This window comes from Sceloporus occidentalis, unplaced genomic scaffold, assembly GCF_023333645.1.
Source record: "Sceloporus occidentalis isolate IW3139 unplaced genomic scaffold, rSceOcc1.0.p SCAF_3, whole genome shotgun sequence".
In the NCBI taxonomy this organism is placed as follows: domain Eukaryota; kingdom Metazoa; phylum Chordata; class Lepidosauria; order Squamata; family Phrynosomatidae; genus Sceloporus; species Sceloporus occidentalis.
Window position 1 is genome coordinate 227,586,698 of NW_028316983.1, and position 1,153,433 is coordinate 228,740,130.

The 1,153,433-nt window shown below is 39.5% G+C and overlaps 1 protein-coding gene across 3 annotated transcripts; it reads right to left on the minus strand.

The window, feature by feature from the left end:
• Positions 1–156,320: 156,320 nt before the first annotated feature.
• On the minus strand, positions 156,321–952,400 carry LOC149317584 (CUB and sushi domain-containing protein 3). 3 transcript variants are annotated; one of them, XM_089517859.1, is made up of 71 exons: positions 952,199–952,400; positions 793,894–794,116; positions 747,954–748,066; positions 667,505–667,699; positions 614,184–614,391; positions 577,720–577,832; positions 561,629–561,937; positions 544,194–544,271; positions 529,945–530,032; positions 518,622–518,746; positions 503,565–503,686; positions 469,168–469,271; positions 465,037–465,149; positions 448,175–448,357; positions 446,028–446,354; positions 441,908–442,102; positions 432,697–432,835; positions 418,292–418,479; positions 414,471–414,659; positions 396,833–396,949; positions 391,497–391,712; positions 390,676–390,864; positions 385,196–385,365; positions 378,768–378,924; positions 378,383–378,574; positions 376,984–377,110; positions 376,016–376,218; positions 359,240–359,431; positions 352,494–352,632; positions 350,366–350,553; positions 347,253–347,447; positions 336,419–336,535; positions 302,675–302,788; positions 302,071–302,166; positions 300,657–300,860; positions 285,187–285,311; positions 281,038–281,134; positions 279,347–279,451; positions 272,476–272,594; positions 271,024–271,093; positions 269,771–269,887; positions 266,373–266,582; positions 263,917–264,105; positions 262,961–263,138; positions 253,514–253,659; positions 251,352–251,432; positions 248,506–248,619; positions 245,962–246,150; positions 245,574–245,720; positions 243,241–243,429; positions 238,020–238,205; positions 236,296–236,490; positions 235,169–235,342; positions 228,649–228,822; positions 226,315–226,488; positions 220,181–220,366; positions 218,448–218,621; positions 213,556–213,738; positions 207,374–207,550; positions 203,777–203,956; positions 201,124–201,297; positions 194,797–194,970; positions 194,023–194,096; positions 187,462–187,573; positions 186,377–186,556; positions 183,559–183,624; positions 174,037–174,195; positions 168,729–168,841; positions 165,628–165,715; positions 161,248–161,383; positions 156,321–158,833 (listed from the first exon to the last, which is right to left on the minus strand). In XM_089517859.1, the coding sequence occupies exons 1-71, from the start codon at positions 952,263–952,265 to the stop codon at positions 158,674–158,676; spliced, it is 11,010 nt and encodes a 3,669-aa protein (XP_089373985.1). In that variant the 5' UTR covers positions 952,266–952,400; the 3' UTR covers positions 156,321–158,673. The 3 variants fall into 3 exon arrangements, with proteins under 3 accessions (XP_089373985.1, XP_089373984.1, XP_089373983.1); XM_089517858.1 differs by lacking the exon at positions 561,629–561,937; XM_089517857.1 differs by lacking the exons at positions 544,194–544,271; positions 561,629–561,937 and having other exon boundaries at positions 952,199–952,324.
• Positions 952,401–1,153,433: the final 201,033 nt, after the last annotated feature.

Below are 1,153,433 nucleotides of genomic sequence, written 5' to 3' on the forward strand. Positions count from 1 at the left end.
CTTAAACCTTTGCCCAAATTAACTAAGCCAAGTTGTAATTTGCTGCAGGGTAAATCTAGTAGCATTCTTCTATTTTTTCTGCTTCTAACCACCCATTCCTAATCAATATCTCAAGAGGAAAAGGTGTTATGCTTATTTATTCATTTTTTTAATTTTGCATGGCAACACTGTGGTAGGTAGCATCTAGACATTTGAAAGCATATGTTTATAGCATTAAGAGAAAAACATTAATGCTATCTTGAATATTATATGCATGCAAAATAATTAATTGTACATTTTCTCAAACGAACATTGATATTTTACTCATGAATGCATATTTTTATCCTGATGTGAGAAACAAAAGCAAAATCTCTGCAGGGGGAGGAGAGAAGAGTAAAAAATGAGAAATTTCCTGACATGCACAATTATTTGACATTTGCATGTAGAGTAAATCAGAGAAGAATTTGATCCTAACAATCTGGAGTTCTAGAATAAATTCATGTTAGAAAAATAAACAGATGGTGGGAAACCACAGGTCATCTCATTAAACTCATATCATTTCAGTTGTGTGAAAACTTGGAATCATCTCCAAGAGAGAGGTAGATCATGCATAACTATTTCTTTCCCATTTTCCTTGAAGCCAATAGTCACTGGAGTTTGTGACTACCAAATGGCATACAATAAAGGGGTAGTGTTTCTTAACACTCTATTGAAAGAAATTAATGGTTTATTTATCCATTTGTTTCCATGCAGTATACAAGAGGATTTCCACAGTATTATGTGGTACATTAACGTCCAGTATCCACAAAACTGTAATACCTTTACTGGGCCAACAAAAATAAACAATATACATGTTGCAAGGTACATGTTGCAATACTTGAACCTCCACTGGCTTCTTCATCAGACAAAGGGAGTTAAAAATCATACAGGAAAAAGAAAAAAAAATGACAATACTTAGCAAATGACCTATGGCTATTGTCCTCAGTTAGGATAGTATGGAAGGGTATTCACCTGGCCATTTGGGTATTACAATATTTTTAAAGGCCAGGAAATAAACTTTAAATGCCATTATAATGTGGCAGTTGAAATTGCACACTATGTGATAATGACTAAGAGCAAAATGTTTTATATTTTATATTAACATAATTTCTGCATTGAGTCAAAATAGACAAATAGTCATGTTTTTATAACTTCTGATTCACACTCAAAATGTCAAGTTTTAATATGTAAATATGATTTTGAAAACTTGCAACTGATAAAACATGCTTTTCTGCACCAGCTCATATTTGATTGTGTACCTCTTGATTCTACCAGGTTTACTTCTTATCGAACAACATAAATGAAGAGAATCCACACACTTAAAATTGTCAATATTCCAAAATGTCTACTTAGCTACATATATGTGACTAAGGCCAAAAACAGAATGCTCTAAAGGGGTGGTGACACACCACCCCTTTATGTGCTGGATAGGAGCCATGGCAAATGCATGCCATGCCTCTGATCTGGCCAGGAGCGGAGAGGAGCCATGGTGGCAAGGAAGCCCTTTTTTCACTGCCATGGCTCTTCTCCACTCCTGCAGTGTGTAGTATCTAATTGCTGCACTACATGAGTTTTCCCACACTATCCGTCATCTAGTCAGGTGGGCAGCATGATACAGGCTTGGAGGTGGCATCGGGACATGCGTCATCTGAATGCCATGTCCCCATGCCGCCCCCAAGCCGGTGTATTATGCCTGTCTGTTTTGCCCCTACGTAAGGTCTCATGGCCTGACCCTACCTCTGAGTTGACCATAACTGCAGGAAAGGAGGACTGTTGAGCTGCAGACTGGGCTGTGAGGAGAACAGGAATGTAATTCTGCATCACATTTCTTCTCAAAGGTATTGAAGAATAATTTCATCAGCAATTTTCTTCTGACTGTGAAACAGTCTACATGAGCAATGCAATTTTCGAAGACTATTCACAATTTGGGAGTCATGCTGTGGGGGAAAAATCCCATGTGGTTGTTTTGTGCAGAAATCAGCATTTTTCTGTGGCTGAAAAAGCCTTTTCTGCATGGAAAAATAATATTTCAATGCCGACATACTAATTCCTACCCATAAAATGCTCTTTTTTCATGGAAACAGCATTTTCTGTGCAGGAATTAATGTTTCTGTGCAGGAAACAAAGGATGAAGTTCATTGGTTCTTCTCTCCCTCTGGGGCCATGGCTGATGGGCTGGAGGGAGGATTCTTATTCTGGGCTCTGCTTGATGGGGGTGGCCTGCCTCTCTCTCCCTCTGAAGCTGGATGATGGCGGATATGGGCTGGAGGGAGGACTAGATAGTCTCTGCAAGGATGTTTTACAGCAGAGCCATTAGGTCCTGGTTTTATAGCCCAAGCAGGCAAAGAAACTGTGAGTGATGGAAAACACAGTACCTACTGAGTCAGGGCCTCAGTCCTGAAGAGAGAGGAATCCCACTTGGAAGACAGAGGTCCAAGCAGCAGTAGAACCAGCAGCTTCTTCTTCCCCATGGTAGTAACATCATTACCTGTAATGCATTATTTTGTTGTAATACAGATAGGATAAACTTTCATTTCAAAAGTAACATAAGTGGGAACAATGTTAGTTTTCATTGATATAAGAAATAATGTTTTTTTTGTTATATTTAAATACTTTTAGATGTTTTATAGACCATAATAAATACAATAAATATTTGTTTAGCTATGTCTTTTAATTATTAACCTGTGTGATACTGAAATACATTTTATTGTAGTTCCTTTTTCTCTGTATTCCTCTTTTTTTTCTGCAGTATGCATGAGAAGTTTTCACTTACTGAAAAATGTAATATGTACATTGTGATATTTGATACAAGAAGCACAGTGCATCAAGCATGTAATGTATTTTACTGAATGTATTACTGTTCAATTAACCAAGCATACTGGCTGGCCACTGACTTTAACTGCCTTGATATCAGACGGCTATAGGTGACATTTCTTGAAGCATGCAATATCACATTCACTCCCAACTGTGTCTACATTTTAACAAAAAGAGATGAGCAAACACCTGGATTTCATATTTTTCAAGCTGTTTTGTTCTCCAAAGGTGTGCTCTCTAGACAGAAATAAATGTTTGTATGCATCAGATGGTGATTAGCAGGGTGAAACGAAGAACAGATAACCTGCAAACAATTTGTTCAAGCTGTTAGTCATCAGCTGCTCTAGGGTACTCAAATATCTGTGTCTTCATAGGCAGAAATTTCTCTCATTAAAATCCAACTGGCCTGACATTTGATCACTGTCTTCACAAAATAGGAAGTTATATATAATGTATGGTAGGGTGTGTGTGTGTTTTATCAAAAGCATTTTCAACAGGCTGCACCCACACTGCAGAAATAGTCTGGTTTGACACTTCTTCAACTGCCATGGCTCAGTGCTACAATTCCCAGAATTTCAGAACATTAAGCCAGGACAGTTAAAGTGGTGTCAAACCAGGTTATTTCTACAGTGGAAATGCAACCTTAGAAATATTCCTGTAGAAATATACTTTTAAACCACTGATACCATACAGCCAGTGACAGCTGATGTTAGTTGAGGCAATGAGCATGCTTTGTATTTCCCAGCATTCCTCATCATTGGTTGAGGCTGCTGGAAAAGGCAGTCCAACACCTTTTGAACAGTAACAGGTTTGTCATTGCTACTTTTTGTAAGATCCTGGCTGCCTGCCCCATTCCTGCAATGAGGTGGCTATACGATAGCTGGTATCCTGTTAATGAGTTACAATAGGATCAGCCCAAATTATGTAACTTACTTTTTTCAGAGATCAGATTTTTTTTACTTAGCATGCAATGACCAAAATCCAGATTCCCCCCACAAAACCCACCTTTTAAGTGATACAGCCCCCCCTCCCCAATCCAGCCAAAATGGACATTATCATCGGGAGCAGGCAGAACAGCAGGGATGTGACCAACTATTTTCCAATGTCTCCATCTTTCTACCTCTATTCCTTCATTCCCCTTCTTGCCATACAGTCTGGATTCAAACCCAGGAAAACCTTCCATCCACTTTCCCCTTTGCCTTTTAGCACTGCCACTCAAAATAAAGACATTGGAGATACTGTAAATGACAGACAAGATTAGTTGTTGTCAACTGCCCTTGAGTTGACCTCGACTCATGGTGACCCTGTGAATGAAACATCTCTAAGACCTCTCTAATCGTCTGGCATGAAATCTTCCACTCTTTCTACTGCCCTCTACTTTTCCAGAAAACATCAGACCAGATGGTAAAACTTCCCTTCTCTTGCCACTAGTCAAAAGACATTGTGCAGTAATCCTCTCTTTCTGCCTTAATGGTTTAAAAAGAGAGAGCTACCACTAAATGATGTATTGATAGCTATTGTACATAGAACACATTCTACTTTCTATGCATAGCCAATAAAGGCCTCACCTTGAAGAACCTTTCCAACTTCTGCTTTTTCCTTCCTAGGTTAATGTCTTTTCCTGGATTGCCACAGAGCATTGAGCTAAAATAATAGTTTCCCAAGAAGGAACCATGGGACTCATAATCTTATGATTGATTGTATTCATCTGTGCTTGAAACAGAAGATGCAGAAGAACCCTCCAATAGCCTTTGTTGTTAATATGAGAGGCTTCTTCTGAATGATCTCAAGAAATGTTCTCAGTATAATGTCATTTTGATAATACTACTCTTTGGATTTACCCAATGGATGGCTTTTGCTGAGAGCACAAGCCTGACAAGCATTTGTCCACATGCTGCTGTCTCCAGGTCATAATAGCAAAGGTGGTTTGTTCTTTTTTTACTGCAGTATCTAATTTTGTGTAAATACTTGAATCATCAAAGAGAGTTTGTTTTCTGGGCACCTTGCCACAGTGCACCATATCCACTGTTGCTTTCTGTATATAGCATGACGTAGTGTGGCGAAAAAAGGAAACCTATATTTGAAGGATTTTGCCCTTGGGAAGGTTGGTTGCACCTGATAAGGCTTCTGGTCCCTTGGAGACACAGAACTGTATTAATACAAGGATGCTTGGATTAGACAGACAGCTGCCACATTCCATCTCTCCTGTTTAGGTTAGACTTAAATTAACTTTTGGTATATATTTTCATACATAAAGATTGTTTTTCAGGGCAGCAACCATTGTTTCAAATGATTTTTGTGGCTGCCCAATGTCAATATCTTTTAGATGCACTAGATCTGCTGTTTAATGCAAAAAACAAAAACAAAAAAACTTTGTTTACTTTAAAAATTATTTTTGTTTACTGCAAGAGGGATTTGTAGCAGTAAATAGAAATAATAGGATGCATTCTCATCAGAAAAATGGGCTAATAAGAAATACTAACATCAATAATAGCAATATAAAATAATAGCTGAAACAGCTACTCCTACAAAAACAAAAAAAGAACTTTAGCTTGATTAAAGAAAAGTACAGTAATTTGCAACCCACAAAAGAGTGATACCATTATTGGACCAACCAAAATCCCCAAAATATGATTCAAGCTTTTGATGCTCCACCTGCTTCTTCATCAGGCAAAGGTGTTAAAAATCATATAGAAGAAAGAAAAATATGATTATAGACCTACAGGCCTACATTTTGCCAAGTTGTTGTTGTTGTTGTTGTTGTTGTTGTTGTTGCTCTCAGTTAAGATGGTATGGAGAGGTGTCCAGGCAGTCAAAGGCCATTGCTTCTGTCCTTGTGGTCTCTGGGGGGAAAAGTCTTAAAGTCCATTAAGTAAAATTTATACTCCAGTAGCAATGCACAAAAAAAAAAAAAATGCTTCTTTTGAGATTCAAGCGACCTGGACATGTTGTATGGCCAACATGGCTACAGTACCCCTGGATATGTTTTTCATAAAAGAAAATTATTCTACCAATATTTTCATGAAGAATATTCCACAATTTTGAGCTATCACAAGCCTTGACTTCTCAATTTTATCATCTTAGGTAAAGAACAAACCACAAAGCATGTTGCCTACACACTAATTGCCAAGTAAGCTGATTTGTGGAGAGAGGATTCTTAAATGCAGCAACAAATAGATACATAATCAGTTAAAAACATGAAACCAACTAACAATACATAATCAGTTAAAAGAGTATCAAAATCAGTTTTAAAAGCACACATATTAAAAACAATCAATTCATAATTTTAAAACCATCTGGCTAGGCCTGCCAGAAGTGAATGGTCCTTCATGTTGTCACTTCAGGCAGACCATTCCACAATTTGGGGCTGGTTAAGGGGTGGAATCCTTTGGTTAGCAATTGCCACTTTAGTCCTGGCTGACTGAAGTAAATGCCTCCCAGAAGACTTGAGTACATGGGGAGAATTATATGGGAGAAGGCAATATCAGAGGTAGCCTGGACCCAAACCATGTAGAGCTTTAAGGCTTAACATGAGTCGACTATGTGATGCAGCTGTCAAAAAGGCCAATGTGCTTCTGGGCTGCATCAACAATAGTACAATGTCTAGATCAAGAGATGTAATTGTACCACTCTATTCATCTTTGGTAACACCTCACCTGGAGTACTGGGCCCAGGTTTGGGCAATAAACTTGAAAAGGGATGTTGAAAAGCTGGAATGTGTTCATAGGAAGGTGAACATGATAGTAAGGTATCTGAATTGTGGAAATGGGAATGTTAAATTTGGATAAGAGAAGTCTGAGAAGTGATATGACAGCTATTTTTACATACCTGAAGGAATGCTATGTTGAAGATAAAACAAGCTTGTTTTCAGTTGTTCTGGAGACTAGAACACAATCCAAATGGATTCAAATTGTAAGAAGATGTTGCCTAAACATTAAGGACTTCCTGAAAGTAAGAATTGTTTCACATGGAAAAGAGTGCCTCAGAGAGTAGTGCTTTTCCTTCTTTAGAGGTTTTTAAATAGAGATTGGATTATTAGATCCCGGGAGTACTTTGATGGTGTACCTGCCAATTTGCTGCCACATTGCAGATTCTTGTAGTTAATAAAGTTGTAAACTTACTTCATCCAGCTCTTGGGTCTGGCAATGTCATTTGGCTGAGAAGCCAATTGGAACTTGGTGCAGTAAACTGCTGTTTTTGAATACTTTATGAACTTCCATAGACATTAATATTGCCATATAATAATAACAACAAGTATGGTTGAAACTGGCTTTTCTCTTGTGAAATCAGTTACAACCTGCTAGTCTTTAACAGAACAAACGACATTGGTCCACAAGGGGCTTGATATATCAGTTTGTTTTTCATTGTGTCTGGAATTGGGGTGGGGGGCGGAGGCGTGATAACAAAACAAAAACACCAAAGGTTCATATGAAACAGCTAGTAGGCCACAATCCAGATCTAGTGAACTATGTTCAGCTTGGTAGATCGCAAGATATGATAAATGTAATGTACATTGTGGAAGTATACAATGTGTTTTTCCAGTACTTCATCATTTCTTCACTTGCCAATAATTTTTTTTTTGTTCCACTGGTGAACTGGTGATTTTCTGATTTACCTTCTCTCAAGTTCATCTTGAACAGCATTGGCAATATCATATTCTCCCTCAGAGCTTTCCTTGAGCTGCTTCTGACAATCTATTTTAACATCAGTCCAGGCACTAAGGCATTCAAAGACTTAAGACTTTTCCTGTTTTAGCTTTTGACTATTTTTGTCACCCACAGTGGTCTCCCTACCTCCCTTCTTTCCAGAAGGCAAAACTGCTTTAAGGAAGCAGAAACACAGAGTACAAGTTTTTCAGTAAATGTTAACATGCACTTTGTCAGATCCTTTGACAATTTAAATTGTATCCTTGAAAATGTTTTATTAGCAGCATTCCCTTGTCTCTTGAAGTCAGTAATTGTCTCAAAGGCCTCAAACAGCATCATATGCATTATTTTTGTGAGCATCTTTTCCCCAACCTACTCTCTCCTGTCAACTAATGGTTTATGATTTACAACATCTGAGTATGTGTCACTCTCTGTCTTTGCTGCTGGCCACTCCTCATCGATCAGATCTCTTCTTCTTGGAGTCCTGTTGAAGCCCATGATTTAAATTTACTGTCTGGAGAAATCTATTTATTTAACTTAAGCTTTGTCTTTTGCTCCCTCTGACAGTACCAGAAAATATTTGAGTCTTCCTTCTGTTCTTTGGTCATTTGCTGTCAAGGCGGCCTGTTGCTATGAAGGCTGTGCTGATATCATGTCTCTCATTTTGCAAGATTACTTGCAATATGCTGTCGATATTGTCTCATCTGTTGGGTTTGACTGCATTTTGACTGGCTATCTTCCTATGTAGCTCACAAATCGAGCTCAACCAAGACATGGGTGTAATTGAGTTTGTAGCCTTCAATTCCCTTTGCTGCAAAAGAAAACATACAGTACTACGAAAAACAAAGGACTGGACTAAACAGACATTATAGCTCTATGTTTTCTCTTTTTAGAAAAAATAAAACTAAGAAATTACTGCAAAATATGGAGAACTTGTTGTGATGCCAGCTAAATGCTGGTGACTAGCTGTGTACTATGGCTCAACAGGTGACAGGACCTATCACCCTTTTTCCCAATGAAGTACCAAACCTAGGATTATTTATTAGCTATGTTTGCTAAGAGTGGATGATCAAGGAGAGTGGTGTTCATCTCAGATTGGATATAATAACACTCCTGCATGAGGCACAGGTCTGCTCCTTGGACGTTCTCTTTCCTTCACTTGCTTCATGCATAAATTGTTTCTGTGGCACAGAATGCTTGTTCTGTTTAGGCTGATATGCTAGTTATAACCCGACTTAGACAGAGAGAGACTAGCTTTGAGAATTCATGGTCTGATAATCTCTTAGGTAGACTTTAAAATGTACCTTGAATGGGGTTGCCTTTAAAGAAGGCAAAAACCCTGTATTTTGTTCAGAGGGCAGAGCTTAAGATACTGACTGGGAATGAGCACTGTGATCATATTAAGCCACTGTCATGCCAGCTGCACTGCCTCTGAAACTATTTCCAGGCCTGCTTCAAAGATCTAATTTGATCTTTAAATTTCTTCAGTGTTTAGAGTCAGGTACAAGAACCAGCTCTTTTGATATTTGCCTAACTAACCATTAAGAGTTACTAGCTACTGGATAGTTGACATCCAATATGGTGTGTTGGTCTGAGTAATGGACTAGGACTCTGAGAGACCAGAATTTGAATCCCTACTCAATCATGGAAACCCACTGCGATGATGGAACAGCGATTCAAATCCTGGTTTCCACTGTCATAGTCCAATACACATTCCACTATATCATGCTAGCTGTCCACCCTTGGAAATGTATTGTGGTCCAAACGGACGGAATCGGCTGAGAATAAAACCTCAGATCTTTTTGTGCCATGCTAGTTGTTGAATACAACTCTGAATGAGAAAGCATTATTATACATCACTAGTAAATTCATGATCTCACATTACTGACAAAAAGGGGCCTAAAGTAACATCTGAATTAGTCATAAGTCTGTTGTAAGAGAAAATACCAAACTGTAATAAAAATGATATTTTCTTCTACTCCAAGAACAGAATAGAAACTTACAAGATACCATGTAATCCAATTATTATTGTCCTAGCACTGTGAAATGGAGGATTAATGAAATCTTTATCATTTAAGAGGCATGCTTGGTGCCTTGGGAATCCATGTGAGTCCATCTGTTGATTCAGGATCATTTTCTATCAATAGGGACAGGGAAGCATTATGTTTGCAGCTTACGGCTCCCCAAAAGAGGTACATTCCATGGAAAGTATGTTTTTATATTCACAAAAACTTGAAAAACTTGAGTCTGCATTTTTCTTATTCATTACTTTTCTCTTTCTTCCTGTGCTGTATCCAAATGATTAACTGAGTGAGATGTGTGCCAAGCAAATAAAAAGAATGGGAAAAATACAAATACAAATAAAAAGAGGACCGGCACTAATGCCAAAACAAATGCAACCTTCTATACATTTTATCTGAAAATCAAAGAGAAGTGATTAATCTGTTTAAATAGATACACAGAGACATAGAATAAATTATGCTCTTTATGCCAGGCATGCATATTTCTTTAAAAGAAAGCTGCACCCATTCTGCTGAGTGCAGCAACTGGAAAGTTCACAAGGTAAATCTCCCATCAAAATGTTGGATAATGTATATATTGTCCAAGTAGATAAAGTTTATAATGATTCCTCATTAGCACTGCCTGACTACACTGAACAATAACAGCAACATCTTGTTTCTCAATCTGAACCTCTTATTTATCTCAGGATGGTAGTGTCACAGAATTTAATTCATGACTTTCACATCTTTAGTGAGCATCTCCTACTGAAGTGTTTGTTTTACTAAAGTTCACAGGGTATTACACCACAATTTGTATTAGAGTGTGGATTGTGGTGCTGGTTATGAATTTCCAAGATGATATTGCACAGACTACAAAATAAGTGAAGAACTGGCTACATAGATGACATCAGTGTCAGAGGTTTGGCTTCTAGGACCATTATCTTAACTAGTAAAAATCACAGTGGATGATAACAAGTAACACTACACACACACACACACACACACACACACCCCAATGCACAGAGATAAGAAAACTAACAAGATGAGCCTGAAGTCCTTGTGCAGGAAGGTAAATATCAGTTTATAGGTATAAACAGATAGTTGGTGGGATGACTTTCACAACTGGAATATAAGAATGGAGGGATATAATCTGTTCAAAATGAATAGATGGACAAGAAAAGGAGGAGGGTAGCATTATGCGTCAAAGATAAATTCACTTATATGTACATATATACACGAGAGTGATCAAACAGGACGAGTGTCCTGGTTTCTGGTTCAGCAGAAAACTTGTTCCATACTCAATATGACATCCCTTCAGATATTTCAGTATGGGTATCACATCACTTTTTGACTTTCTCTTCCTCAGGCTAAACATACCCAGCTTTGTAAGCAGCTCTTCATGGGGCATAGTTTCCAGATCTTTTACCATTTTGGTCACCCTTCTTTGGACACACTCCAGTTTCTCAACATCTCTATTGAATTTTATTTATTTATTTATTTGCTGCCTTTTCCCCAGAAAAGGACCCAAAGTGGCCCACAAGATAATAAAAATTTTAAAAGACATTACAACATTAAAAAAATTAAAATCTAGATAAAACAGTTTTTTAAAAAACTAAAAACATACAAAAGTTAAAAACATAACTGAAACACACACTCAATATGTGTGTGTGTGTGTGTGTGTGTGTGTGTACACACTCTGTCATTTTGTGGTGCACAGAACTGGATAAAGTATTCCAGATTAGGTCTGACCAAAGCAGAATAGAGTTGTACTATTATTTATCAAAGGCTAGACACTGTGCTCCTTTTGATGCAGCATATTGGCTTTTTTTAGCTACTGTATCACACTGTTGACTCATGTTCATCTTGAAATCTACCAAAACTCCCAGATCCCTTGCAGATATTCTTTTGTCAAGCTAGGTATCACCCATCCTTATCTGAGCCTTTCATTTTTTCCCTTCCTGAGTTTAGTACATTTCGCCATGCTAGAATTCATTTAGCTAGTTTTGCACCAACTGTCTTACCTGTTAAAGTCATATTGCATTTTGATCCTGTCCTCTGAGATATTAGCTCATCCTCCCAATTTGGTGCCATCTGCAAATATGATAAGCATGTCCTCTATTCTTTTGTCCAGTTTATTGATAAAGATGTTGAACAGAACTGGGACCAGAACAGAGCCCTGTGGCACCCCACTCATCACTTCTTCCCAGAATGAAGAGAAGCCATTGCTGAGCACCCTTTGGATTTGGCTAACCAACGAAACAACCTACTACAGGTCCATCTAACAGTAGCGTTTTTAGCCCATTTTACTAGCTTTTTTGCAAGAATATAATGGAGGATTTTGTCAAAGGCCTTACTAAAATCAAGATGTGCTACATCCATAACATTCCCTTCATCCACCAAGCTTGTAACTCTATAAAAAGATATAGGATTTGTCTGGATGACTTTTTTTCTGAGAAATTCACATTGACTTTTAGTCAGTATTCCTTTCTACATGTTTACAGACTAATGATCTACCCTAGAACCTTTCTGTTCTACTGATGTCAGACTGACTGGGTAGTAATTATCTGTGTCCTTCTTTTTCCACTTTTTGAAGATGGGGACAACATTTGCTCTCCTCCAGTCTGCTGGGACCTCTCCTGCTCTCACAGATTATTGACAGTGGTTCTGAGATTGCTCTTGTCAATTCTTTGAATATCCTTTGAATATCCTTGTATGATGTTCATCTGGCCCTGGTGATTTGAATTTGTTAAGCATAGACAGGTATTCCTGTCCTACCTCTTTACCTATTCTGTGCCACATTTCCCCTGCTGCATCAAGTAGATGATATAGTTGTTAAAAATCATTACACAATATAGGAAATGAATAGTTTAATTTCAAGAGAATGCATGCAACTAACCATTTAAGTATTAGAGTACATTGAAAATCAAAAGAAAATAGTAATTTGTCTGTGAATCAACTTGGCACCAATTTAATTGCAACATTAAGGTTTGTTTATTGCTTCTGCAAAGGATACAATTAAACTAAAGGAGTAAGTGGTTTTTTTTGTTTTGTTTTTTTTTTTTTTAAGGAATGCATTGTAGATGCCAGCCAATAATACAGAGGTTATCACTTGTGATGACTGAGAAGTAGAAATGGGATGGAAGCTTTTACAATTATAGCAGACGTAATCATTGATCCAATTAAGTTATCCTTATTTGGGAAATGGAAAAAATGAAATGTAGAAAATAAAACAAAGAAGTAATAAGGAGATGTTTTCTTTTTATCCACACAGTGCAAAATGCTTTAAAATATACAATAAGTGGTATTGCTTGTATATCCAAAAGAGTTGAAAATGAGAAAGGAAATACTTGTTCAAATAAGAGGGGGAGCCCATACAACAACATTTTAATGCTTCAAAACATAAAATTCATTTAAAATTCCTACAACCTTTTTTTCATTCCTCTGACTTCCAGCTCCTTGAGCTTCCTCTACCTCATAGGTCTCAAAAATACAGCATTCATATTTTTTTTATACTAACATCAGTTATATTCCATTTTGTTCTACTAACATTTTTGTGTCTTGCTGTGACTCTCACTGAAAAAGTTGGACAACATATATTCCCCTTTGCCATTTCTACTGTGATGCTGGGAGTGAACTTATGGTTTGCTAACACAGAGCTCCTCTTTGAAAGTTATATGACACTCACCTTTCTACAGTGGAAGCAGTCAAGTCTCATAGAAGCCCCAAGCAGATGACCAGGAAAGCATGAGCTTGGCTGTAATTTCTTGGCCCAGGTACTAACCTAGGGCTGGCAGAGGGATGAGGAGGTGTTTACATGCCTATCCCCATGCTGACCCAGGGACCCACTAGTGGCACACGCTCCTTACTTTCATATCCGCTAGTGAGTACGCTCCTGTCACCATACCTGATCCACACTGGTCCAGCCAGGTGCCCCATTTCTGCATCAGACATGGTGACATGGGGCTGTCAGTAGTGGAGATGCAGGGGAAAGATAAGGAATGTGTGAGGCATCTAAACAGCCAGGTTTTGCCATGGAGTTTCCAGGAAACTCTGCAGCAAACTGGTAATCAAATTGACCCACATTAAGGACTGGGTTTAGGCTGGATCCACCAGATCTGCATACAGTCTGCCAGGATCCTGCCTGATCCTGGCCTGGGATTTTGGCCTACATCATACAAAAAGGAAGACATGAGTCTGACAGGTACATGGTCCTTTGGGCCCATGATGACAACCCCTAAGTCCTGTAGAAATATGTAAGGAGAAACCAATTATCTCAAGGTATATGATGGAACAACTTTGCTGAAGTTAAGCAGATCTCATCTGGACTAGTAAATACCTAGACTGATTTGGAACATTACGTGAAAATGGATTCTTTTTATCACTTTTTTTCTGCTTCAGTTTGCTGATGGTGAGTCACCACTGAAGCCACACCAGATAAGATGGTTGAAAAGCAAAAGATATTCATAAAAACAGTGGCCATGCAAAACATATGACTTTAACAATAATGGCAATAATAACAACACAAACAGCTATAATAATATCATTAGAAACAGCTATAATGTGCCTTAACCATAAGCAAAGATACATAATAAATGAAATATATTAAATAAAGAAAAAAAAACATAATTTAATAAATTTGAAACAACTACAAAACTAAAACATACTCTTGCCCTACTACCGTAACACAAAAGCTTTAATTCATGCTATTAATTACTAATGACTGATACAGTGTGGGAAAAATAGTTTGGATTCTTAATAATTCTTATATCATTATTGTAAGATCAGCAGGTTGGCAGTTCAAGGCCTGGATGCTGCATGATGGGGTGAACTCCCATCACTAGTCCCAGCTTCTGCCAAACTAGCAGTTGGAAAGCATGCAAATGCAAGTAGATAAATAGGCACCATTCTGGTGGGAAGGTAAACAGCATTCTATGCAATTATGGTTGCCACATGATCACAGAGTAGTCTGGCTCTTCATCTTAGTAATGGAGATGAGCACTGCCCCTTATGACTTGCCAACCTTATCCTTTACCTTTACCATTACTATTAGTGTTTTGAGTGTTGGACTACAACTCTGGAGATGAGATTTGATTCCTTGCTCAAACATAAAAACCCACTTGGTGACCTTGGGCAAGTCACACACTCTCAGTCTCAGAGAACTGCAATGGAAAATACCTTCTGAAGAAACCTATCAAGAAAAAACTATGATAGGTTTCCCTTAGGGTCACCATGAGTTAAAAAAATGACTTGGGGGCACACTGCAATAACAACAACAACAAGTACAGCTTAGATAAACAGTTAGTTTTTCTAATATCTTTAATTTCCAAACACAGAATAATGAAGATGTCCATCTTATATTCAAATGGCCTTCATTAACCAAGATATAAGGAGTGTTCCATGGTTTTCTTCCCACCTTTGTGTCCCATAGTTTATCCTCCAAAGCAGACACTGGCCTCTAATTGTGTTTGACTAAGCTGTTAAGCTCCACCATGGAATAAAGATTTTATGAACTAAATTTTCATTTCACCAAAAGTGGTCAGTTTTTAAACCTCAGTGTTTTCTTATTTATTGCACTCCAATGCATAAAAGAGGTGCAGTTGTACTAGCATCCTTCTGGTCGGTTTTCTAGTTGGTTGACTACTATATAAATAAAATATTAGGAGGAAAAGGTTTATAGTCTGGCCAACAATAGTTCTTTGTATGTGCTTATGTTTTTATATAATGAATTCAAATTAATGCAATATATGGAATATTATGGTATAGTCAGTTTTGTGGAATGAAGGTAGAATGCAAATATTGTTACAAAGTGTTTCTCCATTTTTGCTTAGGAGGGTCTAAATGTCATATGTAAGAAATAACATTTTAATTTCTTGCATTACAAGATAATTTTCAGAAGCTTTGGGTGGATTGTGCCTAGAATAAATAAGGCATATAGAACTCATCCTAGCCAAATCCAAATCAATTGAAGTTGTCACTTGAACATTTTGATGAAGTTTTAAGAGTACAAGATGGACTTTCTTCCATCTCTCCTATAGATATTGCATTGGGTTTCATTTCATTCTTGGCCTTCAGCACCTTCAAGAAGTAATTCAATTTAGCACTGAAGCATTACACAAGGGTCTGATGAGATTTTAAAAAAAAAAAATCCCAGTATTACAAGATGTGGCATGGGAGTGTATTTTAAAAAGGATGAAATAAGCAATTCTGAATTTCAAGGACTGAATCATTAAGGTAATGACTTGGAAACTTCTTATTCTCAGTTAATTATGACCCTGACGAAAGGCAGTATTGCTTCCAAAACTATCAGCTGATTTTAGAGAATAAGGTATTTCTATTAATAATTGAAGCATTGAGCAGTAGCTCTTCTTTGAATACCTAGGCAGATTTTGAGAGATCTATTGAATGTTCATTTGTGTGTTTGAGGGACATTCTGAATCACAAGGTGGTGGTTAAACCTACAGGCCCTATCAGAGAAATGGCTGGAAGAGAAAACCCTGCAGGTCTTGTTGCCATGTCTCCATTATCCTTTACAACCATACCGTCCCCTTCCACTTGCCTACACTGTTTCCCTCAAATCATCTGTTAAAAGCTGGTGGATCTACATGCAGTTGTCCCATAGAAGTGGCATCGTTATGTGTAAGCCAGCCCATGTAAGGAAGAGGTGGAGAGAAGAAGACAAAAAGATAATATGATCAATATTTTTAAATATCTGAAGGGCTGTCATATATGTTAAATTTAATCTTTAAATTGTCCCATTGTTGCTAATAGGTAGGTAGGTAGGTAGGTAGGTAGGTAGGTAGGTAGATACTTAAATTCTGATTGTGCTTGCAATACACAATTATAGTTGGACCTACAGAACATGGAAAGTGGCACAGGTACATAACATATGCCATTAAAGACCTACCTGAATAACCACTTGATTTCCAAATCTGCTTAAATAAGAAGGTATTTACCTTTCAGGTGAAAAAGAGCAGTGAGGGCGCTAGTATGTCCTTCAAGAAGTTTCTGAACAAGCTGGAGCATGTCCAGTGAAGGATGACCAAAATGGTGAAAGGTCTGGAAACTATGCCTTATGCGGAGAGACTTAGGGAGTTGGGAATGTTTAACCTGCAGAAGAGAAGGTCAATGTGTGACATGGTAGTCATATTTAAACATTTGAAAAGATGTCACATTGAGGATGGAGCAAGTTTGTTTTCTTCTGCTGCAGAGTCCAGGGCAGAGAGCAATGGATGCAAACTACAGGAAAAGAGATTCCACTTAAACATTAAGAAAAATTTCCTGACAGTAAGGGCTGTCCGACAGTGGAACACACTATCTCCTTCTTTGAAGATTTTTAAACAAAGGCTGGATAGCCATCTGTTGGGAGTGCTTTTATCATGTATTCATGCATGGCAGGGGTTTGGACTTAATGGCCCTTGTGGTCTCTTCCAACTCTATGATTCAATTATTCTATGTAGAAGAAAATTCCACACCTTGAGAGAAAGCTTCAGGTTTTGTACAGTTGGCCCTTCCCTTACACGGGGATCCATTCTGGACTCTGCCACATAAGGGAAAAACTGCGTAAACTCAAGCCCCATTAGAAACAATGGGGCTCTTTCTTGTGGTGTGCATGCCCCATTGCTTCTTCTGGGGTGCAGGTGAAATCTTTCTGGTATGGCTTCCAGCATATGTAAGCACTGTATTCTTGTTCTTTGGTCCTGGTTGTCTTTTCATCTTGACTTGTTCTTTTCCCCTGACATCTAGTTTATCCCACAACATCTGGCTTCTGGCTGCCCACAGCCTCACTCTCTGATCAACAATGTACAGGGGGTGTTATGGAAACATAGGCAACAGCTCAAGATTTACTGACTTCAAGATTTAGTCAACTATCTCTAGTTCTACCAAAAAGATGAGTTGAAGTTAAATGTCATTATTATAACCAGATTTCAGATTGTGGCTGGAGGGCATGAGAGGTATAGGTGGGATACAGACTGCCCATTTGGGTCAGCCTGCACCCGCCCCTTTCCCTGATGGATCGAGGCCTCAGTGGCCACAGCAGCAGCCCCAGAGGCCCCAATCCGCCACTTTTCCAGGCCTTGCAGAAGCGGCAAAAAGCCCGCGGCCTGAAAAGGGGTGTCCTTGGGGCTTCGTGCCCCAAGGACACCCTGACAGTGGCGGGGGGGAGAGAGAAAGGGGCCGCTCGGCCCCTTTCTCTTTTGTATCGGTGGCACAGCTGTATAAAGGCTGTGCTAGCGATACAAGCGGTGAAAGGAGCTCCATTTCGGAGCTCCTTCCTACGCCGCTGAAAGGGCACCACAAGCACCCTGCAGCGACGCGTGTGCATCACAGCCGCACAGCTCCGTTTGGAGGTGGTGTGGCTGTGATGTCATAATGGCAGTGCCCATGTAGACAGGGCGCCACCATTACAATGCAGCAGTTACGTGCTAGGGTTGCGGGGCGTCTGGAAAGAATGCCCAGAGGCAACCCTAGCACGTATCCAGGCCGGCACAAAGCGCCGGTCTGCATACCACCATAGATTCTCTAAAGTCTGTCTAGACAGATCATAGAAGAGATAAGAAGAACTGTTGTAACATCTATGTATCTAAGCTGAGAAGCAAATCAAAGAGTGAAGGCTCAGACCCATGAACTTCAGTACAAATCTAACCACTGCTTATGTCTGGGTTCTGGAAAAAGGATAGTTATGATCTTATTAAATTATTGTCAATAATGGCTCACATTCAAATCACTTTTGACAAAGGTTTTCCTGTTCCTTGGTAGGTCTGATCGGGCTATGGTACCTTAAATATATCTTGGTTAGATTGCTGTTATGTATTTATCAGGCTGCCTTTAGAAAATGTTTGGAAATTTCAGCAGTGGAATCCAATCTCCCAATAAGAGCCAGCTGCAATGTTAATGTCTTTGAAGGTAGTGTTTTCTCTCAGTCCCAAAACCATTGCAGTAACATTTGATGAGGACTGGTCCCAGGCTGTGGAATTCCCTTCTATGGGAGATCCAGTTGCCTCCTTTCCTACTCTCCTTCCAGGGTGTTTATTTAAGCAGACCTTTGAGTTTTAAATCATGTGGCAGAACAGTGTTCTGAAGGTTGTGCTGTGTTTTCCCCCCCTTACTCTTGAACTAACATATTCCTACAAGGTTTGGAGGGTGTGTAATTCACTTGAACATATTGTGTAGTTCACTTAACATGCCTTAGATGTTGAATGTCCCAGGTTTACTCTACTGTTAAATGTACATCCTTCTGTTCATATCAGACTTAACTTTTCAAAGATTTTCATGGAGCAGGGTGTCTTGGGGGGGGGGGCGAAGAGAACTTTGCAATTCACATATTTTGAGATTTTTCAAGAAAATATAGAAAAATAGATAAAATTTGCTCACAATCCCTTTCCAGTCTCCTACAGCCAAATGAATATTGGAGAAAGAGAAGAGAGGAAAAGGAAAAAGGAGAAGTCTTGCAAACATCTCTGGGGATGAACCTCCAACTTCCACACTACCTGTTACTAATTGCCTCTTCCAAGGGAAAGTTCTATAAAGATGTGTGTGTGTTTGTGTGTTTTAAAATTGCCACTGAGTATCAAAAACATAGATTTTGGAATATCAACCCTAAACTCATCTTGAGAATGCTGGTGCCTATTTAAACAAGATGGAGGCAGAGAAGCACAAATCTGAAAGTGAGTTTTTTTCTAATTTTTTTCTAAATTCCTCATTGTACTGGGAATTTTGAACAGTTCAAAATGTATGCATTCCAGTTTGTTTCTGAGCTCAGCAGGTCTGAATTTGTTACTCATACACAATTTCAGACCTGACAAATTCCTCCCACATCTATAGACAGAAGGCCTATCCAAGAGCTTCATTTAGATAGCAACTATTAAGTTAAAAACTACAATCAACAATGCTAGTTCAACTTTCATAAGCTATCCAGTTCCACAGTATTGCAAAGACTTATAATATAGCAAACACTTTCTATATTTCATCCATATAATTATTTGGCATTTTATGCTTGCTGACATGTCATTGATTCTGCTCTGTGCCATAAAGTTAGGAGAGGAATTGTTCTTAGGTGTTTTGCAGCTCAGTCCCCAAACAATTCTCTTTGCACGTATTTATTGCTGGAGGCAAAATTAAGTCCTTGACAAATATACAAGCCTTTTCACCCCTTACAGTGTGCTGTGTATCCAGATACAAGGCTCTAGAGTGTAATCTTAGGCAGTCAACTCACATGATAAAATTTGTGCCCAGTTCATTTTTTTTAATTTACTCTTTTCACACATTTCCACAGATTTCTCTGGAGTTTAGAGACATTGGGTTTTGTGCCATTACTGCTCTTCATGCTATTGCTTTAGATTCCATTCTTTTATTGGAAGCCAGCAGTCCATATCCTTCTCTATTCAACCAATCACCAAGCATTGGTATGTTATTACATTTGTTTTGGCTGGTTTCAGAAATGTCTTCAGTGACAATCAGAAAGAATGTAACTGCAGTGCAACTTGACAGCTTCCTTTCTGCCTAAGGACCCATCTTCTCCATCATTATGCTTCCAATCCAATAGTTTTTGAAAGTGTATAAGGAAAGAAAGAAGCCAACATCTTTCCACAATTTCCTGCATTATTAGAGCTAGTTTCCCTGTACATCAAGGTCTGATTTAGCTATAATAGCTAATAATCATTGCTAGGTATATTCTCTGTGCTATTTCTTATCCATACAGTCCTGCTTGGTAAATATTCCAAATTGCTATCCAATCATGTTTCCCAGGATACACTAAAGCAAACCCTTAAACAGATGAAACTGGGGTCACATGTGGCCAAACGATATTACAGTGTGGTCAAGATGTTAACAGTTATTAAACAGGGAGAAGAAAAAGCTGCAGCAGTTTGCTTTTGCCCAAGGCAACTGGGAAGAGCAAGATTCTGTCCCCTTTTGAGTCAATAGAGTGCAAATTACCTTTGCACTTTCAACTTAGTTTGCAGCAGTTGAAGTAAGCTGAGGAGATGTGGAAGTGGGAGGAAGAAAGAGAAACTGGGTTATTTTAAAAGGAGCTGAAAAATTGGGACAAAGGAGAAATAATAGGGACTCTCCCTGCCAAATCAGGATGGTTGGAAGGTATACTGAAGGCACATCTCATCATGGTCTGACTCTATCCAAAAGAAAACAGTATTTTCTGAACTGACAGTAAGAATGGCGTAATGAAGAGGTGCTCAGAAATTTTTGGTAGAAGACCCATAAATTTCCCTTCCTGAATTGTAGATCTCTGAAGATGGTTTGACTATTCAACCCATTTCAGTCTCTGCAATAAAGACTGAAACGGATTGTATTGTCAAGCATCTTCAGAGATTTGTTGTTCAGAAAGGGAGAATTAAGGGGTCTTCTACAAAAAATTCTGAGCACCTCTTCAATATTTGTATATAGTCCCTTATTATAAAACAAGCATTCGCTACAGCACTCTTTAGACAACTATATGGAAAGTCAGATCCTATTCTCTGGAGCAGTAGAAAACTAACCTGTTCCATCTTCAGTATGACACCCTTTCAAAGATTTAGAAAGGGCTATCCTATCATCTCTTCACCTTCTCTTCTCCAGGCTAAACATACCTGGGGCCCATACAGACAGGCCAAAATAAAGCTGCTGTGGGTCACTTTGGAAGTATGCTGTTTAAATGATACATGAGTCCTAAGAGGCCAGAAGTCATGCCAAAGCCACGCTCCAGCAGCTTTGGCGCGGCTTCCAGCCTCTTAGGTCATATGCATAATGCACTCCAGTCCTTAGGACTGGAGCGTGGGCTTTGGTGCGGCTTCTGGACTCTTAGGATGCTTGTATCATTGAAACACCATACCTCCAAAGTGACTCAAAGAAGCTTTATTTTGGCTGTCTGTATCAGGCCTGTAAGTGGGCTGTAATCCAGGCAGCCTGCTATCGAACAGCCCTAGTTCATATTTATGGTGCCACAAGATATTTTATTATTTTTTTCTTGAGATTACTATCATGACTACCCCATCGTCCCACCCTGAACATATAACTTAAATAGAGTGCCTTTGTGATGAGAATAGGAGACAGAAAATGAATATGATAGTTTCCAATTTTAACAGCATTTTCTTGAGCACCCATCATATGCTTCAGTGAGGCAAGGGTGAGAGACTCCTAACTGTAGGAAATTAAGTTCTCCATCTTTCCTCCATTCTATCACCTGAGATGTGTGAATTCATTCTGCACATTTCTGCATAATGCAATAGACAATGTATAAATACAGTTTAGAACTTAGAAAAAATGACCAAAAATGCTAATCTAACTGCTCCAGAAAGACTTCAAGGGGATGGAAAGGCAACTATAATATACCCTCTGACATTTCAGTTGAAAACGGGAATTCTCAAAAGAAGAGAGTGCAGTAGTATATGGAAGGCATCCTACAGAGAAACAAGATGTAGTAGTTTTCCTTGAGCTCTAAGCATATAATGCATTGGAGCTGTTGGTAACAATGGATTGCAAAGCACAGGCAGTATGTTCTTTCCAGAAAGTTAAATCTAACACCCGGGGATCAAGGAAATGGGTTATCAGGGTTTTACTGTAACTCATTAGGAAAAAGTTCCTGACAGTAAGAGCTATTCAACAGTGGAAAACACTACCTTTGGAGGTTTTTAAACAGAGGCTCGATGGCCATCTATTGTGGGTGCTTTTATTTGTATTCCTGCATAGCCTTTACCACAGCATATTGTAATGCTTTGCGTATTGAACTAATAATAATAATAATAATAATAATAATAATAATAATAATAGTATTTATCTGGGCAGCTTACAACAGAGGGGATAATAGATGGTTCCCTGCCCTCAGGCTTACAATCTAAAAAGACATGACACAAAAGGAGAAGGGAATGGTGTGTGTGTGTGTGGGGGGGGGGGATCAGGTCCAGTATTCTTCTCTCCCTCTGAGGCCTGGACCAAGGCAGATGGACTGGAGGGAGGGCTCTTCTTCTTCAGGCTAGCCCTTGTGGAGCTGGGCCTGCCTGGTCTACTCCCTCATAGGCCGGAAGATGACAGTTATGGAGGGAGGAGTCTCTTCTTCCAGACTAGCCCTGATGGAGCTGGGCCTGCCTGGTCAACTCCCTCATAGACCAGAACTACGACTCTTGGTGACCAAGGTTTGATTCCACACACAGCCATGAAAATCAACTTTGGCAAGTCACAGTCTCTCAGCCTCAGAAAGACAAAGGTAAACTTCTTCTGAACAAATCTTGCCAAATAAACCTCATGGTCGTAGGGTCACCATTAAGGCACAAATGACTTGAATGCACACAGCAACAACAATAACAACCTTTTGTACAAGCAATATGGTCAGAGACAAAAACTTGGGACACATGTATCCAAGCAACATCTGAGTGTAGTCAAGATGGTAAAAGTTATTAATAAGGAAAAACACACAAGCTAGGAGAGGCTACAGTAGTTTGCTTTTCAGATAATTGTACTTTGAACTCAGTTTGCAGCAGCTGAAGAAAGCCAAAGATAAAGGAAGGAGAGAGAAACTTAGACATTTTAAAATGTCCATTCCCTGGAACTCCCTTCAACAAAAAGGGCTTTTTGTTTAAGTAGGATTTTAATCTGTAAGCAGGTGAGCTTTTTTATTGGGATCTTTATTTATCTTTTTAAACTTTTGATGGCTGCATCTGCACTGCAAAGGTAATCCAGTTTGACACCACGTTAACTTCCATGACTTAATGCTGCAGAATTCTGGAAATATAGTTTTGAGAGACATTTAACCTTCTTTGTCAGAGAGCTCTGGTACCACAACATACTATATTCCCAGAGTTCCATAGCATTAAGTCATGGCAGTTAATGTGGTGTCAGATTGAATTATTTCTGCAGTGCGGATACAGCTTTGTAAATGATTTTATACTGCTTTACATGATGATTTTAATATATATATATATATATATATATATATATATATATATATTGTAAAGGGTGTTTTTTTTTAAATTGACACTATCTGCTACCTGGCTCTGATCCCACTTTGGGACAAATTGTCATACAAATGAAATAAATAAATAAGCAGCTGAAAATGTGGAATGTCAGAGGATTAATTATTATTTCCCCCACCAAATTATGCTAGTTTGAGAGTATACTATAGTAGACCTGTGACCTTATATAACGGCAGAAAAAAAGTATAGCAATGTCACAGAGCAGAGGAAGAAAGCAGAAGGAGCAGACTGAAGGTCAAAGACGCAAAAATACATTTTAAAAGAATACACATCTATTTGTAAAGCTAATCCACTATGTACCATTTTTGTGACTCAAGAGTTGATCAGACAAGGGAAATTGGAAGTATAATCCAATGGCAATCTGAACACAATCATGGGGTTTAACGTTATTGCATGATAGACTACCACACGCAATTTCGGGCAATGGGAAGTCAGTCCGAACGTAATCATGGGGTTTCACGTTATTGCATGAGAGGTGACCACACGCAATTTTGGGCAATGGCAAGCTATTTCCAGGCAATGGGAAGTCAGTTCAAATGCAATTCAAATTCATGTAAATCCTCGGAACTAGCGAATTCACGTGAATGCATTTTGGCCCCATTTTCTTTTCATTCAAAATTAAGAGAAATTCCTCCCATGTGATAAATTCCAGAAACAGTACTAATCTCATTCTTTGCTCAGAAGTAGATTTATTTATTTATGTAGAATATTCATACCGTCTCTTTTTTTACTTTGCTCTTATTTTTGTATGCCATTTTGAACAATCTACATGACAAAACAACAATAAAAATAAGAATTAAAACAGCACAAACAATAACGATTGTAGTCAGAAATATATGCATCAGAGCTCACTTCTGAATCAGTGTGTTTAGGACTGCATCCTGAATTACTTAATTTTTACCATATTTACATTATTTTCTGAGACAAGAATTGCATAACATTATAAATAACCAAGGATGGGGGGGGGGGGGGAATGACAAGGATAAATATTGCAACACTGAAAATGAAATCTGCTTATTTCCCCCCAGAAAGCAAAGAACTGCTGAAGAATAATGGAAATGTGGTCAGTGAAAGGAAACACTTGGAGAAAACATAATCCCAAATAAGTATGAGGTACTGGATAGTGGAGAAGTAAACAAGGCATGATTTGCAGAATAGCTTGGCACATATGTTTATGCAACCTCATTTGAAAGTGCACCATTTTTCTGGAACAATGAAGCTATAGTTCATTTTATGCAAAGAAGCCATAGTTTAACTTTTAAAAAAGCAGTTCCATACCCATGCCTTCCTATGAGAAAATTCTATTGCAATCTAATTGTCTGTAACTAGACAGGTTGTTTTTGGGGGGAGGGTGAACTTACTTTGGTTCTTGCCAAATAGTGAGATGAAAGTAAGTGATGCAAATTCCCACACCCAAATAGCAAATTGCCACTAAGACAAATAAATCACAGTGTATACACATAAAGTTAACATAAATACAAACAGGCTATGGTAGTCAGGTGACTTGGATCATAATGGCTGACATTGGCAGGAACAAAGTTTACTGTTACCCGAATACTGTCTGTGGTGAAACAATGGGTAGTTCTACCATTCAGTTAGTCACTGTATTCTTTCTTTGGTGCATTCAAATGATTAAGATAATAATGGAGAGACAAGGGAGGGAAGAGGAAATAATCCATAGAGATAAGCCTAGAAAAAATGCAGGAAATGACCTGAGGAAATTAAGTAAGAGAACATACTGTCTTCTTTTTCTTGGCTGGTGTGTGAAGAGGAAAGATGTGTGGTTGCTTTTGAGATGATCACAGTTAAACCAAAATAATCTGAGACCATCTTCACTTACAGAAGCATAGAAAGTAGGAGCTTTGAGTAGGTTTTAATAGCTAGGATGTTTAGCTTACCTGTAATCACCTTTTGGTTAACAGATGTGTTTTACTCTCTGTGATTATAATACAGTGCACAAGGAAATAGTGATAGAATTCTGTATAGTTGCTAGGAACATCCAACCACATTCAATTCTATGCATAATCCCTTTTAAAACCAAACAATACTGTTTTAAGACTGGGATAAATCTTGTGTCTGTGGTGAGAGAAATTCTGTGGCCTGCATGCATAAAGTTATAACGTCAAGTACCAGTGAGATACATGTTTTGGGGCATTTCAGATGAACTCAGCAGTTAGGAAATTGTGGGGCGAAACAGACTGGCCCTTTGGGGTGGCTTGCTGGTGGCTTGGGGGCATGTCGTTTAGATGATGCACATCCCCAAGCCAGCAGGAAGCCACCATAAAGCTGGCCCCCCAACCACACAGAGGGCAGCTTTGTGTCACTCTGGTGACATGGCGTTTAGATGCCCCACACCACAGGAATGCCGCAAAGCTGTGGTGGCAGCAGAAATGCTGGTGTTTTGCTGGCTTAGAAAGGAGCAGCTTCCTGCCATTTCTTTTTGCACCAGTAAACAGCTAAGTAGGGGGACATGGTATGTGGTTGCTGCAGCCCCAACCCAGCATTCAAAAGGGTGGCATCAAGCTGCCCCTTTAGGGATGTCTGTTTTGACCCCAAAGTCACTCTATCTAAGGTGACAGACTTTGGAAGGCATCTTACCAAGAAAAGAGGTTCCAGTGGTTCTCTTTGAGTTCTAAGTGCTCAGTTCCTTGGAGTTGTCAGTAACAATTGATTGGAAGTCAAAGGGTTAATCTGCACTGGCCAAATAAAGCAGATTATAACAACTTTGATGCCTGGCTCTTTGGATGATGCATGAGGCAAAACCAGGTGGAAAGCAAAATGAAGCCACGCTCTGGGACTAAAAAAAGGGAGCAAAAAGAAGCTGGGATACTGTGACTCAAGGGAAAAAAAATGTGCATCATTGCACCAGCATATAAACAGCCCAGTACCAGTACAGGACTATGGCACAGCACAAATGTGATCACCAGTAATTCAGTGGATGTAATTATAACCTACAGAAACCAGTCCAACAGGGGGCAAGGAATGAAGGGGGTGAAGAGGGCATATATGGGGAGCCTCCATGATTGTACTTTGCCAATGTATTACTGAGCACATTGATGCACTTACATATTGTAAAGAAAGTGCATCACAGCTGCAATTGTGTGGCTGGTGAATTGCACATGCAACCAATGGAATGGCATGTGGGTGATAAGAGGGAGGTAATTGGAGGTCACAGGCAGTGTATTTGTGTGATGGTGAGCATGCACGGTGGGAGGTGACAAAAAGACCCTGTGCAGCTCGGTTTGACACTGCACAATGCAGACAGCCTGTGGGTGTCCAGCCTGCCTTGAGAGTGGGCCATGTAGGCATTGGAGTTTTGATCCATTTTCTGAAAACCCAGGATTGATCTGCTTTTTCCTGACCATCTGCTCCAGCCCAGAGTGAATCTGTTCCTTCCAGCAGGCTATATGCAATACCCAAGAATCAAGGAAGGTGTTTGTAGGGATTTCTCTGGATCCCTGTCTCCTGGTATGAAAGTATTCTTGAAGTGTCCATGAAAACACTTTGCTTTCCTCTTTATAAGTAAATAGCTTCTTCACAGATAAGGATGTAAAGGAAAATGTGGCAAATCTGGACACTATTACCCCCCTGTGTAAAAAAAAGCACATAAGCTCAAGCTCCATTAGTGCTTCTGGGGCACACAAGCTTTTTTTCTGGCATGGCTTCCAGCATATGCTCGAAGCTGTGTATGACGCACCTGCGTATGACGCGGGCGCACTGAATGTGGATAGATGTTTAAGAACATTCTTGCAAACATTTTTCTGGTTCTTATTCTCTCTTTCCCCACCTGCCCTCCTGAGCATGAATTGCCTCTCCTTTCCCTTTTGGAGCAAATGCTGATTACATTACATGCATGCTTATTCATTCAAACCAGAACTGAAAGTCTGGTTTCAATCATATGTTGAAACAGGGGTTGCAATCAGCACACAACTTGCTATTAACCATTTAACTCCAAAAAAAGAGAAAAGAGAAGACCTTGTACACAAAAGGAGAAGAGAAATAACAGAGGATGGAAAAGAGTGTGTGAGCCAATTTACCACTTGATCACATGAGCAAAAAAGACAGGAGCATACTGGGATGCTCCCATCAATATCATGCAGTAACGCGGATAATCACATGATGTTGTGATTATCCCATGAACAAAGAGTCATTCTACTGCCACTTTTTATTCATGGGGAAATCCCAAAAAGTGGCACTAGAATGCCTCTTAATTCACAGGATAATTGTGGGATAATCACGACATCATGAGACATCATGTGATAATCATAGCATTATTGTATGATATTAACTGAAGCATCCCAGTATACTCCATCTTTTTTGCTTGTGTGATAAAGTCCATAGTACTGTACTGTTATGTATCTGTTGAGCTGCTGACAGGATTGTTTTTTTATGCAGAAACCCACTATGTATGCCTTAGGGCAGGGCTAGGCAACCTTTTTGAGCTGGGGGCCGAGTTGCTGTCCCTCAGACAACTGGGGGACCGAACTCAAAATGGTGCCCGGAGTGGCGTGGAAGCTGTGGCAGGGTCAGCAATCGGCGGCAGGACCGGGCTGGGGCTGGTCCCAAGGCCTCGCTGGGCCATATCCGGCCTGCAGGCCGTAGGTTGCCGACCCCTGCCTTAGGGGATCTGAACACATCTTTCCTCTATCAATTTCAGTCATTAATCTGGTTATCCATGTTCTTAATATTAGATGAAAGCCATCAGAAATGCATAGCCCCAAACATTTCTCAAATGAAAACAGTGACTTGTGTGGTTGAGCAGCATCAGAATGTAGTCAAGATGGGGAACTTTATCAGCTGAGAGAAGTTGGAGCAGTTTGGTTTTGCATGAGTCTAAATGAAAGGCCAGAATTCTGGCCCTCTCTTACTGAGGTAATTGAGCGCAGATTACATTTTCACATTGAAGTCGATTTGCTACAATGGAAGTAATATAAGGATGATGGGGGAAAGCAGGAGGAGAGTAAAACTGATAACTTTTTTAAAAAGCTAAAAGAAGTAGGTCAGAAGAGTAACTGGAACTATCTCTGCTTGGATTCAAACAAATTTTCACATTTTTGTAGAAAATCAAACCAAACAACTGAAAACTGAGTTCCATTTGTGGATTTCCTAGAGTCCTGGTACTTTTAAGTGTATATAATGTTAAAGGGGCATTCTCATGTAAATTTCCTATTTCTGTTTTTTAGCCCAGATGGTTCAGGCTAAAACGGGGGACGGGAACAGCTTGTAGGATGTGTGTAGTTTTGCAAGCACCCACTAGATAGAGCTAACATGACTCCATCTCCACGAAAACAGGCACAGCCATATACTATACATAAAAGCTCTCTAGTCTCTTTTGCTTAGGTATGAACAGTATATTTTTAAATTTCTTATCCCAGCGATATCATGGTATCTGTCTCTATTCAAGATTTCAATTACACAGATTTTTTTTTGAAAAAAATAAAGAAATATTTAACAATACAGTCAATCATAAGGCTAGAGACGTACATCCTACTTCAAATCAGGACGTGAAAAATACTATTTTACCTCAGATCTAATCTGTCCTTTTTGTCTTTGCCACTCTCTTTCTCTTCCAGTTCACAGCATCCAGACTTTTCTCCACTACATCTTCAGTCCCTTGGTACTCTATAATGTATCCACAGCTCCTTCATTATACATATATCCTTTAAACTAAGCATTCTGGCTAGAATCATAGAATCGTAGAGTTGGAAGAGACCACAAGGGCCATCCAGTCCAACCCCCTGCCATGCAGGAAATCACAATCAAAGCATCCCTGACAGATGGCCATCCAGCCTCTGTTTGAAGACCTCTAAGGAAGGAGACTCCACTACACTTCAAGGGAGTTTGTTCCACTGTCGAACAGCCCTTACTGTCAGGAAGTTCCTCCTAATGTTGAGGTGGAATCTCTTTTCCTGCAGCTTGCATCCATTGCTCCGGGTCCTAGTCTCTGGAGCAGCAGAAAACAAGCTTGCTCCTTCCTCAATATGACATCCCTTCAAATATTTAAACAGGGCTATCATATCACCTCTTAACCTTCTCTTCTCCAGGCTAAACATCCCCAGCTCCCTAAGTCGTTCCTCATAGGGCATGGCTTCCAGACCTTTCACCATTTTAGTTGCTCTCCTTTGGACACGCTCCAGTTTCTCAATGTCCTTTTTTAATTGTGGTGCCCAGAACTGGACACAGTATTCCAGGTGGGGCCTGACCAAAGCAGAATAGAGTGGCACTATTACTTCCCTTGATCTAGACACTATATTTCTATTGATGCAGCCTAAAATCGCATTGGCCTTGTTAGCTGCCGCATCACACTGTTGACTCATGTTCAACTTGTGGTCTACTTGGACTCCTAGATCCCTTTCACACGGAATTTCATTCAGCCAGTTGTCCCCCATCCTATATCTGTACTTTTCATTTTTCCACCCTAAGTGCAGTACCTTACATTTATCTGTGTTTAATTTCATTTTGTTAGCTTTGGCCCAGTTTTCTAGTCTGTTCAGGTCATTTTGAATATTGATCCTGTCCTCTGGTGTATTAGCTACTCCTCCTAATTTGGTGTCATCTGCAAATTTGATAGGTATTCCCCCAATTTTGTCCTCCAAGTCATTGATAAAGATGTTAAATAGAACTGGCCCAAGGACAGAGCCTTGTGGGACTCCACTGGTCACTTCTCTCCAGGATGAAAAGGAGTCATTGTTGAGCACCCTTTGCGTTCGTTCGGTCAACCAATTACAAATCCATGTAACAGTTACTTTGTCTAGCCCACATTTTACAAGCTTGTTTGTAAGAATATCATGGGGAACTTTGTCAAAGGCCTTACTGAAATCAAGATATACTATATCCACAGCATTCCCTTCATCTAACAAGCTGGTAATTTTATCAAAGAAAGAGATAAGGTTTGTCTGGCATGACTTCTTTCTCTGAAACCCGTGTTGACTTTTTGTGATTATGGCATTGCTTTCTAGATGTTCACAGACTCTCTGTTTAATGATCTGCTCCAGAATCTTTTCTGGTATTGATGTCAGATTAACTGGACGATAATTGTTGGGATCCTCTTTCTTCCCCTTTTTGAAGATGGGGACAACGTTTGCCCTCCTCCAGTCTGCTGGGATTTCTCCTGTTTTCTAGGAGTTCTCAAAGATTATTGCTAATGATTCCAATATTACATTTGCCAGTTCTTTTAATACCCTTGGATGTAGTTCATCTGGTCCTGGAGACTTAAATTCATTTAGATTAACAAGGTATTCCTCTACTATCTCTTTACTTATTCTGTGTTGAAATTCCCCTGTTCTGCTCCATTATCCTCAGGTTGAGCACCCTTTTCCTTTTCTGAGAAGACTGAGGCAAAGAAGGTGTTGAGTAATTCTGCCTTTTCTCTGTCTCCTGTTAGCATTTTGCCATCTTCTCCACGCAGTGGCCCTACCATTTCCTTCTTCTTCCTTTTGCTGCAGACATATCCAAAAAAGCCCTTTTTGTTGTTCTTAACCTCTCTAGCAAGCCTGAGTTCATTCTGCACTTTAGCTTTTCTGACTTTATCTCTACACAAGCTCGCTATTTGTTTGAATTCCTCTTTGGTGATTTCCCCATTTTTTCATTTCTTATACATGTCCCATTTAAAACTTAGCTCAGTTGAAAGTTCTTTAGTCATCCACCCTGGTTTCTTGAGACATCTCCCATTTTTCTTCTTCACTGGAACTGTTTGAAATTGTGCTTTCAGTATATCCCTTTTTAGAAACTCCCATCCATCTTGAACTCCCTTCTCTTTAGTATTGTTGACCATGGGATCACACTCAGTATTTCTTTAAGTTTACTAAAATCGGCTTTCCTAAAGTCTAGAATGCGTGTTTGTTATACAATGGAAAGGAGAAGCCAGGCATAGTCAAACTGTAGAACATGGTCACTTCCACCTAAAGATCCCACCACTTGCACCCCATTAAGCAAGTCATCCTTGTTGGTTAGGATCAGATCTAGAATAGCTGAACCCCTTGTTGCCTCTTCCACCTTTTTGACAATAAAGTTATCTCCAAGGCAAGTGAGGAATTTGCTAGAACTTGAGGATTTGGCTGAATTTGCCTTCCAGCAAATATCAGGATAGTTGAAGTTGCCCATCACTACTACATCTCTCCTTTCTGAATGTGTGGTCATCTGTTCTTGAAAGACATCATCCAATTTCTCAGTCTGACTTGGGGGTCTGTAGTAGACTCCCACCATAACATCCTTGTTGTTTCCCTGCCCTTTAATTTTTATCCAGATGCTCTCCACCTGGCTTCCATGATTGATGTCCTGGATCTCTTCACTGGTGTAAATATCTCTGACATATAGTGCTATTCCTCCTCCTTTCCTGTTTGGCCTATTTCTCTTAAAAAGGTTATACCCCTCTATTTCTACATTCAAATCATGAGACTCATCCCACCGGGTTTCAATGAGGCCTATTATATCATATTTGCTTTGTTGCGCTAGGAGTTGAAGTTCATCTTGCTTATTTCCCATGTTCTGTGCATTAGTGTAGAGACATCTAAGCCCATGTGTTCCTTTTACTTGCTGCCTGTGCAAGTTCTTTTGCCTCCCACTTTTGGGTCCTTGCACTGTTTGCCTTGTTCCCTCTGTGTCAGTTTGACTATTTTCTAAAGCCCTTTTGCCTTCCAGAATACTGTCTCCCACCCCCACATAACTCAGTTTAAAGCCCTCCTGATCAAATTCTTAAGACTGTTGGCAAAAATGTTTTTGCCAACTGGTGTGAGATGCAACCCATCCCTTGCCAGAAGTCCCTCCTCATGGAACTGCAGCCCATGGTCCAAGAATCCAAACCGTTCTTGGCGGCACCATCTACGGAGCCAGTTATTTACATCCGCTATTTTCTTCTCCCTTCCTGGACCATGCCCTTCAACTGGGAGAAGAGATGAGATGACAACCTGTGCATCCATCTCTTTCAACTTCCTACCCAAAGCCTCATAATCCCTTATGATATTCTGAAGGCTGTGCCTTGCAGTATCGTTGGTTCCCACATGAACCAAAAGAAAGGGATAATGGTCAGTAGGCTTGACAAGTCTTGTCAGCCTCTCCTTCACATCACAGATCTTTGCCCCAGGGAGACAGCACACCTCCCAAAACATCTTGTCAGGCCCACAAACCACTGGTTCAGTGCCTCTCAGCAAAGGGGAGATGACCACCACACGCCTCCTCTGAGGCTTAGCGGCACCTGTTCCCTTTGGTGGAGCTCTCTGAGTCCCCTGCTCTTTCCCTGAGGTCTGTCCCTGCTGCTGTTCCTCATTATCCTTGATAATAGAAAGAGACTGAAATCGTTTCTGTAGCTGTAAGCTTACAGAATGTTCCCTGGTTTCCCTACTTCTGTGTGTGACCTTCCTCCAACTATCTCCTTCTGTTGTGTGTGAAGTGACCTCCTCTTCCCCAGCAACTTCCTCTGTGTTTCCTGTCCAGGACCATCTGGTCCATTCTGGTCAGGAAAACCTCTTGATCACTATGCTGCTGGAGTGTAGTGACCTGAGCCTCCAGCTGCTGAACCTTCTCTTCTAAGAGGGCTAGCAACTTGCACTTAGTGCAGGTGAAATTCCTCATATCCCTAGGCAAGAAGACACCTACTAACTTCCCATTCAGGCCTTCCATTTCAACCAACTTCCTATTCAATCTTTGGTCCTTCTGGCACATTTGATGTGAAGTTCTAATTATTTAGGACTCAGTCTGTGGTAAAAATCATTTGTGCAAAAATTCATATAATGTTTTATGCAAAAGAGGCATTTTCTGTGCTAAAATAATATATTGGTATACTAGAATAGATTTTCTATGCAGAAACAATTTTGGTGCACTATGTTCTGCACATAAATTATTATTTTTTTACTATGCAAAAAGAGAAAACCAACAACATGCATTTCTACACAGATTTCTGCAAAAGAACTGCAGGTAAAGATTAGAAATGCCTTGGAATACAATCCAACCTCTCTTTAAGTATATACAAAGAAAGAGAGTCAACCATGCTCTGAGGCTGTCTGTTCCACAATCAAATAGCTCTTACAGTCAAGTGGTTTCTCCCAATGTTTAGGTAGAACCTTTTTTTATTTTTAAGGTAGTACCTTCTAATTGGAATCCACTGGTTCAAGTTCTGGAGCAGCAGAAAACAATTGTTCATCTTCTACATGGCATCCCTCCAGATATTTAAAGATCATATCACTTCTCAATCTTCTCCAACCTAAATATTTCCAGCTCCCAAATTGTTTCTCACAGGGCTTGGGTTTGCAGAACTTTTACCATCTTAGGACCTTTACAGACCGGCCTGAAAGGCTGGCCTGGGTGCACAGTCGGAGCGCAGCATCCTGATGACGCACACCTGACTGTGCCCCCTCAGGGTGCCCTGATGCCATGCACTGCTCCACACAGTGCAGGGTATCATGGCATGCCTCTCGTGCTGCATCCAGTTGATGCAGTGCTAAAGGAGCACCATATAGCTGTACTACGGTGGCTATACCATCCTTTGGAGGGCACAAAAAGGAGCTTGTGGTGTACTAAAACCTCTAGATCCTTTTTCACATGTAATGCTGTCAAGCCAGGTGTCATCCTTCTATATGTAACCCTGCTTCGATCCACCAGGAGAGGCGTGGAAACATAAATATTATTATTATTATTATTATTATTATTATTATTATTATTATTATTATTATGACTACAGTTCTTTCATTAATATCAGTTGCTTGTAGGGAAAGATTGTGCCTGCAAAGTATCCATAGCATCACTTGTACAGCTGAGATTGCACTGTAAGCACTTGAAAGTAAATTCTTTCAAAGGAACCTAAAGGTACTGCTAAATATTATTTCAAATAGGAGGAAAATAAGATAATGTTACAAAGAAGCCCACTTTCTCTTTAGTCTTGGCTGACATGAATCAAGATAGTGCTTGATAAATTAGAAATAAAAACGGTTCCCACTCAGCCTCACCAAATTCTCAGTGCTGAATGACCCTTATAATGAATTATGAAAGGTAACAGGAAAACAAACAACTGGCAGCATAATAATTGGATAATGTAGCATTTGTAGCCATAAGAAATAAATGGAACTTATTTTTAAAACAATGCAATGTATGTACTTGCTTTCTTTCCCAAAACGATTGAGGTTTTGCTTTGTTCTTTCATGTCTTACTGTTTATATGTGAATCTTTGCATCTTTCATAATATATATGATGAGACAGTTCTGCTTTGGCATTTAATGGTCAGGGAAGGTAAAACTGCTTTTTCTCTCTCCTTCTAATGGCTTTTATCTCTCTGTATTGTCTCTTGTTTTTTACTGTGTTGCATCCATGCCATTTTTGATTAGTTGAAGTGCTCTGCATTTTATTCAAGAAAATAATTACATTTTTCTGGAAAGCTTTGACATATTGCAAGGTAAAGGTAAGCCATGTAATTGTATATCAAAGAACTTTCAAGGCTAGAAAACCCAAATTTCACTATGTATGAAAATGTAAAAGCCGTCTTTCATCTGACTATTGGAAGCATAAGACCTGAAACATAGGTTCAAGAGCTGAGCCTTTAATACTGGATTGTACAATCCAGAACATGGAAAAGTATATCTTGGTATCCAATTTACCAAATCCCAAGACAATCATGGTCATACTAGCTGGTATATCATGGGTGTTTTAGTCTGAAAAGTAACATTTTTAAATTCTGGTAATATCTGAAACAGAAAAAGTTATATTTTAAGGGTGGGTTCAATACATGTTGATTTCTACTGAAGCTTGGTGATGAATGATGCAATGTACATAAATATGATATAATATCTTACTTACCTATTAAGCTTTTGCTTATCCACTCCCCTCTCAGATGTCAGTTCATTCCTGTCTTTCACGGTAGAATTGTCCCATCCATTTTTTATTAACGCTAACTTCCATTATTGAAAAATGACAGGTCAATTCCCATAATGATGGGATAAGTGTGACATCATCTGATAATTTTTTTGCGATCGCATGATAAGGATGACAAAAGGATTAGATAATGACAGAATAATCATGACATTGTCTGATAATCTTTGTATGATGGCACAATAAGGAAGGGAGAGATCTGCTTCGCTCCCATCCCTTCCCCATGTGATAATCTCCCATGTTTTCAGGTGTCATGGCCAGCCAAGAGCAGCTCTCAGAGGATAAGGAGGAGGACGAGCCTCCTCAAGAGCAAGAGCTAATTGAAGCTACACCAGGTGATAATCCTGCTCTGCCAGGTCCCAGCTGTGCTCTCCCAGCCCCAGAGGAGGAGGCCCAATCAGGTCCTAGTGCTAGTGAGATGCCTCCTGTGGTGCAACAGCCTAGTGGTGACTCTGGGGAGGAAGCTTGCCTGGAGGTGCCTACTTACAAAGAGAGAAGGGCTGAGAGTGCTTGCAGGTGCAGATCCAGGAGGATTGCAGAGAGGCAATTAGCCAACCAGCCTCAGGTGGCACGGGGGAGAGTTTCCCTTACTTAAGCTGTAGAGAAGCCTCAACTCAGTGTCAGAGTTTATTGCATGATCCTTTGGTGTGATTGCTGCCGGCACTGGCTCCTTGTATCTTGACTCCTTGTTGCTTTGACCTCGGAATGGACTGGACCCTTGTTATCTTCTGACTGCTTTGACCCTGGACTGACTTGACTACTCTGACTCCCAGTATCCTGACTTTGGCTTGGCTTTCGGACTGCTCTGACTTCTGGTATCCTGACTTTGACTTGGCTTTTTGGACTGCTCTTACGCTTACTCCCTGCAAGGTCTGTGTTCTGCTTCCACTTGCTAGGCTAAGCCATTCTTATCGGTGTGTGTCTGTGTGCTGGCCGTAGTCCAGGACAGAATAAACTCTGGCCATAATCCAGCTGATAACAGAATGGCAGAAGCAGCTCTCATTAAGGAACTTTTGGAGCACAACCAAAAGCTGACAGCTCAGGTTGCTGTGCTCACTCAAGCTGTGACAGAGCTTCAGAATCAAGATTCAGCTCCTCAGCTTCGTCCACCCCCTCCCAGCCCAAACCCAGGATAAAGTGCCTTACTGCTCTGCCTAAGAAATTCTCTGGAGACTGGGCCTTGCTTGAGAGTTTCTTGGCCAGCTGCCAGTTGCATTTTCAGGTCAGGAAGGCAGATCTCCCTACTGACTCCTATAAGGTGGCTTTTGTTATCAGCCTGTTGTCTGGTCCAGCTAGCAAATGGGCGACACCCTACCTAAATGCAAACAGCCCGGTGCTTGATGACTGGCAATCCTTTGTCAAGGAATTTAAGGAGACTTGGGGAGACCCAGTTAAAACAGAGACTGCTTGAGCACTGGCTGTTGACTTTGCAGCAGGGCCAGGGTTCGGTGGCGGATTACTCTGTGGCTTTTCGCCTTCTTGCCCAGGATGTCACCTGGGGTGACAGTGCCTTGCAGGCTGTATTTCGGCACAGTCTGTCTGCTGGGATCCTGGATGAACTGGCCCGCTCCGAACCTCCAGCGACCCTGTCGGCCTTGATCACTCTGGCCATCCGGCTGGACTGCCGTCTTACGGCTCAGAGAGAGGCTCAACAATCTGGCCTTCCATCCCCTTCAGTCCCTGCACCATTGTCTCCTGCAGTTGCTCCCAAGGCCGCTGCTCCCAGGACCATCGAGGAGCTGATGCAGCTGGGAGGAGCTCGGTCCCGGCTCTTGGGAACAGAGAAGGAGCGGAGGAGGCGGGAGGGCCTTTGCCTGTACTGTGGCCTCTCTGGACATTTTGCCAGGGTCTGCCTGGCCAAGGGACGTCGTGCCACACTGCCGGGAAATGGTGCACCACAGGTGTAGAGCGGGTTTGTCACCTGGGGACCTGTTCAAAACCCGCCCCTGCTACTTTGGTCTCCTGGAGGGACCCTTTGCTGGTGGCTGCCACCCTGCGGCTCCCATCCATGGAACATTTGCCAGTAGGGGCCATGCTGGATTCGGGGGCCTCCAGCTGCTTCATGGACTTGGTGTTTGCTCGTCGGCATGGGATCCCCATGGAAGCGCTGCTTGAGCCCCACCCGGTGGAGACCATCGATGGACGGCTTCTCCGATTGGGCCCCGTGACTCATCAGACGCCGGTGCTTCACCTCGAGATCCAGGGACATGTCGAGGAGCTTCGTTTTTTGTTAGCAGCGGTTTCCCATTTCCCTCTGGTGTTGAGCATGTCGTGGCTCTTGCAGCATAACCCGCATATTTCCTGGTCCCGGCGGGAGGTACTCTTCGGCTCCAAGTACTGTCAGGAGCAGATCCCAGCTGTGGTAGTGGCGGAGGCTCAGGAAGGCAAGGTGACGTTGCCAGAGAAGTACCGGGACTTCGCGGACGTTTTCTAACACATTAGGAATATTTCAGTGCTGTTTACAAATTTTTACATTTCAATATTCAAGACTGCACAATCAAATTATGAATGTTAATGCCAGCATCTGTGAAGCAGAATCTTGGGCAATGAAATTTAGCTAGATCATTGAACAATTTCACATATGCAAACTTTAACTTTAAAAATTAACTTCTGTTTCATAGCATATTTGTACATATACAAATACAAATGTACAGGAGGCCTGGTGGCGCAGTGGTTAAATGCCTGTACTGCAGCCATTCACTCAAAACCACAAGGTTGCGAGTTCAAGACCAGCAAAAGGACCCAAGCTCGACTCAGGCTTGCATCCTTCCGAGGTCGCTAAAATGAGTACCCAGACTGTTGGGGGCAAATTAGCTTACTTGCTAATTAGCTTACTTGCTGTTCACCGCTATGATCTTTGGAATAGCGGTATATTAAAATTATTATTATTATTATTATTATTATTATTATTATTATTATTATTATTATATTCTCACATACTAGGTTTTTCAGATACTATCACATTTCATGCTGTTGAAGGAAGAAACAAACAGTGCAGTAAATCATGCTCAGCTGTCAGACTTATAATTTTAACAAGTGTGTCTTTCTCCATAAAGAAAAATCAGATGGCTTACACTCTTAAAAACCAGTGATGTTTTCCATTAGAAAGGAAAGGTTCACCAAATAACAACAACAGCAGCAGCACTAAAATTATTGCACTATCCATCACAACTCTTATTTTGTAAGTATATTGGGTTGGCTTTGCTTGTGCAACTTAGACATTAGGCTGGGTTCAAATTTAATGATGAAACCAAGTGGGGTAGTCATGATGACTATCTTAGGTTGCATTAATTAAATAGTTCTGCTAAGCAGTTATGAGCCAATTATTACTTATATTAAACACAATATTCTGTATTTACTATTTATCAAATTTATAACTCTCCTCTTAGTGACCTACTTTTTGGGAAGCTAATAATTAATGTTGATTATAGGCATCATTCTGCTCTATTTTGAGACTGAGCCTAAACTACACACTTCATGGCCCAAATAGCTTGTCTGATTTTTAGACTTTTTAGAGCCATTCCATTGTTGTACCATTTAGCTAGTACATTTAAAGTTGTTGTTTTATAAAACAAAAACAAAACTAGAAACAACCCCCTGGCCAAAAAACAAACCAACCCAAAATGACTATAATGGTATTCCCAAACAATCCATATCTGAGCCACTGTGATGCTATGGGATCACATACTGTTCAGTTTCAGAGGGCATCAACATATTATATTGATTCTTCTTCATGTTACATTTCCAAGCTCTTCATGTAACCTGTAGAGAGGTCCTAGTATGCATATTTTTTCATGCATTTTGATCGATCTTGAAAATGTATGGCTTAAATATGGATTTAGAGGTTTGCCTTTGTTTTTTGCCCCCCCCCCCCCCCTTGGACCAGTGCTAGTTCACTTTCTTTTATGTAAAATCATGTTAGACATAAACTAATGAGACTTACTTCCATAACAGACCAAGTCTGATTCACACTGTATTTCTGAAATTTGATTTTACAAGTCTGTAACTTAAGATGATGGATCAGAATAAGCAGCCATTTAATCTTTTCTCTATTCAAGAGTGGTCAATGAGATACTTGTGGGAAGGTCACTAAGTGCTGAAAATAGAAGTACCAGGTTTTTTCCCCTGTTTCTTGCTCTTAGCATCTTATATTCAGAAGTCTACTGCCTTGAAAAGTGGAGGTTCCACTTAGCTGTCATGTCTGATAGCCACTGAGAGGTCAGTCCTCTGTGGATCGCTCTAATATTTTTTTCAGTGCTTGAGGCATTGCACCACATCATGTCATACTGAATTCTATAGGTTTTTTTCTATGACATGAATGATGTACTACTTTCTTATGTTAGTAATTTCACAGAATGCACCTAAATTCTACTCTTATGAAAAGGAAAAACTCTTCATTCTACTTCCAGAAAAGTTGCATTAAAAAGATTAATATAACTGTCACTTTCTGCAAGGGTAGAAGAGCTGCCCACGAAAGTCAACAAAAGGAAAGCAATGTGAAGTCGAAGGCTTTCATGGCCGGCATCCATAGTTTTTGTGGGTTTTTCAGGCTATGTGGCCATGTTCTAGAAGAGTTTCTTCCTGATATTTGGCCAGCATCTGTGGCTGGCATCTAAAGAAGATGCCAACCACAGATGCTGGCGAAATATCAGGAAGAAACTCTTCTAGAACATGGCCACATAGCCTGAAAAACCCACAAAAAACAAAAGAAAAGACCCTTAATTCAGCTAGTTCTGATGCTATGGCCTGCCTATGTTTGGTCTGATGAACAGGAGGAGGGAATTCTGCCTTCAACTTTTTGCAGTCCCACCACCAGCTGGGAATTAGCAGACTCAGCCAACAAGTTCCATTCATCCCAGCTATAGAGTTGAGAGAGTTGTCAGATAAAAACAAGAGTTTGATGGACACTGCCAAAGGAGGTGACACCAAAAGAATTCTCATGCTGCTTGAAAGTTGAGAAAGGACTGGATATTACAGCATTATAATCTATAAGTGTACGGCCAGTAGGAAGGATATATTGTAAAAAGAGAAGAGGAGATACTGGATAGGAGGGGCCAGCCATTACAGTTGTACAGGGCAGAGGGAGGTATAGAAAGGGGAGATGATTAAACTTTCATTGAAGGAGCAAGAATAGGGGGCTAGTTGTCCCTCAACTGTTCCACAACTGAAACAGCCTGAATAGTCTTGGCAACAGAACTGCTGGGATAAAAATACTTCTGGTGAATGCCAGGTCAGTGATTGTAAAGACAGCTGCCATTCAAGACTTGATAAGAATGTCAACCTGGCATGTATTACAAAGAGCTGTTTGGGTGAGGGGTAGGGCATAATATCTCTTTGCTTTGCTCAATAGTGGGGTGGAGCTCCAGAAGTACATTGAAATCCCATCGCCCTGACCCAGTGCCCTGACCTGCAGTTTTCTGGGTTCAAGTGTATTTACCTGAAGCTGCATGGCCAGGACAGATTAGGCTACCTTCCTGAGCTAGCTGAGGTGGTTATCAGGGTTAGTGTTGGAATCCACCACCCCATCTTGTACAGCTGAGACTTCCCTGTCAAGAGCATCTCAAGACTTCATGTCTGCCATGTTGACCAGGGGTCTGTTCCAGATTGTTATTTGTCCCTGCTCATATTGCTGGATATACCCTGGGCCTTGTTTTCTGTAATGGAGATGGGGGTGAATGTGATCTGGAAATGGAGGAACTGTCTATAGTTCTGTTGTGATGCACAGATCACCACCTGGTAGGGTTTAGGCCTGCTGGGACACAAAACCTTTGCTGGAGGCTTCTGGATCCATATAAAATTCTGATGGATCTTGCAGAGTGTGCTACTGCTTCGACAAAGAGGTGACCCTATCAAAGTCCTGGCTGACCTATGACATGGGAAAATGGCCAGGGTGGTGGACACAATCTCTCTTGCCCCCCCCCCTCCCCGGAGTGGAGCCAAGCCACCCCATTGATGTTACAGGAAGCTGGTGGTGATGAGACAAATGAGAAGGCAACTAGAGTGACATTAGCACAACTAAACACAGGTAAAAGCTTATCTGCCAGCTTACTCTGGGCCAAGACAAGTAGCAAGTTTCTTTTCTGTCTCCACTGTGTCTGCCATGAGCCTGCCAGTGTTTAGGAATGTCAATCAGAATAGGGATTCACCCTGTGCTGGATGGGAGTTATACTTCTCAAGAAGACACAGGTTGTAGCTTGCATGTTTTCCTGGATTCAACTCTGGGCCTGGAAGCTCAGGTTTCAACAGTGGTTAGAAATTAATTTGCACAGTTAAAACTTGTGTGCCAACTGATCCCATTCCTTGCGACATCAGATGTGGCCATGGTGACACATGCCTTAGTTACACGCTGCAGCATGCTGTATATGGGGCTGCATTTAGAGAATGTTTAGAAACTTCAACTGGTTCAAAGATCTGCATCCAGATTGCTAAATGAGGCTGGCTACAGGGAACACACAGTTCCCTTTGTGCAAGAGCTACACTGGCTGACTCCAATTCAAAGTGCTGTTTTTGACCTATAAAGCCCTATTTGGCTCAGGTCCAGCTTATTTGAAGAACTACATTTTTCCTTACAGACTATGTCAGGCTTTGAGATCTATGGGGAAGCTCTTCACTCTGTCCTACCATCCTCACTGGTACATCTGATAGGAACATGGGAATGGGTCTTCTTAGTGGTTGCCCCTAGGCTCTGGAGCTCTTTCCCCTGAGAAGTTAGACTGACATCCTTCCTACTTTCTTTTGTTTTCAGCTGCTTTGATTCACAAGTTGGACAAAAAGTGAGACAGAAATAACAGCAGCAGCAATAGTAGTAAAATATAGTATTGATCTACAAAAGTCAACAAATGCATCCAACTTCCAAGAACTCTTCATTAGGGTAGGAAGTATTAAAAAGAAGGGGGAGGGAAGCAACAGAAAAAGTAAAAAACAAAAACAAAAAAACCCCCTCTTTTTTGCTGCAGCCATAGCTGCAGCCACAGTGCAGAAGTAATCCAGTTTGGCACCATTTTAAATGCCATGGCTCAGTGCTATGGGATTCTGGGAATTGAAGCTTGTTGTGGTATCAGAACAAACCAGCCTATTTCTGCAATGTGGATGCAGCACATGGGTTAAACTTAGTTGAAAAGTGGAAAGAACACACTGAATAAATATCTGGTGGTTTTATCAAGTTCAAGACATTTGCTATCAGCAAACAAAGACCTTTCTATTCAGGAAGGCCATCAGCAACAGACTCTCTTACAGTCAGAGGTTTTAAAATGGATGTGCTGGAGTTTTGAATATTTTACTGTTCCTTTATTATTAGTGAGGAGCTTTAGAAATATTTGAATTGGTGGCTTAATAGTGTAGCCGGTTTAATTAATATCTTAATATCTATAATTCATTGTGTTTTTATTGGAATCTTTCTTAAATGTGTTGGAAACCACCTTGGGATGCAACCTTGGCACAAAGGTAGGGTTTACAATTAATTAATTAATTAATTAACTATCATGCGCCCACCATCCTTCTATACATAGACTGGAGGGTAATGACATCATGTCTCTTGTCTCAAGTAACAAAACAAACTTAGCTAACCATACAGCTCATGCTGATAACCGTCTTGTCAGGTTCACATTTGGGTTACAGTATGTAGCTGCTCAGCCAATTTCTTGGTTCACTTCCAAGGTTTTTCTTATCAATCAGCTTCAAAGGCACCAATTCCACACAGCTTTAAAAGCTGATGGCTTGCTGTAAAAATTTGTTGGATCTGCCCTTTATTTTTATTAGGCTAGTTGTTGCTGTTCTGTTATCTTTCAGTTTTAAGAAAACTATTTTGCTCTACAGGAAAAATGCAAGAAGAGTATCAATAAATCTTCTGTTATCAGTCTTCTCACTTTTTTTTCAAAACAATAAAAGAGAAGGAGTTCAGTGTTTAGCCAGTAGAAGACGGCAGGAGACAAAATCAGTTTTTATCTAGATACGTTTTAGATCAACATGAGAGTTGAAGTCTATTAAAAGTGAAAAAAGTAGACCTATAGGTAATAAGAAAAGAGAGTTTTGCTGGCTAATTTGCCTGATGTCACACAGTCTAGGAAATTCAGATTTATATTTTTCAGAGGAAGATTTAAATGCTAGAAGCAGCTGTTCTTCATCTGACAAATGTTGAAATGTTACAATGTGCATGACTGCAAACAATAAATTATATTTAGCAAATGAAATGTTTCTCCTTTTCAAAGAGAAGATTTTATTTAGGGGAAAAAAGTCATCAGAAATCAAGAGCCATTGATCTGCTCCCCTGGATGCTAGTGGAGTACAGTTGTGTTCAGGTAAAGTCTCAGCACTCATCATTCTCCTTCTACTTTGGCTCAGATGAGTTGTGAGTACTATTTCACTTAATACTTGAAGGGCAAACAAACATTTTCCAATAGTTTTTTCTAAAGTGGTAGAGGGAAATGACAACCACCACACAGCCATATAGTACTTTATTCCATTCAGTATCTCAGGTGTTCTGAGACTTTGAAGGAGTTGAGAATGGGACTAAAATTTATTGTTAGTCCCAACTAAAGTAGACTGGTTGAATCAATTATTTAGTGTGTTGGTTCACCATTCAACACATCATTAATGAGTTGACTCCAGTTGGGACTAAACAATAGGATTCAGGATCACATTTCAGGTTATCTGTTTGTAGGTAACTTCAACAGGTTCAACGACCATTTTCATTCTCCCTTGGACCTTAGTGACCCACATCTGTACACCAGCTACTCAGTATACCCCCAACCATCCCACTATATATATATCAACCAGTTCAGTCTCCAGAAGCCGATGGGTGGCTTTTTTTAGCCATTAATAAGCAAACAATCAGGATTATTTTCTGCTTCTGATATATTACTCCTGTAGTGTTTTTATATTTACTGTTTGATTATCACAAATGGCCTTGAGAAATTACTATGGGTTGATACAGAAATCATCAAAGTAACTAGACACATAGCTGTCTATTTAGAGTCAGTCATGCTTACAGTACTGCATTAAACATGGCTAAAATGGATCAATCCTTCTAATTTAATCACAGTGATAATCAATATCCTAGGAATTGCTAACTTTTTTTAAAAAAAAAGGCTTTAAGCTTTTTAAAAAGTCTACATCTGTTATTACTTGCAGGCAAGTCAAATATCATGTTTTGGGGTTGGTGGTAAGTCTGAAGATTGTTAGAAATGGGATAATTTTTTATCCTCTTCTTTCTACAATTACTTCTACTATATGCAATATATAAATTATGTCAAATCACATGAAAACAATTTAGTGCTTCTAATCCATAATTACCCCATTCTTTTCAACACCAAAATGTCAGCATTATGAAGTAACATGGTGCCTCATTTGTATTAATGGATAGGACTGAAGGTTTGGCCTTGAACCTGTTGATCTTTATTTACCTAGAGAACCTTGTTGGCTACCTTTTCAAACACTTGCCTTTGCCCATTTGCACACAACAGTATACTTGAGTAGTGTGGTAAACAAAGAACTGTTCCTCAAATATTTTTGAGCATTAGGATTCAGGAAAATTGCCAAAAAGTTCTGGAGTGGTTTAATGTGTTTGGTGTTTATTTAGACTTACAAGGGTTAATATATGAATCTCTACCTTTTGTGACTTATTATATTCACAAATCACACATATTTCCTAATGTTCCTTGCATAAAAATGTGCAGATTTTCCACTTTGGTCTAATATGGATTTTCTCCTTCTGAACATTTGTTTGTTCTCCCCTTTTTTTCCTGGCTGACTTCCCAGTTCTGATTGGCTTTCCATACTTAGCTTTTTACTTTAAACAATGCATAATGAAACACAAAGGTAAAGGTAAAGATATTCCCCATTGACAAGGTTGTCAAGTTGTGTTCGACCATAGGGGGCAGTGCTGATCTCTGTTACGAAGCCAAAGAGCCAGCATTGTCAGAGACTACTCATGTGGCCAGCATTATTACACAGAATTTTACCTTCCTGCCAAAATGGTACCTATTTATCTACTTGCATTTGCATGCTTTCGGACTGCTGGGTTGGCAGAAGCTGGGACTAGTGATGGGAGCTCACCTGGGCCTCGAACTGTCAATCTTGCAATCAACAGAGTCAGTGTTTTAACTACATGAGCCACAGCATCCCTAATGAAACATACTAAGGCGGGTTACAAACCGCCACTTGGGACATCCTCAGGATGTCCCAGTTTAAAAAAGGGCCGTCTCTTCCAGATGCCCCTATTCCTGTTACGGACTCTGTCCATAACAAATGGCGGCGGCCGTTCCACACGGCCGCCGCCATCTTGACGTAACGGACGCTGTGCGTCCACACGTCGCGTGGCGCTAATGACGTTGCGAGTGTGCCATTGGCGCCTCGCGGCGTCATTAGCGCGCCGCCAGAAGAAGCTCCATTTTGGAGCTTCTTTTTTGCTCCGTAAGGGAGCCGCGCGGTTTGGCTGCGGCGGCTCCCTCGCAGAGCAAACAGCAGCGCCGGGAGACCGCCGCAAGGCGGCGGTTTGTAATGCCTCCCCGTTACTAAAATATATGTATGTAATCTAGTTCAAAGCACAAATGCAATCAAATTATACACTTGTGTTGAATTTACAATCACAATTATCCTTTGTTCTCCTACTTTTCTTGTTAAGGTTGGGTCTCACTTGTCAGATCAATTTCATTTCCCCCCCGTTTTTTCCTCATTTCTTCAATATACTTTTAGAACACTGAAATCTTGCTTGATTTGAGGTGTATACATGCAGTACCTCCCCCATGCAGAATTTCATATCAATGTGTGAATATCAGGGCATAATCCAGTCCAGCAATACAATAGTGTTTTTCTATTTTGGTCATTTATGTCATGTATAGAAAAATCTATACTGGTTTCAGTTACAAATAACCACACTTGACTTTCTCTTGATTACACCAATTTTGTGCCAATATTTTCCACTGATGTTTAAATAACTGTCTTCAGTGTTATGAAATTTCCTTTATATCCTGTTTTTCATCAAAAGAGTTCAGAGAATGAACACTTGACCTATGATTCTAAGTGGTTTCTAAAGGATCTTACAGGAACCAATCTTCTTTGCTTCAGCAGTGGTACTGTATTATGTGGCTTTCAGCTATTTTACTAATGTGTTTAGGATCAAGCATTTGCAAGGCTTAGGAAACCCTTCTCTAGAAAGGGCACTCATGATTTCTTCAATATTTTTCAAAAAAAAAAAAAAAAAGAAAGAAAGAAAGAAAAAAAAAGTAAAAAAGCCATCCACTATGTAACCTCCATGATCTCCAGATTTGTTTAAAGACCTCCTCCAGTTTATTCAGAAATGCTGTTTTGAAAATAATCTCCCAAGCACAAATGTTACCAGTAGCTTCATTACTCAGTACTTCCACTTAACACAATCCTATTATCTTATTGGAGAATCAACATCTACCATGTTTCTCATCTAAAAAGGGTCAGGGGAAGAGAAGGGGGGAGGGAAGAAGAAATGTAGCGGGACCTTTGGAACTAACTGGTTTTTATTTTAGTATGTTTCTAGTGACATCATTGCCATCCAGGCTATGCATAAACGTATTTATGCTTCTCCACCACCCTTGCAGCTCTGCAAGTAGAGCAAGATCATCCATTTTAATGTTACAACCATCTCTTTTGTACCCTGACATACTTTTTAAAAAACTCACTTATTTTTGCATCCCCAAATTCCCTATCAGATCATAATAAGATTTATGATTGCTTTAGCTAATGACCTAAAGTTTCTTACTATTGCTCTGTGTTCAAATATTTTGTTATTCCAATCTCTCACTGCCATTTCCTTTTGTATTTGTTTATTAGGTCCTGTCTTTCAAACCATGAAAACTTTGGAGTATATCACATGGAGCTTTTTGCTGGTGTTGTGGCTCAATTCCAGCTCACTTCCAAAATGATTGCACTTCCAATGATGTGGTGTCATGTCATAAACTGACTGTTTTATCAGACGCCATCGATTTCTATGGGAGCCCCTTGTGAATTGCTTCAGCAGTGTTTCTGAAGTCACCCCTCATTTTAGTAAAAATGGGGAAAAAGTGACTCCAGAGAATTCGCTTCCAGGCTGCCTTCGATTTGACTGCGATTTGGTCTGGTGTGGAAAAGCACTCCGATGCCACCCCTCTTGGCCCCTGCATCCTGCTCCGTTATCCCCCTCTTCCTCCTTCATGCCATCTCCTCCTCTCTACCAACCAGCTGATCCCATCATCCACTGTGTCCCCCTAGACCCTGATCTGCTCCCCTCCTTCAGACTCCCACCAAAACCCTCAACCCCTGACTGCTCCTGCATCCCGATCCTGACCCCAGGGACCCCAGCGACCTATTCCATCATCCCCTGTCTTCTCCTGCATCCCGATCCTGGACCCCCAGAGACCTATCCCATCATCCCCTGACTGCACCTAGACCCCGATCTTCCCCTCTCCTTCAACCTGCCACTGATCCCATCATCCCCTGCCTCCTCCTTCATCTCGATGAAGGATGACAGCTAAGGAGGGGGCAGGGAAGGAGGGCAGTGTAAAGAGCCCCACTGAGCATGCCCAAGGGTGCCGATTCGAATCGTTGAACCCTCAAAGTATGCTCTGGTGTGGTAATACAATGTGCACTCACTCCCCTTTGCTTGAGTCCACATCACGTGACTGGCTTGGAATCGAACTGACTTTGCTTGCCCCTCACTTTGGAAGGACAACAGAAAGGCCATCAGGTATGGAAAAACATGAAGTTTTAACCTCAGTCTGAATTGCTTATGGATCTGGTGTAAAAAAAAAAAAAAATCACACTTTGCATTGCTAGAACAGGAGTGACTGCGGATCTGAGCTGCAAACCCCCCCCCCCCCATGTGATAAGGTCCTGAGGCATTAACTGTTTGCTTATGCTTTGTCATCTGTCAAAGACATTTTTTCCCTTATATCCCATATGCATAGCAATATTTGGGAAAAGCCATTTGTTATCTAAGCTTAAAATATGAAACTATCTGAAACTGGAAAAGCTCCCTATGATGCCATTTATGTACTATTAGGTTTAGCAAAGCAGAGCTCAGGAAAGTTACATCCTCTAGCCAACGTGGTCAATGGTCATATTAGCTGTGAATTATGGGAACTGTGGTGCAAACAGAGCCCAATCTCTACAAGTGAGAGCTTCAATGGACAAAATATTTCAGCTCTGGGGTGGGAGGGGGGAATCTAGCAGGCAGGAAAGTTAACTATTTGTACCAGTTTAGCAAAAAGGTAAGGAGACCAGAGAGCAATCCACAAGTATCTTTAACAATAAAATATTATGTACATTTACTCAGGCACATATCACAATGAGTTGTAACAAGGCTTATTCCCAGGTAAGTGAAACTGTGCATAGCAGGGATGGGAAATCAAGTGACTATCCATACTGTTGAATTGCAACACCTGTTAATTCTAACCACCATAGCTATCAGTGATGGATGGTGGCAGCTGTAGTTCAGCAACATGTAGACGGTTGTTCAACAACACCTGTTACCCATTTCTGCTGCTGTTTAGGTTGAGTCTCCCTTATCCAGAATTTGGAAATGTGAAATATTCCAGAAAGACAAAACTTTTTAAATGAGTGGCTCAGATAGTGACACCTTTGTTTTCTGATGGTTCACTGTAAACAAACTTTTGTTTTATGCACAAAATTATTTTAAAATATTGTATAAAATTACCCCTAGGCTATGTCTACAAGGTGTATATGAAACATAAATGAATTTCATGTTTAGATTTGGGCCTCATCACCAGGATATCTTATTATGTATATACAAATATTCCAAAATTTAAGAAAATCCAAATCAGAAACACTTCTGGTCCCAAGCATTTTGTGTAAGGAAGACTTAACTTGTACTCTAAAGCTGCAATCTTCTTTGGTCTTGATATTAGACAGCACATATATTTCAAAAGGATTTGTTCTCAAGTGAATGTGAACAAGACTGTGTCTTGTTTTTGACTGCATAACAAAATAAAACTCAACTTGCATAGGAGACTCAGTAATGAGGAAGGCAGTTTAGAGGTTTACTGGTAACAGCATATTGAGAATTTAGCGGAGGCATAAATTCAGGATAGACAGCCATTAGCTATTCCTGACCATGCAAGTTGCCATTAGCAAATCTAAGCAGCACTCTTGGCTGTCAAAGTCTGTGTCCTTCCATCTGAGTGGCATAAGCCCTATCCATAAGACACAATTTGAATGTAGCTCAGGGTTCTATGAGATCTAAAGACCTCTTTAAATCGTAGAGTTCAGAACCTATCTCAAATATCCAACATAATTCTGTCTGTAATTTGACACTGCTTACACATTTCAGTTGGGGGTGGTTTGTTTTTAATTGAGTGGTCTAAAGGATGCAAGAAAGACTTTTTTTTACATAGTTGATGTGTCTGCCAATAAGACAGAAGGTATTCCAGTGAGTGCATAAGAAACCTATGAAGAACAGTTGTTGTATCAGAATGTATGTAGCTCAAAAGAGCACCCATGAGTTACTCTGTTAGCAGCAAGCCTCAGATTAAAAACACCAAAAGGTTTATGTTGTATACATAGACATCAGTGCTGGTGATGACTAATGAACCTTCCTTTTCTAGGCATATCTGCATTTATATAAACATGCATGTTGGTTACTTATCATATCAAGAACCCAACATTTATTAATAAATTAATTAAAAGATACATGCATGTTGCTGCAGTTTTGGTTTTACTGACTTTTAGAATTTTAAATCATAGCATCATCAAGAGCTGAGCTGAAAATCTTTTGGAATTTAGTGTAACTAGGAGGAGTGCAGAAAAGTTCTCAGCCCATCCCACATCCTAAAATCTGAGGTCCTTTCTGAACTGGCTCAGATGCTGTAGGGGCAGCTCAGAATATCCTGATCCCAGAGCTGCCCCAAAATTCCCTCACTACAATAGGTTCTCCATTCTGATGCTGGACAGATGTTCTCACATGTGACCTGCTTATATGTCCAATGCCAGCATTACTGCCATGGATCACTTTGCTCTGAGGTCAGAACAAGAAACCCACCCTTGATTGGGCATCTTGTTCTGATCTCAGAGTAAATAATTGGCAGCAGTGGTGGCAGTGCTGGGCAGTGCAGTGAGATGTGTTTTGAACAGCCACCTGCTGTTGGAACAGGGGCTCTGAATCGTCCAAGAAGATCTAAAGTTACAAGTGAGTTTTTGAAATTAATTATAAGGGGGTTATACCTCTGTTCTAGTGCTGTACGGGTCAGATATTCACTGGTCTTTTTGCTCCAGAACCTGGGATTAGGCTATGTGTAGTCTGATTCTCTACCAAGAGGAGGGGGACAAGATGCTTTCTTTGTTTGTGCATACATGGCCCAAGGGTAATTTTGTCAGCTTAGCTTGAAAGAGTGTTATTTTGAATTGTAAACTGCCAATTTTCGGGATCGTAGCTCTAATTTTTGTTTTGTTTTTGTTTTTAACATGTCAACATGTCATCAAAAAATGTGGAATTTTCAAGTGCTGAACTCCAGGCCATCATGAAGTTCCTGTTCCTGCAGAAGAAAACTCCAACAGAAATCCATGAATGTGTGATGCAATCATTGACTGAAACATATCCATCATACTCACACTAGAAATATCCAAGTAATACATCGGGTTTATAATTCCTAAGCAGTTGGCTATTCAGAAGCTGCCAAAATGTCTGAAGGCTTTTTCAGCCCCAGAGTTTCCTTGACTCCACTCCGTAAGATTGTTCTGTAAATTTACCCATTGGTAATACTGCTTTTTAATACACACAGTTTTCAGAATCTCACAGCTAGCAGATCATAGCGAGCAATGCCCCTACCATTAGTCAGAGTGAAGGGTTTGCCTCATGAAGCAGATTTTTGAGTGTCAGGAAATGTGAAATGAAAGGCCAGGAAATTGGTAGTTATTTTATTACTATTATTGTGCTTTTAGTGTCAGATAAAAGACATAATGGTGGTATCTTCTGCCTTATAAACATGTTTGGCTTCAAGCATGGTGCATTTTGACATGGGTTCAGCACATGGGAAGTGTAATTTGTAGTTCTGCTTCAGGCATTATATTCTCCTGAGGCTGTCCCATCTATACAACAGTATCTGAAATCACCAACTGGGTTCAAAAACATTTGTGTCATAATACATGTGTTAACCTTGAAGGTTAATCTTGAATCACAACACAATTAGTTTTTCTCCTGCAACTGGTTAATTCAGCTATGCCACTAGAAATGTTTACAACTTTTTTACAACTTACAATTTTTTTACAGAAAGGAATTCTTCCAAAACAAACAAATAAAATACAGAATCTCAAAGAAGCCTTGTTTTCTAAACTGCAGTAGCTTCAATGGATGTGCCTCTGCTACAGCTAAATAGAAGGAGGAGGCTTAGAATTATGAGAGCAAAATGAGTGGTTAGTCGATAATTTGGAAAGGTCCTTTTGCTTATATCTAACTGATAGTGAATTGTAAGGATGGCTGTGAACCACAAAGAAAAGGAGAAAATGTCCCAGGATGCAAAAAAAAAAAAAAATGACATTTATTAGTTTAAAAGCCCAACACATTTCAGCCTTTGAGTGTTCATAAAGCCTTCTTCAGGGGGTCATTTCAGATCAAAGCTACTGAAATTTCTGAGCCAGGAAATTCAAAAGCAGATAATGGCATCCGGAGACATGTCTCCTTTTAATTCCTGGATTCTAGTGGATGCTTTCCAATTTTTGCTTTTTAAAAAAATGATCCTTTTCTCAGACTGCTGTAAGCCAGCTACAACAGCCATTTTAACAGTGCCCTTCTTTTGATTCATACCACCACTACTTTAAATATCCTAGATTCTAGAAGAGGATAGATAGTTTCTTCAGTTGAGACAGGTAGTTCCTTCTCTTGAAACAGAGCTGCTTCCAACTCAAGTGGATACAGAACTTCTTTCTTCCCTCCAAGTTTCTCTTCCTCGGATTCATAACTTGGAAAATGTTTTGGACTATAGGCCACTGACCCCCCCCCCCCAACAGCCAGTATGGCCTTTAAGGAATTACCTTTTCATAAAAAAAACCTGTTTAAACTGGCCTTGTTCCTTCATGCTGGCCTTGTTCTTTTTTCTCTGTTTTATCACCAATGAAAGAAATCCTACAGCAGACTTTGAATAATGAAGCATAAATTATAGCAAATAGTCCTTTAGCCAGTGTACCATATAACAAGTTGGGCCCTGAGCCACTTCATTTGATCAGACTGTCCATCTGTTTCCTAGAGCAAAATTTAGCTTCAAGGTCTGTATTTTTCTTTTCTTTTCTTTTCTTCCTTTAAGATAATGGTGAATGAAAGGAAAATAATGACATTTCATTTGCAAGACTGACATATGGAATGATAAAGTCACTTCCACATATGCCAGGAAAAATATGGTTTTATTGGGATCCCATGCATTTTCAAAATGAAGGAAATCGCTCAGTGGACAAAGTACCCCACAGGAGTACTCAAGATTATGACTTCCAGGACAATGTCAAGACAAAGAGAGAATAACACCCTCCCTCCCTCCCTCCCTTCCTTCCTGGAACTGGACAGAGGGGTGTTTTCCCTTTTTTCCAAACTTTTTTTGAATGTAGAAAAGAAGGCAGGTAGAGGACAGTCTTTGCTCTTTCTATTTGCTCCTCCAGGTGGTTCTGCCACCTATCTCATGATGCACAAGAGGGTTAAAAAAACCTCCAGGGCAGCTTTCACAAATCACAAGTTATTGTAGTAGGTAAACAATGGATAGTGAGTGAAAACTTGACATAAACAGACATTAATCAAGTGCAGGTAGAACAGACAGGGCAAAAGGGTGAGTGTTGTAATCAAAGACCTGACGCATTCAGTACCTCATGAACCAGATTTTTTAAAAAATCCATAGTTAAGACTAGAGATATAATTCATCCCTACTTTTCTTTTCAAAGTAAGGAACATGTAATTTTAGTAACTTTCTTCTTGCTGTCAGAAATACTTTGAAAACCACACAGGTTTTGAAGCCTAGTCACAATTCTGGACTTATTCTGCATACATTCACATGGGGCTATTTTGCCCATAAAACAGAATTTTCTATGCAGCAAACAATTTTTTTCCATGGATAGAACAATATTTCTCTTTGGAAATATTGTTTTATGCACTGGGGAAAAAACGTTTCTACTTAGAAAATGATACTTTATATGCAGAAGGAAATACACATGTGACTTTTACACAAAATAAATCTTGAACCATGAAGATTCTCATCAGTCCAGGACTCTTCTCATGAGGGTTCCTCAATAAAAAAAATCACAGCCCCCCAAAAAAAACACCCCATGTTTAAAATCATTTTTTGAATATTTCCATATATTCTTTCCATCCCTAGTTAGAAAAAAGTATTAAAAGTTTATTAGTAATTAATTGGTTGAGGATATAGATTATCACAGAGAAAACCTATCTCTTGTGGGTTCTTCTCCAGGGTGAGAGCTACAGAGTAGCAACAGGAATGCCCCCTTCTCTTTTGCTATATCACAAAAGACACATTCACTGGTCCAATTCAATTCCTAGCTACAAGTATGTGAACTACCTTATCTCTTGCATATTCAGATGCTATGTGAAGTGTTCAGCTCAGTTTCTGACTATTCTTCAGTAAAATGACTCTTTCCTCTCTATTACAAGCTGCCTGTGGCAAGGTATCAATGGACAGTGTATAGTCTCATCCCTTTTACACAATTTCTCCTGCATGCATGATCACTATAATGATGTTTTTCCTAAAATTCAGCTCAAATTACACACACACACACACACACACACACACACACACACAGAGAGAGAGAGAGAGAGAGAGAGAGAGAGAGGAATAAGGTTTATGACATTTGTTCTAGGAAAAAATTATTCCATTTTGCAAAAGGGATTCACTGCTACAGAATGACTAGCCTGTTCCCTTGGTCTAAAACATATGTACTCAGAATTAAGACAAGTGAATTTGGTTGTACTTAGGAAACTCTGCTAATTTAATATTTGAAATTCTGAAATCCATTTTAATCCATTTCTGAATATATGAGCAAGATCCACGTTGGTAATTCCATGAATGGAAGTTTGTTTGATTGTTTCCTGCTCCATTCAAGAAAACTGCTGGGCTCCAATGGAGGCTCTCCACTGGAGAAAAGAGGACAAATGGAGGATTGTCTTTGCTAATCTGTCATGCTGTACCACAGGGTCCATTACAGGACAGTCTTTCACAAAGGGAGAGGCTGTAGAGGGAAGGAGGGATCATGAAGATCACACTCACTCATCCCTCTCTTCTTCCAGCACATGTGGAACTCTAGTAAGTACCAACGTAGGATCCTCAACCCATGCACACACCCATAATATTGATCCTTCCTTATCTTCAACAATTTTCAGCAACCAACTGATTTCCATCACCAGAATACAGCTTACTATTTGTTCTTACAATTTCTGTGGCACCCATCAGTAAATTCTCAAGATCATGTACAATCATATATATTTAAAAAATGTATGACAACAGAAACAGCAAATAAAATGCTTAATGGTGTTTAGACATGAAGATATCATGCTGGATTCTGTCAAATAAGTTAACATAGAAGAAGTTGTTGTTGCTGCTGCTGTTTCTTGTTTGAACTGAATACCATAGATAAAAAGACTGAGCCAGTCCAGAAATTTACTTATGTGTAGACTTGCTAATAGACGGATAGAAACTAGGTCATGGATATAGTTTTAATAATTGGTAAGTTTAAATTCCCACAAATTTTGTGTTAGGTTCAAGACGCATTTATAATTTCGTTATAACTGAACCATAAAATACTTTTAAACATCCAATAAAGAGGAAAAGAAAAGAAAAGAAATCCCCTCTACCACTTAGCAGAATACCAAACAAACATGTTGGGAATCTTTCTATAGCCAGATATTATAATAATGACCTTGGTAAACAGCACCAAGATCAGATCCTCCTGTAGCAAATCTCTGCCATTGTGCTCACTTTTAAAAATGTGCCTGCATTATGTGATCCTGCTGTGGCATTTGAACATCTCATTTTTGTTTTTCTGGAAGGAAATTAATAACCAATGTTCCTGAAATCAACTCCCTTCCATTGACTATATTCCTAGTCACCTCCCAAGTTCTCACGGGACTTCTGTTCTTCTAAAAACTGTAATGTGTCCAAGCTATATTTTTCTTTCACTCAAGTCTCTTTCTGATGTTCCCAAGCCACCCTTATCCTTCTGTTTTATAATTCGACCTGGCTAAGAGATTAACAGAGACCTGGCAGGGAAGCAGAAGAAATTTTTGCTTAATGAATAGAGCTGGAGAACTGCTGAATATTGAAAAAGAATAGAAGCCCCTCCTGGGTTTGTGATGCAGCTCTAGCTCAGTGGTTGATCAGTTGGCAGGAAAATGAGTTTCTGTCCTGGTGAAATACTGATGCTGAAAGAAGATTTTATATTTCAATAGTCTTTCTTTCACTATGCATCTTTTAAAGGATAAGGGGACAGCATGCAGGCATTGTGGGACTGCCTAGGAATATGCATCTTTTGGGAGATAACTTAAAGGCCACCGACAAAGAAGGAAAACACATATCATGCTTTGCCTTTTTAATTCAGGGTCAAACTACATGTTGCATTAATCACTTAGCCTAAACTTGGCCATCTATTTTTATTTTGTAACCATGGATTGGGATTAGCACACACAGAAAAAGTAGATTTAATTCTTTTCTCTCCAGCCTCTTCTTTCCAGAAATTTACTTCCATCTTTTCTGCAGTTCTTTGGAAAAAGTGCATCACTGGTGGCCATGGAAGCTTTTTTTTCATGTTTAAATGCTATTCCCCAGGACATTTCAACAGAGAAATGCCTGTGGAAGGAAGAATTACAAATGTGTGTGCAACTAGGGCCCCCATCCAAACCAAATTGAAGGATTGTATGCTTGCTTTGGAGTAAAAACAGAGTGATATTTTTTATAAGATTTAGCTTGCCTTTTCCTTATGACTCCTTTATTTGTTCAACTCTTTTCAATTGGGGATCTTAATTCTGTTTACTGTTTATTTATTTATACCCTTCTTTGTATTATGAAAAAAGTGCAGGGGCATGATGAAAGCTCCTTGTTAGTTAAACATACATACAGGATTTTTAGGTTATGATGCTGGTCTCAAGTATTTACAAACTCTAAAATTTGGTTCCCTCTCCACTGATGTGTGAGAAAATTTGCAGATACTTCAGTTACCAAGGAGGTAAGGAGACAGGCACTTCAGTGAGAAATCTGAAGTTCAGGGTTTTGTTTTGTTTTTCACTTAAATAATAAAAGTAACAATGAGCCAACAGGGAAGTAAATTCCACTAATTTCATGGGTCTGCCCTAGCTAAGGCTAGCAATAGGATTCTGGCCATATCATTTCAGTCTTGATATGAATGTACCAGCTTCTACTACATCAACAGGGCAGCACTTATTAAGAGTCCCAGAGGTCAGATTAGTTAACACCTCTAGAAGGGCCTTTTCCATCTCGGCCCCCACCCTCTGGAACTCGCTGCCCACTGAACTCCGCTCAGCTACCTCCTTGGCCCAATTTAAGAAGGGGTTGAAAACACATTTCTTCGAGCAGGCCTACCCTTGACTCCTCCCCCTGAATGCCTTCCCCCCCTTTTGCCAGTTGCACTGATGACCTGGCATGAGTTTTAAGTTGTTGTTGTTGTTTCTTGCCCTGTTATTTTATGTATAAGTATTTTGCACTGCTGTAAACCGCCCTGATGTTTTCGAAGGGCGGTATATAAATAAAGCTATTATTATTATTATTATTATTATTATTATTATTATCTGAGCCTCATTCAGTATTCTGGTTCATGTAGCTTTTAAAGGCTAGGGTATTCTTGAACTTGTAGGCATGTATAACCACTTTATTCCATGTATTCCCTGCTTACTGGAATCTTTAGAAGAAGTGTTGCTTCTGGCATGCACTGTGGTTAGGATGGTGAGAACATGGAGTAGGATCATTTGCCCTGGGGTGTCCACTTTGGAAATAGGGTGGATACAACATTATTTAGCTTCTGCTGGTGGGTGAAAACATTTTTTTTATTATTCATGACAGTTTTCCCCAAGTTAGAGTGAGCATATTAAAGCTGTTTTACCTTCATTCATAGTCCTACGGTTGTTCAGCAAATGCCAGAGGCAGCAGCATTGGCCTTTATCTGTTTATCTTTTGCTGGAGTTGTATAGGCCACATAGAATCATAGAGTTGGAAGAAACCTCAAGGGCCATCTAGTCCAACCTCCTGCCATGCAGGAATACACAATCAAAGCACCCAAAACAGATGACCACCGAACCGCTGTGTAAAAAACTCCAAAGATATTCCACCATACTCTAAGGCAGTGTTTTCCATTGTTGAACAGCCATTGCTGTTAGGATATTCTTACTAACATAGAGGTGGAATCTCTTTTCCTGTAGTTTGAGACCATTGCTCTGGGTCCTATTCTCTATAGCTGCAGAATACCTGTCTTGAACCACATCACCTATTGTGAGCTTATTAAACTAGCCTCCAGGTGTGTTGGTGGAACTAACCTATCACCTGTGTTAAATGAAATACAACTATTTTGATCCAGTTGCCCTTTTGTACAGCGAATGGGACGTGATTTTGTTCTTCTCATTCAGCAAATATCTGAGTATAGCAGCAGGTGCTATGTTTCCATTGCAGAACTACTGTTACTTTAAGTGATAATTTTAAAAAATATATTGCATGGCATCTTAAGTAGTATATTTCTGGAAAGCTGAAAGAAATTGTGCAAATTAGTAAGTGTAGATATGAAATAATTCCTTAAACAAGATACATCTAATAGCATAAGACACACCAGGTCAACCTGACCAAGTATTGTCTAGACTGACTGTTAGAAGCTGTTCAGAGTCTTGGACTGCAAAAGATGATTGCTGCTGAGTCAATAGGCTGATGTGGCCACTCCAGGTTTTTAGTCAAAACTTTAAATGTGATGAACCTATTTGGGAGAGCCGGGTGAAATGCATTGGAGAGTTCATTTGAAGTTTATACTAGAACCCAGAGTGGATTCATTGCTGACTGACTTGGGAGGTACCAGATGCCCCTATCTTGGGGTCAAATCTTTCCATCAGCTGCTTCCTGATCTTTTCCACTAGCTATTCTGAGGATGGAACTTGGTACTTCCTTTGAACAAAATATATATTCTGTTATAGGCCAAAAGAGAAAGTAAATATGGCCTGCTGCCCAACCACAGCCTAGGCTCATTTTTTTGGTGGGTTTTTCAGGCTATGTGGCCATATTCTAGAAGAGTTTGTTTCTGACATTTCACAGCATCTGTGGCTGGCATCTTCAGAGTGCAGCCTAGCCTGTCAAACTGTTCCAAGCACATACATATATACCAATATTTTGTATTCCTAGGGTGACCAAAAAGAGGGCACTGCCAGTGAGCTTGCAGGAGTGCTATAAATATACAAAAGGAGTTAGAAAGAATGTAGAGGGAAGGGTACGAAAAAGAACAATTTCACTGAAACTGACAGAATAAGAGACTGAGGATTGCTTGCTCAATTTCTAAGCATGTCTGAGGAAAGAGAGATAAGAAACCTGATGTAGACCACACAATCCAGACAACTCCAACTCTATGTGGCTCTTGAAAAAACATGCATATCTCTTTGTTTATTAAATATTTCTTTGACCACAAGGAATATATTTACTACAGAGTAGACCTGTAAAGATTAATAACACCAACATGCATGATTAACATTATGCTGCAATATAAATAAGCTATAGCTTTCACCCTGTGGGTGTCATGTGTAGAGCTTCACCTAGTGCTACACACATTTTCTAGCTATGGATACAATACATCTATGTCTTACATACCAAACTTTGCTGGCAGATAATCACATGTAAGCTTTACATTAAGTGTCTTGCCCTTCTCCTTCTCCTTTCTGTTACTAGCTTCCATGGCAGAGAAAGGATACTGGCCCATTACAGGAATTTATGGACCACTAGGCTGATCCAATATGACTTTTATATATATGATTACCCTCCCAAATCCTTTTCAACTTTGATATATTTTTCAAGTATACCTTAATGGAACAATGTGTCAGTTTATGGGTGCATATCATGGTAGAAGCAAGAAATGTATTTATCAAAATGTGGAAGGCAGCAATAATTCCCTTCATGCTGATTTACTTGCAGCAAATGTTATTATTAGGTGCTTCAAACACCTGCTGGAGAAGATGGTGCAGAGCTCTAAGTAAACAGAATGATAAACTATCTCAGAATACTCTGGAAATATTCTAGAATGTCCTGATATATTATATTAATAACAAGAACACTCAAATAAAATCAATATCATCATAAATATCCACCTTAACTATCTAGAGGCGCTAAACCATAAAACATAACTGTCTATATAGAATTATGCCCTAGAAATGAACAATTATGATCAAAATAATAACTCTTTGAAAAAATCCACCATCACAAACTCAGCACAACAAAAACACATTTACCCTTCTCCTTCTAAATTATAATGTGAGTTATTATGCAAGTTGGCTCCTTTAGCTGAGCCTTCTAGAACTTATGTTTGACCCTAAGTCTCATTTAATGTAACATGTCTGTATATAATTATCCTTTCTTAGTCTTTTTGTCTCCTTGATAAATATTTACAATATATCTTCTCATTCATAAGCAAAACTCTTGAAACTGAACAGGATACCTAATTAATTAATTAATTAACTAAATTGGCAGCATCCTTAATTTCACACACTGGATTAGAAGCATTAACTGCCCACCCTTTGCTACCTTTTGCTCCTGCAACTGGACTTTATTAGAGCCACCATATTGATGTTGTTTATTTGCACTGAAGTTTGTTCTTTAAAAGCCAGTCACCCATATACAAGGTGACAAAGAAGATTTGAGTGGATGTCAGCTTCAAAAATTTCCTGGAATATAATTTTTGAGGTCACAATATGGGTTAAGGAAAAGAAATTGTCATCTCTGAATGCAGTGAATTGATTTGAACATGCAACTTACTAAATGAAAATAATGTGTAGTGCTACCAACAGCATGGTAGCAGCAAAATGGTATCGTTGGAATTAGTAGAAAACTTAGAAAGACAAAATGACAGAAATAATGATAACGGTTCATCCACAAACAATACCAAAGTGAACCATAGTACCTATTTTTCACTTTCAGAGTATTTATGATGAAAGATATATAAAGATAGTTATTTGAGGTGGTCACAGACAGGAGTCACAGTCTAGCCAAGATTCCAGTGATTTCAGCATAAGTCTCTGTGCCATTCTTTCTGGAATTCTCTGTTTCAACTAAACCAGAATAAAATTTCCCCAGTGCAAGACTTGATTGTGGGACTCTTCTGTCTCTGCTGTCCAGTAGCAATGCAACATTTGGCTTCAATCTTAAAGACCTAAATAAAAACAAACAAACAAAATGGATACACATGCAATTACTCCACAAAGAATTAGCCCCACTGGAATGTATGTATGTGCCTTCAAGTTGCTTGTTGACTTCTGCTGACCCCATGAATTTCATAGAGCATTTTTAGGCAAGGATTTTTCAGAAGTTTTTTTTGCAGTTCCTTCCACTACAGCACCAGGTATTCACTGCCGATCCCCCATTGAAGTAATAACCAGGACTGGTCCTGCTTAGCTTTCAAGATTCCACGATTCTGAACAATTTCTGTATATGTAAAATCATATGTGTAAAAACAGAATAATTAGAGGCTCACAAGGTATACACACATGCATCACTGTTGGTAATATACATATAATATTTTCCCCAAAATATTCAATACAGAGACATTACAGAATCATAGATGAGCTTTGTTGTTATCACATCATCAGGAGTCATGCCTGAGGCACAGTTGGATAGAATAGATGTTAGATAATAATCATGTAACATCATTTTTGCAATTTTGTTTCATATAAAAATAAGATAAACATCTTGGACTTTGTGAAAATATTTTCCTCCATGTCTGTGATAATATATGATGACCAATCACTTTCATCCATTTAGTGTTGAAATTTATGTTTATATTCATTTGTTTTCATAATTGACAGGCAAATCAGTAATAGCAAGGCTCTCATTGTTCATTGATTAATTGTTCAAAAGCAGTTAGATCTAAATTCAAAGCATTATTTGCAGATGTTAGATATCATGAAAGAGCTTCATGATTATATTGCAGCCGAAGAGGCACCTGTCCTAATTTGTATGTAATAGCAGGTAGAAAAATACAAGCCTCATTAGTCATCACTTGTACAAACCTATAAATATTATGCCAAAGTCAATTTGAGACTCCAGCACCTAATCTAAAGTTATCATTATAAAATAAATAGTGAAAAGAAGGAAAGGTTAGCATTCTGAAGACTATTGCAAACAGAGATTATAGTAGTAATTTATAGAACTTTGTTAACATTTCAGGTCTTCACAATTCTTTTTTCCGTTACCAAAGCAATACTGCTCTGGACTCTGAGGGAGAGAGAGATAATGGGTATCTGGGGCCCAGGGCTGGCTCTAGATATTTGGCCACCCTAGGCGAGAGATATTTTGGTGCCCCCCCCCCCCCGGGTAACCTCTCAAAATGTAGGAAAAATGTAGGACATGATGTAATACAAAATGTAGGACAAATTGTAGGATGTTCAAAAAAATGGAGATCACAACCAACTAAAAGCCAAAAACATTAATAAAAAATAATATAAATTCAAGTTTCTCAGTCATGCTCAAAATGGAGAACATTTTGACATTCTTCCTGGATAGGAGGTTGGGATATAGCTTTGTGTGTTTTGTGTGTTGGACTAGTCTAGGAGGAACGTCCTGACAGTAAGGGCTGTTCAACAGTGCAACACACTCCTTCCTCAGAGACTGGTGGAGTCCCCCTCCTTGGAGGTCTTTAAGCAGAGGCTGGATGGCCATCTTGTTCAGTATGCTTTGATTGAGATTTCCTGCATGGCAGAATGGGATTGGACTGGATGGCCCTTTGGTCTCTTCCAACTCTGCGATTCTATGATTCTATGACTCTGGAGACCAGGATTTGATGAAAATATGATTCTCTACAACAGAGAAGGCTAATTATCTTACAGCACTATCTGCATCACTTTAATTCAGGCTGCTATCACACTGAGAATCAATGTTTTATACCATTTTAATGCATTAATGCTAGAGTTATGGAATTTGTAGTTTGCAATTGCACCAGAGGGGCTACAGACAAGGCTAAATAAATATCTCTCAACAACATTATTTGCACCAATTTAATTCAGGCTGCTATCACACTGAAAAATCAATATTGTTTTATGCGACTTTAACACTTTAATAATGCTAGAGCTATGGAATTTGTAGTTTGCAATTGCAGCAGAGGAGCTGCAGACAAGGCTAAATATCTCTCAACAACATTATTTGCACCAATTTAATTCAGGCTGCTCTCCCACTGGAAAATCAATATTGTTTTATATGACTTTAACACTTTAATAATGCTAGAGCTATGGAATTTGTAGTTTGCAACTGCACCAGAAGCTACAGACAAGGCTAGAAAAATATCTCTCTGCAACATTATCTGCACCACTTTAATTCAGGCTGCTATCACACTGGAAAATCAATATTGTTTTATATGACTTTAACACTTTAATAATGCTAGAGCTATGGAATTAGTAGTTTGCAATTGCACCAGAAGCTACAGACAAGGCTAGAAAAATATCTCCACATTACCTTTTTGAGAAAAACAGGCAGAGCACGAGTTGGGCCAGGGGGATTCCTGCAAGGCTCTCCACTCCAAGCTTTCCCAGGGCCAGGCCGGGACTAAGCAGGCATGCCCAGACAAGCTGAGGAGAGCTTCTTGATGCCGTTGTGGTGCTTGGCAGCCAGGGCTGGAGCTGTGCACTCCAGCCAAGCGCCCCCTTCCTTTGCCTTGCAACAGGCAGCCCCAGCCCAGCAACCCAGGGCAGCGCAGCAGAAGCATTTTTGGCGCCTGGGGGACAGAGGTGCGCTCGTGCACGCTCCAGCCTGAGCCAAGCCCCTCTGCCCTTGCCTGCTGCTGCTGTCTGGGCTGCCCCAGCTAGGGTTGCCATAGGTCAGGACCTCCAAACTGGGACAAATGTAGGACAAATGTAGGACATTTTCAAATGTAGGGCATGTTTTTTTTTAAACGGAGGGCACTCGATAAAAATTGATGATTTTTAAAAAATGTTAATATAAATGCATGTTTCTTAGGCAGGATCAAAATGGAGGACATTTTGGCATTATTCCTACACAATGACAGAAATGTACTTCCCTTTCTGGCCAACTTCCCCTCCCCCCATTCCAAACAGCACATTTGGGCATTGAACATGGCTTTATTTTAACATTGCCTCTTGCATATTTCAGAGGCTTATTGCATAACCAAACTCTTTGGGTTTCACACTGAACATGGGTTCACATGGCTATGCATATTGAATATGTCAAGGTGGTTTAACAAGAAGTGGATTTGCCCTCAGTTTCAGGTGTCTTGCACCAACTATACTTCTCAGAAGTGTGTACTTGGTCAAGGTACTTTAGTTTTTCTTCGCTGCGCATGAGTTTGTAAAAATCAGAGCAACTTACATTGGCCATGCCTCAGAAGCTGGCTGATATCAATATCGCCATCATCATCATCATCATTGTTAAAGCAGACCTTTTAGCATTAAAAGCACCAAAAATACACAGAAATGCACTTTTGAAAGTCACACTGTCTCACCTTCAGAAAAAGTGAGTGCATGCCTCATAAACTGACTGATATCATCATCATCATCATCACCACCACCACTATTATTGTTAAAACAAAGCAGACCTGTACAAATGGAATGGAAATCCTCCTCCTACTCCTCCTCTTCTTCTTCTTCCTCCTCCTCTTCCTCCTCCTGCTACTATTCTTCTTCTTTCTCCTCCTCCTCCTCCTCTTCTTTTTCCTCCTCCTCCTGTTACTCTTCTTTCTCCTCCTTCCTCCTCCCTCCTTCCTCCTCCTTCTCTTTCCTCCCTCCTTCCTCCTCAGGCCCGGGCCGGCCCACATGGGGACCAGAGGGGAAGTTCCTCCTCTTGAGGCTGTCTGGCCAATGGGGGCAGAGTGGAGCTGCAACAGCCCGCCCCCAGCCAGCCCCAGGAGGAGAAACTCCTCCTATTTAGCCCTGTGAGCGGCCCTGAAAGCGCGCGCAGGGCAACAGGAAGCTGCTGGCCTGTGCCAAAGGTGGCAGTGGTGGCAGCACACTGTGCACTGTGTGCGCTGCATACAACACAGCGCAGTGCAGCACAAAGGCTGCAGGAGCGGCCGCGCACAAAACGCAACAGCCAGCGCAGCCGCCGCTGGCACCAAAGGCAGCAGTGGGACCTGGCAGGCCCCTGCTTTTTTGCAGGAGAAAAGCAGGCGCTCAGGGCTGGACTGGGGCTGTGTGTGCACACGCATGCATGCGCACACATGGGGCACAACTTGCGCCACTGGCCTTTTTGCACCCCAGACGACCACCTACCTAGGTCGCCTATATGGTAGGGCCGGCCCTGCTGGGGCCACAGAAAAGAAAAGCTGCTAGTTCTAGTGCTACTGGGACCTCTGCCTTTCAAGTACCTTCTAAGAAGCAGAGCTCTCCCTCCAGTTCATCTGATGCCATCCGGCCATGGAGGGAGAGATGCAGGCCCAGTTCCATCGGGCCTGGCCTGAACTAAGAAGCAGAACACTCCCTCCAGGCCATCTGCCTTGGTCCAGGCCTCAGAGGGAGAGAAGAACTGCTACCTGATGCCCTTCCCCCCACCAATCCCTTCTTCTTTTGCATTGTGTCTTTTTAGATTGTAAGCCTGAGGGTAGGGAACCGTCTAACAAAAAATAATGCCACTCTGAGAGCCTTTAGGGCTGAAGGTCAGGGTATAAATACTGCAAACAAACAAACAAACAAAATGTTTATGCTCAATTAGATACCTTGGTGCATTCAGACATACACTGGGGCACTGCCCCATGACTTTTGAATGTGCTGCATAATGATAGCTACCAAATGAGGTACTTGAAGACCACTATTCTCATAGGGCTTTTGTGTTTAAACATGACTCAAGGAACATGAGAGACACTGCACAGAAAAATCAGCAGTAGCAGAACACGTTATAAACTAACCAGGGCACAGAATACTATTTGAAAACACCAAAATTCAGGTTAGAATGCACAGGGAGGCCATTGAAATCCATAAACACTTGGACAACTTCAACAGATAGCTAAAATGAGAGGCCAGGGGAGAAGGCTTCCCTCATGCATTGTCTACAGCCCTCCATCTCTCAAGAGTTCACTTCCATCTACTGGAGCACATTTTGAGAGTGCGGAGGCTTAGCCAGGTGAGGTAATCATCTGATTCCCTGTTTTCAGAGATAGAGGCCATCCCTTTGAAAAACTGCAAATTGATTTAAACTGCTATCCTATATGTCATCTAATGCAAGTCCATTAAGTTAATTGAGACTAAATCTAGATCAAGGATGGACAAAGAACCAACCATTTTTGTGAGCCCCAGGGCTTACAAACAATTTTTTTGTGGGGGGGGGGAGGAATCCCCCAAATGTCACATAGAGAGTATGAAGGCAATGATATCATATTTTCCTAGGAGAGATCAGTGCTTTCTGGGAAAATGTTTTTCCTTGGTCCTAAAGGGGCTGAAAAAGGCCAAATTAATTAATAAAACCAACAACCACCCTATGACTTGGAGTGGTGGTGGTTGTGGAGCATTTGGGAATAGGAATTTCTTTTCCTTTCACAATACAGCTCTTTCAAAGCCCTTCTTCTTTCTTCCTTCTTTGTCCACTCTTTTTCCACCACTTTACCGAATATCAACTTGCAATAAACTAGCATTGAGATTTATTTGTTATTTTATAATTGTCATTGTAGCGCTTCCCCTCCTCCTCTTCCTGATTTACTGTGAGTCTACCAAAGTTTTATCTGAGAAGTTTAAGGAGCAAACCTTCCTCTTTTTTCTTCCCTCCAAAAAGTTGTGTAAAGCTTCGCCATTGTCAGGTTTAAACACCCTGGAGCCACAAAGCCAAGGCTACAAAGGAGTCTCCTTACTCTTGCTTCAGTACCGAATAGAAGAAAAGGAGTCTCTTAAAAGAGTGTGGGCTTCATGCACGCCGCTGAGAACAAACGGCTACGGCTGCAGGAGGTGCTGGCTCTACAACCCAAACATGGAGCGGCAAACTGGGGGGGAGGAATACTTTCCACCAAACCCCCAAAGCCTGCTCCGAAGGTCCCCAACAAACCAATACAATACCTTCCTATATCAAGGATAGATATGGATGGGTCAGTGGCAATCCCGTTCCACCTAGAACCGCAGCCGCGGAGGTGCTATTAGGAGCAGTCCTAACCTGCGTCCTCCTGCAACACCATCACATGGGAATTTCTTTTTAAATCCAAGTTGAGGTGAGGGATGCAACCTTCCAAGGACTCCTAGCAGAGCAAAATGGCCCCTAGTACCTGATAGGTGTCCATCCCTGCTCTAGACTCAATTATGTTCTACTGAATATAGAAAAATGTACTTTTGAGAAAGAAAATGCTGAATACTTCAGTTCTTGGTAGAAATTTTAGAAAAATAGTTGGAGTTGTAATGCATTTTTATAAGAAGAAGCTATATATGAACAGGTTGAAGTTCACTGACTGTGAGATGTATGCATTTCTATGTATCTCAGATATATGATATGGAATTCAGTCATGGCTTCCATATATTGCCTAAATATTCTATAGCGGTGATGGCAAACCTATGGCATGAGTGCCAGAAGTGGCACTCAGAGCCCTCTCTTTTTGGGCACACACGCCATCACCTCAGCACAGAGTTCACCAGAGTTTGTTACTAGAAAGTCAGAGGAACATGGCACTTTGCGATAAATAAGTGGGTTTTGGGTTGCAGTTTGGGCACTCACTCTCTAAAACGTTTGCCATCACTGCTCTAAAGGCACCAGATTCTTTCTGATCTGGGAGATTAAGCAGGGCTATCAGTTGGATGGGAGACCTCAAACAAATACTAGGTGTTGTAGGCTATATTTCAGAGGACAGAACTGACAAAACTACCTCTAAGTATTTCTTGCTCAGAAAACCCTATAAAATTCATGGAGTCATCATACTTTAGCAGGCAACTTGAACACACACACACACACACGGTTTCTTTATTTGTGTATGACTATACAACACCCACATTCTTGTAATATAGTACATGAACCTGTCCTCTGCTGACTTGCTCCCTAACAGCTGTTTAAAATCTTCTTTATGTCTGCATTTCTGCAAATTAAAAGTCATTACCAGCTTTAATCCAGTGGTAGAGCACATGCAATGCAAGTGTCAGATCCTATCATTTCCAGATAAAACAGAACAAGATAGGAGATAATACCTAAGGTCCTGGATGCCTGTGGTCAGAAAGTATAAACAAATACAGTACTAGATGAATAAACTGATCTCCATGCATTACTCAGCCATTATTATTAGTGACTTTCTGCATGGAGCTTGGTAACATTACAGGGTGGGTGGCACAGCTTCCCATAGTTCCCAGTTATAATGCCACTGGATGTTCTAGTTCAATCAAGTAGGTTTTTCAAGCAATGTTTCTTCATGTCCAACAGTGTTAGTTGAAGAAAGTTGGATATATCCAGAAGTATTGTCTTTTCAGGATGAATATGCATAGGAGTTCAATCAGTGCCTCTGCACCATATTTTTTTAGTGTTCCTTTGTCCTTTCTCCCAACTACAATTTACTTTATTGTACAGCTCAGCAGATACTTGCCCAACCATTCCTTTAAGCATATTTAGCACAGTGGACAAATGATGACCTAGAACCTCAATCACTTTTTCACTTAATATGAGAGGGTTAAGGATCAAATATTTAATAAGAATTATTTGGCACTAATCCCAGATATCAGTAGAATGGCTGATGATTCAGCAAGTAGTGTTGGACTCCAGTTGATGTTTCCCAAATAATTTAAAATGGTTGATAGAATTATTGGGCACAGTTAATTAAAAATTGATATTCTTCAGCCAAATCACCCTGTTCCACCTTTTGATAATGTAACAAACATATTATGAACATCAGTATAATGCTTTTTTCAATACCATGAGCATAATATGGATAAACTGATGCCCCTGTGATGATAGGAAGTTTGAAAACAGGAAGTTTGGGTAATAGGGCATTACCAAGGTTTTTCCATATTGGGGGGGGGGGTATTTTCAAAATATGATGATGTGAAGCTTGCTTACAATGAGTCTAACAAGTGATTTATATTGACTGATAGATTGAATATGTATCTTGCACTTCATCCAACATGAAGACATGCACAATATAAAAATGCATTTACAAATTAAGAGCTATAGAAACTCACAAGGATACAAAAACACAACAATCAATTAAAATCTCAAAATCTATGTCTAAAACTTTAAATGTACATTTTAAATCTGAATATTATAATTTAGATATAAAAAGGAACAAAAGCTTAGTGCCTATGGTCCTTTTTTACATACAGCAATCCAGTATTGGATTGCCATCTGAGAAAAGGTCCTCTCCTTCATACATACGTAGTGTATTTCTTCAGTTAATTATATTTGGGAAAAGGCCTCCTCTGAAATCAAGATGATATTGTCAGGGATGATGGGAGTTGTAGCTCTCCACCTCTGGCTCGAACTCACCACCTTGTTACGCACCGGCGCTGACCAGTTTTGGCCAGTGGTTAAAGCTTTGCTCTAAAGCAGCAGAGTTACAGAGAATAGGCTGAAGACCCTGACAAACTCTCCAAGCCTTCTCACTCTTGCTTCCACAGAAGTCTTCTCACTTCTTCAGGATCCAGCTGGCTCTTGTATCTTCACTCAAGACACCAGACAACTCAGTAGTCTTATATAAAAGATCTACTTTATTCTACTATATACAGCTCCAAAACTATCCAACACAACTCCAATATTCCTCCACTATCCACTACTACTACCCACAAAATACATTGGGATTCATAGCAATTATTATAGTCATTGGAAAACACCACCCACTCTTGTCAGTATCCACCCAGTGGGCGTGTACAACCATTTTCATTGGTTCTCTTGGTTCATCCCACAATTAATGATTTCATCATCTCACCTTGTCCACTTTAACAATTCTCAGGTGTGTTCAATTATCCACTTTGCATTTCTGTCCTTGGCATTTAGTACTTGTTAATTACATTACCTATTACACCTGTGTGGCTCCTAATTGCTTTTGCTGAGTCATCCTGACTCTCACATACATGTTTTATTTCTTACACTGTATATCCCATGTTGCTTTTTCCTTAACAGATATTGGCACAGGGGTTCCATTAGGCAAGGATACACAAGCTATTTCAGTCTTTGAAAAGAACAATGAGCACTTTTGATAGTTAATAGCCTGTCATTCAGACACTTGAAGTCCACACCAGCTTATGGGGATGTTTCCATAGAATATTTGTGGGGACATTTCTAGTTTCTAATGCTGGGAGAATGTGAATTTCCAAAGGTCCTCCAGTATTTTTCCTTGGAAGAGGAGGGATTTGAATTCTGTTCTCTCTGAGACGTAGTCCAGCAGTCAAATCACCATGCTGGTTCTCATACGTTGCCTCAGGCTAATAGAAAATCAATATAATTCACTTACAGTTGGTGAATATGACCCCATTTAATCTGTAAAGATTCTAACTGTTCTATGCTGTACTAGCTGAAGGTTCTACACAAGTTTCAATGGCAGCCCCACATGTCACACATCAGCTTAATCTAGCTTTACTTGGGAGGAAAGGATATTTGAAAATATTCCTTCCAAATGATAGACTGCTATGATACTCTGACATGGGAGATTCTGTATTGACAAGAATCTTCACAGTCCAATACTTACTGGGGCTTCCTCCCATAGAAAAATAGCATTAATTGTAAAGGAAACAGCAATTTTTGCATAGGAATATTATGTGATGTAAAGAAAATCCCAATAGGCAAAGAGGTCAGGCAAGGCTGCATTCTGTCACCTTACTTGTTTAATTTATATGCTGAAAACATCATAAGAAAATAAGAATTAGAATCAGAAAAAGGAGGAGTGAACATAGGAGGAAGCACCATTAACAGCCTAAGATTGCAGATGACACCATAATATTAGCAGAAGACATTCAAGAACTGGAACAGTTAATAAGGAAGGTCAAAGATGAAAGTGCAAAGACAGGTCTGATGCTTAACATAAAGAAAACAAAAATAATGACACTTGGTTGTCAGCCATTTGTAGCCTGACAACCTCTAGCAGAAGAAACAATTACAGTTAAGACCCCCTCCATTAGTTCTCACAGGGTGGGAGGTATTAATGTCCATTAGTTTTGCCTGGGAGGCCGGCGCAAAAAAACACATGAAACCAAATTGGATGAAAGGCCACAACTTTATTAGCAACAGCAAACCAGAACAGAAGGGTTGGCACAAAGCATAAGATCAGGATCTGAAGCATCGAATAACCCCATGGTTAATCGATAAGCAGCATACCTGGTGACCGCCAGGCATTGGGATGACCTAGGGGCTAAGGAACGGCAACTAGCCATATTCACACCAGGCGCTCTCTTGTTCTCAAAGCCCCTAGTCACCAGGTGGCTTAACCATGTTGTGGCCCCCACAATGGCCACAACGCATGCCCAGCTTGCCCCCGGGTCCCTATTGACTCCCAAACCAGTGCTCCATAGCCCTTATAACCAAACCAACCAGATCCTGGCCTATGCTGCTGCCCCAAGTTGTGACAGAAAACCCCAAGCACCCAAGTGGAGGGTGGGTGGGAGAGCCAAGCTGAAAATGGCTGCAGGGCCTGGCTGCATGGCCCACCTCCTCACCCCATGGTGAGGCTCCTCCTCCAGGGCAGCCCAACCAATGAGCTGCCCTGGAGGACTGAAGCCTCACCATAGAGGCTTCCTCTGCCCTTTCACCCAGCCCACCAATCAGGGCAGAGGACGGCCCCAACCAGGAAGTTGGGGCCAGGGAGCCGCGCTGTCTCCCGGCGACAAAGCGGCCGGCCCGCGCAGTCGGGCAGCCGCGTTTTACTACAGGTTTGTGACACTAATTAATATGAGAAATGCATTGCCCCAAATCCATTTGGTGCAATACACCAATGACTGCACTTTCTCCAGGATTGCTTAGCAGTGGTTATAAAATACAGACAAAATATGACAGATCCAGGGAGACTGACTTCTTTCCTTCACAGACACAGTGCCCACAGCACTTTCCCTCCTGCTGCCACTGCTTTTGCCAATGTAGTCACACCAGTGTAGTATGAAGACTGGATTTCAGTTCTAATTTATCAGAATGCCATATTGGCGTGAGAGTAAATTCAGTATGGCCAGTGTTGCTTATGCTATGTGCATGCTCAAATTTTCAAACCAATTTCAGACTGTGCTATAATGTTCCATGAATGATTTATATACAATTGTTCCTTGTGGCATGTTTCATGTTCACAACACAAGCCTATTTGTATCCAAGGAAGGCTGCAGCTAGTGAATCAGACAAAGCCCTGGAGCCCACTTGGTTCTCCAGTGATACTGTTAGATCAAGAAGTATTCTCTGCCCAGAGGTATATGCATGAGTTTGGCCTCAAAATGCCTAACAAATGTTACAGCATCTCTTCAAAGATCCCAATATGTTCTTCTTAATGCCTGGATATGCCGATTCCTTCATTTTTAATGGTTTGCTGGATGCAAAGTTATGGAAGTGTTTTTTCACCAACACAAATAATTTTGGCAGTGTGCTCTTTTAAGTGTCTTTTGAGTGTCTGGTAACAATTCTCTGGTCATAGTTGCACCTATTCCATTCCACCAGCATTCTAATTGTTCTGTTGCCCCCAGCCCAATTCTCTGGTAAACCAAGGCATTATACCACAGAAAAGTATGCTTGGAAGTATAAATACTCATTTCCATCCCACCATTCCATAGTGATACCTGATTTCTGACAATAACATCATCCTTGTCATCAAGAAAATAGTCCCAAGACAATTCAGGAATCCCTCAGACTCCAAAAAATTTTAGAGATGAATATCAAAGCGGCTCGCCATCGCTACAAAAACAGCTCTCTCTATGAAGATTTCCATACCAACTCAGAAGCGCTGAACTTTGCATTCAATGGAAATCCCCTCTCCTGGAATCATTCACTGAAGCTAGAGGGAGCTGACGATTCACTGACGTTCAGGAAGCACACCAGACTTTCACACATGTGCACTTCTTGAATGATCCAGCAATGCTTTACCAGTGCTTCTGAGCTGGTGTGGAAATCTTCTGTGTGTGTGTGTGCCCTCAAGTCACCAGTCAAATTAAGGTAACACTATGATTTTCCTAGGGTTTCCTTAGGGAAGGGATGCTCAAAGGTGGCTTTGCCAGTTCTTTCCTCTGAAATATCCCCTATATCACTTGATATACATTGGCTGTCTCCCATTCAGATTCTGACCCTGCTTTGATTTCAAGATCAGGTGGGATGTGGTGTTTTTAGAGTATTGCACATTACATTTCTCTAAAATGGTCTATCCATGTCTGTAAATTTATAACAACCCATCCTCCATTTCCTAACCACCAACTTGGTAGGCAGGTGCAAATAAGTCCAGAATATATTCCGGTAAATTGGTCATGTTTGAAATAGCCTTGTGGTTGTCATGGCAGCCATGAATTGCTGCAAGTCCTACAAGGGCCTTTCTGGCATGGATGCTGAAGGGGCACTCTGCTCATGGAAGAGCTTATGAAAAAGGGTTTCAGGGTTTCACTGGAGGATTTCACTAGTTTCCCCTAGATCAATTGTTCCCAAACTTTGGGCCCAAATAGACAGGCAAAAATAAAGCTGTTTCAGGTCACTTTGGAGGTATGTTATTTATACAATGCATGCATCCTAAGAGGCCAGAAGCCATGTCAAAGGCACACTCCAGTCCTAAGGACTGGAGTGCAGTTTTGGTGCAGCTTCTAGCCTCTTAAGTTGTGTGTATCATTTAAACAGCATACCTCCAAAGTGACCCTGAAGCAGCTTTATTTTGGCCTGTCTGTTCAGGCCCTTTTGTTCTCCAGATGTTCTGAGCTCCCAGAATTCCTGACTGTTGGCCAAACTGGGTGGGCTTCTAGGAGTTGAAGTTCAAAACCCCTGGAGTGCCAAAGTTTTGGAACCACTGCTATCCTTGTGTTTTGCTTACCATACTGCTGTGAATAATTTGCCAGTCTCCGGGACATGTTTTTGGTGATTAAAGGGGATAAAGTCATATGGTGAGAGTGTCCTATGAATGGAGTAGCAACCTGTGAATTGTCAAATTATTACTGTAATATCTCAAGCCTATTACTCAATAATAGACTTTTTATGCCAACGAGACAAAAATTGTACTGTGAACATGAGGGGTTTGGCAGCACAGTGAGGTTGTTTTAAGATGAAATGAAAAGAAAATCAGAGAAGAAAGAGAGATCATGGGAATAAAATGCAATAACCTGAAGATACTGGAATAGAACAAAGCAGCAATTTGATAAGAATAGGAGACAAGTTGACTCTTTGCTCTCAATATGAAGGGAGGGAACAGATTAGCAGGGGGCACTGTGGAAAGCAGATTTTTTATAAAAAATCATGTAGAAAAGAAAGAAATATGTAATGAATTCTTTTTTGGGTCTTGGAGAGGTCATTCTGTCAGTAAGATGAAGTAGCAGAGAGAAACAATCATCCAGGAGGCACAGTTTAACTCTCCTACCAAAAAGGAAAAGGGGAAGGGGGAAAGAAGCATCAAGGGAAAGAATCTCAAAATCACCTGCAAAACATAAAAACAGTGAATAAAGCTAAAACTACAGTAACACAAAAATCTGGTCTCATTATGGTTATTATGTTACTTTAATGAAACATTATGAGGCACCAATGGTTCTTTAAAATCAATGAGGTTTCCATCATCAGTGATGTGTGAGAGGCAAGTGACTGGCTGTGGCAGATTTATTTCTGAATAAACACTGGTTTCTACTAACATCCCATGGCCTATCTGTCAGTGGTCTGTAATCAAACATTTGAATCCTGACTCTGCTTCAGAAAATTAGTCAGTGAATTGAACATATGGTGATACAAATGTGCCTTGACTGTTGTTCTTTATAAGATATGCAATATTTACAGTATAACTGTTGTATGCCTAATTGGAAGTAAGCCTCACTGTGTAGATTTAGATTGAAAGCTACATACCCAGCTGAACTAAGCCACACTGAATTCAGGGGCAGTTAAGTCTATTTATTCTGTGCACACATAGGACAGTGGTGTAAAAGAAATGGCCCCTATTAATTAAAAACTCAATTTGTTTCCAAAGTGTTTTAGGGTCCCCAGAGCTTTACAACATTTGGATTACTCTTAGAGACAAAAATGCCTTGATTTGGATTATCATTACAGACAAAAATGCCAAGACTATTTTAGCAATATCTTTTGTGTTTTCCCAAACTGAAAACTACCCTAAAATAGACAGTAATGTTTGGTCAATGTCATCTTACAGAGTGCTTTTAAGGAAGAGTGTTTCAGAAATTGCCTGTTGTCCTTCTTTGGATCCAAATCTTCCCAGCACAGCATTGCTCAGTTTTTTAGACATAAGAAATTTTACAATATTTCACCAGGAACAGTAAGATCTCATTTTATTGTCAGAGTACATCAGATTGATCCCCCCCCCATTCCTCCATGTCTCTGAGCAGTAATTTTCTATTGTTTTGCTGCTGAGAAACAGGAGAGGAATGTGTGTAATTATATTAACTGGCATTTAATGGAACATTTGGGGATCTGAATATGCCTACAGTGAAATTGTCAAAATATTTAAACAATGGTTCAAAGGCTCACATAATTACCTTATCCATTTGAAAGAATTCTCCCATAAAGCAGGAGAGATACCCCCTAATCAAAGAGAAACAACAACAAAAAGTTCTTGCCAGGAGCAAACTTATTTGGCTCTTACTTGAATATGGGGGAGGGGGGAGGAGACAGGATGATATGTGAATGAGATTTTCATGAATAAAAATAAAATTTATTCAGTTTTTAGGGCATCATCATTAATATTTTTTTCCCGTTGGGTGGCCAAAAAAAAAAAAAAAAAAGGAACACCAACCCAGAAGAAACAACCTGGTGTAAAATATAAACCTTGAATGATAGGTACTAAATCAAACAAAGCATTATGATCAAGAATTTTATTGGCCTGAATTCTACTGATTAGCCTAGACTGGAATAGAGCGCTTGAACTAGTTTGAATGATGACTCAACATGAAGATAATTCTCATTGATTCAGAGGTCTACTCTAGTGATTCACTTCTGGCCACAGTTAAGAGAAAACCAAAGAATCAAGTACTGAAGAGCACACAAAGGAATCCACAGAGAGAGAAAAAGCATGCTCTGATATACAGAGGGGATTGCTACGGAATTATGGTATTTGTAGTTTTGGGAGATATTTATCCTTCTCTCACAACAAACTACAAATCCCAATATTTCATAACATTGAGCCATGGCAGTTAAAATGATGTCAGACTGTATCTAAGAAGGTATCTACAAAGGAGATTGCCTCTAAGTGATCTGGAATGTGAGATGTCAAATCTTAAATACAAATCTTAGTGAATAAAAATCTTACAAATCTTATTTTCAAAATAACAAGCACCCACAAGCAAGATTAACTGGAAGAAAAGCATATTATACCCATAATACACATATAACTAAAGTAATATGAAGCATATTTCATGTAGCATTAATTTTCCACCAACATTCAGGAATTTATAATCCAGTCTCAAATTCCTAGCAGGAAATGCACAGAGGCCCCACACTTCATTCTTCTGCTGCAAAGTGATTTGGGCCAGGGAAAGAAATTGGTGGTTGTGTGAATGGGTACTCTGTGAGCACGACAAGGCCAGTTTATACACAGACTACATATGATACAGTGCAAGGTCTCAGATTAGAAAGAGACTCTACCACCACCACCCCAACCTGTCATGAGTTATGACATTTCTCTGTTCTTTGTTGGATTCAGATTCATCCAGGAGGTGAGTTATAACAAAATTCATAACATTTCAAGTTTTATATTATTATTAGAATAATGCATATTTTGTGAAAATGTGAGGGATTTTCTTCAACATGACACAGTTTAGGATCCCTGTGTGTCTTAATCTGACTCTGATGAGAAACCTGAAGCCTTTGACAGCATTGACATTGAATGTTGACAAATCCCTTGAGCTTTTGTTTAGTGTTCAGCTTGATCACCTGCAAAGGCTTTATTCCTTTTGGTGTGAATCTTGTCCATGAATCACTAATTGTAAGACCCCTACATTTTTCCCAGTTCAGGTTCAAATCCAGGTCAGAGAAGAATTCCCACATTAGTTCAACTCCTTCCAGGAATGATGTTGAACACATGATTTGGAAAAGAAGGGACAAAACAGTTCAAATCATTTTGACATAGGGAAAGGGGAAGGATGTCACTTAAAGTCACTTTCTGTTTTGTGGCAACAGCACCCATTTCCTCTTTTGTCTTTTCTTTTTAAATGGTCTACCACTGGCAGAGGTAGTCTCAGCAATTTTTGGTGGCATCTACCCCCACAATATATCTAAAATTGATGTGACAACAAGAAGAATGAAAGAAAGGTATGTCATTGCAATACTGAGTATCCACATAGATCTCCAACTGATAGTAACTACAAGATTATCCATCCTTTGCCTGCTGCTGCCATTTCTGGAACTTCTGGTCAAAGACAGAAAAGGAAGGACTTCAGGTCTGAACATTTCTGCCATAGAATGTATATCAGCTTGATACTATTTTATTTATAATGATTCCATCAAATTATTGGGATTTTTGTTGAAATACTTAGAATTTTGTGTTAGAACAGGCTGTGCTGTCGTACTCTGAACTATACCAGTATTGTTCTCCAGCAGAGAATTCTGAATATCTCTGCAAATTACAACTCCCCAGTTTCCTAGTCTGATGCCATGGCAGTTTAAGTGGTTTCAAACACTGTAACTCCGTAGTAAAGCTGCAGTCACAGGCTAAAGTCAACCTGGTTGCAGAATCCAGGTAATCTCAAAGATCAAGTCCCCTAATATTACCCGTTATAAAGTTCTCTGACACTGTCTTGGTGTGCCAGCACACCTCCCCATCCTGCTGAAAACCATCTGTGTCACAAAATCACTTCCATGTTTTTTGACCTAATCTTATTCAGTTTGGAAGGAAAGAAATGTCTTCTGATTTTGCAAAAGAGAACAAAATTTTGTAGAATCCTGTTTGTAATCATGAAGTGTTCTTCCTATATGTCTTACAAGAATATACACGTCTTGTAAAGTGGCCAAAGAGATATGTATAAATTCACTGGCCATTATTGTTCAATCATCCCTCTGACAGACTATAGGCTCTTCAGCCATGCTTCAATTAAAGCCCAAGAGAAGACATCATGAATCATCTCTTCCAAAAGAGATCTTCATATCAGGAGAGATGCACAGCCAAAGGGGCTATAAAACAATGGGGACATTCAATAAGTATGGTGGGGGCAAAGCACTCTTTGCCACTTTTCAGTTATAGGGTGAGGTCAAAAACACAACCAAAAGAATTTCAGAGAAATTATAAAGTATACTGAGATTCGAAGGAGAAAATAGAAGCCCTTTCTGCAAATGAGGAAAACTCTGGAGAATCTGGAGAACAGATTTCAGTGCAGTTCCATTGAAAATTATGATTGTCTAGTGTGTCACTTCTTTCCAACCCTGTGCTCAGGAAGATACATGGTCAACGTCTCAGTAAGTTAAATTGTAAAAGATGAATAATAAGCTTTGCCTTTTTGTGCCATTGTTAGGTAGAAGTTGAAAGACTTAGCTAGATGGATAACAGACTAGAGAATTTGTATCACCTCCACACCAATGATTTCCTAAGCCTTTTGCAGACTCCTAGATACACATCCCTGCACATTGAATTTATTCTTCATGCTTTTCAGGTGACTGCCCTGTATATCTTTCCTATGGGAGCCATGTTGTGAAAAAGATACAGTGAGAGCACAGCTGCTGAATTAATCAAGGTGAGTGCCCTACCCTTTGAGAACGGAGTCAAAATAAAGTTTTTTTAAAAAAGAAAAGAAAGAAAATCCTGCTATTTGGTACTAAAGCTTTTCTGTAGTTAAAGATTTATTTTTAGGAAGACAATGGGAGATACATGCACATGGCTAAAGACACAGAGGTCGAAACATTTGTTTCTGTCATCACTCCTTGGCAGGAAAGGATAACCTGGTAATAGAGGATTAGTTCAGAGTACTTTTTTAAAAAAGTAAATCCTCAAAGGAAGGGAAAAGTTGTCCTTCATAATGAATTGATTGTACATTTTGAAAAAGTATGATAAAACAGTAGAAATGTATGGCTTCAATACATAATCAAGTTCACCCTGTCTATATACTTGAGCCAATATGCTCTTTTGTCTCTAAATTCGGGCAATAATTCTAGATACGAATACTTAACTATGTAATATCTTGTGGTCTGACCTGATGTATTGGGCAGCTGCAAGCATTGCGGGTGGGGGGTTATGTCTTCTTATTAGTCAGGAGACAGTAATCTTATATTTCCACCCTGTTGTCTGAGCAATCTCCACTTTCACAATAAGAAGCAATATTCTTATTGCAATTCCTCCTTGTACTGGAGATCAGACACAGGAAGGAGGTAGAAATATTAGTCTTTTGTGTCATGGTTAATGGGAGAACAGACCCTCATTGCTTGCATCTGCTGCTGCCTAGTATGTTAGGACTGGAGGATTTTTATTCACTACATATTCCCTTCAGTATTGAATGCATAGGAGTATGAATATGATGGATGCATAACTCTAGATTGTGCATTTGTAACTTTGATCGTGAATTCCAGCCACAGTTGTTATAGTCTCTTAATATGATACATGCAGGAAATGGAAGTTTTGTAAGGGTGGTACCTTACCTCCAGGATCAGAAAGAAGGAAATCTTGTGGCAGTTTGGTGTTCAGAAGAAAGACAAGTAAATCAATCCCTTTCTTTTCAGTAATGCTCTTTTTCTTTGACTCTAACACAGAATGAATGCAGGAACAGAATTTGTATCTTACATTTGTGTACTGGCATAGCTAGACATCATCTCAATGATTCTTTTCATTTTAGTAATGCTTATGTTGCAAAGGGTGGGGAAAGAATGAGATCCTTTTGCTGATGTACATAAAATAAAATTACAAACATTTTGTCCAGGAAAGACAAGTAGAAGGATGCTTGCAAGAGCGAGCCAAGAAATTTTCAGACAAGAGATCTCCATGGAAGGAGAAAGAGTCTGCTGTTGGCCTTCAACATAGTAGTGTATGTGTGAAAATATATAATTTTAATGTTATTTTCAGGCTGACCTTTCTCCAAACAGAGGGGAATTATAAGCAAGGGTTGAAGGTCACTTTTCTCAAGAAGAACATTTGAGCATTATTATGGCTTTGTAATACAATTGGTATGTTCACAAAAAAGACACACTGTGAAGTTATAATTGGAATGTAGCAGCAAAATCTTATGAACGTCTTTCTTAGACATGGTTAAGGCTTCAGTCCCTATTCCTTTCAGGCAGGTGAAATGCCTGATTTATGATACAGATAGCTTGGAAGAAAGTGTGATACAGGCAAACAAATAATCAACAAAATCCATAGCTGTAATGTCTGGGCTGTCTCTAGATTGAGTACTATTTTTTTTCCTGTTTTTATCAGTGATGTTTCTAAGAGGGATCTGCTGGTCAAAATACTTCTGCAAATAGAATAAAACATCTGGAAGACATGACACAGAGAAGGAATTATTAATTATTACTCAACAATTTGTACTGTCATTATTAAGCAATGATGACTTTCACACAGAGATGTGAAAAGCTCAGTTTTGCTTTTTCTCTGGATTCCACTTGTATTTCATTCTTCCCCTTGCTTATATCAAATTGTAGAGCATTTTATTTCCAGCAATGACAGTGGCTGTTTTACCCATAATCTACACATATATTCATGCAAATTTTCTAAAATATGTTTTTAAAGTATGGCATGGTACAGACAAGCCACTAGCGGCGATATTAGGTCTCGATGGTGCTCAGTGTCCATATGCGCCGAGCTCTAATATTGTCGTGCTTACGTCATAAGGCTGCAGCCTCATCCACATGGGTTGCAGCCTTGTGATGTGTGAGTACCTGAGCACCCACACACCTCTGGGCAGAATAATAATAATAATAATTTTTAATAATAATTTGTTTTATTTATATACCGCTATTCCAGAGATCATAGCGGTGAACAGCAAGTAAGCCAATTAGCAAGTAAGCTAATTTGCCCCCAACAGTCTGGGTACTCATTTTAGCGACCTCAGAAGGATGCAAGCCTGAGTTGAGCTTGGGCCCTTTTGCTGGTCTTGAACTCGCAACCTTGTGGTTTCGAGTGAATGGCTGCAGTACAGGCATTTAACCACTGCGCCACCAGGGCTGCGCATCACAGCCCTTATGGTGCCTCAAAAAAGGAGCTGCCTAGAGCGGCTTCTTTTGAAGAGCGCGTCTGCTGCAGCATATGGATGCTGCAGCACAAACACGGGGCTTACGGTGGTGGCTTCTAGCCACCTGTCTGTTGAGTCCCTATGTCCACAAGCACAAGCACTGTCAGTCATTCATATTATTGAAATGTATGCAAGATGCATGAGTATTTCATTTAACTGAAAAAAACTGTCAACCTCACATATGCACATACCATGCCATCACCTCAAGTGTAATGCTTTTGAATAGAATCATTGAAACCTTGCAACTTCTAGTCACTCCTCAGGTGTATCAAGTGTGAAGTTTGGGCTCCATTCACTTATATGGTACCCAGAGGCAGAACATGAGAATGGAAACCTAATGCCTTAGAACACATTCAGTTGTGACCTCTAATTGCTAATGTGTACAGTAGCTATCCACCCTGGCAAAGCAAAAGTGATATCAATATGTAAGAAATCTACACACACACTGATGCTTAGTCAGGATTAATGTTCCTGTTGAGAATCCTTATGGGCATTTATCAGTATACACTTAGAAACATCTCAGACTGATATAAATCATGCCATCTTTATCATAGAATCAAGTAATTTTACAATTTATTGATTCATATGGGCTCCCAAAGGACTCACTGTGCTCTTTAAATTATCATAGAGCTGTAAAATATATGAAGTCCCACTTTCTGAAACAGGATTCAATTAGATTGTACCTCTATTGGCCTATCTAAATATCTAAATAATATAACTAACTTTAAGCAGAGATATACCTTCACAGCCCTTCACTGTCAGTCAGTGACCATGGCTGTGGTGCAAGGGCATTATCAAAGGACCATTTCGGAAGAAAAAGTCTGCCCATGTGGCTCCAAGTCAGTAGAAAGTCTAACTCATTACTTATTGGCGTGCCCAATTTATAAAGATATAAGAAATGCCTTATTAAAAGACTTAGGCTTGGTACCAAACAAGCTTGACTTATATTAGATCACTTTTTTACTAGGGGACACTGAACCAAGCATTTCTGAAAAGGTAGCCTGTTTTGCTTTTAAAGCATCAGTTAGAAGGAGGAAGCTCTGTAAAGACGATGGTAGAGTTACTACAGGATAGATTCAAACCCCAACTATTTTTGAATATCCTCAGCTTTGTAAACCAATGCTATGTAGTTTTAGTGTATCTGGTCCTTACACCTAATAATAATAATAATAAAATTTATTTATATACCGCTTTTCCAAAACTGATCAAAGCGGTGCACAACAAAGAATACAAAATACAATAATCAAAAATAACAACATGATATATACATAGCATTAAAACTTGACAATAAAAATTCAATCGCAATTTAAAACCATAAAAACCATATCAAAGCCAGCTGAGTTGATAATCAATGGTACAAGATACATATCGGGGGGAAGCCACACATATCAAGGCACATGGGGGAAAGCTTGACGGAAAAAGAAGGTCTTGAGTCTCTTTTTAAAGAGATCCAGGGAGGTGATGGAGCGGAGCTCATCGGGAAGAATGTTCCAAATTTGTGGGGCCAAGATGGAAAAGGCCCTTTGCAAGGTCGACACATATCTCGCAGTTGGCACCCTCAGCAAATTCTTCCCGGCTGACCTGAGTGTGCGGGGCGGATTATATGGGGAGAGGCGGTCCTCCAAGTAACCTGGGCCCAAGCCATTTAGGGCTCTTTATAGGTCAGATTCATCTGAGCCCTCAAGTCTGTTTTTGTTTTTTTAAAGATGATTTTTAACTTTTTAATGCAATGTATTATTTTTACAATGTATTTGATGTATGGATTACTTTTTGTAATGGCGTACACTATGCAAATAAACTTACTTACTACTAAGATATAAGTCATGCTTTGGCCAGGATCATGGCCAATGTGCATGCTGTCATGTTAGAGATGAAGCTATCTGGAAACCTTATCTAATCCAAATGGCCAAATGGCTCAGTGCAGCTCCAAATGACTCTTGTGCTTGAACCAGATTGGTGCAACTATGTATTGCACTAGCTCAGTGGCTTCATCAAAGGTTTGAGAAGGGAGAAAATCCCTTGGAAATCATTCTTTCTTTTACAGTTAGTTCATATTACATTTACTCTCATTATAGATGCTCAGTAACACAGATTTGAATTCCTGTGTGTTGAGAGGGAATCTATTATTACATGAAATGTTTCCATTTCCAGTCATGTTTTTGTTACACATGTTCAGACAATAGCCATACAGTTATTGTGTTTTGTGCCTTTTGAGTAGTTCAGTGACACATTATTGCAGCAGAGAGTTAATTTCCTGAGAATGTTATTTCTGAATCTGTAGGCAACTCATTTGTGTAGAAGTGTCCAGGACAGGTAGCTAGTAATAGTCTCATTCACGCATTTGAAAGGTGGGTTACATGAGGTAGTAATAGTAATCTAGAAAAGCTATGTGATAAGGATGAAGCCTATGAACAACATGAAGCAATCAAATAGAAAATGAACTTTGAATAATTGATTGATTGACTGTTTGTTTGTTATATTGATTGAGGACACAACTGATCCTTGAAGTACTGGAGGACATGATCTTTGAAGCACTGGAAGACATGGTTGGAATGAAACAACTTATCAGATATGAATTGTCAAAGTGAAGTATTACTATGGCTCCATCTGCACTGCAGAAATAGTGCAGTCTGACACCACTTTAACTGGCTCAATGGCAATGGAATTCTGGGATTTGTAGTTTTGTGAGATATTTAGCCTTCAATGTAAGAAAGTTCTGGTGCCACAACAAACTACAAATCCCAGGATTCCCAAGGAGAGAGCCATGGTAGTTAAAGCACTATCCAACTGCCTTATTTATGCAGTACTTAGTATCAATTCACCAAAGATGCTGAATGAGTAAAAACCTATTATCTAGAACAACAACAACAACAAAAGGATGAACTCAGTTTCTGAAAAATAAGGATGCAATTCTTCACCTTCATTCTTCTTGAAGGTAACAATAAGTAATTTCAACAATTACTTCCTGTTCTAAGTCTATAAAAACATGCAGTTTTTGGAGGTTATTAGTAATTTGGGACTTTTTCTGTGCAAAATTTGCACATCGTTGTTTTGCACAGAAAGCAGCATTATCTGTGTGAAAACATGTTATTTAAATACAGAAATATTAATTACTGAATAGAAAAAAACAATTTTCTGGACAGACAATTATATTTTCCATACAAATAAAGTATGTATGAACTTTACTAAAAATAAACCATCCGTTACAGGATTTTCTGTGCAGAAATTAATATTTCTGTGCTTAAATATTATTTTCCACACAGAAAATGCCATTACCTTTCCAGAAAATGCTATTTTCTGCACAAAACAGGCAAATGCAAATTTTATACATAGCAAGTCCCAATTTGTGAAGATTTTCATCAGTCCAGGATTCTTTTCATCAGGGTTTCTCAGTGCTCAAAATATGTTTTTCAACCATTTTCCAAATATTTTTTATATTCTTTCCATCCCTAAAAAGGGTGTGTATTTACAGAACACATGATCTTAGATACTTAGCTTTTAAAATGAAAGTTTATTTTGTTTCTCTGACTATGGGTTAGTAAGGAAACGATAATTGGTCCCTTCTTGGTCTTCCATTTCTAGGAATTTTACCAACATTCTCATCTTGCCCAAATTTCACATCATATTGGGATTTCTTTCTTTCTTTCCTGAATTAAAAGGACATGTACATTTTGGAGCACATGTTGGATAATGTACATATTTTCTCATTAATTATAATATATGCATGCCCATATTTCTTTACATGTATACCCATTTCTGCTTTGTTAATATACTTAGTACATATTTCCCCCAAAAATGCACACTCATGAGTTGCAGTCATTTACATGTGTATATTGGGGAGGTAGGGTGACTTGCTGATGAAAAATTTTCTTTGAACTTCATGGCCAAGATCCAATGATATATATTGCCAACAGAACTGGGACCTTCTGCTTCTTTGTTTCCTTTGCTTCCCTCTATGGTGTCAAAAACTTTTTTCAGATGATTTCCTATTGCCCCAGAACAGATTTTTAGGGAATACCTGGGGCTACAAGAGGAAGAGGGAATTTCACCATTGGATCCTATCCTATGTCAGAATGGCACTGGACTGGTATTAAAATTATAGCAGGATGAAGTGGAGATTATTAAACATAGTGGTAATATGTATGTTTTGCATACTTCAAGCTTGGAAACATGTTACGTTTTGGAATATGGCTTCCACAATCCCTTAGCTAGCAAATCCAGTGCAGAAGGTGATATCCCTGGAGTCTCATAAAGAGACTACCTGTGACATTGGAGCCACTGGGAGGACAGCTAAATGGGCTATGTGGGCCAACAGGATATCCCCATATGACATTTGCTTATCTTTCTCATTTTAAACAAAGGTTATAATAATATAAAAAACTATACCTGAACAGCTGAAGGATTCTTACCATTTTAGTGGTAAACATAGCTAATCACATCCTTAGGGAATCTCATTTTCATTTTTAAAAAAAACCCTCTTATCAAGGGATTTGGTAAGAACACAGAGGCTTCTTTCAGTCATTTCACATTCAGTTGGATCTGAACATAATGATATACAGAGCTTGGAGGTACTTGTAACTTATTACTTTTGGGAGCAGCGAGAGTACCACGAGTTTTTAAAGAAATAATAACTAATTTCTTGCTTTTTAATTTTATTTATTGAAAGTAATATAAGATTTATTAAGATTCAGTAATATAAGATTTAAGTAATTTACTGAAAGCAATATAAGAAGCAGTAATGCCATTAAAATATTTATCATTATGGATAATTCCTTCACTTCTTACTCGTAAAATATAGTTTTTACAAGGGAAATCATAAGTATTTTCTGCCTCACCTGCATATCTGGAAACTATTTGAGTCCTATTGGAGGGAAAGAAAGAATGTTAAATAAATACATCTGTCTGTCTGTCCATTCTGCCTCTTGCCCTCCATTGGGTCCTCTCTGATTCTTCCCTTAATTGGTCTTTGCCTCTCAAATCCTGATTATGTGTCCATTTCTCGAATATTCCAAAATTTCAAATTATATATCTGTCTGTTTGTTTGTTTGTCTGTCTCTTTGAACAGTCAGTGATACTTTTATTTCAGATACTTCATTTTGACCTTAAACACAAAACCCATGTTGGGGGGGGGGGGGGGATTAGAAACTAAGAGCCTTGGGTCTTATTAAAGCTTCAAATCACAATGTGTTAAGGAATAAGACATTCTGAAAGCTGTTCAATGATTTACTGGAGTTGGTGATAGAAGATCTTGGCAGGATAAATGACTGGCCTTGAGGAAATTAAACATAAATGCCTTTCAGGTATAAAAGTCAATCACACCACTGAGTGAGAACACTGACACTAGGAATAAACTTCTCTGAATCACTGACCAAGACAGATGCCTCAGCAATTTCAGTGTGGGTTGTCCCTGATGAACTTGAAAGACAAAAAGAGAAAAGGAAATGTGCAAAATATCAATGTCAAAGGATACCTAAAGCTGATAGTAAAGTAACCTGAAGCACTTATCTACCAATGTGGTGGATGTCTTGGGAAATGCATTCCACAAACAGACTACCTGAATGATTCATAGAGAGAGGGAAAGAGAAATATGAAATCCCATCCAAGTGTTATTTTCTTCCTCTGTATGAAAATGTATGAATGTCATGAAAAGACTGTTTCTCTTTTCCATAGACACAAAGAACCCAGAGAATCCTCAATCCTGTGTGTTGTTTGTGTGTAATAAAATATATAATCACTGGGGACAGTGATTCAGAAATGGTGGACAATGAATGAAATATTTTGAGATTATCCGCAGTGAAGAGTAATGTTTTTGAAGCAATGGGTAATTATTACTCATTATGCCTAAAAGGATAACAAGTTCCAATCACTTCATTACTTTTAAAAGTAGTGACACTGATATTATCACCCAAAAAGTAACATTTTACCCATTGTCCTATTTAAAATATTTTACTTTTCAGCTTTCATAAATTCTACATTCGCTTTCCAACTGATTATATCATTTCCTGAAAATGAAATTCACTCCAAACTATTAAAATAAATGGAAGTTCCTATCCAAAAACTTGATTCATTGTTCCTTCCTTCCTTCCTTCCTTCCTTCCTTCCTTCCTTCCTTCCTTCCTTCTTCTCCTGATTAAATATAAGTTAACAGTAAATTTTCCCCATGCCTTCCTCATCCATGCAAGGTAGCAACAATTTCTGCCCTCTTCAATCAATTTGCCAATTTGTTGCCAATTTTTAAACCCCAAAATGCCCGCTAGAGGGCTTGCTGACACTTTGCCACTTGGAGGCTGGTCCTGGGCAAGTATTAAATTTCAGAAAGGTCTCTGCTGGGTATAAAATGGTGTTGGCGAGGACATTGAGGAGTGAATTAGGGGAAATGGATGCAGCTCTTTTGGGAGACCTAATAGGCTCCCTAATCTCTCACTTTTGACCACCCACCTCAATAAATAAATAAATAAACAAATATTGGTGTCTTTAATTACTTTGGGATTGAAGATTAACAACCCAGTACTCCGTGAGTTAGCTATGCCTGGGATCTAAAATAATCTAGCTACACCAGAGGAAACAAAATCATGTGATTTCTCTTTTTCATGGAAAATTAAATCAAGAGAGAGAAATAAGTGTAAAGAGGAGGGGAGGCAATTGTATAAGAATTAATCTATTGTTCCTGATAAATTATTATATTATATTACATATTATTTGAATTAATATATTAAATTTACATTACTGTTTGTAATCTTTTTATATCATTTGTTACTAAGGATTTTTATTCCCCTTAAACTTGTTTCTTTCCAGTCTGCCAAGCAAGACAATATTTTAGTTCTGTAGTAAGCATTTTCTTTCCTTTTTTTTTAAACAAAGGTGTGACAAAACACAATTCTTTACCAGGAAAAAGCAGGACAGGAGCAGTAAATTTATTTCCTTCAGACCACAGAATCTTCAGTAGTAGGATGACTGACAAATGGAACAATCTGCATTTATTGTCAGAAGGGGAAGTGCAGAATTGATGCTCACACCTAAGAGAAATGTTTCTTTTGAATTAATGATATTTCAGGTTTCCTCTTATGTTTAAGTTGCTTCTTGAAAAATATGTGTCTCTGAAGGTCTGTTTTAAATTTGAAATTTTGTCATCACCGATATGTGAGAAATGAGAATGCATTCCAGCCTAAACTCACAGAATGTTATTTGTGGATTTGTTCTGATGGCCTTTTCCTTGAAATTTCACCCGATTTATGAGTTTGTTGACTCATATGTGAGTCCTTGGCTGTATCTGCACTGCAGAAATAATCCAGTATGATACCACTTTAACTGTCATGGAATTAAGTGACACCAGAGCCTGACAGAGAAGGCTAAATGTCTCACAAAACTACAATTCCCAGAATTCCATAGTATTGAACCATGGCAGTTAAAGTGGTGTCAAATTAGATTATTTCTACACTGTGGATGCAGCCTTAGGTAATCATCACAGTTCAGAGGGAAGTGTGGAAATGATCACTAAATCATAGAATTATAGAATTGGGAGAGACCACAAGGACCATCCAGTCCAAACTCTGCCATGCAGGAATGTACAATCAAAGCACTCCAAACAGATGTTGTGGGTGATACTTACACCCATAGCTTTTCAGAGTTAGTGGCCTGGGGCAGGGTGGTCTTTCTGTAAATATAATAATAGAGTGGAACTGACAGGCACAGGGCTACCAGTCTCTCCCATTTTCTCCCCTTGTTCTCTTATCATAACACATGGCCTGGCAAAATTGCTTCATTGTCCAAAGGAAAATTGTGGTAATGAGAAACAGTGCCTCTTCTGTACTAACACTGTAGTATGAAACCTATAGTGTGAAACCTGCTTCGACTTGACAACCAGTGGACCAGAAATATTTTGGTGTTTTAGGCAGGTTGTCACAGTGAGTTGGGGAAAGATTGACCATGTCTATGTCATTCTTCTCCCCCTCCTTCAAGGGGATAGAGGGGGGGGGGAGTGTAAAAGAGAATGTAGCTCTGCATAGAATTTACTTGTCAACATTTTGAAATGACGCCTATAATTTAAAAAGCACAATCAGCACAATCTTTGACCAGGTGGCCTGTACCTCCTTAACATGCTGTCTATATGCTAACTTCACACACACACACACACCCTTTTCCCCCTTCTGAATAGAGATGTAATTTTTCAATAATTTTCTTCTGAAAAGAAGCAACCAGTAATTTTTGTAGCTTTATTCCTACTGTGAGAAAGTCTTAGAAAACCACATAGCTTTGAAGGTCTATTCTCAAGTCTGAAAATTTTATACATAGTTCCTTTACACAAAAAGACCATTTCCTGCATGGGCCGTCCAAAACAACCATATGGACATTTTGTGCAAAATAGGTCCTGAACTGTGAAATTCTCACTAGACCAGTATGCTTTGACTTGAAAGTCAAAAACAGATTTTTAACATTTTTTTGAATATTTTTTCCATCTGTACTGCTGATACCTTGTTCTGAGTTGGAATGGTTACAATTCCAGGTCTTCCTGGTCTCAAGACTTTGGTAGAAAAAACTGATGTACATCATAGTCATATAATAAGCTTTTTTGTTGTAAATGATATGACATCCACTCACACCATCTGATCACTGGAAATGGTAAAACTGAGCCCCTAAACAACTCATTCTACCCAGATTATCCCATGGTTAGTGTTCAATATCCCTATGGCTAACTAAAAAGTTTCCAGAACTGGTTTCAGGATTTCCAGTACTTAAATAGTGTAAAAGCAAACAAATATGTTTGAAACACACAGGTGTAACCGTCTCTCATGCCAATAGCTATAACAAATATACAAGCAGGTTGCCCACAGGAAAGTTTAATCCTTGGGCCTGTTCTCATTTGCAGCTCTTTTTTTCCCTATGAATGAAATGAATGAATGAATGAATGAATGAATGAATGAATGCATTTCTTTTCTGTCCTGCCTGTATACCCAGCCAGTAATATTTCTTAGACATGTTATGTTTCCTGATGCATTTATCCATATGTTGTTGTTGTGTTTCCAGCTTATGGTGATCATAAGGTGAACCAAACTTGTGGTTTGCTGGAGCTGAGTGTGTGTAACACCCAAGGTCACTCAGTGCATTTCCATGGGCGTAAAATACTGATCACCGTGTCTATAGTCCAATTCTCAAACCACTATGCCATAGTGTTTCTGTATATAAATCTCCACCTGTCCACTTTATAGCCCTGAAATCTGTGCATGACCTGTCTACTACATGCTGTGTGTTTGAGAAAAATAGTTGATTGTAGATTGCTAAGTTCATGTCACCGAGTAGCTGAATGTTGGAAGGAGGCTTGCCAATATAACACTTATTTGCTTGCACCAGTTACCTTATTGACAATATGTTTACTTGTATTTTATTTTCTTCCCAAGATGCACCATGAATAGCCTCAGGATCAGTTTTAGCAACATGAACTTGGTGAACTTCAAGTGCCCCTTATCCTTTAGGGTTTCATGAAGATGGGTTCAAAGGTGAGCATCTCATGAAGAAAAAGGGCTGCAGGTGCCTGAAGAAAGCAAGACACTGGAGAACCAGGCTGGTTGGATCCAGGAAATTTCCCATCATTGTACAACCCTGGAAAAATGCAACTACTTGTGTAGGGTTCCAAACTATATCACATTTTCCCATTCTGTGACGTGGGAATTCAGTGGAAACAAATGGCTGCTTCTGCACATCTCATATGGAACTGAAGTATACCTGCCTTAGTTGCAAGATTTTCCAAACTGTGTTCCTCAAAGAGAAAAAAAATATTTGTGCAAAGGAGATGGGAAAGCAGCTAATAAAGGAGGAGCATGATTCTTATGGATAGGCCAATTAAAACCCAGTTGTTTAATAACCTAACAAGATCTGCAGGGAAGTGATGTATGATTTAGGCACAATCTACTCCAGATATGTTTCAGCAGGACTGGCACTCTCACCCACTCATATCTGTAGAAGACTCATTTAGGTGTGTGTTTTTCCCCACACTAGCAGATTTTGAATGAATAAAAATACACAAATTAATGTGCATTTCATTTTTTCCCTGTATGGATTGCTAACATAAAGTCATACACATACATCTCAATTTGTATAAGCAAAAATGTCCACCTTTTTAAATCTGCACTTCTTTCATCATCATCATATCATTTTCAAAAGTAGCATATTTTCCACAGGCATATATAGAAATGTCTCTATGCTTTCAAGGGTAATGAATGCGTTTCCAACCTATTTTCAGATTACATTGTGAAAAAGTAGTCTAGCATCACAAGGGTGCCAGTCCTTCCACAGGAAATCTGGTACCAGAGGATTCTACAGTGGGTTTCACCAGCAAAGCACCACAATATTGGTTTACAGGGGAACGGCACTGAAACCCTGATGCATGGAAAAGGGAGCTTTGTGTTTCAGCTATTTTTAAACTTTTTTTGTGTGGAACAAAAGATAATAGGAGCAAGAAGGAATTCAAGATACTGATATCTATAAAGTTAATTCATCCCTCCACTCTCTCAGAAGAAACTTTGCACTCCAAATCTCCAGGGCCAATTCACTTCTCAGGAGCAAGGACTGTATATCAGCTGGAAGGTATTGTGAAGAGGCACAGGTGCTTTAAAGAGTATCTCTGTGAAACAAAGGATTAGAGTACTGTCATACAGAGTCTGATAAATTGGTACTTTGCCAATACATCAAGGAACCTCAAAAAGTTTTGAAAAGGTGAGAAGCAGAAAAAGACAAGACATAGCATGAAGGCTGGCAAAAAGTGTGAAAACCTAGTGCTGTTACAAATTGGAACAAAAATTAGTATTTCCCAGAGAGGTAACCAGGGTGACTGCAGGCAGGGCAGATGTTTAGTCCATGAACTGCCTTCCTTTTCTATCATTGCACATTATAAGTTACCACTGTCGAGAAGACATGCATTGATGCTGAGGGGTGAATGGCGTGAAGGAAAAGTATTATATTAATTTATTTTGATGTGTGTGGGTTTAATAGGACTTTGCATTATTTTACTTCAATATATATGGGGTTTATTATCTGTGGTTATGTTAGGTTTCTGGTAAAATATAAGTGGTTTGCAGAGAATATAAAATGAAAGCTAGATTGTGTATATGAGTCAGGCCATGAGGTGGAAGGGAGAGACCTGGAGGAAAGCTGGAAGTGGACCTGAACTGTGGGAAGAGTGGTGCAAGTACAGACAGACAAGGAGGCCAGCAAGGCATCCAAGAAAGGAGGCAAAAGTGGAGAAATATTTAGAGGGTGACGCTTGATCTGTGAGAGAACAATTTTGGGAGAAAAGCTTGCAAATAAGCCACTGCACAGAACTGCTTTTCTGGGACCTGAGAAAATGAGAAAGGGAAAATTGTAAGACCTGCATATCTTAGGAATTGTGGCTAGATAGGCTTGGAAGGAATCTGTTTATTCTTTATTTGTTCTTCTCAAATGGGATTTACTGCAAACTAAAACAAACATTTATTTATTCAAAGCATTTTAGAATCTAATTGTGAGCTCTAATAAAATGTTATTTTTATATTAAATCAGTAAATCTTTTGAGAAAGTTATTATTGTTGTGGCTTGTACTTATTGTTTGCCCACCCCATACCTAAAGCCTTAGCACTCTAACAAAAAAGAGGAATCACATGTAGAATCAAAAGTTTGGGGCCACACTGATGAAAACAGCCCAACAAATAAATGTATCCACCTGGTGGCAGTGGAAGAGTTGCTGGGTGACAGAGTAAGTGTACTGTTTCAAAGGGCGGCATGCACTCTGCCTCATGTGTCAAGGCTAGGCCTGACCATGACAAACTGTTACTAGAATTAGAGGATCCAAGATGCATGTAGCTCACAAAGTTACATGTAAAGGTAAAATTCTGCATTTGGCCATCAGAATCTGCCCACATATTGATTTAAACATAATTTAGAAGGGTTCTGATATATAAACTTTTTATTGACTAAATAATTAGCTTTGTACACAGAACCACACACAAGTTCTTGACGAAGAAAAACATATTTCTCCCTAATCTTTGTTATAAAATATCCCCTTTTTAATAACCTCCCCATATAATTTGTCATCAGGGAAATAAATAAATTAATTAAATTATTGCTCATAGTGGCCAGCTGCAAATCTAGATGACAATGTTGTGAAGGATTTTAATTCCTCTGACTGCACTTTATTAGTGATCTAATCTCCATGCATCTGGTAAAACTGCAAAATAAACTCATATTTTATATGGGTGGAATAGCCAAAACTACATTAATGACTGAATAAATTGTCACTTTGAAGCATTTGATGTGCAATTTATTTGCAGTTCTTTGAACAGTACATCAATCTATTGGAGGCACAACCCGGGAGTGATAATCACCTAGACCTAAATACAATTGATGCTCCAGACTAAAGTAAACTCATTGAATCAACAGAATTTATATTAAGGTTGATTCAGAGATAAGAAACTTAGGAAAAAGGTGGCAATATGTTACGCTCATGTTGAAAAGCTGTAAAAACAAAACAAAACCCAAGCCTGTTTTGTTATGTATGTTAATTCCATTGATGAGCATGTGTAGTACACTTAAATTAACACAAAATCACTGTTTAGATTTATATTATTTTCCACACTACTTTCCACATATCTTGCCAAAATGAAGAGAAATGATCCAGCATATGATTAATCCATCATGTGTAATGGTTTGAGCATTGGACTATGAGTCTGGAGACCAGGGTTAGAATCCTGGCTTGGTCATGTAAACTCACTGGGTGACCTTGGACAAGTTACACTCTTTCAGCCACAGAGGAAGACAATGGCAAGAAACTTGCTAAGAAACCTCCATGATAAGTTTGCTTTAGGGTCAGAAATGACTTGAAGGCACACAACAAGATGATTAAATTCCCCCTTTGTCCTTGTTTTGAGTGTAGAAGGAAACATGAATTTGCATAGCTTTTTAAAAACAAATTTCTGTTTCAACTGTCCATTGAAAGAGAATGAATGAGATTAAAAATCAATACACATAGGAAAGATTCAGGACACCGAGTATTTCTTGTGTGACATGATAGTCATTTCTTAAAAAGGAAAAGGACATATTTAATTGAAGAGCTGGGCTAAATCCAAGCCAAATGCTTCCATCAAATAGTAATGGTAATGTGATTCTTCACAAATTTCATTCTTAAAAGAAGCAGTGTGTAATTTTAGCAATTTTCTTCTCATTTCATGTTTCAAAGACCATTCTCGTTTCTCTTATACACAAGATTCGTACATAGGAATTTTTTTCCAGATGAAGAAAATAAATGATTTTGAAAAAAAGGGGGGGGGGCATAAATGTTTGGGCTCCATATTTTAAAAAGGTAGTTAATTAATTTCACCCAAAGATCTATAAGATTTATTTTCTCCCACAGTCAGATTTTTAAAGATCTAATTAAGGATTATTTCAATCCTTAACAGGACAAAATTTGAAAATTACAATTAATATGAAGATTCACAGAACCCCTTTCCTTACTTTTGCAGAATACCTATGACAGGGTCATAGGATCATGCTGGCTAGTCTTTCCTCTCCATGATGATGCTGTGTGCATAAGCCATGGCTCCTTGCTTGCCACATATTCAGTGGCTGTATGAAGGGCCTTATATGCACACCAGCAAAAATAGCACCTTTTCCCATTCCTTCCACAGGAGAGCTGTCTTATGTCAGCACTAGTTATTTATAATCATCCTGTACCTGTAAGCATGCTTGCTGAGGGGATGGGGGGCAGGCCATGTGGCACACATAATGTTGCCTGCTAGCAGCTGCCTTGGGGGTGAAGCAGATGGGCAAAATAAATCAGCTTTGAGCCACTTTGAAGGCAGGGTGTTTAGACAACTCACACCTCCAAAGCGGGTGGAAACCAAAATGAAGCCACACTCCAAGGCTAAAAACCAGAGGGGAAAAAAAAAGCTAGGATACTCCGGTTTAGCTCCAGAACTTAGTCAGCTTAATGTTAAGGAAATTCTGGGGTTATTCCCATTGTGCAAAAGCAATTATATAATACACAAATTGGTATGTAAATTGGGCACTTTCCAATGCCTTCAGACTACCATCTTTTTAGCTCTAACTTCATCACCATCACCATAATGTGTATCTGGCCCATGACCAGACCATTATGCATCTATGAATTTATGGATAAAGTATACTAAGCATGAGTTGCTATAATGGATCAAGGCATAAATATCCACAGAAATAGTAGGTTCTGTTTCTCTGTGAATATAGCCTGAGACAGATGGGTGGGAAGTGACATGCCAGCACCGATTCTAGTTTTTAGGAGTGTGCACCAGCCACACGCTCCCAAACCTTAGTCCATATGGACACTGCCATCATGGCAGCCTCCCGTCCCCACAGGGGCCGTCATGATGATGCAAGTGTGGTGCTGCATCCATATGTTGGGGCACCACGCTTGCGTCATTGATGCGCCACAGTATGTTAATGGCTCACTGATTAGTGGCACCTGTACACACAAAAAAAGAACCTGCTTTTAACAAGTTCTTTTTGGTGTGGAGGGAGCCCGCGCGGTTTGGCTGCTGCAGGCATCCTTGGGAGCAAAAACAGCAGCAGTCTATCAAGTCCCTATCTCTCCTGCATTATTTTGCTAATTATGTAACTAAAATGTGGAAAAAAAAGATTTTTCTTTTCTCAGGTCTGAATATTACCAAAAAATTTAAGAAAATACACCTATGCTTTATAAACTGCAGCAAAGCCTTTGATAGTGTAGATCATAAAAAACTATGAGTCTCTTTTAAACAAATGAGTGTACTGCTATATTTACTCTCTTGATGTGTAACCTAGAAATCAGAAGAGAAGTATGACTTGGAAAGACAGCTGTGAAGGACCTAGACAAGATCCTGAAGATATATCACTGAATACTAAATTTAACATGGTCCATGTCATTGCCTTTCCAATTACTTTGCATGATTGTGAAAGCTGAATGGTGAAGAATGCAGATAGGGAGAAAATCAACTCATTTGGAATGTGGTTCTGGAGAAGAGTTTTACAGATCTTGTGGGCTGCTAAAAAGACAAATGAATGTGTCCTAGAGCAAATCAGGCTCAATTCTCCGTAGAAGCCAAAGGGACTAAACTAAGACTTCTAAGTACAAATCATGAAAAGACATGACTCACTGGAAAAAACAATAATGCTTGTTAAAGTAGGAGGATGTAGGAAAAGGGGAAGATTGCATTTCAAGAGGATAGACTAAGCGAAGGAAGTCATGGTCCTGATTCAGCAAGACCTGAGCAGGACTATGGATGACATGATGATTTGTAGCTCACTCATTCATAGGGACGTAGCCGGGGGGGGGGGTCTGTGGGGTCCGGACCCCCCTTTCCATTAGAAAAACGAATGGCATGCACTGCTGCGCTGCTGCTCCACCGTGCCCAAGCCCCATTATAAGCCCCCCATTATAAGTCCCCCTTCCTAAAATCCTGGCTACGTCCCTGCATAGGATCACCATATGCTGAAGTCAACATGATGCCAATTAAAAACAACAAACACACTGTGCCCTATGGAGCAACATGCAGTACACCAACCATGTATGGCACCTCCTGGTGACATGAGAAAGGAAGTTTATCATGAAAGATTCTTCCCAGAGGGTAGAAGTGTATTTATACAGACCTTGCTGTGTTCCTGCTGAACTTATTCTTTGAAGCCTAGGCTATAGTTCATTGATCATAGAGTCCAAGCGTCTACTCATGAAATGCTGGGGATGATTACCTGTTTTGTCCTCAACCAGCTTTTATTACTAATAAGCTTTGATAGCCCTCCTAGATTCCAAGGAAGTCGACAAAGTCCTAGGAAGACACAGTGTACTGGTTCTTAACTCATGCTAAGCTTAGTTCAAAAGGTTGTGTTGAGCTGTTGAAGTGAAATATTACTGTTAACACAGTGAACTGAAAATATAACTGTTAGCAGAGAAGATAGAAGAAGAAGGTACAAGACAAAGTCATCCATAGGATTAGAACTGCTTTTAAATAGCCTGTGTGGAGTGAAGGATCCATGTAGAGGAGAGGAATTGGCATATCTGACTCATACAGCTCTTGTCATTGTGCTCCTCATTTCTTTTTTGACCATTTAGATGCATTTTACTGGTCACCTTACAGTAATTTTTGGTGGGGTACTTTGAAATGACTGTCTTTTGAAAAGGGAAGGGAAATAATCTGTCAGTTGAACTTTGTAAATTATTCCCTTTTGGAGCTGAAAGAGACTCTTGTGTCTATTACAAAACAACCTCAATACAAATTGGTAATGTACTATTCATCCAAGTATTTGTTTGCTTGCATCTGTTTGGCAACCCCTCGATTTCCCAGTCTGGTAAACTAATTAATTCAGAGTGTTTTAATTCTCTCCAATTACACTTTCCATTTCATGCAAAGGGAGAGATTTATCATTATTAATTTTAATGACTGTCATTTATATGTCTTTATATTGTAACACTGTAAATACTTTTTAAGTATTTTTCCAAACCCACTCTTTTCTGGAGATATATCTTTGATGACCAGTTTTAGGAAACTTATACTTGATTCCACCTTCTCTGAGTAGTTTAGAGAACTGGTTGTAATTTTCATCATATTGGCTCAAAAATGTTTTTCAGTTGTTACAAGTATTCATTTGATAAGTTATCATCTGATTTATTGTTCAAATTATTCCAGAATTAATTGCAGTGTTTTTAAGGTACCCTGTAGACACTTTAGAATTAAAATTTCTAATAAAATAAAACAGTGTTGTGTTCTAAGGAGACAGATCTTACTAGAAAGTAATGTTTTTCTTTATAGAAATCATGTCATTTGGGAAATTTTCTAGGCCCCAAGGCATTATTAGATGTTCAGTATAGTAAGCTGATGGATTCCTTTCCAAGCCATTGAGTGCTCTTGCCAAGTGTGTGTAACCACTCAGATCACAGAGAAGAAGAAAAAAAACAGGTTAGATGAAATAACCTTAAATTTATTAAACCATGAATGATGGAGGAGACTAAGACTGAGCAAGCTTATGTTTGAAATCCCTTGGTACCTGTATGCCATGTATTAAGCTATCTGAAAACATGTAATTCTCTGATAAAGTCCTTCCCAGAACCTTTAATCACATTATAGCATGCTCTTCCTACTGCCACCAGAAATAAGGGTAAGTAGTCTTCCAGCTGGTGGTACCTCTACCAGGTCAGGAGACTAAGCAACAGTATCCTATGGCCATCGCACAGGAATGTTCAGGCAAGAGTACCAGGAATCAATACAGAACAGTGTCTTCAATATCCAGCATACAGCCCATAAGGATATCATGACTAATGATATCAAATGCCACTGAGAGGTCCTGCTGAACTAGCAAAGATGCAATCCCCCATTACAGTTCTCAGTGTAGGTCACTATGTCTGTTTCTGTATCATAACCAGGCCTGAAGACAGATTGAATGGATCCAGGTTATCAGTTGATTTAAAGAAAACTGCTTTGTACTGTTATTGCTAACTTTAAGACTTTACTTTAAAAGAAACCAGTTGATAATTCTGTAGAGTGATGGGGTTCAGTAAAGGTCTCTTCAACTGTGGTCTTACAACTGTGTCTTTTAGAAGGGTTAGCACAGAACCCTCTTTCTAAGAAGCATTGATAATCTCCACTACCCAACTGGTCAGCTCTGGATGGGTATAGGTCTAGCAGATGAGTACTTAGCCTCACTTCTCCAATCTGTTCATACCGTGTTCATCATGTTGAACAAACTGAAGTTATCTGTTAAAACAGGATAAATGTGTACCTCAGTTACTTCACTAGGCAATACCTTCAGTGTGAAATATAAGTCACAGTTTCATTTCATATTCTCTCCCCCTCCCACCACTCAGGAGTTGCATTTACTTGGGATATTTTTTTCATCTGGTATGTCATCATACATTAGTTTGTGGGGCTACACACAACACAGCCAAGCTGACTATAGCACTTGGAAATGTGACTATTGGAATCACCCCCTATATTCATGTTACAGACCTTACTGATTCCTTTAAACTCTGTTCACATATTACAGTCAGAAATGCCTCATGTCACATGCTCCTTTAGAGAGAAACAGGTCTACAGTGTGGTATTAATGCATGGAAGTTTAACATTAACACAGGCTGCTGGGTTTATTGGAGACAAACACCTCTTTGACAATGGTCTTCGGACACTTGCACAGAAGGAAAAATAGAATAAATCCTGAGGATTATAGAATGTGATGTATGTAAAATTGGTTTGCTTCATGAGAAATAGGCCTGAAAGCTATATCAACCAGCCATCTCTAATATTCTTCTAGCCCTAGTCCCTTCTATGTCTTCCTCAAAGCAAATATTGTGGTTCTAGATGTTTCAACATCATTGAGTGTGATATGAGCAAGAAAATCATGTTTTGCAGTCGGGGGGAAATTACACATTTGACCACAAACTAAATATTTTCAGAAAAAGTCTTGATGACCAAAGAGTCACACTGTGTCCACATTTTCTTATTGAAGAACTGAAAAATCATTTTTGTCAATGATCAGAAGATAGATGAATATTCTTAACATCCTTCCTAAAATCCCCATTTCTCCTTCTTACCTACTGTTTTAACCCCTGTTCCTCCACTTTCTTTGTGCTGAGTGCATAGGTAGTTTAGAATCATAGAATCAGAGAGTTGAAAGAGGTCACAAGGGGTATCAGGTCCAACCCCTGCTATGCAGGAATACACAATCAAAGCACCTCTGACAGATGGCCAAATAGCCTCTGTTTAAAAATCTCCAAAGAAGACCTAATGTTGAGCTGGAATCTTTTTTCTTCCTATAACTTTTCTCTGGAGCAGCAGAAAACAAGCTTTCTCCATCCTCAATATGACATCCCTTCAACTATTTAAACAATGGTATTGTAGCCAAGAGTCTAATTAGGAGAACTTATGCTTAGCTCAATATTGAGAGTTGGGCCAGCTACAACAATCCTGTGAGGTTGCCTCGCGATATGTATACCGAGTAGACTGACGTTTTTAAAGAAATGAAGCATTTTCCAATTAAAGTCTTATTTGTATTAAAAGGGGGAAAAATCACACAGCAATTCACTAGCACACACACACACTCATACAAGGCTCAGGAAATCAGGGAGGAGGTTTGAATAGATGGAGGCAGAACTAAGGTGATACTTACACCAGTTCAGGCTTCTCCCAGAGTTCAAATGGTATGAGATGGAGATGAGACTCAGTCATGGAGTGAATGACTGGCCAGGGAACTAGACCAGAGGTCAAAGAGACATAGATTCCCCCTTCAATCTAGACTAGCACACTGAGAAGAGAACTCTGTTGTTGTTGTTTTTTAAGGGCAAAATTAAGTGCTGGCAAAGGTGTGTAATTGCCTAGATGACACCTAGATGGAGGGGTCCGATTGTCTAGACAGGATTAATTCAATCTGGCAACAGATTGAGGAAGGGGTAAACTGATCAATGTGGGCAAACATTGCACCTCCTGATTATTTGGCCAGAATGATAATCTCATTAGCGACTTCCCAGACTATCTTGAAGACAACATTTGCTGAGGATGATCTCACTTGGGTGTGGTGTGTATATGTCCTCTTGCTAAGGTAATAATAGCAGTCAACCAGCCAGAGTCCCTCTAGAGGCCATATGGAATATCATTAATACCAAAATTTCAGGAAATATCATATCACCTCCTAACTGTCTGTTCTCCAGGCTAAACATTTGTGCAACTGTTAGCTACCATAGAGAAACAAAACTTCATAGATGGTTTATCTGTACCTGAAAATAAAGACAAACATTTTTCACTTTGAATTTAGGGAAAGTGTGGCTCAACCTCTATATGCAGTCATCACAAAGAATGCAACTTTGACAACAAATTCACTCTGATTAGAGAGTACAACACAGATTTTGTTCCAATTATTTCCTTCAGGCAGTTTTCAAAAGACAGGGATTAGTAATTCATTTATAGATGCTATAAAACAATACAAAATACCCCACACAACTTTCACCTACAAATATATTGCCTCATTTAACTTTATTTTATTTTTTCAACCTAAAATGAACACCTCTCATTTTCCTTTGTGGGTATTATTTGGGATATTAGGGCAGTGACAAATGTTCTGAGGATTTTTAGGCTAAGCAGTGTTGAGGGAGAGCTGTAAACTACAGATAAATCTGTATTTCTTTTTTTAATACAGACATCTATCTGGACTCAGTAGGAGGAAAGTAACTAATAACCTCATCTATTCTCAAATATGTCAAAGGTTAATCCTAGCAATAAAAGGGCAGAAAATTGTTGTTGTTAATTTTAGGGGTATGATTCTATCCCAGGCTGCCATTCATTAAAGGATAATGAATAAATGTTGCACTACTGTTTACAAAACATACATTTTGTTACAGACATCTGAAAACAGACTCTTTCCCCCAAAAACATATTTTTAATATTGGCAATTGTGGTTGGCTGAAAATGTGCTAGTTACTCATTTCACTGCTCTAACTGCATTTGCTTGGAAGTGAGTTACATGTCAGTCAGTGAGATTCACTCCTGAGTAAACACTTTTGAGGAGGAGATGCCAATCATTCTCCTCTTCACAGGGCAAACACTAACCCATATGCCAAGCTGAGCAAAATATTTTCATCTCCAGTGGCATCTGGTTCCTTGGCAGGCAGTTTCGGCAGTTGCTTTGCCTTTTTTCCTCCCAAATGCCCCTGGCTCTCTCACATCATTATCCTGATGGCTTGTCTGTGCTACTGAATGCTCCTGCTTAACCCTTTTTTGCTTTGATTGCTTTGTTCTGATGGGTTTGTTTGTAGCATTAAAGTATTGATCAGACAATTGTTGTTTTACTCAGAAAGACTGGAGGATCATACTAGAGTTCAGAATTAGACATTTCAGAGTACTACAGAGATTCCAGCTGTTCTTTCTTTTCTGTTCCTTTTCTGATACACACACACAGACACACACACAAGTAGGTGCTGTCGACAGCCAGATAGAATCACCTTACTGGCTTCTTAAAATTGCATGGACATGACTCACATGCAACTATCACTGTTTGGGAGTGGATAAGCCATTAGGAAGTTTATGTATACCCATTGCTCAGAGGCAAAGTACATACATGAAAAAAGGTTTCAGCTTTATTAGTGCCAGCATATGTACTTAAGGAGATCCAGTTTAGTGTCAGAATATTTACTTATACCAATGGCAGTGTACATGTTGGAACCCAGCCCTGTTTTACTTCAAAAAACATCTACACCTTGGATGGTTAGTTAGGCACAGAGGTGAATGACCAGCCCAAGATCACCCCTTGAACTTCATTCCTGAATGGAGATTTGAACTGGAGTTTGACTAGTCTTAGTCTGATGTTTTAATTGCTACACAGCACTGTCCAAATTGGCATTGGTACACTTTGAAAGATCTAGAGTTGAAGGAAAAGGCTTTAAGAGAAAGAACAGCTGTTGTGTTCATTAGAAAGCATTAAAATATTTTAAAAACAGACATGTCTGCACTAGATAAACCAGCATTCAAACTATTGTATTTGTATATCCACATACAACAACCTCCTTTTCTTCCTCCTGCTCCTCCTCATATTTTTATCATCATTTGTTTCTTGCCTTTCCCCATGAACTGGGACTCAAAGAGGCTTACAAATTCAAACAAATAGAGTACAGTTAAAACATACAAAAGGTCAGCATTAAAATGGGATTAAACTATCAATTGCACTGCAAACATACCATTAAAAATAATAAGAAAACAGTCAAAACAGACAGCTTAAAAACAGTAAATTGAAAGCAGTGCTGCACCCTGTTGAAAGCCCTTTCATTAAAAATAAATCAGTTGTAAAAACCTGACAGAGTAAAAGTGTCTTTGTCTGCAGATGGAAGGACACAAAGAGAGAGATATTCCTCCCCCCGACAAGCCCAAGTTGGGATGGCAGGGGGAAAAGATAAAGGAAATTCTCCTTTTGGTTGGTGTATCTATTGCTAACGTTCTTGGTGTGTGTACACACACACACACTCACACACACACACACAATGTTGCAACCCCCCAGTGAAGACCCTTGGCAAGAAAACCCCATGAAGGGTTTGCCTTAGGATAATCATAAGTTGGAAACAACTTGAAGGCACACAACACTGAGAATTATGTATAATTAAAAAGGAGGGAATGGCCATCAATGGCTCCATCTACACTGTAGAAATAATACAGTTTGACACCATGTTATGTGCTGTAGCCCCATCTTAAGAAATCCTGGGATTTGTAGTTTCCTTTGCCAAAGTGCGCTGGTGTCCCACAGAACTGAAAATCCCAGGATCCTGTAGAATGGACCCATGGTAGCTAAAGTGGTACCAAGCTGCATCATTTCAACAATGTAGCTGCACCTCAAGTCTGTTTACATCCACAAATTTAACTAACCATAGTTCAAAAATATTCACACACACATGCACAAAAATAATTCTAAAAGCAACCCTCAATTTTTCCATTTTACATAGGGAACAACCTTTTACTACACCATTGTATAAAACTAAGCATTCACAGATTTTGGTATCCATGGGTGGGGAGGGGGGGGTTGATACCAAACTGATAGCGAGGGCCCACTGTAATGTTATGAAATCTGAATATTCATTAACCAAAGTTCCTATGCAGCTCCCTTCATCCTCCCTTCCCTCCCTGCCATCTTGAAAAATCTGTGTGGATTGGAAATCCTTTTCCAGGACATCACAACTGGTAGCAAATGATTTTGCTATTATTGTTGCAAGATATTTCATTTTTTTCAATAGTTGAGACAGGACTATAGTTTAGAGTCTTCAGAACCAGAAGTAGGTTTCACTGATCACTGTTGGATTCATTTTGCATATGCTTTTCTGTTTATTGAAGCTATATGGTACTGAATTGTTTCCTCCCTCCCCCAGATGGGGCGTGGTTGTGCATGACTGCATACTCTTCCAAAACAAACACACATGAAGTTGTTGCAGCAAGAACATTTAATTAACACTCAATATTGAGCTAATCTCTCTTCTTCCCTGGTCAGCAAGACTTCTCTTCCCCTACTGACTTCCTTCCCTCCTGCCAGATCACCCCGATAACCCCGGTCCTCCCAGTTACATGTACCTTTTGCCTTGGGCTGCTAACAATAAAGAAAAATAGTAGTCTCTTTGTTTGATTTATGTCCCATCATGACTTCAAATCTGTGAGTAAGGACAAATACATAGCACATAATCTACTCTTTGAAAATCTTGTTAATTATTAACTTTGTCACCACTCATACATTTTGTTACATTTGTTTCTTGCAAATAAGTGGAATATAAATAAAAGTTTTATTTTATTTTATTACATAGATTAATACTCCCCCTTTTAACAAATTCTCAGGATGTCTTTCAAGTATAATGTCAAGAATGTCTTTGGTGGATATTTAAAGGAAATGCTCCTAAATGTGTCGTTGTCAATAGGCAAATGATAAAACCATGTTCTACAATATTTTCCCAATTTGTTGGTTGCTGCTATTCAATCAGAAGGATCTGATAAGAATCACATTCTAATCATATTCTCTCTTGCCGTTGGCACTGTTCAACAATTACTATGCATTGATGTCAGCACTTCTATAAAGGGAAGCCATAGTGGTTCATTCTGTATGGGCTGTAATGAAGTTGCTATCTGGCTTGCCGTTTTGAAAACAAGCAGCCGCCCGCCTCACCGGACAGGCTGCTTTGCCGCCAGGAGCCGCACAGCAAGGTTCCCAGGCTCACCCCAGCATGCCTTGCTGGGATGAGCAGCGCTGCCTCCCAGAGCTGCAGTGGGCTGCTCTGGGAGGCAGGAGGACCTCTCTATGGTGTGCCCTGGTCCTCCAGGGCAGCCCATTGGCTGGACTGCCTTGGGGGAGGGGCCCCCATGCCTGCTATGCATGCTGGGGCCTGGTCATGTGCTCTGGCCCCAGCGCCATTTGCTGCTCGGCTCTCCCACCCTCCCTCCCTCAGGTTGGTGGTTTTAGTCACAACTTCAGGGGTGGCAGCATAGGTCATGGATCTGGTTGGTGTGGTTACCAGGGCTACGGAGCACTGGTATGGGAGTCATTAGGTACCTGGGGGCGATGAGGACATGCGTTGTGGCCATTGCAGGGCCCACAATGCAGTAGCGCCTCCTGGTGACTAGAGGCTTAGAGAACATGTAAGCAGCTGGTGGTATGGTTGCAAGATGGCGTTCCTTAGCCCCTAGGTCATCCTATTGCCTGGTGGTTACCAGGCATGCGGCTTATCGAACAACCGGGGGGTTGTTCAATAGTACAGATCCTGACTTCATGCTTTGGGCCAACCCTACCAATTTTGTTGCTTGCTGAATAAAGTTGTGGCCTTTCCTCCAGCTTCGGCTCATGTGTTTACTTGCAGCGGCCTCCTAGGCAATAGACTTTTCTTTTGAACATCTGTCTATTCCATACAGAAACCAATAGATATTACTTTGGGCAATTACAGAAAAATTATCTCACCTAAGGCTTTTATATTAATATCAATATTTAAATAGATAATTTGAGTTTTGATAAAATCCAGCTACATTACTAGTTGGTTTCCTACCCCGGAACCTTGAAATATCCCAAAATAAACTTTACCTTACACAGAAGTGAGGAAATTTGGGAACTGAGAATGTAGCAGTTGTTCAGAGACAAGTATTACTTGAAACTGGTTGTACACGCTTTGTGTGATGCCAGCATAAGACTAGCTGTTTATTTTATGTATGTATGTTTATTTATAAATGTACTTCTTTATTCTTCACTGTTGCAACTTTATACATCTCTGCCTGGATATTTTAATTTTATATTTGATGAGGTAGATTTCGTCACAATACCCACTAATTACTGTTCAGTTTAGTGGTCATCTTGAAGCCTGAACACCAGATCCACAGAGGGATATTAAAGGAAAAGGGCAAGGATGTGAGCCAAAGGTTGGAATTGCAGATCCAATATGGATAGGGGTTATGTCACAATTATCTATTTTAAAAACCCTTGTAGATTAGGAAATTTGGTACCCATCTTAATGAGTTATGAAATATGGCACCCATCTTAAGAAATATGAGTTATGGCAATCCTAGGAATGATAGCACCTCCAAAAGAATGGTCATCAACTGCTCAGTTCTAGCAAACTCAGGATCTTTGATCGTATCAACCCATCTATAGTTTGGGCTTCCTTGCCAATGGGAAATGATTCTGTTTCTCCATATTGTGTTTTAGCAGTGGCCTCTTGTCCAGAATACAGATCAGGACAAACAAATGTTCTGGCACTGCAATTCATTTTAGAACAAATAACAGTTTCTTATTGTCTACTGCAAGCTTTGCAGTAATCTATATGCTATAAGCTGATTTTCTTCTAAAATTCTTTGGTGAATTCCATGATCAAGCATAAATTTGTCATATAATCCCTGGTGCTTACTCCTTTTTTGAATGCAGCTGTGGTAAAAACCTTTCTTGTAAAATCTTGAGCAGTACTTTGCTTGTACAGGAGATCAGTTCAATAGTCAAATGTTTACTGCAACCCTTGATGTTCCCTTTCTTGAGGATTGGAATGTATATTGAACATTTTCAGTCTGGCAATCATTATTTAATGGGGATACAGTAGCTCAGTGGTTAAGATGTTGACTCTGATAATTGCAAGTTTGGCAGGTTTGGCAGTTGGAGACCCAAGTGCCACGTGTCAGAGTGAGTTCCTGTCATTAGTCCTAGCTTCTGTCAAACTAGCAGTTTGAAATCATGTAAAAGTTCAAATAGATAAATAGGTACCACTTCAGTAGGAAGGTAACAGTGTTCTGTGCAGTCATACCGGCCACATGATCACAGAGTCCTCTTTGGCAATGCCAGCTGCTTGGCTTAGTAACAGGGCTTGTTCCATGCATTCCTGGCCAAAGTGCTAATCTCAATCAAAGTTCCTTTTTCACAGTATCAGAATAATTACTTTCATTTTTGTTGAGAAGCTAAGCAGGCAGCAACACTAGTCCAGCAGATCCTTAAACTGGTAAAATATGATCGAATGTGCTCATTATTTGTCCACACTTTTGTTAACTCCAGTTGAGTCTTATGACCCACCGATGTTTATAAGCATCTGTATCTTAATTCTATGTAAGGGATTTTTAGGGCAGCATCAAAATAAATCTGTCTAATCCAACATCCTGTTCACATAGTAGCCAAGCAGTTGCCTATGGTATGCCTGCCAGCAAATCATGAGTCGGTTGACATCCACCAACAGACTCATGTGCAATACCACAGCTAATAAGATTTAATTAAGAAATGGGGCCAAGATCTGCAAGAGCAAAGAAGGTCAACCTTGAAACAATGTTACATTTGCAACAAGTACTGAAAAATTGCCAAAAATTAGAAGCACTTTGTGAAACTTCGGGCAGCAGAAAGGAGAGTACGGATAACAAGATAAGTGGTTTTGGAACAAATCTAATCATAATTCTTGCCAGTCACAATCCTCTTAAAACAGCAAGATTTTTATCCATTGTTACATTAAATATATTGGGTTGCACACTAATCTGTCGTCAGCTATAGCTTGTTTGAAATTCCTTTGGGTGCCACAGAGACAAGATTCACTTGACCACTCCATCAGAATAAAACTCCACATTGAAAATCATGGGTATTTGTACAGTTTTATGTATGATGAAAAGACAATCCACAAATAGTCATGATTTTCTATGTATTTGTCCTTGCAGATATGTGACCTGATTCCTGAACAAGCAGTATGTTTTGAGAAAGTTTCCAGATTCTGGGGGTGGGGGTGGGTGGGTAATGAATTGACATGGAAACAGTTGTACTATTGATGCAATGTTCGACAACTGAGCAGAAACGAGCCAAATCCATAATTTACTCTTCTCTCTGCTTTCAAATGGGGCACTTGATCTTCAGCTAATACAGTCTCAAATAATTTTCTGTCCTGTTTTCTTGGAAATGCCACAAGGCATTATGTGTACAACATAACATTGCATTAGGTGTTTACATTTCCAAAACCCGACTGTTGAACCTGGATTTAAAATAGTGATCCTATTTTAATTCTGTGTTCCTATAACATATACAGTTACTCAGGAGTAAGCCAGTCCCATATCCACTTACCTGGAAGTTAGCCCATATTGAAATCCATGTGGCTTAGAACATATTCTGTCAACAAATGCTGTGAAATATTACAGAGATAAAGTCTTGTGTTGTTTGCAAAAACACTGGATATGTAATGATCTGCAGTTGTTTTGACTGCGTAACAAGCATACAATAAGAATGTGCAGAATTGCACTAAATATAATCAGTTGGTGTGGGCTGTGAGATGTTATTTGAATATATGTTATGGTGGGCTGACGGAAGCTGGATCCCAGACAATCTGAAGGTTGGCAGGTGTATGGTATACTGTAGAGGTAATAAATACTGAAATTAAATTTGTATCAAGTATATATATTGTTAACATTGCCTTTGTGGCATGCACTATGTCTTGTAATACAACAAATCTCATTGCTATTACAATACACAATAAAGCATAACAATTGGCAGGTGCCATCCTGTCTTTTAAACCTCTGGGAGCACTGGTTGTTGCACAGGAGGAAAAGGAAACCACATACTCAGACGCTGGGTGTTCTAATTGGCACTATCAGCCAGAAACAAAATCTTCGGCGGGATACAGACGGGCAAAAAGGGGTGTATTCATGACGTCATGAAGGTAGAGACTTCAGACAGGCCTTACCTGAATGCCGCCATGAACACGCCCCCCGCACGCCCCAAGCGGGAAGAAGCGGCATTAAAAAGGTGCTGCTTTTCTCCGCTTCTTTTCCGTTTGATGCGCAGCTGCGCAGCTCCGTCTGTAAGCTGCTGCACCGGTACGTCAGAATTGCTATGCCGCTTATTTAAGTTGCCCATTTAAAAGCTCTGTGTCTGCTGCGTCGCATAATGAGTCGGGGTCCTGGAACATGCGCAGTTTGCAGTCAGGCTTTAATTGCAGCGTCAGCTGCCATGCAGGTGTGGAAGCTGCAGCACAGCTGCAGCGCATTTTAAGACTCGTAACCCTAACCCTAACCCTAACCCTAACCCTAGAGCAACATGTACGCATGCGCTGCTTGGAAAGTTTGGACTTTAAAGTGAGCCCCTACACACATTCCTGTGCCATTTTCACCTAACAATAAAAAACCCCTAAAACTTTAAATATTTACATATGTACAAGGGAGGTGATGGGGGATGGCAGGGGGACAGCAGTGGCAGCGGCGACAGCTGTGGCTGTGCATTGCAGATTCAGCAAGAGTGCGGGGACCAAAGGAGAGGAGGCATCCATGATGCTGGTGACACTGGCAAAGTGCAAGTGGACAAGGATGCCAACACCAGCTGATCACCAGCTGGCAGGAGACCACCATTGTTCTTGGGCAGAGCGGGGGGAAAAGTTTTAAAGGGGCTTGGGCACTTTAAATGTGCCCATAGGCTTTCTGCCGCCGCTGCTTAGCATCCGCCAGCCGGCAAAGGAAAAAAAAAAGCCCCGTTTTTGGCTGCCCGTGAGGAAGCTGCCTCTCTCTTTGCAGCGTCCTCCGAGGTGGCGGTTTGGAAACTGCGGGTCAGAAACGGCCCCAGGTGAGGCGTCTTCACTGCCCCCCATGTGGAAGCCCCATCTCCTGTGCCACGCCCCCGGGGCGGGCGGTCTGGAGGCTCCGTATTCAGCAGAATACACCTCCAAGACGTCTTCCCCTGCCCTTTTGTATCCCGCCTTAGGCAGACTTCTCCTTTTCTACATGATCTGTAATTCTCTGGACTGTGCCACTGTGAATCATTGCTGCTGAATCTGGACTCTGACATTTGAGATGTCTGGCACCAATTAACCCTAGCAGACCTATAAAGCAGCCATAAATTTAATGGTTTACTTAGTGGACACATCATATTTTACCAAAACAATTTAGCAGTTAATTCAGGGAACAACCAACAGAGCTAGGCAGTCCATCCTTTGGAAAAGCTGTGTCTTTGTGACCAATAAACAGTACAAGGCCAGAACTCTGCAAAACCAATAAGGTGATGCATGGAAAGGAACATCAGTCAAAGAGAAACAATGTACTTTGCATGTAGAAGGTCTTAGCTTCATTCTCTGCACATTACTGGTACAAAACATTCCAGGAAAAAATATCTGCTCAAAGTCTCCTCTGAGGTCATCCTAGGTCAGATGTGCCAATTGATTGCTCCAATCTAATGCTCATAATGGAATTTTTGGCTGCCAATGTTTGCCTGACCAATTTCTTCCTATGACGTAAATACTTAGATTATAAACTTATAGGGCAGGTATATTTTAAAACAAAACTATTGACATGCAATGCCTCATTTTGCAAAGTGCAATCAAGGAATAAAATTTTTACATAAAGGACTTTCATTATCTCCTACATATTTACAATGTTCTGAAATGGAATTTAATGAAATAGAAAAAAAACTGTCAACCCAAGATATGTTCGCTTTATTAGCTGACTTCTTGTTGACAATAATGGTCACCATATTGCAATGATGTACTATTCCTTCTAATGTCCTAAGGTCAGGATGTAGCTACATGGGGGGAGAGTGATTGTGTTACCCTCAGTCAGAATTCTGTCCTTCCAGTTAAAATTTTCTTCAATCCCCAAATAGCTAGCATTGAACGTCCTTAAAATCCCTGTTGAGCAGCCATGAGCACATGGGCTAGGAAAGCATGGGCTTGTTCTATGCATTCCTGCCCATGGTGTAATGAAATGAAGAATGCTTCATCTAGCTTCTCAAACAGAGAAATATATTTATTGAAAAGTCAGTATCTTCTGGAAAGCTGGAGCTTCAGAATACTCACACACACATGGTCAGTCTCTATCCAAACAACTCCTTCCACTCCCAAGATCACATAATAATTTATAGTAACACAGTAACACAGAACAGGTGGATGAAGAAAGAAGATGTAAGACTTAAAGAAACATACAACATATATCACATCCCTCTTCTTTCTATATAAAAAAAATACGAACAACCACAATATTAAGATCATTAAAAATACATAGGAATCATACATTAGTAGTAAAATTACAATCTTTACAACATCATAAAAAAAAATTCATTCATGATGATACATATCTCTCAGGTAAAAATATCTTTCTCGCATAGGATGTTACATATATGGGGGACCTTTCTTTTATCTGAGGAACACTTGTACCTTGACAATTGTCTATGCGACCATTATGCCAGGGCTAGCCTGAAGAAGAAGAGCCCTCCCTCCGGACCATCTGCCTTGGTCGAGGCCTCAGAGGGAGAGAAGAATACTGGACCTGATCCCCTCCCCCCACCATTCTCTTCTCCTTTTGTGTCATGTCTTTTTAGATTGTAAGCCCAAGGGCAGGGAACCATCCATTATCCCCTCTGTTGTAAGCCACCTGGATTCCCAGTGACTGGGCGGCATATAAATAAATCCTATTATTATTATTATTATTATTATTATTATTATTATTATTATTATCACTTTCACATAACCTATTAGAAGACTGGTTACCTTGGGATACATCCTGACTCACTTTCAAGTGACTATCGGCAACCCTTCCCCGGCGTTGCAATTTACGCCTATTACGTCTATACTTATGTCCATCCTCAGTCGCGACCCAATATGTTCGGGGCTGCTTACACTTTTCTCCGACAATTGCAACAGACCATCCTTCCTTCTCTTCAACCCATACATGATCTCCTTCTTGCAGAGGCTTAAGGGACTTTGCAGTTTGATCATAATAATGGTGCATTACAGACGGGCCCATGAGGCGCCGTCATTACACACGAGGGGCGGCGCTTCCTGACGCGCCTTGCCCTCACATGTAACGAGTGCGTCAAAATGGCAGCGCCCTATACAGATGGGTGCTGCCATTTTGACGTCGCGGACGCATAGCGTCTGGACGTCGCGCGGTGGAAGTGACACCGTGAGTGCACGCCTCACACCTTGCGGTGCCCCTTCTGGGGCACAGGAAGAAGCATCATTTTGGCACTTCTTTCTTGCTGCACCCGGGAACTGCACGGTTTGGCTGCTGCAGTTCCCGGACGCAGCAACCGGCAGCGGCATGAGACCACCCATTTTGGGCGGTCTGTAACGCGCCAATATTTCTGTTTCTCCTGAGCTCTTTTAAGACAATCTCCTACACCACTAGGCACTTCTGGAGATAGTACATCCTTAGTTACTAGGAGTTTAGTCCTTAATATTCTGTTCATCAGCATTTGAGCTGGTGAATATAACATTCCAGTAACAGAAGTGTTTTGATATTCTAACAGTGCCAAGTATGGATCTCTTTTTGAGTCTTCTGCCTTCTTAATCAGTTGTTTAATAGACAGTATCATTCTTTCTGCCATTCCATTAGACTGGGGGTATCCTGGGCTGCTGAAAACCCCATTACCAAGCAAACTGTTGAAACTCACAGCTAGCAAAAGGCATATTATCACGTTTTACAATTTTAGGAATGCCATGATGTGCAAATATACTTTTTAATCTTGATATCATTGTCCGTGCTGTCTTATCTGGAATGCTTACAACCTGGATATTTTGAATAATAATCCACCACCAGAAGGAATACACACGATTTATGCTCAAAAAATATCCATACCCACTTTTTCCCAGGGTAGCTCAGGTATCTCATGAGGTATAAGTGGTTCTTTTTGATTCCTTGATGCATAATATGCGCAAACAGCGCAATTTCCAATACATACTTCAATATCCTTGCACATACCAGGCCAATACATAAGGCCTTTTGCTCTTGCTTTAGTCCTCTGAATACCTTGGTGGGATTCATGCAGCTGAGATAGCATTTCTTGCCTTTGGGAAATGGAATAACTACCGTTTCTCCTTCATAGAGAATACCCTCTTCATATCGGAGAGAATCTCTCACTGACCACAATGGCTTCGCTGTTGAGGGTACCTCTCTGTAATATTGTGGCCACCCCTGTGTTATAAAAGTGACCACTACCTGAAGCTGTTCATCCTTCCCAGTTGCCTCTTTTATAACTGCAACCCCTGCTGGATGCATTGCTATCTTACTCAACTCATGTATTACTCTTTCCCCCTCTACTTGTTCTTCATCATTGCTGGGAGGATCTACAGTAGCCCTGGACAATGTGTCAGCTAAATACATAGATTTCCCTGGAGTATAAACTACATTGAGTTGGTACCTTTGAAGTTGTAATAACATATGCTGTAAACGAGCAGGAGCACCACCAATTGGCTTTTTGAAAATTACTTCTAGTGGTTTATGATCAGACTGAACTAATACTTCCTTACCAAAGACATATTGATGGAATTTCTTCATTGCATATAACACAGTTAACAATTCCTTCTCTATTTGAGCATAATTTTGTTCTGCCTGACTAAGAGTTCTGGATGCATAAAATACTGGCTTATCTGCTTGCATCAAACAAGCACCTAATCCATTTTTTGACGTATCAGCTTGAACTATTACTGGCTTTTGACCATCAAAATATTGAAGCACCGGTGCCTGACATAGTTGTTGTTTGACCCTTTCAAATGCAGCCTGATGTTCAGGCATCCACTGAACATTCTTCTTCAGTAACGCCCTTAAAGGTGCTGTAAGCTCTGATTCTTGTGGAATAAATTTTGCCAAATATTGAACAGTCCCTAAAAATCTAAGAACTCTCTGCCTATCTTGTGGAGGGGACATTTCTCGAATTGCTTTTATCTTTTCATCATCAACCTTAACACCTTGAGCTGTCACTGTATGTCCTATGTATTTCACAGAATCAATTTTAAACTGAATCTTTTCCTTGTTGAACCTGATGTTTTTGGCCCTTGCTGTCTCCATTACCTGCTGTAAAATCTGATCATGTTCCTCAGAAGTTTTTCCTGCTATTATCATATCATTAGCAATCATATACACTCCTTTTATATGTCCAAAAGTTTCTTCATTCTTTTGCTGGAATACCTCGCTATAAGACTTAAGTCCAAATGGCAGACCATTAAAACAATATTTTTCCCATGGTGTATTGAATGTACACAAACGGGCTGAGGCTTCATCTAACTTCACCAGCCAATAACCATCTTTTTCGTCTATGATAGTAAAAAATTTCATTTCTGCTAACCTAGCTAATACCTCCTCTATTGTAGGAATGGTATAATGTTGCCTACAAACTGCTTTATTTAAATTTAAAGGATCAAGGCATATACGTAACTTTCCATTTTTCTTTTCTGTAACAACCAAACTGTTCACTCAGTCTGTGGGACCTTCAACTCTAGACACCACTCCTGTTGCTTGCATTTGATTTAAGGCCTCCTTTAACCCATCCAAGATTGCAATAGGTATCTTTCTACACCCATATATCACAGGAGGAACAGTTTGATCAATGTGTATATGATGAGGACCTTCAAATTCCCCAAGTCGATCAAAAACATCTGAATATGCTTTAACTAATTGTTTTTTGTGGGTTTTTCGGGCTATGTGGCCATGTTCTAGCAGAGTTTCTTTCTGACGTTTTGCCAGCATCTGTGGATGGCATCTGATGCTGGCGAAACATCAGAAAGAAACTCTGCTAGAACATGGCCACATAGCCTGAAAAACCCACAAAAAACTATGGATGCCGGCCATGAAAGCCTTCAACTTTACACTGTAACTAATTGTTCACATGATGTAAAATTAACTGGGCCTATATCATCAACCCGACACACTAAATTTAAAGTCTCACACACCACCCTGCCAAACAATGGAAGTGCTAACTTATCTGTTACAGAAAACAACAAATTAGCTTTTCCATTTTTAGTGTGCCCTTCTAGGACAATCATACCAAGAGGCTTTATCTGAGCTCCACCATAAGCTACAAGAATTACTTCACTTTTAACTAATTCTTTTTTTTCCTGGCAGAGCATTTAATATTTTTAATGGCAAAACATTTGCCTCAGCCCCTGTATTGAGTTTAAACTTTACTGCAAACCCTTTCAAGGTTACATCTGCATACCATCCTGGGGTTTGATTTGCCAGCACAGGTTCAGCAATATCATGAGATAGAAGTCCTATAAATAAAATATGTAAGTCCAAATTATGAACTTGGTGTCCTTCTTGTCTTCCACTCTCATTTGTCCTCATAAGCGTACACAGCTTAGCAAAATGATTTTTCTTTTCACACTTATGGCATAATTTCCCAAATGTAGGACACTTATATGGTCTATGTTCAGTTCCTCATCTTCCACATAATATACATCCAATAGGAGCCTGCTTCTTGTCAGAGGCAAACTTTTTATATCCAAGAGTTTGAACTGGTATTTCTTCACAATCTTGATGTATTCCACACACTTCCTGTTGTTGTCTGCCAGAACATACCATGGTCTGCAACCGAGCTGTGGTCACTTCAGCCAAACAGCACAGTCCCAATGCATTCTCTAATGTTAGGTCAGACTGCTTTAAAAGGCTTTCCTTCATCTGCTCCGGTGCACTAAAAACAATTTTGTCTCTTATCATCTCATTTGCCATAGAACCAAAATCACAGTGTTTTGCTTTCCCTCGTATGTCTGTGACAAAAGTATCATCAGAATCTTTGCTTTTCCATAAACAACTCCAAAACAAGTAACGCTCAGATATAACATTTGTCCGAGGAGTAAAATAATCTCTAAAGTTCTTAAGTACTTCATCAACATCCTTTGACTCCGTATCAGAGAAAACAAATGTATTATAGACTTCAACAGCATCCAACACAACTCAGGAGGATAGCTATTTGGCTTGTCCTTGAATATTTATCTCCTCCAACTGCTGTAAGATAATTTTGAAAGGCTTAATAATAATAATAAAACTTTATTCTTATACTCCACCTTTCTGCTGTAGCAATCAAGGTGGCTTACATAACTACAATATGTTGGAATAATACATACAGTACACCTACGCAGCTTTAAGCATGCATTTACATTTAAATGAGTATTTTTAGCTTTTATTTGGTCATGTCTGCCATTTTTCTTGAATCTCCTACATTTCACAATGCCTTATCCTTCTTTGTGGTCACCCTAGGTTGGCCACATTAAAGGTACCATTGTTTTGTGGATCTTGGGTGTTATTGCACTTTGCTCTATACAGGGTGACCAAAAGGCCTCCTTTCCCTCCTTGTTCCCACTGCTTCCAACTCACTGCCAAATTACCCTGCAAAGCCAGGGGAGGTGGAGGTCAAAGGAAGTCCATACTTCTGACACCATGTAATGAAATGAAGAATGCTTCATCTAGCTTCTCAAACAGAGAAATACATTTATTGAAAAGTTAGTATCTTCTGGAAAGCTGGTGCTTCAGAATACTCATTCCAAGCAACTCCTGCCCCTCCCAAAATCACATAATAATTTATAGTAACACAGAACAGGTGGATGAAGAGAGAAGATGTAAGACTTAAAGAAACATACAACATATATCACACATGATGCTAATCTGGATCAGTCCCAGAGCTGGCATGGAGTTGGGTTGGTGTTTACATGCTTGCCTGTCTGTTGCCATGGATCTGGAACCACTGCACACTCCTTACATTTTTCTACTATTGTCACTAGTGAAAAGTTCCCTGTCACTGCATTAATGTGGAAATAGGGCACCTGGCTGCACCAGGTGCCTTGTTTCTATATCAGACATGGTTACAGGGGTCTTTTCAATAGCTATAGGGCAGGCTAAGGGATGCACAGGGCCATCTAATCTGCTAGAGTTTGCTACGAGTTTCCAGAAAATTCCACAGCAAATCAGGAGTCAATTTGACCTGTTTATCCTGGAATTGGGCCAGACACATTGCATCCGATCTGCTAGGATCCAGACCGTTTCTGGTCCCAGGATATTGACCTGCATTGTCCAAACAGGATGAAGCAAAGTCAGGGGGAACAGAGACCTTTTGGCTCATGTGGACAGTTAGAAGTAGAGTTTATCCATCCAAAGAAAAGGGGTAATAAAAATTACCAGGCAAATACAAGTGCAGCAAATTTAGCAGTTCAAAGTATGAATGCTTTTCAGTGTCTCATTCTCTTCAATGCTAGAAATTTGGGAACAGAAAAAATAATCTATGGGGTGGCCAAATACTTCCTTGGGAGCCCCCCCCCCCCCAAATAGTATACACCTGGCAAAGGACAAGCCTTTTCTGTTGAGCAGTATACATGGATGAATCTGCCCACTTATATTTAGGAATCAATCTGACTATTATGTTTTTGTTTTTATCCTGCCCCCTGATGAGTACAATTACTGCATATTTCAGCTACATTGAATATGCTGGTGGTGATTAAATAATCTTATTTCTCAATGAACAAATCATTGATTGGAGGAGCTTGACCAGGATGCTAATGGGGCCTCAGTATGAAAAGCTTCAGGCATGGTGGCAATGACTGCAATCACCCGTAGCTCTGCATTGTTGAAGGTAATAGAAAAACACCACATTATATTTCCCAAGTATATTAATTGTGACTAAAGAGAAATTTAAAAAGGCCTTCCATTCCCAGTAGATCATGGGTAGCCAGAGTATGCTAAGAATCTCTGTAATGAACTTGGAAGGTAAGAGGTAAGTATGAAGGAGAGGGTAAAGTCTATAACAAAATAATATGAAAATGATGATTATTCAGATCCTTGGATTAAGTGAAGTTTATTAAGAAGTACAAATAGAGAGATAGAAATACAGATAGATACTGGATGCAATTGTTTGTTTTTTAAGGATATAAGTGCAGCTATTATATACTTCATTCCATTCTCAAATAATTGTTATTCACCTAAAAGCAAATCTCACCAAGATCAAGATCATATAAACATATACTTCAGTTGCAGATAAAGATTAAGAAAGTATAGGGGAAAAAAAGACTAAAAATATATAATAACACATATGCAAAAAAACATTCACATTTTATTATAATATTTTTAAAATGGTATGATAAAGAAAGGAGCCCAGGTGATACTGTCAAAAAACATGCTTCAATCAAATTATATCAAGATGGAGAATGAACAATACAATTTTGTTAGAAAGAAATATGTAGCCAGTAATACCTTATTTAAATCATCATCAAACAAACTAAAGACATGGAAATGGCTATAATCCAAATTTATCAAAAAGACTCTAAGGACTCAATTAGAGTATATTTTAGTTAATCTGAGGAATCAAAACAGTGTTATGGCAGTGAAAATCTCTCCTAGAGCTGAGGTAAATCCACTTCATAATCCTTTTATTGTAGTCTTAAATGAAAGAAAAACAAAAAGGAAAAGAAAAGAAAAGATTAAACAATCAAGTGATCCAATTGTATGTATAGATAAAGAAGGATTCACAAGGGTCTTGCTGCAGAATTAGTTTATCTACGATCACCTCTCAGTGTTATGAAATGTACAAATGGTACAAAAGATCAGTCAGTGACAAAAAGAGGATCTATTATGAGGAACAGTGGAAGGAATTAGGCCTTGGTCTTTTAGGCAAAATCCAAATAAATATGGAGATATACTTTAAGGCTGGAAAAGAGATCTGATTTTCTAAAGGGCCATATCCTTATATCTGAATGGGAAAGTCATTTTGGTAAAGTATTTCATGAACCCAAATTTTCAAAGTTCCTCTTGGAAATTTCAGTGAATTGATTTCAAGATTAAAGGGGAGAAAAGGTCCTGGATAATATGGCCATTTTACAAAATTTTCTGATTGGTGGGTTCGTATGCTTGCATCATTGTTTTCTTTAATTGACCTCTCAGCTACTCCATGTCCTAGTTAATCTACAGTCTTTGTAGTTACAATTTATAAAATAGGACCTAGGAATGATCCTTCAAATTGCAGACCAGTTGTCTATTAGATATGACAGGGATTTATGCTAGGTCTCCTCTTGCAAAAAAGTTGATGACTGAAAGATTATGATCCTCTTGCAGCTGAACAGGCTGGGATCTGTCCAGGTGAGTCTGGAAAATTGCTTTGTGAACCAAGCAACTGAAAAAAAAGCATGTGCTTTATAGACTGTAACAAAACCTTTGACTTCATAGATCATGGGGGGTGGGGGGGGGAGTCAATGAAGCCAAAGAAGAAAATGGTGAAGCAGAGAATGTACCGAAATAAAAAATGTAGACAATACACAAATCTTTTAGTATACAGGAAGCTCCCACTTATCTGATAGGCTAAGGACTGCAGAACTGTCAGAAATCAGAACAAGTAAAAAAGCAGAACCCACATAGGGAACCAGAGGGAATTATGATGGCTTACTTGGGACTATCCACATTTGCCCCCATGCACACACTGCTTGCAAAGTAATAATCAATCACTCTCCATTTTAATCAATAATTGTTCACTATTTTATACATTTATTTCCTTAAAAGGTGCCAATGGAAATCTCATTTCAGGGTACTTCTCCCACAGGAGTGTTTCAGGCTTTCAAAAGGATTTAAAAAAATTATAATTAGGATGCTAATCCTGTAAAGGCCTCTCTTCATACTAAACATTACAGGCACAAGTGGCTCTGTGCCTATGACGGCGCCATCAATGCCTAAGTATCAGAAGAGTCCAGAGTGTGTGATGAAACAAAGGAGGAGAGGGGGAATATGGTGTGTTATTCAGAGAAATTAGTTCCTGAGAGAAAAGCGATTAAAAATCAAGCATGCTGCACAGCAAAACTAAGATCACTGAGATCATCATAAATACTGAATCAGTCTCCAGACAACGAAACCCGCCCTGTAAATCTGACCAAGGAAGAAGCACAGGCATGGATTTCTCTGTGCTTAAAGACTGTGGATTTCCCCGCTTTCACTTTATTAAACAGAAACTGAAACAGAACTGGAACAATCCACTCTAGCAGCATGGAAATCTAAAAGACGCCAGACTACTGTCATTTAACTTGGGCATCTAGGAGAGCTGTTGGACTAGCACAAATATTAATCCATTCTGCATCAGAAATGTAAAAAAAAAAAAAAAATAACTGTAATACCAGCACAACTTCTTACATTATAATGGAGCTTAGGGGATTAAATTCCTTGTACTTGCAAGCATGGCTTTCTTTTTCTACCCTGCCTTTCCATGTTGCTGCGCTTAATTTAAATGTTAAAAGGTTTATTCAAAATGCAGAGTTTTGATACAAAGTATAATATCAAATAGCTTATTTTAAACTGTGCTAACTTGAAATATTTTAAATAAACAGCAGGGAAATCATTATTAGCTTTTCCTCCCTATCATCCCCTTACAGCATGTGTTAATGTGCAGATAAGGAAAATAATATTCAAAGATTTTAGGGGTTTGTTTTATTTTGGATGACTAATTGGCAGCAATTTGTACATTTACAGTGTAGTCTCTTAGTTTACCAGAAGGTGACACAAGCATTTTTGTCACTCTGTTCACTGCATCATATTTTTGAGGGCAGAAGTAATACTCTTTTAATATTGGAATAAAGTGTACATGTATACTTCAAAAATACACTTTGCCATTACAATTAAACTAGACTAAGGAAAATTTGAACACGTGGCCTTTACAATATTGTTGGACTTCAATAATCATTAGTCCAAGAAAGAATTAGTCCAAGCACGACCAATGGTCAGGGTTTATGGCTGCAAGACCCTAAAGACACCAGATCTCATCTGATCTTGGAAGCTAAGCATGGTCACCTTTGGATGGTACTTTGATGGGAGACTGCGAATAAATGCTAAGTGCAGTAGGCTACATTTTAAACGAAGGAGCTGACAAAATCATTTCTAAGTATTCCCTTCCTATGGAAACCTTTTGAAATTGATGGGGTCACCAAAGATCAACAGGCAACTTGAACACACAGTCCAATAACATATCAAGTGACAGCAGTCCCTACCCTGAATGTATTTTCTCAATTTCTAATTTTCATAATTACAAACATAGTCTAATAGTATATTTACCTTATGCATTTATACTGAAAAATCACGGGTGGGCCTTTTAGTTAAGACAAGACTTTTTAAAAAACAAATACCTTGAATTTTTAGCATCAGTGAGTTATCTGAAAAGTTCTACTATTGTTATACAGTATTTATTGATTGATTTATTATTACACTTACATCCTCCCGTCTTCCAAAAAGAAACTGTAGCAAGTGGAGAGGATAAGAAAGAATGAAAATATGTACATTTCCCCTCTTCATCTTCCAATTTTTGTGTAGGACATGCATATTACATAAACCTTGAAAGTATAGAAGGCAAACTTAATTATATGCATGTCTATTCGGAGCTAAGCTACAGTGCTTCCCATGCAAAGCACAGTTCAACTTCATGTAACAGCATCCTGGTCTGCAAACAGCTTCCTAGGCTTTATGTAGCCTTTTATTTCCCAGTCAGGGAGATCACGGAAAACAGCAGAAGAAGACTACAGCTGGCATCTCACCTGGAGACATCTCTATCACTGCCAATGAATGAAGTGAAATATGAGTTTACAGTATAATGGTTTAATGTCTGGTTTAGGAAAAAGTATCAGGGAAAGCCAACAGAAACGTAGGAATTTATCACATTCAGCTTAGAACGGCCCCTGAGCATTCTTAAAGGGACAGTTCTGGGGACGGGAAGTGATAAACTCCTATATGTGACTTGACTAAGGCCCGTTACAAACAGGCCAGAAAGTACACGTGGAGCGCGTACTAGGATTAGAAAGGGGCGGTGGCTGTTCCACACGGCCGCCGCCATGAGGACGTCACGACCGCGCCACCTCTATACGGGGTGGCGCAGACATGACGTCCTCACTCCGCGCCAGGGTGCTTAGTGCGTCCTTAGCGCGGAGCAGGAAGGAGCTCCATTTCGGAGCTCCTTCCTGGTTTGGTCCACTGGGAGCAGCCTTCACACGGCTGCGCTCAGCAGACCAAAGGAGAAAGGGGCCAAAATTGATGGATTGAATGTTTGAATTAATAAAATTAAAAGAAATCCTAAGAACAACAAGAAGAAGAACATGCTGGACACCACTAAACTTTACACATTTGAAGAAGCATTTGAATAGTCTGGTCCAGGGAAAATCAGGATTTTGGAGTGGTCTTGAAAGCCAAGGTAGCACAAACAGAGAATGACAGAAACCCTCTGTAGATGGGAATTCTTCAGAATCTGCAACCCACAGTCAAAATGTTTAACCCATCATTCAAAAAATGTGGAGATACTGAAGAATGTGACAGATTCGTTGTTACAATTCCCAAGTTACTACAACTCCCAAATCCAATCTTATCCAGCAGAACCACAAAAACCTGAAAATGATGATCAGCCACAGAGTAGTAGTGTTGTTTTTTAATGATGCACAAAGAGACAGCAGCTGTTCATAGTGAGTTGTCAAATCAATCTAGTCATGAAGATATTATAGGTGTGGACCAGAGCCCCGTGCCATTAATATCTTGCCAAGCTGTATGTGAAGATGTGCCATCAGAGTAAAAAAAAGGTTGTTTTAAAAACAAAGTCAAATAAATGCAATGCTTTACCCTCAGGTATCATTCTAATCAGTAATCCAAACTGATCAGCCAATTCCCCTCAACAACAGTAAAAACACATCATTACTTGGCAACATTTTGAACATATTCTAGGAGTGCTACACATAACAGTATGCCATTACTTCAGGCCTAAAGTTAAACTAGGAAATGTTAGATGGTGTAAATGTCTAGAAACAACATCAGTGATGAAACACATAAGTGCATCAACATTCACATATGTATCTGCCAACAAACAGGAATTTATTCAACACTCCAGTCCTGAAATTATCAAATAATAAAACAATCAATTTATCAGCCAAAAAATAAAAAAGAAAAAGAAAAAGAAAAAGAAAAGCAGAGAAGATGACCAACAAATTCTAGTGAATGCCATTTACCTGGCCAATCCTTCCAGTCAGAAGCAGCTGTCACTACAAGATTTCTTGGCTATTGGTCTGAACTTAAGTCCCATAAGCATATCTGCTAAAATGTACATGCATGTCATCAATATGTACTTCAGAACTAATAAACTACATTAGCAAACTACTACTAATATATATATATTCTCACTTGTAGAAAATAAATCATTTAACAATCTTATTAAGGTGCCCCATGTTATCTGATATCTGAGAGACAATACTTATCCTGGTAGGATTCAAAAATATAGCTTGTGTTAGTCTATAGAATCCGTATGTAGAGACCTCTTGTAGCACCCTTAAGACTAACACCTTATGCTGGGTTGCCTTCTCCCTCTCTTGAAGAAGAAATCTGTGCCAAGATCATGAAAACCTTTAAGGGATCTGTTTGTGGTGAAGTGCACTTCACTAGTCATACTTGTATATTACACCACATTGTATAATTTGCACAAATAGTAGCACCATAGTTAGAAAAAATGCTGCTCTAACTCTGAGGTTATTTTTCTTTTTCACATACTTCATGCAATATTGGCTTTAAAATCGAGACAACTGTGGTTGACTGGTTTTTCCCAGTAAAGGTGGAATCTGGATGTGTGGCCATAGTTAATGGCTCAAATTATTTAAAGTATGTGCAATTGTGAGCCATGTTCCTTGCATGGCTCACTGATCAACCCAGTAATTAGAAATGCCTTGAAAGATAAGAGGAATACATGAGTGAAGAAGGTTGCCCACAATGTGGTCTGCCATTTTCAGAATCTAAGTGCTGCCACAGAGTTATTACATATGTCTACTCCAGAGAAAGCAGAGCCTTTCTAAGTGTCTTTTTGATGTTCCAGAGTGTTAGAATAGCACCGTACTCATGCTGCAGTGACTTTTAAGATAGGAAAAAAATGGTCATTGAGTATTTACATGAATGGGAACTGAACACTCTATACCTGCATCCTGAACAGTAGAACATTATACAGAACCTAGTTAACATTGTAACCATTTTCTATGCATCCTCAATTTTTCTAACTACAAAGAGTCCAACGATTGACCATCCCTGGCCATTATGTTTCTGGGCAATGTACAAACAAGAAATCACAAATTGGCTGCAACTCTTAGTCCTACGGTTGCCTTTGTGAGGCAATCTTCAAGAATCACTTTTGGACATTCAAAATATCCACCATGACAATATAATGCAGTGTAGCAGAGAGGGCAGTGGCAGTGGCATGGCTTGAGCCCCACAGCTCACCCTTCATAGCTTTTTTGCCAGCCTGGTGCCTGGGGGTGGGGAGTCGGACTAGTGACAAAACTATAAGAGGCACATTCACCCCTCCTCACTTTCCTCACTGCCATTTCAACTCTCTCCCCAAGAAGGGAGCCAGGACAGTGACAACGCCACAAAGGGCACACTTGCCCCTCTGCTGTAGTGGGAGGAGCACTCCACCAGGGTGTCACTCCTCCTCTATGGTGTTATTCGGCATGGTCTTGAAGGGCCTAGATCACTCCAATTTGACAGAGACTCGAGAAATATCAAAATCATGTTCCATCCCTAATACAACCAGCTAAATCAAATGCTGCTTCTGCCCCTCTCTAAATCTCTGCCTCCCATCCTTGTAACCTAAGGATTCACCTCCAGAGGTGAATATCATGAGGACATACACTCTGATTTCATATTTTCGCCTTGTGAGAGTGTCTAGGATATTGCTTGCCTGGCAAGCTCAACCAGCAGTGGGTGACCATGGAGTAAATACAATTTTGGCTCAACAGATAAAAACCCATTGAAAGGAATGAAACATGCTAGTCACAAATAAATTATTTGAATGAACTCGCTTTAATGAGTCCATTATAACTATACTTAATACTGATTAGCTCTGTTTCTTCTAGAAGGGCAGTGTCTGGTGGAATCCACATTTTGCTGAACTGCAGCTCCCCTGAGCCCTAGCCAGCATAACCAATGTTAAGAGTCCAACCCCCTATTGAACCTCATGATTTCAACCCCCTATTGAACTAGAGTGCCTAGCTGCTAAAGTTATTCTAATGACTTAACTATTATACAATCTTTCTTTTATAATAAGAATAGCATATCTCTGTCCAACATGCCTTTACATTCAGGTTTAATATGTGTAGATGGACAGAGCAGTTCATTTCATTCTGTCTCCAAACAGTGATAGGAGGATCAGTAAATGTTGCTGCATTAATTTATTGGAAACCTGATGTTCATCCATTCTGAAGATTGGAATCTGCAATGCTTGTATATTCTTCAAAGAATTAAATTGAAAAATATACTCCATGATCTGCACAGGGCAAATGCAACAAGTGCAGCTATGCTCAATACTGAGAAAACCATGTTGGGCCTGCTTACCGTTAGTTGCTAAAAATGAGAAACATCTCAGAAAAAATGAAGTGACAACCCAAATTCAGCACCAATATTGTGAAAATACACAGAAGTACAAACCATTTTATGAGTCAATCTGTGACATTGAGCTTGGATGGGCAAATCTGACAGTTTTGTTTCTACAATATTCTGTTAGCATTTATTTATCCAAAGGGCAATTTTCCCCTTAAAATTCCATCTAAAATATGATAGAAGTAACATTAAAAATGAACTGAAATGAATTTCTCATTCATCCCTATGTCCCCCTAAGACATCATTCCGCGTTAAGACAAGTAGGGATAGGCAGGTTATTTTAAAATCATTTTGAGTGTTGAGAAACCCTGATGAGAAGAATTCTGAACTGATGAAAATCTTTACAGATTGTGGTTTATTCTGCACAAAATTTCCACTTTTGTTTTGCATGGAAAACAGCATTATCTGTGTATGAAATAATAACAGTGGTTTGCTGCATAGAAAATGTTATAACTGGGATTTATTTTGTGCAAAATTGACAAATGATTGATTTGCAAACCTTCTGACTCGTCATACTAGGATGTGCCTAGTTTGTTGATTCATCTGTTTTCAGTCAACTTGTATTAAAATTATAGTTATTGTTAGGCACTCTCTGCATTATTGTCTCTTTAATACACACACACACACACCCACTGACAATGAAGATTGAATTCTTCCTCTGGGCCATGTAGAATGGATCGTTTTGGATTAGAGAAAGAGAGAGTTGGGATAACACAATCTTTCTGAAGTCATTAAAATTTTGCTTGAAGCTTCATGGATTTCACTGGAGTAAAGGTCTCTGTGTGGGATATGGTTAACTCTGAAGAACTTAAATTTGGGATCAAATGGGCAACTTTTATGTAGCCATAGGGACCACTACAGAAATATTCACTCAGTATGCTGAGAACCCTGAAAGAGTAAAGTTTACCTGGAGATATTCGCTGAAGTAATAGGAAAGCAGATAATTTCCTGTTTGAAATTGCGTGAAGAATAATACGATATAATTTCCTTCCATTACTTTGGGCATTTTTTTCTAAGATACTTTAGATGACATCCTGCCATGAAATAACTCCTGGTAGTAAATGAAATGAAATTATGTCATATGAATAGGAGCTATTAAGCTACCCCCAACCTGGCTTTCACCATAAGAATTTCATTCCTGGCATTCAGCAATCTATTAAGAAAAGGGTTTCTGGATACACTATATCACATTAATTCAAGTATAATTTATGAGTTGCAATAGGTTTTTGAAACTTTTTGGAGTTCTATATATTTCAAACAACCATAAGAAATTTGCCATCTTTTTTGTGTATGGCAAAAACCACCTTCAGTTACCTAAAAGAAGATTACAATGATTGTTTTTTTCCCCCTCAATATACAAATCAGGAATTTAAATTAATTTTTATCAGGGAAAATCATACTGCTGTACTTCCAAATTAAATTGCTGGATAGTATCCAGTGTTAAGTGAAGAATAGTTTAAAAGAATTTCCATGGAAACCTGCAGAAAAAAGGCGTGTGTGTGATAGATGGGGAGGGGGAGGAGAAACTAGCAAGTAAAGTGAATGATTAGCAATGAGAGGAACCCAGACTGTGCTTAGAAAATTGCACCGGAGAAGGGATCTCCTTTGTTCAGAGTACAGTACAGCTTAATATATTCAACAAAGCAGAGATTAATAACATGAGTGGGTTTAGTTCTGTTTCTTTTGATGCTAATAACAAAGCTCCCATTGAACAAGATTGCAGTCTTTGGCCCCAATCCAGTAACATGCATACCTAACTGCTGCAGTTTAATGATTATCTGCTTGTTAGAGAAAGAACGGGTGAAAACTAAGTGACCTCTCCCCCCTTATTCTTCTGAATTGCTAGCTTGTGGAATTGGAGTTTGATTTTGTATTTTAAAAAAATAGAATTGCAAGCAGACTGTGCTGGCACCTGCTGACTGAATGCCTCCAACCCCGTGCTTTTCTGCCACTCCCTCTTTCTCGTGCCTATTTGAGATGTTTAATGGATTGGGAACAAGGGCATGCCCATGTTCTGTATGTAATTATTTTAATGGGCAATATACATTGGTGATCATGGTGGTGGTGGTCATGGTGGTGAAGGAGATATAAATATGGTAATGATTTTGGTGAGTTCGGACAGCTAGTAACATTCACATGATACCACTCACCAAGACTGGCTAAAATTATTTTGCATGGCTTGTGCAGGGTGGCAAATGGCAAGAAAAAGGGTAATGTAGAAAAACACCCTTTAAATGGAATTTTGTTCCATTCATTTATTACATTAACCCTTAAAATGGCCACCAGATTCTCCAATAATATTTAAGAACCAGCTTTGCTGTTCCATTGCTTGGTATAATTGAAGGAAGCACCCTTCTGATCTGAGGCTAAAATCTTAAACATATTCATGGGAGAGTAAGCTGCCTCTCTTCCAAAAATTTATTGGGATTTCAAATTAACAGGAAAATAAACAGTGGTTACAGTGCCTCCAATGTCTTCCCCCCCCCCCCTCATTTTTCTTATTTTGTAAGATTTTCCATAATTTTGCAAATGTATTGCAAATGCAATACATTAATGTATGTATATGTATATTGTTGTTTTTTATTGTTGTATGCCTTCAAGTCGTTTTCAACTTATGGGAACCCTGCAACAAACCTATCATGGAGTTTTCTTGGCAAGATTTGTTTATAGGATGTTTGCTATTGCCTTCCCCTAGGGCTCAGAGTATGTGACTTGCCTAAGACTATCCAGTTTCATGGCTAAGCTGGGAATTGAAATCTGGTCTTCAGAGTTGTAGTCCAACACTCAAACCACATGCCATGTTGTCTCCCAACTATACAATTCTAAGCACAATTCTAAATCCTACATACTTACATCCACTTCTTTGGCTCAGCATAGCAGCAAAGGATGCCTTGTGTTTGACTAGAAGTCCTTAAGGAATTAAACCTTTGATTTGGCATACCAGACAGGCATACTTTCTGACCTGTTCTGCACCTCTCTGATTAATAATGTTTATCATTTCTTAGCAATCTTCTCTCTATATATATATACAAACACACACACACACACACACACACACACACACACATATATACAACTCTCTGAATTTTAAAATACAGTTCTCAGTGATTTTACACTATTTTCTCTGTTGCTGTCTTAGAAAATTTTGTCCATGGCAAATGTTTGGAAGTGGGTAGCTTTCGCTTAGACTTTTCTCCCCATTTTTTTAAAAATAAAGCAAACACTTTAAAAACTGCCCAAAAGAACTTACAAACCCCCAAAGTGTCTTACTAGCCATGTCAGTGGAGGGTTACAGGCCGCTGCTTTGCGGCGGTCTGCCGCCGCCGCCGGTTGGTCCACGGGGAAGCCGGAGCCTCCACACGGCGCGGCTCCCGTGCGGACCCATAAAGAAGCTCCAAAATGGAGCTTCTTTTTGAGTCGCGTTTGTGATGTAGCGAGGCGCCAGGGGCGCACTCACTACGTCACAACGCCCGCGACGCATACGGACGCTCAGCGTCCGATACGTCAAGATGGCAGCGCCCGTATGAACAGGGCGCTGCCATCTTGTACATATTGAATACGTACTAGGGTTAGGGGGGTGCGGAAGCACCGCCCCTTCCTAACCCTAGTACTTATTCTATACGTACTAAATGGCGGTCTGTAACCCGCCAGTGTTTCCCCATCAGCACCCCTCTTTCAAGTAGTTGGGCCAGAATTGCTAGGGAAATGTGGCTGTAATATTTTCTGAATAAAAGTGGAATTCGGGAATTTCAGCTAATCTCAGAATCTTGCCTGTATTGGAATGTCACCACTGCTTTCTACAGGGATTTGAAATAGCTTCTTGGGCAGAAACTGACTGTAGAATATGAGCAGAGATGCAAAAAACTCTCATTGCTACTCATTAAACATACAAGATATTGGTTCAATGGTCAGGGTTGCATATTTTACGTAAGCAACTCTTCTGACTGGGTGTTACCAGTGGGTCTTACCAGAGGTTTAGTAATTGGATATTTCCTGCTGCTTTGTTATGATGATAGGCTGCTGCTTGCCAAGGGGAAAATGCTGGGTTTTGCTGCATGAAACATTTTAAAGTTAAAGCTACAATTGATTGATTGATTGATTTTATTTATATCCCTCCCAAAGACTATCCAGTCCAAACCCACTCTGTCATGCAGGAATATATAGACTTGTAGATTTGGATGGGATCCCCAGGGACCATCCAGTCTAATCCCCTTCTGTCATGTCCACAGTTGTTTTTTCCTGGGAGATAAAGTCCATCCAAAAAACTATGACTCCCAGCATCAAAGCCTCCACCAGCACCTGGATTCCTTAGCACTGCAACTCCCAGGATCACCCAGCCAAGAAGGCACATTGTGGCTGTTCTTTTCAATCTGAGGAAAGTTCCTTGTTTGGACTACAACCCAGTTCTGCCATACATGAATATATACAATATATAGATGGGAAAAGGAAACACCCCTCATCCCTCATCCTCAGTTTGGTGGTTCATTTTTGGTTTGATGGCTCAGCTTGGAAGAGTCTGTGATTGAGAAACACAATTGTTATTCTGGTCACTTTTTGCTTTGAAAGTGAGGGGAGAGAACTGAGGAATTTTATATCAAAAATGTAAATAGAATTCTCACTCTTTAAGAGAGAGAAAGAGTTAAAAACAAAAATTCCACTTGCGTCGTCAGGAATGAGATGAAAATACTGATTTGTTAGCAACCCTAAATATGAGTCCTATCCTAGCAATAGCAATAATATTTACATTTGTGTACTGCTTATTAGTGAACTGAGCACTCTCTAAGTGGTTTACAATCTGTAATCCAATTACCCCCAACAAGCTCCTTTTACCAACCTACAAAAGGATGGAAAGCTGAATCAACCTAGAGCCCTCTAGGATCAAACTCATAACATTGGCATAGGACTGGTGTTACCCAAGTGTGGCTCATGGATGCACCCTGAGGTCACACCCATTGTCAGCCAGAAGATGTGGGTAGCTGTCATGGAAACTGGGGACTCCATATGCACATAATGGCACATAATCCTTCAGCTTCTCTAAGCACAAAAGTGTGTGCTAAGCCTCAGAGATGCCTCCATCCTATGAAAAATCCTCTTTCCCCCATATTTGTGACTTGTTGGGATTTGACTAATCCCCAGGTGCCACATCTGGGTGTTCATGGCTAGCCTGGCTAGGGCAAGAGGGACAGGTATGGTGGATCTTTCTCTTCTTCCCCCTCTTCCCTAGCAAGAGCAGCTGTGGTAAGAGCTAAGGCAGTGAAGGCCAACAGAGAGGTGTATCAGCACTCACCACCATCTCCACTGCCACTGCCACTTCCACAGTAATGTCATCCCCTTTGATGGGTGTTCCCCAGTGTGTGGTGCATCCATTGCATTTATTCATGGTGAGGAGAATAGCACTTGTTTCCACAACCTAATTTTGTCTCTGTTGATTTCCTTTTGTCTCCCCATGAGACAAAGTGGGGGAGAGAGGTGTGAGCTGAACTCACATTTGTTGGAACAAATTTTTTCCCCACAAGGACTTAGACATGTACAGAATTAACCTATGAATAAATTTAGACAGTCCATACATATCTAGAAATTCCAATCTGTCAAATTAAGTGCTGTTGTTTTTAAAAGTAGAGTTACTATAACAACATAGGCACACGCACACACACACACACACACACACACACACACGTACACACACTAAGGTGAATGGCTACAAGATTGAAACTCTATCTTTTATATAAAATATTATTAAACCTGTTCTTTACATGGGCTTTGTCCAGGGACAATTTATAGCACCCAATAAACCATCTGACCTTTCTTCCCAGAAGTCAGAGCCGAACAATCAGAAGAGAAGTATATTGCAGTACCTCTGGCCAATCCATTCTATTTAAATGTTTTTAGTTCAATTGCATTAGGTTGGCTCATGTTGGATTCCACATAATTGATGTGCTTCTGTTGCATGATTTCCCAGTCCTAGGAGTTAATCACCCTGCAAATTAGAGCTGTTAACTAACAGCACAAATTAAAACATTGTTGTATTTCCACAGTATAAATGGACTTCTCTGTCCACTGGCACACATTACTGCTACATTTTCATTATTATAGCACCTCAACTTCACTGCTTCTGGAAAATCCCGGAGGGGTTATATGCAACAGTGGAAGTGGATACAAAGTGTTTCTTACTGCCAGATTTGTTTGTGTGTAAACATTTTCTCCCACTTTGATACAATTTCCAAAACTATCCCATCACTTCACAAGGAAGATTTCATCAGAACACCACCATGCTCAACATTTTTGATGATTGGTTGAAAACCAGCCCCATTTGAGGCAAGGACAGTGATACCATGTCTTCAACAAAGTACTATCGGAAGATGTTTAGGTGGAAAGCAGAGCTCCAGAAACCTAAAGAATACCAGTAAGATTCTTCATCCTACCAAGAAATTGTCCATAGTGATCATTAATGGCTGGGTTGATAGTAATCAGCTGGGAGATAGTGACTTCACAAAGGGAGATAGTGACTTCACTGTGGCTACATCCATACTGCAGAAATAATCTGGTTTGACACCCCTTTAACTGTCATGGCTCAATGCTATGTAATTCTAGGAACTGTAATTTGTTGAGGAACTAGAGCTCCCTGACAGAGAAGGTTTCAAACACAAAATGCTGTGTTAAAGGACACAGGAGTTTACCAAGAGTAGACTGGATCCCTGGAGCTGATGAAGCATGGTGGTTTCAATATTGTACTATGACTCTGAAGATCAGGGTTTGATTCCCAGCTCAGCCATAGAAACCCACTGGGTGACCTTGAGAAAGTTACACTACCTCAGCCTCACAGGACAGCAATAGCAAACCCCCTTTGAACAAATCTTGCCAAGACAACCCCATGGTAGGTTTGCCTTAGGGTCACCATATGTTGGAAACAATTTGAAGGCACAGAACATACACACACAAAGTGAAGCCCTAGTTTGAAATTAAATCACAAATATAAGGACAATTATTTTAAAATAATTTGAGGTTTTGTTTTGTTTTTAAGTAATTGTGTTAGGGCTTGAGTCAGCTTGCCATAGGAATGGGTAAAGGTGTGTGAAATTAAAACAAAAACAGCACACTTTGCTTTTACTGGATATTCTTTTGGCTTGAATTCATGATAAAATTGCCAAGTATACATTTATTTTCTTTCTATGTGATTTATGTCTCAGTTTCTTTTTGAAAACTTATGTACGTAACTATTTATTGGTATATGTGAGTATGTCAGCTTTTGTCAATTACAAAAATAGGTACTAAAATACAGGGATAACTTGTAAATGAAGTTACATTATATTATCAAAAGGTGGGAGCTGTGTTACCCAATGAGGCTCCTATCATTTCTAAGGAAGGATTGTTTTATTATTTTTTATATTTGGAAACATAAAGGGCAGGCTCTTGTGTTTCAGTCATATTGGCTGCTTGGAAAGGCACTTAGTGGAATAATAGCCTGTAGCATTTTCCCCATCCAGCTGAGAACAGATGTGCATCTTTGGAAATGTTCTGTAGGAAACTAGCACTTCATTTCATTGAATTATGCCATTACCCTGTGTTTTGACACACTGTGAAATATTGCTTCCCCCAGTTAAACCATAAGAAGAGAGAGACCAATTTTCAAAGGGAAAATGTTAAGTCCATTATAGGTTTTAATATGGCAGATGTTCCAGCTGAACTCTGTTAGTCAGGGCTGCTCACTGCTAGGGCATCATCTTGTCCTTTGCAAGTTTTTGAAAGGAACAATTCTGGGCAGTCCATGCACATTTGTTACAACTTTTTTTATTTTTATAACATGTGCCTGCACAATCCTTGAGAAGTTGGGAGTATGATTGCCACATACGGCTGCATTTTTAAAAAATGAAAAAAAGATTTGGTCAGGGAATAGAGAATCCATTTTATAAGGAACTTTTAATTACTGCTGATTTACATACGGGATTAGTAAGGAAATTTTCACTAGTTAGGGTATCTTCATTTGATTGCTTAAACAGACTGTTTAACAACTAAAGAAGCACATAAATTGAGAGTGAGAGGAAGAGAATATTCAATGTGACGACACCAACTCTTTATGTAATACATGATGGCTGGTATCCTGTAAGGTATTTATTATTATTTTTTGGAAACTGACTTACACCCATGTAAAGGTGAATTGTGATGTTGCAGAATGCTTGTATTCTCAGGAGGAAGAAGATATGTTCGCTACATTTCTACAATCATTGCACAAAGAAAGACAAGAGTGTGATAATTGTCCCATGATTCTCATTATGCAATGAGCACCAGAATATTATGGAACCTGCTGCACAATAGAAACTCCCATTGCACAGCAGGACAACACACAGTAGTCCCCAATACACATAATTGCAATTAACTGGATGGGTTGTGTGTCCTATCAGGGATGTACGTATGGCATTGTATTGTTATGAAATGTAACTTCTAATTCCTGTTGTCTTGGAAGGGAGCCACCATGGGAATAAGCACAAACACAACAATTATTATTAACCTTTATTTATAAAGCACTGTAAATTTACACAGTGCTGTACATACAATTTTTTAGTTAGACGTTCCCTGCCCTCAGGCTTACAATCTTAAAAAAATTGGGAAGAAAAGACCACAACTTTATTAAAGAACAAGTATAAGCAAACATAATGTAGGGTTGGCTTCAAAGCATGAGCTCTGGATCTGTAATCTATCAATCTCTGATTGATGGATGAACCGAAGTGCCTGGTCACAGCCAAGCTTCAGGATAACAAAGGGACAGGCCTGTTAATTGCACATCTGACCACTGGTAACCAATCATGCGACTGATCGCATCTCCGCACATGCGATTATTCACGTCTCTGTCCCTTGTCATCTGGGGATGCTGTATCACTGTTGCCCCCGCAATGGCAACACCGCATCGCTCTCAGCACCCAGTGTCCCCTTTGAACTCCTGATCCAGTACTACTCAGCCCTGAAAACCACAACCTTAGACCTATGCAACCACCCCTGATGTTGTGACAGCAACCCCACTTCCAAAAGAGGGAGGGTGGGTGGGGTGAGCCAAGCTGGCAATGGCACTGTCCAGAGCACCAAGTGGCCTTAAATAGGCCTATTGACTAATGGGAGGCCAAGATGGGGTGGAGGACCCCCCTCCTGGCCTCCCTGCCAATCCCAGGCGGTGCCAGGTGATGATGCTGCGCATTTGGGAGGGATTTCTGCCTCCCAATGCCTGCTTGGACAGGTAGTCCCAGGTAATGGGCAGAAATACTTCCCCTTTCACCAAGCTGCCGGCCAATCCCGCCTTGGGCAGCCCCATGCTCAGCCTTCTGGGGCTGCTCCGGGCTGAGGGAGCATGGCTGGCAAGCTGTGGCTCCCCCACGCGGCAACCCGGCTGGCCCATTGAGTCGGGCGGCCTCCTTTCTTGGCTTTACAGTAAAAATGGAATCTCTGTTTTGTTCCAATAGCATTACTGTCTTAATATTTGCAGTACATGGAATTGTTGCTGCTCTGTGGTCACATACCAATGGATACTACATGCTGTCTTCTGTTTTTATAATGTCTTTATATTCCATGTGAGAGTGAACCACATCACAAGGTGGTGAAGATGGAAGGTCCGTGCTAATTATTTTAAGGAGGGAGAGGTTGTAGTAAGGGTACAACATCTGTTTCAGGGTCCTTTTAAAACTCTCACGCACTATGATAGTGCCCCACAGTCACAGAATGTTGCAGAATACACAGAGGAGTGGACCTACAATATAGGCATCCTGCGGTACTTGTCTAAATGCTGTTGGTTAGTCCAAACTAGGATTATTGTTGTTATTATTTGCCATAATCTTGGTTTTCACTTATAGTGACTCTGAACAAATTGAAGTCATCAGCAGCAAAATCAGGGCTGTGACTTTCTTTATTGAATCAATATATCTGTAACATGGTTTTACTATTTTTTTTACTGCCTTTCATTTTACCAAGCATTATGATCTTCTCCATGAGTCATGTAATCTTATAATGGTTAGGAACCTATTAAGGATGTACACATGTGGAAGTCTCCCTTACACCTAAATATTCCATTTTTGGGATGTTGTGAAGTTTCTCAATCTGCAGGTCCTAAAATTCCCCCTCCCAAAAACTTACCATCCATCTTAGAACCCCCCACTCCAGCCATGCTGAGCTTCATGGTGAGCAGGCAGGATCAGAGAATCATCTGACTATATAGCCAGATACAAAATAATTATATCAGCACTGGGACCTCTAGCAGATCCCTAGTGTAGGTGCACATGCAGAACTACTATTGTATGTGGAGCCATAGTAAGTATAGTATAATGGTATGGTATGGTATGGTATGGTATGGTATGGTATGGTATGGTATAATCAGACTGAGCGGTATAGTATAGTCGGCCCTCTGCATCCAATGATTTTTTTTTATCCATGGATTCAAGCATCCATGGCTTGCAAATAGTTTTAAAATATATAAATTCCAAAAAGCAAACCTTGATTTTGCCATTTTATATAATGCACACCATTTTACGTTTCATTTTATTTAATGGGACTTGAACTTTCACAGATTTCGGTATCCAGAGGGGGTCCTGGAAGTCAATCCTTGTGGATACCAAGGGTCCGTGGTATGTTCATGAAACAGCCACCCTGAATCTAATAGGGAAATTTTATTATCTCATTTGCAGCAGCTGAGAGAGTTTGGGCAACTCAAAGCAAGGATCAAGCCTGTATATACCAGTTCTGAGAAACAGAACTCCAGAATGCAAGGTCCAAATGTAGTTTTATTTATAAGAGGGAATCAACACACACTCAAACGTATGCTGACACACACTCTCACAAGAACTAACAACATAAAAGGTGGTAGGAGATAGTATATTTCAGGATTGCAGAAGGCAATACTGTACTGGTTCCAGACACAAAGATTCTTATGGGGGGATTCTATGAAGTGAAATGGCTCAGAAGCTGTCAGTAATGCTGAAGAGTCAAGGAAGGTACTGACAGAGTGTCTGTCTGAATCTCAGGCAAGACAAAATTAAAGGATGTATATTTATAGGTCAAAAACACATGCCAGGGCAGACTTTGGGATTAAAATGAAGTTTTCAGAAGACAAGAACAAGGAGGGAACTTGTAAACAACTGGACAATCAGTACAAATGTCTCTGGACAATGGAGTATCAGACAGAAGTATATTCAGACTTTTGTTCTTTTACAAGCAACAGTCCTATTACCCACCATTACTCCTTTCAATGAAGGGATTGTGCAGATTTTGATCTTCATTGATCTATCATGGCCATGTGATCTTGAGCTTCCCCCATGAAGAGCCAGTCAAGTCTTCTTTTATGGTCACTGATGTCCTTAGATGTCAGTTTTGTGTATTGCTGGTGGCCTCTTGGATACGTGTCTAAAACTTCCCTTTTGGTATCAACTTGATATTGAAAAAGAGGGGGGGGGTGCAGGGGCTAGACCTTGTGGTAACCAATCAGTCAATAAATAAAATAAATAAGATACTATAGTCTTGGTATAGACATTTTAGCTTTTAGTGAGAATTCAGATTTGATTTATTCTGAACATCTTTCATCATGAAAACCTTTTAACCAACCAGAGTAGGCCCACTCAGTCACCAGGGTAAGAATTTTTTTTAAATCCAACCAGTGAAATTTTTTTGCTGCTGTTGGTAGCTATTGTTAGAATCATAGAATCACAGAGTTGGAAGAGATCGCAAGGGCCATTCAGCCCAACCCCCTGCCATGCAGGAACTCTCAATCAAAGCATCCCCGATTGATGGCCATCCAGCCAAAGTTTAAAGACCTCCAAGGAAGGAGACTCCACTACACTCCAAGGGAGTGTGTTCCACTGTCTAACAGCCCTTACTGTCAGGAAGTTCCTTCTAATGTTGAGGTGTCTCTTTTCCTGTAGGTTGCATCCATTGTTCCGGGTCCTATTCTCTGGAGCAGCAGAAAATAAGCTTGCTTCCTCCTCAATATGACATCCCTTCAAATATTTAAACAGGGCTATCATATCATCTCTTAACCTTCTCTTCTTCAGGCTAAACATACCCAGCTCCCTAAGTCATTCCTCATAGGACATGGTTTCCAGACTCTTGAATGAGTGTCAAAGCCCCAAGGAAACATACACAGCTATGAAAGTGCATGAATGGTTATCTGCAGATAATTATTTCTGTGATGCTTTGTGGTGACATTGAAACATCAGGAGCTATTCGTGTCAAACATTTCGCCTTCTCCATTTCCTTTATGGACCCTTCCTTCCTCCCTTGCTTCCACTAAAAGCACAAGCCACTTTCCAACCAAATATCATAATAGGCTGGAAACATGATTGTGTTTTAATCATGTCTCTTCCTAAGTAATCAAGTAAAAGAGTTTACATTTATAAGATATTCTTTTTAATTATTTGAAATGTCCCTAATTGTTGTATTATTGGGGATACATTGCAGCTGAAGCAGAGGAAGATGTGAGCAGGTGGAACTCAGAAGCTATTTAACTTTTTGAGAAGTTGATCTATTGCTATGTATGACTTTTAAAAATCACTCTAGTAGTCTCAGCAAGTGGATAAATTTTTCTTCTTCCCACCATGCTGTCTGCAAAAAGTGGCTTCTAGCAGAATTATTCTGGGATGCCAATGACATAATAAATCAGGTCTGTCTCCAGATGCCTGGTGGCTGATTCAAGTTCTGTCCACTGCGACAAATTTGGAACATAGTTTGGAGTTCAAATCATTCACATCCTGTTTGACCAACATTTTATTATAGTGTTGGCTAGGATCTAAGACATTCAGTCTTGCTTTCTCACTGCACATTTGATTTGAATTTCCCTTCACCATTGGCAGGTTGTATATGTGCCTTAGGGTGCATTGGAACAAATAGTTATGAGTTAAGTGGTAATGATTGAAAGGACCAGAAAGTGAAAAATAAGAAAACATTCATGCCAATAGTGAATAAGAAGATTTTTCCAGAAAAATAAGGGGAAAGCTTAGACATATTACCATACAAATTTCATAGGAAGAGAGTTATCTAAAGCCTTTTCTTTTATGAAAAATGTTTCAGATAAAATATTTTTATTACAAATTATGGAATCTAGAGAATGCTATCAGAGGTCTATAGTAATTGCTATAGGAAGTATTGTTTTATTATTTATTGATTTTATTTCTATCCCACTTTTCTCCCAAATGAAACTAAGGCGCGTTACAGACCGCCCATTTGGGGTGGCCTGTAGGCGCTCCTTTCCCTGCCGGATCGGGGCCTCAGCTGCCAGAACGGCAGCCTCCGAGGCCCCAATCTGCCGCTTTCCAGGCCGCGTGGAAGCGGCAAAAGGCCATTTCCCCGCAGCCTGGAAAGGGGTGTCCTGAACAGGCTGTTCAGAGCCAGCAAATATTAGCCAGGATCCTATTGGTGATTTACACTGGCATAACGGCTGGAAATTTTAAAGTGTTGTGAAAGGACTTATCTTCCACTTACTTGTGCAACACATTCTTCACAGAGGCACAACGACAGTTGAATGGCTCCCAGGCACAGTTACCCCCAGACACCGATCAGCCACAGCACGCTCCCAAGTATTTTTCCGGCTACCATGTTATGCTGGGAAAGATGTAGAGATCTTGGGCTGGAGAATGATAGTGTCACATCTTTCCTCATGTGCATAAGAGTACTCAAACAGGGCTAGATCCACCTCTGTGACCAATCAGTAGCCAAGGAAATGAAGTTGAGTCCAGGAAGCATTTCAGTATGATTGCACACCTGATAAAGGAAGCGCTGGCCTCACCCTCCAGACCAGCATCATAGGTATACACAAGGAAGATTTATTTTCTGCAGTGCTCAGACAGGAACATGATCTTTATTTTTTCTTTCCTCATCACCACTGCATGCCTCTGTAAACCTTTAGCCCTTCTGTAAACCAAGAACTTAACATATAGCGGTCAGTTCTTTTCCTCCATCTGTTTCTGCTTCAGTTTTTCTCTTGGTTTAGAGGAGAAACTGAGAGTAGAGAAATAGATATGGTTATTTAGCATTTTCTCCACCCCAAATTGCTCTCAAATAAACATTGCTCACAAATAAATATTCACACACACACACACACACACACACACACACACACACCAGATGAGCTACATCCAAGGGTATTAAAAGAACTGGCAAATGTAATATCGGAGTCATTGGCAATAATCTTTGAAAACTCCTGGAGAACAGGAGAAATCCCAGCAGACTGGAGGAGGGCAAACGTTGTCCCCATCTTCAAAAAGGGGAAGAAAGGGGATCCAAACAATTATCGTCCAGTTAGTCTGACATCAATCCCAGGAAAGATTCTAGAGCAGATCATTAAACAGAGAGTCTGTGAACATCTAGAAGGCAATGCCATAATCACAAAAAGTCAACATGGGTTTCAGAGAAACAAGTCATGCCAGACAAACCTGATCTCTTTTTTTGATAAAATTACCAGCTTGGTAGATGAAGGGAATGCAGTGGATATAGTATATCTTGATTTCAGTAAGGCCTGTGACAAAGTTCCCCATGACATTCTTGCAAACAAGCTTGTAAAATGTGGGCTAGACAAGGCAACTGTTAAGTGGATTTGTAACTGGTTGACCGGACGAACCCAAAGGGTGCTCAACAATGTCACCTTTTCATCCTGGAGAGAAGTGACCAGTGGGGTCCCACAGGGCTCTGTCCTGGGCCCAGTACTGTTCAACATCTTTATCAATGTCTTGGAGGAAAAAATTGGGGGAATACTTATCAAATTTGCAGATGACACCAAATTAGGAGGAATAGCTAATACTCCAGAGGACAGGATCAAAATTCAAAATGACCTGAATAGACTAGAAAGCTGGGCCACAGCTAACAAAATGAACTTCAACAGGGAGAAATGTAAGGAAGTAATAGTGCCACTATATTCTGCTCTGGTCAGGCCCCACCTGGAATATTGTGTCCAGTTCTGGGCACCACAATTCAAAAAGGACATTGAGAAACTGGAGCGTGTCCAGAGGAGGGCGACTAAGATGGTGAAGGGTCTGGAAACCAAGCCCTATGAGGAACGCCTTAGGGAGCTGGGTATGTTTAGCCTGGAGAAAGGAAGGTTAAGAGGTGATATGATAGCCCTGTTTAAATATTTGAAGGGATGTCATATTGAGGAGGGAGCAAGCTTGTTTTCTGCTGCTCCAGAGACTAGGACCCGGAGCAATGGATGCAAGCTGCAGGAAAAGAGATTCCACCTCAACATTAGGAGGAACTTCCTGACAGTAAGGGCTGTTCGACAGTGGAACACACTTCCTTGGAGTGTAGTGGAGTCTCCCTCCTTGGAGGTCTTCAAACGGAGGCTGGATGACCATCTGTTGGGGATGCTTTGATCTGAATTTCCTGCATGGCAGGGGGTTGGACTGGATGGCCCTTGCGGTCTCTTCCAACTCTATGATTCTATGATTCTACACACACACACATTTCAACTATGTAACAGTCTTCAAAAACACACTGTTTAAAATGTTTCATATGGTGCACTTATAAAGGGGATCATTTGCAGCAAGGGTCAAGTAGTTAGGGTAATCTGTACTAGTTCTTCATTTCCAGTTGGTTCACCAAGACACAAATTTCCTTGTATAAATGGACTACCTTTAGATTACTTTTCATGCAAACTGTTATTTATCCCCAGTTTAGCCTTTCCTACCTCAATGCAAAAACATAAATAGGACATGAAATTTGATTCTCTGAGTGCTCAGTTGGAATATATTGCTAATATTAATGGGAATAAATTTTGCTATTGTACAATTTATAAATGGGCACTGAAATTTTCATGGACCCTTTTATGGAAAGAACACTTACCATGTGCTTTATTTGTATCCATCTTTTATTCAGAATTTCTGAATGATGACAATCAATTTCATGCATATTCATAGAGCAATATTAAAGGTTTACTGCTTTCCCATAAATTGTTAATAGACCCTGAGTCTATAAATAAACATTAAAAATTGTGAACCTTTTAAAATGGATTGGCTGCTTTTAAATTTAGTAGAATATAAATATTCTCAAATATCATCTTAATAATATGGATTTCAACAAGACTGGTAAATCATCACACTGTTGCTTGAAAACTTTTTCCATACTCTGTTTTGCTGTAGTCAGAAAGCACTTTACCCTGGCTTTAATTCACTCAAGGACTTTTTCTCCAGCTAAAATTATGTCATCATAATTAACGCTGTATGTGAAGTTGGAGGCTTTCACTACCAAGAAGACTTTTTCCCATGTCCTCACTAGCTAACTCTAGAAGAGTGGTGGGATGGAGATAAAATCATCCCTGCATAATTGGGAAACTCAGGAAGGCTCATATGGGGAGATATTGCCTTTCAAATAGTTTGGACCTATGTCATATAGTGCCTTATAGATCAAACCCAGCATTTTGAATGTGTCTAGAAATGGACCAGGAACCCCTGAAGCTGTTTCAACAAAGGAGTTATATGCTTTTGATAACCGGTCCTGGTCAGCAATGTAACCACAGCATATTGAGCCTGTTGGAGTTTTCAAACAGTTTCCATAGGCAGACCTAAATAATAGTGTGGTTTGGTGATCAAACTAGGATGTAACCAAGGCATGTATTACTGTGGTCAGATTTGACTTTTCAAGAAACAGGCTCAGCAGATGCACTAATTTTCAACAGTTCAATTATGTGTATCCTTATTTATGAATACACATCTGCACAAACACACACACTTATTCAATATAGGTGAGAAATATTTTTCTCAGACATGAATTCAAAAACCCATCTCATCTGCTGAGTTGCACAGCATTATGACAGGAGATGCCTTTGTTCACTGGCATTCACTGAACTGCATCATGGTGCTGTGTGCCACAACAGTGAGTGTGGGAGTGAAGCCAGAGGAGATATGGCTTGTGCCCAGGGTACTTGGAGGACCGCCTCTCCCCATACAGTCTGCCCCGCACTCTCAGATCGGGCGGAAAACATCTATTAAGAGTTCCTAAGGCAAGGTTTGTGTCTTCTTTACAGAGGGCATTTTCCATCGTGGCCCCCCAGTCCTGGAACTCTTTGCCCGACGAGCTCCGCTCAGCAACCTCCCTAGATCACTTTAGGAAAAATCTGAAGACCTTTCTTTTCTGTCAAGCCTTCCCCCATGTACCTTGATGTTATCCTTTCTCTCCCTTGTGCATATTGTTTGATCCAGCTAATTCGTTGTATGGTTTTTAATTGATTTTTTAGATTGTGAATGATTGTATGAAATGTTTTTAGGATATTTTTGTATTGTTTTTAAATTGATATCATGGGTTTTTGTATTATTGGGTTATGGGTTGTTGTATTGTAGTGTTTTTGTTGGTGATTTTTGTAAACCGCTGTGATCTGCAAGGAATAGCGGTATAGAAATAAAATTTCATTCATTCATCCATATATATCTTGCTGCCCTCTCCTCTGCCTCTCTGTCTGGTAATAGTGTCAAAATTGTAACTAATAAAGAATACTAAATAGTTACAGGTGTATAAATTTAGATAACTGTTTTGTATTCACAATTACCACTTAGGAGTTTACCCCACAAGGGGAAAAAGAGGCAAAACCAATCAGGAGAGTAGAGGCTTTCTCTGTGCTACTCCATGTGATGTTGTAGCACTTCCATTCTCTTCTTGATGGTCATAATTGCCTATATTTAATCAAGAACATGCAGTAATCTAACTTTTACTAGATACATTTAAGGGCACTGAGGTGAATGTAGTAACATTAGTAACAGTCTCTCACCAAATGCCTAGCAAGGCTATATAATGTTAAATAACAGATGTCTCATAAGACATATACGTAATATATTCAAAATCATTCACAACACTTTATCAGTGTTAAGAGTGGCTCGTGGCATGGGCTGAAGTGAGTGATGTTGACAACTGTTCTTTTAGATAAAATATGAGTGATTCGAAAAATGCTCTTCATTGTTATCTGGCTCAACAGTTCAGGGTGTATTCCAGGAGGAAGCAGATTTCACTAATACAGTGGACAAATGTACTATTAGTAACCCTGTCTATAGCTATTCATCATTTTTACCCATCTGCCTACCATTTAGCCATCTGTCTCTGCAACTTCAGTGAGTTTTACTACCCAAATAAGGCATTGTATAGCTTCAGTAATTCAGAATACCTAAAGGAAGGAGATGGATTATATACAGAATGCTTAGTTTTGCACAACAGCCCCCATCCTCATTTTGAAGATCGGGTACACCATACTTCCTGATTATTTTCTCTGTGTCCTCTGTCCACCTTGTTTCAGCATCATGACATTTAGGCCACAATATCCAAGAAACTACTGAGGCCAGAAATACCGAAGAAAGGCAGCTTCAAAGAGTCAGTCTGGATTTCCCAAACTTCTGTCAGGGTTAAATGTTTTTGCCAAACATCAAAAAGGTTGCATGGAGACATAGAAATAATGATTAAAAAGGCAGGCAGGCAGGCAGGCAGGCAAAAGGCAAAAGGCATGTCAAAGTGAGATAAGCAACTAGCAAGCTGAACCTATTGGTTCAAAGACAGGACCTAGTGGCATCCCTAACAAGTTGTAGCAGATATGTGAGTTTTATTTCAGAAATGGCATAAGATTATTTCCTCTCCTCCCAGGTGTTTCAGTTTTAAGATGGAATTCTGCTAGGGACATACACACTCCTACGTATTCCTTTCATGTGCAGATGTCCTTTTGGTGTCACTGCATGGTTTGGTATTCACTTCCTCCTCCACAATGTCCAACTCCCTACATACATTTATTTATATCCCCTGGGTTCTCCCCACAAGGCCAATTCTGTACTTCATGATGAGCAGGCTGGATCCGAGAAGCATCTGGCATTACCCCTATTTGTTTTTGTTGTTGCTGTGTGTCTTCAACTTGTTTCTGACTTATGGTGATCTTAAGGTGAATCTATCATGGGGGTTTCTTGGCAAGATTTGTTCAGAGGAGGTTTGCCATTGCCTTCTCCTGAAACTTAGAGCATGTGACTTGCCCAAGGTCACATAGCCAGTCACAAAATAATGAAATAGTTCTGAGATCCCCATGATGCTCCAAAGATCACATCATTGCTGTAATAATTGTCCATCTAGCTATGGGGACATAGCCAGATGCTTCTTTGATTCTGTCTGCTTCCTACAAATCAAGGGATTATTTATTTATTTCCATGCAAGGTGGCTTCATGGTTTTTACAGTAAATTGAGGGGATATGTGGCTCAATGTAGCATAGGTCTGCATGGAGATATTTGCACTGCATTGAGAGGGATGTTGGATTAAGGCCTTAGTGTTTCAGATGTACAGATAACCTCCTGCCCTCCAATCCCACAAGCACTTTGCATGGAAGTCTAGGGATAGAATACTGGACTGTTTGTGTCTAGAATCAAGGGAAGTAATAGTGCCACTCTATTCTGCATTGGTCAGACCCCACCTGCAATACTGCATCCAGTTCTGGGCACCACAATTCAAAAAGGATGTTGAGAATCTGGAGCGTGTCCAAAGGAGGGTGACTAAAATGGTGAAGGGTCTGGAAACCATGCCCTATGAGGAATGACATACGGAGCTGGAGATGTTTAGCTTGGAGAAGATTAGGTTAAAAGGTGGCATGATAGCCTTGTTTAAATATTTGAAGGGATGTCATATTGAGGAGGGAGCAACCTTGTTTTCTGCTGCTCCAGAGACTAGAACATGGAACAATGGATGCAAGCCACAAGAAAAGAGATTCCAACTCAACATTAGGAGGAACTTCCTGACGGTAAGGGCTGTTTGACAGTGGAACACACCCCCTTGGAGTATGGTGGAGTCTCCTTCCTTGAAGGTCTTAAACAGAGGCTGGATGGTCGTCTATCGGGGCTGCTTTGATTAAGAGTTCCTGCATTGCAGGGGTTTGGACTGGATGGCCCTTGCGGTCTCTTCCAACTCTATGATTCTATGCTTTGGAGGCATGCTGTTTAAACAACGCACCCTCCAAAGTGGCCAGAAGCCATACTTTAATCCTTAGGGCTGGAGCAAAAAGGAGCCAGGATAGTCTGACTCCTGGTGTCACCGGTTGACCCCTGTGTCCACACTCTGCCTTGGGAGCAGGCCACGTAGACAGTGGAGTTCCGACCTGCTTCTGGCTGGAGAGTACTTGGGATGCTCTGTCATGCCTGTCTGTTCCACCCCCACATCAGTGAATCAGATGCTATCAGATTCATCAGTGGCTGCCTCCTTATTCTGTAAGCTATATGGGGAATGAGTGAATTGACTGGATGGCCATCTGTCATTGATGCTTTGATTGAGAGTTCTTGCATGGCAGGGGGTTGGACTGGATGGCCCTTGTGGTGTCTTCCAACTCTACGATCCTATGGAGTTGATCACCGGGGGGGTGGGGGGGTGGGGGGGGGGGGGTGGGGGAAGCATCATGCTTCAATTTTTTTCTGTTACCATTGCACAATTGCCCAATATTGGAATAGCAACAAAACAGTAATGGGAGAAGATCATAAAAACAAAACAAAAAAACGATGCAGTTCCACTTTAATTACAGAAGAATAGTGCTTTAAAAAAAACTGACTTCATCGAGTGTATTTACCTGACCCTGAGGGCCAGGGACAGACTGGGGATTCTGTTGGTCTACCGTCCACCCCGTGCGCTAACAGACTCCCTAGCCGAGCTGATACAACTGGTCTCGGAACTGGTGTTGGAGTCCCCTAGGCTTCTTGTCCTGGGGGACCTCAACATCCCTTTTGAGGCCAGTTCACAAGGTCTAACAGGTGTGGCTTGGGAGTTCATGGCTACCATGACTGCCATGGGCCTGTCCCAATTGGTCTCAGGGCCTACGAATTGTGCTGGTAATACACTCAATGTCGTCTTTAGCACGGACATGGATACTCTGTGGGCAGAGGTATGCAATATCTCTGCCCTATCATGGACGGATCATTTCCTGGTCGAGGCTCGACTCAAGGCTTCTACCCAAATCCCTCCCAGGGGTGGAGGACCTATTAGGATGGTCCACCCTCAAAGGCTGATGGAACCCAAAAGGTTCTAAGAAGCCCTAGAGGGCTATATGGTTGGAACTGACGGCAATTCTGTTGATGCCCTGACTAACACTTGGGATAAAGATCTCTCCAGGGCTATACATAGTATCGCCCCTAAGCATCCTTTCCAGCCCGCTTCCAATAAACAACCCTGGTACACGGAAGATCTCAGGGAAATGAAGCGGGCCGTGCAATGACTAGAGCGCAACTGGCGAAGACACCAACACTTATCCGACAAGACACTCCTTGAGTCTCTTTTGAAGGCTTACGGAGTGGCAATAAGTGCAGCAAAACATTCGTTCTATGCCTCACGTATTGCGTCCGCGGAGTCGCGTCCGGCAGAGCTGTTCAGGGTAGTGAGGGAGCTAACACAACTGCCCCCCTCCCTGAACCCTATTTTAGAATCATCCAAAGCCTGTTGTGATGAATTTAACAACTTCTTTGTGGATAAAATTTCTCGAATAAGGGCTGATCTCGAACCCAGTGTTTCTTCACTGAGAGGCATCCAGAGCTTCCGTGGACTCTATTAAGCTGGATTACTTTGAGTTTGTGAATACCAAGGAAGTGGACAAGGTTCTTGGAAGTGTTAGGAAGATGACATGCTCTCTCGATCCCTGCCCTTCATGGTTGACGGCCCAGGGGGGAACTGCGGTAACATCTATGCTGTGCCGCATAATTAATTCATCTTTCAGTGAGGAGCAATTTCCATCTAGCTTGAAATTAGCAGTAGTTAGACCTCTGCTAAAAAAGCCCTCTTTAGACCCCCTGATACGAAATAACTACTGACTGGTGTCACTGTTGCCTTTCTTGGGGAAGGTGAACGAGAGAGCAGTTGCCTTCCAACTCCAAGCGATCTTGGATGAAATGGATTTTCTGGACCCATTTCAAACTGGCTTCAGGGCGGGATATGGAGTTGAGACTGCCATGGTCGCCTTAGTCGATGATCTCCATCTGGGCATGGACAGTGGAAGCGTGTCCCTGTTAGTGCTTTTGGACATCTCAGCGGCTTTCGATACCATTGACCATGGTATCCTTCTGGAACGCCTGAGGGAGTTAGGTATCGGGGGCACTGTGCTCCAGTGGTTCCGTTCCTATCTCCCAGTTAGATTCCAGATGGTGCAGCTGGGGGACTCTTGCTCCGACAAGAGGGAACTTACATCTGGTGTTCCTCAAGGAGCTATCTTGTCCCCCATGCTATTTAACATTTACATGAAACCGCTGGGTGAGATCATCCGGAGACACGGGGCGCGGTGTTATCGATATGCTGATGACACCCAAATATGTTTCTCTGTGTCTCCGACTGATGCAGTGACTAGGGATGGCATCTCTCCTCTAAATGCCTGCTTGGAGTCGGTAATTGGCTGGATGAGGGAAAACAAACTCAGTCTGAATCCAGAGAAAATGGAAGTGCTAGTAATAGGCTCCCCGGGCCCAGGTAGTGAAATTTTTCCACCTGCCCTAAATGGGGTCACGCTCCCCCTGAAGGACTCTATTTGCAGCTTGGGAGTGCTTGTAGACTCATCGCTCCAATTGTCATCTCAAGTGGAGATGACAGTTAGAAGCGCCTGTTATCAGCTTGGTCTGATACGCCGGCTGCGACCCTACTTGGGCCGGGGGGAACTTGAAACTGTGGTACATGCTCTGGTAACCGCTCGATTGGATTTCTGCAATGCGCTCTACATGGGGTAACCCTTGTACCAAACCCGGAAGCTTCAATTAGTACAGAATATGGCTGCGAGATTGGTCACTGGTTGTTCCAGGGCTGAACACATAACACCCGTTTTACAAGATCTCCATTGGCTGCCTATTCGCTTCCGGGTGCAATACAAGGTGTTGGTAATTACCTATAAAGCCCTAAATGGCTTGGGCCCAGGTTACTTGGAGGACTGCCTCTCCCCATACAATCCGCCCCGCACACTCAGGTCACCCAGGAAGAATTTGTTGAGAGTTCCGACTGCGAAATATGCGTTGACCTCGCAAAGGGCCTTTTCTATCTCGGCCCCAAAAATCTGGAACACCCTTCCCGATGAGCTCCGTTCTATCACCTCCCTGGATCGCTTTAAAAAGAAACTTAAGACCTTTTTCTTCCATCAAGCTTTCCCCCATGTGCTCTAATATCATGTGATTCCGCCTCCCCCCCATATGTAATTTGCATCACGGATTACCAGCTCAGCTGGCTCTGATTTGGGTTTAATCGTTTTTAAATTGCACTTGAAATTTTTTACACTGTTTTATTGTATATTTATATATTGTAATTTTATTCTGTATTGATGTATTGTTGTATCCTTTGCTTTGTACACCACTTTGATCAATGCGGAAAAGCGGTATAGAAATAATAATAATAATAATAATAATAATAATAATTATTATTATTATTATTATTATTATTATTATTATTCGTGTACATACCTGAAGCATTATGATTCCATTTTTGCAGTGTCTGCACAAGTGCGGAAAAGACTTTGCTGAATCCTCATGTTAGCTGTGATTTCGCACTTCCGGTTTACCTCTATTGTAGACTTCCAGTATCCAAGTCCTTAGACAGTGTTGTTGAGGGATGGAGGATATTTTTGGGATTATTTCGGAGATGGATACTGATACTTTGAAGTTACTGGTATGTGTCCTCACACTTACGGGGAATTGTTGGGAAGGGTGGATGAGGAGGGACAAAGAGGGGCAGCGCCGAATTGCGATCTGGGAATGAAAGTGCAATTGCACAATTTCAGAATTGAAGTGCTTTGTAAGTACACACCTGTGCTGATAATGTTTTGTTTGTGCTTTTCAGATGTTATTAAAGATTTAAATCATTAATACAATTCAATAGGAACATTACACTTTGATTACTTGAACATAAAGCAATCATTCTGACGTTGTGTGATCATCCTCTCCTCAATTGTGCAATGGTAACAGGAAAAAAACAGGAGCATGATGCTTTCTCCCCTGTGTGATAAACTCCTATGATTCTATCATTCTAAGTTCATTCTGAACAGATCCCATATGAAGAGCTTGGACACATGTCTGCCTGTGTGTGAGTGAGTGAGAGAGAGAGATGGGGTGGGTCACTATTGAGCTCTCCTAAGAGTCTTTCCTAGGGACCAGTGCAAAAGAGCTTTCTACCTGTACTGCTGTAATATTTTAAATCTCTTTTTTATTTTAATGGGGATTGTATAGGACAGGTCGCTCATTGTTTTCAGCGATTTAGAATCTAGAATAAACTCATTCATACAGTTACCAAAACAGTTACTTTGTGAACCAAGAATGTTGGTGTATGGCAGGAGGTGAGCACTCTTGAGATAACATTCTGAAACCATTGCTGCACTAGAGGAAAACGGCTTTCATTCATAGAAACATATGTATATAAAGTAGACAGTTCAGCATCTTTCTAATGATTTATTGGGGTGAGGGGAGAGTAAATGAATCAAAAGCTGTTGGCAGGCTGTTTGGTCAAATGAGCTGACCCTCATCCATAGGCAGAGCTAAACAATTTCAGGATATAAAGGTACCATCAAGGGAATCTTTGCTTGCTCTGGAAATACTATAAAGAAGCCTATTACAGAAACTTAACTGCATGTTCTTCCCCAAGAAGGTTTACAAGGAATAAGACAAAGTTTTTTTTTATTTTTGTATAGACTTTTGAACATTTATGAAAGAAGTGAAAATATCCAGTAGGGACTCATAAAATAAGGCATTTAAGGCTCACATTGAAAGAAGTATATAATATTTCTCCCCCAGTGTTGTATCAATTATGTAAATGAAAGAGTAGCACGTTTCTAAGCATTTTCTCCTGCATAATAAAAGACTACTTACTGCCAGCAGAAAGTGCTTACCTGGGGAAAGCTGAGGTTTTATTGTATTTTACAATATCCATATAAGAAGTTAATTATGTCACATTACACTGATCCAGTATTTCAAAGATTTCTTTGCTGATTCCATGCTTTGTTGATTCCATTGAAATGTACAGTTTAAAATGTTAAAAAGGGAATAATAACCACTAGGAGTAAAAATTTTGTTTTAGTCCGTTTTTTATAACAATGTAACAAAATTTGCAAATTTCTTCCATTTCAGTATAGAAAGAATATGAAATTTATTCAATGTCTGGATTCAACCAAATGTCTGGAAAGGATTTAACTAGAGAGAATATACAAGCAGTTTCAAGAGAAAGAAAATATCAATTGCACAAGTTATCCATGTAAATTTGGATTTCCTCCTATTAGTTTGCTATCCTTTTGTGATAGAGAAAATGTGTGAGTATTTTACAGTTAGTTTCAACTCTCCACTCTTTTGCTTCTAGAGAAGAGCCAAGAGCAATAGTCAATCTTAGTAGTTCAAGTGGAAGGTAGTCCAGCCAAGGTATACAATGATTTTGTGAATGGTGCAAAGGTATTTTCTCCCCGGCCACTGGAGAACCTCAACAATTTATGTCCATGTACACAGTTTTCCTACAAGTACCTATGCCCTACTCTCTCAGCTTTGAGTGCATGAACCAGATAGATAGATAGATAGATAGATAGATAGATAGATAGATAGATTTAAAGAGTGATAATTATTTTTATTTTTATTTTTTAAAAAATATCTTCAGTCAAGTAAGGTACCTGAAAGACATACATTACAAGCTAACTGTAAGTGGGAGAGAGTTCAGTGAAGAAATTATTCTCATATCTGTGCAATCTTTTAAATCTGAAAACAGAGGCAAGCCTTGTAACACTCAGTTTATTTCTATAGCCAGAAAGCACTCATCTCTGAAGTTCCATCCAATTTTCATCCAATGAACCACAGTTCATCACATTCAGTGAAGCAGTCCACTTATCTGTGTAGCATTTGGAAGGATTAAGCTCATGGCAAAAAGAGGGTAAGTATGTTCCTTCTAGCCTAGTTGTACATGCTGAATCTGCATCCAACCCCAAACATCTATAAATCAGAAGCAGTAGGGAGCTATTTAGCCATAAGAGCTAAAGGAGTCATTTCAAATTGTAAAGGGGAGAGAGCCATTTCAGGTCAAAACATTCTTCAGCAATAGGAGATCTACCATTTTTTATTGCCAAGAAGAAGAAATGGCTTATCTACAGCAGGCTAGAAGCAAACCCTTACCATTCAGTGCTAGAATGAAGAAAAGAGGTGTGACCTGGGGAGGGGGGGCAAAGCTTTGGGATGAGTTTAGACCAGATGGTTTTAAAACCTCTGTGGGTCATATATGCCCATAGGTCAGATATATCATTGAAGCAAATTTGAAAGTCTTCTATTATAGTTGACTATATACATACCACACATACCAGGTAAATTCTAGAGGTAAACAAATGTCTCATTAGGTTGGATATCCTGCTCCAAGGATGCAGAGAGAGTGAGCAAGATTGTTTAATAGTAGGCACAATATGGATGCTGGTAGTATTCAATAATATCAAAATATTTTTATGCTTAATTGAACTCTAAGGTCTAAAACACACTGCGGAAATAACCCAGTTTGAGACCACTTCACTTGCCCTGGCTCAGTGCTAGGGAATCCTGGGAATTTTAGTTTATTGTGCACCAGAGCTCTCTGACAGAGAATGTTTCACAAAACTACAATTCCCAGAATTCCCTAGCATTGAGCCAGGGCAGTTAAAGCCATCTCTAACTGGATTATTTCTGCATTGTGTTTTGGACCTAAGTGTATTTTAAATAATTGTTACAGTCAGTGTTATATTCTATTGCATTGTAAACTCTATTATATTTAATGACTGTTGTGGTTAGTGACATGTGTGGTGAGCCTGCCTAGATCTATTGGGAGAGGCGGGAAGATAGAAATAAAAATTATTATTATTATTATTATTATTATTATTATTATTATTATTATTATGTTCAGTTATTGGGTTGAATTCAGTTTGTGCTGGAATACAACTTTTCATAATAATGGGGATTTAAATGTAAATTTTCCCACTAATTTCAGTTGTTCCAATTATGGTCCATACCCACATTACACAGTTATAACAATCTGATTCCATTTTAAATGGCATGGCTTCATCATACTGAATCATAGGATTTATAGTTTGGTGAGGTAGTTGGAATTCTCTGATACAGAGCTCTAGTGCACTCTCTAAATAGGAATAAAACATAACAAATAACAAATAGAAATTATAATTTGTGTGGTGTAGACACATTTTAAGCTAAATCTGGACCCAGTCTATTAAATCATTGCATTGCTATTTTTTATGAACCACTTCTATAGACTACGATGTATTTGTGGACAAGGATGAATGGTCAGAACTCATTATGGCAGTTACAAATGCTTAATCACAATAGTTTCATAGCTATGTAGTGTCTCCCAGCCAGGCTACCACAAGCTCCACTAACTAGGCAACAGTTGCTATGATCAATGAGGACTTGTTCCCGTCAATTGGGAAGCAGCTAACTGATGGTCTCATTCCCTCCCGTGAACAATCTCCAGTGTGAAAGGTGGAAGCAGGATGCCTATCACAATTCCCTCTTGTGCCAGAGATTGGTTGTGTGGGGTAGAGGTGGCAATATCAGGAGAGCAGACTAACTAATAATTGGGGATTGGGGGACTTTCACAGTTCCCATATATCACTTAAAGCAGAGAATACACAAGGATTGTGAATACAAACAAAGAATGGGTAAGCTAGAGTAACTGCATTAGTGAATTCTGTCAATATATAAATAAATAATAATTGAAATAAATTATGAGAGTAAATTTATTGTATATTTATGAGTATGAGTCTATCACTCTATTGTATATCCATTAGTATGAGTCTCACTTTTAACCAAAGGAAATCAACCTGATATGGCAACCACTGGATTTGAGCTTCAGCTCACTGCATGCATTCTGTTTCCTTAAAAAAAACTGATCACGTATAGGTACTGTTTCAGAAAAAGGCAGCACTTTTGGGACTTAGACTCTGGAGACCATTGTTCAAATCCTTACTGGGTCATGGAAACTCACTGGATGACATTGAGCAAGTCACAGCCTCTGAAGAAAATAATGGCAACCCCCCTCTGAACTAATCATACCAAGAAAATTTAATGATAGCTTTACCTTAACACCACCATGAGTTGGAAATTATTTAAAGACAGACAATAATAAACAGAACAGTGCTCTTAAGATCCCATCAGCAATACATATTTAGCCCCTGAGATTCAGGAGTCACATAAAATTACAATTCAAGGCCACTAAAATTAATTAAGGCCTCAGTTTTATAGCATTTGACAATAATGAACCTAAGCAGAAACAGGTTGTAACATTCATAGCAATCTATTGGACTGTCTTACTCAAAATATTCTGGGAGAAAAATTACTCCTATATTTTTAAATAATACTTACCAGTTTAGGTGCCTTTTTAATGGTGACCTTTACAGTCCCTGTGTTTTAAGGATTGATTTATTTCTGTCTGTATAATAAAAACACTCTTTTTATACACCACTATACTTCATCCAGAATGAACTTAATAGTACTTACAATTCTTTCTTCAGCTCTATAAGCTTTTAACACAGAGTATCAAGCGTTTTGATTCCCCAAAGATAGGTTCTTTAGAAGAAACATTTGTATCATGCAGTTATGGGGGGGGGGGGGGCAGGGACGTAGCTAGGATTTTGGGAAGAGGGGGTCCAGACTAAGTGCCACCATTATACTGGGGCTTGGGTGCAGTGGCACAGCGGTACACACCTTTCATTGTATCTAGCGGAAGGGGGGGTCCGGACCCCACAGACCCCCCCTTGGCTATGTCCCTGGGGGGGAACCACATAGGATACAACTGTGGATCAATACTGAAGTTTAAATGAAGAAACATATAACCATAAAACCCATTTCTTCATTAAATTATCTCACTCTGAAAATTATATTTACACACACACACACCCATGTTCTCCCATTGTATGGTGGGTAAATACGTGCATAAATGTTATTGCTACAGTCATCGTAATCCACTAAATGGTGGTTTCATCCTTCCAACATTTTTCAGTGAAAACCTAGTCCTTGTTACAGCTGATTCAAGTATCATTACATGCTGGGAATTGTATAGAAGATTAATTTCACATTTCACTCTTGCTATGTGAATATATTGGCTTGAATGCTGTTTTCCTAATTCCTGGGACATCAAAATGTTATTTATTCATTAGTAAACTTTTTCATGGTAGCACTAATCTCCCATGTGAGCATAATCACTCTAAAATTCTGCAACATAGGCTCCAACCATACATGGAGGGAGAAATCCCAGAGGTCCAAGCAGGATTCAGGAAAGGAAGAGGCACCAGGGATCACATTGCAAATATAGAATGGCCAATGGAGCATAGCAGGAAGTTCCAAAAGAAAATCAGCATGTGATTTATAGACTGTAGCAAAGACTTTGACTGCATAGATCAAGAAAGGCTATGGAAGGCCCTTAAAAACATGGGAGTGCCAACACATCTGATAGACCTAATGAGGAATCTGTATTCAGGACAAGAGGCTACTGTCAGGACAGAAAATGGAGAAACAGAATGGTTCCGAACTGGCAAAGGAGTCAGATAAGGTTCCATCCTATCACCCTACCTATTCAACCTATATGCAGAACATATTGTAAGGAAATCAGACTAGGACATGGAAGTGGAAGGAGTGGAAATAGGGGGAAGAAATATCAATAATCTGAGATATGTTGATGACACCATAATACTAGCAGAGAACCTCACAAACCTGGAACAAATACTAAGGAGGATCAAAGAAGAAAGTGGAAAGACAGGCTTATTCTTGAACATAAAGAAAACAAAAATAATGACCACAGAGAACTTAACACACATTCAAACTAGACAATGCAGAAATAGAAATAGTAAAAGAGTTCTCACATCTGGACTCAAACATTGATCGGAATGGGGACTGCAGCCAGGAAATCAGAAGAAGATTAAGAATGTTTGTTTAGATAGTTGGGAAATGAGGTTTAATTGTGAGTGATACTTCATGTTCTATAGAAGATATGGATTCTCCCCCAATTAAGAGGATATGCAGGTAGTGTTGAGAAATGCATAAAATATAAAAGGGGATTTTGATCTTGCTTGATCTGGAAGAACTCATCCCTTGGCTGTCAGCTTCTGTCAGAAATGCAGAATGGGTGTTGGTCTTGGTGCTGAACCTTGCAAGCTCCCCCCCAGGGTGACTATGTGCCATTCTCACCCCCTATGACTGGTGCTATGAGTGTCATTGCATAACCATGTCTACTTATACTGGTGCTTTAATGTTGTATCAAACTGTATCGGGAATGAAAAGTGTATCAGGGGATGCTCAGAGCATTACAGGCTCTGAAACTCACCCAAATTCTCCCTTTTGCATCCTCATTCCAAAGATGCCAAATGGCTGTCTATACATGTGTCTTGCTGTGCTGTCCAGTTTGTGAGTCTCTCCCTCTGAGGCGAAATTAAAGTGGTCAGTGTTGATCACAAATTCAATTGTGGACTTTGAAAAATCTGGAACACTCCAGAGTAACATCAAGTGGCTGGGTGCCTTGTTGTGACCTCAGAGAAAGTGATACGTTAGCAGTGGTGTTGCTGGGTGGTACAGTGGGATGTGTGGATAGACAGCCACTTCATGTTACTCTGGAGTGTTCCAGATTTTCCAAAGTCCACAATTGAATTTGTATTTTGGCTCGGAGTCATGAAGACAGGTGATGTGTGGGCAGAGGAAAACTGGTTTAAATGGTACATGTAGATATGCCCTTAGACTCTTATTTCTGCTTACAGGAATTTGCTTTGTTCACAGTGGAATTTTCTTTGTTCACATCAGTCACCATAGTCATTAAGACGTGTAAGGACATGATGGTACATTGCTCAAAATTCACAAAATTATGTAGAAATATTCATTTCCATTAATAACATATGAAAATGAATCATACAATCCATTTAATTAGCCTGCTTCCTCTTCCTAAATGAAGTGTTCAAGTTCATGAAGTTCATTCCTATTTCCAAAAGTAGTTTAATTTTTTTTAATTTTTAAAAATTTATCAGTATACCACAAAGAAGAAATAACTACAAATTCATGCACATCCCCCCAGCACTATTTGAATTTGGACAATGAATTTCATTCTTCTCCAGTATCCATACCTTGTTATGTTTCTACATATTTTCTTGCAAAGGACACACAATATTACAAAAGCAATTACTCATTTTTATTTTGTTTACATTGCACTGAAAATTTACATCATACTTTTACAAATCCCTTTTTTTCTCATAAAAATAGACTTCTTTACAAAAGTGTATGCATTAATATAAGAGGAGTAGCCAGTTGCAGAAGAAACAAGATTTTAAACAAAGTCTCAAATGTATTAACCTTAACATTAATGAGTGAATCATCATTATTGCAATCATTGGAACAAACAAGAATAAATAACAAACTGATGGTATAAAATATAAAAATGGCATTCTTTTAGTAGAAGACCGTTTCTGGACAGAACTGTATGAATTCTCAAAACAAAAGGTTGTAAAATGATTTGTAAGAAAATTCATTAAACACTATAGAAATCCAAGCAGCAATCCTGGGTACAATGATGGATTGGGTGGGGGTGGGGGAGATTTATTTTATTTTATTTTATTTTATTTTATTTTATTTTCTCTTTCTTTCTTTCTTTCTTTCTTTCTTTTTGGTAGGCACTCTCTATAATGTTAATAAAATTTGATTTTCACAGAGTTATTCATGTTTGGGAAAAGACAGTACTACCAGATAATTCACACCAGCAAATGTACAGCATTGATGAGTCCAAAATGATTTCATGCTATAAAAGGAAGACAATGACCTATGACAGAGAATTATTCAGACTGTTGTTTGATAATTCAGTTATAGAACTATAATCAAAATTGAAATTGCATTCTTTTATATGGGAATGAAATAAGTCTAGGATTACTTAAATCTGACAAAAGAAAGGAGGATTTGAAGAAATTGATTATTTTGCTTCCTGTAGTCTTATTTACATTGTACTGCTGCAGAAAAATAAATTCTAACTTAATAGGATTTATTTTAAGAACATAAATACTAATTTACATTCCAAAACAAACACACTTTCAAATCATGATAAAACAGGATTTTTGGAGACATAAACCAAAGACCATTGAAACTCACGAGAAAACTTATCATTGATGTATTGCAATGAGATTGGAACTAAACAGACTGAAATCTACAGGACCAATTCAATTTTAAACCAAGTACTTTGGCTCAACTGGGTTATGAACTGGATTAAACAATCTGTATTTAAAATATTTGTGCTGGCATAACTATTTGTAACCACAGTAATGCCAGTCACTCCTTTGGCAAAGTATTCAGTACACCCACTGAAATCACTAATTCCTGGCGGAGCACATTATACTGAGGCAAACATTGTAATTGCAAAGTTATCTCCTCCCATGGCAAGACTGATTACTTTTAATGGATGTAAATAAATACATATTTACTTATGAATTTCTAAAATACAGGAGAACCAGCATATTCTAATTCTTGAATGATACCTTTGTTGAGTTGGTTACAATTTGTTTGCCATAAAAATGAGTCACAGAATTAAGAACCAATTAAAGAAAATAGCTAATTAAGAATAGACTTAGATGCACTTCCAAAAGAAGAAAAAAACAACTACACAACAATTCCAATGCAGAGAATGGAAGAGCCTAAGAGATCTTTGTGCTCTGGAGGCTACACAGAACACCTTAGGGCTTCACCTTCCTTTTAAAGGGAGAGCAGATATTCATTTATATCGCTTCATGTGCACCATGCTGCCACCTCCACTGAAATAAATATGGAAGATCTGGGGAAGAGGAGACGATGCTCCATGGGTGCATTAGAACATTGCATGCATTAATGGATTAAAGCCTATATTTTAGTGACTGCAGCTTTGCTGGCTTTTGATCATACCCTGTGTACAGCATTTAACACAGTGTGGAAGCAGGACCTCTAATGCTGAAGAAATAAAGGTTTGAGTAGGATCTGAAATCTAGAAATTTCAGAACAATTAATAGTGGGGATTTGAATTCCTGCGTGGAAGGGGAAACAATAATGGGAATTTTCATAAATAGTCTTCAGCAACATAGACTGTTGCAAAGTTGCAAAACCCAGGTTAATTAATACAGCACATCTCCACTCTTTTGAAAGTGCTATCAGACTGGTGGCTATTGAGGAAAGTAATGTGATGAGTAAGACAAAAATTGGATCCAACAGGATGCAGGAGAAGGTAGCATGAAGTAAGCAATAAAGGATGAAAATGTGCAGGGATTTAAACTCAGGAAATAAAGGAGACATGACTTGTAATTATCCCATCAAGGCATAGAAATAATAGGTTATACTTTGCAAACCTAAGTCTATTAATGGTCACAGCATAACCTTAGAAACTGATAGGTACCAAGGCGCAGGGCAAGAGATATATAATGAATTTAAAAGGGAAGGCATAACTGGGAGAGAACAGAAACAGATTCCAGTTGTTGGGGGAAAGATGTGGTTTGTGACTGTTAAAGAGAAGTCAGTGACTCTTGCTGTTTCCTGTAAATATAACTCTTAATTCTACCATATATCATTTATTTTGTTTGTTTAAACCCAGTCCCTCTAGCATAGTTTATAAAGCACAGAAGTACTGATAGTGGATGCTCCTCCAATATATGCAAATATGTTTTATTTTTTATTTTAAGGTTTTTTTTTAGAATAGTCTCCTTTTTTAAAAAAGCAAATAAACTGAGTAAGCACTCATGGAGTGCAGCATACTTTCTGTAAAACACTCCAATGTAACCATGAAGTCAATATATTTTTTTTCCAGTTCATGAAAAAAGAATCCCACTCTTGTCTCTTTCGCCCGCATCTTCAGGAGATGGTGACCCAGGAAATCCTGAAAACTGTGCTTTAAATTTATTTAGTTAGTTTTAAAAAAAAATCAGTGAACTATGTGTGCACTGTGTTGTGTTTCAATTTTCAGATAACTGAAGTCAGGTCTTCACAATGTTATACCATTGTGCAAACTGTGTTCAAGTTGGGATCAAATCTCACAGCCTTCCCTTCGACAGACTTTGCATTGGTGTCATACATGGGATTTTCAAAAGCAGCTTGTCCATTGTTATTTTCATGTACAGAACAGCCTGTATACTGTGTTTTAGGTGCAGTTCTGGAGAGAAATAGAAAGAAGAACCAAAAAAAAAAAAAAAAGGAAAGGAAAAGGAAAAGGAAAAGGAAAGGAAAGAAACAGAAAAAAGAAGGGGGGAAGTTAAGGAAAAAAAACAACAGTGTATTATATATTGAAAGAATGTACAGCTTGATTTTCAAGGCAATTTTCAAAGATATAGCTGCACGAGTTTATTTCAAATCAGAAAAGGAAAGCACACCAGGAATCTTGTGGTTCCTTGATTTATTTTAATATGAGAAAACTTACAATCTGCTTCATCTGATGCACTGATGGATCTCTTATTTTTCTGCCTGTAGTACATGCAACAATACTCAGAATGGCAGAGAATTTTCCAGTGCCTAAATTAACTCACAAGGTATAGCTCAGTGACACTATCAAATGCTTAAGCAGGAGAAAGCTTTTCCACAGCTTTGTTAGAGCTTTTGTGAACATCCAGGACTGGAATAAAATGTTACTGAATAAAATGTTCACCTACTGATGATGCCCATTTCCTTGTATGAAAATCTAGATGTTGTTGAAGCATTGAGGATATCGTTAACCTGGGACCCATTCACACTACACAACTGCAGTGCTATTATTCCATTTTAGCTACCATGGTTGCATCATATGGAATATTGAGTTTTGTAGGTTAGGGACACATTGGAGCACTCTAGCTGAGAATTGTAAATGCCCCTCCCTAAATCTTAAAGACATTAGATCCTCTATGGTCTTGGAAGGTAAGCAGGATCAACCCTGGTTGCTATTGGATAGGAGATCACCAATTAATATCAGGTGCTGTAGGATACATTTCAGAGGTAGGAACTGGCAAAAACACCTTTGACTATTCCTTGACTAAGAAAATCCTATAACATTCATAGGGTCACCATAAGCTGACAAGTGACTTGAAGAACAAAGATGCATACACAAACTGTCATAGTTGTGTCCTATGGGATCCTAGGATTAGGAAACAAGTATGGCAGTTAAAGTGGAATAATAGCACTATAATTCTGTAATGATAATAAGCCCATGTACCTATGAGGGGAATGAGATGATTAGATAAGATCTCACATTGTTTCTCTTTTCATATGGTGATAATCTGAAAAAGAGGACCTCTGTAATGTGTGATGGATTCCCCCATGTAAGCCAGAACTTCCTTAAAGGAGTTCCTGTTTGAAGGAGAAAATGTCCTTGACAAATTCAGCATTTCAAAGATGTTGTCAATCTCTGCATATGAAGACAGTAAGAATAAATGGAGTGCGGTTGGGAGGGAACTACCCTGCTCACTTTCCCCACATATTCAAGTTCATACTATTTTCAGTTCCAGAAGAGGGCTTTATAGTTGTGAAGATTTGTCCTAGCAATACCTGCTCTAGATAACACGGTAAATCTGAATTAACTCAAGGGGAAAGATATTTCTAGGAAATAAACTTTCAAATGATGGTTGGAAAAGATCAAACAAAGGGCCACTAAGTCACACTTAAATATTTTGTATAAAGCTATCACTCAAGAAAGGACAATAGGATATACATATTAGTTTGAGGTTTGTGATGGCAACATAAATAATAGTTGAACAGCCAATGAATGGCAGTGGTGCAATCTCTCAGACTTAAAATTATTCTACACATGTACAGTCTGTTAAACTAGGTTGGGTACAAGATTGAATAAGCAAGAAATATGAGCCTTAATATTCTAAATGTCAAAAACAATGTAGAGGCTCTATATAAATTACACAGCAATGCATTGTCCTGAGATACACAAGTTTTGAACAACCTTGACCCTCTTTAGAGGGAATAATTTATAACAGTTTAAACAGGATGAAGGTATAGTACAGAACAATAACTTTACCTATCAAGCATCCCTGACACTTCTAAAGTAATGTTATGCATGTGTGCACAAGACTGGATGTTTTCCAAGGGAGTCCTAATTTATCTTGAATAGAATAATAGGAGGTACAAGCACTAAATAATTCAGTGTAAAGGTAATACTAAGAACAGGGCAAAGCTATCCAGGGTAAATAATGTTCCTGAATTTGATTGCCCCATGACTCCTCTCTGCTATTCTAGGAATAAGATACTGAAACAAATTCCCATTCTCAAAGAGATGAACCCATTCAGATCTCAAAAAGAGCAACTCACTTTGTTCTGTAAGCTACTTTAATAAGATTCACAACTACAGTTTGCTTTCATAACAAAATTTCTGATGTAGATTGTATTATTTATAGGTTATATCTCCAACCAAAGTTATTCCTTTGTGATATGTAATTTGCCTCCTTTTTATCTGTGTGCTATCTAGAGGAATTATTCCCCAATTCAAACTTCTCAAATTGCAATTACATATATATATATATATATATATATATATATATATATACATACATACATACATATAGTATATTATAAGTTTAGATTCTCACTTACCTTTGTTTATAAAGGTAAAACCCAAATCCTGCTAATATAAGGGCAAAGAAAGGCACAAGAATAGCAATGGCCACAGAACTGCTATTTGTTCCATGTGGTTGGTTTGATGAATTTGAGCCTTCAGACATATTAAGTCCTGGTGGAGAAAAAAAGTTATTTCTTGATGGGCTTCCTATTACGGATATTTATAATTCTGTTTTGTACATCATAGTGCAGTGAAGCAAGAAAATGTAACTTTGGCTCCTATAGGCCATACAAAATCAAGAGTTCTGCAACATTATGTGACTTTACTTTGGGCAATCAATGGCACAACAATCCTCATTTTGACAGATGTTCTCCTACCCCCCCCCCCACACACACATATATATATATAGTGATTGTAGTGACTCTTTGCTGTAACTTGCCACAACTGTCTACCTTATTACATTCATAAAGGTATCTGCAGTCAATTTTCCATTTGCAAAATTAACTCTTTCTTTATTTTGATAATGGGATATAAGTATTGGTATATCATGTGAAGGAGCTAGTTGTACATAAAAAGACAATCAGAGACAGGCAATAGGATTGCTAGGTATAAAATATTTATGAGCATTTGAATTGACCGATCTATTGTGGCTTTGTTTATCCTTTTGATTTGCTATCACCTTTGGTTTTAAGCAAATAAAACTGACTGACTCACTGATTGATTGATCAGATAAATAATATTGGGTAGAAAGTGGGACATAATGCAGAAATAGTATTTTCTAAAATTTTTTAAAAAAGAATCATCAAATACAGTCTGACACTGAATTATTCTTAGGACTTGAAAATGTCCAACCTAGATCTTGAATACTAAATAAATTATGCCGTCATAATTCCTTCCCTTTCCACTCATAATAAAATGAGAAATTCTTCCTGCTGGAACATAGTTTTTTTTGCGACAGATAAAATTATCATAGCTGAAAGGGATCTAGATACTTAAAAGGGGATTACAGCCAAGGCAAATAAACCCTCTTGTAAAATTCTACAGATTGGTCTAAACAGAATTCTATTACCTGAAAAGTGGAACACTTAACAACATACTTGGTACTGTGTAAGAGGAAAATAATGCAGTTAAACAGAAATGAGCTCCAATAATTTATAACTTATTTTCTTTTTGCTGCCTCACTTTTTTTTATATGCCTAAGGATGAAAGCAGTAATATTTTATTAGCACCAAGGGATTTGTAAGAACAGACTGATGTGGACTGAAAAGCAACACAGAGACATTTCAAAATGCACCCCCCTCCTCCATCCAGCCTGAATCATCATGCAGTTGAGCCTAGATATTTTAACATACACTGATTTGAGCAAACAATTATAATTTAGCTGAAAAAAGGTGGCTGTGCATGGAAATTGATTTATTGCAATATCTGTTTCCTTTTCTTCCTTCTCCAAATCTGATGAAATTTAAAAGCAATAAACATCTGGTGAAACATTTTCTGATGGCATACAAAAACATTACTCAAAAGGAGAGTTTGTTTGTTATCTAAAGATAACTGATGGTGCTGATTTACTAAAATAAGTGGACTTGTTTTAGGTTTAAGCCTGCAGGCTTGGCTTGTTTTCATTTTTATACTTCATTTGTATTATCATCACCAACAACTTATCTATGTGACTCAAACAGCAAATAGGAATTAGTTTTGGCTTGCACACTTCTTCAAAGTCACAAGCTGTGGTATAATGTTACAATTTTGCTGCAAGTCAGGATAATGCAAATGCTGCAAACTGCAGGGAGAAGCATTAGGTGTTGCTTGCATAGCACACTACAATTAAAGTGCTAATCTGGAGCAGGTTTTGCCATATGGTAGATGAGAGCAGAATGTGTCGCAATTATAAAGAGCTGGCTTGGGAGGTTTTAGTGGCACCAGCCTGCTGGCATTATTCATGATGCTCAAGCCCATGACCAGGAATATATTGCCAGGGATCCAGAGAGTTAGCTGGGATGAATGCTTTTCAGGTTAAAATAGTAGGGTCATTATTTATCTGATGGTTTTATTTATTTGAAGATTTATTTAATATATATTATGTCCATCTTTTTTCTAAATATATGTCCCCAATATATGCCTTTTCATTTTGTTTCGTGTTATCCCTCCTTAGTGTTTGCATTTGGTAAAACATTTCCCTAATATATAATTAGGTAAGGTTTCAGACAAGCATGGTGCTGCATCTGTACTCTATCATTTTAGTGGTTAATAGATTGTCTGGGCTCTTTTCACTTTAAGTTCAATCCTTGTTTTTGAAACAAGTCTTGGTCATATTGCTGAATGATCTGTTCAGGCAGCTGGAGAGAGGTAGTGAAACCACGTTGATTCTACTAACCCTCTTAGCAGCTTCCAGCAACATCACCAGCATTGTCCTTTTGCATGTTTCTATGGTTTGGAATATGGAAGCACCCATTTGTCTAAAAGTTCCTGGCTATAGTTTTGTTGGACCTTCTCCTCTGAGGTTTCTCCAAGATGTAGTTTTCAAATAAGTTGCCATGGTTTTAAGCATACAATGGAGGAAGAAAGGGGGAGCAGAGAAAAGAAATGTACGTAGCAGCATCTTTTAAGACTAACTGGTTTTTATTTTTGCATGAACTTTTGTGGATAAAAAAATCAGTTCTTCGGAAATGAAGCCTTAGGTACTGCATCCAAGGAAATGCTTTCATATCTACAAAAGCTGATACACAAATAAAAACCAGTTAGTCCTAAAAGGTGCTGCCACAATTATTTTTTTCCTCCGCCTTCCTTCCTCTTTTTTATGCTCCAAGATGTAGTATTCTTCTCCATTCTTCTGAACATCTGTGAACATTGCACAAAAGATTGGGGTGGGTTTAGTTGTGGATGAATATGAAATGCCTGTTTATGTTGTGCAAATCAGATCTTCCATAGGAAAGCCGTAATCAGTCCAGACAAAGCAGTGTATCTGAAATGCATTTTGTGTCTTAACTGAATTGTGGATTGTGCTTAGAAATGTTGGGAAAAAATAAAAATGGCTTATACAGATGACTGCAATAAAATAAACATGATTCTTCCTGTTCTAGTAAAATATGTAGATGAAGGTTGCTAATATTTAAATGACAACTCCCATGCATGAATGCATTAAGCCTTTGAATCTTTGGTTAGTCGTTGTCAGTGAAAGAATACTGGTCTTTTATTTGTCCCACCATTACTTACATTTTTATGTATCCATTGAAATAAGGTGCTTTTATTTAAGTGTACTTTAGTATCTTCTCTCACAACCTAGGTCTTGCTGACTTTAGCTGTTCTCAACCTATGGCTCATTCTCCAAATTTAGGATTTCACTTTTGTTGAAATGCTATCAATAACCCATAGCTGGGGTGATCTTTAGTGATACGTGCAACACTGTCACCTACATATGGTCACACATATAGCCTAGCAGCAGTAAAATTTGAGACAGGCAAACCCCCTTCTGTGTCTATAGCTTCAGTAGAAGTATTTTTAATAGACATGGATTGTTGTTGTGTGTCTTCAAGTTATTTCTGACATATGGGAACCCTAAGGCACACCTGTCCCCTCCCCTTTTTTTGGCAAAATTTGTTCAGATGAGGATTCATCTTTGCCCTCTTCTGGGGCTGAGAGCATGTGACTTGCTAGTGGGTTTCCATGGTCAAGGGATTTTGAATCCTGATCTCCAGAGTTGTAGTCCAATGCTCAAACCACTACACTACACTGGCTCTTGCTATAATTGGCTCCAAACACAATTGAAACTCACCATAGCAGACTAAGGGCTCGAACAGACAGGCCAAAATAAAGCTGCTTTGGATCACTTTGGATGCATGCTATTTAAATGACACATGCATCTTAAGACGCCAGAAGCAGCACCAAATCTGTATTCCAGTCCTTAGGCCTGGACAGTGGCTTTGGCACGGCTTCCAGCCTCTTAGGAGACATGCATCATTTAAACAGCATACCTCCAAAGTGACCCGAAGCAGATTTATTTTGGCACGTCTGTTTGGGCCTTTATTTACTTATTTATTATAACATTAAGATGCCCATAAAACAAATTCTTTATTCTTGTAGGGATACAAATTAAATACAATCATACAAGTCTTTTAGCAAGGAAAAAGACGAATACCATTTATACCATGTTCCTTCACTGGGAGTTCTGATGCAGTTAATGTGTGAAAGGGAGAGCAGATTCATGTAAAAGTGTGCAATTCTCCAGTTCACAATGCATGACTTGTAGATACATGCAAACCGGTTCTGCTTTTGACAACATCTGTGGTTGTGTGGCTTTGTGCACATAGAGCCAACTGGCACATGGACCTTGGGGGTAATCCCAACCCTCTTTCCATATACAGATTCCAAATGACAGCACAGGGTTTAAATAACACAAATCAATGCCTGCTGATTACCTAGTCTTTGAAGTCCAAATTGCCCATAATCTTTACCCTGGATAAATCCTTGAAAAACATAGGTAGCACCATCAGGCTCAGCAGAAACCTACAAAGACAATTTTAAAAAATGAACCACATTACACTGGATATACATATATTGGATAAAAATTCAAAAGCTGATTAGATTCAGATTGGAATGGGACACTTAAACTATTTAGCTCCTTGTACCCAATCTCTCCTTTTCATGGAGATACATTTTCTGAATAGCTGCACTAAAAATATGCAGGACATTTAAAATATTTCTGTCTGAATTGCCTTAAATGTATTTTTATCTTTATTAACATCTGAAATTATGATCACTAAAATGAAAAAGAGAAAATTTTCCTTTCAATGTGGCTGCTTTTCACAATTGTCACAAACAGCTACTTACAAAAGTGCATAAATAAAACATGGGCAACTTCAGAGCCAGAAAGACTTACGAAATTGTTATCTGAAATTACTTTTTGTTCTTTCAAACAGACACACACACAAACACATTCACTTTAAAAATAATATAGAAAGATAGGTAGGTGATGAATGGGCTGATAAATAGATGCTAAATATGGACAAGGGACAAGTCACATCACATGATGGTAGGCACTTGTGGATTGAAAAACAATCCATACTGGTGCCCTATCTCCAACATCACAATGAGACTGTCTTTCAATATACTTCCATGATTGACCATAATTGGGTTGTAATGATGTTAAAAAGTCAACATGCACCAAATTAAGCAATGCAAGTAGAAGTTAAGCAGTTTCTTCAGTATGCATTCCTGAACTTGATACTGGGTGTTTTGCTGGCTTACCCAGGAAATGATGAGACCAGACATGGATAACTGGGTGTAAAATGTGACACTTTATTTATTTATTGAAATCTGCAAAAATAGGGACGAGTTATCTAATGTGGGAGAAGCTGGGGCAAGTGGTCTTTCTCTAGACCACCTCCCCAGCTTTCCCCGAGGATAACCCAAAACTGGGTTATGCCCCAGCCGACTTACATCTGGAATGCCAATTTGAAATTTCTTCACTGAACTCTCATGACTTATGTGAGGGTTTATATCTCAGGCTAGCCCTAAGGCAAGTCTTTCCCTAGCCTTGTAATCATATGACCCAAAGAGGCAGTTTTGGAGACCAAATCTTCACCCAAAGAGCACACTATCCTGACATTTGATATTCACCAAATCTCATATCCCCCCCTCCTAATATCAGCTATGTGACCACCTATCTCAAACATCACACTGGCCAATTGTCCAGGTCACCTAACAACAGTTTGGGTAGGCAAAAATACCCTTGGAAAGTGGAGAAAATTCTTACTCGGCCCAAAGTGACCAGTGAACTCAGGCTGCTGAAGAGGCAGGAGGATGGGTCAAAAAATTGGCAAAGAGGGTGGTGGTGGTCAGCATTAATTAGCCTTAGCTCTGCCCCAATTCCTTCTCTATCATGGCACCACCACACTGTGACTTCCTTTACTCCTGGTCTCATTTTCCAGAGGCCAGGTAAACACATATCCCCGATTGAAGCTTTAGCGATCTGATGATGTGAATTCCCCATGACACGTGCTGACTGATGTGTTTACATAACCTTGTCTTAGTCTCAGACTATTTGTTAGTTACAGTGTTCCATAGACTGTTGACAGATTTATGGCTACAGTTAGCAAAGGTGTGGTGCTATGTGCCCCACGACATGGCAGGTGGTGTCATGGTACTTCTATGCCACTGCATCCAGATGATGCAGTGCCAAAGAAGCGGTGAAAAGCCATGGCACCAGTGGCTATGGCACCCTTTCCATGGTGCAAAAAGGAGCCGGTTTTTTGCAGCTCTTTTTTGTGCTATGGAAAGGCCAGATCGGGGCTGTGGCATGTAGTTGCCACAGACCCAAGCTGGCACTAAAAGGGGTGGTTTCAGGATTCCCCTTACGGGCAGTTTGTCAAACCCCTGTGTTAGCAACATTGCTACTGAAAACTAATAATTTATAGTATACTATTGTACAACTACAAATGATATTTCATATTTATTCCAGAGGAGAAAGGCTCAGGGGAGATCAACATTTTTTTTTTGTTACAGCAGATTTTCAATCACAGTGTTCTCATGACGTTAAATCTGCCCTTTGCCAGTTGTTCTTGTTAACTGCTTGTTAACAGCTAAAGGTGTTACCTGTTGTTGTCAAGCTGACTTCAACTTAGGGTGACCCTATGAAAGAGAGATGTCCAAGTCACCCCATCACCAACAGCCTGTCCAAGTCCTTCAGACTCCAGGCAGTGGCTTGCTTGATTTGAGTCTATCCATCTGGAATGTGGTTTTCTTCTTTTCCTACTGCCTTCTACCTTACCAAACATTATTGTAATTGCTGGTGAACCTTGTCTTCTCATGATAGTGGTAGTGCCATGGGTGTCTTTCTCCTTAGGTAGAAAACCATCTATCTATAGTGGTACAAACATTGCCACAGTAAGGGATAAGGACATTTATTAGAATAGCTTTTTCCCAAGTATTAATGATATCAAAGGGTTGTTCTGGTATATACAGATCAAATATTTTAACAGAATATCCAGAACATTGTCCTTATATTTTAACAACAACAAAGATAGCTCTGCAGCATTCTAAGGCTTTAAAAGAACATGACACTGAATAGGTTGCATTTTATGGTATGGAACAGGAAATCATGCAATCTTGCTATGTATATGTTAAATAACATGAAAAAATCCCATACTTTTATAATAAAGTGTTTTTGCAAAGAATCAGCAAAGAATCTGCCTTTAATGTATGTTAATACTCTCACTGCTCTCTCTCTCTCTCTCTCTCTCTGTCTGTCGCACACACACACACACACACACAATATATACAATATAAAAATGATTCTGTCTTTCAAAGCAGCCAATGACATTTTTCAGCACCATTTAGAATATCACTAGATTGTAGTATCAACATTTGTTTTTGCCCTGCCAGCAACTGTCTGTATGATGCTATTTTTCAGAATGGCTAATTAAACTTCCATTTTTAAAAGGTTTTTTTTTCCTGGTCTCATACACAAACCATCATTTCCTATTAAGACAGTATTGGATTTTGCCAGGACTGTACTCACAAAGCCATCCATTGCCCATTTTTCTTCCTTCAGTTTGTTCAGAGCCGTATGGGATGGTGCTTTAATGAGATATATATGGAGCATTAAACGGGCTTCTTGGCTTTTATATACCCCTGAAAAAATATAAAAGCAATTGATCTGTGCCACTTATAGTCTGTGTTTTTAAAACAAAGGAAAATAATGCTTCCTGTCTACCTCACATTTCTCCCATGACATTCATACAGGTGAATCAGAAGTTCAACTAAATAACTATTTGCATAAATATACATTAGGGATGGAAAGAATATCTGAAACTAACAACAACAACAATATTTATTTCTATCCCATCTTTGTGTTTTTCAAGTGTTGGGAAATCCTGATGAGGACAAACTTGGAGTCACAACCTTCCCACTTTGGGATATATTATGTGCAAAACTTGCACATGGCTTTTTTGTATGTGCAGAAAACAGAATTTTCTCTAATTTTTCAATGCTGTTTTCTGCAATGAAAATGCTGCTTTTTGAGCCTAAAAGCCCCAAAACACCACACACAAATTTTACACAATGTTCCCAACTATGGCATTTTCTGTGTAAGATAGACATCTTGTGCATAAAAAATAATATTTTTTCTCATAGGAAGAGGCTTCAGATTTTATTCATTCCCATTCCCATTCCTCCTCTATACTCTCATTCTCTTTTTCTCCTGTCATTTACCATCTTCCTCAGTTCTAGCATCAAAAGAGTGGCATCCCTTTGAACAATGAGAATTTCTAGAGAAGTCAGGTCTGGATATAAAGTCATGTGCCTTTATTACATCCCCTTTAGACTACTGTAATGGGCACTCTATATGGGATTGATTTTGGAAACTGTTCAAAAACTTCAGCAGTCCAAAATATAGCAGCCAAAATGCTAACTGGGGCCATTAACAGGAAATATATAACTCCCTTGCTGAAAGAGCTTCCTTGGCCGTTTCTGGCACCATTCAAAGAGCTGATTATGATCTATAAAGTCCTATACAGCTAAGGTTCAGACTATCTGAAAGATTGTATTTCCCTGTATGAACCCTGTCAGAGTCTTAAAATTCTCACAGGAGAGCTTTGTCTGTCTCTTACCAAATAGGTCATTTGTTGAAGATGTGCTTCTTTTACTGGAGGCAAAGACCTTCCCATTCAAACAGGCATTTAGAGATTAATTGATGGCGGGGGTTCTTTTTGTGGTGTGTGTGTGTGTGTGCCATACGTTTTAAAATTTATTGTTATGTTTTAAAATGATTTTACACTTTTAAAAAATTTAACAGTGTTTAAATACAATGATTTGTTAAAAAGTGCTTTACCTTTCCTATTATTGGTTTTAAGATGATAAAAGCCTCTTACAAACCACTTTGGGTCACATTTTGTAAGAAAGGTGTAATATACAATAAATAAATAAATAAATAAAAACACTATGGGCAGGATCCAAAATATGATATCTACACTTTAGCTTCAACTGAAAGTAGCACAAAAAGGTAGACATGACTAAGGCCCGTTACAAACGGGTGTATAGTATGGACTGGGTCCGTACTAGGGTTAGAAAGGGGCGTCCCTTCCGGATGCCCCTAACCCTAGTACGGATTGAATCTGTACAAAATGGCGGTGCCCGTTCCACACGGGGGCTGCCATTGCTACGTCACCACCGTGTCGCCTCCAAATGAGGTGGCGCGGTTGAGACGTACTGGCACCGTGCCAGGGCACATAGAGCGCCCTTTCTGCTCCAGCAGAAGGAGCTCCGAAACGGAGCTCCTTCCAGGATTTGCGTCGCTGGCGCAGCCTTTAGACGGCTGCGCCAGCGACGCAAGGCAGAAAGGGGCCAAGCGGCCCCTTTCTGCTTGTCCCTGCTGCCGTCGGGTGTCCTTGGGGCATGAAGCCCCAAGGACACCCCTTTCCAGGCCGCGGGGAAGCGACCTGGAAAGCGGCGGATCGGGGCCCCAGAGTCTGTTGTTCTGGCAGCTGAGGCCCTGCTCCGGTGGGGAAAGGAGCACCTACAGGCCGCCCCAAAGGGGCGGTCTGTAACGCGCCTAAGTTAAGTCTCACTGAATTCAATGAGATCTAGTTTTTAACTAGGGGGCTAAACAGACAGTCCAGAAAAGCCAACTTCTGGGTGGCTTGGGGGCATGGCATTTGTTAGCAATCGCAATAGCAAGTACATTTCTATACCGCTTATCAGTGCACTTAAGCACTCCCTAAGCGGTTTACAAGGTGTAAGCTAATTCCCCCCAACAATCTGGGTACTAATTTTAGCGACCTCGGAAGGATGCAAACCTGAGTCGAGCTTGAGCCCTTTCACTGGTTTTGAACTCGCAACCTTATGGTTTGTGAGTAAGTGGCTGCAGTACAGGCATTTAACCACTGCGCCATCAGGGCTCATTTGACACTGCACACTGCCAAGGCAGCTGGAAGACACCCAGCCAACCAGGTGAGGGGGGTGCAAGCTGCTTTGGAGGCATGGCACTTTGATGATGCACGCCCCTGGGGTGCATGGAAGCCAACCTGGGGTTACGCCAGGGCCACCTAAGGTGGCCCTTTACCAGCCCAAAAAGGAGTGGATCTTTTCTGCTCCTATTTGGGCTGGTGGCAGGGCAGATTGGGATCTGTCTGTCATGGCTCAAGATGAGCAGCTCCAGGGCAGTCTCAATCCACCTTTTTGGACAGTCTGCCTTGCCCTAACTTCATCTGGATCTAATATCTGTATATTCAGTTCACTGCATGTGTGCTAAACACAAACCCAGTGTGTTTCCATGGCTGAACTGGGATTCAAACCATGTTCTCCAGAGACATAGTCCAGTGCTCAAACCACTATACCACACAGGCTTTCCACACTGTTTACACACTGTTAAATACAGTATCATTCCTTGCAGTGTCCTTCTGTATAATTGTATGTGTTGGAAGCTCCATGTCTGGGAGTTCAAAAGTGTGGTCTTAGAAGTATTTTTCATGGTCCTTCTTCGTTAGGATTCCTACAATAATTCTTGAGTATTGCTGAGTTGTTCTATCCCATCAGAGCAACTATGACACAATGGTGAAGCAACCATTAATTATCTAAGTTTGTAGGATTAAACCTTACATCTACACTGTGCTGTGATGGTTTAAAATATAACCATGTATAAGCCTGATCAGCTAACAGCTAGCACGCAACCAGCTGCTTCCAGATGTCTCCTTTCATTGGCCAAGAATTAGTAGGCTCAGGGAAATATTAAAAGCTGAAGTTATACTGACAGGCTTTAGCAGGATAAATGAATTATCTTTCCTGATAAATTCTTTCAATAATTTTTTCTGGCAAATTATGATAGAGCACTATTCTAGTATAGATGGCTGAAAGTAAATGATCTCTCATATGAAGTCAGTCATTGCTGCTCTCTGACAATTTACATTAATTATAGCCCTGTTCAGTCATTCTGCATACATAGATGCTGCTTGTGGTAAACAGGACATCAACAGACACTCATTGATCACATGTTCCTAAAGCTGGTGTGTGTGTGTGTGTGTGTGTGTGTGTGTGTATAAAGTGTTGCTCTGTGTATACTCCTCATGCATATCTCCATGTCAAGGGGCATCACTGTTGCCACTGAGGATATTTGGGACAGGCCTAACAATACAATCTTCCTTCCTTTCCCCACATAGCTTCTATGATTGAACAATGACTGAATGATCCATATCACTAATCCATAGATTATATTAACTGCTTCACTTGTATCATTTCTGTATTTATATATGCTTTCTATTGAAACAAAACAGAAATAAGTTTACAACATAATATCAATTATGGTATTACAATATTGGTAATTTTTATCAGCATGGAAATGATATGTATTTTGGAATGTCATTTACAATGCATTTTTAAATACACAGTTTAAACAATTTTATCATTACACAATGTCTTTCACTTGAAAATACTTCAGGTAGAGTTTAAGCATCCATATACTTTAATACAATTGGCCTTTACATTAATACAACCCCCCCCACCCCCCAATGGATAACAAAATCAGTGGATGCTCAAATCCTATTAAATTCAATGGTATAGTAAAATGGTGTCTCTTATAAAATGGCAAAATCAAGGTTTGCTTTTTTTGGGATTTATATAATTTTAAAAATGTTTTCAAGCCATGAATAGTTGAATCCACAGATAAATAGCTTTTGATGTCATAATTTACATCTTAATATCAAACTGAAGATTAGAATCATTTAAGGGATACTGCTGCTAAAGGCAGTTTTTTGTTTTTTCAATAGTGCATAAGAAATACTTAAGAAAACTCTTTACGGTTGCTGTAAGTCAGAAACACCTCAACTTATGAAAACATACACTCTCTCTCATACACACACACACATGAAGAAAGTACAAAGAAACAGGAACACAAAAACATAACAGAATCCTTCTGGATCAGTAGTCACCCCTGGATCACCTTGCCTCATATTAGCCAATCATGGCACACACCCACAGTTGTGCTGACACAGGCACATACATGCCACTGACTATTGGCTAATATGGGTGAGAGCTCCTGTGCTTTCCCATCTGCAGAGAAGGGAACCAAACTCCCATGGATGGGAAGGACCCACTGTAATCCAGTAGTTAAACAGGGAATTTGTGAAGAATGATTTTCCCTCTCTTCTTAATCTATGAAAACCAATTTTACTAGGTAATCCAACAGTTAGCCATTATGAAAGAGGGAGAGCATATAAAGCTTCCTGGAATTCCCTGTTTATTCATTATTGACACTCAAGATTGCACATGCCATGGTGGTTTTTCCTCTACTGAGTCTGTTTACAGCTCCCAAATAAATTTAACATTGATACAGCTTTCTGCAAATTATACATTTTAAATTGTTTTAAACTTTTTTCATTACCTTGAGAGCTCACAATATAGGTAGATACACACACACACACACACACACACACACTTTTGGATGGGATAGTAATTTTCTGATTGCTCTTAAATTTGCTTCAAATATGTTTGTTTGCTTGTTTGTTTGTTTTTACATCAACAGAATTTCAATCCCTTCTTAAGGCAGCAATTGTTAGTGATGCTACACATTTTCCAATGTGAAATATGAAAGCAAATGCTTAGCAGTCCTTTGGGAACAATGATGTTTAAATGTGCTGTGTTTTGGTTGCCAATGTATCTGTAGTTTCATTCTCTCCTCTTTTTTAGTGTAATAACCTGGAAACTTGCAAATATAATGTTTTGAAATGGATGCTATATTAAAACAGTTTGCAAAGCCATTGCTTCAAAACAAAAGTATACATTTCAAATCACAGGCATAGAATAAAATTAAATACATGGTGTTTTCATGGCCATACCTGAAAGTAATAGCTCCATATTGCTATTAGTAAGTGTTGCATTTACCCTTCCTGATGTTGCATTGAAATTAGTAACTGTCAAGGTCATAGGTTGCTTTTTCCCCTTGTAATTGTAGGAGCCTTTCCATATGTAATTCTGGGCAAAAACATCATCAGGAACTGGAGGGAAAAATAAAAATGTCAATATATTTTGTTAAACATGAATTACAATAACTCCATTTAAAATGAGAAGAGATGTTTATTATCTCTCCTCCTCATTTATTTTTCTTATTGATTATTTTATTTATGATCTCCACAGAATATTTTGTGCTTATGTGTGTGCAATAAATAGTCAGCCCTACTTAAAATACTTTAAAAAATAATAATTAAATAAGTTGTGGCTAACATGGCTCAGTTATTTCGATAGGTCTAACCTAGATGAGATATGTCCAGATAAGATATGTTGGACTTAATGCTGCATATGTGCCAAATGCACAGTCATTTTACTTGAGTGGTTTTCTGCAAGCTGCCTTAACTAATCCTGTCCTGACTGAAAACCGTAATATTTAAAAACATGCATATTTAAAATATTGAATACAAAAGACCAAGTCATAGTTTTTTTTTAAAAAACCACTGCATATAAACCAAGCATAAAACTGAGGTGCATTTCCATGTTCATTGCAAAAGCTTTCAATCACATGCTGATAACACTTTACACACGTAAGATATCCCTGCTTTTAGTCACTGAAATAGAAAATATGACCAAAACAACCATCTTTTATCCTGTATGCCAAACTTACTTCAAGCTGAATGTTTTCTTATTTTGAATTCCAATACAAACAGTGGATAATAACATTTGCAAAAGCTGTTAGAGAAATATTGAAAAACAGAATTCCTGACCTGTAAATTGTGTCCTTCAATTAGTTCTTTGAGCTTTCAAGTTAGGCTATAAGTTGAACCTTCAACATCTCCAGACCATGGGATGGCATTGCCACATTACTTTGTAGTTCTGTTTCTACTAATACAGCAGTGACCTCAGAGATGCTTAAGACAGTCTCCATGAGTAGACTGTACAGAGGGACACTTTAGAAACAGCAATTACAAGGAAACTTCCCTTTTATCTTTTCCTAGACACCGAGTGCTGTAATTAGCATTGTAGCAAAATCCACTGCTATGGCCTTTACGTTAATGAGTGTGTATAGTTTGAAGCTAAACCCTGATAAAACTGTGATTAGATGTGTAGTTCATTGGGACTGGAAATATGTAAGCAATTGGTCCTAAATGGAGAATAATACTCCCTGCTTGTAGAAATTGTATGAGGTATTCCTTGATCCAGCTTTGAAGCTGAGGTAGCCTATGGGAAAGCTTCAGTTAGTTTTCTAAGTGTAACAGTTCCTGGACACAGTTAGTCTGGATATGGTAACTGCCCTATGATGTATTCTTCATTTAAACAAGGAAACAGCTCAGTGGCCAAGTTCCTATATCAGGATTGAATAGTATATGTGCAACTTTGGTTTAGAAAGATTGTTGCTGTGTGCCTTCAAGTCATTTCCAACTTATGGCAACCCTAAGGGGAACCTATAATGGAGTTTTATTGGCATGTTTCTTCAGAGGGGTTTGCCATTGCCATCCTCTGAAGCTGAAAAGGTGTGACTTGCCCAGGGTCACCCAGTGCGTTCCATGGCCAAGTGGGGAATTAAACATATTCTCCAGAGACACAGTCAACCCACTACACTAAGGTGACGCTCAGGGCATAAATGAGTAAATACCTGAACACACAATTGAATACAGATATTAGTATGTGTACATCTGCATGTTGATACACATACACTCTATAGCAAATGCATATAGAATAATTTACTTCTGCCAATAATTTACTTTGAATTTAATGGAGATGTTCTTCATTAGGCAAAAAATGTACAATTGCTTTTGTAGACAAATGTATGTATGTGCAGGATCAACAAGATTCTGACCAAAATCTTCAGCTAGTGCAGAATAGGAGCAGCCAGAATGTTAAATGGTGTAATATTACATCATATCATAGTATGTCAATTATGAAGGGGCTGTACAGGTTGCCTACTGGCTTCCAATCCTAATTCAAAGTACTTTTATATCTTTTATGGATTACTCTAAAACCTCAAAACTTGAAGGAACACTTCTTCCTGTACAAACTCAGATCTACTGGCGGGGCCCTCTTCCATGTCTCACTAGCTTATAAGCAAAACATGAAAGTCCATTTGCCAAATGGATGGACAAAAGCACTGCTACCTCATCAGGGCCTTCCACAATTTAGACAACATGTGGGATGTAGAGAAACCATGAAGAATACAAGAAAACACTAATTCCTATAAATTCAACTATTCCGAATATAGAATTAGCAAATTAAAGTATGATTGTTACTTGCAACAAAGTCCTTTTTTGTACAGTACAACTGACATAATTATGACATTTCAAATACAATGTGCATGGCTACGAGATTCCTTTATAGGTACAACCAATGACTTTTAGTTACTTTAATAATGACCTATTAAATGACATTTTAAAAATATTTTTGACAGTATTTTTGCAGATTTTATTCCAATTTCTTATTATTTCTATTAAAAAAGATAATTAGAATGCAGCAAAAATGTAATGTACAGCCTGGACAAGTAAACTACATCAATCTATTACTTTTAATATATTACAATGAGTGACAGGGATCCGTGTGTGTGTGTGTGTGTGTGTGCACTCACTCTCACACACACACACACTTTACAAGTTGTGCACATAATTATGAAAATATATGGAAAGAGTTTCAAGGGAAATTTCCCCTGAGACACTGGAGCACTCCAATCTTATGAAGATTCCATCTGATATTTATAAGGCACAGAGATGGAAATATTTTCTATCAGTTCATGTAACCCTTTTAAAATTTCAAGCCGTAAGACTGATTAAACATTCTATAGAAATGTCAACATCTCTGTAGTCAACAAATTAAAAGGAAAATGTTTGGCTGATTCTAAAATAAATTAAAAATGTCTTCTCCAAACAAATAGCATAAGCTGCATTCATCCATCCATCCAGTAAAAATATAAAGCAGGGAACAGGCCTACTCAAGGTAAAATTAATGAGGGCATGAAAAAGGATATTCTCAACAATAAATAGCTGTACAGTTCTCACTAATTGTGAGAATTTTAAAGGACATTTTGAGAAGCAACAGAATTATTCCTTTTTTTCCTCTTCTGAAAAATTAGCTTGTGTGTAAAAGCCTTAATTACTAGATAAAGTGTGATCCCATGCTGATTGCTTCATCAATAGAAATATACATTTCTGTATCACAAACAAACCCTCCACAAGATTATATTGACCAAGTTTCCACACACACATTTTTGGAGGGTAAGTGAAGATGGTTAACTCAATATGCTTTATTTGCAATTTGCTGTATAGGCCAAAACACATCAGTGCTAGGTGATTATCTAGGATTCTGTATAAAACAAGTTAAATACTGTTTTTAATTCCAAAGAAGTCCAATCTATGATTGTTTTCCTGGAAGCAAATCTTGCTGAATTCAGTAGGGCATTAAACCAAGCAAACTGTTCTTAGGTGTGTAACCTTGCAGTATATAAAGTGTGTAAATTCTTCATGACAAATGAAAGGAGAGTTGTAAGCTTTATTCTTTAGGGTATATTCCAAACAAATGAAATAAATGATTCAATGTCTTCTTTTAGTGCCTTATAGGCATTTCTCATATTTTTACGCCAACCAAAGAATCTTTTTGGAATAAATGAATGTTAATCATTATAAATGGAGGTGCAGATTGATGAGCTAAGCTCTAACACAAAGGAAAATCAATGAAAAAAGTTTTACTCATTTCAATAACTTTGGAATTAGACTCTTAAATTTGAATTGTTGCCTACAGACTCACACATGGATTTGAGGGCAAAGATCTCAGGACTGTGAAGTATCAGAAATATGGGGAACAGACCGATACATATAGACATTTGATAAATAATAATGCAACGATCTTGCACTGCAAAGGAAGATATAGCACTTAGTTTTCAAGTATATACTTACATATTCTGCTGATTTCAGATCTAAAGTATCTAATCCATTTCTGACACAACTGTGCAACTGCACAATGGGCTTCTAAACACCATGTTCTATCGAACAACCACTGGTTACTATACATATTTGCATACTTTTAGTTTCCACCCAGAAGATATTTACAGTCAAGCCCTCTCATACTCAGACCACAAGACATAAGATATCATCACACAAACCCCATTCTCAACATGACCTTGTTAATGAAAGGGACCAGATACATACTGGCTCGGGAGTAGTACTTATCCCACATGGCTTCAGTTGTAGGATGGGGGCTATTGCTGCCATTGATAGTCCCACATTCTCTCTCCCAGACTGCTCAAGCCAAGCTCCCTGTTCTATTGCTCTACTCTGCATGTCTCATGTGATAACCTCCAGAGATTCAAAACCTTGAATTTACAACACTCATTTCTCAAACTACACAATCACCTAAGGAGGCGAAGAAACAAATTGACAAGACAAAATTAATATCCAGAAAGCATTTACAACAAGACAGACCAAAACCATGAAATGAAAGAATGCCTCCTAGTGGTCATCTACAGTCCTCAGATGAGATCACACAAACCCATCATCAATGAGCTGCAACCCATTGTGGAGAATAACATAGCCTTCTCACAAGCTCTGGGAGGCAGGCCTTTATTATCCTACAGACAGCCTCCAAATCTTAAACAACTACATTTGCAATAGGATACATAACATAAATTGTCATACAGGTATAAAACCCTGCTACAAACCCAGATGACAACTCTGTTCCCACATCTAATCTGGGAGCAGTATTACATGGGCCAATAACATCACTCACAACATTTATTTGCTCTTCCTCTAATATGATATATGCCAACCTATGCCAGCAGTTAAGTTGAAAACTACTTGAAGGGACACAACAGCAAACAACAGGAATCAGAAAAATATAAGAACATTCAGGGGAGGGTGAAAAAGGTGCATCTTGACCAAAATCTTGGCCAAAGCCCCAAGGAACCCCCTCCCCCAATCTCTGAATATTTCTGGAGGACTATCCCTGCCCGCTTCAATGCCATTGTTTTCTTGACCTCCTAACATAGCCAGGTAATGGCTGTGAGAGTGGAGTGGAGGGCATCTAAGCATTAGTGTGCTATGTTATGACAGCACACAATGATGCCGGCATCCCCAGAAACCTGCTGGGGTATTCTGAAGGTCCCAGAGGATGATGTCATTATCATGTGCTAATCAGAACATAAACAGATAATCCTCCATCCAGGAGGAGGTATATTTGCATGTCATCCCAAGTCCCCCATCAGGATTCCAGACAACTTGTTTTGATTTCATTGGTCTATACTTAATATTCAGCACATGGCCATGGGAGAACATTCTTTCCCTTCCTTATTTAACTCTCCACAGCTGCTGTAAACCTGCTTCCGAAGCTTCCCATGTGAGTTGCATTTTATTTATTTTGGGGGGAATAAAATGTATGTCAATTCAAATAGATACCCATACAAATAACAAAAACTCCACTTTACTTTATAATTCCCAGAGGGAGGCACTAAACATCTATGAGCATCCTCTTCAGAATTTTCTCCCCAAAATTTTTGCTCTCAAATACCAGAAAACATTGTCATGTTCTGTTTCTCATACATATACATACACAGGCAACTTGTGGCCATCACTTTCTTCAAGACATTGGGCACTCTTATTGAGACATATTAAAATACCACTCCTGAAACAATCAGAAAATTACCTCCTAACATATCTTTACAAGTAGCTGACCATTTGGGGGGGGGGGGCAATTAATATAAGGAGAAGTTAACCACCAATCTCCCTTTCTTCACCCTGAGTTCATTTGCTATATTCTCTGACCACTAATAATGCACATCGCTGCTCACTATCACATACAAGAATGGAGAGCTCAAAAGTGTTTTTACTGAAAGGTGAAATCAAAAGAGATTTTGTGCATTTTCAGATTTTTCCCCCCACCATTTTTTAGGATTTTTGCCATTCTGGAAAAATAACCAGTGCATTTCATCAAAATCTCCTAACATTCATTCAGCTGTGGTCCTGCAAATTCATGCCCGTGACCTCTTTGATTGAGTCTATCCATCTGGTGTATGGCTTTCCTCTCTTTCTGCTGTCCTCTACCTTTCCTGTCTTTTCTACTGAGTCTCAGGATGACAGCCTCCATTTTGTCATCTTGGCTTCCAGAGAAAGTGCACTCTTGATCTGCTCACAGACCCATTTGTTTGTCTTTTTGGCTATCCATGGTATCCTCAGCACTCTTCTTCAGTATCATATCTCAAATGAGTTTATTTTCTTTCTGTCCACCTTTTTTCACTGTCCTCTTCTCACATCCATACATGGCTTGGACAATCCTATACAGGGAGCCCTTGGTATCTGCTTGGGCTTGGTTAAAGGATCTCCCATGGATAACAAAATCCATCGAGTCTCATTAAATATAATGGCCTATTAAAATGGTGTCCCTTGTATAAAATGGCAAAAATCAAGGTTTGCCTATGGAAATATGTGTGTGTGTGTGTGTGTGTGTGTGTATTTTCAATCCATGGATGCTTGAATCCATGGACAAAAAATCTGTGGATAAGAAAGGCTAACTGTACTCAGTTGTATATTTTTACAATTTAGGATTTTAGCTAGTTCTTTCATAGCTGCCCTTCCCATTCATAAACGTCTTCTGATTTCTTGGCTGCAGCCTCTGTTCTGTTCAATGTTTGATTCAAGGTATGGAAAGACTTTAACTATTTCAATTTCTTCATTATCTAGGTTGAATTTATGTATTTCCTGCATGGTCAGGATATTTGTTTTCTTTATATTCAGCAGTAATCCTGCCCTTGCACTTTCTTCCTTGACTTTCCTTAGTAATTGTTCCATGTCTATTATGTTTTCTGTTATACAAACATAATTCACTTCTTGACCAAATAAAATGTTAATAGAACTGGTAGCAATAAGCAAAACACCCAAATTAATGGGGAGAAGAGAAAGTGTAAAAGTCAAACTTAACAATTAGCAGTGCCAAACATCCACACTTTCTGGCTCTGTTTTTGTGCTCCTGACTTCCTTTATTTCTATATTTAATGTCTACTTGCCTCCTGTGCAAGTAGAAAGATGGACTATAAATTAAATATAAATAAATAAATAAATTATGTGGAATTTTGGCACTTGGGGCAAAAATGCCAACTAAATGACTGGTTAATACATTATACTTTCTAAGTCTGTCATTTATCTACTTGAACAGTTGGCAGTGGCAGCTGTACACTCAAAAGTATAACTACACAAAATAAGACCAACAAGCCCTTCTTGGTAATGTTGAAATAAGGAGCATGACCCCACCAATGTGGCTTGCATGTTTATTCAGAAATAAATTATGTTACAGGTCGAGCCTCCCTTATTTGAAATGCTTGGGACTAGAAATATTTTGGATTCCAGCTTTTTTTTAAAAAAAAAAAATATTTATTTATTTATTTTGGATTTTGCTTATCCATACATAATGAGATATCTTGGAGATGGGACCCAAGTCTAAAGACAAAGGCGGGATACAAACCGCCATAAAGTACGCGCTCCGCGCGTACTAGGGTTAGGAAGGGCCGTATTAGGGTTAGGAAGGTTCTTACCTTCCTGACAGCCCTTCCTCCCAGTACGCGCGGAGCGCGTACTTTTTTGCGGTGCCCATCCACATGGGCGCCGCCATGTTGACGTACTGGACGCTGTGCGTCCAGACGTGTCGCGGCGGAAGTGACGTCGCGAGGACGCACTCCACCCCTCGCAGCGCCACTTCCGCGTTCCAAAAAGGAGCGGCATTTCGCCGCTCCTTTTTTGCTGCGCAGGGAAGCCTCGCGGTCTGGCAGCTGGGGCTTCCCTACGCAGCGAATGGCGGCGGCGGGAAAACGGCCCCTTGAGGGCCGTTTGTATCCCGCCAAAATTTATGTTTAATACACCTTATACACATAACCTGAAGGTAATTTTATTTCAGAATTCTGGATAAGGGAGAGTCAACTGTATGTTCTCCAGGACAAACTCCAGTTTAATTGTAGGTGAACTCCAATGTAAATGTAGATTTCAGACAGGAATGCATAGGGATTTTGAATTCTGTCAAAAGCAGTTCTTGATCTGATTTGTACCTTCCAGACTAAACTGCAGCTATCCAACAGTTGTAGTTCCTGAAAATGTAAAAACAGTGTATGTGTGTGTGTTTAAAAAAATGCAAAATATGATTAAAATTCATATATTTTGAGAAAATACATTTGGAAATGCATTTTTTTCCTGTGAAAATTCATTCAAAAATTATGAATACTCAGTACTTGGACCAAAAATGACAAATCATTACATTATAATTACAAAGTATAAGTTCATTTCTGTGATATTATTTTTACAATCACAGATTTTCACAGAAACAGAATGGAACATAAGTCCTCATGAAAATAATATAGATTGATGTCCCCATCCCCCATTGTAGCTATGCCACAGAAAATATTGCCTATGTCAGAATGAATCTGTACAACTGTTTTCCTCAGTGCCCAAGGATATGATGCTTCCCTTTTCAGCATGTTGGAAAACAATTCACGTTTCAGTATATGTATTTTAAATCTGAGAAAAAAACATACTAGTCATGCTCATATTCTTCCAACCACGCATAACAATTTATAACCATCCACATGAATCAGCCACTTCAGTGGAGATCAAGTACGTATCACAATAGGTATTCAAAGTTATAGCCAGATACAGATCTGCACCTACACAACTTCATACTTATAAGCTCACTGCAGCAAACAGATCTCCCTTACTGGATCAAGAATGAATTGTGAAGCAATCCTATGATCATCCTTATCAAATCATGTTCTGGCAAATGCTTTCTTCTTCTATCTCTTTGTGGTTGAAACTTTTTAAAAGTTAAAAAAGTAGCTTTACAAAGCTGCATGATGATTTTATAATCCATGTACAGCATACATTACACTTAAGTTTTACTATATCCAGCAACCATATATATTGTTCTAGAAATGGGCAGAAAGACACATATGGATAATTTTTGAAAGAGGGGAAGAAAATTCATTTCTTAATTGCCTTAAACAGTGCTTGTGTTTGCAAACATATAACATAAGAATAAATATGACAATAGTTACTAAAGAGACTAAAAAAAAAAGGATGGGGGGACCCAAATAGACATATCTGAATTTAGGTCTGTGAAGATGACCCATGAGAAGCTTGGATCAAATGGGCCCTCAGGGCAGTCCAGCAAAAGTCCAGTAAAACTTGGTAATTACCATTTTCATGAAGACATGCACAAAATTATTCCCACACTACACAGTTCCTTTTCTACAATGTATTTCTTATTTTTTCTTCCTTAGCTCACTCGGGAAAGATTAAATATTCTGTGAGACCTGCCTCTGCAACTTATACAAGGCTGCAATGCAAATATTTAAACAATATTTTGAATCTATCTGCTTAGATTATTTTTAAAAAAATAAAAATAAAGACACTCACCATTCAATTTAGGACTTGGTGTTCCTAAAGCTGGCCTCGGGTCTTTCACCAATATTTTGGAACCAGCTATTGAAATGAATAATAAAATGTCACCATATACTGTATTACTATACTACTAAAATCAACAATGACATTTTCATTTATATATAATATATATATATATATATATATATATATATATGAGATAGAAACCAAATTTAACTGAAATTGGTTTCTACAAACATTCAGGCCAATGTTCATGCCCCATATCAGAAGAAAATGGTTGGTCAAAATCAAGGATCTTTAGACCATAAAGAACCCCTATACAAACAGGGGTTCTTTGAGGACATTAATGAGACCTTGTTTCATCATAATGCCCACCTCATGTAAAGGTTACATCATAATTCCTCTAGGAAACCCCTTCCTACACCAGCATCACTAGGACTGTGGAAGAGCTATATTGAAATGCAGAGTTAACATCAGCAAAAATGAGATCTCCAGCACAGCTTATACACAAGTAGACCATCTTTACTAGTCCAGTCCAGTTGACCCACACATGGGGAAAAGAAAGTCTTGTTGTGTTTGATGAGTTTAGTCCCAGGTAAACACAACTAAAAGTTACAAATAACATAAATAGCATATAATAGGCTACATATTAAAATAATACGTACAATATTCATGAAGTACTGTAGGCACGTGAATTATGTTGTCAGTTCAGCTCTCCTACCCTCTCTTTATGTGTGTTTCCTTATACCTGCTGCATTGGGACTTTTTTTCCCTACTGGTTATTGACATGATTTTTTCACTCATATATTTTGATGTTACTGATTACACACATGCAAGCTTTTTGAACACATAACTAATTCTTCTGATTTATCACGTGTTCCATGGCTGGACAATGGTTGAACAAATCTTGTCATGTTACAGCCCAAGATTACAAGCCTAGAAACATCCCTTTGTACCTGTGAAAGTGATCTTATGGCAACTGCAAAGCATCTGAATAGGAGCCTATGTGTTAGCAAATATCAAAGCATGAACAGCTTCTGAAAATGCCACTAGTTCTATTCTTCTACAATTCAAAGCCACACTATTTCCTATATAGTGGGGCACATACGTTTCAGGAATGAAATGAATCTATAATATCAAAAAGAAGTTCATGTACTGAAGGCACAGCAACTTTACAGCTGCCACATGTATCCTTATTAATGTGATGTCTTTTGAAACCAGGAGCACTATGAGACAGATGAAAGCACTATAATTCTTTATTTTAAAATCACCAAAGCAGTCATTTTTTCTGTAAAAAACTGTTTTCATCAGGAACAAGAGAAACAGGAGGGCACGCTGCTTTTTCTTATAACAACCTTTCTGTCTGAAAGTAAAAGCCTTCTTCAGAGGTCAGGATATATCAATGAACTTTTTAAAAAAAAAACCTCTGCTAGTTTGTTCTAGAGCACAGATTTTTAAAAATGTAGGCTCCTTCAAATTGTCTTACAGTACTTATTGATAGGCATATTATTCTCTATTTTCCTATTAATTTATTTTACTTTAACCTGCATTTTTGACAGCTAGAAAATAGCGATGTACAAAAAAACGGGGGGAAATTCCATGTTTTATTCATTTTCCTTCAATTGGATAGAATTAAGGTGGCCCCATTTGCACTGTGCAACATTGCTGGGGTGCGCACATTTGCTGCCCCCCATGAGGAGAGACCAGTAAATCTCAGTAAATCCTGGCATGCCAGGATACAGAGCATGGGATGCTGCCAGAACACTTAAAATATTCATATCACTCCCTCCTCTGCCTCTTAGTCTTCTGTAGTTTACCCAGCTTCCCATCTCTGAAACAGCACAAGCTTGCCAGTTCCTTTGAGGCTGGGAAGGATTCCTCTCCCCTTTTCATGGTTTGTTTGTTTGTTTTGCCTACTTTTCACTGTTGAATGAGGACTTGGGAGAATAGGCCTTTGACAATGTCTTAAATAGGTGGTCACTTGGCAGGTACTGCGGGGGGTGGGGAGTAGGAGTTGGTGAGCACTTATGTCAGCTTTATGGTGAATGAGAGGACTCTGGAGCTGCCCAATCATGTCATGAGACCTAGGGTGGGGGAGGAATTGGACTGTCCTTAGGGCCAGCTGGGGAGCAACTCATCTTCTGGGTTCTCCTTAGGGCCAATGTGTCTTGCCCAGGGGAAGCTGGAGAGGAGGTCTGGGGGAGACCGTCTGCCTCAGCTGTTCCTGCACTAGGTTTCCCTCTCCCTTTTGCACATCTCAGGGATAAAATCTAAACAAGTGATTACTTAAATAAAGTTGACCATATTTCAACTCAAGCTTTGCTGTGTGGTCTTATTATTTCATGGGTTGATCATCAGAAGATCTCATGGGTGACATTCTTATACTTAACTGGGTTATGGGGTAGCTAAGGGGTATGACCTTAGCATAAGTCCTCTTGTTAGTCCTAACTATTGTAGACCACCTAAACCATGGGCTTTGCTTATGTGCATATTAACATTTCAACAGGGTATTCAGTGGGTCCACTCTGGTTTGGATGTAGAATTCAAATCCTTTTCTTCCATTTTACAATTGTCTCTATCACAGTTTGCATTTCCCTGTTTCCTATAAACTATATAATGTTGTGATTCCCTAGTGTCAATGCATAATGTGACATCAGCACTCTCCGTGTGTTCCTACACAAAATAATTGGCTTGCAAGGGTGGGATGATACATTGTACATATCTCATGCTTCATTGTACTAGGAGAGAAGAGAGAGAAAGAGATGGGAGTCCCACATCTTTTATAATATCTGCTTTTGCCCCATGGAGGCAAGCAGGTGATGTGAGAAATTACCTTCACATACAGGAACTTTTCCTGTCCAAGTGCCGTCAGATCTACAGACTCTGTGTTCTGAGCCTCCTGCCAGGAAGAATCCTGGTTGGCAGGTGTATATCAGAGTATAACCAAGGGAGGGAAGATCCATTCCAGCAACATTTGTATGAGCTGGGGATTCTGGTTGTTTACAACTGTGAGCTAAAAAGAAAGCCATAATTTATTTTGTATGTGACAAATCATGCAGACGACTATATTAAAATTAAAATACAACCATCACCCAATATAGAAGAAGAGTTAGGAGGGTCCATAATAAAACCCAGAACCCCAGCCCAACACCCACTCCAGCCCTCAGCTCTCCTGAATAGAACCAAATCAGACTCCCCTACCCTTCTAAAAACAGCACCTGAGGGTCTGACACAAAAGAATGAAACAGAAACTGTACAGAGTGGGTTTAATGGTGAAAATGTGATAAAAGAGCAAAAGTGAACTTGACAGACTAGTCTGTCCCAAGAAGTGTGTGTGTGTGTGTGTGTGTGTGTGTGTGTGTGTGTGTATGTGTTGGTATCTTCTAGTTTGTTGCTTTTTACCATAAGCCCTTATGAAAAACAACTTTATTTTGAGACATTTTGCAAAGGATAAATGACAACAGAAGTGTAAGGCATATCTGCCCACTTTAATTTGTATACAGAACATACTTTCTCCTCTCCTTCCCCTAAAACCATGGAGGGGAGGGTTCAGGGACGTAGCCAGGGCGGGGGCTGTGGGGTCTGGACCCCCCTTCCGTTAGATACAATGAATGGTGTGTGCCGCTGCGCCCAAGCCCCATTATAATGGTGGGATTTAGTCTGGACCCCCCCCCCCATCTCAAAATCCTGGCTCCTGGAGGATTGAATAATGGCTCCCCAAAGACAATGAAATAGTTGTCCCAATTCCACACTTGTCAATGGGGAATTTTATTGAGGGGATAGATAGATAGATTTTCTAGCTATATACAAAGAAAACTTTGTGCAAAGCATTCAAAGAAAGCTATTGGTAATACCCCCAGTGTCATTAAGTGATAAAAATTTGTCCTAGAATAATTCTATTACTTTCTCATAACTTACGTATGCATTCTGGTTGAATTCCACTCCATGTAAGGTCAGGAAGGCATGTGCGAGTTGTAGAACCTTGAAGAAGGTATCCTTTTCTACAGTGAAACTGCACAATGTTTCCTACCTGTTGAAGGACAAAAAACAAAAACAAAAACATATACTGGTGAAGGGTATATATAAAAACAGACAAGATGGGAGGCTTTTTCCTAGTTCTTATTTCAATAATACAAAGACTCAAATTCAGTTCAGGTTTGTGGGGTTTTTAAAGACTATGTACTGCATGATTAGATCTTTGTACAACAAAGATATTGCAAAATGATGGTACAAAAATATTTGCAGACAACAATTATTGAATGTGAAGAAAAGGTAAAATTTCTGTTAAAAATGCAACTCTTATCACCCATTCAAAAATAATTTTCTGATTATGTTTGTTTTTGATCATGTCTATTGTAATCACCAAGTGTAAAAGTAAAAACAACTACTGTGTAATAGCTTCCCCAACATACTTTCTCCCATCCCTTAAAAACACCACTTGCCAGGGCATTAATGGTGAAAAGTTACCATGCTATTAAATGTACTAATACCAGGATATCAAATGACAAAGTCAATGACTGCCTGGATTTACATGACCTTCTGTAATCATTATCAAACCCATGTTTTCTCTAGGATGTCTCCAGAACAAACATATAGAGGTGCTCAGCAAAATGAAGAAAAGAAGATATGACATGGCAAAGTCATGGAATGAGAAGCTAGGTATGGCTGGCGCTACCATAAAACAAGTGTCCAACTAATTAACTGGAACATAGTGAGCCTCTACTTCCCCATGCTGCTGCTGGTCACCTCCCTCCGCTACCACTAGCTATTCTCTCCATGTGCTTTTATCTTGTTTCATGCACAAGGGAAACAACCAGAAAATGATGGAGCATCAACCACCTCACAACAATGGAAGGCTGGGAGAGCAAGGAAGAAGCAGTTATTGTTGAAGTTAAATCTGCAACACAGAAAAGAGAACTTAACCCCAACCTCCTACAGATCCCTGTTGCAGAAGAGAGCTGCCCATGAAACATTGGTCCTTATTTGAAAGAGTAAACAAAAGCCACAATAGGGCAGGTACAACTCAGTTTGTTCTCTTTCACTTTTCTCTGCTCTCCAGAATATGATATCCAAGACTTTTCTTCTTGTCTCTTATTTCTAGTCCTCCTTGCTCTTTCCTAAGATAAGCACTGTTTGAATTCCTGGGGCTCTAAAGAGAATTGTGCTTTCCCATCCTTCTTCCTAGTTCCAACTGGTGAGGACAAAACAGGAAGAAATGTTAACAGTGCAAGAGAACCTTTTCTTTCTCTTTCTCTGTCTCTTAGTATTTCAGACTTTCTTAGAATCATAGAATCATTGAGTTGGAAGAGACCACAAGGGCCATCCAGTCCAACCCCCTGCCATGCAGGAAATCACAATCAAAGCATCCCCAACAGATGGCCATCCAGCCTCTGCTTGAAGACCTCCAAGGAAGGAGACTCCACTACACTCTGAGGGAGGTTGTTCCACTGTCGAACAGCCCTTACTGTCAGGAAGTTCCTCCTAATGTTGAGGTGGAATCTCTTTTCCTGTAGCTTGCATCCATTGCTTCGGGTCCTAGCCTCTGGAGCAGCAGAAAACAAGCTTGCTCCCTCCTCAATATGACATCCCTTCAAATATTTAAACAGGGCTATCATATCACCTCTTAACCTTCTCTTCTCCAGGCTAAACATCCCCAGCTCCCTGAGTCTTCTTCTAGCCTACTACCTCATTTGCAAGTCACAGGAATCACCATCACTGTCAAAACTGAATAACATTTTCCTTCCCTTGTGTCTTTCCTTTCTCCTAGAAATCAGAATGGATCTTTCACTTGTAGTGGGTTCCTCTGAGATCAGACACTTCTGGTTCTCTGTACAGTACACCATGAGTGGGGATTTGAAGCACAAATGTGGTTGAATGTCAGAAAAGTTCCACCCCATCTAAAGCTAGTACAACTTTTGCAAAGATTCTTAGGAAATGAACTGTAATACCAGACTAATTAAAATTGTAGTTAACTCTCAGTAGGTTGCTATACATGCCTTCTCAGTGGGTCCCATTGACTAGACTGACCCCTACCCTACAGTCCTTCTGCCAGTGTGCAAAGGTATTTTTAATCAGCCAAATGACTGGTTGATGGGGGGAAATTCATGAGTATTGCACTTTCTTTCCAAAGTTATTTTTTCATTTCAGTTGTTTTCAGTATCATAATTTGTTTTACTGTGTTTCAGTGTAACATTTTTGTTATTTTATCTATAGTTTTAAGTTAATATTGTAAATCACCTTGAGACCACATTTTGGAAAAAGAATGGGATATGAATCAAATAGGTGATTGCTAAATTGGTTCAGTGGATCTTACAACCAGATTAATGGGTATAGGATTGCAGGGTTCATAATGAGATTGTGTTGGGAGGTGGTCCTGGTGGTATGGGTCTAGTATCAATACAAAACAAACATTAACCCTGTTTCTACTGTATGGAATATTTTAGCACCCAGATTCACATTTTGGTTTGGAACTTGCACAGAATGAGACCTACATGGTGAGATTTTGCTCAGTGTATCTTTAAAGAATGGTATAAAAACCTGTTTCTTGAGTGTGAGAAAACCTTGGTACACAGAAGCTGTGAATCTTTGCAGTTCCAGACCCATTATGTGAAAAAGTTTTTTTTCTCTGTAGAAAGCAGCAATTTGTGTATAGAAAGTGCTGTTTTTTGTGCAACCCCCCTCCCCAATCTATGTATGAATTTTCTGTAGAACATTTCTTGAACTATGAATAGTCTTTGCAAATTGCAGAGTTTTCAAATATATTTTCCTAGCAGGAAGAAAAATGCTAAATTTACTTATTTTCTTCTTTGAGAATAAAATTAGCTAATAATTACGTCCGTACACTTCATACATTAGATATAGTGGACTTGTAATATAACTGGTTAACTTTTAGGGTGTGAAAAAATTATTTGGGTCTTTTCCTTTCCTTTCCTTTTTTCCCCTGCTGCTACAATCTAGGGCAGAGAACTTGCCAGAAGTCTATTGACCAAGATTCCTGTCCTCATTATTTACTAGCAAGGTTTGCAACTAGTATAAATATCATGCTCAAATGGGTTGAAGTTAGCCAAGTCATGTTTGTTGGTCCCATAATTTATTTACAAAATGAAGCTACAGAATGCTTGAACGTAACAACAGTTGAAATGCAATTTTGGAAGCACATGTGCCAAAAGAATAGAACTCAGAAACTGGAACATTCATTTCTATTTTTTAAAAAATCAAATACTACACTTTTTCTATAGGTAAATAAATTTATTTTCCTGTAATATAAACTTTGTTTTAGTAGCACACTAACCTTTCCTGTGTATTTACTTTACAAATGGTGGGAAATTGTGTTATATGGCACTCTGATACCTTTTATTTATGATATTTTCTACATAATTAGAATCCATATGATGTAGCTAAATTCTGTTATGTCATATGTAAGTTATGTTTGCAATGGGTCGTCGATAATAGATAGAGTTTGTCTCTGCTGTACGCTCCTCGAATTGAATTTTAATAATAGTTAGTAATTGTGCTGTACAATTATTATTTTATTGGTTTTTATTATTTTATATTGGTCAATGACTGAATAAATTGATTGATTGATTGAACTTTGTATTTACATAAGTGTTATATTCACAGAAAAGGATGGGTTTCAAACTTGTTCTTTATCACAACAATGACTTCCATACAAAGCTTTATAAAAGTAAACTGAAAGCAAATAGAAGGCAAATTGTAATGAATCCATTTTTCTTTCTAAATTCAGGTTGTGGTCTTGGATCACTTCAGAGTTAATATAAAACACATTGCTGAATTTACTCACAAACATGTATGCACACAAAATAAATTAGAGAAAAGAACAGAGCTTAAAATCTGCCTTGCATATGTGACAGATTGCTCTAAATAAATCCCTGTTATTTCAGCTCAGTACTATATTGTCCTATAATGGCTTACGGTCAGAGTGCTATAAACAATTTCCTATGTTACCAGCAATATCTCTGCAAAGATATTTCAAATTCGCAGTTCATTTCAGGGAAGCAATTTGTTTTTGAAGCCTGCAGATGAAGTTGGTAAAAACTGACATCCAAATATATTTTGTCTCTGTAAAATCTGTGTAGCTGTGTAAAAGGGAAAGATCTATAATATAACTGGAAAGGAGGGCATAGACATGAAATGCAAAGTATAATGGGCTGTGTTATGTTACAGGTTTCATTTATATGCTACAGATGGGGCTGAACGTAGGGCTAATGTGGACTGCAACTGGATGCGTATCAACCACCTACATCAGTAGCTAAAAAAAAGGTCACAACAATGAAAATCAAGCCCAAAAACTGATAAGTCACGTGTAGGGTTTTCCTCAGACTTTTATTTGTAAAATGAAGCTACAAATATTGTAATTATCAAATTAATAGTCATGTCTTTTTAACCCCTTTCTCTCCCCCATTTTTCCCTGCTAAAATCAAACAGAATTAAGCAAAATAAAAATACTTTTCAAATGGCTTTACATTACACAGGGGCAAAAAAGCAGATCATGCCATATGAATGGGAAGTAGATATTAGTATCTTTCGCAGTATGAATGATAAGCTGCTTGGACTGTTGATGTTTGGAGACAGGACAGATACACTGTAAAGGGGTCAGAGGAGGAAGGTTCCCTGCTACCATTCTTCAGCTGCATCTTGTAAATATAAAAACTGTGTGTCTCACTGCACTTAATGTTATGAATAGTAGTCACCAAGCATTCTTGGCATATCGGACAACAGGTTACTTGTAATACAGATTGAGTCTCGCTTTTGCTGGGCCAAAGGTGTTTTGAATTTTGATTTTTTAAATATTATTTTTAATACCTATATTTGCATATATGTACATAGGTAGATATCTTGGAGGTGGAGCCTGTCTGAACACAAAATTCATTTATGTTTCATAAACTCATTATACACACAGCTTGAAGGTAATTTATAAAATATTTTAATAATTGTGTGCATGGAACAAAGTTTATTTACATTGAACCATCAAGCCAACCATGAAACAAACTTTTGTTTATTGGAAAATTTCAAATTTTGGATTTCTAAATAAGGGAGACTCAACCTGTAGCATAAATCTGTTTGTTTAATAGTGGACAACAATGCTTAGGAAATAAATGGTGAACTTTTTGATTTTGGAGCAGGAGAAGAAACTGGAACATAGAATGAGAAAGTCTTTCCTTTCCTCAGGTTTGTTTTTTAAAGTTGTGTCTATGTGTATAAGGCACACATTATTTTAATAAATATATATATATATATATATATATATAGAGAGAGAGAGAGAGAGAGAGAGAGAGAGAGGAAGAGAAAGAAAAAGCTGTGGTCTGGAACCAGCATTGGGTGCAATGTGCTTCCTTTTGGGGAATTAGATATGGTATAGTTCAGGGGTGCCCAACTTGGAAGGAGGCAGGGGCAGAAATTAAGGTCGGCTAGGTTGTTTGGGCCGCCAATAGGTTTAGGACGGTGAAAAGTAGGACATTCAAGCAACATGGAGGACACGACCAAATAAAAGCTGGAAGCCTATAAATGTAAATCCATACTTCTTAGCCATGCTCAAAATGGAGGACGTTGTGGAAGCCTGGTCACCTCACCAAGCAGCAGGCATTCCTCCCTCCCTCCCTGTCTCGCTTCCTCCCTCCTTTCTTTTTTCCCCTGCTTCCTTCCTTCCTCCCTCCCTCTCTCCCTTCTTTATTTCCTTATTTCCTTGTGTCTTTCTTTCTTTCCTTAATCCTTCCCTTCCTTTCTCCCTCCCTCCCTTCTTTCTTTCCTTCAAACCCCAATGCGATTGGGGAGGACTCTGGGAGCCGGGACATCCTCCTCCTCCTCCTCCTGACTGTTTGACCCTGGGCCTCCAGAAATCCTTTGGCAGGCCACATCCGGCCCCTGGGCCGCATGTTGGGCACCCCTGGTATAGTTGATTTGCTGCCTATTGAAGTATTACTTGTCCCCTTCTCTTCTATATCTGTTTATTTGCAAAGAACTCACATTTTACTAAAGAAATCAAATCACCATGTACTCAGCCTTGTTGTTTCCTGCCCTCTTCCAAAATGACAATTATTATGCCCTAATCATGCTTGTACAGAGGACCCACTGAATTCAATAGGGCTAATGCCCTGCAAAGCATGCCTGAACATCAACTGGGTTATTAAGAAAAAAAATATTTTTAAAAGATATTCAACATTTTTGAGCACAGATATTATTTACTTGAATAAAGAAGTTATGTCATCTGATTTTATAATCATCAACCAGACAGTCAAGTGTGTGAAGCATCCCTGTTTCTCTTTCAAACACATTATTATACTCATACCACACCTATAGGGTAGCATCCTATAAAAATAAGGAAATACTTATTTAATAACGAGGAAAGGATGCTGACAGCTTTTCAGAACACACTCACTCATGTTTGATGTACCTCAGGTCTTGAATGACTTTGCTGAGATCATGGCTATAGTATGAATCATAAATTCAACATGAGCCTACCTGATATCCAAATGTATCATTTTGTGATCCATGGCGGGGAACTCCAGGATTTTCACATGCTGTGCGAGTCGGTTCTATGACACAAAAAACATTTTAAAAGGGAAAAAAAGTTAAATTTAAATGCATTTATAGTATCGTAGCCAAATTCATGCAACCAGGTTTCAGAAGTATCAGCCTTTAAATTGAAGCTTAAGCTGAGGTTAATTCCATTACTGATTTTATTAAACTGGATTTTAAGGGGGTGGGGACACTTTCAGCCCCTTATAGCCTCATCTATGTCAAAAACAGAAAAAGAAAAGGAAACAAACAGAAACAAGCAGAAAGAAAAGCAAAAACAAACAAACAAACAAACCCCAAGCGCCAACATTTAGGTTTGGGCTATTAGCAATGAAAATAGATGCTCCCCATATTTTGCCTAGCTAGAGAAATATCTCAAATGTTTTGTTCTTGAGTGCAAAAATGAGATAAGTGTACATATAAATTGGGATACAAGGATCTCCCCTTATGAGTAAGAGGCATTTTGCATCTGTTATAGGTATACGGTTTAAAACGCATATACACACACAATTTGTCTTTTGCTACTGTAGTTCCTATATCTGGAGGTTCTTCTACCATGTAGAGCCAGTTTTTGGAAGGAATATAAAAGTAAACACCTTCGACAATGTTCCCTGAACAACAAGTGAATGTGGAGGAATATGCCCAGTGAAAATGGCATAGAGCAGTTCATGCAAAGTGTAAAGAAAGGGATAAGTTATGGGATACATCTCATTATACCTATGCAACGAGGATATGACCCACTCCATGTACCATCTGCTTGACATAGTCGGGTACTAGAACCAACCAATACAAATGGAAGATTACAGCTGAAAGAGACCTCCGACTGATAAATAAAGCTTTTGCCTTCCCTTCTGCCTTGAGCTGGTATTCCAGGGTCACCACAAAACTTTGCTGTAGAAGAGGAAAATACAAGAAAAACATGTTGTTGCTTATTCTTTTGTTTGATTAGTGAAGACACGAGAGAGTGGTAGAAAGCATAAGGTTTTGTGTTGTTTTTTACTTATGTTCTCTGGAATATAAAGTGCAGTGTGTGTGTGTGTGTGTGTGTGTGTGTGTGTATCCATCTAAATTACATACAGATAGTGTATATGTATCACACTACAATAAACAAGGAGACTTTTGGACATCACCTCTGTACAACAAAAGCAGCAGAACCCAAACTTTAAGAAAATAGCTTAAATAGTGGGAAATATTCCTCACACGAATAAATTCAGAGCATTTCAAGATGTGGATTATTATTTAGAGTGGGATTTTCTGGTGAAACTACATCATTCACTGGTTTTTCGCTACAGCCTTTTCACAGCCATATACCATTGTTGGATGCTTAGTAACTCTCTGTCTGAGCAGGTAGCCATGGAAACTAGACACCACAGCAATTCACATAAATCTTTTCTTTCTCTAGAATAAAGTCTATGGAGAAACCATTACTTATTGGTAGAAGACTATAAGTTCTAAAATTTGTTCTTTTCCCAGCAAAGTTTGCACCATGTGTGCTATTTTCCAAAGCAACTGAGACATGTGTGAAAGCGATAATTAATAATGCTTCTATTTTATGCCACATAGACACAGTTAACAGGGAAGGCAGTGTGAATCTGAACAAAACCTGGCAGACAATAATACACTTTAGGAAACAGTGAAGCAAAAGGAAGGGATTTTAGACTCTAAGAAAACCATGAATGAGAAAAACAGGAAATTACTTTAAAGCATCAATCTTATTTAGCCTGCTCCATTCAGAGTAGCCCTGGATGCCCCCATGCTCATGGTAGTCTGGCCTTGTTATTTATGGTTACAATAGCCATTTATTTATATGACTACATTTATAGCATCCCTTTAAAAATGCTAAAATTATCTGTAAACAAAAATATCTACAATTTAAAGAACATGACAAGCATGCAATCATCTAAAATTCAATAAGGTAGCAGAGATATTGAGGTGCTGTATATAAAACTGAAACAAACAAACAAACAGCAGAAATTTAAATGACAAAGTAGTTGAACATGATTCACTTCAATAGAGCTTGGAGGAAACCACCACAACTCACAGAATCCCCCAACCAACAAAATTGGCTATTAGTTGGGAGATTCTTGGAGTCATCGTCCACAGTCTAAAGCTCATCAACAAAATGTCTGTCTCCAAGATGTAGAAAATGATATGTTCCAGTCAGGATTCCCCCCCCCCCACCCTCTGATGTTGCATGCCCATCCATTGGCTTAAGGCTCACTTCCAAAGCCAGATTAGAGAGAGCTTGCCAATGATAAGACTTTCAAAAAATTCCAAGGAATGTAATATAATATATATCTGATGCAATATGCCATGACAATACCCTCCCCCCCTGAGAACAGGCAGCCACCCACCTCCCCGGGCAAGCCGCTTTGTTGCCAGGAGCCGCAGCAACACGATCACCCCAGCATGCTTTGCTGGGGTGAGCCCTCTGCCCTGATTGGTGGCGCAGGGCTGAAGGGGCAGTCCTTCTGCTCCACGCCGCTCTGTAGGGGCAGAGGACCACTCTATGGTGGTGGCTCCGGTCCTCCAGGGCAGCTCATTGGCAGAGCTGCCCTGGAGGAGGAGCCATCGCCACCACATGGTCAGGGCCAGGGACAAGGCCTATATAAGGGCCATGTGGTCTGGCTCCGGCACCATTTGCTGCTCGGCTTGCCCTCCCTCCCTCCCTCGGGTTTGTGGGTCAAGTCACAACTTTGGGGGCAGCAGCATAGGCCATGGATCTGGTTGGTGTGGTACCAGGGCTACAGAGCACTCATTTGGGAGTCATTCGGGACCCGGGGGTGAGCAGGGCAGGCGTTGTGGCCATTGCGGGAGCCACAACGTGGGTGAGCCTCCCGGTGACTAGGGGCTTAGAGAACAAGTGAGCGCCGGGTGTCATGGCTGCCAGTTGCCATTCCTTAGCCCCTAGGTCATCCCAACGCCTGGCGGTCACCAGGCAAGCTGCTTATCAAACAATCAGGGTGTTGTTTTATATTTCAAATCCTGACCTTATGCTTTGAGCCAACCCTACCAATTGTTTGCTGTTGCTAATATAGTTGTGGCCTTCCTTCCAGCTATGCGTTATGTGGTTTGCTGCGGTGGCCTCCCAGGCAACAGGTTAGCACAGATTCCAGATACCTTTAATATGCATCTCTCTTATTTGACTGAATTGCAATTCTGTCTTTCATTCCTGTTGAACAACATTTTATTTTTCTCAATATGGCTGGAATGCTATAGGTGCACAGCATTGCTGTAATCTGTATGCACTTTCCTTCATGTAAGATGTGAGGTTCTAGGGATTTATCCCCTTCATTTAGTTTGAGAAATTACTATAATTCAGCCCAATCATCTTTGATGATGCTACAGCAAATAAAAATAATGACACATACTTGATATTTCTAAATAGAGAGAAGCAAAATCTTCACTAAATAAGAAGAATATTAAGACCTGTGAGACTGATGAGACAATATAATGTACTGCATTTATGGGAAGAGAATGTGTTTGTAGTGAGGGAACACTGGAAAAAAGAAGAGGGGAAGGAAAGGGTAGGCTATTCGAAAGCAACTCTGCACATTACACAGAAGTTAAGCAAATCTGCTGTCCAATCCAAAGATTCTGTACTTACAAGGAATATTAAAATAAATAATAATAATAATAATAATAATAATACAGCATATCTACACTTTCTGCGTATGGAAATATTAAGACTACCTTCTCATGCAAGCATTCACTTCTCATAAAGCCGTCTCCTGAATCTGTTGTCAGGGTGGAAGCCACTGGAAAAACATGTACTACCTGCAAAGTATAGCCTCATACTGGAATCTGTAACTCAGGGGCATCACTGATGGTTGTTATTGTTGTTTTTGTTATTGGGGGGGGGGTTCATTTCCCCCCACACACACACTTTATTTATTGTGTCCCTAAGACAAACTTATCACAGGGTTTTCTCAGTCAGATTTATTCAGAAAGGGGCTTTACCTTTGCCTTTCTCTGAGATTGTGAGAATGTGAATTGCCCAAGGACACCCAGTGAGTTTCCATGGCTGAGTGGGAATTTAAACCCTAGACTTAAGTGTCACAGTCCAGCAGTCAAATCAATACACCATGCTGGCCCTCCAGGGCTGAAGTTGCAAGTTCAAATTAGAAAATAAATAGTTTCAGGTTGCAACTTCAAAATAAATGCTTTGGGATAAGGACTATAGCTCCATGGTAGAACATGTCCTTAGCATGCAGAAAGCCTATCTTTCCTGTGGGTCTTATGTTACAGCATTCGGAAAGAATATCTCATGCAACCATGGACAGTTGCTTCCACTAAGAGTCAAAATACCAGGAAAAATGGGCCGCCTCTTATATATATATAAGCTTCTTATGTTCCTAAGGCTGAAAGCCTGAATAAATTCAGTGGGACAGAAAATAGAAATTAAATAACATTGGACTAGGTATATGTATGTACCTTCAGCATCACTCCAAATGTATACCAAATATTGTTTCAGAATCAGGAAAAACATACATCAGTAGTTCTTGTTTGTGATGTTTCCTTTCTACCATATAACATGTAGACCTCCATTTTCTATGCTCCAGATAACCAAACCTACTGAATTTATTTTTAAGAGGTTAGTACATTTAAAAGAAGAAGAAAAATCTATGCACAGAGCACAGTGTAAGGAGTCAGCACCCATTTGTTATTGTAATGAAATCTGTAGCAGTACAAAATCCATCACTGTCAGCAATTTTATGATAATATTTTTTTTTATAAAACAGGTAATTTAATATAATATTGGAACAAAAGTTCAGTTGTCTGACACACAGCCTGGAGTCTCTTCTGTATTCCTGCAGACTAAGTCATTATTGATATAAGCTAGAGTCTTGCCAGAGTTGAATGCAAGTTTGCTCTTACTTCTGGTGGCTTTTTGGGAGGGTTATATTTGACAAACTTGATTTAGGTGCTTGAAACATGGAACAAAGCACTCTCATTTTTTCTTCTATGTCTGCAGTATTTTGAGAAGCTAGAAAATTAACAGGTAACAAAAATCAAGAACTGAAGAGGGCTTTTATTTTGTTTTCTTTGACACTAATTAAGGTGAACCAGTGTGTTTCATTTCCATCAGTGCTAACTCCAGGTTAGAGGGTGCCCTACCGTCTCAGTTCACAACAGGACGATAGGCAGAGTCTTGGAGGGAGGGTGTGGCTTTGATACCCTCCATGATATAAGACCAGATAATTTAAAAATAAGCAAGGCCCAACAGGCCAAGCTTGGGCAAGTGATGAGGAGGCTGAGGCCTGTTACAGACTGCCAAAATAAAGCTGCTTCGGGTCTCTTTGGAGGTATGCTATTTAAATGATGCATGGGTCCTAAGAGTCCAGAGGTCGCGCCAAAGCCACACTCCATTCCTAAGCACTGGAATGCAGCTTTGGTGCAGCTTCTGGATTCTTAGGATGCATGCATCATTTAAATAGAATACCTCCAAAGAGACCTGAAGCAGCTTTATTTTGGCAGTCTGTAACAGGCCTATGTCAGTATTTAAGAGCAAACTGCCCCCATCGGGCCTCTTTTCTCCAAAGCAGCCCAATCTCCTTCCCTTAATGCAGTGTGAACTTGGTTGGTCACTTGGGGCCAGGTAGGAATTTTTCCCCCTTTCCCCGAGGTTTTTTGCCTAACCCACACTGTGTGCAGGGACTGGTAATTGGCTTGGGGTGGCTGTTAATTAGGTTTCACTAGTCTATATGGGTTTAAAGAACTATTTATTGCACACCAGTGGCACCCCCTTGTGGTGAAACATCAGGCTCTGAAACAGCTTAGACAGGCCAAAGGATCTGGACTTGTGAGAGAACCTGCCTTTTGGGTAGACAAACTCAAGGGAGTTTGGGGGAGAGTGCCTTATTTTACCTTCCTAGGACTGGCTGAGGATGTGTAATGACTGAAAACATCACTTGTATTTTTTGGTGTAATGAGTGTTGTTTTTTGTTTCATTCATAATATTAAAAGTTACTTGAGGGATTTGAGGGGCATTTTGGTGGGCAAGAATATTATTTGAGGCAGACATCCAATGAGTACAAACATCATTTGCATTTTTGGTGTTAGCGGCTTATTATTATTATTAAGCCTTTTTTCTAGTTTAGTACTCAAAGTGGCTTGCAACAGCTTGAAGAGACAAAGCTAAAATATTTCAAATACAAAAGTTAAAAACAGAGTAACAGCACAATTCTTCAAGGCCCAGTCCCTCTGAAAAGTCAGATGTTGTACAGATTGGGACTTTACGCTAGCCTGTGGGCTGTGTCATGGCGCAGGGGTCGCACACTGGATGCCATGACTCCATCCCATCCCATCATGACACCACGTGCCCTTCTAGACCCCAGGTGGCATCATGGCAGAACCCTGGCACTGCTTCTAGATGATGCAGCACCAAAAGGGCATCACAAAGCTGCACTGCTGCGGCTATGACACCCTTTAGAGAATGCAAAAAGGAGCCACTTTTTTGCAGCTCCTTTTTGTGCTCTCCAGAGGCCAGATCGGTGCTGTGGCATGCAGTTGATGCAGCACTGATATGGCCACTAAAGGGGTGGCTGGATGCTGCCCATCTGTACAACCCCTGTGTCTTCAAAGGCCTGGCAAAATAAAAATTTCTTAACATATATTTGGAAAGATAGCAATGATGGTGTCAGTCTAAAAATGGAGTTTCAGAACAGCCACTGAGAAAGCCATCTCCCATCTTTCTACTAGCTTTACCTGTGAGGGGATAGGACAGGGATAAATTACATATGTTGGATCAGAGCTGGAAATTTACTTAAGTTACACAATGGCCAGTCTAAAGCATAAGATGAGTGAAACTGCTTAATACACAAACCCCCAGTATGGATTCTGCTTTAGAGAATAAAGGCCACAGAGAAGATGTTAGGAAGGATGTTTGTGCTCCTCCTGCAACTTGCTTCTGATTCTGTAATGGATGTTGAGCAGTAACATTCTCAGCTTTTTATGCTAAAATGCATTAGCAAAAGTGGATTTAAAAAAGATTTAATGGAAGGAATTATAACAATGATATGTAATTATAAAATAATCACTTACGTAAGCACTGAGGTACTTCACCACTCCATGTTCCATTCCCAATACAGGTCAAAACAGCAGGAAATGATAGCTCATAGCCAGGCGAGCAGACATAACTAATACTAAATCCCCAGTCAAAATTTGTTCCTTCTTGTCTTCCATTAGAAATCTGGGGTGGCGGTGGGCAGGTAACAGCTGCAACAGCATTTAAAAGCATTAGGCACAGCAGCTGCAAATGTCCCCAGTGTCTGTATATACTAGGAGAACCATATGTGCTAATTTTACATTTTTTTGGAAGGTAGTATCATTTCTTGTTTTGGTATTAAAATTACATTTTCTTCCTAGCACTCATGAAACATCATGCTTACTCATTTTCATGCTCTACTGTATGTGGCACTGGGTGTTGTATCCTGACAGCCAAAGATTATAATTCTCTAAAAATAAAGTAAAATTAAGTAAACATGTACACACATTTGAAATACATTTGCATCCATTATTTAATTCAATTTCTGGCTTTTAAAACCCTTTTATTGCCTTCAAGGTAACTAGAAACAATCAGTTAATGCTTGGCTACTAAAGTGAGTTAGTGTAAGGAAGGGTGCATCTACACTGTGAAACTAATGCTGTTTGACATCACTTTAACTGCCATGGTGCCATCCTATGGAATCCAGGGATTTGTAGCTTCATGAGGCACCAGCACTCTTTGACAGAGAAGGCTAAAGACCTTGGAAAACTACAGATCCCTGGATTCCATAGGATGGAGCTACAACACTTAAAATGGTATCAAACTGCATTATTTTTACAATGTAGATGCACCTGAAATTCAAAGCAGGAAAATCAGTTTCCCATCAACCACTGGCTATCTGCTTGGTCACTGTGATCCCTCTGAACAATATAGGATATGGCAAAGGAGGCTGGGAGGGGGAACTCGCCCTAAGTTGAGAAAGTTTCCATTAAAGTTATACCCAAGTATCCCATGAGCTGCAAAAAGAAAAGCGGTGCTTCAGTGAACATCCTGAAATTATCTTATCTTAGGATCAAAGCCAAAGCATTTTATTTTTCATATAAAGCAAAATCAGAACCAATGAACAGCAAAAAGGTCATTGCTTGTGGTTAATGCATGAGAATATGCACCAGGCTAGAATCTAAGCAAATCTTTTTCATGATCACTACTCCCTAGAACACAGAATGGAAGATGTGGAAGACAGCAGTTCTTCAGAAATCCTAGTGTGGACCCATGTAATTATTTAAAGGTATATATCAGGACTTTCAAATTGCACTTGGAAATGAAATGTCTTAATAACAAATGAAGTTTTATACACAAGATACAATAAATATGCATTGAGCAACTTACTCCCAATGTTGATTGTAAGTACAGTAATACTGTATTCTAAGAGTAAGAAATTATGAAACAAGGAGAAAGCGTTTGTCTCAAGTTATGTCCTCTTGAGAATACCATCACAAGAAAGATGTGTATTTGATAAGCATAGAAAATTATGTGGTTTTCCTGGCCTGTTACAGACAGCCAAAATAAAGCTGCTTCGAGTCACAGTGAAGGTATGGTATTTCAATGATGCATGCATCCTAAAAGTCCAGAAGCCACACCAAAGCCATGCTCCAGTCTGGAGCGTGGCTTTGGTGTGACTTCTGGACTCTTAAGATGCATGCATCATTGAAATACCATACCTCCACTGTGACTCGAAGCAGCTTTATTTTGGCTGTCTGTAACAGGCCCCTGTCTTGTTTTCAGATTACAGAATGCAGTGAGATTTGCATTATGTCCCACTCCATCTCTTACAATTTTGGGGTGTGAGTGTGTAAAAATCTTTTCAATCTATTCTTTCAACAGTTTTGATATTTTCAGAATATTTGTTTACTTTTCTTTTAGCAATGTTTGTTAAGCATCTTGGTCACTACAGTCTTTGTGAAGGCTGGAAAAATGTAATAAACACATAAAAGCTGGATTACCATGTAAAAAGGGGAATCCCATATCTCTGAGCTAGAGTTTGGAGTTTCCATTCTTCAAACTTTAGGCATAAGTGATTTTGCTACCTAATTGATTAGTGTAGAATGATATGACAGTAATGCTCACTGTAATCTTAACTTTCAGTGTAAAGGACTGGACTAGACTGAGGAGATAAAAATCATAATTCAGTGAAGAAATTAATTGTGTAGTGTAGGTCATGAAATCCCAACCTAGTCTATGTTAGAGGGTTGTTGTGAGATTAAAGAGGATGAATAATCAGGTACAATGTCTTAATCTCCTTGAAGGAAAAGTGGGCTATAAATAAAGTAAATTATGGTCAGTGGTTGTGAGTGTTATTTCTTGATTTAGGTAGCTTAATAAAAAGTAGAAATAGAATCTAATATAGTTCAGAATTGAAGAAGCTGAGAGGGATCATAGGAAGCAAAATAACAGCAAAAAGAGTTGTCCCTGTTTTCTTGAACCGGAGTTCTCTGATTCTTTCTGGAGGGGGTCTGAACTTGAATCAGGATTTTGTCTCTGGCTTGAGTAGACTCAAACCCACATATAATCCTTGAACTTTTCTTTAATATTTGGTGCTTCACACATTCACCAGTGGAACATACAGGTCAATAGACATACTATGTGCTGAACCAAAATGCTCTGTTACAAAGAAAACACTAGAAGTAACACTTAAGTTCTAAGTGGTACCTTTACATGTTGGCATGATTCCACTCCATGTGCCATTAGAGGTACAAGTACGAAATTTGGAACTATTGGATTCCATTGTGTAACCAGGCTGGCACATATATGTAACATTTTCTCCAACAACATAATCATCACCATATCTCAGTCCATTGGCTGGTATACCTGGATCCCCACAACTGATTACTGAAAGAAAAGTAGTTGAAGAACAGATGGTAAAGTTTTGCTGTTGTTTTTTCAGTTTGGTTGGATTTATTGCTGCCTACCTATTTTGCATTATAAATATCTTTTGAGAATCCCAGTGCACAAATACTTTAAAGTACTACCTTTCAACTTGGAACTTTACTTTGGTCAGTTTGACTGAATCCTGTATGTTCTTAGTGTAGCTAAAAAAACAAACAAACCCTCATACAATATGTTAAGAAAGGTAAATATTCATTATTCAAAGATATGAAGATATTGCTGCTTTAACCACATACAAATATGCAATCATTATTATTTTAAAATATAGTGTTGGCTTGTGTTAAGGTATATGCCCAAATCACAATTATATCCAATGTATATCCTTTTTTGCCCCCCCCCTCTGCATTCATATAACAAAAATAGTAATATCAGTGCAGTAATAAAACTGTATTTTTGTGGGGTTAAACATGATAAAATCAACTGTTTATTAGTATGGCAATGTAAGTCTCCATTTTAGAAAATAAACACCAACTAGAAGAAAGGTAATGTGATATGTTCAGTTGATTAGTTGTTTGAAACAATTTGTTGCTGTGAGCTGATAATGGAAATTCTTTCAGAATCAGCACTTCCATGAAATGGAGGAGGCAGCTGTTAAGTCTGATCCTGCATTGCCAGCACAACTATGATGACAAAACTCTATCACTGTACAATCAGCCCTCTATATTCACAGGTTCTGTATCCATGGATTCAAACACCCATGGCTTAAAAATATTCTCCCCCCCTCAAAAAAATAAAAATCTGAAAAACACAGCTTGATTATGCCATTTTATGTAAGGGACGCCATTTTACTAAACCGTCGTATATAACAGGACAAAAACATCAATGAATTCTGTTATCCATGGAGAGTCCTGGAACCAAACTCCAGTGGATACCAAGGCCCACTATAGTTATATTTGATATTGTTATCTCTCCCAAAATCTACCTTTGCACCATGGCAGTGCTTGACCAAAAACCTTCCAAGACACTAGAAATCAGGGAACTGGGAAATGCCATCTGCAAGGCTCTCCAAGTTTTAGGCTGTATTGAGAATAATCCCCTTGGGATCCTGCTTCAACTGCTTGTCCCAAACACTCATTAACTGGGAGAGAACTGCAGATGTCTTTTTCCACTGTCCTGATCTCAGGTACAGCACACCCACCCCATTTGCAGGCTTGCCATCCACGGCTTTAGGCTTATGCAGACAGCAAGTCCGGATGTTACAATGGCACACGCTTCAAGCAGGAGTGCACAGCCACTGAAATGAACAAGACTCGAGAACCTGTGTTTTTTGCCATATGCGGGGGGCAAGGGGAGGTCTAGAACAGGTCCTCTACAAATGCAAAGGGCCCACTGTACTTCAGAAACCCTTCAATTGGACTCCTGGAAGGCTGCAAAAGTATATTTGGGGGTCATGTTTGTTTTTTCCAGTGATATATTCAAGTGTTTTTTAGTCCAAGTCTCAAGTCAAGCATCAAGTCCTTGCAAGATTCTTTTAAGCCAAGTATCAAGTCTAGAATCCAAATTTTACAGAAAAAATAAGGAGGGTATATTTCTCAGAGGGGAACAGCAAAGGCATTATGCAGTAGGCTTGAGAGAGGGGTTGAGGTCTTCTGATAAGCCTGTCCCTGCTACATGTTTGAGGAGCCTTATAAAACTTTTGAAATTTTTTAGAAGGATCCTTCCACCTCAAGCTCATTGCCTAACACATTTGCTGCTGCCCTCCAAGAAACACACCCCGTGCTCTGGGGGTGGGTCTTGCCTGCTGATCAAAATGAATGATGCCAGCAAGTCAGTCACTAAATATATAAGTTGCAAGTCAAATCAAGACAGTACATCATTTATTGCTATGTCAAGTCCCAGTGAAGTCACTGAAGCCACTTAAGTCTGACTTGAATCTGAAGCAATCAACTTAAATCTACATGACTGGGTTTTTTATTACCAAAACTGAGAATCTCCAGCAGCTGTGAGATCATAAGTCCAGGTAATCAACTCATAAATGCTGAACACAATGCCTGCCTATAATTATAGATCTAACAAAGAACACTAAGATAAAAAATGACATGTGTGTGTGGTGGTGGTGGGATCTGCTCTGATGGGAAAGAGGTGAGATTAGTACTGCTGCTAATGACCTATAGCATAGTACTTGTATATGTGTTTTGTAGCACAACTTTTCTAGATGTTGGAGCCAGTAATCAAAGCAGATTTTGAAAACAATCTACCCATTTGATTGGTTAAGATGAGTTACTAAGCTTCCAACTGTCTGCCCTTTTGGAACTTGAATCAGTGTGACACAACCTCAACTCTAGTCTTAAACCTGTAGAATTCTTTTTTAAAAAAAATAATCACTGAATATGATTTAGACAGAGCAAAATGATCATGCAGTCTACATCCCTTTTTTCAGTGTTTCAAATCAACGTAGTTTTCTGTAAAGTCACAATAATAATCCTTTCTTGAGCTGAAATCAATAAAGATCTACAAAAAAGGAAACACATATTTGTTGTGACTAAGAAAACAAAATAAATATATAGCATTTAAATTCCATTAATCTTCCTAGCTGCAGGAACAGGCTAGTCATGGTTTATCCAATATCTAACTTGATTTTCTGACTTCTGGTTCTTTCAGTTTTCTTTCAGAGTGCTGTCTCCAGAGACTTATATTTATATAAGCACCACTTCATGATTCGGCTAGATGGATCAGAGGATATATTTTAAATATTTGCATTAAACCCACAGTTGGGGGGGGGGGGCAGGAACAAATGGACAGGAAAGTGAACATAAAGGTTCTACATTTCTATTTTTAAAATGTGTTTGCCTAAAGCTGTTTATATAATTTTAATTAAAGCTGCATAAAGAAAATTACCAACACTGGAAATATAACACTGAGTTACAGAAGATGATAAGGATTTGTTTTTAAAAAACTGGTGGACATATATAAGGTAGACTGAAGAAAAGATGCATTAAACTAGGTTGATCAAAGGGGGGGTCATAAAATGGGCAATTTTGTCATGGAACAATCTTGTTGTTGTTAACTGCCACCAAGCTGTCTTAAACATATGGTGACTCCATGAAACAGGGACCTCCAAGTCACCTTATCAACAATAGCCCTTCTCAGGTCTTGCAGATTAAGGCCATGGCTTCCTTGACTGAGTCTATCTATTTGGAATGTTGTCTTCCTCATTTCTTACTGCCTTTTGCCGTACCAAGCATTACTGTATTTTCTAGTGAGCCACTTTGGAAAACTGCAGCTGTATACAAAAAGCCATCCACTCCAAAGAAACATATGACCCAGTCCTTTCAGGAATAAATTTCCCAAATACAAAAGTTTCAACTTGTCCATAGTTTAAACTTGTTTTCTACTTTAATTAATAACATGGGTACTTACTTGTGCAATTTGGCAAGGAGCCAGACCATGTTCCATTAGCAGTACACTGTCTCACAGAAGGACCAGACAAGATGTAGCCTTCCATGCAGGAATATATCACAGAACTAGAGAATGTGGTACCATCTATTCGGAACACTTTCCCATTAGCTGGTGTCCCAGGGTTACCACATTGGATAGCTAGAAAATCAAAATTGGAAATGTAGGAATCAGGGAAGACAGAAGCATCTTTTTTAAAAAAACAACAACAGTGTTCCTGTTAAAAACCTTTTTAAAAAAAAATTCCAAAAAAAAATTCCAGGAGATGGATAATAATTCTAGAATCAAAGTAGTTTGCATTAGGCACATGTAAACCTTCTTCAGAACAATTTTGCTAGTCTGTTGAATTCTCTAAATCTTCAGAAGTTTCAATAGAGAAGGAACCTTTCATTTTGCTCTAATATTCGTTTAATATGGAGTCTGATTTCTGCTTCCTTTTGTGCCACCCCTTTCCTGCTCAAAATATATAGTCTTTTGACTGAAGACAAGTCTTTAACTTCTCTTGCAATTTTACAAACCTTTTACATGAGCAAGAACCCCACCTACAATTTTAGAGGACTCCTGCTGAATCATTCCAAACACTTATCATCTAATATTGGGCATTGGGGCACTAGCAACCCATATTTTCCCCAGGAAATATTATTTAGAGACATACTGTGTCTCATAATGAAACAGTGGGTGTGTCTACACTGGATAAATAATGCAGTTTGATAGCACTTTAAGTGCCATGGCTCTATCCTACAGAATCTTGGAATTTGTAGTTTTGACCAGTACTCTTTGGCAGAGAAGGCTAAAGACTTTGCAGAACTGCAAATCTCCAGATTGCACTACATCATTTGAAGTGGTGCCGAAGTGCAGTACTTCTGCAGTGCAGATGCACCACTGAAACCTCTGATGTCTTTCATGAAATTCTCCAATGCCCTGTAGCATTATTTTTTACAAATTATTTGTACTGACTAAAAAGTACAAAAACTGAGTAACATATATAACTACAAATTATACACTACACAAAAAGCTACAAACTACAAACATCAAAAATAATAAAATAAAATAAAACAGAAGAGAAAAATATGACTCCCAGTTATTTCTTTTGTACGTACATTTTATTTTAAATACTACCCCTCTTCATTTTCCCTATGAATTACAGTTCATCTATATATTTAAGTCATTTTAAGTAATAAAACCAACAACAACCAGCAACTCACCTTCAATCTTTTTCAAAAAGTCAATTAACATTAACTATTAATTACACCACCAAAACAATAATACTCTTTTTACTATACTTGTTTTATGTAATAATTTACTTTATATCTAGATTCATATACAGACAAAATCATAATATTCTCCAAAAATTATTTTATTACTCCTATAATCACTTTAGATTTAGATGTAAGCTGTCATTAGCATGTACCTCCCCCCATCTTAACCCTTTGTTGTCTGAGAGAAGTCTTTAAATGACTGGTGGGCCGCTTCTCCATTGCCCGGAAAAGGGGTGTCCTTGGGGCTTCATGCCCCTGGACACCTGGACAGCCAGGAAGAGAAAGGGGTGGCTCCTTTCCCTTCAGGATTGTTCCCACAGCTGTGTAATTGCCATGGGACTGAGCTGCTCTAGGAAGGAGTTGAAAAATGTAGCTCCTTCCTGCAACGTCATAAGGGCTGTGTTGCATCCCTTATGACATTGCTTCCCCGCACGGCCATGGGGATGCTGTATGGCAATGCCGGGATTGTGGCAGCCCTCGCTCGGAATCCGAAACTGCCATGAATTAGGCTTAGGGAGCATGCAGTTGGTGCGTACACCCTAACCCTAGTATCACCGGCAGCACGCCACTTTATGTTGGTGTGTACTGGCCCTGAGGTAAGACACTGCTGGCTGGGTCACTGCTGCATAAACAGTAAAACTGATATCAAGAAATAGGTGTGTGTGTGTGGGGGGGGGGGGTCAGTAGGGTTGTCACCCAAGAGGAAAGGGGCTGGTAGCCTGAAAAAGTTTGGGGAACACTTCTCTAGATGATTTATGAACACATAAGAATGCACCAATTGCAGTACAACCTCTTTTTCTAATTCCACTATTTCAAGATCTGACAATCCTGTCCCCTTACTCTCTGCTTCCTGTGTTTTTATTCTGTTGCCAAGAAAGAAGATAATTTACCCTCTTATTTTATGTAATTTGTCTAAGAACCCTTGTTGATGGATTCAATCTAAAGTGTTTTAAAACTCAAAATCAGGATTTTCAAAATGAGATTATCTTCAGTAACATTCAGTGGTCATTTTTGACATGGGGAGAGAACCGTGGCTAAACACCAAATGCTTTTTACATTCCTCTATTAATCAGTATGGTGAATAGTGAGCAACTTGGGTAAAAGTATAGTAGATATTTCTTCCACTAATATAGAATGAATAAAATTGCTGGAGCTTACAATTAACTGTTCTGTGCATTCAAGTCATTTCTGAATTATCATGAACCTAAAGTGAACCTATTCTGGGGCTGAAAGAAAATAATTCGCAGTGGGATCACCCAGTGGGTTTGAGCAGGGAACTGATCCCTGATCTACAGAATCATAGGAGATTATTACACCTGCAAATCCTACTGGGATAGATGTGGGATTGAAAAACCAAAACCAGGTGTTATCACCAACAGCCAAGACTGGATTCGTGCAATTCATCTGCACCCCAGACCCCAGCCACACTTATCTAGGAGTTTTTCAAAAATGACAATCTCCAGTTTTTGAAAAGCTCTTAGATACAGTAAGTGCAGTTGGGTCTGGGCTTCAGATGGGTTGCACTTGCCTAGCCTCAGCTGTGTGTGATAACACCTGGTTTTGACTTTTCAATCCAGCATCTATCCCGAAGGATTTACAGGTACAATAATCTCCATAGTCCAACACTCAGACCACTATACCATGCTGGAACTGTGCCAGCACAATCACCCAATTGTATTCCAAGTAATTTCTTTGAAATTCTACATTGTTTGAAATGATATAAACTGAAATGTGGTAGCAGTTTGAGTTTTTATGTAGGCTGAAAAACAAATGCTGAAGAACCACAGTTCAATGGTAGAACACACAATTTTTTGTCCATAACATCCCAGGTTAAGTACCCCAGGAATCACTAGGAAAATCCTATATGAAGCTCTTCAAAGCTGCTGCAAGACAGTGTAAATAACACTGAGTTACGTAAAAGAGCTTTATACATTGTTAAGAGAGCTACAGTACAGTTATAGATTCCTATAAATTTTTACAGAAAAGTAACATTTTCATTTTGATTAGTTGAACTGTTTTATCTTGTTTTGCCATAGATTATGTTCTCTGATATTTTTCTGCTCCTCAGGGTGAGGGACTATTGTTGTTGCTTTTGTGCCTTCAAGTAATTTCTCCTCAGAGGTAATTACTAAACTCTACAGCCTCTGGGCACAACAAAGGACTATGAAAGATTACTCTACATTATATTAAAGAATATCTGCTTCCAAATCCTTCTCACATTCCTATTTACTTTAATGAGCCTGCTCACATGATTCAGTTTTGGTCAATGTTTGGGAAAGTAGCCTTAGATTAAATAATGCAGTACACAATCTCTTTTCTCTTTGCTTTTGTTCATACTTTATGAGACCCCCCACTAACTTGAAAGGTTCTGCATTCAGTGTCCAACATGACATTTTTATCATTAAAAATTATCTTCTTTTGTTTATTTACTTTAGTACAACTTGGTATTTTCAAGTAATTTGACATTATCTAAAGTAACTGACTTCCACTTCAGATAACTATAACATCAAATTATAGTATAATCCTGATGTAAATCAATTATATTTTGAAGAATTCATTGCTGCGTTGGGTGTAGTGTTTACACTGTAGAACTTACACTGTAGAACTATGAAATTATTATCACCAATCATATTTTTCAACTTGCCAGAGATATCCATAGTTTTCTCCATATAACTATGGATTTTATTGCACAGGCCCTGGAACAGGCCTGTTGCGTTACAAAAGGGGGCGTGATGGGAACAGAAGGTGGCATGGTTCTCATTCTGTTCCAGATGAGTTTCCCAGGAGGAGATTTTCGGGAACTATTTAGAAGCATTTCTGAAAATTGCTCCCTCTGGGATGCATCTGGAACGCAATGAGAATTCCTGGCTGCAGCGTTGGCCTTCTCCTGTGCAGTAAAATGCATTCTATGCTGCCTCCCATTCCCATCACACCCCCTTTTGTAATGCAACTGTCAGGAAGTTCCTCCTAATGTTGAGGTGGAATCTCTTTTCCTGCAGCTTGCATCCATTGCTTCGGGTCCTAGTCTCTGGAGCAGCAGAAAACAAGCTTACTCCCTCCACAATATGACATCCCTTCAAATATTTAAACAGGGCTATCATATCACCTCTTAACCTTCTCTTCTCCAGGCTAAACATCCCCAGCTCCCTAAGTCATTCCTTGTAGGGCATGGTTTCCAGACCTTTCACCATTTTAGTTACTCTCCTTTCGACACGCTCCAGTTTCCAATGTCCTTTTTTAATTGTGGTGCCCAGAACTGGACACAATATTCCAGGTGGGGCCTGACCAGAGCAGAATATAGTGGCACTATGACTTCCCTTGATCTAGACACTATACTGCTATTGATGCAGCCTAAAATCGCATTGGCCTTGTTAGCTGCTGCATCGCGCTGTTGACTCATGTTCAACTTATGGTCTACTTGGACTCCTAGATCCCTTTCACACGTAGTTTCATTCAGGCAGGTGTCCTCCATCCTATATCTGTGCTTTTCGTTTTTCCGCCCTAAGTGCAGTACCTTACATTTCTCCGTGTTGAATTTCATTTTGTTAGCTATGGCCCAGTTTTCTAGTCTGTTCAGGTCATTTTGAATCTTGATCCTGTCCTCTGGGGTATTAGCTATTCCTCCTAATTTGGTGTCATCTGCAAATTTGATAAGTATGCCCCCAATTTTGTCCTCCAAGTCATTGATAAAGATGTTGAATAGCACTGGGCCCAGGACAGAGCCCTGTGGGACCCCACTGGTCACTTCTCTCCAGGATGAAAAGGAGCCATTGTTGAGCACCCTTTGGCTTTGGCCAGTCAACCAATTACAAATCCATATAACAGTTGCCTTGTCTAGCCCACATTTTACAAGCTTGTTTGCAAGAATATCATGGGGAACTTTGTCAAAGGCCAATCAGTTGGATCAGCTGAAAGCAGATCACACTTTCTTCTAAAGAATCAGAGCCTGTATCAGCACCAAGAGCAAGCAAGGAGTTAAAGTGGCTACATGAGCAACAGTTGGATTTTGATATACATGACCCAAAGCCCACATAACTGTTTGAAGGCCACCAAGGATGTATAGTTCTACACTGACTCCCTATAATAAACACGAGTTTGTTGTCTAAACTGCTTTTGCTGTACACCAGTCTTCTATGCACATCAAATATTGCCAACAACCAAGTGTCCTAGCTTGAATAACAAATCTGAATCCTCAAAGATTTTTCTACTTGAGCAGCCAAGACAAGTTTAAGCCAAGCCCCTATGAATTTGAATTCTTCTTTTTCTAAATACCTTCTTCCTATACACCTATCTCCAAACTCATTTCCCTTTGGTGCTCCAGAAGCAGTGAAATAGAGAAGAAAAGCAAGGGCTCGTTCCATGTTTTCTCTTTCATGCCTGGTCACTGCTACAGTTTCTACATGTATCAGATATGAGGAGTAGTGGGACACATAATGGCCATTATAAGTAGTACCATGAAAACTTTATGTTGAATATCCAGCAGTATGCCTCATGTTAAAGAGATCTCATGCCTTTTAATTCTTTCCAAATATATGATTTGGCATTCCATACTGAACAATTTATCTCTAACTCTTGCGTCTTCATTTATACATTCAAGCAGGGACAGGACTGAAATAGACTGAGCACTCACCCAGATAATCCAAAGCATGCTGGAGGCTATCTGTGCAATGGATGGAAGGAGCTCACATTTGCTCATCCACTGCACTACACCACGGTCATGACAATACAATCCCTATAGAGAAGGATAACACCTGGGCTGTACAAGTAGCTAAGGTATAGCATATGGATTTCTCTAAATCACTGTACTAAATTTATTGCTTTCATCTTTATAGACTGTTATAGGGACTATTTACTTGCACTGTATTGTATTCCAGACAAAAAAATTACCTTTACATTCTGGTTGCCTTCCTGTCCAACTTCCATTTGCCAGACACGTTCGTTCTTCTGATCCAAGAAGAATGTAGCCAAGCTCACAGGAGAATTGCACAACACTTTTTATTCTAAAATTGGTTTCTTCTCTAGAACCATGACCTGGGATCCCAGGATCTCCACAAGATCCTGCAGTATCACCTAGAATATATGGTACACAAATGGTTTCAGGGAGAACAACAAATGTGATACTGTGTTTTATTTTTAAAAACAGTATAAACTATAAAGGCACAGAATGTACACAAGGGATATTATAATAGCAAAATTCATAATTAAAACAAAATTTAAAATACATTCTGAAAAGAAGGAATTTAAATTGTTGTCTAACAGTGATTTTATACTTGGTTTCTTATCTTGGAAGTTATGTATGCACTTCAAGTAGGTTGTAACATTGCTTTAAACATGGTGTCTAAACAGAAACTTTAGTGCCAAATGTTGAAGTTCATAGTACTTTCTAAAAATATAGACTTGAGTCTGCTCCAGGTCAATATATACTGACTTATATATAGGGCCAATATTTTTTTTTAAAGTTAGTGTCTGAATATTTTAATAAACCATCATGTATCATCCAAAATAACATATAGAGTGACACATGTTGTAAAATATAAGCAAGTATCAAAAGCTCTTTTACACCAAGGATTTGAAATACACTCATGAAGCTTCAAGCAAGTGACCTATTGCAAGTATAAAAGAAAGTGTGCATGATCCCGACATACAGTTAGACCCTGAACATGAGCAAAGATTCCACTGGTGCTGAGGCAAAAGAAGATAATATTTTATTTGCTCTTTAATATATACACACACGAAGAGAGAGCTGTCACTATCTGCCTTTGTAGACAACCTAAATGGTGACAGACAGTTATGTATAATGAAGAGATAGTAAACTTTGTGATATATGAATTCCTCTCATGATCTAGGAAATTCTACCATCAGAAATGTTCTGGGAGCTGCTCTAACTGCTTCTGCCTGAATGGATGGGATCTATTTACATGTCTCAGTAGAATCACAGAATCATAGAGTTGGAAGGTACCCCAAGGGTCATCTGGTGCAACCCCCTGCAATGTAGGAATACACAATCGAAACACTTCTGCCTTCTTCTGAGTATACATGCACAATATTGTGCATGTCTGATAATCTATTTATTTAAACATTTATTATGTTTTAAACATGAACATGCTTTGTAATACTGAAGAATCCAACATGAATTAATGAAAACAAAAAATGCATAAGCAACAATAAAAGCGTGAGTTTTACTTATCATTAGTAGAGCAGCAAAACAATTATGAACAATCAGTTTATAAACACAATTTAGTTTTTACCCCTTTTCAGAATAGGAAATGGGCAACTGCTTTATATTTTCATTCCCCATCCCTTTTCCAAATAAATAGTTTCTACCCATATTAATGATAGCAGTAGCATTGTGTCTATTGTAACAGGGGGCAAGGTTAATGGTAGTCTGGATTAATGTTTAGTCAGAAAATGAAATCAGCAATTGAAGTTACTTAGCAAAGCTTGCTTAAAAATCACACTAATTAATAATGAAAAGTACAACCCCAATTACGTATCAGGTAAATAAACACAGTTAGAATAAGGTAAAACCTGAACTAAACTAAACATAAGAAAGAACATGTTGGGAATAAGCATAGCAGTTACTATTTCATTTTCTGCCTTCTTAACAATGTTTAAGAAATGATTAATCAGCACCGAATTGGTGAGCTTTACACTGTCTTCTGAATTTCAATGAAATGGTGCTTCATTATATTTATTCCAGAAAAGTTTGACAAATTCTCAAGCCTTGTTCCTCTGCCACCATCATAATTCTTTCAAACAACCAAATACTGAGGAAAATACTGGTTGCCATACTAGGCAGCAGTTTTCTGACTATACAGCACTGTTGCCTGTACTGGAGCTATGGCTCTGTTTCAGAGGCAAAACAGGCCTGCCTTTAGCAGGCATAAGGATGCCTTCCACTGAATCTCTGAAGGAAGCTACAAAGGCACTTAAGCATGGTCTTCTTGTTAGTCATCTATAATGAACAGATTTATGCCTGACTTTTTGTAAGCATGCCTTAGATCATAGACTATCGTAATGGATATTTCAAAAGGAAGACAGATGACTGATACTTCTCAGTGACACAAACACTATTATTTTTACTTACTTTCAGCACAAAAAAGTAATGACCCCATATGTGGTGACATTAATCCACAATATATTCGAGCCAAAATCTGAATCAGGAGTTTAAATATTGATCATACAGAAAAGCAATTACACTGCTTGCAGTGCAAGTTTGGAAAGTTAGTGAAAAACATGCTTAAATGGTCACGGCACTGTTTAGAGCATGATGTATTTACTGCCTGTTTGCTGAGCACCTCTTTAGAAATTATAAAATCCCGATCTCGCTTTTATGGTAGAATTAGAGTTGGAAACATTATCTAAAACATTTAAATGTGTTATTTTTGGCCAAAATAACACATTCAGGTCTTCTATACAAATTGTTATTTTGATAGGTCTTACTGGTAAGTGGTGAGTGAAGTGGGACGAGGAGCTTAGCCCATAATGGTGTGATGAGGTGACCCTCCCTGCTTGGACCACAGGGTACGAGTAGTACATTTAAACTTTAAGACAATGAAGCATAGTGTTTTAAAAGCATACATCTGGAAAAGTGCAACATCTAGTAGATAGCTAAATTCCTTCCTACACATTAATCAAGACATGAGTATAGTGCCACTGCATATAGGAAAAGTCAGATTCCTCAACAGACCTGGTGGTGCAGTGGTTAAATGCTGGTATTGCAGCCACATCATTGTGAGTTCGATCCCAGAGGGCTCCAAGGTTGACTCAGTCTTTGTAGGTCGGTAAAATGAGTACCCAGATCATTGGAGGCAATTGGCTTACACATTGTAAACTGCTTAGAGAGTGCTGAGTTGACAATGAAGTGGTATAGAAATGTAAATGCTATTGCTATCCTTAGATTAAAGGAAATATGTCCTGTTTTTTTGTTTTGTTTTTACATCTGTATGCAGCTGTACTGCACATAGTAGCTTTCACACTGAAGTAGCTTTTGATGGTAGACTGGACTGTAGATAATAGTCAATGACATCCAGAAACCGTGTCAGAAGGCATTAGGACCAAAGATCATATCAGGACAAAATATAAAGCAGGAGACAGGACTGAACAGCAAACCACAACTGAGGACACCAGAATAACAAGGATAAAGAAATGTATCAGATGTTAGAAAGACTTTGGCCCTTTACAGACCAGCCTGAAAGACCGGCATGGGGGCAGAGTTGGAGTGTAGCATCCTCACAATGCACACCCGACTCCGCCCCCAGGGAGCCCTGACACCGCATGTCGCTCCACATGGCAAGCAGTGTCATGGCACACCTCTGGTTCTGTGTCCATATGATACAGCACCAAAGGAGAACCATATAGCCATGGTTCCTTTTTGCATCCTCGAAAGGTCAGATTGGGCTCCTTTTTGCAACCTCAAAAGGCCAGATTGGGGCCATGGTGTGAGGTTGCCGCAGCCCCAATGCAGCAAGGAAAGGGGCGGCATCTCTAGAGCCCCTTTGTTGCTTAAATAAGGATTAGTTGGAATAGATGGCCTTTTGTACTCTTTCCTGTCATCAGCCTGAGTCAACAATCAGTATATGACTGGAAGCTTCTTCACTGAGATGTTACTACTTGTATTATTATGACTTGTCACAGGAAACATCTACTACAGGTCTAGCACTATGTAACAAAAATAGGGCACAGTCCCATTAAACCAGCTTCCTTGTTTCAATTAGTTTCAAAGGAGCTACAAGGTTCCTCTGTACACTCATTTTCGGGATAAACATGGCTATGTCTTTGAATTCTCTATCATTACACTAAGGATGTTCAAGGACATTTCTGTATTTTTCTGCACTGCCTAATACTGGGTTCAGGTTATGCAGAGTGAGAATGTTCATAACTTAGAATTTGTAATATGTTCTCTTCCAGTTAGTAAAATCCAGCGTGGAGGGTATCTGTTTCCACTTAGTGGCTTGTAACATGAAATAGTAGTTTCAGTTGTATAAGCTCTGTCTTTTTCAGTAAATTGACAAAACCTAGACTAAGCTGAAACTAGGATACCATAACCCACACACATCATACATGATACATTAATTAATGGCATGGCTCTTCAGTGCTGCTGCTTTCTTGCATTTTGAGTAAAAATGGAAAGTAAAAAAATGAAAGAAAAAAATGGCGTTAAAAAGTAATTGATTAATTTAAGCAGTCACATCTTTCTTCTCATTATTAATGCTAAAAGAAGTGTTGGGGTCCCAAACTGGATAAGTACTTTACTGTTTTCAAATTATTGTTGTCTGCATCTGTTCAGCCCCCCTATGCCTAAATTTTCTGTTGGCCAAAAGTGATTTTTCCCTTCAAATTAATCACTTCTGGGTAATATAAACTGAAGATGTGATGGGTCTTGTATGGATAAGCTGCGTAGTGTGCAAGGGTGGGCAAAAATAAACTCACCAGACAAATTACAAAGGATTAGATCCCCCACATTTACTCTAGAGTAAAAATGTAGCTGTCCATTTCAAATTCAACATTTACAACATATGTAAATAAAATGAAAACATTTATCGCAACTGGTTAGCTGTCCTGGCTCATTGTCACCATTTATCTTTCATGCCAAATATTACTAGAAACCTTCAATTTCCACTCTTGCTATACTTTGTGGAATTTGGCTTTGGCTGAAGCTAAATCTTGTGAATTTGGTTAGATTTCCAAGTTCCTGAAAGGAAAACAAGTTCCAGCCAAAACCAATACACGGTTAGAATTGGTTTCAAAAGCACATTCACATACTTTAAAAGTGGTACCTGAGCAATGGGGCATAGATCCACTCCAGTGTCCGTTTAATTGACATGTCCTAGATGGATGACCTATTAGTGACCGTCTTCCTGTGCAAGAATAACGAACAGTGGATCCAAATGTGTATTTCTCCCCAGAGAGGACTGCATTTGGAGGAATGCCAGGATGACCACAGTCAATCACTATGATGCATAAATATTGGAGAAAAAAATTACATTACAATCACAAAACTAAATTCTTCTGTCCACCCTCACCATATATTCATGTTTATGTGATCAACCCAAACTACTATCACGTTGTGTCTCTATAACTGAGTTTCTCTTATAACTGATAAAACAAACCACTGTTGTTTATTTGTATATATCCATGTGAGTAGGATGTATAATTCCCAATGTGATACTATGGGATTAAGAATAAGAATAACATCAATATCCAAAATTCAGTGAATGTCATTTCTTCCTACAAGTAAGCCCACCCCGCAGACGTCACTCAATTATTTCAATAAGACCAGTACCTTCAGGCTTCCTATTGCCTTCATTATATAATAGATCTGACAAATATTCCCATGCTTCCTAACATAAATTATATTATCAAAACATGGTGGAAAACCCTTGCAAGTATGAGACCAGTCATGTAAATATATGACAGAAGCCCAAATCAGGGTAGCATTTTTGTAACTAATTTGATGAGGACTTCACATGTTGAAGAGATAAATGTAGCATAAAGAGTTGAGGTACTGGTCCCAAGTGATGAACTGTCCATATAGTTAAAAAGGTAAATAAATAGGAGTAGATTCATTGAAAACATGGGCTACCAAAATAAAAAGCAGCAATAAATTTCAAATAACCCAAAAAACTGGCTATCTTTCATTTCATTTGAAGTATGGATATATTTGCAAGTACATTTTGCATGCCACATATTGTAAATGTGCACACACAAAATTTACACTTTCTAAAAGTTAATTAAAAGGATATCAGAGGGTATTTTTTAAAACTCCTTGAAGATCAAACTTTAATGTTTTTTAGGAGGAAAGGAGTCACATACATTTTCACTTATAAGGAATCATACCTATTGACAAATTGCCCAGCAATTTTATGGGAAGTAAATAATGCATATTTTGTGGCTCTAGAGAAAACAACAAACTGGAGGCACAGGAAGATGATCAGATTGAAGGGTCATGACATTAAATAAATAATTCACTTGAGCAGATCATCAAGAAAGGTAATTTCATTTAAAATTTCATTCAGACCTGGTAAAGATGTATGTATGTGCTGGCTATATTCATATTTATTTATTTATTGCATTGCATTGCATTGCATTGCATTGCATTGCATTGCATTGCATTGCATTGCATTGCATTGCATTGCATTGCATTGCATTGGAAGTTAACCATTTGTGGCTGGTCCTACTTACTGTATACTGAACAGAAATTGTGCATTCTTACTTAGAGCTAAAAATTAGGTGACATATTCTCCATGTATTCAGAACAGATACTCCCTTAAGTGGCAAAGCAGCTGACTTATTAATTTGAACCTCTGTATCTAATGTTTTGCTTTATCTGCATGTCTGTGTGTAATGGTTGATGGGGAGTAATTTTCAAGCAGTAAATACATGACTTGTGTTAAAGGATTGTTCTAAGCATTACAACTCTGTATGCGAAGAGCATTAAATACTTGAAAGCACTATACGAAAACATCATCACTACCACCACTAATATCAATGCATATCCTAAAATACTTACTAATGCATTCCGGCAGAGGCTTATCCCAGTGACCATTGGGCTGGCAAACTAACACTGAAGATCCAAATAAAAAATATCCAGGATTGCAGTCATAAAAAACAACTGTACCATAAGTAAAATTTCCATGTTCAATTTTACTTTCTCTTATAGAATTTGCTGGAATTCCTGGGTCAGAACAGTTGACCACTGAATAGAAAAGAGTGAAGAAATACATCACAATAGTTCATATTTTTTTAAGAAATAGTACCAAGACAGATATATTATCAAAATTAATCTTGGTTTCTTGGGGTAGAGAGACATTTAGTTTAAGCGACACGTGTTTGTTTACTGGACAATTTAGTAATAATGCAGACAAGAGAAAGTGATAAGAACTAAACTTATACAATACTGCATTCACATTTTTATCTAGAACCTGCAATGAGTATGAACTCTATGGCGCTTTACAGACTGCCCAGAAGGGGCAGTCTTGTGCCGCTGCCGGTTGCTCTGCGAGGGAACCGCAGCAGCCAAACCGCACGGCTCCCTCGCAGAGCAAAAAGAAGCCCCAAAATGGCGCTTCTTTCTGTGGCACAGATATGACGCCGCAAGGCGCCAATGGTACACTCACAGCGTCATATGTGCTGCGCAACGTGCGGACGCAGCTCGTCCGCTACTTAAAGATGGCAGCCCCCGTGTGGAACGGGCGCTGCTATTTTGTACGGACTCGGTCCGTATTAGGGACGCCCCTTTCTAACCCTAATACGGACCCAGTCCATACAAAATGGGTTACACATGGTTTCATAACTGCCTCTCCAGCCTTTATTGACCATGACATCAGTTTCTAGCATCCAATCACTGGTGGCAATGATTTTTAATCCCCACTACCAATGATAACCACCTTAGTAAATGTTTAAGAGGTCATTGGGTGAAACTCAAAATACGTAAGTACCAACATTAATCCTATACCCGGTGAGTAAGCCTTATTGAACATATTTAGACTTACTTTTAAGTAATTCTGTACAAGACTGCAGTAAAATAGCACCTAGTATTTAATAAGGTATGATTTGAGCAAAGCTGCACTTGAACCTAATAAAAAGATTACAGCAGACACAGAATACTGTCATAAATTATGTAATATGTTTTGTTTTTAATTTCCCATCTACTATATCAAAGAGAGAGGAAATTGTCAGGGATGATGGGAGTTGTAGCTGTTCACCTCTGGCTCGAACTCACCACCTTGTTACGCACCAGCGCTGACCAGTTTTGGCCAGTGGTTAAAGCTTTGCTCTAAAGCAGCAGAGTTACAGAGAATAGGCTGAAGACCCTGACAAACTCTCCAAGCCTTCTCACTCTTGCTTCCACAGAAGTCTTCACACTTCTTCAGGATCCAGCTGGCTCTTGTATCTTCCTCAAGACACCAGACAACTCAGTAGTCTTATATAAAAGATCTACTTTATTCTACTATATACAGCTCCAAAACTATCCAACACTCCTCACTACTATCCACTACTACCCACAAAATACATTGGGATTCATAGCCATTATTATAGTCATTGGAAAACACCACCCACTCTTGTCAGTTTCCACCCAGTGGGCGTGTACATCCATTTTCATTGGTTCTCTTGGTTCAGCCCATAATTAATGATTTTATCATCTCACCTTGTCCACTTAACAATTCTCAGGTGTGTTCAATTATCCACTTTGCATTTCTGTCCTTGGCATTCAGGACTTGTTAATTACATTACCTTTTACACCTGTGTGGCTTCTAATTGCTTTTGCTCAGTCATCCTGACTCTCACATACATGTTTTATTTCTTACACTGTATATCCCATGCTGCTTTTTCCTTAACAGAAATTGTTGTGTATGTCTGCAAAGTGATATTGTTACAAAAAATATTCTAATACATACGGTAGCTTCATACACTAGCTTCAATATCTTCATATAGTCCTATGATTTTGCTGGGATTTAGAACCAGTTCTCACATTAATTTTAGTACACAGCCACAAATATCAATATAGCTGAAGATGCAGATAAAGTGTATCAAAAACTGACTTGTTTATACACATAAATATATACATATATGTCCAAATGCCACATAAAGCTATTCATAAGTGAGCCCTATTTACCTCAATAGTATTTATTCTCAGTGAGTAATTATTTAAGACATTGCTATACTGCTTTAAAAAATAAAATAAAATCCCATAGCAGCTGACAATATTGCCATGTTAAAAATCATGATAAAATAAAATATATATTTTTTAAAAAACAGAAAATAATAAAGCAATAAAGACAATAAATATTTCATTAAAAGTCCTAGGGTGATATAGTGGTTGTGTATGTGATCAGGAAAATGCTGGGGTGTGTGTGTTAAACTGGCAGGAGAAACACCCTGATTGAAAAGTATCCATGATTTCAATATGAAGAGCATTGCATGTGGTAGATACCACAGAGATGAAGGTCTTCCTCTGTATTCTAATTAAGTGAACTTCCTTCAACAATACCTCCTCCACAGTATCTACAAGGAGGTGATCCCTTCTATAGGTTGGGCCCAAGCCATGTAGGGCTTTAAAGGTAATCATCAACACCTTGTACTGCACCTGGAAACCAGTAGGCAGCCAGCAAAGAGATTTCAGAATAGGTGTAATATCATCACTTCTAGTTTTACCAGTGATCAGCCTGGCTGCCATGTTCTGTACTAACTGTAGTTTCTGGACCAGGTACAAGGGTAGCCCTATGTAGAGTGCATTGCAGAAATCGAGTCGTGAGGATACCAGTGCATGCACTACAGTTTCTAGGTCCCTTACTTCCAGGAAAGGGTGTAACTGGAGTATCAGCCGAGCTGATAACAGGTGCTCCTGATTGTCGCATTCACTTGATTTATCCATCTGTAGATTGTCTTTAATTCAAGATCTATCCATTTTAATTGTAGGGGTGATGATCAACATATGCTGCTATATACAAACTGAAAGGGGGGGGGGGGGGGATGAACATAAAGCAACATATGCCAGAAAATCGAAATGAAATAATAAATAAAGGGGAAATTCCTCTTATATGCTGCCTTTATGGCTTATACATTGCCTTTAACATGCTTTTCCCCTTTTCTTTTCCTGTTTCATGAGTAATTTTTCTTGTTTTGAATGCTGCTATATTTTTTCCTGTCACTGTGACAGAAATCTACTTGAGGGGATACATTAGTTTAACTTTATGTAAAAACAACTTGCAAGCTTGCAGTTATTTGAGAAGTTTCCCAGTTTTCAGCCGGCAACAGCAAATCTTGGTTAATTTTAAGACAAATCAATGTAAATGTCATAGTTTTCAAAGCAAGAACTAGGGTTTGGTACCCCTTGGAGAAAAAAGAAAAAGGACATGATTTGATTAACTTTATCAGCTCGCTTTGGCAAATCTACTTTAAAAATATGATTTGAAACTTCATGGCTGTCTAAGCTTCTCAAAAACAAATGCAGTCAATACATGGCTTGGGTTTCTGACTCTTAGAGCATTAATGTCTATAATATTATATATTATTATCTTATGATCCAAAGTGATTTATTATCATTAGGTAAAATACCAGTCAAATTTCATATATTTTGGCATGAGGTTTTCTTTAATAAAGATTGTTTTAAAAAAAAATTTCCTAGAAATCTTAAACTGTATCTCCAGGCATAAATGATGACAAAGCCCCCAAAGAAGGATAAACATATCAAAACTACATTTTGAAATATATATATATATATATATATATATATATGTGTGTGTGTGTGTGTGTTACACACACGCACATACTGTATAAAATAAAGAAAAATTGTTTTATATTTTGTTCCATCTTATAGGTCACCTTCGGGTGTTATACAATCCATACTCGCCAATCCCAACAGGGGCAGTCCTAATTAATCCCCTGTTATCCTCATAAAAATAAGCAGTTTTGCCTTGTTTTGAACCCTACCTGTTTAAATTACACATGTGGCCATAACAGGAGGAAACTAGAATAAAAACCACACTCAGATCAATCCAGAAAATGTGAATTATCACATTGGCATGTGTACTGGGTGCTGGTGCAGAGATGGGAGAAGGGATGCTGAGCTTCTGGTGCCATTGCTGCTTATAGTTTTTCTGTTGCACACTCAAATCAATCATACATATGCATGAGTGCTCAGCTGCACCACTGACCCATCACACATCCTATGGAGTGAAATTACAACAAACACAGCAGATTGCCAACAATACAATGGATTTAATAAGAACATTACCAAACTGGATGGAAGAAAGAGTGACAGGAGAAGAGAGGGAAAGAGAGAAAGTATGGGGGGGATACATGATCATGCTGTGTCACTGGGCACACCAATGCACTATACAGGCAGTCAATTGCTTGTGTTATCAAGTGACTGGCTGCATGCGGTGTTAATTGGGCAGGACAAGGGAAGGAATTGGTGGCCACTGGCTATTGGAGTGAAACAGAAAAAAAAATTGTGTAGGACAGATTGTACCCATAAATACCTTGTTTTGGCTGGTCCATCCTTTCAGAAGAAGAGGGCCAGTGTGGACTGTCCATGGTTTAACAGTCTATATTCTGTTGTGAGAGCTGGGCAAATCAGGAAACTCCGGAAGTAAGCTGGCTTTTCCCCTCTGTCTGATGAGTGCCCTACTTTATGCCTTACTTTTAAAATGTTCCTGTTAATATATACTCCTCTCCAATTTCTCCACTCATCCTCTCTTTATTTCAGTTCCTTCAAATCAAGTTCAAAGTGCAAAAGTAGTTGCACTCAATTAATTTAGTGCAGGGAGTGAAGACTATTGTTCTTCCCTGAGGATTCAGGCAAAAGCAAACAGCTGCTTCTAGTTCACTTGTTTTTCCTAATTAATAACTGGTGCCATCTTGACCACACTCTGATGTTGTTTGACCACCTGGTTTTCATCTCTCAAATGCTGATGAGAATGGGACTAGCTGTTAGGTTTAGTGCCAACATCCTTCCACCAACTGACACATAATTCACAATTCATGTTGGGGAGGGGAAACTAATGTATAGAAAAGTACATTGTTTTGAAACCCAGGATTAGCATCTTAATAATTAATAATAATAATTTGTTTTATTTATATACCGCTATTCCAAAGATCAAAGCGGTGAACAGCAAGTAAGCTAATTAGCAAGTAAGCTAATTTGCCCCCAACAGTCTGGGTACTCATTTTAGCGACCTCGGAAGGATGCAGGCCTGAGTTGAGCTTGGGCCCTTTTGCTGGTCTTGAACTCGCAACCTTGTAGTTTTGAGTGAATGGCTGCAGTACAGGCATTTAACCACTGCGCACCAGGGCTCCAAATATTTTGCTTTGTTTTAAACTATGAAATCTTAAATCTTTAGTTTGTCCATTTCAAACTATGGCGCGTTACAGACCGCCCTCAAGCGGCTGTTTTCCCGCCGCCGCCATTAGCTGCGGCGGGAAGCCCCAGCGGCCAGACCGTGAGGCTTCCGGCTGCAGCGAAAAAGGAGTGCCAAAATGGCACTCCTTTTTGGCCCTCGGAAGAGGCACTGCAAGGCGCGAGGCACACACTCGCAGCGTCACTTCTGCCGTGCCACATCTGGACACACAGCATCCACGACGTAAAAATGGCAGCGCCCATATGGATGGGCGCTGCCATTTAGGACGCGCTCTGCGCGTGTTGGAAATGGGGCCGGTTAGGAAGGGGCAACCCTTCCTAACCCTAGCACGCCCCTTCCTAACACTAGGATGCACGGAGTGCGTCCTAAATGGCAGTCTGTAACCCGCCTATGTTTTTTTTTTTAAATGACCCTAACACAGGTATTAGGCAAGATGCAATATTGACCCTACATTGGTAAAACAACAAAATCATGATTGGGTGGAATATAAATAATAATAATAATAATAATAACAATAATAAGTATTAGTATTAGTATTATCATCATCATCATGTCAGGGAGTTAGGGGAAGGGGTCATATCCTCTTCTCACTGCAAAACTCCAAAAACATGATCTGTAGGGCCCCAAAAACATATTCTGTAGTGCTCATAAATCATCTCAAACAAGTTTCTATGTATCTCCAATGACTAGTTGGGAAGGGAAACAAAAGGAAGTTAGATTATAATTTACTGGTTGCATAGTTTATTTCACTTCATATACAGAACAGACTTTTGACTCATACCTTTGCATATAGGTGGTGGATGACTCCACTGTCTGTTAGCTTGGCACTGGGCTTTAGTTGGTCCTTGCATAACATAGCCAGTATTGCAAGAGAATGTCACAACATCATTGAAATTGAAACCATTTCCACTTGTTCTTCCATAAATCGGACTGCCAGGATGACCACAGCTAACAGCTAACGTCAGAAAACAGCAAGACAAAAAGTATACTGTTATCACTTTCCATGGATACTGTATAATTAATAATGTTTAATTATTAAATACAGTTGTCCCTCCATATCCACAGATTCTGAATCTACCAATTCAACCAACCACAACCTGAAAATCTTTAAAAAAAATTTCAAAAAGCAAGCCTTGTTTTTGACATTTTATATAAGGGACACTATTTTACTACCCCATTGTTTATAATGAGACTTGAGCATCCTGAGGATACCAAGGGCCCACTGTACGTGTTAGTCTTTTGTTGCATTATGACATCTAGGAGAAAATATTGATGGTCTTGTCATGGAAGATGCTCAGAAGAATGAATGTTCAAAAATAAAATATTTTGCTTTATTTTAAACTATGAAATATGACTTAATATTTGTTTTCACTCCATAGGTTAGTGCTGAATGGATCTGACTACCCAATCTGAACACAATTGGCTGAATCCAGAATTCCTGTGAGCAGACATTGACAGTTCAGTTGTAAAAGCAGTAACAATTTATACATACTTCTAACATTTTTATACTTTTCTAAAAGTAAATGTTTACCTAATCAAAAATACATTTTAACCACATAGATTGGAAATCACTAGCTACACAAAACTATTCATTCCATGTTTGCACAACTAAGGTACAAATAAATTATATAACTTAATGAGGAATAACACCACTTTTTCATAATTACAGGTGTGGGACCTCATTCAATGGGAAAGGATTCATGTCACATAGGCCCGATTTAGATGGGCCTTTGTGCCGCCCCCATCACCTGCTAGGGGTTGGCCGAGGATGCAGCGTCCATACCGGCCTCACCCCTAGCACATGACAGGGGTGTCAAAATGACGGCACCCTGTACACATGGGCACCGCCATTTTGACGCGATGGATGCGTAGCGTCTGCACATACCGTCACACTGGTGATGTCACGAGTGCGCCATTTGTTCACTTGGGCGTCGCAAGCACAATGCAAAAAGAACCCGCTTTTTGCAGGTTCTTTTTCCGCTGCGGGGAAGCCTTGCCATATGGCAGCTGAGGCTTCCCGCTGGCGGAAATGGAGGCAGTGGCAGACTGCCCTTTTTGGGCAGTCTGTATCCTGCCATAGTTCCTGTGCTGGCTTGTGTAATACATCTTGCTAATACAGTGTGGACACTGAGATAGTGAAAAGGAGGACACTTTTTGTACAGAGAAATCTTTTTTGTGAAAAATTTTGTGCATTTTCAATTTCTTTGCACTTTTCTTTAATGTGCTAAATCTAAATCTCAGAGAAAGATTGTTGTATTGCATAGAATTTAAAAGCACTTGTAATGAGATCTTTGGGTTTTCTTTTTGTTTTTAATCAGTCAAGTTGTCCTCACATCTTTGTCATGACTCTATGGTCCAGAAAACAAAAAATGTCATCACAGGAAAAAAAAATCAATAATTGTGGTGATTACACCAAGAGACACTTGGTAACTCTTTCTCACAGGTTGTCTCTCCACATTCAGGAAATGGCTGCTTTCATTCTAAGGTAGTATTCTTTGAAATATATTCATTTAGCTATTTAAAACAGATCTCCATGTTCATCATACAAACCACCTAGAGACCTAGGATCCTCTGGAGAAGGCTTTCTCTCAGTCCCACCCCCATCCCAAGCTTGACTGGTGAGGACATTAGAGAGAGCCTTTTCAGTGGTTGTTCCCACCTCATGGGACTCCCTTCCATGGAGGCTAGGTTGGCCCCCTCCCTGCTGGTCTTTCGCCAGCAAGCAATTTTTTTTATTCCACCAAGCTTTTTAAAATCACACAGGCCTTGTTTTATTGGGGTGGTGGTGGTTTAGATTATTTTTAATCTTTGTATGTTTTAAATTTTGCATATTTTAAAAATATCATTTTAATTTTTAATTAGGCTATTTTAATTGTTTGTTTAGTTGATTTTGTGTTTTTATATTGTGAGCCAGCTTGGGTCCCTTTTTGGGAGAAAGGTAGGATAAAAATAAAATAAAATAAGAAAACAAGTAAGCAAGTAAAGAATCATCTGAAATGAATGTTAGTCTTCCAGGCTTCAAGATAACAGCCGGTTATTAAACATGTCCCTTTCATTGAATTAGGAAAAATATAACATATATTAGCCCTCTAAAACCTCTATCATGCTTACTTACGCACACAGGATGGAAGTTGACCAGACCAGTTGTGATCTTGCTGACAAATCCGTACCGAAGAGCCAATGAGTCGAAAGCCAGGATTGCACTGATATACCACAGTGTCTCTGTAGCCATAATTTTCTCCAATTACTTGACCATTGACAATAAGATCAGGAATTCCACAGTGGCCAGCTAAAATAAGGTATTAAAACAATGATAACTGCAAATTGCAGCACCACTTTTATTTTCACCTAAACATTATTTGCTATAGTTTTCAAAGGGGCACAGAAATCCACCTTTGGTTGAATCACAACTAAATGCATGCATAAAGACACACAAAGTTACTGCCAATACTGCAAGTTTAGGTCAAAGAGTACACCTGTGTCTGTGTATCAACAGACTTTAGAGACCCTATGTTCTCAATGAAACTGAATAATTAATATATTGGAGCTCATCCCTTCTCATTTCATTTTATTTAGTGTTTTGACTTAAAATGGAAACTCCTCCAAATTGTTCCTACTGTTCCATTCCACACCCTGGAAATCTCATATTCATACCTTGGGCATACTCCTGGACTTGGTCCTGTGTCTACATGCTCAGGTTTCAGGGGGTACCAGGAATGTGTTTGCCTAGTTAAAGCTATTTCTTCTGCCCTCAACCTTTTCTAGTATTATTGTCTTTACTAATGAGTCATGTTTTCCTATGATGTGGCCAAAGTATGACAACTTCAGTTTGGTTATCTTGGCTTCCAGGGACTGTTCAGGCTTGATCTGTTCAAGGACCCATTTATTTGTCTTTTTGGCTATCCACAGTATCCTCAGCACACTTTTCCAGCACCACATCTTCTTATCTGCTTTCTTCACTGTTCAGCTCTCAGCTCCCAGTGCTCTCAGTCAAAAGTCCAAGGTAACCATGCATACTATGGATACATTACAACATCTGGACTGTTTTTAGGTTAATAGTGCAATATACTAAAAGAGGAATATCATGTTTGGCTATCATTAAATAAATGTCAAAACAAATGATGATGGTATAGAGTTTTCATTTGAAATCAGTAATATATAAACTGTGGAAGTGAAAAGATATATTTCAGAAAAGGGAAGGCTGTTTAGACACCTCTCATTTACAGACATTTCCATCACCAAGGAAACTACCCTTTTACCTGCCTATCCAGAAGAATGGCTGGTTCATTATGTCATGAAAAAGAAGGTACAGGAACAAAATTTTAAACAATGTAAATAGGAGTAGTATTGCAGATAATTGGTAACTATTTAGTCCCATCATGTCTTGTTTAATTCTCTTCCGTCTCAATTATTTGAAGCAGATTTCTTTCGTTGTCTTGGCCTTTTTCTTTTTCTATGTGATGAAAAAGGGCTTAGCGTGTCCCTTTGATACTGTCAAAATATGAGAACACCCACTACTATAAAAATGTTCTGCACGCCATACATTTATGGCACCTCTTGTTGTTAATCATCTTTTGAAGCTTTTCATTTTTCAGAACAATCGGACTCAAGGGGGGAAAAATCATTCTCAGCGTTTGAAACCCCTCTATCTGAAAAGCTTAAAAGAGTTAGTCAACATTTGCTCAATTTAAATCATAATCATTATTTATTATTTCTTTGTTAGGCAATACATTTCAATGTGTTTCTTTTTTACAATTACATTTTCCCACAAAAGGTTTTACCAAGCAGATTTTTTTTCCTGTATTCTAGGAAAGATTTTGCCACGTAGCAACTGCATGGCTTTGAAAGTACTAAAACAGTCATTCATTTCTTATTTTTAACTCTGATATATACTGACATATGTTTTTCATTAGCAGAATGTTCAATATTATAATTTTTCTCTCAACAAATTAAATGTGGACGAGTAGCTATGCTAGTCTATCACAGCAAACCACAGTTAAAAAACACATTATAGTATTTTAAAATCATGCTTCTTAATTCAATTGGCACAAAACAGAAAAAATGGAGAGAAGGCAGCCCTAAGCCAAGGCAGATGAGGGCTGAGCACCTCCTCTCAAATGTTCAGACAAAAATGGCTCACCAAAATTCCTCTATAGCTGAGTCTCCCAAGGATTTATCAATGAATAGTAAATGACCAAGCACCAACAAAATTAAGACCATATTGTCACTGAGCCCCAGAGTAAGGCTACATACAATCTACCCTGTGCATACTTATTATGGAATAAGTTCTACTGAACACATGGGGCAGACTTCTAAACAGATACTGCAGTTGTAAGAGTTCATAGTCAAGGCCAGCTGTATCAAAATGGAAGAGGAGAACTAATTTGTGCTTTCTTGACAAGTCCCTCAGCGATGACTTGACTGTAGAATTCATATCAGCAGGACGTAACAGCAACTGCAGCCTCTGTCTTCCCCAGCAACTCATATAGAGAGCCATATAACATCTGATACCAGAAGCAACATATAGCCATCCTTGTGGCCATTTATGGCTCTATCTTCCATTAATTTAACAATTCCCCTTTTAAAGCTGTCCAAACTGAGTACTATACTACAGCTTGAGGCAATGAATTCCACAGATTCAAACCCTCACTTGGGTTGGCCTTCCGGATGAGGGCCGGCCAAGGAGGAACCCAAAGTATGGATTGCCCTTGGGGCTCAGGTGTTTTCGCCCTTTTGGAAGCTGGAGAATTGGTCTTGGAGCAGACCATCCGCCAGCTACACAAGGTTCTCCCCCCTGGGCTTGCAGTTCTCAAGAAATAAAGTTAAATAGGTTGAATTTTAATAAAGTTGCCCATTTTATAACCCAGTTCTCTGTCTCTGGTCTCGTTATTTAATGAGTTGGTCAGCAAGAGGTTTTCCCTTGCTACCTGAGCTGTATATTTACCACTATTTAAGATCCTTTTCTTGCCATCTCAGATCCCATCAGTCTATATGTAAAGCTGTGACTTTTTGCCCCAAGAGACATCACTTTATATTTGTTTCCACTGAATTTTAATTTTTCATTTCAAAACTCGTTCATGCACTTTGGAGACACCCATTTGGAACTCTTTGTTTTGCTCTCACGACCTTCTATAATTTATTTTCATCAGCAAACTGCTAACTTTTAGTTCCACATTTTGAATCACAACATTCATCAAGCTTGGATGTAATATATGTTTCGCATATGTTTTCTCTTGAGAATATTCTGTCTGCAATCGGTACATACAAATGTAACTCAAGTATTTTATACATAAGATAATATACTTGAGAAGAAAGTAATTTTAAATAATGTTGAAATGCGTATTATTGCAGGCAACCTGATATCACAGTAATACAAGAAATACCAGTTGACAACTATTATTATCATGTCTTATTGTATGTAGGTCAGACATAATTTATTTAGTTTCATTTAAAAAGTCTGGCATATTTATATGCTTCCATTTTAATTTCTATATCTATGAAAAAATGTACCAAAAAGATACATTAAAAGATAGAACCGAAATGTCATCTTCTTAGCCAAGTTTAAATGTCAAACAAATTCATTTGTGATCTATAGCAAAGAAACAATCCAAACTTCTGTCTGTGTTATTATTCCTTACTCTGTCCCCCCATCCCATAGACTAATGATTCCCCAGGAAGCAGAAACATTCATTTTTGTATAATTATCAAACAGTTGTGACCTTTTTCCTAGCAAGCCCATAACTGTTTATTGCAAGACTTCAGTACAACTAGTTTCTGTCTGTAAAATAGTTCCTTGAAGGTTTGTTTTTTGATTCAGTGTATCTTTTAAAATCCAAATGTAAATAAATACAACTATTTACTCTAACTGTAAGAATATGTCTTAGGTTCCTGTGTTCAAAGAATTCCTTTGGCAAACAGGAAGAAAGAAAAACATAGTAAGTTTGTTCAGAATGTGTGCATTTTGAACATGGAGAAAATAAAGGGTTTTGATTCTCTCTTCCACAAGAATATCGGCTTCATTCACACAAATCTTGTACATGGACATCGGTAGACCTTGTCTGTACAGAGCCAATTCAATTTATGGAAGTTGGTGATTGATCAATAGACACAACGCTAGATCTATGTACATACTTCAAATCAGCACAAATTTTACTAAGTGGAAAGGGTTAGTTTCTGTAAAATATTTGCATAACAATTATTGCAAAGTCCACAGAAGACTAATTATGGTCCAAAACACACTGCAGAAATAATCCAGTTTGAGACTGCATTAACGTCCCTGGCTCAGTGCTAGAGAATCCTGGGAACTGTAGTTGATTGTGGCACCAGAGCTCTCTGACAGAGAAGGCTAAATGCAGTCCCAGAATTCCCTAGCACTGAGCCAGGGGAGTTAAAACAGTCTCAAACTGGATTATTTCTGCAGTGTGTTTTGCACACAATTCCTATTTGACTTCTGATGTAAAGTCATCACATGAACCCAGAACAGAATATATTTAACCTTTATTATTTTGCATATACAGTATCTACTTTTTCCAAAGAGCAGAAGGGTGGCTTAGTGGTTAAGATGCCAATTCTGATTATTGTAAGGTTAGAAGATTGGCAATTTGAGGCCCAAGTGCTGCATGATGGGGTGAGCTCCCCTCACTAGTCTCAGCTTCTGCCAAACTAAAAATCTGGAACCATCCAAATGCAAGTAGATAAATAGCTACCATTTCAGTGGGAAGGTAGCAGTTGTGAGACTTTGGAAATACTCTGACCAAAAATCCACAACAAATTTCAGGTAATACAGAAAATTTATTGAAGAACTTGGAAGTAAGTATTCTTGCCACGTCTTTGTCGAAACTGAGGGCCCCAAATAGAGTCAGAACCTTAAAATTTCCCAAACCCCTCCCTTTGAGTTGGTACCCTACTCTTCTGCCTTTGATGTAGAATCCCTCCCTTTGATCTGTAGGAGGAAAGGAAGGGGGGGTTGATCGTTTGGTTCCCGACTCTTCTACCAAGTAGAGATCTAAGGCTGTATACAGGGTTGGTTTCAGATTCCCAACAACCCCTCATAAACTGCCTAACTGCCATGCCCTACGTGACCATCCGGCTTATTCCCCATGTCGGCATCCCCCCCTATTCTCAACGTTACTGTCTGTCTATCTATCTATCTATCTATCTATCTATCTATCTATCTATCTATCCGTCCCTCTGTCTGTCTGTCTATCTATCTATCTATCTATCTATCTATCTATCTATCTATCTATCTATCTATCTATCCATCCATCCATCCATCCATCCATCCACATGGCAGAATACACCCTGAATGCTTGACTGAAGGTGGATTCTGACAGCAGTGTTCTGTGCAGTCATACTGGCCACATCACCATGGAGTCATCTTCAGACAATGGTGGATCTTTGGCTTAGTAATGGAAATGAGCACCACCCCGTAGAGTTGGTAACAACTAGACATTCATGTCAAGAGAAAACCTATACCTTTACCAATGCCACAAGGCTCTGAAGCTAGAACAGATTCTTCATAAATCGTATATACTGAAGTTCATAATCATATGCAAGGGGTGTGCACATATGTTCTTCATCTATTTTTATCTATAGGGCCATAACTAGACAAAAATCTCAGGGGAATTCATAAGCACAGTGCACTTCATTGGTTCTAGGCACTCTCATGTATTTGAGTAGATCAACAACAGTGTGCTCTTCAAAAATGTTTTAGAAGACAGGAGTATGTCCCCTAGCTTTGTCTCATAAAGTAGTAGGGCTTGTCACATAGCTTTAAAACCATTTCCTTGCCAGGAGACAAATGCTCTACCAGAAGGTAAACAGCTCACTGATTAGATACACGACAGCTTTAAGCAACCTGGAAGGTCACTGCTTGGTTGTGGCTTATGTCAGTCTTCAAAACCCATGGGTCAACCTATAATGAATTCAGATCCTTCAATTTGCCTTGATCCAAATGCAAACAATTAGATCTATATGCATGCACCCAATATTTGTATAGTTTTTGATATAGGCAATGGAGAATTTCATTACACATGTGCAATGTTCTCTTTATAGAAGCAGCTGTTCTTCATCAAGCTTTTGATGGCATTAAATGGAAGCAGTAACACCATGTATTATTAAAAAGGAACTCTTTCAAAAACTAAGTACTAGTTTTCTATGCCATCTGTCACTTCTGTCACTTTTTCTTTGAGTAATCTGCACATGCTGCCTTGCAAAATGATACTGAAAATAACCACAGTTGAAAAATGGTTCAAGTACTACTTGAAAAATGCAAACTTTGGGAAGGTGAAGCTATTAGTACAGTTCTTCGAGTTTTAATGCATGGGCTATTAAAATCAGTCTCTGATGTACTATAAGTCCCATCATTTAAATACAGGAACAACTAATACAGTGTCTTTTATTAATCAGTGTTATGCCCATAATTACCCTTATATTTCATAAATCCCATTGAAGCCAATAAGATTTGGATGCAAACTGCATATGCAGCATACATGTTAAAATATAATGCATAGAATTTCTTCTCCAGTGCAACAAAAATCAATATTGGAGCAAAACATGGACACTCAAATTCACATTTTTCTAGATAAAGAAGTGATAAATATAGAGATGATAGAAAAAACCAATTACTTCCTCACCTAAGCACCTTGTTTCAGTTCCACTCCATAGTCCAGAAGACAGACATTCCCTGACTGCTGATCCCACCAACATGAATCCCAAATCACAAGTAAAGATAGCAGTCGAGCCATATGTAATCTGAGTTCCAATTTTGTTTCCATTTGGTGGAATTGGAAGTTCTCCACAGGAAATAACTTTAAAAAAATTAAAGCAAGAAGAAATACATTTTACAGACCACCCACATTAAAACATTCAGTAGCCATGGCAATGAAAATGATTGATCAACTAAGGGTGATATAGACTGAAATCTGCTTGCAAATTTATGTTAATCCAAAGAATATGACATTAGAATAATTTGCATGAGACTGACAGAAAAATATTTCAATAAAATTTACAACTACATAAATATGTAATGGTATTCCCCTCTTTATATTTATGATAAACCTCTCTCCTGGACTAGTAACGTGCATTAAGATGCTTCTGAAAATGGTGCAGAAACTGGAAATGGTAAATGATAATCAATATATAGACAGTCAATATGGTTTGTTTTAGACTTTTAAGCTTTTGGCCTTATAGCTTAATAATCACCATGCTGATTTCATAGAAACTACTACAAAGTAGCAACTTTGAGTAATACCAAAATATGTGGGGTAAAAACTTTCAGATACCTGGCTATAGAAAATATTGTGTTTTTGTTCTATGGTTTCAAATTGTCTGGACTTACATTAATGCTGTCATAGAATTTTCTTGGTTTATTCAGAGGAGATATATTGTTGCTTTCCTCTAAGGATGTGTGTGACTTGGGTTTCCATTACTGTGAGAGATATTGATCCAAAAGACATTGCAGAAACAATCCAGTTTGAGACTGCTTTAACTGCCCTGGCTCAGTGCTAAGGAACCCTGGAAACTAGTTTTGTGAGATACTTAACCTTCTCTGTCAGAAAGCTCTTGTGCCAGATGAAACTAGATGAAGTCTCAAACTGGATTATTTCTGTGGTGTGCTTTGGACCATTACTGTATAAGTTGGAGACAGAGTAGTGGAAGATCAATTACTTGGCCTTCTGTGGTATCATAGGAATAGTTATATGCATGGGACCACATTATTAAAACAATGAGAATGAAGACCTAGGATAAGGAGAATACTCACTTTGGCAATATGGTCTCTCATTTCTCCAACTCCATGTTCCATTGGCAAGACATTCAATAGACTCTGGTCCCAATCCATGGTACCCAGGATCACAGCTGAAGACAACTTTTGTTTTATATTCATAATGAGATCCATTCACTATCCGCCATCTCCCATGTTCCAAGGTGAATGAATTGATACTTGGGCATGTAACAACTTAAAAGAGAATAGGGTAAAGAAGGAGGGTCAAAGTGTCAGTATTAGAGTTTCATAAAGGGGCAAAAAGGAAGAATTTGTTTTAAATTAGAATGACTTCACATGTCAAAGCTATAGCATGCTCAGAGCTCATACGCTAAACCATCTCACAATAATTTATAGACTAGTTGATCTGGATTATAGCTTTATTTCAGTTCAGTAAGAATATTTAGTATTTCATTTCTTCCTTGGGGATTTAGGATGGGATCCACATTTATTTTACTGCTCAAAGTAATTATTCGGTTTTAAATATTTTGAACTTTTCTACTCATTTTGTTGGATATATAATTATTAAAACAACATTTTTGATTGCTGCTTCTGGATATCATCATCAATACCTTCTTATAAATTGAGAATTCCTATTTTAATTTTCCATCTAGCAACTGTCTCACCTACAAGAATAGAAAGTATTCTGGACAATGATCGATTCTTCAGAATATGATCACGTTATTAAAGTTTACCAGAGCCAATGTTCTTAATACTGTATTTTAGCTTCATGACAGAAAAGAAGATCACAATGAAACAACCTAGTGGTAACACTTTGGAATCACTGTCATGTTTGCTCTCATAATTGTTATATTCTATTAAGTGCTGTCCTATTTTTAACATAGCAGCAAAGCTGAAAAGATGGAGACAGATTTAATTAACCAATGTTCCACTTACATTTATTTAAAAAGCTGTCCATGATTCAGTTTTTTAGTACAACACAAGCTTTTTAAATTAAAGGCTTCATCCTCAACATGAGCTACCTACTTAATTACCTCTATGTTGTTGTCCCACACTTAAAGAGTCTCACAGCTTCTGCTGTTTTCTCATGAACCCAGTTCTGAAACATATGGTTAAAGTTATCCCCAAAGATCTCTTGGTCCCTTCAGCCATAATTTCCTATTTTAATTCACAAGTAGCTATTTCACTTAATGTAATCTGTTTTCCTATACATCATGGCACATGATAGTGTGATTCTCTGAACTGAGAAAATTGTGTTTTAAAATCTATCTGGTTGTGAATTGATTAGGTGACTTTAGATGTTGGGGTACCTCTCTTAACAGTCTGATCTTGTCCATACCTATGTAGAATTAAGCCCTATTGAATTCATCTGAAGTTACTCTCAGATAGCCTGGTATAAAAATAAGATATTAAGGGGAAAGGGGAAGCATGATGACCTGTTTCTGAAGATTCTCAGAAAGGGAAAAAATGTAGAACATTGAAAGAATGTTACTGACAAAAGAGTATAAAATAGGTTGGCAAACAATACTTAAGTCCTAAAGTTCATTTTGTATGCCCATTAAGAGTTTCCTTTGACAGATAACCTTTACATTTACAGATGATTCAGTGAGCAGGATTAGTTTCAACTGTACAAAATATTTTTCAACATTTTAATAGTTAAGCATCCAAATATAAATACCCCCCAAATAACTGTAAATTTAGATGATGATAAGAAAATAGTGTAAACACTTGTAATAAGAAAAAACCATTCTAAACTACCTTACCTACACAACGAGGTGTTTTGTTATGGTTGCTCCAGGTGCCATCTGGTTGGCAGGCAGCAGTAGTAAGCTCCTTGGATGATAGCCTGTATCCATCATTGCAAAAATAAGTAACCCTGGTCCCCACTAAATAATCTGTTGTCAATATCCCACCATACACTGGAGCTTTGGGAATCCCACAAGAGATAGCTGAGGATATAAAACAGAGAAAACGCAGCTTCTTGAATGGATCCTTCCATAAGGCTCTGCAAGAGGGGAGAGGAATAACTAGGGGAATCCACTGGTGCACAAGTAATTTCCCATTACACAGTTGCCAAGCCTGCTGCTAAAGTCCCAGGCATTTGGGAAACAAGTAGCTTTACTTCTTCATTTGGTTTGGAGGTGGTGGGAAGAAGGAAATGAGTGAGCTGCAAGCCCTGCAGGCACAGGGTAGAGATGGAAAGATTTCTTCAATTATTATATATGTGTGTGTATTATGGAAAACATGTTTTTTGAGTACTGAGAAATCCTGAGAAGATTCCTGGCCTGAGGAGAATCTTCACAGTTTGGGGCTGGCTCTGTGCAATATCCACATATGGTTGTTTTTCAGAGGAAATGGCATTCCCTTCCAGGAAATTATATTTCTAGACAGAAATACTGTAATTGCAACATTTCACACAAAATGTGAATAGCTTGATTTGCACTGAAAACAGCATTTTCTTCACCAAAAACAACTTTTTATGAACCAGAAATAAAAATTATGCACAAAAAATTATGCCTCATGTGCAAAAATGCTGGTTTTTATGCAAAACACCCATGTGCAAATTTTGTTCAGAATAAGTACTGAAATGTGAATAGGTTTGGAAAACTTCATGGTTTTCAAAGTCTTCATCACACTGAGGAGAAAATTGCTATAATTGCTCATTGTTTTCTTTGAGACGAAAACCAGTGACAAATTATATTTTCAACACAGGGAATAACCACTTGTCTGTCTTCACCACCATTGCTGTTTTGCTTTACAAATCCCGTCAACATACCAACTTTTTATTGGTTTTGCTGAGCAGTGCATGGGACGTTGCATTTGCAAGGAATATGAAGCTGCTGAGCAATGAGAAGACTGGGGAAGTGAACCAGCCATGGCACCAGGAATGAACACTAGTGCCACTGCCTCTGCTGCCATCATCACCATTCTCTTCCTGCCATGATTGGTAGGGTTTGAAGATTTGGCCACCACTAAAGAGGAGGATGAAGGGCAGTTGTAATCCTTAGTGGTAGTTTGCCACGACTGACAGTAAATAACAACCAAAGCAAGCAGCACAGTGGGTCAGACAGGGAAACTGAGACATTTTAAAACCCACTGAGAAAGCAGGAATACAAAGGGTTAATTATGGCTCATTGGTGGCACTAAGAGCAAATACAAATGTTTTCAAATCCATCTTTTTCAAACCCACTCCTGAGCCAAAACTGACTTGTATTTTAGATGGTGATTGCGATTAGCAACCTCTGCCCTACCTACCTGGATTTCTACTGTTCTTTTATCAAGCATTTTTGAGCTTTTCATTTGTGTTCCAACTGAGCAAATTGTTTATAAGCTTTCCAGCAGATAATATGTCATCATTTCTTTGTTCTCTACAGGCCATGAAATACACTTAATACTAAATAAATGTTCAATCATGGTGCTAGCCATAGCAGTAGATATCCTCATTGCTTTAGTAATTTAAGAACAGTAGCAGATCCAAAACATGGAGCATGGCAAGCTATATTGAAGATCCTTGTATAATTTTCCCTTTTGCACATTGCTTGCTTTAACTTGTTTTAATAAAGCTATTGTGCCCTTTCATCGATCTCATAACCATGTCACATTCTACTTCCTCCCCTGGTTAGCCTAGGAATATTTGCTTGGAATTGTTTCATGCTATATATTTTCTCAGAACAGTTTTTCAGTATTCTGCTGTCAAAAGTGCTATTTGTTTCTGGAAAAATAAATGAACTGCTGTGCCAGACTACACAGAAAAGTGTAAATTGAACACCGAGGGCAATATATTCTATATAGCCATCTTTCAGGTTTTTTTATTATTATTTTGCATACTAATCAGTGAAAATACAGCGATTTGCAGTGCTGAAAAGAAAGAAAGGGGAATCTTTGGGGTTGGCTGTACACATTGTGTTTTCTTGCTTTCTTTCAATGTTTGCTGCAAACACTGGCTTAAACATTTATCTCTTTGTTTAATCAGCATGAAGCTATTACATCTATTCTGGAGGAGAATGCTGAAACATGGGATAGGATCATGCTAGCCATCAGTTTAAAATAAGGTAGCACAACTTCTAAGTACAGCCTCCTGACAGCAGTCATTCAGCCTATTATGGTGGTCTGCCATGGAACAGACCCCTGCAACATTATAATGCAGGTTTCCTAGTCTATTTGGTGCACCACTATTTGAGCAAGCCTAGGTAAAACATCATAGCAAAATAAATAAAATTACCATATATGTGTGGGAGAAGTGAGCAGACACAGGCAGGGCTCAGAAAACATATATATGTCAGAAAGGCAAGAGTTAACGTGCAGTATTAACTTATCAAAAAAGAGTAACGATACCTTTCTCTGAGTAGAGTGGTGACAGGCAAGAGCTTAGTCCATCCCACCTTCCCAGTGGAACCTAAAAGAAGCACTAATGTTTTCTTTACCCTTGATACTCTTTTGAGGGGAAGCCAAAAAGAGCCACTGCTATTTTCCCACCCAGGGATTCGAAAAGGTGAGAAACAGCATCATGGTGGAAAGAGTAGAAGGAATTGGTGTTTCTTTTAGGTTCTCCTGAGATGGACTAAGTGCTCGCCTTTGGCCATTCTACTCAGAGAATAGACTGGGGTGTGTGTGTGTGTGTGTGTGTATGTGAGTTAAGGTACAGTACTTCCATTGACCCATAGGCGCTTTACAGAGCAACCAAAAAGGGTGCTCTGTCGGCGCCCGTGATTGCTGCGCCAGGGAACCACAGCAGACAAACCGTGCGGTTCCCCGGCGCAGCAAAAAGAGCCCACAAAAAGTGGGTTCTTTTTGTGGTGTGGAAATGATGCCACAAGGCGCCAATGGCACACTTGCGTCGTCATTTCCACACCGCGATGTGCAGACGCTAATCATCTGCGACGTCAAAATGGCAGCACCCATGTGTATAAGGCGCCGCCATTTTGTATGTGCTTGGCACTTACTAGGGTTAGGGGCATCCGGAAAGGACACCCCTTCCTAACCCTAGTATGTGCCGAGCACGTACTTTTTGGTGGTGTGTAACCCGCCATAGATAAATCAACCCAGGTCTCTTGAGTCAATTGCATTTACATAATTCTAGACTATAAAACCTTATAAAGTAGTTATGTAAGAAAGTTTTCAAATAGGCCAAGATGGGAAAAGTTTTTCTAGAACTTTTAAATATTTATAGAAATTAAGGCACCACTACAGGGAGGCTTTTCACATTAATTTTATTTCACAATACATAAAGGGATTCCTCATCTCAGAAGCCCTGTACTTCATAGCAAAGCTTTATTCCCTAACACTACTTATGAGAAATTAGCATAGGGGAATTCAAGACCACATCACTCCAAAGGTCAAGAGGAACACAGTTGCAGGCTTGCATAGAAATAGAAAAACACTTAGGTGGCATTTCTGTAATAGAGGTTTCCACTCAGCTACATCTAAGATGTTAGTTTGAATAGTAAACCCATTTTAATAAATTTTGTTACATCAAATGTCAAGTGTTTCTTTTTCTTTTTAAGAAAAAAGCACACAAAAATATTAGCTGTTGTTAACAAATACAAACCAAAGCACCTTTTCAGTCCCCAAGGGAGCTTCTATTAAACTGCAGATTAAAAACTGACTTTACATGATTTTTATACATCCTGTAGCACCTAGCCAAGGTTTTAGAAATTTGCAAGTTAATTTTAAGATATATTTTGTAATTATTTTACTCTGTATACTGCATAATTTTCACAAATATGGGTCAGTACATACAGGTATGAAAAGTTGGCTTCTAGCCAGCTTGGGAATATCACATATTCACAACACATGCCCCCAAGATACCTGGAAGCAAGCTTCACACCACCCAGCTGCCCACATGGCAGTTGGCTTCAGGGTGCTCCGGCGGCACAATGTTTGCCTGTCAGATGCCACAGGAGTGCTGTAAAGCTGCAGCTGGGCAGGAAAAGCCAGGTTTTGAGAGCTCAAAAGGAGCTGTGTTTGGCAAAAAGGTGGATTGGGGTTGTGGTGTGCAGTTGCTGCAGCCTGAATCCAGCTTTCACAGGGGTGGCTTCAAGCCACTCCTTTGGGGCAGTCTGTTTCACTTGCAAGTCATCATTCTCACCCTTTCTGGACTACAAAACATATAGCAATCAAATGAATATAATTTTAAAACCTGAAGTGTGTAGCTGAATCATATCCAGGAGTAGACATTGCAAAATCATGTGATGCATTTGAAGCTCAACTTTTTTTGAGGCACAACAATCTTTAGGTAAATCAGGAACAAAAGCGGGTGACTCTTTTAGAAACATAAAATGCAACAAGAATCCATGTATTAAATGGCACAGGAATGAGGGGGAGGATAACTAAACAAGATTCTCTAAAATAACAGTTTATATTTATATTCTAAGCATTCTGTGTGTGTGTGTGTGTGTGTGTGTGTGTGTGTGTGTGTGTGTGTGTGTGAAGATTATCTACTGCTACTTTGGAAGGGGGGAGAATGGGGTCTAAGTTAGAAACACTGCAAATAAGCATCTTGGCAAAAGCCTCATGAAGTGGCCATGATGAGCATTTCTGAAAAAGACATTTAAAATGGAAGAATGACTGACAAAGTCCTATCCACAAATGGTGGTGGGAATCAAAGAAGGGCCTAAATAATGTTTAGACATGTTTTAGGTGGCTCTGCAAGGAATTAGTCCACATGAATTTTGAAGCTGCAGAATTACTGAACCTAATACGACTTAATTTCTAACTGGGCACATATAGGTTTTCATTAACAAAATTAATAACCAGCACTTTCCATTGTATTTTGAAATGAAACGGAAAACCAGTGTAGCTATCCAAGAACTACAAAGATATACCTAAGTCTGTATCTTAGTCCCCACTAACACCAATTAGTGATCAAGGTGCTGCACTTTGTATTTAGTGCAGTGAATAACATTATCAGTAGAATAAAATAAAATGGCGATTTGCACCTCATGCAGAGAGTATCAATCCAAATTTGTAAAAAAAAGTGTTTACCTTGACATGCTGGGACAGGTACATCCCATGCATAGTATCCATTGGGAGACTTCCTGCACACAGCAGTGCTTTTTCCAATTAGCCGAAATCCTCGGTCACAAGCCCAGCGAACCACACTGTTGAGCTGCCCACCTGTCTGACTGACAATGAACCCATGAGGAGGTGACTCTGGAGTACTGCAGTACAGGGCTTTAAAAAACAAACAAAAAATAAAGAATGCATAGGATTTCATCTTGCACACAACATTATTTAAAAGCAAACATTTGCAGTACTTGGTGCTCAGAACTGTTTAGCAGCAGGGGTGGATTGGAAAAGCTACCAAGCAAAGAAATATCAAGTTAATTCTATCACTGGTAAAATGACAAAGCTCATGGTGTAGTACAAATGCCTTTGTAGTTTTATAGAGATAGAGTATAAAATGGAGTAAAGCAATTGTGTCTTGCTTATCCTAATGAAAAAGATAACCATGATCTGTTGTCAGTCAGTAGGATTTACCAATATTTGTAATTACCAGTTCAATGGGTCTACCTCAGTTGGGATTAACAAAACAACATCTAGCAATGTGCTTGTACTGTGCATAATTGGATTCCCTTTTGAAATAAAGACCATCTTACTGCTCAAGTTAGGACCTAGTCATTCATTTATTTTCTTCATGCACAGTGTTTGTGAACCCTATTTCTTTGCATCTGATAAAATTTGCATGTGTTAATTACAAATGTAATTTATTTACACTGTGTCAACATCTAAGTTCAACATTCTGTCTGAAGATTCTGCACATTGTAATTGATACTTGTTTTAACATGTATCCAAGATAATTAATATTAGTAGGAAGATCAAGAAAGATGACACAGATCACTTTCTGGATAGAGGGAATACAAATGCAGCTGGCATGAGGTAGAGGACAGGAAGAATTACAAAACATGTTGAAAGCATGGGAATTACTGCATAATATTACAGTTTGAAAAAAGGAGGCCTTGCATGGTTTATACTCTTATTCTCACTTGACGGAGTTGTGCATGGATATAGACTTCTGCTTATAAAACTGACAGTTACTTTCATTATGTCTTTTTAGAGAAGAAAATGGATTTTGTACCCTGTAAAGGGATCTTGGAAGATAATCCAGATTGTTAATTTTACTATAAAACTTTATTTTTGGAATAGATCACAAGATAGTACTACAGCTATGAATTAAAGATGGGCTGGAGTGGGAAAGCTGTGCTTTCTTTGGCCTGTTACAGACTGCCAAAATAAAGCTGCTTCGGGTCTCTTTGGAGGTATGCTGTTTAAATGATGCATGGGTCCTAAGGGTCCAGAGGTCGCGCCAAAGCCACACTCCATTCCTAAGCACTGGAGTGCAGCTTTGGTGCAGCTTCTGGATTCTTAGGGTGCGTGCATCATTTAAACAGCATACCTCCAAAGAGACCCAAAGCAGCTTTATTTTGGCAGTCTGTAACAGGCCTTTGTTTCTTTCTTTCTGCTCAACAGCATGACATATGGATTCCTTTTAAATAATGCTTTTGTTTTGTTTTTTAATAATGGATTTTCAGAAAAACTGATAAGAGGAGGTTTCCTGACCTGTCTGATTTCATGTTCACAAGGGCATAGTGACCATGAAGTAAATGACTAGTTAAAGGACTCTAAAGTGTACAGACAGCACTTGCTATAGGCTTAAGTAAACCCTCTTAATCATGTAACCTACAGATTTTCAAACATATTGGGACTTTTATTAAAAAAAAAAAAGGATTTGAGGTAAAACAAGGATAATATCCATCCAAAGTCTGGGACTGTCTGAATTTATCTAAACTCTTCATAAAACTCACAATAACATCCATGTGAAAGGTCAGTTATAACTTTTCTAAATGAGGATCTGTCCTATCTATAACCTCAGATCACTGGCCTAGCAAGACCTTAAATTGCCATTTAAATATTTGTGAGATACAAAGCAAATCTGCATATTTCCTATGAGATGAGACATCTCAGTAAATTTGTGAAAATCCAGAATATTTCTGTAAATGTGGCATTCTTCAGGGGTGTACTCAAATCTAGGAAATAAAGAGGTAACGGGGGCCATCTTTGCATATAATGCAATAGGTGGCCTACAGGCTGCTGTGAGGTACTTTGGCTGTGGATATTCTCAGGGTAGTGGAACAGAATCCTGGTTGACTAGATATTTTCACCAACAGAGCAGTAACTTAGTTGTACTTTAATATAGATAGTTTAGAATATCCTTGAACCCCTTTTCGTCAATTTGTAATCCTGTTTGTCAAGCTCACCTAGAATTTAGTTTCTTGGTTTTTCTGAAGGGTAGTAAAGCAGAATATTTTTTCACATACCTATATATCTTATCCTGAAACCTTTCTTGTTTGTGCCATGGTCTGCTGACCATCGGAGAAACACTTCATGGCCAGTACTAGTTATGTTTAGCGTTGAGGAGTAATCTCCACTTAGAGAAATTAGCAATGGACTGTGACTATTTGGTCCTTGAAATCAGGGAAGGAGGTAGAGAGAAGAAAAAGGAAAGACTAAAATTAGAGGTATACTCAAGGTGTCTCCAGAAGAGATATCAAAAGGTTAAAATACATCATAGCCACAAACTACATACAGCAAATGGCATTTTACATAATGAATTAATGTAATCAGTGGCAGTATAACCCATATGCAAAATACAATATACTGATTGGAAATAAATGTATCACCCAAGGTTGAATATACTATAGTTACCATCAAACACCTCAAGTATATCAAATTCCTTTTCTGTCTGGAAGAATTCAAAATAAAGACTGATATTGTAACCCTTTTCCACAGTAATGGTCCATGCACACATTTGGAGGTTTGGATAACTATCCGGATAGCCAGGGCTCATTATCACTCCAGTTGAATCCAGGCGCAGTTCATTTGCAGGACATAGTACTGCAAAGTAAAGAAATTGTGTTATAAAAATTCAGAAAACTGGAAATATACAGGATAGCATTTTTAATTTTTGGATATCCTATATGCATCAATACCTTTCCTTCTATGAATGTAAAATATAAATAACAAGTAATGTAGGGAATTTGTAAATGCATTGCAGTTTTTGTATTTGATTTCTTCCCTTTGTCCTATGTGAAACATTTGAAATATTCCTTACACAGTACAAATGATTATGCATTAACACATAAAAGATCTCTAACTCTTCCCTATATTTGCCCAAAATGAAACAAGTTTTGCTAAAACCTTGTTTCTTGCAAATCAAATACAGAATGTGGCTTTCTTGAACTATCTGGGTACTTTTTGTGTAGCTAGTGGAGTTGAAATTTCATTGCCTGGATTTCATTACTCTTTGGCTGCTTCTGCACTGCAGATATAATCCAACTTGACATCACTTTAATGCTCATGGTTCAATGCTATGGAATTCAGGGATCAGTAGTTTTCTGAGCTCACATGAGCAAAGGGAAGAATGACCTCTGCTTGCATTGATCATCCTCATGGACAAGAATAAAAACATCTTGACAAAATGGAGGCCTGTGACTCTCAAGATCCTGATTTTTCCTTCTCCTATGTGATTTTTAACACCTTTCCCTGGTGAAGAAGCCAATGAAGTTTTGAAAGCTTGCATGATATACTTTGTACATCTTTGGTTAGCCAAATTAAAAAAAAAAGGTGTTTATGGATTTTAGATGTTACCGTATTCATTTGATTTCTACTTCAACGATAACCAATTATACTATAAAGATTATAACATAGAATAGTAGTCTAATGCATCATAGAAGCAATGTTATGGCTGCATAGTCCTAAGGTTTCAAACTCTCATATATATATATATATATATATATATATATATAAATTGCTGACAGTTTTTTGTCAGCAATTTCCAATATGTCAATGAGGCTGCAAAACACACTTAAAGCTCATTTCAGAACCTCTACCTCTGCAGATGGAAAGTTGTTATAAGGTTTTGCATCTGCATTAGAATGAACAGAGTTTAAACTTTGTGAAATTAATAATCCTTTATTAGAGAATTTTGTGACTGAGTTTATACCAACTGAGTTTATATGAAATAATGGCATGGTTTAGCAGGGACATTCCCTCCACACACTTTGGAACTATTGATATCTACAATATTAAATTTAATTAAGCCCTCATAAATAATGGGTTAACAGAAAAAAGGTGTATGTTAGGTTAAATAAAAATCTGGATTTGTTTAAGGATTTCATAATGCTTCAGTATTTCAGTCTTTTGGTCTTCAACCACTGAACAGGAAAAATATTAACTGTTAGATTTGACACATTTCATTATAATCTCCGAACTCTCTGAAATTTCAAGAAATTTTACCATGATGAACATGTTCTATACTGTTTTGTGACTCTGTGGAAAACTGAACCTTAAGAACTTCCTTTCTAATCTGGAAATTCAATTGACAAGGTGGCCTAAAGTTACTCATGTAGCTTGATTGATTTGATTATTTTTATAAGGAATATTTTATAAAACAAGTGGCCCATAGGAAGCATTAGAGAGGTCTTGCTGATTAACCTTCTCTTTTTCAGTGACTGGTTACAGGCAGATTCTGATTTTGGGAAGGGAATGAGATGAAATTATATCCTTTACTTGCTATAAGCAAGTTATGAAAATTATGCATGGACAATATGACTGGAATGCCACACATTAACCGTGTATGCTGTCCTAAATACTTAGTGGGCAGAAAATCAATATACAAATTTTATAAATAAGTTAATGTTTCATGTTGCTAAGAAACTAGGTTAAAAATGAGGGAACACCTGATTCAGATTCCACTTCAGCCATTGAATCAACAGACTTGGTCAAAACATTTCCTCATATTTAAATCTTAGGTCTTTAATATATAGATCATAATACTGACCAACTTTACAAGATTGTTGTAAATGTTATAATAAAATAATATATGCAAAATATTTTTTTAATTCTACATTTTTATTCAAAGTGCTCTGAATGTTGGGTTAGGGTTTGATTCCCTACTCAGCCATGGAAACCCACTGGGTAGCCTGTGACAAGTTATACTCTCTTAGCTTCAGAGGAAGGCAATGACAGATGCCCTTTGAACAAATATGGCCAAGAAAACTACATAATAGGTTTGCTGTATGGTCACCATAAGTTGAAGTGGCTTGAAAGTGCACAACAATAACAACAACAAAGATTTATATCAATGCTAAGTAATAAATATGTATCCGCTGTAAGCAAATACAAACTTTGAAAACATATCACAACACGTGAGTAATATCAATAGGGTGTATATATAAAAACACAGAAAACCTTGACAAGCAGGAGGTGCTCCATCCATCTGTAGTCTCTCTCCCAGTCTACATGTCAGAATCTCATTACCAACTAACGTAAAGCCTGGTAGACACTGGTACCTTATTATGTCCCCTATTTGATTAAAAACAAACAAACAAACAAACAAACAAACAAACAAACTTGTAGTTAAACAACAATTAGTTTGTACTTTTGGCATTGACAGTAGCATTGATTAATGAAGTATCCTTCCCATGATATATAATGTGTAAATGGCCAGTAGCGCACCAGCTTTTATTAGAAAGAAGAAATGTTGTGGCAAATGAGCAGCCACATTTATCATTTCCTGCCAGCAATGCTATTAGTGTGACTCACACAATTTGGAAGGGTGCTACTTTGCAGGGAAAGGCAGCAAGCTGGTGTAGTCTGAAAGCGCCTTATTTTGTAGTTGTCATGGCAGTAATTAACAGCCATCAAGCGTCTTTATACCTGCTTTCCTTCTTCAGCATAATATATATAGAGTTTAGATAATGGAATTAAAACTACAGGGCAAAATTCAAAAACAAATTTCAAAATACATCTCATTTTTTTTAAAAAAACAACAACAACAACCTACTTATATGCAGTACTCAATAAATCTTACAACAAATCATAGACTTATAGACATAAGAGACCTCCAAGGCCATCAAGTCTGACCTAACCCCATGCCATGCAGGAACATACAATCAAAGCATCCCCAACAAATGGCCATCCAGCCTCTGTTTAAAAACCCCCAAAGAAGGAGTCTCCACTACTCTCTGAGGCAGCATGTTCCACTGTTGAATGGCTCTTACTGTCAGGAAGTTCTTCCTAATGTTGAGGTGAAATCTCTTTTCCTGCAGTTTTAATCTTTGCCTTAAATTATTTTGGACATGACACAGGTCACAGTTTTTGTGGTACTACATTTTCTTATGTATCGGAAAGTTTTCCTTATGGGGCTTGGCTTTTTATCATCAAGTCCAGAAAGGGCACAGTCTTAAGCAGCTATATATGTAGCAATAGCAGATGTATACATATGCAGTTAATGAGGGTTTAAAGTTTTTACAGCAGGTGATCATCCGGCTGAACAAGCAAACCAGTTTTTTTTAAAAAAATAAAATAAAATGGCCTTGCCCATTCAGCCTGGTAATTAGCTTCAATAAAATCTTTTAGATTGCCCTTGCCTGCATTCACAGATTTTCCTCATCTGCACAAATTGTTACCTAAGAACACAGCCAAACTGCCTTGGCCAGATGATGGGGGCCACAGAGTGCAGAAGGTTTCACAGCTATAGTCAACTGAAGGACCATAAAGCTAATCAAAATTGCTATCAATCTCAATATATTGGAAATAGGGCTGGTCATCTTGGATATATTTAGTTGGGTCCCAGAATGTGCTCTTTTGTGTCAGGGAAGGGGTGATTTTTTTGTTTGTTTTAGTTAGATCAGTTTTGAAAAGTTGACTTTATTTCTCTTTGTACTATCCAAAACAAAAATGTGACTTTTTCTTATGCAAGTCAATTCAAGTAATTATAAAATAAATACACTTTTTAAAAAATATAGTGGGTTCGATCTAATCTGTTATGGTAAACAGAATGACTACACTCAGAGGAACACTACAGGACTCTGTAGAATGTGAGAGTGTGAGAACATAGATATGGGCACAAGAAAAGTAATGTAGATTTTCCACAAAGTATCAATCTTCCCAATACATAAGCTGTTATTCCTTCTCCATTGCTTAAATAACTTGCTGGATATGGTATTGGGGGTGGGGGGCCAACAGCAGTATGTTTCAGTAAGGTTCTGCCACAAAGGGTTGCTATAGGAAATGTTTCTTTTCAGAGGTTCAGTTACTTCCCCTGTCAACCTTCAGAGTACACGTGGATTGCTGGAGTGGACACAGTCATGCTTACTTCATTACAGACACATTGTACTTCTGTCCCCGGAAATATTCTCTTCTAGAGACATTTCACAGCTTCTCAGCGCAAACTAAAAATAACCTATCTGACTATGTGCCTTTCTACTGCTTATCTATCTATTCCACTGCATTTCCCTTCCTGTATGGTTTTCAGTACTTGTCTGGCCATTTTAATCTATCCTACCATCCCAGCCCACATTATCTTTTCCATTGCTTTTCTTTTTGGTGAATGTTTTGTACGACTAAGTTACCATTGCGTTAATTTTTGGGGTGGGTGGGAAGAGTCCCCTTGCATTCTTATCTTTACAATTTTTCTTACTCTGCCAACCTACTCAGAGTTTTCACTCAAGAACATGGGGAAACTCAAATCAATGCTAGAAGAAATGATTTTAAATTGTTTTCTCATTAATTATTTCAAGGATGATAATTTTGGTACCAAAATTAAATCACTCTCTTGTTTTAACAGAGAGACACTGATGTAGATTGAAAGTATTTTCCCTTCATGAATTTGTAGGAAGGAATAACCAATAAGCCTCATCTCTTATATTGCCATTCAAAATGACAGAGATTATTCTACTCTGTATATTTAGCAAATTTCATAAAAATAAAGCCCAGAAGACAGGGAAGGCTTTCCAAAGACAGCAAAAAATTCATTATTGGACCATAATGTCCATGAATTTTAATAGTTACCCTTCATCCAGGCAGCTGCTACAAAAACCAAACCCATCCAACAGTCACGGTTTCCATTTTTCTAAATGTTTGATTATCCAGATATTTTTAAATTTTCCAGAAACTTGAATTAAATTGTAGACTTATTTCTAAGTTTTCACTTCACTCATACTAATAAGAATTTAAAACATCAGAGTGGTGCCCATTCAACAATTTTATTTTGGGGAGCAAATGCATGTTATTTTTGTTTAGACTGACTTTACCTATTTCAAATTCATCATCCTCAGTCAGGATTTCAGCATTTGGCACAGCAGGTGGTGCCTGACAGACTCGGAGTTGATATGCTGTGAAATGTAGGAGAAACATTATGATTAATATGTGGTAGTATTTTATAAGATAACAAGAAACAGAAAGTCATAATTCAGAGGTGTTTGGAAGGTTAAGGTAACAGAAATTATTTTTTCAGAGTTTCCATTTTCATGTCATTTATTTTTTAAAATATTAAGGGTAATCTCTCAATTATTACATACAGGCATGCTTAGCTAATATGGTGGGTTAAGTAAATATTGTCTTAAAGCAAATCATAGCCTTTCCTCTCACTTGTCAGTATATATAAAAGTCTAAAAACACACTTAAACTATCATGTGTCTAGTGTATAATAGTGCTAGGCTATTTAGTGCCTTTGAAAGATGCAAAAGCATAGTTAAAAAATAAATTGGCAGCATACAATACTGAGACATCACATGCACACATGTTGTAAGCAGACTGAGCACAAAATTTTGCTGTATTGTATAATTGAAAACTGTCATATTAGTGAAGTGAATAAGTGAAATGGGTAAGGCATACAGCTACTAAAGAGCTTAATTCAGTCTTATACTGCTTTAAGAACAGCATTAGATTAATGTGAAACAATTAATTTATTCTGCAGCACTCAGGCCACATTTGGAATACAGTTTAGGTCCCATATATTAAGTATGGCCTGAGACAGACAAGCTAAAAGTGCCATGCTGCCGCTGATACTAAGGTTCCAGAGTGCATGCTCCAGAACCCTAGAATGTGCAGGCGGCTGCCTAATGGTGGCCTCCCGTCCACAGGGAGCTGCCATCTTGACATAAGTGCCGTGCAACATATAAATGTTGCTGTGCATTGCTTACATCACAAGTGCATCCTAAAAATAACCCGTTTTTTCCAGGTTCTTTTTGGGGCGGAGGGATGCCGGGCAGTTTGGCTGCTCCAGCATCCCTTCACAGCCAAGCAGACTGCCATCAGCCTGCCCTTTTGAGAAGGTCTGTTCCAGACCCAAATTAACAAATTCGATTATGAAGATTTCCATACCTGGCTCAAATGTGGCTAAAATATCCCTGAAACATCCTTAAAAGGTGGAGGAAGTGTGCATATCTGGAAGCCAGGCACACTTCCTCAATCATCAGGGAAACATCGCTCCATCCTTTGCGTCCCTGAATTGTCCCAGAGGAGTGGATTTCCTATGAACGCAAACTTTGTGTTCATTAGAAATCTACTCCCTTGGGACAATTCAGGGACGCTAAGGAGGGAGCAACATTTCCCTGATGATTGAGGAAGTGCGCCTGGCTTCCAGACAAGCATGCTTCCTCCACCTTTTAAGGATGTTTCAGGGATGTTTGAGCCACATTTGATCCAGGTATGGAAATCTTCTTTGTTGACAATAGGACATCCAACACATTGAAGGGTCTGGAAATCAAAACCTGTGAGGAACAGCTGAAGGAGCTATATACATATAACCAAGAAAAAAAGAAGGTTAAATAGTGGTATGACAGCAGTCTTCACAAATTGAAAGATGCATAACATCTTCTCTACTGTTCCAGTGTGCATGATTAGAACTAATGAGTGGCAATAACAAGGAAGCAGATTTTGGTTCAACTTGGGGAGAAAATTCTAACTATGTAAGCCTTTCACTAGTAGAATAGGCATTTTTTGCTGGTAATTGACTCTCTTTCACTTTCACTTTAAACAGAGATTGGGTTGGATCCTACACTGGTTCTGCAATGGGTTCAGTTTCTAAAGCATCTTCCAAGTCTAAAAATTATATGATCGTAAATGGTATTCTATTATTTTCTTTTCTGGGTCTTTATTGTTGTAAATTATTCCTGAGTATTCCTGAGTCTCACCTTATTGGGGGGGCTGTTGTTTTGTTTTTACTAAATGAATGTCAAGCTTACTCTATCTTTATTTTTCTTTCCCATTTCTAGCTTTTGTAATGCAGTGCTACCAGTATTTCATCTCTCCTATAACCAGGCATATGACTACTGTGCCTATCATGTGAGAAGGCTAACTAGCAATTATTTAATATACCAAAGAGTTCAACTGCAAGTGAGCAGGGAAACCTTTTATAGATGAACGGACATGCACATCTGCAATAAGCAATCAGAAAATGTGTGATACTAACCATGATAACTCAGCACAAAGAAACCACTTGTTGTGAAGTCACTGTGGAATTTTATGAGTATCTGATTTGAAGTGCTGTAGACCGATTCCAGTGCTGTGTTACCACTAAACTGACCAATCTGAGGTGAACTTTGGTCAGGCCCATCCCTGAGAAGAACAATCACAAAGTCAAAACAACAATTAAATATATGTGTTAAGCCAATAACAGAAATATATAGATATACAGTAGTACTCAGCTGCTTGGGGTAATAATTCAAGATATACAAACAATAAAGTGGAAACAAAGAAGGTGATGGGAAGACTGACTCTTGTTCCTTAACATTTGGAGAAGAGGTGAATGTGAAGCCAGGCAGTTGTTTGGTGGTGAAACTGAGACTGAAAGGGGGTGGACAGATGACCTAGCTCTCTTTAAGAAACCTTATGATACCATTGGTTTCCCCAGAGTGTCAATAAATAACAGGCAAAAATCTCAGATAACAAATAGTCATTATTTTATTTTGTTTTTCACCTGCAAAATAAAAAACACTTCCAGCTGCAAAACTACAGAAATATATATAAAGAACTATAGCAGCATTGTGGTGTAGTGATTTGAGTGCTGAACTGTGACTCTAGAGACCATGGTTTAAATCCCAGCTCAGCCATGGAAACCTACTGGCTGACCTTAGGCAAGTCACACACTCTCAGCCTCATTGGAAGGCAATGGCAAGCCTCCTCTGAACATATCTTGCCAAGAACATCCCATGAGAAGCTCTCTTTAGAGTTGCCATAAGTTGGAAACAATTTGAAGGCACACAACAAGAAGTAACAAAGTAGCAGATGTATTGCCACAGATCCTGGACAATATAGCCTAATGCATGTGTGAGCATTTTAAATAAAATAAATACGCACACATCCCCCCTCTCTTAACAATTACAAAGATAATCCTCTCTTCCCTATTTCTCCCTATGCTCTAAAACCTTTGAAATATGTGGGGGGTTGGGGATCAGTATCTGCTTATTTTGCTGTGTGTCATCCTCACCCTGAAGTCTTCAAGTAAACCAATATGAAAATGAACCAGCAAACTGTCCCTGCTGATTTAATTCAATTTCTTCCTGTTTCAAGGAACTCTTTTCTATTATTTTGGACTGCTTCTACCCTTTTACGACATGCGAAATTACTCCAAAGTATGTGGATATCACAGTTTCATGTTCATAAGTTTTATGTCAAGTGTATTTTACAGATATTTAATGTTCTGAATATAATGTTTATGGAGCATTCAAAATCTCCCTCTAACATTTGGGTGCAGTGCATTGCATACAGATGTTAGCACTTTCTCATAACCATAAGATTTGTGGCCATACATAGACAATAAATACTGACATTTGGAGGAACATAAAAATTGCAGGCCATTTAAAATTATGTTAATGTTCAGGTAGAATTTTAATCAGCTCAATAGTGGACAAAAGGTTCATTAAAAAGAAATCATGTTATCCCTTCTTTTTATCTGTTCCCAGAAATATCTATTTATCTATGTGTAGTTAAAAAAAAACTAGCAGGGAAACTACTAATTCTTTTCTTGATTTTCATCAAAGATTTAACTATTTCACAGGAGGCTTCTCTATCTATCTATCTATCTATCTATCTATCTATCTATCTATCTATCCATCCATTCATTCATTTGATTTCTATATGCATTCTCTAAGTGCTCATTTGAAGCTCTGAAAACCCATGTCATTTTTTTTTTTTGCAATATTGCATGGAAAACTGATTTAAAGCAAAATTTCTGACAGAAATGTAAAGTACATTAGATAGATTCAAAACGACATAAGAGCCATGCTGAATCAGAACAACAGTCCACATAATATAGGGACTGTATGTGGCTTGGACAGGTGGCTTGGAGGGGCATTTAGCCAACTCCTAATAAGCCTGGGACCATGGTGACTGAACAGTCCAATTCCAAAGCAGGCTATATTGCCATGATCCCAAATGAGCTGCCGACAAGGAGCAGTTTTTCACTTAGGAAGCCTCAGAACAGTTTCCAGCCACATCGGGGGCATGCGTCATCTGCACACCCCACCCCCAAAGCAGCCAGAAGCCACTCCTTTTGGCCTATCTGTTTCAGGCCACAGTTCAGCAACCTCTCTTGTGCAGTGGCTGATCAGATACCTCTGGGGAGGCCAGAAGCTGGACAAGAAGACCATGCTTTTCTATTTGTTCTCTATTTGTTTTTTTCCAGCAGTTGGTTTTCATAGGCCTTTTACTTCTGAAACTGATACTGCATATAATCATCACAATTAATAGCAAAGTTGGTGAAAATTAGTGTTTGGACTACTATTCCCAGATTTTTGCCTGCAATTACTAGAAGAATCTGGGGGGTGCTGTCCAAAAAAGGAAATTTTCCACACCCTGACTTATTATTTTGGACTGATTCTATCCTTATATGATATGTGAAATTACTCCAAAGTATGTGGATATCACAGTTTCATGTTCATAAGTTTTATGTCAAGTGTATTTTACAGATAGTTAATGTTCTGCATACAATGTTTATGTTGCATTCAAAACCTCCCTCTAACATTTGGGAGGGAGATTTTGATGGGTAGTCACTGATATCCTTCACAAATGTATTTAATTCCCTATATTTTCCTTGAGCTGTTCATCACAATCTCATTTTTCCCTTCTTATCACAACTTCTTCAGTTCCCATCAATAACATTCAGATTTTTTTGCTTCAGCATGCATCTGTTTACATTTACTTTTAGTGAATTCTATGCAGCCATGGGTATCTGAGACAAGGAAAATATGGTAGTCTATCCTATTACCTTATACTGTGCGCCTCCATCATACGCGGGCATACCTTATGCTGCTTTCAGCATATGCTGAAAGCCACACTGGGAAAAGGGGCAGTATTAAAGGAAGTGGTGGCTTGACTGTGTTATGAGAACACCTGTTTCTGCCTAATGAAGACAATGGGGACTTTATCACAGGAGACTGTAAATCTGCAGTTAAAACTAGAGAATAGCACTTTAAACAATATTTATTGCCTGGGAGGGCGGCGCCACAATAAGACATGAGCCATATGTGGAGGAAAGGCCACAACTTTATTCACGCAAAACCAGCAGCCAAAAGGTAGGGTTGGCCAAAAGCATGAGGTCTGGATCATCGTACAACCCGCTGTTGTAAGATACTGGCCAGTCATATATCAGCAAGATATCGGGATGAGCTAGGGGCTGATGGAACGCCCTCTCATATCCATGCAACCTAGTGATTGCATTCAAATTAAATCCCCTAGTCACCAGGAAGCGGTGTCACGTTATGGCCCCCGCAATGGCCACAACGCATGTCCTCATCGCTCCCGTGTCCCATAGGGACTCCTGATACAGTGCTATGCAACCATATAGAGCATGACCGCCAGATCCAGACCCTCTGCTGCCGCCACAAAAGGCAGTTACGCAGTAACGCCTGCCGCCAACCCTACCAACACAAAGCGCACAAAGCAGGAGTCCATGAGGAAGCTGCCAAGCCGGCCTGCAATCCTGTCCAAAAGGATATATTGAAAGGAAACAGCATGCTCCACTCGCGTCCAAGGCAGCGAATCGACGGCAAAACGCTGGTGCCGATTGTCCAAACCTTTAGCGTGTCACAACTGAAAAATAGAAATTAGCAAACAATAATAAGCTGCAATCTTAGCAACACAAGCAGCAACGGAAAACATGGAAACCATTCCCATGAAGTAAGGGAAATACAAGGAATTAACTGACATTGCAAACCCAGAGCAGGGTCAAATAGAAAGCTCCCAATGGCAGCTATTTGGAAGCAAGCCCAACTCCAGGATGAATAGGAGAGGCAGGATGCCTGGCCCGAGAAAACTGCGATGAGGAAGGAGCATCAGGACAAGACAACCTGGCATGTGAGCCTCTACAAAAGGCACAAAGGTGATCGAACTTGCACTGGGTGCGTATGCACTTGCCAACATTAAAATCCCAGCACAACAGACCCTTATCAGCAAATTGAGATGAAACTTGGGACAGTGCTCGTGGCGCAGCCCAAGTGCCTACTTCCAGCAGCCAAATTTCATTGTCGAGCAGGTCCCAATGCTCCCTGGAATTCTGCGAAGCATGCTGCCTGAATGCCGCATCGTAGGCGATAGCTGCTGTGTCTCCCGCAAAAGCCTTGGCCCTAAGCAAATGGCCGTCTAAATGCCAGACTCGCTCAGGGAAGGCCATAGAGACTACCGCTTTAAAGATGGTGAAGCCCTCCAACCAGTTAGCAAAGGTGTGCTCAGCCGGTGCAACCTTGGGCTCCTTCCTGGCCTTCTTCGTCGAAGTAACAGCAATAGCCTCCTTGCCCTTAGGCTGGAGGAGAGTGAAGACATCCACGTAGCATCCCCGAAGAATGAGCTTTCTAACGTTGCTAGATAAGTGAGCTCCCGGAGGGCGCTCACCTGGAGCACAAATGGGTAAACCATTCATCTGTGGATCTACCCACACACCCTGGAGTCCTGGACGCCAGGTACGCCTCATGATGGCCCAGCGAGGCAGGCCAGGAACCAAGGCATGATCAACCCAAAAACCATCCCTCCCGCATGGAACATTAGGTCGAGGTCCACCTGCAACTGCAGGTTGCTCGGACCCTGCAAAACGGGCCATTTGCCGTCTCCTCTTGGCCTTCCTTTTCCTCTTCCGTTCCTTGCGCCGATCAGCCGATGACGACGCTCCAAGCCCCCTTTCATCATCTGACGAAGAAGAAGATGAACTGGAACTGGACGAATCTGAGGAGCTGGGCACTGGTTCCCTCGCCATCTGAGATGCAGGAACAAAAGAAGGCGCAGCAGTGGCAGGCTGACTGGAAGTTGTAGCCTGCTGAATCAGGACAGCAATGGACCTTGATAAATTGGCGACTATCTCGGGTGAAAGTGAAGATGCCGCCGCAGGCAGTGAAGGAGATGAATCTGTGGGAGGCTCTGCAGCAGGCATCCCTTTGGGAGTGGAAGCTCTGTGTGTCCGTGCCATGCCAGCTCATGACCTTCTGGGCAATCCAGACTGACCCTTAGTAGTAGGCCTGGATACCGAAGGCATAGGAGGTGGCTTTAGAGGCATACTGATAAGCCCAAAGAACCAGCAAAAGCAAGCCACAAAACCGCACCAGGCAAAATAAACCAAGTTCAAAAACTTACTTCAGCCGAGGCTGAGAGAGTGTGCCTACAAAAAAGGAGGGGGGGAGGGCACCCCACTGATAACTGTCAATGAGCCTGTCTGGAAGCATCTCCCAAGAGCTCTGTTCCAACTAAAACCACTAGGCCATACAGTCACAAATTACAAAAGAAGAGTGCAGGGCTCCAGCAGGCCTGAAATTGCCGAAGCAACAAAATGGCCACCGGGCCAAAACAAAATGGTGGGTGCAACTATTCCCGCCAAAAAAAGGCGGGGGAAAAACCCACCCAAGCGGGGGAGAGGCAAGGGGCAACGCTAGGAGGAGGCAAATGCCACCCTCCACAAGCCCACTCACCTTAGCTTCCAAATCAGCCCGGACCCGAGCCAAGAGGGAGGGCAAAGCCCTCTGTGCTCGCCTCCTGCTCCTCTCAGCTTGGCTCTGCACACCAGCAGAGCCAAGCAGCAAATGGCACTGTGTACTGGGCAACTGGGCTTAAATAGGCCATGCCCAGGGGGTTGCTGGGAAGGGAGTCGCCCCGCCCCCAGAGCAGCCGAACCAATCGGTCGCCCTGGAGGACCGAGGCAACCATAGAGAGGGACTATCCGCCCCCTAGAGCGGCCTTTCAGAGCGGAAGTACCTCCCTTTCCCTCCCCAGCAACCAATCGCCAGCAAGCACGCCCCAGCAAAGCATGCTGGGGCACTCCACCGAGCCTGCATCGCCGCTCCGGCGGCAACACGGCCTGCCCGCTCAGTCGGGCGGCTGTCTTTTTTTAGTTAGTCTCAAAGATGCTAAAAGATCTCTCTACATACTGATTCTACAGACTAACATGACTATATCTTTGAATTCTATCTTCAGCAATATTTATTGCATGACATCATTGCCATTTTGTCACTGCTTGGCTGTTAGAGCAGCCCTTTTCATTGATGCGGAGCACCTGTCAATATGTTTCCAAACACACTGTTATGCCACTTGTCCTCAATAGCAGTTTCATTATTGGGCAGCCATATGGTGTCAGTGTCTCCTTCTCTGCCCCTCCTCCCTGCCCTCTTCACCCTCACTAATCCAGAGCAGTCTATTTTTCTTTTTGAAACTTTCTTCCCCCCCCCTCCCCCCCCAGGAGAAAATTATGATCTCTTCTTTGGCAGGGTCAGAAAGACATTGCAGACATTCCCCACCACCATGAAGGTAGAAATGACAGTCTTCTCTTTCTTCTTTCCAAGGAAGAAATGAAGAGAAGACTGACAATTCTTCTTTGGCAGGCTCAGAGGGGTGTTGCTTTAAGGTGGAATGAGGAAGAGAACATGCTGAGACAGCAGATGCTACAAAAAGTCCCTGCTGCGCTATTAAAGAAAGGTGTAGTGACAAAAGCAGCAAGCCCAGTATGTTTCCATTCTATTTTAAATATACAGTTGGGGCAAGCTCAGGCAAGACTGAGGCTCATGTAATATAGTCCTGGGACTAACTGTCCAGCATTCCAAACAGGATGCCTTTTGGTTTTTGTGGGTTTTGTGGGCTATGTGGCTGTGTTCTGGAAGATGCAGGTGAAACATCAGGAATAAACTCTTCCAGAACATGGCCAAATAGTCTGAAAAGCCTACAAAAAACTATGGATGTTGGCTGTGAAGCCCTTTAACTTCACACAAGATGCCTTTCACTGATATTAATGCAGTCCAATAACCTTTTTGCCAAAAGAATGAGATGTGAAATTAACCTCACCATCTCAGAGATCAGACATCATAAGATCAAGATTATGCATGAGTCTCTTTTGCTAGTTTTCAAAGAAGCAGGTCTGAGTAAAGGAATGAATAAGGGGATAGTTAAAAATTAAAACAGTGTCTCTCATTTGAGCACCTGAAACAGCTTCTGCTAATGCTGCCTGCCATCAAAGAGAAGAAGGCTAGGGGGGATGTGTGACTAGAACTGGTGCAAGGCCACTTGAGTTGCTGTGCTTCCAGTGTCCATTTTGATTTTTGGCAGATAATGAGTAGGGTTGTTTGACTCTATTAAAACCCTTACTTGATTTCTTGTGATGACTCTATTAGAAAGGGAAGCTGTTTTAATTTCTCTTAACATCTTGATGCTGCAAAAGATTTTATGTATGTAGAAGGGACACTATTGCAATTTTTGTAGATCAAAATTCAACCCTTTGAAATGTTCACAGAAGGCCAACAGTTATGAAGATTTTTTTCCAGATGTATGCTTTTTTTGCACTCCAGTATGCAATTATATCCATTATCCACAAGAGTAATGCATGCTACCCTTTAAAAACAATTTCTCCAAGAAAAATATATGAACCCATGAAATACACTTCTCTGAATATGTCCCAAAAAGTCATTGAAATGTTTTACACAATCATGGTTATAACAATCTAGGGTGACTGTTTATTAGGCACAGTTATTTCTTTAACATTTTCAGCAACACTTGATTGACATCTTTTCTTTGGTTGCAAGTTTGGATGTACATAAAGCAGCACCAATTCAGTAAATGTGGATAGTTAAGTGGCAAAGCAAGATGATCAGCCTCCAGCTAGAGGAGACAGCTGACTAGAATAAATATAGTTTGCACATGCTGTGGGAACTGTGGGCAAGAAAAGGAAGATTTCTGCTTGACTTTCATGTCTTTCCAGCTCAGTGTAGTGCTACCAGCAGCAAGTTCTTGCCAATGGCAACAGTGCCAAATGAGGATAACTGCAGCCTGAAGAAAATGCCCTGACAAATGAGGCAGAGATACACTGAATCATAACTGCATATTTTCCCTTCTTTCTTGTGAACAATTTTCTATTTAACTTCAGCTACATTCACACAACTGGTCATTCCCCCTTGCTTTTCAACTATCTTCCTCAGTTTGTCTTCCCTCTGTCTCAGGAAAAATTACTCAAATCATTATTTTCTGATCAGGATTTTGAATCTGCTGGTGTTTTTGTGTCCATTCATTCTCTCCATGCACATGAAGAGACATTGTAAAAGTGTACATTCAGTGCATTATAGAGCTGCTTATACTTCGTCTTCGTCTTCTTCTTTTTTACATAATAGTATATAGCCAAAACAAGTTACTCAAGTCTCTCCAGTGAATGATATGACATAATAGTAACAAACTGAGATTCTGTTGCTTTGACTGGACTATGTAGCTAGTTTGCTCTAGATTTCAACCTACCTACTTAACTGTACCTAGGAAATGTGGTCTGCAAATGTACTTGATCACTGTACATTTGTTTGCTGAACATGTGAGCAACTTTCATTTAACCCTTTTACTCCATCGATTAGTGGGCAGTCTAAATGTATAATAAACAAATAAAATGGATTTCAGAACTCATCAGCCTGAATATCCTAAATTCACCAGATCCATCTGATCTTTGTAGCTAAGGAGGGTTAGCACTGGTTAGTACTTGCACGGGATACCACCAAGGAAAACCAAGTGCTGTAGGCTATATTTCAGAGGACGGAACTTGCAAAACCATCTGTAACTATTCCTTGTCCATGAAAACGCTATGAGGTTCCCAGGCATTGCATAATTGTCGCTTACTATTTGATGTTCTTTTGGTGCCTGTTTATCAAACCATTTCCTGTATTGCTATGTACTGTATATGCATTATCCTACTTGAGAGTATGTATTTTCCCTGGAAGATTAACCATCCATTATGAAACCAAGCCCTCCCTCTAGTCCATCTGCCTTGGTCCAGGCCTCGGAGGTAGAGAGGAACTGCTGGACCTCTTACCCTTTCCCTCCACCACTCCCTTCTCCTTCTGTGTCATGTCTTTTTAGATTGTAAGCCCGAGGGCAGGGATCCGTCTAGCTAAAAAGATTGCATGTACAGCGCTGTGTAAATTTACAGCGCTTCATAAATAAAGAATAATAATAATAATAATAATAATAATAATAATAATAATAATAATAATAATAATAATGGTCACCATAGGTTGACAGGGAATTCGATGGGACATATACAGACATTTGGGAAGCAGTTACAAATGCAGCACAATCTTATATATGCTTTCATGGAAACAGATATTATTGTGCTCACATAGGCTTACTCACAAGTAAGTGTGCACAGGATTTTTATATTGATCATAAACATATTTGACATATATCAGAAAATGAAGAAAAAATGCCAGTGATTCAATTCTGGAGGTCAAATATGGAATACATCTTACTATGTTTAGCTGATTTATTGAAGATTAAAAAATATTTTCAGCCAATGCTGGAATAATATGTTGTACCACAAACCTGAAACACTAATACATATCAAAAAAGGACAAAACCCTCTTGTTCCTATGTGTTACATACTATAAATGTATTAATAATCTTAGTCTATGCTTACCAGACAGTTATGAAATCATATATTGGTTCTGTCTGAAGTACAGTAAAATTGATATAAATTCCATGCCCAGGTGGCACTTTTACAAGCCAAAAGCAGTCTTGGAAATTTGGATATTCATCAGGATAGCCTGGAGAATATATGGTACCATTCATAGCAGTTATATTTCCTCCACAAAGAGCTGAAAAACAAAGCAAAACAAACTAACAATGATTATGCTGTAATATTTCTGCTTCTTCTTTTTTTAAAAAAAAGATGTAAAGTCAAAAAGAAATCTGACCTGAAATTATAAATGGCAAGAAGCAAATACACTACTGAATTTTTATAAAGTATAAAGCTGCCATTCTCAATCTTATTAAATATGACAAGAGGCAATATTACGAATATTCATAAAGTGTCTAAAATATGCTGCTCCATGCACAGTAAGCACCACCATAAAAATGATAATAATTAGAATAGGATTGCCATTGGGTAGTGTAGATATAATGCACTTGATTTTCCAACCATGTTTAAGACATTAGGAATGAGAGGTTGGGTCACTTGCTTCCTCACTTCAACAATCTTTCCCTAAGTGTGTGAACTTGTCTCAGGCTGCATCTGCTCTGCAGAAATAGCCCAGTTTGACACCACTTTAACTGCCATGGCTTTTGGTTTGTAGTTTTGTGAGATATTTTGCCTTCTCTGTCAGAGAGCTCTGGTGCCATAACAAACTACAAATCCCAGAATTCCAAAGCACTGAGTCATGGAAATTAAAGTGGTATTAAACTAGATTATTTCTGCAGTGTGGATGCAGTCTCAGATTCCCAGCAAACTCAGCTATTTTGTAATCCTTCAGCAACAGTTTACTTCCTTAACTATTCCAGTATCTCAAATCTTCTCATTCTGCTCAGTTTCTCTGAATGTTTAATGACAAAAGAGATAAATGTATATGAAATAGCACAAATCTACTGAAGACATACCTTCACACCTTGGTAAGGGATGGTTCCAGTTACGACTGATTCCATGAAGACAAGTAAGTGCTGAGTTCCCAATTAAAGTGTAGCCTGGAAAACACTCAAATGAAACTGTTTGTCCTACAGTAAAATCAGTTCCAATGACAAAACCATTGCGAAAGGGACGTGGATCAGGACAACTCTGCAACTGATATGCTGAAATAAAACAATAAGCATCATAAGCTTTTATGAGATTAACCAACAAGGTTGTTCCCTCCCTAAAATGTAATTTTGCATGTGAAAAATAATTATACTGCCCCACTCCCAAAAGACTTTCTGAAGTTTTTCAAAATATTATTATGCTGGATAAACCCCTATTATCCATAAAAGATGAATTTAGGCACTGGACAGATGGGGAGAAAGGGGCAGCAAGACACCACCCCTTTCTTCCCTCGACAGAGGACACAGCAACCAAATGGTGCAGCCTCCGGGAGCCCTAAAAAGAACCCACTCGTGACAGGTTCTTTTTAGTGTGTGTGCAGGGCCCCATTGCCGCCCTCACATGCACCAATTATGTATGTGTGACGTGGTGCCATTTGGACGCTGTGCCGTGGATACATCATCATGGAAGCCCCCATGTGGACGGGGGCGAGCCATGATGGCATTGGCAGTGAGCAGTAGGGCTTGAGAGTGTGCGGATGCAATGCTCTCCCAAGCCCTAAAATCAGTGCCACACCAGCGCATAGCGCCAATCTGTACAAGGCCTTACTCCTGTGAACCAAGCAGTTTCCTACAACTCTCTCTATTTCTCTCAATCACACCTGTAAACATGCAATTTTTAAAAATAAAATAAAATAAAATAAAATAAAAACACAATAATAGAAGACACTCAATGCCCACTTTTATGGGGGGTGGGGAATATATTTCTGCATCACCCAGGACTGGGTTGAAGACATTATTATGCTCAGATTATGATGAAACAGGTAAGTTTAGCACTTTGGACATTGACATAAACTGATTGAGAAATAGCTAGTTTCAGAACAGTGATATAAACTGTGATCCAATGGTATCATATATAGTAGTATCCAAACATTAATTATGGTAACTCAATCGAGAATCTGCAGTCTAGATCAATATGTGACTTTCCAATAATTATCTTTGCAGATGTCTGCACAACAGTTTGAAAAATTTACAATTTTTCATTTTATTTTACATTTTCTCCAATGTAAATTCAATCCATCCCATTCGCAAATCACTTTGCACTTTTAATGCCCACATGCCAATCTGTATGAATTCATGCATGTTTCTCCTAATATACATATTTTACGCAATTTTGTGTTACATTCTTTGCCCCGTTCCTAGAAGTTCAAGCAGCATCCAAGATTTACCCATGTGAATCCACTCTCCATATGATTCCAGTCTCAGTAGCAATACCTATGCCTTCATAAATAATATTATTTTCCCCTACAGCTTATAGTTGCCTGTGTTATCTGATTTTTTAAAAGAAAAAAAAAACTATTGATATTTCATGTACAAATAAGGCAGATGGAATCCAAACAGCTACTTTATCCTAGCTTAAGGCCAAGGTTAGCTATCTCACTGAAATATTTGCTTTTACTTCCTTTGAATTTCATGTCTCAATTTTACACAACATATTTTTTGAAATTGCTCTTAGTTTCAAAGCAGGTTCATTTGGTCACAGAGAATGTTAATCTTTGAGAAAAGAAAAAAAATGAGTAAATGTACAATTCTCTGAATTCTGTGTATACTGGGATGCAGACCTTCAGGTTGTACTAAAGGGGATAGAAGGCTTATGGATATTAAATTTATCATGTTTTTGTTTATGCACATATATGCATATACACATGTGATGTTGCATGTATATTGTCAAGTACATAAACAGGCTTCTGAAATTATCCACTGTCTTAGCCAATGTAACTCTGCACGATTAGATAGTATTTGCTTCCTGTATATTATGGCGAGTTAATTTTTACCAGCCAAGTAGTGTGCCATTCCAATGCATATATTGTAGCATGGGGGTGAAGCAGACTGGTGGCTTGAAGCTGGCTTAGGCGGCCTCAGACCAGTTTCCAAGCAGCTCCGTAAGCATGCGTCACCTGCACACCCCAAGCCACTTTTTTGGCCCATCTGCTTTGGACCAATACTAAAGAGAAAATTTTAGGAAGATAAACAGCAAGATAGAGTAGTTGGGAAGAGCAGCAAAAGCTTAGTGATCTCATTTATGTGCATAGAATTTTTTCATACAAAATCAGAATCACTATTAAATGTAATCCATTATTCCTATATGTAGTAAAACTCTGGGATCTATTACTAAGCCTTTAAAAAATGAGGCTTAATTGAACCAGCTCTATACTTTATAGCTATCACAAAACCATTAGCTACCTATGGTTTGTATAAAATATGGTCTGTACATAAGCCAGACATGTTAAAAATTCCAAAAATATCTAGTTGAACGTACTCACCTTGATACACAATATGAAATCCTTGCTTGTTCTGAGAATAATCACTGTGAAAATATAAACTAGTTTCATGTGTGGTACTGAAAAGAGAAGATGGTAGCTGTGGGCCACTGAGTCTCCCAATAACTGTACTGATATCTGTTGATCCACTTCTTACTTCCAAATAATCATGTATTGTTTCAGTTGAAAAGTTTGCAAACTGCAAGTGGACACCTGAAAAATACATTTGATAATGACTAAGAAGGCATGACAAAAATGTCTGGCAGTTGGTATTTATTGCTATCATAATATGCACAGAAAATATAAAAACACTGGAAAAAATTGGTCAAGAAGATGCTATATTACTGAATCCACATGCAACCAGTTTTCTCTCACACCCTAATGCCATCAACAGTAGGTGGCATTTTTGCACAGAAAACAGTTTCCTGAATAGAAAACAGTTTCTGTGCAGAAAATAATAATACTATGCAGAAAATACTATTTTCTGTGTGGAAAATGCTGTTTGCTGTGCAATGAAACCCCATGCATATGTATTTATTTATTTGTGTGCAGAACAGGTTTTTCCTGCCACCAGTTTTTCAAACTTTCTTCAGCTATTTTCAAATATTCATTTCATCCATCTGTATTGGGAACAGTTTCCAGAAGCTTAGCTCTGGGAACTAAGTTCTGTTGTAAATAATGAAACGAATGTGCTCCAGCAACATTCACAAGTGCCAAATGTTTGCAAAGATGACCTTGAAAATAAATATTATATATGCCTGTTTATTAGTTACATTCATATCTCAGTGATGTAATTCTTCACTAATTTTCCTCTTGAAGAAAGCAGCAAGTAATTTTAGAAATCTTCTTCCTGCATGAGAAAGTCTTTGAAAACTGCAGTTTTTGATTACTATTCACAGTTTGGGACTTACTCTGCACAAAAGTTTTGCATAGTTGTATTGCACAGAAAATAGCATTTTATGTTAAGAAAATGGCCTTTTCTGCACAATTCCCCCCCCCAAATATTTCTGCATTGAAATATTATTTTCTACATCGAAAATGCTGTTTCCTATGCAGAAAGTTTTGAATAACACAACCACATGAAAGTTCTTAACACTTAAAAAAACATGGTGTGTGTGTGTGTGTGTGGGTGTGTGTGTAAAATGAATATCCTCCACATCCCTATCATATTGGTCCTTTCCTCCTGTGAATGTGAGGTGATATACATGGGTCTCCTCTTCCGCATTTTAATTCATAGGAACCATAAGGAAGAGATAAATCAAATAATTGTTTAGAAATGGAAAGCATATCACTGGTTTGGAAAAGGAGATGCTTCTTCATTAGATGGGAATATCAGACACAAGACACAGTCAGTAAAAAGGTATTCTGCTTAATCGCAACTAGAAGTATCTGAGAGGTTCCAGGACACTGCGTACTCATGCACAGCCACATAGAACAGGGCAGGGTAATTGTGTTAGGTGCAGAGCCACTTTTTACACTGGGCTCTTCTGGAGTTCACCAATATATATTTTTAAAGAACCAAAACTGTTCAAAATTGGGTATTTTTTGATGTTGAAGATTACAGGAAGGCCTTGCAGCCTAATAAAAACACCTTTTTTTTTTTTTTTTTTGCATCTGGAGGTCAAATAAAGGTTAGTATGTGGATAATGGAGATGTTCATGACCAGATAAAAAGATCCTTGAGGGGGCCTTCAATTACAACTAGGGCCAATCTTCATGCAACCCATTTTATCTGTAGTATTTCAAATGTCTTAGTGTTAACATCCAGGTCTCTAAAGCCCATCAACAGCTCTTTGGAGCTTTGCAAAACAACATATAGAAAACAAGGACAACTATTTCAAAAAAGAAATCATATGTCCACTGTGCATGGCCTCTATTAAAAATTAGCATAGAAGATCCCTATGATGCATAATCACATGACTGTAGATTCTTCAAAGACAGCCATATGCATAGCGTGCTACAATAATCCAGACATAATCTAAATTTGTTGAGGCATTTGAGCACTCTAGCTGGGAATACTAAAGCCCCCTTCATTGTCAATCCAAGGATTACATAGGATGGACCCACATCAGTTAAAACTGAGGGACAGCACTATAATTTTGTAGTGTAAAGGTGCCCACACAATTTTGTTTTATTTTATTTTATTTATTTTATTCTGCCTTTCTCCTAGAAAGGAACCCAAAATGAAAACATTTAAAAAACATATTACAAAACAAACATAGTCCAAAATTAACAGCATACAAAAATTAGAAAGCAATCAAGTCATTGTAAAATGTGAAAACAGTTCATGTATACAACACAACAACAAATAAAGCTCCAGATAATTATGCAAGACCCATTCCCCTCTTCTCTTCATCTGGGACTTTTGCTGATGGTCACTAATAGACTCATCTACTTAAGAAATGAGAGAAATCAATAGTCTGACTTAGGCGTGTTACAGAGCACCCAAAATGAGCACTGTGCTGGCGCCGCCGGTTGCTGTGTCCAGGAACTGCAGTGGTCAAACCGCGCGGTTCCCGGACATAACAAAAAGAAGCCGCAAAAAGCGGCTTCTTTTTGCGCCCTGGAGGTGGCGGCACAAGTGGCCAATGGCGCACTCGTGACGTCACTTCTGTCGCGGGACGTGCAGGCACTATGCATGGAACGGGCGCCACCATTTTGTTCATCCCCAGGACGTACTAGGATTAGGGGCATGCATAAAGGACGCCCTTTCCTAAACATAGTACGTCCTGGGGACGTACTTTACGCCCATGTGAAACGGGCCACAGTATGACTAGCACTTTTTAGGTTCTCATTGCTCATGTAAAGGGGTGAACCACATCTTGTCCCTCTGATTTTTGTGGCCACTGCTGAATTTGGTGATGACAGCAATACCCCACCTCTAGATATTTGGCCAGTGTGGTGTTGTGGCTTCACTATGACTCTGGAGACCAGGTTCAATTCCTGGCTCGGCCATGTAAACCCACTGGGTGACTTTGGACAAGTCACATTCTCTCAGCCTCAAAGGATGGCAATGATAAACCCCCTCTTAAGTAGTTTGCTAAGAAAAACTCATGGTAGGGTCACCTTAGGGTCACCATAAGTTGGAAATACCTTGAAGGTATTTCAACAAAAACAACAACAACATTTCATCTAACAAAATGCATGCAGGGAGCTTATGCCTTGGTTTTTGTTTTGTTTTTTAATCTCTTGGAATTGCAATTCTACATTAAAACAACCCTCTCCATTCACATTGTTTTTAAAGCAGAAATGAAATTTCAAAAGCAGTATAAAGAACATTTATTAGAATAAATCAATAAATAAAATCTATGGTATAGATGATGCAAGCACACACACACACACAAGAATAAAGAAACAACAAATAACTCACACTGGGTGATTGTTAATAGGGTCACAACATACCAAATCCAATGGGCAGCGTGATTGTCCATGTGCAATCCAAACTGCTGGGATAATTTCCAGGAAACCCAGGGCTAAGGATAACTCCACTGAAGTCTGACATAGAACCACCACACTGTGCTACAAGAGAATGAAGCACAAAAAGGTGGCTTAAAAACAAAATGAAACCAGGTTAAAATAGTTTAGCTATCCTTCTTCGAACTGAGGCTGTCATACTTCAGCCACATAATGAAAACACAACTCAATAGAAAAGACAATAATGCTAGGAAGGGTGGAGGATAGCAGAAAGAGAGGTAGGTTGCATATTAGATGAATAGATTCAATCTAGAAGGCCACAGCAGTGAGCCTGCAGGACATGAGCAGAGCAGTTGAAGACAGGAAAGTGTGGACATGTGTCACTCATAGGAATGCCATGAGCCGATGTCAACTCAAGGCAGTTAACAACAACAACAGATCCTTTCTTACTCACAAACCCTCTGATAGTTGATGAGTAAACTGTAGCCAAAGTGGGGCCATAGTTCTTCTGGAAAGTATAAAGTGATGACCATACTGGGGATTTGTTATATGGGTATTGCAAGGGAATGAAATGATTCATGCTGAGTAAGGACATAGCTGGATGAGTCACTGAAAAATAAAGATGGGAACTTACACTTATTTCATTCTTACATAGGAGAACAAACACATTTCAGAGTATTTTTTGTATTTCACCACCCCAAAAGTATTTCCATAAATCATAACAATTGCAACTTCTGTGGTTTTGCACAAACCCACCCAAAATGGAGAGGGGGGAGATTTAAAAAGTGGTTCTTGCTGAAGGATCAAAAAGAAGTGGTTTTGCTGTAGGACAATGTTTTTGCTGAAGGACAAAAAAAAGTGGTGTGAGGTTCTATGGGAAATGTTGCAAAAAATTTGGAACATTTAAACGACTTAGTCATAAATACTAATTTGGGCACAAATCTTACATTTTCTGAATCCTTTTATATGACATTTTAAGAAAAAATAAAATCTCTCTACAGTACATTATTCTGACACTCCAATTTCTGCTTCTACTGCTGATTTAAGCTACCTCACTCAACACACAGCTACTCCAAATCTGCATGAAAATGTTTTCCACCAGTTTGACAACTCATTCTGAAATCATCAAGACAAAGTAGAAAATAATGTTCTGGTACAATCTCTGACAGTTCATGCTTAGCTGTGCAAATACTTTTCAGTTTGATATGAAATAAACATATGCAATACATAAGGAAACATACCTAAGCAAATTGGAATAGGATAATTCCATCTTCTTACTGGTCCAGGCATGCAGGTGATATGTGAGTGTCCCTATGAATGACAAGTGACTGTGTTATTATTTAAGAAAAACAATCAAGCCAGTGAAGCAGTGTTTTGCTGTTATTACAACAGTGTTTTCCCCAGCTACTCTCCTAGGGAGGGGAAATGAATGGCAAAGCTTGTCAGGTCTTGGAGCTGGATAACCAGGCTTCATGCAGAAAGAGCAGGTTGGCTATAGCTGTATAAATTAGTCCTGCTCAGCTCAAAAAAGGCATAAAAGCCCCCCCCCCCCGCTGCATCTTCACTGCATAAATACAGCAGTTTGACACCACTTTAACTGCCATGGCTCAAATTCTGGGATTTCTAGTCTGTTGTAGCACCAGAGCTCTCCGCCAGCGAAGGCTAAATATCTCATCTAACTTGCCAGGGACCAGAAGCCATTGGCATTGGGGCTGATACCAGGCAAGAGGCTACCACATTTAGTAGCACTGCTCTAGCTGAAACTAGCACCTAGATTTACGCCTAGGTACCTACAACAGAAAACTAATTTTACTCACCACTGGGGAAAATGTCCAAGCAGTTAATTTTTATATTTTTCAATGGTATATTCACATGGTGGTTACTCTTATGAGAAAATAGTTTGGTACAGATTTTTTTTAAAAAAAAAATCCTCTCTTTTTTAGTTAGAACGTATATTTAATGAAATGTTATGCATTTCCATGTATGAATTTAGATTTTCCAAAAGGGAGACAACTTTTTTTTCTGAAATGCAATGAGCCATAATAAATTTAAGCATGTCTGAGATTTTATTAGTTTAAGCATTTATGAGAACTATCCCCCCTCCCATTCATTTGTTTCATTCATTCTTCAGTTTTACTGTTTCATCCTGATCCCCTGATTTATTCCCATTGCATTCTTCAGAATCTGATAATATTCATCTAATGATTACCTCATACTGTCCTATGTTAGACAATGTAATATCCTATGGCTTGGAACTGATTTTTTTTCCTCCCAGAAAGGGCAGAGGTGATTTTGCTTCACTCAAAAGGTTGTCCAGTCTTTGCTGTCTCTGAATTTGCCATATGCCTACTATGACACTAATTCATGATTCTTTGAAATTCGTATAGGATTTTTCAGTGGGTTCATGAATCTACTGCAAGATAGAGGAGGCAAGAAAGTCTGTTGTATCCAGTTGCAGTTGGTAGGATTGGAGTGTGTGTGTGTGTATTTCAAATGATACACAGATTTCAGGGAAAATTGACAGCAGAGCCCCATCTTTATCAACTGAATTTCACTAGGAGCTCAATTGGGGAAAAATAGATAGAGCTAAACCAATTATTAATAAATTAATGTTTTTGGTTTTATAAAATCAAAATGTGATGAAATGTGAACAATTACATGTGAACGAAATTGACATTTTCCCCCAAACCTACCTGAAGGGAATATCCTTGGTCACACTGAAAGGAAACTACATCTCCAACCATGTATCTGTCTCCAATCTTAATTCCACTGTTTGGTGTCTGAGGTTCGGGGCAAGAGTCCAAACCTATAGCTGTGAAAAGTTAAAAAACTTAACAGTGACAAAATAACTTTCCTCCACTGAAGATACAAATTTTGACACATACAGAAAATTGTTATTAAACTTGTCAAATAATGAAATAATAATAATACTTTATTCTTATATACCGCTATTCCTTTTTCAAGATCATAGCGGTGTACATGTTAAAAGACAGTATAAAAACAGCAAAAAACAGCGTTAAAACATCACATAGAAATCTAAAAACAGATAATAAAACATCAACTCATAGGGGGGAAAGCTTGACGGAAAAGGAAATTTTTAGCATCCTTTTAAATCCATCAAGGGATGAGGCTGTGCAGAGCTCGTCGGGCAGGGTATTCCATAATCTGGGGGCTGAGATTGAAAATTCCCTCTGTGTTGCACTATAATGAACACTTGGAATAGACAAAAGATGTTTCCCACCCGACCTGAGAGTGCGGGGCGGATTGTACGGGGAGAGGCGGTCCTCCAAGTACCCTGGGCCCAAGCCATTTAGGGCTTTATAGGTAATAACCAACACCTTGTATTGCACTTGGAAGCGAATGGGCAGCCAATGGAGGTCTTTCAATACAAATGTTATATGACAGGCCCTGGAGCATCCAGTGACCAGTCTAGCAGCCATGTTCTGCACCAACTGTAGCTTCCGAGTTTGGTACAAGGGTTGCCCCATGTAGAGTGCGTTACAGGAGTCCAAACGAGAGGTTACCAGAGCATGTACCATGGTTTCAAGGTCAGCCCGGCCCAGGTAGGGACGCAGCTGGCATATCAGCCGAAGCTGAAAACAGGTGCTCCTGACCGTCGCATCCACCTGAGATGTGAGGTGGAGCGACGAGTCCAGGAGCACCCCCAGGCTGCGAACAGAGTCCTTCACAGGGAGCGTGACCCCATTCAGGACAGGTGGAACAATTTGCTTCCCCGGACCAGGAGAACCTATCACCAGTACTTCCGTTTTCTCTGGATTCAAACTGACTCTGTTTTCCCTCATCCAGCCCATTACTGACTCCAAGCAGGCATTTAGAGGAGAGATGCCATCCTTAGTCACTGCATCAGTCGGAGACACAGAGAAGACTATTTGGGTGTCATCAGCGTACTGATAACACCGTGCCCCGTATCTCCGGATGATCTCTCCCAGTGGCTTCATGTAAATGTTGAATAGCATGGGGGACAAAATCGCTCCTTGAGGGACCCCAGATGTAAGGGCCCTCTTGTTGGAGCAACAGTCTCCCAGCTCCACCATCTGGAATCTACCCGAGAGGTAGGAACGGAACCACTGCAAAGCAGTGCCCCCGATACCCAACTCCCTCAGGCGATCCAGAAGGATACCATGGTCGATGGTATCGAAGGCCGCTGAGATGTCCAAGAGCACTAACAGGGACACGCTACCCCTGTCCATGCCCAGACGGAGGTCATCGACTAAGGCGACCATGGCCGTCTCAACTCCATAGCCCGCCCGGAAGCCAGTTTGAAATGGCTTAATATATTAATGTATTATTAAGATTTAAAATGGAAGATATAAGTCTGTAATGACATTTTTCAAGCTTTTAATTTTTTAAAAAAAAATCTTTTTCCATGTCAATCACACTGAGACCAATGATGAATGGTCAACATAATGTGTTAGATAAGGGGTGGGCAACTGTGCAGGGCATGAAAGCTATTTTTCCTCTCTGTGCCCAGCTTGCTGGCTGCACCAGTAAATTCTGATGCAGCTGAGATTAGAACTCTAGCCTCCCAGTTCACCATAGAAATTCACTGGATGACCCTGGACAAGTCACATGCTCTCAGCTTCAACTGCAACTCCTAGGTGTTCCTTCATGGTAGAAGGGGGGGTGGATGACCCCTGGAAATCCCTTTGAATGCTAGGCTTTATCCATGGCAGAATTCCTACCATTGCACCCCACTTGCCCCTTCTTCTCTTTTGTGAGGGTCACACTCTCTCAGCCTCAGAGGCAGGGCATGGCCACCTCTCTCTCTGCACCGCTCCCATGGTGATGCTAAGGTCATGTAATAATAGTAATTGGCAAGGAGAGTGCACACTCTCTCAGCCTCAGAGGCAGGGCATGACAAACCTCTCTCTCCAGCTCTCTCAAGGTGATGCTAAGGCAAACCTACTTTTATTTTGCATTTTATTTTTTATATATATTTATTTGGCAAGGAGAGTTCAAAATATCTATGAATAAGAGAATGTGATGTATCCAAAAAGGGGGTTGGATGAGATGACCCTTGGAATCCCAAATTCCAATGCTAGGATTTCACCCTTCTTCTCTTCTGTGAGAATTTGAATGGCAGAGCATGGCATAAAGCGCAGAAGGTCTTATTATCCACCACCAACACACAAAATGCCTCCCCTTTTGCTCTCTTTTGTTTTTCAAAGCAAATCTGTGAGTGAGCAAAGATGGGGGGGGGGGGGAATCACCCTAACAAAGGAAATAGCCTCTCGTCTCTTCACTTCATTTGGAAATGATTAAAAATCAAAATTCTTACTCATTGATCGAGAAGTGCTCAGAATTTCTTCTCTCTAAAATGCTTTTGAAATTTTCAAATTAGACATATTTCTACTAATTTTCGAATTTTGGAGAATATTCTTTACATCACTACTTGTGACCCTCCATCAAGACAGGACATCGGAGCAGAGGTGTAAATTGTACAGGATTGAAGTGAGATATTCTAAAAGGCCAATGGAGTGCATGCATTTATGAAACAAAAAAAAAAATCTATATCTCCTGCAGTTAGAAGAATTGTACAGCATTTTCCCCACTCCATCCATACATCCACATTCAAGGACTATTTTCACAAGGGAGGACCTACAAGAGTCTAGCCATTTAAAGGAATCTGGAAGCCTAGTTCAATCTGCATTGTGAGCAAACCGAGCAACCCAATTACTGTTAGCCTGAAATGGAAAATGAAATCGGGGAGAATTTTAAAGTGAAATAGTTGTGCTATTGTGTGGCAGGTTGGATAAATGGAATAGACCAGAGATGAGCCAACCCTGGCACCCAGGATTTGGCTAAAACTGTAGTCTCCTTCCACTCTTACAAACAAGCCTCCTGTTCAGTCCTAGGGTGGTTCTGGGATTCCAGGACCAAAGGTAAGTAGTCTTTGGTCTGCTCTTCAGGATCTATTATAAGCAAATCATTAAAAATGATTACCTTTCAATTCAATGCTATTTTATGGCCTTTATCATTAAAGTGTTTGGAAAGGGAATTAAAAAAAATATAAGGGAAGGAAGAAAGAATTGACAGATCATGGAGTCTCTACCCCTAAAAAGTAAGGGGTGGAGAGAAGGATACAATATATCCTCAGAAAAGGGGGACAATGAATACATATATTATATTTTCTGGAAATGTTATCAAATTCTGGGGCAGGGAGCTTTGAGCAGTAAGAGAATCTTCTTGATTCAAAGGATATAGTCATAAATATTACAGATGAAATATCTTGATGATACTGAACAACATTTTTGTACAAACTTTGTACAAGTTGTAGTGGCACAATCTCAATTTCTTTCTCATGACAAGAAAGGAGTTAAGGTAAAGACTAAAACAAATCCATGCAATTTTGTTTTGCATGTGTGCATATGTTTGCCTGATGTTTCTTCACAAAATGATTTGTTTACCAATATACTTTTTCAAAGCCCTTAAAAATTAATAATTCTACATGGAACCATGGAAAAAATACACGAGCAGCATTACTTTAAAACATCTAATTAATTATTAATTTTTGAAGTATTATCTCTATTTTAATGGATATTCTTCTCAATTTTTGAAGTATTATCTCTATTTCAATGGATATTCTTCTCATTTAATAATTGTTAAAATGACATATATTGTGTAGTCTCATAACAGTTCATTTGAAAAAATGTACACCAGCAGTTTTTATTATTTCATCATCATTATTATTATTATTATTATTATTATTATTATTAAGGATTTATTATGACACAGGTAGTGAGAGAAGTAGGTATGGAGATATGGAGGTAGCTTAGAATCTAATTAATAAAAAATATGATCATGTCATCTCAATTTACAAAGTTTAGTGAATTGGCTAAAAAAAAAATAGTACAAACTGTTGGTTGTTATTTTTAAAGCCCTACATGGGTTGAGTCCAGGTTACCTATAGGATCATCCTCTCCTTTATAATCCACCCCATATACTCAAGCCCTCTGGTGATCTCTACTTCAGTCAGCCAAACCTAGGCTGACTGTTGTGCACAGGACATTTTCTTCAACCACCCTCTGATTATGGAATGACCTGATGGAAGAGATTTGTCAGTTGGAGACGCTGTCTGTGTTTAAAACAGCAGTAAATACCAGTCTCATCTGGCAATTTTGTCCAAATTAATTTGAAATTATGAATTTTAAAATATTTATTGACAGACTTTAATATGTATTGGTTTTATATAATAATTAATTAATTTGTTTTATTTATCATAGATCATAGCGGTGAACAGCAAGTAAGCTAATTAGCAAGTAAGCTAATTTGCCCCCAACAGTCTGGGTACTCATTTTAGCGACCTCTGAAGGATGCAAGCCTGCGTCGAGCTTAGAGTATATACTCATGTATAAATCTAGAAGTTCTAGTCAAAAATTTGGCCTAAAAATGAATCGACTTATCTAAGGGTCAATGTATGTATTATACTTTAACTCTTATTTAAAAAGGAATCATCTCCTGGTGAAAGTCAAGAATGTACTCTGTCCTGGAAGCATCAATCCTTCTATAATTTCTTACACATCCAACCATTAGTGTGAGCACAAAGTTATGCCTGCTGGAATTTTGTAAGTTCTTTAGCATTGTTTCCTTTGCTTCATCCTTTAGATCCTTTGTTACATGCCCCTAAGTTTTACCCTCAACTTAACCATGGGTGATATAAGAATCCATAATTTTGGCCCCCAAACCTGCCCTCAATTTATACATGAGGTTCACATAGTCAAGTATATACGGTATATTCTTAACTTATATTATGTGTTATGTTCTTGTTTAAGAAATCATCACCGTCATCATCATTCAAGATATCTCTGGCTGCTTTCCAGTGAACTGTAAAGGGATGTCCAGAGCAGGACCTTCTATCCCTGCCCTTCATGAAACTGGTATCTTTTCTTTGTGCCCTCTGGAGATGATCAAGTGTGCTGAGTGTGCACCTGTTCTTCTTCCACCTTTGAGTAGTTTTTCATCTAAGCCAGTGGTCCCCAAACTGTGCCCATTAAACGATTTTGGACTTCAGCTCCCAGAAGCCTCAGCTATGTTGGGCAATAGTCTGGGATTCTGGGAGCTGAAGTCCAAAATCTCTTAGAGGGCACAATTTGGGGACCAATGATCTAAGCAGTCAGATCAGTTTATTTTACATTTCAATCACAAAATGGTATAGAACATTTTCCTCATAAAATAGATTTGTTGAGACAATGTTTATTCCAACTGTTTCTGTTGCTAACCAACCAACCAGCCAAGAAAGAAAGAAATCTGTACATGCTAGGTGGCTGAAAAATGGACACCATGTTTACAACTGTTCAGGCAACACTGTTACAATACATCTACCATGTAAGTCTAGGTCAGTGTGACTACTGCAAGAAAAATAGGATTTTAAAATGTCTTATGTGCTAGGAAAAAAGTTGATTCAGAAGTGAATGAATATATATATATATATATATATATATATTTTCAACAAGATATAGTACAAGATTCAAATCATGCAAAATGACTGGATCAAACACTATGTTCTGTACATAACAGTAACAACTGGATATTGCAACACTTTTTCTACTTTCACTAGTTTTCAAACAGCCAATAATCTGGATATCTTTGCAAATAAGACAACAAGACAAAAATGCAAGGTGAAAAAAGAAAATTAAATGCAAGGTGAAAGAAAAAAATTACAGATCGAAAGCTTATAATACACATTTTTATCACAACTACCATATCTAAACTTCTTATTGGTCACAATAAGTGAGGAAGGACTGAACAGGTAATGAACAAAAATTTTCAGGGTTTTCCAGTGTTCTGTCAAAGATGTTGATCACAAAATCACAGTACACAACTCTGGCCCTTCAAAACATATTCATAATAAGGTGGTACACAACATTTCAAAAGATGTGGTACACATCCTCCAAGCAGTTCTTCACCTGTTTTGTCAATGTGATTACATATAGGTATTGACTGAATATCACCACATCTTATAATAGCAAATTCAAATGATGCATGCTAACAGGTATGTAGTCTAAATGAAACCATCAAAATGGAAGAGGAAGGAATTACCATGCTTGAGAAAATAGCAAGGTATGCAGAGAAACATCTGAATGAAGACTGACAGAAAGAAAAATTGAAAATGGAAGGAGGGGAGGGGATGTGTCTTGCATGGAGGAAATAGCTGGTTGCAACAATGAAGCCTTTAAAAGTCGGAGGAGGAAACACTGCAGTGTTTTGTTGTAGGTTCCACTTCCTGATCACTAAATTCATCCCATAGCTACAATCGTACAGAGAATTCCAACAAGGGAATATCAGATATTTTATAGGAGACATCATCTTTTTATTGGCAAGATTACTTTTTCAAGAAAATGAAAAATTCCCATTTTATATACTGAATGTGTTATTTGTAGTTAACAAGCAGACCAAACCCAAAGTTAGAATTTTAAAGGGTGCATTGACTTCCAGCACAAAATAGTTTTTGCACTGTCTAGTAGACCAAGGACTGTGTGAATACAATTCCTCATGTCGCTATTTTATTTCCTACAACAGTAACACATGTTGCAAGTACATTACCTGTGTACTCCAAATGAAATCCAGCAGCTGACACACTAATATCTGACTGAAAGTTGAGGTACAGATTGTTGGATGTACTGTTGAGAAGTGGAGGTATTGTAGTTCCTATGGAAATGAAGATTACAAATTGTTATATCAGGATTGCAAGTAACACACCAATTTTTTACTGTAGGATTTTTGTCTGTGCACATGTACTTAATGGGGTCCCATGTTTGCATCTTCTGTGCAAGAAGCAGGTGTACATTCTAAGCCCTCTTCTTGTGGAATGATTGGCCACCTGGGTATTCAGCTAACCATGCTGTGCACTGGGACCAACCTCAGAGGTCCAATCAGCCTGGCTTGATCATTTCTACTGGTGGGATTTATGGATACAGATTTGGAAGCTGAGAGCCCCGTTTCTATTTTGTTTCTTTATATGCATTTTGAGCCCTCCTAGGCACCTTTGACCATTGCCATCACCAATTTCTAATTCATTCTCCCTGTCTTCAGTGCCCATTGTGTTGACAGAGGTTAGCAACTAGTTGATGAGATTGGGAAGAAATTTTACGCACAGTCTCATATCTGTGGGGTGAGGATGAAGAGAAGCTTTGTTTTTCTTATAGTAATATTGTTGTCTACACTATTTCACTTCCATGAATACACCCATTTCTTACTCTTAAATATAGCAAAACATACAATAGCAAAATATCTCAGTATTCCAAGTGGAACATTGTACCTATTCCCATGCATACAAGTATAAACAACATACAAAATTCTTTCAATAATGTATTTCTTAAAAAGATCAATAAATGATGAGCATCAGTGTGAGTACATAAAGGGTGTAAATGTATACGTGTTAAAATCTATTGTAACTTTATTACATTATGGTACAATAAGAACTGTAAGCCCTATGTATCCATGAATTCAAGTGTCCACAGTTTGGAAATATTTTTATTTAATAATAATCAGAATAGTAAAAAAAGAAAATATTTTTAAATAGATAAATTCCAAAAAGCAAATCTTGTTTTTGATATTTTTTGCAATGACACCATCTTATTGTGTCATCGTATATAATGGGATTTGAGCATCCAAGATTTTGGTATCCATGTGGAGGGGTGATGCCTTGGAACCAAACCTCAGCAGAAAACAGGGGCTCACTGTAAAGTACAACACTATCTATTCCCATACAGAGTACTATCTCCTCCCTCGTCAGGGGAATTATGACACCAGGCTTCTTTATTCTGTAATCTCTCACATTTCTTCCAGGTTATATACTTTTGAAGACCTATCTGTCTACCTCATTTCTTCTCTGTGTTTCTCTCTATATATTTTTTGCTTTTAAAGTTTAGTATTGGTAAATAGAACACTCCCTGCTTGACATGATATTCCTTAGCGTAAATATAATACACACAACAAAGCACTCATAATCATCATCACCACCATCATTACAATGGGATATATATTTGGCTCTTACAACACACAGGGTGTGAAGTGGCAAATGGTAATAAAATCTGTTTCAGTGTAGACATTAATTTCTAGTTGCATGAGACATACAGTTTGAGCCACCAACTTATTCTGAATTTGAGAAACTCCATATACTAAACAAATATGATTCAAAATAGTTTATAATTATATCGTCAGAAGTGGCACAGGTAGATTGTTCATCCTAATGTGGAGTATTAGAAATGTACTCATTTTAAAAAAAGATTCACCTGAATAGCTTCCAAGCCTTGGAGCATTGTTATCAGCACCATCATAAAAATCCAAAGAGTCCCAGTTATGCTCTGTTGCAAAGCTTATAACTTGTACCTGTAAAGAGAAAATTAAATGCAAAATTACAGAAAAAAATATGTATTACCCTTGCTTGGCATTGAGCCTCTGGAAAAGAGTATGTATTAGAAATTTCATTTAGTTTAAGAATATCTAATTAAGTGCTGATTTCATAAAATATTTCTCATTTTTGCATGTGGAACCTTAAGTTATTTCTGCAAACATTTCTCCAAGCTAATGAAGTTTGTTCCAGTTTTGTATGTTTGTAGTGCTATATTTATCAGTGTGACATCATTTTAAACTACTTTATATTGTTTTAATATTGCATTAAATGTACTTTAATGTTAACTACTTAAATATTTTACTGTGTTTTAAGAACAAGTCTTGTACATAAATGAATAATACTTGAATTATCAAAAAGTGACACGTGGTTGTATAGAGTTAAAAAAATAACAAAAACAAACAAACAAATAGCAAAACAACAGCTTCAAAGAATTCAAGTCTGAAAAAACAGAGACACATATGAGGAACACTGCATTTCACAAAACGAATGGCAGGATAATCATAGTTGTAGAGATGGTATTCTCCTCCCCACCTCACTTTCACCCTTGGATGCATGCAATTATTTCAAATTATCAAGTGCACTGCCTGATAAACAATATACATATTGACTCTAAATCATGGATGTCCAACCTATAGCACAGTTATTACATACAAGAAAATGATAGATATTTCCCACTGGTGTGTAAAAAGACAAGGCCTTTCATTTACTATAACGTGTTCCTTTGCTTCAGTATACTTCAGCTAAATCCATACAAAGAAATACAGAATGGATCTGCATTAGTACCATTAAGGGGTTATTATCTAATACTTGAAAAATCCGTAAATACTTCATGGAAGAGCAAGCGCCCAAATTACTGGCAGAAACTTCATTTACACACTCTTGTATCACAACAAAACAATTAATTAATTGTATGTTTTCTCTTTCAAGTGAACTAATTCACTATTTTTCTTCTACTTTGCTTTTGCACTCAGCTGCAAATTATGTCAACTAGGGATCTGTATCTTCGTATTCTTCATCTTGCAGGTTAGAGCAAATAATTCCTGCTGCAGAAGAACCCAAAGAGTTCTGTGCAGTTCCTAGTTCTCTCATTTTCCATTTTTTGTATTTTATTTATTTATTTCGAATATTTATACCCTGCTCTTCAGTCACAAAGGCTTTCAGAGCAGTTTACAGACTGCCAATTTAACAGTTCCCTGCCCTCAGGCTTACCATCTAAAAAGACATGACACAAAGGGAGAAGGTAATGGCAGTGGGGAAGGAGATCAAATCCAGCAGATATTGCTGGTTCTTCCCTTCCTCCAAGATCAGGGTGGTGGCAGTTGAAATGGAGGGAGCCTCCTCCATCTGCCTCTGAGGCAAGGCATGGTACAGCTGTACCTAACTTTTGTAGGTTTTGTAGGTTCTGTACCTAACTGTCTGCAAGGCCAAGGTGGTAGCAGTTAAGATGGAAGGAGAGCTTTCAATGGTTAATTTCTCTGGTTCATTTTCCTCCTTCACTATGGCCCGATTTAGACGGGCCTTTGTGGTGCCCTCATCACGTGCTAGGGGCTGGCCAAGGGCACACTGCCCATACGTGCCTCACCACTAGCACATGACAAGGGCATCAAAATGGCGGCACCCTGTACACACAGGTGCCGCCATTTAACATGATGGACATCTAGCGTCTGCATGTCCCGACGTCATTGTGACGCCACGAGTGCACCATTTGAGCACTGCTGCATCACAATCGTGCTGCAAGAAGAACCCGCTTTTTGTGGGTTCTTTTGCTCTACGGGTGTCATGGCCAGCCAAGAGCAGGTCTAGGAGGATGAGGAGGAGGATGGGGCTCCTCCTGTGCAAGAGGTAATTGAAGCTACACTAGGTGCTAATCCTGCTCCAGTGCAAGAGTTAATTGAGGCTGCACTAGGTGTTAATCCTGCTCTGCCAGAGCCCAGCCCTGATCTCCCAGCCCCAGAGGAGGAGGCTCAGCCAGGTCCTAGTGCTGGTGGGATTCCTCTGGTGATACAGCAGCCTAGTGGTGACTCTGGGGAGGAACCAGGCTTGAAAGTTCCCTCCTTCAGGCAGAGCAGGGCTGAAAGTGCTGGCAGACGCAGATCCCAGAGAATTGCTGCAAGGCAATTAGCTAACCAGCCTCACCTGGTATGGGGGAGGCATCCCCTATTTAGGAAGCAGAGAGATGCTGGCTCAATGCCAAAGTTTATTGCATGATCCTTTGGTGTGATTGCTACTGGCACTGGCTTCGTGTATCCTGACTCCTAGCTGTCTTGACTGGACTCTTGTTACCTTCTGGCTGCCCTGACCCTGGACTGACTATGGTGATCTCTGTGTTTCTGCCGTTGGCTTTTGGCTTTTTCTCTCTCTCACTCCTGGAAAGGTTTGTGGACTATTTCAGCTGCTTGCTTTGCTAATTACCATCCTTATCAGCGGTGTTTGTGTGTGCTGGCTGCAGTCCAGCACAACAGGGAAGCTCTGCAGCCTGGAGACTGTGGCTTCCCTGCAAAGCAAACCAGGGCACTGGGAGACTGGCCATTTTGGGCAGTCTGTATCCCGGCTATATGTCTTGCATATGTCTCTTTTGAGTCTTAGCTCAACTGAAAGTTATTTAGATACATCAGAAATATCCATCATGGTATCTTTATACACTGCGAATTTTCCCTCCTCATTGGAACGTTTGAAATTGTGCCTTTAATATTTTACTTTTAAGAAACTCCCATCTCTCATTATCCTCTTTCTCTGTTAGTATACCTGACAATGGCATTGCTGCCAGTATTTTTGCAAGTTTACTGAAATCAGCTTTCTTAAAGTCTAGAATGTGTGTCTGACTGTACTTGGCTTCCCCTTTCCACTGTATAACAAACTCCAGGAGAACATAGGCCTGTTACAGACTGCCAAAATAAAGCTGCTTCAGGTCTCTTTGGAGGAATGCTGTTTAAATGATGCATGCAACCTAAGAATCCAGAAGCTGCACTCCAGTGCTTAGGAATGGAGTGTGGCTTTGGCGCGACCTCTGGACTCTTAGGACCCATGCATCATTTAAATAGCATACCTCTGAAGAGACCCAAAGCAGCTTTATTTTGGCAGTCTGTAACAGGCCACAATCTCTCCTACCTGTCACTTCAACCCCATTAACCAGATCATCACTGCTGGTTAGGATCAGATCTAAAATAGTTGTATCTTAATTGCATCTTCCACTTTCTAGACAACAAAATTGTCTGCAAGGCAAGTGAGGAATTTGTTGGACATTAATTTTTTTGGCAAAGTTTAACTCCCAACAAATATCAGGAATCTGAAATCCCCAATTACTACTACATTTCTTCTTTTTGAATGTGTGGTCATCTGTTCCAGATAGGCATCATCTAAGTCCTTAGTTTGGCTTGGAGGTCTATAGTAGGTCCCAGTCATCACAACCCTGTGGTTTCCCTCCCTCCCACCAACCCACCTTAATTTTTTCTTAGGTGTTCTCAACTTAGCTTCTAGGATTTAAGTCAAGCATCTGTTCATAGATGTACACATCCATAAGGTATAATGCTACTCTACCTCCACTCCTATTTGGTCTATTTCTCAGAAATAGATTATATCACTATGTGATTACATTTGAATTGTGAGACTCATCCCACCAGGTTTCAATGCTGCCTATTATATCATATTTGCTTTGCTGTGCCAGGAGTTCAAGTTTATTCTGTTTATTTCCCATGCTGTGTGCATTAGTATAGCAACATCTAAGACCATGGGCCATTCCCCCTATCTACCTTTTAAAGGATCCCCCCCCCCAACTGTTGGATTCTTGTGCTTTTTGCCTCATTCCCTGTACAACATTTGTGCTATTATCTTGATGAATATTTGTCAACAGAACTTTGTCTCCCAGTTAATTCTTTCAGAAAGAATGATATAACTAGTCCTATTGTGGCACCCCTTAATTTGTTTGTTAAGCTGTTATGGCTTGTTAGATCTCTTCACGCCTTTGGCAATCCTAGAAATGGCAGCCTATGGTGATATATGAAGAAAAATATATGCATATCTTTCTTACTTGAATTCCAGCTCCTTCTGGCACTGTGATCTTCCATACACAATTCAGATTGTTATCATAAGGCTCAGGATAGCCAGGAGACAGTATGGTTCCCTTCCGCTTAGTTAAAATTCCTCCACAGGGCACTGGTTGCAAATACATAAAATAAGGAGATATTTCCCATTACATTATGAACCAGGACAAAGAATGGCTATCATATAAATTATATAAATAAAGACGGGATTGATCACAATTATTTTATTATATGATCTTAAAATTCAGAATGACAAGGGGCTAGCGGAGAAAAATCAACAGCATTTGTCATTTTAGCTTCTCTTTTTCTTTCTTTTTTTCAATGGAAACAAATTAAAATCATACACTAAATACCATTCAGATGAAAAATAGTAAAATCAATTTAAAATAAGCTGGCTTTATGTTTTCTATATTGTAAACAGTAAATATTTTCTATATTGCAAACAGTGCATGTCAAGACCCTACGCTGTAGAGTTAATTACAGTTTGTGTGTGTGTGCGCGCGCGTGTATATATATATATATATACACACACACACAAAATTTGGTGGACAATTTTTGTATACATCAAATAAATAGAACAAAATATAAATAGGACTGTAAAGCTCGACTCAGGCTTGCATCCTTCCGAGGTCGCTAAAATGAGTACCCAGACTGTTGGGGGCAAATTAGCTTACTTGCTAATTAGCTTACTTGCTGTTCACCGCTATGATCTTTGGAATAGCGGTATATATATATATAAAAAAAAAAAGTATGATGGAGAAAATAATTTTGGGTAAAGAAGGCCTTATATCCTTCCAAGTAACCTTCTTATGTGCTTTAAGTCCAACCAGATCATTACACAATCAGAAACAACAGATGGGGTCAGCCTTTGCATTAGGCAGAATGAGGAAGCTGCCTAATGAGTCATGACAGGCACCAAATTGTTAGCTATTTAATGCATTGGTATTTTATTTTGGCTACAGGGTGGGTTTTCCCCCCTACCCTTCATATCAAATAACTTGACTACCTTTAGTTACTGTGGACCTTAACTTTAGTGGAAATGGGATGCTATCTTTTACTCCACCTCGATTAGCAAAATGCCTTTGGCTCCATGGGAAATAGAGATGCCAAAGGCCACAGACTTGAATTTCCACAAGGAGTGGCTCCTGCTCTTCAACTAGTAGGAGAATTCAGCTTTTTGAAGTTTTTTCATGCCAGCAAAATAAGACTTTGCATCCAGCCTCATGACAGTAATAATAAACATAAATAGAATGAATTCTGATGGGTACTTCACAGATATTTGATGCTAAACATGAATGATACTTGTGGTCAAGAAACTAGACATTCTAATACAATCACATTAGACTGCCATCTACATACAGATATTCTGCTGGTATTTTAATGGCTCAGAGAAATGATTGATGAGAAGTTTTATCAGTACCATTAGCAGCCAATACATCACTCCCGTGAAACAACATTATCAAGTCCTTGAGCTTGTTTCATTAGATACAAATATGAGGACTTGGAGAATAAGTAGAAAAAGGAAAGTTATCTCAGTAATGAATACAGGAGCTATGTTTTGTAATGCATATAACTGATAGAATCTGTCAGGGACTACATGAATAAACTAAAGGTCAGTGTCACTTAAACAGTTTAAAAAATTACTGGTAAAAGCATGAGCAGACACAATGACTGATAGCTGATATCTGCAAGGAAACACAGAGGCATTTACTAGGGTGTCACAGCAATTTTAAATGGTCATGTCTAGCATTTCAATTATTAACCCGATTTGTTCAGTGGTGTTTTATGCTCATGTATATTTATATAGTAAATTATAAGATGAGTGTGCACTAATAAAGAACAAAGAATGCTTTTTGGTTTATAAACCTTCCTTAAGACTAAAACACCTTGCATTATTTATTTTTATTTTATTGATTCAATTTATAAGCTGTCCACTGTTCCCTGGACAGTATATAATATTTTTTTTAATAGTGGCAAAATTAAAATCCCCATTACATAAAACAGAGTTATATTATAAAACAAAGAAGAGGTATAAAATGAAGGCAAATCACAGAGAGCAGGAAAGACTATAGATAATTGGAACAGGAAGAAAACAGATAGAACAATAACATCACCAGCATAGTGCTAAATAATATAAATGCTAATAATGCTAATAATAATAATAATAATAATAATAATAATAATAATAATAAATATTTATAAGGCTTGGAAATATAAAAAAGACCCATGCCAGCATTCTTTTAAGATACCAGCCACAGATGCTGGTGAAACGTCAGGAATAAACTCTTCCAGACCATGGCAGCATAGCCTAAAACCCCCACAAAACACTATTTAAAAAAGATCCCTGAACTGTGCCAAAGGAAAATTGGCTAGAATCGTGTTGTTTCTTATATCTGTTTATGCTCCCAGGTAGACATTTGTATTGGATGAGGAATGCTCCCCATTTGTTTAAGGTTTCATAAATAATCATAGAATCATAGAATCGTAGAGTTGGAAGAGACCACTAGGGCCATCCAGTCCAACCCCCTGCCATGCAGGAAATCCAAATCAAAGCATCCCTGACAGATGGCCATCCAGCCTCTGTTTAAAGACCTCTAAAGAAGGAGACTCTATCACCTTCCGAGGAAGTGCATTCCACTGTCGAACAGCCCTTACTGTCAGGAAGTTCCTCCTAATGTTCAGGTGGAATCTCTTTTCCTGTAGCTTGCATCCATTGTTCCGGGTCCTGTTCTCTGGAGCAGCAGAAAACAAGCTTGCTCCCTCCTCAATATGACATCCTTTCAAATATTTAAACAGGGCTATCATATCACCTCTTAACCTTCTTTTCTCCAGGCTAAACATCCCCAGCTCCCTAAGTCGTTCCTCATAGGGCATGGTTTCCAGACCCTTCACCATTTTTGTCGCCCTCCTTTGGACACGCTCCAGTTTCTCAATGTCCTTTCTGAATTGTGGCGCCCAGAACTGGACACAATATTCTAGGTGGGGCCTGACCAGAGCAGAATACAGTGGCACTATTACTTCTCTTGATCTAGACACTATACTTCTATTGATGCAACCTAAAATAGCATTGGCCTTTTTAGCTGCCGCATCACACTGTTCACTAGTGATTAGAGAAACCCATGTTTTTCTTCTCGTTAACTGAGAGCTTGAGGAGAACTTTTTAAAAAAAATATTCGTTCCATAAATCCCCTTTTCAAAGGGTGATTTCTTCTCTCCCTTTCAGCAACTAGCGAAATTTTTTTCACAGATTTCTCTGAATGACAATAAAAGACAAGGCGAATAATTACGCTAATTACTTTGCATTTCAAACTCAATTACCATCTCAAAAGGAAGTTTGGCAGAGGTTTAAAGAACATTCCTATGCTTAAAAAAACCTGAAGGCACACACACAAAAGGCAAAAAAAGCCCAGTCTCAACAAATAAACAGTCCCAGTAAGAAATGCTAGAGTTGAGGGGACCCTCAAGGACTATCCAGTCCAACCCCCTTCTGCTATGAAGTAATACATAGGAATACATGGCATACTAGAGGACATGTATTATTATTATTATTATTATTATTATTATTAACCTTTATTTATAAAGCACTGCAAATTTACACAGTGCAGTACATACAATCTTTTTAATCGGACGGTTCCCTGCCCTCAGGCTTACAATCTAACAAGACACAACACAAAAGGAGAAGGGAGTAGTGGTGAGGAAGGGACCTCTCTAGTAGCATGTCCTAGAGGACATGTAGTCTGACCCCTGTTCAACATCAGGATGTCACTGGAAGATGGGACAAACTGAGGGTTTTCTTGGCATAAAGAGGAGTTTTGCCATGGGATGCCCCTCAAGCTGAGACAGTGTGACCCACCAGGGACGTAGCCAGGATTTTTGGAAGGGGGGGGTCAAGACTAAGTGCCACCATTTTGAGAGGCTAAGAGCTCCCCCATGACACAAAAAGAGGGTCGAGCGTTTACCCTCGACACCTCGATGGCACCACTTTAACTTCCGTTATGGCTTCGTGCTATGGAATCTTGGGATCTGTAGTTTTGAGGACCTGTTGAGTCATCTGTCAGGTTCCACAACAAACTATAAATTCATCTCGATCAAGCAAAGTGCAGCTGCTCGAGCAATGAGCGGCAGCCACTCTGTTCATGCTCAGAGGCACTCTGCTCATGCTTTGAGACACTGTATTCCAACTTCTGAGCTGAGTTAAGAACCCAGGCTGCATCCACACATTTCATTCCCACTTCCAAGAGGGATTTTTAATTTTAAGACACACACACACACACACACACACACACACACACACACACACACACTTTTTAATTCCAAGACTTACCTATCTATCTATCTATCTATCTATCTATCTATCTATCTACGAACCATAATTTTTAATTCCAAGCCATTATACGTTCCTTTCTTTTTATAATAAACAAACCCCTTTAAGAGAATCCTATTTTGGGAGAAAGGCAGGGTATAAAATCAATCAATAAAAAATTATAGTGCAATAGTCCATCAGTGCATGGCTTGCATTATAAGACTTTATACCTTTATACATTTAAAAACAATTAAAATCACAGTAGGCTCAGAGTGCTATAGAATCATGGAATCATAGAGTTGGAAGAGACCCCAAGAATGGCCATCCAGTCCAACCCCATTCTGCCATGCAGGAACTCCCAGTCAAAGCATCCTCAACAAATTATGTAATGGAGGTGTCCATCTACATTGTAGAAAGATATACTATAGCCTTATTAGACTGCAGTTCCCAGCAGTCTGTGGTGCTCCTCTTTTTTGTTGTTGCAAAAATCCAGAAATGACTGTTTTTGAAAACATGAGTCCATTCTCAGGAGAAATGTCCAGAGTAGAGTCTGAGTCTCCTTTCTCTGGACTTCTGAAACCTAAATTATCAGCTCAGTGTGCAGAAGCACAACATTATTTTAAAAATATTGTGCATTAAATTACCTTCAGTCTATGTCTATGAGATGCATATGAGACATACATGGATCCCATCTCCCATTATATCCCATTAGACATACTGTATAAAAATATACCAAACTCTGAAAAACTCCAAAATACATCTAGTCCTCAGCATTTTGGGTAAGGGATATTATTATTATTATTATTATTATTATTATTATTATTATTATTGCATGACCTTAGCATCACCATGAGAGAGGTGCAGAGAGAGAGAGTTGGTCATGTCTTGCCTCTGAGGCTGAGAGAATGTGACCCTCACAAAAGAGAATGTGGGAGAATGAGGATCTGCTGAACTTTTCCCCTGCCATTCGCTTCTCCTTTTGTCTCTTGTCCCTTTAGATTGCAAGCCTGAGGGCAGGGAAATATCTAGTAATTTGTAAGCTGCTCTGATAGCCTTTTGGTTGAAGAGCTGGGCATTAATAATAATAATAATAATTATTATTATTATTATTATTATTATTATTATTATTATTATTATTGGCAAGGAGAGTGCAGAATTTCCAGGAATGAGAGAGTGTGACTTACTCAATGTCACCCTGTGGATTTACATGGCTGAGCTGGGATCCTCCCAGTTCACCATAGAAATTCACTGGCTGACCTTGGGCAAGTCACATCCTCTCAGCTTCAACTCCAACTCCTAGGTATTCCTTCATGGTAGGTTTTATTCATGGCAGAATTCTTTCCATCACACCCTACTCTGCTCCTAATTGAGGATTCCTGCTTGGCAGAAGAGCATTGCCACTTGGCACCTGACCCCTCCCCTTCTCATCTGTGAGGGTCACACTATCTCAGCTTCAGGGGCATCCCATGACAAAACTCCTCTTTATGCCAATAAAACCCTCGGTTTGTCCCATCTTCCAGTGTCATCCTGATGAGACAGTGTGACCTACTTGGCTGTTGATGTTTGTTGCCTTCTGGTGGGCACTCTCAGTGCTTTGGGAGGACCCTGGCAAAACGGGGCAAGAAGGGGGGTTGTGGGTTTTGTGTGTGTTTAGAGGGCTCTTGCAATGAGGACATGCCAGTGTCTTCCTCTGACACCCAGAGAGTGTGACTTGCCCAAGGCCTCCCAGAGGGCTCCTATGGCCATCCAAGCCCTGAGCTCCCTTTCCCCATGACCTCTTGGAAACATAGCTGTTGTCGTGTGTTGTGACTTTTAGGACTCTCCTGGCATGCAAGGCTTGTTGGGGGAGGGCAGTGCCTCCCTTTGAGGCTGAGAGTCTGTGCCAGGGATATAAGAAAACAACAACAACAACAACAACATCTGGGTATTGTAGTTTTGTGAGACATTTAGCCTTCTTTGTCAGAGAGCTCTGGTGGCACAACATACTACAAATCCCAGGAGTTTCCATAGCATTAAAGTATTGTCGAACTGGATTATTTCTGCAGTGTGCAGCCTTATTAGACTGCAGTTCCCAGCAGTCTGTGGTGCTATCAGAGCAGCTTACAAATTGTTAGACATTTCCCTGCCCTCTCTCTCTGCACCTCTCCCATGGTGATGCTAAGAGGTCATGCAATAATAATAATAATAATTGGCACATTCTCTCAGCCTCAGAGGCAGGAAATGACAAACCTCTCTCTCCAGCTCTCTCAAGGTGATGCTAAGGCAAACCTACGTTTATTTTGCATTGTGTGTGTGTGTGTGTGTGTGTGTGTGTGTGTGTGTGTGTGTATTTGAATTTCTTGGCCTTGGAGACCCCAAATCAATGTCTCCACTGCAAGGTAGTCTCCAGATCATAGTGATGTAACTGTATTTCATCAAAGTGATTAGTCATTTTTTTATCATCAAAATACCTGTCTTAATCCAAAAAACTGTGGCCAAGACCTTTCCTGCAAAGTTTTGAGATTTCAAGTTCTTCTCTTCTGTGAGAATTTGAATGTCAGAGCATGGCATAAAGGGCAGAAGCCTCACCTTTTGTTATCTTTGTTTTTCAAAGCAAAGCTGTGATTAAGCAAAGTTGGAGCAAATCACCCTAACAAAGGAAATAGCCTCCAGGATGAATGGTAGCTTTTCTTACACAAAATATGCAAATAGTGGCCATCGAGAGTCAGATGAAGGATTCTTCTCTCCCTTACATTTCGAAATGACTATTAATCAAAATTCTTACTCATTGATCGAGAACTGCTCAGAATTTTTCTCTCTAAAATGTTATAGCAATTGTCGAATTAGGCATATTTCTCCTAATTTTCGAATTTAGAGAATATTCTTTACATCCCTACTGTTCACTCATGTTCAACTTGTGGTCTACTTGGACTCCTAGATCCCTTTCACACGTAGTTTCATTCAGCCAGGTGTCACCCATCCTATATCTGTGCATTTTATTTTTCCGCCCTAAGTGCAATACCTTACATTTCTCTGTGTTGAATTTCATTTTGTTAGCTTTAGCCCAGCTTTCTAGTCTATTCAGGTCATTTTGAATCTTGATCCTGTCCTCTGGGGTATTAGGTATTCCCCCTAATTTGGTGTCATCTGCAAATTTGATAAGTATGCTCCCAATTCTGTCATCCAGGTCATTGATAAAGATGTTGAATAGCACTGGGCCCAGGACAGAGCCCTGTGGAACTCCACTGGTCACTTCTCTCCAGGATGAAAAGGAGCCATTGTTGAGCACCCTTTGGGTTCGGCCGGTCAACCAATTACAGATCCATTTAACAGTTCCTTTGTCTAGCCCACATTTTACAAGCTTGTTTGCAAGAATGTCATGGGAAACCTTGTCAAAGGCCTTACTGAAATCAAGATATACTATATCCACAGCATTCCCTTCATCTACCAAGCTGGTAATTTTATCAAAGAAAGAGATTAGATTTGTCTGGCATGACTTGTTTCTCTGAAACCCATGTTGGCTTTTTGTGATTATGGCATTGCCTTCTAGATGTTCACAGACTCTCTGTTTAATGATCTGCTCCAGAATCTTTCCTAGAACTGATGTCAGACTAACTGGACGATAATTGTTGGGATCCTCTTTTTTCCCTATTTTGAAGATGGGGACAACGTTTGCCCTCCTCCAGTCTGCTGGGATCTCTCCTGTTCTCCAGGAGTTTTCAAATATGATTGCCAATGGCTCCGATATTACTTTTGCCAGTTCTTTTAATACCCTTGGATGGAGTTCATCTGGTCCCGGAGATTTAAATTCATTTAGAATAACAAGGTGTTCCCTACTATCTCTTTACTTATTCTGTGCTGAAATTCCCCTATTCTGTCCTCTGCTCCATTATCCTCAGGTTGAGCACCCTTTGCCTTTTCTGAGAAGACTGAGGCAAAGAAGGTGTTGAGTAATTCTGCCTTTTCTCTATCTCCTGTTAGCATTTTGCCATCTTCTCCACGCAGTGGCCCTACCGTTTCCTTCTTCTTCCTCTTGCTGTGGACATATCCAAAAAAGCCCTTTTTATTGTTCTTAACCTCTCTAGCAAGCCTGAGTTCATTCTGCGCTTTAGCTTTTCTGACTTTACCCCTACACATGCCTGCTATTTCTTTGAATTCCTTTTTCGTGATTTCCCCCTTTTTCCATTTCTTATACATATTCCGTTTCAAACTTAGCTCGGTTGAAAGTTCCTTAGTCATCCATCCTGGTTTCTTGAGACACTGGAACTGTCTGAAATTGTGCCTTCAGTATCTCCCTTTTGAGAAAGTCCCATCCGTCCTGAACTCCTTTATCTTTTAGTATTTCTGACCATGGAATCGCCCTCAATACTTCTCTAAGTTTACTGAAATCCGCTCTCCTAAAGTCTAGGATGCATGTCTGACTCTGCCTGGCTTCTCCTTTCCACTGTATTACAAACTCCAGGAGAACATGGTCACTTCCACCTAATGATCCCACCACTTGCACCTCATTAACCAAGTCATCCTTGTTGGTTAGGATCAGATCTAAAATAGCTGACCCCCTTGTTGCCTCTTCCACCTTTTGGACCATGAAATTGTCTTCCAGGCAAGTGAGGAATTTGCTAGAACTTGAGGATTTGGCTGTGTTTGCCTTCCAGCAAATATCAGGATAGTTGAAGTCGCCCATCACTACTACATCTCTCTTTTCTGACTGTGTGGTCATCTGTTCTAGAAAGATATCATCCAATTCCTCAGTCTGACTTGGGGGTCTGTAGTAGACTCCCACCGTAACACCCTTGTTGTTTCCCTCCCCTTTGATTCTTATCCAGATGTGTTTGTTTGCAGTGTCATTGTGCAGGCAGATAGACATGCATATTTGGTGTCACATTTGGCGTGCATTCAGTTGTTGAAGTCTCCAATTCAATACAAAGGTTGTGTAACAGAATCCACATGTAACTCCACATGCAGAGGTTTATATTATTCAGTTTAAATGTAGGGTCTTGGCCTTTAAATATTGTGTAATTCTGGTATTTCAAACAGGCAGTCATAGATACGCAGCTTGGAGAGGATTATTATTATTATTCTTATTATTACTATTATTATTATTATTATTATTATTGCAGCCATTAGACAGGGTGCTGCAGCAAACTCCACAATCTGGTTTTTTTTTTTTTTTTTTTTTTTTTTTTTTGCCTGAAGAGATTCCTGAATGCACAGCATGCAAAACACATGGCCTCAGGGAGCTTGCTTCCCTGGAGTGGTCATTTCATGACCACTGCTAGAAAAGTGTATTCCACAGCTGAACCAGTGACAAGGGCTGGGCATTGCAATGGACACCCACTGATCCTTGGAGGATCACACTCTTCTATCACTGCACTATCCCACCTTGAAAAAATCTATGTTTTTTGCTACCCTACCCTTGGAATAAAAAGACAAGACACAAGATGTATGGGTTAAAAACAGGGCCATTTATTGACCTATTTAGTAAGTTCTTAATGGAACTACAACTAGTATCATAACCAAAATAAATGTGGGAGACAGGGAAAGCAGAATACCAGTGTCTTACTGCAGACTACCTCTGCAGCTTATCAAGGACAATAACATGGACAAAGTTGGGTTGCCGTTGGGCAGCCCACATAAGGAAGCCCACCAAGAAGTCCTCTTTCCCAATGTGCGAAGAGTAAGGTCGGGGTATACCTTCCAGCCAGACACAAGGTCCATTCCTTTCATCCACCCCCCAGGTTGCAAGGCCCATAGAGGTGCTTCCAGAAATTTTCCTAACACCCAGTAGGTTAGCCAAGGTGCTCGCCAAGATCAAATCCAAAGATTTATGCAAAATATAAATAAATACGTCCAATTAGAATCAACAAATTTCAAACCAAATCTTGTATTATTGTGACACCACCTCAGCCAATCTCCCTTATGCAACTGGAAACAGTGTGGTGTAGGCGAAAACCCCCATGGAAAAGGGGGGGGGGGGGAATTCCTACATGGCCCCTAGGTGACCAAATGAAACTTCACACTATACTAGCGTCAGGTGGGTGGGTCGACGGTTAATCCAGGAATGAGACACTTAGGAGATGACAGGCAAAGCATGTTAACCACATCCCCTAGAGCCTCATGCCATGGCAACCAGCCATGGCATGATTTAACTGCCATGTTCTCCACCAGTAGGAGGGCAGCAGAAAGCCCATCCCAGCTCCACAACCTCCGGCGTGGAGGGGGGTGGGATGGCCATAACTATTAAAACAATTTTGCCATGTTCTGGCCCCTTTTGCCAACTATTTCAGGCATGGCCTTTTAAAAGCAACAACAACCAAAAAAAAAAAAAATTAACAACAAAAAAACCCCTTGGAACCCACATCTGCTTTATTTTCTGTTATATTCTTAAAGAAAAGAAGCGAAAAGAAAGAGAGAGAGAGAGAGTAAAAGCTTCCAATGGGATCCATGGCAAAAACAGGGGAATCATTTTAAGATGCTCAAAAGATGGTTATTTTATTACTAAAAAGCCTTATTTTTTCAGCCTGAATGAGGATCTTGAGCTTCTTCCACTCTTGTAATTTTTTTTTCTGAGTCTTATGATAGTCCCTTTCTTTTCAGCCCAGACAGATCTATGTGTCCTTGGATGTTATTTATTTTTTGACTGTCTGCTTACAAGAAATAGCTGCATATCTATATCTGTATATACACACTCTAACCTTTGCTCATATATTTTCAGTTGCCAGGTAAATGAAAGTTCCTGGTCAAGAAATCTCTGAATTCTGTCTCTAAAAAGGCACATAGAAACTGTAGGCAATGTAACAATGCAGTTATGATTTTACGTAATGTGATATCATGTACCCATGGGTTATCTTTTTATGATTTTCACAGCTCACAATGAATGCCTTGGGAGTATACACAGGACAAAATGTGTTGAGCTTTTTTACTAATAGACCAACCAACTTTCAAGAAAAGTATAGTGTACTGTAAAGTATAGTGTAATCTATGTCTATAGCTTCTGTTTCTGTGTTGGAAAGCTCCTATTTCACAGTCTCAGTAATGATGATCAGACAAGTGGGGCATGAAGGCAGCAAAGTTAAGCAATTTCTGAGCTTCAAATGTTTGCAGAAAATGAAGTGGTGATGGTGGTGGGGGTTGGTTGTGTGTGCATATATGCAGTACTCTGCAGTGAAAAAGATGTATACAGTGAAGGATTTTTAGCAGGCAAGGAATAATGTGAATAAGTGATGGAATTCTGTACTGATCCAGAAATTCTTAGAAGCAATAGATATACATGCTTAATGAATTAATGATAGGCATACAATATATTGGAAAGTTACTTTTGACTTTCAAAATATGTTAAATCAATTGTGGGGAAGGCTCTTAATAATCAAAATAAAGTGAGATTTTTTTTATGCAGAGACAGTGGTGCAGGCCTTTTTAAACTTAGCAGTGAATTTATAATTTCATGAAGGAGTGGAGAACATGCTTGCAATGGATTGGATCCAGACTGAGTTAAGCACACATTTGTGACATTAGAGTCAATAGAGGTAACTGTGGCGGGGTACAGACTGTCAGAAAGAGATGGCTGGCGGCCGCCTCTCTTTTCCGCGTAACTGCACTGCAGCATCCAAATTGCATGCCGCAGTTATGCGGAAGCAAAAGGACCACTAAAAAGCGGCTCCATTTCGCCCCACCGCAAACTGCCTGTGGTGGTGCAAGGACGTTGCTGCTGTGCGTGCCCATCTGGAAGGCGCACGGCAGTGACGTCACAGCTGTGTGCGCCGTGTATATGGCGCCACACAGCTGTGACGTCCTGGTGATGTCCTAGATTTGTGGGATGTCTAGAAACGGCACCCCGAGGCAACGCTAGCACATTGCCAGGACGTGCTACAGGGCCCATTTGTCCAGGGCCTGTGTTAGAAATACTTCCAGGTAAAGGAGAGAATTTAGTGAATATATTAATAGGAAAGAGTACAACACAAATCCCACCATGGTACTACCATTCTGTGTTGGTGGAATTGTGAGTTCCTGTGCTGGGAGGGTCTCCCATTTCAGATAGGCTTTCACTGAGAAGTTGACTAAGACCCGGTACAGACAGACCAAAAGCGGTGTGCCACCGCCGATATTAACATGGAGTGGGAGAAGCATGAATCTGGGGAGGTTAGACATAGTAAAACAAGAAATGGAACGCATAAACATTGCTATGTTTCAGGTGACAGGAATTGGACATTTTGACTTAGTTAAAGAGTTTTTTACTCAGGAAATGAAAATCTAAGAAGAAATGGAGTGTCATTAATAGAAGAGATGTAACAAAAGCAACCAAAGGGCCAAAGGGTATAATAAAAATTTGGCGAAATAATATCTGCCATATTTCAAGGGAAACCCATCAACATTACCATATCCAGGATGATGATCCAATTACAGAGATAAAAGAAGAAGAAATTAAATGATTCTATGATGGGATCAAAGAGGAAATTAGTCAGACACAGTTAATCTTATTAATCTGTCTGATTAATAAGACAGAATTTATTAATCAGGCTACTAATAGAACAGAATACACAGAATAAAATAGTTTCCATTTGGCAAGAGGGTTAGACAAGGCTACTTGTACAATGGCGATATGTACAGTGGGATCAGACTTAGAGGAAGGGTTATGAAAATTGGAGGAAGCAACATCAACAACTTAAGCTATGTGATTTACAGCTTATTACAAAAAGAAAATAGGAAAGACTTGGATCATTCCTGAAGGATCAAAGTGCAAAGGCAGAACTCCAGGTGAACATCAAGCAAGTTAAAAATAATGACCACAAATGATTTACATTACTTTAAAGTAGACAATGAAGACATTAAAATAGTGCACAATTTTATGTACCTTAACTCAGTCATTAATCAGAATAGAGAGTGCAGTTGAGAAATCAAAAGAAGATCTGGACTTGGAAGAGCAGCTATGGATCAATTAGACAAGATCCTGAAGTGTCAAGATATATAATTGAATACTAAAATTAGGATTGCTCGTGTTATCATATTTCTGTTTTCTATGTATGGTTGTAAAAGCTGAACAGTGAAGAAAGTTGAGTGCTGAGAAGAGTTCTGCAGATACCATGGGCTGCTAAAAAGACTGATAAATGGATCCTAGAGAAAAACAAACCTGAACTTTCTCTAGAAGCCAAGGACCCAAACAGACAGACCAAATTAAAGCTGCTTCGGGTCACTTTGGAGGTATGCTGTTTAAATGACACATGCCTCTTAAGAGGCCACAAGCTGTGCCAAAGTTGCGCTCCAGTCCTTAGGACTGAAGTATGGCTTTGTCACAGCTTCCAGCCTCTTAGGATGCATGCAGCATTTAAACAGTATACATCCAAAGTGACCCGAAGCAGCTTTATTTTGGCCTGTCTGTTCGGGCCCATAGATGACTAAATTGAGACTATCGTACTTTGGTCATATAATGAGAAGCATGACTCACTAGAAAAGGCAATAGAAATGAAGTCTATGTGTGTGTGTGGGGGGTGCACTTCAGATGGATAAACTCAGTTGAGGAAGCCAAGACTTGAGAAGGACTATTGATGAAAGGGCAATGTGGATGTTTCTCATTCATTCAGTCAAAGTCGACCTAATTCCAGTTAACAATAACAGCATAAATCAGGAACCACATAAGGGGAAAAAAAAAAGGGGGGGGGAGTCAACTCACTGATCAATTGGATTTACACAATTTCCCACTGATTCTGAGTTTATTACAGTTGGAATTAAAAACTGCATTTAGGCCTAAACGCACAAATATGAAATTGGCCCATTCATTTAGCAACAAAATTGACAGCAACAGCAAAAAAAGCAGAGTTGAGATATATTGATTTTTCTCTAAGGCAGATATTATCATGCTAGATTATAAGTATAACAAAACAGTTTGAATTATATTTTAGCTTTATGGAGAATCCAGAGATGTTAAGAATAACAGCTATTCAAAAATAGAACAGGAAGGGTGATAAAAATACCATAATTAGGGAGGATGGAACAAACCAACTGTGGAGAGTTGGACAGGCCATTTAAAAGAAGTAAGTGTGTGTGTGTGGTTCTAAAGGACTACATGTTTTAGCCTATATAGATGCATGTCTTCTTCATGGTCATTAAACAAGAATCATCAGAGTTGTCAACAACCGTCTACAAAGGGTTGGACTACTGAGTATTAGCAATGCTCCAAAAATCAACTCCAGTGATTTTTATTGAATGCCCATGAAGAATGCCTGCTCCTCTACAGGCCAAAATACATAGGGCTCTTTTTTAAAGAAGAAACAGTTTGCCATCTAACAGTGCATGAAGCTCGTCTCCTTTCTATTTATTGCTGTATATATATATATGTATGTGTGTGTGTTTCAGTAATGTCATTTTTTAAAGGTACTATAAGAAGATCACTGAGAGCCAGTGTTGTGTAGTGGTTTGAGTGTGAGACTATGACCCTGGAGACCTGGGTTAAATTTCTCACTCAGCCACAGAAACCAACTGGGTGACCTTGGGCAAGTCATACACTCTCAGTCCCAGAAAACTGTGTGATACGTTTGACTTAGGGTTACCATATGTTGGAAATTACTTGAATACACACAACAACAAGCAATAGGATCACTGGAAATCTTTTTTTTAAAAAAACTTCTTAACTTAATAAATTGGTATTCCCCATAGAGCAGAATCTACAGGAATGTAGTTCTCAACACATATGTAAGCTCAGTTGATTCAAAGGATCTATCCTGCTGAGTTGAACAACTTGACCAAATCAATGTATCTACATTCCTGTAGGTATTCCAAGCTTACATCAATGATTCTGTCTAAAAGATATTCAGCAATATAAGTTAAAATGAGGATGGGAATTATGTGGCCCTCCAGATGTTGTTCTGCAACTTCTAGTATTCCTCACCACTGGCTATGCTGCTAAGAGCTACATTTTTTTTTATTCCTATGGTAGGATGAAACCTAAAAAAAAAAGAAAGAAAGAAAGGCAAATATTTCTGATTTGATTCAGGTATAACTGAATAACTGTCTAATTAGTGAGAATTTTAACATCATGAAAGTATGTGCATAATAGAAATTCAGGATGATGGGGTGCTGGAAACAAAACAAGAAAATCATTTAGAGGAGCATTTAGACTTGACATAATAACATCACCACACAAAAACTAGACACAGAAAAAATACAGTTTTAAATACTCACCAACACATGTAGGAAGGGAATCATTCCACTGAGCCAATGCATTGGGCACTGTGTCACATCTAATAGCTATTGATCCATGGAGTATGTAGCCTGGATTACACTCAAAAAGAACCAATGAACCAACTGCAAAATCATTTCCAATTCTTTTTCCAAATCGTGGTTCGGGAACTGAACTGCATTGTGTTGCACTTGTTCTTGGAACCGCTAATAACACAAAATAAATAGTATGTACTGAGTCATAGTGGAAAAGCAATATTTTAGTCTGCACAGACATTTAAAATGCCTTTAAATATATCTTATCCCTTAGCAATATTGGTGTAATGCCAAATAAATGTCTTTATCAGTGTTCCATTTAAGATGCTTCAGCTACAAAACATTAAAGTAAAATTACATTTCTGATTAGATAACAGACATGTCACTCTCAGTTGTTTTCAAAGTGACACAGAGCTTATAATGCTGCATTCAACAAATATACTGACTACAACTCAGACTGCTGCAGTGGATACTTTTTTATAAATTTGCTATGGGTTTTTGAATATATAGCAGGCCTTCCATATCCACAGATTCTTTATCAATGGATTCAACCATCCATGGTGTGTGTGTGTGTGTGTGTATTCCAAAAGACAAACTTTGATTTTGCTATATAAAAGACACCATTTCACTACGCCATTTATTTAATATTTTAGTATCCATGGGATGTCCTGGAAGCAACTTCCAGCAGTTGCCAAGGGATCATTGTACATGCACTACAACTGTACAGCTGATATCTAAAGCATTAAATCACAGTAACAGATACTGATAAGCAGGGTTTTGTGTGTCTTTTAAAAAAAGGATATAACATAAATGCAATAAAATCTAAAACATATTTTCGTGTAATGCCACAGTCTGCTTGTCACATACACAATTAGCAGCCTAGATAGAACAGACCTAATTTTAACTAAAATAATACAAATGTTCTTTTTCCTAACCTTTCCTAAATGTATTTCCTTTTCAACCCTTCAGAATTAAAATAATTGTAGATTCTTGTTACAGATTTAGAAACAGTAGTAACTTTGTATGTATAGTGTATAAACTGCCACCTTGGATGCAGTTTAGTTTCTTCTTTAGCAACTGAAGTAGGCAGAAACTGAAATGTTTTGTTCATTTTACAGTTAAATAGTTCTGTTTGTCAATCACTTCTCTCTGTGTGTGTCTGTGTGTCTGTGTGTCTGTGTGTGTCCAATTAACATATTAGCATTCGGGTGGTACTTTTCTTGTCTATATTTAAAACTTTGCTAATATATTCTATATTAAATACAGCTTCCAGCTTAAGAAAACAAACAAACAAAACAAGAACCCTCTAAAATAGGATGTAGCATGGAGATTAGCATACAAAATTAACTGAAACATATTTGAGGCACTTATGTCTCCATACCTTGATACACAAAGTGGAATCCTTTAGCTGTTACAGGCCCAACTGAAGTAAACCGGATGGTAATCTGGTTCCCTGAGCTCAGTGGAAGGGATTCTCCTACTCAGGAAAAAAAATGTATCTCAGAAACACTTATGTACCAATAATCCAGTAATACCATTTATAATGCAAAGTTAATCAGACAAATTTGTGTCACAATAAACTTTTGGTGTCCTTAAAGTAGGAGACAAAGTAAAGTAAATGAAATGAAATACAGAAGTCTGACTGTTTTTGCTAAAATTGGGATCTTTTAAGATCATAATCTTACATTTTGTTAGGATCCTAGAAATAACCAAAATGTCAAAAAACAGATGAGGAAAAATTACTGGTCACACAGATGTATAGGCTGCAGCCTGTTTGTTTGTTTGTTTGTTTGTTTGTTTGTTTTTTCCTTCCCCCCCTTTAAGTAATTATAAGCAGCATTGGGCATATTGAGAAGGACCTGTTTAGTGATTTGGCATTTGAAGCAACTTGACTGACATTTAAAACAAACAATTATCCACTAGAACAGATAGCATGCATTTTATTAAAGTAATAATGAATGCATAATAGCTCTGTTATAACATACCTGAATGAGATCCTGACAGAGAAGATAATAAAGATGACTGTTGAGTTGGACCATCATATACCTCAACCACATCATGCAGTGATGTCTGGAAAAATACAAACTGTCCAAAAACCACTAAATAAAGGAAGAGAGAAAAGAGCATGAAAGGATAGAGGAAAATATGAAAAGATCAAAGCTCCCTTCCAGTATTCTCCATTATTCCACTGTGTGTACAGCTAAATGATACAAAGATATTGTTTTCATATAATAAACAGTTTATTTAACAATTATCTCACTTCTAGAGGTGAGTACAATTACCCTCATGTTTTGGGGGAGATATCAATCAAGTGAATTGAATATATACTGGAAAGGCATAATTGAAATTGGCCATTGGAGAACTACAATAAGGATGCCATCCTGTTACCACTACTTCTACTGCCACCAGCCACTATTAAACCAAGATACACTTGGAGTATGTGTTCAAGCCAGTATGACACTAGTATTTGATACCAATAAGAGACAGGTGCGAACAAAGGGTAGACAACATAGTCTTTATTAGGAATGTAAACTCTGTTGATTTTAATCAGATACAAAAGTATTTCACTATTACTGATTAAGCTATTGGACATTTAATTAACTTCAGGGTGATTAATGTTTTCATCAAGACTGCTTTTGGATCTTAAATCAATTTTATCTTAGAGGTACATGATGGCTATGCAAGATGTCACACAGGAAAACAAAAAAGAAAAATGATGTGGAGGTCAATGGAAACTGGCTTTATTAATCATTGCATTGCACTGGGATCTCACGTTCCTTTAGTACAGAACTGCAAAGGACTATTCTAGTTGTTTCCTACTTTTCTGGGGATAAAAGGTAACTGCATGAAATTAGATACAAAGTAAATACAACAAAGAGAGTGGAGCTTTGTAAAGGTGAAAAAGAAGAAATGTCAGGTGACATCTTCATTCAAATCAAAAGTACAGTGGAACCTCGCCATACGCGGAGGATCCGTTCCGGATCCCGCCGCATATGGCGATTTCCGCCTATGCTCGAGCCCCATTGTAAACAATGGGGCTCGTGCACGGTGGCGCAGAGGTGCACAGGGCGCAACAGGCGCGCGCGCCCATTCAACTGAATGGGACGCGCCGCCCCTTCCACCCCGCGCGCGACGCGGCTTGAGCACGTATGCTCAAGCCCGCATATGGCGCGCCCGCCTATGGCGAGGTTCCACTGTATGTCTGTTTAGACCTGAAAGAAAAACTAGTGGTGGGGGGATTCTATTATGCAAGACCACCATAATTACATAAAAGAAACTCTAAGGCAAGATGGACTATTTATTCTCATGTTTCTGAGGTCAGGGCTAAGGCACCGTACAAAGATACTGCCGACCCAGCCAGTATCCCAACACTATTTAAGACAAATCAGCCAGGGTCTTCAGGAATAAGTGAGCCCGAGTAGTGTAATGGTTTGGGTATTGGACTATGACCCTAGAGGCCAGGGCTCAAATCACTGCTCAGTCATGGAAACCCGCTGAGTGACCAAAAGCAAGTGGCACTCTGTCTGCCTCAGAGGGAGACAAAGGTAACCCCTCTGATAAAAATTTGCCAAGAAAACCCTGTGATAGATTTGCTTTAGGGTCACAATAAACATTTTAAAAACACTTTTAAATGTTTTAAAGCCCTCCCTTCAGCCACCATCTTGGGGGGAGAGAGGCAGGCGAGCTCCAACTGCCTGCCTGAAGAAGACAAGCCCTCCCTTCAGCCACCATCTTGGGGGGAGAGAGGCAGGCTGGCTCCAACTGCCTGCCTGAAGAAGACAAGCCCGCCCTTGTACTGTTTTTAAATTGTATGGGTGGGTTTTTGTATTGTTGGGCTATGTATTGGTTTTGATGGTGTTTTTGTAAACCGCTGTGATCTACAAGGAATAGTGGTCTAGAAATAAAATTTCATTCATTCATTCATTCATTTAAAACATTAAATCAAAGTACTAAACAAACCATAACACAATTACACATCATTTACAGCCCATCCCATTCACTTTCTAAAAGCCTGGTTCCACAATAATGTTTCCAGTTGCCAACAAAAGGAGAGCAAGGATATTAAAAGAATTGGCAAATGTAATCTCAGAGCCATTGGCAATAATTTTTGAGAACTCTTGGGGAACAGAAGTCCCAGCAGAATGGAGGAGAGCAAACACTGTCCCCATCATCAAAAAGGAGGGGGGGAAGACAACCCCAACAATGATCATCCAATTAGTCTGACATCAACACCAGGAAAGATTCTATAGCAGATCATTAAACACAGAGTCTGTGAACATTTAGAAAGCAATTCCATAATCACAAAAAGTCAACATGGCTTTCTGAGAAACAAATCAAGCCAAACTAATCTAATCTCTATTTTTAATAAAATTACCAGCTTTGTAGACAAAGGGAATGCTGTAGATATAGCATATCTTGATTTCAGTAAGGACTTTGACAAGGTCCCCCATGATATTCTAGCAAACAAGCTTGTAAAATGTGGGCTAGACAATACAACTGTTAGGTGGATTTGTAATTGGTTGACCAGCCAAACGCAAAAGGTGCTCAACAATGGCTCCTCTTCATCATAGAGAGAGGGGACTAGTCAGGTGCCACAGGGTTCTGTCCTGGGCCTAGTTCTATTCAACATCTTTATCAGTGACTTGGATGAAAGATTAGAGGGCATGCTTATCAAATTTGCAGATGACACCAAATTAGGAGGAATAGCTAAAAACCCAGAGGACAGGATCAAAATTCAAAATGACCTGAATAATTTAGAAAGTTGGACCAAAACTAACAATATGAACTTCAACAAGGAGAAATGTAAGATACTGAACTTGGGTATAAAAAATGAAATGCATAGATACAGGTTGGAGGACACCTCACTTAACGAGACTATGTGTAAAAGGGAACTAGGAGTCCGAATAGACCACAAGTTGAACATGAGTCAACGGTGTGATGTGGCAGCTAAAAAGGCCAGTGCTATTTAAGGCTGTATCAATAGAAGTATAGTGTCTAAATCTAGGAAAGTAATAGTGCCACTCTATTCTGCTTGGTCAAGCCTCACTAGAATACTGTGTTCAGTTCTGGGCACCACGGTTCAAAAAGATGTCCAAAGGAGGGCCACCAAAATGTTGAAGGGCCTGGAAACCATGCCCTTTCCAGGAAGGAAAGACTTAGGGAGCTGGGTATGTTTAGCCTGTAAAGGATGTGGTTAAGAGGTGATAGGATAGCCCTGCTTAAGTATTTGAAGGGGTGTCACATTGAGGATGGAACAAGATTGTTTTCTGCTGCTTCAGAGACTACAACATGGAAAAATGGATGCAAGCTGGAGGAAAAAAGATTCCGCCTCAACATTACGAGGAATGTCCTGACAGAAGAGTTGTTCGGCAGTGGAACAAACTCCCTCGGACTGTGGCGGACTCTCCTTCTTTGGAGGTCTTTAAGCAGAGGCTGTATGGCCATCTGTCAGGGATGCTTTGATTGAGAGTTCCTGCATAGCACGGGGTTGGACTGGATGGCCCTTGTGGTCTCTTCCAACTCTATGATTCTATGATCGCTAGCAAGGAGACAGCCATCCTGGTCTCCCTAGGGAGGGAGCTCCAATGACTGGGGACAGCCAGTAAGAAGGCACTCTCCTTTGTCCCCACCAAAATGGTCTGAGAAAGTTGTGAGACAGAAAGCAGGGTCTCTCCAGAAGATATTGGAGTTCTAATGGATTCATCAAGAAAGATATAATCCTTCTAATAGCCTGGACCCATATAGAACTTTGAAACTGATACAGGTCCAAAACACACTGCAGAAATAATCCAGTTTGAGATTGTTTTAACTGCCCTGGCTCAGTGTGAAGGAATCCTGAGAATTGTACTTTGTTGTGGCACTAGATCTCTCTGACAGAGAAGGCCAAATGTCTCACAAAACTACTGATCCCAGAATTCTGTAGTCAGGGCAGTTAAAGCAGTGTCAAACTGGCTTAATTCTGCATTGTGTTTTGGACCACAATTGTTTGGCCTGAATTTGGTTCAGGCTGCAGTTAGCCTTAAACATGTGTAGGTTGCATTTATCCTGTCAGAGAATGGGTCAAGAAAAGTTCTCCCTTGCCATGAGGTGATATGGGGAAGAGGAGGAATGGCATTCCAGAGTCTAGAGATAAGAGTTTCCCAACTCATTCCGGCACCTGGAGATTGAATAAACTCTGTGCTTGGTTGCCATGGGAGGTCCTAGACATAGTATGATGATATAGTATATGCTAAGCTTGTAAGAAAAGACAACAATATATAAGATGTTAGCACACAAAGGATTATTTGCCTTGCAGCCAGTGCATGCAACAATGCCTGGCTGATGTGTATGGGTTTGTTTATGTTTATGTTAACTTGACTGAGACTATGGATCTATGCTTTTTTCCTCTTTCTACTTCACTTTCTTAAATAAAACAACCTTCTTGAGCCCAAGACTGAGTTGTCATTTCACCTGCTTCATACCCTTGAACCCACACTTGGCAGCCAGATATGGGTTGTGAGTGTTGTATTCAACAGCCAGAGTTGGTTTGCGAGTGATACAGCAGTCTAGTTAATCTGCATGCATTTCTTTATAGTAATTTTATTATGCCATTACTGATACAATGTGCTGTGTTGAGTATGTGTGAAATAGAGGATTGCAGCTTTAAAAATTAAGAGCTTTTTTCCTGTAGTTGTTGTTTTTTTTGTTTTTTTGCAGTAAACTACACTTTTTCTTCCTTCTTCCTTTTCTTTTTTAACTTGAAATGTTCTTTACCCCATTCTCCTTAAGGGATAGTCATGGAGTTAGCTATTACAACAGAAATACCGAAAGTCCTATACAAGGATGTTTGCATCACCAGGAAAACTTAGCTAACGGCCAATGTTAACAATGGTTGTCTAAAATCTAATACAGAACCACATGCACTGCACATATATCTGTAGCAGGACTTCAGGCTGAAGAAAAAGTAGACAACAGTCCATAATCTCTTATGCTGTAAACAATGTTAATCTTCAAGATGTCAGAAGACTCTTTGACCCATATATAATACATATAATACCTAGATATAATAGAAATCCCCTACAATGTATGACACCTAGAGAGCATTGAGGTCATTTTGATGGAGATGACAAAGAAGACAAACAACTTCTACTAGGTGGTAGCAGAAAAGAATGGAAAAGTTTAAAAGTGTGTGAAAATGTTATTTTATATGTTTTCCTTTGTATTCTTGAGACAACAAGACAATAGTCACTGATCCTAAAAGGTCACAATAGATGACACCTACAGAGACTGTGCTTTATTGTCTTACCATGAATGTACACTGTTCTAATCCTACATATGCATGATCATACATATGAAGAGGGAATTAAAAAAGATAGTATCCTATTTGCATTGCATTGTTTGGTTCTCTGCAGGAATTTTCTTCATTTTCAAGACAGTTTCCTTTCTATTATGTCTTTGTTCCATTCTCATACATATTCTATTTTTCCTGATTGCTTTCAGCTACCCATGTTATCTTTATCAGTTGGTATTACACAGTAGAATAGGTATAAATTCAAAATTATAAAAATTATAGATTTTTTCCCCCAAAAGATGTTACCTTTATAATTTGATAGGTTTTTTTTCAGCCCTCATGAGGCCCGTTTAATTGTTCACACTTCCCTCCAACTGCTTTAGAGTTCAGAATATTTCCGATATAAAAGAGAAATGTAAAAGAATCACTAGATTCCATGGACAGCCTGAATACACAAATGTAACCAGGAGGCTGAGAGAGTCCCCCCCAAATAAATTCTTCTAAGAATAGTAGCAGCAGCAGTAGTCGTAGGTTTATGGAATTGAGGGAAATTCATAAATGCAACCTTGATTAAAACTGTGCAAGCAGAATTAAAATCAAAACAAATGTATCAACAACATAAAAATTGCTGATCACGTAGAGAATCAAGGATTGGGCAACCCCTAGAAGAAATTTTGGTAGAAAAATCTAACCACCATTCACTCCAGGTAGGAATTTAACACCTTACTGAAAACAAAAATTCTTGAAGAATAGATGACAATAAGAAGAACAATAATGATGAAAGATGCAAAAGGGAAACTAGGAGCCTCAACAGGTTGGCACAAAAAGCTGGCCCCAGGGCAGAATGGGGGATGTGGCATCTGCCTCCCAGCCACCTGGGCACCGCCTGCATGCTGCCCAACTAACCAGATGGCAGGTGGCATCATGTCACATCTCCAGTGCAGCACTTACATGCACTGCACTGAATTAACAGTAAAAAAGCACTGCAGAAGTGGCTAGGGCACCCTTTCTGCAGTGCAAAAAGGAGCTACTTTTTGCAGTTCCGTTTTGCACCACAGAAAGGCCAGATCAGGGCCATGGTATATGGTTGCCCCAACCCCAATCCAGCTAGGAAAGGGACAACATCCTGCCACCCCTTAGGGGCCATTTGTACTGCCCCTACCTCAGCAAATTACAGCCCAATTACCTGTTAGTCAAGAATATGTAAATTATTAACAGGAATAATAGTTAACTTAATCCAGGCCCATTTTCTTCAAAATTCTCTTTATTGAAGGAATAAAAAATAACTGTCCCACTTCCTGAGAAACAAAAGACCAATTACTGAGAAGAAAGGCCAATTTTCCATGTAACATGGATTGACTACAAAAAACAACAACATTTGATTCTGTGTCACACAAATGGATTGAACAAGTTCTTGATATTTTAGCAATCAGCAAAAACATCAGAAAATTTGTCTTAGCTCTAATTAAATTATGGAACCCCACATTAACCATAAATGGAGAACTTGGCAGAGCTTGTATTAGGTATGGAAATTTTCAGAATAATTCCTTATGTCTCTTATTATTTGTCACTTTCAGTAATATTAAAGAAAACTGATCAGGAACATGAAATAGCAGAACAACCTGTACTAATAAACATTTATTCTATATGGACAATTTATTGCTATATAAAAAAATCATAGGCCAAAAATGCACACCCACAAAGTGGCCAGAAGCTGCTCCAGTGCTGCAATCTGGTCCTTTGGACTGGATCAAAAAGGAGCAGAAATAACCCAGCTATTGTCAGTGGCCAGCTTGGAAGCACAGTGAAAGGAATCAGGCCATGCAGTTGCCACAGTCCTGGCACAATCACAGCCCAGTCACTGGCCAGCCATTTTCTTCACCCCATAATTAGAAACTGAATCGTTATTAAAAGCTCTAAAAATATTTAGTCAACACATCTCAGTGGAATTTGGAATTAATAAATATTCTACATTACTAATAAATAGGGGCTAAAGCTGTTGAATCAAATGGAATTAAGTTTCTTAAAGGAAATATCATTAAATGTCTGGATGGAAACTGGAAGTATTTGGAGATATTGCAAGTGGATGACATTGAACATAAGAAACTGAAAGAAATAACTAATACCAAGTATATGAATGAATGAATAAATGAATGAATGAATGAATGAATAAAACGCAAGGTCCTAGCATTAATACCTAACAGCACAAACATGATTCAGATCATACATGCCTGGATCATATCATTTATTTAATATAGTTTGCAATTATTAATTGAGATTCAGAATTTAGGGGAGGGAGGTGACAGCAGCTGTTGTTGCAATAATGATAGGTGTATGGGAACAATTCTAAATGGACTGACAAACGAGCTGAACAAAAATCAATTTAGGTAGGGTCACAATAGAACAACAGCAAAAAGCAACACTGCTGGAACATGCCAAACAATTTAATGACATCTCTCTTATTTCTAGATTCTTTAATAGAATCTCAATTATTGCTGATATCTGATATCATCATCATCATCATCATCATCAATCAACATAATCAAAATTAAGTTGAACTAACCTTTCCAAAATTAAGAATGGCCTGAAAAGTAATGGCAAAAGCTTTTAGATATTATTATTATTATTTCCTGCCTTATTTTGTAAAATTGCTACTCAACGGTCACAATTTAAAAGAATAATACAATTAAAATTATAGTTTCTTTTTCAAAACATGTTACCTTTATAAATACAATTAAACTATTTGCAGTATTATATTAATATGGTATGAGATCATTAAAATTTGGAATAACTTACTTTTGTCAATCATCTTCAGGAGCATCAAAAGGCACATATATATACCTTTCAGTGACTTCTTCAGTGATTAAATCAAAACATGATTGAAACTGTATGCCTAAAATCAATGTTTCCTGAATTGGTTTCATTTGCTCTCAGTTAAGTCAGCGGGAAGCCAAATGTGATTGGCTGTGTAGTGTCAAGGTGTTGCTGTGATCACTACATGATACCAATTTACTAGAATTGCACATGTAGTTGACTGAACAAGCAGTATTCCCTACTTGCAATGCACATGATTTTCTTTCACTGACATTGTCACATAGCCCATCTTGGTTGGGTTTTCCCATGAGACTAAGTCAGGAGGAAAAGGGGGTGGAAGTACCTAAGTAAAGAGAACCAAAACTATGATTGTATCAGCAACAGTAGTTGTGTAATGATGATGTATGAGTGCTCAATATTTGTGAGGTTGCTGACCTTGGCTTGGCAATACATTCTGTCATTGAAATAAATCTATTGGTCTGTGCTCTTGCTTACACCCAAATGACATTTAATACAGCTTGGCTGTTTTCCAGGGTTGTACAGAGTTCCTGGACCCTGGATGTCTTATTGACATCATAAACCCCAAAACAGACCTCTTTGTCAAAAAGTATCCTCCTTCATTTATGAGTTGCTAGACAGTGCAGGGTCATTATGCTATAGTAGTACATGACCTGTTTAGCATGCATGCTCTAGCAATGTGACCTGCTAATTAGTAACACTATCTCCATAGAGATTGGATGCTCGGCAATTAGCATATGGAAAAGTATATGTGTATGAATGTTTGCTTTTTCCTTTGTGTCAGTCTTTTGGATCATGAGACTGCTGATACCTATTTACTGAAGCAAATAGAACTACAAATTCTCCTTCCTATATGAAAAATTAGCTTATTCACACTGGGGCAACAAACTCAATATTTTTATGAATATTAGCTGGGCCAAGAAAAAAATGACTAAACTAAAAATTTAAAGTTTAAAATTTCAGGCTTTTTTTTCTTCCCATCTCTGGGGGATGGTTATTTTTGATCCTGCTACCTAACGGTAATTTTGGTGAAGGCATGAAAAAGACCTTCTCAGGGGCTTTTTCCAGGTTGTGGAATCTCTCCCACAGGGGATTAGGTTGGCTCTATTATCCTTCCCCCAAACGTTTTATTTCAATATGCCTTTGATGACCGAATAGCTATACAATAGTGGAGTCTGTGTAACACCAATGTTTTAATATTGCAGTTTATTTTTAACTCTGTTATAATTCATGATGTGAGCTGCCTTTTAAAGTACATGTGCGTGCTTGGGAAATGACAATCTGTATCTCTTCTATATAGTGAATGTTGGATGATTCTTTTGGCAGACAGAAGCAAATAAATGTTCTTCAACAGGCACAGAATTCATAAGTAGGTGAGGGAGTCACAGATGGGTCTCTGTGAATAATCACACATACACACATACACACACACACACACACAAATATAGGGCAACTTCACTGACATCCATGCTTCTATAGGAAGTAAATGCCCTTGTTCAGAAAATGAGCAGCATTGCCAAATGTGTCTAGCTTTGATCTGTACAATTTTCACATTTCACAGTGCTATGGGAGATGAAACAGATCCTTTTACTCCTCTGCTTTCAACTGGATCAAAACCACAACAAAATCTGTATGAATGGTGAGTATTAAAATGTCTCAATTAACCAATAAATTACTTGAGATTAAGAAAGGATGAGATGAAAATATACTAAAAAATAATAACACCCTTGTATAACTCTATTAATAATTTGCATGCAGTGTAATGGTTTGAGTGTTGAACTAGGACTCCAGTAGACTGGGGTTTAAATTCCTGCTTGACCATGGAAACCCACTGAATGACCTTGGGCATGTCCCATTCCTTCATCTTTGAAAAAAGATAAATACAAACCCAATCTGGATAATGGAAACCCACTGGGTGACCCTGGGCAAGTCACAATTTGCCAGTCTGAGAGGATGGTAGTGCCAACCACTCTCTGAAGAAGCTTGCCAAGAAAACCCTATGATGGGTTCACCTTAGGGTCGCCATAAACAAGAAAAGACTGGAAGGCAACAACTATCATATTAAACATAGCACTAAATTAAGCACAGTTTAAAAGATTAAAATCATAATGAATGAGGAAAAAATGGTGTACTCACCACTTAAAGAAACCTTTCTACATCCACCAGGGGCAATGTACTTTTGGCCACTGTGCAGTGGGCATATTCATGGATCAGTTGAATATACCTACATGTTAACTCACCATTCAACAAATACTTGAATGGGCCTATTTTAGTTGGGACTAACAATCAGGATTCCAAACCACTAGCTGTACATTCTTGTATAGTACATCAGTGCATTCAATGTATCACTTTGGCCTGTTACAGACAGCCAAAATAAAGCTGCTTCGAGTCACAGTGGAGGTATGGTATTTCAATGATGCATGCGTCCTAAGAGTCCAGAAGCCACACCAAAGCCACGCTCCAGTCCTTAGGGCTGGAGCGTGGCTTTGGTGCGACTTCTGGACTCTTAGGATGCATGCATCATTGAAACACCATACCTCCACTGTGACTCGAAGCAGCTTTATTTTGGCTGTCTGTAACAGGCCAATATTTCTTCAGACTGCAAAAGCTGCTACTGTCCATTCCCTACTCAACAAAAAGCAGGCACACTGGCAGACAACTGGTTGCACAATGTGCTCAGCAGAAGAGTAGTGTAGTACAATTCTCCTGTATCTACATTAGTGTAAATTTACACTAAGCAAGCACAATATAGAATTTAGGCTGAAAATCTCTGACACCTGGCAATGGGATCAGAGAGAGATCCAGCCTATCCTACAATGGAAGGGAAGTTAATTGTAGGGGGGCAGCCTTTAAAAAGCTGTCACTTATGTTCTCACTTAATGTTTCTGTGAATTCCTTCTCAGGTAGCCTCATATGGCATTATGAACAGCACTTTGAACTCTGCCTGGACAGACGCTAGCCAACAAAGCCATTGTAACAGTGCAATCATATTTTCCCTGTTATTTGTTACATGTTTCTTGAAGCCTGAGCAACATTCTGGCTACAGTGTGTTGGACCCACTGAAGCCTCTGAACAATTTTTAAAGGTAACCCCACAAACAACATATTTCATTAATCCTAAAAGACTGAAGTGTGCCTAGATCAGACATTTCCAGGGATGGGTACACATAGCACACTAGCTTAAATTATGGTTATGCCCTTCTGGATACTACCCAAACCTGGGTACCATAGTACTGCTGAAAAGAGATGGTAGCCCTCAACCAAGAGCTACTATTTCCTACCCTGAAAGCGTTCTTTATATCATGATCAACTTTGTTGTGGTGTGCCTTCAAGTCATTTCAGAGGGCAAACCAATGAGAATTCTATCACAAAGGCCGGTTACAAACCGGCAGTTGGGACGTCCTCTGGACGTCCCATTTTAAAAAAGGGGTGTCTCTTATAGACGCCCCTGAGTCTAGTACGGACTGTGTCCGTACAAGATGGCGGCGCCCCTTCCACATGGGCGCCGCCATCTTTGCGTATCGGACGCTGAGTGTCCGTATGCGTCGCGCCGCTTGTGACGTAGCGAGTGCGCCCCTGGCACCTCGCTACGTTGCAAACGCGACGAAAAAAGAAGCTCCATTTTAGAGCTTCTTTTTCGGTCCGCGCGGGAGTCGGGCCGTGTGAAGGCTCCGGCTCCCCCGCGGACCAACTGGCGGCGGCGGCAGAGCGCCGCAAAGCGGCGGTCTGTACCCCGCCAAAGTTTTCTTGGCAAGATTTGTTCAGGGGCGAATTACCTTTGCCTTTTTCTGAGGATGAGAGAATTTGACTTGCCCAATGTCACCCACTGGATTTTCACAGCTGAGCAGGGATTTGAATTCTGGTCTCCAGCATCATAGTTCAACACTGAAACCACTGGACCACACTGATGTGTCTGTACATCATGATAAAGTACACTTTTAAAAATAAAAATAGTAAATCAGGATATATATGCATCCACTTGATTTTCTAGAGAAAGGAAAGAAACTTCAGAAAGGCTAAATTAAACCAAATCAAAAGATAAATGAAATGGCAGGGGACTTCTTTGGAGAAAGAAGGCAGTACTACTTATATCTACTGCATTTTATCTCTTCAAAAGGCTAAATGAGATGAAAAGCACTGAACTGGGGAGGGCTCAATTTCAAAGCATTTAGAAACTGATTTTTTTTAGCATGACATTAGAATAGGAATAATTTTGTTTTCTAATGGCATTCATGGCAATCAGATCCTAGATCTGGAGGACCTAAAGATATTGGTGCATGCACTGGTAACCTCAAGGTTGGACTTCTGCAATGCACTTTACATTGGGCTACCTTTGGGGCAAGTTCAGAAACTTCAGTTGGTTCAAAATATGGCAGCCAGATTGGCTACAGGAGCATTCAAGAGTTAACATATTACACTCAAGTCACTCCATTGGTTGCCAATTAATTTCTGGGCAAAGTACAAAATGTTGGTTTTGACCTTTAAAGCCCTACATGGTTTGGGTCCAGGTTATCTACAGGTCCGCCTTCTCCCGTACAATCCGCCCTGAACACTGAGATCCTCCAGAGGGCAGTTGCTACAGCCTGCAAGAACCCAACTTCTCATTGACTGGCCCAAGACTGTGGAATGACCAGCTGGAAGAGATCTGACAGCTAAACCAGCTGTCAGAGTATAAAATAATTTGAAGACCTCTCTGTTCTGGCAGGCCTATCCAGGCAGTTTTTAATCATGAATTTTAAACATGAATTTTATATTTTATTATTCTATGTATTGTAATATATATATTGTGTAGAGCTTGTGTTTTATGTAATGGTTGTATTTTAACTATGTTGTAACCTGCCTCAAGCCAAGAGAAAAAGGGAGTAAGAAATAAAATCATCATCATCATCATCATCCTTAGTCTGATAAAGAAAAAGCAGATAAATATTTTAATAATCATTATATTAGAAGAGCTTTGTTGAAAATATGGAAAATATACAAAAGAAAGTGCTCCCCATATACATCCCATTGAATATCACCACATTTTTTTTAGTTTTTTGTATAAAAGAGAAAACATAATGAAAAATGGATAACTCATGGGAATATGATTTTATCTGATAGAAATGGATATGAAATAAAAATGCAAGAAGAATGAATTAATAATAGTATTTCATGTCATTGGCTACTTCATAGGCAACTGAAAGAAAAAAGCAAGATAGAAATAAAGAATTATGGAATAGTGAATGAAATGACAGAATTGGGGAAAGGTTTATAAGGTGAGAATCAAAAAGTATTATCCAAAATTTACAAAATATTACTAAGATGGAAAACAGAAGAAGTGATTGAAGTATCTATGGTGAAATAGATGCAAAATACGAGCTATACAATTAAATTGGATAAATGAGGAAAGGTGTGAGGAAAGAAAACAATGAAAATCTCATTAGCACAAAATATTAGAGAAACTTTATTTAAGATGCACCATAGATGGTATCTCAAAGACTTTCAAAGATGTATGAACATGTTAACAATAAATGTTGAAAGTGCACAAAGGAAATAGGAACATTTTATCACCAATGGTAGTAATAATAATAGGTTTTATTTATATACCGCCCAATCACTGGGAATCTGAGCAGTTTACAACAGAAGGGATAATAGATGGTTCCCTGCCCTCAGGCTTACAATCTAAAAGACACAACACAAAAGGAGAAGGGAATGGTGAGGGGGGAGGGGATCAGGTCCAGCATTCTTCTCTCCCTCTGAGGCCTGGACCAAGGCAGATGGACTGGAGGGAGGGCTCTGCTTCTTCAGGCTAGCCCTGGTGGAACTGCGCCAGCCTATTCTCTCCCTCACAGGCTGAAAGATGACAGTTATGGAGGGAGGGTGCTTTATCTTCAGGCTGGCCCTGATGGAGCTGAGCCAGCCTATTCTCTCCCTCACAGGCCGAAAGATGACAGTTATGGAGAGAGGAGCCTCTATCTTCAGGCTAGCCTCTGATGACGCTGGGCCAGCCTATTCTTTCCCTCAGAGGCTGAAAGATGACAGTTATGGAGGGAGGAGCCTCTATCTTCAGGCTGGCCCCTGATGATGCTGGGCCAGCCTATTCTCTCCCTCACAGGCCGAAAGATGACAGTTATGGAGGGAGGGCGCTTTATTTTCAGGCTGGCGCTGATGGAGCTGAGCCAGGCTATTCTCTCCCTCAGAGGCCGAAAGATGACAGTTATGGAGGGAAGGCGCTCTATCTTCAGGCTAGCCCCTGATGACACTGGTAGACTTGTACTACACTTTCCAGACCTTTAACCTTCCTCTGGACACACTCCAGCTTGTCAACATCATTTTTGAATTGTGGTGCCCAGAATTGGATGCAGTGTTCCAGGCATGGCCTGACCAAAGCAGAATAGAGGGGCACTATTACTTCCCTGAATCTAGACACTAGATTTCTATAGATGCAGCCTAGAATCACATTGGCGTTTTTATCTGTCACCATCAAACTGTTGATGTATGTTCAACTTCTGGTCTATCAGGACTCCAAGATCCCTTTCACAGGTAGTCTTGTAAAGTCAACTATCCTATATTTGCGGGTTCATTTATACAGCTACCAAAAGTCAAAATCAACTTACCAGCAAATAACAACAGTAATGGTTTCAGATATGGTGATAACCAAAATGGGAGTTTAGGTAGCAGCGGCACCTCTTTAAAGCATAGCATAACTTTTCAAAAGGAATAAGAAATATAGATACATATTTCAAGTCTTATATTTACATATTTATTAAAAATAGCTCTGAATAATCTCTTCCAAAATGTCATCTCATACTGACTTCTTTCAAAGCATCTGCTCACTTGGCATGTATGCCAAACACTGAACTAGTAGACAAAATACCTCCCAGCTAGTTCATTCTTCTACATATAAACTTGAGATTTGAAGATGATGTGAAGGAGCCTTTACATTATTCAGCATCTAAAAGATGTAATGGTGACCTTGAATGAAAATGTGATCGGAGAGCACCTCAGAACAATACATACAGAAACAGTGTTAAAGGCGTCCTATATTTTTAAATTTAAATCTAAAATCTTATGGTTATGGATGTCTCTTTTATGTATAATGAAATTGAATTGGTTCAGAAGATAATAATAATAATAATAATAATAATAATAATAATAATAATAATAATAAATTTTATTTTTATACCACTTTTCCAGAAGATCATCCAGAAGATATTTGGTGAAGGTTTTGCCTTGAACTTTCTATAGGACGATTCTACTACACTTTGATTTTTGGATCTGAGTCTATACTGAGGTTCATTCTGATCAAGAAATCTTGCCTCTTTGCTCATGACCACCCTTGAATACAACACACCTATAGTTTGTTTACAGAGACACACCTGCCATGAAGTGTTAAAGTTTTCACATGTGCTTTTCTTATTTTCTGCTATCCTTCAATTCTTATTAACATAAAGTACAAAGGCTCATTACGCAAAGTACATAATGTGCATAACATATGTACAAAGTGCATCGATAGCTCACCAGAAAATCTTCTTATGAAACATGATTTTGCAACAGATTCTATGAATCTTTCTGTCCCTCTCACTCAGACTTGTATCATCTAATTGTCAGTAAAGCACCTAATTGTACCTGCAGTACATCATGGTCCATAATTGCAGTTTATATTACTGAATGCTTCTCAAAGGAAAGGAAGACAAAAAAAATAACACTTCCTTTCACATAGAAAATCAGTTAAAATGGCTGTAGTCTAGTTTTCTGTAGGAGATGCTGACTTCCTCTGTAAAGAAAATATGTCTGTATGGAGAATTATTTTATTGTTTGAGATCCACTTCTGTAGTCTCAGCAACCTATACCTGGGATGCACCACATCTTTGAGAACTTGGACCATATATCTTCCTAAAATATTATTTGAACATCCTTACTTTCTGTGTAAAATAACAATTTTTAAGCTCTGAACAGCAGTTTAAAATTCTGTAAAACATACAAACATTTAAGCAGCCATGGACAACCATGCTCTAAAGATTATCAAACACACTGCTATGGAAGAAGCATGCTGAAATTACCAAGCTACATAAAACTACAAAAAAGAGATAGTGCTTCACTTCTCACACAAAGATGCCCTTATTTAGTCCAGGCAAGTACTTCTGCTGCTGCTTTTGTACTCTAGAAATGAATGGTATATATTCTACTATGCTACAACTGAACAATATCTCATTTTAATTAGATGTCAGTATCGCTAGTACACTATACAAACTGTACTCCAAACATTGTTTCTTACTGAGATGTTTACCAACCATGCCAACTTATTATTGAAAATAAATAAATAATGAGTTTCAAATAAATATATTTGAATAGCAGAGCAGCGCTAAAGGAAAGGAAATGGTGAAGTCAAATAAAAAATGATAAACATTACATTTTCCATAGACAAGGGTGTGGGAGAAGATTGCAAAAATAAATAGAGAAAACCATAAACAATCAGTCATCTACATACTGTAGAGATCAACAAGGCATTTTAAATAGCCATTTTAATAGAGTACATTAATCTTTTCATCCTTGAATGGTGTAGGATTGTTGCTTTGAAACTGGACACGTGGGTACTGCTTCTTTGAGAGAATGAAAGACCTAGGAATGTAAATGGCATCAAAAATGAAGGCCAGCAGAGAAGCATTAAATCTTGTGACTCTACCAGCACTGTGAACTGGTGAAGTCCCTGGTGAACTGAAAATATGTACCCACTGTAAGTATAATTAATTCCATATTTACAACACTCTTCAGAATTTATCACATGAGGGTTGAAAAGTGAAATTAGAGCAGGATAGCAGTGTATGCGACTGTACACATGGCTGTTTGTCTGTCTAGTAACTGGTCTATAGTTCATCTGCCGCTGGAGTGCTTTTTTAGCCTCTCTGAGAGCCTTTAGGGCTGAAGGGTGGGGAATAAATAAAATAAATGTTCTCATTGACAGACAAAACCTGTCAATGGCTCCCAATCCAGCTGCTTTTTCATCTTGATTCACATGTGGTAATTTCCTCCCAAACTAATTCTGATATACAGGCAGTCATGTGGTGCAAATGGGCATGAATATATGCTCTTCTCCCCACCTCCTGATTTCCTCTTGCTTTTCCCAAGCAGGCCTTTTCTTCTTTTAATTTCTTTTTTCTTAACAGATCACCATGATTGTGCAATTGTGCTTTAAAAATACAGAATGAAAAGCATGCTGGGGTTAGGGCAAGGGTTACAGAGTGTAGAAGGCAGAGGCCAGACAGAAGCAACACCATTGGACATTGGATGAACTTTGTGATAATTACTGTCCCCAACCTGGTTTGTTTGCATTTCTTACACAAGCACTGTTGAGATGCCTTATGAGCCTTGTGTGATAAAGCCTTTCATCTGGTGTTATTGAGGGATGTTTCCTATGTATAATATATATTATCAATAGGATATTTCCAGAAAGCCTTCAAATTCAAAATATTTCCTCCTTTTATACTCCATGTATGAGATCATATAAACCTCCCAGTTTAACCTATTCCAGTACGTTGTATTTTAACCACGTCCCAAAGCAAGATCATTCCCTACTACATGAGACTGGGTTACCTAAAATCTAATGGGCTCTTGTCTGCTTCTGTTCATATCCCTGGTGTTGCTTCACTTCCATGTATGCTCAGATCCATCTGTCCTTCTCCTTTTACAGCTTTTACTCTCCTGCTCCTCTGCTGACTTAAAGTCTTTTCCTTCACCATACTTACCTATAGTTTGCTTAGTGGAACAGGTCACATTGAATATTCACTATCACTGTCTCAATAACCTGGAGCACTGCAATAAATTAGCATCTTTAAGCTTCTGAAATAACTAGATCCTGCCACCATGATAGTACTTTTTGTGATTACAAAGTGTCAATAAGTGTGTACATTCACACACCCTTTCTGGAATATGTCTGCAAATGACAATCTTAACTAAGCAGTGCAACTTTATACTATAAAATAAAAAATTGAGCAATCTCAAACAAAATAATATGCTCTTCTTATTTGTACTAGAAAATATGTGACGGACACACACATACACACACACCATCCTCAAATACTGTACACTCTTTGTGTGTATTTTCCCTATTAATTAAGACCCCATGCAACAATAATGAAGAAAAACAAAAAGAAAAGAATGCACACTTTAAAATTATTAGCTGTACAATTAAAAACATTATTTTATTTGCATGCTTTGACGATTATAACGATGCACAAGATTTTGTAGTGTAATCAGATATTTATGACTGTGCTTTCCAAAGAAGAAGTACATTTTAAAGCCAAACTGACATTGTCAAAGTAACTACAGAATGACATGGCTTTAATACTGTCTGCAGATTCCACATTCAGTTGACTATCTAATGGAGGTCATGTGCATTAACAACACTGTTTGGCTGCTTTTGCACAGCTGACAGAACAATTTTTTTCCTTGCATTTTCTGGAATATGCTATAGTCAATCTTTTATGGACCATTCACCAAAAAATAGTCATTGCCCTGTTGATCTTATTCCTTACAGATTCCTTTTTATGTTAGTTTCCAATCTATGGTAGAAGAGATCAAAAAGGCAAGTATTTCACAAGCCAAAATCATCACCAATGATATAACTTTGTGGAAAACAAGATTCCTCTATAGTGGTTCAGAAATCCATGATGTGTTATGAAATTTTGTGCTGGCCAAATGGCCGTAATAAAGTTATTATTATTGCTATGAAATTTTTGTGGACAATACACCAGGCTTTCAGGAATACATGTAAGACAAAAACACTATACTGTACTATCTATTTATATCTTTGAGCACCCTTTGGGTTTGGGCCAAAAAAAGTAACAGTAAGTAAGTAAAAAAAAGAAAGTAATAGGATTTGCTTTACAGAGCCCATGAGTCATTGGAGATTATCACACCAACAAAAAAGATGGGAGCATAGCAGTATGCTTCCATCAATATCACACAATGATGAGATGATTATCACATGATGTTGCATGGTGTCATGACTATCCTGTGAATAACAAGGAATTCTAGTGTCACTTTTTATTCACAGAAAATCCTTCTGAATAAAAAACAGTGCTAGAATGCCTCTTTATTCACAGGATAATTACTGAATAATTGGGATGTTGTGTGATAATCATTTTGCTATAGCACAATATTGATGGGAGCATAGCAGTATGTTCCCATCTTTTTTGCTGGTGTGATAATCTCCATTGTCTAGAGAGGTGTTTCTGACTCAAAAACAAAGTAAAAAAGCACTGGGATATAATTTGCTCTCTCCCCCCCCCCCCCCCCCCGCCGCCGCCTCATTCCAAGTTAGGTAAAATATCTCGTAAAGGCAATAATATCATACACTATTGACTCAGTTTTAGTGAAATAAATATATTCCGTGATCAGTACTTAAAACAAAATGTAAGGGCCACAGGGTGAGCAGAAAGGAAAGATAGAAATGCACACGTTAAGGATGCCAGTTGGCTTCCAAAATGAGGGAAAAGGTATAAACAACAGCACTGGTGAAACAAAAAGAAAAGTTAACCAACTGCCACAGATAAATATTTTGTTACAGACATTTCATTGTAAGGTATCTGATCCTGCCTACATTAAATAGAATAATAAGGTGCAAGCAGGTAGTACTCAAACTATGTTCAGCTGCTAAGCAGAAGCCTCATATACATACTGATATTTTTGTCCACATGCTGATACCCACCATCACCCCCTAAAGAATGATCTATCACTCTGAATTTTAAATAAACAAGCATGAAAATTCCTGTGGATTTTTCCTTGTATGCTGTATTTATAAACACAAATTACATCTTGTGACTCAGCAAAGAGGAGGAGGGAGAACAGGAAAGAAAAGAAAGATGCAAATTTACCAACCACATTTTAATGTTCATCAGTAAACAACTGCAATGTTAAACTATTAGTGATCATTGTGCCCTTCTGCTGGATCAGTGGGACAGTGTCAGAGATTATGCATCTTCCATGTTTACAAAATGTTCTGCCTATGGCATGCTGTGTGCTTTTGTGAATAATTTATCTTCTAGCTTATACCCGTCATGGAATGACATATTGAAGTTGTGATTCTGCATGACAGGGTAATGAAACATTGGAAAAGGGCTATACTGCATTGATTTTTCCACAGAAAGTTGGTAGTCAAGAGATGAACATTTAAATGTGAAACTGCTTTTATTTATACTTCATAAAAAGTTAATCAGCCTAATAAAGTGATTGAACGATCTCTTTGTTCCTGTATGCTCTGTAAACTATTGTCACTACTGTGCTGGCTTTATACAACACACTGATTACTGATTCCTTCAAATCAGGATGAATTTTAGAACTGACATTCATGATGGCAACCTACTTATTCTGAAAAAGGCTTCATTAGTAGGCTTTTCGTGTAGGATTGTATGAGTTGCAGCCAAAGCACATTAACTATAGTAATTGCACATAGGATTTTACTCTCATTGCAGTGACTTTTCCTCCCAAATACATCACCAGAGAGGTGTGTAGAGCTTGGGTACACAAAACCACAACCAATAGCATCTATATGTATCTGCCATGTATGCTTCTACTTTGATTTAGGCTTTGAAGTAATTTCACAAGAGAACATTACACAAAACTTTAAAGCCATAATTATAGTTGTAAAATAGTGTTTTTGGCAATACTTCTCCCATGATGTCACCTCTGACCCATAACTGCTGTGTCTCCCAAGTGTAGTTAGGGGAGCCTTTTTCATTGATAGGAAAACCTGTCAAAAAGCTCCCAACTACACTGCAGTCCCATTAGTCCTCATGTGCAAAATGCCACTGCTACTATTGTTGCAGTATTGACAGCCATGTGGTGTCACAGGAGATTATCACATGGGGATGGGATAGGGATGGAACCGCTCCCCCGTCCTTATCCTGTCTGTGACCCAAGTGAAAGTGGTTGCATGGATCACTTTCACGTGATAGCTGGAAAGCTATCAGCTGTCATGGTAATAGCGGGTTTTTCCATTATTGCAAAAGACTGAAAATGACAGGAAAAGATGCTTTCAGATGACTGCTGAAAGTGCATGTCAGCCTGCTTTCATGTGAAAGTGATTCGCACTATCACTTTCACTCGTGATCCTCAGGCAGCTGAATGATGAATTCAGCATGCTTGCGAGTGAAAGTGATTTGCGTAATCACTTTCACTGGTGCTTCCTTGCCATGTGAAAGTCCTTCCCGTAATTGGGCACGAAGGATGGGAAAATGACATCCTGTCCCTCATGTGATAATCTCCATCGTCTTCACCTCATCCGCATCTCCCTTCCACCTCCCTATTCACAAGAAGGCTGATTTCCTTTTTTAAAAAATTATTATTATTTTCATTCTTTCTTTTTAACTTAAATACATTATGATCACTCTGGAACTGTGTTAAAAATTAAATTAGGTAAAAATTAAAAATTAAAAAGTTAAAATTAAATATAATACAAAAGACTCTGATAGGCATGCTGGGCAGGTCATAGAGCAGGGAGGCATGGTTAAAGGGGAGTGTGGAAGAGATCACAATAGCCAAAACAGCCCTAGTCATGCTATTCAGGGGATGTGCAATAATGGCTGATGTCAAACTGATATGTTTCAATTTTCTAAAACAAATGTGATTATAAAGAGAAAGGGGTTTGTGTGACAATATCCATAGTCCCTTTGTTGTGTACTGCCTTTTGACCAGTCAACCTGAAACTGCTATGATATCCTGTTATTTCAAAACAGTCAGCACTTAAGAGCTTATCAAGAACAAGAAAAGGCTTTGCATGTCAGAGGTAGGACAGCAAGGTGGAATGTTCAGGATTTCAAGCATTCAGTTCTTACAAGCACACACATGAACACACACATCCTCTCACCATATCTGTTTATCTGTCCATCTATCCATTCATCCATCAGATCAAGCAGCTGAACATGAAAAACAGAAGTACAATACACAGCATTCATTTGACTTTCCCATGGTTTGAAAATTAACAGAAGATTTCAAATGTTCTCCCTCTATGGATAGCTGTACTTTATTCAAAGGATGACTACCTGGGACACAAAAGTTTATACTTGTACTTTACTTATCAAATAGAATACTAAAGTTAAGATTGCCCGTGTGTTTGCATTTCCCTTTTCTATGTATGGTTGTGAAAGCTGGACAGTGAAGAAATCTGATAGGAAAAAAATTAACTTATTTGCAATGCAGTGCTGGAGAAGAGTTCTATGGATACCTTGGACTGATAAAAAGACAAATAAATGGGTCTGGAAAGACTGGAAAGGGTGGAGTGGCTAGACGAAAATGAAACTGGTCTCATTAATACAAGATTTAAGATCTTACAAAAATTATTATTTGCCATCCATGAAAAATAAGCTAAAACATCTGTCTAACAAATTATGAATTTGCCCCCCCCCCAAAAAAAAGTCTTTGATGCACTAATAAGATATAGAAATGTCAGTTATTGAAAGTAATATAAACATCTGCACAAGAAATTATCAGTTCCTGAACAGACTTTCATACATAAGCAATATCTAAAAGTACAAATCATTGAAATAAATATTAGTTCCCAGATTTTGGCAAACTACAGCTATGCATTCTACATCAGTTCCCTAGCTAATGAAGCTAATATCACTTTAAAGCACCACTATTTCAACTTGTTTACAAATGTCCTATATGTCTGGCTGAAAGTAATAAAAAAAAACCTATCATAAAATTAAAAGGAGTTTCCTGGTCACCAAGAGATAATTTCCCTAGCATAAAGGCAGCTAACATCAAGCACTACATCCAGTATGTCAGGCTCCCAATTGCCTCCCCCAAACAACAAGAGGCTGTGCTTCTAAAAAGTAACAGCTTTATTGAAAGGTAAAGGTATAGGCAACAGAAGTGACTTCTTTGTCAGGAATGAGGATACACAGTTACAGATGGGTTATACAGTCTCATGAGCAGACCCACCCCCATAAAGCAATAAAGTTAATTAATTGGATCAGTCTTTCCCGCGCAGTGAGGAATCTCCACCCCGATGACGTAGTGTCCTCTCGTCCGGGCTCTCTGGCCTGTTCTCAAAACAATTAAGTTCTCACCAAGCGTTATCTCCTCCTTGCACCTGTGGCCTTGAAACCCAGACATCTCTCACTACTGAACTAAGTATTATAAAACCTTAACAACCTATGAGTATATGTAAGAATGGTTATATATCCCATCAACCCACAACCCAACATACATGGCAGCATATAAAGCATAACAACAACATATATTAACATCATGAACATATTACTATAACAGCCTATAAGTAGTAGCATTAACTCCTAAGGTTTAACTCACCCCTCCCAACACAAGAGCAGTCTCTGCCTGGCTGGGTAACTCCCTAACATTGTAACATTCCAATCCTATTAAGCAAGCACAGAAGCTAGCCATCTATCTATCACCTTCTAGTACATTCTAACTAACCAATATATATCAAACCCATTATGTCCTTAATCAACTAATATCTAAACAAAACCCTAAACTAATAATCCCTCTGACAGAACCCCCAAATGAATATATAAATGACAAATGAATATATGAATGCAGGGGAGTTCTGACACAGTAGCACTACTACATATATTCATTAACTTACAAAATTTCAATGGCATCTCTTCTCTCAATGAATGTCTTCAAGCGGTAATGGGCTGGATGAGGAAAAACAGATTGAAACTGAATCCAGATAAGACGGAGGTGCTCACGGTAGCGGCCCCGAAACCAAGAATTGGGTTGCAACCTCCAGTCCTGGATGGGGTCACACGCTCCTCCAGTGACTGTGTTCGCAGTCTGGGGGTGCTCCTGATGACAAATCAGGTAAATGTGACGGTCAAGAGCACCTGCTATCAGCTTTGGCTGATACGCCAGCTGCGCCCTTTTCTGGAAGTAAGGGATCTCGAAACTGTTGTGCACGCACTGGTAACCTCACGCCTGGACTTCTGTAATACACTCTACTTGGGGCTACCCTTGTGCTTGGTTCGGAAGCTTCAGCTGGTACAAAATATGGCAGCCAGGCTTGTTTCTGGTACATCTAGGAGGGATCACATTACTCCAGTTCTGAGGTCTCTCCACTGGCTGTCTATTAGCTTCCGGGCCCGGTACAAGGTGTTGGTTATTACCTTTAAAGCCCTAAATGGCTTGGGTCCAAGCTATCTCAGGGACCGCCTCCTCCCGTACAATCTTCTCTGCGCTCTCCGGTCCTCTGGGAGGAACTTACTGCAGCCTCTAAAATCTAGGCTTGTGGCGACCTCCTAGAGGGCGTTTTCTGCTGTCGCCCCCAAACTCTGGAACGACCTGCCGGATTTGTCTTAAGGAGGCAGTGGTCAGACCACTCTTAAAAAAGCCCTCCCTGGACCCTCTGGATAGAAATAACTATAGGCCAGTCTCGTTGTTGCCATTCTTGAGCAAGGTGATCGAGAGGGCGGTTGCCAATCAACTACAGGCAGTCTTGGATGAAGCTGATTATCTGGACCCATTTCAAACCGGATTCAGGGCAGGATACGGAGTTGAGACGGCCTTGGTCGCCTTAGTCGATGATCTCCGTCTAGGCATCGACAGGGGAAGTTTGACCCTGCTGGTGCTCTTAGACCTCTCAGCGGCCTTCGATACCATCGACCATGGTATCCTTCTGGAACGCCTGAGAGTGTTAGGTATCGGAGGCACTGTTCTACAGTGGTTCCGGTCCTACCTCTCAGGCAGATTCCAGATGGTGGCGCTAGGAGACAGTTGCTCTTCTAAAAGAGAGATAAAATTTGGTGTACCCCAGGGCGCAATATTGTCTCCTATGCTGTTTAACATTTACATGAAGCCGCTGGGAAAAATCATCCGGAGACATGGGGCAGGATGTTATCAGTACGCTTATGACACCCAAATATATTTCTCTATGTCTCAGACTGATGCAGTGACTAAGGATGGCATCTCTCCTCTGAATGCCTGTCTTGGGGCGGTAATGGACTGGATGAGGGAAAACCGACTCAAGCTGAATCCAGGTAAGACGGAGGTACTTGTTATAGGAAACCCAAGCCCAGGTATGGAATTATGTCAGCCAGTTCTGGATGGGGTCACACTTCCCCTGAAAGACTCTGTCCGCAGCTTGGGGGTGCTCCTTGACTCGTCGCTTCACCTGACAGCTCAGGTGGATGCGACAGTCAAGAGCACTTGTTATCAGCTTCGGGTGATACGCCAGCTGCGCCCCTTCCTGGAGCAGGGAGACCTTGAAACAGTTGTACATGCGCTGGTCACCTCTCGATTGGACTTCTGTAATGCGCTCTACATGGGGCTACCCTTGTGCCAAGTTCAGAAACTTCAACTTGTACAAAATATGGCAGCCAGGTTAATTACAGGTACTCGTCGTACCAATCACATAACACCGGTTTTGAAATCCCTTCACTGGCTGCCAATTAGTTTCCGGGCAAGGTACAAGGTGATTACCTTCAAAGCCCTACATGGCTTGGGTCCAGAATACTTAAGAGATCGCCTACTTCCATACTGTCCGTCCCGCACTCTAAGGTTCTCGGGGAAGAATCTACTTCAGCCAATAAAATCTAGGCTAACTTCAGTCACCCAGAGGGCCTTTTCCATTGCAGCTCTGAAGCTATGGAATGACCTGCCGAAGGAGATCCGTGACATTTCTACTCTTACAGCCTTTAAGAAGGCTCTTAAGACGAATCACTTCTGGCAGGCCTTCCCTACCTAGTTCTACTCCCCTTTTACTGTGACTTATGTCACTCTGTCCACCAATTCTTCTCTTAAATTTAATGAGAAGAATTAAATTAAAATTAATTAAAATAAAATCCTTGCCTCAAGAAGAAGAGCCCTCCCTCCATGACATCACCATCAGACCTGGGAGGAAATTAAAAAGAGAGGCCCAACTTCCATCAGGCCTAACTGTGAATGTACTCACTTCGCTCTCTTTAATTTTATTGTATTTTATTTATTTATTGTATTTTATTTTATTATCTTTATTTTTACTGTTGTAACCCGCCTGGATTCCTTGTGATTGGGCGGGCTATAAATAAATCATTATTATTATTATTATTATGACATCCGTCAGTCGACATCATTAGACAGCTTTAAAAAAGCTGTCAAAACGGATCTCTTCCGGCAGGCCTTTCCAGATTAACCATCCCGGCCCGGGCTCCCTGATCCCCTCTTTCCTCTCGTGGCCCCATCTTTAGTGATGGTTGAGGATGTCCAGAGGGACACCAGGGTTTTTAGTTTGTTTTAATTATGTTTTATGTTTTGATATTGTGTTTTTAATCTGTCATATTTTTTAATACTTTATTAAGGAGGGGAGGGATTATAATGTTTTTAATTATATATTTTACTCTTGTTATATTTAATGTTGTCAACTGCCCAGATTGGTTCGCCACAGGGCGGTATACAAATAAATATTATTATTATTGTTGTTATTGTTATTGTTATTGTTATTGTTATTGTTATTGTTATTGTTAATGTTAATGTTAATATTAATATTATTAAAATTTTAACACAAATTGAGAAACTAATATCTGAAGAACCATTCATTTCTGACTTATGGTGACCCTAAGGGTTTACTTGGCAAGATTTGTTCAGAGGTGGAGTTGCCTTTGTCTTCCTCTGAGGCTGAGAGAGTGTGATTTGTCCAAGGTCATCCAGTGGGTTTCCATAGGTGAGTGGAGATTCAAACCCTGGTCTGCAGAGTCATTGTCCAATCCTTAAATCACTACACCATGCTGTCTTACAATAAATCCAACATCTACTCCCAATTAACCTACCCATAATATGGCTTTTCAGTCACTGAACTTATCTCTGAAGAAAACATAAATGCAATATGGGCCATTTCAACTGTGATGATATGAAAGTCTCCATGGAATTCCCATCACAAAGAGATTTGACTGGTGGTGGCAATCATGTCTTTCCAGCTTCAATTATGCACTGTTTTATTTACCCAGGTCTTTTAACTAGAATTATTCTGTTGGTTTGCTTTGCTGGCTTAATTATATTTTTATTTCTACTGTTTTCACTTATTCTTATTCTTCTTTTTAAAAATACAGTTTGTTGCTCACTCTGGAAATTATCAGAACAAAAAATGAGGTATTAAATATTTATATTAAATGTTTATAAAGAAGGAAACTAGCAATAAATACACAAACAACCCCCCCCCCCAAAAAAAAACATGTTACTGTCATGTTTACTTTTTTGTAGGCAGCTCAGAAGGAGTTACTACATCTATTCAACCTACTTAGAGCAGGAGTCATGTGGTTCTCCACATACCGTTTGAATTAATTTCCCAACATCTCTAGGTAGCATAGCCAGTGATGGGGAACTGGAGTCCAGAATCATCTGAACAGCCACATTATTTCAACCCTTAATTTAGAAGCAAAATGATAACACCTGCACCAAAGATGAATCCAAACAACTATTTTAGCACAGATCTGTGTCCCATAACTTGATTTTATCATAAGGCGTTTGTCTACACGGAACCCACTATATTATCTCCTTGCAAAAGTTTTTTTTTTTAAATTTTGTGGGGCAATCCAATAGTTTAATTGTACATAGCAGCACCCACATATTTTAACATTTTAAGTTACACAAGATGAACACAGAAAGCACATAAGCTTTACTAAATGTTTTAGGGGAAAGCTCACTGAGTAAATCAGAAATTAATGAGTCAGTGGCTTGGATTCAGAGCCACAACATCCAAGTTGGTGGGAAGCAGATTACTTTCTCCCACTAGTTGCTCCACACAATACTTTGTAAAGCTTCTTACCAAGAAAGAGGGCTCTGGAATAGTGGGATGATAGAGAAGATGCCAAAAAGAAACACCTCTGAGGTACCTTCTGTAAGATGAGCTCCTTCTTTTCTCCTTCAATCTCTAGGCCATGGGCCATCTCATCTAGAAGGACATTTGAGCTTTTACAAGGCATTTATAAGGGGAATGAAAGGGTTGGAAATGCTTTGCTTACCCACCTCCTACAGGCTGAGCCAGAGAGTCTGAGTATGTAAACTAATAATTATAGAAACTTCTCTGCCACACAACAATATAGATAGAGGTTATTTTTCTTACTTATTATTATGAGTTTTACTAGTCCAATTAAAAGTGCAACACATTTTCTAGCACCAAACTAAAAAATAATAATTGAGTGATAAATCAAATAGTAATTGCCAGTTCTTGCAACTTCCCCCTAATTCATATGTTGAGGCTTGTTTGTTGTGGGATAACAATGTACTTTTAAAATACAGTTTGTCATCTCCTTGTTACCACAAAATAGAGCATGAAATGTCACTTCACATGTCATGCATAATTAATTCACTTTTTGTTTAATAAGTATGTGTACAAACAAAATATTCTATTATGTTCTGATCAAGCAAAAGGAAACACTGGATTTCTCTTAGCTAGTTAGTGTGGTTCCAATATGCTCAAAGTGTAGACTGCTTTCTTTGTACTTTTGAAACTGTCTGTTATTAAAGGCATCGAAATAATTAATAAAAAAAGTTGCACAGCAATAAGTAAACAACATGTATAAAGACTATGTTCCACCAACTTCCACTCAATTTATTTCTAAATAGTATGTAAATTGTAAACTCTCCATGAATACAGATATATGCTTTCATGAAAGCTTTCCGACTTCTAAAAAGTGGGACCTGGCTTGGACCCCGGTTGATGGCAGGTGGTTCAGTGATGATTTAGCAAGCAATAACCCCCGGTGCAATCCCACATCTTGACTCTAGCCTAGGAGGCTGGAGCCAGTTTAAAAAGGTGAGTGATAAGCTCCTAAATCAATTAAAGGAGTATCAAACTTCATTAATTCTGCAGTGTGGCATCAGCCTACCACAACAATAGTTTGGTTCCTTAATTCTTGAATTCGAAAGGATATTTCTCAGAATCAGGCATATTTTATACCATCCAGACTGCATGCTTTAGACACAAATGAGTAGATTGTCACACTTTTACTCATTCACATCTACTACAGCAGCTTGCCCTTCCCTCAAGGTGCTTTGTGCACTGAAGGAAAAAAAATCCCATAATTCAGGATTCCTTACTGCCTGTAACCTGGCTTGCTTTGGGCTCAAATGACACTATTTTCAGTATATTAGCTTTGTGAATATCAATTTTCTTTTTTCTCATCAGATAAACTTTATAGATTTATACTGATACATCTCTGAACATAAGACTTCTGTGAATGCAAGCCACAATAGGAATGTCTGAACTGGTCCCAGGAGTTTTTAACAACAGTTCAAAAAAGAAAAGAAAAGAAAAGAAAAGAAAAGGGACATTTTAAATATCTATCTATCTATCTATCTATCTATCTATCTATCTATCTATCTATCCACACTCACACACACAACAGAAAATATCTTAACAGTATGTTATTCGCAACATCATATTCATATTGTTATTTATGTTCATGAATTGTCAAATAACAGAATTCCTTTTTGCTTCTTGACTCATTGTCTAGTAGTAGATTATAGGTACCAGGTACCCCTTTTATGTATGCACATTTCAAAGCTTTGGTAAAAAAATATAAAAATTAAAAAGCAATATTATTATTTCAAAAGATCATTCAGCCAGGTTTCAGCAATTTTGTGTGGAAGAATCAGGCTGGCTGTCATTTACTCCAATCTATTTCACTCTTGAATGCTGAAGAAACATGGAAATGATAACATATTCTGGAACATGGTGCAATCTGGACTTTATTCTTAATAAATGAAACTATTTGAAAATCAAATTTTCACTTGGATTGTTTGTTATACATTTAACTTCAAGAAACACATTTTGATCCATTTATTACTAGTTGTGTGTGTGTGTGTGTGTGTGTGTGTGTGTTTGTAGTGGTAGCAGTAGTACATTCTTTGACTTAATTATGTCTCTAACTGGTTATTTTAAGAATGTTTGAGTTTGTATTTCAGAACCCTCCCCTTTTCTATTCTCTTGACTTGTAAAATCTGCATAGTATGATTAGGGAAAAAATAAAATAGACAGCATTAAATCCCAATAATCTTTTTCCTCATCTGTTATATGGTAAAATTTGTCTTTATCTGAAACAATACCATAAAAAGAATAATTAAAGTTAGTAGTAGGAGGTTGTAAATGAGGCCTGTTAAAGACGGGCCTGAAAATACAGACTGGGTCCGTATTAGTGACGGATCGGGGCCTTGGAGGCTGCCGGTCTGGCAGCTGAGGCCTCGATACAGCGGGGAAAGGGGCAGGTGCAGGCCGCCCCAAACGGGCAGTCTGTAACCTGCCTGAGTCAATATTTGTCTTTGGTTTAACCTGATCCTAAATTTGTGATGGACAAGTGTTCAAATTTAAACCATCTATGATCTAAAAACTGACAGAATCCTTTCAAAAAATAAAGTTCTTTCAGCTGAATAGCAATGGAATGTAGTACTAGAAAAACTGCCTACTTCCAAGATAGGTGTTACACTAACTTTGATGCTCTTGGGATGTAAAAGACACCATCCTCTGCATGATTGATTGTGTGTCTTATGTCGACTTATGGTGACACCATGAATTTCACAGTGTTTTCCTCTATGGAGAACCAATTATATACAGGTGCCATCAACACAGGTTGTAAATTGTTATCTGCTTCCAACTCAGAAATGTTGGGGATCAGAGTGTGTGGAATTGCTAATATCTTTATGGGTTTGGGGTCTATGGGAAGCAGTTGCTTCATGCCACATTTGCTCTTTATTTGAAAGATAAAGGGTTTAGCAGTGGAAATCATTTCAGATTATTTACGGTCAAAATTGCAGGGCATTGTAGCACCTTACCATTCTCAGTGGTGCTCTACAAGTCACTGTTTCTTGCAGACTGGAATTCTTGTAGTTTTCACTCTTTTTATATAGGTTCTGTTAGGGCTGGTGTGGCCACTGTTGACATTAAGTACAATGGCAGATGGTGGTCTGCTATATTTAAGTGCTGTATATGAAAATTAGTTTTGTTGTTCTCTTGTCCTCTTTTCTCCTAAATTTGGGACTGAGGTCTGACCTGGTCTGGATTGCTTTCTTAAGACACTCCTTCATCTCCTGCGTGAAAAAGCATGCTAAACTCTCTGCTTTGGATCTCATCTTACATTGGGTTCCCTCTACTCAGTTTCTTGCTTTGTGAGTAAGAAGATTCTATGATTCTATGATGAATCTAAGATGAGGTGGTCTAAGTTCATTCTTATTCTTTGACATTCATTACCCAAATTATCACCTTCCCAGCTGTTGCTTCTGCACCTTAGTGAAAAAGACTTGGTATATGTTAACGTTTGGCTCTTAGTCATGCTGTTTGGGACAAATTGGCTTGAACTTGCAGTCCCTAGAACAGGGGTAGGCAACCTTTTTGAGCCGGGGGCCGGGTTGCTGTCCCTCAGACAACTTGGGGGTCGAAGCCGGGGGGGGGTGGAGCTTCCACCCTCCGGGGCGGGGCCACATGCTGGGGCGGAGCTTCCACTCTCTGGGGGCGGAGCCAAATGCTGGGGTGGAGCTTCCACCGAAGCCCTGCGGGGAGGAGGAGGCGTGTGCCCGCCCTCTCCTCCTCAGTCCCTTTCTGGCCAAACACCCCCAACCTGCATTCCAAAACACACACAACAGCACATTTGTCCATTTCACATGGCTTTACTTAACGTGGCCTCTTGCATATTTCAGAGGCTTATTCCATAACCAAACCCCTTGGGTTTAACACTTAGCATGGTTTAACATGGCTATGCATATTGAACATGTCAAGGTGGTTTCACCGTTCTTGCACCAAGTGTACTTCTCAGAAGTGTGTACTTGGTCAAGGGACTTTGGTTTCTCTTCACTGCGCATGAGTTTGTAAAAATCAGAGCAATTTACATTGGCCTTGCCTCAGAGGCTTGCTGATATCAATATCACCATTAAAGAACCAAAAACACACAGAAAAGGCACTTTGGAAAGTCATACTGTCTTGGCTTCAGAAACAGTGTGTGCATGCCTCTGAAGCTGACTCATATCATCATCATCATCATCATCATCATCATCATCATCATCATCATCATCACACTAGCATTGTCAAAGCAAGGGTGACATGTTAGCATTAAAAGCACCCAAAACACACTTTGGAAGGTGACACTCTCTTGGCTTCTGAAACAGTGCTTGTATGCCTCTGAAGCTGAGTCATATCATCATCATCATCATCACACTATCATTGTCAAAGCAAAGGAGACTTGTTAGCATTAAAAGCACACAAAATAAAATTTAAAAAAACCTTGAGACCTCTGGCCACTCACCACCTCCTCCTCCTGCTCCTCCTGCTGCCCCTCCTCCTCTTCCTCCCTCCTCTTCCTCCTTCTGCTGCCCCCACCTCCTTTTCTTCCTCTTCCTCCTCTTCCTCCTTCTGCTGCCCCTCCTCCTCTTCCTTCCTCCTCTTCCTCCTTCTACTGTCCCCACCTCCTCTTCCTCCTTCTGCTGCCTCCCTCCTCTTCCTCCCTCCTCTTCCTCCTTCTGCTGCCCCCACCTCCTTTTCTTCCTCTTCCTCCTCTTCCTCCTTCTGCTGCCCCCACCTCCTCTTCCCCCTCTTCCTCCTTCTTCTCTCCCTCCTCCTCCTCCTCTTCCTTCTCCTCTTCCTCCTCCTCCTCCCCCCTCCTCCATGCACCGTGCGGCTGGGGGTGGGGTGGAGGAGGTAGAGGAGAAGGAGGTGGGCGGCGTGGGGAGGCAGGGAGGGCAGTGCGGGGCCCCGTGGAGAGGCAGGGAGGGTGGTGCGGGGCCCTGCAGGGAGGCAGGGAGGGTGGCACGGGGCCCCACGGGGCTTCCCCCTTTGCCTCCTCTTTCTTTTCCTTCTCTTCCTGCACGGCCTGGGGGCGGGGCAGAGGAGAAGGAGGTGGGCGGTGCTGGGAGGCAGGGAGGGCAGCCCGGGGCTTCCCCCTTTGCCTCCTCTGCCCCAGGGTGTGCGGCCCTCCTCTTCCTCCTCCGCGTGGTGGAGGAGGAGGAGGGCCACGCGGCCTGGGGAGGAGGAGGTGGAGGTGGTGGCGGAAGTGGCGGCAGGACTGGGCTGGGGCCAGTCCTGCTGCCTCCACGGGGCGCATCAGGCCCGCGGGTTGGGGGTTGCCGACCCCTGCCCTAGAATTATCATATTTTGGGCAGAGATGCCAGACTGATGGTTATGGAAGAGTGCAGTCAATGCTGGTAGCATAGATAGAAGAAGGAAACAGGTCAATCGGAGTGTGCACAAATGGACTATTCAGGCTAATGGGCTTACATTTTCCAGCATGGCATTACAAATGGAAAGTCACATCTTTATTCAAGGTCCCATCTTTATTCACTTACCACCAAAGAACTATGATCCGTACCTTGGGACCTTGACTATCAGATAAAGTTTCTACATGCTACATGCAATAACATTCAAGAAACTGAGCTAAATTTGTGAAGTGATGCATGCAAGCATTTAATTTTTTATTAAAAATATTAAAGCAGCACAAGATCTTTTAAGAACCTTATCCAGTACACAGTAAAACTGAAGTGTAAGACCATATAGCATAACATAAGTACAAAATGATGCTTGAAAGTGAAGTTAGCATTGATAATTTTTAATATGAGTTTCAATTACATTACATAGGCTCCATATGGAAATAAGTATCAGATCAAAGTAAAATTATGAAGCTATTGAGTGTAAAGTTAGTAAAATTCCAGTGAATAAAGCAAATGCTACTCACCAAATTCCTTGGGAACTGCGATGGAGTAAATGCAGTTGTGTCCTATGCTATAGTTTTTAGGGTAGTTAGGGGATAAAACTGTACCCTCTGAACCTGTAGAACGGCTTCCACAAGGTGCTAGGGAAAAATAGAATATATTTCAATAATATAGTACTGAAAAAGTAGAATGGTCTATTTAAATATAATTTAGATTATTATTATTATTATTATTATTAACCTTTATTTAAGAAGCGCTGTAAATTTACACAGCGCTGTACATGCAATCTTTTTAGTTAGACGGATCCCTGCCCTCGGGCTTACAATCTAAAAAGACATGACACAGAAGGAGAAGGGAGTGGTGGAGGGAAAGGGTAAGAGGTCCAGCAGTGCCTCTCTACCTCCAAGGCCTGGACCAAGGCAGATGGACTGGAGGGGGGGCTTGGCTTCATAATGGATGATTAATCATTTTCCAGGGAAAATACATACTCTCAAGTAGGATAATGCATATACAGTACATAGCAATACAGGAAATGGTTTGATAAACAGGCACCAAAAGAACATCAAATAGTAAGCGACAATTATGCAATGCCTGGGAAGGCTTCTCTGAACAGGATGGTTTTCAACTCCGTTTTGAAGCTGGTTAAAGAAGTGATGGCTCTTGCTTGTGGGGGAAGAAGGTTCCAGGAGTGAGGGGCAGCAAGTGAAAAGGGGCGTATCCGGGATGGGGCAGAGAAAATCCTGGGCTGAGACAGCAGACCTTGACTGCCAGAACGGAGGGCCCTGGTGGGAAGGTGAGGAGAAAGAAGGTCTGATAAGTAAGGAGGGGCCAGTCCATGGAGGGCTTTAAATGTCGACAGCAGGAGCTTATACTGAATACGGAAAGGGAGGGGGAGCCAGTGAAGGGATGCCAACACAGGAGAGATAAACTGAAAGTAGAGATACAACAAGTAGCACTTGTTTATATTTGTTTTCCCCGTTGTTTACCAGTTGGAAGAAAATAGTGATGAGTATACAAAATAGTTAAATTTGCCATTTGTGGCCATTTGTTGCCCCTTTGATATTTAATGTGCAAATTTAAGATTGTTAAACTGTATCTAAAGGATTGCCTCCTTTCTTGGCATTCCCTTATGCATAAGAAGCCCAATTATATTTTATCAGCAGCCACTATGTCTCAAAAATGTAATCAATGTGTGCATAGCATAGCATTTCCTTAGTCATAAGTTCTAATTTATGAAATATTGGTGGGGTACAAACTGCCAGAAAGAGGCGCGTTCCCAGCGCCTCTCTTTGCTCCACAGGAGTGCCACAGCAACCAAATTGCATGGCGCTCCTGCGGAGCAAAAAAGGAGCACCAGGAAGTGGCTCCTTTTTTGTTGTGCACTTCTGCGCCCTAACGCACCAGCGACGCTGCGGTGATGTTGCAACTGCACCACCCTGTTTGGAGGCGGCGTAGCTGTGACATCACCAGTACATGCTGGGTCTGGTGGGCACGCTGCAGCTGCGGCGCCCTCGTCACGTGCGAGGGCTGCCGGGCGTATGGGCGCTCCACCCACCAGGCAGCCCTGGCATGTGATGAGGGCACCTCAAAGGCCCGTCTGTTCTGGGCCATTCTCTTTATAAATGCTTTACTGGCTTCCTTGTGGCTTGTTTTTTTATCTAGGCTAGATTAAAATTCATTTTGCTTAACTGATATTGTCTTTTGAAGGGATTATGGCCAAAGGAATGGGACCAGAAACACATAGGAGATTATCACACAGGGATAGGATAGGGACAGGATTGCTCCCTCATACTTATCTTGACTGTGACCCGAGTGAAAGTGATCACACTGAATACTTTCACATGGAAGTGCACTGAACCTCTCATTCAGCTGTCAGTGAAATGTAATTATATTAACGGGTTCTTCCGTTAATGCGAAATGACAGCAAATGACAGGAGAATTACACTTCACTGATGTCTGAAAGTGTTTAGTGAAATAACTTGTACTAGTGATTCCTGGGCTGCTGAATGTTCAGCAAACTTACATGTGAAAGTGATTTCCACAATCATTTTCACTGGCACTTCCTGCATGGGTCAGTTGCAGGTCATGTGTGAAAGCCCTTTCCGTGCTCAGGTGGGAAGGACGGGACAGAGATGGGGCAATGATGTTTCACCCCTCATGTGTTAATCTCCATAATCAGACAAAGGACCTGAGAGCTGGTGTGTTAATCTCTTTTCAGTCCTCATTGACTCATCACACTGTACTGTACTTGAACAGTTTACACATTATCCCAGCAATTTCAGTAACATTATTCAGGTTAGAATTCTAGCTCTCACATTCTACATCAATTGCAGCTTAAACATAAAATAGAAACATAAACCCACATAAAACACTCTGGAGTCATTTATGTATGATGTTACCAGTCTAATCAGTCAGGCTGCTCCTCTCCTGGAAAGAGCCATTGGCATTCTAACTAAAGCTGGCAGTAGGCATACTACACCGCTGAGATCCCTTCTAATGCCAAACCCTAAATGCATATTGAATAAAACGTTCTGGCTCAGGATTTAGGTTTGTATAATTTACTTTTCTTAGAATGTAAAATGAGGAAGGGAAAGAAATAAGTACAGAAATAATTTTCATAGAACATTAATTCTCAAATGAGGTAAAATGAACATGCAAATTTTGTTCTAATTCCTGAGCAGAACCTGTGGTGAGACTACGTGTCAAATAACATATGGAAGGTGCAATAACGCTGAACATTATTAAAGAGTTCATTACTTTATCTGGAATCTCAATCTCATCTTTAAGTATCCATTTCAATTAAAAAGGAGCACAGCAGCATTTTGGCATAATGACTGTTCTATACAAGCTTATGCTTTATCTACAACAGGATTTTTTACAAATCTTAATGAGTCACAACATTAAAGGTATTACATTTTGTTATGACCTGAACATGTAAATAGAATAATACTATAGCATAATCTCACTAATAACCCAATGACATTATGTGGATAGTCCTCAAAATGCTGCTACTCTTTAGATAAATGATTGGGCTACAAAGGATATGCTCCTTATTTGCTGTAAAACTGGTTGTAGCCAGGGTACTAAATGCTAGAATGTACAGCAGTACCTATATGATATATATACATTTCTCTATGGATGGATGTTCTGAGATGTGAAAGTTCATCTGCAGATTAATGTAGAGATACTTATTAAGAAATACAGACTTCTATTCATTGATACAGATGCCTGTTAAATGATACAGATGGTCAGAGATTCATCACCAACGTAAAATCTCCAGAAGCAATGTGCCTAGAAAATGTACGCCTATGTTGTAATGATCATCCCCAAGAAGGGTTTAGATATGTGTATAAACGTATTTGGATTATGTTAATAAACAAAATATAAACTTACAAAGATGCCTGTTTATTATCCCATCCTAAATATTCTGGAATCATTGGTATCAAGTTATACTTACTGGGTATTTAATGGATATAATAATAATGGGTATAACTTAATGGGTATAGTAATTTGGACTATCTGGAAAATATTATCAGTGAATTGCAAATTCATGTGATCAGAAGGTGGATTACTGAGAATTCCAGATTGGTACAGTTAATTGAACAAAAAAATGCAAAGAACCCTTAGTTTCTCAGATAGAAACCATGTGGTTTTAATATGAAAATGCTATTTTAACCTCTATTCTTTTTTGTTTGTGTATATTGGGCGGGTCTACACTTGCCAAAATAGTCTGGGCTGTCCCCAGAGTTTTCTTGTCCCAAATTCCCCCTGGATTTACCCCTTAACTGCTCTCTTTTGCTATGCATTTTGGCTCTCGCACCAATGATATACAGTTTCTTTCCCATGTGGCCCCTGTTTGTCACATGGCATTGCCACTGAGGTCAGAACAAGGTGCCCAGTCACACTATTGACTCTGGGTTCCTCTTTCTTATCTCAGAGTCATATCTGCAGCAATGGTGCTGGGTAGCTCATAGGAACTGTGAGTGAAAAGGCAGCTGCTATCATCACTGTGAAGACAGCCAAAAACCCACAGAAGAAGGTGATTTATTTAAATGCTGGTTCAGGAAGGAAGCCCTGATTCAGATGCAGGCATCATGAAGACAGCAGAGACTTGATTCAGGGTTTTGACCCTGTGTTATGTAAACAGGACCCAGTGAGCCCAAGAGGAATTGGGGGTAAATCACCTATGTAGACAAGATACTAGTTTTCTTTTTGCTAGTTTCTGCAGAAAAATAGCACATAGGCACATAGGAAGTTGCCTTATACTGAATAATACCATTGACCTGTCCAGTCACATGGCTGTGACATTCTCCTAGCCCTGGCTGTTGACTTCAGGATCTGAATGTAAGCTCCATTATATGCATACTGAGCTATATCAAAGACCTAGTTGCCTTTTTTCTCCCTGTGAATCCCTTACAGTTTGTTATGCTGGCTAGGACTAATGGAAGTTGCAGTCAACAAACACCTGGAGGGTCAGAGTTACCTGTCTCCACAACATGATAGTACTTTTTAAAATATAAAACAAGCAGATGTCTCATTACCATTTCTCTTAGGCCTAATGGATTCACATCATCCCCCCCCAGGCATTAACCACTAACATTACCAATGCAGCTAAAGTCTTTTATAAACCATATATATGGTAGGTTTTACTCTTCCAAGGGTTCTTTCCAGATCATCAAGTTACACAAAATGGAAAAAGTAATATGCATGAAAACTGGACAAGCCAAAAGCAATCTGTCTTATATGTGTCAGCTATGAAAATTCAACTAGATGATACCATACAGATGAAACCATAGCAGGGAAGAACAATTTCTCATCTGATATCACCACTACACAATAGGTCCGTACAATACCTCTATTCTAAATTCAGTTGGATTTGTCCAAATCTTTCTCCTAGTCCACAATATCTCATCCATCCCAACAATTTATAAACCAAGAAGCTCATCTTCACTTTGCCTAGGGAGCAATCACGTCAACTGCTCAGACTATTTTCTCATTCCAGAAGTCAACCAATTTTCAGGATTGCCTGTCAAAACAAACTTCCTTAAGGCTCCTCAGAAAACCATTCAAATCCATCATCATCTTGACTGGACTATCTTAATCATCTTCATAACACTACTGGATTTCTCTTGTCTGATTTCTCTTTATTATGTTTTCTCCCCATTGAGCTCAGATTAATGACATGAACAAAGAAAATATACATGCCTTAGGAGTCTAGTATAGAACACTTTATATTAATGCTTTAAATGTTTATAAATATAACAAACTGTGACTCATTTTATCAGTACTCACAAGTGATACCCCCTCTCTCATCATACACAGGACTTTAAATTTAAAAAAGATAGATGTTTGCCACATTTTTTTCTTTTGTTCTTAATTATTACTGCAGTTACAATTGGAAGTCTTCTCACAATGAAATGTTTTTTCACTATACTGAGCAATAAAATGCTAGTTCTTCAACAACAGATATCAGTTACATGAAAGGTTAATCTTATATAATGGTATCAGAAGGAGGTATACTTCCTTCAAATCTGACAAAAATCATTACTTACAATCCTTTATCTTATGAGAAGCATAATTGTCACACCTTAATTACAGTCTGCTTTTAACAGCTATCATCAAATGCCAAATGGTTTGGTGTATTAGCCTGGTTAATCTTTGCATTCATTCATAATAGAATTAGATTGTGGACTTGGTTCACAGCCCACACTTATTAAAGAGGCTTCAAGGGCATCTGAAATAAGGGTATTAGCCAAAGGCAAGTTATACCTCATACAGAGAGGCACTGAAGAAAAGTTATATTGCTTCCCTTCTATTTTTCATTAGCTTAATTACAATTATGTAATGTAAAACAAAAAAAAACCAAATGAGAAAATGTGAATATAATAATGTTTGAGAATATTTGGATTACTATACATAAATCATGCCATGTACATTCACAATGGAAGTACAAAATACTCAGCCTAGAGATATGGAAATCCACTAGTCTCATTCAGGTTGTTTCTCAGAATCCTTATTGGATACTCTTTTCATGTTCTTATAAGTACATATTTTGTGTGCATTTTTCAGAATGTATGCACTTTCATATACTTTCTTCCCAGTGTATGCATTTTACCCATTTTTTCATTGATTGAAATGTGTATTTTTCAAATGTGCAAATTTTTATCTGTGTCTCTTTTTCATGTGTATCGTTTTTTTCCTTCCTCTTTCCAAAATCTTGGAAATGCACACATTTATGAAGAAAGATGCCCTCCATGTCAATGCTGGTCTTGGGAGATATGAAATAGATATTTATATGGAGAAATCAATAGCATATTCTTACCTTATTGGCTTATTCAGGGCCCTACTTGAATGACAGTAAGGGCTGTTCGACAGTGAAACACATTCCCTCAGAGTGTAGTGGAGTCTCCTTTCTTAGAGGTGTTTAAACAGAGGCTGGATGGCCATCTGTTGGGGATGCTTTGATTTGGATTTCCTGCATGGCAGGGGGTTGGACTGGATGGCCCTTGTAGTCTCTTCCAACTCTATGATTCTATGATTGTTACATGAAATACACATTCAGTGTAATTGATAATACCAAATCAAATTTGAGGAAGAGAAAAATGACAATAGCATTTCAACAATATTGACTTTCTTGTGAAAATCCAAAAAGAGATTACATGTTGCAGCTGAATGGCACTAGGGCATCATAACAGAGCAGTCTGCATAAAGGAATAGTGAAAAATGTCTGTTTCATTTTTTCCCCTGCATTTGAATTTTGTAGATCTCAAATTCTCAGATATGCCAAATTTTTGAATGTTTGTAGCTTGTACAAAAACAATGCCTCCTTTATTTACACAGGCAAAATTCAACATTAAAGATGCCTTCCAGGCATCTTGGGAGCATAGCATTTACATGTCACATGCTTCCAAGCCTCTCAGAAGCCACCTGGAAGCTGGCCAGCCAGCCAGCTGCCCAGATGTTCGCAGCTTCAAGATGCTCCAGCAGTGCAGCATTTAGATGCCACATGCCACTGGAGCATCAGAACCTACCATGAGGCTGCAGCAGGGCTGGGAAAGAAACCTTTTCCCCAGCTGAAATAGGAGCGGATCATTTCTGCTCCTATTTGGTCCAGGTTCAGGGTGGATTAGGACTGTGCCATTTGTTTTCCGCAGCCCTAATCTGTTTTTGGTGGGGGTGGCTTCAAATAGCCCTTACTTGTTGGTCTATTCTGGCCCATAGTTGAAAAAACAATAACTCAGTTATCATAATAAACAAAAGAGATGACAAGGGGCAACCCTGTAGAGATCCAAAAGGGAACACGACAGGGTTGCCCCTTGTCACCTCTTTTGTTTATTATGATAATTGAGTTATTGCTGATTAATATAAGGAATAATGCAGAAATAAAAGGTGTGAAAGTGAAAGGGGCCAAATTTAAGGTCCACACCTTTGCAGATGATCTATTGATATCCCTCAGTGATTCTCTAAGTGATATTAAAACTTTACAAAAAGAATTAAGAAATTTTGAAAAATATCGGTATTAAAAATCAACAAAAAACAAAACTGCAATAATGACAAAAACATAGATAATACAGAAGAAAAGAAACTATGAGCTTTATTGGGTTTTCAAATAAGCAGGAAAGTTAAATATTTAGGGATAATAATCACCAAAAACAATGCAAATTTGTTTATTAATAACTACAAGAAATGTTGGGCAAAAATAAAGGAAGATCTGAACAAATGGAGGGAATTAAAATTTTCTTTTCTTGGCAGGATTGCAGCAGTAAATATGACAATACTTCTGTGAATATTATTTTTATTTCAAACCATCCCTTTTATTCAAAACAACTCGGTATTTCAAATTTGGCAAAAAGACCTAAATTCTTTTATTTGGGAGGGGAAAAACCACATATCCAGCTAAAATATTTATGAGATTCTAAAGAAAGAGGAAGCTTGGCCCTCCCAAACCTTAAACTTTATTATGAGGCATGAGGTTTACTTTGGTTAAAGGACTGGTTAGACTTACAAAAGGCATGCCTACGTAAGTTGGAAGGTTCAGATCTTAGGTTTGGTTGGCATGCATATTTATTCTACGATAAGGTGAAAGCTAACAAGGACTTTAAAAATCATTGTGTTAGGGATAAACAAACTTTAAAGTATTACACATACTTTAGCCTTGGACCTTCATGGACACATTTGTCAGTTCCCTTTTTTATCCCTTCTTAATTCTGTGAATCTGATCTCACCTCTACCCCAAACATCAACAAAATAATTTTGATACATTTTTATTTAGAATGAACTGAAAGAAAATTTCACCTGTCCCTTGGCACTTTTGATGTCATTATTCTGACTATAGAAATGTCTCTAAAAATTAGAGTATCATGGTTTCTTTCATTTTATAATACAGAATCTGAATTCTGAGAAACCAGAAACACATTGCTTGCAACACTTGAAATAACACTGTTTTTAACCATTAACTCTGAAATATAGCTTTTAGCTCTTGTTGCCTTTCCAAAATAAATGGCTATACCTAATTTTGTTATAAATTGTGTTTTAAGATGTGTGTTTTGAGGGGAAATTTTTTTGGAAATAAATATTTTGAAAGGGGAAAAAGCAGATGTAGAAGTTCATATTATTCTCTTTTGAAGACATTCAAAACTCCACAAGGAGGATGGAAGATAACAATTGGAATCTCAGCATTGTGGAGTAGACAGATTATGCTGAATGCAAATAGTGCTCATTCCTTCCAGTAAAATCTTCAAAACACTGGAGAAACTAAAGCTTCTGAGACAAGTAGGTGTGTGTGTGTGTGTGTGTGTGTGCGCACGCGCGTGCACGCACGCACACACAAAAAATAATAATTACAAAAAACATATGAAATCAAACTTGCTTAGCAGGGCAGGAACATTTGTAGCCTCAAATGGGAAGTCTTCTAAAGGGCATTCCAGAAAGCATAACCAGCTGGAAGGCTCCAAAGCAGCTAGAGAAGAGCCACATTTACACTTATAAGATAAGCAATGCAAAGACACCCTCATCACATTGTGGTAGCTGTGATGGAATCACGGGGCAAACCTGGTTTCCTGATAGCAAATCACTGTTTGGACCAATTGTGAGGAAGGGGCTGCAAGGGAAGGAGTAGATATAAAAGGCAGAAGTGAGTAACTCTGAGTTCAGTTGAGGAGGAAGGTAAGAGAGCTGAAACAAGTTGAAGGGAGCTGAAGGGAATATATTGAGGGAAGATTTGAGTTCAGAGGAGATTGCTAAATGAGAGTTCTAGGAAGAGGGTCAGATAGGGAATTTGACTGGGCCTAGAGAAAGTCAGAAGGGTATTCTGACAAGACAGTAGAGAAACTGGAGAAAGAGACAAAGGGTCTCAATATGGTCAGAGAAGGATACTGACTGGGAGAAAAAGTGCACTGGAGTTTGTAAAGAGGAAACTGAGAAACGACTGCAACTGTTATATTAATTTAACCATTTCCAAGCCCATTTCCTAATGAGCTGATTGTTGTTGATGTCTGCCTTCAAATTGTTTCTGACTTATGATGACTCTAAGTGAATCTATCATGGGATTCTTCAAAGAGGGGTTGTCACTGCCATCCTTTGAAGCTGGGAGAGTATGACTTGCTCAGTGTCACCCAGTAGGTTTACATGGCTGAGACAGGATTTGAACCCTGGTCTGCAGACTCCTAGTCCAATGCTCAAACCACTACTGGCTTTCCAGTCTGTTAAAAGAAAACCACTGCACATTTTGTGTAGAGGCAAACACACACTTTTCGTTTAACATAAAAATTTGGTACCAGGGGCACAAATAAATTTGAAATAATAAAGATAGGTTCCCACACCACAAAAAATAATAATCAATTTAACATGCTTCAACAATTTTTTTGTTCGAAATGGAACTGTATACATGCGAAATGAAATAACCAGGTCAGGTAAGCCTTGCATAAGTAAACAAGAAACATTTCAACCTTTTAGAGACCACTTTCAGTCTTCTTCCAAAATGCAGCAAATAATCTTTTTGTTGTTCTTTCAACAGCATCCATTTTTCTAAAGATTTTCATTTTACTGGCCAAACATATAGATCTATGTTTCCTTCACATGCTGTGGGAATGTGAGGTAGACTTATTGGCTGTCCCTTTTTCTCTCTATTTTGAAGTTAACACATGCTTAGTAATAGATTTTGGAGGCAGTTACTGAACACATCTAGAGCAGAGTCAGTTAAGGCATAACCTGCTCTTTCCCAGCCCAAGCTTTATTTATTGCATTGTTTACTGTAGATATGCTCCTGAAACCTGACACCAAATGCTTGTGCTTCTCCAGCCCTCCTTCACCATCCTCTCAATGTCAGCATTGGTAAAAAGCTTCCAGCTGCAGAGAGGACAAAGAAGAAAGGGTGGATGGACAAGCACAAAAAAATGTAAAAAGAAACATATTTTTACAGGTTTTCTTAACCAAGGTATGCATGTATTTGCATAATTTCTTTGAAGACACACCATGATGACAAAAAGGTGTGCATGAATTCATTCTCCAGTGATAGAGAGAATTAACACATTTATCTAACCACCATAAAACAGAACTTGCATATTTTAGTCTATCTTGGTATTTGGTGCATTACTCCTTGACTAGACAGAATGGGGAAATCTTGGTGTGTGTACTGGCCTCCCATTCACCATAACAGCCTGATATGGCCTGATATGGCACAGGGAAGGAAAAAGCAGGACCCCCTTGTGATCATTCAGTGAACAATTCTTGTATCTGTGGCAGTTTTGAAAGAAATGAATCCCACTTATTCTGAAAAGAAATACAGCCATAAAAATAAATGTAACACTATTTACTTCCTATGGTCAATCAGAAATTTGTCCTCTCCCAAGGTCTTACCATGGCAGCTTGGTAAAGGTCTATTCCATCCAGGTCTCCCATCATCTCCCATGATACATGTTAGTGTAGAGTAACCTTGAAGAACATAACCAGCATCACAGTAATATGTGACTGTTGATCCCAGTTTATAATCCATCCCAAGTCTTGTGCCATTCATGATGTTCCCAGGATCAAAACAGGATTCACGTAGTTTGGCTGCAATTACAGGGGAAAGTCATTATAAGGATTTTTGTATCCATCTACTAAGGAAATTTTACCATAATATTTTTCTCCTATCTGAGTTTCTCCAAACTAAGTTTCTCTGAGTTTCACCTGTTTGAGTTTCTCCAGACTAGTTAAACCTTGGTGAATATTTTTCTTTCATTCTTTAAAAACAAAATCCTCCACATCCTCATCTGTTATTACTGTTTCTTCTTCGGATAAATTTTTTTTTGAGCGATCAGGCAGACCCAGCAACATCAGGGACAGCCTGAAGGAAGAGGCCCCTCCCTCCTCAACTGTCATCTTGGCCTCAGAGGGAGTCATCAGGCAGACCCAGCAACATCAGGGACTGCTTGAAGGAAGAGGCCCCTCCCTCCTTAACTGTCATCTCGGCCTCAGAGGGAGTCATCAGGCAGACCCAGCAACATCAGGGACTGCTTGAAGGACGAGACTTCTCCCTTCTTTAACTGTCACATTGTATTTTGTATTGTATTGCAATTTTTTACTGTACACCGCTATGATCATTGCGGAATAGTGGTCTATAAATAAAATGTATTATTATTATTATTATTATTCGAGTCTTGCTCTTTTCTACTAATTCTCAGTGCAAGTATTTGCAACTCTGATCATAGCAGTCTAAATGGAGCACTTAAACTTTTTACATTCATGCTACTTGCCCAATTAAAACTACAAGAAGACCCTACAATGCTTTCAAAATCAAAGGAGCCTTGTTACTTTCCCACTAAGAATAGGAAAGCTCCTGTAGAATCTTTTTTAATTTGAGCAAAAAGTGAAAATATATGAAAGGGATAAAGTATTCTTCCCCATTCCTCATTCGCAGCTGCATTCTAGTTTAAAATGGGCCTTTGGAGACTGCCATGTGCCTCCTAGCAACTACAGATTTGACTGAACACATACGGGTTGGTATGTGCACACTTAAATCCACCCTATGCCTATGCATGTCTATTTTTAGCTGCTGTAGAGGTTTCTCCCACTGAAGCAACCAAAGCCACCACCCCCATACATACGATAGAGCTGATGAAGACCCCCTGCCCCCACATGGTCATTTGTTCTTGGAAGAGAGTGGGAGGAGGAATAGCAGAAGCATCTGGTTATGTCCTTGTAGCCAAACACAAAATGATTACCTCGGCCACTGAGACCTTTGAAGGGCCACAACAGACCTAATCAGATGATATAATTGTTTCATGTTTGCTACAGGGATACAGCCAGATGCTTCTGCAATCCTTTCTGCTCCCCTTCAGGTATGAATGACTGGGGTGGGGTGGGGTGGGGTGGGGGCTCTAGAAATGGGTGGCAGTAAATGGCTCAGCATTCAGAACTACTATGCTATGCTGAGCCATGCATGACCCTTATGTCTAGGTGTTACTTTTTCCGACTCTAGGCGGGTCTTGCAGTTTGTGAATGAACTCCTGTTCAAACAAACAATTATTCTTCTGGTACAAGGGCAATTAAATATCAGGGAAGAAAGTTGGACATTTATCACCAATGTGTCTCTTCATCTAAAAATACAGAAATATTTGTTTGCATCAAAGAACATTCAGTCATATCAGCCCTGCTTACAGATCAGAGTGATGCAACCTTATTACTAGATTCCATGTCCCCCAGGCTGGTTTATCTGGCTCTGGGGACATTCTTTCCTAGCCACGTGAGAAAGAGGCCCATGTGCACCCCCACCATGATGAGAGAGTTGCGGGTGGAGCAGAGCCTATTTAAGGCTTCTGCCCCTCCTCTTGGCCTCTTGCATATCTGTTGGCCCACCTGCCCACTTCTACATCAGTGTGAATTTTCTGGTCACTTTGTGGGCTGGGTAGAAATTTTCTCCTCTTTCCAATGATTTTTCACCTACCCCACACTGCTTGTCTGGGGATTTGAACAATTGACTCAGGTGTGGTCATACATAGGCTAGCGGTTGCCAGGGAGACATGTAGCATTTAAGTGAACAACTATTACTTCTTCAGGTGAAGGTTAGGTCTCTGGAACTGCCTCTTTAAGTAATGTGACTAAAGGGATAGTGAAATAAACCTTCCTTGCAGCTGACCTGAGATATAACCCTTGCTTAAATCCTGTGAGATAAGTGAGGAAATCTCAGGTTGGCATTCCAGATGTGAGCCAGTCGGGCAGCAACCCAACTATGGACCTTATCACACTAGTGAAATCCCACTGAGAAACGGGATTAAAACTAGATTTTGATTAGGAAAAAAAATGTGGGAAGTTTATTACATTTTGCCAGACCAGAAATAACATGAAAATAAAGCAAAGGCAAAAGGGATGAAAATGGCAGCTTTTTACTTTCGGGAAGTTCCGAAAGTGAAAAGCTGCCATTTTTGTCTCTTGTCTTCGCTTTATTTTCTCATTATTTCCAGTCTGGTGAAATGTCATGTGATAAACTTCCCACATTTGTGGTTTTTTTCTAATCTAAATCTACTTTAAATCCTATTTGTCAGCAGGATTTCGCTAGTGTGATAAGGTCCTAAGGGTTATTGGTGGGGCTCAGGTGTTTCATCCAGGGCAAGCTGAGGAGGTGGACTGGGAAATAGACTGCCAGTCTCAGCTGCTCCCACACTAGGTTACTCCCACCATTTTGCAGATCTCATAGAAATGCACATAAATAAGGTAATTTTATATCCCAAATATCTTGTCTGTTCTCATTATTTCCAAGCTGATCAGCAATAAACCAATAAGTCTTTTTAAGATCAAGAATCTCAGACTTTTATATCATCTGACAAACAATCGTTTCCAATCAAGCAAAAATAGAGTATAATGCCCACATGAATGAATGATACAAACCTTGACTTCATGCAGATTATTTCTTAAGAAACTGTGCTAGATACAGTAGTAAAGATCATGTTCAAATTGTGCAAGATGTCCAAAACATAATGATGTCCATTTACCTTTATACTCCAGGTGGAAACCAGTAAAACTAACAGATCCATCACTTCGAAAAGCCAGATGCATTGAGTTTGAACTACTTTCTATCCTCTCTGGTAGTTTGCTATCTTGAAAGCTCCCAATTAGTGGACTATTGCTGTCTGGCCCATCATAGATGTAGAGAAAATCATAGTTTGGTTCTATACTGAAGCTATAAAACATTAAAAACAGAGCAGATGTCAGATGGGACTACAATTGACCAATATGTTCACTAAAGAAAAGCCTACTAATTGGCAAAACCATTATTATATAAGCAAAGTTTTGTAATGGATTTTCACTTCCTTTTTTTTTACAGATTACAAGATAAAAAGCATCAGTTTTGTGGAGTAATACTACATGGAAGTATAAAACATTTTATTGCAGATTACCATAATTCTGTGTATAGCTTTAGCCTTGAGTTTGCATGTCTCTTGATTTCCTGTCAGATTTTTCTTCGCTTTCATTTTAATAAATATTCTTACATGTTATCCATTATAGGGTAAGAACAAACAGAGTGAACAAGATATTTGCTTTATTTAATCTCTGACATCATTTAAGGCACTGAATTGTGGTAGAGAATTTGAACAAATAGCATTTAATATCCAGAATGGCACTACTCACCTGAGCCTTATTAGAATGTAAATAAATGGCTTATAAAATGGGTTCTTAATATGGCCCTGACATTTCCAATAATTCTCAAATCCTGGAAATGCTGTAAAACTGAAAGCCTAAATCTCTAGTTTTTCAGATTATGGGTCAACAATGCCTTTCCCTGTAGTAGCTACCCTAAATATTATATAGCCTTTTTGGGCATGGTAGCACAATCTTACAAAGCTATACATCCCTAGTTTAAAAACCAAGATTATGTTTAAAGCAGTCCATTGTAAAATAGAGACAAGATCACATAACCTCTGACTGTCCCAGTTTGGCAAGGATGGTCCCTGAATAATCTTCTGTCGCCTCACTTTTTCAGCTGCTTTTAAAATGTCCAGTTTTCTTTTTCCTTCTTCCACCTTCCCCATTTATACTTAAGCTTACTTCAGTTGCTGCAAATTGAATTCAAACTGCAAAAGTAGTCTGCACTCAGCTCAAATGAGGAGGTAAGAGATGACAAGGTGGAATCTTATCCTTCCTTGTAGAATAATGTAAAAACAAATCTGCAGCTTTTCTTAGCTTATGTATTCCTCCTTATTAATATCGTTTTATTAACACTCTGACGTTGCTTGGCCACATCTATCCCAATTTTCATCAGTGAAATGATGGAGGGTATAGGATCATGCTTCTCAGAGCTTCCAGACCTCTCACATCAGTGTGCAGAGTGTGATTGTCTGCAAAAGAAATACTGTACAGCAGCTATATGCACCAAGGGTGCATGTAGCTAGCTCTTTATCTTTGGAATGATTTCCCAATAAAATATATCAGATATTAATTGTGATATCTTCCAAGTGCCTATTGAAGAGATTGGTTTTTTTTTAAAATGACCAAACAGAATAATTAATTTTAATTGTTTTGTGTGTTTCATCCTTTTATTGTATTGCATTATTCATTTTTATCATAAAGGACAGCCAAAAATCCAATTAAAAACAAATAAATGTGATATTTGCTTAAACTGTAGTTTCAAAACAACACAGGATTTCTAGATGGAACAGCTTATGTTCTGAGCCATATATTTTGGTTTGTTGTCTCTTTACAGACAGTTAAAATTGATGCAACCAATCTAAACAACAGGATAAACCAGCTAAAAGCTGTTAATTTTGTTGACTGGGCTACTGTTTATGCATTTTGGCCCCAAGAAAGAATGATGTAGAAATTAAACAAGTAAAAAAAATCAAGCAAATAAATAGAGTTTTGGGGTACTTGATGTACTTGATACTTCTCTCATAAAATAGATTATCATTAATAGTTTAGGGTAGCATGGAAAAGTTTGTGTGTCATCAGCAATGATGAATGCATTTGAGTAATATACTGCTGGCCTACTCTTACATTCCCACACTAAAAGCCAAGTGGAATAGGGCATGCAAAGCAACACATTAGCATCAGTTCTAACCATCATCTCAGGAGGCCAGATGATCAGGTGTACTTGTTCAAAATATGGGCCAATCAATCACTTACCTGATAAATGCTAATGATATTACATAGTCATTATTAACAGTGATAGTCCAGTCACAGTCTCTGCTATGGGGATAAGGATGTGGGAAATTTGGTGAAAGAATAAAACCTGATGAACCTGTCAGATTGCCTCCACAAGGTGCTGTGAATAAATCAAGCAAAGATAAGAACCAGTAAATCCCAACACAATTCCATTGTATTTCACATAAATATCAAAACAAACAAAGGAGGAAATTATTACTTTGAAGTGGTGCAAGTGAGCCATTATTATTCTAGTTTATTTCCCAATAAATAGTTATTATTGAATGCTATTTTCCTCCGTGGCTCAGAATAAGAAAGCATTCTGTCAAGAAATGGGCTGGCCACATTTGACCTTTTGAGGTGCATTAGTGTTGCTTGAACTTTTAAGTATCAAGTGCTACAATGCATAATACATGTTGATATGAGCTCATGCAAAAATAATTGGCATTTTAATGATGACAGAAAATTACCAATAATATGACTGATAACAAATGAGATCACTTATAAAATGAACAAAATGACAATGTAGAACAAAGATATGTGTTGATCAAGCCAGCTGAAATTACTGAAACAAGACACTAATACTAGTCACAGTTCTACGAAAGTTAGAGTTTTAAAATCATGCTAACGTTGTAAATACAACTGGGTGTCATAGAGCTCACCTGATGTAATTTCATATATGCAAATATTTATTTTAGTTACTAACAAGTAAAAACATTTAGGTGGAACCCAACAGTACAGAAGCAATGTCAGCTTGCACAATAAATCTTTCCCATTAGGTCCCTCACCCTTGTAGCTCCTCTATGCTCTGGAAATTATCTCCTGAAGATGAGGGGACCCCAATACGGATTTGAATGTTGGCTTATCTGCTTGCAGTGGAAGGGATAAATCTTTCCAAAATAGGGAGAAAAAATTTGTACCAGTACAGTATTTCCCCTTTCCCACTGCACTCCACTAAGACACATTTAACAACATTGTGTAGGCTCTCTGTAGAGACTTTGAAATACACAGGTAACTTCAAGCGGAAGTAAAGGAAGGGAAAAATCCACTATGTGGGATGACCTTGCAGTTGTATAATTTAATTTCACCCATATTTTCTTTTATAAATATTAGTGGGCAAAATCCATAAATATCATGATCATACTCATAAGAAAGCAGTATTGCTAACATTCCAAAGTAAATATTTTAAAATTAAAAACAAACACATGCAGCTTTCAATTCCATTGCTCATGAACTCTTACTGGACTTGCTCTGTGGAATCGGAAAAAGAGACTGTGTGATGAATACTCTGTTCTCATTTACAATGCTAAATGGCTTGAGAACTCGATATTTGAAAGTGTGCTTTTCCATATATCTGCACAAGATGTGAGCAGGCCCTTCTCTGTGTCCCATAGGTATGTGCATTGCACTGTGGGAAGATATAGAAGAAAGCCTTCTCTGCTGTGACATCCCATTTATAGCACCTCCCCTTAAAAGATTAATTGATTGATGTGACCACTTGTGTCATCCAGGCACCAATGACAATTAAGGGCTTGAGGTACTTTACAGACGCCCTTCAACCCTAGCACATAACTGCAGTGTGGTAATGGCGGTGCCCTATCTAGATGGACACCGCCATTACAACGTCATGGCCGTGCCACCTCTAAACAGAGCAGTGCGGGCATGACATACACATGCCACTGCAGGGCACTTCTGGTGCCCTTTCAGTGGCACTGGAAGGAGCTCTGAAACGGAGCTACTTCCGCCACTTGTATCACTGGTGCAGCCTTTACATGGCAGTGCCAGCGATACAAAAGAGAAAAGGGGCAAAGCGGCCCCTTTCTCTCTTTCCCTGCCGCTGTTGGAGTGTCCTTGGGCATGAAGCCCCAAGGACACCCCTTTCCAGGCCATGGGGAAGCGGCTTTTTGCTGCTTCCCCGAGGCCTGGAAAAGTGGCAGATTGGGGCCTATGTGGCTGGCGCTGTGGCCCCTGAGGCCCCGATCCATTGGGGAAAGGGGCAGGTTCAGGCCACCACAAAGGGGCAGTCTGTATCCCGCCTGAATTTGTCAAATTGTTTAATAAGCCTGTAACCTCTTTTTAAAATTAATATTATTAAAATTAATAAAATAAAACATCTTGAGGGGGAGAGAGGCCTGGCCTGGAAGAAAAAGAGCCCTCCTCCAACCACCATCTTAATAATCTTAATAATAATAATATTTATTTCTACCCCGCCTTTCCACAATGTGATCAAGGCGGCTTACAGATAAGAAGACAATAAAATACAAGTTAAAATATTACATATAAAAATTAAAACATCATCAGAGGAGTAGGGACGGGAAGCAAACAATCAAGATATCAGGGCAAAGATAAGACAACAAATTTAAGGTAGTTGGGGCAAAAGATAACAAGATTACTGAAGTGGGAATGCCAGCCGAAATAAGTGTGTTTTTAAATCTTTTTTAAAAGAAAGTAACGATGCAGAGGAACGAAGCTGTACAGGGAGCTTGTTCCACAAAGTGGGGGCAAAGATAGTAAAGGCCCTCTGCGAGGTCGTTACAAAACGAGACTTAGGGACCTCCAATAGGTTGGCCCCAGATGTTCTGAGTGTGCGGGGCGGACTATATGGGGAGAGGCGGTCCTCCAAGTACCCTGGACCCTGGACCCAAGCCATTTAGGGCTTTATAGGTCAACACCAACACCTTGTATTGGGCTCGGAAGTGAATAGGCAGCCAGTGAAGATCTTTTAAGATAGGTGTTATATGGTCTGCCCTGGATCTGCCAGCGACCAATCTGGCTGCCATATTTTGAACCAATTGTAGCTTCCGAGTGTGGTACAAGGGTTGCCCCATGTAGAGCGCATTGCAGAAGTCCAATCGAGAGGTTACCAAAGCAAGTACAACAGTTTCAAGGTCTTGAGGGGGAGAGAGGCCTGGCCTGGAAGACAAAGAGCCCTCCTCCAACCACCATCTTGAGGGGGAGAGAGGTTTGGCCTGGAAGACAAAGAGCCCTCCTCCAACCACCATCTTGAGGGGAAGAGAGGCCTGGCCTGGAAGACAAAGAGCCCTCCTCCAACCACCATCTTGAGGGGGAGAGAGGCCTGGCCTGGAAGACAAAGAGCCCTCCTCCAACCACCATCTTGAGGGGGAGAGAGGCCTGGCCTGGAAGACAAAGAGCCCTCCTCCAACCACCATCTTGAGGGGGAGAGAGGCCTGGCCTGGAAGACAAAGAGCCCTCCTCCAACCACCATCTTGAGGGGGAGAGAGGCCTTGCAATTTTTTGTATTGTATTGCAATTTTACTGTACACCGCTATGATCATTGCGGAATAGCGGTCTATAAATAAAAATTATTATTATTATTATTATTATTATTATTATTATGGTTTAAATGGGGTAAATTCATTTTATTGTACTCTACCCTGAGAGCCTACAACATGGGGCAGGATATACGTATTTCAATAAATAAATAAGTGGAATATCCATAATTTAAATTGGAAGCAATCTAAAAGACAAAAGGTCTTGATCTAGCAGATCCCTGACAGTATGAGAAATTGGACTCAACATTGCAGCAGATCATGAATAAGTAACCTGAGGCTTGTCAGACATGATTTAGCATTTGACTCACCACCAAGCTCCAGCTTAATGAAGGAAATGCACGAAAACCAGCTGCACCAGCAATGGAATCTTATTTGCAGTTATAACCCAGAGGAAGTTAGGCAAGACCATTGTTAATTGCTGTCAAGCTGGATTTGACGTATGACTCCCCTATGCGTGAGAGACCTTTTGTCATCAACTGACCTGTTTATGTCCTGCACCTTCCATAATTGAGCCTATTTACCAGTAATGTGGTCTACCTCTTTTCCTACCATGCATCTTTTCTCGTTATCCATATAAAAATGTATCAGTTCTGATTTATTCACTTCCCTGCACAACAATTCAGCAAATGTCCAGCCAGAACTAAACCTCACTGTGTTAACTTAGACTTCTTGTTGTTGTGTGTCTGCAAATAATTTATGATTTATGGCAACCCTAAAGGAAACCTATCAGAGGATTTTCTTGGCAAGCTCTAGAGTCATAGTCCAATGCTCAAACCACTACACTCATACTTACTTTCAGGTAAATATGCAAAACATTTCAGCATAGGAGGCTTGCCCCTGCTGACCAAAAGCTGCCCTCCCTCTCTCTCTCTCTCTCTCTCTCTCTGTGTGTGTTTCTCTTGTACCAGTGTTAACCAAACAGTAGACTTACTACATAAGTCTACTGTTTCTTTTAATGTGAAAGAAATTTCAAAACTCCTCAACTTTTCTCCAATCTACCCACTTCTAGAATGAAATGCTTTCTTATTTTTCTGAATAGACTAATCTACTCCTATGCCTTTTACCAAAATACCCACCCACACCTTTTAATGTAGCCTAGAACTACAGCTCTGTATTAGAAATCTCCATCCATATCTGGCTGCTATATACTAACTATAGTTAATGATGATTTACTCTGTGTTGCAACTTTCTTACAATAACAAGATATACTATAGAGATAGGTTGTGTTGTCATACGGGCATATTATCACAAAATTATTGGCTATTCATTGTGAGAAACAATGCAAGAAGCAGAAGACGAATTCATGCCAACTATATTAAGGTTGTTCATCATAGATAGATAGGAAGTATCAACCCCTTCACCTTTTGTTTGAGGCTACCTGGTCAGATGTTCATTGTTAGGTTCCTGACCAAAAATAAAAATGAAAATGAAAATAAAAAATGAGCTGAAAATAGTAAGGGTGAGGGTGAATGTAGCTCTTTCTCTCCTTTCTATGTTTCCCACATAAATCATTCAAATTCTTATTTGCACTTTAAGGCAAGTTGACTTTAATGCCAATTTACATAATGTTGCATGTGTTGAGATTTGCTGATGACTTTAAAAGAAGACTAATATTAGCTGGCATGTCTATGCTGTAACACACACAAATGTGTGTTCTGGAGTGCATGGCTTTATAATCCATGTCCCCCGTGCCACCATGGTTGGAGACATGCATTTGCTGACCTCTTGAGTGAGGCCAGCAGTCAATTAGATGTGGTGTTTCTACCCCACATCAGGGAAGGGTTGGGGGTGGAGCTGAGGCTATTTAAGACAGCACCACCCTTCCTTATCCCTCTTTGCAATTGTTGTCCCACCCTCCTGCCTCGACTTCAGTGTGGCTGTGTTGGTTGCGTTAAGGGCCGGGTAGGAATTTTCTCCCTTTTCCAAGGCTTTTTCGCCTACCTCACACTGTTGTTCGGGGACTTGGAAAATTGGCTTAGGTGTGGACTTAAATAGGTGGTCACTGACTGTTGATGGGGGAGAATTAGTAGTCAGGTGAACACCTATGGCATGTTCAATGTCTTTTTTACATACAGAATACTCAAAGACAAATGCATAGATTTATTAAAACTCTTTGTCCCTATTGTTCCAGTTCTGATCTCCACAGAAAACAAAGCTGTTAGATGTTTGGTCATCTGTTAGCAATCTGATCTAGTATGTTAAATATTTACAAAGCACACTGCCACATTTCTCTAGCACAAATTCTACAATGGCAAAATAATCAGTTTTCATTAGAATGATTTCTTTTAAAGATTTATTTAAAAGAAAATCCTTTAGCAAACAATCCTCTGCATAATTTAATCAGTAGAGACAAAATTAATACAAAAATTCATACATGAAAGCAGACCTTGGGGAAATCTTGCACTAAGAATGTACACATTTAAAATTATATTTTTACCCTTGGCCTGTCTGTCTTTTTACACAACAGCAGCTGTCCCTAAGGATCTCCTTACTTTACAGAGTACCTTTTTAGAATGGATAGGGTGCTGTGAATAAAGATTGACAAAGCATAGACATGGGAAATCCATCATCTAGTGAAGTGGTTTCCAAACTTTGGTCTAGGTGTTTTGGATTTCAGCTCCCAGATGGCCTAACTGTTGGTCAGGTTGGCTGGGACTTCTGGGAGCTGAAGGCCAAAACACTTGGAGGACCAGAGTTTAAGAACAACTGATCTAGTGCAGTGGTAGACAACGATGCCTGATCTTGATTTGCAACAAATGCTGCAAGGTCCCCTTCAGCAGACCTTGGAAGAATGCAGTCTCCACTTGTCTGCTTATACCATTCTATTCCCACCTAAACACTGTCAAGGGGACATGGGAGGTGTTTTCAGCATGTTTGGGGGCCTTTCTGTGCTATTTCAGGCCACAAACAGATCTTTTTAAACAACAGAAGTAAGAGGAAGTCAGTTGCAACACCTAAAAGTCATTTTGGATCTTTTTTTTTTTAATTTTAAAAAAATGCAAAACACTGACTAATGTAACATCTGTGATCCACAAAAAGTGTCCTAGGAGACCACATGCAGCCCAAGGGCTGTACTTAGGCCACTGCTGATATGATGTTTCCAACAAGAGATTAGTGATCCTAAGGCTTTTATTAAAACAGAGGCTGTAACAATATGTCACTATTCTTGGTAAAAATGCTTTTATACCCTACCATATTTTACAAGACCTACAGAGCATTGCTCTTCTCTTTTTGATGCGTGCTGTATGTGATATTTTCTTTTATAAAATCCCACCATGATTAAAAATACAGTACCATACTTGTTGAGGCCTACTAAGTTGTCCTCACATCTGTATCTAATTCAGCATTGTTAACTGTAAAGTCTTTGTGACTGGGTAATTAGAACATGTTTCCAAGTCAGAAAACCAGTTGTGTCTTTTCTTGGTTTCTGCATACCTATACAGACTGGTGGGTTGGGCTGCCAGAAGTACCGATTTTCTACCTGAATGCAGGTTATTCGTTCATCTCCTTGCAATTCATAGCCAGGGTCACACTGAAAAATGACAATATCTCCGGGTTCTCTTCCATCTCCATTTCGAGTTCCATTCATGGGAACTCCTGGATCACGACATGCTGTGGCTACAGAGCCTAGGAAGGGAAACATTAACATATCAATTCTGATTTGTATTAAGTTGATTTGGAACAAAAATAGTTCTGGCACATAAAGAAGATTCATAGTCCTTTCTTTGGGGAAAATATCACAAAATATATGATTCACTAAAATACTTATTTTATGCAGTTATTCTTCTATTTGCCATCTGTTTTGATTACTGAACACATCCACATTTGGTTCAATTAACGGCACAATTAATGTAGCATTTCATTCTTGTTGTTCTTAATTTTAAAGAACTATGGAATAATTTGAGATTAAATGGGGAAAGGTTTCCTGCACATCTTCACTGGATGTACCACATAATCCTGCATGGTATACCATGATGGACAACAGATTGTCTATCAACATTATGGTATCAAAATCATATGGTATCAAAATCCCGGCCTCCCTGAGGAGGACGCCACCGCTCGCCCTCTTTTCATCCTGGGCAGCGGCCCAGAGGACTTTCTCTCGCCGCCGGAGCGGCGTTTCTGAGGGGCGGGGCCGGTGAGAGCGGCCCCATAAAGCCGGCTCCCGGCCTCCCTGAAGAGGACGCCACCGCTTGCCCTCCTTTCATCCTGGGCAGCAGCCCAGAGGACTTTCTCTCGCCGCCGGAGCGGCGCACCTGAGGGGCGGGGCCAGCGAAGGCCGCCCACGGACTGACTGTTTTTGCACAATTTTATAGCGGCGCAAGGGGCGAGAGGGCTGTGCCGAAGTCAGCCCAGAACGGAGGATGACTGCTGTGTCACACCTCTTGTTCTCTTTGTAGTTTGCAAGGGGGAGGGAGAGGGCATGATTGGGGGAATGCTTCGGCTGGGGAGGAAGAGGGTAACATCGGTGTGAGTGGGGCTCCTATTGAGGTGGTGTGGGGCAGGGGGAGGTATGGCGGTAGGAAGGCGGACTTGCGTTACAGAGGAAGGCGAGATCGATGCTTAATATCTATCTCTCCTTCTGGTCCCCTTCCTAATCAAAGGGACCTGAGGGTCATTCCAACCGTGCCACAAACCCTGTCGCTGCTCCTGTGCAATGCCAGGTCGATCAACAACAAGTCCCACATCCTCCATGATCTATTGGAGGACAGTAATTGTGACCTGGCTTGCATTACTGAAACTTGGCTCGGGCCTGAGGGAGATGCTGTGTGGGCACAGGCCCTCCCTGCCGGGTTTTCGGTGAAGGACCAGCCCAGGTTAGGTGGGCGGGGGGGTGGGTGTTGCCTTGGTCCACAAGAACACCTTGTCTCTCACCAGGAACCACATCCGACAAACTTCTTTTATTGAGTGTATTTACCTGACCCTAAAGGCTAGGGACAGTCTAGGGATTCTGTTGGTGTATCGGCCACCCCGTGCGCTAACAGACTCCCTTAACGAGCTGACACAGCTGGTTGCGGAGCTGATGTTGGAAACGCCCAGGCTGTTAGTCCTGGGCGACTTCAACATCCCCTTCGCGGCCAACTATGTTCCATCCGGTGCGGCTCGGGAATTCATGGAGACCATGGCGGCCATGGGCCTGTCCCAGCTGATTACAGGTCCAACGCATTTTGCGGGTAATACACTGGATTTCGTTTTTTGTACGGATGCGGAAAATCCGTGGGCGGAAATAACTAATATTTCCCCCCTGCCATGGACGGATCATTTCCTCGTGGAGGCAAAAATCAAGGCTTCTACCCAGATCCCCCCCCCCCCCCGGGGGTGGTGGGCCTATTAGGATGGTCCACCCTCGAAGGCTGATGGAACCCAAAAGGTTCCAAGAAGCCTTAGAGGGGAACATGGTTGGAAATGACGGCGACTCTGTTGAGGCCCTGACTGGTATCTGGAATACCGGTCTTTCCAGGACTATACACAGTATCGCTCCCAAGCGCCCTCTCAGGCCCGCTCCCAAACGTAAGCCCTGGTATACGGAAGATCTCCGGGCAAGGAAGCGAGACCTGCGACGGCTAGAGCATCGCTGGCGGAAACACCTATGCTTAGCCGACAAGACTCTCCTAGACCACCTTTTGGAGGACTATGGAGAGGCGATACGAGCAGCTAAGAATTCGTTCGATGGTGCTCGTGTCGCGTCCGCGGAGTCGCGTCCAGCAGAGTTGTTCAGGGTGGTCAGAGAGCTAACTCAGCTCCCTCCCACCCTGAACCAGATCCTTGAACCTTCTAAGGCCTGCTGTGACCAATTTAACAACTTCTTTGCGGATAAAATCTCTCGGATAAGCGAAGGTCTTAACACCGGCATTAGGGCAGAACCTAGGGTAGAGGTATCCAGAGCCTCCGTGGACTCCATTAAGCTGGATCAGTTTGAGTTGGTAAGTACCGATGATGTGTACAAGATCCTTCGAAGCGTTCGGAAGACAACCTGCTCCCTCGATCCCTGCCCCTCATGGCTAGCGGCTCAGGGGGGGGCGGTGGTAACTTCGCTGTTACACCGGATTATTAATACATCCTTGAGGGATGGGAAATTTCCATCCAGCTTAAAATTGGCCACTATAAAACCGCTGTTAAAAAAGCCCTCCCTCGACCCCCTGATGCATAATAATTATCGGCCAGTATCGCTATTGCCATTTTTGGGGAAGGTGATCGAGAAGGCGGTTGCAATCCAGCTTCAATCGATCTTGGATGAAACGGATTATCTGGACCCATTTCAAACCGGCTTTCGGGCGGGTTACGGGGTTGAGACGGCCATGGTCGCCTTGGTCGATGATCTCTGTCTGGGCATCGACATGGGAAGCGTGTCCCTGTTGGTGCTCTTGGACATCTCAGCGGCTTTCGATACCATAGACCATGGTATCCTTCTGGAGCGCCTGGCAGGGGTGGGAATCGGGGGCACTGCGCTCCAGTGGTTCCGATCCTACCTCTCTGGGAGGTTCCAGATGGTGCAGCTGGGAGACGTGTGCTCCGATAAGAGGGCCCTTAGATCTGGGGTCCCTCAAGAAGGCATTCTGTCTCCCATGCTTTTTAACATTTACATGAAACCGCTGGGAGAGATCATCTGGAGACATGGGGCGCGGGGTTATCAGTACGCTGATGACACCCAAATAGTCTTCTCTATGTCTCCGACTGATGCAGTGACCGAGGATGGCGTCTCTCCTCTCGTGGCCTGTCTGGAGTCGGTAATGGGCTGGATAAGGGAAAACCGACTCAGTCTGAATCCAGAGAAAACGGAGGTACTTGTGATAGGTTCCCCTGGTCCAGGAATGGTGGTGGTTCCACCTGTCCTGAACGGGATCACGCTTCCTGTGAAGGACTCCGTGCGCAGTCTGGGGGTGCTTCTTGATTCGTCGCTTCACCTTACATCTCAGGTGAATGCGACGGTCAAGAGCACCTGTTATCAGCTCCGGCTTATTCGCCAGCTGCGCCCATACCTGGCCCAGAGGGACCTTGAAACGGTGGTACACGCTCTGGTAACCTCTCGATTGGATTTCTGCAATGCGCTCTACATGGGGCAACCCTTGTACCACACCCAGAAGCTACAGATGGTACAGAATATGGCAGCCAGACTGGTCACTGGCACTTCCAGGGCCAGTCATATTACACCTGTACTTAAAGATCTGCATTGGCTGCCCATTCGCTTCCGGGCACAATACAAGGTGTTGGTAATAACCTATAAAGCCCTATATGGCTTGGGCCCAGGATACCTGGAGAACCGCCTCTCTCCATACATTCCGCCCCGCACCCTCAGAACATCTGGGCAGCAACTACTGAGGGTTCCAGGGGCTAGACTAGCCTCCACAACGAGGAGGTCATATTCCATCGCCGCCCCGGCCCTCTGGAATACGCTGCCCATAGAGCTCCGCTCGGCCACCTCCCTGGCCCAGTTCAGGAGGGAGTTAAAAACCTTCCTATTCCAATTAGCATTCCCTGAATCAAGTTCCAGCTAGTGCTCCCCCCTCCGACAGCAATGGCTGCTGGCTGATGGGGTTTAGTATTGTTTTTAGTAGTGTTGTGTAGTGTACTGTATTTTAATATGTATTGTATTGTACTGTATTATTAACCTGTTGTTCACCGCCCTGATCATTGGAAGGGCGGTATACAAATAAAATTTTTATTATTATTATTTATATCCACATTAGACATAATCCAAAGAAGTCAAATTACCACAGTCCTGTTAAAAGCAATGTAAGTGAAGCACTACAAACGTTGTCCCACCCTCCCGCCTCAACTTCAGTGTGGGTGTGTTGGTCGTGTTAAGGGCTGGGTAGGAATTTTCTCCCCTTTCCAAGGCTTTTTCGCCTACCTCACACTGTTGTTCGGGGACTTGGAAAATTGGCTTAGGTGTGGATGTAACTCTGCTTCATTATAGCATATATCCCAGTAGCAAAATTATACAAAGAGTGCTCAGCAATAAGTTTACCATTTTATCCCATACAAGCTTATGAATGTAATTTTCCATTAGCCAATCAAATATTAATGATGGCCAAATACCTATTTTCCTTAAAAGAAAACATGACAAATTAAACTGCAATATGCTTTATTTTTAGTTCATCAGCACACGCATGCTTTTGGACCTGTCTATGCTGATATAAAATAAATTTTAGCCTTCTGTTACTTGTTTGTTTGTTTCCCAGTGAAATGCCAAAGCTCACAAAAATGTGAAGCAGTTGCTTTAACTGAATAGGATTTAACAAAAGTTATCTCAAACAAAGGTTTAACTAAATCACAATTGGGTCACAAGCCACCAGCACGCTGTTTGAAAGCACACTGTTCACTGTTGTAGAGATTTGTATGCTAATCTTGCAGTGTCAAAAAACACAGCTCTTCCTCATTTTGTATTTTTCAACAAGCAATAAAAGGACACACATTGCTGCCAAGTCTGCTTCTGTTAAAACTAGAAGATTAAGTACTAGCATCACCCAGAAGAACTGGATCAAGTACCCATAGAGCAATTCACCCATATATTTAGGCAAATTGGGTCTCTTGTGTACTATTTGCTTTTAACTTTACTCTTCTCTTTCTTTGTAATCACTGTTGTTTCACAAATATTTTTTACTTCTTGTTTTAATTTTTCTTTCTCCTCATTGTTATTTGGTGTATCAGGGGCTGTGCCCAGGGTGAGGCTGAGTGTCCACATGCTCAAAGCCCTAGTGCCACCTGTGAGGCACCATTTTGGCATGCGCTGGTTCACATGGCATGCACCATGATGACACACCTCCAGTGCAGCATCCAAACTGCACATTGTGGAAGGGGCGTCAACATGGTGTGCCAGCGCTTGTGGTGCCCTTTCCTGGGCACAAGAAGCCATTTGGGGTGGCTTCTTTTTGCTCTGTGCAGGGAGCAGATCAGTGCTGCTGCGTGCGGTTGCCCCGACACCGATCCAGGGCAAAAAGTGGAGGTGCCCCGCTACCCATCTGTACAGCCCCTCAGTCTCTTTTCTTTATCTCTTAACACTTTTTTTGTATTCAGTATTCCAAATTCAGAATTCTAACATATTCTACCATTCCATTCTTCCTTTTAGCAGTTTCTGCTAAGATATCTTTACTAGATTCCCACAAAAAACATTGGAGATAGGCTACATTTCAACAATGGTAAAAATGTCTTAGGACATTGTAATCACTCCTGTAATACAGTCTTGTGTACAAGAGGCTCTCACACACGAAAATTCAATCTTGGTTTAATAAGTCAGGATATTCATGCTCTCCATGAATCTGTATGTAATCTTTGCAAATCTTTACTGTGACCTTTTTTACAAGATGGGAAATAAAACAGAAATAATCTCTCTTTGGAGATTATGGCGGGTTACAAACCGCCAAAAAATACGTATGGAATATGTATTAGGGTTAGGAAGGGGCGGTGCTTCCGCACCCCCCTAACCCTAGTACGTATTCCATACGTACAACATGGCGGTGCCCCTTCCACATGGGGGCCACCATGTTTACGTATTGGACACTGTGCGTCCACACGTGTCACGGCGTCTATGATGTCGCGAGTCCACCCCTGGCGCCTCGCGACGTCATAGAGGCGCCACTTAAAGAAGCTCCATTTTGGAGCTTCTTTTTCGGTCCGTGCGGGAGCCGTGCGGTGTGGCTGCTGCGGCTCCCGCACGGAGCAAACAGCGGTGGCGGCAGACCGCCTCAAAGCGGCGGTTTATAACCCGCCTATGCTTCTCGGAGCCCATTGGCTCAGCGAGAAGGTTTTGCTGGCCTCTCATTGGAGAGACCAGTTGTTTTAAACAAAATGGCACACTTTCGCATGCCCGTTAGAGAGGGAGAGGGCAGGGCTAACCCTATTTAAGGCTCGCCTGCCCTTGGCCTCCCTGTCAGTTTGAAAGAGCTGGCCCACCCTCCCACCTCAAAGACAGTGTAAGATTCATTCTGGTTGCTTCGGGGCCAGGTAGGAATTTTTGCCCTTGTTTTCCCAAGGGTTTTTTGCCTACCCTACACTGTTGGATGGGGAATTGGATGATTGGCTTAGGGTGTGGCCATAAATAGGCCTCATGCATAGGTGGGGGGAGATAGTCGGTTCGGTGAGCACCTCAACACCCTCCTAAAGGGAGAAGGTGGGTCTCTGGAACTGAGGTATACATCTTGAGACTAAACACGAAGGGAAAGAGACTTGCCTTGGGGCTGGCTTGAGATTCAAACCCTCACTTAAGTCTTGAGAGTTAAGTGGGGAAGTCTTGGGTTGGCCTGCTGGATGAGAGCTGGCCAGGGAGCAATCCAAAGTATGGATTGCCCTTGGGGCTCAGGTGTTTTCGCAGCTGGGGAATTCGTCTTGGAGCAGACCATCCGCCAGCTGTTCCTGCACAAGGTTCTCCCCCCTGGGCTTGCAGTTCTCAAGAAATAAAGTTAAATAGATTGAATTTTAATAAAGTTGCCCATTTTATAACCCAGTTCTTTGTGTCTGGTCTCGTTATTTAATGAGTTGGTCAGCAATCTTACATCTTTAAATAGCGACTTACCGCTGCCAAATTGAATTCTAATTCGGGCTGCATCCAGGTATTATCGCACATGTTTTCCTGCCACCACCACCTGCTGGGTGCAGCCCAGCTATAATCCAAGCTCAGACGGCCTCTTTTCAAAGCCAGGAGCTTGGATTCTAGTCAAAAGTTACCCAGGCTAAACCTGCTCAGCAGTGTTGGCGGCAAAACTGGTGTGATAGTATCCAGATGCAGCCCTAATTAGAATTCAATTTGACAGCGGTAAATTGCTCTTTTAAATTGTGTGATAATCTCCTTTGTGTATTTTATATAGTGTACTGACTATGTGTACTGCTACATTTATAAAGACTGGCTGTGCTATTTTTATTATACACATTTTAGTATATTTATACTATATTTAATGCTCTCTCTCTCTCATAGAATCAGAGAATCATAGAGTTGGAAGAGACCACAAGGGCCATCCAGTCCAACCCCTGCCATGCAGGAAATCTAAATCAAAGCATCCCCAACAGATGGCCATCCAGCCTCTGTTTAAAGACCTCTAAGGAAGGAGACTCCACTACGCTCCGAGGGAATTTGTTCCACTGTCAAACAGCCCTGACTGTCAGGAAGTTCTTCCTAATGTTGAGGTGAAATCTCTTTTCCTGTAGCTTGCATCCATTGCTCCAGGTCCTAGTCTCTGGAGCAGCAGAAAACAAGCGCGCTCTCTCTCTCTCTGTGTGTGCATGTGTGAGCATAAAATATAGTGTGTATATGTGTTGTTATCTGTATTTTATTGCTGGTTTTATTATTTCAATGTTCTTTCTTTTTAAGATTTTATTTAAGCAAAATTACAATTTTACAACAATAATAAGTTTAATAATAACTGTTTAATAGTATAATGAATATAACTGTAATATAAATGTGATGAATGGCTCACATACTTTAATTAACTTTTCATTAATCTATTTTCTATTACTCATCCTAAATATAATAGTATATTCTGCAGTGTGTTCAAATTGCTTTCCTCTGTTATCAGAGGGATATTTTTCAAGAAGAAAGAAGCTTGGGTAAAACATTAATATTTACTGAGGCTACCCCACTTAAAAGTAAGATTTTAAATTTAGATCATCTTAAATCCTTGGATATTTTGTCTATTAAGTGTTCGCAATTTGTCTCAGCAATGTCCACAGTTAAAACCCCAGTAATTTGCTTAAGATTTCTATACCAAACTGAATATAAATCCTTAGTTCTTTCCAACAAATTTATATCATTTTACTTCTCTTCAGATTATACTGATTTTTCTGACAGCATTTAGGGCCAGAGAAGAAGGCAGAGATCAAAAGCTTCAGCAATGGGCAAACGGATATCACTGAACATACTTACTACTGGTCCATTCAGTGTGACATGTGTTGGGATAATGTTGAGAGCAACCGCAATTTCAGACTAAACCCAGCATTAACAGCTTAGGTGGACTACCTCTGTGATCTATATTTATGGCAAGCTTACCAGGCCCCGAATTGGCAGATGGCTTGAAGCTCCCACCCCAAGATCTCCTATGACATGTGCAAATTTGGGGAGCAGGATATTACAACACTTTTTTTCACCCAGTGAATCTAGTCCTGTATGCCCAACGCCACAAAAAGCAGTTTGTTGGAAACCCACAAAAGGCACTTAAGCTGCAGCTGCTGTCCATTCATCAAATTTCTCATTGCCAGAAATCCCATAGTCAGATATTATGTGTTTCTTATTTATATTTCCTTGCAAGTTGATAACAGAAGTTCTTCTTCCTATGCTCCTATCTCATTGTCAATCCACCATTGCAAGTGTTAATCCTTCACATGCAGTGTAGATGCATGTCCCAATTGGTAAGTCATCTACACTGCAAAAGAGAGAAGACACAAGATACATTCCCTATGTGTACCCCATGTTTGCTACCCCAGAGTTTTGGGGTGCAGTGTCATCAATATGCAGATGAAACTCAACTCTACTATTACCTTCCCACCTCAATCCAAGGAGGCTGTCCTGGTCCTAAACCAGTGTCTGTCTTCAGTAATGGACTGGATGAGGGCAAATAAATGGAAACTTAATCCAGACAAAACAGAAGGCAGATCAGGGAATAGGAATCCAGCCTGTGTTAGAAGGGGTCACACTCCCCCTGAAGACACAGGTTCACAGTTTGGGGGTACTCTTGGACTCAGCTTTGAACCTGGAGGTCCAGGTCTCTGCTGTGACCAGGAGTGCTTTTGTATATTTAAAACTCGTGCACCAGCTGTACCCGTTCCTTGAGATGCTGGATCTGGCCACGGTGATACATGCCTTGGTAACATCCTGTTTGGACTACTGTAACGGGCTCTACATGGGGCTGCCTTTGAAGAGTGTTCGGAAAATTCATCTGGTTCAAAGAACTGCTGCCAGGCTGGTAACAGGGGCAGATTACAGAGACCACAGTAATTATCAGTCACTAAATAAAGTGCTTCGAATAGTAATAAACTGGTACCATAAATTAGGTTGCATGTACTCTGCAGAATTAATGTTGTTTGATACCTCTATGAGTCTAATGGCTCAATGCTTTATAATTCTGAGAGCTGTAGTTTTCTGAGATATTTCTGTCAGAAAGCTATGTTGCAACAACAGACTACAAATTACAGGATTTCATAGGATAGAGCCATGAGAGTTAAAGTGGTGTCGAACTTCATTAATTCTGCATTGTGGCAGCAGGCAACTGTGTGAAGGAAATGGACAATACTGACTATTATTATACTTAGAATAATTAGAAGGAGCTGTGTGCCTGGCCTCTACATTTTTTCTGGCATATACACAGCCACCATTTCTATAAGGGGAAGTGGCTAGAGTATCATTTTAAACTATGAAGATAAAGATTCATTGCATCTTTCCAGTGGCATGCTATTTATAGCCATCAGGGGGAAGAAAAATCTTCATATACATTCAGTTTGAACCTTTTGGCTAGCAATATGGCATGTCTCTTTAACCACAGCTTGCCATCATGGTTGAATCACAGATCAAGGCTATTAGGTGGGAATGCAAAAACTATGTTTTTCTGACCTCTCCCATATTTTGAGCTTCCGTATTTTCAAACCTGACTAAAACTTCTGCCATTTGTAAATAAGCTTAATCATATATTCCCTAATATATGTGGTGAAATAATGCATAGGACTTTTATTCACCATTTGTTTCCACATTTGTTTGTAGTTAAATCCTCCCTTAAAACTATTTTAGTGTGTCTATGGGGTAGTCTGCACTGGCCAAATAAGGTGGATACTAATAGCTTTGAAGCCAGTCTCTTTAGACAATGCTTGAGGCAAAAGTAGGTGGAAAGCAATATGAAGCCATACTCTGGAACTAAAAAGAGAAAAGAAGAAGCTTGGATACTCCAACTCAAGGCAAAAAATGTGCATAATTGCAGCAAAGCAAAAACGTGATTTCCAATAATGCAATGGATGTATTTACAACATGCACAAACCAGACACCCAGCAGGGGCCATGGGGTGAAGGGGACATGTACAGGGAGCCTCCATGACTGTGCTTTGCTGATGTATCACTAGACACACCAACACATGGATGCACTGTACAAGCAGTGCATTGCACATGCTACTGTGTGATCGATCAGATGGGCAGGTCATCAAAGGGAATGGCTCTGCATAGGAAGAGGGAGGTAATTGGGGGCCTCTGGCAGTATGTTTGAGCAATGATGCACATGCAGTGTGGGAAGGCAACAAAACAAAATAACCATGCAGCACAGCTTGATGTAGTATTACATAGACAGCCTATCAGTGTTCCTGCCTTGGGAGTGGGTGATGTGGATAGGGAGGCTACGATCCACATTCAGAAAACCCAAGATCACACTGCTTTTTCCTACTCATCTAATCAACTGATCAGCAAGTCAGTGACTTTAAATGTTAGATCTTGAACATTATTTGCAGAATTAATAAGAAGGTCTTCAAAAATGGTTAGTGGGTTTATACCACATTTCCTAACAAGCGTATTAGAAATGAAATAGTTCACCAGTAAAAATTGAAACTATTAAATAAATAAATCCTCTCACTGGTTACAAATTTGCAACTCAGGTTCAGGATGTGATCCTATATATAAATCTCATTTTGAATCCTATTTTGGAAGAAAGGTGAGGTATAAATCCAATAACTACATAAATATATAAAACCATATTATCTGTATCGCTGCTCTTTTCTCCATTCCTAATATGGCTATAGAGAAATGGATGATTGAAGAATGGAAAATTTGTTACAGTATGTATAATGTACTTTTATTTCATCAACAAATGGTCAAAAATCATTGTATGGTCCACCATGATACCATAAGGACATGAAAAGTATTTATCTAACAGCTAAACCTAATAAAATAAAACATTGGCATCTGTACCCATACAAAGGTGAAATGATTGTTTCTGCTTCTCTTACTTTAATAGTTCACATTCTAGTTCTGAATTTATTTTGTGTCTATACCACTAAAAAGTATAAAGTATTAAAAAAAATTTGCACAGTGGCATTCATATTTTCTTGCATTAACTAGTAAATATACAGCTGGATCATATTTGGCTTCCTTCTAACTTTGTTTGTTTTACATCCATGACTCATTCTCACTCTGTAATGAGGAAGTCCCCAGGTCTCCTTCTTTTCTGGCATTTCAAAAATTCTTGCATCTGCAAAATATTAGTTTCCTACATAAAGAGTAGGAAAAAGTTTCCTAATAGTTTCCAAATGTCCCCAACCCCCCCCCCCCCCCATACATGGCAGTAGAAAATTTCATCCCTTTTCAATTACTGTTTGCCATGAAGTTATCTAACAGTATCTGCCTAATCTTCCTATCCTCTCTGTTTCATCCCCCAACTTTATACCATTAGCACATTTCATGAATACATTGCTTTTTTCATTGCCAAGGTCATTCCAAGAAGATATTAAATATAATTTCCCCAAGACTAATTTGCAATCGTTTCAATCATAAATGTTTTACACATAGATTCAGCACAATCTCCCCTTCATAGGGAGATTTCCCCCCATCGTTTTATGATCCTTCTCTTTACTTTTAATCTTTTCTAGCTACCATTGCTGATATCATCAGCATTCTTATGAGCAACTTGTATCAATCTCAGGACCAAATGAGATGCCATGGAACAGCAGCAGACTTATATGATTTGTGCCCGGTCACCACTGAATCCCTAAAAAAATGTGCTGGTGTGAGGATATATGTATGTATAGGGGGATGTTAAATCTTTCCGTTTTTCCCCAAACCACTTTTTACCATATCTTTTCTTTTTTGAGGAGCTGTGCCACCAAAACAAGCCCACAAGGGGAGGTATTTTAAAAGTGGAGTGGGAACCAAAAGAAGTGATGGGTTCAGGTTATGCCACCCATTTACTATTTATTAATTAGTTATGTGTATATCCTTTCTTCCCCTCATTGAGTTCAAAGCTTCATACATCATTCCTCTCCTCCCCATTTTATTCTCACAACAACCCTGTGAAGTAGATCCCTCTGAAAGACAGAAAAGGGATTACAGGTCCAAGGTCACTCAGTGAGTTTCATGACTAGTGGGGATATGAATCTAGGATCAAATCACAGACAAGCACTCTAACTCCTGCAACTTGATCTCCATTTTAAATACCAGCCACACTGGATCCTGCACATCTGGTCTAGTATATTGACTATATCAAAGCTGTATCTTTCAATCTGGCAAAAAAAAAAACAAAAAACAAAAAACACTCTAATGAGAACAGAAGTGGGAAGCAATGTGTCATTGCTTTTCTCCTTAGCTAGCTTGTTAACTCAATGGAACTGTAAAAAAAGAGGGTGTCAATTCCTCTGGTAACACTCCTAATGGGTAGAGAGATCTTGTAGCACCTTTGAGACTAACTGAAAGAAAGAATTTTGTAGCATGAGCTTTCGTAGACTAAATTCTACTTTAGGCCAAAACAGACAGCCCTGAAAATCTGGCTCTATGCTGGCTCAGGAATGTGGCATTTAGATGTGCCAAACCCCCAAGCCAGACAGAAGCCACACCAGTGAATACATGCCAGCTGGCTTCTATCCAGCTTGGGGATGTCGTGTTTAGATGCCACTTGGCCCAGAGCCAGCAAAAAGCCAGCTACAGCAGCAAAGGGGCAGCTTTTTTTCCTGTTCCAAATAGAAGTGGATTTTTCTGATCCTATTTGGCATGGAAACTGGCTGGTTTGGGGCTGCAGCATGTGGTTGCTGTGGCCCCCATCTGGCTTTCTCAGGGGTGGCTTGAAGCTGCCCCTTCAAGGCTGTCTGTTTTGACCCTTCTTCAGGTGCATTAGTAAAGTCTATTTCCTCAAATGCATTTATTGTACGAAAGCTCATGATGCCAGAAAGAAAGCTCTTTCAACCAGTTAGTCTCAAAGGTGCTACAAGATCGCTATACAAACTAATATGGCTATGTCTTCCAATTCAGTATATCCTTTTGATAATGTCCCCTTATAGGTGACCCACTATTTCCAACAGAAAAGCAGTAGGTTCTTGATACTTCACTTGGTAAAAGATATATCCCCTTCACAAGAAGGAAACACACTAGCTCTGTGGTTTCTGTTTTGTTTCATAAACACTAAATGGATGGAAGAGGCAGGAAGTTCACTTTCTCCAAAATTTCTCAGCTTCCCCCAAACAAAATAATTTGTTGGCGGAGGCGAGCTAATGTTCCTATCACATCTGTTGTGCATTGTTGTTATTTGCCATCAAGTCTGCTTTGAGATGGTGGCCCTATGAATAAGATAGCTCTATAAGGTTCAGTTATCAGCAAACCCGTTCAGACGTTGCAAGTTCAGGGCCATGTCTTCTTTATTGACTTAGTCCATTCAGAAAGTGAACTTCCTATTTTACTACCGCCTTCCACTTTATTAAGCACTTTTTAAATGCCAAGTTTTCTCCTGCTATGTCCAAAGTATGATATATTCAGTTTAATCATTTAAGCTTCTAGTGAAAGTTCATATCTGGGTTCTCTGATGTACTTATTTGTCTTTTTGATGGTCCATGTATACCTGTCCTCTAACATTCCAGGTTAAATGACTCGATTTTTTCCTGTTCACTGCACAGCTTTCACTTCCATGCAATTGAATGTCAATTGCAAGACATTCTGTTTATCCATATTTATCTGTTTATCCATAGTCTTTCCTGAAAGTGGGTTCCCCCCCCCCAAAGTATACATTATAACAACAGCAATAGGAAGTACATTTCTATATGCTTGCCAATGTACTAAGTGATTTACAAATAAAGGATTACTGCTGGAAAAAAATAGTCAAACAGTCCCTGTACCTTGGATCAAATATTGGTCAGAATGGAGATTGTAGTCAAGAAATAAGAAGAAGACTAGGAATGGGAAGGGCCACCATGAGAGAACTAGATAAGATCCTAAAGTGTAAAGATGGAACACTAAAACACTGAAGTTAGAATTGTCCAGACCACTGTATTTCCCATCACTATATATGGATGTGAAAGCTGGACAGTGAAAAAAATGGATAGGACTCATTTGAGACATGGTGCTGGAAAAGAGTGCTGAGGATACAGTGGATGGCCAAAAAGACAAACAAATAGGTCCTATTTCTCACTTACTGACAACCCAAAGTGAACCTATCATGGAGTTTTCTTGGCAGAATTTCTTCAGAGGTGTTTTGCCCTTGTCTTCCTCTGAGGTTGAAACTCTGTGACTTGTCCAAGGTCTCATAGTAGGTTTCCATAGCTGAGTGGGGATTCAAACTTTGGTCTCTTGGTGTCCCAGACCAACATTCAAACCACTGCACTATGCTGGCTCCCAATTTACATCCATGGGGGACCAAAATTGTTTTCATATCCTACTCAAGGGTTTCTTGGAGGCATATAGTTGGTTATTATGGGACACCATCTTTGTATACTGCTAAAACCTAACCACAAAGCTACAGAAACAGTGAAGTCTATTCAAATTCTAGACTTGTTAAATAAAGTTCAAGGATTTATATGTTCCACAAAAAGTCTTCATTTGATCTAGCAATATATTTTGTCCACCTGGTTTGGTGCAAATCCTGCTACACATTCAGGAACATCCCAACATAATAAATTTCTTTTGAATTAAGAGGGGGGGGGGAAGGGGGGAGCAGAATACTTGCAATAATCCAAATCTTCAAAGAATTTTGACTGTCAACAATTCAAAGCCATTGAATCATACTACTGATTACTATGGCAACATTCTGACTATCTTACATTTCATTTGGATCAGATGTCAACTTTGAAAGAATTTAGTGAAAGAGAAAGGATTAACGAAAGAGAAAGGATTAATGAGAAAGATAAAGAGAATTCTCTCAGAAATTGAGTGCAAGAGTATTTCTACTCTTTGATATTATGATTCTGTATTTGGGTCAGATTTAAAAAACATTTTTGTAGTTTAATAAAGTATAGTTATAGTTCATCAAAAATAACTGAGGATCTAGAATGATTTCAATTACGTGGTAGGAAAGAGTGAATTAATGTATCAGGCTGACTATTTTTATCTTGAAAGGACAAACTTTAATCTCAGATGTGTGGTATGCATTTCTACATTTCTTGAATATGATAACTAGCACATTTCTCTGGGTTGGAAAAGAGGAATTAGCATAGCTGGCACTAAAAAGGGTTTTCAAATCATTATCCAGAAATCAGTCAAAGTGGTAAAGATGCTCAGCACTGACCTAATATAGTCAATCTGTTACTTTCATTTCTATTTATTTTCAATACACAGATATATATTTATTCAAGATTTATTTGAGAAACCCATGTTGAATTTTAGTCATCCCCCTCCCTCCTCTCTCGTGGCCGTGAGGTTGGGCTAAGGGGCTTTTTATTGTTTTTATGGATTGTTAATATTGTGTTTGTTTTTAACCTTGTACTCTGTTTGCGCTTCGGTGCACTTTGTTAGCCGCCCTGATCATTCGGAAGGGCGGGGTATAAATAAAAATTTTATTATTATTTATTATTTACAGACTGTCTGTTTACTGATCTGCTCTAGAATCTTTCCTGGCATTCCTGTCATTGCTCCATCATTGTTTGCTTTGTTTTACATTGCTCCCAAATTCTTTTCCCAAAGTTTTGTGGAACAAATCTAATGATGCAATGAAGTCATCCTAAGAACAAGCATCACAGCCCTTGAAGAACTATTCTGAAAAGTTGAGGATCTTCTGGATAGGCATAGCAGGTGGCACAGGAAACATCTGGTTGAAAGCTTCTGCTGGATCATAGATTATGCTTTCTCCATAAATGGAGGCAGATCTTTAACTGGCAGGAAAATAGTTCAGTTAACCAATATTGCACAGACACACATTGTCAATACTGAACCCTTATATGGCAGACATGTAGACATGTCCTAGTATCTCTTAAAAATTTAAGCAGTAACAAAATACTATAAACACACATACAAATAAAAAGAGGCCAAATATTCAAGTGCAAAATAATATAAAGATATTAAGGCTTAATGGTTCCTTAGCTGCACATCATATCGTCTAACAATTCCACCCTCTGAGGAAATTAATATTTATGAATTTGTTGAAAAATGTAATTGCTTTTCTTGCATTACAAAAATGTTCAAAAATAAAAACCAACAAAAGAGAAAACGGGGAAACAAACAAAAAATCAAACAAAGATGAATACTTGTTTACAGATTATCAGTCTGAATATGAGGAAGCAATATCTGGATTAGTCAATTCAGAGCTACGCTAAAGCTGTACTTATTATACAAACTTACTTGAAAACTGAATGGCAAATCCGGATTTGCTGATATAGAAGTCTGTGTCAAATTGGATTGTGACTATGTTGAGAGTGCTGTGGATGCCTTCTGGAATAAGGGAGCCACTAATTTCTTTTAGCAGCATGTCATTTTCCAGTGGACCATCCCAAACACGAAGAATATCATGTGATGCTTCAGTATCAAATGCAAGAAACTGGAGGCTGTTAATGACATCAGTGATTTACCATGTCATGTGACTTATAGTTAGAACAAAATAATTGTAACAATGACCAAAAGTTAACTTCTGTAATATTAAAACTTATAAGCCAGTTCTGTAAACATGAGGGCAGGGAAAGGTGCAATGCTTTAAAGAGTCAGTATCTTCCCAATTTCATTTATTACATTTAAATCAAGGTACTTTGCTAAAAGCAGGGGGCTATCAATTCAAATGTGACTCTATAGTATATCTATATACATATGTAAAATATGTGTATATGTTTACAATATAAATATTTACATATGAACATATATAGCAAATACAAACATATACAGCAAAACCAGAAAATATGTTCCATTGACCATGCTTAACTGCTGAGGATCACTTTTAAGAGATCCTTAAGGTAGATTGCATTATACAATACATAACTCCTCTCTCATTACCTCTCTCTCTCACACACACACACAGTCAATGAAGGTAAAGTATAAAGGTATAAGGTGTGTGTGTGTGCGCGCGCGCGTGCGTGCGTGCGTGGAGAGACAGCGCAATCAGGACATGGAAGTGAAGACTTATTTGTCTCCAAGGAAAAGTTTCAGGGAAAAGCTTCAGACATCATTGGTATCTGTGTATTTAGCTCTTGTAAAATATGGAACAGCTGAAATACTGATCATTTACAAGAATTATACTTAATTCCTATTGAATTTAGTACCAACAGATTTTTTGTGTTGGGGTTTTGGTCCTTGCACAAGCTAAAACCACATTGTAGTACCTGACAATATTTCCCGGATCAACTTCAATCATCCACATACACCGCAGATTATTGTCATAAGGAAAAGGGTAGCCCGGAGATAATATTCTTCCTGAGGATTCTCCTTTAAAACGACCTCCACACTCAGCTAGTGAAAATGAAGTAGAAATTCAAAATTATTTCTGATAGTTTTCATTAACATTACTATGCCAATTAGTTTTCACATCCATTTCACAAATTAAGGCTCAAAAGGTAAGTACTTTAAATGGAAGGCTAGAATGCAGTTATACTGCATAACGTTCAGAGCTGGCAGCTTTGGCACAAAACTTCAATCACTCACATCAATACCAAATCATCTATAGAAGCTTCCTTGCATTCAATACCTTGATATGTCTATATATCTCTGTGCATATATATAGAAAGAGCTAACTGCATTGGGGTACTTGGGCTATGGACAGCTTGCCAATCTTTCTTTGATGTCAACAAAGTTTTGATACCAGATTCTAGCATGAATTGATAGACCATGAACCTAAACACTATTGCAGGGTGTGTCTTGCTTACAAAAATCCAAAATCCCCAAGCAGCAATATCTTTATTGGACCAATTCCAAAGCATAAAATACACTATGCAAGCTTTCAAAGTTTCACTGGTTTCTTCATCAAGCAAAGATGTTACAATACAAATAATGATGTCAGAGTAACGGTGCATATTTTGTCTGAGATGTTGTCAGTTAAGATCATACGGAGGGATTTTAGTGCAGGCAAAGACGACTTCACTTATTGGCCATGCGAGGATTAGGGACAAATAACAATAAAAGAAAGGTAACAAAATTTCAGTTCAACTAGCAACAGAAATGTAGTTCCTCTTGAGATCCAGCAATCCCTCAAGAGAAGTTATTTTTCTGTTGCTAATGGAGTGAAACTTTTATAACCTGTCTATTGTTGCTCTTTGCCCCTACTTCTCATCTGCCCAATTAGGGAAGTGACCTCTGCTTGCATTGAAATCCCTTTATACTATCCTAACTGACAACAGAATAACATTGCAGACAGAATGTAGGCTTGTGACTTGAACATTGTCACCATTTTCTCCTGTATAATTTTTAACATCTTTGCCTGATGAAGAAAGTGGTGAAGCTTCAAAAACTTGCATAATGTAGTTTATGCTTTGGGGTTGCCTAAGAAAGATATTGGTGCTTACGGATTTTGGATTTTTCTATATTTTGCTGCATTGAGGCTACCCAGAATATATTTAGTTTGAAACTGTAACCTTCAATGAGAGAAATGTAGGAGTGATTAAATAAGTATATAAATGCAGTTCTTTGTGCAGCTAGGAAGAACAAGAGAAAAATGACTATAATAACATTTACTAACTTCTTTACATAAGAGAAGGCATTTGTTAAAGCTAAAACACTATCTCGTACCAATACAAGATGGCAGAGGATAGTCCCATGCCCTTCTTTCTCCTGTCATGCACTTAAGAAGGCTACTTCCATGGAGAGTGTAACCAGGATTGCATCCATAAATGATGGTACTGCCAGCAAAGTGTCCTTGGTCACTTATCTTGTACCCAAACTGTGGCACACCTGGATCCTCACAATGAGACAGTTCAAAACCTGTGGGAGAAACAAAAACAGCAGTATTATCAGGTTAGAAATCATGTTTAATACAAATGTTTTCTTTTTGTGTTATTTAAATATCAGATATTGTACAAGATGGGCATATTCTTCCAGTCTTATTTCATGGAGCAAAGTAGTTGTGGCCATTTTATACCCACCCACACTTAAACACACTTTCTAAAATACTTACTAGTATAAACAAGTTGAAAACCTTCATCTGTTCCCTCAGAATCTGAATTAAACTCAAGCCAAAGATGATTTGAAGTACTGCTCAGTGTCAGTCCTCGCAGTGAAGCTCCAGTAAATGCACCCAGCATGTGTGCTGTATTATCCTTCCCATCATATATCTGTAAAACAAATTGGCCTTTGATAATTTAAATAATCATAATGGAAAAATGCAAAGTAAGCTGCATATTTCAATTACAAGACAGATCAGGACTGCTGCATTTCCTTTTATATGCTGACACAAGTGAGTCTTTTATAAACATGAACCTTATTCCTTTTAAACTGAACTAATATGTTCACTTGAAAAAACTTGCACAGCAATAGCTGGGGAAGGGCTCCCATGTTAGCATAGGTTTTTAAAACATATGTGTTCAGTTTGCCATGGCTAATATTTTAATTGTGTGATCCTAAGATAATAAACCACCATTTTGTACATAATACTGGCATAGAAATGGTAAATGAGGGGGGAAATGCAATCTTTTTGTAGTGATATACAAAAGCTGCCTCGGCACATTTCATTAAGGGAACCAAAAAGATCACAATGGAGAAGACTAAGGGGGCAGCCAGCCTACTGCAAAAAAGCAAGAGCTCTTGCAAAAGAAAGCCTCATTAATTGCCAGTTGTGATGGCAATGGAAGGAGGGAGGATGAAGGAAGCTGGGTAGGCAATTTGGCCAACAAATATCCACATTTCTTAATGCTATAGACAATTGGGTAATCATAGGCCTCTTTGGTGTCTTTGCTCACTAAAGACTGTGGACACCTGGGTAGGTACATATCTAAGGAGTTTAGCACACAGCTAAAAATGTGACTTACTGCTGCTGATTTCAATTTGAATTGGGGATACATTGCATGCATTTTGCTGCTGATACCACGGGCCAGGTGAATCCTGGGTAACCTCTGGCTAGATTCCAAGCTCAGCTAGCCTATTTGCAAATCTGGGTGTTTCCCAGTTTTAAAAAGAGGCTGGCTGAGCACTGATTCTAGCCAGAAGTTAGCCAGGCTGCACTCAGCCAGCAGATCAGTGGCAAAATGCATATGATAAAATCCAGATGTATCCTGAATTTGAATTGAAATCGGGTGCAGTAAGTCACATTTTTTAGCTGTGTACTAAACTCCTATACTAAGAACAAGTTTCTATGCTCCCTCTTACATCCAAGGAGCAGGAGGATGGGAATGCCAATGCTCTTTATTTCTATGTCCTTTTCAAAGGGGTTCTTTTGCCAAGATGTCTCCTGGATTTTTTTTAAACAGACTCTAGGTAAGAAGAAAATGTTGCTGTTTGTGCTGAGAATTGCTGCTGGATGTTCCATAAGGAAAGCAAACTTATGTGTTTGTTCATTTGTTTTTCAAAACAAAGAAACCTCATTCCTTTTAAACTAAGCCAACAGTTTTTTTTAAAAAAATCCCTAAAAATTACAGCAATATATAGAGCATCCAATAAGAACATTTCCTCTGTCTATTTCCCCCCTTAACTACAGTCACTTGTACAGCTGAGGTAATCCCTATGTACTTGATTCTATTTATTCATTTTACTCCTAGCAGCCTAAAAACGCCCCCCTCCATACCTTTGAAATGGAACTGAGATGAAGAAAAGATTTCAAACACAATCTGTGTTTATATTTTAGCACTCAGCCAGTTTCAAAGCCAAATATCAAAAGAAATTCTTTCACATTTAATTTTGCTGGAGCTAAATTGCAGCTGTATTATTGGCAAATGCTGTAGAAGATACAAATGCTTAGAATATATAAATAATAATGTGTACTTGACTCTATTATATTTTCATCTCTGATTAATTTTTGAGGTTTTTCTTTTTTTAATGAAAAGCTTCAGTAGGTACTGTAACACATGCAGGTACTTACAGTACCAGCCTTAAAAAATAAACATATACCTTAGAAGCCCACCTATATGATCAATAAAGTTACATAATCAGAAAGCATAAACAGGTATTCCCAAAATACAACAAAATCCAAAAAAGTGATACCTTACTGGACCAACCAAAACGCATAAATGATGTAAGCATTGGAAGCTACATTGACTTTGTCTTCAAGAAAAGATCATACAGGAGAAGAAAAGTGGTGATGTTAGAGTTGCAGGCCTAGATTTTGTCTCAGATGAAACTTTTATTGCAAGTTAGGATGGTCTGGAGAGACTTAGGGCCCAAACAGACAGGCCAAAGTAAAGCTGCTCTGGGTCACTTTGAATGTTTGCTGTTTAAATGCTGCATGAAGAGGCTTGAAGCTGTGCCAAAGCCATGCTCCAGTCCTAAGGACTAGAGCGCAGCTTTGGTGCAGCTTCTGGCCTTTTCAGATGCATGTGTCATTTCAACAGCATACCTTCAAAGTGACCCGAAGCAGCTTTATTTTGGCCTGTCTGTTTGGGCTCATGAATACACACAGAAACCATTTCTCTTCTGTGTTCCTAAACAACAGAAGTAATATCTCAGACAAAAGAAACACCTATATGCCTGGACGTAATCATCAAGCAGTGAATGAACACAGGTTCTGAAGGCTTTGTATCCTACAGTTCTGCACACCTTTCCAATATGTCATACACTTCTGTTCTTATCAACACAAATTCTATTACCAAATTTGTATTCTGACTGCTTAACTCACTGCAATCAATCAAAATGATGTAAAACACAAATTAAGTTCACAGTGAAATACACAACCATGATTATGTAAAATATGGATACTTTCATAGATGTATATCACTATATTGCACATAAGATAAGATTTATGCCTTTTTTTTCCTGGTAGAACACATCAACAAATTTCCTTCACAAATATTTCAACCAAAAGTACAATTCAATGAAATATCATGTTATTTAAACATTTGGCTTAATGTTCCCTAGATCTAGACAACTGTTCCGTACAAATTTTAGTAAATCCAAGTACCAGAAGTCTACTCAAACCAAATCTTCCAGAACATAATAAAGTTATGTGTTAAGTCAATGAAAGGCACAAAAAAATGTGAAGCGTATGTGGAGTAAAATCAGTTTATATTTTATCAGTGAAGATAAATGAAGAAAAAACAAAAACAATCATTGGTTTTCAGCAGTATATTTAAGCAAAGTTTGAAGTAAATAAACTTGCTCCAAAGGACCCTGATGCATATGACACAGAAATTTAATCATGACCTTAGTGGAACATAATTCTGACACTGTTCGATTACCTTTCCTTGAATGTGGCCTACTTCCTTAAGCTACAAATCATATACCTCATGATTAGTATTCTCCTGCACACATTTTAAATATATATTGATAAATAAATACATAAAGGAATGGCATATTTGCTGAAGGAAGGCACCACATAGATAAATCTGGACCAAAAAAGAAAACCATTGTAGGTACAGTGTAATTAAATGCAAATAAATTCTGGGCAAAAGCCACCAACAATATGAAGCTGATATGCAAAGGGGTATAGTTCTGAGCCATACTTTGGCCATTAACAGCTGCATGGCAGTGAATGAAGGGTACATAGCCTGTCTCTCTAGACATATATATGACTTTTTTACACCTTGTTAAAAATAAAAATATAACTGTCTTCTATCCTTTGAATTGGAGGGATACAAAATATGTTTTTGTTAAATCAATGCACCATGAAACAACCTAACCCATCAAAATAATTCATACAAAACTGCTGCCCCTTGAATTAGTTTCTGAATACCTTTGGGTCGAATAGATTCACAATCTGTGTTAGAGTATACTGAGATATATGGACTCATAAACTATATCAGTATTATTCACACCCTTAACAGATGGATTGTGTATGTGTGCTTTTGCATTCTTTACAGTATCATATGGACTGAGAGTAAATTCTACTAAATATGGTCAGAACTATATTCAGATTTAGTCCTCTGAGAACAAAGTGGAAAGAACTCCAAAGTTAGTACAATGACCAAAGTAAACAAACAACCAAACAAACATGGAGAAATGAGAGGGCAATCCACCCCAACAAAAAACAATGAGGACGGGCCATACTCAGTAGCCTAAATATGATGAGTACAACTTTGTGTGGGAAGAATGAAAGGGTAAGAATCATCAAAGAAGGTGTGAAGAGATAGGGTACATCTCACCTCACACTACTACTGACAATTCCTAGGTGCCAGCACAATGGGTCTTTTAGATCCCATTGCTGCCACCAATTGTGTCACAACATGGCAACGTGGCACTACCTAAATTTCTCAAAACCTTTCACTCCTGTTCTCTGTGTGCTGCTGCTGCCACCAATTTGTCATGAAGATGGCAACTATCCCACCAGCTTCCCACCTAATTTGTGATGCAACACTTGAACTCAGTTCTCACTTCTAGTGCCACCTCCAATAGAACTTTCTCTAGATGCCAGCCCTCTGGGTCTTCAAATCTCCCCAACACCCAATTAACACCAATTATTTGTTGACAGCCACACATCTACTATCTGATGTGTCTCAAACCTAAAAGACTTTTCTCTCTATTGGGAGCATTTTAATAGGTTTCTTTAATCCTTCAAACAACTGCTTATTGAACAAACAAAAGGGTTTTGTTTATAAATCAGGTTGAAAACAGTATCTTTCTTAGAGGATGGCATTCAAGATGGATACAGTGGAGAAATACTTATGTAGTTACATCATTTAACAGTTTCTTTTGCTTATCTTTGCAATTGTTTCTTTATAGCCTTATAAATGTTCCTTTACAGTCTAAGTTCTCACAGAACCTTTATCTATCTTCTGTATCTTTTACCCCTTCTGGTTATCTGTGACTTCACAAGTCACAGAGCACTATATCTACTGAAGGATATTACAACAACACTTTAATTCTAGACCATTCTTGTCCCTAACGTGAGTCCAAACCCCTTCTAACTGCACCTCATAGCAGTCTCCCTCAGCATCCTTGGATGCTATACCCCCTCAGGGTAAAATAAATCTCTCTCAACTAACTCCAAGCACTGCTCTGTCCCTCTATTTATACTTGCTCTTGGTAGCAGCCCTCACCTTTTCTAGCTTAACTCTCACTGGCTGTTCCCAACATTTGAATCTGCCTATGTTTTCTCCACAAAAGGTATCACTGTTTGGCTGGAACACTGAAAAGAAGTATGAGTCACTACAACATTTTTTGCAACTTCAATGGGCCCTTGGTATCTACTGAGGTTTGGTTTCAGGAACCGAAACTCACAGATACCAAAATCTGTGGATGCTCAAGTCCCATTGTATTCAATGGCATAGTAAAATAGTGTCCCGTATATAAAATGACAAAAGAGGTGTTTCATTTTTGAGAATATTTATTCTGGAATTTTTTAAATGGTGTGGATTGTTGAATCCGTGAGTGCAGAATCTGTGTATATGGAAGGCCAAGTTACTATTTTTACTCCTATATATCAAATAGCTCATTTTACTCACAGTGGATGAATTTCATTTCCCTATGGGAATATTTGGACATTAAAATATGTAAATATGAACTCTGTTCCTGTAAACAAATGATCTATATTTTTCCACCATGGGAGGGCACCTTTCCATAGTGATGGGACTTCTGAATGTGAAGTCAAAGGTAGTTTTTTGTGAGTTTTTTGGGCTATGTGGCCATGTTCTAGAAGAGTTTCTTCCTGATGTTTCACCAGCATCTGTGGCGGGCATCTTCTAGAACATGGCCACAGAGCCTGAAAAACCCACAAAAAACTATGGACTTCTGAATGTCTTTTGCCATGAAAACCACATAATGGTGGGACAGTACAACATGAAGCAAGAGAAAGCATTGGAAGATGAGACTCCCAATTCAAGAGGTGCTCAATTTACTACTGTGGAAGAACAAATTGCACTATGTGTAATAATGCAAGTGGACTCAAGCCAAAATAATGTTCAGCTTGTGATATGCTTAAATACAAAAGGAAAGCTGAGCAGCGAAGAAGCTGATAGTAAGAGAATCAACTTATTTCAAACGTTGTACTGGAGGAGAGTTCTATGGATGCCATGGACTACCAAAAAGACAAATAAATTGGTCCAAAAACAAATCAAGCTTGAACTCTTACTAGAAGCTAAACTGACTAAACTGGCTACAAAAACTGAGGCTTTTGTATTCTTGGCATATTAAGAAACATGCTTGGTAAAGTAGAAGGCTCGATCAAGGAAACCACAACCCAGTTAGCAAATCCTGAACAGGATGGTTAAAACCAGTGTATCTTGGTCTATCGTTCATGCCATTGCTGTAAGCCAGAGATGACATGATGGGAATAAACATCTTTTCTTTTCCATAGTTACTTAGAAATATAAAAAGAACAATAGAAAATGAAGAAAAACATACTAATTTCCTTCATGCTTTAAGTATTAAGCCCACACACTCAAAAACATTTTAATGTATCTATGATGGTATAACAAATAGCATATGGTTTGACAAAATGATAACCCCAAAATTGCAACATACCTTAAGAACATCTGCTTGTGCTAAATGAAATGTTCGGGCAGAAATATTGATTCCCTTTCCTGCTTGTACTTGAATGCTGTAAATACATTCATGGTTGTTTTCATAGTTGAGTGGGTAATTGGGGGACAACAAAATGCCTTCATTACTTGTTGCAGAGGCCCCACATTCAGCTGCAAGTGAAACAGAATTTGAGGTCTAGCTCAATTGAGAACATCAATTATTGCAGTAATGGCAAATATGGAAGTGTAAATATATGCAAATGCTGTATCATTGACATACATGGCTCTTTAAAGAAGAAGAGTTATATAAATCAATTTCTATCTGTGATTCACTACACTATTTTGTTAAGCAGGCACACACAACTTCTCATATACATATACATATGTATACACCTACATATACACATACACTAACACCAAGCCTATTGTGAATCCATGCCTTGCATTTTGGAAATCGTCTCGTTCATTTCATATAAAACTACAAATGATAATTCTAATGATTGTTCAGTAATTAATAATAGTAATTATTAAAATATTAATCCTCATATAATGTAACTGTTTTGGTTTTGGATGCTTTTCTATGAATTTTCCAACCATTTCAGAAAACAAGAAAATAAAACTCAATCAATAGTACTAGAGAAAGAATAAACCACCATCAGTGTTGATTCAGTAAAATTAAGCACAGTGGTGGGTGGCATAAATAATGATGGGAAAGAATGAGTTATCATCCAAAACTGATGAACAAAATGAAGCAAGAAAGAATAAAATATACAAAACAGCAAAATGAAACATCTTTCAGACTTAAACTAAGCCAAGATTGAATGGTTTGTAAAGGTTTTATTAAATGTAAGGAAACCACATTGAAAGAATAGGGTAACTAAGGCGCTTTACAGACCGCCCAAAAGGACTGTCTGCCAGCACCCGTGTTTGCTGCGCGATGTAGCTGCAGCAGACAAACCGCACAGCTCCTCCGCGCAGCAAAAAGAAGCTGCAAAAGGTGGCTTCTTCTTGTGGCACCGTTGTGATGTCGCAAGGCACCAATGGCACCCTTGCGGTGTCACAAGGGCGCTGAGACGTGCGGATGCTAAGCGTCCGCCATGTCAAAATGGCGGAGCCCATGTGTATAGAGCACCACCATTTTGTACATACTAGGTATGTACTAGGGTTAGGGCGTCCGGAAAGGATGCCCTTTCCTAACCCTAATACATACCTAGTACATACTTTTTGCTCATCTAGAATGGGCCTAAGAGTCTATATATGCTGGTGTCATGCCATGCGCCCTACCGCATGGCTGAGGGCATGACAATGCTCCGTTGGTGCAGCATTTGAACATGCTGCGCCAAAGGAGCACTGAAAAGACACGACGGCTAGGATGCCCTTTCCATAGCACAAAAAGGAACCATGGAAAGGCCAGATCAGGACTGCAGCATGTGGTTGCCACAGCCCCGATCTGACAAGGAAAGGGGCAGCATGCAGGAGTGATCTGTTGAGCCCCCAAGACTTAATATACACTGCAGAATGAATGCAGTTTGACACTGCTTTAACTGCCATAGCTCATTGCCATGGAATTCTGAGGTTTGTATTTTTATGAGATATTTAACCTTCACTAACAGGGAACTCTGGTGCCACAACAAACTACAAATCCCAGGAATCCACAGCCATGGCAGTTAAAGTGGTGTCAAATTGCATTAATTCTGCAGTGTTGCAGCTACCCAAATGTTATGTGCAGTGTAACTCAAAGAAAAAAGGGAGGAAGAGATGAACATACCATGTTAATGAGAGACAATAAAAAGTTAGAATGAACAAATGTACAGAATACAGGAATGTTATTTTGGCCAAACTTATCAATAAGCTTAAGTTACGAGCAATATATAATGGATATTCTGGCAAAAATAAGTGATCTACAAAAGAGCTGTTTCATAGGACCATTTTGCCTCCAAAGGTTTTAAGTGATAAATTTGCTGAAATTTCGTTTAAAGACAGATATTGCCCCTGGAATCAAACTGAGGATGAAAAAAGTCTTGTTCTTTGACTTTAAGTGGTGGGTTAAAGAACACATACTCTGTGCCCTTGTGTCTTTAAAGACCCGAGATTTTTTCGTTACCACTTAGAAGAAGGTACATTTTATTTTTAACACTATTTAACACTAAAAAAAAGGTGGCAAAAAATCTTTGAATTTGGTTAGATTAATGGAGCGAAACTCTTCCCATGGAGGGCCTTCCTGGGCAAAAGTTCACTCCATGCAGCTGAGGAAATAGGTCAAGACTGTGACACCTTCGCCACAACTTCTTTTGCACAGTTAGTCACAATGATGCTACAAGATTCCTTTGCATACTGGTATGCCAAACTAACATGGCTATGTCTCTGAATTCTGAGGTCTAGTTATAGTTGCGAGCTCCTAGCCCTTCATAATGACTATGTTGAAGTCTGTTACCACAATAAATATTCTGCTACTGATACTACTACAGTGGGTCCTACGTATCCACTGGGGTTTGGCCCCAGGACCTCCTGTGGAGAGTAAAATCTGTGCATGCTCAATGGCATAGTGAAATGGTGTCCATTATATAAAATAGAAAATCAAGATTTACTTTTTGGAATTTATATTATATATATACACACACACACACACACACACACAATCCGTGGATGCTTGAATCCATGAACAAAAAAATCTGTAGATATTGAGGGCTGACTATATCACGGCTACTATTTTTAAAGACATGGACTCCAATATTATGTATACTTATATCAGTATCACCTTGACTAGGTAATATATTAAAGATCTTGTACTGCATTGTTTCATGAACATATGAAAACAATGGTTGAGATCTAACTATGATGACATAGTTATTATTATTATTATTATTATTATTATTATTATTATTATTCCGCTTAATCTCAGGGAATCCAAGCGGATTACAGCAGTAAAATATGGCACAATTAAAAGAGATAAATTAAAAATTTCAACATCCCCCACCCTACCCCCTCACATAAAAACATAATCAAGTCCTAAAAAAAGATTAAACTGAAAAAAGAGTTAAAACATTAATATACAATACACTAAAATGTGATTAAAATTTCAAGTGGAGCCTGGGTAGAGTACATAAAGATAAGAGATGGAAGATGAAAGGTGGGGAGGCAGGTCAGCAAGGGTGTTGTAGTCTGGAAAGGCCTGCCAGAAGAGATCAGTCTTAATAGCCTTCTTGAAGGTATCCAAGGTGGTAATCTGACAGATCTCGTCCAGCAGGTTGTTCCAGAGTCTAGGAGCAGCTGATGAAAAGGATCTCTGGGTCACTGCAGTAAGTCTAGTCCTCTTAGGTCAGAGCAGATTCTTCTCAGTGGAACAAGGAGTGTGGGGTGGATTATATAGGAGTACATAAAGATAAGAGATGGCTATGATCCTTCTCCCCTAAAACCCACCTTAAAAGCCAGGCAGCTGCACCAACTGTTCTGTGACACTGGTTGGTGGAGTACTGATGGATGATATGTCCACGACCCTTCTGTCAGTAAGCCATGATGTGACAAGCAGCAGCAGGGATTTTTGCAGGGTCCTTCCATAACTGCTTGATACCCTGGGGCTTGTGATGTAAGGTGAATGGATGCATCATCCTTCAAAAACTTACTTGCCAGTGTTTCAGAATTCATTTGATTAGTGCAGCTGTCTATTTTGTTTTGTTTTGTTTTTAGGGAATATTTGCAACCATGGCAATTGGGCCATGATCGTAAAGCTGAATATCACCATAGAATCATAGATTTCATATTAGCATTTATGATGCTGTGTGCTGTAGTGGTTTAAGCTTTAGAGTAGGACTCTGGAGGCCAGGGTTTGAATCACTGCTCCACCATACCTACCCACTGGGTAACCTAGGGCAAGTCATACTCTCTCAGACACAGAAGAAGGCAATAGAAAAAACCCTCTGAACAAATCTGGCCTAGAAAACTCTATGGTCGTTTTGCTACAAGTTTGCCATAAGTCAGAAATGACTTGAAAACATAGAACAGCAGCAAAGTCTAGCTTACTACATTGTAGATACCAAACATCATGAGCACCAGTATTTTTAATCTCCTCCACTGCATTTCTCCCCATTATGTAAAGCCAAGAAATAATGCCTATTTGGTAGCTAGGACCAGAATCAATAATAAATCTTTTTAAATGGACTATTACATATTTTCCTTATTAACTTTGCATTGTTATGTAATTACAGAATTGCCTGCTATATTTGGACAATTGTACATATTGCTGCCAACATACATAATCATGCAGTTCTTTTACATCTCGGTGACCACATCCACACCACTGAGATGGATGTGATGACTCTCATAAACTGCACCTCCAACTTCATAGTGCTTACCCACAAGTCCTGTGGTAGTCTTCATATTGTTTCAAATCTTTTTCATTCAGACAAGCAGACAAAATATCTATACAGTATATTCTTTGAAACAGCAGTCCTATAACTAAATTAATCACTACAGTACAACCATATTTGCCCACACATATTGCAGATTGATACTAATGAAGAATAATTCTAGGATTAATGCTCACATACTATGAAAAATAGATAGATAAGTAATATGGTTTCCTGTAAAGAGGATCTAACTCACTCTTCTAACCTTCAGATTCTCAATACTTATGCAGTTCTAGACATCACCTGCAGATTTGTCTTGAAAGGCAATACCAAAAACCTACTTCATCTCCTCTAACTCATGAGATAATCTGCAGCAAATTATGATTCTAAAGAATACTCACACATTTTCTCATCCACTATGAAAGGTGTCTTGTTAGATCAAGACACTCTATTGAAAAAAATGGTCAAGTGACATTTTTCACATTTTATAATTTTTTAGTTAAAAAAAAGTATTTTGTACAAGGCCATATACAAGAGTGCATATTCTTAATCTGTGTAAAAAGAAGCCTTAAGGGCCAGAGGAATACTCTGTTGAATTCACACGTAGAATATTTCCTAGAAGGCTTGGCAAGCTATCTCAAAAAAGGATTCTCTAATGCACATATTAATGCTGCTCACTTTGGTCTTGAAATCACTGATCTTGGAAAGTTGAGCTTAGCCTATGCACCAATAAATCCCTATATACCTGGAAACAGCAAATAAAGAAACAGCAGTTGTCTAAGTATTTTTGCTGCCAAAGGCAAAACTAATATAACAATATATTGGATGGCAGTTCAAATATTTCTCAGTAGAATTTTAGTTTTAGCTCTATTCTTCTTAATGTAGATGCTGATCCAATAAGGACAAACAAAATAAAACAAAATCCTTTCTGAACATGTAGTACAAAATTCAACATTAGACATCTGTGTAGAGAACCAAAATGTCAGACACATTAAGGTGAAAAGACATGAGAGATGTAAAGACTATATTGTATCAAAATTAATAGGTATGTTACCATGCTTATCCATGCGGTATAGTTGAAACTCCATGGACAATGACTACACATACAAGCAAATGAAAGCAGCTGACCACGTACCCACACACCTGGGCAGAGGTGCACTCCACACTCTTCGGCCACCACCAAGACAGATAATCTCTGACACTCCCTCTAAGCGATAGCCAGATGAACAGGAAAATGTTAGAGTGTCTCCTACTCCAAAGTTAAATCCTATTCTGCTTCCAAATTGAGGAGTTCCAGGATCTTCACAGGGCTCAAGATTATATTCTGGAATGGAAAAAGACAAATAAAAAAGCTTCACAATAGCTTTTGCTCACCTTATGCTTTATTCCAAACCACACATTTTTTACTTGAACATCAATTTAGCCTTCAGATAAATTTTCAGAATAAATGCTCATATAAGTAAATAGGCAATTCAGCCACAATTTAAACGTTGTGCCCATAAATGTCCATAACATCTCTGAGCGGCGTACATACAATTCCTATAAGAGCAATAAATGCCTCTGACTCTGAAGCATAAAATGAACGAAAATAACTGTACAGCATAAAAGCATGACCAGTTTCTTCATGGGCTCATTTGGAATATCACTTCTTGAAATTAGACTTGAAATCTCTCTTGACGTAGCATGATTTTCTCAGTGAATAATGTTCAGTTTATTAGAATTTTTCTGAGGCACAAATTTTCCTGGCCTGGAAATGCCACAACAGACAAACTAATGTTTCCCTAACATTAGTGACAACAAAAGCCATTGTAAAAATGCTACTAATAAAAAAAAAAAAAGGGGGGGGGATGTCAGAATTATTATTATCTTCAGACTTTCTCCCACTCTCAACCTCTTTGTCCTATAAAAGTGTGGTTTTTCTTTACTAGATACGAATAAGTCATTTTATGCCCTTACCAGAGAAAGTAATATTAAATCCTTCATATGATATTGAAAAGTCAGAAATAAATCGCAACTGAGCCCTGAAATTTCCATAGAGACCAGCATTGATTGCTGATGGAAGTTCAGAGCCAGTCAGGCGTGCCAACGGCTGAGTAAAACTGCGATTTTCTGTGATTAGTAAGTAGTCATGATGATCTTCCAAATGAAAAGTGTGAAAGGTGAACTGCACTCCTATTAGAAAAATAAAATAAAATTAGACTCACATATCACATAGTTAACATGAAAGCAATTATAACACTGATTAAACTCATACATTCCATTGCAAACATAGGCTCAGAAGATTAAACAAGATTTACATTAGCCTTGCCCTAATGCTTCCCAGTTTCCCTCATGCACCCTTTAGGGGGGAAAAGCAATTCTTTTTCTAATAAATTTCTAGATGTTACTCTACATCTTGGGGCAAAGGTATGGCTAGGAAGATAAAGGTTCCATATACTCCAGCTATTACTACTCATTTACAGCAACCAGATAAAAATGTTATTTTTAACTTCAGAAATATTTTTGCCTTTATTAAAATGCAACCTCTACAACTAGATTTGTTTTCCATAATAACTCAACTACGGTCATTTGAATTTGCTAAAATATGTAGTTCAAGATAAATTTGTACAGAAATGTTTTTCCTATTCTGTTTCCAACTACAGCACATTCATAATCTGATTTAAGCAAAGGCAAAAATATGATCAGGAATGATGAACAAAACTAATCAAGCATTTGTTAGACATAACACCAATTAATTATGATAGTATCCAGAGAGTCTGTGCTCAGTTTTAATGTAGACAGAGGACTGCAGTAGAACCACCCAAATGCAAATTCCCACTCATAGTTCAGTATGTCCAAGTCATTTATTATCTGTGGTTATTTTGTTGTGTGCCTTCAAGTCACTTCAAACTTATGGTGACTTTAAGGCAAGCCTGTCATGAGGTTTGCTTGGCAATTTTTTTTTTTTTTGGGGGGGGGGGCAGGGAATGCCACTGGTTATCTATGAATCTGAGAGAGTGTGATTTCCCCAAGGGAACCTAGTGAGTCCCCATAATGAAGCATGTATTCCAATATTGGTCTCCTGAATTCCCAGTCCAGCACTCTGACCAAGCTGCCTCTCTATCTTCAGTCTTTGTGTAGCCAAATCTTAATCTAGCCATGTTTAGTAAATTTGGCAGAAAAATAAAGGAAAAATGAGCACCAAAAGCCAATCTACTTGGGCATCACAAGGAGGGTGAGGACATACTAGGTGACATCCTGGAGCGGGGGCTGTGACACAAATGCTCCCCAAATAGGGAGAAACAGGCTGTGACATTCACCTGCATCCCTTTAAAATACTGGAGCTTAGTGAAAGAGATATGGTGAGAGGGATGAGGCTCAGTGGGAGGAAAAAAGAGAGGTCCCAGGATTTTTGAAATTAATATTTTTTAAAATTCTTCTATAAAAACCTCACATCTTAGCAAACTTTCACTTTAACTACATGAAACTCAGGATGTGTATGATATTGTAATTTGGACATATAATTTTAATTTTTCTAGTTGTTTATGCCACAACTATTGCCATTACATTCAGTAATATATGGGAAATACAACTTATGAGTAAAATGGCCTGTTACAGACAGTCAAAATAAAGCTGCTTCGAGTCACAGTGGAGGTATGGTATTTGAATGATGCATGCGTCCTAAGAGTCCAGAAGTCGCACCAAAGCCACGCTCCAGCCCTAAGGACTGGAGCGTGGCTTTGGTGTGGCTTCTGGGCTCTTAGGATGCATGCATCATTGAAACACCATACCTCCACTGTGACTCGAAGCAGCTTTATTTTGGCTGTCTGTAACAGGCCATTAGTATATAAAAAACATTACTAAAGATTCTGTATGGTGTGGTATGGCAGAGTGTAATGGGGGGTGGGGGGGTGAGTCCATGAATTACAACACTGGGTGGCACCAAACCTAGAGACAACACTGCCTGAAAGTCTGGGGAAAAGAGCATCATTGCCTCTCTTGAAGTATAGTTATAGTACTGTACCCAGGCAGAATATCCTGGAAGCATGAACATTTATCTGGAGGCTAAATTTCTGGATGCAGAGGTAAGATGCCCCTGATCATTCTGTACTAGAAAAACACTAGGAAGAATGTCCTGACAGTAAGAGCTGTTCAGCAGTGGAACACATTGGCTTGGAGTGTGGTGGAGTTTCCTTCACAGTCTGGATAGCCATTTATCAGGAGGGGTTTGATTGTGTATTCCTGCATGGCAGGGTTTGGACTCAGTGGTCCTTGTGGTCTCTTCCAACTCTAAATTCTATGATTCTGTCTGGGCAGCCTACCCTATTGCCTAGGAGGGGTGCTGCCATAATAATACCAAGATCCGCAAATGGAGGAAAGGCCACAACGTTATTAAACCAGCAACCAAGGTAGAGTTGGTCCAAAGCATGAGGTCTGGATCTGGAACATCGTATAACCCCCCAGTTGTTTGATGAACCAAAATGCTTCGTCACAGCCAGGCTTTGGGATGACCTAGGGGCTATGGAAATGCCATCTCGCAGACATGCAACCAGCCGATCGCATGTTCTCAATCAAGCCCCTAGTCACCAAGAGGTGCTGCAATGATGTGGCCCTTGCAATGGCCACAATGCATGCCCTCAGTGCTCCCATGTCCCGAAAGGCTCCCGATCCAGTGCTACACAGCCCTGGAAACCATGCCCATCAGATCCATGACCTATGCTGCTGCCCCAGAAGTTATGACAGGAAAAACCACAAACCCTAGGGAGGGAGGGTGGGAGAGCCGAGCTGTAAATGGCGCCTTGAAGGGATGCCATGTGGCCTTAAATAGGCCACCTAAGAGGAGAAGCTGGGAGGGAGGGAGCCCTGCCTCCAGGCCAGCTGACCAATCAGCTGCCCTGGAGGACCGGGGCAACCATGGAGAGGGACCTCCCACCTGCCAAAGCAACCACTGAAAGGCAGAAGTCCATCCTTTTTCCCTCCCAGCCAGCTAATTGCGGGCCCACAGGCCCCTGCAAGGCATACTGGGGCACAGCCTGGGCCCGTGAAAGAGTGGGCGGTGAGGAAGACCCCCTGGCGGCAATGCGGCCTGCCCGGTAAGTCAGGGGGCCCTATTTACCCTAAATTTTCCTGCTGATCTGAAATACTAAGGAAGCAATACTGCAAGTTCAAAGTAAAATTTGTTTGTCATTCTGTTACTGAGGCAAAGGTACCAGCAAAATATCTTGATTCCATCCCTGTCTCTGTGCCATAATTTCCCCACTGTTGTTGTTATTGTTGTTGTGTGGGATGAGATTATGAAGCCAGATGTAAACCAACTGGCTTCATGCAAAGTGTGAAGGCATTTATGTATCTCTACAGATTTGACAACTATCAACAAATATTAACACACAAGAAAACCCCCACTCCTGTTAGAGAAATATTTGATTAACCTCTAGAGAATTATGACACTGCAACAGAGGCTGTATTTTGATACCCACAATATTAGACAAAAGTGGGTTAAATTTAAAATGTATTTGGTATAGTAAATATTCCACATAATCTATGGGTTAAATCCATGATTGTACAGGGACAGCAGAAATTTCTTTTTTCCACATCAGCCTTCTGCACTGCTCCAAAATTGTTTTGGGGCAGTATCCCATTGGCTTTCCAAATTTCGTAGAATCAATGAATCATAGACTTATAAGAGTTGGAAGAGACCTCAAGAGCCATAAAGTCCAATTTTCTGCCATGCAGGAATACACAATTAAAGCATTGCTGACAAATAGCCGTCCAGCCTCTGTTTAAAACCCCCCAAAGAAGGAGCCTCCATCATACTCTGCAGCAGAGTATTCCACTGTTTAATAGATCTTACTATCAGGAAGATGGTAATGTTACTATCCTAATGTTAAAGTGGAATTTCTCTTCCTGCTCATTTTGGGGTTGCATATGAGGGCTGCAGTAAAGAAGTGGGACCAGCCCTCTCTTGGTAGAGCTGGATTCTGGAATTACACCAGCTGGAGAAAACATGTTTGTTTGTTTTTTAAATTAACTATTTGCTAGATAGATAGCATACCTATTTACTCTAAAGGCAACAAATCTTGCTGATCTTAGAAGATAAGCAAAGGTCAGCTATGAATAGTACTTAGATGGGAGACCAGATACATTAGGCTATATTTCAGAGGAAAGAACTGACCAAAACACCTCTGAATATTCCTTGGCCAAGAAAATCCTATGAAATTCATGCGGTAACCATAAGTTGACAGGCCAAATGAAATTACACAGATAGATAGATAGACAGATAAAACACACACATAATTACAGAGTCACTATAGTTTTTGTGTTGGAATTAATCAAAGATTCAGCATTATGATCTCATGATGGTTGACATATGTCTATGCACACATGTGTGTAAATAATAAAATAAATAACACCTAAATCACCATATTTCTTAGGAAGCAAGATTGCACAAGATTTTATATGATAACAACAGGGCTTGGCCTTTAGTATCCATGAATCTAGTCTCTCTAGATGGCCAGACACATAACATAGTTTCTGATGAACTCTATAAATTATTGGCTACTTCATATGAAGGAAGTAATACTAGCTCCAAACTATTTAGAATGCTGGGGGTCAAAGTAAAAACCTTAAATTGTGCCAAGAAACAAACTAGAAGCCAAGGTTTCTTGAAGGGATCTACAAAGGTAACTTCTAACAAGTCTAGCTCAACATTTTAAACTAGGTTAGATTAAACTCAAAAGCTTGATGTGTTTGATTTTGACTAACATGTGGAAGAGGAGAATGTGTTGGAGGAGAGACGGTTTCAAAAGGCACCCTTGGCTTGTTTTCACAGAAGGAAAAGGATTCCCATTCTATTTGAAGCTGAACACACCAACAGTAAAAACAGAACAAATATTATCATAATGCAATCATTTCAGCCCAGAATGATTCACAACATTAGTGTACATAAGCACAGGACTATTTGCATCCAGCCTTACAGTCTGGGACTTCAGAGTAGTCAATGTAATTCCATACTAGCATCTATTCCAGCATCTGTATGTGAAATGTGTTTTTGGTATTACTCTGGAATCTCTACTCTGAAGACTGAATGGTTGTAAATTTGATACCATGGGCTATTTGGTTGATTACAATAAATGAGTATACTTTATCTCTCTTTACAAATAGTGAAAGATATATAGGGAGCAGAAGCGTACAAATACAGCATAGTACAAAAATGTTCCCGATGGCTCACAGAGATTTATGGAATGTGCTGCCAGTGAGCACTAAAATGAAGTAAAAGGTATTATGGTTATGTAAAATATAGGTATGTGCTGTACCTTTTCCATGAGTAACATCCACAGTCCATGTGCAATTCAGTGAATTTGGATACAGTTCAGGATAACCTGGAGATAAAATAGTTCCACTTGGTCCTCTCACGTCTCCTCCACACAAAGCTAAGAATCAGAAGGAAAATGAATCCATATAAATACAGCAAATCATATTAACTAAACATTAAAAAATGTTTAAAATCTATTCACTGTTTTTAAACAATAGCCTACACATAGGAGTGCCAACAGGTCTGTTGGGAAAAATATACATCTCTAATTGTAGCCAATATTGACTCACTGTGCCCATAAAGGAAACATGTTTAATTAATTGTTGAGAAGCTTGGGTAATAAGTATTATGAAACCTAACTGGTAATTATAGTAGTTGATTTCATAGAACTCCTAATGAAAAAAGTTATTTTGCAGAAGTGAAATAAAATATGTTTTAGCAATACTTTTATATTAGGTCAGTGTACGTGTGTATCCTGACTAGAAAAGGATAGACAATACTCTTCATGGTATAACTATTTATTTCTGTATCCCCCCTAACTCCTCTAATCAATTTTTCAGATTTTTGAAATTATCAAAATGTGTATATGTGTGTATGTATGTATTTAAATATGTATACCACAAACAAGAGTGGCTTACATGAACTTTTGCAAAATCAAATGGTATGTTCTAACTTGTAAATTTGGGGAGATAGTGGAATTGGCTTTTCAAAGATCTCACTGCTAAAACACCATGAAAAGAAAAAAAAGTCATAAGCAGATGCAAAGAAAAAATAGTCCTGCTGAGATATATATATATATATATATATATATATATATATCTCAAAGTGACTAAATTAGGAAAGATGCCAGCAATCTGGGGGAAGGGAGTACCAACTATACATCTATACCTTTAAAGGATAGGCATTTGCTGACAAACTCATTAAATAACGAGACCAGACACAGAGAACTGGGTTATAAAATGGGCAACTTTATTAACATTCAACTTATTTATTTCTTGAGAACTGCAAGCCCAGGGGGAGAACCTTGTGTAAGAACAGTTGGCGGATGGTCTGCTCCAAGACCAATTCCCCAGCTTCCAAAAAGGGCGAAAACACCTGAGCCCCGAGGGCAATCCATAATTTGGGTTGCCCCTGGCCGGCCCTCATCCGGAAGGCCAACCCAAGACTTCCCCACTTAACTCTCAAGACTTAAGTGAGGGTTTGAATCTCAAGCCCGCCCCAAGGCAAGTCTCTTTCCCTTCGTGTTTAGCCTCAAGACGTAAACCTCTGTTCCAGAGACCCACCTTCACCCTTTAGGAGGGTGTCGAGGTGCTCACCGAACCGACTATCTCTCCTCGCCTATGCATGAAGCCTATTTACGGCCACACCCTAAGCCAATCATCCAATTCCCCATCCAACAGTGTAGGGTAGGCAAAAAACCCTTGGTAAAACAAGGGCAAAAATTCCTACCCGGCTATGAAGCAACCAGAATGAATCTTACACTGTTGTCGAGGTGGGAGGGTGGGCCAGCTCTTCAGAACTGACAGGGAGGCCAGAGCGGGAGAGCCTTCCCCTTCCCTGTCTAACGGTCGCACAAAGCATGCCATTTTTGTTTAAATATCCTGGTCTCTCCAATGAGAGGCCAGCAAAACCTTCTCTCTGGGCCAATGGGCTCCGAGAAGCATTATGGTAAGCGATCAACTTGCAACTGATTACATACTATCAGTCCATACAGTATAAGACAAAAACAAGCTCAGATATTTTAAGCATGGCGATCACTGCCTGCACAGGAATTATGCTCTGAAGCACCCACTCACAATGTTTCCTATAAGTATCTATTTTATGAAGTCTAATAAATGTTCCATACCATGACGCTATAAATTTCATTAAAATTGCCACACCATGAGGTCCTCCTTCAACCCTTTCATACATCTTATGGTATAGTGCTGTTGTCTCATTCCCCTTATGGCATTACATAGATGCCACATGAAGGCCCAGCCAACTGCCACTAGGTTTAGGTGGCCAATAAGCTCCACTGGCTGATGTGCTGGGTCCTGATCTGCAGCCAGTCTACTGACAGGACTGGAACAGTCATTTCCACAAACTGTTCAGACTAGAGATGTTTCCACAATGGGGAGCCATGGAATGATAGTCCAGAGATGGAGAGGAATGATGTCAATGCTGTTTGAGAGGCATGTGGGATCACCCCCTTGCATACTGATAATGTACCTTCATGGGAATGACTTGGGCCTTGTTAAGGGCAAAGCCCAAATCTGTCAGTCCTGTCACAATTTCTGAATCAAAATGGACACATGGCCCAGAGTGTCTATTATTTGATCAGCCATTTTGCTGGTATTTTCAGAGAATGTTGGCAGAGAAGAGAGCTGTATACACACACACACACACACACACACACACTGTGTGACCCTGGGTAGGGAGGAATTTCATGTTGATCTGTGTATTATTCTGTTGTTGATGGTCAGGTCTCAGGATGGGAAGATATGCAAAGAGGATTAGTGTCTGCTAATTAGTGATCATTATCTGCTGGGAAAGTCCCTGACCCTAAGTGGCTTCTCATTTGTATTTGCTGAGTCCTCATTTTACTGTTTTTCAGTAACATGGCCACATAGCCCAAAACCCCCAAAACGAACTATGGATGCCAGCCATGAAAGCCTTCGAATTCACATTAAAATTAATTTGACTGAAATTTCTGAACATTTCTAACTTCCTATACAATATATTCCTGTATGCAACAAACCAGACATTTAATACATTTAAAGAGCTAAAATATAAAATAAAAATAATACATATATTATATATAAAATACATATAACATTTAAAAGGCTAAAATGATATATCTACCATACATTGTTATAATATTATATATTCTTATTTTGAAGTCAGAGTCTACATTTCTACTGACTCTGGCTCCACTCATTTTGCTTCCAACTCCACTCTGAAAGCATATCTTGAATTCCACAGCCCTGATAAAATGTTCAGCTGTTTGTACAAGTTACAGAATCGTAAAGCTTCAACAGGATTCTGGCCAACAGGTTAGATCTTATTCCTATATATTAACAGCAATTTGAATACCAAGAGAATTATTTTAGATGTTCTGACAAGCAGAAATTAGACAACAGGAAGTGTATTTCAATTCTTCTTACTAGGATTCTGTGTATCATTTCATTGCAGGAAAGGATGACAAGAATGGTGACGAAAGGAAAAAAATGCTTATATGAAAATTTCTAACAATGCATAGAATGTTGGAAAACAGAAACTATATGTCACCGTATATTCAATATTTATTTTCTTTTGCTATTACAATGGTTGAAAAGATACCTGTCACTTTATGCAGTCCACTGGGTAATTATAATTTCTGGTCCATTCCATTAGCTGACAAATAGAGTAAATAGTTACAGAAATGTTTATACAGTGGGCTGTTAGTATCTGCTTGGGTTTGGTTCCAGGACTCCCTGTGGATATGAAACACTGTAGATGCTCAAGTCCCATTAAATACAACAGCATAGTAAAATGGTGTCCCTTATATAAAATCAAAGTTTGCATACACACACACACACGGTTCCTGGATAAAGAGAAAGAATCTGTGGATATGCAGATCCAACTATACATGTTTTCTTTAAATAAGTCTATAGATTGACTAAATGAAAATAGATCAATTATTTGTTATGCAAAATGGGATGGGGGCTTAAACGTAGAGAAAAAGATTATTTCACTTTTAATTATAATGTCCGTTCAGAGATTTTACCATCATATTTATCAACTATATAGACTAGAACTCTTGGCTTGTTGAATCTAAATTTGTTCTTTTTCCAATGTTTGGTATTCATCTTTTATGCCACTTTTTCCCAACGTCCTAATTAAATACTCTACTAAAGGCAATCATTCCATTGGAGAAATAAATATTATTTAATTGTCAAATATGTTGTGTGTATATGTTTATGAACATTTGCATTACATCTCCATAAAAATAACACATACATTAAAGTACAATTATAAGCACCCTCACAGTGGATTTATGAAATATTGAGGCCTAGAGTGTTTTGCCAGATGCAACTAGATGTGTGTGTTTGACTGAAACTCTAGAACCTGAGAGAATTAATAGTCAGCGCGTTCAGATATTTTCCCATCACACTCATATTGTTGCAGCGAGATCATACAATAAAGCCAGCCTGGTGCCAAGAATGAAATATACCTCTCAGATGTCTCTTCTCTCTATATAAGCAATCTGTCACTGAGCAAGGTCAAAGGATACACCCTTTGTGCAACTGGACTACATCACTTCAGTTTCCCCTAGATTTTCAGCCATCTGGATTACTTCCTTCATGCCAGCTGTCCAGTGTACACACTTGCCTTTGAACTTGGCTGTCTGACACACTGATTTTCAAAGAAAATATCTTGTGAGTACGACTAGAAACACAGAGCCAAATCTGAACAATTCTCCATCCATTGCAATATCCCTTCTTCAGAATTCCATTCACCAAATGCTATTATAAGCATAAGAGAAGAAACCAATGAGTCACTTATTTTCTTCTCACCCAGACTGCAGTCATGCATTCCACTGCCTTCCCATATCTGTTCTACAGGGTTGAGGGAATATCTGGGTTTTTAAAAACTGAGATTATGCATAGACTGCACATGAAACCAGTAAAAAAATTATGTTTCCCTTTCATCTGCTCTAGTAGAAGCCTTTCTTGATTGGCTTCCCTTCTCTGAATGGGATGAATGGTTCTGTTTGTGAAACAGAACTCAGGATCCCATCCAATGTTAGTAATTTGGTAGGCAGAGGAATTCACAGTTTAGCCAAATATCCAATGACTTATGCAATTAAGAAACATTACAGTAAATGCAAATGTAGTTACTGATTAATGGTTTCGTAGACAGATGGTCCCACTATGTAGATGATGATGATGAAACTGATGATGATTTCTATCCTTCTTTTTCCTGTTCAGGACTCAAAGTGGCTTACAACAGAGGATTACACTGGAACCTCACCTTACACAGGGGATCCGTTCTGGTGAATTCCGCCTATGCTTGAGCCCCATTCAAGTGAATAGGGCTCGTTGTGTGTGGCAGTGCGGCACATGGGATGCGCCGCCCTTTGTGCCCTGTGCGCTCCCACACAGCTTGAGCCCATAAGCTCAAAGCCATGTATAACGTGGGTGCACTGTATATTCAAAGGCATAGTCGTATTAGTCTGTAAAATCAGTATACAAAGATATCTAGTAGAACCTTTGAGAGATGTAAAGCTGAAAGATATAAGCTGGTAGCATGAGCTTTTGTAGACCTGCATGCATCTAAAAAGAAGCTTAAGTCTATGAAAACTTATGCTACTAGCTTTTATAAAGCTGAAAGATAAAAGTTGGTAGCATGAGTTTTTGTAGACTTACAAGCATCTAAGGAAGAAGTTCAAGTCTGCAAAAGCTCATACTACCAACTTGTTCCTTTCAGTTACTCTCAAAGGTGCTACATCACTATCCAACATCTGTATCAATGACTTGGATGAAAGAATGGAGCGTGCTTATCAAATTTGTAGATAACACCAAATTAGGAGGAGTTACCAATACGCCAGAGGAAAGGATCAAAATTCAAAATGATCTTGATAGAAATCTGGGCCAAAACTAAAAAAATAAGGAAGAAATGTAAGGTATTGCACTTAGGCAGACATGCATAGATAGAGGACCCTATCACATGAAATTAAAGGAGCATCTTAACTTTCCCAAATTAATTGCTAATTTGGGAGGCAACCAGTTCCTATCACACATAAATCACTGCCAAATTACCACCCGGGTCCATCCCGGATGCAGCCAGGGTCATCTAAGCTGCCATTGCGGCCATTTTTAGAAGTTGGAAGCTTCCAACCTCTAAAAATGGATGTGGAATTGGTTTAGATGACCCTGGCTGCATCCAGGATGGACCGAGGCAACAATTTGGTGGTGTTTTATGTGTGATAGGAAGTGGCTGCCTCCCAAATTAACAGTGAATTTGGGAAAGGTAAGCCACTCCTTTAAACCCATGCGATAGGGTCCATAGGATGGGGGATGCATGTGAAAGGGATCTAGTAGTCCTAGTATACCACAAGTTGGGGTCAACGGTGTGATGTGGCAACTAACAAAGCCCATGCAATTCTAGGCTGCATCAATAGAAGTATAGTGTCTAGATCAAGGGAATTAATATTTCTGTTCTATTCTGCTTTGGTCAGGCCTCACCTGGAATACTGTGTCCAGTTCTGGACACTACAATTAAAAAAGGATATTGACCAGCTAGACCGTGTTCAGAGCATAGTGACCAAAATGGTGAAAACTCTGAAAACTATGCCTTATGAAGAGAAACTTAAGGATCTGGGTGTTTTTAGCCTGGTAAAGAGAAGTTTAAGAGATGGTATTACAGTCCTGTTGAAATATTTGAAAGGGTGTCATATTAAGGATGGAACAAGACTGTTTTCTGCTGCTCCAGAGAATAGGATCTGGAACAATGGATGAAAGCTACAGGAAAAGAGATTCTACCTCAATATTAGGAGGAACTTCCTGACAGTAAGAGCTGTTTGATAGTGGAACACAGTCCCTTGGAGTCTCCTTCTTTGGAGGTCTTTAAACAAAGGCTGGATGGCCATCTGTCAGGACTACTTTGTTTGTGATTTCTTGAATGGAAGGGGGTTGGACTGGGTGGCCCTAGTGGTTTCTTCCAGCTCTATGATTCTATGATTCTATCTCTTTGCAGATAGTCCGGGGTCCAATGGCATTTTCTCCTCTTGGCAACATTAGAATTATATCACTTAATCATGGCCAAGTATTATTTAGATTTTGTGTAAGACATATATATGTTGCTATTTCAAGAAATAACCAAGTCATTATCCAGAGATTCAGCTTAATTTTCAATGGGTGCCAGTATGGTATAGTGGTTTGAGTGTTGGACTAGGCCTCTGGGAAGCCAGGGTTCAAATCTCATTTCAGTCAGAGCTTTTTTTGGTAACCCCTTCTCACCTTCAAAGGGAGGCAATGGTAAACCCCCTCTGAATAAATCTTGCCAAAAAAACACCATGATAGTTTTGAATTGGGGTCAGCACAAGTCAGAATAACTTGAAGGCACACAATGAAAACCAAAACAAATAAAGCAGGGCAAAATGCAGCCCTTCAGAAAGCTCTCATCAGTTCTACCAAGCATAGTAATGAAGTCCAGCATCTGGAGACATACAGACTGCCCACACCTGGTTATAATGCCAAACTGAAAAGATGTAGTATCACTGCTGGTGTATTTTTTTTAAAAAATCTTCCATTTTGTTTCAGCCACATTTTTTTGTATAGCTCAGTTCCTAGGCTCCCTGCGTCTCATTCTATGTAGTTTTTTTTTTTTTGGGGGGGGGGGCATCTCGATTCTTGATTCAGTCATTTCACAGAACATCTATCATTTTATTTCCATGGATTAAAGGATTTCTAACACATCACATCTAACACTACTTCTGAAGCCAAGTCTATGCAAATTTCCTTCCTACCATCACAGTGAATGAATTTTGAAAGAGTATCTTCAATGACAGGATTTTCTGAAAATATAAGTATCTTTTGCTTTTACTGGCATATGCTCCTTTTGTCCATTCTTTAAGAGAAATTGCTAGCAGTCTTCTGAATTGTGCCTCCCCCCCACAGCTGTTCATTTTAAAATAGTAAAGCTCATTTTAAAATAATAAAGCTATATTCTACTGGACCTAGATTAAAGGACTCTGGGGAAAAGGCATTTAAAAAGAATTGCAAAATATTCAAAATGCAAAAGCGGTTTAGATACATTATTGAATCTCATTTTAGAATTTGAGTACTAAAAATGTGGCCATACTCTAATGAGAAACTGCTAACCATATATTAAGATTTAGACTTTCATGATGATTACAATAGGTATGGAAATAATACTATAATTATTAGGATCTACTTTTTTAAAAAATGGGGTCTTTGAAATGTGGGAGATTTGATCAAGAATAATAATAAAGAAGTGAGACTTGTTAAGTGTCACAAAAAGACAATTGGCTAGAATACATTCCCTGACTAGCACAGCTGAAGATGCTGCAGGAAAGGTAGATATTTTATGGCCTCCATGTATTGAGGCCAGAATGCAGCGCACTTGGTGCTTGCTACCTAGCCAGTATCATGACTGGGGTGAAGGCAGAAGTTTTATAAGTGTTGTCTGCTCTTTCATGTGTTCTTTTTCAATTCAGTTTGACATGATTTCAAGGCTTTGTTCAATCAGCTATAACATTTGTTACTCACTTTGTTTGCTCTTGGGTTGTGGTGGGCTCCTATGTTTCTTTGCTTGTTTGCACTAGTGGTATTAAGCAGGTTTAGGGCACTTCAGTGTTTGCTGGGCAGTTTCCCCCTCTCCCCACCTGTTGCCGTAACACAGTTAACTAGAATGGTTAGTTAGAATGGTTGGTTAGTTTCTTGGGGCCTAGCACCAAGACTGACATAATTGGCTGGCACTGACATCATACTCAGTCCTTCACAATCATGTACCCTTCTTGGATGGAGGTGTTAGCCTCCAGCCTCTGAGTAATCTGGGAGCTGTAGTTTTCAGGAGTCTCATCAGGCTGGCAAGGGGAACAGGCTAGCTTAATTCCTGCTTTACCCAACCAGGGACTCTACAGGAGAAAGATATTCATCTTCTCCCACAGCAGACAGAAACCTACAGTAAGACCTCATCTTTGCACACAGAGGTGAGATAGTTGAGGATTTACTTTCCTAGCATGCGGCATAATAATAAAAAATATCCTTGCTGAATTATGTAAAATATTTTACTCAATTTCAAAGCATACTGTCAATATGCCACCTGGATGCTCAGTGCATGTGTTACTCAAATTGTCTTATCATTATGTCATATAGCTGCAGCTAGGTAATTTGTGAGATACTGGTGCAGCCATTTATAAATGATCCATCTGAAAGCATTTATGCTCAGTTATGCTCAGACCCTAAAATCAACTCTTATGCAAAACACACACACACACACACACACACACACACAGAGGCAGACAGACAGGCAGGCATTAATTGAACATCTTAAAATGCTCAGCAGTAAAGAACAGAACGAGGCACAGGACTACTCTCTTGAGCAGTTACATGTGTGAACTCTCTTGTTAGAAGAATGTTTTTGTGCTACTGTGACTCAGCTTGGCAGTGTTAACAGATCAAGAGGATCCCTCCCTGGGTTCAGAACAATTTTCAGTGCAGAAGGAGGGGCCACCTCAGGGAATTCTTTTCTCTCTTTCTTGGGGAAATGATCAAGGCTACATTCCCAACACACAATAGCAATAGAAATAGCAAGTACATTCGCTTATCAGTGAACTAAGCACTCCCTAAGAGCATGGAGCCCTGGTGGCACAGTGGTTAAATGCCTGTACTGCTGCAGCCATTCACTCAAAACCACAAGGCTGCGAGTTCAAGACCAGCAAAAGGGCCCAAGCTCGACTCAGGCTTGCATCCTTCCGAGGTTGCTAAAATGAGTACCCAGACTGTTGGGGGCAAATTAGCTTACTTGCTAATTAGCTTACTTGCTGTTCATTGCTATGATCTTTGGAATAGCGGTATATAAATAAAACAAATTATTATTATTATTAAGAAGTTTATAATATGTAAGATAATTGCCCCCAACAAACTGGGTACTCATTTTAGTGACCTAAGAAAAGATACAAGGCTGAGTGGACCTTGGAGCCGCTGGGATCAAACTCACAACCTTGTGGCTTGCAGTACAGACATTTATCCACTGTGTCACCAAGGCTCCCTGATTCTTCACTCACACCAGAGCAAATGCCACCAACCCTTGGTGAGGGCAAGGGAAGAGCATTCCCCTGCCCAGGAAAAAAATGTCTCTTGATAGAATCACAGTACAAGAAGCTTGTGCATAAGATGCTAGCCAGTTGGGGTCTTCAAACATTTCTCCAGTTGCACCATGGGTAACTCAGTCTTCAATCTAGGTGATGCCAAATATAAAATCAATTGTTTCATATGCCAAGGATGATAATGATACATGATCGAAGTACAGCAGAAGTAGAACATGCACATTCTACTTGCAGTTTTTAAAGAACTGAGTTATTGTACAAATGGAATTTACGGTGGGTTTTTTTAAGTGGAGGTGATGGGGAGACATGTAACCTCCTGATAATGCTAAACACACTAAGCAATGTTCAATCACACACACTCAAAAATACGACATAATAAATGGTTTCAAAACTTTATGACTAAAGGATATTAAAAGCCTGATCTGCAACATCCCTAACTATTGTTATAATGTGTGGGAGCCTAAGCTGGAACCCTTGCTTTAGCCCATCATTTTTGTTCTCGATTTATTTTCTCTAAAGCTGAAACTAGATTTATATATATGAAATATTAAAAAACTAACCATTTCAGCTTGCTTAAATGTATTGCTTTCATTTTAGAGGTCTTCATAATCCAGGCAATCTGCCAGTATATTGTTATACAAAATGTTCTAGGTGAATACTCAGTGCTGGGAAACATAAACAAACAAAAACAATTCTGAGAAGATATAGCCCAGTAGCTTCTACAAATAATAATAATAAGGAAGGGAAGACCAGCAGAAGACTCACAAAGACTAGGTTCCAAAGACATGATGATTTAATATTACAGTGCCATTCCTAATGAGAAATGGCCTCTGAATCCATTTCCAAGTGTCTATGTTATATTTAAAGGCTTTCATGACTTTGAACCCAGGCATTTCTCTATATGAACTTGCCCAAAGGTAAATATCCTCCATTGTGGTGTTCTCTACAATATTCCTGCCATCAAAGCAATAAGGGAGAGAGCTATGTTTTAATCATCAAAATAATGTAATACCATCCTCAAAGAGGCTTGGTTGACACTTGTTTTACTATCTTTTACACACCAGGTTAAAATGTCATTATCACATGGATTTTGATATCTCATATTTTAAAAGCTGGGTTGATAATAACAATACTAGTTTTTCCCAAGCTGGGTTGAATCCCCATTGTCTGCACTGTCTCCTCCCAAGACAGCCCAAACACCAAGCACTCTGAACTACGCTGCATCAAGCCACAGCACAATTATTTTTCCACCTCCCCCACAATGCATGTGCATGATCACATAAACACTGCAAATTACCTCCCTTGTCCTGCCCAGCCACTTTCCCACTGGATAGCCCATGTGATCGGTGGTGTGCCTGACCACATATTTGGATGTGCAATGCCCTGCTAGACCATTACAATGGTGTGCTCAGTGACACAATCATGGAGGCCCCCCATACATGCCTCCTTTCCCCCCTTCTCCCCATGCTCACCTATTGACTCTCTGGTTTGTGTATGTTGTAATTACATTCACTTAATTATTTGTGACCTAGCATATTTGTCATACTTTTGTGTTTTTGCTTTCTCAGATTCTCACACTTCTACCATGCTGTTTATATGCCTATGTGATGGTTTCCATTTTTTTTTTTTGTATTAAATCAGAGTATCTGAGCTTCTTTTTACTCTGGTTTTTAGCACAAGAGCTTTGTGCTAAAAAAAACCTATTATAAATATATTTATAGACCTCCTGCAAACAGACAAACCACCAAAATTTTAATTAATGTGGTGTGCAATGTTGACCTATTATAATAGTTGTCCATAACTGTTACTCAGGAAAAAAATAGTTAGTGTAGGACCATGAAATCTGTTTCTGTCAACTAATTTCTCTCCCTTGTACTTTCATATTCCCTCGGAAAGGTTATTTTGCAAAACTCATTACATTTGCAAAATGCAGAGATTTTATTCCAAGGCTATCCCTGATTTGGTAGCTATCCATGCCTTATAGAGCAGCCCTCTGTCCTTTCTGAAATCTAGTATATTAGGGGAAGAATACAAGATACAAAGTGAAATTAAAGGAAATACATTAGTGACAATGAATCCAATTTTGACTGTATGCAAGGGAGAGACTGTATACAAATGTTTTTTATCCCAGTGGTCATGTCCAGATCTGGCACAATTCATATAGATCATGATACCAGAAAAGCCAACAGAGCACAAAATTAAAATGAGTTCAGCCAATGAATGAAATTGACTAGAATAAATATACTAAAGTTTGCTTTTAGAGAATATTTATTCAGTGGACAATTGCCATTTATTGTTGTGCTAGAGAGAATGGGGAGAGACAGTGGGGAGAGAGAATCTCATTTACATAATGAATTGCATACTAGTACATCTCAAGGAAGAAATTTGTCACAATATGCAATGCTACTTCAAAGCAGAGAATACTGTTCATAGGGAGCTCCTTAATAGTGTTTATTTTAGATGGTAAGCATCTAGTGTCTATTAGAATAATAAGGGGGAAAAACCTCTTACTCATTGTCTATTCAGCAAAGAGAAGATTATCTATACCCTATTTGTTTCCAGATTGCCATTATCTGTACAACATTCCTATAAGACTTATATGTGCATGTGTGTCCTATATGAGATTGTAGATTTAACTGGAATCTTTTCTGGCCCAGGACAGAGAAAGGTTAAAACATCCTCTGACATGAAATCTGTCTCCATTTGTCAAGTCACCCTCCAGGGAAGATGACATAGCAAGTGATAGTAACTATATAATGTTGAACACTACCTGGATACAGAAAGGAATCAATCAGGCACTGAGCATGTGCATTTCTAGGGAAAGAGATTTGACCACTTCTAGGAAAAGGTATGACATAGAGATGACATCAGATGGTTACTGTCAGGTCAAACACTCTGTAATGTCTTCCCAACTGCTTTACTGATTTTTTCTTCAGCCAAGTACCCTGTAATGTTTGTCAGCTGGGCTATCCTGGAACTACAAAGCTAAGTGAATTTGGGCTCACCTGCTTGCTGCTTCAAAAGAACTTAGATTCCAGTGAGGAATATTCTTGCTTTTTGATACCGGACTACACTCATGACTGAAACACAGTTCAAATCACTGGTTGGGCTTTGTCTGGCTTCTTTTAGGTGAAACTGCTAAAGCATGAAATCCTTGCTTTCCCAGAAATCACTCTTTCTTTCATACTCAAGAAACTGAGGGAAAATAACATTACATTTTCTTCTGAAATGCTGCATCTGGACCAGATGATTTGGGTTAGTATGTACTCTGCTTTGCTGCCCCTACTCTTTGCTTCTTTTTCTGGAAAGCCTAGCCCAATGTAAGAAATGTAATCTTTGTCTTTGTAAAATCTACTTTTCAGGAAATATGACTCAGAGTAGTGTATGACCCAGGTGAAGAGTCCCTCAATCTTTTGGCAGTTTTCTCCATTTGCCAAACGTTTGTTTATTTGAATTTGTTTAGTTTGGTAGGTTGTTTAACTTTCATGTAGGAAGGGTGCATTTCCAAAACATGAAAAGAGTTGGGACTGCCAGAAGTTGACCATAGAATCATACTAGAGGACCTACAAATGCCTAGAGAAGTGGCACCAACCCACGCTCCCCTTGAAGGACTCAGTTCGCAGTCTGGGGGTGCTTCTGGACTCGTCGCTCCACCTTACATCTCAGGTGGATGTGACGGTCAGGAGCACCTATCAGCTTCGGCTGATACGCCAGCTGCGACCCTACCTGGGCCGGGGAGACCTGGAAACTGTGGTACATGCTCTGGTAACCTCTCGGTTGGATTTCTGCAATTCGCTCTACATGGGGCAACCCTTGTACCAAACCCGGAAGCTACAATTGGTTCAGAATATGGCAGCAAGGCTGGTCACTGCATGTTCCAGGACTAGCCATATAACACCTATATTGCAAGATCTACATTGGCTGCCCATTCGCTTCCGGGCACAATACAAGGTGTTGGTAATTACCTATAAAGCCCTAAATGGCTTGGGCCCAGGGTACTTGGAGGACCGCCTCTCCCCATACAGTCTGCCCCGCACTCTGAGATTGGGCGGAAAACATTTGCTAAGAGTTCCAAAGTCAAGGTATTCTTCGTGTTCTCAGAGGGCATTTTCTATCTCAGCCCCGCAGATTTGGAACTCTCTGCCCGACGAGCTCCGCTTAGTCACCTCTTTAGATCTATTTAGGAGAAATTTGAAGACCCATCTTTTCCATCAAGCTTTCCCCCATGTGCCTTAATATTATTCTCTCCTCCCTTGATGCACATTATTCGATCCAGCAATTTTGTTGTACGGCTTTTAATGATATGGTTTTAATTGACTGTAATATAATGGTTTTTAGATTCTCTTGTATAATTTTTAATTGGTATGGGTAGTTTGTTTGCACTGTCGGGGATATATGTTGTTGTTATTGTTCCATTTTATGTTGTAAACCGCTATGATCTATGTAGGAATAGCGGTATATAAATAAATTTTCATTCATTCATTCATAATCTCCAAGTCCTCCAGTGCAACTCAATGGTCAATTTCCAGCAGAGTTGTGCTGAAGGGCCTAGTAATTCCTTGAGACAACATATTAATCAAATCTGCAAATAATCAAATTCACAAAAGTCAAAGCTGCAAATGTGGATGGTTGGCTTTAGTATCAAATATCCCAGTCCCACATTAGCCTTCCTACTGACCAACAAAATGTGTATCTTATCTGGATTGAGCCTACCGTTGTTCACCCACATTCACCTACATCCAGTTACTGAATCCAAACAATTATTCAGCTCTTCCACAGTCTCTTTGGAATCAGTTGCGAAAGACCAATAGAACTAGGTATCATCATACTGGTGATGACTTCCTATTCTCAAACTCATATAGGGCAGTATCAAGTTCTGTACAGATTAAAACTAATAAGGATGAAAAAACAGTCCTCAACCATCAAATGTTTTTGAGGATGCTCATCTAAAAAGGACTGGAGACATTGAGAAACAAGATCTCCAAGTCGCAAACGTCCCAGAAGATCAAAGGTTATCAAAAGCTACTGACAGGTCTAGCAAAACTAACAAGGACATCCTTTCCTTGTGTTATTACCAACATAGGGCATCACCAAGATGGCCAAGTTATTTCTGTCAAATAAATTTCTATCTGAATCCAAATTGGAATGGATATATATATAAAAATCCAGGAGATAATTTTTATCCTGGAAAGACAGAATTTGTTCTGATTTCTACAGAACATTTATTTTGTTATTGTTTTATTAAAATTTCCAGGGTCTCTTTGGGCTACAATTAAAATAACTTTAAACAATTCAAAACAATTATGCAAACATATTCGAATCATATTAACTAATTTCACCAGTTAGAACAGTTTAAATCATGAGCTTTCTCTGCTTCAATTTACACTTTCTAAAGCTTTTTTTTTTCCTCAGAAGGTTAGAGGTTCTCACTTGAATAAATATGTCTTGATTATTTTTTACCCATTCAGTCCATTCTGCTTACATGTCACACTCCAAATTAAAGCAACACTACTCTCAAAATGTGTATTTTAATGTGTATTTAAATGAATGCTATCTCTCAGAATACATATTAAGTTGTTTTATCTCAAATTTCATTTTAAATGAGCATTTTGATCCATCTCAGATGCAAATTATTGCATTTGGAACAATATTTGGAGATGAATGAAATCCAGCGGGGAGCTATGTTTCATACACTGCTCATTAAAATAAGAAAGTTAGATGAAGTTATTTTGCACAGATATTCACAAATATCTGATTCTTTTAATTCCTCAAACAGCCCCATGTAGAATTCTGCCTCCCCAGTTTATTGCTTGAGAATTCCTTTACTATCTCTCACATTTCTGAACAATGTTTGCATGAACTGGCAGCATTCACTAGATGAAGAAATGCATCTAGGTATATGAGTGCTGCATTTCACTACAGCATACATAGGAATTACTTTTGTCTGATCCCATACAGCGATCTTCATGCTAAACAGTTCCTGGTATTTTGATAGAGTGCAACCTTGTCTTTAAAAACTTGTCCCAAAAGAGAAAGTTATTCATTGGAGTGCGCCCCCTCACTTGTATACCTGAATATTTAATAATATGCCATCGGGCCCGGCCTCGATTAAGAAAAAGAGCCCTCCCTCCAGTCCATCTGCCTTGGTTCAGGCCTCAGAGGGAGAGAAGAATGCTGGACCTGATCCTCTCCCCCCCCCCCCCCCCCACCATTCCCTTCTCCTTTTGTGTTGTGTCTTTTTAGATTGTAAGCCTGAGGGCAGGGGACCATCTATTATCCGCTCTGTTGTAAGCCGCCCGGATTCCCAGTGATTGGGCGGCATATAAATAAATCCTATTATTATTATTATTATTATTATTATTATTATTATTATTATTTCCTTTGAAAAGAATAATGAAAATTTGTTTTTGGAAAATGGGAGCCATATCTCCAGCACCCATGATCTGTTCTACACACTACATAGATGAAAGTGCTTAACTTTGAGAAGAGAATGGGTCAGCAGTTGGTGTACAAGATGTAGGACAGAAAATGCACTTTGGACTCTGTCTCCTACTAGAAATATACTGTGAGTGTCCTTTTCAGTTGAGAATCAGCAGGCTGAACTACAAATCTAAAGAACTGGTAGGAAGAAAGTATGCTTAAACCATAATTTCCCATGGGAAGAGAGTCCCTTTAATGTCTGCTTGATCCCAACCTGGGGTAACTGGGGGGGGGGGCACTGGCACCCAAAAGGATACACTTGCCCTTCTCCTTTGTTGCAGCTGTGGCCTCCTCCTGAGGAGGAGACAGCCACAGTGGTAAAGCCTGGAGGGGTGCCCTTGACCATCTCAACATCTCAGTGGCAGCCTCCTCCTCAGAAGGCTCTTCTCACTCACTCCCACCAACAAGAGGATGGCCTGACTGGGTATTACCCCTCTTCTGGGGTGTCACCCAGTGCAGGCCACACACCCTGCACCCACTAGTGACACCAGGGCTTGAGCCTTATGTCACTTTCTTTCCTTTGTTTGGACTCTGGAATACCTGTTCCTTTTCTTATGTTTCCTTTTTCTTATGTTTAGTTTTCTTTTTAAAGGAAGCAGATAGGAAAGACCAGAAAGGAATGGACTATGTTGAAAAATGAGTTAGACACAGATGTAAAATGAGGGCCTCCTCAGTGTGGATTATGCCTGCCTTGGTTCTGATCTCTATAATTCAAGCAGGGCTACTTACATATTACAATGAAACATCATTATTTCCAGTTCTCACCTGTTCCTGGTTTGTAAAATTCTGAAAGAAAATTGAGTACACCCAAAATTGAGACCATGAGGGAGTAGGGGGAAATATTCCCTCAGTTTTATTTATATAGATGAATAGGTGGCATTCCTGAGAACAACTTTGCAATGGGATTGAAGTCTCCTCATAAAGATATTGAGCAGTTCAGCTATAACAACAGAGATTCCATGTGGATGCAGAGTCCATAACACAAATCTAAGCATACCTCTTAATTTGATATAGATGTGGGAGGGATGCACAATGTGTTTCTAGGAAAATGAATAATGACTTTTATACTGATCTCATATATAGTTAATTACTTTGGGTGTGGAAGGCAGAGATGTACACTTTCTCAGGATTTGGAATCTTCAATTCATTAATAAATAGTAGAATCAGTTTTAGAAGAGAAGGACCGGTCATTCCTGTTTCACCCGTGACAGCTTTGTTTACACAAACAATATTTTATTTCTATAGTAATAATGCTCTGTATAGAAAATAGCTAATACAGAGAAAATAAACAATTATTATGATGAAAATGCCATAGTATTTCTATGCTATTTTGGTTAATTCTTACCATCACAAGTAGGAAGCGGATGGCTCCACCAATGGTTCTTTTCACATAGCAAAGGCTCTTCATGACTCAATCTATAACCTGGATCGCACCCAAATGATACTGTTGAACCAATGGAAAAGTCATGTCCATAACGCCGACCATGAACAGGTATTCCAGGGTCCAAACAAGAATAAGTATTAACTGTTACACCTGAAAGGCAAGAAGAAAAAATGATTACATGAAGAAATCTAGAAATATTCTTCTGGGATAGATTCAAATCACTATTAATAAAAATATTTACATAATCTACATTTGGGAAGAAACTGCAAACCCTCTAGTAGGAATAGGTATAAAGGAGACATGACTGTCACAATGCTTGCTAGATGTTCAGTCAAGCATGCAGATGCAAAGTCCAATGTAGGGCTTTTATAAGTGCTGAGCATATACATTTAAATATCAAAATCTGCTTTGAAGTGAAATCATAAAAGAGGACATAAAAGCTATAACACAAAACCACACATATCTAAAAAGGAACTATGAATAAATCTGAACTTTGCATTTTTCTACAGAACATATCAGACATCTATATAACCAGTGGATTATTGCCATATTTCTCCCCCCCACCACCACCATCTGTGTATGTAAAATGCTAATAAGAAGTTACTTAAATGTCACTTGTCATGACTTAAAAACATTTGAGACTGATTCAAAATCAGTGTCAGTGAATCCACATTATATGACTATATGAATGCAAACTCATAAATCCTTTTTTTATTAAAACATAGTAGTCTAGATATAATCAAACACTTAACTGTTGAATTAGAATTTTGGTATTTTGTTTTAATATGTTGAGACTCAGATATCACAGGTTAATTAAGTGTAGATAACTCTATAATTAAACTAATTATACTGTATATTAGTGTACAGTAAGCAGTCTACAGTTTCATCCAGGGAAATATTTCTTCAGCATTTTTAATCTTGCTTTTGTTCTGTGCTAATTCTTAATTTTACCAGCTGTAGTAAAAGCACTAATGTGATAACTGGAAATATGAAGAGCAAATCCCCCTTTTGGTCTCAACCATGAATTCACTATAGCCCTAAGCAAAAAGACCTCTATCACATGCCCAACACACTTTCAAGAAGAAAATGTTCAACTTCTGATCCTGTAGCATTAAAACAAAACTTGAAAGGTAATCTATATGTTTTTTTAAAAAAAATCACATGTTTTGATTATTGTAAGTGTTATATAAATTTTGGATACAAAAGACAACTGGGTTCAATAGGATTAATTCTAAGCAGCTTGGCACAGAAACAAGCTGGTTAATTATTGTTTAAACATTTCTATTGGTTGTAATTTAATCTGTAAACACACTTCAAAATAACTGGCATGTAAGTGCATTTTAATTGCAGGACACAATTTCATTTTATAAAACAATCCTAAGTAATACCAGTGGAGAATGATGCTACGACCTACTAAATTAGGAGGAGTAGCTAATACCCCAGAGTACCATTCTATTCTACTTTGGTCAGACTTTACTTGTAATACTGGGTCCAGTCCTGGGCACCACAATTCAAAATGGCCTTTCCAGATTAGAAAGCTGGGCCAAAGCTAACAAAATGAATTTCAACACAGAGGAATAGAAGGTTCTGCACTTAGGCAGGAAAAAAAATGAAATGCATAGATAGGGGATGAGGGGCACCTGTCTTACTAAGACTACATACAGTTAAAGGGATCTAAAAGTCCTAGTACACCACAAGTTAAATATGAGTCAGCTATTTGGTGCAGCAGCTAAAAAGTCCAATGCAATTCTAGGCTGCATCAATAGAAGTAGAGTGTCTAGATCAAGGAAGTAATAGTGCTACTCTAGACTGCTTTGGTCAGGCTTCATCTGAAATACCGTGTCCTGTTCTGGGCACCACAATTCAAAAAGGATGTTGACAAACTGGAGTGTGTCCAAAGGAGGATGACATAAATGCTTTAGGGTTTGGAAATCATGCCCTATGAGGAGAGACTTGGAGTGCTGGGTATGTTTAACTTGCAAAAGAGATGGTTACAAGGTGATATAGCCCTGCTTAAGTAACTGACAGGATGTCATATTGAGGATGCAGCAAGATTGTTTTCTGCTGAGACTAGGAAATGGAGCAATGGATGCAAACTACAGGAAAAGAGATTCCACCTCAACATTAGGAAGGACTGCTTCACAATGGAACACACTCCTTCGGAGAGTGGTGGAGTCTCCTTCTTTGGAGGTCTTTAAAAAGTGTCTGGATGAGCATCTATCAGGGGTGCTTTGATTGTGATTTCTGCATGGCAGGAAGTGGACTGGATGGCCCTTGAGGTCTCTTGCAACTGTATAATTCTGTGATCTAAATCTCAACACTACAGACTTGTGATCCTTTGTGAGCTGGTGTTTGTTTCTTGTGTGTTTTCCCCCATCCTGGTAGAACCATATATTTACCAATCCAACCTTAATAACAGAAATGGAGAGGAAATTTTGTATTCACAAATACTAATGCTAGTTAGCACCCTAGGCATACGTCTTAAGAAGATTCAGCACACAATTTCCCTTTTGTTAAGCAAAGTATCCATATGTACCAGGCACACAAGAACAGGATTATTTATTGACCAAAAAGATACAAAGAAACCATCCAGTGCCTCTACCTTTAAAGGTCCACCCAACAAGGCAACACTGTGATCTGTATAAAATTTGATTATACAATCTAAACAAAAGATCTGGCAGATATGAATAGTTTCTCAAGCAAATGCACAAAGGTTCTTACTATCTATGGTAAGTAGAGGGGGGGGGGGAAGAGAAATTAGAGATTTTTCATGGATTTTCCCTTCACACATTACTCTTGAAACACAGTGCCTTGAAAACATTTCTTTTTTCTAATAATTATTTTCCTTGTTGCAAAACTCCTGGAAAACTAGTTAGATCAATATAAAGACAATTTATTTATCACCAAGAAATAAATTCTGCCTGGACCTAAAAACTGTTGGACTTTGTGTATGAGTATACATATGCACAGAAAGGAAACAAAGGCCGGTTACAAACCGGCACTTTAGTGCGTGATGAGCACGCACTAGGGTTACAAAAGGGCGGTGCTTCCACACCGCCCTAACCCTAGTGCGTGCTCGTCATGCACTAAACGGCAGCGGCCCTTCCGTATGGCCGCCGCCATGAGGACGTCATGGCCGTGCTGCCTCTAGATGGGACGGCACGGACGTGACGTCCTTGCTCCGCGCCAGGGCACATAGTTTCGGAGCTCCTTCCTGGTTTAGTCCGCTGGGCGCAGCCTTCAGACAGCTGCGCCCAGCGAACTAAAAGAGAAAGGGGCCAAGCGGCCCCTTTCTCTTCTCCCCGCCGCCGTGGGGTGTCCTTGGGGCTTGAAGCCCCAGGGACACCCCTTTTCAGGCTGCGGGGAAGCGGCGTTTTGCCGCTTCCCCGCAGCCTGAAAAGCGGCGGATCGGGGCCTCAGCGGCTGCCGTTCTGGCCACTGAGGCCCCGATACTCCGGGGAAAGGGGCGGGTGCAGACCGCCCCAAATGGGCGGTCTATAACCCGCCTAAGTTGCTCAGTGCAGCCTATACAGCAAATCAACAAAAAATATTCTTATACTAGAATAAGACTTTTCTGGCAGCATGTGTCATGCTTTAGAAAACTCTTCTTCCCAGCCTACCTATGAACATTGGTGTGTGGTACCCAAGTAAGATCATCTGTACGTACTGTCAACCCTATTTTTTTATAGTTATGAAAACATCCAGAGGGGAAAAAATCAATGTGTATATAATGCAAAGTAATGAATAAAAGTGAACCAATAAAATGAACATCTCTGACTTACTTTCATAGTGGATCTTGAATCCATTATTAGAACGACTGTTATCTGTTGTAAAAAGGAGGTAAATGAAATTGCTGCTGCTGAATAGAAATTGGGGGACTTGTGTACCATTGTAAGATCCCAGAAGTGGTGACAGAAGATTTGGTCCATCATGCACTTCAAGAACATCATAGTTAAGTTCTGTCTGGAATCTATGTTGGAGAAACACACAGAGAAACATAAACTATACTCAAAGACTGCACAAAGATTCTGCAATTCATAAAATGAATATGATATTTAAGTGGAGTATGTATTCTTGCATTCAATGCCTTTTAAAAAATTGTATTGAAATTAAGGCGCTCTACAGATCACCCCTTTTTGCGCCAGAGCATGGCCGCAGCAACCTCATTTCATGGCTCCTTTTTGCACCCTCAAAAGGGTATCATAGCCCCATTGCTGTGGCCATACGGCACTCCTTCGATGCTGTGTCATATGGATGCAGCACCTGAGGAGTGCCATGATGCCACACACCATGTGGAGTGGCACATGGCATCATGGCACCCTGAGGGCAGAGTCACTTCATGCGGCATCTGGACGCGATGTCCCAATTCCACCTCCAGGCTGACCTTAATGGCTGGTCTGAAGAGGGCCTAAATCTCTCAAATATTTATACTTATGATGTTTTTAATTTGCACCTTTTCCCTGTTCTATCCCATATATCATTACAGAGTGACTCAGAAATCTATGTATTTCTGAAGAACTTCTTTTCATGTATGCATTTTACTTATCCAACAAAAACACTTGTCAGTTCCACTTCTGTGCTGACAGTGCTCAGTTGTTAGGTTTTCCATTGGTATTTGCAGCCTTTGCAGTGGAGACTAGATAATGCACAAAACCTGTGATGAAAGTGACATGTTTTCTCCTCATTTATGAAGCAAACCTGGAGAAGCTTCCTCAGTGAAGAATTGATATTGACAAGGGCTTTCAAAATCTTTTTCACTTTAACTTCTACTCTGAAAGAACTTTTCTAGAATGGTTTCAGAAGATGTGTGTATATGATGAGGGGAGATTGTCAGTTCCACCATTGCTGTCTTCTGCTTCTAAACACAAGGTTTTGTACATTTCCAAAATTAGATCTCATGCCTCCAAGCTTATCTGTTTTTTTTCACTGAACAGTGTTGGGTTATCTGGTTACGCTTATATTAATTTAAATAGATAATGGACAAAGAGAATCCAAGATGCTTGGATAAAGAGTAGAGGAACTTCAATTTATGGAAATGGTGAAATATGTATCCTTGCCAGATACACATTTATGGTTCAAACAGATTCAGCAAATACTCAATGACAGAAGAAATTACTTTCTTTCAACTGTCCAAATGCAGGGAGTAAGGATTGTTAATCAATATTTTCTTACAGTTCTGAATTAAATATTTTTATATGACCATGACAGTGACAAAACGTTGTGATATCTATAGAAAAACCACATTTTATCATAGTGACCTGTTATTGCTGGAATAGCCACATTCTAGATGAAACCAACATATCAATATATCTGGGACTTTTGCATAAGTAAAGTGGGAGTAGTAAAGTTAGTCACACATTTTCTTCATAATTATAATTGAGCAGGCATATGCAATTAGTAGTTTCTAAACAAAACCCAGTCTCTTAAGGAGTCCCTCTCCTCCAACTCCCAACTCAGAAGCTCAATCCATATGAAAGTAATAATCAGCAGGTCACAGTTTCAAAGAAATGTGCTCAAGATAACAGAAATTTCAGATTTGCTAACATCATCCAAATGAAGAACCTCAGCATTTTCAAAAACATACTCTATAACTGAAAATATAAGGGTATCATTTCTTTCAGCTGCACTCTTAGTACTATTTGCTCTCTTTTAATCATCACATGAATTACTACAGAATGAAACAGCTGTGTAAGACAGATATTTGAGTGCTTGTTAGGAAATGTCTACGGCTAGATAATCACTTGGCTGAACCTAGAGCGCCATCCTGAGATTAAATCTATTGACATAATAGGATTTGTATAAAGGTTAAATCCCATAGATGGCAGTGGATCAACACTAAGGGGCAAAACAGATGGGTGGAAGGGACGGCTTGAATCCACTACCTCTAAAAATGGATTGAGGCTGCAGTGAACACATGCCGCAGCCTCAATCCACCTTGAGGCCAGCTGGAAATGGAGCGACAAATATCTTTCTCCACCCTGCCGCAGCCCCATTGCAGCTTCAAACTGCTGTGGTGGCATGTGGCGTATAAACTGGAGCACCTTGAAGCCAGCCATCTCTGGGTAGCCACCCAACCTCCGGGTGACTTTAGGGTGGCATGGGAACAAGTGGCGTATAAATTCCACACTCCAAAATCAGCTTTAAAGGGTCGTCTGTTTCAGCTCTCAATCTAGATCTGGTCTAAAGTTTCAGTTCTGATAAGGATGTTCACATGAATGGATTGTTTATCAAACAAAAATTCTCATTTAAGAAATATACTTTACATTACTGAAAGGAGACACATATGAAAAAATATGTGTCTCCTTTCAGTAATATTTACAGATCATACAGCTCATGGGAATTTGAACTTGTTATTTTTCTACATTATCCTCCTGAAATATCCCATGACATACCTGAATGTTAATTATAGTAAAGTAACTCAATTCAAACCTTTAGAAAGGTAAAAACAATGTATTTTGACCACTCATTCGTTTTGATAAACATTTGAACTGATAATACTTTCTGTTTCGTATAATGCTATGGCAGTATTGCCCAATGGACTTAATTCCTTTTCAGTTTCTAGGACTGTAACCTATCTCATAGTCTTTCACAACCACACAACTGCACCCCAAAACTTTCAACACATAGTTGAAAGTGATTGCTCTTTCCTCCAAAAACTATGTATTTAAATTAAGCTTTTCATCATTAAACAGGATTCTTCCCCCACACGTGGACACACTACACAACAAAGCTATAGTTAATAAAAACTATAATAACAGGCCAAAGGATTTTATTGCAAAGCTTGATATGAAAGATGGTAACATTATGGTGCTCATTACTAGCAAGGGCATATAACAGACAATTTCGCCAAGCATTTCTGTTCATAATATGTTATACTATCATGTTAGAAATGATTGTGTGAATCCATTAGTTTGGACTACAGATGTTGAATATGTTTTCACTGTAAAGAAACATTTTAGAGTCAGTTCTCCAACATTCTCAATATTCAGTATCTAAGCAACTGGGAAAAACATGGTGAGCCTAAAATGAACTACATGCATACTTGAAACAAGCAACATTATTTCTAGGAAATAAATTAACAGTATGGTGTGCAAACTCTAGGCTCATTAGTATAGTATAGTACTTAAGAATGAAATGATTAACTGCTGGCATTTAAACTATCATAATTAGGGTTCAACATCATGTTGAGATAAAAAGTGCTAATCTGCATTTTGCAGTGCTATTGTTTGTTTTTGTTTTTTATAAAATATTCTTACTATGTTTGTACTTCCAACATTTAATAGATTTTGTCACTGCAATTCCTGTACCCAGTGTGTGTGTGTGTGTGTGTGTGTGTGTGTGGTCTCTGAACTGTGAGCCTAAGAATCACACTAAGAATGAGTTCTATGAACTCTCACTTGAACATCCTCCATAGAATCACAGAATAATAAAATTCTAGAGTTGGAAGAGACCACAAGGACTATCCAGCCCAACCCTCTGCCATGCAGGAACACACATTCAAAGCACCCCCAACAGTTGGCCATCCAGCCTCTGTTTAAAAACCCCCAAAGAAGGAGACTCCACACATTCCGAGGGAAGGTGTTCCACTGTTGAACAGCTCTTACTGTCGGGAAGTCCTTTTTAACGTTAAAGTGCAACCTCTTTTCCTGTAGTTTCCTGTGTGTGTGTGTGTGTGTGTGTGAGTGTACACTTGAAATTTCACAATCTAACTATCAATTATCTATGAGAAAAGGGATACTAAGGACAAAACATAAAAGTAAAGAGTGCACAATGGTAATGTGTATTTAATAAACCATTATTCTTGGAATTGTTGTGTGTGCCATCAAGTCATTTCTAACTTATCACAACCCTAAAGTGAACCAGTTATGGGTTTGTTTGTTTGTTTGTTTGTTTGTTTGTTTTGCAAGATTGAACAACTTAGTAGGGATGCAATTTATTCCTAATTTTCTTCTCAAAGCAAACAACACAAAATTTTAGCATTTACCTTCCTCCTGCAATAAAGCCTTAGGCTTTAATTGTCATTGTTCAATGCTACAGAATTATGGGATTTCTAGCTCATTGTGACACCAAAGCTAAATATCTCACAAAATTACAATTCCCAGAATTCCATAGGATTGAGTCATGACATTTAAAAAGGTGTCAAACTCCATTTGTTTCTGCAGTGCAGATGAAACCTTAGAAAATGCTTCTCCCCGACCATTTGGGCTGGGGAGGAGATTTTGCTGGCCTCTCATTAGAGACCAGCATGTTAAAGGAAAACAGCCTGCTCTGCTGGCTGTTGGGAGAGGAGGGGGCGGGGTTTAGCTTGCTTGGGGCTTCCCTGCCCAAACTCCTCTCACTTGGCTTCAAACGCTGGAGCAGGAAGGAGGCCTGAGATGCCTGTTCCTGCCCAGCACTCCTTTGGCCGGCCTTGGAGAAGAGGGGCCTGAAAGCCAGCAGGGAGCCAGCTGGCCTGATTGTGGGAAGCCCTTGGCAGGACAAGAGATCTCTGGAGGCTAAGTGATGGGGCTGGGAAGGGGGCTTGGGTCCTTCTTCACAGCAGCCCTCAGTTGGGCTTCTGGGGGAGGAAGAGAATATCCCCTTCAAGTTCTGTGCCTGCTACCTTCCTCCCCCTGTTAATAATTTCAGTAGCCATTTGGTTTGAGGCTTGGCAGCCATTTTGCATTGGCAGCCATTTCATATAGCTGCCTTGCAGCCTTGTTGTGGGAAGAAGGCCTGGGGCTCAGTGAGGAGGGTCCTTCCACTGCAGAGGGCCCCAACTTTACATAACAATCCTCAATCAGATCTATTCCACTAATACTTTAAAGGACTCAGATCCTGTCTGATGTTGGGAGCTAAGCAGTGTCTGCCCTGGTTAGTATTCGGGTGGGAGGCTGCCAGTGAATACCAGATGCTGCAGGCTATATTTCAGAGGAAAGAAGTGGCAATGCCACCTCTGAGTCTTATTTTAGGCTAAAAATGTTCATGCTAAGCTGGGTTTGCCCAGATGGTTTTGGGAGGGGAGTGTGCCCATAAACACAAGAGCAGCTGGTGTTTCATTCAGTGCTGGCTGCCTCCCTTGCTGCTGAGAAGTGTGGCAGCCATTTTCTATTGGCAGCCATTTTGTATAGCTGCATTTGCAGCCTTCTTCTGGGGAGGCCTGTGGCTCAGTGAGGGTGCTATGCATCTCCAGGGGCCCTAGTTTGGCATAACAATCTCTAATCAGTCATTTGGGAATAAAAGTTTTCATGCTAAGCTGGTGTTTAATTCATTCTATAACAGCATTCAGTGCTGGCTACCCTCCCTTGCTGATTTGGTTGAGGCTCAGTAGCCATTTTGTTTTGGCAGCCAGTTTATATAACTGCATTCCCAGACTTGTTTGGGGAGGTCTCTGGCTCAGTTGGGGGGTCAAACAACTATAGAGGGCCACAGATTGCCATAACAATCTCTAATCAGTCATTTTGGAATAAAATTTTCATGCTAAGCCAGGTTGGCCTGGACATTTTTTGGGAGGGAGTCTGCAAATAAACGCAAGGGCAGCTGGTGCTTAATTCCCTTTATAACAGCATTCTGTGCTGGCTACCCTCCATTACTGATCAGTGTGGCAGCCATTTATTATTATTATTATTATTTCCCCAGCCATTTATTATTCTCACATTGTCAGCCTTATTGAGAGGATGTCTGTGCTTCTACAAGGGGTGTCATACAATTTCAGGGGACCCCAGTTCCACATGTCAAGTGTTAATCAGCCATTTTCAAATTAATTTTTATGCTAAGCTGGGTCCAGTATGGATGATATTTGGAGGGGAGTCCACCGTTAAATACAAGGGTGGCTGGTGACACAAACATATACATTCATTAATGTTGGGATGGGTGATATATTATGCAATTCAAGTTTGTTCTGTTCAGTATGGCCTTTGTTTTTTGGAGCACATCCTTATAATAGGAACTATCATTTACTCAGTTAAAGTAATTGCTAATAGCTCCAAAGAAAGGAATAGAGGGAGAAGGGCCCTGCCCCCAAAGAGGATGATAGTGATAAAGATATTCATTGGGATTCAGTGCTATCCAGGTTGCAGGCTTTGGAATCTGAGAGGGTGGAATATGTTCCAAATGCATCTTCTGGGCATATGTCAGCTGTGATGTTGGAACAAAAGAGATTATTTAACAAAGTTTGCTCTCGTCTTACTCCCCTTGAGCAGTTACAAGCCCAAGATGAGGGTTCTTCGCAGTCAATGTGTCAGGAGGCTTCCAGAGGGTGAGCGAACTACAGTGGATGGTAATGTTTCAGACATTTCACCAGGTGAGGAACTTGAGCAACAGTTTCTTTCATCACTGGTCACTTGACCACGGGGTCCAGGCCAGTTGCAGGCTGTATCACAGCCTAACCCCATACCTGGGACTTCCATGGCTACAGGGGTGCCATCTTCCCCTTCTGCTAGGCCTACACAAGGTGAGCGCTTGCATAGTGGACATCTGGTCCAGAAAACGCCTATTTTGTCTTCCTTTCATGGTTCAGGACCAACAAGCCAACAACAAAAACTGTTATGCTGGGAGTTTGGCTCACAGGGTGTCTGTAACCGAAAGCCCTGTAGGTTTAAGCATGAATGCTCATTGTGTGGAGGGAATGAATCCTTTAATAACTGCACCCTGATAAGGGGACAAATGGGACATAAGGACCAAGATACGAGAAAGGTAGGTGGCCCTGCCACCCCTGCTACAAAAGGGACCTAGCTCATTAGATGCTGATACCTTCTCTATCTGGCTGAAACGTTATCCCATCAGAGAGGCTGCATTGTTCTTGTTAAAAGGTTTTACTTATGGTTTGAAGATCCCCTTTTTGTGATATTTCGTCCCCCTTTCTGGCTCCTAACTTAAAATTAGTTAGGCAAATGGGAGACCTGGCATATAAATGATAATCAAGGAAGTTCCGAAGATAGGTTGATTGGACTCTTCCAGGAACCTCCTGTTCCAGACCTGTGGGTCTCTCCATTGGGATAGTCCCTAAGAAGACACTGGGGAAATTCCAGCTTTGACATCATCTTTCTTTTACCAAGAGAGACTGTGTTAAGGATGCCATTCCACACCAATTGGCTACTGTTAAATATATCTCTTTGGCACTTCCATGAGGGAAGTCAACAAATACGGATTGAAAGCAGAGTTGGCAAAATGTGATATTCAGCTTTTCTCCTGTTGCCAGTTCACCCAGGCAAATTTGATTGGTTAGGTTTTAGTTTTGGTGGTACATTTTATATGGATCTGACACTTCCTATGGGGTGCTGAATGTCTTGTTCAAATTTTCAAATGTTTAGCACATTTTTGAAATGGGTGTTTAAGACCAAATTGGGCTTAAAAGGGGTTATACATTATTTAGATGATTTCCTGTTCATGGGGGCATCTAGCTCTGGACAGTGTCTCCAATTACTACAGTGTTTTGAAACATTAGCTGGAGAGTTGGGGGTTCCTTTCTCACCAAAGTAAGACAGAGGGACATGCCAATAGTTTACCTTCCTAGGTAAAATTGTAGATATGGTTAACCAATGCTGGTAGAGGGTCAACTGCTTTGCTTCCCTTAGAAAGGCAACACTAAGGGAATTTCAAGAGCTCATTGGCCACTTTAATTTCGACTTTAGGGTTGTGGCCCCAGGTAGGGCCTTCTTAAGATGTCTCTGTGATGCCTTTGGTGGGATTTCACACCCTTACCATAGGACAAGGTTGATGCAAACTATCCACCATTTGATCTATTCTTAGATAAGTTCAGTGGTATAACCATTTGGAGAGAGGTTAAGAAGCTAGATGCCCAGCTACATATTTTCTGATAATACAGGTTCAATAGGCTTTCTAGTCCACTTTTTGAAAAGATGGTATGCCCACAGGTGGCCTGTGCAATAATTAGAATCAGATATTACTGTAGACTTAACATTCTTGCAATTGTTCCCCATTTTAGTTGTCGTACATTTGTGGACAAGCGAGTTGGCCAACTCTGGTGTGACAACATGGTGTTTGTACAAGTAGTGAGTTCACTGACCTCTAGATCACATAAAGTCATGAGATTAAAATGTGCATTCACATTGCATTGCTTGTCGCATAACATTCTCTTCGCAGCCTCCCTGGAATTGATAATGAGATTCCTGATTCTATTTCTTGTATGCAGATGGAGCGATTCAGGCAACTAGCTCCAGAGGTGGCAGATTCTCTACACCAGAGGTGGCAGATTCTCTACACCTGATGCTAACGGACATATGGAATATTGGCAGGGAAAATTAGTTCTGGCTTTGGGATTGTCATTGACGCCTGCATCAAAGAAAACCTGTGTTGGGGCGGCCAATGAATTTATGACAGTCCAAAGATGCTCAGGGTTGGCTGACCGGTACCCTGTGTCTGTTATACATTTCTTACAGTTTTGTGTGTCCTTACATGATAAAGGATTAACAGTTTTGTCTAGACAGAACAGGCTTTTGGCTATAACCTTTTGGCTACAGCCATGGTACTTCAAGTGATTTTAGGATACATAAGCTACTGGAATGATGGTACAGGGAAGCTATAATAACTAAGGACCCACACAAGCTTCTGTCACCCAATACTTTAAAGGGTCTCAGTGTTATTTGGCCATCTCTATCCACTTCCTCTTATAAGGCAATGCTTTTCCATGCAGCCACACTAAATGCCTTTTTTGGCATGCTGAGGATAAGCGAGCTAGTGGTAGCTTCAAGACAAGATTTCTCCAATAAGGCCCTGTTATTTCAAGATGTTACTCTATCCGAGCAGTCTATTTTCCTTTTTATCCATTCCTCCAAATCAGACCAGGCAAAAAATGACAAGGTGCTGCAACTACTATCATTCAGTGATAAATAGCTCTGTCCTGTTAGAGCTTTAGACAAATTCCTACAAGTTAAAGGACATACCCCTGGCCCTTTGTTATGCTATTTGGATGGGCTACCAATCACCAGGTTCCAGTTTTGTTCAGTTCCAGAAAGAATATTAAATTGTTTATGCTTTAACGGAGTTGTATTTGCCACATACTCCTTTTGTATAGGGGCTGCATCTACAGTGGCTGCCTTGGGCGTACATCAACGAGATATGCAGAGGATCGGTCGATGAAATCTCAGGTCTATGGGTCATGTTTGCGACCTCTGACTTATTGATGGTGTTTTTGTATGATCTGTTTCAGATGCAGTACACCCTGTGATGAGACACCATGTGTGGATCTGCGGACACATCATGGTGTTCTGTGTGGTCCGCCAAGCCAGGAGGTGCCATTTTGGAAGCCAGCTGGGGCTATCAGATAAGGCCATTGTTGAATGGAAAGAAAAACGTGTCCTGTGGTGGCACGGGCTACTGTCTTTGGCGAAGGCCAGTTTCTGCTCCCTCTTGTTTTGGAGATACATTTGGGAGGCAATGATTTGGTTTTGTTTAATGGCAGGGCCCTTCTTTGTCAAGCCATTCATGACATGCGGTGCATTCATGAGAGATGGCATTTTGTTATGCTGTTAGAGTCGGCAAAGCTGCCACACCAAGTTTGGGGCGGTGGAGGTGATCCACGCCTTTACAATAGGGCCTGTAAAAGGGCCAACAATAAGATCTGCAAGGCTATGAATGGAGGACTGGGTTTCTACCTGGTTCACGATGATATCATGTTGCTTAAGCCTGAGCTCTACTGAACGGATGGCATCCACGTTTTTGAAGTGGGGAACCAGCTCTTTCTTCGAGATCTGCAAGCAGGGGTTTTGGCTGTTTGGCCAGCCTTGTGGGGGATAGGGGCTAAGCGGACGCTTGCCCCTTATCTGTGGCATAGGCGGGGGGAGATAGATGTTTCGGTGAACACCTCGGCACCCTCCTAAAGGGTGAAGCTAGGTCTCTGGAAATCACGTTTAGGTCTTGCGAGTAAACGTGAAGGGAAAGAGACTTGCCTTGGGGCTGGCTTGAGATTTAAACCCTCACTTAAGTCTGGCGAGTTAAGTGGGGGAGTCTTGGGTTGGCCTTCCGGATGCCGGCCGGGGAGCAACCCAAAGTATGGATTGCCCTTGGGGCACAGGTGTTTTCGCCCTTTGGAAGCTGGGGAATTGGTCTTGGAGCAGACCATCTGCCAGCTGTTCCTACACAAGGTTCTCCCCCCTGGATTTTTGCAGTTCTCGAAGAAATAAGTTTAAATAAGTTGAGTTAAATAAAGTTGCCCATTGTATAACCCAGTTCTCTGTGTCTGGTCTCATTATTAATGAGTTGGTCAGCAATGCTTCTCCCCGACCATTTGGGCTGGGGAGGAGATTTTGCTGGCCTCTCATTAGAGACCAGCATGTTAAAGGAAAACAGCATGCTCTGCTGGCTGTTGGGAGAGGGGGGGGGGGCGGGGTTTAGCTTGCTTGGGGCTTCCCTGCCCAAACTCCTCTCACTTGGCTTCAAACGCTGGCCCACCCTCCCACCTCGACATCAGTGTGAAAATTAATTCTGGTCGCCTCGGGGCCGGGTAGGAATTTTCTCCCCTTTCCAAGGGTTTTTTCGCCTACCCCACACTGTTGGTTGAGGACTTTGACAATTGGCATGGGTGTGGTCATAAATAGGTTCCACGCATAGGCGGGGGGAGATAGATGTTTCGGTGAACACCTCGGCACCCTCCTAAAGGGTGAAGCTAGGTCTCTGGAAATCACGTTTAGGTCTTGCGAGTAAACGTGAAGGGAAAGAGACTTGCCTTGGGGCTGGCTTGAGATTTAAACCCTCACTTAAGTCTGGCGAGTTAAGTGGGGGAGTCTTGGGTTGGCCTTCCGGATGCCGGCCGGGGAGCAACCCAAAGTATGGATTGCCCTTGGGGCACAGGTGTTTTCGCCCTTTGGAAGCTGGGGAATTGGTCTTGGAGCAGACCATCTGCCAGCTGTTCCTACACAAGGTTCTCCCCCCTGGATTTTTGCAGTTCTCGAAGAAATAAGTTTAAATAAGTTGAGTTAAATAAAGTTGCCCATTGTATAACCCAGTTCTCTGTGTCTGGTCTCATTATTAATGAGTTGGTCAGCAATGATACTGTTTTCAAAGCCTATTCACAACATATTTTGGGACTTATTCTGTGCAAAATGGGGGCTTATTTGGGACTTATTCTGTGGTTATTTTGCACAGAAAATTTGTTTTCCATGAGAAAACAGCTTTTTCTGCAGTGAAAATGCTATTTTCATACGGAAATATTTTCTGTACAGAACAGCTGTTACCTGCATGGAAAAAGCTGTTTTCTGTTATTAAACACACATATAACAACAACAACAACAACAACAACAACAACAAAGTGATTTTTGCTCAGAATAAGTTCTGAACTGCAAAGATTCTCATCATTCTAGGGCTCTTCTCCTCAGAGTTTCTCAATACTCAAATATTCATGATTTCTTAAAGATACCATTGTTAAACTTATTTTTTTCATTATTGCATTGTCCTCCTTACGCAGAACTATGATTTCTTTCATAAAAAGTAATACTTTCTGCAAGGAGCTTCATGAAGTACCAATGTTTTACAATTAACATCATTAAAACAAATGCCTTTTAAATCTATAGATAGAAACTACATTAATACAATGAATCACCAATCCCAAAATTGATACTAATTTATAATACTAGTTATATATAACCAAATGTGCATAGAGTTGTGAAACTTCTACCAAGTTTCAGTTCCAGTATCCTACAGTTACTGCTCTACTCTGTTGAAATCATTATACAATGTTAAAACCAACACGTAACAGCTATGCTAATACACACAAGAAGATACTGTTTGTTAAATGTTTTTAATTTCATCAGTATGAATAAATATATAAATAAATTCTTACATATTTTAATATTTGATTTGAGTATGTGAAGCGATGCAATGAACAGTGCATATGTTACCTTGGAAGGATGGGGAAAGAAAATGTCCAAGGCTAAGAAGAGAACAGATGTTGACAAACATATTAAAGAACAGAAAAATAGAGAAAAAAATATAAGATAATTACTCCGGTATTAAAGCCCCTCCACTGGCTGCCTATTAGTTTCCGGGCCCAGTACAAGGTGTTGGTTATCACCTTTAAAGCCCTAAATAGCTTGGGTCCAAACTATCTCAGGGACCGCCTCCTCCCATATAATCCTCCCTGCACACTCCAGTCCTCTGGGAGGAATTTGCTGCAGCCTCAAAGATCTAAGCTTTCAGCTACCTCCCAGAGGACTTTTTCTGTTGTCGCCCCTAGATTATGGAACGACCTGCCGGACGAGATCCGTCAATTGACATCTTTAGACAGCTTTTAAAAGGCTGTCAAGACGGATCTCTTCCGGCAGGCCTTTCTTGGATAGATAATCCTGATCTCAGGAACCCTCTTCTCATGAGAGTCCCCAAGGTCCCACCTGGAAATTTAAGTAGAATGCTACCGCAGTTTACTGTTTTGTTTTGTTTTGTAATAATGTGTATGTGTTGATGTTGTTTTAATTTGTTGGTTTTAATTATAATTGATTTAATAACTTTTTAAGGGGGGAGGGAAGTAGATTTTGATGTATAAGGTATTGTATTTTATTATTGTTAGCCGCCCCGATTGACCTCAAAGGGGCGGCATATAAATATATTATTATTATTATTATTATTATTATTATTATTATTTAAGACCTAAGAAACTGAATGTTGAAAGTGGCAAGTGGGTAACATGTATGATAGTCAGTGTTCCTGACAAAACACTGCAGAAAGGCACTTGGGGAAAGACACTGTAATATTGATGCAAAAAAAGGAGAACCTTACAAAGCACAGTACCGAGTTCACTGGGATTAATATTTCTCGTTATCATTGTTGTTTTGTTCAACTTATTGTTATAAGTCTACAATCAATAATTTCACTAATAATAACAAATAATAATGATAAAAATAACTGTCGGTAAGCTTCTAGCTCTGCTTTAAAGATGATCATTTAAGACTGTCATATATGGAGGCAGGCCACTTATCTCTTTAGCCTATGCTAGCAGCCATTCTGTAGACTCTCAAAAAGAAATGTAGTCTTGATTTTATTGTTGTCTTGGAATTCTGCCTTAATCAATATCTCATTCTATGTATCAACCTGCAAGTCTTTTTTTTTTTTTTTTGCTTCATGCACAGAAATTAATCCACATTTTTGCATGCAAGTGGTATAATTTTTTGTATCAATATTGTTATTTGTTTACAGTTTCCCAATTGACTTCAATATGTTTTACATATTTTTAGCTGCTCACATTTTTAAAAGATTCACATAGCTTTGTCCAGATTCTATTTCTCTGGAATGCCTTGCAAGACTTAGAAATCTGAAAATTTCTAGGGCAAGGCACAGTCTACTCCACAGTAAGTCTCAAGATGCGTAAAATGGATTCTTTCAGAAAGTATATCAACTCCAGTGAAATTTTCTTCCATTCCTAGTTTCAAACAGAGGACTTTGTCAGATCTGCTACCTGGGATCCTTTTACTGGAAATGACTGGAACTTTCTTAGCGTATATATTTTAATTTGTCCAGCATTCTGTTCATTCATTGATGAGCCAGAGGCCTATGGTAATCCAAAAGGCAGGTTGTGAATGCAACATGTCTATGTTGCCTATATGTATTCTCCTCCCACTAGTGATAAAAAGATACTGCCTTCAGCACTGGAGGTAAAAACAGTCATTGTGATGAATAGCCATGGATAAGTCAAGGTGCCATTTAAAGTCATCAAATTTGGTAGTCATATTATGGTATGGAATTCTATGTTTTAATCATATACTGTATGGGGAAAATATTTTTGTCTGACCTAAATCTCTCACCATTCAGCTTCATTAATATTGAATAACCCTTGATTGTAATATTATATTGTGTGTGTGTGTGTGTGTATTCTGCTATGACATCCTTCCCATCTCAATAAAAGCTCTTAGCTGGATATGGTGGAGTTTGAATCAAGTTGTGTCACAATGCAAGTTGCATGCTCGACCACTGTGGTCCTCTAACTGAGCATATGAATAGATGCGAAATCTAAGAGTAAAATTTGAGGCTGAAAGAGTTTGGAGTAGATGGTTAGTATTTCTCAATCACTGAAATAACTGGATTAAATTAGATTACATTCCAATATCCCTCAAATATAAGTTGATATTTTTACAAAAATAAAAACATGAAAAATGTTACATGAAAAATTATTTTCCCTTTTATATGAAAGTAGAAGTAAATATTTTCCAGTTTATCAGTAAGTAGTGGAAATATAAGGAGAAAAAGCTTTTGTCAAGACCTTTCAAATGTAATTTTGATGGAGTGTCCTGGTTCAGCTTCAATCACCCACTCACAATTCAAAGAGTCCTTATAATACCCAGGCCAGCCTGGGGAAAGGATGACTCCACTGGGAGAAGAAAAATGCCCACCACATGGAGCTGAAAAGAAGAAAACAATGAATTGTTATTGTCAGGCTAAATCTGCTGCAATCATCTTGCTGAAAAAGAAAATAATAAAGCGGTTGAAAGAAAATGCATACAACATTACAAACCATGTAGTTGGAGGACTCATGCTTAGAATTATTCTTCAAAGTCTTAAGAGAAATAAAAGGAACAGCTAAAAACAGTAAAATGATAGATGCATTAATAGAGCTCATAGTATAGTATTACAAGTGTGTGTGTGTGTGTAACACATAACATACTTATATGTTATATTTCTATCACCACCTTTTCTATGTGTTTTAGGACCAGAAATAATTCAGTTTGAGACCTCATTAACTGCCCTGGCTCAGTGCTACACAATTCTGGAAATGACAGAGAAGGTTAAATGTCTCACAAAAATACAGTTTCCAGAATTCCCTAGCATTGAGCCATGGCAGTTAAAGCAGTCTCAAACTGGATTATTCTTGTAGTGTGGATTGGACCAGAGTTGTTGAGCAGAAGTTTCCAGTTAAAATGTCACCTCTGCTATTCATGGGAACACAAATAGTGCCTGCCACATTGCTGACAATGTCACTGTTTATGCAATAGAGTCTTTTTTGAGGACAGTTTTGGGGATGTCATTTTTACATTACATCTTTGACAAAGATTCTAAAATAGGGCTTAAACAGGTATCCTAAAGGTGAAGGTTGCATATGTATGATCCAGTTATCCTGTTTTATGGAGTCACAAAGGATTTTCCCCATGCTAACAGCTGATTTCTTTGGTGTGATATCATTAACAAGACAGTCTTAACTCAAAGATGTGCCAGCTATAGAGAGTTAGGATTAGGCCTACAGTCCTTCTGCCAGTAGATCTGTCTGAACTCAGAGATCTCCCCATAGAGTAATCTGTAAGCAGAACTGTTTTGTTGGTTAAGATCTGCTGAAACATCCTTTGGCTGGGAGAGATTTGGATTCAGCTCAGTCTCAACTTACTGTATATACTCATCTATAAGTCTAGAAATTTTAGTCCAAAAATTGACCCCAAAAACCTAGGTCGACTTATCTACGGGTCCGTGTAAATACTATTCTTTAACTCTTATTAAAAAGAGAACCATCTCCTGATTAAAGACAAGAGTGCAATCTGTCCTGGAAGCACGTACCTCCCTCTACTCTCTCTTCCATCCAGCCTCTAGTGTGAGCCAAAACAGTTATACCTGCTATAATTTTGTAGGTTCTTTGGCATTGTTTTCCTTTACTTCATCATTTAGGTCCTTTTTTTTCCATGAACCAAAGTTTTACCCTCGACGTATCCACAGGTTATATCAAAATCCATAATTTTGCCCCCAAAACCTGCCCTCAACTTATACATGAGGTTGACTTATAGTTGAGTATATATGGTAATTGACTTTTAACCTGTGTTTCCAGTAATTTGTTATTTTAAAGAATAAAATAGTTTTATGGTCTCTCAAACCATAAAACCACTTGAAATTTTTGTTACAGTGGAGCTTCCGTATCCACAGACTTGGCATCTCCTTTTGTGTCGTGTCTTTTTAGATTGTAAGCCTGAGGGCAGGGAACCATCTATTATCCCCTCTGTTGTAAGCCACCCGGATTCCCAGTGATTGGGTGGCATATAAATAAATCCTATTATTATTATTATTATTATTATTATTAATTATCCAGGGATTTCTGCATCCGTGGATGGCAAACCCATGTTGTCCCTAACAACAGTGCATCCATGCAGTTGTACTAGCAGGCGTGCACACATTGTGCTGTCATTAGGGAAAATGGGACTTCAGTTCCTGCAATTTTTAGTATCCACTGGGGGGGCCTGGAACAGATGCCCCATGAGTACCAAGGTCCAACTGTGTTTGATTAAGTTCCAAAATATGTAGCTCTCTCCATTTGTGTAAAGTTGAATAGGTTCATAAATAAATATTGGCTTTTCACATTAAAATGTCTTTTCTCAAACACCTCAGGAAACTACTCCCTTCTTTGTGACAGCCTGTTTGACATTTCATTATGCAAAGAAAGATAAGCTTAGACAAGTGGAAATGCTGACATGGTGTGCCTGAATATAAGGAGAAAGGAAGAAGAGCCATCTTGCAGCCAGTGAAACAGGTGTGAAACATGGCCATTATTTACAGATACAATTCTACAAACCGCTCAACCTGTAACATCACCATCTTGTTTCCACAGTAACTAAATGCAAATAGAAGTCCACACTTCTGTGTGTGTTTTTCTAATTTATTTATTTATTTATTTATTTATTTATTTATTAAAATAGGACAAACATATTACATATATACATAAAAAATACATACAATCAAAAACAAATCCCAACATGACTTCGACAGACATTGATACGCTTATATACAATATACTAATGTAACAATTATTCAACTTCCAAGACTCCTTTCATGTACCAGATTATTTATCTTCCACAAAAGGTTCCCTCCTTTAACATCATAATAAATGAAAACCATTTACTCAAAATATTAACTTTATCGGATTTACTGGCATATACCTATTTCTACCAATCTACCAACTGATCAAAAACATAAACCCAAATAGAGGTCCACATAATGCCATTCATCTTTCACATTATCCACTGCCTTATCTTGCAGGGCTGCCCTTAACAAATCAAGATTCCTTACTTCTTTTAATTTTGATACCCATTCTTCTATTTTGGGACATTGTGGATTTTTCCAATGTTTTGCAAATAATAGTCTAGCTGATGTAATCATGTATAAAATTAGCTTAGATAACTTTTTCGCTATAACTTTATCTAATTTATTTGCCATATTTAACAGAAAGAGTAATGGATGCAATGGAATATCCATGTGTATTATCTCCACTATTTTCATATGAATATTTTTCCAGAAATCATTGACTATTGGGCACTTCCACCATATGTGAAAGAAGGTTCCTTCTTTAGAGCCACATTTCCAGCATTTAGTACCTCCCGTTTTATAGATCTTATTGATCTTACTAGGGGTCAAATACCACCTGTAAAGCATCTTTGTATAGTTTTCTTTATAGCTTTGACAGGCGGTAAATTTTCTGGTTACTCTCCAGGAATTTTCCCAATCCTCCAATTGAATGGGATTCCCAATATCTTGGGCCCATCTTATCATCGAGTGTTTAATGGTCTCATTCTCTAAGTTCCTTTCTTTTAAAGATTTATAGAATTTAGAAAAATTTTTCCCCTTTTTATCCTCAAAGATCACATCTAGGTCGTTCTTTACAATAGAAATGCCCATTTTGTCTCGATCACTTTTGAATCTGCTATTCAATTGAAGATATAAATACCAATCAATCACAAATCCTGATTCTATTAGTTGTTCTCTTGATTTTATATTGATAGAATTTTTCTTATCCAAGCCTATGAAATCTCCATATTGTATCCATTTTGTCGATTCGTCCTTAGTTCTATTGTAATAAGCTTCTTGTGGGGAAGTCCAATAAGGAAAATTTACATAATATATCTTTTGGATTTTATTCCACACCCAGATTAAAGATCTTCTCAGAAAGTGATGTTTAAACTCTTTGTGTTCCTTATCTTTTCCATACCACAAGTAAGCATGTAATCCATATCTTAAGTCACAACTTTCCAGATTTAGCATTTTATCATTAGACAAACAAACCCAATTTTCCACCCAACATAAACAAGCGGCAAAATAATACAACTTTAGGTTGGGTAGGGCACAACCCCCTCTTTCCCAATCATCCATTAGGATCTTCCATTCTACTCTAGCCCATTTACCTTCCCAAAGAAAATTAGAGAGTTCCTTCTGCCATATCACAAAATATTTTTCAACTGAAATGATTGGAAGATTCATAAAAAGATATAAAAACCTAGGAAGGATATTCATTTTTATGGAGGCTATTCTTCCCGAAAAGGAAAGTTGAAGCTTCGACCAAGAAATTAAATCACTTTTCACATTCTTCCACAGTTCACCATAGTTATTCGGAAAGAGTTCAATATTTCTGTTTGTCAGATATATGCCAAGACATTTTGCTTTTTTACTCACTTTATAACCTGATATCATACTTAGCTTATTGTCCTCCTCTACTGTTAAATTTTTAGTTATCATTGTAGTCTTAAATTGATTAAATTTTAATCCAGAGAGATCTGCAAAAACATCTAGTTTTTTTTAAGATATCCAATACTTTGTAGCGGATCTTCCAAAAAACAAATTAGATCATCCGCGAATGCCCTGACCTTATATATATGATTTTTAATTGTAACACCTTTTAGTAACATGTCCTCTCTAATTTTGTTAAGCAAAACTTCAAAAGCCATTATAAATAATATTGGGGACAACGGGCATCCCTGCCTAGTACCCCGTTCGATACTGAAGAATTCTGTTCTTTCATTATTCACTAGAAGTTGTGCTCTTTGCATTTGATAAATTGCAGAGATCCAATTGTACATTTTTAAACCCAAATTAACATTTTTCAACAGTTCAAATAAGAAGGACTTTCTAAGTTATTTTCTAAGGCCCAAAGCAGACAAGAGAAAAGAAGCAGCTTCCAGCCACTTTGGGGGCATAGTGTTTAGATGACACACACCCCTAAAGTGTCTGGAAGCTGCAGTGAGGTTGCAGCAAGCTGGCAAGAGCCAGATCAAAAAGGAATGGATTTAATCTGCTCCTACTGGCTGCTTACGTGGGACAGTTGTGCTTGCCAACTTCAGGAGGAGGACATGCCCATTGCCCCAGCCTGATTGTGCCGGAGTGGCCAGAGGCCACTCTTTCCAGGCTGTCTGCTTTGGCCCAAAGTTGTCCATTTTTCTAAGTTAAGGTTTAAAATAAAAAGCTAGGTATAAAATAAAAAGCTAAGCAGTGTAATATTTCCACATAGGAGAATTTATTCAGACTCTGGATCATTTACATTGCCTTTGTTTACATCTGCTTCAGCTTTACTATATGATCTTTGATGTGTGAAGGGTGCAACTAATCACAAATTTCAAAGTGTAGCTGCATCATAATTTTCTCGAAAGGCACCAGGACTTTGGGAGTTTTATTTTCAATTCATTTTCCTAATGGTTCCCAACTTGGCATTCACTTTTTCCACACAGGCTGTACACTCTGTCAGTATGCTTGTTAACACTCTCAAAGAACTCTAAAAGATCAGTGCAAAAGTACTTACCTTTGCAGAAGCCATGTTGATTATTCTTCAGCAAGATTTCTTTTACATATTTGACAACATTTCCTTTAAAAATTATTTCAACCAATTTAGCCACAACAGACGTTAATCAAATCATCCAGTAATTGCCTGGATTCCCCCTAGATTCCCTTTCTACAAAGTGGCATTGGATTGGCCACTTTCCAGTCTTCTGGCACAAATATATATCAGAGGGAGCCAGCAGGCAGACCCAGCAACATCTGGGACTGCCTGAAGGAAGAGGCCCCTCCCTCCTCAACTGTCATCTCGGCCTCAGAGGGAGCCATCAGGCAGACCAGCAACATCTTGGACTGCCTGAAGGAAGAGGCCCCTCCCTCCTCAACTGTCATCTCGGCCTCAGAGGGAGCCATCAGGCAGACCAGCAACATCTTGGACTGCCTGAAGGAAGAGGCCCCTCCCTCCTCAACTGTCATCTCGGCCTCAGAGGGAGCCATCAGGCAGACCAGCAACATCTTGGACTGCCTGAAGGAAGAGGCCCCTCCCTCCTCAACTGTCATCTCGGCCTCAGAGGGAGCCAGCAGGCAGACCCAGCAACATCTTGGACTGCCTGAAGGAAGAGGCCCCTCCCTCCTCAACTGTCATCTCGGCCTCAGAGGGAGCCAGCAGGCAGACCCAGCAACATCAGGGACTGCCTGAAGGAAGAGGCCCCTCCCTCCTCAACTGTCATCTCGGCCTCAGAGGGAGCCATCAGGCAGACCCAGCAACATCTTGGACTGCCTGAAGGAAGAGGCCCCTCCCTCCTCAACTGTCATCTCGGCCTCAGAGGGAGCCATCAGGCAGACCCAGCAACATCAGGGACTGCCTGAAGGAAGAGGCCCCTCCCTCCTCAACTGTCATCTCGGCCTCAGAGGGAGCCATCAGGCAGACCCAGCAACATCTTGGACTGCCTGAAGGAAGAGGCCCCTCCCTCCTCAACTGTCATCTCGGCCTCAGAGGGAGCCATCAGGCAGACCCAGCAACATCAGGGACTGCCTGAAGGAAGAGGCCCCTCCCTCCTCAACTGTCATCTCGGCCTCAGAGGGAGCCATCAGGCAGACCCAGCAACATCTTGGACTGCCTGAAGGAAGAGGCCCCTCCCTCTTCAACTGTCATCTCGGCCTCAGAGGGAGCCAGCAGGCAGACCAGCAACATCAGGGACTGCCTGAAGGAAGAGGCCCCTCCCTCCTCAACTGTCATCTCGGCCTCAGAGGGAGCCATCAGGCAGACCAGCAACATCTTGGACTGCCTGAAGGAAGAGGCCCCTCCCTCCTCAACTGTCATCTCGGCCTCAGAGGGAGCCAGCAGGCAGACCCAGCAACATCAGGGACTGCCTGAAGGAAGAGGCCCCTGCCTCCTCAACTGTCATCTCGGCCTCAGAGGGAGCCATCAGGCAGACCCAGCAACATCAGGGACTGCCTGAAGGAAGAGGCCCCTCCCTCCTCAACTGTCATCTCGGCCTCAGAGGGAGCCATCAGGCAGACCCAGCAACATCTTGGACTGCCTGAAGGAAGAGGCCCCTCCCTCCTCAACTGTCATCTCGGCCTCAGAGGGAGCCAGCAGGCAGACCAGCAACATCTTGGACTGCCTGAAGGATGAGACTTCTCCCTCCTTTAACTGTATTTTTATTGTATTAACGATTTTACTGTACACCGCTATGATCATCGCGGAATAGCGGTCTATAAATAAAACATATTATTATTATTATTATTATATTGTTAGGAAACAAGGAATTTCACATTGGAGTTCATTAACAACATCTCCAATGGATTATAGCTGAGACTGCTAGTATGTGTGCACCCTGTTATGTAAAATAATTGTATATGTAAAAGCCACATAGCAAGAGAACATGAAGCATGTTTCAGCAATTTGAACTGTTCACTTTATTATGATAGTAACTATACATTACCCTAATGCAGACATGGGTTATTCCTGTAAGCACCTATATAGTTTCCTTTTAGCTGAATCAAATCTATCTAAGGCCCAAAACAGGCAGGATAAGGCCTCATTCCCACTGGGGATATAAAGCGACGTATATTGCTGCGAATCTGGATCAGATCAAGTTTACAAACTGTATTTGAATCAGGTCCATCATACTCATTACAAAAGGGAGCAAACGGACTCAGTTTTTCTTGACCCTTGTTCTCATTCCCATTGATATTTCTCAGTTGTATTTTGAAGCGGACTTTTTTGTTCCCCGTTCCCATTGCCTTTCTGGAAACATTTTTTTTAAAGCTGTCAATCAAGCGTTTAGGTGATTAGACGTCACAGTGATGTCTAATCCCCGTTTTTTCTTCTTATCCCCTCCTTCTTCTTTAAATCACCCCAATATGCAGCAGCCAGCCACCCCTTTTCTGTCTCAAAAAAGGAAACAAGGCTGGTTGCAGGAGCCACATTCAGGGTTTTGGTTTCTCTCTCTCTCTCTCTCTCTCTTTTTCCTTTCCGCTCACAAAAAGTTTTTGCCAGCCTCCCTTTCTCCATATCCTTCTCCTCTTTCCTTTATTTTCCCCTACCTGTCCAAAAATCCCAGTTTAACTTTCTTCTTTTTTTAAAAAAAAAAAGTTTTACACACTCAAATATTTATTGTTATTATTTCGCCAGTCTCCCTTTCTCCATATCCCTTCTCCTCTTTCTTTTCTTTACCCCTCCCTCTCCAAAACCCCCAGTTTTACACACCACCAGGGAAAGACTACGTGAATGGGGGGGAAAGGCGTTAGGAATGCCAGGAAAGGGAACAAAGTTGGTGACACCCCCAGGACAGCCCCTTGAACATTGCTCCTCCTCCGATTTGTACACCACTGTCGTTCCCATTAGTTTGCTGTAGATCCGGCATGGCAGCTGCAAAAAAAAAAAAAAAAACCCTCTGGAAAAGTACATTCAGGATAACCTGGGTTATCCACTGCTGATTCAGGTTTTAGCTAGAGAAATGGATCAAAGTTGGATCGAACCCAGATTCAAATGGGAACGATTTTCCTTAAACAAGGATCAAACGTGAGTTCAAATGGGAACAATGTTCCTATAATCCGATTCTTGACTCAATTTATAGCCCAGTGAGAATGGGACCTAAATAAAGCAGCTTCTGGATGCTTTGGAGAATTGCGGGGTGTTGTCCTTTGTGGCTGGAAGCTGTGCCGAGGCTGTACCAAACAGGGAAGAACTGGCCCTTTTAGGAGCGGATTTAATCCACTTCTGGCACCTGCTGGCTTGGGACAACAGTAGCAGCCCGTATCAGGAACCTTTCTAGCATGACAGACCCAGTTATTTAGCTCTTGAATGGCATTAAATAGAGATTTTCTACTAGTGATTTTGATACTACCAAGGAATTTGTTCTAAGGAAGGCAGTATTTTGAAGTAACAAGAAATACTTCTGTGATTTTTTTATTCGAGTAACCACAAAATGTTACAAGAAATATCCTGGCAGAATCAGTTACTATTTATCTTTGAAATTTATGTTCAGGGCAAAAGCAAGCATCTTTTTTCTGCATTAAATTGACCTATGATATAGCTAATTATTAAATTAACTGTACTACTAACAACACAGTCTTATTGGTTAATCAAACAGTTACAATTTGTCAAGGCATGCTATAAATTAAATATAAATAAATAAATAAATACAGTATCAAGATCTCCAACATGTTAGACAACTACATTATCCTACTAAGGTACGCAACCAAAGATCAATTTACACAGATATTTTTTCTACAAAATATTCTATTTTGTGTACATCAAATTGTAAGAGTATGGGGTAAATGCAAAGAATCCATTAAATTGAAAAACAAGCCATGAGAGTCACCTCTTAGTTTAGACGTTATGAAAGCAGAAATACATAACATAGACATCATTGACTCAAAAACTGTAGCCATGAGGTGCACAGAACAACAGCAAAATTATCTTGAACAAAATAAAAAAACACCAAACTTACCTCCACACTTAGGGATAGGTCCGCTCCACATAACTTTTCCATCCACCAACACACAAGTAATTGTTTCAGTTCCTTGAGTTTTAATAAATCCTTCTTCACAAATGACAGAGATTGAACTTCCCAACTGAAAGTTGTCACCAAACCGACGTGCATTGATTGGTATTCCAGGATCAGGACATTCATTGTGACCAAAGGCTTTAAAATAAAACCAGGAAAGGATGAAATATCTTAACTTTTTTAGGTTTCCATGTAATTTTAAGATTCCTTTCCTGTAAGGCTGTTATTCTTTGTAAATTTCATTCTCAAAGGACGTGACAAGTAATTTTAGGAATCTTCTTCCTACTGCATGACAGTATGCAATTCAGCACATATTACAGTACTAAATTCAGTACAATTCAGTACAAATTTCACATATTTTGTTTTGTTTTTCGTGTGCGGAAAACAGTATGTTATGTGCAGAAGGTTATGTAATTGAGAACTTATGTGCAAAATTCAGAAGCTTTTTAAGCTGAATAAAACAGCACTTTGCTATCCCCCCCCCCCCCCCCCGGCGCGGATTTTCAGCATAAATCCCAACTATAGCATTTTCTACACAAAAAAATAATGTTTTGGTGTTTTATGCATAAATGGATCATGCATGAAATTTCCACAAAACATCTGCAGACAATAAATCCCATACAGTACCATTTCTTCTCAGTATAGAATACTGTATGGATAAATACATTTCTGATAATGTTTTGAATATTTTAAAAAATTTCTTCTATGCCTACATGCATTTCTTCAATCCCCAGAAGTAGAGATGGCCTTTCTGCGCTTTTTTGGATTGTATGTTTTGTTACTTTGGAATAGTTAAGGCAAAATCTAGACAATGCAAATCTAGAAAAGATTAATTTTATTTTCCTGTATTACTACATCAAAATTGATACGAACATAAGAAAAAGCAAAGTCCTATCTAATCCAACATCAGATTCACATAGTGGCCAATCAGTGCCTATGGAAGCATGCTAGCCAAATAAGAGTGTAACTGTACCTTCTATCACATGCTTACCAGCAACTTACAAAAAGAAACAGATTGCTTCTGATCCCTGAGGTGAGAGAAAGCCATCCTGGATAGCAATTATGACTTCTGTTCTCCATGAATTTAGCCAATCTCACTAAAGTCATTCAAAAATGGCAGCCAAAGCTACATCCTGTCACTATGGTGCGTTACAGATGCGTACAAAGTACGCGCTTCGTGTGTACTAGGGTTGCGTGAGAGCGTGCTAGGGTTAGGAAGCGGAGCGCACACAAAATGGTGGTGCCTGTTCCACATGGGGGCCACATGGGGGCCACATGGGGGCCACATGGGGGCCATGATGACTACGTCACGACCACGCCGCCTCCAAATGGGGCAACGCCGAAGTGATGTAGTGGGGCCACATGAGGGTGCCTGGGGCGCCCTTTCCGTGGCCCTGGAAGGAGCTCCATTTCAGAGCTCCTTCCATGATTTGCATCGCTGGCGCAGCCTCTATATAACCCCTTTCTCCGTGTCCCCGCCACCGTCGGGTGTCCTTGGGGCTTGAAGCCCCAAGGACACCCCTTTCCAGGCCACGGGGAAGCGGCGTTTTGCCTCTTCCCCGCAGCCTGGAAAGTGGTGGATTGGGGCCTCAGAGGCTGCCGCTGTGGCAGCTGAGGCCCCGATCCAGCGGGGAAAGGGCCAGTTACAGGCACGCCCCAAAAGGGCGGTCTGTAACCCAGCAATGTATTCTACAGTTAAACTTTGTATGACTATTTCCTTTTTTCTACTCTGGATCTCCTGTTAAGTAGGTTCAGTGTATTTAAACAGATTCTTTAGCATTATGACATAGGAATTTTTTTTCTATCTGCCTTTTCCAAAACATACACAGTTGAATACTTCTATTATGCCTGCCCTTAGTAGCTTGTTTTTGAAACTGAACAGCTTCAGCTATTTCCCCCTTAAGCTAAACATTGCCAAACCTTTTCTCACGTAATTTGTTCTTTAAGCAGTTGTTGGTGTGACATTTTCATCATTGTATCTACCACAACCATAAGATCCCTTTTATGTTCCTATCAGCTCATATCCCTTCCATGTAGCTATGTGATATATCTACAATTCTTATTAAGTGGATAAAAGCAAATGGTAACAAATATGAAGACACATTTATTATCATTTCACTAAGAAATTTAAGATTAATCTTATTTGGCAGGCATTCTGTAACACTGCATTACACATGGCTTTTCAATATCTGTTGCACAATTCACATGAAAATAGTGGATATAAATATAAATAAGACTGAACTCCCATGTGCACTTATTTGGAAGTACGTTTCACTTGGTGGGGGACTGCAACTTCTTAATAGGCAAGTATGCCAAGATTATCAACATCTAAAGACAGATCATATTTTAGAAAATTCAGCTTTATTTTTCAGAAGGAAAATAGATTCAAAACACTGCATCTTCAATAGGGTATGAAACAGAAAAACAAAAAAAAAAGTCATCCACTGAAAATTAATGTAAGGGATCTTTTATGACAAAAAGACCTATGTCTTAATTTAGGTTAACATTTAGCATTGGACAAACTTAACAAAATGTGAGGAGTGAAAAGAAAGGGAATCACTAGTAGCAAATATGCAGTTTTACATAACAAACTGATATGACATATGTCACAGCTAATTTCACTTTTAATGTTCTCCAATTATATTTTGACAACTTATTGCTAACAGAACTTGTCACCAGTGTCACATTAGAAAAGAGTAAAGCTATATTGTCACCACCTATACTGTTACCAACTGCTTTTGCTCAGTGGATTCTTTTAGATGAGCCTGGTAGTTTTCAGAAAGGTCACTATAAACAGTCGTTTACCATTTTTGCCATGAAAAGGCAGTGGAACATTAAAATTCTTGTCTCAACAGTGACAGATAATAGAGCCCTGGAGGGGAACACCACAAACATGAAACATCACAGCAAGTCTGTTTTGTCTTGTAATAGACAATATCAGAAAGCAAAGTAAATAATTCAGAAATGTTTCCTTTCTACAGTGAAAGTTCTGTTTGGTGAGTAACATGAGGCCAAACAAACACTTGTAAAAACAGAATTCTATACTATCAGTAGTATGGACTAGTTGGAAAGATGGATTTACCCAAGAGATTATTTTTTTTAAAAAAAATGTGTTTACTTTATTTTATTAAATTAAAATAAAAAGACATTTTACAACAGTAAATTCTTAATTCTCAACTCCCTCCCACCTCCCCATGTCTACAATTTTTACATCCATCAAAAACAATATTTATGCTTTAATTTGCATGTCTTACTATCTGATCTTATATGGTATATTTGTTCTTTTTCTTCTCTTTATTTTGACTAATTGGCGTGAGTTTTCTCTTATTGTTTTCTATATCTGTTTATTTTACGGTCTTGCATTTCATCAAATTTTCATGGCTTTTTGTAGTTCTATTAAGAAATTGTTTCTTTCTTTGTTAATTTTATTTTAAATAATTTTTTAAACCTATATTTTTCACATCTCCAGTAATCCTTGCAATTGTCTGTGAAGATTTGCTATTCTTGTTGAGACTTTTCAAAAGACTCTATCTACTGTGCAAATTATTTCATCCATTTCTATTGCTTCTGTTGTCTTAAGTATCCAGTCTTCCATTGAAGGGATCAATGATGTTTTCCATTTTGGGGCTAGAAGTATTTCAGCTAAAGAAATCATATACCAAATTATCCCCCCATAGTTTTTTTCTTTCTTTTATTTGCATTTTATGGATCATGTTGAGTACATATATTTCTGGAGTAAATTTATATGATTCGCCCAAGAGATTATCAAGGTTCAAATACAACCACATGCTAGGCTACCAGAAACTAGGGAAAATCTACTTCCCATTCTTCCCATTGTCCACAAGATATTGCATATAGGTTTGTGAGAACTATAGTCCTTAAATTCTAATAAAAAAAGACAAGAGTTGTAAATAGGAAGGAAGGAAGGAAGGAAGGAAGGAAGGAAGGAAGGAAGATAGCCTAGTAGAATGGAGAAAAATATCCTTTTGCTGAACCTCTTCACAACTGAATCATGTGATGACTATTTAGTGGAAAACATTAATTAAAGAAGAAAGCTACTCACTGTTATACGTGATGTTAAATCCTCGACCTGACATTGAGTGGTCAGCTTGAAATTCCAGGCGCAAAATATGACTGTTACTAGTTAGATGGGATGGCACTTCAGCTCCAGTAAATGTGCCAAGTATTGGTGAATCTGGAAAGTCACCATCTTTAATGGCAAGGAAGTCAAACTGAGATTCCAAGTCAAAATCGTTAAAAGACAGATGAATTCGGCTCCCAGGATCTGAGATGATTGTCCAGATGCAGTTCAAATTATTTCCATATCCTTCTGGGTAGTCAGGAGAAAGAACCGTCCCCATTGGTGCGGTGAAATTAGAAAGGCAAGGAACTGTCAAAAATCAGGAAAGAAAAAGGGAAAGGGATGAGAAGCTAGTTGAAAGTCATTCAACAATATCATTCTTTAATTTCTCTGTGTAACTCACTGTTAATGAAACCAGTTTCATTATCATAAAAATTAGAGAACCCTAGAAGTTGTGACTGTAGCCTCATGGTTGTTACAAACTGATTGAATGTATAAAAGCCAAGTGCCCCTTCTTCAACTCCATTCTCCCAATGTGAGACTGGTACCAGAACAGCTGAGAGCTGAGTTGATTGGCCTCACCCCCAAATTTAGGTCAACAGGGAGTATAGCTACTGTCTGGAGTGTTTCAATACCAAAATTAACTTTGTCTTTGTAATATACTGTTTGTTGATTCATGGTTACCAGTCAGTCCTGCTCAGTGCCACAAAACCTGTTTGGTGCACATTTACCACCTTCCTTGGTTAAGAAATGATGTTCTACATGTTGTGACAAATCTTACTTGGGAGGAGAGGCACTGAGACCATTTTTCTTTATTAGATAACTGTACTGGATACTAAGGCTGTTGGGTGTGTTTTTTGTAACGCTATCCTGTTGTGACCCCAAAATAGCATATCTGCAGGCACAAGCCAGGCAACTGTAGCTAGATCAAGGCAAGTTTCGCACAAGTGTATCCCACCCAAAAATGCATTATCTAATTTGTTATTGTTTCCTTCTACCTGCTAACAGTAGACTAAAGGAGAAAATACAGCAGTTGTGGTACACTCAAATAAGAGCAGGCCTATTATATATCATGTTATATAGCTTATTATATAGCCATGGCTGTTATCCTTGGCTAGCAACCCTTAACCACATGGTAGCAGTCACCTGGGAACTGTTCAAATGAACAATTTTGGACTGAAGTCATTAAGAGTCACAAGGCCAATATTGCCATGTACTTTGTATTTTGTACTTCACAAATATGTACAAGAATTGTATTATTCACATTTTCTAGTTAGTTAGACAATATTTTATAGCTCTGGCTGCTGCCTCACTAATAATAATGTAATTTATAATATTTTAATTGATTGATTATAATGTGTGTTTCTGTCTGTATGTTTCTTAGAATACTCTACAAAACACTGAAGGATATGTTTATTTTTTCCACATATTCTATACATTATAATACATTTAAACACTTAGATATTTTTCCTTGTATTATATCAATACCAGACAGTCAAAATTTCTGTCTCTTAGATTATATACATATTAAAAGATATTCATGTATAATGCATTGTGGGATCTGTAAATAATTTAAATGCCCATGATTGCAATTCAGTCATTTGCAACTTCATGAAATATAATAGGTTTATATTTTATTTCATTCCATCTATTTAATAGTGCATAAGAAAGATAACATATAAGCATAAGGTATGTTGCTTTTGTGTGAAATTAAAACAGGGCAGTGGTCTATAAAGAGACCCACCTTACTCTTTCACACTTTTTTTAAAATGGGAACTGAGATTTGGACTCAGAATTTCATTTAGTGACATTAATAGCTTGTAACAACTAAGGCCTGTTACAGACTGCCAAAATAAAGCTGCTTCGGGTCTCTTTGGAGGTATGCTATTTAAATGATACATGGGTCCTAAGAGTCCGGAGGTTGTGCCAAAGCCACACTCCATTCCTAAGCACTGGAGTGCAGCTTTGGTGCAGCTTCCGGATTCTTAGGATGCATGCATCATTTAAATAGCATACCTCCAAAGAGACCCGAAGCAGCTTTATTTTGGCAGTCTGTAACAGGCCAAAGTATCCATTTTTATTCATATATTTCATTTAAAAAGAATTGTTATAAATAATTGTATACTCACAAATGCAGATTGGTATATTTGCTGACCACTGGTTGTTCTCTTGACAAACAATAGATTTTTCTCCAATGAGTTCAAATCCAAACTGACACTCAAATCTTAACACATCACGATTGGAAAATCCATCTCCTTCTCTAATACCATATAATGGAGTCCCAGGATCCCCACAGCTTTCTTTTTCAATCTCTGGTAACAAAAACAGAAACAAACAAAACAAATACACAATTCACAGTCCAAAAGGATAAATTAAATGGTCAATAGTCATTCTTCTGAACAGTAAGAAAAGTAGCTGGAGGGGGAGAGACTGTGATGATATAAATTTGTCACTATCACACTCAAGATTTAAGATTGTATTTTCAAGAAACAACATATTAATATTATAAACATTATTGATTCCTGGTGTGATTCTTTCATGTCATTAAACAGCAGGTGGTCTGAGAAGGGCCGATTTAAGTACTGGGTTGAAAGCAAGTACCAAAATTAATTATATGAATGATTAACCACTGCAATGTCACATTTCTAAAAACTGGTTATAGTACTGAATCCTCATAGCTTGGCTTTTACCCTAAGACTAACACATGCTGAATGGGTGCATGAGTACAAGACAGACAGCCATTTTAAAAAATGGCCATGCCCCCCCCCCCACACACACACAAACAATGTTAAGAATACATTGTATATTGAATATTCACAATCAAGTGAATAAGTATGCATAGTTGCCACCAAATATATATTACATATACAGCGTATTTTTCAATGTTCATCTCTTCATAAGCAGCATGTCTGACTGGGTGAGGATTGTGCCAAGATGCTTAGCAAACTTCATACGTGACTGGAGATATGAAGCTGGATCTCCAGTCCAAACCCAAACACATGTTCCTCTGCTCTTGCTATCTTCTCTCCAAAGAACTTTAGTGACTGACACACTTGTTTATACAAATTTAACATTAACCAACTGAACAGTTGTTTTGTCCTATGTCTACTGAGGAACACAATTATTTGACAATTATGTTGTTTATCATGCTGCTGCTGCTGCTGCTGCTGCTGATGTTATTGTTGTGTTCCTTGAAATGATTTCTGACTTATGGTAACCAGTGGATGTGGTCAGGAGCAGGCACCTAGGCCAGATGAGCCATAGGTGTCATTTCTGACCATTGTTGTTATCGTTGCCTGCCTATGAATCAATCGCACAAGTGATCAGCTGTACCATCAACCCATTGACAAAAATAAAGTACCATCAATACAATGGATTTAACAATGACATCATCATCATCATCAACAACAACAACAACAACAAAACTGTCCAGTCTAACAGGAAGCTGTGGTGGGAAGGGAGACAAAAGGAGGATGTATGCGGGAGATCCATGACTGCTGTACAGGCAGCCAATTGATTGTGTGACTGTGCATGTGGATGCATAGCTGGTCTAATGGGCTGGCAGCTGGGCAGGATGAGGGAGGTGACTGGTGACTGTTGGTAGCATGCCCATGCCTTTGTATGCACGTACTTTGAGCAGAACAGCAAAAAATAATAGCACAGTACAGCTTGCAGCCTTAAATGCTCCTTTTTAGTGGCTCTGTCCTTATAGTGGTGCAGACTGTACATTAGTCTTTGCCTTGTTGTGGGAGTCTGTGGTCAGTTTCCTGCAAACCAGGAAACCATGGTGGTAAGCAAACTTTTCTGTTCCATCTATGCCTATATGTTCATATACTTCTTTCAAATATGATAGTCAGTGCATGTTAATTTGCCTTTTTTTGAACAACAACCTTCAGAATAATTCAGTTACCACAGCTTTTGGCAAACTAGAGTTTCCTTAGAGCTGCATGACCTATGGTCAGGTTGGCTGGAATATTCTGACAGATACAGTCCAAAAGAGTAACTTTTCTATGTTCTGATTACAGCTGTCACGTGAACAAGATTGAGCACAAAATCTCTTTTTGTATTGGATTTGCACAGGTGAATCAGCCCAGTATTAATGGGGATGCATTAACAAGGCCTGAAAAATAACCCGAAAATGTTTCAATGTTTGGAAATGGCAATTTGAAGAAGTAGACAAAGAGTTAAGTATTTTTCATGTCTCCTACCCTCCTGCTGGTTTTCTACTCCACATCCCCTTCATCCCATGTTTATCTTTTCTAAAAATACAGCATTGGGACTTTCTTGCATGCATTTGCATTTAACATGTAGTTTGTAAGTCCCCAAGCTTCTAAATTTCAATGATCTTTTGAAGCACAAATCTTTTGAATCAAAACAGTTTGAGATTTGGCATGATCTCTTCCTTTTCTCCGTAGAACTATTTCACATTGACAGGTTAGCAAAATTTTCTTAGTAGTAGCAGTTGCAATAGCTTAAATCTGAGATAAAAGTTCCAGATTCAGATATACATTGTTCTTCCCTCTAAAATCCACACAATGGGATTTTAATCTCTGAAATAGTGATGTGTGACTGGCTACTCAAAGGGACTAACACCCCAATTAAAGTGAACTAAAATAGGCAGAGAAGCCAGTGTTTAGTTAGTGGACCTGATGGTATTGGAAGGCTCTGAGATGTACTGTTCAGCTTCAGGGAGTTTCTATAGTAAATTTTAAGCACTTTTTACATTATATGCATCTCACCTAAAAATGGAAAGTAGCATGAATATCCATCATTAATTGGTCCCCATCCTCCACACTGTTAATTTCATGAAAAACAGTCTTGAAGCCATAGGTCTTGGAAGAATAATGAAAAATGATAATCAACAAGAAAAAGATGAGCTCACCAATAAATAAGAAAGAATATGAACAACAGAAGATTAAAATGTGGGAGCAAAGATGAAGGGAAATGACAAATGCAAAGAACTATTGAAGGAGAGGTTTAGAACTATAGACTCATAGAGTGCTGATTCTACAAAACCTGGTTCCACTCAATGAGAAAGGACTCTGAGAAGTGATTGTGTCCGTTACCCTGGCCATTTCCCCATTCCAGATATCCATGATATGTCTATTCCTCTGTGTGTGTATGAGTGTGTGAGAATAATTAGCAAACAGAACTAGTTCAGTATTAAGATGTTTTGGCTGCTTACTTCTGGTCAGATGTATTTTTTATTTTAAAATCATACTCACATATACACACCATTGCTTTCAGTGAGGGGGGGGGAGCTGTATTCCAGAGTACATAGTTCTGAGGACACTTTTTGTAGCCTCTTGGTATTCTAAGGGTATTTTTGATACAGAAGATTCAAAGCAACTCCTTTCTGGATATTCTCCTACATCTATAGAACTTGCCATACTGTTATCCTCCATAACATTCATGTTGCCAAGGCCAAAGTTTATCCACAAAAATAGGGGGAACTTTATGCAATATTCTTTGTTCTCTAACACACTAATCCAAAACCAAGTGGCTAAAAGGAAAATAGCTAATTTCCAAGTAAGCATGTTTAGGACATGAAGTATTAAGGGTTTTTTAATTTTTATTATCTCTTTAGCATTATTGCTGGGCACCATAAATCTCTACATTATTTTGTAAGAGTTCAATTGGAAGATGCAACTGTCACCAAATTCATTGTCATAATACTTAAGGTTATATTTGGCAAAACTTAATCACTTCGCAAAAGCAAGAGCTTTTGACTTTCAGGTGTTTTTTTTTGGGGGGGGGGGGAGGGTTCCTTATCTTAGAGATCAGCAATAATATATAGGTGACCCACTTAACCCTAGGCAGACAGGATGGTCATTTGCTATACAAATGCAATTTGACAGAATGGCACTGGATTGAGTCCCCAAAGACTTAACTTGTCCATCTGGTTCCTTCTGTTTAAAGAAAGCAGACAAGACTGCAGACATCATAAGATACTGCTTATAATAGAAATAAAAAGGTTTGCAAAGCAAAGAAATGTAAAGACTTATGAGAAACTGCTGCAGATGTACATCACTAGAATTGTCAGCATTCATCTCAATTGTTATTTAAAAATCTCTGAACTTGCAGACAATTTCTGCTATATCCTAATCACACTAATCATAAATATACTTACTTAAAAGGAGTAGATATTACTTTCATCAGGACTCCCAATTCAGTTTTGGAAATAGAGAAAATCACCAACCCCATGCCATTCAGGAGGAAGTACTGTAAGTGTTACAGAAGCATTGAAAGTGTCTGATCCTCCTTCATGTGGGCCTTTAAAGGGTCCAGGATGCACTATCATCAGACAGTCTTCAAGATAAGTAGACAAAAGTTATGCATTGCTAATCAAAGAGGAGTCAGAATACTCCTTTAGCTTATTGAATATTTAATACCTGAAAATTAAGTTGACTATTGAAAATGGTTTCAGATTTAAGAAAGATATAAGGTATCTTAATATTGGGTTAAGTACTGAAGAAATTATAATATTGTTCAGTAAGGTGTCTTTGTTGCTACATAATCATGGTGCCTTCACTGTACAGTTTCTGTTTTATTCCAGAGTAAACTTCTTGTGGTTCTCAACTGAGACTGTTTCTGGGAGAAATGGTGTAGTCTCCTAAACATTTCTCCACATGGGGAAGAATTAAATCCACTTGAGACACTGAATCACTGATGGAACATCTTCAAGAATATCTACCGCAAAGGAGGAAAATGTACACACTTGACATGGAGACAACAGCTTGATCTTGCTGTGACTAAGTATCAACCATATTGAACTTATTGAGATAAAGCACTTTCTAAAACAGTCAGACAGGCTTGTTTTACAGAAACTCAAAGAAACACGAGGAAGCATACAAATAAAATGAAAGGACTTGAGGTGGCAGAGTAAAGAAAAAAGTAAACAAACTCCCTTGAAGGAATAACTTTGAAATTATATAGACATTAGGCACTTAGAACAGGGTCAGGAAGAAAAATATATTTAACAGTGGCGAGTTGTAAAGGTCAAAGAACAAAGGCTGTTTATCAAGTACTGGGACAAATAAAAGGATAGTGAATACACTATCACAATATGTAGTTGTTCACTGCTTTGGGCAGCTTTCAAAGAAAAATCCAGAGACGATAAGGCTATCAGTAATATCTGTCATGATGTCTACATATTACCTCTAATACTATTGACAATATGCATTTTAATTCATTAACAGCTTTTGAGGAATACAGCATACATTACTTGTCTTACGTATGAGTTTCCAACAAACATATGGCTGGACATTGCAGAACAATGTTGGTGGAGACAGTATAGGCTCAAAGCCATCAAAATTAAATTGCAATGAAGGTAGCAAAGGGCCTAATCTCAAAAAGTATGTTGACCAAGGCCAGGTGCTTGTTAATACTTTATGGGAAAACAGTAAATTATGTTTCTAGCAATAGCAATAACAGCTACATTTCTATATTGCTTCACACTGAACTAAGCAGTCTCTAAGTGGTTTACAACATGTAAGCTAATTGCCCCCAACAAGCTGGTTACTCATTTTAGCAACCTCAGAAGGATGCCAGGCTGAGTTGACCCCGGAGCCCCTGGCTGGTATCGAACTCACATCCTTGTGGCTTTGAGTGAGTGGCTGCAGTACCTGCATTTAACCACTGCACCACCCGGGCTCTTTAATGTTTGTTATAATCTATACAGAAATAAAAGTGCTATTACGATTTCTCCTGTATGGCCTATAACCCAGTTTTGTTTCAGTTCTCACTGATGATCCTCTTCCATCTATCAGATGCAAGTTGAAGATGTTTTCTCACTGCAAAGCCCCATCCAGCTTAGGTGGTTACTATCCTATTATATTTAAAATTCCATATATAGGCACAGTCTTAATGAAACCACTAACACTGATATTTTACTCAATATAAAGAAAGCAAAGTCTCTGATTAGAATATTTTTGCTCTTACTATAGTAAAGAAACTATAGACCTCTAAAGATGCAATCCTTCGCACTCTTGCTAGGGTGGAATCCCCACATAAATCAATAGGAAACTGTACACTGGACTGTGCTGTATATCTCATTGCATTGGTATGTTGAAATTCTAGATATTCCTTGTAAGTAATAGTTGCACCATAAGTGTGTATGAGGGAGAGAGAGGAGGAGGGAAGGAGATGACAGATAGACAGATGGATAGCTGGATTCAGAACTAGTACAAAAATTTATGCACTCCTCAAATATTGCTAAAAATGATATGTAAACAACACTCTAATAACTGTCACACATTGTGGAAATGTATGAATTGACCTCTCTCTGTTTTCAATAATGAAGAAATGGTAAGTATCCCACCAACTGTTTTCTGTAAGTTTTCATGCCAGGAGATGCTTTTCAGTGAAGAGGTTTACCCTTAACAGTCACAGATTTCCCCCACCATTTGTACCAATTAAAGATAAAAAGTGAAAAAAATGCACAAAAAGGATCTGAATAGTAACAATGACTGATAACTGTATTCTGAACCCAAAGATAATTTAATGAGAAGGATTAAAGTCATGTCCATACTACTAAAAATGTAAGAGAAATAAAAACCAGTAACACCAATGCAGCAGTGCATATAAACTCTACCCAAAAAAGTGCCAGGAAATATGGAGAATAAAATAAATGGCCACAGACTATGAAAGCTCAATATACACCAGAGAACACCAGGGATTGCAGTAACCACTGGACCATTACACTAATTTCCCATAAAAGCAAAGCAAATTTTCAACAACAACTTCATTGGCACCTGCAAGTTTAGGACAACCTTGGAGACCTTGAGGAATGGGAAAAATAGGATGAGTGTCACATGTAAGCTGGAAATGTCACTTTCTTACCCCTATGAAATGTTCAATAATAAGAGTTGGTTGGGTGTAGAATGGGATATAATAATAATAATAATAACAACAACAACAACAACAAAAACAAAAACAACATTCTATTTGCATTTCCCGCCTCTACCTGTGGATCGAGGCAGTATCACAACAAAAATCAACAGTGCAAATGGCAGAAAAAGTATTACAGTGTTATTATCTTGCATAAATTTCCACATTCTTTATTTATTTCCAAAAAATTTCAACATCTCTTCCTCATTACTAAATAGCAGGGATGCAAATACCTGATTATTTAACTTGCACATGAAGGAGTTAAGCAATTTTTTTGTTTATTTAACTTGAACATGAAACAATGATTGAAAAACTTGTTAATTCACCTTTCAGGGAAAGTGTTTTTACATGTAATTGCATTTAGGGATTTGGGGGGAGTTAATTTCTTTAAAACCAATTAATTATTACACATATACAAAATGTGCCAAAAACAATGTATGGATTTTTTTACAGGATTTTTCCCCCTCCAAAGTAGTCTCAACACATGAAAAATTGTCATTCACTATTTTCTTGTCAGATTGTATTGATGAGTTGAAATACTTTCTTCCCCTCAAAGGTGATGAAATTTGTAAGTATTATTTACATCAATCCAAAATGTGTGCATATTCTTTGCAACAGTTCCCAAATTTTAGCCAGATCAAAATGCATGCACACTAGTAATACTGTATTTCCCCAGACACAGAGAAGGAATGGAGCTTGTCTCTGACATTCCTCTAAGCTTCAGATTTGTTCACTTGACAAAACTAGTTAACTTATAACTCTGCAAAAATCCTGATGCAGAAAATTAGGGTCTATGCACAAGGTGTACACCAGGAAAACAACAGCTATGAATAATCAGAAAGACATATTCATTACATAATTTTAAAAGATTATCTCTATGCACTTAGCAGCCAGCTACTTCCTTCTATTACTATTAATGCTTCATAGTTTGTATAAATATGGTCACTGTGCTGAAACAAGGAGAAAATGTGCCTCATTTCCAGTTTTGTGGACAAGGAATGACAAACCAGTTAACTTTTTAATTCTTATTCCAATCTTACCACTGTCTCACATCTAACACAACCAGTAGAAATGCTGAACAGCAGGAGGTACTGTGGGAGAAGCACAGAACCAAAAATGAAACGGATGGTACAAACCTCTCCTCCCACTGCATCAGGGAATTAAAGCAACCTACACATGCTTCAGGTTGGTTCTGACAATCATAGGGGACATATTTATTAGAGGAAAAACAACAAATGGAATAGCTATTCCAAAACTAGGTATAATACATTTTCCCTCACCAAAACTTGCAAACAAGATAATATATATGTGAAGTCGAAGGCTTTCATAGCCAGCATCCATAGTTTTTTGTGGTTTTTTGGGCTGTAAGGCCATATTCTGGAAGAGTTTATTCCTGATGTTTCTGTTAAAATATATTTCTAAATTGTATTGAAAATGTTCAGATGTGGCAATGGTTAACTAAGGTTTAAAATGGTTCCTGTTGAAGGCCAGAAAGCCTAGGCCTGGAAGAACAAGTCTTCAAGGACATTGCCTGAGACATAATATAAACAAAATGTATTATTGTTATGGTTTTGTGTAGTATGGTGACTTCATGAGAAATAGGTGTGTCCACTTGGTGGGAAGGTTGATCTTTTGAGAGAACAAAGACTGATGTCACATTTAAGCTTCTAGCATGGACTCTGAAAGAGAATAGATGTATAGTAGCCTGCTGTAAAGTGTAAATAGCAACAAAGTCAATAAACCCTCATTTGAGTGAAAATCTGTGTTGAAGTTACTTTGATATTAAGTAGCTGAGAAGACTGCATCTGTTCCAGTTGGTACCGGTTCAGAACCACCGGTAACAAGAGACATCAACCATCCCAAAGATCTTTTTCTCTAACAGTTTCACCAGCATCTGTAGCTGGCATCTTCTCTGAAGTTGCCAGCCACAGATGTTGATGAAACATCAGTATTAAACTCTTCCAGAATATGGCCACATAGCCCAAAACCCCCACAAAAAACTAAAGATAATATATAACCTGAACAAACTGTTCTTTTTAAATTTCTATATAAATACATATGAACTTAATGCCCATATAACTTTAAGCTGAAATGAAGAGTTGCCACCAATTTACCTAATTTACCAAGGAAGAAAAGCAAACTTTGCTGCTTATGCTAGATGTTCAAGAATGGCTCTCTCACTGATTAATCAAGAAAGAATATTCCCTAGGAGCACCCACACATTTTTGGTGTAACAGTACACAATATCATGATGGAGGGATTTTGCTTACTGTGGACAGGAGCTAAAAGTCAACAATCTTTAAGAATAGTAGAAGTGGAGGGAAAATAATAATGATAACATATTGCAAACTCCTTGTTGGAAATATCACTCCTATATACAATTCCTAAGAAAATTCCAGGTGAATAAAATTTCCAACACCATCTGCCTCTTATGAAAACAATCAATTAGTGGCTTAATTGACTTGGCACCTGTATAGTGCTGGACATATGCTATGACTGGTCAAGCAATTCAGTTTGCACAAAGCTGTAGAAAAGCTGCCTTGCAGCTTTTTGCCTTTATTTATTTCATTCTATAAACATTTTGCAATTTGAAGGATGAGAAATAAAATCTTGCCCAAGGGTTAAATTTGCTTTACATCTTTCACTATTATGAACAATTTACTTCAGCAGGCGATGCTGCACCATACTGGCATACCAAATTTATTTATTATCTATCAACTTTGTTTTGGAAACCTGCATATGATGATTAAGACACAGGGCTGCCTTTCAAAAGGTGCTAAAAAGGAAAGAAACAGCTGGAACAGGAAATAAATATTTGACATTTTCACCACAATTTGATTTTTTCTTCATTTTAAAATGACCAATATACAGCACACCCACACAATATGTGGGCTTGCCATATGCAGACTCGAGATCATGTGCACAGCAAGCACCCATAGAATGAATGGGGTGCATGCCCCATTCATCCAAACAGGACTTGAGGTCCTGCATTTTTTGCCTTACATGGGAAGGGGTGTTCCATATGGCAAGGACAGACTGTATATTGTTTTCCTCCATCCCGTTTTTGTTCTTTCTGGTAAAAGTTAAGTGCCTCCTAATTTCAAAGTTAGAAAGTGCCTTGATTGGCCTCATTAATTAGTCACACTATATTGCCATACTATGGTCTTCAGTCCAAGAGCACATTCATTGTTGCCTCTCATTGAAAAAAATGGAGAGATTGAGTAGCCTTTATTTAAAATGACAGCATTTTTAAACTCTAGCAAAAATATTTTGTATTTCATAAGGAAATGTATGCTCTTCGTAATGAAATATTTGTACACTTTATCAAATTTATCCAAATGATTCCTGGATCCTTGGCAGGAATTCAAGGTATTTTAATAGTGACTAATTTAAATTTTATATCCATATATATATAAATATATGTTAGGAGAAAAAATGAAAAGGAAAATGTCATTCCCGTCTACAGTTGTACTTCACTGTACACTTTTATCCATGTCATAACAACATACATTTAGGATGTGTTTTAACTAAACTTGATCGTACAAAAGTCTTTAATTGTTTCCACAGAGGCTTCAAACAGATGGGACAAAAGGGCCAATGTAGGGCCATACTGAGGCATGGCATTTACATGATGCATGCCCCAAATGCAGTGGGAAGCCATACTGGGTCTGCTCCAACCCGGAAGAGCCAGGCCAAAAGCAAGTGGAAAAGATCCACTCCTTTTTGGTGGCTTGGGTCAGGACCATGGTGGCTGCCTGCATTGAGACTGGGCATGTGCAGTTGCTGTGGTCCCAGGGCAGACCCGGCATGGACCTTTTGGGCCATCTGTCTGAGGCCAGACTTGATGCTATAACTATTGTTCATGTTACAAAGTTTGGCATGTGATTTTTGGATAGACTGAATGCAGATTATTAGAACAATTTCATCTTTTAGTGACACTGACTATTTTTTTTTCTCTCAACACTTTTTAGCAATCTCTCTCTCTCATTCCAGACTTTCTTGCTTGCTTCCTTCTTTCCTTCCCGTTTTTTTTTCTTTTTTAATGCTTCACATGTTCCAAATTTATTAGCTGTTTCTGTGTTCTTCCCCCTGAGATTTGTTCAACATTCCTTTTTTCTCTCCTGCATGTTACTCTCCGTGCTCAATGATGGAATTATTATAGAATCAAGACTAGAATTTCTTTTCATTTCATTTTTATTTCACCCTTCATTCAAGGAGGTGATATTTTCTCACAGCAAGGCAGACTGTGTTGAACATTGGTTGATGGGCCAACATTATCCAGAAAGCTTTGTGGATGAACATAGATATTCTTCAGTCTACCAGCACTAAGTTGAATGTCAATTACTGCAGATCATGAGAATGAATAATTTTATGATGCAATTTTTAAAGATATTTAAAGGTAGTAAGTAGTCATTTAACCAGTGTCCATTATGATTTTATATCTTTTTAATTTTAGATACATATTTTAAAGTCTGTTTTGTTTTACTATCAAGGCAAAGACAACTATCACTACAGTGCACATCCCATACACTTCAAGGGCAGCAGAAATTGAGCAGCTGGGATTAAACAAGTTATGCTATTCAGATTCATTCAGTCTTTTAGCCAAATGATTACCTGTTGCACACCATATTCAACTCTGGACCCAACGGTCTTAAAAATAACATTCAACATGTGATCTGCATAGTGAACAGATGGTGTTCTACATCCCTTTGCAATGATAAAGGAAAAGGAAGGCATCAGATTCAATGTCATAGAATTCTTTAAAAGAAGTCCCACATTCCCCCCCCCCCTTTTTTTTTGGAGGGGCCTGTTTAATGATATGGGGTAAAGCACATGAAAAACACTTTATGCAGTCTGGCCTCTGCAGATTCAAATATCTGCGTATGGCAAGCCCACGGTGAGGCGGTGGCAGGGGAGGAGCAAGAGATGGGAGAAAGAGGAGGAGGAGGAGGAAAAGCAAGTGGAGGCAGGAGGAAGAGGAGGAAGAGGCAGAGGAAATGGGAGGAAAAGGAGGAAGAAGTGAGAAGAGGAAGAGGAGAAGGAGGAGGAAGGAGAAGAAACAGGAGGAAGAGGAAGAGGGAGAAGAACAGGCAGTGAAGCAGAAGATGGAAGGATGAGGAGTAGAAATAAGAAGCAGAGGAAGAGGAAAAGGAAGAGGAGAAGAAAGAAAAAGAGGGAGGAAGAGGAGAAGGTTGAAGAAGCTGGAGGAGGAAGAGGAGGAGGAAGAATTGGAAGTGGCAGTGGCAGTGGCAGAAAAGGCAGCTTTTTGCCGCCCACCTGTCTGCTGCCAGTCAGAGCTGGGAGGGAGGGAAGGAGTTAGTTAAGACTGCTCCCATTTTCCCCAATTGTGGCACGGCCATGTGTCCACACTGCCATTGGGGACAATGCAGACTTGCATATCAGTGGATTTTGGTATCCATGGCAGTGGGGGGGGGGGGGAATAGATCCCCCACAGATACCAAGGGCTGATTGTATCACATCACATTCACATCTCTCAAGTAAAGGTGCACTCCACTAAAACAAATACAACCAAAAATCAAATTTAATGTCCCTGGCAAAGTTTCAGGCCACACACTATTTACCATTACGTATTTTGCTGTAAATCTATGCACACTTTTCTAACCCTGAAAAGGAAGCATGCATACACTGGAAAGGCAGCAGAGACCAAGAACTGGGAGTAAAGGTATTATTCTACTCAGTCACTCGGTTCTTTAGCCAGCTGACTGCTTCTTACAAAGCCTGCCTTCAAGTAATTAAAACAGTGTTTTCTGGTGCTGCACCCCACATAGTTTAAACTTTGTTTTATACTACTTATTTTTCCCCCCTGTTGTTAGGAAATAAGCTCAAACATTCAGAAAATGAAACCAGGTGGCATTTCAACATATACAGGCATTTGATTTTCAAAGTACAATGCACTTCCTTCCTCCTTACATGTGGAGGGAACACATGTTGCAACTCCTTTTATGCATGCAGGCACGGCAGGAAAATCATGTGCTATATGCAAAAGCCTGTTCAGTTTTGCAAATGCTTGCCTTGCTCTCACTCCAGCTTCCATGCTGAAAATATGTGCTGCTGAGATGTCACTCCTGGTACTACTGTATGTAGACAGAAAAGTGGTCCTAGGGCTCAGTAGCATCACCTCATGCGAGGCAGCTCAAACATAATGAGAAAATGAAGGAGGAGCTGTTCCTGTGAAATCATGTCAAGCAATTCCCAGGCTGGCTGATGGGGAAACTTGAGAGAACACAATAGGAAATCTTCAGCTCACCAGCAATGCTTCCCTCCAAGTCTTTTCATTTTTCTTTCTTTCTGATGCATGCCAGATGCTTTCTGTTTCCCCCAGTCAATTGCCACTCATCTATCAGGAGAACATTTCAGTAGCAACAAATGTGTGTAGCACAGGAGCCTTTTTTTTTTTACCTCACAAATGAAAGCAATATATCTGCTACACCACTTTTTAACTGCAAAAAAGCACTGTATGATTAAGAAATGAACAAATTATTCCAACTCTCCTCTCTAGAACATGAATTAAATAAAATTTCTGAATCATTAAATTTGCCAGGAACACCATAAGATATTCTTCACAAATGCTGCTGAACTAAAAGTCTCTACAGACTGGCAAGAAACGCTGCCATTGGGGGAGAGTGGAGGCATGGTGACCACACATCGCATGCCCCTACTCCATCCTAATGCCGGCATCACACTGCCCACCTGCCCACACAGTAGATGGCATCATACCAGATCTTTAGTGCAGTGTTTAGACGTGGTGCCTCAAAGAAATGCCAAAATGCTGCCACTATAGCAGCAAGGGCAGCTTTTTGCCACTCTAAAAAGGAGCGACATTTCACTGTATCTTTTTAGAATAGCAAACTGCCAGATCAGGGGCATGGTGTGTGGTTGCTGTGGGCCCAATCTGGTGCTGAAAGGGGAAGCATGAACCCGTCATTTCAGAGCCGTCTGTTTCGCCCCAAAGTCCTTATTTCATTATAATATTTTAACTAATACTTCTCAGGCTTAATTTAATTACTGAATTAGATAATAAGACAGAGGCATGATCTACAGCATCTTCTGATCATCATCATCATCAACAACAACAACAATACCCCTCATTTAGAAAATGCCTAGAAAATGGGACCCCTATTTTATCAACTAAGGGGCAAAGCAGACAGGTGGCAAGAACCAGCCCATGATCAGCCTGGGACTGTGGCAACCACTGGCACGAGCAGGTTTATGCCACTCCTTTTTCTAGTGGCTTCAGGCTGCCTTTTGCAGCCTCAGAGCAGCTTCTGGCTACTTTGGTGGCATGCGTCATCTGAAGGCCATGCCCCAAAACATCCAGAAGCTGCATCTTTTGACCTGTTTGGGCTCAAGTCATTTATAATGATGCATAACAATATTAGGTCCAGAACAGAATCCTGGAGTACTCCATTCATCTGTTCTCTCCAGGATGACAAAGAACCAATTTAAGTCAATTTAAATCAAATAATCTGAAAACTGACTTTTGTTTAAAGTTTATTTACAAATTAATTTCATTAGCAAAACTGTCAAATGTTGTCACCAATGACCACAATGTTTACACGAATTGTGATGGACCTAACAAACCATAAGTAGCTCCCTCTAAAACAGGCCCTACTCCCAATTTCATAGAGAGAAACTAATCAAGCTGATTGTTAAATATCATTTCAAACCCAGCTAGGAGACATCTTCCTTTAAAAGAGAAGCCTAGCTTCAGAGGCTTAGTGCAAGCTATGTGACATGCAGACTGCTTTCCAATAGCTTTTCATGGCTTGCTATTCCTGCAATGTGTTGTCTGCTGCAGCTTCCTCATTCTGCCTAAAGGTAATGCCTAAAGGTAATGCTGGCTATGGTAAATAAGAAGTGAAGCAGATCAGCAGCTTGGAGTGGCCTTTGGCCACTCCAGCCCAAGTTAACTCTGATTAGCATGGGACCACAATGACTGGACACTGCAGTCCTAGAGCCGGATGCAGCTGCAGCTCTAAATAGGCAGCTGGCAAGAAGCACTTTTTCTGCACTCCTTTGTTGGCCAACTTCGGGCCACCTTAGTTAGAAGCAGAACAGCATCAGGCCACTCCAGGCATGAGTGTCATCTGCACTTCCCACCCCAGAAGCAGACGGAAGCTACTCTTTCCTACCCATCTGTTTTGGGCCATAGTTTTGTATTGTCCTGGATGAATATGAAAGCTCTCTTTTGGTCTTCTGAAAGATATTACACATCTTTGGGACATCAGACAAATGATATAAGTAATCATGTTTGGGAAGAAAAATGTGCATAGTAAGGAAAAAAAAACACATTTAATTGTAGATCATTATGTGGTTAGTTAACCCAGCTTTTCAAAAGATACTTATCACTTCTACATCTCATGCCACCATGGGATTTCAGTGTGTTCCCAGACAAAAGTACACATGGTACCAACACAATAATAACTAAAGCTTTTGAAGTACAATTCTTGAATTATCTATCAGACATGACACTTACTGAGTAGAGTAGGACTTTACTCCCAAATAAAAATAAATAGAATTACATCCAATGTAATTTGTAGATTTACAATTTGAAAGACAAAAAAACAAAGACAAACAAACTGATTCACATCAAACTTGTTAAAAAGTTTTCTATAGACATAATTATGTTGGATTCTTCTTGTTGTTTTTAATTAAAGTAACAATCAAAACTTTTTTACTTCCCCAACCAGAAAGAAATGGGGCTAAGGGGCATATATGTTCAATACTTCACACAGGGATGTAATTCTTACTTATTTTTTTTTTTCTTTCTCAAAGGAACTGATGGGTAATTTTAGTATTTTTCCCCTCGCTATGAGAAAGCATTTGGAAACTGCACACTATTCACAGTTCAGCACCTTTTTTGCACATGGCTGAAAAACAGGTTATTTAGCACAGAAAATGTTGTTTTCATCTGTGTAAAACAACCAGTGCAAATCTTGTATAAAATAAGTTCCAGATTGTGAGGATTCAATTCAGTTTTCTCATCACACTTTATCAAAACTTAGGAAACACTTCCTTTATCATTTTTCTTATATTTTCAAATATTCTACCAATCACTACTTCAGACACATTCTAGGAATTGAGAAATAAAAATGTGGCTTCACTTCAGTAACAGAGAATTCTTGGGGAAAACAATTATCCCAAGTTTTGAGGTAAATATAACAATATAAGCATTAATCAGTTTTCAACATATAGATTTTAGTGCAGCAATTCAGCCTATGCTTTGGGAACAGACACTATCTGATATTTTCCCCTTAGAATTCTAGCCTTATTTGCTGTAGCCTGGATAAAAACAGCATCCAAACCCATTTTCTTCTCTTAAGACATGATGGAATGGAGCGTATTTAATATTGTTCCCCAGATTCACCAACTTGTTTTCAAGACTGGTTGCTTTAAGAATTGTGATCCTGACTTAAAAGTTGTTACCAGTCATCAATACAGCTTTTACATTCTGAACAAGGAGAAATATATATGCCCACAAGCTTCTAGCAATGGAAAGAGAAGGAAATACAGCCAGGTACACTGCCAAGGATCAATAATTCACACTGCTGTTTAGAAGCAAATCTTACAGGTCTCTTTCTACTGTTCCTTCTGTACATCAGCATCTATACTATAGGGGGGAAATAGGCTTGTTTCCAGTAATGTTTACAACACTGCTCATGGCTCATCTTTCTAAGAGAAAAATATGTCATAGCCTTTAGAATGTAGTTCTATAGTGAAAAATAAATGCTCCCAGCATTTGTGCAAGCATGTCTTCCATCACATTCCTTCTTATTTTTGTTGAGTTATCCTTTAGTCATCTGAGATCACATATAACAAACATTTAAAGGACAACTTTTCAGTCTTGTCCTATTGCTAAACTTTTCAAGGAGAAAACAGTGAAATCGTAAGCAGAGATTCACATCAGTGTTTAGGTTAATGTAACAGCATAAATTAGTTGCATTATAGAATTGTGTCTCTGGAAAAGCTCTGTTTATAATTAAATATATCTTCATAGCTATGCAGTAAAACAGACTTTTAATATTTGTTGCAGAGTCAAAGCCAAGATTCCTTTTAAATGCATCTGATAGATTATAGTTACCTTTGTAGTTAACTTTGAAGCCAATTGAGCCTACACTTTCATCAGTTTGAAGGTGCAGCCACATCTGATTGTTCATGCTGACAATTAAATCTGGCACGAAGCTTCCTGTTAACCTAATCATACACAAAATAATAACTTCATTAGCTTGAGAACTGACTTCAAATAAAGAGATACTAAAAAGCAAGTAAGAGATCTTGATTACAACACTTTAAGGACTACAACATTATAGCAGCAATGGCATTTTAAAAGAAAGTCATCAGGAGAAATGCTGCCAGCTGGAAATCTTTGAGTTCAGCATAGCAAGCAATGCCATGAGGATAATTTTGCACAGTTCTATGAACTGATACTTAAAGCTAAAACAAAAGCTGCTTAGTACTTAAGGAAAGAACTGGTTTTAATAATAAAATTGTGACATTTCAGTCATTAATTGGTTTATCTTGTGTGCATGAGGATTCATATTGGGACCAAGGCCAGACATAATAGACCCATCCTTAATGTAAAGTCTGTCTCCATCCGGATATATCAATGGCTTTATTTTAAGCAGAAAGATCTGTAGGGGAATTCTATTGACAATCGCATAAACTTTCAGTATCAATAGAGTTTCCCTTTATCTGACCAGCTGCATCAAGTCTGAAGTAAGGGAAGTGTAATCTCTGGAACCCACTTTTGCAGACCTTATAAACCCTCCATTCCACAAAGCCACAAGATACCCTGGGGGAAAAACCATACAATTTTCAAAAAACATTTTACACCAAAAGAACTACACACCACACACTAGTAAAACCACCTCTAATTGCAGCAACTTACATCTTCTTCACAACCACCTTTCTTAAATTAAAAGTGGCCACAAACCAGCCATAAATTGAATGTTGCATGAATTATGGTACCATGTCTTGGGCTGCATCTACACTGCAGAAGTAATTCATTCTGACACCATTTTAACTGCTATGGTTCAGTGCTATGAAATACTGGGAATGGTAGTTTGTTGTGGCACCAGAGCAGTTCAAATTGGATTATTTCTGCAGCATAGATGCAGCATAAATGTGTCCTATGTGAAAATTGGCTGCCACATCTAAGGCAGTTTCCCACCTCCAAAGTAGATGCAAAACTGCCTCGTTCTCTTCACGCACGAAAGTTACCACTGGTGTGGCCTGGCCACTGTAAGAATGTAAGAAGATTATTTGAAAAAGCTAGAGTCTATGATATATTTCGTCTCCACAATCCCAGTATCCAAGCTCAGCAGCTTAATGTAACAGCACTTGTCATGTTGTGATCAATAGTTCAGCAGATCACATTGCTCCTCTCCCTGAAGAAGAGTATGCTTGCATTGTAGCTTATCTTCTCACATGCCATTTCATTTTCAGCACCAAAGCACTAAGATTTAAGTACAGAACAGTAAGCTCCATTGGGGTTCTTACAATTTAGGACTGTTTCCAAAAAAGGAAAATTCATTCTAAAAATAATTACATGTTTCAGGTTACAGAAGGGGGGGGGGGAGATTGAGAGAGAGACCAGGGTGATTCCACTGACTCTGTTGAGAGACCATCTGCCTTTAGCTCTTCTTCTCTCTCAACTGTCACCTAACAGCAACCATTCCACTTGAACTGTTGCAACACCAACTGGTCATTATCAGAATTTACAAAGCTAATCTACTGGTCCAAAACAATACAAGTATAGTGTCTTCTTAGACAAACACATGTGTGCAAGCATGTACACACACACACACACACACAAAATTACTTTCATGGAATACAGGCCACTTCCTCAGATGTGTATGCAACTGTTTCTAAAAGCCATTGAGCTGTTACAAATGCACTATTTTTTAAGATGCTACAAGACACTATTATCTCTGAGAATAATAATGTGTGAGAATAATGACTTTGTAGATAAAGTCACTCAGATCCACTCTGACTTGGATGCTGTAGCTGATTCAGTGCCAGTAGATGTAACCTTGGCACCTGTTTGTCCAGTGTTAATGGATACGTTTCAATTTGTACAGCCTGATGATGTAGGATCCTTGGAGAGGTGAGAGCCAACACATGTGTGTTGGACCTTTCTCCTTCTTGGCCAGAGGGGGACTGGCTGAATTTATTTAATTGGCTGAATGAATAAAAGAGGTAATCAAAGCATCCCTACAACAAGGCAGCATTCCAACTTGCCTAAAGGGGAGTTGTGAGGCCTTTGTTGGAAAAGTCATCCCTGAATCCCACTATAATGGATAATTATCAGTCAGTTTGGGGGCATTTGGGCATTTTCGGGCAAGGTATTAGAATGTGTGGTGGCTTCCCAACTCCAGGGGTTCATCTAGACCTGGGTATGGAACAGAGACAACCTTGGTCGCCTTGGTGGATGGCCTATGCAGGGAACTGGAAAAAGTATTTCCCTGTTAGTTCTGCTGGAACTCTCCATGACTTTCAGTACCATCAACCATGGTATGGTTCTGGGCTGCCTCTCTGGGATGGGACTAGGAAGTACTGTTTTACAGTGGTTCTGTTCCTTCCTGGAGGTGAGGACCCAGAAGGTGGTGCTATTTAACATAAACATGAAACCACTGGGAGAGGTTGTCTGGAGTTTTGGGGTAAGGTACAATCAATCTGTGGATGACACCCAACTCTACTACCCTGGTGGCGCAGTGGTTAAATGCCTGTACTGCAGCCATTCACTCAAAACCACAAGGTTGCGAGTTGAAGACCAGCAAAAGGGCCCAAGCTCGACTCAGGCTTGCATCCTTCCGAGGTCGCTAAAATGAGTACCCAGACTGTTGGGGGCAAATTAGCTTACTTGCTAATTAGCTTACTTGCTGTTCACCACTATGATCTTTGGAATAGCGGTATATAAATAAAACAAAATAAAACAAATTATTATTATTTCCACCTCAGTTCAAGGAGGCTGTCCTGGTCCTAAATCAGTGTCTGTCATCAGTAATGGACTGAATGAGGGCAAACAAATTGAAAGTTAAATTCAGTCACTTGGAAGGCATATCAGAGGACAGGGATCCAGCCTGTCTTAGATGGGGCAACACTCCCCCCTGTAAACACAGGTTTGCAGTTTGGGAGTGCTCCTGCACTCAGCTTTGAAGCTGGAGGACCAGGTCGCTGCAATGACCAGGAATACTTTTGCACATTTAAAACTTGTGCACCAGCTGCACCCATTCCTTGAGATGCCAGATCTGGCCTCAGAAGTACATGCCTTGGTTACATCCTGTTTAGACTGCTATATTGTGCTATACTTGGGGCTGCCTTTGATGAGTGTTTGGAAAATTCAGCTGTCCAAAAAGCTGCAGCCAGGCAGGTTACAGAGAACACACAATGCCCCTATTGAAACAGTTCCACTTGCTGATAGTTTGTTTCTGGGCACAATTCAAAGTGCTGGGTATGACTGATACAACCATATATGGCTCAGGTCGAGGCTATTTGGCAGACTGGCTCTCACTATATAAACTGCCCCAGGCTCTAAGATCCTCAAGAGAGGCCCTTCTCTCAGTCCCACCACCATTGCAAGCACAGCTGGTAGGGATGTAAGAGAGGGCCTTCTCAGTGGCTGCCCCTAGACTCTGGAACTCCCTCTGGTACTTCCAGCATCTGGCTAAGACCTTTTTGTTAAGACAGGCATTTAAAACAGATAACTTTAAAAAAAATATCCTGAGGGTACTGTGCTGTTTTAACATGTATGTTTTTTAAGTGCTTTTATCTTTTTAATTGTATTCTATTTTTAAACAAATAATCTGTTTTAATATTGCAATAATTTAATTCCATTTTAATTGTCACTTTTCTAAGTTTTTAATTGTGTTTTTGTAAGTTTTTAATTGTACATATTTAGAGTGTAAACCGCTTCGGATTCCAGTTATGGGAGATAAGTGGGATCCAAATTAATATAATAAATAAATACCTGTTCATATGGGAATTAATAATAGGATCTTTAAAATGTTTCTCATTCATAGCTCAAAGCCGACTTGATGGAACATGACATCAACACAAATCCTAAGAGTGATGTCAAATGGCAAGCAGGTGAACAAAGTAGTGAACAGCAATAGCCATAGTCGAAATATTTTTATACTCTCATAAATGCCACTTATGCAGAAGGAAGATAAGGAAAAGAATAACAAACAGTTTAGAAATTATGAACACTTACACTTGAAGGACAGTTCTGGGATCACCCACTTCTCCTCCATCACCAATTGTGAGAGTGTCATAGCCAATCTCCAGGTCAAATTCTTCAAAATTAATCTGAATAACCTGGAAGTGGGGAAAGAAAGAATAAATGCTTGAATCATCTACATTGTATCAACAGTAACACATAGACACATGAAATCCAGAAAAGGGCTTATTGTTATTTAGGAAAAATACATTAAACCTGTGTTTTATTTATATGCATGAATAATATATCCAGGGGAAAAATACAAATGGAAATATGGGGAAATACTTGTTATCCCAGCAGCAAAAGACAACCCCTAAGATGAATATTCCAATTTAAAAGTTTTACCTTTTTATATAACTTAGATGAAAGTGAAAAAGTAACACTTTTACTATGCATCTGTCTTCAAGGAAATATCATTTTCATTTGATATATACATACTTTTTCATTTCCAGACATGCATACAGAACTTGATCCAGTGTGGCATAGCTCTGGTGGCACAGTGGTTAAATGCCTGTACTTCAGCCACTCACTCAGAACCATAAGGTTGCGAGTTCAGTCCCAGCTAAAGGGGCTTAAGCTTGACTCAGGCTTGCATCCTTCTGAGGTCGCTAAAATGAGTACTCAGCTTGTTGGGGGCAATTAGCTTACAGTAGTAAACTAGTTACTATTAGTTCAGTATGAAGCAGTATATAAATGAAGCTGTTTGATTGGTGGGATACAGACTGCCAAAAAGGGAGGTCTATCCACGCCTTCTTTTGCCTGCACTAGGGAGCTGCAGTGGACAAACTGCGCGGCTCCCTCACGCAGCAAAAAGAACCCTTAAAAAGCGGGTTCTTCTTGTGGTACGTTTGTGACACTGCAGTGCACCAATGGTGCACTTGTGGTGTCACAATGACACTGGGACGTGTGGACACTAAGCATCTGTCACATCAAAATGGCAGCACCCATGTGTACAGGGCACCACCATTTTGATGCCCCATCACGTGCTAGGGGTGAGGCCAGTATGGGCGGTGTGCCCTCAGCCAACCCCTAGCATGTGACGGGGGCACCGCAAAGGCCCATCTGAAGAGGGCCATTGTTTGTTTAGTGGTTTGAAAGACAGTGACTCTAGAGACCAGGATTCAAATCACCTCCGAGCCATAGAAACACACTGGTTGATTTTGGACAAGTCACATACTTTCACCCTCAGAAAGCCCTGTGAGAGTTTCATTTTAGGTTTGATATAAGTAGGAAACAACTTGAAGTCACACAGAAACAATAATGACAATACAGAATTTATCCCAATAGACTCCACTTTTTTCTGAAAAAAATTCAACATGGTCAGAGGGTAGGATTTTGGCTGTGATATAGATGTATGAACATGCATCTTCTTTGCTTGTGGATTGTTTGATTATCTACTTGTATGGAACTTCAATTTATTTATTTCTAGTTTGTTTAAAACACATTAGAATATAGTTTGTTTGTGATTAACCATCAGATATACTTGTCTTTATTTTGTTGAATAACAAACATGTATAATTTTAGATATAACTTGGCTGTATTCAGAAATTTATCATAGCATGTTTTTTGCACAGTCCACTATCTTACTTTAATATAGTATAAGGAGCAAGGAGAGGTGGGGAGAAGATGCCATCTAACCTCCTCCCCATCTTGAAGAAGCCTGAGGAAGCAGCAAGGAACATCAAGGAAAGGTGGGGGGGGGGACTCCATCTAATCCCCTCCCATCCACGTGAGTCCATCTCAGCCCTGGTACAGACCATCTCAGCCCACCCACCCCCACCCCACACACACACTTTTCAGATGGAGGAGAGGAGAAAACAGAGAGGATGGACAAGGAAAATCAAACAAGGGCCAGAAGACATATGAGAGACTAAAGTAAAGAAGGACATGAGGAGGGAAAGGAAAAGGAGGGAGGAGAAGGGTAGGGAAACTATCAATTTAACAATAATGGGGGGTGGGGGGAGAGAATGACATAGGAAAACAACTACTGGACAGCAGCAGTAGTGGTGGGTGTCACTAAAGTGAAGAACAGCAGTGACATCACAGCTAACTATTATTAGCACTGTGCACAGGGAAGTGTAGGTGGTCCTCCTTGTGTAACCTCCCACCTAGAAAACCCTATGAGGAGACATCACAACTGTTACACACACAGGGCAAGAGAACTCACAGAGAGAGAGATAGGAGCTAAAGGAAAACACACTTACAAGATTAGCTAAGGGCAGTTAAAAATGATGAAGCAAGCAGGAAACACTCTCAGTAAGAGAAACCCCATAAGAAGCGGCACCACACATAAAATAGGGACATGGAATGTGGGAAGCATGAGCCAAGGGAAGCTAGACATAGTGAAAATGAAAATGCAATCCATCAACATAGCAGTACTGGGGGTGAGTGAATTGAAATGGACAGGAATGGGCCACTTTGAATCAGACAACCACACAGTGTTCTACTCAGGGAATGAAAAGACAAAAAGAAATGAGGTGGCTTTCATATTAAGAAAAGATGTTGCAAAAGCAGTCAGAGGATAAAATACAAAATCAGACCGAATCATCTTAATAAGGCTCCACGGGAAACCTATGAATATCACCATAATTCAAGTATATGCTCCAATCACTGAGGCAGAATAAGAAGAAATTGATAGATTTTACAAAAAAGTACAGGAAGAAATTGACAATATACCAACTCAAGATGTCAACCTGATTATTGAAGATTGGAATGCAAAGGTTGGAAGTAAAGAAGTATTAAAAACAATAGGCAGATTTTGAGTAGTCAAAAGAAATTAAACATCTGAACATCTGATAGATTTCTGTGAAGCCACCAACCAATTCAATGCAAACACATTTTTCATACAACCACAGAAAAGTTTATATAAATGAACATTACCAGATGGCCAAAACAAAAACCAAACAGATTACATAATTGGAAGTAAAAGATGGTTAAGCTCCCTACTGGTCGCCAAAACTAGACCATGTGCTGATTATGGCACAGATCATTTCAAAAATAAAAGTAACACTCAAGAAGAGAACAAAACCAATCATCATACCAAAATATGATTTAAATAATATTTCGACAGAATTAATTGACAATATAAGGAACAGATTTTCAGTGCTAAGAATAATAGATCTTGAACCAGAAGAGCTTTGGTTTGAAGACAGGAACATAATAAAAGAAGAATGCATAAAGATACTTCCAACAGACAAAAGGAAAGTTAGGGAACCATGGATAACAGATAAAACACTACAAGCAATAAAGGAAAGAAGAGAAACAAAACAAAAAGGAGATAGAAATAAACTGACAACCATGAATGCAACAGTACAATGGCTAGTGGGCAAAGATAAGGAAAATTACTACAACAAATGTAGAAGAATAGAAGACAACAACAAAAAGGGAAGAATGAGAGATCTATCCCACAAGATTCAAGAAATCAAGAGAAATTTCAAACTAAGGACCAGGTCGCTCTACGACAATAAAAATAACATAATTCAGGACCAGGAAGTAATAAAAAAAATGGATGCAATACACCGAAGAGTTATATAAAAGAGATGAAATGAAGAGCCATGTGAAGATGAACCCCAAATTCTAAAAACTGAAGTGGACGTTTCAATAAAGGAAATGGCCAAAAAAAAAAAAAGACTCCAGGAACAGATGATATTCCAATAGAACTGCTGCAATCCACATTGACAGAGTCAACTCTTCTGCTAACCAACATATGTCAACAGATATAGAAAACAAAATGATGGCCAAAAGATTGGACGCAATCAATACACATCCCCTTCCACAAAAATGAGACACAACAGACTACAGCAACTGTAGAATCACACCACTAATCTCCCATGCAAGTGAAATCATGCTCAAAATTCTGTAACCTTGGTGTGGTACAGACCACCATTAAGTGGAGTACTGGCGCCAATTCTAGGGTTAGGGAGTACACTTCAACTGCACGTTCCCTAACGCTAGTTCATGTGTACAGCACCATTGTTAAATGGCGCCATTCACATGGGGCGCGTGATGTCTCCACGCTGCCCCAGGCCGCTTACGGTGGCTTGGCTGTAGTGCGGGAAGGAGCTCCATAATGGAGCTCCTTTTCACTAGGTGCATCGTTCCCGCAGGAACAATGCCAAGGAGAAAGGGGCCGGCTGGCCTCTTTCTCCCAAGGCTGTGGCTCCCAGGGTGTCTGGGGGCATGAAGCCCCAAGGACACCCCTTTGCCATGCCAGGGAGAAGTGGCATTTTGCTGCTTCTCCGCAGCCTGGAAAAACTCCAGATTGTGGGCACAGGGTTGCCAGTGAGGCTGCCCTGGCCCCAATGCAGAGCGAAAAGGGGTGGGTTCAGGCTGTGCCAAAGGGGTGGTCTGTACCACACCCTAGGCTCCAACCATACATGGAGAGAGAAATCCCAGAGGACCAAGCAGAGTTCAGGGAAGGAAGAGGCACCAGGGATTACATTGCAAAAATAGTATGGCTAATGGAGCATAGCAGGCAGTTCCAAAAGAAAATCATCATGTGCTTTATAGATTATAGCAAAGCCTTTGACTGCATAGATCATGAAAGGCTATGGAAAGCCCTTAAAGACATGGGAGTGCCAACACACCTGATAGTCCTGATGAGGAATCTGTACTCAGGACAAGAGGCTGTCAGGACAGAACACGGAAGAACAAAATGGTTCCCAATTGGCAAAAAGAGTCAGACAAGGCTGCATCCAATCACCCTAACTATTCAACTGGTATGCAGAACATATTAGAAAGCAAGCTTGGACATGGAAGAGGAGTGAAAATATGAGGAATAAATATAAACAATCTGAGATATGCTAACACCATAATACTAGCAGAGAACCTCACAGGCCTGGAACAACTACTAAGGAAGATCAAAGAAGAAAGTACAAAGGTAGACTTATTGTTGAACATAAAGAAAATAAAAAATAATGACCGCAGAGAACTTGCACACATTCAAACTAGACAATGAGGAAATAGAAACAGTAAACGAGATCAAACATTGATTGTAACGGGGATTGCAGCCAGGAAATCAGAAGAAGTTTAAGAATGGGGAGGGTGACTATGAAAGAACTTGATAAGATCGTAAAATACAAAGACATACAACTCAGCACAAAAGTCAGAATGATACAAGCCATTGTATTCCTTATTGCCGTGTATGGATGTGAGAGCTGGAGAGTCAAGAAAGAAGATAGGAGGAAAATCCACTCATTTGAGAAGTGGTGCTAGAGAAGAATGCTGAGGATTCCATGGACAGCCAAAAGGACAACCAAATGGATCCTAGAGCAGATCAAGCCAGAAATATCCCTAGAAGCCAAGATGACAAGACTTGGACTGTCATACTTTGGACACATCATGAGAAGGCATGAATTGTTCGAAAAGACAATAATGCTGGGAAAGGTGGAGGGAAGTAGAAAGAGAGGAAGTGCACATGCAAGATGGATCGACATTATTAAAAAGACTACGAATATGAGTTTGCAGGAGCTGGGCAGATCAGTAGAGGGCTGGGGGAAGGGGGTGGAGATGTTTCATCCATAGGGTCACCATGGGTCAAGATCAATGTGAAGGCAGTTAACAACAACAAAAATATTTTGCAGCTTTTTTCTAGCTGATTGCTTTGAAGTTGGTTCTGGGGTTTACTACCCACATTAATAATGCAAACACATGTCTCACCAATTTTTGGATGAGTGACTTGAAATTTGTAAGCTTCCTTTTTCTTTTCTTTTTTGCCTCCTTGGCCTCTTTTCAGGTTTATCATGAACTCAACTCATGAATTTCACTACAGAAGTGGTTTGCCATGCATCATGTAGGCTTAGCAGCTTTTACTTTCTTAATCAGCTCATAAACTGGACTAATGGTCACATTTTTCCTTTATTCTGCCGTTTGGCTTACTCAGCACTGAGTTTAGATGGTAGAGAAAAGTTGGTGAGCAATTTTATGGTAATGGGCTTTCCCCAAGGGCATTAATAGCCTTTGGATAGGGAAGAATACAGTATTTCAATGCTTAAGGCCAGAAAAAAAGAACAATGGGCTTTGTGAATGTCAAAATCCCTAACAAGGAACATCTTCCTCAAGCTCCTTTCTCAGTTTCTCAGTCCCATCTTCCTGATTTGTCAAATAAACTTGTTCCTGATGCTGCCTGGCAAACTGACATAGCTAGGAAAAGATCCTGGGAAGCTATAGCTCCCACAGACCTGGCTGTTTTGCCCCTCCAGTGTCCTCTGTGAATGGTGAAGAGGAAAGGCTCCTGAAGATCCTGGAAAACTCCACAACTCTTGGCTGTCCTCTCCTTCCCACTATTTAGTTATTTATTTCATTTTATGCCAAATTCCACCAAAGGTAGCTCACAAAAAATGCTTAAAAACAACAACCATAAAACCGTACAGTTTTAAAAAACATTTAAAACATCACACTAATATAATAATTGAAAATGTAAAATCCATTAAAATATTAAGTTGAAAAAAATAAATACATTAAAAACATATCCTAGCAAACACCTCATTAAAGTCTTCCTACAGTGCAATTACATATTAAAAGCCTGCTGGGAAAGTTAGTTTTCTGTGAGTTTTTCAGGTGATGTGGCCACATTCTGTAAGAATTTATTCCTGATGTTTCACCTACATCTGTGGCTGGCATCTTTAGAGGTCAACGTTTTTGCCTGTCAATAAAAGGAGGGGGGGATCCTAGTCTGCAGAAGGAAATGCCAAAGGAAGTCTCACAAAAATGACCCTGTGATAGTGGTAGGACCAATAAAAAGCCTTCCCATGAAGATGCTATGGATCTTGGGGTTCTGGTAGGTTCCCACAATGAGCATATTCCTACAATGCTCAGCAGCTCCCCCCCCCCACACACACACACACACTCACGATATCATGTGGGGCAAATGACAGAAAAGGCAGTCAAGGATCCTGGAAAGCTCTATCCCCCTTATCTTTGGTTGCCTCCTCCACTCCTTCTTCTTGACATTGCATGGAACAGATGTGGGGGAAAGCAGACTTCCAGTTCCTTGGCTGCCTCTTCCCCACACTCCTGATGTTGTGCAAGCAAGTAAGGGGAAAAGACAGCTTAAGATTTTGGAAATCTACAGCCAGATCCTCCTTCCCTACTGCTGCCTATTGATGATTTATGGTATGAAGGGGGAGAAATAGCCATTCCTGACTGCCTTTTTTTAGTCTTAATGTTATGTGAATGGGCAAAGGGAAAAGACCACTAAGAAACCTGGAAAGCCATAGCCTTCCAGATGAGTGGCTGTTTCTCTCCACCTTCCAATTATTCTGTAGGGTGATAAGGTTGTCATTAGTTTCTGGCTACTGAGAGATAACTCAAGGACTCTTTCCTCCTTCCACATGGAGAGAAGGAGCTCAGTAGCTTGAGGTAATGACCAGGGGTTGATGAATGCCTCCTGTCCTAAGCAGGGTCTTGGTCACTTGAATAACAGACAAGTTTTCTCTAGGAATGCCAATATGAGATCCCTTCATTGAATTCATCCATCTGTTATTTGGTTTCATGCTAATTAATACCAGCTAGTTCAATCAGACCCTGAGTCCAGCTCTTTCTTATCCAGCTTGAGACTTAAAATTTTTTTCCCCCCAATAAGATGTTGATTACAAGATGGGGTAAAACAGCAATAAATCTCAACACAATAACATTTTCACAGTTTGAAGCTCTAACAAGAGGGACATGTGAAGTCTGGATCAGTCTTCCTTGAAGGAAGAGAGCTAGGATTTCAGGTGCCTGTGGGAAAACATCTGCGCTGGCAGGGAAACAGGAGCCCCTAGTTGTCAGCCTTCTCTAGAGAAACCAAAGGCTGAGACAAAAGCCTGGATCCTCCTGAAAGAATCCATGTCCTTTACTATAGATGAAGATGTCTGAAGATACATGTGAAGGTACATCAGCACATTGCCAAAATGAAATGCATGGTTCTATAGAAGACACCTTAACAATAGTTTTTTCCCCAAGCACTCGTATGCATGTAAGGGAGTCTCCCAGGTGCAGCTGTATAAGAACACTGTATCCCTCAGGAACCAGTGCTGAGAACAATTTGTGTGCTAATGATGTTCTCTCCTGCTGACATTCCTAGGATTCCTGTTAGAAACATACTGTGGCAACTGACATTCACAGACCCCACTGATGTCTCTTCTTGCTACTCCTATCCTGACTGATGACCTGGTAAGAATCTGATCTATTACTTGATGTCAGATTGTGTTCCAGTCATCCCAATTATTCTTTGAACTACCTTGCTCCAATCACCTATACACTCTGGCTTTGGATTTCCTTTTTCAACATCTTACTCCACAGGACTAGAGCATTACCTTTGTACAAAATTGACCCCCCGCCCCCGCCCAACACAGCATAGTCTCGGGAGAAAAACAACAAAAACCTTAACCTTTCCTATCTAGGTATTATACAAACATCAGTGTAAAAGTCAAGGTATTCCACATATTAATTAAGTAGGTTGTTGTTGTTGTTTTTGTTGTTGTTGTTGTTGTTGTTGTTGTTGTTGTTGTTCTCTAGTTCTAGGTCCCAGTCACCACTGCTTTGAAAACGAATATTCAGAGGTAGCTGTACTGGCCACACAGCAAAATAAAGCAAAATCCACAAAAAGAGTGATGCCATTATTAGCCAACCAAAATGCACAAAACACATCATACAAGCTTTCAAAGTTCAACTGGCTTCTTCATCAGGCAAAATATGTTTAAACAATCATATGGTGGGGGGGGGGGGGGGAGAGGAAGGATGGTGTTGGAGTTACAGGGCCTACATTTTATATCTGATGTTGTCTCTGCTATATTTCAGTTGGTTTGGGGGGATGTCAGTGCAGGCAAAGGCCACTGACTTTTTGGCCTTGTGGGGACCAAGAAACAGAACAGTAAAATTTAAACTCCCTTAGCAACAGTAAAGTAACTCCTCTTGGGATTCAGCATGTCTTTGTCTCTTCTGAAGCCACAGACCCCTTTCTTGGGCAGAGAACACTGAGACTGAAGGAGTCTCTGTACTGGTACATCTGGAAAAACTTTTACGTGCTGTATAGGTAAAACTCAACAAAGGTAAAACCTTTTTTGTCTATAATTGGTTGAGTTTAACCTGTTTAACTGAGGTACGCCTGTACACAAAGAATGTTATCCTCAGCTCTAACTAAATCTACTGAACCTTTGTTATTAAATGCTATTTGTCTTGCTCTTTCTTTGGTATCACTTTTTTCTGGCTATGTATGTTGAGGTTCAGAAGACTGGAGCTTTTGCAACTTAGAGGATGAGCTGTTCAGTTCCTCAACAACACTTCAAGCTAACCGTACTTTCAGACTGTATTTTAGTTATCCTCCTTCCCATTCCCTTGATAATGAAATCATAGAGTTGGAAGAGACCACAAGGGCCATCCAGCCCAGCCCCCTGCTGTGCAAGAACTCTCCATCAAAGCATCCCTGACAGATGGCCATCCAGCCTCTGTTTAAAAACTTCCAATGAAGGAGACCCTACCATACTCCCATTGGGAGTTACAACCATTCACATAGTTTACACTTTAAGCTTAAAGGTTACCTGAAACCTATTACATCTGGGTATGCACATTAGTCCCTTATTCTGTGTGTGAACAACAGAGGGTTGAATCCACAGTTCTGTTCCGTAAAATTCCACAGAAGCTTATGGGAGTTTTTGTCAAATGGCAGTTTCTAGCTATTCTCCCTGCAGCCTCTTCTCTTCTGTTCTGGATCAAGTCCTCCAAAAGAGTGTGACAATAGGTGGCCAGTGGTTTGGATGGACCAATCACCCCACAAAACTTGAAGGGGCACCCTCTTTCTTTATGATAGGTTCAGTCACCAAACCTGCTCCTGCCAAGTTCAGCACCATTTTTTCATTAATCTACAGCTGCAGTTTTGGCGGAATGACATGTAGCAGTAGCTTACTGGATGACAGTTTAGAAGCAGACGTTTGAGTTCAAAGTCCAGTGGGGGGGGGGAATATTAAATTATGCTTGCAGACCATGGGCTATATGTGTGTCTTTCTGTTGTCTACAGAGTTGTAAAAGAAAAGACATGTAAGGGGGGAAAAAAGAATGCCTCATTCCATTCCTTCAGTGGAAGGTCTTTTCTGGATGCCTCCACTAACTTCTCAGCAAGTCCAAACTGAACCTACAACATTGGCAAGATGGCAAGTATTTCGACATTCAATAGTTCCTCCCCCCCACCCCCCCGTCTCTCAGCTTAAATCTATTGTTAAATGCTACAGTTTAAAGCTCTGTAGCATACCCCAAATAATGTTACCCAACTGTTGTAACAGTTACTGAAAGGTAATAAAACAAAAATAATGACTTCCTTTTTTATACTTTTTTAATAACACTCCATGCCATGAAAATGGATGAGAATGGGCTAAAACAAAACAGAAGGAGGAGGAGGAGGAGGATAATCTAAAATGAATATTTTCAGTAGTGGATAAAGCTGCAGTGTTGATATATAGTAAAAATTGCACTTGGACTGAGGCTTGCAATAGCTGTAGCAGGAAATAGGTCCATAGTCCATTTCATGAGTTTTTATAGACTTGCCACATATGTATGTCATTTTATTTCTTAAATAATGTTCCCTGTAGTTAAAAGACACTTTACATTCCACAGACTAGTTTAATAAGAATTCTAACGTTTTTAAGGATTTCTTGATGGGGATGTTGGTAGAAAATTAAAGGGTGTTATTCATGTGTCATAACTACTGAATCAGGTTCATGAAATCTGGTCTGCAAAGTGCAGAAACCTTTGTATGCATATCCACCACAACAACACATGAACTAAGCCAAAACAAAGTTCCAGACTGGCTCTAAAGAGAGAAATCAAGCAGAGAACATTGTTCCAGTCTCAGTAAAACCTTGTGAGATAAGAGTAAGAACTCTATTTCAATTTGGTGTTGTTGTTTTAAATGTGTTTAAGAGGTTGTTGACAAGCTGGAGCCTGCTCAGAGGAGGATGATCAAAATGATGAAAGGTCTTGAAAACATGCCCTATCTGGAGTGGCAGAGGGAGTTGGGTATGCTTAGGCTGCAGAAGAGACAGTTAAACCATGTTTAGGTATTTGAAGGGATGGCATACTGAGGATGGAGCAAGATTGTTTTCTGTTTCTGCAGAGAGTAATACATGGAGCAATGGATTCAAACTACAGGAAAAGTGATTCTACCTCAACATTAAGAAGAGCTTCCTGGTGGTAAGAGTTGTTCAACAGTGGAACATGCTGTCTCTGAGAGTGGTGGAGTCTCTTTCTTTGGAGGTTTATAAACAGAAGCTGGATGGCCATCTGTCAGATTGTGTATCTTCCTACATGGCAGGGGTTGGACTGGATGGCCCTTAGGGTCTCTTCTAGCTCTATGATTCTATGATTATATTATTCCAAACTTCATAAAATTTGAAAGTGAGATAAAAGGAAACCAACAGGTTTCCAATCCCTAGCCGTGCTCATTGTTGTATGCCTTCAAGTCATTTCCAACTTATGGTGACCCACAGGGTTTTCTTGGTAAATTTGTTTAGAAACAGTTTGGGTTTGTCTTCATCTGAGGCTGAGATTGTCAGACTTGCCCAAGGTCATCCACTGGGTTTCTATGGCCGAGCAGGGATTCAAAGTCATGGTCTCCAGAGTCGTTGTCATAGTTTGACACTCAAACTGTTACACCATACTATCTTGCTGCAAATACAAAATGAGATCTAGATTATGTGGCAGCTATATATATTCCAATGACCCTAAAATATCCAACCCTCATAGAAGCAATTGAACCCTAGCATTATAAGTAGGAATGCAAAGAGCACTTCTGATATGAGAAATGAAGGGGGGAGGAGGAAAAAAGATTAAAGGAGGAGTATTTACACCAAAGACTTCAGTATACAAAACCATAGCTTGCTGTCATCCATTGACCTTCCACCAAAACCAATACACATCATTTTCAGTCAGTATTAATAAAATCAGAACCTTTTCATATAAAAGTTTGCTGTGTAAAAGAAGCAGTCCAGTTTAATGTGTGCTGTATTATTCTGTGTCCACAGAAGCAAAGTTAAGATATATAATAAACAGACTTGGTAGCCAATTATGTACTGTCTAAACAACAGAACTTCTGTAAATAAGGATCACTTTGTATCAACAAAAATTAATGAAGTAGCCAAATAAATTATACATAAAAAAATTAAAGGTACTGTCCATATGAGGAAATACATGAGAACAAAATGCTAATAAACCATGTGACCAAAAATATGATAACCTTTCATTATATAAGCATGCATATAATATTGTGTTCCCATTATAAAATCTAATGAATAACTTATTTTAGAAAATATAAAACTTAAAAATATTGTTGAACTTGCTGGTCTTATTGTTTAGGATTTTACAGAACATCAATTTAGTCACAGATGTCTTTACATGCTTTGCATGTGCTTTAGATCCACTGGTAAGGCAGGATGCAGTTCTGACAGAGACAAACATCACTGTGCCATTATGTTGGAATAAAAAGGATATAGAGATTGAACCTAGTTTGACCTGTTTGCCAACTAGTGCATCCCGTTCTCCCAGTCTAACTGCTGGCTCAACATGGAATTATAGAAATAGGATTCCACAGGGGTAATAATCATTGCATGTTTTCTGTGCATGTTGAGAGGGAGGCAGAGTGAACTGAACTAGGCCTTTCCTCCAACACCCACAAGGTTCCTTAAGAGGACTCACAAGTGGGTAAGTCAGGCACACAGCCCTTATTGGAGTCAGATGGAAGGGAGAAATAGATTTCAGTGTCATAGAATCATAGAGTTGGAAGAGACCGCAAGGGCCATCCAGTCCAATCCCCTGCCATGAAGGAAATCCAAATCAAAGCATCCCCGACAGATGGCCATCCAACCTCTGTTTAAAGACTTCCAAGGAGGGAGATTCCACTACACTCGGAGGGAGTGTGTTCCACTGTCAGACAGCCCTTACTGTCAGGAAGTTCCTCCTAATGTTGAGGTAGAATCTCTTTTGCTGTAGCTTGCATCCATTGTTCCAGGTCCTAGTCTCTGGAGCAGGAGAAAACAAGCTTCCTCCCTCCTCAATATGACATCCCTTCAAATATTTAAACAGGGCTATCATATCACCTCTTAATCTTCTCTTCTCCAGGCTAAACATCCCCAGATCCCTAAGTCGTTCTTCGTAGGGCATGGCTTCCAGACCCTTCACCATTTTAGTTGCTCTAGTTTCTCCACATCCTTTTAAATTGTGGTGCCCGCTTACTGATGACACCACACCCCAAAACTCTGGATGACTTCTCTCAGCAGTTTCATGTGGATGCTAAACAACATGGGGGACAAAACAGAACTCTGTGGGACCCCACAGGCCAGTGGACAAGGAGTTGAAAAGAAGTCCCCCAACACTACCTTCTGGGTACACTCCTCCAAGAAAGACTGGAACAACTGTATAGCAGTGCTCCCAAGTCCTATCCCAGAAAGGCAGCTCAGAAGGATACCATGGTCAATGGTATTGAATGCTGCTGAGAGATCTAGCAGGACCAAGAGGGACACACTCCCCCTGTCCAGTTCCCTACGAAGGTCATCCACCAAGGCAACTAAAGCTATCTCCGTCTCATATCTGGGTCTGAACCCAGAACTGAAATGGATCTAGATAATCCATTTCGTCCAGGAACCCCTGGAGCTGGGAGGCCAACACTCCCTTGCCCAAGAATGCAATGTTAGAGACTGGATGATAGTTGTCCAGAATGATGGGATCCAGGGAGGTCTTTATCAGTAACAACAACAACAACAACAACAACAATAATAATTTATTTATATTCCACCTTTTCCCGAAGGAATAATTCTACAAAAAAAATTACAAACACATAACATAGCATGATAGTCAAAGCATAACACAACATAACAATCAATAAAAACAATCCCCAGCTCTCCAATGGCAGCAGAAACAACAATCAATTACAAATAGCATCCTAGGACTAGAACAGGCCACTCTCCTTCTGAGTCTCCCTCTCACAGCTGGTGCTCACTGGTTCGGTGTTGCCAATATTCATGAGTGGGTGGGCAAGGAGGTGGGCTCTGTATCTTCCACACTGTCGTCGGTACCAACTGATGCTCTGCAGCTTGCTCCTGCACTCCTCTTCTACACAGCTAGTCCTGAAGTTACCGAGCAGGGAGTCAAATCCACAGTCTACAGCCCTCCAGAAAAACGCTGCCCAGGTGTCCTCTGGCCTCTCCACTCCAGTGGGGGATATTTGGCAAGGAGGGGAGACAGGTTTTAAAGCCTCAGAGTCCTCCACACCCACCACTCAGGTGTCCTCTGGCATCTCCACTCCAGTGGGAGGTCTAACCAAGTAATGGCCTAACCAAAGCCTCCTTTGGGCAGGATGGAAATTTGTCTTGCTGCAGTGAAGCATTCACCACTCCCTTTATCCCCTTGGCCAAACCCCCTTTAGCTGATTTCACAAGCTAGGAAGGGCAAGGATCCAGTATGCAAGTGGTGGCTCTCACTTCTCCAAGGATCCTGTCCACATCCTCAGGGTGCACAAATTGAAGCTTATCCAATAATATGAGATAAGCAGGTGCTACGATTACATCCACTGGAACTATCTGAACTACAGCATCGAAGTCACAGTGAATCCGAGCGATTTTGTCTTCAGTGTCTTGTGAATTCCTCACAGCGAGCTGTCAAGTGGTCTTTGTTTCCTTCTTGGGGGACAGAATATAAGAGACCTCAAGTTATCTTCCACCAAAGTAAATCTGGTCCCATGCAAAACTCAAATTTCCTTCTCCCCTTAACCAAAAATTAGGACAAGTAAACATTACAAGGACAGGCATATAATTTCACACTCAGATCCCAACCAACAACAAGAAATCAGAGCTAAGGAAAGGTGGATAGGAAGTAAAAGCTAGTTTGTTCCTACCTAGCTTGTTGGGTAGTACCAAGCTAAGTACTCTTGTTGGGAGCAATTAGCTTACACATTATAAACCCCTTAGGGAGTGCTAATACACAGTATAGAAATGTACTTGCTATTGCTTTAAAGCCATACATTGGCCCACAGGTAAATGGGTGTTTTATGCTCTTATGCTGTACCTGATAGATGAGTTCTAGGCTGAGTTTCCTTGGGAGATATTATTCTTTCTGACCAATTGGTTTGAAACCTGATTAGTTCAAACTGGTCCAGAGATACTACTGGCCAGCAAATAAAAGCACAGCACTGAGAATACCTCCCAGTAAATATCCATTCCCATTAACACTTGAGCTAGACTGATACAGTATATCATATTGTTGACTCGAGACATCGCCTTCCAGGCTTTACTTCTTTTGGCTGCTTAGGTTCCATAAAGTAATGCCTCCCTTGCCAGAACCTGGCACTTTACTTTTTCTCCAAGAGGTCCTGAAAGGCATGTTGATGTTGTTAGAATACCAGCCCATCATGGACCTCAAAGTGGAAAAAGGTCTATCAGCACTGGAGCCAGAGTCAGGAGCCCCCAAGACAAGCAGAAGGGGGGGGGGAGGGAGCCCAGGTTCAAGGATGCCAATTCTGTTCCTTTGAAGAGTGCCACACTTGGCTAGATCAATTGTGTCACACTTGGCTGTTTCAGGTGAGGAACCTTGAGTGTGGTATCTGTTTCATTAGCTTCATAACCTATGAATCTGTGTCCAGAGCTCTACAAGACTCCTGGGACATGATGCTATTGGCGATCCTAGCCCAAAACCTGAAAACACTGGGCTAAATAAGGGGTTCAGTTTTATACATTCTTAGCTGGAAATAATCGTCATTAAGCCCTTTCTTTCTTTCTTTCTTTCTTTCTTTCTTTCTTTCTTTCTTTCTTTCTTTCTTTCCAGGTAAAACTAGTTCTGTCATTCTCAAACAGTGGAATACATTGCTTTAAAATAGCAAAACAAGAAGACTGGCAACTGAATCTTAAAAGTGTCTACTCAGAAACTTCCCTTTTTTGCAACATCATCTTAAGCATGTATATTCATAAATGTCATATTAACATTTAACATTCTTTTGGTAGTCTCAGGTGACAAATTTTATCTGCACTTGACAGTTCTTTGATATACAGTATGCATCTACCTCTGTTTATATTACAAAAAGTTATAACAGTTTTGAATACCTACATCACCAATCTTTATCTAGCTGTTCACCACTAAGCTAGATGAACAATGTGTCCCAGAGGACAATGCATTTGTCCCCTGGCCAACTCTATTAATATTCATATCTACAAAGATTGCTGAAAGGAGATTACTGTTGCTATTTTAAGAGTGGAATTTCCCTGTTCATCACATTCATTTACTAATTTGTCTACACTTACAAAGATAGTCACGTGGCTTGTGTCCTTCAGGGCAAAACTTTCTAATTTTATCTTTGCAATTCTTACTCTTTAAACTCTTCCAGTATAGTGGGTTTCTAAAAATTAACATGATTGAGATTATTTTGCTACAGATACCATCACTGTCTTAAAATGACTGGAGTTTTAATCCAACACAACTGAAGGGTAGTTATTTGATTATTCTGCCATGTAGGATGTGCAAATGAGAAAAGCATGTGTCTTACATATCTTACATATTATGTCATCTAACCCATCATCTGTTTCAAAACAACAGTGGAATTTGGATGGTACTCTTCTTTATTGGAGGCTTTTAAACAGATTGGGTGGCAACTTTTCAGGAGGCTTTAGCTGTGGGTTCCCCCACTGGCAGTAGGTTAAACTTCATGACCCTTGAGAAACCATCCAACTCTACAGTTCTATTATTATGATTCCTGTGCAAGTTGGGGAGCAGACAAGTTGTGATGCAACTTCTCTCTTCTCAACCATTTCTCCAGTGTAGTCATACAGTAAACCTAAAGTCCACTGCCTTCTCTACATTACACTCAAGCACTAAGGAACATAAGAAGATGGCTTATACTGAGATAGAACATGACACCATTTAGTCCATCTTATCTGCTTCAACAGCTGTTTGATCCCCAGCGTTTCTGGCATTATTCTTTCCTAATATTGCCTGGAGATTCTTAGTATTCTCTGGTGGTGTCCCACACAAGTGCTAATCAGGATAAATCCCAGGAAAATATGAGAATTCTAGCATGGGAGTGAAAGGGTAACACAACAGTATGCACTGGAATGAAAAGGGAAAGTAGTTAAGGGATAGATTACACATGTAATGGTAAGAAAAACAAGTCAAAAACTTTGAAAACTCTGCCACAATTTACAGATTAAACATTCCTGCTTGGATGACAGAGAATTTTTTTTTGGAGGGGGGGGGGTAGCAGTCTAAAAACATGGAATTCCACTATCCATTCCCCAAAGCACTAAAGTGACCTGTTAGGATAATTCCCTTTGACATTATGCTAGACCTGTCAATAACAACCCCACTAGCACCACATTTTATTATTCCTTGTTTCTGCTCTATGATACTGTCCTGATATAGAAAGCTTAAAACAAATGTTGCTTTTTAAAAGTCAGACTGTCTACCTTTTGTTCCTAACTCTCCGAAAAGCTCACAAAACCTTTGTTCTTGGATCTCCAAGCACTTCACATAATCAGTACTCAGATTCATTTCTGCAAATTTGGAATCAGCCTACTTTGTCTTGAGAAATCTAAATATCCAGAACTGACCTTTTACTTAGGGACTGGTATTTCAGTAAAACCAGTGTTTACATCAAATTTACACTTGAATATTTATCAACCAAGATTACAGTTCCAAACATATGAATTTCCTCTGCTGAAATGCAATTTGAAATTAGAAATATGTGCCAGGTCTGCAAGTCATCAAATGATGAATGCCCATTTGTAGAATTGCCCTCCCATCGCTGGCAGCTGGAAACATTAGACAAGAAAAGTAGTGCAGATTTATTTGACAACATGTTTTTTCCCTAAAAAAATCTAAAATAATCATAACTACAAATTTTTCAAACTGTGAAGATTAGGCACTTCCAAATACTCAACAGTGCAGTCTCTGATTGTGACTATTTTTATTCATAACCAGAAAAAAACAATATTGCGGACAATTTTGGCAGAAAGATAGTAATGTTCTTATACTGTAATGATTTTCACACAGTCTTGAGGTAACATTTTAGGTATTTCTAGTACAGAAATACTCATGTATAAATAAATGGGAACTTTTTCGCTTAAACGTGGGTTATAAATATTAAACTAAAATAGAATAAAATACAGATTATTGCACAGAATTATAGTGTGCAGATAAAGTGAAGTAATTGTTTTCTGCTCTTCCAGAGGATAGGTCCCAAAATAATGGATTTAATTCAGAAGAATTTGTGCTCTCTTGAATAGAAGCCAGCAACCAATTAGATGTGGCACTCCTGAGCTGCATCGGCAAGAGGTTGGGGGCCGGAGCTGATACCATTTAAGCCAGCTCCACCCTCCCCAATACCTGTTTTGAATTAGGTTGTTCCAAGGAGGAACAACGCTGGTGGAGAACCTTGCCCGGGATTGGGTAAGTTATCCTTATTGGTGGCCTCTCCCCACTGGGGCAAAGATCGGACCTCTCTGGACCAGGGACAGGTCCCAACAGCAGTTTGGGAGGTCAGGGTGACATCCCAGATGGAAACTAAGCTGCCCTTGGGCAGATTTGGCTGTTGCCTGACCCTCCCATCGCATGACTGGGGCTTGTGTGAGCAAAGCCCCCCATGGGTAGAGATTGACCCATTTCTCGAGTGGCCCCAACAGTCAGGCCTTGGTGTCAGCCCTAACTGTAGATAAACATAATGTTATCTATACTATATCCTGGTCTATGACCATAATAAAGATGATCTGAACTGAACTATATTGACTATATTGACTAATTTTGTCTCCTTATATTTTGAACTCTAACATCTCACAAGGATTTCTACTTCATATTTTCCATGGTCACAGAAAATAGCATGAGTACTGCATGATGGGTGAGATATAACCAATGAATAGCAATTGTGGGATCTCCCTTTTCACTGAATACCTTGGTTTTTCTTTCGCCAAGGAACCTAAAAGGATAGGAAATGACAATAAATGAATAAATAATGACAAATAAACTCTGAGAGCCTTTGTGTCTAAAAATCAGGGTATAAATACTCTAAACAAATTTAAAAAATAGTAACCATGACAAAACATTGCTTTGGGAAGGTGCAGCTTGTCATTCAATGCTAGGGGAAAATCCATCTGCTAAAATATTTCCTACAACTCTAAAATATAAATTATTGGTATATGCATATGCTTTGTTAATGATCACCCTTCGTATACAAAGGTTTGAGGTAAGAATATTCAACCACAGATTGAATATGTGAAGGATTCAGTACAAGTAATAGAATGGAGATGTAAGCCAGTGAGGTGGTGGTTTGGGCATTGGATTCCGCTGTGAGGACTAGGATTCAAATCTCACTTGGCCATGGAAAGCCACTGGGTGATGCAAACACAAATCTCCTCTGAACAAATCTTGGTAAGATAATGACTTGAAAGGAAACAAATTGAAAGTACACAACAATCAAATGGAGATTCATGCACTGCTTTCATTTTTCTGAATTTCTGCATACTTGTAAAGGGGAGTCTGTTCAGAACAGAAATATCAGAAATCTAATTGCCTGGCAGATGCTGGCAGTAGAAGTGAAATAAAAAAGAGCCAGTATTCAAGGCTTGATGCCAGATATTTCCACGTTTGTAGCCTATTTATGGCCATGAAAGATGTATTGTTGATTTACAATGTTTACAAACATAGAAATGGAGTATCATGAAAACAGCAAAGAACAATGCCAAAATAGAAAATTCAGACAATCAGACAGTCAACAAATTCAAAAATGTGCAGTGCTGAGGAATAACAACAAAGACTTCTACAAGCTTTGCTGAGGAGCAAATACCAAAATCTCATTGTTCTTGTCCTGCCCACCCATCAACCAAGCAACCTGAAAGGCAATCAGTCAATCAATCAATTATACTGAGGTATCATTCAGATCTATGTGGCCATAAACACCACCAGAAATTGTGATGGATTCATTATTTTTAATAATGAAACAAAAGAGACTGCAAAGATTCTGCAAAGTAAAAGTAAAAAAGATGGCTTTTTATCTGGGGCTCTGCATCATAATCAATAAGAATTAGCAGCTAATTTCTTCTCATGTGATTATACTCCACAATTAGCTTTTATGTAATTTCTGTCTTTCTCAGACAAAATAGGAAAGTCATTTCATTCACTGTGTCCATGCTTTAAACATTTGCTGTCGGATCAATAATTCCTGGCACTGTTACTTGCACAAATTTCTTGAGAAATAGGCTTTCATTAGGAACAGGCATCTGAAACATTTGGTAAACAGGGAAAACTGGAACTGACAAATGTTCCTGAAAAGAAAATCAGAAGAAGCTCTTATAGCCTTTCATTACCTTTTTGCATGAGTAGGCCTGCATCCTTCTTACATTATCCCAAACTCAGTTTTCCCATTTCAATCAGAGCATGAAAATGAATTGTGCATCTGATTAACAATGTGAGGACAATCGGATTGCTGTGAAAGATTCCTGGAACTGAAGATGAGTTCTCTGTTCTGTTTATTACTGAAAATATGTAGCACTAAATGAGTCTTAGAATCAAACTAAATGAAATATTAAATGAGTTATTACAGGTAAGATGTGAGCTTTCTAAATTTTGAAAATCTAAAATGTTTTCTGATTATTAAGAAGAACCTCCTGCTGTCAAGAATTATCTGACAGTAGAATTGACAGCTTCAAGTGTTGTCCACATGGGTCACAAGGCCCAGGTCCCCCCTGGCCTCGCATCATCTAGTTCATGTGATGCAGGCCAAAATCTCAGGCCCAATCCTGTTAGACTGCATGTAGGTCCAGAGGATCAAGCACCATCCTGAGGTAAACCACCATTACGGGTAATTTGACCCCTGATTTGCCATGGAGTATCCTAAAAACTCCATGGCAAACCCCAGCTGTTTACACATGGATGCAGCCAGATGCCCTCTTTTCACATCAGCCAGGGACCTTCTGAGTATGAGTGATAGCAAGGCAACTTAAAGATCATCATCATCGATCTTTATTTACAGTCAATAGACCCAGTAAGACATGCTGTAACTTAAAACCATATAACTTAGGCGGGTTATAAACCACCATGAAAGTACGCAGTCAGTCCGTACTAGGGTTAGGAAGGTGCGGTGCTTCCACACACCCCTAACCCTAGTACGGACTGAGTCTGTACAAAATGGCAGCTCCCCTTCCACATGGGGGCCGCCATGATGACATCACGACCACGCCGCCTCTATACGGGGCGTCGGTCCGCGCCAGGGTGCTTAGTGCGCCCTTTGCACGGACCAGGAAGGAGCTCCATTTCAGAGCTCCTTCCTGGTTTGCGGCGCCGCTTTGCGTCGCTGGGCACAGCCTTCAGACGGCTGCGCCCAGCGAAGCAAGGGAGAAAGGGGCCAAGCGGCCCCTTTCTCCTCCTCCCCATGGCCGCGGGGTGTCCTTGGGGCTTGAAGCCCCAAGGACACCCCTTTTCAGGCTGCGGGGAAGCAGCCTTTTGCCGCTTCCCCACAGCCTGGAAAGTGGCGGATCGGGGCCTTGGAAGCTGCCGGTCTGGCAGCTGAGGCCCTGATACACCAGGGAAAGGGGCGGGTGCAGCCCGCCCCAAACGGGCGGTCTGTAACCCGCCATTGAAAGATTACATATAACTTAAAACCTTATAAAATAGAAAGGTTACATGAAAATTCAGAAAGATTACATAAAATTAAATTATCAGATTGGGTTATAGTGCTGGAGATAATTCTCGTTATGTAATTACAGATCTAGAGTATGTTGTCATTGGACTGATCCCTTTTTAATAATTCAATCTCTCCAATTTTAACATCTGAAGACAAAAAATTTGCAACAAAGTAGTATTTTTGCATTGCTCTTGCAGTGTCATTTTGATACAAAATATTTTGGAGCAGCCCAGCTAATGCCTCAGTAAGAGAGCAATCAGCTGGTTAGGGCACTGGTTACAAAAGGCACATGAGAACAAAATGTGTGATAGAGTTTCAACTACGTGCCATCCAGAAGGGCAAAATCAAGCTGAGGTGAGCAGCCTTGAAAACCTACGAAAATGTAAATTTGAAGAGAAGCCATTACATCTCACTTTAATGAACCTGATAGGATATCTTGGAACAATTAGAATTTTAAGGTAGGAAGGTTGACAGAAAGTTCCTGCATAACAAGTATTTAGGGCAATAGGAGAGCAAGAAATAATAGAATTGGACCTGAGACCACACAAAGCAATGTCCCAGAATCTTTGCCTCAGCAATTTTAATGCCATCTCATGGCCTAGGTTTATAAGCAGGGATTCAGAAATACCAATAGAGGCTACTTTAAGAGCAACATGTTTAGTCCATCTACTGGTATAACTATTATTATTATTATTATTATTGGCGGGATACATACCGCCAAAAAGAAGTACGTCTTTGGCGCCTCTCTTTCCTGCGTAGGAGCACAGCAGCATATAAATTGCACAGTGCTGCTGCGCAGGAAAAAAGGAGCCCAAAAAGATGGCTCCTTTTTGTGGTGTGCAAAAGCGCCAGAGATGGGGCGGTTGCGTCACAGCTGCGCAGCCCCATTTGGAGGCTGCGCAGCTGTGACGTAACCGTAACGCACCGCATCTGGCAGGCACGCTACAGCTGTGGCACCCTCATCACATGCGAGGATGGCCGGGCGGGTGGGTGCTCCACCCAGCAGGCAGCCCTCTCACGTGATGAGGGAGCCTCAAACACCCGTCTATCCAGTCCCATTCTTTATTTATATAGTGCTGTAGATTTGCATAGTGCTGTACATGCAAACAATAAATAGATAAGAGTAAACCTGCCTATGGCGTACAATCTAAAAAATAATAGGATAGTACATATAAAATGCATAGCAATACAGGAAATGGTTCAGTAAAACAGGCAACAAAAAGAACATCAAATAGCAAATGATAGTCATGCAATGCCTGGGAATGCTTCTCTGAACAGGATGGACTTCAACTCCGTTTTGAAGCTGGTTAAAGAAGTGATGGCCCTTGCCCTGGGGGGGAGAAGATTCCAGGAGTGAGGGGCAGCAAGTGAAAAGGGGCGAATCTAAGATGGGGCAGAGAAAATCCTGGGCTGAGACAGCAGACCTTGACTACCAGAATGCAGGGCCCGAGTGGGAAGGTGAGGAGAAAGAAGGTCTGAAAAATAAGGAGGGGCCAGCCCATGGAGGGCTTTAAACATCGACAACAGAAGCTTATACTGAATATGGAAAGGGAGGGGGAGCCAGTGAAGAGATGCCAACAAAAGAGAGATGTGGTCAGAGTGGTGGGCGGGTGTGATAATGCATGCAGCTGATTGCTGGACAGAAATTAAAGGACAGAGGTGAGAAAGAGGAAGCCCAGCCAGGAGGATGTTACAGTAATCAAGTCATGATACCACTAGGGCATGGACCAGAATCTTGGCAGTAGAGGCGGAGAGATATGGTCGGATTTTGGCAATATTGTATAAAAAGAATCTAGTAGCCTTGGCTGTGGTCTGGATCTGAGGGATACACGACAGAGAAGAATCAAAGATAAAACCAAGACTACGGGCTTGCTGGACTGGTTGAATAGAAATGTTGTCCACAGAGACAGAAAAGGAGTGTTGAAGGGTGGACTTAGGAGAAAAGACAAAAAGCTCCGTCTTGGACATGTTGAGCTTCAAACGCCGATGGTGCATCCACTGTGAGACAGCTGTAAGACAAGACGAAACTTACTGTTCAAGCCTTGAAGAAAGGTTGGGGGTGGAAAGATACAGCTGGGTGTCATCGGCGTACAGATGGTAGGAAAAACCAAAAGAGCTAATGAGTTTACCTAAGGACAGTGTGTAGAGAGAAAACAGAAGGGGACCCAGAACAGAGCCCTGGAGAACTTCAACAGATAAGGGAACAGAGGACGAAGTCTGACCACTCGTGACCACTGCAAAAGATCTGACAAATGAGATTTAAACCAGTCAAGAACAGAGTCTGAGAACTCAAGGTCAGAAAGTATATCATCTAGAAGACAGTGATCAACGGTGTTAAAGGCTGCAGACAAACTAAGAAGGATGAGAATAAAGGCCTTTAGCCTTGGCCCATAAAAGATCATCCGAGATCTTAGTGAGAGCTGTCTCTGTAGAATGCCGTGGGCGGAAACCAGACTGAAAGGGATTGAGAATGGAGTTGGCATCAAGAAACTCAAGACAGCGAGAATAAACAACCCGTTCCAAAACCTTAGAAAGAAAGGGAGGAAGAGAAATCGGATGATAGCTAGACAAAGAGGAGGGGTCAAGGGAAGTTTTTTTTTTTCCAGAATTGGGGAAATGAGAGCATGTTTAAAGTTCGAAGGGAAGGAGCCTGTAGAGAGAGAGAGATTGAAGATATGGAGAAGCGAGGGCAGAAAAGAGGGAGCTATAGAAATTAGAAGACGAGTAGGAATTGGATCAAGAGAACAAGTTGCAGGTTTGGAAGAGTTCAGAAGTGTAGAGAGTTCATCCAAAGAAGCAGGAGGAAACACAGAACATTTTTGAGGTGAGGGCGATAGAAGATTATGAGCAGAAGAAGAATCGGGAGGGACTATCTCAGAGCGAACAGTGGTAATCTTTGAGATGAAATAATTAGCCAAGTTGTTAGGAGAGAATGATGAAGAGACAGGAGGTCCACCAAATCCACTATGTGAAGCAAGGAGGTCCACCAAATCCACACCTGACTTGAAGACAAATACTCTAAACAGGTAAGGCACATGCACCAATAGCAAATCCCAGGTCTGTGTGGGGATGAGGTTGTATACATCCACCTATCCCTGTGCCAACCCAGGGACAAACCTGGGTGAGCAACAGAGCCATCTGCTCCCTTCAGAAGGTAGTGGGTAGAGGTTAGTTGGACAGACATCTGATGGCAGTGCTTAAGCTCTGGATTTCCTGCATCACCAAAGCAGGACTAAGTGACCATTGGGTCCTTTCCAAATCTACACTTCTGTAATGCTATGAAATGCAAATTACATCAGCTGGAAGAAAAATAAAAACTAATGATCAGAGGAGGAATATAAAGGAAAGGACCCTCTTCTTCCTTGCTGCAGTCCTGAGTCAAATGGAGATATCTTAACAAAGCAAATGCTTGCAGAGGATACACTTTTCCTCAGAACCTCAGCAAGGGAAGAAATAATTAAATCTAATCTTTCCTCAGATCAATCTACCTATTCTTCTCATTTTTTAAAATTTATTTATTTATTTTAAAAAATAAAGATTATATGCAAAGGCAGATCCAAAATCAGGTATAGTTTAGCTCTGAAAGAACCTTTATCCAGGGCAGCTGAAACTATTGAAACCAGGAGAAAACTGCATGTGAAATAAGCACTTACACATTTTTGTTCACCAGTCACTTTTCCACTAGGTTTTTTTTTTCTTAAGGCAGTGGGATCAATAACATTATATATTTTCATGAACTCAGTAGGCTCAGTAGTACATTTTATTTTATTGCTATGTCTGTGTCAGTTATCTACCAAGCTATTTCAGGTGTCTTTCTTTAGCTTTATTTACTTACCATTTTGAGTGTTGCTTGCCAAAGTGAGTGTTATTTGATAAGCCAAATGATAAAATGTAAGCAATTCAAAGAAATAAATTAAATAGATTTTTGAGCTGACTATGTAATCAGAAATGATTAAAGATCTAAGCTCCTAATATCAAGAACAGGCTGAGTGAGAGAGCATGAATGTGAGAACGCAAGTGCACATGTGTCACATTCACACAGCCTTCCACTTATTTGCACATCTCTGCATTATGACACAAAAATAATCACAACTTGCACCTCATATTACATGTTACCCTCTCTGTTACAAATCACATGTGTCACATTATCCCAGCCTGCTAAAAAGCTTTGCAAAAAATGGCATTTCTGTGTGCCCTTTTTGGTGGTCTGGAAGAGAGTGATTGTCATGAAGAGAACAGCTGTTTTAGGGGAAAACAATCACAATTCATTGTATATTTTTCTTTCCTTTTTAGGGAAAAGTGAAATGTAATACAAAGAAATTGTTTCCTTTTTGATTAAAGCAAAAACCTGGAAAATCAGTAATCCATTTAAAATTAAACGTGACACTGATCCTCTCCAACACTGGGTACTAAATCTCATGTCCAACTTCCAACTTGCTCACCAATCAGCCTTCTTTGTTTTTAATCAGGAATTGGGTGTTGTGTGCCTAAAAATATTGATGACTTAAGGTATTTCTTGATAGAAAAAAAGATTATATAAAATCATCTCGTGTTCAAACTTATCCTTATTTACTCTTTTATTATGTTGTACCTCACATTGGAAATGTTTTCATGCCTGCCACAGATGATATAGTCTAGCTCACTCAGATTATTTTTTCCTGTGGATGCAGCTAAATAGAAATTAGACTCTAGGCCTTTCAGGACCACTTCAAACCCTACAGTAATTTGAATACATTTAATAATCTTTGCTATGTAGGGGCCTAAGATAAAAATACAAAGGTTTAAGTAGATTGGTAAATAAAAGAATTATGTGTGGATCACAACTGCATCAGAGCAAGGAAATGTGTTGTATAGTTATGGGACCACCAGTATACTGTAATATTTAATGAGAATGTGGAAGGAAACAGAAACTGTCTTATTTATCTGTCAATTTCTTCCAGAATAGTCAGATGTTAGATGCATAAAGCCAGGGTGACCAGATGTCCTCCTTTTCCAGTACAGATCCTACATTTCAGCCTTCCATTCAGGAGGAATTTCAAAATGTCATCCATTTTGAGCATCACTAAGAAGCATGAACTTATATTTATATTAGTGTTTTTAGCTTTTTTTAATGTCCTACATTTTTCTTGAATGTCCTATAGTATATTTTATATTGCTTTGTCCATCTTTGCAGTTAGGACATCTGGTCACCCAGTATAAAGCCTCATCGGGAATTGTTTTGCATCTCCAAACTGATAATGTTACACAGAAGAATGCAACACCAGAATATTTTCAGTTAAAACTTTTGGGTTTTTTTTAAAGTTTATGTTCAAGCTGATGGAGCACTTAGAAATAAAAACAATTCTTAAAAAAGGAAAGTGTATTGTCAAAGTGCTGAATAAGTATGTTTATTATTTGTGCTTATATATAATATTTTAATGTCTTGAAGGATGGATGATAAAATGGCACTTAAAGCAACACAAAATTGCATCTAGACGGTGTGTCAATAAAGGCAGGAAGACTCAAGGGAATGAACAGTTTAGCCGCTGGAATATTGGCTATCTTCCAGATATGCTTAATGGATGCAGTCTCCACCATGAGCCAAGGGAGAAAAAATGGATAGATATGGAACAAATTGCCTCAGGGTCCATCTCTTTTTCTCGTCTTTTCTCTTAGGGTAGATTCTTCAACAGGTCCTCACTGTCTTAATGAACATCTGTTACATTCATAGAACTACTACACATAGCTACAGTAACTATGTGAGGATGCAGAGGGTTTAGAAGTGAGAGCAGGCACTAGATTTTTGGGGCTCTATTCTATTTGTCTTGACGGCCACTTTCAAATCCTATTGGATTTTATTAAATTTCCCACCCCCACATTTTTCTTCAATAACTACATAAAGAAAGGGGACACTGATGCAGCAGGACTTAATTTTACAAAACCACAACTCCTCTCAGTAAAGTCTGACTGGGAGGAAGGGTGAGAGAACTAAAAAATGCTTAACTTTAGCCAGATATACCATCTTTATGAAGGGATATAATTGGCACACCAGCCTTAACTGTGCATGTACACTGCTCTCCAGGAACAAAATATGGACATTCAAATTCAGGATTTAATCCAAACTGGAAAGTAAACCTGTCAATCACAAGTTTAAATGCCCATTCTGTCATCAGCTTTTCATCTGACCAGGAGCCTTTTTGTCTTGTCCAGATAAATTTTCAATGTGAACATCAGGCACTGATTTAGAAACATGGTAGTCACCCCTCCACATTCACAGGAGTTAGGGGCCAAGGACCCCTGCAAAAGTGGAAAAAAACACTAATATGTTAGCCCTCTCCAAACATGAATGATAGAGTTCTCTCCCACCAAGAGCACCACTCATAACTCTCTTTGCAATCTTTCAACACATACCTCCCCCACATTCCCAAAGCACTTCCATTTTCAATCTGATGTTAGTAGCCACTGCTGCAAAGGAACCAACTTCTCTCCCTCCCTCCCAGTCAGACAAAAGGAACACTGTAGCTTCCCCACTTTGACGAACTCTTCATTTCCAAAGCCTTTTCACTCTGAATCTGATATTTGCAGACATCACCAGAAAGGGAAGGTACAGTGTTGCTTTTGTCTGGTTGGGAGAGATGGGGAGGAGGAGAGGGGAGAGAACTTGGATCATCTGGCAGGTGGCTGCAAACATCAGATTCAAAGGAAACTTCTTTGGAAATGAGGAGGATGCAAAGTTTGGAAAAGCAAGGGAATGTACTGTGTTGCTTTTGGCTGACTGAGAGGAAGGGTGAGAGGAGGAGGGGTGAAGAGGATGACTTTGTTAAGCAGAAGCTACAAAGTCACGAATAGTCAAAACCATGAATCTGAAACTCACAAATGTGGGGAAGGGGGCGGTGGTGGCTGTAGCTTTTGAGAAGACTGCTACCTTTTGAGGGACCACTCCTTTCAGGACCAGGCTCCAGGCACCTAGCCAATTCCTGACTAAACAGCCAAGTAGGACTACTTGTCTCCTTCTCAAAGGGAGGGGAAACAGTCCAGGGAGCAGCCATTACATTAGTAATGGGCAGGGGGAGAAATGGTAGTCAGTTCTATCACTCTAGTAGAAGGGGGATACACATGCTACTGGTTACTCCTAAGGTGACCCCCAATTCAAATAGCCTGGATAGCCTAGGCAGCAGGCCCCCTTAGCTGAAAATGCTGCTGCTCAATGCCAGGTCACTAAAAGTAAAGCAACACAGATTCAGGACTTGATCCTGGACAAGCATGCCAACCTGAATAGATGTGTGTGTTAGTGACTTTTTTAAAATAAAAATAATACTTTAAGTAGAGAAGCATGTGTCTGCTTCATTTCTTAAATTCCCCAGTCCCTTGGTATAAAAATGGGAAACTATTTCACTGGGCTCTTGTAGTCAGCCCCCTCTTGATTTTGAGCTAATTAAAATTCCTCTACATAGAATTTTGGGTACACAGTCCCTCTGGTTTGTTGGGGATGGTTTACTGGTTTGAGTTTTAATCCTCAAACAACTGGGATGCCAGCAGCATCTGAAAGATGTTTCTCAGGCAGAAGGAATGGAAATAAAAAGTGGAGTTTATAGTTGGCTGGCTTTCCTATGGCATTAATACGTGTCTGTATATAGTATATATACAGTATTAGTCTTCTTCAGTATAATTTATTTTATTTCATTCATTTATATGCTGCCTTTCTACTAAAGTGTGACCCATTGAAGACAAAAGCTTTAATCTTTTAAAATTATTGTTGTCATTTACTGTTTTATATTGTTTTTATTTTAAGCCACTCTGAGATATGCAGTTATTGAGCGGGATATAAATATTTTAATACATTCTAAAAAGTGTATATTGGCCCACGCTTTGTTGTCCTTCTTTCAGCTGGCAAATAATTTTTCATCGAGGCAGACTTTTGGCATTAAATGGGGAGGGGGGGAACAAAAATAAGTTGTTCTTTTTCTTTGCCATTTTTAACTGTGTTTTCAATTTGCATTATGTTTCATTTATATTTGTTTTCATTTATGCTGCTTGATTTTCAGTTTCCATTTTTTTTAAAAAAAAATACAACCTCAAATGCAATTTCCCTTCCTTTTCCTGCTCTTTTTTCTTGAAAATATTAAACAAACAAATATATCAGGAAAGCAAAATAAGAAGCATGCTTAAGAGAAATAAATAAGATGGTTTGGGTACAGAGAGGAACAGAGAACATTTTTGGAGTCATTCTGAAAGATGATAGTAGACAATCAGTGTAACAGTGGATAGAAAGAAAAGAGGTGAAACAGACATTTGTGACCAAGGGATCCTGTGATTTGAAAATAATTAGAAGAGTGTGTTCCACTATTTTCTATATGAAAATCTTCTTGAAAAACAGTATGGAACAACAACATCTGGAAGTGTCACTCCAATATCTACAAACACATATACATACACAAGATTTTCTAGAAACTCAGTTTCCATAACACACAATCTGAGCTAAACTGCCCAAGGTATTTGTGCCCCCAAAGGCCTTATTCCTTGAACATGGAGAAGCAGTGTGCAGACATATATGCTGAGAAAATGCTTGTAATAATATGCGTATTTCCTTCCATTTCATTTTAACTCATAGTGATATAACACTATCATACTCTTCATCTTGTGCTGCCTTTCTAGGATTTCTGAAGCAGTTCCTTGCATGATGGATAATTCTTGAAATGACAGGGTTGTACATAAACAAGTTGTACTGAATTTATTTTAAATGTTTACTGGAATACAAGATCACTCTGGAGAGAATGCAAACTGCACACCTGACTCAAAACTGAAGACATATCAACACATTACAATTCGAAATGCTTTATTACACTTGTCGAAATCCAGTATGAGCTACCACAGAATTACTCTATTTCTAATGTAAGATTGCTGAAGTCATCAAAAACGTTATGCTGTCTGGCACATCTTGATGCACCACTGAGAAACCTGAGATAAATAAAACATCTAAACTAGTTCGTGGATCTTAAAAACTGCTGTCTCTATACAGTTTTGTACCAGAATTGATAGAAAAAGTTCTGAGAAGGTATGCCACTATTCACTTTATGACTTGCCTTTAAAGTACTCATAAAAAGCAGTAGCACAATTGGGCACTTCTGTCATATTGATAATAAATCACAGACTAATATGGTCCTTTTCATTGTTTTATTTTATATTTTAACTCCTTGGATTCAGTATATAACACTGGTTTATCTAAGTCTCTGAAGCTACTTTGCAGACTTGTGTATATGCCTCTGTGTGCCAGTGGCACATTCCTACCTGTCTTAATCTGATTATAAATCACTGATCTACATCAATGAGAGGCACCCGCAGCATTTGTTCTCCACTTTCAAAATTTTGCTTAAACCTCCCCCTCCACTTGTCTTTTCATCATTCTCTCCTAATGATTTCGCTTTTTCATCTCAAAGATTACCACTATTCGCTCTGAGATAGTTCTGATTTTTCTTCTACTACTAATCTTCTATCACTCTCACCTAAAAAAATTTCTGTGTTTGTGAAGTCAAAGGCTTTCATGGCTGGCATCCATGGATTTTTGTGGGGTTTTGGGGCTATGTGGTTTTTTGTGTTTCCTCCTGAGTCTTTGGATGAACGCTCTACACTGCTGAACACTTCCAAACCGGCAACTTGTTCTCTTGAGCCTATTCCTACCCGTCTTCTAATTTCTATAGCTCCCTCTTTTCTGCCCTCGCTTCTCTATATCTTTAATCTCTCTCTATGGGTTCTTTCCCTACGTTCTTTAAACATGCTTTAGTTTCCCCTATTCTGAAAAAAAAAAAAAACCTTCTCTTGACCCCTCTTCTTTGTCTAGCTATTGTCCAATTTCTCTTCTTCCTTTCTTTGTAAGGTTTTGGAATGGGTCATTTATTCTTGCTATCTTGAGTTTCTTGAAGCCAACTCTCTTCTTGATCCCTTTCAGTCTGATTTCTGCCCATGGCATTCTACAGACGACTTTCACTAAGATTTTGGATGATCTTTTATGGGCCAAGGCTAATGGCTTTACTCTGTTCTCATTCTTCTTGATTTGTCTGTAGCCTTTGACACCGTTGATCACTATCTTCTAGTTGATATACTTTCTGTCCTTGGGTTCTTGGACTCTGTTCTTGACTGGTTTAGATCTTATTTACAGTGGTCACGGGTGGTCAGACCTCATCCTCTGTTCCCTTATCTGTTGGAGTTCCTCCGGGCTCTGTTTTGGGTCCCCTTTTGTTTTCTCTCCACACATTGTCCCTAGGAAAACTCATTAGTTCTTTTGGCTTTTCCTATCATTTGTACGCCGATGACACTCAGCTGTATCTTTCCACCCCTGACCTTTCTCTGAGTTTTGAACAGCAGGTTTTATCATGTCTTACAGCTGTCTCTCAGTGGATGCGGCATCAATGCTTGAAACTCAATATGTCAAAAATGGAGCTTCTTGTTTTTCCACCTAAATCTACTCTTCAATACTCCTTTTCTATTTCTGTTGATGATATTTCTATTCGACCAGTCCAAGAAGCCCGTAGTCTTGGTTTTATTTTTATTCTTCTCTATTGTGTACCCCCTCCCCAGATCCAGACCACAGCTAAGGCATGTAGATTCTTTTTATACAATATTGCCAAAATCCGACCACTTCTTTCTGCCTCTACTGCCAAGATTCTGGTCCATGGCCTAGTGGTCTCGCGACTTGATTTCTGTAACATCCTTCTGGCAGGGCTTCCTCTTTCTCACCTCCATCCTTTCATTTCTGTCCAGCATTCAGCTTCATCCATTATTACCTCTGCCCACCACTCAGACCATATATCTCCTTTACTGTCATCCCTTCACTGACTCTGCATAGGCTGGCCCATCCTTATTTATCAGACCTTCTTTCTCCACACCTTCCCACTCGTGCCCTCCATTCTGGTAGTCAAGGTCTGCTGTCTCAGCCTAGGATTTTCACTGCCCCGTCCCGGATTCATCCCTTCTCACTTGCTGCCCCTCACTCCTGGAATCTCCTTCCCCAATGAACACGGCTCCTCACTTCTTTGACCAGTTTCAAAACTGAGTTGAAGGCCATCCTGTTCAGAGAAGCGTTCCCAGGCACTGTGTCACTATTATTTGTTATTTGATATTTTTAATTTGTTGCCTGCCTTACTTTATTGAACCCTTTTCTGTATTGTTATGTATTATTTATATGTACAGTCAGCCCTTCTTATACACGGATTTTTTATACATGGATTCAAGCATACATGGTTTGAAAATGTTCAAAAATGTATAAATTTCAAATATCAAACCTTGATTTTCCATTTTTTATAAGGGACACCATTTTGCTATGTTGTTATATTAATGGGACTTGAGCATACATGGATTTTGTTATACACGGGGGATCTTGGAATCAAACCCCACCATATAACAAGGGTCCACTGTATTATGCTATTATTTCATAGATTGTATGCCATGGGCAGGTTTATTTTTATCTGTTTTATTGTTTGTATATACAGTGCAGTGTAAATCTACAGCGCTATATAAATAAAGCATTATTATTATTATTATTATTATTATTCCAAATTTTTATCAGCTAAAGTTGGGATCCTTTTGTAACACAATCACAGAACTGAACCAGGGATTATACAGTATTTTAAAATCACGCACACATGCACACACATATCACATCACACTCAAAAATGTCTTTGTAACAACCTTATTTATACATTCAGCTCTCTTTCTACCCTTGAGGCCAAATATGTCACCTCTGCAACTTGCAAAGCAGAGGTAGCTCAGTTAGTGTGAGATAGGAGATTATGCCTGAAGCAAAACACATGATATGTTGTCAATTCCAATATAATGCTAACTTTTTTTCCTTGGAGAGCAACTGCCATCTTGATCCAGCAAAGGAGATGGAACAGAAGATACAGACAAAGAATAGATGTTTAAAATTAAGCCTTAAGCAATTAAATCATAACAGCCCAGCAAAATTACTTGATTCTGTGTTATTATTTATTTATTTATTTATATAGTGCTATAGATTTGCACAGCACTGTACATACAAACAATAAATAGGTAAGAATAAACCTGTCTATGGTGTACAATCTAATAGGATAATACATATAAAATACATAGCAATACAGGAAATGGTTCAGTAAAACAGGCAGCAAAAAAGAACATCAAATAGCAAATGACAATCATGCAATGCCTGGGAAGGCTTCTCTGAACAGGATGGTCTTCAACTCCGTGGTGAGACTAAAGAAACTTTTTATCCATATCCAATTAGAAAACAACAACAACAGTCTCTCCCCTTCACCCAACCAAAGCACAATCTTAAAGAATTCCAGCCAAACTCTGAATAAAATGTCTTTAATATAATGGGGACATAATGAATATTTTCATATGCTCTTATCTTTGATGAAATAACGTGTTCCAATGCACCAAGACAACTCAAAGAAAAAAATGGCAAACTGTCATGAGATTTTTCAAACTTTATAACTTTTTTTGCAGAAAAAAATGTTTTGTACAAATTATATTGTTTCCTATAAAAAAACTGTTGAGATGTTTTGCAAAAAGAGGTGGTTTTTTTAAAAAAAATGCAACCATTTTATTTTTCACAAAATGTCCAAAATGAGAAGCATCTACCATTATCCCCTCTCAAAAGGAAAGTGTCTTGTAATTCTTTTCTAGATTATTCATTCCTGCAATCAAGAATGATATAAGCAACAATTTACAACTTTACAGTATACAAATTAATGGCAAATTTATGGGAAATATGCAACTTGAAACAGATCTTTATTCTCAAATTTGAACTTACCTTGTTTAGATTGAGAGCTGTGATAACCCACACACACTGTGCATTACTGTCATACTGAAATGGGAAGTTGGGGGATGTGAAGGTACCACCAGGTCCCTGAAGATTAGATCCACAAGTCTTTACTGTAAAAGAAGAAATTGAAATTATGGTTCCTGTGTCTTGTCACATTTTGCTCTAATTGTATCACACTTCCCCACCTGCAGTCTCTAGTGCAGGAATTTGTGTGTCAGGGAGTCTGTGGTGTTCCAGTTATTCTTGGACTCCACCTTTTACTCATTCCAGATGATAAAAGTTCTTGTGCTGATGGAAGATGATATCCAACAAAAATCAAATAGTCACAGGTTTTCCATCACTGCATTAGAATATGTCTTAAATTCCAAAATATGGAAATAAAAAACTCATTTGAGTGACCAGATCTGAATTCCATCCCATGGATCAGTTTAACCCTGACAGCCCTGCAGAAACCTCCAATCCTGTGTAAATGCCAGAACCTAAGGTCCTAGAACCTAATTCCATACATTATTTATGCTGTAACTGGGCCGTCTTTTTATTATTATTTTTTATTTTATTTTTTATTTTGAAGCAGATAATTACATAGACACACAGTTGTTCATACATCATACACATTGTTTTCCCATAGTGATGCTATCCTAACCCACTTGTCCTCATATTGTTGCGAAGATCTGTTATTTTTAGACATTGATAATATATCCAGAGTTGCAAGATCAGTTTTGCAACCCATTCCCCTATTGTAGGGGTTCTACTAGATTTCCAATATATATATATATATATATATATATATATATATATATATATATATATTGTAATTGGGCCTTCTTCTGGCCTTGTCCATTTCATTTATTTACCTGAAAACTGTAATGGGTCACCATTCCCAAAACTGAGCCATGCAATCATTGGAAAACCAAGTCCTATGTTACTTAGATCTCTAGTGGCCTGGACGCATCATGTTTCCACAATTTTAAAAGTTAAACAAAAGAAATGAAAGCAATAAAAGATGTAAAATGGACCATGCTGATAATGATTTATTTAAAAAAATAAAATAAAAGGGGGTCATGGAGCCCTCCAGATGTTGTTGGACTATAACTCCTAGCTTTCCCAACATTGGCTCTTCTGGGTAGGGCTGTAGGAACTTGACAGCCAACAACATCTAGAGGGTCTCACGATTAAATACACCTCAGGCACAATAACAGTTAAGGATGTCATTGGACCCTTGCTTGACAAACCATTAAAGGGTACTAAAGCAAGATAAGAAAAAAAAATGAGGAAAAGATATCTGTATGCTTATCTTCACTAAAGAGAATGGAGGCTACATAGCGTAAGAATCAAAACAAATAATCCTGCTAATACATGAAGTTCTAGGCCTTCATGAGTATCCATCTGAAATTTCTTAAACTTTTCTTGAGACTCATCTTTGGAAGAAATAAGAATAAAATCTGAATTAAATAAATTCAAATATGAAATTTCTGAACTAACAAAAACAAACAGTTGTACTTTTTTAAAAATAATAATAAGATGTTCCATAGGAATGTAAAGTGAGCAATATAACCAGTTTCAAAAACACTCAAGAGAGATCCAGGCAAAATGGATCAGGAACTAGGTAAAGTTTTAAATGATGTATACCAGATCACAAGGGGTTCTGCCTCTCAACTAGAATAAGAGCAACTGTGTACAAAAAAGATTTCCCCTCACAAATAATGTTTCTGAAAAAAGAATATGTGGTGAAAAAATAGGTGTGGGTTTTTGTGTTGAAAATAGGGTGTGTGTGTGTGTATATATATATATATATATATATATATATGGTGAAAACATGAAATGACATGCCCATTTTAAAAAGTTGGAAAAGGTATACAACTGTTTTGTGGAAGAATGGAGCTTGCAATCTGGTGCAGAAGTCGGGAAATTAAATGAGACTCAATGAAATGGAGATTGAAAAACCTATCCATTCCTAACTGCTACAAAATCAGACTAAAAATGAAAGTGTGAAGGTACAAGATTAACAACTATTCCTGGCGATTATTATTATTTCTTCTTCTTCTTCTTCTGGCTATTACTGCCAGGGAACAGCAGGTATTTTATGGTCTTCATATATCTGGGTTTAATGGTGTGTGTAACAAAACACCTTAAGCCTAATCAATTTCTTTTAAGAATAATATTAAATTATGATTTACATCAGAAGAAATCTTTAGAAAAGTAATAAAACATGATATGTGTTTGAATGATACTTATATCTTTCCATCTACAAATGAAAGAATTTTTCTTTTCATGATCTACTTTTCCATATTTATCTCTGACAGCTGCTGCTGTTTATAGAAGGATTTCAGATATTATATGAATTAATATATTCAGAAGTCATGTCCCATAGTCACTTCTCTCACTGCCATCTGTTACACCATGTAGAAAGTGCACAATGTTTTTAATAAGAAAAATACGTCTTACAAATCCAGATTCTAATGAAATTTGTATTAAAGTAAACAGATCAAGAATTATGCATAAGCCTTTGCATAATTATTCTGATACTTGTGCATTATTAACTTTACAATAAATATGCATTTTTATTTTTTTAAAAAATTCTGAGGTTGGAGGATATAACAAAAGAAAGAAAGAAAGAAAGAAAACCCCTTGATAGGTTTGCCTTAGGGTTTCCTTATGTCAGAAATGATTTGAAGGCACACCACAACAACAACAACAACTACTACTACTACTACTACTGCTACTACACATAATGTGATGGCATTTTTACACTAACTTTCCCACCTTTAGAAAATGTCCTATCTCAGACTGTGATGACATTATATGCAGGAGAAATAAAGAACCCACTAGCCACTATGAATTTTACTAACATTTTAAATTAACAGCTTCCAAAATTATCTAGAGTTGTCTGATTTATGTTTTCCACTGACCAAGGACCCTGAATGTTTCAGCTAAGGGGGATGGCAGCTCTGTCTAGAAAGTCATGCATAAATCCATCATACAAAGTCCTGAGAATTCCTTTCTACCAAGATAGGTACTTAGACCTTGTTCAGGAGATTATCACACCCAGGAATCCTGGCAGGAGAGACTCAGGATCTAAAAGCTGAAAATGGATGTTATTACATTTTCCCATTCCTGGGCTGTAGGCAGTTTCTATCCACTGGGGCAGCCCATGTGCACAACCTGGACTTATCCCATGGCTTTTTCAAGAACGAGATTTTCTTGTTCTTGAAAAAGCCACAGGAGAAGTCTGGGTTGTAGGTGGGCTGTCCAAGTGGATACTGGCTGCCTACAGCACAGACATGGGTAAATGTGATAACATCAATTTTCATCTTCTAGATCCTGTGTCTCTCCTGCTGGGATTCCTGCATGTGATAATCTCCTTAGTCACATCTAACCCCTGTTGTTTGATAATGTCAGGACTGTTTTATTTTTATGTGCCATAAGATAGAAATGTATATTTCAAAAGTCAGCCCTCCTACCACTAGAATATGATTCCTAAAAGTCACCCTCCAAGGAAATATGACTCCCCACATATGGTTCTACATATTGTGACGATCAATGGTTTTAAGCAATTGAAATTGAACTGTCTGAACTGAACTGAACATATGGTTCTATATTTGATCAATATTTCCAAGAAGTAAATCTTTCTGTAACATGGGGCCCTACACATGCACCAACTACTTAGATTCTCAGATTTGTAGATGGCAATCTATAGAGACCTATGTCCAACCACTGATGAAAGATTTGCTCTCCTATCCCAACTGCCATTGTTGTGGACTCAGAAGGAGAGAAGAAACCAGCATTTGCTCAACTTAATCCCTCCTTCACTGCCATCCCCTTTACTTGTATGTCATGTCTTTTTAGATTGCAAGCCTGAGGACATGGAAATGTCAAATTAAGAACTGTAAACTGTTCATGTAAAGTGTCATGTATGCTATTGGTGCTACATAAATGATGATGGTGGATAATAATAATAATAATAATAATAATAATAATAGCAATGATCATGATCATGATCATGATAACCTGATGTCTGTAGAGATTTATAGAATTATAACCATTGTAACCTGGGATTTGTAGTCCCAAAATGTATTTTTTCCAAGGCCAGGTCAGAATCAGTAAAGGTCCATGCTGGTCCATAGAGGTCTGCATAATTCTGTAGTATTAATTACTCTATAACTCCACAAACTGTATCGCATCTCATTATCAGTAGTGATCACATTTTGCAAACAGTTCAAAAGTGCTTCAAAATGAAATCAAACCACAGAGGTCTTGAGGTGTGAAATACTCATCTCTCAGCCTCCTCAGAGCTTTCTGCAGTTTCATCAATTATCAATGTAGCAGTCTCATTACAAAGAGAAAGTCTGCTTTCAGGTTTTACCCCATTAGCCTGAGCCTCACGTGTTATTTAAAGTATTATTGTGCATGCCACTTTCCTAAATTCTTTTGACTTCAGCTAATGTGGCTTCTTGACTATAGAATGTGCCCTGTGAAACTGTTGGAAGACTTCAAGGACACACATCCAATCCATGTTTCAGTTCTTCATGAGAGACATTTTTGTTGGCTAGGTTTAAATGAAATTCTCTTCTTATGCTTGAGGAGTTTCATTTCATTGCCAGTATCATCATTATGTTTAGCTTGCTAACAGTATTGCAGTTTTGTTGGCTTTGAATTAATATTTTTAAAGCCCATCACAAGCACTGTAGTTTCACTTTTTTGTCATTGCTCTGGACTGAAATGAACTCTAATAATAATAACAAAAAAGGTAAACTCTTTTATTGTGAAAACTTTGTCTCCCTTCCTCCCTTTTTATTTTGCTTGGGAAAAATTCTTACAGACAATCTTATGAAATCTATTTTCTTCTGTTCCAACAGATGCCTCTATGGAGAAAATTGTCCCAATTATCCCGCACATTTGCAGCCTCCTACAGCACTCACCTCAAATCTATTCCAGATGATGGGAGGATCCTTGCAAAGAGAGCAGGGGGTAGCAAAAGAAAGAAGAATGCCCTAATATCTCCCAATGAGATGTTGTCTACAGTATCCTATATACATCTTTTCCCCTCAAATAATAGAAATGAAGATGTCACTCTGCATTTTTAAATCTGAACACAAAAATTATTTTCTTTGAAGTTCATTTTAAATAAAATTTTATTTTACATTTTGGTTGTTAGTTATATTTAACAGATAAAGTTAACAAATGAACATTAATATTTTAAATATTTAAGACAATGATTTCCTGGCACACTATACATATTATAACATCAGATGCTCTTAGCCAGTTTAATGTATCTTCTTTATCGTTCCCAGCCTGAACACACCTCATTTCAAAACTCCACTATTCATGTGGCCACCCACTCACCTTGGCCTTATGCAGCATCTTTCCTTCCTTTCCTCCTCAACAACCATCCTTAAAACTGAATTTGTCACCTCATCACCATACCTACAAGTTTTGCATTTCCATGGGTATTAATACAGTCAATAAGGTTCTTACCCGGGCACTCCATGCATCTAAAGTAGACGAAGTCTACAAAAGGTCATACTACAACTTCTTTTACACAGTTAGTCTCAAATGTGCTTCAAGATCCCTTTGAGTAGCAATATTTCAGAGCCTATGTCTCTGAATTCTTTCACCTAATATATATGTTTACCTATGTGTTCTCCAAAACAGTAAAGTAATATTAAACTACCTTAGCTTTCTCTGTAACTTTAAATATAATATGCTATATGAATGCTAATAGCGTCTTTCATATATATATATAGTTATTTAGAACTATTCTTCACTAAGTTCAATAGACTGTACTACCAATATCATGTGAGCTGAACTGCAGCCTAATTAAGCATGTAAAAAGTTTCGCTTATTAATCTTCAGATATACTAATTGACACAAATTCAACAGACATTTAATCTACAAATCAAACAGCACCATTAAACTAAAAAAAAACTACCTGTAAGTTTTGTAGGAAAACTTTAAAGAAAAAAAATATTTTTTAAAAAACCTTAAACATGTCCTTAATGTTCATATCATTTCTCTGAAGAATCAACATGTTTGTACTGAGGTAGAAAACTGCACATACAAACCAATTCTTTCCCTTTACCTGATTATCCCTCAGTGTAGTCTTGTTCCAAAATCAAGCTTGTAATATTGACCGACTCATTAAACTTAGCAGCCTGTTGATTATCTAAACAGCTAATGGGAATTACTGTACTGAAAACAGTGCAGGCTCATCTTTTCTAAAAAGAGAGGATCTAATCTTCAAACCAATTCAGTAAAAGGAAGAGCACACACTGCTGTTAATAATTGGGACTGCATACTCTAACACATTTAGAGTTCAATCCTGTGCTTTCCAAAAGGTGCTGGTACTCTCCCAGTAATACAGCAATAGTATATATTACCTTCGTGTTCCATCATTTTACATTTGTACTTCTAAGTACACGGCTGGAAAACATGCATAAAAAAATTCTATCATAAATGCCTATCACGTGTGAAAAGAAAGTATTTCAGTATGTAATGGGAAAATAAATCTAGAACTCTTTTAGTTGATGTATATTTTGATACATAAAACAAACATCAGAAAATTGTATATTTGGACAATCGTCAAGAATCAAAGACACTGTCTGAGGTTATCACTATGTGCTAACCCTGAATTCTGTTTAATAAGCAATGGATTTGGAGCTGTACATTATCTTATGTCTCAACAATGTAACATAATTTTTCTCTGGGACACTGTGTGGAATTGTTATGGGATCTGGCAACTCCCTAGCATAAAGAGCAGGGCTACTTCTTCTACCCAAGACAATGGCAAGAGAGTGCATCAGAGGGAAATCTGGAGAGAATATATTGTATAAAGATTTTGTGTTTAAGAATCCTAATTCATATGTTTGACATTTCCTCCTACAACACCTGTGTTTCTAAACCAATCCTTCACCCCCTCCCCCTTTCCTTGAAGATGACCTCAATCCTCTTGTTCATTTTGGTTGTCCCTTCTCATACCCTTCCCAATTCACATCCTTCTCAATAGTATCTTTTTGAGGTGTTGTGATCACCTCAAACTATCCATAATATTACCAGTGATAAAAGTCACAATTTTCTGATTGCTGGGAATGATATTTTCAAGGATATATATCTTGTTGTTGCTATCAGTAAATCAATAAGAATCCATGTTAAACTATGGTAAGATCATTTTACAACAGATGCCTTAAATCTGTGGATTCCTTATTTCTGAGTGAGGTGTATTTAAACGAGTTTTTCATGTCCAAAAATATAAGACACCCTGTGATCATTTCAATAATGAGCAACTCTAGGTACATCCAATTAGAATAAAAGTTGTGTAATGGATATAAAAGTATATGTAAGCTCTCTATAACTATATAATTTCATGTAAGTCTAGGAGGGTAAATAATAAATATCCTCCAAAACTGTGACTTCCTACACTGTAGAATGTTATGTGGTTCACAGAAGCAACAGAGGAAAAAAAGTTAGTACCGTGAAAAAAAAGTGGGAAATTCTGGGATTGCCTCACAAAACATGTGTGTCTTTGCAGAATTTCAGATTCGAGACCAAAATAGATGGCCTATATGGGGCAGTGTGAAGCTGCCCCACCCGAAGATGGATTGGGGCCATGACAGCCACAGCAGTGCCCCCAATCCACTGCAGTGCCAACCAAAAAAGGAATGGTTTTCAGCTTCTCCTTTTCCAGCCACAGAAAAGCCATATTTAGTGGCTCTTGTGTGGTCCTGCGGCAGCTTCCCAGCATTTTGGGGGCTTGTGGCATGTAACCACCACACCCCCAAGATGTCCAGAAGCCAGTTGATGTGCTGCCTTCAGGGCATCATGGGGGCATGCAGCATATGCACTCTGCACCACCAAGCTACCCGCAGCTGCCCAGAAAGCAGCTTTTAGTGCCAGTCTGTACCGGCTCTTAGTTCAGAAGCTACAACTTCCAGCTGAGTGGCATATTCAGAAGAGTACTAAACCAGGAGTTACTAAAACCTTCTTTGCTAAATTGGAAATAAGAACACAACTGGAATCTTCTCTATTTTTAATGGAAATCTTTTTCAGGATATTATCTGCTGTCATTGTTCAAATGATGATTTCATATCATTCAAAAGAAACTGATGAGCACTGTATTATGTGGCAGTACGACTGTACTAGAACTAATTTTATTGAACAATAAAGTGAGTTTTAAATCATTCCATTGTGTCAGAAACACAGCATGTTCATAATAAATACACAGCATTTTTTTAAATAGCAAGATAAATCCTAATAAAACGTATGCACTCTTTCAGTAGAAAAAGGAAAAGCTGAATGTGTTTGATTAAAGAGAGATAGCTAAGTAGATTAATCAATCAATTCATCAGCAGAACTATCAATAATGGATAGATAAATGTAATATTTCTGATGTAGAAAGGACAAGAAAAGGGGAAGAAATGCAATTTAGAAATTACAATATTTATTGAAAGAAATATTGCATTATATGGAAGATGTAAAATATAGTTATTGCTATTTGCCATAAAGTTGGTTTTGACCTATGGTGAGACTATGTAAGAGCCCTGCTCTGCTCTTACAAACCCCACAGCCCTGTTCTGGTCTTACAAACTCAAAGCTGTGGCTTCTTCTATTGAATCAATCCACCTGAGCTGTTGTCATCCTCTTTTGCTACTGAAATACACTTCACCAAGCATTATTTTTTTCTTTCTCAGAGCAGCTTACATTTTTAAAAAATAAAATAAATAAATTAGACAGTTCCCTGCCCTCAGGCTTACAATCTAAAAAGACATGACACAAAAGGATAAGGGAATGGTGGTGGTGTCTCATGATATATCCAAGCATGATAGACTCTTTTTGAGGTGGGGGTCAGTTTGGCTTCTAGTGTGAGGTCAAGTTTGATTTGGTCTCAGATGCATATATTTGTAGAATGCTACTCCAACACCATCTGTCAAATGGACTGATTTTCTTCCTTTCAACTCTTTACTGCCCAGTTTCCATGGCAAACAGAAACGGAATACTATGACATGGATTAATCTTAGCATTTAATAATATTATCTAGTTCCTACATAGCTGACTTGAAACCTTGGAACAAGTAGTACAATAAGATATAGCCTTCAATGTATTGTAAGAGACTATAAACCACTAGGAAAGAAGTGAAAGGACCCTGGGGCATAGTTTTTTCATCACTTCTTTCTGTCGAAGGTTGTAGCCCAGGAAGAGGAAGAAAAATAAAATAACTGAATGACTGGCTCTGCAAATAATGCAATTAAGGAAGATTTGGCTTTTTCAACCAAGGTCTGCACTTTCATGAACTTTGTTACTTTTGATAACATTAATCAAGGCACCTATCCTGAGAAACCCAGTGATGCACTGGCAAAGTACAATCCTGGTGGCTCGATGATGTAATGGGTCAATGGTGCATCTGGCCATTTATGCACCTTTATAATCAACAAAAGAGAAACACTGCATGGTGATCAAAGGCATCAGTGGCTGCATCTCACCAGGTCAAGGGTGCCTGTTCCAGACTACTTATATAAACTGCCTGGGTCTTCCTGCATTCATGCACTCTCGTTGTGTTGTTTACACACTGATGCCATAATGTGAACTTTTAGCATTAGAGCAGAGCAAAAGGACTTTGTTTTCCTCTATTTTCCCCCTGGAGCATGGCTTCATCCAGGTTTCACTCCATTTTAGCTTCATACATCATATAAACGTCTGAAGCTTGAAACAGGGTGAAACTGCTTTTTTTTGCCAGTGCAGACATGCCTCAAGTATACATGATCTATACAGAAAATAGTATTTCTGCTCAGATATATTATTATTGAAGAGAAAATATCATTTGCTGAGCAAAAAGCAAATAAATAAATAAATAAATAAATAAGCTGTTTCCTATACAAAAACCATATTTGCCAAATACGTGAAAAATTTCATCAACCTGGATTCTTCTTCTGCCACTTTGGCAACACTCAAAAATGTAATTTTCAACTATTTTTCTAATGTTTTAGAATATTCTTTCTCTTCCTAGTGCAAACATTTTTATTTTTATTTTTATTTTGGTGAGGCATGAGGAGTGAGGTCATTGAAGGTGGTATGAACAGCACAATGGAAACTGTTGCACAGAAATTGTGGGAAAGGGAAAATCCAGACAGAATAATGAAGAATATTAAATAGTTTGATTTTAATTATAATAGAGATATTTCAGCATATTTTAAGAATTACTGAAATGACAAACTATACAAAATTTCTATTTTTTTTTCATCAAACAGATACACACAGGCCTTATACAGGCCGGCACTTTGTGCTGGCTTATGGGCAGAGTTAGGGCTCAGAGTCTGCACACTTGATGTACTACCTCGCCCCCGGGGTGCCATTTTGATGTGTGATGGTCCACACGGTACACCCCTCTGGTGCTGCATCCACATGATGCAGCACCAAAGGGGAGTCATAAGGCTGCACTGCCAGAGCTATGGCACCCCTTGGAACATGCAAAAAGCATCCACTTTTTGTGGCTCCTTTTTGCTGTCTCCAGAAGTCAGATCAGGACTGCAGCATGAAGTGGTCATGGCCCCAATCCAGCCAGTAAAGGGGCAGCTGCATGTCACCCATCTGTACATCCCCACAGTTGTGTTAGCTTTCTGTTTTAAAAGCAAAAGTTCAAGTGCTGAGTTCAATACGGTGGATGCTATATGCACAGTGCAAATAAATAATTAAAACAAAAGACAGAATAAATTGGGATGTCTGAAAATTAATGAAATAGAACATCCAAATTAATCAAACCTCTTTCTATTGCTTGTTCTAATTACCATATATTAATTGATGTCACCCACTGTAGAAAAACCCACTCTAATCTGAGTGGCTCATTACTGATTGGCAAGTGAAGAAAATGTACAGATACTTTTCATCTAAAGAAACCTCAGTTCATGAAATTATCTTTGATGCTGAACGATCTGGTAGTTATTTATCCAAATTAAGTTTTCAAGGTTCATAATCTTCCTAACTAATTGAGTTTGTTATTTATTCACATTTAAAGTACAATAAATTATGTATGGCTGGTTAAATAAAAGAGATAAACAGTTACCTCTTGAATGGACTTTGTGTGAAAGAGAAAAGTAATAGGCCAAGTACTCATAAATAAAGGACAACTTGTGTGATGTAATGGTTTGAGCATTGGATTATGACTGTAGAGATCAGGGTTTGAATTCCCACTCAGCCATGGAAATCCTCTGGATGTCCCTGACTAAGTCATAATCTCTCAGCTTCGGCAGAAGGCAAAGACAACACATCCCGTGAACAAATCTAAACAAGAAAACCTCATGACAGGTCTCCTTAGGAGTGCCATAAATCAAAAACAACTTAAAGGAACACCAAAACAACAACAACTCATAAATACAACACCTAAATAAATTATCTTTCTCTTTTTTATTAATAGCTTTCACTCTGGGAAGACATTTCACCTTTCTTAGCTAATGGAGAACAGCATAGACTGAACTACTTCAAGTAAGCTATTTCACAGAAGGAGGAGGGTCAGCCAAAACAAGCCTGATGATGTGCTTTGGGAGAAAAGACAGGTGAAGATGCCACCATGACAGCTGCCTAATTTGTTTCTAGTTCCTAACTCATAGAATCATGGAGTTGGAAGAGACCTTAAGGGCTATTCTGTCCAACTACCAACCATGCAGGAATGCACAATCAAAGCAGTCCTGACAGAAGGCCATCCAGTCTCTGTTGAAAAGCCTCCAAAGGAGGAGACTTCATCAAACTCTGAGGGAGTGTGTTCCAATGTTGAACAGCTCTTACTGTCAGAAAGTTCTTCCAAATGTTAAGGTGAAATCTCTGTAGATTGCTCCTGGTCCTATTTTCTGGAGCTACAGAAAACAAGCTTAATCCATCTTCAATATGGCATCCCTTCAAATATTTAAATAGGGCTAACAAATCACCTCTTAACCTTCTCTTCTGCAAGCTAAACATATACAGCTCCCTAAGTTGCTTTTCTCTTTATCAACAATACATTAATTGACATTTTAGAAGAAGGCTAGAGGGGGCACCATATCTCTTTACTGTTGTTGTTCGTGCTGCTGCTGTTGTGTGCCTTCATTTCTGACTTATGGTGACACTAAGGTGAACCTCTCACAGGGTTTTCTTTGCAGAATTTATTCAGAGGGGGTTTCACATTGCCTTCCTCTGAGTCTGAGAGAGTGTGACTTGCCAAAAGTCACCCAGTAGATTTCCATGGCTAAGCGGGGATTTGAACCCTGGTCTCCCAGTCGAACACCGAAACCATTACAAAAGCCACACTATGCAGAGCTATTCAGAAGTAAGTTCTACCATATCCAATGGTGTTTATTTAAAGGTACATGTGTATAGTATTTTAGGATTATAGGCATTGGTGGGGACAAATAAGGAGAGAAATATAAGTCAGTGCTACTTACAACCTTTAATAAAAGAAAGAAAACCATAAACATTCATTTTAAAAATTGTATACTTTTTTTTGTTTGTTTGAGAACAAAGTGTGATTCCAGCAACAATGTTGAAACAAACAAACAAACAAAAACCCAGAAGCAATATCATTCTCCAGAGATGCCAATATGTTTTCCCTTTTCATTTGAGTGACATAGTGCAACAACTACAAAATGGGTGAGGAAAATGATTTATAATTCAAGGCACATGAACTGAGTGGCTAGTGGAGAAGGCCATATTTTGAGAAATATATTTTTATCTGATCATCTCAGCTTTCCAGAAGTGATGAGAAAGAACAGGGTGCAACTGGATACTGAGAATGACTGTGATTTTTGTAAATGGAATTTAGATATAACAGTAGTATACACAAGTAGTATGTACTCAGGAGAAGAACATGATGCTAGCATTGGTTGGAAGCATACGAAGGAGCCAAAAATCAGTTGTCTCTTTCCAAATTCTACCTATGCTTAATTAAAAAAAACCTGAGCTAAAGTATGAAAAAAAATGGCTCAGAGAATGGAGTGGCTAAAAAATCTGGCATTATCATAATTGTTGTTTTTATTGTCTACCTCCAAGACTTATAGCAACCCTGAGCTGAAGCTCTTCATAAGGGTTTTCTTGGCAAGTTTCTTCAGAGGCGATTTGCCACTACCATTTTCTGAGGCTGAGTGACTATGACTTGCCCAAGGGCATCATGGTCAAGCCACTGGTCTCCCACTCTCCTACCCCATCTCTCAAACACTACACCATGCTGATCCCATTATCAGCACTACCAGTATCTAAGAAACAGAAAAATTAGAAACAGCAAAGCAGTTTACCAATTAAATGATAACCATTTTAAGTACAGTCGCCCCTTCTAATACACTGATTTTTTTTATACACGGATTCAAGCATCCACAGTTTGAAAATGTTAAAAAAAAAGTATAAATTTCAAATATTAAACCTTGATTTTCCATTTTTTATAAGGGACACCATTTTGTTATGTCATTATATTTAATGAGGCTTGAGCATCCACAGATTTTTTTATCCACGGGGGGATCTTGGAACTAAACACCAGCGTATAACAAGGGTCCATAAAAGCAAATGGAATAAAAGATTTTTTTTAAAAAAATTTAAACTGGGGGAAAGATGTGGGAGTTGTTGAATCTCACTGAGTTCTGCTGAAATATTTCTCAGCAAATATTTACATTTGCAAATTGTTTTAGTATCCTTGAAGGCACTTCATTTAGTGCTGGAGATATGAATTTATTTAAAATAGCCCATGGGTCACATGTGGCCCTTGGGACCTCAACATGCAGTCTCTGAAGCCCTATTTTTATCTCAAATCCACCAAACAGTTCCCAAATTCATCCTATTTTCTATATCAGTGATGGCAAACCTTTTAGGGACTGAGTGCCCAAACTCAAAGGTGTTCTGGCATCAAATGTTTCCCAGCACCGGGGCGAACTTCTGGGGGTGGTGGGACTTCCAGGGGCGGGACTTCCCCAAAGTCAGCTAAATGCCCAGGAAGATGGGAGGGAACAGGAGGAACAGGTACATGCCTATTCCTCCTCTTCCTGCACCTTCCCATCTCTCTGTGTGCCCTCCAAAATGGCTTTGCATGCCAGAGAGGGCACACATGCTATAGGTTTGCCACTATGGCCCTGTATCTTACAATCCTGTTAGACACCCCCTCCAAAATAATCAAAATTGAAATCAGAATTGATATCACTCCAGTTTTGGCTAATTTCAATTATTTTGGGACCAACCTTTAGTCAGTGGCAGATTGTTCAGGTACGTGAGGGCTTGGGTGACAAAACCACACCTCAGAGCTATCTGGGGATGAAAAATCATGTGGATTTTAGGTGGGGCAAATATTGTTTCCTTTGTCCTCCCAGTGGCTTAGAATAACTCTTTAATGTTTATTTTATAATTCTTTGTCTCCCAGATCCCGCATGGCCAAAAATGAGGAAAGGATTCTTTCTACATGGATGTCTTCATGCATCATCCTAACTGAAAACAACCTTAACATCATCTTGACAAAATGTAGGCCTGTGATTCCAGTATTATTATTTTTAATTCTCCTATTTGATTTTTAACATCTTTGTCTGATGAACAAGCCAGTGGAGTTTGAAAGTGTTCACCATGTATTTTATAGTTGGCTCCATAAATGTATAGCTGTTTTGTGGAGTTTGGACGTTAATTGTACTCCCTAATATGTGATACTGTTCTAGCTATAAAGGGAAAGTGTTCCAGATTGCAGTTAGGTTTTGACATACTACATATTTCCTTCTACTTCTAGCTGGGAGAGAGCAAGCAAAAGCAAATGGAACCAAATACAGAAAGATTTGATAGCAGTATTTAAATAAATACAAAATTCACTATTTTAAAATAGAGCTTTAAAATTTGGAGATGTAAAGATAATATCAGATGTTATTCGATATCACTGACATGCCATTGTTATAAGTAATTGCAGTGCACAAATTTTGTTAACAAAATGCTACAAAAGAAGCAGAGTGAAACGGGAAAAAACTATTGATTTAAATTCAACAAAATCTCCATGCCGTATTTGTTATTAGAACTTGGGAATAAACAAAAATGGAAAACTGAGGGAGAAGGTGTCGCTCACATTTTTACCTTTGCACATAGGTCTGTGATCACTCCATGCAGCAAAAACCTCTGCTATTCTTTGACAAGTGATACTTTTTGCTCCTTGTAGCACATAGTCTTCATCACAAGAAAACTGCACTGTTGAATCCAGGCTAAAATCAGACACATAAAAGGGGTAAGGAATTAATATTAACAGTATTTTCTCGAGTATTTTTGCATCAGCACATCATTACATTCTCTTATTAAGGCCACAAAGTCTCTTATTACAGTCACAAAGTCATTTATGTGTGAGAATATTAGTTCAAATCCTTGTGAAGATGAGGTAACAAGCATAGTTTTAACAATGCCAATGGTCCTCGGAGGACAAACACAACAAGAAAGCTGTTGCCTACAGCAAAGGAGAGTAGATAGCCATATCAAGGAATACTGGAATGCAGTGTGGAAAACAGAAAGTAGTGTGAGGAATGGGTCAAGAGGGTCCTCATGATGCACGGTGTTGAAATGTGTGTAGAGTGCCAAGAAATCATTATCTCTGTTCAATCCATTGCTGATGGACTGTAGTCTGTGAATACATTCCAATCCTGCAGTTTCTCTTTCTAATCTTCCTCTTCTTTATTGACCACTGTTTTAAGGTCTGAGGTGGAATACCGAGGAAGACCCAAGTGTTGTCTAACCAGTTTTTGTGCATTACCATTCCTAATGTCTGATTTATACACAAAAAACAGTTGCAGAACACTACTCTCATTGGGGGTGGGGGTGGGGGGTGGAAATTCCTGCTGTTCTGTTATTCTTCCTAAAATGATTGCCCAGCTATTGAAAACCCATTTTTCAACCAGAAAACAAACAATGGAAAATATTACTTCTATAACTAGCTTTTCTCCCCACAATATATATGTATCATAGTAGAGATTCAGCACAGAAAATTATGGCATCAGAAATGCATCACATCCACACATTTTGAATATGTGACAGTTAGAAACCAACTCTGCTCATCTCATTTTTCCCAGCACTAAGTTCTATCCCATACAAAAGCCTTACCATGGTTCCAAAAGACACACATGGTTATGAATACACACAAACATCAGTATATATGCAAAGTATAAAATACCATAGGGTATTTTTAGCCTTTAAATAAATAATTATGTTTATGTTAGTAATATAAGTGTATGTATTTTTCAATTATTTATATGTCCTTCAGAAACATCTTATGTTTGCTATATTTGTTGCATATATTTAAATATATTCCATTAGACTGCTTTTCAGATTTTCCAGGAGAGTTCAGTTGTTATGCATATTTCATTTTGTGAAGCAAGGAAAATAATGTCACTTTGTTTCCTGATTGCACCAAAGCTAAGCATCTTATGTTTCTTTTAGCCAAAGGAAAACTAACAAGGTCATTTTTAGGATAAAACATCATCAAATGATGGGCAAACGTAATCCTAGACTGAATAATGAAGTGGTTGTGCAGAAATCTTTTGAAATCTTTTAAATATGAATGGCCTAGGTTCACCCTTTAAAGGTACAGAGTTTGGAATGCTGTTAAGAACATGAAATCTGACATTGGGATAAAACAGATGGCCCTGAAGGGGTGGCTTCAAGCCACCCCAGAGAAAGCTGGATTAGGGTTGCAGCAACTGCACGCCACGGCCCTGATTTGGCTTTTGGCCAACACAAAAAGAGGTGGCAAAGTGCTGCTCTTTTTTGAGCCTGCACCTTTATGGTGCTCCTGAAGCTTGAAGCATACAAACACCACACCGCCAGAGCACCTCAAAACTGGCTCAGGGGCAGCGTCAGAACGTGCGGCATCTAAATGACACACTGTGATGCTGCTCCCAAGCCAGTGCAAGGGGGCTGTCTGTTTCATCCTATTGTTTTCCTTCAAGAGAATTGTTAGAAGAAATGAAGTAAAAAATATTGCCACAAACATATTTTGGAGAACAATTTATTTCAGAGTGAAATGTGAGGTCAAGAGGGTTAGCCATATTATTATCAAAAATTTGTAATATTATCACACATGTTTCTTTCAAAGATATGGAAGGAAGATTTGTTTTTATAATGAGTAAAATGAAGGGGAGAATTATAACCCTTTATCATATTATTCAGGAAACAAAATTCAAGCATCATTTATAGAACATATGTTGAAGAAACTGAGTAAATTTGCAGAGGGACCAGTAAGCATAGGAGGAGATACAAACTGTATATGGATTAGTTGTTTTACAGTACTGCAAGAAATAACAGAAGTGATAATCAGAGCATAGATATATAGAATACTCTCACCTTCATAATTACAATTTAATAGATGCATGGAGGAAATTGCATGCCCAGGAAATATATTTTATTATTCAGACAGGCACACCAGCTGTTCCAGAATTTACCAAAGGTTGTATGCATGAACCAAAAGGCCCATTTTCCCTTTGGCCTGGTATCATCCTATTTAGACAATGCAGGAGAACAACCCTGGGTTGTTTGTGGTGGAATTTCCCAGTATGCCCCTACCACATGCTGCTGCCATTCTCCATACAAGCCCCAGTCATGGCATGTGATGTTGGAAGGGGGCACCTAGCCATGTGGGTCAGGCCAGGCACCCTGTTTCTGCCCTCATGGGCCACAACAGGGGCGTTAATGGAGAATGAGGCTGATGGGACTCTGAGCACCAACCCATTCTGGCACTGAATGGCCAGATCCATGGGCAGGGTATGACAAAGTTTGTCCATCACATCCTGCCTGTGCATTCAGTGCCACATCTTAATAACAAACATTATGTCAGAATTTCAAGATATATCTTCTATTCAAAGATATATGTTCAGTGCATTCTTTAATCATTCTTTAATAATTAGTAATATGTGGTCCAGAAATTCAAGGGACTAATAATTGATTTTGGAAACTAAATAATGTCTTATTTGTGAATATGCAGATTATGGAAAATATAAAAAAATCCAGAAGGAGATCTTCAATCTCAAAGAGATGTAAAATTACTTAACAAAGAAAAAATATTTACACTGATTACCATTCAAAGAATGAATAAATTTATAATTAAATGTATTTACCCATATCAAACTAGTATTGTACCAAGAAGGACATTAGCTGATTTACAGTTTTAAACACTGTAAATGAAAGTCAGTGTAGAAAGGATACAATAGCTATAATATCATTGGACATCATGAAAGCCTTTGACCAGTTTGAACACATGTATATGTCAGAGCGTCTAAGGAAAATGAACATTTCTTTTTTGGACAGGCCTGGGTACTGACCCATCAGAATGAGAGGCAGGAAACCATGGCCTTGACCAGTTGTATCTTGCCCACCTGCTCAGACACCTGGTTAAGTCAAATATACATCTCATTTCCCTATCTGAAAAAAAGAATAAAACTTTGTTGAATAATTTCCTTACATTATTTATGTTATGCACGTAAGGTTAGCAATAGTGAAATAGGTACACAAGGTTAGAAATAGTGAAAACCTGGAAAAGGCTAGAGAACTTATGGATAAACAGTGTATGGTCTGTATCTTTGTCTGATAAATTAACATATAAAGTTAAATTTGCAAGATGAGAGATAAAAGAAAACTTATTTGAAAATATATGGAAGCCATTTGTAAGTTTTATATGTCAAAGAAATTTTATGTAATATGTAAGAAATTAATGCTGGATTTAAATTTCCAAGTGAACAAGTGAAATTTTGGATTAATAACTGGTGAATGTCATAAACAGCATTAATAAAAATAATAATAGTAATGTATATTGGTATAGAAGGAAAATGATAATGTTAAGAGGACTGACATGAAAGGAGTTTATTACAATTTGAGGAGTGAGTGAAAGGTAATTTAGAATGATGGACTGATCTGAAATATAATAATGTTGATAAATTGTATATTTTATTGAAATAAATAAAATAATAATAGGAAATCCAGGTTCACCTTCCAAAATAACTATCTGAGATAGCCCTTAGGGATCTGGTGTTTTGTCCAAGGATGGCTGGGGAGGTGTTCCAGGTTGACCTCAGTTAAATCTGAACCAGGCTGCTCTCTCCCCTTTTTTGCTCAGATCCAGGCCTCAAATGTAAAAATAGGTTCTAGGTCAAGCATTCTGTCTGGTCTCATTATTTCATGATTGGTCAGCAAATGGCATTAAAGTACATTTTTGCAGGGGAAATATTATGGTATTTGATGGTTTAGTAAAAAATTTCAGAAAGGGAAACACGTAAGCAGCTTAAGAAATGCATTATGACTAATGTAAGAGATTCACATAGATGGGGTGTGTGTGTGTGTGTGTGTGTGTGTGTATGTATTCTCCTACCCAATTGTCTATGTAAAGGAAATCAGTTTCCAAGGTTCTAAAATAATATGTAATTTTTAATGTGTACGTATATGTTGATGTATTTTTTTCCAGCACAAGAGTCCATTGCTTTCATCAGGTTCTCAATGTGGTCTGTGACTTCCGAACAAGGCAATTAATGACTGGGCTAAATCCAATTGCAGTTTTATCCAATTTTATAGCAGTGTTTTTGCAACTAGCAAACTCGTTCCAATGTACTCCTTTTTTACTAAATTATTGCCTTGGTTTGTAGGCAAATGTGGCATACCTAATGATAAACTAGCTAGAACATGGCACAATCTGTTAGATGACTGATATGGCATTAGGCTCAGCATGTGGCTTAGTTTGCCAAGTTTTGCCCAAAGTAAATTTGTTTCTGCAGACTGAGAGTCATCAGAAGGGAAACTGTTAGAAGGCAGAGAGAGAAAAGGAACTTCACTGAGAGAGAGAAAAAAATGGTACGTATCACATCTGTATTTTTTTTAAAGCCTAGGAAATATCTAGAAAGACAGGAAAGGCAGAGCATCAAAGGTTTAAGTTGAATAAATGTAATAACATGCTGAAGATATTCATAATTGAGCCGTGGGAGGATGATGCTTTGGGTCCCTTCCCATGCAGTAGAGAGAAACAGAAAAGAACCAGATAGAGGTAGATAGAAATATGTACTATTGAGAGGAAAAAAGCATCAAGAAAATGAGTTGAGGCATGCATGATATTCTGTGCAAATTAGCCAGACATGGCAGTACTGAAAGGAAAACATAAATTTCCAAAACAGTAAGAGAAGATTGGACATGCAGGCCAAAGTTACATGGAAGCACAAGTTCCCCCGTCTCTTCATCAGAGACTGTATTGTAGGCACTCCTGTTTCAAATTGGGATAGATGTGTTTTTGTGTTTTGTTTTGGGGTTTCTAAACAACACACAGTGATAGTCCTCTGGTGACTATACACCATGCATTTGTATTTTTAGACTTCCAGACTTTGAAAAACAGAACAAATGCAATTCAGTTTGGGTCATCAAAGCTCCTTGATGCCAAAAGCAACAGCAGATGCTCCATTCATCTGGCTTCTCTGAAAATTACTTTGTAGTAGTCATGTTGTCTGTGTTTAAAAAAAAAAAAAAAAAAGCAGAGAGAGCTATGTACTCAGAACACAATTGGTTTCTATCATGGTTTTCAAGGCCATGATACTGATAATTTTAGTTTTGGAAATGGGGCATATATAATATACAGATGACACCAAATTAGGAGGAGTAGCTAATACCCCAGAGGAGAGGATCAAAATGACCTTAACATAGAAAGCTGGGCCAAAACTAACAAATTGAATTTCAATGGGGAGAAATGTAAGGTACTGCACTTAGGCAGAAAAAAATGAAATACATAGATATAGGATGGGGGACATCAGGCTTAATAAGGTCAAATGCTTTCATGGCCGGCATCCATAGTTTTTTGTGGGTTTTTTGGGCTATGTGGCCATGTTCTAGAAGAGTCTTGTAGAACATAGCCATGTAGCCCAAAAAACCCACAAAAAACCTCATGGATCTAGGAGTCCTAGTGGGCTACAAGTTGAACATGAGTCAACAGTGTGATGTGGCAGCTAAAAAGGCCAACGTGATTCTAGGCTGCATTAATAGAAGTATAGTGTCTAGATCAAGGGAAGTAATAGTGCCACTCTATTCTGCTTTGGCCAAGCCTCACCTGGGATATTGTGTCCAGTTCGGGGCACCACAATTCAAAAACCTAGAGATTGGGCTCTGTCCAGTCATGGAAACCTGCTGGGTGACATTGGGTGATTCACACACTCTCCGCCCCAGAAAACCCTGTGACAGGTTCGCCTTAGGACCATCCAACAATGACAGTGCAACAAGTATAGAAGCTACGAGCCTCCGTTTCCTTATGGCTCCTGCTAAAATACACTCCCGGGCAGTGTTCTGTGCATCAAACCAACCTTTACTACTTTGTTAGAAGAAGTGGGAAACTTTGAAGGTAACAGCATAAGGTCTGGTTTCTTGTATCATTCAATTAAAATTTTCCAAAGCTTCTGTGGTATAATTCTAACCCTGCCAATAAACAATATACTGGGCAATATTAGGAATGAATTTCTCCCTCCATGAAGTCCTACTTATTTGTCCTTTCTCTATAAAATCCTATTTTACCAGTTCATTGTGACATGGATCTAAACTGGACTCTCCAAGACTACGCCTGTGGAGTGCAAACTATGGCAAATTGAAGTGACTTTGTAAGGCTTTGATATCATGAAGGGGAGTATGCACCTGTTACTGCAGCAGTGTAATTAATTATATCATATTTTCAAGATCATTTAATTAGTTGGTTGCCCATTTTGAAGTTGAAGATAATACAGAAAGTGACAATTTACTATGAATTGCCACACTGGTGAACGTAACAAAAAAATAGTGCATGCTTACAAGCTCCGTCTATCTCCAATAAAGAGTTAGGTGTCATTCATACAAAGAGAATAAAGTGGACTCCTAAAGTGGATTTAACCCTGTTCCAACTCATGGTCCTGCTGTTCCAACTCATTCTACAGGCTTCAATTCTCTTAGTAAAATCAGCAGCATTTACACACTGCACGGGAGTTTGCATGCAGGGATACTGCAGAAAATCATTAGCCTATTAATCCATTATGTATAATCAGTAAACAGTTTGCAAAATATCTGTATAAAAATTAATTGGTCAGTTAGATAAGGGAAATACTTTGCCCAGACAACAAACAGGGTTCAGACAAGGTAGCTAGTGCTTGGTTTTGAGCCATCTTTTTGACAAATATGCTCAAAAAACACACAGAGGAGTTTTACATACAGCCTTTATTAACTTTTTAAAAAAATTATTTGATTCAATTTCCCATATGAGACTTTGGGTGGAAATGGCCTCCACATCCATAGAGAAAAGACTCCTTTTTCTCATCAAAAATCTGTACAACAATCTTTGTGTGCAGATAAAATTCACAATGGTTATTTCACAGATACAGTGCCATCAACAAAAGGAGTCAAGCAAAGAAATATTCTATCCCTTGTCTACACTAATTCATGCATTAATGTTATTGTTGATTTCTTATATGCTGAACTTTCCACATCCCCAAAACAGCTAAACAAGGATGTTGATGTTATTGAATGCAGACGATGGAGTAATTCTATCAAAAACTAATGTGGGATTTAAGGAGATTAATGGGGACATTTTCTGTATAGTGTAAACTTTAGGATAATTCCTTACAGTTATGTAAAAGGACCTTCGATAATAACAGAGAAAGAAAAAAGTTAGTAGCATAAACTTTCATAGACTTAAGTCTATTTCCTCAGATACATGGTGAGAACTTCACTCCATGCATCTGAGGAAGTAGATTTACATTTACAAAAGCTTATGCTGCCAACTTCTTTCTTTCTCTCAATCTCAAAAGTGCTACAAAATTCCTTTGTAGGGTGATCCAGACTAACACTGCTCCCCTCCTGCCAATTTCCCCTTACAGCTAGCTATGTTAGAACCAAGATAATGGTTTTCAGTAGATCTTCCAAATCTCAAAAAGTCTACCAGGATGACATATGATCTAACAGGTTAATCCATTGAAATAGCTGGGCATATTAGACACATCTATGTAGTATACCTCAGTACACCCCTATGAACTAGAATGTAGTCAGCTCAGCAAGACGATGTAACAGAATGAGCAATGAGAATTATTACAATCTTTCTGCACTTTCTTTGAATGAAGGAGTGTAACATTACAGACATACTGCATGAAATTTCTAATGCTAAATCCATACCCCAATTGCTTTTAGGGACAGAAAATTGATACCTATTTAAAACCATTAGAAATAGTGCAATCTACATACCTTAATTTTCCTAATTTTCTAAAATTCATACATTCCTTAAAATGCCTAACTTTTCTCAGTCCCAAGCTGTGTTCCAAATCCTGTTTTGGAAGCTGGCATTACTTCTGTTTGTTCACAGGCTTGGCTAAAGACACACATTCACTAATTATGCCTGAATTTAGTTCCAATAGCCTTGTTCTCCTTAGTTCAAACTGATTCGTATAACAGTAGATGGATGAAAACTGTTCCTTTGAGGGTAAACATAACTGGTCTTATAGCTCAAATGTTAATATGTATAGATCTGAGAAAACAGAAATAATGAAACCATAGTTTCTGGATACTGAAAATCATATTAATGTGTCTTGACAAAGTCTGCCCCAGGTTTTGCCCGAGTTTATCTAGTTTTTGATTCCTCACCTTCCTATTTACAGTACCTGACATAGTCAAAGTATAAGAATGCCTCCCCAGGTGCACATTTGAATGTGCTCCCCTCAGAGGCGCTTGAAGGCTTACATAAGAGAATTCCACTCCATAAGTGTTGTCTGGAGCTGGAAACACTCCAAATGTGGCTCACATTTTATTATCCGGTTCCCTTTATACATGTAAAAAGGTAATTGTCACCATGTGGCTGTCTCACCCAGTGCATCAACCATGTAAATGTCCTTTTTGAGGACAGTAATTTTGTGGTTACAGTAAAGCCGACATTTTTTTTTAAGCAACTGCTTCTAAAATCTTTCAATAGTCAGGTCATTAGTTTTAAATCATAATACCATTTTACTTTAAAAAAAAATCAGTGATATTAAATACTTGCCAATACTTCATGGGCATAAGATCAGAATGCTTTTGATATATTATTGTTTTAGTGTTGTTTAGAATTATGATAGAATCAGTATTTTATGATGGTCATGTTTACGGCATGAATTTTACTCATTCAAATTCATTAGCTATTGGCTTCATGCATTTTTTTCTTGTTATTGATTTGACTTTATACAATTTCATTTTGTATTCCATGTTTTATTCTGTATGTAAGAGCTTTGGCCTTTTAATTAAGGGGCCTAGAGGACTTGATGACGTGGACTGACATATTAATGTTACTGGGAGCCAGCATGATGTATTAATTTGAGCACCCGACTATGACTCTGGAGAACAGGGTTCAAATTACTGCTCTCGCATGAAAACCCACTGGGTGACCTTGGGCAAGGCATGCTCTCTCACCCTCAGATGAAGGCAAAGGCAAACCCCATCCAAACAAATCTTACTAATAAAATCCTGAGATACCTAAACACAGTGTCACCATAACACAGAAATGACTTGATGGCACACAGCAACACTCATGTTGTTAAATAAATACACACAAGTAATTTGCTACATAGGGAGAGAAATAATATTTTTTTAAAAAGTGGAAAATGGTTTTCATGTGTTAAGAAATATTGATGAGACAAATTCTGGACTGACACAAGTCTTCAGAGTTTGTGATTTATTACTATATTTTCTTCATACAAAAAAGTGTTTCCTGCACAGAAAATTCTGTTTTATGTGGAAAACAGCAATGTGTTAATTTTGCACAGAGTAAGCCCTGAATTGTGAAAACTGCAAGTCTTTCTTGCAGGTGGAAGTAGACTGCTCAAAATTATTCATTTCTACCTTCCAGAAGAAAATTAGTGATGAATTAGATCCCTAGTGTTGCATGATCAAAGAGACAATGGTATTCCTTAACACATAACACCTGTATTAAAATCTTTACACTGGCTGCCAATTAGCTTCCGGGCGCAGTACAAAGTTTTGGTTATCACCATTAAAGCCCTATATGGCTTGGGCCCAAGTTACTTGAGAGAACACCTCTCCCTGTATAATCTGCTCCACACTCTCTGAACAACTGGGAAGAATCTACTAAATCACACAAAAGTTAGACTAGTATAACATCATTAGACAGCTTTAAAAAAGCGGTCAAGACGGATCTCTTCCGACAGGCCTTTCCAGATTAACCATCCTGGCCCAGGTTCCCAGGTTCCCTGATTCCCTCATTCCTCTCGTGGCCCCATCTTAGTGATGGTTGAGGATCAACAGAGGGATATCAGGGTTTTTAGTTTTTAATTGTTGTTTTTATGCATTGATATTGTGTTTTAATATGTTATACTGTTTAATACTGTCTTAAGGGGGGAGGAATAAAGTGTTTTTAATTGTCATACTTTATATTTTACTGTTGTTAACCACCTGGATTGGTTTGCCAGAGGGCGGTATACAAATAATAATAATAATAATAATAATAATAATAATAATAATAATAATAATTATACATCCCAAAGAGCATATTCAGCTATGACTCCCATGCTTTGGAACAACCTTCTGGAAGAGATCAGACTGATTCCAACCTTAGATGCCTTCAAGAAGGCACTAAAAACACATCTCTTCCGGCAAGCATACCCCCTGATCTTCTATAAAGATCTGAAGAAAACTTCACCTCAGGAAAATAAGATAACCTTACCGCAGGATGCAATGTGGTTTAATATTGCATTGTTATGTTTTGATATTACATGGTTTTAAACTGTTTTTAAATTGTAATTTTAGACATTTTGTTGTTTAAATACTTTTGTAATCCCGCTTTGATCCGTCGGGAGAGGTGGGAAATAGAAATAAAACTTATTATTATTATTATTATTATTTCACATTTTGGAGATTATCACATGCAATTATCACCGAAGGCGTAGACACATGTTTAACCATCAATGACAGATTATACTGCATTCATTCCCCTGTGGCTGGAACATAGGCAGCCTGTATGCAACCCACAGCTTTTCAAGTTTCTCCCATGGCTTTTAAATAATGGGATTTTCCCATTCTTGAAAAGCTACAGGAGAAGCTTGGAAAGCTGCAGGTTGCATATGGGCTGCCTACAGCTTGGCCACTGGGAAATCCAGTAAGATCCATCATTGATGGTTAAACACATGACTATCCCATTAGGGATAGTAACATGTGATAATCTCCTTTGTGTCCCAATGTCACATTTCTTCATCTTTTAATACTGAAACAACATTAGAAATAAGAAATGTATTGAGGTCTGTTCACAGTTTAGTAATCATCACCTTGATAGAATGAAATACAAGCAAAAGATATGTAAATTAATTTTTTAATTTTTTTAAACAGTTTTCTGCTGGCAATGTTAAGATCATAGATTATCTGACAAGATTTCCTCCTCACCAATAACCACAAATTTTACCTAAAATCTGAGCCTATCCGTTTTCCATTCTCAGGTTCTCCAGGATCTGGACACAAATTGGATGCCTGTTTAATGCCTCCTTCATTTACTGCAAAAGAAAAATAGAACACTAGTTTAATTCCATATATGACATTTACCTTAAGATGTCAAACAAACAGAACAGTTGAATGTGAATGAAAGTCTTCCTCTCACTTTACACCATAAAATCCTAAAGAAGAACTAACTACATGCAGGCCACCATTCAAAACAACCTTATTGTAAGCAGTATCTAGCAGCGTGAAGTCAAAAGCTTTCATAGCCAGCATCCATAGATTTTTGTGTTGGAGGAGGGGGGCTATGTGACCATGTTCTAGAAGGGTTTATTCCTGATGTTTCACCTGCATCTGTGGCTGGCATTGTCTCTGATGCAGGTGAAAGGTCAGGAATAAACTCTTCTAGACCATGGCTACATAGCCCAGAAAACCCACAAAAAACTATAGTATCTAGCAGTTTTTTGGTAATCAAATTTGTTGTAAATGTTTACTGTGAAACAGAAACTAAACATATATTTTTAATCATCTTTTGGAAGTCTAATATATGTAGGCACACAACATTAATTATCTCAGTATTTATTACTGTTGTTTGGACATCTGAAAACTGGAAACCTTGGATGTAACGGTTACCAGAATCATAAGTAGGAGAAACAGAATCGAACTTAAAGTGCACCCAAACTGTTACAATGTACCTAAATGACCAATATACTAGTCATGGCTGATTCCCAATTACTGTTTGGCACCATAGAAGCTATTGTACACCATGCAGTAGCTGTTGAAAGGAACAGCCAAGAGTGTATTTGCAGCCCTGTGGTACTGGTTCCACTAGCTGCTCCACTACCAAATGATGTCTAAGGATGAGAAAAATCTAGTATATTCCTGTATAGAAATACAATTTAACAAAATAAATCATGGAAATTAATTTAAAACATGGATCTTTCAATTGTTATTAAAAAATTTAGAAACATGTTATTTTATGTTAACAGGTTTCACTCTACTATATTAACAATTGATTTTATTAAAATTTATTTCTAGGAGTGCTGCAAGAAAGAACCTTCAGCATATATAGGCCAAGGACTTTATCACACCACACAACAAAACACAATAACATCAGGTTAATAGCATCTTTTGCTGGGACTTATCACACAGCATCATCTCTTTTTTGTTATCTTGGTGGGAGAGTATTTGCCAGGAATTTCTTTTCATAAATGCAAAACCTACATGAATGGCCTGCTTTCCTGCTTCTGTGATGTTAGCGTTTGCAGTGTGGTAACTCAGTTCTGCTTTAATCTTGCTTTTTGGTGGGTTGTGGGTGAGCTTTAGGTATTGCTTGTTCTTTGCCTGCCAATATGTTCCTGAGTCAGTATGACCCCATTAATTGCTAACAGAATAATCACTGAGAGGGAAATCACTTTCATCTGCCATTGATAAGTCTATCCTGGCTAGTCTCCCCCACTCCAGGAAAAAAGGGTCTTTTTTAAAGGCAAGATTCCTTTTGATTTATATTTCTTGGGGGGGGGGATGTTTGTGTGTCTGCCACACAAGGCAACAGTGAGAAGTACTGGGTGGTATTGGAGGGTCAGTGCCAAATGTTGTGTGCAGGAAGGTATTAGCATAAATGAAGGCTGCAATGCCACAAAGATTACGAAGATTATGAAAGTACAATAAAGAAGAGAGTAGTCCTGACTGCATAGAGCTTTTGAAAAGAATGTGATTTTACTGCAGAATACTGGCGTGATAAAACCCCAAGTGAATACAAATCACCCCATTCAGTTAATGATTTTAGATTAAATATTCTATAATGGCAGTGTTTTGGTTTGCATTAAAAAGATACTTTATGAGATACAAAAAGTATACATTCTATATTAGTGGCAAATATTCTATATACTTTATACTATGCAAATATAGTAAATAGAATACTATATAGCATTCTATATTTCCCACTATTATGGAATGTATATTTTTTGTATCTCATAAAGTATCTTTTCAATGCAAGTGAAAACACTGTGATTCAAATGCATCAGATCTGTAACAATGTATTTTTCTAACACCCTTACTGTAAGGGTGTTGGAAAAAATACATTATAACAGATCAGAGGCATTCGAAGTTCAAGTATAAATTCAGTTCCTACTTAAAGTCTGGAAACACATTCAAGGTTTCAGATGAACATTATCTTGTGACTTGTTTCAAGATGATCACAAAACATTGATAAATATTGAAGCAGATAATGTCCAATGAGCAAAAACATTAGATTTCCAAAGAAATTGCAAAAATATGTATTTAAACTGTGTTTCACCTAGGGAAACATGAGGGACACATGCAGGCCATGGACCAAATTGTCTCAATACTAGTGTCCAATTCTGCTCAACATATGTGATTGTTATAATGCCTCTCTTCCTGCCCACTAGGATCATGTTTGAATCTTATCACTTCATTATTCGGGGGGGGGGGGGGGGTAATGCCTTTTTTTACACTGTCAATATTTCATCTTTATTAAATTACAACAAAGAATGTAGCTTTTTCCCCAGACATGCCAATTAGTTGAATAAATAAAGTAATTTAATAAATAAATAAGTTTCAACCAAATCTAGTGGACAGGAAGAGAAGCATCATAACAATCACATACCATGCTGATGGTGGAAAAAAATTCAGATTTTGTCCTATGACTCCCCCACTTCCAGTTTCAAAAGTTTCATTCCAGCAAAAGATCTAGTACAGACTTCTATTCTGAATGCAAAATTAAAAAGATACATATTATATGGTCTGTTTATTCCTCACTCATTTGTGGATAACCATCCTAAAATTTATTGTTATCACTTATGTACTTAATGAAGTTAATTATCTGTCACTTTTACTCCAATCATAAACATGTTTACTCAGACATAGGTGATATGCTATTATATCTATTGGAATTCCTTCCAGCTAAGAGCACATGGCTGTCAACATTAATTTCAGAAACATATTTCTGATGAGTAATCAATGCTCCATGCAAATGCTGATATGCTCATATTTGAAATAAGAGTTTGGTTTTCTCAACTATGTATTTTATTTCTGACAACGGACATATCTCTATTCTAACATTGTTAGACATATTTCATATTAAGGTGAAATATATCAAAGTGTTTTATGCTCTCTTATAGCAGCAAGAGAGGCTATTTTCCTACCAAAACATGAATTGTACCTCTGTATTTGTGGGAGATCTGGTCCAGACCCCCCCCCCCACGCACACACACACACACACAGGTATGAAAATCTGTGCATGCTCAAATCCATTAAAAGTAATGGTGGTGAGGTGCATGCACGCACCTGCTAGTACAAGAGTGTGCATGCACTGCCATTAACTGAAACAGGGACTTGCCATCTACAGATGATTATGAAGCTATTCAGACTGACCATTAAGACCAGCCTGAGGGTGGAGTAAGGGTGTGGTGTCCACACAACGTATGCCTCAACTCTGCTCCCAGGCTGGCATGACACCATGTGTTACATCAGATGGCAGGTGGCATCACGGTGTTCCTCTGGCACTGTGCCTAGATGACACAGTACCAAAGGAGCACTGAAAAGCCACAGCGCTGTCAGCTATGGCAGCAGTGCAGTGCAGTTGTGGCCAGGAGAGTCAGAGTGAGGAAGAGGCTTTAAAACCTCCCCCCAACTACCCTTAGAAATCAGCAGCAGCAGCTGTAGGCAAGATGCAGCAGCAGCTGTGAGAGTCAGTATGGGGAGGAGGCTTTAAAACCTCCCCCTCAACTGCCCTTTGATACCAGTGGCAGTGGCAGCAAGTGCGGTGCAGCAGTAGCTGGGAGAGTCACTGTGGGAAGGAGGTTTTAAAATAGGATGCAGTCGGGTGTAATCATATGCAAAATGCCACTGATGCTGCCACCCAATTGCAACCCACCTAAAACCCGCCTACAAGCCATGCTCAGATGGCTGATTTGCAAAGTCAGGAGCTTCCTGCCTTTGCAAATCAGCCATCTGAGTGTGGCTTATAGGCAGGTTTTAGGCAGGTTGCAATTGGGCAGCATCAGCAGCATTTTGCATGTGATAATACCTGACTGCATCCTGTAATAGAGTTGAACACAGCAGGGGTAAATCGGGGGGAGGGATTGTAATGTGATAAACTCCTTGGACTAGGACTAGTGTCCTGATTAGTAGTGGCATGGGTCCTAAAGAAGGCACTTATAATTCAAAGGGCAAGGAGTCGGCTAGGCAGTCAACATCTGAGCTGTTATCTTCCTTTCATCATGAGGTGGCACATTGTTTGGGTATAATTCCCCACACACACACACACACAAACAACAACAACAACAACAACAACAATGCAGTAAATGTGCTAACAATTTGGCCATTTACAACTTGGGTCAGACCAGTTATCCTGTGAGGATATGATATGCTATTCCTGGCAGGTGGAAATCAGATAGCTGTAGCTTATTTACACTATTGTTTTAATGTGAACTTGGGATGGGCTGCTTGGCTGCGTGGGGAAGAAAGTGAAGTCATAGTTCTACTGACAAGTATCCTAGTGAGTGTGTACCAACAGTAGTTGTAGGTATCTCATTGCATAGGCTGGTAGAGGTGTTGTTTTTAAAGGGCAGGCTGGGCCTTGGTTGCTACATTACAGAGTTTCTTGGGCTAGGTCCTCTCTGGCCTTTGTATGCACTCAAGCTGCGAGGAGCACACGGGGCACAAGGGGCAGCCTGTCCCGTTCAAATGAATGGGGCATGCACCGCCACACCACCATGCACATGAGCCCCATTCAAATGAATGGGGTTCAAGCATAGGCGGAATTCACCTTATGCGGGGTGTGTGTGTGTGTCCAGAACGGATGCCCCATGTAAGGCAAGTTTCCACTGTACTTAGTATTAGCAGTGAACACACCTGCTTCCACCCCCCCACCCCCCCACCCCAATTTTCTTAGTCATTTCTGAGATATGCGATCCTAAGACGTTTTCTTGTCAGGATTTGTTCAGACAGAAGCTTGCTTTTCCCTCACTCTCAAGGTCAGTGAGTGTGACATGCCCAAGGTTAGCTAGTCAGTTTCCATTGAGGATACAAACCCTGATCTTGAGACTCTGCAAGAACATATTTTAATGTAAAGTATAACATTTTTCACAACAGCTTTTTGCAGGAACAAATTCTTCATTTAAAAGTCTCAAGATGTGAAAAATAATTTAAACGTGTGAAAATCTACATCTCCAATGTATTCATACATATATACTTGACCTCTAGAATACACATTTTCTGTTTCCCTCTCCTCCAGTTGTCAGCCAGCATTCTGTATTCTTGTTCTTGTCAGCTTTTTCTCCACCTTCCTGTTTTATTTTGGTTTGCGAATTAATAAAACTGCAAAACATGAGCTTACTGCAATCTTCCTGTGTGGATAATGCTATTTGATGGATGGTCGCTACATAAGGACTGACATTTGAGACCTTAATTCACAATATACATTTATTGTATGCATATCCTGTTCTATCTTCCAAAATGTTATGGTTTCTTCTTTCAGGCCATTTTATCCTCACAACAATGCTGTGACATATGTTGGCTAAGAGACAGTGACTGACCAAAACTCAGTAGATTTTCTACCATAATAACTGGAAAAAACAATGTCTAAGTATTCCTTGACGAAGAAAACCCTATGAATTTAATGAACTTGCCATAAAAAGACACCTGGAAGATACACACACATCAGAGTTTTCCATTCCTACTGGAACATGGCCCTTAGAAATCCTAAATCTTGTAACTGATGCTAAGGTAATGTTTAGCATTAGTATGCAAGCTGAAGAGTCAAAAAACCTTACTCTGTTTCTTTTATAATCCACTCAATCCAATTTAATCATAAGTGGAAATAATAATAATAATATTTGTAAACAAGATCATGATAAATTACTTGAGAATGTTCTCACAGGTTTATTTCAGTTTTAGTATATTGTTAGGTACAATGTGGATTTTTCACCTGGAATTCTACAGCTTCTACATCCTTAAGCACAATATGTTTATTACAGAACATATTTTGAAGCACTCCATTGTCTGTTTTAGGAAAATATGGTAGGAATGGTCCATTGTCACACTTAAGTCAACAACTTAAAAGTATTCCTTTCCACATTGCTTTAATAGCCAGAATACAAAGGACTATTTTATTAATTAATTCATTGACTGATATAAGAAATGTGTATCCCATTCTCTAGAAAATAGTCTTCCAGAGCAGTTAATTGCATTTATACACAAAACAAAATAAGGATAATTAAACATGCAGATCAACAGAAAATAAGAGCAAGGGGGGACCTTATAGAAAGATTAAAATAATAGATAAAAATTGGATCAAAATACATTGAGCAAATGAAAAGTTCTCCTGGCCACAGGAGGACTTCCAAAACAATCCCATATAAGCACTCCTGAGTTCTGGATTTGGATACCATAACTGGAAAGATTCTGCATGGAGCATTGCTCATCTCTGTAGCTGGGAGGTTTTGTGTTTTGGGGTTTTTTGGGGGGGTGGATTTGGAGATGGGAAGGTAGACAGTCCTTAAATTTTGGCTTTTTGTTTGTTTAGCTCTTGGAGATAACAGATAAAATCAGTGCATGAGAAACACAATGCTGGTCACTGTGACAGGCAACAGAATCAAGATCTTCCACATTATTTCCCAGTGGAAAAGGCAGTTGTATGCTTCAAGAAACACGCAAGAAAATGCCAGGCACAATGAAGGAATGAAGGACACTGGGTGAGATTTTTGTTTTCTTTAAATAAAAGATTGATGAACCATAACTCAAATTGCTTTTGATATTTCCTGTATTTCCATACAGCTTAGGTAGCTGCTTTCACAAAAAAACCTCAAAGCTTTCTTGTCATATGCTACTAGTTGTGTAGTTCTATAGGTCCCTTACCTTACACGACTCATTAGAAAAGACAATGGTGCTGGGGAAGCTTGAGGGAAGTAGAAAGAGAGGAAGACCACATGCCAGATGGATAGACTCAGTCATGGAGACCCAGGGCCTGTTCCTGTAGTACCTGAGCAGGGAGTTAGAGGATAGGGGGGCTTGGAGACCCCTCGTTCCCATGAAAAAGGGAAGGTTGGCTTGTGATAGTAGGTTTCTGATGCCTGAGTAATAAGATTATTTCTGAGATGCTCCTTCAAATATTTACTGTATTTTTTGGCTAACCTTGTTTTTATTACTCAATTGCCTGATAGTATGACAAGAACATAATCTCTGATTTTTTAAAATAACATTGTACAAAGACAGAGCTGTAAATCAACATTGTACTTTCTTCTATGTCATTTGCTTTACAAAATAAATCATGAGCACACCCTCATCATATGATACAAAGAAGCTTTTTTTTTCTTTTTTTTTTTGCATTTCATCATCAATATTTAGTAGCACATGACATCTTTCTGGGGGGATCTTTCTAAATGTGTGTGTGTGTGTGTGAGTGAGTGTGAACTTACATCATAAGGTGTAGTGATCTCTAGTATACCCAAAACATCATTTTTTTAATTTATTTTTGCAGAATAAAACATAGCTGTAAGAGATTTTAGATAACATGAGTGTGCTCAATTGTTACTTCTTTATGCTTGGAAGTATTACAGTCTATTATTTGTGTTTTAGTAAATGTTATGGCACTTGAAAATTGGTATGTATATCTCTTTCTTTTCATACAAAAATATATGCCTAACCCACATTCATGTCCAGTATATTTTGGGTGTTTGTGTGAGGACAAGAGACATGGAGATTAGGTGAAACTATAAACTTTTGCTGTATTCTTTTCCAGCTTATTTTTCCTGGCTATTCTGGTTAAAAAATTATTATTTTTCTGTATTTACAGAAATGGTCAATTCCTGCTGTATAAGTCTTAGGTAACTTTGCCAAATCTAAAGGCTTCCAGTACCATTTGTGTCAAGGTGACTCCCTTTCATCTTGTCCACATCTTTCCAATTTGTCTTTTGTCAATATAATTTTGTAATGCACCACTTTGTAGTGAAGATGATTATAAATAAATACACCACACTAGTGTTGAATTAAAATAGGTTAATCTAAATTTTGGGGAAGGGGCTGCCAAATAAGTATTTTATAAGTTGGAGTTGGGTTAATTTTACTGCACTGCATTATATATGTGAATAATCATGCTGAAGCTATTGAAATGCCTTTCTAGTTTAGCATTATGTTAAAACAGCAGCACACAGACATTTGGCCATAGAAAGCCCATAAGCATGACATGAGTCATGAACATAGCATTGGAAGAGGAATAAGGAGGGCATGCCTTCCCCCACAGAAGAATCTCCTCTCATGAAACTTTTGTTCTATCCCCAAATTTCCTAGCATTTTGTAGAGGTACTGAAAATCTTAATTGGAAGTTGCTGAAAAGTTCTCTGTTTGACTGGCTTCCCAAAATCTGAGTGTAATTTTATCAGAATAGCTTGAAAGAGTGCTTTTCTAAGGAGTTAATCATACCTGAGGGTTCCTGCCATGCTCCTGTCGCCCCAGCATCATCCATCTGTGACGGGAGCCTCCTGCTGGGATCGCTCCTGGTGCTATTAAAGGGGAATGCTTCCATTTTCATCATGGAAGCATTCGCGTAATTGTTTCAAAAAGGGCCCTTTTTAAATAATGGATTAAATTGTTAAAAAAAACCTTTTAAAAACAATTACGAGAACGCTTCCATGATGAAAACAGAAGTGTTCCCCTTTAATAGTGCCAGGAGCGATCCCATCATGAGGCTCTCGTCACAGATGGATGATGCTGGGGCGACGGGAGCATGGTGGGACCCCTCAGGTATGATAAACTCCTAAGCATGTGGAGGCTGAAAACTAACCATTCTTCTTCTTAGACTATTACAGTCAATGACCATTTATCATGCACAACTATGAATGTCCTTTAAAAAATCACTGTTGGGGAAAAGTTAGACAGAGTAACATCCATATAATGTTAAAGTACAGCATTTTACTGTAATAAATTTTCTATAGAGAATTTTGTATCAGTTGTCAACTTCTCGGTAAAATTAGAATGAATCTCCTATATTAAAGATAATTTCAAATTCACATTTTCTAGGTAAGACCACTAATATAATCTAAACAACACTGAACTACTGAACTGTCTTTGGTATTAAATACATGGCCTACTAACAAGGAGGCGGGGTGAAATAGTAATTATAGTACTTTCATTGACAGCAAAGGTGGATGTTAGTAGCAATGGGATCAAATGAAAGATTACCTAATTTAAATCTATTTTGTTTATTACATTACAATAAATGTTGTGTGTTGTTAAAACAATGATCTGCTTCCTTATATTTCATGTCTAAAATGTTTGAACTAGATGTCTGGTTATATAGAACCTTAAAATCAATATATTAAAGTGTTTCCTCCCCTATTCATGTATAACAGTAGTGAATCCAATTGTGGAAGAAAAGTGAGATATAAATCCTTGAAAATAATAATAATAATAATAATAATAATAATAATAATAATAACGGAAGAAGATAGGAGAGGTGAGGGGGCAAAGTATTTTTCTTTTTTCTTTTTTCTTTTTTTGTTTCCTTTACTTTAGCTTGTCCTCTGAAATTTCTTACATACTATATGTTCCCCATCTCTCCACAATGAAGTACATTTCTTAAATACAACACTATACAGTTCCAGAACTAGTTTGTCAATTAGAGATAAAATTAGCAATATTATAAGAGAGAGCAACCTTTAACCAGTGTCAGAATGGGAAAATATTCATAATTGAGGACTGAAATCCATTTCCCAAAGGCTACTAGATACTACTGTGGCCAGGGATGACATCCGCTTGATGATCCCATGCACATTTTTTTTAACATGGTAGAAAAGCCTAGGCAAACCAAACCAGCCATTTGATTCACTAAAAAGTAGTGTTATGTATTCATAACAAAAAAAATGTGTGTATGTGTGCACATACACCTTCAAGTCACCTGTTAATTTGCCACCTTTATTTGTGCCTAATACAAATTGAAAGAGTTAATAGCATAACACTCATTCTGGATCTATTTATGTGTACCTAGTATAGCATTCTGTTCTCAAGGTGGCCAATGGCAAGTCAAAAAATAGTAATAAAAAGATAAGTGCACTTGCACATTTCTATTTATATTCAAAGGCATACGTCTTCTGATGGGGGACATAATAGATAGCATCATCACTACTAGCTTTTTATTACCCATACATTTTCTAAGTCCCCTTTAAAGACACTGCACATTTAGGCAATAGTTTCTGTAGTTTCAGTAATTCCATAGTGTAAGGAAGTAGTTTATCTGCCCTTACCCTCCCAACATTCAGCCTCATTGTACCATAAACGTGAGAAATACATATTATAGGTAAAAGCCTTATACATTTCTTCTTCACAGTAAATAATTTTAGGTATTTCCCCCCTTAAATTCTGGGCTTAAATGTTGTAATCTTTTTTTTTTTTTCATTTTAAAATCATTTCCTGCACTATGTAGGATACCTGATACAAAAATTCCACTGACATACAGCTTTTCAAGGAATATTCTTGCCATGTTGAACATGGAAATTGCTTCAAATTGGAGATAAGAAGATGAAACAAAATCTGACTAAGGTCCACGCAAACCTGACAAATTTCATTTTCTTTGCGAAGGAAGAAAAAACAGTGTACACATTATATGCATACAGATCATATTTAAATGTTTCAAAAGGAGTTCCACTCTGAAAAGTGACTGTAAAAATGGCAATCAATTACTGACATTTACTAACTGGTTTCTTTGGACTGCAGGTACTTAAATGAGGTCTTTCTATCCCCATCTTCATTAGGTTTGCATATTCAATTCTATTTGATTAAAAGAAAATAAAGTTGATTTTGTTTCTCTTTATTTCTCAGAAATTTGAAGCTGAAAGATACACATACCCTATCCATATGGTTTCAGGCTGAAGTAGAACAAAGATTACTATGAATACAGGATAACCTATTTACACTTTTGCAATGTTGTTAAAGTTAAGAAATGGAAGAACAGACAGAGACGTGTACTTGTCATGGACACATGACATTTTTTTTTAGAATGAGGATTGTGGCACAATCAGATGGCACATCAGAAAAGTGGGGATATAATGAAACGTCCCAACCAATACTTCCATCTTAATGTGTGGGGTCACACAAGATGCAATGCTGGCTGGATTTTTGAATTTTCTCAGATAATTCTCTTTTCTTACACTAACTGCTTATATCTCCAGAAAGGATTAGAACTGTTATATGACAGAAAGTACAGCCTTTTTTAAGGGTTTCATTTTCCTTCTATGCTGAACATCCTTATCCTATCACCTGCTATTTCCTATAAATAACATCTGAGACAAGAGAGATTTTTCACAAGCAAATAATGCAGAGAAAGGTCCACTGCATGGTCCAAATCTTTTCCACACAGTAGCTGCTGTGAAGAATACCACTTAAAGTTCAAAATTATTCCTGTTACCTGGCCTAACTTGATTTTTGAATTTAGCAAAAGGAAAGACAGGTTCATAACCAACCACTTAAAGTGAATGGGCTGGCTAAGCCATTTCACAATAATCAGTGCCTGAACCTTTCTATGCCACTTCAATATGGAGTGAAATGTAGGGAAGTACGTCTATGCTTATTACATTCTTACATGTGGGGGGGGGGGGGTCAAATATTTTCTCTATCTTGAGTGAGATTGCAGGAGTTTTATGCACCTTGTAATGTTATCTTGCATTTTATGAAAATTTCCTTTCCCCAAAATCAATACTTTGCAGAAAAACATGATACATATAGAAATAATGAGGAAAGCTTAGAAAAAAAATATTGGTCTCTTTCCCCCTCTTTTGCTGAAATACAAAACATACCACAGCAATGAATTGGGGTGTCTCAATGATAATACAGCGAATATTCTTTATGGAAATATTCTTTACATCCCCAATAATAAGCCATATAGCTTAGAAATTGGCCTGAAAGTAATAAATGCATCTCTGGATCTTAACTTTAACAATATTGCAAAAGTGTAAATAGGTTATCTTTATCTGGCTAAGTAGGTCAGGTCTTTTTTTTTTTTAATCTGTGAGCCGCCTTGGGTCCCTCATGGGAGAAAGGTGGCATACAAATGAAATAAATAAATAAAACTACAGTTGGTCCTCCATATTGGCAGGGGTTCAGCCCCAGACCCCTCCCTGTGGATACCAAAAATGGTGGGGCTTCAAGTCCCATTACTGTCAGTGGCTGCGGATGTGCGAGTGACTGCACCAGCACAGCTTCATGCATGTGCTACCATTGATGATAATGGGGTGAGACCATCTGTGAATGCTCCAATCCATGGATGGCTAGCCTATTGAGGGCCACCTGTACCTTGTTGATAAACTGTATGTATATTATATGTAAACCTCATGCTGCTGCCTTGAAGGACATGCACAGGAGTCCAATTTCATTATGATAAACAAGTAATATAATCCATTTTCCACCAGTTGTTTGTGTAGATTAGAGTTTGGGTAGTTGATTCTGGGGAAAAAAAGATCTGAGATATGGGGTGAGGTAGGGTACAAGCATTAATTAGGTTAGACAAATTCCACTTTGGGTCATTGTTCTAATTAAATGTGTGTGAGAGAGTTTGTACACATGCATAATGGGTCATGCTGATTATGTTAAATGTAAGAGTTCTCTCAAAAACATTCTTCACTGGACAGGGAGACTCAAAACACTTGGTCCTACTCCTCCACTGCTACTGCTTGATTTTGATCCTAGTGAGAATAATGATGATATTCTCCATTGCTACAGTGCAGGCATACATCGGTTGATATCACTTTCACTGCCATGGCTCAATGCTATGGAATTCTGGGAACTGTAGTTTGCTATGGCCCCAGAGTTCACTGACAGGTAAGGCTAAGTATCTAGAAAACTACAATCCCTAGAATTCCAAAGCATTGAGCCATGGCAGTTAAAGTAGATTATTTCTGTAGTGCGGATGTAGCCAAAGTCTCAGACAAAGACTTTGGCATTTCCTCATGTAAAATAATAATCAAATCAAGCAATATATTTCTAAAGAATTTGTGAAGGGAATTAATTTGAACTACATTAAAAAACATTTAGAAGACCAGGCTTGAAATGAATAGCTTCATAACCTGGAATAGATCTCTTGTTTTTGGAAACAAGGTTGAATTTAGCTGGTTAAAAGTGTGATTTTTTTCTTTCTATTTTCTTGAGTATATTGTTCTTCTTAATGATCTCTTTCTGACTGTCTTATTGTGAGTTTTACAAACTCATCTTCCTGGCAAACTGGTAAATAAAGCCAGATGCCATCAAATGGGATTCCATGTACATTTGATGAAGATACACTTTGTGCATCTCATTCGCTCTCTCTCTCTTTCTCTGTGTGTGTGTGTGTGTGTGTGTGTGTGTGTGATACAACTAAGGTCCTGATCTTTTAATGGTGGGATACAAACCGCCATATAGTACGTATAGGATACATACTAGGGTTAGGAAGGGGCGGTGCTTCCGCACCCCACTAACCCTAGTACGTATCCTATACGTACAAGATGGCAGAGCCCCTTCCACATGGGCGCTGCCATCTTTACGTACTGGATGCATAGCGTCCAGACGTGTCGCGGCACCTATGATGTCGTGAATGTGCCAGCGGCGCTTCGCGACGTCATCAGTGCGCCGCAAGAAGAAGCTCCAAAATGGAGCTTCTTTTTTGCTCCGCGCGGGAGCCGCGCGGTTTGGCTGCTGCAGCTCCCACGCGGAGCAAACGGCGGCGGCGGGGAAGCGCCGCAAAGCGGCGGTTTGTATCCCGCCAATGTATTGATGTAATAAGCCTTTTTAATCAACCCTGGAAGGAATGCTAAATAAATTAGAAAAGAATCCCTTTCAAAACCAGAAGATTTTGCTTCCAAGCATAAATGTATGGACATTGCATTGCATGAGCACTCAGATGAGCATAACTTCCAGTAAAAGCCAACCCAAAAGGTGAGATTAGTTTTTATTTATTTATTTGTAGAACTGATGGATTTAACTGTGGAACATTTACTATCTAATTAATGTGGAATATTAGGAAAATATATTCTAGTGATGCCAGTTTTGTACAGAGTCACTCTTCAGAGTACAACAACACTTTGACATTCACCATGCAGCTTGTAGCATTTAAATTTAATACAGTTTCAATGCTTAGATAGGTGAACAATATTGAAAACACACACAAACAACACAGACAGCACAAACTTCACTCTTGCACTAGAAAAAAGTAACAAAAAGGAGTACACTCACAGATAGAAAACTTGTTGCTGTTGTCTTTCCCTGGAAACAATTTAAATCCTCTAGATTTAAAATCTATGGCCTTTTTCACTAGTTAAGAAAACAAACAAAAACACATATCAGATAATACAGTCTAGCAAGAGTTCATTTCAATTTACAGTTCTTTTTATCATGGAGGTGTAAATTATTATAAGTTGCTTTCCAACAGTATTGTGTTCCTACAAAACCAGGAAAAAGACTCAAAGTACTGTTGTTGTTTTTACACAAAGAGCAAATATTAAAGTTGAAGATTATGAAGATATACAGGAAAGAAAAAAATATACATAAAATATCTTCCTGTAGTGAATGTATGATGCCTCTTATGCAAAATTTAAATAGTGATGTAAGCATTCTTGTTTCCATGTGCCACAACTGGTTCTGTATGATTTTACTATACTATTATGGAACCTGGAAACCTGTGAATTTAATAGAGAGACACAATAGTGTTTCCAAAAGCTTATTCTTTCTCCTCATTGAACACATATTTATTTCCCTTTTTAATGGGGACACTTTTTATCCCATTTTTTCAAACCTCTGCTGTGACAATTTCAATAAATTATGACATTTAAAAACTCCAAACTGGGACCCACCCAGTATTTTAGTACAGTATCACATGGGCTCAAATTCTCACCCATAAGAATATATAAGGATGTCCTTGATCATCTACCAAATTATTTTCCAACAATGGTTTAACGAAAGCACTGAAAAAATTGAACAAAGCATTATAGTTGGGCTTGCTTCCTCCTGCTCTCTCTCACTCTTCTTTCCTCCTATTTCTTTCATTTGACTGTAAACTCACTTACAGTAACCTGCACTTTTGTTGTGGCAAGGGGGGAAAAACATAGCACCATTACAATGTTGACAAAATCAGAACATTTAAGATGGCAGATTACCCACTGGCAACTGATCTGTGTAGCAATCAGTTTAACATATGTAACTTGGAAAAGGCTGTCACAACACGCTGAATCACAAGAATAGGCATAGTTGATTGTTGACATGGCAGAACAGCCGTGTAGCTTAGTTAAATGGTCACACATTATGCTAGTGTGTGGCTAGACTGCATCCTACTGCATCACTGCAAATATGTCCAAAGGAAGATATCTCATAAGGATACACTAGGGGTTCATTCTGATCATATTGGAATGATATGGCCAATTTAAGTTTGTTGGATTTTCCCCCCAGTTCAGCTGACATATATTTTCCTTTGATTTTTTGAAACACTAAGAATAAGGCTGCAGTGCTAACCACACTGTCCATCAATGAATTGGAGTAAACAGTGGTTCCAAACAGCAATTAATGTTTTGGTTGGCCTTTTCAAAAAAACAAAAACATAAAAATGGACTGGATAGAAACTTAATCAAGCTTAGAGCAGTCTCAATGAAATCAGTGGAATTTAAGACATGAATAAAGGTAAAGGTTTCCTCTTTGACAAGATTGTCTAGTTGTGTCCAACTGTAGGAGGTGGTGCTCTTCTCCATTACTAAGCCAAGAGATCTAGCATTGTCAAATACAATTCTATAGGCATGCGGTGAGCATGACTGCACACAACACTGTTACCTTCCCAACAAAGTGGTAGCTATTCATTTACTTGCACTTTTACATGCTTTCAAACTGGTAGATTGGCAGAAACTGGGACTAGTGATAAGAGCTCACTGTCACATGGTGCTTGGATCTCTAACTGCCAATGTGCCAACTCTGCGTTTGTGAATACCTTTCAATAAAATAAGTGACACATCCACTAATCTTTGCTGTCTCAAGTCCCCCTGATTTCAGTAGTTCTTATTATTGAGTTTGGATCCATACTATTGTCCAATTAGCTGAGTGTGATAAAAGTTTTCAACAGTCAACAAATAATCTGTTAACACAATATAACATGAAGCACATTATGCTCCTCACTAATAAAGTATTTCATATGAAGACTACTGTGTGAAAGTGTTGGCAGAATGAATATACCCTACACTGGTTTTCTAACAAGATTTTCTCCACAAAGAGAATTTGTATGACTATTTTGATGAACATGTTATAGATGCTCAAAACCACAATATTGGAAGAGATAAAATAAATCCCACTGCCCTTAATCCAAAATAGCAATACTGCTGCAACACCTATCTCTTTCCCTTCACCTGGCACCCATTAGAGTGGACCAGAAACTATTTCCAACAGATTTCCTAATACTTCTGTGCAGTTGACAGGACTCCTGGTGGCGCAGTGGTTAAATACCTGTACTGCAGCCACTCACTCAAAACCACAAGGTTGCGAGTTCAAGACCAGCAAAAGGGCTCAAGCTTGACTCAGGCTTGCATCCTTCTGAGGTCATTAAAATGAGTACCCAAATTGTTGGGGGCAAATTAGCTTACAGTTGTAAACCGCTTAGACACTGCTTAGGTTGTATGAAGCAGTATATAAATGAAGCTTGTTTGTTTCTTTGTTTGTTGACTGTTTTCTCAGGGGGATGCATAAGGGCCTGCAGTTGGAAGGAGAAAGTAGCCTATCCTGATTCCTTTATACCACTAACAAATATTTCAGTACTGAAATCTGTTCAGTGGGATTTACTCTACTACATGCATACTTAAGATTTCTAGAGCTATAGGGGAAATAATATTGTCACTGTCAAAAAAAAAAAAAGGATTTTTATATTTAATGTCCATGCACACCTAAAGAGACTTTAAATTTCATTTACCATCTTTCTATTGTTTTAAATTAGGTATTTTTTTTTATTTTAAACAATTTTAAACATTTTCCTCTCATTAGAAAACTGATCTTTATGCTATATTTTGGCAAAGGAGAAATATTTAACCTCCTCCCCTCCTACTATTTTTGTTGTTGATGTTGTTATTCCTTTTGCAGCTGTAAAAGCAAGGATAGAGAATAAAGAAAAGACAAATGTTATAGGAAAAGAAATGAGAAAGATGATAGGAACAAAAGAGAAGTCAAGTTGAACCCCAAAACAAGATGCTGCAGTGTGGAGTTCTTCTGTTCACACCAGTCCACCTTGTTGGCTGTTTTGTGGATCTTTATTCCTTCCTTCCTTCCTTCCTTCCTTCCTTCCTTCCTTCCTTCCTTCCTTCCTTCTTTCCTTCCAAAAGTCTGTTAGTATTCTACATTGAATAAGCATGCTTATTCGTCATCCGGCATTTATTATGTGGAATGGATTGTTCTAGCGAGCTCACTTTTCTCCATATATGCCCCACTACTACCACGGGTGGATGGACATAACCTGTGCCTAGCCAAACCTACATTAAAATCTTGGATTCATCCACAGATTTCTATGGGTGTTCACTTACGTCTCTGGTAACACTTAAGAAAATGAAAAAGGAATAGGAAAGAAAAGAAAAGAAAAACTTTTCAAGGTGAAAACTAGATGAACTAAATATGTATTCTGTAGCTCCAAGGAAGGGTATTTTTAAAGAACATATAGTAAGCATATTCTCTCTCTCTCTCTCTCTCTCTCACACACACACACACACACACACACACACAAAAGCTAAAAAAGAGGGAAAACTCCACTAGTGCTTCTCAAGAACTGAATTGAATTTAAGTTTTCAAAACTATTCAGGGAAAATTTAGTCCTCTCCAATCCGAATCCTTGTGCTGACTTATGTGGAAAAACTACAACAAACTATCAAAACTAGGCACTAGATATTTGTTGTATTCTTTCATTTGATCCTTAGTATCAGTGAAGAAATTATATGTCTAGGTAATTCAAAATGTCTTTTTTCTCTCTCTCTGACTGTGGCCCATCTTTTGCTGTCCTATTGCAAACAATCCACTGCATCTCCCTTCCTAGTTTATAGAGAGTAGCAATATCCCAGTCACACAGTATATGCTAATACATTCCTCACTGGTCTCCCACATAGTGCTTTACCTCCTAAACATTTCTTGTATCCACACAAAACTAAGGGCCTCCTCAAATCTGCTGACACCTTGCCCTTATGTGTGAGTCATATTCACTACATGTGCACAAATATGGAAGATGAATTGGAAAGAGATACTTCCCCAATTAAAAAGGATATGATGCAGCTAAAGTTGAACACTTTCTGATCTAATTTATGTCACCTGCAAAGCCAAGAAGGTACTTAAGGCTGCAATCTGATGCCTACTTACATTGACGTTATTGCCACTCAGAACATTTGGGTTTATTTCCAAATGAGTTAATGTGTGTATTTTGCTTCACATCTCTCACTTAAAAAATAACGTTACTCAATGAAACAAATAGCATTCAAAAGATCAATACAAGGAAACATTTGCCACTCCAGGTTTTGTTGATATTCAGCTCTGATCATCTCCACCCAGTACCCACTAACTGTCAAGGTTTATGGATAGTGTATTTCAACATCTGGTAGGCCACATGTGACCTCAGTTTTGCTCTCATTATTTGTTTTCTATAATCATGCATCTGCAAACAAACGATGCAAAATTAAAATACTTTTATACTGTGTACTAAGTATTATTTAGTATTTCAATTTTCTATTTTCCCCTTTTGTATCTGTCTGTCTGCCTGCCTGTTGAAGATTTTTCTGTTTTGCTTTGGTATAAAAGATAGAATTTAAACTTCACACTTCAATAAATAGAACCGTTTCAGGAATTTTGTAGTTCAGAGCATTTGGATGTATAATTTTTCAACACTGAAGGACAGCACAGCAATAATTATTGTATTCCGATAGGCAGTTGCAAACAATTATACATGAAATCAAAAGAATAGTAGTTTACTGTCTAACTTAGTATGATGGCTTAAATTCCTAACTGGCCTTCCACAGAAGGGTTCTGATCCAGGACAGCACTTCCATTGAATATTCTCTAATTCTACCATTCCCCTGCTATCCCCCACACCTTTCCCAAATGAGTTCTGAATTTGACTCGTTTGAACAGCATGGAAGATGGATATGGTTGGCAGAGAGAATAAGGAATTGAAGATATATGATGATATTAAAACGTTTTTTGTGGCAGTCAGTCCTTTATACATGTTAATTTAGGAAAAAACCCTCTGAACAAATCTTGCCAAGAGAATCTAGACATTAGTCTCACAATACATTGGAAACTACTTGCAGGCAGTTATTTATAGCAACCAAAAATATGTCTGTATTTCACAGTTACATTGGGCTGTATACCAATGTAAGCTGAAATTCCAGTGCTGTGAGTTTTCGTACATTACAGACTCTAGGTATGAGAAAGCAACCCATATTCATGTAGTTTTTGATCACAGTAGGGTAAAGTGAATTTTTTGGAGATTACAGTCCTCCACTTCCATCCAACTCTGCATCAGAGTTCCACTTGATGGGTACTAAGCAAGTAAAACATGCCTTTTCTTTAAAGCTTTTGGGACATGAATGATTTTATCTATATCTCCACATGCATTGCAATTTTGGAAAAGCAATGTGGTGTAATGGCTTGAGTGTTCAATTAGTATTCCAGGAGACCAGAGCATGAATCTATTGCTTGCCCTTCAGCAAGTCACAATCTCTTAAGTCAAAACCTTAGGAGAAGGAAATGTCAAACTTCTAAATACCCTTGGAAAAAAAAACCTATGATAGGGTTATCTTAATTTAAAATAAATTATTTTTGGAGGGGAAACTGTTTTAATTTATTTTTATTGTCTTGTTCTAATGATTTTATCACACACATATCCTTTTAAACAGTGATTATAGATGCAAAATAGCACTTTTGGTGATATTTATCACACAGTGTCCCCTCTGACACATAGCTGCTATGCATGCCAAGTGTGATTAGGCTGTCACTTTTCACTGATGGTGGAAGCCTGTCAATACTTCCTAATCAGGTGGAAGTCCCAGCAGTCCTCATATGTGAAATGTCACTCCTGGGGCAATTGCAATATTGGCAGTCACGTCACTGTCTCCTCCTCTCCCTCTGTCCCCATTTCCCCCTTGCTATACCCAGGCAGAACAATTCACTTTTTTGTATTTCTTTTATTTTTAAAAAAGGTTATATTGCATTACCAGAATTGTGTAAAATAAAATAAAATAAAATAAACAAAAAGCATGCTTGGTAGGGAGGTGGGGTTTAGAGGGAGTCTGGAAGAGAGCTTGATGGCAGTAGCAGCCCTAGTTATGTGATTGTGAAGGCATGTGATAATGGCTGTTCTCAAACCAATATGTTGGCATCTTTAAAAAAATTAGAGTGACTGAAGTGAGAATGGGGCTCTTGTGCCTTGTTTATCTGTTTCAGTTACTTCTTACTCTTTTATACTTTTTAAATTGATTAAAGTGAATTATATTGCTATACCACAGGGTGTAAATATTAAAATAAATAAGTACTTCTGGGTAATTCAGCAACATAAATGATCATATCCCTACTAATCACATCTGATAGATTGACTGATTGGATTTCCACCAAACCCTTCTATTACCATAGTTCAATGTCACATGCAAGAAAAGCAAATGCAAATTTCTGGGCTGTTGGACTTAGGGAGCAACTTATTTGTAGAAGATTTTGACATGATATAAAAATCCTTGAATGGCATTGTGTTTGAAATTACTGGGCAGGACTTTAGTTATGAATAAATCCAGAGCTGAGCATCAAAGAAATTGGTAGCATCTTCAAAGTGGGTGTTGCCTTTGTTGAATTAATTCATATCATGTTCTAGATGACAATTCTGCTTTGAAATTGTCTCTTGATTATTTACTGAAATACTCCTTGCAGAACCACTAGTGTAACCTTTAAACTAGTTTCACTGCTAATTAATTCTTTATTTTATTTGAGAAACAAAATGTATTAGAATATGCATTTTCCTATATATGTAATAGTAGGATCTATGCAGGGCATTTAAAAAATAAAGTAAAATTACAGATCAGTGCAGAAACATGATGGACTAGACCATAGGAACAGAAATTAAAAAAGACATATCGGACATATTACTCAAATCACTTTTAAAACAATAAACTAATGCAATCCATTCACACATTGAAATGTTACTATAAATAAACATTTCACTTTGTCTCAGTGGATTAAGTTATATAGATTACCATATACTTGTACAAAACCACATTTACACACTAATATTCTAGTTAATCATATAGTGTTCATTTTAATGAGAATTAAATGCTGGAAAAATATTAAGAAAATATCTGATTCTAAAATCAAAAATAAAAGCTGCCAATTAACAAAACTTGATGATATGGCATGTGCTCTCTCTCTCTCTCTCTCTCTCTCTCTCTCTGTGTATATATATATATATATATATATATATATATATATATATATATATATATATCTCTTATCTCCTTTGGATATTTCCCTTGATACTGGTTTGAGTTAAATAAACACTAATGAGCTGCTTCAGAATGGGATGAAAACAATTTGTTGCCTTACCTAGCCCCCCTAGAAAGTAATTTATATGAAGGACAAAATGAAATTGAAAATAATATCACTTATTTAGGCATCGCCAATGATGCATTCTAAATAGTGCCACCTCATTACTTTTTCTAGTGAAAAACTGTTGAAAGTTATAATAATATACTGCTTACTACTTTGATATAGCTCTGCGTAAACATTATGAAAATCTTATCAAACCATATGTCTCACACACTTACAATTAAGTAAATTGCCAGAATCTTAATTTAAAATGCATGTGTACAACACCTTTTTCCAGCATTACCTTGACAATTGACAAAGCCCTGTACGTACCTCTGAGGTTGCTAAATATGAAGAGGAAGAAGATTAAAAAAAAAGTAGAAAAGGTTGGCAAGGGAAACATAATGAAAATCACTCCTGACTAACCTGAATCCATTTCATTGAATGGAAAGTAAGCCTCTTTAATAAACAGGATTAGCATTACAACCAATGTCCACCAGATAAAGATGTTTATGCAAACATAAATGGTCTGGAATGGATGCAATTACTTCACAAAAGATTGTTCCCACTTATCCTACCTAAATTGATTGCAATTAACTCTGCTGCATCTAACTTGCCCCATTAGTTTTACTGGAACTTAAGTATGAGTTACTTTCTCTAGACACAATTAAGTGGAAACATTCTCTCTCTCTCACGCACACATGCATATAGTTAAAAATAAACCCAGATGTGGCTCCTTTTTCACTTCATTTTAACCAATCAATTTGCTAGTGAAATGTGTATACTCCAGGAACACAGAAAGAACATGGAAGTGGATCATTATGTTTGCCTTCAAGTTATCCCACTATTTTCTTCAGATCAGATTGAAACCTGGCTAGATTTTAATTTCCAATCCAGCCCTCTCTGTAATACAGTTAACACTTCATGTTTGCAGATATGATATGCACAGGATGCCCTTGAAAGTAGTAAAAAGCATGAATACTTCTAGTCCCTCTCCCACACACCTTAACTCAGTCTATAGTCTTATCTCTATGAGCTAAGGAACCCAACTGAATTGCTGCTTATATCCTGGTGTCACTGGGCATACTGGGCCTTATAGTCCTGGGGGCAGGTATTCTTAGAGGACTCTAAGTTGCTTTCCTAGGACCTCTGGATGTGGCCCAAGAAGAGGTTGACACATTGGGGTGACCAGTACTAGTGAAGCTGCAGGGCCGGAAGGGGAAGCAGGGATAGTTGGTGTTATTTTATGCATTTAGGAGTTACAAACCTTTTTTTTAAAAAAGTTTTCTTTACATTTCCTATTCTATGTATGTTGTTTGCGATATTCCACAGTAAGCTTCAAAACTAAATAAAGAAAACCCATTCATGACAAACTCATGGATAATCAAATATGAGAAAGTTAAACCCACAAATGTGGAAGGCTGACTGTGCCAGCTTCCCCCACCATTCATCTTGATAATTAACCTCTTCCCCTTTGAAATGGCACAGCTGCTAGTATCAAACAGCCATCGAAAATTAGATGGTTTATCCCACCCAAATTCCACCATTTGTTGAAATATACCATCCCAAAGAATGTGGATAGTGTCACGTCCTGTGTATTTACTGCCACCAGTTCATTACCAGTTGTCTATGATTCATGCCACGGAGATTAGTAGAGACCTGGAAAGGGGCTGTGAAAAGAGTAACTATGGCGGGTTACACACCGCCACTTCCGACGCACTCTGTGCGTGTTAGGGTTACGAAGGGGCGTCCTAGGGTTAGGAAGAGTTGCCCCTTCCTAACCCGCCCTGGCCCCAACACGCGTGGAGCGCGTCGTAAATGGTGGCGCCCATCCACATGGGCGCCGCCATTTTGACATCTTGGACGCTGCGCGTCCAGACGTGTCGTGGCGGAAGTGACGCCGCGAGGGCGCGCTCCGCCCTCGCGGCGCCACTTCCGTCTTTTGAAAAGGAGCGCCATTTCAGCGCTCCTTTTTCGCTGTCTGGCGGTCTGGCTGCTGGGGCTTCCCTCCGCAGCGAATGGCGGCGGGGGGAAAACGGCCCCTAGAGGGCCATCTGTAACCCGCCTTAGGGACTAAAGTAAGTCGAATGGAAAGAAGATGGATAGGTTGAATGGGGAAAAAATTGATAGAAGAAATGGAGGTGATAAATGGAATCAGTTTAATACAACATTTCAAATGACTTGGAAATTAACTGAGTCATTCCCTACTTTGCAGTATAAGATGGCTTGATTTATTCCTCAGACAATCCAATATAAAACCAGATGGATCTTTCATCTCTATCTTGTCTGAACTTCTAATTTGACTCTAATATATAAGTGGAACCTCTGAAAATGTTTCAGTGTGAAATGTGTCTGCTGAATCTTCTGTGATATTTCATTTTCTATCCCACTGAATTTTTATTGTATTGTATTTTATTTTTTTGATGGAGCTGTTTTGGGCCTCCTGACTTTTTAATTTTATTGGGGGGTTTTCCTGAAAACCACAGCACTCCATGCCTAGCGATACCTCCTCCATGTGAATAAATGGTGCCATATTGGCCACAAAGGGATAAAAGATTGCCTCTGAATGATGGACCTGATCCCCTGCCCCCCTCACCATTCCCTTCTCCTTTTGTTTTGTGTCTTTTAGATTGTAAGCCTGAGGGCAGGGAACTGTCTATTATCCCCTCTGTTGTAAACTGCTCGGATTCCCAGTGATTGGGCGGTATATAAATAAAACCTATTATTATTATTATTATTATTATTATTATTATTATTATTATGTAAATAAATTATGAAATCCATTTGCATAGACAATCCATTCTAACATTGCTGCAGGTTACTTACAGATAAAACAAATCACTAAAAATGCAGCCTTAATTTGCTTTTTAAAGATGATGCTATAGTATTTAGTAGTATGGTGTATAATCTTAATCAAATCAAAATGGACTCTTACTTTACAATTCTTCACATATTAGTTGTATGAACCGGAATTGAGCATTAGTTAATATTTTCAGTGTATTTTTTTAATCACATTCTGAATAGGGTGCAAGTGTCTCCTTAAAAATATCTAAAGGACATCCAATTCTGCACATGCATGATCATGTTCTTGCAGTGGGACTCCCCAGTCCATCCTCCTCACTACAAGAGCCTGTGTATCTTGAATACCTTGTCCAGAGATTTGGAGATCTTAACAAGAGGTCTGGAAAGTGCCATCTGGATTACAGAAGAGAAGGGTTGATGTTGTTTTAATTTGTTGGTTTTAATTATAATGGATTTAATAACTTTTTAAAGGGGGGGGAGTAGATTTTGATATATATTGTATTTTATTTTATTATTGTTAGCTGCCCCGATTGACCTCAAAGGGGCGGGATATAAATAAATTATTATTATTATTAAGGAAATTCCTTAAAATTGAGTGGAGGCAACTGAGTACTTTCAGCAGCCCTTTTCTCTCACTGCAATCTGTTCCCAAAACCAAAGATTTTTATTAGGGTCTTCTGATATTCACAATATAAGTTTGTAGTGGAAGAGGACAGCGGAAGATTCCCCTTGCTAGACCATCCTCACACAACACTATATGATATTCCCTCTCTACCTTTTAGCAATCAATTAAGATATTATTTTTCAGTAACAAAAAGAGTGAATAGTAATTGAAATTAAGTACAACAGTTATATACTAAAAACATTTAAAAAAATATGTGATACAAAAATTGGCAAGAAAAGATAGGTGATTTGCAATAATTCAGTGATGTCCTTCTATGATGCCTTGAGACTACTTGAAACCTAACACAAACATTAAATGAAAAGGCAATGCTAGAAATAATTTTTTCACCATTCCTTCTACTTATTACACCTTCCTTGTAATAAGAGCTAATACAACTGAAAAATCTGTGCCACAGTGAAATAAGTGGTTCTGGCATGGACTTGCAATAAGACCCCTGTACAGTTTCAGAACATCTTCCTGCAACAAACTACCTAGTTAGTAAACATAAACCTTCTCATCAATAATATAAACTTTTTACAATGCATTTCTTCCAAAGGCACAGGACTGATGCAAAGAAATAATCCGGAACTTGTATGTACTTGAGCCTTCATTTTTGTGTATTCAAGATACAATATTTATTAAATATGTGAGTGGTCATACTTCTTTTGACAGAAAACAGGTGAGTACAGTTTGTTGTGCCTTTTCAAGTATATTTGTCTTCTGAGGTTAGGAGGAAAGTGACCAGAAAATAGCCCTTCTGGTCTTTGGAATGACTCTCTAATTCTTATTAGATTCAGATTCCTGGCAGTAGATTGCTCTTCTTTGATTTGTAGTATTTATGCCGTATTGCTAAAAATACACTTTAATGTTTTGTTTTGTTTAGTTTTGCCTTATTTTATTTTTCCTACCAGCTTATGATATCTTAAGGCTTACTTTAAGTTCCTTCATAAAGTTCTAACTTTAAGTTCCTTCACAAAGTATCTTGATGAGGCTGACTATAAATGTACTAATTCAGTAGATCAATAATGATTAAAAGTGGGAATTAAGCATGAATAAAAATGGCCTAGAATTCACATGTTCTGACTTGAAATCGATTATAGCATTTTGTCTTAATTGTAAACATGGCTAGTGGGTAAATTTACCAATTTCAAAAACTAAATTCATCAATATGTAAGAGAACAAGTTAAGCTATGTTATGATGGCAGTATCCATTACACTAATTCATTAGCACTATTTAGATCTGTATGAATACTTCCTACATGCACACATCATGACGTGTTCCCAAAATGACCATTAAATAAGAACACAATCAAATTTAAATAGATTGTATCATTCATGAAGGAGACCAAAGTAAAACAATTCTCAACTTTAGTCAGAGACAATAATGTTGATTAGATTTCACTCTCTCATTCTCTCTTAAAAAACAAACCTCAGAATCCTGGCTATATTACTACTTTGAAAAACCAAATACAAAACCAAAAACAAAACCTGATTAATGTGATAAATGAGCTGGCATGATTGTAGTGTTGGACAAGGACTCAGAGAGATCAGGGTACAAATCTCTACTCAGCCATGGAAACCCAATAGGTAACCTTCAGCACATTAAACTCTCTCAGTCTCAGAAGACGGCAATGGCAAACTCTTCTGAACAAACCTTGCTAAGAAAACATCTACAATAGGTTTGCCTTAGAGTCACCATAATACAGAAACAAGCTGAAGACATATAAGAAATAACAACAACAACCTACTAAATAACTACCAGGTCATTTCATTTCCATGTTTTGTTTCTCTTAGAAAGGGTCCCAAGGTGGCTCCTAAATACAGTGGATCCTTGTTATACGCTGGGGTTTGGTTCCAAGATCCCCCGTGTATAACAAAATCCGTGTATGCTCAAGTCCCATTAAGTATAATGACATAGCAAAATGGTGTCCCTAATAAAAAATGGAACATCAAGGTAAATTTATACTTTTTTGGTACATTTTCAAACCGTGTATGCTTGAATCCATGTATAAAAAAATCCGTGTATAAGAAGGGCCGACTGTAAAATCACTTAAAGATTTTACAATAAAAGTTTCAACACAATTAAAATCAACTAGCTATTTAAAAAAAATGACATGAAAACATACAAAAGTTAAAATGATATATCTAAATCACACACTCTGTGTTAGTTTCTCTGACAAAATTATATATTAAAAGCCTGTTTGAAGAAAAATGCTTTCACCAGCTGGAGAAAGAAAAGTAGGAAGGAGGGCAGCCTAGCTTCTCATGGAAAGGCATTCCAGAGAGTGGGAACAGCCACTGAGAAGGCTCTCGCTTGTGTCCTCACTAAGGGAACCTGTGATGGTGGCCGGAATGAGAAAAACTTTCCATATAGAGCTTAGCACTTTAGCAGGTTCTTATCGGGAGATATGGTTTTTCAGAGAATCTGGACATAAGCTATATAGGGCTTTATAGGGCATGACCAGCAGTTTGAATTGTGCCTGGAAATGAATGGGTAGCCAGTGGAGTAGTTTCAACAAGGGAGCCTCAGGAAGTATAGGGAACTGCATGCTCCCTATAACTGGCCTCATTCAGCATTTTGGCCACCAAAATTTCAATTTGCTGAGATTTCTGGACAGTTTCCAAAGTCAGCCCCACATAGAGTGATTACAATAATCCAAACAGGATGTAATTAAGGCATGCATCACCACAGTCAAATCTGATGTCTCAAGGAATGAGTGCAGCTGGCACAATAGTTTTAGCTGTGCATATGCACTCTTGGCCAGTTCTGAAACCTGGACATCCAGGCTCAGAGTTGAGTCCAGGAGAATACCCAAGGTTCAAGCCTCAGATTTTGAGTGGGAGTGTTGTCAATTGGTCTTTATTTATTTTTCTTGTGGGCCAGAGTATAAAATACTCCTGACCACTTGAGATAGCTCCACTAGATGATACTGTGCAGACATAATGATGGCAGTTAAGTATAATTTCTTCGCTGCCACTATCACCCTGGCATAGACTTTCTAATGAGCTCTAGCCTGTGTTCAGTCAGATTTGCTCCAAACCTTCTACCATCATTGCTCTAGTCTCTGTCCCACTTGGTTCATCATTGCCTGCTCCCTACTGAACCAAGGGGCTCATTTGGCTCCACTTTGTGGGACTCCACAACCCAGACCATTTCACTATACCAGAGATCAGCCAGGGCTTCGACATGACCACCTACCAATTCCAATAGCAAGTACATTTCTATACTGCTTATCAGTGAACTACCACTGCCTAAACTGTTTACAATGTGCAAGCCAATTAGCCCACAACAAGCTGGGTCTCAATTTAGTGACCTACAGAAGGATTGAAGTCTTAGTGGACCCTGGAGCCCTGCCTGGGATTGAAGTCATAAGCTTGTGGCTGTGAATGGCTGCAGTACCAGCATTAACCACTGTGCCATCAGGGCTCCCTGGCAACAGGAAGACAACAGGGAACTCCCCAAGAACCATCAGGAATCCATCTGGATTTATACATCTCCTAGGGCAGACCATCTTCATCGGATAGCCCCCCTGCAGTGGTTATGAGTTCCAGTGAGTTTAAACCCTACCAGGTTTAGTGCATGACAAATGGAACTACAGAAAATGCCACCACACCCAGATCCACCAACATTATGACTGGGCGGGGGGGGGGGGGGGAACCAGGACAAGAGTGTGTCCTGCATAGGTGACACCAGTTATTACTTGGGACAACTCCATGATTGTCATGGTAGACATGGTGTCCTGAACTGTTCCACATTGATGTCGAAATCTCCCTGTACAACAAGCTGAGGGGACTCCAACACCAGCACTGATAACAACTCAGCCAGCTCAGAAAGGGAGAGCAGCAGGGTGGGTGGTACACCAACAGACTGTGGATGGCTCAATACCCATACAATTTTATCAGTGATGACATGATACTATATCTCACATGACCTAACTGGCATTGTGGGCAAATGAAGCCAAAAAAGTGGAGAGAAAGCAGGAAAATAATTCCAAGAGTCTCAGCAATCAGGAGTGTCTACATGCATTTTTTCAGTAATTTGATTTTCTGTTTCAGATACGTCGATTTTTTACAATACAAATAAAAATTCGAGAATAGCAGGCACAGTATCATAATGGTTCATTCTCACAGAGAGATCATTGATACAACTTGCCGAAATTAACAGATCTTATTATCTTTATCAGCTAGAGCATGTGCCATTGAAAAAAGAGATAATCCTCAATTTTATATAGTAATAGATACTGCTAAAAATGAATTCACCATGTGTGAGTGCAGTGCTGGATGGTGGCTTCCATGTCAGTGGGATGATAAATTCACCCCAGGTTTTGATCTAGGCTTAAAGGAGATCTCCAGGGTGCTAATGTTAGTCCTGAATAGGTCCAGCACACAAGATAGCCCCTTTAATATTGGTGAAAATCTGGAATGGAATCAGTACCCTGCTGACATGGGAAACATTAGCTGCCATGTGTCCACATGGCATTGTAAAGTATGAAAGAAGGCTCTGACTCAAGATCCACCAGCCAGCTCTCTAAAATCTGTAAACTAACATTTTTGATTGAAAATATCTGTCTGTCTGTCTGTCTGTCTGTCTGTCTATCTATCTATCTTACCCTTTCCATTCTCAACCCACTGCTAAATAAATTACCATTGCAGTTCTATACATGTATAACCATATGTTTAGATTTTTTAAATCACCCTTTCCTTTCTCAATACATTCTTAAAGATTTTAACAATGCAATTCTGTGTGTTTCTGCTAGAAGTAAGTACATAAGAGGCTAAAGAAGAGATTACAAAAACATGGCACTCCCTGAGCCAAATTTCTGCAGAAGTGTCAGAAAACCAGACTTTAATACTATGTGCAAAAAGAGAGAAAATATACACCCTAAGGTCAGAAATAGACTGAAGAGGTGTGCCACACTTCCTCTGTGACTAGATATGGAGGAACTCAGTCTTGGTGTTCAAAGATGATTCCATAACCATCTCACTCTGAACAGGAGAAAGACTGCTAACAGCATTACAGCTTATTTTTTAAAATGTTCTCAGCTTTATAGATTACTATATTAACCACTCAATGGTGATTTCCCAATTATAGAACATTCACTCCAGGGAGGATAACATGACACTAAATATGACATAATTTCAGTACCATGCACACACACATATTCCTTTAAAAAACCGTAAACCTTAAAAATTGATCTGTTTTCATCTCTGCTAATGATTTTACTTTTGGGTGCTCCATTTCTTTTAATTATTATTGTATTATGACTGTTATAAACCTCAGTATGAAAAAATGTAAAGGACAGGAGTAAAAACACAAATAATAAGCAACAAACTCTACATTAAGTCATTAGCCAAAAAAAAAAAAAAAAAAGAATATCATTAATTACCATCTGTTATCCAGCACCTCAAGGGTTTCTAATATTACATTACAGAACTATTCCTACTAAAAACCTAGTCTTCATCAGGGTGAAATCAATTTGATTCAGTTAAAACTTAAGTATTTTCTCTGTTGTTGTTTTAAAATAACATGTCTTACATTTTAAGAAAATGAATTTGAAGATAAAACTATTTCTCTGTTGTTGTTTTAAAATAACATGTCTTACATTTTAAGAAAATGAATTTGAAGATAAAACTATCTGCTATAATACAGTCTGCCCTCACAGTATGTGGCTTTAAGCTTACATGGATGGCGAGCAGTGAGGGACAAAATGGTCAAATTAATGGGACTCCAGTATACATGAAATTTACCTTACATGGGGGGGGGGGGCAGAACGGACCCCCAACATATGGCAAGGGCAGACAATATATTTAATCTATCAGTTCCCAAAATAGTATCTGGAATAATATAATATTTGGAATGGTATTTTGTTCTTTGTTTTTCACTTCCTCTTTAAGAAGCTGGCCAACTTTAAAGGTTAAAACAGTCATATATAATTAAATAAAATAATATGGTGAACATTGCCATAAAACTGAATTTTACAGTTTACCATCATTCTTACAAAATTATGAAACAATTTAAAATATATTTAAATCAATTAGATTTATATTCTTTGCAATTTTAAATCTTTGTTGAAAGGGGTCAGTTCTCCTAATATGGCTGCCATATGGAGACAGGAAGGCCAATTTGTGTTGGATTCTTACCTATACAATAAGCTAGGGGCATTTGTGATTTGTGTGTGGTACTTTGCAGATACTAATGGTGATGGCTTAAAGGCAATCAAAAAAGGGTTAGACTAATTTCCATGGCAAACTAATAAAGAAGAAAACTGTGAGAAACTAGTGTCACACAAATGGGAGCAGTTTCAGTTAGACTCAATATGGAATCCATGAATGAAGTTTAACAGTGCTATATTTGTATAAACTGGAAATCTACTTGACTTATTTATGTAAGCAAGAAGAGGCCACACTGGAGTGATACTATACAAACTTCCACTAATATTCAATTATTTTTAATAGTGAACCCTATCATTCCCTTCATTTTCCAGATCCTGTTAGCTGAATTCATCATTTTCCATTTTCCTTCCTTATTCAGCCCTTTCCTACACTTTGAGGGAATGAGGAAAAAAAGAAAGACTGTAGATGACACATCTATGGCTGTAGACTAAATGGGCACAAGTAAAATAATTTCCAATACCTCTAACAACTGCAAGCTCTTTAGTTCTTTCTATCTGCTCAGCATTTCTTGGCCGTCTTCTTGAACTTTGGGTATTTGCTGATTGAAGGGAGAGCGATTCCTTTGAAGTGGTGCATTCCAGATCTGATTTTCTGAGATTCACAGCTTGCACTCGCTGTTCTTCGGAAACTCTATGGCTGGTGACAGTAGTAACACTGGATACAGTAACATCAGCAGATGTGCTAGCAACAGAAATATCACCAGCAGTAGCCGCATTATCCTCCTCTAACTCACCAGTGGAGGCAGTTTGGGTCAAAGTGGAAGAAGAACCTGTAGGACACACAGTAGCACTGGATGCTAACTTTTTTCTTTGGTATTGTGTTTGTTTGTTTTTTTCTGATCAATTTCATCAGATAAAATTCCCTCTGTCCACACATTAAAGATAAATTACTTGGCAAGAGGCAACTAAATAGTTGATTAACGTGAAATATCTGTAACCATACCACTCACAAAGCATAGTTCATTGAAAATGTGACCAAAAAGAAAAAAGGAAAAAAGGAAGATGAATATAACACAGTATTGATTAATGGCACCAGAAGTCAGGAACAGTTGTGTTTTTTTACCACTCACTGCAAAGTTAACCTAATAGTGACTTTACACAAAGTCTGTAAGGTACCTATAGGTAAATCAAAATGCCTGAAATTTCTTATAATTAATGGACAGTAGATTACAGAATTGTTTTTCTTTACTGGCTGGAAACATGATACAGTGGGTCATTGGTATCTGCTGGGGTGTGGTTCCAGGACTCCTATGGATACCAAAATCCATGGATGCTCAAGTCCCATTGTATACAATGGTGCAGTCAGATAGAGTCCCTTACATAAAATGGCAAAATCAAAGTTTGCTTTTAGTTTTAGTTTTTGTTTTTAAATATTTTCAAGCTGTATATGGTTGAATACATGGATGCAAAATCCATGGATACAGAGGGCTGGGCATATATATTTATTATTTATTTTAAAAATAGTGCAAATTTATTTGTATCTGTTTCAAAGTTATATATTTAATATCTGCATAACGAGGACAGCTTTGTACATGAAACCTCAATACAGGACTAAGCATTCTCTCCCAACTCATGGTGTCATGCATAGGCAGTTCATAACAGCAATAATGACATCTCCAACTTCTGCTTAGCCACATACATGAAGTGCAAAAACTTCCAAAGGCTATGGCAGAGGAGGAGAAATAAAAGTATTTTTGGGGAGCCCTTCATGTTCAGGGTATTAACAGTATCCCATTTCATGGAGAAACTTTGTTTTACACTTTTGGACAAAGGGGGAGAAATCAAGACTGATCAGCATTTAAAACAAACAAACAAAAATCTTTCCTCTTTTGTAAGTCCATCTGATATCCAGAATGTATGTGCATTGTGTGCTACATAATCCTCATTCTTCTTTCAAATTGTTTCTCAAAAAATATAAATGCATTTTGGGGGAGGAGAATAAAATTTTCAAAAACATATAGCCAGTGAATGGATTTGACCTTACTTTTTGCAATACCTGTTTCGGTTTGCAGTGTAAACACAAACCAAATGCAATATTCTGGGACATTTTTTTCTAATATGGATCTGTGGGCAGGAAACTACAGTACAAACTAATGTATTGTGTTATCACCGTTAAAGGTGATTCTTTATCTTAACAGGATTAAGGATCTTTGTGGCATGTGTTTGAAAAATGTAACACAGTGGAAAACAATGAAGATCTGCCTTCTGTATATAAGTGTTGTAACCTGGTATCTCTCCCTACATTACACACCATCCTATTCAGAACCTTATCCAACCTTCTGCATAAAATGAGAGTGTGTGTGGAAAGACCTGCCTTTAGGAGGAGCTCAGAGAGAAACTACTGCTGAACACAAATATCTGTCAAACAACTCAAGATTGAGAAAATCTAAACTTCTAGAAACCTTTGAGAACATGATTTTTAAAATCATCATTATTATTTATCATTTTAATATTATTTTATTGATTTTCCACTACATATAATTGGTCTCCCAATGTGGAAATTAAAACAAATGGGGAAGCCTTGAAAATTGAAAAATGAATCTCTACATAAGGCTATTGTTAAAGTAGCCAGAATCAAGTTACTGTAAAAAATCTGTATAAGACTGAGTAATGCAGAGCAGAATCTAATATTTCTCAAACAGAAGTCTGTTTCTACAGTGGGGCTTACTTCATCTCATCCCATACTTCCCAGAAAATGTTCTACAGGGCCCCCAGGCTTCTGGAGAAAATGCTGACAGGTAAGGGGCAGTAAATCCGGATAGAAATTGTATGTTCTGTTTTACTAACAGACGTGAAAGTGTTTAATTAGATTCCACCCACAGTAGATAATGGTAAATTAAACACTAGATGATGGATAATTAAATACTGGATGAAGTCAAGATAAAGAAAGAATGGTATGGTTTTTTGGGGGGGAGGAATCACCTTGGGTTAGAAGAAACTGAGGTCATGGATTCACCTTAATAGAACATCTACTGTGTTTTAAGCATCTCATGCAGGCTCTAGCATCTGTTTTATTCATGAAGGAACAATTGGCCAGAAGACTAAATATTTTAACTCACCCCGAACAAAGTCAAAGTGCATTATAATTAATCACACAACATGCTGACTAAAATGCTATAAGAAGACTTCAAATGTTAATAATGAACTGTGGAAACATTGATTTAACAACTGCTCCATACTGCAATATTTCTAAACTTCAAAACTTTGCCCTGACCTAGGGAAACAGAAACCAGCTGCTTGTACAAGGATTGATTCTCATGACCTTGGTGGCAAAACCCTGTATTATAGACATATTTCACAATACAATATCTCCATAGTGAAAGTAATGTAGATTTCTATTAAAATACCATAAAATGTAATTAAAGCTATTGACACTTATAATAGTAGTTCTTAACCTTTGGCTCTCTAGATGTTCAAAATGTTGGCTTCCACATGGCTAGGTCCTATGGGAACTGAAGGCCAAAAATACAGAACCATTGATTTAAATATTTTTTCCCTACCAAGGAAATATTCTTGAATGGGCAGTGATATCTCAATGTTTATTACATCATACATTCAGATAAATGGTAATTAAAATATTACACTGTACTAAATATAAATATGGATTTGACAACTGTGGGCCTGCAACTACTTTGAAGATCTAAATATACCAGAGCTTGAAAAGTTACTTTTAAAAAGGATTTTGTTATGTGAGGTGTTGCACAAAGAAACCCAAAGTACTTTGCCACCCTGTAGACTTCATTATGCTTCTCTTAGAGGTCAAGCAGATGGCCAGGAAGGAGTGGCCTCTGACCACTCAGGCTACAATTGGGCCATTATTGGGCCAGGAACACAGAGACTGCATGGTCCACTCCCAAAGTAGGCCGCCTGTCATCCCAAACCATACTGCCCAAGAGCTTGATTCTCCTGGCTCCTTTTAAATCTGGTCCTTTGAACTGGAGGGTAGTGCCAGAGCAGCTTTCGGCTGCTTTGGGGGTGTGCATCATATCTCCTTTGCAATACGAAATGGCTGGAAGCCACTTTATTTAGCCTATGTGTTTCAGGCCTTACTTAGCTTGACAACAAACCCTAATAGGACAATGACAGAATGATATAGAACGTGAAAAATTCTACTAAATATGCTCTTAAATGTTGTTAAAATGAATAGAAAAAAGTTACTAATTACACCCCCTAAAATGATGTTGCTGATTGTTACACTTGATACCCCCTAGTGTTTGGTTCAAGGACTCATGGATACCAACATCGGTGGATGTTCAAGTTTCATTATACAGTGTGCCCTTGTTTTACACAGGGGATCTGTTCTGGACCCCCCCCCCCCCGTGTAAAACAAAAAATGTGTATGCTTGAGCCCTATTGCAAGTAATGGGGCTTGTGCTCTTGGCAGTGTGTGGTGGTGCCGGCGCACATGCACCATGGGCATGCACACCATTATTTCTTCCAGCATGCAGCGCTACAAGAAGCAGCGTATAATGCACCCGCGTATGACGCAGGCGCACTGTATACAGTGGCATACTAAAATGGTACTTATATAAAATGGCAAAATCAAGGTTTGCTTTTTTGAAATTGTTATATAATACTTTCAAGCTTTTGGTGGTTGAATCTGTGCATCTGTGGACTTATATAATGCCATCTTGCCACAAGCAATAGATTTTAATCTGAAATTTCATCATTTTTGGCAACTTTCTTAGAATCTTTAGCAAAGAAGTAAAATTACAGTATCAAGGACCATGTTATTATTTTGCTAGAGCTGTATTTTTCCCCTCATTCAGAATAACAAGATCTTTAGGATATTTTACAATAATCTATGAAATTATAAATGGCAAAGAATGCAGTCATATAAATAATCAAATATTGCTGTTGGTAATAATCAAATATCTGTCTTTGATGAAATGTGAAATAAAATTCATGTTCTGGTAATATCAACATGAGGGAAAGAAAAGTGAGTGGAAGAACTTTTTAAAAATAAACTGATGTAAACAGAAATCCACTCTATTCATGTTTACACAGTCAAAAATAGAACCTGAATTGTCGTATGGAGCCAAATGACATAGTACACAAGTACATAACATAACTGATGATCATAATTTACATCTAAAAATCTTTGCAAAACCCTAACCCAGTGCATGCAGACATTTGTTTCCTGAGTCATGATCCATCAGCAAAATTAAAAACAATTTTTTATTAACAAAAATGCTTCTAATTTAAAGATATGGGAGGAGAAAACTCAAGATATATATTGTTAAGACTTTGAGTTACCACGGATATATGTGGAATACAAAAAGGCATTCATCTCGGGTATGGATGCTGGCTGACACCAGTTGATAGATTGTGCCTCCCACTAAACTATCTGGCCAATGCAAGATGGAACAACATTTGAGAATGGCACAACTTTTGCCTCTCCTTGAACACTTTTTCTAGTTAGTAGTTCCCATTGACTAAAACTGAACAAAGTTAATGGGCTGAAACCACAAAATATGTGACTCAAATATCTAAGGCAGACTTTGACTGTTTTCTTATCATATTACATCCACTTTATCATGGCCATACTACTTGCATAACTCTTTATCTAAAAGGATGTCAAGCCTTGAAAAAACAAAAATGGAAAAGAACTTTGATGTATTCTTGGGGTACCACATCCCCCTCACATGTCTGTTATTGCACAGCTTTTGACTATTAACTATCAGTACCATATATAACTAAAACTTTGCATTTTTGTACACTATTATTTGCCTTGCTCTTGTTAAAATCTGTACATAAATTTGAGCAAGCATAAATAAATAATTTTTACAGAAGGCTGACTTCATTTTTTAAAAGTAAAAATGGGCAATCACAGGTGCGTTACAGATGGCCCAGAAGGGGCAGTCTCGCGCTGCCGCCGGTTGCAGCGTTCGGGAACCGCAGCAGCCAAACGGCACGGTTCCCGGACGCTGCAAAGAAGGAGAGCGATTTTTGTGCTCCTTCCTGCAGCCCGGAAGAGATGCCACAAGTGCCAAAGCGCGCACTCGCGGCGTCACTTCTGCTGCGTGACGTGTGGACACAGAGCGTCTGCTATGTCAAAATGGCGGCGGCCATGTGGAACAGCCGCTGCCATTTTGACGTAGTCATTACGCGCAAGGGGCAAGGCACATCAGGAAGTGTCGCCCCTCATGCGTAATGACGGCGCCTCATGGGACCGTCTGTAACACGCCTTAGTCACTACTCCCACTGAGGTTTATATTGATATACTAATGATATTTTTCTAAGGCAAAATAATTGCCTTGTTTTGTCCTTCTTCTGAGAGTAACCTTTTCCTTTTGTCTCTTCTGACAGAGTCCATGTCCCTATTTTGCTACATGCAAATTTAATATTTTTAAATCTTTGCCTTCCCACATGTTGCCATGTCCAGCCAGGCTGAGGATGAGGATGATGAGGTGGCTGAGTCAGAGCCTCAACTTGGACCTGTGCTAGAAGTTGAGCCTGAGCCTGGCCCTAGTTTGCCCCTGCCAGCTTCCAAGGAGGCTCAGCAGCCAAGTCTCCTAGCAACAGAGCATGGATGGAGAAGACGAGACAGCAGCAACTACAGTACCTACGTTCAACAAGCAACAAGCAGAAAGGGAGGGCCTCTGGTGTTCAAGGAGGCTTTATCAAAACCGCCGAGATAGGCAGGCGCAGCTGGGTTCCTACAGCTTGGAAATTTAAACAGGTGCAGAATGCCTGCCTCAGTGTCAGAGATTATCTGAGCTTCCTTGCAAAAGCATGCTTGATCCTGACATCCCTTGTTTCCTGTCTGGAAACCCTGCTCCTCGGATTGCTGGTTGCCTTATCTCCCTGGACTTCTTGACCTTGGATTTTCCTACACATCTTGTCACTCTCTGGAACCCTAGACTTCAGATCTCTGACAATTCTCTTGGTTTGTACTCTTTGACTTGCTTGCTTTGCTGGACTGCATTAAGTTTTGGACATTGTTTAGAGCTGTGTGTTATCAGCCTTCTTGGACGATTTCCCAGGACACGTTTCATATGTGTTCACAATAAAAATTCTCCTAACCCACTTCTACTTCTACAGAGACACACATATTATTATTGCTGAGTCACCCAGGTTGATATTTCCTAGCTTTATATACTGCTTAACCTCTCAGCAGCACTCTCAAGGAAGACATCCATCTTATTTGTGTGGAATTTCAAATATTGGTTGCAATCTTGTATGGCTCAGCATAGCCTAATATTCTGTGTCTAATGGAGAGTGAGAAGGACTGGAGAAACATCTGGCTATGTACTCAGAGGGGTGAAACAGGAAGGCTAAATAAAATGGTTTCAAGCTGCTTTGAAGGTGGGGCATTTAGATGATGCATGACCCAGACTGAAGCTGCACTCTGGGGCTAAAAATCAGAGCAAAAAGAAGCTGGGGCAGTCTGGCTCAGGGTGAAAAATGGGCATCTTTGCTGTACTGGCAGAACATCACATGTGTGACTGTGTGGCTGATCAAAAGGGAGGCATCCAATGGCATCTGGGCAGATGGAGAAGTACTTGGAGGTTGCAAGTGCTGCAATTCTGCAATGGTGTGCATATATGGTGGGCAGGCAACAAAGAAAGTTATCCACTGGCTCGGCTTAATGCCGCACCATGCAGTTGGCCCATGCTTATTCAGCGCATCTTTGGAGCAGTCTGTGCAGGCAGCAGGGTTTTGACCTGGTTTGGGAAACAGCATGATTGAGCCACATTTTCCTGCCCATTTGTTCTGCCCCATAGTTAGATGCATACTGATTACATCAATACTGGGATCTGCTGAGAGTCTCTTGAAGTCTCAGCACTGCTGTGATTATTTTGCATATTGCTATGAAGCCATAGTGACCCAAATAATCCTCCCGACATCCCAGGAGGATTGGAATGGCCATTCAGAAGTCTTCTTAAATTCAATGGTCATTTCTACTTACACAAGGGTAACTCTACAAACACTTTCTTGCACACACATTCCTTTAAACCCAGCATTCCTTATGTCTGAATGAGTATGGCTAGTCTTGGTACAAAATATCTTTGGTTGTATCAAAGGCTACTTGATAGACAACTGTTTTATTCACACATTTTAGGAAGTGCTAGGTTAATGTCCCTTCCTTCTCTGATGAAAAACATATTTTACAATGTAATTGTGTAAGAGTTAAGTTACAATTATGGCACTCTGCTTATTCTTATGATAACACAACTTCATTTTGGTTTTTTGACCCATATTATTCATCAAGTATTCTTGCCAATGTCATTAAATTTTACATTTGCAAGATTCAGAAAACAAAGTTTGGAATACTGTAATACTTTCTTCCACTGTAATGCAACCATAATGAACACAGAGAAGAATGTCTACTTCCCACCAATGGGCCACCCACACACCTTTCTCTTGCTGCAAAAGGTGTGAAGCACAACATGAGATAGGTAACTCTTTCCTTCCTTCTTTTAGGGATGGAATGCAGATTGACACTATAGCTATGGTCCTGATGATAAGGACCCTGTGATGAAAGAACCTATAAACCTGTTGTATCTACCACTGCTACAGTCAGAGTCACTACAGCCAGGAAAAGAGTGATGGAGAAAGTTTGCTGCTACCACTATTGCAACAGAAACCTCTATGTAAAGAAGTTTGCAAGGATGGGAGTATGATAATTGTTCAAGTGTAGGTTCTGGCTAAGTGTGAAGTTAGTGAAAGAATCCCATTGCACTTCTAATAATGCCATCCGAAGAAAAGTAAGTTCTGTAAAAGCGTAGAATTTGGCTTTAAAAATCAGCTATTTTATGACATTTTATGCTCAGACCAGCCTTGTTATCTGCCCTGTGTAAATGTTATAATATTAGTTTCCCTTATTTCTCAGGTTTACTTAAAACTCTTGAGCTGCAAAGAAGACAAAGAGGAAGAAAATGGAAAACAAATGAAAAACAAAACAAAATAGTAAGTATTTCAGTCAATGATTAACTGCAAGATATTCTTATGAGACAATATGGAACATATCAATTAAATAGCATTTTAAATCTAAGGTTGCTTTGTTATCTTTAACTAAACATCCATTTCATTTCATTTTGTATGTTTGAAAATAAGAGCAGCACTGTTTGTAAATTTGTTTAGCTCATCATTACATGTATGGCTTACAGTATTTTGGGTACAAATGACCCAATCTAGGCTGTTACTATATACACAGTAAAACAAAGGCAGCACAACTTAATCCTGTAGAGCAATTTCCTGCTACAGAAAAAAAAATGCCCTGGTGGAACAGTGGTTAAATGCCAGTACTGCAGCCATTCATTCACAAGCCACAAAGTTGTGAGTTCAATCCCACACAACTCAGTCTTGCATCCTTCCCAGATCACTAAAATCAGTACAGCTTGTTGGGGGCAATAAGCTGTCAGTTGTAAACCACTTAGAGACTGCTTAGTGCAGAATGAAGCAGTACAGAATGAAACTGTTATTGCTACAGTTAATGTACATTTCATATTCCCATATGAGTTTTGCAGTTCTAAACTGTGATACATTGGCACAATTATTTAAAATTATTTTCAGGAATTAACTCTTCATGGTTGTTGTTGTTGTTTTGCCACATGTTCAAGCAAGCACAAAACTCAGACATTAAAATGACTTCATACTCAATTATTTTATCTTGATTAAACTGAAAAAGCAACTGTATGATCAATTTTCTTTTACCGTTGGTGAATCCTTAACAAATTTTATAAAATAAAACCATATAGTTATAAAACACTATTAGAGCTGATGGCTGCTCATTTACTCACAATATTGTTTCTAAAGCGACTACTTTCATAACCACTTGTCTAGTCTGAAGGAGTTCTATAGCCATCAAGATCTACACCAAAATCACTGCTTTTGGTAGCATAGACTGCAGGAAGAGACACAGAGCTGAAAGTAAGTATCTGCAAGTCTATAAACTCTGCATCTGCAAATATTATCCCTTTACCATCTCCATATCGTATGCTCAATTCCTTGTATGTCTGACTGTTTTGTGATCAAGATCTATCCCTATCTTTTCTTTCTTTCACTGAAATATATGCTTGCTTGCATGCATATTTTAAATTGCACTCAAAACTCAAATGCATTTGCTGCATGGACTACAACATGGTTTAAAGAAATATATTTTGGCATATCTGAAAATTGCATTTTTCCATGTGCAATTTTAAAACATTTTTTAAAACCTCAGCACAAGGATTCTGGAGCACAACATGTATTCCTCTCACTCAGAAAGTTCAGAATATGCAGCCTTATCAAGCATGTCTGTCTGACCTAGGATTGAAACTTGTAGAAGAGCATAGTTCATATACCTTTATACTGTATATTTATAAAGGTAAAGATATTCTCCTTTGACAAGGTTGTCAAGTTGTGTCTGACTATAGGGGGTGGTGCTCATCTCTGTTACTAAGCCAAAGAGCCAATGTTGTCAAAGATTATTCTGTGGGTCATGTGGACAGCACGACTGCAGAGAACACTGTTTAACTTCCCACAGAAGTGGTACCTATGTATCTACTTGCATTTGCATGCTTTCGAACTGCTAGGTTAGCAGAAGCTGGGAGCTCGTTCCATCACATGGCACTTGAGCCTTGAATTGCTGACCTGCCATTCTTGCAGGTTAATATATATACTCTATGCTATATATAGAAAACCCAGAGACAGATAATCTCCAACGATATGGATGTCCAGACTCCACATGAAGACCTCTAGTCAGAAAGTCCAGGTCTTCAAAGGAACTTCTACCATGATTGATAGTTTCTTGTCTCATTTATCTGCCTTAGATGTCTTGAGTTGGGGTAGGGGGTTGGCAGGGAGTTGGACTTGATGGCTCTTGCGGTCTCTTCTAACTCTATGATTCTAGGATGCAGGGATCCAGTACAAACATCTGAAAATGATAAATCCAATGATGGGGAAAACATAATACTAGAATAGAGTGTTTTTAGGCACCTCATTTCATTCCTATACAAGAAAACTTAATCTATAGCTTGCTGAGTAGGAGACCTTATCTCTCATGATGAAAGTTTGCACTGCACTAAGGGCTTGTATTCTCCACCCCGCCCCTCAAATAATGCCAGTAGCCATTCAAGCAGCATGAAGACTCCCTTCTTCCATTCCCATTGGGGAAAAATCTACAGAACACAACTACCTGCTATAACTTTGCCTGCTGAATTCTCTGCCTAAAGTTTAATTTTGCACTAATTTTGAAAATTTTTGAAAGACCATATATATCCCCCTGGAAAAAGTGTGTCTAGGTTTCATGATCTTGGAGCCATGGCGCTGAGAAGGAGATAATTCTCATATTAATATTATAAATTAGACTTTAAGAGGACACACTTCTATAGAGACTCTTTATTTAAACTGACAGAGTTAATTAACAAATGATTTATTTACAACTGTTTGTGATTTTTTAAATTTTATTTTTATTCATTGGTTATGCTTTTTTAAAAAAAGAAAAGAGAAAGATTTATTTTCTGTAGAAGGAAAAGTAAATATTGCCACCTAAGGAGAGACTAATACTTTCTGTAGTGGGATATATATCTTTGAAATGCAATTGTCTCTTTTTAGTTGTTACACTAATATACTATTATTAAACCTAATTGTTAAGGCTTCATTCTGTATTCTCTTGCATAATTTAATTTCAGTATAGAATGCTAACCGTCCTACTTTTGTGATATGATAGCCCTATTTAAATATTTGAAGGGATGTCATATTGAGGAGGGGGCAAGCTTGTTTTCTACTGCTTCAGAGACTAGGACCCGGAACAATGGATGCAAGCTCCAGGAAAAGAGATTCCACCTCAATATTTGGAGGAACTTTCTGACAGTAAGGGCTGTTCAACAGTGGAACACACTTCCTCAGAGTGGAGTGGAGTCTCCTTCCTCAGAGGTCTTCAAACAGAGGCTGGATGGCCATCTGTTGGAGATGCTTTGCTTTAGATTTCCTGCATGGCAGGGGATTGGACTGGATGGCCCTTGCGGTCTCTTCCAATTCTACAATTCTATGATTCTAGTTTAGAGGACATAACCCTGTTTGATGGGCAGTCCTGTTGAAGAACATTTTGGAAAACATTTTAAACCACAAGAGAGAAAAGCAAGAACCTTGTAGTTACTGACTGAGAGAGCAGAATGAATAAGCATATAGCCTTCATTGCTGGGACAAGATGTATTACATTCCTTATTAAATTGTATTAGTTCTTTTGAAATTTGCATATATACATATTCATTCATTAAATACAATTATATGCAATTCTCTATCTTCTTTTGTTTTCCTATCTTTACAAATGATTTCGTTTTTCCCCCTCCCTTTTTTGGGGCACACATAAGTGGCAAGAGCATTGACATCCCTTGTATTCTGTGGCCCCTTTCCATAACTTCTTCTGTACTATGTGTGTCTGGTAACTTAAGATTGGGAAGGTAGAGCATCAGTTTATAGTCCTCTCTCACATACTCATTCCCACCCATCTAGACACAACCAATTTCTTGGGTAAATGATGAAATGGTCTGCCCTAATTAATCATGCACAATTATGATAACAGTGATATTGAGTCTTAAAGGGCAACAGCAGAGTGTGGCTGACCAACAGAGACCTTTTCCCTCTGCTTCATGGAGAGAGACAGCAATGTTAAGTTTCTGCTTATCCTCAGTGATCTTCTCACACAGCGGATCTGTCATAACATTCATCTTGTGATTCCAGATTCACTGGGTAAATTAAGCAATAATTAAAAAGCATTTTAAATGGCACATAAAAATAGCATTGGCGTGCTACAGACCTCCCAAAAAGGGAGGCCTGCTGGCACCTGTTTTTCCTCCACAGGGAAGCTGCAGCCACCAAACCATGCTGCTTGCTTGTGGAGGAAAAAGAACCCACAAAAAATGAGGGTTTTTGCCCTGCAGGGTGGACATCGCGAGTGCGCCAATGGCACACTCATGACGTCACAGATGTGGCATGACATGAGGATGCTATGCGTCCATCATGTCACAATGGAAGCACCCCATGTTACGGTGCCACAACGTACTAGGGTTAGGGACTGTGCGGTTGCCACACGGTCCCTTAACCCTAGTACGGCGCCAGCACGGCACTTTAGCCCCGTGTGTACTGCATCAAAAATAGGCTTTAAACAGGTCCAAAGATGCTAAAAAACAGTAAATAGAGTTTTCCTGAAACACTAATGCATCATCAGAAGCACTTCATTTTGTATTAGAAAACAAAAACTTGAAAAAAATTTGGTAAAGCACTTGTATCATGGCACTGTTTTTCCCCCCATGTGGCAGATGAATTGTGTGCTCCTGTGAAACAACAGTCTAAGCTGACAGTAGCATTGCTAGTGGTAGGATTTCCCAAGTCAGGCAGGCTGTTAGTGAGCCAGGCTGAATGTACCAAATACTTTAATATGACAAGGGGATTTCACATCAAAATCCATGATTTTGGCTCATGAAAATGTCCACTTTCATTGGTGACAATTGTGTCACCTCCCCAATATTAAAGCTCTGAGGGAAGAGGAGGGATTTTAAATGTAAATTGCCCCAATCCTGAAGCTTTTATACATGAACATGAAGGAGAAGGAGAAGATGCTTACCATGCTATTGACCAAAAAGAGCAGATACCTTCCCAATTTTTTCAGGCACAGCCATACACTATTTACTCTACAAGCTAAAACTGAGTATAGTTTTACCCTTACAATTTTTTTTAAAGAAAATTGATGTATTAGAAGGAGCAATCCAGTTTCATGCAATGTGGACACTAAAACAAAAATAACCCTTTAACATTAAACTCCACTGATTAAAATTAGCCTCACATTGATCAAACAGCTAGAGTTTCAGCTAATTAATATACTAATCACACTGAACAATGCTTGCAGTTGTGTCTGTGTACAGCATTGGCCACCCCTACGATGGACATATTTGAGTTTAGTGGAATCAAAATGTAGAAGCCCAACCACTTCTGCATTGCATTAAATCCATGTTTCCATTTTGTTTTAATGGGGAGGAACTATATTCATAAAGTTAGTTATAATGGTAGTGGTGGGGCTCTTCAACTGTTCTGCAGTTTGATGATTAAGACTATAAAGACATTTTGGCTCACATCTTGCCTAATATTTTAAAATGTTGATATCATGGACCATCAGATTAATTTAGCTCTGATCATTTTATAGGGACTTTGTATTTATATTAGAGACTATGTAAAAGAGAAAGAGAAAGAGAGTATCTACCACACTCAGTTTAATTAAACTTGTCACTTAGCTATTCTCAGGAAGGGGGGGGGGAAGGATAGTCTAGGACATCGTCTATGCTACCATTGACTGTTCAGTATAATATGTATGATGCTACAAATAAACTTGTATTTATAAATGCTGAGTGAAGTTTCCTATGAATGAATTTTCTACTTTAAAAATATTAATTAACAAGAGCTCTTGAATTTTCTCTGATAGTGTTTTCTTTTGCTTTCTACAAATGTGTGCATATATATATATATATATGTGCAATAGTAAAATCCAAACTGATACAATTTAATTTATTCATGCAAACCGTATCTTTATAGTCAATAGCAATTCTGACACAACCGACTCCTAAGTAAGCATTTAGATTATTGCAGTTCTAACGTTCATTCTTTACAAACCCCAACTTAAAGAAGTCAATGTATGCACCTATAAAAAATACACTAAAAAATAAAATATACTTATCTTTTCATTCCCAACCTTAATATGCTATCCAGGGACAAATATGAACACCCATAAAGACTTTCTAAGTACATTTCTGACTTTTCATGGCTTTCAAGTTGAAATATGTTCTACATACTGCATGCAGCCTGCTTTAATTACTTTTTGAGAATGGATGGCAGATGAGTTGAAATTCCCAAAGAGTATAAAAACAAAAATACTAACAGGGACTATTTCTGCAAAGAGCTGCTGATATTGAGTTCCACAGATCTGAAAAGATCTCTTAAATAAAGTCTGGATTATTGTGTGCAAAGATAAACAAAAAAACTATGTAAAAAAAACAAAGAGTCAACTGTTTCCTGAAGAGTGTACCTTAAAGAGCCCGTAGAGCAGGAACAAGGAAAGTACAACCTTTGAAAACCCTATATGTTGTGACTGAAGCCTGCCTCTTCCAGAAACCTCCAAAATTTTAAAATGTTTAAAATTAAAAAAAAAAATAAAATCTGAGGGCAATTTTTGGTTATTTTATTCACTTCAAAAATTCCCTGAGGCTACCAAAGGCAACAAAAAGATTGTTTGCTTTCTCCAACCCCTAGCAGTCTCCAGTCCACCCTGAAAGTCACAAAAGAAAAAAGGTGAAAATCGGCCAGAATGGTGGCCAGAGGTGATGTTACATCACTCTTGTGCACCAAAAAATGCTGCTGTTGCAACCCACCTTATGGGCACAGAAGATATAAAAAGCCTGCTGTCACCTCTGCAGTTGTCGAACCCTGTCACCCAGATGGCTCAGGCTCAGCCACATCAGCAAGCCTCTCATCCATCCCATATTTGTAGATGCTGACTAAATCATAATCCCAGAATCTAGTCAGACCCTTCAAATCAATGGCTAAAGGTGAAAGTGCAGAAAAAAAGTGAGGAATAGCAAAGTCTGGTTGCCAATCAAATGGCCCAAACAGACAGGCCAAAATAAAGCTGCTTCGGGCCACTTTGGAGGTATGCTGTTTAAGTGATGCATGTGTCCTAAGAGGCCGGAAGCCATGCCAAACCCACCTTGCAGTCCTAAGGACTGGAGCACAGCTTTGGTGCAGCTTCTGGCCTCTTAAGATGTGTGTGTCATTTAAACAGCATACCTCCAAAGTGACCCAAAGCAGCTTTATTTTGGCTGTCTTGTTTGGGCCCAAACTGACATGGGAAGAACTTCGCTCTCAACATCTTCTGGCCTGTGGAAAGCTGCGAAGTTCAGCCCCATCTCTCCAGTAATGATTTAGCACTCACGAAAAAAAGACTAAAATATATTTACAAAAAAAATGGTTTTGAAAAGAAAAGGTAATATTACTCTAAATATGTATACATCAATTCATTAATTTTTGTGTGTGCATGCATGTGTGTGTAACCAGGATTTAATATTTTCAATAAACTTGTTCCAGCAGTTGTGTTTTGTTTTCTCAAAATATGCTTGTTCATTTAAAACAACAATGACACAGTTAATAAGAATACTATAACAGCTTAATGTACACAAAGAAGTACTGCATGCAATGAAATGAATTATACTTGATGAAAATTCCATTTGGTGATGCTGCGATTATGCAAAGCTAGACTGCCCTCAAAATTTACAGTAAGCAATGATACACTTGAGTGATATTTAGAAATGCTTGTGCATAAGTTGCTCTGTTATCTAAATTTTAGTTAAATGTTCAACATTTGCATAGCAAGAAAACACTATAGTCAATACTGTAATTTTGCAACTAGCTTGTTATTCCCACTGCAGGAGAATTATAGTTTATGCATGTTTGAACTATTCAGCTGTAACAGATAAGGACTCCTTCCCCCTTTTTTTTGTAAAGAAAAGGGAAGGGTACAGTTACATTTATAAAATACCTTTCTCAGTTGTGAAGGGAAAATGGTTTTCATTAAATATACCTTGATAAGGAGCACTAAATCCACGATATCGATGGTTGCTGTCTGTTACAAAATGAAGTCTTAGCCAGTTTTTGTTGCTGATAATTGGAGGTGGTATATTCATTCCAGATAACCTAAGAGAAGAAAAGGAGAGGGGAAAACATTTAATAGGGTCACAAATGTCAGTCAGTTACCAAGACAACCAAGCCTTTGAAAGGGTTTTTATACTGTTCCCACTTGTAAACAGAAAGGGTTGGAGTCCCCATTGGCTGTGCCAGGATAGTTATGCCACAGGTAGATGGAAAGGATATAGTAGCTTGAGGGATTTTTTTTTTTAAGGCCCTAGATATAGTCGCAGTGGGAAAACGATGTCAAAATCATTGCTGGTAGAAAAAAATGCCCATTGCAATTATAGTTTAAACAGGGGAAATTAAAAAAATTGAACAGTTTACAAATTCCACACAAACTTGTAGGATGTCTGAATATATACAGTGGGCCTTGGTATCTGCTAGTGTTTCATTCTAGCACCTCCATGGATACCAAACCTGTGGATGCTCAATTCCCATTAAATACAGTGGTATAATGATGTCCCTTATATAAAATGACAAAATCTAAGGTTTATCTTTTGGAATTTATATGTTTTTTAAAACAATAATTTCAAGCTGTGGATGGCTGAATTAATGGACAGAGAATCTGAGGATATGGAGGGCCAACTGTATGTGATAAAACATGTGATAAACATCTCAGTGAGAGATAGATTTTATTAGAAGGTGTTTTTTTTTCCGATGTGATAATTGATGATACAGAATGTTGGACTGAACATTCAGTATGAGATAAAAATGGTGTATGTGATGGTTAGAGTTGGTATTTCGTGATTTTAACCAAAAAAAAGTATTTTTTAAAAAAAATGAAAAAGGAGATGCTTATTTTTGAATGTCTGGCTTCTGGAGCAGGGCCCTTGGAGCCAAATGACACTCTCTCTCTTTCTCTCTGTCTTGAAGGAATTATTTGCACTAGAACCCAGAGTGATCCAATGTAGGGGTGGAAAGTATATGCAAACCAGCATTTTTTTGTGCAGGAATTAATATTTCTGCTTTAGAATATTATTTTTCACACAGAAAGGAGTTTTCTCCAAAATAGAAAACTGCCACACACTAAGCACTTAAAGATGGGTCTCTTTTTCCTGCCTATGGATTCGATTGGATGCTTCAGATTTTAGTCTCTTCTTTTCCCCCCAGTTCTAGTGGAATACACATATTACATCAAACTCATTCATTTTTTTATATTTATTGAAATATTAAGAATAACACAAACAGATTATTTACAAAACATGGCAACACATACATATTTACATCCCTCTTCGCCCCCCCCCCAGTTCCCTATTTAGATCTTCTACTTCCAGATATTAATAAATGAGCAGTCCATATTCTTTAGCTATTCTTCTGTATTCATCAAAACAAAATCTATCGATTGCATCCTCTTCTCACTATTTTAAAAGTTTTCGCTTTTGCTACTCTTAGAAAAAGTGCATATGTTTGTTTTAGCAATAACATCATCAGTCTATTACGCTTTTAGTATCCATATATTACTTAATGGTGTCTCTTGTTTTCTCTTGCATCCTTCTAGAATTTCTTCCTTAACGTATCTTAGTTTATATCTTTTATTCCAAATCTGGTCACGTTATTTCCATCTTTCTAAACAATATTTTTGGAGAGGAATCCAGATATGTTCTGAATCTATTTCTTCTCCTTTTAAATACATTGTTAAACTGTCCATCTCCATAATATCTAAAGTTTTGATTAACCAATCATATATTTCTGGTGGCCTATCACCTTTCCAACCCTTTGCAATTGTAATACGGGCTGTCGAAATCATATATAGTATTGGTTTCAAATATTTTCTTATCTCTTTTTCTTCAATCATATTTAGCAAGTAAGTTTCCAGGGTTAATTTGACATTTACTTTGTAGATTTCTTGAATAATTTTTGAACCCCTTTCCAAAATTTTTGAATGGCTGGGCAAGTCCACCACATGTGATAATAAGTTCCCTTCCCCCCCCCCCCCCACATTTCCAACATTTACTTTCTTTACTTTTATATATTTTAGCCAATTTGGAAGGTGAGAGGTGCCATCTATACAACATTTTCATAAAATTCTCTTTTATGTTTGTACATACTGTGAATTTCAGATCATTTCCCCATGTCCTTTCCCATTTTTCAAGGGGTATATTATCACCAATATTTTTTGCCCATTCCAACATATTTGTTTTTATCACCTCTGCTTCTAATTGTAATTTAATACACAGTTTATATAATCTTGAAATAGAGCCTGTTTTTTCATTTAGTAGTATTTCATCCATTTCATTATTGCTTTTCATAATTCCTCTTTCTCTACAATCTCTTTCATAACAACCTTTAATTTGAAAATATGTAAACCAATTAATTTTTATCCCTTCTTTCAACATTTCCTCTTGACTTTTTAACTTTAATTTCCCCTTCTGCCTCTTCACAATATCCTTGTATCTCAACCAGTTTTTTATCTCTATTTTATCTCTTTTAACAAAGGCCTCATGTGTGGAAGTCCATAATGGGCATTTTATATATATTTTCCTTTTATATTTTTCCCAGATCTGCAATAAAACTTGTCTAATTATATGATCCTTAAATTGTTTGTTTTGGTCCACTTTCCCATAGCATAAATAAGCGTGCCACCCAAATACTAGATTAAAACCTTCCAAATTTAGTAATTTATCCTCTTTTAACATTATCCAACCTTTTAACCAATCAAGACAGCAGGTGTGAAAATATATTTGAAAATCTGGTAATGCCCATCCTCCCCTTGCCTTAACATCAATTAGTGATTTCCATTTAATTCGGCTTTTTCTTCCTGCCCAAATGAATTTAGATATATCTTTTTTCCATTCCGTGAATATCCTCTCGTTATTTATAATAGGTAAATTCTGGAGTAAAAATATAACTTTCAGTAATATACTCATCTTTATTAATGTGATTTTCCCCGTTAATGATAATTGCATATTCTCCCATTTTTTCAGTTTCTCCTTGACCTTTTTCCACATATGTGTATAGTTATTTGCGAATAGTTCTATGTTTTTGTTTGTTATTGTAATTCCCATGTATTTCACCTTTTTTTGTATTTGTATTTGCGACTTTTCATGAAGCAGCTCCTGATTTTCCTTATTCATATTGAATGTTAGGAAGGCTGATTTTGCTTTGTTTATTTTGAAACCTGCAACTGAGCCAAATTTTTGAATTAACTCCAGAACTTTTGGTGTTGCATTGATTGGGTCTTCTATTATTAACACAACGTCATCAGCATATGCTCTTAATTTGATGTCATCTCCTTTTATTCTCATGCCCTTTATCTCCTTGTTTTTTCTAATGTTGTTACATAACACTTCTAAGCACAAAATAAATAAAAGAGGAGATAATGGGCAACCCTGCCTTGTACCTTTTGTTATTTTGCATGTTTCAGTTTTCTGATTGTTGACTATGAATTTTGCTTCTTGCTCTTTATAAATTTCATTTATCCATTTTGTTATCCTCCCTCCTAATTTAAGTTTTTCCAATAAATTCTTCATAAATGACCAATTCAGATTATCAAATGCCTTCTCTGCATCCATGAATAACATCGTTGCCTCTTTCCCTGGGTTTTTGTCGTAACACTCTTATCAAATCCACCACTGTTCTTATGTTTTGTTTTATATATCTTTTTGGGAGGAAGCCGCATTGATCTTTATTTATCCAATTTTCCATTATTTTTTAATTCTTTCTGCCAATATGTTTGCAAAAATTTTATAATCCATGTTTAGTAGAGAGATGGGTCTATAATTGTGAAGTAATGATGTGTCTTGTCCTTCTTTTGGGATTAATATTATATGTGCTTCTCTCCACGTCTCAGGTATTCCAACTTTAATTATTTCATTAAACACTTCCTTTAATGGTTTTATCAATTCCTCCATAAATATTTTGTAATATCCTATTGAAAATCTGTCCGGTCCCGGGGCTTTTCCATTTTTCGCTTTGTTTATTGTTTCTCTGATTTCCGGTTCTGTTATCTCTTTGTTTAGTATTTCTTTTAAATTTTCTGATAATTCTATTTCCTTAATATTACTCAAGTATTCCTGTATCTCCTGTTCCTTATTTTCTTTATTTTCAGTTTCTCTATATAACTTTCTGTAGTAATTTTGTATAATTTTCTTCAGTTTATTTTGCTCTGAGTATCTCTTTCCATCTTCCTGTATTTCTAATATTATATTCTTTTCCTTTTTTTTCTTACTTTGTATGCTAAAAATTTACCCGCTTTGTTTCCAAATTCAAACTGTCTCTGATTGATGTATTTCATCTTTTTACTTAATTCTTCCGTTAACTTCATTTCCAGTCTCTTTTTTAATAAGGCAAGTTCGTTTTTCTTCTTATTATTCTTTGATTCTTCTATTATTTTGTTTTCTTTTTCCTGGATTTCCTGCAATATCTCTTGGATTTCCCTTTTTTTTTCTTTCTTTTTTCATATTCTCTTTTTATCAATATTCTTCTTAAAACTGCCTTTGATGTGTCCCATATTATTCTTGTCTTCATGTCTTATGTTTTGTTCTCTTCGAAATATCTATTTATTTCTTGCTTAAATTGTTTTTGATTCTTTTTATCTTTTATTATGTTTTCATTTAGTTTCCAAGTGAATTCTTTTCTTGGCTGTTTTATATCCAGTGTTATCTGATTATGATCCGAGATTTTGTTTATCTTTATTTGTGCTTCTTTTGTATCTTTCATTAATCCTTTCGAAATCAGAAACATGTCAATTCTAGAGGCCAAATTATGTGGTGTTGAGTAAAAGGTAAAGTCTTTGGTATTCTGATATTTTTGTCTCCATGGGTCAACTAATGTAAAATAATTTTGGAATTCAAAAAATTTTTGAGGGAGTTTTCATTCATTTTAATTGAGAAAGGGCACAAACGCCTTAAGCTTCTTTTTAGCTCCATTTTCTCTTTCCAAGTTCCCTTTTATCGGGAGATTCTGGCACAGAAAAGCTCTCCTCATGGGTGACACATTTCTAATTGAAGACAAAGGTGGACAGGCTTCCTCCACCACTTCATTATTGTAAAGGAAGTTGGACTTTCCACACAGCTTTTAAAAATCTGATCCAAGCTGGCACAATCACTCTGATGGTTTCGTCTAGCCAGATGAAGACATAAGGTATTCAAGCACAAACATTAAACATTCACATACCACTCCTATAACCATTTTAATGTCAGGGAGTTGTAAGAAAATCCCACAAAATCAATGGTCTCTGTCACTACTAGTGGCAGGAAGACAATATTCTTTGGAGAACTGGAATATCCTTTTACCTCTCTCATCCATCTCTCAACAATGCCCAATGAGAACACTGTCTTGACTCAATAATACTGCCAAAGCAGTGTTTTATTCCTTGCAACGCATCTGCTCAGCTGGAGTGCAGAAGGAATGAATAGGATTCTTCCAGCTTTGCAGAACACCCTGGGAATGGTCAAGGGATATGGGACACACAGGCCACACATCTTGCATCCTCAGCCAAATGCTCATGTGGACCTGAATTTAGAGCATATCAATGAAAATGTGCAGCATGGCAGATAATATATCATACAACAATAATATGAAATAAAATAAGATGATAAATACACAAATATCACAGTACCAGATCATGAAAAATCTAAGGAAGAAAGCAATCCCTCTTGAGTTGATCATGGGTAACAAGTGTTATCTCTTTTTTTCCCTAGTTGACTTTCCCTAATTATTTTTTATTATTGTTTTATTCATTTTTATCCTGCCTTTCTCCCAATAATGAGATTCAAGGCAGCTGACCACATTTTTAAACCATGCAGATTAAAAGCACTACAAAAGTTAAATGAAAGTCTAGTGAACTAATTTAATTATTTGATAACATTTAAAAATATATTTTTGGAGTTGATCCTTCAGAACATCTCATTTTAACAATCATCTCTTTCATTAGTAAAGATTCAAACTTATGAAAAACAGAGATGCTTCATTTTCAGTTCATGAAAGATATCACCTTTCTTAGAATGAGTAAAGAGCAATGTCCCAACATTGTGATTATATTGTTTCATCAGATGCCTGGAACAGCTGCTATTAAGTTCTGTTCATTGAGCTGTGGAACCTGACAGGTGTGGGTGGTTCTGATTTATGAAAGAGCAGTGCAAAGACACTGTTGTAAAGTAAAAGTTAATTGCGATGGTGTGCTTTGTCTTGTGATAACAAAGCCAAAGGGTTAATTGTCAAGTAAGATAGAACTATCTATTATACTGGAAGTTCACCGGAGAAAATTAGTGTTTAATATTAGCAGAACACTATTGTGTAGTTTATGGTAAACAAGAAGCTAGTAATATAGACAAAGGTATATATAAATGCAAGAAATGAAAATGTTTGAATACCTAATGAGTGGCAACATGGTTCCATTGAAACATGCCTAAAATTGGTGTATTTCTACCTATTTTTTTTTTAAAAAAACACTTGCTGAAAAGTATATAAGGCCAAATTTCAGACTAGCAGAAGCAGATGAGAAATTAGAACAGGCTGTCAAGAAGGCACAGGGTATCCTGAATATGCTGGATAATAAAGCTGAATTCATACAGTACAAACAAAGGTTGAAATTACTCATGTCAATAGGTTGCAAAATTTCACTCTCCTTATATAAATGTACATTCCTCTGGACATGACTGAAACTACTAAGTGAAACTTCATGATAAAAGCTGTGGCAAGCATGAGCAAGACGTAGTGAACATAAATTGACTGCAATCTCTAGATTAAAAGGGGAGATAAAACTATTGGGGTGTAAAGTACAGCATATGGCACCATTTTTTTCATCTTTGGCAACAAAAATGACAACCATCCAGATTTTTCAGATGCTGAGATATTATATGTGTGTGTATATGTGTGTGTGTGTGTGTGTGTGTGTATAATTTTTAATTTCTATTTTCCCCCCTTCAAAAACCCCTTTGTGGATTTTTTTAAAAATAAAAAACATCCTGAAAGCCAAATAAAAATAAAAATGTAATCTTGCCCAACAGATAAAAATAAACTAGATATTTTTATTCCTTTATGTGATAGTGAAATAATTGGAGATTTATATACATGGTAAAGAAGTCCAGAGAAAAACCTTCCATTTTCCAACTTAATGCAAACTCAGCTTGAAACAATAAATACAATTAGTGTACTTCCCATAGCCAATTAGTGAGTTAACAGTGATGGTAATTTATAGAGGAGTCACCTGAAATGTGTTTAATATACCGAATTTTCTTAAAGCCATGGGGATATCTATGTTGTCATTCAATGATTTCTTTAGAAAAAGTAATACATAGAACATTGATCATATCCAGTGATAGCTATGTTAACCATACAATGAGTGCAACAACATCCAAAATCCACAAAACAGTGATAAGTTAATTGGCCAACCAAAATGCACAAAATACATGATCCAAGCTTTCAGAACTACACTGGCTTCTTCATCAGGCAAAGGGGTTAAAAATCAAACAGAAAAGATAAAAATGATAGTGTTGGAGTCATAGGTCTACTTTTTGCAAACATGTTATTCTACTTCTCTATTAAGACGATACAGAGGGATATCTGTGAAGAATTTAAAAGAAACTTTGCAGACAAAATTGGTCAGATCCATTCTGGCTTGAATGCTGTAGGTGACATGGGTCCAGAGGATGTAATCTCAGTGCCTGCTTGTACTGTGTTATTAGATTAATTCCAGTCTTTCTTGAAGGGGAAACTCAGAAAGTGGTGTTGGGGGACCCCTGTTTGACTCCTTGACTGCTGGCCTGTGGAGTCCCACAGCTTTCTGTTTTATCCCCCATGTTATTTAACAACTACATGAGGCTGCAGGGAGAAGTCATCCAGAGCTTTGGGTGCAGTATCAACAGTATGTTGATAACACCCAACTCTATTTCTCTTTTCCATCTGATTCCAAGGAAGTTGTCTCTGTACTGAACCAGTGCCTGCTGGTGATGGACTGGATGAAGGTAAACTTAACCCAGACAAGAGAGAGGTGCTCCTGGTCAGTTGTAAGGCAGATCAAGAAACAGGGACTATGCTTGCACTGGACAGGGTTACAGTCCCCCTGAAATCTCAAGCTCACAGCTTGGGTGTTCTTTCACCATTTCGCCCACCCTCCTCTGGACATGTCCCAGCTTATCAACAAACCTTTTGAAATTGCGGTGCCCAGAATTGAATGCAGAATTCCAAGCCTGACCAAAGCAGAATAGAGTGGTATTGAACTTCAAGAATTGCTTTTTGGTTAAGATAAAATATAATACATTACTGAAGCTTAACCTAAACCTAAACCAGAAAGAAGTGCTTCTGGTCAATTGGAAGGTAGATCACATAGAGTATGGTGGATGTGGGTTACACTCAAGGTTATACTCACAGTTTCACAGTTTGGTTATACTTCTAGAGTCACCCTTGAACCTAGACTCCCATATTTTGGCAGTGGCTCATAGAACAGTTGCACAGTTAAAGCTATTGTACCTCCTGTGTCTCTTCTTGAAAATGTCTGAACTAGCCACAATGATACATAATTATAAGTACATTTTATTTGGATTAACATAAGATGGTATATATGTTTCTGCCTTTGAAGGCTGATTGAAAATTTCAACTTGTTCAAAAGTTCTACAACCAGTAGAAGTGGTTAAAGAGAATTTTTAACTCCCCTGTTTCAAATCTACTTGTCCATGAGCAGGCACCATTCAAGGTGTTCCATAAAGTGCTCCATAAGACTCAGGTCCAGGCCATATCTCCTGACATGTGTCTCTCTAGGCTATAAGTAGGAATGTAATTCTTCACTAATATTCTTGAAGGTAGTAATTTCAGCCGTTTTCTTCCTGCTGTGAGAAAGTCTTTGAAAACCTCAACAGTTTTTGAAGGCTATTTGTAATTTGAGTCATTCTGTGCAAATTTGCATGTGATTGTTTTGTGCAAATAACATGATTTTCTGCACAGGAATCTCCATTTTTTCCATGGAAAATAATATTTTGAAGTAGATCTATTAATTTCTGCTCAGAAGATGTTCTTTTTTTGTACAAAGAACTTGTTTTTTCTATGCAAATCAACTATGTGTGAATATTACAGAAAACAAATGCCCAATTATACCTTTTTCTGTGCAGAAAACATATTCTGCATAGGAAATTAATAAGAATGCGTTGAAACATGGTTTTCTATACAGAAAAGGTTGTTCCTTGTGTGGAAAATGTTGTTTCCTATATAAAACAACCATGTATGAATTTTGTGCAAAATAAGCCTCAAAATGCAAAGATATTAATCAGTCCAGTATTCTTCTCATCAGGGTTTCTTAACACATGAAAAACATGTGTTTCCTGTGACTTTAGAATATATATTTCTATCCCTAGCTATAAGATGTTCTTTCTGTACCATCACTTTAAGAGGTACATTTGATGCAGACATAGGAGAGAGTCTTCTTGGTGGCTACTCCTAATCTATGGAATGCCCTCACTAATAATATTAGGCAAACTCTCTCCCTGTTTATTCATCCACGAGCAGGGAACAAGTTTTTTATTCAGTGAGATCTTCATTAACTGGTCTAAATATAGGTGTTGAACTTTAAACATTTTAAAGTTTTTATTAACATGAAGCTTTTTTAGTGGTGTTTTTGAAGTGTTTGGATAGATGTTTTATATTTATGTGTACTTCAATATTTGCAATTTACCAGGTTATAGCTACAGGAAAAGGGATTCCACCTCAACATTAGAAGGAACTTCCTGACAGTAAGGGCTGTTCGACAGTGGAACAAACTCCCTCGGAGTGTAGTGGAGTCTCCTTCTTTTGAGGTCTTTAGGCAGAAGCTGGATGGCAATCTGTCGGGGATGCTTTGATGGAGATTTCCTGCATGGCAGGGGGTTGGACTGGATGGCCCTTGTGGTCTCTTCCAACTCTATGTTTCTATGGCCCATTACAAACGGGCCTTTGCGGCGCCCCCATCACGTGCTAGGGGTTGGCTGAGGACCTAGCGTCCATACCGGCCTCACCCCTAGCACGTGACGGGGGCGTAATAATGGCGGTGCCCTATACACATGGGCGCTGCCATTTTGACGTATCGGATGCATAGCATCCGTACATCACGCCCCGGATGTGATGCCGCAAATGCGTGAGTAGCGTCTTGTGGCATCCCATCCGGGGCGCAAGAAGAAGCGCTATTTTGGCGCTTCTTCTTCGCTGCGTCCGGGAACCGCGTGGTTTGGCTGCTGCAGTTCTGGGACGCAGCAACCGGCAGTGCTGGTGGCAGAGCGCCGCTTTTCGGCGGTCTGTAACCCACCAATGATTCTATACTGAAATACTTTAATATATTGTAAGGCACCTTGCAGTCCAACCACAGGACAAATGTAAAATATAGAATAGTCAATCAATCAATCATTTATCCTCCACTAATAGGTCTCACTTCCCTTCCCCCACAGCTTTTTTCCTGGTGCAGGGCCCAAATTCATATACTAAAGTTAAAGTTTAAAGTTCAATAAAAAGTTGTACTGTAACATTTGTACATCTTTAGCACTTTAAATGGCAGGTTCCAGCTATTACAGATGGGGGAGATCATCTTTGTGTTTAAAAGCTTGAAAGTACTAATATCTCTTTAAGTTGAAAATCAAGGCAGTTATTCATTATCACTTTTTCTACATGACAGCTTTGGGTTGCAGTGAAGATAGTTCTAATTAAGCACATGCTGATATCAGCAGTGTTCAAACTAAAATCATTCTTTTTAAAAATCTGATCTCTGCAATTCATGATTTTTATAGTTTAAGTACTTCTGCAAACTGACAAGATTTGCAACGGTTACTGGCAGGAAACCTTTGCTTATTCTGATCAAATAACTCCCCTTTCTTCTCATGTAAATTTCTTTTCTAAGCAAATTATAGTGCTGTTGCTGATTATAATGCATTGCTAGACCATTCCTTAGATGTGTACCAAGTGCCATTTGAAGCAAAGCAATGATTTATATTCTAGATTTTTTTAAAAATTAAAAAAAACGCATCTATAGATGTCATTTAATATAATCTAGACAGAACTATCTGTTATGAGGGAACACAGTTCCTTTGTAGCATTTGTACTGGAATAGGGACATTTGGAAAGGATAGTCAAGAGCTTTCTACTTAACATTGCCCTGCTGTGCTGTGTCATTCTCTTATCCCTGCATTATTAATAAGTGTGCTTAAGAAAACACATTTGCTGAGACAATGGTGTTACTCTACACTCAGTTACAAAATGTGCATGAGTGTGATTTCTGTTAGTGACATATATGAGCAAACATCCAGTCTGGACTTGTGTGTGTGTCGTTTGTGGTCACTGGATAGGTTGGTATTTGCTTTCTCCCTACACAATGACCAAAATCCTCCCCTAGGATCACCATTTTTCTGTACTAGCCTCTCTCCACTGCCATCGAATGGCTAGTAAGGAGTGGAGGGTGTCAGAGACCCCATACCTGCATTTATAGCCAGATGCAAAACATTATCTTCTGCCAAGATTCCAGAGGCCCCCAGCAGGTCTTGAGAGATGATACCATTGTTTTGAACATGGCCAAACATTTACCTGATTTACACTTTGCTCTCCAGCTGCCACTGAAAGACCACAAACAGGGACTATTGTAGTGAAATTGTGAATCTTTGGGGTTGTCAGAGGGGAGCTCTAGTGTACTTCAACATGTGAAACTTTTATAATAAGCTTACCGATGTACTATCTCTGGCATAATTTGTGTGTGTGCATTTACACACAAACACAGTACTGTCATATAAGAACCAAAGGCAAACAATGAGTGTGACCAATCAGAATGTCTCTTTTATCTTTACTATCCATCAGAGAAAAACACACTAGGCCAGATTCAGGTTAATTAAAAAGGCAATTTAAGATTTAATTTCAATCATTCTCCAAAAACAGGGGTTCTTACAAATGGTCTGTATTCATGTATGGAGATTTTTATTCATTTATGTTTTAGAAGGTGTGTGTCATTTTTAGGAAATAGGAAAAATAGAAAAACATACATCTGAGTTAAGAACTAAGCTTTTTGAGTTATAATAGATCTTGTCCTGAATCTTATTAGTTCCAACTAGAGTAGATTTATTGAATCAGTTGCTAAGTGGTGAGTCAATACACAAGTAAACACCATTCCTTTAAAGTTTCTAGTCTAGCTAAAACTAACTATTAGAATCTATCCTCATCTTTGGGTTTTTGTTTTGTTTTTGCTTCTTGGTTACTTCTGGTGCTACTTTTTTCAATGTATTATTTATTTAATTGTTTGATCATAGTTAGACAAGGTCTTTCATCTAGAGCACAAGCAATATTGTAGAAATGTCTAATGAAGCCACGAAGCAACACAAATAAGAAGCAGTCCTTGGATCATACTAAGGGTCAAAACAGACTGGCCCAAAGGGGCAGTGTGACACCGCTCTTTGGAGAGCTGGATCAGGGCCACAGCAACTGCACACTGCAGCCCTAATCCAGCTTTTTTCCAGTGCAAAAAGAAGCAGCAAAATACCACTCCTTTTTGCACCAGAAAAAGGGGGCCCTTTCTGCTGCTGCTACACCAGCAGCTTTCTGGTGCTCCTGAGATATCTAAATGCCATGCCAACAAAGCACCAAAAAAATGCAATCATGTAAAAAGCTGGGCGACTTCATGGCAACTTCCTGATAGCTTGGGCTCATGTGTTGTGCATACGCCATGCATTCAAGCCACCAGGAAGCCAGCATATTTTGCTGGTCTGTTCCCACCCTAAATGTTTATCTAGTTCTCAGCATCCTATTTATGACAGTAGCTAACCAGGTACCTGTGGACTGCCCTGCTGGCGCAGTGGTTAAATGCCTGTACTCCAGCCACACACTCAAAACCATAAGGTTGCGAGTTCAAGACCAGCAAAAGGGCTCAAGCTCGACTCAGGCTTGCATCCTTCCGAGGAGGTCACTAAAATGAGTACCCAGACTTTGGGGGCAAATTAGCTTACAGTTGTAAACTGCTTAGACACTGCTTAGGCGGTATGAAGCAGTATATAAATGAAGCCTGTTAGCTTGTTTTGTTTGGACAGACCAAAATAAGGACATCTGGGAAACCACTCTCCTGTTGTATTTCCTCAGAAACTAGTATTCTGAAGCCTGTATTCTTGGATCTGGGACTATACTATATAGTATGTACTATATAAGTAAATGGTAGCCATTGACACCTTTATCTCAATGAATTCGTTTAAGGTTGGCTCTTCCCAACCATAGGGGATTCAGTTCCAGGGGGCTCTGCAGATGGGGAAAAACATAGGTGGCCATACATCACATTATTCAATGGGTGGTAACATGCACAAGTCTGCATCAGTGTGTCCATGTACACACACTGTCAATGAATAACATGAGACATAGTGACCTGCAGGTAATGAAATCCATGGATTGCTAGGCTGCTGATGTGGTGGACCCACTATACTGCATTTGAAAACAACAAATTTTATCTCATTCTTCTTCTTCTTCTTCTTCTTCTTCTTCTTCTTCTTCTTCTTCTTTATTTATATAGCGCTGTAGATTTGCACAGCGCTGTACATAAAAACAACAAATATAAAAGAGTAAACCTGCCTATGGCATGCAATCTAAGAAATGATAGGATAATACAAATAAAACACATAGCAATACAGGAAATGGTTCAATAAAACAGGCAACAAAAAGAACATCAGATAGCAAGTGACAATCACACAATGGCTGGGAACGCTTCCCTGAACAGGATGGTCTTCAACTCCATTTTGAAGCTGGTTAAAGAAGTGATGGCCCTTGCTTGAGAGGGAAGAAGGTTCCAGGAGTGAAGGGCAGCAAGTGAAAAGGGGTGAATCCTAGATGGGGCAGAGGAAATCCTGGGCTGGGACAGCCGACTTTGATGACCAGAACAGAGGGCCCTAGTGGGAAGGTGAGGAAAAAGAAGGTCTGATAAATAAGCGGGGGCAGCCCATGGAGGGCTTTAAACGTCGACAGCAGGAGCTTGTACTGAATATGGAAAGGGAGGGGGAGCCAGTGAAGGGATGCCAACAAAGGAGAGATGTGGTCAGAGCGGTGGGCGGATGTGATAATGTGTGCAGCTGAATGCTGGACAGAAATTAAAGGATGGAGGTGAGAAAGAGGAAGCCCAGCCAGGAGGATGTTACAGTAATCAAGTCGTGAGATCACTAGGGCATGGACCAGGATCTTGGCAGTAGAGGCGGAGAGATATAGTCAGATTTTGGCAATGTTGTATAAAAAGAATCTACAAGCCTTGGCTGTGGTCTGGATCTGAGGGATACATGACAGAGAAGAATCAAAGTAAAACCAAGACTGCGGACTTGCTGGACGGGTTGAATAGAAATGTTGTCCACAGAGACAGAAAAGGAGTGTTGAAGGGTGGACTTAGGAGGAAAGACAAGAAGCTCCATCTTGGACATGTTGAGCTTCAAACGCCGATGGCACATCCACTGCGAGATAGCTGTGAGATAAGACGAAACTTGCTGTTCAAGCCTTGGACAAAGGTCAGGGGTGGAAAGTGTTTCTGAAACACTTGGGACAAGAAATGGTTTAGATTTAAGATTTTGGAATATCTGCATATACATAACGAGATATCATGGAAATGGGACACAAGTCTAACCATGAAATTGATTTATGTTTCATATATACTTTATAAACAGAGCCTAAAATGTTATACATAATTTTATCTCAGCCACCCATGTTGACAATATTGGATTTTGGACTACTTCAGAATTTGGAATTCTGGATGAAGGATACTAAACCTGCAATGCTATATTTGGTTGCCCACCCACACTAACACCCATCTGAGGTGAAACTCAAGAAGGAAAAAAAAAAACCATGTGGTATATGCATTTATGAATATGGATATACATGTATTACATAAACTGGGGGGACATATATTCCCATCTACTCCTGTTTTCTTTTTTCCCAATTACTTGTCCCCCATGCTGCAGTTCTATTCAAGCCTCCTCACTAGTAAGCCCCACTGTGTTCAGTGGTGCCTATAACCAATAAATGATGCACAGTAAGTCCTCCACAATTCCTGGGGTTAAGGGCACAGGACAGCCATGAAAGCGGAAAAACTGCAAACAAACAAACAAAACATTTTTTTAAACCTGAGATTACACCTTTCTAGGAATCTTTATTCTCCAGTCAATTCTGTGGTGAACATCTGCTACAAGCTGCCCAAATAATCATGCTGGGGGATTTATAAATGCCTAGAGAAGTGTGTGTTTTCTCTAGAAATTTCTACATTCTCAATTGTGACTTCAAGAAGAATCATGCTGGAGCAGCTAGAGAGAATATATTAATCAAATCCGAAAATAACCAGATCTGCAAAAGCCAAAGCTGCAAATGTGGAGGCCTGACTGTATAGCCTTCAAATTTTACTTTGCTTCCATTGCACTTTATCCATTCACCAGCACCCTGCTCAGGAATAGTAATTTTAGAGATTAGAAACAGTAGCAACAGAAGTAAAGTCATGAAAACTAGCATGATATTTAATATAAAATATTTTGGTTAACATCTCTTGGGGAGAAAAAATAATCATTTATACTCTGCCACCCATGGAACAAGTGAAATTGCTGGTTTCATGTATTTCAGAACATGAAAATTGTATCATGTAATGTCAGTGTGCCACTGTTGACTTTTCTACGTAATACTGAATGGCAGTCTCTCTTTGACCAGGGAAATTTGTAGCAGGGGCTGTATCTACAGTACAGAAATAATCCAATTTCACATTAACTGTCATGTGTCAATGCTGTGGGATTATAGAAATTATGGTTTCTTGTGGCACCAGAGCTCTCTGACAGATAAGACTAAACACCCCTCAAAACTACAGTTTCCAGAATTCCCTAGCATGGAGCCATGGAAGTTAAAGTAGTGTCAAACTGGATTATTTCTGCAGTGCAGATGCCACCTATATGCTACTCATTATATAAGAAAGTAATGATTATTTGATTTTTTAAATTTATTTTAGTGTCATTTGACAATGGGCTAGAGCAGAGAGGCAGAAAAATACAGCTTGATCCTGCATTTTCCAAAAGCTGGTCGAAAGCTCGCTGTCCACAGCAGCTCTCCCAAGGTGGGCCCAATACCTATGGGCAGTTCGCATGGTGCAATGTCAAGCCATGTAGCTGGGTTATTTTTTTGTTGCTGTTGTTGCCTCCTCACCCTACATCTGCATCATCACAAAAATACACTGCCTGCAACCTCCAAGAACCTCCCATGACCTTCCCAGATGCCATCCCATTGAACATCTACCCATGTGATCAGCCATACAGTTGCATAGGCAATGCACTGCTAGTACATATCATCGGTGCATCAGTGTGTAAGTGATACACTGGCAAAGCACAATCATTTCCTTCAGTTTTTAGCCCCGGAGTGCAGCTCTGTTCCACTTTCCACCTGCTTTCACCTTGTATGTCATCTGAAAGCCTGGTCTTCAAAGCTGCTGGAAGCCATTTTATTTTGTATTTCAATCCAAATATGTAAATACTATGGCCAGAATTCACTGGTAGTTTAGTTTCATATTGTTACCATTCTAATTTAGAAGTCTGCATTCACCAACTTTTGGTCATTAACTGCAACATCTATACTTTCTGCCACCACATAAGCAAACAGGAACATGATAAGTTTATTATCATTGTTGTTGTTGTATTCAATTATATCACCCTTCTCTCAATAATGGGACTCAAGTTGACTAACCACCTTTTAAAAACACTACAGATTAAAAATACTACAACAGTTAAATGAAAATATAAAATGTACAATTAAACCACCATATTTTAAATAAATAAAAATATTTAAATGCATTAAAAACATTCCGCCCCCATATATAGACCCTTAAAAACATCAGAGGCCCTACAATCACAGTCACCAATTGCTAATGTTACTTTTGTATGTATGCACAGTTATGTGTTTATAGTAGAGGAACTTACAGACAGATAAAGGATGAGGAAATGCTTCAGACACATGATAAGTTTAAAACTTGGTCAAGTATGCAATGTGCAGAACAGCATTCAAAACATATTTGTATTCTGTGCTGCACAGCCAGTTTCCTTCTGAAATAAATTATGTATGGTTGGTGATCTGATTTATCAGCCTGCCAGTGTAGTTCAGAAGCAATATACCAGAAACAAAAGGACTGCCACTGTTTTAAATAGGAAAACAGCATTAAAGAATAAACTTCCTCTTCTAATAACTGAAGAACACTACACAAACACTGTAGTCACTCCATCCCAAGCACACATATTAAAAGTCCTGCATGCCAGCTCTTTCATTTATTGAATACGGTGTTGTTATTCTATGCACATTCTCCTCTTCACTTCCTGGAGCTCAGGCTTCACTTTCATGTCATAAGCATGTGTCTAATAGAGATCAATCTTGGGATGAATTAATCTCTCTAGAGGAAGTTTTATTTAAATCAAATCAGCATTGAATAGCTTAGATTAAATCCAAAACATCTGATCTGCAAATTAATCTATTTAAATGCACTCTGGGGATCAAAAATAGGCTGTATGCGTTGTTTGTATTTCACTCCTATCCATCTCTGTTTGAATCCTGGGATGAACAAATATCTGCTTTTAGTTAACTAAATTATCCAATCAACTCAAAAGTTTAATTTGTTACAGAGAACTTCAGAGAGTTTTTATTTAATTATACAGCCATTGGAAAAGAGAGAAAATGACATTTCTCTCTTATGGAAGGTTATTTTGTGATCCAATGTTCCTATTTCTAAAGAAGACATATTTTTAAACATCAATAACCCTGAAGTGAAGGCATTCTTAACGTATCTCACTCTAGGAAAGCATAAGATATAGTACTGAATAAAAAGGAGCCATTGCTTACTTTGATTTAAAAACTATGATTTTGTTAGTGCCTAAGTGGCATCACATTGTTGACTCTTGCTCAGTTCTTGGTGGGAAGTGCTGTAGAAAAGAAGTTGCATGACAAATGACACCTGCTGACTTACCGGGCCAGCATTGTTGCTGGGGCAGAAGGCGCCCTAGTCTCTGCAATTGCGGAGGCCTGTCTCACTCACATGATTGGCTGGCTCAGACCCCCGAGTGCAGCCTATGATGGTAGGGGCCTGGGAGCTGGTGCCTCCGCTCTTTCCAGGGCCCCTACTGGTGGGAGAGCCTATTTAAGGTTGTGTCGCATGCCATCCGGCACCATTTTAGCTCAGCTCTCCCACCCTCCCTCCCTTGGCTAGGGTGTTTTTGTTACAACTTTGTTTTATGGTGGCAGCACAGGTCCTGGATCTGGTGGGAGTGGTTTCCAGGGCTCTGTAGAACTGTATCAGGAGTCCATTGCACCTAGAAGTGTTGAGGGAAGGAGGTGTGGCCATTGCAGGGGCCACAATGAGTGAACATCTCCCAATGAATAGGGGCTTATTGGACTATGCAACTGATGGGTTGCATATATGCGAGAGGGCATTTCCATTGCCCCTACATCATCCCGACGCTTGGTCGTGACCAAGCAATCTTACATCAATCAACTGGGGTGTTGCTTGATGTTTCCAGATCCAGACCTTATGCTTTGGGCCAACCCTAACCCTGTGTGCTGTTTGTTAATTTTCCTCCAATTCTGTGTTGTTGTCTTATTTGACGGCTTCCTCCCCACAGCAAACATTTGAAGCACATTAGCATATTTACTATGGGGGGAAAGACAACAGAGGTGAATGTAATAACAGTCTTCAAACAGCAGAAGAGTTTTCAAATTATCACAAGGAAATTGTGTCTTCTGATGCCCCAGAGGGCAAGAATCCTGCTAATAGATTTAAGTTACAGGATGGTAGATTTCAACTTAACATCTGGAGAAATCTTCTGATCATAAGAATAGTTCAACAATCACTAATTACTTAGAGCAGGAGAGAGTAACTGCAGAAGGCTAGGGTGCTGAATCAGCACTCTCTGGAGTCCTTAGAGTCACAGGGTGCTAAACAAAACATGGCAAAAATGGCACCATCCTCTCTGGAAGACATTCAGGGAGAGCATGGTGTCATTTTTGCCATATTTTGTTTAGCACTCTGTTAACCATTTTAGAGCCACAAAAGGCATTTTTAATTGTTCAATTCCATTTTTTAAAAAAGGGTCTATCCTTGCCTGGGAAATGTAGTAGAAATGCTCTGTATTCCACATAGAAGGCACTGGGCCAAACTTTTTTTTTTGGGGGGGGGGGTGGAGGACAAAAAAATATTGACCCACCCCTTGGGAGGCAGGGAGGCCACAAAGTAGCCCTGAAGTCTGCATGTACCCATAGGTTTCATCCCCCCTCTACTTAAGAAGAAAAAACAATACAAATGAAATAGGAAATTGTTTTCCATTGCTACAGCTCTTCAAACCGAGGCTAAACAATAATTTACTATGCTTCTGTAGCTCTTGGTTTTCTACATCAAGCCAATATTAGTCAGGGCAGAACTAAGGGCCATTGTCTGCTCCCTCAGGGGTGGAGGGCCTATTAGAATGGTCTGCCCTCGAAGGCTAATGGAACCAATTGGATTCCAGAAAGCCCTAGAGCAATGGTTCCCAACCTTCCTAATGCCACAACCCTTTAAGACAGTTCCTCATGTTGTGGTGACCCAAACTCATGAAATTATTTTCGTTGCTACTTCATAACTGTAATTAAATAGGTGTTTTCCAATGGTCTTAGGCGACCCCCATAAAAGGGTCATTCGACCCCCAAAGGGGTCCTGACCCACAGGTTGGGAACTACTGCCCTTGAGGGTTTGTTGGTTGATAATGCCGGTGAGTCTGTCAAAGCTCTGGTGAACACATAGAACACCGATTTTACTGGGGCTATTGACACAATCACTCCCAAGTGTCCTTTCCCACCTGCTTTGAATCGAAAGCTCTGGTATACCAGAGAGCTGAAGAATGTGAAGCAGGTGGGACAACGACTAGAGCACAAATGGCACTCAACTGGACTCTTAGCTGACAGAACTCGTCATAAGAAATTTCTTTATTCTTATAGAGAGGCAATAAAAGCAACGAGGAGATCCTTCTCGTCTGCTCACATTGCATCTGCAAAGTCTCGTCCGGCAGAACTGTTTAAGGTGGTGAGGGAACTGACGGTGATGCCACCTACCCAGAACCCTCTACTTAACCCAACAACAGCCTGCTGTGACACATTTATCAACTACTTTGCAGGTAAAATCTCTCAGATAAGAGCCCACCTGGACGCCAATGTTGGGGCAAAATCAACTGATGAGGTGTCCAGTCAATCCGTTTATGAGACACCCTCTTTCTACTCGGGAAGCAGGCTGTGGCAACCACACGCCGTGACCTGCACACGGCTCAAAAAGAAGCCCTGAAAAGGGGCTTCTTTTTGCGCCAGAGAACATGTGCCATAATTGCCACGGAATGGCACTACGATGCCCCTCGTGTGACTTTAGTCACAACACGATGAATCTGAGGAAGGAGTATAGGGTGAATAAGCAAAGACCAGATCTTTGGTTTGTGAATAAGCTAGCTTGTAACTCAGTCCTTCAAAAGGTGAAGGAGTATTAAGCCATCCAATATTATTAAGTTAAAGGTAATTTACAACACCTTGGAAGCCAAATGGTAAATTAAGATGATCCAGATCTGCACTTTGAGGTGCAGCTTGTCCTACTGAAAAATAAAGATCTCACGCAAATCCTGAGTGTAGAGTCCCATCTAATTTATAACCCAGGGTGATGACTATGTGGGTTATCAAGATATTGATAAACTGCTACTCCCATCATTCCTCATCATCCCTGGCCAGGCTGGCAAAAGTTAATAGAAGCTACAGTTTAACAACATTTGGAAGACTGCACATTCCCAATCCCTACCCAAGGAACCATATAAAATTTTGGACCAGTAGTGTGTAACATTGTTTCTTTTTCATTCAGGAGATGTACAGACTGCCCCTTTTTAGCCACTGGTGCTGCAGCTTTTTGGCACTCTTTTGGTGCTGCTTCATGTAGACACAGTGCCAGAGGGGTGCCATGATGCAGTGCACCATGTGGTGTGGTGCATGGAGTCATGCCAGCCTGGGCGATGGAGTTGGGGTGTGTGTAATGGCTGCTCTGTACACCCCCTCAGTTTCATCAAGATTGCTTGAAATCAATGTATAGGAGAATTAAAATGATAACGCAGAATAAAAGCATGCAAACAATTATACAGAAAGGAATATAGGATTTCATTACAGACCTAAACCAACAGAACTCAACACTTTTACAGACCTTTTGAATGCATTATAATTCTTTTTGAAACAGGAAAGATTTACTCGTTCTTGAAGCTGCAAGCGACATCAGAATTCAAAGTTTCATATATTAGGAAACAGTTCATCCATAACCACCAGGCAATATCAGAAAATGTCACCTGTGCCATTTCCCAGAACCGGCCTTATCTCCCAGGTGCCTAATCCTATATGGATTGGAATTTTTTAAAAAAAAACCCAACAGAATATACATTCAGAAATATTTATTTAAGGTAAAATAAGTTTTAGAATGTGTATTTAGATAAACATTTAAATGTAAATTTTCATACAGACTTTAAAACAAACAAACCCACAGACCAATGGTAAGTATGTTCAAGAATTCTGGCTCAAAAATTGCATTAATATATATAAAATAAATAACCCAACACTAAATCCTTCTTTGACAATATTATCCATATACAAATCCTCATCAATTCAAATCTGTCACAAAGAGCTTGTCTTATTATTGTCAGTGGCAGCCCATACAGAAGTTGCAAAACACTGGAAGGTTAGTGTGACATACACAATCAAGGAACAACAGGCAGTCAGATTGCACTATCAGAAAAACATAAACACAACATGGAAATGGGTCAAAGGAATCACTATACAGACAAGTTCATTAAAATCTGCTTTGTATTTCTTGCTTATCTGAAATAGAAGCTTTAAACTGCCACTGTCAGGAGATTTGTTATCATAGATCTTTTGATATTCCAAAAAGGAAAGGCTATATCTATATTTATTTGCCTTGCTATGATAATTTTTTTAAAAAACAAACCTGAGCAGCATAGAAATAAACTCAAGTAGACTTATGAGCAAAAAGAAAAATGACAAGGAAATCCATGATGAACAAAAATAATTGCATTAAAATATTCAAAATCTATTTATAGTTTTACCTTTATTGGGCCAAAAGGTACAAAATATATCACACTAATTTTAAAAACTCACAGGCTTCTGCATCAGGCAAAGATGGAAAAATAAAGTGAAACGATAGAAAGTGGCAGTGGCATCTATTGGGTGAAACAGACAGGCAAAATAAAGTGATTTCTAGCCATTTTAAAAGTGGGACATTTACACGTCACAAAAGTGTCTTGAAACCAAAATGAAGCCACACTTGGGGTGGGGGGGAGAGCAAAAAGATACTCTGGGATACTCTGACTCAAAGCAGAAAATGTGAAATTGTGCTTTGTAAATGTATCACTTGACACACCAGTGCACTGATGCCATGCCCTGTACCAGCGGAGCACTGCATGTGTGATTGTGTGGCAACTCAAAGGGATGGCCATGCAACAGAATGACACCCAAGAGAATATGGTCATTGGAGACCACAGGTGGTTTGTTTGTGCTATGGTGCACGTGCATGGTGGGGAGGTGACAAAAAAAAAACAAAACAGTGGTATGGCTTGATGCTGTGTCGTGTGATTGGGCCATGGGTATTCTGCTTGGGAGTGGCCCATGTGGACAGCATGGTTTTGACCAATATTCAGAGAAGGCAGATTCAAGCTGGTTTTTTTTCTGCCTGTCTGCCCCAGCCCTTAATTTTGATTTGAGACATTACAGGAAATATATATAGACAAAACATAGGCTGCTCCCCATGCCTGTGTGAGAGGTAATAAAGGCTGGCTTTGCTATTTGAAGTTACAAAACACATCTCTGCTGAGAACTGTACTTGCCTATATCGAATATGAGTGGAGAATTAGTGTATTCTTTACTGGTTGGATAAAGATATCACTATGTAATGGAATGATATCGGCAGGTGGAGTTAACCATATACAGAATAATTTATCTACTAGGCAAGAAGGTATTCATAATCCTGGAGAGGATCACCTCCCGGCAATGCCAGGGATTTGAAGTGAGCTTCTCTGCAATCATAAATCTAGAAACACAACATGATAACTTAGGCTGAATGCGCACGGCAGAAATAAGGCAGTTTGACACTGCTTTAACTGCAATGGAATTCTGGGATTTGTAATTTTGTGAGATATTTAGCCTTCTCTGTCAGAGAACTCTGGTGTGCCCACCAAACTACAGTTCCCAGGATCCCATATCACTGAACCATTGAAGTAAAATCAAAGTGCATGATTTCTGCAGTGCAGATGCAGCTTTACTTATTAAAGTAATTAGTCAATTTACTCATTATAGTGCTTTTAAAAAACATTTTTGTTACTTGCTGCCATTATGGCAATTTTCCAATCCCTTTGTTACATTTTTAAAGGGGGAAAGTGGATTAATTGATAACAAATGGTATAAAAGTATCAAATTCTTATCAAAATGCGAATTAAATGTGTATTTTAATGGTAAGATTCAAAGGAACATAGGAGTGTTGTTACACCAATAAAATTATTACCAATTATTTTTGAAACATGATTTAATTACATCCTCTTTGACTCCCAAATTACTAATATCAGGTAGCTGTAACCCATAATTCATTATTTCTAAGGTCTCAAAACAATGGTATTTGTTTGCGGAACTAGTTGTATAAGAATGGTGGACATGCTTTGCTAAATACCCAAGACCACTATAAAGAGCCTAGCATCTGGTAGTTTATGGATGATTTAGCTGAGCAGCTCTTTCACTGATCCATTATGTGAAGCGAATGAAGCAGTTGGCACTTTCTAAATCTAAGCTGGGCTGGGGTTTCCCATAGGAGAAAGAAACAACATTCATGACTGTTCCTTTTCCTCTTTTCTTTTCCACAAGCTTGAAACAACTTGAAGGCACACAACAAGAATGTTGACATGACTGACCACTCTGAAAATGCATCTAGAATTTACTGACACGCATACACTTCTGCTGATCCTTTATAAATCTGAACCCATCTGGCCTTCTTCCACGATTGAAGGTAATGGCTCCATTTGAACTCTACATAAGTTGTGTGACTGATTAAGCCAATATTCCTCATGAAAGACTTCTTGATATTGTCGTGGTGTATGAAGACAGGTCCCTTAACTGATTCTCAACTTATTAAGCACAGGCTAGTATATAAGTGGGGGTGTTTTCTGTTTCAATGGCAATATAGTTGGCAAGCTGTTAAACTTATCCAGTGGAGACAGACCTTGCATAACTCAACCTATTGTCACTTCCAGAAGCTGCAGTTTCCATGGACCTAATAGCCAAGTGTCCTGCCTATGTTGAAATTGTGTTCTGCTCATTCTCACCCCTTGCTGCCCACCTATTTTCTGTATGCAACACAGACACCCCTGCAGGAAATATCTGACTTTGTAGATCTTGTATTGATACTGTATTTTGCAGTATTTTCCATTGCAGAGGGAGTTAAGTGGAAAGAAGTCATGCAAAATTACAATATTGGCTCATTACTGATTCATTACAAAGATTAATTTTTAAATAAAATTTGAAATAATGAGGCTTTTAGAGATGTAAGATAGAGGAGAGAAGTAATACTAACATTTCTAGAATGCACAGTACTTTTCTAAAGTCAACACTTTTTGTGTGCCTAGAGGCAACCAGACAGTCGAAGCTGCCTGCAGCTTCCTATGACCCAGTTTATGAAGAAACAGAAGTCAGAGCTGCAGAAATGAAGCAAGATACAGTGCTTTAATCCACTGCTTGATTTATTGTATTGCTGAGTTGTAAAACTCAAAACTGAAAAAGACATCAGAATTTAGCATTCAAGTCTGTCATTCCATCTGTTTCCATTTAATTGCTAACTTAGATTTAAGAGAAATTAATTTAGATGTCAAATGTTAAAACTAACTGCCAATTTGGACCTTCAAAATGATCAAGAATCCCACAAGCTCAAGAGACTTTAATTTCTGCATCATAGTAGAGCTTCACTGCATTTTAAACACCATTCTCAATTTCATTCTCAGATATTGTAGTTGAGTTTTCCAAACACATGAAACAGGTGGGTTAAAGTTTGGGTTAAAGGTTTCTAAATGTAAATTCCTAAAATGTAAAAGAATGGGTCCTTAAGACATGTAAGGTACATAAAATATGATTCAGAAAATGCTGTATATTATAGAATATGTGTACTAGCGATTAATGACAGCTTGACTGATAAGAAACTCATAGCAGGTGCCACATAAGAGAACAGGTAATGTGATCAATTGACTGAAGTAATCTGATGGAGGTTAAGTAGACCTGGGGTGTTTATGAGGCTGTGCAGACTGCCCCTAAGGGGTGGCCTGCAGCCGCCTCCAGCTGCGCCAGATGCACCCTGAAAGGGTGTGATTGCCATGGGTTTAAGGTGCTCTTTTGGCACTGCATTGTGTAAATGCAGTGCCAGAGGAGTGCTGTGATGCCACGCACTTTGTGGAGCGGTATGTGGCATCACACTGCCATGGGGATGGAGTCAGGGCCTGCATCATATGGACGCTATGCCCCGACTCCAACCCCAGGCCAGCCTTAATGGCTGGTCTACACAGCCCTTATATTAACTCCAGGAATCTGATAACAGTGTTGAATCACCTTTGGGGAAGAGACTAATTGTTTACATAAACAAAATATACTGAGCATGTGTTATCTTATTTAGCCAGATCAGCTGATTAAGCTAGTAAACAAGTTAAAGCTAGATACAAAACAACAAGAAAAGAGAGAAGTCAGGGGGCAGAAGTCTGTCTCCACCATCCAAAAAACCAGTGTGCTGTTCCTCGATGATAAATTGCCCAGACTTTCTGATGAAGATAGACCATATTGGTAAGAAAAGCAACAAAGCTATGACAAATCAATGTATTTTCCATTATGATTGTAATGGATGCCCATCACAGATATTTATAGTAATGGTAGTGGTGTCCCTAGGATTGGTGTCACCTAGTGCGGGTGCCATGATATGACCAGCAGGACATGCAGAAAGGTGAGGGGGAGAAAATCTGGATGGTAAGGAAGGAAGGAGGGTGGTACACTAGTCACTAGGGGCAAGTGGGGGTGACTAGGTAGGTAGTAGGTAGGATGGGTCAGGGGAGAATAAAAGTGATCCTGCAAAGTGGAGGAAAGGTGAATTGTGGCAGGGCAGCAGAGATGGGAGGGGGTAAATCTGGATGGTAAGAAGGAAGGAGCCAGGATGCTCTGCTTGATCCTTTGAAACCACTTCCAAACTTACCTGAGCACTTCTGGACATGGCCAAATAGAGATGCTACTCACATATTTTCCAGGTTGGGGACAAAAGCACTATAGGTTCTGTATTTTGACAATTTCCTTGCTTTGACAAGTGCCCTGATCACTAATCTGTTAATAAAGGGGGTAGGAGTGCCTGTATTCCAATATTGGACTGAGGTTAATTCCTAACTTAACTTGTGTTGGTGAATTCATGAGCTGCTTAATAGCTGAGGAAAGGAATGAAAGCTTATCTTCACCTCAGTTAGCCTTACTAGTAAGAATTTGCACAACTCTTCATTACTGCATAGAACTCAAAGTAATATCAGGAGGCAGGCAACACTTCCATGTCAAAACCTCTGTATTCCAACAGGTTTTCCAGAGGCCCGAATAATAAGTATTCACTTGTAACTGAGCCAGTCTTCCAAAATCTCCAAGGTACCTCTTTCTACTTCTACTTCCCCCCCCCCCCTTTGTTGGTCCTCAGTGCAGAGAACTACTACGGACTACACTAGTCTTTCCAAGTCTGATGCCATTAATATATTTTGGACTAAAACTTTTACCATTACTTACCATGCTGGTGGGGCTAAAGGGAATTACAGCTTAAAATGTGCAAAGGTCATCAGGTAAGGGAATGTGGAAAGACTATGTGGAAAGATCAGTGTAGTAATGGGGAAAGTTACTAGCTCAGTAAATGCCCTACATAGTAAATTTTTTGTAAAATTTTCTGCTAAATCAGGGTCTATAGGTGTGTGTGTGTGTGTGTGTGTGTGTGTGTGTGTGTGTGTATATATATATATATATATATATTTAGAAGAGCCCTAGAGTAGAGTCAAGAAAATGCTACAAACAGCATCCAAAAGGAATGGAGTAAGCTGATGCAGAAACAATACCAGACAATACCCAACTCATGTCTCTTTAGACTAGTCTCGAAGACCAGTGACAACATGAAGTAAAAGGCTTTCATGGCTGGCATCCATAGTTTTTTGTTGGTTTTCTGGGCTATGTGGCCATGTTCTAGAACAGTTTATTCCTGATGTTTCACCAGCATCTGGTCAGGGGCTTTCCCAGCAGACAATGATCACTAATTAATCAGACACTAATCCTCTTTGCATATCCTTCCTCCCTGAGGCCTGATCATCAACAACAGAACAATACGCAGATTAACATGGAGATTACTCCTCCCTACCCAGGGTCACAGTATATACTCAACTCTCTTCCATGCCAGCATTCTCTGAAGATGCCAGCCACAGATGCTGGCAAAACATCAGGAATAAACTCTTTTAGAACATGGCCACATAGACCGAAAAACCACTAGTGACAATGTCTGTAACTAAGCAAATTCCTCTCTTACCCAAAAGAGAGTGATCATCACGGATGGAAGTAACTTATCCTCCATCCTTCCTAACACTTAGAAGGCTGCTACAACAGCAGCTTAGTTGTAAGTTAAAATGCATATAGTTGCCAGTTAAAATGCATATAGTAATTTCTGCAGAAATTACATTTACACATTTCCTTGAACTCTTTGCAACTGGCTAAGTGGATGGCACTAATGCTTCTAGTTTTGCATTACATTCTATGTTTTATTTTTATTATTTATTTATTTTATTATTATTTATTTGTCTACTTTTTACACTTACTTGAGCGGGCCTTTTAAACAATCTAAAAAATGCATGTAAGGAAAGGAAAAAAACATACAGGTAAAACATACTGGTTAAAGCTAAAATGGAATTAGACTATACATAGAATTTTTTAAAAAATAAGTGTAATATTTTTTATATATATAATATTGACATCGAAAGAAAAGTGCATATTCTATATTTGGTCTGTGCATACTAAACATGCTGTTATTTTTTGGTTGGGAAAATTTTCTACTGCAAACTTTTTTCTTTCACATGGAATTTATTCACTTGGATTCTTTTTTAAATTAAAAGGCTGTCCTTGAAAATAAAGAAACTCTTTAGCTATACTACCACAGGAGGTTGATGGTAAGATACATACTGCTAGCAATAAATCAGATAGCAAAGTAATGATCCATGTTACCACTTTTTAACCTTTCCATGCTTCCAACTGTCTCTTAATACATTTTTTCAAGTTTAATTCTCCAAACAGCACAGTTGCTATTACCAGAAATGTTGCTGAGAATGTGTGGTTTTTTAAAAAATTAATGCTGACAAGTCATTAACTAAAAATGTAATATACACATGTCATTTAAATAATTTGTGTCCAAACCACATTGCAGAAATAATCCTGTTTGCGACCACTTTAAGTACCCTGGCTCAATGCTAGGGAATTCTAGGAATTGCAGTTTTGTGAGATGTTTAGCCTTCTCTGTCAGAGATCTCTGGTTTCACAATAAACTACAATTACTAGGGTTCCCTAGCACTCATCCAGGGCAGTTAAAGAAGTCTCAGATTAGATTATTTCTGCACTGTGTTTTGGACCTAAGGCTTAATCCCTATTTTACCATCTTGGACCATTTAGTACCTCAGAACCACATTTTGCTGCAGAATTCACATGCAACTGGGTCTAAAAAGTAGGCATTTTATCATATTGTTACTTGAAGAGCTATATCCCTGAGTTTCAGTCACCAGACATGTACTTTTAAAAAAATAAGAAGACAAATCCAGGTGGAATAAAAACTATACTAATAAATCTGTTGAATGTGAAGGCTTTCACTACCAGCATCCATATTTTTGCAGGGTTTTTGGGGCTATGAGGCTGTGCTCTAGAAGAGTTTATTCCTGGCATCTTCAGAGAATGCTGGCATGAAAAAGAGTGGGGTATATATACAGTTGGCTGAGAGGAAGCGATTTACATGTTACCCTGAAACACTGCAGTTCTGGACCATGCCAGGTCAGAAAGCACAGGGAAGCCACTGAAATCCATTAACACCTGGACAGCCTCAACAGGAAAGAAGAAATCCTTTAAGTAAACAAAGTATGGCTACCAGTCCTGAAAATCTAGACCGAGGAAATGCAAATGAAAACTACCCAGGTTGAGGGTGGTTTCCCAGTAGACAATGGATCATTAATTAAATAGACACCCTGAGGCCTTGCCATTCAACAACAGAACAATAGACAGATTAACATGTAAACTGCTTCCTCTCAAGCAACAATATCTATACCCCACTCTCTTCCATGCCAGCATCTCTGAAGATGCCAGCCACAGCTGCTAGAGAAATATCAGGAATAAACTCTTCTAGAACATGGCCTCATAGCTTGAAAAACCCACAAAAACTTAAATTTGTTGTATTTTGCCACCAAGGTGATTTTCTGTTCCCCACCATATAATCTTTTGGGACAAAAGAAGTTCCATGCCATTTTGTGGTTGAAATATGATGCTGAGAACCTGTTGTGAATATGGAATGAGAAAGACCCTGCCCCTCCAGTGCCACCTGCTCACAGGTGTAGGAAATAAGTATATGCTCCCTTGAACCTGTACAACAAGGAATATGTGAAGGTAACCAATGTCTTCAAAGACAGATATGAAAGCACCTGGTGCAGTTCACCATACAGCAGTGAGAGATGAACTTGTGAAACCTGCAGGGCCAAATAAGGATGCAAACAAATAAACAGTGCTAGAACTGTTCCACACAGAAAGCAGTCTTTACAAGTAATAAATAAGAGAAACCATAGTAGCTCTTTGACATAATTGAGGTGTTGAGTGTGCCAGACCACAGCAGGTGAAATCCTAAAGAGGTGTGTGACACCACTGTTCCTCAAACACCTGCTTTTTGGCAGAAACAGGCTGTGGCATTCACCTGTGTCACTTGAAAATGCTGAAGCGATGGTGTGAGTAGGGTGAGGTTCAGTGGTAGGAGAAAGGAGAAGCCCCAGATTTGTAAAAAGATTGAAATTATTTTTTAAAAAAAGTATTATTCTTTTAAAAAATTAAGAACATCACCTTTTACCAAATTTTTGCTTCAGTCACATGAAACAATGTATATGTAAATGAATTTAGGCTGTGCATCTGATATTGTAATTTCAAGGTGTAATTTTAATTTTGCTAGTTGTTTATGTCACAACTATTACCATTACATTCAGTGATATACTATTAATGAGCAACTTTAGAAAAAAACAACAACAACTAATGTTTCTGTATGTTGTGGGATGGGAGGCGGCCAATGGACAGGTGACACCATGAGTTACCATACTGGGTGATGCCAACCCTAGAGACAGCACTGGCTAAAAGTTTACACATATCTACTGTTCATGACAGAGGTGCATTACAGAAAAAGTGAAGCCTAAGAGGAATTATGATATCCCATTTCAGGACACTGAAAATATGAGCCTGAAGAGATGTTATGCACTCACAAAGTGGTTCAGATTGAACAAAAGGGAACAGAAGCAATGCATAAGGTCACTGATAAATTAGATACACTTTTTGGGATATGTGGGTTGTGTTTGTTAAGCAACTTTACCAAGGAGAAAACATTAAAACTTCAATGATGCAAATTTAGATGTTTGATTCTTTATGTTGTTGTTTATAGGTTTTAAGCTGTAAAATGCTTCAAGGGTTTCCAGACAGTGGATCTCCCCATTAAATTTAAAACTTTATACTCTAGCTGTTGTGATAAATATCTCTTCCTGCACTCCTGAAGAGATATTTGCTTTGATTCATATGCATCAGAACTATAAAACATTAATTCTATCTTCTTATTAAGAACATTGCCCTTAATTATAATTATCTCTGAAAAAGAAAAATGTAACAGCTGCAACTATTCTGGGAATGATTCCCCAGACAATGTAATTAAGTTAGATTGGTCAAGACTGTCTGTGTAGATTTGAAAGATGCTAAACATCAGTGGTATTTTAATTTCATATATTTATAATGCAGCTAGATGAGCAACTGTTGGTGTACCAATCAAAGCAGCAGCTGCCCTGAATGACACTCTTGAATTTAGAGGAATATGCCAAGAATTATACAAAACCAAAATGTATGACAGCTGGAATTATGACTGGCTACTATTTGCATTCACCCAGAATGAGACAGAGGAAATATTACATGACTGTCTGGCATGGAAATCCCACATAGCCATGGCTTAATATATAGATGGATAAAAGTCCAAATGAGTGACATTTCTAATGTTCTACATAACATGGGGCAAAGAAATGTAGCCTTTAACGACTAAGCTATTTTTCAGCTTTTTAAAAGAAATCTAGTTTCACGCATACACAATGCTCAATTTGCTAGCAGTACGTGAAAGAAATGATGTTGTAAGTCTCTTAAGATAGAGTATAAACTCAAAAAATAAAGGTAGTTCCAGTTCACTCAGAAAATTTTCTTTACATAATTGGAATGAATGGAGGGACGTCCTTTCATGTAAGTAGAAGAAATTTCCCTACAGAAGAGTAGCAAAAGGTTAAAATCCCACATGTATTCTGTAATTCAGATCATTGAGAGGAAAAGAGGAAGCCCCAGGAAGACCTGCCCAACAGAATCAATAAAAGGCAAGCAACTGAAGCCAGAGACAGCATCCAGGGAAGAGAGTCCTTTTTATTCCTGTGCATTTGACTTGATGTCCCACTTCTGTCCAATGCTCTGCTCCTATTCCAGCTATTTCTGCTGTTGGTGCCACTGCCTGGCTATGCTTCACCTGTGGAACAGGAGGGTGTGGGGATATTCAACTCTTCTACCTCTTTGCAGAACCAAGCCTACTGACAACCATGGAGATTATCGCACCCCAAATCCACACTGGGATAGACACAGACTGTAACAGTCATTGATAGATTTTATTGCACTGCCCTGTATCTGGACAGGAAGCATCCCATATACAACCTGGGCGTCTCCTGCAGCTTTTCAAGAACAAGAAAGTCTTATTTTTGAAAAGCTAAGAGAGAAGCCTGGGTTGGATACGGGCTGCCTACTGCCTGGGTATAGGGAAGTACAGTAAAATCTGTCAATGATGGTTATAACCTAGGTCTACCCTGGTGCAGATTTGGGATGAGATAATCTTCCATGACTCAGAAGATTCTGCTAGTCGATTTCTCATACTCCAGCCTTCTAGTTATTTCTGATGTATGATGACCAAGGTAAACGTATCACTGAAGCTTCTTGGCAAGTTTTGTTCAGAGGAGATTTGCCTTTGCCTTCCTCTGAGGCTGAGAGAGCATATCTCATCCAAGCCCAACCAGTATCTTTTCATAGCTGAGCAGGAATCAAAATCCTCGTCTCCAGGATTATAGTCCAACACTGAAACCACTGCACCATGCTGGCTCTCACTGAGCAGACTTACTGAGAGGATTATCACACTACTAGCTTTTTCCTGATCTTGGCATGGGCTTAGACTGGGCTGGGACTGTGTCTTAATGCACAGCTCTGTGCCCAAATCATTATTATCCCATCCTTCTCCCATCCCTGTCTAAACATGCTTCTTTTCTGTCATGGAAAAGATCTGGGCACAGAGCTTTGGAAGTATAATTCAATGGCAATCCGAATGCAATCATGGGGTTTCATGTTATTGCATGATAGACTACCACTTACAATTTCGGGCAATGGCATGCTATTTTTGGGCAATGGGAAACCAGTCTGAATGCAATTTGCATTCACGTAAATTCGCTGAACTAGTGAATTCACATGAATGCATTCTGGCCCCATTTTCTTTTCATTCGAAATTAAGAGAAATTCCTCATGTGTGATAAACTCCTGGGTGTTACATTGAGACCTATTATTCAATCTTTTATCTCAATTACCAAGAAAAAAAGTCATTGTTATTTCATTGGATAAATGTTCTAGTACACTTATTATTGAACTTTCAATCTTCATAGAACTAAATTCTTAAAAGTCAGTTCAGTTCAGTTCATCTTTATTACGGTCACAGACCAACACAGGTAAAAACGGGATACAGAATAAAAGAAGGTAATGTTCAAAGTAAGAATATGAAATAGCTAAATGAATCTGAATACAGAAGTTCAAATTATTGTCTGGACAAAATTCTCTAACCATTTGGTTTTAATGGAATTTTGCAATATCAGTTCCTTCTGTCTTCTGAAGTAAAACAACATTTGAAGATCATTTGCTATAGAGTATTTGTTCCATACATAATCAACATAGCTACTAGAAGCTGAACCTCAATATTATTCTAAAGGGATAAAAAGTATTAACATAATAAATCTAATTAACAAATCTCTGCTAATAAAGTTTGTAGATCTATTTTTTTCCTAACATATGGAGAGGTGGTTTTGCATAACCAAGTACATCAATCTAATTCCATAATATGAATGACAAGCCTGGAATAGAATGCTCCGTCAATCTGCTCTTTGAAATTAGCAATTATTAAATTAGCATTTTAATGCTGTACTTTAATTTATAGTTTGCACTTAGGTAATAGGAACATTTCCATCTTTATATGTTTACTCTGAATACTCTTTTCAACATTAAGTTTCTTGCATCTATGGAAAAAAATTAACACAAGAAAATTAGCTCTTTTCTAATGTCAGATTAACTCTATACAGAATTGCTCTTTAAAAAGGCAAATAAAGATTTAGCAAACTGACAAATTAATATCATCTTTATGTTATTTGTGTTATTTCATTAATGGAAGGAATAAATTCTGGTTTTAAAATAATTATGCTACTGATATGTCTAAACAATTTAATAGTATGGGCTCTCACTGACAAATATGCATCTTTTTATTCCAGATAATTACCTCACTTTAGTAGTAGTACAAATTATTCTCACTATCAGAATTGAAAGACTGGTAATATCAGCAGTGTAGAACCTGTAGCCCTCTATGCTGTTGGACTAGAGATTCAATCATTCCTACTACTAGTCATGTTGGCTGGGACTGATAAGAATTGGAGTCTGGCAACATCTGGAAGACCATAGATTTCTCATTCCTCAATTAGATAGAATACCATTTCATCGACAAGCTATATACACTGTAAATGTCGCACTGAAATTAACTAGAGATGTGGAAATATGTAAGACTAAGAAGCCATGTACAAGTAAACCTGTGTGATTTTGTTTTCATTGCATTTCTCAGAATCATACTGTTATTCATGTCCTTTTCAATATTGATATTGAGTTCTGAGGATCGCTTTCTTTCTGCAAAGATATTTGGGTGCATTTTTATATTTTTCTAAATGTGCATTATTTTCTCACACATTTTTATTTACCTACCTATGTTCACATATTGCCCAGTGTGATTGTGTATAGTCCCCCCTACCCCCAGTTATGTCTGGATTTCCATGTGTGTATGTGTGATTATAAGTTGTTGTCTTCAATTATATTTTTAAAAAGAAGAAAAAAAAATCCTCATGTTTATGATTTTCTCACACTGCCGGGAAACCAAAATTTTTCAGATCATGAATTGAATGTATTTTTAGGGGTGGGAGGATGGGAACTTGTTTAATGCAAATATCTTTCCCATAATATAAAGCAACATATTTTCCAATTCAGTCATCCATTCAGCTCACCTGTTTTATGGCAGGGGCAATTTAATACACACACACAAAGGGATGATATTCTTGTGTGAAAAAGCCATCTCATCAGATCAGGTATTGGTATCACCTGACATACAGTTGTTCCTCTTTATCCATGGATTCTTTATCCACGGATTCAAACATCCATAGCTTGAACATATTTTTAAAATATATACATTCCAAAAAGCATACCTTGATTTTGCCACTTTATATAAGGGATGCCATTTTACTGTGCTGTTGTATTTAATGGGACTTGAGCATCTACAGATTTTGGTTTACATTGGGGGGGGGGGGACAACCAAAGCTCAGTGCATACCAAGGGTCCACTGTACTTTTGAGTATAAAGATTTCACCTGAAAATAATTGAGTGGTGAGACAGTTAACATATGAAGCTGTCTCAGATAAGTTAGACCACTGATTCATCTAGGCCAATGCTGGGCAAAGCACAGACCTCTACACTTTAGTGAAGAACACTACAAAATAGTGGAGAATGCTGGGAGTTGCAGTTATACACCCCACAGAGGGCAACACTTTGCCCACTCGTAATCTATAACAGTATCACATTATTGAAGTGACAGTGACTCTCTTAAGAAGAGCTGTATTGTATCACATCATGCACCTATCTAGCCCAATTCTGCTTCAATAGTGGAGAACCAGATGCTTATGGGAAAACAGGAGAAGGCACAGACCACCACCTCTCTTCTTGTTTCCCCCAAAATTCATATTCAGAGATATACTGGCTGTGAAACCGTAGGTACTATATTCTTGCCATGTTCTCCGTGGATTATCAAATCATCTTTAAAATCATCCGTTGGTGTCAATCACTGCAATTTGTGGTAGCAAATTCCATATGCCCATTTTTTGCCCTGCTGTGCATAACTTTGCATTCATTTACATTTAAGCACATGGATATTAATTCAAACCCTTCACTTTCAGGAGACCCTCAGGAGTTCATTGCTGTTTCTTTTTGTACTAACCTCCATTAAAAAGGTAGCAAACCTGGTTACTTTGCTGCTCTGTTCTACTTTAGTTCACTTTTGAACAAGTGAGTAAGCCTGAAAAGGCTGAACACACATGCCCTAAGAAGTCCAACATTCATCCTATTTGAGCAATTTACAGAAAGCTTCTGGTCCAAATTAGATATAGGTGATCAATAATCAGACTGCCTGAAATATTTTTCTCTGCTAAAGTCAGCAATGGGGGCTGTGAGTAAGTAGTAGAATTTGGATTTCAACCATCCTTCACTGATGGAATGTTACAGAGGTTGGTTGAAACAGCTGCCCCCAACTAGACACAACACTGACAGCTGGCAAATGGGGGGAAACAAACAGGAATATTGTGTCACAAATAAACACTTAAGACAATTTGGTGAAAATTTCTTACTATTTACTTTGTGTTCCTCTACTTTTTAAAGCAAAAAAAAAAAAAAATCCTTTTTTAAAAAGTGTCATTGATTCTTTCTAGCTTCTAGGAAATGAGAGTAACAGATGTTGTTCAGTAACCAAATCTGTACATCTGAGGAGGGCAGTTTAGGTCAAGTAAACAACAGAAAGGAAAGGCTGACGTTTCCTCTGCAGAGATTTACAATTTTGATCTCCCCTTTTCTATACCTATGTCAGTTTTAAACAATCATATGTCTTTACTATCATGCTTCAGATTCACTGATCAGGGTTTTGTAGCTATTTTAAAGTGAGTTTGATGAGATTCATGATCCTTCATCAATGACAGTTTTGCAAAACAGTGTTTCACTCACCAAATGGTTGGTGGCTCTGATCCTTCTATTTCCAAGTAATCATATTTTTCTTCCATTTGAAAATCTGTAAATATGAGGGAAATGGTGTCGCCAGGTTCAGCCACAACGGTCCATGTGCAGTCTGCATTATTGTGGTACTCATTGGGAAAATTAGGGCTAGAGATGATGCCGCTAGATCCCCTCATTGTCCCTCCACATGCGTCTTCCGCTGTTAAAAAGAATGAACAAACAGAGGAGGATAACCATAAGAAGAATATATTTTAAATTAGGCACTTCCTGTGAAACTAAAACATAATTTCAACATAGTGAGCTACTAAAATACAGCATGTGCTATCAGCCAGGGGGTAAAAAATGGAAAGATTGCTCTATCCTGATGGGAGACCATCCCCTATTGGGCTACTCTCTCAGCTTAGATCTAGAAGCAGCCATTCCATAAGTGTGCAGCAGAGAGGGACTGGATGTAGGGTTGGCCCTATCAATTGTTCTGTGCCACCATTTCAGCTTGTCTCCTCTTCTCCTTCAACTGTTTATATTAAAACTGTGGTGTCACTTGAGATGTGTGGTGGTGCAGGCTGTACCAGGTGACACCCCAGAAAGGGGGTGATACCCAGTTGCCCCCATGCTATCCCTGTGCTGTCCCCACATATGTTCCCCCATCCCCCCATGCCATCCCTGGATATGATGCCATCTTTCTGTGCGGCATCACTGTGTACCCTCCTACCCTCTTGTGCACTATCCCCTGTGCACACTCCCACCCTTATGTGCCCCTATGTCATCCCCGCACATACTCCCACCCTCCCTTGCCCCCCACAGCATTCCTGGATGTGCTCCCATCTCCTGCACACTCCTGCATGCACTCCCCCACCACGCTATCCCAGACATGGCAGAGCATGCTCCCTCCCTGTAGACAGCATGGGGAGGGTGGGAGGGTACGTGGGGAACCCCCACCCACCATACCTGGTACATGGATGCCACTGTATTCAAATGTTCATTATAAGAATTCTGTAAAATTAAAAACTAACTACTAGGTTTTCTTGCTTTCCTCCTCACCCAGTTTTCCTATTGAGTTGTTCTTTTAGAAACATGTACATGACCTCAACTGATAATCATCAGTGCAATCCACCCCTATAGTTCAATCCCTCTATAGTTATCAACCACACTGATTTCAATATGGTTTCCTTTTAATTCTTACCAACATATGGAAGAAAACTGCTAATGTACTTGCTAATCCTATCCTGATCTCAGTACATTAAACCAACAATGAAAATGGTCCTGTATATACAAGCTGGGAACACACTAGACCTGTGTTTATCTTTAGGCATGTACAGATTGTTCCCTTTTTTGAATCCAAGTATTCAGGCTGGCCAATATAGGCCTGGAACTGATGGGCAAAAAGAAGCAGCCTCCAGCCACTTTGGAGATGTGGTACTAAAATGACTTATGTCTCCAACATGGACCATAGCAAAAATGAGGCAGAATAGTCCAGCTCCTGGCAATGTGGGATGGGTCCTGCAGCCACAGCTTGTTTTTGGAGCAGGCCGTGCTGTCATCACAGACTTGACCCGCTTGTGGCTGGCGTGGATGTAGGCTGTTTTTTCTCGCCCTTCTATGTATGTGATTTGAGTGCTGGATTAGGAATCCAGACAACTATGGTTTGAAAACCTGTTCAGCACTAAAAATCTACAGAGTGACCTTGTGCAAGTTGTACTCAATGTGCCTCAGAGGAAAGCAATGGCAAATGCCTTCTGAGTAAATCTTGCCCAGAAAACCCTATAGGTTCAAGTCAGGGTTGCCATAAATTGGAAATAACTTGAAGGGACTCAACAACAAATTAAGGTTGACATAATCCTAGTCCGCTTTCATACATTGACAAAATGGGAAAGGAAGGTGAGAATATGCCTTTTGCATGGTTACTGTTAAGAAAACTACAGTAAGGGTGGTGGACACTTCAAGATTTCATGCAACATCATCATCATCATCATCATCACCATCAGTAAGAGTAGCATTATTGTTATTAACTTGTTGTATGCCCACCTTTTATTTGGGACTCAAAGCAATTTACAAATTAAAATGAATTTAAGGCATGTTACAGACGGGCCCAAGAGGCGTTGTTGTTGTGCCGTGATTATGCGCGAGGGGTGGGGCTTCCTGACACGCCTTGCCCCTCTCACGTAATGAGTGTGTCAAAATGGCGGCACCCTATACAGATGGACGCCGCCATTTTGACGTTGCGGACGCGCAGCGTCCTGATGTCGTGCCCTGGAAGAGACACCGCGAGTGTACGCGTTGACACTTGCGGCGTCTCTTCCGGGTTGCTGGAAGGAGCGCGATTTTCGCTCTCCTTTTTTGCAGCGCGGACGAGTCATGCGGTTTGGCTGCTGCGACTCCTCCACGCTGCAACTGGCAGTGGCCCGAGACCGCCCCTCTTGGGCGGTCTGTAACAGGCCTAAAACACACTAAATATCAATATTAAGAGAATTAAACTGCTAACAGTATTAAAGATAATTTAAAAAACACAACTGAAGATAACAAGCCATTTAAAAACAGTAAAATAAAAAATACACCCCTTTCTTTGACCCCCCCCCCCCCCCAGTTTTCAATAGCCTGTCAGAATTAAAAGGTTTGGTAAGATCTGATGTGTATAAGGTAAGATGAATAGTTTCCATCTTTACTGATACTATATGTCTTGCTTCCGCTCTACTTGCATTATGGCCATGTCAATAGTCTTAAAGGCTGTATTAAATCTCCATAGCTGAATTTGTAAAGCTGTATTACAGGTGCCATACAGAACAGAGGACAGAATGGTCAAAAGGGGGACAGAGAGGGGGAAATGAAATGGGGCAGCAACTTTAAGATTAACTGGGTTTTATTTTAGCATGGCCTTTTGTGGATACAAACTCATTTCTTCAAATGCAATACAGAATGGCATGAAAGCCCCAGGTATAGAACACATGTATACAGTTGTAGAAGTTGGAAATAATGTGTTAGGAACCAGAAAGATGCAAGTTATGTCTTTTGCCCTTTCATATGCTTTCATATCTTTCTGGATCCCATTATATTCTACACATTTAAAATAAGCAAACAAGGCATGATGAAAGAAAAGGACAAACTTTAAAAGCAAAGAAGAAAACAACAGCTGTAAGAAAATGGCACAAAGCAGACCAGAACTATTTTATTTGGAAGGAGCATAATAAAGACAGCAAGACATAGACACTGCTTCTACTAGAAGCTCCAGGTGCTTTCAGAAGAACAGCTGCCTCTTTCCTAGCATGATAAAAACTACAGCTGCCAACTTGCCTCCTGTTATGCATCTTTTAAAAGTACAGGAGCCCTTCCAGAAATAAGTGTAGCAATCCTAGCAGGAGCATCTCCAGAAATAGTTGGGATCAAAAGTTTGACAAAGGAAACAAAGATTTAATGATTCTAATGTTGCTGCAGCCATAAATATCCAGGGCCCAACATTGCATTCTAAGCCCACTTTATGGGGAAAGAGAGAGAAGCTATTGCACAGGAATGTTGTGTGTGAATCAGGCTTTGTTTCCCTCAGTCTTCTTTTATATGTTAAATTTCTAGCATCCCCACTCCAAAGACAGAGAACAAAGATAAATGAGTTTATACATCCACAAATAGCATACAATACTATTAACCACATAGTACTAAATAATACTAAATATAACATACAATACAATTAATATTTCATACAAGTAATAAAAAGTGTTGCTATTTGAATTTTCCCCACTCCTTTTAGTGTTCCAGGTATCCTTGCTTTACTAACTCCTAGCAGCAGTGGCATCCCTGCCCCGGATGTCACCTGGTGGGGTGGGAGGCTACTGGTAGAGCAGGGAGCCCAGTTTTCTTCATCAGTGCTTCCCGCATCCTACTTGTGATGTGGGAAGCAGCAATATGGAGGAGGGTCTGGCCCTCTCCCTCAGTTCTTCCCCAGCATTCTACTCATGGTGGCAGTGAGGGGTGCAGAAGGAGGCTTGATCAATTGTCATCTCTCTTCTGGGGTGTGACCTGGTATAGACCTCACTCCTCATCCTTCTAATGATGCTACTGCCTAGCAGGCAACTTAAGTTAGTGAGAGAAAGGCAGGAATTGACATATGTGCCCTACAAGAAGACCTGTTAACGTATTTGCTCTTAGCATTGTGTATGTGTCATTTTGACTCAAGGCAGCCTTGAGCCAATACTAAAGAGACAATTCCACTACCCCAATTTTGCCTTGACTGAAGATTTTATGGGTCTTTATGTGGCTGCAACTTGTTCCTGTGGAATGTAAATCTCTGCAAGGAACAAACAGAAGTTTTATTTACAAAAGACAAATGGTGTAGGTCAGCTGAAGTAGACCAGGGAAATGGGATTCAACTTGTGCTAGATGTGGGGGGGCCAGACCCTCTGAACATGGGAGGTTTGTATTTGAACCAAGAGCTGGATTCCCAATTTTACAGTGGCCAAAAGTACATTTGCCCAATCAAAATTCACTGAGATGTCTGATCTGGTCACAGTGCCACATTTCTTAGCTGTATCTCATTTGGATTCATGTAACATGCTCTTTATGTGGCTTTTGAAGAATCATCAGAAAGTGTAGTCGATCCAAAATGAGGCAGCAAGAATGGTTGACCAGGAATGCTTACATGATTCTGTATCCATAGATACAACCATTGAATATCAAGGTGTATACACACACACACACACACACACACACACCAAAAACCTTGATTTCCCATTTTAAATAAGAGACATCATTTTACTATGCCATTATACAAGGACCCACTGTAAACTAGCTTTCCACTAATATATGTGCATATAATAATGCTTGGGGAAAGGCTACAGAATGCCAGAACTTTGCTTCCTTTCATCATGATCTCCGCAGATAATCAATACTGTTGAATATGCAACTAATTATAGCTATTTTATCAATGCCTTGCTCCAATCCTAAAGGCTGGAGCGTGGCTTTGGCACAGCTTCCAGACTCTTAGAACGCATGCATCATTTAAACAGCATAACACCAAAGTGATCCAAAACAGCTTTATTTTGGCCTGTCTGTATGGGCCCTTATGTCTCCTTTCTTCTTAGTTAAGCCAGTGAAGAACTTGGCATTAAAACATGCCTTATGAGGAGCGACTTAGTGAGCCAGGTATGTTTAGCTTGGGGAAAAGAAGGTTAAGAGGTGATATGATAACCATGTTTAAATATTTGAAGGGTTATCATACTGAAGATGAAGCAAGCTTGTTTTCTGCTGCTCCAGAGACTAGGACATGATACAATGGATGCAAACTGCAGGAAAAGAGATTCTACCTCAATATTAGAAAGGACTTACTAACTGAAAGAGTTGTTTGACAGTAGAAAATACTTCCTTGGAGTGTGGTTTAGTCTCCTTCTTTGGAGATTTTTAAACAGAGGTTGGATAGCCATTCGTTGGGTCCTTTGATTGTGTATTTCTGCATGGCAAATAGTTGGGCTTTATGGCCCTTGAGACCTCTTCCAACTGAATGATTCTATAATTCATTGTGTGCTTCTTCTTTTACATGTGAAAAACAGTGCAGTAACAGTGAAATACATTATAGTATCCTGTCATGTATTTCCCTAAGTACATGGCAAGAGAAGAAATGGTGACGAACAAGAGTGTTATTTTTCACACAATCTTATCATATGGTCTAATTCCAAATGCTTAACATAGCTACATTAAGACCATTAAGTCAATGAGATTCATCTAAGTATTGACTTACCATTCAAGAACTGATTTTATTTGTCTACTCTAGTTGGGACTAGCAATTGGATTTAGTAGTTTTTGTGGGTTTTTCAGGCTATGTGGCCAGGTTCCTGAAGAGTTTATTCCTGACATTTCACCAGCATCTGTGGCTGCCATCTCTTCTAGAACATGGCCACATAGCCCGAAAAAACCACAAAAAACTATGGATGCCGACCACAAAAGCCTTTGACTTCAAATTGGATTTAGATTTGGAATACTATTTAATTAATAATATGTGGTCCCTGTCTTCATGCCCCTCTCAAAATGTTCTCCCCCTGTTCCCAATGTGATGGGTCCAGGCAATGTAAGACCCAAACCTCAGTTTTGGTGTGAACTGTCCAGTTGACATCTAGCCAGTTCAGCACTAATCCCAGTGTATACTCTTCTTGAAATGCATTTGAAAACCTCACTTTTTGCTCCAGATCTTGATGAATAATCCAGAGTCCTCCACTGAAATGCCAGGTAGCTGTTTAGATTGTGTCCTGCTGTGACACCCATCACCACTAGTAGGTGTTTCTCACTCTGAGGTCATTCTGAGGTGCTCAGCGTGTGATCAATGCTGGGTGTCCTCTTCCGACCTCAGAGTGTGAGATTCTCACCAGTGGTGGTGGCAGCAGGTGGCACTGAGGGACATGAGTATGAAAAATTGCTCATCATTGCAAAGGAGAATCACAGGTAAAGGGGACATCAGGGCTGCTTTAGAGCAAGACTCCTTTGGGCTGCTCCCAGAGTTTTCTGGCCAGTGCAACCAACAGTGTTGAGGAAAATTTGTTTTATCTTTCTATCTAGCAATACATTCCTTTTTAGAAAACTCATGCAAAGATTTTATTTTTATTAAGTACTTTCAGCAACAGATTTGCAAAGTTAGACACGTTTCAGGATGCAGACCTATCATTAGTTTGGTTTTTTGCTGTGTGCCTTCAGGTTGTTTCTGACTAACAGTGACCCTAAGGTAAAGCTCTCATGGGATTTTCTTCACAAAATTTGTTTAGAGGATTGGCTGAGACTAAGAGAATATGACTTGCCCACAGTGATTCAGTGGGTTTCAATGGTTGAGCAGGGATCGGTTAAAAAACATAATGCAGAAAAAATTCAGCTTGAGACTACTTTAACTGCTCTGGCTCAGTGCTAGGGAATCCTGGAAATTGTTTTTCATTATAATAAATATAAAATAAAACTTTATTCATATCACACCTCTCTGTCAAAAACAATCAAGGCAGTTTACAGATTAAAATTTCATACAAAATCCCCATATCCCTCCCTTCCATAAAAACAACAATTAAACAGTTAAACATTAAAATCATCCAGTTAAAATAGACAGTCGGGTACGGAGTATTCGATGAGATAGTTGTATTTGGTGTGTAGCCAGGTTTACTACTCAGGAAAGGCCTGCCGGAAGAAATCTGTCTTGAGAGACTTTTTAAAGCTGTCTGAGGTAATAATATGATGGATCTCCTCCAACAGGCCATTCCATAATCTGGGAGCGGTGGAGGAAAAGGCCCTCTCGGTGGTTGCTGTCAATCTGGTCTTTATAGGTTGCAGTAAATTCCTCCCAGGGGACCTAAGTGTGTGGGGTGGATTGTACAGAAGGAAGCAGTCCCATAAATAGGTTGGATCCAAGCCATGTAGGGCTTTAAAGATCATAACTAACACCTTGTACTGTGCCCTGAAACCAATAGGCAGCCAGTGAAGCGATTTTAAAATAAGTGTAATATGATCACTCCTGGGTTTTACAGTGACCCACCTGGCTGCCATATTCTGAACTAAGTGGAGTTTCCAGACTAAGCACAAGGGTAGCCCCATGAAGAGAATATTGCAGAAGTTGAATCATGCGGTTACCAGAGCATGTACCACAGTTTCCAGGTCTCCTGGTTCCAGGAAAGTACACAGCTAGTATATCAGCTGAAGCTTATAACAAGCGCTCCTGACCGTCGCATTTACCTGATTTGCCATATGGAGTGATGAGTTTAGGAGCACCCCCAGACTGCAATTAAGGGCCCCTACTGTGAGTACCTCTGTTTTGTCTGGATTCAGCTTTAGCCTGTTTTTCCTCATCTAGTCCACTACTGCTTTAAGACATCCATTGAGAGGACAGATGCAATCTGAAGTCAAAGCTGAGGACTGAGACATGGAGAAATATATCTGGGTGTCATCAGCGTACTGATAACACCCCGCCCCATGCTTCCAGATGATCTCTCTCAGCGGCTTCATATATATATACATATATATATATATATATATATATATATATATATATATAGTGTGTGTGTGTGTGTGTGTGTGTGTGTGTGTGTGTGTGTGTGTATATATATATATATATATATATATATATATAGTAAATAGCATCAGGGACAAGATGGCACCTTGAGAAACACCACAATTATGCTCTCTTTTTTGAGGAGCAACTGTCCCTGAGCATCACCCTCTGAAATCTGCCCAAGAGGAAGGAGCAGAAACACTGCAACGCAGTGCCTCTTGGTAAATTGTTATTTTTAATATTATTTATTCAATTTGGAATCTACTTGACTCTACTTATAGAGTCTATATAATGCTCAAAACCTCCAGCATTATGACATTCAAACCACTAGACCACACTCTATCTATCTGTCTATCTATCTATCTATCTATCTATCTATCTATCCATCCATCCATCCACCCACCCACCCACCCACCCACACGCACTTTACTCTGGAGCAGAAGAAAACAAACTTGCTAGGACCAAAGGTGAAAGCTTAATCCGTATCATCCTCAGGATAAACATTGTACAAAAATGATTAAATAACTAGAGATTGACTACGGAACAGATAATCATTGCAGGAAAGAATGCACCAAGATCAGTGAGTCCCCCCTCACCTCCTTCTGTGCAAAGGTTTTACCTGCAGAAGAACTGCATAGTCTTAATTCTGTTTTAGTCTAAATCTTTCTTAATTTATTCCACTATGGTGAAAAGTACAAAAATTGCTGAGGAACCTTGAAACTGTCTATCTATTGACAAATTGTCAGTTGAAATAGATTTCTAGTAAAATTTGCAGCATTATTATACACAGAGTCTCTGTGCAGCATATTAAACAGAGATCAACAGACAAAGTTTCACCATGAATTGTCCTGGCTGAAAAAAAAATCCTGTTGATTGCTACATGTAAACTTGGAAATGTTGGAATGAGGAAAAGCATACAGCTTGTAGATAAACAGATTTTACTCTAATTAGACTTATATTGAGCGAAACTATTGCACAAAAATTAGACTTGTACTGAGCATGATTTCATTCACTGTGCATTGCTTCTCTGACATCTCAGCCTTAGCAGGCCATGCTAGCTGACTTTTTTTATTATTATTATTTCTTGGAAAAGTTATTATGAGCAGCTGGATCCAGTATCATTTTTTCAAAAACTGTACTGGTAGTCTGACTATACTAGCAACCAAGACTAATGTATTTAGTTAAGCTGTTCTGTTTATTAATAGCTACTGCTCTGTGTTCTGTGAGATTTTAATAAACTTAATTAAAGATACCTGGGCATAATGTCTTTCTCATATTCAAAACTATCCCATATTAGAAATTTTGAAATATTTTCAACATTTTGCCCTTTCTATAAAAGCTTTAGTGGCATGATAGTGAAATCTGTAGTACAAAAGTAGAGGTTTTCACATATACATTAAAGCAGACTCATAGATGATTGTAGAAAATGAGGTTTACCTTCCAGATTTCCACTTCCAAATCCTTTTTTCACACTATTTTTATTTATTACATTCGTAAATTGATTTTCAAGACTGCATATATAGGCCATGTGACTGGTATCCTAAGAGACAGTGATTAGCCCCAGGTTACTTAGTGAGGTTTATAGCTGAAAATTTTTTGAAATCCAAATCTCCCTCTCCATTATAGCATGTCTACCTACAGTAAAGAAAGCAACATACACATATAATGCTATTTTACAAAATGTAAAAATATACCCATAGAAAGAAGATTCTAAGATCTAGTATTCTATGAGCACCATTCTGAATTAGAACATCTGAAAAAAGAATTTCTATGTGACTTGAAATACAAAAAGGAACACAAGAGCATCTTTTCAGCAGTGCACTGCTTGTCTTCTTTTCTAATCTCATAATGCTTACTTAGTATTGTTAAAGAAGCCCCTACCTTCATCTCCAGATAAAGTCTTGTATGACAAAATGCTTGCAAGATTCCTGACTCCTTTCATTTCTGTGCAAGTGTAATTATTCAGAGAACTTAAAATTCAGCCCTCCAGAATGTGATTTCTGATTATCACTTTCCCCCAGAAGCTACAAATAGGACTTGACCTATTCAGATACATTTTCAGCCAAATTACAGAGACTGCCTGGTCAGCTTTTTTTTTCTTCTGCCAAAAAAATTATCAGCCAGAGTCCACTTTCATGTGGAAAAGTTCACAGTGTGTATGCTCAGAATGAAAAGTAGGTGATACATTAAAGGTAAAAGAAAAAATTCCATATAATTTAAGCAAAGTTTAACAAAATATAGGGGATTTTATCCAAGGGTAAACAGTATATTCAATTATGCTTGAATCATGCCTTCAAAATACAAGAATCTAACCAAGGACTAAAAAGTCAAATATAAATCTTAATATAATGCATGTTGGAATTCATTTTCATTTTTATTGAGCTCATTCACATGGATTATGTTTCCCATCTTCTCTTAAAATATCCAGTTACAAAAAATGTACAAATATCATTGAGCTTTTCTTAACTGGATACCTGGATAGTGCCATATACCTGAATAGTGCCCCCTTACGTTTTTCCTTGATCTCCATTAAACCCCAAACAGTCTTTCCTTTCTTCACACAATATGTGTAACTCCATTTTCCCTGTTAGCAATCCCATATTGTGGCAGAAACTATGGGACCCAGGTTGAAACTGTAGTGTGATGGATGAGGGTGCAATTGCTCAGCCCTGGAATGGTAATTCTTAAAAGAATGTGTGGTACCAGAAACAATGGTCAACTTTTAAAAAAAAAACAGAGGAAGGAGGACAAATATGTTTCATTTTAACAGGAGCAGTGTGGTGAAAAGGGAGCTTGGTGTTTGACTGGGTTTTGCCCAGACTTACTCACCTTTTTCTAGTTCAGTGGTGGTAGTAGCATTGCCACCAAACCCTTGTTTGGAGATTCAAACTCCCTTTCCTTCCCTGGGTTCCTGAGGTTGTAAGAGCTCAATCCCCTTTCCCTTTAGATTAATTAGGGGGAAATGGAATATGTTCCTGGTAAACCTTGACATGGAGACATATGACCAGAGTTTCTCCCCCTGCACTCCATCAGGTTTATAAAACATGAAAAGTCTTTTATTTTTAAAAAAAGGAAATAGCATGGTAAGAGGTAGTCAAAGACATATCAAACAAACTCAACTAGCTGAAAGGACTGGAGCATTGCACAGGCCAAATAGAGAATATCTTACACTTGCACAACCCCTGATGAGTAATAAATGCAGACCCTCTTGGGCCTTAGGGTCTAATGGCACTTGCCAGCATCCTTTTATTAAATCCAGGACAGTTACGTATGGAGCACACTGTAGCTGAAGGCAATCTACTCTGGACATAGGCTACCTCTCTGGGGCCATCAGCTTCTTGATCCCACAATAGTCAACATAAAAGTGGACCTCACCATCCTGTTGCCTTACCAGAACCACTGGTGAAGCCCCTGCACTTTGTGAGGACTGGATCACATCAAAGGCTAGCATTTCTTCATTTTCTTTTTCCAAGATCTTGCACTGCCAAGGGGCTGTATGGTAAAGTTGCTGGCATATAGGGCTAGCCGTCCCTGTGTTTATGTTGTTTGTGATGAAGGTGGCTCACCTTGGCGGTTCTAATAACTGGTCGTAAAACTTCTCACACAGCCATTGTGCTTGTCCCCTGTGTTGTTTAGATAAAGAGGGTGCCCAGCAGATTTCCTCTACTTCCCCCATTTTATAACATCCAAACACTGATCATTCAATACTTCCAAGTCTCCTGATAACTCATTGAAATATCTGAAACCATTTTAGCCCAGTCAAAGTATGACGTAAAGGAATTAAAATGGTACATCTTGGGCTTGTGTGTTATTCTGGGAAGGCAATTGGACAAGTCATTGCTTCCAGTTTTTCCTTGACCTCAAGGGGACCTTGCCAAGTGTCCTCAGGTTTGAGAACCAGGACCCAGTCCCCTGCCTTACAATTTTTTTATCTGGCATTGTTATCAATGGGGCGGACAGAGTGAAAACTGGAGATGGGTCCTGTACCTTCCAACAGCTGTGCAGAAGCAGGTATTTCAGCAGCTGTTGCTTGTTACGTGGTTGCATGACAAAAAAACACCAGCTCAAATTTCTTCCTCAATACAATCATTAAAGGTATGGAAGCTCTCTTCAGTTTTTCATTTTGGCAGCCCTGTATTTATATTGTTCATATATCTAGGTATATATGTCTATATTTTAAAATAACTATCCAAATTCATCCTATCTGAATTCATTTTGTATACTCATCTTTAATTTTCCTTAGAACCTCCTCATTTTGTGTCCCAGTTTCCCCAGAGAAAATCCTTTACTATCACATAACGATTCCCAAAGGGCACAAGTGCTATGTTCCTGTTTCCCAAAGAGGGGTTGCATTGCACTGAATTATGTACATGTGACTACCTTGTCAAAACACTATATAAAGTTGGGGGTGGGGAAAGAGGGGAAGCAAGTCATAACAATAGTGATGTTTCCCTAGCTGGTACAGTGAATTAATCTATTCATGGTATTTATCAAGAATTTTGTAACTACATATTCATCCATGGATGAAGACTTTAGTCTTGCTCTGTACGGACACTTCTCTTTATCCAACACTGTCTGTAGTTTTAGGTGCTCTGAAATATCAGAGGGTCATTCATAGCACTGAAGTATAGCACTATTATATCACTTTGTCATTGTTCCATCCTATGGAATCCTTGGATTTGTAGTTTGATGAGGCACTAGAGCTCTTTGTGGCCACAAATTCTGAATACTCCTTCCTAAACTGCAGACCCAAGGATTGCATAGGACAGAACCATGGCTGTTAAAGTGGTATGACAGCACTATCATTATGTAGGGTGAATGGTCTCAGGTCTTGTTATATAATCTGGAAGTGGTGAGTTGAAGTGGAATCCTACTGCTTTGGGGTTTCTCTCAGGAATCCGTCCTCTGGGTGAACAAGAGTGATTACATTTTACAGTAAAAAGAAACAAAGAAACAAAACTATGAGCTGTCTCTTAGTGCAAATGCTCTTCCATTTCTTCTAACAAAATGTTAAAATGCAATTGCATGTCAAAAATAAAATAAAGCACTATTAAATTAATCATAATTCAATTGTGAAAAGACCCACATCAATAAAAACAACACCAGCCAGCATGAAATCGTTTAAAAGCAGTCAACCTAAAAGCCTCTGAAAATGCCACTTATGTTATTGAAAGCGAATGCACACTTGTCTCAATCTTGCTCTGATCTGAATAAAAAGTATTTCCATTTACTTTTAATCATATTGATAGAAGCAGGTATAGGTTTATCTCAATATTTTAAAAATAGGTAACATAAAGGAGAGGTCAGCACTTGTGGTGGGCCTAGGGGCCAAATCTGCCTATAGAGACATCTGGGGAAACACGGGGTAGCAAAACTCCAGCCAAAAATAGAGTGCTGGAAGACAAAGATCTGATTGTTTTTTGGGGGGAGGGAGTATTTCATATAGCGGTGCAGTGGTGGGCTACAACCTATTTAATTTTCAGTGCAGTGGTGGGGTGCAACCTATTTAAAAGGTGAACAGTAATTCCTAGCAGATTCCAGGAGAGGCAACTGTCCAGGGAAGGAGGAGTAATAAACGGGAAGGCTGAGGACTCTGAAGTGGTTAGGTAAAGTGCCATATTATACTCACTCCTGAAATAATGATAGGAATCTGTAAAACAAATACAGAAGTTAGATACAATTTAAATATCTGGGCTATGAAGATCTTATTTGCACCCCAAGTACACATACTGCTTTCAAATGAAAATAAGGAAATAGCTTCCAGCTTCCAATGAAGAAATAGCTCTCAGCTTGCAAATAAGTTCTCTTAGGATTCTTCCACATGTCCTATAGTCCTAGTAATCAATAGGTTATTCTCCTTCTTTTAATAGCAATTGCTTTCACTACCCATATCCAGTCAGGACTCATTCATTCCCGGGATTTTGTTCCCTTCCTTCTCCTTTACTTTCTTTTTTTGTCTGGCACTTCTTCCTTGAAGTGTGGTATGGTGGGTGTAATGAGGGAAGGAAGGTCCCTGGGATTTTGGCCTCACCCTGATACACAGCATCATCATTGCTCCTGTCTAGGAGTATAGGATGAACCAAGACAACAGAGAGAAACATGAGCGTTCTGCTTGTATCATAAAGTCATGGAAGAGCTCCAGCCCTAAGTGTTAAATGTCACAACTACAATTGGGAAATGACAGGAAATAGACCTGAACATAAACTATGGACTTTTTTTTTTAAAGTGACAAATAGAGCTTAATTTTCCAAGGCTTTTCAGCAGTTTGGATGTGCCTTGAGCTTGAATGAAGTTGAGCATCATTTGTAAATAGTGAGGTAGAGTACAGGTCCCAAATTAACAGCAACTGAAAGAATCTGTTCCTATAGTAAAGTTGGCATCTCCACTTCAAAGAACAACCTTATTGCTGCCTATAAGAATAAAAAGTATTAAATATTTTTGCCCCAAGAAACAGTTTTAAAACTCTTTCACTCTGTGCCAGAAAATAATATTATTTATACCTGATTAACACACTACCTTTCTAATGAAAGAAATGTGTATCTGCATCACATTTCACTTTTGAAATCCAAAAAGAGACTCCAATGTTTCATAACTACAAGTGATTTAAGTAACACAGGAATATCACACAAATGTAATCTCTGCAGTAAAATAGTAATCTATGGCTCCTTCTGCTCTAAAAAGCCATATGACCTGAGGGCATATTTTAAAATTACCATTTTCTAAATAATCATCTGAGTGGTCCTGAATAAGGAAGTGTCTCTACATGGTTTTATTTATATATTACTATAGGAGAAGTTTTTCTTCCAGCAGCCGCAGCAGCAGCAGAAAGATTAAGACACCACATTGTTGTACTCAATCACAAAGAATTAATGATATACTTTCTGTTCATCTTTATGTTCAGGTACAGCTGAGGCCACATTCCCCAATCTCTTGGTTTAGGAAAAGAAGTAAGCTAAGAACCTTGCTGGGAGTAATATGTAATCCAATTAATTTGTCATGTTTAGACAACGTTCAGTGACAGTTCTCCTGAAGCCAGCACCTGCTTTTTACAACACACTTCTTTTCTGGTTTTTACAGCAAGTTATAATTGCCAAAGTAAGTGAAGCACATCTGTATTTTAAAAGTTAGGTAGTCCTGATGCTATAGTTGTAGACAGGTCTTTCTATAATGATCTCTTTTTTCTAGACTGTCCCAAGATATTTTTCAAGTCTGCCTGAACTATTTTGGGATCTTAAGCAGAAAATCTGGCAAGCAAATCTCCAAGAGAATAAAAATAAAATATCCATACATTAAACTATTTTTCCTTTTCATGATAACCAATTATAAAATCTTTCTTGGTGTACAGTTAGTTAAATGTAGTTGTCAGAAAAGGAGAAATGTCTTGAAGAGATAGTTAGGAGCCTTATCACTCCACTTAACTAACCCGGCTTACCTCATCCAAATTCAAGCCTAAATTGGGAGGCTGCTGGGTCCTACCACAAGGATTTTGCCGCCAAAGCCATTGGATGAATACAGCCCGGCAGCAGCCCAGGTCCCAGATGAGCTATGGTGGTCATATTTCGAAGCCGAGAACTTTGCAACTTGGAAAAGTGGCCACTGGAGTTTGTCTGGGCCAGGCTATACCCGGTGACTTTGGTGGCAAAATTCTTGTGGTTGGACTTGGCTGCCTCCCAATTTAGGCTTCAATTCAGATGAGGTAAACTGGATTATTTAAGTGGAGTAATAAACTCCTAATTCTCTTCTCCCCCAATGAGGAAGGTACTGTTCCGGACTCCACCACATAACAGAAAAACACATAAACTTAAGCCCCATTAAAAACAGTGGGGCTTGTTCCCACGGCACACACTTGGTGCACATCATTGTTTCTTCTGGGGTGCTGGAGAAGCCTTTCTGGTGCAGTTTTCAGCTCCATAAGTGATAGCTACTGTTTGCCTTGCAGCGCACTGTATATACATAGGGATTCAAGCTAGAATAAAATATACTTTGATGACTCTGCAAGATTATAAATGCCATAAGAGGTTCTCTTATGCTTGGTTAGTGAGGATGATGTTTAGAAAGCATGAACATTTGCATAATTTTCAACACCTAGATAAATAAACTAATAAATAACAGGGTTTTATTGTCTAACAATGTGATTGTTCTCTGCAATTAATAATTATTGCTTCAAGTTAAGTTAGTTTTTCCTGAAACCATCTATATCCATTTTTACTTGTAAAGCCCAATGAGGAGGATGTTACTTACTTTTTAAAAATCCAAGAGTCACAAGAATAATTGCTTGTTAGTTGTGTTGTGCCTTCGTGTCATGGACGATTTATTGAGGCTCTAAGATGACACTATCACAGGTTTCCTTAGCAAGATTTGTTCAGGGGGATTTGTCATCCCCCCCCCCCTTTAGTCTGTGACATGCCCAAAGTTACCCAGTCGATTTCTACAACCAAGCATGATTTTGTGCGCAGGTCTTCCTAAATCCTAATCCATCCCATAAACATGGTTTTGTATCCAAGTCTTCCTGAATCCTAATCCATCCCACAAACTACTTCTCTACATGATATACACAGACTAAAATCAAACAAGCAAACAATAAACTTTAATTTGGTCAGACCTCAACCTGGAATATAGTGCTTTAGTCACCAGAGTGTAAAAATGATTTTGTAAAAGTGATGTGCAGACAGAGGAGGGTGTCCTAGATGGTAGACATTCTAGAAGCCAAATATCGGTATACCTCTGTTAAAATAGATGTGTTCCTGCACATTAATTTTTGAACAGAAAATTCGGTACCAGATGTAGGAATAACATGAAAGAATAAGGATAGATTCCCACTTCACAAATGCAGTTCAACATGTTTCAGCAAACACTTTATTCAACACTAATCAATATGCTCATATGAAAGGTCTGGTATATCTTACATAAGTAAACAAAAGCATAAGGACCACCTCAAGTCTTCATCTAAAAGGTATCCAGGGATGACCTTTTCATTCACTAGCCTCCACCTTTCTTATGATTTCCAATTTGGTGACCAAACTTTAAGAATTTTTTTTTCTTGTTTCTTCTTCTTCTTGTTGTTGTTGTTGTTGTTTTTTAACTGTTGGAGCTAGATGGCGTTTCTCCTCTTCCCTTTTCTCCCTATTTTGATGTTCATGCATGCTCCATAAGTGATAGTTGCTGTTTGACTTGCCTGTTGTAGGCACTCATGGCTATCAAGCATTTTTGTTGTTATTTGCTGCCAAGTCAATTTTGACTTATGGCAACCCTATGAATGAGAGACCTCTGAACCCCCCTATCCTCAACTTCTCTACTCAGAGCCATGGCTCTTTGATTGTGTCTATCCAGCTGCAATGTGGTCTTCCTCTTTTCCTGTTGTCTTCCACCTTACTAAATATTATTGTCTTTTATAGTGAGTCATTGCTTCTAATGATATGGCCAATGAATGACAGCCTAATTTAGTCATCATGGATTTTAGAGAGTCCAGGTCTGATTTGCCTTAGTACTCATTTATTTGTCTTTTCAGCAGTTCATGCCATCTGCAGAACTCTTCTCCAGCATCATATGACAAATGAGTTGATTCTGTTCCTGTCCTCTTTCTTCACTGCCCAGCTTTCACAGCCATATGTAGAAATGGAATATGTAATGGCATGGACAATCCTAACATTAGTATTCAATGATCTGTCTTTGCACTTTGATAACTTGTCTAGTTCCTTGAAAGGAGGACTTAATAGAACTGACTGTAATAGAATCCTACTCTTTTGGTTGTTGGTTTTGTTTTGTTTGTTTGTTTTTGAGCAGATTTGGCATTGGGAGGATGGTGGAAGAGGGCTCAAGAAATACTGACTTTCAATGTCAGGTTGAAGCAGAGTGTCTAGAGTACAAAATTTATTGCATTGTGTACTCTAGACACTCTGCATCAACCTGACATTGAAAGTCTGTATTTCTTGAGCCCTCTTCCACCATCCTCCCAATGCCAAATCTGCTAAAAACAAAACAAAACAAAAACAACCAAAAAACCTCCTGGCAAGACAAAGGAGGAGAAATAAAAGGGGTCTGAGCAGGTGTAAAAAAGCTTTGTAAAAAGGACCTTCTTTGTTAAATGTTTTGTTAATTGTGGTATGTCTATGGCGGATTACACACCGCTATATAGTACGTATTGTATACGTACTAGGGTTAGGAAGGGGCGGTGCTTCCGCACCCCCTAACCCTAGTACGTATACAATACGTACAAGATGGCAGCGCCCCTTCCACATGGGCGCCGCCATCTTTACGTACTGGACACATAGCGTCCAGACGTGTTGTGGCGCCTATGACGTCGCGAATGCTCCAGCAGCGCCTCGCGACGTCATAGAGGCGCCGCAAAAAGAAGCTCCGAAATGGAGCTTCTTTTTTGCTCAGCGCAGGAGCCGCGCGGTTTAGCTGCTACGGCTCCCTCGCGGAGCAAATGGCGACGGCGGGGGAACGCCGCAAAGCGGCAGTTTGTATCCCGCCTATATGTCTATGACAAAAGGTTCAGGGTGTTAGATACGTTTAGCCTGGCCAAGAGAAAGCTGAGAGGTGCCATAATAGCTCTGTAAAAGAAAAAGAAAACTGAAGTGCTGCCATGTAGATCCATGTTATTTAAAGTAGTGGTCACTAGATTGGATTGGCAGCCAGTCCCTGGAAAATTTCCCAGAAAGAAGCAATTGTATCCAATGGGCACAAATTTAGTGCTGGTCAGTAGCACATCGGAGAAAAATCATTCCTAGTCCCTCATATCCAGTAGCTTAAGAAGTATTGATGTAGATGATGGAGTGGGGTTTTCTGCTGCCCCAAAGGGTAGTAGTGTATTCAGATTACACAAGGGGAAAGATTTTGAATACTAGGAAGACCTTTCTGGTAGTAAGGTAAGTTTGACATCAGAATAATCTTCCTCAGAAGGTGGTGGCCTCTGATTCTATGCTTTGCACATTACAGTTATCAAGTGGAAAAGGACGGACATATGTGAACAAGAATCAGTTTTATTTATGCACTATAACTTCCCACTGGATCTTCTGTCAGTACTCTAGATCTTGGCTTTTTTAAATTTGAAAATCTAATACACAAATTCCTTCTTTAAAGTATTGTCTATAAAAATCACATTTGCTTTCTTTAACATATAGATTGATTAAATCATATGTGCCCTCAGCATAACCATTATAATGATTTATCACTGCAAATTGGATTTGGTGAGTAATTATAAACTGTAATTTATTACACTAGTTGTAAAGGGCACATAACGCAATTAGGGCCGGGCAAAAACATTTTTCAAAAATGAAAACTGTTCCGAAAATCACAAATTCCCATTCTCTATGAGCTAACTTACCCTTCACATTCCCTTTGTGCCAGCTACTAACAATAACTCTGTGCTAAGCTCTCTGCATACAAAATGGTGGTATTCTTTACTATACTGACAATATGGAAATGAGTGCAATACATCAGGTTTTGGAATGGAAAAAGACCCCATTACTTGAATGAAAGAATGAGGGCAAAGGATGATTGGGTGACTATGACATTATCAGAAACACAAGTGGGAAATCAGAGCTAGTGCAAGGATAAGAAAAAATATGCAATGTCTTTGAGGTGACCTTGCTAGTCCACTGGTGTTTATTGAACACAGATCAATTATTAGTAACATATGCACACTGTTCATGTACGCCATAGGCAGGCTTTTATATTCTTGATTTTACTTGGTTTTGTACAGCACCGTGTAGATTTACGGCGCTTTATAAAGATGATAATAATAATAATAATAATAATAATAATAATAATAATAATAATAATACTATGCTGCCCATGATTGTGACAAAAAAGAGAAAATCAGTTCCACATTAATAATTGCAAGTAGAAATGAAGAAAACAGTGTTTCTGCCTTGTAAAGGCAGATAGGGTGCAGGCATGTTCCCCTCATATATACGCTACCATTTTGGCCACATAACAAAAAAAACAGTTCACAAAGGCACAAGAAATGTATGTTCTGTTTAAATGCAATGATTTAAATTCAGTTTTGAATAAATAAGTAAATTGTTCATTGAAAATGACTGAACCAATAAACTAGATCTGTTGGATCCTAAATCCTGGAAACAGACAGCAACAAAGCTGACTTTTGCTGAAATTCCAGCACTATTATTTTTGTACAGTCATCTACTTCAACTCCAGGAAACACGAAAACCTATCTGTCCCTTGTTTGAGTAGTCTGACACCCAAAGCAACTGATTTCTCATTCTCTGGTTAACTGCTATTCATATAGACCCGTACTTCTTACGCTAGTGGTTCTTAACCTTTTCTTCACCATGGTAAAGGTAAAAGTAAAGCTTTCACCTTTGACAAGATTATCTAGTTGTGGATAGCTGTAGGGGGTGATGCTCATCTCTGCTACTAAGCCAGGGGAGCCAGAGTTGTCAAAGATAACTCTGTGATCATCTGTGATCATGACTAATCATTGAGGTGCATGGAACACTGTTACCTTCCCACCCAAATGGTACCTGTTTATCTACTTGCTATTTTAAATGCTTTCAAACTACTAGGTTGGCCAAACCTGGGATTAGTGATGGGATCTCACTCCATCATGTGGCACTTCGGTATCAAACTGCTGATCTGCATGGGCCCCCTTTAAACACCTTTTGTTGTTGTTGCTGCTGCTGCTGCTACAGACCAGCAAAACTTAGGATTTAAAACGAAAGTGCATCAAACATGGCCATTCCACAAAGAAAGGTGTCACAAACCTGCCTTGTGAGACCCTTAACATAGTAAAAAGTATGTACAACTCTTTTTACTATGTTAAGGGTCTCACAAGGCACGTTTATACAACTCAATCTTGGAAGACAGGACTTGTGTCCCTAGATAACTGGTGGAAAAGAGTGTGGGACCAATGGCTAATGAAGAAGCTATTAGATAAAATGAAATATAATTTAAAACAACCAAACCATGAACCCTTCTATGAAAAATAGCTTCCTTTTATTGATTTTGTTAATACATATTTTATAATTGTCCACCCTCCAACTTGGTCACTATGGTCTGATATATTTCAAACAACTTAAACTGAATAGGACTATATATATGTGATGCTTTTAAAACTTTTGAAAGTTTATTTTATAATTATAAAATTTTATAGGGGTTTAGCCATCCTTTATTGTTCTGTTTTTTGTATAATCTTTTAATAAAATATTTTTTTTAAAAAAAGTTTATACAACTCTGGCTGGGAGGGGACATGGGTGTGAGAGAAATGCAGGAGGCTCCTGTACCCTTCTTGTTTGCATTAATCATAGGCTTCTTTCACTGCTACTGGGGTAGCAGTAAATATTGAACTAGCATACTTTCTCCTAAATAAGCAAGGTAAATCCACTAAGGGAAGGAGAAATCACACAGCCATTAGGTGCAAAACTAGATGACAGGATTTCAGCAACACAAATAACTTGCTTACAAACTTTTTATCAAGCAAGAAGTTGCCATATCCCGGTTTTAGCTGGGACAATCCTGGGTTTGGGGCCCTGGGATTGTCCTGGCCCAGTTTTGACAGTTTGTCCTGGGCCCGGGGGGTGGGGGCACTTGCATTCCTCTGCCATGCGTGCTACAGGCCCACAGCTACTCCTCCTCCAGGCTTGGCCACAGGAGGAGCTGCAGCATCTCCAACTTCCCAAAAGGGGCAGTGTGCCAGTGGCTGCCCAGAGGAGGAGGAGCCCAGGTAGGCCTGGGCAGGGCTTTGGTGGGACGTTGAGGAAGGTCAGGGGCCCCGCCGCTGATTGCCGCACTTTTGTTGCAGCAGTGGCAGCAGCTTAAGGAGAGAGGCCTTATAGGCCTCTCCCCGACCATTGGTGGAGGAGGTTGGAGGCCCCACTGCTGCTTGCCACGCTTTTGGTGTAGCAGCAGTAGCCGGATAAGGAGAGAGGCCTTATAACACCCACATGATGGAAATGACCAACCATGGGATGGGGAAGGGAAAAGGGAAGGCACCTGAGCAGCTGATTTCTCTCACTTCCCTCCTTTTATCTTAGACGTTAAGAAATGTTATGGGCATGAAATATGAGTGTGAAACTCTAAGAAATATTATGAGAGCTTTTAACTCTAAAAACTCATAACCTTTCATTAAGCTTTTGCAGACCCACTGTGAAGGCATCATGGCTTTCATGGGACAATGGACCTCAGGTTAAAAACTGCTATCATAAGCTATCTGACAAGGTGGCTCACCAGGATTTTTTCCCTGAGTGCCAGGAATGAGGAACGTATTTGGGCCCAATTCATTATGACTGTTCTTGTTTTCATATAAATTCACCAGCCAATAGCTTATGGCACCCATCTGTTAACCATCCCTTTTAAGTAGCATTGACCTGGACTATTGTGTTTCATCAAGCAAGGCTTTTTTGTGTCTCCCATTTCTTACATGCCAGACACTTGTCTTCCAAGCAAAACTAAGTGAGCACATCCTTATCCAAAGATAACACATTTCTTTATATACATAAAACTTGTAGAACCTTTGAGACTTCAAATGTATTGAAATCTGCACACAGTTTGGATTAAATGAAGTTGAAGATGCACTTGTAGAAAAAAGGCTAGCATTTGCATTCTTCCTTTTGGAGACCATTTCCTTGTCTTCATTTTCCTCTACAAGTAAGTAATTTTGTATTCAAAGTCACAAAAAACTGCAGTGCAGCAGGTTTATTTGTCTATTTTAGTACCTTGAAAAATGGATTCTTGGTCCTCTGAAAGGGCTTTAATTACAGCTATAATGATTGATAGCCTTTTCTGTTTTCAAATGCCACACAAACATAGTAGTCACCTGTGCACAAATATTTCTGAAGAATGAATTTTGTGCCGATACTGGTGCTGATACTTGAAGCCATCTTAAGGGCTCTCGCTCTCTCTCTCTCTCTCTGTGTGTGTGTGTGTGTGTGTGTGTGTGTGTGTGTGTAAGAGAAGACAGAGAGACAGTGAGAGAATGCAGAAGAAAATGTGTGTGGCTAGGAAAGGAAGGATTAGTGCACACTACTACAAACACACTTAATTGAATCATTATGCACTGCCACCAAAAGTCAAATTAAAGTCTTTTTTACAGAACATCTGAGATAGTTACTCAGAAACATGCTACTTGAATGTAACCTACATCATGCTGATCTAGCCATTTACGGGTTCAAAAACTTCAGTGTGACTGCCATTGATAAGACATCCTGCACTACCTCCCTTTGCTTTCCTGGGCAGGCTTATACTAAGATTTCATTGGTAAATGCTGCTTCTTGTCAATTTCTATTAAGACTTTTTTCATACTGGAAACTTATATGCATAGAGTTTTATAATGATATAAAAAGTAAATTACCACAATAAAACAACAACAAGAAAAAGAATTTAAAAAGATTTTAGGGAATAGGCCTTTTTAGTTTGTTATACCAAAGCAACAAGAGCCCTAATATATCTTTAAAAATTAATAAATATAATATAAAATATTATAAAATAATATGAAATAATAAATATCAACATTTGTGGACTATTATACACATGGTCAATTGCATGAAATGTTAGCCACAATTAAGTGCCTTTGTCCAACTTTGGCTGGAGTGTCAGCTGTGCCCTTTTCTGGGGAAGGCAGAGCTGGCTACAGTGGTTCATGCTTTTGTACATCCCCATTACACTACTGTAACACACTCTAGACCTGACTCTTCTTAAAAAGTGTTCAGAAGATGCATCTAGTGCAAAATGCAGCGGCCAGACTAGTGTGAGAGAGGAAACACAATATGGCACCATAGCCGCTCTGAGAGGGCTGAAGGGCAGGATATAAATACCATAAATATATATATAAATAAAAAGAAATCTTGCAAAAACTGCACTGGCTTCCAATTTGCTTCCAAGCTTAATTCAAAATGCTTGTTTTGACCTACAAAGCCTTAAACAGCTTAGGGCCAGGATATTTGAAAAACCACTTCCTTCCAAATGAGTCTGCAAGAAATTTGAGATCTTCAGAGGAGGCTCTGTTGCATGTCCTGATACCTTGTGATGTCAGGTTGGTATGCCTAGGTAACAGGGCTTTCTCTATAGTAACACCTCAACTATAGAACTTAGGCTGACTCCATCTCTTTTAAACTTGTGGCAGATAGTTTCATGCTTGAAATTGCTCAGTTTTACCTGTTTTAAAATTGTTTTTTAGGATTGTTCTTATATTGTTTTAAAAGTTTTAGAGCATATTTTAATGTGTTTTAAAATGTTTTCACCATCACACTATTTTGGTTATATTTTTTCATCACCTTGAGAACCCATGTGGGCTGGGAGGTGATACAGAAATAACTTAAATAAATGAAATGAAATAAGTCCCGGTGTCCGACTTTCACAATTTTTTTCTGAAGTACAGCATCCCACAAAGTACAGTGTGCTTGCGTCTTATGCAGGCATGCTATAAATTGCTTTCAGCTTACACTGAAAGCCGCATGACACCCAGGAAATGGTGCGCATGCCGTTGCGTGCACAAGTCCCATTATTTTCAATGGGGCTCGAGCATACGTCGAATTTGCCTTATGCGGGGGTCGGGAATGGATGCCCTGGGTAAGGCAAAGACACACTGTAGGTTGTTGTTGTCATTGTTGTGTGCCTTAAAGTCATTCCTGACTCATGAATATTCTAAGATGAAGCTATAATGGAGTTTCTTTGGCAAGATTTGTTCAGATAGAGTTTACCCTTGACCTCCTCTGAGGCTGAAAGGCTGTGACTTGCACACGATTGCCCAGTAGGTTCCAATAATAATAATAATAATAATAATAATAATAATAATAATATGTTTTATTTATATACCGCTATTCCAAAGATCATAGTGGTGAACAGCAAGTGAGCTAATTTGCCCCCAACCGTCTGGGTACTCATTTTAGCGACCTCGGAAGGATGCAAGCCTGAGTCGAGCTTGGGCCCTTTTGCTGGTCTTGAACTCGCAACCTTGTGGTTTCGAGTGAATGGCTGCAGTACAGGCATTTAACCACTGCGCCACCAGGGCTCCTGACTGAACAGGGATTCAAACCCTCATCTCACAGTCTTATGCCAACACTTGAACCAGTCCAACACCATATTGGCTCCACACAAGGCAGAAACTACATGAGAAAATGCCACAGTTTACATTACACGAGTCTGTGTGGAAAAGAATATGATGAAAGATAACCTCATCACATCTTAAGAATGGGAAAGACCATGTTAAACACAAAACAGTGATCATAAATATATGGAGGGAGAAAAAAATACAGCACAAACAGTTAACTGAAGTAGAAATTTCTTACCACTCCAAAAATAAAAGTCCCATTAAAAACAATTCTTGAGTGAGTCAAAACATTTTCACAGCATGCCTTAAAATACGAAATGAAGCAGCCCACTGGGCCTCCTTGAAGAACCTATTCAATGTCAGCAATAGATCCACAGAAAGAGTATAATCTTGTAAATGGAAAAACAGCTTGTGCATTCCACTGTCCAGCCTTTCAAAACACTCCTCAGTGTACAATGTTTCCTTGTAGCCAAGATCAATATTTTATTTTAAATGTTATAGCTTTATAGAATTTTGAGCACAGGAGCAATTTCATTGTTTGAACATTTGCAGTGTCAATGCTGACTCAGGATCATCTATAATATGCATAGGGATGAGCTGCAGTTCTGTAAATTTCCAGCACATGAAAATGAGCAGTGGGCATAGGAAAAGACATATACGAAGAAATCATATTATTTTGGTTCTCAGCTGAGGTCACATTGCATGAAATGGAAATGTCTGTCGAATGCAGGAGAGATTGAACAATGGAGAAATAGCACAAGAAGGTTTCCACCTGGACTTTTGTTGCCTCAACTAAGGAAGAAAAAGCTTTAGAAACACAATGTTGAGCCTTTACATCTTTAGAAGAATGAAGCATAAAGAAGTGCTTTCAACATAATGACAAAAAAGACTAACAGTGAAGAAAGCTAGAAAGATGAACACATGTTCAAATTAAGCATCTTTGATATAGACTAGTGAATGGATTGAGAGGAAACTGTTGCATCAGAGAATTAAGTATCTGAATCAGTAACTATATAGCTCAGATTGAAGTGGAAGCCTAGACTAATATCTCAAGGATTGTCTGTGATTTCATACCTCATAACCCTCTTTAGGAACAAAGGGAAATTCAAGTGACTGTCAGGCAGTTTAAAAAAATGTCCTGTAGAAATATGATCTGTAATATTTCCCCCCACACACTGTGGTTATAACCAATGGTTATTGTAAGTGATGCAGCAAAATGTATTCTTATATTCTTTATATTTGTCTGCAGCTTCTAATATTCAACTTTTGCTTTCAGAAAAAGAGTTGCCAGATATCAGGTCCTGACCCTGAGTTTGGACTGTCTTGTCTGGTCTTCAGGGCAAGGACAAGGAATTTCACAATGAGAGCAGTGTCTTGAAAAAGACTCTCCACATTACCGCACTACGCTCTTATAGCACTGCTATTCCACTTTTACTGCTCTGGCTGCCTTCTGTTGCATTCTGAGGTTTGGAGTTCAGTGAGGCCTCTGACTGAAAATTCTAAATGCCCCTCTTTGAACTGCAAATCCCAGAATGTAACAGGAGGTAGCCAGAGCAGTTAAAGTGGAATGGCAGCCCTATAGGAGTGTAGTGTGATAACCTAGTCAGAGTGAGTGAGTGTGTGTGTGTGTTTATTCATAGACATTACACTATGTTGTTGGCCTTCAGAAAATTTCTTTGGAATGGCTACCACCCTATCTTCCCTCTTTCTTCCCCATTAAAACATCATCAATGTCCAGGAATGCTGCCAACACACACTCACATGGCTGATAAGAGCCTGATCGGCAAAAGTAAACCATGCCGAACTGCCAAAAAGCAGTTCCACAAGCAACAATACCAAACAACGTTCAAACAGAATAAACCACAAGCCAGTCCAAAGTTCAGGATTACAGTGAGCAATACTACCAGTTCAGCCTGAGGTCAAGAGGGTTGTCAAGGTGTCTGGTCCGAGGTCAAGGTTTCAAAGGCAGTCAAAGGTCTAGAAAGCAAGGAGTTGGAGCAAGCAGCATTCACCAGTGAGAACCAATAGACTCTGACAAGATTGCTCAGTGTCTGCCAGGTGGCTAATGAGTGTTTCTCAGGAAGCCTCTTGGAATGCCAAAGGCACACCCTTTCTGATGTCCTCTGGCTGAAGGTAAGACTCTCAATGCTCTGCCGCTCTATGTCTCCCAGGTTTGGAACTTCTACTGAGGTAAGGCTGGGCTGCTGAGCCCCAGACTCCACTGGAGAAGATTCCACAGAGCTAGGGTCTGGCTGAGTCAAATCCACTGGGGCTGGGAGAGCAGAGCTGGGACCTGACAGGGCAGAACTGGGGCCTGGCACAGCCTCAAGCTCCTCCTCGTTGTCCTCTGAGTCCTCCTCGTGGCTGGCCATGACAACCAGGGACTGTCCCTATACCTCAGAGTCTGTATCCTGAAATCTCAGGAATTGGCATACTCCTCAAGGCTACTCTAGGGTTGCCATATTCTGCCACCTCAAATCCAGGCAGTTATTTATACATTATGTAAACTATTATAATTATACATGTCATGAATGTGCATCCTACCATTATGTTTCTTGATTTGTACCATTTTTATGGCAACTATTCTTCTGAGGCAATTAACAGAGTAAAATGCTGGAATTGGAACAAGAAATTCAAGTTCAAAATCTTGTTTGCTCATGGAATTTACCATGTGACCTTAGGCCATCATTACTTAAAAAAATGATTTATGTATATGGCACCTTCTCCTAAATTGGACCCAAAGTGGGTCACAAAAGATGTTTTAAAACAGAGTAATTTTAAATTTTAAAATGCAAAGAAAAATGTCACATTAATATAAATTTAAATTCTTCTCATCTGTTCTACCTTTCAAATGTGTTGTGGGGATTAATATCAAGACATGTAATGGGGCTGTGTACATTCCTGGTATGGTTCACCATCACCAATATCATCATTATTATCATCATTCCATACAGGCAATATATTTTGCCCAGTCCAGGCAAAACATTTATATTCTAGGAAAGTTCTGACAACACCATTTTTTAAAATAGCCATGCTACCATGCTATCATCAGTTTCATGAGACTAGAAGGGAATTATACAATAAGCCACAAAGAAGGTGGAGGAGTACGAGGAGGAGGAGAAGTAGTGGCAGCAGGAGCAACAGCAGCAGGAAAAAATTCAAATCACTGATGGTTGAAAACTCTAGTCAGTAACACCACAACTGAAGCATTTTTATCCATTCCAGGGAAAGCATCTGTTTTCTGGAAAATGGCCCTGAACACTGACTTTCCAGAAACAAAGTTCACAGAATTCAACAGCCCAGCAAGATTATATGACAATGAAGCAAACTGTAAAAAGTCAGTAGAAGCTGACTTTTTTCATCCTTTCCCACAAGACATTCATATTACAGAAAATTAACACTCTTTTTCTAGATGACTATGCCCAACAAATTCACCAACTGGACAAGACTAGATGAGAGAGGTGTAACAAGTGACAACTATTCCACAAGAACCATTGTCTTGTACCATCCTGTTTTAAAAAAAAAAACAACATCTGTATTAAAATGCATTAAAATGTAAAATGATCAAGAATACAAACTTTCCAGAGAGTTAATAATAATATAATAATAATATGTTTTATTTATAGACCGCTATTCCGCGATGATCATAGCGGTGTACAGTAAAATCGTAATACAAAACAAAATACAGTTAAAGGAGGGAGAAGTCTCGTCCTTCAGGCAGTCCCCGATGTTGCTGGGTCTGCCTGATGGCTCCCTCTGAGGCCAAGATGACAGTTGAGGAGGGAGGGGCCTCTTCCATCAGGCAGTCCCTGATGTTGCTGGGTCTGCCTGATGGCTCCCTCTGAGGCCGAGATGACAGTTGAGGAGGGAGGGGCCTCTTCCATCAGGCAGTCCCTGATGTTGCTGGGTCTGCCTGATCGCTCCCTCTGAGGCCGAGATGACAGTTGAGGAGGGAGGGGCCTCTTCCATCAGGCAGTCCAAGATGTTGCTGGGTCTGCCTGATGGCTCCCTCTGAGGCCGAGATGACAGTTGAGGAGGGAGGGGCCTCTTCCTTCAGACAGTCCCTGATGTTGCTGGTCTGCCTGATGGCTCCCTCTGAGGCCGAGATGACAGTTGAGGAGGGAGGGGCCTCTTCCTTCAGGCAGTCCCCGATGTTGCTGGGTCTGCCTGATGGCTCCCTCTGAGGCCGAGATGACAGTTGAGGAGGGAGGGGCCTCTTCCTTCAGGCAGTCCCCGATGTAACACACATCATAACACACAGACAACTAGATAGATTTGATACAAAAAGCTGTATAAATTCCACAGGAACTGCACATGGTTTCTTAGAAAGTGGCAACTTTATTTATTTAATGGATTAATTCATTTATATCCCATCTTTTCCCTAATAATGGGGCTCAAGGTGTCTGACAACATATTTAAAAAGACAATAAAGATTAGAACTGTACACAGTCATTAACAAAAGTATAAATATAAGAGTTAATTTTTTAATTTTTGTCATGGGTGATGGTTGAAGTTCTTGTGCAGGTATCGGTCTGTATGTCTGTAGGAAAAATCAATAATCTTCAACTAAAACTGGGAGACATATTAATCAGCTTTGATGTGGTCTCCCTGTTCACCAATGTCCCCATAATGGACACCATGATACTCATCCGACAGATTTTTCCAGAAGACATCACAGCCCTGTTCGAACATTACCTCACCACAACATCCACCCCAACATCCAATTCATTATGCAGAAAGAAAAGGAAGGAACACTGCCATTCTTGGATGTCCTAGTCATCTGCAAACCGAACCAACATTTGGGTCACACAGTATACAGAAAATCCTCACATACAGACCAACACCTGCACAAGAACTCCAACCATCACCTAGGACAAAAAAGAAGCACAATCAAAACACTGGTAGACTGAGCAAAACACATCTGCGAACCCCACTTCTTGGAAGATGAACTGAAGCACTTGGACCAGGCTCTACAGGCTAATGGTTATTCCAGCTTAGACATCAGAAGGGCTGCCAGGCCCAGGAAAATCCAGAGGAGTGAAGACAAGCAGCCACCCAAAGGGAAGGTATTTTTACCATACATCAAAGGAGTCACAGACAGAATAGGCAAAGTGGTGAGGAAGCACAACCTGCAAATGGTTTACAAACTGATGAAGAAAATCCAGCACATGCTTCGCTCAGCCAAGGAGCAGAGAGACCCTCTCACAGCCACAGGAGTTTAGCACATACCATGCAGCTGTGGACAAGTCTACATAGGGACCACCAAATGCAGTGTACAAACAAGAATCAAAGAACACGAGAGACACTGCAGACTGGGCCAGCCAGAAAAATCAGCAGTAGCAGAACATGCCACAAACCATCCTAGGCATAAAATACTGTTTGAAAACACTGAAATTCTGGACCATGCCAACCACTAACATGTCAGGATGCACAGGGAAGCCATTGAAATCCACAAACATCTGGATAATTTCAACTGGAAAGAAGAAACCCTTAAAGTGAACAAAATTTGGCTACCAGTCCTAGGGAATAGCAAAATAAGAACTCAGCAAGTGCAAATGGGAAACCATTCAGAGTCAGGGGCTTTCCCAGCAGATAATGATCACCAATTAGCAGACATTAATCCTCGTTTGCATTAGCCTCCCAGGCTGAGGCCAGCACAATACACATGCAAATCACTCCTGCATTCCCAGGTTCACACAGTGTATATACACCCAATTTTTCCAGGCAAAGCATTCTCTGAAGATGCCAGCCACAGATGCTAGCGAAATGTCAGGAAGAAAATTTTCTAGAACATGGCCACATAGCCTGAAAAACCCACAAAAATCTATTATTATTATTATTATTATTATTATTATTATTATCCCTTATTTATAAAGCTCTATCTATCTATCTATCTATCTATCTATCTATCTATCTATCTATCTACCTACCTACCTACCTACCTACCTACCTACCTACCTATCTATCTATCTATCTATCAAATAAATAAATTTTATTTCTTTCCTGTCTCTTCTCAAGGTTCATGGAGGGGTACAACATGTTAAAATACAAACACAATTAAAAAAGAAAACACATTAAACCAACAGGTAAAATATAATACTACAAAACCATTAAAACACACTCTATCCATCCATCTAGCTTTCTTTTACCTACTTTCATCAACCAATTCAGGTTTCAAGAAATCTAGGGATAATAACACAGAATCTATATTTTCCTGGAAACCCTATAATGATTGCCATGTCTTTGATTTTGTTGATTCTATAATAACAAAACATGGTTGCTCTTTTTAAAGAGGATAGGCTTTCCCACCCCTAAATTACAAATTTTTACCCAGGCATGATACTGTTAAAGCTAAAGCAACAGCAAGCTAATTTCTCCCAAGACTGTAGGGTTCTCCTACACTCTATCTCTATTTTCAGTTGGGCTAGAGACTAAGAAAGTCACTGTGGCAGAGTGATTTGGATGATGACTGGGCACAAGAGTTTGAATCCCAGCCATGGATATCTTGGGCAAGTTACATTATTTCAGCCTCAGAGGAAGGCAATGAAAAAAACCCTCTGAACAAATTATTCCAAGAAAACAATGTGATTGGTGCAGTCTATCTTATAGCACAGCAACTTTAAGTCAGAAATATCATGAAGGCACACAAACAACAAACAACACGAGACTTACTAAAAATAATAATAATTAAAGCTTAGAATCGACGCCAGTTAGTAATCCAATGGACTCAAGAATTCAGAATTATTCTACTTAATCCAGTCATATGGGAACCCTACCCTATTCAGAATGGAAAATCCTTGGTTTTTGCTCCATAGCTTCCATGATTATTGCTTATGCTATGACCAGTTAATCATTCAGGGAGGGACCACAGTTCTGTGGCCATCAATATACTTTTTTGTAGAGTACTACCCAAACTTCAGGTTGATGGTGCTGTTATAGGAAACGGCATGCAGAAGAACTTCATGAAATAATTGATAATAGTGGATAGATGTTGCAATCGTCTGTATAAGGCAGGATGAGTGATATTTGGCTTTGTTTCTCCAGGCAATTAGATGATAGTGAGAATGCACGCATGATTCCATTCTTGTCAGTATTTCAATTTATTAGTAGGGCTAAAGTAATTTGGTACTGTTAACTATAATTCAGAATTTGAGTATGTGATTATTACTGTTGTGCCTTCTTAAAAAGAGATATTAGACTAGCTGTAGCAATCACAGATGTTTTTCCACAGTATCTTCTGAAGCTGTGAAGGTTAATATTTGTTTTCTTACCAACTTGAGGCAGTTGTGACTCTAAGCACTTCATTTGTCTTCATCTGTTGTGTTAGTTTTTCAGTTTGTGAACCAAAATGATAACTCTGAGCATTAAAAAAAATCTTTGGAGTGACAACCAGTGCAGAGAAAACTATTTTAGTTTGGGCAATCGTCATTAAAATTTTGCTGTACATGGGTTGCCTTGCTGAGATTGCACTTTGAAATAATGTTTTACAACAGCTTCCCTCCTTCCTTGAGAAATGAACCCACAAAGTGATGCTGGGGGACTCAGTCCCTTAGCTATTGGCTTGTGGTGTTCCCCAGGGCTTGGTTCTCCCCCCCCCCCCCCATGCTATTTAATAGATAATGAAACCACTGGAAGAGGTTATCGGGTGTTTTTGGGTGCATTGCCAACAGTATGTAGATGGAGCCCACTTCTATCATTTCTTTCTATCTCAACCCAAGGAAGAGGTTTTGGTCCTAAGGTGGAGCTTGTCATCAATAATAGACTGGATGAGAGCAAACAAATTGAAACTGAATCCAGACAAGAAAGGGCAAGTCAAAAAATAAAGAAAAGCAAATTAGAGAAGAAAGACTCATTCTGTGCCAGATGCAGTTACACCCCCCTCCCCCTAAAGACACAGCTCCACAGCTCTTGAACCAAGAAATTCATGTGTTGCCTGTTGGCCAGGAGTGCATTTCCATAATTGTATTTTGTATGCCAGCTGCATTCATTCCTTTTGATTTTAAACATGGTAACTGGGACTGGCAGCAGGCATCACACAACTTCCTTTCTGCAATAGCTTCACTGGCTGCCAATATTAAAAAAATATAGCCATGTTAGTCTGTAGAATCAGTATGTAGAGAGATCTTGTAGCTTTGCCACTAACTGAAAGAAAGAAATTGGTAGCATTGCTGCCAATATGTTTCTGGGCACAATTCAAAGAGCTGGTTTTGACCCATAAAACCCTCTACAGTTCAGGTATAGGTTAATTGAAGGACCATATTCTTCCTTATGAACCTCCCTGTGTTTTGAGATCTGCTGAGGAGGTCCTTCTCTCTGTTGCACCACTCTCATAGTGCATCTGGTGGGAACACAGGAGAGGACCTGCTCAGTGGCTATCCCCAGACTGGAACTCTCTTTTAGAAAAGTTACTAGGCTAGCACTTTCTTTTCAAAGACAAGTAAATATTTTCTGTCTTGACAGTCATTTGATGATCAATTATTTAAGGTCTGTCCCACCTAAACAATGTGTTGGATTTTCCTTATTGTTCTATGGGTGGGTGGGTGTGCGTTTAATGGTTTATGGTTTTACTTTTTGATGTTTAAGTTCTTTATAACCACCTTCTCCTGGATAAAAATTTTTGTGAATTTTAAACATTTTTTTTAGTTGTAAGCTGCATTGAATTCCAAATTGGAAAAAAGGCACAACAAAAACAACAACAACAACAATGGTTATCTCCACATGTATCTCATCCTTTCAAACATCTATTGTACAACAACAGTTTTGCCTCATCTCTCTTATATTACCAATTTTTTCAAAGTGTCTAGCTTGCTAGTGTAAATATAATTGTGTGTGTTTGTGTTAAAATATTGCAGTCTATTTTTTGTTTTAGGAGATTATCACACCAGCTATTTTCTCCCAATCTGGGCACAGGCTGAGACCATGTATAAATGGATGTTATTGCACTTATCCATGCCCAGATTGGAGTCATCCTGTACCTGATTAGGACTCCTCCCATACTTTGTAAAAAATTGATACTTTTCCATTCATTGCTAAGTATTGGAAAATGCCCAATTAGATATGGGATGCCTCCCATCTGGGCACAGAGCTGTGTGATAACATCTGTTTATACACGGTCTAAGCCCTCGCCCAGATCGGGGCAGGGGGAACCATGTGATAATCTCCTCAGTTACATGGTATGGAGATCATAATTACTCAAGAAAAAAATTAACACAAATATAAGCAAACTACAGTAACACAAGTTCATTGACCCTGGACCTGCATAGTTTCTTCTTAAATAAGCATTGATCTTGAGCACACTGTGACAATGGTTGGCCACAAGGGTACCAGTGTTCCTCTGTGATGTATTGGAAAGTATGAGAGAAACATGTTAAAAAAAATTTTTTTGATGGTTACAAAGACATTTTTTTAAAAAAAATCATAAATACAGCCATAGGCATTATATGGAGATCTCATTAAGATATTTAGTGTAGATGCACCAGTTATCCTGTAAATGCCCCAGTTTTCTGAGAAAAGGCAGAGGATAGAGACTGCTTATATAGTAGTGATGCTCTAATTGTGAGTACAGTTGGCCCTCCATATCCATGGATTCTGCAACTACGGACTGAACCATCCATTGCTTTGGAGAGATATAGATGTAGATATAGATATCCTCAAAAAGCAAAGTTTGATTTTGCCAGTTTATAGACTGGACACCATTGCAAACTACAGGAAAAGAGATTCCACCTCAACATTAGGAGAAACCTCCTGACAGTAAGGGCTGTTCAACAGTGGAACACACTCCCTCTGAGTGTAGTAAAGTCTCCTTCCTTGGAGGTCTTTAAACAAAGGCTGGATGGCCATCTGTCGGGGATACTTTGATTAGGAATTCCTGCATGGCAGGGGCTTGGACTGGATGGCCCTTGCGATCTCTTCCAACTCTACGATTCTATGATTCTACACTAATGTATATAATGTATAATGGGACTTGAGTGTTCATGGATTTTCATAACCATGAGGGGTCCTAGAAATAAAGCCCAGAGGATACCAAGGGCCCACTTTATTCTTTTCATGGAGTTCAACTAACACATTTTTGATTCCGTGAAAATATTTTTGTATGTTTTTATATTTTTGAATTTTTTCAGATACTTTTATTGATTATGCTCACTATTTTATGCTGCTTTTGTGCTCTTTTGACATTTTAGTTTACTACATGTTTTATGTTTTGCAACATTTACTATGTTGTTTTACCTGCTCAAGATCTCCCTTTTAAATTAATATATTCTGGTCCAGCACTTTAGGGTGCACTAGAAAATTCAATCTAATTGGCATTTCATTTTCCACAATACCTCAAGTGACAGTATGACAGGGGCATTGGGGGAAATTAAAATGGTAGCTAGACCTAAATCATTGGTTACTTGGAATGCTGTCCCCATCACATCTACCTCGTAGCACCAACTAGTAGATGCTAATTTGAAAATTGCCCCTCAAATCTGAATACAATGGCTGTCTGATGTGTTCATGAATGACTAATTGCTGGCTTTATCTTCTTCTTTTAAATATAGAGGAGTAATAGAATCCAGAAAATTAGCATGCCATTAACTCTGCATGATTTGAAGTTCCTGGATTTGAAGACACCAAACTCTGCATGAGTTACTGTTCTGGGCTTCTCTCCCCATCAAGGAAATAAAAAAAGAAACACTGATGAAACTGGAGTCATTTGTAATCTGTGACTTGCTTCCTAAGGATGCATGTTTTGGTGAATACCCAGCAGGGGATTTATTTTAAGAAAGTATTTTACAGCAGATGCTTGATTGGCTCAACCTCCAGAGATGAGGACTTGAGCAAGGACAAAATGTACACTACCTGAAGGAGTAACTTAATGTCCAAGATATTTGATGTAGATACAAATTACACTTGGAGGAGCCAATCTAATTCTAGGACACCTTGAACTGATACATATTGCTAGCTGGAACACGTTTCCCCTCTAGGATTACATCTGTTGAAATAAATTTCATTCTGCTACTGATTTTCAGACTCGTGATCAAGGGACATTTCAAATGGCTAAAGAGTGCTTTCTGTAAGGTGATGGGGCTTGAGCAAAAGGAATCCAGTAGCAGGAAGTGATGGGGCAACAGGGAGAATGAAATGCTTTTAAAATATATTTGCAGAACCCAGATAATGGTCAAAATGTAGATTTATCACCTTTGCTATGCTAGAAAATTTTAGTATAGTGAATATAGACCCTAAGCATTAACATGGCGGAGAAATAGAGAAGAATATACCTTATTCCTCCATATACTGCACACTGTTAGTAATGACTATCATATTTGTCACATAGTTTTCTCCCTTTTCCAAAACCTAAAAGAACAAAACACTTTTTCATAAATAAAATGCTACAGCCTCCTAATCATTTTGGACTGCTGCTTGGACCTCTCCCGGGGAGGGGGGGAACTATATATGGTGTTCTAAATGTGAATAAATCTCATTTGATGCCCTCTGGGAGATCAACATAATCTCTCCTCCTTGGTCACAGAAATCATTTTTAGCTGGCTACTTGGAAGGAAGAGGAATAGCCATATGGGACAAATCTGTGGCTCAAATGAAGGCTGGCTAGAATCTGTAATGCCCTAGCAGTAAGAATGATATAATGGAAGATGCCTGTAGTGGGGCTTGCCAGTGTTTACATAGGAGAAGGTGTGTTCATCTTCCTTGACAGTGTGAATATCATGCATCTTTGCAAGGGAAAAGATGTTCAGTACATCTTAAGGTGGGATGCAAAGCAAGAGAATGTGAAAGGATTGCAGTCTACATTTTGTCATGCATTTCATGAATGTATCCACTTTATTTTTGTTATCTATTCAGAGAACAACATACTCTGTGAGCATATCTAAATGACGCTAGCAGAAGACAAATGGTTTGGTATGTGCATTACTAAAACGATTGTGTATACCAAGGCAACAGAACAAAACAAAATGAATAAGTGGGCATGATCAAAATTTTAGATGGAATAAATGACATGGTGTGCAGGAATCAGATTTTGTTGTTGTTAACTATCTTCATGTCAATTTCAGCTCATGGCACCCCTATGAATGAGCGACCTCCAGGTCACCCTGTACTCAGTCATTCTGCTCAGCTATGGCTTATTGGACTTAATCTATCCATCTGGTATATGGTCTTCCTCTTTTCAATTGCCCTTTCCTTTTCCAAGCATTATTTTATTTTCAAGTGAGTCCTTTCTTAATAATAATAATAATAATAATAATAATATTTATTTATATTTCGCTTAATCACTTGGAATCCAAACAGATATCTTATCATGATATGACCAAAATACAACAACTTCAGTTTAGTCATCTTTGCTTCTAGGAAGAGTTTGGGCCTGATTCACTCTAGGGATCAGAATACACCAACCAAAGTTTACCGGCATGGAGCAAAATTCTGGGTTTCCATTTCTGAAAACACAAGGTTGGCTAAAATTCAGAGATCTACCTCTTTCATTACAACATGTGCCTGGTGAGCTAGCATAGAGTCAAGCAAAACATTCTTTACACAAGCAAAACTGACTATTTAATTTTAGGTGGCCCATTATAAAATAATGTCAACTAAGGTCCAAAACACAATGCAGAAATAATCCAGTCTGAGGCCGCTTTAACTGCCTAGATCAATGCTATGGAATTCTGGGAACTAGTTTTGTAAGACCTTCTCTGTCAGAGAGCTCCGGTGCTGTAATAAACTACAATTCCCAGGATTCCCTAGCACTAAACCAGGGCAGTTAAAGTGATCGCAAACTGGATTATTTCTGCAGTGTTTTGGACCTAAATCCTAATTGTCAATATTACCTACTGGTTGAGAAATGGAAATCTTTGTGAAGTTTCAAACAGTATTCTGAAAAGAAGCAGGGAAGTGAGAGAGGAAGTACACTTTTTAAAAACAGAGCTGTTTTGCCACTTCCTTTTTAATTGGCAAAAAGGTGGATTGGGGCCATGGCATGTAGTTGCTGTGGCCCCAATCTGGCTTTGTCAGGTGCAGCTTTAAACCACCCCTTCAGGGCAGTCTCTTTTGCCCCTTGGTCTGTTTCCTCTGATCAATAGATCCAGTCTATGAAAGCTTATACTAGAACTTCACTAGAACAGTTAGTCTCAAAAGTGCTACAAGATCCCTTTGCATATCAGGCTAACATGGCTATGTCTCTAGATATTTCAAGTAAACATATGCTTACTTCTGGTACTTTAAATGAAAAAGTGGGTCAAAATAAAGATCAGGGCAGATTCATTGATGAACCAAATTTCCAAAATGTTAAAAATTAATTCAGTTGTAACAGAAAAAAAAAAAAGCAGTTCAGAGAAATGCTATCATGAAAAAAGACAGAACAAATTGCACAAAGAAGCACTGGCACACAGCTACTTGCAAACACCAAACACCAATGCCCTGAAAGACAATATTAAAATGGACTATGCTAAAATTCAACCTTGCAAACACAATTTCTGTCCTTTTGGCCTTCTTAATCTTAAAGGAGTAAGTAATCCACTGGAATTCTTTAAACAAGTGTTAAGGAAAAAATGGCATTTAAGCTACAGAGGAAGGAACACCCTTGGTTATCAAGGCTTATAGGATTAATAGGATAGGCTCTGTCACTAATGGGGAAGGAAGCAGGGACACAATTGTAAAACTTGCTGATTTCTTCACAAAAGAACAAAATGTAATGTCAGGTCAGAAAGTTAGAAGAGTCAGTTGAAAAAGAATATGGAAATATTTCCCTTTTCAAAGTTGTGGGTGGTTACTCCCATTCATAAGATAAGCCAGATACAAAGAATTGATTCCCAAATATTAAAAAGGAAGCAATAAAATAAGTTACGTTTCATTGATCTGTATCAGGGTGGGAAATGCTTGAACCCTGAGGACTGCACCAGCAGAATGCTTTGGTTCCTCTAGAACTCTGAAGGGCTGCTACCACACTCTCACAACTGGAAGTGACACTGCATCGCAACCAGTTGCCTTTTGGCATATTAGGGGAAGTCTTGCTGCAGTGAGACCCCCTCCCCAAAGGAAGCATTTTCTTCCTAATCTGAAACTCATTGTTTTACAAAAATTGAAACCTCTGGGGAGGTCTGAGGTCTGGGGAGTCAGTGGAGGTTCCATAGGCCACAGTGAATCCCCCAAGGGCCACATGTAGCTTGCAATTCACAGGCTTCCCACCACTGGTACACTTAACTTCCTTTCAGACAAAAGGACTCCCTACTCTTTTCTTTCCCTATCATTTAAGATTAAGACATATTCAATTTATGAATAGAGAGAGGAAAAAACCAGCAAACAATATATGGCAGAAACGATCCTAGAGTGCTTTAGCTACAGCTTTTCAATATAGACAGGTTCTAATTGAGCAGAACACGTAGATGTAAACTGTTTATTCAATGCTGTTCCATTTCAGACAGCTGCATATATTGCACAAATGCCAGGAGGTAATGCCCCTTCATGTATGGTTCATCCGGAAGTAACATATTAAATATTAAGAAATAACATATTAAGTGTTCTGTATCCATTTGTGTCCTGCCTCTTTTTACCATAGCCCAAACCATCAGTCCTACATATCTGGAACTTGCTGGGCATATTAAAGAGACTCTGAGTATATGCACCTTGGTTATTTTCTATTTTAAAAGGATTCATTCATTTTAACGCTGGGTCACTAGGCAGACACTAGGCTCCTTGAGAATTAGAAGGCTCCTCAAGAATCAGGGGTAATCTCAAGAGCAGAAAACCCTGAGATTTGATCTGAATAATTTCAGATGTTTTAAGGTGGGGCTATATAACCTAGCAGCCTGGTAAACCATTGCTGTAAAAAAAGTGAACAAAACACTTTGAGTGTCAATTGTGCATTGCATGCAAAATATCTTTAAAAAACATTTTTGGTTTCCTTTATATAAAATTACTTTGAAATTAGTGCTTCTAACAAGGAAATTAATGGGTTGTTTGAAAGAGAATGAGAGAGAAAACACATGTGCATATGCATGCATGTGCATACACAGCACCACATGATTTGCCTAATAAGCAAATAAGTGGAATGTGCAAACATGTCTGCTTGGCTTTGGGAAACTTCAAAGGAGAAATTTAGTGTCTTTCTCCAAGTCTACAGGATCTGAGTGTGTTTATTTGAAAGTAGGAGGCCAGGACAGATTAGGGATTCTGTTAGTGTACAGCCTACTCCACTACTCAACAGCCTCACTCCCTGAGTTTTCCAGGGTGATCTCCAGGTGGTGTTGCAATCCCTGCGATTTGTGACTTCAATGTTCATACCAAGTTTACTCTGTTGGGAGTGGTTCAGAGCTTCATATCCACCATGACAACCAAGACATACCCTGCCCCACTCATGATGCTGGTTCCATTCTGACATTGTTTCTATACAGAATAGGATGGTGATAATCTTGGACTGGAGGAATGTTTTATCCTTCCATTGTCATGGATAGATCACTTCTTGGTCAGTTTTATCTGTAGTGGGAAAAATAACCTCTGTTGCTGTGGGAGACCTATTAAGAAAGTAAGAGCCTTTCAGCAGTGGAACACACCCCTTGAGGCCTCTTCAAAATCCAGGATTCTATTATTCTAAGATGGTCCATCCCAGAAGGCTTCTGGGTCTGGATGGCTCTTAATGTTGATGGCTCTTAAGGAGTTTCCTGCTACCTAGGCAGGTGATCCTGTTGAAGTCCTGGTTGATCTCTAGAATAGGCAAATGACCAGGAGGTGGACATGATCACTTCTAAATGTCTCATCATTTGGAGTGTAACTAAACTAGTCCCTGATTTTCTAAAAAGTTGGCACAAGGAAAAATTTTAACTGGAGACTAGAGCAACACTTTAAGTATTAAGATCTGCTGGACAGATCCTTGATTTTGTCCCATCATCTTTCCAGGCTAGTTAGTGGGAACAAGGTGGTGTTCGTTCAGTAAGAACAAGAGAGATGGCCCTCTTGGTGGCTGCTCCCAGTTTTTGGAACTGCTTTCCTAGGCAAACCAGAATGGCTTCCTCCTTTATCTCTTTCCATCAGCAACTGAAAACATAAAAACACTTCTTCATATATGACAGCGAGATTTTGATGTTTTAAAATGTGAAAGAGAAATTAACAGGTTTTTGTTCCCCCTTAGATCTCTGTATATAATTCTAAAATAAACAATGGGTTTCTTTTTAAGGCATTGGTTGCATACTTTGCAAGCAAACAAGATCATTTTTATTTCCAAAATCTTGAAACATTTTAGGTGTATATGATTTTGATTAAAACTATGAAGTATAACACCTTCTTTTAAGGTCCAGAAATGTATTAGATAAGGCCCAAGATACATTCTATTAGACCTTACCAATATTTCATGAGTTTCGGCACTTTGCTGCCCTCTTATTTCTCAGTGTTGGGATATAAAATGGTATTTCTCTGCATTCTTTATGACAAATGTACTTACACATAAGCTTTAAAACATTTACAAAACTCTTCCCCATACTTTTGTCTGAAAAGTTTGTGGAACAAGAAAACAACAAGAATCAGAATGCAGTTCATTGTGAAAATTCTGTCTTCATGGACTGAATTTAAATCTCATTTTATTATAGCTATAAAATGTCTGCCACATAAAGAGTGAGGATATAAATTGTGTGTTGGTATGCAGTTCCATGAAAAATAATAAAAAAATCCCTAGACACTAAATAACATATTGCTATGAAATTCTACCCATAAAAAAGAAATGATTTTGCACTTCACAGTGATAGAAGTGGAGACACAAAATGGCTTAGGTGGTATATTTAAGAATGCTAGCAACCAACAAGAGAAAGCACTTGAAACAATTTACCTAAATTACATAGTTCTCTAGCAATCACTTGTTGATTCTTGGATGATATGCACTCACCATGGAGAAAACCCCAGGATGTCCTCACCACATTGTTTTGATCCGAAAACTGTTTCCAGTGCAAGTTCTGAGCTGGAGATGGAAATGTCTATATGTATCAGTAGTGGAAAGATACACTCCAAATCATTGGGGGGTGGGGGGCAGGTTAAAGTTCTGCATATTAGCAAAAGTGTGTACAAAATCTTATTTTACGGGAATGTGCACAAAATGCCATACACATTTCTGTTCACCTCTTACCTAGTTGCATTCACAAACTGACACTAATTGAGGCCAAAATGAACTTGTAGTTAGAAAGATGAGAAAATTCTGTAAACAATAAATAAATAAATACCCAATTCTACACAAGAGCATAATTTTTCATATTGATAGTTATTAATAAAGGATGATTAATGGGTATTAACAAAGGAAGCTCACATATATGTCAATTCTGCCAGTCTGGAACCAGATTAAGATACTTCCTTGGCATTTGAGCGGATGTGATAGGCTTTTTAAAATTTCAGCCTTAGTCTAACAGATTATTCCTATAACTTACTTGATGGGAAGTATTTTGCATTCTGTATAGTTTTGGTTTGCTTTTTTAACTTTTATGCTTTTAAAAAATATATAATATGTTATCCATTAATTAACTTGTATCCTACTGATTTCAGAAGGCCTTCTTTTAAGTGCAACTCTGATAATGGCACACTAGCATATTCACCCTGCAAACCACCCCCCAAAAAAAAAGAAAAAAAGAAAAAGGATTAACATGATAAATTGGCAGATCAGGGGACTAGCCAATCACAATAATTGGGGAATCTTTAAACTGTCAGCATGGATAGAAGTTCATTTTTATTTGTTTAATTTTTAGCTGAGAAATACAGTTTGACACCACATTAATTGCCATGACTAAATGCAATGGAATCCAAGGATTTATTGTTTATTGTGGCACCAGAGCTTTTTGACAGAGAAGGCTAAATATCTCACAAAACTACAAATCATGGAATTCCATAGCATTAAGCCATGGTATTTAAAGCAGAGTTAAACTGCATTATGTCTGCAGTTTCAATGCAGCCCATACAATGCTATGGTACCAGTCAGAAGTGGACAGGAGAAGAATATTGGTCAACATTAGGGAATGTGTATCTAGAAGCGTTAAGGTTTTATGTTCCTTTTGTTTGCGCCTGACAACTCTAAAAATGTTGGCATATGATTTGCACCATTAAGTTGAACCCAAAGGAAACATCCCTGTGGTTATGTTGTCCATAATATATTTCTGAAAAGTATAAGCACAGACTTTCTTTATATGTAGTTTAACTTTCTTTTAGATATCCAAGTTCTGCCCTCACTTTACTGTTCATCATTTCACATATCTGTTAGTTTTTTTGGGTGGAGTGGTAAGTGTGAAACTCTTGGATTTATATGCTATTCTTCCAGTAAAGGGGAAGAGATGAGGAAGAATCCTAACGTAAGACTCTTTCCTGCATGTCAGGTCAAGGAAATAAGAAGGTTGTGTTGATGGGCTAAATCCACCTACTCTGATAATATTGGGTTGCAGCCAGGAAAGGGTTTAGCAAATTCTCCAGTTGCACTTCACAGCTCTGATGATGACTAAGGCTGGATCATCACTGCAGAAATAATCCAGTTTCACCCCATTTTAACTGCCATGGCTCAATACCATGGAATTTTGGGGAACTGTAGTTTTGCAAAACATTTAGCCTTCTCTGTCAGAGAGCTCTGGTGCCATAACAAACTACAGAATCCCCAGAATTCCACAGCATAATAATAATAATAAAAATAATAATTATTATTTATATTCCACTTATTCGCAGGGAATCCAAGCGGATTACAACATTAAAACAAATACAGTTAAAAAGGTATACATTAAAAATACCCAAATCCCTATCCACCCAGTTATAAAAACAAAAGTAATGCTAAAAAAAGGATTAAACCAAAGGGACATTAAAAGCAATAATATAAAATAACAATTAAAATAAATGAGATATTTTGTAGCAGGGTCCGAATAGGATAGAGATGAGGTTGGAAAAAAAGAGGAGAAAAAGGTGGGGAGGGGGGAGGCAGATAAGCAGGGGTGGTCTAGTCTGGAAAGGCCTGCTGGAAGAGATCAGTCTTAATAGCCTTTTTAAAGGTTTGCAAGGTGGTAATCTGACAGATCTCGTCTGGCAGGCAATTCCAGAGTTTGGGAGCAACAGCTGAAAAATGAATGCTGGGTCACTGCAGAGTCTAGTCCTTTTAGGTTGAAGCAGATTTTTCCTGGCAGAGCAAAGAGTGCGGGGAGGACAATATGGGAGAAGGCGTTCCTGCAAGAATTCAGGACCCAGACCATGAAGGGTTTTAAAGGTTAAAAACAACACTTTGTATCTTGCCTGGAAGTTAATAGGCAGCCAGTGAAACGATTTTAAAACTGCTGAGATATGGGCAGATCTAGGTGTGCCAGTAACCAGCCTGGCTGCCATATTCTGTACCAATTGAAGTTTCCGAACTTGACACAAAGGTAGCCCCATGTAGAGCACGTTACAAAAGTCAAGCTGAGAGGTTACCAGCACATGTACTACTGTTTCAAGCTCTTCCCATTACAGGAAGGGGTGCAGTTGGCATATCTGTCGAAGCAGACAGCAAGTGCTCCTGACTGTTGCATCCACCTGAGCCTTCAGATGGAGAGACGAGTCCAGGAGCACCCCCAAACTGCGAACAGAGTCCTTCAGGGGAAGTGTGACCCCATCCAGAACTTCCTGGCATAACTCCATTCCTGGATTGGGAGTCCCTATTGCTAGTACTTCTGTCTTACCTGATTCAACTTGAGTTTGTTTTCCCTCATCCAGTCCAGATATTATATCCTGCTGCAGGACCAACAAAAAGTTTTTTTTTTAAAGTTACATTGTACCAGATCAGATTATTTATCCGAATATCTCAGTATTGTCTGCTTGCAACAAGCTTTCCAGGGTTCAGTCAGAGTCTTCCACAAACACCTAGGATTTGATGCTCTTTCAACCAGAGGTCCTAGCTATTGATTTTGGGATGTTCTGCACACAAACCATGTGCTTTCACTAAATTGTGGTCCTTAACTGGAGCTATTATTCAAACAAATTTTAAGAGGATGAAATCAAAGATTAAACAAATCCCCCTTTTTATGTTTAATGTTCTGTGTTTCCCATACCCTTCTTATATTTATTTAAACTGTAGCAAAAGATTCTTTGGCTAAGACTATGATCACAATCCTGAAAAAGGTAAACTCTTTAACATCCCCTTGATTACAGTGGCAGACATAACATTGAAAATGAATTTTACAAAAGTCTCACAAAGGATTCAAGACAAACTAGATCTCAAATGCAGCAGCTTTTTGTCTTGCTAATGGAATTTAAAGTTTATTTCTTAGACTAAATCCCCCAGTACCCACATGGCCAGAAGGAGAAGGGGCTCACCTTCACGAAGACCCTTCCGCACCATCTGAACTGAGGACAACAACTGCAACATCTTGGTCAAATGCAAGACTATGACCAACATTGTCATTTTTTCTCCTTTATTTTTCCCATAAGATTGTTAACATCTTTGCCTGATAAAGAAGCTGGAGGAGTTTCAAAAGTTTGCAACATGTATAACGTGCCTCAATAAATATATCACTGTTTTGTGCATTTTAGGTGATACTATATTTTGCAATATGGTCAACATGGCTACCCCTGCATATGTTTATTGTAAATGAATGGCTGGCTCATGTTCCTTATATTTTGCACAAAGAGAGAGAGAGAGAGCGCAAATTGTCTTTCAATATGCACCAGAATTAAAATGCCTTTCCAAAGTGAAGTAACACTATTTGGAATCCCTATTTCATAAAAGTAGCTGCAGTTTTATTTATAAATAGAGCAACCTTTTAAAAATATAAAAGTCAGAATATTATCCCTGATTATCAAACCAGCTAATTAATATAACCTTTACAGAGAGATAATATTGTATATAACTATGACTTTATTTATTAGCCTTCTGTGATTCATTCCCACCATTCTGCAGTATGTTGCTGTTTGCAATTTCTAACACTATCTCAGAAATAGAAGGTGATATGATAAAGTAGCTGTCGTGTTTCATGGTTTAAAATGCCCCAATCAAAATTAATATGTCAAGGGAGAAAAATGTATTTAAAAACTGGTCATGGGCTATGCACAATGTAATTGACCACTTCATAACACCATAAATCTAAATTGCTCTACCTTCATTCAAACTTTTTATGTATGTGTGTGAGCTCACAATAAACCTAGTACAATTACATTATTTTAATGAAGATTTGACAGTTTGAGAAGTGGTTAAAAAGTATGAGTTTTTAATGTTTGTGATCATTTCTGCATGACTACAATATTGACAACTGATAAATTTGTCCTCGTGCTTCTATAGATCATTGTAGGGATAGAATGGGAATTGATCAGTTTCTTAACTAGGGTCAAATTCTGAGTTCCTTATTTCTAAAGAACCTTGTATGGGTAGGAAAACTGGTACAACCAAGTTTGCACTGGGGAAATGCTTAGTATTAAAGGTGATGAAAGATTTCTTTTTCTTCCCCCTTTTATGCTATCAAGATCAAATTATTTTCTAGATTTCTAAGCAGTGAAAAATACTAGCTATCAAGTTGCATGAATATAATGCACAAGTAGATTCTTTAGCTTGGCTATGATTGTTAGAATATTACAAGAATGTTCCTATTTTCAAATGTGAAATACTAGATAATATGAGTGGAGGCCTACAGATGAGATTGAATACTGCATGCCATTCATAGTATGCAACACAGCACCCACAGATGGCAGACAAAAAAAAAAAATGTGGCAGACCAATGTATAAATTTCAAAAATTCAGTACTGAGATACAAGTGACAACCTTCCCAGGAAGAAAACTGGAGCTGAGAAAATTGATTTTAAGTAGTTCCGGGCACTGCTTACCACAATGAAAGACTGAAATTACCAGTGGGCACTGTCACTTGGCTGTAGCTGGTACAAAGGTTTGTGAAGAAATGGAAGCAAAGCATATGAGATGGCAAAGACATTCCATTTTTAATAAAAAGGTCATTCTTATAAAGTTTTAAGATACTGACAAATGGAACTACCAGAGGATGATCATTTAATCAAGAATCTCCACCAGAACTAGAAGAATGTAATAAGCAGATCATTATAATCACCTTCAGTATGTTCCAGGATAGCTGTACATTGTACAAATAAAACTGCAGTCCAGAGAGCAACCAACCGGATAATGGAAAGGAACCTGATAAAACTAGTTGGGTTTTTTTTTTGGGGGGGGGGGGGCTCCTTGCATACAGGTATACATAGTTTTAGTACCAAGACCCCTGTGAATTTGTTGCTAGTGCTGTGAATGGTGCATGCACGTATACACACACATACACACACACAGAGTGAACATATGAAATTATGTTCAGGAGCAGCTACAGAGGAGGAGCCAGAGGCAGAGCCTTGAGAGGCAGGCCCAGTACCAACTGCCCTTCTCAGCAGCTACAGGAGAGGAGCCAGGCAGAGTCTTCATAGCCAAGCCCCAGACCATCTTCTCTTGAGATGGTGCAACTTTAAAGTCAAGCCCCGGACCATCTTCTCCTGACTGCCATGGGTCAGATTTTATTCCTCCCCCAAGAGGCATTGAAACCAACTGCCACTTCTCTCCAGAGATGCCTCCCTGTCCAGCAACATCTGACTATATTAGATCCCTAGTCCCTTGTGGTAACAGAGGGAGAGAAGGGAAGGAGACAACATCTGGGAAAAGACAGAGGCCCACAAGTTCTGTCTGAAGGCTGCAGGGGAGAAGAGGCTTCTGTTCTTGCTGCCTGGACCTCTACTTCCCTCGCTGGACTCAGCTCTTGCAGGACTGAGTCCTTGACTCAGCAGGCACTGTTTCATCCAGCACAGCTACCTTGCCTGCCTGAGGTATAAGGCTGGGACTTCTGCAGGAGACTCACTAAACAACATCCAGCTTTACTAGCTACCTGTCCCTTCCCCCCCCCCCTCGCCCCTGTTCCTGTCAATTTAATAGGAAAGATGTCTTTTCCTCAGAAAGGAGGGGATTTACAGAGTCAGGGAGACCCCACTGGAGTCATTCAAGGCAGACGGAGATATGGAGGGAGGAGACAATTAAAACACCAAGGAAGTGGGTAGCTCAAGAGGGTACTTGTGGTCCCCAAGTTGTCTCCCTGTCCAAATAGTATGAATAGCCTTGGTAACAGTCTCCCTGGGTTGAAGCTGCTGCTACTGAATGCCAGATCAGTGAATGGTAAAACAGCTGCCATTCAGGACCTGATCCTGGAAGAACAAGCTCACCTGGCATGTATAACCAAAACCTGGGTGGATGAGACTGGAGGAGTTAATCTCTCTCAGCTTTGCTCACCAGGTTTCTCAGCAGGCAAGGCCTGGGGGGCAGGGAGGTGGAGTTGCAGTAGTCTATCGTGATTCCATGTCCCTGACCAGATGCCCCCTCACACAGTCTACAGATTTTGAGTGTGTTTATTTAAACATGGGTGGCCAGGACAGAATAGGGATTCTGTCGGTGTACCACCCACCCCGCTGCACAACAATCTCTCTTCCTGAGCTAACCGGGATGGTCTCGGGGTTGGTGTTGAAGTCTCCACGTCCATTAGTACTGGGGGACTTCAACATCCATGCTGAGACTGCCCTTTCAGGAGTGGCTCAGGACTTCATGGCCTCCATGACAACCATGGGTCTCTCCCAAGTGGTATCTGAGCCTACTCATGCTGCTGGACACTCTCTGGACCTTGTTTTATGTACTGGGTGGGATGATGATGATCTTGGTGTGAAAGAACTCTCCACAGTTCCATTATCATGGACAGATCATTATCTGGTCAGATTTAGACTCACTGGGATTCAGAACCTCTGCAGGGGTGGGGGACTGATTAGGATGGTCTGCCCCAGGAGGCTGATGGATCTAGATGGATTCCTGAGCGCTCTTGGGGAGTTTCCTGTCACCTTGGCAAGCGATTCTGTTGAAGCCCTGGCCAACCTTTGGAATGGGAAAGTGGCCAGGGCAGTGGACACAATGCTCCTGAGCGTCCCCTCTCACGGAGTGGAGCCAAACCAGCCCCCTGATTCACCAGGGAGTTGATGGTGATGAAGTGAATGAGACAGAAACTAGAGCAACATTGGGGAAGACTTGGAGTGAATGTGATCGAACATGGGCTAGAGCCTATTTGAAAACCTACTCTGTGGCAATGCAGGCAGCAAAGAAATCATTTTTTGCTGCCAGCATTGCAACTGCAAGGAGCCAGCCAGCAGAGCTGTTCCGAGTGGTCAGGGGCCTTTTACACACTCACCCTCAGGTAGAGGATACAGACCACTCGGAGGCTCGCTGTGAATAATTTGCATGGCATTTTGCAGATAAAGTCGCTCAGATCCGCTCCGACTTGTATGCTACAGTTGCTACAGTGTCAGTGGCTGTAACCTTGGCTCCTATCAGTCCAGTGTTAATGGATACTTTTCAACTTGTGCAGCCTGATGATGTGGACAGGATCCTTGGAGAGATAAAAGCCACCACATGTATCTTGGACCCTTGTCCTTCTTGGCTTGTTAAACAGGCCAGAGGAGGACTGGCTGAATGGGTAAAGGAGGTAATCAATGCATCCTTACAGCAAGGCAGAATTACATCGTGCCTAAAGGAGGCTGTTGTGAGACCTTTGTTAAAAAAGTCATCCTTGGATCCCACAATAATGAAAAACTATCATCCAGTGCCTAACCTACCATTTCTAGGCAAGGTTTTGGAATGTGTGGTGGCTTCCCAACTCCAGGGATTTCTGGATGAAATGGATTATCTAGATCCATTTCAATCTGGTTTCAGACCTGGCTATGGAACAGAGACAGCCTCTCGCCTTGGTGGATGACCTATGCAGGGAACTGAACAGGGGGAGTGTGTCCCTCTTGGTTCTCCTGGACCTCTCAGCTGCTTTTGATACCATCGATCATGGTATTCTTCTAGACTTCTAGACTGCCTCTCTGGGATGGGGCTTGGCGGTACTGTTCTAAAGTGGCTCCGTTCCTTCCTGGAGGGGCAAACTGAGAAGGTGGTACTGGGGGACTCCTGTTCAACCCCCTCGCCATTGACCTGTGGGGTCCCTCAAGGTTCTGTGTTGTCCCCTATGCTGTTTAACATATACATGAAACCGCTGGGAGAGGTTGTCTGGAGTTTTGGGGTGCAGTGTCATCAATATGCAGATGACACTCAACTCTATTACTCCTTCCCACCTCAATCCAAGGAGGCTGTCCTGGTCCTAAACCAGTGCCTGTCTTCAGTAATGGACTGGATGAGGGCAAACAAGTTGAAACTTAATCCAGACAAGACAGAGGTGCTCCTAGTCAGTTGGAAGGCAGATCGGGGAATAGGGATCCAGCCTGTGTTAGATGGGGTCACACTCCCCCTGAAGACACAGGTTCGTATTTTGGGGGTACTCTTGGACTCAGCTTTGAACCTGGAGGCCCAGGTCTCTGCTATGACCAGGAGTGCTTTCACACATTTAAAACAGCTGCACCTGTTTCTTGAGAAGCCAGATTTGGCCACGGTAGTACATGCCTTGGTTACATCCCGTTTGGACTACTGTAATGGGCTCTACATGGGGCTGCCTTTGAAAAGTGTTCGGAAAATTCAGCTGGTTCAAAGAGCTGCTGCCAGGCTGTTAACAGGGGCAGATTACAGAAACCATACAATGCCCCTGTTGAAACAGCTTCATTGGCTGTCAGTTTGTTTCCAGGCACAATTCAAGGTCCTGGTTATTACCTGCAAAGCCCTACATGGCTCAGGTCCACACTATTTGGCAGACCGTTTCTCCTGGTATGAACCGGCCCGGACTCTAAGATCCTCTGGGGAAGCCCTTCTCTCTGTCCCAACATCATCACAAACACAGTTAGTGGGGACACAAAAGAGGGCCTTCTCAGTGGCTGCCCCTCGACTCTGGAACTCCCTGCCCAGGGTGATCAGAACGGCTCCCTCCTTGATGGCCTTCCACCAGCAGGTGAAGACCTACCTGTTCACACAGGCATTTAGGGAATTACTATAAGGACAGGCTGGGATGTTCGATGTTGGGCCAATTTAAAAATTCTTTTCAATGTACTTTTTATTTTATTGTACTATTTTTTTAAAAATACTGTGAAGCCGCTCTGAGTCCCAATCCTGGGAAAAGAGCAGAATGAATATATATATATATATATATATATATATATATATATATTCTAAAAAGTATTCCTATAATCACTTGCTGAAGTCATCAATCTCTGAGCAGCAATAAGATGGTGATCTCACTTCCAGAGTTTTGTCCTATTGCTACTTCTTTATGAATAGCTTCTGCATATCATCCTTGACACTTTTCTTTTCAGGTCCCATTCCCTTCCCTGTTGCTAACCTACAGAGCAGTAATGCAAGTTAAATTGGAAAACAAAACATGATTGCAGTTTTAACGTCATATAACAAAAAAAAAAAAAAACAAAACAAAACAAAAAAAAAAAAAGACCCAAACACCAGATTTATTTATTTTTAAACTGAAGGCCTGGGTAAAGCGTGAATTAGGTGCAAAAGTCAATATCAGGTCTATGTGTGTGTGCCATTGGAGAGTCAATGACAAGGAAACATTGTGTGGAGTCCTACAGGGAAAAAAAATGGCACTCGCTCTTTTTGATGTTGCAAACTGTCTTTTCAGACACAGGAATCTCAAAGCTGGCTTTACTATCAGACAGAACTGCCTCAGGGAATAAGGACAGAAAATGTTTACTTATTAAATTCATCATCATCATCATCATCATCAGTCTTTCTGGAAATGCATGTTAGATTTTCTGCTTCATAAGTCCAAGCAACTTGATTGGCCTTGAACATTTTATTTTAAATCAAATTGTTAGACTTAGAATAGGCCCGCTGAATCAATGGCAACATAGAGCATCAACCCTTATTTAAAAGTAATTAAATCAAAGGGCCCACACTAGCTTTAACTAATCATTGGATTTAGGCCTATGTAGCTTGTTTTCCAGAAGAAGAAATATTTTGAACTGATCCTGACATGTAGCTTTCATTCCCACTCTTATTTCTTGTTGCAATAGGAAACAAATGCTCATTTTGCTCAATGGACCTGATTCTCTAACTGGGTCTTCATCTACAACCCTATAGAGTTCCTTTTTCCTATACAGACATTTGTGTAGAAGCGAATTGCTTGTTAAATGCAATGCACTTCAAAGACCAATGCTTTCTATCCCCACAGATCTATTCAAGTGTCATAAAAGGGAAAAATGGATCTGTGCAATAAAGTGTTGAGTCGTGTGGTAAGATTCCTCTAATTTTCAAGGGCAAGTACTATTTCACAAGTATTTAAAATAAATAAGTATTATCTGCCACTGATAAGGTTTCAATAGCTTCTCAGATAGGAACAGTTTCTATATCACCATATTTCTAGGGAAAATGTATTGTACATGGATTCAGAAGGCACAAGGACAACAGCAAAAGATAGCTGTTAGATTTAGAGGGTTTGTCTTAAGAATGTTAAGATGAAACATCTATGGAATATCTGTTACAAAGAGAGATAAATCACACATTTTACAATAAAACTTTTTTGAATGACATTACTAGAACACTGCTTCTTAGTTCTTATGTACAGATAGCCACCTCTCTCTCTACCTCTGCCCTCTTTCTGCTGGTTCTTCACTACACTTTACTGAGATAATTTTATATACTGTGGTTTGTTGATCCACTGCATTTACCCCCCCACCTCAATGCCCACACCAAACACACATTCAGTGAATTAATGTATCACCATGTTTTCTTGCACATGCATGGCTAAACATTTTAACCAATTTAACCCAAACAACATAAGGCTTCCTGCAGTTCCAAAGCAAATGACTGGGTTCACATTCCAAATCCATGTAGCTGGAAAGACTTGAGCTTATTCAAATCCAAACATTTTGTTAATTCAGTTGTACAATTCTGTTGGTTAATCATACTAATAATGATATGCATATATAAAATATTTACTTATTGGTGTATCATTTGCAAATATCTGCACATAATTATTCATTTATTTTACATGGCAAATCAGTAAAACCAAGGAGCAAGAAGTAAAAACAAACTTGATCATAAATGAAGCTTTTAAATTAATTTTATGATTATATTTTATGTAGAGTATAAGTGTATGACCTTGTTCTATAAAAGCTATTCATTCTAATGGAAGAGTATAGAACATGATCTACATTTCCTTCACACTAAGCTTTCCACAGTTGTAAAGTATAGTGGGCCCTTGGTATCCACTGGGGTTTAGATCCAGGACACCCCCCCCCCCCAAGGATACCAAAATTCATGAATACTCAAGTTCCATTACATATAATGGCATAGCAAAATGTTGTCCCTTATATAAAATGGTAAAATCAAAGTTTGTTTGTTTGTTTGTCTGTTTGTTTTTGCAGTTTCTTTCATCTTACCTCTGCAAATAGGAACAGGGAAATCCCAAGATGCTGTGTTCACTGTGTTGGCTATACAGGTCAGTTGCGGGTGTCCATCAAGGATGTATCCTGTCACACAGCTGTATCTGATTTTGTCACCAACATCAAATCTTGTTCCATATAAAACACCTTTTGGTGGAACTCCAGGATTTCCACATGAACTGCTTTGTAACTCTATAAAAGAAGATAAGATTAGACATTAGCACAAGTGGAACTACAATAAAAGTTTGCTGCATAACATTTTCCTATGTAGGGTTCCTGCTAGTAGACATAAAGCCCTACATGACTTCGGTCCAGACTATTTGAGAGACTGTGGCCTGTTACAGACAGCCAAAATAAAGCTGCTTCGAGTCACAGTGGAGGTATGGTGTTTCAATGATGCATGCGTCCTAAGAGTCCAGAAGTTGCACCAAAGCCACGCTCCAGCCCTAAGGACTGGAGTGTGGCTTTGGTGTGACTTCTAGACTCTTAGGACGCATGCATCATTGAAACACTATACCTCCACTGTGACTCGAAGCAGCTTTATTTTGGCTGTCTGTAACAGGCCTGTATCTCCCCATACAAACCACCTAGAACCCTAAGATACTCTGGAGAAGGATTCTCAATCCCACCACTATCCCAAGCTTATTTGGTGAGGATTCAAGAGAGAGCCTTCTCAGTGGCTGCTCCCACCTGGTGGAACTCCTTTCCATGGGAGGCTAGACTGCCCCCCTCCCTGCTGGCCTTTCTTTGGCAAGCAAAAACACTTTTATTCCAGCAAGCTTTTTAAAATCATGCAGGCCTGGTTTTATTTAAAGGGGGGAGGGTTGGTTTAGATTATTTTTAACCTTCATTTATTTTAAATTTTGTATGTTTAAATTTGTATCTTTTTACTGTTTACTTATACTATTTTAATTGTTTTCAAATGTTGTTTTAATGTGTTTTTATATTGTGAGGTGCCTTGTGTCCCTTTTTGGGAGAAAGGCGGGATAAAAATAAAATAAAATGTTAGCCAGCCATTTCTCTTCCCTTTCTGTTTCCTCTTCCATGACTATTCATTACTATTCCATGGACAATGGGCACAGACAGTCTTCACAGAGCTGTTTCTTGGATCTTCCTCCTTAGTGAGCATACCTGAGCAAATCTTGGGATTTAATAAAATTGACAGAATCATAAAGTTGGAAGAGCCCTATGGGCAATGAGGTCCAATTCCCTGTTCAGTGCCATCACTGAGATTGTTAATACCTCTTTTCTTCTGCATAGATTACATCCTTTTGCCTATATACAGCAATCTGACTGTGGTATCATTTTATTATATCTGGATGCATTTGTTTAGGGTGTTTGTCAGGTCACTATAGTTTAGGTTGCAGAGGTAAGCTGCAAAGGATAGGCAAAGGCAGGTCAAATGTCAGCATTTGGAGAATGCCAAATGCTGCTGGGAAGCCAAATAAGAAAACCTGCAAGATGCTCTGAGAAAGGTCTATCCAGATTGCATTTTAAATAAGTCACTTGCATAGTGTCTATTTTACCAGCCATAACTATCACTGCAACTGCATTGGTTGAGATATTCTAAAGTTCTTTGGATCAGTTCTCAGTGTCAGAGGTTAACAATGCCACTTCTTTTGGAGGGGAGGTTCCTGGTGTCTTTCTAAAAGATTAGGTCTCAGGTAGGTAAACCTGTGAGGCTCCCACATCCCCCTGAACCAAGTTCTCTACATGAATTAGCAAGGCTGCTATCTTCTTCTCTGAGGATGAGGATTCAAGATTCTGTTTTCTTACATAATAGTTTCAGGGTAAAACATTTAAGCAATATACTACTAGTGTAGTGTGTGTTTAGATTAATCCCAAATAAATCAGGCTGATTCAGACAAATTTGGCAGATGTCTGAATTTATGTGGGACTCTTCTGAAGTGTCCCAATCAAAATAGGTACACTGCTGAAACAATAATTACGAATTTTGATTAAAAAAGATACAGCAGTCTAAATCCAATAGAGGTTCTCTATACTAACACTTTTATTAATTCCATTGATTTAGATCCCATTGCTCCAATAAATCTACGCTAATTGGGCAACAAATGGGATTTAGGCTAAAGAAATGGGCAGTATATCTCTCAAACTGAAAAAAGCTGTCAATATAGGAGAAAAAGCGGCTGCCCGACTCCCCGGGCTGGCCGCTTTGCTGAAGGGAGCCGGCATGGCTCCTTGGCCCCAACTTCCGGGTTGGGGCCTGCCCTCCGCCCCGATTGGTGGCTCGGGCTGGAAGGGCCCGCCCCTTCCTCCCGAGCCGCTTTAGTAAGGGCGGAGGAAGTTTCCATGGTGGGGCTCCAGTCCTCCAGGGTGGCCCATTGGTTGGGGCCGCTTTGGAGGAGGAGCCTCATTATGGGGTGATGGGCGGGGCCTCGGTCTATATATTGGCCACGAGGCCGGGCCCCACAGCCATTTGCTGCTCGGCTCTGCAGGTGATCGGAGCCGAGCATTCAAGGGAGGCCCGCATAGGGAGTGCGTCTCCCCCTCCCTTTAGGGGTTCTTGGCCCCTTGCAGTGGCGGAGTGCGGGTGGAGGGCGTCGCCTCCTCTCTGTTCCCCCCTCTTTTTGCCCCTCGTCAGGGTCTGGGGTTTGCGCCCGCCATTTTGGCCAGGTGGTGGCTGGGGCTCAATTTTCTTGCCCTTTGTAGCACCTCTCTGCCCTTACTTCCCTTCTTCTCTTGAGGTCCTGGGTCCTGCCCAATCTTTATTCCACCACTGGTTTTTCTTGGGGCCATTGAACTTATTAAGTGAGATATACTGCTCTGGGCTTTGGAGGCTCATAATCCTTTACCAAATATATTAATTTTATCATCTTTCCAGTGACAATTTTATATAGTCATTAGATTTAAGAATTAGTTTTGAGCTGACTGCTCTTGATTCTGGAGGCTCGTTTTTTGCTGTTGTTCTTGGACATTTATAGTTGGACTTTCTGGTGCCATCATACCACCCAAGCCTCCATCCACAGCTTCCTCCTCATGCCCTTCCACCAGAGGCTTATCAGGTGCTCAGAAAGTCATGGGCTTCCCCATCTTTGGCCTCTAGGTCACCCACAGCTGCTGCTGTTTCTGTGCATGGGCAGAATCACTCTGCCAGGGCTTCTTCTGAGTCACCAGTGGTTCCAACACAGCCTCCAAGTGGCCTGTCTCCAGAAGCAGCTGCGGCTTTATCTTGTTCAATTACAGACCTGATTCAGCAAGCAATCACGTTGTCTCATGCTGGCTCCTCTGATGCATCTTCCCAACCTGTGAGGGCTCCGGTCTTGACCAGCTCTTCTAGCAGCAGTTCCAGCTCTTCTTCCTCTTTGTCTTCTGATGAAGATGACCCACTCGGTGGAGTTTCGACATCTGAAAGGTGTAAGAAAAGGAAGAAGAAGCGCAAAGCCAAGAGAAGACGTCAACGTGCCCGTTTGCCTAGTGCTTCGCAGGTCACTCTTGCAGGTGCTGCGATTTCTGAAGTTCCTTGTGGGAGGGATGGTTATTGGGTTGAACACGCTTTGGTCCCAGGTCTGCCTAAGTGGGCCATTAAGCGTCGTGCCTGGCGCCCTGGTCTCCAGGGTGTTTGGGTCGACCCCCAAGCAGCAGATTTTCCAGCCTGTGCGACTGGTGAGAGGCCTCCTGGTTCTCATTTACCTAAAAAGGTCAGGAAGCTGATACTTCGAGGATGCTACGTTGATGTTTTCACCCTCCTGCCGCCGAAAGGTCAAGATGCAGTAGCCGTAACATCCACCAAAAAGGCCAAGAATGAACCTAAAGTGGCCTCGGTTGAACACACCTTCGCCAATTGGCTTGAAGGTTTTGTGGTGTTCAAATCTGTGGTAGCCATGGCATTCCCTGAGAGAGCATGGCATCTTGATGGCCATCTGGCTAATGTTTTACAAGCTAACTCCTTTGCTGGAGACTTAGCTGCTATTGCATATGATGCCGCTTTCAGACAACATGCTTCTCAAAACTCTAAAGAACGTTGGGACACTCTGCATAACGAAATTTGGTTGTTGGAAGTGGGGACATTGGCTAAGGCCAAAGGTCCTCAAAAAGGGCCTGTTTCTAAAGGGCTTCGCCGTTATTCTTGTTGGGATTTTAATGCTGGCAGGTGTACACGCCAACAATGCAAATATGAGCACTCTTGTGATATTTGTAAAGGTTCACATCCTAAGTTTTCTTGTTCACGTGCTAACCTTTCTTCTCAGCCCTTTCATTCCAGGCGCTCTGCACAGTCAGCATCCGGCAGAAAAGAAGGTTCATCTTCCTCAGATGTCGGCGTGCCAGGGGGCCTTAAATAATGATGCTGTTGTTTTTCCTTCTTTCCAGATGGCCCGCACCCCTGTTAGACCTGCTGCACTGATTCCTCTACTTGCAGCTTATCCTGATAAGGAAGCAGCTATAGCACTTGCTGATGGTTTTTCTTATGGTTTTCGTATCCCAGTTGCTTCATTCCCGACCCATTCCAACCCTCGTAACCTTAAATCAGCCAGGGGCCAGCCAGATGTTCTGAAGATCCTGAAGGAGATTGAAGCGGGCAGAGTTGAAGGTCCTTTTCCTTCCCCTCCTTTTTCCAAGTTTCATGTTTCTCCTTTAGGGGTTGTTCCAAAGAAGGTGCCGGGTGAATTCAGGATCATACACCATTTATCACATCCTCCGGGTTCTTCTGTTAACGATGCCATTCCCTCTGAGTTGTGTTCTGTAAAATATGCTTCATTCGATCATGCTGTTCATTTGGTCAAAGCTTGTGGCAAGGGTGCCCTTATGGCAAAATGTGATATACAGTCTGCTTTTCGCTTATTGCCTGTTCACCCCAATGACTTTCCACTCCTTGGTTTCAAATTTGCTGATAACTGGTACTTTGACAAGGCCATGCCAATGGGCTGTTCCATCAGCTGCTCAGCCTTTGAGATGTTTAGTACGTTTCTTGAATGGGAGTTAAAACGTTGGGCAGCTTCTCTTCTTGTCACCCACTATCTCGACGATTTTCTTTTTGTTGGGCGTGCTCACTCCGATGAGTGTTCCAGGTTGCTCACAATTTTTTCTGAACTAACAAAAAGTATTGGTGTCCCATTGGCTGCTGACAAAACTGAAGGGCCTTCCACATCCCTTACCTTTTTAGGGATCCGTTTATATTCAGTGGCAGGTATTTCCTGCCTCCCTGCAGATAAGCTGTCTGCTCTTAGGACCCTTCTTCAAGAGGCCATGTTGGCACAAAAAGCCACATTAAAGCAGGTTCAGTCCATCTTGGGACATCTTAATTTTGCCTGCAAGGTTATCTCTCCTGGCCGCGCCTTTTGCGCTAGTATAGCCAGGTCCTTGGCTGGACCACGCCTTCCCCATCATCACATCAGGTACACAAAAAACATGAAGGAAGATTTTAAAGTGTGGCTTCAATTCCTTCAGGACTTCAATGGAGTTGCCATTTGGCAAAGGTCCTGGGCTCTTCAGGACCGTTTACAGGTTCATTCAGATGCCGCTGGTAGTGTGGGGTTCGGGATTTACTTTCAAGGACATTGGTGTGCCAAAAAATGGCCCTCTGAGTGGGCAGGCCAGGACGTTTTGAGAGATATGACTTTTTTAGAACTGTTCCCTATTGTCACTGCCATTCACATCTGGTGCCTAGATTTCAGTAACAAAAAAAGTTTGCTTTTGGTGCGACAACCAAGCGGTTGTTTCTGTTGTTAATTGTCAATTTTCTAAATCAGAAAGGGTTATGTCACTGGTCAGAAAACTTGTTTTGTGCTGTCTCTATAATAATATTACATTTTCAGCTCGTTTTGTACCGGGGTTACAAAATAATGTTGCCGACGCCCTCTCTCGTCTACAGGAAGACAGGTTCCGTCAGCTGGCCCCCGAAGCAGATCCAGAGCCGACCCCTTTCCCAGAATTCCTTTGTCAGGTTGGCTGCATGAAATAATGCAGGGTGTTCTGGAGTCGGTTGCTCCTTCTACTCTCAAAGTGTACAAGCGAACCATCACGAAACTGTGGGAATTTTTTCGATCTGTTGGTATGGAGTCAAGGTGGCCGGTTGACTCAGCTATTGTCATGCAGTTTATGGTTTGGTTAAAATGGGCCAATTGTGCACCAAAAACTATGGCCATTCACTTGGCCGGGATCACATTTTTCTCAAAGGCTGCTGGTTTTGCCAATCCTTGTTCTTCATTTCTTGTTCGAAAGGCGCTAGAAGGGTGGAAGTGGGTCTACGTCAGGACAAAGGACGAAAGAAGACCTATTTGCTTTCAGCTGCTTTCCAAAATTTGCTCATTGTTACCTATAATCTGTGCTTCTGATTACGAATATGCCTTGTTTTTTGCTGCATTCACAGTGGCATTTTTGGAGCGTTCAGAGTGGGAGAATTGGTCGCTTCTTCCAAAAGTGATGTTTCTTTTAAAGCATTAAAAGCTGGTGATTTGTCATTTACTAAGCATGCCATTTCTTTAAAGGTACGCAGGTCCAAGTGCGATCAACTTGGTCGTGGTCAAACCATTGTTATCAGGAGGTTTAAAGGGTCCATGATATGTGCTGTCAAGGCCCTTAAAAATTTTTGGTTGTTACGCCCAGATATTGATTCTTATCTGTTTTTACACCTTGATGGGACGCCTCTTACTCGCTTTCAGTTTATATCTGTGCTTTGGTTGGCTGCAAAACGCCTGGGTTTACCTCCTAATGAGTTCTGTGGCCATTCGTTCAGGATCGGAGCTGCTACTACTGCAACTCAAGTTGGTTTGGCTGCTGATTCTATTAAAAGATTGGGGCGTTGGAGAGCTAAAGCTTATGTGGGTTACGTTCGCCCGCACTTGGACGCCTGTGCTGGTCATTAAGCCTGTGTTAAGGGTTGGCGGTAGGCGTTCCAGTGGAACGGCCTTTGTGGCGGCAGCATAGGCCAGGATCTGGTTGGTTTGTTTACCAGGGCTATGGAGCACTGGTTTGGGAGTCAATTGAGACCCGGGGACAAGCTGTGCAAGGGTTGTGGCCATTGCGGGGGCCACAACATGGATATGCCACCCAGTAACTAGGGGCTTTGTGATCTAGAGAACGCCTGGTGTGATGGCGGCCAGTTTGCGTTACTTAGCCCCTAGGTCATCCCAAGGCCTGGCGGTCACCAGGCATGCTGCTTATCGATTAACCGAGGGGTTAGTCGATGCTTCAGATCCTGACCTTATGCTTTGTGCCAACCCTTCTGTTTTGGTTTGCTGTTGCTAATAAAGTTGTGGCCTTTCTTCCAATAAGGTGTTATGTGGTTTTTAGCGCCGGCCTCCCAGGCAAATATCAGGGTAGGGAATGGGGAGACATGAAGAGGTGCTACAGTTTTGTTATGGACACTTCCAGCTTCTAATCACAGTGAGGTAGGGCCTCCAGTTCCACTGCACTGGAAGAAGAATGTTGAAATAATATATTGCAAGAGTGATCCAGTGTTTACTGTTTTCTCCCAGTTCTCTCTGCCATGAGCATCAATGTAAAAACTGGGCAGTTGGTGAAAGGTGGAAAGAATAAAATGTAGATATAGAGCCTTTACAGACTGGGGGAAAGGGGCAGACAGACGCCGCAGATCATGACCACACCAACCAAACAGCGCAGCAACAATGTGCCTGGAAAAAGGAGCCGTGAAACACGACTCTTTTCTTTGGTGCTGCTGGGGCACCATTAGCACCCTGGAGGGGCATGGTGACATCCCTTGTGTGCCGCGCCATTTGGACACAGTGCATGAAGATCATCATCATTGCACACGCCATATGAATGGGCACATGCCAAGATGGCACCCAGACAGCACTGTAGGCCTTGGGAGCATGCAGACGCACCACTCTCCTGAGCCCTGCTTTTAGCCCCAGGCTGGTGCATAAATATCAAAAGATCTCAGAGTAGTGTATAGACAACAGTTTGGAATTTCTGAACTGAGACTGTGATTCAGCCCTGATTAAAAATCCAGAGTTAATTGGGAAGTTCCTAAATTGCCATTAGTTGAATTGCTCTTTTTGTTTTGTTTTTTTGAATTGTAAAGTTGAGGTCAAAATTTAATTCTGAATTGAGGAAGTATCTCCAAGTGTCTCACCTTTCATAATTAATGCTGATTTCAAATACAGGGAAATTTTTGCCCATGGCACCCCAATTATGGAATCTCTTACACAAAGGATAACCTAACATCAATGTTATTATCTTTTAGGTGCCGGGTATTTTAAGTTTTGTGTCTCATTTTTTATCTGCACATTCTATTTGTAGCCTGTTTCAGCATATTGTGTTGTTGTTGCTGCTGCTGCTGTTAATACAATGCTGTTGATATTATTACTATGTTGTTTTTACTACTACTATTACTGCTTAGATTTTTCTTTACTACCCTGGAACCTATTTTAATAAAGAAATGTACAAAAAAAATGTTACATAACAGCACAATCTTAATAGTGAACACAGGTTAGCTCATGACCTTCATCTAGGATCCTGAGATATGTTACCTCAAGGAAGTCTATTTACCCTGATAAAGTTTCTTTTGAGTACTGGGAGAATATCTGCACAAAGAAGGATAAGGTGCAAAGAAATGGTTAGGTGCTAGAAAAGGGTAAGATGATTTATACATGTATTTTTGCATAGAAAACAGCATTGTCTGCACAGGAAACAGAATGAAAATAATATCACTACACAAAAATAGCATGTTGTTTTCTGCAAAGAAGATGTTGTTTTCTTTTCAAATAAAGACGCAAAGTTTGCTTGGAATAAGTCCCAAACAGTGAAGATTTACATCAGTCTAGTTTTCTCTTTGTCAGGCTTTTCTGACACTCAAGAAACATAATATTTGACCATTTTCCAACATTTGTCAATATTCTTTCTATACCTATGGGGTAGGGGGTAGGGAGATAAAACTGAGAAAAAAATTAAAAGTAAAATACACAGTCACAGCACTTATCTCCCATTCTGGTCATAATGAATTATTATAGCAAGTCTGGGGAAGTGGTGGATGCTCTGGGTAGACTGTGTAAGTTTGCACTATCAACAGTAGCTATTATCTTGAAGGACTGTATATCTAATTCCATATACAGAATGGGTCTTGGCTATTATCTCAAGCAGCAACTGCCTGTATCACACACAGAGATACACTTTTGAAAACAAAGAAACATTCAAAATTAGGATTTTGTACAAGGTTCTTGGGTGTGATGTTTATAGTACAAACAAACCCACATGGATTATGGCCAAACCCTTAAACACACTCAAAGTAGATCTTTCAATCTGAGCCAATGTTTAATACCTGCTTTTTATTTTTCACCAAATCACACTCTTTAAAATACAGTGACATCTTAGAGGTTCTTCCAAAATGGTTTGTCATTGGATTCCTCAGTCCAATGGTGTGTGTGTATATGTGTGTGTGAGTGTGAACTGGTGAAGATGGGTGGATTATTTGACACAGTTCCAGAGAAATCAGTGTAATGGACCTGAGCCCATTATTTGAATTCTTGGCTAACAATATTTATTTTTTAATTCATTCTGTGGTTCCTCCGGTTTTATTGAGGCTCTGTCAACATAATTGCTAATAAATTAAAAGAATGTACTTGTTAATTCAGAGCACACCAGATTGTATAATAATTCACTTCTGCTAGATCGTTCATTATTAATTTTACCACATATTTGCTGAATCCATTTTCCCCCCAGGATGCCCTCCTAATCTGCAGTCCTATATCCACTTGAAAGCAATGGGACTTACTTGGAAACAGACATTTTCTAGAATTGTACTTACAAATATTTTCACTCATAAAAGTAAAAGGATCATGAACATTGCACAGGAGAATAATATCACACATTGTTGTAATTTCCTTACCCAGTGGTTGGTATATACAATGTTTTTGTTAGTTAGTTTGTTTGAGAATAACAACAAATAGATGATGCAATGTCAGTTAATAAAAGTAGAAGATACATTTGTTTTCAAAATTCTGATTTAATTCTGAAATAAAAAGGAGTTGTACTTTTGTTTGCTTAATCAACTGGAGGAGATGAATCATATGGGTGTCTGATTGAATATAGAGTCTGATAGTAAATTATTTAACAAAACCCTGTTGGGTAGACACAGATTTTGAATACCATGGTTCCACCTCAAACAAGCAATTGAACCATCTTTATACTGAACTCTCACAAAACATGAAATTATATGCAATTGACTGACAAAAGGCTATGTTGTTATTGTTCTGTGCCTTCAAGATTTTTCCTACTTCCAGTGACCCTGCCATCGGGGTTTCTTGGCAAGATTTGTTCAGAGGAGGTTTGTCATTGTCTTCCCCTGAGGCTGAGAGCATGTGACTTGCCCAAGGTCACCCAATGGGTTTCATGGTCAAGCTGGGCATCAAACACTGATCTCCACAGTCATAGTTCAACTCTCAAACCACTATGCCATGCTGGCACCCAACGGGTATGACATATATACAAATTCACCAATTAGGAGTAAGTACCATTCCTAAACTAGGCATGTTAAATTTGTTCTTTGAATGTTATTTCAGTGCTCTGAATGTTATCATATCAGCAGAACAAGTCAAGATGTTTTAGAACATGACTCAGAACACTCTGTACATGTTTAATTTAACTAGAAATTTACAGTATTTTTATGTCTAAGTAAGCGGCTTTCTTAGACACAAATGGCTTTAATTAATTTAGGCCTTGTGGTCACTTTCTGACTTTCCTCCTTTAATACATACTGAAACAAGCTTTAAAATCTCTTTCATGTTAAATGTATTGAATGAACAAGCATAACTTCTTTCTTTTATACAAAGCAGTTTTTTTCCTAATCAAATATTTTAGTAGATTCAAATAGACCAGGTACACTAAGAGCATAAGAAGATAAAAGGATCAGACCAAAGCAGAGGTTGGATGGTCATCTGTAACAGATGCTTTGATTAGGAGTTCCTGCATGGCAGGGGGTTGGACTGGATGGCCCTTCCAACTTTATGATTCTATGAATAATTAATAATATAATTCTGAAAAAAGCCACAAGCTGAAACCAGTTTTTTTTAATCAGTTATCAAATACACTTCTATCAGCAAGTGCAGGAGGTCAGGGAGACTTCTGTGAAACAAGAAAAAACTATTCACAGCTAATGGTTTCCTCAGCAGGCAAGTATTTAGACTGAAGATCGTACTTCCTGTTCTTCCTTAATTTGAATTGGTTATATATGAACATGTTGTCAGAAGAAGAAGAACATAGACAGATAGATAGATGGATAGATAAGATAGGATGATAAGACAGATGTACATACAAACACATATGAGTAGACAGACAGATAGACACACAGATAAAGGCTTATGATGAATGGTACATGACATAAAACAGTTATATTTGTTTATTTATATATTTATTGGATTTATATCTTGCCTTTTTCCCAATATAGGATTCAAATTTACAGTGTGATCATTCACTGCTGGGATCACAGTCCAAGGACCAAGAAGAAGAGACATTAGATGTAAAAGCAGTACAACAGCAGTAGGCAGAACTGCAGTCATGAGAATATTTTTTTTTCACTTGGTGGAGAATACTTGTGGCCATACTAATAATTCCCCTAATCTTCTACCTTAATATCTTGTCATGTTTGCAGTGTAAAACTTGTGACATTTTTAGCATGATTGCTTCATTACTAATAGCCCACTACTGAATAAATTTGTTACTAGATAATCTGCAACTTGTTGCATTTTCATTTGAATTTGAACTAGATATTGAGTCACTAAATAGTCAGACTGCCATGGGACTGTATTTTTAAGGGATTATTCAGGCTGTGAAAATAATCTCAGTAGAATGTGAGATGAACCTTTGTTGCTTACATGCATTTGAATACACCTAGTAAGTATGGAAAGGTGACTACCAAAGAACCCCCTTAACCTGGGATAATCAATATCAGAGATTTTTCTGAGTTTTCATAAAAGATTTTGCATTATTGGCTGTGTGAATAACTGCATGCCTTGAACATGTATAAAATCAACTCCATCTTTCTTCACAGTGCTCACACATGTGGGCAACAGAACTCACAGAGGTGCAGATAGATGCGGGTCCAATAAAAAAATAATGTAAACAACAAAACCAGAATGCATGAGTGAGATTATTTCCATAGTCATGCTAAAAAAACAATAACATCTGAATAACTCCTAATGATCCCTCTCCAAAGCTTCTTGTACCTGTCCAGAACCCATCCCATTCCAGGCTTTTTAATTCATATCTTGCCAGTTAGAACTGTATAAATCATATACTTTTCTTTATTCTTTGCATTCACAATTACTGTTTGCTATTTTAGTGCAATTCAGCTGCTGAAGCACATAAGGTGACACTGTATAAAAAGAATTTCAATATCATTTTCTTCTTTTATAGCTGAAAGATTTTATTATGACAACAGCTGAAGCTAAATGCAGGGGAAAGCCTATTTAAATACAGCTATCACCAGCAGCGTTTTGTTTGACTCGAAATTTATACAGATTAAATTTATACAGATTAATTAATTTATTATATGCACACGCATGATCAAAACATTAATATGGATACTTGTTTGAGAATATCAGTCTAGGCCATGTTACAATTTATTGGGAGAAATAATTCTACTACCAAGAGTGAATTGACAAACTGTAGTTTGGTGATAATATTGTACACCAAATAGACTAGCATTGATCTCTTCCTTCTTTTCTCTTCCTTCTGTCTTTGCCTTCCATGTTCCTTTACATTCCACAACTATTTAGCAACAGCTATAGTTAATGTGTTCAACATAGGCAATTATACTTTGCTTCCAAATGTGAAGCATTTAGTGGTTATTACAATCATACCTGCTCTAATGGCACACACTGTTTTATTGGTCATAGTAGACCATAATTTTAGCTAATCAGAAAGTAAGACCAGAAATACTTACAGCTGATAGGAAGTGAATGGTGAGAAAGAGAAAGAAAGCCCAAAGGATGCTTCCAACCACCATGTCATATTTTTCAGATTGGACCACAAAGATTGGACAAAAAAAGGCTACTTTATTTTTTCATCTTCTTTTAAGGGTAACACATTAGAACTGAAATGAACCTACAATAAATTGTGGCCCGACTCAATCAAAAGTTTAGTTATCTAATCTGAGAATGACGTAAACTTTTATAATAAACAACAACAAGAACAACAACAACATTTCATTTCTTACCCACCTAGGTTTGATGGAGAGTACAATATATATTAAAATGCAGTACAATATATAAATGACTCATTAAACACAAGAGTTAAAACACATGGATTTAAGATTAAAATGACCATTACACATTAAAACCATGCAGATTAAAATATATTGATTTAAAATTCATTCTTTGAAATTGACTGGGTAAACCTGCTGGAAGAGGTAGGTCTTTAATACTGTTTTAAATTCAGAAACATATTTAATTGTTTAGGGGGAAGTGACCTCTCAGTAACAGTTGCTATTCTAGTCCTGGTCAATTGAAGTAAATGCCCCCAAGAATCCTTCAGTGTACAGGCCAGATTACACAGGAGGAGGCAATTCCATATGTGATAAAGAAATAAAGAAAAGTCTTTACAGATGTAGAATTGATTTTTGCATGATTTCTATCTGAACAGAGGAAGTAGAAGCAAGTTGATTTTGTTTGTGGAAATCTTGTTTTACAAGTACCTCTTAGAATTACACTTGCATTCCCAACCTGTCCAAGTTCTGCATGTGTTTGTGTGACCTTTCCTTCCCACATGGACACCCATGGATATTTTGGCATCCCTCCCCATGTGTATATTTTTCAAAGAATGTTATTTTGAGTCATGTGAATTCAGTGGTGGCTAATGACCTCCATGTCAGTGAAGGAATAAATACATTCCAAGTGGTAACTCACCCTTTAAAGAACAATCCAAGATGGTGAACCTATAATAAAAATAGATTTAGCAGCTTTGATAGAGTACTTAAAGTCTGGATTGAAAACTGGAGTGTTTGGATTTACTGCCACAATAGCATGGAAATCATCGGCCACCACTGTGGATATTTTCTCAAATACGTTCATCATTTTGTCGATGCTTTAAACCACCGGAATGCACTATGAGGTCTTGAAATGTTTAGATTTCTCAGGTAAGATGTGTTTCAACCCATTGTTAGTTCTGAAAGGAATGCAATACATACCTTCACAGAAAAACAAAACAAAACAATTTATGGGTTTTTCTGGCTATGTGGCCATGTTCTAGAAGAGTTTCTTCCTGACATTTTGCCAGCCTCTGTGGCTGGCAGCCTCTGAAGATGCCAGCCACAGATGCTGGTGAAACGTCAGGAAGAAACTCTTCTAGAACATGGCCACATAGCCTGAAAAACTCACCAAAAACAATGGATGCCGGCCATGAAAGCTTTCTACTTCACAAACCAATTTACCATCTTTAACTTCAGCTTTCACATCTCCATGGCATGCAGTCAAGTGAGGTAACTATATAATTATAACCGTTGTTGTTTTTGTTGTTGTTGTGTGACTTCAAGTCATTTCTGACTTTTGGTGACCCTAAATTCTAATCTGCACTGCAGAAATAATGCTGTTTGAAAACATTTTAACTGCCATGACTCAATGCTATGGACTTCTCAGATTTGTAGTTCTGTGACATAGTCTTCTCTGTCCAAGAGATCTGATTCTAGAACAACCTACAAATCCCAGAATTTCATAGCACTGAGACATGGTAGTTAAAGTATTGTCAAACTGCATTATTTCTGCAGTGCAGATCAGAGCTAAGGCAACCCTATCACAGGGTTTTCTGGAGCTTAAAGTGTTTGACTTGCCCAGGTTCACTGAGTGGGTTTTCATGGCCAAGGGGGGATCCTGATCTTGGTTCCTGATCTGCAGAGTCATACGGCCTCTATAGACGGGTGCTTCGATTCGGACTGGGCTCGAACTAGGGGTGCACAGGGGCTAAGTGTTTACATGCTCAGCAACTCTAACGCACACCCTGGCTGCCATCATGGTGCACGTCTGTCCAGATGCGGCGCACCATGACAACGTCCATGCTGCGCAGTGGCCAAACACTGCCATGCCACATAGACATCATCATGGCATGCAAGTGTACCAATGGCATGCCACACGCAGCCTAAAAAGAACCCGCCAGGGAGTGGGTTCTTTTTCAGGCCTCTTGGAGGCCATAGCATTTGGTTGCTGTGGTCTCCATATGGATCAGAAAAGGGCAGCGTCTCGCCACCCCTCTCCACCAGTCTGTCCAGCCCCATAGTTCAGTGCTCAAATTACTACACCCCATGGGCTTTCATAGATATAATACATCCCTTTAAAAAGTTAAAATTAACCTTATTTAAAATGTATATTCATAAACTTTCGCAGTATAGCCCATTATCAAGAATGCTGAAATAAAATCTGATTTTTAAAAAAATGAAACCTGGGAGAAAACAGAAATTTAATATCTATTATTTATCTCTTTAGAGAAGCTATTTTTAAAAAGGAGGTGTGATAGAGCAGTGATACTCAGACATGATGGTCTGCGGATGGTGCCAGTCCATAAGTCATTGGCATCCTGTCCTGGTGAGTTTCTAGGAAAGAAATAACTAATTGTAGTAGCCAATGGGAACAAATATGATGAAGGTCTCTAGCACTATTGAAAACAGTAGTAATTGCCAGTCCCTCACATCAGATTGCTTGAGAAACACAATATATGAAACTAGAAGAGAGCCACAACCCCAGATGTCAAAGTTGAATATATATGGAAATAAACTATGCACTGCAGACATACCCCCAATCACATTCTTACAACAAATATAAAAGCTTCATCTAATCTTGGACACTTTGTGTTTGTTCTTTAAAAAATTAATTCCCACAACTAATTAGAAAGAAGAAAATGAGACAAGCTAGTACTTCTTTTTTATCAATTGCTTTTCACCTGAGATACAAAACGGAGCCCCAAGTACAAATAATTAGACTCAATCCATTAATTAAAGGTGTTTGTACAGTGACTTTGAACGTACTGTAAACTCTAATTGCATCTAGCAGCTGTAGTAATTTATCCCCCTCAAATCTCATCAATCCATCCTCTTACTTCATTAGACACTATGCACAGTAAAAGCATGACTAGTCCTGAAAGCATAATTTTTTATCCCTTGCAGGCCATAAATTTGAATAGGTGTTGTTACTGAATATTCTGGGAAGATGCTCCTTTAGGAAGTTATCAGGCTGGTCATCATTGTGCAAAAGTGCAGTTTTCCCAGGATTATCTGTGACAGGTGTCATGTTTTTCACTTAAGGTTCTGAGTTGTTGTTGTTGTTGTTGTTTAAAAACTTTTTTATTTAAACAAACCCTGTGTCTCCAGATATAATACTAATTGATTTTGAGGTTCGACTAAGTTCCCGAAGTAATTTACTATTTTAAAAAGGAGAAAAAGTTAACCACAGTTAGAGAGAGAGAGATGCAATCATCGCTATTTTACTTCTAATATTTTTTAACTGAGGAGCAGCAAATTTATGAGCTTTCATTTTCCAAATCCCACCTGCATAGTCTTCATGCCATTGGTTTACAGTGGGCTACAAGACTTTGTACTTTCATATTATGTGTGCTTTGTGCTCACAAGACACTGAGATTTGTACAATTTTAACTCATCTTTTCAATTTGGGTAATTGTTTGTGCAGATTATTTAATTTATATAACTTTCCATCATAGACTAAAGTATGTTTCTGTGCATTTTCCCAATTACAGTATGTGCATTTTAGCTATTAGTATTTTAAAAGATGTTCATTACTTTGTGCACCTTTTGCTTCTTGAAAATGCCCTGCAAGTGTTGTAAAGGTGTGAATGAATGATGTGTGGTACATATTTTCTCATTTTCTGTTAGACTATTTAGGTAATTGATCCAAAGTCAGTCCTTATCAGATCCATATACAAAACTGTTTTTCAAGTGATATGAACACTTATGGGGGAAAAAATAGGTTTGAGGGAGAGATCCCTTTCTAAAATTACTCTTCTGTTAAAAAATAGAGGGTCTAAAATTTGGAAAACTCTGTGGTCTTTCAGTGATTGGAGATTAGAAATCTAAACCTAAGACTAATTAACATTTAATTTTTTAAAAAAATCCATTAAAAAAACCCTTCTCTAGATGTTTATACTTCTTATCATACAGCTTAGCTAAAATGTCTTGGTGTTTAGTAGAAGGATGAGTAAAAATCAAGCTTGCACCTAAGTAATGTTTTTCTACACAATATATCTCAGATAAACAATACCTATGGATTACTTCAGGAAAGTAAGCAGGACTTAACAACAGATTCCAAAATGTCTGGACTTTTCAAAACCACAGCACTTTCTCACATCTTTACTAAATATATGTAATTCTTCATCACATTTCTGAATGTCCATCTTTCAAGAATTGTGATGTGGAATGAGAAAATTGAAACTGCAACTCTTATACCAACAGCAGTGATTAGTGATATCACACCTTTATCTTTCATGGATTATGAAGGTTAATTCTGTATCTGAATAAAAAAAATGTCATGCTTCAGTTCCAAATGAACATATGTGTTCTCTAACCTTGACAATTTCAAGAATTCAAAGAATCAGGTGGCAGATATTAGAATACTGGGCTAAAAGAAACAGCAGCATTACTATTCAGTCAATCCCTTGTGCACAGGTTTAGTGGAATGTGGCTTTAAAAACAATGACATTTCTTCCGGTGGTATGGCGGGTGAAGATTGAACCTCCAGCGGGAACTCCGGGAGGGCAATCGCTGGCCGTGGAGACGGGAGCGGTTGGAGTGAGCTGCCATCCGTTCAGAAGAATTCCCCCTCCAAGGGGGAAGGCGGAGGGGCCCGACGTGATACCCCCCAAGCTCTAATCACCGCTAAAATTCATCTACAACGCAGCGGGTCGAGGTACGGAGGAGCTGGGGAGAGAAATTCCGGGCGTCCACATCCACGGCGGCTGCCGCGGGCACGCAAGCTGCGGTGCGGCTGAGGCCTCGCCACCACTCAACCACCTATGTAACTACTAATTTTAACGGTTAAGTTTTAAAAATTGCCAGAATATACTGCTTTCTTCAAAAGGATCCACCCGGTGGATTACAACAACTGTGGAAGGAGTAGAGACGAGAGGAGCGGAGCGGTGTGTGTGAGGGGGCGAGCTCAAGACGAAGACGGAGAGTTTGGAGGACAGCGAGACGCGAGGTTTGCTAGCGGTATTGGAGAAGTCTGTGTTAGTCAAAGAGGAGCTTGGAGATTGGAGATTGGAGACCGGAGGACAGACGAAGAAAGCCGGCTTGAGGTGGAGAAAAGGAGGACAACGAGACAGAGGGAAGAAAGTGAGGAAAAAGAGACTGTAACCAGAGTTGGAACGTTGTAGAGGAATTGAGAAAGTTTTGAAGGACTTAAGGGGGGAGAAAGATTAGTTTGGATTAGTTTTGGTAATGTAAAACAAAGGGGTTTGGAGGACAAGAAAGGGTGAAGTGAAAACGAAGATAGGAATAAAACTAAGAGAAGACCGAAGGAAGTTTGGAGGACATCCGGCGTTAAGAAACCACGAGGCTGAGGACTCTAAAACTAAGGGAACAGACGCAGCTGGTGAGGAACAGCATAAAGTGCTTTAAACTCTATAGTTTTCCCCTCCCTATCTCTTCTCACATTTAGAAATAAACTCTGGGGCAGTGATTTGTAACTGATAGCAGCGGTTTTGCAAACTAACAAGGGGAATGAGAAGAGGGGAGGGAAGAGAGACACTGAGGAAATGGAATAGAGGAATATCTAACATGGCGACCAGCTCATCAGCTAAAGATTGAAAGAGAACTTTGGGAGAGGGAAGTACTAATCCAATAAAATCTCTATTAATCATTAAGAAGGGAGTTAATTAAGGGGCTGCAATTGTAAAAACAGGAAAGAACATTTTGATAACATTGTATCCATTATACCTGCTTGAGGAAAAAAGAATTACGATTTATATATATTTAGATAACTTGTTGCAAAGAAAGACTACTGCTGTGTATTTACACAAGTCAAGAAGTGTAAGTCTAAGTGGAAAGGGTGCAGCAACTTATGATTAGGGCAGGAAACTGTGGGAAAGTGAAATTCTTGGTTAATAGTAACTACTTGGAAGAGACTCACCAAGTAGAAATTGATAACCTACTACTACTATTGATACTGCTGTGCGTGTGTTTTTCTTCTTTTGGCATTCACTCCTCTCCAAGTGGTTTACTCCAGTTTAAGAAGGTGAGACATTCATAAACGTTTTAGAAGTAAGAATAAATGGAGATTGATACAGATTGAAACTGAGATAGGATTAAGAGATTAAGAGGGAACAGAGAGAGATTTGCTAAGACATATAGTAGAAGCGAGTCTAAGATAAGATTGTGTGTACTGATCCTAAATTGCTGGCTTGTCTGTATTCCCCAGGGCTATCTCCTCAAGTTGGTTTTTCCCACACTTAATTGGTGTTTCTACTCATATCTCTATACAGTATTGGTATACTTTGAGAGACTGTGACTTGAAGATTACCATTTACGGGTAGCTGATCAAAGGACTTCAGAAAGTAACACCCCTGTATTAAATTTCTGATAAAAAGGGAACTAAATTGGCCCAATTTAAAGATTTGGGTGTTTTGGAAAGGGAAATCAGAGAAATCCTCCAAGTGAGGTTTTTTTTTTTTTTTTTTTTTTTTTTGTGAGAATCTTCTAAATTCCCGGTTTTGTTTCCCTCAAGACCAGGGGGAAAAAGAAAAAGAGGATGTCAATGGTGACAAGGAAATTTGCATCGCAGTCACAAGCATCAGCTACGACACAAAGAAGACCTTCTTTGGAGGGACCTTCCAAAACTCCAGACCATAATGAATCCCTTATAGAAACAATGAAAAGGCTGCAGCAAGAGACAAATCAAGAAATTCTCAAATCTAAAGACGAGATGAAAAAGGAATTCCAATTGGAATTAGGGGAGATAAAAACGAGATTGGACAAGATAGACGGAGAATTTGCTGCAATTTCGGGCAAAGTAAAGAGATTAGAAGTAGAGGTAAAAAAGGTGGAAACAAAAGTAGACCTATTGTCCAAAGAACAAAAAGAAGATCAAGAACTTATATTGAGGCTTCAGGTCAAGCAAAGGGAAAATTGTTTAAAGCTGAGAGGTCTACCGGAAAATATCAACGAAAATCTGTATACTTACCTATCTCCAATCTTGGCAAGATTTATAGATGAACCCGAGTCACAGTTCCCATGGGAGCTGGACAGGGTATATAGGATTAATTCAAGGATTGCCAAGATAAAGAAGGTACCACGGGACGTTGTGGTTTATTTTGTTAGGAAGCAAACAAGGGATTTGGTACTCCAGCAGAGTTACAAGACGAGACTGGTAATTGATGGAAAGGAAATCTCGGTCCTAAGGGACATCCCGGGTAGAATATTGAAAAAACGACGTGATTATTTTTTCCTAACCGAACATTTGAAAAAGTATGACATCCCCTTCAGGTGGGAAGAGGTAGAAGGGGTACAGGTGACCTGGAAGCAACGGAAAGTAAAACTGAATTCAATCGGAAAAGCAAATACCTTTTTGGAAGATTTGAAGAAAGAAATTGAAAGAGAAAACAAAGAGAAGGATAAGGGAGGAGGTGAAGGTGAAGGAGTTGAAAACAGTGAAATCTAAGGGAGGTTGAGGGGGGACAAACTAGTTGAACTAAATAACTGATTATTGCAGCCATCTTCCCCTATCTGTAATGCTTCAATAAGATATCAAGTGCCGTGTATATGTTGTCTCTCCTTTTTTTTTCCTGTTTGTGCATATTTTGATTTTATTAAATTAGACAAATTAATAAAATTCGATTTTTCCTTTTATCTCTCCGTAGCTTTACAAGTGTTTTCCCGCTTCAAACTATTAAAAATATTTAAAATGAAAATTTTGTCGTGGAACGTAAAAGGGTTAAACTCACCCCAGAAAAGAAAAAGAGTATTTTGGTATTTGGAGAAGAAGGATGCAGACATTATCTGTTTGCAAGAGTCACATATAAAGAATAAAGATGTAAGGTTGATCAAAAGGGAAAAATTGGGAAAGGAATATCACTCCTCTATTGACAAAAGCAAAAGGGGGATAATAATTTATATAAAAAAACATATCCAATCAAAACAAGTTTTTTGTGACAAGAAGGGACAATACCTAGGAGTAGAAATCCAATGGAACGGGAAAAGTTATTTAGTAATTGGTATATATGGGCCCCAGAACAACAAAAGTGATTACTTCAAAAATATAAAGGCAATATTAACAAACGGTGACTATGAGAATGTAATTCTAACTGGAGACTTCAACGGGGTAATCGATCCGAAGTTAGATAGGAAATCCACTAAAAAGATAAAAGAAAAACAAGGTAAACTACCCAACTCTTTTTTTGATTTAATGGATGATATGTCCCTGATAGAAGTCTGGCGATACCTATATAACGATAAAGAATCCTATACCTTCTTCTCGGATAGACACAAGTCTCTGTCCAGAATAGATCTTTTTTTGTTATCGAAATCATTGTGCAATGAGTTAGAGGAGATGACAGTCCTAAATAGAGAAATTTCGGATCACAATCCGATAATCCTAACATTTAAAAAGGCACAGAAGGGATACCATTGGCATTTGAATGAAGAGTTGTTACAGGACAAGAAAGTAGTGGAGAGAGGGAAACAAACAATTCAATTATACTTTCAGGAAAACATGAATAATGAAGTGAAGACACCAATTGTGTGGGATGCAGGAAAGGCTACCTTTAGGGGATTTTTTACACAACAAAATAGCATCTTCCAAAAACAGAAAAACCAGAAAATAAATTCACTAAATAAACAATTGAAGGATAAAGAAGAACAACTTAAAAGATTCCCAACTCAAAAACAAACTTTAAGAGATATTAAAGTTCTTCAAAAACAACTGGAATTAGAATCTACAAGGGAATTAGATAAAAAATTAAAGGCGATGAAACAGAAAACATTTGAATATGCAAACAAGACAGGTAAATGGCTCGCACATAGGTTAAGAAAGGACAAGGAGAAAAAAACGATAAACAGGATTAAGGAAGGAGACAAGATATACACGAAACAAGATGAGATTACAAACATATTCGAGAGATTTTATTCAAACTTATATAAGGAACGAGTAACTAATATGGAGGAGATTAAAGAATACTTAGACAACCTTTGTACTATTAAAATTCCTGAAGATCAACGAGACCAGCTAAACCAACCAATCTCTAAGTTGGAAATTTGGGAGGCAATTGACAAATGTAAATCAGGGAAAGCGCCGGGTAATGACGGCTTAACAGCCTCATTTTATAAAACATTCAAAGAGGAACTAGGACACCCGTTACAGTTGGTTATGAATGAAGCCCTGATGGGAGACTTACCAGAATCATGGAAGGAGGCAGAGATTATCTTAATTCCCAAGGAAGGGAAAGATATGCTTGACCCTTCAAATTATCGCCCAATTTCCCTACTCAATATCGATTACAAAATCTTTACGACAATTTTAGCAAACAGGTTGAAAAAATGTTTGGTGAACTTAATTAGTGAAGAACAAAGAGGGTTTCTGCCGAATCGATACTTGAGAGAGAATACAAGAATTGTTCTGGACGTTTTGGAATACTACGAGCAACATTGTGATAAAAAGTTGGGCTTATGTTTTCTTGATCTAGAAAAGGCATTTGATTCTGTAAATTGGTCAACGTTATTAGAGGTACTGGAGAGGATAAAAGTAGGGGAGAATTTTTTAAACTGGATGAAAAAGATTTAGAGAGATCAAAAAGCACAGATAAGGATTAATGGTGCGAAATCAAAATTCATCGAAATTCAAAGAGGAACAAGGCAAGGCTGTCCTCTCTCCCCTCTTTTGTTCTTATTAGTTATGGAATTATTTATAAATGACATCAAAACAGACCCAAAAATAAAAGGCACGTCAATAAAAAAACAGACTTATAAAATAAGGGCTTTTGCGGATGATACAACAATTATTTTAGATGACCCATTAGATTCACTGGAGGAGGTCTTAAGGAAATTAGAAAAATTTGGTCTTGTAACAGGCTGTAAAATTAACAAAGGTAAATCAATGCTATTGACAAAAAATATTAAGGGAAAAGAGGAGAAAGAATTGGAAAGGATATCAGGTATAAAAATTGGGAAAAAGATCAAATACCTGGGAATACAAATTACTAAAAATTCGAAAGACCTATTTGAAAATAACTACAAGAAGGTATGGAGCGAAATAAAAAAGGATTTGATAGAGTGGAACAGATTAAACTTATCACTAACGGGAAGAATTGCAGTAATTAAAATGGCTGTTTTGCCACGTATCCTCTTTTTATTCCAAATGATCCCAATCATAACATCAGATAGGATCTTTAAAGAGTGGGATAAAGATCTTTCCTCATTTATTTGGAGAGGCAGAAAACCTAGAATAAAATTTAAAACTCTCCAGGATGCACGAGAGAGAGGGGGGATCAACTTGCCTAACCTAAAACTTTATCACGAGGCGTGTTGTTTGATGTGGACAAAAGATTGGATACTATTAGAGAATGGGAATTTATTAGAACTAGAGGGAGACGGGTTGGGTTATGGCTGGCACGCATATCTAGCGTACGAAAAGGACAAAACAAATAAAGCCTTCAACAACCATTGTGTCAGGAAAGCCTTGATAAGAGTATGGAACAAATATAGAAGGAGAATAATACCTAAAAATGCAGGTTGGATATCCCCACAAGAGGCTTTCTATAGGAAAGAAATGATTAGAGAAACAAAATGGTATAAGTACTCGGATATCTTACAAAGAAAGGATGGTAAAATAGTACTAAAGACAAGAGAGGACCTAAATACGGAAGGGTGGAATTTTAACTGGTTCGCATACAGACAGATTGTGGAAAGATTTACAATAGATAATAAAGAACCGGGATTGGATATTGAAGAAGGAACGTCTGAGATAGGGAAAATATTGCTAGATCCAAACAATAAAGTAATTGGAAAACTATACAAAATTTTGTTAAAATATGAAATGGAGGATGAAGTAGTTAAAGAACAAATGATCAAATGGGCAAGAAATATTGGTCATGAAATTCAACTATCCCAATGGGAAAAAATTTGGAAGGATAACTTCAAGTTCACAGCCTCTCAGAGTATTCGGGAAAACTTCTACAAAATGTTCTTCCAATGGTACTTAACACCTAATAAGCTCGCTAAAATATATAGATCAAGATCAAACGTATGTTGGAAATGCAAAAAAGAATTAGGAACATTCTACCATTGCTGGTGGACTTGCAAGAAAGCAAGGGAATTCTGGAATATGATAAACGTAGAGATAGGAGCAATTCTGAAGAAAAAAATACAACCCAGACCGGAACTCTATCTATTAGGAATTTTAGGAAAGGGAATAGATAGGGAGGACGAAAAGATTGTCTATTATATGGTAACTCTTGCCCGCACCTGTTATGCCCAAAAATGGAAATGTGAGGAGAACCCAACTTTGGAGGAATGGCTGTTAAAATTATATGATGGGATGGAGATGGACAAACTGACACAGGCATTGAGAAATAAATCCAGGGATCAGTTTAGTGAAGACTGGTGTAAGGTTAAAAACTATCTTGAAGCAAGCTGGGGAAGAATAGCAGTAATGGGTTTGTAGTAGGCGATGTAGGGCTGGGATCCACGAACAAGGATGTTAAGTAAGAAAGCCATATTCAAACAAGAATTATATAAAACTGGCAAGCAGGAAGTCAGAATGAATGGTGTGTTGAAGAATGAAGTGAGGTATGCATGTTAAATGTTCAAGATGAAAGAAGTCGAAGAATACAGGAAGATGAAGTAGGTATTAGATGCGTAGAAGCGAGATAGAAGGAGTTAAAGAGAGGTAAAATAGAGAAGGGAAAGAAGGAATTAGTAAGTGAAGAGAGTTAGAGTAGGTAGGTTAAGTTAGGATTAGAAGAAGGGAAGGGGTGATATTAGAAGGCAAGGAAAGAGGATATATGCAGAAAGTTATTGAGGAGACAAGTTGGTGGAGATTAAGAGGATAACGAAACGGAATATTGTATTACTACTTCTGGTGGTGGAGAATATGAAGTAGATGTGAAGAAGTAATAGTGGAAGTGGTATGTATGTGTTTTAGAGTATTAGACATAACTGGTAAGTTGTATGTTAGTTTGCATGTTTGTAAATATGATTATGTAAATGTTTGTGTGTTTGGTATGTATCAATAAAGTTTTTTTATAAAAAAAAAAATAAAAAAAAATAAATAAAAACAATGACATTTACAATAGGCTATTCCAGGATAGTAGAATGTTTTATTACAGTCCAGATATTTTTGCTACAAATCCTGTTAGGCTAGAGTAGACACCAGTTGTAGTCCAAAAACAGATGGATGATCAAAGAAAGCAAATCTAGATCAATTGAGTGAGTTGTAGCAAGTTTTAGGATTGGGTGATCTCTCATCCTCTAGCCTACCCCCATTCAAAGAATCATAGAATCATAGGATGTCATGGCCAGCCAAGATCAGCTCTCGGAGGAGGAGGAGGAGGATGAGCTTCCTCCAGAGCAAGGGCTGATTGAGGCAATGCCAGGTGCTGTTCCTGCCCTGCCAGGTCCCAGCTGTGATCCTCCAGCCCCAGAGGAGGAGGTTCAACCAGGTCCTAGTGCCGAAGAGAGGCCTCCTATGGTACCACAGCCTAGTGGTGACTCTGGAGACGAAGCTTGCCTACAGGTGCCTTCTTACAAAGAGAGAAGGGCCGAGAGTGCTTGCAGGCACAGATCACAGAGGATTGCCGAGAGGCAATTAGCCAACCAGCCTCAGGTTGCACGAGGGAGAGTTTCCCTTACTTAAGTGGGAGAGAAACTAATGCTGGTTGCTACAGTTTATTGCATGATCCCTAGGCATGATTGCTGCTAGCACTAGCTCCTAGTATCTGGATTCTTTGTTACCTTGACCTCGGACCGGACTTCGTTATCTCTTGGCTGTTTTGACCTCGGACTGTTTGACCACGCTGTTTCCCGGTATCCTGACTTTGGCTTGACTTTCGGAACGTTAGAATCTCTGGAATCCTGACCTCAGCTCGTATTCTTGACCTGCCCTCAGGCTGCTTCTTTACAAGGTCTGCTTTACTTCCACTGGGCTAAAGGCTCTGTTATCAGCTACTGTCGGTGTTTGCTGGCAGCATTCCTGGACATAGAATGAGTTGGAAGAGACCACAAGGCCATCCAGTCCAATCCCCTGCCATGCAGGAAATCTAAATCAAAGCATCCCTGACAGATGGCCATCCAGCCTCTGTTTAAAGACCTCTAAGGAAGGAGACTCCACTACACTCCGAGGTAATTTGTTCCATTGTCGAACAGCCCTTACTGTCAGGAAGTTCCTCCTAATGTTGAGGTGGAATCTCTTTTCCTGGAGTTTGTATCCATTACTCTGGGTCCTAGTCTCTGGAGCAGCAGAAAACAAGCTTATTCCCTCCTCAGTATGACATCCCTTCAAGTATTTAAACAGGGCTATCATATCACCTCTTAAACTTCTCTTCTACAGGCTAAACATCCCCAGCTCCCTAAGTCGTTCCTCATAGGGCATGGTTTCCAGACCCTTTGCCATTTTAGTCGCCCTCCTTTGGACATGCTCCAGTTTCTCCACATCCTTTTTAAACTGTGGTGCCCAGAACTGGACACAATATTCCAGGTGGGGCCTGACCAGAGCAGAATAGAGTGGAACTATTATTTCCCTTGATCTAGACACTACACTTCTATTGATGCAGCCAAAAATCGCATTGGCCTTGTTAGCTGCCGCATCACACTGTTGACTCATGTTCAACTTATGGTCTACTTGGAGTCCCAGTTCCCTTTCACATGTAGTCTCATTCAGCCAGGTATCCTCCATCCTATATCTGTGCATTTCATTTTTCTGCCCTAAGTGCAGTACCTTACATTTCTCTGTGTTGAAATTCATTTTGTTAGCCTTGGCCCAGTTTTCCAATCTATAAAGGTCATTTTGAATCTTGATCCTGTCCTCTGAGGTATTAGCTATTCCTCCTAATTTGGTGTCATCTGCAAATTTGATAACTATGCCCCCAATTCTGTCATCCAAGTCATGGATAAAGATGTTGAACAGCACTGGGCCCAGGACAGAGCCCTGTGGGACCCCACTGGTCACTTCTCTCCAGGATGAAAAGGAGCCATTGTTGATCACTCTTTGGGTTCGGCTGGTCAACCAGTTACAAATCCATGTAAGTTACCTTTCTAGCCCACTTTCCACTAGTTTGTTTACAAGAATGTCATGGGGAACCCTGTCAAAGCCTTACTGAATTCAAGATATGCCATATCCACAGGATTCCCTTCATCTAAAAAGCTAGTAATTTTATCAAAAAAAAAAAAAAAAAAAAAAAAAAGAGAGAGAGAGATTAGATTTGTCTGGCATGAATTCTTTATCTGAAACCCATGTTAACTTTTTGTGATTATGGAATTGCCTTCTAGATGTTCACAGACTCTCTGTTTAATAGGTTCTAGAATCTTTCCTGGTATTGCTGTCAGACTAACAGGGCAATAATTGTTGGGATCCTCTTTTTTCCCTTTTTGAAGATGGGGACAACGTTTGCACTCCTCTGCGCACGCGCGCGCGCACACACACACACACAGAAAGTATGAGAGAGAATGGAAGCTTCCACTTTCAATTTAGAACCACAGTTCTGTTATCTCCAAACTCAGGGATCCAAGATTTGTTCTAACCTATGCTTCTGAATGCCTAGTCAGTAATAAATCATTCACTGTCCATTACAAGTATTATGAGTAAAGAAGTTGACCTACTATGCAAAGACCTGGGTGATGATGTCACTGTCGTGAACCTCTCCCTGCTTTGTCCACCTGAGTACTCACTGCAGCATCAACCCAGATTGAGAAGCCAGGAGAGGGGGGAGATGCCATCAACCACAAGGATTCCCTGCCTCCCTCATGAGGAAACCCCTCCACTCTACAGAGCTTATTGCATGGATATTTAAATTAGTTTACCTCAATCCATCTTAACCCTTAATTCAGGCAGTCTCCTGATATTATTGCCAGCTTTCTGGCTCCAGTTTTGCTGCCCAAATACATCCCGGGCACATCCTCACTTCCAGAGCTGCTCCTCACAGCTCTTTTCACATCTGGGAGTTTTTTGGCTTGAAAAAATGGCTGTCGGAGCCCTCCTGGAAGTGGAGATGGGCCTGGGATGTATTCAGGCAGCAAAATCAGAGCCAAAAACCTTGTGATGATATGAGGATGCCACCTGAATTAAGGGTTAAACTGAGGTTAAGGTAATCCTTTTTTTAGTATAAATCATAATTTCAAAATTTGGATAAAACATACAATTATCTGTATGCTTAAGAAGTTTCCTAGAGAGAACAACATGGGAGCAAAGTTGTGGAAAACTCCACAGCGTCTTCCTATTCAATAAAACTATGGGTTAGGTGTTCATCTTAACTGAAGAGGGGGGGATTTAGAGTCATTTTGAAATCCCCCCCCCCCATTTTTAGCATGATTTTTTTATATATATATCAGTCCAATTTGTCAGATGCAATACAGAGTTATACTAAAGCCTCAAGCTATTGAGTCTTCTTATTCAGGAATAAGGTCCAGCCACAAACCATGATGCCAATTTTTGTCTCCACGTCTACTCTGGGAGCAATATAACATCGCTTACAATGCTCTTCCACCAATGATATACACCATCCCATGCCAGCAATGTTTCTCTACATTCTATGTCAGATCAAGAAGACAGTCTCTTCACAACAGAATAAATGGATATAATTCTGACCTTAGAAGTGGCAGTACCTAAAACCCAACTGCAGAGCATTTCAACCTTCCTGATATTCAATGCAGGATTTACAGGTCATAGTAATTAAACCCTGAATTATATTCACAAATTCCAGTCCATAAGCAAAGGTATGAATAAAAATAATGGTTTCATGGCAAACTGTATATATTAATACATGAATCCCCACTACTGTGTATATAACAAAAGAAATCTCAGAGAAAGTTTGGACTCCAAAGGAACTTATTTTTGGTAAGCAGATGTATTGCTTTCATGCAGCAACATTAACTGATCATGGTAAAGAACTGACAGACCGGTATCACCCCAGGCAACCCTTTGAAGACTGAGGGTGAGGGTCCCAATTTCCATCTTTCTGGGTCCTGTGACATTCTATCCGACTCCTACAACTATATAAATATGATTAATAAACTGAAGTTTTAATATTACTCTGTATTATATCTGAAGACAATAGAGCTGATTGCATTACCCCTGGGCATGTGATGGGGTGGAATGAAAGGGAGAGGGATGGGAATGGAAGAGGGCAAGGGACAGATTTTATCACACACCAGAATGACAACGATGACAGAAGTTCCCATTTCATTCCCGATCCATCCCAGAGGAGGCGGTTTTCAGGAACGCTTCTGATCAGTTCCTGAAAATTACCTCCTCTGGGATGGATCGGGAATGGAGTGGGAACTTCCAGCAGCAGTGGCGTTGGCGTTTCAGAGTGCGGTAAAATGCATCCCTTGCCCCTTTCCATTCCTGCAATACAATAAGCTTACTAGACTGATAGCCACAAAATCTCATGATAAAACAAAGATCAATTAATGTTCAATGTGCTACTAGGTTCCTTTTCTTCCCTTCTTTTTCTCTTTCCATTTTAAGATGCTACAGACTAACACAACTGCTTCTTTGGAAACTTCTGAACTGAGTCATTCAGTCCAGTTCTGCACTCCACTCCAGGGTTTCAGAAATCACAAGGAGGATTGTTTGTTTCAAAACTTCTGCATGAGAAAGGCCATCTGCGTGTAAAATAAAAACAAAAAACCTTTACCTGCCTATCTTTGTGAAAATTAGAAATACTGTTTTTGCCAATTATAATATTCAAAGTAAACTTTATCCCATGTTTCTTATATGCAAATTTGAACAGATTTGCTTAATTAGCATATTCATTGTTTATTTTCAGTGGAAACATCTTTTCCCTAAACATTTTCAAATGAAAGTCAAAAATTCATAAGTTGTTCTATCTTCTACTACATGGTAGTAGAATTTATGAGGCAATTTACTCATAAAACATTTTCGGCATGCTTGTGCATTGCTTATTCCATTCTCGTTCTGCATGGAGAACTCTTGTTAATGTCAATGGAGGTTTTGAGCTAAAATGTGGAGTAAAATATGCTCCAGAGAGTTCTCTTTAGTGGAGATGGGCAAAAGTTCTTAGAACATTTAATTAGCAAAATCCCCCTATTTGTAAATATTAATTAAAACCATTCAAATTAAATACTCTCACAATTATACTTTTAGATGGAAACTATGACTACAGGAAGCATTTTACTCTCACAAACAAAAAGGTTATAATGAATACTAATGAGGTCCTGATGCCTTTGAGTTTTTGGGATTTGGAGTTCTGTTGTGATCAAGACCTTGCTTTTGTCACCAAACTGTTCAAATAGGCAAAGAGGTAAATATTTGAAAAAATTACCAAAATGTTCTCCTTTATGTCCCCAACCATTATAGTATTTGAACTGAGGCTGGATACATTTCTTGATATAGGGGTTAACCTCCATGAAAAGAAAGAAAGAAGGAAAGGAGGAGAGCATATTGATCGTAAGAATAACTTGTTGCATGTCTTCAAGTCAGTTTTGACTTAATGATAAGGCAAACCTATCATAGATTATTTTCTCTGCAAGTTTCTTCACAGAGGTTTGCCATAGCCATCTTTTGAGACTGACAGAGAGTGAGTTGCCTAAGATCACTCAGTGGGTTTCCATGGCTCAGCAGGGATTTGAACCCGTGTCTTCAACTGTCTTACTCCAATGCCCAAACCATCACACCATGCTGGTCCTCAAAAAATAACTACTTTGTCTATTTTAGGGATGGTGCAATAAAGCAAATGGATTGTACTCTACCCAAACCTACTGTGGCTGTATATGTGACTATTCAGTCTACAACTAATAGCAGTAAAGCAATAATACACTTCTATTATGCCAAAGGAGGTAAGTTTACATTTATTGCATTTATATCAGGTTAAGGTACTACCCAAACTGTTGTCTGGCATTCTACTGTGGATTTTGGATTTCTCTCCACTAATACAATAGGTCTACTCAACCTCCCTTAGGAAACTGTTTGGAGTGCCTAACAGTGTTCCACCAGCAATCTTACATATGAGAGCTGGTTGTGAATTGTTAGATTGTACTACATGGAAATGGGATATTACAGCATTAGGATATTGGCTGAAACTCATTTTTTAGTTTTGCAATCCCAGAAAGGGGTTATGACAAATTTATGCAGAAAATTACATAGAGATTACAACTGTTCAAAACTGTTAAAGAAAAATTTCAGACATTAGGTCTCCCAGACAGCTTCCTTCTTACACTTAGCTTGTCCACACAAAAGTTGATTCTTGAGCAGTGGATTAGGGACATTGACACTCAGTACTCATTCTTTGTGCATTCCACCAACTCCTCTGTTAATTTAGTCTTATTATTTAATCTGATGGTGCAAACTATTTAGAAAATTTAACCATCCCAAAATATCACTGGGAGTTTAGCAAAACCAGTTTTAATGTAATCCCATACTAGAAGGTAAGTTTCATCAAAGTGATTATAATGAATGTGTGTCTCCTTTTTATAGGAATGACAGAACAAGGTTAACAATTTCATTATTATGTAAATTTCCAGGAAGGCCTCTGGATTGATACTTGAGATATCTGCTAAAAATACCCCCCCCCCCAAAAAAAAAAAAGAAAGAAAGAAAGAAAGAAAGAAAGAAAAGGGGGATAATGGAATAGGTTGCAAAGTTCTTCCTCTCTGCTATCAAAACATGTAGTGCAATACTGAATAGTTGATAATATAGGGAGCAGATAAGAAATCTGTAAACAAGAGACTTTATCTTCAGAATAAAATGAGCACATTAGCAGCTGGTTTACACAGCATAATTTTTATGACTATTAAAACAATATTATTATTATTATTATTTTAAAATATTTTTAATGCATGCCATATTGTGTAAAAATATTTATATTTATATTGTTATTTTATAGCATATTTACATGTTGTTTTAATATTGCTGTGTTTAATTGTTTATTGCCTCGTGGACTGTGGAATGCAATAAAGGCATTGACTGATTGATTTTGCTACAGTAAGGAAGGTAAACTGCTTCCAGATTTTCTCATTGATCATGCACAAAATATGAAACAAAGAGGAAAAGGGGAAAGCAAATAAGCCTCACTCTCCAGCCCCCTCACCCAGCATGTTAAATAGGTCCCTAGGTTTGGCCATCCAAATCAAAAGAAAAGTGGAGACCAGTGAAATACAAAGATGATCCCTGGTTATATTTTGGAAGATGCTTACAGGTGATTATAACTACAGTATATAGTTGTTGTTGTTGTTGTTGTTGTTGTTGTTATTGTGTGCCTTCAAGGCATTTTTTTATTTATGGTGACCCTAAGGTGAACCTATCATGGGATTTTTCTGGCAGGTTTCTTTAGAGGGGATTTGCTATTACCATCCTTTGGAGCTGAGAGTTTGTGACTTGCCCAAGATCACCCAGTAGGTTTATATGGCTCAGCCAGGATTCAAACCCTGGTCTGCAGAACTGTAGTCAGTGGTCAAACTGCTACACCATGCTGGCTACCAGATCAAGGTTTACATGACCTAATTGTTCTGTTTCACATTCACATGGTTAGTTATGAATAAAAAGATTTCTGAAGCATGTTCAACTGTTCTTATCCCCAGTGGTACTAGGGGGTGCAGTGGTGTGGACCACACTGGGTGACACTCCAGAGGGAGTGTCACCTGATTGGGTAGTACATCCTGGTGGGAGTGGGTGGTTTCTGTCCTGGCTCTGCACAGTGGGACATGTGAGACAAAGAAGGCTGGAGGGCTGCCTGCCTTCCAGGACTCAAAAAGTCGAGGGGAAGGCCAAGTGTGCCCAAACCTCACCGTCATGACACCATTCATGGCAGCGAAATATGGAGAATACCTTTTTTGGCCCTGCCCTCCAGAAGCTCTGCTTCCCAGAAGCCCCCACCTTCCTGCACCAGGTGGCACCCCAGACTGCGAGACTACTGCCTACCCCTATTTCCACATTATTTCTGCCTCTAGTACAAAATTTTCAAAAAGTAAAGTCCAGGAACACATTTATTTAATTAACAGAGGCATATCTGTATTGTTTCAGTATATGTGCAATTAATGTGTTTAACCAGAGAGTAGCATCACTTCTCCCATGATCAACTCTCTTTCTAATGACTTTTCCTATTAAGGTGTTTGAATGAATATGGATGGGCTTAAAGCAGTGGAAGGGGTGGGGGGGCATCTTTCCCCATGTCTCTGCATAGTCCAGGTCTTCTTCTGTGCTGGTGATCCATGGTGCAAGCAAGGTAGAGAGGGTATTGTTTCCAGTATTTTTATTCTGTTCCTGCCTAACCACCAAATTTTGGGATGGGTCACCCACACACACTTGGACCATGAACTGTCTCTGCCTAGATGTCCTTCTCAGATGCAACAGTCTGAAGCAGAGCCAGAATGCACAGGGGTAGAGGTTTGCATGTTCACCTCCATTTCCATTCCAAACCTCATGAAATCTCTTGAATAGCTAGGGCTCAAATGTTTTTTAAAAAGAGATGCATAACCTTTTCAGTCTTGAGGGTCACACACAAATGGAATATACACATTTATGCCAGCAACTAACTTTCCTTGTGTGAGAATGAATGGCATTCTATCAACTCTTCCCCCTGCACTGAAAAAATGATATGTATGAAGATATCTGGTAGAAGGAAAGGTCATCATACGTTCCGTCTTATCCTTCAGAGATATATGAATCCAGCAATAATTAGATGGTGGTGGAGAGGGGTTGGCTGGGTGGCAGGAGGATTATTTTATTTCCAAGCTCTGTGTGAGCCACGTGTTACCATTTAGCAAGCCACTACAGTAGTAAAAAAGGCAGGAAGAATTTATTCAAAGTGGAACACTTTCTCTATGTTAAATGGTTATTATTATTATTATTATTATTATTATTATTATTATCATCATTATCAATGTCACTCTATTCTGCTTTGGTCAGGGCTCACATGGAATACTGTCTCCAGTTTTGGTCAGCACAATTCAATAAGGATGTTGGCTAACTTGAACTTGTGTCCAGAGGAGGGTGACCAAAAAGGTGGAGGGCTTGGAAACCATACCCTGTGAGGAGAGACTTAGTGGTTGGATATGTTTAGCCTGAAGGAGAGATGGTTAAGAGAAGAGAGGTAAGTTTACCACACAGGGCTCCAGGCACAGAAGGAGAATGGTACAAAAGGGGCCAGGATGGGAACGAAATGAGTGGGGGGACGCATTTTACTGCATACAGGAATGTCCCCATTTGTTCCATTCCCAATCCATCCCAGAGGCAATTTTTGAGACTGCTCTGAACAGAAATGGGTTGCTCCCTATCGGGCCTGTATCTGAAACATCAGCATTATGTTCTGTAGCCCAGATGTTTTAATTTAGTAAAAGGATTAAATGAAAACAATATGTCCCATGTGTATGACATGATTGTGGATGTGAAAGGAGAAGACAAGAAGAGCAAGCAAATATATTATGCTAAGTACCATGGCTTAAAACAGTTTCTCCCATCTGCTTATTGCTCTTAATTGCTGTTTTTATACTCAGCACCATTACTGCATTTCAATGGTCATAGCTACTTCACTGGAGCTCTCTGCTGTTTAATAAAGAAACTACATTTTGGGCAGCTTGACCCATTTCCTCCTTACTTGCACACTTTTCTCTTTTTTCAAGAGATTTTTTCCCCAGGTGGAAACAGAGACATATGCCTCTCTTCCAACATAAGTCATCATTACCAGTTTCATGCTACATATGCATGCTGGAAACCTCAGTACTAAAAACAGAAGTCTTTTCACCATGAAAATGTCAATTATTTACATTGAAAACCATTCACCAAAGGACTATTCATAGTGCAAAAATAAAACAGTTTGATACCACTTTAAATGTCATGGTTCCATCTTGTGGAATATTGGGATTTGTAGTCTGGTGACAAGCCAGAGCTCTCTGACAGACCAGGCTGAATATCTCAGCAAACTACAAATCCTGGGATTGCACAGGATTGAGCCATGACAGTTATAGTGGCATCAAACTACTTTATTTCTGCAATGTGTAAGAGCTGTAAGAAAACCACAGTAGTGTGTCATACAACCTACCATCATGCATTTAGAATTAATTCAACAAGAAGACCTGGACTACTTTTTCCAAGTTTGCCTTAGGATTTTTATAAGTCAGAAATGACTTGAAGGCACACAGCAGCAAAGTAACAAGCATGTAAAATCTATAGCTAGTCAATATGTTGGTTTTTAATATTGTATACAAGCATTTACATGGATATTCAAGTAGAGAAATGAAGAATGAATCTTAAATACTCAGATACATCTACTTGCTCTAATATGCTAACAAGCCATTGGCAATCATATTTGAAAACTCCTGGAGAACAGGAGAAATCCCAGCAGACTGGCGAAGGGCAAACGTTGTCCCCATCTTCAAAAAGGGGAAAAAAGAGGATCCCAACAATTATCGTCCAGTTAGTCTGACATCAGTTCTAGGAAAGATTCTGGAGCAGATCATTAAACAGAGAGTCTGTGAACATCTAGAAGGCAATGCCATAATCACAAAAAGTCAACATGGGTTTCAGAGAAACAAGTCATGCCAGACAAATCTAATCTCTTTCTTTGATAAAATTACCAGCTTGGTAGATGAAGGGAATGCTGTGGATATAGTATATCTGCATTTCAGCAAGGCCTTTGACAAGGTTTCCCATGACATTCTTGCAAACAAGCTTGTAAAATGTGGGCTAGACAAAGGAACTGTTAAATGGATCTGTAATTGGTTGACCGGCCGAACCCAAAGGGTGCTCAACAATGGCTCCTTTTCATCCTGGAGAGAAGTGACCAGTGGGGTCCCACAGGGCTCTGTCCTGGGCCCAGTGCTATTCAACATCTTTATCAATGACCTGGATGACAGAATTGGGAGCATACTTATCAAATTTGCAGATGACACCAAATTAGGGGGAATAGCTAATACCCCAGAGGACAGGATCAAGATTCAAAATGACCTGAATAGACTAGAAAGCTGGGCCAAAGCTAACAAAATGAAATTCAACACAGAGAAATGTAAGGTATTGCACTTAGGGCGGAAAAATAAAATGCACAGATATAGGATGGGTGACACCTGGCTGAATGAAACTACGTGTGAAAGGGATCTAGGAGTCCAAGTAGACCACAAGTTGAACATGAGTGAACAGTGTGATGCGGCAGCTAAAAAGGCCAATGCTATTTTAGGCTGCATCAATAGAAGTATAGTGTCTAGATCAAGAGAAGTAATAGTGCCACTGTATTCTGCTTTGGTCAGGCCCCACCTAGAATATTGTGTCCAGTTCTGGGTGCCACAATTCAAAAAGGACATTGAGAAACTGGAGCGTGTCCAAAGGAGGGCGACAAAAATGGTGAAGGGTCTGGAAACCATGCCCTATGAGGAACGACTTAGGGAGCTGGGGATGTTTAGCCTGGAGAAAAGAAGGTTAAGAGGTGATATGATAGCCTTGTTTAAATATTTGAAAGGATGTCATATCGAGGAGGGAGCAAGCTTGTTTTCTGCTGCTCCAGAGAACAGGACCCGGAACAATGGATGCAAGCTACAGGAAAAGAGATTCCACCTGAACATTAGGAGGAACTTCCTGACAGTAAGGGCTGTTCGACAGTGGAATGCACTTCCTCGGAAGGTGATAGAGTCTCCTTCCTTGGAGGTCTTTAAACAGAGGCTGGATGGCCATCTGTCAGGGATGCTTTGATTTGGATTTCCTGCATGGCAGGGGGTTGGACTGGATGGCCCTAGTGGTCTCTTCCAACTCTACGATTCTATGATTCTATGATTCTATGATTCTAAGTCATCTCTAAAAGAAAAAAAATAGATTAAAACGAGGCAATTATTCAGCAAGGACTCGCACCCTAAACTAGGCAGCATATTTGATAAACAGGGAAAGAAAACTTATTTAATTGATAAAAATAATTCAAACAGGTTGATTCATGAAGGTGAATCCATGCCTACTTATTTCTGTGTCAAAGAAGAATTTTAAATAGGCTCAGCCAATCCAAAAAAGTTCCATAGAATCTCACTGCTGATGCTTTTATTTCAGAGGCAAGGGGCTCAAAAATATCTGTTGTACTTTGCTTCTGTGCTTGCATCATGCATGGCATCTTTATTTATAGAACTAAAATAATGTGTTATGCCCCTTGCTGAAATGGCAGCTTCAGCATTAAATAAGTTTAATCATCACCCACACTAAGTGTTCAGATTCTTCCTAAAGAACTGGGATTCTTTCTGGTTGATTTCCACATTGTTTCTGTCTCATTTACAATTGGAAATAATTTTTTAAAAATTGTGAGCCACTTTTCTCTTTAAAATGTTCAGAGTGCTATACAAAATTAAGGAAACAAACGAACAAACAAAACCCCTAAAAGCTGACACCAATGTATTCAGGTAAACAAAAAAACTGGTGCATCTGGATTTAGAAGATATGCAAACTATATGCACCTAAATAGCCAAAAGACACTAGATTCTGGTTTAGAAGGTAAGCAGGGTCAGCCTCAGTTAGTATTTGAATGGTAGACTGCCAAGGACATGTAGGCTATGTTTCAGATGAAGGAATTTGTAAAAACACCTCTGAACAGTCCTTCCTTAAAAATCCCTATGAAATTTGTGGAGTCACCATTTTGCCAGCTGACTTGAAGGAACACACACAGTGCAGATAAATATAGCATGTTTACTTGCCCATAAAGCTTTAAGTTTATTTTTCCATTAATTTTGTATAGCACCTTAAACATTTTAAAAAGAAAAATGGTTCACAATTTTTGAAAATGGGTGCATTGACCTGGGTTTGCCTTACCATCAGGCAGAGTAAGGCAGTTGCCTCAGGTGGCAATTCTTGAAGTGTTAAAAGTGGGGGCATAGTTTTGGAGCAGGGAGCAAACCTCTTGGGTGTCATGAGGCCTTGGATTTCATCATTTTTCCCACTGCTGTTCTGTCTCAATCCTGCTTTGGACTGTTGTTTTTTGTGTCCATGTGTGTTTCATGTGAAAATGCATATCTATATTTATGTGCATTTTCCAAGATATCTAGACTGGTACACATTTTAAAAAATGTGTATTTTTGGTGCTCTTTTCCAAACATACATTTCACCACTGAATTAAGTAATTTGGTGGACACACCCTTTCAAATGTGCTTTGCTTTGCATTTTGGTTTAGAAAGTACAAATTTTGTAGGCTTGCATTGAATGTGAACTAATTTATCACCCCTCCCTCCCTGGAACAAATGAGGTAACTCAGAGGATGTACAGACTGGCGATAAAGGCCAACCTGGGGGCGGAGTGCATGACATCCAAACAACACATGCCCCAACTCTGCCCCCATGCTGGCATGAGCCGCACTACATGGCGGGCCGCATCACATGCTCCTCTGGCACTGCATCCAGATGATGCAGTGCTGAAGGAGCACAGAAAAGTTGTGGAACCAGCAGCTATGGTGCCATTTCCATGGCTCAGAAAAGAGACACTTTTTGTGCCATGAAAAGGCCATATTGAGGCCATGGCAACTGCACGCCGTAGCCCCAATCTGCCAAAGAAAGAGGTGACTGCAGGCTGCCCTTTAGGGCTGGTCTGTACAGCCTCTCACTCCCCACAGTTGTAGTAGAATATCTTTTTTAACTCATGTGTTGAGCTGAAATTCAAATGTCAGTCCAGTTGATGTCTGTAAATAGAAAAGGAAGACCTTGTCCTTCACTTCAGGGCACAAAATATTGTGGGACAGCCCTGCTCTGGGACCTTTCTGCATTGCTTATTTGTAGCCACATGATTCCACTTTAAATGCCCTACAGAATCCTAGGGTTTGTAAATTTGCTGTGGTATCACAGGTCTCTAGCTAAAAATGTTACATATTCTTCCCTCAACTTCAAATCCCAGGACTCCATAGGATGCATTCATGACAGTTAAAGTAGATTCATATTGCTATAGTTATGCAGTGTAAAAGGGCTCCCAGGACAAGTGCAAAAGATACTGAATTGGGATGATTCAGCACAGTTATAATTCATCTCACGTTAACAGTCTGTTTTGGACTACCATTCATGGCCATTCATTCCAGTCATGTCATTCAGGGAAGAGGATCACCTGTATGTTTATCTATGCTGTTTTTCCTAATAAAAATATTCTGATTTATCAAACATTTAAGCTTATTTTAGTGAAGAAGTAAAAGATGTTCCAAAATGTTCCAAAATGCCATGGAAAGAAGCTGCATCAAGACACTTTAGAAGCAATAAAATGGTGCCATAGCAGGTAACGAAATAGTTGAGAGAAATTATCCATAGATTATTGTGAGTACTAAAGACAAAAGAAATGCAAATAATGGAATACAGAATGGACCAGACTTTCATAAATGAAAACATGTGGAACCCTAAAGTGAATGAAAAAATATATACACACCTACCAAATGCATCTCATTTATGTGTGTTGTGATACTAGATCCCATCTTATCACCTCATTTTTCTTTCCCTGACCTGTTTCCACTATCTTCATTGTATAGCTGTTAATGTCAACCTAATAATACCAATAGCAACCTCAATTGCTGTTCATTCACCATTTAGTTTCAATAATGCATGTAAGGATATTCATATTACAAATATTCAACCATTGTTGTCATTTGATATTAGCTATTAAAATTATGCAAGCTGTGGTTTTTAATTGAGCATAACCACTGACAATTCTAGAATTTTAATTATGTGGCCTTCTATGACTCCCTTGTGTATGGAGAAATGTAAGTAACTTGATATTGCTGATTTTGTGCTAGCTGCTCATGCATCAACCTTATGAGAAAAGCTGAGGGAATCAAAAGAGATTGGGAGACAGGGACTAAACAAGACTTAAGCAAACATTTATGGAGGCTATTATGGTGATGTTTAATTCTGTACAGACCCATCACTGGGTCTATTTAATAAATTGGCTCCTTTAAAGGGAAGACAATTTATGGAAACAGTAACCGTAATTAGCTAACAACACAGTTCATATGCTTAACCTTGTGGTTTAAAAAAAAAAAAAAAACAAGTAAATTCTACTGTCAAATTTATTACCATGTAGCACATATGATATTCTGAATTAATATGAAAAAACACATAGAGAGATGGCTATTGATACTGATTACTACTTATTTTTATTGACATCTTTGGTTTGCCTTGGGTGTGTAAATGAAATTTGATTGTAAATGAAATTTCTTCATCTTCAAATGGATAAAAGAGAAACAAGACCAGAGTGAAAATGTATTCCAGAAAGACAAGTCTACTTTCTTTGAATGCAGCTTCAGTACATTTTTCATAGGATTATGACAAGTTCAGTTATTTAATTATAGAATAATAGAATAATAGAATTGGAAGAGACCACAAAAGTCATCCAGTCCAACCTCCTGCCATGCAGGAACTCACAATCAAAGTATCCCTGACAGATGACCATCCAGCCTCTGTTTAAAGGCCCTCTGCTTTATTTTTTAATGAATGTACTGAGCTGATACATGGAGTTGATTTGACTCTCTTGTTCAGTTTGAGAGGCGATTTCACCCATGTTTTCTGGGTTATTAAGGACCTTAAAGGAATGTCTGAAAAAAGTCTGTACTTCTCCTCAAGTATGTATGCCTAAATTTGAATGGATACAAGATTTAAGAGTTGTTGAAAACACATGTAGTAATGGCACTGCTTCTCAGAAAAAGACAAAGAACATCATGCAGTCTGTCCCACTGCATGAGTTGGAAGTACAAAACAGACAGACCAGTTTGTCACAATGGATCAGAAGGGTGGTGTTTTTTGTTTTGTTTTTTTGAGGCAGACAGAATTAGAACCCATAGGTTGAAATTGCAGGGAAGCAGACTTTCTTGAGTCATTAGTGAGAACTGCTTGGTAGCAGAACAGTTTACTTAGAAAGGTGATGTTTTCTTCTTTTTTGGAATTATTTCAGTCAAGGCAGAAGGCCATCTGTCAAGGATTCCATAAGCTATGACCTGCATTGAACTCGTGGTTGGAACAAATGATGTCAATGGGACTTGCAACTCTCTGTTTCTACAGTGATCTATTGTATGATTTTAACTGAAACATCTTCCAAGTGAAAACTCCCACTGTATGAATATATAATAGCTGAGACTTTGACATTTTATAGTGGGTGGAACCATGCATTTGTCCACGATAAATTATTTACTTTTTTTCTATGATGTTTATCACACTATACTCTTAAAGTGCTACTATTCCACTTTGACTCCTCTAGCTGCCTCCTGTTGCATTCTGGGATTTGCAGTTTTAAGGAGGGGTATTTAGAATTCTCAGGCAGAGAAGTTCTCTGCCTGAGAATTCTAAATACCCCTCCTTAAAACTGCCAATACCAGAATGCAACAGGAGGCAGCTAGAGGAGTCAAAGTGGAATAGTAGCACTTTAAGAGTATAGTGTGATAAACATCTATGTTAAAAATAGATTTCTCTGTATTAATTAATATTGTTTTAATTTGTTTAAACATATATGGAGGAAGGTCAGGATATAATAATACAATTTTCTTAATGAAAACTAATAGGTGGGAAAATCTAATGTAACCCCACCCCATTGGTAGACTTTTTGAAAAGAATCAAACTTGTTAGAACTTAGCAGAGACTTGGTTTATGCTATGCAATAGTATTGTTGCATTTAACTCAATGTAAATCAACATTTGAATAGAACAAGGAAAGAGCAATATCTGGCAGAAGATCTTTCTACATGTATTTGATACTGAGAATATATAAAAGTGGAACATAACTTTCAAGTTTAGTAATAGTGGGATTTATTTTCCCTGATTTACACATTCTTTCCTAAAGGCACTAAGGTAAAAAAAACAAAAACAAAAAACTGTAGTAACACTCACTCCTTATCTCACTTTCAGTAACTGCATCCATCTCCAAATTCTTCCCACTAGTATTATAGACTGGTAGCCTCCATGTGTCCTACTTTTCTACAGCGAGGAAGTCCCTTTTTTTTTTTCATCAGGGAAAGCATAACACTCATTTGCCTCACAATGAAAATGCACACAAATGACTATGGTGTGCTACTATCCATAGTGATAGCAAACTTTTACATGGAACACTTTGAAAAGCAAGCCCTGGAAACAGCACCAAAAAAGCCCTCAACTTGGTTCCGATACGTGGATGACACTTTTACCATTTGGAGCCAATAAGAAGAAGATCTGGCTGTGTTCCTGAACCATCTGAACAACATCCACCCCAACATCCAATTCACTATGGAAAAAGAAAAGGAAGGAACACTGCCATTCTTGGATGTCCTAGTCATCTGCAAACCAAACCAACGTTTGGGTCACACAGTATGCAGAAAACCCACACATGCAGACCGATAGCTGCACAAAAACTCCAACCATCACCCAGGACAAAAAAGAAGCACAATCAAAACACTGGTAGACCGAGCAAAACGCATCTGTGAACCTCACTTCTTGGGAGATGAATTGAAACACTTGGACCAGGCTCTACAGGTTAATGGTTATTCCAGCTCAGACATCAGAAGGGCTGTCAGGCCCAGAAAAACCCAGAGGAGTGAAGACAAGCAGCCACCAAATGGGAAGGTATTTTTACCATACATCAAAGGAGTCACAGACAGAATAGGCAAAGTAGTGAGGAAGCACAACGTGCAAATGGTTTACAAATGGACTAAGAAAATCCAGCAAATGCTTCGCTCAGCCAAGGACCAGAGAGACCCTCTCACAGCCGCAGGAGTTTACCGCATACCATGCAGCTGCGGACAGGTCTACATAGGGACCACCAAACGCAGCGTGCAAACCAGAATCAAGAAACCCGAGAGGCACTGCAGACTCGGCCAGCCAGAAAAATCAGCAGTAGCAGAACATGCCACAAACCATTCTGGGCATAAAATACTATTTGAAAATACTGAAATTCTGGACCATGCCAACCACTACCATGTCAGGATGCACAGGGAAGCCATTGAAATCACAAACACCTGGACAATTTCAACAGAAAAGAGGAAACCCTTAAAGTAAACAAGGGCGGGTTATAGACCGCCCATTTGGGGCGGTCTGGACCTGCCCCTTTCCCCGGAGTATCAGGGCCTCAGTGGCCAGAACGGCAGCCGCTGAGGCCCCGATCCACCGCTTTTCAGGCTGCGGGGAAGCAGCAAAACGCCGCTTCCCCGCAGCCTGAAAGGGGGTGTCCCTGGGGCTTCAAGCCCCAAGGACACCCCGCGGCGGCGGGGAGAAGAGAAAGGGGCCACTTGGCCCCTTTCTCTTTCAGTCCGCTGGGCGCAGCCGTCTGAAGGCTGCGCCCAGCGGACTAAACCAGGAAGGAGCTCCGAAATGGAGCTCCTTCCTGCTCCGTGTTCAGGGCGCACTAAGCGCCCTGGCGCGGAGCAAGGACGTCACATCCGCGCCGCCCCGTCTAGAGGCGGCGCGGCCGTGACATCCTCACGGCAGCGGCCGTACAGAAGGGCCGCTGCCGTTTAGTGTGTGACGAGCACGCACTAGGGTTAGGGCGGTGAGGAAGCACCGCCCTTTTGTAACCCTAGTGCGTGCTCGTCACGCACTAAAGTGCTGGTTTGTAACCGGCCACGGTTTGGCTACCAGTCCTGAAAGACAGCAAGATAAAGACTCAACAAATGCAAATGAGAACTCTCCCAACAGAGAATGAGCACTATTAAGCAGACATTAATCTTCTTGTGCAGACCCTCACACCCTAAGGCCTGCCATTAACACAAACAATATACATGCAAATCACTCCTGTCTTTCCAGGTCACACAATATATATAGCCAAGTCCTTTCCAGGCAAACATTATCTGAAGATGCCAGCCACAGATGCTGGCGAAACATCAGGAAGAAACTCTTCTAGAACATGGCCACATAGCCCAAAAAACCCACAAAAAACTATGGATGCCGGCCATGAAAGCCTCCGACTTCACAATATCCACTTGGAATGCATCCATGACGTTTTGCTGTCATTGCACCCACACCTACCAAAAATTACCATAGAATGATACTATTCAAAAATGTCTGCCAGGACACTAGTAAGAAATTCTCCCTTTATCTCCCAAAATTTTCCCACCATGGCAAAAATGTTTCCAAATGTTCTTATTTTGCCATCTTATACCATAACTTCCTACATTGCAGCCACTCCCAAATGCTGAAATGACCTCCAGTTTGGAGATTTTCTTATTTCAGTTTGTTCAAACAGAAGAGACATCTCAGTTGTATCATGCTTTTGTGATATATTTCATGTCATAGGAGACAAACATATAGAAGAAAGTATGAATAGCTCCTGTGGTATAGCTGAAAATTGTGTTATAGTACCATTAGTACATCACAATACAGTTGGCTGGTATTTTTCTTGCCATTATTCTTCATGTCAAATAAAATGCTATATAAGCGGCACTACAGCCAATGGCAGTACACATTCAAGTGTAAAAATACTATAGTGTTCAAAACAGCCCTGTAAATATCATATTGCTATACATAGCAAAATGATGACTAATATATTATGCAAAATTCCAAAAGAAATGAATGGCAGATCTTAAAACAACCTTGAATCAGACTGAATCAGAATCACTTTAGAATGCCATCTGGTGGTACCTCATATAATGACAAAATTATCTGAAGGATTTTTATGGAATTTTACTGTATAGTATGAGAGCCAGCATGGCTTCGTAGTTCAATTTTGGACTATGACTCTGGAGACCAGAGCTCAAATCCCAGCTGAGCCATGAAACCCACTGGTTGGCCTTTGGCAAGTCACACTCTTTCAGCCTCAGGGGAAGGCAATGGCAATTGGCAAAACCCCTCTGAACAAATCTTGCCAAGAAAACCTCATGATAGGTTCACCTCGGGGTCACCATAAGTCAGAAATGACTTGAATGCACAACAACAAACTGAACAAACTAAGGCACGTTACAGACCACCCAAAACGAGTGGTCTGCCACTGCCGGTTGCTGTGTCCAGGAACCGCAGCGGCCAAACCTCATGGTGCTTCTTTCTGGGCCCTGGAAGTGGTGCTGCAAGGCGCTAGTCGCGCACTCGCGGCGTCACTTCTGCAGTGTGACATCCGGACGCTATGTGTCCGCGACTTCAAAATGGCGGCCCCCATGTGGACGGGCGCCGCCATTTTGTATGGACTCAGTCCGTACTAGGGTTGAGGGGCATCAGAAAGTGATGCCCCTTCTCAGCCCTAGCACGCCCCTTTGGTGCGTTTGTAACGCGCCCAAGAGCTAAATACCCTAAAGTTAAGAGATCCTGTCTGACCTTGAATGCTAAGCAGGGTAAGCCCCAGTTAGTACTTGGATGGTAGACTGCCAACAAATACCAGATGCTATGGACTATATGTCAGAGCAAGTTATTTAAAAACCCACCTCTGGGTATTTCTTGCTATGTCCTCACCAGTTAAGACTGTGATGGTGATGGGATTGAGAAAAAAAATCTTTCCCCTCTAGATTTTAAGATTCTAACTGTTTTGAATAGGGAGATTTGGTCTTTTAGATAGTTTAGACCAGCGGTTCCCAACCCATGGGTCACAACCCCTTTGGGGGTCGAACAACCCTTTCACAGGGGTCACCTGGTTGGGCTCACCCCTCCTGTCCTCCTCCTCCTGCAGCCCACCTTCTCCTCCTCCAGCACCTCCTCCAGGGTGGCAAGACCTCCTCCAGCCCACTGCTGCTGCCACCTTGATTGCATGGGGCTGAAGCTGGCTTTCACCTTAGGGCCACCATAATTTGGAAATGACATGAAGGTACAAAACAACAAGGTCAAAAACAGCATTTCAGTTTGTCCCAAGAAATGAACTGATAGCCAGTGAAGCTGTTTTAATAAAGGAGTTATATACTTCCAGTAACTGTGCACAGTCAACATTCTGTATGCAGCACTTTGGACACATTGAAGTTCCAAACGCAGCCTCATGCAGAGTGCATTACAGCAGTCCAAATAGAATACAATCAAAACATGTGCCACTGTAACCAAGTATGACATCTCAAGAAGTGGATGCAGCTAGAACATTAGTTTTTCCTGTGCACATGCACTCTTGGCTAGTGCTGAAATCTGGGCATCCAGGCTCAGAGCTGAATCCAGGAGAACACTCGATCTGCCAGTGTTCATCTATCATAGGCCAAGTCTCTATGCTGTGCTTTATCTTTTGCCTGATGAGGAGCACATCTATCTTGTATGAATTAAGGTTTCATTTCTTTGTCCTCATCCCATCCATTACTGACAGGAGACATTGGTTCACTATAGAGACTGCTTCTTAAAATCAGAAGGAGAGGAGAGCTAGAGCTGGGTGCCACCCTCATACTGTTCACACAGAACACCAAAACTCTGGAAGACTTCTCCCAGTAGTTTCACACAGATGTAAAACAGCAACAAAATGTCATGAAATCACAGCTGTTGTGCAAGATCTGTTGACCTTTCAGGGGTGCATATTTAGAAATTTTTACAACACTTTTCCTTCCTACTGTCACATATAAAACAAAAGCACATCTTTGATACTTGCCTCCTTCTACCCTGTTTCTCTAGCTCATTTTTATTTAATTTTAGAATATGGGACTTTAAATAAACAATTTAGCTGAAGAATGGCGTAAAAATGATGAGATTATTGTTATTCTGGTCTTTTTCATGAGAAGATGGGAGGTTTTATTTGACAGTACTATATTATGTAGTTTATTTTGATTATGTGGATTGTGTTTAATGGTAGCATGCCTAGAAGATAACATTTAAAGCTCCCACTGAATTGTAAAATAAAACAATAAATTATGTCTACATTTGTTGCAGCACAGATCTTAAATTTCAGCATGAAATGTAATTTATGTCATCCCTGGTGTTATGTAAATCAATATACCAGTTTCAGGAAATTGTTTAAATACTTCAAAAATAATTCTGCACCCTACTACTCCATCTTCAGGAGAAGCAGTGTTTCAGTAAACAATTAAAATTTGTGTTTTCCCCAAATGGGACAGTATTAGCTATGCTAAATTAATTTGATACCTTACTCTTAAGATTCATTAGACCAGGAAACTGATAAGAGACATGTATTTGGTATAAGGTCAACCTGTGTAAATTTACAGCGCTATATAAATAAAGGTTAATAATAATAATAATAATAATAATAATAATAATAGCAATATAAAGATAGCAAATTTCTCATCCTTGATGAGAAGGACATGATAACACATTGTGACATCCTGCTGAAAATCAGCAACTGTAGCAAAGTTTTTCACCTCCTTCAAGAAAGTGAAACACAACATGCTGCCCTGTCAGTTTCTGCACAATTTACACATGAAGCCACTGTGCTAAACTACCCCCCCCCCCAGTCTTTCTTAAGCAAAACACATAGACACTCAGCAAGCAAAGGAGTAATATTGATCAAAGTGACAAACACATCTAATGCTTCTGCTTTTAAAAAGTCAATGCAACAAAACATCAGCAATCATTTTATGCATAAAAATCATTTATTGAATGCTACTGACCTTACTGAGGTTCAAAATGATGTGGGTAATGGAAAAGAGGCAACTGAGGAGGCAAAGCCATGGCTTTAAAAATACCTATATACTCTCAGTATGCAGAGATTGCTAGGCAAAAGACAGTCCCCTCTATTCCATCCTGGAAGAGACAATCCCTTTCCTGCTGTCCCTAAATAACCCATTTTAAGGCCAAAGGTATTGCACAGCAAATAGCAGCTGATATTCTTCATGGAATAATAAAGACAGAACTGTGTCTTGTATCAGATATGTTCTCTTTACTCCACATTTCTTTCTTTTTGGATTTATTTAGTGTATAAGAGATTCAGTATTAATAGATTAATATCAGCTGACACTCCTACATACTTATCTATATACTATTATAACTGGAGCCTTAGCTCACAAATCTAACAAACAGTAAAACTTTATTTTGTACTTTACTATGAGAGTTGTATGCTAGAGGCAAGAATTTGACCTTTTTCCTTTCTTTGATGTATGTGCAAGATGGATATTCAGGCATATGAGATTCATTTGCTGTGATCAAAGATAAACAGATATGCTACCTTATTGTGCTCAAAGAAATGAGGTTTAGAAGAAGACACGAGTTTCAAATCTTCACCATGCTGAAGGCCAAGCACTAATATGGACTTCTTTTTTTCCATAGTGTTAGTGCTTTCATATTTTCATATCTAGAAGAGGAGAAAAGAGTCTAATAGGATGAAACTCAAAAGAAGAGAAATGATAGCTGGGGGGAAAAGGTAGAACTTGAAACTGGCAGGAGTTAGATAGCAAGATACCAACCCCACCTCCTCGACCCTCAGGGCAGCTTGTGTGGGTGAAGGAGAGACCGCCAAAAGAAAGGGCAGTGGAGGTAGCAGTATCATGGTCTGGGAGCCAGGTTTCTGTGAGAGCAAGGAGATTAAAGGATTTGGAGAGAAAAAGGTCATGAAATGCTGCTGCTTTAGGGGCAGCAGAGCGACAGTTCCAGAGTGAACAGAGAAATGGAAGCAGAGAGACAGAAAGAGGCCGGATGGGGATCAGGTTAGGAGAAATGTGTGGAGCCATGGGAAGGATAGGATTCACTACCCATTGATCAACAGGAGAAGGTGAGACAATGGCAGAAACAGGAGAGAAAGAAGAAAAGATGTAGCTGGCTTTCTGAGGTGGTAAAGCGGCTTTGAGGCTATTGCCAACTCAGGCCTGCTGAGGAAGAGTCCAACGTAAGCAGGAGGTGGACTTGAGGGAGCAGAAAGTCTTACTTGCACTTATTTCCTGTGGAAAAGTCTGATGCAAACAGGAAAAGTATTTTCAGGCAGCAGAGGTCTTTCTTGCCTTTCATCCTGTGGAGAATTCTGGGACCAGCAGGAACGGTCTTTTCAGGCAGCAGAGGACTTCCTTGTCCTTCCTGTGGAGAATTCTGGGACCAGCAGGGTTGCCTTTCTCTCCCTGTGGATGATAGTGGATGCAGGGGAGGGTTCTTCTTTCAGGCAAGGCCCGATGGAGCTGGGTAGTCTTTCTCTCCCTGCGGATGATGGCGGATGCAGGGGAGGGCTCTTCTTACAGGCAAGGCCCGATGGAGCTGGATAGTCTTTCTCTCCCTGCGGATGATGGTGGATGCAGGGGAGGGCTCTTCTTTCAGGCAAGGCCCGATGGAGCTGGGTAGTCTTTCTCTCCCTGCGGATGATGGTGGATGCAGGGGAGGGCTCTTCTTTCAGGCAAGGCCTGATGGAGCTGGGTAGTCTTTCTCTCCCTGTGGCTGCTGTTTGTTGTTTGTTTTTAATGACAGACAATATATATATTTGTCATGGCCAGCCAAGAGCAGGGCTCAGAGGATGAGGAGGAGGATGGGGCTCCTCCAGAGCAAGAAGTAATTGAGGCTACACCAGGTGCTAATCCTGCTCTGCCAGAATCCAGCCCTGATCTCCCAGCCCCAGAGGGGGAGGCTCAGCCAGGTCCTAGTGCTGGTGGGATTCCTCTGGTGGTACAGCAGCCTAGTGGTGACTCTGGGGAGGAACCAAGCTTGAAGGTTCCCTCCTATAGACAACACAGGGCTGAAAGTGCTGGCAGGCGCAGATCCCAGAGAATTGCTGAGAAGCAATTAGCAAATCAGCCTCAGGTGGCACGGGGAAGAGTTTCTCTTACTTAATGAGCAGAGAGACACCAACTCAGTGCCAGAGTTTATTGCATGATCCTTTGGTGTGATTGCTGCCTGCATTGGCTCCCTGTATCTTGACTCCTTTTTTTTCATTTTTAAATATTTATTGGTAGAATGAAATTAATAAATGTTAGTATAATAAATTGATAAAACAAAATATTGGTTAATTCGCCTTACAATAATATATAAAATTTTTTACATAATATCCCCTAATATATCCCTTTATATTCCCTTCTTTACTACTTTATCTAAATCTAATTCATATTTCTTTTCATCATATACTTTTCATAATTCCCCCCCCCCCCCCAATTTCCCCCTTCCCCCAAGGGCTCCCCATCACCAGAGCCTAATATCTTCTTATTACTCTACCTCCAGAATTGTAGCTCTTCCTCTGGTGGTAAGACACCTCCTTCTTTTACTAAAACCTTTTGTACAAATGTTTTCCATACTGCTTCAAAATCATTTCTCTTTATTATTCCTCTTCTAAACTTAATTCCACTAGTTAACTTATCATTAATTGCTATTTGCCATATCTCTCTATACCAATCTTGTATTTGTAAATCTCCCTGGTCTTTCCACTTTTTTGCTATCATTAATCTTGCCGCTGTTAATAAATTTGTGATTAAATCTTTTATAACTTGGGCGCAGTTAGTTTTATCATATAAAGATAATAAAGCTATCTTTGGACAAAATTCTAAATCAATTTTTGTTATTTCTTTTATCTCTTCAAATACAATTTGCCAAAATTTCCTTACGGTTCTACAACCCCACCACATATGCATATAAGTGCCTGTCTCTTGACACCCTCTCCAACATAACTTGCATGGCTTGCATTACTGAGACCTGGCTTGGGCCTGAAGAAGGGCACAGGCCCTTCTTCCCATGTACTCGGTTAAGGACCAGACCAGGTTAGGTGGGGGGGGGGGGGAGTTGCCTTGATTCATAAGAACACCCTTTCCCTATCCAGGAACCATCTTTGGCAAACTACCTATATTGAGTGTATTTACCTGACCCTGAAGGCCAGAGACAGCTTGGGGATTCTGTTGGTCTATCGGCCACCCTGTGCGCTAACAGACTCCCTGACCGAGCTGACACAGAGTGGTGTTGGAGTCCCCTAGGCTTTTAGTCCTGGAGGACCTCAACATCCCCTTTGCAGCCAGTTTTAGTCCATCTAGTGTGGCTCGGGAATTCATGGATACCATGACTGCCATGGGCCTGTCTCAGTTGGTCACGGGGCCCATGCATTCTGCAGGTAATACACTCGATATGGTCTTTTCCACGGACATGGAGACTCCATGGGCAGAAGTAACTACCATTTCCCCCTTGTCATGGACGGACCATTTCCTGATAGAGGTAAAAATCAAGGCATCTACCCAGATTCCTCCCAGGGGTGGTGGACCTATTAGGATGGTCCACCCTAGAAGGCTGATGGAACCCAAAAAGTTCCAAGAAGCCCTAGAGGGGTATAAGGTTGGAACTGATGGTGATTCTGTTGATGCCCTGACTAACACCTGGGACATAAATCTCTCCAGGGCTATACACAGCATCGCTCCCAAGCATCCTCTCAGGCCTGCTTCCAAAAAACAGCCCTGGTATGCGGAAGATCTCCGGGCAAGGAAGCGGGTTCTGCGACGATTAGAGCGCAAATGGCGAAGACACCAGGACTTAACCAACAAGGCACTCCTGGACTCACTTTTTGAGGACTACGGAGTGGCGATAAGCGCAGCAAAGAATTCATTCTTTTCTGCGCGTATCGCGTCCGCGGAGTCACGTCTGGCAGAGCTGTTCAGGGTGGTGAGGGAGCTTACTCAGCTTCCCCCCTCCCTGAACCCTATTTTGGAACCATCCAAGGCCTGCTGTGACAAATTTAACAACTTCTTCGCGGATAAAACCTCTCAGATAAGGGCTGATCTTGACGCCAGTATTAGTTCAGAAACCAGAGTAGAGGTCTCCAGAGCCTCCGTGGACTCTATTGTACTGGATCATTTTTAGTCTGTTAGTACCGAGGAAGTGGACAAGATCCTTAGAAGTGTTAGGAAGACGACTTGCTCTCTCGATCCCTGTCCCTCATGGTTAGCAGCATGGGGGGGCGGTTGTAACTACTATGAGGCACCGCATAATCAATGCATCATTCAGGGAAGGGCAGTTTCCATCCAGCTTAAAATTGGCCATAGTAAAACCTCTGTTAAAAAAGCCCTCCCTAGACCCCCTGTTGCATAATAATTATCAGCCTGTTTCTTTGCTACCTTTTTTGGGGAAGGTGATCAAGAGGGCGGTTGCAATCCAGCTTCAATCGGTCTTGGATGAAACTGATTTTCTAGACCCATTTCAAACCGGCTTCCGGGCGGACTATGGAGTTGAGACTGCCCTGGTGGCCCTGGTCGATGATCTCCGTCTGAGCATGGACAGGGGTAGCGTGTCCCTGTTAGTGCTCTTGGACATCTCAGTGGCTTTCGATACCATTGACCATGGTATCCTTCTGGGACGCCTGAGGGAGTTGGGAATCAGGGGCACTGCGCTCCAGTGGTTCCATTCCTACCTCTCGGGCAGATTCCAGATGGTGCAGCTGGGGGACATGTGCTCCAATAAGAGGGCGCTTCCATCTGGCGTCCCTCAAGGAGCCATTCTGTCCCCCATGCTATTTAACATTTACATAAAACTGCTGGGTGAGATCATCCGGAGACACAGGGCGCGATGTTATCAGTACGCTGATGACACCCAAATAGTCTTCTCTGTGTCCCCGACTGATGCAGTGACCAAGGATGGCATCTCTCCTCTAGATGCTTGTCTGGAGTCGGTAATGGGCTGGATGAGGGAAAACAGACTCAGTTTGAATCCAGAGAAAACGGAGGTGTTCGTGATAGGCTCCCCCGGCCCGGGGATGGACGTTTATCCACCTGTCCTAAAAGGGGTTACGCTCCCCTTGAAGGACTCAATTCGCAGTTTGGGGGTGCTTTTGGACTTCTCGCTCCATCTGACATCTCAGGTGGATGCGGCGGTCAGGAGCACCTGCTATCAGCTTCGGCTGATACTCCAGTTGCGTCCCTTCCTGAGCCGGGGGGACCTTGAAACGGTGGTACATGCTCTGGTAACCTCTCGTTTGGATTTCTGTAATGCGCTCTACATGGGACAACCCTTGTATGAAACCCGGAAGCTTCAATTGGTACAAAACATGGCAGCTAGACTGGTCACTGGATCTTCCAGGGCCAGTCATATAAAGATCTGCATTGGCTGCCTGTTCGCTTCCGGGCCCAATACAAGGTGTTGGTTATTACCTATAAAGTCCTAAATGGCTTGGGCCCAGGGTACTTGGCAGACTGCCTCTCCCCATATAATCTGCTCCGCACACTCAGGTCGTCCGGGAAGCAACTGCTACGAGTTCCAAAAGTAAAATATTCTACAACAGCACAGAGGGCCTTTTCCACCTTGGTCCCACAACTCTGGAACTCGCTTCCCGACGAGCTCCGCTCGGCCTCCTCCATTGACCGATTTAAGAAAGACTTAAAAACCTTTCTGTTTCACCAGGCTTTTCCCTGATGGTATCAGGATATCTCCCCTCCCCCTCCACAGACCTTTTTTGCACTATGTATTTAATGGAAGTTGCTAATTTTGTATTTGTATTTTGATCGTAATTGTATTTTTAACTTATGTATTATTTGTGTTTTTGATGTTTTATATTGTATTATTGTGCAATCATTCGATTGCTTTTGTAAGCCGCCTTGATCTGCAGAAAGGCGGGGTATAAATAAAGATTTTATTTATTATTTATTATAACCTTGAATAATTCTTATTTATATAACTTAACCTTACAGGCGTTAAATACCATTTCCAAATTATTTTATAATAATTCTCCTTTATTCGTATAGAATAAAATTTTAAATGGCATTGATTCCAAATTTTCCCCCATTCGTGGACGCTTATTTTTTGTGCTAAGTCCTCCTCCCATGTTGTCCTAAGATAATCTTCTTTCTCATTATATTTTAATAATAATTTATATATTTCACTTGTGACCCCTTTCAAAGTTTCATTTGCCTCTATACTATCTCTTTGCCTAATCAAATGTTCAAATTTTGTATATTCTCTAATCTCTCCAATATTTTTCTCATAATTTTTTGTCCATTGTTCCAATTAAATACAATTATACCAAGTCAATTTTGATCCTTGCAATTTCTCCTTTAGTTTCTCTTTCTCCCTCATTATCTTCATCCATTCTTTTATCCTATATATTTCTTGACCTTTTACCAATTTCCCTAATTCTTCCTTTAAATTTATTGGAAATTTTTTTAGCATTATAACTGGTGTTAATGGTGAGATGGCTGGCATTAATTTTTCTTTATTTTTTTCCCAAATTTCTAGTATATTCTTTAAAAAGGGTTTTTTCTATTTCCCTCATTTCTTTCATAGTAAATTCTTTTAAAAATATATTTTCCAATTTTTCCTCTATTCCTGTTGTTTCCATCTCTAACCAATCTAATTCCCCTTTCTCTATAATTCCATCTATAATTTATTTGGTTTGCATTATAGTACAGTTTTAAATTTGGGAGACCCAAACCTCCTTCTTTTTGGGGTTTATACCAATATCTTTTATTAATCCTTACTTTTTTATTCCAGTTACAATAATTATTCACTAATACTTGCCAATTTTTAATTTCGACATCTGTATCTTGACTCCTTGTTGCCTTGACTCTTGACTTCGGATCAGACTGGACTTTTGCTACCTTCTGGCTGACCTGACTCTGGTCTGGACTGACTATTGAGACCTCTGTTATCTTGACTTTGGCTTAGCTTTCGGTTTGCTTTCTCTCTTTCTCCCTGCAAGGTTTGTGGACTACTTCCAGCTCCATAGTTAATTGCCTTCCTTATCGGCGTGTGTCTGTGTGTGCTGGCTGCAGTCCAGGACAATGTTATCATTAAGGACTGAGTGATAATTCTTCTATTTCTGACACTCTTTTCTGCCCCTTGGGTGAAGATTTTTAGTTTTTAGGGGTCCACCACCACCACCTCACAAATTCATGGGGATAGGATCCAGATTTTTCCACATCATTAGAATGTATAACGCTTCCAGCTTGCAAAAGGAATATGTGTGCATTAGTCTCCATTCCAAATATCACAGCAATAAATAAAATCTTTAACCTGTAAAAACCCAATTGGCTTTTTGACTAATTCTCAATACTATGACGACAGACTGGAATCTAAGTTTTATGTCATGTTCAGCTTTAACAAATGAAACAGTGGAAATCAAGGGGTAAAAATAATTATGAGGAGCGATAGGGGGTGCCAAACTATTTCTCACCTAGGGTGGCAAAATACCTAGAGCCGGCCCTGCATGGCACCGACACACCATGACCATGATCCAGCATTTTTCTGGCCCAAAAAGAAGCAGCAAAATGATGCTCCTTTTTGGGATGGAAAAGAGGCAGCTTTTCCACCATGGCAGTGTCTTTTTTCTGCTCATGTGGCCTCTGGCATATATATTGCTACACTGCCAGAGCACCACAATGTTACACACATTGGTCAAGCCAGCAGTATAACATCAACTTGGAGGTGGCATCAGAACATGCATCATCGAAACACTATGCCTCCACATCACCCCCAAGCAGTGTATTGTGCCTTTCTGTTCCAGCCTAAAGTTTCTTCTGGAGGATAGCAACAGGTAATTTCAGCAATTTTTTTCCCTACTGCAAGAAACATTTCAAAAAAACATTCAGTTTTCAGAGGCTATTTGTAATTTGGGACTTATTCTACACAAAATTTGCACATGATTGTTTTGCAGAGAAAGCAGAATTTTTTGTGTGGAAAACATTTCAATGCAGAAATATCAATTCCTACATGGAAAATGCTGGTATTTGCACAGAAAACAGTTTACTATACAAATGAACCATGTGTAAATTTTATGTAGGAGAAATCCAAATTTCAGCTCTTCCTGCAAAGAAAATAACATTTTTGTACATGAATTAATATTTCTGTGTTGAAATGCTGAAAATGCTATTTCCTATGCAGAAAGTGATGTTTTCTGTGCAAATCAACCATATGGAAATTTTCCACAGGATAAGACTAGAACTGTAAGGATTCTTGTTAGTCCAGGATTTTTCTCATCAGGTTTTCTCAATATTCAAAAAACATATTTTTGACAAATATTTGAATTCTTCCCATTCCCCCCCCCCCCCAATCTCTACAAGTGATAGAATGACTTTTTTTTTATTTATGTGCACTATCCACATCAGTATAAGTGAGGGAAAATGTCATTTATTGTTCTATAGCCAGCAACAAGATGACTTGTGCTGAACCTACTGACATTCTTCTTTGAGAAATATATGCAACTTCTCATGTGTACATGTTTAGAACAGAAAACATGTGTCCTTGATCCTTGTTCTTCCTGGTACTGTTTACTTCCACCATAACTATTTTTGCTACACCAAAAACTGATCTATGCTGGGAATTACTTAGGGAAAGAGTGTCTGTATTCAATCTCCTGGATTACTTGACACCCATGTTGTTATTCTGGACTACCTGCCTGGCACAGGGATTTAAACTGTTTTATAGTGGTTACAGTGCCTCTAGGAGGAACCGTTTCAGGAGGTGGTGTCATGACACTTCCGCATGATTCTTTTGAGCGTGTTCCAGAATGCTGCAGCTATTGACAGTTATAAAGAGCATGTACTTTCTTACTTCAGTAGCTTCCCAGTCCCTAGCTAGCAATCACTTTCTGATAACAGTTCAGAATGCTTGTTATAGCCTATAAAGCACTGTGTAATTTAGGACCCAACGATTTGAAAGACTGCATTATCTTGTCTGAGTCTGTCTGGGTTTTAAGATCCTTCTTTATTTACCTCCTGTACAGGAGGCACTTCAGGTGCAAATGTGAGAGAGGGATTTCTTCATATCTACTCCTAGGCTCTAGAACTCTTTACCAAGGAAGATCAGGCTAGCTTTATGTTATTTCTCTTTCTGCTAGCAGGAAAAGCATTTTTATTCAGACAGGTCATTGACTTATATAACCTGATTTTCTGTAGTAGGGTTGAACTGGAGGCTGCTATTTATTTCATTATATGCAAATGTACTGTGATATGAAAAGTCTGGAAACCAAGCCATATGAGGAGTGACTTTGGGAGCCAAGTACGTTTAACCTGGGGAAGAGAAGATTAAGGTGATTATCACATTCATTTTAAAGCGACTTATCCCTCATGGGATAAAGTCATTTTTAAATTTAAATGTGGGTGTTATCACACTCAGCCATGATCAGGTGAGTGCAACCCATCTGCAGCCTGGATCCCAGCTGTGCTTATCCAGTGGCTTCTCAAAAATGGGAACTTGCCATTATTAAAAAGCTGCTGGATAAGCGTGGCTGGGGTCCAGGCTACATATGGGTTGCACTTGCCCAGCTGCGTCTGAGTGCGATAACACTCACTTTTCAATTTAAATATGACTTTATTCCATTGGGGATAAGTCACCTTAAAAGGAATGCAATAATCTCCTTAGAGAAGACATGATAGCGAGATATTTGAAAGGATGTCAAATTGGGATGGAGAAAGCTTTTTTTCTGCTGCTCTGAATGGTGGCATCACTAGGGGGTGCGATAGTGCAGCCTGCACTGGGTGAGACCCCAGAACAGGGTGACATTTGGACAGGCCCTCCCCCCACACTTTCTCTGCACATGCCTACCCCCTGCCCCATCCCCATGCACACTCCCACTCCTTGTGTCATGTCTGAGTGTGCTCCCACTCTCCATGCAATCCCAGCACAAGCTCCCGCCCCCATCCCATTCCTGCATTCCCTTGCAAATGCGCTCCCACCTCCTGTAGCATCCTAGCGCTCCCACCTCCTGTACGCACTCCCCCCACCTAGGGTTGCCATAATTCTCTACTATAAACTGGGACAAAATGTAGGACAAAATTTAGACCAAAATGTAGGACAATTGTAGGATAAATTTTGGCTCAAAATGTAGGACATTTAAGGTCCTCCATTTTTCTTAAATGCCCTACATTTTGGTCTAAATTTTGTCCTACATTTTGTCCTGGTTTATAGTAGAGAATTATGGCAACCCTACCCTACCCCATCCTATCCTTTTCCTCATCAGCAAAAGGAAGAGGTGGTATGGGGGAGGGAGCACATGCCCATCTGGGATGCCCCACCCCCAGAGACCCCACCTCCCACGTCTGGTGACACCAAGTGCGGGGATGCCACTGGCTCCAGAGATTAGGATAAAGAGTAATGGATTCAAACTACAGGAATGGAGATTCAACCTAAACATTAGGAATAACTTCCTGACAGTTGAAAACTTTTCAGCTGTGGAATAGGCTGCCTTAGACTGTGGTGGAGTCTCTTTTGGTGGTTTTTAAACAAAAGCTGAATTGTCACCTATCAGGGGTGCTTTGATTGTGTACTACTGCATGGAATGGGGTAGGATTGGTGGGCCTTTGTGGCCTCTTCCAACTCTAAGCTTCCATGCTGCTGCTATTGAATCTGTTTGTACCCCATCTTTCCCTCATATCTGGAACTCAAGGAGGATTTTCTGGTTGATTTATTTATGACTTTTTCTTAAATCATATATCAGTAACTGTTAAGTATAATCTAAATGATTTAATTAACATGAATTTACTTCATGCTAAGTTTTACCTCTCCAAGAATATTGCCCACAGACAGAGGCTAGACAAACGGGAGGAGGGGGGGGAGTGTTGAAATACCACAAAAATGCATTTTTGTATGGTTGAAAATAAACATTCCACTAACGAAAACCAGTCTGATTTGATAAGTAGCTGCCGCTAAATGATATTTCCTGCTGCTAACAAAATAATCCCCTTTAAAAAGGGACCATTCCACATATTTATTTATGTAGCCTCTGAACCATAATAGCTTTTAAATATAGCTTATGTTAAATTATCAAAAAAGAAAATTGTTAGTGTTCTTAAACTGAAGTATGTTATTGAAAATCTTAAGATAAATATTTTTACAAAATCTTGAATGTAATAAGATTACATGTAATAAGAGCCCTCCTTCCGACCACCATCTTGAGGGGGAGAGAGGCCTGGCCTGAAAGAAAAAGAGCCCTCCTTCTGACCACCATCTTGAGGGGGAGAGAGGCCTGGCCTGAAAGAAAAAGAGCCCCCCTCCTGACCACCATCTTGAGGGGGAGAGAGGCCTGTTATGTTTTATTTTGACTTTGGATATTGTATTGTACTTCCTGTTGTACACCGCTTTGATCTAATTTGGAAAAGCGGTATATAAATAAACATTATTATTATTATTATTATTATTATTATTATTATTATTACAGGAGTAGTAAACTTTTGGGATCAGATATCACTAGTATGCTCATGAGACCTAACTTTCTTTCTTTTCCATCTGACTCCTGGAAAAGAGTTTTAGTGCTAAATGATTGCCTGACCTGTTGTCAGTAATGGACTGGATGAGGGCAACAAAATGAAATCTAATCCGGAAAGACAGAAGTGTACTTCTGTCAACAGACAGATAAGAGAAGTTCAGGCTGTGCTGGATAGGATTCAAGGTTAAGATTTTTGCTTTGACATGATTTTCTAGTCGTGTCCAACTGTAGGGGGCCATGATAATCTCTGTTACTAAGCTGAGGGGGCAGCATTGTCAAAGACGGCTCTGTGATCATGTGGCCAGCATGACCACAAAGAATGCTGTTACTTCCCACTGAAGTAGTACCTATTTATCTACTTGCACTTTTACATGCTTTCACACTACTAGGCAGGCAGAAGCTGGGACTATGTGAACTACCTTGCGATCATCAGAGTAAGCATCTTAAACATTAAGCCACTGTGTCCCACTGGACATGGTTACCTTCTCTCTAAAATCTCAGATTGCAACCTTAGCTGCACACCTGGGCTCAGCACAGGTGCTGGAGGCCCAGGTTTTGGTGACAGCTAGGAGTGCATTTGCAAAACTAAAATGAATTTATTAGCTGAGCATCTTCTTGGAGATATCATTTCTGGCTGTGTTGATGTAAGGCTTTGGTTACATCCTACTGATGTCACTGTAATGCAGTCTATGTGAGATTGACTCTGGGAAACCATTCAGAAACTGCAGTGGATACCAAATGCTGCAATCAGGTGGTTTACCATGTCTGTTTACATGGAACACATAATTCTCTTATTGCATCTGACTACTGGACTGTTTCTGACCAGAATTCAAAGTTCTAATTATGCTTGATAAAACATGTATACAACTTGGACCCAGAGTATCACAGTCAGGGTATCTGACTGCTCATGTAGCCACAGTGCAGAATTAAAGCAGTTTGATCCTACTTAACTACTATGACTTTATCCTATAGAATTCTGGGATTTGTAGTTTGGTGAATCAACTGGTCTCTCTGACAGGCCAGGATGAATATTTCACAAAACTACAAATCCCAAGATTCTGTAGGATAGAGTTATGGCAGTTATGTGGTGTCAAACTGCTTTAATTCTGCAGTGTGGGTGCAACTTGTAACTCATTATATGAGCCTGCATGAGCCTTAAGATCCTTGGGAGGGGGCTTTCTCATGAATCTAGTACCATAATAGGCACATTGTGCTCACTTTGAATTTTAAAATTCCTTTTGTCCCAACTTTGGTAAAAGGTGGGATGTGAAATAGCAAAATAGAGGAACATTTAATGAAGACACAGGTGACAACCTTCTTGCTGGCTTTTCCCAGGCTATAGAATTGCTTCTCAAGGGACACTTGGTTAGCTATCTCCTCTCTCTCTCTGAAAGCAAGCAAAGATGTTTTATGGAAGAAATGTCTTTGGCACATGGTTTGGCAGAAAGTTCTTTTAATAGGGTTTGCCCTGCTTTTTTCTTCCTATGATTTAAATGTTTTAACCCAGTGGTTTTTAACTTGTAATTGATCTTATTTGCCATCAAATTGACTTTGATTTATGGCAACATCCAGGAGTCCTGATCATCACCTGCCTCCCTCATGTCAGGGACGTAGCTAGGATTTTAGGAAGGGGGGGGGGGGTCCAGACTAAGATGTTTATCACACTATACCCTTAAAGTGCCACAATTCCAGTTTGACTCCTCTAGCTGCCTCCTGTTGCATTCTGGGATATGCAGTTTTAAGGAGGGGTATTTAGAATTCTCAGGCAGAGAACTTCTCTGCCTGAGAATTCTAAATACCCCTCCTTAAAACTGCCAATCCCAGAATGCAACAGGAGGCAGCTAGAGGAGTCAAACTGGAATTGTGGCACTTTAAGGGTATAGTGTGATAAACATCTAAGTTCCACCATTATAATGGGGCTTGTGTGTGGCGGTGCAGCAGCACACACCATTCATTTTTCTAATAGAAGGGGGGGGGGTCCGGACACCAAGAACCCCTTGGCTACGTCCCTGCTCATGTCCTGCAAACCCAGTGCCATGCCATCTTTGATTATCTCAATTCACCTGTAATGTATCCTTCCATTTTTTCTTCTTCATTCCACTGTGCGGTTTTTTTTTTTTTTTTTTTTTTTTTGGTGCCTTTAAAATCATTTCCTACTTTTGCCAATCTTATCAGAGGATATATATAGATTTGTTCACAGTGGGTTTGCCCTAGCCTTCCTCTGAGGATGAGAGAATTTGACTTGTCAAGGTCACTTAATGGTTTTTCACGGTGGAAAATAAGGGATCCCCTGGGGTTAAGAGCCAAGAACAGGGTGGCTGTGTGGCTGCTTGGACCCCAGGGATCATCACACATGGGCAGGGATTCAAACCCTGGTGCAATGTCTTTACTTCTAGTCAAAAATTATTTTAATAACATTACACATTTACTGATTTTTAAACCTTTTTTTTAAAAAAATCAGTTTGTACCTTGGTTTAATCTATATTATAAGCCACATTGGGTTCTGTGTTAGGAGAAAGGTGGGATATAAAGTGAATATTTTTCGTTTTTTTAAAAAGTATGGTAATAGTTTATAAATTACTACTTTAAAAATGAAACTATTGTTCTTGTGTCCTGGACTCTGCCCCTAAGAGGCAGCCTACAGCTGCTTCTTTCTTTGCCTGAATGGCTCTGCAGAAACTACACACTTTCCGCAGCACAAAAAGGAGCTGCAAAAAGTTTAATTTATATTATAAGCCACAGAAAGGCCAAAGAAAGGGCACCATAGCTGCAGCTCTTTTGGCGCTTTGTCATCTGGACGCAGCACCAGAGGAGTGCAGTGATGCTTTCTGCCATGTGGTTGGGTGCACGGCGTAATGGCAGCATCAGGGCAGCATCGGGGCATGCGTCATGTGGACACAATGCCCCCACTCTGCCCCCAGGCTGGCGTTTATCACTGGTCTGTCAAGGCCCTTAGATAATAGTTTACCCCTGGTAGTGCAGCCATCAAATGTTGGTACTACAGCCATTCACAGCCACAACATTGTGAGTTCAATCCCAGGCAGAGCTCCAGGATCCACTCAGCCTTGCATCCTTCCATATGTTGCTCTAATGCGTACCTAGCATGTTGGGGACTATTAGCTTACACATTGTAAACTGCTTAGGGAGTGCTTAAGTGCACTGATAAGCAGTATACAAATGTACTTGCTATTCCTACTGCAACGTTACCAGATCTGGAAAATCAATTCATGAGTACATAGATACTTCTTATCTACACTCTCAGTATTGTCTATATTGGGTCTTAATGAACCAGTAAACTCCCTGTACTTCACAGGAAAAAGAAATGGTGCAGGTAGTAAATTTGGGATTAAGCTGCTTAAGACACCATCTCTCTTCATTGACTGTAAAGGTCAATCCTGTTTTGAATTGACCCTAGGAGCTGAATCTCAACTGGAAATTGGGTTTGTATCCTGGATCTACCATTACTCTGCCCTGCACCTTTCCCCTGTAATGTGAAAGGTTAATTAAGAAAGATGTGGCCAGGCAAAGATGGGTCCAGCCTTTTTTGGTTGCTTAAAAATGATAAAACACTATGAATACTTGCCAGAATATGGACAGAAAATCACATGTTATTTAGTCATGTAATTTGGTTAAAGTACTTAATTTAAACAACCTTATGTATGGGAGTAATGAGTGTAGGAATTTCATTTCATAATGTCGAGTTATGTTTCATTTCAGAATTACATTTCAAAAGTGAAGAAACGGGTTACTCCAGTGTTATAATGAGTTAACATTTTCTAGTTGCTTTAAAAATGTGCTTTTAAGGACATTTTTAAAGGTATTTTGACATGATTTTTCAAATGCAATACAGTTACCTCAGGACTGATAAAGGAACAATAAAAAAACCAGAGAACCCAAAGTCTCCCCATTGAAAAGTAACAAAAAAATAATAATGAGCATTGTTATGAGCAGTATAAAGAGTAATGCAACAATTATCTTTTTAATACAATAGGTGGGCTGCTTTTCAAACATATAATGATTAACAGGGAAAATACTTTCAAAAAGTAACTTTCAAAGTTGTGCTACTTACTAACTGAACCATATAAATTCAGTCTTTGTTCCCAGATTCAACTATGCCACCAGGGCAAGATATGAACTAGGCCAGATATTCTGCAGAAGGAAAAATGGTTGAGGGAATAAAAAAAAATCTTACATGATACACATACTTATATTTCTTCATTTTCTTCACTTCTTATTCCCTATGTAGAGTTACAAACACAGCAGATCTATCATGTTGTCACTTAAAAGCTAATGGCTTGGGAGGCCATTATGCCTCAAGCCATGAAATTGGCTCTTTGATTTGCTTCAGAATTCTGTCTAATGGCCTTGCCCTCTCAGGGTCATGCATTATTTGAGCATTTGTTTTTTGGCAACAAAATATATCACACTAAGATCTTAGAGCTTCTGTCTAATGAGAAGATAGCTAAGAAATATCACCATCAATCATGTTAAAAGGGGGGGGGGGGAGGGATGGATCTAAGACTATGGTCAGGTGCCAAAACATGTGTCTCCTAATAGCCAAAACAGAATTTAAACAGGAAGACTATATATATATATATATATATATATAGAGAGAGAGAGAGAGAGAGAGACAGAGAGAGAGACAGAGAGAGAGTTTATGACATTCCAAGGGTATCTTTCTATCCTATTGAAAGGGCAATCAACAGGGCTCAGTTACATCGATCTTATGCAATCTCACTAAAAGGATGACAGGAGCTGCCTCCCAGTCCTATCCCGCTCATGGTGGTATGGTATAACCATGACTTGATCTCTCCTGAATTTTGAGTACAATGATAACTCTATATGGAAACTTCATTAGCTGGTGACATTGAGTTTTATTTTCTATTTTATTCCATGGCACCTTTTTAGGAAGGATGTTGGAAATTTAATTTAGTACATTTATTTCAATAGGCCACAAAACAGAACTAGGTAAGATATAGTTAATTTAAAGAAGACAAGAAGGAGATATGATTATGACAGCCATCTTTAAACATCTGAAGGAATGTCATGTAGAGGATGAAGCAAGCCTCTTTTCTGCTGTTCAAGAGACTAGACCATGGACCAATGGATTCAAATTAACAAGAAAAGTGATTCCACTGAATATTAGGAAGAACTTCGTGACTGTAACAGCTGTTTGACAGTGTAATGGAAATTTTTAAATAAAGGTTGGAAAGCCATCTCTCAGGAGTTCTTTAGTTACACAATTGTGGTCCCTTCCAACTCTATGACTCTAGCATATGGGTAATGTATATAAAATAAGAAAAAATTGATTGTTCTGAGAAACAAATTGTGGACAAAGGAAGTTTCCCTTATATGTAACCCTGAAATTATTCTTGGCCTGCAAGGATTCATTCATCCAAAGCCAATAGGCTTGAGGGCTGGTGATATGGAAGTATGTCCCTTAGCATAGTGGAGTTCACAATGAGGTAAGGAAGGAAGAGAAATAGCTTTAACTCAGAACCAGAAGGATTCATTCATACAGGTACTGAATTGGGCAGAAAGAGGCTCCATCACCACATATCAAGGACTTGACCCTCACATTGGGAAGGGAGAGACTGGACATGTTATTTTATTATTTGCAGATACTATACAGCATTTTCTGGAATTTGTAGATCCTTTAATCCATTATAATGATATTTGGCTTATCTTTTTATTTCCAAGACTGGGCATGAATTCCTGCTGAAGACCCATGCACAGAAATGTTAGAAGCTTTGAGAATAAACATCTGCTGCAAGCACTTTGTTTCTGGTATTTCATTCTTAGTCTTGATGCATGTGGGATAGAAACACAGTCTGGTTTTGCCTCAGACACATTATTCAAAAGGTGCACTGAGTATAAAACATTAAGTAATCAAAGTTAATGCTCAATAAGTTAGTACCATGGTCTCTTGAGTAAGCACTAATGAGATTGGCAATGTCATGAGAAGTATCAGAGAAGAACATTCTTTACTAAGCAACGCCAAGAAAAAAGTACACCAAAGATGAAAGAACAAATCAGTGCCAAGACTGAAGAGAATTTACATGCCCTGAAAAACACTGAGTTGCCTGCAGCTTTTGTTCTCTATCTTCATTGGTCCCAAGACACACAAATGAAAGTAAAGGAAAAAGTGTTTAAAAAGGCTACATTCTGTTGTATTATAATCCAAAGAACCATATATTTCATTTTGAACCTTTGACATGCTGGAGAAGGGGTCCAGTGAATTAGATTGAGTCAAAGTATAGATGGAACTCAACTGCAGTGTTTACCAGAATATCAAAATTCTCAATACCATCTCAGGCCATCTTTTACCCACTGAGGCCAATGCTTCATCTCTGTCACCATTATCTATCCTGGAAAATAGTGACTGTCCAGCAAGATAGATTCTGCAAATCCTACCTGTGTTTTCTTCCTCTCTTTGGTTTGCATTGGGCTATGAAATGCCCTTTCCTTTCTTCCACTGACATTTAAGTGTACTTCACCATATACTTTTCTTAATGTGTGATCTTTTTCACATTATGCTTTACCTATTTTATGCAATTTTCTTATTTAATATAGCATGATTGTGTACCTTTTTTAAAGATACACATTTTTAATTGTGTTTATCAATCTGCACATAATTCGAACCAGGGGAAGGGGCAGATCTGATACTTATGATTTCCTTTCTCATGATGGCAAATGGGGAAAAAAAATACAAGCAAGCCTTTGATAACAATCCCAGAGAGGTAAAATTGGATACATTTAATAGAAACATTAGTTAATGTAAATTGCTGGTCCATCCTTATTGTTTTGTATTACAACGGCCTGTAAAATTCCCCACCCTCTTCAAAAAAGTATTCAATGATTATGGGAGCTGTAGTCGCTAACAGATAGAGGAAATACATTTTCTTTCCCCAGTCTCCAAAGTGTCAAATGGAGATTCCTCCCACTACACAGGTACCCAGAAATGTGTATTAATCATACTCACCCCTGCCCATCAAAACAGTTCTAGCCTCCATTAGGTCATTTGTTTAATAATTTGTCCCTACATCCAATGAATGCCCAAGGTCATTTACAATAAAACAATAAAAAACAGAACATAACTATCCTAACAAAGCTCCAAAATCAAATAAAACTGACCAAATTAACACACTGCACTAAACACAGGAAATATCTAAACATTCAGAAGCAAGATTAATTACTAAAAGCTGTCTCAGGCCTGTTACAGACCGCCCAAAAGGGGCGGTCTCAGGCCGCTGCCGGTTGCAGCGTGGAGGAGCCGCAGCAGCCAAACCGCGCAACTCCTCCGCGCTGCAAAAAAGGAGTGTGAAAATCGCGCTCCTTCCGGCAACCCGGAAGAGACGTCGCAAGTGCCAAAGCGCGCACTCGCGACGTCTCTTCCGGGTTGGGACGTACGGACGCAAAGCGTCCACTACGTCAAGATGGCGGCACCCATCTGTATAGGGCGCCGCTATCTTGACGTATCGGTTACGCGCGAGGGGCAAGGCACATCCAGAAGCGCTGCCCCTCGCGCGTAATCGCAGCGCAAGGAAGGCGCCTCTTAGGCCCGTCTGTAATGCGCCTAAGTAAAAAATGAAGAAGAAAACTAAGCCTAGAATTTGGATTCCATAGCTAGGTAACTTGTACCTAGGCAAACTTCTTTTTCCATTCCCTATTACCCTTATGTAACCTATGCTGTTATTTAAGTCATTATTAAGAGTTGAGTATCAACGGTGTACTCTACAAAATAGTTACCTGTATGTGGGCATATAAATTTTCTCCTTTCTCCTCCTCACTTACAGCAAACAGAGCATTCTCAGTAAACCTGTTTTCAGTTGGATTCACATTGAGTTTAATGCCACTGTTGCTCTAGTCTTTGTCTTGTTTGTTTCATGGCTGCCAGATCCTTAGAAAACCAAGGGGCTGGTTTAGCTCCACTCTGTAAGATGGGATGCTTAGGAGCAATCATGTAAACTGCCCTGGTCATTTCTCCATTCCAGAGATTAATCAAGTCTTCAACAGGACCACCTGCCAAAACAGCAGGAAACTCTTCAAAAGCCATCAGGTGGACCATATTAATGGGTCTCCCACCCCTGCAGAGGCTCTGAATTCCAGCAAGTCTAAACCTCACCAGAAAGTGATCTGTCCATGATAACAGTAGAAAGCTCCTCCATTCCCCGATCACCAGCATTACCCCCTGTACAGAACATAAGGTCTAGACTGTGTCCAGTGGCATGACCCATGGTTTGTATAGAGGCCATGAAGTCCTGAGCCACTCCTAGGGCAGTCTCAGAATGGATGTTGAAGTCTCCCAGCATTCATAGATGAAGAGACTCAAAGAACAACCCTGAGAATACGCCGGCTAGCTCAGACAGGGAGACTGTTGTACAGTGGGGTGGGCAATACACCAACAGAATCCCTAATCTGTCCTGGCTGCCCACCTTTAAATAAACACACTTAAACCCTGCAGACTGACATATAAGACGCATAGTCAAAAGGATATTATCCCAATAGATAATTCCATATCTGCCTCCCTGCCCTGCACTTCCTGCCTGCTGCTGCACAGAGAATCCTGGCAAGCAAAGATGAGAGAAATTACCCCCCCCCCCCCCCGGTCTCATCCAACCAGGTCTCTGTAATACAGGCTAGGTCAGTTTGTTCACCCAGGATCAGGTCCTGGATGGCAGCTGTCTTACTATTCACTGATCTGGAATTAAGCAGCAGCATTTTCAACCCAGTGGGGTTGCTGCCATGGCTATCCAGATTATTTGGGATGGGAGACATAAAACAGCACCATATGTGACTCACAACTGGCCATACAGCAGCACTACAGCAGCACTACAGCAGCACAGGAAGTTGCCTTAGTTTTTTGTGGGTTTTTCAGGCTATGTGGCCATGTTCTAGAAGAGTTTATTCCTGATGTTTTGCCAGAATCCATAGCCAGCATCTTCAGAGAAGATGGCCATATAGACAAAAAAATCAAAAACAAAACACACACACACACACACACACACAAACCTATGGATGCCAGCCATGAAGGCCTTCAACTTCAGGATGTTGTCTTACACTGAATCAGACCATTGTTCTATCTAGCTCAGTACTGTCATCTTTGAAAAGCAGCAGCTCTTCAGGATTTCAGACAGAAGTCTTTCCCAGCTTTAACTGCAGATTCTGGGACAGAATTGGATGAATTCTGTTGGTGCCATGCCACTGATTTAAGGCATTCACCCATGTTTTGACAAAATATGCCAAAGTATGAGGAACAGTTTTAACCAGGTATGTTACTTATAACCTGTAATAGGGGGCTGTAGGGAATAGGTGCAGTGGTTCATTTAGAAGGAAAGTTATATTTGGAAGGGGAAATGATTTGCTGCCTCTTCCATCAGTTTTTAATAAGGTCAGCTTATATGAAGATGACCTACATCAGGCGTAGATCCTTTATAAGAAAACTTTCAGAAGGTTAGAAGAAAACCTGAGTGGCTTGGAGTTTAAAATTCTGTTTTCTGTTCTGTTTAAAATTCTGTTCCCGTCCAAAGGAGGGTGACTAAAATGGTGAAAGGTCTGGAAACCATGCCCCATGAGGAAGGACTCAGGGAGCTGGGGATGTTTAGCCTGGAGAAAAGAAGGTTAAGAGGTGATATGATAGCCCTGTTTAAATATTTGAAAGGATGTCATATTGAGGAGGGAGCAAGCTTGTTTTCTGCTGCACCAGAAAACAGGACCCAGAACAATGGATGCAAGCTACAGGAAAAGAGATTCCACCTCAAGATTAGGAAGAACTTCCTGACAGTAAGGGCTGTTCGACAGTGGAACACACTCCCTTGGAGTGTAGTGGAGTCTCCTTCCTTGGAGGTCTTTAAGCAGAGGCTAGATGGCCATCTGTCGGGGATGCTTTGATTTGGATTTCCTGCATGGCAGGGGGTTGGACTAGATGGCCTGTGTGGTCTCATCCAACTCTATGATTCTAATATATATATATATATATATATATATATATATATATATATATATGCGCAGCATAGCATCCTATCAGTCTCAGAGGAAGGAAATGGTAAACCACCTTTGAGAAATTTTGCCAAGAAATCCTATGATAAGGTTGTATTAGCATCACCATAAGTCAGAAATGACTTGAAGGCACACAACAACAAAAACAATCATAACATTAGAATATCTGCTACTTGCATTCTTTCTTTATATTATGTGCTATGCCATCTTTGCAGTCATGTTCTGTCTACAGTTTCACACAACATTACTCTTGCAAGGGGAGAATTAGTCACAAGCACTACTACATGACTGATTTCTATCATTCTACAAGTTCTGTCTGTCCAACAAAGAGATGGTATCAGAAATGCTATCAATGTCACTATCCCTCGCTCAGAGTAAAGTGATTGGGAAACACCTGGTAAACTGTTCTTAAGAAATTGATGACATCCCTGTCAATCATTAAACTCACTCACTCTCTATCACTGCCTGTTTTTGATAACACAAAATCTGAAAGACATGTTACTTGTTTTTTCTCTGCTTTTCTAATCCTAAAACTCACATAAAGCTTTATCCAGAGACCAGCTTCATGTTGGGTTTCAGAGAGAAATCTGCTTCAAGTCCAGAAGCACCAGTGTTGTTCCTAGTCAATCCCATTTAGCTGAGACTGCATCCAAATATGATACAATTTGTAACCACAATTTCAAAAAGAATATAAATATATTACATATTTTCCACAGAAAAACCAGTAATACACAATTAGTTATAGCTGCCTTTTCCTTAAAATGCTGGATTTTAATTGACAGTCTAAGTACAGTTCAGTTTGTTCAGATATTTTACTCACTTGCAAGCTATCAAAAATGCAGCTGGAAAACATACCCTAGCACATTTTAATTATACAAATGTTTTCTCTACATGCTTCAGTAATTCATTACATCAGTTACTGATCTCTATAAATAAGTGGTATTGCAGACTTTTAAAGACATTGTGTTAGATTAATGCTAGACCAATGTTAGACTAATATTTTCTTCATTATTCTTTTCCTTGCACAGTTTCATGCTTACGTCCTTTGCCATCACCATTTTAACAAGCCCCCAAAATATTGGCCCATTTAGGCAAGTAGTTACCATTCTTGTATATTTTCTCCAACATGGGACAGTATTTTTTTCTAGTAATAATACCTGGGAATGTCAGATGTCCTAAATATGGAATATGGGATGTTCTGTGTGTAAAATACCTTCATTACCATCCCCTTGTGTCCTAACTCCAGAATGTTTGTTTTAACACTGCAATGACAAAAATATCTGGTTCAAACACTAAGGGATGTGGAGATGTGAATTCCCCTGGATAAAATTTTCTAGACTTACTGAAACTCAGAAAACTATCTGTTCTTGCATGGTTTCATTTAGGCAATCAATGCCTTGTGTGCATTTGCTGCATCCTTAAGCAGCTATGAACCTTTGCCTGTGACCTAGAATCCTGAGACAAAACCACAAACCCCACTAGCTCCATTTCAAGTTCTCCTAAAAAAAAATCAATGAAATAAGGCAATGCTATTTACTATGTCTATACCATACATACAAAAACACTTCAAACAACTAAATAGGTGTGGTTTTTTATCATTGTGTTTATGTGACAATTTTGTATTATATCCATGCTAAACACCTTCAGGTATTCTATACAAGCACAGCTCTGCTAGATCAGAGCAAAATTCCATTCCCAGTACAACATTTTATATTTGTTGGCAACCGGCCAGATACCTCCAGAAGCCAAGAAATGTGAAAAGCAGGACATGAAACTGATGTCCTTTTTGGTCCCTAGTGTCTAGTAACCAGAAGGTTCTATTTAGCTTTCTTGGCTCATAGCAGACCTGCCTTCCATGAATTTGGGGTTTTGGCTAGGCTAGCAAACCAAGTGATGTCTGTGGAAGCACATTCAAGTGACTCTTCACTTAAATTGGTATTGTAGTTTCGCCAAAATTGCTGCCAAGTGAGTTGCCACTAATATTTAACATAAAGCAACTTTGAAGTGGATTTTCATTTGTGAAATGCTTGAATTCAAGGAAAGTCACATAACAACGAGTGAAAAGAGGGGATGTTTCACATCCCTTCTGCAGAACAATTACACCAAGTAAACAGATGGTGTCACTGGAATACCACAATGTCTTTTAATATGGTATAAGTGGATTCTGAAAACACATTAAATTTGTGCTTTAAACCTTAACTAGTGCTTGAGGGAACAAGACCCAAATGCCTACAAGAATATTCCTTGGCTCATTTCTTCTACCCCTTTACAAAAGTGAGCAATTCTTTACAAGTGAAATGGAACTCTCCTCAGTACTTGTTGTTACCTGTTTAATTACAATAAAAAACAGCTTAGAAAGAACAAAGCGATATCACACTATGCAAACAGAACAAGGCTCAGAGAGGTTCCTGCTGTGCTTTGTAAGCTGGTATTTTGTTGTTCTTCTGAAGAGCAATATCTCTCTTGCACAGACACATGCTGACTATGGCACACTGCATATCACTGGACTACAAGTCAAAAAGATAGATCAAAGTAAAATTATTTCTTTTTTATTCTAGAACTCATCTAATTTGAAAGAACTCTGCAAAAAGGGATTATAACTGACCAAATTCTCTCTTTTAATGATGGATGGACAAGCTCTCATGTTTCACAGGTGGACATATGTGATCATCCCCTGTTTGCAAAAAATAATCAAATGAAAAGACAGGACAAATTATGTAAACAGAAGTGCTTGGCTTATCAAACTTTTTTTTTTTTCTTAGTAGACTAAGGGGTAGAAACACTCATGTGTTATGTTTATATTCTTTCTTCTTTGCTCCCAATTTCTTTATTTCACATTTAATTGAGATGGTATCATGAATGTTAAGGTCATCTTCTGATACCAATGATCATTCAACAAACATTTGAAGTAAAACGGGTAATGTAAAAATGTTTAGATGTCTTGCTTCTATTCTTAGTTCTTCTCATTCAAAGCACCCACTTTGACCCCAATGGAACAGAATACAAGTCTTCAAAACCTGTTTTCATGCCCTCAAAGATTTGCTAAGGAGGTAAATGCAGAAACAAGTCTAGTTGGCTGATTTCATAAAAGAAGCACACATCTGAAAATGTCCTTATAAGAATTAATTTGGAGCTGCTGAAAGGAAACGACACAAATGAACAATCTTGACAAATCTATAAATGAAGAGGGAACAATAGGCTCAGACCTCTGATTGATGAGAATTATATATATCACCATAGCTTTGTTTTTACTAGCCTTCTGGAGCCAACAGACAACACACATGTAGATTTCATTGTCCAATAATGTTTGGCAGCTGAAGAAAGGGGATCCATTTCACATTATGAAGGTACCAACAGTGTTGAATATTTGGAGTGACTAGTATGTTTATGTTGGTTAAAACTATTATCATCAACCTGTATAGACCAAGCTATACATAATGGTCCTTACCTAGCACTTTCCATTGACAGCTGCACATGCTTTTGGTATCCTTCCTCAGATGTCATTACATATTGCAACATATTTCATTGCTGGAAGAGGTTACTGCAATGTTGGACCATTACTTGGCATACAGATTGTTGAGGCAGTAAATAAGATAAATATTGTAAACCCAAGTTCATATTGTAAACCACTTCTTACTCATCCTTCTGATTAGTAATGTTGCTAAAGTTCATATCAATCTTGATACAGAGTTCCGCAGCTCATCATTCTTGGTTTCATTACCAACTGAATAACATGTCTCCACAAATATCTTCTGTGGCTCAGAATTTAAACCAAGCATCTCCCTTCCTCTCTGGTGCCTTAAGCAATTCAAGAGCAGAATCTTTTCTATAGTGACTGAGTCTTTAGTATGGATGTCAGGTACCCAAGAAATTGCATGTCATCAGGCTGTTTCTAAGCATTTCAAATGTTTATGTATATTGCTTTTCAGGTTTAAGCATCTTCTCAAAGCAGATTACAGGGATATTTAAACAGCTATATTTAAACAGATTACTGTAACTTTTAAACAGAAAATCTGCCCCAAAAATTACTGCTAAAGGCTTAGGGATGTAAATTCTTGCTTTTTTTTTTTTTTTTTTCATTTCACAAACAGCACATTTGTTTTCTCATCCCATATAAGATGGGCAATATATTTTCTGTCACTCTTGTGGTGATTTTTTATTTACATTTGTGGGCATCTTTTGTGTAATATCATAGCTAAAGTACAATAGTCTTATTGCACCGGACAGATTATTTGCACAAATCAATCATGCAGTCCTTCCATACTTGCTCTCTCTGTGACTTTTATTTCACAAAGTGAAGAGGCAGTCATTTTCAGAGGCATTTTTGTACAAGTACAGAAAACTTGAGGAAAAGCAAAGTGCTCTCTTGCTCTAGGGCTGGAGGCAAGAATTCTTACAAAAGTTCAGAATGCCTTGGCAGGCTATTTCAACATGCTGAGACATCATCTCAAAGGGAGCATGAAACCTTTGGGGATAGTAATTTCATTCCCAGTTAAGACAGCAGTGTGTTAAGGAACTGAATATGAAAGGGATGATAATTTGGCCCAACTGAACTACTCCTAGCCTTGCTCATGGAGGAAAATTCTATTTCATTTATTTGGGGGGGGGGGGGGTGAGTGTGTGGTGAAAGCATGTGTGTAATTCCTCATCATAACCATCCTCTAGGGGTGTAATTCTCCACCAATTTTCTTCTCAAGGGAATGGTAATAGCATGTACATTTCTATACCGCTCCTCAGTGAACTAAGCATACTCTAAGCAGTTTACAGTCTGTAAGCCAATTGCCCCCAACAAGTGGATACTCATTTTACTGATCTTCAAAAGGGTGGAAGGCTGAGTCAGCTCTGGAGCCCCTTGGATTGACCTCACTACGTTGTGGCTGCACTACTGGCATTTAACCACTGAGCCACCAGAAGCCATAAGGGATATTAGCAATTTTCTTTCTGTTGAAAGTAAGTCTTTGAAAACTGCAGTTGTTGAAAACTATTCATGACTTGGGATCTATTCTGCACAAAATTTGCATATGATTATTTTGAGCTGAATACAGTATTTACTGTGCAGAATTTATGAGTCCTGGCGGTGCAGTGGTTAAATGCCTGTACTGCAGCCACTCACTCACAAACCACAAGGTTGTAAGATCAGTACCAGCCAGGGGCTCAGTCTCAAATCATGCTAGCATCCTTCCAAGGTCACTAAAATGAGTACCCAGCTTGATGGGGGCAATTGGCTTACACATTGTGAACTGCTTAAGGAGTGCTTAAGTACACTGCTAAGCAGTATAGAAATATACTTGTAATTGCTATTGCTATTAACATTTCTATGCATATTGCCATTTCCTGCACAGAAAATATTGGGCTGGGGGAGGGGGGTGCCCAAATCAACCACATGGGCATTTTTGCAAAGAATGGGTCCCCAGCTACAGTATTTCTTGTGCAGCAATTAGCATTTTGTGCCCAGAAAATAATATTTTCTGAATCATATATGAACTGTGCAAAGAATAGGTACTATGAAGATTGTCAGTCCATGATTCGTCTCATCAGGGTTCCTCCCCATGTAAGAAACATGTTTTTAAGTCATTTTTAACAATACATTTGAATGTTCCTTCAATCTCTGTCATCTTCTAGGGCTGCTGCAACACTGCAGCAATACAGCAGTTTGACACCACTTGCCATGGCTGACTGCAATGGATTTCTGGGATTTGTCATTTGATGGGGCACCAGAGCTCTCTGACAGAGAAGGCTAAATATCTCACAAAACTACAAATCCCAGAACTCTATAACTTTGAGCCATGGCAGTTAAAATGGTGTCAAACTGCACTAATTCTGCAGTGTAGATGTAGCTTAGGCCATATTTAATTCACTTCCTTTTCTTTTTGCTAATAATCTTTTACTGTGCAAGTTGATGACAATTGTTTTCTCCAAACATTCCTACCCTTCCTCTTTTATTTCTGTATCAGAGTTCTTTGCTTTTGTTGAAACCACAATCTCTTCATACTCCATCACTTCACACTACACATTTAAAGCATTATGATTCTGATTAAAGCTCCCTATGGAATCCTGGAGTTTGCAGTTTGGTGAGGCACTAAAGCTCTCCATCTGAAAAGTCAAACCACCTTCACTAAAATGCAAATCACAGAATTCCATAGGATGGAACAGGATAGATAAAGCGCAATCAGAACATTTGTGTAGTTTTATTTGTGTAGTGTGTATTTTGAAAGGATGCATGGTCATGACTGGATCATGGTAGTATTTAGGCACACATTTTCCTGGGGCATACAGTTCCTAGAGTGCCTTCTAAGTATACAAAGGAATGAATATATTTCCTGTGGGGAAAAACATCAGGGTAGAAGGAACACATTTCAAAGACGCTCACTCCTCATACTATTTCTAGCTCACTGTGGCCCACAATAATATTGGGATACAATATGTACGTTGGAAGGGTTGGGTGGAAACGTACTCATCCTGCTACACTCAGATTTAAGCCATCAGATTTTGTTATTTCAATCCCATATCCTTTCCTCTATTTTTTCATCATTTTTATTAAAAAAAATTTAAAAATAATTAGAATTATAAATAAATTATTTAAATCTGAATCTAGAAACATGATTCTCAAGTGTTTTGGAAACCTTATGCTGAATTACACTATACCGGGATCACACATGGCTGTTCCTGGATCCTGCACCTGGCAGTTAGTACCATGAAAAGGGTGACAGAGGAAGGGAAGTAACTTTTTTCCTATCTAAGGACCCTTTCACAATACACAATTATAGCACTATCATTCTACTCAAATTGCCATGGCTGCATCCTATGGCATCCTGGAATTTGTAGTTTAAGAAGGCGTTAAACAACAGCAGACAATTTTAAATACATCTTCCTAAAATACAAATCCATGCATTATATAGGATGAAACCATGACAGTTAGAATCATAGTGATACAGTATAATTGTGAAATATGAAAAAGCATCCTATGGAATCCTGGAGTTTGTAGTTTGGTGAGACACTGGAGCTCTCCAGCTAAGAATTCCAAGTATCCTCACTAAAATGTAAATCACCAGATTCCATAGGATGGAAGCATGACAGATAAAGCAGAATCAGAGCACTTGTGTAATTTTAATTGTGTGGTGTGTATTGTAAGAGAATTTTAAATACACCTTCCCAAACTGCAAATCAAAGGATTCCATAGGACAGAGCTGTGACAGTTGGAATCATAGTGTTATAACTGTGTAATGCAAAAAAACAAAAAAACAAAACCCTAATCTATGACAAAAAATAAACAAATGCTATCAGTGTTGGCCTTAACAAAAAGTCCAAAATCTGCATTTGTTAGCCAAAAAAAAACAAAAACCAACAACAACAACAAAAGGCAATGGGCATATTCAAACTTCTGAGTTTTTACCACTTTGCACAAGGCAATATAGTACATAAAGCAGGGAGGAGAGGAAGACAACAATCTGACTTGATGCTGACATGATAATGCTTGCATAGTCACAATCTTGATCTGAAACAGGAAGACAGGGTATGATGATGTTCAAATGCAGCTTAAATTAGCTTACTTGCTGTTCACCGCTATGATCTTTGGAATAGCGGTATATAAATAAAACAAATTATTAAAATTAAATTAAATGAACAAACTTTCAAATTAAGCTACAAATTTTATCTGGAACTAATTCTACAACTGTCCCAAGTAAGCAAATTCCCCCATCAAACATTTTTTTATATGATCCATGAGACAAAAGCACCAAATAGCACCAAAAGAGATTCCACCTCAACATTAGGAATAACTTCTTGACAGTAAGGGCTGTCTGACAGTGGAACACAGTCCCTCGGAGTGTAGTGGAATCTCCCTCCTTGGAGGTCTTTAAACAGAGGCTGGATGGCCATCTGTCGGGGATGCTTTGATTTGGATTTCCTGCATGGCAGGTGGTTGGACTGGATGGCCCTAGTGGTCTCTTCCAACTCTATGATTCTATGATTCTATAAGAAAACAAACCAATATCATACTCAGACATAATTAAAATAAATTTTTGAATTGGTAATAAAAACATTCAAAATAGGTGTGAGATTATATCTTGTCACTAGGCAGGTTAAAAGTTTCTTTATCAGGGCTAACATAATGTACTTGGTCATTAAATGGCCAGTTCCTGCTAATAAAAAATGTCAGATTTTTTTTTTCAGAGATAGCATTTCTAATATGAACAATAAGAGGGTCAAGATATTGAGTTCATAATTTTTTTAAAAAAAAGCATTCTAGAAAAAAAATTACAAAAAACTACCATCTTTCTACAGCCATAATGGCATTGTTTATCTGTGTCATCATTTTGCCCTTTGACTTCCATTAGATACAAAGTATTCAGCTCACACTTAGTTGAAAGGATCTTAAGGTCATATGGGGAAGTAAAGGCTAAATAAAGGGGCAATTTTCCAGGATAAATAGTAAAGTTCCTATATAATGTAAGAGAGCGGTAGTTACTGTAAAGACTAGTGAAGCATTTTCCTGGAGATGAATATCAGCTAAACACCTTGCAGTTTCAAGTCAGGCACCATTATAAATGTTTGCAACTAAATAGCTCATTGGTCCAAAAAACACTGCAGAAATAATCCAATCTAAGGCCTGTTACAGACAGGCATACAGTACGGACTGGGTCTGTACTAGGGTTAGAAAGGGGCATCCCTTCCAGACGCCCCTAACCCTAATACAGACCGAGTCTGTACAAAATGGCGGCGCCCGTTCCACACAGGGGCCGCCATCTTGATATAGTGGACGCTTTGCGTCCGCACGTTGCACGGCACATATGATGCTGCCAGTGCGCCATTGGCACCTCGCGGCGTCATAACTGCGCCGCAAAGAGAAGCACCATTTTGGCGCTTCTTATTTGCAGCGGGGAGGAGCCGTGCAGTTTGGATGCTGCAACTGACAGCGGCGCGAGACTGCCCATTTTGGGCAGTCTGTAATGCACCTAAGACTCCTTTAACTGCCCTGGCTCAATGCTAGGGAATTCTGGTAACTTTAATTTTGTGAAACATTTAGCCTTCTCTGTCAGAAAGATCTGGTGCCACAACAAACTAAAGTTTTCAGGATTCCCTAGCACTGATCCAGGGCAGTTAAAGCAGTTTCAAACTGGATTATTTCTACAGTGTGTTTTTGATCATTGAAGATCCTGAATAGATGGGCAGGAAAAAGCAGTTGGAACCTGCATTTTCTGGAAGTGAATCAAATCCCCGCTGTCTGCACTGGCCTCTCTCAAGCTGACCCAAATTTACATGGCCCAACTACATGGCGTGGCATCAAGCTATGCAACTGTTGTTGTTGTTTTTTTGTCACCTCCCCACCATGTATGATCACCACCACACAAACACACCACTGGCAACTGCCTGCTGCCTAGATGCCTTTATATGCTGTTTAACCATAAACTGTTGAAACCAGCCCCAAAATTATCTTTCTCCAATAACCGAATAGCAGTTTTTTGGGCCCGATTGTAATTGAGATGCATGCAGACTCCATCCATATGACTGCCTTGGGGCCAGATGTGAACATTTCCAGAGCTCTTTTTAGAAATTTGTGCTGTAAAAAGTCTAACACAGCCATATCTGAGCGGACCCACATTGCAACACCATACAGTAGCTGGGACAGTAGCCAACTCTTACAGAGCTCAAGGAGGTTCACCACAAACCTACCACCAGAACCTGCTGTATACTGAAAAATAGCATTAGCTATCTTAGCTGATGCTACAGTGGCTCAGCTCAATGCCATACACACATCATCAGTTTATCTTGCCTTTTGCTGTGTGCTCTTAGGAAGACTGGAATCTGAAAAAGTCATTTCTTTGGACTTCAGTTCTCCCAAAAGGGACATGCCAGCTGGGAGATCTGCATATAGTAATACAAAAAGAAACTTTTTTCCTAAACTGGGGAAAGCTCTAACTTCTTGCCATTGTCACTGATGTAAGCAGAGGACGATCCAGAAAAGAAAAAGTAGCTAATGAAAGGGACAAAAGTTCATAATCATTATTATCCCACCCTTCTCAGAGCCCTGGGACTCAAGACAGCTTATTGAGATAACACAGGTACAGGAAAAAGTCCATATTATTAAAACATACAAAAGTTAAAATATATCTAAACTACAAAGAAAATTGAAATAAACACATATCCATGAAAAATAAATAAATTTTAATAATACAGCAGATTGGTAAAAGCTTTTCCCCAGAACCAGTTAGCTTCCGCCAAAATGTCTTTTGCAAATCTGGAATTCTATAATAATTTTTGATGATTAAGCGACACATCATCAAACACATATAAATGGCCATAACTCACCAAAGGAGAAGGAGAAGGAGGAGGAGGAGGAGGAGGAGGGGGCGGACATGTAATTAATCTAAATGATAAATTTGATTGTGAACTTGAAAGATAGGTTAAAAAAGGCAAATGTATATGGGTGTTTTCCAAAATATCTCCTATATGAATAAAATATAAACTTTTAAAAAGTATGCATGAATTTCATTGTAGGACCAAAATACCCTAAATTACTTGGATGGGATTGGATAGTACAGTGAATAGCAAGTGCTGTATGCTATATTTCAAAGGAAGAAGATGGCATAACCATCTCTGAGTAGACCTTGCCTAAAAATACTATGAAATGCATGAAGTCTCCATAAATCAACAGGTTACTTGGAGACACATATACACAGAGATATTAATTTCATTACATTTTTATCTCCACATTTTTATTCTTTAATTTTGCCACATTTTGTCTCTTTCCTTCCAAGAGCTCAAGATATTAAATATTCACAATAATTCTGTGAACCTGAAGTATATATGGCCGGGAGGCACATTAGCTTCAGCTCATCTACTGTGAGGATGTGTACTCAAGTCCAATGCTCCATTTTGCATATTAGATTAGAAGCATTTTGCAAGTATCGAGTAAGGAGAAGCAGAAAACATGAGAGAGCCAAGAAAGTAGAAAGCATTTTTTGCTTCACCTCCCACAATGCCATGTGCCAATCTGCTTTCATTGCCAATCTTCACAAAAAAAGAGAAGGCAAGGGAAAGGAGTTATTGCCAGGTTAAGCTATGTGCTGTTAATCTGTTCATGGCCTAAACTCTGGGAGAAGCCATTCATATGAGTGATCTCAGAAGAAGGAAAAAATAGCAGCCAGGACAAAAGATAGCAATAGTGTTACTCACTCTGGAAAGTGTAGAAAATCAAATAGCCAAACCTGACTAGTGGTTTAATATTGTGGTATCATGCCCTTTACTGTTTGATTTCTGATTGTGTGAAATAATCCATATGACTAAATCATAAAGTGGTTGGCCTTCCTATCAATTATTTGTTGTCTATGACAATAGGCTTCACTTGCCTTCTACTGGGTCTGGAGTGTTTACCTACCCATTGTGAAGCAGCCCACATCTACACCTAAATGTGAACTGCAAAACACTTAATGTGGCTATTATATATATACACACACACACACACACACACACACACACACACACACACACACTGCATTATCTTACCTTCATAATATACTTTAAATCCATGGGCACTCACTGCAAAGTCACTGGTCAGTCTTAGTGAAAATACAGATTTTGTACTGGTCACAGGAGGAGGAAGATGAAATCCTGTTAATCTAAAAACAACAATGCCAATTACTTAATTGCTAATAATAATAATAATAATGATGATGATAATAGATTTATTTCTAGCCCGCCCAATCATGAAGAATCCGGGCGGGTTACAACAGTAAAATACAACAAATTACAATAGAGTTAAAAAATCAAACCCTAGACCTACCACCACCACCACCCCATTCCCAGTACTAAAACAGAATTAAACAGTAATAATATTAAAACATTAAAAACATTAAAAACATTAAAAACATTGAACAAACAAAAAATAGGCAGAAACATTGGGGGGGGGGGAAGTAGACAGATGAGGGGACAAATATCTCTATATCTGGGGAGGGTAACTAAGTTGGAAAGGCCTGCCGGAAAAGATCCATCTTGAGTGCTTTCTTTTATTATATAAAACAATAACAATAATCCAGTTCAATTCTTTATCTTGAGCTATGCATTTATTCAATTTACGGGCCCAAACAGACAGGCCAAAATAAAGCTGCTTCAAGTCACTTTGGAGATGTGCTGTTTAAATATTGCATGTGCCCTAAGAGGCTGGAAGCCACGCCGTTGCTACACTCCAGTACTAAAAACTAGAGCGCAGCTTTGGCACAGCTTCTGGCCTCTTAAGATGTGTGTGTCATTTAAACAGCATACCTCCAAAATGACCCGAAACAGCTTTATTTTGGCCTGTCTGCTCGGGCCCTACACATTTCAAGAGCCATGTCTGTTCTGAGAATATTAGACAAGTATATAAAGTCTCTCTATATTTTTCATTGGAAATTTATTTTCATTATAAAGCATTTTGATTGGAAATGTGAGGTGAACAGCAGTACAGTAGTTACCAGTGAAAAAATGGAAAAAAATCATATTAAAATCAATTATATTTTCCCTCTGAAATGGTTGGGTTTGAATATGGACTGATTTTTCTGCTGCGAAACTTTGGATTTCCCAAATCGTATGCAGCCTGTCAGTCATATATTAAGGCTTCATAACATTGTTGCTTTTATTAACTTACTGGCATCAGTCAAAATGGTGGTGGGGCAGAAGTTTGTCTAGGAATAGAAAATGTTGTCTCAATTCAGTCACAATGAAAGTAGCATCTTCATTCCTCTCAAGAATTGTAGCAAGAAGAAATTTATCGCACCTTGAAAATCTGCTTATTTATAGTGCTGCAGGATATTTTAAAGAACTAAAGTGTGCATAAAACAAAGTTCACATTTAAAACACACAAATGTAAAATGTGCACAGTTTAAAAAATGCACACACTTTAGTTAACGAGACAATGGATAATTGATCTAAAATATATAAATAAATGTGCACATTAGATAAAATGTGACTAAATGGCTCTTAAGAAAAAAAGATAAAACACCTTCTAAAGTAATACAAGGATCAGAGGAAAATCCAGGGAAATACAGTGAGATCGAAGTTGAGGGGAAGCATTTTCACTTTGCTAAATTTGTCGAGTACCCAGAAGTCTATGCAAATGTTTTGTGTGGTTCATTCATCAGGTAGTCACCGTTCAGGTAGGCTTGCTATGTTTGTTAGGTTTCAGTTATATGGGTCTTGGCTGTAGCTGAAGAGTTAAGTGTATAGTAGAGTGATTTAGATCTTGCTGCTAGTTAGTTAATGTCTGCAGAGGATCTGAAATTGAGGATGATTAATTCCAACTGTAGGTTCTTCATATGAATCTGGTTGACCATATAAAAACAGAATGCTGGACTAAACTCATCCAATGCAACTTGCTTTATTTTTTTAGTTATTTGAAATTACTCAAATAATGCTGTCCATTCACAAAGGCCAGTGCTACAGCCAAACAATCCTGGCAAGTATCTTGTTTAAACTGATCATACATCCTAAACAATATATACTTCCAAATTATCTGCTACACACTGTGAACTGACATCCAGAGTTCAAAGCTAAAATATAAATACACAAAAATATAACCTGATAGTGGAAAAGTGTGAAAACCAGGAGCTTGGGGACTTGTGAAAGTGACAGGGCAGTGTCTGATGCTTTAGTTTTTGCCATAACTAAAGTCAGCTAGACCGTGGGCCCACTGATCCGAACCCAGGAGGGAATGTATCATAGTGATTAGCCCTGTACTGCTGCAGCCAGGTTCCTAATATGTATAATTTAGTTCCTAGTTCAGTTCTGGTTTTAGAGAATCTGTATACAATTGGTACATTTAGTTCTGAAGAATCAGCTTCTCTATATCCTAAAATGATGATGATGAGGAGGAGGAGGAAGAGTTTAAAGCATTATTATTTTAAAGAACACCTACTTTATAATCCCTGGTAATTCAGAACATAAATACCTTAATAATGGATATTATTAATGTCTTAACAATGAATGTTTATTTAAATACAGGTATTATTTGCATAATTGCCTTCAGGTCACCAAATCTGCTTCCTGAATACTCAGAAGCCTCACAGAATTGTACATGAAGATATTTTCAGATCACCTTGAATGATAAATAAAGGTTAAAGTAAAGGGAGGTACAAGCTCCCCATATGCCTTGTTTCCAAGGTAGAATCTTGTTCCCAGGAGTCCAATTCTGTTTATAAGCAAGATAAATTCCTCCTGGGAACAAGATTCTACTTGTAAAACAAGGCTTGTGGAGAGCGTATACCTTCTTTTAGAGGGGAAAAACCTAAGGTTTTCGTCACTGTCATTTGTAGCATTGGCCATGTTGAAGGAAATGCAGACTGCAGTAATGGGGGGTGGGGTTATACCAATGCTTCTCTCATCTTGAGATTGACCACCCTTATGCAAATGTGAAACTAAAAAATGTACCACTCCTTATTGATATTCCAGTTTCTAGACTAATGGGGCTATGTCTTAGAATTCGTTGTTCATGTTTATGTTGATGCTATAATGGCTAAAAGAAGAAGGTTATTTTAAGTATTTAAAAGTGGTTGTGCACTAGGTATGCACACCAAATGCATACATTCCATTTTTGCTTTTTAATAGTTGTCTGTTTTGACCTGCAGTGCTTTAGTCATTAAAAAAAAGTAACAGAAACACTTCCCCCCTAGTTTTAGCTTCAATAAGGATTTGCAGAGAATGCTGCTCCTTTGAAATCTTATTGCCCCTCCTTAATGAAATCTGAAATGGGAGACAGGAAAGAGAGAGAACAAGGAAAGCCATCTTGTACTCTCACAGATATATGAGCAAGCTACTTCCTGTACCATAAAATTGTTCCAAATGATTTGTTTAATGAGTTAAACACAATAAAAGTCAGACATTTCCATCTGCTCCATGCTTCAGCCAATACCCCTGTCTTATTTTAATTTTAGCCTTGACTGAAGAAGTGGTTCACACAGAGATTACTATTCTGTGTACCAGCTTCTATTATATTCTGAATCTTGTGAAAATTAAATATTTCTCATTCAAATATAAAGAGAAAGTAATATTGATATTTGGCATGCAAGAGACCCTGTGCTAAATAGCAAAAAAACAAATCAACATTAACATTCCAAGATTCATTCTATCTGGAAGCTCAAACTGTAAAAAACAAACAATTCCCTCTCTTGATCATGTCTCCTTCAGGCTGAGAATATTATTTGATTTTTATTCAAAGCCTTTCCACAATGTGTCTAGGAGACAGTTCATATATTATAAAGAAACAGAGTTTTGGTGGTGAGATTTGTGATCTTTTTAGCCTTTTTCTGACATTCACATATGAGTTGCCCAATAGTAAGGTACTGTCTATTGCTCACAGATGACATATGAGTTGACAACTGTAAGTCCCATATCACATAGTGTAGAAGGACAGGAAGACAAAATGCAAGTCAAAAGTGCTTATTTTCTCTCACAACACTGAAGCAGTGCTTAACTGGTCTCCATGGTACTTCCAAAACTTCAGATCATCATGGGGTGATTTACATACTGCAATTCAAATAATGGACAACAAATAAAATAATTACAAGAAATGGGGAAATCAAATAAAAATACACAGTTCTGGCACTAGCAGTTTGTCAATCTACTTTTTGCAACCAAAGATCATACAGTCATAGAGTTGGAAGAGACCACAGAGCCCTTGGGTCCAACCCCCTGCCAAGAAGGAGCACCAAATCAAAGGACCCCAACAGAAAGCCATCCAGCCTCCAAAGAAAGAGAATTCGCCACACTCTGAGGAAGCATATTCCACTGTCGAAAGTTCATCCTGAGATTTAGGTGGAATCTCTTTTCCTGTAATTTAATTCCATTGCTCATTCTCCTAGTCTCTGGAGCAGTGGAGAACAGTCCTGTTCCTCATTGATATGACATGCCTTCAAATATTTAAACATGACTATCATGTCCCCTACCTTCTTTTCATTAGGCTAAACATTCTCAACTCCCTAAACCACTCATCATAGGTCATGGCTTCCAGACCTTTCACCATTTTTGTCCCTTTCATCTGGACACGTTCCAACTTGTCAACATCCTTCTTGAATTGAGGTGCCCAGAACTGGACACAGTATTCCAGATGAAGCCTGACCAAAGCAGGATGCAGTGGGATTATCACTTCCCTTGATCTAGAGACTATACTTCTGTTAATGCAACCAACAATCATGTTGGCATTCTTGGCTGCTACATCACACTGCCGACTCATGTTCAGCTTGTGGTCTACTAAGATTCCCTGGTCCCTTTCACATGAACTGTTTTATAGCCAAGTGTCTCCCATCTGACCTGTGCTCTCTCCCAATAAAGTCCTACTCTGAAGGGATGCTCAGACCTATGAAGCAAGTTTTTAGTATCATCTGGTGCTGCAGGTAGAGGGGAGCAATTTAAGGTTTTATTGACACAGGCCTTTTAAAATCTTGCAGGCATGGTTTTATTGGGGGATGAGGGGGTTGGTTTTAGATTATTAATTTTAACTTTGTATGTTTTAAATTTTATATTTGTAATTTTTTAATGATTTCCGTTGTACAATTTTAATTTTTTTAATTTTAATTTTAATTTAATTTTAATTGTTTTAATGTGTTTTATATATGTTGCTAGCCGCTTTGGGTCCCACTTTGGGAGAAAGGCAGGATAAAAAATAAATAAATAAAATACCACCCTGCCCCCCTCACACTCCTGCCAAATGAGAACGTATATAGACTCCACCCTTAGCTAAAACCATTGTCCACATCTGACTGGAAACAATATGGGGTAGGTGATGCACATTGTATGGTTAAACATAAATTGGAGAAATTTTAGTGCACTAGACTATTACATGCAGTTTTTACGCAGATAATCATTCAGAAATATGATCTTCCTGCCTCTAGTTTGTTGTAGTACAGCCTAGAATTATACACATCAATCCACCTTTCCTATGAATCTCAGAAAAGATTCATATTCATTCAGATTTCAAAACTGGTGCTGCAGAGGCTTTTAAGAGGATTGAACTCTAGTAGGCTTATCAACTGCTATCTGTATATGCTTAGATGAAAACATATGCCTACAGAGACTTTACCCAATGCCTTTTTGACAGCTTCACTGAGTTTCTCTGCCCATCTAAATTGGCTGCAGTCACCACCTGATGGGCAGTTGGAACCTCCAGCAAGAGTCAGCATGAAATGCTGAATTGGCTTAGTGAACGCATGATAAAGGAGAAACTGGAACAAACTGAAAAGCTTCATTGGCTATGTGTTCTATATTCCATCATGAGAGAGAGCTGGTGGTCTCATTCGAGCAAAAAGCTCATCTCTTTGCTGGGAACCTTCCAGTTTTGCACCTGGTGAGATTCAAAAGCCCAGTGCCAGCAGAAGAAAATAACTGGCACTTCATATGGTTGCCAGATATGATAGGACACAAATCCCTCACAAACTGTATTTTATAAAAAGAAAGAAAGAAAGAAAGAATTCCACATCCATAATAAAAGTGGCCTGACTTGTTTTTGTGCTAAATCTCTTTTCAGTTTTTCTTTCTTTCTAAATGAACTGAGAAAATAAATACATGCCTCATTTCTCACTAGGAATAAACATCAATTGTGTTTCTCCTTCACCTGCTAGAAGCTGCTCATGAAAGGCACAGTACAGACAGTGATGGGGGAGTATCAATTTTTCAATATCATTTTCCCCACTATTTTGTATTGCCAATGAACAAAACAGAAGTAATTACCATGGCAACAAGGGTACCTTGTGCCATGGGAGAACTCTCTTGCATAATGGTTAGCAGATGCTTTGGGTGACTGCCACAAAATTTCCTCCTTTGCAGTTTGATTCTTCTGTTCCTCTGCCCTTTCACAAAAATGATAAACAACTATGTGATCATGAGAGCACAGGGATTTGCCTTGTCAAGTCAAACAAAAGGTCCATCTCGTCCATTCTTTTGTTTCCAACAGTGGATGTACAGATGCCTCCGGAAAATCACACACAGGTTAAGAAGGCCATCCTCCATTGGTCCTTCACCATCTGGTGCTGCATTTAGCAACCATGGCCAGAAGCCAATGATAGACATGGTCCTTCATATATTTGTCTGATACCCTTTTTACAAACAAACAAACAAACAAGCTAATGAATATCACAATATCTTGAGATTTTGTAAATTTTAAATATAAACCCAGGAAGCCTGATGCAAAATTCCATATCTCTACATGTGTTGTTACCTACATTGTCCACATGTACACAAACATTCATAACACACTTTTTCTACCTTTATTTCTTATGTGACATTTGAAATCAATGATGTCTAATATAAACTCACAAACTTGGGAGGGACTTCACTAAAATACTTCGGCTCCCTAAAAACTACTATTATAACTTTTCTATAGAATCATTAAAATAATATGATTTCTGGAAGACATCTAGAGGCAAGACTTGTCTTTATCTGTTGCCACTTAAGGATGAAAAGCACAGATCTGAGCAGAAGATCTCTCAAAATATGAAGCACAGAAAAAACTGAGGGAGGGGATCTTTCCTTCCAGAAATTATCAAATATCTTCTTCTTCTCCTTCTTCTTTATTTATTTATATCCCACTTTCCCCTCCCCTCCAAAAAAAATTGGGACACGAAACAGCTTACAAATTTTAAAAATTGTTGGGCCATCAATTCTGTCATCAATGGAAGAAGCAAAGTTTCTTTTTTTTGTTCTTTACTTTGTACAATTTTTGTTTGTTTGTTTTTTTGCTTTTCTATTTTTCTGTCCATGCATACAGTAAAAGTAGAACCTTTACTTTTAGCTTGTCCATGATTTTATGTCTTCCATAATTTGTCAAACCTGGCATATTGCAAAACCTTGTAATAAGAAAATGGTGGCTCCATAAACATTGTAAATACTTCTTCAAAGTGGATCATCTTTTTTTCTGTGAGCAAAAAGTTCTAATGTTTTCAGGGGGAAAATGTCTTTATAGAAATTTAGTATCAATTCTATTAGTGATAGGGCTGTATTAATCATAGAGCTAAGCATAGATTAGTAATAGAAGTAAACATAGTTTGATTGGGAAACAATGCCTAAGAATGCTTCAATCTGCCTAAAACTGGCCCATTCCACTTGGATGAGTGAAAAAAACACATAAAATAGACTCCTTCGCTCCAGAGAATACATGGAAGTTACGAATATATGAACATGCATGACTGAGGCGCATTACAGACCGCCCCTTTGGGGCGGCATGTAGGCGCACCTTTCCCCGCCGGATCGGGGCCTCAGTGGCCAGAGCAGCAGCCGCTGAAGCCCCGATCCGCTGCTTTCCAGGCTGCGGGGAAGCGGCAAATGGCCCCTTCCCCACAGCCTGGAAAGGGGTGTCCTTGGGGCTTTGGTCCGCTGGGTGCAGCCGTCTGAAGGCTGCGCCCAGTGGACCGAACCAGGAAGGAGCTCTGAAACGGAGCTCCTTCCGGGGTTGCGGAAAGGGCGCCCTAGGCTCCCTGCCGCAACCCCAATACGTCACAACCGCGCCGCCTCATTTGGAAGCTGCACGGTCGTCACATATCGATGGTGGCGGCCGTGTGGAATGGCCGCCACCATTTTGTGCGCGCAGAGCGCGCACTAGGGTTAGGGCAGTGCGGAAGCACCGCCCCATCTTAACCCTAGTACGTGCTCTGCGCGTACTTTTTAGCCAATCTGTAATGGGCCTGAGTAAGATTGTCAAAATGGCCATATATACATCCTGGAAATTTAGTTTGCAGATAGGCATGTGTCTGCCTACCAGGACTCATAGCCTGCCATAAAAAGAAGAATGTATATTCATTTTCTACAGTGATCCTTGATTATTATAGACTCATGACATTCTTGCAAACAAGCTTGTAAAATGTAGGCTAGACAAAGTAACTGTTACATGCATTTATAACTGGCTGACTCGCTGAACCCAAAGGGTGCTCAACAGTGGCACCTTTTCATCCTGGAGAGAAGTGACCAGTGGGGTCCCACAGGGCTCTGTCCTTGGGCCAGTGTTATTCAACATCTTTATCAATGACCTGGATGATAGAATTGGGAGCATACTTATCAAATTTGCAGATGACACCAAATTAGGAGGAATAGCTAATACCCCAGAGGACAGGATCAAGATTCAAAATGACCTGAATAGACTAGAAAGCTGGGCCAAAGCTAACAAAATGAAATTAAACTCGGAGAAATGTAAGGTACTGCACTTAGGGCAGAAAAATAAAATGCACAGATATAGGATGGGGGACACCTGGCTGAATGAAACTACGTGTGAAAGGGATCTGGCAGTCCAAGTAGACCACAAGTTGAACATGAGTCAACAGTGCGATGCGGCAGCTAAAAAGGCCAATGCAATTTTAGGCTGCATCAATAAAAGTATAGTGTCTAGATCAGGAGAAGTAATAGTGCCATTGTATTCTGCTTTGGTCAGGCCCCACCTGGAATATTGTGTCCAGTTCTGGGCACCACAATTAAAAAAGGACATTGAGAAACTGGAGCGTGTCCAAAGAAGGGCGACTAAAATGGTGAAGGGTCTGGAAACCATGCCTTATGAGGAATGACTTAAGGAGCTGGGGATGTTTAGCCTGGAGAAAAAAAGATTAAGAGGTGATATGATAGCCTTGTTTAAATATTTGAAGGGGTGTCACATTGAGGAGGGAACAAGCTTGTTTTCTGCTGCTCCAGAGAACAGGAACAATTAATGCAAGCTACAGGAAAAGAGATTCCACCTCAACATTAGGAGGAACTTCCTGACAGTAAGGGCTCTTCGACAGTGGAACACACTCCCTCAGAGTGTAGTGGAGTCTCCCTCCTTGGAGGTCTTCAAGCAGAGGCTGGATGGCCATCTGTCGGGGATGCTTTGATTTGGATTTCCTGTATGGCAGGGGGTTGGACTGGATGGCCCTTGTGGTCTCTTCCAACTCTACGATTCTATGATTCTACTACTCATATTGACTATCGGCTTGCAAATGTGTTCCCAATGAGATTCTCAAAGTGAATTTTGTCTTTAGTTGCAATTTTTGGGATGTTATGGTCCCACTGGGCCCCTTGGTTTATGAAAGTAGATTTTGTTACAATTTTGGATTAAATATAAATTTCTGTGACCCTCAATGAAGGTTATGTTACCTTACAAGATTATAATGAAACAGTAACACAGACCCATGTTTGTAAAACACTAAAATATTTACATTTTTTTACATTAATCCTAGGTCTACATTTTTTTTCCTTATTAGTTTATTTAGGTAAATTCACATTGGTTTATGTTAGTACATGGTGTTAGTTTTCTGGGCTTAATTTTGCAATGACTGTTATCACCTCTTTTTGCTCTTTCTTCTGTTTTTTTTTTTTCTTGTTTTCCTAATTCTTAGAGGTCCATGCTGGGATGCAGTACTAGATGAGTCCCAAATTCATCTTAGAAAGGTAATTCTTTTTTTAAAAAAAAGAATTTTTAAATATATTTACATAGATATATTTAAATTAAAGAAGATGAATTAAGATTTGTGTTTATATTCTGTGAGAGTATTACATTCCCACATGGCTGCACTGTATCACATGAGGCTAATAAATTGCAGATACAGGACATGTATATACAAATCAAATATAAAACAAAGGCCTCAGAAATGCATCAACACAACTGGTTTTAGAACACAGACTGCCAGTGTACCCCACAATCTAGAACAACTGGTACAAGTAAAAAAATACAAAATTTAGATGTGTCTTACTGATATTCAGGATTCAATGAACGGATGTGAATGTATTAACTCATTTTAATTAATATCTTAAATGTTGACTTATGGTACTAATAAGATTCCAACCACTGAGAAAATCAAAAAGGTTTCTGATGAAATAAGACTAGAAACCAATCTGACTTTAGAAGATTTGAGAGCTGGGCCAAAACTAACAAAAGGGAATTCTATAGGGAGAAATGTAATGCACTACACCCAGTAAGAAAAAATGAAATGCATAGATATTTGGGTGACACCTGGCTTAAGTATGGTATAGTGGGTCCTTGGTACTGTATCTGCTAGGATTTGGTCCCGGGAAACCCCCCCCCCCCCTTTACGGGTACCCAAATCCATGAATGCTAAAGTACCATTATATATAATGGCACAGTGAAATCATGTCCCCGCACTCTCAGGTCGGACGGGAAGCTACTGTTGAGGGTTCCAGGCATGAAATATTCTCTGACTGCACAGAGGGCGTTCTCTATCTCGGCCCCGCAGCTTTGGAACTCTCTTCCCGGTGAGCTCCACTCAGCTACCTCTCTTGACCTATTTAGGAAGAGGTTAAAAACCTTTCTCTTCCAACAGGCTTTCCCCCAGATGTTGTAAGATCCGCTCACTCCCCTTTGCACTTGTTGCACCAGCACTATAAGCTAGTTATTGTGTGGTTTTAATTTTGTAATTTTAGCATTGTTTTTAATAGTTTATATATTGATTGGATGTTTATATGATTACTGTTTTAAAGTGTACATTTGTGTACTTCTGTGTAACCCACTTTGATCTGCCAAGGAAAAGCGGGCTATAAATAAACAGTTTATTATTATTATGTCATTCATAGAAAATGGCAAAATTAAGATTTGCTTTTTGGAATATTTTTAAAAAATATTTTCTAGTCTGATTGATGGATAATCAATGGATACCGTGCAAAAGAGATCTAGGAGTCTTCAAACTGAGCATGAGTCTACAGTGTGATGCAACAGCTCAGAAAGCCAATGTGAATCGAGTTCATGTCAACTCAAGTACAGTGTCTTGATTGAAGGAAGCAACAGTAGCACACTATTCTGCTTAGGTCAGACCTCACCTGGAATACTGTGTCCACTATTCACAATTCAGGAAGGTTAAAAAAGGGGGTTTAGAAGCCATCACCTATGTGGGGTGGCTTAGAGAGCTGGATATGTTTATGGAGAATGTATGGAGAAAAGATGGTTAAGATGAGACTTGTTAGTCATGTTTAAATTTGAAGAGGTGTCATACTGTACAAAGAGCAAGCTTGTTTTCTGGTGCTCTGGGAGCAAAGGATTTAAATTACAGAAAAGAGATTCCAGCTAAACATTAGGAAGAATTTTCTGATGGTAAGTGCTGTAAGTGTAATGGAATCTCCATCTTTGGAGGGTTTTAAAAAGAGGCTGGATGGCCATTTGGTGTATTCCTGTGTGGCAGGGGCTTGGTCTGGATGACTCTTGTGGTCCTTCCAAGTCTATGATTCTGTGATTCAAAGCAAAACTCACTAGAAGTTTCTATAAGCAGGCCATCACCTAGAAAGTATGGTGGTCCAGAAAATGATTGCTTCAATACATATACAGGGAGAAATGGGAGAAAACACAATCATTCACTCAAGTATTAAAAGGGACTTTTAAAAAAGAATTAATACTTAGCTTTGTGCTTAGAAACTGGCTGGGTAACAGTGATCATGTTGACCATTCCTAGTTAAGCTGTTTGGCCACAATACTGAGGAGTAAAAACTGCCAGAGGTATTCAAAAGTAGTCACACATTTGACATGATCATCTAGTCTTGATGTTAACAGGGCATGAATAGCTGTGGGTAGGCTACTCAGGCTGTTCTGATCCATTGTGAACAGCATGATGCCATCAAGATTAAACTGGACACCACTTTTTAGATTGAATGAACCACCCACCACAGAACCTTCAACTTGTTTTATTTTAATTCAGTTTTTTCTTTTATGATGAGACAATTGCTTAATTCACTTCAAAGAAACCAAGATTATCCTCTTTTCTATTAAGACATCCTATTTTCAGATGAAGTCCCTCTTGTTGGCTATTGAAAAATTGAGAGGAGCAAGCATCATCAAAGTGCTAGTGAGCTCTCCCCCCCCCCCCCCCGAACACTTTCCACATCCTCATGCCACAAAAAGTAAAATAATCAAATAAAACTGGACCAGATGGTGTCCTGGATGAATTGTGCAAAGAGCCATTGCTGTGTCCAGAATTAACTCTAGTGAAAGATGTGGAGGAAAAGTCAAATTAAGGACACATTTTAGTCTGTAAAATAACATATCTTCGTTTCCCTCCAAGTAGTTCACAGTACAAACTTAGTAAACTAAAGCTATAATTCTTTGGACATATCATGAGATGACATGATTACAGTTGGCCCCCTGTTTCCACATATTCTTTTTTCAATGGATTCAAGTATGCATAGCTTGAAAATATTTCAAAAAAACTATAAATTCCAAAAACCAGATCTTGATTTTGCCATTTTATAGACGAGTCACCATTTTACTATGCCACTGTATTAATGGGACTTTAACACCCATGGATTTTGATATCCACAGTGAATCCTAGAACCAAACCCCAGTGGATACCAAGGGCCCATTGTAACTGGAATTGACAATAGTGCTCAGTAAAATTGAAGACAGTAGGGAAAGAAGATTTATAAGTAGATTTATTCAATAAAGCAAGGCCTGGTCAGAGCTCTTGAAGTTACCCCATTTATAGGGTCATAATAAACTGAAGATAACTTGACAGCAAATGACATCAAAGTTCACAGTGACATGTTATCCCCTTTTGTTCTCAGAAGTAACCTATCGGGTAGGTTAGGCTAAGGGTTAGATTTAAAGTAAATTAGATAAGGTTAAACCAATTTTATGAATAATTTTGGTGGCTGATTAGAAATTTGGATCTGGGACTCCTTGACCAGTATTTGTTACCAGACATTACATACAATTCTAGAATAGTAGACTTGCATGTGTTGCTTCCCTTGAGCTCTAGCTGGGTTTTATGATGAATGAATACTTTCTTCATGCTTATAATTATTTTCAAATGTTCTTGTCATTCTCAAAGTAAAATTTAGTAAGTGGTACTTCTAAAAATACTACTGTACAATCTTCAAAAACAACCTTAGCACTAAATGGTTTTGCTGATCTTGGCCAATTATAAATGACTAAGCATACGTTTGGCATTTTTATATATCCACAATTGTCAAAATCAAAAAATGAGAATGCAGAGATCCCCCCTCAACAATCTGCTTCTTTTCTGTCCATAAAACCTTTTTTTAATAAAGGTTTTTCACAACATTCACCCTCTAATTAGATGAGACAACATGACCAATGCATTTCTCAGCCCCTAGAAGACAAGACCCTGAATCTATGCGGCCTGAGCTGGTCTGGAAGTAACTTGTAGAGTCCCTACAAGTCAAAGATGACTTGATGACAGTTAAAAACAGCAGCAGTCTGGGCTAATCCACTTGTTTCCAGTGCCACTTATTATCAAATGCCACTTCATGCATTTGTATCAAATGCTGAATTTGTATCAAATGCTGGACAGTGATTTAATGTTTATCTAATTCATATTTGGAGAGTATTACATACGGATGGAAATATTTGTCAAAGTATTCTTAAAATGATAGAAAAACATGTTATTTAAGTGTCAAGAAACCCTGCCAAGTAGAATCCTGACTAACAAAAATGTTTATAGTTCAGTACTTTGTCTGCACAAAATTTGCACATGCTTATTATGCATTGTCTGCAGAGAAAACAGTAAATTTGGTTGCATTTTCCCTATCCTTTTATTAGAAAACTTAAAGAAAATATGTTCTGTCCTTAGGCCCACAAAGATGAAAAATCCTGAGCCACTAATATTATTATTTCTTGTGGTTTTAAGTACCAATTTCTCAGAGGTTTTTTTAAAGCTAAGGGACTCACTTCTTCTTCTTCTTCTTTTGTCTATGTGGCCATTTAGGTATGTGCAAAGCCAGTCTAAGGAAAAGCATATCAAAACACATTTGGTTTAGTCCTCAAATTTACAATGAATTTCACTGTAGTCATGATGTCTATGGCAATTCTGGGTGTAACACTCCAACCAGATAGTGCTAGACATTTCATTTGAAATAGTCAAATTAGAATTCACAGAATTCTGTCTTTGAGCTATGATTGAAATGTGCTGTTGAACCATAGGAGGATCTAACTAGACTTAGTTGTTAAACTACAGATAATAACTTTAAGTCAATAACCACTGAACCAACATGAAATCAATAGGACTCTTCAGGGTGGTTGATTTTACAGCTGTAAAATATGCTCCACTGAACATAAATGCCATGTAGTATCCTGTGACTGCTTGAGTGAAATTAGGCTTGATTGAAGAAGTTGTTGGGACTACTAGAAGGGGACTGGGTTTTTTGTTTGTTTGTTTTTCATCAAACTGGTGTGGTAGCATGTCATATCCACACCACTACCTTTTCCTTATTTTCTTCTTAAATTTGAGGTTACCTTTCCCTGAAGGCATCACATTTTTATCTAAATTTATTTTTAAAGTTGTACTGAAATTGTAAGGATAAACATTTAATTGCATCTCAAATAAGCATTCTGCTTCCAAACTGGACACTAAACTCATTAGCCCTTAAGGAAAGAGGCACTTTCAATTGCAAGATCAAATTAGAGCAGTAGCTTCAAAACTCCTAAGCCAAAATGACAGGAAACAGTCCTGATTTGTCACAGCAGAAATGCTCCCAGAGAAATTGTTGACATTAGACTGAAATGATGTAAATAAGCTGACAGCCCTAATGCAGCTGGTAATTGGAGACTCTAAAGCAAAGGATTTGTAAAAGAGAGGCTTGGTAAGCCAGATCATGTTCAAGCAGCTTGTTTCATACATAAAGATAATCAACAGCTTTATGGGAAGGGATAATCTTGACCGATAAACAAGCATTTAACAGGCCATGGCTTTGCGTGTACACATTATGATGACAATGATGAGAAGGAGGAGGATTCTTTGAAACAGAGAAGGGGGGTATACTTTGTATATCTAACACTGCTTAATGTTTACTTCTCTTCACTTTAATCCTGGTAAAAGATTCAAAATTCAGAAAACTTCACTACATGTAAAAGGGGATCCAGATCCAGATCTATTTTTTCCTGTCTGAACTTTAGCATATATTTGATAATTAATTAAAATGTACACATATAAATTTATAAATAATCACTGTAACTTATATTATATATTATATAATATTATATGTATCATGTATTAAATCACTGTATATTATTCTATATACTGTATTATAAGCACAAACATAGTAAATGTAAGAGACACAGTGGTCACAATCTCAGAAGCACCACAGACAGAACGTAGATTGAAACAGCATTTGGCCAAAATCTCAGACGCACCATGTACTCAGCACACATTGAAAAAGCAAAGATAGTGCACAGTCACAGGGAAACAGGAAGAAAGGTACCAAGCAGAGCTCACTAGGTCAAAAGAAAGCCTCCTTGGAGCCTTTTTTCCTTTTTAGCTTGCTTTGTTGGCAGCACCTATGTAAGCAGTAAAAAGTGAATTTCTGTAGAAATAAGGAATAACAATAATAATAATAATAATAATAATAATAAATGCTCCATTGTTTCCACACTTGCAAATTGCACCAATAAGTTCCATTCAATCAAGGAGGAGGATGACAGTCATTCCATAGGCTAGCCATGGGATGCCATCGGGCCTGAAGAGGAAGAACCCTCCCCCCCTCCTTCCAACTGTCATCTTCTGGCCTGGGAAGGAGCGAAAGGACAGGTCCAACGCCATTGGGCTTGAAGAGGAAGAGCCAGTCTCAATTAAGAAGAAGAGCCCTCCCTCCAGTCCATCTGCCTTGGTCCAGGCCTCAGAGGGAGAGAAGAATGCTGGACCTGATCCCCTCGCCCCCCCCCCCCCACACACACACCATTCCCTTCTCCTTTTGTGTCATGTCTTTTTAGATTGTAAGTCTGGGGGCAGGGAACCATCTATTATCCCCTCTGTTATAAGCCGCCCGGATTCCCAGTGACTGGGCGGCATATAAATAAATCCTATTATTATTATTATGGGACTGCATGCACATGTGAATAGTCCTATGCAAGCCTCCAGAGAAAAGAACTGACAACATTCTGCTGCTCCCATGCTTGCAAATTAATAGATAAGTTGCATTAATTCCAGGAAAAGTATGCTTTTTCCATAGGCAAAACATGAGACCATGTGCAAGAGCATTCCCAAGCAAGTCTAGGCAGGAAGAACTGATGAAAGAGTGGATTCCTTATTGAATCAATAGAACTCAGGGACATAGCCGGGGGGTGGGGGGGGTGGGGGGTGGGGGTGGGGGGGGGGGCTGTTGACATCCTGTGAAAAAGCAAAATTAAATACTTTTGTTCTGTTCAGATCCACTGACAGTGAAAAGTCCAATTTTTGGTTCCCTTCAGTCCATTCTGGGCTATGCTTTCCATATTGTAATTTCTGAACTAGGAGTAATTCTATATTATCCAATATCTCACAGATTAAATTAGATGCAATCCTCCATTCCCCCCCCCCCCCATCAGATAAAAGAGATGGGCACACAAATGAATGGGTAAAATAAAGTACCTAATTAACTATTTAAATCTTGTTTGCATAGTGTGCAGAGGTGGGTGTATATTTACTTCCCTTTCATTATGTCAAGAGCAAATAACGCTAAACCCAAGAATTCATTGTTGTGGTATTTCTCCAAGTCACTTTTTTTACTCATGGTGACCCCAAGGCAAATCTATCATAGAGTTTCCTTGACAAGTTTCTTCAGAGGGGGTTCACCATTGCCATCCCCTTGGGCTGAGTCCCCAAGCTTGCCCTGGCTGGCCTATTTATAAGAATCTGAACATGTTGACCTCCTGCTTAAGCCCACAGCCCAAAAAAGAAGCACCCTGAGGGCAAGTCCACTCATAGACACTAAAATGGAATGGTAAGGGGACAACGTGCTCTCTTGATCCTTGTCCATCATGGTTGACTGGCCAGGGGGACGATGCTGTAAAAAAACATTATTACAATCTATAATCAATGCATCCTTAAGTGAGGGAAAATTCCATCAAAATTAAAACTAGCAGTAGTTAAACTGCTCTTTAAAAAACCCTCCCTGGACCCCTGGTAAGGAATAATTACAGACCGGTCTCCCTTTTACCATTCTTGGGCAAAATGGTCAGGAGGGCAGTTGCCTTCCAACTCCAGGCAGTTTTGGATGAAGCTGATTGTCTGGACCCATTTCAAACTGCCAAGTTGAGATTGCCATGGTCACCTTAGTCAGTGACCTCCGTCTGGGTATCAACAGGGGAAGTGTGACCCTATTGATGCTCTTGGACATCTCAGTGGTATTCGATACTATAGACCATGGTATCCTTCTGAAACGCCTGAAGGAGGTGGGTATTGGGGGCACTATCAGGAATTTGTTGGAGAGTATATGCTTAGCACAACTAGTCTCCCAGATGATATCAGGATAATTGAAGTTCCCCGTAGCTTCCAGTTCTTGCTTCTTGGAGACTTTTGAGATTTGCTTCTGAAAAGTATCATCCACTACATTTTGGTTTGGTGGTTTCCTTCTACAATTTTCATTCTTTCTCAATTTATTTTTCCCAAATGCTCTCTGCTGCTCCACTTTGATCACTAGCATGGATTTTTGCACAAGTGATTTTTGTCTTTGATATATAATGCTACTTGCCCTCCTTTTCTTCCCCATCTATTCATTTGGAACAGAAAATAACATTCAATTGTTATATTCTAACCATGGGAGTCAACCCAGCAAGTCTCTGTTATACCTACAAAATCATATTGACCTTCATGCACAAGGACTTCAAGCTCATCTTATTTGTGTCTCTGTGAATTGATGTATAAATATCTGAAGTGTTGTTTGTTAACATCTTTTATTCTACTGCAAATTTTATTGTGCCTCCCATTCTCTCCCTTCTAGAATTCACATCCTTGTCTTTAGAGCTTACTTTTGGATAGCTGTTTAAGCTGTCACCTCCTACCTCCCAAGGATTTCTTTGAACACCTGTTGACCAGATTCACCATGCTTTTGCCAAAGACATTCATCCCGGTTTTTGTGAGGTGAGGTGTTTTGTGAGGTGTTGCCCATCTGAGGCCTGTAGTTCTTCACTTCAGAATCAAAGATGATGGTTCCAGAAGTCAAATTTCTTCTGTAGTCATAGCCAGTCATTCACCTGCAGTATCTTCCTATCCCTGTGTGGTCCTCTGTCTTTCACTGATAGAACTGGTTACTTTTCTGCCTAGACATTGATAATCCAAGGTGATCTGCTCAATGGTATTATTTGCAGTGTCATCAATGCCCACATGAATCAGAAGAAAGGGGTACTTCTCTATGGTCTTGATGACCCTTAGCAACCTGTCAGCGACATCCTGGATATGTCTGCCAGGAAGACAGCACACTTCCCAGTTAATCTTCTTCAGCTGACATACAGTCCTATCCCTATCTCCAGGTTGTTGTTGTTGTTGTTGTCGTTTTTGCTGCAGTTGGTGGTTAGGTTGGCTCCTTCCCTGGCATACAGTATTTCTTGCTGCTGATCTCCAGTTTGTACCTCTTCACCACTATTATCCTTGGGAATATGTAGGAAGTGATTGCTTAGTTGGATAGGTTGCAAATCCCTTGTGCATATCTGTTCCTCCTGATAACTGTCCCCCAAGGTGCTCCCTCAGTGTTATAGCCCTCTTCATTTTCATTGGCAGTTTCTTCCTGATAGTTCTATAAGATCCCTTCTCCCTCTGTACTATCCTGGGAGTCCTTGTGTTCTCTGATAAATTGAAGAGTCTTAACATGTACTTGCAGTGCATATATTTCCTCTAAAAGTGCCACTAGGCTGTACTTTCTGTTAAGTGTAATCAGTGAGGTTTTACTGCATGAAGACAGTGTCCGTACATTGCAGCCACAGATCACACTCACCAGAACATTTATTCCAGAGTAGCTTCTGTAGAACAATGGTTTGTAGTGTCAGGTTCTCAGATTATTTGTTGGCCTACCAGACTCTGAGATGTTGATCACTGGTCTTGCTGAATGCAGCTCCCAAGAAATCAGCTCCCAAGAAATCCCCTACAAATGGGACCCAAGGCCATCTATGTGACATTTGCACAACTAAGTGTGCACCACTGGCCCTCAAAGAGTGAGCTCCAAAGACTGAGACAGTAGTTATATAGAACTAGTGGCTACTAGCTTCCTATCCCAAGCAAGCCGGTGCCTCAGCAGAAGTTTTGTCCACATAGTTCATGAGCTCAAGGAGAGCACATGGCAAAAAACAAGTACCATGATCAACATGCTCAGAAACATTAGAATAATCTAAACCACATTCTAATCATCATGATACCTGGATAGACTTCCATTTCATTGATTCTACAGGAAAATAAATGTGCCTGATGTTTTCTAGAGTATGCTCCTTAGTTTTAATAACCAGGAAATGATTTATGAACTAATTTATTTTTGTAAAATTATAATTTTTTCCTGTCAAAATGTGAAGTCTTTGAATCAATTAATGCATTATTTAAAAATAATGATCACAGGTCAGAGCTGAGCATTTTATAATTGAGTAGTAGCTTTGAACTAAACAAGTAATTACTTGTCAGCCTCTGGTACAATCATTTATATTCTTTCTAAAACAAAGGTTAAAGGGGGGGGGGGGACTAAAACAGAAAACCTCTGCCCCATTATGATAGTTAAGCTTTCATTTCATAATGCTCCATCTGTCAACTATGAATTTATCACAGTGCTTTTGATTTTTTTTCTCATTTCTCCTTTTACCCTTCCCAAAAATCAAAATAAAACAAAACCAAAACAACCAACAAGTATCTATACATTTTGAGATTAATACAATTTGAAGGCAGAATGTGCAAAAACTCAAGTGATTGTGCACATTCTCAGTAAGATATGCATGTGTATAACTACACATAGAATATGCATGTGTATAACTACACATAGAATAAAAATAAAATTTCAATGGCCATGAATAGCACTAAAATATGAAATCTTTCTCTTCTCTGCAACTTCTAGTATAAAAAGCAGCCGCCCGACTCGGCAGGCAGGCTGCTTTGCCACACAGAGCGGCACCAACGTGCCCCAGAATCCCTCTGGGGCGAATCCTCTGCCCTGATTGGTGCACGGAGCGGAAGGTGAGGCCCTTCCTCTCTGCGACGCTCTAGGCGGGCGGAGGAAGGGCTCTATGACTGGGAGATCCGATCCTCCAGGGCAGCTCATTGGCTGAGCTGCTTTGGAGGAGGAGTTTCCCAGTTGATGTCATGGGCCGGGGCCAGAGCCTATAAATAGGCTGCGAGGCAAGGCCCCAGCACCATTCTTCGCTTGGCTCTCCCACCCTTCCACCGCTTGGGTTTGTGGGTTTTTGTCACAGCTTGGGTTCGGCAGCATAGGCCATGGATCTGCATGGTGTGGTACCAGGGCTATGGAGTTCTGGTTTGGGAGTCATTCGGGACCTGGGGGCGAATAGGGCAGGCGTTGTGGCCATTGCGGGGGCCATAACACGGGAGCGCCTCCCGGTGACTAGGGACTGCTGAGAAGTTACATTTGAACACAAAGAATTTACCAAAAACTTCTTCTCTCTTCTAAGAAATTAAGCTTGCCGCGTTGGCTGGTACCTTTCAGTAACAATTACAGCACCGAATGTCCTCCGACTCCACTCCCTCTTCTCCTTCGACTTTCCCCTGTAGGTCTGTCTCCAGTAAAGAGGGTTAGGGTCTCCAACGGACCTCGTACCCCAAATCTTCCCTGACTTGAAGTATCCTACCAATAACAGGCTTGCTGCAATTGAAAAGTGTGGTACGGAGCCTCCGTCTCGCACCGCCAAGCACCTCCGCGGCAAAACCGGCAGTTACCAGGTTTTTGCTGATCAGACAAACATGGGATTGTCTGATGTTGCAGATCCTGACCTCATGCTTTATGCCAACCCTACCAATTGTTTGCTGTTGTTTAATAAAGTTGTGGCCTTTCCTCTAGCTTGGTGTCATGTGGTTATTTGTGGCAGCCTCTAAGACAATGGGTGATGACCTGAGGGATTCACATTGTGTGTCGCATTTTCCCTGCTCCACATCTTTGTCCTGTTGGGAGGAAATCTACAAAGTAGTATGATCAGAATATGGGATGAGCTGTACTGTATATTAAGACAGAGAGGAAACTCATATTTGAGGTTATTTTTCATGGACTTTCCCATGCTTATAATGTTCTACTGATCTAGCCCCTGCATTGCTTTCTGGTGGGCAAAGTACAGAGCCATTGGCAATAATTTTTTAGAACCCCTGGAGAACAGGAGAAGTCCCAGCAGACTGGAGGAGGGCAAATGTTGTCCCCATCTTCAAAAAGGGGAAAAAAGAGGATCCCAACTATTATCGCCCAGTTAGTCTGACATCAATACCAGGAAGGATTCTAGAGCAGATCATTAAACAGAGAGTCTGTGAAAATTTAGAAAGCAATTCCATAATTACAAAAGGTCAACATGAGATTCAGAGAAACAAGTCATGCCAAACCAATCTGATCCCCTTTTTTGATGAAATTACCAGTTTGGTAGACAAAGGGAATGCTGTAGATATAGTATATCTTGATTTCAGTAAGGCCTTTGACAAGGTCCCCCATGATATTCTTGCAAACAAGCGAGTAAAATGTGGGCTAGACAATAAAACTGTTAGGTGGATTTATAATTGGTTGACTGATCAAACCCAAAGGGTGTTCAACAATGGCTCCTCTTCATCATGGAGAGAAGTGACCAGTGGGGTCCCACAGGGTTCTGTCCTGAGCCCAGTGCTATTCAACATCTTTATCAGTGACTTGGGTGAAGGCATAGAGGGCATAGAGGGCACCTAACAGTTTTATCAAATTTGCAGATGACACCAAATTAGGAGGAGTAGCTAATACTCCAGAGGACAGGATCAAAATTCAAAATGACCTTAATAGATTAGAAAGTTGGCCCAAAACTAACAAAATGAACTTCAACAGGGGGAAATGTAAGATACTGCACTTAGGTAGGAAAAAAAATGAAATGCAAAGATATAGAATGGATGGACACCTGGCTTAAGGAGAATACGTGTGAAAGGGAACTAGGAGTCGTAGTAGATCACAAATTGAACATGAGCCAACAGTGTGATGTAGCAGCTAAAAAGGCCAATGCTATTTTAGGTTTTATCAATAGAAGTATAGTATCATTGAATCACAAAATCACAGAGTTGGAAGAGACCACAAGGGCCATCCAGTCCAACCCCCGGGCATGCAGGAACTCACAATCAAAGCATCCCCAACAAATGGCCATCCAGCCTCTGTTTAAAGACCTCCAAAGAAAGAGACTCTACCAAACTCCAAGGAAGTATAGTGTCTAGATCAAGGGAAGTAATAGTGCCACTCTATTCTGCCTTGGTCAGGCCTCACCTGGAATACTGTGGCCAGTTCACAATTCAAAAAGGATGTTGACAATTTGGAGCAGGGTCAGGTTTATGGCCTCTGATTGACTATAGCCATCTGGCATGTAGTCTTCCGCTTTTTCTACTGACCTCTATCTTTTCTAGCATCATTATTTTTTTTTCTATTGATGCATGCTTTCTCATAATGTGGCCAAAGTACAAGAGTCTCAATTTAGTCACCTTGGCTTCCAGGAAAAGTTCGGGCTCGATCTGTTCTAGAACCCTTTTGTCTGTCTCCACAGTAGTATCCTCAGCATTCTTCTCCAGGACCACATCTTAAATGAGTCGATTCTCTTTCATATTGCATTTGTCCTTTGATATTATTACTACAGTTTCTTAGCTGCCGAGCATCAATTGTTACTTTTGGGTTCATAATTCAATGTCAACAGGGAATAATAATAATAATAATAATAATAATACCACCATACATACTTATCTGTAAATAATAATAAAAATATGCCCAGAATTTGACCCCATAATCCCACTTCAACATATTTATGGATCAGTATGGTAATGTGATAGCAGCTCTTTCTGATTTCCCCAAGCAGTCAGGAGAGCAGTTTCTTTCTCTCTTGAGCCAAACAGAAAGAGTCCTGGATGACTGATTACTGTTTGTTTAAGAGTCCCTCTTCCACCTGCATTCCTCACTGTCCCTTGCTATCTCAGGAGTGAAGGATGAAAGGCTGAAGCAGAAAGCCTTGCTACTTTAATAGTCCCTCTTGCCATGCCCACACATACACAAGCTGAGGAAGTCTCCAAGTTTTACCCTCAACCTATCTACTGGTCATACCAAAATCCAAAATTTTGGCCCCAAAACCTGCCCTCGACTTATACATGAGGTCAACTTATAGTTGTGTATGTACAGTAATCATTTGAACTTATTCACAAAAGTTCCTGTGTGTTAACAGAAACAGGGTCTGATGTAGAATCTGCATCTGAAGGCTCTTTATTGATTAACACCTTAATTGCTGAAAAATGTAGAACAAGAAGAAACCATGCCAACATCATACTTATGGGACTGTATGGAAGGTAAAGTGGCACATTCTTGCTACCATCATGCACAATTGCTAGAGGCCATTCGAACAACATAAAGCTCTGCCAAGCACTCTGTGAATTTATGAAGTGCATCCTTGGGTAATCTGTCAATGGCATTACTCTTGCCAATCCAACTTTATAGTAAGCAGTGGAAAGTGTGAGAGGACTGGGGAACAACAGATATCCCCAAATGTGTGGTGATTGTTTCTGCTATTGTACAGAGAAAAAAAGAAAAGAATCTACAGACCTAAATGGCATTTGGAAGGAGAAATATGAGATATTTCCTTTTATCATTAAGCAAAAGAATAATATAAAGCTGTACTGACCTGGGGATTCATTCTCCTCAAAGGAACTCACAAGTACCTTTTGTAATTTCCTTCCCATTTTGAGAAAGTCTTCAAAAGCCACAGAAGTTTCAAATCCAATTTGTACATTTTTGTTTTGTGAAAAAAAGAGCATTTCCCACACAGCAAAAGCTGTTTCCTGAACTGAAAATGCTGTTTTCAACCACAAGTCAACTTTGATCAGAGCACATCCCCAATTACTCCTCTTTTTGCATAGAATTGTGTCCCCTGCACTCACAAAACAGCCATGTGTAAATTTTGCAAGAATATGTTCTTAGCTTCCAAGATTCTTGTTCTTCTTCTAATGCTTTCTTAACACTCAAAAACATGTTTTTCAAAAAAGAATTTCAAATATTTCTTTATATTCTTTTATCCTTATACTGAGCTTACTGAGGTACATATTAATTGTGTTCAACTCATTTTATTTGCTCCAGAAAGAAATGGATTATAAATTCTCCAGCTGGACCTAGACCTCTAGAATTAGTTTTCTATCCATTTATGTGTTCATTTTATTATCACCCTCTGTCCCAATGAACAGAATGGCATACATAAGGCTATTCCCCTTTTTTAAAAAAAACAAACAAACTCCCAAACCATCATTCTGTGAATCAGGTTAGACTGAGAGAGAGTAGCTGATCCTAGAATAGCTATAGTGCTTCAATAACACCAGGTGATTGAAGCTGAATCTATCATAAAATCTAGCATCCATGCCTCCTTTTAGAATATGATTAAGAACAAATGCAAATCAGTCTCAAAATGACAGCAGAACACCTTTGGAAACCTAAATGACCTGGGATAGATATAGGGCTATCTGATTTAATAAGTAGGAACCTTTGTGCTTAGATATGAAATCTTGCTAAATTCCTCAACTGGCTAAAAGAGACTGGGTCTTTTCAACTGTGGCGTCTTTGTGGAACACGTTCCCTAAATCATACATTTTACAGTATAAAGACTTGGTTTCTTGGGGGGGGGGGGGTCTCAGGAATCAGAAAACCTGAGAGTAGAAGAATTTATGACTTCCTTGATTTACTTGTCTTTGTTGTTTTATAAGTTTATTGTGGTAAATATATCTTTGTTGTGTCCTGATGCCAGGGTATTTATTGCTTTAACAGTAAGAATGAAAACTTTGTATAGATCCTGGGAACAATCTCATAGTAGAGGTGGGATAAAAATAAATGCTATTATTAGTAGTATTTTTTATTATTATTTGGCAACTGATTAAAATGAAACACTATCAAAGTAATATATGCTGTTCAACTAACTCCAGGGAGTTGCAATTTCAATTAAATGAGGTCTCCAAATATTGTCTAAAGTAACTCCACGTAAAACATGTAACAGTAACCCAAACTGGCTGTTACTAAGGCACAAATAGCAGTGCTCAGCTCAGATTTTTCAAGGAATTTTTTTCTTAACACTGACACCATCTAAACATTCAGATAATGGGCAGCTTCATCTGTGTGAGGTTTCAGGCCCAAAGGAGAATCCTTGAGCTACAGCTATTTATCACATATACAGAGCAGCCTGGAAAGTTGGCAGGCATGTTTAAATGGTTACAATAGAAAGGGGAAACATCTGACATGTTGGCATTCAAAGACAAAGAAAGCACAGACTGAACAATATATAACTGAGTCTCTCTTAGATAAAGTGCAAAGAGATATATGATCCAGTCCTTTGGAGCAGCAAAGAAGCACTATATCCAATTTTAAGGTATTTTGTAATTTCCAGTTTACATATTAAAACTCTATGCATATCCTAAACACATCACAAAAAGCCACTCATTTGTGAATTCTGCACAGTGAGAGAAAAACATAAATGTTAATAGCACTGAGTTTCAATCATATGTGAAATCTATTGCAACTCCCTGCTTTAAAGATTTCAAAAATTGGTAGATTCAGATGGGTAGGCATCGACCATTTTACCTGGGGGTTGGACTGGATGGCCCTTGTGGTCTCTTCCAGCTCTATGATTCTATGAACATGGCCATTCAAAGTCTTCTTTGAATATATCTCAAAGGCGAGATCGATGCGTGATATCTATCTCTCCTTCCTTCCACTTTCCTAACCAAAGAGGCCTGAGGGTCAGCCCAGTCGTACCACAAACCCTGTCACTGCTCCTGTGCAATGCCAGGTCCATAAAAAATAAGACCCACATTATATACGACCTTATGCAGGATAAAAACTGTGACCTGGCGTGCATTACTGAGATCTGGCTTGGGCCTGAGAGCGAGGCAGTGTGGGCCCAGGCCCTCCCAGCTGGGTACTCAGTTAAGGACCAGATCAGGTTAGGTGGGCGGGGGGGGGGGGGGGCGGTGTTGCCTTGGTCCATAAAGACACCCTTTCCTTAACCAGGATCACAGTCCGGAAAACAGATTACATCGAGTGTATTTACCTGACCCTGAAGGCCAGAGACAGTCTGGGGATTCTGTTGGTCTACCGGCCACCCCGTGCGCTAACAGACTCCCTGGCCGAGCTGACACAACTGGTCTCGGAGCTGGTGTTGGAGTCCCCTAGGCTTCTTGTCCTGGGGAACCTCAACATCCCTTTCGAGGCCAGAGATATTCCAACAGGTGCAGCTTGGGAGTTCATGACTACCATGACAGCCATGGGCCTGTCCCAATTAGTCTCAGGGCCAACGCATTGCGCTGGTAATACTCTCGATGTGATCTTCAGTACGGATATGGAGGCTCTGTGGGCAGAGATTTCTAACATCTCTCCCCTGTCATGGACAGATCATTTCTTGGTTGAGGTTCAAATCAAGGCTTCTACCTCTAACCCCCCCCGGGGGTGGTGGACCTATTAGGATGGTCCACCCTCGAAGGCTGATGGAACCCATAAGGTTCCAAGAAGCCCTAGAGGGGTATACGACTGGTACTGACGGCGATTCTGTTGATGCCCTGACCAACATCTGGGATACTAACCTTTCCAGGGCTATATACAGTATCGCTCCCAAGCGTCCTTTCCGGCCTGCTTCCAATAAACAACCCTGGTATACGGAAGACCTCAGGGAAAGGAAGCGGGCTGCGCAACGACTAGAGCGTAACTGGCGAAGACATCAGCGCTTATCCGACAGGACACTCCTTCGCTCTCATTTGAGAGCCTACGGAGTGGCAATAGATGCAGCGAAGAATTCATTCTTTGCTGCACGTATTGCATCCGCAGAGTCGCGTCCAGCAGAGCTGTTCAGGGTTGTGAGGAAGCTAACTCAACTCCCCCCCTCCCTGAGCCCTATTTTGGAACCATCTAAAGCCTGCTGTGACGAATTTAACAACTTCTTTGCGGATAAAATCTCTCGGATAAGGGCTGATCTCGACGCCAGTATTTATGCAGATCCTATAAGAGAGGCGTCCAAAGCGTCCATGGCCCCTGTTATACTGGATCATTTTGAGTTTGTTAGTACCGATGAAGTGGACAAGATCCTTCGAAGTGTTCGGAAGACGACCTGCTCCCTTGATCCCTGTCCCTCATGGCTGGCAGCTCAGGGGGGAGATGCGGTGTTAACTCTTTTACACCGCATTGTCAATACTTGTCTAAGAGAGGGTCAGTTTCCATCCAAATTAAAATTAGCAGTGGTTAAACTCTTGCTAAAAAAGCCCTCCTTAGACCCCCTGATCCATAATAATTATCGGCCCATCTCGCTGCTGCCTTTTCTGGGGAAGGTGATAGAGAGAGCAGTCGCTTTTCAGCTTCAATCGACCTTGGATGACACCGATTTTCTGGACCCATTTCAAACCGGCTTCCGGGCGGGCTATGGAGTTGAGACTGCCATGGTCGCCTTAGTTGATGATCTCCGTCTGGGCATGGACAGGGGTATCGTGTCCCTGTTAGTGCTTTTGGACATCTCAGCAGCTTTCGATACCATCGACCATGGTATCCTTCTGGAGCGTCTGAGGGAGTTGGGTATTGGGGGCACTGCTTTGCAGTGGTTCCGGTCCTACCTCTCGGGCAGATTCCAGATGGTGGAGCTGGGGGACTGTCGCTCTGATAAGAGGGCCCTTACATCTGGTGTCCCTCAGGGAGCGATTTTGTCCCCTATGCTATTCAACATTTACATGAAACCGCTGGGAGAGATCATCCGGAGACACGGGGCGCGGCGTTATCAGTATGCCGATGACACACAAATAGTCTTCTCTGTGTCTCTGACTGATGCAGTAACTAAGGACAGCATCTCTCCTCTAGATGCCTGCTTGGCGTCGGTAATGGGCTGGATGAAGGAGAACAAACTCAGTGTGAATCCAGGAAAAACGGAAGTACTGGTGATAGGTTCCCCAGTTCCAGGTGGTGAGATCTGTCACCCGGTCCTGAATGGGGTCACGCTCCCCTTGAAGGACTGGGTGCACAGCTTGGGAGTGCTCCTTGATTCGTCGCTCCAGCTGACATCTCAGGTGGATGCGACGGTCAGGAGTGCTTGTCATCAGCTTTGGCTGATATGCCAGTTGCATCCTGTCCGGGAAAGCAGCCAAAGGGCTGATAAGGCAGCTAGTTCCCAAACAAACAAACCCCCTCCCAGCACAGCAAAGTCAGTGTAAGCTACACAGTCCTGGAGATTCACAGTAGTTCTACCAAAAGGGATTACCAAGAGAATTGTCAGACGGTCCGAGGTTCAGGGCAACAGATAGGCAGGTCGATAAAGCAGTCCAAGGTCAAGGTTTCCGGGTAGTCAGGACAAGAAGCCAAAGGAGCCAGAGACAGAGTCTTTCCTCTAAAAGAGTCAGATATCCACTGGCAAAGAACCACACATGCTCTAGGTGCTTAAGAAGGCAAGGAGCCAGCCTTCAGCTGTGTCTGATTACGAAGACGCTTCTGATAAAGCCTCCGAGATCTTCGAAGGCCCTCTCTTTCTGCTCGACGCTCATTGAAGGTAGGCACACTGCCCAGATCCTCCTCCGTGTCCACAGCCTCGGCACCAGGCAAACTTGACTGCTGAATCTCTGGAGGGGCCATAGACTCTGCTCCAGCAGAAGTAGGCCCAGCCTCTGGCTCCTCCATTACAGGTTCAAGCCCCAGGGGCTCTGGCTCCTCCATTACAGGTTCAGGTCCCAGGGGCTCTAGCTCATCCTTGAAACTGTCGTACATGCTTTGGTAACCTCTCGATTGGACTTCTGCAATGCGCTCTACATGGGGCAACCCTTGTACCAAACCCGGAAGCTGCAAATGGTGCAGAATATGGCAGCTAGACTGGTCGCTGGTAGCTCCAGGTCGAACCATATAACACCCATCTTAAAAGACCTTCACTGGCTGCCTATTCGCTTCCGAGCTCAATACAAGGTGTTGGTTTTGACCTATAAAGCCCTAAATGGCTTGGGCCCAGGGTACTTGGAGGACTGCCTCTCGCCATATAATCCGCCCCTCACACTCAGAACATCTGGGACAAATCTGTTGGAGGTCCCTAGGTCACATTTTGTGAGGACCTCACAGAGGGCTTTTGCCATCGTCGCCCCCTCTCTTTGGAATAAGCTTCCTGTAGAGCTCCGTTCCGCCGCATCATTAGATCTTTTTAAGAAAAACTTTAAAACGCATTTATTCCGGTTGACATTCCCACCTTAGTTAATTTTTTTTCTCTGCCCCTTGTTTTTCCTTTTGACCCCGCACCATTGTAAATCGATTTCTTCCATCTTCTGCCCTTGACATATGTGTTTTATACTGATTCCTGTTCCCATTCCTTGTAGTAATGTTTTTAATTTTCATATTGTAATTGTTTTTATCCTGTACTGTAATGTTTTAATTCCTTGTAAGCTGCCTTGATCATTTTTATGGAAAGGTGGGGTAAAAATAAAAATTATTATTATTATTATTATTATTATTATTATTATTCATGTGGATAGGTAATTTGAATCTACCCAATAATATGGGTGCATGAAAAACACAACACAACACAAAGGGTACAACCAATAGAAAACTAAGCCAAGAGAAGGCATTAAAAAAGTGTTTTGTGTGTATGGATGTATGTGTAGGAGTTGGGTTTATTGGGGTGAGTTGCCACATATACAAAAATTATAATCTAGGAAAAGTATGTTCTTTCTTCTGGGATGTCCATTTCATTACATCATTAAAAATGACTACATAAAAATGGACAAAAGAATTCTCTCCCTAGCTCAAAAAGAAAATGTTCTTCCTGTTAATCTCACTTTTTCAGATTAAGTACCTTGGGGGGGCATTTTTATGTATATTTATTATTAAGGCCCATTCAACTCAGTGGAACCTTGTTGTTTGTTGTTATATGGTGTCAAGGCAACCCTATGGATGAGAAACCTGCAAGTATCTTGTTTATCAACTGCCCTGTTCCAGTCTTACAAACACAGGACCATGGTTTCCTTGAATGAATCACTCCACCTGCAGTGTGGTCTCCTTCTTTTTATAGAACATTTCACTTTATTATTTATTATCTTTTTATTATCATGAAAATTATTTTAAAGAAATAGTGTTATATAGTGTAAAAGTGCCATTTCACTGCATAAGGTGGTACAGATTGAAAGACTTGCATCGCCTTACATAGCCCTTTGAGAATTTAGGGCAAAGAACATGATTTGTATCTTGTTCTTTGGATCCTGTTACTTTCTATCTCATTCCCACAAGTGTTTACATATGCTTTATGCCTATGTCTTTAACAATCAGTACTATAACTGCACAAGTGGGTTTATATCCATTGAAAGCTCATGCAAAATAAAACCTTAAAGTTAATCTTAAAGGTGCTGCCACATTTTCTTTTCCCTCTCCCTCTTTCTTTCTCCTTTTTGTGCTGCATGGCTACTTCTTTTAAAAACTGGAGCAATAAATGCTGCATAGACCTGGCACTGCTCAGAATGTCACCCCGGGGGGGGGGGAGAATAAAGGTGGGTGGTAATTAGGCAGAGCTTTAAAATGTTATTTCTTGGGCTAATATTTGCAGTGGACCTTTGTACATTATTAAAGGCATGGCAACTGCCAGAAAACACCCTATGCTGCTCCAGTCCTGCAAAACTATATTGTCAGCAAATGTCTGATGCTAATTAAATGATTTGAGTTATAATTCAATACTCATCTTTTCAAAAGTCTCACAAAAATTATGTATATAATTGTACTATTGTGTTAACATTATTAAAACTCTGTTCGGGGGGAAAGTCACATTAAACTCAGGGGCACTTTGGGCCGGCTGGGGGGCAGAGTCAAGGCATGGTGTCTCCACGACACAAGCCCTAGCTTTGCCCAAGGTGCCATGATGCCACGCTCCACTCCACACAGTGTGGGGCATCATGACACTCCTCTGGCACTGCATCCGAATTACACAATGCAAAAGGAGCGCCATATAGATGTGGCACCATGGCTATCACACCCTTTCCAGGGCACAAAAGGAGCTGCTTTTTGCAGCTCCTTTTTGTGCCTTGGAAAAGCCGAATCAGGACTGCATCATGCAGTTACTGCGGCCCCAATCCGGCTAGGAAAGGGGTGGCATCATGCTGCCCCATAGTTTGAAAAGCCTCTCAGTGGGTTCACTGCCAGTTTGAAAAGCCCCTCAGTGTTGTTTACTTCTAAATAACCACACATGGCAATGCCCTTTCTTTCATTCACACACACACACACACACACACACACACACACACACACAAGCAAATGCAATGTTAATTTATAATATGACATTATAAACAATAAATGAGTTACACAAAATGAGGTGGAGAAAGAAATCTATTAATGAAACACTGACGTTCTGTTGCACCTATGTCTTTACAAGCCATTTGCAGCTCTAAGTTCATAACTTAGAGCCCTAACTTCATCATATATACCTCTAATGTTGGATTGCCATGAGCTGTCTTTCCATTATATATTATTGGCTCATATTTATGATGTGACATTTTTGCTAAATACTGCTAAGGAAAAATCCATCATGAAAAGGTCTGTAAGATTATAGGCTCCAAGAAGCTGCCCTTTTACCACAGACATAAATTTGCTTCAGCTAATAACATGGCCTGTTTGGAATGTAATCAGCACTCTTACCGGAAAGAACATTCAGGGAGCCTATTATAGCCTTTGAAACTAGAGCAAGTCACCTTGAATTAGGGGTGCAGGAAAGAAAATACACTTAAAAATCAGCCTTACATACAAAGTGTAGCTCAGACATGAGTATTTTACAATGTGTGTTCAAAACAGCTCATTATGCAACGACTTCAGGAAATGATGGCAAATGAACAAAACTATCCAGAGAAAGAGAAGCTTAATCATTCAGAAGGACACAAAGGTACACACTTCCATTGTCATTGAAAAGCTGTGAAACATGCACCTGTGGTTAGATGAAACAGTTCAAATGAGACTTTCTTTTCACAACAAGCAAGCAGACCCTATTTTGCGCAAATGGACAAATCCATTGTTAAACATAAAATTTTATCATTATAGAGGGAATGTTATACATGGGGCTACATAGAACATTGAGCCAAACAGCTTAGAAGGGTTGGGGAGGGGAGCAAACCTCCTAGAGATTTGGGGACAGATTTTCATGTACTGAGAAATTAATATTTAGTTGCACGATGCTAAGGCCTTCTTTGTCATTATTTTTTTTAAAGTAAAGCTTTAAAGTTTTAGCACAAATGTTGCCATTTTGAAAATTGAGCATGATGAAGTAGTTTCCATTATAGCTGCTTCTGTGTACATTCTGTTATGCTGGTGGCTACTTAAATGGACATGTTTTAGCCACATCTTGTCTTGGAAATGTACCCTGGCTTTTCCAAAGGGAAGAAAAAAGTCTTTGAAAATCTTAGTATTATTTAATATCTCCAACTGAATGTGAAATAATTCTTCTCACATGCAAACATCCCCAATATTATACTCACTTCTTCACAATGAAATTAAGGCTATACAGGTTTTTTTCGGGGGGGGGGGGATATTTCTCCAGTTTTAGGGTGTATCTACATCACATAGTTATATCAGTAGCTGTATTACATAGTTAGTTACCAGAGAGTTGTATCAGTTTCCTACCACTTTGTCATATCCCTGCAGTAAGATGAAATACTTTCAATTTTTAGTAGCTATTCACTAGAGCTTTCTAGCACAGAATGTGTAAGCACCTTACAAAACATACCAGTCAAAGACAGGAACCCATATAGAAGCCTCATCTACTCCCTAACATTCATAGGAACTGATATCTCATAACTCTCTTGTTTTTTTTCCACTGAACAAAGCATACGTACTTAAAGCATATTAGCTAACTAGACTGCAGCATCAGCTAATGCAACTACTAGTTCATCATGCTTTGGGAGTATCTCATGTTTAGTAATCTGCATGGTGTGATATCTATACTGCAATGCAAAGAACCATAACTTGGCATTTAGAAAGAAACTAACATGTTAATTTTGCAAGCTTCCCCTTGGTAGAATGGGAAGCACAAGAAGCACCATTGTTTCACCTGGGATTCTGGTTAATGAGATTCATTCTGCAACTGAGACAAATACTCCAAAATGCTTAACAGCAAATAATGCTGCTAACATTGCCCTCTCTCTTCTTTCCCCCTGCCCCTCACTCATTCACTCACTTTTTGTGTTGTGATGTTAAGGGCAAAATGCTTCACCAAGATTTAGCAGTGTTTATCAGCCTGGATGATTTTCCCACTTGTATTGTAAATGTTTAGACAGGTGAAGGATTTGTGCTACTGCCTATGTGACCTGGGCCTTGGCCATTTCATGTGCAACACAGGTATGTGAGGTCCATACAGCTCTCCCTTACACCTGAAATATGTTGATTCTGGCCCTGGTTGTTGTTGTTTTTTTCATTTGGACCTATACTACCTCCAACTAAGATCTATGATACTTTGAAACCAGCCTTTGCATAGGAGCGCTCACACATGTGCAGAAATTACTCCAGACCCTTCATTCAGCCTTGGTAACTATTAGACCTAGTCCCACACAGGAAAAGCTATGCCACCAGTATTTAGTGGCATGGTCCACAAAGTATCTGTCTTCAGAAATGTAAGATAGCAAAGACTGGTTGGATTGGTGCAGTCAAAGCCTTGCTTGCAGTAGGTTATATACACATATTTGCTCACCCTATTTTTTTCTTGTGAGCATGCAAGGCGAGTTGACTATCTGGTTATGTCTATGAGTATAGCCTTCTTTCTGGTTGTATGAAAAATGTGTTTGCAATGAATAGGTTGTTGGCTTAACAAAAATCTATCAGATACTCATCTGCTTTATTTCTTTTGCCTAATCCAAATCTGCCTACTGTTTTTGATTCTTCTTTGTTTCCAACTTTTGTGTTCCAATCTCCAATGATCAACTTGACATCTTGTGTTGGTGTGCTGTCAATTTTTTCCTGTACTACTTCACTGAATCTAGCAATTCCTTCCTGTTCTGTCTCTGTGGTTGGTGCATATACTTGAATTATGGTGATATACATAGGTTTACCATGGAGCCTTACTAAAATGATTTGTATTCTCTGACTGCTTTTGCTACATCTTTCCTTAGTATGAAAGCCACCCCAATTCTTCTTGTTGTTTCATTCCCTGAGTAGAACACCGTGTGGTTGTCTAATTCAAAGTGGCCCATTCCTGTCCATTTTAACTCATCCACCTCTAGTACTGCTATGTTCATGCATTCCATTTCCATTTTTACTATGTCCAGCTTCCCTTGGCCTCAGATTCCGTGTCCCTATTTTATGTGTAATGCTGCTTTAGATGCCATTTGCCTTCATAAGGGTGTCTTCTATTTGTCTTGGCATCTTTCTTATGCCTTTGGCTAATCTTTCAAATGTGATATCCTTTTATTTCTCCCTCCCTCTCTTTCTGTTAATGCTCTGTTCCTGCCTGTGTCTCAATTGGGGTGTCTCATCATAGGGTTTACTAGGTGAATAGGTTACACAAGGAAGGCCATCTACACCTCCCTGTACACAGTACCAACCAATTTTAGCTATGATGTCACAATTCACTTCTGTCAGTGAAGATTTTCAAACCAGCGCTTAAGCACTGGTAAAACACAGCTAAATCATTTAGGAAGCTCAAATCACGCTCAGAATTTTGCAACATAGACTCCAACTATACATGGGGAGAGAAATCCCAAAAGTTCAAGCAGAGTTCAGGAAAGGAAGAGGCATTAGGGACCACATTGGAAACATAAGATGGCTAATGGAGCACACCAGGGAATTCCAAAGTAAAATCAGCATGTGCTTTACAGACTATAGCAAAGGCTGTGAGTGCATAGATCATGAAAGGCTGTGGAATGCCCTTAAAGACATGGGAGTACCAATATATCTGATAGTCCTGATGAGGAATCCATACTCAAGTCAAGAGGCTACTGTCAGAACAGAATATGGAAAAACAGGATGGTTCCCAATTGGCAAAGGGGTTAGACAAGGCAGTGCCGTTTCACCCTATCTGTTCAACATGCATGAAGAACATATTATAAGAAAAGCAGGCTTGGATAGAGAAGAAAGAGGAGTGAAAATGGGAGGAAGAAATATCAACAATGTTAGATATGCAAATGACACCATAGTACTAACAGAAAACCTCAGAGACCTGGAACACCTACTAAGGAAGATCAAAGAAGAAAGTGAAAAGTCAGGCTTAATGCTGAACATAAAGGAAACATAAAGGCTTAATGCTGAACATAAAGGAAGCACCAAGGACCTTCATAAGTTCAACCTAGACAATGAAGAAAAAGAAATAGTAAATGAATTCCCATACCTGGGATCAAACATTGATAGAAATGGATACTGCAGTCAGGACATCAGAAGAAGATTAGGAATGGGGAGGGTGGCTTTGAAAGAACTAGAAAAGATTCTAAAATACAAAGATATACAACTAAGCACAAAAGTTAGAATCATACAAGCCACTGTATTCTCTATTAACATGTATGGATGTGAGAGCTAGACAGTTAAGAAAGATGATAGGAAGAAAATCAATTTATTTGAGATGTGGTGCTGAAGAAGAGTTCTGAGGATCCCATGGAGAGCCAAAAGGACAAACAAATGGGTCCTAGGGCAGATCAAGCCAGAAACCTCCCTAGATGCCAAGATGACCAAACTGAGGCTGCTGGACTTTGAGAAGGAAGGACTCATTGGAAAAGGCAATAATGCGGGAAAAGGTGGATGGAAGTAGGAAGGCCACATGCAAGATGGAGGTAATGGGTATGGGGTTTCAAGGAATTAAGCAGAGCAGTGGAGGACATAGGGTCTTGGAGATGTCTCATGAGTCAAGATCGACTCGAGGGCAGCAAACAACAAATGTAAGGAGAGAGAAAAATGTCTGTGGAAATATTTCTCCTCAGATGACTGACACCTGGCACAAGTATTATTGCCCTTGGAAAAAAGGAAATAATATAAAAACATGCCATGAAGAACTGAACTTTAGAACAAGAACAATTTCACAATGAAAATTAATGATGTGGAAAGCAAGGCAAAGACAAAATGTAAGGCACTGAAGAAATAAGTAGTACTCTCCAGTACTCTCTTCAAAATATGATGAAAGAAAATGCACGAACTCATCAATATAAAACAAAACCCTAGGTATGATGTTTACAACATAGCCAATAAAAGCTACCTACATCAGCTCACCCCCTGTTTACAGATTATTACTTCATTAGCAAATATTTAAAACCTGACAGTAACAGATTTTCCTAAGCAAAGTAGGTTATTTTTTTTATATAATTTGCTGGCATATTCAATTTTCTCCTTGAAATACTTTTTTCTTTACAAATATTTGAGTTCTCTACCTGACATTAAAATAAGGAATAGAAAATTACATCTATAAATCTGTCTCACATAATCTGGTAAACAAATACATGTTTTACCGTGTAGATGTAGGCAAAGAATAACTTAGTAAAAGAGAATTCATGGTTGTGATGCAAGATTACTTCATAACTTGATACTTAGTTCATGATTTTGATTTTTTTTTTAAAGGCAAGTTCTATGTTCTGCAAAATATCAAAGCACTTGGAAAAACTGCACCTTCTACTAAGGCATTCAGAACAGTATTACTGGCATTGTATATCACAGTAGCCTAAATCCAATGGTTAGTCCCAATTAGAGTACAGCTATTTGGTCAATGAAACTTTTGTAAATTTTCCATATCAAGTTTCTATAGATTCAATGGGTCTCTTCTAGCTGAAACTAATTACACAATTCAGAAAACATATGCAGTGGTAGCCATGTTGGCCATGTAACATAGTATGATAACATCTACAATCCACAAAACAGATGTGGATTGGGATGTTATTGTACTTTACAGAATTTAGGCCACCCTCCAATAAAGCCTAGCCTCCAGCCTACCCCGCTTTCTTATCTCTTCCCTTGGCCTAGGAGAAACCATGCTATATGCCTGCATCAAGAAACCTATCAAAGAGGGTTTAAAAATCTTGCCATTAAACCAGAGAAGTTAAGTTAATATTTGTATAGACCCTCAACATGAAATAATTTAATTAGGGTAGATCTGGAATGCACAAAAGGAGATGAAGATTCGCAAATGAAAACCATAGTAGAATCAGCTTTTTCCTTGTGAATATAACATTATTTTACTTTCATACAAGAAATGATGGAAATGGAATATCCCCAGAAGAGGGAGACAGGAGCAGTACTGGGCCTGGACACAAAATCCTATGTGGGCATGTTCAGTAGTGATATATGAGCCACCTTCCAAATATTCAAAGAGCTGTCAAAGGTATGTTGCAAATTTGTCTTGTGTTGCTTCAGAAAGCAGAATCCAAATCAGTGGATATCAATTTCATGTTAGGAAAGGAATCAATGGGCTAAAGGGAATTTCAACTGACTACTAGAAATGATATCATTACAGCATGAATTGCTTGACAATAGAACAGATGCAAGAGCCAGTGTGGTGTAGTGATTTGTGTGCTGGACTGACTCTGGAGACCAGGGTTCAAATCTCTGCTCAGCTATGAAAACCCTCTAAGTGAACTAAGGAAAGTCACACTCTTCTCTAAACCTCAGAGGAGGACAAAAGCGAACACCCTCTGAAGAAATATCACCAGGAAATGTGATATCTTTGTCTTAGGGTTGCCATAGGTCAGAAACAATTTGAAGACATTCAACAAGAACAGGCTGTCTCAGAAAGTGTCAGTATCTGTTTCAGTGGATATTATAAAAAGGGGGCTGGACAGCCCCCGACCCAGGTTGTCTTAGTAGTAGTCCTGATTCAGAAGAGGGGTGGCTCAATGTGACAACTGAGGTCACTAAAAAAATATGTATTTTATGGTTGAATAATTACTATGCTACTTTTGTTTGAATAAACCTTGTGTAGCTATTATAGAGTACTCAAAATATGTATGTAGCTAGCATGTACAACCCAGATCGTCATACTACCCTGAAACAGATGAATATATATCCAGTCCTTGTAAAAGTACCTTTCCAAGTTCTTGTTCAGAGAAAATTTTGGGAGACATTTTAGGCCCTTGATTCTCACTACAATGGCCTCCTCCTTGTGCCTTCAGAGATATGCATAGGGTAAAGGACACACCCTATCTATTTAGCATCAATTTTAGTAATATCCCCTCTTAACAATAAAATGAGACATGTTATGAAATCCCCTTTTGTTGCTCCCACCTAAAGATTTCCTGGCCAACTCAGTGGCTATAATTTACAGTTCTTTGTAGTTTTCAAACAGACTGGTGAAAGTACAGTTTACATAAACAGCACTGCCAAATAGACTATAGCCCAATACAGATTGGTGCAAAGTGCTGGCCTGGGGCCAATTTTAGGACTCAAGAGAGCAAAGCATCCACATGCTCCCAAGCCCTACGGCTCCATCCAGGTGCCATCATGGCTCGCCCCCGTCCATACAGGGGCTGCCATGATGATATATGCACACGCAGTGTGCAAACAGCACTGCACTGCACATACATCATCAATGCACATGAGGGTGGCAATGGCACCCCGTGTGTGGCACAAAAAGAACCCACCAGGAGCGGATTCTTTTTATGCCTCCCAGAGGCTGCATCATTTGGTTGGTCTGGCCTCCATGTGGGGCAAAAATGGGCAGCTGCAGGCCGCCTTTCAGGGCCATCTGTCCAGTCCCTAAGTTAGAATTACTGTACTTGGAGAGTAAATAACCAAGCCACAGAGTAGGGAGAATCTATTTACCTGGACATAAAACACAAGATTAGATTGAGCAATGTTAAAAAATGTTACCCCAGAATAACAAACTGTATGAACAAACCATTATGTCTGAAGGACCTGTTCTACAATTTCCCAAAAGTATTCTTCTTTTACAAAATAAATTTCTCTCCCCCCCCCCCCACCAGTCATTTTACTTCTTTTGAGTAGATTGAGGTGTTGTCAAGCTCATCCAATCATTAATAAGATGACTAAGGAAGCTATGCTTCCACCATTTTAAATTGCAAATGTATCTGCAACCTCCACAGTTGTTCCCACTTCCTAGAAAAACCATGGGAGGAATCATCAAAAGACATTCTCCTGGGATACAGACTATCAAAGAGATAATTATACAGTGAAACACAGGGTACTAATGCACACCACTCAAGTATGTGCTAAATAACATAATGCTAGAAGACCATATCTCTTCCATGAGAGTTTCATTTGATTTTTCCCCGCACCTCATTTCCCTTTGAAAATAGTTAATTTCTATGAAAGAAAAAGAAAAAAATAAGAAAAGAAGGTGAGGAGTTTTCCTTTGGCATAACTGTTCTATTTAATCATATTCATCTGCTCTTTGGAGTCACTTGTATTATTGAATTCACAGGGAGCCTATGGATGGCCTTTGGAGTCTTTATTTCTTGGTATCTTTCCTTACTGATCTAAATCCCCATAGTAAATTCTATTCCTCTTGTCTGCTTTCAGTATCTAAGTGGTAGCCAGTTGCAGTGCTGTGTGAGGCTTTTCAAAGAAAATCAATAATTCTGTGCTCAGTAGTTCCAAGGTGTGTCAAAAATGCTGAGCCCTTAATTTGCTCCTAATCATTTCAGACTGCTTTTGCTCAGCTGGTCAATTTAGACAGAGAAGGAGCAGTGAAGAGAGGAGTAAATTACCTAGACCATCTTGTAATGGTTACGTGCTTTTTTGAAAGAACCCCTGAGGACCTTAGAAAGTTCAGAAGGTCCTTGTTTATAAGAAGCAACTTCATGAAGATCAACAAGTCCTCCAAAGAACAGGTAGATGACAACTACTTGTCTGACCTTTGCCTTCAAAGAAGTCAACTGACTGTTTTCGTTACATATATACCACAAAGAGGTATTTCTGCAGGTAGACTTTTTTCGTTTTCCTTTTCCTTTTTCTGACACTGAAAGAGAAAAATATCTTATTACGTATCTTTTCTTTTCTAAAAAAATGGATCACTATAAACCATGGCAACACCACAGACTTGCTTGGAGGAAGAAAGGGGGTAGATGATCTTGATTTCTCCTGACCCATGTTTTGAATCCATACTGGGTTTTTTTCCCAAATCATTAATGTAACTGAATTATATCTTGCAGTCATTGAATAGCTAATAGACAAATGGGCCAACCATATCCAGGTAAAAGGAAAGAGTGAAATCATGGTGGAAAGGAAGGGAGTGATTTACATATATAAGTAAAATTCCAAAACTTGGTTATCTATTTCTTTCATTCAATCAGAATAAAGCTTCAGTTGAAGTTCATTGCTTTGGTCCTTCAAGTTTATGCTTCAAATAAATGTGTGAGATAAAATAATTTACTCCTGATTAACTTAATGCAACGTGTCAGGGATCAGTAGGGGTCTTTCTTCACTTGTCAAAAGTCCAAACAAGCAAGGCTGAAGTTTAGCAAATCAGTTTTTGAGGGGCCGAAAGTAGAAGTGCAGATTGAGACAGGCCAAGGTTAAATTAGAGAGAAGACAGTGAGGTATCAGTAGTCTTTTGACGCTACCGAATTTCACAAAGCGCTTTCCCAGAAGGAAAAAAAATCCCACCAAAAAACATATTTTTACACCCAAGAAGAAGAAAACTATCCAACACCACTGTATTTTGTGCAAAATGGATTTCACATGATTTATTTAAAGTCCCAAAATGTCACTAAAAATACACAAAAAGTATTGTAATTTTTTCCAAGCAGGGAGAAAACATTCTTGCATGCAATAATGAACTAACTGGAAGACTAGCACCTATACTTTTGATTGTTGTTGTGTGCTTTCATATCATTTCTGACTTAGAGACATGCTAAGGCAAACCTACCACGTAGTTTTCTCAGCAAGTTTCTTCGGAGAGGATTTATCATTGCCATCTTCTGAGGCTGAGAGAGTGTGATTTGCCCAAGGTCATCCAGTGGGTTTATCATTTATTTCAATTTTCGTGCCCAAGTTGGGATTTGAAACCTGGTCTTCAGAGTCATAGTCGAATGCTCAAAGCATTACACCACGCTGGTTCCTGTAACTTTGATACCAGGACTTTATAGGTGTAGGTGAGGCATGAATCTTTTGTCAACACTACTCATAGCCTGAGCAACCCTTTTCTGGCACTCTAAACCCAAGTCTTTGTAGACCTAAGTGAGCATGGACTAGGGGAACACTGCTTTCCCCAGCTTGTTGTCCTTCATATGTTCTGCACTACAGTGTCCATTAACCTGAGTCAGCACAATCGGTAGTTAAGGAAAGTAAGCAGTGAGGTAATATACATTAGGTGAAGCTGTACTAATGTATGGGATCAGTACACAGTGACTGACATCTTAGACACCCCTGTAACTGAAAACGTTTCAGTACAAAGTGGCTGTTTAAACAATGACCATGCTAGCTTGAGGATTCTGGGATTTGCCTCCCAAAAGAGTAACTTGTTCAAGTTCAATAACACCTGAAGGGCCATGTGATTCCCACCCCTGTCACAGATGAAAGAGAACACAATTCTGTGTGGTGGATCAGAAGGGATGGGTGAACTGGAAAAAAAAATACACTAATCTGAAAAGCCTGAATACCTAACAACTGATATATTCAAGACGACATTTGCCTCAACTCCTTAAATATAAGTTCAGAATATTAATGCCACTGCAAGCTTCCCTTGAAATGCAAATCACAATTTTCAGGTGATTCTTTTAGTAGGCAGTGAAAAAATTCAGCTCCCTCTCTCCACCATCCAGGATCCTTAGATTACTCAGTTTTCCCATGGCTGTAATTTCCATAACAAAAATGTGTGTGTGTTATTTACACTGATGTACAACTAATGCCACAACCAGGATTTTAGGCTCATTCCTGGGCTTAATTCTGCTAAAAACCATCATGTTGAGAAATACTGCCAGTCTACCTATTAGCCACATTTAGATTTTTTTATTCACATATGCTAGTAATCATGCAATCTTATAATATGAAGTGATAAACAGGTCCCATCTTGGCACTACCTTTCCAAAGTGATGGGATTCCTTATTCCTTTATGAAATGGGCTATGTCACTCGTAGAACTGCTGCTGGTAGGGTCTCCCTCATTGGGCAAGCTTTTGCTGAGAAGAAAGAATAAATGTGCTGACTAGCTAATGGGTAACTGGAGCAGAAGCCGCAGTGTGTGTCTGGTGCGGGGGTGACACTGGTAGCAAACATGTCAGGGTCAACAGTAGCTGCACCACAACTAACCCAAAGGGAACTAGTATTGCACAGAAGGAGACAATGGTAAACCATTCTTGAAGTCTTTTACCTTCAAAACTCTACGATGGGACAATCCAAAATAAAACAAGAGAGTAACAGAAGATGAAACTCCTAGGATAAAAAGCACTATCATTTTGAGGAAGAGCGGAGGACAAGTATGGGTAGCACTGCGGCTAATGACGCAATGGGACTGAAGACAGAAGGATGCTCGGCTGCTGATATGTTCAGATGTGAAAGGAAAGTTTATTGCTGCATAATTTATATAACAGGAACATGGAATATGAGAAGCATGAATCATGCTAAGCAAATCACTGTAAAACAAGTGTATAAACATTGCAAGACTTGAGTTGAGTGAGCTAAAGGGGACAGAAATGGGATGTTTTCACTTATTTATTTATTTATTGCAGTGTTCCACTCAGAAAATAACAATAAAAGAAGATAAGGCATGGTTTGAATAATGAGCAGCTATGTTGCAAAAGCAGTAAGGGCTATAATGTAAAGTCTGCCCAAACAGTGTCAATAAGACTCCAGGGAAAGGCTATCAATATAACTATAATTCAAGTTTATGATCTACCACCAAAGCAAATCAGGAAGAAATTGTTAGGGAAACACACACACACACACACACACACACACACACACACACACACAGTGTTATGTAAAGCCAAAAAGAAAGAAAAGCCTTATTGAGCGACAGATGAGATGCTTGAAATGGTTAAGGACAGATGGAAAACAAAAGTGACAGAAATAGTCTCCCATCCTGTTGTCTGCTGGAGTTCAATAGCGCTCTGTTTTGGGTCCCGTATTATTTTCTCTCTACACACTGTCTTTAGGTAAGCTCATAAGTTCCTTTGGCTTTTCTTATCATCTGTATGCTGGTGACACCCAGCTGTATCTTTCCACCCCTGATCTTTCTTTGGGCCTTGAACAGCAAGTATCTTCTTGTCTTGATGCTGTTTCTCAGTGGATGCACCGACGCTTAAAGCTCAGTATGTCCAAGACCGAACTCCTTGTTTTTCCTCCAAAGCCTACTGTTCATTACTCCTTTTCAGTTCTTGTCAACATTTCTATTCACCCTGTCCAGGAAGCCCGCAGTCTTGTTGCATATTTTATTCCTCCCTGATATGTATCTCCCAGATTCAAGCTGTAGCTAAGACATGTAGCTTTTTTCTTTATAACATTGCTAAAATTTGACTGTTTCTTTCAGGTTCCACTGCAATGATTTTAGTCCATGCCTTAGTAGTCTCACATGTGGACTTCTGCAACCTTCTTCTGGTGGGGCTTTCCCTTACTCATCTTCATCCTTTGATTTCTGTCCAGCATTCAGCTGCACATATCATTATGTCGACTCAACATTACAATAATATTTCTCCTTTGTTGTCAGCCCTCCACTGGCTCCCCCTCCCCCTCTGCATTCATTATAAATTCCTGTAAATGACTGTCAAAGCCCTGCATGGGCTGGCACCTCCTTACTTATTGCATCTTCTTTCTCCGTACTTTCCCACCCACGCCCTCCATTCTGGGAAACAAAAACTGTTGTCCCAACCAAGGTTTTCTACTTTTCCAGCTTGGATCCACCCTTTTCATCCAGGCTGTAGTATTTATTTATTTATTTATTTAATAATAATAATAATAATAATAATAATAATAATAATTTGTATCCCGCCTCTCCCTGTATTGGATCGAGGCAAGTAATAACAAAAACAACAAAATCAAACATGACTATCAATCTCCCTCCCACCCTAAAATACCATTAAAAACAATTCCCAATAAAATGGTTAATAAAATAAAAAGAAATCAAAGTCCGGTGAGTACTGCTAAACAAATGGAGAGGAAATTCTGAGGAGATCAGTTTGGGAAGACCTGCTGGAAGAGATCCATTTTTATTGCCTTCTTAAAGGCCTCCAAAGATGTTAGATTGCAGATCTCATCCAGCATGTCATTCCAGATTTTTGGAGCGGCAACAGAGAATGTCCTCTGGGAAGTCGTCTTCAGTCTAGTTCTCTCTATCTGCAGTAGGTTCTTCCCGGAGGACCTGAGAGTGCAGGAAGGATTGTATGGGAGGAGGCATTCCCTCAGGTAAGCAGGGCCCAAGCCACGTAGTGCTTTATAGGTAATAACCAACACCTTATACTGTGCCCGGAACCTAATGGGCAGCCAGTGTAGGTGTAATAGAATCAAATTTGGAACTCCCTGTCACCAATCTGGCTGCCATATTTTGGACCAATTGCAGCTTCCGAATGTGATTGTGAAAGATGGACAGGGAAGAAAGCTGACAGAGAAAATCAACTCACCTGAAATGTGGTGCTGGAGAATAGTTCTATAGACACAATGAACTGCTCAAAAGATGAATGGATATTACAGCAAACCAAGTGAAGACTAAACTGATACTGTACTTTGGACATATCATGGGACAATGTGATACACTGGAAAATATGATAATGCTTGGTGAAGTGAAAAGGAGACCATATAACCCCCTATAAGTATTGGTTTGGTAACCCTAAGGGAAGCGCAGTACATGCTGGTTCAATGCAGGAGAGGATAACTGTTGGAAAAAGAGAGGAGTTGCAGTTGCCACAGATAAGGAACGGGCTCTTTTCATTTTGAATAAGGTAGTGGGATTTTTGTAGTGTGTTAATTTTAAAGTAATTAGTATGGCTAATTAAAATTCCAGCTTGATTCAATTTACTATAGAAAATCTGCACCTCAAATGTCTGCTACTTGAGTGGACTGTTACAGAAGATGGAAAAGCTAACATAATCTATAGTGTGTGTTTATACAAAGTAACAAAAATATATGCCTCAAATCTTCTAAAAGGAAAAGCAGATACATTTACAAAATAAAGACTGTTAATAAGGATGCAGAGTCAATTGGTACATATATGAAATTGACTAGACATATGTCCAGCAGCTATCCAGTGAAGTCTTTTTAGTCCTTTTAAGATAAGATGTTTCTTTTAAAAAATTAATATATCTCTCCAGAAAATGCTAAAATGAACTTAAGTTTCTTTTCAAATTTTGTTTGTTCATTTGTTTTTTGTTCTACCACTGAGCTATCACAGTGAAAATAAGTGGAACATATCATCATAACAGCTATCCTTATCCTAGTGCAAAGGAGTGATTGGAATATTTGTGAGTTCTTCTTTTTCATAATACCCAAGTGTGCAATTTGCACACTCTCTTACACAAAAACCTAATACATTTCTTTCAAAGCAATTGTTCAATTGTCAGTCTGATGCAGAAGGTTAGTAGGCAATATTAACTTTTGGTGTAGCTTATTTTGTGATTTGACTTTCATTCTTCCATTAAATAAAAGAAAGACAGATTTAAAAAAAAAAAACGCAGAAAGTCTCACATTATCAGGAAAGAAATTTCTAACCGAGAAATAAATTGTTTCATGCTATATTTTGAGAAGAAGAAAACAATATTTACCTTGTCCTGAAGTTTGTAGGATGAGGATGCCCATCATATAATGATAAATAATCATATTCTTCTTCTAGAGCAAAAGATTGAAAAACTATCTGTATTCTGTTTCTTTCTTCAGCAATTATTACCCATGTGCAATTTGCACCATTCGGATATCCATATGGGAAGCCAGGGCTTTCTATAGTTCCATTGAGTCCTTTTAAAGTTCCACCACATGTATAAATAAAACCTGCGGGGAAAAACAATGAACAGTACATTAATGATCGCCACAACGGCATTATTGAATTAAGGATTTTTCCAATAAGACCAATTAAATAGGGTGATCCAATCCTGCCATGAATGTAACTACAGTTACACATTTTCCCTTATATACACAAGCTAAATGGGTCTTAAAACCAGACGGTTTCCATTGGTGCTCAATTATGGGGTCAATGGTCAAAACTGATGCATTTGTGATAAAAAAAGCAATATTAAAAGCTTATCATTTGTTCTGTCTGTCTTTACCATACTGCTGGATTTCATGGCCTATTTGCTAACCAGAGTTTCCCAAAGGGAAAGTGGAGCACATTACACTAGCAACACTGGATGCAAATAGGTTTCTCAAAGTGTTCTTATTAAGCAGTAACACCCTAAACAGTTTGAGACCTGATTGCCAAAGAGATTGCCCTTTTCTTCAAGCAGTGCTACAGCCAAGATAAGTAATTATTAGCCCTCAACGTGAGGAAAAGATTGTAATGTTTTTCATTAAGCATCTCTGCTTTTGCAGTTCAGTTCTGACTTCCCTAGTTCACTTACAGGTGGAATTTACAAAGCCTTTTCTCTGCAAGGCAACCATTATTTCCCTTGACTGAATTGATTCATAATATTTAATAATTCATGATGAAATAGGCATCTTCTTATTGAATGTATTAACTATGAACTCAGAGCTTCTCTATCACTTCACATTCTTGCCACTAAAATATTTTAATAGCAGTTCACACATGAAGCTTTGAGACAAGGGAAAAGAAAACCATACACTGTTTCACCTATTTATTTTCCTTTTTCCTAACAAAAAATGTCTAGGTTGCCTTGTTAGCTACTCAGTGTATTATGAGTGAGCTATTCTCACTCAGCAGTTACATCTACTTTACAAATGAATGGAAAGGGATTTGATTTGATTTTGAGATCTGGTCTACATCTGCACTGCTGAAATAATCCAGTTTGGCATCACTTTAACTGTCATGGCTCAATGCTATGGAATTCTGGGAACTGTAATTTTGTGAGATATTTAGCTTTCTCTGTCAGAGGTATGGGACCACAACAAACTCCAATTCCCAGTATTCTATACCATGGAGCCATGGCAGTTGAAGTGGTGTTAAACTGGATAATTTCTGCAGTGCAGATGGAACGCTGGTATGAAGGGTTTTGTCTGAAAATGGTGTCTGGTGAAAAAGGGCAGTATGGAGATGGAAACTGGAGATACCATTTACATACCCTTCAGTCATCTTAGATCGACAGAGACAGTCTTAGTTAGTCCTCTGTTATCCTACTTTCTCTACTGCTTTTAAAATGTCACTGTTTCTCTCTGCTCCTCCTCTCACTTTCTCCTCATTTTACTTCAATTGCTGCAAAGTGAGTTCAAATTGCAAAAGTAGCTTGCACTTCATTAACTCAACGAGGAGGAAGACAAGAAGAGGTTGAATCTTGCCCTTCTCAGATTTAGGCAAAAAACAAACAAACAAACAAAAAACCTCCCTTGGGGTTATTGAGACAGTAAATAATAATCCAGGTAGAATTTGGGTCAAATCTTTGTTGTTTACATGCATTTTTAATGCATCTGATTAAAGTTTTTGGGATGGCTGCCAAAACTCCCCACTTAACCTAGGTTAATCAAAGTTAGATTTTTTCCCCATGTTTTTCTAAAAGATTTGGATTCTTGGCTGTGTGAATAACCTATGTAGTTAGGATAAACTGGGAGAAAATGCTGTATGCCTTGAATGTGCTTTGATTATATTCACATCACCAGCTCTATCTCTATTTGAGTGCTGACGTGTGAGCAACCAATCTTGCAGAGATGTGCATAGATAGTGTGAATAACAAGCCCAGAATGCATAAGTAAGATTAGTCACATATTCACAATAAAAACATTGTGTGAATGAACCCTATGGTGGGGTACAGACCGCCCAAAAAGGGTGGTCTGCCCGCGCCTTGTTTTGCTGCATGAGGAAGCTGCAGTGGACAAACCACACGGCTTCCTCGCACAGCAAAAAGAACACTAAAAAAGCAGGTTGCGACATGTGGATGCTAAGCGTTTGTTGTGTCAAAATGGCACCCATTTGTACAGGGTGCCGCCATTTTGATGCCCTCGTCACGTGCGAGGGGCATTTGGAAGCACCGCCCCTCGCCCATGATGACGGCGCCCCATTGTGCACGTCTGTATAGTGCCTTAGTCTCTCCTAGCTTGTGTTCTTTTCCTCATTAACAACTTTTACCATCCAAATCACACTCTGATGTTGCCTGGCCACATGTGTCCTTGTTTTTAGCAGTGTGAGGTGGGAGGGTATGCCTTTCATGCTGCAAAACTACAGCACTATGATTCCATGTCAACAGAATGGTTCCATTCTATGGAATCCTTGGATTTGCAGTTCAAGGAATTAGAAAATTAGTAAAAGAATTCCAATGTCTCACCAAACTATAAAACCTGGATTACATGGGGATGTGACATGGTATGGAGCCATGATAAAGTGACATAACTGTGTACTGTGAATGGGCTCTAGGAATTTGGTCTGCCAATCTAAGGACAGTGGTGGGGCTTAATATATCTCTAATTTCCTCATTCCCTTTGGACTCACAAAGATATATTTTCAGAGAGAAGTATACCAAGTGCAAACATCTCTGCAATTAAAGGTCTGTTGCCTATGGCTCATGACACACTATGCCAAGTTCTGACCTTGCATTATTTTCACACAACATTGAGATACAACATTCAAATTCTTCTTTTGCTTTCCTACTATTTTGCTTCATGATGCAAAAACATGAATAGCTGCAATTCCTGTAGCTCAGAAGAACTATTGCCCATATCAGTTTGGCCTGCTCACTTGCAGCTGTTACCAAAACCGATTGTCAAAAGAAGTCTAATTTCACCAGTCGCTGCCTCGTGATCTATTTTTTAAATCCCATCTGAAAAATTAGCTATTGTTATTTATTATTTAACTCTGACTGCTTTACTTAATGCTGTAAAAGCCTTTGGGATACATTTGGTTCAGCTATCACTTCTTAGAATGAACTTTGAATTACTTATGAAGAATGATGTTGAATTATTTACAAGGATTGTGCTTCAGGGTCCTGGAAGGAATCCTCTGATTTTTGAGACAAGTGGACTCCATATTTTTGTCAGGAAGCTGAAGGACTCCACTCTCAATGACCTTCCTCTCATAATTTTCTCTAATCTTCCCCACAGGGAAAGGTCCTAAAGGCTTCTGAGACACACTTAAATTAACACCCACTTAAACATTCTGAACACTACCAAAACAAAAAACAAAACTCTTAATCCAACCATTTTGAATTTTCTTACTTTAGGAACATTTGGAACTCTTTTTAAAAATTAACTTCTGTTTTGATATCAAAGCTCATCATTATTCTTCCTCAGAAATGCAGGCAGCAACTAAAGTTCTTCATGCGGGAAATCCAGTATTTTGGTGTCAAAACAAGGGAGAATGGAACATAAGCAATGAAAACACTGAAGTGATTTTTTTTTTTTAAAAAAAATTGAAAGTGGACATCATTTTGATATAAGTACAGACTGCCCCTTTCGTTGCAAGTTGGGGGCAGGGCAGCCTCACTGGCAGCCCAGAGGCCCCAACCTGGCACTTTTCGTGACCATGGCACTTTTCTGTGGTCCTGAAAAGGGGTGTCCTTGGGACATCATGCCACAGGACACCCCGATGGATGCAGCCATGGGATACAGGGGCCCCCTGGCTTTGTTCTCATGGTCGTCTGAAGGGCTCTTCTTCTTGAGGCTAGTTCTGATGAAGATGGGCCAGTTTTTTCACTCCCTCCATGGCAAACATCGTCATCATCATCATCATCATCATCATATGGCTATTCTACCAAAGTAATTGTGATGGCTCCATCTTAAGGAAATCTAGCATTCATAGTTTGGGGAAGTATTTAAAATTATGTGTTAGAGAGTTCTAGCTTAAAGAATGAAATTAATTCAATCCCAAATTTTTCAACTTCTCAGGGTAACTAAGCCCCATTCCGCATGGGCGTAAAGTGCATCCTGGGAACATACTAGGGTTACGAAAAGTACGTGCCTTACGCAAGCACCTAACCCTACTACGTCCCCAGGACGTACAAAATGGCGGCGCCCTATACACATGGGCGCCGTCATGACTACGTCATGACTGTGCCACCTCCAAACGGGGCAGCGCAGAAGTGACGTAATAGGGCTGAGTGAGGGCACCTGGGGCGCCCTTTCTACGGCCCTGGAAGGAGTTCCATTTTGGAGCTCCTTCCACGATTTGCGTCGCTGGCACAGCCTCTACACAGCTGCGCCAGCAACACAAATGAGAAAGGGGTCAAGTGGCCCCTTTCTCCATGTCCCCGCTGCCGTCAGGTGTCCTTGGGCCATGAGGACTTTTGTTGCTTCCCCGTGGCCTGGAAAGCGGCAGATTGGGGCCTCAGAGGCTGCCGCTGTGGCAGCTGAGGCCCCGATCCGATGGGGAAAGGGCCAGTAACAGGCCGCTCCAAACGGGCGGTCTGTAATGCGCCCACGTTTCTTCTCAGTATCTTACCAAACTGCATAGCAAAGCACCCCATCCATCTTTCTTTCTTTTTTCACCAAAGGAAGCAACATAGAAATCTGTAATCAACTACACAAACTAGTGTTAACATATAATGAAGGAGCTTATCTCACAACTTTAAAAACTGACTTACCACTCTGAATTGAATTCTAAATTGGGCTGCATCCGGATCCTATAACATGGATTTTTGCCACTGATGCTGCCGGATGGGTGTAGCCCCTCTGGATAGAATCGGAGTTCAGCCAGCCGATTTGCAAAGCTGGGAGCTTCTTGGCTTTGTAAATCAGTAGGCTGAACTCAGATTCAGTACCCAGAAGGTACACGGGGTGCACTCATCCAGCAGTGTCAGTGGCAAAAATTAATGCAATAGGATCCAAATGCAGCCCAAACTAGAATTCAATTCAGGAGTGGTAAGTCGATTTTTAAAGCTGTGTGATAAGCCCCACAGACAAAGTACCAAAGTCAAGCTTACTGTAAAAGAAGGCAGTGGCCATATGCAACTGCTAAGATTCCAAGACTGAAAACTGGAAAAGGTTCCTGTAAGTTTAATGGTTATGTACAAGATGGAATTTCAACAGCTGTTGGCTATTACACAACCAGGTAAAAAGGAATACTTACTGAAAATTCTTTTCTCTATACAACTGTTAAATATAGGATCCTTCTCAAGTTTCCATACTGGCAAGCCTAACTCCCATTCTTAAAGACTACTTCTACAATCCGTGGGTCCACCCTAAATTAGCTTCTCTACTAGGCAAAAGAAAAGGGGAAACATTCATCCCCTATGGTATTCTAGGAACCTTAATTCACCATCTAAATAGATTGCAAGCTTTCTTTGCTGGAACATCAAAGAAACCTTTTTTAAAAAACAAAACAAAAACAAAAGCAGATTTTAAGCTATTTTCCAACTTTAGAGGGAAAGTTAACCTTCCAAGCAGCCTCAGGTGTTTCAGTCATTATACAATGAGGTGAAAACTTGGTAGTGCTAGAACTACAGTTCCATCAGCATGGGTAACTCTATTGAAAAAGCATAGCCTACTAATAGCAGATGGATTGGGTTGTGCAGGGGTTTCTGGCCCTGAACCTTTTTAAACTATGTGACAGACTTCTGTTGGACAGGTGTGACAATGCAGACTCCTCTTCTGTTGGGCACCTGGGACCAATCCTGACGACAAATCAGTCTCCTAGTCCTGGAACCCACAGCCTCATTCCTTAAAGTTTAGAAGTTATATCCTGGGATCATCACAAGAACTCATTCCTCATTCTCTATTAGCACAGGGGAGGAAGATCGCTAACTAGAATCCTTTTCTGCGCTACACTACTTGGGGAGCCCTGACCTTTAAGTTTAATCCAGTCCCCAGGAAACCAAAATTAAAGTAAAAGGGAATTTTAAAATTTTGCAAAAGCAACCAGAACGGAACAGGCAAGCTGAACAATGATATGCAAATACATTTGATTTTGCATAATCTATTCTGAAAGCAGGTTTAGTACTTTCTATTTTGGGAATAACATGGAGTGCTTCAGCACAGATTTTCAAGCCTTGTCTCCTTTATATGATATATATACTCTTGTCATTGCAAGAGAATTTCTTGGCGGGTGCATAGCTGTAGTGTAATTCCAGTTTCTGGGCCCATAAACAGGGCAGACAAATCTCCATAATAGGGTCAAGATTCACAACAATGTTCCATCATCTGATTAAAATAATCATTTTGGACAGTGTGTGTGTGTGTGGGGGGGGGGGGGGGAGGATGTGAAGAATCTCTGTAACTTGTTCCTACTCACAAAACACATTGGGACATTGAGATTGCTTGTTGAGAGTTCATTAATCCCAGTGAGATTTCTCACTTCAAGTGAGAATGGGTAGTTTCTTTTCTATGTAGATTTTCAAAATTTGTGAAAAATCTTTCTGTACAAATCATGTGTGCGTGTGTGTGTGTGTGTGTGCGTGTGCACGCGTGCATACAGACTGCATATACATACAGAGCAAGTGCAGATGGGATGATAAAAAAGATGCAAAATAACCATCTGATGTTTCTGATTTTAAAAAGGCTGCATAATACGGCAGCAGATATCATAGTTTAAATGTTTACACAATTTATACATTTTTGGTAGATGCAAATTCACTTTCAAGATCCCTTTTTCTTCCCCCTTAAAAAGTCATCATCTATCATACAAGGTGAAAAATAACTTAAAATAAAAGTGATGTTAAGAAATAGTTATTTGTGCCGTGGAACACCATTGGTCTCCCATGTACCTATCGGAAATAACTTCCTTGACACAGTGGGGCCTGGGAGGTGGAATTCTACTACATCATGGTAGGGATTATTTCCCTTCTCAATTTCAAATTTAATTATAATTAATTATGAATTAAATTACATAAGAGCAAGTGCAAATGACTTAAGCCTAGGAATGGACTCCTCAGAATTACACACATCCACCTACCATAAATTTATAATCTGAAAAAGGTTTATGGCACCTTGGGAAAATGATCACAAAGGAAGGGAGAACAATGCTTGAGAGTGCAGAAAATTTCATGAGGGCACTGGACAAAAGCTCTTCTCTGCTGTGGCACTTAGAGTTGCCAAATCACAAAACCCCACACCAAATCTCCAGTTTTCATGGGTCACCTGTGGATGGAAGGTCAAGGCTCAAACTCTTTAGTTTTCATGAAATCTTGGAAAAGTGAGAATTATGTATTTCTAGGACCCATTCAAATCACAGAATTATAGCACTCTTATTCTATTTTAATCACCATGCTTCCATCCTACAGAATCCTGGGATTAGTAGTCTGGTGAGGCACTAGAGTGCTCTGGTGGAGACTTTTCAATGCTCCTCCTTAAACTGTAAATCCCAGGATTCCATAGGATGTCAGTTAAAGTGAAATGATAGCACTATAATCCTGTAGCTTAAATTGGCCCAAGGAATATATAATTCTTCTTGCTTTTCTAAGGCCCAGTACAGACCATGGAAAAAGGGCGGTCTGCAGCTGCCCCTTTCTGCAGAGGATTGGGGCCAGGACAGCCATACCAGTAGCCCAGAGGCCCCAAACTGGCATTTTTCCAGGCCATGGAGAAGTGGCAAAATGCTGCTTCCCCATGGCCTGGAAAAGGTGTGTCCTTGGGGCTTCATGCCCCTGGACACCCCGGGAGCCAGAGTCATGGGAGAAAGGGGCCACTTGGCCCCTTTCTCCATGGTGTTGTTCCCGCAGCCATTTGGTGGCTAGAGGAATGAGGCGTGTGCCAGAAGGAGCCCTGTTTCTAAGATCCTTCTCGTGCCACGGCCAGGCCGTCGTAAGCAGCCTGGGGTGGTGTGAAGACGTCACACATGTGCCGTGCCATTTGGATGTGGCGTGTGCGTGATGTCATAATGATGGCGCCTGTGTACACAGGGCGCTGCCATTATCATGCCACCACCACGTATTAGGGTTAGGGAGCGTGTACATGGTGCATTCTCCCTAACCCTAATACTGGCACTGATACGCCACTTGTTGGCAGTCTGTACCATGCCTAAAATACATATAACATTAGAAAAGGACACTGATATTGGGTAATCAGATCATGAGAAACTGAATGTGCTCAAAGATTAACTACTCTTTTTAGGGTTATGTCCATCAATCTATCATAAGCTATAGATTAACTATTATGCTATAATTCTATAGTGTGAATGGGCCCCTGATTTCCATTATTTCATAAAAGTGTGAGAAAAGAACCCTAATTCAGTGAGAGAAACAGTGTGAAAAAAGAACTCCTGAGAATTCATTGTTGTTGTGGATATTCAAGTCATTTCCAACAAATGACCTCAGGTGAACCTATCATGAGATTTTATTGGCAAGTTTTGTTTGGAGAGGATTTGTCATTCCCTTCTTGTAAGACTGAGAAAGTGTGACTCGCCCAAGGTTACCCAATGGATTTCTATGACCACGCAGGAATTCAAACTCTCAGAGTCCGAGTCCAATACTCAAGCCACAACACCAAGCCAGTTTTTTGGTATATGATCTTATTTCACAACTGAATATGTAAACCAATCATATTTTGGATAATGGGGAGGGGGTATGTGAAATAGTACTCCAGGAGCTATCTCAGAATATAGCTGACCAGGTTATACAGGAACATACAAAAACTGGAAATATGTGTATAATTAAACAAAGAAAGAAAGAAACAACCTTGAAAACACATCTAAGAGGGCAGCATTTGGTTTCTAAAGAAATGTAAAGAAAGAGGGGAAAGGAAGAAAGTAGAGTGGAGAGAAGCTGTGTGAGCGTAATAATAGAGAGAAAACCTAGCTGTAAAAAGAAAAGACATTCTACAGGTTGAGTCTCCCTTATCCAAAATGCTTGAGAACAGAAGTGTTTTGGATTTCAGATTTTTTTTTCCAGATTTTAGAATATTTGAATATACATAATGAGATATCTTAGTGATGGGACCCAAATCTAAACATGATATTCATTTTTGTTTTTATATACTTTATACACATAGCCCGAAGGTAATTTTATACATAATTTTTTAAATAATTTAGGGGATGAAATAAAGTTTGTGTACACTGAACCATCAGAAAGCAAAGGTGTCAGCAACCCATGTGAACAATTTTGGATTTTGAAATATTTCATATTTTGCAATTCAGCATAAGGGAGATAATAATAATAATAATAATAATAATAATAATAATAATAATAATAATTTTTATTTATATGTCCTGCCTCTTACAAGGATCGAAGCAGGATTATATCATGAAAATAATACAATGCAATTGAACAGTCAATAAAATACTAATACTGAATTATACATCCCTATTAGTTCCTTAAAATCTTCAAATTCAACCTGTAGAATACTCCTTGTGCTTAGTGCTTTAGAAATCAAATTGATATACTTTGTGATAACATACGAAAAAGCTACACTTTAAATGATTGTCACAGATTAATGAGTCAGTACTGCAAGAGTAACACTTCATAAAGCATTCTTTTGATTTGTTTGAAGATTTATTGGAAAAAAAATTTCTACAACCAAAGTAACTTAGACAAAAACTGTATAAAACTCATCAAACTGAGCAAAACTTATCTAAAGTCCATTGTTCTCTAAGCCTAGAAAGCATCTGTGATACTGGATTAAACTGATCCTACAAATATGGTGTCATGCTCAGCATCTTTATTTTCTTCCTGTTACATAAGTGCTTCATTAAACCTTGTCCTGTAAATTTTTAATGATATTTTTAAAAAAATCAATTACTTAATATAATGCATCCCCTCAAAAACATCCATTCTGGATATTTAGAATCCAAAAGTTGTTCCAAACAGCTTCTAGGTGATAGGATTTGGTAGAGTTGTTGTTTATGTTAGTGAGTTAATGTAAATCACACAAGTTGTTGTTTTGATTTTTTCCTTAACAGATAATCTCTTCATCTGCACTGCAGAAATAATGCAATTAGATGGCTCAGTGCTATGGAATTCTGGGATTAATGGTTTGTTGTGTCTCTCACAGAGAAGCCCAAATAGCTCACAAAACTACAAATTCCTGATTTCCATAGCATTGAGCCATGGCAGTTAAAGCACTGTCAAACTGCATTATTTCTACAGTGCAGATGGAGACAAGTAGAGAAGCAAAATCTCTGCATGGTAAAGCATCCTCTTCTAATGGCAGTTGAAAAGAATGGATTTATTTATTGCATTTATACCCCATCTTCCATTCATTAGGTTTAAGGCCCCCCTTCCCCACTTTCATCTGTCAGTCTGATCGTCCTCACATTTTTCTTGTGAAGATATGGAAAGGATGTCTGGCCCAGGATTAGTCACAATGTATCATGCATCATTGGGGATTAGAATTTAGATCCTCCAAATCCCAGCTCAAACTTTTAACTAATCTATACCATATTATCTCCCTCTTTATGCAGTACCAGCTTTCTAAAAGCTGCCAACACCCTTCAAGCAGGAAAGGCAAGCCCTAGTCACTCATTCTTCTCTCACAATTAAAAATCACATGATGGAGACAACAGGAACAATCTGGTTGGATCCACTTCTCCATTATTTCTCCAGCTTTTCACTTTACACACATAGGGCCCAAACAAACAGGCCAAAATAAAGCTGCTTCAGGTCTCTTTGGAGGTATGGTGTTTAAATGATGCATGCGTCCTAAGAGGCCGGAAGCCACGCCAAAGCCATGCTCCAGTCCTAAGGACTGGAAAGAGACTTTGGTGCAGCTTCTGGACTCTTAGGACGCATGCTTCATTTAAACAGCATACCTCCAAAGAGACCCAAAGCAGCTTTATTTTTGCCTGTCTGTTTGGGCCTGTAGGGTCTGAAATGGACAGCTTGCTATGCTGGGGTGCATGATCAGGATATTACCTAGGAACATGCATGAGTTCAGCAACTTCACATCAGAGGGCTTTCAGACCCAGAGGTGAAAAAGAGGGGGGATGACAAAAAGAAATATCAGAATTGTCATAGTACAGCCTTAATGATGAAATATAAGAGAAGACAGACAGTGGTCAAACATGAAATAAACATAAGCTGGTGCATCCTTTATTGCATCTCTGAAAACAATAGCATTGCCTAGCAACACTGGAAATGTCAAACTCTTAGGTCTGAAATCCATGCCATTAAGTGCTGTATCTCAAAAGCAGCAAGCTTCTACAGAGTTTAGTAAAAGGATAAGGACATCTTATACTGATTGATATTCTGAGATTGACTTTATCTTTGATCTTTAGGATAGCCAGCTTATCAAGTATATTGGTTTACAGAGCCCTGACAGCATGTTACAACTATCATATTTCCCAGACCATAGGCACAAAATATGATGTGGGAGCTTATCTGCTCTAATGTTATAGCTATCAAGGACCCTCAGCTTTCCATTACCATAGTTCTTGTGTCTGATGCCATAGAGAGCAATTAAGAGTATTGATCTCAATATCTCTTTGCTATATATTCATTTCATACTTGATATTAAAAGGTCTGTGCTCTCCTAACTTGGCTGCCCTAAGTTTGACCTTAAGCAAGACACTTTTAGCTTTGCTCGCAGAAAGACTTACAGGATGTTGCTCTTTCTGTCAAGTGCACAAGGTCCCTTGAATATGTAATTAAAATTTAAGTAGAAGGTTGCATCAAGCACATAAGCTTTTACTGTCTGCCAAAGGAATATTATCCTAGCTGTTGTTGTGGAAGATACTTGGCTTGAAAAACAAAAACAGAATACTTCATTAGTTCTTGCACATGATCAAAGATATATTTGGGGAAAATATGAAAGAAGCACAGTTTCTTAGAATTAATTTTTCAACTAAATAACTACATCCTCCAATTAATATATACTCATCCCTCCATATTTGTGGCTTTGATACTTGCGGATTTGATTATTCATGGATTTTATTAATATGTTCTCTCTAGGAATATCTAGGTCCTCCAGTGCAACTCTGTGGTCAACTTTAACTAAAAGTTGCACTGAAAGACCTATAGATTCCTAGAGAGAATACTCTACTAGGAATTTTGTACCTCCTCCAGCGCAGTTCTATGGTCAGTGTCTGTCAGACATTGACCACAGAGTTGCACTAGGGGACCTAGAGATTTTCCTAGAGAGGTGTCCTCTCAGGTAAAAACATTGTTTTTGTTATTTGCGGTTTTTCCATATTCACGGGAGTCTTGTGCCCCTAACCCTAGCGAATATGGAGGGGCAAGTGTATATAGAAATACTACTTAATAGATTTTAATGAACACAATTTTACAATATATTTCTTACATGAATCTGGGTTCCAGGGATGGGATAGTTTACCCTATGCCCAATAGTTTCTATTCTTAAGTCAGAAGGTATAAAGATATAACTTACAGCTAAGGAGTGCATAAAAATATCATATGAAGAGCAGGTTTAGACTCAGAAGAAGAAGGAAGGAAGATAGGAGGAGGAAACACCAACAATCTAAAGTATGCTGATGACACCATACTACTAGCATAAAAAAGACTTAGAAAAATTACTAAGGCGGGTTACAAACCGCCGAAAAGCAGCGCTCTGCTGCTGCTGCCGGTTGCTGCGTCCGGGAACCGCAGCAGCCAAACCGCGCGGTTCCTGGACGTAGCAAAGAAGAAGCGCCAAAATGGGGCTTCTTCTTGCGCCCTGGATGGGATGCCACGAGGTGCTACTCATGCACTCGTGGCGGCACATCTGGGGCGTGACATGCGGATGCTAAGCGTCCAGCACGTAAAGATGGCGGCGCCTGTGTGTATAGGGCGCCACCATCTTTACACCCTCGTCACGTGCTAGGGGTGAGGCCGGTATGGACACTAGGTCCTCGGCCAACCCCTAGCATGTGACAGGGGCACTGCAAAGGCCCGTTTGTAATGGGCCTAAGAAAGGTCAAAGAAAAAAAGTGCAAAGGCAGGTTTAAAGCTGAACATAAAAGAAAACAAAAATAATAACCATGTAGGATTTACATAAATTCAACCCAAACAATAAGGAAATAAAAAATAATTAGAGTTCCTGTACCATGCATCAAAAATTGTTCAGAAAGGAGACTGAAGTGAAGAAATAAGAAGACTAGGAATGGGAAGGGCAGCTATGAAAGAACTAGACAAAATCCTAAGGAGTAAAGATTTTCAACTGAGCACTAAAGTCAAAATCGTCCAAGCCACTGTATTCCCCATCCCCATGTATGGATGTGAGAGTTTGACAGTGAAGAAAATCAATAGGAAGAAAAGCAACTCATTTGAGATGTGGTGCTGGAGAACAGTGTTGTGAATACTGAGGACAGACAAACAAATGAGCCCTAGAAATCTCCTTGGAAGACAAGATGACTGAATGGACATTGGCTGTATCATGAGAATATATGATTCATTAGATAAGGCAATAATTGTTGATATGATAGAAGGCAGAAAAAAAGAGGTAGTCTGCATTTTAAACTCAATCAGGAAGGACATGAGCCTGAGTTTGCAGTACAGTGGATAAGAGGGGGTCTTGGGGATATCTCATTCACAGGGTAGCCATGAGTCAGGATCAACTTGAGGGCAGTTAACAACAAAAAACAACAATAAAGTGCATCTCATACAAGTTTTCATCAACATGGTCATTGAGAAATGGAGTGGGGAAGCTCCTCACACAGTGGGATAATGACAACAGAAAAGTGGAAGAGTGGAAATAGGCTCCTTAACACATGTTCAAATAACGTTTTGCAGAAGACAGCAGAAAATGATCATGTTTTAGACAGTGGTTCAGCAGTATGGAATCCCTTGGTAACTTAACACTGGCATTAGGTTATTTACTTACAAAGAAATAGTGCAAGAGTTAATTTAAAGAGATCCAGCTTAAAATACTTGCATGAAAATATGCAGAAATAAAATAACATAATGATTTAAAATGTAAAATAAAAAAATAAAACTTTAAAACCTAATTCAATAATCTTCAATGCAAAGCAATAAAAATTAACCAAAGCCCTGCCTCAATCATCATTGAACAGATGCATTAAGCTACTCCAAGTATCTCCTATGTGTAAGCCCTATTCTTCCTAGGCTTTTCTTTGCTTTTGACAAAACGTGAAAGGCAATGACAAACTTTCAGTTCCTTGAATCCCTTGGTAGTATTCCTTCTTCAACCTTCTTCTCTTTCAACCTAGCTCTTTCAGATTTTGTTAGTGCCATAGTCCCATTGTAATCATTGTTACTGTCACTTATCAGCACTGTTTATGAAATGTAAGATGCAAAATTGGATATGTTTCTGTACTAAATCATGACACCCTGCTTAGAATAGAAAGAAACTGTTGTTCACTTCTGTTCATCCCATTTCTCTGCTTGATTAGGCAGTCACCATCATCTGCCACAAGATATAAAGAAATTTCATATTTTGATCCATGTACCGATGGATGCATCAAGGCTAGATTAAAAGGCAACCATTTGTTTATATTTTATCATTTCTCCAAGGAATCTTGGCACCCATGTCCTCCTCTTTCTTCTTGTTGCAACAGGAGGTAACCAGGCTAAAACCTAACTAGACCATGCTCACTGACGTAAGCTTTTCCAATAGATTGATGATCTGACACCAGCACTCTTAAGTCTTCATCCAATACATTAAGGTTAGATTTTGTACCATATTGGTCCTCCTATTTTTTTTCTCCTTTTTCCTGAACGTTTGCCTAATTAGGAAATTAAGTAGTTGCCTAATGTGAACATTTTGCATTTTTAATCAGTCCATGTTCCACATCACTGGTGGTTTAGAGATCAATAAACAGATAAATCACGGAGTGAAGGTTTTGTATTCTGCATTTCATTACTACCTGCAAAGAGATGGCAAAAATAGCCCCATAGCTATTTTGGGGAGTGACAACCAGTGGTAGGTGGGAGCATTAAAGGATATAGCTAAGGGCTCATTAGAAAGGGGGGAAAAGACGTTGAACTGGGTGAGACACCACAGGCCAACCACATGGAATCCTGCCCATGGATCTAGCTTAGTTACATTCCCCAAGCTTACTTGGGCTGCAGTTGTTATGGGTAGGTGTACAGATGCCCACCCATCACTACTCCCTGGAGTCATCACCATTGTCCCCCCTTACCAACTGCTGTACTGCCAATTACTGTGAAGTCTCCTGATCAAGTCTGTAAAGGTGAAAACAGGGTGCCTGGCTTCACCTACATGGCCAGGCACCCACGCCCAACTTCACAGGCTTCTATGGGGACTTTCACAGTGGTCAGCAGCAGTGGCAGGTAAGAGGGCATGGTGTCCATCTGGACTGCTGGCTGTTGTGGTCGAGTTTTTGAGAACATCTGCTGCAAACAGCCAGTCCTTTTGAACTGGGATGAGGGTCCATTGGTCCATGGTCAGGCTGGATCCACTGGACTAGTGTCCAGTCTGCCCGATCCCAGCCTACAGGTGTTGGTCTGCATTGTGTAAATGACATCAGACTGGCAGGAAGATGGATCTTTTGGCCCATTCATACAGCCCCAAAGTCTCTGGAATATTGAGAGTTTCCAGTTTTTTTTTTTGTTTTGATTTTATCTGCATATTCTCATTCAAACTATTTGCTAGAATCATAGAGTTGGGAGAAACCACAAGGGCAATCCAGCCCAACTCCCTGCCATGGAGGGATACACAATCAAAGCATCCCCAAGACCCCAACATAAGACCATCCAGCCTCTGTTTAAAAACTTCCGAAGAATCTTGAAATATTATGTGCTTCCATCCATCCCTTGTGTTCTTCCTCCTCCCCTCTCACTGATCTCATGCCATATTTAGACTCATGCAATATTTGAGAAATTGAATTTCTCCAGTTTCCACTGAACCTACATTACTATCATTATTTTTATTATTCAGGAGTTATAGTCAAAGTGTTAAAATATTTTAGAAATATTACACTAATTAGACATTAGGATCACTTTCTTTGGTGCAAAATTCCTCTCTCCTTCATTGTTCAATCTGTGCCCTAGAAACAATATCTGTGTTTACTGATGATGGCCATCTTTGCTAGTTCAGGGATAATACAAACAGGCATCCAAGCAGAGATACATTTCATTGCAGAAAAAAACTGGGTTAATTGAAACTGACCTGGAAATTAGGAAAGGAAAGTCCTTGATAACAAATGAGTTCCCAGGAAATACTTTGGGATGAATAAAACATCACATGGATCTCCAAAATAAAATTAGTTTGTACAGGAATAAACTTCAAACTTTCCCTGGCCCTTTTTTTCAAGTGGAGGGACTCTAAAATGATGAAACCTAAGTTCAGTACCTGGGATACTTTTAAGTGTGGAAGCAAAGCCCACAGCAAGCCACTGGCTGCCACTGGTGAGGACATTTCATTTTTAGTAATGTTCCGTTCCTCTCTAAAATCAATAAAATCTAAAATAATCACATCACAACCTGAAACAGATTGTGAACAACAACAACAACAACAACAACAACAACAACAACAATAATAATAATATTTATTTATATACCGCCCTGAGGCAAACCAATCCGGGCAGTTAACAACAGTAAAATATAAAATATAACAATTAAAAACACTTTATCCCTCCCCCCCTTAAGACAATATTAAACAGTATAACATATTAAAAACACAATATCAGCATAAAAACAGCAATTAAAACTAAAACCCCTGATATCCCTCTGTTGATCCTCGACCATCACTAAGATAGGGCCACGGGAGGAATGAGGGAATCAGGGAACCTGGGCCGGGATGGTTAGTCTGGAAAGTCTGATGTCAACAGAGTACTCTTGATACTCTTGATACTGCTCTGAAAGGAGCTATAGCCTTTTGCTAAATTGACTCACATGTGAACACTTCTTTTGAAGTGGATTTTGCATTGCATTATTTGCTAATCAAAGAGTCTAAACGAAAGAGAACTCTATTTTTCTCTTCTTTTTTTTTTAAAAAAATATATTATCTGCATAATTAAGGATGTATGGTTTTATTATTGGTGCAGTGAAATGAAAATGAAATCCACATCCAGGATGAATAATTTATCCTGTGAGTGTGGAAATAATAGAAAATTCAAATAAAAACAAAAATTTAATTATGCTTTTCTGTCTCTCACTTAATTACTTAGTGGTAATTTAAGGGATGTGACTAAGATATTAATGCCGTGTTTTAAACTGAAACCAGTGTTCAGTGAGCCTAACATCTTTCAGGAAAACAACACTTTCATCACTGGCGTTTAGGATGTGTTGACTTTGTTGAATTACTGCAGTAAAGTGTGAATGATTAATGGAAGAATAATATAACTTGGTGCATTAAAACAAAGTGTTTTGCTGTAATTGGATGTTAAAGAAACAACACATTACTTAATGTTGGAAAAGCAATTTGAAATGTAATATGAAGCATGATAGAATAAAGGATAGGCTTTTCTAATATTAGGAATGAATAACTGGAATAACTTCTGAAACAGCTAATAGATATTTGACGATGTTAATTTAGGCTGAAGATCTATAGCCATATATTTTAAGAGTAAGGCCCATTAAGTTCAGGGTTTACTGATGTTTTGACATGCATAACATTGTGCTGGTAAAAAGGGAAATGTTAAATTTAGACTGGGAAAAATGAAGAGGATACCCAGGCTGCATCTACAATGCAGAATTAATGCAGTTTGACACTCTTTTAACTGTCATGGCTCAGTGTCATGGAATTCTGGAATTTGTAGTTTTGTGAGATATTTAGCCTTCTCTGTCAGAGAGCTCTGATACCACAACAAATTACAAATTCCAGGATTTCATAGGATGGAGCCATGGAAATTAAAGTGGTGTCAACCTGCATTAATTCTGCAATCTGGCAACACCCCATGCATTCTTCCACATCAGTTTTTCTGTGCACAAAATATGTTTATGTGCTAACATCTCCATACCTCTTTCTCTTGCTCCTATTCACACAAATGCACATATACATATGTATTTACAAACAATTCACAAAAAATCCATATCCATACCCTGACTCCTATACTACTCTCATACATATACATTATTTACACTTGAGGGCAATGAAGCAGTACTGTAACACGGCTTTCTTTCTGCTGTTATTTTCATTCTCAATGGCCTACAATTCATAGTGCCATCACTTCTGGGTCTTATGCACCCACTGTTATCACTGTTAATTGGAATATTTATAAACATTTAGTGAGATCAAAGTCTAATCTGCACTGCACTGCATTTATCTGCCATGTTTTGGAATTCTAGGATTCGTAGTTTTGTGAAATATTTAGCCTTCTGTGTCAGAGAGCTCTGGTGTCACAACAAACTACAATTCACAGAATGCCCTAGCCTGGAGCCATAGCAGTTAAACCTATGCATTATTTTTGCAGTGCAGATTAGAGCCAAGCCCAGTGCCAGGTATGGTAAAGAGCTCAGCAGTACACACCCCATCTTGAGTGAATTCCTTGTTCCCTACCCGCTTCTGACAGTATCATAGGCAAAGCCAACTGCCCTGGACAACTTGAAGAAGCCTTTTTCCAACAGGCCAGATTGCACATACCCTATATTTTGAAATGGGAAAAAAAAAAATGCTGCTGACACTCCCCATTTAACTGGTCCACAGTTCCTAATGTAGAGGCTAAACAGATGGGCGGCATGCAGCCACCCCTTTTTGCCCCAGATGGGTGCCACAGCAACCACACACAGCGGCACCGATCTGCTCTCTGAAGGGAGCAAAAAGAAGCCGCCCCAAGCAGCTCCCTGGAAGAGGCATCATAAGCACTGTGGCATAGCATTATGATGCCCCTTCTGTGCTATTTGGGCACTGCGGTGGAGGTGCGTCATCATGGTGCATGCTGTCTAGAAAGGTGCACAAGAAAATGGTGCCCAGGTGGTAGAGTAAGGGATTGGAATATGTGGACCCTCAGCCCTCATCCTGCACATAGGATGGCACAAAGTGCCAGTCTGTATAGCCCCGTTGTGTCACCTGATGAAGGTTCACATGAGTCATGTACAGTAATTACAAGACTGGATACTACAAGTTGCATTTGAGGGGAAAACCAGCTGTTCCTCTGTTTTTGGACAATCACTTGTCTATTTACCTAAATATAAAACAAGTGAGATAGTGAGTGTGAGGATAGATTGTGGATCTGATGTTGTATACATTTTATTGCAGTTTGGTTTATTATATTGCAACATAAAATGAGAAGCTATGGTCAGATGCTTCAGTGATGGGTACAGAATGTTGGAAGATTTGAATTGACATATGGATGGTGAATGGTGGAAAGATAATTGCTATGTATATTATTGCTATGTATTTTTGTTATTTATTGCTATGGTTAATAGCTATCTTATTTAAATGTTATTGTTTAATTCATTGCTATGTTACATTTGTTTTTTAATTCAGTATTATCCCCTCTGTTGTAAGCCGCCTGGATTCCCAGTGATTGGGAAGCATATAAATAAATTCTATTACTATTATTATTATAATACTGATTTACACATGGATGTTGATTGGTGGAAATATGATGTGGATTTACGTATGGATGGTGTCTGGTGGAAAGAGTGAGCATACTATAAGAAGGATATGAAAGTGAAGGAATAAGAATCAGATAGGATTAACATGAGTGTAGGAGGATCTGAGACTGTGAGAGAGCACATTATGCATTGTGTTAAGACTTGGTTACTGTTATTAAAATAAAGCAAAAGATTCATAAACATATTCTATTGCATTTCATAACCGTTTAATTTGTTTGTATAAGGCAAATATACCTACCACCTGGTGGCCCTAACAGTGTACTAATCAATAGATCCTAAAAGCTGAGAGAACCACCCTTTTCTTTTCTTTCCAGAGAACAGATCTTAGATGCATTGGGTCCAGTGGGGATCCTGATGCCAGCATACTCTCAGGAATACTGTAGTGTGATTATTTGAAGTGAGACTGCCATAGATAGTGGCTAGAGTAGTATCATCACCATCATGGGCTCTCTGGTAGGCTTAGCCTGTTACAGATGCTCAAAAGTGCCTCATTTGTGTTACCAGCCCAACAGTGAAGTCATGGAGGGGTTGTTTACTAGGAAGAACTTGTTTTGATCAACTGAAATCATATCTGTCACAGCCAACTGCTATAGAGATATGAAAAACAGAGGCCTATGTTTACGCCGTGCCTTTTTACTCTCTCACATTTTATTGATTTACTAAATAAATTGTCTACATCCCTATTTTTCTTCAAATTTTCAATTTTCTCTGTGCTTTGATATAATGTCTCATAATAATTATCTGAATAAAGGTAGTACAGTGATTTGTTCAAATTGTTTGAACAAAATTCACAGATGAATACTGATTTATATGTCCAGGTTGAGTACCTGTTATCTGAAATGCTTGGAACCAGAAATGTTTGGGATTTCAGAGGGTGTATGTGTTAAATTTTGGAATTCCTGTACAGTGGGTTCTCCACGTTTGCTGTGGTTGGGGTGCAGCACCTCTGTGAAAGTGGAAAAAATGCATTTTTTTTAAATCTGAGAGAACACCTCTTTAGGAATCTGTGGGTCTTCTGGTACAACTCTATGGTCAACAGCTGCTGGAGATTTACCATAGAATCCACAAAAGTCAAAGCCACAAGTGTGGAGAGCCGACTGTATTTGCATACACAATGAGATATCTTGGAGATGGGACAGGAGTCCAAACACAAAATTCATTTATATTGCATATACACCTTGTACACATTCCTGAAGGTAATTTTATACAAGTTTAATCATTTTGTGCATGAAACAAAGTTTGTATACAATGAACCATAAGAAAGCAAAGGTGTCACTATTTCAGTCACCCATGAAGAAAAGGTTTGGGTTTTGGTTTTTTGTTTGTTTGTTTGTTTTGGATTTTGGCATTATGGATAACGGAGACTCAAGCTATATATTAGGTCCCGAAACAACTTTAAATCACAAATCTATACCAGATATAGGTTTCATGCCTTCAAGGTCATTTATTCCCAAGTGAATGAGAATAGGATGGCAGCCTTGATTTTAGGTAGCAGAAATGCAAAAGAGTTCTGCCTGAAACCCTGGAGAGTTGCTGCCAGTCAGAATGACAGCATTAGTCTCCCGGATGCATTTGGCTGACCCAGAGCAAGGAAGCTTTTCATATCCTTCCACTTTATTTATTTAGACAGATCTTTGCATCACAGAAGGCCTTTTCACTTTGGAGAGCTAAGGTTTATTGCAGACTATTTGGACACAGGTTAGAGTTCATCTCTCCCACTGTGTTCTATCATGACTCCTAAAATCAGATGAGATTTGATACCTCATTAATTTCTCTGCTACCACAGAAAGTGCACTAAGAGATTATCCAAACATACAGTACAAACAATGAGAGATCAGAAAAAGGGCATTCACAGAGATATTGCTATAAGGGACTCCTAAGATCTTCACCCTTAGAGAACAAGGGAACTGTTATTTGAGGAAAGTAGTGCACTGTTAGTATACATATGTAATGATTTAACTTTTTAAAAAAAATATCTTATTTTAGTTATGACTAGGAGGATTTGAAGGTATTTAAACAAACTAACTTAATTCTCACTGTCCAGATACAGCACTCCATAAATTTTCACATTTTCATTTTCAATTGTGTGCTATCCTCCACAACGTGTAACACAGTTTACCAAAACACATATCAAAATGAACACTTCCATTTAAGATGCACACAAAAAGGTATATTGTGTGAAGAAATGCATATGAAAATAATGCAGATTATCACACTGTCAAATGAATGTGTGCTAAATGGACACATATCAGAAACAGAGTGATCCAGCACACTTAATTATAACATATCTGCTTTAAGAATTTCAGCTGTTCAAAACTGCAGTTTAAATCTTTCCATTTCAGAGATTCATCTATTAATATACAGTAATACATGGGAACATGAGTATACATGTAGGCATATGTACACATAGATATGCACATTTATAAATTAATAGGTTTTGTTGAAGAACTAAAGCAGCAAAGATCTTTCAGAAAACATGAAATATGTGTAATCAAAACAGTATCAGCATCATAGAGAAATGGAACATCACAAATAATTTGAAACAATTTACTGAATATTTTTATTGAATATTTTTTACATTAAAGTCATGTTTCTCATAATTAGTGTTAGGTTTTTAATGACAGAGTAAGATTTCAGGAGGTAACTAGACTCGGAAAGAGGATTACATTGATTGTGCTCATTACCAAAACTGAATTTCACTGGTTGGAGAACATCCATATTTTGTCATCCTTTAATATCAGTGGAACTGCTTTAAACCCTGATGCTTGTACTGAGCCTACTATATCTGGATACAACCCTAAATTGTGTTATTCTTAATCATGCAATTTTTAAAATCCATCCATCTCTTGACAATAGTATTAAATAGCCACGTGAGTCATGAGTGAAATATGCTGCCAGATGCATTTTTTAAATTATTATCAAATTAGAGCACCTTGTGGCATTTCTTTTTCTATTTTCCATTGATCAGTCATGTGAATATCTGCAGTAAAATCTTTCAGAATATCTCCAGCTGTGCATGTTCTCCTCCACCCACACTACAGCTGTCTACAGACAGAGCAGAAAGTAAACAGATTTAAATAGTTTTAAAAAATCAATGGTTGTGTAGAAGTCAATACAGATGCCATACCAATATGAGGACTATGTGAAATTCAAAATTTTGAACAAATATCCTTTGCAGATCTTCTGCAAGCTAGACCAAGAGACATATTAATCTGTTTATTTAGGTTTCATTCTGTTCTCTTCCCCCCTCCAGTTAACAGTTCGTTTCACCCAATCTCTACAAAAAAATTGCTTAGAAGGGGGGAAAAGTTTCATTCACATTTCTCCCATTTCAATTTTTACATTTTGCTTGATATTTGTCTTTTTGTGATGGCCAGCATGGCGTCATGGTTTCATTGTTGGACTACAACTCTGGAGGCCAGGGTTCGATTTCTAGCTTGGCCATAAACCCACTAGGTGACCTTGGGCAAGTCACATTCTCTTAGCCTCATAGGATGGCAATGGCAAGCCTCCTCTGAAGAAACTTGCCAAGAAATCCTTATGATAGGTTTGCCATTAGGGTCATCATAATTCAGAAATGACTTGAAGGCACATAACAACAACAACAAAAACAACATCTTTTTGCAACTATTTCCCCAAATAAACTGCATTTTTGTATATCATTTTTAGAAATATTCACTATACCCTAAGATACACAGACTGAACATGTTTAGATTGGAAATGGGTTCTTCAAAATTCAGAAACTGCAATGTAGATGCACATTTAGGAAAAAATGCTATAATTTAAGTAGAAATAGTACATAACACCATAATGGGGGAGACTCTAACCAAGTGATCTATGTATTTGCTCAATTGGCTGTCTCAGTACTAAATGGATGGGCAACTTCAAAGCTCTTGTTTTTTTCCTAATCATGGCTCTTGATCTTAGAACAAAACATGGACTATACAGGGACAGATGCCTTCAAAGAGGGGACTATCCTCTGACACTCCTTCAAATATAACTGTTCTGTATTGGATGAGCAACCTGTGTTGCTTCATCCCCATTAATGAAAGGAATGTTATATGTTGCCAGACTTCTTTTCTGAAGGATGTTGGGTCTTTCCCCATCTTGTGGAAAACATTCTAAGTGCTACTTTGAATTTCATCATTTCTTCTGAAGCCTGGATGGTAATGTGACATTTTCATAGAATCCTAGGCTGACATAAAGCCAGGTATAATTAGCCTTTCACATCTCAGTCAAGGACTTGCTAGAGGTTCATTTGTCAAAAGAGAAAGAACGCTGAAAGTCAGGCCTTCTTAGCGGTCACATTTTCTGTTTTGGAGAACTATACCTCTAAGTCAAGATATGCTAGGAATTGGTATTAATAAAGAAAGATTGTTAATACATGTTCAGAGGCATCCTTCTATATTATTTATTCATGTAAGCTATGACTAACACTTGGCACTGAAAATATGTTCTGGAACTAACCTCTGGCTCAAATGAACAGAGTAATCCTATGCATGGCTAACCAGGAGCCTGTTTGTTTACATTACATTAGGATTACTTCCAATTAAGCTAAAAGATAAAAGTAGTCCTTGCACATGAATGTCTAGTTGTAAGCGACTGTAGGGGGGTGGTGCTCATCTTTGTTTCTATGTCAAAGAGCCAGTGTTGTCTGAGGACACCTCTGGTGGTCATGTGGCCAGCATGACTCCACCAAGCTCTGTTACCTTCCCACTGCATGCTTTTGGATTGCTAGGTTGGCAGAAGCTGGGACTATCGCCCTATTATGCAGCACCCAGGCCTCAAGCTGCCAACCTGCTGATCTTGGAATCAACAGTCAGCATCTTAATCATTTGAGCCACTGCATCCCATCACTCCAGTTAAATAGCTACAAATTTGTGGTCTATTTGTCAGAATAGGAGACTCAATGTTCTGTATTCCCCAGAGTTACTCTTGGATAATAATCCATGCTATACACACCAAAGGTTTGTTTACACCAGTAGGAAACCCCATGCTCCCCCTGTAGTTACAATACAGTTTCCCAGAAACTCTGATAACACCACACTCACCATGGCAGGATCAGAATAACCCAGAAGAAAAGGGTGGTTCTATTACAATCCCGTGTCCTATACAGTGCAATATTTCTGGCCACAAGGCCTTGTCCTTGCTGCCAAACTGGATTTTATAGGCAAATGTGGGGTAAAAGGCAATTCCAGGACTTCAGAGAAAAGTTCTACGTTGCTTATGAATCCTGAGGAACATTGTGTGCCCAAGTCACAGCCACTATGGAGTAAGTACAGGGGTTTCCCTCTGGTGTAGACAAGCCCCTAGCCATTGCTTCAATCTAACATCTTCTCAGCATAGCATAAATATTTGTATGCTGACAATTGACACTATAGCATGATTTTTTCAAATTCATGTTTGCATGGATTACAGTTGAGCCTCATGATCTGAACCCATGAAAACTAGTAGGCATTTTATCTGGCTTTATACACAACAGATAGCAATAGCATTCAGTATAGCTCTTTGACAAATGATAAAAGGCTTAAACATGCCTTTTCTTACCAAGCACAGTGACATCACATAGGTCAGTGTTGTTATTTCCATCAGTGCAAATAGATGTAAGCTGAGGCCGTAAGTGTGACATAACTGTCTTCTCTATGACTGGAACTAAGATTTGAACTGAGGGTTTTCACAACTTGAGTACTATGCTGTATGAGCAGATAGTATTTTGTCTGAAGCAAAAAGCTACTATAATGTTGCTCATTTTTGCCTCCTTTCCTCTGCCTTGATCACTCTCATAGTGAGATGAGAGTTAGGAAGATATTCACAGAAATGCCATACATGGATAAAATGTTCAGTGACCTGCTCTGTTAAGAATAGTGGTGGGTAAGTGAATCTCTCCTCCAGGATAAAACAGGGGCTTGCAACATGAGGTACAGCTTGGCAAAAATGGACCTATATTTCAAAAAAAGGACACCACAAACACACGCAATAACTTTGCTTTGTGTTCCTCTTTTCTGTCTGTGCCATTCTATCAACAGTCCCTTAACAACCTCTTAACATCACTTTCACATTACGTTACTGGCTCTAAAAAGCTCTGAAGACAACACAGAAGTGGTGTTCTTTTTAAAATCAGACCCAGCCTCCTAGTCACAGAATTATCCACAGGAATTGCATTGCTCTTCTCTGACCTCTTGTTTATTCTTAATCATTTCCATTTCACTGTAGCCTAAAGATACTCCAGGCAGTGCATTTCTAAGAGTTATTGCATTTTGTCGGGTGGCTAGAGTCAGTTTGCCTTTAGAAGTTGGGAGTTAAATCTGCTGACAAGCCCATAATGCATCTTGGGTGCCTAACAATCCTGAAGACATGAGCTGCCTGTCATGTCTCCTTTTCATAATATTCTCTTGCTTTAACATGTTCAAATGCACTCAGATGGAAAGGGCAGAGAAAACCTCTCTCTTCAAAGTGACAAGCTGCTCCTCAGATGCTGAGATATAGAAGGGTCTCTCTGTCATACAGGATTCAGAGAAAGGAACGAATCAGCCCATCAAAGATACCCTCCACAGGCTTTAATCCTATGTCCACTTACCTGAAAGTAAGCTGCATTGAAATCAATGGACTTAGTTGAAAGAAATGTATGGGGTTGCACAGATAGTCTCGTTCATGACAACATTGCTGTCACTACCCTTCAGTGAATAAAGCTGTGAATGGCTGTTTTCTCATACGTTCACAATGACTTTTACACAGTGATAATGTGGTACATTTCACAATGTGCTGGGTCACCTAAAGGCATCTATTATGTGATTGCAAGGAATCAATATTTACAGATGCATAAACCTTCATGGGAGAAAGAGCTGCACAGTTCATCTGGCATCAAAGGCTGAAAAAGTTTAAGCTACATTTCTGTCTTTTCTTTCAACAGAAAAAAAATGGTTCTCCACCAGGAAAGCACTTTGTAAGGCCTTGATGACATCATCCAGTCTAATAAAACAGCTTTCTGTTAATCTATTAATGAAGGGGCAGAAAGGGAAAGATAAATTAATTTTAAATTAAGTATTTATTAACTAAATTTCTCTTTATGCTTTTCAACTATATGATAATGCTCAAAGTGGCTAACAATAAGTCACAAATGAAATATAATTAAAATTATTTCTATAAAAGTTGATTTGATTAATATATAACAATTAAATAAAAAACAGCACCTGTTATCTATTACATAGAGTGGGCAGCACTCATACAGTAACATTATAAAGACAATTGTCTCTTTACTGAAATGGTTGGTATTTGGAAGTTGGTCATGTCAACTGGGCCTGTTGAAAAAGATGCTTCAACAATGAAAGGTGTGGTTTTAAATTAAATATATATTGATTTTAGAGCAATGGACAATCTAAATAGCAAAATGGTGTCCCTTATAAAAAATGGAAAATCAAGGTTTGATATTTGAAATTTATACTTTTTGGGAACATTTTCAAACCGTGGATGCTTGAATCCATGTATAAAAAATCTGTGTATAAGAAGGGCCGACTGTAGTATCGAGAGGGTGGATTCTGTCCCACACCCTCCTGCAGATTTAAAAAAACAGGGGACCTCAGGTTCTGTAGTTCGCAATGGTCATGTGCATGCATGTGCATGCATGGCCATTAGCAGTAATGGGGCATGCCTTCCACAGATTCTTAAATCTGTGGATGGCAAGCCTGTGGTTGGGGTGGGCGGGCTATATAATGTTCCACTTAGTTATTTTTGCCAGACTTCTGGGGGGGGGGATGGAATTGAGGCATGTAAATTTAATGTTTTATTTGTCTGTTTATTTTATGCATTTCTTAGCCACATATCAAAACTGCACTCTTCTCAAGTCAGCTTACAGAATAAAATAATATAATACAATCTTTATAGAAGCAGTTCTAGAAGATCATAATCTAGTTTAAAATACATTTGACAGCCGCTTAAAACAAGTCAAAGCCAAAACTTAAGCAACAAAAAGAAAAGATAATGAAAAGAATCATAGTTTAAAAGCTTGTTAGAAGCCAAATGAAATAAGTGAACTTTTAAAAGCTATTTAAACACTACATATGGAGCCAGCTGATTTTTTTTAAGGAATCCATAGAGCAGGGCCCACCACTGATAAGGCCCTCTCTTCAATATCCAATGATATTAAAGATTTTAATAGCAAATCAAGAAGTATGACTTGTGGATGTGTTCTTAATATGTCGTTGTTAACTGCCCTTGTGTAATCTTTGAGTCATGGTGGTCATGGGAATGAGACATCTACAAGTTCCCCTATCTTCAACTGCTCTGTGCAGGTACTGTAGGATCAATCCCATGACCTCCATGATTGAGTCTAACCATCCATCATGTGGCCTTCCCATCTTTCTGCTGCACTCCACTTTTCCTAGTATTATTGTCTTTTCCAATGAGTCATGTCTTCTCATGATGTGACCAGCCTCAATTTAATCACTTTGGCTTCGAGTGAGAGTTCAGGCCTGATCTGTGTTTTCTGCCATTTAGCACTCTTCTCCAACTCCACATCTCATATGAGTTTATTTTATTTCTATCCTCACTGTCCAGCTCTCACATCCATAAATGGTGATGGGGAATATAATACACTTCTAACTTCAGCTTTCAGTTTTATATCTTTGCATTTTAGGATCTTCTTTCAAAGCTGCCCTTTCCATTCCTAGTCACCTTCTGATTTCTTGACTGCAGTTTCTATTCTGATCAATGTTTGATCTAAGGTATGGCAAATATTTGATAATTTTGATTTTTTTTCATCATCTAGAATGAATTAATGTAGATGTACTGTGATATTTTTTCTCTCTTAATGCTCAACATCAAGTTTACCTTGCATTTTCATCTAGGAAATGTTGATATAAAATTTGACAGTTATTCCAATAAATGGGCTCAAGTCATTTAAGCCATTAAAAGGTCAAACCCATAATTCTGAACTGAGGATGCACTGGAACAGAACTGGTGTGATATAATGTTTGTCTAGCTGCCCAAAGGGTCTCAAGTGTCTATATGTTGCACCATATGAATTTCTGAGTCATCCTCAAAGGCAGACCCACATATTGTGTATGACAATACTCCAGTCTGAATACCACATTGATACATACAATTCAATAAAAACAGAAGCACAGTTTAGTTCCCTACAGTCTTTTTCCATTAAGGACAAATATCCTGAATAAACAGTTACATGATCACTTTCATGTAGTCAGGTTTTTCCTCAGGATTTTTGCTCCAAGACATGCCAAAATTATGATGGTACAATTCTACTGAATGCTCTTTCCCGCTTTTCTAAATATTTTCCAGGACGTATGGACATAGGACAGCTATTCTAACAACTCTACATATAGAATGAATTAGAGACAGACTAGCAATAATGCCCCAATTCAAAATGAGCATCTAAAATCCTGCTCATTTGGAACTACTACAAAGGGAGCTTAAATGTATACAAATATATGCATGTATATAGGGCTTCTTCATATGGGAAGGAAGCCTGACAGGCTATGGTTTCCTCTGCCATAGAGAAGTCTAAACACAGACTACTCTGACATTAATACAGTAGTATGAATCCTACTGTAAGTCCCATCTAGAGTACAGCCACTGAATAAATGGGGTTTGCATAAGTGTTGACTCAACATTCAACAATGTCTAGGCTCTGGTGTTATCATGTGAACACAATCGTGCAACATGATACAATTGCACTGGGAATTTGGATTAAGTCCTGTGGTATATAGAAGATTTATTTACATAGGATGTGTTAACATCTTAAGGAGAAACTGTACACAAAATTCCACACAAGATTATTGTTTTACTGTCTGCTTTCCATCTGGTTCTAATTGCACAGCTATACTTTCTACATTTACCATTCTATATTGCTATTTCAGATATAGTGTTGTTTTACATATACAGTTTGCACAAAATTCCACAGCATCCTGTATTTTGCAATTTTTCAACTACTTATTAACTACCTGGATATAGCTTCTATCTATAAAGTCAATAATGCTGTGTTACTGATAAAGAAATTAGTATGCTAGTGTTGCAGTGTGCACAGCACCTGTTTGACAATAGTTTGGATAGAAGCAATACAGAAGGCTTCCTCTTTTTCTTTTGTTTAATTTAATCTTTATTGAAACATTACATTAAAACCAACACATAACAGGACATAACATACGTTCCTCTTTTTCAATGTTGCATTAAGAATCCACCCCAGTATAAGCAGAATTTGGCAATCTTGCCAAAAACCATTGCATAGATCAATGCACCTATTGATTATAAATCAATATAGAAAGAGCCACGTAGATTGGGAATCTTTCTATTTCCTGGTGCAATGCCATTTGCAATTTCACCCTCCCTATCCCATGTCTCTGCTCTTCATGTAGCATAACCCACTGGACAGGAGGTAATGATAGATAAGAAACCCAGCTGTGTGCAAGGAGACTGATTACAGTTATAAACTTCTAATGCAGACTAAGAGTAAATAGAAGGTAGCCAGATGGCAACAACAACTTGGAAGTAAGCTAAACCAGCTATTAATTGGCCATGATAAATATATGTATATACTAGTAAATGAACCATGTATTCTGCAAGGACATACCCACAGTTCCTTGAAGCTGCTCTGGAAACCTTTCGACTAAATAGAGAATTTTTAAATAAATGCATGCACAAGTGAATGCACTTGCATACAATAAATGTAAGCATGTTTCTGGGTGATACTGATTATTTTTCCAAGACTGACTAAAGTGTGTGCAAGATTCTGGGTGGATTCTGGTTATACTGTCACTCTGCTGCAGTGCTGCTCTCTTTTATAGGTTTGATATTATGGACTGATGGTTGTCTTTTCTTAACTCCTCAAAGTAAATATATCCCTTTTCACACTTTTTTGCTAAATGATGCATTAGCTGTTGGCAAGCTCTTTTATTCGCCCTGTGCAGATATCAGGAAAGGAAACAATGTGTCTTTATCTGTTGGAAAACTGGGTTTCAATCAGGTGGGAACAAGTCCTCTTTTGTGTACTAAATTTATCCACTGGGTGGCAGCATAAAGCCAATTCCAAGGCAGTAAACAGATAATAGTGTTATTATCCACACCAGGAGCATCTTGCCTCTATATTATTACTCAGTATTGACTTCTCAGAGTCATTTAAATGTGACATGGCACTTCATTTAAATGCTTAATTTAAAGCATTGTATTGAAATTACTCTACTTGAAGCAGTTCTATTGTCTGGGCATAGTGAGTTTGTGAAAACAAGCTCATGTATTTATCTGTTTTTATTAGCTAATCAATGGTGCTAAAACAATAAATAAAGGCATAGCTGCAATAAATAATAGGTTTTTGCAGAACCATAGTTAGATTATTATGCTATTGTGCTAATATATATATATATATATATCAGAGTCTGTGTACAGTTCTAAAAATGACATGCTTAAAGCTGCTTTTTATGTGCCATATTATAAAAGACAATTGGCTATTTATATCATTATGGAGGGTATCCAACCTCTGACTTTAGAACTGCCACAGACAATTTATCCAATAAAATGTGAGTGTGTTGGAGGAGTAAAAACATCCTAGTGGAAATATTCTAAAGGTAAAAGGTAAAGGTAGGTCTTTGGAATGAATGTCTTGTCATAACCAACTGTAGAGGGTAGTGGTCATCTCCATTTCTAACTCAAAGAGCCAGAGTTGTCCAAGGACTGCTCTGGTGGTCATGTGGCCAGCATGACTGCACTGAATGCTGTTACCTTCCCACTGAGAAGTGGTACCTATTTATCTCTTTGAATTTGCATGCTTTCAAACTGCTAGGTTGGCAGAGGCTGGGACTAGTGATAGGAGCTTACCCCATCATGCAGCACTAGAGCCTTGAACTGCCATTCTTCTGATCTCCCAATCATCAGAATTGACATCTTAACCATTAAGCCACTGCTTACCACTTCTTACCTTCACAAATAACGAGAGATGCTTTGCTTCTTGTTCACATGGTTTTTATTTTAATATATTCTAGAATATATAAATTAATTAGAATAAATTTAATTTAATGTAATTAGAATATATTTAATTAGGATATATTAATTAAAGGAGCAAATTTTTCATGAAGGATTTTACACAATACTAATTTATTATCACCAGCTATAATTACTAGATTTCTTTACATAAACTAAGTTCACCTGAAGAATTTCAAGAGAAGTTTGCATAGTCCTCACACTTAATAAAATTACATGTACATGGATTTTAATATTTTCCTTATGGCTTTCGTGGTTACATTTGCTTACCATTCATCAGGGACTTCTTTCTGTTGTATTGAGGCTTGGAAGGAATTCGTAAGTGATATACTTTGTCTAAGAAATGTTGGATTCAAATATCCATGCAATCAAATTCCACTGAGTAGGCTCTGAAAACAGGTTATTTCACCCTTCACCCCCCCCCCCCCCATTGTACAGGGACAAAAAAGATGACAATGGTCAAATAGTAACCTTTTGGTGCTAATATTTCTGAATTACAAAAGGACTTAGAAAGAGAGCTATACATGGGTTTCTACCTCTTTTAGGCAGTTTACACAGTGAAACATTGGGTAGATTGAAAAATCAGGATAGTCTCAATGAAATTAATAAAACATTGTTGTTGTTTTTCTCTTTCTGGTGGACTTATTTTAAATATGTCTAAATCTGGAATCACCTCAATGACAGTCAGTTTGTTATTGAACACATATATAAAACCATACTTCTCATTCCATATTTATAATTTGCTATATTCAAACATTTCCTTTTTAGCATTAACTAAAACCCTTTGTTGTTGTTGTTGTTGTTGTTGTTGTTGTTGTATGTCTTCAAATCATTTCTGACTTTTGGTGACCCCAAATCCCTATCATGGGGTTTTCTTGGCAAGATTTGTTCAGAGGAGGTTTGCCATTGTTTTCCCCTGAGGCTGAGAGCGTGTCACTTGCCCAAGGGCACCCAGCAGGTTTCATGGCTTAGTTGGGAATTGGACCCAGATCTCCAGAGTTATAATCCAACAATAAAACCACTACACTATTCTGGTGTTCTGTTCTAATGCTGGTTCACAGGTACATGTATTGCACGTTCACCTTAGGGCCACCATAAATAAGAAATGATTTGAGGGCACACAACAACAAAAATCCCAAAGGGACAGTTTTGCTTGCACAAAAACCTTATGAACAAGAAGCAAAGTGTCTCTTGTTATTTGTGAAGGTCTGAAGTGGTAAGCAAATTAACCGGCTCTTTTCTAAATTTAGAACAATCGGCATTAGCTTTACCACTTATTAGAAATAAACTTTCTGTGTGATGTCATGACTTATTATTGAGTATGGTTGGGTTTTTCTTCTTCTTCCTTTTAAAATCAGCATGGTTCTTACATGGCATTTATTTTGATGCTTGCACTGGGGTTCTATTTGGAGAGAAGCAGATCTTAGTAGCTGTGAAAATTTGTCAAAGGGATAATGGGGGAAGTGGAATTTCAGAATATTAAACAATATGTCAAAGATCTGCTCTTTAAAAAGGTCAGGCTTATGCCTTTTTCAGAACTTAACACCCCCCAGCATTCTGGTCTATGAAAAACAGATGATGAAATACTGCCTCTTTTGAATTAAATGGGTAATATGGAAGATAAACTTAAATTCATCAAAACAACTTTGAAATATTTATTTATTTTACATTTCAACTTTTCCCCAGCACTGGGACTCAAGGTAGCTTATGGCTTGATTAAAAAGAAGCTGCATCTAAATTATTAAATTATAGTATTAAGACACAGATTATCCTGTTAAAATAATGACTAAATTTAAAGCAGTTTATAAAACAAATAGGGGAAAAAGTACAGCAGTGGTTTCAATGTTGGATTACAACTCTATGAGATCAGGGTTTGAATCACAGCAAAGATCACCCACATGGCCGAGATCACCTAGTGGAAGCCCACTTGGACAGATCATACTCTCCCAGCTTCAGAGGAAACCAATGGTAAACCATGTCTGAACAAATGTTGCCAAGTGACAGAGTCAGCTTAGGGTCAGTTGGAAATAAGTTGAAGGTTCACAATGGCAACAACCATGAGTTAAAATGAACCTTCTCTGCAATCAGTTCATTACCAAAATAACTGTCAGAATTTTCCACATGCAGAGATGAGACCAGCATAGCCTCCCATGGTTTCTGACATATATCGTGGTGGGAAAGAGTGCAAATCTAACTACATAGCACTTTCAAAATCAAAGAGTGACCCCAAAAAATTATCACTCAATATTTATGTTTGTCAGAACTTTTCATTGAATTTCCTTGATCAATGCATGGCTGTCCAGGTATATATATATTAGAATAAGGATCCATAAAATGTGTATTTTAGTGAAAGTAACATTAAATGAGAACCAGCATGACATAGTGGTTTGAGTGTTGGACTACAACTCTGGAGACCAGGGTTCAATTCCTAGCTTGGCCACTGGGTGACCTTGGGCAAGTCACATGCTCTCAGCCTCGGCAATGGCAAACCTCCTCTGAACAAATCTTGACAAGAAAACCCCATGATAGGCCTTAGGGTCGCCATAAGTTGGAAACAACTTGAAGGCATGCAATAACAAACAACAGCAATTTAAATGTATATTTTATTTATACCCCACCCACCAGCTAAAAAGGTTCCTGGAGTAGTTTACACGTGATTATTTTGACACTTCGCTGCCTTCAAGCTTACTATCTATAAGCCTGGGGAAATTTCTAGGAAAGAAAATGTGTACAGGGACAAATGCAACAACAACAATAAAATTCATCCTGACTTTTAAAAAATGAAGTGTCATTGAGGCTGGGTGGCCATCTGTTGGGGATGCTTTGCCTCAGATGCTGCTGCCGAATAACCACAGGAGACCGTGTTGGAGGAAAGGCCACAACTTTATTAAGCAAACCATTGGTAGGGTTGGCACAAAGCATGAGGTCAGGATCTGCGAAATCAAACAACCCCACGTTTGTCTGATTAACCACAACCTGGCACCCACCAGGCATTGGGATGACCTAGGGGCTAATGAACACCGTATGACCGCATCTCTGCCATGCGTTCACATATTTGCGAAGCCCCTAGTCACCGGGAGGCGCTCTCGCGTTATGGCCCCCTCAATGGCCATACGCCTGCCCTATTTGCCCCCGGGTCCTGACTGACTCCCAAACCAGAGCTCCGTAGCCCTGGTACCACACCGTGCAGATCCTGACCTATGCTGCCGCCCCAAAGTTGTGACAAAAATCCCAAACCCAAGCGGAGGGTGGGTGGGAGAAGGCTCAGCTCCTCCTCCCTTCCTGCTTGGCTCCTAACCATTCGGAGCCAAGCACCGACTGAGGGCCGGGGCTGGCAGCGTGGCCTATACAGTACCACCTGACCAGGAGACTCCTCCTCCAGGGCAGCTGAACCAATCATCTGCCCTGGAGGACCGGAACTCCCGATCACCGAGCCCAGCTCCCAGAGCGTCACGGGGCGGAAGGGCCTCCCTTTCGCCCCGTGCACCAATAGGGAGCTGGGGCAAGCCCCAGAGCACTCTGGGGCTTGTAGTCGTTCGCTGCGTCTAGTGGCAAAGCAGTCAGCCCGCCGAGTTGGGCAACCGCTTTTTGATTGAGAGTTCCTGCATGGCAGGGGGTTAGACTGGATGGCCCTTGTGGTCTCTTCCAACTCTAAGGTTCTATGATTCTATGATTCTATCTATGCTGGAAAGGTAAATCCTGGATTGTACCTGGTCCAAAGAAAAGTGTGTGTTCAATTTAAATGAGCTATCCAAAGTGCTGAAACTTTCTTAGGGTTAGACTTCAGCATCTTGGATAGTTCATATAAAATTCAAAACAAAACGATAAGTGGATTTGTCACCACATTCAGTCACCCACTGAAAACATACTTGTTTTCAACTGCCCCAGGTGGTATCACACAGAAGTAAATTTTCATTCATATTTCAAAATAAAGACCATTCTGTTGGTCCAAGGGTTGGCCATTATGTTCTATAACTCTGATACGGAGTCAATTCCATATTTTTTTCCTAGCAGTACTGTAGTTCTTTCCATCTTTCTTCATGTGGATGTTTATAGTTGTGAGTCACAGCTTATAATTAACAGGAACAATACTTTAAAGGAGTTGGGGCAAACTATGAGGCTGACAGATTCTGCAAATTATTTGTTCCACTTTCTTCACTTTCAAGAAATAAAGGCTGCTGCCACCCTGCAAAAGTAATACAGTTAGACAACACTTTAACTGTCATTGCTCCATCCTATGGAATCCTGGTATTTCTAGTTTGTTGTGCTACCAGAGTTCCTTGACAGGGAAATAATAATAATAATAATAATAAAGTTTATTTATATCCCGCCCCTTGAGGTCAATCGGGCCGGCTAACAACGATAAAATACAATACACTGTAGATCAAAATTCCCTCCCCCCCTTAAAAATTATTAAATCAATTATAATTAAAACCAACTAATTAAACAACATTAACACATACACATTATTACAAGACAAAAACAAAACAGAACAAAACAAATAAAATAATAAACTGCGGTAGCATTTCCAAGGAGGACCTTGGGGACTCTCATAAGAACAGGGTTCCTGAGGCCAGGGTTATCTATTCCGGAAAGGCCTGCCGGAAGAGATCCGTCTTGACAGCCTTTTTAAAGCTGTCTAAAGATGTCAATTGACGGATCTTGTCCGGCAGGTCGTTTCACAATCTGGGGGCGACAACAGAAAAAGCCCTCTGGGAAGTAGCCGAAAGCCTAGTTCTTTGAGGCTGCAGCAAATTCCTCTCAGAGGACCGGAGTGTGCGGGGAAGATTATATGGGAGGAGGCGGTCTCTGAGATATTTTGGACCTAAGCTAAATATTACACAAAACTATAAATCCCAGAATTCCATAGCACTGAGCCATGTCAGTTAAAGCAATATCAAACTGCATTAATTCTAGTGTAGATGCAGCCTTAGTGCTCAATCAAGCTCCCGGAAACCAATTTCTGAAGACATCACGGCCTTTTTGCACTGCAGTTAACCTGTTCTGTGAAGGGGTAGTGGTGGTATTTTTCTGTAGTGACCATGGGCTCAGAATGGCCCAATAACAGCCCTCTTCCCAGGATACAATAAAGTTAGCTCAGACATTCAAGGGTTAAGCAATTTCATAACAGATAGGATACTGTTTACAGCAATGAGCCAAGCCCAGAGGCAATACACCTTTGGTTATAGCATGCTACACAACTAGGAAGACGGTTGAATTCATTTCTTGATAAAGACCACTAGAAACTTCAGCTTCACTAATCTGAGAAATGGAATTCTGATCAAGATTTCTTTTAATATGATTCCATTATTATTATTATTATTATTATTAAGCTTTATTTATATAGCGCTGTAAATTTACACAGCACTGTACATAAAATCTTTTAATTAGACGGTTCCCTGCCTTCAGGCTTACACTCTAAGAAGACAAAAAAAGGAGAATGGAATGGTGGGAGGGAAGGGGATCAGGTCCAGCATTCTTCTCTCCCTCTGAGGCCTGGACCAAGGCAGATGGACAGATGGAGGGCTCTGTATCTTAAGGATAGGCCCGATGGCAATGGCCTACCTTTCTTTCCATAGAACTTTTTCTTGTGCTCATAGCTTATAGTCAGTCTTGGAGAAGAGATACAGATAATTTGTCGAAAACAATACTTTTGCCATACTTTCCTCCCCTATTCTGCCATCCACTACTGACATTTGACTCAAGTAGGACTGATAACAGTATGCTTCTTCTTTGTCCCTCTGACCATAGATCTAGGATTCCATAGTGGGAGAATTATGTAGCCACAGTAGTGTAGTTTTCATAGGAGTAATAGTATCCTAAACCAATTTCTGTCCTCGTTTTCATGCAATCTCTTGGTCCCAGTGCTCAGGCTCCTGAAATAAACTGAGTAGTATAACCTTGGGATGTTTCATTTGAAAGCAAGAAAGGTCTGGACAGAGATAAAAATTCATTGCCCTAAGCAAACAGTCTGTTTCTCTTGTCCAGATATTCCTGTACTATGATTAGGAACTTCAAAGTCTGTTCCAAGTCCTAGGTTGTGGATCTTCAATTGCAGAATTATCCAATGAAAAATGGATGGATGCCAACCTTAAATGGATTATCTAACGTCCCAGTTAACAACAGTTCAATAGACTGTCAATTTATTCTCTTCTCTGGGGATATCACCTCATTAAAGGTAATTCAAAAGCAACTGAAATTAATTTTGTTGAGGGCCAAATTGAAGGATTGAATATATACAATATTTACTTAATTGGCTGCTTTAAGGATGCACTTCTTTAATTAAGGAATCCTAGGGGCTGAATAGACTGCCTCTTTCATCGCCGGATTGGGTCCATGGCAACTGCATGCTGCAGCTCCAATCTGGCCTTTCCCCAATGCTAAAAGAAATGGCAAAATGCTGCTCTTTTTTGCGCTGGGAAAAAGGCGCCTTTGCTGCCACCACAGCATTTTCTGGAGCTCCTTTTGGTGCTGTGTCATCTGGATGCAGTACCAAAGGGGTGCTGTGACACTACCCACCATGTGGTCGGCATACAGAATTATGGCAGCATTGGGGTATGTGTTGTCCAGATGCCCTTTGCCCCGAGGCTGGCATATAACATTCTGTACAGCCTCATACTCACTAGTGTAAACATTTTCAGTATCATCATCTCAAGCAGAATGTGTTTTCAAGTCCTTTCTGAGTTGTGGTATCCCTAAGACAAACCTGTCTTGGAGTTTACTTAGCCAGACTTGTTCAGAGGTGGTTTGCCTTGGCCTTTCTCTGAGGTTGAGAGAATGTGATCTGGCCAGGTCACTCAATGGGTTTCCATGGCCAAGTGGAGATTTGAACCCTGCTATCCAGAGTTGTAGCTTCTCAAACCACTATGCCATCACAATTTTGTAACAAAAAATAAAAAGGTTGGAATTCATTAAATAATTATGTCGTGTATTATGACTGTTAACAGAATGTGGCACGATTAAAATTTTGGGAGTCATTTTACAAAATGCCTCATGATCTCACTTTAATGACTGAGGTATCTACAAAGCTAGAGGAATGTACACATCCTAATCATTAGAAAAGTAAATATGGGGACTCAGTTTATCAAATCCACAGGGATTAATTCTGTCTCATTATGTCAGTCATTCACACTCATTTCTATTCCATCCATTAAGGAATAAGGTCTGGGAGCTCCTCTTCACACACTTGAAGCTGCCTGTAATTGGAACAGAAAGAATTTGATGGAAACTAGGAGGGTACTGATGTTTTTACTCCTTCTCTCTCTCCCTTCCCCTCTTCCTCTGTGTTTCATAAAGGCTCTTCCACCATTTTTTAAATGAACTGTATTACTTGCATTTGAAACAAACTTTGTACCTTTAGGAAATGTTTACGAACTCCTGGTATATGTCATATGGTTCTGTACACCATTCATATAAAAGCAGTGTGAATTTTGAAAAGAAGTCAAGGTTCCTATCTTGTGGGGTCCTTTAGCACATTGCCATGTATCTCGATAATCACAGAACAGCCCTCCCCACCAGCCAATTGGTTGTTTGTTAGGGTCTGAGTTATCAAGGGAACTACTTCCACATGGCATGTTTTTGGTCTATATAATTATAGGAGAAATGATGAATCAACAAGTGCCTCCATTCTGACCTACCTCTGTTCTTCTTGTAAGGCTTAGATAGAGTACTGATGGACATAAGTTTAGACTAAGTGGATTTCAGGATTAATTTGATAACCCAATCCTTTTATTCAGCATATGGATGATTTGCAACTCGACTCCATGGAACATTTTTCATGCCAGAAACACTGCAAAGTCTTTAAACCCTTGCCTCAAGGTCTTCCATTTCAAAGTAAGAAACCACATTTTCTTTCTCTTGTTATCAGCACTCCTGGAGTATCTCTCATGCCTTCTGCACTGACTTCAGGCATTTACACCAAATATTAAAGTAACCAAGTGTAGTTTATTATATAATTTATGATTTATTAAATTTGATTCTGGTAAATGTTTTGCTTTCCTTGACAATTTTTTTTACCATTCCTGCTACATCCCATTCAGTAAGGGTGATTTCAGCCTCTGGACAAAGTTTCCTTATCTTTGTTCCCCACATTTACCCCTCTAAACTTTTTCCAGTCAGCCACATGTCTCTAAAAATACCATCCCATGATTGAATAGACATTCACCCTTTCATGTTCAAATCACACTTAGTGATTCTTCTATTTTATGTGTCAGCCATAACTACTGTATATTATTCTATAAACATTCCACAAATTCATATTTGGGTTCCAAGCATGCAAGCTTATTCTTACAAATAAGAAATACTTTAAAAGCATATGTTTCAGGCGACTGCATCATCTGATATGTTTGTCCTATAACTTAGGAAACTTGTCTTAGTTTTCCTTCTCAGCCCTTCTTCACCTCCTGACTAAACAAATTATAATCAAGCATGCTGAGAAGATATGGGATGCCGATCAATTTTGTTATCTTTAATGGCTCTGGATAGAAATTTGACATCCCTCAAAGAGGAAATGCAGATTTGCTTATAATCTGCATTTGTAACTCTATAACTATAGAAGGAAAATAGGTAAGAATTACTACATTTTAAATAGGAGAGGTTCCCTGACATCAAGGCCTGACCCAGAGTGCCAATGCCTAGCTCTTCTCTCCTAGCTCCAGAGTCTTGAGAGGAATCTCAGGGGTGAGCACTGTCCTGAAAAGACTCCCACCTCCCTTTGGGATCACAGATACTTTGGAAATTTTCCAGTGATTCTACCAGGCCCCATTTTTTTCCACTCGGATTTTCTTGGATTTTGAAGAAATCAGTGGCAGGGAAACACTGGGCTGCCCCAAGTATCCTTTATCACTGAACTCTGGATATTATCACACAGTAAATCCCTGCCAGGATACAGGCAGGTTGTAACCATCACTGATGGATCTTATCACACTGCCCTGTACCTGGGCAGTAGACAGCCCATGTCCAGTGCAGGCTTCTCTGGCAGCTTTTCAAAAGCTGTGGGAGAAGTCTCGATTTGATACAGGCTGGCTACTGCCTGGGCATGGGGCAGTGCAATAAGATCCATCAGTGACAGTTACAACCCACCTATATCCTGCCAGAGATTTGGTGTGCGATAATCTCCTCTGAGTCCCAGATGATGAAACTGCTGCTTTTCCTATCTTATTGTTAACATATCCAGTTTTGTTACCAGATTCCCCATATTACCTTCAATGTTAGAAGCCACACTACAGTTTCATTTTTTTCATTATTAGTTTTGTTTGTTTGTTGTTGTTGTTGCTGTTGTTGTTTGGTCTTTGGTCCACATGAGTAAGGTCCACATGAGTTGCAACACTATTAGCAAAAAGCCTGGTACAAATGTCTTTAGTTTTTAGCTCTGATTAAGTACTAGATTCCTTTCTCTTTTAATTGTTTGTTTCATTTCTTCTTGTTCTCATTCTCTTCTCTCACCCATGGTTAAACAGCCCCTACTTAAACATGGTTTTCTCTTCTGCCCCTCTCTAGCTTCATTTGCAATATAGAAATAATGCAGTTTGACACTATTTTAACTGTCATGGCTCAATGCTATGAAATTATGGAAATTTTAGTATGCTGTGGCACCAGGATATTCTGACAGAGAAGGCTAAATGCCTCACCTAACTACGATTCCCAGAATTCAATAGCATTGAGCCATGGAAGTTAAAGTGGTGTCAAACTGTATTATTTCTAATGTGAAGTCGAAGGCTTTCATGGCCAGCATCCATAGTTTTTGTGGGCTTTTCAGGCTATGTGGCCATGTTCTAGAAGAGTTTATTCCTGGTGTTTCACCAGTATCTGTGTGTGGCATCTTCATTATTTCTGTATTATTTCTGCAGTATGGCTGCAACATCCATCCTCTTTCTCTTTCTCTGCCCGACACTTCCTTCCTGTTAAATTAATCTTCTGTCTCATCCTTCTCATGCTTGTCTTTTTTCCCATTCCAAATCTTCCTTCAGCTCCTGAGTAAACATCTTCTTCCCCCCATTTTCTTTCTCCTTCTCTCCTCTCCTGAGCATACAATTCCTGGCTAAAAGTCTTCCCCCTTCCTTCTCTTTCTCTGTATATTAAAACTGTAAATCTCATTAGACTCAATAGGACTTGCATTTGAGAAATTCTAGTTGAGTAAATAGAATTAATTTGTGTGTCGCTATTGCTCTTCATGTCTACCATATCTGTCTCCCAAATATTTGGTGATTACTCATGTTATGAGGAGACCCACACCCAGATCTCCCTCAGAATTGAGTCTCTCCGCTAACCTAAGTGTTTCTGCTATTAGATATTTTTACTATCAATTGGTTTTTAATATTCTTGGTAGTGTGTATGATGTTATCTATAAAAGCACTTCAGGCCACTTTTTGTTGCATACAAAGAAAAGAACTTTATTGACATTTAAAGCTGGATGTTACTCAAGGATGCATTACAGTATATGAATTACTTCAGTAGTTACACATTTTTATTACTTTATATCACTTGACTCTATGTACATTTCTTTCCTGTCTTGGTTCACACAGAATCTATATCCAGCTTCTTTAGCTGTTCACTCTTCAGATCATTTGTTACACCAATAGTAACTATAGCTTAGCCTCCTCAGCTCCCTTTTTATTCATCCGCTCCACAGGCAGCTTCTAAAATTTTCCACAGCCTTCCTGCCTGTAAATGCCACAGGATACTAACACACACTTTAGTGCTGGACTTCTCCTGTCTGTAGTAAAGTTCTTCTTCTGGTCTGGGAGTCTAATTCCCAGCCATAATGAACCCCTAAAACCTAACTACTCCATCTGGCAGTTTTAAAACAACCTCTTGCCTTGGCAGGTGCTGATACACTCCCCCTTATATCACTGGCAGCTACTTCTTTAATACTTGCTCCTGAGAGCAGCCCCTACCTTTTCTAGCCTTTCCAGACATTAACTGTTGATCTGTTATTGTTAACTGCCTTCAGGTCGATCTCGACTCATGACAACCCTATGGATGAGACATCTCCAAGACCCTCTGTCCTCCACTGCTCTGCTTAATTCCTGCAACTCCATACCCATGACCTCCTTAATAGAGCCCATCCATCTAGCATGTGGCCTTCCTCTCTTCCTACTTCCCTCCACATTTCCCAGCATTATTGTCTTTTCCAATGAGTCCTTCCTTCTCATGATGTGTCTCAAGTACAACAACCTCAGTTTGGTCATTTTGGCTTCCAGGGAGGTTTCCAGCTTGATCTGCTCTAGGAACCATTTGTTTGTCCTTTTGGCTGTCCAAAATTCAATGGATCTACCTTGGTTAGGGCTACCAAAAGACTCAGGATTCTGTATAACTACACATAAAAAGCCTATAGTTCTGCTTATATATAACATCACACAAACCATGGATGTGTCAGACTGTTTAAAGAAAACTGAAGACTGTTAAGTTGAGAATTTCTTGGAACTGGCTGCTTAGAAAAAGTGAAAGCCACAAAAATGGTGAGCACCTTGTAGCAATATCCTTAAGACACAGGAGTGTTACAGACCGCCGCTTTGCGGCGGTCTGCCGGTGCTGCTGTTTGCTCCACGAGGGAGCCGCAGCAGCCAAACTGCGCGACTCCCTCACGGAGCAAAAAGGAAGCTCCAAAATGGAGCTTCTTTCTGCGGCACAGTTATGATGCCGCGAGGTGCCGTGTGGAACGGCCGCCGCCATATTATACGTATTGACTACTACTAGGGTTAGGGGGGTGCGGAAGCACCGCCCCTTCCTAACCCTAATACGTAGTCAATACATATTTTATGGCGGTTTGTAACCCGCCACACTCTGCTTTTAAATACTGGTTTTGAACATGCATTAGCACATGCAAAAGAAAGCATGCGGTGACATTTGCCAAAAAGCAACATTCTCATGGGAGCACTTACAGGAACTGTATCAGTTCTGAATCTTTTTCAAATAAAATTTAATGGGAGCTCTTAAATTTCTGCAGCCTCCTGCTGTGACTCTGTATAGTCCTGCATTATACACCTGCAAAGAACATACTGCATTCTGCTTTAAGATGTACAAAGATCTAAGCTTTTTCAACATGAGGCTGAATTGCTATTTTGAAATCCAAACCATTGATATGCCTCTCTGTAGCAAGTCAACTGTGTATTACTTTACCTTCTGCTTCCCTGGCTATTGATTTCGGTATGAAACATTCAGCATCCTGCTTTATAATCTTTTTTCACACCACTTGCCACTTTTCTTGAGTAGTGTTCCATCTGCAGATCAATGAGGGATTCCCTTCAGATTTTGGAAGGCAATGACGCAAAAACTTTGTAGGGTTAATATTCTTAACTAGAGATTTTTTTTAAAAAAAACAAAATCATTAATTTTTTAAAAAGCTTTTTCGTTGCTATAGCAATGTTATTAATACAAGTTTCATAGACTATACAGGGTTGTAAATCTTTACTGGTGATGAGATTGGTAATGTCAGACGTTATCAAAAACAGGAACTTTCTTCTGTCTGGTTATTTTTTAGTTGTGTTACTAATTGCCTGGTGTGGTTTTTGTTACAGTGGGAGGATATATGCATAGCATTAGCTTTGCACATGCACAAAAAGTATGTGCATTTGCCTTCTAGCTGTATAAATGTCATCATAGTCACTGATAACTCTTAAGATAAATTTACTATAAATATAGCCATAATATTACTCATACATAATATCATGTGTGCAAATACGTCATTACTCTTACTACCAAATATCCTGAAGACATGTCTTGAATTCTTTATATAGACGTGGCTTTTCACATAAAACATCACATGATGATTAAGCAGTGTGCTGTTTCCTTCCACATATTTTGAAGCAAACATTACGAATAACTTTCTTAACAACTGGAAAGCTCCATCTGGTGGATCTCAGAGACCACAGCAAATGTACAATCAATCCATGTGACAATCCAATCTCAAAAATCACATATTATTCCAACACAATTCCAACTAAGTTTACTTTTTTTAAAAAAATATCTCATGGACATTTTGTATTCTAGTCAGAACAGTATTAGTTTTTATATCTACCACAGACATAACAATACACTGACTACACAACCAACTGAATATAGTCAATCACTTTGCTTAATTACTGTAAGGCTTTAGCAAGCTAGAAGAGTATAGTTGGTGTCTACAAAACTAATTTTAGGCTGTATACAATCAATCAGTGCAGTACACAATTGTGGCATCAAAATCACGCTTCCATACTGACTCTGGTTACTTAGACATTCTTTTAATCTACAAATACTGGGGCATGGTTTTAGAAGTATGAGAAACAATGAGAGACACGAGAAGTGAACCATATTTGTGTAGTGTAGACAACTGAAACTAGGGGCAATTGAAACTAAATTCTTACAAGTTAGTGGTTGTTCTTGGGCTAACCATCTGCCTTCAGCTTAATCTAATGAAAAGATGTGATGTGAAAATGGTGGGGTAAGAACAATGTCCATCATCATGAATTCCTTGAAAGAAAAACAAGCTATAAATAAATACATATGTTGAGGTCTGAAGAGGGAATTAGCCAATACAGTCTAAATTCAACTTTCTTTGTCATTTGTAGTAGGTCTTTAGATTTGCTGAACAACAAGACACATAATTTTTGTATTCAATTATGATTTAATTGATTATATATGATAATTTCACATTATCTATTTATTAGCAGTTTTTAGCCAGAACTCTCTTCAGTTTTATTACAAATGGTACAAATACTACAAATTTTAGAGTATTAGTCTTTTCTATATTTCTTGCTAACCCATGAAGAATATGTCCAGTTCAGTTCATCTTTATTATGTTCATAGACCAGCACAATGCTGAATATGTATCCTGTCCTTCACATTTTAGAGATCTGGGTGCAATCTTGAGGGAGGACAGGTCGTACAACAGCTATTCAAAATTTCTTTGGGCTCCTGGCCACTTTCTTTATCCAACATGTCCTTCCTTCAGTATGAGGAAGTTTGGGAAACTGTATAAAGAGCTGCACCAGGTTTTGCACAATTCCCTCTCCTTATCAATCATAATTTGCCTTTCTTGTCTTGTATATAGGCACTGGAAGTGCATTCCTTCCTGATGCTCCAATCTGGCATGGACAGTCCTCTGTTACCCCACTTTATCAGCTGTTCCCAAAATGTTCCAGTTTCTCTTGCCTCTTCCAACTTTCCCCTCTTTGTGTTCATCTTACTTCAGTTGCTGCAAACTGAGGCGGGTTATAGACCGCTCATTTGGGGCGGGCTGTACCCGCCCCTTTCCCCAGTGTATCGGGGCCTCAGCTGCTAGAACGGCAGCCGCTGAGGCCCCGATCCACCAGTTTTCAGGCTGCGGGGAAGCAGCAAAACGCCACTTCCCCGCAGCCTGAAAAGGGGTGTCCCTGGGACTTCAAGCCCCAAGGACACCCCACAGTGGCGGGGAGAAGGAGAAAGGGGCCACTTGGCCCCTTTCTCCATTGCTTCACTGGGTGCAGCCATCTGAAGGCTGCGCCCTGCGAAGCAAAGTGCCGCCACAAACCAGGAAGGAGCTCCGAAACGGAGCTCCTTCCTGGTCCGTGGAAAGGGCGCCCTAGGCGCCCTGGTGCGGACCGACATGTCACATCCGCGCCACCCCGTGTAGAGGCGGCGTGGTCGTGACGTCGTCATGGCGGCCCCCTTGTGGAAGGGGAGCCGCCATTTTGTACGGACTCAGTCCGTACTAGGGTTAGGGGGGTGCGGAAGCACCGCACCTTCCTAACCCTAGTACGGACTGAGTCCGTACTTTAATGGCGGTCTGTAACCCGCCTGTGTTCAAAGTGCAAAAGTGATTTGCACTTCATTAGTTCAGCAGAGGGAAAAGGAGAATAGGGGACAGACTCTCACCATTCTCTGAAGACTCAGGAAAAACCCAGCCTCTCATGAGTTGTATGTTCTCTCTCATTAATAACTTTTGCCATTCTATAATAAAACAGCAATTAGGCTTGAGGAAAAAAGTTGAATATGTGAATGATGTAATGATGAATGTGGATGCAATGTTGTTTCAAAAAATTATGTTAAGGTTTGGAATAGCATTGAGAAAGATCTGCTTGGATGGGTGAGACTGAACCTGTTGCTGACAGAGAGAATTTTTGGGATGAAAATGAAGGTTGAGTTTAGAGGCTTCTATCTTGGACATTGTCTGTTTTAGTAATTGACCCCCATTTAAAGACTTAATCCCACTTAATCCCATTTAAGAAATGGTAAGGGGAAACTCCCAGTTTTGCAAGGTATGTGAAAAAGCCAGGACTAAATTAAAGAGTAAGGTGGGTTACAGACCGCCGAAAAGCAGCACTCTGTCACCGCCGCCGGTTGCTGCATCCGGGAACCGCAGCAGCCAAACCACGCGGTTCCCGGACGCAGGGAAGAAGAAGTGCCAAAATGGCACTTCTTCTTGCGCCCTGGATGGGACGCTGCGAGGCGCTACTCGTGCACTCGCAGCATCACATCCGGGGTGCAACATACAGACGCTATGCATCCGATACATCAAAATGGCAGGCCAACCCCTAGCACATGATGGGGGCACCACAAAGGCCCATTTGTAAAATGGTTAAGACCTCTGGCTATAACTCTGATGGATAAATGGGAAATATGTGTTTAAAGAGAAAGAGATTTGGATTATGTTACAATTCTAAAGTGAATACTCATAAAAGTGATTTTAAAAAAAAAAACCATGCATAGTTACTATAGAGTGCCCTGACTATAACATATTGATGGATTGATAGAAATGCAGTGGGCCCTTGGTATCCACTGGGCTTTAGTTCCAGGACCTCCTGTGGATACAAAAATTTGTGGCTGTCCAAGTCCCATAAATGCAATAAATGACGTAGCAAAATGGTGTCCCCTATATAAAATGACAAACTTAGGTTTTGCTTTTGGGTTTTATATATAGCTATATATTTGTGAGTATATTAATTATATATTAATATAATCTTAATATTTCCAAGATGCGAATCCATGGATACAGTGGGCCAACTGTAGGGGTTAAAGGGATTCAGATTGAGATTATGTTGCAACTAAATAATCTATTGCTGTCAAAGAATACTTTAGAATGTTAAAGAAACAATATATGTTTGTAGGAAATGTGTATAAAAAATTGTTATTGTAAGGGGTAGATATAGTGATTTAAATACCTAGACTGTTTTACTGGAAAGAGCTGTGGAAGATTTCTGCAGGAATGTACATGATTCATAAATATAACAGATGGACATAATGTTTGATTATATTAAGGTTGTTACAAAGGTGAGTTTTTAAAGATCTGAAACTTCTTATTGTTTGCAAAAAAAAAGAAGAAAATGAATTGGGGATTTGTGGTTCTGATGATTAATGAGAATAGTTTATTGGAAAAAGTGATTTGTTACATTTGCAGACAGAGAAGCTATAAATAATTGTATGCATTGTAACCATTATAATCATTAGGAAGATTGGAAGTCGTTTCTTTTATTTTCTTTCCTGACTGTTCACTTTTACTTTTTATTTCTGTTTCATATTTCTTTACAATTTCTGTAAATTTTGAGTTTTTAAAATTAATAACCTTTCTCTTCATATATATATATATATATATATATATGGAGAGAAAGAGACAGAGAGAGAGAGAATTATAACACTATGTTATGACTGCATCCTATGAAATCATGGGGTTTGCAGTTGGATGATCTATTTCTCCCTAAATGGTAAATCCCAGGATTCCATTGGATGGAACTATGAGAATTACACTAAAATCATAGTGCTACAATTCTGAGAGAGCATGATAGAGTAGTATGTAGTATTCATTTTACACACACAAACACCTTTGCCATTTAGCTGGAAAACAGGGAGAAACTCAACCTAGAGAGTGGGCTTGAGGGTACACAGAAGTCAATCTAGTGTGGATATATCTGTCCCGATTCAGCAAACACATATCCAGGCTGGCTGGGAGAAAACAATTAACTGATGATATTGGCAAGGGCAGTAAATCACCAACACCCAAAAAGGCATGCCTGCCTGTGGGAGTCCATCCAGAGAAAGGAGTTTGTCAAGCAGTCAAGTTCAGGGAAACCAACAAGCAGTGTGGTCAACATAGCCCAAGAGTCTAAGAAGCCAAGAAGTCAAAAGCCCAAATTGCAGGAGTCTGGAGACAGGAATCCTGGTCAGAAAGAAGATGAGTTGCTTCCAGCACCAGCACCAGCCCTAGGCAGTTGGTCTTAAATGATCTGTCACCAACTAGTCTCTATTGTTGATTGGCAAGCAGCCTGACTGAGCTTCTTGGTCTGCTCTTCACTCTATGTGCCATATTCTCAGACTTGGGGGCTGTGCTGCCTCCTCATCTGTGCTCCATCAGCTGCAGGTGAGTCTTGACTTTGTACTATCTGAGGTTGCTCTTCAACAGGAAGAACTGCATGAGCTGCTTTTCACCTGGAGAACCTGCCCAAGTCTCCTCTTCAGCCTCCTCTTTGGACTCCTCCTTTAGGCCCAGATCATGGCCCATGACAATATCTGGAGTAAAGACTTCCACTATGTGATTCACATGAAACTATTTAGTGTGTTTGGAATGACATACTATCAGTATGTTGATGACACCCATTTGCCCTTACTCCATATCATCAGATTTGAATAAGACTGTGAAGATACTGAATTATTGCTTGGCTATCAAGTGAGACTTTGAAACCAAGAGTTTGGATGTGGTTATGGGCTTGTTAAAGAACAGTAATCTAAGGCAAAATTCTGATAAAAATGTAGGATGCTGCATATATAGTTTTTGGATCCAGAGAATTAGTTTTCAGTCTGTTGATGGATTAACACTATTCTTGAAAGAACATGTGGACATTCTGGAGATCTAGCAATATTACCAAAAGCCCAAGTCCCTCAGTGATATGAAGTATGTTTAATCAATTTTAGTTTGTTGGTCAGGTGTAGCCATTTCTGCAGAGAGATCTGTTGGTTACTGTAATGTTTTATAAATGGGGATGCCCTTGAAGACAACTCAAGAACTTCAACTGATGTAGAATATTGTTGCAATATGGGCAGTTTATGCATCCCATTGTAAAAGAACTCCAGGTGGGTATAACGGCTTTCCAACCCATTTTTGCCCCACTATGTGAAGCGAATCCAAAAGGTCCCTCATTCTCACAATGAAAAGGTACCTTTTGTGGAATTGCTTTTGTTTACCATGCTTGCCATCCCCATCAGTTGGAGCCAGGGAAGGTAGAGCAGCCCTTCAGCCAGTCGGCCACTGCCCCCACCACGGACCCTTTACCCCCAGCAACCACAGTCCTGCGAGCCACTGAGGAAGAGGAGCAGGTACTGGCTGGGCTTGGCAGGTGGGATGGCAGGGCCGGGGCTCCTCCCGAGACCCCTGCCAGGCACCGTGGGGCATGGAGGAAGGGAGGAAGGCCCCTGAGGAAGTCCTCTCCCTGTGTCTTTCCCCCTCCTGGGGCCCTCGCCAGCCAGACCCACTTCGGCTCTCTCTCTGGATCAGAGGAGGAGGAGGGGAGTGAAGAGGCTGGGGAAGAGAGCAAGGCAAGGCCAGGGAACGGAGTAAAGAAGAGGAGTAGGTGGACGGAGACAAGGTCAGGGGACCCAGGAGGAGGAGTAAGTGGGTGGAAGACACATTTTAAAAAAACTTTATTGCAAAAACGATATATTGCTAAAGCAACTTTTGGAAAAGCAAGTAGTTGCTTTACCAATCTAATTATTTTGCAATAAAGCTTATTTAAAAAAAACTCAAAAAGGCAGTACTGGGATGTCTCTGGGGAGGGATGGTAAACCCCCCTCTGCCATTTGTTCCTCCCCTCAGAAAGCATTGCCACTTATTGGACACGTGTCAGAATAGATTTTTCTGAAAAGAACCGCCAAAAACCCACTATCAGGATAACCCAGTTTTTTACGTTTGCACCTCTTTGTTCCAACTGGAATTGAACCAATGAGGATCGGAAGCGGTTTCAAATGGGAATGAGGGTCATATACCAAACATCACGATTTGGTGCAAATTGTAGTGGAATGACCCACAAAAGTTACTTCCAAGTCAAATTCATTAACACTAGTTCTAGCCTTTTTAAAAAGCATTAAATGGTTTCGGGCCCAAAAACATAAAGGAACACCTCTTCCCATATGAAAAGTGAGAGTTCTTTAAGATCTGCTGAGACCCTGTTCCTGTTGCTGACTTGATCAGAGGTACAATATACTATTTTACCATTGAAAGAGAAGTGCTATCAGCGATTGCCCCAATTCTTGATGCCCATGTTGCCTGTGTTTTTTTTCTGTGTGAATGCCAAATATGATTTTTTGGTATTTTAAGGAATACCTTGCTGTTGTTCTTGCAATTTAATTTTTTTAATTTTAATCAGTGAGACTTGTATTCTTCCCTGGAATTCTACATAGGATGATGGGTAATATATTGATTTTAATAAACTAACCAAATAATACTAATTAATAGTATCAGGCAACTTTCTTTCCAACACTGAGGGACTGTAATCTCTGCAGGTTTAGTTATGTAGGATTGATGGGTTTAGATATTGTTTTCAAGCCATGGATAGTTGAATCCATAGATGCAGAATCTGTGGATACATAGGGCCAACTGTACTTGACACAGCAAGGAAACTATACACACACACAGTTTGAGCAGTTTTTGTTTCTCACACAAAGAATACCAGCTGAAATTCCCTCTTCTACACAATCTGTAAAGATATAGGAGCCTTGTTCCTTATTTCACCTGGCAGCCCTAAAGCATGCTTAGAGATGTGTTTGTTGTGACCCAGAAGCCTTCTAAGGAAATGAACTGAATGGAGGCTGAGGAGGTTGTTGTCATTGTTCTGGGCCATGAAAATGTTTTCAAATGCAGAAGGTTAAAAAGACAACACCAAAGAGATAGCAACACTAATAGCAGCTGGGCCTTCAAGGACCAAGGGCTGTAACATTTCCCCATGAACCTGACAGTGATCGATGTTTCTGGGTTTGTGGATTTCTTAACTTTTGACAGAGTATCTTTAATTATTCTTACTAGCCACTCCCTTATCTGTGCTGGACCCTGCTGAGGCTCACATTTGGACCTTGTACTATTTAGGCCACACATCTATTTCCACCAACACTTTGTATATGACCTAGAACTGACTTGGTTTCTTCACTGTCTGTGCATGTGAGCTGTAGGTGCACTGACCTGGGTGCTTGCCTTTGTGAGGGTTAGCAGGGTTATAAAAAGTAATTAATAACAAGAAGCTAAAATAAAATGGTTCACCTGGAAGAAAGAAAGTATTATTAAGGAGTAGCTTCAGTAGTACTTATCTTAGGAAACAGAAACAGAGGGAATCATATTTCATGAACTTGCTATCAGAAAGTCTGTTGTTACACTCTACATTTTCTTCCAGTACAGCTGCATTTGAGATGTGCGGGTTTTTTTGTTTGTTTGTTTGTTTCTGAAAAAAGTAAAAATAAAAATCTGTAACCATAAAGTGGTTAAGGTGAAGGGGCAGCATCCTGCTTACCCCAAGAAGCTGGTATTTACTTGAGGAAACAATCTGTCAGTACGTATCTCATTGTACATGCCAGCTTCAGTAGACTAAAGGTCAGTATTTAGTCTGCAGCAATTATCCTCATATCATTATAGAATATAATCACACATAATTATTCCTGGCATCTGAAGTGCTGCAGAGGTCATGCAGCAATTAGTTGGACTCCACTAAGCGTGGTTGAGAAAGTAGCCATAACTCAGGAGGAAGCAGAAGATTTTGCAAAAAGGAAAAGAAAAAAGGGGAGGATACCAAAAGAAAAGAATAAAATAAAACAAAGGTGGTGAACGATAATAGGAATGGAGATTGAATAGTCAGCACAGCAAGGGAGGATGAGAGAATCAGTGGTAAGAAGCCATTTAATCAAGCCATCCCCATAGGCCTCTGCAATTTACAGCTGCTTTCTCACAGCTGCCCATTTGCTCCTCTACAGGCCAGAATGGGCTGTGGAACAGAGTGCCATGACAAATTTTGTCACCTGCCTTTGTTCCTCCTTAACAGATACAGGCACTTAACTGTGTTCCAACAACTGTGATAATACTAAATCCATCCCTTAAGTATCAGACATTGAGCACACTTCATACATTTTCTATTTACACCTGCAGTAGGCCTCTTCCTTCTAAAAGATACATTTTCACTGGGAGAAAAAGGCACACCCAATTATTTTTGGACAAAAACAAGTAACCACCATCTACCCATATCCATAGATTTTTTTTTAACCTGGTGATATCAGAGGCATGTCTGACCTTGGAGTCTCATGTTTACAGATCATACTGCAATGTGAGGAAGGGACTTTGTACATTTCTTTAAGTATGCCTTTGAGGCTCTTTGCCTTAAGGCAACATTTTGTGTCTGGTACTCAATTTGCTCCTGTCTGCTCTTGACTTCTACATCTGCATCTCTGGAAATGTATGTGCATAATGTTCAAGAAACTATAATTATTTTATGACCACTCTTTATTACAAATACTGGTTACACCTAAAAGGCATGTTGAATTTAAGGACACATACATCACTTAGGTTAAAAACGGAGGGGATACATTTGCTATACTCTTAATTTACTCCTACTCAAGTAGATGCATGCTGTTTAAAGATGTGTATTAGGTTATGCTGGTGGACAACCATGCCTTTCCAGTATGGGTCCTCAATAAAAGCTGACTTATAATTTGTAGAAATGTACAGATACTAGTTTCAAAAGTCCAAGGCTAAGTATATGCTGAACATGTAGCACATCAGTTTTAATTCCTGTAATCTTTTCTCAGAAACACTGGCATCACCCTAGAGTACAATTAGAGAAAGTTATAGTTACAATCCATATGTTTGTACTCTCCTTTTAAAAAGGTGAAGAGTCAGCTTTTCATTAATTGTAACAGTTAAGTGTTTCAATAGAGTATCATTTTCTGCAGTGCTATTTCATGCTGATCAACTTCCCATTTTCAGGTAGAATTGGTTGCTACATATTCTCCTCCAGTCAATGAGAAAGATACTGCCTTGGAAAACAGTACTCTACTCGCTTAAAGAAATAAATCTTCATGGGAGGGATACAGACTGGTAGAAGGGGGTGGTGAAACGCTGTCCCTTTCTGCCCCTGATGGAGGCCACAGCAGACAAACAGTGGGGCCTTTGGGAGGCCTAAAAAGAACCTGCTCCTGGCGAGTTTTTTTTACACCTCACACAGTGTGCCATTGGCATGCTCGCACTCGATCATGATGTCTGTATGGCATGGCACTGTTTGGGCACTGTCCACGCAGACATCACCGTTGCATGCCCCATGTGGATGGGGGTGTGGCAAGATGGTGCCCGTGTGCTGATAGTAGGTCTGGGCACATGTGGATGGCCAGCCCTACCTAACTCTAATTTCAGCCCCTACGGCTGTACCAGGCCATAGTCTTCATTCCCACATGAAAGGATAAGTAGAACTCATGCAGTAATCTCTCAATGTTCACCTTTTGAAAAGTGTTTGAGGTAATTTTTATATCCAAAAATACTTTCTTTTTCTGTGCAAATCCCCCCCCCCATTTTATTTATTTATTTATTTGCATCAGAAATAAGTGTTTTCTCTGCATAAAAAGTACTAGTCTGGGTAGAAGAAACATGGGCTTTGTGCAACAAATTAATTTTCCTTGCAGTAACCCATAGATTTTTTTTAACCTAGAAAAAACACTGTTTCTTATTTGCAAAGAAAAAATCTGAAATGGCTTTGCCACCTTTGAATTCCATTTTGCGAGAAAGGTGGGATATAAATCTCTTGAATAAATAAACAAATAAATAAAACCGTGAAACATTTTTGGCAGTGGTTATTTTGTCAGGGTTTCCTCAGGTAGTGGGAAACAAACAAAAGCCAAAAAAAATTGTTTCCATGTTTACACTGTCTGTATTTACATGTATGTATACAGAAGCCAAAACCAGTTCCATTGCACTTTCACTGCTGCTTCCTTAGAGGGTTTTTTTTTTTAAAAAAAATGATGCCATAGGGATGTAATTCTTCACTATGCTTCTGAAAGAAAACAAGTAAATTTATAAGTTTAGAAAAAGTTGTTTCCTACACAGAAAATGCTGTACTCTATGCAAATCAAACTTGTAGATTGTGCATATAATGTCCTCATTTATAGTGTTTTCTACGCAGGAAGCAGCAATTTCCATGCATAAAATAATATTATGCCCTGTACAGAAAAAGCTGCTTCTTCCACAGAAAGTGCTCCATATGCCATACAAAACAGTCACATATGAATTTTATACAGAATAAGTCCCATGTGGGTTTCTTGACACTCAGTTTATCTAAACCTTTTGACTAGTTTTTTCAGCTCTATGTCAGAAATACTTTTTATAATAAATGAGATTTGTATTCCATAATAAATGAGACTCATATTCCATAGGCCCAAAAACCTATGCAATGCAATGGATAAGGAAAGAATTGGATGTGATTTAGGAAATCCACAATCTGGATGTTCTGAGATTTGGAGAGGAATAACCCATAGAACTCCCTGGATTCAATCTGGGATGTGTTCAAAGAAGAGAGATTTGGGGGTTCCAGAGCTCACTTAAATCAACAAATTGGCACTGTGAAATAAACCTTTTATCCAATTGTGGCTAGTGGCTTCCATGTAAATGGAAGGTTAACCCACCTGAAGCTTTAAGCTCAAATTTGAATGGAGCTATAAAAGTTCCTGACCCCTTTCCCCTATAGTAGGTTCAGAACCTTGAATAGCTCCTTTAGAGTTACAGCTAAAATGCAGAATCAATCCATCATCTCTCTAGCATGGGATACCTCAGCTACTACTGCATTTATCTCTGCCATTTTCTTGATTTAGATAAGCCCCATTTCCCAGCTTTCAAAAATAATACCTCAATCCACTTTTAGATCTCCTTAATATCTTTTTCTTTTCTTTTTTTAGAATTTGCAGGAAATTCTGATCATAGCTCTCCTGTGTCATCAGTTCAGCTCTGAGATAGTGAGCTGCTAAACTTGTTTTGAATCTCATCTTTGCTGTAAACGAAGTAGCCTTAGGACAGTCACAAATCTAATCTTTAACTTTGGATCTTTAAAATGTGGGATAATACTGACTTGCTTATGCTAGACAATTGGTATAAGAATTATGGAATAATGTATGCAAAGCATTTTGAACTCTAGAAGTATTATATAAACATTGTAAGTACAAGTAGCAGCTCTTAACTATTTGCAATTTCTTAGCAGTTGTTATATTTGCTCATGTCAATGCAAAGTGTTTATTGAACATCTGTGAAAGCAGAAAATAATGACGTTGCATACATTTATGTGACAAAGGGGGGAGGATACCATTGGGAATAGCATTGCTGAGAGTTTGATTATGTGCATTGATCCTTGGATGAGAGCTTTCACTACATTTCATGTAAATTTCACTTCATAACATACAGAAAGTTTGTAACCTCATTGTGAACCTCAAAGCTGTTTCCAAAAGAATGTGTAAGAAAGCTACAGAATTCATACATATTAAATTGTTAAGGAATAAAATATAAACATGGAAAATACTGACTGGGTGAAAGTAACAATAAAGTGTTACTTAAAACAACATCTCTATAATTTATGAACCATCTTTTAATTGTAGTAAGTGTGAAAAGGATACTATTAAAAGTTGAAGAGCAAAGAAAAAGAGACACTCTGGATTATGCTTAACACATTTTTGCTAACTCATCTGAATTTAGATGTGCCTTAAGCGGTGTCCCAAATATTACATAGCCCAAAGTTTTCCTAACTGTGTAGGGGCAATCTAAGGATAAAGACAAAGTCTTCAGCTTTATGGGGAGGGGGGAGAGGACAGTATACTCCAACATCAAAGCCTCCAACATGTCCACACCACCATCATGCTCTAGCTAGCAGTGCGGAAGTGTCAGTGCTGCCACGTTTGGGCTTTTTCACTGCTCCATGAAGTTTGTTTTGTCTCTTTTTGGGGTGGGTTCCTCCTACTGAAACCCTTAGGAAGAAATTCAATTAGATGCACTCTGAGGCATGTCTAAATTGTGATGGGAAAATGTTTGGGGCTGAGAGTGAAGCCAATACCGGTTGTCTTATTTCTTAACCACTGTTACACTTTCAGTTAGCCCCTTTCTTCCACCTCTAGGGCAATATCTGGAGATGGACTATGTAGTAATCTATGGAATTTCTGCCAGATTTTGGATTCTCTCCTTTGAGGTGGTGTCATGGCCAGCCAAGATCAGCTCTCGGAGGATAAGGAGGAGGACGAGCCTCCTCCAGAGCAAGAGCTAATTGAGGCTTCACCAGGTGATAATCCTGCTCTGCCAGGTCCCAGCTGTGATCTCCCAGCCCCAGAGGAGGAGGTCCAACCAGGTCCTAGTGCTAGTGAGATGCCTCCTGTGGTGCAACAGCCTAGTGCTGACTCTGGGGAGGAAGCTTGCCTGGATGTGCCTACTTACAAACAGAGAAGGGCTGAGAGTGCTTGCAGGCGCAGATCCAGGAGGACTGCAGAGAGGCAATTAGCCAACCAGCTTCAGGTGGCACGGGGGAGAGTTTCCCTTACTTAAGCAGTAGAGAGGCCTCCACTCAGTGCCAGAGTTTATTGTATGATCCTTTGGTGTGATTGCTACCAGTACTGGCTCCTTGTATCTTGACTCCTTGTTGTTTTGACCTCGGAACAGACTGGACCCTTGTTATCTTCTGGCTGCTTTGACCTTGGACTGACTTGACTACTCTGACTCCCGGTATCCTGACTTCGGCTTGGTTTTTGGACTGCTCTGACTTCTGGTATCCTGACTTCGGCTTGGCTTTTTGGACTGCTCTTACGCTTACTCCTTGCAATGTCTGTGTTCTGCTTCCACTTGCTGGGCTAAGCCATTCTTATCGGCGTGTGTCTGTGTGTGCTGGCTGCAGTCCAGGACAGATGGGGCATTATTTGAGAAGGGAGAAGCTTTAAAAAGGTATTAGTCCTTACTGTAGATCCCTAGAAAGGTTAGTTTGAATGATTTGAATACGGATATCAAGCCCTCTGGTTCCACAAAATCACAAAGCAGCATGGCAGGCATTATATAGCAGTAACTGGAAGGTTGCCAGCCTACAGCAAGTAGCTGAAGGCAATTGAAGCCTCCTATCAAATATGCATATGGGATGTACATAAAATATTTGCATATAGTATTGTTGCTCCAGTTAAACTAGGCATATATGTAGCAAGGCTTGTATATACATACCACTTTCCAAAAGGGGTATCACAAACATAAGCTGGATGTGCACTTAGATGTGCATACAAATGCATTGTAAATGAGAACATAATCTGCCTACAGAGCAATGCTTTGAGTAGGATTCAGATTCTAATGAAGATTCTAAATGTATACTCTAGTTCTCAAGTAACTAGACATGGGTACCTTATGTGGTTATAAAATGAAACCCTGCAACATGTGAAATATGTTTGCTCAAGATTGCCCATTCAGAATTTACCATGGAGAATCATGCTGCAAAGATATCACTTATTAGTAATGGAGATAGTCTGCCTAGGTTCCCCATAATTAGATTGCAATAACTGGATTAGTTCTCTTTATGTCATCTGGATGTCAAACATAGCCCAAGATTTAGAGGAAAAGTTGAATCAAACCAAAGGTCGGTTTATTTAGGCATTTTATTCCCACGCTGATCAACCAGAAGATTAAGGGAAGTCAACAAACATATAAGCACCAACTAGGAACCAGTAGCAAAAGAAATTAAATAACCAGGCAAATGATGGATATAAAACTGACTAATATAATTAAAATATATTGGGAAATATTCAGAACACAGAACTTACGAATAAACAATGTAATAAAGCTGTTTAATAAACAATGTAATAAAGCTGTTTAATAACATATCATAGAACAAGGTCAGCTAGATAGTCAACAATGGTTTAATCCTCAATGTGGCAGTCCATAATAAACAAGGAAGTAGGGACATTACAGACCCTTCTGCTTGTAAAAAGGCCAACCAGTACAAAACTCAAATCATGTATCATTGGCAAAATGTAATCAAAAATTGTACAGGCTGTAATGAAAGAGCTTTAGAAAATGACTGCTTCTGGAAATGTACGGCCATTTCAATAATTCTTTGTCAGTGGTTATATGAAATAGCATTTCCATAATTATAAAATAAATCTTCAATAGTGATTAGATAAGAATAATATTTTCCATAATTGGCCACAAGCCATCGATAAAATATTCCAGTCCCCAAGGATGTGGACTGATACATTATTTTAGCAAACAAAATATCACACATAAAATACAGCAGAAACAGAATATAAATAGTTATCATACATCTACCACCTCACAGATGAAGCAAGCAGCATTTGCATTTGTTGTTTATTTAAGTGTAGAGTATACATATTTTTATACAATTTAACCTGATTTAATGGCTGTGACTCATAGATCTCACAATTTCATTGCCCCAATTTTATTGAGTTTCTCTAAATCCCACCTGCATTTTCTTTGTTCTCTTCTTTTGTATCAAGTTATGAGATTTCAAACTGCATTTATTTGAAATGAAAAATAAATAAAAATAAAGCACTTATTTCCAGAAATGTTTATTGGCACATTTTAGGAATTAGGTCAGATGTACACTGAGGCATGTCTAAATTTATATTTGTATTGGGAGAAAGATTGGGGCTGTCAGGGTTGTGGATCAAGCAAATCCAGGTCTTCCTACTCAGCAATTGTCAGACTTCCGCTATGCTCATTTCTGTCCTTCTTTGAGAGGCCATGTAGACATTTCTGCAGTGGCAGTGAGGGAACCAGATGTTGGATCTGTAACCAGATGTTCGCTTTAGATTTCTAAGATGAGAGCTCAATGTAGCATGGCTGAAGGCCTCAAAAACATTATCTACACCTTTCTAAGGACTTTGGAATTGTTTTCGATTATGCTCAAAGTAGCTATTTGGATTTTAAGTATGTCCATTGTTTCACATAGTAGCCCACATTTAAATCAATCCAAGTTGGTAGATACTAATCTGATGGCCACAATGTCCTAACATTTCCCCCTAAAGCTTTTGGAATTTCAGTTTAATTTTACTTTTACTATTTTGCACATTCAGATTATATGTATTCAATATGTTCTGTATTTTAATTGCATTTTAAAAATATTTATATTTGTCATTTTGTCCCTTCCCCTATGTCACTTACAAACCCCCCAACCACACAAAGAGACAGTATGCCTTCAGCAGCACAGTTTGTTTCATTTTTGAAAACACCATTTGATGCTGCTACATTAATAAATTATTATAATGGTTTGTTGACTCAAAATGAGAATATGACAGGCACAAGAACATGTGTTGAATGAGGGCCACTTTACTGACCATCTATGGGCTGGTACAGATGGGCAATTTGCTGGACCTGGGACCAAAAGTAAAGCTGGGTAGGGCTCAGCATTTACACTCTACAAGCCCTACTATCGGGGACCATGTTCCATCTTGCCATGAGCCCATCCATATGGGGTGCGCCATGATGATGCATGGGTGTCAAAGCGCCCAAACAGCACTCTGCACAAGAGGTGTCATCATGGCGCATGAGTGCTATAATGGTGCCCCTTCTAAGAAGCTGCTTTTGACAGCTTCATTTTGCTCTTGAGTGGGAGTGGATCGTTGCTGTGGCATCTAATCAAAATGGCAAAGATCCAGGGCAAAAGGGGGCAGCTTCAGGCTGCCCATCTGTTGAGCCCCTATTTAACTAATTTAAACTCTGTGATAAGGAATAGATAGGTAGGAGCAACCTGGTTGAAGGAATAACTGGGGCAGTAGGTCTCCACCAGACCTCCTCCTCAGCTTCTGATGGTTAAATACCAGAGCCTCATGGAGAATGTAATACGCAAATTGCTCCTCAGCCAGACATAATCAAAGACAAACCTAAGGAATCTGTTCCCCAGGTCATGAGACTTAGAGTGAGGGCACTTTAACCCCAAGGGTAGTCTCCTTCCCACTTCTGGTACCATGACTGAAACAAGAAGTTCCAAAATGAGTGCCATAGGTGTTCACTATATTCTTATTTTCTCCCCTTACTACCTGCCTAGGGGCCTATTTACATAGCCAACAAGCCAATTGCCAATTCCCCAAGACACAGTTTAAGGTAGGCAAAAAACCATATGCTCACCATCAATGCTTACATTGCACAGAAGGTGAACATATGGTTCAATTGCTGGATCCAAAGAAGAAGTAGAGGGGGCAGGCAGTGCCTTTTAGAAAACCTGTGGCTTTGCCCCCTTATGCTCAACATCAGAACACTATGTGCTCTGACATTTCACTAGGTCTCCTCCTGTTTGGAGGATTATGTTTTGAGAGTATGGGAATTATAGGTATTGGGTTGGTTAAAACTAATGTTTGGTTGGTGGGAGCTGAGAAGGCTCTGATGGATTGCTATCTTGACCTTAGGCTTCAGCTCAGAGCTTTGGAATGTGGTAGGAGGTTAGAGTAGCTTGGTATAGGGAAGATGGCAAGGATGGGTTGAAGGAGGATTAGGTAATAGTAGGTGGGGGAGTATAGTTTGCACCTTTTTTAGTGGGTAGAGTTGGGGATGATGGGGTTTTAATATATCAGTTGTGCTGATAGATAGGTAGTTTCAGCTTAAACCCTGAATTGATGAATTGCTGACTTTGTGACTTTCAATAAAATTCTGCTTCAACATACATGACTCACTGATTGCACAGAAGTTCTGAGTTTCCTAATTCTGACACCTCCCCACTGGACCTGGTAAACAGGCTTATCACATTGGTTATTAAATCGATTTACCTCTATCCAGTTTAAAGCTGAATTTGGGCAGCATCCTAGACATTTCTTGCCACCAAATCTTATTATTATTATTAACCTTTATTTATAAAGCGCTGTAAATTTACACAGCGCTGTACATACAATCTATTTAATTGGACGGTTCCCTGCCCTCAGGCTTACAATCTAAAAAGACACGACACAAAAGGAGAAGGGAAAGGTGGTGGGGAAGGGGCCTCTCTAGTAGGATAATACATATAAAATACATAGCAATACAGGAAATGATTCAATAAAACAGACAACAAAAGAACAACAAAAAGCAAGTGACAATTATGCAATGCCTGGGAATGCTTCTCTGAACAGGATGGTCTTCAGCTCCGTTTTGAAGCTGGTTAAAGAAGAGATGGCTCTTGTTTGCGGGGGAAGAAGGTTCCAGGAGTGAGGGGCAGTGAGTGAAAAGGGGCGAATCCGAGATGGGGCAGAGGAAATCCTGGGCTGGGACAGCAGACCTTGACTACCAGAACGGAGGGCCCTAGTGGGAAGGTGAGAAGAAATAAGGTCTGATAAGTAAGGAGGGGCCAGCCCATGGAGGGCTTTAAACATGGACAGCAGAAGCTTATACTGAATACGAAAAGGGAGGGGGAGCCAGTGAAGGGATGCCAACACAGGAGAGATGTGGTCAGAGGGGTGGGCGGATGTGATAATGCGTGCAGCTGAATGCTGGATAGAAATTAAAGGATGGAGGTGAGAAAGAGGAAGCCCAGCCAGAACCACTCCACCAGCAATTTTCTTAAGTCAGACAACAACTGTATCTGAAAAGACCTGGGGTTAGTGGCTCTGGAAATGGGAATGGACCCGGGCTGTATTCAGGCAGCAGATTTATCAGCAAAAAATGTCTGATCAGGATACTGCCCAAATTCAGCTTTAAACCAGATGGAGGTAAATCGATTTAATAACCAATGCGATAAGCCTCAGAGTCAATTCCTGTAGTGCTACATGCTGCAGTTCCAGAATAAACTTAACTGTGTACTGCATGTAGAAGTACTTCTGTTATGTTTGTTAAATCTTTCATGCATGTATAGCATACTCACTTGATGTTTGATGAATTTCTTGTGTCTTTCATGAGCCCTGGAGCACAAAACTAGAACTTTGAAATAATGAGCTACAGCAACATAGGCTGCTGCCACACTGCACAACTAATGCCATTTGACACCACTTTAACTGTCATAGCTCCATCTGAAGGAATACTGAAATTTGTAATTTGTTGTTTCACCAGGGCTCTCTGGCAGAGAAAAGAAAACAGCTTACAAAACTACAAATCCCAGAATTCCATAGCATTGAGCCAAGGCAGTTAAAGCAGTTAAAGCCATGGCAGTTAAATTGCATTAATTCGGCAATACAGATGCAGCCATTGTAATGTGTAACAATCTGGAATTAAGTTACACACACACATATATATCACATAAAGAATAATAATGGGAACAAATTTATTATATTGGTGTAAAATGTAACATTTTTAGTAACTGAGGCAGGGTACAGACCATCAGAAAGATGCGCCAGGGAGGCGCCTCTCTTTGCTGTGCAGGAGCGCCGCAGCATACAAATTGTGCGGCACTGCTGCACAGCAGAAAAGGAGCTCCAAAAAGCGGCTCCTTTTTGTGGCGCCGCAAAGCGCCAGAGACGGCGCATTTACATCGCAGCTGCACAGCGCCATTTGGTGGTGGTGCAGCTGTGACGTTATTGTTACGCGTGCCGTCTGTAAGGAGCTGCATAACGGCAGCATGTGCACAATGTGTTAGGGTTTTGGGACGTGTGCACATGCCGCCCCAAGACAACCCTAGCACGTTGTGGACACGCCGCAAAGGGCCCATCTGTACAGGGCCTCAGTTACTTATAATATTCCCTCTGTGTGTGTGTGCAAAATCAAGAAGCATGGTTATTGGTGTGTTGTCTTTGAAAATCAAAAATGCATGGATCCTAAGCCGTGTTACTCTTGGCTACTTTCAGGTAATGTAGGCCTCTTTGATATGGGTTGCAAATTAAGATCCCAGAATTGCATTTGTTATCATCTGTGGAATGATTACCTTTTGAAAACACTTTTTGTATCCTGTAGCTGCAGTTATGACTGGAGCCTAATAATAATAATAATAATAATAATAATAATAATAATAATAATCTTTATTTCTACCCCGCCTTTCCACAATGTGATCAAGGCGGCTTACAGATAAGAAGACAATAAAATACAAGTTATATATGTATTATGTTCAGACTGGCACCACTACCAAGTTTTATACCACAGAACACTGAGTGAATTACTTCTGCCTAGATTATGCCATGACATTATGCCAGTCTCTTGGGTTTATGCCAGGTTGCGTTCTATCACTGCAGATATTTGGGCCTGTGCTGCCATATACTCAACTTCCCTGTCTTTACAAAGACAACAAAGGAGGTTATGCATCTATTTTTATTTTTAAAAAGAGGAATATATTTATTCAGCTAACAGAATGCCAATGTTTATCTATACTAAACCTTAACAGCATTTCCAAAAAGGAAGGCTGAAAAGCTTCTGGTGAACCTGGAAATAGCACAATTTTCTCAAAGCCTCTTGCTTCCAAAATGAAGTCAAATATCCTAAAATGTTTTATAGGTTGTAAAGATACACCTCATGACTACTTTGCAGATACTGTATCATTCTTACTACCCACTTCGCTATGTATTTTATAACAGATTAGCAAATTAACCTGACATTCAGGTTAATTCATTCTCTTCTTTTCCATATATTGTTCCTTAGCCATTTATGTTGTTCAGTAAGATACTGTGTTTGAATAACTGCCCTGCTGCATATTAACTTTTAAATTTAAAATGGTTTCAACATTAGTATTTTTTTTTCTATGAAGGACATTTTTCAAGAAATAATGAAAATAGCTATTTTATCTCTAGAATAATGAGAAAGCAAGCTCAAAATATAATGGCCACCTCTGAATGCAGGAACTGCTTTATATTAGGATTGGCTTTTTGTCCTTCTAGCCCAGTATTTGCCTAGTCAGAACTGCATAGCATCTGCAACCTGATCTTTTGCAGTAAAGACACCAGGGGTTGAATTTGGAACTCCATGTTATATTCTAACCATGCTATTGCACCTCTTGTATGAGAAGTTGTGTTGTTAACTATGCATGACTGCTTTACATGATCTATAATTCTGATGCTGGGCTTTCAAAAAAAGTTAGCATAGGACACTGTGAAGAATTCTAGTATATGGGGCTTGTCCACAATAGTAAAAAACCATGGACTCTCCCAGTATCTGGTATGATGAGTCTTCACTCTTCATGCAGCGAACCTGCTTCTTTAAACCATTAATCTAGTTTAACCGAAAGCATTGTTTCCAGGAAGCTCCAGGTGTGTTAGACATTAATACAGCTGGATAGGTTTGGATCTGCAATGACCCAGCTGTCCACACTTCTACACACCCACTGCTTAAGTCTGCTGACCCGTTCCCCCTCAGTGCTGCCACTGCAAATCACTGGACAAGCAGCCCCTAGTGAGAGCCTAGCCATTGCCATCACTTCCTCTGAGGTCAGAACAGGGCATCTCACCATGTGCCCAATGAGGAGAGGGTCAATATACCCCTCCTCATTGATTGCATGGGCATCCCATTCTTGGTGTGTTCAGTCTCAGAAGTTATTTCTGTTTGTTTTTTTTCTGTCTTGCACCCATTGCCAATAGGGACAGTCTTCACATATCCTTCAAATGTCTTGTTTGCAAGGCGTTAATAAGAATGAAGTTAGTCAGCATGGTGTAGTTGTTTGAGTGTTGGATTAGGATTGTAGGTCAGTGTTTGAATCCTCACTTGGCTATGGAAACCCACTGAGTGCCCTTGGACAAGTCACACCATCTAAGTCTTTGGGGGAGGCAATGGCAAAATTCCTTTGAACAAATCTTGCCAAGAAAACCCCATGATTGGTTCACCTTAAGATCACCATAAATCAGAAATGACTTGAAGGCACAGCACAACAACAAAACAAGGATGGTGCTAAAGGTTAGTGGGGTATTATGTATTTACAGTATTTCATTCAGACAGCAATGATCCATGCAAGTACAGCAATAACTGATTGTTTACAAAGATTAATTAGTGAATTAAAGGTGCATAATTATTAATCAGGGTATTCTGTATGCCTCTCAATGGATGCAGAACACTTTTCTGCACAACTAAATTGCTTTACATCCCCAATGCCAAACAAAAAGTACGGTCTCCAAAGATCACAGGTTTTGCATGAAGGATCCACTGATGTCAAACTCAAGCTATGGTATTTGAGGTTCTTTTGTTTTTAAAAAAAACAGGTATCAGAACAAGCCTACTATTCTCTGAACTCAGCTTACCATAATACCTAGTTGTTTAAATCTCTTATCCTTTCATAAGTTTTCATTTATGAATTTGTTTCTGAGGCCAAATGAAGCTGAAAGTGGGAAAAATATAGCAAATGAACATTTTCTTAAGGACTACCAAAAATCATCTAGAAAAAGAAGGGCCTGAACAGATAGGCCAAAATAAAGCTGCTTTGGGTCACTTTGGAGGTATGCTGTTTAAAGAATACACACATCTGAAGAGGCCAGAAGCTTCACCAAACCTGCACTCTAGTCCTTAGGACTTGGAGCGTGACTTTGGTACGGCTTCCTGACTCTTAGAACACATGCATCATTTAAATAGCATATCTCCAAAGATGCCCGAAGCAGCTTTATTTTGGCCTGTCTGTTTGGGCCTGAAGTTTTGGTTAGGGTTTTTTTTTTTTTTTTGCCATTGCCAGATTCATAAGAAAACTAAGCTATATTTGATCAAACCTACTTAAGATCTACATGTGTACTAAAGATTCCAACATTTATTACTAAGATTTCTCTTCATGATGATTTCAGTAAATGTGTTCTCAAGGATCAAAGGCAGTTTTCTCTACAGCTTATTCTAAGAGTTCGGATGTAATTACTTGCACAATTGCACATGCTTATAACTAGCATTCTCCAAAGTGCAATCTTCCAAGCACTTAATACCATTGTAACTGATCATTTAGCAAGTCAACAAAGAGCATAGATATCTATCCGTACACACATATATAACACAGGGTTGTTGTTGTTTTTTAAAGTGTCACAATTAAGTGCTCATCAATGCCTGCTATCGCCACTTATCCTCTTATGCTATACACTACATAAATAAGGTCTTTAAGCATTCATTTTAACAATGGGAAAAGGGCTCAGTGACAAATAAAATCTGTGCAGGTAACACTTGTTCATGTTCAAGCACTGTTGCTTGAAAATAAGCCAGTGTGACTCTCAGAGCCTTGTATATGTGACAGATTTGTCAAAACATTTCCAAAAGACTGTGTAGACAGTCCCAAGGTTTCTGCTTTCCATGTAACACATTGATTTAAAATTCATTTATCTAGAAATAAGCTTCACTACTTTGTGATTAAGACTGCACCTTAACATTGTTTATCTGAGCTGTTAGAAAACTATGAATACTTTCAGATGGATTTGAATATTTTTGTTTATGCGTCCTCTGACATTTTGCTGTAAACTAAATAAATAAATGAATAAATAAATAGAGATAGGACATGCCTATTGATACACCAAAGAGCACTGCTCATACTGTACCCTTTATCCTTATTATACATTACTCCAATCAGGCTCAAAGCATTACTTTGTGTAAGCATAGGCAATCTGTCTGAGAACCTAGAATGATAAGGTTTTAACCTGCTGTGACTGCTGTGGTCCTGACCTGGGTTCCTCTCTGCATTTATACTGCTGGGACCTGATCCAGATCAGGATCATAGCTGAGGGAGAAGGGCTTCAACAGTCTATTTACTGTCACTAGCATTCTTATTTAAATGAGGATTCTTGTGCTTGGGAATAACTATGGTTGGAACAATCAGATGTTGGAGTTGACAGATGTTTCCTAAATTGCTTTTCTCTACCCCCCTAAACTAAACTAATGCCATTAGAAATGGTAGAATATGTTGTCACAACCACAGCTTCAATAAACAATCCAGTTGTCTTTTATACATGGAATGGAAGGAGACAGCAAAATATCTTTTGGTAGCTGGGAGTACCATAGGACTTAATTACAAATAAACATATCAGTTCAGGGTGAGACTACTGTTATCAAGACAGGAGTCCTGTTGCCTACAGCCTCCAGCTCCAGTTTTCTCTCATAAAACTGTTCTTCTGGATCCTGCAAGCTGAAGCTAAAAAGAACAGTACTTTGAATAAGCAATAATCACACCACTTATATATGCAAATAATTCTATGTTAAGGCAGATGAGCAATTGGATAGTTTTTCTGTGTTGAATATGCAGGTGTGTTCTTTAAAACATCACTGACTCCATGCCTTCCATCTTCCTTCAGAAACACCTTCAAGTTTTTCCCTGCTGTCATTTTATGTGTTGTTCCAGCTTGTCTGTTTTTTGAATTTGTGAATGGATATAGTTGTTGTTATTCCAAATTAAATCAAAGCTACTTGGTTCCTTGGTACTGATACTCAGTAAGGCTCATATTTTAACCCCAATCCCAATTTGTAGATTGCTTCTCACTAGTACAAGAAGTATATATATATATTTTTAAAGGCAGAAACACTATTATCTTATCTTGCCTTTTAATATATTCCTGCAATTTGGCCCTCTTCTAAAACCATATGTTTTGGAACCTATTTACAATTCAGGATTATTCTGTGCAAAATGTGCACATGGTGGTTTTATGCAGAAAACATTTTCTGCACAGGAGGGTGCTCGGTACATAATATTTCTGCATTTTCTGCATAGAAAATACTATTTGTTGTGCAGCATTTTGTGCAAAACAACCACATATGCATTTTGTACAAAATAAGCTCTGGACTGAGAAGATGCTTGTCAGTCCAGGATGCTTGTCTACAGGGTTTCTCAGCACTCAAAAAAGAAATAAAGAAATGAAAAGAGAAGACAAATTTCTGACCATTTGAATATTCTTTCTGTCTCTACAGCAAATTAAAATTGGGGACATACACCTTGATTATCTGCAAACATATATTTCACGTTCTTGTAAGGTTATGGAAAATTCAAGGAAAAGCCAGATTTTTCTTTTAAACTGTATAGGTTGGACAACTATGGTCATTCAAAAATTTGGTGTCATAGTTCCTATATTCTTCCCCCCAGCATTAGCTATACTGACTAGAGCTGATGAGAATTGTGGGCCAAACTGATCTGTAGCTCACCCATGGCATACAGGATGAAAAAGAAACTATAATGACTCACTGGCCCTTCCTTCCACAACATGACTCCAACAATTTTTCCTACAAAGAAAGAAAGCTATATATTGTTATCTAAGGCCTTGATGATTTCACCTATCATTTATTCATGAGGAAGAGTCCATGCAGTGTTAGTTAATGAACTAAATGAGATAGGAGATTCCTATCTTTGTATTGATGAGAGAACGTATGTTCCATGTTTGGTTCATGAACCACCATCAAATTCATACAGTCCCTTATGCTGGTGTCCACAAAACTGATTTTTCACAAAGACCTGTAAATACATATGCTTTTGAATTATGTCAGTCTCAATGTCAGTCTCCTCTCTCTCTCTCTCTCTCTTTTATTACTAGAACAGGCACCTGTTGTTCCTTAGACCAAGGAACTTTGGTTTCTACCGCCATATTATGTATCCATCATCCTGCCATCTCTTACTGGTCATGCTATGTGATTGGAGTGAACTCCACCACTGCTGTCCACCACTACAATGTCAGCACTCCTGAAAAAAGCCTATCCAATCTCTGTTTAAAGACCTCCAATGAAAGAAAGTCCATCACCCTCCAAGCTAACCCAGCGTATTGCTGAACACTCTTTGCTATCATGAAGTTCTTCCTAATGTTTAAGTGAAATCTCTCTCTTGCAATTTGAATCCATTGGCTTGGGACCTACTCTTTAGAGAAGCAGGAAACATGCTTCCATCATCTACATGAAATTCTTTCACATGTCTAAAGATGGTTACCATGTCACCTCACAATCTTATCTTCTCAAAGCTAAACATTGCTAGCTTCCTAAGCAATACCTCATAGGTTTAGATTTATAAACATTTTACCATCTTGATTACCTTCTCTTTTTTTACTTTGTCATTGAAAGAAATATAACTTAACAAAATTCAACAATACATAATGAAATTTACAGATTGTCAGCATTCCTTAACAAAACATATAGTGTGTGTGTGTGTATACAATCACATTTATATTTGTAGAAATCAAGTGAAAATGTCTTTCTAAAGACGAACATGAGAACCAAGTGGATCTAGATTACCTCTGTTCCTCTTAATAAAACAAATACATGGAAACCAATCTGTAATAAAGGAGCCATCACAGAGTTCATTTATTGACCTGGGAACCTCCTGTATCAGTTTTTCCATGAGAGCAAGAGACTACAGTGTCTCAGCCCTACATTAAATAGTTTTTTCACTGATAAGATTTTTGTTTTCTTCTATAAACCAAGAGAATAAACCCACTGCTGATGAAAGTGTGTCTGTGTCTGTGTGTATATACTCTCTTAGATAGTATAGTTCTTTTTCCATTTCATTAAATACCTCGACCCAAATTATTCAGCACTGATTACAATTGAGTAATGTATCATGTTGCTAATGGGATAAAACTGAGTAATTAGTAGCTGCAATGACTATTTTTAAAAAGTGACTTCCCAAACTATGATTAAACATATTATAAACAAAGGGTTAAATTCATCATCAGCAAATCCATACTTAACATTGAAAAATGCATTAAAAGTATAGAACAATTGTGTTGTTACTCTTTAGCCCTGGGCTTTTTAACATGGGGTCCATGACCCCCTTTGAGCATTGATGGAGACATAATTTAGGTGTTAAAATATCCTCGTTCCCCAATTTCCTTATTTTGATTTTTTTTCCTGTCATGGTGAATTTTAAGGTAAAAATTGTAGGCTTTTCATATTTCTGTTGTATTTTTTTTTAAATCTAGACTAATCCATGTGAAAGAAATCAATTTCCAGTGCATTTAAAATCTATGGTATGCAAATTTTGTGTGCATATGTTCATATCTCTTTTTATGAGGAGATGAACTGTAATTTTTATTAGATACTCAAAAGGTCCTGTGACCCCTTGTTAAGGAATAAATAAGTCATGATAGGTTATCTATTCTTTTACCTGCATAATTATCTTCACCTATCAAATAAAAAAACACACTCCATACATACCATGTTCTCCCATTTGTCATCCCTAAACACTACTAGTGTCCACCCACGTAATTTGGAATCCATCTGGAATCCTTTCCTTCTATGGAAAGTAGTACAGATTGTTCAATAACCTCTAATACTTAGTCTCTGATTTATGGAAAAAACATGCTGAGGAAAGCTTTTGCTGGATTTATTTTTCTGACAAATGATAAGAGCACTTGCAAAAATTCTAGAGGGTGAGGGGAGGATGAGATATGACAAACATTTTTGTTCCCATTAATAGCCACTGTAGAAAGTGAGGAGTGGGTGAACAGAGTAGGCAGTTGGTACTTCTGGCCAATTAACATTGTCATGACTTCATTGTGATCCAACCTGGAAAAAATGACTGGTATCTCAATTAAAAAATGAGTATAATGATATATATATATAATCAATATTCAGAAAGTTTTAACATTAAAATTTCAGTTCTGGAAAATCAAGGAAATCTCCTTCTCTCTAGAAAGAAATTGCGAGAAAACTGATGATTTGTCCTTAAAGATAATTGGGTTGTAAGGTCCAGATGAATGAAGTGAGGTTTGTTTTGTTGTAAAACAAAGAGTTGCCTTGTGATGCACCTATTCTTATTTCGTTTTCCAAACAGAGAACTCAGAATATGCAAAGATTACATGGAGGATGATATTGTGGGAAAACATGCTAGTTTCAAAATCAGAAAGCTGATGATCTTGTGTGTGAAAGTATATGCCTTCAAGTCAGCTGTCAACTTATGGCGACTCCATAAATTTCATATGGTTTTCTTAGGCAAGGAATACTCAGAGGTGGTTTGCTAGTTCTTGTATCTGAAATATAACCACAGCATCTGGTATTAACTGGGTCTCCTATCCAAGTACTAACTTGGACAGACCCTTTTTAACTTTCAAAATCAGATAGGATCTGGTGTCTTTAGAGTATTTACCAAGGACTAAATCCAATTGTTAGTCTCCATGGAGCCAATGGGAACTTGGAAAGTTAATACTTATCTTCCATTGATTCATTGGGTCTATTCTAGTTTGGGAATAACAGTTCCACTAAAATCATCTTTGTTATTGTTCTTGAGCCTCATTACTCACACTAGAGCTAGTATGGTATAGACGTTTGAGTTGAAACCATGGAAACCTACTAAATGTGTGTATGTTAATATATGTATGAATTTTGTATAGAATAAGTCCAGAACTGCAAAGATTATCAGCAGTCCTGGATTCTTCTGGTCAGGATTTCAAATTACAAAGACATACAACTTTCTCACAATATCTCAGCAGAATAATCTTTGCCATGTATGAGAGTTGCCACAGAAGGACCACAGACACCAACTTTATTAAACAACAACATAACAATATTGTAGGGTTGGCTCCAATGCACAAGGTCTGGATCTGTCATCAATCAATCCCAGATTGATCGATGAAACCCATTGGTTTGGTCACAGCCAAGCTTTGTGATGGCAAGGGGCCACTGGTTAATAACGCCTGCTGCCTTATGCTAATCACTTATTCGCATGTGCGCATCTCTGCCTCTTGTCACCAGGGGATGCTGAATCAATGTAGTCCTCGCAATGGTGACACTGCTGCAATCTCAGCACCCCCATGTCCCCATTGGACTACCGATCCAGGGCTATGCAGCTCTGGAAAACATGTCCAACAGATCCAAGACCTATGCAATCATCAACTGCCCCCAAAATTGTGACAGGAGGCTCCCTGGAACCGAAAAGAGGGATGGGGGGGGGGGGAGCCAAACAGTGAATGGTGGTGAGCACTGGCCCACATGGCCTTAAATAGGTCCACCACCCAATGGGAGCTCAGGAAGGATCAGGAGTCCCGCCATCCTGGCCTCCCAGCCAATCCTGGGCAACACTGGGGCCGATGCCACCCAATCAGGAGGCACTTCTGGCCCCAGGGCCTCCTGCAACATGTAGTGCCAATGCAGTGAGGGAGTGGCTCAAATTCCGGGCCCCCAGCCAGCCAATTGCTGACCTGGAAGCCCTTCGAAAGGGCTACTGGGGGCTGGAGCCTGCTAATGGGGCTAAGTTGGATGGCCCCAGTGAGTATCAAGACACCCTTTCCACCACCAAGGATGGGCCCAGTGTTATTCAACATCTTTATCAATGACCTGGATGACAGAATTGGGAGCACACTTATCAAATTTGCAGATGACACCAAATTAGGAGGAATAGTTAATACTCCAGAGGACAGGACCAACATTCAAAATGATCTGAATAGACTAGAAAGCTGGGCCAAAGCTAACAAAATGAAATTCAACACAGAGAAATGTAAGGTACTGCACTTAGGGCAGAAAAATGAAATGCACAGATATAGGATGGGAGACACATTGCTGAATGAAAGTACATGTGAAAGAGATCTAGGAGTCCAAGTAGACCATAAGTTGAACATGAGTCAACAGTGTGATGCGGCAGCTAAAAAGGCCAATGCAATTCTAGGCTGTATCAATAAAAGTATAGTGTCTAGATCAAGAGAAGTAATAGTGCCACTCTATTCTGCTCTGTTCAGGCCCCACCTGGAATATTGTGTCCAGTTCTGGGCACCACAATTCAAAAAGGACATTGAGAAACTGGAGCCATGTGTCCAGAGGAGGGTGACTAAAATGGTGAAAGGTCTGGAAACCTTGCCCTATGAGGAACGACTCAGGGAGCTGGGGATGTTTAGCCTGGAGAAGAGAAGGTTAAGAGCTGATATGATAGCCCTGTTTAAACTTTTGAAAGGATGTCACATTGAGGAGGGAGCAAGCTTGTTTTCTCCTGCTCCAGAGAACAGGACCCGGAACAATGGATGCAAGCTGCAGGAAAAGAGATTCCACCTCAACATTAGGAAGAACTTCCTGACAGTAAGGGCTGTTTGACAGTGGAACAAACTCCCCCAGAGTGTAGTGGAGTCTCCTTCCTTGGAGGTCTTTAAGCAGAGGCTAGACGGCCATCTGTTGGGGATGCTTTGATTTGGATTTCCTGCATGGCAGGGGGTTGGACTGGATGGCCCTTGTGGTCTCTTCCAACTCTATGATTCTATGATTCTAAGTATTCTTGGCAACCCTTTTCCAATATAATAGGTAGACAACACATGACACCTGGGTTTTGTGCATTCTTTTGACATTTTGTGCATTCTTTTGACATTTTGTGCAATCCACCAAAGCTCCCCACACCTTTTTCTATTTCCATATTTGCTGTTGTAAACAGTGGTGGATATTTTTAAAGTAAATAAATATTTTTCCTTAAGAATTTCTGCCAGATGCACAGTCAAAGTGATAGAGACCTTCTTAAAGCAATTCCACTTTAAAACAAAGTAAACAAAAAGGAAGGCAGATGGTTGCATCTGGAGGCTTCCAGAAGCAGCAGTACACTTTTCTTTTTCTGGTGAAGAAAAATGCTGCTTAAGGAATCCTGGCTTTTTTGAGGGCCAGAAAAATTTCCTTGAGACCACATCTGGCCTTAGGGTCATCTTTTCCCAACCCTGTTTTTAAAGTGAAAATGTTAGTTTAAATTTGCATATTAGTGTAGACACGTGAGTGCCACTGTTGAATGGAGGACAGTAACAAAAATGCCAACTCATCAAAGCTATCCAAAAGCTCAAGCAGGCAATGCCACCCTCCAGCTGTATATTCCTAGATATTAGCCCTATAAGCCAGACCTAGCTGTGTCTGCCACTTCATGAAAGAGAAGAGGGAAAGAAAACATTCAAGATTGCCTCTCACTTGTTGGAATAGCCATTTTTTAGAATGTTTGGTTTGAACAAGATCAAATAATATTTCAATACTGGGTGGAAGAGAACATGAAAAGCCTTAGATGATAAATATGGTTCTGATCACTCATTTCACAGCAGTGTTGCGAGGCAGTTAGTCAGAGAGGCAGTCACTAACAAGGTCATTCAGGAAGTTTTAAAGTTGGATGGGGATTTAATATGAGATCAAAATACAAAGTTAGTAAATGACTTGACTTGGGCCTCTCCAGAGTCTATATGAATATTGAAAATCCCATGTCATTGAGAAATTAGGGTTAGTAATAGTAATAAAATTTATTCGGTCTTTGACCAGTATAAAGAAATTAGGGTTATTTTGGGCTGTGATGTGAAAAAAGGGGGAAAACTCTCATTTTTGTACTTAATAGCAATGGCAGATGTACATTTATTACCCTTTCCTCTAGAGAACCAATACCCAGGAGTTCATTTCCTCAGATGGCTCTGATTTTTTTTCAGACCACTAACCTGTGTATTTGCATAACAGAGCCAGCTGTACTAATTCTGTTCCTTTTACAGTTTTATTCTTCTCAAGGAAGTGCTGATGGACTGTAGCAAAACAAGGCCAATTCCTTCAATAGCTGCCACCTGGACCATCTGTTTTATTTCATGTTCTCTAACCCATTTCAGGAACTCTGCAACCAAAAGCAGGTGGTGAAAGAAGATCTATCAAAGAGTGACAACACTTTCTCACTGTGCTATGAGACTTTCTGTGTAATGCTTATTCTGAAGTACTTTTAGTTGAGTCACCATCAAAATTTACTTAAAGCAAAAATTAAGGAGAATTTGGAAGTTGCTTTGTAATATAGTCAGGACATTATCACACAGCCCCATTCTTGCCACAATTGTGTTAGTTAAAGAAAATGGAAACATATTGATTTGACAGCAGCAATTATTGTACATTTCAGCAATTGTGCAACTGGGGCTCTTTTTGTCATTGTGCTCTCTTCTACACTCTGTCTTAACCCCACCTCCCTGACCCAGCATGCCTTTTGGTTTTATTTTATTTTGCATTTCCTTTTTAACATACTTCTGGAGTTATCCTAATATGATTTAAGTTTGAAAAGTAGAGAAATAGAAAAAGAAAAAAAGAAATCAGGCTGCTTGGAAACAATGAGGGAGAGAGAGGACAGAAGGAGATGAGAAGACTGTGACACCACATTACTGCCAATATTGCAAGTGACCTGGCAGCAATGTTTCACACTTGAGGACTAATTGTATGGCAGCACAATTGGGAGCCTATTAACAGGTTTCTGCATCAATGAAAAGGGATGCACTAACCATGCTTGGGAGAGACAACACCTACTAGTCAAAAGTGATGTCGTGTGGTAAGTATTGCCAAAGTTATATTTTACAAATATACTACAAATATAATTGTGGATTCAAAGCCACATGTGATAACCTCCAAAGTCTCTTCCACCACCATCCCTTAAGAAATTTTAAGGGCACATAGAAGAGTTTGGAAAAGACACAAAATAGTCTCCAAATGTAATTACACTGAAATGAATTATTTCTAAATGAAGAGAAATCTGCAGATTGATTCCTTAACTAAACATTCAGAAGGTAGGTTAATGAATTTTAATAAGTGTAGCAACACAACACAGTCTACCATAGCCCTCCACATTTATATAAATCATTCTCTGCACCTACTTTATTTTAAATATTATCAGATATTAATATTATACTGAAACACTAGGCTGATCCTCATATGGTAACTTTTCTTCTTCAGGAAATGCTGGGAGGGTTGAAATGATTTCCTTAGAAGGCACAAATGGCTTCAGTGACCAGAAACAGACTGTATGTTATATGTAAATCCAGCATTCGTCAGAAGTGTTTTATCTGAGTAGAGCAAATAACTTCTGCAAGTAGAATTGGGAGAGGCTGTCCCACTTCTTCATTAACCCCCTCCCTCCCTTGAACCTTAACACCCACTGGACAAGTCTTTGAAACCCCACAATGGAAGAGGAAGAAGGGAGAAAGTCCTAATTGCTGCAAGCTCAGCAATGGAATGCACTCAAGGAGTCATTGCAAGAGACACTAAAAAATTATAATTTGATGGATAATTCCCTACAGTATCCATTGAAACCAATGAGAGTTCAAAATCTGGACTGCATTGTAAATGTGTTTCCATACTCAGTCCCTTCTCAGTGCCAAGTGTCAAGTGCTCAATGTCTGTAAAGGAAGTTAAAAACTGCATGTCACATCACATTTAATTCTTGAAACCAAACTGTACTGAATTCTATTGAAACCAACTGGGAAGAGTTCTTGAGTTCAATAATATCACTTTCTTTTCTACTCATGCAGAAACCTTCAAGCAACAATTTCTTCACTAATCTTTGTAGAAGTTAGTGTAAAAGATTCTATGTTGTACCAAGCTTGAGAATATGTTTTCCAGGCAAAATCTAAGCACTGGATTCATGACTCAGTACAAAATGCCATTTCAGCAATATATCATTCAATACATCCTAGGTCACTTCTTGAATTTGTTATAAGGTATCAAAAATTCTCAGACAAGTTTTCCCCTAGTTCAGTGGTCCCAAACTCTGCTCTTCAAGGGATTTTGGACTTCAGCTCCCAGAATCCCAGACTATTGGCTGACATGGCTGAAGCTTCTGGAGGCTGAAGTCCAAAATCTCTTAAAGGGCACAGTTTGGTGACCACTGCCCATGTTTGTTGGTTATTTTATATGTGACCTTTCTCATGACATTGGACTCAAGGTGGCTTGTTGTTGTGTGCCTTCAAGTTGTTTCTGACTTTTGTCGATCCTAAGGTGACCCTGTCATAGGGTTTACTTGAGAGATTTCTTCAAAGGGGTTGTCATTGCCTTCCTCTGAGGCTGAGAGAGTATGACTTGCCTAAGGTCACCCAATGAGTTCACATGGCCAAGCCAGGATTTGAACCCTGGTCTCCTGAGTCATCATCCTGTGCTCAAACAAATACACCATGCTGGCTCACCCCACCAAGTTGGTTTGCAAAGACTAAAACCAAGATAAGCCAAGAACCTGATGACAAAAAAGTTGAAATACAAGTGAATAATCATCACATCAAAACATTATTATATTATTCAAAAAGTGATTAAAATTGTAGTTCATCCACAAATTTATAACTGGTGCAATTGAAAACACTTTCTCTCTTCCAAATATAAATTCATTTCACTATATGTGAACAAAAAGGAGGAAGACTTTAGTCAATCAAATGTGTGTATCCTTAATGAGCCCCCCTCCCCACCAGACTAGGCTGACCTAGATTCCCCCAAAAATGGACAGGAAAATTTGAACTAATAAAAAGCTTATGTACTTGGTTTTCTTCAGGCATTATTGATCAGAAGTGTACTAAATCAATGCTTCCCAAGTGATCTGATGTGGGTAACCAACAATAGTTTCTTCCAATGTGTCAGGGACCAGTGGCATAATTATACTCATTGGTTACAAGTTTTCTTTCTTTCCTGGAACCTCAGCAGGGACTAGCAGCGAATGGGTCATGAAATGGCACTAGTCTATTGACCACCACTTTGAGTAGCACTGTAGTAAATAATCAAGTACAAAGAAATATTAAAACAACCATAGTTGCTGCACTCTCAAAAGAATAATAAAGTCAGCATGCTATCTATCATATGCATAATAATAATACAGTTTATTTATTTCCCACTTCTCCCTACGGATCAAGGCAGGTTACAAAACATACTTATTTGGTCACCTGGTACATTGGCTACATGGAGGGGATTTCTAAGTGCACACAGTGCTTGTAATAATTTTCATATTTAAGGATGCATTATTGACAATAGATGTGGAAAGTAATTTGCCCTTCATCTTCAATTACTTGCAATTAATAGCAGACTGCCTGCCAATGTGGTCTAAATCATGTTTAAAATAATTTTGAAGTACCTGATTAAATGTGTGGTAGTCTGTTTCCCAAGGCTGGCATGTTGGGCATTTTGAGATACAGACAAAGGTATCCATAAATAGCTTAAGTGTAGTGCATCATCAAAATGGCATCACATCACAATATCCCTATTAAAGTGCTAGAACTAATCCTACAATGAGATTACATGAGTGAGTGTGCTGGAGTGTATTCCACTGCTGCCCTTATAGATTATTCACAAAATGGGAGATGATTTGGTGCAAGAGGGGTAATTCTATCATGATCCATCAGTAACACTCCCCCCCCACACACACACACACTCTACAACCTTGTGTCAAATATATGAGCTCTTTTCTAGTCATTTTGGCCTGTTACAGATGGGCCTAAAAGTGCGTGCTCTGCACGTGCTAGGGTTAGAAAGGAGCATCCTTTCCGGATGCTCCCAACCCTAGCACGTGCGGAGCGTGCACAAAATGGCGGTGGCCGTTCCACATGGCTGCCGCCATTACGACATCACAACCGCGCCGCCTCCAAATGAGGCAGCGCGGATGTGATGTCCTTGCACCGCGTGAGGGCACTTAGAGCACCCTTTACGTGGCGTAAGAAGGAGCTCTGAAACGGAGCTCCTTCTGGAGTTTGCATCGCTGGCGTAGCGTTCAGATGGCTGTGCCAGTGGCACAGAGGAGAAAGGGGCCAAGCGGCCCCTTTCTCCTCCTCCCCGCTGCTGCGGGGTGTCCTTGGGACTTGAAGCCCCAAGGACACCCCTTTCCAGGCCGTTTGGAAGCGGCCGTTTGCTGCTTCCCCATGGCCTGGAAAGTGGTGGATCGGGGCCTCGGAGGCTGCCGGTCTGGCAGCTGAGGCCCCGATACAGCAGGGAAAGGGGCGGGTGCAGGCCGCCCCAAATGGGCAGTCTGTAACCCGCCATAGGCTCCCTGAATAGTTTAGAACCCTGATTTTCCAGAATTCATGAAATTTATTCAGGCATTACTCAGCATGCTTTCTGCAACACAGATGCAAAGAATGCATGGCCTACCCTTCCATTATCACTTTCTTCACATCTTAAGAGGAAAAGTTTATGTCTGAGTGGAGGAAAATCAGGGATCTTGCCTGGATAGAAAGCCTCAACAACAACAACAACAATGTTCTATGTGACTAAACTGAGTGCAAAAAAAGCATTTTCTGGTGCTAAAGAAAGTATAGGAATAACTGAATAGGGCTTAAATTATGCAAAGAATCTCCATAAGTTTATAAGGCTCCCCCATAGATATGTGCCCACAATTCATGGAGTGTATCAAGACTAGAACATCCAGACAAGAGTACCATTTCCATCTCTATTCATCCAAATGGTCAGAGCAAGTAGTAGAGAAAAACGTTAGTCTTCGAGATTCTAAGTAATAAATTGAACTCTACCCTCTCACACATTCAATTCATATTTATCATTACGTAGAGAGATCTTGTAGCACCTTTGAAACTAACTGAAAGAAAGAAATTGGGAGCAGGAGCTTTCGTAGACTCATGCTGCCAATTTCTTTCTTTCAGTTAGTCTCAAAGGTGCTACAAGACCTCTCTACATACTGATTTTACAGACTAACATGGATACTTTTAATTCATATTTAGCATGTTACTTTCAAATATATGTTGAACTGTTTGGCTTTGGGAATTGTCCTTGGGACCTAAGCTTTGATCTGTACTGAGAATAGTTTGCTCCTACCTGGAAGGCCTATCAGCTATACTAAGAACTATTTGCTTTGAACATAGAGTGGTATTTAGTGTAATTACTTGCCGTGGAAATATTATTGGTGGCTATGTCAACTCTTTGGATAGCTGTCAAGGGAAAACAGTTTCAGTTATGTCAGTATTGCAAATATTCTAATTTCAATCAGGCACTGAAGATGGGATGCATGTTCTATCAGAATTGTATGACTTCTCAGGAAAATATATTTTTACATCTTACTGGGATAATCACCTTAGTGACAATTTTACACTAATACATGCTACTTAGTGCTTAAGATGCCAATTCTGATGACCAGAAGATCGGAAGGGTTGGCAGTTCGAGGCCTGAGTGTTGCATGATGGGATGAGCTCCTGCCACTAGTCCCAGTTTCTGACTAACTAGCAATTTGAAAGCATGTAAATAACAAGTAGACAAATAGGTACCACTTCACAGTGGCAAGGTAACAGCATTTGGTGCAGTCATGCTGGCCACACAACCACCAGAGTCATCTTCGGACAATGCTGGCTCTTCAGCTTAGTAACAGAGATGAGCATCGCCCCTTACAGTCAGTTATGACTAGACATTCATAGCAAGGGACTACCTTTACCTTTTACCTTTACATGCTACTTACTGGATGTAATGGTATATTGCTTTTTCAGTTCAAGGTCAGACAGCTACCACTCAAACACCACATCCTTGCCCCACTTCTCAAGGACAAGGAAAGACCCCAGTAAGATCCACAGACTCTCGCTGAAACTCCTAAACCCAAAAGGCACACCCAAATCTTACATGCCTTATAGGGGAGCATACTTACCTTCCAATAAGTACAGGCCTGGCCAGATAGCCACAGTACAGGACCACTGCTGTGATTTTGTTTAGTTTTGTTACTCTCCTAGCATCTTTAAATGCAAAAGAGAAGGCTCTTCTTGGTCTTTTTATACTTTTTAATTTGTGTGAGAAAGTACTATTCAAATGTTGCCAGAACATCACTTCCCACCCCACTCTCCTGATTCTGAACTTCTGAGGTAATAACTAGTGAAAATTTTTCCCTATGATTTTCCTCTCCAAACTAATATGTTCACACAAAGCATTTTATATTAGCTGCTATGGATCCCACACCAGGAGAAAAGTGGCACATGAATGCAACAAATAAATAAATAGTCAGCCCTCCATATCTACAGATTCAAGCTTTCACTGCTGGGAAATAGTAAAAAATATATAAATTCCAAAAACCAAGCCTTCATTTTGCCATTTTACATAAGGGCCACCATTTCACTAACCCACTGTATTTAATGGGACTTGAACATCCATGACTTTTGCTGTCCATGGAGGATCCTGGAACCAAGCCTAGTGGATACTAAGGGCCCACTGAGTTAGTAATCTTAGGTCTCCATGCCCCTGCATCTCATACTTTTTATTACATGGGTGGGTATGCAGAAATATGTAACAGATGGGTAGGCTGATCATGATAACCTGTGTTCAGCACACGGGGTAAATTCTAACAGTAGCGTGAAGTCGAAAGCTTTCATGGCCGGCATCCATAGTTTTTTGTGGGTTTTTCAGGCTCGGACATGGCCACATAGCCTGAAAAACCCACAAAAACTATCTAACAGTAGCATTCAGAATAATCATTTATATAATTATTTGCAGCATGTGCTCCAGCAGTGAACTCTGGTTTTGTCTGCCAACCATTCACCTGAATATAATTCTACATGAATCTGGCAGTGGGTTCCTCTGAGGGCAGGATCCCTATGACCATGGAGCACTGCCATGTCACCCTGATTAAGCAGCCAAATAGCACCTCCAGAAACTATTGCTATAAACCTTCATAATCTCTTTTCTCAAATATATCTTGCTGTCTTCTAGGCATGATAACTGGAGACCAAAACTTATTTGCTTGTGCAGTTCAAAGCAAATGTCAGTGGGACTAGTAAAACAAAAAAGTTCTATAGCTTTCTCAGTTTGATATATTGAAACAGAAATGATTACTTGCAAGATTTGAGCTTTGCTGAAATGTCTAATTGCACAATACAGCTGTTGCATATGAATTTTTAAATATTCATATTTACTTTTTTTAATCTCAGTCCTTGAATATTTGAAGCTATAGTGGGAAGACCTATATAAGATCGTGCTCTAAGATTTGTTGGCATCACTCAATCTCTTTAATTTTAGTCAGGTTCAAATATAAACTCCCACAAGCAGGTAAATACCAAATGTCATTGGATAGCAACATCAAATATTGTCAAATATCCTGTTCTATTTTGATGTGCTGATGTTTTGATATTCTCTGAATTTTTATTATTGTTTTATGACCTCTGTGAGTTACCTTAGGGAGATAAAATTTCAAAGGTGGTTTAATTATTAAAGAACTAATAAATTAATATTAAATATGTCCTCTATCAAGTGCTGAAATCGAATATCATTTTTTGACAAACAGAGCTATGAAATATTCAGAAAACATTTGCATCAATATTTGCTGAAGAAAAGGATAATACTTTCAACTAGATAGTCCACTCTAGTATTTATATTTAATATTATTAAATTACATTTTTTAAAAAGCTTGCTTTCTCCTTTCTTATGGCTTTACTAAAAGAGGCCAAATAAGTCCACTCATCAGAACTGCATGCTTTATGTATATAGCAAATATTTACTGCTTTTGAAAATAAAAGTGAGGATGTGAAAGGTGTGTGTCTTTGTGTATAAATGCTTAGTACATCCACAGAAGCATAAAACTAATGAATCACTTCTCATCACTTAATTATATATAATGAACAGTGCAATGTTGAAAGTTGCTCACCTGATTTTCTTTTTGGCAGACTGGTATGGTTTCCAATTAAAATGGCTAATTGGCAAGCATGTGATTTACTTTTTCACTTTTCCTTCAGTTAGAATATATCTTCCTAAACCACTCCCAGTACAAAGCTGGTGTAATAATTAATATGCACAATTTCTTGCAGTCTTTTAAAAGATGAGACAGAATGATTGTTTTCCTGAAGTAAGTTAAACCAGTGTATGATCTGCTGCAACTAAAATAATGAAATGCTAAATCAATGTGCCTTACAAATATGCTTAGAGAAGGTTATTTGGGCCATGCCAAATGATAAATGAATATCATTTGCATTATGGTAATGTTCAAAGGTCCCAGAAAATGCTAGATAAGTACACAAGTAATAATGATCCTTGGCTAAAGACAGTGGAGTTCTCAACATATTTATTCTAGAGAACAATTTTCAGATGAAGGCGAAACAATATCTTTACAAGTGAAAATATGTTAACCTGGCTGGTGAGGGGAAAGGGTGATGAGACTGGACTGGCTTGGCTATTTGAGCTCATCTTTGGAAAGATGAACCACTGAACACTCTTTTGAAATTAGCATGTGGGGTAAAGCAAGTGGAACTGGACCCACTTTCTCTCCCGCTCCCTCTCCCCCACTCTCCATTTGTTCAGAGGAAGTGAAAAGAATATCTGTACACTCTGTTATGTGGCTTGTATCCTAATTAGATTTGCCTGAATGAACAAAGCCCTTATGTTCATGGATGAGACTGGGATTCAGCAAATAAATAAATAAATAAATAAATAAATAAATAAATAACTGCTGTTAGAATATGGGGGTGACAGATAGATCTGACAATGAGAACAAACTATATTATCAGTCTTCCCATATGCTTTGGAATTCTTTGGAGAGAATTTGGGTAGAATTCTATTCATGTCTGTACACACACGGATATACATAGGCTTTATTCAGAACTTCAAACACACACGTGGTTTAAGAGAAAGGGTTAAATCACAAGTAGTGACATCTAGAATATTTGGGAGGATAGGAGAAAAGATCTAATACAATTGCAACTTTCCATATGTTTTAATTTTGATTTTTTTACCTGATTTATACCCCATCAATAGGGGCCCCAAAGTGGTATTTAGCTCTCATTACTTCCAGCCTGTAGTTGGAGAGGAGACAAAGGGCCAGTACACATGGGCCAAAAGTGGTGTGGCACCGCCAATATTAGGGTTTGGAAGCATGCAGCAACAGCACGCTCCTGAACCCTAATATGTATAGGCAGTGCCACCTTGATGCAGCGCATCCATATGGCGCATGAGTCCATGACATGTCTTGTGCGATGCATCCAAATGGCACGGCACACAAGACACATCACCACGATGCCCCAGGGTGCAAATGGTGCCTTGGTGGCATCACGAGAAAGGGGCTCCATTTCAGAGCTCCTTTTTCCAGCAGATCATTGTCGTGGCCATGCGGTTGCTGCGGCAATGATGCGGAGGAGAAAGGAATGACATCTGGCCTAATCTTTCTCCTAATCTGTACCAGGTCAAAGAAGCTTGCCGTGAAACTTCTAATATGACTAAAAGGCCTCAGCCTTAAGACCAAGGTCTGTTGGAGTGCAGTAAGTGGGGGATTAGCAGTGTTTATTGGATTAATTTAGGAATGGGCAACTTGGTAAAGTTCAGAGAATGATTTCTGACCTCAAGAATTTTCCATGCATTAGATCTAAAAATTGCCAACAAACCAATATTAGAGAGTACTGAAACATCTGAACACTGTTTTGATTTAGGAGTTACCATCAGTTTAAAGTTAAAACTTTCACGCCTGTGTCAAGGTGTTCAGTGCCACAGAGAGCACATCTGTGGTTCAAAAGAGTTAAAAATTGAGAAACCAAGCCAGACCATGTCAAATGCAGAGAGTCTGTAACAGTGAAAGTGTTGTCAATGAAATTCAGGCGGGATACAAACCGCCGCTTTGCGGCAGTCTGCCGCCGCCGCCGGTTAGTCCGTGGGGGAGCCGGAGCCTCCACACGGCGCGGCTCCCGTGCAGACTGAAAAAGAAGCTCCAAAATGGAGCTTCTTTTAGAGTCGCGTTTGTGACATAGCGAGGCGCCAGGGGCGCACTCGCTACGTCACAAAGGACGCGACACGTCCGGACGCTATGCGTCCAGTACGTAAAGATGTCGGCGCCCATGTGGAAGGGGCACCGCCATCTTGTACGTATAGGATACGTACTAGGGTTAGGGGGGTGCGGAAGCACCGCCCCTTCCTAACCCTAGTACGTATCCTATACGTACTATATGGCGGTTTGTATCCCGCCTCAATGTCTGAAGACAATAAGCAATCTAGAAGGGTTCAAAGAAACCTAGGCGGTCTCTAAATAGAACAGTCTAAAAGGCAAGCCCATGATCAGAAAATGAAAGAGGAGGGGATGAAAAATGATGCTGAATGTAAATAGGGGAGCTGTTGTCTTGCAAGAAAAGAGCAGCCTCTGTTCTGCTAATTGATAGCTAGCTGTAAATCAGCACAGCTGACCTAATTATCTTAGTGTTTCTTTTTTAAAGCACACCAAGGAGTTTCCTGCTCTTTTGCTAGTTTTCTTTTTTTCATTCAATAATAATAATAATAATAATAGGATTTATTTATATACTGCCCAATCACTGGGAATCTGAGCAGTTTACAACAGAGGGGATAATAGATGGTTCCCTGCCCTCAGACTTACAATCTAAAAGACAAGACACAAAAGGAGAAGGAAATGGTGAGGGGGGAGGGGATCAGGTCCAGCAGTTCTTCTCTCCCTCCGAGGCCTTGACCAAGGCAGATGGACTGGAGGGAGGGCTCTTCTTCTTCCAGGCAGGCCTGGTGGAGCTAGCCTGCCTCTCTCTCCCTAAGATGGTGGCTGAAGGGAGGGCTTTTCTTGTTCCAGGCAGGCCTGGTGGAGCTAGCCTGCCTCTCTCCCTCTCAAGATGGTGGATGAAGGGAGGGCTTGTCTTCTTCCAGGCAGGCCTGATGGAGCTAGCCTGCCTCTCTCTCCCTCAAGATGGTGGATGAAGGGAGGGCATGTCTTCTTCCAGGCAGGCCTGATGGAGCTAGCCTGCCTCTCTCTCCCTAAGAGAGAGGATGGTGGCTCCTCTTTTTTCTCCTGCATCAGAGGAGGGCTTCTCCCAGTAAGATATCATAACACCAGAGTCTTCCAGAACTGTAAAATCTATTCTTGATCCATTTTTGTCTTACTAGTGATTATTTTGTTTTGTATTTACATTTTGTCTATAATATTTAATTGTAACACCTATCTTAGTATCTATTAAGCTATGGGGTACAACAGGGCTCCATCTTATTCTCCATGCTATTCAATATTTATACAGTCGGCCTTTCTTATACACAGATTTTGTTATACATGGATTCAAGCATACACAGTTTGAAAATGTTCAAAAAAAGTATACATTTCAAATATCAAACCTTAATTTTCCATTTTTTATAAGGGACACCATTTTGCTATGTCATTATATTTAATGGGACTTGAGCATGCATGGATTTTGTTATATACGGGGGATCTTGGAACTAAACCCCAGTGTATAACAAGGGTTCTCTGTATGATGGAGCTGGAGGAGATCCTAAGGAGATTTGGATTGGAGTGCTATCAGCAGATTGATGACAATCAGCTCTATTTCTCCTTGCCATCAGAGTCAATTGGAGCTGTGCTAAAACTAGAACTGTCCCTGGATACTGGCTATGTGCAGGTCAATAAACTGAAGCTGAATCCTGATAAGATGGAGGCTCTGTGGACTGTTGATTCTTGAGTCCAGCAACTGGATAAACAGCCTGCCCTGGATGGGATTCTACTCCCCCTGAAGGAGCAGGTGGATAGCTTGGAGTCTGTGGCTTGGAGTGATAGGTGCCAGGTTCAACAGGTCCACCAACTATTGCTCTTCCTGGATAGAAACAACTTAGTCACAGTAGTCTATATACTGGTAATCTCTTGAATAACAATTGTAATGAGCTCTGTGTGGCCCTGCTCTTGAAGAAGACTCAGAAACTTCAGCTAATGCAAAATGCAACAACTTGACTAAAATGTCAATCTTTAAATAACTGCATATGTCTTGAGTCTAATTTCAAGGTGAATTGATGGCATTTAAAGCCCTAAATGGCTTGGGACCTCAACAATTGGGAGAGTTCCTCAATGATGTGACTGACCAAAGACTGAGATCTTGGGATGTAGGGGTCTTTCACTTTTGGGACATGGAGGAAAGTATTCTTAGCCATGGCTCCCCAACTGTGGAATGCCCTTCCCTTGGAGACCGAATTAACGCCAACACTCTTCATTTAGGTGCAAAGTAAAAATGTGACTGTTTGTGGCTTTGGGCCTCATTAAGTCATTTCAAACATGGATCCCACATAATTTTATTTAAAATAAAAAAGCTGATAATGATAATTTTAAAGTCATTGTGATGTTCAATACATTTTTAGTTTATTTATAATATTTTTATTATTTTAAATTATTATTTTTATGTTAATTGTAAGCTCCTCTGAGGTTATTTTGAAATAGAGCAGAGTATAAATGCTTTAATATATAAATAATAAATAAGATGATTCCACATATACCCTTTCCAGTTCCCCCCATAGGCAGCCAATAAAAGGGTCCCTCTGATAAGTAGTGACCCAAGATTTGCCCAATTGAACCCAAACCAAAAAGCATGAAGTCACAATAGACTGAACCTCATTAAAATGTTAAGTTGAGGTTACATTGGGATATGTTCATCCCAATGTAATTTATTAGAAACATTTGTTTCCAATGTATTAGTACATATTTGCAAGCAGTTGTACAAAAATGTGTAAGCAACCCTTATATTAACATAAGTATATTCAGAAAATAATCTTTGGGACTGGAACATATTAAGATATGAGGATTAATTTAAAAATATGTCTGTGATCCTGAATACAAAGCTCTGCTAGTAAGAAGTGTGGCTGTTAGCTTCCTAGACATTATTCCAGCTATTCATCATGGGGGCAGGTCAACACAGCTTTGCCCACATACCATAGTGCTGCAGATGAAAGAGGAACTGTTTGTATAAGAGAGTATTGGCCTGGAAACAATCAATATACATCTCCAGCCACAGAAAAGGAGACAAATGAGTGCAGAAACTATAGGACTATGGCACAAGGAAAATTGTGCTCAAAATTCTGCAGCATAGACTTCAATCATACATGGAGAGAGGAATATCAGAGGCAGAAACAGGGTTCAGGAGTGGAGAACACAAACACACAAACTATGTATATGCAAAGGTATGCAAACACACAAACTATGTACATTTAGTTTAAACCTATTGGTGCAGCTCCAGAGAACAGGACCTGGACTAATAGATTCAAACTACAGCAAAGTATATTTCATCTCAACATTAGGAAGAACTTCCTGACAGTAAAAGCTCTTTCACGGTGGAAGACACTCCCTTAGACTGTGGTACGGTCTCCTTCTTTGGAGGTTTTAAAATAAAGGCTGGATGGCCATCTGTTGAGGCAGGGGGTTGGATTGTGTATTCCTGCATGGCAGGGGGTTGGACTTGATAGCCCTTGATGTCTATTCCAACTCTGATTCTAGGGCGGGATACAAACCGCCATATAGTACGTCTTCTATACGTACTAGGGTTAGGAAGGGGCGGTGCTTCCGCACCCCCCTAACCCTAGTACGTATAGAATACGTACAAGATGGCGGCGCCCCTTCCACATGGGCGCCGCCATCTTTACGTATCGGACACTGAGCGTCCGTACGTGTCGCGGGGGTTGTGACGTAGCGAGTGCGCCCCTGGCGCCTCGCTACGTCGCAAACGCGACTCAAGAAGAAGCTCCATTTTGGAGCTTCTTTTTCGCTCTGCGCGGGAGCCGCGCCGTCTGGAGGCTCCAGCTCCCCCGCGGATCTACCGGCGGCGGCGGCAGACCGCCGCAAAGCGGCGGTTTGTACCCCGCCTATATGATGATTAATGGAGCACACTAAGGAATTCCAGAAAAAAATCAGCATGTGCCTTTATAGACTATAGCAAAGCCTTTGACTGCATAGATCAAGAAAAAAAAACTCCTTATGCAAACAATCTAAATAGAACAATTGCTGGTGGTAACTAGAAATTATGCTGATGTAACACCCATACAAGAGTTTGGATATTATTATCTGCACACATTAGATTAACTTTAATAAAAGCTTGCTTCTAACTCAAATTCTAATTCCAGTTCAAATTGCAGTTTTGAATTTTTATAATTTTTGCTGCTTTTGATTTTAGACTGTATGCCATAGGCAGGTTTGATCTGTATCTTGGTTGATGACTAGGTAAAGTGCTGTGTAAACTTACAGTGCTATATAAATAAACAATAATAATAATAATAATAATAATAATAGACTTGTTTAAGAAGTGCCTAAGCAGTATCTGATATTGAAGCTACACAACAGTTGTTATTATGCAAAGAGGAAAATGTCAGGGAACTTGAAAGGTATTTGGATTTCAGAATTGCAACCTTAATGTTTGTATGGGTCAATTTCATTTGGTACTATTTGCAGGATTGTGCATAAAAGTGTGGAACTTGAAGAGGAGAACATAGGTCATAGTATTTGGGGTGGGTCTATAAGAGAATACATATGTGATAAGTTCATGTAAAAATGCAGCCGCTACTCATTCCAAGCTGGATAATAAAATATGGAAAGGAAATGGAAGGAAACATAGGCCCTGTTTACATGGGCCTTTTAGTACGTCCTGACAACGTACTAGGGTTGCCCGGGAGCGTAGTTTTTAGACGCTCCCTACCCCTAGTACATCGCCAGGATGTCAAAATGGTGGCGCCCTGTCTACATGGGTGCCTCTATTTTGACATGACGGATGCCTAGCATCTGCACATCCCGGCGCACTTGTGACACCGCAAGTGCGCCATTGGTGCATTGCGGCATCACAAGCGTGCAGCATAAAGAACCTGTCTGGAAAGGAATGCACTTTAGAAGTGCTATCCTTCAATGTATTTCACTTCAAGACCTTCCTGTGGCAGTTTGGGAGCACCTACTTCCTGCTTTATCACTGAAATCCTGAAGAGATCTCAATCTGGCATCTTGTTTCACAAGGTTAAATTTCACATCAGCTAAATTTGGAGTGCATTGATAACAAAGCTAAATAAACTATTTCTATAAATAGAAGCATTGATGGAAGTATTAGATTTCACTGACACCTAAAATGCATGGCACTCCATTTTTCAGTTTATTTGTTTGAAATATTAATTCCTCTGCCTTCCACCAAAGAGTTCAGAAGGGAGTTCTAGCCCTAGAAAAGGAGAGAGACAAAGTGCAAATGTCTCCATCTCTGTTTGTATATTTCAAAGCAGGGATTGCAGGGAGAGGGGGAGAAGTGTTTCAGGAATGGACACATAATTACTGTGTGCAATATAAAACAAAATTATTAGTGGCAATTTGTATGAGTCCAGTTTTTTTCTGGATGAACTTTTACCCATGCTCTCAGTGGCATCACCACAGGGATGCAGGTAGTGTGGACTACACGGGGTTGTTGTTGTTATATTTATTTGTACCTCACTCATTTTTTAAATGTACAAAAGCACTCCTGGTCACAGCACAGACCTGGGCCTCCAGGTTCAAAGCTGAGTCCAAGAGTACCCCCAAACTGCGAACCTATATCTTCAAGGGGAGTGTGACCCCATTTAACACAGGCTGGAACTTTATTCCCTGATCTGCCTTCCAACTTACCAGGACCACCTCTGTCTTGTTTGGATTAAGTTTCAACTTGTTTGCCCTCACCCAGTCCATTACTGATGACTAACACTGGTTTAGGACCAGGACAGCCTCCTTAGATTGAGGTGGAAAGGAGTAGTAGAGTTGAATGTCATCTGCATATTGATGACACTGTACCCGAAAACTCCAGACAACTTCTCCCAGCAGTTTCATGTATATGCTACATAGCATAGGGGACAACACAGAACCCTAAGGGGACCTCACAGGCCAGGGGTTCAAATAAGATTCCACCAGCACCACCTTCTGGGTTTGCCCCTCCAGGAAGGAACACAGCCAATGTAAAACAGTGCCTCCAAGCCCCATCCCAGAGAGGCAGTCCAGAAGGATACCATGATCAATGATATCAAAAGCTGCTGAGAGGTCCGGGAGAACCAACAGGGACACACTCCCCCTGTCCAGTTCCCTCCATAGGTCATCCACCAAGGTGCCCAAGGCTGTCTCTGTTCTATAGCCAGGCCTGAAACCAGATTGAAATGGATCTAGATAATCCGTTTCATCCAGAAACCCCTGGAGCTGGGAAACCACCACATGTTCCAGTATCTTGCCCAAAAATGGTAAGTTGGAAACTAGTCTATAATTATCCATTACAGTGGGATTCATACAGTGGTTGTTTTTTTTTAACAAAGGTCTCAAAACTGCTTATTTTAGACACATAGGGACTTTGCCTTGTTGAAGGGAGGCATTGACTACCTCCTTTACCCACTCAGCCAGTCCCCCTCAGGCTTGTTTAATCAGCCAGGAATAAGAAGTATAAAAGACACATGTGGTGGCTTTCACTTCTCCAAGAATCCTGTCCACATCATCAGGCTGGACAAGTTGAAAAGTATCCATTAATGCTGGTCAGACAGGTGCCAGAGGGGGGGTGTTAACAGGTGGGGCTGTATACCCGGAGGGACTGGCATAGCTACTGAGTGAGTGTGAAAAGCTGCACCAGATCCTTGGGCTCTTTGGAGGCTGCAGCTCTGCCCCCCTCAGTAGCAGTAGCTTCAGGGAGGGGATAGTGCTTTCAGTACCTGCAGCTATGCCAGACTCTGAAGGTAGCACCCTCCTGGAAAGCGCCCCCCCCTCCCCACACACACACAGGGTAACACCAACCTCAGGGATGCCACTGCATATACTGAAGACAAGGAAGCATTTCACTTACTTCAGATCATGTGATGACATGCTGTGGTCAACAGTGATTTCTGTCCTCACTCTGGAGCCTTTTGAGAAAGGTGTGGTGGAGCCTTGGTGATGCAGTGGTTAAATGCCTGTACTGCAACCACTTACTCAAAACCATAAGGTTGCAAGTTCAATACCAGCAAAAGGGCTCAAGCTTGACTCAGGCTTGCATTCTTCCAAGGTCTCTAAAACAAGTACCCAGATTGTTGGGGCAATTTGCTTACACTTTGTAAACTGCTTAGACACTGTTAGTTTAGTATGAAATGGTATATAAATGAAGCTGTTTAAATGAAGCTGTTTGTGTCTACCAGCAACTGTGAACATGTTTTTTGCCACTGAGATCATGAAACACATGGCAGAGGTGAGTGAAAAGTACTGTGCAGGAATCTACATGTGGCAGAAAAAGCAAAATATTCAGAGCCCTAATTACTAGATATTTTTTAATACCATGAGGGCCATAACAAAGACAAAAATATCTCATTTTGGTTTTATTTTTTGTCTTTTAGCTTGATGGTTAGTCTCAGTGCTGTATTCTTCAAATGTAGTCCATTAATTACAAAAAATGCATCCTGGTTCCTTTGAAAGAAGCAATGATTGGCCAGTACTAGTGAAGAAAAAAAGGAAAATATTTGTTTGTTTGTTTGTTTGTTTGTTTTATATTTCAGGGATTTAGTCCTCTGATACAATTTTATCTCAGACATCCTCCTTCTATTTCTCCATTTTAATAGCTGTTATTAATGACAGTATAATTTTGAAATGGGTCAAGAAGAAAATTTATGCAAGCAAAAACTGAATATTTCCTATAAGATGTGTTTATGAACTCAAGGAGAAAGAGATCTCCTTTGACTCAGTTGCTATGGATATCAAATTTCCTGCTGTTTGACATCATAAATTTATAGAATTTAAACTTTAAAAACTTTAAGGTCACAGTTCCAACTACATGTCTGTATTAAAAGATTAAAGATCCTCATCTTCCTGAAGCCCTGGAGGGACAAGTCTCCAAAGAGGAAGGCAGCCAAAACACTTTTAGGTTTCCTTTTATCTATTTCCAGACAAGTTAATTGTGATGACCCAGATAGTCACTGAATATTATACTCCTTTGTTATTTCATGGAGTAGCATTTAATGGCAATTGCAGAGAAATTGGAATGGGGGTATTAGTATTTGATCATGCATTGGAGATTTTAGCAATCAGCATTTCTCCCAAATGATGGAAACATCTAATGTGCAGAATAGGTAAGGTGTGTGATTATATATCTGCTAATATTGGTCCCTTGATCAACCACTTCCATTTTGAATTGTATTATCTTTGCATTTATCTAGCTATCCTCAGACCCTTTGCCCATCTTCTAATGCAAATCCAGTCCTTTAATGGTATACTGCAGACCTTTACATGTTATGATCTGTAGACAACCGATGGCCTGCAAGTCCAGTTCCAATTATCCATGGAAAGGATATACAGCCACTATACTTCCAAATACAGATGAATGTTGTACTCATCCTGGGGCTGTTTATTACAGACTGTACATGCAGCTTTGAAGAATTTTACTCACAGAACCAGGTAGATACATCTAATTAGAACAGCAACTCTAGAATTATTAAAATGTGACCTGTAGATTGCCATATTTTATAAATTCAAGCACAAGTTTATTGAGCGGTCCAGCAAGACCTCCAAAATTAAGTGGCCTGATGGAAGAAAAAAGTTCTATCAAACACACAAGAGTATGAAGGATTTTTGAAAGTATTAGTTTCTAGTGAAAAGTAGGCTTCCCTTTCAAATGCAGAAAAATAAAACCATTTCAAACTGCAGGAGAATTTTTTTCCAGCATTGCTCTTTCTTCTGTAATGTCTTAGAGGAAGCTGGCCTAGCAACAACACTGTAGCATTTTGGGTGCCAATCTAAACATTTTCTGTTCTCTTAGGTTTTTTTCAAAAGCACATCACAAGTTCTAGTGTTTAGAATCAGCTGTTCTCATGAATTTAACTCCTGTACATGATGGTGTTTATTATTATCTTCATCCCTATTACATTTCATCTTTATATCACTATTGGTTTTATACTGTGCCTGATAGAAAATGAATTTATATTGTATTATGTTATGTCATTATTGTTTTAAATTGTACTGTACAACACCTTCAGAAGTTTATTCCACAAGACACTGAATAAGCAGAATTCTCAGCCATTCTTGTATAAAATCTGTTTCTAAATAAAAGGCAAGAAAATGTTATTCCCAATTTAAATATGAGTTTAGCAAATCTGCTGTTCTTGAACTCAAACAAGAGTGTACTAAACAGTTATAGTGATGTTGATACCAGAGACCTTCTAGACTGCTTAATTAAACAGTCAGCTGGTATGCATTTGGAAGAAATTGCTGTGATTTCTAAGATTTTTTTTTCTCAAAAGCATGTCATACACAACTAATCTCATATACACAGATACAAACTTTGTAGATCAAAGAGTACTGTGGATGTAGCATATTTTGATTTCAGTAAAGCTGTTGACAAGGTCACCAATGATATTCAAGAAGGAAAACAACAGGTTAGAATGTGTCCAGAGAAGGGCAACCAAAATAATCAAAAGTTTGGAAACAAAGCGTTATGAGGAAATGACTTAGGGAGCTGGGGATATTTGGCTTATAGAAAAGAAGACTGAAAGGTGACATGAAAGCTACCTTTAAATATCTGAAGGAATGTCATGTAGAAAATGGACTTCATTTGTTTTGTGCTGCTTCATATATTAGAACAGGAACCAATTGATTCAAATTACAAGAAAAGAGATTCCATCTAAACATCATTATATATACATACATACATACATACATGCATATATATATACACACACACACACTGTGATTGCTGTCTGGCAGTAGAAGAGTCTGCCCCAAAGCATGTTGGACTCTTCATCTTTGGAGTTCTTTAAACAGAAGTGGAATGGGCATCTCTCAATGGTGCTTTAGCTGTATATTCCTGCGTTGCAAGATGGCCCTTGTGACCCCTTCCAAGCTTTAAGATTCAGTGGCCTGGGACAGACCGCCCAAAAAGGGCAGCCTACCAGCGGTCTACTTTCCTCTAGAGGGAAGCTGCAGCCGCCAAACTGCACGGCTTCCCTCCAGAGGAAAAAGAACCTGGAAAAAGTGAGTTCTTCTTCCACTGCAGGGCGGACATAATGAGCGTGCCAATGGCGCACTCATTACGTAAGCAACATGCGGTGACTTGCAGACGTGTGCATCACTTACATCAGGGCACCGCCATTGTAATGCCGTCATGGAGTATTAGGCTTAAGGACTGTGCGGTTGCCGCATGGTCCCTAACCCTAAAATCGGCACCAGCATGGCGCAAAAGGGTGGTATGTACCGTGCCAATGAGTGTAAGAATTTGTAAAGAATTTGATATTTCCAAAGACTGTGGAACAAAAGTGGACAAATTGTGACTATCAACATATTCATCAATTATGAATGCCATCAGCTGTAGTCAGCCAGTGAATTGTGAAGGATCATGGAAGATGTGGTCAAACAACATTGGGAGCTGCCCACTTTTGCTCTAGGCTCTCTAGGGATACAATATTTGGCTGATTCTGCACAAATTCATAGCAAACTTTCTTTTCTATTTTCTATAGATGTTACCTTCCAACGTCATCTCAAAATTATTATTTGAGAAATGTAGGGGCAATTATATTATGTGATCTGTTAGCTTTTTAAAAAAATGGTATTCAATTCCACACTTTCTCCTCCTCCCAAGTGAAAAACATATAACTCTTGAGAAAACTTAAAGCAGCAGATTTTGGGTGCTGATCTGCCGGTTAAGTATAGCTCAAAGCTCCGCTTTAGGTGATGCTATATTTGAAATTTGCCTTTTATCCCCAAGAGACAATGCACTAAGCCAAACGTTTCTTTGCAATCTGCTCTCATAAAATCCTTCATTGATTTATTCTTTACCTTTTGCAGTTTTCAAACTGCTATACAATCTTCTGATTGTGGCAGGGATATCTTTAGACATGTATTTAGGTCAGTTCCTCATTATTTGATATTCTCTCTCTCTCTTTCTTTGGTAATGCATCATATGTATTTGGTAAAAATATCCACCTAGTCTTCAGAGGATACACCCAAACAAATGGTGGGGTGGAACAGTTCCAGTGCACATACTGATTTTTTTTAAAAAAACTGGAAAGCAGTAAGCGGAGAAGTGGGCAAAGTGACAAAGCAGAAGCGTAAGAAAGCTGTTAGTCATAATACAGAACTAACAAAATAGGATTAATGAAATTTCATGATGAACAGCATTATGAAGTCTGCTGTTATATTTCTAACAGTCACTCAATCAGAATATGGATGGATGATTCTACAGTTACACTTTCCATCACATTTAAATAGTTTAGTGTTAAGTTCTTTACATTAATTTTATGAAGAAAATGTGCAAATTTTGGAAAGTTCTGATGAAAGAAAATCACAAACTAAACTAAATTCTAAATCATCCACAGCGGTCAGGTTTGGGTACAGCTATTTCCAGTGTGAATAGAACACTGGGATGTGGTTCCAGGTCCTCCACAGATACTAAGATCTGTGGATTCTCAAGTGCGACTAAATATAATGGCATAGTAAAATGGTGTCCCTTATATAAAATGGTAAAATCAAAGTTTGATTTTTGGAATGTAGATAATTTTTTTACCCGTATTTTCAAACTGTGGATAAAGAATCCATGGATATGGAGGGCTGACTGTACATTTACCTGTCTGGCATTTAGCTGCTGAAGAACCTATCAGAAATGGGGAGAAACACTAGGTGGCAACCCTAGTTCAGTATCCTAAGCATTGTTGAAATATCAGGAATTCAAAACAAACTTTAAAGAGCTAAATACTAAAAAAACAAACAAAAAAAAACAAAAACACTCCCTGTTTGGAAAGGCAACTGATCATTTTGCTCAATTCCTCAAGGGTTTTTTTTTTTTTTTTTTTTTTTTGGAGGGAGGGGTTAACCCTTATACTCTTCCATCAGATTTATGATGAAGTGTGAACATTTTAGGACATTTAGAACAAGTAGTTTCTTAGCCAACCTGTTTAAGCCACCATTGTAGCACAGTTTCTGCTGTAACAGTAAACAAGATATTTATTTTGTTATGTTCTTAACAGCAGACACATACTTCTGCAATTCTATTTTTCAAATATTTTTCTATATATTTTTCCATTTTGTGTGCATTCTCTGACTGAAAGAGGTACATATGGTCCATTCACATTAGCAGTTTGATCTTTATTTAGATCTGGATGGTAAAAACTGAATATCTTATGCTAACATATGAATCCAACCCATTTCCCATGCTTTGCTCCAAAAAATGAAGAAAGGAAAATATTCTTAAAGAAACTCATCACTGGATTGCCATGACCAGTACCCAACTTTCTTGAATTTTTTGTGCAAGATTATAGAGGAAAGAAAACAAAATCTGGGAGAAAGTACAGTTACATAACCATTTCAATAAAATGGTGCTGCAAACAAAGTAAACAGGAAGCAAAAAGAAACCCATTTTCAATACCTCCCTCTTTTAAAGATTAGCTTTTTGTGACTGCAGGGATGAATCCCTGGACATGTGCTCATAATTAAAATTAAACTAGCACCACAGAAAACAAACACAGATGAAAAGAAAAGCAATAAAGGATTTGAGAGTGCTTGCCACTTCATCTACCTGTTCAATCAAACCACAAGTATTTTTGTGCTCATCAGGAGTCAGCTGGGAAGAATCTGGGGAACAGTTCAGTGAACAGCTTTCAGTGTTAGGGGAAGGAAAGGATTTTCACCATTTGCCATTCTTCCTGTACAGCAGATTTTTCTTTTAAGTAGATTTTTCACATAATCTGCAAGTGAACAGCTGGTGCAGCCCACAACAAATTTGCTAGACTAGCCTATTCCCAGGAAGAAGAGATCTAAGGGCAAGGCCATCCAAAGTCTAAACCAGCATAGTCCAAGTATTCAGGTGAGGAGTATCCAGAAACAAGGTAAACACTGTCTACATTCCAAAGAAGCAGGATCCAAGCGAGGAGATTCCAAAGGTAGAGATAAAGACACCTGAAGATAAAGCAGAAAGAAACCTACCAAAATAGAAGCCAAAGAGCAAAAGGGTTGAAGCAGAGGCTACAGCCAATCTCCAGACATCTTTCCAGAAATATTCCAGTATAGAATATAGGCTTACAGAAGGTGCAAGGTTCCTATCTAGAGGTTTCATTGAAAGCCCTTTGTTGGAAGCTCTTATGGGGAAAGCTTTTTTCAAGAGGAGACCTATTCCTAAGAAGTCTTTCCTTTTAAGCAGGTAATTGTTAAGTAGTTACCAGTCTTGCCTATGCTCTGAATTGCCAACACTCCTTTTGGGTGGCTGGTGATCCTGCTTTGTTGATTGATTCAGGAATTGTCTCCCAGCCACTTGAGGAGGGGATGGTGCCACTTATTCCCCAACAATCCAGGATCTTCAGGGGAGTTTGATCTTTGGTGCCATCTGATGTTCTACATCCTCCCCAGAATTAGTTCCTTCCAGCAAAAGCCTGACAGTGTATCCCGCATCCTGATTTTTATGCCATCCTTTGACCTGTCATAATATTTTGAAGCCCTGTTGAAATCACATAATATTATTTGGAGATAATTGGTGTACAAAGGAGACTTTTGGTTTATGGCCACAGCCCCAGATCCAGTCTCCAAATGTCAGATGGATATTTAGGCCAGAGTGTGTATACCTACAAGGTATACATAGGCCATAATGGCCATGCATGAAAGAGAACAAAGGCGCGTTACAGAGCGCCCAAGAAGGCCAAACCACGTGGTTCCCAGGAGCAGCAAGAAAGAAGCGCCGAAATGGCGTTTCTTTCTGCGATCCAGAAGTGGCACTGCGAGGCGCTAGTCACACACTTACGGCGTCACTTCCGCCATGCGACGACTGGACACTATGCGTTTACGACATCAAAATGGCGGCCCCCGTGTGGACGGGCGCCGCCATTTTGTACGGACTCGGTCCGTATTAGGGTTGAGGGGCGTCCAGAAGGGATGTGCCTTCTCAACCGTAACACGCCCCTTCCTAAGCCTAATACGCCCCTTCAGCATGTCTGTAACGCGCCTTAGGCCTGTTACAGACAGCCAAAATAAATCTGCTTCAAGTCACAGTGGAGGTATGGTGTTTCAATGATGCATGCGTCCTAGGAGTCCAGAAGCCACATCAAAGCCACGCTCCAGTCCTTAGGGCTGGAGCGTGGCTTTGGTGCGACTTCTGAACTCTTAGGACGCATGCATCATTGAAACACCATACCTCCACTGTGATTCGAAGCAGCTTTATTTTGGCTGTCTGTAACAGGCCAAAGTTTCTATACCATTAGTAGTTGCAAAAGAAAGGGAATTTCAGTAGCTACTACCATCAGCTGAGACTCCTTATTCTTCAGAACAGTTAAAGATGCAAGAACCTTATCTTGCATCTGACCACCTATGTGAAAGCTGAACAACCTCTGATTACAAAGCCTTTTTTCCTGGTTAGTTTTAGCATTTATTCAGTTTGATTTGAAAGACTAGGAAAACTGTCAAGATACCATTGGTATGGATGCCAAAGGCACTTTTAATATATAAATTACAGTTCAGACAAGAAAAAGACATGAGAGAGATGAAACAGCCAGACCTATCATGCTTGAAAAAGCACAGCCTTTTGCAGAACAAACTGATTCTGAATACAGATGAATGGCTTGTGATAATTAAAGTGCTCCCTGGAATGCAAGATAGCCCCTTGCAAAGTGACATTATTTCTGCCTGGGAATTAAATGGTTTATTAAAGAATCTACAACAACTGCTAGGCATCCTGAATTATTTCTTCAGGGCTACAAAGGATTAAATACAATTTCTAAAGCATGGATGTGAAATGTGTGGTGCTCCAGACATTGAGGACTGCATCTCTCAACATCAGCCACCACTATACTGATGAGGGTTGATGGGAGTTATTGCCCATCAACATCTGGAGGGACTTGGAAACAGTTGCAAATATTCTATCATTTTTTGCTTTCTAATTTTTCATTTTTTGAAAAAGGGTCCATTTTTCCCATCCTGAATATGATTTTGTTGCTGTTGCAAATTGGGGCTAGTTTTCCTGTTTAAAATCAAAAAGATCAAATGAAATTCTCATTCATCTCTAAGTATGTTTTCCCCATCCCTGTATTTGTAGAAGAATATTAGGTATCTGAGGAAAGTTGAGGAAACAGTACTAGAAAAAAAGACACCTGAGTACTCATTTTTGCTTCCTTTAACCTTCATGGAACTTCTCTAAACAAAAATGCCATTCCTGCAATTTTCCTTGCAATCAATTTTAGTCCACTGCAAATTAGGCTTGCAAATGTAAATTGTTTTTTCTCTCTCTCTCCTCAGAGTGTAAAAGTAGCCTTTCAAATTCACTTGCAAAAAAACAAAACACATAGAATACAAAGGTGAACTTAAGTAATGGAATTAGAATGTTACAAATGGCATTACACTTGTAATCTTCACAGAGTAAGCATGGGCTGGGCTATTTCTGAGAGAAATCCAAGAAATATCCCAGCATTTGATAAGAGCTTGGAATTAGTGAAGGAGAAGAAATCAGCTTGATTATATCCCCAGATCAGTAAGAGGGGTCTGATCTGTAGGGGGGGGAGGGGGACTTGATTTATTTTCCCAATTTGGATGCTCTTAATTTGAGTTTAGCAAGAATATAGTTTATATGACAGCAAAACCTATTAGAGATGGAATATAAAATATATAAAATAAGTATAAAACATATAAACTCCATAACATTTAAGTATTTGGATATCCACACATCTACCAATTTCATGGAGCAGACAATGCATAATAATTAGGCTAGGTCATTTGATTTTGTGAAGTCTGGTAGCATTAGAGGACCTTTTTAATTTGAGGTAATATATTATATTTGTGTCTCTCTCTCTCTCTCACACACACACACCCCAAGAATAATACAGTAAGCCACAAACAGGATTGTGGGCAGTGTGGTAAAAAATATTACTTTGCCATTATTTGTGGTGTAAGTCATGAATGGGTTTGTCAGTGTGCCTTTAGGAAGGAAGGACATTCTTTTTAAAAAAGTTAAGACATTGGGGTATTATATGGGGGGGGGGGGGTAATTAAAAGAAGGTGGCTAATCTCCTAAACTGAGAGCATATTACTCCTGAAGAGATGGATGGTTTAGAATGTTGACTTACTGTGCTTGAGGCTTTCTTGAATCACAATCAAGTTGGAGTTTTATGAGTTGATGTGAATGTATTTGAACCATATTCAATGTATTCTTAGTTTAATCTGGGTGTCTTCACATCGTTAATCACACTGCCGATAATGCAAAACCTTTTTTAAAACTCAAGGGGAAAAACTGTATTCATTATCTCAGTGGGGATTTTTTTGTAGCCCCCTCCCCTAAACTGATTTGGGTGCATTCGGGGTGCGTGTGTAAAACAGGGATTCAACTCAAATTCATCCTGTGATCTGCCCCCTCACCATTGAAGAAGACCACAGTCATTGAACAAGACCAGAAAAACAACCACTTAGTGAAGGTTGACAAATGTAAAACATCCAGCCATTATCTTATCTTAGCTCTTACAACTTCAGAGAAAACAAAACAATCATTTTGTACGATATAATTTCAAATTGCATGGTTTTTACTGTTCTATTAATTTCTTTCGTTTACATCAATACTGCCCCCTCCCCAATACCTAAATGTACAATTAAATAAACACCACAGTAAAATGTTGTCCCTTAAATCAAACTTAAAAATCAAAGTTTGCTTGTTGGATTTTCAAAAAATATTTTCAAACTGTAGATGGTTGAATCCATTGATGCAAAACCCATGGATAACAGGACCTAACTACTCTCCTTGGGCACTTGCTACCCTGAAGCAAGATGCCCAGGGATAACAACTGTTGGCAGCTCTTAAAGTTCTCCTTTTTAATGTCCCAGAGCCAGATCCTGAATAATCTGCACATTTGCCCCTTTAATTCCAGTACAGTCAGACTATGGTGTTTTTGTGTGTGTGTGTGTAATCAATCCCCCACCTCAAGGCCCATTGTCTCTAATGGGAGTGTGATATGTGTGGCCACTAGTATGGCCACACACACACACACACACACACACACACACAGCCATTGAGGACAATGGGACTTGCTGTCAGCAGATGCTTAAATCCACAGATAGTAGATCCAAGAGCATTTAGAACAGTAGCAAACTCTTCTTTTTTGTAGGGGTTAAGGTGGACAAATTTAAGAAATGCCTCCATTTTGCAGTGTAAGGCCTATTGACTAGTGATCTCTCTCTCAACGTCATCACATATATAAATTCAGACATAATTCTGATAGCCTTTGAACAATAAACTGGGGTCCCAGCACACTGACAGATTATCAAATTCCACCAGGGATAGTTACATCTTGTTCCCCTCCATGTATGTTCCACCAATCTTTTTTCTGATTGAGCACTGCCATTCATAGAAATGTGGTGACTTAGTCGGTAAGATGCCAGGTCTGATGATCAGAAGATTGGAAGGTTGCCAGTTTGAGGCCTGAGTGCTGCTGCATCATGGGGTGAGTTCTTGTCACTAGTTCCAGCTTCTGCCAACTTAGCAGTTCAAAAGCATGCAAATGCAAGTAGATAGATAGGTAACAGTTCTCGGACAACACTGGCTCTTCGGCTTTTCTTCTCCAGGCCTCAGGATGAGAGGAAGATTCTCAGGGAAAGATAATCCATATATATGGGTGCTGCTGTCTCCCATTGCTGCAGGGTATTTCAGAGTGGCTATGGTGTGGGACAGACCACTCCAAAAGGGCAGCCTGCCAGTGGCCTTTTCCTTCCATAGGGATGCCACAGCTGCCAGACTGTGCAGCGTCCATCCGGAGTAAAAAGAACCTGGAAAAAACAGGTTCTTTTTGTGCCGCCGGTTGGACGTATGGTGGACTTGTTACGTAAGTGACATGTAGCAACCTGTGGACGCTGCACATTGCTTATGTCAAAATGGTGGTGCCCATATGGACAGGACGCCACCATTACTACACCGCTGCATCATGCTAGGGTTAGAGACCGTGCGGTTGGTGCATAATCCCTAACCCTAAAATCGGTGCAAGCACTGAACATTTGGCATGTCTGTTCCGGGCCTATAGGCCCGAAGAGACAGGCCAAAATAAAGCTGCTTCAGATCACTTTGCAGATATGCTGTTTAAATGACACACACACATCTTAAGAGGCCAGAAGCTGCACCAAAGCTGCACTCCAGTCTTTAGAACTAGAACGTGGCTTTGGCGTGGTTTCTGACCTCTTAGGATGTATGCATCATGTAAACAGCATACCTCCAAAGTGACCTGAAGCAGCTTTATTTTGGCCTGTCTCTTCGAGTCCTATAGCACACTCTTCAAAAACCTAATCTTCCTTATCTTCTCTCCCCCCCTCCCCTGATTGCCTTTTGCCTCATTTTGTTATGCTTGTGGTCTTTGCTTTGAGAAACTGCAGTTGCTGCTTAATGTTTAATGATCTTGCCAGGCCTTGCTTCCTATGATATCATCAGGCACTGTCTTTATGTCTCATGTTTTGGCTAGGAAATGATGTTCCAGACCAGACAATTCTATATACAACAGTTTAAAAAGGCTGAAGGGAGTGTTAGAACTCATTTCTCTAGAAGCACCCTAGGAAATGCTCTGGAATCAACAAGGCGTTTCTTATGGTGCTTCCAGATAAATATGTTCTAGCACTCTCAGTAGTTGCTCCCTCTTTCCTGCTTTAATTTATATTTTTCATGGAAAGAAATAAGGGGGGGGGGGAGAGATGGAAACAGGAGGGGAAAATATGGAAGGACAAGACACCAATATCTCAATCCCCCATAAAATTCCATGAATGAGGCAAAGTGTCTGCACAATAAAAGCATCCTGTGGATGCTTTAGAAAACTACAAATCTCTTAAGCACCCCTTTATTCTTTCAAGATCAGTTGGGTGGCTCTGTAAATTTTGAAAGGATAATTCATCTAGATTTAAGGAAACAAGGATGAAAGCAATGCTAGTTCTACCTAGAAAGGAACACTGAAAAGAACAAGTGTGTCATTAATTTAATTTAAGCCTCACTTATTTCAGTGGGTCTACTTTGGAGAAGACTGACATTAGATTTAATGCACAGAAATTTTAAACATGTCAACTACATTAATTTAGTAAATATGCAGTTTCAAAAAACAGCTTCAAAGTAATTGAGGTGGGCATACATTATGCCCATGATACATATGGTTTGTTGAGAAGGAAGTGAGGGAAAAATGTATCAGATTTTATGTAACTGCAAGAAACACTTTCCTGAGGGCAGCACATTTTATTGATATGAAGTGTTTTTAAACATATGCTAAATACTGAGTCACAGTGCTTGCTATAACACCTCATTGAATCTGACATTGCCAAATTCACACAAATTCCTAGATGGCTTAGTTAATTTAAAATTGTATTGCTTAATGCCCCTCGTATTAAAGGTAGTAGCCTTCAGCTTTTACAGAATTTAACTTTTGTAAAACGACTTATTGCTTTTTTGTCTTTACTATGTGGGGTGTGAAATATTCAACTATCATGTTAAAAAAAGTTAGGTAAAAGGGATCATGGGTGCTTCAGAGTCTCTCTCTTTTGACTGCTGACATCCTTGGCTGTCCACATATTTGGCACATAAAAAGATATATATTATTTCCCCAAGTATTCATGTTGAGTTATTCCACAAGAGCAGTAGAAGCAATCTCACTGGAACAGCACTGCATCATGTAAAAATATACCAGTATATAGTGTGTTAAGCAACAGGAGTGACAACTAGGCCGTCTGGGAGTGGAGAATGGGCTTGTGTAGACCCTTAACCTTTCATACAGCTATTGATCTTTCTTATCCCTATACAAAATAGGATGCTTTGAGTACTAGCACTTCCCCCTCATTTTTAAATGTCAGAAACGGTACTCCATTCTCTGTCTTAATTAGCTATACCAAATTAATTTCTACCTGCACTACACTGTTAACAGTCTATTCTCTTGATGAAATGGCAAGCCCCCAATTTTGTAATAATGGCTTATAGGCACCAAACCTGGCCTGAAAACTAAAATGAACAAATCGAGGAAATGATTGTTATTGCTGTCCTCATTGTTTTCTATACTTTGCATTTTGGTAAACCATACTAATTACACTGGGTTGCTGTTGTTTGTAAAGACATGTCTGGCTACTGCAAAATGTGGAAAGGATTCAAATTTCACACACTTCAACCACTTAATTGCTAGAACGACTAATTAAGATTTTATTAGAGTAGATAAAGGCCTAATTAAAGGCAAAGTATCAAAGTAAGGAACAGCTATGGAAACATAAGACAAATGTAACTGAAGTATAATTTCAGGTACTGAGGCGGTGTACAGGCCGCCCCTTTGGAGCGGCCTGCACCCACCCCTTTCCCCGAAGGATCGGGGCCTCAGCTGCCACAGCAGCAGCCCTGAGACCCCGATCCACCGCTTTTCCAGGCCACGGGGAAGCGGCAAAAGGCTGCTTCCCTGTGGCCTGGAAAGGGGTGTCCTTGGGGCTTCATGCCCCGAGGACATCCCAACAGCAGCGGGGAAAAAGAGAAAGGGGGCTCTCGGCCCCTTTCTCCTTTCTGTCACTGGTACAGCCGTGTAAAGGCTGCACCAGCCACACAAACAAAGGAAGGAGCTCCGTTTCGGAGCTCCTTCTAGCGCTGCGGAAAGGGCGCCACAGGCTCCCTTTAGCGGCGCCAAGACGTCACATCCATGCCGCCCCATTTGGAGGTGGCGCAGCCATGATGTCGTAATGGAAGCACTCATGTAGAATGGGCGCAGCCATTACAACGTACTAGCGTTGCGGGATGTCTGGAAAGGATGCCCCGAGGCAACCCTAGTACATGTGTAGGCCGGCGCCTGAGTTGCCTTTCCTTTTCCTCTTTCTTGAAATAAAAAGAATTTTTTCTTTTTTAAAAAATCAAAATAGACATTCTCTGTATCTGTTATTTAAACTATGCACTTGCCAAACAAGCAGCTTGACTTTAAGACTATACATTTTTAAAGTTTTATACTAATAGCATTCAAAGGTGCGTTACAGACCGCCTGAAAGCGGCGGTCTGCCGGCGCTGCCGGTTGCCGCATCCGCGAACTGCAGCGGCCAAACTGCGTGGTTCCCGGACGCGGCAAAAAGAAGCCCGAAAATGGGGCTTCTTTTTGCACCCCGGAAGTGGTGCCATGAGGCGCTAGTCGCGCACTCACGGCGTCACTTGCAGGGCGCAACGTGCAGACACTATACATCCGCCACGTCAAGATGGCGGCACCCGTGTGGAAGGGCGCCACCATTTTGTATGTGCTCCACGCGTACTAGGGTTAGGAGCATCAGGAAGTGACACCCCTTCCTAACCCTAGTACGTGCAGAGGACGTACTTTATGCCCATCCGGAATGGGCCAAAGTTTCTATGTCACTTTGTGAAGTTTTATGGCTATCATACATATCGGCCTGCTGTAGACCTTGGAAGGTAATCTTTACTCTTGGTGGTGGTGGTTAGTTGAGACTGGATGGCTGTGGGTTACTTCAAGCAACCTAGTGAGAACATGGAAGGAGTAACATTTGAACTGTCCTTATTGATAGCTCAGCCTCTTAAGGTCAAGCCAGATATGACGTTTGTCAAGTAATGTGCCCACATGTAGCTTTAATCCTCATCCCTGCTGTACTACTGGTAACAAGTACCTGCTATTTGCTATTAAAGGAAAAGTCTGATTGACCCACCAATGAGAGCTTTATCCCACTGCCCATACCAGAATACTATACAGAGTGTTGTGAATACAAAGGGCTAAAAAGATCCCCCTCCACAGTTCTAATCCAGTTTGTTTCTCTCTCCCTGTATCATCTTTTTAAAATAATAATAATAATAATAATTATTATTATTATTATTATACGAGAAAGAACTACATATCAGTTTTCACGTTTGACAAGTTTGTTAGCTACACAAGGTCTCTGTTATAAAAGTAAGGCTTGTAAAAAATAAAAATAAAAAAAATAAAAAAGCTTTTATTATTGACTTTCAAAGCCCTCCATGGATTGGCCCCTCCTTACTTATCTGACCTTCTTTCTCCTTACATTCCTACTCGCACCCTCCGCTCTTGCAGTCAAGGTCTCCTGTCACAGTGAAGGACTACCACTGCCCCCTCCCGAATTCATCCCTTCTCGCTTGCTGCCCCTTACTCCTGGAACCTTCTCTACCCAGTTTCAAAACTGAGTTAAAGACTATATTGTTTAGAGAAGCATTCCCACAGGCTAGCCCCTCTCTAACCCAGGAAGCCTCCTTTCACCATTAATTAAGAAGCCAAGCACTTCCTCCAGTCCATCTGCCTGGGTTCAGGCCTCGGAGATGGAGAAGAACTGCTGGACCTGATCCTCTTCCCCACCACCACTCCCTTCTCCTTTTGTGTCGTGTCTTCTTAGATTGTAAGCCTGAGGGCAGGGAACCGTCTAACTAAAAGATTGTATGTACAGTGCTGTGTAAATTTACAGTGCTTTATAAATAAAGGTTAATAATAATAATAATAATAATAATAATAATAATAATAATAATAATAAAAGTTTCGCTGGGTCTTTCCAAACAATCAAAGTATAATCCACTGGCATTTTTCAAGGCAAATGCATTAGAGGGTCATTTATTCATCACACACTCATGACTTGTCATATGGGTGATGCTTAAGGGTGCATTGTTTCTACTGCACAGTGAAAGTGGCAGAGACGATTTATTTTGTCACTGCTGTAGCATATTCAAGTCATTGTCCAGCTGACCTTTTCTGAGTGGTGTGGAAATTGCTTTCATCTGTCCCAGTAAATCCAGTACTGCATCCCTTGAAGGTTCACTATGACAAGCTAGAAAAATACTCTGAGGGTACAATGACAAAACTGTTTGCTGACCTGAATGGTGGTTCTGATAGACTCTGTTGAGTGCATGGTCTTTTTGTTGGTCCAGTGTGTGGTCTTGTCCTGTTTGGTGGAATCAGTTTTAGTTTTCAAAGTTTTTGAAGAGGATATGGACAAGACTCTCATCTGTTCAGATCTTATTCCTTGTCAGTCATCACTTCTTCAAGCTAAATTGAATGGGTTGCAGAGTAGTGAACACTTTGTTGCATGCTAGATATATTCCCTCTGGCAAGGTGCTTGAGAACAATGAAGGTGATTCAAGTACAGGCATTTATGGATGAAACTGATTATCTCAATCTGTTCCTATCTGAATTTGGGATCACCATTGTGACACAGTTTGTGTTGGCTACCTCGATGCATGACTTTCTTCAATACAGGAACAGAAGGGGTCTGACCTTCTTATTATACCCTCTTCTCTCTCTGCTTTTGATATCATTGATCACAGTTTTTCCTGGATCATTACAGTAGTTTGGGTCTTGCTTATGTATTCAGTTTAATACAGTAATGTTGAGTTACTCCATGCAATGCTTCAGGATATTATTTATCTTCAATCTTATTTAACACCTATATGAAGTCATTGGGAGAATCAGGTGACTTAGGGTGAAATCTAGTGTCAGTACCCCACCCCATCTGAATCAGGGAAGAATGTGCATATTCTGAACTGATACCTAGATCCAGTTATGGCTTTCTTGAGAGCTGCTTGGCCTAGAATCTGAATGAAGGGTAAATAGTTTGAAGGTGTTTCTGAATTAGGGATGTACTTGATAGCCCCCCTCCCCCCGTCTTGATGAAAAAAGGGTTTCTTGACACATTGAAACATATTGTTGGTAAAATGCTAAACTAATACAAGATTTCCCCCAACCCCACATTTTTGGGTAAAATTAATTTGTGAAAAAACCCTAATTTTTTCCCATCATGCACTCTTACATTTTTGCATAGAAAACAGAATATTTTATACAAAATGGTCACTGTTTTCTCCACAAAAGTACACTAGGCACTTGCTATCTGCTAGGGTTTGGTTCAAGGACCCCCATGAATACCAAATTTCATGGATGCTCAAGGGATGCATGGGTGTATGCAATTTCACACTGGAAAAGCCTAGCAAGTGATATAGAAAATTGTTTTGCCAATGAGGTGTTGAAATTGTGTGTTGTTTTCACAATGACTAGATTCAAATTTGCAAAGCTAAAAGAGAAAATGTCACACAAGGGAGGGTGAGGATGAGTGGGAGATAGATTGGAATAGTTTACGAGGAAGATAGGCCAGAGATGACAAGCTGGGCTCGGTTTTGATTTCAGGTCCTATTGCTGGAAGGGAAATTATGGGAGCTGTAGACCAAAACTTTTCCAAGCTCTAATTCTCTCTCTTTATCTACCCTGCTCTCTTCAGTGCATAATATAATGCACTGAACTCAATGGAGTTATTTTTGGATTGCATGGTCCAGCAGCCCCTAGCTGGTGTAGCCAATAATGAGAAATGCTTGGAGTTGTAGTCCAACAAAATCCAGTTCTTAGAAGCTATGCAGGGTCAGACAACCCTGGTTAATAATTTGATGGGAGACCACGAAGGAATACCGGATGCTGTAGGCTAGCTTTCAGAGGAAGGAACTAGAAAAATCACCTTTGAAGATTCCTTACCTAAGAAAACCCTATGAAATTCACAGGCTTGCCATATGCTGGTGGGCTTCTTGAAGATGCATGGGTGCATGCACACACACACCCCACATACAAACCCTTTGTAATATCTGCAGCCTCTGGAACCAAATGCACCATATCTGACACTATGGCATATGTGGCTCAAATCACCAAAGGAGTGACAAAGGGAGCACTACTTGCATTCTATGCATTCCTACTCATCTGCCCTATCACCATGTCCGCCCATTTTGATATTTTGGTAGAATCATAGAATCAGAGAGTTGGAAGAGACCACAAGGGCCATCCAGTCCAACCCCCTGCCATGCAGGAAATCACAATCAAAGCATCCCCGACAGATGGCCATCCAGCCTCTGTTTGAAGACCTCTAAGGAAGGAGACTCCACTACACTTCAAGGGAGTTTGTTCCACTGTCAAACAGCCCTTACTGTCAGGAAGTTCCTCCTAATGTTGAGGTGGAATCTCTTTTCCTGCAGCTTGCATCCATTGCTCCGGGTCCTAGTCTCTGGAGCAGCAGAAAACAAGCTTGCTCCCTCCTCAATATGACATCCCTTCAAATATTTAAACAGGGCTATCATATCACCTCTTAGCCTTCTCTTCTCCAGGCTAAACATCCCCAGCTCCCTAAGTCGTTCCTCATAGGGCATGGTTTCCAGACCTTTCACCATTTTAGTCGCTCTCCTTTGGACACGCTCCAGTTTCTCAATGTCCTTTTTTAATTGTGGTGCCCAGAACTGGACACAGTATTCCAGGTGGGGCCTGACCAAAGCAGAATAGAGTGGCACTATTACTTCCCTGGTTCTGGACACTATACTTCTATTGATGCAGCCTAAAATCGCATTGGCCTTGTTAGCTGCCACATCACACTGTTGACTCATGTTTAACTTGTGGTCTACTTGGACTCCTAGATCCCTTTCACATGTAGTTTCATTCAGCCAGGTGTCTCCCATCCTATATCTGTGCTTTTCATTTTTCTGCCCTAAGTGCAGTACCTTACATTTCTCCGTGTTGAATTTCATTTTGTTAGCTTTGGCCCAGTTTTCTAGTCTGTTCAGGTCATTTTGAATCTTGATCCTGTCCTCTGGAGTATTAGCTACTCCTCCTATTTTGGTGTCATCTGCAAATTTGATAAGTATTCCCCCAATTTTGTCCTCCAAGTCATTGATAAAGATGTTGAATAGAACTGGCCCGAGGACAGAGCCTTGTGGGACCCCACTGGTCACTTCTCTCCAGGATGAAAAGGAGCCATTGTTGAGCACCCTTTGTGTTCAGTCGGTCAACCAATTACAAATCCATGTAACAGTTGCCTTGTCTAGCCCACATTTTACAAACTTGTTTGCAAGAATATCGTGGGGAACTTTGTCAAAGGCCTTACTGAAATCAAGATATACGTTATCCACAACATTCCCTTATTTAACAAGCTGGTAATTTTATCAAAGAAAGAGATAAGGTTTGTCTGGCATGACTTCTTTCTCTGAAACCCGTGTTGACTTTTTGTGATTATGGCATTGCTTTCTAGATGTTCACAGACTCTCTGTTGAATGTTCTGCTCCAGAATCTTTCCTGGTATTGATGTCAGACTAACTGGATGATAATTGTTTGGATCCTCTTTTTTCCCCTTTTTGAAGATGGGGACAACATTTGCCCTCCTCCAGTCTGCTGGGATTTCTCCTGTTTTCCAGGAGTTCTCAAAGATTATTGGCTCCGATATTACATTTGCCAGTTCTTTTAGTACCCTTGGATGTAGTTCATCTGGTCCTGGAGACTTAAATTCATTTAGATTAACAAGGTATTCCTCTACTATCTCTTTACTTATTCTGTGCTGAAATTCCCCTAATCCCCTAATCCTTGTAGCACAATGGGTGGCCTATATGTTGCACATTGCCAAATTACCTGGGGCCACATGTGTCCCACTAAATCTGTTTTTGTAGCCACTTATCTGTCCAGTCTTTTCTGTCTATACTTTTGTAGCCACAAGAAAGGGTGAGCTGCCTCTCTTGAAAGGTCCCAGGAAAGCACATTGCATTTTAAATGGCTTGCATGTCCCCCTTCACTATTTAATGTTCTTCCCAAAAATCCAGAGTGAATTTTTTGAGGCATTTGAGGAAATCCATGAGCCTTCTCAAAAGCCCAGGGCCCAAAATGTGACACCCCTCCCCCCCCCCCCGAACCCACGACAGCTGCATACCCTGCAGCTAGCAGCAGTATCAATCATTCTCTCTCACACACAATCCTCCTCTGGTTTCCCTCTGTCTTCCAGCATGTCGGTTGAGCCAGCTTCAAGGAGGTAGTAATACCTAGCCTGTCCTCATTTTGTGACTTTCTTGTCCTTTCTCAGTAGGTGTTCATGTCTTCTTCAGCATCCCTTCAAACAAAACTAACTTGGTCTCAAATAGGCAATCAATGAGCCTCACCCACTCACACCATCTCTTTAGCATTTTAAAGGGACACATGCAATGGCACAGCCCATTTCTGCCAAAAGGCAGATGTTTGAGGAACAGTGGTGTTACCCCCCCCCCTTAGAGTGCCACCATATGCCCCCCACACACACACACTCAATAACACCACTATGTACATTTTGTATTAGGGTTGTAGATCTCAGGTCTTGGCTCTGAGTCTCCAGTATTAATGGAACATCTTCAGGTGGGAGACAAGGATACAAATTCTCCAGTTTGGGTGGTCTCCGATCCAAGCAAGAGGAAAGGGCGATGCACAAATCTCCACTTCAACTGGTGGAGCAGCAGCTTGGTTCAATTTGCAGGGCTTGCATAATATGTTCCTGCAGCTTGAAAAGACTGGGGAGGGGCTTGTGTTTATTCAGTCAGCGTCCACTTTCCTACCCAGTCACTGTGGCACCAGGGCTCACCTCTGCTCAGTATCTGCCTTCTGACTTGAAATGTATAAATCAAATTAAATGTCTCTTATCCAGTAACTTCCTTCTGTCCCCTTGGTGAGGGGGGAAAAACCCTTTTGGCTAAGTTTTCTGCCTTTATTTCCAATGAGGAAAAACATGTTCTCTCACTTTCTCTTTGTGTGAGCTTCTAAATGACAAATGTTGAACAACTGTACTTGGCATCTAATGCATAGTGTTTAATAACATTACCAGGAACTGTCCCTGGTGTCCACTTTTAGCCTAGAAACCTCAGGGCCCAAGATGATTCTGAACTGGGAACCCTACTTTCTACGCTGCAGAACTCTACGTTTCTGTGTAAAAGTTATATATCAGTTTTGCTATATGTGCCGACACCATGTAAGCATTCAATGCTTCATCAGATAAAATCAAATTTAGTAGTCTTTGATATTTAATGATTTTTTAAAAAAAAAATCAAGCAGACCAGTTCTCTGCAATTCTGCAGAAAACTCACCACTTATTAGACTTTATTAACAGTTCCATTCATTATAGAATGACAACTTGTGCAATATGCATTTACTTCCTAGTACTGTGCTTTTATTTAAGTTAAACTACTATTTTGTCTGTGGAAAATATTGTATTTTGAATTGATTTGCTTTTTTTGCTGGGGGGGGGGGAGCTTTACAGCATTTCTTCCTAATTAAAATTCAGTAATTGGGGAGGGATTATTTTTATCATTAACCTATGAAAACATTTCACACAGAAACTACCTTTATAGTGACCAAACCCTTGTACTTCCCAATTTTCACCTGTGCCCCATGAAGAAATTGTGTTGTTACATCCCTGCCTAAACATAGTGACAAATCTGTTCAAATAAGGGAGATAACTGTACTGTCTGGGACAAGACAGAATGACAGCAGTTCATCTGTCCCCATTATAAGAAATGTTTAAAGCAGGAGAAACAATGTAGGAAAGATTCCAATCACAGCAAGGTGATGGTTAGTAGAGGTAAGGCAGCGGGAGTTGATTTTAATGAAACGTATCTACATCTTCATGTACATATGGAGGTAAAAAAAGATTCCAATTTTGATGCTAAGGTTGCAAAGATTTATTCTTTTGATAAAAGAGTAAGTCCAGCTGTTTTAATTTCAGCAGCACTATAGAAAGAGAGAAAGATGGGTATTTTTGCCATTAACATAGAGGACAAAGAAGATGCACCAGGTTTTTCTACATACAGTCTTGCCCAAAATAGAGAACATTTAATCTGTAATCACACAAAGGGTTTGCATTGGCATAAACGCCTGTTAGGGGATGCAAAGTAGTTACTGGTTGTATTATTTAAAATACACAGCTGTTTCATGCATGTCCAGTGAATTACTTATGAACATGCATACATAGGGTTTTACAAATCAAAGAAAACAAGAGAACCCATTAGAAAGCTTGCTTGGTGTTTTGTTCAAAAACGAGTCACACTGAGCTCGCTAACAACCATATTCAGCATTACAATGTTATGTAAACATTTCTCAGCCATAAAAGAAACTCTGTATTAAGATATATGATTAAGACAAATTTTCTGGTAACTGAAAGAAATAAAAAACTCAATAATGTAAGGATTCTTAAACAATTGCAAAAGAACCCAAGATATTTAAATATGTATGTATTTTTTTACTTCCAGTATATAACTTAACTGAAAAGCGACTGCCCAGAGGCTGGCTGAATCACAGTTCCCACCTATCCCTTTTTTGTAACCCATCCCTAATATGACTGAGAGACAGTACAGACTGGCACTTACTGTATATACTCACGTATAAGTCTAAAAATTTTAGTTAAAAAATTGACCCCAAAAATCTAGGACGACTTATCCATGGGTCAATGTAAATATTATACTTTAACTCTTATTAAAAAGAGAACTATCCCTGGTAAAAGGCAGGAGTGGTATCTGTCTTGGAAGCACTGACCACTCTTTGCTCTCTCTTCCATTCATCCTTTAGTGTGCCAAAACCATTATGCCTGCCAGAAATTTGTAGGTTCTTGGCATTGGTTTCCTTTGCTTCATCATTTGTTGCATGTTCCTAAGTTTTACCCTCGTTCTATCCAAGGGTCATATCAAAATCCATAATTTTGCCCCCAAAACCTGCCCTCGACTTATACATGAGGTCAACTTATAGTCGAGTATATACAGGTAGTTGTAATTGGATCCCCTTGCCATTTTCTCCACAGGATATAATTATCTACAAAAGATTAAAAAAAGATTGGTGTACTTTCACAAGTAAAACTGACTTAAAAATACATAGCAAATCAATTTTGCTTGATAAGAAGACCACCTTTTACTTTCAAAAAATATCTTCATATGTTAGTTTATGTGATTTAAAAAACAGAGATCTTCTGAAGAGCTGACACATAGATAGGATGTAGAATGACACAGCTTACAATGAAGTAATGTTTCTAACCAAAGTAATCTTTTCATCATCTGCAGAGCTTCTGACAGAAGCCTTACATCTGAAAAGCTAGATTCGAAATCTGCATGTTAATAAAATATTGACTGATTGTTTGAAGCTGCATTTTCCACTTGTGATCTTTTTACATACATGAATATTGCCTTCATTTTATTTTAATACTTGCTCGTTATCCTTTTATCTCTTGAAACTTGTCAGCAAACTCTTATGACAAAGCAGCTGACTTGTATTTTTTAAAATAAATTAACCAAGCTATATTATTCCTCCCATATACAAGCACTTGTCACAATTTTCCCCCTTGAGTTTTAGTTATTTTTTTAAAAAATATCCTATACTTTCAGGTTGCCAGAATGAATACTGGAGAGGGTTCCTATAGTTTTAATGTAGAACAGGGAATTTACTATGCTGTTTTTTGCCTGGTTCTGTGGCAAACTACACCTGCTGAAATTCCCTTTTTTACACAATCATTAAAGGTACAGAAAACATCTCCAGTTTTTACTCTAGCAACTCTACCAATCTCAGGGCAGGGGGTGGGGGGTGGGGGCTAATAAAAAAATTCTGAATGTTATATGGAACAATATAACTCCATTCTGAAATCCCATTCTACTTCATGCAAACAATTTCATAAAAACCAGGTGTGTCTGTGTGTATAAATAAAACTCATGCTCACTTTGTTTATACCTAGATTCTTGGTCTTCAGGTCCACTTTTGAAAAGAAAAGTTGTTTCCATTCTCACATGGAAGGCATTCCCAGAAGAGGTACATTTCATTGTCTTATTGTTGGGGTTGTAATGTAGTAGATGTTACTAATAATAATACTTAGCATTCCCTAAGGGCCTTGAAGTACTTAAAGCACTTTTTCTAAATTAGCTCAGTAATCTTTTCCAGTAGGTGGTGCAAGTTTTGTAACCCTCTTGATGTTGTTGAATTGCACCCCCCAGCATTGCTCACCATTGCCTACAGTGATTATAACTGTTGAGTCTGTTGCAATCCAGCACTATATAGAAGGCCTCATTATCGACAAACTTGCTTCATAACAGCCTTGAGCCAGGTCAGTGTGATTGGTCCCATTGTGTAAATATAGGCATGAGCTTGGGCCAGTGCTCAGAAAAGTGAATTTGCCGTGTGCCTTCAAGTCACTTCTGACTTATGCTGATCCTAAGACAAATCTATCATTGGGTTCTCTTGGCAAGCTTTGTTCACAGGAGGTTTGTCATTGCCTTCTGCTGAGGCTGAGGGCATGTGACATGCCCAAGCTTACCCAGTTGGTTTTATGGTTGAGCTGGGAATAAAACCCTGGTCTCCAGAGTCATAGTCCAACACTCAAACCACTATGCCATACTGGTTCTCTTTATTACTATACTTACTTCAACATTTGGGCTTTTAAAAATAATTTAAACTTTAGTACTGTTTGCATGCTGTCCAAAACCTGAGGGAATCCCTATTCATAGGGAAGCTGTGCTTATTGAACATCTGTATCCCTGCAGCTGTTAAAGGCTTGGTAACCTATGAAAACAAGAGTAATTAACAGGTACCAAATGTTCATAGGTGGTGCAAATAGGTTTCAATAGGTGGGGCACATGTGAACCGTGGGCCCCAAGTTAAGCACCGATGCATGACAAACAAAGAAGCTAAGAAAAACTTACCTTCTACTTCCTATGTACCAGGCAATTTTTAAAGGAACAATTTTGACAAGGAAAGTAACAAGGTGTATGTGTGCTTGTGCTCCATGGGATTTATGTTAAGAATGAATAATTTACATAAAATGCAAACAAGGCTTTCTGGATTTGGGGGATTAGAATATGACAGCCCCCTAGAATGACATACATAAAGGCTATTTGTTGTCCTTTAGACTAGACTTGACTCATTGATAGTCCCTCCAGTGTAAGAGATGGGTATCTGTTTCTGTCAAATGTTGTTGTATTTCAACTCCTATCATGCCTTAGTAAACATTGTCAATTATGAAGGATAATTTGGTTGCAGGCTGCAGAATGCCCATTCCTTCTCTGGTGAGAAGGTTTAGCCAACCTGAATAAGAGGCGGATAAAAAAGAGCAACATGATGCCAAATCCATGCCTGTAGCCTTCAGCTATCTGTGCATAGCAAGCAAATATTGAAATCATATAGCATGATTTCTGTAAGTATAGCATGATCTCTGTAAGTGCAAATGGCTGTTAGTACTTTTTCCAGTTTCTCCTCTCTCTTCAGCTTTTGTTCTCATCAATAAAACATTGCTCTTTTCATGGCACTAATTGTGTCCTAACTAGATTGCCTCCATTTGAACTAGATTGCTAGGCTCCCTGGGCAGTTACAAAGCTGTCTTCTGTTAGACATACGTAGATGATGAAGGAGAGGAAGAAGAGGAGGAAGAAGAAAAGTATTTTAAAAATTTGTATATAATACAGCATATGCTCCAAATTTGCCTATTATAGCAGGTAGCAATAACAAATACATTTCTATATTCTATTCTATAGGTACAGCCCATATTTTCTACAATCTATCCATATCCTTTTCTTTTAAACATGACTTTGTAAAATTACACTAGGAGTAATTCATATGAATAGACACATGCAGTGTCACTAGTAACCATTGTTCAGCACTTGCTTAGCTGAATTACATCCCTGCAAGGATTCTGACCCCAGAGCTTCCTGGCCCTGTAGATCTTCTTTCTGTCAGTTCATTTGCCTGTTCAAAACATGCAGCAATGACAATAATTAGAAAATGAAGCAGCAGCCACTGTTTATATTGCACTCCTATCTGTGTGGTTGTACAGGTTGGGCTCAAAGGCAAAGACAAAGGTAGCATTTAAGGTTGCTACTACCAGTACCATTAGAATTCCAAGGTAAACTATAAGACAGGAACCTGTTCACGATTGTACTTAATAATACACAGCTCCTGAAATTCCCTCTTCTACACAGGTATTAAAAGTACAGGAGTCCTGTCTTGTATTTTACTGGGCAACACTAATAGCACTGACAGTGGCAATGAAGAAGTTGGGAACACTTAGAGATGGTCCACAACTAAAAGCATTGTGTCCAGCATCCCCCCCACACACACACACTTAGAAGTGGCATTTCCATAATGCCCCTGTAACTAATATATTATGTGATTAGCTTACTAGGGGCTGGACAGACCACCCCAAAGGGGCAGCTGGATGCTACCCCTTTCCTAGTCGGATTGGCGCTGCGGTAACCTCATGCCATGGCTGCAATCCAGCCTTTTGTGGGTGCAAAATGGAGCCACGGCTCATTTTTGCACTCTCAAAAGGGCGCCATAGCCATAGTGATGCAGCTGTATGGTACTCCTTCAGCACAGCATCGTATGGACACAGCGCTGGAGGTGCTCCACACCATGTGGAGAGGCATGCAGCATCAGGGGAGAGCAGAATCAGGCATACGTCATGAGGACACTACGCCCTGACTCTGCCCCAATACCAGCCTTAATGGCCAGTGTGTACAGGGCTCATCATAAATAACCAGCTGCAAAATAATTGTGCTAGCATGTTTTAATAGTATCTTGATGACTGCAAATTATCCAGTGGCATGGTCAACTGTGTCATTCTAGGCATTAATGGATGGTAACCCTCTCCACTGACTATGCTGGCTAGGGATTGGGGTCTCACAACATGTGGAGGGATATTGTTACTCAACAGAACTGAATCTTATACCAACCTTAAAGAAATTCATAGATGGTTTCAAATTCATAAGCAAGTCTTTACACCCATTTGCAACTTAAAGCAGAATGTGATTCACCTATGAATATCATAGGTATTTTGTCATAAACAGAATACATAACATTGGACAAAGTAATCTGTAGTTCAGGAAACCTTACCCCATAATAAATATTATTTTTAAACTGCCAGCCATATTTGTTGTATTTGCTGTAACTGCCTGATATGGCTACCCCTTTCCAAAATATAGCTATTGGATTTCAGATGCCAGAATCCCCTGGAGACATGTAGGATTCTCAGGGTTTTAATCTGATGAAGCAACCATCTCACCAATTTGAGACTTATATACATCAGGGAGGGAAAGATATTTAAAAACATTCAAAATTGTTGGTAAGCATGTTTTTTAAGTGTCAAGAAATCCTGACAAGAAAAATCCTAGTTGGAAGAGAATCTCTGAAATTCAGGAATTATTCTGTAAAAAAATTGACACATGGTCATTTTGCAAAAAAATGTAGCATTTCCTGCATGGAAATGCAAAAATATGAATTCCTGCACAGAAAATGTTTTCTGCACAGAAAAAAAAGCTGAAATTGGCAATTTGTTCTGAATTAAATTTGCACATGGTTGCCTTACATAGAAAACAGCATTTTCCATGCAGTATGCAATATTTCTGCATGGAAAGAAGTATTTTTCCTGAAGAAAAGTTTGTTTCCTAAACAAAGAACACTGCTTTCTCTGGAAAACAGCCACATGTGAATTTTGTACAGAATATTCTAAATTGTGAATAACCTTTGAAGAAGGTATAGTTTTCAAAGATATTCTGACAGCATGGAAAAAATTCCTGAAATTATTCATTGCTACCGTCCAAAAGAAAATTAGTGAAGAATTATATCCCTAATGCACATGTACCTTGAAGTCACTTATACAGAACATAAGAGGACTTAACTTGTAGCACAATATACAATAGTGCAATGAGGTGATTTTACTATTTGGAGTTATTTGTCTTATCTACTCTGTGGATTGGAGTGTGTATTATTTTACTTGCTTCTAAATGTAGTAAATTTGGCACTTTTGTTTGTGAGTCTTCCTGCTCATTCTACCTAGTGAGATCCTGGACTCCTGGAAAACCTTCCCTGGTAGCACTATTGACAATATGTCAGGAGATTTGGGTGCAAATCTGTTGTAAAGTCTGTGTGCTAAATTATTCTAACTGAATTGATCCCTTTGAAAGCTTTTTAAACATGTTACCCAAGAAACATTGCTACTAGTGTCATCCATAATCAATAAAGCGGTACATGTGAATGAAGCATTCCAGTTTCTTCTGGATGCAATATTAATATTTCAAATGACTTTATTTTGGACTTTATCCTCTCCAAACAACATTGTATACAGAGTAGAATATCATATTTTTTGGGGGGTGATGCACATTATAAAGCAGATACAGTAGTTTATACTTACTCAATGAAGGCATTTCCAAATTCCTTGCTGAATTGTTTTGCATTTTGTCATACTTTCCAAACACGCATTCCAGAGAGTTTACATAACTAAAATTGACAGCAAAGCTACAGTTATACTAGAATTGTTATTGAATTAATACTTGCCATATGGAATCCCTAACACATTATTATTAGACATGTACCAACACATGGCGCTGCATCAGACATGTACTAATGACAAGTTTTTCCTAAGTAAAATGCATTGCTGACCAACTCATTAATAATGAGACCAGACACAGAGAACTGGGTTATAAAATGGACAACTTTATTTAACTCAACTTATTTAAACTTATTTCTTTATTTAACTCAACTTATTTAAACTTATTTCTTTGAGAACTGCAAAAAAAAACCAGGGTGGAGAACCTTGTGTAGGAACAGCTGGCGGATGGTCTACTCCAAGTCCAATTCCCCAGCTTCTAAAGGGCGAAAACACCTGGGCCCCAACGGCAATCCATCATTGGGTTGCTCACCGGCCGGCATCCGGAAGGCCAACCTAAGACGCCCCCACTTAACTTGCAAGACTTAAGTGAGGGTTTAAATATCAAGTCAGCCCCAAGGCAAGTCTCTTTACCTTTGCGTTTACTCGCAAGACCTAAACGTGAGTTCCAGAGACCTAGCTTCACCCTTTAGGAGGGTGCCGAGGTGTTCACCGAAACGTCTATCTCCCCCCGCCTATGCGTGGAACCTATTTATGACCACACCCATGCCAATTGTCAAAGTCCTCAACCAACAGTATGGGGTAGGTGATAACCCTTGGAAAGGGGAGAAAATTCCTACCCGGCCCCGAGGCGACCAGAATTAATTTTCACACTGATGTTGAGGCGGAAGGGTGGGCCAGCGTTTGAAGCCAAGTGAGAGGAGATTGAGCAGGGAAGCCTCAAGCAGGCTAAACCCCACCCTCCTCTCCCAACAGCCAGCAGAGCATGCTGTTTTCTTTTAAAATGCTGGTCTCTCTAATGAGAGGCCAGCAAAATCTCCTCCCCAGCCCAAAAGGTCAGGGAGAAGCATTAAAATTGTTTTAATATGGTTTTACTATGAATCTAACTTTTCCAAAATTTTCAAAAAATATTTATTTTAGTATTTTCTGTTTGAATTGTTCATAGACCTTTTTGATTTTTTCTTAAATGCAGTGTGCTTTATAAACAAAGAAATAATAAGCAAAATTACAGCCACATGAAAAATAAATTAGGAACAAAGCCCATAAAAGATGAAAAAGCCTGGAGAAAGTCAAATTGTCTCCATCTGGCTGTGAGATGGCAACAAATTTGGTACCAGAGAACACTCCCTCAGGAGAGCATTCCATAGCGGAGGCTATGGAAGGTTTTCCTCATTATAGCCACCTTAAGTTTTGACAAGTTACTTTCTTATTCAAACACCCAGAACCTTCCAGCCAACATGGCCATTGGCCATGATTGCTGGTGGTCTGCTATTAGGTGGTGGGATCATCTCTAAAAGGCCTTGTAAATTAGAAATTTTAAGTTATGGGAAGGTAGATTAAGAGTCAGACAGGCCTTCAAATATTTTTGTCTCCCGTGGGAGGCTTTAATGGACAATGAGGCTAAGAAATAGGTAAATAAAGCAGCCAGTCCCATTTAGTAATTTAGGTGCAGTACAGACCACGGAAAAGGGGTGATCCGCAGCCACCCCTTTTCTTGCCGGTTTGGAGGCAGGGCAGCCTCACTGGCTGTGTGTGCAAAATTGAACAGAAGGGGCTGTCTGTAAAATTGATATGGATCCAGTTTAGACTGATTTATCCATCCATTGTTTCTGCACCCATTTGCGCTTTCGCTGAATTCAGTCAGAAAAGGATAGAACATAGGATCTATCAAATCATTAAAAAAAAGATAACAATTCATTAAGTGCATTGATTTGTGGTGATATATTAAACAGAAGTCATCTGGGAAACGCTAACTAGAAAACTATGCCCTCAGTTGTCTAGACAAGTCTTTGGAGTTTATCAGACACGAGTTTTTGGTGATTTTTCCTGCCTATCGCACAATGTTAGCGTCACCAACGTTGCGCAATAACGTGAAAGCGCGATGTTCTTCCAGACGCCATTCATTTCTATTGCGCAATGCTCCCGTAGTTTTAGCATCATTCCTCCCCTTTTTGGGCATTACAGGAAAAAAGGGAAGTCAGGCCTTTGTCTCCCGTTATCCTTGCGAATGTGTTGCGAAATGGTTTGGTGTGGTAGGCAGCAACGCAACACAAAAGTTACTGATTGCAAAGTTCCCATGATGCTGGGCTGCTTTTTCACCCCATTCCCTTCTGGTGGCCTTCCTTTTTCAGGACAACCCCGGGGGAGGGGGGGTTGCTCTGTCCTGCATGAACACCTAGGAGGCTGCAAATTTAAGGGACCCCAAAGGGTCATCCATTCCAGCCCCATTCCTCTACCCTGCATGAACACCTAGGAGGCTGCAAATGTAAGGGGCCCCTAAGGATCATCCATTCCAGCCCCATTCCTCTGCTCTGCAAGAACACCTAGGAGGCTGCAAATTTAAGGGACCCCTAGGGGTCATCCATTCCAGCCCCATTCTTCTGCCGCACATGAACTCTGAGGAGGCTTGGAATTGAAGGGGCCCCTAGGGGTCATCCATTCCAGCCCCTTTCTTCTGCTCCGCATGAACTCCACGGAGGCTAGAAATTGAAGGGGCCCCTAGGGGTCATCCATTCCAGCCCCATTCTTCTGCTCCGCATGAACTCCGAGGAGGCTAGGAATTGAAGGGGCCCCTAGGGGTCATCCATTCTAGCCCCATTCTTCTGCCCCGCATGAAACAAGAAACTGGAAGGGGCTTCTCCCCTTTCCCCTCTCCCCCCTGGAAGCACAAAGGTCAGGATGCCACCAAAACCTCCAAGGAGCATGCGCAAATATGTTGATGCGAAATGTTCAAGACAAAATGAAGGCTCTGGTGTAGTAAAAAGTTCCACTATGCATGGTTTCGCATCACACAAATCGCAACTTTTGTGCAATTGTAGCGCTAACATAACGTTATGGGGGAATGACGGAAAAGTAAGCAATGTGGTAGAACATTGCGTTATAGGGTCATTGCGCAACGTTTGTTTCACTTCCTTAGCGGAATTGAGGGTCCAAAACCTCACGTCTAATAAACTCCTATGTATACCCTAGAAAAAGAAAATCCCCTTTGTACTTGTCAGAAAACATAGCACACATCTGCCAGCAATATTATTTCCTTAGTACAATTTGAAACTCAACTGGCAAGAAATGAGCCTTCTAAATACAATTCGTAAGCATGCCTAAGTGAGCTACTATGGTTACTTAGCACTTTGCGTAAGCTAGAGTTCTAACACCAATCTCACTAAAACACATTTGCTTAACATGATTCCCAGCTTGGCTGTAAAATCCACTTTGTGACCTTGGGCAAGTCACATGCTCTAAGCCTCAGAGGAAGGTAATGGAAAACCTCCTCTGAGCAAATTTTGCCAAGAGAACCCCATGGTAGGTTCACCTCAGGGCCACCATAAGTCAGAAACAACTTTAATGCACATAACACATACAAAACAGGTAACAAAGTGGCATAGTGTTTCGTTTTGCCCTATATACTTCTTTTCTATTCTTGTTTATGCCCCATATACTTCTTTTCTATTCTTGTTATGTACCCTCTTATTAAGAGGGTACACAACCCCAGTACATCATGGTTTATAACTGGGACAAGACTTTTCCCAGCAAACATAAAGGTTGTGTCACATACTAGTTGTTCATAAGCAATCCACTTTACTTTTTTTTTTTTTAATATGTTGGGCTTTAGGAGTATGCTCCTCTTCTTATGGATGACTTTTGTCATGGAATCAGTGGCTATCATCGTGCTGGAATATGACTTCCTATTCATTAATATTGTCAAGAATTTCGAGCTGAAAGTGCTTGTGGACATAGCAATCTAGTTGTCATTATTCAACACAAAATGGAGGCCCAGGTTGTCAGATGAGGAAGATGGTTTCAGCCAATTCTGAAGCGACTGTACTGTAATTGGGGAAAGCATGGCCTCCAGGCTGCATGTGGTCAACTAGAGTTGTCATGCCCTTCACAAACCAAAATAGTTCTTTTAAACTGGTCAATATAACCCTCAACCTTTAGAGGAATATTATAACAGATGTTTCTGTGTTTGAAGGCCTTTATCTACCCCAACATTTTGCAGTCATCATTTTTGTGTTACATAGGGATGGGAATTTCTCCCAAATAAGAAATAACCATGAGTCCACCAAATGTAGCAAAATAGCCAAACATGCCTCCAAAAGGTCTTGGTAGGACACTACTAGCCATTTTGAGGTGATTTTTTTTTTCATACTGAATTTTTGATGGAGCAGAGATGTTAGTTATGTAGCGGCCATGCAGGAGGAATATGCAATAACTCAGCTCCAAGAAGTTTCTCTTCCTGCCCAGTTGTGCTCTCTCTGTGTGTGTGTGTGTGTTATGATTTAACAGTGTCTCCTTTTACTCTGAGTGGAGTGAGGTGGCTGCATCAGACTGAAAGTGCTAGGGAGCACAGATCAGTGGCAAGGTGTTCACAGGCAGGTTCTCTGTTGGAAAATCTTCTAAAGCCTTAATGAAATATTTTAAAATATCATTTCAAAGTAGAAAGATGTGTCCTTGTTCCTTTTGACCTTAGATTTGATCTTAGACCTTGGTAGTTTAGCTGAAATGGCATAAGAATGATCATGATGTAGTGGTTTGAGCACTGGGCTAAGACTTCTGAGAGCAGGGCTTGTGACAAAATAGTCTTCCATTTCCTCTGTTTATGAATCAAGTCCCAGATGGAAAGAAGAATCTTGACTGAAGCTGAGATAAAATGCCACATTATGTGTACAGTGCAGAAATATTTGCACTCCATCATGTAACAAAATACTGATCAGAGGATACAAATGGCATGCTCAGCCTTTATTAAGGCTGCCATAAACATCATCACTAAAAATGAAACCTAACGTAGACAATCTGCAAATGGTGTGAATGCAAATGAGATGCTGCTAATCTTCCTGCTTTTGCAGTACATCCTCTTAATTGGCCACAAGGCACGGTAAGAGGCAATAACAGTAGGAAGACACAGAGGGAAACTCTTGAACAATCTCAAAGGGGACACTCAATCATTTGAGGTTCAACATTTGACTTACACTGAGATCGTCGTAATATTCCTGGGAGGGAAAAAACACTTCTGAACAGACTCTTTAGTTCAGAGGGTCTTTGACTCTGCATGGAAGCTTTGTGCTCTATACTGCTGCAGCAAACATTCCTGTGGCTCTAACATACTCTTCATTCATCAGTGGCCTTGTTTCCAGTTGTTTTCTATAAATGGAATAATCTCTGCACAGATGTGTGGTAGTATACAAAGGTGAGAGGACATTGCAACTGTATACTTTATTTATTCTATATAACTGCAAGGGCAACCAAAATAAACATTCAATTTTATCTTGATATTTTAATGTGTTTTTTTTTTTTAAATGGTAAGTATACCATGTTATGGAAGGTCATTCTGTTTACTGCTCATTCTAAATAGATTAATAAATAGTAAGTTCCTTTTGATCACAGGGAGTATGTTCACTATGGAGCAAGCTTCCTTTCTATTGACTGTATATATTTATATTACATTTCAAGTATCATTAAAATTAAATTAATTTAGGTCATTCAAGAGCTACTGTATACACTTGCTATATACTTCTCTTTACAGCTTGATTTTTGTTGCTATAGTCTTAGTAATCTATAGCACAGTGAGCCCTTGGTATCCACTAAGGGTTAGTTCCAAGACCCAATGTGTCCAGGAAAGCAGCCAAAGGGCTGATAAGGCAGCTAGTTCTCAAACAAACAAACCCCCTCCCAGCACAGCAAAGTCAGTGTAAGCTACACAGTCCTGGAGATTCACAGTAGTTCTACCAAAAGGGATTACCAAGAGAATTGTCAGACGGTCCGAGGTTCAGGGTAACAGATAGGCAGGTCGATAAAGCAGTCCAAGGTCAAGGTTTCCAGGTAGTCAAGACAAGAAGCCAAAGGAGCCAGAGACAGAGTCTTTCCTCTAAAAGAGTCAGATATCCACTGGCAAAGAACCACACATGCTCCAGGTGCTTAAGAAGGCAAAGAGCCGGCCTTCAGCTGTGTCTGATTATGAACACGCTTCTGATAAAGCCTCCAAGATCTTCAAAGGCCTTCTCTTTCTGCTCGACGCTCCTTGAAGGTAGGCACACTGCCCAGATCCTCCTCCATGTCCACAGCCTTGGCACCAGGCAAACTTGACTGTTGAACCTCTGGAGGGACCACAGACTCTGCTCCAGCAGAACTAGGGCCAGCCTCTGGCTCCTCAATTACAGGTTCAAACCCCAGGGGCTCTGGCTCCTCCATTACAGGTTTAGGTCCCAGGGGCTCTAGCTCATCCTCCAAGTCCTCCAAGCCATCCTCCAGGCTGGGCATGACACAATGTGGATACCAAAATCACTGGATACGCGAGTCCCATTAAATACAATGGTGTAACTGACTTGAAGTTTCTTATATAAAATGTTAAAATCAAGGCTTGCTATTTGGAATGTATACTTTGTTGAATATTTTCAAGCCATTTCAAGCTTGAACCATGGATAAATAATCCTGAATGTAATAAGGAAGAGAGAGAAAGCATGCCATGGCTCCACCACACTTTCAAGAGTATAAAATAAAGGCATGTGAAATGTGGCACACACTCTAGAGCTTTTATGGTGTGCACCCCATGATTCTTCATTATTCAAAATGCATTATTTAATTTTAATTATTAATATATCTGTAGGTTGCAGTACCATCTTCAGCCACTTGATAGAAGAGTAGTAAATTTAAATTTATATGTAATTTGTAGTACCACCTTCATTCACTAGGAGGTGGCCTTCCTTAACTATATAGTAATTTTTCAGGACAGTCACTCTTATTAAAAGAAGGAAGTGCATTGTGTAGGAAGCCAGCCTGGAAAAATAACTAGCAAACACTATAGTGAGATTGCAAAGCAGAAACTGCCAGATAAGCAACCGGGCGGAAAAGGCTCTATCCCGAAAAGCTAAGATTACCAAACAACAACTTGCCAGACAAGACGTAAACAGAGCAGATAATAAACAGAATAAATCCATAGCAGCTGAGATGTCAGAACAAAACCCTGCATGACTGGAAGTTAATACACAGGTAGCATCTCTAGCCCTAAAGAAATTAAGAATCATTGAATCATCGAGTTGGAAGAGACCACAAGACCCATCCAGTTCCATGCAGGAACTCTCAAAGAAAGCATCCCTGACAGATGGCCATCCATCCTCTGTTTAAAAACCTCCAGAGAAGGAGACTCCATCACTCTCCAAGGGAGTATGTTCCACTGTTGAAAAGTTCTTACTGTTAGGATGTTCCTCCTAATGTTTAGGTGGAATCTCTTTTACTGTAATTTGCATCCATTGTTCTGTGTTCTAGTCTCTGGAGCAGCAGAAAACAAACTTGCTCCATCCTCAATGTGACACCCCTTCAAATATTTAAACAGGGCTATCATATCACCTCTTAACCTTCTCTTCTCCAAGCTAAACATACGCTTGGAGAAGTGTTTCCTCATAAGGCATGGATTCCAGACCCTTCACCATTTGGACACGCTCGTTTCTCAACATCCTTTTTGAATTATGGTGCCCAGAACTGGACACAGTATTCCAGGTAAGGCCTGACCAAAGCAGAATAGAGTGGCACTACTAGTTACCTTCATCTAGACACTATGCTTCTGTTGATGTAGCCTAAAATTGTATTGGCTTTTTAGCTGCTGCATCACACCATTGACTTGTTCAACTTGTGGTCTACTAGGATTCCTAGATCCCTTTCACATGTAGTCTCCTTAAGCCAGGTGTCCCCTATCCTATATCTATGCATTTCATATTTCTGTCCTAAGTGCAGTACCTTGCATTTCTCCATGTTGAAATTCATTTTGTTATCTTTGGCTCACCTTTCCAATCAATTGAGGTAATTTTGAATTATGATCCTGTCGCGAGGATATTAGCTACTCCTCCTAATTTGTAGTTATCTGCAAATCTGATAAGCACGCCCCCTATTCTTTCACCCAAGTCATTGATAAAGATGTTGAATAGCACTGGGCCCAGGCAGAACCTTGTGGGACCAGTGGCATGTCCTGGGCCCAGTGCTATTCAACATTTTTATCAATGACTTGGATGAAAGAAAATCCTGCATTCTCATATAATCTGGTTTTGAATTAGATAACAAATGACTCACAGTAGTCTTCTTGCACCTACTGTCATGCAATGGAATGGGGGCCGGGGGGGGGGGGGGGCAGAAGTAAGTTGCAATGTTCAATTGTTCCAAGTCAGTGACACCACCATTTAGCTGTTTTATACAGTATTGAGAAAAACCAACAGGCTATGAAGATGTGAGAGGAAGAATATTGCCAGAGTGATGGATGAGTGGATGAGGGGAGAGAAGGAACACCTAGGTGGTTGGAAGGGGGAAATACCATGGTGGGGCAGATGTAAGTGGCTTCTCCTTGTTATGAAGATGACTTCTACTACTTTATAAGAAAAGAGTATGCATGTATCATCCTCAGCCTAGCTCCATGATGATAGCCCGTTACAAATGGGCAGAAAGTACGTCCCCAGGACGTACTAGGGTTAGGAAAGGGCATCCATTCTGGACACCCTAACCCTAGTACGTCCTGGGGACATACAAAATGGCAGCACCCATTCTACATGGGCGCCGCCATGGGGAAGTCACCACAGCGCCACCTCCAAATAGGGCAGCACGGAAGTGACATCCTGGAGCCGCGTGAGGGCGCCTGGGGCACTCTTTCCACGGCGCTGGAAGGAGCTCCATTTTGAAGCTCCTTCCAGGATTTGCGTTGCTGGCGCAGCCTCTACATGGCTGCGCCAGTGACGCAAATGAGAAAGGGGCCGAGCGGCCGCTTTCTCAGAGTCCCTGCCGCCGTTGGATGTCCTTGGGGCATGAAGCCCCAAGGACACCCCTTTCCAGGCCATGGGGAAGCGGCCTTTTGCCGCTTCCCCACGGCCTGGAAAGTGGCGGATCGGGGCCTCAAAGGCTGCCACTGTGGCAGCTGAGGCCCCGATCCAGCGGGGAAAGGGCTGGATACAGGCTGCCCCTTTGGGCGGTCTGTAACACGCCGATGAAACATAGGCAAACCTTGTCCTCTATTACAAGGGAGCTTTAGGAGTGTGTGCATTAGTGTTTTAGCCTTTGCAATGTCTTTGGTGGCTTCAGAAGCCACATGCATATCCATGGTGTGGTTTCATTCATTGGCATCATGTGGTGAATTGGTCACACTTCTTCACCCCCTGTGCTAGCAATGAGGCTCAACATGTTAAGCACTCACATTTAATGTCTAACTTCTGAACTGATTCTGAAAAATGTAATCTCACATATTGGATAGTTGTTCGTAAGACAAATAACTGCTTCTAATACAAGCATGTGAATCAAAATACAAACTCGGTCCACTTGCAGTTACTAGTTACTTTATATAGAATCTTCCTCCATTAAATGCTCCCATTTTCTGAGACCTGAATGAAGCACAAAGGGGCAAACACTCCTCTGAAGATTGCTGCTGAAAATAAAGATTGTGATTTCAGGTACGCAGTTCAGAGACTTCAATCAGGCAAAATTGATTTTTCTGAGATGGACTTTATCCAGGAGACTCGGTCTGATAGTATTGGTCTAATAAGAAGCATCAAGAGGTCTCTTCTGTCCAGACATGGTAAGCTGTCTCATCTGACACCTGACAACTGTGGCAATGAGATATCCTCCTTGAATCAAGAAATTCTGGGTAAGGGAAAATAGGGGGGTGTTCTCACTTGCGACTTACAACCATTTTAAATACAGCGGTTCATTATAAAGTGACTCAAAATACAGCGAGTTTTATCCCGCTTTTCAAATCGCTTTATCTTCATCGTTCCCATTTACTTAACATTTTATTTTGATTTGCTGTAATTGTCCTGGTTTTATTCCCATTCATGGATGAATCGGTGTATATTTAAACCAGTTCTGTTACTTTTTCGTTCACATTCACTTGTTTCGGCTGTCAATCAAAGCAACGTCATCATGACGTCACAATAATTCAGAGTAACATGCACCGATGTATCCTGTACCTGTGTTCCCACTACCTGACTCCTTCTTGTCTGCGGAGATGCAACAGAAGAGCCTCGGATGCAGACGATTTTCATTGGCTGCTGCCCTTCCAAAAACTCTCCCCAAATCTCCAAGCCAGAAGGATGACTGCTTCTCTGGAGGAACTTCCCCCAGCCTCTCTGGGGTCTTTCTTCCAAGGCAGCCAAGCAGAAGTGCTTGGGGGAGGCAGGCAGTTTTCTCTCTCCCTCAACCATCCTTCCCCACGAATAACAAAAGTAAGAGAGGGATAGAGAAAACTGCCTCCCCAAAGCACTTCTGCTTGGCTGCATCCGAGGCTCTTCTGTTGCGTCTCTGCAGACAAGGAGCCTTATTCGTCCTCTTCTGTGTCTCCCCATATTAACTGCCATAACTCAGTGCTAGGGAATCCTGGGAATGGTAGTTTATTATGGCACCAGCACTCTCTGGCAGAGGAGGATAAATGTCTCACAAACACAACAGTTCCCATAATTCCTTAGTATTGATCCAGGGCAGGTTAAGTGGTCTCAAACTGTATTATTTTTACAGTGGGTTTTGAACTACAGATGAGGTTTTTTTCATAAATTAAAAAAGTTGTTACTTTATAATTCACCTTAATACACACACACACAAATATACATTCATATGTGTATATATACATGCGTGCAAACACTCACACACAAGCTGCCTTGCTGTCCCTGGGAGAGACGTCTTAAAGGGATACACACACACCTCCCTGGCCCAGCCTCTCTCCTCCTCTTTGCAGCCTGGTTTATGGACTCTGCGTGAATGAGTGTGAGGTTTTGAACTGTGCAAAGGAGAGAGAGGGCATTTTGGAAGTCATCCTGGACAGGGGGGAGCAATGGAGGACATGCCTTGGGAAAGAAGGGCATGGAATCAGGCTGGCTTATGGACCCAGCCTCCTCCTTTCTCTCTCTCTCTCTCTCTTTGTGTGTGTGTGCGTGTCTGGAAAATCGAATCAAGGAGGAGAAGGCAGTGGGTTGAAGTGGCTAGAGACTGTGCATCCAAAGCCCAGGGTTGGAAAATCGGATCAAGGAGGAGAAGGCAGTGGGTTGAAGTGGAATACACACACACACACACACACACACACACACACACACACACACCCCTCCAGGGTTTCCTATGTCTCCCCAGATTCCATTTGGGAAAGAGAGAAGGAAAGGCTCTATTTCCCCCAGATTGCTGTGCATCCACCCTCTCCTCCATTACAAATGGTGTTCAATGGCTCTCCTCACACAGAGGGGAGGTTGCAATCCACCGGGGGAAGCCTTTAAGAGTTCTTTGACAGATGCAGGCGCTTGAGCGGCCGGGACTTCAGGCGCTTAAAGTGCTGAAGAGATTAAGCACCTGTAAACCATTAAAAAATAAAAAAATTAATAATCCTTATCTCTTATCAAAAGACCGCCACGGACAAAGGGGTGAGGGAAGCAAAGATGGCGATGGCAACGACGGATGGGGACAGAAGGGGCAACTCCCCCGAGCCAGCCCATTGCGCTCTGCCCCTCCCATCCGGTTAACCTGATTCAGAGGCTGGCCGTTCCTATTTAAATACTCCGATTCCTATCCCGAATCAAGGAAAAATAGTAGGCTCAACCCTTCTATTTTTTTCCTCCGGGTTATAAGCCTCTAACCCAGATTTTTTTAAAAAAAAACCCAATTCAGATTCGAATAGTAGTAAGAACGATTGCATGTTACTCTAGAACAGTTCTAGAGTTAATTCGGGTTCAAATAGGAACGCTATACCTTGAATTCGATTTGTAACCCGGAGTATAATCCAGTGAGAACACCCGCTAAATTGGCTTTTTCATTGAGTTTTAAAAGGAAATGAGTCTTTTTATTGTAATCAGAAACCAATATCAGAGATGGGATGATTTCCTCCCTTCCTTCCCCCCACCCCCACTCTGTCATTTCTCTTTCTCTGTCTGTCTATATTTGTGTCCTTAGTTGGTTCATTTCACAATGTGAACTTTCCAAAATTACCTTTTCATCCTATACACAGGATAAATGTGGGCAACCCTTATACCAAACTCGGAAGCTGCAAATGGTGCAGAATATGGCAGCCCGGCTGGTCACTGGTGCTTCCAGGACCAGCCATATAACACCGGTTTTGAAAGACCTCCACTGGCTGCCCATTCGCTTCCGAGCCCAATATAAGGCGTTGGTAATTACCTATAAAGCCCTAAATGGCTTGGGCCCGGGATACCTGAAGAACCACCTCTCCCCATACATTCCGCCTCGCACCCTCAGAACGTCTGGGCAGCAATTACTGAAGGTGCCTGGGGCTAGGTTGGCCTCCACTACACAGAGGTCATTCTCCACAGCTGCCCCAGCCCTTTGGAATACGCTGCCCACCGAGCTCCGCTCGTCTACCACCCTGGCCCAATTCAGGAAGGATTTAAAGACCTTCCTGTTCCAACAGGCATTCCCCGAATAAAATCCTGTGGGCCTCCCTCCTCTTCCGTGGCCAAGAGGTTGGGCTATGGGGCTTTTGTTGGTTATTTTTCTGTAGAATTATTGTATTGCATTTTAACTCTTAATGTGTACTGTATATTGATTGTATTTTAATCCATGCTGTAAGCCGCCCTGATTTCTAGAAGGGCGGGATATAAATAAAAATTTTATTATTTATTTATTATAAAAATAATTTGATTAGGGGAGAAATGAAACTATCAGATTTGTTTATCTTGACCCAGGATCCTGGATCTTAAAAGACTGGTTTTCTTTTCTTGTGTATTTGACTCTGCTGCTAGTGCTGAATTAGAATTCCCATACTTTTCCTGATAAGAACATCTGGATACAGTAACAAAAGCAAGGGCTAATAATTTAAAATAATGTGTTGACTCTGTTGATTTGTGGTTCATCTAACCAGGTAAGTAAAATTCAGCCTGTCCATGATGTGGTTTCATTACTTTTAAATGAATGATTAATAGTTTCAGCATGGCTAATGAAGGCCTGTGCCATACATAGTTTTTCATAAGCTGTTCTTGATATTTCAGCTGTGTGTGTTCTGTGCCTTCAAGCCAATTCCAACTTGCAGCAGCCCCAAGGTGAATCTATCATGGGGTTTTCCTGGCAGGATTTGTTCAGAGGGGGTTTGCTGTTGCCTTCCTTTGAGGCTGAGAGAATGTCACCTGTCAAAGTCACCAGTGGGTCTCCATGGCAGAGTGGGGATTCAAACCCTGGTTTCCAGAGTTGTCCTCCAGTGCTGAAACCACTACATCATACTCTTTCTCTGATATTCCAGCTGTACCTACCTTAAGCAAAGATAGCCATAGTTGCTTATTCCTCCACTTAAATTGCCTGACTTACCTCATCCAAATTCCAGCCTAAATCTTCAGGCAGCCGTGTCCCACCGCAAGGATTTTATCACTGAAGCCACCGGGAGAGTATTTATTTCAAAGCCAGGAACTTTCTGACTTGGAAAAGTGGCCACAGAGCTCACCTGGGATCTAGGCTGCAGCTGGGCTGTACTCGTCCAGCAACTTCGGTGGCAAAATCCTTGTGGCAGGACCTGGCTGCCTCACAATTTAGGCTTGAATTCGGATGAGGTAAGCCAGGCTATTTAAGCAGAGCGATAAGCTCCATAGTCACTGTGAGCCATGCTCTCATAACTTCCCAATGGAATTAATGTAATGCCTTGTGTATTGTTCTGTCTTTGAGATTTCACAGAAACATCAGTTCATCAAATACATACTTTGTAGGTTTCTAACCAGGACTGACTACGGGGAGAACATTTTGCCATTATATAAAACAGACTTCTCAGCTATTTGTAGGCATAATTCAAAATGATGCTTGTTACCTTAAAATCTCAAAAGACCTACTTGAAGGACATCCTTCTTGTACTTTAGTACGTCCTTCATTTTCATCTGAGCTCTTCCTCAACCTTTCTGGAAAATAAAGCTCCAAAGTTGTGGCATTTGGATAACTTCTTCAGAAAAGATTAATGCCTCTTATTAGTGCCACCCTTAAGTAATAATCAGAAGGAGTGCAATATTTCAAAAGCAGTAACATTGTTTTTAAAACCCAATAGGTTTTTTTAAAAAATAAAACACTGAGAAAAAAAAGACTTTAGCTGTTCCTGAAAAGGCTACAGTGTAGATGTCTCACGTGCCTCTCTGTGGAGAGCATTTTACCAGCTAGTTGTCAATTTTAAAAATACTCTCTTTTTAAATAGTTACTTGTTTCACCTTAGTTACTAATAGCATTCAGATGAGAACTTCTGAATATGTGCTTAAGGTCCAGGCTGGTGTATATGGAAGAGATAATCCCTCAATTTTAAATAAATATATTTGATCACATACTTTTTGTCACAATTATAAAACAAACAGGAATATGTGCAAGCAACTCGGGAAAATGCAGTGACTTCATCCCAGTCTACTCTGTACTGTCCAAGAGAAAAAGTCCTGGTGATGATACCAGCATCTGCTATTTTTTGATTATTATGTTGAACTAGGACTGTGAAGACCCAGATTCAAACCCCCACTTAGCCATGAAATATGCTAGGTGTTGCTGGTCCAGCCAGAAATACTCTCAGCATAACTTACCTCTCAGGATAAAATAGAGGGAGGACCATGGTTGTTTTTCCTGAACAATGAAAATGTATGATTAGGTATGTGTTGGGGATGTGAGAATATGAAGTCACAAAGGGGACTGGTATAGCTTTGCAAAAGCTACGCTTGGCTGGCTTGGGCTAAAAATCAGAAATGAAGTTTTGCTAGTGGCTACAAAGTTTAGGCCTTCTAATTTTCCACCTAAACACAGATATAATGTTTGTGGCTCTGCTCAGAATAATATGCCTGAAAACACAGAGTGTAACTCTGAGAACATGCAGGATAAATCTGTCTTTGTGGGTTTGCTACAGGAAGAAAGAAGAAAGGATGGGACAGAAAATAAGGCTTAGGGGGAGAAATCAGACTGGGTTATCTATTTTTATATAATTTTTGCAGAATGTGCATAAACAAATGTCATGACTGTTTGTTCAAATGGTTAATGTGAAACTTGGTATAAATGTAGAATTTTGAAAATCATCTTGGGATTGTCTTCAGGAAAGGAGAGTAGAAGTATGTCAGGGATGTTTACACCGGTGAGGAGCAGGTGGAGAGCATCTGGATAAAAATTAAAGGGGAGGGAAACAACAAGGATATTATTGTGGGAGTTTACTAGAGACCCCCAAGTCAGACTGAGGAATTGGATGATACCTTTCTAGAACAGATGACCATACACTCGGAAAGGAGAGACGTAGTAGTGACTTCAACTATGCTGATATTAGCTGGAAATCAAACTCAGCCAAAACTTTAAGGTCTAGCAAATTCCTCACTTGCCTCAAAGACAATTTCATTGTCCAAAAGATGGAAGAGGCAACAAGAGGGTCAGCTATTTTAGATCTGATCCAAGCCAAAAGTGATGACATGGTCAATAGGGTGTAAGTGATGGAATCCTTAGGTGGGAGTGATCATGTTCTCCTGGAGTTTATTATACAGTGGAAAGGAGAAGCCAGACATAGTCAGACACACAGTCTAGACTTTAGGAAAGCTGATTTCAGTAAATTTAGGGAAATGCTGGGGTGATCCCATGGGCAGGAATACTAAAAGAGAGGGGGGTTCAGGATGGATGGGAGTTTCCCAAAAGGGAGATGATGAAGGCACAATCGCAAACTGTTCCAATGAGGAGGAGAAATGGAAGGTTCCTCAAGAAACCAGCATGGCTGATTAAAGAGCTTTCAACTGAGCTAAGTTTTAAACAGGAGATGTATAAGAAATGGGAAAAGGAGGAGACCAAGAAAGAGGAATTCAAACAAATAGCTAGCACATGAAGGGGTAAAGTCAGAAATGCTAAAGTTCAGAGTGAGCTCAGGCTTGCTAGACAGGATAAAAACAACAATAATAACAATAATAATAGTAATAATAATAATAATATTTATTTATATATATCCCGCCTCTCCCTACAGATTGAGGCGTGAGAACAACACAAATATAAAATTACAAAAAGTTAAAATACATTCTCATTATTCAAACAAAAACTTAAAAACACATCAAACCTGTACATGCTCAATGTCAATTTCTGATTCCTCATGGTAGTTCCAAGTGGAGTATTGTCTTAAGCTGTTATAGCAGGTCTGGGGGATAGGCTCGCCAAAAGAGATCTGTCTTAATTGCCTTCTTAAAGGCATCTAAGGTGGTAATAAGACGGATCTCCTCCGGCAAGCCATTCCACAATTTGGGAGCCATCACAGTGAATGCCCTATGGGAAGTAGATCTTAATCTGGTTTTAGGACAATCCAATAGATTCTTCCCAGTTGTTCTGAGAGTGCGGGGTGGATTGTGTAGGGAGAGGCATTCTTTCAAGTAACTCGGGCCCAAGCCATGTAGGGCTTTAAAGGTAATAACCAACACTTTGTACTGCACCCAGAAACTAATCAGCAGCCAGTGAAGAGATCTTAAGACAGGTGTTATATGGTCAGTCCTAGGTGTTCCTGTGACCAATCTGGCTGCCGCATTTTGTACCAATTGAAGTTTCTGAACTTGATACAAAGGTAGCCCCATGTAGAGGGCATTACAAAAATCTAAGTGAGAGATTACCAGTGCAAGTACCACTGTTTCAAGGTCCTTTCAGTCCAGTTAGGGACGCAGTTGTCATATCAACCGAAGTTGGTACCAGGCACTTCTGGCTATCGCATCTACTTGAGATGATAATTGTTGTGATGGATCCAGAAGAACCCCCAAACTGTGCACTTTGTCCTTTAGGGGAAGTGTGACCCCGTCCAGGAGTGGTTGACAAATCTCCATCCCTGGACTTGGGGAACCTATCGCGAGTACCTCCGTTTCCTCTGGATTCAACTTGAGTTTGTTTTCTCTCATCCAGCCCATTACCGGCTCAAGGCAGGCGTCCAGAGGAAAGATGCCATCCTTAGTCACTGCAACAGTCAGAGACATAGAAAAATAAATTTGGGTGTCATCAGCGTACTGATAACACCACGCCCCATGTCTCCGGATGATCTCTCCCAGCGGTTTCATGTAAATGTTAAACAGCATGGGAGACAGAATGGCACCCTGGGGGACACCAGATGTAAGCTCTCTTTTGGAAGAGCATGAGTCCCCCACCATCACCATCTGGAATCTACCCAAGAGGTTTTTGGGGTATCTCCACAGCAAAAGGAAGAAGAAGGAAATGGTAGGGCCATTGAGTGGAGAAGATGGTGAAATGCTAACGGGGACAGAGCAAAGGCAGAATTACTCAACACCTTCTTTGCCTCAGTCTTCTCAGAAAAGGAAAAGGGTGCTCAAACTGAGGAAAATAGAGCAGATGACACAATAGGGAAAATGCAGCATAGAGTAAGTAAAGAGAGAGTACTGGTATATCTGGTGAATCTAAATAAATGTAAGTCTCCCAGACCAGATGAACTACATCCAAGGGTATTAAAAGAACTGGCAAATGTAATCTCACAGCCACTAGCAATAATATTTGAGAACTCCTGGAGAAGAGGAGAAGTCCCTGCAGACTGGAGGAGGGCAAACATTGTCCTCATCTTCAAAAAAAAAAAAAAAAAAAAAGGGGGGGGAGAGAATCCCCACAATTATCACCCAGTTAGTCTGACATCAATACCAGGAAATATTCTAGAGCAGATCGTTCAACAGAGAGTATAACCACAAAAAGTTGGAGTTCATCCAGAGGAGGGCTACCAAAATAGTGAAAGGTCTAGAAACATGACCTATAAGGAGAGACTTAGGGAGCTGGGTATGTTAAGCCTGGAGAAGTAGAGGTTAAGAGGTGATATGATATCCTGTCTAAGATGAAGGGGTATCATATTGAGGATGGAATAAGCTTGTTTTCTGCTGCTCCAGAGAATAGGACACAGAGCAACAGATGCAAGCTACAGGAAAAAAAGATTCCACCTCAACATTAGGAGGAACTTCCTGACAGTGAGAGCTGTTTGACAGTGGGATACACTTCCTTGGAGTGTGGTGGAGGCTCCTTCTTATGAGGTTTTTAAATAGAGGCTGGATGACCATCTGTAGGCGATGCTTTGTGAGTTCCTGCATGGCAGGAGCTTGGCCTGGATGGCCCTTGGGGTCACTTCCAACTCTATGATTCTATTAAGCGTTATGAGTTTTATGGACAATTTGCCCCCTCCTAGCAGAGATTTTATTCTGTGCAAAGGAAAGGACCCTGTGCATGTAATAAAGCTTTGTCTTTATCTGATCGTTCACTATGTCCTATGTTCTGTTAGAGCACTGCTAGGATTCAGATCTTGATGAAATCATAGGGCCCAAGTTTTGCTCAGGTACAAAGTTGGGATACATTTGATTTTTCTCCATTTTCTTTTCCCCATTTCCCCAACAAATGAATATAAATGTGGATCCAACTGGGTACTTTCAGTGACAGGAGGCAGATCTAGAAGGAGGAAATCTGCACTATCCCATCCACAGTGCAGCCCTGGCATGGCTTCAATATCTGTTCTGAATAGAATAGAACAGAACCAGGAGGCTTGGTCAGGGTGACCAGACATCCTCCTTTTCCACGACATGCCCTACATTTCAACCTTTTGTCCTGGAGGAAATTCAAAATATCCTCCATTTTGAGTATGACTAAGAAGCATGAATTTACATTTTATATGAGTGTTTTTATCTTTTGTTTTGGGATGTCCTACATTTTTCTTGAATGTCCTACACTTTGTGGTGCCTTATCCTCCTTCCTGGTTAGGACAGCTGGTCACCCTGGGCATGATAGGCTGAATAAGAAAGAGAGAAAGGTGTATGGATGTTGCACTAATAACTGCCTGGGATCTCATTCCAAGAGAAAAGTGGAGTATAAATCCAATAAAAAATTAAAATAAATAAATTGCATAGGGAAAGAAATAATTTTCTACTGGAATTGCAGAGGGACCTCTTGCTTCGATCAGCGGATGTATAGAGCTGGATCCGGGTCACAGGTAATAAGATATAAAGTCCTATTTTATTTGTTTTCAAATGTGCTTTCTTAATAATAATTGTATGGTGAAAGCCTGAGGATGGCTGGATGGTTGATATTTTAATGGGAATTAGTACCAATTTCAGTGCTAAATCCCATTACATTTTTACATGTCTACATTCCTATATTTCCTTGTCCCATCTGGAAAGAGCCAGTAATGTTGAATAGATATAGAGAAAAATGAAAATCATCATCATCATGCCTTTGTGTGTAATCTAATTTATGCCCATTTTGATGGCAGTCCATTTTATTAATTAGGTCCTCAGATTCTGTGTATCAACACTGGGGGGCGGGGGGGGGACATGAATGCTCACAGGCTCTGGTATTCCCTTCTTAGAGAAATTAGGCTGGTAACCTCCTTGCTGTCCTATGGTCAAGTGAAGAATCTTTAGTTTCAGCTGGCCTTTGACATCTGCTTGTTCAGGGGGAAAGGGCCTTTCAGAATGTGCTGAGCTGTCTGTATTTTCCTCAATTGACATGTTTTTACTGTCTAATTCTGTTGTTGTTATGTGCCTTTAAGACATTTCCAACATATGATGGTGAATCTATCATTGGGTTTTCTGGGACTGAGTGTGTGTGCTTTGGCCAAAGTCACCCTGTGGGTTTCCATGGATGAGCAAACCCTGATCTCTAGAGGCACAGTCTAACACTCAAACCACTACATCATGCTGGCTCTACCTTTAATTCTGTTGATAGTTTAATCTTATTTTTACCTATTGTATAATGTAGGGTTTTTTAAAAAACTTTTAACTTTTTTAAAACCAGCTGAAGTCCCAGACTGGGAAAAAGTCAGATTATAACAACAAAAAATAATGTATCCCATCACTATTTATGAATTACAGGCTATATTGTAGATGACATAGGTAATGAAAGATAATGCAGGATATGCAAAAGTGCTTTAGGACTTAGGTCCCTTTATGAGGAGCCCTGGTGGCGCAGTGGTTAAATGCCTGTACTGCAGCCATTCACTCAAAACCACAAGGTTGCGAGTTCAAGACCAGCAAAAGGGCCCAAGCTTGACTCAGGCTTGCATCCTTCCGAGGTCGCTAAAATGAGTACCCAGACTGTTGGGGGCAAATTAGCTTTCTTGCTAATTAGCTTTCTTGCTGTTCACCGCTATGATCTTTGGAATAGCGGTATATAAATAAAACAAATTATTATTATTATGTGTTCCCAACTGCCTATTTTGCATGAGACCTTTATAATATGGGAGTACTGTGCTATGTCTATGTATTATGTTCTGCCTATAAATTTTTTCTCTGCTTAGGATTTATATGTTGAACTTTTTCATAAAAGATGAGATAGATAGAAAATCACTCAGCAGAATCACAATACAGGTAATTATGGATCTGTCAGCATTTCCATTGTGAACTCCATTTAGCATTGAGGATTTAGCATTTCCATCATTTCAGAAAATGTCAGACTGAAAGCTGGCACATAGATTAGCAGCCTGGATGCAAATTTGTTTACAGAAAATATTTAAATTTGTTCAGCTGCTTTTGATTTAGAGAACAGCCAGAAACTTTACACTTCTAGGGATTTCTCTCCCCTCTATGGGGTTTTGCCAAATTCTCCATAAAGGCACTATCATCTGGGAGTACTTACTATAAAAACTGATCTCAGTTGTCATCCTATCCTCCCTTTACCCACAACTTGCTGTGATACAAGTAGTCTGAGTTTATGAAAACAAAGTAATATTTGGAAATGGTATGCAGCCCATACACCTTCCTCCACACTCCTTTTGTTACTGAATTACTGAATTACCATTATTGAATGTCTTTCAGCAATTGTGGAATGAGAAATATGATATTTACTTCTTAGTTTTATGATTACATATTTTAATAGGCCTTATTTCTACCATTTATGTCCACAGGAGACAAGAGTGTGGAAGGGACTATGCTTGGAAGCAACTTGTGCAGTAAGGATGGAATCATAGGTAATGAAACAGTTACAGTTACAATGATAGTAAAAGAAATGCTGGACATCTTTAGTGCTTTGAACATACAATCTCATTTATGCTGAAAGTTAAACACTTACTGGACCTGATTAGTACACTGATTTGAGACCACAAGGGAATAACAGGGATCTTAATATAAGGCTTTAAAAAAATCTTGCCTGAAACTTTGGAGAGCTGTTACTAAGCATTGAGAATACTGAAATAGATGGACCAATGATCTGACTCACTATAAGGCAACTTCCCATGTTGTGGAGCCAGTTGCATGGTACTGTTATCCTTATGAGATCTCAGTAGAACTCTTAGGTTGATATTGACACATGTCAAGTACATAGCATGATTAAAAAAGCTTATGAACCCAAGGGAAAAGTAGTACAGGTAGAAGAAATCATAAGGACTATGGGGGAAACAGAATGGTTTTCAATTGGTAACAGTGTCAGAAGGGGATGAATTTTATCATCCTATCTGTATAATTTATTTGCAGAATATATCACGTGTAGACAGGATTACATTCAGAGAAAGTATGAAAAATGGGAAAATTATTTTAACACTTTAAGTTATGCAGATGACATAAATGTACTAGAAGAAAATTACTAGGTCTTGAAAGAAATATTTAGGAAAGGCAAGGAAGAAAATGAAAAAAACCCAGTGCTACAGCTAAATATTAAGAAAACAAAAATAGTGACTAAAGATTATTTACATAACTTTAAAGTGGATTATGAAGACATCAACATTTTCTATACTTCTGTTCAGTCATAAATAAAAATAGAGACTGTACTCAACAAATTCATAGAAGACTAAAGTTCAAAACACTGCAGAAATAATCCAGTTTGTGACTGCTTTAACTGCTCTGGCTCAGTGCTAGAGAATTCTGGGACTGTAGTTTTGAGAGACATTTGGCTTTCTCTGACAAAGATCTCTGGTGCCACAATAAACTACAATTCCCAATATTCCCTGTCACTGAGCCAGGGCAGTTAAACTGGTCTCAAACTGGAATATTTCTGCAATGCATTTTGGACCTAAGACTCAGACGTGCAGCTATGGAGGAACTAGATAAGATTCTCAAGTGTAAAGTTATGTCATTAAATACCAAAATTAAGATCATCCAGGGCATAGCATTTCTGATTTTTATGTATAGTTGTGAAAGCTGAACAGCAAAGACACCTAAAAACTAGCATAGGTATAACTTTTGATTGTTTTGATAACAATTGTTTTGATAACAATTAAAGACAACAAACCAAATATCCTTCAGACATTAGGTGGACTCTTAAGTAAATCCCTGTAATGAAACCAGGTCTAGTTAGAATAATGGGTGCACTTCTCCATTCAGTCTATGACGTTAAAGAGGGGAGAAAACTGCATAAATGTAGAAACAATTTCAGTCAACATTTCAGAAGAGTGAAGAACAAATGTTTAATTCTTGCTTTCACCCTGAAATACACTACATGTTTGGTTATCAAGGATTGTAATGGATCATGCTGAGGCACATTTAATATGGCAGCTCCACTAAAGTCAATGGAAAGTTATCTGCTTACCTCAAGTCTGTTCCTAGTACTTCTCCCTTCCATCTAATGTGTTATCATAAACAAAGAAGTCCACTGCAAAACTACTTTCAGATTAAATTATTTTTAATACCCGAACAAGTAATCCATGCAGACCCCACAAATCAGCAGAAAGCAAAACATATTTGTAGGTTTTCTCTCTTCCTGCACTTGTGCATGAAGGGGAGGGGAGAGAATGAGAAAAGACTGAGAAGAGGTTTTTGAACTCCAGTCTACTATATATTAACTAGAGCTGAAAGACCAATAAAAGAGTAAGAAGCGAACCTTTTAAAGCTCTTCCCTTCCACTAACATAATCATGAATAAAGGTAGAACATGTGTCAGAAAATCTCTTTGGAGTATAGCTGCTTGGTGGAAGACAGATTGATTTGAAAACAGCACTAGGGTTATAATGCACTGTTTTGCATGCATTCTTTATCCAAAGAATACACAATTCATTAAATCTTTTTGTACATTTCTGATGTATAGAAATTGGTAGTCTTTTTCCTATTAGAAAATGACTTGCTAACATCAAAGTACTAATTTTTGTAACTTTTCCCCCTCAACGTAGAGTTGGTACTCTGTATCCATGGATTCAACAATCCATAGATTGAAAATATCCAAAAGCGCATATATATATATATATATATATATATATATGCAAGTTGCAAAATGCAAACCTTATTTTTTTTTCCATTTTATATAAGTGACACCATCTTCTACACCATTGTTTATAATGGGATTTCAGCAACCACGGATTTTGGTAACCATGGGGCATCTTGGAACCAAACAATAGTGATTACCAAGGGCCCACTGTTCTTATTTCTTGTCCTGACTTCTGTGAGATCACGGTGGTTTGTGAAGGATTATCTCATACTATCATCACCACAGCCTTGTGAGAAAGATTAGGTTGAGAAATATTTTTTGACTGTGGCCACTCATGAAGTTTCTGAAGTGGGAACAGATCTAACCTTAGACCTTCACTTAGACCAGTCCATCTCACACTTCTGGCTCATCAACTACTATATTCAGAAGAATATGACATTTTATATATATATTTATTTTTTATATTTTTTATGATAAGAGTAAGCACAACAGACTTCATTTTTCTTCTCTTAGCCTTTCCCATTGATATTATTAAGCAATTGCCATTTTAGGGTTTTCTACACTAGTATGAAAAAAGAAATATATTCCATTAATGTAATGAAGTTTGGGAACATTTTAAGTACAATGCTTAGATGAGCTTTACATTACAGTAATTCCATTAGTTTCTACAAAATATTTTATTAGGCATCACCAAGATTTTAATCCAAAACACTGAAAGCAGGCTGAAACCTGGTGGTAATTCACCTAATTCCTGCCAAGAAATTTTAAAAAGTGCAGGCTCTTCTGGCTCAGTGGGCATTAAATAAAACTTTAATTATTCTGTTGCCATTGCATTAAATGTAGCAAGTTCTCCTTCACATGCTTGAATGCATGATATAGGAATGTATTCTACTTTTCTAATTGCTAGCTATCAGCGCCATTCACCAAATACCAGGTGCAAGGCATATATTATTGAAGTCAATGGTAAGCAAAAGCATTTGAATTTAATTGTTCTTGTTCAATTATTGCTTCTCTGCAACCTCCATCCTTTTAAATATGGGTTATATCTTGGTGACTGGCTATGTTTCAGAGTAGGACTGCTTGTTGAGCCCCAAATATTTACAGACTACAGTCTATTAGTAGAGGTTTGTACAGAGATTTCCCTTACTGCTGTGTACATAGCCAAAACAAATCTCTTCCTGGAGAAAAGGCTCTGTCTTTAACAGAACTACTTCCCTAAAAGTACAGTATTTTGCTTTTTCCTAGACAATTAATGGCCTAGTAAAACTGTGCATTAGCTTAAAGATTTATGCTAAACCAGCCTTTTGAAGGTTTCTAATAAGTGCTATCCTATTCCATTTCATTCTGATCATACCTTCACTACTATGACCATATACAACTAAGGCCAGAATATTATATTCCATCAGTGCATCTCAGGAAATTGAATGTAATCAATGGCCATTTGTGCCAAAATAAATGTGTTAGTTTTAAAGACTTTTCTCCCCTCCCCTGCTCTTTCTCATTGCACTGACAGCAACTAACATAACTAGCTGATAATTTTAATGGGAGACCACAATCAATAGACACTGCTGTCCATGGTCCTTAAATAATCCTTCCCTTAAAATCAATGAAGTATGAGATCTGAATTAATTTATCTGGAGCAGGTTTCAGTTTTAAGGCGTGATACAGATGGGCACCTCTATAGTGCCTGTTTTTGCCCCTCATCGGTGCCACGCTAACCTCACAACATGGCACCGATACGCACCCTTAAAAGAAGCCACCTAAAGCATCTTCTTTTTAGAAGCACCATAATGGTGATTGCACACATTGACACCACCACTTCCGTTTGGGTACACGGATGCTCACATGTCATCGTCGTGTGCCCCATGTGAGTGGGGGACTGGCAAGATGGTGCACAGGCTCCACTAGAAGGGTTGGGTGTGTATGGACGCCCAGCCCTCTGGAGCCCTAAAATCATCGCCAGAATGATGCTTTTGTCTGTCTGTATTGGGCCTTAGTGACTGCAAATAATTTTAGTTTCATATGTTCTACAGTAATTCAGCAGACTGTGGATATTTACACTTGCCTAATGCTCCTGTGTGAACTAAAGTAGACATTGGGGCTGGCCTCGCAGTAATGCTGCATTGTATATCCAGATTCTTTTCTTTTTTAAAAAATCCATCTACTCACTTCATTGTGGGCTGAGTCACATGTTCTTTCTATGATGGGCCCAGCCTTGTCAAGAAAAACCAGTCATTTAAGATAACTGAGTGACTGGTAAGCATTTTCCAATGCTTTTCAGAATGCCAATTGGCCACTGAGAAATGGAGCATATATTTCAGGAGCAAAACCATAAATAAATAAGGCACTTGTATTTGATATTGTTGTATGTGTGTTGTGCTATAACTTTTTTATTTTTTTTATTTATAATTTTTTCTTTATTCAAATAAAGCAACATAAATACAACAGCCACAACACCCTTTACATGTGATAATGATTAAACATCATCCATATCATAACCTCATCCTAACCAAATTTAGAATATATAGTTCCAATGACAATAACAAATGTTCTTACATTGTACAAAATCTAGGTAACATATCACTCCACACAACATCTAAATAACATGAGAAGGGGTACCTAACATATTAAATAGTGGGGTTGTGATATAATCTTAAGGAACTGAGAATTCGGGAAAGGAGAATATAGTGAGATAATTCAAAATGGTGGGCTTTTTTGGCAAAGAAGAAATCGATTGTGATTAATTTGATCACTAGTATATTCAATAGGTGGTCACTGTTCTCCACGGAAGTTACATCAGGTACAGGGCTGAACAATTTACCAAGGAAAGTGAAGCAGTGCTTCAGACAGCAGATTTTTAATGTCATGATACATGGACAAATTCATTATTATTATTATTATTATTATTATTATTATTATTTTATATAGCACTGTAGATTTGCACAGTACTGTACATGCAAACAATAAATATCTAAAAGTAAACCTGCCTATGGTGTACAATCTGCTTTATTTGCCATTGTTGTATTTTTAATGTGGGGGTGGAGGTGGGGAGTTCCTTCTGAGGTCTCCTGTTTGAAATGCCAACATAATTTACTTGGTTTTAGGCACCATGTAATAGGAACTGGATAGGTTCCATTTCCTGTTCCATTTTGGGGAGCAAAATGTCTAATTTAGTGTTCCCCCAGGTGTAAGGTTGCAGGGATCTAAAGGAGGTAGAAAGGTTCTACTCAAAAGGGGCCTGAATTGTTCATGTAACAAGGAAAGGAAAAGTGCTTGCAGCAATTCACCATTAACATTCTGAAGATGAAATTTCAGTTAGGAATGAAAAAAGCATCTAAAGATAGATAAGACAGAAAGAGATACCCCCTTCTCAAAACTATCTGAAAAAAAAAGAATCTCTATAATTCCTCTATGGTTATAATATAGTAAAATTAATCTTATCTTTTTCTACATGTTACTGGGTTCAACACTGTTAAGAATACACGACACCCTTACTGATAACATCTCCTCATCACTTGTAAACAAGGAAGTGCCTTTTCGTGTATTTGCATGTAAAGAATGGTTACAATTATTTACTCAGCTCCATCAATGTAAATATAACTCTTTTTGATCATGAAATATCATGTACTTGTCCAAAACAGTTTTAGCAATCAAGTTAGCATTATGTTCACATACATATTTCCTTTTTTCATGAAAATAAAACTCCCAAGTTGTCTTATAATAACGGAATACAACAGTAACACAGAATATAAATATAAAATCATGTAAAACTTCATTTTTATAGCACACATTTGATTGTTCATTTTGATATTTATGTTATTAGCTTTTTTTCCACATTTTCTCCATTGCCCAAACTGTTCTGAGACTAACCAAAGATGTTTTAGCCCAGTGTTATAATGTGAGTCTTCTGCATATTACATGATGCATGCTCCATCCCTGCTATACTGATGCCTATAACTCTACTTATAATGCTTTATTGACAATGACTGCCATGTCCAATGACAAAATGATTGCAATCTACAGAGAGAATATAGTGTATGTTCCAGTCTAGTGGTATTCTGCCTCTGATTAGTGGGAGTGACTTTACAGTTACAGAATCAATTTGGCAACATTTTCCTCATCTATTCCTTTGAAATCTTTTCATGAACTCAAACAACTTCTGCATATCCCTTCTACCTTAAACAGAATGAGGACTCTTACTCCCACTCCCAACTCATGTCTGTTTTGGAATATGTCCAAGATGATCAAAGGTCTTGAAACCAAGCCTTCTGAGGACTGATGGGGAGAGGTGTATGTTAAGTTTAAAAAAGGGAAGACTGAGAGGTCATAAAATCATAGAGTTGGAAGAAAACACAATCCATTTCAACTCTCTGCCATGCAGGAATACACAATCAAAACATTCCTGACAGCTTGTCATGCAGCCTCTGCTTAAAAACCTACAAAGAAGGAGGCTCCACTACTCTCTGAAGCACTGTGCTCCATGGTCAAATAGCTGTTACCATACTTCTTCCTAATGTTATTCCTAATGTTCTTCTTAATGTTCAGGTGGAATCTATTTTCCTGTAGCTTGAATCCATTGCTTTGTGTCGTAGTTTCTAGAGCAGCAGAAAATAAGCTTGCTCCTTCGTCCATATGACATCCTTTCAAATATTTAAACATGTATATCATGTCATCCATTAACCTTCTCCAGGCTAAACATGCCCAGCTCCTTAAACTGCTCCTCATAGCACATGATTTCCAGACATTTTGCCATTCTAGTTGCCCTTCTCTGGGCACATTCCAGCTTGTCAAGATACATTTTGAATTGTGGTGCTCAGAACTGGATTCAATATTCCAGGTGAAGTCTGACCAAAGCAGCATAGAGTGGCACTATTACTTCCCTTGATCTTGACACTATACTCCTACAGGTGACATGATAGGTATATTTAAATATCTGAAGGGATGTTGTAAAAGATGGAGCAAGTTTGTTTTCTGCTGCTTCGAGATTAGAACACAAACCAGTGGATTCAAATTACAAGAAAAGAGATTCCACCTAAACATTAGGAAGAATGTTTTTACTGTAAGAGTTTTTCCAACAGTGGACTAGACTGTCTTGAGTGATGGTGGACTCTCCATCTTCGGACCTCCTTAGACAAAGGTTCTGAAATGTTTAGGAAAAGTTTCATTGTGTGCACCTGAATGGCAGGGGGATGAATAAATAGCCCTTGTGGTCCTGTCCAGTAATATGATTCTATGATTCCTCTTCCATGGAGTTTCTTCATGTGGACTGTGCATGAGCCTCCAGCTACTGTACTACCTAAAGTGCCACCGAAGAGCATGATGGTAAAATATGGAAAGAAAGGAAGTAAAATAAAGAAGGGGAAAAAAGGGAACAGTTTCTACCCTCATTAGAAGTGGGACTGCAAAATAGGTAATATGGAGGGATTGGCATTCTTCTTTGAGCTGAGCCGACTTGGGCAGAGAGTAGGTGTAGATTAAGAATTGATAGATATACCTACATTACTATATCAATACCTGACTATATAAACTACTATTCACACCATACGTACAGCTACTAATAATGCCATAATTTATTTTTCCGTCTTTAATCCTGCACAGGTCCTCAGCAGCCAAAGTGCACATGTAGCGTGTGTATTGTTTGTGTTCAAGTCATTTCCAACTTATGGTGGTGTAGTGGTTAAATGCCTGTACTTCAGCCACTCACTCACAACCCATAAGGTTGTGGGTTCAACACTAGGCAGGGGCTCAGGCTCAACTCAGGCTTGAATCCTTCTGAGGTCATTAAAATGAGTATGCAGCTTGTTGGGGGCAGTTAGTTTTACAAATTGTAAACTGCTTAGGGAGCGCTTAAATGCACTGATAAGTGGTATAGAAATGTACTTGCTTGCTTGCTTGCTTATGGCAACCCTAAGGCAAAGCTATAACAGTGGGGTTTGTTTCATACAATTCTTCAGAGTGTGGTTGCCATTGCCATCTACTGAGACTGAGACAGAGACTGTGACTTGGCCAAGATTACCCAGTGGATTACCAAATTTAAAATAATAAAAAGCAACCAGATCCGGAAGTATAACCTCCCACTAATCTTGCAGCTCATACAACACACAAGAACATTCTATTCATTCTATTTATTCCACAATCACAACATCAAGCATTGGTGAAAGGCACTTAATAATAATAGAAACTTATAGATGCAGGGGATCACAAAGGCCATCAAGTCCAACCCCCTGACATTTTGAAAAACACAACTAAAGAATTCCTGAAATATGGCAACTGAACCTCTGTTTAAAGGCCTCCAAAGAAGGAGAGCCCACCACACTCCAAGGCAACCTTTTCCACTGCCAGACAGCTCTCACAGTAAAACTGCTATTTCTTTTGTTTAGGAAGAATCACTTCACTTGTGATTTGAATCCATTGAATTCAGCCACCTAATTGTAATGCTTTTTAGCTCTGAGTTCACCAAATAGACTGCTAGAATATCAAGGAGGATCTTGTCAAAAACCATACCAAGATGTACTACATCCATAGCACTCCCATGATCTACCAAACTTGTTAACTTGATAAAAGTTTGGCACAAGTTGTTTACAAGAAACCCATGCTGGCTCTTAGTACTCAACACATTCCTTTCTAAGTGCCCATAGAATGACTGCTGAATGATCTGTTGTAAAAATTTCTCTGGTATTCATATAATGCTGACTGGTCAGTAGTTGCTTGAGTCCTTTTTCCCCCATTATAAAAATGGGGACATTTGCCCTCATCCAATCTGCTGGGACCTCTCCTGTTCTCCAAGAATTCTCAAAGATTATTGATAGTGGCTCTGAGACTACATCTTTAAATTCCTTCAATACTCTTGTATCCAGTCCTAGAGGCTTAGATTCATTTAGAGTTGCTAAGCGTTTCTTCACTACCTCTTCACCTCTTCTGGACTATAGTCCTCTTACTGCATTATTTATTTTATTATCATCAGTCAGAAAGATGTTTTTCTTTTGGAATAAGACTGAAGGAAAGAAGGTATTAATCAATTTAGAATCCTTTCTGTCTGTTGTAGCATTTCACATCTTTGTGTAGTGGCCCTATCATTTCCTTCTTCTTTCTCTTGATCTAAACAAACAACAACAACAACATTTTAAAATTATTTTTAACCTCTCTAAAGTTTAATTTTATTGACTTTCCCCCTAAAGTTTCTGGCTATTCATTTGTACATCCACAATGGCTGCTTTATATGCTTCCCACTTTTCTTGAAATTATTTGCAATGGTGCCTTCATTATCTCACCTTTAAAAAACACATATGCAACATGAACTACTTTCTATTTGAGCATTTCTGATCACATGATTTCACATTACCTAAGCTTACTAAAACCAGCTCTCTTGAAGTACAAAGTGAATGTCCAGTTCTGGGCACCACCATTCAAAAAGGACATTGAGAAACTAGAGCGTGTCCAAAGGAGGGTGACTAAAATGGTGAAGGGTCTGGAAACCGTGCCCTATGAGGAAAGACTCAGGGAGCTTGGGGTGTTTAGCCTGGAGAAGAGTAGGTTAAGAGGTGATATGATAGCCCTGTTTAAATATTTGAAGAGATGTCATATTGAGGAAGGAGAAAGTTTGTTTAATGCTGTTCCAGAGAATAGGACCCGGAACAATGGATGCAAACTACAGGAAAAGAGATTCCACCTCAACATTAGGAGGAACTTCCTGACAGTAAGGGCTGTTCGACAGTGGAACACACTCCCTTGGAGTGTAGTGGAGTCTCCCTCTTTGGAGGTCTTTAAACAGAGGCTGGATGGCCATCTGTCGGGGATGTTTTGACTGTGATTTGCTGCATGGCAGGGGGTTGGACTGGATGGCCCTTGTGGTCTCTTCCAACTCTATGATTCTATGTTTGGGTTCCTATTCCCTCCATACAACAAATCCCAACCAAGGAGCCCACTATTTCCATCCAATGAGCGGTTCATTTCTGTTAAATGGGATCAAATCCAAAATAACTGATCCCCTGTTTGCTTCCTCCACATTTTGTACAATGAAATATACTGCAAAACTACTGTTGGACCTTACACCCTGTGCAAGGATGCCATGTTGTATTCATTAGCTCAGGGACGTAGCCGGGGGGGGGTCTTAAGGTCCAGACCCCCCCCTTCCATTAGAAAAATGAATGGTGTGTGCTGCTGTGCCACCACATCCAAGCCCCATTATAATGGTGGTACTTAGTCTGGACCCCCCCCCCCTTCCTAAAACCATAGCTACATCCCTGATTAGCCATGTCTTAGAAATGAAGGGGGCTCCATGACAGATCCTTCCTTGTTGTCTCTGCACTGAGTATTCATCCTATCAACTAGATGATGACCAGAATAGTTTTGCTTACTTGATTTCTTGATGTCAAGTGTACCTCCACATTGACAAATCTCATGGGGGTAAAATATCCAATATTCCTAAATTGTGTTTTTTTTCTAGTCTGAGAGGAAGTGTTTAAACTTCCTACTGTGTAGAAAGATATATCAAGGGAAAATCTAGCTATCTATCAACACTTTTTCTGTCTGCCCCAGTGTAATTTTGTAAAGATGTAGGGTTGACCTCCTTTAATGTGTGGTTTCTCTGAAACTTCTCTCCACTTTTCATCCATCTTGCATTGCTATTCTGTATTCTACCCATTCTGCCATCCTCTTTTACATTATGAATAAAACGTAGGGAGAAGAAGATGTATAAAAATAATTACCATAGATTTATCCACTCAAACACCCTCACCTAGTGAGCAATAGGAACATGTATACAGAAACATGAACAGTTCTTCAGTGAAACTGTATCTCCATACAATATTGGAAAGGAATATAGGTTCTCCTTAGACAACAGATGCACTGGAAGGGTTTACTGGCTAATTCACAGACTGTATTATCCTTCTCTTGCAAGATTTTTTTAATATTATTTTTGGCTGGCAAGAATATCCTTTTTAAGCTCATTCCCACTTCTCTGCTTTGCCACTTGCTTGCATTGCCTTCCCCCTATTTTACCATTTCTGACATATCTAATATTCTGTTTAATCCTCATGCACCCACACTGATTGACATTTTTGGGTAACAGCCTTCTCACTGTCGTGCCACTGAATCAGGGCTGAAGCAATGTAGTCCTGAAGGCACCGAAGTGGAATATAAAATATGCATACAAATATATCTATATTGCTTAGTATTGATGTCTCTCCTCCCACACATAATCACACTAGAAATTCTTGTAATGTCCTCCTGCATAGTGTGTTAAGGCTCAAAAAAAGAGGCCAACAAGCAAGGCCAGTCATAAAAACATGCTTCATCACTGTTATCAATTCACACTTGTTAAAATCATAGTCTTAAGTATCATTCAATGGAGCTCCAAGTCATTATCAGAAGGAGGAGGAATTTGACAGCACAGCTAAGACAATTCATTGACCTACTCCACCTCAAAAGATAAATAATTTGAAGGGAATACAATTACCAAGGATTTAGAAACTTCAATTTTCAAACATCATCATCACTAGCAAACACAACAGCTTAAAAATTTGGGGAAACTGCAGTAAAACCTAGGAGTCAAATTAGAAGAAATAATCATAAGCCTCAAAAGAAAAATTTTGAAAACAAAGTGGTAATGAATATATGAAGTACCCCAAGCCAAAATACACATCCGTGTAACTGCATGTAAGTCTCTAGACAGAGAAGAATATCAAAGGCATGTTCTACACATGCCAATAGTACATGCTCGGCACGTACTAGGGTTAGAAAGAGGTGTCCTTTCCGGACATCTCCAACCCTAGTACATGCTAAGCATGTACAAAATGGCGACACCCATTCTAGATGGGTGCCGCCATTTTGACGTAGCGGACGCTTAGCGTCCGCACGTCACGGTGCAGTAATGACACCACAAGTGCACCATTGGCACCTTGAGGCGTCATTAGCGTGCCGCAAAAAGAAGCTGCTTTTTGCAGCTTCTTTTTGCTGCGCGGAGGAGTCGCATGGTTTGGCCACTGAGGCTCCTCCACGCAGCAAATGAGGGTGCTGCCAGACCGCCCTTTTGGACGGTCTGGAAAGCGCCAAAGATCTGTTTGTCTTTGGGATCTATTCAACAATTATCATAGACAGTTCAATTTACATATTCCTTTCTCCTGCCTTCAAATACTTAACTGGCTTGGGAACATCCATATTGAAACAAGGGCAGCATTTCTATTTTAGTATCTCTATTTTAGCTGCTACTGTTTCCAGCCTTTCTAGGCTAAGCTGAATTGTGTTTACCCCACAGTCTTCATAGGGCAAAGGCAAAATTCCTGCGGTTGTGGGACCCTGTTTGTCCCAGCTATGGGTAAGATAGTTAGGGTTATGTCTGCCCCTCCTATCTAAGCCTAAAGTATGTAAGAGAATTCAGTTCCTAAATCTCCTCTGTACTCTCCTATGAGGCACAGTAGTGTTCACCCATCTCCAGGCTGCCTTGCTAACACTAACTAATACTATCTGGACACCAGTATCTCTCAGTTCTCAAGTGGACTTTCCACCCATGCTACAATTCTTTTAATAAGAGATGCCAGGAGCTCAGTCTTCTGAATATAAATTCTGCAGGTGCTCCAACACTAAGTTATGGACCGCCAAAGCTCAGTCACACTCTGGGACTAGCCTGAAGGCAAAAGGATAACTTCTTATTCAAACATAGCCTTTTGAGTTCATCTCCCCTCAAAAAGCTTTGTTTTAAAAATTCACTCTTTTTCACTGTATTATCTTCAAGCATAAAATATAACTGGAAGCTTTCTTGACATAATAAGAACATAAATCATGTTTGCAAAAGATCATTATTATTTTTTTCTCCATTCACAGGGACTGTACAGCAAACAACCAGGAATCATGTTTAACCCTCATATTATGGGCACACCAGCAGTCCTAGTGGAGGTAAGGGTGAAGAGCATCTCTTACAAGCCAATTTCCAAAATACAAACTAATTCCTGTGGAAAACAAGAGGACACACATTGATTTTTAGAACAACTACTGGAAGTGAATCCAATGTCTTTCGAGAAGAGCATATTAGATGAAATCAGAAAGTCAGAGGGCACATATACACAACAATTAGAGACTCTTACAGTTCTGGAGATGACAGGGGGTCTGGGATGTCGTCTACTCGGACTCTCTGTATCATGCAAGAATTGTACAGTCACTATGGCATTCCTAACAGACATCTAGCTTCTTCTTAAATATTTCCAGAGGAGGGTATACTACATTCCAATGACAGAAAATCCACAATTGAAGAGATTTTGAACAATTAGGATGCTTCTCTACATGTTTAGAAACTAAAACTGAAGTCCTTTTCCTTGAAATCCCCCCTCCCAAAATCTATGTAGCTTCTACCCTTTAGAATAGGGTGGGTAACTGCAAACAGGGCAGAGAGCATTTTTCCTTCCTTTGTACACCTGGCAGGCATCAGCAGCAGATTTCAACATGCCTAAAGTGATATGATTTCACTACTGGCCACCGTTTTGGTCATTATTTTAGTCTGATTTCGGAAGGTTAGGAGGGTTAGAGGTGGAAACTATTGCCTTTTAAGGAAGTATTGGGAGATTTGGGCAAAAAAAAAAAAAGCCCACAATCAGCCTTTTTTTTTTTTTTTAATGGAGGTATTATAGAGCTTTAAGGAGCTTCTGAGAATTCCTGCAGACCAAGGGGTCCCAAGGGCCACATGTGGCCCACAGGTTGCACGTTTCCCATCCTTGCTCTAGAACAACAGAAAACAATTCTGTTGCAGGTTTGGAATGGCAACCATTGATATACTTGAAAATGATGATGATAATTTTTTCCTAACATTCTCTTTGGCAGGTTAAACTGCTTTATAAATTGAATTGGTCCAATAGTTATTTATATCTAGGTATTCATAAGGTTAGAGGGTAGAAATGTCTAATATAGAATTTTAAGCATCTGCAACAAAGCTACAATTCTCAGGAATTTTTGGTAGGGAAACTCTTATCAATTGGTAGTATTAGCTCAAGGGGTCTGAGCGTAGTCCCATTAGTCATCAAAGCCAGTCCATTGCCTTCAGACAGCTTACTCTGCCCTTGACAGATATGTATCAAGTCTATTCCTAACAAGGATGAAACCTGGATTGCATTTAGTATTATCTTGTCTGTCTTTGATGTGAGTTGCAGTGAAACAATATCTGATGGGCCAGATATTCCCCTCCCTTCTATTGACATAATTGATCACATCTTAGCCCATCTGTTTAGTCTCTTTCTCACTATTGACTAATGAATCTTCTTCTCCACCAATCTTTCCCATCACAAAATCTGTTTATATCATAGAAAAACTTTTATTGAGCCACATAGCTTTGCCAGTTTAACACTCGTCATTGCCACATGACTTTCCCCTAGCCATTATTCATCTATGAAGCCCTGATTCATACGTTGCCTATAAAATCGGTCTAAATAAAGCTGTAATCCTATTCATACTTAGTAGGAAATGAATCCCACTGAACTCAATTGAACCTGAAGATGCATATTTAGAATCTGAATGCATGAGCTTCACACTGCTGTGGTGGGAGCAGCTGCTACTGATAGTAGTAGAGGACAAGAAGCAATGTGTTTTAATTATAGGAAGGCACATTTTGCTGCTATGGTAGTAGTACCATCAATAAAATGTGCCATCCTATAGCTAAAACACATTGCTTCTTGTGTTCTTTCATTGGCGTGTTAAACATGTGGTCCCCACACATCCTTCCAGCATCTGTTGAAATGTTATAGAAACCATCAACATAATTGTAAATCCTCCATTACTCCTTGGCTAAAAGTAACAATTTCTTTACTTTTTTGTGCTCTTCTTTTTTGCCAGGGCTATCTTCCCAAGTCTCATTTGAACTAGCATAATCTGACATACGACTCCACCTAGAGAGTCCACTCTTTAGTATATATATCATTGGATTTCTTATTGGTTGCTACAGTGACATTTCTCAGAGAAATGTCTGTGTGATGGAGTCCAGGGCCAGGGATTGTGTTTGAGGGACATGGAAATGCTATCTATGCTATCTGATCCATGATGGCTTCTGTTCAAATGCATAAACCATTCCTTGATGTTATATCACCAAGTTCTAATAATGCATATGTAAGACAACCCTGTTTTCCCTATAGCACCTTCTGGTATTTTTCCATCTTCCCTTTGGTTCAACAAGTGCTTGGAAACTGCTCATCCAACCCATCACTCTGTAGTGATATAGTAGTGGTGTGTACATGTCTTGAAGAGATAATAAATTCATCAGCGCCTTGAATTATTGTAAGAGACTGCCTCCACATGACCCTTAGTTACAAAGACAGCTTTCCTTCCATTCGCCCCACTGTCCCTTCCTTGGTCTGGTGTAATCCTTTTAAGCAGAACATCTCTTCTCCGAAGGCTTCTCTTCGCATACCCCTTCCCACCACCCAGAAAGACCACACATAGCTGTGTCATATGTTAGTCAAGCAAGCAAGTCAGGCACAGGGAATTGGGAAAGAGATGGAAAAAGACTGAAGGATGTTTAATGAGTTTTTGCCCTATTTTCCAAAAGGCTGCCCAGCACACCTCCAAGCAACACATGCAACAGTCCCCCTTTGGCTCTGAATAAATGGTCCATGCTGAATCATTTCTCTGGGAAAAAAAAAAATTGGGCAAGGGATGACAGAAGAAGGGGATTGCGTCAACAGCTACAAAACCAGACAAGCTTTCTGTAATTAGAAGGTGCATTAAAATTCCAGGCATGTCTTTTTCTGCTAGGGCTAGGAGATGGGGGGGAGGGGGGAGGGAGGTAAATCCCTTAACCCCCCCTTCCCCTGCCAATATCACCCGCCCGAGGCATCCCTGAATGATCCTGGCCCTTTACCCCTCCCACCGTGCAAATGGGGACTGAACCAGCTGCAAAGCAAGACAATCAAGTGTTTCATCAAAAAGACTCAGCTCCATTGCAAAAAAAAAAAAAAAAAAAAAAAGGGGGGGGGGTTGAGAAGGGAAAAAAGCAAGCTCCCTTTCAGAAGAAAAAGCCCAACAGTCCAGTGGGAAGTCAAAATCTTCAAACTCTCAGAAGCATCATCTTTCTATCTCTCCTTCTTTCACCAATATATATATATATATTTGGGGGGGGGGGGGGGAGAAATGACAGAAAAGACAGGTCTCTTTTTTTCATGGCAAGAAGGGCTCCTCAAGAACACATATAGTCACTCTGCCTCAAGCCATGTAACGCTTATACCAGGATTCCCCCAACTAGAAAGTAGACCTGCATCTCTCCCAAGTATCCATCAAGCCTATCCATCCATCCCAGCCTAATACATGGAATGCCATTCCATCTTCCTTCCAGGACCTGGACCAATCCTTCTTCCATCCTTCCCAAAAGCTATCCTTCTTAAGATGCTTCTGGTTCTCCTTCCCACCCCAATTCATTCAGCCAAAGGAGGAGGGGGAGAAAGAGAGAACAGATCTTTGCTCTCAGTGACAGATCATGCTGTCAGAGAGGCTCAGAATTTTTTTAAGAGGAGAGGAGATGAAAAATGGAAAGCAAAAAAGCGGCTGAGTCCTTCAAATCCTACCCAACCCAGCTTCCAAAGCACAACCAAGGCTGGTTAAAGTGCTTTCCCCCAAAAAATCCTTCAACAACTTACCTAAGGGATGTTTATGCTTACGTCTATTTTTTATTCTTTTTGCCTGTTGTGTGATATGTATTTATTATGTGTTAATAAAATCATTTATTAAAAAATATATTCTTTTTTTAAAAGACAGAGAGAAGAGAAACTCGCTTAAAGCAAATAGCTACATTAGTATTGTGTGTGTGTGTGTGTGTGTGTTGCCAGTCGAGATCTGAATGGCAACTACTGTGTGTATGTGTGTGTGTATGTGTAAGCAGAAGCACCACAAGCCACTTCTTTCACATTTTGCCTCTCTCTCCCCTCCACAACCTCCTCGATCGCCCCAAATATCACAACCACACAACGACAACGGGGGGAAAAAAGGTAGGAGGCAAAGCTCGAGGTCTCCTCCGTCGAGTCCATTTCTCTCGGAATCTCCTCTCTCGTTTAAACGGCTGGAGGACCCAACTCACGTCTCGGCTCCGAGCTGCTGCAAAAGAATATTTATTGGGCACCAGTTTTCTCCCTGCATTGAACGCCAGGCTTGGCAAGCTAAATGGCACACATTTCCGATGGCAGATGGGGGGCAGCCTGGGACTGAAAGACACACCACCACCAGAAAAAGAAAAGACAAGAAGCCCATCGCCCTTTCTTCTCCTCCTCCTTCCCCAACCATCACCATCACCCCCCCCCCCCCCACCATTCCTCAGAAGGACCAAGGGAGGGAAAAACCTTGAGAAAGGACAAAAGCTGAGACTCCACACACACACACACACACATACACACTCCTTTGGGGTCACACACTTTCTCATCCCTCTCCTCCCCATATCCTCCCCCCCTTTTTTGGGGAGGGGATGGGGAGAGAGGGGGGAAAGGGGAGGCATGGGGGTGCAATTTATATTTCTGCTCTTACCTTTCACGCAGGAGAGCATCCAGAAAAAGACCAGGTTCCCCAAGGTAAATCCACTTTTAATCCCCATGATCTGGCCCCAGAAGAGACCCAGGTCCGGCCGGCTGCATTGCCCACATCCCCTTGGCCCCAAAGCGGTGGAGGCAGTGGAGGTGGCAGAGGAGGAGACGATGCTTTTCCTTGACCAGGTGGCTCCTTTGCAGTAGCAGCAACAGCAGCAGCAGCAGCAGCAGAGCCGTTGCATCTTTGGAGCTCTCCTCCTCCTCCTCTTCTTCCTCCTCCTCCGCGGAGCCGGCGAGTCCGCTTGCGCTCTGCCTTCCTCGCCGCCCTCCTCCTCCTCTTCCTCCTCTCCTTCCTCCTCCTCTTTTGCCTTGGTCCTAGGCGCAGTGGCGAGGAGTTGGCGTGGAGCTGCGCGCTCGCCCGGGTTGTGTATGTGTGTCTGGTGTGTGTATTGTGAGGTTGTGTGTGTTGTGTGTGTCCCTGCGCGGTCACATCTCCGAGTGAGCCGCGTTGCTGGGTTTACAGCCAAGGCAACCTTGACAGAGAGGAAGAGGAAGAGGAGGCTAGCCAGACCTGCATCCCTACTGTTGGAGAAATAACCCGGTTTGGCTCCGCTTTGTCTGGCTCAAGGCTATGGAGTTCTGGGAGCTGGAGTTTATTGTGGGCCCCACAACAAACTCCAACTTCCAGAATTCCATAGCCTTCACCCAGACAAAGAGTTAAAGCGGTGCCAAACCGGGTTATTTCTCCAGTGAAGATGCAGCCCCAGTTTAGTGTCAAGGAAGGAGAGTGTCCAGAATAAAAGACCAGAGGGATCCACACACACACTCCTGACTCACAACCAGCCCTGGGAAATGGACCAGGGAGACCCAAAGGGGGGGGGGGGTGTCTCTTCGGTGAGCCACTGAGGGAGCCACGTCGGTTGCCTCCTTTCCCTCCTTTCCTTCCTTCCCTCACGAGGACCGCGCTCTTCATTCCCTCTTTGGCCACCCTCAGTTAGGGTGAGGCTGAGGAAAGGAAAGAAAGGAGTGGGGTTTGGTGGTTTGAGAATGTTTAAGAAAAGAAAATATTTTTATTTATTTATTTATTTATTGGCGAGGAAGAAGAGGGTGAGAAGAATTCCCACAGGAAAAAACGAAGCAATAAAGAGGGAAGGGTGAGGAAGAGGGGGAAAGAAGGGAGGAGGGAAAAGGACAGAAGGGGAAAAAAAAATAAGCTGTCGCCCTTCAGCCATAAAAAAAGACCCAGGAGCCCATTGGGGAGGTTCTCGGTTTCTTCTCTCAGGGACTGAGCCAGAAGAGAGGAGGAAAAATCCGAGGGAAACGAGGGAAGGGGAAAATGAGGAAGAGGGGAAAAGAAAGGAGGAGGAAAAACAAGAGAAGGGAGAAAAAAAATAAGTTATTGCCCTCCAACCAGAAAAAAAGACCTAAGAGCCAATTGGGGGAGGTTCTCTCGGTTTCTTCTCTCAGGGACTGAGAGTAAAAGAAAAAAACGGAGGGGAAAAACGAGGGAAGGTGGGAAATGGAGGAGGGGAAAATCAGCGCGAGGGAAACAAACGAGGGAGGGGGAAAACGAGGTAGAGAGGGAAACGAGGGGGCTAAAACATGGTACAAGAGGAAAGGAGGGAGGGGGAGAAACGAGGGAAGGGAAGCAAAGTGCCCCCCTCTAAAATTTTATTTTTGGCTGAGGGATCTGTAGCAGCCTCCGAATACACACAACACACACACCGAGATTGCGGACACCTTTATCTCTCCTCCCTTCCCCCCCCCCCCCCCCATTGGCGAACACATGTGTTGCGCTTGGAGTTGTATGGTTCCTCCTGGAAACGTCCAGGTGTCACCATCGTTATCGCTTTGAAGGGGAGGCATGAAAAAAATAAAGGGCTACATATGTCTCTCTTCCCACCCGCACTGCTCCTTTTCCTCGGGATCCTTTGTATATCCTTCCTCCCCGCTGCCCCCAATCACCATCCACAACCGCCCTCCTCTAGAAGATCACTCCCAAAGAGGACTAGTCGGGTGTGGATTTGGCAAGTTGTCAACGAAGATATCCCCAGGAGATGGAGTGGGGGAGGAGAGATTTTGTGAGGGTGTTTTTTTTTTGTTTTTGTTTTTTTTGCGGGGGGGAGGAAGAGAAGGAAGCTGACGAGAGGGATGGCAAGCAAACTTTTGGTCCAGCTGGAAAGAGTTAAGGTCGGGCAAAGGAAGAGCACTTGCGCCATCTACCGGTCGGCGCCAAATTGTCCTGGGAGGGAGTGGGAGGAGATGCTCTATAGTTCCCACTGCTAAGGCTTGCTGTTGGTTATATTTCTTTCATTAAAATCAACATCTGTTTTCATGGGAACTCTTTGTTTTCTCAAGGGGGTGACATGGTGGGAGAGCGAGGAGAAACGTTGTGAAGGAAAGGGGGGAGGAATCCGCATTATTTGGGGGGAAAGTGGCATCTTTCCTTTCCTTTCCTTTCCTTTCCTTTCCTTTCCTTTCCTTTCCTTTCCTTTCCTTGCCAGAGGCGTCGTGAAACTGATCTGTGCCAGAGAGAGAGAGAGAGAGAGAGAGAGAGATCACAAGGTTGTTTGCTCCCTGGTTTTGCTGAGTGTGCTCATCGTCGTTCCTCCTGCCTTTCAAAACCCAATTTTAATTCGATTTCGGTGTGTGGTTTCATTTTGCAGTGCAGGAAGGCTGCCTTGTCTATCAGGGAAAGACGTGGGGAGAATGCATTTTCGTCCTGTGTTTAGTCTGTCATGCCTGTGGGTGGATCCCCTGCGCTTTCCCTCGGTTAAATTTAAGCTGGGGAAAAGGTGTGTACAGAAACAGGTGCTCCTGCTGGATTCAGGTCTTTCCCGCAAGTGTGGTTCTAAGCACATTGCAGAAATAATCCAGTTTGAGGCCGCTTTAACTGCCCTGGCTCAGTGCTAGGGAATCCTGGGAACTGCTGTTTATTGTGGCAGCAGAACTCTCTGATGGAGGAGGCTAAATGTAGCACAAAGCTACACTTGCCGGAATTCCCTAGCATTGAGCCAGGTCAGTTAAAATGGTCTCAAACTGGATTATTTCTGCAGTGTGTTTGGACCTATGAAGGATCATGGTGCACCCAGAAAACAAACTGATGTGGCCAGCTGCCAGGATGATCTTGTAGAGAGCTGCAGCCTTCAATCCATAAGTAGATCTTAGGGGCTTCTCTGTGTAAACCAACTTTCCTCTATACATCCAGGAGAAGCAGGTAGCTCAAAAAACACCTAACCTATCCAAGCAAACGAATATGGCCCTAAAAACACAACCTGGGAATACCTTGTCCTCAGTCTGTCTTCTTTTGCTAACCCTTGTTCTAGGAATAGATGGAAGTGTCTGAGAGAGTAGTATGTTTTCAGATTTCTTTCATGACTCCTGACAAGAACTAAGGGTAGAGATGGCCAACCTATAACCATCTAAATATTAATTGGACTCCTGGTTCCTATCAGGCTAAGAGAGCATGGCAGCATGCTGGAAATTATCATCCAAAACCATCTAAGGTGCCATAGGTTCCTTATTATTCAATTTGAATCTGCTACAAAAGAAGGAGAAACAGTAGAATCTACAGAAGAATCAGGAGATACATCTCCAAATACTCACAAGGAGCTACTAATAAAACAGCCATCTCTTCAGGATCTTGAAATGTGTCCCTATGCTTCTACAAACATAGTTTGCTCCTTTTCCCCCCTTGATATGCTTCTGTGCCTTAATGGTGCTCTGACACATAGACATTTTCACAGTTGGAGGTTTTCCTGGTATGAAATTAAGTAGTACTGTGTCAGGCTTCTATTAAAAGAACTGGAACATGGCCACAAAACAAGATGATGATCTGACTGCTTCTTCATGAAGAGGTAGATGTTTGCCATTTGGTCATCAGCAACAGCAGCTAGTGCCTTCCATTTTAGTGGGGTGGTGTATCTAGGCTTTAATTTGGCCTTTAAAGCAGCTATCCCTCTATTTTGCTGTGAGACAGATTTCACCACCTTGAATGGCTAGATGAAAGTTTGGACTAAAACTCAAGCAGATGCATCACCTTGCTGACACAGAACCTATCAGCCCTCACTGTAGATCATAGACAAACCCATTAAGGATGTGGGAATGCCCCAGTGCTCACCTTAAAGGGAGACATAGGATTCTTCTGGTTTCCAGTGGAATGGAGAATGTGATGTACGTGGACAGAACTAGGATGTCACTGTCCCAGGCGAGCTTCATCCTTCTGTCCCTCAGATCTACTTCAGTTAACTGTGTGAGTCTACCTGAGCATCCCCTGATGGCATTCGAATAGGATCCTTAACAGCAGAAACAAGCCTGAAGTTAAATAGCTGATGTGGCTACTCCCTGCTCTGACATCTGAGCCATTAAAAAGACTTCTGAAGTCTGGAAGACAGCAGGGTTCAGAGAGCTTTCCAATTATGATGTCTAAAGGTGTTGACAATTTGAGGATATGTGCTTATGTATGGAAATTGTATGTTGGAGCTGAAAGATAACACTACCCATTTTCTTTATTTAAATTCAAATGATGGTGGATAGGTCATCCCAGAAGGTACAGTGGGATGGACTATAGCAGAAATATCCCCTGCTGAGGCTCATATTGACTTTTTAAAAAAAGTTTTCTCAAAATGAGAAAGATGAAAATGCAATCTTAAAACTTAAAAAAATGTCAACTGCTTAGAGCAATGGACTCATGTTGATCCATAAGTTATTGGCTGCTGTTCCACAGCAAATTTCCAGGAAAGAAAGAAACAAAGTCAATGGGAACAAATACAGGGCTGGTATCTGACACAATGAAGAAAAAGAAACCCTGCTCTTCCCACATGGGAGTAAGCTTAAGAAGCAGTGACTTGGAATTTTCATGGGTATTTAAAAAAAAGCAAAATTTAAGTAACTATACAATAGAAACATAAGGTAATATTTTAACGACAATACCAGTGGAAATCCTAATTCTTTCAATAGGGGTGTACACTGAAGAGAACCATAACTTGACATTTTCTGAGCAAAGAGGCCTAATAATACAGACAGAGCTGCATGATTACTCAATAGTCCAAATAGCTAATCCAAAGGGTCAGATTCATACTGGTGCTGTGCAACTGATTTTGTAGAATCCAAAACTGAGTTAGTTTGAACTGAGCTGAAACTCTTGTTTTGCTGTAACAACCAACATTGCAGTAAGCCCAGCTGCTCTGTTCAAACAAGGCTAAGAAAGTGAACAGAAGCAACAAGATACATTGTTACATGTTAGAGTAATGCAAATAAGATTTATAGGGATTGTTTTTAGAACTTCGGTTTGCTAACACACTAAGCACCCAGAGCCACTCTCTGAAGCATATTTAGGAGTTATACTTAGAAGGCCCATTTCATGCCAGCTGGGTGTCAGGGAGCAGCAAGGAATAGTATCAATTGCAGAATTGTGTGTTACATTTTCTGACAAGTACTAAGAGTCTTCCTTTTGCCCCCATAGGTTATAAGGTGTAGGGTTGTACTAGTGTTTCAGCTGCATTCTGAATTAAATCCTGATTTGGATTGCCTCCAGATAAGCTCAGTTGAGTTCTAGAGGATGCCACCTCATTATGAAACCATCTGGAGTCTTGTATTTTTCACTGTGGAAGGGATTGTGGATGCAGTGAGAACTCACCCGGTTGGCAACATGATGCAGGAGAATGGCTGTGGACCAGAGGAAGCTGTGACATATGGAGGAGAAGAACCAATAAGATGTTGCAAGCTTCCTACTGCAGCTGCAGCATGGGAGGTTGATTCATAAGTAGGAAAGTGTGGGTGTCTGAGTCTGGAAAATGAAGCAGGAGGTTTAAAAGGGCAACAGAGGTGGAGTACTAGAAAAATAGAGGAGAACATAGGATTTGGAGGATAAAAAGATGAGGATGGGGACAATGAGGATTGTCCAGACCCATCTGCCACCTTGTGGCTCTGTTGCCATCTGGAGGAGACAGACAAGACTCAAACCTTGAGAGTGAAGAAGATGAGAGTGGCAGCAGCACAACTGGTATGGTACCTCCTTGGACCATTGTTATCACCACTCAGTCATTACTCTGGGCAGCAATCTTCCACAGGTGATGGAGGTTGAGAAGGAGGGGTTGTCAAGGAAAAGAGGGAGGACCAAATAGCTCTGAGACATGGCTATGGCCATGGCCTGTTGCTCCTGGAGAAGCAGGAATAGAAAGGAAAAGAAAAGGCATGTTGTCAGAAGCTAGCCTAAAGAGGGGTGAGAGTAAGGCCAGGAATGGAGAGAAAGATTGGCAAGATAAAGCATACTTATGGACTATAGGATCTATTTAATTAATTTAGAGTGTTTATACGCCACAATTATGCCACAAAGGCTCTCAGAGTAGCTTACAACTAGTTAACTGGACAGTTCCCTGCCTCAGACTTACTATCTAAAAAAGGATATAACACAAAAGTAGGGTTGCCATAATTTTGTCCCTGGTAATAGTGGACAATTATGGCAACCCTACACAAAAGGGGAAGGAAACGGCACTGGGTAAGGGGATGAAATCTGGCAGTTACTGCTTCTTCTTCTCACCTTCTGAGGCCAGTGTGGTGGCAGTTAAGATAGAGGGAGGCCCTTTCTTCTGCCTCTGGGGCTAGACATGGCTTTCCTGTTCTCTCTCTCTCTCTCTCTCAGGCTAGGACAGTGGCAGTTGGAATGAAGGGAAGACCATTGGAGACAGCCATGGTCGCCTTAATCGATGACCTCTGTCTGGGCACAGACAGGGGAAGTGTGACCCTGTTAGTGCTCTTGGACATCTCAGTGGCTTTCGATACCATTGACTATGGTATCCTTCTGGAACGCCTGAGGCAGTTGGGCATAGGGGCACTGCGCTCCAGTGGCTCCGATCCTATCTCTCAGGCAGGTCCCAGATTGTGAGGCTTGGGGACAGTTGCTCTTCTAGGAAAGAGCTTACATCTGGCGGCCCTCAAGGTGCCATTCTGTCCCCCATGCTATTTAACATTTACATGAAACCGCTGGGAGAGATCATCCGGAGACATGGGGCGTGGGGTTATCAGTACACTGATGACACCCAAATATGTTTCTCTATGTCCCTGACTGCTACAGTGATTAAGGATGACTTCTCCCCTCTGAATCCCTGCCTTGAGTCAGTAATGGGCTGGATGAGGAAAAACAAACTCAAGCTGAATCCAGACAAAATGGAGGTACTTGCCTTAGGTTCCTTAGGTCCGGGGAGGGAAATTTGTCCACCACTCCTTGATGGGGTCATACTTCCCCTGAAGGATGAAGTTCGCAGTTTGGGAGTACTTCTGGATCCGTCCCTACATTTGTCATCTCAAGTGGATACAATGGCCAGAAGTGCTTGGTATCAGCTTTGGTTGATACGCCAACTGCGACCCTACCTCAACCAAAGGGACCTTGAAGCTGTAGTACATCTCTCGTCTTGATTTCTGTAATGCACTCTACATGGGGCTACCCTTGTATCAAGTTTGGAAGCTTCAATTAGTGCAAAATGCGGCAGCCAGGTTGGTCACTAGTTCTTCGAGGCTTGACCATTTAACACCTATCTTGAAAGCTCTACACTGGCTCCTAATTATCTTCTGGGCACAATGCAACGTGTTGGTTATTACCTTTAAAGCCCTACATGGCTTGGGTCCGGATTACTTATGGGAATGCATCTCCCTATACAATCCGCCCCACACTCTTAGAACAAGTGGGAAGAACATGTTGGAGATACCAGCATCCAAACATGTTTCTACTTCCCAAAAGGCATTCAGTATAGCTGCCCCTAGACTATGGAATGGACTGCCAGAGGAGACCTGCCTTGTCACATCCTTGGAAACTTTCAAGAAGGTGGTAAAGACAGAGCTCTTTCGCCGCGAATACCCTCCTGACCTACTATGAAGACCACTGGTATGGAACAAGAGCAGCTGACCCCGTGATTGATTGATGTTTTATATTTTTATGTTTCTATGCTTTTATGTTCTTATGTTTTTATATTTTTAGCTGTGGTTTTAATTGTGCAGTAACTAATGCTACAATATTGTAAGTGTAATTTGAACCCTGCTGTGATCCCGCCTCAGTCCATTGGGAGAGGCAGGAAGATAGAAATAAAAATTATTATTATTATTATTATTATTATTATTATTATTTTGTCTGCCTCTGGGGCTAGGCATGCTGGAGCTACATCTACCTCCTCTTCTCTCCCTCCGAGGCCAGGATGGTGGCAGATAAGATGAAGGGAGGGTCTTTCATCTATCTCTGGAGCTAGGCATGCTGGAGCTGTGCTTCCTCTTCTCTCCCTCTGAGGCCAGGGCAGTGGCAGTTGGAATGGAGGGAGGGCCTTTCATCTGTGGCTAGGCACGGTTGAGCTGTACCTTCCTCTTCTCTCCCTCTGAGGGAATGAGATGCTGGGATACTGCTGGAGATCTGATCATGTCCTCGTCCCTACTGGTTTTTTTTTTTTTTTTTTTTTTGAGGGGAAGAAGCAAAGTGGGGTGTCTTGAAATGTGTATGTTCCCAATCGGAATAGACAAGTTGCATTTACTGGTCTGGTACTGTAATCATGCCCTTGTTAGGCTAAATGCCCAATCTGTATTGTTTTAATTTACTTGTGGGAAGAGAACTGCTTTTTAACCTGTTTGATGTTAACAACTACCTAGTAGTGGAAGCAGGCTCCTGAGTCTATATTAAAATGGAAGGATACTTACCTGATCGTGTGATCTCTTCACTGGATCCAGGCGCAGGAGAGGTGCTTCCCCAAAGAGGGCATTTTTTTGTGGGTGCAAATCAAATTTTCACACACAAAAAAATTCACAACATGATTCACAAGATTATTTGTGAAAATTCCTTACTTCCCATGTGTTAGAACAGTGTGTTTGGGAAAACTGGATGGAGTTTATTTGATTGTGATTGTCTTTCTCAGTCAGATTCAGTGGTTGAGTCTCATTTTGTTTGAGTTCTTCTCTACTTAATATTGCCCTTTGATTTATTAATAGCCTTTTGGTTTCTGCATTCACATTCATTTGTTAAATTGAATATTCAATTTATTCTTAATTCTCCCTGCTCTTCATCACATTATTTTCCTTGATCTGGGCACTATATGTCTATTGATGCAGCCTAGAATTGCATTAGGTTTTTAAGTGTCACAACACACTGTTGACTCATGATTATGTGGTGTACTAGGACTCCTAGATGTCAAACCAAGTATCTCCCACCCTAAATCTGTGGATTTCGTTCTTTTTCTGCCTATGTTTTGTACCTTACATATCTCACTGATGAAATTCATTTTGTTAGTTTTGGCCCAGCTTTCTAATCTATGAAAGTCATTTTGAAAGTCATTTTGAATTTTGATTCTCTCATCTGGAGCATTAGCTACCTCTCCTAATTTGCTGTCTTCTGCAAATTTGATTAGCACATCCTCTATTCCTTCAGCCACGTCATTGATAAATATGTTGAATACCACTGGATTTAGGACAGAACCCTTTGGTATTCCACTAGTCACATTTCTCCAGCATGAATAGAAGTCATTGCTGAGCATCCTTTGGGTTCAAGCAGGTCAAAAATTACAAATCTACCTTTTGGTAGCATTGTCTAGCCTGCCTTTTACTAACTTGTTTGCAAGAATATCATGGAGGACCTTGCTGAAGATAAGCTAAATCTACATCATTCCCTTCATCTAACAATCTGGTAATTTTTTCAGAAAGAGAGAGAGAGAGAGAGAAGACCAGGCAGCAATTGTTTGGGTCCTACCCCCCCCCCCACACACACACTTTAAAAAAAAAGATGTGGATAATATTTGTCTTCCTCCAGTCTGCTGAGACTTCTATTCTCCAGGAATTTGCAAAGATTATTGAAAGTGGCACTGAGATTACTTCTACCAGTTCTTTTAATAGGCAATTGGAACAATATAAACAGTTTAGAACAATTTCAGATAAAAACAAAAGAATATTTAAAATAGAATAAAATCATATTAAATAAATCACCAGGTTAAAACAACAAAAATCTGAAATAGTTAAAAACATGTATGTTTACACTCTGAAAATTAATAAAGGTATGTACCAAAGGCTGTAATAAATAGCTATGTTTTCACTTAGTGCCTAAAGAGACCAGCGTTGACAACTATCAAGCATCCAAGGGAAGAATGCCACAACAGAGAAGACTCTCTCCCATCCCTCCCATCCCTCCACATGATGTACAATTTCTGCTACTGTGATGCAGAGCAGGGCCCATAAAGCAGGTCTCAGTTTTCAAGCAGATATGTATAGGAAGAGGCACTTCTTTGTGTTTATAGAAACTGTAATGAAGATCAAATACACGAATACCAATAGAATGCAAGTATATGGTTCTCTATGTATTAGCTTTATTTGTTGAAGTAGCTTTACAAAATTCATCTCTTTTGATGAATTCGTTTTTCTTTTCAACTCTGATCTCTCTTTCTCTGTACTTAATTCAGCCAGTAAGCACTTACAATTCATATTTCTGTTCAGCAAAGTTGAATGCAGAATTGTTTCATGCTTAATGTGAAACAAGAGCACTATTCCTTCAGTGCCTACTTGATGCACATTATTGATTCAGAAAACTACATATGTTTCCTTTACATCTCCTTATTAGTTAAAAATATTTTTAACAGACCACTACTTTTCTAATGGCCCTGATTTTTTTCCAGAGGGAGGCAGGCTGATTTGCCCTCTTTTCTGTCAATAAGACCAATGAGGCCAGTTAGGAGTGCTGTTGGTAGGCATAGCAGAGTCAGAGTTGAGATGATGGGTAAATGGGAGTGTGAACCAGCCATGGCTCTGTTTGGTAACCCTGAAGTTCAGAGGTAGGGCATGGCAGCACAGCATTAAAATTCAGGCAGCAGTAACTTCTAGTTTGGTAGCTGAAGAGAAGGAGAAGAGCACACTGCTTGAGGAGAACAGGAACTTCTCTGAAAAGATCTCAGATGGCCTTCATTTAGTTTATGAGAAAGTACTGTTTCTTGAATGGCAGCAAAAAGAATTTCCCACTTTTAAAACAACAGAAGCATCTTCTGATGCCACCCCTATTCTTATGGTAACCCAACAGATTGAAAAACAGAAAAGGCAGAGCTTTGTCTGGCTTTGAGATGGGGACACATTGAGATGGGAGTGGATCCCAAGATTCCTATCTACCTTCACTGTAGGTGGCAAATGTAAAAGGGTAAATTGCCAGGATATTACAGTACTTATAGCTTGCATGAGCAGCATCGATTTGTTAAGGGCAAAATCAGAAAAACCTCCCTGGCAGCAGCAGCAGCTCACAAGCTCTCTTTACTAGGAAGCACATGCAGAAAACTCTGAAAGAGATGGGAGAGAGAGGAGCATGGGGCAATGTAAAGTAAGTTCCCAATGTTAGGTGAGGTCATCAAATGCCTTAAGAGGAATGAAGGGGCTCATCAGGGAAATCTCAAACTACTTGTAAAACATCCTGGTGCCAACCAGTTCCTTACTTTGCAACATTGTATCTTACCAGCTGAATGGCTAATAGGATGTTGCTTTTGTTGTGTGGGGTTTTCTTGGCAATTTTTTTTCGGATGGGGGTTGCCATTGCCATCTTCTAGGGCTGAGAGAGTGTGACTTGCCCTAGGTTACCCAGTGGGTTTACATAGCCAAGCTGGGATTCAAACCCAGGTCTCCAACATTTAAACCACTACACCACACTGGCTCTCATTGTAAAGCAAAAACATCTATTCCACAAATAAGACATATCCTCCCCCTCCTCTATTGCTGAACTTTAACACAAGAAGCAAAGAGCATGTGAAGACTCATGCTCCACAACATTTCCTGCCTGCTTGCCACCCCTGCCAAGCATTGCTGCCTGTTTGCCTGCTGCCCTGCTGTTCACCTCACTCCCTTTGCTTTTCTTTGTACAAAGGAATCTGTGACACCTTTGAGTGTGAGAGAAAAAAGGATTGTAACATAAGCTTTTGTAGACTGAGTCTAGTTCATCAGATATAAGTAGACTGAGTGTACAAAAGTTTGTTCTACTAACTTTCTCTCAGCTAGTCACAAAGGTGCTACAAGATCCCTTTGTATACTGATACAGACAAACATGGCTATGTCTTTGAAATAGTTCTTCTTTGGCGGAGTTGTTCAACTGTGGAGGTTTGGATGGTCTAGGAAGGAATTCCAAGTCTGGGAGGGATGGTGGAGGAGAGATAACAGGGCTAGGACAAAAGCACCATGAATTGTCAAGAATGAGCAGACTACTTGTCAAAAACAAGCATAAAATCTCTTTACTTTATTGCTCTTACATTTGACAACATTATTTATTTATTTTTATTTTTAGTTATTTAGGTATTTATACCCCATCCTTCAGCCCTAATGGCTCTCAGGGTAACTTACAATATTATTTTTAATCAGACAGTTCCCTGCCCTCAGGCTTACAATCTAAAAGACACGAAACAAAAGGAGAAGGGAATGGTGGAGGGAAAGGGGATGAGGTCCAGTGGTTCTTCTCTCCCTCTGAGGCCTGGACCAAAGCAGATGGATTGGAGGAAGGGCTCTTCCTTCTTCCAGGCTAGCCCTGATGGAGCTGGACCTGCCTGGTGAACTCCCTCTCAGGCCGGCGGATGGCAGTTATGGAGGGTGTAGTCTCCTTCCTCTCAGGCCGACGGATGGCAGTTATGGAGGGCGGAGTCTAAACTTAAACATTAAACTTCTCTTATGGTGTTCTGTGTCTTCAGGCTTTATATAAATATGTGGCGGGGTGTGTGTTGGAGGACCAATCACCATTTTGTTTTCCAAGTGGGAGAAGTTGGGTCAGCTAGATTTCTGAATTTCAGTTTAGGTTAAAAATTTAAATTGGATCAAGTTTGTTCTAAATCCATCTGGATTGAAAAAGCACATTTGATTCCAAGCCAAGTTGGAGGATCATGCATAGACATAATTTAACTTAGCAGACCCACTGAAATCAGTGGATCAAATTAGTCATAGTCCTGTTGGTTTCAGTGACCTTATTCAAAAAGGATGAAGTCTCAAATACATAATACATTTAATAATGTGCCAATTATTAAAGTAAGTGAATTTATTAAAAAATAAATTTAAAAAAATATAGTAAAATAATATCCTTTATATTTTTAATCAAATACATAAAATGTGAAATTACAAATTTTATATTCATTTATTTTATTTTACTAAGAGTCTCTTAATGATCCTAAGTTTAAAGAGGTTACTTACTTAGACTCTTATTGTATGTACAAGCAAAGCAGAATTATAACAGGATAATATCACACATAGAAGGGAGTTAGTGTGTGGTGTCATTGTTGCCCTGTTCTTTCCCCATTCTCCCTGATTTAAAATGCCCTTCTTTTTAATATCACAAAACAACGTGTTAATGACTCCCTTTTCCTGCATATGTTGCACTATGATTTCCTATGTGAAAATTCAATAGCACCTATATGATGATTTGGAGGAGTCAGGACTGGTCAGTGGGCATGCTGTGGGTAGAGAAACACCATCACACCTCCAATGATCAGGGGAGAAAGAGGTTGGGAATTTCAGTTTGGTCTGCCAATAGAAGCTCTCACCTCCAGCCCTGCTTCTACCATGGAAGGACTACAATATAAAATTCATGTGCCTTCTTTTCCAATCTCATACCTGCCAATGTTTCACAGCTGATAACCATGACATGTAGTCAAGATAGCAAAAATGGGGGAGGCTACAGTTGTTTCTAAACTTTGAGAAGTTTTGCCTTTCTAGAAAAAACTACCATGGAGGGGTCATTATAGACCCATGTGCTTCATAAAGAAGAGGAACATTCAAGTAAAGAAGTGACTAATCATAGCAAAAGAGAGAGGGCTTCTAGGCCTGACTTTTAAGAGGCAAAGACTTAAAACTGTCAGATATGCTGGGTAAACGTGTCAGTTTAATTTTCTCTCACATTTGCTTCTTTTTTGAATGTCAAGAAATGTGAAATATGTTGGTTATTGTTAAACAATAACCCCAACCTGAACAAAATTCTCACTCATCTGTAATTCAGGGTATGTTAGCATATCCTGCACCTTTCCTGCTGGATGTGGGGTGTCACAGTATCTAGCATTAAGCATGTTTTGAGAGGTCACAATGAGCTGTAGAAGGTAGAAAGTTACACATGTAAATAATAAATAATAAATAAATAAAACTTTTATTTGTATCCCACTTTTCTGTGACAAGACAAGCAAAGTGGCTCACAACACATTAAAATCCACATTTACAAAATTATGTCCCATTGTAAGAAGTAGATAAAAAAACGCACTTCTACATTTACAGTTTAGTGTTGAAATTATCCAACAATATACCTTTGAACATTCTTGAGAATCTTGCAGTTCTCCACCAGTCTTTGTTTATGAGCTTTTGAGTGACAATTATTGTCTATACCACCTTCCTATAAACACTTGGCAAAGTGAAGTGTTGTCTATTTGCTTTTTGGCATGCCCAAAGAGCCTATTGATCCCCTGGGTACAGGTCAAGGATGAAAATGACTTGGCAAGGGCCATTAACTCAATCATCATGATTAAATACTCTCAAGAGTTTTTAGAGTGGGTTCAGATGGGAAATGAACAACAGCTACTTAAAACATGACCCATCAGGGTCATGATCACTAAAGGAAGCCAATAGAAAATAAAACAGTATGATAAGCTCTCTCAGTGTCTGTGATCCTTATGCTGAAGACCGTAGAAGAGATCTCCCCAATCACCTGGGAATGGTATGAACCATCATAGTTGCAGACTGAATGCTTTGGATGATTCATAATAAGGCAGACACTCTCATCTCTGCACTGGTAGAGAACAATAAATGCACCACCTGTACCACCCAAGGGTTCTCTGCTGCTGTAAGCATTTACTTTGAAGAAAAGCAAGGCGGAGGTTGGGCTTTCACACTCAGAAAGGGCCATGACAGTATTGACAAAAAGAATATCCTTGGAACTAACTTCTCTGCCTATTCTCAAGAATGTTCAAAGGTCTTTTGTTGGATAATTTCAACACTAAGCCATAAATGTAGAAGTGCATTTTTTTTTTTTTTTAAAAAAAAGCCTTCTCAGTGGTTGCTCCCACCCTCTGGAATTCCCTTCCATGTGAGACTAGGCTGGCCTCCTCACTGTTGGCCTTTCGCCGGCAGGCAGAAATTTTTATTTAAACTGGCCTTTTAAAATCTTGCAAGCTTAGTTTTATTAGGGGATGATGGGGTTGGATTTAGATTACTATTTTTAACTTTGTATGTTTTAAATTTTATATTTATAATTTTTTATATTTTTTTTTCGATTTTAATTCTAGGACTTTAATTGTTTTAATGTGTTTTATGTGTGTTGTTAGCTGCCTTGGGTCCCACATTGGGAGAAAGGCAGGAAACAAATAAAATAAATACATACATACATAAATGTTATACCCTGAGCACTAGAGGTCTGCAACCCAAGAACTGGTTGGCTAGTTCAAGTCGAAATTGTTTCTGTGTACTTAGCTCTATGTTATTGTCTCCCAGTATTATACAGTTAATTTACTGGAGTTCAGATAACAAATGCTGGTAAGGAGAGGCAGACATAAGATGTATTGGAGGAGAGACTTGTGTGCTATATTGCATATCATGTACTTCCAATCCAACCTGGTGCCTTTGATGCAGTGGAGTGCACTTTCTGATTGTCCATTATGGAATAAAAATCAGCTACCAATCTTAAATTTGGAAGGGGAGGAGTGCCTTCTTTCTCTCCCTCAAGCACTGAACTGTATTGGACTGGCCCTGCCTCAATTCTCTAATGCTCATTTAAAGGAAATTGTTGTTAATGGCGCGTTACAGACTGCCTGTTTGGGGCGGCCTGTAAGCAGCCCTTTCCCCACTGTATCGAGGCCTCAGCTGCCACAACGGCAGCCTCCGAGGCCCCGATCCGCCACTTTCCAGGCCACAGGGAAGCGGCAAAAGGCCGCTTCCCCGCAGCCTGGAAAGGAGTGTCCTTGGGGCTTCAAAAGGCCGTCTAAAGGCTGCGCCAGGGATGCAAACCTCAGAAGGAGCTCCGTTTCGGAGCTCCTTCTCATACCGTGGAAAGGGTGCTCTAGGCGCCCTCGTGCGGCATGACGACGTCACGTCCGCGCCGCCTCGTTTGGAGGCACCGTGTTTGTGACGTCGTAATGGCACCCCCATGTGGAACGGGTGCCGCCATTTTGTACGGACTGGGTCCGTACTAGGGTTAGGGGCGTCAGGAAGTGATGCCCCTTTCTAACCCTAGTACGTCCCCAGGATGTACTTTTATGCCCATTTGTAACGGTCCTAAGATTCCCTGTATTATGGACAGCTCTGTCAAAATTCGTGCCACTTCATGTCAATTTCACCTTAAGCATTCCAAGCTGTGGTTGTGGTTATTCAAAGTTGTAGTATGAGCTCACCAAGCAGCTGAACCTCACTCCCAAAATAGGTGCAGTGCCTAAAACAGATCCTTAAAAGTTCATGCTAAAATCTGGCATGGATTTACTACTTCCTAACATAGAAACCACTAGCTGCCTCTGATTCCATGGATTCATTATACTGTAGCTGTCTTTTTCATTTACTTCAGGTTTTTTTTGTCTGTTTTGTTGTTTTCGTCATCACATATTATCACCAACATTTCCCTCTTTGGTACTTGGTTTTGCACTCTTCGTTAAACCACTTGTGTTCCCCATTGTATTGGTACCCTAGCATTCCTCAGCTGGCTCTACAAAGCTATCCCAGCCAGAGCAACATCTTGCCCTCCTCTTGTAGAAGTTGGGCTGTAAATACTCGGATAGCTTCCTCTTCCCCATAAGGATTTACAAGATTCATAAACATTCTGTGCATTGCATCAGTCTGGCCAAGCAATGTCAGAGGTTCCACTGGCACAGTCATAATGCAGTGCTGACATTGTACTTCCAGTGTAGCCAGAAAGATGTACATACAACAGAGTTACTGATTCTGACTGTGAAAATGTAAGTCCTGGGCTTGCGAGTCATCATTATTATTATTCTTTAGTCTTATATACCGCTATTCCTTATTCAAGATCATAGCGGTATACATATTAAAAAACATCATTAAAACAGTAGAAAACAGTATTAAAACATCAAATTGATATCTAAAACCACATAATAAAATATCAGTGCTCCCAATATTCCAAATCAATAAAACAATAATAAAACAGACACCAAACTCATTGGGGGAAAGCTTGGCGGAAGAGGAAAGTTTTTAGCATCCTCTTAAATCCTTCAAGGAAGGTGACTGTGTGGAGCTCGTCGGGCAGGGTATTCTGAGTTAGAAAATGCCCTCTGGGTTGCACTATAATGTGCATCCGGAATAGACAAAAGATGTTTCCCGCCCGACCTGAGAGTGCGGGGCGGATTATATGGGGAGAGGGCCCAAGCCATTTAGGGCTTTATAGGTGATAACCAACACCTTGTATTGTGCTCGGTAGCAAATGGGCAGCCAATGGAGGTCTTTCAACACAGGTGTTATATGACTGGCCCTGGGGCATCCAGTGACCAGTCTAGCAGCCATATTCTGCACCAGTTGTAGCTTCCGAGTTTGGTACAAGGGTTGCCCCATGTAGAGCGCATTACAGAAATCCAAACGAGAGGTTACCAGAGCATGTACCAAGGTTTCAAGGTCAGCCCGGCCCAGGTAGGGACACAGCTGGCGTATCAGCCGAAGCTGATAACAGGTGCTCCTGACCGTCGCATCGACCTGGGATGTAAGGTGGAGCAACGAGTCCAGAAGCACCCCCAGACTGCGAACAGAGTCCTTCACAGGGAGCGTGACCCCATTTAGGACAGGTGGAACAATTTCCTTCCCGGGGCCAGGAGAACCTATCACCAGTACTTCCGTTTTCTCTGGATTCAAACTGACTCTGTTTTCCCTCATCCAGCCCATTACTGACTCCAAGCAGGCATTTAGAGGAGAGATGCCGTCCTTAGTCACTGCATCAGTCGGAGGCACAGAGAAGACTATTTGGGTGTCATCAGCGTACTGATAACACCGCGCCCCGTGTCTCCGGATGATCTCTCCCAGCGGCTTCATGTAAATGTTGAATAGCATGGGGGACAAAATCGCTCCTTGAGGGACCCCAGATGTAAGGGCCCTCTTATCGGAACGACAGTCCCCCAGCTCCACCATCTGGAATCTACCCGAGAGGTAGGAACGGAACCACTGCAAAGCAGTGCCTCCAATTCCCAACTCCCTCAGGCGCTCCAGAAGGATGCCATGGTTGATGGTATCGAAGGCCGCTGAGATGTCCAAGAGCACTAACAAGGACACGCTACCCCTGTCCATGCCCAGACGGAGGTCATCGACTAAGGCGACCATGGCAGTCTCAACTCCATAGCCCGCCCGGAAGCCAGTTTGAAATGGGTCCAGAAAATCAGTCTCCTCCAAGATCCCCTGGAGCTGGAAGGCCACTGCCCTCTCAATCACCTTCCCCAAAAATGGTAACAGCGAGACAGGCCGATAATTGTTCCGAATTAGGGGGTCCAGGGAGGGCTTTTTCAACAAAGGTTTTACTATGGCCGTCTTGAGAGTAGATGGAAACTGCCCTTCCCTGAGAGATGAATTGATAATGCAGTGTAACATCTCTGTAACAACCGCTCCCCCTTGAGCTGTCAACCATGAGGGGCAGGGATCAAGAGAACAAGTCGTCCTCCTAACGCTCCGAAGAATCTTGTCCACATCCTCGGTACTAACAGACTCAAATTGATCCAGTGTAACCCAGTCCATGGAAGCTCTGGATACCTCTACTCTAGGATCTGAACTAACACTGGCGTCAAGATCAGCTCTTATCCGAGAGATTTTATCCACGAAGAAGTTGTTAAATTCGTCGCAACAGGCCTTGAATGGTTCCAAAATAGGGTTCAGGGCGGGGGCAGTTGAGTAAGCTCCCTCACAACCCTGAACAGCTCTGCTGGACGTGACTCCGCGGACGCAATATGTGCAGCAAAGAACGAGTTTTTCGCTGCACTTATTGCCACTCCGTAGGCCTTCAAATGAGACTTTAGGAGTGCCTTGTCGGGTAAGAGATGGTATCTTCGCCAGTCGCACTCTAGTCGTTGCGCAGCCCGCTTCCTTTCCCTGAGATCTTCCGTATACCAGGGCTTTTATTGGAAGCAGGCCAGAAAGGATGCTTGGGAGCGATACTGTGTATAGCCCTGGAGAGATCAGTATCCCAGATGTTAGTCAGGGCATCAACAGATTCGCCGTCAGTTCCAACCATAAACCCCTCTAGGGCTTCTTGGAACCTTTTGGGTTCCATCAGCCTTCGAGGGTGGACCATTCTAATAGGTCCGCCACCCCCGGGGGGGATCTGGGTAGATGCCTTGATATTAGCCTCGACCAGGAAGTGATCCCTCCATGACAAGGCGGAGATGTTAGTAACTTCTGCCCACGGAGAGCCCATATCCGAATAGAAAAGGACATCGAGAGTATTACCAGCTGAATGCGTGGGCCCTGAGACCAGTTGGGACAGGCCCATGGCTGTCATGGTAGCCATGAACTCCCGAGCTGCACCAGTTGGACCATGACTGGCCTCGAAGGGGATGTTGAGGTCCCCCAGGATAAGAAGCCTGGGGGACTCCAGCATCAGCTCCGAGACCAGCTGTGTCAGCTCGGCCAGGGAGTCTGTTAGCGCACGGGGTGGCCTGTAGACCAACAGAATCCCTAAACTATCCCTAGCCTTCAGGGTCAGGTAGATACACTTGATGTACACAGTCTGACGGAGATGATTCCTGGTCAAGGAAAGGATGTTCTTAAAAATCAAGGCAACACCCACCCCCCCCGCCCACTTAGCCTGCACTGATCCTTAACTGAGTACCCGGCTGGAAGGGCCTGTGCCCACACCGCTTCACTCTCAGGCCCAAGCCAGGTCTCAGTAATGCAAGCCAGGTCGCAGCTCTTATCCTCTATCAAGTCGGAAATGATATGGGTCTTACTTCTAACCGACCTGGCATTGCACAGAAGCAGAGACAGGGTTTGTGGTACAGTTGGACTGACCCACAGGCCTCTTTGGCAAGGAGAGTGGATGGAAGGAGAGATAGATATTACACATCATCAGGGACTGTTGCTGCCAGCACAGGAAAATAGCATCCAAAAAATAGTGGAAAGCCTCTGGTAATAATGCTGTCTCTGAACATTTCAGAATTTTTGTAGACCATCTTCAAAGATACAAACAATGCCTCCCCACCTGACAATACAGGTGGACCATTCATGACCAGCCTTAATGTTAACATTTTGTTTGACCAAAGATGTCCAGCATTTAGAGAAGGGGCGAGAATCATACAGCCTTCCTGAAGCTCCCAGAATTACTCTCCACTGGTCATACTCACAAGGCTGCTTGGAGTTGTAGTCCAAAAACATCTGAAAGACAAGAAAAGCCATACTGCTATCTAGAGTCTTGTATTTCGTGCTGTTCAGATCCATATACAGAAAAGTATGAAGGGAAGGCTCACCGTTCTATACTCATTTTCCTTACACTAAAAAAAATTCCTTATTAAGGCTGGACTCATTCATCATTTTTGAGAAAGGGCTGCATATGCACTAAAAAGGCATCCATGTAGGTCTCTCTCTCCTCAAGCCTGCAGACACACAGAGACTGGAATAGAATCTCATTATGAATGGCAGAGAACTATGGGTTCTTGTGAACCCCAGCATATTTACAAAGTGATCTGTGATAGAGATGTACATGCACACATGTTCCACTTTTTTTCGTATGAGAGATAAAGATCGCATGTGCTGGAATCCTATTGGTGTCCCACACATTCCTCTATGGAAGTGGCTGGCCATTTATGTCCAATGGAGCCTGTGTAGTTGAGTGTTGGACTATGGCTCTGGAAGACAGGGTCTGATTTCCAACTTGGCCATGAAACCCACTGGGTGACCTTAGGCATTTACCGCTGCAGCCCCTAAACTGTGGAATAGTCTGCTGGAGGAGATCTGTCTTATTACCACCTTAGATGCCTTTAAGAAGGCACTTAAGATGGATCTCTTCCAGCGGGCTTTCCCATCAGATTTGATATAGAGATGATGGCTAAGATACCACCCTAATCATGATGGAATATGATTTGATGTTTGCAGTTTTTAACGAACTAGGGATGTATAATTCAGTATTAGTATTTTATTGATTACTTAAATAATAAAATATTGTATTATTTTAATGTTGTAATCCCGCTTCGATCCTTGGAAGAGGCAGGACATATAAATAAAAATTATTATTATTATTGTTATTATTGTTATTATTATTATTATTATTATTATTATTATTATTATTATTATTATATGCTCTTAGTTCAGGGAAAGGCAATGGCAATACCAAACCTCTTTTGAACAAATTGTGCCAACAAACCCCGTTGATAGGTTCCCCTTAGGGTCTCCATAAGTCAGAAACAACTTGAAGGCACACAATACATCACACACACACACACACACACACTATATGCATTACGTGCAAGGTTATGGCAGTAGAACTGCACACATAGTGCTATTGTGCATGTGGATTAGCACTTGGTTGTGCAATTGATTGTACAATTGTGCATGCGGTTGGGTATTCCATTGGACATTCCATTGTGCAGTGTTACCACTCACCACAAGGTTTGGATAACTCCACACATGTACAAGTCTTAAGTATATGAATTGGTCCCATTTCTTTGCAAAGTTTAATGAGAAAGGGCTTTTTAAATAACTTTGTTATCTTCTATATTAGACTGCATGCTAAGCATATCTGTTGGTACATTTAGCATGACTGTCTAGTGTGTAAGCATGCTTAAGAGTGGGGTGTAAATTTATCCCACAGTGTTTGTTAGCATGTCAGAGTATGGGGTGATTATATAATTGTTCATCTAGTGCATCCCTAGCTGCTCCTTTTAGTTCATGGAATGACTGAATCCATCTATTCTTGGCAACAAACTTATGACCTTTTCTGATTGATTCACTATTGATATTTGCCATTATCATAATTGCCCATGTCTTGTCACCTTTATGTTGGAATATTATGATGCATACCATGCTGCACACTCTGTGAAAACCTTCTTGGACACAATAGAAAAATGATTAAACATGTGTTTTTTTTATCTGGAACCTAGAAACAATGATAAGCTTGAGTATGGGCCAATGAAAGTTTTCTGGGAACTGATTCAAGGCTTCTATGGGGAGACGTAAAGGGGCAGAGCATATACATGTCTAGAGTTGGTTCATCTCATTGCTAGCTAAATTGATCATGAATAGATAGATTGGAAACTACTACTTGTAAAGTTTACTTTTTTGGATCACAACTCCCATAACCCCCCACACAAGGTGCATTATTGGAACCATAGTTCAAAAAAGTAATTTTCCTGATGTTATATTGAGAAGAATCACTGTCTCCAATGCTAGTTAGCTGCTGCCAGGTGCAACAGATAGTACATGGCAAGATGGGTCAGTGGTCTGACACAGTGTAAAGCAACTTCATATGTTTATACTGGCAAAACAGAGAGAGCTTGAAAAGGCTTGAAGCTGCATTTTAAAGATCTGTGAGCAGGGAATAAAAGAAACCTGGAATGTGTTTCTTTAGTTTGTTTAGACCTGGCCTTGTACACTGCCTTTGTGTTTTCCTGTGTAGCTGCCTCTGGATGTTGTTTTGCTGAACTGTTAATGCCACCACATCAAATGACAACATGAGCGCCAGCACAGGGGGCCTTTCATCTGTTCATCCTAGGCAGTTTTTGTCCCTGGGATAATTCTGTAAGGGAATAAATTGCTGCCTATTCTATGGCTGTGCAAAATATCCACAAGAAAGTTTGCTTATCAAAAATTTTTTGGCTTCCCTGCAAATATCCTTTTGCACATTCTAAAAGATAAACTGTTCACCTCAAATGTCATGTCAAGTGTGTGGATGCAACAACAATCAGTGCTAAATTTAGATGCAAACTAAGAGCCTTATCACATATGTCCTTTCGAACATTAAAATAGTGTTTTGTTTTGTTTTGCTTTTGTATTAAAAGTGCTATGCTGTTGGAACTGCTGTCCTCACTATCACATCTGAGGGTGCTGTATAATGTGATACAATATTGAGGCAAGTGAGAAAAGCAGGGCTTTGGGTTTAGGAGCCCTTGGGTAATGTATTTCTGAATGTTGTGTGCAGATATATGTAGAAAATAGAGCTGTTTAATGACTTCCTCCCCCACAAATTTTGCCTACCTTTGCCTGCTGACTTCTGTTACATTGCTAGCTAATGGGACTGGAAAAGTAGGACAGGTGGGCAAAATTTGGGGGGAGGAAGTCATTAAACATCTCTATTTTCTACATATTTCTGCACGCAACATCCACACGATTTTCACTGTTAAAACCCCCAATTTTCACTGTGTGATAAAGTCCATAGATAGTGATCAGAGATTCTTAGAGTTTGAAAACCACAACATCAAGAAGACCAGAATACCAGTGCAAACACCCTGTATGCGATATGAATAAATGGACCTTGTCAGTGCATATCTTTAACCTAGTGGTGCACAAAAGAAAAGAAAAACCGGTGAAATCTATTTCATGAAAGTTGTCCATAAGCTAACATTTCTGTTTGCTGATTTCTCCCTGAGCTGCTTTGATTTTTAGCCCTTTCACAGACTGAAGGAGTAAGAAATGGAGGCACACAGCTATTTCCAGTTACTTTCATTTTTCTCATTTCTTCTACCAATTTTTGTCCTGGTCTTTCATAATCCATTAATGGAGGCATAGAGAGTTTCATTGTTATCCAACAGTATGCCTTAATAGCCTTCTTTTCATGGAACTCAGTGGTATATTGTTTCTCTCAGAGTGTATTAAATTATGGGCAAATTAGAAATGTAATAGATCATTTTTGCAATAAATGTTAACACAAACACTCACTCATATACACTCACACTCACACACACCATCATCATCATCATATAACTGTTTCAAAGAAACAAGATTATAAAAGCATAAAATAGAAGTTAAGTTACTATATGCTTATGATGGCTATATGACATCTTGAACTATTTCAATAGTGAAGCTTTCCCATCCATGTAGGTTTGGTTTTAGTTCTCTCCATGGATGGCAAAAATGTAGATGGTCATGCTTCATATTAATCAATGATAGTCACATGTGATGTAGACATGTCAGCATGTATGCTCCTTCATTGAATAATATAGGGCATGGCAATCTACAAGCAATCAGATCCATGGATTGCTAGCTCACCGATATGGACAGTCCACAAATGTGTTTAGGTGAGTACCTAGACATCAGGTTTAGAAATGGGAGCAGCACTGAAATAACGAAATTCTAATCTAGTTATGTGTTTGATATCAGTGGTTGCTAACAGTGGCTTAAATCTAGGGTTGCCTTAATTCTTCACTAAAAACCGGGACAAAATGTAGGACAAAATTTAGACCAAAATATAGGACAATTGTAGGATAAAATTTAGCCCAAAAGGTAGGACATTTAAGAAAAATGGAGGACCTTAAATGTCCTACATTTTGGACTAAATTTTATCCTACAATTGTCCTATATTTTGGTCTAAATTTTGTCCTACATTTTGTCCCAGCTTTTAGTAGAGAATTATGGCAACCCTACAATCCGATTGTTAGTACCAACTAGAGTAGACCAAATGAATCAAAGGGAAGTTAGTCTGTTGACACTTAAATTAGATTGATGCAGTGGGTCCGCTTTACTTGATACTAGCGATTGGATTTGTGCTACAGTCATAAGAATCCAGTCAAAATGATTAAAACACTTTTCTTTAAAAAACAAAACAAAACTCAAATCTGATCAAATTCTGCCCCAGTATATATATATACTGTGTATAAAATGTCCGTCTGTATTACCCTAAAATGTGTACAAGTGGAGTTTCCAGATAATCTTTAAAGCAGCAGTAGCAACAGCATAATTCATTAAGAATATGTAGTAGAACTTCCCCAGAGTTATCTTCTTGGAGACTGAAACCTTAAACCAAAGATAGGAATTGTGTGACCTGCCATGTGTTGATGGGATGCAACTCCCAGATTTGTCACTATCCTGGGCAATATTAAAGAGTGTTGTACATTTTCTTTTTTTTTCCTCCTCCTCCTCCTCCTCCTCCTCCTCCTCCTCCTCCTTTTGCACAATGTCCCAAAATGTGAAAAGTCTCACAGTAGTTAACAGGTTTTGTAATGTGTTCTTGTGTTGACACCCCAACCCTTTGAGAACATAAAAAATTGTGAGCATTCTTTATGTCTGTACTTTGGACACATTATCTAAATACCATCCTATGAACAGAAATCAATACATTCAAAATTGAAGATATTATGTTTGTGCTAGGCTAACAGAACTAATTTATTTTGGCTCTTTTCAAACTATATTTACAAGTACCCATTTTCTCCTCTGACTGCTCATTGTACTTTCAAACAGAGCCTCTAGTTTTTCTCAAGTGTGCTAAGATAATTCACTGCATTAAGTGGGCAAACAAGAAACGACTTCTACAGATGTCTTATATTTATTTTTGTGCTTTCACTGAAAATGTGGTACATATGAAGAATACACACACACACACGCATACACAAGGCCATTTATGACAGATTTATTTACTTGTTGGCCCTCCTTATCCACAGATTTTTTATCCACAGATTTAAGTATCCATGGCTTGAAAATATTCCAAAAGAAGTATAAATTCCAAATAGCAAACCTTGAGCTTCCATTTTATATAAGGGATACCACTTTGCTGTGCCATTATATTTAATGGGATTGAACATTTTGTTATTCATACGGGATCCTGGAACAAAACTTTATTTTAGATTGAGCGTTGGACTTGGATTCTGGAGACAAGGGTTGAATCCCTGTTCAGTCATGGAAATCTCCCGGGTGCACTTGGGCAAGTAAATTCTCTCAGTCTCAGAGGAAGTAAAGGCAAAAACGTTCTGAACAAGTTTTTTGAAGATGCCAGCCACAGATGCTCTGAAGTTTTCTGAAGATGCCAGCCACAGATGCTGGTGAAACATCAGGAATAAACTCTTCTAGAACATGGCCATATAGCCCGAAAAACCCACAAAAAGCTATGGATGCCATCCATGAAAGCCTTTGCTTTCTAAACAAAGCTTGCCAAGAAAACCCCGTGATTGGTTCACCTTGGGTTCCCCATTAGTCAGAAATCACTTGAAGGCACATAGCAACAAAATTTCCAAAACATATTAAGAACTACACTGACGACAACAGTTCAGTTTTCAGGGGGGGAAATAGTGCTCAGTTCTGAAAACATTATTGGATGATGAATAGAAACAGAGAATCACATCTATATGGCATTACATCTGGTGACCTCTTGACTGGATTCTCCCTTCTCCATTGGATTTAGTGGACATGAGGTTTACCTGCAAGCATATGAGGTTTTTTCCCTGATTGGCCACTGCTCTTGATCACTACATGTATGCAATGTGATGGGGGTGGTGCACATGCATGTGATATGGAGTGCAGTGTAATAATTCGGAAGTACTGGTGATAGGTTCCCCAGGCCCGGGAAAAGAAGTTTATCCACCTGTCCAGGACGGGGTCACACTTCCCCTGAAGGACGAAGTTCGCAGTTTAGGAGTACTTCTGGACTCGTCTCTGCAGTTGACATCTCAAGTAGATGCGATGATCAGAAGTGCTTGCTATCAACTTCGGTTGATACGCCAACTGCGACCCTACCTGGGTCAAAGGGACCTTGAAACTGTGGTACATGCTCTGGTAACCTCTTGCTTAGATTTCTGTAATGCGCTCTACATGGGACAACCCTTGTACCAAGCCTGGAAGCTTCAGCTAGTACAGAATATGGCAGCCAGATTGGTCACTGGTGTTTCCAGGTTTGACCATATAACACCTATTCTGAAAGATCTGCACTGGCTGCCTATTTGCTTCCGTGCACAATACAAGGTGTTGGTTATTACCTATAAAGTCCTACATGGCTTGGGCCCGAGTTACTTGAAGGACCGCATCTCCCCATATAATCCGCCCCGCACACTCAGAACAACCGGGAAGAACTTGCTGGAAATCCCACCTTCTAAATATGTTACTACATCCCAGAGGGCCTTCTCAGTAGCGACCCCACAAATCTGGAACAGTCTTCCCGAGGAGCTCCGCCTTATCACCCCCCTGGAAACATTTAAAAAGAGGCTTAAAACCTTCCTCTTCTGTCAAGCCTTCCCCTCTGGAAAATGAAGTTGTGTATTTTGATCCCATTGACTCTCTGCCTCACCCTATTGAATGATTGTTTGAGATTTGTATAGTGTATATTGTGTTACTGGTTTTTATCTATTTTTATGATGTGTTTGTAATTGGTTTTAATTCTGTGTAAACTGCTTTGATCTTTTGGAAAAGTGGTATAGTATAAATAAAATTTATTATTTATTTTTATTATTATAATGGTAGCCCAAGTTTGAACACCTAAAAAACAATCGTCTCGTATTTGATACCAACTAATATTAAAAGGGACCTCTGATGGAAAGGTGACCTGTGAATGACCTAGGATTGCCCCAGAGCCCCTAGACCAGTTGGCGCTAGCCAGGGAGTGATCTGGACACACATCACAATAGATCACCCAAAGACACCAGCATAATCCATTTGATCAATAGAGGGGTTGATGGGGAGTCTGGCAAAGAAAGATGATGGTGTTTGTGAAGACAAGAATCTCTCATGCCAAGATGTGAGTTTGCCATTTGTCCTAGGAAATAAAACCTATCTCTGGAAATTTACGCCTCTCATCTTTTGATTTGAGGACATTTTGCTGCAGCCATCAATAATCATGGACACATCTACTGCAACTCTCATATAATATTCCTTCTTGGAAACCCATTTGGCATAGTTAATTATTCCAAGTCTTTAGCCTCCTAGGTTTTCTAGGGCTGTGTCTCTTCAGCCCAGATGATTCTATGGGCAGCCCAGAGAATTCTGGTTCCAAAGTTGCCCCAATGTTTCCCTGTTACTTGAGCACTCCAGAGTGATGCTGAGAGACTGTTTGCATGCTCATCCCACTATGTGAGATGTGCAGCATGGTCCAGAATTTCATGCCAACAACTACCACGTCAGGATGCACAGGGAAGCCATTGACATCCACAAAGACCTGGACAATTTCAACAGGAAAAAATAAACCCTTAAAGTAAACAAGGTTTGGCTACCAGTCTTGAAAAATAGCAAGATGAAGACTCAACAAATGCAAATGAGAAATCTCCCACGGTCAGGGGTTTCCCAGCAGACAATGAGCACTAATCAAGCAGACACTAATCCTCTTTTGCAGACCCTCCCACCCTGAGGCCTGCCATTAGCAACAGAACAATCCACATGCAAATCACTCCTGCCTCTCCAGGTCACATAATATATATACCCAAGTCCTTTCCAGGCAAGCATTCTCTGAAGATGCCAGCCACAGATGCTGGTAAAACATTAGGAAGAAACTCTTCTAATACATGGCCACATAGCCCGAAAACCCCACAAAAAACTATGGATGCTGGCCATGAAAGCCTTCGACTCCACAAATAAATAAATAAATAATCTGTGTGCAGAGTGGTATACTGTAGGTTTGGAGCTGAACTGGCTGTACATTGTCTGGACAGTTTGCACCAGAACTAGGGACTGGGCCCCTCATCTTCTGGACTGATTACTATGAAAACTGGGGAGGACATGTTATTTAGTGCAAGAGGATATGACCTCAATTTTCTGTTAATGTTCCTCATATCTGTCATAAAGAAACAGACATCTCCTCCCCACATACACACAGAGTAAAATCTATCCCTTTAAGAATAGTCAGACATACTTCTGGTATCAGTCTGGTTTCTGTCAGTATAGATTTTCATAACCATTATAAGAATGAAATCAAAATGCGCTTTCCATTGTTCAATGGTTTTCTCTGTCATTTTATAGAAAATCTTTCAAGTTGCAAGAAAACAGTCTCAGATGTGATATCCTAATGGCCTCTGGCAAAAACTGGGCCAGGGAAATAGTCAGTGGCAGACAAACATATTTTCGTCCCTAAATGATAAATCAAGCTTTTTTCACCTCTTCCTTCATGGAATTAGTCACAAAAATAATGCTGCATACAAAAGCCTCTACAAAATGCTTGAAGCTCAGAACTGGAACATGCCCAGTTCATATATATCCTACAGTACACTTCATTTGCAGTGATATAACGCAAAGATTGTCAGTGCTGCTTCAGTGCATAAGTTCCAAAATTATTTTAAATGCTGTTATAGTTATATACTGCAGTCATAACAATGGCTGGTATGTAAACTGTTCTTGCAATGGAATAGAATCATATGTAGCAAAGGGTCTCTCTAGAATTTTTAATTAGCTCAATTAATTATTAGATTGTGCTACAAGCAACTTTTTATGGAATCATTTCCCACCTGTATACCAAGAGGAAGAGATCAAAGGAATTTCGCAGAAGCAGAATTCTCTGAATGAAGTGTTGTTGTTTTTTATTAAGGTGGAAAATCATACACACACAAAAATCATTTTTCAATTTTCAATCCCATGTGACAGACCTTTGAAAACTACACAATAGGGAGAAAGTGACAGGAGGCAGGGACAATGTGGGGATGGGTGGCTCCCACACCTCATCCCATGTAACAATAGGAAAGTGACAGGGGAAGATGAGTGAGATCATTCCTAGAATGGTTCTTCCCAGTGCAAGTGATATGTTTGTTTGTTTGTTTTGAGGTCCAAGACAGGATCATGAAAGAATTTTTTTAAATTATTATTTTTGTGTAAGCTTTTGCAGATTTAAATCCACTTCTTTGGATGCAATACAGAGTGATAATCTTGGCAAGACAAGATTAATACCCAGGAACCATTTAATACAAGACTGACCAAAACCACAAAATAATGGAACACTCCTAGAGGTCTCCTCCAGTTTCCAACTGAGACCACTCAAACACATCATGAGTGAGCTGCAACCATTTCTGGAGAATAACACAGCCATCTCATCAGCTCTGGGGAGCAGTGTTATATTGGCCTATGGACAGCCTACAAATCTTAAACAAAAAGCAACTTACAACAGGATACATAACATGGATGGTAATACAGGGACAAGACCCTACCACACGTTCAGATGCCAACTCTGACCCACAACTACTCTGGGAACAATATTACACTCAAATGCCATCACAGCCAGTTACCAGAAATTGTGCGAAATTCATTCTAAAACAAAATGTGCCTCTTGAAATAGTTGTGGTTTCTTCACCCCAGTTTCTTAGACTGAGGGACTGAGGATTCTTGCCAATGATTAGCTTTATGGGGTCACCTTTATTAGCTTCTGATCTGAATGCCCAACTCATGAGGGTGGTTAAACCAGACAAGCCAGATTATCATCAACACTTCACTTGAGCACTTTCAAGTATGGGGATTTCAGGATATTTGCATGGGAAATGAGCAGTCTCATAGATATATAAACATATACATTTCCTTTAAGGAGAAAATACATTAATGTGCACATTCTTTATTGATCAGAAGTATGCAGGCTGTTTTATCATGTTTATATTCCAATGAGTATCTGGCAGTTTTCCCAAATTGAAAACTGAAACCATTTTTTCATGATCCTGAATATCACAGACACATACTCTTACAAAGCTAATTACTTAATAAGTTCTTATTTTCTATGTTCTATAGGATCCCAGGCTATATTCTATAGCTTAATATTATATGAGCAGGCTGAGAAGTTGACAACTGAATATGCCTGGCCTATGACTCTCTGTATACCAATTGCAGGGAAATGTAAGATGGTTGATACAGTTCCATGTATGTCCTGTGAGTGGCTTGCCCATAGTCATTCCTTTGGCCACTGTAGAAACAGAATGCTGCAGGAGATAGGCCTTCAGCTGGATCTGACAATGGCTCTTCTTATGTTCTGTGTAAGGGCCTAAATACCTAAATATTGGACATATTAAAAATAAACAATATGCAACAATAACCACAGTTGAAAAGTTACTCTGGCTTTGGTCAGTCTTAATTAAATGTGTCTGTACAAAACTAACCAACTGTGATGGGAAGTTTCAGAATAGACCTGTTACTAAAAAGTTAATGAATGTGTGCCAGTGCTTTTAATCAACAATTAATTCTCTCTTCTGAGAGATCACATGAAGTGAATGCTAGCTCCGACAGTGAAGAGAAAATGTTGCTATTGTTTTTGTTTTTTTTTAAAAAAGAAGAAATCAGTTCCAAATTTACATTTTGTTTTTCTGCAACTGACTGGCAGAACTGTACAAAATAGAAGGTGAAGAATGAGATTGGGATGCTGTGGTTCAGGGACCTGTATAATAGGATACAGACGTAAGGGGATGGAGAGAAATTAATATCATTAACATTCTCCCCTTTAGTAGTGGCAGGTGCATGAGACTGGTTGTACTGATCCTTGATCAACAGCCAATTCTGCTTTGGAAGATGTTCAAACACATATGGTCTATCTTTCCTAATCTCCACCAATGGAGTTAGTTTAATGATGGGGCTCATGCCAATAGAAGATTGGATGCTGTCAAGCTCAGACAAACCCTTCTGCTGCTCCATACTTCTTTCTGTTTTCTGTTGGGACAGCAGCTGAAATTAAAGGGAATCACACGGGTGAGCTGGAAACATAGCCTACCCAAGGGAAATTTCCTATTGGGCTCAATGTACAGTTATAAATTTTCTTCCTGCCTCACAGTGAACTAAGAAAAGAACAGAATCTACTCTCTGAAGTACTGTCACCCTAGACAAACTATTGGCTGGTGTATCATATATGCAAATAAGGGAACAAAAAGCAATGAGAAAACCATAGGTCATAGGGTGGCCTTGTCAGAATCATTTCATTAAAGATGCCATTTTAGATTGTAAGCCTGAGGGTAGGGAACTGTCTAATTAAAAGATTGTTTGTACAGCTCTGTGTAAATCTACAGCGCTTCATAAATAAAGGTTAATAATAATAATAATAATAATAATAATAATAATAATAATAATAATAAATTCATAAGATCAAGGAATCTTCGGTGAGAAAAATATAGCAACAAAAATTCTATGGATACAAATAATGAAAGAATGCCACACTTAACTGATAAAATTATTTACATTTTTACCACAATTATATTTAGTTCTTTCAAAGAGGTAAAAGTGGCATATATGGTTACTTCCAGCATCATTTTATCTTCACCATAACTTGATAAAGAAGAGATTATGTTTACATCAAGGTCTTCAAGTAAGTCCTGGCTGACTGAGGTTGTGAACTGAGTCTTCATAGTCCTAGCCTGAGATCTAACTACAATGCTACTCTAAATCAGTTTTGTGCAACTTCTAAAGAGCTATAGGTCAGATTTTCACCCCAGGATCCACCCCAGCTGTACCATTTTAAATGAAAATAAAAAAGTATCTCGAGATCCACTTCTGGATTCATCTTTTTGCCTTTCAGTGGTAATTGGGTACCTCCTGTCTGTTTAGTTGAAAAACACACCTTCTTGGAGGCATCTAGGATCTGACAAATTAGTGATTTGTGGGTTGTTTTTTTTAACAGTGAAGAGTCCACTGGGCACAAAATGGCTATGGAGGCCTCATGTGTCCAGTAGGTTGCACACTGCACACTCTTGCTTAAGTCAAGCTCCCTAGCTTGTGATTCATTATTTCAGTATAAAAATGCTTCTAGGTTTGTAAATAAAGGTCCAGAACAAACTTCAGAAATAATCCAGTTTGAGTACTTTAACTGCCTTGGCTTACTGTTAGGAAATCCTGGGAACTGTAGTTTATTGTGGCACCAGAGCTCTCTAACAGAGAAGGCTAAATGTCTCACAAAACTATAGTTCCCGGAATTCCCTAGAGCTGATCTGGGGCAGTTAAAGTGGCCTCAATCAGGATTATTTCTGCCGTGTGTTTTGGATCAAAGAAAATAGAAAGCTGCCATATCAACTGTTTCCCCATCTAGCTTAGCTTTGTCTCATGCATGAACTAGCAGTGGCTCTCCAGGGTTCTTTTCAATATTGACTTAAAGGTAAAGAGACTTAACTATGGGTCATTGGTATGCAAACTATGCATTCTACAAACTGCTACTTTCCCCATTTATATAACCTAGGATCATACTTTAAAACCTTTTAGCCATGCATACTGCATGGCTCAGAATCAAATCTGCTTGGGATGGGTGAAAAAATCATTGGGTATGCAAACCCAAGTGATCTTATTCAAGTCACATCCTTGAGACTGAACATGGACCCAGTCATAATTTGTAATGAGAAATCTGCACATTTATGAGATTCCAATCTGATTCCTTGACTAATATATTTTTTTAAAAAACAGACATAATTAAACATGTATTTTTATATATATACATTTGAGATATATGTTCTGAAAAATATTGTGGGAACACAAAGAATGCAACATTTAAGTAATACAATTATATATCTGCCTTTTACTACATTTATATTTAGCTTTTTTCTCCAAAGAGGTAAGAGTAGCATAGTCAATGGGAACAAAAGCTGTGTGTGTTTCACCCTACCAAAAGACAGAATGTGTCTTCACTGTGTTTCATGATTTTATCAAATAATAAATATGCACTTTTTCACAATAATAAATACAGTCCATGCCCTGTTTTCTCATAGTCATACATTTATCATATATGTCCCCACATGCATATGAGAAAAAACAGCTTGACTCAAATGTAATAATAATAATAATAATAATAATAATAATAATAATAATAAGTTTATTTATATTTCCTGCCTCTCCCAAGGATTGAGGAGGGATTACATCAGTAAAAATGATACAATAATACAAAATACAATCAATAAAACACTAATACTGAATTAACTGACATTCCTATTAGTTCTCTAAAATAACAATTCATCAATTCATCAATAGCCAACAATCATGGTCAGGAGTCGAGCAATCATCATAATCTTTTATATGGAGTCTGGTGGATAAGCCCACTGGAAGAGATCCATTTTGAGTGCCTTCTTAAAGGCCTCTAAGGTAGTGATAAGACGGATCTCTTCCAGTAGGCTATTCCATAATTTCAGAACCGCAGCAGTAAACGCCCTATAGGAGGTTGTCATTAACCTAGTGTTATGCTGTTCCAATAAATACTTCCCAGATGTTCTAAGTGTTCAGGGTGGATTGTGTAGGGAGAGGCGTTCCCGCAAGGAACTTGGGCCCAAGCCATGTAGGGCTTTAAAAGTAATAACCAACACCTTATACTATGCCCGGAAGCTAATTGGTAGCCAGTGAAGAGATTTCAGTACTGGTGTTATATGGTCAAACCTAGATGTACTGGTGACCAATCTGGCTGCCACATTTTGAATGAAACGAAGCTTCCGAACTTGGTATAAGGGTAGCCCAAGTAGAATGCATTACAGAAATCTAACTGAGAGATTACCACTGCTTCAAGGTCCTTTCAGTCCAGGTAGGAACGCAGTTGGCATATCAACCGAAGCTGATACCAGGCACTCCTGGCCGTCGCATCTAGCTGAGATGACAACTGCAAAGATGGATCTAGGAGTACTCCCAAACTGCGAATCTCGTCCTTTAGGGGAAGTGTGACCCCATCCAGGACTGGTTGACAAAACTCGATCCCTGGACTTAGGGTACCTATCGCAAGTACCTCCATTTTCTCTGGATTCAGTCTGAGTTTGTTTTCCCTCATCCAGCCCATTACTGACACAAGGCAGGCATCCAGAGAAGAGATGCCATTCCTAGTCACTGCAACAGTTGGAGACATAGAGAAATAGAATTGGGTGTCATCAGCGTATGATGACACCGTGCCCCATGTCTCCGGATGATCTCTCCCAGCGACTTCATATAAATGTTAAACAGCATAGGGGACAGAATGGCATGCAGAGGGATACCAGATGTCAGCTCTCTCTTGGAAGATCAGCTGTTCCCCAGCATCGCCATCTGGAATCTGCCTGAGAGGTAGGACTGGAGCCATGGGAGTGCAGTGCCCCCAGTGCCTAACTCCCTCAGGCGTTCCAGAAGGATACCATGGTCTATGGTATCGAATGCCACTGAGATGTCCAAGAGCACCAACAGGGTCACACTTCCCCCATTGATGCCCTGATGGAGATCATCGATAAAGGTGACCATGGAAGTTTCCACTCTGTATCCCACTCTGAAGCCAGTTTCAAATGGGTCTAGATAATTGGCTTCATCCAAGACAGCTTTGAGCTGGAAGGCAACCGCTCTCTGGATCATTTTGCCCAAAAATGGTAAGAGGGAGACCGGCCTATAATTAGTTCTCACCAGGGGATCCAGGGAGGGGTTTTTCAAAAGCAGTCTAACAACTGCTTGCTTTAGTTTCGATGGAAATCTCCTCTCCCTGAGGGATGCATTAATTATAGATTGTAGTAGTAATTTTGTTGCATCTTCCCTGGGCGGTCAACCATGAGGGGCAAGAATTGAGGGGGCATGTTGTCTTCCTAACACTTCCAAGAATCTTGTCCACTTCATCAGTATTTACAAACTCAAAGTGATCCAGTCTAACATAGTCCACAGAGTCATTGGACACCTCTCTTTCCATTTCTGCTTTCATTTCTAGGGGATTTCATTTCTAGGGGATTTTGAGTGAGATCTTATAAACTTTTAACATACCATAAAAATATGTCAGAAAAGTTGTGTTTGATCCTTCAGGTGCACATCTGATTGAACAATTGGCACCAAGATCTTGAACACAGCTGTTGTGTAATGGTTGAATATTAACTCACCAAGTCAAAAGTTGGAGAAAGTGCTATGTTTGGACTTGTAGAATGACTGGTTGCACTAAGAACTGGGCTTATGTGACCTCTGAGAAAAAGCTCCACATGCACAACTAGCTTTACATGAGTATAAAGTCCTAACAATAGATGTATGTTTTGTATTAAATTCAGCATTCATTGAAAAACAAGATTTTTTTAAAAAAGAATGGAGTGGGATTAGTAACCATTTATAAAATCTGATCACCATTAACTTCTCGTTTAGTAATATGAAGGAGATTTTCTTTCCCCTGTAACTCTTGGAGAAATTAGAAGACCAGGCCTGGTGAATCAAGGACCAACTTTATTTAGGGGGGGAAATACTTTTGTGTCTCCCACTCTGACAGACTAGAATTGGAAGAGAATGAGAGCTCTGGGCCACAAGCTCAAACATTCTAATACATGAAGCTAACAAATGTGATAGAAGTCAAAGCTTCCAGGTATAAGTTGGTCATGCACAGCCTCTTATAAGGTAAACAATTTCTCAATCATTTGGTGTCATAGAGAACAAACTATATCATGTATCTTTCATGGTGTCAGGTATTTCTTCTAGAGGAAGACCAAAGCAATACAAAAGCCTTTTGCTTTTGCCATGTGAAGCCATGTCCACTTCCCCTTCATGTTCCCCTATTACTTCCTCTTCCACTTTTTAGCACTATGGACTTATTCAGAAGAGGCTTGCCATTGCTCTTCTCTTAGCTTAAGAGAGTGTGACTTTCCCAAAGTCACCTGGTGGGTTTCCATGAATGAGCAGGCATTTGTACTGTGATCCCCAGAGCCTTGTCCAGCACTCAAACCACAACAGCACACAAACTATCTTCCTCAGTACCACAGATTGCTCTTTTCTTCTGTCCTGACCATGAGAATTGCCTCTCCCAGAGAACTTCAGGAGCAGTAATTCATTTTTAAGTAGGCTATAGGGCTCACCTGCATTGTTTGACATGTTAAGCCCTGATTTTCAAAACCAGAAGAGAAATGTCTGGTGACTTCCTTTTGCTGCTGTTGTTTGGGGGTATTTTGGGTAGTCCACATAGCCCCAGTTTATCCCTGGGCAAAATATTGGCTCTTAGACCTGATGCAGTTGCCCACTCCTGACTTGACAGAAAGGAGACATATTTATTTTCTGATGATAAATTCCAACTAAACAAAGACTCATCATTTCAGGTGAGGCAGAATAAAATAAAACAAGCACAACACATTTGACCTAAGATGCAAAGAGTTTTAACTTCAAAATAGCAGTAAATCCATAAGACATAGCCATCAGTTTCTTATTCCCCAGAAACTGTTATACTTGTAAATGGGTTTTCTTTATTATGAAATAGTGAAAACAAATTGCCATAATCTTCATTGAACAGTGTGCATGCTATTGACCACCTGTTCCTCACTCCCAAGACAAGCTCTCAAGATTAAACTTAATGCTGGAGCATCATACACAGTCACACAGTTCATATTATCACCATAATGTACACAAAATCAGTATCAAAGGGACAAAAAACCCCAGGGATTTTTATATCATAAAGAAATGAATATTTTACTGTGCCAAATCTAGATAAGCTCAGTGGGCCCATTTATTAGGTACTGGATTACAGAATGTACATTTTTGCAAAACAAACTTATCAACATTGCCAGTGTCTAAATGCTAAAGATTAGTATTTGATCAAATGTCAGATCTAACAGTATTCCAAAGTTAACCATGTTTTTCAGGCACATAGGACAGATTTAGACTAAGTACATTAGGTTGAGGAAGATGGTACTCATGGCCTCCTCTGTCATCTGTCTGTTCCTGCAGATAGTGTCCATCTGAAGAAGAAAGCCCCTTCTTTGAGTGGAGTCTCTCGAGGAGATCTGGAATCAGGGTTCTGGATCATTTACAGAGTGATTTCCTTTTAAGATTGTCACTCCCACAATGACAGCACTGGTATAGTATGTAGGGTTAGTGCAGTCTGGAAGAAATGCTAGGACAGTACTTAAAGAATTAAAGATGTCTTGGAGAGAGCAGGAGTGATAGGGTTAAGTAATTTTCAGTCACCCAAAGTCTCCAGTCTTTTATCCACCTATTCTAACCTTCTGAAATGTAGACTGATACCTTTAGGCCCGATTTAAACGGGCCTTTGCACCACCCCCGCCACGTGCTAGGGGTTGGTCGAGTACGCAGCGTCCATACCGGCCTCACCCCTAGCACGTGATGGGGGCATCAAAATGGTGGCGCCCTGTACACACGGGTGCCACCATTTTGATGTAACAGCCGCGTCGCGTTCAAACGGTGTGGTGCGGCCATTACATCTTGGCGCCACTGAAGCTCCTTCCGCCACGTGTATTGCTGGTGTGGCCTTTAAACGGCCATGCCAGCAATAGAGAGAGAAAGGGGCCAAGCGGCCCCTTTCTTCCTTTCCCTGCCGCTGTCGGGGTGTCCTTGGGGCATGAAGCCCCAAGGACACCCCTTTCCAGGCCACGGGGAAGCGGCATTTTGCCGCTTCCCTGAGGCCTGGAAAAGTGGCAGATCGGGGCCTCTGTGGTTGCTGCTGTGGCCGCTGAGGCCCCGATCCATCAGGGAAAGGGGTGGGTGCAGGCCGCCCCAAAGGGCGGTCTGTATCCTGCCTTAGGTATCTTTATACCTGGTCTTATCTTGACCTTTTAGTGTTTCAGTTCCATTAAAAATGAAACTAGCTACCTTTTAGAACATGAACATTATGTTTTGTAGCAGTTTTAAAAATGGTACACACCAGGGATGGACCTAACCACTGATAAGCAGCTGATTGTGTTCAAAGATACATGTCCATTTGGGCAGTACGAGTATATGTCAAGTGAGCCAAGTAATTCCAAAATATGTAATTAAAGTGTTGTGATGCTGCATTCCTCTGAAAAGATGAATTTATCTGAACAAGCAGCCTGGTATCCCGTTGAATGCCCAGCCTGGTTACAGTGTCATAATTATGCTAGTTAAACCATATTTCTACACTGAAAAAAATGTATTGAGAGACAATTTTTTCACCAGCTCAGAAGGTCTGCTAACCAAAGACCTATTGTACTTTGGCACCATTTGACATAATAAAATAGGCACTTCTCCCCACTGTTGTATCTATAGTAGGGGAGTAGATAAGAAAATCTGCAGAAGGTACACAACATGAGGGACATTTGCTTGCAAGGACCCAGAGACATGTTCTTATTGTCTGCAGAGTGGGCGGGGGAAAATGGGCCTACACTGGCAGAACATTATTTTCAGCAAAGATTGTTTGGCAAGAATCAACATTAAAAAGTATATAAATAAAGCAATTTTGAAAACACACACACACAAATGCCTTCTATATTTTGCCTATCACATGCATATTCTATAGAAGGCTGATCTGGAGTGACAGACCAGTGGAAATGCAATAGGAGGTATTTCTGGGTCAGTTTTACTTTTCTAAGTTGTTATGTCAGTGTTGTGTATATCACAACAGATGCTTGTCTTGTATGAGTTGTGTTAATACACAGAGACTTGGCTTCCAGGACAGTAATTACAGGAAAATCAAATGCATTTGGCATTTTCAAGTAAAAACAGGAGAGAGAAAGATTTTTCAAAAAACACATACATGGTGAGTATGTACATTTTTATGTTCTCCCTATGGCTGAAGCAACATTTATAGCGTAGGAAAAGGTTTTTCTTTAAAATGTATGAATTGTATAGATTTCTCTTATCATGTAGTCACATAACATGATTCAAATTTCAGTGAGTTCTTACAATTCAGAGAATGAAATGTAGCACTGGCTTACATGGCATGGAAGCAGCCAACCTAAATACAGGCATGAATGGCAGCTTACCAGGTTCACAATAATGCTTCAGCTTTTGCTGTATAACTGGCAGTGCAAAAATGGAACAGCTATCATCAAAGATCTGGCAGGTTGCAAACATAGCTGTTTCAATGCATTCCCTTAATGTTTCGCATTCTCCAGTTTACACATCTGCAGTGCAGTAAGGGTAGTAAGGAAAACATGACTCAAAACAATAAACTTCAGTGGGAGCTGTTGCATTCCATGTCAGTAGCGTTGTGAATCTGTGCTGGATTTTAGACTGAACTTGAAAACAGCTATGCATGGGGTTGAGTCTATTTTGAGAATAAGGTTCAGCACCAACAATGGGTCCTTTAAACTTCAAGCAAAAACTTACAATGAATTTTCTGCCCCATGGCATGAAAGCTACCAGCTTCCAAAAATACATTTTAAATTATACTGTAAAACACCATGCTTCATTTGAACATAGCAAAGTGTTTCTCCTTTCCAGGTGTTTGGCAATTTTGGATTTAGCAAATCCAATCCACCTAATGCACTCATCCACTGCTTACTATGATGGGACGGCAATGGTGGATCTGTGGTGTAGCAATAAGGATGTCTCTGATTATGTATTCCTGTCTAAGCACCTGGAAAGGGCTGAGCAGGGCTTTGAATCTTGGTGTTCTGAGGTCAACTGAGCAAAGTCTTCAATACTGAACAGTTTCTGAGTCAAACTCCTTGGGAATGTACAGTTGACCTGCCCTATCCATGGATTTTTTTATCCATGAATTGAACCATCCATGGATTGAATATATATATATATATATATATATATATATATATATATATATTCAAAAAAAGCAAACCTATCCACAGGGGTCCTGGAACCAAACCCCAGTAGATACTTAAGGGCCACTCTAAGATATTTTCTTTTTAAAAAGTTAGTCTTGAATTGACCCAGTTGAGTTATGTATTTTTTTCCTTCTCACATGCCAACATGTATTAAACACTCCACATGTAGAAACATGAATATACAACTAAAACCAGAAGTTATACACCTGGCTGAAGCAATGCATGCCAGCTGCCACATACAGTGTCTTGAGTAGTCTGAGAAAACATTTCAGTTTTGCTGCTTTCTGCAAAAACAGGGAGGCTGTCAAGCAACTAGTAGGCTGCGATATATTGCTATATCTGGTTTTGAAGTTCTATTTGGCTTCATAGATAGGGATATATTAATACACCAGTGTTTGGTTCCTTCTTTTTCTCACTTTTTTCCAATCATTTTTTAAAGGTGTGCACTAAAAATGTGTAAATGTTTGGTCATTTTACCTAACAGATGCTTCTAGGTATTGCTGATGCACACATTTTATGCATATTTTGTCTACTATACTCATTTTGCAAGCACTTTCCCTAAAATATTGCTTGTTGGAATGTTATTTTCATTCATTCCTCTATGGATGAATGCATACATTTATTACCCAGAAAAACAAGTTCCTTGTAGTGGTGGCAATTAAGTGAACCACAGAAAAGCCAAATTACATTATTCTGTCCCATGCAACAGAGATAGGGCAACCATAAATTTGTGATATAGATGTCATGTCAACCATAAAGCAGTGAGATGTACTGTTGATTTCCTAGTTTTGTAGAAAATTGCAGTTCTTGAAAAAGTTAAAATAGGTAGTCTTCCTTCTCCAGAATAGTAATACCATAGGTGTCACACAGAAAAGTTAATAACACAAAACTAAACTTCAAAACTAATACAGGTAAGTAGGTTGTCATTATTCAATTTTATCCTGCTTTTCCCTAATATCAGGACTCAAAGTGTTGTTGTTCTATTGTTGTTTTTGTTGCTGCTGCTGCTGCTGTTGCCTTCAAGTAATTTCTCACTTATGGTGACCTTTCTACTCCTGAGAAAGTAGACTTATGTCCACTAAAGCTTATGCTACCAACATTTTTCTTTCTTTCATTTAAGTCTCAAAAGTACTGTTTGAAGCTTTCAGTGTAAAATAAAAGGGGTGGAGGCCCCTTGCATACTAACTTTGCCAGTACTCTTATACCTATTTCCTCATATGGGAATATATAATTGTACTTGAGTATTCTGAGATAAAGCCAAGGTCTGCCTTGTAATCCAGTCTAGGGATGCTTACTTCTTGGACAGTGTGTAATAATGTCTAGTGTGCCAGGAATTAACAAGATTTTATTTCAAGTGGTCTCATCTTTTATACCCTGGTTAAGTATAACAGAAAAACATATATGCTAAAGTAGAATTGTGGTATCCACCTCTTAGAAGAGTGTTTGCTTATTTTGGAGGTATTTTGGATAAATTATTTGCTTTGTTTCATAAAACATTGGATTAATAAAAACAAATTAAGATGCTAGCTCCAGAAAGTTTTTTCTCTTTTAAAAACTTGGTATGGGTTCTTTATACTGCCACAGTTCCTCTATTGCAAATAGATAATGTTTAATTTTCTCTCTTCTGTTCTGGGCACTTGATAGATTCATGGACTGTGCCATATTAAGCCCAGTTAATTACAGAGCAAAGTAGCATTTTCATTTTTCTAAACTACCTTGGCAAGCAGTGCCAGGAGATGTCTATAAAAAATAAACATAAATATAAAAATGGAAAGAGTTTGCAAAGTGTTGTTGAGGTGCTCTGCCATCAAGCAGAACAAATGAACCTCAGATGTTGATTGATTTTATTCCCAGTAATCTCTGAAGCAGTCAAGATAAAATTTGAAGCTTAATATGGTCGTTAATAGTGCAGTCATATGCAAACTCTATTCAGATGTCCAAAGTTATTCCCAGGTACCCCATGATAGGTTTGTCTTAGAGCCGCCATGAGTCGGAAATGACTTGAAGGCACACAACAACAATAACAACAACAATAATGAATGGATATAAGGATGCAGTGGAAAGAGTATTTTTTTCTTTAAAAAAAAACAGGAAAAAGGTGTAAATTAATTTTTATTTTGGCTGTATTTTAGGATCCTGTGGTCAAGTGCCATAGCAAGTACATCCCAAGGCAGGTTTAGACTTGAGGCAAATACAATAGCTAGTGGCCCTGAATATCCATGCACATCTTTATTTGCACTGAAAGCTGAATCACGGTTCAACAGAGCTTAAATAAGCATTGCAGTTTGTATGGGAAAGCATTCAAAGTACCATTATGTGTGGAAGACTAGGCACACATTAATCTCTCTTGATGTAAGGATTTTCAGATATTACTACAGATCCACATTCTATCAGGCCTGTTGTATTCATTTTATTTTATTTTATTTTATTCTTCTCAGTATTTTCCTTGCATGGGAAAAGTGGTCTATATAGTTTTTCTAAACATAGATGTGTGACCCTTCATTTACCACACAGTTCTGACTTCCATACCCAAGAGTTTGTAAATATATTATATTTATTGTTATTTAATGTTACCATATAAAGTAAATGAAATAAATTCTTTGGTTGGGGTGCTGCCAGGCTGCAGAGGTAGGTTTTGGTAGTCACATTCAGTCATTAACATCCATAAATGTGAATCCCCAGCAGTTCTGAGATTGTGCATCCAGCTGAATAGGATGCCAGCCCACCGATTAATAAGAAAAGTCAAAGGGATATACAGAGCTCTGACTTTCATTGAAGCATCAGATGTTTAAGTTTATCTGTGACTATTTTCCTAGTGTAAACTGAAGTTGTTACTTGACTTACAGGAGAAAAATAAAGGTAGCTATGCTTGTCTTTTACCCTGCACCCCACAGCAGACTGGGAGCACACAATTTAGATTTTAAAAGAAAACAGCATGTGAGAAGGGATTACAAACAACTTTCCCAGTACAGCTCTTTTGATCAAGTTCTCTGAATTATGAAAAAGTAAAATGTTAAATAAAACGTAAAGCAAAAACAAGAACAAAAAATGTTAGGATGTATGGCTCGACGACATCATGTAAAATTTTGTGTTTCAGTCCCTCCAAAAAAAATCAAAAAAAAAAAAATCACTGGACTTTAGAAATGAAAGAGACTGTGGACTTCATATACTGGTAATCAAGCCATTTATTCAATGAAGGAACTATAATATTGGATTTAGCAATCACAGCAGCCCTCATGGTCCTCCAGCCTCTGCTTAAATATACCCAGGAAAGAGGAACCTACCATTTTCCAAGAGAGTTTGTTACCTTTCAAATATCCATCATTATTAGATAAATTGTCCTCACAAAATGTTTATCTGTAATTTGCACCCACCAGTCATTACCCATTTGAGCAAAGAAGAATACAGCTGCCTTATTTATTTATTTATTTATTTATTTATTTATTTATATTTATATTATAATTGCATAATATTTAATATTATACATTCTTTAATATTAATTATTTAGTTATTTAATTTTATATATTATTTAATACAATTGTATAATATGATATTTATATAATATATTTATATTTATTTATGTTTAAATCCAATTTGTTCCAATTCTTTTTCATAAACATTATTTACCTCCTCTATTATGAATCTAGTTAGCGTCCTTTAAACATGATGTGTTTTGTCTATTTTTTTTTAATTATGAGGTCCTGAACTGGACATAGTACTCTAAATGCAGCCTGGCCAGTACAGAAAGACATATATGAAGATCCCATTTTTAACCATCTTGCTGTCCATTCATTGAACAAAGCAAGCTGACTGAAGGTTCCTCTGTCGACAATATAATTGCGGATGGAAGGGATGTGTGTGTGACTTATTTTAGTCTACTAATGGAGGATTCTCTTTTGACAACATCATTGCTGCTTGAAAGAAAATTACTTATGTTATTATTCCTGAGTGTGAATTCAAGGCTGAAGCTTGCCAGAGCAATTTGTGGTGTCTCATATTGGAAATTTATGAATGCAAATACAGCTGATGTACTGTTAAAAAAAATATATCAAGGTCTGTTTTCCTGGAGTCAGCTTGACAATAATATGTGAAGGTTAAAACAAACAAAGCAGATCTAAGTTATCTCTAAACAGCGATTATGCAGTGAACTCTCATGGAACAATACCAAAGGCTGATAGAAACTCTATATTAAAATAATATCAAAACATATTATGTAGATTCAAACGTTAATAATTTGTAATTTAATTTTACATTACATTTGTAACATGCTTTCTTCTCAGCATTTTAAAATGGGGGAAAGTAATAGAAACAGCTGTTCATATAGAGGGGGATTCAAAATACAGGGATTGTGCATTAAGGAAAGACCTGATTCTATGCAAAAGCAGAAGTCAGGTTCACAATAAGGCATGTTCATTATTATAAAAAGTAACACCCATGAATTTGTATTTGCACTAATTTAGGTCTATAGCCAGTCCCTTACTGAAATGGTCAAGAAAGTGAATAGGACCCATCTTAAATTTTCTGTCTTGCTGCAAGGCTATTTAGGATTGAAAGATGATACTGAACACCAGCTTGTCAGGGGGCTAGTAGGGAACAAGCCCTAAATATAAAGTATTCCATTAAGATGGCAGGATATCATATTTCAGCCAGCAAATTTCTAGCCACCAGAGTTAGCTCAAATACCATCACTTTCACCTGAAGCCCAAGGAAGGTTTGAGGCCACTTGAAGCCACATAAGCCACCATTTGAACCAAAACTGTATTTCTCCACCACCACTTAGAGTGTATCCACACTGTTGAATCAAAGCAGTTTGCACCATGCTAACTGCCATGACTGTATTCTATAGAATCCTGAGATTTGTAGTTTGTTGAGGTACCAGAGCTCTCTTACATCCAAACTTGTATCCAAACTACAAATCACAGGATTTTGGCAGTTAAAGTGATGTCAAATTGCTTTAATTTGGCAATGTGGATACACTCTAATTGAAACCATGGTATTGTAGCTATAATGGTAAGTAAAGTTTACAGTTACACTATAAAAAGAGTGACGTTATATCTTGTTCAAACAGAGTAGTTTGATTTGTCTCTATAGGGCCATTTTATTAAAAGGGATTGAGAATAGTACTTCTGCTTGATACCTTTTTGCTTACTTAAAAGGCAAATTAAACTCAACAGAAATCAGGAAGTTGAAATGACATAACCCCATCAATGTAACTCTGAGGCCTCACCTCTAACTTCTTTTGTGAAATAAAGTGATAGAAACTTCCATATGGCTTTGTACACCTAGCCACAACAGGGCACAACTTTTTTTTTTGGTTATTCTTATTCTTATTATTTTACTTTGAAGCAAAAGATATATGGTGCAATTGCTGCTCCTGTTATTTTACCTTAACTGTGCATTTCTTGGTGTCTCGGAGTTTGTATTTTTACTGCTACATGAATATTTAAAGTAAGTTATTAAAATGATCAATTTATCTGAATTTCATTACCATGGTGCTGATTCAGCAGGGTAAAAATGCACCCAGAAGGAAGATGGCATAATTGCTTCTAAGGCCTGTGACCTGAAAAGAAGAGTATTGTGACTTGTGCAGTAGTTATGCCTGCTGACTTCCTGGGAAGCATAAGAAAGATGGGCACAATGGAAGAAAGAATCAGATAGATCGTGCATCTCCAGGTAATGGATGCACTTGTGTTTGTTTGTTTTATTTTCAGGAAAACCCCTCCCTCCTTCCCTCCTTCCCTCCTTCCTTCCTTCCTTCTGAGGAAAAGCATTTCCAACATTGTTCACAAAATTAACACAATAAAATGAATAAAATTTAAGTTAATAAAAAACAAATAAAACCATTTAGAACAGCCATGCTAATAACAATTGGTTTATAATAATACTATTTATTTATAACACCCTTTTCACCAAAAGGCAGTGCATCAGAACATATACAATAAAAAATGAATGATAAAACACAAAACTATAAAATGCTAAAATACTCAAATAATATACTAATATGCTGAAAACAAAATCCTCATCAGTCACTACCCATCTTGCCCACTTTAGAAACAGTCAGCAACTTAATAAATTGAATCAAAGAGGGAGATCTTCAACCCTTTACGAAAGAAGGTAAGATCCTCCTCCAGCTGGGGGTACAAAGTCTGTTCTACAAATGCAGAACCAGATGCTGAAAGGCTTGCAGCTTTGACAGAGCCATATGTGTTGGTGGAACCACCAATAATCCTTAGTATGCAGATCTTGAATTTCTAGATGGTACATACCATGTTAGCTTAGCTGACAAATACTGGGGGAAGTTAAAGCACAGGGCCTTAGATAGTAGGGCCAAAAGCTTGTAATGAGTCTTGGCCCAAACTGATAGCCAGTGGAGGTATCTTGGGGAAGAGATGTGAGTATTTGGGGAGATTTAAGATAAACCAGACAGCACTGTTCTAGATTAGAACCATGAACAAGAGAGCAGGAAGGCAAATCTGCCGATAGGGTGTAACAATAGTTGAGACGTGAAATAACCAAGGCCTGGACAAGCAAATGGGCAGTCTCAACAGTCAAAAACCTACAGTTTCTACAGATGTTCAAAAGATGGAAGTTACACACCTTAGCAGATGCCTCAGTAAAGGGGTGTAGGGACAAATGATATTCAACAAGACACCAAGGTTCTTTTCAACCAAGACAGAGGCCAGTGTGTAATCCTGTAAATACAGTAAATTGCATGGAAGTGGGGCATGTGAAAGAGAACAGCATGAAAGTTTATAAAAGCTGCATCAACATAAAAGCAACTTGGAACAATCTGAGGCTTATTCAGACTACACAGATATAACACTATTATTCAGCTTTAACTGTCACAATCCCATCCAGAATTCTCAGGCAGAAAACTCCAGTGCCTCATCATACTACAAACTCCAAGATTACATAGGATGCAGACATGACAGTTATAGTGGAATAACAGCACTTTAATTGTATAGTGTGAACGGGCCCTGGGTTTTATTTAATCATAGGGAAGAATCCATGCATACATCACAAGGAGAGTCTTTCCATAGAAACAAATTTGCCAACTTCTACTACACCCTTCTCTCTGGACATGGGATTTCATAAGGAGTCATGCTAACCAGAGGACATGTGTGAGACATAGATACAAGGAAATGGGTTTGCTGAGCATCTCACACACATATCCAGGCTTCTTCGTTTCCTCTGACAAAGGGAGCCCCATCACATAGCAATCAAAGACTTTCCATCTTTAGTTTTTGTGGGTTTTTTGGGCTATGTGGCCATGTTCTAGAAGAGTTTATTCCTAACATTTCTCCAGCATCTGTGGCTGGAATCTTCAGAGAATGTTGGCATAGAAGAGAGCTGTATACACACACACACACACACACACACACACACACACACACTGTAGAGAGGAAATTCCATGTTAATCTGTGCATAGTTCTGTTGTTGATGGCAGGGCCTCAGGGTGGGAGGATATGCAAAAGAGGATTAGTGTCTGCTGATTGGTGATCATTATCTGCTGGGAAAGCCCCTGGCCCTGGGTGATTTCTCATTTGCATTTGCTGAGTCCTCATTTTGCTATTCTTCGGGACTGGTAGTCAAACTTTGTCCACTTTAAGAGTTTCTTCTTTCCAGTTGAAATTATCCAGATGTTTATGGATTTCAATGGCTTCCCTGTGCAACTTACTTCACAACATGTTCCTATTCACCTTTCCTATCAGACATTTTGTCAGTGTGGAGCTAAAGCCATCAGTCATTCCAGATCTCTTTTGTTGGTTCTGTGGGAAAAGCACCAAAACCTGTCACACCAAATATTGTATGTTTGTGTGTACCCTTACACATTTCTAAATAAAACCCTTCTATTCACTGAAACTGGAGTGCTCTCTGCAGTTAGTACCATTATACATAGGTGAAAAGATCTCCAAAGTTACCCTTCCTTGCAGGCCTCATTTTGAACTATAATTTCCCCCAAAATTCAAGGAGACACTGACAGTGCTGGTGAGGAAATCTTAAATTCACCCACTTTTTAATGTTACAGTAGATATTTCTAGTTGGTGCCTTAGTCAAACCTCTAAGTCTGAAGGATTTGGGACTTGGTAGGTTTGTATAGGTGCAGGTGGTTATGAAGACAACTGGATAATCAGGTCTCAAGCCAACTAGAGCTTTAAAGCACTTTAACTTGGGTCTGTAAAGACACAAAGAAGCACTGCTGAATTGATGCTATATGTTCAGATCAGCACATCTTCATGATCCTCTTTAAAGCCAGAGCCATATAAAAAGCATGACAGTTGTAGACCATGACATTGCTGGGTGCAGCATGGTTCCTCTTCTTCAGGCAGGGACACAGTGGGCAAATCATTCAAAACCGACAAAGGGTAACCGCTTGTAAAACTTGTAAATGTAAAATAATACATGTTATACATCAAGATAATGAGAGTGGTAGTCTGCTAAATTCTTAACATAATGTGTTAAGAAAAACTGATATGTGATCTCAGTTTTAACGTATAGTCGATGCCACTCACACTATCATGAGTCTTCGTATGTCATGAAAATTAAGTTCTGTTCTGTCCAAGTGTATTTTAAGAAAAGAAAATAGGTAATTTACCTATGGGGAAAAGGATCAAAAGAGAAGGATTATAAAAGAATTGACCTTTGTGATCCAAAAATATTTCAAAGAACCTAGCTGATTGCCTGGCAGAACTTCATAATCAACACAGAGAAATGTCTGTAGATGATTCACTTAGACTAGGTTGAAGACTGAACAAAAGTAAACCATCTTTCTGCCCAGGAAATCAGGGTAAAAATTTTGTGGACCTTCAAATATTGATGCACTACAGTTCTTGGTATTCTTCACCAATGGGGCAGTACAGACAGGAGGCTAGAAGCTGTCCCTGTAAGCTCTGCGTCTGTGCTGCAACATTCGCATGCTGCAGCACAGATGCACCATCCAAAAAGGAGCTGCTCAAGGTGTCTCCTTTTTTGCGCCATCATAAGAGCTGTGATGCAGCCCTATGACGCCTCTTCTGCCCAGAGGCGTGTGGGCGCTCAGACACCCTTATGTCACGAGGCTGCACCCCATATGGACGGGGCCACAGCTTTGTGACATAAGGGCACCAATATTAGGGCTCGACGCATATGGATGCTGTGCCGTATCAAGCCCTAATATTGGCGTAAATGGCCCATCTGTACTGGACCCAATGTCTCTGATGGGACTTGAAATAGCATCTGGAAGGATATATATTACACAGCGCTGTGTAAATTTACAGTGCTATATAAATAAAAGTTAATAATAATAATAATATATATATATATATATATATATATATATATATATATAAAATTTCCTACTAACTTTTGTTAAAAGCAGCAGGATATTAGAAAATTATGGTAGGGTTATCTTTTTGCACAGAAATGTCCACATACCATACCCAGAATAATTAATTACCAATTAGGGTGGGCATTTACTCATTATCCAAGAAAATACAGAAGACAACAGAGATTTACATATTTTTTCATATCTCAATTTATAAGTTATAAGAGATGAAAATTTAAATGTACTTAAGCAATGCACTGTGTCTCATGGAAGAGGGAGAACCTATGACCAAGTACCTCTGTGCCCGCTATGAACATAACATTACACACATGTAACAAAGGTTTGTCAGTATTTGTATCTTCAGTGGAAAAGAGTCTCCTGACACTCTAAGACACCCCATCAAGGGGGGGGGGGGGGAACAATTACTGAGTTGATCTAGCCTGCTCCTGAAAAGCCAGGTTGTTTTGATAGCAGGAATGCCCTTGCCCAGATTTAGTGGTGCATCAGCTACATCCTTTTGGGGGAAGGGAAAACAGATCTGGCCATAGTAGTTAATGCCATAGTGATCTCCAGATTAGACTACTGTAGTGCCCTCTCCATGGGATTGGCCTTGAAAAGTGTTGGAAAGCTGTAGTTAGTGCACAATGCAGCAGCCAGACTGATGCATTTTATAGACAATTTCATCTACCAAGTCCTAAACAACTTGGGATCAAGATATCTGAAACACCACCTCTGATCCTAGGAGCCTGACAGAAATTTGAGATCTTTAGAAGAAGCCCTGTTGGATGTCCCAGAACCTCATGATGTAAGATCAGTAAGTACACATAACAGGGCTTTCTCTATAGCAGCGTTTCGATTGTGCCTACCCAAGGAAATTACATTGTCTTAATCTCTTTTAAGCTTCCAGCTATCGGCCAAGACTGTGCTGTTATACAATATTTAAATTATTGTTTTAACTGTTTCAAAACTGGATGCTAGGATTGTTTTAGGAATTTTCAAAAATAGTTTAATGTGCTTTTTAAAGTGTTTTTATCTTTATTGTTTTTATTTGTTCATCCCCTTAAGAGCTCTTCTAGGCTGAGAGGGAATATAGAAATACTATAAATAAATAAATAAATAAATAAATAAATAAACAAACAAACAAATAAATAAATAAATAAATGATATTACTTTTCTGCACAAAATGTATTTTCCCAACTTACATAAATTCTACTAATAGACTGATTGCTACACATAAAACATGCTTTTTCAGTCTGAAAACACATTTTCTATGTAGAAAAAGGTAATCTCCAAACATTTTAGTCAAGATGTTTATAATAATGCAGAAACATTTATTTCTTTTCACAGAAAATACATTTTCGGACCCCTAACAATATTTTTTGCACATAATTACTATGTGTGTGTTTGCCTAAATGAAGAGATAAAATATGAATACTGCTCAAAAAATGTTTAGACACCCTTGTATATTTACAGAACTGGGAGAAAATTGTTAAGGTTATTAATATTTTACATGAGAATTTACATCCTCTCAATTATCACTCCAGGTGATGCCTTCAGGAACTTTTCTCTTTCCTCCTTTTTTAAAAAAGACCTTTAAACCAGAGTTGCACTAGACTGCTCTTCAGAAATCAACTAAATATATAGTGGATTATTCTCTCTAAAGTAAGCCATGTGCTCATCCTATGACCTGTTCATATGCTTGTCCTGGCCAATGTGATGAAGAAGTGAATAATCACATAACCATGTTCAAAATGAGAGGAAAGATTGTGCTAGTGGTGCATGCTATACTGCAGAAATAATAAAGTTTGACACCACTTTAAGTGTTGTTGCTCCATTCTATGGAATGCTGGGATTTGTAGTTTTATTAGGCCTTTATCCTTCTCTGCCAAAGTGTGCTGGTACCTCACAAAACTACAACTCCCAGGATTCTGTAGGATGGAAGCATGGCAGTTAAAGTAGTGTCAAACTACATTATTTCTACAATGTAGATGGCACCCTAGGTTTCCATGTGTATGGACTCTTGCATAAAGTACTATGCAAAATGCTTCAAATTACTACGTGCTCATCTAAAATAGATTATCGCTGGCATCAAAAATCCTGACATTTTATATCATATCTATGAGTGGGAGTAAGGGATGGATGCATATAATGAAGAGAATCATTTGACCAGGTTAGCATGTGAATCAGTCCATAATTGAAGTTTCTGACTCATGCAGGTTCATTGAAAAATTATTCATGCCTCCCTCTCTTGAAAAGGTGCTTATTTCATTGGTACTGGTGTCATGGCACACTGTAATCTTTGAAGGTTAGTGCAGCTCACATTTCCTTGTGTAGGTGTGTGTGATGGTATATCCATCCCTATCATTTTCATGATGAAGTGGGATGACTTATCCTATATTTTATGTATGAAAAGAAATGAATACATCAAAGGATTGATTTTTGCATCCTACCATTTCTGTGTGACATACATTGAGGTTTGAAAAAATAAATGTACATAACCCTATAAGCGACTAGCCTAGTTGCCAATTTTGAACAGTTACTTTTCTATTTCTACTCTAGATATAAGTATGGGTAATGGGAAGGCATTCTCCAAAGTACTCTGAGATCAGGATGTTTTGAAATATAAGGGGAACAGGAGAGCTAAGCAGTAAAAACTAGGGGGAAGGTGCAATAATGACCACAAACACCCAATTGGCAGGAAAAAAAGGCCACAACTTTATTGAATACAGCAAGTGAGAGGGTTGGCCCCAAAATGCCATCCACCAACCCATGTCAGTCAATGAACTGAATTGCCTGGTCACAACCAGGCTTCGGGATGACAGAGGGGTAACTGACTTATCGTGTGTTCACAAGTTTGGTTGAATGTATATGCACATCTCCACCCCTTATCACTGGGGGAACTGCCTCGATGTCGCCCCTGCATTGGCAACACCACTACTCCCTCAGCATCCCCAGGGCCCCGTTGGACTCCCAATCTAGTGCTCCACAGCACAGGAAACCACGCCCATCAGATCTGAGATCTATGGTACTGCTCTTTGGAAAGTTGTGATAGCACATCACCAACCCTGAACAGAGGGAGGAAGGGTGGGAAGCAGATCAAAATGGTGCTGACTGCTGGAGATGCAAGTCCATTTATAGGCCCGCTGACCAATCAGCAGGCAGGAGGCCAGAGAGGTCCCAAGCCTCCCCCCCCCCCCGACTCCCAGCCAATCCCGGTGCTCATCACCACCCAATAACACAGAACATTTGTTGCCAGTGGCACCTGGGAGATGAAGTCCGGCCCCGGACTGGAAGTGCTGCCGCCACCCCATGACGCAGTGCTTCCTCTCCCAGTGGAGCCTGGGAGTTGGAGTCTGGCCTGGACCAACCATGCCGCCAGCCTGACCTTCTGCTGTGTGGAGCCCAGGTGGCCCAAACCGCCGCTTACCAGGGATGTCCACAGAGGCTAATCTGAATGATTTATTTGGGGAGATGATAGGAGGGAGGGAGAATGCTATGGAACCTAGGAGAGAGCAGAAGAGTTGACTCTAAGAAAGAAAAAAATTGGAAAAAGAATAGAAAAGAAGAAAAAAGTCTCAAAATAGAATGGAATGGAATGGAATGGCATATTATTTGAGGGAAGAGTTTTATTTTGCAGGATATCAAGCTCTCAAGGAGGGAGAGGCCTTTCAGAATGTCAGGTCTATCTCTTTTTCCAGAACCAAAGTAGTGGAAGAAAAGTATGGAAGACCCTTTGGGGCAAGTACATTATGAGTCTCTCATGTTAATTCTCCACTTATACTGATAATATTCTGGGTGGTTTCTGCTGTATATTATTGTAGTATATTGAAGTATTATTTTAAAGAAACCCAGAGAATTTTGAAAAGATGAGAACTGTACCTTGAAGAACTCATTTAGTATCAGTAAGAAACATCAGTACTTGTAAAAGCTTCAAATAGACATGAGATAAATTCTAGAGAGCTCTTGCTTGTGCAAGCCACCTTACCCTGAATTTACTTGATCCTCCACCTCCTCTGAAACTTCCAGAGCTTTTCTGAAAGCTTGTGACTCTCTTGAAACAATTTTTGGTTATTAGAGGTAGAACAGTAAGAGAGTGAGAAACTCTCTTTATGCAAGCATCCTTCCTTGAGCTGCACTGTTACTTAACATTGATAAAGATGACTGGTTGCTGATGATCAAGATCAGTCTTTGGAAAGTCTGTTAGGAAATCATTAAAACCTATCCTAACCAGTTAAAAACTGAAGGCCTGTTTGAATAAAAAGGACTTCTCCCGACAGAAGCCTCCCCTGCCAGAGTTCCTTAGATTGGAATCCCACTCTTTCCTAAAACTCAGATAGGGCCATATAAGAAGATACATTCTTTCAGAGACCCTGCCAATGACACCTGAAGTGCGGTGGACAAAATTTGGGCTTCCAGATGTTTTTGGACTGTAACTCCCAGCACGTTTGGATCTGGATGCTGCTGTTCAACAACATGCTGGAAGACCACAGAATTCCCAGCCTTGTCCTAATATGTATGTATTTTACATTGAAACAAAATGGAAATAATAATAATAATAATAATAATAATAATAATAATAATATCGAATAGCTTTCCAAACTTTGTATACTATGTTGATGTTTATGTGTGTACCACTACCATCTTTAAACTAAGTTTGCCAGGAACACTTGGATGGTACTAATTTGAAGTGGGGGGGGGGGACCAGAAAGAGAAGCAAATGAGGAAAAAAGAATAAATAAGCAACTCAAATTAGCTAGGAAAAATTACACCATTGAAAGGATACTATTCTTAAACACACACACACACACACACTTCCAGATGCAGCACTTCAGTGAAGATAAATTGTAAATGTGAAGAGATCAAGTGCTGTTTTTAAAAACTACACATAATTGCCACTAAGATGTATGTAGATTTGATTAAAAGAAAACAGTAAGATTTTAACTTAATGAGTGTTTCAAGGAAGTAAAGGATCTTTATCTTAATTAACCGCTTTCACTGATTCTGCCCCTTCTACCAGGAATTTACTCAAAAGAGCTTTATTTGAAGAGCAGAATACTGTATTATCACTTTAAATTAACAGAAATGTACAATGCCAAAATACTTTAGCTACTGAAGAGGACTAAGATGATGAGAAAGAGAATTTGATTTGTCCAATACATATCATAGGAATGTAAAGAATAAGAATACACATCAGCAAAGACCCCTTTCAGGAAAATTCATTTGCACATAAATACACATATTTTTCTTCACAGAAAACATACTTTAGGGCAGAAAACTTGTTTTCTGCACAAAAATAAATTTTCCTCCCACTGGAAGTGGTGTTGTACAAAATGACCTGTTTTGTTCACAGATATATTGCTTTCTGCACAGAAATGGAAGATTTTTCAAACAAAATACAGAAAATGACTTGCACTTTTTAGTGGACATACAGTAAAACTTTTTTTGAGCTAGAATCCACAAAATATAATGTCACCTGCAGAAAATGTCACACCCATCCATCCATCAACCTTTATTAGGCATCTCAATAGTCAATATACAACAAACAATACAATACAAAATTAAACTAAAATAGTTTACATGAGTACTTTAAAATTTATCATCCTTAAAATCATCTAACACTAAACTCTAACCATTATTTAATTTGTGCCAGATGTCACTTTTTTGTGCAGAAAACAAATTTTCCTCACCAACAAGACATTTTCTGTGCCAAAATATCATCACTATGTGTTTTTCTTGAGATGCAAATAGTGTTAAAACTTTTTTCAGAAACCCTCTTATTATTTGAAAAATAGTGTACAGGGCAATTAGCAGCTGTGATCAAGGAGCAAAGACAACAATGGTAAAAGAAAAAAACCTAAGGCTTTATTGTATGAACTCTGTTAAAAAAAGATAGCACCGTTTTCTAAATGTGCTGAGCTGTTACTGAATGAAGCTAAGTTCAATTTTGGTGAAAGTGAGAGAATAAAAGAGTAAGGGCCTGTTCACACTGGCCATTCTGATGGCAGATATTCACACACACCTAAGGATTCCTGTTTATGTATTTGTGGAGCTCCAGAAATCCAGGATTTGCCTCATTATCTGCTTTTTTGCTCACTATATACTGACCCAAGAACTAAATTTATGGGATCTATTCTGTCCAATTTACAGTCTAATACCACTTCTGAAAAGATTTGTTATCTCCTGTCTGATATTGATTCGAAGGTAACTTATAAGGTTTCACTGTTTGCCTCAGCAGCAATCAAAATTCGGGCAAGGGTAATAGCAGACATTGCAGTTTATTGTCATGGGGATGATCTTATCTAAACTTTGAAGTTGTTTTAATGTTGTTTTATTTAATTGTCTGGAATTTTATTATGTTTAATGTACAAAATTTGGATGTTAGTTATTTGATGGAACATTTTATAATTCTGAGTTTCTGTCATTGGTTTTACATTTTAATCATGTGAATGGCCTTTGGCTTAAGCATTAATAAAAATTGATTGATTAATTGATTGATTGATTGACACTGGCCATTCAGGCTGGCATGGGGGCAGAGTCAGGGCGTAGCATCCTCACAATGCATGCACAACTCTGCTCCCTAGGATGCCCTGATGCCGTGTGCCACTACACACAATGTCCATACGATGCAGCCCCGAAGGATCATCATAAACCTGTGACACCATGGCTATGGTGCCCTTTTGAGAGTGCAAAAAGGAGCCAATTTTTGCAACTCCTTTTTGTCCCCTCGAAAGGTTGGATCAGAGCTCCAGATAATCCCCTGGAGGTGCAGACTGCTTTCTGCTTTGGGGACAGGAGGAGGATCATCAGAAAGTGTTGGGAAAAAATAAGTAGGAAGTGCCCTGGGCTTACACTGGGGGATGTTTACACCGGGGGAATGTGCAGACAATGTTGCCAATATCAGCCTGTTGTGGGTGCCAGTTTTGCAGATAGCCCATGCTCCCCATGAATCTGGAAGCCCTGATGGTAGGCTCAGTTTTTTTCCCCTGCAGAGGAAAAAGAACCCGAAAAAATCAGATTCTTTTTATGCCATGTTGGTAGCGTAACTACTGCACTACTGGCGCACTGGTTATGCAAGCGCTGCACGGCACTGTCTGGATGCCACGCGGTGCTTGCATAACAATGGTGGCACCCATGTGTACAGGGTGCCGCCATTGTGATGCTCTCATCACGTGCTAGGGTTGAGGAGCATGTGGGCGGAGCACCCCGAGGCAACCCTAGCACATGATGAGGGCATTGCAAAGGGCTGGTCTGTACCGGCCCATACTTTCTCACCCTTAAAATTTGGTGGCTATCATCACCCCACTTTTTTCCTTTGCCTTGTTTCTTCTTGCCTGCCAAACTGTTATATTTTCACCCAAATGATGGTAGAGCAGGTTATTTATCATTTAGCTGCTGTCTTCATTTTCTTTTACTTCCTCTTACAATGGCCCTTCAATGGTAAATGAACCTGAATGATCCATTCTTCAGTTTGTATCTCATATTGATTTTTATGATGAGTTGGCAAATTCCACCAAGTGCAGAATGTTTAAATCATCCACATTCAATGCTATACTTTTGGCTGATGTGTTCTCCTTTTGTTTTATAGAAAAGAGGATGGCTGTTCTGTAATTTAAGAACTCTGTCTTCTCTTCATTCCCTCTGCCACTCAGTGCTGTACTTGTAATTTGAATTTACTAATTCAAAAAAAAAAAAAAATCCATCTTGTGCCTATTTTATTTACTAGTATAGATTTCTGACCCTTCTCAGTTTCTATACATTCTGAAGTACAGTATATAAGTGGCACAGACCATGATTTATCCCACAGCTTGAAAGAGTTTTTTTCTACTACAACTTAAAGAATTGTGCCAGTCAACAGCAAGGATGCTGGGAGTTGCAGTCCAAAAAAGTAGCATCCCCAAGCTCTAATTTATCTGATGTCATTCCTCCTCTTGTTTCACATATGAGGCCCTGTTTATGGTTTTCTACTAGGCCCTTTGAAAAGAAATTGCTGATGGGTATCCATTCTCTCATTCAAATGGTTAATATGTAGATCTCCACTACATAAAACATTGACATTTTCAAAAGTTGTTTTTTTTTAAAGAAAGAAATGGATACAGTGTTGAAAATATATTTACACATATTAGAGTTTCTTTATTAGCTGGTCCATCATGAGAAAATTTGTTTTTGCATGTGGTCAAGTGGATTCTGATTTATGGTGACTCTCTTATAAGGTTTCCTTGGCAAGATTTATTCAGAGGAGGCTTGCAGCTTCTTCCCCTTTAGGCTTAAGAGGGGTTGACTTGTCACTAGAAAATACATGAATTGAAAAGAAGAAAAATCCTTAACTATTTTGTAGCTTAGAAAAATTGGTCTTGAAATACAACTGGTCTGGAATTGCATATATAGAGAAGAGGAGGCTGGTAGTCCAGTAGCTGATAGTACATTGAGCCTTGTCCCCAGCAGCAGAAGGAAAGCCCCTCCATTCCATCTGCCATTGCTGTGGCCTCAAGAGGGAGAGAATGGGCAATATCTGATGATGTATTCCCTCCCTCCACTGCCCTTCCTTTTTCCTTTTGTTTTATGTCTTAATTTGATTGTAAACCTGAGGGCAGGAAACTATCAAATTGACAATTTACAAGCTGCTCTAGAAGTCTTTTTGGCTGACATGTGAGGTATAAATACTCTAAATAAATGCATAAATATTCCGTATTGCAGTTACATATTTGTAACCTAGAGTTACTGATTCGTAATTGGCCTCTATTCAATAAGCCTTACAATAAACCTACATTAATATCACCCTAGCCCACCTTAAGAGCCAGGGGCTAGATCAGGCAAAGCAGGTCTGTTCCACTTCTGATCAAGGCATGATAAGGACGGCATTTCATCCCTCGCCTAGTAGTGACTGAGGCTGCAACAAGGATTTCCAATGGGGTTCTGCTTCTGACTGTCACAGCCTCACTCATTTAAGGGTGCAAATGTCATCCTCCTTACATTCCAATTGAAGCTGAACAGACCTCCTTCACCCAGTTCTGCTGCTGGCTGTTTAAGTGGGCAGGTGGGAACAGACAAGGAGCTTTTTTTTAAAGTTATGTCTCCTTAACTTAGTAGCCAATGTAGAGTGTGAGAATTTTTTTTTTTTTTGGGAGGGGAAGTATTTGTACTTTTGGTTTGCAGTAACTTGCAGAAGGCATCAAAGCAAGGGTGGGAATCATGCAGATATTTGTCCAAAACTGTTGGCAAGGGGAATAGCCAACTACCAGTGCAGTCTGAGGATAAACCTATTCAGATGCAGCCAAACAATATTGTAGCAGTGAAAAAAAAAAAAACACCGCAAAAGCAAAATACTAGCTGTAGGTATTGACAATGCACTGACACACTTTTCACACACAAAATAAAAGTCACAAAGGTAGTGGTTCATCCAAAGTTCTGAAGGCTTTGTCTTCAGTGACAATATATACAACACAGCATATATACACACTCCAACTTCTCTCCATCAACTTCCAACCATTATACACTGTTCCTCCAGCCACAACTCCCAACTATAACTCCACATTACCCCACACATGACCAGTCTCTTGGCCTATTTATATAGGAGGGTGGTTCTGGGTTATTACTCTGCATCACATAGCATGATGCAAGCTTGCTGCAACTTTGCCTCATGCCATGTGCCTGTGACTCAGCTGTCTGTGGCTGTCACATAGAACACATGTCACTCCATGTCAACTATCACTTAAAAAAAATTCTTTCTGTTTAAGACACAATTACATTTCTAGTAACTTTGTTGTTGTGTGCCTTCAAGTAGTTTTTGACTTATGGTGACCCTAAGGTATTCATTTACCATAGGGGTTTAATAATAATAATAATAATAATAATAATAATAATAATAATAATAATAATAAATATTTATTTATATCCCGCCTCTTCCGATTGAGGATCGAGGCGGGTAACAACAAAGAAAATACAATATACAAAAATAAAAACAACAAGCCCCACAAAACCCTGACCCGATCCTCCCTCCCAACTATAAAATTGCACATATTTTGGTGCTGGCCATGTGCCGTAATAAATTCATTCATTCACAGTAAAAAAAAATGTTTAAAAAGTACATAACAATACATCAAAGTTAAAAACAAATCACAAATAAGAAATATAATAAAAGGGGGATTCAACTGGTTCTGGACATTATCAATCGGGAAAGGCCTGCTGGAAGAGAAAGGTTTTTGTCGCCTTTTTAAAAGTCTTGAGTGAGGATAATTGGTGAATCTCTTCCGGCAGGTCATTCCAAGTCTTTGAAGCGGTGACAGAAAAGGACCTCTGGGAGGTCACCGCCAGTCTGGTCTTTCTAGATTGTAAGAGGTTTTTCCCGGAGGATCAGAGTGAACGCGAAGGATTGTATGGGAGGAGGCATTCCTTCAAGTAGACTGGACTCAGGCCATGTAGGGCTTTATAGGTGATAACCAACACCTTGTACTGTGCCCGGAAGCTAATAGGCAGCCAATGTAGTGATTTTAAAATAGGTGTAATATGGTCAAACTTGGATTTTCCAGCGACCAGTCTGGCTGCCATGTTTTGTATCAATTAGAGCTTCTGGACGTGGCACAAAGGTTGCCCCATGTAGAGCGCATTGCAGAAATCAAGGCGAGAGGTTACTAGGGCATGTACAACCATTTCTAGGTCTCACTGCTCCAAGTAGGGGCGCAACTGGTGTATCAGCCGAAGCTGATAACGGGCACACCTGGCTGTCGCATCAATCTGAGAAGACAGTTGAAGTGACGAATCCAGGAGCACCCCCAAGGTGCAGATGCAGTCTTTCAGGGGAAGTGTGACCCCATCTAGAACTGGCAAACTTATCTCCATACCTGGATTGGGGTTACCTATCACGAGTACCTCCAATTTTATTTGGATTCAGCTTAAGTCTATTTCCCCTCATCTTGGCATGTTTCTTCAGAGACTGTTTGCCACTACCATCCTCCAAGGCTGAGAAAGTGTGGCTTGTCCAAGGTCACCCTGTGGTCTTCTATCTCCGAACTAGGATTCAAACACTGGTCTCCCAGTGTCCTAATCCAAAACTGAAACCACTACACCATGCTAGCCAATATACAGTGGCACACAATTAAACAATCAGAAAAAACAGGTTTAAAAGTATATTATTATCACACATGCACACACCAGCTCACTAATTAGCAATATGCAGCAACTTGTCTAAGATGGCCCTTATATACTCACTCATCAAAAACCAGTCAGAATAGAAAAGTCTTTTCTCGTCTGAAAAAGTATGTAGGGAGTGTGCCAGTCTACCTTTTCTGGGAGTCCCAGAGCCTGGAGGCAGCCACTCAGAAGGCCCTCTCCTGTGTTCCCACCAGATGTACCTGTGAGGGAGGGAGGAAAGAAAAAGGCCCTCCCCAGCAGATCTCAGAGCACAAGTTGGTTCATAAGTGAGAACATGACTCTTCAAATAACCTGGACCTAAGCTGTGTAGGACTTCAAAGGTCATAACCAGTACTTCAAATTATACTGTGAAATGGACTGGGTGCCACTGGAACAGTTGCAACAAGGGATTTGTTTGTTCCCTGTACCCAGCACCTGTTAGTAACCTGGCTGCAGCTCTTTGGGCCAGTTAAAATTTTAAAACATTCTTCAAAAGCAACCCTCCATACAGCACAAACTTGGTGCACATACTTTAAACTGGTGAAATGCATAGCCAGCCTCTACTGAAACCTGGACTTTCAGGAGCACACCCAAGTTGCCGCCCTGCATCTTTTGACTGACCAGGAGCCCCTTGTCTGGTTTAAGTTTCAATTTGTCTGTCTCAGCCAGTCCATTACTGATAACAGGCACCAGTTTTGGACCAAAACAGCTTTCTTGACTTATGATGAAAAGGAGTATTTCAACCAATTGCGACTGCAGCCAGCTCATTATGATTGCACTGAAACAAAGATAGCAATTCCAATTTTGTATATTGCAGTCCTTGAGCTTCTTGCTTGGTATAAACCATGGGCATCTTGCTTGGTTGCAATCCTTGAAATTGTTGCTTGTGGTTTCATTTCTAAAATGGTATCATGTTCTTTTCTTCAGTCATTCTCTGACAGAAGCTGTTCCTGTTTATGAAAAATGTATTCTTTTGATTTCTAGTATCTTCTCTCAAATTTCCCTTGTGATTTCTGACAAAAACATGTTTTCTTGATCTATGATGTCAAGTCCTTTTATGAAGTTTCTTCTGTTGTCCTTCAGTGATGTCATCTCCTTTTGATCCCTCTCCTTTAATATATGTAAATAATATTTAGTAGTTCTCAAGTGCAACACATATACTTGTCTTTTTATTGTCATTTATTATTTTCTGCAGACTGGGTTCAGCTAACAAGATGTCTCTTTCCATAGTTCAAAGAAAAGTACTGTTTCATTCATAGGTTGGAGGCAGTTCTCTGACTTTTAATCGTAGTCAATATCAAAGTCTCACAAGGTAAAATTGGGATGAAAAAGGCAGTAACATACAAAAGGTAGGTTTACAAAAGTGATGAGGAACATCACTTGATTATTTTATTGTTGATATCTGATGTTACAACTAAACATTGCCAGGCTTTCTCAGTGGTGTTTGATCTGTGATGGATCATTTAGACATGCATGTCGCCAGGAAGTCTGCCAAAAGAAAGATAAATTTATAAAAAGACAAGCTAAAGTGTGTGCGTGTGTGTGCGTGTGTATGTGTGTACTGAAGAAAACGACAAGAGAACAACATTGTTTGCAAGCAAAAGCTGGATCCCAGAGGGATACTTGAAGTAGATTTCATAGATGATTGCCTTTATTTATTTATTGAATTCATCTCCGTGCCTTTCTCCTGGGATGGAATCCAAAAGAAATACAGATCAAGGACAGTTGATTGATTCAGTAGCAATGGGAAGATGAATCTGTGCCAGGTCTTAATTCAGAACTTGGTGATGTCCATTAGAATGGGAGAGATGAACAGCATCCAGTTATAGAATTCCAAATCTCTGAAAATGAAATTCAGAAGATCGTGCTGGAGGCAAGAGTGGTCTTGTCCTCTATAGATCAGGAAGAACAATTGCTACAAATTAGGGGGTTGCAATGGCCTACTATGGGACCTTAAAAGTGCTGCACCCCAACACTTCAATTGTTACTGCCCTGAAACAGATCCCCCTCTGCTGCTCAAGGACCATAGGCTAACATTAAAATAACTTTATGCAAATCTATTGAAACAGCCAACTCATATATTGAGATAATATGGATCTGCATGACCTCTTTTTAAAAGTGACTCAAGTGACTTGCTGGAACACAGCACAGCAGGAGCAGAATTCTTTTCTATGAATTCTATTTTATTAAAGGGAAAAACATACACACATCCTGTGGAATGACAGGACAGGCTTTACTTAAGGGGACAATTACCAAAACACGGTTGCTCCTTGAAGATGTGATCTCAAGATAAATGTAATATTCAGCTGCTGGGGAGCTCTCTGAAGGCAGCATGAGCCAGGAACCAGTGTCTCCCTGGATTTCAGAGGACCCCCTGAAACTCCATGCTAGCTCAAGAAACAAAAAAAATTGAAGATCTTTTATAGCCTCAACCAAAGGTTGTTTATCATACATCAAAGGCTAAATCTGCATGGGAAAGGCTCATTCGAGGACATCAATACCCAAGGACATCAATATTGGCAGCCAGGTGGAGAGCATCTGGATAAAAATTAAAGGGGAGGGAAACAACAAGGATGTTATGGTGGGAGTCTACTACAGATCCCCAAGTCAGATGGAGGAATTTGATTATGCCTTTCTAGAACAGATGACCACACACTCAGAAAGGAGAGATGTAGTAGTGATGGGAGACTTCAACTATCCTGATATTTGCTAGAAGTCAAACTCAGCAAAATCCTCAAGGTCTAGCTAATTTCTCACTTGCCTGGAAGACAATTTCATGGTCCAAAAGGTGAAAGAGGCAATAAGGGGGTCAGCTATTTTGGATCTCATCCTAAGCAATAGGGATGACTTGGTTAATGGGGTGCAAGTGGTGGGATTATTAGGTGGAAGTGACCATGTTCTTCTGGAGTTTGTTATACAATAGAAAGGAGAAGCCAGGCATAGCCAGACACACATTCTAAACTTTAGGAGAGCAGATTTCAGTAAACTTAGAGAAGTACTGAGGGTGATCCCGTGGTCAGAAATACTAAAAGAAAAGGGAGTTCAGGACGGATGGGAGTTTCTCAAAAGGGACATACTGAAGGCACAATTTCAAACAGTTCCAGTCAGAAAAAAAAAATGGGAGATGTCTCAAGAAACCAGGATGGATGACAAAGGACCTTTCAACTGAGCTAAGTTTTAAACGGAACATGTATAAGAAATGGAAAAGGGGGAAAATCACAAAAAAGGAATTCAAAGAAATAGCAGGCATGTGTAGGGGTAAAGTCAGAAAAGCTAAAGTGCAGAACGAACTCAGGTTTGCTAGAGAGGTTAAAAACAATAATTTAATTTTTTGGATATGTCCGCAACAAAAGTAAGAAGAAGGAAATGTTAGGGCCACTGTGTCAAGAAGATGGCAAAATGCTAACAGAAGACAGAGAAAAGGCAGAATTACTCAATACTTTCTTTGCCTCAGTTTTCTCAGAAAAGGAAAAGGGTGCTCAACCTGAGGATAATGAAGCAGAGGACAGAATACGGGAATTTCAGCACAGAGTAAGTAAAGAGATAGTAGAGGAATACCTTGTTAATCTAAATGAATTTAAGTCTCCAGGACCAGATGAACTACATCCAAGAGTACTAAAAGAACTAGCAAATGTAATATCGGAGCCATTGGTAATCATATTTGAAAACTCCTGGAAAACAGGAGAAATCCCTGCAGACTGGAGGAGGGCAAACGTCCCCATCTTCAAAAAGAGGAAAAAAGAGGATCCCAACAATTATCATCCAGTTAGTCTGACATCAATACCAGGAAAGATTCTGGAGCAGATCATTAAACAGAGAGTCTGTGAACATCTAGAAGGCAATGCCATAATCACAAAAAGTCAACACGGGTTTCAGAGAAACAAGACATGCCAGACAAATCTGATCTCTTTCTTTGATAAAATTACCAGCTTGGTAGATGAAGGAAATGCTGTGGATATAGTATATCTTGATTTCAGTAAGGCCTTTGACAAGGTTTCCCATGACATTCTTGCAAACAAGCTTGTAAAATGTGGGCTAGACAAAGTAACTGTTAGATGGATTTGTAATTGGTTGACCGGCCGAACCCAAAGGGTGCTCAACAATGGCTCCTTTTCATCCTGGAGAGAACTGACGAGTGGGGTTCCTGACAGTAAGGGCTGTTCAACAGTGGAACACACTCCCTCACAGTGTAGTGAAGTCTCCTTCCTTGGAGGTCTTTAAACAGAGGCTTCATCTGTCGGGAATGCTTTGATGGAGGGTTCCTGCATGGCAGGGGGTTGGACTGGGTTGCCCTTACGGTCTCTTCCAACTCTATGATTCTATGAAAGTCATGAGTCTGTTCTTGAGACAACTGTGACACAGATCATCATGAAAAGGCCAACAGCTATAGGCATCACTGGAAATGAGAAGTCATTTGGGATCTGGCACTTGTAGGACAGCTGAATCTGGGAAGGCAGGGCTTGGATGACCTCTCTGGAGGATATCTGGCATGGCACTGGAACATGAAGGACATCTCTGTATCTGGGTCTGGGTCAGCATGGCCACTGGCTGTGTCACTGGAACAGTTGTTTTAGCAAAATATAGAGGCACAACATGGGAGACACCCCTCCTTGATAACAATAGAAATTCCTATCTGTTCAAATTTGGAAAAAATTGCCAAACAAAAATCCTTGACTAACCTGAAAGAACCTTTAGATAGAAAATCAAAAAAAGGCAGGAGGGAAAAATCTTCCTTTCCTTAACTCACTGTATATGTATAAAAACAATATCCCTTTCTAATCTAGAAAAATTCCTTTTAAAGTTTACAAGGGAAAATGAAAATAACAAACTGGAGCAGCCCAAAACGGGACAACAAGAACTTGTATGTGGTTTGTTTGTTTGTTTTTTTTTTGGGGGGGGGGCTCATTTGAAAATGCAGCTAGGCTGTCGCTAACTATTGGGCTTGCTAATTAGCAAAAGGCCAACATCAAAATGGCTAAAATCACCGGAAAATAATTTGTTTGGAAAATAAAACTTAAAAACAAAAACAAAACCCAAAACAAACTTACACCACCAGAGACGATTTTCAGTAACCACTAGTCCTGCTGGTCAAAAGACAAAACTTAACAATAACACTGTATCCTTTCTCCTCTCCTCTTTCTTTCTCCCACACTGAAAGCAAGGGGGCACAAAGCAACAACAAAAAGAATTTGAGAAAGTCTTTCAACATTGAGCATCTGTATCACTGCAACAACAAAACAAAACAAAAATAATATGGCACAATAAAACAAAATCAGTATTGAATGAAAATAGTAATAGTGTAATGCTCTCTGTCCCTTCCTGTATTGAGAGCAAGGATGTAAGGGCTGAAAAGGAAGGGGAGATGAGGTCCTTTTCAATAGCAAAAATAAAACAAAACAAAGATAAGAGGGAATGTTAAAAATAAAAATAAAAATCCTTGGAACATGAGAGGAAAAGCAGAAGAGAAAGCTTAATGTTATTATTATTAGAACTGAGAAGATCTTGCAGTGCCTCTGAGTGACTCGAAAGAGAGGTCCAATTAGCATTTGAAAGGGAACTCTCTTTGCCTTTGAAGCACAGACATTTGGAAAGAGGCTATTTGGGCCAGGAAAGTGTGACTTATTCACAATGTCTGGACATTTGAACAACACAAAACAACAACAACAACAACAACAACAACACAAAGACAAGGGGCACTACGAAAACACACAGCCAAGAAAGACCAAAGAACAAAGCAACTATGGGACATGAAGGTCTAAAAGAAACACCCTCCAAAACAGCCAGTCTTGTTTTAAAACAAGCCTCCTCAAATTAAACTCAAATTGTAGGTATTTTATGAGTCTAAAAAACAAAAAATAAAATAAAAATAAAGCTAGGATGGGAGAGGGAGAGGGGAATTCTCCTCCCCACCTTGAGCCAAAAGGGATCTAGATAGACTGTATTTGCTGAGGAGAACAAAACAACCCCAAACAAAAGAACTCCGTTTTCCTGAAAGTCAGCAACCAAGACATTCTTTTATAGATAGACTGTGCTGACCAAGTGAGACTCTCCACAGGAAAACAGAGCAGGAAGGAAAACTAAATACTAAACTCACATAGTACTTTTTCACATGGAGAAATGAACCTTGATCTTGAAAGAAGAAGAAAGTGGGGCCAATTCGAAAATACAGAAAATTACGCACTAGTTGATCACACACAATGCAGAACACAGCATCCATCCAAAAGGGAAAGCAGTGCCAATGCAAATGAATTCATCAGATCAGTACATACCCATTGGCTTCTTCCTTGTTAATTAGCATGTTTGTGCATGTGCAGTGAGGATAAGATCATGTTTAGATTTTACAGTTCCATACCAAGGGACACCCCCCCCCCCTCAGTGACAAGTAGATAGAAATGAGGAGGAGGCAGCAGGCATACTTAGGTTCCTCATTTTTACTTTCCTTCCCTTCTCTAATGCCTGTGAAAACGGAGGCTTTCCTCAAGACAGCCAGCGAAGCAAGGGAATGAAATTCACAGCAAAAGTTTATGGGAATTGTGGTTTGTTTGTAATGGGGTCAATCCAATAGCCGACTTGGAGTAGCATTTCATAACGACGCAAATTTGAATTGACTGCAAATTCAGAATGGAAAAGGATTTACAAATTCAATAGTTTACCATATTTAGCTACTTTTGGGATGAGTTGTGATTGCGTTCAGATAGACTTTCGTTTGCCTTCGACATAATTTGATAATCTCTATCGAAATAACATGAAACCCCATGGATGACCCCAGATTGGCATTGTGATAACCTTCCAGCCCACAAAAACAAAACTTGGACAAGAAGAAGGAGCTGCTTCTTTGCCTCAGGCAGTATCTAAAACAGACACACACAAACAAACAATAAAAAAATAGGAGCTATTTACATTTTGTATAAGGAAGATGGGATGTCAAATTTTCTCAAAGTGCAGTTTCTAAGAATCCTTTCAGAGAGTTGTCTTTTGTGGTCTTTGTTTTCTATGTGATGGTGAGTACTGGGGAAGTTGAGGCTGAGAATGAGAAAGTGTCAACCACCTCCATTGCCTCTTTCATAGAGCGGACTTTTTATTTCTTCAAATGAATGCACCAGCCAATGCCATTCCAATTTGGGCCCCTTCTGCCATTTCCTATTTCTGTCTCCCTTCCCTTACTTTCCTAGGACTTGTGGGGCTCGGAAGGATGACCTCTTTGGTTCCCTTTTCCATCATGTCTGGCTGGAAAGGTTCCCAAGGTTTGGGATTTTTTGGTTGAGCCCATGCCCTGATTTCTGGGATTCAGACCCTCTTTGTCCCAGTGTGTGCATTTGAGGTATGGCTCTGATCTCTCTGTTTATAGACAGTAGATCGTAGTAGAGATGTCTCCAGAAGAAAGGAAGACATTACATTTTTCTTTTGATTTAGGTAAATGCAGCCGCCCAACTTACTGGGCCGGCTGTGTTGCTGCTGGGGCCGGTTTGCCATCTGCTCCTTTGTAGGCCCGGTCACACCCCAGCATGCTTTGCAGGAGCAGTCAGACCCGAGATTGGTCGGCCAAGGGGGTTGAGGAGGGACTTCCGCGTCCTGCTGGGAACTCCATTTCCCAGCATGCACGGGAGGTGGTTGGTCCCTTCCCATTGACTGCCCTGGTCCTCCAGGGAGCCAATTGGTTGGTTGGGCCTAGAGGCAGGCTTCCTCCTTCGCTTGGCCCCTCCCATGTTCTGGGGCCTATTTAAGGCCACGTGGCATCCATGCTCAGCACCATTTTGCTCGGGTCTCCCACTCTCCCACCCTCCCTGGGTTTAGGGTGTATCTTGTCATAACTATTAAGGGCGGTAACATAGGTCATGGATCTGGTGGGTATGGTTTTCAGGGCTGCATAGCACTGGATCGGGAGTCCTTGGGGCATGTGTTGTGGCCATTGCAGGGGCCAGATCATGACAGCGGCTCCTGGTGACTGGGGACTTAACTGAGAACATGTGATTGGCCGGTTGCATGTCTGCGAGATGACATTTTACATAGCCCCTATGTCATCCTGAAGCCTGGCCATGACCAGGCATTTCAGTTCATTGAACAACCGGGGTGTTGATCGATGTTCCAGATCCAGACCTCATGCTTTGGGCCAGCCCTACCTTTGTTGCTGTTTGTTCAATAAAGTTGAGGCCTTTCCTCCATTTCTGGATCCTTGTCTCATTTGGCGGCTCCCCTCCACAGCAATGACGCCTTGCCTTTCTGAGGTCTGCAAGGCAGCTGTTGGTGTCTGGCCCTCAGGAATGAGGGTAATGAGGTCTCTTGGGAGTCTCTGGGGGTTGTTCACTAGGAAGAGTTGAACCCTCTGATGTTTTCATCTCCCTTTGGGTGAAAAGACACTTTTAAAAATCTTGATCCTCTTGACAGAAAACACATACATCCTTTATACCGGTGAGTATTCCTAGAAAACCAGCCTTTATATTCTCCCTTTTATGAATTTGCTTGGCCAATAGAGAATTTTGTAGTAGTATTTAAAGCACATAGACTGGTCAAAAAACAAGTCAAATAACAATAACAAATAACACTAGCAAAAATGGAGGCAGGCAAATATCACATTCAACTAATTAAAACTTGGATTTCAAATGTAAATTTTCTACAGAACCTTCAGTCTACAGTTCCAGAGTAAGACAGAAGGCTAAATAGAAGAGACTAGGAATCAGTTACCATGGAGCAAATGGGACCTTGCCAGTGGAACTGAATGAAAATATTTTTTTTTTAATCTAGAGATTTAGAAGATAAGACTTTTAGCTTCAAATCTAGGATGCCAGATTCTGAATGCATCCACTCTGAAAATCCATTTGACCTAAAGCAATTAGCAGGTGATTTTGTTTATATCCATTCATGAAAAATATCAACTCTTGATTTCTCGATACCAAAAAGCTGTTTAAGACACAAACACAGAGCAGGCCAGGAGAATTGGCAACTATGTCTCAGTTATTTGGAACAAGACAGGTTTTGTGAGAAAATAAATAACTTCTAGTGTTGTTGCTTTCAGAGAAAGCCATAATGCCAAAAGTCCTCTGGAAAAGCAAGAGGGCTGGGAAAGATGATGATGAGGAGGAGCAGGAGGAATGGGGCAAGAGAAGAGGGGGAAAGCTTTTTTTCATGGAAGAACTGGGGAAAGAGTTAAGGAAAAAAGAAATATATAGGATAAAAGAATAGATTAATATAATAAAGGAAAAATAAAGGAGAAATTGCAAAGTCTAAAATTAACCTGGTTTAATTGTATTCATTTGGAACAATGGACAAAAAATTGGAATAGGAAAATTATAGAATTTAGAGAATATACAAAATTCAAACAAATAATTAGTCAAAGAGACAGTATGGAGGCAAATGAAATTTTGAAAGGTGTTACAGGTGAAATATACAAATTATTATCAAAACAAATGGAGAAAGAAGAATATCTTAGGACAACATGGGAGGATGGCTTATCACAAATAATAAATATTCAAGAATGGGGAAAAACTGGAATCAATGTCCTTTAAAAATTATTCATATGGATAAAGGAGAATTATTATAAATTAATTTGGAGATGGTAACCATATAAATAAAAATTAATCAAGGATATGTTGGAGCGGTCACCAGGAAATTGGTACTTATATTCATATGTGGTGGGGCTGTAGATCTGTAAAGAAATTTTGGCAATTAATATTTAGAGAGATAAAAGAGATAACAGAAACTGAGTTTGAAATTTGTCAAAAGATAGCATTATTATCTATATATGATAAATCAACTGCACCCAGGCTATGAAGGACTTAATTACAAATCTATTAATGGCAGCAAGATTTATTATAACAAAAAAGTGGAAAGATCAGGGATATCTCCGAATACAAGATTGGTATAAAGAAATATGGCAAATGGCAATTAATGATAAATTAACATGTGGAATTAAGATTTAAAAAAGGAATACTGTAATGAAGAGAAATTATTTTGAAGCAAAATGGAAAATATTTGCACAAAAGGTTTTAGTAAAAGAGGAAGGTGTTTTACCTCCACAGGAAGAGTTACAATTTTGGAGGGTAGAGTAATATGAAGACATTAGGCTCTGGTGATGGGGAGCACTTGGGAAAGGAAGAAAAAAAAGAATTAGTCATAAATTAATAGTATTATATCTTGATGTAATTATAAATAGTATATGATGAAAAGAAGACAGTAAGAAGAATGAAGATATTAATAATAATGTTATGTGTTTTTGTAAATTACTGGTTTAGTTAATATTAAATGGTTTAATATGAATAACATTTAGATAAGGTGGTAAAGAATGGATAATTAATGTGATTTATTACACATTGTATGTTGAACATTATGCAAAAGATATTTCTAAATAATATTGTATGTAGTTTATAATATTAATAACAATTTTTAAAAAAGCTATGTTTCACAGCCCAGAATATGGATCAGTTCATGATATGACTTGCATTGGTCCATAACATGGATTAAAGTAAACAACACAAACCAGTGGCAGCTGATGCATCCAGTATCAGTAAAGAGATGAATCTGTGCCAGATTAGTGCAGTTTTAAAGGAACTGTCTAAGTTGGATCTAGTTTCAAGAGGCACTCATCAAAGTTTCTACTTTATCCTCCAAAATACCACTGACTCCTATTTCTGCTCCAAACATGTTTCCTCTTAGTACTAGCAGTGCAAAAAATCAAATTCACTATTGTCACATTTTTTAACTTCTTCCCTTGAAGACTGAAACTGTAAGAGAGAAGTCCATTTACAATGTCTGTCTTTGGCTCACCTGTCCATCTCTCATATTTCATACTAATTTGTAAGAGTCTTCAGTAAGAACTGCGGCTTAGCTGTATTCATGTCTCCCAACTGAACTCAGGGTTACTTTTTCACCTTTGTTCCAGTTTCAGGCCATAGCCACATCTGTGACATTTTCTACCCAGAATGCAACTTACTCTGACAAAAGCATCTTTGATGATAGTTCAAATGGAGGAGTAAGTAATCACAAAAGTGTTTTCAGAGACATCCAGGAAGCTATGTGGATGGATAGCTAGCTAGCTAGCTAGCTAGCTAGATAAGATAGATAGATAGCAAATAAGTAGCTTCTCCCCTTAAGAAATCCTAAATTAATCTCTGAAAGAACAAATTTGCTATAAATAATGCCATCTGTCCATATAAGATCAAGCATGGTTTAATGGTTTGAGGGTTAGACTAGCACTCCAGATCAGAGTTTGAATTCCTGCTCAGTCATGAAAGCCCAGTAGGTGACCGTGAACAAATCACACCCTTTCACTCTCAAGAAGGCAATGGCAAATCTCCTTTGAAGAAATCTTGCTGCGGAAACTCTTTGATGAGGAACCATAAATAGGAGACAACTTAAAAGTGTGTGTGTGTGTGTGTGAGTCCCTCCACCCACCAATAACTCAAGTCTAGTAGATTCTTATATGAAGCCATAATCCTGAAATCGTTGTCCCCGAGTAGACATCTCAGAAATGAGAAGGAAGAGTATAGTAGGAAAATGCTATAAAATTTAAATAATCTTGCCCTGCAGAAATCTGATGAAAATGGTACTACCTTCGCATAGGAGGAATGAAATCTGAAGCTTCTCCCCCAAAGCTTATCCTCACACATTCTTGAAGAAATGAACCTGTTACTTCAGATGGGTTTCAGCTGGCTATATCAGTAAGATATATCAACTATTGGCAAATCAATTTCTTGAATGCCATTAAGATGATTCAGTGCAGATCTTTAAGTGAGACAACAACAACAGATAAATCCTTTCTGTCAGAGAGAAGTAGTACTTTTTATTCACTAGAGGAAGGAAAGTGTTTGATGAAGTATGTTTGAAGGATGGTGCATCTTAAGAACAAGGTTCCACTTTTTTAAAAAAAAGAATAGCTGATATGCAATAAGTGTCAGGATCTTTATGTACGGGCATAGAAGCATGCTATTCTAGTCTAGTCTATATTCTTTTCTGTTTTGTTCTGTTCTATTCTTTTTTATTCTATGCTATTGTATTTTTTTCTTGGAAAGTGCAGATTAGGTTACCTTTGATAGTCCAATAAATTTCTTTTCCAGATATCTCTTTAACAGTGGCAAATATAATGGAATAAATAATTTTATTGACTGAGTCCTAAATGAAGCAGAGGCATCCCCCCACATTCACAAGGGTTATGGGAAAGGACCCCTGTGAAAATGGGCAAATGTTAGCCCTCCCCAAACATGAATGATAAAGTGTCTTCTCCCACCAAGAGCACTGCTCATAACTCTTTTTGCGACTTTGCAACACATAGCCTCCCCCACATTTCCAAAGTGCTTCCACTTTCAGATTGATGTTTACAGCCACTACAGTGGAGGATCCACCTTGTCTACTCCACCTCCTTTAGGATCTTTTCTAGTTGTTTCATAGCTTCCCTTCTCTTTGAAGATTATCACACATGGACTCACCTTCTGGGAATTACCAGGGAAATATTAGGGACATGTGTGTGTGTGTGTAACCCTGAAACGCTTCTCCAGCATCATGCAATCATCAGTTCCCTCTAACATCATGGAATTGTTCAAATTTCCGTTAATAGCAAATAACCTCTCCCTAATTGATTCCATGACACTAGAGGAATGCTAGAGGTAGCTGACAATTGCATGTCGCTGGGGAAGCACTTCAGGGTTACACACACATGCGTGCTTCCCCAATGTTTTCCTGGCGATTCCCAAATGCAGCAAGGGAGTATTTTTGCTGGTGCTAAAAGGAGCAGCATTTTGCCATTCTCTTTAGCACCAGCAAAGTGCCACATTGGGACCACGGTGGTGGTTGCCCTGGGCCCGATCCAGTGCTCCCAGGAGTGGCACAGAGCTGCTCTATTGGGGCAGCCTGTTTTGCCCCTAAGACACCAACTGAAGATACATTGGCACTGCTTCTGAGTGGATTCATGCAGAATTGACAGCTTTTATGTAATGGTGAAAGTCATTACAAAATATGATGGGGAAAAGCAGTAGTATCTGGGTGGCAGGAATGGCATGGTTCAATAGGAGGCCTCCATGAAGTTGACAAAGCCTGAACCAACACATCTGGATCCAATGCAGCTGGACATATTTTCATGCATGTATGTTCCTTGGTCACAGATAAAATAGTCAAGTAGTTGGTTCCAATAATATGCTATCAAGGTTATGAAGACATAAAGGTAACTGTGATGTCCAGCCAGGACTGTTTGAATCTCCCCCTGCCTTTCTCTTCATATTGGTTCAGGCCATGGTATGTTTTAGTGTAGGAAATGTTCATTGTATTAGTTGTGGGAGGAGCTGTAGGATCCCCTGCATTTTTCCAGGTTTGGTTTGCCCCTTCCCAGCATGCTCTGTTTTTGCTAGCGGCTTTTAGTTTTGAGGCAGTCTTTGCTGTGAGCTGGCAGAGAATAAATAATAATAAATAAATAAAATATTTCTATCACACTTTTTGCCAGGCAATCAAAGCGGCGTACAACAGGTTAAAATACATCCATATATACATAATACCCCCCTTAAAACAAGATTAAACAATGTAACATTAAGAGAGCTGTCTTTTGGTGGCAAACAGGCCCAGACAGCCGGAAAAGGCATTTCTTACACGTTAGCCATTTTAGTTACCAAGAACAAGTTAGCTATTTTAGTTACCTACATCAAGTCAAAGAAATTAAGGAAATAAGTTATTTATTAAGGAAGGTGAAAGGGATGGTGAAAATAGTCAAACTGACATAGAGGAAACAAGAAAAAAAGTGCAAGGACCCAACAGTTGGAGGCAAAAAAACTTGCACAAGCGGCAAGTAAATGGGACCCATGGTCTGCGATGTCTCTACACTAATGCACAGAGCATGGGAAATAAGCAAGATGAACTCGACCTCCTAGTACAACAAAGCAAATATGATATAATAGGCATCGCCGAAACCTGGTGGGATGAGTCTTATAATTGGAATGTGGAAATAGAGGGGTATAACCTTTTAAAGAGAAATAGGCCAAACAGGAAAGGAGGAGGAATAGCACTATATGTCAGAGATATTTCCACCTGTGAAGAGATCCAGGACATCAATCATGGAAGCCAGGTGGAGAGCATCTGGATAAAAATTAAAGGGCAGGGAAACAACAAGGATGTTATGGTGGGAGTCTACTACAGACCCCCAAGTCAGACTGAGAAATTGGATGATGTCTTTCAAGAACAGATGACCACACATTCAGAAAGGAGAGATGTAGTAGTGATGGGTGACTTCAACTATCCTGATATATGCTGGAAGGCAAACTCAGTAAAATCCTCAAGGTCTAGCAAATTCCTCACTTGCCTGGAAGACAATTTCATTGTCCAAAAGGTGGAAGAGGCAACAAGGGGGTCAGATATTTTAGATCTGATCCTAACCAACAAGGATGACTTGGTTAATGGTGTGCAAGTGGTGGGATCATTAGGTGGAAGTGACCATGTTCTCCTGGAGTTTGTTATACAGTGGAAAGGAGAAGCCAGGCATAGTCAAACACACATTCTATACTTTAGGAGAGCGAATTTCAGTAAACTTAGAGAAGTATTGAGGGCGATTCCATGGTCAGAAATACTAAAAGATAAAGGAGTTCAGGACGGATGGGAATTTCTCAAAAGGGAGATACTGAAGGCACAATTTCAAACAGTTCCAGTGAGAAAGAAAAACGGGAGGTGTCTCAAGAAACCAGGATGGATGACTAGGGAACTTTCAACCAAGCTGAGTTTGAAACGGAACATGTATAAGAAATGGAAAAAGGGGGAAATCACGAAAAAGGAATTCAAAGAAATAGCAGGCATTTGTAGGGGTAAAGTCAGAAAAGCCAAAGCGCAGAATGAACTCAGGCTTGCTAGAAAGGTTAAAGACAACAAAAAGGGCTTTTTTGGATATGTCCTCAGCAAAAGTAAGAAGAAGGAAATGGTAGGGCCACTGCGTCGAGAGGATGGCAAAATGTTAACAGGGGACAGAGAAAAGGCAGAATTACTCAATACCTTCTTTGCCTCAGTCTTCTCAGAAAAGGAAAAGGGTGCTCAACCTGAGGATAATGGAGCAGAGGACAGAATAGGGGAATTTCAGCACAGAATAAGTAAAGAGATAGTAGAGGAACACCTTGTTAATCTAAATGAATTTAAATCTCCAGGACCAGATGAACTACATCCAAGGGTATTAAAAGAACTGGCAAATGTAATATCGGAGCCATTGGCAATAATCTTTGAAAACTCCTGGAGAACAGGAGAAATCCCAGCAGACTGGCGAAGGGCAAACGTTGCCCCATCTTCAAAAAGGAGAAAAAAGACGATCCCAACAATTATCGTCCAGTTAGTCTGACATCAATACCAGGAAAGATTCTGGAGCAGATCATTAAACAGAGAGTCTGTGAACATCTAGATGGCAATTCCATAATCACAAAAACTCAACATGGGTTTCAGAGAAACAGGTCATGCCAGACAAATCTAATCTCTTTCTTTGATAAAATTACCAGCTTGGTAGATGAAGGGAATGCTGTGGATATAGTATATCTTGATTTCAGTAAGGCCTTTGACAAGGTTTCCCATGACATTCTTGCACACAAGCTTGTAAAATGTGGGCTAGACAAGGCAACTGTTACATGGATTTGTAACTGGTTGACCGGCCGAACCCAAAGGGTGCTCAACAATGGCTCCTTTTCATCCTGGAGAGAACTGACGAGTGGGGTTCCACAGGGCTCTGTCCTGGGCCCAGTGTTATTCAACATCTTTATCAATGACCTGGATGACAGAATTGGGAGTATACTTATCAAATTTGCAGATGACACCAAATTAGGAGGAATAGCTAATACCCCAGAGGACAGGACCAAGATTCAAAATGACCTGAATAGACTAGAAAGCTGGGTCACAGCTAACAAAATGAAATTCAACACGGAGAAATGTAAGGTATTGCACTTAGGGCGGAAAAATAAAATGCACAGATATAGGATGGGTGACACCTGGCTGAATGAAACTACATGTGAAAGGGATCTAGGAGTCCAAGTAGACCACAAGTTGAACATGAGTCAACAGTGTGATGTGGCAGCTAAAAAGGCCAATGCAATTTTAGGCTGCATCAATAAAAGTATAGTGTCTAGATCAAGAGAAGTAATAGTGCCACTGTATTCTGCTTTGGTCAGGCCCCACCTAGAATATTGTGTCCAGTTCTGGGCGCCACAATTCAGAAAGGACATTGAGAAACTGGAGCGTGTCCAAAGGAGGGCGACAAAAATGGTGAAGGGTCTGGAAACCATGTCCTATGAGGAATGGCTTAGGGAGCTGGGGATGTTTAGCCTGGAGAAAAGAAGGTTAAGAGGTGATATGATAGCGCTGTTTAAATATTTGAAGGGATGTCATATTGAGGAGGGAACAAGCTTGTTTGCTTCTGCTCCAGAGAACAGAACCCGGAACAATGGATGCAAGCTGCAGGAAAAGAGATTCCACCTCAACATTAGGAGGAACTTCCTGACAGTAAGGGCTGTTCGACAGTGGAATGCACTCCCTCGGAGGGTGATAGAGTCTCTTTCCTTGGAGGTCTTTAAACAGAGGCTGGATGGCCATCTGTCGGGGATGTTTTGATTTGGATTTCCTGCATAGCAGGGGGTTGGACTGGATGGCCCTAGTTGTCTCTTCCAACTCTACGATTCTATGATTCTATTCTATGAAATCAGGACCTGAAAGACCCTGCACCAGCTCCATTGAGTGAGGAGATCAAACCCAGAGAGATGACATCCTGAAGATTGCTGAAACTCAAACTGTAAATTATCTTTTATCTAGAGCTGGGGAGGAGAAAACTCTTTATTTTTGTTCTTTAAATTAAACTTCCCCCTTTTTGAATTTTACATTCAGCTTCAGAGCCTTTTTGGGTAAAAGAGTATGATTTCACCAAGATACCGGCATTGCACACCCAAACCTGCCACCACCTTTAGTTGAGTGCGTCTTCACAGTAACCATAATTACTTTGATTTTCTACTTTATTTTTTTTACCATCTTTGTTTTAAGGAATATCATTGTTCCTGTCTAAAACTGAAATGATCAGTGACACAGAAGCCTATGTCCTACTGCACATTTTATTTTCTTACTTCTCTTACTGCACTTTTCTTCTTATGATGATGCATTAGATGAATATCTTTGGAGGCAGCATGGCTCTGTCTTCAAATTCAATCTTTGTGGACTTAACAGAGGTATCCAATTGGCCTGTGACAAGCAGGATCCTGTACTAAATAGAGCTTCAGACTGACTCAGCAAAGTTTTCATTGCATTCTTATGTGATCAAATTAGCAAGCTGAACCATCTTGACTATGTCCTGTTTTCAGTCTTTACTCTTCTTCTTGGAAGTATGCATATATTTTCAAGCATATTTTTAACACATGCACATTATTGGATTATTATCATATTATTATTTTTATCTTACTGAGGCCTGAGACAGACCGCTCCAAAAGGGTGGCCTGCCGGCAATCTATTTCCCTCCAGGGGGACGCCACAGCCGCCAAACCACACGGCTTCCCTCCAGAGTAAAAGGAACCCAGAAAAAATGGGTTCTTTTTTAGCAGCCAGACGGACATCACAAGTGTGTCAATGGTGCACTTACGACATAAGCGACATGCAGCTACATGTATATGCTGCACATTGCTTATGTCAAAAAGCAGTGCCACCATTAGTCCACCGCTGCTCCGTGCTAGGGTTAGGGACTGTGCAGTTGGTGTGTCGTCCTTAATCCTAGCAGTGGCTCAGCGGTGGCACAACGCTTTGGGACCCTCTGTCCCATGCCATAGTTTCCATTATTTAAAGCATATTTCCATGTATTTTGAACCATTCACAAATTTAGTCAATAATAATAATAATAATAATAATAATAATAATAATAATAATAAATACTTATTCACCTCTCATGGTGAAGAACAACAAATTAACATATACAGAACATCAGTTAAAACACATTTCAATTGAAAAGAGTAAATAAGACACATACATGTTAAAAAAATCCACATTTTAAAAAATATTCATTTAAAATTCACAATTTAAAAATCATCTGGATAGGTCTGTATGAATGATGTTTTAAATTCATACACTGTATTCAGTTGTTAAATCTCTTCTGGCAGGTCGAGCAAGAATGGATAGACCTCTCAGGCTGATTTTCTCCCAACTTGAAAATGTTTAAACCTCAGGTTCTTTACCATGAATTAATAAAGAATTCATAAAGAAATCTGAAACCTCTGGTAAATTCTTATGATGAATGAACCAAATAAAATTCTCAGATGTCTGCTCTGGTCAGTGGGTACAGCTATCCCTAGTATGGAGAAATTACTAACAGAGTACCCTTCCCTTCTGTGGGGTATCAATTTCACCCCTCCTCCACAGATGAGGAAAAAAACACATGTTCAAGCCCCATTATATTCAACAGGTGTTGATGGGCATACTTTGTGCACACTCCATCATTAACAACAATGGGGAGAGATGATCCTTGGATGCATGAAACTGTAGATGGCAAATCCACAAATATGGCAGGCCCACTACTGTGTGCTACCTTGGGCATGTGTATTTTGTTAGTTTCACTTTCTCTCACACCTGGATTTTTAAATTTCAAATTATTTTCATTAGATTTATGAAGAAATGCTTAGATATTGGAAAGTTCTTATCGGAAAACAAACCAAATTAAATTATTACCTCACACTGGTGCACATTTGCCCAGAACATGTATGGTTCTGTGAACATCCCTTCTCCTACAAAACACATTGTATGTCTCATTAGTGTAGCGATCCTCAAGGGAAATTGTGTTCTGTTGACAGTTGTATGCAGCATAAATGGATATTTCTACCTCAAAGCATAAACCCAATTAACAACTTTCTCATCTGTAATTCTCATCATGTTATGGCTAACGTGCACATCACTGCTGCCCTGGAACACCTATAGACAGACAATCCAGTGCTTTCCTGGTATAGGTCTGTTGTTCATAGTTATGATTTTTTTGACTTCTGCTAAATCCCTCCTGCTGCAGCCTGTGCCTTTCAAGTACAATAAATTTGGGGGGGACAAAGTGCATGTGGCTGGTCTGAGTAGCAAATTATGTATACAGGTAGTTTTGGCAAGCCTGCTGAAATGAGTAATTGCTTCTTGAATAAACAGCTGTGGAGAAGAGACTTATGTAAGATGACTGAAGTATTCAGGGAAATTAGCAATTAATTAATAGCAGCCTTGGAGAAATGAATAATTTACCACCAACTTGAGGGTTAGTGCAGCCCAAAGAAGAGAGACACATTATCAAGAAAGGAAATTTTCATAGGAGAAATTCATGAAAAGAAAATTGCACCCTTTCTCACTCAAAAATCAGGGCTTAATTGTCTTTTTCCTGCACTCAGTGGAAAAGGCATGAAGTCATTAAGGTTGTCATAAATTAACCAGTCTTTTACTAGATTCCACTTGTGGAATTAATGGCTCCATCCTATGAAGATCTGCACTATTGTGAGGCCACAATTAATGTCTCCCACCTGTGTTGAAATTCAAATTAATCCTGGCACTGGGTGCAACCAGCAAGTGACAGTTTACTTTTGATAACATATCTTTGGTGCTACAATAAAAATACTTTGCACCTCCACAGTGCTGAATATCTTGTGTCCATCATATGGTAAGTATGGCAATTAAATTCATTTCATTCCCAAGGTGCACTGTAATAAAATGTAGAAAAGTAAAAGGGAGGAGTGAATACTTCTGCAAGACACTGTACTAATTCAAAAATTAAAAAGTAGAGAAAGAAAGGGAAAAAAATAAAAAAGAGGAGGTAAACAACTAGTAGTATGTTATGATTATTTCACGTAGAGGTTGAAAGCATTTTGTCAATTTTTTTGAAATTGCTTCTTTTGTTATAATTTTGAATTCAGTATTTTTTCCTAAGTAGCCAATGTCAGTGGATCTAAGAACACTGATGTTGAGAGTGTTCTTAGATTGCCAGTCATACAAAAATGTGTGAATAGTTGTCAGTGTAGTTCTCGTTAATCCTTTGCTTCATGCAAACCCCAGGAATTTGGTAAATGACCCCGTAAAACACATACCATTTTCAATAATGCCATATTAATAGTTTTCTTGACTACAAAGGGTTCCCAGGTGCCCACATCTCTAGCTCCAATCTTCTAGGACCAAAATCAATAGTTGAAAATGAATATGGCTTAAACACATATTTTTGTTATATAAGCTTCAAATAAATATCAAAAGTAGGTAATTGCTGATTTTAAAGCTAATTTCCCATTTCCAGATTTTTGGCTTCTCAGTGCCATTCCATCTTTTTGTAAAATAATCTAAATTAGCATTCTAAGGATTTCTGAATAACCATCTAGGGGACAAATTTGTTATATGTTGCATAGCTGCTTTTTGTGCCAGTTGTTAGGGGAAGTGTTGCAGCTTGTGCACTTGAACCAAAATTTGCACAACACTTTTGTTGTATGCAAAAGATTATACTTGAGAGTCAAGAATTGTATGACATAACTAGATATAAAGGAAGATTGTAGCATTTGAGACTCACCAAAAACAGAAGTTTCTAGCGTAAGCTTTTGTGGACTTAGGCACACTCCGTAATATGTGGGCTGAAGTCCATAAAAGCTTTTGCTAGAGAGGGGCTGTACACACGGTGCCAAAGGGGTGGCCTGGATCTGCCTCTGTTACAGCCAGATCAGGGCTGCAGCAACTGTATGCCGCAGCCCTGATCTGGCCTTTTCAAATTGCCAAAAGGAGCCACGAAAAGGAGTTCCTTTTTGTGCCCTGCAAAGGGTGAAATAGCCATATTGCCATGTTGTGGGTGTACTCCTTCGGCTCTGCATCGTATGTATGTAGTGCTGGAGGAGTGCCATAATGCTGCACACTGTGCGGTGTGATACACAGCATTACGCCACCCTGGGGGCATAGCCAGGCCATGTGTTGTATAGACGCTACACCCCAACTCCATCCCCAAGCCGGCCCAAACTGCCAGTCTGCACAGCCCCTAATTTCTTTTTCTCAGTTCACCCCAAAGGTGCTACAAGATTATTTTATTTCTAGCTATGCAACATACAAGATTGATGCATATCTTTATATGCTGAAACTGATTAACATGACTATATACTACACGGTAAGTGGTGTTCTTCATGCAGTTTGTTAAAGGCTTTAAAGATATGGGCCAGTACTAGAGATCAGTGACTTAGCTACCTAACTCCCTTAGTTACATAACTACATAGTAACACCCCCCCCCAAAAAAAAAAATCTGGTCTTACTGAGCATTAGCCGCTGTGAACAACAAGAGTCTGTTCTGTTGATTGGGATGCAGCAATCTGATGTTCCCACCCTCTCCATCCAGCTATCTGTGGTGCTACAGCCAGAAGCAAGATCCCTCTCACCATTCCTCTACACAACTGAGATTGTTGCTGGGAAGGGGTGGAGAATATACCTCCATCATTTGCAGTTGCTGCAGCCTGGTACATTAGGAATCAGGGACTTTCATGATCTCTGCATATTACCTACATGATTAATTATGTAGGGCTCATGAAGTTGAATCAGTTATGAATGCATAACTCTGGGTTACACCTTCATTACTGAAATTGTGAATTCCATCCACTACTTGTAATTCATAGATGACTTAAATAAATTATACCCTTATCTACTCAGGTTTGGTTTTATGAGAATATAGGGATTAACTCTAGTAGCAAGTTGATTATGTGCAAATGGGTCTGAATCCATGGGATATAAAACTGATTTTCTTGCTGGTCTAGTAGCTGTCACTGAGGGATTATAATATGAGAGGTGAAATAAAATACATTGAACCCAGTACTGCTTAACTCTGCAGTGGAGTTTCCATAGCTATTTTAGACAATTCCAGGATTTCACATTTCACTTCAACCTATCAATATTTGTGTTATTAAATAGGTATTATAGAAGGCTCGAAGACTAGAAAATTAAACCACCTTGCAATATGGGTAATTATAGTTTTGCATATGAGAGACATGGTTTAGCCTCTGGACCCGTTAAAAATTTCTTTGAAAATTTAACAATTTGAGTGAAGCATTGTGTGTGTGTGTGAGAGAGAGAGAGAGAGAGAGAGAGAGAGAGAGGAAGAAGAAGAAGACGAAGAAGAAGAAGAAGAAGAAGAAGAAGTGTCTATAGTAAATGTAAAGCTGACAGCATTTGTGTGTTAATCTGATAAAATCAATAAAGAAATTCATGCATTACAGAAAGTATGTACAAAGATGTATACAATGTTCACATGGGAAGAAAAATGGGAATCTCACACAACTCAATATGAAGAAAGGATAGGGAAAGAAAGCAGATTTAGGGAAATGGCAAGGAACTCAGAAGAGTGAGAAGCTTTTTTGAATTCTAGAAACTGAGCTGGGTGATAAATGGACTAACCTGACCATCTTTAGTGTGAGGAGAGCTAATAATTACACATTTAGAAAATAAACAGAAAATAAACAGATAATGGGAGTACGCTAACCTGAATAGATAGGTATAGCATCTACACAGAGAACTGATTCTATGAATTCTTTCAATGCATGCAGAACCATAAAACAGAAGGTAGAATTTATATTCTCCTTGCACTTCAAAATTGCTTGTTAACAAAGATACCTTAAAATTCAGATAACTAGATGCTGTGCTACCATTCCACAGAAAGATTGTCTTTTATTCAAAAGCTGAATTTATCAAAGAAGAAAAGGAGCTCTCCCGCACTCCAAGAACACAAGAGTCCACATTTGGAAACACTGCAGAGTAGAAAAACAACAACAATGGACCAGAGAAAAGGGGAAAAGTGCTGAGGGTAGCAAGCAACAGTTCTGAATACTTGAGTTTACAATTACAGTATACATAAGCTTCATTTCTGATCCTGGAAATATTTGAATGAAGAGAGAGGTGGTAGCATCATGAAGGTGGTATCAAATTTTCACTCTGTTGTTTAAATGATATTTATACCATGTCTGTAGTGTTTGCAGTTGTTCCACTGTATATCTCATTGCTGTGGTTCCATTTTGATTTGTGTTGTAAAATGCTCTGAAGTTTCCCTGAACATTGGAAATTGAAATCATAGATTCATAGAATCATAGAGGTGGAAGAGAACACAAGGGCCATCCAATCCACCCCCTGCCATGCAGGAAATCTAAATCAAAACATCCCTGACAGATGGCCATCCAGTCTCTGTTTAAAGACCTCTAAGGAAGGCGACTCCACTACCCTCCGAGGGGGTTTGTTCCACTGTCGAACAGCCCTTACTGTCAGGAAGTTCCTCCTAATGTTGGGGTGGAATCTCTTTTCCTGTAGCTTGCATCCATTGCTCAGGGTCTTAGTCTCTGAAGCAGCAGAAAACAAGATAGTTCCCTCCTCAATATGACATCCCTTCAAATATTTAAACAGGGCTATCATTTCACCTCTTAACCTTCTCTTCTCCAGGCTAAACATCCTCAGCTCCCCAAGTCGTTCCTCATAGGGTATGGTTTCCAGACCCTTCATCATTTTAGTTGCTCGCCTTTGGACACGCTCCAGTTTCTCAATCTCCTTTTTGAATTGTGGTGCCCAGAACTGGACACAATATTCCAGGTGGGGCCTGACCAGGAAGCATATTTAACTATACTTTCATTGCACCATGCAGGAAAACTTCCCAGACAATTTGTGTCCATAGTTTTGTATGCAATAAATATTTACAGCCTGCTGATTTTCGGTTTGAACAGTAAGTTTATAAATCTCAGTATTCAAAAATACTCAATTTATACTTCACCAATTTAATTATTTGTCAGGCACCACAGATTCCTCCTCTTGATATGTCACCATGAATGTTTGACCCTGTGAGATGTAAAATTACATTTAAGTAATGGCACAATTGCTTAGTGATATGCTAGAATACAACAGAGTGTTTCTTGTTCATGATATGCTTTGGCACCCATTCCATGCTCAGGCATGCATTTTTAAAGTAACCTTGCCAAGTTTGAAACATCCAACATCTGATGTGTGAGAAATCTGACAGTATCACATTCAGTACATAACCAGTTTTTTTCCTTGCTTTTGAGCTCCAGCTTGTCAAATATTGAAAAATCAAAATATTCCAGGACTGAAAACTACATTGGAAGTAAAATGCTTGAATCAAGAAGTGTACATTGAAACAATAAATCAATTATTAATTATTCTGCACACTAAAAACTGCATATGAAAACTACCGTTAACAAACCCACAGCTATGCACTCAGCACATTCAGCTCTCTGCTTGTTTAATAAATAAGATGTCCGTGGATTTTGAGTTATATATAGTTGATGGCTATCCAAGAATAGTACTAAAACATAAGGAATTCAAGGCCATAATGGTTTACCTAACAATCTCAGGATCAGACTGTTTTTATAGTACTGTTGCACGAACAATTGGTTAGCAGTTGCTTAGTAATGCTGTACAAATGATTCAGCACCACCAAACTTAAGCAATATATATGATGTTCAGATTTTATTAGACTGGCATGATTTGTTTCTGGAGCAAAATGGCACAGTTTGAAACCATTTAGATGGATCTAGATTTCTGGACATCAAAATAAGTGGGAGAAAGGCAGACTGTATGCATGCAGCATTATCAAATAATGAAAACTTCAAGGTTGTTTGATGCAGAGGACGAGAGATGAATTTAACCCATTGCAGTATAACATGCTATCTGTGACAAGGACCTTCACTAACCCTCTCTAATCACAGTATTTATGAAGTAGAACTAGGTAAGGCCAGTTATCTCATGCATTTCTCCTGACAGAGAAGCTTAGTAGAGGATTTGTTATAAAACTATGGTGATTGTTTAAGTGGTTGTTGATTGTCATTGTAGAGTGATTTCTTTGAGTCTTCATGAAATCTAATTACCAGTCCCAGTTAGAGAAGACCCATGAAATCAATGGAACTGACAGATTTGATGGCCTCTCAAATCCCCATTGATTGAATAAGTCTATTCTAGTTGAAGTCAGGTCAGTGTCTTTTCATCTGCTAACATTTTGTCTTCATAGTCTTTCTGGTTAATTTGTATGGTGTTCAACAGTGGGTCCTTGGTATTTGCTGGAGTTTGGTTCCAGGGTGTTCTCATCCCATTATATACAATGGCATAGTAAAATGGTGTCCTTTTGTATAAAATGACAAAATCAAGGTTTGGTTTTTGGATTTTTTAAAAATATTTTCAAACAGTGGATGGTTAAATCCATGGATTCAGAATCGGTGGATATGGAGGGCTTACTGTATTTATTGTACACACAAATGGTGCATCCAGGACCAGAAGGAGGCAGCCTGGTTTGCCTTCACCCCCAGGAAGACTTGTGTCAGATCTTTTTGGTGGTAATGGGGGCAAGCAGCTTCATTTCTCTGCAAGGCTTTTAAGGGCACAGTGTGGGATGTGTAAGAGGCAAATGTTTTTGTAGCAAAAGGAGGAAGCCTACTTTTATTTTCAGGAGAGCTGTATTTGAGACTGAAGCTCAGAGGCAGATAGAAGGCCACAAAAGCTGCAGCACCACAACAGAGGCAGACCCTGAAAAGGCAGGCAGGCAGGCAGTGTGAGTCACCACAGAAAAGACAGAGCATTGTTTGGCACCACACGGAGGTGAGAGCAGATCCATGATTCCTGTGTGCCTTCATGGTATGCAGCAAATGAGTTGGGATAAATTGTCAAGGCATTACTTGTATTAACACCTTAAGAGAAAACAACAAGTAATTGTGCTTAGTACAAAGGCAGAAAATGTTAAGGAAAAAGCAACATGGGACATACAGTGAAAGAAATAAAACTTGTATGTGAGAGTCAGGGTGACTCAGCAGAAGCAAATAGAAGCCACACAGGTGTAGAAGGTAATGTAATTAACAAGTCCTAAATGCCAAGGACAGAAATGCAAAGTGGATAATTGAACACACCTGAGAATTGTTAAGTGGTCAAGGCTGAGATGATGAAATCATTAATTCTGGGTAGAAACAAGAGAACCAATGAGAGTGGATGTACACGCCCACTGGGTGGAAACTGACAAGAGTGGGTGGTATGATCCAAGGACTATAATAATGACTATGAATCCTAATGTATTGTGTGGGTAGCAGTGGATAGTAGTAGTGAGGAGTATTGTTGTATTGGATAGTTTTGGAGCTGTATATAGTAGAATAAAGTAGATCTTTTATATAAAGACTACTGAGTTGTCTGGTGTCTTGAGTGAAGAAACAAGAGCCAGCTGGATCCTGAAGAAGTGGGAAGACTTCTGTGGAAGCAAGAGTGAGAAGGCTTGGAGAGTTTGTCAGGGTCTTCAGCCTATTCTCTGTAACTCTGCTGCTTTAGAGCAAAGCTTTAACCACTGGCCAAAACTGGTCAGCGCCGGTGCGTAACAAGGTGGTGAGTTCGAGCCAGAGGTGAAGAGCTACAACTCCCATCATCCCTGACAGAAAAATCTCACCAGCTAAGTCACAGAAGCAAGACATTTGGGAAGAAACAAAAAGTGCTGCTAAAGCCACTGCCAACAGTTTTCAGTGTTCTTCTGACAGACTGCAAGATGCTTAGTCAACAGCATGAAGCAGATGGGTGTGGAACCATGGGACAACAAGATGGACATTCCAAACCAGATCCCCAAATGCCTTGGGGTTGAATAATTAAAGGGCCCTTCAGTGCAGAACTTCAGCTGTGGCCTTTGGGGACATGCTTAGGAAACTAATATAATGCCTCCAAAATTAAGGAGGTTGTGCCAGCCCAATACAATTTTTTTCAGTTCCAGCGGGACAGTACTGAGATAAAAGCAGCATAAAGAGCAAGGTTTAACACTCAGCTCTGAGTATTTAAAATTTACATTTTGTTTTTACAAAAATGCAGTTTTTGTATTTTGGTACAAAATCTTCTGGCGTTGCTTGTCTGAAATATATCATATTTAATCCCCTCTATAATGTCTGAATAGGGTCTCAGTCTTCTTGGGAGCCAAGAAGGCATAGCAGTTTAAGTATTGGACCATAACTCTAGAGAGCAGGGTTTGTTTCCCAGCTTGGCCATGAAAACCACTGGGTGACCTTAGGCAAGTCACATGGCTCAGGGGAAGGCAATGTTAAACCTCCTTTGAAGTAATGTTGGCAGGAAATCCCATGATATGTTTGCCTTAGGGTCATCATAAGTCAGAAATGACTTGAAGGCATGCAACAACAATGTCTCCAAATTTCATGCAGATGTGTGGAAAAAACCAAAGAAATAGCTGTTTTGGTTTTGCAATATATGTTTATAACACGACTGGCAATCCAGAGCTCCAAACTTCAATTTAGATGTGAATGTTGTGTTTCCCTCTGGGATAGCAGCTTTACAAGAGTGTTCGGGGAAAAGCTTGGCACACCTGTAGCTCAGGTGGTGCTGCCTCAGCTGTTCTCACTGAACAATACACCTGTTAGAAAAGGCAGACAGAATATACTCATCAGTTCCTAGAAGCTGTCTACCTCCCACCTTTTTGAGGAACAGAATATCCAAGTTATTTCAGAAACACAGCTCTGCTTTCTGGACACTTGGAACTAGATCTTGACTAGTTGTGTGTCCCCCTGCCTATATAATAATAATAATAATAATAATAATAATAATAATAATAATAATAATAATCAACTTTATTTATACCCCACCCCTCTGTCCAGGACAATCTTGGTTTTCAAAGTTACTGAGTGATTCCTTGACTCTGAGCTGCTAATTACCCATATGGCCTCTCTCCTCTCCCAGTGAATTATGACCCTGGGGTCCAGTCTGAATCAGGTCCATATTGATTCTGTGTTAATAGGGGCTCAATCTAAATTTCCAAATGAGCCTCTGAATCCAGTTGAGGGACCTCTGAATTGCTTTCTTCATTACATTTGCAGATCTTGTTGTCCAGTTAAACTATATCTTAAGGTCTTCAAGAGAGGCTCATCTTAAGATACTGTATTGCATGAGAACCTAGCAAAACAACTTCTTCTATTTTGGCTCGATTTTTGTATAACACACATTCCATGGAGATATGACTGCTGTGAACTTCACAGTCATCTTATCACCAAGTCATAACTTTTATGTTTCTCCATTAAAATCTCATGCACAACGTGTTATCTATTTAAAAGCACCACCAAACAAGTGTGGGGCACATTAAAAATTCCAGTGTGCTGAAGATCAAGGTTTGGGTTAGGGCTTAAGGTGCACTTCTTGTATTTCCTGAACCCCAGTGAGAATTCCAATGCCCCCACCAACCTAAATATCTTCATTTTATTGGTTAGTCCCAGCCAGAGTAGACCTAATCAGTTAATTGCTGAATGGTGAGTGAACACATGAGCACATCTCATTGATTAAATGGGTCTACTCTAGTCAACTAACAATAAGATTTAGGCTACACTATGTCACTGTATCATGTTTTTCAGAAAAACAAAACAGTAGAACACATTGGCTGAGTTTGAAATATACCACATGGGCAAGAAAAAATAGAATTAATGATGCCTCTAATTCAGTGATAGGGGGAATGCTCTACATCGCAACTTATTGACTGAGGAAATTTATTTAATTCTGAGAGAGTGCTACAAAATGTCTACATTGTATTCATTGTCTATATGTATTCAATAACTCATAGGCGGGTTACAGACCGCCCGTTTGGGGCGGGCTGCACCCGCCCCTTTCCCCGGTGTATCGGGGCCTCAGCTGCCAGACCGGCAGCCTCCGAGGCCCCGATCCACCACTTTCCAGGCTGCGGGGAAGTGGCAAAAGGCCGCTTCCCCGCAGCCTGAAAAGGGGTGTCCTTGGGGCTTCAAGCCCCAAGGACACCTCGTGGCGGCGGGGAGGAGGAGAAAGGGGCTGTTTGACCCCTTTCTCCCTTGCTTCACTGGCCGCAGCCGTCTGAAGGCTGCGCCCAGCGACGCAAAGTGGCGCCGCAAACCAGGAAGGAGCTCCGAAATGGAGCTCCTTCCTGGTCCGCGCAAAAGGCGCACTAAGCGCCCTGGTGCAGACCGATGACGTCACGTCCGCGCCGTCCCGTATAGAGGCGCCGCGCTCGTGACGTCGTCATGGTGGCCCCCATGTGGAAGGGGAGCCACCATTTTGTACGGACTCAGTCCGTACTAGGGTTAGGGGGTGCGGAAGCACCGCACCTTCCTAACCCAAGTACGGACTGACTCCGTACTTTCATGGCGGTTTATAACCCGCCATACTGTTCTTTTGTTTTCATGGTGTGGTTTTACTTATCTGTATTACTGGTTTTAATTGGCTTTAAATGGGTTGTGAATTGACTATTATTTAAAATTACTCTGCAGTAGAAATTCACATTAAAAAGCACTAAAACATCGAAAGAATATTAGACAGATATATGGGGATGGGTAGTTTAAGATTAGTATGGTTGCAGTAGATTGCATTCTTTCATCATTCTTTATTGGTGTTTTCAAATTTTATGAGCACTATTTTGTGGATTTAATTATATTGATTTTCTGACACCTTCTTTGGGTCTTTATTCAAACAGAAAGATAGGATATAAATATTTTAAACAGGAAAGCAGATCAATAAATTCAGAATGTCAACTCTGCTTCTCATCCTGATGCCCGTTAAAGAACTATATAAGTCCAAAGAAGGAGAACCATTTTGGGGCAGTAGTTTGAGCATTAGACTAGATCTCTGAATACCAGCCATTGTACCGCACTGGTCACATCGGTACCCCACTGGTCACACAAGACACACACCCTCAGCCTCAGAGGAAGGCAAAAGCAAACCCTCTCTGAACAAATCTTGCGAAGGAATCTCTGTGATAGGTTTGCCTTAGGGTTGTCATAAGCTGGAAATAACTTGAAGGCACACAGCCATAACAATATCCAAAGAAAATGCTCTGTAGCTCAGTTGTTTAACATACATTTTGCTATGAAGAGCTATGCTTAAATGCAACTTAACGCAAGTGGAATGAAAATCTCTGCTAGTTTAATTGTGCTGAATTACATATCTGAACTAGCTTAGTTGTGCTAAATTGCATATCTGCACAAGCAGTTTTGGAAAGCAGTTATATAAAAAAAGTTGCACGAAAGGAAGAAAATCATCACAATAAAAGTGATCCTAAATGGCGCCCTTGTTGTAATTCCTATCTCTCAGGAACATTCCAGATGGTTGTGCTTGGGGATAGCTGCTTCTCAAAAAGGAGCTGTTATGTAGCATACCAGAAAGTGCCATCCTATCCCCAGTGCTATTCAACATCTACATGAAACCACTGGGAGAAATCCTCTGGAGGCACGGGGTGGGGTGCTATCAGTATCCTGATGACACCCAGATATATTTATCCATGCCTTCAAATACAGCATCAGCTAAAGATAGTGAATCTCATCTGAATTAATGCCTGGATGAGGTAATGGGCTGGATAAGGAAAAACAAATTGAATCTGAATGCAGTTAAGATATCAAGGGTCAAAACCTGGGTTTAGGGGTATGTCAACCCGTTCTGAATGGGGTTACACTACCCCTGAAAGACTGTTCACAGTTTAGATTCTTCTGGACCCATTGTTCCAAATGACAGCTCACATTGATAGGATGGCCAGGAATGCTTTCTATCAGCTTCCGCCGATATACCAACAGTGCCCCTGCCTACAGCTGGAGGACCTAAAAATGCTAGTGTGCATGCTGGTAACCTCAAGGTTGGATGTTTGCAATGGAGATTACCACATGGAGGATAAGGTCGGAACCAAAGTGGATTGCTCCCATCCTTATCCTGTCCTATCCACATGATCATTCAAAAGATTGCCACACACTGTGTGCTTATCACCTTCTTCTCCTGTCAGTGAAGTGTAATGGCACTGTCATTTGGTAGTAATGGGAGTTTCATTAAAAACAAACAAAAACAACAACAAACGGCTTCATTTATATACCACTTCATACCACCTAAGCAGTATCTAAGCGGTTTACAATTGTAAGCTAATTGCCCCCAACAATCTGGGTACTCATTTTAGTGACCTCGGAAGGATACAAGCCTGAGTTGAGCTTGAGCCCTTTCACTGGTATTGAACTCGCAACCTGAGTAAGTGGCTGCAGTACAGGCATTTAACTACTGTGCCACCAGGGCTCCATTACACTTCACTGGTGAGAGAAGAATGGTATAGGCACGCCATGTGTATTAATTTTTGGTGCAATCATGCAAATAGGACAGAATAATAATGGGAGCAATCTGCTTTGTTTGCGTCCTTATTTTCGATGTGATAATCTCCAATGTGCTGTGCATTGATCTATGTATGTACCAAGTTCAAAAACATCAGTTAGGTCAAAACATGGCATCCAGATTGATAACTGGAACATCCAGGAGTGATCATATTACACCAATATCAAAATCACTCCACAGGCTATCAATTAGTTTCTGGGCAAGGTAAAAAGTGTTGGTTATTACCTTTAAAGCTTGATACGGTTTGGGTCCAGGTAACCTACAGGATTGGTTCCTCCCAATATAATCCACTCTGTACATTCAGGTCCTCTAGCAGATGCTTAGTCCTGTCAGCCAGGACTAGGTCGGTAACTGTCAGCCAGAGGACCTTTTCTTCAGCCCCTAGACTGTGGAAGAATGTGCTGAAAGAAATTCAACAATTGAATGTGTTGTCCAAATTTAAAAGGGCATTAAAGACTAGTCTCATCTGGTAGGCTCATCACAATTTTTAAATTGTGAATTTTATATGATGAGTTTTAAATATGGATTGTTTTAATATGTGTGCATCTTTTTTGTCCTTTTAAAATGTTGTATGTGTTATCTTATGTCTTTTTAACTGTTGTTGTTTGTCTGTTAATTGTTGTTGTTCTCCACCAAAATCCATGGGGAGAGGCAGGTAAGAAATAAATAAATAAATAATATTATAAACTGTAGCTCTAAAGCCTACTGGTCAACATTCAACAGGGAGAAAAATTGTCAGATCCCTTTTGGTCTGTTGCCATCTTTCTCCCCTCTGTCCAGTTGGCCTCCACACAGATAATAATTACAAAAAATGATGCCCTGTGGTGTGTACCTGTATTCCTTATACTAAAAATCATCTCCAGAACCACACTTCATACTAGTTGCAACATTAAAAATCAATCAGTCAAACCAAACCAATAAACATCAATACTGAATAGGTCAAAACATGCTATTTCATACCCTCCAACATTTCACAGATGAAAACAAGGATGCATATTACCAAGCAACATCAGAGTGTGGTCAGGATGGCAAAAGTTATTAATGTGGAAGAAAACATAACACAAGAGAACATTCCTGAGCCCTCTGGGAAGGGGAAGATTCTGCCCTCTCCTCTCCTTCCGCTCCTTCGGAGTTACTTGAGTAGAAAACTTCTTTTGCATTATGAACTCATTTTGCAGCAATTAAAGTTAGCCAAGGACAAAGTGAGGAGGAGGACAGAGACCCTGGGATATTTTAAAAGCAGTGAAAAGTGGGGTGGCTGAGGATTAATCAGAACTACCCCTGCTAAATAGGATGGTTGGAGGGTATACTGTTCCAATTAAGTTCATCATAAATATGCCTACTCGGTTCTAGAAATGTGACATGCATCAGCCCATTGCCTGGGAGGCCGATGCAAGGAATCACACAAGCCATAGCTGGACAAAAGGCCACAACTTTATTATCAATAGCAAACAATTGGTAGCGTTGGCCAAAAGCATAAGGCCAGGATCTGAAATATCGAACAACCCCTTGGCAGCTAAGAACCAGCCGCTCACTTGTTCTCTAAGCCCCTAGTCACCGGGAGGCACACCCTTGTTGTGGCTTCCGCAATGGCCACAACGCATGCCCTGCTTGCCCCCGGGTCCCGAATGACTCCCAAACCAGTGCTCCATACCACACCAACCAGATCCATGGCCTATGCTGCCGCCCTGGAATTTGTGACTTAAATCACTAACCCGAGGGAGGGAGGGTGGGAGAGCTGAGAAGCAAATGGCACCGGGGCCCGTCCATGTGGCCTATATATAGGCCCAGGCACTGGCCAAACAAAATGGTGGTGGTTCCTCCTCCAGGGCAGCCCGACCAATGGGCTGCCCTGGAGGACCAGAACCACCTGCCATAGAGCAGTCCTCCACTCCCTAGAGTGGAGCGGAACAGAAGGACCGCCCCTTTCACTCCGCACCACCAATGGGAGTGAAGGGCTCGGCCCAGCAAAGCATGCTGGGGCGAATGATCCCGGCGGCTCCCGGCGGCAAAGCGGCCTGCCTAGTGAGGTGGGCGGCCACTCCTTCTGCTATACAGGGAAGCTGGGGGCAGGTTCCTGAATTGATAAAGAGGGGCTGAAAAATGGCATCTGGGCCTTATCAAAGTTCCACATACAAAGCCTGGAAGACTAGGAAGTCCCATGAGATCAGGCATTTTCATGATCACATTCCAGACCCCAAAGGGAGCAGAGCAAGATCATCTTCCACCGAAATACTAGAGGACAAAAATTATATGTGATAAACCTTCCCATCAAGAAGAAACAACACTGCCTATTTGAGGTTGTTGAAATGCAATACATTTTCTGGCTGTGCTCTGGACTGGCATTTTTCCATTTCATACATCATTTGCTGTTTACTTGCTGCCGAGATTCCTCAAAATCTGTTTACACAACCAAACATTCAGAGAGATGAAAAAGAATTGTAAAACAACAATAAATGACATGCACACACAGAGAAAGTAAGGAAGCAGTTAGCACCAAGATCACAACATTTTTGACAGAACATGCTCCACCTGTCTTGTTAACCCATACTGACTAGCTGTTGCTCTTTAATTTTTAATTCTCCAGCACAAACATTTAATGGGAACCACAAGATATTTGAGACTTTCATATTAAATTATTTTGTAGATGATTTTGCCTCTATACACCTAAGCTTAATCAACAATATGTAAATGATGCACAATGTATCTAAGAGGCAATTTTGTCAAATGATACAAACACTAAAACGGATATGAAAATTCAGACACACCAGAAATGTATTTTAATAAGCAAACAAAACAAGGAAAGCTTAGATTTCTTTAAAAATCACCTTTCCCCCTTCTACATATGAAAGGCTGACTATAATGAAGAAAACCTATTGTCATGATTGAAGAAATCCATTAGCAGTGAGATATATGGTAATGTAGAAGTAAATAAGCTTTTCAAATTCAGAAATATAGCATGCTAAATAAATAAATCTCTGAATCTGACTGTAGTTCTGCAGTTGGGAATCAATTATTATTTCGTATACTATTTCTAAAATAATTGGAGGAGAACATTCAGAGGGAAAGCAGGTGACATAAATATGTTTCACTTACTCTAGGGATAGGTAATAAACTTCATCTGCTCCCCTTCACAAGTAGTCTGATTTCCAGATGTAATTTTTGCACAACATCAAGAATAAACTATTCTAGAACATGGCCTCATGGTTCAAAAAACCCACAAAAAACTATTTTGCCCAACTGTTGAAAATTTCTCTCTTTTTAAGCTTGTGATGATTTTTCTTTTTCTGGGGCTTCTTAAAGCCCCAGATCCAACCACTAATCCCAAACAAAGCAGATCTATTAAAATAATAGAACTTATAACTTATAAGTGATGACTTGTTGAGTTCTCAATGATTCTATTATTATTATTATTATTATTATTATTATTATTATTATTTACTTATAACTCATTCTTCAGCCAAAAGGCTATCAGAGCGGCTTACAAATTGTTAATTAGACATTTCCTTGCCCTCAGGCTTACAAAAGAGACAAGACACAAATGGAGAAGGGAATGACAGTGGGGAAGGGGGAAAGTCCATCAGATTGTCTCTCCCTCTGATGCCTAGACCATGGCAGATGGACTGGAGGGAGGGCCCTTCTTCTTACTCTGAATAGGCTTGCCTATCTCTCCCTCTGGAAGGTGGAAGGAGGGAGGCCTTCTTCTTTCAGGCAAGGCCTGATGGAGCTGGCTTGCCTATCTCTCCCCTTAAGTCTACTCCAGCTGGTACTCAAAACTGAATGTTGACCCCTATATTTATTCTACAATGCTTTGTCTTCCATTTATCAAAACAAATACAAATAAAAACAAGGCAGCATTTTTTTTCTTTCCCTTTTTTAATTAAAGATATTTTATTTTAAAAATAAACCATAATACGTTGTTTTTTTCAAAACATACCTTGCTATATTGCAAGTGAAATGGTTTGCATGTTTCACACCTCATGTGAAATGGTGATGCCTGGCTTGAGCTACATTCATAAACAACCTTGATAAATGAAGGCTTATGAAACTGACCTGTTAAGAAGACATATGGACAAAACAGAATGAATACAAAATGTAGTCATGTTTCAGGACCAAACACTGGAGCAAGATAACCTCCATTTTGCTCCAGTCCAAGCTGGAAAGTGAAAACTATTGCACAGGTGTGTACAATGGGGGAAGGGACTGGCAAACTGATGGCACCACTGCTGCACATGAGTGATCAGGTACACTATCAATCTATTGCACACCCCACGAAGCAAAATCATGACAAACACAGCAGGTTGCCAAAAATATAATTGACTTATAAGAATATTTGCAAATGCAATAGTCTAACAATGGGCCATGGGGGAGGGGGAAAGGAGGCATGTACTGGGGGCCTCTATGACTGTGATGTGCCAATGTGTGACTGGTGCACTGATGTACTGTATGGGTGATCAATTGCTTGTGCAGTTGGGTGACCAGTTGCATAGCCAATTGTGCTGGGCATCAAATGGGCTGGCAGCCAGGAGAGACATGGGAGCCAATTGGTGGCTGCCTGCAGTGTGTCCATGAGCATGTGTGCATGTATTTGGGCAGACAGAAAAATATGTGTGCACAGCTTGTACCTGCAAATTCCTCATTTTGGCCACTTTGTCCTTGAAAACGAAGGGGACAGTGTGGGCTGCCTGTTGGTGTTTTTCCCATTGTTGGATCCAGTGATGTGGTCAGCAGGTTCTGCCTGCAAATTAGGAAACCCAGAGGTAAGCAGGCTTTTTCTTTCCATCTGCTCAGCACCTACATCAGTTGTTGGGTTTTTTTTTTTTTTTTTTGGTAGTGTAGACTCCTGTGATATTTCCTAGATATTTGTTTGTATTCATTCAAAATTTAGGATTACTTTAAGGGAAGTAGCAGTACAACTCCATTCTGCTTCAGGCAGACCTCACCTGGAATACTGTGTCTGCTTCTGGGCACTACATTTCACGAAGGATATTGACAGGCTGGAACATATCCAGAGAAGGGAAACCAAGATGCTCAAAGGTCTGGAAACTAATCCTTATGAGAAATGACTTGGATAGCTGGGTATGTTTAGTTCAGGGAAAAGAAGTCTAAGATTTAACATGATACGCATCTTTAAATATCTGAAGAGATGTCATGTTGAAGATGGAGCAATCTTGTTTTCTGCTGTTCAGGGACTAGAACATGAGCCAATAGATTACAGTTACAAGAAAAGAGATTCTGCCTAGGAAGAATTTCTTTACTATAAGAGCTATTTAACAGTGGAATGAACTGCTTCAGATTATAGTGGACTCTCCATTTGGTGGTGCAGATCCTTAAACAGATGGGTATTTTTCAGGTGTATGTTAGATGTATATTCCTGCATGGTGGGGGTTTGAACTAGATGGCCCTTGCAGTGGCTTCCAACTGATAATTCTACAATCCTATCACTAACAACAGCCAGAATGTGAACATTAGAAACAGAGGGAATTGTGAATGAATGTATGTATGAATATGGCATCTATTCTTTAGCAGCATTAGAACAAAGTGATATGAGGGAGAGAACTGACCATTCAACTGTTAAGGAAAAAGCAACATGGGATATACAGTGAATGAAATAAAACATGTATGTGTGAGTCAGGGTGACTCAGCAGAAGCAAATTAAGAGCCACACAGGTGTAAATGGTAATGCAATTAACAAGTCCTGTATGCCAAGGACAGAAATGTAAAGTGGATAATTGAACACACCTGAGAATTGTTAAGTGGTCAAGGCTGAGATGATGAAATCACCAATTCTGGGTAGAAACAAGAGAGCCAATGAGAATGGATGTACACACCCACTGGGTGGAAACTGACAAGAGTGGGTGGTATGATCCAAGGACTATAATAATGACTATGATTCCCAATGTATTTTGTGGGTAGTATTTGGGTAGTATTGGAGTAGTGAGGAGTATTGTTGTGTTGGATAGTTTGGAGCTGTATATAGTAGAATAAAGTAGATCTTTTATGTAAGACTACTGAGTTGTCTGGTGTCTTGGGTGAAGATTCAAGAACCAGCTGAATCCTGAAGAAGTGGGAAGACTTCTGTGGAAGCAAGAGTGAGAAGGCTTGGAGAGTTTGTCAGGGTCTACAGCCTATTCTCTGTAACTCTGCTGCTTTAGAGCAAAGCTTTATCCACTGGCCAAAACTGGTCAGCGTCGGTGCGCAACAAGGTGGTGAGTTCGAGCCAGAGGTGAAGAGCTACAACTCCCATCATCCCTGACATCAACAGCTCGCTATGAAGAATTTGCGAGACACTTTGCAGACAATATCACTTGGATTTGCTCTGATTTGGATGCTGTAGTTGATTCAAGTCCAGTGGATGTAATCTCAGCACCTGATTGTTCTGCATTGTTGGATAAATTTCAATTTGTGCAGCCTGAGGATGTGGATAAGATCTTTGGAGAAGTGAGGGCCACCACTTGCATACTGGATCTTTGTCCTTCCTGGCTTCTGAAATCAGATAGAGGGGGACTGGCCGAGTGAGTAAAAGGAGTGGTGAATGCTTCACTGCAGCAAGGCAAACTTCCATCCTGCCTAAAGGAAGCTGTAGTGAAGCCATTACTGCAAAAGACCTACCTGGATCCTGCCATCCTTGATAACTACTGGCCAGTCTCTAATATTCCATTCTTGGGCAAGGTTCTGGAGTGAGTAGTGGCCTCCCAGCTCCAAGGATTTCTAGATGAAACAGATCACACTAGATCCATTTTAACTTTGCTTCAAAGCCTATCTATGGCACAGAGGCAGCTTTGGTCACCTTGGTGGATGACCTTCTCAGGGAACTGGACAAGGTGTGTGTGTTCCTGTTGGCCCTGTTAGATCTCTCAGTGGCTTTCAGTACCATCGACCATGGTATCCTTCTGAGCTGCCTCTCTGGGATGGGACTTGGGGGCACTATTATGCAGTGATTTCGGCCTTTCTTAGAGAGGCCAACCCAGAAGGTAGTATTGGGGAACTCCTGTTAGACTCTTTGTTCGCTGGCCTGTGGGGTCTCACAGGGTTCTGTTTTGTCCCCCATGTTGTTTAACATCTACATGAAACTGCTGGGATAGGTTACCTGGAGTTTTGGGGTGTGGTGTCATCAGTATGCGGATGATACCCAACTCTATCTCTCCTTTCCACCTGACTCCAAGGAAGTTGTCTGTTTGTTGAACCAATGTCTGCTGTCAGTAATGGACTGGCTGAGGGCAAACAAACTGAACTTTAATTGAGACAAGACAGTGGTACTCCTGGTCAGTCATAAGGCAGATCAAGGAATTGGGGCTGTGCCTGAGCTGGATGGGGTTACACTCGCAGCTTGGGTGTGCTCCTGGACTCCACTCTGAGCCTGAATGCCCAGGTTTCAGCAGGGGGCCAGGAGTGCATTTGCACAATTAAAACTTATGCACCAGCTGTGCCCATTCCTTGAGACATCAGATCTGGCTACAGTGACACATGCTTTGGTTACATCTCATTTGGACTACTGTAACACACTCTTTGCCTTTGGAAACTGGAAACTTCAGTAGGTCCAAAATGCTTCAGCCAAGTTTTCAAGCCAGTTTAGATCGGTAACTTGTTATGTTCATATGGCACCCTTCAAATTATAACGTGTGACATGGGCAGGTTACAGATCGCCGAAAAGCAGCGGCCTGCACCCGCCTGTTTCCCCACCGGATTGGGGCCTCAGCAGGCAGAGCGGCAGCCGCTGAGGCCCCAATCCGCCGCTTTCCAAGCCGTGGGGAAGCGGCGAAACACCGCTTCCCTGCCGCCTGCAAAGGGGTGTCCTTGGGGCTCCAAGCCGCAAGGACACCCCGCGATGGCAGGGAGGAGGAGAAAGGGGCCGCTTGGCCCCTTTCTCCTCTGCGTCGCTGGGCGCAGCTGTCTGAAGGCTGCAGCCAGTGACGCAAAGCCAGGAAGGAGCTCCAAAATGGCGCCCTGGCGCGGCCCCAATACGTCACAACCGCGCTGCCTCATTTGGAGGTGGCGCGGTCGTGACGTAGTGATGGTGGTGGCCATGTGGAACGGCTGCCGCCATTTTCTTTTTTTTTTAATTTTAAAAAGTTTTTATTATTAAAAGACAAACATACTCATATACATAAATAACACACATCAATCCATAACACATACACATCCATTTGCAGTTGTTTACAAGACGGATTTATATAAATCCCCTCTGCCGCCATTTTCTACGCACAGAGCGCATACTAGGGTTAGGGGCGTCTGGAAAGGACGCCCCTTTCTAACCCTAGTACGCAGTCGTCGCGTACTTTAAGGCCCATTTGTAACGGGCCACGGTTTCGTTATATAAACCAGAGTTTGACATGATATCAGAATTCAGCTACTGAGTTCATCTGGCTAAGTTTGATAGAATCAATTTACCTATTCACCCCATTGCCCCACTTTTAGCAATGCTAGAATTTTGCTGTTCCCAATCACATAATCTAGGAGGGTATATATATATATTAGGCAGCTTTTAATGAGTCACAAAGACCACTGCTGGAAGGTTAAAATCTATTACCTTCATGAGCATGTCAAAATGCTTTGTCACATGCATTTCTAGCCACTTAGCCTATTTCTGTTTTAAGGGACAGAAAGTAATTTGCTCAATCTACATTTCTGAAAGGAAATTCCTATTTTGCACTTTCTGAGACTGTAAATACAATAAAATACATATTGTCTTGGATATCTGTACTTGGCCAGACTTCTGATTCATTTGAGAGGGGATCTGTAATACATTTCTCTCTCTTGCACTCTCACTCTCTCTTTCTTGCTCTTTCTCTCTTTCTCACACACAAACGAATTTTCAAAATGTTGCAACTAAAATTTTGAAAAATGCACAAAACCACACTGAAGTCACTGCCACAAATGCATACAACACAACATAACACAAATGCATTAGAAAAAGTGTATGTGAAAAGTATATATTTAAAAAATGCACCTACAATCCCATGATAGGGTTACTATAAATCAGAAACTACTTGAAGGTATACAAGAACAGCAGCAGCAACAACAACAACAAATCTAGGAATATGCATGAGTTCATTGGAGTGGTGAAGAAAGAGAAACTGCACAATCCAATATGAAATAGGCAAAGGTGCAGTTGGACAATTTTCACTAAGGGTCCGGGGGGGGGGGGGGGGGGGAATGGAAGAGAAGGGTTGGACATCAGTCAGTTTAAAAAAGGTGGGGAAAAAATTTCATAGATAATAACAAAATAACCCCCAATTAATGCATTCATAACTATGTTGTGGAGCTCCAAAAAAAAGAAAAAGCAAAGCAAATTAAGAAACAATATTTTACATATGCAAAATAGTTGCATAAACTAAATAATAGTGAGTAGGAAATACATAAATGAAGACTGTGCAAGTCATCCCACTATAATGATTTGAAATGTTAATAAAGTCTAAGGCACCATTATTTCTCTACAAAGTTATGGAGAAACTGTTCAATTAAAATTCCTTCAGGTTTATTACTTAATTTCAATAGCCAAGACTTGTAGTTCTCTGATAAAGCATCGAATACCTATATATTGTCAGCACGTGTGTCAACGGTAAAAGTTTGATTTTACCTGACACAATACCTAAAATTATCTTCAAACCTTACAGTGCAGAGGCATCTTAAGAGAAAGATTGCGCTTTGTCCAGGAAGGAGGCTTTTTGGCTTTAAAAAGACAGAAACATATCCATATCTTAAAGGAAGGTACTCTTTTGACTATAATGGGGAAAGTTTAGAGCAATTCTACATGTCTTCAAAACATACAGTGTATTCATATAGCAGAATTAAAGCAGTTTGACACCTCTTTCGCTGCCATGACTCTATCCTACAGAATCCTGGGATTTGTAGTTCAGTGAAGCATCCCAGAACTGAGCATTGAAAGAGACCTCAAAGGCCATCCAGTCCAACCCCCTGCCATGCAGGAATACACAATCAAAACACCCTTGACCGATAGCCCTCCAGCCTCTGTTTAAACATTTCCAAAGAAAGAGACTCTATCACCCTTTGAGGGAGTGTATTCCACTGTTGAAAAGATCATACTGTCAGGAATGGTTTTTTGCTTTCTTTCTAATATTGAGTTGGAATAAACTATTTCCCTGTAGTTTACACTGTCTTGAGTCCCTGTAGTGGGAGAAAGGTGATATATAAGTGAAAATTAACAATAACAACAGCAATTTGAACCCACTCCTCCAGGTCCTATTCTCTGGAGCTTCAGAAATCAAACTTGCTCCATCTTCAGTATGACATCCCTTCAAATAATTAAACAGGGCTATGATATCACCTCTTAAACTTAGCTGCTCCTCATAGGGCATGGTTTCCAGACCCTTCACCATTTTGGTCTCCCTCCTCTGGAAACACCCATTATGTTAGCAGCACACCACCCAGCAGCCCAGTACCATTCTTCTCACCATATGCACTAAACTTCTCAATCTGTTCTCTTCACCTATACTGCTCTAATATTTGTAGCACCAGCTTCTGAGTTTGACATCTTTGGATTGGGTAGGTTAGGCAGTGCTGGTGATCTAGTCCTTAGCTCTTGTCTAGGCACCTGAGCAGTATCCTTTGTCTGGCACACTTCAGATTTCAGTCACACTTCCAGATGGAGTTGACAGGTAATGTAATTGTCTTTAGTGACTCCATGTTGAACAATCTGTTTGGATTAGAGAAATAGGACCCAGTGCTTTAGATGGCTCTGAGAAAAACACATCTTTTTGGCAACTGACTGACTGTTTAGGTTGATGATGTTAACAGATGTCATTTTAATTGCCATGCTTGTTAATTGTTTTAACTGTGTTGTATTTTAATAATGTCCTGTATTTAATTTAATTAATATATTTTAAAATAAAATGATGCCAAATTAATTTATTTATTTGTCACATTTATTTATCATGCAGACCACATGTAGTCCCCAGGGATTTAAAAAAAAACACTCTCCTTCTATGCAGCATAGGGACATTCCACCATATTTTTCCTTCTCTAGACCATTTTAGGCACAGGTGGTGCCTTTATTTTCCTATATATGAAGTGAAGAGGAAATGACTTCCCATTTCCTGTTAAAATAAGTTTTAGAGAAGACACTAATATTTTAAAAGAGAGAGAGAGACGACACTAAATTTAGTGGGGATCTGAATATCGTTGTAAGCCAATCTAGATGCAGCGCCATATATCTTTTTCTCAGAGGGAAATTTGACCCTCGTGTGCCTGAAATTGTCTCATGCTTCTAATTTCTGTCACAAGACTTCACATCAAATTATTTACCTGTGCTTTCATATCCAACTAGATTATATTGTACTTTCCATCCTTTTTAGCTGCAGCAGCATACCACTAACTTTCTTTTTACCAACTCACTCTAACAATTTCCTCCTCTTATTTTTTTAAAAAACACATTATTTCTGAACTGCTGCAATATGATCCTTCATGTTAAAATTATTCATGTAATTTCTTCAGAAAACTAAATAATTGCTTAGCTTCTGTGAATGTCCCACAATATGCAGTTTGCTTCTGGGTTAATGGGTTTCTATGAGACCTATTTGCAAGTAAGTGCATTTACAATTCCTGTCCTGGTGAATATCTTCATGAATCTGCAAAGAGACTGGTGGTAGATATACAAAAGCTGTACAGTTCACATCTTTGCTTTTAAGAACAAATATATTCCTGTTGATGTCTTCAAGTCTCAACATTACCCCATAAAATGCCTAAACTCCTCTTCCTCTTTCATAGACTATTCTTACTGTTACTGCTGCATTATGCATTGCAGTCTGAACATCTCTGTTATGACATCTCTGCCTCCTTCTTAAAATCTCTTATTTAATTTAACTTTCATTTCTAGGAAGATTATATCTATGTACCCATCCTTGTGTACAGCAGTCCCTTGCTACCATTGCCCAGGAGTTTAAGTGTGTTTGTATGTATGTGCCTTCAAATCTCCTGTTGGCATATGGCAGCCCCTTTAATTTTTATGGGGTTTTCTAAGACAAGCAATACTCAGAGGTACCTTGCCACTACCTTCTTTTGAATATAGCCTGCAGCAACTGGTATATCCTGGTGGTCTCCCATTCATGTAGTAACCAGCTTCCAAGAGAAAATGGGACCTGATGCCTTCAGGGTATAAGAACTAAATACCTGCATGCAAACTGAAAAGAAAGGTTTAGCAACTTCAATTGTGAAACAAGAACCTAAGACTAAGGTTGCATCTAATAATAATAATAATAATAATAATAATAGGATTTATTTATATGCCGCCCAATCACTGGGAATCCGGGCGGCATACAATAGAGGGGATAATAGACGTTCCCTGCCCTCAGGCTTACAATCTAAAAAGACACGACACAAAAGGAGAAGGGAATGGTGAGGGGGGGAGGGGATCAGGTCCAGCATTCTTCTCTCCCTCTGAGGCCAGGACCAAGGCAGATGGACCAGAGGGAAGGCTCTTCTTCTTCAGGCTAGCCCTGATGGAGCTGGGCCAGCCTCTTCTCTTCCTCATAGGCTGAAGGATGACAGTTATGGAGGGAGGAGCCTCTTTCTTGAGGCTAGCCCTGATGGAGCTGGGCCAGCCTACTCTCCCCCCTCATAGGCCGAAAGATGACAGTTATGGCATGGCAGGGGGTTGGACTGGATGGCCCTAGTGGTTTCTTCCAACTCTACGATTCTATGATTCTATGATTCTATGGAGGGAGGGTGCTCTATCTTCAGGCTAGCCCTGATGGAGCTGGGCTTGTCAGGGATTTGAAGGGTTAAAACAGCACACAGGGAAATGCTTGATGTGTGTGTGTGTTTGACTATGAGCATTTCAGCAGAAGAACAAGGATGATTAGCACAGCTGATGCTCATTGGTTCAAGGACACTTCAGTGTCTAGGTGCACGTAGCCATGGATGATGAAACCATGTGTCTGGATTGCACAGGGGACACATGACATAGTTACACACCTGAACTCACTGGGTTTGGGAGACCACATGGTCTGGAGTCTATATAAACCCAGGGTTGCAAGGGATAGCTTGTGGGTTTGTAGTAGGAGTTGGTTTGGTATGGTTTGGAGTTTTAGAGATCTGTATTTGTATTATAGCACTGTGAATAAAGAGCACTTCGGGGACTTTGCTTCTCTGGTGGTTTATCAGAAGAAGTCTTGCATTGCTTTGCTGAGTGTCCCCGGAGGTTCCTGCATTGCTTCAGTTCCTGGAAGACATCCAGTTGCTGTTATCCCAATTGACTTTGGAGCCATGCTTCTGCTTCTAAAATTGCTAGCTATGCTACAAAGGTCTGATTTAACCCCAGGACTCGTTTGAGTTGCTGACAGTGGTTGTTGGACCCCAGCAGTTGCGCTGACAAGGCCAGCCTATTCTCTCCCTCATAGGCCAAAGGATGACAGTTAAGGAGGGAGGAGCCTCTTTCTTCAGGCTAGCCCTGATGGAGCTGTGCTAGCCTATTCCCTCCCTCATAGGCCGAAGGAATCTACACTGCAAAAATAATGCAGTTTGACACTGCTTTAACTACTGTGGCATGGAACTGTTGTTTTGTGAGAGATTTAGCCTTGTCTTTCAGACAGCTCTGGTGTGACAATAACCTACAAATCTCCAAATGCCATAAAATGGAGCCATGACAATTAAAACAGTGTCAATCTGCATTAATTCTGCAGTGTGGCAGCTTCTGCTTAAAATAATAAGTCATTGTTGTTGTTTTAAAGGAGGGTTTGAAATATTATCATCATTTTGATAAGACTTATATCTAAACAAAAATATATATTTTTATCTGTTGGAGGAGATATGATCAATTATACTAATTTTTAACTAATTTGGAAGGGTTATTTGGGATTGTCTGACTTAACATATTGACTAGGTGATGTACATGAGATTCATGGCCAGTGGTGATAAATACGCCTATCATTATTTTTCATTCATACAGAATAATGTTTTTTTGTTCTTGTTTTTTTGCAGTCCATCAAGATAGACCGTTCTCTCAAAGGTGACTGAGACTGATATATGATGTGGGGAATGTTTGAGCACTCAAACAAATGGGCATTCATACTCCAGAGCAGTTGAAACTGAAGAATAATTAATTGTGATTAGTTATTCTCCCTAGAATCATTGGATACTACAGACAGTGACAGAATAAATTAGGGAAGATTTGTATACCCACAAGCCAGTACTCAGTGTTCCTGCAACAAACAACAAATGGAACTATGATGATGAAGAAGGAAATGGTGTAAACAGAAGTAAGCTTGATTCTCAATGATCAGCATCAATGGGTTTCCAATGGGGCTCCACAGAAACAAAGAGTAGATTTAGTTTCTCCTTCAGAGGTTTTACTCTTTATTTTCTCCCAGGAAAGTAAAAAGTTGTAATTCATTTCCTTGGCTGCACAGAAGAAGAGACTACATTTGGAGCCAGTGCTGTATCACAATAGGTCCCTTGGTGCTTAGCAAAACAGTGTCTGCAGAAGTAGTTGTACCCTTAAGGGAGTCGTGTAATAGTTGAGGATTGTTCCATCCAGCTGGTGGAACAAAGAACTGGAGAGGCAGATAATAAAAATGGTGATTCAGAAGAAAGACGCAGATATAAGTTAAAGCAATCAAGTAATTATTTCCCCCCACAAAGAGCAGAATGGGAAAGAACTCAAACCCTGCCCTTTGAACCCTATTGTCTTGCAACTGGAGTGCTCTAGCAAAACCTCTCCCTCTCCAGGTTTGCCACATGGAATCTCTCTACTTGACTGGGAATCTTAACTTTTTAGGCTTCCTGATTGTTTGGAGAGCCACACATAGGAGTAGCTCTCCTATTCATAGAATCATAGAGTTGGAAATGACTGCAAGGGTTGCCTTGTGCAACCCTTCCCAAACACCTTGCCATGCAGAAATATAGAACTATAGCAGTCTCAGACCAATAGCCATCCAACCTCTGTTTAATAACCTCCAAAGAAGGAATGTCCACCAATTTCCAAGTCAGTCTATTCCATTATTGAGTAGCTCTTATGGTCAAGATGCTCTACATGATGTTTAGGTGGAAAGCTCTTCCTTGTAATTTGAATCCACTAGTTTGTATTCTAGTTTGAAGCAACAGCAGCAGCAACAGCAACAAAACAAGCTTGCTGCACCTTCTACAAAACATTCCCTTTAGATATTTGAAGACAGCTATCATATCGCCTCTTAATCACTTTTTCTCCAGCCATTTGGACATGTCCCTCTCCATATCAGAACAGCCTGTTTATCTATTGATCCAACACACTGTGTAAACAAGTGAATGGGTCAACAAAGACTGACAGCTCTTCCACACTGCAGAAATGAAGCAGTTTGAGACTAATTTAACTATCATGGCTCCATCCTGTGGAATCCTGGGATTTGCAGTTTGGTGAGGCATTCACCCTGGTCTCTCAGTGAGGTGTGGTCCCTCACAAAACTACAAATCCCAGGATCCTGTAGGACATAGTCATGACACCTAAAGTGATGTCAAACTGTTTTACTTCTGCAGTGTGGCCACATGCAGAGACACAAAGAATAGAGGAGGGCAGAAGGAACAGAGAAGGTTCAGGAAGCTTACCAAACTTTTTCATAAATGAATTTGTTTCAGATATCTACTGGCTAAATCTCTTTTTTTAAAAAAATGGTGAATACCTTGTGCTATATATACTCCAGCTACCATATCCATGGCATTTTGCTGGCATTGAATAGGGTAGGATATAGTTATAGTTTTCTATGAAGCCATTAGGCACTTAATGTGATATACTACATGTCTGGCACCAACTTTCCTGTGATCTTTCTCTGACTTTTCACTTCTCTTGACAGCAGTGAAATACAAATATAATATATCATCATTTCTGAAATACATACATGGCAAAAAACCTTTTTTTCTAGCTGATAGCTTCTTTGGCAGACCGATTTCGTAGTTCCCAAAAGGACACTGATTCAATTTTCCAGCTGAACTATAGCTCAGCTGTTTGGAGTGTACATTTCCTTTCTAGATTTTTTCCTTTCTTCCAGTGGAAAATCTTTCTCACAAACATCACTGAACATCTGTATTTTTCAGTATTCCAGGTGGTGGTAAAGATTTTAGAAATGTGGGTTAAACACTGCCTCCACTTTAAATGGAAGAAACAAAGATGTGGAGGGAGAGGCTGTTTGGCAAAATACCTTTTGGAATATCCATTTGTCTGTAAAATGCAAAAGAAGTTATTGAAATGGATGAAATTTCTCCAGGAAATCTCACAATCTTTTAAAATATTTTATTTTTCAGATATATATGCAACTATTTCACTCTGGAGACCCATTTGTGATTCAATATGTACATGGTCATTGACGTGAAAATACTTCATATTATCAGAGAGAGAGAGAGAGAGAGAGAGAGATATTATGTGTGTGTAAATGAGTGTACAGTATATGCATGTGTTAGTTTCCCCTTTCATTAAACTAACAATGGTGAGGTACAAACCACCAGAAAGAGGCGCATCCCTGGTGCCTTTCTCTGCACCGCAGGAGCAACGCAGCAACCAAATTACACGGCGCTCCTGCGGAGCAAAAAAGGAGCACCGGGAAGTGGCTCCTTTTTTGTGGCGCACTTCCACGCCCTAAAGTGCCAGTGACGCCACGGTGATGTCGCAACTGCACCACCCCGTTTGGAGGCAGCGCAGCTGCGACATCACTAGGCAGCCCTCGCATGTGATGAGGGCACCTCAAAGGCCCATCTGTTCCGGGCCAATGATACTTTAGCTACTAAGACTTATTAGATGTGGAAGGTAATGACATACATACATAGCACTATAATGCTATTATTAGATTTCAACTTTATTTGGTACCTCTTTCCCCCCTAGATTTTAAGTAGCATAGCACTAAATCTATGCCATTCTTCTAATGATATATACAGTAATCATAGAGTAATCTTTAAATGGAATCATTTAAGTGTATTTCAAGCTTTATACTTCGAAGGCTAATGGATGCAATATTGTACTCCAACCTCAATCAGAAGCCTGTGATAACAGATATGTCAGTTGAGCTTAAAACATTTAGTCACAAGGCTGGGAATGAGCAATGACAATCTAATATCAATTTAAGGCTAACAAATAGGGAAAAGTCAATACTGGCATGTGCCAAGAAAAATAAAGAACAATGGTTGAAAATCTAGTCCAGGATATCAGTCATGATTCATATGAAGCTGCTTAAGTGATGGATAGTAACATGGCAAAGCTGTGATGGATTGCCTTTCTTTGGCAAGTACCCATGTAGAAACTGTCACAGTTCTCTAGATCACAATTGTAGTTCACCCTTTTCTTTAAGAATAAGGGTATGAACCTGGCAATGGTACTTCTGAGAAATGACAAGTGTTTGTAGAATGATGGGAGTGTGTACGCTTCTAGGAAGAAGCTGTCTGGCTGCTGACCTAGGTGGACTTCTGACCTTCACCAGCAAAGCTATTTCTCTGCTCTTTTTTGCTAGGGAACAAACACTTGCAAAAGTTGACAATACTAAACCAGTGATGCTAAATCTGTGTGCACATCCATTGACATTTCTCATTAAATAAAAAAGTCCCAAGATAACAAAAAGATAAATGGAAGAGTAAAGCAAAGTTTACTTCCTGAATATTGTATTTGCAATTCCAGACACAGGTCATATTGTTATATGTTTAATACTTTTCAAAATGCAAATGTGCTATGTTGTAAAGGTTGAGTATATTATACCATTTAAGAATTAGAAGACTCCGCATTTAACATTTTGTGAATTAAATTGTTGATTACTAATGGGTGGAAGTGTGAGATGTTCCATTTCCCCTTCCCCCTCCCCTTCTTCAAAGTAATGTTAGCACAGTTACAATTTTCCAAATGTTATAATTGTGACTGAGTGAATAAAATGTCAGTTGGGATAATGAAATAAGTGCAGCAGGATGGTCTGTGATAATAATTGCTACACTAGTCATTGCATTAGCATATTTATGCTTGCTTGCATCTGTGCCTGTTAAAAGAATTGCAGAGTCCTGGAGAAAGGCAGCCTATGGCAAAGGCTCCAGTGGACTTCTTTAGGTACAAACCCAGTGACTGGTAAGAAGAAAAGCTGACTAGTAATGACTGTGAGTAATGGACAACAGAGTCAGAGGATGGGAGAAATGATTTTATAAAACATTGGTTTGGCCAAATTTTGAAGCTTTCCTCCCCTGGGCTGTGTTAGTATCCATATAAGATACTGGATTCGAGCCTAAGCTTGGAGCACAATTTGTTTATTTGTTAATAGCATACTATTATTATTTTTTTCTTCCAAGATATTCCCCCTTTAATCTGTACAGAAACCTGATCATTATTTATATCATCTATATAATGGCTAGAGATAACAGTGGACTAGCACTCCAAGTGCCCTATAAAAGGGAAGAATCGGGAAATAAATGGTAATGACAAAAACAGGGAAAGATGCAGATGAGATCAATATAAGAGCAGGAGGCATTCAAAGTAATGCAGAAGAAAACCAAACCAAACCAAACTAACTGCATTTACTCTTTTTTCCCCCATTGGCTAACTTCCTCCTTTTATCTGGAACACTGGTGGCCTTCAGATTGACTCCAGGCCAGTGCATTCATCTTTGAACCTTTACAGCTCGTCTAAATAATCTTTGCTCTATTCAGTATTTTAGCATTTACAATGTATAGAATGAACATACAGTGTGCAGTTAATTATATCACTTTCTTGAAAGTTAAGAAAATGCATTCTTGGCTTTCTCTACATAAGTTTAAAATGTGTGTAAGCTGAATATAGAAGGGAACAACTTGGACCCACAAACAAGATCAAAGCAAGTTTGGTGAGACACACTTCCTCAGAGTGTAGTGGAGTCTCCCTCCTTGGAGGTCTTCAAACGGAGGCTGGATGGCCATCTGTTGGGGATGCTTTGATTTGGATTTCCTGCATAGCAGGGGGTTGGACTGGATGGCCCTTGCAGTCTCTTCCAACTCTATGATTCTATGATTCTAGAACTCTCTGGCAGAGAATTCTATATATTCTTCTGTAAACTCAAAATTCTAGAATTCTGGGATTCTAATTATGGTTTTTACATGTTGACTGATTCATATCCAAATTGTATTTTACAAGCCTTGAAGATGTGACTGGGAACCTTGCAAAATGCATGGTCCTTGATTTAATGAAGACTTGCATATAAATTATGTCCACAGGTTAATCAATGTACTGTAGTTGGTACAGGAAAAGGAGACACAATATCACTTTCCTGTACATGAGTTCACTGTAAACCTATATTTTATTAAAAGTAATATACACTTGGGACTTAAAGCAAAAGGTACATTACAGCAGTGCTCAGGAGAAAACCTACTTCTTTATTAAGTATATTTTGAATGTCAATAGTCTACAGAAGTATAGTTTGTTTCACACTGTATGATAATGAAATCTGTAATAACTGTAAGATGTCACAAGAGTCTATGTTTAAAACAAGAATCTGTTGTTTTTCCTAAAGCAGACTAACAGAGTTATTCTTCTTGAAATTGTCTGAATGGTGACTCTCTTTTATAAGTTAGCTCACTGACTCAATAAAAAACTTTACATAATTTGGACAGCTTTAAATTTCATATTCAGTTGAAAATATCTTGTCAAACATGTTGGAGGATATGAGATTGTCTCACTTTATACTAAATACATATGAGATCATATCCAGTCAGCAAGCCTATTTTGCAGCAGGTTTGAATGATGAAGCCACTTCCATTCTAATTGGGCAGTACAGTGCGCCCACTTTATACGGGAGCACGTTATACAGGAGCGCATTATAAGGGAGCGTGTGCGGTGCAAGGGGGTGCGTCTCATTCACATGAATGGGGCGCATTCCTGTGGTGTGCGCCCTGTGCACCGCCGCCATGCCGCCACAGGCATGAGCCCCATTCATTTGAATGGGGCTTAAGCATCCACATTTTTTCTCTTACACGGGGGTGGGGGGGGACAGAACGGATCCCCCACGTAAGAGAAGGGCGGACTGTAAAAGCTATCAATTTGATGATTTTTGGGGGGTGGAGGGAGTGGGCACACCTACTCTATATTTGGAGAAGAGTCACTTTTCAATCAAAACTTTGGTTGACATTATTGCTTTAAATATTGTTGTCTGCTACTGTTTCTACATTCTTCTTGAATTATATCTTCATACTGTTGCATTTTATATTGCATTTTACCTGATTTGTTCAGCAAAGTGGAATATGTAAATATATTGAAAGAAATAAGTCAGCAAACTAACTTTACAGCTGAGGTAGTGCTAACTTTGATTAAAATAACTAAAATAGTCAGGTCATGTGGAGTGAATTACCTATAAAACTTTAGCTGCTTGGTAAGTCTAGAGAAGTGGTAGCTAATTTGATGCCCTAGAGGTGTTTTGGACAATTGATTACTGTCTCTACTGAGCAGAAGGCATACTCCGAATTATATTCAGGGCACTATGTAGCCTATTATTAAACTTGTGAGTTAAATGAGGCTACAAACCAGCAAGTCAAAAACAGAGTGATGACCAACACAAGATGCCAGCACAAGGCCATAGCCTTACTGAGCTGCTATTAAAACATGGTGAATTAACACAAGAAGAAGAGATAACTGTAGCCTTCCCCTCTCCATCTTCAGTTATAGCATCACACATGGAGATAAGAGATCAAAGGTGAAAAGTTTCCACTACCTACAGAGGTTCTTCACATGATCATGAAACCAGGAAAATCAAGGTTCCAGATCACAGGGAAAGCCTTTATGGATTGTGGAAGATTTTCACTTCTAGCCCACTGTTCACTATACATAGGATGACAACAAAATTGGGGATGGAAGGAGTGGGGACAAGGATGCATCTGTTTCCTGTATACTGATACAAAGGACCCCAACAATGGCTGAAGAGGTCTTCTGATTACCAAAGCATCCATTATCTTGCTTTCCTGGTTTGTTTGTTTTCACATAAGGAAAATTCTACCACAAATTTAAATACTGATACAAAACACCTCAACAATGACTGAGCATGTTTTCTCATTACCAAAACGTCCCAAATATTGTTTTCTTGGTTTGCTTATTTGTTTGTTCATTTTCACATAGGAAAATTCTACCACAAATTTCAACACCACAGAGGTGGTGTATTAAGTGCTGCCAGAAAACAGCAGCATCTTGTCCTAGTTAGATGGAATAAACACCAACAACATCTGTACTGCCAATTGCTTGTAAATGATCCAAATAATCAAGGACTGACCACTTTAGGTTAAAAATGTTGGAGCTCAACAGTAGCAATCTCCTGAGCCCTTTTAACTCTGCATTAGTAGCAGATGTCTTATACAATTGGTTAAAAATTATTTGGAAAAAATTCAAGAACATTTATCTCCCTATAGAAATCCAATGCATTATCCCAAGCATAATATTGTGCCACAGCAGTATAAATATTCATGTTCTCAATTATAATGCCTGTTCATACCCCTAATTATCTGTATGTAAGTACTGATATAAGCAATAATTAAATTAAGTTTTCACTTACAAAAAGCCATTCTTAAGGTGCACCTTTCCAGAAGAAATCATCATAGTTAAAAAAAAAACCTACTACTTATGGAAATTATATTGTGCATTGATGTCACATATTCTTTAGTAGGCAAATAATTATTTGTTTTCTTTTACACATACACATACAAATCCCTTTCCATTATCCAGCTTTGGAGGACTCTGAGATTCTGATTGTATTCTTTCTGACCATTTGAACACTGTAGTAGTAGTAGTAGTTGTAGTAGTAGTAGTAAATACAACTGAGCACTTGTTCACATAGCCAGATATCCTTCAGGTAATTTCAGAAATTATTGGCTCAGGATGTATCCTGTTCACATGGACAAGATAAACCCAGACCCAGTCCAAATATCCAAAACTATGCCTTTTTGATTTTGACTTCTGTGTGTCACTTGATTATCATTGAACACATAGCTCCTGAAAGATTGAACAGCATAAGCTCTTCTAGATTCTAGCCCACTTCACCTGATGCCCCACTTGAAATTCCATTGCCATGGTGAATCATTGGCTATTTATGGCCTCTGTGGCCGTCAGGGCCACCATAAATGGAGTGATGACATGAAGACGCAACACACACACACACCTATTGTACTAGACATCAGCTGTATGGGAGGCACATTCTACCAGCAATCAGAGCACTGGTGAATGATGTTTCCATCAGATTTGGGAGGACAGGTTGGGCCAGGAGCTGAAGTGGAATACCAGCTCTAATCTTTCATATGCTACAGCAGCCTCAAAAACACAAAAAATGAGAAACAGACTGAAATCCACTTCTGACATTGGAAAATCCCTTTTGGAGGATAGACACTGTACAATTTCTACTTGTTGGCTTACTGGCACCTCCTCCTTTGGCCATGTGTTCACTGGTAGATTTTCAAAGTCAAGGAAAATTGCAATTCTCATCCTTCAGCTGATTTTGGGGAGTGGACATTGGAGGCAGTCTAAGATGGGCCTGGGTGCATGTCAGTTGGGGTTACATATTCTCATATGTATTGTAACCATTTCAGAACTATTTTAATTTATTTACATTACTACTAGTAGTATTAGTAGTCTCAAAGGGAAAAAAATATATCCGAACTAATTCTGAAATGTAAAAAAAACAGGGGTCAATGATTTTTGCAATTCAAGAGGAGCCAGGAAAAACAAGAGTGGAAAGGAAAGAGTAAAGAAAAGGTCAAATAGTAATCTGGAGTAGTGTTCCATTATATCTCATTCACTCCTGTGTGGAGGCAGCTAAATGAATATGCGTTTTGTTCCATCAATAAATGAGAGCCAGTATGTCTAAACCTGACATTCAAATTCAATTTCTCTGACAACGCAACATAGAGATTGTAGTTCCAAGTTTATGTGCTGTTTAGATGGTTCATCATCATATTGCTTTGGTCATCATTATTTTTGTTATCTGAAGGTTTGAAGGGACAAGTTTTCCATGCACTGTTTTTCATTGTTGTTTTGCCTGTAGACTAGAATAAAGCTGGAAGTTGCACAGATACTGTGCCATTTTTCTTTGTATAACATAAGAAAATAGTATGAAGAATTTTCAGAACCCAAAGTGTATAATTACAGCATTGTTGTTACTGATTTTATATGATATGAAGCAGCTCAGGTCCACTTATTGAGAAAAGTGGAGAGCAATTTTGAGCAGAAATGGGGGCATGGAGTGAAGTGGTGCATTTGTTTTTCAATTTCCAAAAGCCTCTTAGAGATAAACAATCAGGGCATGAGTGATGCCTTACCTACCAGCATCCCTACCAGATATTGATTCTTTTAAATAATAAAGTTATTGATACAGAAACATACTAATAGACATCCTATAACATCCAAACAATGATACCTTTATTGGACCAAGCAACATGCACAATTACATGTTGCAAGCTTTCGAAGTCACACTGGCTTCGTCATCAGGCAACCAGGAGAAAAAAAAGTCAAAGATGCTAGTCATAGACCAACACTTTCTGTTTCTGGTTTTAGTTCAGAGGGTAGGGAGGGCTATCTGCAGGCTGGCACCTCCCCTTTTGGCCCTGTGGTCACTGGTAGATTTTCAAAGTCAAAGAAATTTAGTGTCCATTTGCAATTCAAGAAAGATGCTTTCTTCGAATCCAGTATGTCTCCTTCCTTTGTGAAGCCACAGGTTCCTATGTAGGTAGATAATATTAGAAAATCTGGAGCATGTGTGTGTATGCAGTTGTGGAAATGATAGTTTGAAGCAAGTGCAAAAAATTCATTTCCAAGTTAGCAATGGAGATTTGTGCTCATCTATCTGAAACCCAAATTCTCTGTCAATCCACTTCCTTGCCTAAGTAATGTGCTTTTATCCCCTTGTTGTGCTCTGTGTGTGATAAGAATTAGTGAAATGGCTTGCTTTTCTGGGATGGCAACACTTTAACCATTTTCGGGATGGAAGCACATAGGTCCCCATGTGATAAAGACCTATATAACATTAGTGAACAAGGAGCAGTTACAACTCTGCAACTCTAAATTATGAATTGGTAACTGTAACACAGAATGTTAGCTCTTATCTTCAAAATATTTATATATCAGCCATGTAAAAAATTAGCATCTCCATCTTAGTAAACACTGTAGCTATCAATTTTTTCCCCAGGAAAGACAGGAGGTAATTTTTAATTCAGGTCATTTTTAAAATAATTTACCCAAATGTACAGATTTCTTCATGTTTAGCTTACTTGCTAATTAGCTTACTTGCTGTTCACCGCTATGATCTTTGGAATAGCGGTATATAAATAAAACAAATTATTATTATTATTGTTATTGTTATTATTATGTTTAGATGGAGAAATTTGGAAAGAATTTGAGATTTTTAAATTTTATTTTTTAATGTTTTATTAGCATTAAAAATACATCCACAAAGACAAATCATACTTACAAACAATAATACATTCATCAAATACCATTAACAAAAGAGGAGGGGGAGAGGGAAGGGACAGAGGAATAGAAGAAGGAAAAAAAGAGAGGAAAAAACAAAACAAACTATCAACACAGTAAATACAAACACAAAAATGACTTCCTGGAGTTCGTACTGACCTACCTAGTCAGGAATCTAAACGCTGAAGTCTTCAGGTTGAAATTTTAAACATTAAGAGTGCCACTTAATATATTTACCAAAGGAGGTTATTAATATATGTACATTGCAATTTCCAGTAAGTAATTTTAAATTCCATATCATCAGTTTCCTTATATACAAATTATTTCCTAAATTTAGTTTACATTACTCCTCACTCATTCTTTTATACCTTATCTATGCTTGTCATATCTTAAGTGTTTTCCCTTTTTCTTTCTGAAATTCTATCAAAGGAAGCCAATCCATTTTGACGTCATCTCAGTCTTGACCCTTCAATATACAGGTAAGTTTATCCATTTCAATAAATTCAATTAGTTTACTTAACCATTCATCACTATTAGGGTGACCTCTTTTTTTCCACATTCTTGCAAACACAATTCTAGCTGTAGCGGACATATAATGTAAAAGTTTGCCAAATTTTCCCTCTAAGTTTCCATCTGATACCATACTTAACAGAAAATATTTAGGATCAAAATTAATCTTACATTTCAAGATCTTTTTTATCAGTCCATAGATTTCTTTCCAATATTCTTTAGTTATTTTACAATCCCACCATAAATGGATATATGATCCTATGGCTTCATCACATTTCCAGCGTTTTTTAGATGTTTTATACATTTTGGCCAACTTATCTGGAGTAAAGTGCCACCTATATTGCATTTTAAGTATGTTTTCTTTGATGTCAGTACTCAGGGTATATTTACTTCTCTTGATCCAGTTTTTCTCCCACTGTTCCAACAAAATACTTTGGCCTAGATCCTGTGCCCATTTGATCATACAATCCTTCACTGGTTCCTGTTCCATTTCCAAATTTAGAAATAGATTATAAAATTTGGAGATTCTTTGAGATTTTTCCGAGTGTAGAATAGTTTCAAGTTCTAAATTCCCTTTCCCAATTCCTGGATTCTTCATATCAGTATTATATCTACCCTGAATTTGTCTATAAAAGAACCATGTCTTGTAACCACCTTTATTTTCTAATTCTTGTTGGGTAACAAATCTAATATCAATAGTATTTTCTTCTTTTATAGTCAAATATTTATACAGTAACCAAGAACCATTGGGCAGCTTAATATCCCTAAACAAAGCTTCATTTGGGGAGGCCCAGAGGGGAATCTTTGGGCAGATGCGATTTTTGTATCGAAGCCATACTCTAAAGATTGAGCTTCTAATCTGGTGGTTGAAAAATCTTTGTTAATTTGATGTTTAGCATAAAAAAGATAAGCATGCCATCCAAATCGAAGCCCATATCCTTCCATATTTAATAAATCATATTCATTTAGTCTAAACCAAACCCAAAGCCAGTCAAAGCAAGCTGCGTCATAATAGAGCCTCAAATTTGGTAAACCCCATCCACCTCTTGATTTCTTATCATATAAAGCCTTCATTTTTATCCTCGGTTTTCTTCTGCCCCAAGGAATCTTGAAAGGTCACAATGCCATGCTTTAAATACCTTCAGGTTTGTCAGGATTGGGATATTTAGAACTAGATAGATTAATTTAAGTAAGATGTTCATTTTTATAGCAGCTATTCTACCTGGTAGAGATACGAGATTCTAATTGTTCCATCTCAATAAGTCTTTTTTAATCTCTATCCACACTTTCTCATAGTTCTTTTTATACAGTTCTATAATTTTTGTATTCAGATTTATACCCAGTTATTTTACTTCTTTTTAAATCTTCATTTGAGTTAGGTCTACTACTTTCCCTTTCTCTTCAGTCTGTAAATTCATGACTAATATGGTTGATTTATTTTTATTAACTTTAAGACCTGATATCTCTGCAAATTTTTCCAAAAGAGCAAATTGGGATGGGATACTATCTATTGGATTCAAGGTTGTTAAAAAAAACATCGTCAAGCAAAGGCTCTAACTTTATGCTCATGTCCTTTAAGTTTAAAGCTTTGAATCTGTTTATTTTGTCTCAAATTCACTAAGAGAACTTCCAAAACCATATTAAATAATAAAGGGGAGATAGGGCAACCTTGCCTTGTCCCCTTCTGAATTGAGATGGATTCTGTTAAGTCTTCATTAACCATGATTTTAGCTTTCTGATAACTATAAACAGCTTAAATCCATTTTAAAAAGTTCTCACTGACCTGTACTTTTCTCAGTAGTTCAATCATAAAAGTCCAGCTTACACTATCGAAAGCCTTTTCGAAATCGATAAACATCATAATCAATTTTTTGTCGATGTTGCTGTTGTGAATCTCAATGAGGTTTAGAAGGTGCCTGATATTGTCTTTAATGAATCTGTTTGGAAGAAATCCTCTTTGATCACTTCCTATCCAGTTAGATAATATTTTCTTGAATCTATCTGCTAAGATTGCTGTAAATAGTTTATAATCGTTATTGAGTAATGAGATCTGAGATTTTAAAAAAACCTGAATATGGGAAAGAATGAAATCAGTACATTTCTCCACCTCTGTATAAAGTTCCCCATTTCCTTGTTAGAACAGTTCCATTGACTGCCCTTTCGGGGCACAGTTCAAAGTGCTGGTTATAAATCATAAAGTCCTATATGATCCAAGTCCAGTCTATCTGAAAGAAGATATCTGTATAACTTTGAAATTTCTTGGATGTCCTGAATTAATGCATCTCAATGAATCTGCCATTAAAATGCATGCACACACACACACACACACACACACACCAGAAAGATATAGTTGCATATCTGGAGTATCATTATCTCTCCATAATGATTATGGATTATTTCTACATTACTTTGATTTCAGAGGATATCATGCCATGAACTTGAATCAACATGGAAGAGAGGAGACAAGATGTTATCCTTTCCTTGTGCTGCTCTACCCAGGAAAGGCAATGGCTACCTCTTTGAAGCAGTTTAAAGGAACTTGATTAACAACTTGTACATAAAAGAAATTAATTAACTGCTAAATGTTCTCCATAAATAGAGAAGATGTAACTATTTTAATGAGGTATGGCATGCTTCCTTTGAAATTTGTTTACATGGTGCTTAGGACAAGAGAAAGAAGCCCAAATCTAATTTTATATGTTTCAGTTCCAAACAGTGCTTATCTTCAGTAATGGACTGAAAGAGAGCAAACAAATGGAAGCTTACTCCAGACAAGCAGGGGTGCTTCTGGCTGGTTGAAGGGGGATCATCTGCACTGGCCCAATAAAGTGTCTTCTAACCACTTTTGTGCCTGGCTGTTCAGATAACACATGAGATGAAACCAGGTGGAAAGTGAAATGGAGTCACATTGTGAGGCTAAAAACCAGAGCAAAAAGAAGTGTTGATACTTCAATTCAAGGGACACCGTCACACCAGTAAATAGCCCAGTGTGGGACTGTGACAAAGCAAAAACACCATCGTCAATAATGCAATCGATGTAATTACAATGTACACAAACCACTGGGCATGTATCACTGGGCACACCAATGCACCAACGCACTGTGCAGGTGTTGCCTTGCATATGGGACTGTGTGGCTTATCGTATGGGCCAGTATTCAATGGAATGGCATCTAAGCAGGAAGAGAGCAGTAATTGGAGGTCACAGGGAATGTGTTTTTGTGATGGTGTACATGTGTGGTGAGGAGGTAACAACAACAAAAATAACCATATAGCATGGTTTGATGCTGTGTAGTGTGAATACCCCATGAGTGTTTGGCCTGCCTTGGGAGGAGGCCATGCAGACAGCAGGGTTCAACCCACTTTTAGAAAACTCAGTATCACACTTGTCCATTGGTTCTTGCCCAGGGTACCTCAGGGAATAGGGACTGAGCCTGCTTTAGAATGGGTTACACTTTCAATGAAAATGCAGATTCACAGTTTAGGGATATTCCTGCACTCTGCCTTTAGGCTGAGGTTTCAGCAGTAACTAGGGATGAATTTATACAATCAAAACTAGTGTGCTAACTGCTCTAGTTCCTTGAGACATCTGACTTGAACATCTTGATTTGTATCTTGTTTACATTCCATTTAAATTCCTATACCACAGTCTACGTGGTGTGCCTTTGAAAAGTGTTTGGAAACTCCAGCTGGTCCAAAGAGCTTAAGCCAGATTGCTAATGGGGAGTGGTTATAAAACGGATACACGATAGCTCCAGTGACAGGTGGTCCACTTCTAGCAATAATCCAAAGTACTAGTTATGACATATAAAAACCTCTGTGACTGGAGTCCATCCTATCTGAAGGAGCACATCTTGCCATTAGAGCCTGCCTAAACTCTAAGATCTCCAGAGGAAGTGCTCCTCTCAGTTCCACCATCTTCAAAGGCGCATTTGGTGGAATTCCAGGAGAGGGCTATTTCCATGGCTAGTCCTAGATCTCCTTGTTGTCCTTTAATCACCAAAGGAAGACTTTTCTATTCCAGCAGGTATTTGAAACCTGATGGTGTTATATAATGGGTTTTCTGTTTTCATCTTTTTAATACATGTTTTTTTAATTGATGTTTTATATGGTTTTAATTTTATAGTTAGTTTAATATTGTTTTAATCTTAAATTATTATAGCTCTATGTGGTTTTACTTGTATTGTATTATGTCTTGAATCCCACTCTTCTGAAAGAGACAAGATAGAAATAAAGTGACTGACTGATTCAGTGTCTGATTATCCCTAAAGCAAGTACCCTGCTGGTTTCTGTCTGCAAAGAAAACAGAAGTTCCTATATTAAGCCATCTAATGTATTTGGAAACATCAACATTCAGAATCTGAGTCTAAGTTTATAATTTTCTAAGTTCCTGCAGGTCTAGAGAAGACCTCTGCTGAAGACCTGGAAGAGATAATCTGACAGTACAGAAGAAACTTCTCTTGCATTCCCACAGATGCTTGTCCTTCACATGCCTGAACTAAAACTTTCATCACCTCAGTCTCTCCAAAATGACACTCACCATTGACTGAATGTATACTGCAAAATATCTAGTGGCTGCCATTTTGTGAAAGAGTACTGTAGCATGTAATGATGACAAGTTAAAGCAGTGTCAAACTGCATTACCTCTGCAGTGTGGCAACAGCCAAAGAGTTACATGGTGGTAAATGGCTGGTGGGTGAGGGAAAAGAGATCTTAAACTCTGCTTTGATGTCTTTAAGGAAAGGAAAAGAACATAAGATGTGATAATGCTATTAGTTTTATGACTTTAGATAATTATTTGACATTCATGGGCTTTTACTATCTTTTAGTGATGATTGCTAAATAGAACATCTGAATTCTTAGGAAGCATACATTAGAATTACCAATTATGACAGGTTATCACCATCATGCCCTGTTGTGGGCTTCTGAGAAGTATTTGAATGACTTTGGGATGCTGACTTAGATGGACCTTCAGTCTGATTCAGCAAGGCTACTGTTATGCTTTTAATAACTCTTATGGTTCTTCAACATTATTTTTCATTTCACACAGGTTATCTTCCAGTGATTAGTTCCAATGTTTACAGGGGTTTTATTCATTGGTTTTCTAAGCATGAAAAGGTGAAGAAAGGTAAGAAAAAGTTAAAACATATGAAAATGTAGTAGATAGGAATTCTCAGATTGTTCAAGGAGTTTGAAGAAAATTTGCTTTTGCTCAAAATCTATCATGTGGAAAGTTATTGGCAATATATTCATTTTGTAGCTTTAACCTTTTCTTTGTGTTTTTCGCCAGTGCTTCCTGGAATCAGGTTTAAAAATGTGTCAAAATACTTTTTCATTTTCTACAGCAAAGGCATTTTAAACATTGTAATTTTTTTTAAAAAAAAAACACCTTTAAAAAAGGCTCTTCAGATTCTATTAAACAGAAGAAACACCATGTTGGAATTCATTTACTTGGTTCTGAAACAGCTTTCTGACCACAGAGGTGTAAACAAAAAATATAAGTACTAAGCCAATTCTTTACTAAATACACAATCTAAGAAATTGATATTTTGAACATAATTTTAAGTCATTGAAGTAGCTGTCTTTGAAAGATTTGATTCAAAAATGAATTACTGCAAAAGAAAAAAATCAATACATGAAACAGGACTATCACAGAAATTCTGATGCTGACACATGGTTAGAACAAGTGGCCAAAAGACAGGGAAAAGTTAGAATCATAAAGTTGCAAGAGATCTCAAGGGCCATCTAGTCCAACAGCATGCCATGCAAGAATACACAATCAGAACACCCCTGACAGATGTCAATCCAGCCTCTGCTTTGAGACCTCCAAAGAAGTTACACTATCCCACCCTGAGGAAGTGTGTTCCACTGTTGAACAGTTCCTACTGTCAGGAAGTTCTTCCTAATGTTGTGGTGGAATCTCTTATCCTTTATCTTGAATCCATTGCTATGGTTCCTACATTTTGGAGCTGCAGAAAACAAGTTTGCTCCATTCTCAATATGACACCCCTTCAAATACTTAAACAGAGCTATCTTATCACCTCTTAACCATCTCTTCTCCAGGTTGAACATAGTCAGCTCTGTAAGTCTCTCCTCATAGGTCATGGTTTCCATACTGGAATCCTCTTGATGTTCATATATAAATTTCCGTACGGAATCAGCTGCATTTTATATATGGTTGCAGAAGTAGAGTTGGGCATGCAATGCCATTGCATTTAGATGCAATGATATTGATAGTTCACATTGCATATTGGTATGTTTTGTGCATTGCACATGGATGCACATGTAGTTGTGAATTCAGTTGCACATTTGGTGTCATGCGGGCAATTCAGACATCATTTTTTTAGAACTATGCAAATAATGTCACTTATAGATTCTGGGTTTGTTATTCACACTATGTAACCACATCTGTGTGCATTTCTGACAGTTCAGTTGCTCACATGTGCCAGCACTCGGATAAAGATGGAGTCAATGATGTGAATGTATTTGAAACATGTTCAATGCATGTGGAGTTTTATCCCAGTTTATCCCGGCTCTGTTTGCATTGGTTATTCACACTGCTGATTATGCAAATCTTAAAAAAGAAAATGGAGGGAAACCCAATATCAATTATCCCAGGTTAAGTGGGGGTTTTAGCAGGCCCCCGCCACAACTTATTCGGCTGCATTTGAAATGCAGGTGAACAACAAAGATTCAACCAAAATTCATCCTGGATTATTTTCACCATCTGAATTGGCCTTTGCCTTGCTTGGTTGTGTAGCAATCATCCATTAATTAACAGATAACTAAATATGTGGAGATATAGCCTATTCAACCCTACTGTAGGGTCTCAGCTTCTGTCTATCGCTCTTCTGTGTGTCATGCACACACAGGGGCAGGAGGCTACAAAACCTTTTTATCCTTTGCTCCTTCCGTCCATGGTGGTATGGCAAACAGGACGTGAAAGACTATTACACAGAAAAACAGAAAGAAATATTGCTCATTACAATTTCCAGAGGTAGGATTCAATTCTATTCATTAGATCTAATGAATTTAAATTACAGGATGAAAGATTTCATTTGAACATGAGGAGACACATCTTGATGGTAACTGCATTTGGGCCCTGGAAACTGTTATCAGATAGACTTTCCTTCTCTGCTATCTTTAGAAAGATGCTCTGTTGGAGATGGTCTAGTTTTGGTTGCACAAAAGCCCTCCCCACAACTTTATGATTTTGAAGAGTTCCCAGTATAACCCAGAACAGGTAAGAAAATAGGTTCGGCTACCCAAAAAAGCAATGCAAAAAAAGTAAATGAGCAGGACTGAAGAAGCATGGCATGCTCATGGGATCCACATTATAAAAGAGATTTGGTCACAGTATATTTGTCATTGACATTTAGAACCTATCTGTATAACATCTTTGAATTTTCTTCACACCCAGCCCAAGCAATTTTGTTGCCTCTGCTCTCTCACCAAGCTATAGGATTCAAGAATGATCAAATTATTTTAGAACCTGAAGCAGAATATCTCACAAAACTCTTCTTCTCTATAAATTACAACTGAAAATTAAATCATACTTCAAACCTCACTTTCCCTAATGATAGATTCACCCTTTTGTCTTATGTTGCTTATGAGATATGAAGAGTTTTAATAGGAAAGGGTCCAAATCTAATAATAAGGAACAGAGAACACCACCGTTTCATTTTTATACATATAGTTCTCCTGCACAGAAAAACAAAAAGGCTGTACTTTGGTGCACTGAGGCATGAGGACACTATTGTATGCCCAGTCCTGATGCTTAATGGTTGTTCCATCAGAACAGCAGTTTACAGAGGGGCTATGTATATACAGAGCATGCCAGTAAGATCTACCACATACCCCTACAAGAATTTTTCAATATGCAGCCTGCCTTCCATGTACATCCCTATGTAGATCATCATAATGATGACATTTTGTAAGTGTTCAATAATAGCCACAATGATTCCTCTTTGCTCCCATTAACATAATGGTTCACTACACTTAAAATGTCACATGTTGTTATATAGAAAGGTAGAGATCAATATTTAAAAAAAATATCTATGGGTCATATTCTTGAGATGAAATTAGAAACAGAATGTGGCAGATCGATTTAAAGGTCTCTGTTTTATTCTTTATACATTAATGTGCCAATAAATATTCTAATACTTTCTGAACAGTGATGACAAACATGCAATGTGATTATATTTCACTATAATGAGGATAAATATTTGGGAGACCAAAGTTTGGGAATGACTGATCTAGAAGAATTGCCTTCTGACTCTTCATGTTTTCATTTCTTGTATTTGGTTTCTAAATTGAGTGCATACTACTGTACCTTTTCACTCTTAACATGCACATACACCCATGGATTCACTGGTAGGGAGGAATCCCATACACTGTGCATCTGGCATAAACTGTGCTATGCAGGCAGAATGCTTTTTTTGAAGGAGGGTAAAGGTCAATAGTTACAGTATATTGCAGGGCTGGAATGAATATTTAAAAATATTCTCAAAATGTTTTTTTAAATAACAACAACAACCAAGTTTTGAGTGCTGAGAAATCCTGATGAGAAGAATCTTGGACTCATGAGAAACTTTGCAGTATAGTTCTCATTCTGTGCAAAATGTGCATGTAATTGCTATGCTCATTTTCCACAAAGAAATCAGCATTTTCTGAGCAGAAAATAATATTTATACATAGAAATATTATTTTCTGTGCAGAAAAGACTATGTTCTGTGCAGAAAATAGTGAGAAGGAGCCGTAGTAGTGCAGTGGCTAAATGCTGGTACTGCAGCCACAAGGTTGTGAGTTTGTTCCCAGGGCTCAAAGGTTCATAGAATCATAAGTTGGAAGAGACCACAAGGGCCATCCAGTCCAACCCCTTCCATGCAGGAATTCTCAGTCAAAGCATCCCCGACAGATGGCCATCCAGCCTCTGCTTAAAGAAGCAGGTTGGAGCTTATTGCACAGTCCCTTGGGATGTTCCCAGCGCAGAATGAAAGGGGGCGGGATGGGAATAGAATAGGGGCTATCACCCATTTTATCACATGCCAGAATGCTCCCATGCCACTGGAAGTTCCCATTCCATTCCAGATCTGTCCCAGAGGAGGTGATTTTCAGGAACGCTTTTGAATAGTTCCTAAAAATTGCCTCCTCTGGGACGGATCTGGAACAGAATGGGAATTTCCGGCAGCATCGATGGTGTTCTGGAGTGTGATAAAATGGTTGATAACCCCTATTTTATTCCCAACCTGCCCCCTTTCATTCCACGCCGGGAACATCCCGAGTGGCTGTGCATTAAGCTCTGTTGCCTCAGCCTTCCACCCTTTCATAGGTTGCTAAAATGAGTAACCAGCTTATTGGGGACAATTGGCTTACAGATTTTAAACTACTTAGAGAGTGTTGAGTTCACTATTAAATGGTATAGAAATGTAAATGCTGTTGCTATTTGGCTATGTATTTTGCACAAAATTCACATATGGTTGAATTGAACCGAAAACAACATTTTCTGTGCAGAAAATAATATTTCTGGGTAAACATATAATCTGTGCAGAAAATGCCATTTTCTGTACAAATCAGTCATTTGTGAATTTTGCATAGACTGAATTGAGAATTGGGAATTAGTTTTGAAAAGTGCATGTTATTTTAATAAGCTGTACAAACCAGCAGGAAACATCAGTATCAGGGTGGAGTGGGAGTATAGTGACTGCCTGCCTTGACTCCACCCCAAAGCAGCATCACACTGCCTGACTGATCTAATGGTGGGTGGTTTCACAACATTTCTGTCGTGTAGCATTTGCACACACTGCACTGAAGAAACACAGCATTTTGCTGCTTCTTTTCAGGCTGGAAAAATGCCAGATTGGGGCTGTGGCATGCAGTTGCCATGGCCCCAATCTGGCAAACAAAGGGGTGTTGCAGAGCCGCTCCTTTAGGGCCATCTGTTTTGGGTCTAAGACTTTCCAACAGCAGGAGGAAAACTGATACTTTTCTCAGTTTCTCAAACGATGACACCACACTAGATCTCTTTTAGATAGCAGTAGGGATGTAATTCTTTACTAAGTTTCATCTTGAAAGAAGCAAGAAGTAATTTTATTACTCCTTGCTGTCTTTAAGAAGAAACTTACTCAGTTCCAGTGTGGTGCTATCACACAGTTGAGTATTGGACTAGGACACCAGGAGACCAGGTTTTGAATTTCCATCCAACCACAGAAACCCACTGAGTGACCTTGGGCAAATCACATTCTCTTAGCACATTCTCTATGTATGCATGGGAGGGAGGGAGGGAGAGATGGGTGGATACCAAACTCGATATGTACCACTTCTGAAAACAGTAAATTGTCTGGAAAGCAGAAACTTGAAGGCAAATTTATTAAAATGAAGGTACATTTAAAGCATGGAACAATAATAACAATGGAACATGAAACATTTTCTCATCTCTAAATAGCATTGAACACTCACCGACAAAATATGTTTATGGTTTTTTTCCTGTTTTCCTCCTGCTGTGGCACAATGTTTCTCCTTGGCAGTTGTCCTTCTCCAAGTAATTGTATTCTAACAAGATTATGCATTTTATGCATTTTGATATTTGGGACCCACTATTCTATAATAAACCAAATTCAGGGTAACTAAGAATTCCAAAATGGAATTTGGTATTGGCCCAGTATGGTCCCTCTTTTTTATTCCAAACATAATCTCTGAATCAATTTCAGCTGGTGGAGCATCTTTAAGGATACCCCCATGTGAAATGCCTTACAGGAAGCCAACAGGGAAGTAACTGGGTTAGAGTGTTTGTCCAGGAAAAGGCACAGCTGGCAAAGTATGAGCAGTTTGATGGACTGGAATGCCTTTTAAATGTCATCAGAACCTCCATAAACAGGGAATGCTTAAGAACAAACCTGCTCAATCTGCTACTTTGTGGTGAATTCAAACCCACCTAACTCTGACTTAAAACATCTTCCAGGACTGTCAGTATTACCAGTCAACAGTGCCTGGGAGCTCCTTTGAATCCAGCTTCAGTTTATTGTACCCTACCCACACACTGATCCCAAATACTGTTTTATGATTTCATTTAAAACAGAAATGTTGAGAGAGATATTGTTTAAAAAGATTCTCACTACAGCTACCAAAACAGTAATATGTATACAGCTGTCCCAGTGGCATATGGTTAATAGATTGACTATAAAACAATATTATAAATTCCATTCAGATTGAAGGAAGTTCCTTCTGCCCCCACTTGGAATAGTAGTTAGTTTCATCCATATTGAAATTGTAACAAGAGGAAGTGTTTACAATTTTTTTTAAAAAATCATACAGTTTGGGACTTTTGTATAGTATAAATTTTTAAAAATAGCTTCTTAGTTTCTCTTTCCAAGGCTGCTTGGATAGATATCCTGGTAATTAATTTTTGTTTAACAAATTAGTAATCTTGCTATAACCTCTAGGGTTATTATGGAAGTGAACTAATTGCTTGACTAAGGTGCTTTACAGACCACCCAAAAGGGCGGTCTGCCGGCGCCCTCATTTGCTGCGCAGAGGAGCCTCAGCGGCCAAACCGAGCGACTCCTCCATGCAGCAAAAAGAAGCTGCAAAAAGCGGCTTCTTTTTGTGGTGCCATTATGATGCCACAAAGCGCCATTGGCACACTTGCAGCATCATAATGGCCCTGAGACGTGCGGACGCTAAGCATCCACTACGTCAAAATGGCGGCACCCATGTAGAATTTTGTACGTGCCGCCATTTTGTACATGCTCGGCGCATACTAGGATTAGGGGCGTCCGGAAAGGACGCCCCTTCCTAACCCTATTACATGCCGAGCACGTACTTTTGGCGTGTGCAGAGCGCACCCATGAATCTCTGTTTCTGTCTTTCTCTTTTTACTAAAATTGTCAGTCTCCCAGTAGAATCTAATCCTGCCATGACAGTATTCCAGGAATTGCAACAATAATTTGTTTTGATGAAAGAAGCATCAGATTTGCAAAAGTTACATGTGTCGCTCCATTTTGGAGAAGATTTTAACCAAAATGATTTCCTTATCTACTTATCCTGTATCTCTGAAATGCTCTAAGCTGTTGTTTAATGTTTGTCAATATTCAGTCTTACTAGACCTGCCAAATTTAGTGGTATTTAGTTCAGCTATTTAAATGTTAATGGATGCAAAACAGAACAATGCAGCAATGATTTCATCTTTTTTAAACAATGCTGGGGAAAGGTGATGGAGGCAGTCTCGTGATAGCATATCTTGCAAAACTACAGGCCTATTATCTTTAATTAATATATTTCAGCAGAATCACCAGTGCTTTTATGGTTATCTCTGAATTTTCATTATAAGCCCTCCATTTTCATGTTTGATATTTTGGTCAATCTGCATTGCTTCAGGCTAAAGCTTAATATGCAAGCCACTTTAATGTGCAAGATGCCTGCACAGATGTAACTTTGGGATTTGTTTTGTCAAGTTGCATTCATCAGTTTGAGTTACCATACATGGACTTTGGCACATTCTGTTGAGCACTGTTCACAGACTTTTAAAGATGCTTGGTGTTGTGCCTGTGCTAAAAATAAGGATGACTGGAGCTATAAATTGAAATTCCGATCTTTTATGTCCACATTTTCTTTTGTATTGGAGACGTTTCTTTTCCCCCTTTTAAACACACATGCATCACCATCTGATAGGAGGACTTCAAAAGAGATGGAGCATCAGCAGCCTCTCAGGGGCAAAGACACTCTCCAGGATTCTTGGTAGGCTTCTGCCTTATGTCCCTTAAAATAGCATGAACAATTCACAAAGAAGGTCTTTGACGTGTCCACATGGCCAAATGGAGATGATCCAGCAGGGGAAATGTAACCTTCCTAACATATCTGCAGTTCATATTTATAGATAGTACAAAGCAGAGCAAAATGCTCATTTTTTTTACTGTGTAGGAAATCTTATAGTTAATGTTTTATAATATTTAGAGGGTTATGGTTAACATTCCGATTAACTTTAAAAGGAAGAGGAATATGGGTACTAATCCTCAGTGAGTTGCTAACCAAACAATCTAATATTTGGATCATCATTCCTTTCTTTGGGTATCCAAAGCACAGGTTCTTCATTAAAATAGTCTAAAGGAAGTTTGCTGAGATAATAACGACAGAATAAAGAAAGAGATTTACAATCCATTAAAAGGTTAAAGCAACCCTGCTAGCAGTGGAATTTGCAAAAGCCTATTGGAAATGACTACTACAGTGGAACTTGTAAAAGTGTACTAGCAGTGAAACTAGTAAAATAAGAAGCATCTCAATGATCTCAGACATCACACAACAAAATATTGCTCTGTACACACCACCCATTAAGGCTGCAATGGGGGTGGAGTCGTGTTGTATCATCCTCACGATGCACACCTGACTCTGCTCCCCAGGGCAACCTGATGCCACATACCATTCCACATGTCATGCAGCATCATGGCGCTCCTTCAGTGCTGTGTCTATACGACACAGTGCTGAAGGAGTGCTGAATAGCTGTGGCAACTATGGGCTCTTTCAAGGGCACAAAAAGGAGCCACTTTTTGTGGCTTCTTTTTGTGCCCTTGAAGGGCCAGATCAGGGCCATGGTGTGAGGTTGCCACAGCCTCAATCTGGCTAGGAAGGGGGTGGCATCTTGCTGTCCCTTAGGGGCTCTATGTACAGCCCCCCAATCTTTCATCATTATCCATGTTTGTTGGTGAAAACAAAGATATGAAACATAACAACCTAATCTGCTTTTTGTTAGCTGTTACCAGAAAAGAGATTGCCGGGAACTGGAAGTCAGGCATAGAACAGCTGGTGGCACATTGTTTGTGATACTTTATTAATGGGGGGGGGGGGGGGGAATAGCAGCTAGATCGAACAAGTTGAATTCTATGTTACATGATTCTTTTATAGACAAATGGCTTCTATTCCTAGAATATGTTAATAAAATTTTCCAAATAATGCTTCCACCAGTCCATCATCTACAACTATGAAACAATGTCTTAAAGGAGACTTCAACAAGATTTTGATTCTCAGAAATGCCTACCATAGTTTTTTTCATCTTTATAAACCTACCAGTTAGCATCCATCTTCATCTTTTATTTTTACTTCAATTTGTTCATTTTTTTACTATATTTGTTTTATTAACTCATTTGTTACCTGTTATATTTATAAAGTATCATGTGAAATAAATAAAAAGCTAAAAACAATAGAGGGGAAAATGAGAAGAATCCTCCCTAACATGCCTAATATCCTAGCATACCTCTTTCTCTTACGCTTTAATATCACATTTGTATATCTCATTCATTAAGCTATTTGACTTGTGTCCACTCCCCTAGATATATATATGTAACTTCTTCCTTCTGCTCACCACTAGATGCCCTCTACTGTCAGCTTAAAAACAGTGGTTTGTTTTGATCATTATCTGCTATCTAAAGTGCAAAATTTTTATCATTTAGTTTTCGTCCCAGAAAGCCAGAGTGCTGTAGTGCTTTCCCACTGGGAACACTGGGAAATCTAGATTTGAATCTCTTCTTGGCCATAGAAACCCACCGAGCGATTCTGAGCAAGTAATGCAGTCTCACTCTCAGATGAAGACAAGGGCAAACCCTTTCTGAACAAATTCTGCCAAGAAAACTCCATGATAATTTCACCTTAGGGTCACCAAAGATCAGAAATTACTTGAAGGCACACAACAACAAGGCTTTCTGCCTAGGTATAAAAAGCTCCAGAGAGCCAGTGTAGTGTAGTAGTTTGTTGGACTATGACTCTGGAGATCAGGGTTCAAATCCCTGCTTGGCCATGAAAACCCATTGAGTAGCCTTGGGCCAGTCACACTCTCTCAGCCTCAGAAGATGTCTTTGGCAAACCTCCTCTGGGGAAACTTGGCAAGAAAACCCTGTGATAGGTTCACCTTAAGGTCACAAGTCAGAAATGGCTTAAAAGCAAACATCAGACACACTATAAGGCCACTCAGGAACTATAGGTGACAACTTCCTTTCTTCCAACTTGTCGGCACTGCACTCTGCCTTGGTACTCATAGGCTATCAATATTCAGTAGGAAAAATTTAGAAAAATAAAAACTACTTCTGCAGGAGTTTCACTTTTCCTCCTCCCTCCTTTCTTTCCTTCCTTGCAGCAAGGTACTTCCATGTACGCATCATCTCTAAAAGGGGGGAAAATGCTTTCTGGAGGTTTCCACAAGAATGATTCTATTCTCTCTATGCTCTATTTATGCCTTATTTTAATGATACATGCATTTTATTTCAGGCATTATTTTAAGGATACATACATTTCTGCTGCTGAATTTCAGTGGTGCATCACTTAATTGAACAGTGTAAGGGATGTGGGAGTCTACAAAAATGGAGGAAGGGGTGCATGCCAAAGTAAATGGATAAATAACAATTACTGTAACTGGATTACTAAAAAATACTTCTCTAACTGGGTAACTAAAAATGACAATAAAGAAAAAGTCTTAGCTTTTACTGGAAATACTCACAGAATAAACTAAATCCATTCTGGGCACAGCTGTGCAAGTTGCTAATAGGAAGCTGTGCCTGTATCTCTGCAGATATAACAGACACTTGGGGAACAATATATATGGAGATTCTAAATGTATGAAACATGACTTATTAGATAATCCTTAGAGTTATGAAAGATCATAAAAGGCAGAACTGCATTGCATCCAAGTAAAATCACATTTTCTTGGGGAAACCTATCTGCAACACATTGACAGACATCTGTGCTAAAATGGGCTCATGCTCATAAAGTATAAAAACTGTTTACACTAAGTAAGGGACCTTATATATTAAAAATCTGGACTAGTTTCACAAATTGGACATTGTCACTATACTTACTGATCCAGATGTCTCTGACTGGAAAGCTGAGACAGAAATTCAAAGAGTCTGTTCTCAAAATCAGAGTGGGGAAAGGTTTGGGGAGAAAGTTTCCAAGGAAACAAAACACCATCTTCTTGCCAGCTTTCAAAACCAAGCTGAAAGATGAGAATATTTTCCTCCTTATCCCAACAAGCTTGATTAAACTTTCCATCTTATTGAACCCAATGGGAAGGAACATATTCCAGCAGAAGACTGGCATACTTTGGCAGCATAGGCCATTACTATTTGGGTTTGATGATATTTTAGTTAAATAGGGGTTCTATTGATAATTGTGCTAATCTTTGTAATAAAAAGGAGATAAGGTCCACATGCTGTTGGATGGTCAACTGTTTGGCCTAGTGATTCCCAAACTTTGGTCCTCTGGATGTTTGGGTCTTCAGCTCCCACAATTCCTAACTGTACTTGGATGACCAAAGCTTGCAAATCACTGGTTTAGTCCTTTAAAAAGCCCAGTGGGTCAGCCTATGTAAGCAAAGGTCTTCTTCAGGGGCATTTAGCAGATGTTACAGAGCTAACCCAACAGTTTTTTGGCAATTCATTAGCAACCAAAACTTCTCCAGCACTACAGGGATAGGGGAAAGGAAGTGACCTCATAACCTTCTAGTTTGGCAAGCATTTCTTGGGTAAGACAGGCAAGATTTGACCAAGAAAAGATGATGGGCTGCTGCATTGCTATACTATTTACTGCTCATAATCTCTGATGTCATCTTTATGTCTTCCCTCTCAGGGCATTGGGATGAGAAGAATTTCCATTTTTATTCCCTTCTTCTATGCATTTCACAACTTCCTATTGACTTATAGTGACTCTAAGGAGAGCCTATCATGGGGTTCTTGAGAGGGGTTTGCCATTGCCATTCTCTTAGGCTGAGAGAGTGTGACTTGCCCAAGGTCGCCTAGTGGGTTTTTATGCTCAAACAGGGAATCAAAGTCCAACACTCAAACCACTATGCCATGCTGGCTCTCATAAGGAATACCATTATATCATAATACCATTGTGGTATAATACCATAAGGTATAACACCGTAAGGGTATGTGTGTATAATACAGTTGTTGTTGTTGTTGTGTGCAATCAAGTCATTTCCAACTTATGGTGACTCTATGTTCATTCTATCATGGGATTTTCTTGGCAGATTTCTTCAGTGGGGGTTTGCCACTGCCATCATCTGAAGCAGAGGGAGTATGACTTCCATAAGGTTACCAGTGGGTTTACATGACTGAGCTGAGATTTGAACCCTGGTTTCCAGAACAGTGTGGCTGCCCAGTGCAGCTAATAACTTCCTTCACAACCTTCCGATCCTTCCTTGGTGACTTCAGAATAGATATGTGCATAACAATGAAAAATCTGGAACACTTGAAATTTCTGAAATGTCACCCATCAAGTAGCAGAACTTGTTTTCCATTTCATTTCCCTGTTTTCATTTCCATCAGCATGTAACAAACAGATTTGTATTTGATGTGCATAGTAAAATAGGTTTGCATTACATGTTCTTGTTCTCTGTTGTGTTTTATTATTATTTTCATCTTTTTTAAAGGACACATTTAACTGGAGATAATTACTGATGCTGTATATTGCTGTTGCATATCTGTCACATAGCTACATGTTAATTTTCACAGTCTTTAGAGGTATAATGTTTTAAACTATCGATGCAATTGGCACTATTACTCATCTTTAATTAGAATGAAAAGAAGAAAATAAGGTTCACAGTATGCCTCCTATAATGTGATTAAGGCCACTCCTTTTCTTGAAAGAGGTTCTCATACAAAGATTCATATTCTGTTCCTGTTTGCTACAATCATTTTAATCATCTAGTAAAATATCCTTGATCTTTTGATTGTAGAGAATTTGGGTCAAGCCTATGATGTTAATACATTGCTTTAGGTTCTCAAATAGTGGGGGACCGGTGGGAGGAAAAGGGTAAAAAATAGAGGTAACTTAAAACCCAGTTTCCCCCACAAAACCAGCAGAAAAATCTCCAAGCTTGAGGAGGGTTGAGAGGAAAGCCTCCTTCATAGGAAATGCAGAGTTGTGCTAGAGTATTGGGTGGTGATGGTGGATTTTAAGGTCCTTGCCATAGTTTTGGATTAGTGAATAATCAGTAGTGTTTTTTTGTTTTTTTTTTTTTTTTTTTGGTGGGTTCTTTTGGGCTATGTGACCATGTTCTAGAAGAGTTTATTCCTGACATTTCACCAGCATCTGTGGCTGGCATCTTCAGAGAAGATGTGAAGCCTTTGATTCCACATAAGAATAATCAGTGTTTAGTGAAAAGGGCTATGAAAGTGCTCATACTGTTTACAAGTACCTACCTTTGTGAAACTGGATTCTCAGATCAGGCAGCTATTAAAGGTAAATATTGTGTAAGACTTGAGGTCATCAAAGAACTGAGAGTTCCTTTTTCTAATATTTCTCCTGGTTTTAGTAAATTTTGCACTCAGAAACACGCACGTGCATCCCATTAAGTATAACTATTGTGTTGAGTGGAGTATTGAATTTATTTAAATAAAAATATACTAATTTGAACAATGTTATTTCCATATACAGTGTTAAAATATGAGCATATGTAAATGTGTGAATGCAAATACATAAATAAAAATAGTTTTGTTTTTTAGTGCATGTATTACATCAAGTGGGAGGGAGGAGTAAGCTTAGAATCATAAAATCAAAATGTTGGAATAGTCCACAAGGGCCATCCAGCCTCTGTTTAAAAACCTCCAAAGATGGAAACCCCACCAGACCCTGTGGCAGCATGTTCCACTGTCAAACAGCTCTTACAGTCAGGAAGCTCTTCCTAATGTTTAGGTGGAATCTCTTTTCCTGTAATTTGAATCCATTGTTCCAAGTCCTATTTTCTGGAGCAGCAGAAAACAAACTTTCTCCATCCTCAACATGACATCTTTTTATATACTTTAAACAGGGCTATCATATCACTCCTTACCCTTCTCTTCTCCAGGCTAAACATCCTCAGCTCCCTAACTCACTTGTCATAGGGCATGGTTTACAAACTATTCACAGTTTTGGTTGTCCTCCTCTGGCAACCTCCAGCTTATTGTTCTTTTTGATTGTAATGGCCAGAACTGAACACAGTATTCCAGGTGAGGCCTGACCAAAACAGAATAGAATGGTACTATTACTTCCCTCATCACATTGGCATTTTAGCTTCTGTATCACACTGTTAACTCATATTCAACTTGTGATCTACTAGGACTCCTAGTTCCCTTTCACATGCACTGTTGTTAAGCCAGCTTTCTCACGTCCTATATCTGTGCATTCATTTTTTTCTGCCTAAGTGAAGTACCTTACATTTATCCCTACTGAAATTCATTTTATTAGTTTTGACCCAGCTTTCTAATTCATTAACGTCATTTGAATTTTGATCCTCTCCTCTGGGGTATTAGTTACCCCTCCTAATTTGCTATCTTCTTTGAATTTGATAAGCATGTCCTCTATTCCTTCGGCCAAGTCATTGATAAATATGTTGAATAGCACTGGCTCCAGGTCAGAACCCTTTGGCATCCCACTGGTCACATCTCTCCAGGATGAATAGGTGCCATTGCTGAACATCCTTTGGGTTCAACAGGCCAACATGACAGAGTCAGACTATCACTTCCTCTGGATTCAGCATCATCTATACCATTAGTGGGGAATGTGTGGTCTGTAAGGGCAACATATAGCTATTAATAAATTTGCAGCACTATATAAATAAATAAACAAATAAATAGATAAATGCAAGCTTCTTGGGGACATAATAATAATAATAATAATAATAATAATAATAATAATAATAATAATCTTGTGCTCATCCAAAGTCCCCTGGAGATCCAATAATGCAAACTGATTTCCAACAGTTGTCCATCTCACTCTATACTGACATCAAAAAGAACTAGAGATACAGCTGCTGAGACTTTCTACATGTCAAAAACTTTCTTTGCCACTCCTAAATAAATAATTATTTATTATTAATAACCCAAAGACAGTCAAATAATCCCCCCACCTGAAAAAAAAGCCCATCCTTGAAATACAACATAATGATGCTGGTGCATGCTTACACCAAATATTGGGAGATGTTTTCTTGTTGGTCCACAATTTGGTTATAAGACATACACAAATGGCAAAACAAGACTGCAGCAGTTCCTATCTATGTACTTTGCACCAAACACAATTGAGCTCAATGGGACTTAGTTCTTGAGTATATTCATGTAAGATTGTACATATGCCAGGAAAAGTTGAAACTGGTTAAGAACATTCCAGATTACATCAATGGTAAGAGAGATTGGATTTATTTCATGAACTAAAACAAAGGGAACATTTTCCATTAACACATCCAGGCTTTCCTTCTCACTCATTACTCTTCTATAAGCAATCTGTTTGCCATGTATGAAATGTGACTTCTTGAAACTTGTTTGATCTTTCATGCCCTGATTGGAATGGGTTACTCTGTGTCTCTCTGTGTGTGTGAGGGAGAGGGAGAGGGAGAGGGAGAGGGAGAGAGAGAGAGAGCAGTGTACACGTTTGCACTTCATTTCTGGGAGAATGTTTCATTTGAGCAGGTGTCATCTGCATTTGGATCATTTACATATTCTTTCAAATGTGTAGGACTTGCTGAGCAATGATACTCAGGTGTGGCTGCTAGGGAACATCTAAAGCGCTACTTCTAGAGTAGCCTGTTGACCAAATATTGTTGAAGTCATATTCATATTATTCACATTATTCACATTAATCCCAGGCAGTAGGAACAATGATCAAATGTAATGGGAATTGGAACCCAATAACTTCTACAAGGGCACTAGTTCCCTTCTCCTGTTATATAATTAAAGGTATAAAGGAGTTCCAGTGCTCCAACATCAACCCATTCAAAGACTATAACTGAGAAAATAGCTATGTCTATAGCTCCTTACATCTCCCAATGCTACCCCTAATACCTATCTTTTAAGCAGTGCAACACCTATTGCATGGCCATTTCTGTATTCTTCGAAAGAAAGAGGATGAGTAAAAACATGTCCAGCTCTTTTCCTGTAGCTGGACACATTGTGACAGGCATTTATTGGCTGCTACATTGTAGATATGTCTATCTACATGGGCCATTTTATTGGTTTCCCTTCACCCTCGTGTTACTCTGTCTACCTGGGGCAGGGCCAAAGGCCCGATTTGACTGTGGATTATCTTCATGTGGGAAGGACAGTTCTAAAGCAAATCAAGGTCATCCCTCCTTACAGTGAATTTAAAAAATTCACCATTTGCTCTGGATCTTCCCAGAAAATCCAGAGTGCTCTGGAGTCATACTGGGTGGCTGCTTACATAGTGTCCTCCTATACCACCTAGTATTGTTGCTACCACTACTCCAAGACACTCCTGGTGAAGTCACAACAAGGTGCCCAGCCATCGTCCACCCCGTGGGCTAACAGACTCCCTAGCCGAGCTGACACAGCTTGTCTCGGAACTGGTGCTGGAGTCTCCCAGACTTCTTGCTTTGGGGGACCTCAACATCCCTTTCGAGGCTGGCTCACAAGATCTGACAGGTGCAGCTCAGGAGTTCATGGCTTCCATGATGGCCATGGGCCTGTCCCAGTTAGTCTTGGATCCAACACATTGCGCAGGTAATACGCTCGATGTGGTCTTTAGTACGGATTGGGATAGTCCGTGGGCAGAGGCATGTAGTACCTCTGCTCTATCATGGACGGACCATTTCCTGGTCGAGGTCCGACTTGCAACTACCTTAACCCCCCCTTGGGGGTGGAGGACCTATTAGGATGGTCCACCCTCGAAGGCTGATGGAACCCAAAAGGTTCCAAGAAGCCTTAGAGGGGTTTATGGTTGGATCTGACGGTGATTCTGTTGATGTCCTGACCAACATCTGGGATAACTACCTTTCCAGGGCTATACACAGTATCGCTCCTAAGCGTCCTTTCCGGCCCGCTTCCAATAAGAAACCCTGGTATACGGAAGATCTCCGGGAAATGAAGCGGGCCACGCAATGACTAGAGTGCAGCTGGCGGAGACACCAGTGCTTATCCGACAAGACACTCCATCAGGCTCTTTTGAAGTCCTATGGAGTGGCAATAGGTGCAGCAAAGAATTCTTTCTGTGCTGCGCGTATTGCGTCTGCGGAGTCACATCCAGCAGAGCTGTTCAGGGTGGTCAGGGAGCTGACTCAGCTTCCCCTCACCCTGAACCCTATTTTAGAACCAATTATAGCCTGCTGTGATGATTTTAAAAACTTTTTCACAGATAAAATCTCTCGGATAAGGGCTGATCTTGATGCTGGCATTTCAACAGAAACAATAGACGAGGTATCCAGAGCTTCTGTGGACTCCATTAAACTGGATCACTTTGAGTTTGCTGATATCGATGAAGTGGACAAGCTTCTTGGAAGTGTTAGGAAGACGACGTGCTCTCTCGATCCCTGTCCTTCTTGGCTGACCTTCCAGGGGGGTGATGCTGTGACATCATTATTACAATGTACAATCAATGCATCATTCAGGTAGGGAAAATTTCCAGCTAGTTTAAAATTAGCAACAGTTAAACCATTGCTTAAGAAACTCTCCCTAGACCCCCTGGTAAGGAATAACTACAGACCTGTCTCATTGTTGCCATTTCTAGGTAAGGTGATCGAGAGAGCGGTCGCCGTCCAACTCCAAGCAGTCTTGGATGAAACCGATTATCTGGACCCATTTCAAACTGGCTTCAGAACAGGATACGGAGTTGAAACTGCCATTGTCGCCTTAGTCGATGATCTCCATCTGGGCATCGACAGGGGAAGTGTGACTTTGTTGGTGCTCTTGGACATCTCAGCGACTTTCGTTACCATTGACCATGGTATCCTTCTGGAATGCCTGAGGGAGCTGGGCATCAGAGGCACTGCGCTCCAGTGGTTCCGATCCTACCTCTCGGGCAGATTCCAGATGTTGCAGTTGGGGGACACTTGCTCCTCTAAGAGGGAACTGACTTCTGGTGTCCCTCAGGGAGCTATTTTGTCCCCCACTTTGTTTAACATTTACATGAAACCGTTGGGAGAGATCATCCGGAAACACGGGGCGCGGTGTTATCAGTACGCTGATGACACCCAAATATGCTTCTCTGTGACCCCGGCTGATTCAGTGACTAAGGATGGTGTCTCTCCTCTGAATGCCTGCCTGGAGTCGGTAATGGGCTGGATGAGGGAAAACAAACTCAGTCTGAATCCCGAGAAAATAAGTACTTGTGATAGGTTCCCCAGGCCTGGGGAAGGAAGTTTATCCACCTGTCCTGGATGGGGTCACACTTCCCCTGAAGGACGAAGTTCGCAGTTTAGGAGTACTTCTGGACTCGTCTCTGCAGTTGACATCTCAAGTAGATGCGATGGTCAGAAGTGCTTGCTATCAACTTCAGTTGATACGCCAACTGCGACCCTACCTGTGCTAAAGGGACCTTGAAACTGTGCTACATGCTCTGGTAACCTCTCGCTTAGATTTCTGTAATGCGCTCTACATGGGGCAACCCTTGTACCAAACTCGGAAGCTTCAGTTAGTACAAAATATGGCAGCCAGATTGGTCACTGGTGTTTCCAGGTTTGACCACATAACACCTATTCTGAAAGATCTGCACTGGCTGCCTATTCGCTTCCAAGCACAATACAAGGTGTTGGTTATTACCTATAAAGCCCTACATGGCTTGGGCCCGAGTTACATGAGGGACCGCATCTCCCCATATAATCCGCCCCACACACTCAGAACAACCGGGAAGAACTTGCTAGAAATTCCATCATCTAAATATGCTACTACATCCCAGAGGGCCTTCTCAGTAGCAGCCCTAAAACTCTGGAACATCTTCCCGAGGAACTCTGCCTGATCACCTCTCTAGAAACATTCAAAAAGAGGCTAAAAACTTTCCTCTTCTGTCAAGCCTTCCCCTCTGGAAAATGAACTAGTGTACTTTGATCCCATCAACTTCCTGGTTCACCCTTTTGAATGATTGTTTTAGACTTGTATATTGTATTGTGTTATTGGTTTTATCTATTTTATGATGTGTTTGTAACTGGTTTTAAATTTTGTGTACACTGCTTTGATCTCTTGGAAAAGCGGTATAAAAATAAAAAAAATGTATTATTATTATCATAGAACTGGTGCTGGGGGCCTTATTTTTAACCTCGGAGGGAACGACTCATACTGGTGGTGCCAGTGACAAAGAGCACAGTGGAGGACATATGTAGACAACTGCTCAGTGCTGCTGTGGAGTGTCCAGATAATGAGGGAATTTGAGGCAGCTTTGGGGCCAGAATGTTCTGGAAGCAGCCAGGAGTATTCTTGTCAGTGTAAACCTGCTCTGTGAGAGGGATTTGCAGTGCACCCAATTACAGAAAAATAGCTGGACACATCCCTGCTTATCCCGCTGATTCGCCAGAAATATGGAAATGGCCATGTTGGGGAGGGGGCAATGCAATGCTTAAAACATAGGTTTGGGGGACACTTTTGGTGTTGCATTGTTCAAAGAGATTTTTAACTTTTGCAAGGATTGTAAAAGTAAATTGTGATGGCATGAGTCAGACTTACACCACTATACATCATGAGCAGGATGCAAGCCAGTATTGAAAGATCTGTCATATATTGTTTGGATAACTGTTAAATACAAAAGTTTGGATCAAAAGGGAAAATATTGAGGCATATTGGGACATGGAGTTCATGTAAATCAAATCCTCTATGACACACAAAAGAAGTTTCTTATCTCTAAAGCAATTCAAAAACCAATCAAAAGCCTTAAATGAAAGGCTGTTTCTTTCCCTTTAATCAAAAGCCAAATCAGAGACCTCATAAATATATAAACATGGTGTGAATTAGATGTCCCTTATTGAGAGTGCTTTTTGCTGTCATTAGCATTTTTGTGTGACAGAAATGACCCTTCCTTTGCAAAGCAGAGCAAAGAACTGTGCCACTTTGGCTACAGAAAGAAGTAGCAGTTTTTATAATATCCAAAGCAATATTCTAAAAAGAAACACACAGACTTTTGTTGTTATAGTAATCTATTTCCTATAACGTCCAGAAAGGTAATCTAAGGTTAGGTTTTTATTTGTATGTTGTGGGCTCTTACATGCTCATTCTGTATTTTATATCATGTTTATTTGATGTGTGTGTCAAAATCTACATCCACATGTTACTTTCTGACCACTGTTGGGAAAATGATTAAATAAACTAACAAAGCTAGCCCCAGATATTTTGATGATATTTTTGACACAGTGCACAAATAATGCTCCCCTTTTGCATTCAATACGTATATTATCGAAACCGTTGTTTAGGAAGTGGAGGAACAAAATTGCATAACTGCCTCTTCAGTTTCCTGGCAGTAGAAATGCAGCAACCTTAAATTAAATAACAAACAATTATTCCGCCTTTCAGGAAGGGAAAGATTAACAACCATTGGTTTAAATTAATTTGTTAATCAATCAGTTGGAAAATAGTAAGTCAATGCTTAAATAAGTTATTTTGATTTAAGAGATCTACTTGACTTGAGAGTTACATTTGGATTTAGCTCATTCAGGTCAATATCTCACTACACTGTTATAGCCCTGTTATTCTACATTAATTGCTATGGTTGCCTCTTGTGGAATTCTTGAGTATGTAGTTTGGTGAAGTGTAAGAGCTCTCTGGCTAAAAATTCTAATGCACCTTCCTAAATTGCAAATCCTAGGATTCCAAAGGAGGCAGCCATAGCAATTAAAGTGTAATAATAGCACTGCAACAGTACAGTGTGATATTGTTTCCAGTTATAGTAGGAATGCTGTTGGTGGATTTGTACAGTCAAAGAAAAAACTCTATGTAACATATCTCCATATGAAGAAGCATCATCAGTTGGTGGACTGCTCAACACAACTGATACAAAAAAGATAGAAATACAGTTGGCTGTTCTCTTCTTTGGGCTTGCTGTCCACGGATTGGAGCATTTGTGGATGGTCCCACCCCATTTTCCCTAATGGCATCGCGTGCACATAGCTGTGCCAACAAGTTTGCATGCACATTGCAACTCTACTGAGGATAATGGGACTTGAGGTCCTGCAGAATTTGCTATCTGCTTGTGGGGAAATGGAACCCCTCTGGATACAAAGTACTGACTGTAATCCTTGATTGAATGTAAATTTAGGAAACAATATAAAGGTCAAGAAAACCAACCTAAAACTCTCTCTCTCTCTCTCGTTCTCTCTCTCTCTCTCTCTGAATTCTCCTGTCTTTTATATAATTTTCAATTAGTGCCATCATACATATTTCATATTTACCTTTTGTGGAAATTTTAAATCACTTTTTCCTAATACAGTTGTTGTTGTTAACTGCCATCGAGTCCACTTCGACTTATGGCCATGCTATGAATGTGAAACCTCTGCATCATCCATCATCAATAGGTCTTGCAGATTTGGGGCAGTGGCTTCCTTAATTGAGTCCATCCATCTGTAATGTGGCCTTCCGCTTTTCCTACTATACTGCACTTTAACAAGAATGGTTGTCTTTTCTAGTGAGCCATATCTTCCCCTCATATGACCAAAGTACAGCAGCCTCAGTTTATTCATCTTGGCTTCCAGGGTGAGTTCAAGCTTGATTTGCTTTAGAGCCAATTTCAACAGTCCACAGTGTCTGTATAACTCTTTTCCAGCACCACATTTCAAATGAGTTGGTTTTCTTCCTGTTAGCTTTCTTCACTGCCCAGCTGTCACAATCATACATAGAAACTGGAACTATGATGAGATAGACCAGTCTAACTTTTATATTTAATGATATAGCTTTATACTCCAGGATTTTGCCTGGTTCCTTCATAGCTGTGCTTCCATGTCCCGGTCATCTCCTGATTTCTTGATTACAGTCTCAATTCTAATTGATGACTGAGTAAAGGTATTGGAAATCTTGAACTATTTCAATATCATCATCATCTACTTTAATTGTGTAAATCACCAGTAGTCATTATTTTTGTTTTCTAAGTGCTCAACTGTAAATCTGCCTGTTGGCCTCACAAAAATCATTTGCTCTCCTTCTTGATTTCTTGATCCTGGGCCAAATTTTCCTACAATCTTGGTTTCTGCTCTGTTTCTTATATTTGCATTCCAAAAATTATCCATGACTAACAAGAAGGCATGTCTTGGTGTATGATCAATTTTCTCTTGGACTCCATCATAGAATCTTTCAACTTCTTCTTCTGGCCATCAAACTGAAGCATAAACTGGTTATATTGATGGGTTTTCCTGAACACTCATTAATATTATTATTGGAAGTGCAACAACAATTAGCACTGAAGAGTCAAGAATGGAGTTCCTATAATAAAGCCTTTAGTTTGTTTCTCTAGGGGATGAAGTGGCTTAGTGATTAAGATGCCAGTTCTGATGACCAGAAGGTCAGAAGGTTGGTAGTTTGAGACCCATGTGGCATGTGATGAAGTGAGCTCCCATCACTAGTCCCAGTTTCTGCCAACCTAGCACTTTGAAAGCATGCAAGTATATAAATAGGTACCACTTTGGTGGGAAGGTAACAGTGTGCAGCCATGCTGGGCACATGATCAAAGAGTCATCTTTTAATAACTCTGGCTCTTCGGCATAGTAAGGGAGATGAGCACTACTCCATAGAATTGATTATCACTAGACAGTCATGTCAAGGAGAAACCTTTACCTTTTACCTTTTTGTTTCTCTTAGCCATTTGTGTCTTTGCTCCTTACACAGGATCTCTAATTGCTGTACACACTTTATCAATTATTTGGTTAGATTTACATTATTTCCATTGACTGCTTTTGCTTGATCTCTGCTTGCTATTACTGCCAGCCCATTTCTCCTTAGATTTTCATTTCCAGAGTAAAACACTGTGCAGATCTCTCACTAAAAAATATCCCATTCCTGTCCACTTTAGCTTGCTTACCCCAAATATTGCAATATGCTTTCAATATTCTGAAGATATTCTGGAGGCATTGATGGGGCTCCATCTGCCCAGATACCAAATCTGACCCACAGGGAGAATAATTCCCACCCTTGTTCTACAGCATAAGCATATTTCTGTGGGAGAACCCACTGGTGAATACCACACTTCATGTGGAGGGGAAATAGAGCCACATTTATAAAAAGGGGGATTCTCCTTAGGTACACAGAAGTATACTAATCTGTAATCATAAAAAAAAAAAAGAATTAAAAAAGCAAACAAACATAAAAATGCCTGACAAGCCTATAACCTTCTAAGATGAATGGAATGCAAGAAAGGAGGAAGCAGCCTGCTGCGATTCTTGACAACTTGTAGCATATGTGTTGGAGAAGTGGGGATTAAGTTCTGGGAATGTGCCATGAAATTCAAAGTCTCCTCTCTGCATTATATTAAAATTGTTTAGGAGGGAGGAAGTGACCTGTCTTCTTACCACCCCTGCTTTTTCCCCACTTTCTAATTCTACCCCACACATTGTGTACCTATAAAAGGTGAAGGTTTGGGGCTACATCCACTCCTATAGTGCTATTTAGTCCATTAGGAGCAATATTCTGGATATAAAGAATATTCACAAATGTGGCCATTGGGGGGGGGGGGGGGGGAATTCAAATTCCATGAGATTTTTTTTGCCCCTGCATGAAAGGAAACAGAGCAGCATCTTTTTTCATTAGCAACACCAATACCCATACCATTAATTATAAAGGCCTTAACTTTAATGATTTTGCTCTTGGGATACCAGTATGTACAAAATCTATACCTACAGGTACAGCACATTAAGCTATCATCTATCAGCATGACACTGGCTATCTCCCCATTTTATCCCTTTTAGAAAATAACTCACTCTTTCTGCCTAAAGGCCTCTTTGGAAGCTTAGATCCATGAAAGATGGCTATTAATGCTGCTCTTATTAGATGACTCTAATAACATCCTGTTTGAAAGCTATTTCCCCCCCACTCCTGCATTTTATAAACCGTGCTAGAGAGATTTCTCTGCAGAAGCTGATAAGATATCAAGGCATCTTATCAGAGGGAATCATGTTCCTGACAAAATATCCATGTTCTGAGAATGATTAATTTATACATTTGCTTTGGAAATCAGGACATCACCTTCTCCCCTGTTATTTATTTATTTATTTATTTATTTATTTATTTATTTATTTATTCATTCATTCATTCATTCATTCAATCATAGTTACACTCATGCTCATTTATAATAACGTTTATTTATTGAATGCTGGACTAGGACTCTAGCTGAGCAAGATTATAATCTGCACTCAGCCATGGAAGCCAGTTGGGTGAGTCACACTGTTTCAGCCTCAGAGGAAGGTGATGGCAAACCTCCTCTGAATAAATCTTGCCAAGAAAGTCCTCTGAGAGGGTTGCCATGAATCAGAGTCATCTTGAAGGCATGAAACAAGAACAATAAACACCCCCTTTCCTGTTCTTTGCCACTCATTATGATTATATTTATTGCTTCTTGCACCCTGGCAATGCAACTATCATCATTCCCTTCTTTTCCCTTACTCCTTCACCTCCCTCTCCCTTCAATCCTACTAATTTTGTCACCTCTCCTCAATTCAACATTGTTGTTGTTGTGAGCCTTCAAGTTGTTTTTGACTCATGGCAACCCTAAGGTGAACTTATGCTCCTTCTTTATTTCTTGCACTCCCATGCTTGTATCGGTTGCTCTTCGATCTCTTCTACCTCCTCTCTCAGCCCACCTTACACTCTCACAGTACACTCCTCCCTTGCTTCTCGCATTCCACCACTAGCACCACAGGCATTGCATGTTCTCCCAACTCTTCTATTCCCTTCTTCAACTCACTTTGTGCTCTAACAGCATATTCAATGTGCTACCTCCAATGGTGGTGGTGGTGGTGGTGTGTGTGTGTGTCCATATATGGGTATAACTGATCTTTTGTAGAGACTATGGGATATCTTTATGATATTGGTTTTGTTTTACATACTGTACAAGCCACCATAGGTAAAAGGGTGTGAGCAAGTCTTTTAAATGGATGAATCAATCAAGAAACAATGGTGCATTGAGTAGGACTAGGAATCAAACAGATTAAAATTATACTAATTTAGATTATTCAATGACCATTACTAGGTTGCCATCAACATCTCCAGTAGCAACAACAACAGCACCCTGCTGGAGCATTGATTTGCAGAGAATTCTTTCTTTATAGCAGAAATTTTCACTAATCATTGTTATCACTGAGCTGTATAAATGTGAAGCTGCCTTTTGTTGTTCTGTAAAACATTGCCCCTTCCATTATTTGTTCAGTTGTTTGCTGGTTAATGTCTTGTGACATTTCTTTGATCTTTTACCTTCCCCTGTCATTAGAAAGAACTGCTTTCAGCTCTTTTTCTTCTGTTGTATCCAAGTCCCTAAACAATTCTACTCCCGTGTCTATAGCCAAAGGCAATAACAGTTCTTCACAGATAGATGAGGCTTTTTAACAATCTGTAACAGGTTGTGGAATGAGGCACAGAAAGCTTTTGAGTACTTATGCCTTGACAATAACCCCACATGACAAAAAAAAATCTGTTTTCATTTAACAAGACACTCCTTTTCTTTCCTTAAATAAAATAAGATTTAACATTCAGGGTCTTTGTTTGTTAAACCCAACACTTGGGGAAATTGCTCTTTTTGCTATTGCTTCAGTACAGTACAGAAGAACTTTGGAACACAGGAGATGACAGGAATCTAGCAGTCAACCAAACTGTCACAGTGAGCTTTGACTCTCTTGGGCCCCATTCTCACTAGCACTTTTGTGCTGGAAGGAACTGGGAAGCTTCGGTTTCCCCCTCCCTGAATCCCTCCGGAAGCAAGTGCTGATTACAATTCAGGGATATTTTAACCCGAATGCCCTCTTGAAGAAATCAGGTTTAAAATTAAGGCACCTGCTGTCAATCAAATTTGTCATAGGTGACGTTTCCAGCACTCATTGGGGCATCAGAAGTGTGCTTCCCCCCTCCTTTTTTTTTAAACGACCAGGCACCAGAATGCACACATTTTGTCAAATTTAAAAACCTCCTCTGTGTGTGTGTGTGTGCACGCACTGTGGGGGTTTGGGTCAGTGAAGGTTATGATCTGCCCTTGGCCCCATTTTCAACCCCAAAATGCAAGCTAATGCCATCTCTGCATCCTGCCCCCCCTTGCCACCTCAGAATGCCTCATACACATGTAGTAGTAATAATAGTAATAGTAATAGTAATAGTAATAATAATAATAATAATAAATTCCTCACCTTGGAAATGCCAGAAAAGGAAGCGATGCCATGCATTTTGCTTTTCCTACACTAACCCTGAATACCTTAGAGACTGTAGCAAAAGCATTCTGTGTATCAATTTGCCAGTTTGCCAAATTTGAAAGAGAAACATTGTAACATTCGTATTATAGCTATCATTCGCAAAGGAAAAAAAGCCTCTTGCAAAGTGCTCCTTTCAGCATTTCCCCTTTGCTGGAAGCAAGGAAATGAAAGGGAAAGTGAACAAGCAGCTAGCCACATTCTATCTAAATATATATCTACCTGAAGCAAAAAACATGCGCATAGATGGCCAAAAATAATTTTAAAAAATAAAAATCAAAAGGAAAAGGAAAAGGTCCCTGTTGGAGAGTAGAGCCTTGGTTTGCTGTGGCCCTCTGACCTGCCCTGAATTGACCCTTCCTCCTGCTCACGTTCTATCTATATATCTATTGCAAAACCATGTGCATAGACTGTCAAAAATAATTTAAAAAAAAAATAAAAAGGAAAAGGAAAAGGTCACTACTGGAGAGCAGAGCCTTGGCTTGCTCTGGCCCTCTGACCTGCCCTGAATTGACCCCATCAGTCACCCTGATTCCCCCCTTTTGCCTCCTGTCACCCTTTGCCTCCAGTCAGATTCCCTTTTTTGCATCCTTCCTCCGGCTCTTTCCTCCTCCTCCTCCTCCTCCTCCTCCTCCTTCGCACCAATGAGGGGAGGGAATGCTCTGCCCACTGCCCTCCCTCTGACCTAAATCCTTCCCCTGAACTTGACCCGATCATGATCGGGAGCAAGTTCATATTTTGTGGAACCTGGGTTTTTTTTCAAAAGAGATGTCTTTTGCCCCGATTCTAGATGACCCGCGCTAAAGGGCATTTGCTTGTGCATGCCCCAAAATGGATTGTGACAGATTCAGGGCCGATATGAACTTCACGTGCAAGAATCAATTCCTGATCCGGGGTAAAGTGTAGTCTGAATTGGCCCTTTGAATATGTTGCCATCAAACTAGTAAGTGAATGACAATGTGGACTGCCTCCTTCCTTCATTTTATTTATTTCATCTGTTTGTGCTGATAAATATTCCTTCCCATTCTTTTATTTCTCTAAAAATATAGTCTAGTCAAGCTGGATTCCTAAAAATAAGTCAATAAAATCTGAAATTTAAAAAAGTTCTGGTGCTAAATTATTGACCCAGTTTTTAAAAGTTCTTTCAGAGGAGGTGGGAAATTCTCCAAATACTGATTAATCTTTGAAGTGGCATATTGGTGAGGGGAGAAACCACAACTAGCATTTAAATGTAAAAAAGGTAGCCATGGTTTTTGCTTTGTTTTACTCTTCCCCTCTTCTTTCTACTTCTACCTTGTGGGGAGGGAGAGTTATAGCCACTTCACATAGTAGCTCAGCTCCCCAAAAGAGTCTGTGATGTTATGTGACATCTTCCAAGAGGCATTTCTTGAGAATAAAGATCTCTATCTTCATTATAACAAGATGGTGAATACAGGATCCCACCACCACCATCACAGGGAGGGAAGGAAGGAAGGAAGGAAGGAAGGAAGGAAGGAAGGAAGGAAGGAGAGGAAAGCTTTTGGCAACACTGTGTATATGTACTAAATGAAGCCTCAATCCATCAGCAGATTCAGAGGCCCTGTCTAAACTGGCCAGTATGTTCTAGCGGCAACTATTCTTTGGCAGACCTAAGTATCCTGGCCCAGCAGCTGGTCCAGCTTGACCCCATTACACCAGTCTCCATTTCCATGAGGGAGTGGCTCTTTGCACTGACATCCCACTGAGCCACAAGGCACATTTGTCAGAGATGCAGGTTGCACACTTCTGAGGTCAGAACAAAGAGGCCAGATATGGTCACATGGCTGGGCACTTTATTCTGATCTCAGAATGACTAAACCACAGTGTTGGTGGATGCATTATGTGGCTCAGCACGACACTTATTTAGAGAGCCACTGCAGCATGGGAATGGAAGGCTCTGGATGTTCCTGAGGATCCAAATCAACAGGTATGTGATTTTACTGTTTTAGCGCTGATATAACCTGGTTCTGGTAGAGAAAGTCATAGAATCATAGAATCATAGAATCGTAGAGTTGGAAGAGACCACTAGGGCCATCCAGTCCAACCCCCTGCCATGCAGGAAATCCAGATCAAAGCATCCCTGACAGATGGCCATCCAGCCTCTGTTTAAAGACCTCCAAGGAAGGAGACTCTATCACCTTCCGAGGAAGTGCATTCCACTGCCGAACAGCCCTTACTGTCAGGAAGTTCTTCCTAATGTTCAGGTGGAATCTCTTTTCCTGTAGCTTGCATCCATTGTTCCGGGTCCTGTTCTCTGGAGCAGCAGAAAACAAGCTTGCTCCCTCCTCAATATGACATCCTTTCAAATATTAAAACAGGGCTATCATATCACCTCTTAACCTTCTTTTCTCCAGGCTAAACATTCCCAGCTCCCTAAGTCGTTCCTCATAGGGCATGGTTTCCAGACCCTTCACCATTTTTGTCGCCCTCCTTTGCACACGCTCCAGTTTCTCAATGTCCTTTCTGAATTGTGGCGCCCAGAACTGGACACAATATTCTAGGTGGGGCCTGACCAAAGCAGAATACAGTGGCACTATTACTTCTCTTGATCTAGACACTATACTTCTATTGATGCAGCCTAAAATAGCATTGGCCTTTTTAGCTGCCGCATCACACTGTTCACTCATGTTCAACTTGTGGTCTACTTGGACTCCTAGATCCCTTTCACACGTAGTTTCATTCAGCCAGGTGTCACCCATCCTATATCTGTGCATTTTATTTTTCCGCCCTAAGTGCAAAACCTTACATTTCTCTGTGTTGAATTTCATTTTGTTAGCTTTGGCCCAGCTTTCTAGTCTATTCAGGTCATTTTGAATCTTGATCCTGTCCTCTGGGGTATTAGCTATTCCCCCTAATTTGGTGTCATCTGCAAATTTGATAAGTATGCTCCCAATTCTGTCATCCAGGTCATTGATAAAGATGTTGAATAGCACTGGGCCCAGGACAGAGCCCTGTGGGACCCCACTGGTCACTTCTCTCCAGGATGAAAAGGAGCCATTGTTGAGCACCCTTTGGGTTCGGCCGGTCAGCCAATTACAGATCCATTTAACAGTTCCTTTGTCTAGCCCACATTTTACAAGCTTGTTTGCAAGAATGTCATGGGAAACCTTGTCAAAGGCCTTACTGAAATCAAGATATACTATATCCACAGCATTCCCTTCATCTACCAAGCTGGTAATTTTGTCAAAGAAAGAGATTAGATTTGTCTGACATGACTTGTTTCTCTGAAACCCATGTTGACTTTTTGTGATTATGGCATTGCCTTCTAGATGTTCACAGACTCTCTGTTTAATGATCTGCTCCAGAATCTTTTCTAGAACTGATGTCAGACTAACTGGACGATAATTGTTGGGATCCTCTTTTTTCCCCTTTTTGAAGATGGGGACAACGTTTGCCCTCCTCCAGTCTGCTGGGATCTCTCCTGTTCTCCAGGAGTTTTCAAATATGATTGCCAATGGCTCCGATATTACTTTTGCCAGTTCTTTTAATACCCTTGGATGGAGTTCATCTGGTCCCGGAGACTTAAATTCATTTAGATTAACAAGGTGTTCCTCTACTATCTCTTTACTTATTCTGTGCTGAAATTCCCCTATTCTGTCCTCTGCTCCATTATCCTCAGGTTGAGCACCCTTTGCCTTTTCTGAGAAGACTGAGGCAAAGAAGGTGTTGAGTAATTCTGCCTTTTCTCTATCTCCTGTTAGCATTTTGCCATCTTCTCCACGCAGTGGCCCTACCGTTTCCTTCTTCTTCCTCTTGCTGCGGACATATCCAAAAAAGCCCTTTTTATTGTTCTTAACCTCTCTAGCAAGCCTGAGTTCATTCTGCGCTTTAGCTTTTCTGACTTTACCCCTACACATGCCTGCTATTTCTTTGAATTCCTTTTTCGTGATTTCCCCCTTTTTCCATTTCTTATACATGTTCCGTTTCAAACTTAGCTTGGTTGAAAGTTCCTTAGTCATCCATCCTGGTTTCTTGAGACACCTCCCGTTTTTCTTTCTCACTGGAACTGTTTGAAATTGTGCCTTCAGTATCTCCCTTTTGAGAAAGTCCCATCCGTCCTGAACTCCTTTATCTTTTAGTATTTCTGACCATGGAATCGCCCTCAGTACTTCTCTAAGTTTACTGAAATCCGCTCTCCTAAAGTCTAGGATGCGTGTCTGACTCTGCCTGGCTTCTCCTCTCCATTGTATAACAAACTCCAGGAGAACATGGTCGCTTCCACCTAAGGATCCCACCACTTGCACCCCATTAACCAAGTCATCATTGTTGGTTAGGATCAGATCCAAAATAGCTGACCCCCTTGTTGCCTCTTCCACCTTTTGGACCATGAAATTGTCTTCCAGGCAAGTGAGGAATTTGCTAGACCTTGAGGATTTTGCTGAGTTTGACTTCCAGCAAATATCAGGATAGTTGAAGTCGCCCATCACTACTACATCTCTCTTATCTGACTGTGTGGTCATCTGTTCTAGAAAGGCATCATCCAATTCCTCAGTCTGACTTGGGGGTCTGTAGTAGACTCCCACCGTAACACCCTTGTTGTTTCCCTCCCCTTTGATTCTTATCCAGATGCTCTCCACCTGGCTTCCATGATTGATGTCCAGCATCTCTTCACTGGTGTAAATATCTCTGACATATAGTGCTATTCCTCCTCCTTTCCTGTTTGGCCTATTTCTCTTAATAAGGTTATACCCCTCTATTTCCACATTCCAATCATGAGACTCATCCCACCAGGTTTCAGTGATGCCTATTATATCATATTTGCTTTGTTGTACTAGGAGTTCGAGTTCATCTTGCTTATTTCCCATGCTCTATGCATTAGTGTAGAGACATCGCAGACCATGGTTCCCTTTTACTTGCTGCCTGTGCAAGTTTTTTTGCCTCCCACTGCTGGGTCCTTGCACTGTTTGCCTTGTTTCCTCTATGTCAGTTTGACTATTTTCGCCATCCCTTTCGCCTTCCTTAATATTGTCTCCCTTCCCCTCGGAACTCAGTTTAAAGCTCTCCTGATCAAGTTCTTGAGACTGTTGGCAAAAACATTTCTTCCAACTGGCGTGAGATGCAACCCGTCTGTTGCAAGAAGTCCCTCCTCATGGAACCGAAGCCCATGATCGAAGAATCCAAATCCTTCTCGGCGGCACCATCTGCGAAGCCAGTTGTTCACATCTGCTATTTTCCTCTCCCTTCCTGGACCATGCCCTTCAACTGGCAGAAGAGAACAGATGACAACCTGTACATCCATTCCTTTCAGCTTCCTACCAAGCGCCTCGTAATCCCTTTTGATGTTCTGAATGCTGTGTCTTGCAGTATCATTAGTTCCCACGTGGACCAAAAGGAAGGGGTATTGGTCAGTAGGCTTGACCAGTCTTGTCAGCCTCTCTGTCACATCACGGATCTTTGCACCTGGAAGACAACACACCTCTCGAGACATCTTGTCAGGCCTACAAATCACTGCTTCTGTTCCCCTCAGCAAGGAGTCCCCCACTACGACCACACGCCTCCTCCGAGGCTTAGCAGCGACTGTTCCCTAGGGTGGGACTCTCAGGCTCCTCTGCTCTGTCCCAGAAGTCTGTCCATGCTGCTCTTCTTCATCCTCCTTGATAAGGGAAAGAGCTTCGAATCGATTCTCTAGCTGCAAGCTCCCCGAACAATTCCTTCTTGGCTTACTTCTCTTTGTGACATTCCTCCAGCTGTCTGCCTCCTCTGTTTGGCAAGTGACCTCTTCCACCCTAGCATCTTCCTCTGCGTGGTACTCATCCAAGATGGTGTGTTCTATTGAGTCCAGGAAATCCTCTTGTTCCCTAATATGCTGAAGTGTAGCTACTCTGGACTCCAGCTGCTGCACTTTCTCCTCCAAGAGTGCTACCAACTTGCAGTTGGTGCATGTGAAGTTCTCCACTTCTGTAGGCAAGAAGAGAAACATCCCACAAGAGTTGCAGGTGACTGCGGCAGATCCCTCGTTGTCCATACTGCAAAGTCTTTAGTAATAAATATAACAGTCAATCTATTGGGAATACTTCTTTAAAGGTAAGTACTGGCTGCTATCTTACACTTAAAGGGAAGGTTCTGTTTCAATATCTGATTCTAACCTGATGCCACTTGAGCAGAGTTGTTGAGTTAAAGAAAACGAAAATTCGGCGCACGGCTCTGGAAGTTGGTATATAAAGCTAGTCTGCTAGCTCCGCCCCCTTGTGACTCACAGATGTGACTCACAGAAGCTCCTCCCCTTCAGCAACGAGCACACAGTCTCAAGCACACGGTCTCAAAATGGCTGCCAAGCAGCTCCTCTCCTTCTCCTCTCTCTGGCCGGACTGTTCTGGAAGGCTCTGGAAGTTGGTATATAAAGCTAGTCTGCTAGCTCCGCCCCCTTGTGACTCACAGATGTGACTCACAGAAGCTCCGCCCCTTCAGCAACGAGCACACGGTCTCGAGCACACGGTCTCAAAATGGCTGCCAAGCAGCTCCTCACCTTCTCCTCTCTCTGGCCGGACTGTTCTGGAAGGCTCTGAAAGTTGGTATATAAAGCTAGTCTGCTAGCTCCGCCCCCTTGTGACTCACAGATGTGACTCACAGAAGCTCCGCCCCTTCAGCAATGAGCACACGGTCTTGAGCACACGGTCTCAAAATGGCTGCCAAGCAGCTCCTCTCCTTCTCCTCTCTCTGGCCGGACTGTTCTGGAAGGCTCTGGAAGTTGGTATATAAAGCTAGTCTGCTAGCTCCGCCCCCTTGTGACTCACAGATGTGACTCGCAGAAGCTCCTCCCCTTCAGCAACGAGCACACGGTCTCGAGCACACGGTCTCAAAATGGCTGCCAAGCAGCTCCTCTCCTTCTCCTCTCTCTGGCTGGACTGTTCTGGAAGGCTCTGGAAGTTGGTATATTAAGCTAGTCTGCTAGCTCCGCCCCTTGTGACTCACAGATGTGACTCACAGAAGCTCCTCCCCTTCAGCAACGAGCACACGGTCTTGAGCACACGGTCTCAAAATGGCTGCCAAGCAGCTCCTCTCCTTCTCCTCTCTCTGGCCGGACTGTTCTGAAGGCTCTGGAAGTTGGTATATAAAGCTAGTCTGCTAGCTCCGCCCCCTTGTGACTCACAGATGTGACTCACAGAAGCTCCGCCCCTTCAGCAACGAGCACACGGTCTCGAGCACACGGTCTCCAAATGGCTGCCAAGCAGCTCCTCTCCTTCTCCTCTCTCTGGCCGGACTGTTCTGGAAGGCTCTGGAAGTTGGTATATAAAGCTAGTCTGCTAGCTCCGCCCCCTTGTGACTCACAGATGTGACTCACAGAAGCTCCGCCCCTTCAGCAACGAGCACACGGTCTCGAGCACACGGTCTCAAAATGGCTGCCAAGCAGCTCCTCTCCTTCTCCTCTCTCTGGCCGGACTCCACAAAGTGCCAGACTTTGTCTAGGCTGCTCATACTAGAACCACGCTTTGGGATATTTGTCATTCAGTCAGGATGATACCAGAATGGGAGAAGAAAATTGACTTTTTGACCCATGCAGACAAACCTGGAAAGGAATTTAATTGTCTTTTTCTCACTTTCACAAGGATTAATGATCCCATAAAATGGTATGGGATTGTTCAAAGCAGTAAAAAGAAGATCCAAATATAATACTTCTGAGATATTTAAAACAAAAATAGGTTAACATCCTGTTGGTTAGTCTCAAAGGGAGTAGACACATTCAGTCAGTTGTTGAAGAGTGAGTCAACACAGCAGTAAATGCCACTGAGTCAAAGGCTCAACTCTAATAAGGACTGACAATAAGGCTTAGGCTATAATATCAGTTTAAGGCCTTGAACTAAATATGGCCCGGTACAGACCGCCCAAAAAGGGCAGTCTGCCAGTGCCTAGTTTTCCACCGGGGGAAAATGCAGCAGACAAACTGTGCGGTAAGAACCCACAAAAAGCGGGTTCTTTTTGAGGCATGATACTGATGCTGCAGAGTGCCAATGGCACACTCGCAATGTCAGTATCACGCCGTGATGTGCAGACGCTAAGCGTCTGTCATGTCAAAATGGCGGCGCCCATCTGTACAGGGTGCTGCCATTTTGACATACGGAATGCGTGCTAGGGTTGCAGGGTGTCTGTAAACGATGCCCCGAGGCAACTCTAGCACGTCATCAAGACGTGTGTCGAGGCCCATCTGTACCTGGCGTATATGTTCATTACCTGAAACAAAAGTGTGTATATTTTGCATTGGTAATCTATGTTACCACTGTCTGTAATAGACTGGTTTAAACAAAAATGTAACATAACTTTCTTTCTAAAGCTCTTGTTTTGTAGGATAGCAAAACAAGGAACTGAATAAATAGTACAAGAGCAAATGAAGAGATCAAGTAGATGTATAAGGAAATTGACTGATTTATAATACACTGGAACAGTAAATTCCATTTTAATGCATATCCCTATACATCACTCTTGCAAGATGCTCCTCTTGTTACTTTATCTTCCAGACTATGTTGTTGTTTTTAATTTAAATCTTAAAGAAGTCCTTGTTTTCAACCAATATGTAATAGATTATCTTTAATCATAGGTTTTCTCTCATTGTCCTCAAAAAGACTTTGACTGCGGTTTTAGTACTTTAAGTTTACTCTATTAATCAGACTGAAGATAGATTCTCAATCAGGTAAGCATTTTTAATTAATAAACAGCCATGAGTAATAGGAGACAGAGAAAAAATATGGTTGAACATATGTTTGAAATAACACTGGAGAACACAAGGTTGAAATGGAGACTTAACTTTTCTTCCCAAAATGTGTACAGATTTCAGATATAGAATCATAGAGATAGAAGAGACCACAAGGGCCAGTCAGTCCAACCCCCTGCCATGCAGGAAGATACAATCAAAGCACTCCCAGGAATGCACAATCTGTTTCATGGTCTGCACTAGAATTTTTCCTACTATTGATGTCAGGCTGACTGGGCAGTAATTATTTTTTCACTTTTTGAAGATGGGGGCATTTGCTCTTCTTCAGTCTGCTGGAGCATCTCCTGTTATCCAAGAAACCTCAAAGATTATTACTAGTGGTTCTGATATTGCTTCTGTCAGTTCTTTTAATACTCTTAGATGAAGTTCATCTGACCCTGGAGACTTGAATTCACAGAGTGAATATACTATCTCCTGTTCTGTGCTGCATTTCCCCTACTGCATCATTGGCTCCATTTTCCCTAAACAGAGCACTATTCACCTTTTGGCAGAAGACCAAGGCAAAGAAGGTGTTGAGTAGTTCTGCCTTTTCTGTGTCCTCTCCTAGCATTTTGCCACCATTGTCACACAGTAGCCTTATCTCCCCCCACTTCTTTTTGCTATTGACATAACCAAAACAGACCTTTAAAAAAAAAAAACTCTCTAGCAACCCTGAATTGTTCAGCATTTTAGCTTTTCTGACTTTTGCCCTACAAGTGTTGGCTATTTGTTTGAATTCTTCTTTCATGATTTCCCCTTCTCCCAATTTCTTATACATGCCTTTATTAAGTCTTAGATTATTTGAAAGTTCTTTAGACATCCATCCTGGTTTCTTTGGGCACCTTCCATTTTTTTTAAATAGTTCTTTGCTGTAGAGACATCTAAGACCATGGACCATTCCCACTATATATCTTTAAGATTTTTCATTTTCCTTCCACTGTTGTCTTGGTCTTCTGTTTGCTTTGGTCTCTGTACAACATCAAGCTATTATTTCCAGTAATTGAGGAACTCTTGCCCTCAAGAATCTTCCCCCACATAACATAGTTTAAAGTATGTTGGTGTTTAAAAATTTGTGTGGCTTTCCTATAGTTTGGAATAGAGTTGTATTTTCCCTTCCCCAGCCCCCCAGTGAGAACAACAATAGCAAAATGATCAGACATTTTCTACCTTCTCAGTGATACTGCAAGGGGTTTGGCACATTTCCCCCATGTTATTTTGCATTTGGGACTTCTTTTTGCAAGGAAATAAATAAATAAGTGTTTGGTACAAAACAGTTTATTATGTGAAGAATACACTTTATGCAAAACTGTGTGAGAATACTTTTTTGTTTTTGCTTTTGCAAATCAAACTTTTTTGTAAATAAACATTGCAAGGTTTTATGTGTTTTTTAAAATAAAAAGCAGCCAAATTCCCACCCCACTTGTAGCATGTCAAGATGTGTTTTCTTTCCATTGTTTTTTTTTTGAAAAAGTGGCTGTAGTTTGCATCAGTATCATTTATGCTGCTTGCAGATGCTGTTGCAGCATGATACAAAGAAGAAAGAGTAATACAGAGATGACGAGTGTGGAAAGAAGCACGGCATGCCTGAGTAAAGCCAGTCAATCACAGCTTTTGGAGCACTGTGAGGAGTAATAACATAAAACCAGAGGCTTATATGTTAAATGGCCAGACAGAGCAATTAGCAATAGAAAATTAGTTAGGACTAGGAATGGATAGGTTCAGTACAAGGACTTTTGTTTAGTGAGAGCTAAGAGTATAGAATAGGTTTAATGAGAAAGGTTACTTTGATTTAACTGAACTCTTTATGTTGAACTGAATGTGTAGAACTAGTGTAAAGCTAGATGCCTATCCTATGCTTATGTTTATGCTTTTATTATGTTTATATTTATGTTATAGAATAAATATTTATCGTTTCATTTTCTACCTCTCTGTCTAGATATTTTTTCACTTAAGAATTAATGAAGGGAAATGATAATGCTTGACAAAACTGAACCACAAAATAAACACATTGGCTTGTCCAGTATAGTGGTCATCTTTTGTCCTAAGCAGCAGCTCTAGTAATGAACAGCCTCACCTGAGCCACCTATTTTCAAATACCTTTCTTCCAGGGAGGGAGATGCCTCTCAAATCCAAAACCCTCGGAGAGGGAAAGCTTCAAAGATTACCAGTGCTTTGGGGAACCCCATCCTCATCACAAGCCGCTCAGAAACTGTCAGCAGGCACTCTAAAATTGTTAGCTTAGAGATGGCATGATCCACATCCTGTTGCCATTGTTTCTACATTTTCTTTATACGAGCCCAGTTAAAAGTGTGATTGCTAGTGTAACTATGGTTATGCTAGCATAGTGCAAAACCTGGATTTTGGCACTATTATGGTATCTTACTGTTTCTATCTGTTTCTTCGTTTTACTAAATTTCATCCTTTGTGTAATCTTTCAGTATTCCCCTGCAAGTCTATTATTACATAAACCATTGCAACCATAATAGCATTTTTGAGACAAACCATTGGATTTCCTTCTCCTATAAAATAAACATTTTATAAAAGATGTTTGCAAACTGTATACTAAGAGAAATGCTCTTATTATCATGAGTACAAAGAAGGCTGGCTTTGAAAATGCCATCGTCTGTGCATGAAGATGAATTACTCTGTCTCACTTTCCCAGTTCCTCCTTCGTGTGAAAGGTAAGGTTTTTAGTTGGGGATAGAATATGATATAAAACATTTGGGTGTGAAACGAACATTGAATACTGAGTACTGAATTATTAAATTGTACATTTTACGATAAGATAATACATTGATAAGATATTACATTAACAAATATTAATATATTAATTCACAATTGGATAGATAATCAGACAATCTTCTGTACATCTAGACAAACCAAATTCTTATATATATTGCATTGTCCCACTATATTATCATATCTGTTGATTAGATTGAGAAAATTGAGAAAATGGCATCAACAAAAATAGGCTTAACCCAAACACAATTACAGATCTCAACCCAAAGAAGGGGATTGTTGAGGAAACCATAAGAATCACAGACCCTAATAGGCTACTTCTACAAGAAATTAGAAAAAAAATAGACAAGAAAGGAAGGAACTAAGACAAGAAATGAAGGAAAATCTAAGGGAATCTAGTCAAGAAACAAGAGAGGAAGTTAAAGAGACAAGAATGTAGATAAGGAAAGATAATTTTGGCAAAAGGATGGAAAAATGGCATTGGATATTACAAAATCTCAAAAAGAAGTAGAAAAGATAAGAGAGAAAAACCACTTCACTGGAGAAAACGTTGAAAGAAATACATCAGAAACACCAGCAACAATAATTAATAGAATGGATTAATGAATTAAGATATAGGGATAATAATAATAATAATAATAATAATATGTTTTATTTATAGACCGCTATTCCGCGATGATCATAGCGGTGTACAGTAAAATCGTAATACAATATAAAATACAGTTAAAGGAGGGAGAAGTCTCGTCCTTCAGGCAGTCCAAGATGTTGCTGGTCTGCCTGATGGCTCCCTCTGAGGCCGAGATGACAGTTGAGGAGGGAGGGGCCTCTTCCTTCAGGCAGTCCCTGATGTTGCTGGGTCCGCCTGATGGCTCCCTCTGAGGCCGAGATGACAGTTGAGGAGGGAGGGGCCTCTTCCTTCAGGCAGTCCAAGATGTTGCTGGTCCGCCTGATGGCTCCCTCTGAGGCCGAGATGACAGTTGAGGAGGGAGGGGCCTCTTCCTTCAGGCAGTCCCTGATGTTGCTGGGTCCGCCTGATGGCTCCCTCTGAGGCCGAGATGACAGTTGAGGAGGGAGGGGCCTCTTCCTTCAGGCAGTCCAAGATGTTGCTGGTCTGCCTGATGGCTCCCTCTGAGGCCGAGATGACAGTTGAGGAGGGAGGGGCCTCTTCCTTCAGGCAGTCCTTGATGTTGCTGCGTCTGCCTGATGGCAGACTGATTTTATATAGATGTATAAAAATAAGAGGTGTCCCAAAAAGATGGATGAAGATCTCTCATCTAGAATTCTCCCATTACTTGAAGGATATATCGGATTTTCCAATAAGCATTTTGGGGGGGGGGGGGTCAAACTCCACCTGATGCAGAATGGATATTGAAGTTAAGAGAAGCTATGAATATGGACATCTTAACAGCTACTTTGAGAGACAACTCTAGGAAAAAAAATGAAGATAATTGGTCCTGCTTTTAGAATTATGGAGAAAAAAGAGGATTGATCTGGACTAAGAGGTTAAGTTAATGTACTATAATCAATTGATAGGAAAACATTACACTCAGTATCAACTGGAATGGCAGCTAATTTTCAGAGTTTATGAGTTAATTAAATAACTGTTTTACAATATGAAGATAAGGGAAAAGATCTTAGATAAAAATTGTTAATATAATGTACAGATAGTCATAAATTATAGAGACTTAAATGAGAGATCATTGAGAAAATCAAGAAATTTCTTTAAAAGGGGTGACTACATTTAATCAGGAAGTTATAGATGATAGTTATGACATACAAGAAATCCAATTATTTCCTTACTGTTATTTGTAATATATTTGTTGTTTGCTGTAAGTCATTGTTGCATAAAAGTAAAGGTATTCCCCACTGACAAGGTTTTCAAGTCATGTCTGCCTATAGGGGCAGTGTTCATCTCCATTACTAAGCCATAGAGCCAGCATTGTCAAAGATGAGTCTGGGATCATGTGGCCAGCATGATTGCAGAGAACGTTGTTTACCTTCCCACCAAAGTGGTACCTATTTATCTACTTGCATTTGCATGCTTTCGAACTACTAAACTGGCAGAAGCTGGGACTAGTGATAGGGGCCCATCATGCAGCACACAGGCCTCAAACTGCCAACCTTCTGATCTTGCAATCAATAGAAAATTGGTAATCCAAAACACTTCTGGACCCAAGCAATTTTGGATAAGGGATACTCAACCTATAGTTGCTATGAACTGAATACCAACAGCATAAATAACACTCTCTCTCTCTCTCTCTCTCTCTCTCTGGATAGAAGGACCCTGTTTCCAATAACCAAGACAGCATCGTAGTGTAGTAGAAACAAGAGATGTATTCTGGATATCAAGATAGACTGTCCCCCATCCCAGGTTCAGTGTCAGAATTGAAAAAGTTCCCCCTCAGACCATCACAAATAAATTCCCATCCTCCAGCCCCCCTTCCAACCCCAATCGCTCCCCTTTGATCCAGATCAAAGGGCCCTTCATGTTTCCCTCCTTACTCTTTTGTAATAACATTTCATCTCCCTTCTGGAAGAAGATCACAGCTTAAATACATGGCAGGAAGATTGGGGTCATAAAACTACAACTCTTTTCCATTGCTGGCATCCACCCCTCCCATTTGTTTCCCAGACTTGGATGTAACATAATTGATATCCCTTGCTCAACACCCAACATATTATACAGCATTAAATCACCATATCACCATGCCCTCTTATCTTCATCCCCTAATATCATCATATCATCATGCCAACATGACAGAACCATGCATATGGATTCTGACACTTTCTCACTATCTCTAAAAGGTAGGAGGTTTTTATTTGCTCTGTATAAAGAGAAAAAAACATTTTAATCAGCACCTCAATAGATGTCAAATTCTCAGTATATTCTTCTTTCTGCTGGATGGCAGTTTGGAGACATTTCTTCATAGCTATGCAGCCATGGCTTCTGTGTATTCAAATAAAAACTGAGCCACACCTGCCAAAATAATATACAGATTAAAATGTATTCATTGACTATCATATGTCCCAAATGTTCTTACACAGTGACTGACATTTAAAAATGTGTATTTTGAAGTAAATGAAGTAAATGTATTTGGCTATGCAAATGTTGAGAGACAAATGCTTTTAAAACAGATGTTTAGGCATTAACCTAAAAAAATTCATTTTAAAAATCAGAATAATATGGAAAAGGGGTAGAAAAGATTTCGTGAGAAAGAGACAAGAATTTGTTTATCCCTGCCAGGTGATATTTCAAAAGAAGTAATTGGCAAAACCACTGAATATTCCTTGTGTAAGAAAATTCTATGAAATTCATAGGTTTGCCATTAAGTTGATATGATGTGAAGACACATACACACAAATACATACAGTGCGCCCACGTCATATGCGGGCGTGCTTTATGCAGCTTTCAGCATATGCTGAAAGCCATGCAGGTGGGAAGGGGCAGCATGTCCCATAGAGATGAATGGAGTGCGCGCCTGTGGCACATGCATGCCACTGTGTTGCCGCGTCACCGCGTGAACGAGCCACCGTGTGCATGAGCCCCATTCATTTAAATGGGGCTTGAGCATACACGTTATTTGTTTTTCGCGGGAACGGATCCCCGCGCAAACAAAGGGCACACTATAAACACTTATGATAAATTTTAGTATCAATGCTATCTTTGAATTTGTTCTCATGCTAAAAATACTTCCTTCCCAATTCTAAGTGCCCCTGCTATAGATACATGTTGATTTTACATCTTTAGAGTCAGTGTGACAACCATGGCCATAAGAATAGTTAATTTCCAAGAACTAACAATCCTTTTCAGCAAAACCATTGCTTTTATTTTATGGTCTGCCAAAATTTGGTTTTTATACTGGAAAATGAGGGTGGGGATGGGAAAAACAAACATGAAATTCATTCTGAGCAAATGATTCTAATTTATTCTGAACAAAATCCTTGCCACTTCATTACAGTTGTCCCTCCCCATTTTCTGGTTGAGCATTCACAGATTTTAATATTCATGGGCCACTGTAATTTGTAACCATATTAGCAACCAGTACTACTGCTTTAATGGAAATAAACAAATAAATACTTACAAATCAGGTTGGGAATTCTGCCAGCACCACCCAGATATTGAACTGCAACTCCCCTCATTCCTCACCTAGATTAAATTGGTTAAAGCTGTTGGAAGCTGCAGTTCAACATTGAAGGGCTACACAATCCCCTGTTAACAATCATGTGAGCATGTTCCCAAACCACAACAACATTGCAGACTCATCAATATAATATGGATGTATATAAAATACTATTTGTGAATTCTTGAGTTTTAATGTAATTGCTAATCCCAACTGAAATACACCAGTTGAATCAATTGCTCAATTACAAATTAACATTTATGTAAATCTCTTAGATTAAATGAGTCTACTCTAGCTAGAGTTAGCAATAGAATTTAAGATGTAGCATTTGAAATAATACAAAATACTATGGCTACAATCCAATTACATAATTGGAATCTCTGTATTACATTAAGTACTAGATGTGTTCAAAGGTGAATTTGTTTCTTCCTGCTAACAGTCTTTTGTCTTCTGTAAACAGGTATACCTACCATCCCGGGAGAGGTGTTACCAGTGTAAGATATCCTTTGTCATTTCTTCAGAGGTGGTATCTGCAACCACCACTTGTATTTTTCTAATAACTCATGTCCTAGATAGCAAGGAATCCAGACTTATACACCTTTAGAGAAGGAGAGAGTTATTTCAGAGCTTCCTTAAAATTCCTTAGCAACCAGTTTAGTGTATCTCTGCTGACAGTCTTGCTCATGCTTGAAACCTACCCTGGGGTTGCGCAAGAAAACTAAATCAACTCCAATTTCTATTCAACATATTTTCTAGAGAATCAAAGCAGAAAGAGATTTGGAAATAGTTGCATTAAAATAATATACACTTAAACATTTAGCTAAAACATATCAAAATCATACAGAAATATCTCACCAAAGCAGCTTTCAGGGGAAGGAAATATGAGGCATACCTTTAGGCCACTAGTCCAGCCTTTTCACTGTGGAGATGAAGGAAAATCTGAAAGAGGAAAAGTAATTTCTATGTGAGGAAAATTCAAATGATCAGTTAATACATTTTACATTCTTGGTGGCAGCCACAACCTTGAGAGAAATAAATTTCACCAGGAGCAAAATATAGTATTTGAGGAATCATATTCCCAGAACAAAAACAATTACTTTCAGGGGAACTGTGAGGACAGTGCACAGCTATTGGGAAGCAGGTTCACATTTCTTGTTCTTAATCTATAAATATATACATCAACATTTCAGGTCTGTTTGTTTGTTCCAGTGATACTGTTTCTTTTTCAGTATTATTCTTCAAAACTAAGCTATGATTTGTACAAATTCAATTGCAGGGCTTAGCCGCTAATTGCAGAAACATGTTTTAATTGTTGTTGCTTGGTGTGATCTTCACTGATGTGTGATCCACTGTGAAAATTAAACAACATCACTGTGTACTATAATATTTTTGTGTCTGCTGAATCTCACAGTCTGTGCTCGTATCATTATAAACCATGGAAAACAATCGCTATTCTGCCTTGAGTTTCCCTCATTTTGTCCTTCTGTACTATAGTTTAATATGATTTATTCATGATTTTATTAATATTCTGTTTTAAAATCAGCTCTTTCTCCTGGGAATATTACTCTTTATTTAGATAAATTTGAATTATACTTCTCCCTGCCCCCATCACTCAAAGGAATGACAGATAGGCTAGTGATGGATCAAAAAAAAAATGTTCTCTCTTACATCTTCTGAAGCAATGGTTCAGTTTCAGTCCCTTTGCCACTTTTGGTCTTTTAGTTAATTTACAGATTCTTTGATGTTGCTTTCAAAGCTGTGTGTGTACACACACACACACACACACACACACTACAAGACTATGTTTTACCACACTCTTGCAACCCCAAAAGGAGTCCTCAAGAGGGCTCACAGAAAGTTAAAAATATACAGAATGAACCAGCTATAAAGACAAAGCCAAATAAAATGGAAAGCGGGAAAACTGTTAAGACATTAGTTTATTTATTTATTTATTAAAATGGTCTGATCAAGTTTTTTTTAAAAGGGTCCCATTAGACAGCAGATCCACACCTAGAAATATTGGGTGGCTCTTCTAGAGTAGTGGTACTCAAACTTTTTATCCTTGGGACCCCCCTTGACACCTATAAGTGGATGTTGTGTGCCCTGCACTCATCATAATATCTGAATACAAATATTTTGTTTATTTAATGTGCTATTTTCATTCACACATTCATGTATATTCATATTTAAGTAAATAGCATCATCATTTATTTTAGTAAATTCAATATTTAACTCAGTGCATGTGTAAATTTTACATAGTAAAAAGTTTGGGAAGAGGAAAGGAGAAGGGATCAGAGTTTCCAAGTCTCTCACACACACCCATAAGCAGCTCTTGCACACGTTGTGATAAGGACAGCTCTCAAACTGGGATGTATCCAGTTTCTTTCTCTAAAGTGATTTAGGGAAGAACTGGGCTGGTAAGATAAACTTCTTTGCCATTGGCTCTGCTGGCTAGGATTGCTGGAGCTTGTAGTTTAGTGACATCTGGAGGGCTGTATGACTCCCATGCCTAGTTTAGGAAATAGCTCCCCTAGCATGTGTTTCCATATCATCAATCAATCAATCAATCAATCAATCAATTTATTTATTTATTTATTTATGGTATTTATACCCCAACCTTCAGCCCTAAAGGCTATCAGAGCGGCTTACAATTATTATTTTTAATTAGACAGTTCCCTGCCCTCAGGCTTACAATCTAAAAGACATGACACAAAAGGAGAAGGGAATGGTGGTGGGAAAGGGGATGAGGTCCATATTATGACCATTCCTGGATATGATGTCACAACAGACAGTATAAATACAGTAGCAATGTGATGGAGAGTTGATCTAGGAGTGAAAAGACATAGGTTCAATTATCCATTCAGTTAACAAGATTATGGGTGTACTCTGGGCCATATACAACAGGACTGTTGTAAGATAAAATAGATGTGGATGGGATATTCCTCATTGTGACCTGTGCAGCTACTATAGCTGTAGGAATGGGATGGCCTTGTGTGTCCCAGAAGAGGAGAGGAGGCAGTTTGACAGTTATGTCATCACACTATTTGACAATTGTGTCATCACACTACGTATGCTTGGGATAGGGAGATAAAGGATGTAAAAGTCTACTACTACAGTGCTAACCTGTTTCATCTGGCAAAGTTGGCCAACCTCCTCACTCTGATTCAGTGCAAGTTTTACTGGTTGCATTTGAGGCTGAAATTCTGAGCCTACATCACTTAATCAGCATAATGAACAAAGGCTGATGAGGAAGGTTTTATCTACCATGCACTGGGTGCCTTCACAACTTTGGGATTATTGGCTAGGGTGGTTTCTATGTAGGTGGTCACATTGGTAGGGAAATGAGGGCACGTCCATGAGCATCAAATAGTAAAAAGGGAGTTCCCTGACTGGCACCTAGTGTTGGATAGGGCTCAGACACTAGGAAGGGAATGACCTTTGGGACTGGCTCAGGGCTGGATCCCCTTTAAGTCTTGGATCCACTGCCATGAGAGGGTATCTTGGATCATATGGAACTACCTGGGCAATTACAGGCCATAAGCACATTGCCTAGTATTTGAACTAAGGTGCTCACCCTGGTAGTTGCTGAATAGATCAAGAAAGACCACTGTCTTAACTCAGTGGTTACTCAGTGCAATTACTGGGTTAATTAGATTAATAAATGTGGTGCTATCTTATCCCATCTCTTGTATCTCACCTTGTTACTTCCTGGTGTTGTAAAATAGTATCCTAAGGTCAGAGCTACTTGAAGGAATGGGTTATAAATACACTCGTCCCACTACATCTGTGGCTTTGACTTTTGCAAATTTGATTATTTAAGGATTTTATTAATATGTTCTCTCTAGGAATATCTAGGTACTCCAGCACAACTCTGTGGCCAACGTTAACCAAAAGTCACACTGAAAGACCTAGAGATTCCTAGAGAGAACACTCCACTAGGCATTTGTAGCTTCCCCAGTGCAATTCTGCGGTCAATGTCTGGCAGATGTTGAACACAGAGTTGCACTGGAGGACCTAGAGATTCCTAGACAGATGTTCTCTCAGGTAAAAACATAGTGTTTTTGTTATTTGTGGTTTTTCCACATTCATGGAGATCCTGTGCCCTGAACCCCAGTGAACGTGGAGGGATGAGTATATAATACAAATATGCTTCTATTGGTTTATTCTGATTTGTCACCTTAATGGAAGCAGCAGTGCTCATCAGAGAAAATACTGTCATTACAGATCTTGCTGAATAAATAGCATTGTAACAATTTAAATTTCAAAGTGGGATTTAGAAAAAGAAATCCTGTTTCCTAAGCTTGTTTGAAAGCTTTTATATCAAACTCCACATTTTGAAAATGTGGCTTGAACAGATTCACTTGTCTTTTCTTGGATTCGTTATAAATGTTGAACATGCACTTTGACAATAGGGAATTTGTTTTCGGAGTCAGGCACTGATGAACATATTGCATTAGTAAATCAATAACCATATTCATAAATGATGAATAATACCTTAATAACCTAATAAAGATTATTTGCAAGTATGCACATATAAATCCTACAGCAGCACGATGTGCAAGTCAACCATTTGCTATAGTTATCCAGATTCAGGATTAAGTACCACATATTTTGATGGCATTTACTTCTGAAAAAGTGTGTATAGATCTGAAGCCTTGTCCTGACTAAGACAAAATAATCTAACCATCAGCATATTTACTTGGAATTGCTATCTATTTCTATAGGACTTAAGATGGCAAACTCTTATTCACTGCAAGTTCGTAAATAGCTGTTAAACAGTGACCACTCATGGATACTTTAGTGGTAGATTGCTACATAGACAGGAGATGGGATCACATGGCCCTTGGTATCCAAACATCTTTTTGAAAAGGCTTAGGCTCATTGGAATACACACACACACACACACACACACACACACACACACACGAGCCCTGGTGGTGCAGTGGTTAAATGCCTGTACTGCAGCCACTCACAAACCATAAAGTTGTGACTTCAATACCAGCCAGGGGTCAGGGCGACCCTTCCTTGGCTGGGGGGACCTTGAAATCGTTATACATGCTCTGGTAACCTCTCGATTAGATTTCTGTAATGCGCTTTACATGGGGCAACCCTTGTACCAAACCCGGAAGCTTCAATTAGTGCAGAATATGGCTGCTCGGCTGATTACTGGATGGTCCAGGGCCAGCCATATAACACCAGTCCTAAAAGATCTCCATTGGCTGCCTATTCGCTTCCGGGCCGAATACAAGGTGTTGGTTATCACCTATAAAGCCCTAAATGGCTTGGGCCCAGGGTACTTGGAGGACCACCTCTCCCCATACAATCCGCCCCGCACTCTCAGGTCGGGTGAAAGACATCTTTTAAGAGTTCCAGACGCTCAATATGTATCAGCCCAGAGGGCTTTCTCTATTTCAGCCCCTCAGCTCTGGAACTCCCTCCCCAATGAGCTCCGTACTTCTACCTCCCTCGATGCTTTCAAGAAGAACTTGAAGACTTTTTTGTTCCACCAGGCTTTCCCCCCGTGAGCCTTGTGATCATTCTCTTCCCCGTGGCAATGTTTTTGTGTATTCCATTCTACACAGCCACTTGTATAGGGTGTTGTTAGTTTTTACTGTTCTTAATTATTAACTTTGTATTATTTCATGCTAATGTTTCAATTGTCTTACTCTTTGATGTACACCGCTGTGATCGCTGGAATAGCGGTATAGAAATAAAATTTTATTATTATTATTATTATTATTATTATTATTATTATCCTGGCATCCTTCCAAGGTTGCTAAAACGAGAACCCAGCTTGTTGGGGGCAATTAGCTTACACATTGTAAACCATGTAGGGAGTGCTTAAGTGCACTGATAAGTGGTATAGGAATGTAATTGCTATTGCTACTTGCTAATCAATGAGGACTATATGGTGAATGTATAGAAACACCTTGCTATTATGCACATTCCCCTGGGCTTCATGGGCAACATAGTACTTCATATGGTGGCTTCAATCCTGTATGGTTCAATGTGGAAAAGAAATTACATAACAGACCTCTGCTAGGTTGCATTGTATACCACCTACTGGCTTACCAAAAAGCCTTTGTCACCACCTCCTATGGTCATTCTGTGCCTGATGAGGAGCAAGAAGGATTGCAGACACATCTGGCTATATCCCTGAAGCCAGATGTGAAATGCTTACAAAAGTGCTGAGATCTACAGATAAACTCAGTGGAGCTCAATGGTAATGTCATCTTTTGAGGCCTGGTCACGCAGACATAGTCAGACACTTCTGTGATCCTATGTGCTTCCCATGAGATATAGAATGGTTGCTCAGGGTACATCAGAAGTTGTTCAATATGCCTACGGAGGAGCACTGTAGAGGGAGGGAGGGAATACCAACCTCTGCAGTGCTCAGAATTAGAGCATATACACAAGTAAAGGATATTAAGTGTCATCCTAACAGGATGGCAGCCACTGAATATAAAAAGACTTGATTGCAAGAGGCAAGATATGCACACGGAGTAGGTGCTGTAATTGTGTGAAGAACTTGCCATTGAATAATGGCTAAAGTCAGAAGGCAATTGTGAAAGCAAAGCACTGTGGGGCATGACACTGCAACAGGTACATTCAGGAGGCCACAACAGAAGTACTGCTGCACAACCGGTTACTTGCACATTCAGGATGCAATGCTGGATGTTTATCTTCCTGCCCTATGTGGCCATTGTGCCATTGTGCATTGTGGTTTAGCTGTTGCAGAACTCAAGTGTATGTTTATGTGTGTTGCCCTGTGTTGCTATTCTGGGATGGGGGTTGTTTAAGCCACTCTGAAAACCTTTGTGGCTGAGCAGCAAAGAATAAATACTCTAAATAAATAAATAAATAAATGCTTCAATGACATATGTCCACACACAGTTCTTTATACTATGCGGAGGGCTTACTGAATTGAGACCATAGTATAAAAATGGAGAAATACACACTGACTGGTAATGTGTGAAATACATTTTTTATCCTAGTTTCTCCCAAGCTTAGGTTCCCAGATACTGTTGAACAGCATGCCTAATAAAATGGAAGCTGCAGCCTTCTGGTATTGAGTTGTGTCTTCATCAACATTCGTTCATGGCTTCACTTTCCTCCAGTTTTTCTCAAGATGGACTCTGCCTACTGCAACCTGTTTAAAGAATTGTCTCCAACAACACCCCACCTTTCAAGGAAGGACCATGCATAGAATGCTAAAAATTATCTGCTTCCCACATACAGTCAGTTGTATAGTAGAGAGGGAACACCGTAGATGGGGATGCTTTCACACTACACAATTATATCACTATGATTCCACTTTAACTGCTGTGGTAGCATCCCATGGAATCCTGGAAAGCGTTCAGTCTAGGAAGAGGTGTTTAGAATTCTTGGATGGAGAGTTCTAGTGCCTCACCAAAACAGAAATTCTAATATTCCATAGGATGCAGTGAAGTGTATTCCTAGTGCTATAATTATGTAGTGTGGATGTGGAATCGTTGTGTAGTGTGCAGGAATCCTAGTGCTATAACTGTGTAGTGTAAAAGGGACATTTCAGTTCTGGGCCTTTTTCTTCATTCTTTCTCCCAGAACAGGAGTGAGGATGTCATCTGCTGGAGAACTAGAGTAACTGATGGACACTACTTACTCTAGCAGGTAAATGATATCATTATAACAAGTATTTCAGCTTTTTTTTCTCTATCGTTTCTGACAATATAGAATAGGTCAGAAGATGATAAGGAGAGACTGGGTGCTATTTTCCTTTTCTTCCCCTTTCTTTTTGGATGGGTTTCCTTTTTCACACTAGCAGTTTAAAGAATAACACTTCTTTGAAAGATTGCATTTCTAATTAACACCTGAAGATTGGATTTATCTGGCTGAAGATCTTCTGTTAAAGTTCAAGTTCACTAACTAGTTGAACATACACTATCAGAAATAAGTATCCATGGAAGTTACTCCCAGGTATGCATAAGCTTACAGTCATGGCTTCATACCACCTAAGCATAATTGTGATTTTTTTATTAGTAGTTTGTTTGTTTTGGATTTGTTGCTGTGTGCCTTCAAGTCATTTTCAATTTATGGCAATCCTAAAATGAACCATTCATGGAGTTTTCTTTGAGAAGATTTGTTCGGAGGAGGTTTGCTTTCCTCTTAGGTTGAGAGAATGTAATTTGTCCAAGGGTACCCGATGGGTTTCCATGACTGAGCAGGGATTTGAATTTTGCTCTCTAGATTCATAGTCCAGTACCCAAACCTCTAGACACCCTTTTTTGGGTTTGTTTTTTTTTTAGATAATTATATTTTATTATATATTACCAAAAAAAAAAAAAAAAAGGAAATCAGTGTTATACAGCTATTTCAATATATAAACTTGAATCTATCTATCTATCTATCTATCTATCTATCTATCTATCTATCTATCTGCTGGGAGTGTGTCAATGGATTCTCCTTCATGGTATTAAGCATGTGTCACCATAGTCACATTTGTAATCTCCAGAAGTAACTGCACTAAAGTGAAATCCTCATCACAGCTCTTCCAACAGCCTTCTATTATCTGGAAAATCCGGAAAATCAGTGAAGAGATATGGAAATATTTTTGTTCAAAATTTCAATAGGCACAGAATATACTACCTTCTGAACCACTGTGACAAGAGAGTACTGGTGACCCCCCCACCCCCATACTGCATGTTAGAGCTGTCAGTTAACAAATCCAGATCCCTCTACTGTTTTATTCCACCTTGGCACTTTCTTTTTATTTTCCTATTGTAGACACAGTGATATTTCAGGCTCTGGATCAGTTTGAGTTACTAAGGACAGAAGCAGCCCAATCTGACTTAATTTAGAGCTGATCCAAATTAGGTCAAATTGACCCAGTTTCATTTTGGGATTAAGGTGATCCAATTGCAGAGACCTGATCCAAAACAATATATAGAGGAAAGGAATGGAACAATATTTTACAGGCAGGAAGCTGTAACCAATGTTCAGAATGGCTGGCCTCAATCCACTACACTCCAGCCCTAACTCAATATGGAGGAAGAGAAATGATGAATCCTGTAGATCCTAGCAGGAAACATTAAAAAAAATATGATGTAAGTAACTTTGTGCCTGGATAGACAGACCCTAATAAAGCTGCTTCAGGTCACTTTGGAGGTATGCTGTTTAAATGACACACACATCTTAAGAGGCCAGAAGCTGTGCCAAAGCTGTGCTCCAGTCCTTAAGACTGGAGCATGGCTTTAGTGTGGCTTTCGGCCTCTTAGGACACATGCATCATTTAAATAGCATACCTCCAAAGTGACCTGAAGCAGCTTTATTTTGGCCCATCTGGTCAGGCCCAAAGTTACTTACAGCGAAGTTCTCTAGGAGGTGTAGAACAGAGCTACACAAAGTTGTGGTCCAGGAACTGGTGGCAGTCTGATGTCATCAGCTTCCAGTCCTGAGGAGTTTCCAGGGGAGGAAGGTATGCTTGTAGCCAATAAATACAAATATGTCACCAGTCCATAGCACATTGGGAATAAATATTTACTTATCCCCTACATCAGACAGCTTAAGAGGCATGGGTGTAGAATTTCAATGAACACCACATGCCCAAATTTGCTTTCCTCTGTCATTGGAGATTATGGCTTGTCTGTACCATTATCATTATCAACTTTATTTATAATGTCCCCTCAAAAAAATAAAATTAACTAGGCATAATATCTCAGTTCATTTAGAGACAGATACTGTACACTGAATACAGACTGAGGCACAATTCAGCCATACAGCCAAACTCTAATCTCCTGTCCTCACATCACACCTCAAAAGAAAGTCATTCTGGCCTTTTAGTTTCTAGAGCTGAAAACTCTCACCTTTTGCCACTCCTCTGCCCTCTTCCAGTTATCAGCTTCATTACTAATTAGCTATCAATATAATGGGGTTATAGTCAAGTGAAATTTGTCCACCTGGGCCCCAAACTGCATAAATATAAGGGATGCAACTGAGTACACATTTCTGAACAAGTTTTACTGAAAACAGTGAGAGTTAATGAATAACCCTGTATTCACATTACTGAGGGCTGCGGTGTAAACATCCCCCTTGCATTTTGTGATCCCATGGCATTATTTTAAGAAGTTCAAGGGAAGCTGGGGTATATGCGAATTTTGAATTTCTTTAACCTCCTCTGCCCACCCACCCTCCTTCTAACTTGAGCAGGATGATTGCACTGTAAATCCCACTGTGATCAATGCACCTTGAAGGAAAATTCAGAAATTAAAAGAGGGCCTTCAGTATGTTTAATCACAGTTTACAAGGAGTCACTTTGAACTCATCTATATGTGAATGAATTTACTAGGCAATGGAAAATTCCTCTTTCTGGGGTGTCTGGGCTTGGGGGGGGGTGTCTGTGAAAATCTTACCATGTTCTTTGAATACTCACCACACATAAATGTAAACATGGTTATTTTTTCCAGATTGTGCCTAAGGATATTTTCAGCTGTTGTCTTAGATCTCCCTGCAATATTTACAGAATCAGTGCATTAAATCTTGGAGGAAAATCCTGCTTCCCTCAGGATATAAAATCTTGAATATGCACAACATTTGTAAACAAAGACAAACAGCATTTGTCATCAGAATTAATTTTCAGGGAACATTTTTCCAATTTGAATAATGTATGTGTTCTCCCCCCTTTCTTTACTGAACCCTTTATGCAGATGGTAAAACACAGCTACATCACATACAAACTAATTGGAATGAGTCAATAAAATTAGGCTCAGAAGCGTATGGTTCATTTCCTTTTTTTAAAAAGAAAAATCTATATTTGGTAGTCTGCTATGTGCATATATTGCATGTCCATCATTTGTGTGGGTTGCAGTTGCTGTTTTTGGCTCATGCCAAAATATTACTTCTTTTTGTCAGGACATATAAAAAGTATACTGCTCCTACTGATATGAATTCCTCAAACAAGAGAATGTCTAGTGGTCAATTCAGACAATCGTAGCACTACAGAATACTTTGCTCCATGCCTTCCTTCAACATTGCTTGCACAATCAGTGGGATACAGGTTATGTCTTCTGTTAACAGATGCTTCTTTTGTCTAATAGATATCGTATTGATTTATTATAATAGTCGATGTGAAATAATTGATGCTGTAATGTGTAAGCCCTATTCTTTCCTTAACCCTGTCCTTTCTTGATCAACACATGGAGAGAGAGGAAGACATCCTGACAGTGGCATCATGGGGGAAGTGCAGGTGATATGGACCACACCAAGTGACACCTCAGAAGAAGGGTGACACCCGGTCAGATCCTCTTCCCACTGCAGTGAGAGAAGGGGTGAGTGTGCCCCTCCAGGGTTTGCTGCTGCTATGGCTTCCTCCTTTGGAGGAAGTCACCACAGTAGTGAAGAAGAGTTGAGTGTGCCCTTTTGACTGCCACTCCCTGCCAGGCCCCTTCACACTGGGTGATACCAGGTCTGGGGATGCCACTGCATCCTGGCCATAACCTTTGACATATGATTGCTGTAGTTTCTACTCTTCTACATATGGACGGAGGGGGTGATTTGCTGTACCTGTCTAGATCCTGCAGTGGCCATGCATGGCTGCTTTTTAGATGGAGGAAGCTGAACATAATTCACCCAGCTTCTTATTCATGTTTTTGCCAAATGCACAGATATAGGAGGAAGTGAAATGTCTGCAAATTTAACAGCAACTGTGTCAATTCCTGATTAATTATCTACCCAAACAGAGAACAAATGATTAAATAGGGCTTTTATTTTAATTTTTTCTTTATTTATTGGAAAGTTTTACAATAGCAAATGCATGGAATTGCAATGAAGTTTGCATTGACAGACAAATCATACTCTTTCAGCCTCAGAGGAAGGTAATACCATTCCTGCCTCCAAATAAATCTTTCTAAGAAACCCCCATAAAAAGTTTGCATTAGCATCACCAGAAGTTGAAATTGACTTGAAGGCACAGAAGGAGGAGGAGGAGGAGGAGGATAGAATCATAGTTGGAAGAGATCTCAAGGGTCATCCAGTCCAACCCTCTGCCAAGCAGGAATACACAAGTGAAGCACTCCTGACAGATGGACATCCAGCCTCTGTTTAAAGACCCCTAAAGAAGAAGATTCCACCACACTGCAAAGCTCTGAAGCATGAGGAGGAGGAGGCACCCTGCATAGCCACAGCCTACCTTATTGGTCAGCAGCAGCCACCTATCTATCTTAAGAACCACCTGCCAGATCAGGCAAAGGAGGTCCATTCAGCTGGTGATGGAGGTATAAGGAGGAGGATGCTTCCATCTTGTCTCACCAGCAGGCAAGCCTGCAACAATCATAGATAGCACCTCTCTGTTGCAATTTATTGGCATTGTGGGGTGAAAATGACATCCTTCTTATGGTGGACTGGGGGATGGAATTCTTAGGGCTGGAACAGAAGGCTTCTTAGAGTCCTCTTGGGGCTGGCTTATAGTCATAGCATTTAGATGTGCCCCACCCCCAAATGGGAGAGAAAGCAGACCGACGATCACTTGAGGGTGGAGCACTTAGATGCCATTTTACCCTAGAGCTGGCTCTTCCAGGGGAAAAGTCGGCTCTTTGGGAGAAGGGGCGGCTTTTTTCTGTCCCCAAAAGGAGTGGATCTTATCCATTCCTTTATGGGGCAGAGGATGGCTGGAAGGGGACCGGGCATCTGTTTGCCACAGCTCCAATCCAGCCTAAAAGGGGCAGCTCTCAGCCACCTCTTTTGGGCTGCCTGTATCCCTCCTTGGTAGAAAATCTAGGATTCATGTCCTTTTGAACATTTTTCAAATATTTTCATATATTTTCAAATATTTTTATATATTTATATCTGTTTTTCATCATTACCTTCAGTTCTCAGCAATATGGGGGGTGAGATTCTATATTAGGAGATATCTCTCCAGCATGTAGCTACAGTAGTCCCCTTATACAACCCAAATATTAATTAACCTTTGTTGGCAGCCTCACCCATTCTCTTCAGTTACTTGGCCTGTTAAGCATTATCTCATCCTCAATTGAGTTCATGAGCCATCAAATATTTTTGCACAATATATCTAAAAGTAATCAGTTTTGTAGTGCCATATCATCATCTAGTTTATTATAAAATCCTTGATTGGCTGTGACCATTGTGGGACTGAACCATAACTATTTTATTATCAGTAGTAGTAATAGTAGTAGTAGAAGAAGAAGGAGAAGGAGAAGTATCCTGCCTTCTTCCCATAACTGGACTCAAGGCAGCTGCTCTCACTTTCATTCTATCCTCATTCTGAATTTTGGAGTTATTGTCCCCATTTATCTCCTGTAAATTCTCTCTCTCTCTCTCTCTCTCTCTCTCTCTGTGTGTGTGTGTGTGTGTGTGTGTACATGTACATGCCAAAAAAGGGTGGAAAAAGCAAATATGTGTGCATACATGTGTATGTGTGTGCTATCAAAAGAAAGTGTGTGGAGAAAATCAAGAGCTTGTACATGACTTTTATGTAGTCTAAAAGGAATGTAAGTAATGCACATAAGATTAATAACATCCCCTCAAATTTCTCAAGTCCATTTTCTTCTTTACAAATTTATGGTTGGTTCTCTACTAAAAGATTCTCCTGAAGCTCTTGGCTATTTTTCTTCTCTCTGTTTTTTTCAGTCGAGCATCTACTAGCCTCAAAAAAGTTTGAACAAACTGAGATAAGAATCAGGAATGCTTCTTAACTTTTTTCCTCTTAAAACTGAGCTAAATCCAATCTGTTAAACTGAGCCTTTTGCTGGCTGGAAAGCAATGGTTTTACCAAGCCTGAAAGGTATGTTTTGATTTCAGAGTCTAGTAAGGACAGAAGGTCATTCCAGTTAGTGAAGGAGTCTTCCAGTACAGCAAGAACCTTTCCAGATCATTTGACAAATAAATGGCTTGGCAGAAGACAAAGATGCAAGGGTTTGCTCACTGTTTACAACAGAGAAGACCTGAAGCTGAAACACATGCTTATGGAAACAATCATCACAACCAGAACAGTGCACTGAGACGCAAATGCACCCTTATCAATTGTTTTTAACTGGAAGAAAACTGTCATCCAATTCCACAGTGTAAAAACTGATTGTATGTGCTAGCATATTATAAAACACCTTTAAGGCTTGAAAGAGGGGGAAAGAATTAAAACATGATGGACCTTGAATAACACATCAACTGTAATGCTCTATAATTGCTCTCCATCCTTTCTATCAGTTGTGGAGTTTTAAAATATTGATCAAAGACAAAGACTAACACCTTATCCTTGGGCTGTGGCAATTTTATTTTTAAACTCATCCTCTCTCATAACTGTAGTATGAGCCACCATAAGGGTTATTATTTTTCTTTTCTTTTCCTTTCCTGCCCTCCCCCCAACATCTAGTGTTTCAAATGAGGGAGAAAGGATTAAAGGAATCTGACAGGAAAAATGTTAGACTGCTGGTATCAAAAGATGTCACATGGAATTAACTAACTCTGAATCTTTCACATTACCAAATTGTAAAGCATATGAGTATTACTTACTGCCAGCTGCATATCTGTGAGCAGAGGAAAATAAAACCTATATTTTAAGAAGTATTAAGAGGCTATATATTTGCACCCACAAAATCCCATGTGCCTATTGCTGTAACTTGATGTAAAGAAGACTGAGGGCCCTTTTACACTGCACAATTATAGCATTATATTCCACTTTAACTGCCTTCATGTGGACTCTGGGGGTTTATAGTTTAGTGAGACACTAAAGCTCTCTGGCTGAGTTTTCTAAACCTCCATAACTACTAACTCAAGGATTCCATAGTCTGTTGTCATTACAGTTAATGTGGAATATAAGCCATTAAGATGAAGCTTCACGCTCTCCTAGAGGATCTACAAAAACATTCCTCATTTAAAAGAAATTTGTCCCAATACATTTTGAGAATGGACTTAACACACCTGGTGGTTCTCTGGCATGCACTCACAAAAAAGATGTCAAATGTAATGTTAGGCATCTTGGTGTGAAAGAAGAGTAGCTATATATTGAATTGCTTTTATTTTTTTATCTTTTTCAACTGTGAAGAAGGGTGACATGCAGAGAAACCCCTGTGATCTCTGATCACTGATTGATTGAAACATTGCAATCTCTCCTCAGGAGCATGGGCTTTCCTCCCCTGATTATTTTCATTGGTTTCTCTCCCCTGAATATTTTTGTTGCCCTTTCACAATTAGTCACCACTAGCAGCCATCCTGACTTGAGAATTCGGTAAGTCATTGTCCCAAAACAGTAGGTTTTGTTTTTGGGGGGTTTTGTTTTGGGGTTTTTGTTTGTTTGTTTGTTTGCAAATAAGGAGGGGGATTCCCAAGCTTCTAGTTTTTTGTTCTTTTGGGACCCATACTTTAGTTCTGCAGCTGTAGAAATTCTCTGTTATAACCTATTTATAACAGACTCAGGCTGAACTACACAAACAGCATATTCTTGATATCTGAGATGCATTTGCATTTGTAGAAACAGTTCTAGGGCACTGAAAAAGAAAAGACAATTTTTCTACTACTCTCCTGCAGAAAACTAGGAAAGAAACCACTTAACTGCTATACTCCTTTTGACCTGTAGCAGACTTGTCAATGTAGAAAGAGTTCCCGGAAGACAGAAATTTTGAAAACCACTGTAATAGTGCATAATAAAATGAGACATCGGAACCTGGCAGCACATTACAATATGTCAATGAGTCATTTGTAAAATGATCATGTTTATCACTTTCTCTAGAATGAAAAAAAAAAAAAAAGGGAATGATGAAGCTTGATGAGAATCCTGTATTTCATACCACTGGGGGGAAAGAGCTATCAAATACCTGGTTCATTCTAATCGTTGGCTGTTACCTATTTATCAAAAGACTGCCTACCCATGTGTTGCACTGTGATTTACAACTAAATAGAGTGACTTATTTTTCCCTCTTTTTTCAGCATTATTAACAAAGCTTTTGGAGATCATTTTGGAGATCAGTTTGTATGTAAAAGTGAAATTCAATAGGGATGTAACAAAATATTTTGAAAGTTTCATTTTTGGGATGAAACTACCAATTTCACAAGGACAGATTTTTATTCCCAAGGGGAGGATTTAGACACTGCTAGTATCCTGTGTTTGTTTGTTTTTAAATTCAGTAGAACAATTCAGCTGCCAGTGTTCTTCCCCTCTTTTAAAGTTGTCACATTGGTTATCCCATCCAATTCAGAGATCAAGTCATGAAATCTTCACTTAACAAATTCAAGACCATGGAGTTTATTGCATGGGGCTTGGGGGACGTGACTGGAGTGGAACAGAAGGGAGCGGTAAGGGAACAGAATGGGGGAAATGCACATTATTGCACAGAAGAACACCACCAATGCCACCAGAAGTCCCCAATCCATTCCCCATCTGTCCCACAGCAACCAATTTTCAAGAACAATTCTGAACAGTTCTTGAAAATCAGCTGCTGCCGAAAGGATGGGGAATGGATTGGGGACTTCTGACAGCATCGGTGGCATTCTCCCGTGTGATAATATGAGTTTTCCCCAATTCTGTTCCCTTCCCACTCCCTTCTGTTCCACTCCGGTCATGTTCTCCAAGCCCTGTGTGATTAAATCCCATATCACAGCTAGGTACTAATAGTCAAACTGAGAGAAATTAAAACAATAATATGAACATTTCTCAGAAAATGCCAATTCCTTCCCACCCAAACAAAAACAACAGAAGGCCACTATCATGAGAGTCCCCCTTTTTTGTTTGTTTGTTTGTTTGTTTAAGATTATGCTTTTGTGCATGTGTTTTGGCTTTACCCAAAATTAGACAATATACAGGCAAACCTCCATATCCACAGACATTTTATCCATTCAAGCATTCACCATTTGAAACTATTTTAAAAAGTATATAATTTTCAAAAAGCAAAGCTTGTTTTTTTTTATTTTTCATAAGAGACACCATTTTATTATGCCATTGTATTTAATGGAGACTTGAGAGCATTCACATATTTTGCTATTCCCAGGGGTGGATATCCACAGGGATTAACCAAATCCCAGTAAACACCAAGGGCCCATTATATTAATAATGCATTAGAGAGTGTTTTGGACTGAGATCTGTATTCAGATCCTATCTATTGGAGTTGGTATTAAACTTGACAGCTGGGGTTCAGTGTTACGGAGCACTCACAGATCAATAACTGCTCTGTATTCAGTAAGACTACATAGTGATACTCTATGACTAAATAAATGTCCCCACTTTAATAGTCAGCAGCCAGACTGGGCAAAGGAGGTCTCTTCAGCTGCCAATTGGTGCTCAAGGAGGATGATATTTCACAACTCGCTCCCACCACCAAGGGAGGCTTTGTCAATCAGAAGTAGAAATCCCATCTCACTTCCATATTATTGCCTCCCTGGCTGGTGGGAGAGGGTTGGAAGCATCCTTCTCCCTGCATCTGATTTGCAGATGAACAGACCTCTTTAACCCAATCTGGCTGCTGGTTTTTAAGGTGGGCTTTGAAAGGGTTAGGCCAGGAGATATTACTGAGCTACACATGTATAACTAAGTAGTTAATGTACAGTATAGGCAGAAAAGAGTACAAAATGGATATGCTTGTGTATGACCAAAGGCCACCAGAAAGTTTTTCCCGTTCTTTCTATCTTTATTTCTAGCATGTAATCTGGCTCCTGTGGCATGCACATTTTCCTTATGCATTTTTCCTAAGGTGCAGTTTTCTGTTTTCTATGTATTTTTCTTAATAACTGAAGTATGCTCACACTTTCCCCCACCAAATGTTGGTATTTTTATTCATTTGCATTTGATGCATAGCTTCATGCATATTTTATTTCTCTAAAATGGACTTCAGACCTCACAGATTTCTGAAGCAAGACATGCTTTGTCATGAAATGAATACTGGGCAGTGCAACATGCATACTTTCATTAGGAATTCTGACAAGGTATGAAAATCCTTGTTTGTCTTATGCAGCTTATCCTATTCTCATTCATAAAAAAGAGAAATTAATAATAATAAATAAAATAAAATTTTTATTTATATGCCGCCCTTCCTACGATCAGGGCGGCTTACAACAATATAAAATATACAAAAATACATAGTTACATAATTAAAAACAAACAACAAGCAAAAACCCCATAGCCCAACCTCTTGGCCACGGAAGAGGAGGGAGGCCCACAGGATATTTATTTGGGGAATGCCTGTTGGAATAGGAAGGTTTTAAGATCCTTCCTAAATTGGGCCAGGGTAGTAGATGAGCGGAGCTCTGTGGGCAGCGCATTCCAAAGGGCTGGGGCAGCTATGGAGAACGTCCTCCGAGTGGTGGAGGCCAACCTAGCCCCAGGCACCTTCAGCAGCTGCTGCCCAGACGTTCTGAGGGTGCGAGGCGGAATGTACGGGGAGAGGCGGTCCTTTAGGTATCCTGGGCCCAAGCCATTTCCTTCCATGCCTGCAAAATGACAAGACATTGGTCTATTGTTCATCCTAGTTAAAGTAGACCTAGTGAAACACTGAGGTTTGCCTTTGAGTTGACTCATCATTCAACATTTGATTCAGTGAATGTGCTTTAATGCATAGGTTGGCCCAGCTCCACCAGGGCTAGCCTGAAGATAGAGGTTCCTCCCTCCATAACTGTCATCCTTCGGCCTGTGAGGGAGTGAATAGGCTGGCCCAGCTCCACCAGGGCTAGCCTGAAGATAGAGGTTCCTCCCTCCATAACTGTCATCCTTCGGCCTGCGAGGGAGTGAATAGGCTGGCCCAGCTCCACCAGGGCTAGCCTGAAGAAGAAGAGCCCTCCCTCTAGTCCATCTGTCTTGGTCCAGGCATCAGAGGGAGAGAAGAACCACTGGACTTCATCCCCTTCCCCACCACCATTCCCTTCTCCTTTTGTGTCGTGTCTTTTAGATTGTAAGCCTGAGGGCAGGGAACCGTCTTATTAAAAATAATAATTGTAAGCCGCTCTGAGAGCTATTAGGGCTGAAGGGCGGGGTATAAATAACGTAAATAATAATAATAATAATAATAATAATAATAATTAGTTTGGACTAGCAAATAGAATTTCAGATCATTTTCTGCCTCTATTGATGACACATTTACAAGAATGATTTTTTGCGTAAATTCTGCAAAATGCTACCTGATGTTTTGCTGCATTGATTTTTTCAAATTGGAAGCAACATAAAGAGGAAAGGCAATAATGTTATAAAGAAAATAGCAGAAAACCTTGACCAATAATTACAGCGCTTTAGAAATAAAGTTTAATAACAATAACAATAACAATAATAATAATAACCAAAAAAAATGTTGTTTTGTGCTAGTACTAGAGGCTGGCTATTTCTCAATAGGATATTGAGGATAATGTGACACATTGAGATAACCTTTCTCTCTGAGAATGAGAATTCTTTTGTAAATGATTTCTCCATCCTTAATCTCAGCTAATGAAAATATTTTCCATTCCTACTGTAATGTATAGTTTCTGATAATATTTTAAACAAAAAGCCCACAATCTTTAAAAAATGGAATAGTCCCACTCCAGAGCCAACAATGATATCACCCCGTGTATATAATGAGTGTACAAGAGAAAAGGAGCTGCCAAGATCTTTGTAGGAACAGCTCTAAGGTCAAACTAGTTGAGATGTTGATCCAGGAACATGGTCAGCAATGTAAACTGAGACTAAAGTGCTTCCCCTGCATTGCTATTTCCTTCATCTAAATTGGGTCTCCCAGTGCTATTTTCCACTACAGGGGGCTCTTTCACACTTCAAGTTTACTACACTATGATTCCACTTTAACTGCCATCATAATATGCTGTGGAATCCTTGGCTTTGTAGTTTTGTGAGACACTAGACTCTCTGGTTGAGAATTCTAAATAGCCCTCACTAAAACTGCAAATCCTGGGATTCCATTGAATGTTGCCATGGAAGTTAAAATGAAATCATAGCTTTATAACTGTATAGTATTAAATAAAGTATAGAGTATTAAATATATGTATCCCCATTAAATATTAAATGGGGATACTTATAGCAATGCATTTTCTCAAATGGGCAAAAAACATATGTGAGAGCAGGAAAACTGTGATGACTTTAACTGTACTCCTCCAGTGACATTGTCCCAATAAAGTTTGTCTCGTCTGTACCTAGGATTTTTTTAATGGAATGTTGTTAGAGATCAAGAGAACCTGGAAATGTTAGCCAAAATTGTACATACTCTACATAGTTAAGTAACTATGTTAGTTGCACAACTCTGTAGCATCACTCAACTCGAATTCTCTCCAATCCTGACTTACCATGTAAGTCATTGTGAGTGACAGAGGTCTGATCTCCTGTTGACCAATTTATTATTTACACCAAGTATTAAACCCATTAATTCTAAAAGAAGTTAGCATTAACTGAATACATCATAATTAATTATTTAATTTTAATTAGCCTGAAGGTGGTTGTTTTGGGGTTGTTTTTTTTACAAAAGATAATTTTAGTTGATTACATAGGGCTGCATACTCACTGGCAGCAGAACAAAAATATTTGGAAAGTCTCCTGAAAGGAACTGTATTATTATTGGTGGACCAATAGTCCCTGAATCATGGAGACATGAAGCTGAAAGAAGCCAGGATGCTTGAGAATCTACTCCTGCATTTAAGAGAAATGTTCTGAGAAATGTTCATGGTGATTAATTGCTTCCCTCTTCAATTAATTACTTCTCCACTTCAGTTTCTCACTTTTATTTGAAATTCATCACTATTGCTGGCTATGTTAGCTTGTATTTAAGGAAGAGAAAGGATCTGAGCCTTTGGACGTGGGGTAATTAATTGTTTCCCATTTTAATTAATTGTGCCCCCACTTCAATTTCCCACTTCTAAATGCTTTGCCACTGCTGATCTCAAACTATGGATCCCGGTGTACTGATGTGCCAGCAGGTTCTATTCTTTCCTGGGAGTGGGTCTATAGTATTTTAGCCCTTTGAAACTTTGCCAGTATAGTGTTTTGTAGCCAGTTTCAGTAGTAAATCATGTTGCTGACCTCCACTGATAAATCATGGAACCAGTTTTTTTCTTTTTCTTTTTCATTCATTGGATTATTGAACCAGTGTGCAAAAAATATTGTGATATTCTCCACACCATTCTAAAACAACTTGATTGCCTCCAGACATCTACTCAGAACTAGCAAATAGCTATTTTGAGGGCCGCATATGATCGCTTGGACAAAACTAAAATGGCATACAGGGAAAGATGTAAGAAAAAATCTTTGTACCTCCAGGAGTGTAGCTACAGAGGGAGGGGGGTTGCCTTTCAAATGGGAATTTTATATACAAATTGAATTTTATCTTTGGTCTGTAAATTTCTAGCATTGTAACTTATATTTGCAATGTTTACATTCCCTGGATAACTTCGCCTTTCTTCTTTGAATGTCTGGACTGTATATCTAAATGTTCAACTGATGTTTGAAATTTCTGCAGTGCTAGAAATTTGGTAATGAAAGAAAATTCCAATTTAGGTGGAAAAAATCTTTATTGGTGAGGATCTTTCTTCTCATTTCTCATTTTTCCTCTCATTTTCCACCATATTTGTAGCACTAACTCTGTTCCTTCAAGTGCAACAGAAGTAGTTATGCTTCGCTAGTATGTTTTGCTTCTTCCCATACATATTTTCTCACCCTTACTCTTCATCGTGTAGCCAGTGAGAACAGACCCAATCTCTTCTTTCTCCAATGTAGTTTTTTGTTGTTGTGTTCCTTCATCTCATTTACACCTTATGGAAACCCTAAGGTAAACCTATAATGGGGTTTTCTTGCCAGCATTTAGTCAAACAGAGTTTTCAATTTACTTCCTCTGAGGTTGAGATAGTGTCACCCAGTGTCATGCCCCCTTCCCAGAACTGTGGTCAGGAGTAGGATAGAGACAGTGAGGCAGACAAAGAGGGTGGCAGACCTCACTCTTAAAACCCAGCGGCAGAGCAGAGGGACATGCCCATGCAGGAGACAATCAGGGGTAACTTCCAGCAGCCACAAGACAGAGATACAAACAAGTTAATATTTACCACAAGCAAATGCAGACAAGAAAGGGACTCTTGTGCAAGTCAGAGCATATTTATTTTAAAAAAAAGCAGGGAGGGGGGCTGTAATCAGGCAACAGCTATGGGAGTCTACTAGAATATAAATATCCCAGTTTCACCTCCAGAAAGACATTGCTGAAAACCAATCTTTCTGCAAGTTGCTGCCCACTTTGCTCTTAACTTTCAGATCCTGTGATCCTAAAACCTTTGAACCTTGCTTTGTGGACTGTCCTTACTACCTTTACAACTTTGGATTTGAGGTCTCACTGCCTTTCCCTATTGACCCAGACTGGTTTATCCCTGAGGACTATAAGGCTTGGCCAGAATCTCTGGTAAGGCAGCTATATGACACTATTGAATTCTGTGCCCTGGTTGATTGCTGAAACAAAATAGCCAGTGGATTTCCATGGCCATGCAGTAATTTGAACACTGGTCTCCCAGAGTCCCAGTCCAACACTCGAACCAGGTATTGGACTTTAATTAACCTTTTCTTCACTGAAATCACTTCCATGGTGATGATTCTAAATGGGAGTCTTCAAAGTCTATCATTAACATATTCAGAAAGTCTGAGGGTAAGATAGCTGGAGGCGATCACATGGTGACTGGGATGTAATCACATATAATCAAAGAAAAAGATAATCATCGAGTTGGAAGAGACCACAACGGCCATCCAGTCCAACTCCCTGCCATGCGGGAACACACAATAATAGCACCCCAGACAGACACCTTCTGTCTAAAAACCTGCAAAGAAGGAGACTCTACCATATTCCAAGGAATTGTGTTCCACTGTTGGACAGCTCTTACCGCCAGAACATTTTTATGAATGTTGAGGTAGTTTTGAATCCATTGATCTGGGTCCTGACACAGAATGGGACGAAGTGAAATTAAGACAATCTTGTTGTTATTAACTGCCTTCAAGTCGATCTTGACTCATGGTGACCCTATAGATGAGACATCTCCAAGACATCTTATGCTTAGTAGTGTGAAGCTGTTTCTTATGTTGTCAGCAAATTCTGTTGAGATATCATTTAGATCATATTTTGGTATAATCACTGGTTTTGTTTTCTTCTTGGGTCTTATTCTTATTTTTGATATGAATAATCATGGTCTGTGCCACAGTCAGCTCCTAGTCTAGTCTTTGCCACCAGTATAGCGTTCTGCTGTCTTTTACTTCTGATTGTATAATCTATTTGATTTTTGTTTTGGATCTGTCAATATCATATTTTATTTTATTTGGTGAGTAACAATGAGCAATATAGCAACTATCAGCATTCATCATCTTCATGTGAATCCACCATCTGGGACTGAATATTATAACAGACCCACTGAGTCTGTTCTTGTATGGCAAGGCAACACCTAGATAAATCCCCTAAATCAATGGGTGCATTCTAATTGGTAGTAATAACAGGCCATCATTTACCTCTGAATATTCTTTCTTTCTTTCTTTCTTTCTTTCTTTCTTTCTTTCTTTCTTTTTGCATATGTTCTTCAAGTTGCCTGTGGACGCATGACAACCTCATGATTTTATAGGATTTCTTAGGAAAGGAATAATCAGAAGTAGTTTTACTAGTTCCTGTTTATACATTCTATGAAAACATTAAAGGAGTCAGATTACAAAACCAAAGTGAGGCAGTTTAACAATTACAGATAGAATGATGTGAGGAGAAAAGACTAGGTCATCATAGAAGAGAGAGGAAGGGCACAAAAACACCTTTTAATTGGATTCAAATCAAACCTGTTCAACCATTACACAAACAAATCCTATCAAACATTGATTAATCAAATCTGAATGCTAATAAAAACTTTAATTTCATGAGACAGCATACCATGAGAGTATGTAGGTGAAGATGTGGTTGAACTGTTGGTGTTGCTGCTGCTGCTGCTGTTATTTTTGCTTTCTCTAGTGTGCAAAAGATTTTAATTAATTTCAGGAACTCAGTGTGAGAGCCTTATATTCAGACAGTTGCCACATTGTAATGGATTGTGAACTTTTCTCTCTCCATTATGATGGAGCAGTGCTTTTAGTATGCAGTTACAGTCAATGAAGACATAGTTTTAGCATTTTGAGCTCCTAACAGGCCTTGCTTTTTATTCAGCAGTTCACCAGCAGAATATTAATATCATGCTTGATAATGCAGAAACACATGGTGAATTTCTTTTGTCTGTAAATGTCTGTTTAACAAGTCTTTAATATTCAGGTGGAGAACCTGGATTCAATAGCTAAGTAACACTCAAGAGTCAGAATGAGTTATTAGCAAGGTGCAATAGTGTTAGATACCATTTTAAAATTGGTAAGCTGCTACTGAGAGATTTTTCTATTATATATAATCACTGTTATATTTCAGAATACAGAAACAGCCTCAAGCTTGTGCATCTTTACGGCGGCATCAGACCTATTAAAGTGAAGGCAAACCATCTTGCAAGCTTTCATTTTATTTCATTTCATTGAATCTTCTAGTTGGCACTTGTGGAAACAAACACCCTTTCTTTTCTGCTGTCTTTCCAGGAACAACCTCATATTTTATGAGGAAGAATTTAATCATTTTAGTAAGACCTGGTTTGTTTTTCAATTTTTATTTTACCTAGGGTCCCAGGGTGTCACAGGAACAAGGAGTGTTTCAGTCTGCCCTCTATAAAGTTAGAGGGAGAGAGGTTAGGCTTTGGCAGAGGTCCCTTGTCTCTCTGACATAGGAACTCCAACACAGGCAAAAGCAAACAAAGGCTACAGTACTTTGTGGACATGTTGGGCCCAGTTAGGAGGAAGGCTATAAGTCTATGTCAAGTATTGGCACCTGCATGGGGTCCAGAGGCCAATATCCACCAGAACCCCTGTGGGCTGAACCCTCCAGAGCAAGCCCCCATACCTATGTTTTCCTCTGCAGTTTGCCTCAAAATTGCAACTTCTTGTCACCTTAGAAAAAAATAGAGGTATTTGTCTTTCATTACAAGGCAAAAATATCCTGACTCGGGGCCAGTGTAGAAAAGTTTACGTCAATACTTTAAGGCCCACATCCAGGCTGTACATGAATGACAACCTGCTTCTAGCTGAAAACAGCTGATGGTACACAACTGGGTACTCTGAATAATTTCTGAAGGTAGGCTGAAAGGACCGTTCTAATATTTTAAAAAAACCAACCTAGGATCCAAATAGAGGTGCCAAATAACAATTGTGGCAAGATCTTAGCCTGGAACACCCTAATTGCAGCAGGTAGAAATTGGCCTCCTTTAGTGTAAAAAAAACCCTGAACTAATGCTGAACTAACAGAAGACAGAGAAAAGGCAGAATTATTCAACACTTTCTTTGCCTCAGTCTTCTCAGAAAAGGCAAAGGGTGCTCAACCTGAGGATAATGGAGCAGAGGACAGAATAGGGGAATTTCAGCACAAAATAAGTAAAGAGATAGTACAGGAATACCTGTTTATCCTAAATGAATTTAAGTCTCCAGGACCAGATGAGCTACATCCAAGGGTATTAAAAGAACTGGCAAATGTAATATCGGAGCCATTGGCAATAATCTTTGAAAACTCCTGGAGAACAGGAGACGTCCCAGCAGACTGGAGGAGGGCAAACGTTGTCCCCATCTTCAAAAAGGGGAAGAAAGAGGATCCCAACAATTATCGTCCAGTTAGTCTGACATCAATACCAGGAAAGATTCTAGAGCAGATCATTAAACAGAGAATCTGTGAACATCTAGAAAGCAATGCCATAATCACAAAAAATCAACATGGGTTTCAGAGAAACAAGTCATGCCAGACAAATCTAATCTCTTTCTTTGATAAAATTACCAGCTTGGTAATAAATGCTGCTTTTCTTTTCTTTTCCTACTCCTGCCTACCTGCCATGAGAAAATCTCTCCGCATCTTCTAGTGGCTAAAAATAAGAATCCTGTCTGCCTGGTATCTCTTGGCCAAAAGATGGATTTGCCTGACCAGCACTTAAAAGTTTATAGAGAAGAAGGAACTCAAATTGGAGTGATATTTTACTGCAAGCTCACTGGTCATAGAAAGTGGCAAAGCAGGTAACAGTCTGAATCTTTCTTGGACAAAACAGACTCATTCAAGCGACTGTTGGCGAATCGACAATTAATATAAATTGATTTAAGTGGACAGAGTTAGCAATAGGGTTTAGGCCAACCTCGCCTGCCTCCAGAACGGGAAACAAGGTTGTAGAAATCTCATGTGGCACAGCTTGGGAATGAGGCACAGGGTCCCAGAGAACTAGACCTCCCCTCATTTCTATCCCCCAAATTGGAGATGGTAGGCATTTATTTTTTGTGAAAGGGCTCCTGTGCAGCACCAACAACCATCTCTTTTAACAGTGTTCTGGTTATCTAAACTAACATCTGTTCAAGATCATATAATGAGAGGCAGACAAGCTCCAACTGCTTGCCTGTAAGAAGAAAAGCCCTCCCTTCAGCCACCATCTTGGGGAGAGAGAGGCAGGCAAGCTCCAACTGCCTGTCTGAAGAAGAAAAGCCCTCCCTTCAGCCACCATCTTGAGGGGGAGAGAGGCAGGCAAGCTCCAACTGCCTGCCTGAAGAAGAAAAAGCCCTCCTTCCGACCACCATCTTGAGGGGGAGAGAGGCTGGCAAGCTCCAACTGCCTGCCTGAAAGAAGAAAAAGCCCTCCTTCTGACCACCATCTTGAGGGGGAGAGAGGCCTGACCTGAAAGACTAAGAGCCCTCCTTCTGACCACCATCTTGAGGGGGAGAGAGGCCTGGCCTGAAAGACTAAGAGCCCTCCTTCCGACCACCATCTTGAGGGGGAGAGAGGCCTGTTCTGTTTTATTTTGACTTTGTATTGTACTTCCTGTTGTACACCACTTTGATCTAATTTGGAAAAGTGGTATATAAATAAAAATTATTATTATTATTATTATTATTATTATTATTATTATTGGTAGATGAAGGGAATGCTGTGGATATAGTATATCTTGATTTCAGTAAGGCCTTTGACAAAGTTCCCCATGATATTCTTGCAAACAAGCTTGTAAAATGTGGGCTAGATAAGGCAACTGTTAAGTGGATTTGTAACTGGTTGACCGGACGAACCCAAAGGGTGCTCAACAATGGCACCTTTTCATCCTGGAGAGAAGTGACCAGTGGAGTCCCACAGGGCTCTGTCCTGGGGCCAGTACTGTTCAACATCTTTATCAATGACTTGGAGGAAAAAATTGGGGGGATACTTATCAAATTTGCAGATGACACCAAATTAGGAGGAATAGCTAATGCTCCAGAGGACAGGATCAAAATGCAAAATGACCTGAATAGACTAGAAAGCTGGGCCACAGCTAACAGAATGAACTTCAACAGGGAGAAATGTAAGGTACTGCACTTAGGGCGAAAAAATGAAATGCACAGATATAGGATGGGGGACATCTGGCTTAAGGAGACAACATGTGAAAGGGATCTAGGAGTCCAAGTAGACCACAAGTTGAACATGAGTGAACAGTGCGATGCGGCAGCTAACAAGGCCAATGTGATTTTAGGCTGCATCAATAGAAGTATAGTGTCTAGATCAAGGGAAGTAATAGTGCCGCTATATTCTGCTCTGGTCAGGCCCCACCTGGAATATTATGTCCAGTTCTGGGCGCCACAATTCAAAAAGGACATTGAGAAACTGGAGCGTGTCCAAAGGAGGGCAACTAAAATGGTGAAAGGTCTGGAAACCATGCCCTATGAGGAACGACTCAGGGAGCTGGGGATGTTTAGCCTGGAGAAGAGAAGATTAAGAGGTGATATGATAGCCCTATTTAAATATTTGAAGGGATGTCATACTGAGGAGGGAGCAAGCTTGTTTTCTGCTGCTCCAGAGACTAGGACCCAGAGCAATGGATGCAAGCTCCAGGAAAAGAGATTCCACCTCAACATTAGGAGGAATTTCCTGACAATAAGGGCTGTTCGACAGTGGAACACACTTCCTAGGAGTGTAGTGGAGTCTCCCTCCTTGGAGGTCTTCAAACGGAGGCTGGATGGCCATCTTTCGGGGATGCTTTGATCTGGATTTCCTGCATGGCAGGGGGTTGGACTGGATGGCCCTTGCGGTCTCTTCCATCTCTATGATTCTATGATTCTATGATTCTATGAGCACTGTTATTTGCTGACTGAATAGCAGCAGACTGCTGGAATACCCAGCCACCCGTCGATTGAAATATTACTCCTAAGTACTTGAAGTGTTTAACTTTCTCTACCTTATGTCTGTTTATGACACAATTGGACCAACTTTGGTTCTTGGGGAAAAAAACATGATTTCTTCACAGTAACCCCCAAAAGCTCCCAATATTTGTGGGGATGCGGTGGCTCAGTGGTTAAGAGGCTGACTCTGACAATTGCAGGTCAGCAATTTGAGGCCCAAGTACTACATGATGGAGTGAGTTCCCAGCATTAGTCCCAGCTTCTGCCAACCTAGTAATTCAAAAGCATGTAAAGGTGCAAGTAAATAAACAGGTACCACTTGGGTGGGAAGGTAACAGTGTTCTGCACAATCATGCTGGCCACGTGATCACAGACTCATCTTTGACAATGCTGGCTCTATGGCTTAGTAATTGAGATGAGCACTGCTCCTATAGGCACACATGACTTGAAAATCTTGTTAAAGGGGAAATCTTTACCTTTATGGGACCTTTATAGGGTAGGGGTATTTTCATATGTTTTCACACGTTCAGTGGTTTTCTGCAACTCCATTCCCAGAATTTGTAATGCTTTGCCAAGGAAAGCCAAGATACATCTTTGCTGTCTGCTGTAACATGTTGGGGTTTTTTATATACAGATGTATTTTAATGTGCCACTTAATGAATGTAATTGCAAACTATGAGTCTTTCCAACTTTAACCTTGTTTGTGTCTTTGTTCTTGTTGTTGTGTGCCTTTAAGCTGCTTCCGACTTATGAAGACCCTAAAGCAAGCCTACCATGGAGTTTTCTTGGCAAGATTTGTTCAGAGGAGGTTCGTGTCTTATGTAGGCATGAATTCCCCTCCAGAAGTGGTGGAACATTTTTGTCTAATGTGGAACATCCCCTCTCAGTTCAAGGTGCAGAAGCAGAGATGTGCATTTGGTGTCATTGCTTGTCATTGCTTGTGGAAGCACCTTGCACATTAATTGGCTGTTGTTAACTGCTGTAAAGTGGATTTCCGGATCCCCCTATCATGTATATTCAGCCCTGCTCAGATCTTGCAGACTCACGGCTATGGCTTCCTTGATTGAGTCCATCCATCTGTAACGTGGTCTTCCCATCTTTCTAATGCCTTCTATCTTACCAAGTGTTATGGTCTTTTGTAGTGACTCCTATCTTCTTTTGATATGGTCAAAGTATGACAGGCAAAGTATGATAGACATGAATGCATATGTGTATCTGGTTGTACTTTTACCTGCATTTTTGGGTATCTTGCTTCTGTTGTGCAAGATTTACAACGAACAGAAGTGCTACATAACACAATGAATACATCATTCCAATGCAGAGGTTTATGTTCTCCCACTGTGATGTAGGATGTCAGCCAACAATTTAATTATCTATATACTATTCAGAGTCACCATTTTTAGTGGAAAGGTGGAATGCAAGTTTAAAAAAGAGTGGCATGTGAGGAATATCCCTACATGTTACAGGAGGAAGTGGACACTCTGGGAAGCCTAGGTATGGTGATTTATATTTTTGATGAATAATAATAAAAATTTGCCCTATGTTTCTGTGTATCTCCTACGTAAGATTCAATTCTCACAAATGTAAAATGCATTTTTTTCTCTTTTAAAAGCCTTCTTCCATATGTGTGAGAATTTATTTTTACCAGGTTTTTCATGTTTTTTTCATTTTCTTTAAACAGACTTCAACATCTGCCACTTTTATTTTTAAGGTGTAAATTTTTGATGGATGGGTTTCATCTGTTTCTTTCATTGTTGACTGATGCTTGGATACGATGAATGTTGTATAAAAGGCAGAGATGTAACATACAAATGGATCAATGCCCTTCAGAGTATAAGATTAAATGCGAATGAGTGAAAAATAAGGTATTGAAACAAGACTACACAACAATATCAAGCATTTTTCCAAAAGAATTCACTAAAGAGGATTTCAAAGTAACACAAATCATAAAAAAGTAGGAGTGAATTTTTTTAACATTTTTTTTCAGCAACACAGTTTCATCTACCAACATATATACAAGTTTATATTTTCTCCAAACTAGGCACAAAACAGATGATTGTAAATTTACTGACATAAAAGAGAGCAAAAAGTGCTCTCCTGGAAATCAAATGTGATATTTGCCCAATACCTTCTCTTTTCCACCCAAGTATGTAAATTATTATACAACTGCTTCTCCTATCCATCTCTTCAATGACAATATGGCCTTTTAAAAATGGCAACGTGAATCTTTTTTTATATAGATATTCATGTTAATCATTCCTTTATAATAGCAAATCATATATCTAAAACTGATAAGACTGTTTAAAATTTTACCCCACTGTAGATTTTAAAGTCCTCAATTCTCAAAGGACAGCTGGGGTTGGGGGTGGTGGCAGGGGGCTGTGCCTAACTGTGAAGTATCACATTTTAGAAGGCAACCATTGTATAGACTCCACAAGAAGTGTTACAAAGCACACAGCTTGAAGATAAAACATGCATTTGGAATGAAACATAAGAATAAGGGGGAGAATACACAATTACAAGTGACTGTGCTCAGTGTTCTAAATAATAGTAATGAAGCAATCATACAAAGCAACTTCACATTGTACAAAATATAGAAATTCCAAATAAAAAAATATGAAGCTATAGATGTCAAAGACAAGTTTCAATATATCCCTGTTTCAAAATACATGAACTACAAATCATTAGGACAGTATCTGAAGGAATTTTAAAAACTTCTATATTCACATGTTTGAGGTATGTAAAATAAAAATCAAGTATGGCATGTTATCCAGATCCAATAAAAATGCTTGAAGAGAATGATCTGCTTTGCAGTTACAAACTCTTGCCGCATTTTCTTATTGCTGAGATCCTATTAATTTGTCACAAACAGACAATATTCTGGCTATATCACAAAATTAAACTGATTTGATCCAGTCTCTCTTTACCCAGCATACTTTGTTACCTTTTAAGTATCTCACCAAACTAGAAATCCAAGGATTCCTTAGGAATGAGACATTTAATAAAAGTGGTATGAAACTGATATAACTGTGTTGTACAAATATACTTTTAATGAAAACTGAAGATCCAGGCCAGGCATGGATGGAATTCAAGTAAAATCCTGCTCTTTCTACTCTTTCTCTTCACATTTCTCTCCCTCTAATGATACCATTCAATTTGTCATTCTCCTCCATAAGCAGCAGGAAATCTCCCTCTTTCCCTCCCTCTCACACACCAGCCATCTGGATTAAAGAAAAAGGTACTGTTATTCCAGCATTGAGAAGAACTGAAGATTTAAGTATTTTGGTTCTTTCTGTTGTTGTTGTGTGCCTTCAAGTTGTTTCTAACTTATGGCAACCCTAAGATGATACTATCATGGAGTTTTCTTGGCAAGATTTGTTCAGAAGAGGTTTACCATTGCCTTCCCCTGAGGCTGAGAGCATGTGAGCTGTCCAAGGTCACTCTTAGTCATGCATCCATGGCAGGGAACTTAAGGTGTAGTCCAACACTCAAACCTCTATGTCACACTGGCTCTCAACCCTACCTAAAACTGTCTGTGACAATAGAACCCAAAGGTTAGACTTCTTACTTTTGGGGGGGTCTTCTATTCTTTAGAAGCCTGGTGTTAGCCATCTAATGGCTGTATGTGAGTTTACAGGCTATAGATTCAAAATAATAATTATTATTCATAATTTCAAAAACAACATGACCCAAGTATGCACCTCCCTTAGTATTCATATCAAGTTTAAGAAGTTTAGGTTTAATTGTCTTGGAACTATAATGAAGACAAACACATTCTTCTTTATTATTATAGACATTTTAAAATGTTATGAACATAAAATGAATTAAAATAACAGCAACCAGGCAAATCCAACTCCCCCCCTCCCTGACATAAGCACTGTGACTATATTCACTGACTTTATTGGAATTTGATATTGGTCTAAGAAAATGTTCTAAACCTCATTTGGTTTATACAGTCTGTCTTGAGAAGATAACAAAAGTAGTATATGTGTACAAAACAAAGCAATAATACTGGACTCTCCCTTCCCCAAGTTTCCATTTCCAGCTGAGGCTATATTTGTGCAAGATGTCCAGGTGAGGTGTCAATTTGTAGCTTGGATGTACAACAGAAAACATCTACCTTTAGACAAAGTGAAAATTAATTTTTCTGAAAATAATTGCCCATTTTATTTGACTGTCTAGACCTTTTGAACTGGCGTGCTACACAAAGCTGTAAGTCGCAAATGTGTGTGTGCACACGCACCCGTGCGCGCATGTGTCTGCATGTGTGTGACAACTAAAAAAAATCAATAGTACAGCATTCTCCCTTTCCCAGGTTTCCATTTCCAACTAAGACTATATCCAGCATCCAACTGAAGCTGATTTTATCAGAAGTTAATACTATTTTAAACAAACCATATTCAGAATTCAGCATTTATTTAAACTATTTATCTCTGGATTTTCAGCATACCACAAACAATATGTTGGGGGAGGGCAAGCTGCAGCAACCACAAAGGGATGGAGAAGATCACATCTCAACCTTGTGCATCTGTGAATGTGTTTGGAAATATATAGGCACTCAGTTTAACAGAACAGAATATTCAAGAAAAGCCATATAGAATCAGAACAGCCTGAAGATCGGTGTAGCAAAAAAGGCAGGAGCACAGTACAGGAATAAATATAACTCTACATTGCCACTGCTGTGAATAAGGTTTTGTTTTTTGGGGGGAGTCATTCATCACATGGAAGCACATCCAACAAGAGAGTTAGATTCCCCTATAGTATCTTGCAGGTTGCAAATGACACCAACCCTGTAGGACAGGATGTCCCTATCTTTGATCAAACCCTGGAAAAGTGGATTACAAATAAACCATATTTATTATTATTATTATTATTATTATTATTATTATTATTATTATTTATCTTGAGAAAATAAAAATCGTGTAAGCTGTAAAGAATGTCAATTCTTCTAATATAATTCAAAGATATAGCCATGTTAGTCTGTAGAATCAATATTAGAGAGATGTTTAGCACCTTAGAGACTAACTGAAAAAAAGTAAGAAATTGGCAGCATGAGCTTTCATAGACTTCGGTCTACTTCAGATGCTTTTGGTGGAGTGGAAGCCAGGGATAGACAGGAGAGCAGGAGTTTAATGGAAGAAAACTGAAAAAGAATGTTGGCTCCTGCAGATGCAATTTGCATGAGGACAACCCATGAGTGGTGGAATGATGAGTGTAGGATGCCTCCCTGAGGATGGGATCAGATTGTGTTGAAATGTGTGTAGTGAATCAGGAAGCCATCGTCTTTATTCAATCCATTGTTGAGGGACTGTAGTTTATGTTGGAACACCAATACTGCCATTAGTGGAGTTCTGCCATTTTCTCTCTTCAAATTGTTCTGTAACAGATTAGTCCTGGATACATGTCTTGCTTTGTTTATTTGTTTGTTTGTTTGTTTTATTTCATGTGGTGGGTACTGTACTCTTAGGAATTCTTATTGTAATTCCTTGAGTTTGGCATCCCTGTCTTGTGGGTTTGAGCAAATGTGATTGTGTTGGAGGCCTTTGGCTGTAGACTATGGATCTGGTGGTGTGTTTAGAATGGCAACAGGAGGCCCTTCTTATACACAGATTTTTTTATACACGGATTCAACCATACACAGTTTGAAAATGTTCAAAAAAGTATAAATTTCAAATATCAAACCTTGGTTTTCCATTTTTTATAAGGGGCGCCATTTTGCTATGTCATTATATTTAATGGGACTTGAGCATCCACAGGTTTTGTTATACACGGGGAATCTTGGAACCAAACCCCAGTATATAACAAGGGTCCACTGCATCATCAATGTATCTTTTTGTTGCTGTTAGCTACCCTTGAGTCAGTTTTGATTCATGGCAACCCTGTGGATGAGACATCTCCAAGAATCCCTGTCCTCCACTTCCCTGCCCATATACTGCAAGCTCTTGCCCATAGCCCCCCTGACTGAATCTATCTATATGGTTTATGGTCTTCCTCTCTTTCTCCTACCCTCTAGCTTTCCTTTCATTATTGTTTTTTCTAGTGATCTGTGCCTTCTCATTATGTGGCCAAAGTACAATAGTCTCAACTTGATCATCTTTGTTTCCAAAGAGAGCCCTGGTCTGATCTGTTCAAGAACCCATTTGTTTGTCTTCTTGGCTGTCCATGGTATCCTCAGTACTCTTCTCCAGCACCACATTTCAAATGAGTTGATTTTATTTGTGTCTGCTTCGTTCTCTATCCAGCTCTCATATCTGTACATTTGCAATAAACAATTACAAGCTTTTCTTGAAATTATTCAAAGATCTCTCTTTGATCAACATTGTCAATTTATCAATTTCAGCAAATTCAATTGTCTTTATCAGGCTATTTTCTTGTATTGACATGTCGGCATCCTTCCTTCTCTGAGCATATATTATTCTTGCTACTGTGATCATATATTGCAGGGTTGTTTTTCATATTTTTCTCAGTTTGTCAATTAACAGTCCAAGCAGAAATATCTCTGGTTTCATCTGTATCTTGAGATTAAAAATGTCCTGTAGCATTGAATGAGTTTGAGTCCAATATTTCTGTGCCTTATCACAGGTCCACCATATATGAAAAAGGTTCTGTTTCCTATTTACATTTCCAACATTTGTTTGAACTATTCTTATACTATTCAGTCATCTGTTTGGTGTTAAATACCATCTATAAATCATTTCATATAATTTCCCCTGAATTCATAACTCAAAGTAAATTTCAGACATCCTTTCCAAGTAAAGTGATATTTTATTCATATTTTATTTCCTGTTTCTGTTTCACATGATGCATGTGAAATGCTTCAGTAAGGAACCAAAGTAGTTGATGGACTGTGGCTATATGATTGTTAAAGCATGTCAGGACACCGGTTCAGACAGTCTAGTTGTGCTGGTTGTCTGTGGCCCTCCTGAATCTCCTTTCTTAAAGATCACAAGTGATGGATTTCTTCTGATCCTAATCCTTCTCCTGGGATGCTTTTATCATATTAAATCTGGCAGAGTGAACCATTCCAGACCCTAACAATTTCTAACAACTTCAAATAATTAACTTCTTAAAGTGTAGAATTAACTTCAGTCAGTGTTAATCAGAAAATCTATGAAATTCAGCAAGGTGGGTGGAGGAATATAACCTACTGTTAATTTAACAAATTAATTACTGATTCCTTCCCAAGTTCTGGAAACAAAGCCTGAAAATTATAGAACCAAACATTTGTGGAATAGCAGTAGCCCTCAGTCATAGCTCTTTAGACCCAAAGCTTTAAAAGCTGCTAAAACAAAACATTTATTTTAGTCTGTGCGGAACATTTAATAGAAAATCTGCAGAGGGATATGCACATCTAAGATAGGCCAACTGTTCATTATTTTACTGTTATTTTATTTTTCGAGTCAATGAAGTGATCTGTTAGATAACCAGTTTTAAGGGCTGGCAACTACTTATCTGGAGATCATACCATAAAGATTTAGTCATAATAATCCTAAAAGACCTATGCATCTGATTACTTATGGGATTTTGTTAGAAATCACTTTCTCTTGGGAGTGTCTATCATTGACAGCCTAGATTCTGCTGTTCCTTCCAGGTTCCACCAAGCTGCATTCTTCACCCTATAAGGTTTGGTCCAGGACTACCTTTGTTATGACATGCTATTAGTGGAACATATTTAAGATTTTACAGGAGAGTACATATGTTAGCTTGAACTATTAAACTTGCATAACCACTATTGAACAGAAGTTGGATTTCCTTCTAGAAATATAGAATATATAGCAATGAAGCTGAGTATCTGTTACTTGAGAGAGGATGTGTTTTGAATTAGGTAGAAAGGCTTTCTCATGGTTGTTTTGCTAGGTTACTGCTCACACATAAGGGTGTGTGATTAAGGGCAGGAAGGTAACCTCTAAAGTGAAGATGTTCCTTGTTATCCTCAGTGTGGACCTGTCCTGAGGAGAACAGTCCAAAACAATATGCTTACTTAGGTGAATTATGTTAGTTGGATCGCCGGGTAACTTAGCCTAGAGGACTATTCCCTATGTTTACCAAGTCCAGAGGTATATGTCCAATGATAATGAGTTTTAATTAAAAGGGGAAATCAACATGCACTCATAAAACAAACAACCACACACACACACACACACACACACACACAGAGAGAGAGAGAGAGAGAGAGAGAGAGAAATCAAATTGGAATAGATAGAGGAAGACTTCACTAATGGTGATACTGCACCTGAACAGTTCTGACTCCAATGGAGATGGTCCTGAAAATGAAGGAGGACTTAATCACTCTCAGGACAAATGGAGAGGGGTGAGTGACAGAGGTGCTAGGCTGGCAAACTGACAGAGATTCTGCCTGCTTGTGGGACTAAGCCAAAGACTGGCTAAAAAGTCCTGATGGATGCTTCAGGGACGGACTCAGAGGGGTTGAAAGACCAAATGATCTTGAAGTTCTTTGAAATCTGCAGCCCATTTTGATCTATACTCTTGTATCTCTTCACTCCTTCCAGAATGTCCAGAATTGATCCATCAAAGACGGGGGCCTTCATGCAATTCTATATACTAGCTAATGTACTGAAGCTGCTTTCTGGTAATGGCATCTGCATCAGAGTAGTGAAAGGGTCACCCAGTCTATGCTTTATTGAGTGTCTGATATCAAAAGAGGAGGGGAGATTAGAGCCACCCCTCCCCCCAATGTCCCTATCTTCCTATATCTCTGGCTTGTGCAAAAAAAAAAAGAAACATCAAGAGCAGAGTCCTACTCCCAATTACACTTTGTACCTTCTGGGTCCATTTCACAGAATCAAAATACAACAAAATTAAGCTTCTTTTGTATAATTCTACTGTAGATTTAACAGGTAACCAAACAATTTTTTATGGAAACTCATGAGAAGATGGTGCATATGGAACCATTTCTGGATGTGAAAGAAGAGGAGATAGGATGCAATAGAATGATAAATAGCATTTGCCTTTTTATTGCCCCAGAATCTGGATGCCCATGGGATCTCTGCGGAGTGTCATGGTTATCTATGGAATTTCTAGATGAATTTTGTACATACGACTCTCAACTCAATGCACACACACAAAAATTATTCCTCCCCCTTTTCCTTGCTTTAAGCAATGATTTGCACCATCAGTCACAGGTTCTGAATAGCCGAGTGCTAATTGCACCTTATCTAATCTCTTCAGAGAGCAGTGGTGAAACCGATTAAGTTCCACTTCTGTAGCCAGTCAGAAAAAGTCACTTCACTAAGGCAGGTGAAATTAACAAAGGCCTTCACTTCTCCATTTGATTTCCTGAGAACTTGCTAAAAGTGGCATGTGGAGAAAGCTTACCAGTTTATCCACTGCTTTTTATAACTGTGACACATGCTTTCCTGAGCTTTCCTAAGATATTGTGTATCATCATCATCATCATCATCTGCTTACATCCTGTCTTTCTTCCAATATTGGGACTCAAACCTGCACTAAGCAAATTTAAAATAGTACAAAAGCATAATAAATATAACATTTAAAAAACAAACAATTTAAAAAGTTGACAATTATGTATTATATAGTTCACATAACCATTTTTGCAGAGAGAAAAAATAAAAATATCAAATGGAGACAAGTTCCTTCACTATAGAGTTGCAAGGCACTGTAAAAAGGAAAAGAAAAGAGATGCATTTCAAGCAGCTGCTCTTTGGCAACTTGGAGGAAGACTACCGATCTTTTTGTCTCTCACAGGCAGCATCTGTGCTGCAGAAATAATCCAGTTTGGCACCACTTTAACTGTAATAGCTCCATCCTATGGAATCCTAGGATTTGTAGTTCGTTGTGGCACCAGAGCTCTCTGAGAGAGAAGACAAAATGTCTCA

Coding starts and splice junctions, on each gene's coding strand:
- LOC149317584 (XM_089517859.1), bottom strand. CDS start 952,265: ATGGGGATTAAAAGTGGATTTACCTTGGGGAACCTGGTCTTTTTCTGG. Junction 235,343..236,295: donor TGAGAGACCATATTGCCAAA/GTGAGTATTCTC, acceptor ATTTTTTTAAAG/TTATTTCCTGTGGAGAACTT. Junction 213,739..218,447: donor ATCTATGCCCCATTGCTCAG/GTACCACTTTTA, acceptor CATATATTCTAG/GTGATACTGCAGGATCTTGT.